The 1,118,577-nt window shown below is 49.8% G+C and overlaps 43 protein-coding genes, 7 long non-coding RNA genes and 2 pseudogenes across 61 annotated transcripts in view; 25 read left to right on the forward strand and 27 right to left on the reverse strand.

The window, feature by feature from the left end:
• The first annotated feature begins 693 nt into the window (after positions 1-693).
• On the forward strand, positions 694-1,626 carry LOC147647076 (olfactory receptor 14J1-like). Its single transcript, XM_086872402.1, has one exon. The coding sequence runs from the start codon at positions 694-696 to the stop codon at positions 1,624-1,626; it is 933 nt and encodes a 310-aa protein (XP_086728528.1).
• Positions 1,627-5,833: 4,207 nt separating this feature from the next.
• Positions 5,834-11,484, forward strand: LOC147647077 (maestro heat-like repeat-containing protein family member 7). Its single transcript, XM_086872635.1, has 16 exons — positions 5,834-6,041; positions 6,141-6,296; positions 6,566-6,630; positions 6,748-6,897; positions 7,086-7,234; positions 7,555-7,702; positions 7,952-8,139; positions 8,229-8,366; positions 8,644-8,758; positions 8,910-9,050; positions 9,245-9,421; positions 9,555-9,710; positions 9,870-9,971; positions 10,334-10,436; positions 10,717-10,773; positions 11,063-11,484. Exons 1-16 carry the CDS (start codon positions 5,918-5,920, stop codon positions 11,260-11,262), a joined length of 2,169 nt encoding a protein of 722 aa, XP_086728761.1. The 5' UTR covers positions 5,834-5,917; the 3' UTR covers positions 11,263-11,484.
• Positions 11,485-28,815: 17,331 nt separating this feature from the next.
• Positions 28,816-38,575, forward strand: LOC111944036 (uncharacterized). Its single transcript, XM_086872473.1, has 4 exons — positions 28,816-30,330; positions 35,174-35,252; positions 35,440-37,122; positions 38,400-38,575. The coding sequence occupies exons 1-3, from the start codon at positions 30,166-30,168 to the stop codon at positions 36,444-36,446; spliced, it is 1,251 nt and encodes a 416-aa protein (XP_086728599.1). The 5' UTR covers positions 28,816-30,165; the 3' UTR covers positions 36,447-37,122; positions 38,400-38,575.
• Positions 37,208-850,656, reverse strand: LOC147647078 (uncharacterized). Its single transcript, XR_015281640.1, has 2 exons — positions 847,568-850,656; positions 37,208-38,399 (listed from the first exon to the last, which is right to left on the reverse strand). It is a non-coding gene; the product is annotated as an uncharacterized LOC147647078 (long non-coding RNA).
• On the forward strand, positions 62,197-70,449 carry LOC147647079 (uncharacterized). The gene is made up of 4 exons (XM_086872479.1): positions 62,197-64,240; positions 65,512-65,665; positions 68,337-68,409; positions 68,596-70,449. The coding sequence occupies exons 3-4, from the start codon at positions 68,364-68,366 to the stop codon at positions 69,600-69,602; spliced, it is 1,053 nt and encodes a 350-aa protein (XP_086728605.1). The 5' UTR covers positions 62,197-64,240; positions 65,512-65,665; positions 68,337-68,363; the 3' UTR covers positions 69,603-70,449.
• LOC147647080 (uncharacterized) lies at positions 76,119-77,489 on the reverse strand. Its single transcript, XR_015281636.1, has 3 exons — positions 77,287-77,489; positions 76,605-76,739; positions 76,119-76,318 (listed from the first exon to the last, which is right to left on the reverse strand). It is a non-coding gene; the product is annotated as an uncharacterized LOC147647080 (long non-coding RNA).
• On the reverse strand, positions 77,606-79,239 carry LOC147647081 (uncharacterized). The gene is made up of 3 exons (XR_015281661.1): positions 78,910-79,239; positions 78,100-78,276; positions 77,606-77,843 (listed from the first exon to the last, which is right to left on the reverse strand). It is a non-coding gene; the product is annotated as an uncharacterized LOC147647081 (long non-coding RNA).
• On the reverse strand, positions 262,730-270,232 carry LOC147647082 (uncharacterized). Of its 2 annotated transcripts, XM_086872465.1 has the most exons (3): positions 269,874-270,232; positions 264,859-264,937; positions 262,730-264,672 (listed from the first exon to the last, which is right to left on the reverse strand). In XM_086872465.1, exons 2-3 carry the CDS (start codon positions 264,908-264,910, stop codon positions 263,498-263,500), a joined length of 1,227 nt encoding a protein of 408 aa, XP_086728591.1. In that variant the 5' UTR covers positions 264,911-264,937; positions 269,874-270,232; the 3' UTR covers positions 262,730-263,497. The 2 variants fall into 2 exon arrangements, with proteins under 2 accessions (XP_086728591.1, XP_086728590.1); XM_086872464.1 differs by lacking the exon at positions 269,874-270,232 and having other exon boundaries at positions 264,859-268,275.
• On the forward strand, positions 280,037-281,544 carry LOC147647083 (serine/threonine-protein kinase pim-1-like). The gene is made up of 3 exons (XM_086872630.1): positions 280,037-280,336; positions 280,970-281,146; positions 281,403-281,544. The coding sequence occupies exons 1-3, from the start codon at positions 280,081-280,083 to the stop codon at positions 281,507-281,509; spliced, it is 540 nt and encodes a 179-aa protein (XP_086728756.1). The 5' UTR covers positions 280,037-280,080; the 3' UTR covers positions 281,510-281,544.
• On the reverse strand, positions 292,387-300,413 carry LOC147647084 (uncharacterized). Its single transcript, XM_086872474.1, has 14 exons — positions 300,195-300,413; positions 299,767-299,838; positions 298,920-299,027; positions 298,194-298,265; positions 297,744-297,815; positions 297,470-297,541; positions 297,281-297,382; positions 296,728-296,835; positions 296,373-296,444; positions 296,213-296,284; positions 296,027-296,125; positions 295,523-295,603; positions 294,736-294,898; positions 292,387-294,204 (listed from the first exon to the last, which is right to left on the reverse strand). The coding sequence occupies exons 1-14, from the start codon at positions 300,289-300,291 to the stop codon at positions 294,156-294,158; spliced, it is 1,239 nt and encodes a 412-aa protein (XP_086728600.1). The 5' UTR covers positions 300,292-300,413; the 3' UTR covers positions 292,387-294,155.
• Positions 316,710-319,756, reverse strand: LOC147647085 (uncharacterized; annotated as a pseudogene).
• On the forward strand, positions 322,494-329,101 carry LOC111944448 (uncharacterized). Of its 2 annotated transcripts, XM_086872462.1 has the most exons (15): positions 322,495-322,714; positions 323,071-323,142; positions 323,231-323,302; positions 323,882-323,995; positions 324,650-324,721; positions 325,106-325,177; positions 325,380-325,451; positions 325,539-325,640; positions 326,087-326,194; positions 326,479-326,550; positions 326,639-326,710; positions 326,798-326,896; positions 327,320-327,400; positions 328,031-328,193; positions 328,724-329,101. In XM_086872462.1, coding segments are annotated over exons 1-15 (1,269 nt in total). In that variant the 5' UTR covers positions 322,495-322,617; the 3' UTR covers positions 328,725-329,101. The 2 variants fall into 2 exon arrangements, with proteins under 2 accessions (XP_086728587.1, XP_086728588.1); XM_086872461.1 differs by lacking the exons at positions 323,231-323,302; positions 328,724-329,101 and having other exon boundaries at positions 322,494-322,714; positions 327,320-328,319.
• On the reverse strand, positions 340,279-346,867 carry LOC147647086 (uncharacterized). 2 transcript variants are annotated; one of them, XM_086872475.1, is made up of 14 exons: positions 346,649-346,867; positions 346,221-346,292; positions 346,061-346,132; positions 345,374-345,481; positions 344,648-344,719; positions 344,192-344,263; positions 343,918-343,989; positions 343,729-343,830; positions 342,820-342,891; positions 342,660-342,731; positions 342,474-342,572; positions 341,980-342,060; positions 341,187-341,349; positions 340,279-340,656 (listed from the first exon to the last, which is right to left on the reverse strand). In XM_086872475.1, the coding sequence occupies exons 1-14, from the start codon at positions 346,743-346,745 to the stop codon at positions 340,608-340,610; spliced, it is 1,203 nt and encodes a 400-aa protein (XP_086728601.1). In that variant the 5' UTR covers positions 346,746-346,867; the 3' UTR covers positions 340,279-340,607. The 2 variants fall into 2 exon arrangements, with proteins under 2 accessions (XP_086728601.1, XP_086728602.1); XM_086872476.1 differs by lacking the exons at positions 341,980-342,060; positions 346,061-346,132 and adding an exon at positions 343,175-343,282.
• On the reverse strand, positions 388,159-457,922 carry LOC147647087 (uncharacterized). The gene is given in 3 exon segments (XM_086872374.1): positions 388,159-388,776; positions 456,870-457,427; positions 457,914-457,922. Coding segments are annotated over 3 exon segments (1,185 nt in total).
• Positions 399,758-406,029, forward strand: LOC147647088 (uncharacterized). Its single transcript, XM_086872490.1, has 4 exons — positions 399,758-399,863; positions 400,148-400,219; positions 403,959-404,036; positions 405,061-406,029. The coding sequence occupies exons 1-4, from the start codon at positions 399,758-399,760 to the stop codon at positions 405,228-405,230; spliced, it is 426 nt and encodes a 141-aa protein (XP_086728616.1). The 3' UTR covers positions 405,231-406,029.
• LOC147647089 (uncharacterized) lies at positions 409,283-410,986 on the reverse strand. The gene is made up of 4 exons (XR_015281638.1): positions 410,916-410,986; positions 410,090-410,266; positions 409,686-409,833; positions 409,283-409,497 (listed from the first exon to the last, which is right to left on the reverse strand). It is a non-coding gene; the product is annotated as an uncharacterized LOC147647089 (long non-coding RNA).
• LOC147647090 (uncharacterized) lies at positions 429,453-437,343 on the forward strand. Its single transcript, XM_086872487.1, has 5 exons — positions 429,453-429,559; positions 430,829-430,981; positions 435,204-435,282; positions 435,469-436,071; positions 436,155-437,343. The coding sequence occupies exons 3-5, from the start codon at positions 435,231-435,233 to the stop codon at positions 436,235-436,237; spliced, it is 738 nt and encodes a 245-aa protein (XP_086728613.1). The 5' UTR covers positions 429,453-429,559; positions 430,829-430,981; positions 435,204-435,230; the 3' UTR covers positions 436,238-437,343.
• LOC147647091 (olfactory receptor 14J1-like) lies at positions 447,617-448,582 on the reverse strand. Its single transcript, XM_086872375.1, has one exon. The coding sequence runs from the start codon at positions 448,580-448,582 to the stop codon at positions 447,617-447,619; it is 966 nt and encodes a 321-aa protein (XP_086728501.1).
• Positions 484,255-485,696, reverse strand: LOC147647092 (uncharacterized). Its single transcript, XR_015281637.1, has 3 exons — positions 485,500-485,696; positions 484,817-484,951; positions 484,255-484,530 (listed from the first exon to the last, which is right to left on the reverse strand). It is a non-coding gene; the product is annotated as an uncharacterized LOC147647092 (long non-coding RNA).
• Positions 485,881-492,385, reverse strand: LOC147647093 (serine/threonine-protein kinase pim-1-like). Its single transcript, XM_086872376.1, has 4 exons — positions 492,344-492,385; positions 487,122-487,488; positions 486,313-486,489; positions 485,881-486,056 (listed from the first exon to the last, which is right to left on the reverse strand). The coding sequence occupies exons 1-4, from the start codon at positions 492,383-492,385 to the stop codon at positions 485,950-485,952; spliced, it is 693 nt and encodes a 230-aa protein (XP_086728502.1). The 3' UTR covers positions 485,881-485,949.
• Positions 493,827-556,184, forward strand: LOC147647094 (uncharacterized). 2 transcript variants are annotated; one of them, XM_086872470.1, is made up of 4 exons: positions 493,827-493,916; positions 550,566-550,719; positions 554,034-554,112; positions 554,299-556,184. In XM_086872470.1, exons 1-4 carry the CDS (start codon positions 493,846-493,848, stop codon positions 555,303-555,305), a joined length of 1,311 nt encoding a protein of 436 aa, XP_086728596.1. In that variant the 5' UTR covers positions 493,827-493,845; the 3' UTR covers positions 555,306-556,184. The 2 variants fall into 2 exon arrangements, with proteins under 2 accessions (XP_086728596.1, XP_086728597.1); XM_086872471.1 differs by lacking the exon at positions 493,827-493,916 and adding an exon at positions 548,445-549,306.
• LOC147647095 (olfactory receptor 14C36-like) lies at positions 519,326-520,291 on the forward strand. The gene has a single exon (XM_086872377.1). The coding sequence runs from the start codon at positions 519,326-519,328 to the stop codon at positions 520,289-520,291; it is 966 nt and encodes a 321-aa protein (XP_086728503.1).
• LOC147647096 (maestro heat-like repeat-containing protein family member 1) lies at positions 525,600-529,226 on the forward strand. The gene is made up of 11 exons (XM_086872379.1): positions 525,600-525,958; positions 526,058-526,207; positions 526,477-526,541; positions 526,660-526,809; positions 526,998-527,146; positions 527,469-527,616; positions 527,866-528,053; positions 528,143-528,280; positions 528,558-528,672; positions 528,825-528,965; positions 529,215-529,226. The coding sequence occupies exons 1-11, from the start codon at positions 525,835-525,837 to the stop codon at positions 529,224-529,226; spliced, it is 1,380 nt and encodes a 459-aa protein (XP_086728505.1). The 5' UTR covers positions 525,600-525,834.
• On the forward strand, positions 529,176-531,291 carry LOC147647097 (uncharacterized). The gene is made up of 6 exons (XM_086872629.1): positions 529,176-529,336; positions 529,470-529,625; positions 529,785-529,886; positions 530,232-530,334; positions 530,615-530,671; positions 530,961-531,291. Exons 1-6 carry the CDS (start codon positions 529,241-529,243, stop codon positions 531,158-531,160), a joined length of 714 nt encoding a protein of 237 aa, XP_086728755.1. The 5' UTR covers positions 529,176-529,240; the 3' UTR covers positions 531,161-531,291.
• Positions 557,126-563,063, forward strand: LOC147647098 (uncharacterized). The gene has a single exon (XM_086872460.1). The coding sequence runs from the start codon at positions 557,938-557,940 to the stop codon at positions 560,029-560,031; it is 2,094 nt and encodes a 697-aa protein (XP_086728586.1). The 5' UTR covers positions 557,126-557,937; the 3' UTR covers positions 560,032-563,063.
• LOC147647099 (uncharacterized) lies at positions 573,272-574,607 on the forward strand. The gene is made up of 2 exons (XM_086872628.1): positions 573,272-573,373; positions 573,560-574,607. Exons 1-2 carry the CDS (start codon positions 573,322-573,324, stop codon positions 574,228-574,230), a joined length of 723 nt encoding a protein of 240 aa, XP_086728754.1. The 5' UTR covers positions 573,272-573,321; the 3' UTR covers positions 574,231-574,607.
• Positions 583,599-588,938, forward strand: LOC147647100 (uncharacterized). Its single transcript, XM_086872380.1, has 3 exons — positions 583,599-586,402; positions 586,534-588,090; positions 588,896-588,938. The coding sequence occupies exons 2-3, from the start codon at positions 587,060-587,062 to the stop codon at positions 588,936-588,938; spliced, it is 1,074 nt and encodes a 357-aa protein (XP_086728506.1). The 5' UTR covers positions 583,599-586,402; positions 586,534-587,059.
• LOC147647101 (uncharacterized) lies at positions 594,547-596,139 on the reverse strand (the record flags this gene model as incomplete). Its single annotated transcript, XM_086872381.1, has 5 exons — positions 596,006-596,139; positions 595,598-595,774; positions 595,308-595,463; positions 595,047-595,148; positions 594,547-594,648 (listed from the first exon to the last, which is right to left on the reverse strand). Coding segments are annotated over exons 1-5 (540 nt in total), but the record flags the coding sequence as incomplete, so codon positions are not given.
• Positions 596,710-599,479, reverse strand: LOC147647102 (maestro heat-like repeat-containing protein family member 6). The gene is made up of 8 exons (XM_086872382.1): positions 599,249-599,479; positions 598,916-599,057; positions 598,543-598,607; positions 598,071-598,424; positions 597,738-597,886; positions 597,333-597,480; positions 596,934-597,124; positions 596,710-596,851 (listed from the first exon to the last, which is right to left on the reverse strand). Exons 2-8 carry the CDS (start codon positions 599,031-599,033, stop codon positions 596,710-596,712), a joined length of 1,167 nt encoding a protein of 388 aa, XP_086728508.1. The 5' UTR covers positions 599,034-599,057; positions 599,249-599,479.
• On the reverse strand, positions 631,882-648,653 carry LOC147647103 (serine/threonine-protein kinase pim-1-like). Its single transcript, XM_086872383.1, has 7 exons — positions 648,643-648,653; positions 634,511-634,707; positions 633,809-633,985; positions 633,404-633,551; positions 633,004-633,214; positions 632,322-632,456; positions 631,882-632,035 (listed from the first exon to the last, which is right to left on the reverse strand). Exons 1-4 carry the CDS (start codon positions 648,651-648,653, stop codon positions 633,445-633,447), a joined length of 492 nt encoding a protein of 163 aa, XP_086728509.1. The 3' UTR covers positions 631,882-632,035; positions 632,322-632,456; positions 633,004-633,214; positions 633,404-633,444.
• On the reverse strand, positions 666,419-670,198 carry LOC147647104 (uncharacterized). Its single transcript, XM_086872489.1, has 5 exons — positions 669,976-670,198; positions 668,851-669,619; positions 668,291-668,398; positions 667,488-667,662; positions 666,419-666,960 (listed from the first exon to the last, which is right to left on the reverse strand). The coding sequence occupies exons 2-5, from the start codon at positions 668,876-668,878 to the stop codon at positions 666,717-666,719; spliced, it is 555 nt and encodes a 184-aa protein (XP_086728615.1). The 5' UTR covers positions 668,879-669,619; positions 669,976-670,198; the 3' UTR covers positions 666,419-666,716.
• On the reverse strand, positions 673,992-768,572 carry LOC147647105 (uncharacterized). Its single transcript, XM_086872384.1, has 4 exons — positions 768,522-768,572; positions 767,639-768,182; positions 735,811-736,588; positions 673,992-675,152 (listed from the first exon to the last, which is right to left on the reverse strand). The coding sequence occupies exons 1-4, from the start codon at positions 768,570-768,572 to the stop codon at positions 674,444-674,446; spliced, it is 2,082 nt and encodes a 693-aa protein (XP_086728510.1). The 3' UTR covers positions 673,992-674,443.
• On the forward strand, positions 707,380-727,066 carry LOC147647106 (serine/threonine-protein kinase pim-1-like). The gene is made up of 4 exons (XM_086872386.1): positions 707,380-707,787; positions 725,937-726,303; positions 726,827-727,003; positions 727,053-727,066. Exons 1-4 carry the CDS (start codon positions 707,380-707,382, stop codon positions 727,064-727,066), a joined length of 966 nt encoding a protein of 321 aa, XP_086728512.1.
• LOC147647107 (uncharacterized) lies at positions 780,157-782,702 on the forward strand. The gene is made up of 3 exons (XR_015281641.1): positions 780,157-780,463; positions 781,169-781,222; positions 781,510-782,702. It is a non-coding gene; the product is annotated as an uncharacterized LOC147647107 (long non-coding RNA).
• LOC147647108 (serine/threonine-protein kinase pim-1-like) lies at positions 815,863-822,938 on the reverse strand. Its single transcript, XM_086872387.1, has 5 exons — positions 822,915-822,938; positions 817,358-817,724; positions 816,656-816,832; positions 816,252-816,399; positions 815,863-816,062 (listed from the first exon to the last, which is right to left on the reverse strand). Exons 1-4 carry the CDS (start codon positions 822,936-822,938, stop codon positions 816,293-816,295), a joined length of 675 nt encoding a protein of 224 aa, XP_086728513.1. The 3' UTR covers positions 815,863-816,062; positions 816,252-816,292.
• Positions 850,657-856,465: 5,809 nt separating the features above from the next.
• On the forward strand, positions 856,466-857,218 carry LOC147647109 (uncharacterized). The gene is made up of 3 exons (XR_015281635.1): positions 856,466-856,530; positions 856,799-856,913; positions 857,086-857,218. It is a non-coding gene; the product is annotated as an uncharacterized LOC147647109 (long non-coding RNA).
• A 6,983-nt stretch (positions 857,219-864,201) lies between these two features.
• Positions 864,202-912,709, reverse strand: LOC147647110 (maestro heat-like repeat-containing protein family member 7). Of its 5 annotated transcripts, none has more exons than XM_086872456.1 (17): positions 912,697-912,709; positions 869,625-870,199; positions 869,376-869,525; positions 869,042-869,106; positions 868,775-868,924; positions 868,438-868,586; positions 867,968-868,115; positions 867,531-867,718; positions 867,304-867,441; positions 866,912-867,026; positions 866,619-866,759; positions 866,248-866,424; positions 865,959-866,114; positions 865,698-865,799; positions 865,250-865,352; positions 864,913-864,969; positions 864,202-864,623 (listed from the first exon to the last, which is right to left on the reverse strand). In XM_086872456.1, exons 2-17 carry the CDS (start codon positions 869,746-869,748, stop codon positions 864,424-864,426), a joined length of 2,163 nt encoding a protein of 720 aa, XP_086728582.1. In that variant the 5' UTR covers positions 869,749-870,199; positions 912,697-912,709; the 3' UTR covers positions 864,202-864,423. The 5 variants fall into 5 exon arrangements, with proteins under 5 accessions (XP_086728582.1, XP_086728581.1, XP_086728583.1 ...); XM_086872455.1 differs by having other exon boundaries at positions 869,625-870,172; positions 912,665-912,707; XM_086872457.1 differs by having other exon boundaries at positions 869,042-869,100; positions 869,625-870,172; positions 912,665-912,706.
• On the reverse strand, positions 873,805-877,899 carry LOC147647111 (olfactory receptor 14J1-like). The gene is made up of 3 exons (XM_086872482.1): positions 877,111-877,899; positions 876,059-876,183; positions 873,805-874,999 (listed from the first exon to the last, which is right to left on the reverse strand). Exons 2-3 carry the CDS (start codon positions 876,087-876,089, stop codon positions 874,044-874,046), a joined length of 987 nt encoding a protein of 328 aa, XP_086728608.1. The 5' UTR covers positions 876,090-876,183; positions 877,111-877,899; the 3' UTR covers positions 873,805-874,043.
• On the forward strand, positions 895,994-900,096 carry LOC147647112 (olfactory receptor 14J1-like). Its single transcript, XM_086872483.1, has 3 exons — positions 895,994-896,852; positions 897,780-897,897; positions 898,997-900,096. Exons 2-3 carry the CDS (start codon positions 897,867-897,869, stop codon positions 899,950-899,952), a joined length of 987 nt encoding a protein of 328 aa, XP_086728609.1. The 5' UTR covers positions 895,994-896,852; positions 897,780-897,866; the 3' UTR covers positions 899,953-900,096.
• Positions 907,687-912,685, reverse strand: LOC147647113 (maestro heat-like repeat-containing protein family member 7). The gene is made up of 11 exons (XM_086872403.1): positions 912,444-912,685; positions 912,111-912,252; positions 911,739-911,803; positions 911,291-911,620; positions 910,958-911,106; positions 910,553-910,700; positions 910,154-910,344; positions 909,934-910,071; positions 909,551-909,665; positions 909,241-909,378; positions 907,687-907,752 (listed from the first exon to the last, which is right to left on the reverse strand). The coding sequence occupies exons 2-11, from the start codon at positions 912,226-912,228 to the stop codon at positions 907,687-907,689; spliced, it is 1,458 nt and encodes a 485-aa protein (XP_086728529.1). The 5' UTR covers positions 912,229-912,252; positions 912,444-912,685.
• A 6,827-nt stretch (positions 912,710-919,536) lies between the features above and the next one.
• LOC147647114 (uncharacterized) lies at positions 919,537-921,330 on the forward strand. The gene has a single exon (XM_086872463.1). It carries the CDS (start codon positions 919,588-919,590, stop codon positions 921,277-921,279), a length of 1,692 nt encoding a protein of 563 aa, XP_086728589.1. The 5' UTR covers positions 919,537-919,587; the 3' UTR covers positions 921,280-921,330.
• Positions 921,331-924,640: 3,310 nt separating this feature from the next.
• On the forward strand, positions 924,641-927,727 carry LOC147647115 (uncharacterized). The gene has a single exon (XM_086872404.1). It carries the CDS (start codon positions 924,641-924,643, stop codon positions 926,999-927,001), a length of 2,361 nt encoding a protein of 786 aa, XP_086728530.1. The 3' UTR covers positions 927,002-927,727.
• A 3,863-nt stretch (positions 927,728-931,590) lies between these two features.
• LOC147647116 (serine/threonine-protein kinase pim-1-like) lies at positions 931,591-955,086 on the forward strand. The gene is made up of 8 exons (XM_086872405.1): positions 931,591-931,618; positions 931,856-932,103; positions 951,902-952,268; positions 952,918-953,094; positions 953,351-953,498; positions 953,688-953,907; positions 954,457-954,591; positions 954,878-955,086. Exons 1-5 carry the CDS (start codon positions 931,591-931,593, stop codon positions 953,455-953,457), a joined length of 927 nt encoding a protein of 308 aa, XP_086728531.1. The 3' UTR covers positions 953,458-953,498; positions 953,688-953,907; positions 954,457-954,591; positions 954,878-955,086.
• A 7,127-nt stretch (positions 955,087-962,213) lies between these two features.
• Positions 962,214-964,524, forward strand: LOC147647117 (serine/threonine-protein kinase pim-1 pseudogene; annotated as a pseudogene).
• Positions 963,979-967,744, reverse strand: LOC147647118 (uncharacterized). The gene is made up of 3 exons (XM_086872478.1): positions 967,665-967,744; positions 966,127-966,205; positions 963,979-965,940 (listed from the first exon to the last, which is right to left on the reverse strand). Exons 2-3 carry the CDS (start codon positions 966,176-966,178, stop codon positions 964,850-964,852), a joined length of 1,143 nt encoding a protein of 380 aa, XP_086728604.1. The 5' UTR covers positions 966,179-966,205; positions 967,665-967,744; the 3' UTR covers positions 963,979-964,849.
• Positions 967,745-970,546: 2,802 nt separating this feature from the next.
• Positions 970,547-977,190, forward strand: LOC147647119 (uncharacterized). Of its 4 annotated transcripts, none has more exons than XM_086872466.1 (14): positions 970,547-970,817; positions 971,174-971,245; positions 971,334-971,405; positions 971,985-972,098; positions 972,753-972,824; positions 973,203-973,274; positions 973,477-973,548; positions 973,636-973,737; positions 974,183-974,290; positions 974,575-974,646; positions 974,735-974,806; positions 975,416-975,496; positions 976,126-976,288; positions 976,820-977,190. In XM_086872466.1, the coding sequence occupies exons 1-14, from the start codon at positions 970,721-970,723 to the stop codon at positions 976,866-976,868; spliced, it is 1,218 nt and encodes a 405-aa protein (XP_086728592.1). In that variant the 5' UTR covers positions 970,547-970,720; the 3' UTR covers positions 976,869-977,190. The 4 variants fall into 4 exon arrangements, 3 of the variants coding, with proteins under 3 accessions (XP_086728592.1, XP_086728594.1, XP_086728595.1); XR_015281634.1 differs by lacking the exon at positions 974,183-974,290 and adding an exon at positions 971,493-971,558 and having other exon boundaries at positions 970,597-970,817; positions 974,894-975,496; XM_086872468.1 differs by lacking the exon at positions 974,183-974,290 and adding an exon at positions 971,493-971,558 and having other exon boundaries at positions 970,597-970,817.
• Positions 977,191-978,081: 891 nt separating this feature from the next.
• LOC147647120 (serine/threonine-protein kinase pim-3-like) lies at positions 978,082-980,824 on the reverse strand. Its single transcript, XM_086872407.1, has 3 exons — positions 980,461-980,824; positions 979,960-980,058; positions 978,082-978,122 (listed from the first exon to the last, which is right to left on the reverse strand). The coding sequence occupies exons 1-3, from the start codon at positions 980,822-980,824 to the stop codon at positions 978,082-978,084; spliced, it is 504 nt and encodes a 167-aa protein (XP_086728533.1).
• Positions 980,825-1,047,588: 66,764 nt separating this feature from the next.
• On the forward strand, positions 1,047,589-1,061,695 carry LOC147647121 (uncharacterized). Its single transcript, XM_086872481.1, has 4 exons — positions 1,047,589-1,047,704; positions 1,055,893-1,056,046; positions 1,059,362-1,059,440; positions 1,059,627-1,061,695. The coding sequence occupies exons 3-4, from the start codon at positions 1,059,389-1,059,391 to the stop codon at positions 1,060,604-1,060,606; spliced, it is 1,032 nt and encodes a 343-aa protein (XP_086728607.1). The 5' UTR covers positions 1,047,589-1,047,704; positions 1,055,893-1,056,046; positions 1,059,362-1,059,388; the 3' UTR covers positions 1,060,607-1,061,695.
• Positions 1,061,696-1,070,426: 8,731 nt separating this feature from the next.
• On the reverse strand, positions 1,070,427-1,080,615 carry LOC147647122 (serine/threonine-protein kinase pim-1-like). Its single transcript, XM_086872408.1, has 3 exons — positions 1,080,523-1,080,615; positions 1,079,760-1,080,126; positions 1,070,427-1,070,431 (listed from the first exon to the last, which is right to left on the reverse strand). The coding sequence occupies exons 1-3, from the start codon at positions 1,080,613-1,080,615 to the stop codon at positions 1,070,427-1,070,429; spliced, it is 465 nt and encodes a 154-aa protein (XP_086728534.1).
• Positions 1,080,616-1,087,856: 7,241 nt separating this feature from the next.
• LOC147647123 (serine/threonine-protein kinase pim-1-like) lies at positions 1,087,857-1,098,353 on the reverse strand. The gene is made up of 9 exons (XM_086872409.1): positions 1,098,336-1,098,353; positions 1,091,903-1,092,106; positions 1,091,742-1,091,792; positions 1,091,171-1,091,537; positions 1,090,361-1,090,537; positions 1,089,957-1,090,104; positions 1,089,548-1,089,767; positions 1,088,867-1,089,001; positions 1,087,857-1,088,580 (listed from the first exon to the last, which is right to left on the reverse strand). The coding sequence occupies exons 1-6, from the start codon at positions 1,098,351-1,098,353 to the stop codon at positions 1,089,998-1,090,000; spliced, it is 924 nt and encodes a 307-aa protein (XP_086728535.1). The 3' UTR covers positions 1,087,857-1,088,580; positions 1,088,867-1,089,001; positions 1,089,548-1,089,767; positions 1,089,957-1,089,997.
• Positions 1,098,354-1,100,099: 1,746 nt separating this feature from the next.
• On the reverse strand, positions 1,100,100-1,103,843 carry LOC147647124 (olfactory receptor 14J1-like). The gene is made up of 2 exons (XM_086872485.1): positions 1,103,004-1,103,843; positions 1,100,100-1,101,109 (listed from the first exon to the last, which is right to left on the reverse strand). The coding sequence occupies exon 2, from the start codon at positions 1,101,084-1,101,086 to the stop codon at positions 1,100,154-1,100,156; it is 933 nt and encodes a 310-aa protein (XP_086728611.1). The 5' UTR covers positions 1,101,087-1,101,109; positions 1,103,004-1,103,843; the 3' UTR covers positions 1,100,100-1,100,153.
• A 13,615-nt stretch (positions 1,103,844-1,117,458) lies between these two features.
• The window catches only part of LOC147647125 (serine/threonine-protein kinase pim-1-like), a 6,761-nt gene continuing 5,642 nt past the window's right edge, over positions 1,117,459-1,118,577 (reverse strand). Inside the window, exons 3-5 of the mRNA XM_086872410.1 lie at positions 1,118,261-1,118,437; positions 1,117,857-1,118,004; positions 1,117,459-1,117,625 (exon numbers count right to left, since the gene is read on the reverse strand). Of these exons, the coding sequence (XP_086728536.1) occupies positions 1,117,898-1,118,004; positions 1,118,261-1,118,437 (284 nt within the window). The 3' untranslated portion in view covers positions 1,117,459-1,117,625; positions 1,117,857-1,117,897. The remainder of the gene's footprint in view (positions 1,117,626-1,117,856; positions 1,118,005-1,118,260; positions 1,118,438-1,118,577) is intronic.

Genomic DNA, 1,118,577 nt, shown 5'->3' on the forward strand with positions numbered 1-1,118,577 from the left:
CTGAGGAAATGCTGTTGGCTCTGCCAAGGGAGCCGTGAGTGTCCTTGGCAGAGGGGGGTGCTGAGACCTTGCCCAGAGACCTTTAGAGAGGGTGAGACATTCAGGGATCCCTCTGCTCTGGGCAGGGTCTGGTTTATGCCAGGGTGACACAGGAGTGTGATTGTGCTCTGATTCCAGCCAAAGGTGCAAACCCAGGGCAGTTGGGAACAAGCCCATCCAGCCCCTCACCTTCCCTAAGCCACAGGGAATCCTTTGCCTCTCACATCTCTCAGTGGGAAATTCTGAGTGCAGCAGAAATGCTGGGGATTTCTGACCTCAGAGAACCAGGAATGATCTCTGGGCAGTAAAACAATTCCTAAAACCAAATCCTGCCATATTTTAGAAGTGTGTGTGCAGATGGCAACAAGCCCTTCTGCATTAGGAGTGATTCTTCTGACAAATCCTGAATTTCCAGCCTTGTCCCTTTCCTGCATGGCCACAAACCCAGGGCAGCAGGGCAGGGATGGCTCCTGGAGAGCCCCAGGCACAGGCCTGGCTGCTCCTGGCACACTCAGACAGCACAGCTGGAGCACAGGCAGGGACCTGGGTGAAGATTTTCCCAGTGCAGGAACAAGGGTGGGTGAGTCCCAGTCTCTCCTGATTTGTCACTGCTCTTTTTCTTCATGAACAGGTCTCCATGTGCAGCCACAGCAAATGTCCAACAGCAGCTCCATCAGCCACTTCCTCCTGCTGGCATTGGCAGACACGCGGCAGCTGCAGCTCCTGCACTTCTGCCTCTTCCTGGGCATCTCCCTGGCTGCCCTCCTGGGCAACGGCCTCATCATCAGCGCTGTAGCCTGCAGCCACCACCTGCACAGCCCCATGTTCTTCTTCCTGCTCAACCTGGCCCTCACTGACCTGGGCTCCATCTGCACCACTGTGCCCAAAGCCATGCACAATTCCCTCTGGGACACCAGACACATCTCCTACGCAGGATGTGCTGCACAAGTATTTTTTTTTGTTTTCTATGCCACAACAGAGTTTTCCCTGCTGACCATCATGTGCTACGACCGCTACGTGTCCATCTGCAAACCCCTGCACTACGGGACCCTCCTGGGCAGCAGAGCTTGTGCCCACATGGCAGCAGCTGCCTGGGCCAGTGCCTTTCTCTATTCACTGCTGCACACAGCCAATACATTTTCCCTGCCCCTGTGCCATGGCAATGCCCTGGGCCAGTTCTTCTGTGAAATCCCACACATCCTCAAGCTCTCCTGCTCCAAATCCTACCTCAGGGAACTTAGGCTTATTGCATTCAGTGCCTGTTTAGCACTTGGCTCTTTTGTGTTCATTGTTTTCTCCCATGTGCAGATCTTCGGGGCCGTGCTGAGGATCCCCTCTGAGCAGGGACGGCACAAAGCCTTTTCCACCTGCCTCCCTCACCTGGCCGTGCTCTCCCTGTTCCTCAGCACTGCCATATTTGCCTACCTGAAGCCCCCCTCCATCTCCTCCCAATCCCTGGATCTGGCAGTGTCAGTTCTGTACTCAGTGGTGCCTCCAGTCCTGAACCCCCTCATCTACAGCCTGAGGAACCAGGAGCTCAAGGCTGCAGTGTGGAGAATGATGACTGGATGGTTTCGGAAACGTTAAACTCCTGGAACATTTCTGAAAATCACTTATAATAAAAATCACCTTTGATACTTCCTGTTGGTTTAATTTTGGAGGTTTTCTGTGTTTTCCTTTTTTAATCCTGTCCACAAAGCAGTGTTATTATTTGTGCCATTTCTCATTTTGTTTCTTTCCACCATCCCTGAGGCCACAGACTGTGTCAATGAGGCGCTGCACTCTTGGTGGCTTTCAATGAACAAGAGGATCTCCCAGCAAAGTTTTCTCCAGAGATCCCCCTTTTGTTCCCTTCTCTGGAGCTGCAGCAGCAGTGTCTGTGTGCAGAGCTGGGGGCAGATCAGTGCTGGCACAGCAGCTGTGCCCAGGAGCAGCAGCACTTGGTGTTGCCAGTGCTGCTCCCGTGCCACTGCCCCGCTGCCCTCCTGGCCCTGGTGTTGCTGCAGGGCCTGAGTGCTCTCGGGGCCGGGCACAGCCCTGGGGGTGGCAGTGCCGGGGCTGCAGCAGGGACAGGCCATGGGCACTGCTGGGGCAGCGCTGACGCCTCAGGGCAGGGCCTGGGGGCTCCAGGCTCCTTGCCCAGGCTCTCTCAAGAACACGGCCAGGCCAAAGCTCAGCACAGAAAACCCCCGTGAGCAGCCCCAGGGTGGCCGTGGGCAGGCTGGGGGCAAACAGCATGGCTGGGGCTCTGCAAGGTCCCTGGGGGAGATGGGAAGGAGCAGCAGAGCAGGGGCTGATCCATCCCCACTGCGCTGGACACCCCAGGGCAGCGTCCCAGAGTGTCCTCATGGAGCTGCCAACAACATCCCCCCTGTGCAGCCCTGGCCTCTCCCCCAGCTCAGAGAGGTGCCGCATCCTTGCAGGCACAGACACGGCAGCACTGGCTCAGGAGCCCCTGTTTGCACTGCCCAGAGCAGGCATCAGCACCCCCATGGTGCTGCTGTGGGGAGATGAACCTGAAGGAGCACAAATGCCATCAGCCCCTGGGGCCAGGAAGGGCTGGGGGATGGGAGGGAAACCACTCAGGTTTGTCGTGGCCTCTGGAGTCACACAGAAAGTTTGTTCCCATGAGCTGTGAGTTTCCTGTGCCACTGCAGACGTTGTTGCTCAGGACCAGGAAATCCCAACCCTCTGAATCGCACCTGGGATAGGGATTAGTGTAACTGCTGGAATGACAAGGACTGGAATGCTGGTGGAAAAGCCTGCACTAATTTAATTAACCCAATTTCCTGATGAAAAATAATACAGGAATTTCCTTTCTGGAATTGGAAAAGCAAGGAAACGTTTTTTTAGGAGGTGTCATAGGCACTCCCAGACTGGGGGTCTCCCTAACCCATCCTTTCTGGATTGAGGAATGGAAGTTCCTGGGATGAGCCAGGATTAACAAACCTCTCCCTCAGGTGTGTGTTCCAGGATTTTCCCAGGTTTTCCCAGCTCAGGTGAGTCATGTGCAGCATTCCAAAGGGATGGAACTGTTAAGTGGGAAATCTATGATTTTCCCAGATGTTTTCCCATTTTCTCCCAGCCCAGGTGAGTCATGTGCAGCATTCCAAAAGGATTTGTTAAAACCAGGAAGGATTTTGTTCCCCGTGGGTATAAAACTGTCTCCAAAACCCTCCCAGAAAGGCCAAATCCTGATTTTAGCATCTTTTTCCACCTCCACTGGGTGAACCAAAACTGCTGGGTGTGGTGTCACCCACTGGCTGGTCCTTGGGGAAATCTTCTCCTCACTCCCCGGATGGTCCTAGGAGGGTCCCGGTGTCCCCTTGGATAGCTCTTGCTAAAACGCGATGGGGTTTCCTCAGGGAAGTGACAGACCCAAGAGCGACTTGCTTTCTGCAGCTGGTGCTGCAGGAGACGCTTCTCCAGGGAACCAGGGAACCAGGGAACCGCTGGCAGAGCTCCCTGTTGGGCCCCACCTGTCGCGGCGAGCGGAGATGGTCAGGGTGCCGCAACCTTCCCAGGGAAGCGTCTCCTGTGGCACTTCCCCTGGGCGCACAGGCACGCTTGCCTTGCCCCCGGGATTCAGCTGCGAGCCCTTCAAAGGGCTTTTGGAATGGCCACTGTTCCTCGGGTGGTACTGAAGAAAAGAGACGGGAGGCACCGTGTGGGGTTCCAAGGAGGTCTTTATTCTTCTCTCCTGAAGGGTCCCAGAGACAACAACTGGCCCGGGCTCAGTGAGAGCAGGGATTATATGGGAAAAGCAGGGGGTGGGGTGGAGCAGCAGGGACAATGGTCTGAGGAGTCAGGGGTGGAACAAGGGGGAAGGGCCAACAGGGTAAAAATAATATGCATACAGGGGGAAAGACATGTTGGGAACCACTTAACGTGTGGCTGTAAAAATGACAGCTCCCCATCGAGGCCTTTAGCCTCTGGGGGAGAGCGGTCAGTGAAAACCTCCTATGGGCTTTTCCTCCAGGGAAGAGTGGCTACAGCATTGGCTGCTTCCTCGGCCCCCACAGTTCCCAGTATCCAGTTAACATCTCACAGTTCTTGGCATCATTCGGGCCCAACAAAGGGTTTACAATAGGAAACAACTGGTCCACTGTACCCTGTAAGGCTCCACTAGCAATTTCTCCCTGCACATGTGCTCTGACCATCTTCATCACCAACTCCTTATCTGTTTTCCTTAGCGCTGTCATCATGAAATCACCTCAGTCTGGGTCTCGGTTCTTGACTATTAACTCCAATCTTTTTGCCACTTTGCTAGGGTTTTCTCTATAATTATGAACTTCTTCCTGCCAGTTATTCAGGTCACCAGTAGAAAAGGGGATCTTCACCCACACAGCTTCTCCTGTGGGACCCACTATTTGCCTTAACGGGGTGACTAAAGGCAAAGCTTTCTTGGTTTTATTCCTTGTACATGTTGTCACTGGCATCCTCACACTTGTCCCCTCACCAGGATTATTCATCTCATTCTCACTTTCATTTAATTGAGGGAGAGGACTGGTTGCTTGAGGGGGAAGGTAGCGCTGGCCTGGAATAACTCGGCTGTGAGTCTTGGACATCTATAACAGTGTCTTCCTCGTGCTTTTTTGCCAGTTTCAAACATCTTTGCCCTAAACTACATGCTGAACAACATCTCTTTATTTTCCACCTGTTATCTCTTTCCAAAGGAAGGACCAAAGTCTCCTGGGGGTCTAAATCAAAGCCATATTCTTTGTGCCACTCAGGTTTATTCTTCAGGGTAAAAAAATGTGTCTGCACATATCACTTGGTCTCATTTGTCTTCTTTTCTTAAAAATAACATCAACTGTAACAGTGGATGATCATTTAAAGTTCCATTAGGCAGTCCATTTTCACCACTTTCTAATTTTTACCAAACCTACCGTTGGTTACAGTATTTAATCAGATCACTTTGCTTCAAAAAATGACCCTCTGGGATTCCTCCCAAGTCTTTCTAATGTGCTAAAATACATTCTAGTGGACACTTCGTGCCTTGGCCCAGATGTTCCTTGTCTGTGTCACACCTGTGAATTTAGAATGGCCACCAGCCGGGACATGTCCCAAGGAGGCCGTGCAGATTCTGTGACAGGCCCCGTGCCCTTCCTGCTGCGGCTGCGTCGGCAGCCCTGGGGGCTCCTTCTGCTGCCCTGAGCCTGCAGAGCAGGGCAGCGTTTGCTGATGGTTTGAGGCATTCCTAAAGATCCTGTTGGGCTGTCTTAGACACTTTGGGCAAGGGATTCCTTCCAACCTGGGCCACTTTGGGGGGGATGGGGGCAGCCCAAGGGCAGGTGGCAGTGTGTGCAAGGGCCCTTTGTGACACATGGTCACCATGGGATGGAAATGGACAGGGTGTCAGAGGGCCCTTTGTGACATGTGGTGACATAGGAGCTGGCGGTGACAGGGCCATGCCACAGTGCCCAGTGCACGCGACGGGACAGGACGCGGCAAAGCGGTGCTGTGAGGAGCCCCCGCACAGCGCACTCGTTTGTGTCTGACCCGGAGCTTTTCTGAGCCGTTATTCCTACAGGTGACCTCGAGGCCAGACCACAGGACTTGCTGACCTGTGGCCTTGCCAAGGCTTCTTTTCTTAAGGTTCTCTTGAGGGCAGATTGCGGGACTTGGTGACCCGGAGCTTTTCCAAGGTGTCGCCCATCCCTGCAGTCACTGCCCTTGAAACCAGACCACAATCCCTGTCAAGAAGCCTCCTGTCCTTGTGGCAGGAGCCCTCAAGACCCAAGTGCAGGACTTGTTGTCCTGCAGTCTTGCCAGGACTTCAGTCTTGCAGGTGCCTTCCAGGCACGACTGCAGGACTTGCTGACTTGAGCTTTTCCAAGCCATCTCTCCTGCAAGTACCATAAATCCAGTCCCTGCCATGGAGCAGCGACCCCCAAGAGTGCCCAAGCTGGCCTGGGTGGAGGAGGAGGAAGGAGAAGGCCCTGGAGCTGCCCCAGCACAGGAGATTGAAGAGGTGCAGGAGTTCCAGGCACCACAGGAGGGTGAGTTGCAGAGCTCGGCCTTAGGGCTAGTGCCTGTGTCCAGCTTGGCCCCATCCCATTACATGCCATGCCATCCCCTGGTGCTGTTCCTATGGAAAGGATGGGAGAGTCTTGAAGAAGACCTGGAGCAGCAACCCCCAAGAGTGCTCAAGCTGGCCTGGGTGGAGGAGGAGGAGGAGGAAGAGGAAGAAGGCCCTGGAGCTGCCCCAGCACCAGAGACTGAAGAGGTGCAGCAGTTCCAGCCGCTGGAGGAGGGTGAGTGGCAGAGCTGGGCCACAGGGCTGGTGCCTGCGGCCATCTTGGCCCCATCCCATCCCATTGCATCCCATCTCATCCCATCCCACCCTGTCCTGTGGAGACACACCCATGGACAGCACAAAAAAGGGGCTGGGGCTGCCCCCGCAGCAGTGGCTGTGCTCCATCCCCTGGGGCATCCCAGGGCTGTCCCTGCCTGGGGAGTGCAGGGCTGGGCTGTGTTCTCCAGCCTCTCCCGCAGCCCCTCAGCTCTGGCTGCTCTTTGCCAGATGCAGCCATGGACCAGGCACAAGAGCAGGAGCCTGCCCGTGGCCTCTTCCACAGAACAGCGCAGGTACCTGCAGCCATCCCCACCTGGGCTGGGCCTGCTGGCACTGCTCAGCCCAGCACCACGCTTGGAGCACTCCATAGAACATCCCCGATGTTTCTGTCTCCTGCCCTTCTCCTGCAGCTGGTTTGCAACTTCATCAAGAGAATTCGGGAGGAAGGGACCAGCGCCATGGCCACTGGGGTCAGACCTTATTCGTACATCTTCAACACCAAGGCCACTGCTGCCCTGCTGGATATGCTTGTAGAGGAGGGTTTTTACAGTCAAAAGCAAGTAAGCAGCCTGTGGCCAGGGTTTGATCCTCCAGGGATCACTTGGCCTCCCAAGCCACACCTGCTGATCACTCTAAGCCTTTGAGGCCATTGCAGCGTGGTGAGAAGGGAAGCACTTCTCTGGGGAAGCTGGGGACATTCCTGACTCCCTCTGGCAGCTTTCCGAGTCTCCCCTTGTGCTTTCTCCAGGTGCCTGCCATGGTGAGGTACATCCACCAGTGGCTCATGGCCAATCAGTTCTCTGAGCACAGGCTGAACAGGACCCTGCTGGATCTGAGCGAGGCACAGCCCACTGATGTGGTCATTGCTCTCCTGCGTGTGGCCCCAACGTGTGACAGGTACGGGGCCCACGTGCCCAGAGGGCTCAGGGCTCCTCAGCCCATCAGCCTGCACAGCCTGGCCCAGGTGTCTGACCAACAGAGACTTCCAGAGCCCTCTGGCTGCTCCCCTTCCCAGCCCTGCTCCATCGGCCCCTGAGCCTGCTGCCATGCCATGGCCCCTCTGGGCCCTGTCCCCGCAGGGCTGGGCTGCCTGGCTGCTGCTGCTGGCGAGGGGCAGCAGGCAGAGGCAGAGCTGGCAGCCAGCTCAGCTCCCCATTGCTGCCCAGGCCACGGGGATGTGTCTGAGACCCCCGTGAGACAGAGCTGTCGCCCCGCAGAGCTGCTATGACCATGTGGAAGACGATCTTGTGCTCGCCCAGGACAGCGGAGCAGGCATACCTGATAGTCCTCGATGTGCTGGGGAACTGGCCAGAGCACAGCACGTGCACCTCTGATGGGGACAACACGGGTGTCTTTGCCCTGGCTGTGAGTTTCTGCAACTGGCCTTTGCTCAGCCCATGGCCAGCCGTGTCTTCAGCAGCTCTGTTTCCTCCTTCCCCCACTGCATCTCCCTGCCTCAGGCACCAGGCTGAAACCTGGCCTAGGGGCAGCTTCAGGGGCACCAGGCCTGATGCTCCCCAAGGGTTTCCCCTGACCTCTCCCTGCCACACTCAGGCCCTGACACCCGGACACCTCGGCACTGAGCACTGTCTCTGGGTTCTCTGTCCTCTGCAGGCAACTGTGCTGATGTGGAAGATCCTTCAGATGCCCTGCGTCCCACATGTAGTGACAGTGCATTTCCCCCGCCTCTTTGTGCATCTGCTCTTCCAAGTGTTCTTCAGCACTTTGGAGATGCCAGAGGATCTCAATGCCTTATGGAAGGGATGCCAGGAGCAACACGGCCTTGCCATCAGCCCCAACAGGTGCTCTATCCCACTCCTCCTGTCCCTGCCATGTCCCCATGGCAGGAGCCAGTGCTCCCAGTATGACCTGGGCTTTGCTGTGCACACAGCTTTGCAGTGCAGGCCCTGAAGTCCCTGCTCTGCCAAATGCATCATGAGGAAGTGGTGGTGGAAATGGAACACAAGCATGGCTGGGACAAGCTGCTCAGTGCTGACACCCACCACTATGCCGTGGGTCTGCTGGCCAGGTGAGACCCCCTTCTTCCCACTGCCTCTGACATTTGTGCCCTGTGCTGAAGTTTCCCAACACAGTCCCCACTGTTGTGGGCCAGAGGGCCTCGTCACCAAGGGACAGCTAAGGAGACTGGAAAAGGCTGGGAGAGGCGGGTGCCCACAAGGAGTCACCTCCTCAAGGGCCCAGGTCCCCTTGCAGGACAGTGGTCAAAGATCAGAGCTCTGTGAATCAGGCCTGGGAGATGTTTGTCCCCCTGGCTCACAGTCTTGGCTACTTTTTCACCCTGGCAGGGAGATGTCGTCTGCCTCTATCCCCTTGTGTTCCCGCATTGTTCCCTACCTGCTCCAGCTGCTCAGCACACAGGAGGCACGCTGGGATCTGCCTGCCCTGGCATTCCTTGTGGAGGTGAGCCCCATGGCCAAAACTGCCTCCCTGCAGAGCTGCCTGCCACCTCTCTGCCCCCTCACAGCTGCAGCTGCCTGGGATGGTGCCCATGCCCTGTGTTGGTTCTGGGCTCCTGCCAGCTGGCTCCCCTGTCACTGCCTGTGCCTTTCAGATCCTGGACTACCTGGACTTGAGCGAACGCAGTGCTAACAGAGTCCTGGAAATCTTCTCAAGGCACCTGAGTAGCGAGAGCAGGGACAAGCGTCACCTGGCACTCAGGGCCCTTTTCAAGTTGATTGATGATCCCTCGATGGTGAGAAGTGGGCAGTGGCTGAAGCAGTGCTGGGGAACGCAGTCACTTGGGCTCGGCTGGGCCTCGGGCACCGAGGCAGCTGCTCCCAGCTCTCCTGCCTCCTGCTTCAGCTGCCTGAGTGCTTTGGGACAGGCCTTTGGCCTCTTGGCCCTGTGGCAGCAGGGTGGCGTTTCACAGACTTGTCTTCCACACAGGCTGAAAAAATGCAGAGCCTGACTGAAAGTCTTGTGGAGCTCCTGTGGGATGCAGATGGAGAGATAGTTAGGAAGGCAATCATGGTGCTCAGCTTTATAGTTTTGGACAAGGACATGCTGATACCCAGCCACATGGCTCTGCAGCTGGCTGAGGCACTCCTGCCACTCTTTGACCATGTAAGACTCTGTGCCCCCAGCCGAGGCCACTGGGTGCTGCCCAGACACTTGGTGCCCTGGGGATTTGCCCACCTGCGCCCTGCTGAGCCCCATGCAGACAGGGCTGAGGTGTTTTTTCCTTCCTTTCATATAGGATAATAGCCAGGTGCAGCTGGTGTCCATATTATTCTTCCGATCGCTGATGACTGTTCTAACGGAAAAGGAAAAAAAGGCCCTGAAATCACACGTGCACCAGAGCCTGCTGCCACTCTTCTTCCACTGCCATGACGAGAACCAGCAGGTGGCGGAGGTGAGGACTCCCGGGCTGCTGCTGTCACCCGGGCACGGGGCTCGGCTGCCTCCTGCCCTGGCACCTTGCCGGCTGCAGCCTCCTCCAGGCCTTGGCACACAAATGCGGGTCCTGTGTCCTGGCTTGTGGGGCCATCAGCGGGTCTCTGCTGCTCTCCAGGCTTCTTGGGCAACGCTGCTTTGTGCGGCTGAGTTCCTGAAGAGGAGAGATCTGGAAAGACCAGTGAAGAAGAAGAAGCTGTGGATGATCACCGAGTGCCTGGTAAGGACGGCTTGGAAGGCCCAGCCTCAGCCTGGAGAAGCCCCCTGTCTCCGGCGCTCGGTTTGTGGGGGCTGGCAGCTGTGCCCCTGCCCAGTGCCGCAGCCGGCCACACGGCTTCTTCTCCAGGCTCCCGTGGCCCCGAGCCGGGTGCCAATGGAGCCCCACACTGGGGCTGCGGGCAGGGGCGGCACCGCGGCTCCCCGGGCAGCAGCCGGCCCTCTGCCCCCTCCAGAGCCCGGCGCCAGCGGCTGCTGGCCGGGCCTCAGGGCTGGGCGGGCACGGGAGGCCGGGGCTGGCCGCAGGCAGTGCCCGGCCGAGGGGCAGAGCCCGCACCAACCCTTCCCTCCTGCCGCTCTCTCCAGCTGGTACAGGACAGGAACCGAGCGGCCGAGCAGCTGTGCCGGGCCCTGCCGTACCTGGACAGCCCACAGGAGCCCCTGCGAGCGGCGGCCATCAGGTTCATCGGTGAGCCACGAGCCCGGGCTCCCTCCCCGCCCCGCCGCAGCTCGGCCCCGGCCCCGGCTGCTGCCCCGGCAGCGGCACCCGGGCCCGGCGCCCTGGAGCCCCGGCTGCCCTCGGGGCTGCTGCTGCCGGCCCCTGGCAGCCGTGCCCTTGGGCTGAGTCAGGATGCGGCAAGGGCCCGGGCTGAGCCCTGCCGGGGCGGGAGGCCGTGTGGCCACAGGGCTGGCAGCGCCGCTGGCAGGGAGCTGTGCTGCTGGGACCCTGACAGGCTCTGTGTTCCCAGGGATGGCCGGGCAGCACCTGAGGGGGCAGAAGGAAGAGATGCAGCTCATTTACAAATGTGAGTGAGGGCAGCGGGCTGTCAGTGGGGCTGGCGGGTGGAGCTGCAGGTCCTGGCCTGGCTGCGGAGGGCTCTGCTCCCCGTGTGGATGAGGGGCGGCGTGAGAAGAGCACACCGAGATTTCAGGGGCACATGGGGCATTCGTGGCCAGCAGCTTCAGGCTGATCCCCTTGGTCCCTGCTCCCTGCTGGCCATGGCAAGAGCCGACTGGGATGGCCCTGGCAGGGGGCTATCCGTGGGCCCTCACAGGTCTGGGATCTGACCGTGGCTCTGTTCGTCTCTCTTCCAGCCCTTGTGAACATGGTGGATGACAGCAGCCCTGCCATTGTAAACCTGGCAATTCAAACACTGTACATCCTACAGGCAATAGAGAGGGCTCGATATTCCGTCTTTGATAACCTGCAAGATCAGCTACGCAGGGCATGGAGGACACGGCCTCGTCTGTCGGGCCTAGGCTGGCTGTGCTGCTGGAGCTCTGCAGAGAGCTGATCTGGCAGGCTCTGTCTGCTGGGCACCACCTGAGAGAGCAGCGATTTTCCTTTTCTCTAGCATTGTTCCTTTATTTTTTTTTTCCTTATGTATATAAATATAGCATATTACATAGGCATATAGTTATAATAGGCAGTCTCACAAGACCTTTTTTTTGCTACCCATGGTGTACAGGGCACAGGGGAAGAGAGGTGTCATGCATAAAATCTCTCAAGAAATCCACCCCGGATGAAATACTGTGTTTAGTTATGTACAGTTAATGTTCTTATCCCATTTGTAAACCTTGTACCCCTTCTTTACTCTGATGGTTATTAGTAATGTTAATTACTTACCAGTTTCTGAAGTGTTTTAAAGGTTCTTATGAGACATTCCTGTACCCTTTCCCTTACTTCCCTGCTACCTTGTAACAGAGCTGCTCCCATGGGGGCTAAATCCAACTAACAAAAGCAACCCATTAGAAAGGTATGCCACAGAAAGAGGCAACTCCCATGGTCCCTGTGCCACACTAGAACAAAGAAACTCCCAGGAAGCTGTGTAACCGAGTAAAATGCAAACTAAGGCATGCAGGACACCAAAACAACGAGCTAACAGAGGAATAAAAGGACAATGAAACATATTTGAGCAAGCTATGATGCAAGATCATCTCCCTGCATCACCTAAACCTGCTTAGAAACCATCTTCCTGCATCACCATGAGCTAAGAGGACTGGAAAGGACTGACAGCCCTAGACAGCAAACCAGGACGACAGGTCCCTGGCTACTCTCATGAGGATGGAAGCCCCAGCTCTGCAGTGTGTGCTGCAAAGCTGAATTGTGTCTCCTCCTTGGAGCTGACAGTGTGGGAATGGCCGTGATGCAAACAACCCCTTGGGCCCCCCCCTACCCCAAGAGCTGAATCCTAATAAAAGCATCAAACAGGAGTCTTGTCTCCTGGCCAATTTCTTTCAATTACCGTGTGCTGCACGGGCCATGGCCGAGGGGGCCTGGACCCACCCGGAGCTCCTCCCGGAGCCCAGCGGACTCCAGCTCAGCGGGGGCCGGCAGCGGGGCACGGCTTAGGCTCGGCAAGGTGTGAGCAGCCGTGGTCCGGCCCAGCCTCAGCCGGGGTCACGCAGCCTCCCGTCCCCACCCGGTCACTGCTGGGGCCAGCCCGGCCCCGCCAGGCCGAGCCTGTGCGATTCAGCCCTTCTGGGACACAGGGCCAGAAAGACTTCAGCCCTGAAGCAGCAGGCTTTGAGTTCAAGCCTTGGGAAGCACTTGCCAAAGGCTTGATGGCAATTCATGTGTTCATCAAGTCACCCCACTGAAAGTTATGTTTCTAGAATCTTCCCGTGTCTCTCCCCTGACTGGTTGCAATTCGTCGCAGTATTTTGCATCTTTCTAACCCCAGTCTGTGTCTGGACCCATGCCCTCAGACTGTGCCCTCACACCTCCCCTAGATATTGTTGTGTCTGCCCCTAGGCCTGGTCTTTGCACTTTGCTCCTGTGCTGCGCAGGCTTTATGGGCCTCATCCCTACTTGATTTTCCTATTCCAGTTGGTTTTGGGGACTCCAGCGAACCCGCTCCTTTAATTTCCTCCTCGGTTGCCCGGGTGTCAGGGGACCCTGAAGCTTTAAGGATTGTTGCGGCCACTGTCAGCACGACTGCAAGGGCCGCAGTGCAGCGGGGCCCGGCCCGACCGGCAGCCGGGTACCTCCTCAAATGTGGAAGCAAGAGAGAGATTTCCCTGGCTTGCCTGTCTGCAAAATGTCAATCTCACCGAGGTGGATCCAGCTTTTTAAATGCTTTAATAGGTAGTCAGTTCCCACAGCTAGCCAGCTCTTGGATTTTGCTTGGCACAGAGGCAGCTCTCACTTAGCAGCTCCTCTCAGTAAAATCATTTCCGTGAGGGGCTTCTTCCCTGCTCACCAAATAGCAATTCATGCAAAAGCAGCACAAACTGTTCTTCCTGTCCTCCTATCTTTGTCAGAGAGCGCCTTTCAAAGGGATAATAATTGGGAGGGAGGGGGTTTACATTTTCCATTGCAAAGGAGCCTCCTGCCTCCCTTAGCAGGCCCCTGTCTTTCAAAGGAAGACACACACGGTCTCCTTTTGCACCTTCACTTGGCCCCAGCCACTCCTGATCATTTGAAGGAGCGGCTCAGAAGAAGGGGCTGCAATCCCCCAAGGCCTGGGCTGCTCCAGGCCGCTCCTGGTGCCTTGGGCTGTGGAAGGGGTGCTGGGGTGGCCTTTGTGACACAGGCACGGGGTGCTGGGGTGCCCTTTGTGACACAGGCACGGGGTGCCAGGGTGCCCTTTGTGACACAGGCACGGGGTGCCGGGGTGGCCTTTGTGACACAGGCACGGGGTGCCGGGGTGGCCTTTGTGACACAGGCACGGTGTATCAGGGCCCGTGGTGACGCGGTACCTTGCGGTGCCCAAAGTCCATTGTGACATGGCAGAGCCCCGCCCCGGCTGGGGGGTATATAAAGGGCTTGTGGGGCCTGGGTCAGTCCCAGGACAGTGGCTGTGTCCAGGTACCTGTGTGCGCCAGAGGACTGCAGGCACGGAGGAGGAGAAGGTGAAGCCCAAGTCCCAGCCCCCCAGGCCCTGGCCCGGCTCACAGAGAGCCCAGGCCTTGAGGGAGCAGCAGGAGGAGGCTGAGAGGGCAAGCAGAGGGAGGAGAGGAGCCGTGGAGTCCTGCGCTGAGGAAGAGCCAGAGCTCTGCCGAGGAGAAATGAACAAGTTCCAGCAAGGGACTCCAGGGGAAGCCTGCACTGAGCCACAGCTGTCCCCAGGAGAAGCCCAGAGCTGCCAGGAGCTCTCTGAGTGGGATGAAGGCCTTGAGCAAGAGCTGGTCCAAGTATGGGGGAGCTACTGGCATTTCCGGGACTGGGATGAGGGCAGGGAGCAAGAGCCCTCCCCAGTTGTCTCCGAGTGGGGCGAGTGCAGGGAGCAGGAGCCGTGGCAGGCGGACAGCGATCACTGTCAGGAATTCTCAGATTGGGAAGAATCTCCTGAACAGCGGCTGTCCCCAGGAGAAGGCACGAGCCGCCGGGCACTCTTGGACTGGGAAGCTTGCCGCAAGCAAGAGCTGTGCCAGGATGGCCAGGAGGTGACTGGAGGCAAAGCAAAGAGAAAATCCTCCAGGTCCAGCTGGGATGATGACACTGATGGAGAGCTGGCTCAGGACAGCAGGGAATACTGCGACATCCTGTGCAGCCAGCTCAAGGCCTGGCAGCGGGAGGACGATGACTGGGATGAGGTGAGCGTCCTGGAGCTGCACGAGGAAGGAGAAGAGGCCAGGCAGCAGAGACTGGCAGATTTAGCCCGAGAGGGAATCCTGCTGCCTGTCCCTCGAGAAGCTTGGGTGGAGTGCCAGGAGCCCGAGCTGTGCCCACAAGAGCAACTCTGTGCCGGGCCTGGCCCTCTGGCAGCCCAAGCCACGGTGGAAGATGTCTCTTCTCCTGGGCAGCCGCTTCCCCACAGGAAAGGCCGCTCGCTCTTGAGGCGGGCACTGCGGGAGCTGCTGGCGCTGAGGGGGCTATGGGGGCCGTTCCACTGCCCCTGCCTGGCGGCACAGCCACAGGATCAGCGCCCGCTGCCAGCAGTGCAGGGCTGCAGATGGCGGCTGCCCCGCGGCCTGCCCAGCGCCCCGAGGGAGCCGCACGGGCTGCCCCGGCCTGCGCTGGCCCTGCGGGCCGAGCCGGCCCCAGCCGCTTTGCGGCATCCTCAGGGCGGCTCCCCAAGGGCACATGGCAGCCCAAAGCGGCACCCAAAGGGGGACCCTCGCTGCCGGGGCTCAGCGCCGCATCCTGGCCCATCGTCCGGCCGGGAAGGCACCTGGAAAGTCATCGGCTCCCAGCGGCAGCCTGGCACCACCAGCGTCACCCCTGCACCGGGTCCCCGAGGGTCACAGCCACACGGCTCTTGGCCCTTTGCAGGGACACTGGCTCCAGCTCCTCCCTGCTGGACTCCAAGGCCATTTCTTCTCCTCCGGAAAGGACTCCATGCTGATCCTGTGGCACTTTGGCCATGAGGAATGGACACAGACAGGAGGTGTTGCTCCCAGGACACGACGGCAGCCTGCTGGACTGCAACACACACAATTCTAACAAAAGAAAAGAAAGTTGCTTTTAGGAAGTAGTAGTAGGAAAGAAAAAAACCCAACACCCCTCCCCCCCCATTAAAACCTTCATAAGACCCTCCAGAAACCAAAAAATGATAAAGAATAAGAATAGGAATATTAGGAAGAAGAGGTAGAAGCTGAAGTAGATGAAGACGTAGTAGTACTTAAAACATGGAAAATTGAGAATAAGAATAAAATGTTGGAGTCTGGAATACAGAGTGTGTGCCCTTGTTTCTGATACTTAGTTATAAGATCCAGGTATAAGTTCCCCCAGGCAGGGCAGGTCCCTGGGTGCTGCCCCTGGCCCAGATAGTTTTCAGATGGAAAAACTATCAGAAGTAAGGTTTTAGAAGACAAAATGTCTTCCCTGCTGACAGCACCGTAAGGAATAGCTGCAGGGCAGAGTTTTAAAAACAGAGGTTGTCTTGACCTCTCTACAGCCTTGCATGGTGCTCAGCATGATAGATCAGGGGAAAAAATATTATAGTGGTGTGGCAGCAGCCTCAGGGAGACAAAGAGTTAACATTGTCCTACCCCAAACCCCTTGAGAAGGGTGGCCCAGGAGTTCTGAATGGGTTTGAGTCCCTGAGGGGCTCTCCCTTGCTGTGCTTGTACTGGTCCCTGACCCTGAACTCCACCCTCAAAGGTGGGGACCCTCGGGGATTCTGTCCCTCAAAAACCCCTGCTGTGCCTCTGTTCGGGGCTCTCTGTTCTGGACCTGACTTTGTTCCCATGCTGAATAAATGGTTTCGTGAACTGAGAGCCCGTCTCGGTTGGTGTTTGATGCTGGTCCCCAGAATCCTGCTGCTTCTCTGGACGAGATCCTGAGGTTGCTGACTGCAACATATGGTGAGAGAATGCGTGGCATCCAGCGAAGCAAGAGAACAGCAGGGCCCGGCTCCATGGACACCTCGTAAGTCACCGGCTGATGGCCTGAGAGCCGGCGAGAACCCTGCCTAAGAAATGAGGACTCGAGAGTACCCGGCAGGAAGGCTGGGTTGGGAGTGCCTCGGGCATGGGGACGAAAAGGGCTTACGGAGGTGTGGGAGCCGAGACCAGACACTGGGACAAAAACCTTACATCATCCAACGAAACATATTATGGACGATTATATTAACATTATGGATGATTATGTTAACATTATGGATGATTTTGGATGGTATGGCTCTTCTGGTGGACTGTTTTTGTCTTCTGTGAAGTTCCTTTTTTTTTTTTTTTTGTGTATACCTCCCTGTACCTTCCCCTTTCCCCTGTTCCTAAGGGCAGGACAAAGGGTGAAAAAAGCCAAGATGGCTCGGGGCTGCTGCTGTCTCCCCGTCACCCCGGTGTCTTTCTGCCATCCCATCCCCTGTTTTCCTGAAGGCAGGCAGGGGACGGAGAACATCCAGAGTGATGCGGGTGTGCTGCCGTCTGCCCGTTGTTCTGTGTCCTCCTTCACCCCCTGTCTTTCCATATTCCCCGTTCCCGGTCCAGGAAAGTCCATCCCGGCCTCCCCCCCATCCCAAGATGGCTCTGGCCACGCGGTCTGGGATCCCTTGTTTCCCGCCTTGCTCCTTCTTTTCCAGCCCCGAACCTTCCCTTCCCCCAGTAACTCCTGCTTCGCTCCCACCCCTTTGTTCGGTGCTCTACCCCTGGGGGCTCTGCCTTTTCCATCCTGGGCAACACCTCCTCCGCGGAGATCGAAACTGGAACTGAGCTCCCAGAGCCAGTGTTTCACCGAGATCATCTAAAGCAGCTACACCCATATGGGAACCAGAGCTGAAACTGGAGATGGAAGAACTCTGCCCCTCGTGAGAGGAGATCTAAGAGCTGCACCCTTCCTCAAAGAGAATCCTAAACTGGAAGAGACTGAACTAAAAAACCATTATGTTTGCATTAAGTACCATCACCGTTTCATTTGCCCGGCATGGTCCGAGATTTAAATGTTTGTTTTCAATATTGTTTTTTCTGTTTGCTTAATGTGTTTTGTTACTGAGCTTTTGTTGTCCCACAAAGCAAAGCGGGTGCTCTGTGGAGGAGGTGAGATTTTAGGGCATATGTTTGGAAACATTTTAAACTCCTAATTATAATAAAAAAATAAAAATAAAAAAAAATAAAAAAGGAGCAGATGTGGCAGCGGCCTCAGGGGAGACAAAGAGTTACATTGTCCCACCCCAAACCCCTTGAGAAGGGTGGCCCAGGAGTTCTGATTGGGTTTGAGTCCCTGGGGGGTTCTCCCTTGCTGTGCTTCTACTGCTCCCTGACCCTGAACTCCACCCTCAAAGGTGGAAACCCTCGGGGGTTCTGTCCCTCAAAAACCCCTGCTGTGCCTCTGTTCGGGGCTCTCTGTTCTGGACCTGACTTTGTTCCCATGCTGAATAAATGGTTTCATGAACGGGAGCCCGTCTCGGTTGGTGTTTGATGCTGGTCCCCAGAATCCTGCTGCTTCCCTGGATGAGATCCTGGAGTTGCGGACTGCAACAGCAGGGTATTGGATGAAATACACAAATTGACACATTGGGGGACGCAGGGTCTATGTGACCATTTCTTGAGGGAGAACATCTGCATAGGGGTTTATGATATAGCAAAGGCCATCACTCAGGGCTGTGTAACGTGTCAAAGGGTAAACCAACGAGTGATGACGAAACCCGTACCAGGGGGGAGGGAAGTAGTGGAGAGACCCTTCCAAAATGTGTAAATTGATTTCACAGAAATGCCTCTAGGATAGGGATACAAACACCTGCAAGTGATCGTAGATCACCTGACCCATTGGCCAGAGGCTTTTCCCACTCAGAATGAAACAGTGAGAGTAGTAGTCAAAATACTTTTGGAATATATTGTCCCCAGGTATGGGTTAATCAATAACATAGACTCGGACCAAGGCCCCCATTTCACTGCCCGTGTCCTCCAGGAAACCACTGAAGCCCTGGGGATAAAGTGGAGGTTACACACCCCATGGCATCCCCAGAGCTCCGGTCGGGTAGAATGCATGAATAAGACCATAAAAACGACCTTAACCAAGCTGACTCTGGAGACTAAATTAGATTGGATAAAATGTTTCCCTTTGGCTTTATTACAGATAAGAACCCGACCTTGAGCAGATTTAGGGGTATCCCCCTATGAAATGTTATTTGGACTCCCCTTCCTAATTACTCCTTACAGCACTGCCCAGTATACGGAAGGGGAAGAAACCTCAAGGAGGTATTTGGAAACTGTTTGTTAAAACTTTAGAAAACCTCAGGAAAAAAGGGTATTTCCCTCAAACTCCTCCCTTTGAGGTAGACACACACGATATCAACCCTGGGGATTGGGTATTGGTAAAATCTTGGGCTAACTCTCCTCTCACTCCAAAGTTTGAAGGACCCTACCAAGTTCAACTCACCACACATACGGCTGTGAGAACCCAGGAAAAAGGGTGGACACACGTGACTCGAGTTAAAGGACCAGTGGCACCACCAGATGGGGAAGTAAACTCTGAAAAAGATCCCTCTAACTGGACTGTTGTCCCCAACACGAAGGACTTGAAAATAACCTTAAGAAGGAAACCCAGAGACTGAAGTCCCCAACCAGGAACTGGAATTACAACAGTTGTTGTTAAGTGTTCTCTTGGCTGCAACATTTGTGGTTAAGTGTTTCTTTAAAGTCTGTGAACTAATGTTAAGGTGTTTTCCAGTTGTGCTTAACTTTTAACTATTATTATTATTATTATTATTATTATTATTAGTTGAAAAAGTAAAAGAACCCCTCCCCCCCCGAATAAGGCTCCAATTTCCTAGCCAAGACTATATTCCTCCCTGGGCAGCTTTTCCCAAGACCAAAACCGACAACAGTAAAAAGGAGAAGGACAAAAAAAATAATAAAGCTGTAAGCCTTGGACCCAGACCCCCAAAAGAGTGTGAGGAAAACCCCAAGAGGCAAGACCAGGGGAGATCAAACATGGTTCCTGCTGGACTCTTGGGAGTCACGGACTGCCGGGAGCCTAAAAGGATCATCACAAGGCTCATGGTAGGTCTGGTGATAGCAATGCACCTCACCAATGCCATGGGGACAGACTCTTGCATGAAATGTTATTATCCCTTGTATGATGGGGAAAATCTAGGGTCCCTGGTAAGGGTCCACACAAATTTGAGTCCTTCTTGTTATAACAAATCACAATTAGAAGAATGCCAAGAAAACGGAAAAACATATTGGATTACCAGAAATATGGCCACTTTTAGAGAATGTCTTTTGGGAGACTGTCCCATGAGGGATACTTGGCTGTGCTTTGAAAAGAACGAACCAGTAAAAGGTGAACCTGATGTGGTAAAGGAGAAAAGAGTGGACATGAGCGTGGGAAATGAAGAATGGGAAAATTTGAGTGGGAAGAACTTGTTCATTGATTTGGTTGAAAACATCAGCAAGGAATTAAATATAACTGATTGTTGGGTATGTGGGAGTACTAAAATGTCTGATATTTGGCCCTGGGAGGGAATTAGCTTGAAACCTTGAGAAATTCTAAGCATAAAATGAACTGGGGAAGGCCAAAGCACACCAGGGTATAGGAGAAGAGAAAAATGGGAATTAAAGGCTAAGGTAATTGGGGAAGACTGTATTCTACATACTGGAAAAAGATATAGAACCCTGGTGGGGCGGATGGCATGCAAAAGATATAACGAAGAATCTAGGAACTAAATGGGTTCCCCCAGGAGCCCAACCTAAGATATTGATCCTTAGAGAAGAGGGAAAAAGGGTGCATTCATCACAAAGGATATAACCTTTATGAATGTGCAGAAAAAGGGATCAATCCCTTCTGGGGAATTAGAAGCCTATCAAAGTATTGTGAGAACCCTTATTAAGACAGGGAAGGTTTTTGGAAAGCCCCAGATGATTTCTTTTGGATCTGCGAGGATGCAGCTTATACACATCTACCAGGAGACTGGTCAGGTAGCTGCACAATTGGGGTGATAAAGCCAGCTTTCTTCCTGCTCCCAAAAGAGATTGGCTCAGAGCTTGGAGTACCACTATATGACAACATAAAGAGGCCCCTAAAAAGGAAGAGGAGAAGTGTAATAAGCACAGGAGGGACCCAGAATTGGAAAGGAACAGTCTGGACCCTGGAGGAAATAATAAGAACTTATGGGCCAGCGACCTGGGCCCAGGATGGGTCCTGGGGATATAGGACCCCAATATACATGTTAAACAGAATAATCAGGCTCCAAGCTGTAATTGAAATAACATCAAACAAAACAGCCCCAGCCTTGATCATATAAGTGACCACTTCTCCCAGACCTGATGTACCTGGTGTACCAACTCCGACTGGCAGTAGATTACCTTCTCGCTGATGAGGGGGGAATCTGTGGGAAGTTCAACACCTCTGAATGCTGCCTAGAAATAGATGATAAAAGTGAAGTAATCTGGAACATTTCTAAAGAGATCAGAAAAATCTCCTACTTGGGAACCAAGAATGGACACCGATCCTGAATACTGATTGGTGGGATAGTTTCTGGTCCTTTAAGGGCTGGTGGAAAAAGGTGGCATTCATTGGTATAGCGGGACTAGCAGGACTGTTATTTCTTCCCTGCGTCATCCCGTCTATGATCAGAATGATTACCTCAGTAATACAGTCTAGCAGCACGATCTACAACTCGTTAGAAATAACCCAAGAGAAGGGAAAAACTAAGATCCTAATGTTAGAAAGTTCAGAGCTGAAAGAAGCAAAAAGGGTATATGACCAATACCAAAGACTAAAGAAATTTCACTACCAGGAGCCTGAACTAACAAATTGACACAGGCTGATGCCTGGTCAAATTAAAAGAGGGGGGATATTGTTATAAATAAAAATCCCAATGTTCAAATTATATGTTCCTGTTTCAATCCCAGTTTAGGTCCCTGGATAAGGGGTTTTGGTGTTGTTAGTCCCAAAAGGGTTCACTGTTAACAAGTTCGTACTTGTTTTATCCTTGCATTTCTATCCCCATCCCTTACCCCCTCCCAACTCATTGGGTAATTTAGCTGCTGCTACCCAGGATGAACTTCCCCATTTCCCATAAAGACTTGCACATGGGTGCATATTAAAATCATATTACCACCTGGGAGCGGAGACAGCCCTGGACAACGAGCCACGCTCAGGGAACATCTGGAGGACCCCACTGTGGAGGCAGCGGGGACCTGGGGAGACTGGGTACGCCAATCCCAGTCCAGCAAGCTGGTTGCCATGACCTGGCAGGACTTGAGAGGGAAGACACCCCTAGACCTTTGAGCCTAAGACAGAGTCTCTGGGTGATCCTGGCGAGGACAGAGGCTCCAGTCCTGCTGACAGTGGATGATGACAGGCCTGTGTGATCCTCGACATCGACCACAGGGAGCAGTGGCAGTGTGCACCCCGAGCCCCCACCTCTAGGCCCAGTTCTCTCTAATAAAGGCTTGTTAATGGGAGCAGAAGGTCTCCTGGCCCTTTAATTGACCGCACCTGCACTGCCGGGGGAGGAGGCACAGCTGGGAGGAGGGAGGGGTGGGGGGAAGCTGGTTTTAGGGGTATTAATTTACTTCTCATGATCCTTCACTGAGTTTTTGGAATTTTCTGCCAGAAATCTCTCTCCTCCCCCACTCATCCACAGGTATTTGGGGCAGTTTTCTCCTTTTTGGGAGAAATCCGAGCGATGCACTGAGGCACCTAATTAGAGGTGGGAGAAGTGAGGCTCCAGGGCTTCCCGCTGAGCCGGAGCCACCGAACACCCAGGGCAGGGAAAGGCGGGCCGGGAGCTGCGGAGAACTTTGTTTGTGTTGGGAGCTCAATGGCGGCTCGGGCCGGGCCCGTTCCAGGCCTGTTCCTCATCTCCGCCCTTCCCCTCACACAGCCCGGGGCGGGCCCTGAGAGCGCGGGGCGGGGCTGTGCCGTGTGCAGAGGCCGCCGCTGGCTGCGATTGGCTGCTGCTGCCGTCACTCGTGGTTCTGGCGATCGCTGATTGGGCAGAGCGGGGACAAGCCCGGCCCCGCTGGCGCCCCCAGGGCGGCCGTGGGGCAGGAGAGCCGCCATTGCTGGAGCGTGTGTGCGGGCCCGGCAGCGGCGGCAGCGGCCGGAGCCCGGTGAGGCGGCGGCGGAGCTCGGAGGCGGCCCCAGCCATCGCAGGTGGGAGCCGCGCTCGGTTCTGCGGGGGCTCGTGGCTCGCTGCGGGCCCGGGAGGGGGCGGCAGGGGGCTGTGGCGGGTGACTTGTGCCGTGGCCGGCCCGTGTTGGCCCTGGCGTGAGGGCGCTGCGGGAGCGGCTGCCCGCGGTCTCCTTCCCGCTGGGGCCTCGGCAGGAGCCGGTGCCGGAGCAGCGCTGGCTCGTCCCGCTTCGTGTCGGTAGCCCGGAGGTGGCTGCGCTGTGCCCGGGGCTGGGCGGGAAAATTCCCGGCGCCAGAGGTTTGTGTGGCCAAAGGAGCCCGAGGAGCGGTGTGAGAGTGACTTTATTGCTGCCAAAAGGGAGAGGCCATGGGGCATTTGCCGTGCGCTCCCTCCAGCTGCTGGAGGACGCGGCCTCGTTTTTGTCCTGATTTTCCCGGCCGCGTGTCCCTGTCCCTTTCCCCACTGGCGGAGGTGCTTGGAAGGTTCAGACTTCCCCATCTGCCTCCTGCATGTCCCGGTTAATATGTACCCCCCACTTTTGTATAACATCCGATATTGATGGCTCTGTTAAGTCTTTGTTCTTCTGGAAGTTCAGGAATTTAGCGGGACTTTGTCAGAGCAGCGGTCCTTGTCAATTGGTAACATTTTCTGAAACTGATGCTTTTTCCCACTGCTTCCTTATGTGCAAGTCCCTGGCCCTATCTGCAAGCAGATTCACTCACTGACCGTGTTTTTTCTTCCTGGGTGTTCTTTGATTTTGGGATTGCTCTCAGTGCCCTCATTCGCTGTCCTTTTGTAGCCGTTTGTGGCTCAGGAGGCCTGGCTGCCCCCTGCATCCCCTTGCTCAGCTGCTGAATGAGGTGCACTCAGCAAGGTGTGTGCATGGTGAAAAGATGAGAGTTGCTGTAGAAATGAGAGGAGAAACTGCATTCGTTTAACCCATGGTCTGCCAGGGAACCACAAAAAAGTTGCCCATTCCCATCCTTTCCATGTTTGGACTAGTACATGACATTTTTCTTATACCCTTTGTTATCTGTTTCTCCACTTTTCCTTTGTGATCTATTTGCCAACAGCAGTTTGAGTTATTTAATTTTCCACAAACTCTGCCTCCTTTCTCTGCTAAAAGATAATCTGACCCCATCCCATGGTGAAATGTTGTGTTCCTCATCTGTGTGGATTGGTTGGGAAGAAAGTCAGGAACTGGAGCTGTCTGGTTGGGTATTATTTTGAGGACATCCTGTAATCTAATTATGCCATGGAAATGATAAATGGATTCTCTGGCTCCTGATATGAATTCATTAGGGTTCCCAGGGGCTGGCCCATGGTGTTGCAGGATTTGTTCTGGTGGCCATTCATCTTTTCCCCATTTTTGGGTGCTCCCTCAAGCCAGGGCTGCATCAATTTTTGGCTTTTCTCTAATTAATTCAGCACATACTTGGATTCCCAACTGATTTCCCTTGGGGTAGCAAAAAAACCCCAGTGCTCTAATTCACCCTAGATAACAGAAAGTGAGAGCACAAGTTGAGGTGGGGAGTGGGATGATTCTCCCCCATTTTTTATAGTGAAATTTTCACAACATTGTCCATTTGCAGTTTTCCTCTGCAGCTTAACCAATTTCTGCTGCAGTCAGATATCCTCACCATGGGATCTGCCTTTAGCTGTGCAAATTACCCCTGTGCCCCCAGGCAGAGCTTGGGCTGAGGGGCAGAGAATTCAGCCCGATTCCTCCCCCAGGCAGGAACACCCTGGTACATTGTCCAGGCTTTGCCCCAGAGGTGTTAATTTGCATTTCTAAAGCTCCTCTGCTGGCTGCCTGAAATGAAGCTTCTCTTCCAGGGCAGCCATGGGATGACTCACATGGAGGGCTCCCTCCCCCATCTGTTTGTTTTTGTTTTGTTTTTTTTTTTAACAATTTTCTATTAACTGTTTCCATTTTAAAGGGCCACATTTCAAGGTCTTCTGGTTTTCAAAATGCAGCTTAAAGGTGAACATGGAAAAATCCATACCATAATTTTGCCATCCCTAAGAGCCACACACAAACATAAAAACAAAAATTAGAAAGAAATCAAGTATTTTCGTTTTCTTCTCTGACTAAAAACTGATTCTCCCTGAATCTGAATCCCTGAAACTGAAACACCCCTGGCCCAAGTAGAACTGACAACAGAAAAGTAGAATTATTGCAAAAAATTCTTCTAATGGTGTAATCCTTTCACTGAAACTGTGAAAAGCAAAAACTCTCCAACAATGTCTTTAGAAAAATAAGGCATGACTTGATTCTGAACAGAATCATTTCAGCCACACATAGTCTGCATGTGCAGAGAAAATCATTCCATGACATGTGAGTTTTACTAGATGTTTCCTAAACTTTATTCAGTCTGAACCCATAGAAATTCATTGGTTTAGTGTTCATTGTTTCCAAGGTGTGGAGTTCTTAGTGTTTGGTTTCCTGTTGCATCCGGATTTCTGTGTCTCTGATGTGAATTAGGTCTGCACTCCTGGATTTCCTGCTCAGCCTTTTCCAGACCCCCTTGGATCCCCATTCCTGGGCCCTGGGACCCCCCCCGCATCTCCTTGCCCAGCTCCGGGACCCCCTGCACCCCCTTCTCCTGCACCAACAGCGCCCTGCACCCCCTTTCCCGGGAATCCTCCCCTGCCAGCCCCTGGATCCCCCGGTTCCGTCAGCTCGGGGACCCCCGGAGCCCCATTCCCGGCCATCCCAGGGCACCGCACCCCCAGGCCTCCCTTTCCAGGGAAAGCCGAGCTGGGCACGGGGCTCTCCAGCCGCTCTGGCATTTCTGATCACCCAGAGGAGAGGGAGAGAGCAGCAGAGAGAGAGAGAAGGAGATCGGGAATCGGGGCTCGGGCTCCCAGCGCCCGCTCCTGCTCCGCCGGGGCTGGGGAGCCGCAGCCGCAGGAAAAATGGGATCCGCGGATGCCGGGGCTTCCCCCGCTTTGGGCCGAAGCCGGCGGGTTCCAGGCAGAGTTTGGGCGCAGGGCCCGGGAGTTCAGCCCAGTTTGTCCCGGGGGTCCCACAGTGCGCGGCCGAGGAGGGTCCCGGGGGATCCCGGGAGGGGATCCAGGGGAATTCCCTGGAATTGCCCCGTCCCCTCCCCCCGCGCTCCCTCGGGCACTTTCGCTTCCGCCTTGGCCGCCCTGCGCCGCCGGGATCTGCCCGGCGACCGGTGACGTCACTGCAGCCTCGGGCTGCCACTGGCGGGCAGCAAAGAGCGGCGCCAATGGTGGGGCCGGAGGCGGCTCTGGGGGCGGGGCCGGGGCTGTGGGCGGGGCCGCAGCGGAGCAGCGCGGTGGCTCCAGCGCTGGGGCCGGGGGCGCTCCCGGGGGGCGGCGAGAGGTGAGGGGGACCCCCGGCACCGGGACTCTTTGATTGCCCATTCCGGAGCGCCGAGGGGCCCCTAAACCCCCATTCCTGGGCGTCGCCATCCCACCGAAGCCCCATTCCCGGCCGTGGGTCCCACCCTGCACCCCCTTATCCGGCACCAGGAACGCCTGCACCCCTTTCCCGGCCATCCCGCCTCCCGCAGCCCCCAGAGCCCCCTTCTCCTTGACCCATTTACCCCCCGGACCCCTATTCCTGCCTCTCCCAGCAGCCAGCCCCTCCTTTCCTCAGCACTCAGGACACCCGGGACCCCTATTCCCAGCCATCCCGGCTTTCCCTGCCCTGTCCTGGCAATGGGGACACCGGGGACCCTTGGAGCTCCCTTTCCTGTGTACAGGAATGCCCTGAACTCCAGCCATGCCACATCTAGCCAGCCCTAGCCTCCCCTCTTGTCACTCCTGGCATCCCCAAATGCCCTTCCCGGCTCTCCCCTTTCCCCCTTTCCTTCAGCCGTGACCCCCCCCGATCCCAAATCTCCAAATGTCCCCCCAGTTCTCCTCTCCCTGCGTTCCCTGCACGCGGCGCTGTCGGAGCCCAGCCCGGGCTTCCCGCAGTCCATGTCCATGGGGTCCCTGGCTGGGATCCCCTTCCAGCGCCACCGCAGCGAGCGGGGCCGGGTGGAGCCGAGCCGGGATCTTGGGATAGCCAGGGCTGGGATATTGGGATAGCCAGGGCTGGGATCTTGGGATAGCCAGGGCTGGGATATTGGGATAGCCAGGGCTGGGATATTGGGATAGCCAGGGCTGGGATATTGGGATAGCCAGGGCTGGGATATTGGGATAGCCAGGGCTGGGATATTGGGATAGCCAGGGCTGGGATATTGGGATAGCCAGGGCTGGGATATTGGGATAGCCAGGGCTGGGATATTGGGATAGCCAGAGCCGGCACAAGGAGCGGCACCGGCACGGGGCCAGCGGGGAGCTGCAGATGCTGCAGCAGCGGCACAGCCACAGCGGGGCTGAGCGGGGGGAGCCGGGGCTGGGGGATCTGTGGGGCTGCGATGGCAACTGTGGCACCGCCATGGGGATCCCTGAGATCCAGGCTGAGGCATTAACAAATTCCCTGGCTCACAGCTGCAGGGAATGTCTCCGGAAATGTGTCAGATATGGGCGGGAGGCGCTGGAGTGTAAAGGTGGGGAGGGCAAAATTCCCATGGGAATATGGGAATGGGAATGTGGGATTTGTGAGGGCAAAATTTGGGAACCTGGGAATTCCCATGGAAATTCCATGGATGGATCTCAGACATCCCATTCCCGTGAGACCTCCACGGATGGATCCCACTGCTGTCCAATTCCCATGGGAATTCTGTAGACGGATCTCACTGCCATGTCATTCCCATGGAATTCCATGGGCAGATCTCCCCATCCCACTGCCATGGGAGCTCCAATCCGGTTCCCCCCCAAACCCATCCTGGGGGTCACCCTGTTTTTTGCCCTCCCCACCACCCACAAGACTTCTGGGGGTCCCTCCCATTACCCACCCAGGCCCCCCAAACTCTTCCTGGTCCCTCTTCTTTCCCCCATAATGGGAATTCCTGGAAGTCCCCCCGTGTCCTCTCCCCCAGGACTTTGGGGGTCCCACCCGACCTGTCCGTGCACCCCCAGATTTCTTCCACGGCCCCCCTGTGATGGTGGAGGGTGGGGGCCGAGTGCTGGTGCCCCCCTGCCTGCAGCAGATCCAGCGGTGAGGGCAGTTCGGGGGGTCCCTCAGCATTTGGGGTCCCTGGGATTTGGGGTGACCCCCCGGGCCCCCCAGGATCTCCCTGAACACGCTGACGCTGCTCGTGCGCAGTGAGAAGGTTCAAACCCAGCACGGGGTCCCCACCACTGCCACCTGCATGGCCCAGGTACCCCCAAACCTGCCGAGAACCCCCAAACCCCCCCGGGACACCCCAACCTCCCTGGGATCCCAAACACATCCCTGGATGCTCCAAAAACTCCCCAAAACCGCAAAACCCCATACAGACATTGAGAAGGTTCATACCTGGCATGGGGTCCCCATCTCCATCACCAGCAGCTACCCCAAAACAACCTTGAGATCCCAAATTCCACTCCCGGGATTGCCCAAATTCCCCCATCAGGACCCTTGTAAACCCTCTTGGGATCTCCCAAGAAACCACCATGGCCCCAAAAACACACAGAACTTCTGAAAATCCCCAGGAACCCCTCACAAAGGTTTGCACCCAGCATGGGGACCCCATCACCTTCATCGGCATCACCCAGGTACCCCCAAACCCCTCCCGGGACCCCCAACCCCTCCCGGGCTCCACTGCCGGAACCAACGGGAGCGGTGTTGTCCTTTTAAGAGGAGTTACAGTGGGACCCGACAACACCGGGGGTCCTTAAAGCGGCCATGGTAGAGAGAACCCCCAAAATTCATCCTGGGGGACAAAACATCCCCTACAGGGGCTTGGGGTGGGGACACCCCTAAAAATGTCACTTAAAGCCGTCATGATCCCCCCTCAAAAGGGGCTTGTGGGGCTGCGGCCACACAAACACCCTAAAATGGGGAGGAAAAAACACCCCTGTAGTGGTGGGATCCCCCCCAAAAAAACCTGAAAAAGAGAAAAACTCCTCTTGAGAGGGGCCTGAAGACCCTGAAAGGCCCTGGAAGAGGGACAAGATCCCCTCCTGTGCTGGGGCCTCCCCGAGCCGGGAACTCTCCCGTTCCTGCAGTCGGGGGAGCCCCGAACGACGGCGGCTCCTGGGCTGAGCCCCCCTCAGCCGGGGCTGCGGGGGGAACTGGGGGGGCTGGGACGGGGCTTGGGGCTCCTGGGGTGAACTGGGGGACCCTCAGTGCTCCCACCTCCCCCTGTTCCCCTGTCCCGCCCTGTTCCCATTGTTCCCCCAAAGCTCCGCTGCCCCCAGCTCGGTTTGTGGGGGACCCAGCCCTTTCCCATCGTGTCCCGGCCCGGCCCCGCTCACCCGAGGGCTCCGAACCACGCACAGGGACAGAGGAGGAGGAAGAGGAGGGACAGAGGAGGAGGAAGAGGAGGAGCAGGAGGAGGAAGAGCTGGAGCAGGCAGAGGAGGCTCCACCTGCGCTCCCCGCTCTCTGCATCTGCAGCTCCTTCGGGACCATCGCCCCCCATCCCGCAGGTGCCCGGGGAGGGGGAGCTCGCCCCAAATACCCTGGGGCTCCCTGGCTTTGGGGTTTTTGGGGGGGATGTTTGGGGATGGCAGGGCTCCAGAGCCGAGCCACAGATGCCCCTCGGGGGCACCCCGGGGGTCCCCGGGAGGTGTTTTTGGGGAGTCCCGGTGGCGGTGGCGGCAGAGCCCCGGCAAAGGGGCCGGGGGGATGTGGGTCCGGCATGGCCGGGAAAGGGGTTCGGGGCTCCCGGTGCCGGCAGTGGCTGCTCCCAGCATTGCCCAGTTGCTCCCCCCGTGTGCCTCCAGTTTCCTCTGTGCCCCACTATAAACCAAATCACTCGCAGGCATTCCCTATTAGAGTACAATTTGTCTCCAGTTTATCCCATTTTTTCAAATTTTTATTCAATTATTTCCCATTTTTATCCCAACTTCATACAATTTTTCCCCCATTTTTATCCTATTTTTTAGTTTTCCCCATTTTTCCCCCATGTTTCCGCTTTTTGCCTCTATTTTTCCCCTTTTTAACTCATTTTTCCTCAATTTTTCCCAATTTTTCTGATTTTTTCCCAATTTTTTCCTGCATTTTTACTCAATTTTTCCCCATGTTTTCCTCAGTTTTCCCCATTTTTTTCCCATTTGTAATCCATTTTTTCCCTGTTTCCCCATTTTACCCTCTTTTTGCTTCATAGACCCCATTTTTCACCCATGATCTCTCCTATTTTCCCCATTTTCTTCCAATTTTCCCCCCTTTTTGCTTCATTTTTACAATTTTTATTCCCATTTTATCCCATTTTTCTCCCAGTTTCCCCCATTTTTTTCCTCATTTTTATTCTGGTTTTATTTTTCCAGAATTTTATCCCCGTTTTCTTTCATTTTTTTTCCTCCAATTTTCCAATTTTCCCTCCATTTCCATTCCATTTCCCACAACTTTCTCCCATTTTCATCCCATTTTTTCTCCATTTCTTCCAACTTTTGCTCCATTTTTTCTCTTTTTCCCCATTTTTCTCCATTTTTTTCTAGTTTTCCCCAACTCTTCCACATTTTTCCTCCATTTCCATCCTATTTTCCCCCATTTCCCCCAATCCTTCCCATTTAATTATCAAAAAAAATTAATATTTTAGGTGGGGAGGAATTAAAATTTTTGGGGAAAAAATTGAAATTTTGTCGGGAAAAAAAAGGGTGTTTTGTGGGCAAAAGTCCATGAATTTGAATCACAGCTTTCCCATGATTTTTCCATGATTTTTTCATGATTTCCCGCTGGAAGGAGGCGTGGGACTCATCTGAACATTCTGGAAGCTGTAAGAGGACCAGGCCATCAGCCTTCCGAAAAACCCGAACCAGCTCATCCGCAATTTCACCTTTCCTCAGTTCTCGGATTCCCAGGTCTGGAAATTCTTCCACAACCTCCCAGGTAGGCAATTCCCAAAATTCCTTGGAAAAATGGGATAAAGGGATTTCAATCCGTTTTTTCCCCTGATTTTTCTCATTTTTTCCCAGTTTTTTCCCAGCTTTTTAAGATAATTTTCCTCTTTGTATTCCTCGGTTTTTCCCTGAATTTTCCCAATTTTTTTCCCAATTTTTTCTATTTTTTTCCATTTTTTTCCTGATTTTTCCTGATTTTTCCCATTTTTTCCCTGCTTTTCTCCTTGTTTTCCCAATTTTTTCCCAGTTTTTTCACAAATTTTCCTGATTTTTTTCCCTGATTTTCGCCTGGTTTTTCCCTCTTCTTTTCTCAAGTTTTTCCGTCTTTTTTGTAACTTCTTAAATTTTTACCTGATTTTTCTGTTTTTTCCTGTATTTTCCCAATTTTTTCCCAGATTTTTCCCAGTTTTTTCCCTGATTTTCCCTCAATTTTTCATTATTTTATTCTGATTTTTTCCTGGGGTTTTTTTCCTGATTTTTTCCAGGTTTTATTAACTTTTTCTTTTCCTGATTTTTCATTCATTTTTCATAATTTTTAAAATTTTTTTCCCCATTTTTTCTTGATTTTTCTCTCTGATTTGTCCAAATATTACCCCATTTTTTCTTTAATTTTTCTGACTTTTGCCTGTTTCTTTCCTAAATATTTCCTGGCTTTTCCCCAGTTTTTTCCCATTTTTCGTTGTGGTCTTTTTTCCCGTTTTCTTTTCCTCATTGTTTTCCTGATTTTTTTTTTTAATTTTTCTCAAATTTTTCCTGCTCTTCTTCCTCTTTCTTTTCATGATTTTTCCCAGTTTTTTCCCAATTTTTTTCTCCCAGTTTTTTCCTGATTTTTCCCTCTTCTTTTCCCAATTTTTTCCTCATTATTCTCAGATTTTTTCACAATTTTTCCCTGATTTTTCCCTATATTTCTTAAGTTTTTAAGCGATTTTACCCGATTTTTTCCAGGTTTCTTTCCTCACTCATCTCAATTTTCCCAATTTTTTCATAATTTTTTTCCTTATTTTCCCCATTTTTTCCTGAGTTTTTCAGATATTTTTTTCCTGATTTTTTCCTCTTTCTTTTCTGATTTTTTTCAATTTTTCCCAATTTTTGGTCAAAATTTTCCTTGGTTTTTGTATTTTTTTCCAGTTTTTTTCTCAGTTTTTTCCCTGATTTTTCCCTTTTCCTTTCCCAAATTTTTCTGGTTTTCCCCAATTTTTTCCTGATTTTTTTCTTTTTTTTTTTTTCTGAATTTTTATCCTGTTCCTATTTTTTTCCCTGATTTTTCCCTGATTTATCTTTTTTATAAATTGTTTTTCTAATTTTTTTTCTGCTTTTTTTGCAATTTATTCTCAAATATATCAGATTTCTTCCTTGATTTTTCCAATTTTTTTCCAATTTTTTAATGATTTTTCTGGATTTTTCCCGAGGTTTTTAATCTTTTTTTTCCTGATATTTTTCCCTGATTTTTCCCAATTTTTTTCACGCCTTTCCTAATTTTTCCTGATTTTTCCCTATTCTTTTCCCAAATTTTTCCTACTTTTCTCCCAATTTATTCTCAAATTTCCCTGATTTTTCCTGGTTTTTTTGCATTTTTTTCCCCATTTTTTCCAGATTTTATTTCTCTTTCTTTTCCTTAGTTTCCCCGATTTTTCCCAATCCTTTCCCAGTTTTATTCCTGATTTTCCCCATTTTTCCCCCAATTTTTTCCTGTTTTTTTCCTGATTTTTCCTTCTTTTCCTATTTTTTCCTGATTTCTTCCCTATTTTTTCTGATTTTTACTGATTTTTCCCAGTTTTTTTCCACTTTCCTGATTTTTTTCCCCAATTTTTTCTTGAGGTATTTTTTTTTTCCCAGATTTTTCCTGGTTTTCCCCAATTTTCTCTCAAATTTTTCCCAATGTTTTCCGTGCTTTTTCCCCCCCATCTTTTTTTTTTTTATTTCTACCTGTTTTGTTGTTTGGGTTTTTTTTTGGTTTTTTTTTTTTCTTTTCCCTGATTTTTCTCTTATATTTTCCTTGAATTTATCTTGGTTTTTTTCCCATTTTTTCCCTCACAGTTTCCTTCACACTCCCAGTCTGATCTCAGACACTCCCAGTCTGATCCCAGTCACTCCCAGTATGAGGCCAGTGGCCCCCAGTTGCTCCCTGTCAGTGCCAGTGTGACCCCAGTAGCCTCCAGTGTGATCTCTGGGACTCCCTGTCTCTCCCAGTATATCCCAGTCAGCCCCAGCACGCTCCCAGTCATTCCCAGCTCCTCCCAGTTGCTCTCAGCATGATTCCAGTTGTTCCCAGCCACTCCCAGTCAATCCCAGTATGATTCCAGTCACCCTCAGTGGGATCCCAGTCTCAGCCAGCAGGGACCCAGCTGCTCCCACTGTGATCCCAGTATGATCCCAGTTGAGTATGATCCCAGAATAGTTGCAATTCTTCCCAGTTCCTACCAGTGTGATCCCAGTTGTCCCTGGAATAGTCCCAGTCCATCTCAGCATGGTCCCACTCACTCCCAGTTGCCCCCACCACTATTCCAGCTGCTCCCAGTGTGGTCACAGACACTCCCAGTATATCCCAGTTGCCCCAGTAAGGTTCTGGTTACCTCAGAATGATCCCACTCTTTCCCACTTCCTCCCAGTATGATTCCAGTTGTGGTCTCAGTTCCCTCAGCATGGTTCCAGTACCTTCCAGTTGATCCCAGTTGCTCCCAATGTGTCCACATTTTCCTCCCAGCATGGGCCCAGTAGCTCCCAGTAACCCCCAGTCAGGTTCAATTCGCACCCACTGTAATCCCAGTGGTTCCCAGTGCTATCCCTGTAGGAGCCATTGTCACTCCCAGTATGGTTCCAGTCACTTCCAGGATGATCCCAGTCACTCCCACTACAATCGCAGTCACTCCCAGTATGGTTCCAGTCACTCCCAGATCCTCCCAGTATGATTCCAGTCATGGCCAGAGTGACTCCCTGTCACTCCCAGGATGGGCCCAGTTGCTCCCAGTCACCTCCAGCATGGTTCCAGTCCCAGCCAGCCCCTTTGCAGTCACTCCCAGTATGATCCCAGCTTGTTCCAGTAGGATCCCAGTATGACCCCAGCATGGGCACAGCTGCTCCCAGGATTATCCAGCATGGTTCCAGTTGCTCCCATTTACCTGCACTGTGGTTTCAGTCTCTCCCAGTCTATCCCAGTTGCTCCTAGTCACTCCTTGGGTGCTTCCAATGTGATCCCAGTTGCTCCTAGTCACTCCCAGTCACCCTGAGTGCAGTCCCAGTTGCTGCCAGTATGGTCCCAGTCTTGCCCACCATGGCCCAGCTGCTCCCACTGTGATCCCAGTAGGACCTCAGCATGGTTCCAGTTGCTCCCTGTTCCTCCCAGTGTGATTCCAGTTGCACCCAGTTTAATCCCAGTATAGTTGCAGTCCCTCCCCAGATGATCCCAGACCCTCCCAGCATGGTTCCAGTCATGCCCAGTTGCCCCTGGTGCAGACCCAGTCAATCCCAGTTGTTCCCAGTTGTCCCCAGCATGGTTCCCGTTGTTCCCAGCATGATTTCAATTTCCCCAGGATGGTCACAGACATTCCCAGTATATCCCAGTTGCCCTCAGCATGCTTGTGCTCATTCCCAAGGATTCCCAGTTGCCCCAGTAGGGTTCCAGTTACCCCAGTCCAAACGAGTCCCTGCCAGTGCTGCCACTCCTGGGATCCCCCAGCCCTCTCTGTGTTCCCCCCTCCCACATCTCCCCAGAGGAGCCCCAAGGGCTGGCAGTCCCCAGCCAGGGTCCCCAGCCAGCCCCAGGTTGGATCTGCAGCCCCCAATTTTCCCAGTTTCCCTCTCCTTTTCCCCGGGCCGGGTTCCCCCATCCCCAGCGGGTGGGAGCAGCGGAGAGCCCCGCGCTGCCCATCCCGACCTGTCCCGGCTCCATCCCCGCTCCTGCCGTGGGCTGTGAGGGGTTTGGGAACGGGGCACCGAGGGTGTCACTGCTCCTGGGGGAGGAGGAGGAGGGATGGAAGAGGAGGGATGAAGAAGGAGAGTGAGAGGGGATGGAAGTAGGAGCACGAGGTGGGGTTAGGGAGGAGGCGGATGAGGAGGGATGGAAGAGGAGGGACAAAGGAAGATCATAGAAAGGAGGAGGAAGCACGAGGTTGAGCACTCCCTGAATTCACAGCCCCCCAACCGTGGGATCATCACCCCCCATCCCAGAAATGACAGGAGAGGGGGAGCTTGGCCCAGATAACCTGGAGGGTTCCTGGGTTGGGTTTTTTCGTGGGTGATGTTTGAAGAATGAAGAACTAAAAAGCTGAGTGGAAAATGCACCTTGGGGGGACACTGGGAGGTCCTGGTGGCAGCTGCTGGCAGAAGCAGCCTGGAGGAGCAAAGCCCTGTGTCCCCCAGGACCCCAAATTTGGGATCCCTGAGAGGGGGAGAGCTGTGATTCACAGGACCCTCAACAGCCTGGAGAGGGGCAGGGGGGATTCCTTGGACCATCTGCATCCCCAAGCAGAGAATAAGGGGACAAGGGACCCTAGGACCCCAAAAACCTCCAGCATCCCTAAATGTTGAGATAGAAATGGGAGAAACTTTTTGGATTCCTGGCCTTCTCAAAAGAGTGGGCAGGGCAGGGACCAAGTAGACTGGGGACCCCCAGGGCAAGCGTGACCCCCAGCAGCTGGGACAGGGGGGAACCCATGAACAGCAAAGGGGAGAGACCAGAGATGGGAAAGTCCTGGGAGGCATTTTCAGAGCTGAATATTGGTGTTTGGGAGGTTTATATGGGCACCAGATGGCTGGTGACTTCTAGAGATGGACTTGGGCAGGAGGAACCTCCTAACCCAGTGTGCTCATGAATTGTATTTTCCCCAAACCAGGATTTCCCATTCCCAAACCTAGACTGGATGGAGAAGGAGGCTGCGAGGAAGAGGAAGATGCCCCAGGACACTCAGGCAGGTGAGGAGGAAGTCAGTGCCCCTTTCCCCCTCTCTCCTGCTCCATCTCCCAGCCCAGCCTGGCCCCCGGCTGCAGGACAACCCCGCTGCTGACGCCGTCCTGCCGGGGATGCACTGGGGGGGATCTCCTTCCCCTTCCCTCAGGCATGGAGGCAAATCCCATCCTCTCCTTGTCCTTCCTCCCCCAGACAAGGAGCTGAGGATGGAGACCAGGGAGGACAAATCCCCACGGCAGAACCTCATGGAAGAGGCCACTGTGAGCAGCTCCACAGTGCAGGAATCCAACGGGGAGGAAAATCCCCAGAGATCCCGCAGGAGGAGGGGCTCCAAACCCAGCCCAGGGTGCTCTGAAAAGGAAAGACCCACCCTGTGCTGGGAAGGCGGCCGGAGATCCAGCCAGGGCTCTGAGCTGGTGGTCCATGAGCAGCTTCAGGATAGGGAGAAGCCCTACAAGTGCTTGGAGTGTGGGAAGAGCCTCAGCCAGAGGAAAACCCTCATCCGCCACCAGATGATCCACACTGGGGAATGGCCCTACAAGTGTGGGCAATGTGGGAAGGGCGTCAGCTGCAACTCCCAACTCATCCATCACCAGCGCATCCACACTGGGGAGAGGCCCTATGAGTGTCCTGAGTGTGGGAAGAGGTTTCAGAGGAGCTCCACTCTCCTTGTACACCAGCGGATTCACACGGATGAGAGGCCCTTCCACTGCCCTGACTGTGGGGAGGGCTTCAAGCACAACTCCAACCTCATCACCCACCGGCGCATCCACACTGGGGAGAGGCCCTATGAGTGTGGGGAATGTGGGAAGAGCTTCAGCCACAGCAACAGCCTGATCCTCCACCAGAGGATCCACACTGGGGAACGTCCCTATGAGTGTGGGGAATGTGAGATGACCTTCAGATGGAGGTACCAACTGACCATCCACCAGATGATCCACACTGGGGAGAGGCCCTACGAGTGCTCCGAGTGTGGGAAGAGCTTTCAGACCAGCTCCAATCTCCTCGTGCACCAGCGGATTCACACGGATGAGAGGCCCTTCCGCTGCCCTGACTGTGGGGAGGGCTTCAGGCACAACTCCAACCTCATCAACCACCGGCGCATCCACACTGGGGAGAGGCCCTACGAGTGTCCCCAGTGTGGGAAGAGCTTCTCCAGGAGCTCTGCCTTGACCCAACACCAACAGAGGCACCGGTAAGGGAAGCCCTGTGAGTGCCCCAAGTGCAAGAAGAGCTTCGTGCGCTTCCCTGGCTCCATCCCCGATCAGAGGACCCACGTTGGGCAGAGCCCTGATGACCCACATTCCCAGTGATCTGTGTTGGGAACACACTGGGCTGGTGGCCATTTTATTTTGGTTCTATCTTTTGATTCATTTTCATCCCTTTAAAACAGACAAAACTGGGGTAAAAGTCTGCAAATTCATCAAAGGCATCTAAAGCCTCACTTTCTACTGCTTTAAGGGAATCTGGGATTAAAAGAGATACTTGGGAAGACTTGGGGATTGTGGTGCTATCTGTTGTAGTTTTCTTCATTTCTTGTCACTCAAAGAGATGAGAGGGTTCTATCTGTCACCTCAAAAGCACTCAATGCCACTGAATTCTACTCATTCCCACCCAGAATTCCTGGATTCTACAGCCCCTCAGGGTGTGTTGCCTTAAGTTTTAGCTTTCATCTTTCATATTCCTGCACTGCCTGGGTTTACAGTTTGGAACTTCCCATTAAGTGTTAGTGAGCTCTCTTCACAGAGTAGGTAGACAAAACAATTCCTTTTCTAGCTTGATACCAAGGACAGTCGTTAGAAGTTTCAGGCCCAGAAGCATAAACAAGGGTGGACTGAAGAGAGAAAACAAGAAGGATGTGACTTCATCATTGTCGTGGTTTTAAACCAGTAACTAAAAAAACCTACTTATTTCTTGTTGTGAGATATGGATTAGAACAAGAGCAAAACAGGCTTAAGACTTAAAAGGAATAAAGACAGTTTATTAACAAACTACAAGAATAAGAATATCAGAATAAACTTTCAGAAAACCCCTTTATCTTTCACATCTTAACCATTTCTCTATACACATGACAACATAGAGACAAATAACTTTAGGATTCTGGTGGTTAAAAACAGTCTTAGTTCTTGCTACAGTCTTTCATCAGTCTTTGTAGAGAAACAGAAGTCTCTTTCTGTTAGCTTACGGAGTTTCTCACGAGAAAACTATTTTTCATCATAGTTTTCTATTTCTCTAATGCCAGCTGCCCGGAAATCTGTCATTAGATCTTCTCCTCCCATTTCACATCTCCAAGGTGTGTATGGGTCACAGAGTTTAGGAATCTTATTTTTAAGGATAAGTTATTCAAAGGCAGAAGTCTTCTTCATTTGTCTCTGTGAGCCTTCCTGGAAAACAGTTTTCTCTTTGCCCCCAAAGCTTCAAAATCTTCACTCAACTCAATTCCAGCAACTCACAGTATCACAAGTACTCTCTCTCTCTCTTCTGCTCAAAAGTTACACTTTGAATATCTCATTCCTCCTAATACTCTTATCATGAATTAAAGGAGTCTTTTTATACTATTATTGTCCATCTCCATAGCTTTAACAGAAAGATATTTCAGCTGTAAAGCATCTCCTTATTCTCTCTTTCTTATTTAAACTTAACTCTTTTCTTCACTGTTTTTGGTGGTTCTATGATGTCTCCTCTATGTTGATTGTCTCTCTCTCTGTCTTTCTGAGAAAAGGAGTAATCTGTATGTTTATCCAGGTAGTAAAAGAATTAAAAGCTTTAGGAAAACTGCAAGAGTTCATGGTGTTAAGTTTCAGTCTAGCAGCAAAAACTGAAAACCAAGCTCGGCTGGCCAGCGCTGCTTCTCTTCTCCCTCCCCCCCCCCCCCCACCCTGCGGCCTTGTAGGCCTGGAGAGGGGGGGAGGAGGCCGAGACAGAGCCTGCTACCTTGTCCGAAGCCGGAAACCAAAGAGAACAAGAGAATTCTGTCTGTACTTCTTAAGGGGGTGTTTACAAGTTGAATTCACTTTTTAATGGTCAGATCTGCTGTCAATTCTTGAAAATGACCGATAATTGGTCAGGAGGGAAAAACTCCCATCAGCCACCAGCAGCTTCAACTTCCTCTCCCTCCAAGCTGTCTTAAAGGTAAAGCTACCCCATGACAGCTGAAGCTGTAATTGGACAGTGAACAGATTGCAATATCCAGATGGACCTAAACTTCTAAAAATGTGAGACTTGTCCATTTTTCTGACCATTTTTGGTCCATCTTGGGTGTAGGCCTGGCTCTTGTACTGCCCAAGGTGTATTTAAATTCTTTTAATAAACTTCATTCTTAACTCTGTCCAGCCTCTGTTCTAGGTCAGCCTTCTGAAGGCATCAGGTGGAATGGGGTTGGAAGGGGATTGGGTGAAGTGGGATGCAAATCAGTAGGGGTGAGATGGGCATTGGGTGGGGCAGGATGGGTGGGATGGAGTTTGGGAGGTGTGAAATGGGGGAAATAGAGCTTGGGAGGGGGGTCTTGATGTCCAGCAGGGATGGGATGGGTTGGGGTTGGGATTGGGGAGGTGGGGTGGGGTCTGCAATGAGACAGCCAAAGTTTGGGGATGATGAATGGAGGGGAAACCCGTTAGTGAGTTTTGGATATTTGGATGTTCCCAAAGAGATTTTAAGGTATCTCACATTTCTAAGGAGGTTTTGGGGCACTCCCCAGCTCTTTGGGGGCTCCTGAGAGCAGCTCCATGGAGCCCCATTGCCAGGGCTGGTTGCCATGGGCACAAGCTCAGAGCTGTAGCCAGAGTGCGTTGCCTCAGCGCTGGAGAGCAGAGAAATGATGAATGGCCCCAGACATCTCCAGGGTGTGTTTGGGGGCAGAGCAAGTTCTGCCTGTGTGGGGCGGTCACTGCCCCAGCCCAGCCACTGCAGCCTCTGCTCCAGTCCCAAAGTGGCTGCCAAGCCCCTGGCACCCCAAAAACCCCAGCTGGGAGAGGGAGCAGAGCAGGTGAGGCTGTGACACGGGTGTGACACTGACATGTGTCACGGCCCTGGAGCTCACAGCAGCTGCGATGGCGCTGGATCCAAGGCTGATTGTGGATCTTTGTCCCTCTCTTTTCTCCTGACTTCCAGTTTTCAAAATCTGGATAGCTTGAAGTTGGATGGGTTGGACGAGTTGGCTCAGTCAGTGCTTGTTGCAGTGTGTTTATTTTGTTCTGATTATTAAGTGAATGGTTTGCTCCTGTTGTTATGCCCCTATGATTCTGTAATGGTTTTGCCCTCCTGTCAGTTTTTGTAAACCCCTCCCCTTTTTCCTGAACCTTCCTTGTCTATCACCTTTAGCCTGCCCCTGGTCCCTGTCATTCAATGTAAACCCAACCCTTTGTTCCAGCAAGTTTCCTGCCTTTCATCCCCTACTCAAAGCCCCATTGGCTTTGCAACTGCCGCCCCTCACAAATGTTACCCCTATTGGCTCCTAGTATTGTGAACCCTCCTCCCGACTCCTCCCATACTGTATTCCCATTGGTCCTTGGTTTGTATCCTCCCCTCTTTAAATTGGAGAGCACAGGCGTGCTCAGGGCTCAGAGTCCTTGGGTCCTCGTGTGCCTTTCCGGCTCTCATCCTGTCACCGCTCCTTTCCCTCAATAAATCCTGTTCCTGGAAAGCTGCTTGGACTCTGGGTCTCCTCCATCTCACTGAAGCCCACGACGCCAAGACCCGCAGAGCCTTGAGTGGCGGAGAGGCTCTGAAGGTTCGGTCTGGGGAAAACAGCTCCCAGACCGTTCCCCACTCCTGGCGCCGCCAGCGGTCAGTGAGCAGAGCTAGCCCAGGTGTGAAGGGCCGCGGCGGGCAGCGTCAGCTGGCGCCCAACGTGGGGCCTCTACAGCCCGTGGAGACCCCCGGAGCAGTCGTGTCCTTGTGGATTTATAAAGACTTTTGGGCGGCAGCTACCTCGGTTGCAGCAGGCCGGTTTTTGTCCGGCAGCGCTCCCGGGGAATGGGGCGACAATCTCTCAGCGCACAAGGGACCGCTCCTGGGGCTTTGGACATCTCCCACGGCCAGTGTCTGGACCCGGTAAGTTTTTCCCGGTGGGGGAAAAAGGCGGGGGGGGGGGCGGGGGGGCTTGTGTGTGAGCCCTTTTGTGTCTGGTGTGACTCCCCTGGGGGGAGGTGTGTGGTTCGGTTCCAAACCCTTATTTTTAGTTCTTTAAGTTTTAGTTTGCCATTGGGGGGTGGTGAGACTGCGGAGCCGGGGGTGTGAGAGATGGGTGTGCGATTGTCGGCTCCGCAGAGGGGGATTTTTCTCCAAGTTGTGGGAATCCTTGAGGGTGGGAATCATAAGTTTTCACGTGGGTTGGTTAAAAGGCTGGTACGTTGGCTGTTCCTGCATTTTCCCCATGTGTCCCCTGAAAATGTTAGCTCGGTGTCATTTTGGAATTCTGTCGGGTCTAAATTAACGGCTTTAGTTGTTCAGGGGGACAAAACAGCCGCCAAATTAATCCCACTTTTTGTTTTAATCCGGACTGCCTTGATTGAAAAAAGGGGGATGCAGAGGCAGCCAACGCAGCCTTCCCCAGTTTCTTCAGTTTCCCCAGTTTCCCCATCCCCATGTTCCTCATCCCTTGTTCCTAAGTTGGGGGAGACCTGCGGAGCAACCCGTAGAACGCAGGGCTCCGAAGTCGGCAGCAGTCTCCCTGGCTCCCCAAGCCTCCCTCAGAACCCTTGCCCCGGTAGCCCTGGCCAAGCTGTCGGAGCTCTTACGCATTCCCCTACATCCCCAGTTGTCCATCCAAAGTTATCCCCTTTCCAAGTTGTAAATCCCCAGTTTAATAAAGCTAATGATCCCCAGTTACTTTCCCAGAACCCTGGATCCCCTATTTTCCCTTATCCCCAGTGTTCTCCTATGTCTCCCAGTGCCCTGCCTGACCCTCAAAATGGCCCCCAAGGGGCACAAGATGGTGGGGACCGCATGGTCGGACCCCCTCCCTTGTGCTCCTTCTTCCCAGAACCCCTTTCTTCCCTCAATGACCAACCCCTTCCTCCCTAGCCCCTCCCTTCGATCCTACCCTGACTCCTCCCACTTCCCCTTGGGTGGTTCCTCCTCCTCGGGGGCATGTCCCCAAAGTGTTACCACCCAAAACTCCACCCCTTCCGGCCGCCGCTCCTCCCTCCAACCCTCCCTCTCAGTCAGTCCTCCAGCCCCGCCTCTTCCGGCTTCTGGTTCCCACGCCCCTCCTCCCGGTTCCCACGCCTCCCCTTCTGGTTCCCACGCCCCTCCTACCAGTTCCCACGCTTCGGGAACCGGAAGTGACAAGCCTGAGGACCAGAACCCGGAACAGGTTATAATTCCCTTTGCCGCACCGGTTAGTTTTAGAGGAAGGGGGGGGAGGTACCGAGAATGGGAACCCTTCTCCTTCCAGACAAAGAGGGAGCTGTGCAAGGCTCAGAAGGAGTTCGGCAAGAGAAGTGAATATTTTAAAGGCTTGTTAAAGGCCACCTTCTCCGCGAACGAGATGGTCCCCCACGATTTAAAAGAGTTGTTTGCCTGCCTCCTTTCCCCAGCTGACTATAGGTTGTGGAAACAGAGGTGGAAGAAATCGTTGGAGGCCATCCTTCCTGAGCTGCTGCGCAGCGAGGAGACCGTGGTTGACGCGGACGAAAACCCCCTCTCAATAGATCACCTGTGCGGTGAAGGGAATTGGGGAAAGCCAGAAGAACAGGCCAGGGTCTTACCCCGGTCTGTCCTAATCAAAATAACAGAGGCCGCTGAGAAGGCGTTTAACATCTTGCCGGGGGGGGAACCCCTCACGAATTTTTCTAACATTAAACAATCCCCCAATGAACCCTTTAACATCTTTATCAACCGCCTGCAGGAGCAAATTGAGAGGCAGGTTGATAAACCAGAGATGCAAGAGCAGCTAATTCTAGAAATGGCCAAAGCTAATTGTAATGATATTTGTAAGCAAGTCATTTTTAGCCTGCCAATGTATCCGCCGCCAACCTTGGATGACCTCATTGACGCCTGCGAAAAGAAGGTCCCGTTAATGGGGGCGTCCAGGGTGCCACCACCACCGCAAGCGGCCAGGAGACTACCAACAGCTGCAGTGACCCAGCACCCACCAGGCCAACTACCACCACCAACTGGAAGGCCTCTGCAGTGTTACCGCTGTGGACAGCTGGGACACATGGCCCGGGATTGTCTTGCTGTACTTCCCTGCCCTGGACCTGCGAGGGGCAACATGGGGGGAAAAGGGGGAGAGGGAGTTTTTAATAAAAAAAACTAGGAGCGCGGCGCGAACTTGCCCCGCGCGAAGCAACAAATGGGGCAGGTATCGCAGAGGCGGGGGGGAACGAAAGCCGGACATGGCCTATTCACAGGACGAGACACTTAGTAACAACACAGGACATCCTCTTCCGGTCCCAGCGCTGGACGGTAGTAGCTGTGGACCCACTGGAGAGAAAGACAATGGACACCGGACGTGACAGTAAGTGCATCGCCATCGGGGACACCAAGCACACACCCCCGGAGATTGAGATTTCGCCGATCACCTTTTCGGGTGGTCCGGAGAACCTCATTCTCCTGGCGCGCTGCACTCATCCACCCTTCTTTTTGCCCAAGGGGCAAATCATTGCCCAATTTATACCAATACCTGAGCAGGTCCCAGTAGATGACCACGCACCAGGCGTCTACTGGGCAGAAGTGGTGGGTGAGGAAAAGCCCATTCTAGACTGCAGCGTCAAGCAGGGTGCAGAATCCTTTCAGATGAAAGGACTGCTTGACACGGGAGCGGATGTGACGATCATCCCTGAAAGGAGATGGCCGTCACATTGGGAGTTGCAACCCGTGGCAGGCAAGATACAGGGCATAGGGGGTACCCAATTGGCAAGAATTTCAAAGAGCGTGGTGCAAATTGCGGGGCCGGATGGGCAATTGGCAAATTTACGCCCATTTGTTGCTGACTATCAGGTTCCCTTGTGGGGAAGAGATCTCATGTCCCAGTGGGGGGTTAAAATCGAGATCCCGAAAACCCCTCGGGATTTTTAGAGGCAGCCACTATAGAGCGCCCTTTCCAGAAATTAGATTGGACAACTGATACAGCGGTCTGGATTGACCAGTGGCTGCTAAGAAAAGATAAATTAAAGGCGCTCAACGAACTCGTGGAGGAGCAACTTAATAAGGGAAATATAGTAGAAACCACAAGCCCTTGGAATTCCCCGGTTTTTGTTATTCGTAAGCCGGGGAAGGATAAGTGGCGGCTCCTTCACGATCTTCGTGAAATCAATAAGGTCATTGTGGACATGGGACCCCTTCAACCAGGGATGCCTACCCCTACCATGCTCCCCCGAAATTGGAAATTGGCAGTGATTGATATCAAAGATTGCTTTTTTCAAATTCCCCTACACCCTGACGATGCCCCACGGTTTGCCTTCTCGGTGCCCACTCTTAACCGAGAAGCCCCAATGAAGAGATACCACTGGCGAGTGTTACCCCAAGGAATGAAAAATTCGCCGACCATCTGCCAGTGGTATGTCTCTTCGTTGCTGTCTCCCGTTCGCGCCAAAATGGGGGAGGTCATCATCTATCACTATATGGATGATGTCCTAGTGTGCGCCCCCCATGACGATATGCTTACTCAATCACTTGACCTAGTGGTTAGAGTTCTAACATCTGCAGGTTTCCAGCTCCAGGCAGACAAGGTTCAAAGGATGCCACCCTGGAAGTATCTGGGACTAAGGATTACTGAGAGGACCATTGTTCCTCAACAATTGGCTATCAACAGTAATCCAAAGACTCTGGCAGACCTTCACTCCCTGTGCGGGACCTTAAACTGGGTCAGGCCTTGGCTGGGCCTCACCACCGAAGACCTAGCCCCCCTCTTCATGCTTTTGAAGGGGGAGAAGGAGCTTAGTTCTCCTAGGACCCTGACTCCAGAGGCGAAGGAAGCACTGAGGAAGGCACAAATTGCTTTAATGGAAAGGCAGGCACATCGATATGAGCCGACCCTGCCGTTTGAGTACATCATTCTGGGAAGGTTGCCGCACCTGTGTGGGCTTATCTTTCAGTGGGATCAAGGCTCAAGGGACCCACTCTTGATCATAGAGTGGGTATTCCTGAGCCATCAATGATCCAAGAGTATCACCCGGCCACAAGAGCTGGTGGCTCAGCTTGTCAGGAAAGCTAGAGCCAGGCTCAGGGAGATGGCAGGGTGCGACTTTGCGTGTGTACGGGTGCCTGTCAGCTTGTCTCGGGACAGGGCGTCCCCGGATAAGCTGACAAAGGAGATGTTTGAACAGCTGCTGCAGGAGAACGAGGCTCTCCAAATCGCTTTTGATAGCTACAGTGGACAAGTTTCAGTCCACGCCCCAGCACACAAATTCTTCAATGCTAAATTTAACATCATTCCAAGTTCAATTCGGAGTCGAAAACCCCTCAAGGCCCTGACAGTTTTCACTGACGCATCTGGAGCATCCCACAAGTCAGTTGTGACTTGGGTGGATCCTCAAACTCAGCGGTGGGAAGCGGATGTTAAGTATGTGGAGGGATCTCCACAGGTCGCTGAGTTGGATGCTGTCGTCAGAGCTTTTGAGAGATTTCCCGAACCATTTAATTTGGTTACAGATTCGGCATATGTTGCTGGGGTGGTAGCTAGGGCAGAGAATGCCGCCCTAAAGGAAGTCTCCAATCCGCAGCTGTTTGAGCTGCTTTCCAAGTTAATCTTTACCGTTTCCCACCGAAAGCAGCCATTTTTCGTGATGCACGTGAGGTCGCACACTGAACTCCCTGGCCCGGTAGCCGAGGGAAACGAAAGAGCTGATTCCCTCGCTACTCCTGCCACTATGGCTCAGCTCCCTGATGTATTCCAGCAAGCCAAGCTGAGTCATCAGATGTTCCACCAGAACGTGCCTGGGCTGGTCCGCCAATTCCACCTGAGGCGAGATCAAGCCAGAGCCATCGTGGCCACATGCCCACACTGTCAGTCCACTGCAATGCCCTCTCTGGGAGCTGGGGTCAACCCCAGAGGCCTGGGGAGCTGTGAGGTGTGGCAAATGGATGTCACACACGTCCCGGAATTCGGCAGGTTCCGCTATGTGCACCTTTCCATTGATACCTTCTCAGGTGCTATCTATGCCTCTGCCCACACAGGGGAGAAAGCCGAGCATGTATGTAAACACCTCATGCAGGCTTTCTCTGTGCTGGGGGTCCCCAAAGAGATCAAAACGGACAATGGCCCAGCTTATACCTCCAGGAAATTGGAGGATTTCCTGCAAGAGTGGGGAGTGACACACAAGAGAGGCATCCCACACTCCCCCACAGGCCAAGCGATTGTTGAGCGAGCCCATCAATCGCTCAAGCACGTCCTCGTCCATCAAAAGGAGACAGTGAAGGGCTGCACCCCACAAGAACGGTTGTGCAAGGCCCTTTACACCCTAAACTTCTTAAACTGCTCAGACAGTGATCCTAACCCTCCAGTGGCCCGGCATTTTACATCCGCCGACAGCTACAAGTTGCAGCAGCGCCCTCCAGTGCTGGTCCGAGACCCCGAGACCCAACGAATTATGGGTCCCTTCGATCTGGTGACCTGGGGACGGGGATACGCTTGCGTTTCCTCGCCCCAAGGACTGCGGTGGATCCCACAAAAGTGGGTGAAACCGTACGTCCCAAAACATCCAAGCAGGCCGCCAGATCAATATGAGGGTGCTGTCCCGTCCGAATAGGTCATCTCCGGACCCCCCAAAGAGGAGGAGGAGAAAAACCCCAAATCTTTATTTTGAAGATTCCTCTTTTCAGTTGAGTTATGTTTTGTGTTTGCTTTGTTTTAGAGAGAGCCATCCCTGAAGACATGACAGCCCCAAGCGTCGCCGAGATCATCTTCGGTGTGATGTTAGTAGTGGCCCAGATGGAAGGGTGGATCGTGCCTCAGCCAAAGCAAAACGTGTGGGTCATGTTGGCGAAGTCCCTGCAGCGTGACGAGCTGTGCCTCTCCACCGGAGCAGCAGGAAACCCAATGTCAACATGCCTGGTGGGGATCCCTTTGAAGCCTGAGGAGTTTCCCGACTCCCTTGTTACCCTGCTCCATGACGCCAACCGGGGAAGGCCGGCTCAACGTGTCGTCCGCTCGGCGCCGATGTATAAGATCAGAAGGCCAGCGAAGAACCCCCTCCTCCTCTGGAGAGACTGGCAAGCCACGCTGGAGAAGGCGACCGTTGAGCCCCAAGAATTCGACCTTTTGGATTCCTCCCCGGCATCATTCTGCGTTCATTTTCGTTACTACCCTTCTAACCCTGCCCCCTATCCCAAAGTGGTGCAAGTGAACAAGCAATTTCAGGCAGCCAAATGGTGCCAAAACATTGCCCACGTGAAGATGCCCTCAACCCTTAACCCTACCCCTCTTCAGTTGCCCAAAGGTTTATTTCTCATCTGTGGAGATCGGGCATGGGCAGGCATCCCCTCTCGCCTTCTCGGAGGGCCGTGCACACTGGGCCGGCTGTCCTTGTTTTCACCCAACACGACCCAAATCGAAAATTGGAGCCAAAAGAATAATTCGGCTATCAAGAAGCGCAGCCTGGACGACTTAGACCCAGACTGCGACTCGGAAATTTTCCATTGGAGTAAACTAAAACGGGTAGCAGTGTATGTTTTTCTGCCCTGGTTGGCCGCTGCTCAAGCGCTTGGAGAATTAGGCCGATTCGAGTGTTGGGTAGTAAAGCAAGCAAATTTAACGTCAGCTGCACTAAGCGACCTCCTCAAAGACGAGGAAATCACCAGGCAAGCCACCCTCCAAAATTGGGCGGCCATAGACTACCTGCTGCTCCTGCACAACCACGACTGCAGGGAATTTGAGGGGCTTTGCTGCATGAACTTAACGTCAAAAAGTCCCTCCATTCGCCAGACCATCGAACAGATGAGAGGCATGGTCCACCAGATAAAACAAGAACATGAAGACTGGGCCACCAACATCTTTTCTAACTGGGGACTGTCCGGATGGCTCTCATCCGTTCTGAAAACTGTTTTATGGATTGTTTTTATCATTTTTATAGTTTTAGTTGCGTTCGCCATTTTGAGAAGATGTTTAATTCAATCCGTTCTCCACCTTGTATCTCCTCCTCCCCAAGTTAATTTTGTTGGTGCTCCCTCTCCTTCCTCCTCGCCTCCACCCTCTCCCTCCCTTAAGGACTGGTTCCCTGAGCCCTCTGCACCTCCTGCAGATGCAACCTCCTCTTACTAAAAAAGAAAGGGGGAGATGTTGCCGTCCGTTTATTTTGTTCAGGTTATTAATTTAAATGGTTTGTTCCTGATGTTATTCCCCCCATGAGTTGTAATGGTTTTACCCGCTTGTCAGTTTTGTAAACCCCTCCCCTTTTTCCTGAACCTTCCTTGTCCATCACCCTGTTCCTGCCCCTGAACCCCATCAATCTATGTAAACCCCACCTCTTGTTCTAGCTCCTTCCCTGTCATTTATCCCTCACTCGAAGCCCCATTGGCATTGTGATTGCCGCCCCTCCCACGTGTTATTCCTATTGGTCCCCAACATTGTAAACCCTCCCCCCAACTCCTCCCCTGAGATGCCCTGATTGGTCCCTGTGTTTGTACCCTCCCCACCTTAAATTGGAGCGCACGGAGGTGCTCCTCGCTCAGACCGTCCTACCCTTGACCTTTCCAGTCCTTACCCCATCCACTGCTCCCGACCCTGGAATAAAACCTGGTTTCTGGAGAGAACCTGGGACTCTGAGCCTCCTCCTTGCCTTCATCGGGCACCCACGACGCACCTGAGACCGCAGAGCTTGGTGGCTCACAGGCTCTGAAGGTTCGGTCTGGGACAACGAGCTCCCAGACCGTTCCCCACTCCCGGCGCTGCCAGCGGCTAGGGAGCAGGAGCTAGCCAGGGCGAGGAGAGCCGCGGCAGGGGCAGCGTCAACCTTGTAACAGAGCTGCTCCCATGCGGGCTAAATCAAACTAACAAAAGCAACTGATTAGAAAGGTATGCCACAGAAGAGGCAACTCCCATGGATGCTGTGCCACACTAGAACAAAGAAACTCCCAGGAAGCTGTGTAACCGAGTAAAATGCAAACTAAGGCATGCAGGACACCAAAACAATGAGCTAACAGAGGAATAAAAGGACAAGGAAAAGTATTTGAACAAGCTATGATGCAAGATCATCTCCCTGCATCACCTAAACCTGCTTAGAAACCATCTTCCTGCATCACCATGACCTAAGAGGACTGGAAAGGACTGACAGCCCTAGAGAGTGAACCAGGACGACAGGTCCGTGACTACTCTGATGAGGACAGAAGCCCCAGCTCTGCAGTGTGTGCTGCAAAGCTGAATTGTGTCTCTTCCTTGGAACTGACAGTGTGGGAATGGCCGTGGTGCAAACAACCCCTTGGGCCCCCCCTACCCCAAGAGCTGAATCCTAATAAAGGCATCAAACAGGAGTTTTGTCTCCTGGCCAATTTCTTTCAATTACCGTGTGCTGCACAGGCCATGGCCGAGGGGGCCTGGACCCACCCGGAGCTCCTCCCGGAGCCCAGCGGACTCCAGCTCAGTGGGGGCCGGCAGCGGGGCACGGCTTAGGCTCGGCAAGGTGTGAGCAGCTGTGGTCCGGCCCAGCCTCAGCCGGGGTCCCGCAGCCTCCCGTCCCCACCCGGTCACTGCCGGGGCCAGCCCGGCCCCGCCAGGCCGAGCCTGTGCGATTCAGCCCTTCTGGGACACAGGGCCAGAAAGACTTCAGCCCTGAAGCAGCAGGCTTTGAGTTCAAGCCTTGGGAAGCACTTGCCAAAGGCTTGATGGCAATTCATACATTCATCAAGTCACCCCACTGAAAGTTATGTTTCTAGAATCTTCCCGTATCTCTCCCCCAATTGATTGCAATTTGTCACAGTATTTTGCATCTTTCTAACCCCAGTCTGTGTCTGGACCCATGCCCTCAGACTGCACCCTCACACCTCCCCTAGATATTGTTGTGTCTGCCCCTAGGCCTGGTCTTTGCACTTTGCTCCTGTGCTGTGCAGGCTTTATGGGCCTCATCCCTACTTGATTTTCCTATTCCAGTTGGTTTTGGGGACTCCAGCGAACCCGCTCCTTTAATTTCCTCCTCGGTTGCCCGGGTGTCAGGGGACCCTGAAGCTTTAAGGATTGTTGCGGCCACTGTCAGCACGACTGCAAGGGCCGCAGTGCAGCGGGGCCCGGCCCGACCGGCAGCCGGGTACCTCCTCAAAGGTGGAAGCAAGAGAGAGATTTCCCGGGCTTGCCTGTCTGCAAAATGTCAATCTCACCGAGGTGGATCCAGCTTTTTAAATGCTTTAATAGGTAGTCAGTTCCCACAGCTAGCCAGCTCTTGGATTTTGCTTGGCACAGGGGCAGCTCTCGCTTAGCAGCTCCTCTCAGTAAAATCATTTCCATGGGGGGCTTCTTCCCTGCTAACCAAATAGCAATTCATGCAAAAGCAGCACAAACTGTTCTTCCTGTCCTCCTATCTTTGCCAGAGAGTGCCTTTCAAAGGGATAATAATTGGGAGCGAGGGGGTTTACATTTTCCATTGCAAAGGAGCCTCCTGCCTCCCTTAGCAGGCCCCTGTCTTTCAAAGGAAGACACACACGGTCTCCTTTTGCACCTTCACTTGGCCCCAGCCACTCCTGATCATTTGAAGGAGCGGCTCAGAAGAAGGGGCTGCAATCCCCCAAGGCCTGGGCTGCTCCAGGCTGCTCCTGGTGCCTTGGGCTCTTGAAGGGGTGTGGGGTGGCCTTTGTGACACAGGCACGGGGTGCCGGGGTTGCCTTTGTGACACAGGCACGGGGTGCCAGGGTGGCCTTTGTGACACAGGCACGGGGTGCCGGGGTGCCCTTTGTGACACAGGCACGGTGTGTCAGGGGCCGTGGTGACGCGGGACCTTGCGGTGCCCAAAGTCCATTGTGACATGGCAGAGCCCCGCCCCGGCTGGGGGGTATATAAAGGGCTTGTGGGGCCTGGGTCAGTCCCAGGACAGTGGCGGTGTCCAGGTACCTGTGTGCGCCAGAGGACTGCAGGCACGGAGGAGGAGAAGGCGAAGCCCAAGTCCCAGCCCCCCAGGCCCTGGCCCGGCTCACAGAGAGCCCAGGCCTTGAGGGAGCAGCAGGAGGAGGCTGAGAGGGCAAGCAGAGGGAGGAGAGGAGCCGTGGAGTCCTGCGCTGAGGAAGAGCCAGAGCTCTGCCGAGGAGAAATGAACAAGTTCCAGCAAGGGACTCCAGGGGAAGCCTGCACTGAGCCACAGCTGTCCCCAGGAGAAGCCCAGAGCTGCCAGGAGCTCTCTGAGTGGGATGAAGGCCTTGAGCAAGAGCTGGTCCAAGTATGGGGGAGCTACTGGCATTTCTGGGACTGGGATGAGGGCAGGGAGCAAGAGCCCTCCCCAGTTGTCTCCGAGTGGGGCGAGTGCAGGGAGCAGGAGCCGTGGCAGGCGGACAGCGATCACTGTCAGGAATTCTCAGATTGGGAAGAATCTCCTGAGCAGCGGCTGTCCCCAGGAGAAGGCACGAGCCGCCGGGCACTCTTGGACTGGGAAGCTTGCCGCAAGCAAGAGCTGTGCCAGGATGGCCAGGAGGTGACTGGAGGCAAAGCAAAGAGAAAATCCTCCAGGTCCAGCTGGGATGATGACAGTGATGGAGAGCTGGCTCAGGACAGCAGGGAATACTGCGACATCCTGTGCAGCCAGCTCAAGGCCTGGCAGCGGGAGGACGATGACTGGGATGAGGTGAGCGTCCTGGAGCTGCACGAGGAAGGAGAAGAGGCCAGGCAGCAGAGACTGGCAGATTTAGCCCGAGAGGGAATCCTGCTGCCTGTCCCTCGAGAAGCTTGGGTGGAGTGCCAGGAGCCCGAGCTGTGCCCACAAGAGCAACTCTGTGCCGGGCCTGGCCCTCTGGCAGCCCAAGCCACGGTGGAAGATGTCTCTTCTCCTGGGCAGCCGCTTCCCCACAGGAAAGGCCGCTCGCTCTTGAGGCGGGCACTGCGGGCGCTGCGGGGGCTGCGGGGGCTGCGGGGGCTGTTCCGCTGCCCCTGCCTGGCGGCACAGCCACAGGATCAGCACCCGCTGCCAGCAGCGCCGGGCTGCAGATGGCGGCTGCCCCGCGGCCTGCCCAGCGCCCCGAGGGAGCCGCACGGGCTGCCCCGGCCTGCGCTGGCCCTGCGGGCCGAGTCGGCCCCGGCCGCTCTGCGGCACCCCTGGGGCAGCTCCCCGAGGGCACACGGCAGCCCAAAGCGGCACCCGAAGGGGGACCCTCGCTGCCGGGGCTCAGCGCCGCATCCCGGCCCATCGTCCGGCCGGGAAGGCACCTGGAAAGTCATCGGCTCCCAGCGGCATCCTGGCACTGCCAGCGGCACCCCTGCACCGGGTCCCCGAGGGCCACAGCCACACGGCTCTTGGCCCTTTGCAGGGACACTGGCTCCAGCTCCTCCCTGCTGGACTCCAAGGCCATTTCCTCTCCTCCGGAAAGGACTCCATGCTGATCCTGGGGCACTTTGGCCATGAGGAATGGACACAGACAGGAGGTGTTGCTCCCAGGACACGACGGCGGCCTGCTGGACTGCAACACACACAATTCTAACAAAAGAAAAGAAAGTTGTGTTTAGGAAGTAGTAGTAGGAAAGAAAAAACCCCCAACACCCCCCCCCCCCCCCCCACCCAAACCTGCATAAGACCCTCCAGAAACAAAAAAATGATAAAGAAGAAGAACAGGAATATTAGGAAGAAGAGGTAGAAGCTGAAGTAGATGAAGACGTACTTAAAACATGGAAAATTAAGAATAAGAATAAAATGTTGGAGTCTGGAATACAGAGTGTGTGCCCTTGTTTCTGATACTTAGTTATAAGATCCAGTTATAAGTTCCCCCAGGCAGGGCAGGTCCCTGGGTGCTGCCCCTGGCCCAGATAGTTTTCAGATGGGAAAAACTATCAGAAGTAAGGTTTTAGAAGACAAAATGTCTTCCCTGCTGACAGCACCATAAGGAATAACTGCAGGGCAGAGTTTTAAAAACAGAGGTTGTCTTGACCTCTCTACAGCCTTGCATGGTGCTCAGCATGATAGATCAGGGGAAAAAATATTATTGTGGTGTGGTAGCAGCTTCAGGGAGACAAAGAGTTACATTGTCCCACCCCAAACCCCTTGAGAAGGGCAGCCCAGGAGTTCTGACTGGGTTTGAGTCCCTGAGGGGCTCTCCCTTGGTGTGCTTCTACTGGTCCCTGACCCTGAACTCCACCCTCAAAGGTGGAAACCCTCGGGGGTTCTGTCCCTCAAAAACCCCTGCTGTGCCTCTGTTCGGGGCTCTCTGTTCTGGACCTGACTTTGTTCCCATGCTGAATAAATGGTTTCGTGAACGGGAGCCCGTCTCGGTTGGTGTTTGATGCTGGTCCCCAGAATCCTGCTGCTTCTCTGGACGAGATCCTGGAGTTGCAGACTGCAACAGCAGGGTATTGGATGAAATACACAAATTGACACATTGGGGGACGCAGGGTCTATGTGACCACTCCTTGAGGGAGAACATCTGCATAGGGGTTTATGATATAGCAAAGGCCATCACTCAGGGCTGTGTAACATGTCAAAGGGTAAACCAACGAGTGATGACGAAACCCGTACCAGGGGGGAGGGAACTAGCAGAGAGACCCTTCCAAAATGTGCAAATTGATTTCACAGAAATGCCTCTAGCACAGGGATACAAACACCTGCTAGTGATTGTAGATAACCTGACCCATTGGCCAGAGGCTTTTCCCACTTGGAATGAAAGAGCGAGAGTAGTAGTCAAAATACTTTTGGAACATATTGTCCCCAGGTATGGGTTAATCAATAACATAGACTCGGACCAAGGCCCCCATTTCACTGCCCGTGTTCTCCAGGAAACCACTGAAGCCCTGGGGATAAAGTGGAGGTTACACACCCCATGGCATCCCCAGAGCTCCGGTCGGGTAGAATGGATGAATAAGACCATAAAAACGACCTTAACCAAGCTGACTCTGGAGACTAAATTAGATTGGATAAAATGTCTCCCTTTGGCTTTATTACAGATAAGAACCTGACCTCGAGCAGATTTAGGGGTATCCCCCTATGAAATGTTATTTGGACTCCCCTTCCTAATTACTCCTTACAGCACTGCCCAGTATACTGAAGGGGAGGAAACCTCAAGGAGGTATTTGGAAACTGTTGTTAAAACTTTAGAAAACCTCAGGAAAAAAGGGTATCTCCCCCAAACTCCTCCCTTAGAGGTAGACACACACCATATCAACCCTGGGGATTGGGGATTGGTAAAATCTTGGGCTAACTCTCCTCTCACTCCAAAGTTTGAAGGACCCTACCAATTTCAACTCACCACACATACGGCTGTGAGAACCCGGGAAAAAGGGTGGACACACGTGACTCGAGTTAAAGGACCAGTGGCACCACCAGATGGGGAAGTAAACTCCGAAAAAGATCCCTCTAACTGGACTGTTGTCCCCAACACCAAGGACTTGAAAATAACCTTAAGGAGGAAACCCAGAGACTAAAGTCCCCAGCCAGGAACTGGAATTATAACAGTTGTTGTTAAGTGATCTCTTGGCTGCAACATTGTGGTTAAGTGTTTCTTTAAAGTTTGTGAAATAATGCTAAAGTGTTTTCCAGTTGTCATTAACTTGTAACTATTGTTATTATTGCTTGAAAAGGTGGAAGAACCCCAAATAGGGCTCGAATCCCTAGCCAAGAATATATCCCTCACAGGGCAGCTTTCCCAAGACCAAAAACGACAACAGTAAAAAGGAGAAGGACAAAAGAGAAATAATAAAGCTGTAAGCCTTGGACCCAGACCACCCCCTAAAAGAGCGTAAGGAAAACCCCAAGAGGCAAGACCAGGGGAGATCAAACATGGTTCCTGCTGGACTCTTGGGAGTCACGGACTGCAGGGAGCCTAAAAGGATCATCACAAGGCTCATGGTAGGTCTGGTGATAGCAATGCACCTTACCAATGCCATGGGGACAGACTCTTGCATGAAATGTTATTATCCCTTGTATGATGGGGAAAATCTAGGGTCCCTGGTAAGGGTCCACACAAATTTGAGTCCTTCTTGTTACAACAAATCACAATTAGAAGAATGCCAAGAAAACGGAAAAACATATTGGATTACCAGAAATATGGCCACTTTTAGAGAACGTCTTTTGGGAGACTGTCCCATGAGGGATACTTGGCTGTGCTTTGAAAAGAACGAACCAGTAAAAGGTGAACCTGATGTGGTAAAGGAGAAAAGAGTGGACATGAGCGTGGGAAATGAAGAATGGGAAAATTTGAGTGGGAAGAACTTGTTCATTGATTCAGTTGAAAACATCAGCAAGGAATTGAATATAACTGATTGCTGGGTATGTGGGAGTACTAAAATGTCTGATATTTGGCCCTGGGAGGGAAATAGCTTGAAACCTTGAGAAATTCTAAGCATAAAATGAACTGGGGAAGGCCAAAACACACCAGGGTATAGGAGAAGAGAAAAATGGGAATTAAAGGCTAAGGTAATTGGGGAAGACTGTATTCTACAAATTGGAAAAAGATATAGAACCCCGGTGGGGCAGATGGCATGCAAAAGATACCTTATAACGAAGAATCTAGGAACTAAATGGGTTCCCCGGGAGCCCAACCTAAGATATTGATCCTTAGAGAAGAGGGAAAAAGGGTGCATTCATCACAAAGGATATAACCTTTATGAATGTGCAGAAAAAGGGATCAATCCCTTCTGGGGAATTAGAAGCATTGGGAGTACCCCTATGAAGACAGGGAGGGTTTTTGGGAAGCCCCAGATGATTTCTTTTGGATCTGTGAGGATGCAGCTTATACACATCTACCAGGAGACTGGTCAGGTAGCTGCACAATTGGGGTGATAAAGCCAGCTTTCTTCCTGCTCCCAAAAGAGATTGGCTCAGAGCTTGGAGTACCACTATATGACAACCTAAAGAGGCCCCTAAAAAGGAAGAAGAGGAGTGTAATAAGCACAGGAGGGACCCAGAATTGGAAAGGAACAGTCTGGACCCTGGAGGAAATAATAAGAACTTATGGGCCAGTGACCTGGGCCCAGGATGGGTCCTGGGGATATAGGACCCCAATATACATGTTAAACAGAATAATCAGGCTCCAAGCTGTAATTGAAATAACATCAAACAAAACAGCCCCAGCCTTGATCATATAAGTGACCAACTCTCCCAGACCCGAACAGTGGTGTACCAACTCCAACTGGCAGTAGATTACCTTCTCGCTGATGAGGGGGGAAATCTGTGGGAAGTTCAACACATCTGAATGCTGCCTAGAAATAGATGATAAAAGTGAAGTAATCTGGAACATTTCTAAAGAGATCAGAAAAATCTCCTACGTAGGGAACCAAGAATGGACACCGATCCTGAATACTGATTGATGGGATAGTTTCTGGTCCTTTAAGGGCTGGTGGGAAAAGATGGCATTCATTAGTATAGCAGGACTAGCAGGACTGTTATTTCTTCCCTGCGTCATCCTGTGTTTGATCAGAATTATTACCTCAGCAATACAGTCTAGCAGCACGATCTACAACTCGTTAGAAATAACCCAAGGAAGGGAAAAACTAAGATCCTAATGTTAGAAAGTTCAGAGCTGAAAGAAGCAAAAAGGACCAATACCAAAGACTAAAGAAGTTTCACTACCAGGAGCCTGAAATAACAAGTTGACGCAGGCTGATGCCTGGTCAAATTAAAAGAGGGGGGATATTGTTATAAATAAAAATCACAATGTTCAAATTATATGTTCATGTTTCAATCCCAGTTTGGGTCCCTGGATAAGGGGTTTTGGTGTGGTAAGTCCCAAAAAGGTTCACTGTTAAGGAGTTCATATTTGTTTTATTTCTTCTTGGTGTTGCAAGCCCTAAAAGGGCCCACTGTCAAGAAGTTTCTACTTGTTTTATCCTTGCATTTGTATCCCCATTCCTTATTCTCTTCCAACCCGTCAGGCAATTTAGCCGCTGCTGCCCAGGATGAACTTCCCCATTTCCCATAAAGACTTGCACACGGGTGCATATTAAAATCATATTACCACCTGGGAGCGGAGATAGCCCTGGATGACGAGCCACACTTGAGAAACATCTGGAGGACCATACTGTGGAGGCAGCGGGGACCTGGGGAGACTGGGTACGCCAATCCCAGTCCAGCAAGCTGGTTGCCATGACCTGGCAGGACTTGAGAGGGAAGACACCCCTAGACCTTTGAGCCTAAGACAGAGTCTCTGGGTGATCCTGGCGAGGATAGAGGCTCTGGTCCTGCTGACAGTGGATGATGACAGGCCTGTGTGATCCTCGACATCGACCACAGGGAGCAGCGGCGGCGTGCACCCCGAGCCCCCACCTCTAGGCCCAGTTCTATCTAATAAAGGCTTGTTAATGGGAGCAGAAGGTCTCCTGGCCCTTTAATTCACCGCACCTGCACTGCCGGGGTAGGAGGCACAGCTGGGAGGAGGGAGGGGTGGGGGGAAGCTGGTTTTAGGGCTATTAATTTACTTCTCATGATCCTGCTCTGAGTTTTCTGCCAGAAATCTCTCTCCTCCCCCACTCATCCACAGGGATTTGGGGCAGTTTTCCCTTCTTGGGAGTAATACGAGCGATGCACTGATGCTCCTAATTAGAGGTGGGAGAAGTGCGGCTCCAGGGCTTCCCGCTGAGCCGGAGCCACCGAACACCCAGGGCAGGGAAAGGCGGGCTGGGAGCTGCGGAGAACTTTGTTTGTGTTGGGAGCTCAATGGCGGCTCGGGCCGGGCCCGTTCCAAGCCTGTTCCTCATCTCCGCCCTTCCCCTCACACAGCCCGGGGCGGGCCCTGAGAGCGCGGGGCGGGGCTGTGCCGTGTGCAGAGCCCGCCGCTGGCTGCGATTGGCTGCTGTTGCCGTCACTCGTGGTTCTGGCGATCGCTGATTGGGCAGAGCGGGGACAAGCCCGGCCCCGCTGGCGCCCCCAGGGCGGCCGTGGGGCAGGAGAGCCGCCATTGCCGGAGCGTGTGTGCGGGCCCGGCAGCGGCGGCAGCGGCCGGAGCCCGGTGAGGCGGCGGCGGAGCTCGGAGGCGGCCCCAGCCATCGCAGGTGGGAGCCGCGCTCGGTTCTGCGGGGGCTCGGGGCTCGCTGCGGGCCCGGGAGGGGGCGGCAGGGGGCTGTGGCGGGTGGCTTGTGCCGTGGCCGGCCCGTGTTGGCCCTGGCGTGAGGGCGCTGCGGGAGCGGCTGCCCGCGGTCTCCTTCCCGCTGGGGCCTCGGCAGGAGCCGGTGCCGGAGCAGCGCTGGCTCGTCCCGGTTCGTGTCGGTAGCCCGGAGGTGGCTGCGCTGTGCCCGGGGCTGGGCGGGAAAATTCCCGGCGCCAGAGGTTTGTGTGGCCAAAGGAGCCCGAGGAGCGGTGTGAGAGTGACTTTATTGCTGCCCAAAGGGAGAGGCCATGGGGCATTTGCCGTGCGCTCTCTCCAGCTGCTGGAGGACGCGGCCTCGTTTTTGTCCTGATTTTCCCGGCCGCGTGTCCCTGTCCCTTTCCCCACTGACGGAGGTGCTTGGAAGGTTCAGACTTCCCCCATCTGCCTCCTGCATGTCCCGGTTAATATGTACCCACCACTTTTGTATAACATCCGATATTGATGGCTCTGTTAAGTCTTTGTTCTTCTGGAAGTTCAGGAATTTAGCGGGACTTTGTCTGAGCAGCGGTCCTTGCCAATTAGTAACATTTTCTGAAACTGAGGCTTTTTCCCATTGCTTCCTTATGTGCAAGTCCCTGGCCCTGTCTGCAAGCAGATTCACTCATTGGCTCTGTTTTTTCTTCCTGGGTGTTCTTTGATTTTGGGATTGCTCTCAGTGCCCTCATTCGCTGTCCTTTTGTAGCCGTTTGTGGCTCAGGAGGCCTGGCTGCCCCCTGCATCCCCTTGCTCAGCTGCTGAATGAGCTGCACTCAGCAAGGTGTGTGCATGGTGAAAAGATGAGAGTTGCTGTAGAACATAAGAGGAGAAACAGCTTTCGTTTAACCCATGGTCGGCCAGGGAACCACAGAAATGTTGCCCATGCCCATCCTTTCCACGTTTGGACCAGTACATGAGCTCTTTTCTTATATCCTTTGTTATCTGTTTCTCCACTTTTCCTTTGTGATCTATTTGCCAGCAGCAGTTTGAGTCATTTAACTTTCCACAAACTCTGCCTTCTTTTCCTGCTAAAAGATAATCTGACCCCATCCCATGGTGAAATGTTGTGTTCCTCATCTGGGTGGATTGGTTGGGAAGAAAATCAGGAACTGGAGCTGTCTGGTTGGGTATTATTTTGAGGACATCATGTAATCTAATTATACCATGGAAAGGATAAATTAGTTCTCTGGCTCCTGATATGAATTTGTTAGGGTTCCCATGGCCTGGTCCATGGTGTTGCAGGATTTGTTCTGGTGGCCATTCATCTTTTCCCCATTTTTGGGTGCTCCCTCCAGCCAGGGTTGCATCAATTTTTGGCTTTTCTCTAATTAATTCAGCACATACTTGGATTCCCAACGAATTTCCCTTAACTTGGAGCAAAAAAACCCCAGTGCTCTAATTCACCCTAGATAACATAGAAATTGAGAGCACAAGTTAAGGTGGGGACTGGGATGACTTCCCCCCATTTTTTATAGTGAAGTTTTCACAACATTCTCAATTAGCTGTTTTCCTTTTTACCTTAACCAATTTCTGCTGCAGAGACAGATATCCTCACTATTGGCTCTGCCTTCAGCTGTGCAAATTCCATCTGTGCCAGCAGGCAGAGCTTGGGGTGAGGGGCAGAGGAATTCAGGCCAATTCCTCCCCCAGGCAGGAACACCCTGGTACATTGTCCAGGCTTTGCCCCAGGGGTGTTAATTTGCATTTCTAAAGCTCCTCTGCTGGCTGCCTGGAATGAAGCTTCTCTTCCAGGGCAGCCATGGGATGACTCACATGGAGGGCTCCCTCCCCCATCTGCTGTTTCTTTGTTGGTTTTTTTTAACAATTTTCTATTAACTCTTTACATTTTAAAGGTCCACCTTTCAAACTCTTCTAGTTTTCAAAATGCAGCTTAAAGGTGAACATGGAAAAACCCATATCATAATGTTGCCATCACTACGAGCCATACACAAACATAAAAACAAAAATTAGAAAGAAATCAAGTATTTTCTTTTTCTTCTCTTCTGACTAAAAACTGATTCTCACACCCCTGGCCCAAACAGAACTGACAACAGAAAAGTAGAATTATTACGAAAAATTCTTCTAATGGTGTAATCCTTTCACTGAAACTGTGAAAAGCAAAAACTCTCCAAAATATCATTAGAGAAATAAAGCATTACTTGATTCTGAACAGAATCATTTCAACCACACACAGTCTGCATGTGCAGAGAAAATCATTCCATGACATGTGAGTTTTACTAGATGTTTCCTAAACTTTATTCCGTCTGAACCCATAGAAATCCATTGGTTTAGTGTTCATTGTCTCCAAGTTGTGGAGTCTTTAGTGTTTGGTTTCCTGTTGCACCCGGATTTCTGTGTCTCTGATGTGAATTAGGTCTGCACTCCTGGATTTCCTGCTCAGCCTTTTCCAGACCAGGTGTCTCCAGCTGTGCCAGGGCAGTGTCTGGGATAGTGTCAGGTGCAACTTGTTGGTTGATGTTTGCTGCTGGGTATTGATGTTTTGTTGATTGTCGTTGTCTTTGTGGGAATCTTTTGGGCTATTCCCAGTCTTTTGACATGTTAAGCTCATCTCTGCTGAATGGTGGAACATCCTGTAAAAAAACCCTTTAAAATTCCTTTTCCCAAGGCAAATGCAAACCAAGCCTGACTGGAGAAATCAAATAAAAAATAATTTTACACTTGGTCTATTTTCCAATACTCTAATCCCAGCCAGCCCAGAGTGTGAGTGTAATTGAGAGCCAGAGTGGAATTCTCATGGTGCCTTCCCCAGCAGCTGTGGCGAGGGCAGGCACAGAAAGCCCTGAAGCTCCAGCAGTGCCAGCCAGGATTGTCCCGCAGGGGCTGGAGATGCCAAAGGAGGGTGCCCAGGCCGAGGATTTCAGCAGAGGATCTGTGGGCAGGCCCAGGGGCTTCCCCCGCTGGGGAGCCCTGGCTGCTGCTGCCTTGCCTTCAGTGCAGGCTCAGGGGCGGCTCCCATCCTCCTGCTGCAGCCGGGAAATCCAAATCTGCGGGGCTGCAGAGCCCTTGAGCCGAGGCTGAGGGGTCCCCCCGTGTTCAGCTGTGCTGGGGCTGTTTCTGTGCTCAGGGACACTTGGAATGGGCCGTGCCACTTGGCCACCAGAGCTGCTTCTTTCCACTGCTTCGGCAGGACCCGATGTCCTGCTTGGGTGTGTCGCAGTAGAGATGGACAATGACACCTGTTTCTTCTTCCACCATAGCCAAAGCTTTATTGCACACAGCTTATATTTACATGGTTATCAGAAGGCTCCGTGCTTAATTCCAGTTGGTTGGGAACTCAGTTCACTGGTTGGTAATGGTGAGTGTACACGTCAATCCAAACTTTTCTCTCTAACAATGTTTACATACTTTTTCTACTGATTCCCATGGGACAGATCCCTTGTTACTACAGGTGCACTTGTTTTTCTCCCCAAGAATAGTTTGTTATGTTAACAAACTTTTCATCCTCAAGATGTTTTTGCCTGGGAAATTATCAGGCCAGCTGCTAGCTACACTAAGCCCACATAACAAGTCCTAAACCATGATATTACAAGTTCTTTCTTTTGTAAGGTTTTACCTTTATGTGACAGGGTGTTGTGGACAGCAAAGTCCAAAGGTGGGTGTGTCTCAAATCTCTCCCAGCCCGGGTCTGGATCTCTCTCAATTCAATGCAGGCATGGGTTTCTTCCCAGCCCCCTCTCCAGGCTGTTCAAACAGGAGGCTGGGTTAAACCCTTCCCCTGTCCTCAATTCTAAATCCTCCTGTGCCACTGAACAAGTTTCATACTGCAGTCACCGAGCTCTGCTCATCCATTTAGGGGCTCTGTTGGTGTACGTGGGAGAAGGTGAGGAGGGGTCCCCGGGGGTCGTGTCCCCCCTCAGGAGCGCCTGTGACTCCCCCATGTCCCCCCCCATGCCGGGCTCACCCCCTTTTGTCTCTGCCAGAGCTCCTGACCCAGCTCCTGCTGTGCCCTGGGAGGGGCTTTGGGGAGCCCCCCTGGGACCCCCTTGGATCCCCATTCCTGGGCCCTGGGACCCCCCCGCATCTCCTTCCCCAGCTCCGGGACCCCCTGCAGCCCCTTCTCCTGCACCAACAGCGCCCTGCACCCCCTTTCCCGGGGATCCTCCCCTGGCAGCCCCTGGATCCCCCGGTTCCGTCAGCCCGGGGACCCCCGGAGCCCCATTCCCGGCCATCCCGGGGCACCGCACCCCCAGGCCTCCCTTTCCAGGGAAAGCCGAGCTGGGCACGGGGCTCTCCAGCCGCTCTGGCATTTCTGATCACCCAGAGGAGAGGGAGAGAGCAGCAGAGAGAGAGAAGGAGATTGGGAATCGGGGCTCGGGCTCCCAGCGCCCGCTCCTGCTCCGCCGGGGCTGGGGAGCCGCAGCCGCAGGAAAAATGGGATCCGCGGATGCCGGGGCTTCCCCCGCTTTGGGCCGAAGCCGGCGGGTTCCAGGCAGAGTTTGGGCGCAGGGCCCGGGAGTTCAGCCCAGTTTGTCCCGGGGGTCCCACAGTGCGCGGCCGAGGAGGGTCCCGGGGGATCCCGGGAGGGGATCCAGGGGAATTCCCTGGAATTGCCCCGTCCCCTCCCCCCGCGCTCCCTCGGGCACTTTCGCTTCCGCCTTGGCCGCCCTGCGCCGCCGGGATCTGCCCGGCGACCGGTGACGTCACTGCAGCCTCGGGCTGCCACTGGCGGGCAGCAAAGAGCGGCGCCAATGGCGGGGCCAGCGGGGAGCTGCAGATGCTGCAGCAGCGGCACAGCCAGAGCGGGGCTGAGCGGGGGGAGCCGGGGCTGGGGGATCTGTGGGGCTGCGATGGCAACTGTGGCACCGCCATGGGGATCCCTGAGATCCAGGCTGAGGGATTAACAAATTCCCTGGCTCACAGCTGCAGGGAAGGTCTCCGGAAATATGTCAGATATGGGCGGGAGGCGCTGGAGTGTAAAGGTGGGGAGGGCAGAATTCCCATGGGAATATGGGAATGGGAATGTGGGATTTGGGAGGGCAAATCCATGGCTGGGAAATCCATGGATGGATCTCAGACATCCCATTCCCAGGGGACGTCCAAGGATGGATCCCACTGCTGTCCCATTCCCATGGGAACTCTGTGGATGTATCTCACTGCCATGCCATTCCCATGGAATTCCATGGGCAGATCTCCCCATCCCGCAGCCATGGGAGCTCCAATCCGGTTCCCCTCCAAACCCATCCTGCGGGTCACCCTGTTCTTTGCCCTTCCCACCCCCTACAAGACTCCTGGGGATCCCCGATGACCCACCCAGGCCCCCCAAACTCTTCCTGGGTCCCCCCTCATCCCCTCACAATGGGAATTCCTGGAGTTCCCCTGTGTCCCCTCCCCCAGGACTTTGGGGGTCCCACCCGACCTGTCCGTGCACCCCCAGATTTCTTCCACAGCCCCCCTGTGATGGTGGAGGGTGGGGGCCGAGTGCTGGTGCCCCCCTGCCTGCAGCAGATCCAGCGGTGAGGGCAGTTCGGGGGGTCCCTCAGCATTTGGGGTCCCTGGGATTTGGGGTGACCCCCCGGGCCCCCCAGGATCTCCCTGAACACGCTGGCGCTGCCCGTGGGCAGTGAGAAGGTTCAAACCCAGCATTTGGGGTCCCCAGCACTGCCACCCGCATTGCCCAGGTACCCCCAAACCTGCCGAGAACCCCCAAACCCCCCGGGACACCCCAACCTCCCCTGATCCCAAACACATCCCTGGATGCTCCAAAAACCCCCCAAGATAACAAAACACCATACAGACATTGAGAAGGTTCATACCTGTCATGGGGTCCCCATCTCCATCACCAGCAGGTTCCCCAAAACAGCCTTGAGATCCCAAATTCCACCCCCGGGATCGCCCAAATTCCCCCATCAGGACCCCTGTAAACCCCCTTGGGAACTCCCAAAAAACCACCATGGCCCCAAAAACACACAGAACTTCTGAAAATCCCCAGGAACCCCTCACGAAGGTTTATACCGAGCACGGGATCCCCATGGACACCATCGGCATCACCTAGATACGCCCAACCCCTCCCGGGACCCCCAACCCCTCCCGGGCTCCACTGCCGGAACCAACGGGAGCGGTGTTGCCCTTTTAAGAGGAGTTACAGTGGGACCCGACAACACCGGGGGCCCTTAAAGCGGCCATGGTAGAGAGAACCCCCAAAATCCACCCTGGGGGACAAAACATCCCCTACAGGGGCTTGGGGTGGGGACACCCCTAAAAATGTCACTTAAAGCCGTCATGATCCCCCCTCAAAAGGGGCTTGTGGGGCTGCGGCCGCACAAACACCCTAAAATGGGGAGGAAAAAACACCCCTGTAGTGGTGGGATCCCCCCCAAAAAACCTGAAAAAGAGAAAAACTCCTCTTGAGAGGGGCCTGAAGACCCTGAAAGGCCCTGGAAGAGGGACAAGATCCCCTCCTGTGCTGGGGCCTCCCCGAGCTGGGAACTCTCCCGTTCCTGCACTCGGGGGAGCCCCGAACGACGGTGGCTCCTGGGCTGAGCCCCCCTCAGCCGGGGCTGCGGGGGGAACTGGGGGGGCTGGGACGGGGCTTGGGGCTCCTGGGGTGAACTGGGGGACCCTCAGTGCTCCCACCTCCCCCTGTTCCCCTGTCCCGCCCCGTTCCCATTGTTCCCCCAAAGCTCCGCTGCCCCCAGCTCGGTTTGGGGGGGACCCAGCCCTTTCCCATCGTGTCCCGGCCCGGCCCCGCTCACCCGAGGGCTCCGAACCACGCCCAGGGACAGAGGAGGGACAGAGGAGGAGGAAGAGGGGGAGCAGGAGGAGGAAGAGCTGGAGCAGGCAGAGGAGGCTCCACCTGCGCTCCCCGCTCTCTGCATCTGCAGCTCCTTCGGGACCATCGCCCCCCATCCCGCAGGTGCCCGGGGAGGGGGAGCTCGCCCCAAATACCCCGGGGCTCCCTGGCTTTGGGGTTTTTTGGGGGATGTTTGGGGATGGCAGGGCTCCAGAGCCGAGCCGCAGATGCCCCTCGGGGGCACCCCGGGGGTCCCCGGGAGGTGTTTTTGGGGGGTCCCGGTGGCGGTGGCGGCAGAGCCCCGGCAAAGGGGCCGGGGGGATGCGGGTCCGGCATGGCCGGGAAAGGGGTTCGGGGCTCCCGGTGCCGGCAGTGGCTGCTCCCAGCATGAGCCCAGTTGCTCACCCCGTGTGGCTCCAATTTCCTGTGATCCCCACGATAAGCCAAATCACTCCCAGTCATTCCCTATTAGAGTACAATTTGTCTCCATTTTATCCCATTTTTCCACATTTTTATCCAGTTTTCCCCATCTCATTTATCCCCATTTTTGCTCTATTTTCCTAATTTTTATCCCATTTTCATATAGTTTTTGTCATTTTTATCCTATTTTTTGTTTTTCACCAGCTTTTCCCCCATTTTTTTCCTTTTTCCTCCATTTCTGCCTTTTCTATCTCATTTTTCCTCCATTTTCTCAGTTTTTTCTGATTTTTTTCCTATTTTTCCTCCATTCTTATTCAATTTTTCCCCATGTTTTCCTATTTTTCCCCCAATTTTTTTCCTTTTTTACTCTATTTTTTTCCCCATTTCCCCATTTTACGCTATTTTTGCTCCATTTTTCCCCAGTTTTTTCCCCATGTTCTCTCCTAGTTTCCCTATTTTCTTCCATTTTTCCCCCATTTTTGCCTCATTTTTACCATTTTTATTACCATTTTTACCCCAGTTTTCCCCATTATTTTCCTCATTTTTATCCTGGTTTTATCTCATTTTTCCACAATTTTATCCCAATTTTCTTCCTTTTCTTTCTCACATTTTTCCCTGTTTTTTCTCCATTTCCATCCCATTTTCCTCAATTTTTTCCTATTTTTATCCCATTTTTTTCCTATTTTTTCCCCATTTTGGCCCCATTTTCCTCCATTTTGCTCCACTTTTCCTCCCATTTTTCTCACTTTTCCCCCATATTTTTGTAGTTTTCCCCAACTTTTCCCCATTCTTCCTCCATTTCTATCCTATTTTTACCCATTTCCCCCTATCTTCCCCATTTAATTATCCCAAAAATTGACATTTGAGGAAAAAATAGAAATTTTGGTGCTTTGGGGGCAAAACTCCATGAATTTGAATCATAGCTTTCCCATGATTTTTCCATGATTTCTCCATGATTTCCCCATGATTTCCAGCCAGAAAGAGGCGTGGGATTTATCCGAACATTCTGGAACCTTGAAAAGGACCAGATCATCAACCTTCCCAAAAATCTGGACCAGCTCGTCCACAATTCCACCTTTCCCCACTCCCTGGATTCCCAGATCTGGAAATTCTTCAGCGACCTCCCAGGTAGGCAATTCCTAAAATTTCATGGAAAAATGGGATTGGGAGATTTCATCCTGGTTTTTTTTCTGATTATTCCCATTTTTTCCCAATATTTTCCTTAATTTTTTCTCTCTTTTTTCCCCCACTTTTTCCTGATTTTTCCCTCATTTTACCGTGAATTTTTCCCAAATTTTTCCTGTTTTTTTTCCCAGTTTTTTCTCAAATTTTCCTGATTTTCCCCTGATTTTTCCCAGTTTTTCCTGATTTTTCCCTCTCCTTTTCCCAAAATTTTCTGTCTTTTTCCCAACTTTTTCTCAAATTTTTCTGTAATTTTTTTGGTATTTCCCCTTTTTTTCCCAATTTTTTCTGTTTTTCCCAATTTTTTCCCTGATTTTCCTCCATTTTTTAAACTTTTTTGTCTGATTTTTTTCCCTGATTTTTTCCAGGTTTTATTCTTTTTTATTTTCCTGGTTTTCCTCTAATTTTTCACAATTTTTTTACACTTTTTTTTCACATTTTTTTCTGGATTTTTCCCTCTGATTTGTCCCAGTATTTCCCCTTTTTTTTTAATTTTTCCTGATTTTTTTATGTTCATTTCCTAAATATTTTCTGGCTTTTTCCTAATTTTTTTCCCATTTTTCCAAGGTTTTTTTTCCCCTCTTTCTTTTCCTCATTTTTTCCTTGATTTTTTTTCCCATTTTTTTCCTGATTTTTCCCCCATTTTTTCCAGATTTTTCTCTCTTCTTTTCGCAATTTTTTCTTGCTTATTTTCCAGTTGTTTCACAATTTTTCCCTGATTTTTTCCTGTATTTCCTAATTTTTTGACTGATTTTTCCTGATTTTTCCAGGTTTCTTCCCTCTCTCTTTTCTCAATTTTACCCAAATTTTTCCCAATCTTTTTCCTGATTTTCCCTATTTTTTTCCTGATTTTTCCTGATTTTTTTCATGATTTTTTTCGTTTTCTGATTGTTTTCCCAATTGTTTCTAAAACTTTTCCTTCATTTTTGTGTTTTTTCCCATTTCTTTTTCCCTTTTTATTTCCTGATTTTTCCCTTTTCCTTTCCCAAATTTTTGTGGTTTTCCCCAGTCATTTTCCTGAGTTTTTTGCAATTTTTTCTCAAATATTTCTGTTTTTTCCTTGATTTTTCCAATATTTTTCCCAGTTTTTTCCTGATTTTTCCTAGGGTCTTTTCGGCTTTCTTTTCTTAATACTTTCCCTGATTTTTCACTGTTTTTTTCATGTATTTCCCATTTTTCCTGATTTTTCTCTCTTCCTTTCCCAATTTTTTTTCTAGCTTTTTCCAAATTTTTTCTCAAATTTCCGTAATTTTCCCCTGATTTTTCCTGTGTGTTTTCCCGATTTTCTCCCGTTTTTTCCCATTTTTTTTCCATATTTTAACCTCTTGATTTTCCATATTTTCTTCAATTTTTCCAAGTTCTTTCCCAGTTTTTTTTCTGATTTTTTCCCATTTTTTCTGGTTTTTCATGTTGTTTCCTTCTTTTCCTATTTGTCCAGATTTTTCCCCATTTTTCCCATTTTTTCCTTGAGTTTTCTCTTTTTTCCCCTAAATGTTTCCTGGTTTTCCCCAATTTTTTGTCAAATTTCCCCCTGTTTTTCCCAAATTTTCCCCAATTTTTTACCTAATTTTTTGATTTCACCCTGATTTTTTTCTGTTTTTTCCCTTCAATTTTCCTTGAATTTATCCTGTTTTCCCATTTTTTCCCCAATTTTCCAATTTCTTCCACACTCCCAGTCTAATCCCAGTCACTCCCAGTATGAGGCCAGTGGCCCCCAGTTGCTCCCTGGCAGTGCCAGTGTGACCCCAGTAGCCTCCAGTGTGATCCCTGGGACTCCCTGTCTCTCCCAGTATATCCCAGTCAGCCCCAGCATGCTCCCAGTCATTCCCAGCTCCTCCCAGTTGCTCTCAGCATGATCCCAGTTGTTCCCAGCCACTCCCAGTCAATCCCAGTATGATTCCAGACACCCTCAGTGGGATCCCAGTCTCAGCCAGCAGGGACCCAGCTGCTCCCACTGGGATCCCAGTATGATCCCAGTTGAGTATGATCCCAGAATAGTTGTAATTCTTCCCAGTTCCTACCAGTGTGATCCCAGTTGTCCCTGGAATAGTCCCAGTCCATCTCAGCACGGTCCCACTCACCCCCAGTTTCTCCCAGTGTGGTTCCAGCTGTTCCCAGTATGGTCACAGACACTCCCAGTATATCCCAGCTGCCCTCAGCATGCTTGTGCTCATTCCCAGTCATTCCCAGTTACCCCAGTAAGGTTCCAGTTACCCCAGTCCAAACCAGTCCCTGCCAGTGCTGCCACTCCTGGGATCCCCCAGCCCTCTCTGTGTTCCCCCTCCCACATCTCCCCAGAGGAGCCCCAAGGGCTGGCAGTCCCCAGCCAGGGTCCCCAGCCAGCCCCAGGTTGGATCTGCAGCCCCCAATTTTCCCAGTTTCCCTCTCCTTTTCCCCGGGCCGGGTTCCCCCCGTCCCCAGCGGGTGGGAGCAGCGGAGAGCCCCTGAACACCAAAGGGGACAGACCAGAGATGGGGAACTCCTGGGAGGCATTTTCAGGGTGAATCTTGGTCTTTGGGAGGTTTTTATGGATGGCTGGTGACTTCTAGAGATGAGCTTGGGCAGAACAAACACCCTAACCCAATGTGCTCATGAATTGTATTTTTCCCCAAACCAGGATTTCCCATTCCCAAATCTTGGCTGGATGGAGGAGGCAGCTGTGAGGAAGATGCCCCGGGACACTCAGGCAGGTGAGGAGGAAGTCAGTGCCCCTTTCCCCCTCTCTCCTGCTCCATCTCCCAGCCCAGCCTGGCCCCCGGCTGCAGGACAACCCCGCTGCCGACGCCGTCCTGCCGGGGACGCACTGGGGGGATCTCCTTCCCCTTCCCTCTGGCACGGAGGCAAATCCCATCCTCTCCTTGTCCTTCCTCCCCCAGACCAGGAGCTGAGGATGGAGACCAGGGAGGACAAATCCCCACGGCAGAACCTCGTGGAAGAGGCCACTGTGAGCAGCTCCACAGCACAGGAATCCAATGGGGAGGAAAATCCCCAGAGATCCCAGAGGAGGAGGGGCTCCAAACCCATCCCAGGGTTCTCTGAGGAGGAAAGACCCACCCTGTGCTGGGAAGGCCGCCAGAGATCCAGCCAGGGTTCTGAGCTGGTGGTCCATGAGCAGCTTCAGGATGGGGAGAAGCGCTACAAGTGCTTGGAATGTGGGAAGAGCTTCAGCCAGAGGAAAACCCTGATCTGCCACCAGATGATCCACACTGGGGAATGGGCCTACGAGTGTGGGCAATGTGGGAAGGGCTTCAGCTGCAGCTCCAAACTCATCATCCACCAGCGCATCCACACTGGGGAGAGGCCCTATGAGTGTCCTGAGTGTGGGAAGAGGTTTCAGAGGAGCTCCACTCTCCTTGTACACCAGCGGATTCACACGGATGAGAGGCCCTTCCGCTGCCCTGACTGTGGAGAGGGCTTCAAGCACAACTCCACCCTCACCATTCACCGGCGCATCCACACTGGGGAGAGGCCCTATGAGTGTGGGGAATGTGGGAAGAGTTTCAGCCAGAGCTCCAGCCTGATCTGCCACCAGAGGATCCACACCGGGGAACGGCCCTATGTATGTGGGGAATGTGGGATGACCTTCAGCCAGAGGTCCCTGCTGACCATCCACCAGATGATCCACACTGGGGAGAGGCCCTACGAGTGTCCTGAGTGTGGGAAGAGGTTTCAGACCAGCTCAAATCTCCTCGTGCACCAGCGGATTCACACGGATGAGAGGCCCTTCCGCTGCCCCGACTGCAGGAAGGGCTTCAAGCACAACTCCAACCTCATCACCCACCGGCGCATCCACACTGGGGAGAGGCCCTATGAGTGTCCCCAGTGTGGGAAGAGCTTCTCCAGGAGCTCTGCCTTGATCAAACACCAACAGAGGCACCGGTAAGGGAAGCCCTGTGAGTGCCCCAAGTGCAGGAAGAGCTTCGTGCGCTTCCCTGGCTCCATCCCCCATCAGAGGACCCACGTTGGGCAGAGCCCTGATGACCCACGTTCCCAGTGATCTGTGTTGGGAACACACTGGGCTGGTGGTCATTTTATTTTGGTTCTATCTTTTGATTCATTTTCATCCCTTTAAAACAGACAAAACTGGGGTAAAAGTCTGCAAATTCATCAAAGGCATCTAAAGCCTCACTTTCTACTGCTTTAAGGGAATCTGGGATTAAAAGAGGTACTTGGGAGGACTTGGGGATTGTGGTGCTATCTGTTGTAGTTTTCTTCATTTCTTGTCACTCAAAGAGATGAGAGGGTTCTATCTGTCACCTCAAAAGCACTCAATGCCACTGAATTCTACTCATTCCCACCCAGAATTCCTGGATTCTACAGCCCCTCAGGGTGTGTTGCCTTAAGTTTTAGCTTTCATCTTTCATATTCTGCACTGCCTGGGTTTACAGTTTGGAACTTCCTATTAAGTGTTAGTGAGCTCTCTTCACAAAGTAGGTAGACAAAACAATTCCTTTTCTAGCTTGATACCAAGGGCAGTCGTTAGAAGTTTCAGGCCCAGAAGCATGAACAAGGGTGGACTGAAGAGAGAAAACAAGAAGGATGTGACTTCATCATCTGAAGCTGTCATTGGACAGTGAACAGATTGCAATATCCAGATGGACCTAAACTTCTAAAAATGTGAGACTTGTCCATTTTTCTGACCATTTTTGGTCCATCTTGGGTGTAGGCCTGGCTCTTGTACTGCCCAAGGTGTATTTAAATTCTTTTAATAAACTTCATTCTTAACTCTGTCTTGCCTCTGTTCTAGGTCAGCCTTCTGAAGGCATCAGGTGGAATGGGGTTGGAAGGGGATTGGGTGAAGTGGGATGCAAATCAGGAGGGGTGAGATGGGCATTGGGTGGGGCAGGATGGGTGGGATGGAGTTTGGGAGGTGTGAAATGGGGGAAATAGGGCTTGGGAAGGGGGTCTTGATGTCCAGCAGGGATGGGATGGGTTGGGGTTGGGATTGGGGAGGTGGGGTGGGGTCTGCAATGAGACAGCCAAAGTTTGGGGATGATGAATGGAGGGGAAGCCCGTTAGTGAGTTTTGGATATTTGGATGTTCCCAAAGAGATTTTAATGTATCTCACATTTCTAAGGAGGTTTTGGGGCACTCCCCAGCTCTTGGGGTGTTCCTGAGAGCAGCTCCATGGAGCCCCATTGCCAGGGCTGGTTGCCATGGGCTCAAGCTCAGAGCTGTAGCCAGAGTGCGTTGCCTCAGCGCTGGAGAGCAGAGAAATGATGAATGGCCCCAGACATCTCCAGGGTGTGTTTGGGGGCAGAGCAAGTTCTGCCTGTGTGGCGCGGTCACTGCCCCAGCCCAGCCACTGCAGCCTCTGCTCCAGCCCCAAAGTGGCTGCCAAGCCCCTGGCACCCCAAAAACCCCAGCTGGGAGAGGGAGCAGAGCAGGTGAGGCTGTGACACGGGTGTGACACTGACATGTGCCACGGCCCTGGAGCTCTCAGCAGCTGAGATGGTGCTGGATCCAAGGCTGATTGTGGATCTCTGTCCCTCTCTTTTCTCCTGACTTCAGTTTTCAAAATCTGGATAGCTTGAAGTTGGATGGGTTGGACGAGTTGGCTCAGTCAGTGCTTAGTGAAGTGATTTCCTCTAATTGCATGCAGATTTATGATTTCCCCGAGTACCTCACTCTCTAAAGTTTGCAGCTGAAAGTTTGTTCCCATCCTCCTGAGAAGTTTGTTGTTTTCTCCCATGCACTGCCCGAGGGGATGGAGGTACCTCAGGTCCCTTTCCAGCAGGGCCCGAGCGAGCTTGGGGCACAGCACAGGAACTGCAATGCTGAGCCAGGCCTGGCTGGGTTGGAGGAAGCAGAAAGGCCAAGCCCTGAGCCCAGGCCTGGCCCAGCAGGGCCTGTCCCTCACGGGTGGCTCGGGGCTCTTTGTGGGGCAGTGGGATGTGAGGGGCAGCAGGGACAAATGCCATAAACCTGCGAGCCCTGCCAGCCTCCTCAGGGAGGGCCGAGGGAGGAGCAAAGACCTTCCTGGGGCTGTGCCCTGGGCCAGGAGGGATTGTGCCAGTGGAGCTGACCCTAAATTTCTTCTCCCAGGCAGCTTTAGGACATGGAACATGGAGAAGCCAGAGACAACTCTCAGCCTTCCACAGTCCTCCAGTAGAATCCTGTGTGGGGAGCAGCCTGGGAGCAGGGTTTGTGTGTCAGGGGAGGGGAATTCAGAGCCCTTTTCTCTCCCATGGCCTGAGGATCTGCATTTTCAATGGCCCTGCAGCTGCCAAAGGGGCCTTTTTCACCCAGCTGAGAACAGTTCTGCTGATAGCCTGTCCTAAACCCGTTTTTCCTGCAAGTGTGCCTATGAAGCCTGATTTTTTGCAGCCCCAGGTCTTGTGTGCATGCAGGTGTGACAACTGAAGGGTGGAAAGGATCTGCTGGGAGGAGTCCCCTGTATCTTGTTTCTTTGGTGGTTTTAATTTTATTTTTTTTTTAATTGATTCCTGCTGGCAGCTGTGGGCAGAGCTGTGTAACTGTGTATGACACTTGTCTGTGGCACTGGGGGGGTGGCCAAGGGCACCTTCCCCGAGCTGTGTGCAGAGGAATCCACAGCAGCCCAGGCCGGGGGTGCTCAGTGGCCGCTCAGTTCCGCTGACTGGACGCGGCTCTGGCCGCTTCCCTTGGAGCGTCTCCAGGGAGGGAACGCTGGGGCTGCTGGCCCGGCTGTGCTGTCACTGCCAGGGGAACGCTGGGGCTGCTGGCCCGGCTGTGCTGTCACTGCCAGGGGAACGCTGGGGCTGCTGGCCCGGCTGTGCTGTCACTGCCAGGGGAACGCTGGGGCTGCTGGCCCGGCTGTGCTGTCACTGCCAGGGGAACGCTGGGGCTGCCCCGCTCCTGCCCCACCCCATCAGCTCTGCCAGCGCCTCCAGGGGACACAAAGGCTGAGCCCAAGGGTGAGAGTTGCACAAGGGGCTGAGCTGGCATCTGGGACCCATTGGGATCATGGAGTGCAGCCCCCGGCCCTGCACAGACACCCCAACAATCGCAGCCTGTGCATCCCTGGCAGCGCTGGCCAAAGGCTCCTGGAGCTGCGGCAGCCTCGGGGCCGTGCCCATTCCCTGGGGAGCCTGGGCACTGCCCCAGCCCCCTGGGGGGGAAGAAGCTTTTGCTCATTTCCAGCCCAGCCCTGCCCTGGCCCAGCTCCAGCCGTTCCCTCGGCTCCTGTCCCTGCTCACCTGGGCAGAGATCAGAGCTTGCCCAGAGAAGCTGTGGCTGCCCCTGGATCCCTGGAAGTGTCCAAGGCCAGGTTGGAAGGGGCTTGGAGCAGCCTGGGACAGTGGAAGGTGTCCCTGCCATGGCAGGGGGTGGAACGAGATGAACTTTAAGGTCTCTTCCAAGCCAAGGCATTCTGTGATTCTGTGATTTTGGGGGAGATGCTGAAGCTCTGGCTCAGCTTTATCTCAGCAAATGTCTGGAGCCAGCAGCAGCCATGGGTGGGATCATCTCCTCCTCCCTCTCGCTGTGGCTGTAACTCACCCAAGGGCAATGTCATAAATGAAATTGAAATTTGGACAGCTAGGGCTATTGGGTTAACAGCAGTTTAATAACAAGAAAAAATTGATACCATTTAGTGAATTGAATAGAAGAAAACAATTTAATAAAAGAATATAATTTAGTGGATTAAATAGCAATTTGATATAGAAGGAATACAATTTAGTAAAAGAGTACAATTTAGTGAATATATTCATATATATATATATACACATATGTATATATTTGTATGAATATATATATGAATATAGCTTGCCAGTAAATATGATTAAAGCATAAGCAAAACTGACTGGAGTACAGAGAGGGCTTCTCACCCCACCTCACGTACAAAACAAAGCAATTCAGACTAAACTTATATACTGTATGCTTATACACATTCATTCATGTTTCCAGTAAGTCTCCTCCAATTTCTAATTCTTTAATTTTACATCACTGTTCTTCATGGTGCATGCTTCACTTGTTGCTCGGGGGTCTTCAGTCTTCTTTTGGTGGTCTTTTGGACGAAGGCTTACACTCATCCTCGTTGTCCTCTGGATAACCTCACAGGCTGTGTGTGCATACTAAGCGTTGTGTTATGTGAGTAAGCATTGTGCTCTACTAATTAATCTTATATTTTATAATTTTCAGGCCCTCTGCCTAAAGTCATTCCAACTTTATCCATCTCAAGGTTGATTTTGTCTTAGGGCATTTCTTATCTCAAAACTACATCCTGTACCTTAATTTTAACATGTAACATCTGTAGAGGGGTACATCTGCCTTGTAACACCAATTCCCTTGATTGCTTCTAATAATAACTTTCCAAATAGTTATAATTTAGTTAACACAAATCATTTCCATTTACTACAGGAGGGTGTGAAAACAGGAGCATTGTTTGGTGTGGCCTCCTCTCTGCCTTTCACACCTTTCAGTGCTTTGAGCCAGCCAGGAGCTTTCTCCAGGAGTGCAATGAAGCAGCTGTTGCTGCTCCCAGCTCTGGCTCTTCCCAGTCTCTGCCCCTGCCTGGTTTTGTCCCTCTTGCTGTGCCCTCTGTTCCCCCAGGGGGCTGCCCCAGGCTGAGGGATCAGATGCAGGCACTGCTGCTGCTCCCTGGGGACCAGCCCCAGTTTGGTTGTTGCTGTCAGTGCCAGCAGAAGCGGTGGCTGGAGCAGCGGGTGCTGACAGTGGCCCAAGGCCCGGGGCTGGAGGGGTCCCTGGGCTGGGGCTGGGAGGGAGCTGCCCCTTGTTCTCCCTCTGCCTCGCGCAGAGCTGGGCCGGGCACAAGTGGGGCAGCAGAGCCAACAGGGAGCCTGCGAGTCTCTTGCAGCCGTGCCTGCTCAGAGTTTGGCCTTGGAGCTTCAGGTGGGCAAAGGCAGCTGCTCTGCTCCCTCTGCGTGTGCCCGTGCTCAGCAGTGCTGCTCCATCAGTCTGTGCCCAGCAACGGGGAAAAGCCTCAGCCCTGCAGGGCCAGGAGCTGCCGGGCTCTGCCTGAGCAGCTCAGCCAGCGGGAAGGGAGCTGCTCCACACGGGAACCAGGAGCAAAGGACGTGCCTTTTCTAGGACATGTTTTCTGTAAACAAACAAACAAACAAACAAACAAAAAAAGATAAAAATTACCCCCAAATGTGTAGTGAATAATCTTCTATAACACTAGAGTAAGAAAGAGGTAACTGATCTTTTGAAAAAGAGAACTCAGCCTTGATTTTAGTTCCTTAGTTTGTACACATGCTAGTGGAAAGGATCCATTAGCTGCCTTCCTTGACAGATTTGATGGATGATTTCCAATATCGAGATATTTTACACTGCAGTTAAAGGAATAGGAAATTGAAATACATGTTCTTCATGACTGTGTCTTGAGTGTCAAAATTTTGCAGTTTGAAACTTGGACCTAAAGTGTTGCAAATGGAAGTGATAAATGCCAATGGACTGAGGGAATGCAGCTTTTCCTATGGGATGTGCAGCACTCCAAGGACTTCCTCCATGGGGCTGTGGCTGCTTGGAGCTTTGTCCTGTGCCACTCCGGGATGTCATGAAATGGGACTTCACCTGCCACCAGCCCAGGCCACGCTCTGCCACCCCAGCTCCTTGGACCTTGTGTCCCCAAAGAAGACACAAGGTGTTTCTGCTGCTCCACCTTTGCACAGATCCACAGAGAGCTGGGATTATCCCAAGTCTTGTGTCTCCATTGTGCCATATTCCTAAAGAACCAGCAGCCCATCCTGACGAATATGGTGAGTTATGTGGATGGTTGTCAGCTCCCTTTCCTGCCTAGAAATCCTGAAACTGCTTCTAAATGCTGTTCCCTTCAGCTCTTGGACACCTACTGACACAGAGCTGGGACAAAAATGCCCTGGCCATGGCTTACAAGGTGAGTTCTGCCAAAGTTAGAGCTCTGTGGGAAATCTCTATCCATCCCTATCCTTTTAATATATCTGTATGTGGGGGTGTGCATGGATGTGTCTTGTATGGAAAGGAAGGAGTGTGCAAACAACGTGACTGACACTTTCACTCTCTGTGTTCATTCCATACTCATGGGTACAAAGATATTATGGAAATCTTTGCAAGGACAGAGCTTCTGTCCATGGATACAGAGACATCCAAGAGCCCCTGGCACAGACAGACCCTTCTGTCCATGGATACAGAGACATCCAAGAGCCCCTGGCACAGACAGACATTGCTGCTCTTCAGCCACTGACAGGATGAGTCCCAGCGACTGGGGCTTGGCCTTCCTCGTGGTGAGGGGCATCAAGGAAGGCTGCAGTGTGATGGAGACTGTGATGGGCTGGGAACTCACTGGGGGAAAGGAGGGAGCAGTTGTGAAGTAAAAGGCAGGTGGGGGAGAGAACTGTTCAGAGAAGAGCTGAGCTACAGCTTGAGCAAGATCAAAAATGTCATTTGGGGTCATCCCAGATGGATTTCATTTCAGAAGTAATGGAACAAGTTTAATTTTTGGGGGGTGTCATGTTTTCCCTTGGAGGTGGACACTCTGCAGACTTGAGCTGCATTGCCAAAATGCTCAAGTCTCTGCTGCAGGTCACAGCGTTTCTTCTTTGGCTGATCCCGGCCCGGTGCTGAGCCCAGCAGAGCCCTGGCAGAGCCCAGAGCAGCCTCAGCATCCGCAGAGCCCGGCTGCAAGGAGAGAAAGCAGAAACCGCCCGTCAGCTGAAGGCTCCTGTCCCCTTGTCCCAGCCAGCCGCGGTGCCCAGGCCATGCTGGCCGTGCTCAGAGCTGGGCCCAAAGCTGCCCATCACTGCTGCCTTGGGGAGCAGAGCAGGAGGGCAGGACATGTGCCCAGCCTGCAGCCAGCCACGGCAGATCCAGCCCCTCAGCAGCTGCCCAGAGCGGGATGCTCCTGTGCCCGCTGCCATCTCCCAAAAGCTCTTGTCCCAGCCATGCCAAGGAGATGAGGACCCACCTCACACCATCTGCTGCCACAAGAAAAGCTGGTCCCAAACCATGTCCTCAGTCTTCTCCAAGGGCACAGCCCATCCACGCCACAGCTGGTCCCAAGCACTTCCTGATCCAGACTGGACCCCACCTGGAACGCTTCCTTTAGAAAAACAAACAACAAATTAATGAAAATAGGTTACAGACAAAAAGGGGAAACAAGAAAAATGGTAAAAAATCTTATCTCTGACTGGAGCTTGAGGAAGGCCCAACCCCTACATTCTAGGGAAAAACCCACCCATGGGTGAGGGAAGCCCATGCTTTCTCCCTTTCCCCCTGCACTGTCCCCCAAAATCACGGTGATCCCAAAGCAAAGCAGGGGAGTGGAGCAGCCCAAGCCCTTCCTTGCCTGCACAGCAAAGCAGCCGTGCTCAGGTTCTGGAGTCCCACCTGTGCTCCTGCCATGGGGGTTTGTTTGTGTCGGGCTGGCTGCCCCAGCCCCAGCCCGAGGCACGGTGGGTGCTGGGGGCTGTTGGCAGGGCCAGGATCCCACTCCCATTTCGTACCCACCCCAGCCCACGCCCCCAGCCCTGCCAAAAACCAGCTGGGCAGCCACTGAGGAATCAGTTGCATCTGCCCCAGTGAAAGGGAAACCTTTGGTTCCCGGCCAATGCACAAATCTGGGAGCATCCCCCTGGGTCTGGACTTACCTGAAAATTCCCTGTGGAGCCTGGCTTTGAAGAAGGTGCCAGAATCAAAGTCCATCATCGCCAGCTCCCACTGGCCAGGTGGAGGAAGAGGTTGTCATCCTTGCTGCTGTCCTCCATGTCTCCAGCAGCAGCAGCAGCAGCCCCACCTGGTACAGCTTCTCCAGGGGCTCCTTCTTCCCTGGGGTGACACCAGGCTGTCAGGGTTCTGCCCAGGGCCTGGCTGTCAGTGAAGCAGGACAAGCAAAACCAGCTCAGATGGTGCCCACCAGTGCTGGGCAGAGCAGCTCAGCTCCAGCACAAGGGCTGTGTGTTCCCATTCGATGACCCCAGTGCAGTGACACAGGCAGGACAAAAAAGTCTGGGTTTCTTTGCTGCTGATTGCCAGGGCATGTGTGGAGCTGTAACCTACCAGGTCCCTGCATCACTGTGCCTGTGGCTCTCTCCTTTCTTCTAGGGCTGATGAATATCCTGCATCCAGGGATCACAGGACAGGTCTTCTAATGAGGGCCTGTCCAAGGAGTTCAGGGATAAACACCACCTGATCAGAATCTGGCAGTCTGGGGAGAGAAACCACAAACCACTGGTCAGTTGGAGAAGGCTCCTGTCTGCTTTGCCCCACTATTCCCGTGCCCAGGCCACGCTGAATGTGCTCAGAGCTGGGCCTAAACTTTCCCATCAATTCTTTGTTTTGGAGGAGAGCAGGAGAGCAGGACATGTGCCACCTCCTCAGCAGCTGCCAGAGCGGGATGCTCACGAGCCTGCAGCTGTCTCCCAACACTGGTGTTCCCCCCGTGCCCAGAGATGAGGATCCACCTTGGGAGAGCCGTTGTGGCAGCGGGAGCTGGCCCCATCTGATGTTCCTGCCCCTCCTGAAAGGGTGCTCCCCGCAGACCATCTCGTGCAGCAGGATGCCCAGGGACCAGACGGTCGCTGCCTCGCCATGGTACCAGCCGAAGTCGTTCCATTCCGGGGGGCTGTATGACGGTGTTCCTATGGAATATGGATGGAGTTCATCAGGGGGATGCTGCTGCTCCCAGAGCCTGGCCCCAGCATCCCTGGGCATGTGGGGGCTGCCCCAGTGGCACATGGGGTCACCTGCTGCCCTCTCACCAGCACCTGGGACTTGGGTACAAACCCGGGGTTGGAAAAGAAGCCACTGGTGCTGGAAGAGGGCAGCAGAAACCCTGGCAAGGCCTGACCATGACACACAAAGGGAAATACCCACTCAGTGCTGGGGAAAAGCCACACCCACATCCTCCTTGCTGGCATTGCCCAAAAAATATCTTGAACCAAGGCAAACCAGGTGAGCAGAGCAGTCCAAGCCCATTCTCACCTGCACACCAAACCAGCAGGTGCACAGGTTCTGCCTCCCCCTCTCTGCTACTCCCACCCATGGGAATTTTGTCAGGCTGGCTGCCCCATCCCCAGCCCCAGTCCTGGGCAGAGTGGCAGGAAAAGGCTGCCAGCAGGGCTGGAAGATGGGTCCTCACCCAGCTCTGCTCAGAAGCAACTTGGCTGAAGACTCAGTCCTGTGACTGGCAGCCAAAGGGAGAATCCCTGCTGCCACACCCAGGTTGGGTCAGGAGATGCCAGGACCGGGAGCCTGCCCCTGTGTGGGCTCACCTGCAAATTGAGTGTAGGCTGTGTCCTGCAGGTAGGTGCCACAGCCGAAGTCAATCAGTTTTGCCTGGCCGGTGTCCAGGTCTACCAAGACGTTCTCAGGTTTGATATCTCGGTGGCAGCACGGCCGCCAGCACCTGCTGGAACAGCTCCCGCGCCTCTTCCTCGGACAGGAACCTCCGTGCCCGAATGAAACGCCGCAGGTCCTGACACCGCTCCGGGCGCTCCAGCACCATCACGATGGTGTTGGGGAGCTCAAACCATTCCAGCAGCTGCACCACACCGGGGAAGCCTGTGGACACCTTGTCCAGCAGCACTATCTCCAGGGGTGCGCTGGTGCCGTCGGGCTGCGGGAGGAGCACGGTGCCGTCAGTGGGGCTGAGGCCGTGCCAGGGCTCGGGGAGCCCTCAGCCAGCCCGGGATGCTCTGTGCCCTCCGCTGGCCCCACGCCCGCTCTCCCTCCAGGTGTCCTGGCGGCTCCCACCCTGCCGGGCCCCGGCTCATCCCCGCCCGGCACGGCCCGGCTTCTGCCGCTGGCCCCGCTCACTCACCAGCTCGCCCCAGTGCCGGACGCGGTTCCGTGGCACCTTTTTGATGGCCACCTGCAAGCCAAAGGGAGCAGCGGATTCAGCTCACCGCCCACCGTGTCCAGCCCCATCCTCCTCCTCCGCCCCCTCCTCCTCCTCCGCCCGCCGCCGGCCCCTCTGCTCACCGGGAGTCCGTCCGAGAGCCGAGTGGCCGAAAAAACTCTGCCAAAGCCGCCGCGCCCCAGCAGTGAACCCACTCGGTAGCGCTGCTGCAGGGCCTGCTGCGCCTTCCCTGGGGAAGAGACGCGGCCGTCAGTGCTCGGCCCGGGGCCAGGAACGGCCCCCGAGCGCTCCCCGAGCTCCCCGGGCCGGGCACCCGCAGGCGTTCCCTCATTGGAACGCGACAGCGGCGGAGCTCGGGCCGGGGAAGCCGCAGCGGAGGCGGCGGCAGCGGCCGCACCGCCTGTGTCCTCCGCGGGCCCCGGGAGGAGCCGGGGCCGGGGCCGGGGCCGGGGCCGGGGCCGGGGCCGGGGCCGGGGCCGGGGTCGGCCCAGGCGGAGCCAAAGGGCAGCGATGCCGCCCCAGCCCCAGGCAATGATGCCCGCCCAGCAGCGCCAGCGCCAGCACAGCCAGAGCTGGGCGGAGGCGAGACCGCGGAGGGACGGCCGGGGACGGGGCCGGGGCCGGGGGCGGGCTGGGGGCATGGCCCGGGTGGGCACGGGGAGAGGGAACCTGGAAGAGGAGGGGACACAGGAAAAGGGAGACCGGGAGAAGATGCGGGACAGTGGGAGAGGGAGAGGAGAGAGAGAGAATTGATAAATTTGCTGCTTTCGCTGCTGTCGCTGCTTTCGCCGCTGCTGCTGCCGCTGCCGCCGCTGCCGCTGCAACTGAAGCACCGGGGCCGTTTGTCCCCGTGTCCGTTTGTCCGTTGCCCGCTCGGCCCCGCCCCGAGCCCCGCGCTCCCCGGGCAGCCCCTGAGCCCGGCCAAACACGGCAACTTTGCCCTGCTGAGCCAAGAGCCAGAGTCTGGACTCCTGCACAGGGGCACAGCAATGCCCTTGGCTGCTGCTGTGCCTTGTCCCTGCTGAGGCTCAGACACCGTCTGAGCACATTCCCTGAATGCAGAATTTGTACCTGAGCCGAGCACTGCACTTGTGTCTCCTGCATTGCTTTCCAAGGAAAACAGGGCAAGGCAAACTGGGTATAGCTCAGGGTATTTTACAGTGTCTAAAACTTGCCAAGTCTCAGATCTTAGAGGTGAGAGCCATTTGGAATGAATGGGATGGAAAAACAGCGCAAGATGGAAAAGGGGAACATAAAAATAAAGAGAGAAAAATAGAGAAAAACATATTGGTTGTTTCTTTGGATTTTATTTTCATTTCTTAAAAAAGCTGTTTCAGTTTTCCCAGAATCTTCTCCCCAGTCCCGTCTGTTCTTTCCAAAAACCTGTCCTGGAGAACAAGGCGCAGCTCCTGTCACAAGATGTGCCCCCAGCTGCACCTTCTCTTGGCTCCCCACACTGTGAGTGCAGCACAACTCTTGCAGCAAAGCAGGACAAATGTTTGAAGAACTTGACAACTTGTTCTTTCTTTTCCTTGTGGACAGGGGAGTTGTGCCATTGGTGAGGTTTTCATTGTTCCTCTTCTACCCAAAGAAAACATGATGGGCTGCCAGGAATTGTTGGGGAATACAAGCCTGGCTGAATGTGGAGAAAGAATCTCCAGAGCCTGCAGCCAGCAGTGGAGAGCTCATCATTCCAACAGCCCCATGGACATCTGGAAAGTGATCTGGAACATGAAGATGGGCTGACAGAGGGAGTTTGTTTCTGTGTCCAGTTGAGATGATTCTACATCTCTTGCACTGGGAGAAATCAAGAGCACAATCAGTTGATGATAAGCAGCAGAACATGATAAGCTGGAGCTCTCAGTGGATGAGAGAAAGAATGTGAAAAGGAGAAATGCAGGGAATGACTTGGTGAACTTTGTGTGTAAGAAGGGTCATTTTTTCCTAATAATTCCCAATTTATTCCCTTTGCTTTTATCCTTTTAACAAGGCCAATTGCATCTCAGATTCCCGAAGAAATGAGAACCCTGAGCTTGTGGAGCTGCCTGAAAGGTGCCCTGTTCCTTTTTCTCTGCTGCTGCTCAGAAGAAACAATGAAGTGAATTGGGAAGTTCTGGTTTTTCTTTCTCCTGGTGGATTTTTTCATTTTATTTGCCACTGCAGAGGCAATTTCTGTGATGGCCTCTGTCAGTTGATTCTATTTCAGCAGCAGCAGCAGCAGCAACAGGGCTGTGTTTGAGCACTGCAAATGTGACCTGTGTGGCTTTAATTCCCCTTGACTTAGTGCTCAGGGACTTGGGAGCATTTTGATCTCTCCTGATCATGATGCCTGAAACAAAAATCCTGAGTTCCCCGTGACAAAAGCACAGTGGGTAGCACTGATTGAAAGAGGCAATTGCAGCTGTACTGCTAAAATTCAAGTGGCAAGCAGAAGAGGGGCAAGAGCAGCCGGGATCTACAACTGCCATGACAGATGTAAATTACTTAATTTTGTGGGACTTTTCTGCACTTTTGTGGGATTTTTCTGGATTATTGTGGTATTTTTCTTGAATTTTATGGAATTTCTTCTGGATTTTAGTGGAAATTTGAGGAGATTTTGTGGGATCTTTCTAGAATTTGGTGGGGTTTTGAGAAGATTTCTGCAATTTTGCGGGATTTTTCTTAGATTTTCTGTGATTTTTCTTAGATTTTGTGGAAATTTGTGGAAATTTTGTGATATGTTTCTGGAATTAGTTAAGGTTTTGAGAAGATTTAGGCAATTTTGGGAAATTTTTCTGGAACTTTATGGGATCTTGATTTTTGTGGGATATTGAAAAGATTTTGTGAAATGTTTCTAGAATTTTGAAGGGTTTTGAGAAGACAAGAAGAATTTAGTGTGAGATTTTTCATAGATTTTGTGGAATTCTGTGAAGGTTTTGTGTGATTTCGCTGGAATTTTCTCAAATTTTGAGAAAATTCGAAGTTTTTTGTGGGATTTTTCTTGAATTTTGTGGGATTTTGAGAAGACTTGAAGAATTTTGAGGGATTTTTCTCAGATTTTGTGGAAATTTGTGGAGAATTGGTGGGATGTTTCTGGAATTTGTGAATGTTTTGAGAACATTTAGGGAATTGTAAGGGTTTTTTTCTGCAACTTTGTGGGATTTTCCTTGAATTTTGTAAGATATTGAGGAGATTTTGTGAAAGTTTTGGGGGATTTTGTGGGATTTTGAGGAGACATGAAGGATTTTGAGGTGTTTTCTTAGGTTTTTTGGAAATTTGTGGGGATTTTGTGGGATGTTACTGGAATTTGCTGGGGTTTTGAGAAGCTTTCAGCAGTTTTGTTGGAGTTTTTTCTGGAATTTTGTGGGATTTTGAGGAGACATGAAGAATTATGAGGGATTTTTCTTCAATTTTTTGGGATTTAGTGGAGACGTGAAGAATTATGAGGGATTTTTCTCAGCTTCTTTGGAATTTTTTGGAGATTTGGTGCAATGTTTCTGGAATCTGGTGGGATTTTATTGAACAGCTGTGGAATTTTCTGGTATTTTGTGGGATTTTTAGGAGACTTGAAGAATTGTGAGGGATTTTTCTTAGATTTTGTGTGAATTTTGTGGAGATTTTGTGGAATGTTTCTGGAATTTGCTGGGGTATTGAGAACATTTAATGATTTGTGTGGGATTTTTCTGAATTTGGTGGGATTTTTCTTGAATTTTGTAGGACATTGAGATTTTGTGCAATTTTTGTAGAATTTTGAGGGATTTTGAGGAGACATGAAGAATTTTGAGGTATTTTCGTTGATTTTGTGTAAATGTGTGGGGATTTTGTGGGATATTTCTGGAATTGGGTGTGGTTTTGAGAACCTTTAGGGAATTGTATGGGATTTTTCTTGAATTTGGTAGGATATTAAGGAGATTTTGTGGGAGTTTTTTAGAATTTTCAGGGATTTAGAGGAGACATGAAGGATTTTGAGGTATTTTCTTAGGTTTTGTGGGAATTTGTGGCTCTTTTGTCAGATGTTACTGGAATTTGGTGGAGTTTTGAGAAGATTTCTGCAATTTTGTTTGATTTTTTTCTGGAATCTTGAGGGATTTTGAGGAAACATGAAGAACTGTGAAGGATTTTCTTAGATGTTGTGGAAATTTTTGGAGATTTGGTGGGATGTTTCTGGAATTTGTGAATGTTTTTAGAACATTGAGGAAATTGTATGGGATTTTTCTGAATTTGTTGGGATTTTTCTTGAATTTGGTAGCATATTGAGGAGATTTTGTGTGAGTTTTTTAGAATTTTGAGGGATTTGGAGGAGACATGAAGGATTTTGAGGTATTTTCTTAGATTTTGTGGAAATTTGTGGGGGTTTTGTGGGATGTTTCTGTGATTTGTTGGGCTTTTGAGAAGATTTCTGCAATTTTGTGGGATTGTTCTGGAATTTTGTGGGATTTTGAGGAGACTTGAAGAATTGTGAGGGATTTTTCTTAGGTTTTGTGGAAATTAGTTTAGATTTGGTGGGATTTTTCTGGTATTTTGTGGGATTTTTTTGTACTGTTGTGGAATTTTTTTGTATTTTGTGGAGATTTGGTGGGATGTTTCTGGAATTTGGTGGGGTTTTGAGAACATTTAATGAATTGTATGAGTTATTTCTGAAATTTGGTGGGATTTTTCTTGAATTTTGTTGAATATTGAAGAGATTTTGTGTGAGTTTTTTAGAATTTTGAAGGATTTTGAGGAGACATGAGGAATTTTGAGGTATTTTTGTTGATTTTGTGGAAAATAGTGGAGATTTTGTGGGATATTACTGGAATTGGGTGGGGTTTTGAGAACCTTTAGGGAATTGTATGGGATTTTTCTGAATTTGGTGGGATTTTTCTTGAATTTTCAGGGATATTGAGGCAATTTTGTAAGAGTTTTTTAGAATTTTCAGGGATTTTGAGGAGACATGAAGGATTTTGGGGTATTTTCTTACATTTTGTGGAAATTTGTGGGGGTTTTGTGGGATGTTTCTGGAATTTGGTGGGGTTTTGAGAAGATTTCTGCAATTTTGTGGGATTTTTCTGGAATTTTGTGGGATTTTTCTTGAATTTTGTATGATATAGGGGAGGTTTTGTGGTAGTTTTGTGGGATTTTGAGGGATTTTGAGGAGACATGAAGGATTTTGAGGTATTTTCTTAGATTTTGTGGAAATCTGTGGGGATTTTGTGGGATGTTACTGGAATTTGGTGGGGTTTTGAGAAGATTTCTGCAATTTTGTGGGATTGTTCTGGAATTTTGTGGGATTTTGAGGAGACATGAAGAATTTTGAGGGATTTTTCTTGGATTTTGTGTTAAATTTGTACAGATTTGGTGGGATGTTTCTGGTATTTGCTGGGGTTTTGAGAACATTTAATGATTTGTGTGGGATTTTTCTGGAATGTGGTGGGATTTTTCTTGCATGTGGCTGGATATTGAGGAGATTTGGAGGGATTTTTGTAGAATTTTGAGGGATTTTGAGAAGACATGAAGGATTTTAAGGTATTTTCTTAGATTTTGTGGAAATTAGTGGGGATTTTGTAGGATGTTTCTGGAATTTGGTGGGGTTTTGAGAACAATTAATGATTTGTGTGGGATTTTTCTACAATTTGGTGGGATTTTTCTTGGATTTTGTGGTATTTTGTGGAGATTTGGTGGGATGTTTCTGGAATTTGCTGGGGTTTTTCGAACATTTAATGAATTGTGTGAGTTTTTTCTGAAATTTGGTGGGATTTTTCCTCAATTTTGTTGAACATTGAAGTGATTTTGTGGAAGTTTTGTGGAATTTTGTGGGATTTGGAGGAGACATGAAGGATTTTGAGGTATTTTCTTAGATTTTGTGGAAATTAGTGGGGATTTTGTGGGATATTACTGGAATTGGGTGGGGTTTTGAGAACCTTTAGGGAATTGTATGGGATTTTTCTGAATTTGGTGGGATTTTTCTTGAATTTTCAGGGATGTTGAGGCAATTTTGTGGGAGTTTTTTAGAATTTTCAGGGATTTGGAGGAGACATGAAGGATTTTGAGGTATTTTCTTAGATTTTGTGGAAATTTGTGGGGGTTTTGTAGGATGTTTCTGGAATTTGCTGGGGTTTTGAGAAGATTTCTGCAATTTTGTGGGATTTTTCTGGAATTTTGTGGGATTTTTCTTGAATTTTGTATGATATAGGGGAGGTTTTGTGGGAGTTTTGTGGAATTTTGAGGGATTTTGAGGAGACATGAAGGATTTTGAGGTATTTTCTTAGGTTTTGTGGAAATCTGTGGGGATTTTGTGGGATGTTACTGGAATTTGGTGGGGTTTTGAGAAGATTTCTGCAATTTTGTGGGATTGTTCTGGAATTTTGTGGGATTTTTCTTGAATTTTGTGGGATATTCAGGAGATTTTGTGGGAGTTTTGTGGGATTTTGAGGAATTTTGAGGAGACATAAAGAGTTTTGAGGTATTTTCTTAGATTTTGTGGAAATTTGTGGGGATTTTGGTGGGATGTTTCTGGAATTTGGTAGGGTTTTGAGAAGATTTCTGCAATTTTGTGGTATTTTTTTGGGAATTTTTGGGGATTTTGAGGAGACTTGAAGAATTGTGAGGGATGTTTCTTAGATTTTGTGGAAATTAGTTTAGATTTGGTGGGATGTTTCTGGTATTTTGTGGGATTTTTTTGTACTGTTGTGGAATTTTTTTGTATTTTGTGGAGATTTGGTGGGATGTTTCTGGAATTTGGTGGGGTTTTGAGAACATTTAATGATTTGTGTGGGATTTTTTTGCAATTTGGTGGGATTTTTCTTCAATTTTGTTGAATATTGAAGAGATTTTGTGGAAGTTTTTTAGAATTTTGAGAGATTTTGAGGAGACATGAAGGATTTTGAGGTATTTTCTTAGGTTTTGTGGAAATTTGTGGGGGTTTTGTGGGATGTTTCTGCAATTAGTTGGGCTTTTGAGAAACTTTCTGCAATTTTGTGGGATTTTCCTTGAATTTTGTAGGATTTTGAGGAGACCTGAAGAATTTTGAGGGATTTTTCTTGGATTTTGTGTGAATTTTGTGGAGATTTGGTGGGATGTTTCTGGAATTTGCTGGTGTTTTGAGAACATTTAATGATTTGTGTGGGATTTTTCTGGAATTTGGTGGGATTTTTCTTGCATGTGGCTGGATATTGAGGAGATTTGGAGGGATTTTTGTAGAATTTTGAGGGATTTTGAGGAGACCTGAAGGATTTTAAGGTATTTTCTTAGATTTTGTGGAAATTAGTGGGGATTTTGTAGGATGTTTCTGGAATTTGGTGGGGTTTTGAGAACAATTAATGATTTGTGTGGGATTTTTCTACAATTTGGTGGGATTTTTCTTGGATTTTGTGGTATTTTGTGGAGATTTGGTGGGATGTTTCTGGAATTTGCTGGGGTTTTTCGAACATTTAATGAATTGTGTGAGTTTTTTCTGAAATTTGGTGGGATTTTTCCTCAATTTTGTTGAACATTGAAGTGATTTTGTGGAAGTTTTGTGGAATTTTGTGGGATTTGGAGGAGACATGAAGGATTTTGAGGTATTTTCTTAGATTTTGTGGAAATTAGTGGGGATTTTGTGGGATATTACTGGAATTGGGTGGGGTTTTGAGAACCTTTAGGGAATTGTATGGGATTTTTCTGAATTTGGTGGGATTTTTCTTGAATTTTCAGGGATATTGAGGCAATTTTGTGGGAGTTTTTTAGAATTTTCAGGGATTTGGAGGAGACATGAAGGATTTTGAGGTATTTTCTTAGATTTTGTGGAAATTAGTGGGGATTTTGTGGGATATTACTGGAATTGGGTGGGGTTTTGAGAACCTTTAGGGAATTGTATGGGATTTTTCTGAATTTGGTGGGATTTTTCTTGAATTTTCAGGGATATTGAGGCAATTTTGTGGGAGTTTTTTAGAATTTTCAGGGATTTGGAGGAGACATGAAGGATTTTGAGGTATTTTCTTAGATTTTGTGGAAATTTGTGGGGGTTTTGTAGGATGTTTCTGGAATTTGCTGGGGTTTTGAGAAGATTTCTGGAATTTTGTGGGATTTTTCTGGAATTTTGTGGGATTTTTCTTGAATTTTGTATGATATAGGGGAGGTTTTGTGGTAGTTTTGTGGGATTTTGAGGGATTTTGAGGAGACATAAAGAGTTTTGAGGTATTTTCTTAGGTTTTGTGGAAATCTGTGGGGATTTTGTGGGATGTTACTGGAATTTGGTGGGGTTTTGAGAAGATTTCTGCAATTTTGTGGGATTGTTCTGGAATTTTGTGGGATTCTGAGGAGACATGAAGAATTTTGAGGGATTTTTCTTGGATTTTGTGTTAAATTTGTACAGATTTGGTGGGATGTTTCTGGTATTTGCTGGGGTTTTGAGAAAATTTAATGATTTGTGTGGGATTTTTCTGGAATGTGGTGGGATTTTTCTTGCATGTGGCTGGATATTGAGGAGATTTGGAGGGATTTTTGTAGAATTTTGAGGGATTTTGAGAAGACATGAAGGATTTTAAGGTATTTTCTTAGATTTTGTGGAAATTTGTGGGGATTTTGTAGGATGTTTCTGGAATTTGGTGGGGTTTTGAGAACAATTAATGATTTGTGTGGGATTTTTCTACAATTTGGTGGGATTTTTCTTGGATTTTGTGGTATTTTGTGGAGATTTGGTGGGATGTTTCTGGAATTTGCTGGGGTTTTTCGAACATTTAATGAATTGTGTGAGTTTTTTCTGAAATTTGGTGGGATTTTTCCTCAATTTTGTTGAACATTGAAGTGATTTTGTGGAAGTTTTGTGGAATTTTGTGGGATTTGGAGGAGACATGAAGGATTTTGAGGTATTTTCTTAGATTTTGTGGAAATTAGTGGGGATTTTGTGGGATATTACTGGAATTGGGTGGGGTTTTGAGAACCTTTAGGGAATTGTATGGGATTTTTCTGAATTTGGTGGGATTTTTCTTGAATTTTCAGGGATGTTGAGGCAATTTTGTGGGAGTTTTTTAGAATTTTGAGGGATTTGGAGGAGACATGAAGGATTTTGAGGTATTTTCTTAGATTTTGTGGAAATTTGTGGGGGTTTTGTAGGATGTTTCTGGAATTTGCTGGGGTTTTGAGAAGATTTCTGCAATTTTGTGGGATTTTTCTGGAATTTTGTGGGATTTTTCTTGAATTTTGTATGATATAGGGGAGGTTTTGTGGGAGTTTTGTGGAATTTTGAGGGATTTTGAGGAGACATGAAGGATTTTGAGGTATTTTCTTAGGTTTTGTGGAAATCTGTGGGGATTTTGTGGGATGTTACTGGAATTTGGTGGGGTTTTGAGAAGATTTCTGCAATTTTGTGGGATTGTTCTGGAATTTTGTGGGATTTTTCTTGAATTTTGTGGGATATTCAGGAGATTTTGTGGGAGTTTTGTGGGATTTTGAGGAATTTTGAGGAGACATAAAGAGTTTTGAGGTATTTTCTTAGATTTTGTGGAAATTTGTGGGGATTTTGGTGGGATGTTTCTGGAATTTGGTAGGGTTTTGAGAAGATTTCTGCAATTTTGTGGTATTTTTTTGGGAATTTTTGGGGATTTTGAGGAGACTTGAAGAATTGTGAGGGATGTTTCTTAGATTTTGTGGAAATTAGTTTAGATTTGGTGGGATGTTTCTGGTATTTTGTGGGATTTTTTTGTACTGTTGTGGAATTTTTTTGTATTTTGTGGAGATTTGGTGGGATGTTTCTGGAATTTGGTGGGGTTTTGAGAACATTTAATGATTTGTGTGGGATTTTTTTGCAATTTGGTGGGATTTTTCTTCAATTTTGTTGAATATTGAAGAGATTTTGTGGAAGTTTTTTAGAATTTTGAGAGATTTTGAGGAGACATGAAGGATTTTGAGGTATTAGGTTTTGTGGAAATTTGTGGGGGTTTTGTGGGATGTTTCTGCAATTAGTTGGGCTTTTGAGAAACTTTCTGCAATTTTGTGGGATTTTCCTTGAATTTTGTGGGATTTTGAGGAGACCTGAAGAATTTTGAGGGATTTTTCTTGGATTTTGTGTGAATTTTGTGGAGATTTGGTGGGATGTTTCTGGAATTTGCTGGGGTTTTTCGAACATTTAATGAATTGTGTGAGTTTTTTCTGAAATTTGGTGGGATTTTTCCTCAATTTTGTTGAACATTGAAGTGATTTTGTGGAAGTTTTGTGGAATTTTGTGGGATTTGGAGGAGACATGAAGGATTTTAAGGTATTTTCTTAGATTTTGTGGAAATTAGTGGGGATTTTGTAGGATGTTTCTGGAATTTGGTGGGGTTTTGAGAACAATTAATGATTTGTGTGGGATTTTTCTACAATTTGGTGGGATTTTTCTTGGATTTTGTGGTATTTTGTGGAGATTTGGTGGGATGTTTCTGGAATTTGCTGGGGTTTTTCGAACATTTAATGAATTGTGTGAGTTTTTTCTGAAATTTGGTGGGATTTTTCCTCAATTTTGTTGAACATTGAAGTGATTTTGTGGAAGTTTTGTGGAATTTTGTGGGATTTGGAGGAGACATGAAGGATTTTGAGGTATTTTCTTAGATTTTGTGGAAATTAGTGGGGATTTTGTGGGATATTACTGGAATTGGGTGGGGTTTTGAGAACCTTTAGGGAATTGTATGGGATTTTTCTGAATTTGGTGGGATTTTTCTTGAATTTTCAGGGATATTGAGGCAATTTTGTGGGAGTTTTTTAGAATTTTCAGGGATTTGGAGGAGACATGAAGGATTTTGAGGTATTTTCTTAGATTTTGTGGAAATTAGTGGGGATTTTGTGGGATATTACTGGAATTGGGTGGGGTTTTGAGAACCTTTAGGGAATTGTATGGGATTTTTCTGAATTTGGTGGGATTTTTCTTGAATTTTCAGGGATATTGAGGCAATTTTGTGGGAGTTTTTTAGAATTTTCAGGGATTTGGAGGAGACATGAAGGATTTTGAGGTATTTTCTTAGATTTTGTGGAAATTTGTGGGGGTTTTGTAGGATGTTTCTGGAATTTGCTGGGGTTTTGAGAAGATTTCTGGAATTTTGTGGGATTTTTCTGGAATTTTGTGGGATTTTTCTTGAATTTTGTATGATATAGGGGAGGTTTTGTGGTAGTTTTGTGGGATTTTGAGGGATTTTGAGGAGACATAAAGAGTTTTGAGGTATTTTCTTAGGTTTTGTGGAAATCTGTGGGGATTTTGTGGGATGTTACTGGAATTTGGTGGGGTTTTGAGAAGATTTCTGCAATTTTGTGGGATTGTTCTGGAATTTTGTGGGATTCTGAGGAGACATGAAGAATTTTGAGGGATTTTTCTTGGATTTTGTGTTAAATTTGTACAGATTTGGTGGGATGTTTCTGGTATTTGCTGGGGTTTTGAGAAAATTTAATGATTTGTGTGGGATTTTTCTGGAATGTGGTGGGATTTTTCTTGCATGTGGCTGGATATTGAGGAGATTTGGAGGGATTTTTGTAGAATTTTGAGGGATTTTGAGAAGACATGAAGGATTTTAAGGTATTTTCTTAGATTTTGTGGAAATTTGTGTGGATTTTGTAGGATGTTTCTGGAATTTGGTGGGGTTTTGAGAACAATTAATGATTTGTGTGGGATTTTTCTACAATTTGGTGGGATTTTTCTTGGATTTTGTGGTATTTTGTGGAGATTTGGTGGGATGTTTCTGGAATTTGCTGGGGTTTTTCGAACATTTAATGAATTGTGTGAGTTTTTTCTGAAATTTGGTGGGATTTTTCCTCAATTTTGTTGAACATTGAAGTGATTTTGTGGAAGTTTTGTGGAATTTTGTGGGATTTGGAGGAGACATGAAGGATTTTGAGGTATTTTCTTAGATTTTGTGGAAATTAGTGGGGATTTTGTGGGATATTACTGGAATTGGGTGGGGTTTTGAGAACCTTTAGGGAATTGTATGGGATTTTTCTGAATTTGGTGGGATTTTTCTTGAATTTTCAGGGATGTTGAGGCAATTTTGTGGGAGTTTTTTAGAATTTTGAGGGATTTGGAGGAGACATGAAGGATTTTGAGGTATTTTCTTAGATTTTGTGGAAATTTGTGGGGGTTTTGTAGGATGTTTCTGGAATTTGCTGGGGTTTTGAGAAGATTTCTGCAATTTTGTGGGATTTTTCTGGAATTTTGTGGGATTTTTCTTGAATTTTGTATGATATAGGGGAGGTTTTGTGGGAGTTTTGTGGAATTTTGAGGGATTTTGAGGAGACATGAAGGATTTTGAGGTATTTTCTTAGGTTTTGTGGAAATCTGTGGGGATTTTGTGGGATGTTACTGGAATTTGGTGGGGTTTTGAGAAGATTTCTGCAATTTTGTGGGATTGTTCTGGAATTTTGTGGGATTTTTCTTGAATTTTGTGGGATATTCAGGAGATTTTGTGGGAGTTTTGTGGGATTTTGAGGAATTTTGAGGAGACATAAAGAGTTTTGAGGTATTTTCTTAGATTTTGTGGAAATTTGTGGGGATTTTGGTGGGATGTTTCTGGAATTTGGTAGGGTTTTGAGAAGATTTCTGCAATTTTGTGGTATTTTTTTGGGAATTTTTGGGGATTTTGAGGAGACTTGAAGAATTGTGAGGGATGTTTCTTAGATTTTGTGGAAATTAGTTTAGATTTGGTGGGATGTTTCTGGTATTTTGTGGGATTTTTTTGTACTGTTGTGGAATTTTTTTGTATTTTGTGGAGATTTGGTGGGATGTTTCTGGAATTTGGTGGGGTTTTGAGAACATTTAATGATTTGTGTGGGATTTTTTTGCAATTTGGTGGGATTTTTCTTGAATTTTGTTGAATATTGAAGAGATTTTGTGGAAGTTTTTTAGAATTTTGAGAGATTTTGAGGAGACATGAAGGATTTTGAGGTATTTTCTTAGGTTTTGTGGAAATTTGTGGGGGTTTTGTGGGATGTTTCTGCAATTAGTTGGGCTTTTGAGAAACTTTCTGCAATTTTGTGGGATTTTCCTTGAATTTTGTGGGATTTTGAGGAGACCTGAAGAATTTTGAGGGATTTTTCTTGGATTTTGTGTGAATTTTGTGGAGATTTGGTGGGATGTTTCTGGAATTTGCTGGGGTTTTTCGAACATTTAATGAATTGTGTGAGTTTTTTCTGAAATTTGGTGGGATTTTTCCTCAATTTTGTTGAACATTGAAGTGATTTTGTGGAAGTTTTGTGGAATTTTGTGGGATTTGGAGGAGACATGAAGGATTTTAAGGTATTTTCTTAGATTTTGTGGAAATTAGTGGGGATTTTGTAGGATGTTTCTGGAATTTGGTGGGGTTTTGAGAACAATTAATGATTTGTGTGGGATTTTTCTACAATTTGGTGGGATTTTTCTTGGATTTTGTGGTATTTTGTGGAGATTTGGTGGGATGTTTCTGGAATTTGCTGGGGTTTTTCGAACATTTAATGAATTGTGTGAGTTTTTTCTGAAATTTGGTGGGATTTTTCCTCAATTTTGTTGAACATTGAAGTGATTTTGTGGAAGTTTTGTGGAATTTTGTGGGATTTGGAGGAGACATGAAGGATTTTGAGGTATTTTCTTAGATTTTGTGGAAATTAGTGGGGATTTTGTGGGATATTACTGGAATTGGGTGGGGTTTTGAGAACCTTTAGGGAATTGTATGGGATTTTTCTGAATTTGGTGGGATTTTTCTTGAATTTTCAGGGATGTTGAGGCAATTTTGTGGGAGTTTTTTAGAATTTTGAGGGATTTGGAGGAGACATGAAGGATTTTGAGGTATTTTCTTAGATTTTGTGGAAATTTGTGGGGGTTTTGTAGGATGTTTCTGGAATTTGCTGGGGTTTTGAGAAGATTTCTGCAATTTTGTGGGATTTTTCTGGAATTTTGAGGGATTTTTCTTGAATTTTGTATGATATAGGGGAGGTTTTGTGGGAGTTTTGTGGAATTTTGAGGGATTTTGAGGAGACATGAAGGATTTTGAGGTATTTTCTTAGGTTTTGTGGAAATCTGTGGGGATTTTGTGGGATGTTACTGGAATTTGGTGGGGTTTTGAGAAGATTTCTGCAATTTTGTGGGATTGTTCTGGAATTTTGTGGGATTTTTCTTGAATTTTGTGGGATATTCAGGAGATTTTGTGGGAGTTTTGTGGGATTTTGAGGAATTTTGAGGAGACATAAAGAGTTTTGAGGTATTTTCTTAGATTTTGTGGAAATTTGTGGGGATTTTGGTGGGATGTTTCTGGAATTTGGTAGGGTTTTGAGAAGATTTCTGCAATTTTGTGGTATTTTTTTGGGAATTTTTTGGGATTTTGAGGAGACTTGAAGAATTGTGAGGGATGTTTCTTAGATTTTGTGGAAATTAGTTTAGATTTGGTGGGATGTTTCTGGTATTTTGTGGGATTTTTTTGTACTGTTGTGGAATTTTTTTGTATTTTGTGGAGATTTGGTGGGATGTTTCTGGAATTTGGTGGGGTTTTGAGAACATTTAATGATTTGTGTGGGATTTTTTTGCAATTTGGTGGGATTTTTCTTCAATTTTGTTGAATATTGAAGAGATTTTGTGGAAGTTTTTTAGAATTTTGAGAGATTTTGAGGAGACATGAAGGATTTTGAGGTATTAGGTTTTGTTGAAATTTGTGGGGGTTTTGTGGGATGTTTCTGCAATTAGTTGGGCTTTTGAGAAACTTTCTGCAATTTTGTGGGATTTTCCTTGAATTTTGTGGGATTTTGAGGAGACCTGAAGAATTTTGAGGGATTTTTCTTGGATTTTGTGTGAATTTTGTGGAGATTTGGTGGGATGTTTCTGGAATTTGCTGGGGTTTTTCGAACATTTAATGAATTGTGTGAGTTTTTTCTGAAATTTGGTGGGATTTTTCCTCAATTTTGTTGAACATTGAAGTGATTTTGTGGAAGTTTTGTGGAATTTTGAGGGATTTTGAGGAGACATGAAGGATTTTAAGGTATTTTCTTAGATTTTGTGGAAATTAGTGGGGATTTTGTAGGATGTTTCTGGAATTTGGTGGGGTTTTGAGAACAATTAATGATTTGTGTGGGATTTTTCTACAATTTGGTGGGATTTTTCTTGGATTTTGTGGTATTTTGTGGAGATTTGGTGGGATGTTTCTGGAATTTGCTGGGGTTTTTCGAACATTTAATGAATTGTGTGAGTTTTTTCTGAAATTTGGTGGGATTTTTCCTCAATTTTGTTGAACATTGAAGTGATTTTGTGGAAGTTTTGTGGAATTTTGTGGGATTTGGAGGAGACATGAAGGATTTTGAGGTATTTTCTTAGATTTTGTGGAAATTAGTGGGGATTTTGTGGGATATTACTGGAATTGGGTGGGGTTTTGAGAACCTTTAGGGAATTGTATGGGATTTTTCTGAATTTGGTGGGATTTTTCTTGAATTTTCAGGGATATTGAGGCAATTTTGTGGGAGTTTTTTAGAATTTTCAGGGATTTTGAGGAGACATGAAGGATTTTGAGGTATTTTCTTAGATTTTGTGGAAATTTGTGAGGGTTTTGTAGGATGTTTCTGGAATTTGCTGGGGTTTTGAGAAGATTTCTGCAATTTTGTGGGATTTTTCTGGAATTTTGAGGGATTTTTCTTGAATTTTGTATGATATAGGGGAGGTTTTGTGGGAGTTTTGTGGAATTTTGAGGGATTTTGAGGAGACATGAAGGATTTTGAGGTATTTTCTTAGGTTTTGTGGAAATCTGTGGGGATTTTGTGGGATGTTACTGGAATTTGGTGGGGTTTTGAGAAGATTTCTGCAATTTTGTGGGATTGTTCTGGAATTTTGTGGGATTTTTCTTGAATTTTGTGGGATATTCAGGAGATTTTGTGGGAGTTTTGTGGGATTTTGAGGAATTTTGAGGAGACATAAAGAGTTTTGAGGTATTTTCTTAGATTTTGTGGAAATTTGTGGGGATTTTGGTGGGATGTTTCTGGAATTTGGTAGGGTTTTGAGAAGATTTCTGCAATTTTGTGGTATTTTTTTGGGAATTTTTGGGGATTTTGAGGAGACTTGAAGAATTGTGAGGGATGTTTCTTAGATTTTGTGGAAATTAGTTTAGATTTGGTGGGATGTTTCTGGTATTTTGTGGGATTTTTTTGTACTGTTGTGGAATTTTTTTGTATTTTGTGGAGATTTGGTGGGATGTTTCTGGAATTTGGTGGGGTTTTGAGAACATTTAATGATTTGTGTGGGATTTTTTTGCAATTTGGTGGGATTTTTCTTGAATTTTGTTGAATATTGAAGAGATTTTGTGGAAGTTTTTTAGAATTTTGAGAGATTTTGAGGAGACATGAAGGATTTTGAGGTATTTTCTTAGGTTTTGTGGAAATTTGTGGGGGTTTTGTGGGATGTTTCTGCAATTAGTTGGGCTTTTGAGAAACTTTCTGCAATTTTGTGGGATTTTCCTTGAATTTTGTAGGATTTTGAGGAGACCTGAAGAATTTTGAGGGATTTTTCTTGGATTTTGTGTGAATTTTGTGGAGATTTGGTGGGATGTTTCTGGAATTTGCTGGTGTTTTGAGAACATTTAATGATTTGTGTGGGATTTTTCTGGAATTTGGTGGGATTTTTCTTGCATGTGGCTGGATATTGAGGAGATTTGGAAGGATTTTTGTAGAATTTTGAGGGATTTTGAGGAGACATGAAGGATTTTAAGGTATTTTCTTAGATTTTGTGGAAATTAGTGGGGATTTTGTAGGATGTTTCTGGAATTTGGTGGGGTTTTGAGAACAATTAATGATTTGTGTGGGATTTTTCTACAATTTGGTGGGATTTTTCTTGGATTTTGTGGTATTTTGTGGAGATTTGGTGGGATGTTTCTGGAATTTGCTGGGGTTTTTCGAACATTTAATGAATTGTGTGAGTTTTTTCTGAAATTTGGTGGGATTTTTCCTCAATTTTGTTGAACATTGAAGTGATTTTGTGGAAGTTTTGTGGAATTTTGTGGGATTTGGAGGAGACATGAAGGATTTTGAGGTATTTTCTTAGATTTTGTGGAAATTAGTGGGGATTTTGTGGGATATTACTGGAATTGGGTGGGGTTTTGAGAACCTTTAGGGAATTGTATGGGATTTTTCTGAATTTGGTGGGATTTTTCTTGAATTTTCAGGGATGTTGAGGCAATTTTGTGGGAGTTTTTTAGAATTTTCAGGGATTTGGAGGAGACATGAAGGATTTTGAGGTATTTTCTTAGATTTTGTGGAAATTAGTGGGGATTTTGTGGGATATTACTGGAATTGGGTGGGGTTTTGAGAACCTTTAGGGAATTGTATGGGATTTTTCTGAATTTGGTGGGATTTTTCTTGAATTTTCAGGGATATTGAGGCAATTTTGTGGGAGTTTTTTAGAATTTTCAGGGATTTTGAGGAGACATGAAGGATTTTGAGGTATTTTCTTAGATTTTGTGGAAATTTGTGGGGGTTTTGTAGGATGTTTCTGGAATTTGCTGGGGTTTTGAGAAGATTTCTGCAATTTTGTGGGATTTTTCTGGAATTTTGAGGGATTTTTCTTGAATTTTGTATGATATAGGGGAGGTTTTGTGGGAGTTTTGTGGAATTTTGAGGGATTTTGAGGAGACATGAAGGATTTTGAGGTATTTTCTTAGGTTTTGTGGAAATCTGTGGGGATTTTGTGGGATGTTACTGGAATTTGGTGGGGTTTTGAGAAGATTTCTGCAATTTTGTGGGATTGTTCTGGAATTTTGTGGGATTTTTCTTGAATTTTGTGGGATATTCAGAAGATTTTGTGGGAGTTTTGTGGGATTTTGAGGAATTTTGAGGAGACATAAAGAGTTTTGAGATATTTTCTTAGATTTTGTGGAAATTTGTGGGGATTTTGGTGGGATGTTTCTGGAATTTGGTAGGGTTTTGAGAAGATTTCTGCAATTTTGTGGTATTTTTTTGGGAATTTTTGGGGATTTTGAGGAGACTTGAAGAATTGTGAGGGATGTTTCTTAGATTTTGTGGAAATTAGTTTAGATTTGGTGGGATGTTTCTGGTATTTTGTGGGATTTTTTTGTACTGTTGTGGAATTTTTTTGTATTTTGTGGAGATTTGGTGGGATGTTTCTGGAATTTGGTGGGGTTTTGAGAACATTTAATGATTTGTGTGGGATTTTTTTGCAATTTGGTGGGATTTTTCTTGAATTTTGTTGAATATTGAAGAGATTTTGTGGAAGTTTTTTAGAATTTTGAGAGATTTTGAGGAGACATGAAGGATTTTGAGGTATTTTCTTAGGTTTTGTGGAAATTTGTGGGGGTTTTGTGGGATGTTTCTGCAATTAGTTGGGCTTTTGAGAAACTTTCTGCAATTTTGTGGGATTTTCCTTGAATTTTGTAGGATTTTGAGGAGACCTGAAGAATTTTGAGGGATTTTTCTTGGATTTTGTGTGAATTTTGTGGAGATTTGGTGGGATGTTTCTGGAATTTGCTGGTGTTTTGAGAACATTTAATGATTTGTGTGGGATTTTTCTGGAATTTGGTGGGATTTTTCTTGCATGTGGCTGGATATTGAGGAGATTTGGAAGGATTTTTGTAGAATTTTGAGGGATTTTGAGGAGACATGAAGGATTTTAAGGTATTTTCTTAGATTTTGTGGAAATTAGTGGGGATTTTGTAGGATGTTTCTGGAATTTGGTGGGGTTTTGAGAACAATTAATGATTTGTGTGGGATTTTTCTACAATTTGGTGGGATTTTTCTTGGATTTTGTGGTATTTTGTGGAGATTTGGTGGGATGTTTCTGGAATTTGCTGGGGTTTTTCGAACATTTAATGAATTGTGTGAGTTTTTTCTGAAATTTGGTGGGATTTTTCCTCAATTTTGTTGAACATTGAAGTGATTTTGTGGAAGTTTTGTGGAATTTTGTGGGATTTGGAGGAGACATGAAGGATTTTGAGGTATTTTCTTAGATTTTGTGGAAATTAGTGGGGATTTTGTGGGATATTACTGGAATTGGGTGGGGTTTTGAGAACCTTTAGGGAATTGTATGGGATTTTTCTGAATTTGGTGGGATTTTTCTTGAATTTTCAGGGATGTTGAGGCAATTTTGTGGGAGTTTTTTAGAATTTTCAGGGATTTGGAGGAGACATGAAGGATTTTGAGGTATTTTCTTAGATTTTGTGGAAATTAGTGGGGATTTTGTGGGATATTACTGGAATTGGGTGGGGTTTTGAGAACCTTTAGGGAATTGTATGGGATTTTTCTGAATTTGGTGGGATTTTTCTTGAATTTTCAGGGATGTTGAGGCAATTTTGTGGGAGTTTTTTAGAATTTTGAGGGATTTGGAGGAGACATGAAGGATTTTGAGGTATTTTCTTAGATTTTGTGGAAATTTGTGAGGGTTTTGTAGGATGTTTCTGGAATTTGCTGGGGTTTTGAGAAGATTTCTGCAATTTTGTGGGATTTTTCTGGAATTTTGTGGGATTTTTCTTGAATTTTGTATGATATAGGGGAGGTTTTGTGGGAGTTTTGTGGAATTTTGAGGGATTTTGAGGAGACATGAAGGATTTTGAGGTATTTTCTTAGGTTTTGTGGAAATCTGTGGGGATTTTGTGGGATGTTACTGGAATTTGGTGGGGTTTTGAGAAGATTTCTGCAATTTTGTGGGATTGTTCTGGAATTTTGTGGGATTTTTCTTGAATTTTGTGGGATATTCAGGAGATTTTGTGGGAGTTTTGTGGGATTTTGAGGAATTTTGAGGAGACATAAAGAGTTTTGAGGTATTTTCTTAGATTTTGTGGAAATTTGTGGGGATTTTGGTGGGATGTTTCTGGAATTTGGTAGGGTTTTGAGAAGATTTCTGCAATTTTGTGGTATTTTTTTGGGAATTTTTGGGGATTTTGAGGAGACTTGAAGAATTGTGAGGGATGTTTCTTAGATTTTGTGGAAATTAGTTTAGATTTGGTGGGATGTTTCTGGTATTTTGTGGGATTTTTTTGTACTGTTGTGGAATTTTTTTGTATTTTGTGGAGATTTGGTGGGATGTTTCTGGAATTTGGTGGGGTTTTGAGAACATTTAATGATTTGTGTGGGATTTTTTTGCAATTTGGTGGGATTTTTCTTGAATTTTGTTGAATATTGAAGAGATTTTGTGGAAGTTTTTTAGAATTTTGAGAGATTTTGAGGAGACATGAAGGATTTTGAGGTATTTTCTTAGGTTTTGTGGAAATTTGTGGGGGTTTTGTGGGATGTTTCTGCAATTAGTTGGGCTTTTGAGAAACTTTCTGCAATTTTGTGGGATTTTCCTTGAATTTTGTGGGATTTTGAGGAGACCTGAAGAATTTTGAGGGATTTTTCTTGGATTTTGTGTGAATTTTGTGGAGATTTGGTGGGATGTTTCTGGAATTTGCTGGTGTTTTGAGAACATTTAATGATTTGTGTGGGATTTTTCTGGAATTTGGTGGGATTTTTCTTGCATGTGGCTGGATATTGAGGAGATTTGGAAGGATTTTTGTAGAATTTTGAGGGATTTTGAGGAGACATGAAGGATTTTAAGGTATTTTCTTAGATTTTGTGGAAATTAGTGGGGATTTTGTAGGATGTTTCTGGAATTTGGTGGGGTTTTGAGAACAATTAATGATTTGTGTGGGATTTTTCTACAATTTGGTGGGATTTTTCTTGGATTTTGTGGTATTTTGTGGAGATTTGGTCGGATGTTTCTGGAATTTGCTGGGGTTTTTCGAACATTTAATGAATTGTGTGAGTTTTTTCTGAAATTTGGTGGGATTTTTCCTCAATTTTGTTGAACATTGAAGTGATTTTGTGGAAGTTTTGTGGAATTTTGTGGGATTTGGAGGAGACATGAAGGATTTTGAGGTATTTTCTTAGATTTTGTGGAAATTAGTGGGGATTTTGTGGGATATTACTGGAATTGGGTGGGGTTTTGAGAACCTTTAGGGAATTGTATGGGATTTTTCTGAATTTGGTGGGATTTTTCTTGAATTTTCAGGGATGTTGAGGCAATTTTGTGGGAGTTTTTTAGAATTTTCAGGGATTTGGAGGAGACATGAAGGATTTTGAGGTATTTTCTTAGATTTTGTGGAAATTAGTGGGGATTTTGTGGGATATTACTGGAATTGGGTGGGGTTTTGAGAACCTTTAGGGAATTGTATGGGATTTTTCTGAATTTGGTGGGATTTTTCTTGAATTTTCAGGGATGTTGAGGCAATTTTGTGGGAGTTTTTTAGAATTTTGAGGGATTTGGAGGAGACATGAAGGATTTTGAGGTATTTTCTTAGATTTTGTGGAAATTTGTGAGGGTTTTGTAGGATGTTTCTGGAATTTGCTGGGGTTTTGAGAAGATTTCTGCAATTTTGTGGGATTTTTCTGGAATTTTGTGGGATTTTTCTTGAATTTTGTATGATATAGGGGAGGTTTTGTGGGAGTTTTGTGGAATTTTGAGGGATTTTGAGGAGACATGAAGGATTTTGAGGTATTTTCTTAGGTTTTGTGGAAATCTGTGGGGATTTTGTGGGATGTTACTGGAATTTGGTGGGGTTTTGAGAAGATTTCTGCAATTTTGTGGGATTGTTCTGGAATTTTGTGGGATTTTTCTTGAATTTTGTGGGATATTCAGGAGATTTTGTGGGAGTTTTGTGGGATTTTGAGGAATTTTGAGGAGACATAAAGAGTTTTGAGGTATTTTCTTAGATTTTGTGGAAATTTGTGGGGATTTTGGTGGGATGTTTCTGGAATTTGGTAGGGTTTTGAGAAGATTTCTGCAATTTTGTGGTATTTTTTTGGGAATTTTTGGGGATTTTGAGGAGACTTGAAGAATTGTGAGGGATGTTTCTTAGATTTTGTGGAAATTAGTTTAGATTTGGTGGGATGTTTCTGGTATTTTGTGGGATTTTTTTGTACTGTTGTGGAATTTTTTTGTATTTTGTGGAGATTTGGTGGGATGTTTCTGGAATTTGGTGGGGTTTTGAGAACATTTAATGATTTGTGTGGGATTTTTTTGCAATTTGGTGGGATTTTTCTTGAATTTTGTTGAATATTGAAGAGATTTTGTGGAAGTTTTTTAGAATTTTGAGAGATTTTGAGGAGACATGAAGGATTTTGAGGTATTTTCTTAGGTTTTGTGGAAATTTGTGGGGGTTTTGTGGGATGTTTCTGCAATTAGTTGGGCTTTTGAGAAACTTTCTGCAATTTTGTGGGATTTTCCTTGAATTTTGTGGGATTTTGAGGAGACCTGAAGAATTTTGAGGGATTTTTCTTGGATTTTGTGTGAATTTTGTGGAGATTTGGTGGGATGTTTCTGGAATTTGCTGGTGTTTTGAGAACATTTAATGATTTGTGTGGGATTTTTCTGGAATTTGGTGGGATTTTTCTTGCATGTGGCTGGATATTGAGGAGATTTGGAGGGATTTTTGTAGAATTTTGAGGGATTTTGAGGAGACATGAAGGATTTTAAGGTATTTTCTTAGATTTTGTGGAAATTAGTGGGGATTTTGTAGGATGTTTCTGGAATTTGGTGGGGTTTTGAGAACAATTAATGATTTGTGTGGGATTTTTCTACAATTTGGTGGGATTTTTCTTGGATTTTGTGGTATTTTGTGGAGATTTGGTCGGATGTTTCTGGAATTTGCTGGGGTTTTTCGAACATTTAATGAATTGTGTGAGTTTTTGCTGAAATTTGGTGGGATTTTTCCTCAATTTTGTTGAACATTGAAGTGATTTTGTGGAAGTTTTGTGGAATTTTGTGGGATTTGGAGGAGACATGAAGGATTTTGAGGTATTTTCTTAGATTTTGTGGAAATTAGTGGGGATTTTGTGGGATATTACTGGAATTGGGTGGGGTTTTGAGAACCTTTAGGGAATTGTATGGGATTTTTCTGAATTTGGTGGGATTTTTCTTGAATTTTCAGGGATGTTGAGGCAATTTTGTGGGAGTTTTTTAGAATTTTCAGGGATTTGGAGGAGACATGAAGGATTTTGAGGTATTTTCTTAGATTTTGTGGAAATTAGTGGGGATTTTGTGGGATATTACTGGAATTGGGTGGGGTTTTGAGAACCTTTAGGGAATTGTATGGGATTTTTCTGAATTTGGTGGGATTTTTCTTGAATTTTCAGGGATGTTGAGGCAATTTTGTGGGAGTTTTTTAGAATTTTCAGGGATTTGGAGGAGACATGAAGGATTTTGAGGTATTTTCTTAGATTTTGTGGAAATTTGTGAGGGTTTTGTAGGATGTTTCTGGAATTTGCTGGGGTTTTGAGAAGATTTCTGCAATTTTGTGGGATTTTTCTGGAATTTTGTGGGATTTTTCTTGAATTTTGTATGATATAGGGGAGGTTTTGTGGGAGTTTTGTGGAATTTTGAGGGATTTTGAGGAGACATGAAGGATTTTGAGGTATTTTCTTAGGTTTTGTGGAAATCTGTGGGGATTTTGTGGGATGTTACTGGAATTTGGTGGGGTTTTGAGAAGATTTCTGCAATTTTGTGGGATTGTTCTGGAATTTTGTGGGATTTTTCTTGAATTTTGTGGGATATTCAGGAGATTTTGTGGGAGTTTTGTGGGATTTTGAGGAATTTTGAGGAGACATAAAGAGTTTTGAGGTATTTTCTTAGATTTTGTGGAAATTTGTGGGGATTTTGGTGGGATGTTTCTGGAATTTGGTAGGGTTTTGAGAAGATTTCTGCAATTTTGTGGTATTTTTTTGGGAATTTTTGGGGATTTTGAGGAGACTTGAAGAATTGTGAGGGATGTTTCTTAGATTTTGTGGAAATTAGTTTAGATTTGGTGGGATGTTTCTGGTATTTTGTGGGATTTTTTTGTACTGTTGTGGAATTTTTTTGTATTTTGTGGAGATTTGGTGGGATGTTTCTGGAATTTGGTGGGGTTTTGAGAACATTTAATGATTTGTGTGGGATTTTTTTGCAATTTGGTGGGATTTTTCTTGAATTTTGTTGAATATTGAAGAGATTTTGTGGAAGTTTTTTAGAATTTTGAGAGATTTTGAGGAGACATGAAGGATTTTGAGGTATTTTCTTAGGTTTTGTGGAAATTTGTGGGGGTTTTGTGGGATGTTTCTGCAATTAGTTGGGCTTTTGAGAAACTTTCTGCAATTTTGTGGGATTTTCCTTGAATTTTGTGGGATTTTGAGGAGACCTGAAGAATTTTGAGGGATTTTTCTTGGATTTTGTGTGAATTTTGTGGAGATTTGGTGGGATGTTTCTGGAATTTGCTGGTGTTTTGAGAACATTTAATGATTTGTGTGGGATTTTTCTGGAATTTGGTGGGATTTTTCTTGCATGTGGCTGGATATTGAGGAGATTTGGAGGGATTTTTGTAGAATTTTGAGGGATTTTGAGGAGACATGAAGGATTTTAAGGTATTTTCTTAGATTTTGTGGAAATTAGTGGGGATTTTGTAGGATGTTTCTGGAATTTGGTGGGGTTTTGAGAACAATTAATGATTTGTGTGGGATTTTTCTACAATTTGGTGGGATTTTTCTTGGATTTTGTGGTATTTTGTGGAGATTTGGTGGGATGTTTCTGGAATTTGCTGGGGTTTTTCGAACATTTAATGAATTGTGTGAGTTTTTTCTGAAATTTGGTGGGATTTTTCCTCAATTTTGTTGAACATTGAAGTGATTTTGTGGAAGTTTTGTGGAATTTTGTGGGATTTGGAGGAGACATGAAGGATTTTGAGGTATTTTCTTAGATTTTGTGGAAATTAGTGGGGATTTTGTGGGATATTACTGGAATTTGCTGGGGTTTTGAGAAGATTTCTGCAATTTTGTGGGATTTTTCTGAATTTGGTGGGATTTTTCTTGAATTTTCAGGGATGTTGAGGCAATTTTGTGGGAGTTTTTTAGAATTTTCAGGGATTTGGAGGAGACATGAAGGATTTTGAGGTATTTTCTTAGATTTTGTGGAAATTTGTGGGGGTTTTGTAGGATGTTTCTGGAATTTGCTGGGGTTTTGAGAAGATTTCTGCAATTTTGTGGGATTTTTCTGGAATTTTGTGGGATTTTTCTTGAATTTTGTATGATATAGGGGAGGTTTTGTGGGAGTTTTGTGGAATTTTGAGGGATTTTGAGGAGACATGAAGGATTTTGAGGTATTTTCTTAGGTTTTGTGGAAATCTGTGGGGATTTTGTGGGATGTTACTGGAATTTGGTGGGGTTTTGAGAAGATTTCTGCAATTTTGTGGGATTGTTCTGGAATTTTGTGGGATTTTTCTTGAATTTTGTGGGATATTCAGAAGATTTTGTGGGAGTTTTGTGGGATTTTGAGGAATTTTGAGGAGACATAAAGAGTTTTGAGGTATTTTCTTAGATTTTGTGGAAATTTGTGGGGATTTTGGTGGGATGTTTCTGGAATTTGGTAGGGTTTTGAGAAGATTTCTGCAATTTTGTGGTATTTTTTTGGGAATTTTTGGGGATTTTGAGGAGACTTGAAGAATTGTGAGGGATGTTTCTTAGATTTTGTGGAAATTAGTTTAGATTTGGTGGGATGTTTCTGGTATTTTGTGGGATTTTTTTGTACTGTTGTGGAATTTTTTTGTATTTTGTGGAGATTTGGTGGGATGTTTCTGGAATTTGGTGGGGTTTTGAGAACATTTAATGATTTGTGTGGGATTTTTTTGCAATTTGGTGGGATTTTTCTTGAATTTTGTTGAATATTGAAGAGATTTTGTGGAAGTTTTTTAGAATTTTGAGAGATTTTGAGGAGACATGAAGGATTTTGAGGTATTTTCTTAGGTTTTGTGGAAATTTGTGGGGGTTTTGTGGGATGTTTCTGCAATTAGTTGGGCTTTTGAGAAACTTTCTGCAATTTTGTGGGATTTTCCTTGAATTTTGTGGGATTTTGAGGAGACCTGAAGAATTTTGAGGGATTTTTCTTGGATTTTGTGTGAATTTTGTGGAGATTTGGTGGGATGTTTCTGGAATTTGCTGGTGTTTTGAGAACATTTAATGATTTGTGTGGGATTTTTCTGGAATTTGGTGGGATTTTTCTTGCATGTGGCTGGATATTGAGGAGATTTGGAGGGATTTTTGTAGAATTTTGAGGGATTTTGAGGAGACATGAAGGATTTTAAGGTATTTTCTTAGATTTTGTGGAAATTAGTGGGGATTTTGTAGGATGTTTCTGGAATTTGGTGGGGTTTTGAGAACAATTAATGATTTGTGTGGGATTTTTCTACAATTTGGTGGGATTTTTCTTGGATTTTGTGGTATTTTGTGGAGATTTGGTCGGATGTTTCTGGAATTTGCTGGGGTTTTTCGAACATTTAATGAATTGTGTGAGTTTTTTCTGAAATTTGGTGGGATTTTTCCTCAATTTTGTTGAACATTGAAGTGATTTTGTGGAAGTTTTGTGGAATTTTGTGGGATTTGGAGGAGACATGAAGGATTTTGAGGTATTTTCTTAGATTTTGTGGAAATTAGTGGGGATTTTGTGGGATATTACTGGAATTGGGTGGGGTTTTGAGAACCTTTAGGGAATTGTATGGGATTTTTCTGAATTTGGTGGGATTTTTCTTGAATTTTCAGGGATGTTGAGGCAATTTTGTGGGAGTTTTTTAGAATTTTCAGGGATTTGGAGGAGACATGAAGGATTTTGAGGTATTTTCTTAGATTTTGTGGAAATTAGTGGGGATTTTGTGGGATATTACTGGAATTGGGTGGGGTTTTGAGAACCTTTAGGGAATTGTATGGGATTTTTCTGAATTTGGTGGGATTTTTCTTGAATTTTCAGGGATATTGAGGCAATTTTGTGGGAGTTTTTTAGAATTTTCAGGGATTTTGAGGAGACATGAAGGATTTTGAGGTATTTTCTTAGATTTTGTGGAAATTTGTGGGGGTTTTGTAGGATGTTTCTGGAATTTGCTGGGGTTTTGTGAAGATTTCTGCAATTTTGTGGGATTTTTCTGGAATTTTGTGGGATTTTTCTTGAATTTTGTATGATATAGGGGAGGTTTTGTGGGAGTTTTGTGGGATTTTGAGGGATTTTGAGGAGACATGAAGGATTTTGAGGTATTTTCTTAGGTTTTGTGGAAATCTGTGGGGATTTTGTGGGATGTTACTGGAATTTGGTGGGGTTTTGAGAAGATTTCTGCAATTTTGTGGGATTGTTCTGGAATTTTGTGGGATTTTTCTTGAATTTTGTGGGATATTCAGGAGATTTTGTGGGAGTTTTGTGGGATTTTGAGGAATTTTGAGGAGACATAAAGAGTTTTGAGGTATTTTCTTAGATTTTGTGGAAATTTGTGGGGATTTTGGTGGGATGTTTCTGGAATTTGGTAGGGTTTTGAGAAGATTTCTGCAATTTTGTGGTATTTTTTTGGGAATTTTTGGGGATTTTGAGGAGACTTGAAGAATTGTGAGGGATGTTTCTTAGATTTTGTGGAAATTAGTTTAGATTTGGTGGGATGTTTCTGGTATTTTGTGGGATTTTTTTGTACTGTTGTGGAATTTTTTTGTATTTTGTGGAGATTTGGTGGGATGTTTCTGGAATTTGGTGGGGTTTTGAGAACATTTAATGATTTGTGTGGGATTTTTTTGCAATTTGGTGGGATTTTTCTTGAATTTTGTTGAATATTGAAGAGATTTTGTGGAAGTTTTTTAGAATTTTGAGAGATTTTGAGGAGACATGAAGGATTTTGAGGTATTTTCTTAGGTTTTGTGGAAATTTGTGGGGGTTTTGTGGGATGTTTCTGCAATTAGTTGGGCTTTTGAGAAACTTTCTGCAATTTTGTGGGATTTTCCTTGAATTTTGTGGGATTTTGAGGAGACCTGAAGAATTTTGAGGGATTTTTCTTGGATTTTGTGTGAATTTTGTGGAGATTTGGTGGGATGTTTCTGGAATTTGCTGGTGTTTTGAGAACATTTAATGATTTGTGTGGGATTTTTCTGGAATTTGGTGGGATTTTTCTTGCATGTGGCTGGATATTGAGGAGATTTGGAGGGATTTTTGTAGAATTTTGAGGGATTTTGAGGAGACATGAAGGATTTTAAGGTATTTTCTTAGATTTTGTGGAAATTAGTGGGGATTTTGTAGGATGTTTCTGGAATTTGGTGGGGTTTTGAGAACATTTAATGAATTGTGTGAGTTTTTTCTACAATTTGGTGGGATTTTTCCTCAATTTTGTTGAACATTGAAGTGATTTTGTGGAAGTTTTGTGGAATTTTGTGGGATTTGGAGGAGACATGAAGGATTTTGAGGTATTTTCTTAGATTTTGTGGAAATTAGTGGGGATTTTGTGGGATATTGCTGGAATTGGGTGGGGTTTTGAGAACCTTTAGGGAATTGTATGGGATTTTTCTGAATTTGGTGGGATTTTTCTTGAATTTTCAGGGATGTTGAGGCAATTTTGTGGGAGTTTTTTAGAATTTTCAGGGATTTGGAGGAGACATGAAGGATTTTGAGGTATTTTCTTAGATTTTGTGGAAATTAGTGGGGATTTTGTGGGATATTACTGGAATTGGGTGGGGTTTTGAGAACCTTTAGGGAATTGTATGGGATTTTTCTGAATTTGGTGGGATTTTTCTTGAATTTTCAGGGATGTTGAGGCAATTTTGTGGGAGTTTTTTAGAATTTTCAGGGATTTGGAGGAGACATGAAGGATTTTGAGGTATTTTCTTAGATTTTGTGGAAATTTGTGGGGGTTTTGTAGGATGTTTCTGGAATTTGCTGGGGTTTTGAGAAGATTTCTGCAATTTTGTGGGATTTTTCTGGAATTTTGTGGGATTTTTCTTGAATTTTGTATGATATAGGGGAGGTTTTGTGGGAGTTTTGTGGAATTTTGAGGGATTTTGAGGAGACATGAAGGATTTTGAGGTATTTTCTTAGGTTTTGTGGAAATCTGTGGGGATTTTGTGGGATGTTACTGGAATTTGGTGGGGTTTTGAGAAGATTTCTGCAATTTTGTGGGATTGTTCTGGAATTTTGTGGGATTTTTCTTGAATTTTGTGGGATATTCAGAAGATTTTGTGGGAGTTTTGTGGGATTTTGAGGAATTTTGAGGAGACATAAAGAGTTTTGAGGTATTTTCTTAGATTTTGTGGAAATTTGTGGGGATTTTGGTGGGATGTTTCTGGAATTTGGTAGGGTTTTGAGAAGATTTCTGCAATTTTGTGGTATTTTTTTGGGAATTTTTGGGGATTTTGAGGAGACTTGAAGAATTGTGAGGGATGTTTCTTAGATTTTGTGGAAATTAGTTTAGATTTGGTGGGATGTTTCTGGTATTTTGTGGGATTTTTTTGTACTGTTGTGGAATTTTTTTGTATTTTGTGGAGATTTGGTGGGATGTTTCTGGAATTTGGTGGGGTTTTGAGAACATTTAATGATTTGTGTGGGATTTTTTTGCAATTTGGTGGGATTTTTCTTGAATTTTGTTGAATATTGAAGAGATTTTGTGGAAGTTTTTTAGAATTTTGAGAGATTTTGAGGAGACATGAAGGATTTTGAGGTATTTTCTTAGGTTTTGTGGAAATTTGTGGGGGTTTTGTGGGATGTTTCTGCAATTAGTTGGGCTTTTGAGAAACTTTCTGCAATTTTGTGGGATTTTCCTTGAATTTTGTGGGATTTTGAGGAGACCTGAAGAATTTTGAGGGATTTTTCTTGGATTTTGTGTGAATTTTGTGGAGATTTGGTGGGATGTTTCTGGAATTTGCTGGTGTTTTGAGAACATTTAATGATTTGTGTGGGATTTTTCTGGAATTTGGTGGGATTTTTCTTGCATGTGGCTGGATATTGAGGAGATTTGGAGGGATTTTTGTAGAATTTTGAGGGATTTTGAGGAGACATGAAGGATTTTAAGGTATTTTCTTAGATTTTGTGGAAATTAGTGGGGATTTTGTAGGATGTTTCTGGAATTTGGTGGGGTTTTGAGAACAATTAATGATTTGTGTGGGATTTTTCTACAATTTGGTGGGATTTTTCTTGGATTTTGTGGTATTTTGTGGAGATTTGGTGGGATGTTTCTGGAATTTGCTGGGGTTTTTCGAACATTTAATGAATTGTGTGAGTTTTTTCTGAAATTTGGTGGGATTTTTCCTCAATTTTGTTGAACATTGAAGTGATTTTGTGGAAGTTTTGTGGAATTTTGTGGGATTTGGAGGAGACATGAAGGATTTTGAGGTATTTTCTTAGATTTTGTGGAAATTAGTGGGGATTTTGTGGGATATTACTGGAATTGGGTGGGGTTTTGAGAACCTTTAGGGAATTGTATGGGATTTTTCTGAATTTGGTGGGATTTTTCTTGAATTTTCAGGGATGTTGAGGCAATTTTGTGGGAGTTTTTTAGAATTTTCAGGGATTTGGAGGAGACATGAAGGATTTTGAGGTATTTTCTTAGATTTTGTGGAAATTAGTGGGGATTTTGTGGGATATTACTGGAATTGGGTGGGGTTTTGAGAACCTTTAGGGAATTGTATGGGATTTTTCTGAATTTGGTGGGATTTTTCTTGAATTTTCAGGGATATTGAGGCAATTTTGTGGGAGTTTTTTAGAATTTTCAGGGATTTTGAGGAGACATGAAGGATTTTGAGGTATTTTCTTAGATTTTGTGTAAATTTGTGGGGGTTTTGTAGGATGTTTCTGGAATTTGCTGGGGTTTTGAGAAGATTTCTGCAATTTTGTGGGATTTTTCTGGAATTTTGTGGGATTTTTCTTGAATTTTGTATGATATAGGGGAGGTTTTGTGGGAGTTTTGTGGGATTTTGAGGGATTTTGAGGAGACATGAAGGATTTTGAGGTATTTTCTTAGGTTTTGTGGAAATCTGTGGGGATTTTGTGGGATGTTACTGGAATTTGGTGGGGTTTTGAGAAGATTTCTGCAATTTTGTGGGATTGTTCTGGAATTTTGTGGGATTTTTCTTGAATTTTGTGGGATATTCAGAAGATTTTGTGGGAGTTTTGTGGGATTTTGAGGAATTTTGAGGAGACATAAAGAGTTTTGAGGTATTTTCTTAGATTTTGTGGAAATTTGTGGGGATTTTGGTGGGATGTTTCTGGAATTTGGTAGGGTTTTGAGAAGATTTCTGCAATTTTGTGGTATTTTTTTGGGAATTTTTGGGGATTTTGAGGAGACTTGAAGAATTGTGAGGGATGTTTCTTAGATTTTGTGGAAATTAGTTTAGATTTGGTGGGATGTTTCTGGTATTTTGTGGGATTTTTTTGTACTGTTGTGGAATTTTTTTGTATTTTGTGGAGATTTGGTGGGATGTTTCTGGAATTTGGTGGGGTTTTGAGAACATTTAATGATTTGTGTGGGATTTTTTTGCAATTTGGTGGGATTTTTCTTGAATTTTGTTGAATATTGAAGAGATTTTGTGGAAGTTTTTTAGAATTTTGAGAGATTTTGAGGAGACATGAAGGATTTTGAGGTATTTTCTTAGGTTTTGTGGAAATTTGTGGGGGTTTTGTGGGATGTTTCTGCAATTAGTTGGGCTTTTGAGAAACTTTCTGCAATTTTGTGGGATTTTCCTTGAATTTTGTGGGATTTTGAGGAGACCTGAAGAATTTTGAGGGATTTTTCTTGGATTTTGTGTGAATTTTGTGGAGATTTGGTGGGATGTTTCTGGAATTTGCTGGTGTTTTGAGAACATTTAATGATTTGTGTGGGATTTTTCTGGAATTTGGTGGGATTTTTCTTGCATGTGGCTGGATATTGAGGAGATTTGGAGGGATTTTTGTAGAATTTTGAGGGATTTTGAGGAGACATGAAGGATTTTAAGGTATTTTCTTAGATTTTGTGGAAATTAGTGGGGATTTTGTAGGATGTTTCTGGAATTTGGTGGGGTTTTGAGAACATTTAATGAATTGTGTGAGTTTTTTCTACAATTTGGTGGGATTTTTCCTCAATTTTGTTGAACATTGAAGTGATTTTGTGGAAGTTTTGTGGAATTTTGTGGGATTTGGAGGAGACATGAAGGATTTTGAGGTATTTTCTTAGATTTTGTGGAAATTAGTGGGGATTTTGTGGGATATTGCTGGAATTGGGTGGGGTTTTGAGAACCTTTAGGGAATTGTATGGGATTTTTCTGAATTTGGTGGGATTTTTCTTGAATTTTCAGGGATGTTGAGGCAATTTTGTGGGAGTTTTTTAGAATTTTCAGGGATTTGGAGGAGACATGAAGGATTTTGAGGTATTTTCTTAGATTTTGTGGAAATTAGTGGGGATTTTGTGGGATATTACTGGAATTGGGTGGGGTTTTGAGAACCTTTAGGGAATTGTATGGGATTTTTCTGAATTTGGTGGGATTTTTCTTGAATTTTCAGGGATGTTGAGGCAATTTTGTGGGAGTTTTTTAGAATTTTCAGGGATTTGGAGGAGACATGAAGGATTTTGAGGTATTTTCTTAGATTTTGTGGAAATTTGTGGGGGTTTTGTAGGATGTTTCTGGAATTTGCTGGGGTTTTGAGAAGATTTCTGCAATTTTGTGGGATTTTTCTGGAATTTTGTGGGATTTTTCTTGAATTTTGTATGATATAGGGGAGGTTTTGTGGGAGTTTTGTGGAATTTTGAGGGATTTTGAGGAGACATGAAGGATTTTGAGGTATTTTCTTAGGTTTTGTGGAAATCTGTGGGGATTTTGTGGGATGTTACTGGAATTTGGTGGGGTTTTGAGAAGATTTCTGCAATTTTGTGGGATTGTTCTGGAATTTTGTGGGATTTTTCTTGAATTTTGTGGGATATTCAGAAGATTTTGTGGGAGTTTTGTGGGATTTTGAGGAATTTTGAGGAGACATAAAGAGTTTTGAGGTATTTTCTTAGATTTTGTGGAAATTTGTGGGGATTTTGGTGGGATGTTTCTGGAATTTGGTAGGGTTTTGAGAAGATTTCTGCAATTTTGTGGTATTTTTTTGGGAATTTTTGGGGATTTTGAGGAGACTTGAAGAATTGTGAGGGATGTTTCTTAGATTTTGTGGAAATTAGTTTAGATTTGGTGGGATGTTTCTGGTATTTTGTGGGATTTTTTTGTACTGTTGTGGAATTTTTTTGTATTTTGTGGAGATTTGGTGGGATGTTTCTGGAATTTGGTGGGGTTTTGAGAACATTTAATGATTTGTGTGGGATTTTTTTGCAATTTGGTGGGATTTTTCTTGAATTTTGTTGAATATTGAAGAGATTTTGTGGAAGTTTTTTAGAATTTTGAGAGATTTTGAGGAGACATGAAGGATTTTGAGGTATTTTCTTAGGTTTTGTGGAAATTTGTGGGGGTTTTGTGGGATGTTTCTGCAATTAGTTGGGCTTTTGAGAAACTTTCTGCAATTTTGTGGGATTTTCCTTGAATTTTGTGGGATTTTGAGGAGACCTGAAGAATTTTGAGGGATTTTTCTTGGATTTTGTGTGAATTTTGTGGAGATTTGGTGGGATGTTTCTGGAATTTGCTGGTGTTTTGAGAACATTTAATGATTTGTGTGGGATTTTTCTGGAATTTGGTGGGATTTTTCTTGCATGTGGCTGGATATTGAGGAGATTTGGAGGGATTTTTGTAGAATTTTGAGGGATTTTGAGGAGACATGAAGGATTTTAAGGTATTTTCTTAGATTTTGTGGAAATTAGTGGGGATTTTGTAGGATGTTTCTGGAATTTGGTGGGGTTTTGAGAACATTTAATGAATTGTGTGAGTTTTTTCTACAATTTGGTGGGATTTTTCCTCAATTTTGTTGAACATTGAAGTGATTTTGTGGAAGTTTTGTGGAATTTTGTGGGATTTGGAGGAGACATGAAGGATTTTGAGGTATTTTCTTAGATTTTGTGGAAATTAGTGGGGATTTTGTGGGATATTACTGGAATTGGGTGGGGTTTTGAGAACCTTTAGGGAATTGTATGGGATTTTTCTGAATTTGGTGGGATTTTTCTTGAATTTTCAGGGATGTTGAGGCAATTTTGTGGGAGTTTTTTAGAATTTTCCGGGATTTTGAGGAGACATGAAGGATTTTGAGGTATTTTCTTAGATTTTGTGGAAATTTGTGGGGGTTTTGTAGGATGTTTCTGGAATTTGCTGGGGTTTTGAGAAGATTTCTGCAATTTTGTGGGATTTTTCTGGAATTTTGTGGGATTTTTCTTGAATTTTGTATGATATAGGGGAGGTTTTGTGGGAGTTTTGTGGAATTTTGAGGGATTTTGAGGAGACATGAAGGATTTTGAGGTATTTTCTTAGGTTTTGTGGAAATCTGTGGGGATTTTGTGGGATGTTACTGGAATTTGGTGGGGTTTTGAGAAGATTTCTGCAATTTTGTGGGATTGTTCTGGAATTTTGTGGGATTTTTCTTGAATTTTGTGGGATATTCAGGAGATTTTGTGGGAGTTTTGTGGGATTTTGAGGAATTTTGAGGAGACATAAAGAGTTTTGAGGTATTTTCTTAGATTTTGTGGAAATTTGTGGGGATTTTGGTGGGATGTTTCTGGAATTTGGTAGGGTTTTGAGAAGATTTCTGCAATTTTGTGGTATTTTTTTGGGAATTTTTGGGGATTTTGAGGAGACTTGAAGAATTGTGAGGGATGTTTCTTAGATTTTGTGGAAATTAGTTTAGATTTGGTGGGATGTTTCTGGTATTTTGTGGGATTTTTTTGTACTGTTGTGGAATTTTTTTGTATTTTGTGGAGATTTGGTGGGATGTTTCTGGAATTTGGTGGGGTTTTGAGAACATTTAATGATTTGTGTGGGATTTTTTTGCAATTTGGTGGGATTTTTCTTGAATTTTGTTGAATATTGAAGAGATTTTGTGGAAGTTTTTTAGAATTTTGAGAGATTTTGAGGAGACATGAAGGATTTTGAGGTATTTTCTTAGGTTTTGTGGAAATTTGTGGGGGTTTTGTGGGATGTTTCTGCAATTAGTTGGGCTTTTGAGAAACTTTCTGCAATTTTGTGGGATTTTCCTTGAATTTTGTGGGATTTTGAGGAGACCTGAAGAATTTTGAGGGATTTTTCTTGGATTTTGTGTGAATTTTGTGGAGATTTGGTGGGATGTTTCTGGAATTTGCTGGTGTTTTGAGAACATTTAATGATTTGTGTGGGATTTTTCTGGAATTTGGTGGGATTTTTCTTGCATGTGGCTGGATATTGAGGAGATTTGGAGGGATTTTTGTAGAATTTTGAGGGATTTTGAGGAGACATGAAGGATTTTAAGGTATTTTCTTAGATTTTGTGGAAATTAGTGGGGATTTTGTAGGATGTTTCTGGAATTTGGTGGGGTTTTGAGAACAATTAATGATTTGTGTGGGATTTTTCTACAATTTGGTGGGATTTTTCTTGGATTTTGTGGTATTTTGTGGAGATTTGGTGGGATGTTTCTGGAATTTGCTGGGGTTTTTCGAACATTTAATGAATTGTGTGAGTTTTTTCTGAAATTTGGTGGGATTTTTCCTCAATTTTGTTGAACATTGAAGTGATTTTGTGGAAGTTTTGTGGAATTTTGTGGGATTTGGAGGAGACATGAAGGATTTTGAGGTATTTTCTTAGATTTTGTGGAAATTAGTGGGGATTTTGTGGGATATTGCTGGAATTGGGTGGGGTTTTGAGAACCTTTAGGGAATTGTATGGGATTTTTCTGAATTTGGTGGGATTTTTCTTGAATTTTCAGGGATGTTGAGGCAATTTTGTGGGAGTTTTTTAGAATTTTCAGGGATTTGGAGGAGACATGAAGGATTTTGAGGTATTTTCTTAGATTTTGTGGAAATTAGTGGGGATTTTGTGGGATATTACTGGAATTGGGTGGGGTTTTGAGAACCTTTAGGGAATTGTATGGGATTTTTCTGAATTTGGTGGGATTTTTCTTGAATTTTCAGGGATGTTGAGGCAATTTTGTGGGAGTTTTTTAGAATTTTCAGGGATTTGGAGGAGACATGAAGGATTTTGAGGTATTTTCTTAGATTTTGTGGAAATTTGTGGGGGTTTTGTAGGATGTTTCTGGAATTTGCTGGGGTTTTGAGAAGATTTCTGCAATTTTGTGGGATTTTTCTGGAATTTTGTGGGATTTTTCTTGAATTTTGTATGATATAGGGGAGGTTTTGTGGGAGTTTTGTGGAATTTTGAGGGATTTTGAGGAGACATGAAGGATTTTGAGGTATTTTCTTAGGTTTTGTGGAAATCTCTGGGGATTTTGTGGGATGTTACTGGAATTTGGTGGGGTTTTGAGAAGATTTCTGCAATTTTGTGGGATTGTTCTGGAATTTTGTGGGATTTTTCTTGAATTTTGTGGGATATTCAGAAGATTTTGTGGGAGTTTTGTGGGATTTTGAGGAATTTTGAGGAGACATAAAGAGTTTTGAGGTATTTTCTTAGATTTTGTGGAAATTTGTGGGGATTTTGGTGGGATGTTTCTGGAATTTGGTAGGGTTTTGAGAAGATTTCTGCAATTTTGTGGTATTTTTTTGGGAATTTTTGGGGATTTTGAGGAGACTTGAAGAATTGTGAGGGATGTTTCTTAGATTTTGTGGAAATTAGTTTAGATTTGGTGGGATGTTTCTGGTATTTTGTGGGATTTTTTTGTACTGTTGTGGAATTTTTTTGTATTTTGTGGAGATTTGGTGGGATGTTTCTGGAATTTGGTGGGGTTTTGAGAACATTTAATGATTTGTGTGGGATTTTTTTGCAATTTGGTGGGATTTTTCTTCAATTTTGTTGAATATTGAAGAGATTTTGTGGAAGTTTTTAGAATTTTGAGAGATTTTGAAGAGACATGAAGGATTTTGAGGTATTTTCTTAGGTTTTGTGGAAATTTGTGGGGATTTTGTGGGATGTTTCTGCAATTAGTTGGGCTTTTGAGAAACTTTCTGCAATTTTGTGGGATTTTCCTTGAATTTTGTGGAATTTTGAGGAGACCTGAAGAATTTTGAGGGATTTTTCTTGGATTTTGTGTGAATTTTGTGGAGATTTGGTGGGATGTTTCTGGAATTTGCTGGTGTTTTGAGAACATTTAATGATTTGTGTGGGATTTTTCTGGAATTTGGTGGGATTTTTCTTGCATGTGGCTGGATATTGAGGAGATTTGGAGGGATTTTTGTAGAATTTTGAGGGATTTTGAGGAGACATGAAGGATTTTAAGGTATTTTCTTAGATTTTGTGGAAATTAGTGGGGATTTTGTAGGATGTTTCTGGAATTTGGTGGGGTTTTGAGAACAATTAATGATTTGTGTGGGATTTTTCTACAATTTGGTGGGATTTTTCTTGGATTTTGTGGTATTTTGTGGAGATTTGGTGGGATGTTTCTGGAATTTGCTGGGGTTTTTCGAACATTTAATGAATTGTGTGAGTTTTTTCTGAAATTTGGTGGGATTTTTCCTCAATTTTGTTGAACATTGAAGTGATTTTGTGGAAGTTTTGTGGAATTTTGTGGGATTTGGAGGAGACATGAAGGATTTTGAGGTATTTTCTTAGATTTTGTGGAAATTAGTGGGGATTTTGTGGGATATTACTGGAATTGGGTGGGGTTTTGAGAACCTTTAGGGAATTGTATGGGATTTTTCTGAATTTGGTGGGATTTTTCTTGAATTTTCAGGGATGTTGAGGCAATTTTGTGGGAGTTTTTTAGAATTTTCAGGGATTTGGAGGAGACATGAAGGATTTTGAGGTATTTTCTTAGATTTTGTGGAAATTTGTGGGGGTTTTGTAGGATGTTTCTGGAATTTGCTGGGGTTTTGAGAAGATTTCTGCAATTTTGTGGGATTTTTCTGGAATTTTGTGGGATTTTTCTTGAATTTTGTATGATATAGGGGAGGTTTTGTGGGAGTTTTGTGGAATTTTGAGGGATTTTGAGGAGACATGAAGGATTTTGAGGTATTTTCTTAGGTTTTGTGGAAATCTGTGGGGATTTTGTGGGATGTTACTGGAATTTGGTGGGGTTTTGAGAAGATTTCTGCAATTTTGTGGGATTGTTCTGGAATTTTGTGGGATTTTTCTTGAATTTTGTATGATATAGGGGAGGTTTTGTGGGAGTTTTGTGGAATTTTGAGGGATTTTGAGGAGACATGAAGGATTTTGAGGTATTTTCTTAGGTTTTGTGGAAATCTGTGGGGATTTTGTGGGATGTTACTGGAATTTGGTGGGGTTTTGAGAAGATTTCTGCAATTTTGTGGGATTGTTCTGGAATTTTGTGGGATTTTTCTTGAATTTTGTGGGATATTCAGGAGATTTTGTGGGAGTTTTGTGGGATTTTGAGGAATTTTGAGGAGACATAAAGAGTTTTGAGGTATTTTCTTAGATTTTGTGGAAATTTGTGGGGATTTTGGTGGGATGTTTCTGGAATTTGGTAGGGTTTTGAGAAGATTTCTGCAATTTTGTGGTATTTTTTTGGGAATTTTTGGGGATTTTGAGGAGACTTGAAGAATTGTGAGGGATGTTTCTTAGATTTTGTGGAAATTAGTTTAGATTTGGTGGGATGTTTCTGGTATTTTGTGGGATTTTTTTGTACTGTTGTGGAATTTTTTTGTATTTTGTGGAGATTTGGTGGGATGTTTCTGGAATTTGGTGGGGTTTTGAGAACATTTAATGATTTGTGTGGGATTTTTTTGCAATTTGGTGGGATTTTTCTTCAATTTTGTTGAATATTGAAGAGATTTTGTGGAAGTTTTTTAGAATTTTGAGAGATTTTGAGGAGACATGAAGGATTTTGAGGTATTTTCTTAGGTTTTGTGGAAATTTGTGGGGGTTTTGTGGGATGTTTCTGCAATTAGTTGGGCTTTTGAGAAACTTTCTGCAATTTTGTGGGATTTTCCTTGAATTTTGTGGGATTTTGAGGAGACCTGAAGAATTTTGAGGGATTTTTCTTGGATTTTGTGTGAATTTTGTGGAGATTTGGTGGGATGTTTCTGGAATTTGCTGGTGTTTTGAGAACATTTAATGATTTGTGTGGGATTTTTCTGGAATTTGGTGGGATTTTTCTTGCATGTGGCTGGATATTGAGGAGATTTGGAGGGATTTTTGTAGAATTTTGAGGGATTTTGAGGAGACATGAAGGATTTTAAGGTATTTTCTTAGATTTTGTGGAAATTAGTGGGGATTTTGTAGGATGTTTCTGGAATTTGGTGGGGTTTTGAGAACAATTAATGATTTGTGTGGGATTTTTCTACAATTTGGTGGGATTTTTCTTGGATTTTGTGGTATTTTGTGGAGATTTGGTGGGATGTTTCTGGAATTTGCTGGGGTTTTTCGAACATTTAATGAATTGTGTGAGTTTTTTCTGAAATTTGGTGGGATTTTTCCTCAATTTTGTTGAACATTGAAGTGATTTTGTGGAAGTTTTGTGGAATTTTGTGGGATTTGGAGGAGACATGAAGGATTTTGAGGTATTTTCTTAGATTTTGTGGAAATTAGTGGGGATTTTGTGGGATATTGCTGGAATTGGGTGGGGTTTTGAGAACCTTTAGGGAATTGTATGGGATTTTTCTGAATTTGGTGGGATTTTTCTTGAATTTTCAGGGATGTTGAGGCAATTTTGTGGGAGTTTTTTAGAATTTTCAGGGATTTGGAGGAGACATGAAGGATTTTGAGGTATTTTCTTAGATTTTGTGGAAATTAGTGGGGATTTTGTGGGATATTACTGGAATTGGGTGGGGTTTTGAGAACCTTTAGGGAATTGTATGGGATTTTTCTGAATTTGGTGGGATTTTTCTTGAATTTTCAGGGATGTTGAGGCAATTTTGTGGGAGTTTTTTAGAATTTTCAGGGATTTGGAGGAGACATGAAGGATTTTGAGGTATTTTCTTAGATTTTGTGGAAATTTGTGGGGGTTTTGTAGGATGTTTCTGGAATTTGCTGGGGTTTTGAGAAGATTTCTGCAATTTTGTGGGATTTTTCTGGAATTTTGTGGGATTTTTCTTGAATTTTGTATGATATAGGGGAGGTTTTGTGGGAGTTTTGTGGGATTTTGAGGGATTTTGAGGAGACATGAAGGATTTTGAGGTATTTTCTTAGGTTTTGTGGAAATCTGTGGGGATTTTGTGGGATGTTACTGGAATTTGGTGGGGTTTTGAGAAGATTTCTGCAATTTTGTGGGATTGTTCTGGAATTTTGTGGGATTTTTCTTGAATTTTGTGGGATATTCAGGAGATTTTGTGGGAGTTTTGTGGGATTTTGAGGAATTTTGAGGAGACATAAAGAGTTTTGAGGTATTTTCTTAGATTTTGTGGAAATTTGTGGGGATTTTGGTGGGATGTTTCTGGAATTTGGTAGGGTTTTGAGAAGATTTCTGCAATTTTGTGGTATTTTTTTGGGAATTTTTGGGGATTTTGAGGAGACTTGAAGAATTGTGAGGGATGTTTCTTAGATTTTGTGGAAATTAGATTTGGTGGGATGTTTCTGGTATTTTGTGGGATTTTTTTGTACTGTTGTGGAATTTTTTTGTATTTTGTGGAGATTTGGTGGGATGTTTCTGGAATTTGGTGGGGTTTTGAGAACATTTAATGATTTGTGTGGGATTTTTTTGCAATTTGGTGGGATTTTTCTTCAATTTTGTTGAATATTGAAGAGATTTTGTGGAAGTTTTTTAGAATTTTGAGAGATTTTGAGGAGACATGAAGGATTTTGAGGTATTTTCTTAGGTTTTGTGGAAATTTGTGGGGGTTTTGTGGGATGTTTCTGCAATTAGTTGGGCTTTTGAGAAACTTTCTGCAATTTTGTGGGATTTTCCTTGAATTTTGTGGGATTTTGAGGAGACCTGAAGAATTTTGAGGGATTTTTCTTGGATTTTGTGTGAATTTTGTGGAGATTTGGTGGGATGTTTCTGGAATTTGCTGGTGTTTTGAGAACATTTAATGATTTGTGTGGGATTTTTCTGGAATTTGGTGGGATTTTTCTTGCATGTGGCTGGATATTGAGGAGATTTGGAGGGATTTTTGTAGAATTTTGAGGGATTTTGAGGAGACATGAAGGATTTTAAGGTATTTTCTTAGATTTTGTGGTAATTTGTGGGGATTTTGGTGGGATGTTTCTGGAATTTGGTGGGGTTTTGAGAACAATTAATGATTTGTGTGGGATTTTTCTACAATTTGGTGGGATTTTTCTTGGATTTTGTGGTATTTTGTGGAGATTTGGTGGGATGTTTCTGGAATTTGCTGGGGTTTTTCGAACATTTAATGAATTGTGTGAGTTTTTTCTGAAATTTGGTGGGATTTTTCCTCAATTTTGTTGAACATTGAAGTGATTTTGTGGAAGTTTTGTGGAATTTTGTGGGATTTGGAGGAGACATGAAGGATTTTGAGGTATTTTCTTAGATTTTGTGGAAATTAGTGGGGATTTTGTGGGATATTACTGGAATTGGGTGGGGTTTTGAGAACCTTTAGGGAATTGTATGGGATTTTTCTGAATTTGGTGGGATTTTTCTTGAATTTTCAGGGATGTTGAGGCAATTTTGTGGGAGTTTTTTAGAATTTTCAGGGATTTGGAGGAGACATGAAGGATTTTGAGGTATTTTCTTAGATTTTGTGGAAATTAGTGGGGATTTTGTGGGATATTACTGGAATTGGGTGGGGTTTTGAGAACCTTTAGGGAATTGTATGGGATTTTTCTGAATTTGGTGGGATTTTTCTTGAATTTTCAGGGATATTGAGGCAATTTTGTGGGAGTTTTTTAGAATTTTCAGGGATTTTGAGGAGACATGAAGGATTTTGAGGTATTTTCTTAGATTTTGTGGAAATTTGTGGGGGTTTTGTAGGATGTTTCTGGAATTTGCTGGGGTTTTGAGAAGATTTCTGCAATTTTGTGGGATTTTTCTGGAATTTTGTGGGATTTTTCTTGAATTTTGTATGATATAGGGGAGGTTTTGTGGGAGTTTTGTGGGATTTTGAGGGATTTTGAGGAGACATGAAGGATTTTGAGGTATTTTCTTAGGTTTTGTGGAAATCTCTGGGGATTTTGTGGGATGTTACTGGAATTTGGTGGGGTTTTGAGAAGATTTCTGCAATTTTGTGGGATTGTTCTGGAATTTTGTGGGATTTTTCTTGAATTTTGTGGGATATTCAGGAGATTTTGTGGGAGTTTTGTGGGATTTTGAGGAATTTTAAGGAGACATAAAGAGTTTTGAGGTATTTTCTTAGATTTTGTGGAAATTTGTGGGGATTTTGGTGGGATGTTTCTGGAGTTTGGTGGGGTTTTGAGAACAATTAATGATTTGTGTGGGATTTTTCTACAATTTGGTGGGATTTTTCTTGGATTTTGTGGTATTTTGTGGAGATTTGGTGGGATGTTTCTGGAATTTGCTGGGGTTTTTCGAACATTTAATGAATTGTGTGAGTTTTTTCTGAAATTTGGTGGGATTTTTCCTCAATTTTGTTGAACATTGAAGTGATTTTGTGGAAGTTTTGTGGAATTTTGTGGGATTTGGAGGAGACATGAAGGATTTTGAGGTATTTTCTTAGATTTTGTGGAAATTAGTGGGGATTTTGTGGGATATTACTGGAATTGGGTGGGGTTTTGAGAACCTTTAGGGAATTGTATGGGATTTTTCTGAATTTGGTGGGATTTTTCTTGAATTTTCAGGGATGTTGAGGCAATTTTGTGGGAGTTTTTTAGAATTTTCAGGGATTTGGAGGAGACATGAAGGATTTTGAGGTATTTTCTTAGATTTTGTGGAAATTAGTGGGGATTTTGTGGGATATTACTGGAATTGGGTGGGGTTTTGAGAACCTTTAGGGAATTGTATGGGATTTTTCTGAATTTGGTGGGATTTTTCTTGAATTTTCAGGGATGTTGAGGCAATTTTGTGGGAGCTTTTTAGAATTTTCCGGGATTTTGAGGAGACATGAAGGATTTTGAGGTATTTTCTTAGATTTTGTGGAAATTTGTGGGGGTTTTGTAGGATGTTTCTGGAATTTGCTGGGGTTTTGAGAAGATTTCTGCAATTTTGTGGGATTTTTCTGGAATTTTGTGGGATTTTTCTTGAATTTTGTATGATATAGGGGAGGTTTTGTGGGAGTTTTGTGGAATTTTGAGGGATTTTGAGGAGACATGAAGGATTTTGAGGTATTTTCTTAGGTTTTGTGGAAATCTCTGGGGATTTTGTGGGATGTTACTGGAATTTGGTGGGGTTTTGAGAAGATTTCTGCAATTTTGTGGGATTGTTCTGGAATTTTGTGGGATTTTTCTTGAATTTTGTGGGATATTCAGGAGATTTTGTGGGAGTTTTGTGGGATTTTGAGGAATTTTGAGGAGACATAAAGAGTTTTGAGGTATTTTCTTAGATTTTGTGGAAATTTGTGGGGATTTTGGTGGGATGTTTCTGGAATTTGGTAGGGTTTTGAGAAGATTTCTGCAATTTTGTGGTATTTTTTTGGGAATTTTTGGGGATTTTGAGGAGACTTGAAGAATTGTGAGGGATGTTTCTTAGATTTTGTGGAAATTAGTTTAGATTTGGTGGGATGTTTCTGGTATTTTGTGGGATTTTTTTGTACTGTTGTGGAATTTTTTTGTATTTTGTGGAGATTTGGTGGGATGTTTCTGGAATTTGGTGGGGTTTTGAGAACATTTAATGATTTGTGTGGGATTTTTTTGCAATTTGGTGGGATTTTTCTTCAATTTTGTTGAATATTGAAGAGATTTTGTGGAAGTTTTTAGAATTTTGAGAGATTTTGAAGAGACATGAAGGATTTTGAGGTATTTTCTTAGGTTTTGTGGAAATTTGTGGGGGTTTTGTGGGATGTTTCTGCAATTAGTTGGGCTTTTGAGAAACTTTCTGCAATTTTGTGGGATTTTCCTTGAATTTTGTGGGATTTTGAGGAGACCTGAAGAATTTTGAGGGATTTTTCTTGGATTTTGTGTGAATTTTGTGGAGATTTGGTGGGATGTTTCTGGAATTTGCTGGTGTTTTGAGAACATTTAATGATTTGTGTGGGATTTTTCTGGAATTTGGTGGGATTTTTCTTGCATGTGGCTGGATATTGAGGAGATTTGGAGGGATTTTTGTAGAATTTTGAGGGATTTTGAGGAGACATGAAGGATTTTAAGGTATTTTCTTAGATTTTGTGGAAATTAGTGGGGATTTTGTAGGATGTTTCTGGAATTTGGTGGGGTTTTGAGAACAATTAATGATTTGTGTGGGATTTTTCTACAATTTGGTGGGATTTTTCTTGGATTTTGTGGTATTTTGTGGAGATTTGGTGGGATGTTTCTGGAATTTGCTGGGGTTTTTCGAACATTTAATGAATTGTGTGAGTTTTTTCTGAAATTTGGTGGGATTTTTCCTCAATTTTGTTGAACATTGAAGTGATTTTGTGGAAGTTTTGTGGAATTTTGTGGGATTTGGAGGAGACATGAAGGATTTTGAGGTATTTTCTTAGATTTTGTGGAAATTAGTGGGGATTTTGTGGGATATTGCTGGAATTGGGTGGGGTTTTGAGAACCTTTAGGGAATTGTATGGGATTTTTCTGAATTTGGTGGGATTTTTCTTGAATTTTCAGGGATGTTGAGGCAATTTTGTGGGAGTTTTTTAGAATTTTCAGGGATTTGGAGGAGACATGAAGGATTTTGAGGTATTTTCTTAGATTTTGTGGAAATTAGTGGGGATTTTGTGGGATATTACTGGAATTGGGTGGGGTTTTGAGAACCTTTAGGGAATTGTATGGGATTTTTCTGAATTTGGTGGGATTTTTCTTGAATTTTCAGGGATATTGAGGCAATTTTGTGGGAGTTTTTTAGAATTTTCAGGGATTTTGAGGAGACATGAAGGATTTTGAGGTATTTTCTTAGATTTTGTGGAAATTTGTGGGGGTTTTGTAGGATGTTTCTGGAATTTGCTGGGGTTTTGAGAAGATTTCTGCAATTTTGTGGGATTTTTCTGGAATTTTGTGGGATTTTTCTTGAATTTTGTATGATATAGGGGAGGTTTTGTGGGAGTTTTGTGGAATTTTGAGGGATTTTGAGGAGACATGAAGGATTTTGAGGTATTTTCTTAGGTTTTGTGGAAATCTGTGGGGATTTTGTGGGATGTTACTGGAATTTGGTGGGGTTTTGAGAAGATTTCTGCAATTTTGTGGGATTGTTCTGGAATTTTGTGGGATTTTTCTTGAATTTTGTGGGATATTCAGGAGATTTTGTGGGAGTTTTGTGGGATTTTGAGGAATTTTGAGGAGACATAAAGAGTTTTGAGGTATTTTCTTAGATTTTGTGGAAATTTGTGGGGATTTTGGTGGGATGTTTCTGGAATTTGGTAGGGTTTTGAGAAGATTTCTGCAATTTTGTGGTATTTTTTTGGGAATTTTTGGGGATTTTGAGGAGACTTGAAGAATTGTGAGGGATGTTTCTTAGATTTTGTGGAAATTAGTTTAGATTTGGTGGGATGTTTCTGGTATTTTGTGGGATTTTTTTGTACTGTTGTGGAATTTTTTTGTATTTTGTGGAGATTTGGTGGGATGTTTCTGGAATTTGGTGGGGTTTTGAGAACATTTAATGATTTGTGTGGGATTTTTTTGCAATTTGGTGGGATTTTTCTTGAATTTTGTTGAATATTGAAGAGATTTTGTGGAAGTTTTTTAGAATTTTGAGAGATTTTGAGGAGACATGAAGGATTTTGAGGTATTTTCTTAGGTTTTGTGGAAATTTGTGGGGGTTTTGTGGGATGTTTCTGCAATTAGTTGGGCTTTTGAGAAACTTTCTGCAATTTTGTGGGATTTTCCTTGAATTTTGTGGGATTTTGAGGAGACCTGAAGAATTTTGAGGGATTTTTCTTGGATTTTGTGTGAATTTTGTGGAGATTTGGTGGGATGTTTCTGGAATTTGCTGGTGTTTTGAGAACATTTAATGATTTGTGTGGGATTTTTCTGGAATTTGGTGGGATTTTTCTTGCATGTGGCTGGATATTGAGGAGATTTGGAGGGATTTTTGTAGAATTTTGAGGGATTTTGAGGAGACATGAAGGATTTTAAGGTATTTTCTTAGATTTTGTGGAAATTTGTGGGGATTTTGGTGGGATGTTTCTGGAATTTGGTGGGGTTTTGAGAACAATTAATGATTTGTGTGGGATTTTTCTACAATTTGGTGGGATTTTTCTTGGATTTTGTGGTATTTTGTGGAGATTTGGTGGGATGTTTCTGGAATTTGCTGGGGTTTTTCGAACATTTAATGAATTGTGTGAGTTTTTTCTGAAATTTGGTGGGATTTTTCCTCAATTTTGTTGAACATTGAAGTGATTTTGTGGAAGTTTTGTGGAATTTTGTGGGATTTGGAGGAGACATGAAGGATTTTGAGGTATTTTCTTAGATTTTGTGGAAATTAGTGGGGATTTTGTGGGATATTACTGGAATTGGGTGGGGTTTTGAGAACCTTTAGGGAATTGTATGGGATTTTTCTGAATTTGGTGGGATTTTTCTTGAATTTTCAGGGATGTTGAGGCAATTTTGTGGGAGTTTTTTAGAATTTTCAGGGATTTGGAGGAGACATGAAGGATTTTGAGGTATTTTCTTAGATTTTGTGGAAATTAGTGGGGATTTTGTGGGATATTACTGGAATTGGGTGGGGTTTTGAGAACCTTTAGGGAATTGTATGGGATTTTTCTGAATTTGGTGGGATTTTTCTTGAATTTTCAGGGATATTGAGGCAATTTTGTGGGAGTTTTTTAGAATTTTCAGGGATTTTGAGGAGACATGAAGGATTTTGAGGTATTTTCTTAGATTTTGTGGAAATTTGTGGGGGTTTTGTAGGATGTTTCTGGAATTTGCTGGGGTTTTGAGAAGATTTCTGCAATTTTGTGGGATTTTTCTGGAATTTTGTGGGATTTTTCTTGAATTTTGTATGATATAGGGGAGGTTTTGTGGGAGTTTTGTGGGATTTTGAGGGATTTTGAGGAGACATGAAGGATTTTGAGGTATTTTCTTAGGTTTTGTGGAAATCTCTGGGGATTTTGTGGGATGTTACTGGAATTTGGTGGGGTTTTGAGAAGATTTCTGCAATTTTGTGGGATTGTTCTGGAATTTTGTGGGATTTTTCTTGAATTTTGTGGGATATTCAGGAGATTTTGTGGGAGTTTTGTGGGATTTTGAGGAATTTTGAGGAGACATAAAGAGTTTTGAGGTATTTTCTTAGATTTTGTGGAAATTTGTGGGGATTTTGGTGGGATGTTTCTGGAATTTGGTAGGGTTTTGAGAAGATTTCTGCAATTTTGTGGTATTTTTTTGGGAATTTTTGGGGATTTTGAGGAGACTTGAAGAATTGTGAGGGATGTTTCTTAGATTTTGTGGAAATTAGTTTAGATTTGGTGGGATGTTTCTGGTATTTTGTGGGATTTTTTTGTACTGTTGTGGAATTTTTTTGTATTTTGTGGAGATTTGGTGGGATGTTTCTGGAATTTGGTGGGGTTTTGAGAACATTTAATGATTTGTGTGGGATTTTTTTGCAATTTGGTGGGATTTTTCTTCAATTTTGTTGAATATTGAAGAGATTTTGTGGAAGTTTTTAGAATTTTGAGAGATTTTGAAGAGACATGAAGGATTTTGAGGTATTTTCTTAGGTTTTGTGGAAATTTGTGGGGGTTTTGTGGGATGTTTCTGCAATTAGTTGGGCTTTTGAGAAACTTTCTGCAATTTTGTGGGATTTTCCTTGAATTTTGTGGGATTTTGAGGAGACCTGAAGAATTTTGAGGGATTTTTCTTGGATTTTGTGTGAATTTTGTGGAGATTTGGTGGGATGTTTCTGGAATTTGCTGGTGTTTTGAGAACATTTAATGATTTGTGTGGGATTTTTCTGGAATTTGGTGGGATTTTTCTTGCATGTGGCTGGATATTGAGGAGATTTGGAGGGATTTTTGTAGAATTTTGAGGGATTTTGAGGAGACATGAAGGATTTTAAGGTATTTTCTTAGATTTTGTGGAAATTAGTGGGGATTTTGTAGGATGTTTCTGGAATTTGGTGGGGTTTTGAGAACAATTAATGATTTGTGTGGGATTTTTCTACAATTTGGTGGGATTTTTCTTGGATTTTGTGGTATTTTGTGGAGATTTGGTGGGATGTTTCTGGAATTTGCTGGGGTTTTTCGAACATTTAATGAATTGTGTGAGTTTTTTCTGAAATTTGGTGGGATTTTTCCTCAATTTTGTTGAACATTGAAGTGATTTTGTGGAAGTTTTGTGGAATTTTGTGGGATTTGGAGGAGACATGAAGGATTTTGAGGTATTTTCTTAGATTTTGTGGAAATTAGTGGGGATTTTGTGGGATATTGCTGGAATTGGGTGGGGTTTTGAGAACCTTTAGGGAATTGTATGGGATTTTTCTGAATTTGGTGGGATTTTTCTTGAATTTTCAGGGATGTTGAGGCAATTTTGTGGGAGTTTTTTAGAATTTTCAGGGATTTGGAGGAGACATGAAGGATTTTGAGGTATTTTCTTAGATTTTGTGGAAATTAGTGGGGATTTTGTGGGATATTACTGGAATTGGGTGGGGTTTTGAGAACCTTTAGGGAATTGTATGGGATTTTTCTGAATTTGGTGGGATTTTTCTTGAATTTTCAGGGATATTGAGGCAATTTTGTGGGAGTTTTTTAGAATTTTCAGGGATTTTGAGGAGACATGAAGGATTTTGAGGTATTTTCTTAGATTTTGTGGAAATTTGTGGGGGTTTTGTAGGATGTTTCTGGAATTTGCTGGGGTTTTGAGAAGATTTCTGCAATTTTGTGGGATTTTTCTGGAATTTTGTGGGATTTTTCTTGAATTTTGTATGATATAGGGGAGGTTTTGTGGGAGTTTTGTGGAATTTTGAGGGATTTTGAGGAGACATGAAGGATTTTGAGGTATTTTCTTAGGTTTTGTGGAAATCTGTGGGGATTTTGTGGGATGTTACTGGAATTTGGTGGGGTTTTGAGAAGATTTCTGCAATTTTGTGGGATTGTTCTGGAATTTTGTGGGATTTTTCTTGAATTTTGTGGGATATTCAGGAGATTTTGTGGGAGTTTTGTGGGATTTTGAGGAATTTTGAGGAGACATAAAGAGTTTTGAGGTATTTTCTTAGATTTTGTGGAAATTTGTGGGGATTTTGGTGGGATGTTTCTGGAATTTGGTAGGGTTTTGAGAAGATTTCTGCAATTTTGTGGTATTTTTTTGGGAATTTTTGGGGATTTTGAGGAGACTTGAAGAATTGTGAGGGATGTTTCTTAGATTTTGTGGAAATTAGTTTAGATTTGGTGGGATGTTTCTGGTATTTTGTGGGATTTTTTTGTACTGTTGTGGAATTTTTTTGTATTTTGTGGAGATTTGGTGGGATGTTTCTGGAATTTGGTGGGGTTTTGAGAACATTTAATGATTTGTGTGGGATTTTTTTGCAATTTGGTGGGATTTTTCTTGAATTTTGTTGAATATTGAAGAGATTTTGTGGAAGTTTTTTAGAATTTTGAGAGATTTTGAGGAGACATGAAGGATTTTGAGGTATTTTCTTAGGTTTTGTGGAAATTTGTGGGGGTTTTGTGGGATGTTTCTGCAATTAGTTGGGCTTTTGAGAAACTTTCTGCAATTTTGTGGGATTTTCCTTGAATTTTGTGGGATTTTGAGGAGACCTGAAGAATTTTGAGGGATTTTTCTTGGATTTTGTGTGAATTTTGTGGAGATTTGGTGGGATGTTTCTGGAATTTGCTGGTGTTTTGAGAACATTTAATGATTTGTGTGGGATTTTTCTGGAATTTGGTGGGATTTTTCTTGCATGTGGCTGGATATTGAGGAGATTTGGAGGGATTTTTGTAGAATTTTGAGGGATTTTGAGGAGACATGAAGGATTTTAAGGTATTTTCTTAGATTTTGTGGAAATTTGTGGGGATTTTGGTGGGATGTTTCTGGAATTTGGTGGGGTTTTGAGAACAATTAATGATTTGTGTGGGATTTTTCTACAATTTGGTGGGATTTTTCTTGGATTTTGTGGTATTTTGTGGAGATTTGGTGGGATGTTTCTGGAATTTGCTGGGGTTTTTCGAACATTTAATGAATTGTGTGAGTTTTTTCTGAAATTTGGTGGGATTTTTCCTCAATTTTGTTGAACATTGAAGTGATTTTGTGGAAGTTTTGTGGAATTTTGTGGGATTTGGAGGAGACATGAAGGATTTTGAGGTATTTTCTTAGATTTTGTGGAAATTAGTGGGGATTTTGTGGGATATTACTGGAATTGGGTGGGGTTTTGAGAACCTTTAGGGAATTGTATGGGATTTTTCTGAATTTGGTGGGATTTTTCTTGAATTTTCAGGGATGTTGAGGCAATTTTGTGGGAGTTTTTTAGAATTTTCAGGGATTTGGAGGAGACATGAAGGATTTTGAGGTATTTTCTTAGATTTTGTGGAAATTAGTGGGGATTTTGTGGGATATTACTGGAATTGGGTGGGGTTTTGAGAACCTTTAGGGAATTGTATGGGATTTTTCTGAATTTGGTGGGATTTTTCTTGAATTTTCAGGGATATTGAGGCAATTTTGTGGGAGTTTTTTAGAATTTTCAGGGATTTTGAGGAGACATGAAGGATTTTGAGGTATTTTCTTAGATTTTGTGGAAATTTGTGGGGGTTTTGTAGGATGTTTCTGGAATTTGCTGGGGTTTTGAGAAGATTTCTGCAATTTTGTGGGATTTTTCTGGAATTTTGTGGGATTTTTCTTGAATTTTGTATGATATAGGGGAGGTTTTGTGGGAGTTTTGTGGGATTTTGAGGGATTTTGAGGAGACATGAAGGATTTTGAGGTATTTTCTTAGGTTTTGTGGAAATCTCTGGGGATTTTGTGGGATGTTACTGGAATTTGGTGGGGTTTTGAGAAGATTTCTGCAATTTTGTGGGATTGTTCTGGAATTTTGTGGGATTTTTCTTGAATTTTGTGGGATATTCAGGAGATTTTGTGGGAGTTTTGTGGGATTTTGAGGAATTTTGAGGAGACATAAAGAGTTTTGAGGTATTTTCTTAGATTTTGTGGAAATTTGTGGGGATTTTGGTGGGATGTTTCTGGAGTTTGGTGGGGTTTTGAGAACAATTAATGATTTGTGTGGGATTTTTCTACAATTTGGTGGGATTTTTCTTGGATTTTGTGGTATTTTGTGGAGATTTGGTGGGATGTTTCTGGAATTTGCTGGGGTTTTTCGAACATTTAATGAATTGTGTGAGTTTTTTCTACAATTTGGTGGGATTTTTCCTCAATTTTGTTGAACATTGAAGTGATTTTGTGGAAGTTTTGTGGAATTTTGTGGGATTTGGAGGAGACATGAAGGATTTTGAGGTATTTTCTTAGATTTTGTGGAAATTAGTGGGGATTTTGTGGGATATTACTGGAATTGGGTGGGGTTTTGAGAACCTTTAGGGAATTGTATGGGATTTTTCTGAATTTGGTGGGATTTTTCTTGAATTTTCAGGGATGTTGAGGCAATTTTGTGGGAGTTTTTTAGAATTTTCAGGGATTTGGAGGAGACATGAAGGATTTTGAGGTATTTTCTTAGATTTTGTGGAAATTAGTGGGGATTTTGTGGGATATTACTGGAATTGGGTGGGGTTTTGAGAACCTTTAGGGAATTGTATGGGATTTTTCTGAATTTGGTGGGATTTTTCTTGAATTTTCAGGGATGTTGAGGCAATTTTGTGGGAGTTTTTTAGAATTTTCCGGGATTTTGAGGAGACATGAAGGATTTTGAGGTATTTTCTTAGATTTTGTGGAAATTTGTGGGGGTTTTGTAGGATGTTTCTGGAATTTGCTGGGGTTTTGAGAAGATTTCTGCAATTTTGTGGGATTTTTCTGGAATTTTGTGGGATTTTTCTTGAATTTTGTATGATATAGGGGAGGTTTTGTGGGAGTTTTGTGGAATTTTGAGGGATTTTGAGGAGACATGAAGGATTTTGAGGTATTTTCTTAGGTTTTGTGGAAATCTGTGGGGATTTTGTGGGATGTTACTGGAATTTGGTGGGGTTTTGAGAAGATTTCTGCAATTTTGTGGGATTGTTCTGGAATTTTGTGGGATTTTTCTTGAATTTTGTGGGATATTCAGGAGATTTTGTGGGAGTTTTGTGGGATTTTGAGGAATTTTGAGGAGACATAAAGAGTTTTGAGGTATTTTCTTAGATTTTGTGGAAATTTGTGGGGATTTTGGTGGGATGTTTCTGGAATTTGGTAGGGTTTTGAGAAGATTTCTGCAATTTTGTGGTATTTTTTTGGGAATTTTTGGGGATTTTGAGGAGACTTGAAGAATTGTGAGGGATGTTTCTTAGATTTTGTGGAAATTAGTTTAGATTTGGTGGGATGTTTCTGGTATTTTGTGGGATTTTTTTGTACTGTTGTGGAATTTTTTTGTATTTTGTGGAGATTTGGTGGGATGTTTCTGGAATTTGGTGGGGTTTTGAGAACATTTAATGATTTGTGTGGGATTTTTTTGCAATTTGGTGGGATTTTTCTTCAATTTTGTTGAATATTGAAGAGATTTTGTGGAAGTTTTTAGAATTTTGAGAGATTTTGAAGAGACATGAAGGATTTTGAGGTATTTTCTTAGGTTTTGTGGAAATTTGTGGGGGTTTTGTGGGATGTTTCTGCAATTAGTTGGGCTTTTGAGAAACTTTCTGCAATTTTGTGGGATTTTCCTTGAATTTTGTGGGATTTTGAGGAGACCTGAAGAATTTTGAGGGATTTTTCTTGGATTTTGTGTGAATTTTGTGGAGATTTGGTGGGATGTTTCTGGAATTTGCTGGTGTTTTGAGAACATTTAATGATTTGTGTGGGATTTTTCTGGAATTTGGTGGGATTTTTCTTGCATGTGGCTGGATATTGAGGAGATTTGGAGGGATTTTTGTAGAATTTTGAGGGATTTTGAGGAGACATGAAGGATTTTAAGGTATTTTCTTAGATTTTGTGGAAATTAGTGGGGATTTTGTAGGATGTTTCTGGAATTTGGTGGGGTTTTGAGAACAATTAATGATTTGTGTGGGATTTTTCTACAATTTGGTGGGATTTTTCTTGGATTTTGTGGTATTTTGTGGAGATTTGGTGGGATGTTTCTGGAATTTGCTGGGGTTTTTCGAACATTTAATGAATTGTGTGAGTTTTTTCTGAAATTTGGTGGGATTTTTCCTCAATTTTGTTGAACATTGAAGTGATTTTGTGGAAGTTTTGTGGAATTTTGTGGGATTTGGAGGAGACATGAAGGATTTTGAGGTATTTTCTTAGATTTTGTGGAAATTAGTGGGGATTTTGTGGGATATTGCTGGAATTGGGTGGGGTTTTGAGAACCTTTAGGGAATTGTATGGGATTTTTCTGAATTTGGTGGGATTTTTCTTGAATTTTCAGGGATGTTGAGGCAATTTTGTGGGAGTTTTTTAGAATTTTCAGGGATTTGGAGGAGACATGAAGGATTTTGAGGTATTTTCTTAGATTTTGTGGAAATTAGTGGGGATTTTGTGGGATATTACTGGAATTGGGTGGGGTTTTGAGAACCTTTAGGGAATTGTATGGGATTTTTCTGAATTTGGTGGGATTTTTCTTGAATTTTCAGGGATATTGAGGCAATTTTGTGGGAGTTTTTTAGAATTTTCAGGGATTTTGAGGAGACATGAAGGATTTTGAGGTATTTTCTTAGATTTTGTGGAAATTTGTGGGGGTTTTGTAGGATGTTTCTGGAATTTGCTGGGGTTTTGAGAAGATTTCTGCAATTTTGTGGGATTTTTCTGGAATTTTGTGGGATTTTTCTTGAATTTTGTATGATATAGGGGAGGTTTTGTGGGAGTTTTGTGGAATTTTGAGGGATTTTGAGGAGACATGAAGGATTTTGAGGTATTTTCTTAGGTTTTGTGGAAATCTGTGGGGATTTTGTGGGATGTTACTGGAATTTGGTGGGGTTTTGAGAAGATTTCTGCAATTTTGTGGGATTGTTCTGGAATTTTGTGGGATTTTTCTTGAATTTTGTGGGATATTCAGGAGATTTTGTGGGAGTTTTGTGGGATTTTGAGGAATTTTGAGGAGACATAAAGAGTTTTGAGGTATTTTCTTAGATTTTGTGGAAATTTGTGGGGATTTTGGTGGGATGTTTCTGGAATTTGGTAGGGTTTTGAGAAGATTTCTGCAATTTTGTGGTATTTTTTTGGGAATTTTTGGGGATTTTGAGGAGACTTGAAGAATTGTGAGGGATGTTTCTTAGATTTTGTGGAAATTAGTTTAGATTTGGTGGGATGTTTCTGGTATTTTGTGGGATTTTTTTGTACTGTTGTGGAATTTTTTTGTATTTTGTGGAGATTTGGTGGGATGTTTCTGGAATTTGGTGGGGTTTTGAGAACATTTAATGATTTGTGTGGGATTTTTTTGCAATTTGGTGGGATTTTTCCTCAATTTTGTTGAACATTGAAGTGATTTTGTGGAAGTTTTTTAGAATTTTGAGAGATTTTGAGGAGACATGAAGGATTTTGAGGTATTTTCTTAGGTTTTGTGGAAATTTGTGGGGGTTTTGTGGGATGTTTCTGCAATTAGTTGGGCTTTTGAGAAACTTTCTGCAATTTTGTGGGATTTTCCTTGAATTTTGTGGGATTTTGAGGAGACCTGAAGAATTTTGAGGGATTTTTCTTGGATTTTGTGTGAATTTTGTGGAGATTTGGTGGGATGTTTCTGGAATTTGCTGGTGTTTTGAGAACATTTAATGATTTGTGTGGGATTTTTCTGGAATTTGGTGGGATTTTTCTTGCATGTGGCTGGATATTGAGGAGATTTGGAGGGATTTTTGTAGAATTTTGAGGGATTTTGAGGAGACATGAAGGATTTTAAGGTATTTTCTTAGATTTTGTGGAAATTTGTGGGGATTTTGGTGGGATGTTTCTGGAATTTGGTGGGGTTTTGAGAACAATTAATGATTTGTGTGGGATTTTTCTACAATTTGGTGGGATTTTTCTTGGATTTTGTGGTATTTTGTGGAGATTTGGTGGGATGTTTCTGGAATTTGCTGGGGTTTTTCGAACATTTAATGAATTGTGTGAGTTTTTTCTGAAATTTGGTGGGATTTTTCCTCAATTTTGTTGAACATTGAAGTGATTTTGTGGAAGTTTTGTGGAATTTTGTGGGATTTGGAGGAGACATGAAGGATTTTGAGGTATTTTCTTAGATTTTGTGGAAATTAGTGGGGATTTTGTGGGATATTACTGGAATTGGGTGGGGTTTTGAGAACCTTTAGGGAATTGTATGGGATTTTTCTGAATTTGGTGGGATTTTTCTTGAATTTTCAGGGATGTTGAGGCAATTTTGTGGGAGTTTTTTAGAATTTTCAGGGATTTGGAGGAGACATGAAGGATTTTGAGGTATTTTCTTAGATTTTGTGGAAATTAGTGGGGATTTTGTGGGATATTACTGGAATTGGGTGGGGTTTTGAGAACCTTTAGGGAATTGTATGGGATTTTTCTGAATTTGGTGGGATTTTTCTTGAATTTTCAGGGATATTGAGGCAATTTTGTGGGAGTTTTTTAGAATTTTCAGGGATTTTGAGGAGACATGAAGGATTTTGAGGTATTTTCTTAGATTTTGTGGAAATTTGTGGGGGTTTTGTAGGATGTTTCTGGAATTTGCTGGGGTTTTGAGAAGATTTCTGCAATTTTGTGGGATTTTTCTGGAATTTTGTGGGATTTTTCTTGAATTTTGTATGATATAGGGGAGGTTTTGTGGGAGTTTTGTGGGATTTTGAGGGATTTTGAGGAGACATGAAGGATTTTGAGGTATTTTCTTAGGTTTTGTGGAAATCTGTGGGGATTTTGTGGGATGTTACTGGAATTTGGTGGGGTTTTGAGAAGATTTCTGCAATTTTGTGGGATTGTTCTGGAATTTTGTGGGATTTTTCTTGAATTTTGTGGGATATTCAGGAGATTTTGTGGGAGTTTTGTGGGATTTTGAGGAATTTTGAGGAGACATAAAGAGTTTTGAGGTATTTTCTTAGATTTTGTGGAAATTTGTGGGGATTTTGGTGGGATGTTTCTGGAATTTGGTAGGGTTTTGAGAAGATTTCTGCAATTTTGTGGTATTTTTTTGGGAATTTTTGGGGATTTTGAGGAGACTTGAAGAATTGTGAGGGATGTTTCTTAGATTTTGTGGAAATTAGTTTAGATTTGGTGGGATGTTTCTGGTATTTTGTGGGATTTTTTTGTACTGTTGTGGAATTTTTTTGTATTTTGTGGAGATTTGGTGGGATGTTTCTGGAATTTGGTGGGGTTTTGAGAACATTTAATGATTTGTGTGGGATTTTTTTGCAATTTGGTGGGATTTTTCTTGAATTTTGTTGAATATTGAAGAGATTTTGTGGAAGTTTTTTAGAATTTTGAGAGATTTTGAGGAGACATGAAGGATTTTGAGGTATTTTCTTAGGTTTTGTGGAAATTTGTGGGGGTTTTGTGGGATGTTTCTGCAATTAGTTGGGCTTTTGAGAAACTTTCTGCAATTTTGTGGGATTTTCCTTGAATTTTGTGGGATTTTGAGGAGACCTGAAGAATTTTGAGGGATTTTTCTTGGATTTTGTGTGAATTTTGTGGAGATTTGGTGGGATGTTTCTGGAATTTGCTGGTGTTTTGAGAACATTTAATGATTTGTGTGGGATTTTTCTGGAATTTGGTGGGATTTTTCTTGCATGTGGCTGGATATTGAGGAGATTTGGAGGGATTTTTGTAGAATTTTGAGGGATTTTGAGGAGACATGAAGGATTTTAAGGTATTTTCTTAGATTTTGTGGAAATTTGTGGGGATTTTGGTGGGATGTTTCTGGAATTTGGTGGGGTTTTGAGAACAATTAATGATTTGTGTGGGATTTTTCTACAATTTGGTGGGATTTTTCTTGGATTTTGTGGTATTTTGTGGAGATTTGGTGGGATGTTTCTGGAATTTGCTGGGGTTTTTCGAACATTTAATGAATTGTGTGAGTTTTTTCTGAAATTTGGTGGGATTTTTCCTCAATTTTGTTGAACATTGAAGTGATTTTGTGGAAGTTTTGTGGAATTTTGTGGGATTTGGAGGAGACATGAAGGATTTTGAGGTATTTTCTTAGATTTTGTGGAAATTAGTGGGGATTTTGTGGGATATTACTGGAATTGGGTGGGGTTTTGAGAACCTTTAGGGAATTGTATGGGATTTTTCTGAATTTGGTGGGATTTTTCTTGAATTTTCAGGGATGTTGAGGCAATTTTGTGGGAGTTTTTTAGAATTTTCAGGGATTTGGAGGAGACATGAAGGATTTTGAGGTATTTTCTTAGATTTTGTGGAAATTAGTGGGGATTTTGTGGGATATTACTGGAATTGGGTGGGGTTTTGAGAACCTTTAGGGAATTGTATGGGATTTTTCTGAATTTGGTGGGATTTTTCTTGAATTTTCAGGGATATTGAGGCAATTTTGTGGGAGTTTTTTAGAATTTTCAGGGATTTTGAGGAGACATGAAGGATTTTGAGGTATTTTCTTAGATTTTGTGGAAATTTGTGGGGGTTTTGTAGGATGTTTCTGGAATTTGCTGGGGTTTTGAGAAGATTTCTGCAATTTTGTGGGATTTTTCTGGAATTTTGTGGGATTTTTCTTGAATTTTGTATGATATAGGGGAGGTTTTGTGGGAGTTTTGTGGGATTTTGAGGGATTTTGAGGAGACATGAAGGATTTTGAGGTATTTTCTTAGGTTTTGTGGAAATCTCTGGGGATTTTGTGGGATGTTACTGGAATTTGGTGGGGTTTTGAGAAGATTTCTGCAATTTTGTGGGATTGTTCTGGAATTTTGTGGGATTTTTCTTGAATTTTGTGGGATATTCAGGAGATTTTGTGGGAGTTTTGTGGGATTTTGAGGAATTTTGAGGAGACATAAAGAGTTTTGAGGTATTTTCTTAGATTTTGTGGAAATTTGTGGGGATTTTGGTGGGATGTTTCTGGAGTTTGGTGGGGTTTTGAGAACAATTAATGATTTGTGTGGGATTTTTCTACAATTTGGTGGGATTTTTCTTGGATTTTGTGGTATTTTGTGGAGATTTGGTGGGATGTTTCTGGAATTTGCTGGGGTTTTTCGAACATTTAATGAATTGTGTGAGTTTTTTCTACAATTTGGTGGGATTTTTCCTCAATTTTGTTGAACATTGAAGTGATTTTGTGGAAGTTTTGTGGAATTTTGTGGGATTTGGAGGAGACATGAAGGATTTTGAGGTATTTTCTTAGATTTTGTGGAAATTAGTGGGGATTTTGTGGGATATTACTGGAATTGGGTGGGGTTTTGAGAACCTTTAGGGAATTGTATGGGATTTTTCTGAATTTGGTGGGATTTTTCTTGAATTTTCAGGGATGTTGAGGCAATTTTGTGGGAGTTTTTTAGAATTTTCAGGGATTTGGAGGAGACATGAAGGATTTTGAGGTATTTTCTTAGATTTTGTGGAAATTAGTGGGGATTTTGTGGGATATTACTGGAATTGGGTGGGGTTTTGAGAACCTTTAGGGAATTGTATGGGATTTTTCTGAATTTGGTGGGATTTTTCTTGAATTTTCAGGGATGTTGAGGCAATTTTGTGGGAGTTTTTTAGAATTTTCCGGGATTTTGAGGAGACATGAAGGATTTTGAGGTATTTTCTTAGATTTTGTGGAAATTTGTGGGGGTTTTGTAGGATGTTTCTGGAATTTGCTGGGGTTTTGAGAAGATTTCTGCAATTTTGTGGGATTTTTCTGGAATTTTGTGGGATTTTTCTTGAATTTTGTATGATATAGGGGAGGTTTTGTGGGAGTTTTGTGGAATTTTGAGGGATTTTGAGGAGACATGAAGGATTTTGAGGTATTTTCTTAGGTTTTGTGGAAATCTGTGGGGATTTTGTGGGATGTTACTGGAATTTGGTGGGGTTTTGAGAAGATTTCTGCAATTTTGTGGGATTGTTCTGGAATTTTGTGGGATTTTTCTTGAATTTTGTGGGATATTCAGGAGATTTTGTGGGAGTTTTGTGGGATTTTGAGGAATTTTGAGGAGACATAAAGAGTTTTGAGGTATTTTCTTAGATTTTGTGGAAATTTGTGGGGATTTTGGTGGGATGTTTCTGGAATTTGGTAGGGTTTTGAGAAGATTTCTGCAATTTTGTGGTATTTTTTTGGGAATTTTTGGGGATTTTGAGGAGACTTGAAGAATTGTGAGGGATGTTTCTTAGATTTTGTGGAAATTAGTTTAGATTTGGTGGGATGTTTCTGGTATTTTGTGGGATTTTTTTGTACTGTTGTGGAATTTTTTTGTATTTTGTGGAGATTTGGTGGGATGTTTCTGGAATTTGGTGGGGTTTTGAGAACATTTAATGATTTGTGTGGGATTTTTTTGCAATTTGGTGGGATTTTTCTTCAATTTTGTTGAATATTGAAGAGATTTTGTGGAAGTTTTTAGAATTTTGAGAGATTTTGAAGAGACATGAAGGATTTTGAGGTATTTTCTTAGGTTTTGTGGAAATTTGTGGGGGTTTTGTGGGATGTTTCTGCAATTAGTTGGGCTTTTGAGAAACTTTCTGCAATTTTGTGGGATTTTCCTTGAATTTTGTGGGATTTTGAGGAGACCTGAAGAATTTTGAGGGATTTTTCTTGGATTTTGTGTGAATTTTGTGGAGATTTGGTGGGATGTTTCTGGAATTTGCTGGTGTTTTGAGAACATTTAATGATTTGTGTGGGATTTTTCTGGAATTTGGTGGGATTTTTCTTGCATGTGGCTGGATATTGAGGAGATTTGGAGGGATTTTTGTAGAATTTTGAGGGATTTTGAGGAGACATGAAGGATTTTAAGGTATTTTCTTAGATTTTGTGGAAATTAGTGGGGATTTTGTAGGATGTTTCTGGAATTTGGTGGGGTTTTGAGAACAATTAATGATTTGTGTGGGATTTTTCTACAATTTGGTGGGATTTTTCTTGGATTTTGTGGTATTTTGTGGAGATTTGGTGGGATGTTTCTGGAATTTGCTGGGGTTTTTCGAACATTTAATGAATTGTGTGAGTTTTTTCTGAAATTTGGTGGGATTTTTCCTCAATTTTGTTGAACATTGAAGTGATTTTGTGGAAGTTTTGTGGAATTTTGTGGGATTTGGAGGAGACATGAAGGATTTTGAGGTATTTTCTTAGATTTTGTGGAAATTAGTGGGGATTTTGTGGGATATTACTGGAATTGGGTGGGGTTTTGAGAACCTTTAGGGAATTGTATGGGATTTTTCTGAATTTGGTGGGATTTTTCTTGAATTTTCAGGGATGTTGAGGCAATTTTGTGGGAGTTTTTTAGAATTTTCAGGGATTTGGAGGAGACATGAAGGATTTTGAGGTATTTTCTTAGATTTTGTGGAAATTAGTGGGGATTTTGTGGGATATTACTGGAATTGGGTGGGGTTTTGAGAACCTTTAGGGAATTGTATGGGATTTTTCTGAATTTGGTGGGATTTTTCTTGAATTTTCAGGTATATTGAGGCAATTTTGTGGGAGTTTTTTAGAATTTTCAGGGATTTTGAGGAGACATGAAGGATTTTGAGGTATTTTCTTAGATTTTGTGGAAATTTGTGGGGGTTTTGTAGGATGTTTCTGGAATTTGCTGGGGTTTTGAGAAGATTTCTGCAATTTTGTGGGATTTTTCTGGAATTTTGTGGGATTTTTCTTGAATTTTGTATGATATAGGGGAGGTTTTGTGGGAGTTTTGTGAGATTTTGAGGGATTTTGAGGAGACATGAAGGATTTTGAGGTATTTTCTTAGGTTTTGTGGAAATCTGTGGGGATTTTGTGGGATGTTACTGGAATTTGGTGGGGTTTTGAGAAGATTTCTGCAATTTTGTGGGATTGTTCTGGAATTTTGTGGGATTTTTCTTGAATTTTGTGGGATATTCAGGAGATTTTGTGGGAGTTTTGTGGGATTTTGAGGAATTTTGAGGAGACATAAAGAGTTTTGAGGTATTTTCTTAGATTTTGTGGAAATTTGTGGGGATTTTGGTGGGATGTTTCTGGAATTTGGTAGGGTTTTGAGAAGATTTCTGCAATTTTGTGGTATTTTTTTGGGAATTTTTGGGGATTTTGAGGAGACTTGAAGAATTGTGAGGGATGTTTCTTAGATTTTGTGGAAATTAGTTTAGATTTGGTGGGATGTTTCTGGTATTTTGTGGGATTTTTTTGTACTGTTGTGGAATTTTTTTGTATTTTGTGGAGATTTGGTGGGATGTTTCTGGAATTTGGTGGGGTTTTGAGAACATTTAATGATTTGTGTGGGATTTTTTTGCAATTTGGTGGGATTTTTCTTGAATTTTGTTGAATATTGAAGAGATTTTGTGGAAGTTTTTTAGAATTTTGAGAGATTTTGAGGAGACATGAAGGATTTTGAGGTATTTTCTTAGGTTTTGTGGAAATTTGTGGGGGTTTTGTGGGATGTTTCTGCAATTAGTTGGGCTTTTGAGAAACTTTCTGCAATTTTGTGGGATTTTCCTTGAATTTTGTGGGATTTTGAGGAGACCTGAAGAATTTTGAGGGATTTTTCTTGGATTTTGTGTGAATTTTGTGGAGATTTGGTGGGATGTTTCTGGAATTTGCTGGTGTTTTGAGAACATTTAATGATTTGTGTGGGATTTTTCTGGAATTTGGTGGGATTTTTCTTGCATGTGGCTGGATATTGAGGAGATTTGGAGGGATTTTTGTAGAATTTTGAGGGATTTTGAGGAGACATGAAGGATTTTAAGGTATTTTCTTAGATTTTGTGGAAATTAGTGGGGATTTTGTAGGATGTTTCTGGAATTTGGTGGGGTTTTGAGAACATTTAATGAATTGTGTGAGTTTTTTCTACAATTTGGTGGGATTTTTCCTCAATTTTGTTGAACATTGAAGTGATTTTGTGGAAGTTTTGTGGAATTTTGTGGGATTTGGAGGAGACATGAAGGATTTTGAGGTATTTTCTTAGATTTTGTGGAAATTAGTGGGGATTTTGTGGGATATTACTGGAATTGGGTGGGGTTTTGAGAACCTTTAGGGAATTGTATGGGATTTTTCTGAATTTGGTGGGATTTTTCTTGAATTTTCAGGGATGTTGAGGCAATTTTGTGGGAGTTTTTTAGAATTTTCAGGGATTTTGAGGAGACATGAAGGATTTTGAGGTATTTTCTTAGATTTTGTGGAAATTTGTGGGGGTTTTGTAGGATGTTTCTGGAATTTGCTGGGGTTTTGAGAAGATTTCTGCAATTTTGTGGGATTTTTCTGGAATTTTGTGGGATTTTTCTTGAATTTTGTATGATATAGGGGAGGTTTTGTGGGAATTTTGTGGAATTTTGAGGGATTTTGAGGAGACATGAAGGATTTTGAGGTATTTTCTTAGGTTTTGTGGAAATCTGTGGGGATTTTGTGGGATGTTACTGGAATTTGGTGGGGTTTTGAGAAGATTTCTGCAATTTTGTGGGATTGTTCTGGAATTTTGTGGGATTTTTCTTGAATTTTGTGGGATATTCAGGAGATTTTGTGGGAGTTTTGTGGGATTTTGAGGAATTTTGAGGAGACATAAAGAGTTTTGAGGTATTTTCTTAGATTTTGTGGAAATTTGTGGGGATTTTGGTGGGATGTTTCTGGAATTTGGTAGGGTTTTGAGAAGATTTCTGCAATTTTGTGGTATTTTTTTGGGAATTTTTGGGGATTTTGAGGAGACTTGAAGAATTGTGAGGGATGTTTCTTAGATTTTGTGGAAATTAGTTTAGATTTGGTGGGATGTTTCTGGTATTTTGTGGGATTTTTTTGTACTGTTGTGGAATTTTTTTGTATTTTGTGGAGATTTGGTGGGATGTTTCTGGAATTTGGTGGGGTTTTGAGAACATTTAATGATTTGTGTGGGATTTTTTTGCAATTTGGTGGGATTTTTCTTGAATTTTGTTGAATATTGAAGAGATTTTGTGGAAGTTTTTTAGAATTTTGAGAGATTTTGAGGAGACATGAAGGATTTTGAGGTATTTTCTTAGGTTTTGTGGAAATTTGTGGGGGTTTTGTGGGATGTTTCTGCAATTAGTTGGGCTTTTGAGAAACTTTCTGCAATTTTGTGGGATTTTCCTTGAATTTTGTGGGATTTTGAGGAGACCTGAAGAATTTTGAGGGATTTTTCTTGGATTTTGTGTGAATTTTGTGGAGATTTGGTGGGATGTTTCTGGAATTTGCTGGTGTTTTGAGAACATTTAATGATTTGTGTGGGATTTTTCTGGAATTTGGTGGGATTTTTCTTGCATGTGGCTGGATATTGAGGAGATTTGGAGGGATTTTTGTAGAATTTTGAGGGATTTTGAGGAGACATGAAGGATTTTAAGGTATTTTCTTAGATTTTGTGGAAATTAGTGGGGATTTTGTAGGATGTTTCTGGAATTTGGTGGGGTTTTGAGAACAATTAATGATTTGTGTGGGATTTTTCTACAATTTGGTGGGATTTTTCTTGGATTTTGTGGTATTTTGTGGAGATTTGGTGGGATGTTTCTGGAATTTGCTGGGGTTTTTCGAACATTTAATGAATTGTGTGAGTTTTTTCTGAAATTTGGTGGGATTTTTCCTCAATTTTGTTGAACATTGAAGTGATTTTGTGGAAGTTTTGTGGAATTTTGTGGGATTTGGAGGAGACATGAAGGATTTTGAGGTATTTTCTTAGATTTTGTGGAAATTAGTGGGGATTTTGTGGGATATTGCTGGAATTGGGTGGGGTTTTGAGAACCTTTAGGGAATTGTATGGGATTTTTCTGAATTTGGTGGGATTTTTCTTGAATTTTCAGGGATGTTGAGGCAATTTTGTGGGAGTTTTTTAGAATTTTCAGGGATTTGGAGGAGACATGAAGGATTTTGAGGTATTTTCTTAGATTTTGTGGAAATTAGTGGGGATTTTGTGGGATATTACTGGAATTGGGTGGGGTTTTGAGAACCTTTAGGGAATTGTATGGGATTTTTCTGAATTTGGTGGGATTTTTCTTGAATTTTCAGGGATGTTGAGGCAATTTTGTGGGAGTTTTTTAGAATTTTCAGGGATTTGGAGGAGACATGAAGGATTTTGAGATATTTTCTTAGATTTTGTGGAAATTTGTGGGGGTTTTGTAGGATGTTTCTGGAATTTGCTGGGGTTTTGAGAAGATTTCTGCAATTTTGTGGGATTTTTCTGGAATTTTGTGGGATTTTTCTTGAATTTTGTATGATATAGGGGAGGTTTTGTGGGAGTTTTGTGGAATTTTGAGGGATTTTGAGGAGACATGAAGGATTTTGAGGTATTTTCTTAGGTTTTGTGGAAATCTGTGGGGATTTTGTGGGATGTTACTGGAATTTGGTGGGGTTTTGAGAAGATTTCTGCAATTTTGTGGGATTGTTCTGGAATTTTGTGGGATTTTTCTTGAATTTTGTGGGATATTCAGAAGATTTTGTGGGAGTTTTGTGGGATTTTGAGGAATTTTGAGGAGACATAAAGAGTTTTGAGGTATTTTCTTAGATTTTGTGGAAATTTGTGGGGATTTTGGTGGGATGTTTCTGGAATCTGGTAGGGTTTTGAGAAGATTTCTGCAATTTTGTGGTATTTTTTTGGGAATTTTTGGGGATTTTGAGGAGACTTGAAGAATTGTGAGGGATGTTTCTTAGATTTTGTGGAAATTAGTTTAGATTTGGTGGGATGTTTCTGGTATTTTGTGGGATTTTTTTGTACTGTTGTGGAATTTTTTTGTATTTTGTGGAGATTTGGTGGGATGTTTCTGGAATTTGGTGGGGTTTTGAGAACATTTAATGATTTGTGTGGGATTTTTTTGCAATTTGGTGGGATTTTTCTTGAATTTTGTTGAATATTGAAGAGATTTTGTGGAAGTTTTTTAGAATTTTGAGAGATTTTGAGGAGACATGAAGGATTTTGAGGTATTTTCTTAGGTTTTGTGGAAATTTGTGGGGGTTTTGTGGGATGTTTCTGCAATTAGTTGGGCTTTTGAGAAACTTTCTGCAATTTTGTGGGATTTTCCTTGAATTTTGTGGGATTTTGAGGAGACCTGAAGAATTTTGAGGGATTTTTCTTGGATTTTGTGTGAATTTTGTGGAGATTTGGTGGGATGTTTCTGGAATTTGCTGGTGTTTTGAGAACATTTAATGATTTGTGTGGGATTTTTCTGGAATTTGGTGGGATTTTTCTTGCATGTGGCTGGATATTGAGGAGATTTGGAGGGATTTTTGTAGAATTTTGAGGGATTTTGAGGAGACATGAAGGATTTTAAGGTATTTTCTTAGATTTTGTGGAAATTAGTGGGGATTTTGTAGGATGTTTCTGGAATTTGGTGGGGTTTTGAGAACAATTAATGATTTGTGTGGGATTTTTCTACAATTTGGTGGGATTTTTCTTGGATTTTGTGGTATTTTGTGGAGATTTGGTGGGATGTTTCTGGAATTTGCTGGGGTTTTTCGAACATTTAATGAATTGTGTGAGTTTTTTCTGAAATTTGGTGGGATTTTTCCTCAATTTTGTTGAACATTGAAGTGATTTTGTGGAAGTTTTGTGGAATTTTGTGGGATTTGGAGGAGACATGAAGGATTTTGAGGTATTTTCTTAGATTTTGTGGAAATTAGTGGGGATTTTGTGGGATATTACTGGAATTGGGTGGGGTTTTGAGAACCTTTAGGGAATTGTATGGGATTTTTCTGAATTTGGTGGGATTTTTCTTGAATTTTCAGGGATGTTGAGGCAATTTTGTGGGAGTTTTTTAGAATTTTCAGGGATTTGGAGGAGACATGAAGGATTTTGAGGTATTTTCTTAGATTTTGTGGAAATTAGTGGGGATTTTGTGGGATATTACTGGAATTGGGTGGGGTTTTGAGAACCTTTAGGGAATTGTATGGGATTTTTCTGAATTTGGTGGGATTTTTCTTGAATTTTCAGGGATGTTGAGGCAATTTTGTGGGAGTTTTTTAGAATTTTCAGGGATTTGGAGGAGACATGAAGGATTTTGAGGTATTTTCTTAGATTTTGTGGAAATTTGTGGGGGTTTTGTAGGATGTTTCTGGAATTTGCTGGGGTTTTGAGAAGATTTCTGCAATTTTGTGGGATTTTTCTGGAATTTTGTGGGATTTTTCTTGAATTTTGTATGATATAGGGGAGGTTTTGTGGGAGTTTTGTGGAATTTTGAGGGATTTTGAGGAGACATGAAGGATTTTGAGGTATTTTCTTAGGTTTTGTGGAAATCTGTGGGGATTTTGTGGGATGTTACTGGAATTTGGTGGGGTTTTGAGAACCTTTAGGGAATTGTATGGGATTTTTCTGAATTTGGTGGGATTTTTCTTGAATTTTCAGGGATGTTGAGGCAATTTTGTGGGAGTTTTTTAGAATTTTCAGGGATTTTGAGGAGACATGAAGGATTTTGAGGTATTTTCTTAGATTTTGTGGAAATTTGTGGGGGTTTTGTAGGATGTTTCTGGAATTTGCTGGGGTTTTGAGAAGATTTCTGCAATTTTGTGGGATTTTTCTGGAATTTTGTGGGATTTTTCTTGAATTTTGTATGATATAGGGGAGGTTTTGTGGGAGTTTTGTGGAATTTTGAGGGATTTTGAGGAGACATGAAGGATTTTGAGGTATTTTCTTAGGTTTTGTGGAAATCTGTGGGGATTTTGTGGGATGTTACTGGAATTTGGTGGGGTTTTGAGAAGATTTCTGCAATTTTGTGGTATTTTTTTGGGAATTTTTGGGGATTTTGAGGAGACTTGAAGAATTGTGAGGGATGTTTCTTAGATTTTGTGGAAATTAGTTTAGATTTGGTGGGATGTTTCTGGTATTTTGTGGGATTTTTTTGTACTGTTGTGGAATTTTTTTGTATTTTGTGGAGATTTGGTGGGATGTTTCTGGAATTTGGTGGGGTTTTGAGAACATTTAATGATTTGTGTGGGATTTTTTTGCAATTTGGTGGGATTTTTCTTGAATTTTGTTGAATATTGAAGAGATTTTGTGGAAGTTTTTTAGAATTTTGAGAGATTTTGAGGAGACATGAAGGATTTTGAGGTATTTTCTTAGGTTTTGTGGAAATTTGTGGGGGTTTTGTGGGATGTTTCTGCAATTAGTTGGGCTTTTGAGAAACTTTCTGCAATTTTGTGGGATTTTCCTTGAATTTTGTGGGATTTTGAGGAGACCTGAAGAATTTTGAGGGATTTTTCTTGGATTTTGTGTGAATTTTGTGGAGATTTGGTGGGATGTTTCTGGAATTTGCTGGTGTTTTGAGAACATTTAATGATTTGTGTGGGATTTTTCTGGAATTTGGTGGGATTTTTCTTGCATGTGGCTGGATATTGAGGAGATTTGGAGGGATTTTTGTAGAATTTTGAGGGATTTTGAGGAGACATGAAGGATTTTAAGGTATTTTCTTAGATTTTGTGGAAATTAGTGGGGATTTTGTAGGATGTTTCTGGAATTTGGTGGGGTTTTGAGAACAATTAATGATTTGTGTGGGATTTTTCTACAATTTGGTGGGATTTTTCTTGGATTTTGTGGTATTTTGTGGAGATTTGGTGGGATGTTTCTGGAATTTGCTGGGGTTTTTCGAACATTTAATGAATTGTGTGAGTTTTTTCTGAAATTTGGTGGGATTTTTCCTCAATTTTGTTGAACATTGAAGTGATTTTGTGGAAGTTTTGTGGAATTTTGTGGGATTTGGAGGAGACATGAAGGATTTTGAGGTATTTTCTTAGATTTTGTGGAAATTAGTGGGGATTTTGTGGGATATTACTGGAATTGGGTGGGGTTTTGAGAACCTTTAGGGAATTGTATGGGATTTTTCTGAATTTGGTGGGATTTTTCTTGAATTTTCAGGGATGTTGAGGCAATTTTGTGGGAGTTTTTTAGAATTTTCAGGGATTTGGAGGAGACATGAAGGATTTTGAGGTATTTTCTTAGATTTTGTGGAAATTAGTGGGGATTTTGTGGGATATTACTGGAATTGGGTGGGGTTTTGAGAACCTTTAGGGAATTGTATGGGATTTTTCTGAATTTGGTGGGATTTTTCTTGAATTTTCAGGGATGTTGAGGCAATTTTGTGGGAGTTTTTTAGAATTTTCAGGGATTTGGAGGAGACATGAAGGATTTTGAGGTATTTTCTTAGATTTTGTGGAAATTTGTGGGGGTTTTGTAGGATGTTTCTGGAATTTGCTGGGGTTTTGAGAAGATTTCTGCAATTTTGTGGGATTTTTCTGGAATTTTGTGGGATTTTTCTTGAATTTTGTATGATATAGGGGAGGTTTTGTGGGAGTTTTGTGGAATTTTGAGGGATTTTGAGGAGACATGAAGGATTTTGAGGTATTTTCTTAGGTTTTGTGGAAATCTGTGGGGATTTTGTGGGATGTTACTGGAATTTGGTGGGGTTTTGAGAAGATTTCTGCAATTTTGTGGGATTGTTCTGGAATTTTGTGGGATTTTTCTTGAATTTTGTGGGATATTCAGGAGATTTTGTGGGAGTTTTGTGGGATTTTGAGGAATTTTGAGGAGACATAAAGAGTTTTGAGGTATTTTCTTAGATTTTGTGGAAATTTGTGGGGATTTTGGTGGGATGTTTCTGGAATTTGGTGGGGTTTTGAGAACAATTAATGATTTGTGTGGGATTTTTCTACAATTTGGTGGGATTTTTCTTGGATTTTGTGGTATTTTGTGGAGATTTGGTGGGATGTTTCTGGAATTTGCTGGGGTTTTTCGAACATTTAATGAATTGTGTGAGTTTTTTCTGAAATTTGGTGGGATTTTTCCTCAATTTTGTTGAACATTGAAGTGATTTTGTGGAAGTTTTGTGGAATTTTGTGGGATTTGGAGGAGACATGAAGGATTTTGAGGTATTTTCTTAGATTTTGTGGAAATTAGTGGGGATTTTGTGGGATATTACTGGAATTGGGTGGGGTTTTGAGAACCTTTAGGGAATTGTATGGGATTTTTCTGAATTTGGTGGGATTTTTCTTGAATTTTCAGGGATGTTGAGGCAATTTTGTGGGAGTTTTTTAGAATTTTCAGGGATTTGGAGGAGACATGAAGGATTTTGAGGTATTTTCTTAGATTTTGTGGAAATTAGTGGGGATTTTGTGGGATATTACTGGAATTGGGTGGGGTTTTGAGAACCTTTAGGGAATTGTATGGGATTTTTCTGAATTTGGTGGGATTTTTCTTGAATTTTCAGGGATGTTGAGGCAATTTTGTGGGAGTTTTTTAGAATTTTCAGGGATTTGGAGGAGACATGAAGGATTTTGAGGTATTTTCTTAGATTTTGTGGAAATTTGTGGGGGTTTTGTAGGATGTTTCTGGAATTTGCTGGGGTTTTGAGAAGATTTCTGCAATTTTGTGGGATTTTTCTGGAATTTTGTGGGATTTTTCTTGAATTTTGTATGATATAGGGGAGGTTTTGTGGGAGTTTTGTGAGATTTTGAGGGATTTTGAGGAGACATGAAGGATTTTGAGGTATTTTCTTAGGTTTTGTGGAAATCTGTGGGGATTTTGTGGGATGTTACTGGAATTTGGTGGGGTTTTGAGAAGATTTCTGCAATTTTGTGGGATTGTTCTGGAATTTTGTGGGATTTTTCTTGAATTTTGTGGGATATTCAGGAGATTTTGTGGGAGTTTTGTGGGATTTTGAGGAATTTTGAGGAGACATAAAGAGTTTTGAGGTATTTTCTTAGATTTTGTGGAAATTTGTGGGGATTTTGGTGGGATGTTTCTGGAATTTGGTAGGGTTTTGAGAAGATTTCTGCAATTTTGTGGTATTTTTTTGGGAATTTTTTGGGATTTTGAGGAGACTTGAAGAATTGTGAGGGATGTTTCTTAGATTTTGTGGAAATTAGTTTAGATTTGGTGGGATGTTTCTGGTATTTTGTGGGATTTTTTTGTACTGTTGTGGAATTTTTTTGTATTTTGTGGAGATTTGGTGGGATGTTTCTGGAATTTGGTGGGGTTTTGAGAACATTTAATGATTTGTGTGGGATTTTTTTGCAATTTGGTGGGATTTTTCTTCAATTTTGTTGAATATTGAAGAGATTTTGTGGAAGTTTTTAGAATTTTGAGAGATTTTGAAGAGACATGAAGGATTTTGAGGTATTTTCTTAGGTTTTGTGGAAATTTGTGGGGGTTTTGTGGGATGTTTCTGCAATTAGTTGGGCTTTTGAGAAACTTTCTGCAATTTTGTGGGATTTTCCTTGAATTTTGTGGAATTTTGAGGAGACCTGAAGAATTTTGAGGGATTTTTCTTGGATTTTGTGTGAATTTTGTGGAGATTTGGTGGGATGTTTCTGGAATTTGCTGGTGTTTTGAGAACATTTAATGATTTGTGTGGGATTTTTCTGGAATTTGGTGGGATTTTTCTTGCATGTGGCTGGATATTGAGGAGATTTGGAGGGATTTTTGTAGAATTTTGAGGGATTTTGAGGAGACATGAAGGATTTTAAGGTATTTTCTTAGATTTTGTGGAAATTAGTGGGGATTTTGTAGGATGTTTCTGGAATTTGGTGGGGTTTTGAGAACAATTAATGATTTGTGTGGGATTTTTCTACAATTTGGTGGGATTTTTCTTGGATTTTGTGGTATTTTGTGGAGATTTGGTGGGATGTTTCTGGAATTTGCTGGGGTTTTTCGAACATTTAATGAATTGTGTGAGTTTTTTCTGAAATTTGGTGGGATTTTTCCTCAATTTTGTTGAACATTGAAGTGATTTTGTGGAAGTTTTGTGGAATTTTGTGGGATTTGGAGGAGACATGAAGGATTTTGAGGTATTTTCTTAGATTTTGTGGAAATTAGTGGGGATTTTGTGGGATATTACTGGAATTGGGTGGGGTTTTGAGAACCTTTAGGGAATTGTATGGGATTTTTCTGAATTTGGTGGGATTTTTCTTGAATTTTCAGGGATGTTGAGGCAATTTTGTGGGAGTTTTTTAGAATTTTCAGGGATTTGGAGGAGACATGAAGGATTTTGAGGTATTTTCTTAGATTTTGTGGAAATTTGTGGGGGTTTTGTAGGATGTTTCTGGAATTTGCTGGGGTTTTGAGAAGATTTCTGCAATTTTGTGGGATTTTTCTGGAATTTTGTGGGATTTTTCTTGAATTTTGTATGATATAGGGGAGGTTTTGTGGGAGTTTTGTGGAATTTTGAGGGATTTTGAGGAGACATGAAGGATTTTGAGGTATTTTCTTAGGTTTTGTGGAAATCTGTGGGGATTTTGTGGGATGTTACTGGAATTTGGTGGGGTTTTGAGAAGATTTCTGCAATTTTGTGGGATTGTTCTGGAATTTTGTGGGATTTTTCTTGAATTTTGTATGATATAGGGGAGGTTTTGTGGGAGTTTTGTGGAATTTTGAGGGATTTTGAGGAGACATGAAGGATTTTGAGGTATTTTCTTAGGTTTTGTGGAAATCTGTGGGGATTTTGTGGGATGTTACTGGAATTTGGTGGGGTTTTGAGAAGATTTCTGCAATTTTGTGGGATTGTTCTGGAATTTTGTGGGATTTTTCTTGAATTTTGTGGGATATTCAGGAGATTTTGTGGGAGTTTTGTGGGATTTTGAGGAATTTTGAGGAGACATAAAGAGTTTTGAGGTATTTTCTTAGATTTTGTGGAAATTTGTGGGGATTTTGGTGGGATGTTTCTGGAATTTGGTAGGGTTTTGAGAAGATTTCTGCAATTTTGTGGTATTTTTTTGGGAATTTTTGGGGATTTTGAGGAGACTTGAAGAATTGTGAGGGATGTTTCTTAGATTTTGTGGAAATTAGTTTAGATTTGGTGGGATGTTTCTGGTATTTTGTGGGATTTTTTTGTACTGTTGTGGAATTTTTTTGTATTTTGTGGAGATTTGGTGGGATGTTTCTGGAATTTGGTGGGGTTTTGAGAACATTTAATGATTTGTGTGGGATTTTTTTGCAATTTGGTGGGATTTTTCTTGAATTTTGTTGAATATTGAAGAGATTTTGTGGAAGTTTTTAGAATTTTGAGAGATTTTGAAGAGACATGAAGGATTTTGAGGTATTTTCTTAGGTTTTGTGGAAATTTGTGGGGGTTTTGTGGGATGTTTCTGCAATTAGTTGGGCTTTTGAGAAACTTTCTGCAATTTTGTGGGATTTTCCTTGAATTTTGTGGGATTTTGAGGAGACCTGAAGAATTTTGAGGGATTTTTCTTGGATTTTGTGTGAATTTTGTGGAGATTTGGTGGGATGTTTCTGGAATTTGCTGGTGTTTTGAGAACATTTAATGATTTGTGTGGGATTTTTCTGGAATTTGGTGGGATTTTTCTTGCATGTGGCTGGATATTGAGGAGATTTGGAGGGATTTTTGTAGAATTTTGAGGGATTTTGAGGAGACATGAAGGATTTTAAGGTATTTTCTTAGATTTTGTGGAAATTAGTGGGGATTTTGTAGGATGTTTCTGGAATTTGGTGGGGTTTTGAGAACAATTAATGATTTGTGTGGGATTTTTCTACAATTTGGTGGGATTTTTCTTGGATTTTGTGGTATTTTGTGGAGATTTGGTGGGATGTTTCTGGAATTTGCTGGGGTTTTTCGAACATTTAATGAATTGTGTGAGTTTTTTCTGAAATTTGGTGGGATTTTTCCTCAATTTTGTTGAACATTGAAGTGATTTTGTGGAAGTTTTGTGGAATTTTGTGGGATTTGGAGGAGACATGAAGGATTTTGAGGTATTTTCTTAGATTTTGTGGAAATTAGTGGGGATTTTGTGGGATATTGCTGGAATTGGGTGGGGTTTTGAGAACCTTTAGGGAATTGTATGGGATTTTTCTGAATTTGGTGGGATTTTTCTTGAATTTTCAGGGATGTTGAGGCAATTTTGTGGGAGTTTTTTAGAATTTTCAGGGATTTGGAGGAGACATGAAGGATTTTGAGGTATTTTCTTAGATTTTGTGGAAATTAGTGGGGATTTTGTGGGATATTACTGGAATTGGGTGGGGTTTTGAGAACCTTTAGGGAATTGTATGGGATTTTTCTGAATTTGGTGGGATTTTTCTTGAATTTTCAGGGATGTTGAGGCAATTTTGTGGGAGTTTTTTAGAATTTTCAGGGATTTGGAGGAGACATGAAGGATTTTGAGGTATTTTCTTAGATTTTGTGGAAATTTGTGGGGGTTTTGTAGGATGTTTCTGGAATTTGCTGGGGTTTTGAGAAGATTTCTGCAATTTTGTGGGATTTTTCTGGAATTTTGTGGGATTTTTCTTGAATTTTGTATGATATAGGGGAGGTTTTGTGGGAGTTTTGTGGAATTTTGAGGGATTTTGAGGAGACATGAAGGATTTTGAGGTATTTTCTTAGGTTTTGTGGAAATCTGTGGGGATTTTGTGGGATGTTACTGGAATTTGGTGGGGTTTTGAGAAGATTTCTGCAATTTTGTGGGATTGTTCTGGAATTTTGTGGGATTTTTCTTGAATTTTGTGGGATATTCAGAAGATTTTGTGGGAGTTTTGTGGGATTTTGAGGAATTTTGAGGAGACATAAAGAGTTTTGAGGTATTTTCTTAGATTTTGTGGAAATTTGTGGGGATTTTGGTGGGATGTTTCTGGAATTTGGTAGGGTTTTGAGAAGATTTCTGCAATTTTGTGGTATTTTTTTGGGAATTTTTGGGGATTTTGAGGAGACTTGAAGAATTGTGAGGGATGTTTCTTAGATTTTGTGGAAATTAGTTTAGATTTGGTGGGATGTTTCTGGTATTTTGTGGGATTTTTTTGTACTGTTGTGGAATTTTTTTGTATTTTGTGGAGATTTGGTGGGATGTTTCTGGAATTTGGTGGGGTTTTGAGAACATTTAATGATTTGTGTGGGATTTTTTTGCAATTTGGTGGGATTTTTCTTGAATTTTGTTGAATATTGAAGAGATTTTGTGGAAGTTTTTTAGAATTTTGAGAGATTTTGAGGAGACATGAAGGATTTTGAGGTATTTTCTTAGGTTTTGTGGAAATTTGTGGGGGTTTTGTGGGATGTTTCTGCAATTAGTTGGGCTTTTGAGAAACTTTCTGCAATTTTGTGGGATTTTCCTTGAATTTTGTGGGATTTTGAGGAGACCTGAAGAATTTTGAGGGATTTTTCTTGGATTTTGTGTGAATTTTGTGGAGATTTGGTGGGATGTTTCTGGAATTTGCTGGTGTTTTGAGAACATTTAATGATTTGTGTGGGATTTTTCTGGAATTTTGTATGATATAGGGGAGGTTTTGTGGGAGTTTTGTGAGATTTTGAGGGATTTTGAGGAGACATGAAGGATTTTGAGGTATTTTCTTAGGTTTTGTGGAAATCTGTGGGGATTTTGTGGGATGTTACTGGAATTTGGTGGGGTTTTGAGAAGATTTCTGCAATTTTGTGGGATTGTTCTGGAATTTTGTGGGATTTTTCTTGAATTTTGTGGGATATTCAGGAGATTTTGTGGGAGTTTTGTGGGATTTTGAGGAATTTTGAGGAGACATAAAGAGTTTTGAGGTATTTTCTTAGATTTTGTGGAAATTTGTGGGGATTTTGGTGGGATGTTTCTGGAATTTGGTAGGGTTTTGAGAAGATTTCTGCAATTTTGTGGTATTTTTTTGGGAATTTTTTGGGATTTTGAGGAGACTTGAAGAATTGTGAGGGATGTTTCTTAGATTTTGTGGAAATTAGTTTAGATTTGGTGGGATGTTTCTGGTATTTTGTGGGATTTTTTTGTACTGTTGTGGAATTTTTTTGTATTTTGTGGAGATTTGGTGGGATGTTTCTGGAATTTGGTGGGGTTTTGAGAACATTTAATGATTTGTGTGGGATTTTTTTGCAATTTGGTGGGATTTTTCTTCAATTTTGTTGAATATTGAAGAGATTTTGTGGAAGTTTTTAGAATTTTGAGAGATTTTGAAGAGACATGAAGGATTTTGAGGTATTTTCTTAGGTTTTGTGGAAATTTGTGGGGGTTTTGTGGGATGTTTCTGCAATTAGTTGGGCTTTTGAGAAACTTTCTGCAATTTTGTGGGATTTTCCTTGAATTTTGTGGAATTTTGAGGAGACCTGAAGAATTTTGAGGGATTTTTCTTGGATTTTGTGTGAATTTTGTGGAGATTTGGTGGGATGTTTCTGGAATTTGCTGGGGTTTTTCGAACATTTAATGAATTGTGTGAGTTTTTTCTGGAATTTGGTGGGATTTTTCTTGCATGTGGCTGGATATTGAGGAGATTTGGAGGGATTTTTGTAGAATTTTGAGGGATTTTGAGGAGACATGAAGGATTTTAAGGTATTTTCTTAGATTTTGTGGAAATTAGTGGGGATTTTGTAGGATGTTTCTGGAATTTGGTGGGGTTTTGAGAACAATTAATGATTTGTGTGGGATTTTTCTACAATTTGGTGGGATTTTTCTTGGATTTTGTGGTATTTTGTGGAGATTTGGTGGGATGTTTCTGGAATTTGCTGGGGTTTTTCGAACATTTAATGAATTGTGTGAGTTTTTTCTGAAATTTGGTGGGATTTTTCCTCAATTTTGTTGAACATTGAAGTGATTTTGTGGAAGTTTTGTGGAATTTTGTGGGATTTGGAGGAGACATGAAGGATTTTGAGGTATTTTCTTAGATTTTGTGGAAATTAGTGGGGATTTTGTGGGATATTACTGGAATTGGGTGGGGTTTTGAGAACCTTTAGGGAATTGTATGGGATTTTTCTGAATTTGGTGGGATTTTTCTTGAATTTTCAGGGATGTTGAGGCAATTTTGTGGGAGTTTTTTAGAATTTTCAGGGATTTGGAGGAGACATGAAGGATTTTGAGGTATTTTCTTAGATTTTGTGGAAATTTGTGGGGGTTTTGTAGGATGTTTCTGGAATTTGCTGGGGTTTTGAGAAGATTTCTGCAATTTTGTGGGATTTTTCTGGAATTTTGTGGGATTTTTCTTGAATTTTGTATGATATAGGGGAGGTTTTGTGGGAGTTTTGTGGAATTTTGAGGGATTTTGAGGAGACATGAAGGATTTTGAGGTATTTTCTTAGGTTTTGTGGAAATCTGTGGGGATTTTGTGGGATGTTACTGGAATTTGGTGGGGTTTTGAGAAGATTTCTGCAATTTTGTGGGATTGTTCTGGAATTTTGTGGGATTTTTCTTGAATTTTGTATGATATAGGGGAGGTTTTGTGGGAGTTTTGTGGAATTTTGAGGGATTTTGAGGAGACATGAAGGATTTTGAGGTATTTTCTTAGGTTTTGTGGAAATCTGTGGGGATTTTGTGGGATGTTACTGGAATTTGGTGGGGTTTTGAGAAGATTTCTGCAATTTTGTGGGATTGTTCTGGAATTTTGTGGGATTTTTCTTGAATTTTGTGGGATATTCAGGAGATTTTGTGGGAGTTTTGTGGGATTTTGAGGAATTTTGAGGAGACATAAAGAGTTTTGAGGTATTTTCTTAGATTTTGTGGAAATTTGTGGGGATTTTGGTGGGATGTTTCTGGAATTTGGTAGGGTTTTGAGAAGATTTCTGCAATTTTGTGGTATTTTTTTGGGAATTTTTGGGGATTTTGAGGAGACTTGAAGAATTGTGAGGGATGTTTCTTAGATTTTGTGGAAATTAGTTTAGATTTGGTGGGATGTTTCTGGTATTTTGTGGGATTTTTTTGTACTGTTGTGGAATTTTTTTGTATTTTGTGGAGATTTGGTGGGATGTTTCTGGAATTTGGTGGGGTTTTGAGAACATTTAATGATTTGTGTGGGATTTTTTTGCAATTTGGTGGGATTTTTCTTGAATTTTGTTGAATATTGAAGAGATTTTGTGGAAGTTTTTAGAATTTTGAGAGATTTTGAAGAGACATGAAGGATTTTGAGGTATTTTCTTAGGTTTTGTGGAAATTTGTGGGGGTTTTGTGGGATGTTTCTGCAATTAGTTGGGCTTTTGAGAAACTTTCTGCAATTTTGTGGGATTTTCCTTGAATTTTGTGGGATTTTGAGGAGACCTGAAGAATTTTGAGGGATTTTTCTTGGATTTTGTGTGAATTTTGTGGAGATTTGGTGGGATGTTTCTGGAATTTGCTGGTGTTTTGAGAACATTTAATGATTTGTGTGGGATTTTTCTGGAATTTGGTGGGATTTTTCTTGCATGTGGCTGGATATTGAGGAGATTTGGAGGGATTTTTGTAGAATTTTGAGGGATTTTGAGGAGACATGAAGGATTTTAAGGTATTTTCTTAGATTTTGTGGAAATTAGTGGGGATTTTGTAGGATGTTTCTGGAATTTGGTGGGGTTTTGAGAACAATTAATGATTTGTGTGGGATTTTTCTACAATTTGGTGGGATTTTTCTTGGATTTTGTGGTATTTTGTGGAGATTTGGTGGGATGTTTCTGGAATTTGCTGGGGTTTTTCGAACATTTAATGAATTGTGTGAGTTTTTTCTGAAATTTGGTGGGATTTTTCCTCAATTTTGTTGAACATTGAAGTGATTTTGTGGAAGTTTTGTGGAATTTTGTGGGATTTGGAGGAGACATGAAGGATTTTGAGGTATTTTCTTAGATTTTGTGGAAATTAGTGGGGATTTTGTGGGATATTGCTGGAATTGGGTGGGGTTTTGAGAACCTTTAGGGAATTGTATGGGATTTTTCTGAATTTGGTGGGATTTTTCTTGAATTTTCAGGGATGTTGAGGCAATTTTGTGGGAGTTTTTTAGAATTTTCAGGGATTTGGAGGAGACATGAAGGATTTTGAGGTATTTTCTTAGATTTTGTGGAAATTAGTGGGGATTTTGTGGGATATTACTGGAATTGGGTGGGGTTTTGAGAACCTTTAGGGAATTGTATGGGATTTTTCTGAATTTGGTGGGATTTTTCTTGAATTTTCAGGGATGTTGAGGCAATTTTGTGGGAGTTTTTTAGAATTTTCAGGGATTTGGAGGAGACATGAAGGATTTTGAGGTATTTTCTTAGATTTTGTGGAAATTTGTGGGGGTTTTGTAGGATGTTTCTGGAATTTGCTGGGGTTTTGAGAAGATTTCTGCAATTTTGTGGGATTTTTCTGGAATTTTGTGGGATTTTTCTTGAATTTTGTATGATATAGGGGAGGTTTTGTGGGAGTTTTGTGGAATTTTGAGGGATTTTGAGGAGACATGAAGGATTTTGAGGTATTTTCTTAGGTTTTGTGGAAATCTGTGGGGATTTTGTGGGATGTTACTGGAATTTGGTGGGGTTTTGAGAAGATTTCTGCAATTTTGTGGGATTGTTCTGGAATTTTGTGGGATTTTTCTTGAATTTTGTGGGATATTCAGAAGATTTTGTGGGAGTTTTGTGGGATTTTGAGGAATTTTGAGGAGACATAAAGAGTTTTGAGGTATTTTCTTAGATTTTGTGGAAATTTGTGGGGATTTTGGTGGGATGTTTCTGGAATTTGGTAGGGTTTTGAGAAGATTTCTGCAATTTTGTGGTATTTTTTTGGGAATTTTTGGGGATTTTGAGGAGACTTGAAGAATTGTGAGGGATGTTTCTTAGATTTTGTGGAAATTAGTTTAGATTTGGTGGGATGTTTCTGGTATTTTGTGGGATTTTTTTGTACTGTTGTGGAATTTTTTTGTATTTTGTGGAGATTTGGTGGGATGTTTCTGGAATTTGGTGGGGTTTTGAGAACATTTAATGATTTGTGTGGGATTTTTTTGCAATTTGGTGGGATTTTTCTTGAATTTTGTTGAATATTGAAGAGATTTTGTGGAAGTTTTTTAGAATTTTGAGAGATTTTGAGGAGACATGAAGGATTTTGAGGTATTTTCTTAGGTTTTGTGGAAATTTGTGGGGGTTTTGTGGGATGTTTCTGCAATTAGTTGGGCTTTTGAGAAACTTTCTGCAATTTTGTGGGATTTTCCTTGAATTTTGTGGGATTTTGAGGAGACCTGAAGAATTTTGAGGGATTTTTCTTGGATTTTGTGTGAATTTTGTGGAGATTTGGTGGGATGTTTCTGGAATTTGCTGGTGTTTTGAGAACATTTAATGATTTGTGTGGGATTTTTCTGGAATTTGGTGGGATTTTTCTTGCATGTGGCTGGATATTGAGGAGATTTGGAGGGATTTTTGTAGAATTTTGAGGGATTTTGAGGAGACATGAAGGATTTTAAGGTATTTTCTTAGATTTTGTGGAAATTTGTGGGGATTTTGGTGGGATGTTTCTGGAATTTGGTGGGGTTTTGAGAACAATTAATGATTTGTGTGGGATTTTTCTACAATTTGGTGGGATTTTTCTTGGATTTTGTGGTATTTTGTGGAGATTTGGTGGGATGTTTCTGGAATTTGCTGGGGTTTTTCGAACATTTAATGAATTGTGTGAGTTTTTTCTGAAATTTGGTGGGATTTTTCCTCAATTTTGTTGAACATTGAAGTGATTTTGTGGAAGTTTTGTGGAATTTTGTGGGATTTGGAGGAGACATGAAGGATTTTGAGGTATTTTCTTAGATTTTGTGGAAATTAGTGGGGATTTTGTGGGATATTACTGGAATTGGGTGGGGTTTTGAGAACCTTTAGGGAATTGTATGGGATTTTTCTGAATTTGGTGGGATTTTTCTTGAATTTTCAGGGATGTTGAGGCAATTTTGTGGGAGTTTTTTAGAATTTTCAGGGATTTGGAGGAGACATGAAGGATTTTGAGGTATTTTCTTAGATTTTGTGGAAATTAGTGGGGATTTTGTGGGATATTACTGGAATTGGGTGGGGTTTTGAGAACCTTTAGGGAATTGTATGGGATTTTTCTGAATTTGGTGGGATTTTTCTTGAATTTTCAGGGATGTTGAGGCAATTTTGTGGGAGTTTTTTAGAATTTTCCGGGATTTTGAGGAGACATGAAGGATTTTGAGGTATTTTCTTAGATTTTGTGGAAATTTGTGGGGGTTTTGTAGGATGTTTCTGGAATTTGCTGGGGTTTTGAGAAGATTTCTGCAATTTTGTGGGATTTTTCTGGAATTTTGTGGGATTTTTCTTGAATTTTGTATGATATAGGGGAGGTTTTGTGGGAGTTTTGTGGAATTTTGAGGGATTTTGAGGAGACATGAAGGATTTTGAGGTATTTTCTTAGGTTTTGTGGAAATCTGTGGGGATTTTGTGGGATGTTACTGGAATTTGGTGGGGTTTTGAGAAGATTTCTGCAATTTTGTGGGATTGTTCTGGAATTTTGTGGGATTTTTCTTGAATTTTGTGGGATATTCAGGAGATTTTGTGGGAGTTTTGTGGGATTTTGAGGAATTTTGAGGAGACATAAAGAGTTTTGAGGTATTTTCTTAGATTTTGTGGAAATTTGTGGGGATTTTGGTGGGATGTTTCTGGAATTTGGTAGGGTTTTGAGAAGATTTCTGCAATTTTGTGGTATTTTTTTGGGAATTTTTGGGGATTTTGAGGAGACTTGAAGAATTGTGAGGGATGTTTCTTAGATTTTGTGGAAATTAGTTTAGATTTGGTGGGATGTTTCTGGTATTTTGTGGGATTTTTTTGTACTGTTGTGGAATTTTTTTGTATTTTGTGGAGATTTGGTGGGATGTTTCTGGAATTTGGTGGGGTTTTGAGAACATTTAATGATTTGTGTGGGATTTTTTTGCAATTTGGTGGGATTTTTCTTCAATTTTGTTGAATATTGAAGAGATTTTGTGGAAGTTTTTAGAATTTTGAGAGATTTTGAAGAGACATGAAGGATTTTGAGGTATTTTCTTAGGTTTTGTGGAAATTTGTGGGGGTTTTGTGGGATGTTTCTGCAATTAGTTGGGCTTTTGAGAAACTTTCTGCAATTTTGTGGGATTTTCCTTGAATTTTGTGGAATTTTGAGGAGACCTGAAGAATTTTGAGGGATTTTTCTTGGATTTTGTGTGAATTTTGTGGAGATTTGGTGGGATGTTTCTGGAATTTGCTGGTGTTTTGAGAACATTTAATGATTTGTGTGGGATTTTTCTGGAATTTGGTGGGATTTTTCTTGCATGTGGCTGGATATTGAGGAGATTTGGAGGGATTTTTGTAGAATTTTGAGGGATTTTGAGGAGACATGAAGGATTTTAAGGTATTTTCTTAGATTTTGTGGAAATTAGTGGGGATTTTGTAGGATGTTTCTGGAATTTGGTGGGGTTTTGAGAACAATTAATGATTTGTGTGGGATTTTTCTACAATTTGGTGGGATTTTTCTTGGATTTTGTGGTATTTTGTGGAGATTTGGTGGGATGTTTCTGGAATTTGCTGGGGTTTTTCGAACATTTAATGAATTGTGTGAGTTTTTTCTGAAATTTGGTGGGATTTTTCCTCAATTTTGTTGAACATTGAAGTGATTTTGTGGAAGTTTTGTGGAATTTTGTGGGATTTGGAGGAGACATGAAGGATTTTGAGGTATTTTCTTAGATTTTGTGGAAATTAGTGGGGATTTTGTGGGATATTACTGGAATTGGGTGGGGTTTTGAGAACCTTTAGGGAATTGTATGGGATTTTTCTGAATTTGGTGGGATTTTTCTTGAATTTTCAGGGATGTTGAGGCAATTTTGTGGGAGTTTTTTAGAATTTTCAGGGATTTGGAGGAGACATGAAGGATTTTGAGGTATTTTCTTAGATTTTGTGGAAATTTGTGGGGGTTTTGTAGGATGTTTCTGGAATTTGCTGGGGTTTTGAGAAGATTTCTGCAATTTTGTGGGATTTTTCTGGAATTTTGTGGGATTTTTCTTGAATTTTGTATGATATAGGGGAGGTTTTGTGGGAGTTTTGTGGAATTTTGAGGGATTTTGAGGAGACATGAAGGATTTTGAGGTATTTTCTTAGGTTTTGTGGAAATCTGTGGGGATTTTGTGGGATGTTACTGGAATTTGGTGGGGTTTTGAGAAGATTTCTGCAATTTTGTGGGATTGTTCTGGAATTTTGTGGGATTTTTCTTGAATTTTGTATGATATAGGGGAGGTTTTGTGGGAGTTTTGTGGAATTTTGAGGGATTTTGAGGAGACATGAAGGATTTTGAGGTATTTTCTTAGGTTTTGTGGAAATCTGTGGGGATTTTGTGGGATGTTACTGGAATTTGGTGGGGTTTTGAGAAGATTTCTGCAATTTTGTGGGATTGTTCTGGAATTTTGTGGGATTTTTCTTGAATTTTGTGGGATATTCAGGAGATTTTGTGGGAGTTTTGTGGGATTTTGAGGAATTTTGAGGAGACATAAAGAGTTTTGAGGTATTTTCTTAGATTTTGTGGAAATTTGTGGGGATTTTGGTGGGATGTTTCTGGAATTTGGTAGGGTTTTGAGAAGATTTCTGCAATTTTGTGGTATTTTTTTGGGAATTTTTGGGGATTTTGAGGAGACTTGAAGAATTGTGAGGGATGTTTCTTAGATTTTGTGGAAATTAGTTTAGATTTGGTGGGATGTTTCTGGTATTTTGTGGGATTTTTTTGTACTGTTGTGGAATTTTTTTGTATTTTGTGGAGATTTGGTGGGATGTTTCTGGAATTTGGTGGGGTTTTGAGAACATTTAATGATTTGTGTGGGATTTTTTTGCAATTTGGTGGGATTTTTCTTCAATTTTGTTGAATATTGAAGAGATTTTGTGGAAGTTTTTAGAATTTTGAGAGATTTTGAAGAGACATGAAGGATTTTGAGGTATTTTCTTAGGTTTTGTGGAAATTTGTGGGGGTTTTGTGGGATGTTTCTGCAATTAGTTGGGCTTTTGAGAAACTTTCTGCAATTTTGTGGGATTTTCCTTGAATTTTGTGGGATTTTGAGGAGACCTGAAGAATTTTGAGGGATTTTTCTTGGATTTTGTGTGAATTTTGTGGAGATTTGGTGGGATGTTTCTGGAATTTGCTGGTGTTTTGAGAACATTTAATGATTTGTGTGGGATTTTTCTGGAATTTGGTGGGATTTTTCTTGCATGTGGCTGGATATTGAGGAGATTTGGAGGGATTTTTGTAGAATTTTGAGGGATTTTGAGGAGACATGAAGGATTTTAAGGTATTTTCTTAGATTTTGTGGAAATTAGTGGGGATTTTGTAGGATGTTTCTGGAATTTGGTGGGGTTTTGAGAACAATTAATGATTTGTGTGGGATTTTTCTACAATTTGGTGGGATTTTTCTTGGATTTTGTGGTATTTTGTGGAGATTTGGTGGGATGTTTCTGGAATTTGCTGGGGTTTTTCGAACATTTAATGAATTGTGTGAGTTTTTTCTGAAATTTGGTGGGATTTTTCCTCAATTTTGTTGAACATTGAAGTGATTTTGTGGAAGTTTTGTGGAATTTTGTGGGATTTGGAGGAGACATGAAGGATTTTGAGGTATTTTCTTAGATTTTGTGGAAATTAGTGGGGATTTTGTGGGATATTGCTGGAATTGGGTGGGGTTTTGAGAACCTTTAGGGAATTGTATGGGATTTTTCTGAATTTGGTGGGATTTTTCTTGAATTTTCAGGGATGTTGAGGCAATTTTGTGGGAGTTTTTTAGAATTTTCAGGGATTTGGAGGAGACATGAAGGATTTTGAGGTATTTTCTTAGATTTTGTGGAAATTAGTGGGGATTTTGTGGGATATTACTGGAATTGGGTGGGGTTTTGAGAACCTTTAGGGAATTGTATGGGATTTTTCTGAATTTGGTGGGATTTTTCTTGAATTTTCAGGGATGTTGAGGCAATTTTGTGGGAGTTTTTTAGAATTTTCAGGGATTTGGAGGAGACATGAAGGATTTTGAGGTATTTTCTTAGATTTTGTGGAAATTTGTGGGGGTTTTGTAGGATGTTTCTGGAATTTGCTGGGGTTTTGAGAAGATTTCTGCAATTTTGTGGGATTTTTCTGGAATTTTGTGGGATTTTTCTTGAATTTTGTATGATATAGGGGAGGTTTTGTGGGAGTTTTGTGGAATTTTGAGGGATTTTGAGGAGACATGAAGGATTTTGAGGTATTTTCTTAGGTTTTGTGGAAATCTGTGGGGATTTTGTGGGATGTTACTGGAATTTGGTGGGGTTTTGAGAAGATTTCTGCAATTTTGTGGGATTGTTCTGGAATTTTGTGGGATTTTTCTTGAATTTTGTGGGATATTCAGAAGATTTTGTGGGAGTTTTGTGGGATTTTGAGGAATTTTGAGGAGACATAAAGAGTTTTGAGGTATTTTCTTAGATTTTGTGGAAATTTGTGGGGATTTTGGTGGGATGTTTCTGGAATTTGGTAGGGTTTTGAGAAGATTTCTGCAATTTTGTGGTATTTTTTTGGGAATTTTTGGGGATTTTGAGGAGACTTGAAGAATTGTGAGGGATGTTTCTTAGATTTTGTGGAAATTAGTTTAGATTTGGTGGGATGTTTCTGGTATTTTGTGGGATTTTTTTGTACTGTTGTGGAATTTTTTTGTATTTTGTGGAGATTTGGTGGGATGTTTCTGGAATTTGGTGGGGTTTTGAGAACATTTAATGATTTGTGTGGGATTTTTTTGCAATTTGGTGGGATTTTTCTTGAATTTTGTTGAATATTGAAGAGATTTTGTGGAAGTTTTTTAGAATTTTGAGAGATTTTGAGGAGACATGAAGGATTTTGAGGTATTTTCTTAGGTTTTGTGGAAATTTGTGGGGGTTTTGTGGGATGTTTCTGCAATTAGTTGGGCTTTTGAGAAACTTTCTGCAATTTTGTGGGATTTTCCTTGAATTTTGTGGGATTTTGAGGAGACCTGAAGAATTTTGAGGGATTTTTCTTGGATTTTGTGTGAATTTTGTGGAGATTTGGTGGGATGTTTCTGGAATTTGCTGGTGTTTTGAGAACATTTAATGATTTGTGTGGGATTTTTCTGGAATTTGGTGGGATTTTTCTTGCATGTGGCTGGATATTGAGGAGATTTGGAGGGATTTTTGTAGAATTTTGAGGGATTTTGAGGAGACATGAAGGATTTTAAGGTATTTTCTTAGATTTTGTGGAAATTAGTGGGGATTTTGTAGGATGTTTCTGGAATTTGGTGGGGTTTTGAGAACAATTAATGATTTGTGTGGGATTTTTCTACAATTTGGTGGGATTTTTCTTGGATTTTGTGGTATTTTGTGGAGATTTGGTGGGATGTTTCTGGAATTTGCTGGGGTTTTTCGAACATTTAATGAATTGTGTGAGTTTTTTCTGAAATTTGGTGGGATTTTTCCTCAATTTTGTTGAACATTGAAGTGATTTTGTGGAAGTTTTGTGGAATTTTGTGGGATTTGGAGGAGACATGAAGGATTTTGAGGTATTTTCTTAGATTTTGTGGAAATTAGTGGGGATTTTGTGGGATATTACTGGAATTGGGTGGGGTTTTGAGAACCTTTAGGGAATTGTATGGGATTTTTCTGAATTTGGTGGGATTTTTCTTGAATTTTCAGGGATGTTGAGGCAATTTTGTGGGAGTTTTTTAGAATTTTCAGGGATTTGGAGGAGACATGAAGGATTTTGAGGTATTTTCTTAGATTTTGTGGAAATTAGTGGGGATTTTGTGGGATATTACTGGAATTGGGTGGGGTTTTGAGAACCTTTAGGGAATTGTATGGGATTTTTCTGAATTTGGTGGGATTTTTCTTGAATTTTCAGGGATGTTGAGGCAATTTTGTGGGAGTTTTTTAGAATTTTCAGGGATTTGGAGGAGACATGAAGGATTTTGAGGTATTTTCTTAGATTTTGTGGAAATTTGTGGGGGTTTTGTAGGATGTTTCTGGAATTTGCTGGGGTTTTGAGAAGATTTCTGCAATTTGGTGGGATTTTTCTGGAATTTTGTGGGATTTTTCTTGAATTTTGTATGATATAGGGGAGGTTTTGTGGGAGTTTTGTGGAATTTTGAGGGATTTTGAGGAGACATGAAGGATTTTGAGGTATTTTCTTAGGTTTTGTGGAAATCTGTGGGGATTTTGTGGGATGTTACTGGAATTTGGTGGGGTTTTGAGAAGATTTCTGCAATTTTGTGGGATTGTTCTGGAATTTTGTGGGATTTTTCTTGAATTTTGTGGGATATTCAGGAGATTTTGTGGGAGTTTTGTGGGATTTTGAGGAATTTTGAGGAGACATAAAGAGTTTTGAGGTATTTTCTTAGATTTTGTGGAAATTTGTGGGGATTTTGGTGGGATGTTTCTGGAATTTGGTGGGGTTTTGAGAACAATTAATGATTTGTGTGGGATTTTTCTACAATTTGGTGGGATTTTTCTTGGATTTTGTGGTATTTTGTGGAGATTTGGTGGGATGTTTCTGGAATTTGCTGGGGTTTTTCGAACATTTAATGAATTGTGTGAGTTTTTTCTGAAATTTGGTGGGATTTTTCCTCAATTTTGTTGAACATTGAAGTGATTTTGTGGAAGTTTTGTGGAATTTTGTGGGATTTGGAGGAGACATGAAGGATTTTGAGGTATTTTCTTAGATTTTGTGGAAATTAGTGGGGATTTTGTGGGATATTACTGGAATTGGGTGGGGTTTTGAGAACCTTTAGGGAATTGTATGGGATTTTTCTGAATTTGGTGGGATTTTTCTTGAATTTTCAGGGATGTTGAGGCAATTTTGTGGGAGTTTTTTAGAATTTTCAGGGATTTGGAGGAGACATGAAGGATTTTGAGGTATTTTCTTAGATTTTGTGGAAATTAGTGGGGATTTTGTGGGATATTACTGGAATTGGGTGGGGTTTTGAGAACCTTTAGGGAATTGTATGGGATTTTTCTGAATTTGGTGGGATTTTTCTTGAATTTTCAGGGATGTTGAGGCAATTTTGTGGGAGTTTTTTAGAATTTTCCGGGATTTTGAGGAGACATGAAGGATTTTGAGGTATTTTCTTAGATTTTGTGGAAATTTGTGGGGGTTTTGTAGGATGTTTCTGGAATTTGCTGGGGTTTTGAGAAGATTTCTGCAATTTTGTGGGATTTTTCTGGAATTTTGTGGGATTTTTCTTGAATTTTGTATGATATAGGGGAGGTTTTGTGGGAGTTTTGTGGAATTTTGAGGGATTTTGAGGAGACATGAAGGATTTTGAGGTATTTTCTTAGGTTTTGTGGAAATCTGTGGGGATTTTGTGGGATGTTACTGGAATTTGGTGGGGTTTTGAGAAGATTTCTGCAATTTTGTGGGATTGTTCTGGAATTTTGTGGGATTTTTCTTGAATTTTGTGGGATATTCAGGAGATTTTGTGGGAGTTTTGTGGGATTTTGAGGAATTTTGAGGAGACATAAAGAGTTTTGAGGTATTTTCTTAGATTTTGTGGAAATTTGTGGGGATTTTGGTGGGATGTTTCTGGAATTTGGTAGGGTTTTGAGAAGATTTCTGCAATTTTGTGGTATTTTTTTGGGAATTTTTGGGGATTTTGAGGAGACTTGAAGAATTGTGAGGGATGTTTCTTAGATTTTGTGGAAATTAGTTTAGATTTGGTGGGATGTTTCTGGTATTTTGTGGGATTTTTTTGTACTGTTGTGGAATTTTTTTGTATTTTGTGGAGATTTGGTGGGATGTTTCTGGAATTTGGTGGGGTTTTGAGAACATTTAATGATTTGTGTGGGATTTTTTTGCAATTTGGTGGGATTTTTCTTCAATTTTGTTGAATATTGAAGAGATTTTGTGGAAGTTTTTAGAATTTTGAGAGATTTTGAAGAGACATGAAGGATTTTGAGGTATTTTCTTAGGTTTTGTGGAAATTTGTGGGGGTTTTGTGGGATGTTTCTGCAATTAGTTGGGCTTTTGAGAAACTTTCTGCAATTTTGTGGGATTTTCCTTGAATTTTGTGGAATTTTGAGGAGACCTGAAGAATTTTGAGGGATTTTTCTTGGATTTTGTGTGAATTTTGTGGAGATTTGGTGGGATGTTTCTGGAATTTGCTGGTGTTTTGAGAACATTTAATGATTTGTGTGGGATTTTTCTGGAATTTGGTGGGATTTTTCTTGCATGTGGCTGGATATTGAGGAGATTTGGAGGGATTTTTGTAGAATTTTGAGGGATTTTGAGGAGACATGAAGGATTTTAAGGTATTTTCTTAGATTTTGTGGAAATTAGTGGGGATTTTGTAGGATGTTTCTGGAATTTGGTGGGGTTTTGAGAACAATTAATGATTTGTGTGGGATTTTTCTACAATTTGGTGGGATTTTTCTTGGATTTTGTGGTATTTTGTGGAGATTTGGTGGGATGTTTCTGGAATTTGCTGGGGTTTTTCGAACATTTAATGAATTGTGTGAGTTTTTTCTGAAATTTGGTGGGATTTTTCCTCAATTTTGTTGAACATTGAAGTGATTTTGTGGAAGTTTTGTGGAATTTTGTGGGATTTGGAGGAGACATGAAGGATTTTGAGGTATTTTCTTAGATTTTGTGGAAATTAGTGGGGATTTTGTGGGATATTACTGGAATTGGGTGGGGTTTTGAGAACCTTTAGGGAATTGTATGGGATTTTTCTGAATTTGGTGGGATTTTTCTTGAATTTTCAGGGATGTTGAGGCAATTTTGTGGGAGTTTTTTAGAATTTTCAGGGATTTGGAGGAGACATGAAGGATTTTGAGGTATTTTCTTAGATTTTGTGGAAATTTGTGGGGGTTTTGTAGGATGTTTCTGGAATTTGCTGGGGTTTTGAGAAGATTTCTGCAATTTTGTGGGATTTTTCTGGAATTTTGTGGGATTTTTCTTGAATTTTGTATGATATAGGGGAGGTTTTGTGGGAGTTTTGTGGAATTTTGAGGGATTTTGAGGAGACATGAAGGATTTTGAGGTATTTTCTTAGGTTTTGTGGAAATCTGTGGGGATTTTGTGGGATGTTACTGGAATTTGGTGGGGTTTTGAGAAGATTTCTGCAATTTTGTGGGATTGTTCTGGAATTTTGTGGGATTTTTCTTGAATTTTGTATGATATAGGGGAGGTTTTGTGGGAGTTTTGTGGAATTTTGAGGGATTTTGAGGAGACATGAAGGATTTTGAGGTATTTTCTTAGGTTTTGTGGAAATCTGTGGGGATTTTGTGGGATGTTACTGGAATTTGGTGGGGTTTTGAGAAGATTTCTGCAATTTTGTGGGATTGTTCTGGAATTTTGTGGGATTTTTCTTGAATTTTGTGGGATATTCAGGAGATTTTGTGGGAGTTTTGTGGGATTTTGAGGAATTTTGAGGAGACATAAAGAGTTTTGAGGTATTTTCTTAGATTTTGTGGAAATTTGTGGGGATTTTGGTGGGATGTTTCTGGAATTTGGTAGGGTTTTGAGAAGATTTCTGCAATTTTGTGGTATTTTTTTGGGAATTTTTGGGGATTTTGAGGAGACTTGAAGAATTGTGAGGGATGTTTCTTAGATTTTGTGGAAATTAGTTTAGATTTGGTGGGATGTTTCTGGTATTTTGTGGGATTTTTTTGTACTGTTGTGGAATTTTTTTGTATTTTGTGGAGATTTGGTGGGATGTTTCTGGAATTTGGTGGGGTTTTGAGAACATTTAATGATTTGTGTGGGATTTTTTTGCAATTTGGTGGGATTTTTCTTCAATTTTGTTGAATATTGAAGAGATTTTGTGGAAGTTTTTAGAATTTTGAGAGATTTTGAAGAGACATGAAGGATTTTGAGGTATTTTCTTAGGTTTTGTGGAAATTTGTGGGGGTTTTGTGGGATGTTTCTGCAATTAGTTGGGCTTTTGAGAAACTTTCTGCAATTTTGTGGGATTTTCCTTGAATTTTGTGGGATTTTGAGGAGACCTGAAGAATTTTGAGGGATTTTTCTTGGATTTTGTGTGAATTTTGTGGAGATTTGGTGGGATGTTTCTGGAATTTGCTGGTGTTTTGAGAACATTTAATGATTTGTGTGGGATTTTTCTGGAATTTGGTGGGATTTTTCTTGCATGTGGCTGGATATTGAGGAGATTTGGAGGGATTTTTGTAGAATTTTGAGGGATTTTGAGGAGACATGAAGGATTTTAAGGTATTTTCTTAGATTTTGTGGAAATTAGTGGGGATTTTGTAGGATGTTTCTGGAATTTGGTGGGGTTTTGAGAACAATTAATGATTTGTGTGGGATTTTTCTACAATTTGGTGGGATTTTTCTTGGATTTTGTGGTATTTTGTGGAGATTTGGTGGGATGTTTCTGGAATTTGCTGGGGTTTTTCGAACATTTAATGAATTGTGTGAGTTTTTTCTGAAATTTGGTGGGATTTTTCCTCAATTTTGTTGAACATTGAAGTGATTTTGTGGAAGTTTTGTGGAATTTTGTGGGATTTGGAGGAGACATGAAGGATTTTGAGGTATTTTCTTAGATTTTGTGGAAATTAGTGGGGATTTTGTGGGATATTGCTGGAATTGGGTGGGGTTTTGAGAACCTTTAGGGAATTGTATGGGATTTTTCTGAATTTGGTGGGATTTTTCTTGAATTTTCAGGGATGTTGAGGCAATTTTGTGGGAGTTTTTTAGAATTTTCAGGGATTTGGAGGAGACATGAAGGATTTTGAGGTATTTTCTTAGATTTTGTGGAAATTAGTGGGGATTTTGTGGGATATTACTGGAATTGGGTGGGGTTTTGAGAACCTTTAGGGAATTGTATGGGATTTTTCTGAATTTGGTGGGATTTTTCTTGAATTTTCAGGGATGTTGAGGCAATTTTGTGGGAGTTTTTTAGAATTTTCAGGGATTTGGAGGAGACATGAAGGATTTTGAGGTATTTTCTTAGATTTTGTGGAAATTTGTGGGGGTTTTGTAGGATGTTTCTGGAATTTGCTGGGGTTTTGAGAAGATTTCTGCAATTTTGTGGGATTTTTCTGGAATTTTGTGGGATTTTTCTTGAATTTTGTATGATATAGGGGAGGTTTTGTGGGAGTTTTGTGGAATTTTGAGGGATTTTGAGGAGACATGAAGGATTTTGAGGTATTTTCTTAGGTTTTGTGGAAATCTGTGGGGATTTTGTGGGATGTTACTGGAATTTGGTGGGGTTTTGAGAAGATTTCTGCAATTTTGTGGGATTGTTCTGGAATTTTGTGGGATTTTTCTTGAATTTTGTGGGATATTCAGAAGATTTTGTGGGAGTTTTGTGGGATTTTGAGGAATTTTGAGGAGACATAAAGAGTTTTGAGGTATTTTCTTAGATTTTGTGGAAATTTGTGGGGATTTTGGTGGGATGTTTCTGGAATTTGGTAGGGTTTTGAGAAGATTTCTGCAATTTTGTGGTATTTTTTTGGGAATTTTTGGGGATTTTGAGGAGACTTGAAGAATTGTGAGGGATGTTTCTTAGATTTTGTGGAAATTAGTTTAGATTTGGTGGGATGTTTCTGGTATTTTGTGGGATTTTTTTGTACTGTTGTGGAATTTTTTTGTATTTTGTGGAGATTTGGTGGGATGTTTCTGGAATTTGGTGGGGTTTTGAGAACATTTAATGATTTGTGTGGGATTTTTTTGCAATTTGGTGGGATTTTTCTTGAATTTTGTTGAATATTGAAGAGATTTTGTGGAAGTTTTTTAGAATTTTGAGAGATTTTGAGGAGACATGAAGGATTTTGAGGTATTTTCTTAGGTTTTGTGGAAATTTGTGGGGGTTTTGTGGGATGTTTCTGCAATTAGTTGGGCTTTTGAGAAACTTTCTGCAATTTTGTGGGATTTTCCTTGAATTTTGTGGGATTTTGAGGAGACCTGAAGAATTTTGAGGGATTTTTCTTGGATTTTGTGTGAATTTTGTGGAGATTTGGTGGGATGTTTCTGGAATTTGCTGGTGTTTTGAGAACATTTAATGATTTGTGTGGGATTTTTCTGGAATTTGGTGGGATTTTTCTTGCATGTGGCTGGATATTGAGGAGATTTGGAGGGATTTTTGTAGAATTTTGAGGGATTTTGAGGAGACATGAAGGATTTTAAGGTATTTTCTTAGATTTTGTGGAAATTAGTGGGGATTTTGTAGGATGTTTCTGGAATTTGGTGGGGTTTTGAGAACAATTAATGATTTGTGTGGGATTTTTCTACAATTTGGTGGGATTTTTCTTGGATTTTGTGGTATTTTGTGGAGATTTGGTGGGATGTTTCTGGAATTTGCTGGGGTTTTTCGAACATTTAATGAATTGTGTGAGTTTTTTCTGAAATTTGGTGGGATTTTTCCTCAATTTTGTTGAACATTGAAGTGATTTTGTGGAAGTTTTGTGGAATTTTGTGGGATTTGGAGGAGACATGAAGGATTTTGAGGTATTTTCTTAGATTTTGTGGAAATTAGTGGGGATTTTGTGGGATATTACTGGAATTGGGTGGGGTTTTGAGAACCTTTAGGGAATTGTATGGGATTTTTCTGAATTTGGTGGGATTTTTCTTGAATTTTCAGGGATGTTGAGGCAATTTTGTGGGAGTTTTTTAGAATTTTCAGGGATTTGGAGGAGACATGAAGGATTTTGAGGTATTTTCTTAGATTTTGTGGAAATTAGTGGGGATTTTGTGGGATATTACTGGAATTGGGTGGGGTTTTGAGAACCTTTAGGGAATTGTATGGGATTTTTCTGAATTTGGTGGGATTTTTCTTGAATTTTCAGGGATGTTGAGGCAATTTTGTGGGAGTTTTTTAGAATTTTCAGGGATTTGGAGGAGACATGAAGGATTTTGAGGTATTTTCTTAGATTTTGTGGAAATTTGTGGGGGTTTTGTAGGATGTTTCTGGAATTTGCTGGGGTTTTGAGAAGATTTCTGCAATTTGGTGGGATTTTTCTGGAATTTTGTGGGATTTTTCTTGAATTTTGTATGATATAGGGGAGGTTTTGTGGGAGTTTTGTGGAATTTTGAGGGATTTTGAGGAGACATGAAGGATTTTGAGGTATTTTCTTAGGTTTTGTGGAAATCTGTGGGGATTTTGTGGGATGTTACTGGAATTTGGTGGGGTTTTGAGAAGATTTCTGCAATTTTGTGGGATTGTTCTGGAATTTTGTGGGATTTTTCTTGAATTTTGTGGGATATTCAGGAGATTTTGTGGGAGTTTTGTGGGATTTTGAGGAATTTTGAGGAGACATAAAGAGTTTTGAGGTATTTTCTTAGATTTTGTGGAAATTTGTGGGGATTTTGGTGGGATGTTTCTGGAATTTGGTGGGGTTTTGAGAACAATTAATGATTTGTGTGGGATTTTTCTACAATTTGGTGGGATTTTTCTTGGATTTTGTGGTATTTTGTGGAGATTTGGTGGGATGTTTCTGGAATTTGCTGGGGTTTTTCGAACATTTAATGAATTGTGTGAGTTTTTTCTGAAATTTGGTGGGATTTTTCCTCAATTTTGTTGAACATTGAAGTGATTTTGTGGAAGTTTTGTGGAATTTTGTGGGATTTGGAGGAGACATGAAGGATTTTGAGGTATTTTCTTAGATTTTGTGGAAATTAGTGGGGATTTTGTGGGATATTACTGGAATTGGGTGGGGTTTTGAGAACCTTTAGGGAATTGTATGGGATTTTTCTGAATTTGGTGGGATTTTTCTTGAATTTTCAGGGATGTTGAGGCAATTTTGTGGGAGTTTTTTAGAATTTTCAGGGATTTGGAGGAGACATGAAGGATTTTGAGGTATTTTCTTAGATTTTGTGGAAATTAGTGGGGATTTTGTGGGATATTACTGGAATTGGGTGGGGTTTTGAGAACCTTTAGGGAATTGTATGGGATTTTTCTGAATTTGGTGGGATTTTTCTTGAATTTTCAGGGATGTTGAGGCAATTTTGTGGGAGTTTTTTAGAATTTTCCGGGATTTTGAGGAGACATGAAGGATTTTGAGGTATTTTCTTAGATTTTGTGGAAATTTGTGGGGGTTTTGTAGGATGTTTCTGGAATTTGCTGGGGTTTTGAGAAGATTTCTGCAATTTTGTGGGATTTTTCTGGAATTTTGTGGGATTTTTCTTGAATTTTGTATGATATAGGGGAGGTTTTGTGGGAGTTTTGTGGAATTTTGAGGGATTTTGAGGAGACATGAAGGATTTTGAGGTATTTTCTTAGGTTTTGTGGAAATCTGTGGGGATTTTGTGGGATGTTACTGGAATTTGGTGGGGTTTTGAGAAGATTTCTGCAATTTTGTGGGATTGTTCTGGAATTTTGTGGGATTTTTCTTGAATTTTGTGGGATATTCAGGAGATTTTGTGGGAGTTTTGTGAGATTTTGAGGAATTTTGAGGAGACATAAAGAGTTTTGAGGTATTTTCTTAGATTTTGTGGAAATTTGTGGGGATTTTGGTGGGATGTTTCTGGAATTTGGTAGGGTTTTGAGAAGATTTCTGCAATTTTGTGGTATTTTTTTGGGAATTTTTGGGGATTTTGAGGAGACTTGAAGAATTGTGAGGGATGTTTCTTAGATTTTGTGGAAATTAGTTTAGATTTGGTGGGATGTTTCTGGTATTTTGTGGGATTTTTTTGTACTGTTGTGGAATTTTTTTGTATTTTGTGGAGATTTGGTGGGATGTTTCTGGAATTTGGTGGGGTTTTGAGAACATTTAATGATTTGTGTGGGATTTTTTTGCAATTTGGTGGGATTTTTCTTCAATTTTGTTGAATATTGAAGAGATTTTGTGGAAGTTTTTAGAATTTTGAGAGATTTTGAAGAGACATGAAGGATTTTGAGGTATTTTCTTAGGTTTTGTGGAAATTTGTGGGGGTTTTGTGGGATGTTTCTGCAATTAGTTGGGCTTTTGAGAAACTTTCTGCAATTTTGTGGGATTTTCCTTGAATTTTGTGGGATTTTGAGGAGACCTGAAGAATTTTGAGGGATTTTTCTTGGATTTTGTGTGAATTTTGTGGAGATTTGGTGGGATGTTTCTGGAATTTGCTGGTGTTTTGAGAACATTTAATGATTTGTGTGGGATTTTTCTGGAATTTGGTGGGATTTTTCTTGCATGTGGCTGGATATTGAGGAGATTTGGAGGGATTTTTGTAGAATTTTGAGGGATTTTGAGGAGACATGAAGGATTTTAAGGTATTTTCTTAGATTTTGTGGAAATTAGTGGGGATTTTGTAGGATGTTTCTGGAATTTGGTGGGGTTTTGAGAACAATTAATGATTTGTGTGGGATTTTTCTACAATTTGGTGGGATTTTTCTTGGATTTTGTGGTATTTTGTGGAGATTTGGTGGGATGTTTCTGGAATTTGCTGGGGTTTTTCGAACATTTAATGAATTGTGTGAGTTTTTTCTGAAATTTGGTGGGATTTTTCCTCAATTTTGTTGAACATTGAAGTGATTTTGTGGAAGTTTTGTGGAATTTTGTGGGATTTGGAGGAGACATGAAGGATTTTGAGGTATTTTCTTAGATTTTGTGGAAATTAGTGGGGATTTTGTGGGATATTACTGGAATTGGGTGGGGTTTTGAGAACCTTTAGGGAATTGTATGGGATTTTTCTGAATTTGGTGGGATTTTTCTTGAATTTTCAGGGATGTTGAGGCAATTTTGTGGGAGTTTTTTAGAATTTTCAGGGATTTGGAGGAGACATGAAGGATTTTGAGGTATTTTCTTAGATTTTGTGGAAATTTGTGGGGGTTTTGTAGGATGTTTCTGGAATTTGCTGGGGTTTTGAGAAGATTTCTGCAATTTTGTGGGATTTTTCTGGAATTTTGTGGGATTTTTCTTGAATTTTGTATGATATAGGGGAGGTTTTGTGGGAGTTTTGTGGAATTTTGAGGGATTTTGAGGAGACATGAAGGATTTTGAGGTATTTTCTTAGGTTTTGTGGAAATCTGTGGGGATTTTGTGGGATGTTACTGGAATTTGGTGGGGTTTTGAGAAGATTTCTGCAATTTTGTGGGATTGTTCTGGAATTTTGTGGGATTTTTCTTGAATTTTGTATGATATAGGGGAGGTTTTGTGGGAGTTTTGTGGAATTTTGAGGGATTTTGAGGAGACATGAAGGATTTTGAGGTATTTTCTTAGGTTTTGTGGAAATCTGTGGGGATTTTGTGGGATGTTACTGGAATTTGGTGGGGTTTTGAGAAGATTTCTGCAATTTTGTGGGATTGTTCTGGAATTTTGTGGGATTTTTCTTGAATTTTGTGGGATATTCAGGAGATTTTGTGGGAGTTTTGTGGGATTTTGAGGAATTTTGAGGAGACATAAAGAGTTTTGAGGTATTTTCTTAGATTTTGTGGAAATTTGTGGGGATTTTGGTGGGATGTTTCTGGAATTTGGTAGGGTTTTGAGAAGATTTCTGCAATTTTGTGGTATTTTTTTGGGAATTTTTGGGGATTTTGAGGAGACTTGAAGAATTGTGAGGGATGTTTCTTAGATTTTGTGGAAATTAGTTTAGATTTGGTGGGATGTTTCTGGTATTTTGTGGGATTTTTTTGTACTGTTGTGGAATTTTTTTGTATTTTGTGGAGATTTGGTGGGATGTTTCTGGAATTTGGTGGGGTTTTGAGAACATTTAATGATTTGTGTGGGATTTTTTTGCAATTTGGTGGGATTTTTCTTCAATTTTGTTGAATATTGAAGAGATTTTGTGGAAGTTTTTAGAATTTTGAGAGATTTTGAAGAGACATGAAGGATTTTGAGGTATTTTCTTAGGTTTTGTGGAAATTTGTGGGGGTTTTGTGGGATGTTTCTGCAATTAGTTGGGCTTTTGAGAAACTTTCTGCAATTTTGTGGGATTTTCCTTGAATTTTGTGGGATTTTGAGGAGACCTGAAGAATTTTGAGGGATTTTTCTTGGATTTTGTGTGAATTTTGTGGAGATTTGGTGGGATGTTTCTGGAATTTGCTGGTGTTTTGAGAACATTTAATGATTTGTGTGGGATTTTTCTGGAATTTGGTGGGATTTTTCTTGCATGTGGCTGGATATTGAGGAGATTTGGAGGGATTTTTGTAGAATTTTGAGGGATTTTGAGGAGACATGAAGGATTTTAAGGTATTTTCTTAGATTTTGTGGAAATTAGTGGGGATTTTGTAGGATGTTTCTGGAATTTGGTGGGGTTTTGAGAACAATTAATGATTTGTGTGGGATTTTTCTACAATTTGGTGGGATTTTTCTTGGATTTTGTGGTATTTTGTGGAGATTTGGTGGGATGTTTCTGGAATTTGCTGGGGTTTTTCGAACATTTAATGAATTGTGTGAGTTTTTTCTGAAATTTGGTGGGATTTTTCCTCAATTTTGTTGAACATTGAAGTGATTTTGTGGAAGTTTTGTGGAATTTTGTGGGATTTGGAGGAGACATGAAGGATTTTGAGGTATTTTCTTAGATTTTGTGGAAATTAGTGGGGATTTTGTGGGATATTACTGGAATTGGGTGGGGTTTTGAGAACCTTTAGGGAATTGTATGGGATTTTTCTGAATTTGGTGGGATTTTTCTTGAATTTTCAGGGATGTTGAGGCAATTTTGTGGGAGTTTTTTAGAATTTTGTGGGATTTGGAGGAGACATGAAGGATTTTGAGGTATTTTCTTAGATTTTGTGGAAATTAGTGGGGATTTTGTGGGATATTACTGGAATTGGGTGGGGTTTTGAGAACCTTTAGGGAATTGTATGGGATTTTTCTGAATTTGGTGGGATTTTTCTTGAATTTTCAGGGATGTTGAGGCAATTTTGTGGGAGTTTTTTAGAAGTTTCAGGGATTTGGAGGAGACATGAAGGATTTTGAGGTATTTTCTTAGATTTTGTGGAAATTAGTGGGGATTTTGTGGGATATTACTGGAATTGGGTGGGGTTTTGAGAACCTTTAGGGAATTGTATGGGATTTTTCTGAATTTGGTGGGATTTTTCTTGAATTTTCAGGGATATTGAGGCAATTTTGTGGGAGTTTTTTAGAATTTTCAGGGATTTTGAGGAGACATGAAGGATTTTGAGGTATTTTCTTAGATTTTGTGGAAATTTGTGGGGGTTTTGTAGGATGTTTCTGGAATTTGCTGGGGTTTTGAGAAGATTTCTGCAATTTTGTGGGATTTTTCTGGAATTTTGTGGGATTTTTCTTGAATTTTGTATGATATAGGGGAGGTTTTGTGGGAGTTTTGTGGAATTTTGAGGGATTTTGAGGAGACATGAAGGATTTTGAGGTATTTTCTTAGGTTTTGTGGAAATCTGTGGGGATTTTGTGGGATGTTACTGGAATTTGGTGGGGTTTTGAGAAGATTTCTGCAATTTTGTGGGATTGTTCTGGAATTTTGTGGGATTTTTCTTGAATTTTGTGGGATATTCAGGAGATTTTGTGGGAGTTTTGTGGGATTTTGAGGAATTTTGAGGAGACATAAAGAGTTTTGAGGTATTTTCTTAGATTTTGTGGAAATTTGTGGGGATTTTGGTGGGATGTTTCTGGAATTTGGTAGGGTTTTGAGAAGATTTCTGCAATTTTGTGGTATTTTTTGGGGAATTTTTTGGGATTTTGAGGAGACTTGAAGAATTGTGAGGGATGTTTCTTAGATTTTGTGGAAATTAGTTTAGATTTGGTGGGATGTTTCTGGTATTTTGTGGGATTTTTTTGTACTGTTGTGGAATTTTTTTGTATTTTGTGGAGATTTGGTGGGATGTTTCTGGAATTTGGTGGGGTTTTGAGAACATTTAATGATTTGTGTGGGATTTTTTTGCAATTTGGTGGGATTTTTCTTCAATTTTGTTGAATATTGAAGAGATTTTGTGGAAGTTTTTAGAATTTTGAGAGATTTTGAAGAGACATGAAGGATTTTGAGGTATTTTCTTAGGTTTTGTGGAAATTTGTGGGGGTTTTGTGGGATGTTTCTGCAATTAGTTGGGCTTTTGAGAAACTTTCTGCAATTTTGTGGGATTTTCCTTGAATTTTGTGGGATTTTGAGGAGACCTGAAGAATTTTGAGGGATTTTTCTTGGATTTTGTGTGAATTTTGTGGAGATTTGGTGGGATGTTTCTGGAATTTGCTGGTGTTTTGAGAACATTTAATGATTTGTGTGGGATTTTTCTGGAATTTGGTGGGATTTTTCTTGCATGTGGCTGGATATTGAGGAGATTTGGAGGGATTTTTGTAGAATTTTGAGGGATTTTGAGGAGACATGAAGGATTTTAAGGTATTTTCTTAGATTTTGTGGAAATTAGTGGGGATTTTGTAGGATGTTTCTGGAATTTGGTGGGGTTTTGAGAACAATTAATGATTTGTGTGGGATTTTTCTACAATTTGGTGGGATTTTTCTTGGATTTTGTGGTATTTTGTGGAGATTTGGTGGGATGTTTCTGGAATTTGCTGGGGTTTTTCGAACATTTAATGAATTGTGTGAGTTTTTTCTGAAATTTGGTGGGATTTTTCCTCAATTTTGTTGAACATTGAAGTGATTTTGTGGAAGTTTTGTGGAATTTTGTGGGATTTGGAGGAGACATGAAGGATTTTGAGGTATTTTCTTAGATTTTGTGGAAATTAGTGGGGATTTTGTGGGATATTACTGGAATTGGGTGGGGTTTTGAGAACCTTTAGGGAATTGTATGGGATTTTTCTGAATTTGGTGGGATTTTTCTTGAATTTTCAGGGATGTTGAGGCAATTTTGTGGGAGTTTTTTAGAAGTTTCAGGGATTTGGAGGAGACATGAAGGATTTTGAGGTATTTTCTTAGATTTTGTGGAAATTAGTGGGGATTTTGTGGGATATTACTGGAATTGGGTGGGGTTTTGAGAACCTTTAGGGAATTGTATGGGATTTTTCTGAATTTGGTGGGATTTTTCTTGAATTTTCAGGGATATTGAGGCAATTTTGTGGGAGTTTTTTAGAATTTTCAGGGATTTTGAGGAGACATGAAGGATTTTGAGGTATTTTCTTAGATTTTGTGGAAATTTGTGGGGGTTTTGTAGGATGTTTCTGGAATTTGCTGGGGTTTTGAGAAGATTTCTGCAATTTTGTGGGATTTTTCTGGAATTTTGTGGGATTTTTCTTGAATTTTGTATGATATAGGGGAGGTTTTGTGGGAGTTTTGTGGAATTTTGAGGGATTTTGAGGAGACATGAAGGATTTTGAGGTATTTTCTTAGGTTTTGTGGAAATCTGTGGGGATTTTGTGGGATGTTACTGGAATTTGGTGGGGTTTTGAGAAGATTTCTGCAATTTTGTGGGATTGTTCTGGAATTTTGTGGGATTTTTCTTGAATTTTGTGGGATATTCAGGAGATTTTGTGGGAGTTTTGTGGGATTTTGAGGAATTTTGAGGAGACATAAAGAGTTTTGAGGTATTTTCTTAGATTTTGTGGAAATTTGTGGGGATTTTGGTGGGATGTTTCTGGAATTTGGTAGGGTTTTGAGAAGATTTCTGCAATTTTGTGGTATTTTTTGGGGAATTTTTTGGGATTTTGAGGAGACTTGAAGAATTGTGAGGGATGTTTCTTAGATTTTGTGGAAATTAGTTTAGATTTGGTGGGATGTTTCTGGTATTTTGTGGGATTTTTTTGTACTGTTGTGGAATTTTTTTGTATTTTGTGGAGATTTGGTGGGATGTTTCTGGAATTTGGTGGGGTTTTGAGAACATTTAATGATTTGTGTGGGATTTTTTTGCAATTTGGTGGGATTTTTCTTCAATTTTGTTGAATATTGAAGAGATTTTGTGGAAGTTTTTAGAATTTTGAGAGATTTTGAAGAGACATGAAGGATTTTGAGGTATTTTCTTAGGTTTTGTGGAAATTTGTGGGGGTTTTGTGGGATGTTTCTGCAATTAGTTGGGCTTTTGAGAAACTTTCTGCAATTTTGTGGGATTTTCCTTGAATTTTGTGGAATTTTGAGGAGACCTGAAGAATTTTGAGGGATTTTTCTTGGATTTTGTGTGAATTTTGTGGAGATTTGGTGGGATGTTTCTGGAATTTGCTGGTGTTTTGAGAACATTTAATGATTTGTGTGGGATTTTTCTGGAATTTGGTGGGATTTTTCTTGCATGTGGCTGGATATTGAGGAGATTTGGAGGGATTTTTGTAGAATTTTGAGGGATTTTGAGGAGACATGAAGGATTTTAAGGTATTTTCTTAGATTTTGTGGAAATTAGTGGGGATTTTGTAGGATGTTTCTGGAATTTGGTGGGGTTTTGAGAACAATTAATGATTTGTGTGGGATTTTTCTACAATTTGGTGGGATTTTTCTTGGATTTTGTGGTATTTTGTGGAGATTTGGTGGGATGTTTCTGGAATTTGCTGGGGTTTTTCGAACATTTAATGAATTGTGTGAGTTTTTTCTGAAATTTGGTGGGATTTTTCCTCAATTTTGTTGAACATTGAAGTGATTTTGTGGAAGTTTTGTGGAATTTTGTGGGATTTGGAGGAGACATGAAGGATTTTGAGGTATTTTCTTAGATTTTGTGGAAATTAGTGGGGATTTTGTGGGATATTACTGGAATTGGGTGGGGTTTTGAGAACCTTTAGGGAATTGTATGGGATTTTTCTGAATTTGGTGGGATTTTTCTTGAATTTTCAGGGATGTTGAGGCAATTTTGTGGGAGTTTTTTAGAATTTTCAGGGATTTGGAGGAGACATGAAGGATTTTGAGGTATTTTCTTAGATTTTGTGGAAATTTGTGGGGGTTTTGTAGGATGTTTCTGGAATTTGCTGGGGTTTTGAGAAGATTTCTGCAATTTTGTGGGATTTTTCTGGAATTTTGTGGGATTTTTCTTGAATTTTGTATGATATAGGGGAGGTTTTGTGGGAGTTTTGTGGAATTTTGAGGGATTTTGAGGAGACATGAAGGATTTTGAGGTATTTTCTTAGGTTTTGTGGAAATCTGTGGGGATTTTGTGGGATGTTACTGGAATTTGGTGGGGTTTTGAGAAGATTTCTGCAATTTTGTGGGATTGTTCTGGAATTTTGTGGGATTTTTCTTGAATTTTGTGGGATATTCAGAAGATTTTGTGGGAGTTTTGTGGGATTTTGAGGAATTTTGAGGAGACATAAAGAGTTTTGAGGTATTTTCTTAGATTTTGTGGAAATTTGTGGGGATTTTGGTGGGATGTTTCTGGAATTTGGTAGGGTTTTGAGAAGATTTCTGCAATTTTGTGGTATTTTTTTGGGAATTTTTGGGGATTTTGAGGAGACTTGAAGAATTGTGAGGGATGTTTCTTAGATTTTGTGGAAATTAGTTTAGATTTGGTGGGATGTTTCTGGTATTTTGTGGGATTTTTTTGTACTGTTGTGGAATTTTTTTGTATTTTGTGGAGATTTGGTGGGATGTTTCTGGAATTTGGTGGGGTTTTGAGAACATTTAATGATTTGTGTGGGATTTTTTTGCAATTTGGTGGGATTTTTCTTGAATTTTGTTGAATATTGAAGAGATTTTGTGGAAGTTTTTTAGAATTTTGAGAGATTTTGAGGAGACATGAAGGATTTTGAGGTATTTTCTTAGGTTTTGTGGAAATTTGTGGGGGTTTTGTGGGATGTTTCTGCAATTAGTTGGGCTTTTGAGAAACTTTCTGCAATTTTGTGGGATTTTCCTTGAATTTTGTGGGATTTTGAGGAGACCTGAAGAATTTTGAGGGATTTTTCTTGGATTTTGTGTGAATTTTGTGGAGATTTGGTGGGATGTTTCTGGAATTTGCTGGGGTTTTTCGAACATTTAATGAATTGTGTGAGTTTTTTCTGAAATTTGGTGGGATTTTTCCTCAATTTTGTTGAACATTGAAGTGATTTTGTGGAAGTTTTGTGGAATTTTGTGGGATTTGGAGGAGACATGAAGGATTTTGAGGTATTTTCTTAGATTTTGTGGAAATTAGTGGGGGTTTTGTGAAATATTACTGGAATTTGCTGGGGTTTTGAGAAGATTTCTGCAATTTTGTGGGATTTTTCTGAATTTGGTGGGATTTTTCTTGAATTTTCAGGGATGTTGAGGCAATTTTGTGGGAGTTTTTTAGAATTTTCAGGGATTTGGAGGAGACATGAAGGATTTTGAGGTATTTTCTTAGATTTTGTGGAAATTTGTGGGGGTTTTGTAGGATGTTTCTGGAATTTGCTGGGGTTTTGAGAAGATTTCTGCAATTTTGTGGGATTTTTCTGGAATTTTGTGGGATTTTTCTTGAATTTTGTATGATATAGGGGAGGTTTTGTGGGAGTTTTGTGGAATTTTGAGGGATTTTGAGGAGACATGAAGGATTTTGAGGTATTTTCTTAGGTTTTGTGGAAATCTCTGGGGATTTTGTGGGATGTTACTGGAATTTGGTGGGGTTTTGAGAAGATTTCTGCAATTTTGTGGGATTGTTCTGGAATTTTGTGGGATTTTTCTTGAATTTTGTGGGATATTCAGAAGATTTTGTGGGAGTTTTGTGGGATTTTGAGGAATTTTGAGGAGACATAAAGAGTTTTGAGGTATTTTCTTAGATTTTGTGGAAATTTGTGGGGATTTTGGTGGGATGTTTCTGGAATTTGGTGGGGTTTTGAGAACAATTAATGATTTGTGTGGGATTTTTCTACAATTTGGTGGGATTTTTCTTGGATTTTGTGGTATTTTGTGGAGATTTGGTGGGATGTTTCTGGAATTTGCTGGGGTTTTTCGAACATTTAATGAATTGTGTGAGTTTTTTCTACAATTTGGTGGGATTTTTCCTCAATTTTGTTGAACATTGAAGTGATTTTGTGGAAGTTTTGTGGAATTTTGTGGGATTTGGAGGAGACATGAAGGATTTTGAGGTATTTTCTTAGATTTTGTGGAAATTAGTGGGGATTTTGTGGGATATTACTGGAATTGGGTGGGGTTTTGAGAACCTTTAGGGAATTGTATGGGATTTTTCTGAATTTGGTGGGATTTTTCTTGAATTTTCAGGGATGTTGAGGCAATTTTGTGGGAGTTTTTTAGAATTTTCAGGGATTTGGAGGAGACATGAAGGATTTTGAGGTATTTTCTTAGATTTTGTGGAAATTAGTGGGGATTTTGTGGGATATTACTGGAATTGGGTGGGGTTTTGAGAACCTTTAGGGAATTGTATGGGATTTTTCTGAATTTGGTGGGATTTTTCTTGAATTTTCAGGGATATTGAGGCAATTTTGTGGGAGTTTTTTAGAATTTTCAGGGATTTGGAGGAGACATGAAGGATTTTGAGGTATTTTCTTAGATTTTGTGGAAATTTGTGGGGGTTTTGTAGGATGTTTCTGGAATTTGCTGGGGTTTTGAGAAGATTTCTGCAATTTTGTGGGATTTTTCTGGAATTTTGTATGATATAGGGGAGGTTTTGTGGGAGTTTTGTGGAATTTTGAGGGATTTTGAGGAGACATGAAGGATTTTGAGGTATTTTCTTAGGTTTTGTGGAAATCTGTGGGGATTTTGTGGGATGTTACTGGAATTTGGTGGGGTTTTGAGAAGATTTCTGCAATTTTGTGGGATTGTTCTGGAATTTTGTGGGATTTTTCTTGAATTTTGTGGGATATTCAGGAGATTTTGTGGGAGTTTTGTGGGATTTTGAGGAATTTTGAGGAGACATAAAGAGTTTTGAGGTATTTTCTTAGATTTTGTGGAAATTTGTGGGGATTTTGGTGGGATGTTTCTGGAATTTGGTAGGGTTTTGAGAAGATTTCTGCAATTTTGTGGTATTTTTTGGGGAATTTTTTGGGATTTTGAGGAGACTTGAAGAATTGTGAGGGATGTTTCTTAGATTTTGTGGAAATTAGTTTAGATTTGGTGGGATGTTTCTGGTATTTTGTGGGATTTTTTTGTACTGTTGTGGAATTTTTTTGTATTTTGTGGAGATTTGGTGGGATTTTTCTGGAATTTGGTGGGGTTTTGAGAACATTTAATGATTTGTGTGGGATTTTTTTGCAATTTGGTGGGATTTTTCTTCAATTTTGTTGAATATTGAAGAGATTTTGTGGAAGTTTTTAGAATTTTGAGAGATTTTGAAGAGACATGAAGGATTTTGAGGTATTTTCTTAGGTTTTGTGGAAATTTGTGGGGGTTTTGTGGGATGTTTCTGCAATTAGTTGGGCTTTTGAGAAACTTTCTGCAATTTTGTGGGATTTTCCTTGAATTTTGTGGGATTTTGAGGAGACCTGAAGAATTTTGAGGGATTTTTCTTGGATTTTGTGTGAATTTTGTGGAGATTTGGTGGGATGTTTCTGGAATTTGCTGGTGTTTTGAGAACATTTAATGATTTGTGTGGGATTTTTCTGGAATTTGGTGGGATTTTTCTTGCATGTGGCTGGATATTGAGGAGATTTGGAGGGATTTTTGTAGAATTTTGAGGGATTTTGAGGAGACATGAAGGATTTTAAGGTATTTTCTTAGATTTTGTGGAAATTAGTGGGGATTTTGTAGGATGTTTCTGGAATTTGGTGGGGTTTTGAGAACAATTAATGATTTGTGTGGGATTTTTCTACAATTTGGTGGGATTTTTCTTGGATTTTGTGGTATTTTGTGGAGATTTGGTGGGATGTTTCTGGAATTTGCTGGGGTTTTTCGAACATTTAATGAATTGTGTGAGTTTTTTCTGAAATTTGGTGGGATTTTTCCTCAATTTTGTTGAACATTGAAGTGATTTTGTGGAAGTTTTGTGGAATTTTGTGGGATTTGGAGGAGACATGAAGGATTTTGAGGTATTTTCTTAGATTTTGTGGAAATTAGTGGGGATTTTGTGGGATATTACTGGAATTGGGTGGGGTTTTGAGAACCTTTAGGGAATTGTATGGGATTTTTCTGAATTTGGTGGGATTTTTCTTGAATTTTCAGGGATGTTGAGGCAATTTTGTGGGAGTTTTTTAGAATTTTCAGGGATTTGGAGGAGACATGAAGGATTTTGAGGTATTTTCTTAGATTTTGTGGAAATTAGTGGGGATTTTGTGGGATATTACTGGAATTGGGTGGGGTTTTGAGAACCTTTAGGGAATTGTATGGGATTTTTCTGAATTTGGTGGGATTTTTCTTGAATTTTCAGGGATATTGAGGCAATTTTGTGGGAGTTTTTTAGAATTTTCAGGGATTTGGAGGAGACATGAAGGATTTTGAGGTATTTTCTTAGATTTTGTGGAAATTTGTGGGGGTTTTGTAGGATGTTTCTGGAATTTGCTGGGGTTTTGAGAAGATTTCTGCAATTTTGTGGGATTTTTCTGGAATTTTGTGGGATTTTTCTGGAATTTTGTGGGATATTCAGGAGGTTTTGTGGGAGTTTTGTGGAATTTTGAGGGATTTTGAGGAGACATGAAGGATTTTGAGGTATTTTCTTAGGTTTTGTGGAAATCTGTGGGGATTTTGTGGGATGTTACTGGAATTTGGTGGGGTTTTGAGAAGATTTCTGCAATTTTGTGGGATTGTTCTGGAATTTTGTGGGATTTTTCTTGAATTTTGTGGGATATTCAGGAGATTTTGTGGGAGTTTTGTGGGATTTTGAGGAATTTTGAGGAGACATAAAGAGTTTTGAGGTATTTTCTTAGATTTTGTGGAAATTTGTGGGGATTTTGGTGGGATGTTTCTGGAATTTGGTAGGGTTTTGAGAAGATTTCTGCAATTTTGTGGTATTTTTTTGGGAATTTTTGGGGATTTTGAGGAGACTTGAAGAATTGTGAGGGATGTTTCTTAGATTTTGTGGAAATTAGTTTAGATTTGGTGGGATGTTTCTGGTATTTTGTGGGATTTTTTTGTACTGTTGTGGAATTTTTTTGTATTTTGTGGAGATTTGGTGGGATTTTTCTGGAATTTGGTGGGGTTTTGAGAACATTTAATGATTTGTGTGGGATTTTTTTGCAATTTGGTGGGATTTTTCTTCAATTTTGTTGAATATTGAAGAGATTTTGTGGAAGTTTTTTAGAATTTTGAGAGATTTTGAGGAGACATGAAGGATTTTGAGGTATTTTCTTAGGTTTTGTGGAAATTTGTGGGGGTTTTGTGGGATGTTTCTGCAATTAGTTGGGCTTTTGAGAAACTTTCTGCAATTTTGTGGGATTTTCCTTGAATTTTGTGGGATTTTGAGGAGACCTGAAGAATTTTGAGGGATTTTTCTTGGATTTTGTGTGAATTTTGTGGAGATTTGGTGGGATGTTTCTGGAATTTGCTGGTGTTTTGAGAACATTTAATGATTTGTGTGGGATTTTTCTGGAATTTGGTGGGATTTTTCTTGCATGTGGCTGGATATTGAGGAGATATGGAGGGATTTTTGTAGAATTTTGAGGGATTTTGAGGAGACATGAAGGATTTTAAGGTATTTTCTTAGATTTTGTGGAAATTAGTGGGGATTTTGTAGGATGTTTCTGGAATTTGGTGGGGTTTTGAGAACAATTAATGATTTGTGTGGGATTTTTCTACAATTTGGTGGGATTTTTCTTGGATTTTGTGGTATTTTGTGGAGATTTGGTCGGATGTTTCTGGAATTTGCTGGGGTTTTTCGAACATTTAATGAATTGTGTGAGTTTTTTCTGAAATTTGGTGGGATTTTTCCTCAATTTTGTTGAACATTGAAGTGATTTTGTGGAAGTTTTGTGGAATTTTGTGGGATTTGGAGGAGACATGAAGGATTTTGAGGTATTTTCTTAGATTTTGTGGAAATTAGTGGGGATTTTGTGGGATATTACTGGAATTGGGTGGGGTTTTGAGAACCTTTAGGGAATTGTATGGGATTTTTCTGAATTTGGTGGGATTTTTCTTGAATTTTCAGGGATGTTGAGGCAATTTTGTGGGAGCTTTTTAGAATTTTGAGGGATTTGGAGGAGACATGAAGGATTTTGAGGTATTTTCTTAGATTTTGTGGAAATTAGTGGGGATTTTGTGGGATATTACTGGAATTGGGTGGGGTTTTGAGAACCTTTAGGGAATTGTATGGGATTTTTCTGAATTTGGTGGGATTTTTCTTGAATTTTCAGGGATATTGAGGCAATTTTGTGGGAGTTTTTTAGAATTTTCAGGGATTTTGAGGAGACATGAAGGATTTTGAGGTATTTTCTTAGATTTTGTGGAAATTTGTGGGGGTTTTGTAGGATGTTTCTGGAATTTGCTGGGGTTTTGAGAAGATTTCTGCAATTTTGTGGGATTTTTCTGGAATTTTGTGGGATTTTTCTTGAATTTTGTATGATATAGGGGAGGTTTTGTGGGAGTTTTGTGGGATTTTGAGGGATTTTGAGGAGACATGAAGGATTTTGAGGTATTTTCTTAGGTTTTGTGGAAATCTGTGGGGATTTTGTGGGATGTTACTGGAATTTGGTGGGGTTTTGAGAAGATTTCTGCAATTTTGTGGGATTGTTCTGGAATTTTGTGGGATTTTTCTTGAATTTTGTGGGATATTCAGGAGATTTTGTGGGAGTTTTGTGGGATTTTGAGGAATTTTGAGGAGACATAAAGAGTTTTGAGGTATTTTCTTAGATTTTGTGGAAATTTGTGGGGATTTTGGTGGGATGTTTCTGGAATTTGGTAGGGTTTTGAGAAGATTTCTGCAATTTTGTGGTATTTTTTTGGGAATTTTTGGGGATTTTGAGGAGACTTGAAGAATTGTGAGGGATGTTTCTTAGATTTTGTGGAAATTAGTTTAGATTTGGTGGGATGTTTCTGGTATTTTGTGGGATTTTTTTGTACTGTTGTGGAATTTTTTTGTATTTTGTGGAGATTTGGTGGGATGTTTCTGGAATTTGGTGGGGTTTTGAGAACATTTAATGATTTGTGTGGGATTTTTTTGCAATTTGGTGGGATTTTTCTTGAATTTTGTTGAATATTGAAGAGATTTTGTGGAAGTTTTTTAGAATTTTGAGAGATTTTGAGGAGACATGAAGGATTTTGAGGTATTTTCTTAGGTTTTGTGGAAATTTGTGGGGGTTTTGTGGGATGTTTCTGCAATTAGTTGGGCTTTTGAGAAACTTTCTGCAATTTTGTGGGATTTTCCTTGAATTTTGTGGGATTTTGAGGAGACCTGAAGAATTTTGAGGGATTTTTCTTGGATTTTGTGTGAATTTTGTGGAGATTTGGTGGGATGTTTCTGGAATTTGCTGGTGTTTTGAGAACATTTAATGATTTGTGTGGGATTTTTCTGGAATTTGGTGGGATTTTTCTTGCATGTGGCTGGATATTGAGGAGATTTGGAGGGATTTTTGTAGAATTTTGAGGGATTTTGAGGAGACATGAAGGATTTTAAGGTATTTTCTTAGATTTTGTGGAAATTAGTGGGGATTTTGTAGGATGTTTCTGGAATTTGGTGGGGTTTTGAGAACAATTAATGATTTGTGTGGGATTTTTCTACAATTTGGTGGGATTTTTCTTGGATTTTGTGGTATTTTGTGGAGATTTGGTCGGATGTTTCTGGAATTTGCTGGGGTTTTTCGAACATTTAATGAATTGTGTGAGTTTTTTCTGAAATTTGGTGGGATTTTTCCTCAATTTTGTTGAACATTGAAGTGATTTTGTGGAAGTTTTGTGGAATTTTGTGGGATTTGGAGGAGACATGAAGGATTTTGAGGTATTTTCTTAGATTTTGTGGAAATTAGTGGGGATTTTGTGGGATATTACTGGAATTGGGTGGGGTTTTGAGAACCTTTAGGGAATTGTATGGGATTTTTCTGAATTTGGTGGGATTTTTCTTGAATTTTCAGGGATGTTGAGGCAATTTTGTGGGAGTTTTTTAGAATTTTGTGGGATTTGGAGGAGACATGAAGGATTTTGAGGTATTTTCTTAGATTTTGTGGAAATTAGTGGGGATTTTGTGGGATATTACTGGAATTGGGTGGGGTTTTGAGAACCTTTAGGGAATTGTATGGGATTTTTCTGAATTTGGTGGGATTTTTCTTGAATTTTCAGGGATGTTGAGGCAATTTTGTGGGAGTTTTTTAGAAGTTTCAGGGATTTGGAGGAGACATGAAGGATTTTGAGGTATTTTCTTAGATTTTGTGGAAATTAGTGGGGATTTTGTGGGATATTACTGGAATTGGGTGGGGTTTTGAGAACCTTTAGGGAATTGTATGGGATTTTTCTGAATTTGGTGGGATTTTTCTTGAATTTTCAGGGATATTGAGGCAATTTTGTGGGAGTTTTTTAGAATTTTCAGGGATTTTGAGGAGACATGAAGGATTTTGAGGTATTTTCTTAGATTTTGTGGAAATTTGTGGGGGTTTTGTAGGATGTTTCTGGAATTTGCTGGGGTTTTGAGAAGATTTCTGCAATTTTGTGGGATTTTTCTGGAATTTTGTGGGATTTTTCTTGAATTTTGTATGATATAGGGGAGGTTTTGTGGGAGTTTTGTGGAATTTTGAGGGATTTTGAGGAGACATGAAGGATTTTGAGGTATTTTCTTAGGTTTTGTGGAAATCTGTGGGGATTTTGTGGGATGTTACTGGAATTTGGTGGGGTTTTGAGAAGATTTCTGCAATTTTGTGGGATTGTTCTGGAATTTTGTGGGATTTTTCTTGAATTTTGTGGGATATTCAGGAGATTTTGTGGGAGTTTTGTGGGATTTTGAGGAATTTTGAGGAGACATAAAGAGTTTTGAGGTATTTTCTTAGATTTTGTGGAAATTTGTGGGGATTTTGGTGGGATGTTTCTGGAATTTGGTAGGGTTTTGAGAAGATTTCTGCAATTTTGTGGTATTTTTTGGGGAATTTTTTGGGATTTTGAGGAGACTTGAAGAATTGTGAGGGATGTTTCTTAGATTTTGTGGAAATTAGTTTAGATTTGGTGGGATGTTTCTGGTATTTTGTGGGATTTTTTTGTACTGTTGTGGAATTTTTTTGTATTTTGTGGAGATTTGGTGGGATGTTTCTGGAATTTGGTGGGGTTTTGAGAACATTTAATGATTTGTGTGGGATTTTTTTGCAATTTGGTGGGATTTTTCTTCAATTTTGTTGAATATTGAAGAGATTTTGTGGAAGTTTTTAGAATTTTGAGAGATTTTGAAGAGACATGAAGGATTTTGAGGTATTTTCTTAGGTTTTGTGGAAATTTGTGGGGGTTTTGTGGGATGTTTCTGCAATTAGTTGGGCTTTTGAGAAACTTTCTGCAATTTTGTGGGATTTTCCTTGAATTTTGTGGGATTTTGAGGAGACCTGAAGAATTTTGAGGGATTTTTCTTGGATTTTGTGTGAATTTTGTGGAGATTTGGTGGGATGTTTCTGGAATTTGCTGGTGTTTTGAGAACATTTAATGATTTGTGTGGGATTTTTCTGGAATTTGGTGGGATTTTTCTTGCATGTGGCTGGATATTGAGGAGATTTGGAGGGATTTTTGTAGAATTTTGAGGGATTTTGAGGAGACATGAAGGATTTTAAGGTATTTTCTTAGATTTTGTGGAAATTAGTGGGGATTTTGTAGGATGTTTCTGGAATTTGGTGGGGTTTTGAGAACAATTAATGATTTGTGTGGGATTTTTCTACAATTTGGTGGGATTTTTCTTGGATTTTGTGGTATTTTGTGGAGATTTGGTGGGATGTTTCTGGAATTTGCTGGGGTTTTTCGAACATTTAATGAATTGTGTGAGTTTTTTCTGAAATTTGGTGGGATTTTTCCTCAATTTTGTTGAACATTGAAGTGATTTTGTGGAAGTTTTGTGGAATTTTGTGGGATTTGGAGGAGACATGAAGGATTTTGAGGTATTTTCTTAGATTTTGTGGAAATTAGTGGGGATTTTGTGGGATATTACTGGAATTGGGTGGGGTTTTGAGAACCTTTAGGGAATTGTATGGGATTTTTCTGAATTTGGTGGGATTTTTCTTGAATTTTCAGGGATGTTGAGGCAATTTTGTGGGAGTTTTTTAGAAGTTTCAGGGATTTGGAGGAGACATGAAGGATTTTGAGGTATTTTCTTAGATTTTGTGGAAATTAGTGGGGATTTTGTGGGATATTACTGGAATTGGGTGGGGTTTTGAGAACCTTTAGGGAATTGTATGGGATTTTTCTGAATTTGGTGGGATTTTTCTTGAATTTTCAGGGATATTGAGGCAATTTTGTGGGAGTTTTTTAGAATTTTCAGGGATTTTGAGGAGACATGAAGGATTTTGAGGTATTTTCTTAGATTTTGTGGAAATTTGTGGGGGTTTTGTAGGATGTTTCTGGAATTTGCTGGGGTTTTGAGAAGATTTCTGCAATTTTGTGGGATTTTTCTGGAATTTTGTGGGATTTTTCTTGAATTTTGTATGATATAGGGGAGGTTTTGTGGGAGTTTTGTGGAATTTTGAGGGATTTTGAGGAGACATGAAGGATTTTGAGGTATTTTCTTAGGTTTTGTGGAAATCTGTGGGGATTTTGTGGGATGTTACTGGAATTTGGTGGGGTTTTGAGAAGATTTCTGCAATTTTGTGGGATTGTTCTGGAATTTTGTGGGATTTTTCTTGAATTTTGTGGGATATTCAGGAGATTTTGTGGGAGTTTTGTGGGATTTTGAGGAATTTTGAGGAGACATAAAGAGTTTTGAGGTATTTTCTTAGATTTTGTGGAAATTTGTGGGGATTTTGGTGGGATGTTTCTGGAATTTGGTAGGGTTTTGAGAAGATTTCTGCAATTTTGTGGTATTTTTTGGGGAATTTTTTGGGATTTTGAGGAGACTTGAAGAATTGTGAGGGATGTTTCTTAGATTTTGTGGAAATTAGTTTAGATTTGGTGGGATGTTTCTGGTATTTTGTGGGATTTTTTTGTACTGTTGTGGAATTTTTTTGTATTTTGTGGAGATTTGGTGGGATGTTTCTGGAATTTGGTGGGGTTTTGAGAACATTTAATGATTTGTGTGGGATTTTTTTGCAATTTGGTGGGATTTTTCTTCAATTTTGTTGAATATTGAAGAGATTTTGTGGAAGTTTTTAGAATTTTGAGAGATTTTGAAGAGACATGAAGGATTTTGAGGTATTTTCTTAGGTTTTGTGGAAATTTGTGGGGGTTTTGTGGGATGTTTCTGCAATTAGTTGGGCTTTTGAGAAACTTTCTGCAATTTTGTGGGATTTTCCTTGAATTTTGTGGAATTTTGAGGAGACCTGAAGAATTTTGAGGGATTTTTCTTGGATTTTGTGTGAATTTTGTGGAGATTTGGTGGGATGTTTCTGGAATTTGCTGGTGTTTTGAGAACATTTAATGATTTGTGTGGGATTTTTCTGGAATTTGGTGGGATTTTTCTTGCATGTGGCTGGATATTGAGGAGATTTGGAGGGATTTTTGTAGAATTTTGAGGGATTTTGAGGAGACATGAAGGATTTTAAGGTATTTTCTTAGATTTTGTGGAAATTAGTGGGGATTTTGTAGGATGTTTCTGGAATTTGGTGGGGTTTTGAGAACAATTAATGATTTGTGTGGGATTTTTCTACAATTTGGTGGGATTTTTCTTGGATTTTGTGGTATTTTGTGGAGATTTGGTGGGATGTTTCTGGAATTTGCTGGGGTTTTTCGAACATTTAATGAATTGTGTGAGTTTTTTCTGAAATTTGGTGGGATTTTTCCTCAATTTTGTTGAACATTGAAGTGATTTTGTGGAAGTTTTGTGGAATTTTGTGGGATTTGGAGGAGACATGAAGGATTTTGAGGTATTTTCTTAGATTTTGTGGAAATTAGTGGGGATTTTGTGGGATATTACTGGAATTGGGTGGGGTTTTGAGAACCTTTAGGGAATTGTATGGGATTTTTCTGAATTTGGTGGGATTTTTCTTGAATTTTCAGGGATGTTGAGGCAATTTTGTGGGAGTTTTTTAGAATTTTCAGGGATTTGGAGGAGACATGAAGGATTTTGAGGTATTTTCTTAGATTTTGTGGAAATTTGTGGGGGTTTTGTAGGATGTTTCTGGAATTTGCTGGGGTTTTGAGAAGATTTCTGCAATTTTGTGGGATTTTTCTGGAATTTTGTGGGATTTTTCTTGAATTTTGTATGATATAGGGGAGGTTTTGTGGGAGTTTTGTGGAATTTTGAGGGATTTTGAGGAGACATGAAGGATTTTGAGGTATTTTCTTAGGTTTTGTGGAAATCTGTGGGGATTTTGTGGGATGTTACTGGAATTTGGTGGGGTTTTGAGAAGATTTCTGCAATTTTGTGGGATTGTTCTGGAATTTTGTGGGATTTTTCTTGAATTTTGTGGGATATTCAGAAGATTTTGTGGGAGTTTTGTGGGATTTTGAGGAATTTTGAGGAGACATAAAGAGTTTTGAGGTATTTTCTTAGATTTTGTGGAAATTTGTGGGGATTTTGGTGGGATGTTTCTGGAATTTGGTAGGGTTTTGAGAAGATTTCTGCAATTTTGTGGTATTTTTTTGGGAATTTTTGGGGATTTTGAGGAGACTTGAAGAATTGTGAGGGATGTTTCTTAGATTTTGTGGAAATTAGTTTAGATTTGGTGGGATGTTTCTGGTATTTTGTGGGATTTTTTTGTACTGTTGTGGAATTTTTTTGTATTTTGTGGAGATTTGGTGGGATGTTTCTGGAATTTGGTGGGGTTTTGAGAACATTTAATGATTTGTGTGGGATTTTTTTGCAATTTGGTGGGATTTTTCTTGAATTTTGTTGAATATTGAAGAGATTTTGTGGAAGTTTTTTAGAATTTTGAGAGATTTTGAGGAGACATGAAGGATTTTGAGGTATTTTCTTAGGTTTTGTGGAAATTTGTGGGGGTTTTGTGGGATGTTTCTGCAATTAGTTGGGCTTTTGAGAAACTTTCTGCAATTTTGTGGGATTTTCCTTGAATTTTGTGGGATTTTGAGGAGACCTGAAGAATTTTGAGGGATTTTTCTTGGATTTTGTGTGAATTTTGTGGAGATTTGGTGGGATGTTTCTGGAATTTGCTGGGGTTTTTCGAACATTTAATGAATTGTGTGAGTTTTTTCTGAAATTTGGTGGGATTTTTCCTCAATTTTGTTGAACATTGAAGTGATTTTGTGGAAGTTTTGTGGAATTTTGTGGGATTTGGAGGAGACATGAAGGATTTTGAGGTATTTTCTTAGATTTTGTGGAAATTAGTGGGGGTTTTGTGAAATATTACTGGAATTTGCTGGGGTTTTGAGAAGATTTCTGCAATTTTGTGGGATTTTTCTGAATTTGGTGGGATTTTTCTTGAATTTTCAGGGATGTTGAGGCAATTTTGTGGGAGTTTTTTAGAATTTTCAGGGATTTGGAGGAGACATGAAGGATTTTGAGGTATTTTCTTAGATTTTGTGGAAATTTGTGGGGGTTTTGTAGGATGTTTCTGGAATTTGCTGGGGTTTTGAGAAGATTTCTGCAATTTTGTGGGATTTTTCTGGAATTTTGTGGGATTTTTCTTGAATTTTGTATGATATAGGGGAGGTTTTGTGGGAGTTTTGTGGAATTTTGAGGGATTTTGAGGAGACATGAAGGATTTTGAGGTATTTTCTTAGGTTTTGTGGAAATCTCTGGGGATTTTGTGGGATGTTACTGGAATTTGGTGGGGTTTTGAGAAGATTTCTGCAATTTTGTGGGATTGTTCTGGAATTTTGTGGGATTTTTCTTGAATTTTGTGGGATATTCAGAAGATTTTGTGGGAGTTTTGTGGGATTTTGAGGAATTTTGAGGAGACATAAAGAGTTTTGAGGTATTTTCTTAGATTTTGTGGAAATTTGTGGGGATTTTGGTGGGATGTTTCTGGAATTTGGTGGGGTTTTGAGAACAATTAATGATTTGTGTGGGATTTTTCTACAATTTGGTGGGATTTTTCTTGGATTTTGTGGTATTTTGTGGAGATTTGGTGGGATGTTTCTGGAATTTGCTGGGGTTTTTCGAACATTTAATGAATTGTGTGAGTTTTTTCTACAATTTGGTGGGATTTTTCCTCAATTTTGTTGAACATTGAAGTGATTTTGTGGAAGTTTTGTGGAATTTTGTGGGATTTGGAGGAGACATGAAGGATTTTGAGGTATTTTCTTAGATTTTGTGGAAATTAGTGGGGATTTTGTGGGATATTACTGGAATTGGGTGGGGTTTTGAGAACCTTTAGGGAATTGTATGGGATTTTTCTGAATTTGGTGGGATTTTTCTTGAATTTTCAGGGATGTTGAGGCAATTTTGTGGGAGTTTTTTAGAATTTTCAGGGATTTGGAGGAGACATGAAGGATTTTGAGGTATTTTCTTAGATTTTGTGGAAATTAGTGGGGATTTTGTGGGATATTACTGGAATTGGGTGGGGTTTTGAGAACCTTTAGGGAATTGTATGGGATTTTTCTGAATTTGGTGGGATTTTTCTTGAATTTTCAGGGATATTGAGGCAATTTTGTGGGAGTTTTTTAGAATTTTCAGGGATTTGGAGGAGACATGAAGGATTTTGAGGTATTTTCTTAGATTTTGTGGAAATTTGTGGGGGTTTTGTAGGATGTTTCTGGAATTTGCTGGGGTTTTGAGAAGATTTCTGCAATTTTGTGGGATTTTTCTGGAATTTTGTATGATATAGGGGAGGTTTTGTGGGAGTTTTGTGGAATTTTGAGGGATTTTGAGGAGACATGAAGGATTTTGAGGTATTTTCTTAGGTTTTGTGGAAATCTGTGGGGATTTTGTGGGATGTTACTGGAATTTGGTGGGGTTTTGAGAAGATTTCTGCAATTTTGTGGGATTGTTCTGGAATTTTGTGGGATTTTTCTTGAATTTTGTGGGATATTCAGGAGATTTTGTGGGAGTTTTGTGGGATTTTGAGGAATTTTGAGGAGACATAAAGAGTTTTGAGGTATTTTCTTAGATTTTGTGGAAATTTGTGGGGATTTTGGTGGGATGTTTCTGGAATTTGGTAGGGTTTTGAGAAGATTTCTGCAATTTTGTGGTATTTTTTGGGGAATTTTTTGGGATTTTGAGGAGACTTGAAGAATTGTGAGGGATGTTTCTTAGATTTTGTGGAAATTAGTTTAGATTTGGTGGGATGTTTCTGGTATTTTGTGGGATTTTTTTGTACTGTTGTGGAATTTTTTTGTATTTTGTGGAGATTTGGTGGGATTTTTCTGGAATTTGGTGGGGTTTTGAGAACATTTAATGATTTGTGTGGGATTTTTTTGCAATTTGGTGGGATTTTTCTTCAATTTTGTTGAATATTGAAGAGATTTTGTGGAAGTTTTTAGAATTTTGAGAGATTTTGAAGAGACATGAAGGATTTTGAGGTATTTTCTTAGGTTTTGTGGAAATTTGTGGGGGTTTTGTGGGATGTTTCTGCAATTAGTTGGGCTTTTGAGAAACTTTCTGCAATTTTGTGGGATTTTCCTTGAATTTTGTGGGATTTTGAGGAGACCTGAAGAATTTTGAGGGATTTTTCTTGGATTTTGTGTGAATTTTGTGGAGATTTGGTGGGATGTTTCTGGAATTTGCTGGTGTTTTGAGAACATTTAATGATTTGTGTGGGATTTTTCTGGAATTTGGTGGGATTTTTCTTGCATGTGGCTGGATATTGAGGAGATTTGGAGGGATTTTTGTAGAATTTTGAGGGATTTTGAGGAGACATGAAGGATTTTAAGGTATTTTCTTAGATTTTGTGGAAATTAGTGGGGATTTTGTAGGATGTTTCTGGAATTTGGTGGGGTTTTGAGAACAATTAATGATTTGTGTGGGATTTTTCTACAATTTGGTGGGATTTTTCTTGGATTTTGTGGTATTTTGTGGAGATTTGGTGGGATGTTTCTGGAATTTGCTGGGGTTTTTCGAACATTTAATGAATTGTGTGAGTTTTTTCTGAAATTTGGTGGGATTTTTCCTCAATTTTGTTGAACATTGAAGTGATTTTGTGGAAGTTTTGTGGAATTTTGTGGGATTTGGAGGAGACATGAAGGATTTTGAGGTATTTTCTTAGATTTTGTGGAAATTAGTGGGGATTTTGTGGGATATTACTGGAATTGGGTGGGGTTTTGAGAACCTTTAGGGAATTGTATGGGATTTTTCTGAATTTGGTGGGATTTTTCTTGAATTTTCAGGGATGTTGAGGCAATTTTGTGGGAGTTTTTTAGAATTTTCAGGGATTTGGAGGAGACATGAAGGATTTTGAGGTATTTTCTTAGATTTTGTGGAAATTAGTGGGGATTTTGTGGGATATTACTGGAATTGGGTGGGGTTTTGAGAACCTTTAGGGAATTGTATGGGATTTTTCTGAATTTGGTGGGATTTTTCTTGAATTTTCAGGGATATTGAGGCAATTTTGTGGGAGTTTTTTAGAATTTTCAGGGATTTGGAGGAGACATGAAGGATTTTGAGGTATTTTCTTAGATTTTGTGGAAATTTGTGGGGGTTTTGTAGGATGTTTCTGGAATTTGCTGGGGTTTTGAGAAGATTTCTGCAATTTTGTGGGATTTTTCTGGAATTTTGTGGGATTTTTCTGGAATTTTGTGGGATATTCAGGAGGTTTTGTGGGAGTTTTGTGGAATTTTGAGGGATTTTGAGGAGACATGAAGGATTTTGAGGTATTTTCTTAGGTTTTGTGGAAATCTGTGGGGATTTTGTGGGATGTTACTGGAATTTGGTGGGGTTTTGAGAAGATTTCTGCAATTTTGTGGGATTGTTCTGGAATTTTGTGGGATTTTTCTTGAATTTTGTGGGATATTCAGGAGATTTTGTGGGAGTTTTGTGGGATTTTGAGGAATTTTGAGGAGACATAAAGAGTTTTGAGGTATTTTCTTAGATTTTGTGGAAATTTGTGGGGATTTTGGTGGGATGTTTCTGGAATTTGGTAGGGTTTTGAGAAGATTTCTGCAATTTTGTGGTATTTTTTTGGGAATTTTTGGGGATTTTGAGGAGACTTGAAGAATTGTGAGGGATGTTTCTTAGATTTTGTGGAAATTAGTTTAGATTTGGTGGGATGTTTCTGGTATTTTGTGGGATTTTTTTGTACTGTTGTGGAATTTTTTTGTATTTTGTGGAGATTTGGTGGGATTTTTCTGGAATTTGGTGGGGTTTTGAGAACATTTAATGATTTGTGTGGGATTTTTTTGCAATTTGGTGGGATTTTTCTTCAATTTTGTTGAATATTGAAGAGATTTTGTGGAAGTTTTTTAGAATTTTGAGAGATTTTGAGGAGACATGAAGGATTTTGAGGTATTTTCTTAGGTTTTGTGGAAATTTGTGGGGGTTTTGTGGGATGTTTCTGCAATTAGTTGGGCTTTTGAGAAACTTTCTGCAATTTTGTGGGATTTTCCTTGAATTTTGTGGGATTTTGAGGAGACCTGAAGAATTTTGAGGGATTTTTCTTGGATTTTGTGTGAATTTTGTGGAGATTTGGTGGGATGTTTCTGGAATTTGCTGGTGTTTTGAGAACATTTAATGATTTGTGTGGGATTTTTCTGGAATTTGGTGGGATTTTTCTTGCATGTGGCTGGATATTGAGGAGATATGGAGGGATTTTTGTAGAATTTTGAGGGATTTTGAGGAGACATGAAGGATTTTAAGGTATTTTCTTAGATTTTGTGGAAATTAGTGGGGATTTTGTAGGATGTTTCTGGAATTTGGTGGGGTTTTGAGAACAATTAATGATTTGTGTGGGATTTTTCTACAATTTGGTGGGATTTTTCTTGGATTTTGTGGTATTTTGTGGAGATTTGGTCGGATGTTTCTGGAATTTGCTGGGGTTTTTCGAACATTTAATGAATTGTGTGAGTTTTTTCTGAAATTTGGTGGGATTTTTCCTCAATTTTGTTGAACATTGAAGTGATTTTGTGGAAGTTTTGTGGAATTTTGTGGGATTTGGAGGAGACATGAAGGATTTTGAGGTATTTTCTTAGATTTTGTGGAAATTAGTGGGGATTTTGTGGGATATTACTGGAATTGGGTGGGGTTTTGAGAACCTTTAGGGAATTGTATGGGATTTTTCTGAATTTGGTGGGATTTTTCTTGAATTTTCAGGGATGTTGAGGCAATTTTGTGGGAGCTTTTTAGAATTTTGAGGGATTTGGAGGAGACATGAAGGATTTTGAGGTATTTTCTTAGATTTTGTGGAAATTAGTGGGGATTTTGTGGGATATTACTGGAATTGGGTGGGGTTTTGAGAACCTTTAGGGAATTGTATGGGATTTTTCTGAATTTGGTGGGATTTTTCTTGAATTTTCAGGGATATTGAGGCAATTTTGTGGGAGTTTTTTAGAATTTTCAGGGATTTTGAGGAGACATGAAGGATTTTGAGGTATTTTCTTAGATTTTGTGGAAATTTGTGGGGGTTTTGTAGGATGTTTCTGGAATTTGCTGGGGTTTTGAGAAGATTTCTGCAATTTTGTGGGATTTTTCTGGAATTTTGTGGGATTTTTCTTGAATTTTGTATGATATAGGGGAGGTTTTGTGGGAGTTTTGTGGGATTTTGAGGGATTTTGAGGAGACATGAAGGATTTTGAGGTATTTTCTTAGGTTTTGTGGAAATCTGTGGGGATTTTGTGGGATGTTACTGGAATTTGGTGGGGTTTTGAGAAGATTTCTGCAATTTTGTGGGATTGTTCTGGAATTTTGTGGGATTTTTCTTGAATTTTGTGGGATATTCAGGAGATTTTGTGGGAGTTTTGTGGGATTTTGAGGAATTTTGAGGAGACATAAAGAGTTTTGAGGTATTTTCTTAGATTTTGTGGAAATTTGTGGGGATTTTGGTGGGATGTTTCTGGAATTTGGTAGGGTTTTGAGAAGATTTCTGCAATTTTGTGGTATTTTTTTGGGAATTTTTGGGGATTTTGAGGAGACTTGAAGAATTGTGAGGGATGTTTCTTAGATTTTGTGGAAATTAGTTTAGATTTGGTGGGATGTTTCTGGTATTTTGTGGGATTTTTTTGTACTGTTGTGGAATTTTTTTGTATTTTGTGGAGATTTGGTGGGATGTTTCTGGAATTTGGTGGGGTTTTGAGAACATTTAATGATTTGTGTGGGATTTTTTTGCAATTTGGTGGGATTTTTCTTGAATTTTGTTGAATATTGAAGAGATTTTGTGGAAGTTTTTTAGAATTTTGAGAGATTTTGAGGAGACATGAAGGATTTTGAGGTATTTTCTTAGGTTTTGTGGAAATTTGTGGGGGTTTTGTGGGATGTTTCTGCAATTAGTTGGGCTTTTGAGAAACTTTCTGCAATTTTGTGGGATTTTCCTTGAATTTTGTGGGATTTTGAGGAGACCTGAAGAATTTTGAGGGATTTTTCTTGGATTTTGTGTGAATTTTGTGGAGATTTGGTGGGATGTTTCTGGAATTTGCTGGTGTTTTGAGAACATTTAATGATTTGTGTGGGATTTTTCTGGAATTTGGTGGGATTTTTCTTGCATGTGGCTGGATATTGAGGAGATTTGGAGGGATTTTTGTAGAATTTTGAGGGATTTTGAGGAGACATGAAGGATTTTAAGGTATTTTCTTAGATTTTGTGGAAATTAGTGGGGATTTTGTAGGATGTTTCTGGAATTTGGTGGGGTTTTGAGAACATTTAATGAATTGTGTGAGTTTTTTCTGAAATTTGGTGGGATTTTTCCTCAATTTTGTTGAACATTGAAGTGATTTTGTGGAAGTTTTGTGGAATTTTGTGGGATTTGGAGGAGACATGAAGGATTTTGAGGTATTTTCTTAGATTTTGTGGAAATTAGTGGGGATTTTGTGGGATATTACTGGAATTGGGTGGGGTTTTGAGAACCTTTAGGGAATTTTATGGGATTTTTCTGAATTTGGTGGGATTTTTCTTGAATTTTCAGGGATATTGAGGCAATTTTGTGGGAGTTTTTTAGAATTTTCAGGGATTTGGAGGAGACATGAAGGATTTTGAGGTATTTTCTTAGATTTTGTGGAAATTTGTGGGGGTTTTGTAGGATGTTTCTGGAATTTGCTGGGGTTTTGAGAAGATTTCTGCAATTTTGTGGGATTTTTCTGGAATTTTGTGGGATTTTTCTTGAATTTTGTATGATATAGGGGAGGTTTTGTGGGAGTTTTGTGGAATTTTGAGGGATTTTGAGGAGACATGAAGGATTTTGAGGTATTTTCTTAGGTTTTGTGGAAATCTGTGGGGATTTTGTGGGATGTTACTGGAATTTGGTGGGGTTTTGAGAAGATTTCTGCAATTTTGTGGGATTGTTCTGGAATTTTGTGGGATTTTTCTTGAATTTTGTGGGATATTCAGGAGATTTTGTGGGAGTTTTGTGGGATTTTGAGGAATTTTGAGGAGACATAAAGAGTTTTGAGGTATTTTCTTAGATTTTGTGGAAATTTGTGGGGATTTTGGTGGGATGTTTCTGGAATTTGGTAGGGTTTTGAGAAGATTTCTGCAATTTTGTGGTATTTTTTTGGGAATTTTTGGGGATTTTGAGGAGACTTGAAGAATTGTGAGGGATGTTTCTTAGATTTTGTGGAAATTAGTTTAGATTTGGTGGGATGTTTCTGGTATTTTGTGGGATTTTTTTGTACTGTTGTGGAATTTTTTTGTATTTTGTGGAGATTTGGTGGGATGTTTCTGGAATTTGGTGGGGTTTTGAGAACATTTAATGATTTGTGTGGGATTTTTTTGCAATTTGGTGGGATTTTTCTTGAATTTTGTTGAATATTGAAGAGATTTTGTGGAAGTTTTTTAGAATTTTGAGAGATTTTGAGGAGACATGAAGGATTTTGAGGTATTTTCTTAGGTTTTGTGGAAATTTGTGGGGGTTTTGTGGGATGTTTCTGCAATTAGTTGGGCTTTTGAGAAACTTTCTGCAATTTTGTGGGATTTTCCTTGAATTTTGTGGGATTTTGAGGAGACCTGAAGAATTTTGAGGGATTTTTCTTGGATTTTGTGTGAATTTTGTGGAGATTTGGTGGGATGTTTCTGGAATTTGCTGGTGTTTTGAGAACATTTAATGATTTGTGTGGGATTTTTCTGGAATTTGGTGGGATTTTTCTTGCATGTGGCTGGATATTGAGGAGATTTGGAGGGATTTTTGTAGAATTTTGAGGGATTTTGAGGAGACATGAAGGATTTTAAGGTATTTTCTTAGATTTTGTGGAAATTAGTGGGGATTTTGTAGGATGTTTCTGGAATTTGGTGGGGTTTTGAGAACAATTAATGATTTGTGTGGGATTTTTCTACAATTTGGTGGGATTTTTCTTGGATTTTGTGGTATTTTGTGGAGATTTGGTCGGATGTTTCTGGAATTTGCTGGGGTTTTTCGAACATTTAATGAATTGTGTGAGTTTTTTCTGAAATTTGGTGGGATTTTTCCTCAATTTTGTTGAACATTGAAGTGATTTTGTGGAAGTTTTGTGGAATTTTGTGGGATTTGGAGGAGACATGAAGGATTTTGAGGTATTTTCTTAGATTTTGTGGAAATTAGTGGGGATTTTGTGGGATATTGCTGGAATTGGGTGGGGTTTTGAGAACCTTTAGGGAATTGTATGGGATTTTTCTGAATTTGGTGGGATTTTTCTTGAATTTTCAGGGATGTTGAGGCAATTTTGTGGGAGTTTTTTAGAATTTTCAGGGATTTGGAGGAGACATGAAGGATTTTGAGGTATTTTCTTAGATTTTGTGGAAATTAGTGGGGATTTTGTGGGATATTACTGGAATTGGGTGGGGTTTTGAGAACCTTTAGGGAATTGTATGGGATTTTTCTGAATTTGGTGGGATTTTTCTTGAATTTTCAGGGATGTTGAGGCAATTTTGTGGGAGTTTTTTAGAATTTTCAGGGATTTGGAGGAGACATGAAGGATTTTGAGGTATTTTCTTAGATTTTGTGGAAATTTGTGGGGGTTTTGTAGGATGTTTCTGGAATTTGCTGGGGTTTTGAGAAGATTTCTGCAATTTTGTGGGATTTTTCTGGAATTTTGTGGGATTTTTCTTGAATTTTGTATGATATAGGGGAGGTTTTGTGGGAGTTTTGTGGAATTTTGAGGGATTTTGAGGAGACATGAAGGATTTTGAGGTATTTTCTTAGGTTTTGTGGAAATCTGTGGGGATTTTGTGGGATGTTACTGGAATTTGGTGGGGTTTTGAGAAGATTTCTGCAATTTTGTGGGATTGTTCTGGAATTTTGTGGGATTTTTCTTGAATTTTGTGGGATATTCAGAAGATTTTGTGGGAGTTTTGTGGGATTTTGAGGAATTTTGAGGAGACATAAAGAGTTTTGAGGTATTTTCTTAGATTTTGTGGAAATTTGTGGGGATTTTGGTGGGATGTTTCTGGAATTTGGTAGGGTTTTGAGAAGATTTCTGCAATTTTGTGGTATTTTTTTGGGAATTTTTTGGGATTTTGAGGAGACTTGAAGAATTGTGAGGGATGTTTCTTAGATTTTGTGGAAATTAGTTTAGATTTGGTGGGATGTTTCTGGTATTTTGTGGGATTTTTTTGTACTGTTGTGGAATTTTTTTGTATTTTGTGGAGATTTGGTGGGATGTTTCTGGAATTTGGTGGGGTTTTGAGAACATTTAATGATTTGTGTGGGATTTTTTTGCAATTTGGTGGGATTTTTCTTGAATTTTGTTGAATATTGAAGAGATTTTGTGGAAGTTTTTTAGAATTTTGAGAGATTTTGAGGAGACATGAAGGATTTTGAGGTATTTTCTTAGGTTTTGTGGAAATTTGTGGGGGTTTTGTGGGATGTTTCTGCAATTAGTTGGGCTTTTGAGAAACTTTCTGCAATTTTGTGGGATTTTCCTTGAATTTTGTGGGATTTTGAGGAGACCTGAAGAATTTTGAGGGATTTTTCTTGGATTTTGTGTGAATTTTGTGGAGATTTGGTGGGATGTTTCTGGAATTTGCTGGTGTTTTGAGAACATTTAATGATTTGTGTGGGATTTTTCTGGAATTTGGTGGGATTTTTCTTGCATGTGGCTGGATATTGAGGAGATTTGGAGGGATTTTTGTAGAATTTTGAGGGATTTTGAGGAGACATGAAGGATTTTAAGGTATTTTCTTAGATTTTGTGGAAATTAGTGGGGATTTTGTAGGATGTTTCTGGAATTTGGTGGGGTTTTGAGAACAATTAATGATTTGTGTGGGATTTTTCTACAATTTGGTGGGATTTTTCTTGGATTTTGTGGTATTTTGTGGAGATTTGGTCGGATGTTTCTGGAATTTGCTGGGGTTTTTCGAACATTTAATGAATTGTGTGAGTTTTTTCTGAAATTTGGTGGGATTTTTCCTCAATTTTGTTGAACATTGAAGTGATTTTGTGGAAGTTTTGTGGAATTTTGTGGGATTTGGAGGAGACATGAAGGATTTTGAGGTATTTTCTTAGATTTTGTGGAAATTAGTGGGGATTTTGTGGGATATTACTGGAATTGGGTGGGGTTTTGAGAACCTTTAGGGAATTTTATGGGATTTTTCTGAATTTGGTGGGATTTTTCTTGAATTTTCAGGGATATTGAGGCAATTTTGTGGGAGTTTTTTAGAATTTTCAGGGATTTGGAGGAGACATGAAGGATTTTGAGGTATTTTCTTAGATTTTGTGGAAATTTGTGGGGGTTTTGTAGGATGTTTCTGGAATTTGCTGGGGTTTTGAGAAGATTTCTGCAATTTTGTGGGATTTTTCTGGAATTTTGTGGGATTTTTCTTGAATTTTGTATGATATAGGGGAGGTTTTGTGGGAGTTTTGTGGAATTTTGAGGGATTTTGAGGAGACATGAAGGATTTTGAGGTATTTTCTTAGGTTTTGTGGAAATCTGTGGGGATTTTGTGGGATGTTACTGGAATTTGGTGGGGTTTTGAGAAGATTTCTGCAATTTTGTGGGATTGTTCTGGAATTTTGTGGGATTTTTCTTGAATTTTGTGGGATATTCAGGAGATTTTGTGGGAGTTTTGTGGGATTTTGAGGAATTTTGAGGAGACATAAAGAGTTTTGAGGTATTTTCTTAGATTTTGTGGAAATTTGTGGGGATTTTGGTGGGATGTTTCTGGAATTTGGTAGGGTTTTGAGAAGATTTCTGCAATTTTGTGGTATTTTTTTGGGAATTTTTGGGGATTTTGAGGAGACTTGAAGAATTGTGAGGGATGTTTCTTAGATTTTGTGGAAATTAGTTTAGATTTGGTGGGATGTTTCTGGTATTTTGTGGGATTTTTTTGTACTGTTGTGGAATTTTTTTGTATTTTGTGGAGATTTGGTGGGATGTTTCTGGAATTTGGTGGGGTTTTGAGAACATTTAATGATTTGTGTGGGATTTTTTTGCAATTTGGTGGGATTTTTCTTGAATTTTGTTGAATATTGAAGAGATTTTGTGGAAGTTTTTTAGAATTTTGAGAGATTTTGAGGAGACATGAAGGATTTTGAGGTATTTTCTTAGGTTTTGTGGAAATTTGTGGGGGTTTTGTGGGATGTTTCTGCAATTAGTTGGGCTTTTGAGAAACTTTCTGCAATTTTGTGGGATTTTCCTTGAATTTTGTAGGATTTTGAGGAGACCTGAAGAATTTTGAGGGATTTTTCTTGGATTTTGTGTGAATTTTGTGGAGATTTGGTGGGATGTTTCTGGAATTTGCTGGTGTTTTGAGAACATTTAATGATTTGTGTGGGATTTTTCTGGAATTTGGTGGGATTTTTCTTGCATGTGGCTGGATATTGAGGAGATTTGGAGGGATTTTTGTAGAATTTTGAGGGATTTTGAGGAGACATGAAGGATTTTAAGGTATTTTCTTAGATTTTGTGGAAATTAGTGGGGATTTTGTAGGATGTTTCTGGAATTTGGTGGGGTTTTGAGAACAATTAATGATTTGTGTGGGATTTTTCTACAATTTGGTGGGATTTTTCTTGGATATTGTGGTATTTTGTGGAGATTTGGTGGGATGTTTCTGGAATTTGCTGGGGTTTTTCGAACATTTAATGAATTGTGTGAGTTTTTTCTGAAATTTGGTGGGATTTTTCCTCAATTTTGTTGAACATTGAAGTGATTTTGTGGAAGTTTTGTGGAATTTTGTGGGATTTGGAGGAGACATGAAGGATTTTGAGGTATTTTCTTAGATTTTGTGGAAATTAGTGGGGGTTTTGTGGGATATTACTGGAATTTGCTGGGGTTTTGAGAAGATTTCTGCAATTTTGTGGGATTTTTCTGGAATTTTGTGGGATTTTTCTTGAATTTTGTATGATATAGGGGAGGTTTTGTGGGAGTTTTGTGGAATTTTGAGGGATTTTGAGGAGACATGAAGGATTTTGAGGTATTTTCTTAGGTTTTGTGGAAATCTGTGGGGATTTTGTGGGATGTTACTGGAATTTGGTGGGGTTTTGAGAAGATTTCTGCAATTTTGTGGGATTGTTCTGGAATTTTGTGGGATTTTTCTTGAATTTTGTGGGATATTCAGGAGATTTTGTGGGAGTTTTGTGGGATTTTGAGGAATTTTGAGGAGACATAAAGAGTTTTGAGGTATTTTCTTAGATTTTGTGGAAATTTGTGGGGATTTTGGTGGGATGTTTCTGGAATTTGGTAGGGTTTTGAGAAGATTTCTGCAATTTTGTGGTATTTTTTTGGGAATTTTTGGGGATTTTGAGGAGACTTGAAGAATTGTGAGGGATGTTTCTTAGATTTTGTGGAAATTAGTTTAGATTTGGTGGGATGTTTCTGGTATTTTGTGGGATTTTTTTGTACTGTTGTGGAATTTTTTTGTATTTTGTGGAGATTTGGTGGGATGTTTCTGGAATTTGGTGGGGTTTTGAGAACATTTAATGATTTGTGTGGGATTTTTTTGCAATTTGGTGGGATTTTTCTTGAATTTTGTTGAATATTGAAGAGATTTTGTGGAAGTTTTTTAGAATTTTGAGAGATTTTGAGGAGACATGAAGGATTTTGAGGTATTTTCTTAGGTTTTGTGGAAATTTGTGGGGGTTTTGTGGGATGTTTCTGCAATTAGTTGGGCTTTTGAGAAACTTTCTGCAATTTTGTGGGATTTTCCTTGAATTTTGTGGGATTTTGAGGAGACCTGAAGAATTTTGAGGGATTTTTCTTGGATTTTGTGTGAATTTTGTGGAGATTTGGTGGGATGTTTCTGGAATTTGCTGGTGTTTTGAGAACATTTAATGATTTGTGTGGGATTTTTCTGGAATTTGGTGGGATTTTTCTTGCATGTGGCTGGATATTGAGGAGATTTGGAGGGATTTTTGTAGAATTTTGAGGGATTTTGAGGAGACATGAAGGATTTTAAGGTATTTTCTTAGATTTTGTGGAAATTAGTGGGGATTTTGTAGGATGTTTCTGGAATTTGGTGGGGTTTTGAGAACAATTAATGATTTGTGTGGGATTTTTCTACAATTTGGTGGGATTTTTCTTGGATTTTGTGGTATTTTGTGGAGATTTGGTCGGATGTTTCTGGAATTTGCTGGGGTTTTTCGAACATTTAATGAATTGTGTGAGTTTTTTCTGAAATTTGGTGGGATTTTTCCTCAATTTTGTTGAACATTGAAGTGATTTTGTGGAAGTTTTGTGGAATTTTGTGGGATTTGGAGGAGACATGAAGGATTTTGAGGTATTTTCTTAGATTTTGTGGAAATTAGTGGGGATTTTGTGGGATATTACTGGAATTGGGTGGGGTTTTGAGAACCTTTAGGGAATTGTATGGGATTTTTCTGAATTTGGTGGGATTTTTCTTGAATTTTCAGGGATGTTGAGGCAATTTTGTGGGAGTTTTTTAGAAGTTTCAGGGATTTGGAGGAGACATGAAGGATTTTGAGGTATTTTCTTAGATTTTGTGGAAATTAGTGGGGATTTTGTGGGATATTACTGGAATTGGGTGGGGTTTTGAGAACCTTTAGGGAATTGTATGGGATTTTTCTGAATTTGGTGGGATTTTTCTTGAATTTTCAGGGATATTGAGGCAATTTTGTGGGAGTTTTTTAGAATTTTCAGGGATTTTGAGGAGACATGAAGGATTTTGAGGTATTTTCTTAGATTTTGTGGAAATTTGTGGGGGTTTTGTAGGATGTTTCTGGAATTTGCTGGGGTTTTGAGAAGATTTCTGCAATTTTGTGGGATTTTTCTGGAATTTTGTGGGATTTTTCTTGAATTTTGTATGATATAGGGGAGGTTTTGTGGGAGTTTTGTGGAATTTTGAGGGATTTTGAGGAGACATGAAGGATTTTGAGGTATTTTCTTAGGTTTTGTGGAAATCTGTGGGGATTTTGTGGGATGTTACTGGAATTTGGTGGGGTTTTGAGAAGATTTCTGCAATTTTGTGGGATTGTTCTGGAATTTTGTGGGATTTTTCTTGAATTTTGTGGGATATTCAGGAGATTTTGTGGGAGTTTTGTGGGATTTTGAGGAATTTTGAGGAGACATAAAGAGTTTTGAGGTATTTTCTTAGATTTTGTGGAAATTTGTGGGGATTTTGGTGGGATGTTTCTGGAATTTGGTAGGGTTTTGAGAAGATTTCTGCAATTTTGTGGTATTTTTTGGGGAATTTTTTGGGATTTTGAGGAGACTTGAAGAATTGTGAGGGATGTTTCTTAGATTTTGTGGAAATTAGTTTAGATTTGGTGGGATGTTTCTGGTATTTTGTGGGATTTTTTTGTACTGTTGTGGAATTTTTTTGTATTTTGTGGAGATTTGGTGGGATGTTTCTGGAATTTGGTGGGGTTTTGAGAACATTTAATGATTTGTGTGGGATTTTTTTGCAATTTGGTGGGATTTTTCTTCAATTTTGTTGAATATTGAAGAGATTTTGTGGAAGTTTTTAGAATTTTGAGAGATTTTGAAGAGACATGAAGGATTTTGAGGTATTTTCTTAGGTTTTGTGGAAATTTGTGGGGGTTTTGTGGGATGTTTCTGCAATTAGTTGGGCTTTTGAGAAACTTTCTGCAATTTTGTGGGATTTTCCTTGAATTTTGTGGAATTTTGAGGAGACCTGAAGAATTTTGAGGGATTTTTCTTGGATTTTGTGTGAATTTTGTGGAGATTTGGTGGGATGTTTCTGGAATTTGCTGGTGTTTTGAGAACATTTAATGATTTGTGTGGGATTTTTCTGGAATTTGGTGGGATTTTTCTTGCATGTGGCTGGATATTGAGGAGATTTGGAGGGATTTTTGTAGAATTTTGAGGGATTTTGAGGAGACATGAAGGATTTTAAGGTATTTTCTTAGATTTTGTGGAAATTAGTGGGGATTTTGTAGGATGTTTCTGGAATTTGGTGGGGTTTTGAGAACAATTAATGATTTGTGTGGGATTTTTCTACAATTTGGTGGGATTTTTCTTGGATTTTGTGGTATTTTGTGGAGATTTGGTGGGATGTTTCTGGAATTTGCTGGGGTTTTTCGAACATTTAATGAATTGTGTGAGTTTTTTCTGAAATTTGGTGGGATTTTTCCTCAATTTTGTTGAACATTGAAGTGATTTTGTGGAAGTTTTGTGGAATTTTGTGGGATTTGGAGGAGACATGAAGGATTTTGAGGTATTTTCTTAGATTTTGTGGAAATTAGTGGGGATTTTGTGGGATATTACTGGAATTGGGTGGGGTTTTGAGAACCTTTAGGGAATTGTATGGGATTTTTCTGAATTTGGTGGGATTTTTCTTGAATTTTCAGGGATGTTGAGGCAATTTTGTGGGAGTTTTTTAGAATTTTCAGGGATTTGGAGGAGACATGAAGGATTTTGAGGTATTTTCTTAGATTTTGTGGAAATTTGTGGGGGTTTTGTAGGATGTTTCTGGAATTTGCTGGGGTTTTGAGAAGATTTCTGCAATTTTGTGGGATTTTTCTGGAATTTTGTGGGATTTTTCTTGAATTTTGTATGATATAGGGGAGGTTTTGTGGGAGTTTTGTGGAATTTTGAGGGATTTTGAGGAGACATGAAGGATTTTGAGGTATTTTCTTAGGTTTTGTGGAAATCTGTGGGGATTTTGTGGGATGTTACTGGAATTTGGTGGGGTTTTGAGAAGATTTCTGCAATTTTGTGGGATTGTTCTGGAATTTTGTGGGATTTTTCTTGAATTTTGTATGATATAGGGGAGGTTTTGTGGGAGTTTTGTGGAATTTTGAGGGATTTTGAGGAGACATGAAGGATTTTGAGGTATTTTCTTAGGTTTTGTGGAAATCTGTGGGGATTTTGTGGGATGTTACTGGAATTTGGTGGGGTTTTGAGAAGATTTCTGCAATTTTGTGGGATTGTTCTGGAATTTTGTGGGATTTTTCTTGAATTTTGTGGGATATTCAGGAGATTTTGTGGGAGTTTTGTGGGATTTTGAGGAATTTTGAGGAGACATAAAGAGTTTTGAGGTATTTTCTTAGATTTTGTGGAAATTTGTGGGGATTTTGGTGGGATGTTTCTGGAATTTGGTAGGGTTTTGAGAAGATTTCTGCAATTTTGTGGTATTTTTTTGGGAATTTTTGGGGATTTTGAGGAGACTTGAAGAATTGTGAGGGATGTTTCTTAGATTTTGTGGAAATTAGTTTAGATTTGGTGGGATGTTTCTGGTATTTTGTGGGATTTTTTTGTACTGTTGTGGAATTTTTTTGTATTTTGTGGAGATTTGGTGGGATGTTTCTGGAATTTGGTGGGGTTTTGAGAACATTTAATGATTTGTGTGGGATTTTTTTGCAATTTGGTGGGATTTTTCTTCAATTTTGTTGAATATTGAAGAGATTTTGTGGAAGTTTTTAGAATTTTGAGAGATTTTGAAGAGACATGAAGGATTTTGAGGTATTTTCTTAGGTTTTGTGGAAATTTGTGGGGGTTTTGTGGGATGTTTCTGCAATTAGTTGGGCTTTTGAGAAACTTTCTGCAATTTTGTGGGATTTTCCTTGAATTTTGTGGGATTTTGAGGAGACCTGAAGAATTTTGAGGGATTTTTCTTGGATTTTGTGTGAATTTTGTGGAGATTTGGTGGGATGTTTCTGGAATTTGCTGGTGTTTTGAGAACATTTAATGATTTGTGTGGGATTTTTCTGGAATTTGGTGGGATTTTTCTTGCATGTGGCTGGATATTGAGGAGATTTGGAGGGATTTTTGTAGAATTTTGAGGGATTTTGAGGAGACATGAAGGATTTTAAGGTATTTTCTTAGATTTTGTGGAAATTAGTGGGGATTTTGTAGGATGTTTCTGGAATTTGGTGGGGTTTTGAGAACAATTAATGATTTGTGTGGGATTTTTCTACAATTTGGTGGGATTTTTCTTGGATTTTGTGGTATTTTGTGGAGATTTGGTGGGATGTTTCTGGAATTTGCTGGGGTTTTTCGAACATTTAATGAATTGTGTGAGTTTTTTCTGAAATTTGGTGGGATTTTTCCTCAATTTTGTTGAACATTGAAGTGATTTTGTGGAAGTTTTGTGGAATTTTGTGGGATTTGGAGGAGACATGAAGGATTTTGAGGTATTTTCTTAGATTTTGTGGAAATTAGTGGGGATTTTGTGGGATATTACTGGAATTGGGTGGGGTTTTGAGAACCTTTAGGGAATTGTATGGGATTTTTCTGAATTTGGTGGGATTTTTCTTGAATTTTCAGGGATGTTGAGGCAATTTTGTGGGAGTTTTTTAGAATTTTCAGGGATTTGGAGGAGACATGAAGGATTTTGAGGTATTTTCTTAGATTTTGTGGAAATTTGTGGGGGTTTTGTAGGATGTTTCTGGAATTTGCTGGGGTTTTGAGAAGATTTCTGCAATTTTGTGGGATTTTTCTGGAATTTTGTGGGATTTTTCTTGAATTTTGTATGATATAGGGGAGGTTTTGTGGGAGTTTTGTGGAATTTTGAGGGATTTTGAGGAGACATGAAGGATTTTGAGGTATTTTCTTAGGTTTTGTGGAAATCTGTGGGGATTTTGTGGGATGTTACTGGAATTTGGTGGGGTTTTGAGAAGATTTCTGCAATTTTGTGGGATTGTTCTGGAATTTTGTGGGATTTTTCTTGAATTTTGTATGATATAGGGGAGGTTTTGTGGGAGTTTTGTGGAATTTTGAGGGATTTTGAGGAGACATGAAGGATTTTGAGGTATTTTCTTAGGTTTTGTGGAAATCTGTGGGGATTTTGTGGGATGTTACTGGAATTTGGTGGGGTTTTGAGAAGATTTCTGCAATTTTGTGGGATTGTTCTGGAATTTTGTGGGATTTTTCTTGAATTTTGTGGGATATTCAGGAGATTTTGTGGGAGTTTTGTGGGATTTTGAGGAATTTTGAGGAGACATAAAGAGTTTTGAGGTATTTTCTTAGATTTTGTGGAAATTTGTGGGGATTTTGGTGGGATGTTTCTGGAATTTGGTAGGGTTTTGAGAAGATTTCTGCAATTTTGTGGTATTTTTTTGGGAATTTTTGGGGATTTTGAGGAGACTTGAAGAATTGTGAGGGATGTTTCTTAGATTTTGTGGAAATTAGTTTAGATTTGGTGGGATGTTTCTGGTATTTTGTGGGATTTTTTTGTACTGTTGTGGAATTTTTTTGTATTTTGTGGAGATTTGGTGGGATGTTTCTGGAATTTGGTGGGGTTTTGAGAACATTTAATGATTTGTGTGGGATTTTTTTGCAATTTGGTGGGATTTTTCTTCAATTTTGTTGAATATTGAAGAGATTTTGTGGAAGTTTTTAGAATTTTGAGAGATTTTGAAGAGACATGAAGGATTTTGAGGTATTTTCTTAGGTTTTGTGGAAATTTGTGGGGGTTTTGTGGGATGTTTCTGCAATTAGTTGGGCTTTTGAGAAACTTTCTGCAATTTTGTGGGATTTTCCTTGAATTTTGTGGGATTTTGAGGAGACCTGAAGAATTTTGAGGGATTTTTCTTGGATTTTGTGTGAATTTTGTGGAGATTTGGTGGGATGTTTCTGGAATTTGCTGGTGTTTTGAGAACATTTAATGATTTGTGTGGGATTTTTCTGGAATTTGGTGGGATTTTTCTTGCATGTGGCTGGATATTGAGGAGATTTGGAGGGATTTTTGTAGAATTTTGAGGGATTTTGAGGAGACATGAAGGATTTTAAGGTATTTTCTTAGATTTTGTGGAAATTAGTGGGGATTTTGTAGGATGTTTCTGGAATTTGGTGGGGTTTTGAGAACAATTAATGATTTGTGTGGGATTTTTCTACAATTTGGTGGGATTTTTCTTGGATTTTGTGGTATTTTGTGGAGATTTGGTGGGATGTTTCTGGAATTTGCTGGGGTTTTTCGAACATTTAATGAATTGTGTGAGTTTTTTCTGAAATTTGGTGGGATTTTTCCTCAATTTTGTTGAACATTGAAGTGATTTTGTGGAAGTTTTGTGGAATTTTGTGGGATTTGGAGGAGACATGAAGGATTTTGAGGTATTTTCTTAGATTTTGTGGAAATTAGTGGGGATTTTGTGGGATATTACTGGAATTGGGTGGGGTTTTGAGAACCTTTAGGGAATTGTATGGGATTTTTCTGAATTTGGTGGGATTTTTCTTGAATTTTCAGGGATGTTGAGGCAATTTTGTGGGAGTTTTTTAGAATTTTGTGGGATTTGGAGGAGACATGAAGGATTTTGAGGTATTTTCTTAGATTTTGTGGAAATTAGTGGGGATTTTGTGGGATATTACTGGAATTGGGTGGGGTTTTGAGAACCTTTAGGGAATTGTATGGGATTTTTCTGAATTTGGTGGGATTTTTCTTGAATTTTCAGGGATGTTGAGGCAATTTTGTGGGAGTTTTTTAGAATTTTCAGGGATTTGGAGGAGACATGAAGGATTTTGAGGTATTTTCTTAGATTTTGTGGAAATTTGTGGGGGTTTTGTAGGATGTTTCTGGAATTTGCTGGGGTTTTGAGAAGATTTCTGCAATTTTGTGGGATTTTTCTGGAATTTTGTGGGATTTTTCTTGAATTTTGTATGATATAGGGGAGGTTTTGTGGGAGTTTTGTGGAATTTTGAGGGATTTTGAGGAGACATGAAGGATTTTGAGGTATTTTCTTAGGTTTTGTGGAAATCTGTGGGGATTTTGTGGGATGTTACTGGAATTTGGTGGGGTTTTGAGAAGATTTCTGCAATTTTGTGGGATTGTTCTGGAATTTTGTGGGATTTTTCTTGAATTTTGTATGATATAGGGGAGGTTTTGTGGGAGTTTTGTGGAATTTTGAGGGATTTTGAGGAGACATGAAGGATTTTGAGGTATTTTCTTAGGTTTTGTGGAAATCTGTGGGGATTTTGTGGGATGTTACTGGAATTTGGTGGGGTTTTGAGAAGATTTCTGCAATTTTGTGGGATTGTTCTGGAATTTTGTGGGATTTTTCTTGAATTTTGTGGGATATTCAGGAGATTTTGTGGGAGTTTTGTGGGATTTTGAGGAATTTTGAGGAGACATAAAGAGTTTTGAGGTATTTTCTTAGATTTTGTGGAAATTTGTGGGGATTTTGGTGGGATGTTTCTGGAATTTGGTAGGGTTTTGAGAAGATTTCTGCAATTTTGTGGTATTTTTTTGGGAATTTTTGGGGATTTTGAGGAGACTTGAAGAATTGTGAGGGATGTTTCTTAGATTTTGTGGAAATTAGTTTAGATTTGGTGGGATGTTTCTGGTATTTTGTGGGATTTTTTTGTACTGTTGTGGAATTTTTTTGTATTTTGTGGAGATTTGGTGGGATGTTTCTGGAATTTGGTGGGGTTTTGAGAACATTTAATGATTTGTGTGGGATTTTTTTGCAATTTGGTGGGATTTTTCTTCAATTTTGTTGAATATTGAAGAGATTTTGTGGAAGTTTTTAGAATTTTGAGAGATTTTGAAGAGACATGAAGGATTTTGAGGTATTTTCTTAGGTTTTGTGGAAATTTGTGGGGGTTTTGTGGGATGTTTCTGCAATTAGTTGGGCTTTTGAGAAACTTTCTGCAATTTTGTGGGATTTTCCTTGAATTTTGTGGGATTTTGAGGAGACCTGAAGAATTTTGAGGGATTTTTCTTGGATTTTGTGTGAATTTTGTGGAGATTTGGTGGGATGTTTCTGGAATTTGCTGGTGTTTTGAGAACATTTAATGATTTGTGTGGGATTTTTCTGGAATTTGGTGGGATTTTTCTTGCATGTGGCTGGATATTGAGGAGATTTGGAGGGATTTTTGTAGAATTTTGAGGGATTTTGAGGAGACATGAAGGATTTTAAGGTATTTTCTTAGATTTTGTGGAAATTAGTGGGGATTTTGTAGGATGTTTCTGGAATTTGGTGGGGTTTTGAGAACAATTAATGATTTGTGTGGGATTTTTCTACAATTTGGTGGGATTTTTCTTGGATTTTGTGGTATTTTGTGGAGATTTGGTGGGATGTTTCTGGAATTTGCTGGGGTTTTTCGAACATTTAATGAATTGTGTGAGTTTTTTCTGAAATTTGGTGGGATTTTTCCTCAATTTTGTTGAACATTGAAGTGATTTTGTGGAAGTTTTGTGGAATTTTGTGGGATTTGGAGGAGACATGAAGGATTTTGAGGTATTTTCTTAGATTTTGTGGAAATTAGTGGGGATTTTGTGGGATATTACTGGAATTGGGTGGGGTTTTGAGAACCTTTAGGGAATTGTATGGGATTTTTCTGAATTTGGTGGGATTTTTCTTGAATTTTCAGGGATGTTGAGGCAATTTTGTGGGAGTTTTTTAGAATTTTGTGGGATTTGGAGGAGACATGAAGGATTTTGAGGTATTTTCTTAGATTTTGTGGAAATTAGTGGGGATTTTGTGGGATATTACTGGAATTGGGTGGGGTTTTGAGAACCTTTAGGGAATTGTATGGGATTTTTCTGAATTTGGTGGGATTTTTCTTGAATTTTCAGGGATGTTGAGGCAATTTTGTGGGAGTTTTTTAGAAGTTTCAGGGATTTGGAGGAGACATGAAGGATTTTGAGGTATTTTCTTAGATTTTGTGGAAATTAGTGGGGATTTTGTGGGATATTACTGGAATTGGGTGGGGTTTTGAGAACCTTTAGGGAATTGTATGGGATTTTTCTGAATTTGGTGGGATTTTTCTTGAATTTTCAGGGATATTGAGGCAATTTTGTGGGAGTTTTTTAGAATTTTCAGGGATTTTGAGGAGACATGAAGGATTTTGAGGTATTTTCTTAGATTTTGTGGAAATTTGTGGGGGTTTTGTAGGATGTTTCTGGAATTTGCTGGGGTTTTGAGAAGATTTCTGCAATTTTGTGGGATTTTTCTGGAATTTTGTGGGATTTTTCTTGAATTTTGTATGATATAGGGGAGGTTTTGTGGGAGTTTTGTGGAATTTTGAGGGATTTTGAGGAGACATGAAGGATTTTGAGGTATTTTCTTAGGTTTTGTGGAAATCTGTGGGGATTTTGTGGGATGTTACTGGAATTTGGTGGGGTTTTGAGAAGATTTCTGCAATTTTGTGGGATTGTTCTGGAATTTTGTGGGATTTTTCTTGAATTTTGTGGGATATTCAGGAGATTTTGTGGGAGTTTTGTGGGATTTTGAGGAATTTTGAGGAGACATAAAGAGTTTTGAGGTATTTTCTTAGATTTTGTGGAAATTTGTGGGGATTTTGGTGGGATGTTTCTGGAATTTGGTAGGGTTTTGAGAAGATTTCTGCAATTTTGTGGTATTTTTTGGGGAATTTTTTGGGATTTTGAGGAGACTTGAAGAATTGTGAGGGATGTTTCTTAGATTTTGTGGAAATTAGTTTAGATTTGGTGGGATGTTTCTGGTATTTTGTGGGATTTTTTTGTACTGTTGTGGAATTTTTTTGTATTTTGTGGAGATTTGGTGGGATGTTTCTGGAATTTGGTGGGGTTTTGAGAACATTTAATGATTTGTGTGGGATTTTTTTGCAATTTGGTGGGATTTTTCTTCAATTTTGTTGAATATTGAAGAGATTTTGTGGAAGTTTTTAGAATTTTGAGAGATTTTGAAGAGACATGAAGGATTTTGAGGTATTTTCTTAGGTTTTGTGGAAATTTGTGGGGGTTTTGTGGGATGTTTCTGCAATTAGTTGGGCTTTTGAGAAACTTTCTGCAATTTTGTGGGATTTTCCTTGAATTTTGTGGGATTTTGAGGAGACCTGAAGAATTTTGAGGGATTTTTCTTGGATTTTGTGTGAATTTTGTGGAGATTTGGTGGGATGTTTCTGGAATTTGCTGGTGTTTTGAGAACATTTAATGATTTGTGTGGGATTTTTCTGGAATTTGGTGGGATTTTTCTTGCATGTGGCTGGATATTGAGGAGATTTGGAGGGATTTTTGTAGAATTTTGAGGGATTTTGAGGAGACATGAAGGATTTTAAGGTATTTTCTTAGATTTTGTGGAAATTAGTGGGGATTTTGTAGGATGTTTCTGGAATTTGGTGGGGTTTTGAGAACAATTAATGATTTGTGTGGGATTTTTCTACAATTTGGTGGGATTTTTCTTGGATTTTGTGGTATTTTGTGGAGATTTGGTGGGATGTTTCTGGAATTTGCTGGGGTTTTTCGAACATTTAATGAATTGTGTGAGTTTTTTCTGAAATTTGGTGGGATTTTTCCTCAATTTTGTTGAACATTGAAGTGATTTTGTGGAAGTTTTGTGGAATTTTGTGGGATTTGGAGGAGACATGAAGGATTTTGAGGTATTTTCTTAGATTTTGTGGAAATTAGTGGGGATTTTGTGGGATATTACTGGAATTGGGTGGGGTTTTGAGAACCTTTAGGGAATTGTATGGGATTTTTCTGAATTTGGTGGGATTTTTCTTGAATTTTCAGGGATGTTGAGGCAATTTTGTGGGAGTTTTTTAGAAGTTTCAGGGATTTGGAGGAGACATGAAGGATTTTGAGGTATTTTCTTAGATTTTGTGGAAATTAGTGGGGATTTTGTGGGATATTACTGGAATTGGGTGGGGTTTTGAGAACCTTTAGGGAATTGTATGGGATTTTTCTGAATTTGGTGGGATTTTTCTTGAATTTTCAGGGATATTGAGGCAATTTTGTGGGAGTTTTTTAGAATTTTCAGGGATTTTGAGGAGACATGAAGGATTTTGAGGTATTTTCTTAGATTTTGTGGAAATTTGTGGGGGTTTTGTAGGATGTTTCTGGAATTTGCTGGGGTTTTGAGAAGATTTCTGCAATTTTGTGGGATTTTTCTGGAATTTTGTGGGATTTTTCTTGAATTTTGTATGATATAGGGGAGGTTTTGTGGGAGTTTTGTGGAATTTTGAGGGATTTTGAGGAGACATGAAGGATTTTGAGGTATTTTCTTAGGTTTTGTGGAAATCTGTGGGGATTTTGTGGGATGTTACTGGAATTTGGTGGGGTTTTGAGAAGATTTCTGCAATTTTGTGGGATTGTTCTGGAATTTTGTGGGATTTTTCTTGAATTTTGTGGGATATTCAGGAGATTTTGTGGGAGTTTTGTGGGATTTTGAGGAATTTTGAGGAGACATAAAGAGTTTTGAGGTATTTTCTTAGATTTTGTGGAAATTTGTGGGGATTTTGGTGGGATGTTTCTGGAATTTGGTAGGGTTTTGAGAAGATTTCTGCAATTTTGTGGTATTTTTTGGGGAATTTTTTGGGATTTTGAGGAGACTTGAAGAATTGTGAGGGATGTTTCTTAGATTTTGTGGAAATTAGTTTAGATTTGGTGGGATGTTTCTGGTATTTTGTGGGATTTTTTTGTACTGTTGTGGAATTTTTTTGTATTTTGTGGAGATTTGGTGGGATGTTTCTGGAATTTGGTGGGGTTTTGAGAACATTTAATGATTTGTGTGGGATTTTTTTGCAATTTGGTGGGATTTTTCTTCAATTTTGTTGAATATTGAAGAGATTTTGTGGAAGTTTTTAGAATTTTGAGAGATTTTGAAGAGACATGAAGGATTTTGAGGTATTTTCTTAGGTTTTGTGGAAATTTGTGGGGGTTTTGTGGGATGTTTCTGCAATTAGTTGGGCTTTTGAGAAACTTTCTGCAATTTTGTGGGATTTTCCTTGAATTTTGTGGAATTTTGAGGAGACCTGAAGAATTTTGAGGGATTTTTCTTGGATTTTGTGTGAATTTTGTGGAGATTTGGTGGGATGTTTCTGGAATTTGCTGGTGTTTTGAGAACATTTAATGATTTGTGTGGGATTTTTCTGGAATTTGGTGGGATTTTTCTTGCATGTGGCTGGATATTGAGGAGATTTGGAGGGATTTTTGTAGAATTTTGAGGGATTTTGAGGAGACATGAAGGATTTTAAGGTATTTTCTTAGATTTTGTGGAAATTAGTGGGGATTTTGTAGGATGTTTCTGGAATTTGGTGGGGTTTTGAGAACAATTAATGATTTGTGTGGGATTTTTCTACAATTTGGTGGGATTTTTCTTGGATTTTGTGGTATTTTGTGGAGATTTGGTGGGATGTTTCTGGAATTTGCTGGGGTTTTTCGAACATTTAATGAATTGTGTGAGTTTTTTCTGAAATTTGGTGGGATTTTTCCTCAATTTTGTTGAACATTGAAGTGATTTTGTGGAAGTTTTGTGGAATTTTGTGGGATTTGGAGGAGACATGAAGGATTTTGAGGTATTTTCTTAGATTTTGTGGAAATTAGTGGGGATTTTGTGGGATATTACTGGAATTGGGTGGGGTTTTGAGAACCTTTAGGGAATTGTATGGGATTTTTCTGAATTTGGTGGGATTTTTCTTGAATTTTCAGGGATGTTGAGGCAATTTTGTGGGAGTTTTTTAGAATTTTCAGGGATTTGGAGGAGACATGAAGGATTTTGAGGTATTTTCTTAGATTTTGTGGAAATTTGTGGGGGTTTTGTAGGATGTTTCTGGAATTTGCTGGGGTTTTGAGAAGATTTCTGCAATTTTGTGGGATTTTTCTGGAATTTTGTGGGATTTTTCTTGAATTTTGTATGATATAGGGGAGGTTTTGTGGGAGTTTTGTGGAATTTTGAGGGATTTTGAGGAGACATGAAGGATTTTGAGGTATTTTCTTAGGTTTTGTGGAAATCTGTGGGGATTTTGTGGGATGTTACTGGAATTTGGTGGGGTTTTGAGAAGATTTCTGCAATTTTGTGGGATTGTTCTGGAATTTTGTGGGATTTTTCTTGAATTTTGTGGGATATTCAGAAGATTTTGTGGGAGTTTTGTGGGATTTTGAGGAATTTTGAGGAGACATAAAGAGTTTTGAGGTATTTTCTTAGATTTTGTGGAAATTTGTGGGGATTTTGGTGGGATGTTTCTGGAATTTGGTAGGGTTTTGAGAAGATTTCTGCAATTTTGTGGTATTTTTTTGGGAATTTTTGGGGATTTTGAGGAGACTTGAAGAATTGTGAGGGATGTTTCTTAGATTTTGTGGAAATTAGTTTAGATTTGGTGGGATGTTTCTGGTATTTTGTGGGATTTTTTTGTACTGTTGTGGAATTTTTTTGTATTTTGTGGAGATTTGGTGGGATGTTTCTGGAATTTGGTGGGGTTTTGAGAACATTTAATGATTTGTGTGGGATTTTTTTGCAATTTGGTGGGATTTTTCTTGAATTTTGTTGAATATTGAAGAGATTTTGTGGAAGTTTTTTAGAATTTTGAGAGATTTTGAGGAGACATGAAGGATTTTGAGGTATTTTCTTAGGTTTTGTGGAAATTTGTGGGGGTTTTGTGGGATGTTTCTGCAATTAGTTGGGCTTTTGAGAAACTTTCTGCAATTTTGTGGGATTTTCCTTGAATTTTGTGGGATTTTGAGGAGACCTGAAGAATTTTGAGGGATTTTTCTTGGATTTTGTGTGAATTTTGTGGAGATTTGGTGGGATGTTTCTGGAATTTGCTGGGGTTTTTCGAACATTTAATGAATTGTGTGAGTTTTTTCTGAAATTTGGTGGGATTTTTCCTCAATTTTGTTGAACATTGAAGTGATTTTGTGGAAGTTTTGTGGAATTTTGTGGGATTTGGAGGAGACATGAAGGATTTTGAGGTATTTTCTTAGATTTTGTGGAAATTAGTGGGGGTTTTGTGAAATATTACTGGAATTTGCTGGGGTTTTGAGAAGATTTCTGCAATTTTGTGGGATTTTTCTGAATTTGGTGGGATTTTTCTTGAATTTTCAGGGATGTTGAGGCAATTTTGTGGGAGTTTTTTAGAATTTTCAGGGATTTGGAGGAGACATGAAGGATTTTGAGGTATTTTCTTAGATTTTGTGGAAATTTGTGGGGGTTTTGTAGGATGTTTCTGGAATTTGCTGGGGTTTTGAGAAGATTTCTGCAATTTTGTGGGATTTTTCTGGAATTTTGTGGGATTTTTCTTGAATTTTGTATGATATAGGGGAGGTTTTGTGGGAGTTTTGTGGAATTTTGAGGGATTTTGAGGAGACATGAAGGATTTTGAGGTATTTTCTTAGGTTTTGTGGAAATCTCTGGGGATTTTGTGGGATGTTACTGGAATTTGGTGGGGTTTTGAGAAGATTTCTGCAATTTTGTGGGATTGTTCTGGAATTTTGTGGGATTTTTCTTGAATTTTGTGGGATATTCAGAAGATTTTGTGGGAGTTTTGTGGGATTTTGAGGAATTTTGAGGAGACATAAAGAGTTTTGAGGTATTTTCTTAGATTTTGTGGAAATTTGTGGGGATTTTGGTGGGATGTTTCTGGAATTTGGTGGGGTTTTGAGAACAATTAATGATTTGTGTGGGATTTTTCTACAATTTGGTGGGATTTTTCTTGGATTTTGTGGTATTTTGTGGAGATTTGGTGGGATGTTTCTGGAATTTGCTGGGGTTTTTCGAACATTTAATGAATTGTGTGAGTTTTTTCTACAATTTGGTGGGATTTTTCCTCAATTTTGTTGAACATTGAAGTGATTTTGTGGAAGTTTTGTGGAATTTTGTGGGATTTGGAGGAGACATGAAGGATTTTGAGGTATTTTCTTAGATTTTGTGGAAATTAGTGGGGATTTTGTGGGATATTACTGGAATTGGGTGGGGTTTTGAGAACCTTTAGGGAATTGTATGGGATTTTTCTGAATTTGGTGGGATTTTTCTTGAATTTTCAGGGATGTTGAGGCAATTTTGTGGGAGTTTTTTAGAATTTTCAGGGATTTGGAGGAGACATGAAGGATTTTGAGGTATTTTCTTAGATTTTGTGGAAATTAGTGGGGATTTTGTGGGATATTACTGGAATTGGGTGGGGTTTTGAGAACCTTTAGGGAATTGTATGGGATTTTTCTGAATTTGGTGGGATTTTTCTTGAATTTTCAGGGATATTGAGGCAATTTTGTGGGAGTTTTTTAGAATTTTCAGGGATTTGGAGGAGACATGAAGGATTTTGAGGTATTTTCTTAGATTTTGTGGAAATTTGTGGGGGTTTTGTAGGATGTTTCTGGAATTTGCTGGGGTTTTGAGAAGATTTCTGCAATTTTGTGGGATTTTTCTGGAATTTTGTATGATATAGGGGAGGTTTTGTGGGAGTTTTGTGGAATTTTGAGGGATTTTGAGGAGACATGAAGGATTTTGAGGTATTTTCTTAGGTTTTGTGGAAATCTGTGGGGATTTTGTGGGATGTTACTGGAATTTGGTGGGGTTTTGAGAAGATTTCTGCAATTTTGTGGGATTGTTCTGGAATTTTGTGGGATTTTTCTTGAATTTTGTGGGATATTCAGGAGATTTTGTGGGAGTTTTGTGGGATTTTGAGGAATTTTGAGGAGACATAAAGAGTTTTGAGGTATTTTCTTAGATTTTGTGGAAATTTGTGGGGATTTTGGTGGGATGTTTCTGGAATTTGGTAGGGTTTTGAGAAGATTTCTGCAATTTTGTGGTATTTTTTGGGGAATTTTTTGGGATTTTGAGGAGACTTGAAGAATTGTGAGGGATGTTTCTTAGATTTTGTGGAAATTAGTTTAGATTTGGTGGGATGTTTCTGGTATTTTGTGGGATTTTTTTGTACTGTTGTGGAATTTTTTTGTATTTTGTGGAGATTTGGTGGGATTTTTCTGGAATTTGGTGGGGTTTTGAGAACATTTAATGATTTGTGTGGGATTTTTTTGCAATTTGGTGGGATTTTTCTTCAATTTTGTTGAATATTGAAGAGATTTTGTGGAAGTTTTTAGAATTTTGAGAGATTTTGAAGAGACATGAAGGATTTTGAGGTATTTTCTTAGGTTTTGTGGAAATTTGTGGGGGTTTTGTGGGATGTTTCTGCAATTAGTTGGGCTTTTGAGAAACTTTCTGCAATTTTGTGGGATTTTCCTTGAATTTTGTGGGATTTTGAGGAGACCTGAAGAATTTTGAGGGATTTTTCTTGGATTTTGTGTGAATTTTGTGGAGATTTGGTGGGATGTTTCTGGAATTTGCTGGTGTTTTGAGAACATTTAATGATTTGTGTGGGATTTTTCTGGAATTTGGTGGGATTTTTCTTGCATGTGGCTGGATATTGAGGAGATTTGGAGGGATTTTTGTAGAATTTTGAGGGATTTTGAGGAGACATGAAGGATTTTAAGGTATTTTCTTAGATTTTGTGGAAATTAGTGGGGATTTTGTAGGATGTTTCTGGAATTTGGTGGGGTTTTGAGAACAATTAATGATTTGTGTGGGATTTTTCTACAATTTGGTGGGATTTTTCTTGGATTTTGTGGTATTTTGTGGAGATTTGGTGGGATGTTTCTGGAATTTGCTGGGGTTTTTCGAACATTTAATGAATTGTGTGAGTTTTTTCTGAAATTTGGTGGGATTTTTCCTCAATTTTGTTGAACATTGAAGTGATTTTGTGGAAGTTTTGTGGAATTTTGTGGGATTTGGAGGAGACATGAAGGATTTTGAGGTATTTTCTTAGATTTTGTGGAAATTAGTGGGGATTTTGTGGGATATTACTGGAATTGGGTGGGGTTTTGAGAACCTTTAGGGAATTGTATGGGATTTTTCTGAATTTGGTGGGATTTTTCTTGAATTTTCAGGGATGTTGAGGCAATTTTGTGGGAGTTTTTTAGAATTTTCAGGGATTTGGAGGAGACATGAAGGATTTTGAGGTATTTTCTTAGATTTTGTGGAAATTAGTGGGGATTTTGTGGGATATTACTGGAATTGGGTGGGGTTTTGAGAACCTTTAGGGAATTGTATGGGATTTTTCTGAATTTGGTGGGATTTTTCTTGAATTTTCAGGGATATTGAGGCAATTTTGTGGGAGTTTTTTAGAATTTTCAGGGATTTGGAGGAGACATGAAGGATTTTGAGGTATTTTCTTAGATTTTGTGGAAATTTGTGGGGGTTTTGTAGGATGTTTCTGGAATTTGCTGGGGTTTTGAGAAGATTTCTGCAATTTTGTGGGATTTTTCTGGAATTTTGTGGGATTTTTCTGGAATTTTGTGGGATATTCAGGAGGTTTTGTGGGAGTTTTGTGGAATTTTGAGGGATTTTGAGGAGACATGAAGGATTTTGAGGTATTTTCTTAGGTTTTGTGGAAATCTGTGGGGATTTTGTGGGATGTTACTGGAATTTGGTGGGGTTTTGAGAAGATTTCTGCAATTTTGTGGGATTGTTCTGGAATTTTGTGGGATTTTTCTTGAATTTTGTGGGATATTCAGGAGATTTTGTGGGAGTTTTGTGGGATTTTGAGGAATTTTGAGGAGACATAAAGAGTTTTGAGGTATTTTCTTAGATTTTGTGGAAATTTGTGGGGATTTTGGTGGGATGTTTCTGGAATTTGGTAGGGTTTTGAGAAGATTTCTGCAATTTTGTGGTATTTTTTTGGGAATTTTTGGGGATTTTGAGGAGACTTGAAGAATTGTGAGGGATGTTTCTTAGATTTTGTGGAAATTAGTTTAGATTTGGTGGGATGTTTCTGGTATTTTGTGGGATTTTTTTGTACTGTTGTGGAATTTTTTTGTATTTTGTGGAGATTTGGTGGGATTTTTCTGGAATTTGGTGGGGTTTTGAGAACATTTAATGATTTGTGTGGGATTTTTTTGCAATTTGGTGGGATTTTTCTTCAATTTTGTTGAATATTGAAGAGATTTTGTGGAAGTTTTTTAGAATTTTGAGAGATTTTGAGGAGACATGAAGGATTTTGAGGTATTTTCTTAGGTTTTGTGGAAATTTGTGGGGGTTTTGTGGGATGTTTCTGCAATTAGTTGGGCTTTTGAGAAACTTTCTGCAATTTTGTGGGATTTTCCTTGAATTTTGTGGGATTTTGAGGAGACCTGAAGAATTTTGAGGGATTTTTCTTGGATTTTGTGTGAATTTTGTGGAGATTTGGTGGGATGTTTCTGGAATTTGCTGGTGTTTTGAGAACATTTAATGATTTGTGTGGGATTTTTCTGGAATTTGGTGGGATTTTTCTTGCATGTGGCTGGATATTGAGGAGATATGGAGGGATTTTTGTAGAATTTTGAGGGATTTTGAGGAGACATGAAGGATTTTAAGGTATTTTCTTAGATTTTGTGGAAATTAGTGGGGATTTTGTAGGATGTTTCTGGAATTTGGTGGGGTTTTGAGAACAATTAATGATTTGTGTGGGATTTTTCTACAATTTGGTGGGATTTTTCTTGGATTTTGTGGTATTTTGTGGAGATTTGGTCGGATGTTTCTGGAATTTGCTGGGGTTTTTCGAACATTTAATGAATTGTGTGAGTTTTTTCTGAAATTTGGTGGGATTTTTCCTCAATTTTGTTGAACATTGAAGTGATTTTGTGGAAGTTTTGTGGAATTTTGTGGGATTTGGAGGAGACATGAAGGATTTTGAGGTATTTTCTTAGATTTTGTGGAAATTAGTGGGGATTTTGTGGGATATTACTGGAATTGGGTGGGGTTTTGAGAACCTTTAGGGAATTGTATGGGATTTTTCTGAATTTGGTGGGATTTTTCTTGAATTTTCAGGGATGTTGAGGCAATTTTGTGGGAGCTTTTTAGAATTTTGAGGGATTTGGAGGAGACATGAAGGATTTTGAGGTATTTTCTTAGATTTTGTGGAAATTAGTGGGGATTTTGTGGGATATTACTGGAATTGGGTGGGGTTTTGAGAACCTTTAGGGAATTGTATGGGATTTTTCTGAATTTGGTGGGATTTTTCTTGAATTTTCAGGGATATTGAGGCAATTTTGTGGGAGTTTTTTAGAATTTTCAGGGATTTTGAGGAGACATGAAGGATTTTGAGGTATTTTCTTAGATTTTGTGGAAATTTGTGGGGGTTTTGTAGGATGTTTCTGGAATTTGCTGGGGTTTTGAGAAGATTTCTGCAATTTTGTGGGATTTTTCTGGAATTTTGTGGGATTTTTCTTGAATTTTGTATGATATAGGGGAGGTTTTGTGGGAGTTTTGTGGGATTTTGAGGGATTTTGAGGAGACATGAAGGATTTTGAGGTATTTTCTTAGGTTTTGTGGAAATCTGTGGGGATTTTGTGGGATGTTACTGGAATTTGGTGGGGTTTTGAGAAGATTTCTGCAATTTTGTGGGATTGTTCTGGAATTTTGTGGGATTTTTCTTGAATTTTGTGGGATATTCAGGAGATTTTGTGGGAGTTTTGTGGGATTTTGAGGAATTTTGAGGAGACATAAAGAGTTTTGAGGTATTTTCTTAGATTTTGTGGAAATTTGTGGGGATTTTGGTGGGATGTTTCTGGAATTTGGTAGGGTTTTGAGAAGATTTCTGCAATTTTGTGGTATTTTTTTGGGAATTTTTGGGGATTTTGAGGAGACTTGAAGAATTGTGAGGGATGTTTCTTAGATTTTGTGGAAATTAGTTTAGATTTGGTGGGATGTTTCTGGTATTTTGTGGGATTTTTTTGTACTGTTGTGGAATTTTTTTGTATTTTGTGGAGATTTGGTGGGATGTTTCTGGAATTTGGTGGGGTTTTGAGAACATTTAATGATTTGTGTGGGATTTTTTTGCAATTTGGTGGGATTTTTCTTGAATTTTGTTGAATATTGAAGAGATTTTGTGGAAGTTTTTTAGAATTTTGAGAGATTTTGAGGAGACATGAAGGATTTTGAGGTATTTTCTTAGGTTTTGTGGAAATTTGTGGGGGTTTTGTGGGATGTTTCTGCAATTAGTTGGGCTTTTGAGAAACTTTCTGCAATTTTGTGGGATTTTCCTTGAATTTTGTGGGATTTTGAGGAGACCTGAAGAATTTTGAGGGATTTTTCTTGGATTTTGTGTGAATTTTGTGGAGATTTGGTGGGATGTTTCTGGAATTTGCTGGTGTTTTGAGAACATTTAATGATTTGTGTGGGATTTTTCTGGAATTTGGTGGGATTTTTCTTGCATGTGGCTGGATATTGAGGAGATTTGGAGGGATTTTTGTAGAATTTTGAGGGATTTTGAGGAGACATGAAGGATTTTAAGGTATTTTCTTAGATTTTGTGGAAATTAGTGGGGATTTTGTAGGATGTTTCTGGAATTTGGTGGGGTTTTGAGAACATTTAATGAATTGTGTGAGTTTTTTCTGAAATTTGGTGGGATTTTTCCTCAATTTTGTTGAACATTGAAGTGATTTTGTGGAAGTTTTGTGGAATTTTGTGGGATTTGGAGGAGACATGAAGGATTTTGAGGTATTTTCTTAGATTTTGTGGAAATTAGTGGGGATTTTGTGGGATATTACTGGAATTGGGTGGGGTTTTGAGAACCTTTAGGGAATTTTATGGGATTTTTCTGAATTTGGTGGGATTTTTCTTGAATTTTCAGGGATATTGAGGCAATTTTGTGGGAGTTTTTTAGAATTTTCAGGGATTTGGAGGAGACATGAAGGATTTTGAGGTATTTTCTTAGATTTTGTGGAAATTTGTGGGGGTTTTGTAGGATGTTTCTGGAATTTGCTGGGGTTTTGAGAAGATTTCTGCAATTTTGTGGGATTTTTCTGGAATTTTGTGGGATTTTTCTTGAATTTTGTATGATATAGGGGAGGTTTTGTGGGAGTTTTGTGGAATTTTGAGGGATTTTGAGGAGACATGAAGGATTTTGAGGTATTTTCTTAGGTTTTGTGGAAATCTGTGGGGATTTTGTGGGATGTTACTGGAATTTGGTGGGGTTTTGAGAAGATTTCTGCAATTTTGTGGGATTGTTCTGGAATTTTGTGGGATTTTTCTTGAATTTTGTGGGATATTCAGGAGATTTTGTGGGAGTTTTGTGGGATTTTGAGGAATTTTGAGGAGACATAAAGAGTTTTGAGGTATTTTCTTAGATTTTGTGGAAATTTGTGGGGATTTTGGTGGGATGTTTCTGGAATTTGGTAGGGTTTTGAGAAGATTTCTGCAATTTTGTGGTATTTTTTTGGGAATTTTTGGGGATTTTGAGGAGACTTGAAGAATTGTGAGGGATGTTTCTTAGATTTTGTGGAAATTAGTTTAGATTTGGTGGGATGTTTCTGGTATTTTGTGGGATTTTTTTGTACTGTTGTGGAATTTTTTTGTATTTTGTGGAGATTTGGTGGGATGTTTCTGGAATTTGGTGGGGTTTTGAGAACATTTAATGATTTGTGTGGGATTTTTTTGCAATTTGGTGGGATTTTTCTTGAATTTTGTTGAATATTGAAGAGATTTTGTGGAAGTTTTTTAGAATTTTGAGAGATTTTGAGGAGACATGAAGGATTTTGAGGTATTTTCTTAGGTTTTGTGGAAATTTGTGGGGGTTTTGTGGGATGTTTCTGCAATTAGTTGGGCTTTTGAGAAACTTTCTGCAATTTTGTGGGATTTTCCTTGAATTTTGTGGGATTTTGAGGAGACCTGAAGAATTTTGAGGGATTTTTCTTGGATTTTGTGTGAATTTTGTGGAGATTTGGTGGGATGTTTCTGGAATTTGCTGGTGTTTTGAGAACATTTAATGATTTGTGTGGGATTTTTCTGGAATTTGGTGGGATTTTTCTTGCATGTGGCTGGATATTGAGGAGATTTGGAGGGATTTTTGTAGAATTTTGAGGGATTTTGAGGAGACATGAAGGATTTTAAGGTATTTTCTTAGATTTTGTGGAAATTAGTGGGGATTTTGTAGGATGTTTCTGGAATTTGGTGGGGTTTTGAGAACAATTAATGATTTGTGTGGGATTTTTCTACAATTTGGTGGGATTTTTCTTGGATTTTGTGGTATTTTGTGGAGATTTGGTCGGATGTTTCTGGAATTTGCTGGGGTTTTTCGAACATTTAATGAATTGTGTGAGTTTTTTCTGAAATTTGGTGGGATTTTTCCTCAATTTTGTTGAACATTGAAGTGATTTTGTGGAAGTTTTGTGGAATTTTGTGGGATTTGGAGGAGACATGAAGGATTTTGAGGTATTTTCTTAGATTTTGTGGAAATTAGTGGGGATTTTGTGGGATATTGCTGGAATTGGGTGGGGTTTTGAGAACCTTTAGGGAATTGTATGGGATTTTTCTGAATTTGGTGGGATTTTTCTTGAATTTTCAGGGATGTTGAGGCAATTTTGTGGGAGTTTTTTAGAATTTTCAGGGATTTGGAGGAGACATGAAGGATTTTGAGGTATTTTCTTAGATTTTGTGGAAATTAGTGGGGATTTTGTGGGATATTACTGGAATTGGGTGGGGTTTTGAGAACCTTTAGGGAATTGTATGGGATTTTTCTGAATTTGGTGGGATTTTTCTTGAATTTTCAGGGATGTTGAGGCAATTTTGTGGGAGTTTTTTAGAATTTTCAGGGATTTGGAGGAGACATGAAGGATTTTGAGGTATTTTCTTAGATTTTGTGGAAATTTGTGGGGGTTTTGTAGGATGTTTCTGGAATTTGCTGGGGTTTTGAGAAGATTTCTGCAATTTTGTGGGATTTTTCTGGAATTTTGTGGGATTTTTCTTGAATTTTGTATGATATAGGGGAGGTTTTGTGGGAGTTTTGTGGAATTTTGAGGGATTTTGAGGAGACATGAAGGATTTTGAGGTATTTTCTTAGGTTTTGTGGAAATCTGTGGGGATTTTGTGGGATGTTACTGGAATTTGGTGGGGTTTTGAGAAGATTTCTGCAATTTTGTGGGATTGTTCTGGAATTTTGTGGGATTTTTCTTGAATTTTGTGGGATATTCAGAAGATTTTGTGGGAGTTTTGTGGGATTTTGAGGAATTTTGAGGAGACATAAAGAGTTTTGAGGTATTTTCTTAGATTTTGTGGAAATTTGTGGGGATTTTGGTGGGATGTTTCTGGAATTTGGTAGGGTTTTGAGAAGATTTCTGCAATTTTGTGGTATTTTTTTGGGAATTTTTGGGGATTTTGAGGAGACTTGAAGAATTGTGAGGGATGTTTCTTAGATTTTGTGGAAATTAGTTTAGATTTGGTGGGATGTTTCTGGTATTTTGTGGGATTTTTTTGTACTGTTGTGGAATTTTTTTGTATTTTGTGGAGATTTGGTGGGATGTTTCTGGAATTTGGTGGGGTTTTGAGAACATTTAATGATTTGTGTGGGATTTTTTTGCAATTTGGTGGGATTTTTCTTGAATTTTGTTGAATATTGAAGAGATTTTGTGGAAGTTTTTTAGAATTTTGAGAGATTTTGAGGAGACATGAAGGATTTTGAGGTATTTTCTTAGGTTTTGTGGAAATTTGTGGGGGTTTTGTGGGATGTTTCTGCAATTAGTTGGGCTTTTGAGAAACTTTCTGCAATTTTGTGGGATTTTCCTTGAATTTTGTGGGATTTTGAGGAGACCTGAAGAATTTTGAGGGATTTTTCTTGGATTTTGTGTGAATTTTGTGGAGATTTGGTGGGATGTTTCTGGAATTTGCTGGTGTTTTGAGAACATTTAATGATTTGTGTGGGATTTTTCTGGAATTTGGTGGGATTTTTCTTGCATGTGGCTGGATATTGAGGAGATTTGGAGGGATTTTTGTAGAATTTTGAGGGATTTTGAGGAGACATGAAGGATTTTAAGGTATTTTCTTAGATTTTGTGGAAATTAGTGGGGATTTTGTAGGATGTTTCTGGAATTTGGTGGGGTTTTGAGAACAATTAATGATTTGTGTGGGATTTTTCTACAATTTGGTGGGATTTTTCTTGGATTTTGTGGTATTTTGTGGAGATTTGGTCGGATGTTTCTGGAATTTGCTGGGGTTTTTCGAACATTTAATGAATTGTGTGAGTTTTTTCTGAAATTTGGTGGGATTTTTCCTCAATTTTGTTGAACATTGAAGTGATTTTGTGGAAGTTTTGTGGAATTTTGTGGGATTTGGAGGAGACATGAAGGATTTTGAGGTATTTTCTTAGATTTTGTGGAAATTAGTGGGGATTTTGTGGGATATTACTGGAATTGGGTGGGGTTTTGAGAACCTTTAGGGAATTTTATGGGATTTTTCTGAATTTGGTGGGATTTTTCTTGAATTTTCAGGGATATTGAGGCAATTTTGTGGGAGTTTTTTAGAATTTTCAGGGATTTGGAGGAGACATGAAGGATTTTGAGGTATTTTCTTAGATTTTGTGGAAATTTGTGGGGGTTTTGTAGGATGTTTCTGGAATTTGCTGGGGTTTTGAGAAGATTTCTGCAATTTTGTGGGATTTTTCTGGAATTTTGTGGGATTTTTCTTGAATTTTGTATGATATAGGGGAGGTTTTGTGGGAGTTTTGTGGAATTTTGAGGGATTTTGAGGAGACATGAAGGATTTTGAGGTATTTTCTTAGGTTTTGTGGAAATCTGTGGGGATTTTGTGGGATGTTACTGGAATTTGGTGGGGTTTTGAGAAGATTTCTGCAATTTTGTGGGATTGTTCTGGAATTTTGTGGGATTTTTCTTGAATTTTGTGGGATATTCAGGAGATTTTGTGGGAGTTTTGTGGGATTTTGAGGAATTTTGAGGAGACATAAAGAGTTTTGAGGTATTTTCTTAGATTTTGTGGAAATTTGTGGGGATTTTGGTGGGATGTTTCTGGAATTTGGTAGGGTTTTGAGAAGATTTCTGCAATTTTGTGGTATTTTTTTGGGAATTTTTGGGGATTTTGAGGAGACTTGAAGAATTGTGAGGGATGTTTCTTAGATTTTGTGGAAATTAGTTTAGATTTGGTGGGATGTTTCTGGTATTTTGTGGGATTTTTTTGTACTGTTGTGGAATTTTTTTGTATTTTGTGGAGATTTGGTGGGATGTTTCTGGAATTTGGTGGGGTTTTGAGAACATTTAATGATTTGTGTGGGATTTTTTTGCAATTTGGTGGGATTTTTCTTGAATTTTGTTGAATATTGAAGAGATTTTGTGGAAGTTTTTTAGAATTTTGAGAGATTTTGAGGAGACATGAAGGATTTTGAGGTATTTTCTTAGGTTTTGTGGAAATTTGTGGGGGTTTTGTGGGATGTTTCTGCAATTAGTTGGGCTTTTGAGAAACTTTCTGCAATTTTGTGGGATTTTCCTTGAATTTTGTAGGATTTTGAGGAGACCTGAAGAATTTTGAGGGATTTTTCTTGGATTTTGTGTGAATTTTGTGGAGATTTGGTGGGATGTTTCTGGAATTTGCTGGTGTTTTGAGAACATTTAATGATTTGTGTGGGATTTTTCTGGAATTTGGTGGGATTTTTCTTGCATGTGGCTGGATATTGAGGAGATTTGGAGGGATTTTTGTAGAATTTTGAGGGATTTTGAGGAGACATGAAGGATTTTAAGGTATTTTCTTAGATTTTGTGGAAATTAGTGGGGATTTTGTAGGATGTTTCTGGAATTTGGTGGGGTTTTGAGAACAATTAATGATTTGTGTGGGATTTTTCTACAATTTGGTGGGATTTTTCTTGGATATTGTGGTATTTTGTGGAGATTTGGTGGGATGTTTCTGGAATTTGCTGGGGTTTTTCGAACATTTAATGAATTGTGTGAGTTTTTTCTGAAATTTGGTGGGATTTTTCCTCAATTTTGTTGAACATTGAAGTGATTTTGTGGAAGTTTTGTGGAATTTTGTGGGATTTGGAGGAGACATGAAGGATTTTGAGGTATTTTCTTAGATTTTGTGGAAATTAGTGGGGGTTTTGTGGGATATTACTGGAATTTGCTGGGGTTTTGAGAAGATTTCTGCAATTTTGTGGGATTTTTCTGGAATTTTGTGGGATTTTTCTTGAATTTTGTATGATATAGGGGAGGTTTTGTGGGAGTTTTGTGGAATTTTGAGGGATTTTGAGGAGACATGAAGGATTTTGAGGTATTTTCTTAGGTTTTGTGGAAATCTGTGGGGATTTTGTGGGATGTTACTGGAATTTGGTGGGGTTTTGAGAAGATTTCTGCAATTTTGTGGGATTGTTCTGGAATTTTGTGGGATTTTTCTTGAATTTTGTGGGATATTCAGGAGATTTTGTGGGAGTTTTGTGGGATTTTGAGGAATTTTGAGGAGACATAAAGAGTTTTGAGGTATTTTCTTAGATTTTGTGGAAATTTGTGGGGATTTTGGTGGGATGTTTCTGGAATTTGGTAGGGTTTTGAGAAGATTTCTGCAATTTTGTGGTATTTTTTTGGGAATTTTTGGGGATTTTGAGGAGACTTGAAGAATTGTGAGGGATGTTTCTTAGATTTTGTGGAAATTAGTTTAGATTTGGTGGGATGTTTCTGGTATTTTGTGGGATTTTTTTGTACTGTTGTGGAATTTTTTTGTATTTTGTGGAGATTTGGTGGGATGTTTCTGGAATTTGGTGGGGTTTTGAGAACATTTAATGATTTGTGTGGGATTTTTTTGCAATTTGGTGGGATTTTTCTTGAATTTTGTTGAATATTGAAGAGATTTTGTGGAAGTTTTTTAGAATTTTGAGAGATTTTGAGGAGACATGAAGGATTTTGAGGTATTTTCTTAGGTTTTGTGGAAATTTGTGGGGGTTTTGTGGGATGTTTCTGCAATTAGTTGGGCTTTTGAGAAACTTTCTGCAATTTTGTGGGATTTTCCTTGAATTTTGTGGGATTTTGAGGAGACCTGAAGAATTTTGAGGGATTTTTCTTGGATTTTGTGTGAATTTTGTGGAGATTTGGTGGGATGTTTCTGGAATTTGCTGGTGTTTTGAGAACATTTAATGATTTGTGTGGGATTTTTCTGGAATTTGGTGGGATTTTTCTTGCATGTGGCTGGATATTGAGGAGATTTGGAGGGATTTTTGTAGAATTTTGAGGGATTTTGAGGAGACATGAAGGATTTTAAGGTATTTTCTTAGATTTTGTGGAAATTAGTGGGGATTTTGTAGGATGTTTCTGGAATTTGGTGGGGTTTTGAGAACAATTAATGATTTGTGTGGGATTTTTCTACAATTTGGTGGGATTTTTCTTGGATTTTGTGGTATTTTGTGGAGATTTGGTCGGATGTTTCTGGAATTTGCTGGGGTTTTTCGAACATTTAATGAATTGTGTGAGTTTTTTCTGAAATTTGGTGGGATTTTTCCTCAATTTTGTTGAACATTGAAGTGATTTTGTGGAAGTTTTGTGGAATTTTGTGGGATTTGGAGGAGACATGAAGGATTTTGAGGTATTTTCTTAGATTTTGTGGAAATTAGTGGGGATTTTGTGGGATATTACTGGAATTGGGTGGGGTTTTGAGAACCTTTAGGGAATTGTATGGGATTTTTCTGAATTTGGTGGGATTTTTCTTGAATTTTCAGGGATGTTGAGGTAATTTTGTGGGAGTTTTTTAGAATTTTCAGGGATTTGGAGGAGATATGAAGGATTTTGAGGTATTTTCTTAGATTTTGTGGAAATTTGTGGGGGTTTTGTAGGATGTTTCTGGAATTTGCTGGGGTTTTGAGAAGATTTCTGCAATTTTGTGGGATTTTTCTGGAATTTTGTGGGATTTTTCTTGAATTTTGTATGATATAGGGGAGGTTTTGTGGGAGTTTTGTGGAATTTTGAGGGATTTTGAGGAGACATAAAGAGTTTTGAGGTATTTTCTTAGATTTTGTGGAAATTTGTGGGGATTTTGGTGGGATGTTTCTGGAATTTGGTAGGGTTTTGAGAAGATTTCTGCAATTTTGTGGTATTTTTTTGGGAATTTTTGGGGATTTTGAGGAGACTTGAAGAATTGTGAGGGATGTTTCTTAGATTTTGTGGAAATTAGTTTAGATTTAGTGGGATGTTTCTGGTATTTTGTGGGATTTTTTTGTACTGTTGTGGAATTTTTTTGTATTTTGTGGAGATTTGGTGGGATGTTTCTGGAATTTGGTGGGGTTTTGAGAACATTTAATGATTTGTGTGGGATTTTTTTGCAATTTGGTGGGATTTTTCTTGAATTTTGTTGAATATTGAAGAGATTTTGTGGAAGTTTTTTAGAATTTTGAGAGATTTTGAGGAGACATGAAGGATTTTGAGGTATTTTCTTAGGTTTTGTGGAAATTTGTGGGGGTTTTGTGGGATGTTTCTGCAATTAGTTGGGCTTTTGAGAAACTTTCTGCAATTTTGTGGGATTTTCCTTGAATTTTGTGGGATTTTGAGGAGACCTGAAGAATTTTGAGGGATTTTTCTTGGATTTTGTGTGAATTTTGTGGAGATTTGGTGGGATGTTTCTGGAATTTGCTGGTGTTTTGAGAACATTTAATGATTTGTGTGGGATTTTTCTGGAATTTGGTGGGATTTTTCTTGCATGTGGCTGGATATTGAGGAGATTTGGAGGGATTTTTGTAGAATTTTGAGGGATTTTGAGGAGACATGAAGGATTTTAAGGTATTTTCTTAGATTTTGTGGAAATTAGTGGGGATTTTGTAGGATGTTTCTGGAATTTGGTGGGGTTTTGAGAACAATTAATGATTTGTGTGGGATTTTTCTACAATTTGGTGGGATTTTTCTTGGATTTTGTGGTATTTTGTGGAGATTTGGTCGGATGTTTCTGGAATTTGCTGGGGTTTTTCGAACATTTAATGAATTGTGTGAGTTTTTTCTGAAATTTGGTGGGATTTTTCCTCAATTTTGTTGAACATTGAAGTGATTTTGTGGAAGTTTTGTGGAATTTTGTGGGATTTGGAGGAGACATGAAGGATTTTGAGGTATTTTCTTAGATTTTGTGGAAATTAGTGGGGATTTTGTGGGATATTACTGGAATTGGGTGGGGTTTTGAGAACCTTTAGGGAATTGTATGGGATTTTTCTGAATTTGGTGGGATTTTTCTTGAATTTTCAGGGATGTTGAGGCAATTTTGTGGGAGTTTTTTAGAATTTTGAGGGATTTGGAGGAGACATGAAGGATTTTGAGGTATTTTCTTAGATTTTGTGGAAATTTGTGGGGGTTTTGTAGGATGTTTCTGGAATTTGCTGGGGTTTTGAGAAGATTTCTGCAATTTTGTGGGATTTTTCTGGAATTTTGTGGGATTTTTCTTGAATTTTGTATGATATAGGGGAGGTTTTGTGGGAGTTTTGTGGAATTTTGAGGGATTTTGAGGAGACATGAAGGATTTTGAGGTATTTTCTTAGGTTTTGTGGAAATCTCTGGGGATTTTGTGGGATGTTACTGGAATTTGGTGGGGTTTTGAGAAGATTTCTGCAATTTTGTGGGATTGTTCTGGAATTTTGTGGGATTTTTCTTGAATTTTGTGGGATATTCAGAAGATTTTGTGGGAGTTTTGTGGGATTTTGAGGAATTTTGAGGAGACATAAAGAGTTTTGAGGTATTTTCTTAGATTTTGTGGAAATTTGTGGGGATTTTGGTGGGATGTTTCTGGAATTTGGTGGGGTTTTGAGAACAATTAATGATTTGTGTGGGATTTTTCTACAATTTGGTGGGATTTTTCTTGGATTTTGTGGTATTTTGTGGAGATTTGGTGGGATGTTTCTGGAATTTGCTGGGGTTTTTCGAACATTTAATGAATTGTGTGAGTTTTTTCTGAAATTTGGTGGGATTTTTCCTCAATTTTGTTGAACATTGAAGTGATTTTGTGGAAGTTTTGTGGAATTTTGTGGGATTTGGAGGAGACATGAAGGATTTTGAGGTATTTTCTTAGATTTTGTGGAAATTAGTGGGGATTTTGTGGGATATTGCTGGAATTGGGTGGGGTTTTGAGAACCTTTAGGGAATTGTATGGGATTTTTCTGAATTTGGTGGGATTTTTCTTGAATTTTCAGGGATGTTGAGGCAATTTTGTGGGAGTTTTTTAGAAGTTTCAGGGATTTGGAGGAGACATGAAGGATTTTGAGGTATTTTCTTAGATTTTGTGGAAATTAGTGGGGATTTTGTGGGATATTACTGGAATTGGGTGGGGTTTTGAGAACCTTTAGGGAATTGTATGGGATTTTTCTGAATTTGGTGGGATTTTTCTTGAATTTTCAGGGATGTTGAGGCAATTTTGTGGGAGTTTTTTAGAATTTTCAGGGATTTGGAGGAGACATGAAGGATTTTGAGGTATTTTCTTAGATTTTGTGGAAATTTGTGGGGGTTTTGTAGGATGTTTCTGGAATTTGCTGGGGTTTTGAGAAGATTTCTGCAATTTTGTGGGATTTTTCTGGAATTTTGTGGGATTTTTCTTGAATTTTGTATGATATAGGGGAGGTTTTGTGGGAGTTTTGTGGAATTTTGAGGGATTTTGAGGAGACATGAAGGATTTTGAGGTATTTTCTTAGGTTTTGTGGAAATCTGTGGGGATTTTGTGGGATGTTACTGGAATTTGGTGGGGTTTTGAGAAGATTTCTGCAATTTTGTGGGATTGTTCTGGAATTTTGTGGGATTTTTCTTGAATTTTGTGGGATATTCAGAAGATTTTGTGGGAGTTTTGTGGGATTTTGAGGAATTTTGAGGAGACATAAAGAGTTTTGAGGTATTTTCTTAGATTTTGTGGAAATTTGTGGGGATTTTGGTGGGATGTTTCTGGAATTTGGTAGGGTTTTGAGAAGATTTCTGCAATTTTGTGGTATTTTTTTGGGAATTTTTGGGGATTTTGAGGAGACTTGAAGAATTGTGAGGGATGTTTCTTAGATTTTGTGGAAATTAGTTTAGATTTGGTGGGATGTTTCTGGTATTTTGTGGGATTTTTTTGTACTGTTGTGGAATTTTTTTGTATTTTGTGGAGATTTGGTGGGATGTTTCTGGAATTTGGTGGGGTTTTGAGAACATTTAATGATTTGTGTGGGATTTTTTTGCAATTTGGTGGGATTTTTCTTGAATTTTGTTGAATATTGAAGAGATTTTGTGGAAGTTTTTTAGAATTTTGAGAGATTTTGAGGAGACATGAAGGATTTTGAGGTATTTTCTTAGGTTTTGTGGAAATTTGTGGGGGTTTTGTGGGATGTTTCTGCAATTAGTTGGGCTTTTGAGAAACTTTCTGCAATTTTGTGGGATTTTCCTTGAATTTTGTGGGATTTTGAGGAGACCTGAAGAATTTTGAGGGATTTTTCTTGGATTTTGTGTGAATTTTGTGGAGATTTGGTGGGATGTTTCTGGAATTTGCTGGGGTTTTTCGAACATTTAATGAATTGTGTGAGTTTTTTCTGAAATTTGGTGGGATTTTTCCTCAATTTTGTTGAACATTGAAGTGATTTTGTGGAAGTTTTGTGGAATTTTGTGGGATTTGGAGGAGACATGAAGGATTTTGAGGTATTTTCTTAGATTTTGTGGAAATTAGTGGGGATTTTGTGGGATATTACTGGAATTGGGTGGGGTTTTGAGAACCTTTAGGGAATTGTATGGGATTTTTCTGAATTTGGTGGGATTTTTCTTGAATTTTCAGGGATGTTGAGGCAATTTTGTGGGAGCTTTTTAGAATTTTCAGGGATTTGGAGGAGACATGAAGGATTTTGAGGTATTTTCTTAGATTTTGTGGAAATTTGTGGGGGTTTTGTAGGATGTTTCTGGAATTTGCTGGGGTTTTGAGAAGATTTCTGCAATTTTGTGGGATTTTTCTGGAATTTTGTGGGATTTTTCTTGAATTTTGTATGATATAGGGGAGGTTTTGTGGGAGTTTTGTGGAATTTTGAGGGATTTTGAGGAGACATGAAGGATTTTGAGGTATTTTCTTAGGTTTTGTGGAAATCTCTGGGGATTTTGTGGGATGTTACTGGAATTTGGTGGGGTTTTGAGAAGATTTCTGCAATTTTGTGGGATTGTTCTGGAATTTTGTGGGATTTTTCTTGAATTTTGTGGGATATTCAGGAGATTTTGTGGGAGTTTTGTGGGATTTTGAGGAATTTTGAGGAGACATAAAGAGTTTTGAGGTATTTTCTTAGATTTTGTGGAAATTTGTGGGGATTTTGGTGGGATGTTTCTGGAATTTGGTAGGGTTTTGAGAAGATTTCTGCAATTTTGTGGTATTTTTTTGGGAATTTTTGGGGATTTTGAGGAGACTTGAAGAATTGTGAGGGATGTTTCTTAGATTTTGTGGAAATTAGTTTAGATTTGGTGGGATGTTTCTGGTATTTTGTGGGATTTTTTTGTACTGTTGTGGAATTTTTTTGTATTTTGTGGAGATTTGGTGGGATGTTTCTGGAATTTGGTGGGGTTTTGAGAACATTTAATGATTTGTGTGGGATTTTTTTGCAATTTGGTGGGATTTTTCTTGAATTTTGTTGAATATTGAAGAGATTTTGTGGAAGTTTTTTAGAATTTTGAGAGATTTTGAGGAGACATGAAGGATTTTGAGGTATTTTCTTAGGTTTTGTGGAAATTTGTGGGGGTTTTGTGGGATGTTTCTGCAATTAGTTGGGCTTTTGAGAAACTTTCTGCAATTTTGTGGGATTTTCCTTGAATTTTGTGGGATTTTGAGGAGACCTGAAGAATTTTGAGGGATTTTTCTTGGATTTTGTGTGAATTTTGTGGAGATTTGGTGGGATGTTTCTGGAATTTGCTGGTGTTTTGAGAACATTTAATGATTTGTGTGGGATTTTTCTGGAATTTGGTGGGATTTTTCTTGCATGTGGCTGGATATTGAGGAGATTTGGAGGGATTTTTGTAGAATTTTGAGGGATTTTGAGGAGACATGAAGGATTTTAAGGTATTTTCTTAGATTTTGTGGAAATTAGTGGGGATTTTGTAGGATGTTTCTGGAATTTGGTGGGGTTTTGAGAACAATTAATGATTTGTGTGGGATTTTTCTACAATTTGGTGGGATTTTTCTTGGATTTTGTGGTATTTTGTGGAGATTTGGTGGGATGTTTCTGGAATTTGCTGGGGTTTTTCGAACATTTAATGAATTGTGTGAGTTTTTTCTGAAATTTGGTGGGATTTTTCCTCAATTTTGTTGAACATTGAAGTGATTTTGTGGAAGTTTTGTGGAATTTTGTGGGATTTGGAGGAGACATGAAGGATTTTGAGGTATTTTCTTAGATTTTGTGGAAATTAGTGGGGATTTTGTGGGATATTACTGGAATTGGGTGGGGTTTTGAGAACCTTTAGGGAATTGTATGGGATTTTTCTGAATTTGGTGGGATTTTTCTTGAATTTTCAGGGATGTTGAGGCAATTTTGTGGGAGCTTTTTAGAATTTTCAGGGATTTGGAGGAGACATGAAGGATTTTGAGGTATTTTCTTAGATTTTGTGGAAATTTGTGGGGGTTTTGTAGGATGTTTCTGGAATTTGCTGGGGTTTTGAGAAGATTTCTGCAATTTTGTGGGATTTTTCTGGAATTTTGTGGGATTTTTCTTGAATTTTGTATGATATAGGGGAGGTTTTGTGGGAGTTTTGTGGAATTTTGAGGGATTTTGAGGAGACATGAAGGATTTTGAGGTATTTTCTTAGGTTTTGTGGAAATCTCTGGGGATTTTGTGGGATGTTACTGGAATTTGGTGGGGTTTTGAGAAGATTTCTGCAATTTTGTGGGATTGTTCTGGAATTTTGTGGGATTTTTCTTGAATTTTGTGGGATATTCAGGAGATTTTGTGGGAGTTTTGTGGGATTTTGAGGAATTTTGAGGAGACATAAAGAGTTTTGAGGTATTTTCTTAGATTTTGTGGAAATTTGTGGGGATTTTGGTGGGATGTTTCTGGAATTTGGTAGGGTTTTGAGAAGATTTCTGCAATTTTGTGGTATTTTTTTGGGAATTTTTGGGGATTTTGAGGAGACTTGAAGAATTGTGAGGGATGTTTCTTAGATTTTGTGGAAATTAGTTTAGATTTGGTGGGATGTTTCTGGTATTTTGTGGGATTTTTTTGTACTGTTGTGGAATTTTTTTGTATTTTGTGGAGATTTGGTGGGATGTTTCTGGAATTTGGTGGGGTTTTGAGAACATTTAATGATTTGTGTGGGATTTTTTTGCAATTTGGTGGGATTTTTCTTGAATTTTGTTGAATATTGAAGAGATTTTGTGGAAGTTTTTTAGAATTTTGAGAGATTTTGAGGAGACATGAAGGATTTTGAGGTATTTTCTTAGGTTTTGTGGAAATTTGTGGGGGTTTTGTGGGATGTTTCTGCAATTAGTTGGGCTTTTGAGAAACTTTCTGCAATTTTGTGGGATTTTCCTTGAATTTTGTGGGATTTTGAGGAGACCTGAAGAATTTTGAGGGATTTTTCTTGGATTTTGTGTGAATTTTGTGGAGATTTGGTGGGATGTTTCTGGAATTTGCTGGTGTTTTGAGAACATTTAATGATTTGTGTGGGATTTTTCTGGAATTTGGTGGGATTTTTCTTGCATGTGGCTGGATATTGAGGAGATTTGGAGGGATTTTTGTAGAATTTTGAGGGATTTTGAGGAGACATGAAGGATTTTAAGGTATTTTCTTAGATTTTGTGGAAATTAGTGGGGATTTTGTAGGATGTTTCTGGAATTTGGTGGGGTTTTGAGAACAATTAATGATTTGTGTGGGATTTTTCTACAATTTGGTGGGATTTTTCTTGGATTTTGTGGTATTTTGTGGAGATTTGGTCGGATGTTTCTGGAATTTGCTGGGGTTTTTCGAACATTTAATGAATTGTGTGAGTTTTTTCTGAAATTTGGTGGGATTTTTCCTTAATTTTGTTGAACATTGAAGTGATTTTGTGGAAGTTTTGTGGAATTTTGTGGGATTTGGAGGAGACATGAAGGATTTTGAGGTATTTTCTTAGATTTTGTGGAAATTAGTGGGGATTTTGTGGGATATTACTGGAATTGGGTGGGGTTTTGAGAACCTTTAGGGAATTGTATGGGATTTTTCTGAATTTGGTGGGATTTTTCTTGAATTTTCAGGGATGTTGAGGCAATTTTGTGAGAGTTTTTTAGAATTTTCAGGGATTTGGAGGAGACATGAAGGATTTTGAGGTATTTTCTTAGATTTTGTGGAAATTTGTGGGGGTTTTGTAGGATGTTTCTGGAATTTGCTGGGGTTTTGAGAAGATTTCTGCAATTTTGTGGGATTTTTCTGGAATTTTGTGGGATTTTTCTTGAATTTTGTATGATATAGGGGAGGTTTTGTGGGAGTTTTGTGGAATTTTGAGGGATTTTGAGGAGACATGAAGGATTTTGAGGTATTTTCTTAGGTTTTGTGGAAATCTCTGGGGATTTTGTGGGATGTTACTGGAATTTGGTGGGGTTTTGAGAAGATTTCTGCAATTTTGTGGGATTGTTCTGGAATTTTGTGGGATTTTTCTTGAATTTTGTGGGATATTCAGGAGATTTTGTGGGAGTTTTGTGGGATTTTGAGGAATTTTGAGGAGACATAAAGAGTTTTGAGGTATTTTCTTAGATTTTGTGGAAATTTGTGGGGATTTTGGTGGGATGTTTCTGGAATTTGGTAGGGTTTTGAGAAGATTTCTGCAATTTTGTGGTATTTTTTTGGGAATTTTTGGGGATTTTGAGGAGACTTGAAGAATTGTGAGGGATGTTTCTTAGATTTTGTGGAAATTAGTTTAGATTTGGTGGGATGTTTCTGGTATTTTGTGGGATTTTTTTGTACTGTTGTGGAATTTTTTTGTATTTTGTGGAGATTTGGTGGGATGTTTCTGGAATTTGGTGGGGTTTTGAGAACATTTAATGATTTGTGTGGGATTTTTTTGCAATTTGGTGGGATTTTTCTTGAATTTTGTTGAATATTGAAGAGATTTTGTGGAAGTTTTTTAGAATTTTGAGAGATTTTGAGGAGACATGAAGGATTTTGAGGTATTAGGTTTTGTGGAAATTTGTGGGGGTTTTGTGGGATGTTTCTGCAATTAGTTGGGCTTTTGAGAAACTTTCTGCAATTTTGTGGGATTTTCCTTGAATTTTGTGGGATTTTGAGGAGACCTGAAGAATTTTGAGGGATTTTTCTTGGATTTTGTGTGAATTTTGTGGAGATTTGGTGGGATGTTTCTGGAATTTGCTGGTGTTTTGAGAACATTTAATGATTTGTGTGGGATTTTTCTGGAATTTGGTGGGATTTTTCTTGCATGTGGCTGAATATTGAGGAGATTTGGAGGGATTTTTGTAGAATTTTGAGGGATTTTGAGGAGACATGAAGGATTTTAAGGTATTTTCTTAGATTTTGTGGAAATTAGTGGGGATTTTGTAGGATGTTTCTGGAATTTGGTGGGGTTTTGAGAACAATTAATGATTTGTGTGGGATTTTTCTACAATTTGGTGGGATTTTTCTTGGATTTTGTGGTATTTTGTGGAGATTTGGTCGGATGTTTCTGGAATTTGCTGGGGTTTTTCGAACATTTAATGAATTGTGTGAGTTTTTTCTGAAATTTGGTGGGATTTTTCCTCAATTTTGTTGAACATTGAAGTGATTTTGTGGAAGTTTTGTGGAATTTTGTGGGATTTGGAGGAGACATGAAGGATTTTGAGGTATTTTCTTAGATTTTGTGGAAATTAGTGGGGATTTTGTGGGATATTACTGGAATTGGGTGGGGTTTTGAGAACCTTTAGGGAATTGTATGGGATTTTTCTGAATTTGGTGGGATTTTTCTTGAATTTTCAGGGATGTTGAGGCAATTTTGTGGGAGCTTTTTAGAATTTTCAGGGATTTGGAGGAGACATGAAGGATTTTGAGGTATTTTCTTAGATTTTGTGGAAATTTGTGGGGGTTTTGTAGGATGTTTCTGGAATTTGCTGGGGTTTTGAGAAGATTTCTGCAATTTTGTGGGATTTTTCTGGAATTTTGTGGGATTTTTCTTGAATTTTGTATGATATAGGGGAGGTTTTGTGGGAGTTTTGTGGAATTTTGAGGGATTTTGAGGAGACATGAAGGATTTTGAGGTATTTTCTTAGGTTTTGTGGAAATCTCTGGGGATTTTGTGGGATGTTACTGGAATTTGGTGGGGTTTTGAGAAGATTTCTGCAATTTTGTGGGATTGTTCTGGAATTTTGTGGGATTTTTCTTGAATTTTGTGGGATATTCAGGAGATTTTGTGGGAGTTTTGTGGGATTTTGAGGAATTTTGAGGAGACATAAAGAGTTTTGAGGTATTTTCTTAGATTTTGTGGAAATTTGTGGGGATTTTGGTGGGATGTTTCTGGAATTTGGTAGGGTTTTGAGAAGATTTCTGCAATTTTGTGGTATTTTTTTGGGAATTTTTGGGGATTTTGAGGAGACTTGAAGAATTGTGAGGGATGTTTCTTAGATTTTGTGGAAATTAGTTTAGATTTGGTGGGATGTTTCTGGTATTTTGTGGGATTTTTTTGTACTGTTGTGGAATTTTTTTGTATTTTGTGGAGATTTGGTGGGATGTTTCTGGAATTTGGTGGGGTTTTGAGAACATTTAATGATTTGTGTGGGATTTTTTTGCAATTTGGTGGGATTTTTCTTGAATTTTGTTGAATATTGAAGAGATTTTGTGGAAGTTTTTTAGAATTTTGAGAGATTTTGAGGAGACATGAAGGATTTTGAGGTATTTTCTTAGGTTTTGTGGAAATTTGTGGGGGTTTTGTGGGATGTTTCTGCAATTAGTTGGGCTTTTGAGAAACTTTCTGCAATTTTGTGGGATTTTCCTTGAATTTTGTGGGATTTTGAGGAGACCTGAAGAATTTTGAGGGATTTTTCTTGGATTTTGTGTGAATTTTGTGGAGATTTGGTGGGATGTTTCTGGAATTTGCTGGTGTTTTGAGAACATTTAATGATTTGTGTGGGATTTTTCTGGAATTTGGTGGGATTTTTCTTGCATGTGGCTGGATATTGAGGAGATTTGGAGGGATTTTTGTAGAATTTTGAGGGATTTTGAGGAGACATGAAGGATTTTAAGGTATTTTCTTAGATTTTGTGGAAATTAGTGGGGATTTTGTAGGATGTTTCTGGAATTTGGTGGGGTTTTGAGAACAATTAATGATTTGTGTGGGATTTTTCTACAATTTGGTGGGATTTTTCTTGGATTTTGTGGTATTTTGTGGAGATTTGGTCGGATGTTTCTGGAATTTGCTGGGGTTTTTCGAACATTTAATGAATTGTGTGAGTTTTTTCTGAAATTTGGTGGGATTTTTCCTCAATTTTGTTGAACATTGAAGTGATTTTGTGGAAGTTTTGTGGAATTTTGTGGGATTTGGAGGAGACATGAAGGATTTTGAGGTATTTTCTTAGATTTTGTGGAAATTAGTGGGGATTTTGTGGGATATTACTGGAATTGGGTGGGGTTTTGAGAACCTTTAGGGAATTGTATGGGATTTTTCTGAATTTGGTGGGATTTTTCTTGAATTTTCAGGGATGTTGAGGCAATTTTGTGAGAGTTTTTTAGAATTTTCAGGGATTTGGAGGAGACATGAAGGATTTTGAGGTATTTTCTTAGATTTTGTGGAAATTTGTGGGGGTTTTGTAGGATGTTTCTGGAATTTGCTGGGGTTTTGAGAAGATTTCTGCAATTTTGTGGGATTTTTCTGGAATTTTGTGGGATTTTTCTTGAATTTTGTATGATATAGGGGAGGTTTTGTGGGAGTTTTGTGGAATTTTGAGGGATTTTGAGGAGACATGAAGGATTTTGAGGTATTTTCTTAGATTTTGTGGAAATTTGTGGGGGTTTTGTAGGATGTTTCTGGAATTTGCTGGGGTTTTGAGAAGATTTCTGCAATTTTGTGGGATTGTTCTGGAATTTTGTGGGATTTTTCTTGAATTTTGTGGGATATTCAGGAGATTTTGTGGGAGTTTTGTGGGATTTTGAGGAATTTTGAGGAGACATAAAGAGTTTTGAGGTATTTTCTTAGATTTTGTGGAAATTTGTGGGGATTTTGGTGGGATGTTTCTGGAATTTGGTAGGGTTTTGAGAAGATTTCTGCAATTTTGTGGTATTTTTTTGGGAATTTTTGGGGATTTTGAGGAGACTTGAAGAATTGTGAGGGATGTTTCTTAGATTTTGTGGAAATTAGTTTAGATTTGGTGGGATGTTTCTGGTATTTTGTGGGATTTTTTTGTACTGTTGTGGAATTTTTTTGTATTTTGTGGAGATTTGGTGGGATGTTTCTGGAATTTGGTGGGGTTTTGAGAACATTTAATGATTTGTGTGGGATTTTTTTGCAATTTGGTGGGATTTTTCTTGAATTTTGTTGAATATTGAAGAGATTTTGTGGAAGTTTTTTAGAATTTTGAGAGATTTTGAGGAGACATGAAGGATTTTGAGGTATTTTCTTAGGTTTTGTGGAAATTTGTGGGGGTTTTGTGGGATGTTTCTGCAATTAGTTGGGCTTTTGAGAAACTTTCTGCAATTTTGTGGGATTTTCCTTGAATTTTGTGGGATTTTGAGGAGACCTGAAGAATTTTGAGGGATTTTTCTTGGATTTTGTGTGAATTTTGTGGAGATTTGGTGGGATGTTTCTGGAATTTGCTGGTGTTTTGAGAACATTTAATGATTTGTGTGGGATTTTTCTGGAATTTGGTGGGATTTTTCTTGCATGTGGCTGGATATTGAGGAGATTTGGAGGGATTTTTGTAGAATTTTGAGGGATTTTGAGGAGACATGAAGGATTTTAAGGTATTTTCTTAGATTTTGTGGAAATTAGTGGGGATTTTGTGGGATATTACTGGAATTGGGTGGGGTTTTGAGAACCTTTAGGGAATTGTATGGGATTTTTCTGAATTTGGTGGGATTTTTCTTGAATTTTCAGGGATGTTGAGGCAATTTTGTGAGAGTTTTTTAGAATTTTCAGGGATTTGGAGGAGACATGAAGGATTTTGAGGTATTTTCTTAGATTTTGTGGAAATTTGTGGGGGTTTTGTAGGATGTTTCTGGAATTTGCTGGGGTTTTGAGAAGATTTCTGCAATTTTGTGGGATTTTTCTGGAATTTTGTGGGATTTTTCTTGAATTTTGTATGATATAGGGGAGGTTTTGTGGGAGTTTTGTGGAATTTTGAGGGATTTTGAGGAGACATGAAGGATTTTGAGGTATTTTCTTAGATTTTGTGGAAATTTGTGGGGGTTTTGTAGGATGTTTCTGGAATTTGCTGGGGTTTTGAGAAGATTTCTGCAATTTTGTGGGATTGTTCTGGAATTTTGTGGGATTTTTCTTGAATTTTGTGGGATATTCAGGAGATTTTGTGGGAGTTTTGTGGGATTTTGAGGAATTTTGAGGAGACATAAAGAGTTTTGAGGTATTTTCTTAGATTTTGTGGAAATTTGTGGGGATTTTGGTGGGATGTTTCTGGAATTTGGTAGGGTTTTGAGAAGATTTCTGCAATTTTGTGGTATTTTTTTGGGAATTTTTGGGGATTTTGAGGAGACTTGAAGAATTGTGAGGGATGTTTCTTAGATTTTGTGGAAATTAGTTTAGATTTGGTGGGATGTTTCTGGTATTTTGTGGGATTTTTTTGTACTGTTGTGGAATTTTTTTGTATTTTGTGGAGATTTGGTGGGATGTTTCTGGAATTTGGTGGGGTTTTGAGAACATTTAATGATTTGTGTGGGATTTTTTTGCAATTTGGTGGGATTTTTCTTGAATTTTGTTGAATATTGAAGAGATTTTGTGGAAGTTTTTTAGAATTTTGAGAGATTTTGAGGAGACATGAAGGATTTTGAGGTATTTTCTTAGGTTTTGTGGAAATTTGTGGGGGTTTTGTGGGATGTTTCTGCAATTAGTTGGGCTTTTGAGAAACTTTCTGCAATTTTGTGGGATTTTCCTTGAATTTTGTGGGATTTTGAGGAGACCTGAAGAATTTTGAGGGATTTTTCTTGGATTTTGTGTGAATTTTGTGGAGATTTGGTGGGATGTTTCTGGAATTTGCTGGTGTTTTGAGAACATTTAATGATTTGTGTGGGATTTTTCTGGAATTTGGTGGGATTTTTCTTGCATGTGGCTGGATATTGAGGAGATTTGGAGGGATTTTTGTAGAATTTTGAGGGATTTTGAGGAGACATGAAGGATTTTAAGGTATTTTCTTAGATTTTGTGGAAATTAGTGGGGATTTTGTGGGATATTACTGGAATTGGGTGGGGTTTTGAGAACCTTTAGGGAATTGTATGGGATTTTTCTGAATTTGGTGGGATTTTTCTTGAATTTTCAGGGATGTTGAGGCAATTTTGTGAGAGTTTTTTAGAATTTTCAGGGATTTGGAGGAGACATGAAGGATTTTGAGGTATTTTCTTAGATTTTGTGGAAATTTGTGGGGGTTTTGTAGGATGTTTCTGGAATTTGCTGGGGTTTTGAGAAGATTTCTGCAATTTTGTGGGATTTTTCTGGAATTTTGTGGGATTTTTCTTGAATTTTGTATGATATAGGGGAGGTTTTGTGGGAGTTTTGTGGAATTTTGAGGGATTTTGAGGAGACATGAAGGATTTTGAGGTATTTTCTTAGATTTTGTGGAAATTTGTGGGGGTTTTGTAGGATGTTTCTGGAATTTGCTGGGGTTTTGAGAAGATTTCTGCAATTTTGTGGGATTGTTCTGGAATTTTGTGGGATTTTTCTTGAATTTTGTGGGATATTCAGGAGATTTTGTGGGAGTTTTGTGGGATTTTGAGGAATTTTGAGGAGACATAAAGAGTTTTGAGGTATTTTCTTAGATTTTGTGGAAATTTGTGGGGATTTTGGTGGGATGTTTCTGGAATTTGGTAGGGTTTTGAGAAGATTTCTGCAATTTTGTGGTATTTTTTTGGGAATTTTTGGGGATTTTGAGGAGACTTGAAGAATTGTGAGGGATGTTTCTTAGATTTTGTGGAAATTAGTTTAGATTTGGTGGGATGTTTCTGGTATTTTGTGGGATTTTTTTGTACTGTTGTGGAATTTTTTTGTATTTTGTGGAGATTTGGTGGGATGTTTCTGGAATTTGGTGGGGTTTTGAGAACATTTAATGATTTGTGTGGGATTTTTTTGCAATTTGGTGGGATTTTTCTTGAATTTTGTTGAATATTGAAGAGATTTTGTGGAAGTTTTTTAGAATTTTGAGAGATTTTGAGGAGACATGAAGGATTTTGAGGTATTTTCTTAGGTTTTGTGGAAATTTGTGGGGGTTTTGTGGGATGTTTCTGCAATTAGTTGGGCTTTTGAGAAACTTTCTGCAATTTTGTGGGATTTTCCTTGAATTTTGTGGGATTTTGAGGAGACCTGAAGAATTTTGAGGGATTTTTCTTGGATTTTGTGTGAATTTTGTGGAGATTTGGTGGGATGTTTCTGGAATTTGCTGGTGTTTTGAGAACATTTAATGATTTGTGTGGGATTTTTCTGGAATTTGGTGGGATTTTTCTTGCATGTGGCTGGATATTGAGGAGATTTGGAGGGATTTTTGTAGAATTTTGAGGGATTTTGAGGAGACATGAAGGATTTTAAGGTATTTTCTTAGATTTTGTGGAAATTAGTGGGGATTTTGTAGGATGTTTCTGGAATTTGGTGGGGTTTTGAGAACAATTAATGATTTGTGTGGGATTTTTCTACAATTTGGTGGGATTTTTCTTGGATTTTGTGGTATTTTGTGGAGATTTGGTCGGATGTTTCTGGAATTTGCTGGGGTTTTTCGAACATTTAATGAATTGTGTGAGTTTTTTCTGAAATTTGGTGGGATTTTTCCTCAATTTTGTTGAACATTGAAGTGATTTTGTGGAAGTTTTGTGGAATTTTGTGGGATTTGGAGGAGACATGAAGGATTTTGAGGTATTTTCTTAGATTTTGTGGAAATTAGTGGGGATTTTGTGGGATATTACTGGAATTGGGTGGGGTTTTGAGAACCTTTAGGGAATTGTATGGGATTTTTCTGAATTTGGTGGGATTTTTCTTGAATTTTCAGGGATATTGAGGCAATTTTGTGGGAGTTTTGTGGAATTTTGAGGGATTTGGAGGAGACATGAAGGATTTTGAGGTATTTTCTTAGATTTTGTGGAAATTTGTGGGGGTTTTGTGGGATGTTTCTGGAATTTGCTGGGGTTTTGAGAAGATTTCTGCAATTTTGTGGGATTGTTCTGGAATTTTGTGGGATTTTTCTTGAATTTTGTATGATATAGGGGAGGTTTTGTGGGAGTTTTGTGGAATTTTGAGGGATTTTGAGGAGACATGAAGGATTTTGAGGTATTTTCTTAGATTTTGTGGAAATTAGTGGGGATTTTGTGGGATATTACTGGAATTGGGTGGCGTTTTGAGAACCTTTCTGCAGTTTTGTTGGAGTTTTTTCTGGAATTTTGTGGGATTTTGAGGAGACATGAATTGTGAGGGATGTTTCTTAGATTTTGTGGAACTTTGTGGTGATTTGGTGGGATGTTTCTGGAATTTGCTGGGGTTTTGAGAAGATTTCTGCAATTTTGTGGGATTGTTCTGGAATTTTGTGGGATTTTTCTTGAATTTTGTGGGATATTCAGGAGATTTTATGGGAGTTTTGTGGGATTTTGAGGAATTTTGAGGAGACATATCTAGTTTTGAGGTAATTTCTTTTATTTCGTTGAAATTTGTGGGGATTTTGGTGGGATGTTTCTGGAATTTGGTAGTGTTTTGAGAAGATTTCTTCAATTTTGTGGTATTTTTTTGGTATTTTGAGGGGACTTGAAGAATTGGGAGGGATTTTTCTTAGATTTTTTGGAAATTAGATTTGGTGGGATGTTTCTGGTATTTTGTGGGATTTTTTTGTACTGTTGTGGAATTTTTTTGTATTTTGTGGAGATTTGGTGGGATGTTTCTGGAATTGGGTGGGGTTTTGAGAACAATTAATGATTTGTGTGGGATTTTTCTACAATTTTGTGGGATTTTTCTACAATTTTGTGGGATTTTGTGGAGATTTGGTCGGATGTTTCTGGAATTTGCTGGGGTTTTTCAAACATTTAATGAATTGTATGAGTTTTTTCTGAAATTTTGAGGGATTTTGTTGAGACTTGAAGGATTTTGAGGTATTTTTTTTGATTTTGTGGAAATTAGTGTGGATTTTGTGGGATATTACTGGAATTCGGTGGGGTTTTGAGAACCTTTAGGGAATTGTATGGGATTTTTTTGAATTTGGTGGGATTTTTCTTGAATTTGGTAGGATATTCAGGAGATTTTGTGGGAGTTTTTTAGAATTTGAGGGATTTGGAGGAGACATGAAGGATTTTGAGGTATTTTCTTAGGTTTTGTGGAAATTTGTGGGGGTTTTGTGGGATGTTTCTGCAATTAGTTGGGATTTTGAGAAGATTTCTGCAATTTTGTGGGATTTTTCTTGAATTTTGTGGGATTCTGAGGAGACATGAAGAATTTTGAGGGATTTTTCTTGGATTTTGTGGAAATTAGTTTAGATTTGGTGGGATGTTTCTGGTATTTTGTGGGATTTTTCTGTACTGTTGTGGAATTTTTTTGTATTTTGTGGAGATTTGGTGGGATGTTTCTGGAATTTGGTGGGGTTTTGAGAACATTTAATGATTTGCGTGTGATTTTTCTGGAATTTGTTGTGATTTTTCTTGCATGTGGCTGGATATTGAGGAGATTTGGAGGGTTTTTTGTGGAATTTTCAGGGATTTGGAGGAGACATGAAGGATTTTGAGGTATTTTCTTAGATTTTGTGGAAATTTGTGGGGGTTTTGTAGGATGTTTCTGGAATTTGCTGGGGTTTTGAGAACATTTAATGATTTGTGTGGGATTTTTCTGAATTTGGTGGGATTTTTCTTCAATTTTGTTGAACATTGAAGTGATTTTGTGGAAGTTTTGTGGAATTTTGTGGGATTTTGAGGAGTCATGAAGGATTTTGAGGTATTTTCTTAGATTTTGTGGAAATTAGTGGGGATTTTGTGGGATATTACTGGAATTGGGTGGGGTTTTGAGAACCTTTAGGGAATTGTATGGGATTTTTCTGAATTTGGTGGGATTTTTCTTGAATTTTCAGGGATGTTGAGGCAATTTTGTGAGAGTTTTTTAGAATTTTCAGGGATTTGGAGGAGACATGAAGGATTTTGAGGTATTTTCTTAGATTTTGTGGAAATTTGTGGGGGTTTTGTAGGATGTTTCTGGAATTTGCTGGGGTTTTGAGAACATTTAATGATTTGTGTGGGATTTTTCTGAATTTGGTGGGATTTTTCTTGAATTTTGTATGATATAGGGGAGGTTTTGTGGGAGTTTTGTGGAATTTTGAGGGATTTTGAGGAGACATGAAGGATTTTGAGGTATTTTCTTAGATTTTGTGGAAATTTGTGGGGGTTTTGTAGGATGTTTCTGGAATTTGCTGGGGTTTTGAGAAGATTTCTGCAATTTTGTGGGATTGTTCTGGAATTTTGTGGGATTTTTCTTGAATTTTGTGGGATATTCAGGAGATTTTGTGGGAGTTTTGTGGGATTTTGAGGAATTTTGAGGAGACATAAAGAGTTTTGAGGTATTTTCTTAGATTTTGTGGAAATTTGTGGGGATTTTGGTGGGATGTTTCTGGAATTTGGTAGGGTTTTGAGAAGATTTCTGCAATTTTGTGGTATTTTTTTGGGAATTTTTGGGGATTTTGAGGAGACTTGAAGAATTGTGAGGGATGTTTCTTAGATTTTGTGGAAATTAGTTTAGATTTGGTGGGATGTTTCTGGTATTTTGTGGGATTTTTTTGTACTGTTGTGGAATTTTTTTGTATTTTGTGGAGATTTGGTGGGATGTTTCTGGAGTTTGGTGGGGTTTTGAGAACATTTAATGATTTGTGTGGGATTTTTTTGCAATTTGGTGGGATTTTTCTTGAATTTTGTTGAATATTGAAGAGATTTTGTGGAAGTTTTTTAGAATTTTGAGAGATTTTGAGGAGACATGAAGGATTTTGAGGTATTTTCTTAGGTTTTGTGGAAATTTGTGGGGGTTTTGTGGGATGTTTCTGCAATTAGTTGGGCTTTTGAGAAACTTTCTGCAATTTTGTGGGATTTTCCTTGAATTTTGTGGGATTTTGAGGAGACCTGAAGAATTTTGAGGGATTTTTCTTGGATTTTGTGTGAATTTTGTGGAGATTTGGTGGGATGTTTCTGGAATTTGCTGGTGTTTTGAGAACATTTAATGATTTGTGTGGGATTTTTCTGGAATTTGGTGGGATTTTTCTTGCATGTGGCTGGATATTGAGGAGATTTGGAGGGATTTTTGTAGAATTTTGAGGGATTTTGAGGAGACATGAAGGATTTTAAGGTATTTTCTTAGATTTTGTGGAAATTAGTGGGGATTTTGTAGGATGTTTCTGGAATTTGGTGGGGTTTTGAGAACAATTAATGATTTGTGTGGGATTTTTCTACAATTTGGTGGGATTTTTCTTGGATTTTGTGGTATTTTGTGGAGATTTGGTCGGATGTTTCTGGAATTTGCTGGGGTTTTTCGAACATTTAATGAATTGTGTGAGTTTTTTCTGAAATTTGGTGGGATTTTTCCTCAATTTTGTTGAACATTGAAGTGATTTTGTGGAAGTTTTGTGGAATTTTGTGGGATTTGGAGGAGACATGAAGGATTTTGAGGTATTTTCTTAGATTTTGTGGAAATTAGTGGGGATTTTGTGGGATATTACTGGAATTGGGTGGGGTTTTGAGAACCTTTAGGGAATTGTATGGGATTTTTCTGAATTTGGTGGGATTTTTCTTGAATTTTCAGGGATGTTGAGGCAATTTTGTGGGAGCTTTTTAGAATTTTGAGGGATTTGGAGGAGACATGAAGGATTTTGAGGTATTTTCTTAGATTTTGTGGAAATTTGTGGGGGTTTTGTAGGATGTTTCTGGAATTTGCTGGGGTTTTGAGAAGATTTCTGCAATTTTGTGGGATTTTTCTGGAATTTTGTGGGATTTTTCTTGAATTTTGTATGATATAGGGGAGGTTTTGTGGGAGTTTTGTGGAATTTTGAGGGATTTTGAGGAGACATGAAGGATTTTGAGGTATTTTCTTAGGTTTTGTGGAAATCTCTGGGGATTTTGTGGGATGTTACTGGAATTTGGTGGGGTTTTGAGAAGATTTCTGCAATTTTGTGGGATTGTTCTGGAATTTTGTGGGATTTTTCTTGAATTTTGTGGGATATTCAGGAGATTTTGTGGGAGTTTTGTGGGATTTTGAGGAATTTTGAGGAGACATAAAGAGTTTTGAGGTATTTTCTTAGATTTTGTGGAAATTTGTGGGGATTTTGGTGGGATGTTTCTGGAATTTGGTAGGGTTTTGAGAAGATTTCTCCAATTTTGTTGGAGTTTTTTCTGGAATTTTGAGGGATTTTGAGGAAACATGAAGAATTGTGAGGGATTTTTCTTAGATTTTGTGGAAATTAGTTTAGATTTGGTGGGATGTTTCTGGTATTTTGTGGGATTTTTTTGTACTGTTGTGGAATTTTTTTGTATTTTGTGGAGATTTGGTGGGATGTTTCTGGAATTTGGTGGGGTTTTGAGAACATTTAATGATTTGTGTGGGATTTTTTTGCAATTTGGTGGGATTTTTCTTGAATTTTGTTGAATATTGAAGAGATTTTGTGGAAGTTTTTTAGAATTTTGTGGGATTTTGAGGAGTCATGAAGGATTTTGAGGTATTTTTGTTGATTTTGTGTAAATGTGTGGGGATTTTGTGGGATATTACTGGAATTGGGTGGGGTTTTGAGAACCTTTAGGGAATTGTATGGGATTTTTCTGAATTTGGTGGGATTTTTTTTTGAATTTGGTGGAATATTGAGGAGATTTTGTGGGAGTTTTTTAGAATTTTGAGGGATTTGGAGGAGACATGAAGGATTTTAAGGTATTTTCTTAGCTTTTGTGGAAATTTGTGAGGGTTTTGTGCGATGTTTCTGGAATTTGCTGGGATTTTGAGAAGCTTTCTGCAATTTTGTGGGATTTTCCTTGAATTTTGTGGGATTTTGAGGAGACCTGAAGAATTTTGAGGGATTTTTCTTGGATTTTGTGTGAATTTTGTGGAGATTTGGTGGGATGTTTCTGGAATTTGCTGGTGTTTTGAGAACATTTAAAGATTTGTGTGGGATTTTTCTGGAATTTGGTGGGATTTTTCTTGCATGTGGCTGGATATTGAGGAGATTTGGAGGGATTTTTGTAGAATTTTGAGGGATTTTGAGGAGACATGAAGGATTTTAAGGTATTTTCTTAGATTTTGTGGAAATTAGTGGGGATTTTGTAGGATGTTTCTGGAATTTGGTGGGGTTTTGAGAACAATTAATGATTTGTGTGGGATTTTTCTACAATTTTGTGCAACGTTTCTTGAAAGTTTCAAGGTAATTAGGGAGATTTTGTGGGAGTTTTATGGAATTTTGAGGGATTTGGAGGAGACATGAAGAATTTTGAGGTATTTTCATTGATTTTGTGGAAGTTAGTGGGGATTTGGTGGGATGTTTCTGGAATTTTGCAGGATATTGGGGAGATTTTGAGGGATTTCTGTAGAATTTTGAGAGATTTTGAGAAGACATGAAGGATTTGGTTGGAATTTCTTAGATTCTGTGGAAATTTGAGGGGATTTTGTGGGACGTTTCTGGAATTTGCTGGGGTTTTGAGAACATTTAATGATTTGTGTGGGATTTTTCTAAAATTTGGTGGGATTTTTCTTCAATTTTGTTGTACATTGAAGTGATTTTGTGGAAGTTTTGTGGAATTTTGAGGGATTTGGAGGAGACATGAAGGATTTTGAGGTATTTTCTTAGATTTTGTGGAAATTTGTGGGGATTTTGTGGGATATTACTGGAATTGGGTGCGGTTTTGAGAACCTTTAGGGAATTGTATGGGATTTTTCTGAATTTGGTGGGATTTTTCTTGAATTTTCAGGGATATTGAGGCAATTTTGTGGGAGTTTTGTGGAATTTTGAGGGATTTGGAGGAGACATGAAGGATTTTGAGGTATTTTCTTAGATTTTGTGGAAATTTGTGGGGGTTTTGTGGGATGTTTCTGGAATTTGCTGGGGTTTTGAGAAGATTTCTGCAATTTTGTGGGATTGTTCTGGAATTTTGTGGGATTTTTCTTGAATTTTGTATGATATAGGGGAGGTTTTGTGGGAGTTTTGTGGAATTTTGAGGGATTTTGAGGAGACATGAAGGATTTTGAGGTATTTTCTTAGATTTTGTGGAAATTAGTGGGGATTTTGTGGGATATTACTGGAATTGGGTGGCGTTTTGAGAACCTTTCTGCAGTTTTGTTGGAGTTTTTTCTGGAATTTTGTGGGATTTTGAGGAGACATGAATTGTGAGGGATGTTTCTTAGATTTTGTGGAACTTTGTGGTGATTTGGTGGGATGTTTCTGGAATTTGCTGGGGTTTTGAGAAGATTTCTGCAATTTTGTGGGATTGTTCTGGAATTTTGTGGGATTTTTCTTGAATTTTGTGGGATATTCAGGAGATTTTATGGGAGTTTTGTGGGATTTTGAGGAATTTTGAGGAGACATATCTAGTTTTGAGGTAATTTCTTTTATTTCGTTGAAATTTGTGGGGATTTTGGTGGGATGTTTCTGGAATTTGGTAGTGTTTTGAGAAGATTTCTTCAATTTTGTGGTATTTTTTTGGTATTTTGAGGGGACTTGAAGAATTGGGAGGGATTTTTCTTAGATTTTTTGGAAATTAGATTTGGTGGGATGTTTCTGGTATTTTGTGGGATTTTTTTGTACTGTTGTGGAATTTTTTTGTATTTTGTGGAGATTTGGTGGGATGTTTCTGGAATTGGGTGGGGTTTTGAGAACAATTAATGATTTGTGTGGGATTTTTCTACAATTTTGTGGGATTTTTCTACAATTTTGTGGGATTTTGTGGAGATTTGGTCGGATGTTTCTGGAATTTGCTGGGGTTTTTCAAACATTTAATGAATTGTATGAGTTTTTTCTGAAATTTTGAGGGATTTTGTTGAGACTTGAAGGATTTTGAGGTATTTTTTTTGATTTTGTGGAAATTAGTGTGGATTTTGTGGGATATTACTGGAATTCGGTGGGGTTTTGAGAACCTTTAGGGAATTGTATGGGATTTTTTTGAATTTGGTGGGATTTTTCTTGAATTTGGTAGGATATTCAGGAGATTTTGTGGGAGTTTTTTAGAATTTGAGGGATTTGGAGGAGACATGAAGGATTTTGAGGTATTTTCTTAGGTTTTGTGGAAATTTGTGGGGGTTTTGTGGGATGTTTCTGCAATTAGTTGGGATTTTGAGAAGATTTCTGCAATTTTGTGGGATTTTTCTTGAATTTTGTGGGATTCTGAGGAGACATGAAGAATTTTGAGGGATTTTTCTTGGATTTTGTAGAAATTAGTTTAGATTTGGTGGGATGTTTCTGGTATTTTGTGGGATTTTTCTGTACTGTTGTGGAATTTTTTTGTATTTTGTGGAGATTTGGTGGGATGTTTCTGGAATTTGGTGGGGTTTTGAGAACATTTAATGATTTGCGTGTGATTTTTCTGGAATTTGTTGTGATTTTTCTTGCATGTGGCTGGATATTGAGGAGATTTGGAGGGTTTTTTGTAGAATTTTCAGGGATTTGGAGGAGACATGAAGGATTTTGAGGTATTTTCTTAGATTTTGTGGAAATTTGTGGGGGTTTTGTAGGATGTTTCTGGAATTTGCTGGGGTTTTGAGAACATTTAATGATTTGTGTGGGATTTTTCTGAATTTGGTGGGATTTTTCTTCAATTTTGTTGAACATTGAAGAGATTTTGTGGAAGTTTTGTGGAATTTTGTGGGATTTTGAGGAGTCATGAAGGATTTTGAGGTATTTTTGTTGATTTTGTGTAAATGTGGGGGGATTTTGTGGGATATTACTGGAATTGGGTGGGGTTTTGAGAACCTTTAGGGAATTGTATGAGATTTTTCTGAATTTGGTGGGATTTTTCTTGAATTTGGTAGAATATTGAGGAGATTTTGTGGGAGTTTTTTAGAATTTTCAGGGATTTTGAGGGGACATGAAAGATTTTGAGGTATTTTCTTCGATTTTGTGGAAATTTGTAGGGATTTTTTGGGATGTTTCTGCAATTAGTTGGGCTTTTGAGAAGCTTTCTGCCACTTTGTGGGATTTTTCTGGAATTTTGTTGGATATTGAGGAGACATGAAAAATTATGAGGGATTTTTCTTAGCTTCTTTGGAATTTTGTGGAGATTTGGTTGGACGTTTCTGGAATTTGTTAGAGTTTTTGGAAGATTTAGGGAATTTTGTGAGATATTTTTCTGGAATCTTGAGAGAATTTGAGGTGACTTGATGAATTGTGAGGGATGTTTCTTAGATTTTGTGGAATTTTGTGGAGATTTGGTGGGATGTTTCTGGAATTTGGTGGGATTTTTTTGTACTGTTGTGGAATTTTCTGGGTTTTTTTGAGATTTTGAGGAGACTTGAACAATTGTGAGGGATTTTTCTTAGATTTTGTGCTATTTTGTGGAGATTTTTTGGGATGTTTCTGAAATTTGATAGGGTTTTGAGAACATTTAGGGAATAGTATGGGATTTTTCTGCAATTTGGTGGGATTTTTCTTTAATTTTGTGGGATATTCAGGAGATTTTGTGAGATATTTGTGGAATTTGGTAGGGTTTTGGTAAGATTCAGGGATTTTTTTTTTTTATTTTTATGGGATTTTACAAAAGTTGATATAATTTTTTTTGATTTTTCCGTTATTTTCTGGTATTTTGAGAATTTAAGAATTTTGAGGGATTTTTCTTAAATTTTTGTGGAAATTTGTGGAGATTTCGTGGGATTTTTCTGGAGTTTGATAGGGTTTTGAGAAGATTTAGGGAATTGTGTGTGATTTTTCTGCAATTATGTGGGATTTTTTTTTTAAATTAGTAGGATATTGAGGAGATTTTGTCTCATTTCTAGAAGACAGGTATCTGCTAGGGAGAGCCGGAGCCTCCCTTGGGATGAAAGAATGTAGACCCTTTCCCTCCAAATTAATATAGTTTTTAAATCAAGGTGCCTTTAGGCAGAGATCTGGGGATAGGAATAACAGTTCTTTACTAGTATAACCAGGCAAACAAACAAACAATAACTACAGCAATAACAAGAAAACAGAACCAGGGGGCCCGTGGCAGCTTTCTCGGCTGAGACGGGATGGAGGAGAGGCTTTGTTTCACAAACCCCCTCGGGCGGGCAGTCCCGGTGCTCCTGCAGGGCTCTGAGGAACACTCAGCTGGAACAGCAGGGATGAGCTGAGATCCTGGGCCGGTGGCTGAGGTGGATCAGCAGCTCCGCGGCGGTGCCTGGCACTGCCACACGTCCCGGCAGTACAGGGGGTGCGAGGCCACCAACAAAGAGGGGAGAAGGAGAAGCAGCAGCAGCTCCATCTGGGTGATGGCGAAATTCCCTTCTCTCCACCGCAGCAGCTCCGCGACCCAGGAAAAAAAATTGTCTTTCCCCAAAGCCGAAGAAAGCCAGCTAAAAACTGTCCCCACCCTCCTTTCCTGCCCCCTTCCCTGCCTGGGCCCAGCCAGACTTTGTCCTTTGTCGAGCACCCACTAAGTACCCACAGTTAGGTTGTCCCCACAACTAATGGGTAAAAATTGCACCAGCAAGCCAGAAAAAAAAAGGACACCTAACCCCCAACACAACTCCTGGATTCCAGCAATGTTCAGATAGAAATCCCAAGAGGAGGTAGGCTCAAGAGGTGTGCTTGCCTTGTGCTCAGCCTTAAATACCCCTTGGTCTTCCTGGGCCCATTCCCCAGGTGGGATTTCTGGTCATTTGGTCACTCAGGAGCTGGTCTGGGGGCTCCAGAGGTGGGTGAGGAGCATTGCCTTTGGTGTGCCAGGGACTGGCAGACACTGCAGGGCTGGGATAGAGGCTCTGGGGGGATTGGGGTTCCAGGGCAGTGCAGTGCTGGGGTTACAGGGCAGGACAAGGCTGGAACTGCCCCTTCCTCCCCTTTGAAACACAAAATGTTTCGAGCCAACAATTTACTCCAGTCTCTCACAACAGGCAAAGCTGGAGGTGGAATTCCAATTTTGGTCATGGACACCTGGCTGAGAAGGACAATTCTTTTCTATAGGAAGGAAAGCACAGAGCCCCAGGGTTTGGAAGGCAGGTGAGAGCTGGACATCAGGAGGCCAAAGCCAGCCCAACTTGCCAGTAATGGCAGATTTTATCTGGGAGCAGGCTTTGGATGTAGGGAATGTTGGAGGTGGAATCTAAATTTTGGCCATGGATGCCTGGAGAAGCAGGACAGTTCTTTCCCATAGGGAGGAACTCACAGTGCCTTCCCCAGTGTTTCAGTAGCCGATGAGAAGAGACCCTCAACATGTCAAGGTCAGTTGGACCAGTCAGGAGGCCCCTGGGAGGCCAAACCAGCCAGACCTGTTCTGTGTTCCCTTGATTTTATGGGGCCCCATAGAGTCACAATGGACCCTTACTTCCATGGGGCCCTTCAGTGTCACAATGGTGCTGTGATTCCATGGGATCCAGCAGTGTCATAGTGGAGCACTGATTATAAGAAGACCTGCAGTGTCACAGTGGACTCTTGATTCCATGGAGTACCACAGTGTCACAATGGCCTCAGGATCCATCAGGCCCTGCAGTGTCACAATGATCCCAGCTATTCCATGAGGCCTTGCAGTGTCACAATGGTCTCTGTGGTTCCACAGGCCCCTCAATGTCACGTGACTCCTCTGTTCCATGAGGCCTGAAATGTCACAATGGACCTTGGCGGTTTGCAGTGTCACAAAGGTCTCCTCTGGCTCCACAGTGTCACCCTGGACCTTTGGTTCCATGCAGCCCTGCAGTGTCACAAAGGCCTCTTGGTTTCACGAGGCCCCACAGTATCCCAATGGTCCTCTTGGTTCTGTGGGGACCACAATGGTCTCACTGGTTCCATGAGGCCTCACAGTGTCACAATGCTTTGTTTATTTCATGGTGCCCCACAGTGTCACAATGGATCCTTGGTTCCATGGGGCCCTGTGCTGGTGCATTCCCCCCTCCCCTTCTCAGGCCGCCCTGCCAGCTGAGAAATGCTCCTTGGGCCTGGGCCTTGGCCAACAGCCCCTGGGCTCAGCTCCTCTGCAGCTCATCAGAAACACTGTCTGCTCCCAGGCACTGCTGCTGCCCAAGCAGCTCCTGCTTGCTTCAGGAGCAGCCCTGGGAACTGTTCCTGTTCCCTGCGTGGCACAACATCCCTGTTCTCAGCCTTGCAAAGAAAGCTGTTGATGCCAAGTGCGGCCAGGATGAAACATTGCTGTGCCTGAAGCCCCTCTCTTGGGGCCCTACAAACAGCGCTCCAAAAGGAGCCCCTTGCAGCTCTCCTGGGCCAGCCACCTCCCTCGGAGTGGGGCCTCTGTGAGCCGGGAACTCTCCCGTTTGCTGCACTCGGGGCATCCCCGAACAAGGACGGAGCCTGGGCCGATCCCCCCACACCTCCAGGCTCAGCCCTTGGCCCGCTGGGGAGATGCCAAAGCATCCGCAGGGAGCATTTCCCTGCCCTGCAGGGGAATTTCTCACAGCTGCCTTGCACTGCCTCTTTGTGTCTGTGTGCACACACCAGTGCTGTGCCCTGGCAAATGGGGCAGAAATGCTGCTCTGGGAGGGGCTGGAGTGCCTTGGAGATCTGAGTCAGGCAGGCCTGTGAGGAAGGTTGAGTCACGAGGTATAAGCTAAGCTAAATGCTGCCTAGTGTTCTTCTTTTGCTCCATTGTTATGTTTAATATAAATGATAAGCTAATTTAAATACTGTTTAGTATTATTCCTCTGCAAATTTGCTAAGTCATAGGTTATAAATTAGGTTAAATACAGTAAATGCTGTTGTTTTGCTAAATTGTGACATTTGAGGTTTCAGTTAAGGTTAAGGTATAAATGAAGTCCTGTTAAGTTTGTGCTCTGTTAAGTGAGCCAACTCTGGGATGTTATCATGTGTTGCCATACAGCGGTACTGTGATGTCACTGAAGACTGTGATGTCAAAAATTCAACCTGTGATGTCACAGTCTGTTCTGTGATGTCACATGCTGGTCTGTCATTTCACAGAGCCACCTTCGATGATGGCAGTCTCTGCTCAATGGTCTCACACCATCCTTTATGATGCCAGAGTAAACTTCGTGATGTCATAACCCCATCAGTGATGTCACACAACCATCTCTGTGATGTCAGATACCCTGTAATGTCACAGCACATACTTTGACCTCACAACCAGGTCTATGATATCATACAGCCATGTCATGATGTCACAGCCTGATTACTGATGTCACAGAATCCCTTCTATGATGCCATAGCTGCTCAGTGACCTCACACAACAAACTCTGTGATGTCACAGCCCCATCTGTGACTTCACACAACCCACTCGGAACTGTCACACAGCCCCTTTCTGACATCACAGCTGCTCTGGGGCTCCAGGACACAGCCACAGAGGTGCTGCTGGGACACAGCCCCCTCTGGCACATCCCACAGCCCCTGCCAGTGCTGAGCCCCTGGCAGCTCTGTCTGGGGCTGCTCTCTGTGTCCCTGAGCTGCCCTGGCAGGGCCCCAGCCCTGCTGGGCTGTGCTCAGGAGCTGCTCCTGACCAGAGCTGTCTCCCTGCTGTGGTCTGTTCCCATGGCAACATCTGCCCCATTGTTATGGTCTGTTTCCATGACAACCATCACAGTCCCTGCTGCTATGGTCAGTCCCTTGGCAGCTCCATGGAGACCCCATGTCAGGGATGGTTGCCATGGACACCAGCTCAGGCCTGGAGCCAGAGTCCATTGCCATGGCAACCATTTGCAGTCCCATCCCCAGGCTCATGGGATCCCAGAGCCACAGAATTGGCTGAGTTGGGAGGGACCCATGGGGATCCTCCAGTCCAACTGCTGGCCCTGCACAGGACACCCCAACAATCCCAGCCCGGGCCTGGCAGCGCTGGCCAAATGCTGCTGGAGCTCAGCCAGCCCTGGAGCTGGGAGCCTTCCCTGGGGAGCCTGTTCAGTGCCCCAGCAGCCTCGCGGGAAAAACCTTTTCCTCACATCCAGCCTAAACCTGCCCGCCTCAGCTCCAGCTGCTCCCTCCACTCCTGTCCCTGGGCACCAGAGAGAAGAGGTTCCCGCAGCCCCCAGCCAGGGACCCGCTCCCAAGGCTGCTGCCATGGCAACCAGGCCTGGCACCAGCTGGGATGCTCGGTTTCCACGGGCTGGGCTTCAGGAATGGCATTCCCCAATTTCCTGCTCCTGCTAAAACCGCGCTGCTGCTCGCTTCCCTCCCACCTCCCATGGAAAGCACAAAAGGCAAAGATCCCATGCTGGAATAAGAAGAATTTATTGAGAACAGCAACGAGATAAGGCAAAAACAGGAACAGAAACAATTTTGGTAACAGAAAGGATAAGACCATTCACAGGGAAAACTAAAACACCACTGACTCTTCCTGGACACGTATTTCCTCCTGCCAAGAAAGGACACCCTTCTCTGGTGAGAGAGAGAGTCCTTTTCCTGCTCCTGGCAATGACCTGAGATGGGATTGAATATAATGACAGGGTGTCATGGGGTAGCTTTACCTTTAAGACAGCTTGGAGGGAGAGGAAGTTGAAGCTGCTGGTGGCTGATGGGAGTTTTTCCTCCTGACCAATTATCAGTCATTTCCAAGAATTGACAGCAGATCTGACCATTAAAAAGTGAATTCAACTTGTAAACACCCCCTTAAGAAGTACAGACAGAATTCTCTTGCCCTCTCTGGTTTCCGGCGTTTGAAGAGGTAACAAGGCTCTGTCTCGGCCTCCTCCCCCCTCTCCAGGCCGACCAGGCCGCGGTGGAGGGGGGAGGGGGAAGAGAAGCAGCGCTGGTCAGCCGAGTGTGGTTTTCAGTTTTTGTTGCATGGCCAGACCCTCACATTCTTTGATCCCACATTATGTCATTGCCACAGGCAGGAAAAGGTACAGGTGTCTTCCCAGTATGGATCACAGGGAACATGGATCACCAGGTCTCTGCCCAACGTCGGTCCTCCAAGGGGGGATGAAACTGGAGCAATGCACAAAGCTCTTCCTGCACTTGGGGCATTTACAGGGCTTCCCTTACTGGTGCCTCCGTTGGTGTCTGGCCAAGCTAGATTTGTCTGAGAAGCTCTTCCCACATTCCCCACACTTGTAGGGCCTCTCCCCAGTGTGGATGCGCCGGTGGGTGATGAGGGTGGAGTTTCGCTTGAAGCCCTCCCCACAGTCGGGGCAGCGGAAAGGCCTCTCATCTGTGTGAATCCGCTGGTGCAGGAGGAGAGTGAAGCTGGTCTGAAACCTCTTCCCACACTGGAGACACTCGTAGGGCCTCTCCCCTGTGTGGATGCGCTCGTGGATGATGAGGTGGGACCTCCGGCTGAAGGTCATCCCACATTCCTCACACTCATAGGGCCGATCTCCGGTGTGGATCCTCTGGTGGCTGATCAGGCTGGAGCTCTGGCTGAAGCTTTTCCCACATTCCCCACACTCATAGGGCCTCTCCCCAGTGTGGATGCGCCGGTGCCTGATGAGGTGGGAGTTTTGCTTGAAGCCCTCCCCACAGTCAGGGCAGCGGAAAGGCCTCTCATCCGTGTGAATCCGCTGGTGCACGAGGAGAGTGGAGCTGGTCTGAAACCTCTTCCCACACTCGGAACACTTGTAGGGCCTCTCCCCAGTGTGGATGTGCCAGTGCCTGAAGAGGTGGGAATTTTGCTTGAAGCCTTTCCTGCACTTGGGGCAGCGGAAGGGCCTCTCATCCGTGTGAATCCGCTGGTGCCTGAGGAGATGGGAGCTCCTCTGAAACCTCTTCCCACACTCAGGACACTCGTAGGGCCTCTCCCCAGTGTGGATGCGCTGGTGACGGATGAGTTGCGAGTTAAAGCTGAAGCCCTTCCCACATTCCCCACACTCGTAGGCCCATTCCCCAGTGTGGATCATCTGGTGGCAGATCAGTTTGGTGCTCGACCTGAAGCTCTTCCCACACTCCAAGCACTTGTAGGGCTTCTCCCCATCCTGAAGCTGCTCATGGACCACCAGCTCAGAGCCCTGGCTGGATCTCCGGCCACCTTCCCGGCACAGGGTGGGTCTTTCCTCCTCAGAGCACCCTGGGATGGGTTTGGAGCCCCTCCTCCGGCGGGATCTCCAGGGATTTTCCTCCCCATTGGGTTCCTGTGGTGTGGAGCTGCTCAAAATGGCCTCTTCCATGAGGTTCTGCCCCAGGGATTTGTCCTCCCTGGTCTCCATCCTCAGCTCCTTGTCTGGGGGAGGAAGGACAAGCAGAGGATGGGATTTGCCTCCGTGCCAGAGGGAAGGGGAAGGAGATCCCCCCAGTGCGTCCCCGGCAGGACGGCGTCGGCAGCGGGGTTGTCCTGCAGCCGGGGGCCAGGCTGGGCTGGGAGATGGAGCAGGAGAGAGGGGGAAAGGGGCACTGACTTCCTCCTCACCTGCCTGGGTGTCCTGGGGCATCTTCCTCTTCATCCCAGCTGCCCTCTCCATCTGGCCAAGGTTTGGGAATGAGAAATCCTTGTTTCCGGAAATATACAATGCATGAGTACATTGGGTTAGGGTGTTCCTCCTGATCAAGTTCATCTCTAGAAGTCACCGGGCATCTGGGGCCCATAAGAACCTCCCAAACATCAAAATTCAGCTCTGAAAATGCCTCCCAGGAGTTCCCCATCTCTGTTCTCTCCCAGTTGCAGTTTAGGGATTCCCCCCGTCCCAGCTGCTGGGGGTCACGCTTGCACTGGGGTTCCTTTGTCTGCTCGGTCCCTGCCTACCCCAGGTTGCTGGGAGTGCCTGGAATCCAAAAAGTTCCCCCCGTTTCCATCTCCTCATTTAGGAATGATGGGGCTTTTTGGATTCCTATGGTCCCTTATCCCCTTACTCTCTGCTTTGGGGTGCAGAAGGTCCAAGGAGTCCCCCCTGCCCCTCTCCAGGCTGTTGAGGGTCCCGTGAATCGTGGCGCTCCCCCTCTCTGGGCTCCCCACTTTGGGGTCCTGGGAGTCACAGGGCTCTGCTCCCCCAGGCTGCCTCTGAGAGCAGCCGCCACCAGGACCCCCCAATGTCCCCCCAAGGGGCATTTTCTGCTTAGCTTTGGAGTTCTTCATTCTCCAAACATTCCCCCAGAAAAACTCAACCCAGGCACCCCCCAGGATATCTGGATCAAGCTCCCCCTCCCTGGTCATTGCTGGGATAGGGGGTGATGATCCCACGGGTGGGATCCCATGGGTGACAAGGGGCTGTGAATTCAGGGAGTGCTCGTCCTCATGTTTCCTCCTCCTTTCCATGATCCTCCTTTGTCCCTCCTCTTCTTCTTCCTCCCTAACGCCAGCTTCTTCTCTTACTTCCATCCCTTCTCTCTCTCCTTCTTCATCCCTCCTTTTCCATCCCTCCTCCTCCTCCCCCAGGAGCAGTGACACCCTCGGTGCCCCGTTCCCAAACCCCTCACAGCCCACGGCAGGAGCGGGGATGGAGCCGGGACAGGTCGGGATGGGCAGCGCGGGGCTCTCCGCTGCTCCCACCCGCTGGGGACGGGGGGAACCCGGCCCGGGGAAAAGGAGAGGGAAACTGGGAAAATTGGGGGCTGCAGATCCAACCTGGGGCTGGCTGGGGACCCTGGCTGGGGACTGCCAGCCCTTGGGGCTCCTCTGGGGAGATGTGGGAGGGGGGAACACAGAGAGGGCTGGGGGATCCCAGGAGTGGCAGCACTGGCAGGAACTGGTTTGGACTGGGATCATCCTGTGATCACACTGGCAATGACTGGAACTGTATTGGATGTGTACTGACATCTGTATGATGTCACAACTTTATGATGTGTATTGACATCATACTGGGATCATACTGGGAGCAGCTGGGCCCATGCTGGGGGGGACTGGGATCCCACTGAGGGGACTGGAATCATACTGGGATTGACTGGGAGTGGCTGGGAACAACTGGGATCATGCTGAGAGCAACTGGGAGGAGCTGGGAATGACTGGGAGCGTGCTGGGGCTGACTGGGATATACTGGGAGAGACAGGGAGTCCCAGGGATCACACTGGAGGCTACTGGGGTCACACTGGCACTGCCAGGGAGCAACTGGGGGCCACTGGCCTCATCCTGGGAGTGACTGGGATCAGACTGGGAGTGTGAAGGAAACTGGAAAATTGGGGAAAAAACGAAAAAAACCCCAGGATAAATTCAAGGAAAATGGAAGGGAAAATTCAGGGAAAAACCAGAAAAATATCAGGGTGAAATCCAAAAACATCAGGGGAAAATCAGGAAAAAATTGGGAAAAATTTGGGAAAAATGGGAAAATTTGAAAAAATTGGGGAAAACCAGGAAAAATTTGGGGGGAAAAAAAGAGAAAACTCAAGGAAAAAATGGGGAAAAATTGGGGAAAAAAGTCAGGAAAAGAAAGTGGAAAAAAATTTGGGAAAAATCAGAAAAAATGGGGGAAAAATCAGGAAAAACCAGGGAAAATTGGAAAGAATATTGGGGAAATCAGGAAAAAAACTGGGAAAGAACTTGGAAAAATTGGGGAAGATCCATAAAAGAAAGAGGAATAAAATCTGGAAAGAAATAGGAAAAATCACAGGAAAAATCAGGTAAAAACTAGGAAAATTTGAGAAGAAATTGGGAAAAAGCTAGAAATGAATTGGAAAAGGAAAATAGAAAAATCAGAAAAAAGTGGGAAATACATGAAAAAAATTGTGAAAAATTGTGAGAAATCAGGGAAAATATCAGGAAAAGAAAGCCGAAAAGACCCTGGGAAAAATCAGGAAAAAATTAGGAAAAATACTGGAAAAATGAAGGAAAAACCAAAAATATTTGAGAAAAAAAATTGCAAAAAAATCTGGAAAATAATTGGGAAAAAATCAGAGAAAAAATGTGGAAAAAAAGGAAAATCACGGGAAAATCAGGGAAATGAAATGGAAAAGGATAAAAATATCTGGAAAAATCAGAAAAAAAATAATGAAAAAAAATCAGGAAAGAATTGAGGAAAACCAGAAAAATTAGGGAAAGGATAAGGGAAAAATCTGGAAAAAAATGGGAAAAAAAGGAAAAAACACAAAAATCAAGGAAAAGTTTGAGGAAAAAAAATGGGAAAAAATTGCAAAAAAAATCAGGAAAATAAAAAAAATTCATTGAAAATATTATGAAAAAAAATAAGGGAAAATCAGGAAAAATATTGAGAAAAAATTGGGTAAAATCAAGAAAAGAGAGGGAAGAAACCTGGAAAAAATCAGGAAAAATCAGTAAAAAAATTAGGAAATACAGGGAAAAATCAGGGACAAATTGTGAAAAAAATTGGGGAACGATGAGGAATAAATTGCGAAAAGAAGAGGGAAAAGTCAGGAAAAAATGGGGAAAAATCAAGAAAAAAATTTAGGAAAAGAATTGGGAAAAAACAGGGAAAAACCAGAAAAAGAAAGAGGAAGAAGACTGGTAAAAAACTGGGAAAAATCAAGGAAACAAATCAAGTTAAAAATCAGGAAAAGAAAGTGAGGGAAAAAACTTTGGAAAAATGGGAAAAAAATTGGGAAAAAGCCAAGAAATATCAAGGAAACAAACAGGAAAAAATCAGGAAAAATTAGGAAAAAAAATGGGAAATACTGGGACAAATCAGAGGGAAAAATCAGGAAAAAAATTTTAAAAATATTCGAGAAAAATTGTTTGAAAAATGAGGAAAAAAATCAGGAAAAGAAAAAGGGAATAAAACCTGAAAAAAATCAGGGAAAAAAATCAGGGAAAAAAATAAAAAAAAAAAAAAGAAAAAGAAAAAAATTGCAGGAAAATCAGGAAAAGAAAATGGGTAAAACAGGGGAAAAAATCGTGAAAAAAATGGGAAAAACCAGAAAAATTACAGAAAAATTGGAGAAAAAGTTGGGAAAAAGACAGAAAACTTTGGGAAAAGAAGAGGAAAAAATCAGGAAAAAATGGGGAAAAAAATGGGAAAAATTCAGGGGAAAATGAGGGAAAAATCAGGAAAAAATAAGAAAAAAAACAAAGAGAGAAAAAAATTGGGGAAAATCAGGAAAAGAACAGGATGAAATCCCCCTATCCCATTTTTCCATGGAATTTTGGGAATTGCGTGCCTGGGAGGTTGTAGAAGAATTTCCAGATCTGGGAATCCAGGGAGTGGGGAAAGGTGGAATTTCAGAAGAGCTGGTCAAAATTTTTGGGAAGGTTGATAGCCTGGTCCTATTCCAGCTTCCAGAATGTTCAGATGAACCCCACGCCTCCTTCCAGCTGGAAATCATGGAAAAATCACGGGAAAGCTGTGATTCAAATTCATGGAGTTTTGCCCCCAAAGCACCCTTTTTTCCCACCAAGATTTCTATTTTTCCCCCAAATTTCAATTTTTGAGATAATTAAATGGCGAAGATAATGGGAAATGGGGAAAAATAAGATAGAAATTGAGGAAGAATGGGGAAAAGTTGGGGAAAATTAGAAAAATATGGGGGAAAAGTGAGAAAAATGGGAGGAAAAATGGAGCAAAATAGAGGAAAATGAGGAAAAATGGGGAAAAAATAGGGAAAAAATGGGATAAAAATAGGAAAAATTTGAGGAAAATGAGATGGAAATGGAGAAAAAATTGGGAAAAATGGGAGAAAGAAAGGGAAGAAAATTAGGATAAAATTGTGGAAAAATGAGATAAAACCAGGATAAAAATGGGGGGGGGGGAATAAGGAAAACTGGGATAAAAATGGGAATAAAAATGGTAAAGACGAGGCAAAAATGGGGGAAAAATGGTAGAAATTGGGGAAAATAGGAGTAAACATGGGGAAAAAACTGGTAGGAAATGGAGCAAAAATAGGGTAAAATGGGGAAATAATAGATAAAAAACAGAAAAAAAAATGGGAAAAATAGGAAAACATGGGGAACGATTTGAGGAAAAATGGAGGAAAAATAGGAAAAAAATCAGAAAAACTGGGAAAAAATGAGGACAAATGAGATAAAAAAATGGAAATTGAGGGAAAAAGGAAAAAAAAGGAGGAAAATTGGGGAAAAATAAAAAATAGGACAAAAATTTGGAAAATTGTTATGAAAATGGGATAAAATTAGAAAAAATAGAGCAAAAATGGGATAAAACTGTGGAAAATGGGATAAAATGGAGACAAATTGTACTCTAATAGGGAATGACTGGGAGTGATTTGGCTTATCGTGGGGATCACAGGAAACTGGAGCCACACGGGGGGAGCAACTGGGCAATGCTGGGAGCAGCCACTGCCGGCACCGGGAGCCCCGAACCCCTTTCCCGGCCATGCCGGACCCGCATCCCCCCGGCCCCTTTGCCGGGGCTCTGCCGCCACCGCCACCGGGACCCCCCAAAAACACCTCCCGGGGACCCCCGGGGTGCCCCCGAGGGGCATCTGCGGCTCGGCTCTGGAGCCCTGCCATCCCCAAACATCCCCCCCAAAAACCCCAAAGCCAGGGAGCCCCGGGGGATTTGGGGCGAGCTCCCCCTCCCCGGGCACCTGCGGGATGGGGGGCGATGGTCCCGAAGGAGCTGCAGATGCAGAGAGCGGGGAGGGCAGGTGGAGCCTCCTCTGCCTGCTCCAGCTCTTCCTCCTCCTGCTCCTCCTCTTCCTCCTCCTCTGCCCCTCCTCTTCCTCCTCCTCTGTCCCTCCTCTGTCCCTGGGCGTGGTTCGGAGCCCTCGGGTGAGCGGGGCCGGGCCGGGACACGATGGGAAAGGGCTGGGTCCCCCCCAAACCGAGCTGGGGGCAGCGGAGCTTTGGGGGAACAATGGGAACGGGGCGGGACAGGGGGACAGGGGGAGGTGGGAGCACTGAGGGTCCCCCAGTTCACCCCAGGAGCCCCAAGCCCCGTCCCAGCCCCCCCAGTTCCCCCCGCAGCCCCGGCTGAGGGGGGCTCAGCCCAGGAGCCGCCGTCGTTCGGGGCTCCCCCGACTGCAGGAACGGGAGAGTTCCCGGCTCGGGGAGGCCCCAGCACAGGAGGGGATCTTGTCCCTCTTCCAGGGCCTTTCAGGGTCTTCAGGCCCCTCTCAAGAGGAGTTTTTCTCTTTTTCAGGTTTTTTGGGGGGGATCCCACCACTACAGGGGTGTTTTTTCCTCCCCATTTTAGGGTGTTTGTGCGGCCGCAGCCCCACAAGCCCCTTTTGAGGGGGAATCATGACGGCTTTAAGTGATATTTTTAGGGGTGTCCCCACCCCAAGCCCCTGTAGGGGATGTTTTGTCCCCCAGGGTGGATTTTGGGGGTTCTCTCTACCATGGCCGCTTTAAGGGCCCCCGGTGTTGTCGGGTCCCACTGTAACTCCTCTTAAAAGGGCAACACCGCTCCCGTTGGTTCCGGCAGTGGAGCCCGGGAGGGGTTGGGGGTCCCGGGAGGGGTTTGGGGGCACCTGGGTGATGCCGATGAAGGCGATGGGGTCCCCGTGCTCGGTATAAACCTTGGTGAGGAGTTCCTGGGGATTTTCGGAAGTTCTGGGTGTTTTGGGGCCATGGTGGTTTTTGGGGGGTTCTCAAGGGGTCCTGATGAGAGAATTTGGGCGATCCCAGGGGTGGAATTGGGGGTCCCAAGGCTGTTTTGGGATGCCAGCTGGTGATGGAGATGGGGACCCCATGCCACGTATGAACCTTCTTGAGGGGGTCTGGGGAGGTGTTGTGGGAATTTTGATGTCCTGCAAGGGTTTGGGGGGGTCTGTATGGAGTTTTGCAGTCTTGGGGAGTTTTTGGAGCATCCAGGAATGTGTTTGGGATCAGGGGAGGTTGGGGTGTCCCGGGGGGGTTGGGGGTTCTCGGCAGGTTTGGGGGTACCTGGGCAATGCGGGTGGCAGTGCTGGGGACCCCGTGCCGGGTTTGAACCTTCTCACTGCGCACGGGCAGCGTCAGCGTGTTCAGGGAGATCCTGGGGGGCCCGGGGGGTCACCCCAAATCCCAGGGACCCCAAATGCTGAGGGACCCCCCGAACTGCCCTCACCGCTGGATCTGCTGCAGGCAGGGGGGCACCAGCACTCGGCCCCCACCCTCCACCATCACAGGGGGGCTGTGGAAGAAATCTGGGGGTGCATGGACACGTTGAGTGGGACCCCCAAATTTTTCAAGTCTCCCCAATATTTCACAAAATTCCAGACACATCCCACAAAATTATTACAAATTTCCACACAATCTAGAGAAATACCTCAAAATTCTTCAAGTCTCCTCAAAATCCCTCAAAATTCCACAAAAATCCCACAAAATACCACAGAAATCCTACCAAATTCCTGAAACATCCCACAAAATTCTAGAAACATCCCACAAAATTCCCTAAATTTTCTCAAAAGCCTGACAAATTCCAGAAACATCCCACAAAATCTCCACAAATTTCCACACATTATAAGAAAAATCCCTCAGAATTCTCCAAGTCTCCTCAAAATCCCACTAAATTCAAGAAAATTCCACAACATTCCAAAAAAGTCCCACAAAATTCCAGAAACATCCCACAAAATTCTTCAAGTCTCCACAAAATCCCACAAAATTGCAGAAAAATCCCAGAAAATTGTGGAAATCTTTTCAAAAGCCCAACAAATTCCAGAAACATCCCACAAAATCCCCACACATTTCCACAAAAACCTAAGAAAATACCTCAAAATTCTTCATGTCTCCTCAAAATTCCACAAAACTCTCAGAAAATCTCCAAAATATCCTACAAAATTCAAGAAAAATCCCACTAAATTGCAGAAAAATCCCACACAATTCCCTAAATTTTCTGAAAACCCCACCAAATTCCAGAAACATCCCACAAAATCTCCACAAAATCTCCAGAAATTTCCACAAAATCTAAGAAATATCCTACAAAATTCAAGTCTCCTCAAAATCCCTCAAAATTCCTGAAAAAAATACCACAAAACTGCAGAAATCTTCTCAAAACCCCACCAAATTCCAGTAGCATCCCAAAAAATCTCCACAGATTTCCACACATTCTAAGAAAAATCCCTCAAAATTCTTCAAGTCTCCTCAAAATCCCACAAAATTTAAGAAAATTCCACAACATTCCAAAGAAGTCCCACAAAATTCCAGACACATCCCACAAAACTATTATGAATTTCCACACAATCTAAAAAATACCTCAAAATTCTTCATGTCTTCTCAAAACCCTACCAAATTCCAGAAACATTCCAAAAAATTCCAGAAACATTCCACTAAATTCCCTAAATCTTCTCAAAATCCCACCAAATTCCAGAAACATCCCACAAATATCTCACAAAATTCCTGGAAAATTTGATGAAATGGTTAGTGTTCAGGAACACACATAATCACAAATGATCATATGCAGGTGCTTTATTAAGAGCTCTGGGTGTCAGGGGTACACAGTACCAAATCTGACCCATCTTGGTTTGGAACTGAACATCTTTTATACTCTATCATTATATAACTTACATATTAATTATTAAACTTACATTGTTCTATTGTAAGCATTGTTTTTACCCAAGCATGGATTTCTCATGATCCCCCCATGCCCCCTAACATTGTTCCTCATGTTCTTTAAGCAATAATTATATCTAATCATATCTAACAATTGTATCATGATCATCTACTGATTACACAGGTGCAGTTTGACCTGATCTTTAGCAAGTACAAGGCCTAACATTTCCCAGGGCCTACTTTTCCAAGGCCTTTCCAAACCTAAATTCCTTTCTAAGTCCCCGAATTTTCTAAGATTTTGAGACCTTTTACTATCACTTACAGGACTTGTGCTCCAGACCCCTCACCAGCCTTGTTGCCCTTCTCTGGACACACTCCAGCTCCTCCATGGCCTTCCTAAATTGGGGGCCCAGAACTGGACACAGCACTCGAGGTGCTGCCCAACCAGTGCAGAGTAGAGGGGAGGAATCCCTGCCCTGCTCCTGCTGGCCACACTGTTCCTGATCCAGGCCAGGAGCCATTGGCCTCCTTGGCCACCTGGGCACACTGCTGGCTCATGCCCAGCCCGCTGTCCATCAGTGCCCCAGCTCCCTTTCTGCCTGGCTGCTGTCCAGCCACTCTGTCCCCAGCCTGGAGCACTGCAGGGGTTGTTGGGGCCAAAGTGCAGAACCTGGCACTTGGACTTGTTAAACCTCACCTTGTTGGGTTTGGGCCCTGGATCCAGCCTGTCCAGCTCTCTGTGCAGAGCCCTCCTACCCTGCAGCACATCAACACTCCCAGCCAACCTGGTGTCACCACGGTTCCATGGGGCCCTAGAGTGTCACAATGGTCTCCAGGATTCCATGAGGCCTCCCAGCAATCCAATTTTGGATCATACTGGGAGTGACTGGACTCATACTAGGAGTATCTGAGAATGACTGGGAACACACCATGCACATCATCCCCCATACTGGGGGTGACTGGGAGCAACTGGGAGCGTGCTGGGAGCCAATGGCATCATACTGGGACTGACTGGGTTGATCTAGCCAGAGGCAACTGGGACCATCCTGGGAGTGCTGCCTTGTGACAAGGATCATACTGGAGCTTACTGGGCTCATGATGGTGTTGAAAGGGAACAACTGGGATCTCTGAACACCAAAGGTTCCTTTCCTGCTCACTGAAGAAGGAGCTTCCCAGTATCCATGTGTGAGGTGACCTTCACCTGAACCAGATGCTGTTAGGAGAAAAAGCTGCCTCTGCTGGAAAATCCCACACAACAAGTCAATGCCAAGAGAGCATTTTGCTTTCATAACTTCCCTCCTGGAGCCACAGTCCTTTTGGATCACACAGCAAGCAAGAGAACAGCACAAAATACAAGGCTGTGTCCAGTTTTTGGCTGGACCAGCAAACAGAGGGAGGAATGCCAGAGTTCACTGCCACAGACTCTCCTCTTGGGGAACAGAACCCCCCCAGGCTCCATTCCAAATGCTGTGCACACCCTGCTGGCCAAAAACAACCCCTTTCTAAGAAGTTGTTGGCAAGAGCTTTCCCAAATAAATGGCATCTTAATGGCAATTTTCTTTCAGAATCACCTCTGTTCCAAAGGAAGAACAGGAAGCCCACAGCAATCCCAAAGGCACATATGGTGCACCTGGGGAAATCCTCGACTTAGGGGCCCAGTGGGTTAAAAAATACCCATCAGAAGCCCCAGAGTGCAGAGTGCAAACTGCAGCAACCACTTGCTGGATCATTTTGGCTGTGCTGCACACACCTGCAGACTGTCTGTCCCCCTGCCAGGACAGAAGGACACCCGTCAGGGGCTGGGCTGGCTGCTGAGAATGCCTCGGGCAGGAGGATCCTCAGGCAATGAGCAGGTGCCCAGAGCCGCTCTGACACTGAGGCCTCTGTGCCCCACAGCAACGGGAACACCACAAGGACACGGCAACGTTCCTGTGACATCACAGCAGCAGCTCCCCCAAAAACCGCCTGGAAGGTTCTCCTGGGTCACCAAGGAGCACAAAGGATCCTCCGAGGGCACAACCTGGTGCTCAAAGGATCCAAGAGGAGCTCAGAAAATGCAGCAAATGAGGACACCCCACAGCCCAGCCTGAACACTGAGAAGGAACAAAGATGTGAGCAAAAAAAGGAAATTCAACTTTTGGTCACTGATGCTTCTGACTAAAACCAGCAAGGTGTGATCCATCTGGGATCTTTGTTTTAGTTCTAGAAACAAGCAAGGTTCTCTACTGTCAATGTCCAGAAAGCAGGAACTTGGGGGAAAGAAGGCTGAGAGTGCCAAAGCCTTGTGTGACTTCCTGGACATCCTGTGGCTGAGGGTGTCCAAGGCAATGGACTCACAAGTGGGGTCCCTGCCCTCCCCACTAACAGCTGCCATCTCTCCTTCAGCCCCACACGTGTCTCCAACAACCTCCTGTCAAGGGCCTCCATCCACACATTCCATCAGCAGCCACAGATCCTCATCCACGAGGTCACCCAGCATCCCTGAGGCCACAGCAGGGAGTGCTCCTGGCATCTGGTAGAGCACTGTGGCTTTCCTGGGATCCTTCTGGTGCCTGTGGCTGAGAGGAGTGGGGTGGATGGAACCAGGACGGGTCACAGATCAGCAGCCCCACTGCAAGCAGTGCTTTCTCCTGCTGTGTGGGGACCGTGGGGTGACTGATATTGGGACTCCTCTGGCTTTGGCTCCTGCGGAGCACACAGTGGCTCAGGCACTGGGCTGAGGGAAGGGGTGCCATGGAAACCCAGCACAGGCATTTCTCTTTGGAGAGGGGGTTCTGCAGGGAGAAGGGAGAAGAAGAGACTTTCCTGTCTGCTGAGATTCCCCCTCCTCCTTCAGCAGCCATTCCACAATCCATCAGTACCAGAGTTCATAGGATCACTTCCATGCCAGGGAGCACAAGGCACTCAAAACTGAACCCTGCCAGAGCCCAGCCCTGCCTGCCCATTTGGAGGGTGTGGGGGAATGGAATTTCAGCAGGAGCTGACCCACAATGATACTTTGCCACTGGTGGGTTTCTCACAGCCTTAGAAGGAGTTTGAGATCTCTGTCCCCAGCACCTGCTCACCCTTCAAGTGCGCACACGAGCCTGGGGGCAATTCAGGTTCCCTGGAGTGGTGGCTGCTTCCCTTGGAAACAGGAGCTGTTGTCTTTTCCAGTGTGCTTAACTCCCTTCTACCTATTAGAAAGTGGGTGAGTAAAGGAAATTACCCTGGAGGAAGGAGACCAGAAATGGGGAAAAGGATGAAACATGTCTGAATTACAAATGAAATCTATTTCAATTTATTTCTTTACTACTAATCTATTACAAACAAAAACATGTTTCTGAGCTGATTGTTTGGATTCAGAATAATTATTATTCAAGAAATAAACTTGTTGTTATTATTATTTATTAGTATTACTTTTCACTGTCAAGACTTTTAAATCTTAGACATGAATAAAAATGGCTGGATGTCTCTCACAGGGAAAATTCCCTTGCTTTTCCCACTGGGATTAAACTGTACAGTCATTTCCAAGTTGCCAGTGGATTCTAAAGATGGAACATCCTGTTAATGCTGGGTTTGGTGTGGTTTGGAGCTGGGGAAGGGTCTCATCCCTTCCCAGAGGTGCCCCAAGCCCGCTCTGCTGCCACATCTGCACTCGCGGCCCCTCACGGCTGCTCTGCCCTGGGGACATGGTGGGACCCCTCCTGCCAGGGCTGAGGCTTCTCATGGGCCCTCATGAGCCCCTCATGAGCCCACAGAACCTCTCATGGCCCCATAGAACCTCTCACAGCCCCTCATTTCCCCTCACTACCTCTCATGGCCCCACAGAACCTCTCATGGCCTCATAGAACCTCTCACAGCCTCTCATGTCCCTTCATGGCCCCTCATTTCCCCTCACAGCCCCTCATGGCCCCATAGAATCTCTCATGGCCCCATAGAACCTCTCATTTCCCCTCACGGCCCCTCACAGCCCCAGGGGCTCCTCCCAAAGGAGAAGGGGTCGGGCCCTGCTCACTCTCCTTTTATTTCGGTCCCTTCACAGCGCCGAGTAAAGAAAGGCTGAATGGAGCCTTTCCCCAGCGTTTCCCTCGGGGTTCATTGCGGGCTGAAGCTCTGTGCTGGCGCTGGCCCCAGCACCAGCATCCCTGCAGCCCCCAAGGCCTTTGCTGTCCCCCCGTGTCCATTCCCTGTCCCCGAGTCCCGCCCGGCTCTGGCAGCAGCAGCAGCCGCAGCGCAGCGGGCGCAGGCCCGGCCCGGCCGGGGCTCCCGGCCAGGAGCAGCAGCAGCGCCGGCCCTTCCCACCTGCTCCTGCCTCGGCTTCCCAGGGCTTTTGCCAGGGCAATGCTGGACTACAGCAACAATCCCCCACAAACAGCCCTGATTCCTCAGGGCCCGCCTCTGCTGCCCTCAGCCAGCCCTCAGAGGAAGAAAGGATCGGGATCCAGCGCTGTTTTCAGCCCTGTTTTACTCACCCTGAGGTGACAGCAGGAGGCTGTGGGTGCCCTGGCCTTGGCAAGTGTAGATCCCAGCTGCTCTTGCCCCTCTTCTGCTTGCCACTTGAATTTTAGCAGTACAGCTGCAATTGCCTCTTTCAATCAGTGCTACCCACTGTGCTTTTGTCACGGGGAACTCAGGATTTTTGTTTCAGGCATCATGATCAGTAGAGATCAAAATGCTCCCAAGTCCCTGAGCACAAAATCAAGGAGAATGAAAGCCACACAGGTCACATTTGCAGTGCTCAAACACAGCCCTGTTGCTGCTGCTGCTGCTGCTGAAATAGAATCAACTGACAGAGGCCATCACAGAAATTGCCTCTGCAGTGGCAAATAAAATGAAAAAATCCTCCAGGAGAAAGAAAAACCAGAACTTCCCAATTCACTTCATTGTTTCTTCTGAGCAGCAGCAGAGAAAAAGGAACAGGGCACCTTTCAGGCAGCTCCACAAGCTCAGGGTTCTCATTTCTTCGGGAATCTGAGATGCAATTGGCCTTGTTAAAAGGATAAAAGCAAAGGGAATAAATTGGGAATTATTAGGAAAAAATGACCCTTCTTACACACAAAGTTCACCAAGTCATTCCCTGCATTTCTCCTTTTCACATTCTTTCTCTCATCCACTGAGAGCTCCAGCTTATCATGTTCTGCTGCTTATCATCAACTGATTGTGCTCTTGATTTCTCCCACTGCAAGAGATGTAGAATCATCTCAACTGAACACAGAAACAAACTCCCTCTGTCAGCCCATCTTCATGTTCCAGATCACTTTCCAGATGTCCATGGGGCTGTTGGAATGATGAGCTCTCCACTGCTGGCTGCAGGCTCTGGAGATTCTTTCTCCACATTCAGCCAGGCTTGTATTCCCCAACAATTCCTGGTAGCCCATCATGTTTTCTTTGGGTAGAAGAGGAACAATGAAAACCTCACCAATGGCACAACTCCCCTGTGCACAAGGAAAAGAAAGAACAAGTTGTCAAGTTCTTCAAACATTTGTCCTGCTTTGCTGCAAGAGTTGTGCTGCACTCACAGTGTGGGAAGCCAAGAGAAGCTGCAGCTGGGGGCACATCTTGTGACAGGAGCTGCGCCTTGTTCTCCAGGACAGGTTTTTGGAAAGAACAGACGGGACTGGGGAGAAGATTCTGGGAAAATTGAAACGGCTTTTTTAAGAAATGAAAATAAAATCCAAAGAAACAACCAATATGTTTTTCTCTATTTTTCTCTATTTATTTTTATGTTTCCCTTTTCCATCTTGCACTGTTTCTCCATCGCATTCATTCCAAATGGCTCTCACCTCTAAGATCTGAGACTTGGCAAGTTTTAGACACTGTAAAATACCCTGAGCTATAGCCAGTTTGCCTTGCCCTGTTTTCCTTGGAAAGCAATGCTGGAGACACAAGTGCAGTGCTCGGCTCAGGTACAAATTCTGCATTCAGGGAATGTGCTCAGACGGTGTCTGAGCCTCAGCAGGGACAAGGCACAGCAGCAGCCAAGGGCATTGCTGTGCCCCTGTGCAGGAGTCCAGACTCTGGCTCTTGGCTCAGCAGGGCAAAGTTGCCGTGTTTGGCCAGGCTCAGGGGCTGCCCGGGGAGCGCGGGGCTCGGGGCGGGGCCGAGCGGGCAACGGACAAACGGACACGGGGACAAACGGCCCCGGTGCTTCAGTTGCAGCGGCAGCGGCGGCAGCAGCGGCGGCAGCAGCAGTGGAAGCAGACAAAAAGCGAATTTCTTGACTCCGTCGATTCTCCTCTCCCTCTCCCACTGTCCCGCACCCCATCCCCGTCTCCCTTTTCCTGTGTCCCCTCCTCTTCCAGTTTCCCCTCTCCCCGTGCCCACCCGGGCCATGCCCCCGGTCCGCCCCCGGCTCCGGGCGGGGCTGCCCCGGCCCCGTCCCCGTTCCCGTCTCCGCCCATCCCGCCGAGGTCTCCTCTTCGCCTGGCTCTGGCTGTGCTGGGCGGGCATCAGTGCCAGGGGCTGGGGCGGCATTGCCGCCCTCTGTCTCCGCCTGGGCCGACCCCGGCCCCGGCCCCGGCCCCGGCCCCGGCCCCGGCCCCGGCCCCGGCCCCGGCTCCTCCCGGGGCCCGCGGAGGACACAGGCGGTGCGGCCGCTGCCGCCGCCTCCGCTGCGGCTTCCCCGGCCCGAGCTCCGCCGCTGTCGCGTTCCAATGAGGGAACGCCTGCGGGTGCCCGGCCCGGGGAGCTCGGGGAGCGCTCGGGGGCCGTTCCTGGCCCCGGGCCGAGCACTGACGGCCGCGTCTCTTCCCCAGGGAAGGCGCAGCAGGCCCTGCAGCAGCGCTACCGAGTGGGTTCACTGCTGGGGCGCGGCGGCTTTGGCAGAGTTTTTGCGGCCACTCGGCTCTCGGACGGACTCCCGGTGAGCAGAGGGGCCGGCGGCGGGCGGAGGAGGAGGAGGGGGCGGAGGAGGAGGATGGGGCTGGACACGGTGGGCGGTGAGCTGAATCCGCTGTTCCCTTTGGCTTGCAGGTGGCCATCAAAAAGGTGCCACGGAACCGCGTCCGGCACTGGGGCGAGCTGGTGAGTGAGCGAGGCCAGCGGCAGAAGCCGGGCCGTGCCGGGCGGGGATGAGCCGGGGCCCGGCAGGGTGGGAGCCGCCAGGACACCTGGAGGGAGAGCGGGCGTGGGGCCAGCGGAGGGCACAGAGCATCCCGGGCTGGCTGAGGGCTCCCCGAGCCCTGGCACGGCCTCAGCCCCACTGACGGCACCGTGCTCCTCCCGCAGCCCGACGGCACCAGCGCACCCCTGGAGATAGTGCTGCTGGACAAGGTGTCCACAGGCTTCCCCGGTGTGGTGCAGCTGCTGGAATGGTTTGAGCTCCCCAACACCATCGTGATGGTGCTGGAGCGCCCGGAGCGGTGTCAGGACCTGCGGCGTTTCATTCGGGCACGGAGGTTCCTGTCCGAGGAAGAGGCGCGGGAGCTGTTCCAGCAGGTGCTGGCGGCCGTGCGGCACTGCACCAGCTGCGGGGTCCTGCACCGAGATATCAAACCTGAGAACGTCTTGGTAGACCTGGACACCGGCGAGGCAAAACTGATTGACTTCGGCTGTGGCACCTACCTGCGGGACACAGCCTACACTCAATTTGCAGGTGAGCCCACACAGGGGTGGTGATCCTGGTCCTGGCATCTCCTGCCCCAACCTGGGTGTGGCAGCAGGGATTCTCCCTTTTGCTGCCAGTCACAGCACTGAGTCTTCAGCCAAGTTGCTTTTGAGCAGAGCTGGGTGGGGACCCATCTTCCATCCTTGCTGGCAGCCTTTGCCTGCCACTCTGCCCAGGACTGGGGCTGGGGCTGGGGCAGCCAGCCTGACAAAATCCCCATGGGTGGGGGTTGCAGAGAGGGGGAGGCAGAACCTGTGCACCAGCTGGTTTGGTGTGCAGGTGAGAATGGGCTTGGACTGCTCTGCTCACCTGGTTTGCCTTGGTTCAAGATATTTTTTGGGCAATGCCAGCAGGGAGGATGTGGGTATGGTTTTTCCCCAGCACTGAGTGGGTTTATTCTTTGTGTGTCATGGTCAGGCCTTGCCAGGGTTTCTGCTGCCCTCTTCCAGCACCAGTGGCTTCTTTTCCAACCCCAGGTTTGTACCCAAGTCCCAGGTGCTGGTGAGAGGGCAGCAGGTCACCCCATGTGCCACTGGGGCAGCCCCCACATGCCCAGGGATGCTGGGGCCAGGCTCTGGGAGCAGCAGCATCCCCCTGATGAGCTCCATCCATATTCCATAGGAACACCGTCATACAGCCCCCCTGAATGGAACGACTTCGGCTGGTACCATGGCGAGGCAGCGACTGTCTGGTCCCTGGGCATCCTGCTGCACGAGATGGTCTGCGGGGAGCACCCTTTCAGGAGGGGCAGGAACATCAGATGGGGCCAGCTCCCGCTGCCACAATGGCTCTCCCAAGGTGGATCCTCATCTCTGGGCACAGGGGGAACACCAGTGTTGGGAGACAGCAGCGGGCTCGTGAGCATCCCGCTCTGGCAGCTGCTGAGGAGGTGGCACATGTCCTGCTCTCCTGCTCTCCTCCAAAAAAAAGAATTGATGGGAAAGTTTAGGCCCAGCTCTGAGCACATCCAGCGTGGCCTGGGCACGGGAATAGTGGGGCAAAGCAGACAGGAGCCTTCTCCAACTGACCAGTGGTTTGTGGTTTCTCTCCCCAGACTGCCAGATTCTGATCAGGTGGTGTTTATCCCTGAACTCCTTGGACAGGCCCTCATTAGAAGACCTGTCCTGTGATCCCTGGATGCAGGATATTCATCAGCCCTAGAAGAAGGGAGAGAGCCACGGGCACAGTGATGCAGGGACCTGGTAAGTTACAGCTCCACACATGCCCTGGCAATCAGCAGCAAAGAAACCCAGACTTTTTTGTCCTGCCTGTGTCACTGCACTGGGGTCATGGAATGGGAACACACAGCCCTTGTGCTGGAGCTGAGCTGCTCTGCCCAGCACTGGTGGGCACCATCTGAGCTGGTTTTGCTTGTCCTGCTTCACTGACAGCCAGGCCCTGGGCAGAACCCTGACAGCCTGGTGTCACCCCAGGGAAGAAGGAGCCCCTGGAGAAGCTGTACCAGGTGGGGCTGCTGCTGCTGCTGCTGGAGACATGGAGGACAGCAGCAAGGATGACAACCTCTTCCTCCACCTGGCCAGCGGGAGCTGGCGATGATGGACTTTGATTCTGGCACCTTCTTCAAAGCCAGGCTCCACAGGGAATTTTCAGGTAAGTCCAGACCCAGGGGGATGCTCCCAGATTTGTACATTGGCCGGGAACCAAAGGTTTCCCCTTTGCTGGGGCAGATGCAACTGATTCCTCAGTGGCTGCCCAGCTGGTTTTTGGCAGGGCTGGGGACGTGGGCTGGGGTGGTGACGAAATGGGAGTGGGATCCTGGCCCTGCCAACAGCCCCCAGCACCCACCGTGCCTCGGGCTGGGGCTGGGGCAGCCAGCCCGACACAAACAAACCCCCATGGCAGGAGCACAGGTGGGACTCCGGAACCTGAGCATGGCTGCTTTGCTGTGCAGGCAAGGAAGGGCTTGGGCTGCTCCACTCCCCTGCTTTGCTTTGGGATCACCGTGATTTTGGGGGACAGTGCAGGGGGAAAGGGAGAAAGCATGGGCTTCCCTCACCCATGGGTGGGTTTTTTCCCAGAATGTAGGGGTTGGGCCTTCCTCAAGCTCCTGACAGACATAAGATTTTTTTACCATTTTTCGTTTCCCCTTTTTGTCTGTAACCTATTTTCATTAATTTGTTGTTTGTTTTTCTAAAGGAAGCGTTCTAGGTGGGGTCTAGTCTGGATCAGGAAGTGCTTGGGACCAGCTGTGGCGTGGATGGGCCGTGCCCTTGGAGAAGACTGAGGACATCGTTTGGGACCAGCTTTTCTTGTGGCAGCGGATGGTGTGAGGTGGGTCCTCATCTCCTTGGCATGGCTGGGACAAGAGCTTTTGGGAGATGGCAGCGGGCACAGGAGCATCCCGCTCTGGGCAGCTGCTGAGGGGCTGGATCTGCCGTGGCTGGCTGCAGGCTGGGCACATGTCCTGCCCTCCTGCTCTGCTCCCCAAGGCAGCAGTGATGGGCAGCTTTGGGCCCAGCTCTGAGCACGGCCAGCATGGCCTGGGCACCGCGGCTGGCTGGGACAAGGGGACAGGAGCCTTGAGCTGACGGGCGGTTTCTGCTTTCTCTCCTTGCAGCCGGGCTCTGCGGATGCTGAGGCTGCTCTGGGCTCTGCCAGGGCTCTGCTGGGCTCAGCACTGGGCCGGGATCAGCCAAAGAAGAAACGCTGTGACCTGCAGCAGAGACTTGAGCATTTTGGCAATGCAGCTCAAGTATGCACAGTGTCCACCACCAAGGGAAAACATGACACCTCCCAAAAATTAAACTTGTTCCATAACTTCTGAAATGAAATCCATCTGGGATGACCCCAAATGACATTTTTCAGCTTCCTCAAGCTGTAGCTCAGCCCTTCTCTGAACAGTTCTGTCCCCCACATGCCTTTTACTTCACAACTGCTCCATCCTTTCCCCCAGTGAGTTCCCAGCCCATCACAGTCCCCATCACACTGCAGCCTTCCTTGATGCACCTCTCCACGAGGAAAGCCAAGCCCCAGTCTCAGGGACTGTTGGGGGTTAGGTGTCTTTCTTTTTTATTTCTGGCTTGCCCATAGGATTTTTACCCATTAGTTTGGGGTAAAACCTAACTGTGGGTACTTGGTGGGTGCTTGAAAAAAGACAAAGAGTTTGGCCGGGACCAAGGAGGGAAGGGGGCAGGAAAAAAAGGAGGGTGGCAGCAGTTTGGTGGGCTTTCTTCAGTTTTGGAGAAGGACACTTCGGGCGCAGAGTTGTTGTGGTGGGGAGAAGGGAATTTCACCATCACCCAGGCGGAGCTGCTGCTGCTTCTCCTCCTCCCCTCTTTGTTGGTGGCCTCGCACCCCCTGTCCTGCCGGGACGTGTGGCAGTGCCAGGCACCGCCACGGAGCTGCTGATCCACCTCAGCCACCGGCCCAGGATCTCAGCTCATCCCTGCTGTTCCAGCCGACTGTTCCTCAGAGCCCTGCAGGAGCACCGGGACTGCCCACCCGAGGGGGTTTGTGAAACAAAGCCTCTCCTCCATCCCGTCTCAGCCGAGAAAGCTGTCACGGGGCCCCTGGTTCTGTTTTCTTGTTAATGCTGTAGTTATTGTTGTTTGTTTGCCTGGTTATAAATTCTAATAAAGAGCTGTTATTCCTATCCTCAGATCTCTGCTTGAAAGCCCCTTGATTTCAGAATTATAATAATTCAGAGGGAGGGGGGTCTACATTTTCATTCCAGGGGAGGCCCCTGCCCTCCCTAGCTGACACCTGTCTTCCAAAACAAAGACAGATGGGGAGTTTCTCCATCCTCCTTACCCTTGTGGGGCCAGCAGTGCTCTTGGTTCCTCATGCTCTTTTTGTGGGGCCTTTTGTGTCTGTGCCCCTCCAACTTAGGGGGACAGGGGATATTTGCTGCCCCCTTTCTGCTTCTGGGAAGCCTGTGCGGGCTCTTTGTCCCTCTCTGATTTGGGGGGTGCCAGTATTGTCACCATCCCAGCATCCCCCGGCTGCTCTTTGCCATCTGCCAGGCCAGGGGTGTTCTCTGTCCCCTTGCAATTTGTGGGGCTGGCACAGGCACAATTCCCCTCCTCTTTGGGGGGGCTGGCAGTCTCCCCTTCCCCCTCTGACTTGGGGGATGCTCTGGGCTATATCCATCACTTATTTTAGGTTGCCAGGTATTTATCTCCCTTCATTTTGGGGGGCCCGGGGATTGTCTCCATCCTCCTCCAGTTTTGAGGGACCTGGGAGAAGTCTCTGCCTCCAAGCAATTTGGGGGGACTGGTGCAGGCTCCACCCCCCTCTGATTTTGAGGGACAACCTGGAGGAAAGGCACCAAAATCTTGACAAAGGCTGAAGAGAACACTCTGATTACCCCTTTTGCCCAGAGGTTCCCTTAGCTGAAGTTGCTAACAAGGACCAGACTCGCCAGCCCGCAGTGGGTTTCGGGTTGTTTTATTTCCTGGGCCCTCAGTCCTGCGTAGGACACGGGAACTGGGTGCTGCAGAGGCTGCGCCAAGGCATCAGAAATGCCCGCCCAGCACCCAAGGGTGGTAGAAGATCTGCTCCAGCACTGGCCAGTCCATGGGGTGCTTGGACAAACAGCAGCGGATCAGATGTTGGCACTCTGGGGAGAGAAGGCAGAAAGCGGCGCTCACTTGCAGAAGGCTCCTGCCCAGCTGCTCCCGGCGCCTGCAGAAGCCGGGCCACGCTGCGTGTGCTGGGAGCTGCCCTTGGCGGGAGAGCGGCACGGCAGGACAAGCGTCCCCTCCTTCAGCCAAGCGTGCCACACCCAGCCTGCCACGGGCCACCTGCTGCAGCCGGCCCTTGAGGGCACATGGATGTCCCAGCGCAGCTGCGGGAGGGTTGGGCTGGGCTGTGCGGTGCCACCTGCCAAAGCCTGCCTGCTTCAGGCTGCGTACCAACCTGGAGAGACCTCCTGCGGGAAGAAGAGCTGCCCCAACACGGTGTCACGCTCGTTCTCGAAGGGCACACCATCTCCAACAGCAGCACGCCCAGGGACCAGATGGTCGCCCCATCACCGTGGTAGCAGCGCAGGCCGATCCACTCGGGCGGGCAGTACGTGCATGTTCCTAGGGGAGACGGGCGGCGCTGCTCAGGCGCAGGCTGCTGCCTTCCAGAACCTGGCACCAGCCTCCTGCCAGAGGCAGGGGCTGCAGCCATGGCCACAACTTCCCCCCAAGGCCTGCCTGCCTCCCCCTGACAATGGGCCAAAGCCAAGAAACCATTCTGCAAGGCTGACAACACCATTGGAGCAGCCCAAGGCCTTGTGGGCCTGCCAAGCCGAGGAGCCGGGGCCCGGCTTTTGCAGCCCCTTTCTGTCGGCAGGGCCAGCAGCCGGCTCCTGGGGCACAGCACCTGCCCCATGCCACAGGGCAGCCGGCAGCCGGCTGAATGCCTCACCACGCGGCCCAGGAGGGAATGGGGCTGTGCAGTGCCTGGCACTGGGAGCAGGGCCCGCGCTCTGGGCTCACTGGCAAACTCTGTGAAGGCCCGCTCCTGCAAGAAGATGCCGCAACCAAAGTTGATCAGCTTCAGCTCGCCAGTCTCCAGGTTGACGAGGAGGTTCTCTGGCTTGATGTCCCGGTGCAGGACGCCGCAGGCGGTGCAGTGCCACACGGCCTCCAGCACCTGCCAGGAAAAGCCAGCGCGCTGCCTCCTCGCTCAGGAACTCTTGCTCCAGCAGGACGTGCAAGAGATCCCGAGATTGCTCTGGACGCTCCATCACCAGCACGAAGCTGTCAGGCACCTGGAACCAGTCTAGGAGCTGGATGATTCTGCGGCAGCCAAAGCCCTTTTCCATTAGCACAATCTCTGTTGGAACACAGGTGCCGTCGGGCTGTCAGGAGAAGACAATGCCTCCATCACAGGGCCTGATGCTGCCAGGAACCCCCCGAGTGTCCGCATGTGCAGCGGCCACAGCCAGCGCCGGCCACCTTGCTCTGACCTGCTTCTAGGCTGCTCTCAGAGGCCCTGGCCTGGCCTGGGAATGTCCCTCCAGAGCCCCATGGCAGCCTCAGACAGCTCCTCAGGTCTCACCTGCCGGTACAGAAGCCTTGTTGGTATTTGGTGGCTGTATGGGAGCAGCTTCCTGGAGATGGAGGAAACTCCCTGGTCCCCCGGGAATCTTTTCATCCACCAGGCACAGGTTGTTGCCAGCTGGCACGTCCAGCACCGTCACCTGGGAGCTGTGGTCCGGCAGCTGCTGGCTCCAGGACACTTGCTGCTCCTCCCCCTGCTCCTGAGACGGCTCCCCTGGATCGGGCTGGGCTTCCACTTGGACCTGTGGGCTTTCCCTGGCCATGTCAGTGCTCAGGGATGCGCCCATGTTGTTGAAGTCCAAGGGTCCAAGGAAGCTGGGAGACCTGTCCCTGGGCTCTGCACCTTCTGCAGGCTGACAGGTCTGGCTGAGCCTCTCTGAGGGATGGAGGCTGTCAGAGATAGCGGAGGCTCCTGGCACCATGGACGTTCTCTGACCGCCTGAGCTTCTTGCACGGATGGCGGGTCTTCTCTGCTGTGCCATCCTTGCAAGGCTTGAGGCTCTCCCAAGGATGGCCAGTCTTGCTGAGAGCAGCCTCCTGAAGGGATGGTGGCTTCTGGAGAAGCTGGGAGAGCCACAGCAGGGCAGGTGGCCTCACCTCATCAGCTTCTCCAGTTCTTTCCACAACGCCAGCCACATCCCAAAGAAGAGCGGCACAGATGTCCCATTGCGTGCCCAGTGCCGGATCATCCCTTCCTGCAGCTCTTGGGCCACTGCCATGCAGGGACCGCAGCTGCAGGAGCTCTGCAGAGGGCTTGCGGGAGCACCTGGCCGCCGGCGAGGGGTGGCCCGAGGCCTGGAGAACCTGGGAGCCGCAGGGGCTGCTCGGTTCTTCCATGGGCCTCTGGGCCTAACCCTGGGGCGCTTCCTCGTCTGCCGCCTCCGTGGTTGCCAGTGGCCACCGGCCCAGCAGACAGCCACAGCGGCCAGCAGCAGGACAAGGGCAGCCATCAGGACGCCACCGTCACCCATGGCTACGGCACGTCCCATGGCGACTGCACTGGCAGATGCGGGGGCTGGCCTGGTTTATATAGGGCTGGCGCGGTGATGTCACAGTGCTGTGGCCAGGACAGCTGTGTGACATCACGGCCCTGCATCACACCAGAGCTTAACCCCTTTGTGACATCACGGCCCCACCCAATTCAGGGATCACAGCCCTGGCTCATCCCTGAAGATGAACATGGCCTGGAAAAGCCTGGAAATCAGAACCGGAGCTCAGCCCCTTGCAATGAATCCTTCCCTGGAGCAAGCGGCAGCACATCAGGAAGAGTGCTGCTGCCACCTGTGTCAAGCCCTGGCTCCCAGGACGCTGCAGTGGCACCAACTTCAAACAACCACTCCCCTGTGCCAGCGAAGATCCCCCAGAGACAAAGGGAGGGGAAGTTCCTCTGTCTCTGGGGAGCTCTCCTGAAATGGCTGGCGAGGACTGCAAGAGTTTTCTCATAGCAGCTCACCAACTTCCGCAGAGTCTCCATTCTAAATAAATCTGGATATTCCAAAGAGCGCTCATGCTTGTCCCACTGCTCTGGTTTTGACTGCCATGGGGTTCCTCTCTTCCCAAGAGCTGGCACGTGCTGGGTTTGGATTCAAGATGGGAATGCTGTGATTCAGTCTGGGGTGGTTTGGTTTCTGCTGAGCAGGGCTTGCCCTCTTCAAGGACTTTGCAGTGTCCCTTGGTACAATGCGTGTTTTCCTCTGGGAAGGGCGGGGTGAGTGTTGAAGACAGAGGCAATAAATGCATTAGAAAACCTGCACTGTGTCTGTGTCCATGTTTGTCAGGTGACCATCCACATCCTGGAAGGGGATGATGTAATTTCTATTTTTTAATTTTTTTTTATTAATGGATTTAACAAGTCAATTTTTATTGTGCCTCACATTTTTGGCCACCTTCATCTCCAGCTGAGCTTTCCGTGCACCAGATTTCTTGCTGCAGTGGCAAGAAGCATCTCTGTATTCTTCTCCTGACCTTCATTCCTTGTCCTCTACCCGTCCCATCCCACCCCAGGGAGCAGGGACCGTCCTGGGGCAGATCCAGGAGGATATCCAGGACCATCCCTGCCTGGGACGGGTGCCAAGGAGATCCAGGAGGGTTCAGTGTCCAGCTCTAAGTCCTGGGACACCTTGTGCCGTGCTCCCAACAGCCCTGATTTTCAGGAAGGAGCCACAGCAGCCTCCCGGCCATCAATGGATTTTTCTTAAAGGAATTCGCTGTGTTGCTTGTTTCTGTTTTCCTGCTCTTTCTGAGCTCCTGTCAACATGGCATGGAGCTGGAAGAGGTGGAGAGGAGAAACGTCGGTAATGGGAAGATAGAGGGAAATTGCTGGGAAAAGGAAGACACGCACCCCTAACGGTGGCTGCAGAAAGCTCCACACACTCCAGCCTGCCCCAAAACCAGGGAAGCCCTGGCTAAAATCCAGGAAAAACACTGCTGAGGATCCAAGGAATCCGAGCCATGATCTGTGTGGAGAGTGTCCCTTACAGGAGGAACGTGAATGGAACCGAGCGAGGCTAGGGCAGGAGGGTCAGAGCGAGCAGAGAAGGGGGGCCCATCAACATCCTAATTTACTGCTCCAGAGAAAGAAAAATTCCCAGCTTTAATTCCAAGGAGGATAATTTAATATCTCCTTGGCATCTGCAGATCTATGACCTGAATCCAGTCATGAGTTTCCTTCAGGTCTCCACCCTTGGGACCAGTTAGACAGATAGTAGGGTTAAACTCTTTCCCACTTGTTAAATCTGGATCTGCCCATTCCATGAGAGACTTTTAATTGTGTCCCTCAGAGAATCCTTCTGGAGCAGAAATCCCAGTGTGAAATGAACGGGAACAGGGAGTGTTGGGCGAAGAACTGACTAATGTGATAAGGGAATGTGCCTCGCTGGGGATCCAAGCCAGCCGAATTTCACCCAGAAAAAAAAAAGAGGGATTAAGTTCAAGCCTTGGGAAGCATTTGATTAAGATGTGGCAAAGAGAAAGGGCTTATGGCAGTTAATATGTTAATCGACTCACCCCTTATAAGGTTATGTTTCTAGAATGTTCCTGGTTCTCTCCCCTGATTGGTTGTTATTTGTTGCAGTATTTTGCATATTTCTAACCCCAGTTTGTGGTTGGACCCATGCCCTCAGGCTCTGCCCTCAGACCTACCCTGTATATTTCTGTGTCTGCCCATAGTCCTGGTCTTTGGAGTTTGTCCCTATACTGCGCACGGTTTATGGGCGTTGTCCTTATTTTATTTCTCATTAAAGTGTTAATTTTAGGTGGACACAAACTCCATCATACCCTTTCATTTTATTTGCACCTCAATTCCCTGAAGTCAGAGATCCCTAAAGTATTAAAGGTACTGGTTTTCAATGGGATAGGATCCATTTAATTCCCAGAAAGAGGCACAGAATTAGATTTGAATCCAAGTTCGGATTCAGCATGGGAATGTAGTGGACAGCACACCGATGGTTTCCATGTTGCTGAGCAGGGCTTGTCCTGTCCATTGACTTTGCAATCCCCGACTGGACAATCCATGTCCCATGCTCAGCCAGTAAAGAGGTGACACCATCACCGTTCCCCTCCTCATCCCCGTGTCCTATTTAGACAAGAATCTTCCTTCTCCTCTGCTCCAGAGGGTGCTCGAGTGCCCACAGGGAGCCCCTTCCTCGCTCCCGTGGAACTGGTGAGGGCTGGGGTGACGCAGGGCTGTGATGTCACAAAGGGGTTAAGCTCTGGTGTGATGCAGGGCCGTGATGTCACACAGCTGTCCTGGCCACAGCACTGTGACATCACTGCACCAGCCCTATATAAACCGGGCCAGCCCCCGCAGCTGCCAGTGCAGTCGCCATGGGACGTGCCGTAGCCATGGGTGACGGTGGCGTCCTGATGGCTGCCCTTGTCCTGCTGCTGGCCGCTGTGGCTGTCTGCTGGGCCGGTGGCCACTGGCAACCACGGAGGCGGCAGACGAGGAAGCGCCCCAGGGTTAGGCCCAGAGGCCCATGGAGGAACCGAGCAGCCCCTGCGGCTCCCAGGTTCTCCAGGCCTCGGGCCACCCCTCGCCGGCGGCCAGGTGCTCCCGCAACCCCTCTGGAGAGCTCCAGCAGCTGCAGTCCCTGCATGGCAGTGGCCCAAGAGCTGCAGGAAGTGATGATCCGGCACTGGGCACACAATGGGACATCTGTGCCGCTCTACTTTGGGATGTGGCTGGCGTTGTGGAAAGAACTGGAGAAGCTGATGAGGTGAGGCCACCTGCTCTGCTGCGGCTCGCCCAGCTTCTCCAGAAGCCGCCATCCCTTCAGGAGGCTGCTCCCAGCAAGATTGACCATCCTTGGGAGAGCCTCAAGCCTTGCAAGGATGGCACAGCAGAGAAGACCCGCCATCTGTGCAAGAAGCTCAGGCGGTCAGAGAACGTCCATGGTGCCAGGAGCCTCCACTATCTCTGACAGCCTCCATCCCTAAGAGAGGCTGTATGGCACTGCACGGCTTGCGGCGTCCTGCACTGGGACATCAAGCCAGAGAACCTCCTCGTCAACCCAGACACTGGGGACCTGAAGCTGATGGACTTCGGTTGTGGCACATTCCTCCAGGAGCGGGCCTTTACAGAGTTTGCCGGTGAGCCCAGAGCGCGGGCCCTGCTCCCAGTGCCAGGCACTGCACAGCCCCAATCCCTCCTGGGCCACGGGGTGCAGCGTTCAGCTGGCTGTTGGAGATGGTGTGCGGGTTCCTGCCCTTCGAGAACGAGCGTGACACCGTGTTGGGGCAGCTCTTCTTCCCGCAGGAGGTCTCTCCAGGTTGGTACGCGGCCTGAAGAAGGCAGGCTTTGGCAGGTGGCACCGCGCAGCCCAGCCCAGCCCTCCCGCAGCTCCTCGGGACGTCCATGTGCCCTCAAGGGCCGGCTGCAGCAGGTGGCCCGTGGCAGGCTGGTTGTGGCACGCTTGGCTGAAGGAGGGGACGCTTGTCCTGCCGTGCCGCTCTCCCGCCAAGGGCAGCTCCCAGCACACGCAGCGTGGCCCGGCTTCTGCAGGCGCCGGGAGCAGCTGGGCAGGAGCCTTCTGCAAGTGAGCGCCGCTTTCTGCCTTCTCTCCCCAGAGTGCCAACATCTGATCCGCTGCTGTTTGTCCAAGCACCCCATGGACCGGCCAGTGCTGGAGCAGATCTTCTACCACCCTTGGGTGCTGGGCGGGCATTTCTGATGCCTTGGCGCAGCCTCTGCAGCACCCAGTTCCCGTGTCCCACGCAGGACTGAGGGCCCAGGAAATAAAACAACCCAAAACCCACTGCGGGCCTGGAAGTTTTGTCCTGGTTAGCAACTTCAGCTAAGGGAACCTCTTAGCAAAAGGGGTAATCAGAGTGTTCTCTTCAGCCTTTGTCAAGATTTTGGTGCCTTTCCTCCAGGTTGTCCCTCAAAATCAGAGGGGGGTGGAGCCTGCACCAGTCCCCCCAAATCGGTGGGAGACAGAGACTACTCCCAGGCCCCTCAAGACTGCAGGAGGATGGAGACTATCCCTGGGCCTCCCAAACTGAAGGGAGATAAATACCTGGCAACACAAAATAAGAGATGGATGGAGCCCAGAGCATCCCCCAAGTCACAGGGGGAAGAGGAGACTGCCAGCCTCCCCAAAGAGGAGGGGAATTGTGCCTGTGCCAGCCCCACAAATTGCAAGGGGACAGAGAACACCCCTGGCCTGGCAGAGGGCAAAGAGCGGCCGGGGGATGCCAGGATGGTGACAACACTGGCACCCCCCAAATCAGAGAGGGACAAAGAGCCCGCACAGGCTTCCCAGAAGCAGAAAGGGGGCAGCAAATATCCCCTGTCCCCCTAAGTCGGAGGGGCACAGACACAAAAGGCCCCATAAAAAGAGCATGAGGAACCAAGAGCACTGCTGGCCCCACAAGGGTAAGGAGGATGGAGAAACTCCCCATCTGTCTTTGTTTTGGAAGACAGGTGTCTGCTACGGAGGGCAGGGGCCTCCCTTGGAATGAAAATGTAGACCCCCTCCCTCTGAATTATTATAATTCTGAAATCAAGGGGCTTTCAGGCAGAGATCTGAGGATAGGAATAACAGTTCTTTATTAGAATTTATAACCAGGCAAACAAACAACAATAACTTCAGCATTAACAAGAAAACAGAACCAGGGGCCCTGTGACAGCTTTCTCGGCTGAGACGGGATGGAGGAGAGGCTTTGTTTCACAAACCCCTCGGGCGGGCAGTCCCGGTGCTCCTGCAGGGCTCTGAGGAACACTCAGCTGGAACAGCAGGGATGAGCTGAGATCCTGAGCCGGTGGCTGAGGTGGATCAGCAGCTCCGCGGCAGTGCCTGGCACTGCCACACGTCCCGGCAGGACAGGGGGTGTGAGGCCACCAACAAAGAGGGAAGAAGGAGAAGAAGCAGCAGCTCCGTCTGGGTGATGGCGAAATTCCCTTCTCCCCACCGTAACAGCTCTGCGCCCAGTGTCCTCTGAAGCTGAAGAAAGCCCCCCAAACTGTCCCCACCCTCCCCTTTTCCTGCCCCCTTCCCCGCCTGGGCCCAGCCAAACTCTTTGTCTTTTGTCAAGCACCCACCAAGTACCCACAGGTAGGTTGTCTCCCCAACTAATGGGTAAAAATTCCACAGGCAATCCAGAACTAAAAAGAAAACGGACACCTAACCCTCAACAGGGTGTCTTAATCCCTCTTAGAGTAAACATTACCAATTAAATGCAACTTCATGTTTAATTGCAGAAGTGGAAAAAATGTTCCAGAATTCTAAAGCTACTTTGAAAAATATGTTATTAATATAGAAAAAGGAAGAAACATTTGGGGATTACTTCCTACTAAAAATAATTCTAAATATTTCAAAAAAAAATCTAATTTTTAAAAATAAAAACAAAGATAACAAGGTGGGTTCCCCAAGCCCGGCTGCTGCCTGCCCAGCCAAGGCTGTGGCCAGCCAAGCAGCTGTGCCAGTGCTGGTGGTACCAGCCAGACCCCAGAGCAGAAGCCCAAAGGTGTTGCTCAAGCTCTGCCTTGGCAGGAGGGTCCTGCCTTCAGTCCTGTCCAGACACCAGGGCCAGCACTTTCAGGGACAGAAGGTCCTGTTCTGGGTGGTGGCTGCACAGCAATAAGCTGATAACGCAGCTTTGGCAAGGAAAACAGACACTGGCTTGGAGACTCAGGAAGAGAGGTGCAGTTCTCCCTGACTGAATGTAGTGATTAACATTCACACTGTTATAAATGCATATCATATTATTGGCTTTTCTCAAATATTAAAAGGAATCTTATATGTATAAGATTAGAAAATTTTGTTGTATTAATATGGTTTCCTTTATTTCTGTTATTGATGAAACTTTGAAATAGTGGTATAATACATATATGTTAAGCTTTGGCATAGTACTAAAACAAAAACTACTTTAGTTTGTATAACCCAAAGACTGCAAAAGATAGCTGGAGATGCCCCCTACATTCAGAAACTATCTTATCCAGATGAAGACAGCAGTGACCAGAACTCTGGGGGAGGAATTTATTGCATTTCTGTTATCAGGAAATGTAAATCTCATTGGCGCCAAGAAGATTGATCTATTGGGAAGGGGGCAAGAGAAAACTAAACAGAAGAACACCAAAGATCCTAAGAAGAATGTATGAATATGCATGAGAATTTATGGATATGTAGTAGGATTCTGTTTTTAAGGGACAATCTTTTGTCAGTAAGGTGTGCTCTCTTGGCTGAATGCAGAGACACCTGGCCGTATCTCTGTACTTTACTTTATTTTTAGATCCGAATTATCTTTTCATTAAACCTTTAAATTCTATAAGAAAAATATGTGAACCTCGTTTTTCACAACACTGAGCTGTTTGGCCGGACATCTGGAGGTGCAGAGGCGCTCCTGTAGAGAAAGAAAGTGGCTGAGGCCCCCAGCTGCCGCTGGCACACAGGGACCCTCCTGCACAGCAGGGCCCAGAGCTGCCAAGGCTCCCCAGCACGGCTGCAGCTGCTGGCACAGCTTGGCCCAGCTGGACAGCTGCCCCTCAAGGCCCTGGCGAGCAGGGGATGGCTCTGGGCAGGGTCCCTGGCCAGGAGCGGGCCCCAGAGCACCTCTGCCTGTCAAGGGCAATCTCGTCCCCGCTCTTTCTCCTGCCCACCTTGCTTTGCCTCTGCCCGCTGCTCCTGGGGCTGCTCTTGGCCAGGCAGCCTCAGTGGCAGCCAGCACTGGCTGCAGCCCCAGCGGGCTCCCCAGGACAAGGCCCAGCAATTAAGAGGCCAATGGAAGCCCTGGGCAGCAGCAGAACTCTCAGCAGAGTGTTTTGGGCAACCAAGGACTATCCACAAGTCCACAGCAGCTTCACTGGGAATGTTTCTTTTCTACAACAGACTTTCAAAAGAAGCTGTTTGAGGGAAAAATGAACGAAACACTCACCGTTTTGTCTTCCAGACATACCAGATTCCAACACAGCATAAAATGAAGACAAGCACCAAACAAAGCAGGCCTGCCATTAATTCTAGCCAACAGCGTGTTCCCTGACAGAAACCTCTTCCGATGCCCTTCTGGGAATTGGGAACACGTGTTGTGCCGGCTGCATCTGTGGGAGCAATGGGCAGCGTGAGGCCTGTGCTGTGATCCACTGCTGAGCTGGCAGCACGGTGGGTATGTCCAGGATATTCCCTGTTTCCCCCAGAGCTGGGGCCTGCAGGCACCTTGCCAGCCCTTGGCACAGGCTGTGCCACACAATAAAACCCAGAAAGCTGAGAGGGGGACCTAGGGACAGCACAGCTGCTTGGGCAGTGACTCCTTCCAGGGCCACGGGCCAAACCCATCCCTGAGCAGCCACTGCCACCCCTGACCCTCCCTGCTCTGTGACAACTCCTCCAGCCCAAGGGGACAGAGCCAGGCCCTGTCAGGGGCCAGTGCAGCCCCTGCCCAGTTGGGAGCCAGGGCTGGCTGTGGCCCTGGGATCGCAGCAGGGCTCCCACTCAGGACTGCTCCTGTGCCTTGGGCCTCTGGATGCTTAGGGCTAACTCCAGGAGCAGCTGCAGTGGGATGGACACTGGTGCAGGAATCCCGATTCCCAGGGGCTGGGAATGAGCTCCAGAGGCCTGGAAGCCGAGGCACCTCCAGCTTTGGCTGGACCGTGCAAGGAGAGGCCCTGTGGGAAGAGCTGCTGGCACACAGCCCCACCGAGGGCTGAGCCCAGCACAGCAATTACCTCCTGTGCCTGGGCCCGTGCCTGCAATTGCCTCCCTTCGTTCAGGAAATGCCGCCTTCCATAGAGCCTCTCTGTCCATCCCTTGAGAAAGGAAGAGGCACAGCTGGATCAGATGGAACCATTACATAGCAGGGAAGTGGCCTCTTCAGGAGGCAGTGCTTGTCAAAGACATGGAAGAGGATCAGGAAAAGGCCCAGGCTCTCTCTTGTCCAAACCACCACCTCTCCTGATCTGCTCAGAGACCAGGAAGTTGCAGAGGATCTCAAGGTGTGCATGGGCCATGGTGCAGTTTGGGCTCCCTGTCAGCTGATGCCAAATGCCTTCCTGCAGAGGCTGGGCAGAAACTGCATCCAGGCCAGGCTGGGAAACAGCCCCGCAGGGCTTGAAAGCAGCAGCAGGGCAGTGAGGCTGCCATGGATCCCTTCCCATGTTGCAGGGCATGGCATGTCCAGAAAAAAACCCTGACTGCAGAGTCTCAGGAAAGGCTGAGGGAAATGTACCCACCACGCCCTGTGAGCAGTTCCTTCTCTATTTCTTTCAGGATATGGTGTGACTCAAGTGATTCTTTCTGTCCTGTGGCTCTGTTCTTCCCTCTCGGAGGACCTTAACAAAAAATAGTTCCATTTCTCAGGAATGGATCCCAGAAAAGCAATGCTCAGCCTGTGGGTACGGCAGGGACACACCACTCACCCCTGCGATGGGAGCCGGGCTTGCGGGCAGTGATCAGCAAAGGAGCTGGGAAAGTCCTCCCTGCAGACACACCTGTAACTCAACAGCCACAGAAGCTTCTGTCACCTGGTTCCTACCAGGTTGTCAATGATTATTCCTCAATGGGACACTGAGAACATACCTGCAGGAGGCTCCAAGGGCTTCAAAACTTTATCCAGCCAATCTAATGGAGAATCCTTCCTGGGAACCTCATCTGGAAGGGAGCACACATCAGAACCATTCCATGGTGTGCTGGGATCCCCTTCTGCCTTAGGGAACTGGGCACTGCCAGGGGGTTGGGTAAGACCATGGGAGCCAGATGTCAGTGGACATGGAGGAAGCTGTAGAGGGGCCTGAAATGCTCTGGGCTGGCTCCTGGTCACTCTCAACACTCTTTCCATGCTCTGTGCAACATCCCTGAAGGGTGAGCGCTCTCCAGCAGCAGAGATGGCAGCTCAAGCCTCAGCAGGGCTCAGGCCCAGAGACACAGCAATTACCTCCTGGGACTGTGCCTGGCATGGCCTCCCTTCCTGCAGCAGAGGCTGCCCATGAGCCACTGCTTCCTCCGGGAAACGCTGCCTTCAGCACAGCCTCTCCATCCACTTCTGCAGAAAGGGACAGCTGGATCAGATGGCAGCATTCCCCACTGGGGAGGTGGCATCTTCAGGAGGCAATGCTTGCCAAAGACTTGGTTAAGGACCAGGATATCATATAAACTTTTGGGATTGGCCAGGGCCCTCCTTTCTCCAAACCAACACCATTTCTGATCTACCCAGAGACCAGGGAATCCTACAAGACCTCAGGGTGGGCATGGTCCGTGCTGCAGTTTGGGCTCCCTGTCAGCTGATGCCAAATGCCTTCCTGCAGAGGCTGGGGAGAAGCTGCAGCCAGGCCAGGCTGGGAAACAGCCATGCAGGGCATGAAAGCAGCAGCAGGGCAGCAAGGCTGCCATGGATCCCTTCCCGCTGTGTTGGGCACTGCGTGTGCAGATGTGCAGAGAAAGTCCCCAGCTGCTGAGTCTCAGGAGAAGGCTGAGGGACATGGACCCACCTTGTCCTTCCTGCAGAATTTTCTTCAGCATTTGCCTCATGGGTTTGGATGGCTCATGGGGTTTCATAACTCCTGAAGCTTTGGTATTTCCTCTTGAAGGACCTTAGAGGAAAATAATTCCATTTCCCAGGAATGGATCCCAGAATGCCAATGCTCAGCCTGTGGGGTCAGCAGGGACACACCACTCACCCCAGTGATGGGAGCCAGGCTTGTGTGCAGCAACCAACCCAGGAGCTGGGAGAGTCCTCCCTGCAGACACACCTGTAACTCAACAGCCACAGAAGCTTCTGTCATCTCTTCTGATCTGAACAGGCAGCACTGAGCCACAGGAGCGGTGAGAGGATCACGCAGGGCGAGGGCACACATGTGCATGGCTCTGTCCTGGCACCTGCAGCGATGCTCTCCTGGCCAAGCCTTGGGCTCTGAGCTGGCAGCTCTCCCAGGGGGAAAGGCCTTCACCTACCCTCACCATCTTCCAGAGCCTCAGTCCTGGGTGTGGGTTGGGAAGCCAGATCACCTTCAGCAAGAGGCTTGGCTGAAAAAAGAGGTAGGACAGAACAGCTCTCGTGGCTCTGTAGGAGACCCTCAGGCTCCCTGGGGCTGGCAAAGGAGCCATGCAAGGCACAGCCCCGGGACACAGCCCTGGGCCTGGCCCCTTCCCTCTCTGCTCCTCTCCGTGGCTGCACAGAGCACATGGAAGGAGACACTGATATTACACACGGGAAGAAGATTGACAGCTAAATGCTCCTTCTTCCCACTGGTAGTGACCTGTGGGATCCCTCAGGGCTCTTGAAGGGAGCAGGGCGAGGTTTCCAGAACCCAACAAGCCTGAGATTATGTTAAGAGATATGGCAAATGCTCTTGCCACCTTGTCACTTTGTGTTCTGTCAGTAAAGGGAATAGAAGAACATGCCTCCAGCATTCTCCAAGATATTCAAAGTATCATTCAGTAGCACTTCCAAATAATTGAGGTTGAGTTCCAAATCTAGAAGGGAGCACAGATCAGAACAGTTTCCATGGTGTGCTGAGATCCCCTTCTACCTTAGGGAACCGGGCAGTGCAAGGGAGTCGCGCTAAGGCTGTGGGTGCCAGATGTCAGTGGACATGGCCACAGCTGCAGAGGGGCCTGGGGGCTCTGGGCTGGCTCCTGGTCACTCTCCACCCTCTTTGCAGGCCCTGTGCAGCATCCCTGGGAGAGGTGGCTGGAGCAGCCCAGGCCCCACTGGGGCCCTCTCTCTGCCACAGCTGAAAGAATTGTAAAAGCAATGGGGAAGAACTACAGCAGGCAGTGCCACAACTGTCCCTCAGGCCCTCCCTCCCTCCTGCCCACGTTCTGCTGGGACAGCTCTCCCATCCCATAGGGACTGGGCCAGGCTCTTTCAGGATACAGTGGAGCCTTGCCCTCCCCCTCTGCCTATTCCCCACCATGGGCACCCCTTTGCAGCTGCTGCCAGGATTTGGGACCTGTCTCCCGTGGAGGGACCCCAGCAGGACTGCTCAGTAGCCAAGTGCCCTGAGCCTGCTGGGGATAATTCCACTGGGCTGTGCTGGTTTTGTCCGGGCTGTGCCTGCACTGCCAAGCAGCAGAGATGGCAGCTCAAGCCTCAGCAGGGCTCAGGCCCTGGGGCACAGCAATCACCTCCTGGGACTGTGCCTGGCATGGCCTCCCTTCCTGCAGCAGAGGCTGCCCATGAGCCACTGCTTCCTCCGGGAAACGCTGCCTTCAGCGCAGCCTCTCCTTCCGTCTCTGGAGAAAGGAAGAGGGATACATGCATCAGGTGGGGCTGTTTGTTCCCCAACATGAAGGTGGCATCTTCAGGAGGCAATAGTTGTCAAAGATATGGATAAGTTTCAGGAAGGCATCCAAACTTTGGAGCCAGGCCAGCCACATCTACCACAAGACTGGGAAATTGCAGGGGATTTCAGGCTGTTCATGGCCCATGCTGCAGTTTGGGCTCCCTGACAGCTGATGCCAAATGCCTTCCTGCAGAGGCTGGGGAGAAGCTGCAGCCAGGCCAGGCTGGGAAACAGCCCTGCAGGGCATGAAAGCAGCAGCAGGGCAGCAAGGCTGCCATGGATCCCTTCCTGCTGTGCCGGGCACAGCGTGTCCAGATGTGCAGAGAAAGCCCCCGGCTGCTGAGTCTCAGGAGGAGGCTGAGGGACATGGACCCACTACGGCGTCTCTCCAGATCACTCAGCCTCTTGTCTCCTGTAGGTTTGTTCCTCCCTATAGGAGGACCTTAACAGAAAGTATTTCCATTTCAGATGAATGGGTCCCAGAGAACCAGGGCTCAGCCTGTGGGATCAGCAGGGACACACCACTCACCCCTGTGATGGGAGCTGGGCTTGCGTGCAGCAACCAGAAAAGGAGCTTGAAACGTCCTCGCTGCAGACACACCTGTAACTCAACAGCCACAGCAGCTTCTGTCACCTGCTTCCTGCCAGGGTGTCAGTGTTTATTCCTTGTTGGGACTGTGAGAACATACCTGCATGGGGCTCCAGAGGCAGAAAATCTTCATGAAGCCAAGCTGCTGGAGAAGCCTTCCTACCACCCTCATCTGGAAGGAAGCACAGATCAGAACCATTCCATGGTGTGCTGGGAACCCATTCTGCCTTAGGGAACTGGGCACTGCAAAGGGGTCGGGGAAGGCCATGGGAGCCAGATGTCGGTGGACATGGCCAAAGCTGCAGAGGGGCCTGGGGAGCTCTGGGCTGGCTCTGGTCACTCTCCACCCTCTTTGCAGGCCCTGTGCAACATCCCTGGAGGGGCAGTGGGACAAGCCCAGGGCCCCTGAGGCCTCTCTCCCTCCCATAGAGAAAACCCTCCCTAAAGCCCTGGGGAAAACCATCCCCAATGCTTCCCAGGGAGAAGGGAGCACTGTCCCAGGAAGGGGGACCGAGGCTGCCGGCTCACCTGCTCGCCCTGCTCGCCACAGAGCAGCCTGGGCAGCCCTGTCAGGCAGGGCCACTGCCAGGAGGAGCAGGAGGAGGAGGCGCAGAGCAAAGGCCATGGTGCCTTGCCCACTGCCAGTCCTGCAGCTCTTGCTGCCACCACTGTCCTGACACCGCTGTCCCAATGTCAGCACCGCTGCTGCCGCCGCCGCTGCTGCCACAACAGTCGTGGTCAAGGACTGACTGCTCGGTCCTTGTGGTGCTGGGCAACCACGGGGCTCTGGGACCTCTGTGACCTCAGAGCCTGCTGTCACCTCAGCCTGCTGTCACCCCAGAGCCTTCTGTGACCTCATGGCCTTAGATGTCTGCCCCAAGTGTACTTCCATCTGTACTAGAGGACTGCTCTGACTGTGAATCTTTGACTTCATCAAAGGGTCATTGCTAAACAAAACCTTGGTTTTGCCTGCTGACATTGCTGGACAGGCAGTGTCCCAGGAGATGCTCTTGATGGTTGCCTCTTTTCCTGGGCATGGCACTGGAGGAGGTCCAGGCCCAGGTGATGCCACTGAAGGAAATGTGCCCTCAGCCCAGGGATGCTCAACACAGACTCCCCCAGCCCCTCGGGGCCCTGCCTCTGGTCACAGCAGCCCCTGCCTGGCTCCTGCCTGCCCACACCGTGGTCAGCCCTGCCTGCTCCTGGACATGGAGCTCAGCCAGGGCTGGTGCTGTGTGGGCTTTGCTGGTGGTACCAGCCAGACACTGGGGTGAGAGCTCCATCTCTTTATTGGAACAGAAGAGCTGTGCTGGGCCCTGCCCTGGCAGGAGGGACCCACCTTCAGTCCAGGCCACAGAGCAGGGCGGGTCCCTTCAGGGACACAGGGCCTTGCTGTGGGTGGTGGCAGCATCTGCACAGCAGCAAGCTGGTAATGCAGCTGTGACAGGGACATCACGTATGGGCATGGAGATGTGAAATGTGTGGTGCAGGTGTCCCTGAGGGAGGTGTTGGCCTTTCCTGTGAAGCTGCAGAGGGGAACCTGTTGAGAGAGGAGATGGCTGAGGCCCCAGCTGCAGCTGGCACACAGGGACCCTCCTGCACACTGGGAGATTCTCACTGTGCTCAAAGTTTCCCTCTGAAGACTAAGAGCTGAATGTGGATGGGCTTAGCAGCTGATCTGCAGGCCAAACAATTGAGGTAGCAAAAGAAGAAATTGAGAAAATACAAGTTTATCCATAGCAAGGAAGAAAGCAAGGCAGTTAGCATGGAAACCAATAAAAAGGGATATAAGGGGTATTTGCAGTTGTAATAAATGGAATTGGTTCGTGCTAACTAAATTGTAACTGTTATTAAAATTATTATTTGAAACAATCAAGAATCAGTGTTACAAAGCAGATGTACCCCTTTGCAGATGTTACATGTCAAAATTAAGGTACAGGATGTAGTTTAGAAGATAAATGGTGTCTCAAGACCAAAATCGCCTTGAGATGGACCAAAATTAGAACAAATTTAGGCATTGGGCCTAAAGATGAGTAAACATAAGGCTAATTAATAGACTTACATAACACAATGCTCAGTATGTATGCACAAACCTGTAAGGTTATCCAAAGGACAACAAGGAAGAGGAGAAGCCTTCACCAAAAGACCACCAAAAGAAGACCGAAGACCCCCCTAACAACAACTGAGGCATGTGCCGTGAAGAAAAGTGATGTAAAGTCAGAAAAACTTAAAATAGGAGGGAACTTAGAGGAAACATTAAGGAATATGTATAAGCATACAGTATATAAGTTTAGCTTGAAGCGCTTTGTTTTGAACTTGAGGCAGGGTGGGAAGCCTCTGTACCCTGGTCAGTTTTGCTTATGCTTTAATCATACTTAATTACTAGCAGATTATTTATATAAATTTTAATTTTTATTAAACTGTAGTATTTTACTAAACTGTATTCTTTTATAACACATTACTATTCAATTTAGTAAATTGTATTCATTTTTAATTAAACTGCCATTAACCCAAGGGACCTAGTTGTCAAAATTCTAATTTCATTTATAACAATATTTTAACAAAGAAGGCTGTTACAACAACATTGGTATTTACCAAACATGACACAACATGAGCTATATTAACAAAGAAGGCCCCTTACGGTGACATCATTCTACTGCTCAAACTGTAAAACATCTTTGTGTACTGATCAGGAGGTCACGATTTACTCTTTACAATCCTGATGCTGAATGTCTCCTGAGGAGATCTGGTCAGGGAGAATAACGAGCCCCTTGTGGGCTGCCCCTGTTTGGACAACCTGCTCCTCACCCCGAGCCTCAGCATGTCTGACATCGCCCACCTGGGACTGACATCCCAAAGCATTGAGAACATTTATCTTTATAATTTTTCTTTATAATTAAAAACTAATTAATTAATAAAAATAAATTTTTAAGTTTATAATACTATTATTCTGTATTTTTATAATCTAATTTTTATATTTTTATAAAAGATTTGATACATTTTGCGCAACTAAAAACATTATCGGTCCTTGGTTCCAAGTTCCACAATTCCCTTCATTAATTAATTGGTCACTATTTCTCCCTCTTTATGCTAATTACACATATTTTTAGTCCTTTGATCATCATTTTTATCATTTTCTCAGACAGGGTAAAAGGGATCACTTTGGGGTCCATGGAGACTTTTCTGAGGAACATTTGGGGCAGTTTTGGTTCGGGGGACGGAACTTAGAGAGAACTTGGGGGTCTGGAGGACACATGGGGAGCCGGGAGGGCACTTGGAGCGGCATTTAGGGATTCTGTGAGACAAATCGGGGTTCGGGGAAGCACTTGGGGGTCCAGGGGGGCACTTGGAGGTCATGGAGGGGAATCTGGGGGCCCTTCGGGGTCCGGGCGGGCACTTGGGGGGCTGTAACAGGGAATCTCTGGGTCGCGGGGGATGATGGGAGTTGTGGGCGCCGGTATAATGTGGCTTAATGGGGCCGCGGAGCATGACGGGAGTTGGAGGCTCAGCGCCAATGGGTTCCGGTAAGGCGCGGGGCATGACGGGAGATGAAGTCCCGGCTGGAATAGCGCTCTATGGGCGCCGCGGAGCATGATGGGAGCTGTAGTCCCGGAAGTGGCTCGGAAGGCGCGTTCGGCGGTGTGGGGAAGCGCTTGGAGAATATTTTTGCGTCCGAGTCGTGGCTGCAGGTCCTGGGGGCGAATGTACACGGCTCGGGAGCACTTGGGGGGAACCTGGGGAGGTGTAACCGGGCTCTTTAGGGCGCGGGGCATGGCAGGAGGTTTGGGCGCGGAACTGTGTTGTGGGATGATGAGAGATGAATTCCCAGCAGTGGCTGGAAGGGGAATCTGTGGGGTCGGGAGCATTCAGGGATCCAGGAACGCTTTGGGGGGCCTCGAACGGGCGCTGAGGGGGCACTCGGGGATCCTGAAGGGTCTGGGGGACACATGGGACATATGGGGGGCGATCCCGGGGTTCTGGGGAGCGCAGGGCATATTCCCAGTTCCTCACAGCCTGGTCTCAATTGCCCCCTGGAGACTCCTACTGACTGCCAGTCTGATCCCAGTATGATCCCAGTATGATGTCAGTACACAGCCAGTGCAATCTCAGCCACTGCCAGGATGATCCCAGTACAAACCAGTCCCTGCCAGTGCTGCCACTCCTGGGATCCCCCAGCCCTCTCTGTGTTCCCCCCTCCCACATCTCCCCAGAGGAGCCCCAAGGGCTGGCAGTCCCCAGCCAGGGTCCCCAGCCAGCCCCAGGTTGGATCTGCAGCCCCCAATTTTCCCAGTTTCCCTCTCCTTTTCCCCGGGCCGGGTTCCCCCCGTCCCCAGCGGGTGGGAGCAGCGGAGAGCCCCGCGCTGCCCATCCCGACCTGTCCCGGCTCCATCCCCGCTCCTGCCGTGGGCTGTGAGGGGTTTGGGAACGGGGCACCGAGGCTGTCGCTGCTCCTGGGGGAGGAGGAGGAGGGATGGAAGAGGAGGGAGGAAGAAGGAGAGAGAGAAGGGATGGAAGTAGGAGAAGGAGGTGGGGTTAGGGAGGAAGAGGAGGAGGAAGGATGGAAGGGGAGGAGAGGGAGGAAGAGGAGGGACAAAGGAGGATCAGGGAAAGGAGAAGGAACCACAAGGCTGAGCACTCCTTGAATTCATAGCCCCCTCCTGTGGGATCATCACCCACCATCCCACAGGTGATGGGGGAGTGGGAGCTTTGCCCGGATATCCTGGGGGGTCCCTGGGTTGGGTTTATTTTGCAGGGGGGAATGTTTGGAGAATGTGGAACTCCAAAGCTGAGTGGAAAATCCTACTTGGGGGGACATTGGGGGGTCTCACCATCCCTAAGTGGGGAAATGGAAACAGGGGGAACTTTTTGGATTCCTGGCACTCCCAGCAGCCTGGGGATGGTAGGGACCGAGCAGACAGGTTGTCCCCAGTACAAGCTTGACTCCCAGCAGCTGGGACAGGCGGGAACCCTTGAACCTTCTCTCCTTGAAGACAGGGGAGACTAGAGATGGGGAACTCCTGGGAGGCATTTTCAGGGCTGAATATTGGTGTTTTTTGGAGGTTTTATGGATCCCAGATGTCCGGTGACTTCTAGAGATGAGCTTGGACAGAGGGACCTGCAAACTCAATGTCCTCATCCCTTGTATTTCCTCAAACCAGGATTTCCCATTCCCAAACCTTGGCTGGATGGAGAAGGAGGCTGTGAGGAAGAGGAAGATCTCCCAGGACACCGAGGCAGGTGAGGAGGAAGTCAATGCCCCTTTCCCCCTCTCTCCTGCTCCATCTCCCAGCCCAGCCTGGCCCCCGGCTGCAGGACAACCCCGCTGCCGACGCCGTCCTGCCGGGGACGCACTGGGGGGATCTCCTTCCCCTTCCCTCTGGCACGGAGGCAAATCCCATCCTCTCCTTGTCCTTCCTCCCCCAGACCAGGAGCTGAGGATGGAGACCAGGGAGGACAAATCCCCACAGGAGAAGCTCATGGAAGAAGCCGTTTTGAGCAGCTCCACGGCACAGGAATCCAACGGGGAGGAAAATCCCCAGAGATCCCGCAGGAGGAGGGGCTCCAAACGCTGCCTAGGGTGCTCTGAGGAGGAAAGACCCACCCTGTGCCGGGAAGGCGGCCGGAGATCCAGCCGGGGTTCTGAGCTGGTGGTCCATGAGCAGCTTCAGGATGGGGAGAAGCCCTACAAGTGCTTGGAGTGTGGGAAGAGCTTCAGCCAGAGCAACAGCCTGATCTGTCACCAGATGATCCACACTGGGGAATGGGCCTATGAGTGTGAGGAATGTGGGAAGGGCTTCAGCTGGAGCTCCCAACTCATCATCCACCAGCGCACCCACACTGGGGAGAGGCCCTACGAGTGTCCCGAGTGTGGGAAGAGGTTTCAGAGGAGCTCCACTCTCCTCAGGCACCAGCGGATTCACAGAGATGAGAGGCCCTTCTGCTACCCTGACTGTGGGGAGGGCTTCAAGCAGAACTACACCCTCATCACCCACCGGCGCATCCACACTGGGGAGAGGCCCTATGAGTGTGGGGAATGTGGGAAGAGCTTCAGCCGGAACTACAGCCTGATCTGCCACCAGAGGATCCACACCGGGGAACGTCCCTATGAGTGTGAGAAATGTGGGATGACCTTCAGCCGGAGGTCCCATCTGACCATCCACCAGATGATCCACACTGGGGAGAGTCCCTACGAGTGTTCCGAGTGTGGCAAGAGGTTTCATACCAGCTCCCATCTCCTCGAGCACCAGCGGATTCACACGGATGAGAGGCCCTTCCGTTGCCCCGACTGCAGGAAGGGCTTCAAGCACAACTCCCACCTCATCACCCACCGGCGCATCCACACTGGGGAGAGGCCCTTTGAGTGTGGGGAATGTGGGAAGAGCTTCAGCCACAGCTCCAGCCTCAACACCCACAAACGCCTTTACACTGGGGAGACACCCTACGAGTGTCCCCAGTGTGGGAAGAGCTTCACCTGGAGATCTAGCTTGACCCAACACCAACGGCAGCACCAGTAAGGGAAGCTCTGCAAATGCCCCAAAGTACAGGAAGATCTTTGTGCACTGCTCCAGCTTTATCCCCCCTTGGAAAATTCAAGTTTGGCAGAGACCTGGTGATCCATGTTCCCTGTGATCCATGCTGGGGAGACACCTGTACCTTTTCCTGCCTATGGCAATGACATGATGTGGGATCAAAGAACGTGAGGGTCTGGCCATCGCCCTTTTGTTATATTCAATCCCATCTCAGGTCATTGCCAGGGGCAGGTGTTGGGGGTTAGGTGTCTTTTTTTTTTTTAATTCTGGATTGCCTGTGGAATTTTTACCCATTAGTTGTGGGGACAGCCTAACTGTGGGTACTTGGTGGGTGATTGACAAAAGACAAAGAGTTTGGCCGGGCCCAGGGGGGGAAGGGGGGCAGGAAAAGAGGAGAGCGGGGACAGTTTGGTGGGCTTTCTTCAGCTTCAGAGAAGGACACTTTGGGTGCAGAGATGCTGCGGTGGGCACAAGAGAATTTCACCATCACTCACACGGAGCTGCTGCTGCTTCTCCTTCTCCCCTCTTTGTTGGTGGCCTCGCACCCCCTGTCCTGCCGGGACGTGTGGCAGTGCCAGGCACCGCCGTGGAGCTGCTGATCCACCTCAGCCACCGGCCCAGGATCTCAGCTCATCCCTGCTGTTCCAGCTGAGTGTTCCTCAGAGCCCTGCAGGAGCACCGGGACTGCCCGCCCGAGGGGGTTTGTGAAACAAAGCCTCTCCTCCATCCCATCTCAGCCGAGAAAGCTGTCATGGGCCCCCTGGTTCTGTTTTCTTGCTAATGCTGTAGTTATTGTTGCTTGTTTGCCTGGTTATAAATTCTAATAAAGAACTGTTATTCCTATCCTCAGATCTCTGCCTGAAAGCCCCTTGATTTCAGAATTGTAATAATATAGAGGGAGGGGGTCTAAGTTTTCATTCCAGGGGAGGCCCCTGCCCTCCCTAGCAGACACCTGTCCTCCAAAACAAAGACAGATGGGGAGTTTCTCCATCCTCCTTACCCTTGTGGTGCCAGCAGTGCTCTTGGTTCCTCATGCTCTTTTTGTGGGGCCTTTTGTGTCTGTGCCCCTCCAACTTAGGGGGACAGGGGATATTTGCTGCCCCCTTTCTCCTTCTGGGAAGCCTGTGCGGGCTCTTAGTCCCTCTCTGATTTGGGGGGTGCCAGTGTTGTCACCATCCTGGCAGCCCCCGGCCGCTCTTTGCCCTCTGCCAGGCCAGGGGTGTTCTCTGTCCCCTTGCAATTTGTGGGGCTGGCACAGGCACAATTCCCCTCCTCTTTGGGGGGGCTGGCAGTCTCCTCTTCCCCCTCTTACTTGGGGGATGCTCTGGGCTACATCCATCTCTTATTTTGGATTGCCAGGTATTTATCTCCCTTCAGTTTGGGGGGCCTGGGGATAGTCTCCATCCTCCTCCAGTTTTGAGGGGCCGGGGAGAAGTCTCTGTCTCCCACCGATTTGGGGGGACTGGTGCAGGCTCCACCCCCCTCTGATTTTGAGGGACAACCTGGAGGAAAGGCACCAAAATCTTGACAATGGCTGAAGAGAACACTCTGATTACCCCTTTTGCTAAGAGGTTCCCTTAGCTGAAGTTGCTAACCAGGACAAAACTTCCAGGCCCGCAGTGGGTTTTGGGTTGTTTTATTTCCTGGGCCCTCAGTCCTGTGTGGGACACGGGAACTGGGTGCTGCAGAGGCTGCGCCAAGGCATCAGAAATGCCCGCCCAAACACCCAAGGGTGGTAGAAGATCTGCTCCAGCACCGGCCGGTCCATGGGGTGCTTGGACAAACTCCAGCAGATCAGATGTTGGCACTCTGGGGAGAGAAGGCAGAAAGCGGCGCTCACTTGCAGAAGGCTCCTGCCCAGTTGCTCCCGGCGCCTGCAGAAGCCGGGCCATGCTGCGTGTGCTGGGAGCTGCCCTTGGCGGGAGAGCAGCACGGCAGGACAAGCGTCCCCTCCTTCAGCCAAGCGTGCCACACCCAGCCTGCCACGGGCCACCTGCTGCAGCCAGCCCTTGAGGGCACATGGACGTCCCGCGCAGCTGCGGGAGGGCCGGGCTGGGCTGCGCGGTGCCACCTGCCAAAGCCTGCCTGCTTCAGGCCGTGTACCAACCTGGAGAGACCTCCTGCGGGAAGAAGAGCTGCCCCAACACGGTGTCACGCTCGTTCTCGAAGGGCAGGAACCCACACACCATCTCCAACAGCAGCACGACCAGGGACCAGATGGTCACTCCATCGCCGTGGTAGCAGCGCAGGCCAATCCACTCGGGCGGGCAGTACGTGCGTGTTCCTAGGGGAGACGGGTGGCACTGCTCAGGCGCAGGCTGCTGGCTTCCAGAACCTGGCGCCAGCCTCCTGCCAGAGGCAGGGGCTGCAGCCGTGGCCACAACTTCCCCCCAAGGCCTGCCCGCCTCCCCCTGACAATGGGCCAAAGCCAAGAATCCATTCTGCAAGGCTGAGAACGCCAGTGGAGCAGCCCAAGGCCGTGTGGGCCTGCCAAGCCGAGGAGCCGGGGCCCAGCTTCTGCAGCCCCTTTCTGTCGGCAGGGCCGGCAGCCGGCTCCTGGGGCACAGCAGCTGCCCCGTGCCACAGGGCAGCCGGCAGCCGGCTGAATGCTGCACCCCGCGGCCCAGGAGGGAATGGGGCCGTGCAGTGCCTGGCACTGGGAGCAGCAGCAGCAAACTGTGCAAAGGCCCACTCCTGGAGGAAGGTGCCGCAACTGAAGTCCATCAGCTTCAGGTCCCCAGTGTCTGGGTTGACAAGGAGGTTCTCTGGCTTGATGTCCCGGTGCAGGACGCCGCAAGCCGTGCAGTGCCATACGGCCTCTCTGAGGGATGGAGGCTGTCAGAGATAGCGGAGGCTCCTGGCACCATGGACGTTCTCTGACCGCCTGAGCTTCTTGCACGGATGGCGGGTCTTCTCTGCTGTGCCATCCTTGCAAGGCTTGAGGCTCTCCCAAGGATGGCCAATCTTGCTGGGAGCAGCCTCCTGAAGGGATGGTGGCTTCTGGAGAAGCTGGGAGAGCCACAGCAGGGCAGGTGGCCTCACCTCATCAGCTTCTCCAGTTCTTTCCACAACGCCAGCCACATCCCAAAGAAGAGTGGCACATATGTCCCATTGTGTGCCCAGTACCGGATCATCACTTCCTGCAGCTCTTGGGCCACTGCCATGCAGGGACTGCAGCTGCTGGAGCTCTCCAGAGAGCTTGCAGGAGCACCTGGCTGCCAGTGAGGGGTCACCCGAGGCCTGGAGAACCTGGGAGCCGCAGGGGCTGCTCGGTTCCTCCATGGGCCTCTGGGCCTAACCCTGGGGCGCTTCCTCGTCTGCCGCCTCCATGGTTTCCAGTGGCCACCGGCCCAGCAGACAGCCACAGCGGCCAGCAGCAGGACAAGGGCAGCCATCAGGACGCCACCGTCACCCATGGCTACGGCACGTCCCATGGCGACTGCACTGGCAGCTGCGGGGGCTGGCCCGGTTTATATAGGGCTGGCGTGGTGATGTCACAGTGCTGTGGCCAGGACAGCTGTGTGACATCACGGCCCTGCATCACACCAGAGCTTAACCCCTTTGTGACATCACGGCCCTGCGTCACCCCAGCCCTCACCAGTTCCACGGGAGCGAGGAAGGGGCTCCCTGTGGGCACTCGAGCACCCTCTGGAGCAGAGGAGAAGGAAGATTCTTGTCTAAATAGGACACGGGGATGAGGAGGGGAACGGTGATGATGTCACCTCCTTGCTGGCTGAGCATGGGACATGGATTGTCCAGTCGGGGATTGCAAAGTCCATGGACAGGACAAGCCCTGCTCAGCAACATGGAAACCATCGGTGTGCTGTCCACTACATTCCCATGCTGAATCCGAACTTGGATTCAAATCTAATTCTGTGCCTCTTTCTGGGAATTAAATGGATCCTATCCCATTGAAAACCAGTACCTTTAATACTTTAGGTTTCTCTGACTTCAGGGAATTGAGGTGCAAATAAAATGAAAGGGTATGATGGAGTTTGTGTCTGCCTAAAATTAACACTTTAATGAGAAATAAAATAAGGACAACGCCTATAAACCGTGCGCAGTATAGGGACAAACTGCAAAGACCAGGACTACGGGCAGACACAGAAATATACAGGGTAGGTCTGAGGGCAGAGTCTGAGGGCATGGGTCCAACCACAAACTGGGGTTAGAAATATGCAAAATACTGCAACAAATAACAACCAATCAGGGGAGAGAACCAGGAACATTCTAGAAATTCACCTTATAAGGGGTGAGTCGATTAACATATTAACTGCCATAATCCCTTTCATTTGCCGTAACTTAAACAAATGCTTCCCAAGGCTTGAACTTAATGCCTCTTTTTTTTCTGGGTGAAATTCGGCTGGCTTGGATCCCCAGCAAGGCACATTCCCATATCACATTAGTCTGTTCTTCACCCAACACTCCCTGTCCCCGTTCATTTCACACCAGCACTTCTGCTCCAGAAGGATTCTCTGAGGGAAACAATTAAAAGTCCCTCATGGAATGGGAGGATCCAGATTTAACAAGTGGGAAAGAGTTTAACCCCACTATCTGTTTAACTGGTCCCGAGGGTGGAGACCTGAAGGAAACTCATGACTGGATTCAGGTCATAGATCTGCAGATGCCAAGGAGATATTAAATTATCCTCCTTGGAATTAAAGCTGGGAATTTTTCTTTCTCTGGAGCAGTAAATTAGGATGTTGATGGGCCCCCCTTCTCTGCTCGCTCTGACCCTCCTGCCCCAGCCTCGCTCGGTTCCATTCACGTTCCTCCTGTCAGGGACACTCTCCACACAGATCATGGCTCGGATTCCTTGGATCCTCAGCAGTGTTTTCCTTGGATTTTAGCCAGGGCTTCCCTGGTTTTGGGGCAGGCTGGAGCGTGTGGAGCTTTCCGCAGCCACCGTTAGGGGTGTGTCTCTCCCTTTTCCCAGCAATTTCCCTCTGTCTTCCCATTACCAACGTTTCTCCTCTCCACCTCTTCCAGCTCCATGCCATGTTGACAGGAGCTCAGAAAGAGCAGGAAAACAGAAACAAGCTCCACAGTGAATTCCTGGAAGAAAAATCCATGGATGGTCAGGTGACTGCTGTGGCTCCTTCCTGAAAATCTGGGCTGTTGGGAGCACGGCACAGGGTGTCCCAGGACTTAGAGCTGGACACTGAACCCTCCTGGATCTCCTTGGCACCCGTCCCAGGCAGGGATGGTCCTGGATATCTTCCTGGATCTGCCCCAGGAAGGTCCCTGCTCCCTGGGGCGGGATGGGATGGGTAGAGGACAAGGAATGAAGGTCAGGAGAAGAATACAGAGATGCTTCTGGCCACTGCAGCAAGAAATCTGGTGCACGGAAAGCTCAGCTGGAGATGAAGGTGGCCAAAAATGTGAGGCACAATAAAAATTGACTTGTTAAATCCATTAATAAAAAAAAAATAAATTAGAAATTACATCATCCCCTTCCAGGATGTGGATGGTCCCCTGACAAACATGGACACAGACACATTGCAGGTTTTCTAATGCATTTATTGCCTCTGTCTTCAACACTCACCCCGCCCTTCCCAGAGGAAAACACGCATTGTACCAAGGCACACTGCAAAGTCCTTGAAGAGGGCAAGCCCTGCTCAGCAGAAAACAAACCACCCCTCACTGAATCACAGCATTCCCATCTTGAATCCAAACCCAGCACGTGCCAGCTCTTGGGAAGAGAGGAACCCCATGGCAGTCAAAACCAGAGCAGTGGGACGAGCATGAGCGCTCTTTGGAATATCCAGATTTATTTAGAATGGAGACTCTGCGGAAGTTGGTGAGCTGCTAAGAGAAAACTCTTGCAGTCCTCACCAGCCATTTCAGGAGAGCTCCCCAGAGACAGAGGAACTTCCCCTCCCTTTGTCTCTGGGGGATCTTCTCTGGCACAGGGTAGTGGTTGTTTGAAGTTGGTGCCACTGCAGAGTCCTCGGAGCCGGGGCTTGACACAGGTGGCAGCAGCACTCTTCCTGATGTGCTGCCGCTTGCTCCAGGGAAGGATTCATTGCAAGGGGCTGAGCTCCGGTTCTGATTTCCAGGCTTTTCCAGGCCATGTTCATCTTCAGGGATGAGCCAGGGCTGTGATCCCTGAATTGGGTGGGGCCGTGATGTCACAAAGGGGTTAAGCTCTGGTGTGATGCAGGGCCGTGATGTCACACAGCTGTGCTGGCCACAGCACTGTGACATCACCGCGCCAGCCCTATATAAACCAGGCCAGCCCCCGCAGCTGCCAGTGCAGTCGCCATGGGACGTGCCGTAGCCATGGGTGACGGTGGCGTCCTGATGGCTGCCCTTGTCCTGCTGCTGGCCGCTGTGGCTGTCTGCTGGGCCGGTGGCCACTGGCAACCACGGAGGCGGCAGACGAGGAAGCGCCCCAGGGTTAGGCCCAGAGGCCCATGGAGGAACCGAGCAGCCCCTGAGGCTCCCAGGTTCTCCAGGCCTCGGGCCACCCCTCGCCGGCGGCCAGGTGCTCCCGCAAGCCCTCTGGAGAGCTCCTGCAGCTGCAGTCCCTGCATGGCAGTGGCCCAAGAGCTGCAGGAAGTGATGATCCGGCACTGGGCACACAATGGGACATCTGTGCCGCTCTTCTTTGGGATGTGGCTGGCGTTGTGGAAAGAACTGGAGAAGCTGATGAGGTGAGGCCACCTGCCCTGCTGTGGCTCGCCCAGCTTCTCCAGAAGCCGCCATCCCTTCAGGAGGCTGCTCCCAGCAAGATTGGCCATCCTTGGGAGAGCCTCAAGCCTTGCAAGGATGGCACAGCAGAGAAGACCCGCCATCCGTGCAAGAAGCTCAGGCTGTCAGAGAACGTCCATGGTGCCAGGAGCCTCCGCTATCTCTGACAGCCTCCATCGCTCGGAGAGGCTCAGCCAGACCTGTCAGCCTGCAGAAGGTGCAGAGCCCAGGGACAGGTCTCCCAGCTTCCTTGGACCCTTGGACTTCAACAACATGGGCGCATCCCTGAGCACTGACATGGCCAGGGAAAGCCAACAGGTCCAAGTGGAAGCCCAGCCCGATCCAGGGGAGCCATCTCAGGAGCAGGGGGAGGAGCAGCAAGTGTCCTGGAGCCAGCAGCTGCCGGACCACAGCTCCCAGGTGACGGTGCTGGACGTGCCAGCTGGCAACAACCTGTGCCCGGTGGACGAAAAGATTCCCGGGGGACCAGGGAGTTTCCTCCATCTTCAGGAAGCTGCTCCCATACAGCCACCAAATACCAACAAGGCTTCTGTACCGGCAGGTGAGACCTGAGGAGCTGTCTGAGGCTGCCATGGGGCTCTGGAGGGGCATTTCCAGGCCAGGCCAGGGCCTCTGAGAGCAGCCTAGAAGCAGGTCAGAGCAAGGTGGCCGGCGCTAGCTGGGGCTGCTGCACATGCGGACACTTGGGGGGTTCCTGGCAGCATCAGGCCCTGTGATGGAGGCATTGTCTTCTCCTCACAGCCCGACTGCACCTGTGTTCCAACAGAGATTGTGCTAATGGAAAAGGTGGGCTTTGGCTGCCGCAGAATCATCCAGCTCCTTGACTGGTTCCAGGTGCCTGACAGCTTCGTGCTGGTGATGGAGCGTCCAGAGCAATCTCAGGATCTCTTGCACGTCCTGCTGGAGCAAGAGTTCCTGAGCGAGGAGGCAGCGTGCTGGCTTTTCCTGGCAGGTGCTGGAGGCCATGTGGCACTGCACCGCCTGCGGCATCCTGCACCGGGACATCAAGCCAGAGAACCTCCTCGTCAACCTGGAGACTGGCGAGCTGAAGCTGATCAACTTTGGTTGTGGCACCTTCTTGCAGGAGCGGGCCTTCACAGAGTTTGCCAGTGAGCCCAGAGCGCAGGCCCTGCTCCCAGCGCCAGGCACTGCACAGCCCCATTCCCTCCTGGGCCGCGGGGTGCAGCATTCAGCCGGCTGCCGGCTGCCCTGTGGCACGGGGCAGGTGCTGTGCCCCAGGAGCCGGCTGCCAGCCCTGCCAACAGAAAGGGGCTGCAAAAGCCGGGCCCTGGGTCCTCAGCTTGGCAGGCCCACAAGGCCTTGGGCTGCTCCACTGGCATTCTCAGCCTTGCAGAATGGATTCTTGGCTTTGGCCCATTGTCAGGGGGAGGCGGGCAGGCCTTGGGGGGAAGTTGTGGCCATGGCTGCAGCCCCTGCCTCTGGCAGGAGGCTGGCGCCAGGTTCTGGAAGGCAGCAGCCTGCGCCTGAGCAGCGCCGCCCGTCTCCCCTAGGAACACGCACGTACTGCCCGCCCGAGTGGATCGGCCTGCGCTGCTACCATGGCGATGGGGCGACCATCTGGTCCCTGGGCGTGCTGCTGTTGGAGATGGTGTGCGGGTTCCTGCCCTTCGAGAACGAGCGTGACACCGTGTTGGGGCAGCTCTTCTTCCCACAGGAGGTCTCTCCAGGTTGGTACACGGCCTGAAGCAGGCAGGCTTTGGCAGGTGGCACCGCGCAGCCCAGCCCGGCCCTCCCGCAGCTGCGCGGGACGTCCATGTATCCTCAAGGGCCGGCTGCAGCAGGTGGCCCGTGGCAGGCTGGGTGTGGCACGCTTGGCTGAAGGAGGGGACGCTTGTCCTGCCGTGCCGCTCTCCCGCCAAGGGCAGCTCCCAGCACACACAGCGTGGCCCGGCTTCTGCAGGCGCCGGGAGTTGCTGGGCAGGAGCCTTCTGCAAGTGAGCGCCGCTTTCTGCCTTCTCTCCCCAGAGTGCCAACATCTGATCCGCTGCTGTTTGTCCAAGCACCCCATGGACCGGCCGGTGCTGGAGCAGATCTTCTACCACCCTTGGGTGCTGGGTGGGCATTTCTGATGCCTTGGCGCAGCCTCTGCAGCACCCAGTTCCCGTGTCCCACGCAGGACTGAGGGCCCAGGAAATAAAACAACCCAAAACCCACTGCGGGCCTGGAAGTTTTGTCCTGGTTAGCAACTTCAGCTAAGGGAACCTCTTAGCAAAAGGGGTAATCAGAGTGTTCTCTTCAGCCATTGTCAAGATTTTGGTGCCTTTCCTCCAGGTTGTCCCTCAAAATCAGAGGGGGGTGGAGCCTGCACCAGTCCCCCCAAATCGGTGGGAGACAGAGACTTCTCCCCGGCCCCTCAAAACTGGAGGAGGATGGAGGCGATCCCCGGGCCCCCCAAACTGAAGGGAGATAAATACCTGGCAACCCAAAATAAGAGATGGATGTAGCCCAGAGCATCCCCCAAGTCAGAGGGGGAAGAGGAGACTGCCAGCCCCCCCAAAGAGGAGGGGAATTGTGCCTGTGCCAGCCCCACAAATTGCAAGGGGACAGAGAACACCCCTGGCCTGGCAAAGGGCAAAGAGCAGCTGGGGGCTGCCAGGATGGTGACAACACTGGCACCCCTCAAATCAGAGAGGGACAAAGATCCCGCACAGGCTTCCCAGAAGCAGAAAGGGGGCAGCAAATATCCCCTGTCCCCCTAAGTTGGAGGGGCACAGACACAAAAGGCCCCACAAAAAGAGCATGAGGAACCAAGGGCACTGCTGGCCCCACAAGGGTAAGGAGGATGGAGAAACTCCCCATCTGTCTTTGTTTTGGAGGACAGGTGTCTGCTAGGGAGGGCAGGGGCCTCCCCTGGAATGAAAACTTAGACCCCCTCCCTCTATATTATTACAATTCTGAAATCAAGGGGCTTTCAGGCAGAGATCTGAGGATAGGAATGACAGTTCTTTATTAGAATTTATAACCAGGCAAACAAACAACAATAACTTCAGCATTAGCAAGAAAACTGAACCAGGGGGCCCATGACAGCTTTCTCGGCTGAGACGGGATGGAGGAGAGGCTTTGTTTCACAAACCCCCTCGGGCGGGCAGTCCCGGTGCTCCTGCAGGGCTCTGAGGAACACTCAGCTGGAACAGCAGGGATGAGCTGAGATCCTGGGCCGGTGGCTGAGGTGGATCAGCAGCTCCGCGGCGGTGCCTGGCACTGCCACACGTCCCGGCAGGACAGGGGGTGCGAGGCCACCAACAAAGAGGGGAGAAGGAGAAGCAGCAGCAGCTCCGTGTGAGTGATGGTGAAATTCTCTTGTGCCCACCGCAGCATCTCTGCACCCAACGTGTCCTTCTCCGAAGCTGAAGAAAGCCCCCCAAACTGTCCCCATCCTCTATTTTTCCTGCCCCCTTCCCCCCCTGGGCCCGGCCAAACTCTTTGCCTTTTGTCAAGCACCCACCAAGTACCCACAGTTAGGCTGTCCCCACGACTAATGGGTAAAAATTCCACAGGCAATCCAGAATTAAAAAAAAAAAAAGACACCTAACCCCCAACACCTGCCCCTGGTAATGACCTGAGATGAAATTGAATATAACAACAGGGCCATGGCCAGACCCTCACGTTCTTTGATCTTACATCATGTCATTGCCATAGGCAGGAAAAGGTACAGGTGTCTCCCCAGCATGGATCACAGGGAACATGGATCACCAGGTCTCTGCCAAACTTGAATTTTCCAAGGGGGCATGAAGCTGGAGCAGTGCACAAAGCTCTTCCTGTACTTTGGGGCATTTGCAGAGCTTCCCTTACTGGTGCTGCCGTTGGTGTTGGGTCAAGCTAGATCTCCAGGTGAAGCTCTTCCCACACAGGGGACACTCGTAGGGTGTCTCCCCAGTGTGGAGGCGTTTGTGGGTGTTGAGGCTGGAGCTGTGGCTGAAGCTCTTCCCACATTCCCCACACTCAAAGGGCCTCTCCCCAGTGTGGATGCGCCGGTGGGTGATGAGGTGGGAGTTGTGCTTGAAGCCCTTCCTGCAGTCGGGGCAACGGAAGGGCTTCTCATCCGTGTGAATCCGCTGGTGCTCGAGGAGATGGGAGCTGGTATGAAACCTCTTGCCACACTCGGAACACTCGTAGGGACTCTCCCCAGTGTGGATCATCTGGTGGATGGTCAGATGGGACCTCCGGCTGAAGGTCATCCCACATTTCTCACACTCATAGGGACGTTCCCCGGTGTGGATCCTCTGGTGGCCTTGGAGTTCCGGCTGAAGCTCTTCCCACATTCCCCACACCTGTAGGGCCTCTCCCCAGTGTGGATGCGCCGGTGGGTGATGAGGGTGTAGTTCTGCTTGAAGCCCTCCCCACAGTCAGGGCAGCAGAAGGGCCTCTCAACCGTGTGAATCCGCTGGTGCCTGAGGAGAGTGGAGCTGCTCTGAAACCTCTTCCCACACTCGGGACACTCGTAGGGCCTCTCCCCAGTGTGGATGCGCTGGTGGATGATGAGTTGGGAGCTCCATCTGAAGCCCTTCCCACATTCCTCACACTCATAGGCCCATTCCCCAGTGTGGATCATCTGGTGACAGATCAGGCTGTTGCTCTGGCTGAAGCTCTTCCCACACTCCAAGCACTTGTAGGGCTTCTCCCCATCCTGAAGCTGCTCATGGACCACCAGCTCAGAACCCCGGCTGGATCTCCGGCCGCCTTCCCGGCACAGGGTGGGTCTTTCCTCCTCAGAGCACCCTAGGCAGCGTTTGGAGCCCCTCCTCCTGTGGGATCTCCGGGGATTTTCCTCCCTGTTGGATTCCTGTGCTGTGGAGCTGCTCAAAACGGCCTCTTCCATGAGCTTCTCCTGTGGGGATTTGTCCTCCCTGCTCTCCATCCTCAGCTCCTTGTCTGGGGGAGGAAGGACAAGGAGAGGATGGGATTTGCCTCCGTGCCAGAGGGAAGGAGAAGGAGATCCCCCCAGTGCGTCCCCGGCAGGACGGCGTCGGCAGCGGGGTTGTCCTGCAGCCGGGGGCCAGGCCAGGCTGGGCTGGGAGATGGAGCAGGAGAGAGGGGGAAAGGGGCACTGACTTCCTCCTCACCTGCCTGGGTGTCCTGGGACATCTTCCTCTTACTCACAGCCTCCTTCTCCATCCAGCCAAGGTTTGGGAATGGGAAATCCTGGTTTGGGGAAATACAAGGGATGAGGACATTGAGTTTGAAGGTCCCTCTGTCCAAGCTCATCTCTAGAAGTCACCGGACATCTGGGATCCATAAAACCTCCAAAAAACACCAATATTCAGCCCTGAAAATGCCTCCCAGGAGTTCCCCATCTCTAGTCTCCCCTGTCTTCAAGGAGAGAAGGTTCAAGGGTTCCCGCCTGTCCCAGCTGCTGGGAGTCAAGCTTGTACTGGGGACAACCTGTCTGCTCGGTCCCTACCATCCCCAGGCTGCTGGGAGTGCCAGGAATCCAAAAAGTTTTCCATTTCCATTTCCCCACTTAGGGATGGTGAGACCCCCCCAATGTCCCCCCAAGTAGGATTTTCCGCTCAGCTTTGGAGTTCCACGTTCTCCAAACATTCCCCCCCCGCAAAATAAACCCAACCCAGGGACCCCCCAGGATATCCGGGCAAAGCTCCCACTCCCCCATCACCTGTGGGATGGTGGGTGATGATCCCACAGGAGGGGGCTATGAATTCAAGGAGTGCTCAACCTTGTGGTTCCTTCTCCTTTCCCTGATCCTCCTTTGTCCCTCCTCTTCCTCCCTCTCCTCCCCTTCCATCCTTCCACCTCCTTCTCCTCCCTAACGCCAGCTTCTTCTCTTACTTCCATCCCTTCTCTCTCTCCTTCTTCATCCCTCCTTTTCCATCCCTCCTCCTCCTCCCCCAGGAGCAGTGACACCCTCGGTGCCCCGTTCCCAAACCCCTCACAGCCCACGGCAGGAGCGGGGATGGAGCCGGGACAGGTCGGGATGGGCAGCGCGGGGCTCTCCGCTGCTCCCACCCGCTGGGGACGGGGGGAACCCGGCCCGGGGAAAAGGAGAGGGAAACTGGGAAAATTGGGGGCTGCAGATCCAACCTGGGGCTGGCTGGGGACCCTGGCTGGGGACTGCCAGCCCTTGGGGCTCCTCTGGGGAGATGTGGGAGGGGGGAACGCAGAGAGGGCTGGGGGATCCCAGGAGTGGCAGCACTGGCAGAGACTGGTTTGTACTGGGATCATCCTGGCAGTGGCTGAGATTGCACTGGCTGTGTACTGACATCATACTGGGATCATACTGGGATCAGACTGGGATCAGACTGGCAGTCAGTAGGAGCCTGCAGGGGGCAATTGAGACCAGGTTGTGAGGAACTGGGAATATGCCCTGCACTCCCCAGAACCCCGGGATCGCCCCCCATAGGTCCCATGTGTCCCCCAGACCCTTCAGGATCCCCGACTGCCCCCTCAGCACCCGTTCGAAGCCCCCCAAAGCGTCCCTGGATCCCCAAATGCTCCCGACCCCACAGATTCTCCTTCCAGCCACTGCTGGGAATTCATCTCCCATCATCCCACAACACAGTTCCGCGCCCAAACCTCCTGCCGTGTCCCGCGCCCTAAAGAGCCCGGTTACAGCTCCGCAGGTTCCCCCAAAATGCTCCCGAGCCGTGTACATTCGCCCCCAGGACCTGCAGCCACGACTCGGACGCAAAAGTCTTCTCCAAGCGCTTCCCCACACCGCCGAACGCGCCTTCCGAGCCACTTCCGGGACTACAGCTCCCATCATGCTCCGCGGCGCCCATAGAGCGCTATTCCGACCGGGACTGCATCTCCCGTCATGCCCCGCGCCTCACCGGAACCCATTGGCGCTGCGTCTCCAACTCCCGTCATGCTCCGCGGCCCATTAAGCCTCATTATACCGGCGCCTACAACTCCCATCATCCCCCGCGGCCCATAGATTCCCTGTTACAGCCCCCCAAGTGCCCGCCCGGACCCCGAAGGGCCCCCAGATTCCCCTCCATGACCTCCAAGTGCCCCCCTGGACCCCCAAGTACTCCCCGGGACCCCGAATTGACCCACAGAATCCCCAAGTGCCCCTCAAAGTGCCCATCCGGATCCCCCAAGTGTCCTCCAGACCCCCAAGTTCTCTCTAAATTCCGTCCCCCGACCCAAAACTGCCCCAAATGTTCCTCAGAAAAGTCTCCATGGACCCCAAAGTGGTCCCTTTTACCCTGTCTGAGAAAATGATAAAAATGATGATCAAAGGACTAAAAATAGGAATAATTAGCATAAAGAGGGAGAAATAGTGATCAATTAATTAATGAACGGAAATGTGCTACTTTGAACCAAGGACCGATAATGTTTTTAGTTGCTAAAAACGTAGCAATTCTTTTATATAAATATAAAAATTAGGTTATAAAAATACAGAATAATAGTATTATAAAAATAAAATTTTATTTTTATTAATTAATTAGATTTTAATTATAAATAAAAATTATAAAGAGAAATATTTTCAATGCTTTGGGATGTCAGTCCCAGGTGGGCGATGTCAGACATGCTGAGGCTCGGGGTGAGGAGCAGGTTGTCCAAACAGGGGCAGCCCACAGGGGGCTCATTCTTCTCCCTGACCAGATCTCCTCAGGAGACATTCAGCATCAGGATTGTAAAGAGTAAATCGTGACCTCCTGATCAGTACACAAAGATGTTTTACAGTTTGAACAGTAGAATGTTGTCACCATAAGGGGCCTTCTTTATTAATATACCTCATGTTGTGTCATGTTTGGTAAATACCAATGTTGTTGTAACAGCCTTCTTTGTTAAAATATTGTTATAAATGAAATTAGAATTTTGACAACTAGGTCCCTTGGGTTAATGGCAGTTTAATTAAAAATGAATACAATTTACTCAATTGAATAGTAATGTGGTATAAAAGAATACAGTTTAGTAAAATAATACAGTTTAATAAAAATTAAAATTTATATAAATAGTCTGCTAGTAATTAAGTATGATTAAAGCATAAGCAAAACTGACCAGGGTACAGAGGCTTCCCACCCTGCCTCACATTCAAAACAAAGCACTTCAAGCTAAACTTATATACTGTATGCTTATACATATTCCTTAATGTTTCCTCTAAGTTCCCTCCTATTTCAAGTTTTTCTGACTTTACATCACTTTTCTTCACGGCACATGCCTCAGTTGTTGTTAGGGGGTCTTCAGTCTTCTTTTGGTGGTCTTTTGGCGAAGGCTTCTCCTCTTCCTCATTGTCCTTTGGATAACCTTACAGGTTTGTGCATACATACTGAGCATTGTGTTATGTAAGTCTATTAATTAGCCTTATGTTTACTAATCTTTAGGCCCAATGCCTAAATTTGTTCTAATTTTGGTCCATCTCAAGGCGATTTTGGTCTTGAGACACCATTTATCTTCTAAACTACATCCTGTACCTTAATTTTGACATGTAACATCTGCAAAGGGGTACATCTGCTTTGTAACACTGATTCTTGATTGTTTCAAATAATAACTTTAATAACAGTTACAATTTAGTTAGCACGAACCAATTCCATTTATTACAACTGCAAATACCCCTTATATCCCTTTTTATTGGTTTCCATGCTAACTGCCTTGCTTTCTTCCTTGCTATGGATAAACTTGTATTTTCTCAATTTCTTCTTTTGCTACCTCAATTGTTTGGCCTGCAGATCAGCTGCTAAGCCCATCCACATTCAGCTCTTAGTCTTCAGAGGGAAACTTTGAGCACAGTGAGAATCTCCCAGTGTGCAGGAGGGTCCCTGTGTGCCAGCTGCAGCTGGGGCCTCAGCCATCTCCTCTCTCAACAGGTTCCCCTCTGCAGCTTCACAGGAAAGGCCAACACCTCCCTCAGGGACACCTGCACCACACATTTCACATCTCCATGCCCATACGTGATGTCCCTGTCACAGCTGCATTACCAGCTTGCTGCCGTGCAGATGCTGCCACCACCCAAAGCAAGGCCCTGTGTCCCTGAAGGGACCCGCCCTGCTCTGTGGCCTGGACTGAAGGTGGGTCCCTCCTGCCAGGGCAGGGCCCAGCACAGCTCTTCTGTTCCAATAAAGAGATGGAGCTCTCACCCCAGTGTCTGGCTGGTACCACCAGCAAAGCCCACACAGCACCAGCCCTGGCTGAGCTCCATATCCAGGAGCAGGCAGGGCTGAAAACGGTGTGGGCAGGCAGGAGCCAGGCAGGGGCTGCTGTGACCAGAGGCAGGGCCCCAAGGGGCTGGGGGAGTCTGTGTTGAGCATCCCTGGGCTGAAGGCACATTTCCTTCAGTGGCATCACCTGGGCCTGGACCTCCTCCAGTGCCATGCCCAGGAAAAGAGGCAACCATCAAGAGCATCTCCTGGGACACTGCCTGTCCAGCAATGTCAGCAGGCAAAACCAAGGTTTTGTTTAGCAATGACCCTTTGATGAAGTCAAAGATTCACAGTCAGAGCAGTCCTCTAGTACAGATGGGAGTACACTTGGGGCAGACATCTAAGGCCATGAGGTCACAGAAGGCTCTGGGGTGACAGCAGGCTGAGGTGACAGCAGGCTCTGAGGTCACAGAGGTCCCAGAGCCCCGTGGTTGCCCAGCACCACAAGGACCGAGCAGTCAGTCCTTGACCACGACTGTTGTGGCAGCAGCGGCGGCGGCAGCAGCGGTGCTGACATTGGGACAGCGGTGTCAGGACAGTGGTGGCAGCAAGAGCTGCAGGACTGGCAGTGGGCAAGGCACCATGGCCTTTGCTCTGCGCCTCCTCCTCCTGCTCCTCCTGGCAGTGGCCCTGCCTGACAGGGCTGCCCAGGCTGCTCTGTGGCGAGCAGGGCGAGCAGGTGAGCCTGCAGCCTGGCTTCCCTTTCCCGGGACAGTGCTCCCTTCTCCCTGGGAAGTGTTGGGGATGGTTTTCCCCAGGGCTTTAGGGAGGGTTTTCTCTGTGGGAGGGACAGAGGCCTCAGGGGCCCTGGGCTGGTCCCACTGCCCTTCCAGGGATGTTGCACAGGGCCTGCAAAGAGGGTGGAGAGTGACCAGAGCCAGCCCAGAGCTCCCCAGGCCCCTCTGCAGCTTTGGCCATGTCCATTGACATCTGGCTCCCATGGCCTTCCCCAACCCCCTTGCAGTGCCCAGTTCCCTAAGGCAGAAGGGGGTCCCAGCACACCATGGAATGGTTCTGATCTGTGCTCCCTTCCAGATGAGGGTGGTAGGAAGGCTTCTCCAGCAGCTTGGCTTCATGAAGATTTTCTGCCTCTGGAGCCCCATGCAGGTACGTTCTCACTGTCCCAACAAGGAATAAACACTGACACCCTGGCAGGAAGCAGGTGACAGAAGCTGCTGTGGCTGTTGAGTTACAGGTGTGTCTGCAGCGAGGACATTTCAAGCTCCTTTTCTGGTTGCTGCACGCAAGCCCAGCTCCCATCACAGGGGTGAGTGGTGTGTCCCTGCTGATCCCACAGGCTGAGCCCTGGTTCTGTGGGATCCATTCATCTGAAATGGAAATGCTTTCTGTTAAGGTCCTCCTAGAGGGGAGAACAAACCTACAGGAGACAAGAGGCTGAGTGATCTGGAGAGACGCCGTGGTAGGTCCCTGTCCCTCAGCCTCCTCCTGAGACTCAGCAGCGTGGGGCTTTCTCTGCACATCTGGACACACCGTGCCAGGCACAGCAGGAAGGGATCCATGGCAGCCTTGCTGCCCCTCTGCTGCTTTCACAGCCTGCAGGGCTGTTTCCCAGCCTGGCCTGGCTGCAGCTTCTCCCCAGCCTCTGCAGGAAGGCATTTGGCATCAGCTGACAGGGAGCCCAAACTGCAGCACGGGCCATGAACAGCCTGAAATCCCCTGCAATTTCCCAGTCTTGTGGTAGATGTGGCTGGCCTGGCTCCAAAGTTTGGATGCCTTCCTGAAACTTATCCATATCTTTGACAACTATTGCCTCCTGAAGATGCCACCTTCATGCTGGGGAACAAACAGCCCCACCTGATGCATGTATCCCTCTTCCTTTCTCCAGAGACGGAAGGAGAGGCTGCGCTGAAGGCAGCGTTTCCCGGAGGAAGCAGTGGCTCATGGGCAGCCTCTGCTGCAGGAAGGAAGGCCATGCCAGGCACAGTCACAGTCCCAGGAGGTAATTGCTGTGCCCCTGGGCCTGAGCCCTGCTGAGGCTTGAGCTGCCATCTCTGCTGCTTGGCAGTGCAGGCACAGCCCAGACAAGACCGCCACAGCCCAGTGGAATTTTCCCCAGCAGGCTCAGGGCACTTGGCTACTGAGCAGTCCTGCTGGGGTCCCTCCACGGGAGACAGGTCCCAAAACCTGGCAGCAGCTGCAAAGGGGTGCCCATGGTGGGGAATAGGCAGAGGGGGAGGGCAAGGCTCCACTGTATCCTGAAAGAGCCTGGCCCAGTCCCTATGGGATGGGAGAGCTGTCCCAGCAGAACGTGGGCAGGAGGGAGGGAGGGCCTGAGGGACAGTTGTGGCACTGCCTGCTGTAGTTCTTCCCCATTGCTTTTACAGTTCTTTCAGCTGTGGCAGAGAGAGGGCCCCAGTGGGGCCTGGGCTGCTCCAGCAACCTCTCCCAGGAATGCTGCACAGGGCCTGCAAAGAGGGTGGAGAGTGACCAGGAGCCAGCCCAGAGCCCCCAGGCCCCTCTGCAGCTGTGGCCATGTCCACTGACATCTGGCACCCACAGCCTTAGCATGACTCCCTTGCACTGCCCGGTTCCCTAAGGTAGAAGGGGATCTCAGCACACCATGGAAACTGTTCTGATCTGTGCTCCCTTCTAGATTTGGAACTCAACCTCAATTATTTGGAAGTGCTACTGAATGATACTTTGAATATCTTGGAGAATGCTGGAGGCAAGTTCTTCTATTCCCTTTACTGACAGAACACAAAATGACAAGGTGGCAAGAGCTCACTCATATGCCATATCTCTTAAAATAATCTCAGGCTTGTTGGGTTCTAGAAACCTCGCCCTGCTCCCTTCTAGAGCCCTGAGGGATCCCACAGGTCACTACCAGTGGGAAGAAGGAGCATTTAGCTGTCAGTCTTCTTCCCGTGTGCAATGCCAGTGTCTCCTTCCATGTGCTCTGTGCAGCCACGGAGAAGAGCAGAGAGGGAAGGGGCCGGGCCCAGGGCTGTGTCCCGGGGCTGTGCCTTGCATGGCTCCTTTGCCAGCCCCAGGGAGCCTGAGGGTCTCCTACAGAGCCACGAGAGCTGTTCTGTCCTACCTCTTTTTTCAGCCAAGCCTCTTGCTGAAGGTGATCTGGCTTCCCAACCCACACCCAGGACTGAGGCTCTGGAAGATGGTGAGGGTAGGTGAAGGCCTTTCCCCCTGGGAGAGCTGCCAGCTCAGAGCCCAAGGCTTGGCCAGGAGAGCATCGCTGCAGGTGCCAGGACAGAGCCATGCACGTGTGTGCCCTCACCCTGCGTGATCCTCTCACCACTCCTGAGGCTCAGTGCTGCCTGTTCAGATCAGAAGAGATGACAGAAGCTTCTGTGGCTGTTGAGTTACAGGTGTGTCTGCAGGGAGGACTCTCCCAGCTCCTGGGTTGGTTGCTGCACACAAGCCTGGCTCCCATCACTGGGGTGAGTGGTGTGTCCCTGCTGACCCCACAGGCTGAGCATTGGCATTCTGGGATCCATTCCTGGGAAATGGAATTATTTTGCTCTAAGGTCCTCCAAGAGGAAATACCAAAGCTACAGGAGTTATGAAACCCCATGAGCCATCCAAACCCATGAGGCAAATGCTGAAGAAAATTCTGCAGGAAGGACAAGGTGGGTCCATGTCCCTCAGCCTTCTCCTGAGACTCAGCAGCTGGGGACTTTCTCTGCACATCTGCACACGCAGTGCCCAACACAGCGGGAAGGGATCCATGGCAGCCTTGCTGCCCTGCTGCTGCTTTCAAGCCCTGCAGGGCTGTTTCCCAGCCTGGCCTGGCTGCAGCTTCTCCCCAGCCTCTGCAGGAAGGCATTTGTTATCAGCTGATAGGGAGTCCAAACTGCACCATGGGCCATGCACACCCTGAGATCTTGTAGAATTCTCTGGTCTCCGGGTAGATCAGAAATGGCAGCTGTTTGGAGAAAGGAGGGCCCTGGCCAATCCCAAAAGTTGATATGATATCCTGGTCCTTAACCAAGTCTTTGAGAAGCATTGCCTCCTGAAGATGCCACCTCGCCCAGTGGGGAATGCTGCCATCTGATCCAGCTGTCCCTTTCTGCAGAAGTGGATGGAGAGGCTGTGCTGAAGGCAGCGTTTCCCGGAGGAAGCAGTGGCCCATGGGCAGCCTCTGCTGCAGGAAGGGAGGCCATGCCAGGCACAGTCCCAGGAGGTAATTGCTGTGCCCCTGGGCCTGAGCCCTGCTGAGGCTTGAGCTGTACATCTCTGCTACTGGGGAGTGCCCGCCCTTCAGGGATGTTGCACAGGGCATGGGAAGAGTGTTGAGAGTGACCAGGAGCCAGCCCAGAGCATTTCAGGCCCCTCTACAGCTTTGGCCATGTCCACTGACATCTGGCTCCCATGGTCTTACCCAACCCCCTGGCAGTGCCCAGTTCCCTAAGGCAGAAGGGGATCCCAGCACACCATGGAATGGTTCTGATGTGTGCTCCCTTCCAGATGAGGTTCCCAGGAAGGATTCTCCATTAGATTGGCTGGATAAAGTTTTGAAGCCCTTGGAGCCTCCTGCAGGTATGTTCTCAGTGTCCCATTGAGGAATAATCATTGACAACCTGGTAGGAACCAGGTGACAGAAGCTTCTGTGGCTGTTGAGTTACAGGTGTGTCTGCAGGGAGGACTTTCCCAGCTCCTTTGCTGATCACTGCCCGCAAGCCCGGCTCCCATCTCAGGGGTGAGTGGTGTGTCCCTGCCGTACCCACAGGCTGAGCATTGCTTTTCTGGGATCCATTCCTGACAAATGGAACTATTTTTTGTTAAGGTCCTCCGAGAGGGAAGAACAGAGCCACAGGACAGAAAGAACCACTTGAGTCACACCATATCCTGAAAGAAATAGAGAAGGAACTGCTCACAGGGCGTGGTGGGTGCATTTCCCTCAGCCTTTCCTGAGACTCTGCAGTCAGGGGCTTTCTCTGGACATGCCATGCCCTGCACCATGGGAAGGGATCCATGGCAGCCTCACTGCCCTGCTGCTGCTTTCAAGCCCTGCAGGGCTGTTTCCCAGCCTGGCCTGGATGCAGTTTCTGCCCAGCCTCTGCAGGAAGGCATTTGGCATCAGCAGGCAGGCTGCCCAAACTGCACCATGGCCCATGCACACCTTGAGATCCTCTGCAACTTCCTGGTCTCTGAGCAGATCAGGAGAGGTGGTGGTTTGGACAAGAGAGAGCCTGGGCCTTTTCCTGATCCTCTTCCATGTCTTTGACAAGCACTGCCTCCTGAAGAGGCCACTTCCCTGCTATGTAATGGTTCCATCTGATCCAGCTGTGCCTCTTCCTTTCTCAAGGGATGGACAGAGAGGCTCTATGGAAGGCGGCATTTCCTGAACGAAGGGAGGCAATTGCAGGCACGGGCCCAGGCACAGGAGGTAATTGCTGTGCTGGGCTCAGCCCTCGGTGGGGCTGTGTGCCAGCAGCTCTTCCCACAGGGCCTCTCCTTGCAGAGCCTGGCAGCAGCCAAAGCTGGAGGTGCCTCGGCTTCCAGGCCTCTGGAGCTCATTCCCAGCCCCTGGGAAATGGGACTCGTGCACCAGTGTCCATCCCACTGCAGCTGCTCCTGGAGCTGGCCCTAAGCATCCAGAGGCCCAAGGCACAGGAGCAGCCCCGAGTGGGAGCCCTGCCACGAGCCCAGGGCCACAGCCAGCCCTGGCTCCCAACTGGGCAGGGGCTGCACTGGCCCCTGACAGGGCCTGGCTCTGTCCCCTTGGGCTGGGGGAGCTGTCACAGAGCAGGGAGGGTCAGGGGTGGCAGTGGCTGCTCAGGGATGGGTTTGGCCCGTGTCCCTGGAAGGAGCCACTGCCCAAGCAGCTGCGCTGTCCCTGGGTTCTCCTCTCAGCTTTCTGGGTTTTATTGGGTGGCACAGCCTGTGCCAAGGGCTGGCAAGGTGCCTGCAGGCCCCAGCTCTGGGGGAAACAGGGAATATCCTGGACATACCCACCGTGCTGCCAGCTCAGCAGTGGATCACAGCACAGGCCTCACGCTGCCCATTGCTCCCACAGATGCAGCCGGCACAACATGTGTTCCCAATTCCCAGAAGGGCATCGGAAGAGGTTTCTGTCAGGGAACACGCTGTTGGCTAGAATTAATGGCAGGCCTGCTTTGTTTGGTGCATTTCTTTGTTTTATGCGGTGTTGGAATCTGGTATGCCTGCAAGAGAAAATAGTGAGTGTTTCGTTCATCTTTCCCTCAAACAGCTTCTTTTGAAAGTTATTGTAGAATAGAAATATTCCCAGTGAGGCTGCTGTAGACCTGTGGATAGTCCTTGGTTGTCCAAATAACTCTGCTGAGAGTTCTGCTGCTGCCCAGGCCTTTCATTGGCCTCTTAATTGCTGGGCCTTGTCCTGGGGAGCCCGCTGGGGCTGCAGCCAGTGCTGGCTGCCACTGAGGCTGCCTGGCCAAGAGCAGCCCCAGGAGCAGCGGGCAGAGGCAAAGCAAGGTGGGCAGGAGAAAGAGGGGGGACGAGATTGCCCTTGACAGGCAGAGGTGCTCTGGGGCCCGCTCCTGGCCAGGGACCCTGCCCAGAGCCATCCCCTGCTCTCCAGGGCCTTGAGGGGCAGCTGTCCAGCTGGGCCAAGCTGTGCCAGCAGCTCCAGCCGTGCTGGGGAGCCTTGGCAGCTCTGGGCCCTGCTGTGCAGGAGGGTCCCTGTGTGCCAGCGGCAGCTGGGGGCCTCAGCCACCTCTTCTCTCCACAGGAGCACCTCTGCACCTTCAGATGTCCGGCCAAACAGCTCAGTGTTGTGAAAAATGAGGTTCACGTATTTTTCTTATAGAATTTAAAGGTTTAATGAAAAGATAACTAGAAGCTAAAAATAAAGTAAAGTATACAGATACAGCTGGGTGTCTCTGCATTCAGCCAAGAGAGCACACCTTACTGGCAAAGAATTGTCCCTTAAAAACAGAATCCTACTACATATCCATATATTCTCATGCATATTCATACATTCTTCTTAGGATCTTTGGTGTTCTTCTGTTTAGTTTTCTCTTGCCCCCTTCCCAATAGATCAATCTTCTTGGCGCCAATGAGATTTACATTTCCTGATAACAGAAATGCAATAAATTCCTCCCCCAGAGTTCTGGTCACTGCTGTCTTCATCTGGATAAGATAGTTTCTGAATGTAGGGGGCATCTCCAGCTATCTTTTGCAGTCTTTGGGTTATACAAACTAAAGTAGATTTTGTTTTAATACTATGCCAAAGCTTAACATATATGTATTATACCACTATTTCAAAGTTTCATCAATAACAGAAATAAAGGAAACCATATTAATACAGCTAGATTTTCTAATCTTATACATATAACATTCCTTATAATATTTGCAAAAAGCCAATAATATGATATGCATTTATAACAGTGTGAATGTTAATCACTACACTCAGTCAGGGAGAACTGCACCTCTCTTCCTGCATCTCCAAGCCCGTGTCTGTTTTCCTTGCCAACGCTGAGTTATCAGCTTATTGCTGTGCGGCCACCACCCAGACCAGGACCCTCTGTCCCTGAAAGTGCTGGCCCTGGTGTCTGGACAGGACTGAAGGCAGGACCCTCCTGCCAAGGCAGAGCTTGAGCAACACCTTTGGGCTTCTGCTCTGGGGTCTGGCTGGTACCAGCAGCACTGGCACAGCTGCTTGGCTGGCCACAGCCTTGGCTGGGCAGGCAGCAGCCGGGCTTGGGGAACCCACCTTGTTATCTTTATTTTTTATTTTTAAAAATTAGAAATTTTTTGAAATATTTAGAATTATTTTTAGTAGGAAGTAATCCCCAAATGTTTCTTCCCTTTTTCCATATTAATAACATATTTTTCAAAGTAGTTTTAGAATTCTGGAACATTTTTTCCACTTCTGCAATTAAACATGAAGTTGCATTTATTTAATTGGTAATGTTTATGCTAAGAGGGATTAAGACACTAACTGTGGGTATTTGGTGGGTGCTTGGCAAAAGACAAAGAGTTTGGCCAGGCCCAGGAGGGGAAGGGGGCAGGAAAAATAGAGGGTGGGGACAGTTTGGTGGGCTTTCTTCAGCTTCTGAGAAGGACACATTGGGTGCAGAGCTGCTGCGGTGGGGAGAAGGGAATTTCGCCATCACCCACAAAGAGCTGCTGCTTCTTCTCCTTCTTCCCTCTTTGTTGGTGACCTCACACCCCCTGTCCTGCCGGGACGTGTGGCAGTGCCAGGCACCGCCGCAGAGCTGCTGATCCACCTCAGCCACCGGCCCAGGATCTCAGCTCATCCCTGCTGTTCCAGCTGAGTGTTCCTCAGAGCCCTGCAGGAGCACCGGGACTGCCCGCCCGAGGGGGTTTGTGAAACAAAGCCTCTCCTCCATCCCTTCCCGTCTCAGCTGAGAAGGTTGTAACAGGGCCCCCTGGTTCAGTTTTCTTGTTAATGCTGAAGTTATTGTTGTTTGTTTGCCTGGTTATAAATACTAATAAAGAACTGTTATTCCTATCCCCAGATCTCTTCCTGAAAGCCCCTTGATAACAGAATTATAATAATTCCAAGGGAGGGGGTCTACATTTTCATTCCAGGGGAGGCCCCTGCCCTCCCTAGCAGACACCTGTCTTCCAAAACAAAGACAGATGGGGAGTTTCTCCATCCTCCTTACCCTTGTGGGGCCAGCAGTGCTCTTGGTTCCTCATGCTCTTTTTGTGGAGCCATTTGTGTCTGTGCCCCTCCGACTTAGGGGGACAGGGGATATTTGCTGCCCCCTTTCTGCTTCTGGGAAGCCTGTGTGGGCTCTTAGTCCCTCTCTGATTTGGGGGGTGCCAGTGTTGTCACCATCCCGGCAGCCCCCGGCCGCACTTTGCCCTTTGCCAGGCCAGGGGTGTTCTCTGTCCCCTTGCAATTTGTGGGGCTGGCACAGGCACAATTCCCCTCCTCTTTGGGGGGCCTGGCAGTCTCCCCTTCCCCCTCTGGCTTGGGGGCTGCTGTGTGCTCCATCCATCTCTTATTTTGGGTTGCCAGGTATTTATCTCCCTTCAGTTTGGGGGGCCCGGGGATCGTCTCCATCCTCCTCCAGTTTTGAGGGGCCTGGGAGTAGTCTCTGTCTCCCACCGATTTGGGGGGACTGGTGCAGGCTCCACCCCCTCTGATTTTGAGGGACAACCTGGAGGAAAGGCACCAAAATCTTGACAAAGTCTGAAGAGAACACTCTGATTACCCCTTTTGCAGAGAGGTTCCCTTAGCTGAAGTTGCTAACCAGGACAAGACTTCCAGGCCCGCAGTGGGTTTTGGGTTGTTTTATTTCCTGGGCCCTCAGTCCTGCGTAGGACACGGGAACTGGGTGCTGCAGAGGCTGCGGCAAGGCATCAGAAATGCCCGCCCAACACCCAAGGGTGGTAGAAGATCTGCTCTAGCACTGGCCGGTCCATGGGGTGCTTGGACAAACAGCAGCGGATCAGATGTTGGCACTCTGGGGAGAGAAGGCAGAAAGCGGCGCTCACTTGCAGAAGGCTCCTGCCCAGCTGCTCCCGGCGCCTGCAGAAGCCGGGCCACGCTGCGTGTGCTGGGAGCTGCCCTTGGCGGGAGAGCGGCACGGCAGGACAAGCGTCCCCTCCTTCAGCCAAGCGTGCCACACCCAGCCTGCCACGGGCCACCTGCTGCAGCCGGCCCTTGAGGACACATGGACGTCCCGCGCAGCTGCGGGAGGGCCGGGCTGGGCTGCGCGGTGCCACCTGCCAAAGCCTGCCTGCTTCAGGCCGCGTACCAACCTGGAGAGACCTCCTGTGGGAAGAAGAGCTGCCCCAACACGGTGTCACGCTCGTTCTCGAAGGTCAGGAACCCGCACACCCTCTCCAACAGCCGGCTGAATGTCGCACCCCGCGGCCCAGGAGGGAATGGGGCTGTGCAGTGCCTGGCACTGGGAGCAGGGCCCGCGCTCTGGGCTCACCGGCAAACTGTGTGAAGGCCCGCTCCTGGAGGAAGGTGCCGCAACCGAAGTCCATCAGCTTCAGGTTGCCAGTCTCCGGGTTGACGAGGAGGTTCTCTGGCTTGATGTCCCGGTGCAGGACGCTGCAGGCGGTGCAGTGCCACATGGTCTCCAGCACCTGCCAGAAAAGCCAGCACGCCGCCTCCTCGCTCAGGAACTCTTGCTCCAGCAGGATGTGCAAGAGATCCCAAGATTGCTCCGGATGCTCCATCACCAGCACGAAGCTGTCAGGCACCTGGAACCAGTCGAGGAGCTGGATGATTCTGCGGCAGCCAAAGCACACCTTCTCCATCAGCACGATCTCCTTTGGAACACAGGTGTTGTTGGGCTGTGAGGAGAAGACAATGCCTCCATCACAGGGCCTGATGCTGCCAGGAACCCCCCAAGTGCCCGCCAGTGCAGTGGCCACAGCCAACACCGGCCACCTTGCTCTGACCTGCTTCTAGGCTGGTCTCAGAAGCCCTGGCCTGGCCTACGAATGCCCCTCCAGAGCCCCATGGCAGCCTCAGACAGCTCCTCAGGTCTCACCTGCTGGTACGGAAGCCTTGTTGGTATTTGGTGGCTGTATGGGAGCAGCTTCCTGGAGATGGAGGAAACTCCCTGTTCCCTCAGGAATTGTCTCCTCCACCAGGCACGGGCTGTTGCCAGCTGGCACCTCCAGCACCGTCACCTGGGAGCTGTGGTCCGGCAGCTGCTGGCTCCAGGACACTTGCTGCTCCTCCACCTGCTCCTGAGACGGCTCCCCCGGATCAGGCTGGGCTCCCACTTGGATCTGCGGGCTTTCCCTGCCCATGTCAGTGCTCAGGGATGCGCCCATGTTGTTGAAGTCCAAGGGTCCAAGGAAGCTGGGAGACCTGTCCCTGGGCTCTGCACCTTCTGGAGGCTGACAGGTCTGGCTGAGCCTCTCTGAGGGATGGAGGCTGTCAGAGATAGCGGAGGCTCCTGGCACCATGGACGTTCTCTGACCGCCTGAGCTTCTTGCATGGGTGGCGGGTCTTCTCTGCTGTGCCATCCTTGCAAGGCTTGAGGCTCTCCCAAGGATGGTCAATCTTGCTGAGAGCAGCCTCCTGAAGGGATGGCAGCTTCTGGAGAAGCTGGGCAAGCCACAGCAGGGCAGGTGGCCTCACCTCATCAGCTTCTCCAGTTCTTTCCACAAGGCCTGCCACATCCCAAAGAAGAGCGACACAGATGTCCCATTGTGTGCCCAGTGCCGGATCATCACTTCCTGCAGCTCTTGGGTCACTGCCATGCAGGGACCGCAGCTGCTGGAGCTCTCCAGAGGGCTTGCGGGAGCACCTGGCTGCCAGCGAGGGGTCACCCGAGGCCTGGAGAACCTGGGAGCCTCAGGGGCTGCTCGGTTCCTCCATGGGCCTCTGGGCCTAACCCTGGGGCGCTTCCTCGTCTGCCGCCTCCATGGTTTCCAGTGGCCACCGGCCCAGCAGACAGCCACAGCGGCCAGCAGCAGGACAAGGGCAGCCATCAGGACGCCACCGTCACCCATGGCTACGGCACGTCCCATGGCGACTGCACTGGCAGCTGCGGGGGCTGGCCTGGTTTATATAGGGCTGGCGCGGTGATGTCACAGTGCTGTGGCCAGCACAGCTGTGTGACATCACGGCCCTGCATCACCCCAGCGCTCAGCCCCTTTGTGACATCACGGCCCCACCCAATTCAGGGATCACAGCCCTGGCTCATCCCTGAAGATGAACATGGCCTGGAAAAGCCTGGAAATCAGAACCGGAGCTCAGCCCCTTGCAATGAATCCTCCCCTGGAGCAAGTGGCAGCACATCAGGAAGAGTGCTGCTGCCACCTGTGTCAATCCCCGGCTCCGAGGACTCTGCAGTGGCACCAACTTCAAACAACCACTACCCTGTGCCAGAGAAGATCCCCCAGAGACAAAGGGAGGAGAAGTTCCTCTGTCTCTGGGGAGCTCTCCTGAAATGGCTGGCGAGGACCGCAAGAGTTTTCTCATAGCAGCTCACCAACTTCTGCAGAGCCTCTGCTCTAAATAAATCTGGATATTCCAAAGAGCGCTCATGCTTGTCCCACTGCTCTGGTTTTGACTGCCATGGAGTTCCTCTCTTCCCAAGAGCTGGCACGTGCTGGGTTTGGATTCAAGATGGGAATGCTGTGATTCAGTCTGGGGTGGTTTGGTTTCTGACGAGCAGGGCTTGCCCTCTTCAAGGACTTTGCAGTGTCCCTTGGTACAATGCGTGTTTTCCTCTGGGAAGGGCGGGGTGAGTGTTGAAGACAGAGGCAATAAATGCATTAGAAAACCTGCAATGTGTCTGTGTCCATGTTTGTCAGGTGACCATCCACATCCTGGAAGGGGATGATGTAATTTCTATTTTTTAATTTTTTTTTATTAATGGATTTAACAAGTCAATTTTTATTGTGCCTCACATTTTTGGCCACCTTCATCTCCAGCTGAGCTTTCAGTGCACCAAATTTCTTGCTGCAGTGGCAAGAAGCATCTCTGTACTCTTCTCCTGACCTTCATTCCTTGTCCTCTACCCATCCCATCCCGCCCCAGGGAGCAGGGACCTTCCTGGGGCAGATCCAGGAGGATATCCAGGACCATCCCTGCCCGGGACGGGTGCCAAGGAGATCCAGGAGGGTTCAGTGTCCAGCTCTAAGTCCTGGGACACCCTGTGCCGTGCTCCCAACAGCCCTGATTTTCAGGAAGGAGCCACAGCAGCCTCCTGGCCATCCATGGATTTTTCTTCCAGGAATTCGCTGTGGAGCTTGTTTCTGTTTTCCTGCACTTTCTGAGCTCCTGTCAACATGGCATGGAGGTGGAAGAGGTGGAGAGGAGAAACGTCGGTAATGGGAAGACAGAGGGAAATTGCTGGGAAAAGGAAGACACGCACCCCTAACGGTGGCTGCAGAAAGCACCACACACTCCAGCCTGCCCCAAAACCAGGGAAGCCCTGGCTAAAATCCAAGGAAAACACTGCTGAGGATCCAAGGAATCCGAGCCATGATCTGTGTGGAGAGTGTCCCTGACAGGAGGAACGTGAATGGAACCGAGCGAGGCTGGGGCAGGAGGGTCAGAGCGAGCAGAGAAGGGGGGCCCATCAACATCCTAATTTACTGCTCCAGGGAAAGAAAAATTCCCAGCTTTAATTCCAAGGAGGATAATTTAATATCTCCTTGGCATCTGCAGATCTATGACCTGAATCCAGTCATGAGTTTCCTTCAGGTCTCCACCCTCGGGACCAGTTAAACAGATAGTGGGGTTAAACTCTTTCCCACTTGTTAAATCTGGATCCTCCCATTCCATGAGAGACTTTTAATTGTGCCCCTCAGAGAATCCTTCTGGAGCAGAAATCCCAGTGTGAAATGAACGGGGACAGGGAGTGTTGGGTGAAGAACAGACTAATGTGATATGGGAATGGGTCTCACTGGGGATCCAAGCCAGCCGAATTTCACCCAGAAAAAAAAGAGGGATTAAGTTCAAGCCTTGGGAAGCATTTGATTAAGATGTGGCAAAGAGAAAGGGCTTATGGCAGTTAATATGTTAATCGACTCACCCCTTATAAGGTTATGTTTCTAGAATGTTCCTGGTTCTCTCCCCTGATTGGTTGTTATTTGTTGCAGTATTTTGCATATTTCTAACCCCAGTTTGTGGTTGGACCCATGCCCTCAGACTCTGCCCTCAGACCTACCCTGTATATTTAGTAGTATATTTAGTAGTCCTGGTCTTTGCAGTTTGTCCCTATACTGCGCACAGTTTATGGGCGTTGTCCTTATTTTATTTCTCATTAAAGTGTTAATTTTAGGTGGACACAAACTCTATCATACTATTTCATTTTATTTGCACCTCAATTCCCTGAAGTCAGAGAAACCTAAAGTTTTAAAGGTACTGGTTTTCAATAGGATAACATCCATTTAAATCCCAGTAAGAGGCACAGAGCTGGATTTGAATCCAAGTTCGGATTCAGCATGGGAATGTAGTGGACAGCACACCGATGGTTTCCATGTTGCTGAGCAGGGCTTGTCCTGTCCATTGACTTTGCAATCCCCAACTGGACAATCCATGTCACATGCTCTGCCAGCAAGGAGGTGACACCATCACCATTCCCCTCCTCATCACCGTGTCCTATTTAGACAGGAATCTTCTTTCTCCTCTGCTCCAGAGGGTGCTCGAGTGCCCACAGGGAGCCCCTTCCTCGCTCCCGTGGAACTGGTGAGGGCTGGGGTGATGCAGGGCCGTGATGTCACAAAGGGGTTAAGCTCTGGTGTGATGCAGGGCCGTGATGTCACACAGCTGTCCTGGCCACAGCACTGTGACATCACCACGCCAGCCCTATATAAACCGGGCCAGCCCCCGCAGCTGCCAGTGCAGTCGCCATGGGACGTGCCGTAGCCATGGGTGACGGTGGCGTCCTGATGGCTGCCCTTGTCCTGCTGCTGGCCGCTGTGGCTGTCTGCTGGGCCGGTGGCCACTGGAAACCATGGAGGCGGCAGACGAGGAAGCGCCCCAGGGTTAGGCCCAGAGGCCCATGGAGGAACCGAGCAGCCCCTGAGGCTCCCAGGTTCTCCAGGCCTCGGGCCACCCCTCGCTGGCGGCCAGGTGCTCCCGCAAGCCCTCTGGAGAGCTCCAGCAGCTGCGGTCCCTGCATGGCAGTGGCCCAAGAGCTGCAGGAAGTGATGATCCGGCACTGGGCACGCAATGGGACATCTGTGCCGCTCTTCTTTGGGATGTGGCTGGCGTTGTGGAAAGAACTGGAGAAGCTGATAAGGTGAGGCCACCTGCCCTGCTGTGGCTCTCCCAGCTTCTCCAGAAGCCACCATCCCTTCAGAAGGCTGCTCCCAGCAAGATTGGCCATCCTTGGGAGAGCCTCAAGCCTTGCAAGGATGGCACAGCAGAGAAGACCCGCCATCCGTGCAAGAAGCTCAGGCGGTCAGAGAACGTCCATGGTGCCAGGAGCCTCCGCTATCTCTTGACAGCCTCCATCCCTCGGAGAGGTCGTATGGCACTGCACGGCTTGCGGCATCCTGCACCGGGACATCAAGCCAGAGAACCTCCTCGTCAACCCAGACACTGGGGACCTGAAGCTGATGGACTTCAGTTGCGGCACCTTCCTCCAGGAGTGGGCCTTTGCACAGTTTGCCGGTGAGCCCAGAGCGCGGGCCCTGCTCCCACTGCCAGGCACTGCACAGCCCCATTCCCTCCTGGGCCGCGTGGTGAGGCATTCAGCCGGCTGCCGGCTGCCCTGTGGCACGGGGCAGGTGCTGTGCCCCAGGAGCCGGCTGCAGGCCCTGCCGACAGAAAGGGGCTACAAAAGCCGGGCCCTGGGTCCTCGGCTTGGCAGGCCCGCACGGCCTTGGGCTGCTCCGCTGGAGTTCTCACCCTTGAAGAATGGTTTCTTGGCTTTGGCCCATTGTCAGGGGGAGGCAGGCACGCCTTGGGGGGAAGTTGTGGCCACGGCTGCAGCCCCTGCCTCTGGCAGGAGGCTGGCGCCAGGTTCTGGAAGGCAGCAGCCTGCGCCTGAGCAGCGGCGCCCGTCTCCCCTAGGAACACGCACGTACTGCCCGCCCGAGTGGATCAGCCTGCGCTGCTACCACAGCGATGGGGCGACCATCTGGTCCCTGGGCGTGCTGCTGTTTGAGATGGTGTGCGGGTTCCTGCCCTTTGAGAACGAGCGTGACACCGTGTTGGGGCAGCTCTTCTTCCCGCAGGAGGTCTCTCCAGGTTGGTACGTGGCCTGAAGAAGGCAGGCTTTGGCAGGTGGCACCGCGGAGCCCAGCCCGGCCCTCCCGCAGCTGCGCGGGACGTCCATGTGCCCTCAAGGGCCGGCTGCAGCAGGTGGCCCGTGGCAGGCTGGGTGTGGCACGCTTGGCTGAAGGAGGGGACGCTTGTCCTGCCGTGCCGCTCTCCCGCCAAGGGCAGCTCCCAGCACACGCAGCATGGCCCGGCTTCTGCAGGCGCCGGGAGCAGCTGGGCAGGAGCCTTCTGCAAGTGAGCGCCGCTTTCTGCCTTCTCTCCCCAGAGTGCCAACATCTGATCCGCTGCTGTTTGTCCAAGCACCCCATGGACCGGCCAGTGCTGGAGCAGATCTTCTACCACCCTTGGGTGTTGGGTGGGCATTTCTGATGCCTTGCCGCAGCCTCTGCAGCACCCAGTTCCCGTGTCCCACGCAGGACTGAGGGCCCAGGAAATAAAACAACCCAAAACCCACTGCGGGCCTGGATGTCTTGTCCTGGTTAGCAGCTTCAGCTAAGGGAACCTCTGGGCAAAAGGGGTAATCAGAGCATTCCCTTCAGCCTTTGTCAAGCTTTTGGTGCCTTTCCTCCAGGTTGTCCCTCAAAATCAGAGGGGGGTGGAGCCTGCACCAGTCCCCCCAAATCGGTGGGAGGCAGAGACTACTCCCAGGCCCCTCAAAACTGGAGAAGGATGGAGGCGATCCCCGGGCCTCCCAGTCTGAAGGGAGATAAATACCTGGCAACCCAAAATAAGTGATGGATGGAGCCCAGAGCATCCCCCAAGTAAGAGGGGGAAGGGGAGACTGCCAGCCCCCCCAAAGAGGAGGGGAATTGTGCCTGTGCCAGCCCCACAAATTGCAAGGGGACAGAGAACACCCCTGGCCTGGCAAAGGACAAAGAGCAGCTGGGGGCTGCCAGGATGGTGACAACACTGGCACCCCCCAAATCAGAGTGGGACAAAGAGCCTGCACAGGCTTCCCAGAAGCAGAAAGGGGGCATTAAATATCCCCTGTCCCCCTAAGTTGGAGGGGCACAGACACAAATGGCCCCACAAAAAGAGCATGAGGAACCAAGAGCACTGCTGGCCCCACAAGGGTAAGGAGGATGGAGAAACTCCCCATCTGTCTTTGTTTTGGAAGACAGGTGTCTGCTACGGAGGGCAGGGGCCTCCCCTGGAATGAAAATGTAGACCCCCTCCCTTGGAATTATTATAATTCTGATATCAAGGGGTTTTCAGGAAGAGATCTGGAGATAGGAATAACAGTTCTTTATTAGTATTTATAACCAGGCAAACAAACAACAATAACTTCAGCATTAACAAGAAAACAGAACCAGGGCCCCTGTTACAACCTTCTCAGCTGAGACGGGAAGGGATGGAGGAGAAGCTTTGTTTTCACAAACCCACTCGGGCGGGCAGTCCCGGTGCTCCTGCAGGGCTCTGAGGAACACTCAGCTGGAACAGCAGGGATGAGCTGAGATCCTGGGCCGGTGGCTGAGGTGGATCAGCAGCTCTGCGGCGGTGCCTGGCACTGCCACACGTCCCGGAAGGACAGGGGGTGCGAGGCCACCAACAAAGAGGGGAGAAGGAGAAGCAGCAGCAGCTCTTTGTGGGTGATGGCAAAATTCCCTTCTCCCCACCGCAGCAGCTCTGCACCCAACGTGTCCTTCTCTGAAGCTGAAGAAAGCCCACCAAACTGTCCCCGCCCTCCTTTTTTCCTGCCCCCTTCCCCTCCTGGGCCTGGCCAAACTCTTTGTCTTTTGCCAAGCACCCACCAAATACCCACAGTTAGTGTCTTAATCCCTCTTAGCATAAACATTACCAATTAAATAAATGCAATTTCATGTTTAATTGCAGAAGTGGAAAAAATGTTCCAGAATTCTAAAACTACTTTGAAAAATATGTTATTAATATGGAAAAAGGGAAGAAACATTTGGGGATTACTTCCTACTAAAATAATTCTAAATGTTTCAAAAAATTTCTAATTTTTAAAAATAAAAAATAAAGATAACAAGGTGGGTTCCCCATGACCGTCTGCTGCCTGCCCAGCCAAGGCTGTGGCCAGCCAAGCAGCTGTGCCAGTGCTGCTGGTACCAGCCAGACCCCAGAGCAGAAGCCCAAAGGTGTTGCTCAAGCTCTGCCTTGGCAGGAGGGTCCTGCCTTCAGTCCTGTCCAGACACCAGGGCCAGCACTTTCAGGGACAGAGGGTCCTGTTCTGGGTGGTGGCCGCACAGCAATAAGCTGATAACTCAGCGTTGGCAAGGAAAACAGACACGGGCTTGGAGATGCAGGAAGAGAGGTGCAGTTCTCCCTGACTGAGTGTAGTGATTAACATTCACACTGTTATAAATGCATATCATATTATTGGCTTTTTGCAAATATTATAAGGAACGTTATATGTATAAGATTAGAAAATCTAGCTGTATTAATATGGTTTCCTTTATTTCTGTTATTGATGAAACCTAGAAGTAGTGGTATAATACATATATGTTAAGCTTTGGCATAGTATTAAAACAAAATCTACTTTAGTTTGTATAACCCAAAGACTGCAAAAGATAGCTGGAGATGCCCCCTACATTCAGAAACTATCTTATCCAGATGAAGACAGCAGTGACCAGAACTCTGGGGGAGGAATTTATTGCATTTCTGTTATCAGGAAATGTAAATCTCATTGGCGCCAAGAAGATTGATCTATTGGGAAGGGGGCAAGAGAAAACTAAACAGAAGAACACCAAAGATCCTAAGAAGAATGTATGAATATGCATGAGAATATATGGATATGTAGTAGGATTCTGTTTTTAAGGGACAATTCTTTGCCAGTAAGGTGTGCTCTCTTGGCTGAATGCAGAGACACCCAGCTGTATCTGTATACTTTACTTTATTTTTAGCTTCTAGTTATCTTTTCATTAAACCTTTAAATTCTATAAGAAAAATATGTGAACCTCATTTTTCACAACACTGAGCTGTTTGGCCGGACATCTGGAGGTGCAGAGGCACTCCTGTGGAGAAAGAAAGTGGCTGAGGCCCCCAGCTGCTGCTGGCACACAGGGACCCTCCTGCACAGCAGGGCCCAGAGCTGCCAAGGCTCCCCAGCACGGCTGGAGCTGCTGGCACAGCTTGGCCCAGCTGGACAGCTGCCCCTCAAGGCCCTGGAGAGCAGGGGATGGCTCTGGGCAGGGTCCCTGGCCAGGAGCGGGCCCCAGAGCACCTCTGCCTTTCAAGGGCAATCTCGTCCCCGCTCTTTCTCCTGCCCACCTTGCTTTGCCTCTGCCCGCTGCTCCTGGGGCTGCTCTTGGCCAGGCAGCCTCAGTGGCAGCCAGCACTGGCTGCAGCCCCAGCGGGCTCCCCAGGACAAGGCCCAGCAATTAAGAGGCCAATGGAAGCCCTGGGCAGCAGCAGAACTCTCAGCAGAGCTATTTGGACAACCAAGGACTATCCACAGGTCTACAGCAGCCTCACTGGGAATATTTCTATTCTACAATAACTTTCAAAAGAAGCTGTTTGAGGGAAAGATGAACGAAACACTCACTGTTTTCTCTTGCAGGCATACCAGATTCCAACACCGCATAAAACGAAGAAATGCACCAAACAAAGCAGGCCTGCCATTAATTCTAGCCAACAGCGTGTTCCCTGACAGAAACCTCTTCTGATGCCCTTCTGGGAATTGGGAACACGTGTTGTGCCAGCTGCATCTGTGGGAGCAATGGGCAGCGTGAGGCCTGTGCTGTGCTCCACTGCTGAGCTGGCAGCACGGTGGGTATGTCCAGGATATTCCCTGTTTCCCCCAGAGCTGGGGCCTGCAGGCACCTTGTCAGCCCTTGGCACAGGCTGTGCCACCCAATAAAACCCAGAAAGCTGAGAGGAGAACCCAGGGACAGCGCAGCTGCTTGGGCAGTGGCTCCTTCCAGGGACACGGTCCAAACCCATCCCTGAGCAGCCACTGCCACCCCTGACCCTCCCTGCTCTTTGACAGCTCCCCCAGCCCAAGGGGACAGAGCCAGGCCCTGTCAGGGGCCAGTGCAGCCCCTGCCAAGTTGGGAGCCAGGGCTGGCTGTGGCCCTGGGCTCGTGGCAGGGCTCCTGCTCAGGGCTGCTCCTGTGCCTTGGGCCTCTGGATGCTTAGGGCCGGCTCTGGGAGCAGCTGCAGTGGGATGGACACTGGTGCACGAGTCCCATTTCCCAGGGGCTGGGAATGAGCTCCAGAGGCCTGGAAGCCGAGGCACCTCCAGCTTTGGCTGCTGCCAGGCTCTGCAAGGAGAGGCCCTGTGGGAAGAGCTGCTGGCACACAGCCCCACCGAGGGCTGAGCCCAGCACAGCAATTACCTCCTGTGCCTGGGCCCGTGCCTGCAATTGCCTCCCTTCGTTCAGGAAATGCCGCCTTCCATAGAGCCTCTCTGTCCATCCCTTGAGAAAGGAAGAGGCACAGCTGGATCAGATGGAACCATTACATAGCAGGGAAGTGGCCTCTTCAGGAGGCAGTGCTTGTCAAAGACATGGAAGAGGATCAGGAAAAGGCCCAGGCTCTCTCTTGTCCAAACCACCACCTCTCCTGATCTGCTCAGAGACCAGGAAGTTGCAGAGGATCTCAAGGTGTGCATGGGCCATGGTGCAGTTTGGGCAGCCTGTCTGCTGATGCCAAATGCCTTCCTGCAGAGGCTGGGCAGAAACTGCATCCAGGCCAGGCTGGGAAACAGCCCTGCAGGGCTTGAAAGCAGCAGCAGGGCAGTGAGGCTGCCATGGATCCCTTCCCATGGTGCATGTCCAGAGAAAGCCCCTGACTGCAGAGTCTCAGGAAAGGCTGAGGGAAATGTACCCACCACGCCCTGTGAGCAGTTCCTTCTCTATTTCTTTCAGGATATGGTGTGACTCAAGTGGTTCTTTCTGTCCTGTGGCTCTGTTCTTCCCTCTCGGAGGACCTTAACAAAAAATAGTTCCATTTGCCAGGAATGGATCCCAGAAAAGCAATGCTCAGCCTGTGGGTACGGCAGGGACACACCACTCACCCCTGAGATGGGAGCCGGGCTTGCGGGCAGTGATCAGCAAAGGATCTGGGAAAGTCCTCCCTGCAGACACACCTGTAACTCAACAGCCACAGAAGCTTCTGTCACCTGGTTCCTACCAGGTTGTCAATGATTATTCCTCAATGGGACACTGAGAACATACCTGCAGGAGGCTCCAAGGGCTTCAAAACTTTATCCAGCCAATCTAATGGAGAATCCTTCCTGGGAACCTCATCTGGAAGGGAACAGATCAGAACCATTCCATGGTGTGCTGGGATCGCCCTTCTGCCTTAGGGAACTGGGCACTGCCAGGGGGTTGGGTAAGACCATGGGAGCCAGATGTCAGTGGACATGGTGGAAGCTGTAGAGGGGCCTGAAATGCTCTGGGCTGGCTCCTGGTCACTCTCAACACTCTTTCCATGCCCTGTGCAACATCCCTCAAGGGCGGGCACTCCCCAGTAGCAGAGATGTACAGCTCAAGCCTCAGCAGGGCTCAGGCCCAGAGGCACAGCAATTACCTCCTGGGACTGTGCCTGGCATGGCTTCCCTTCCTGCAGCAGAGGCTGTCCATGAACCACTGCTTCCTCCGGGAAACGCTGCCTTCAGCACAGCCTCTCCATCCACTTCTGCAGAAAGGGACAGCTGGATCAGATGGCAGCATTCCCCACTGGGCGAGGTGGCATCTTCAGGAGGCAATGCTTCTCAAAGACTTGGTTAAGGACCAGGATATCATATCAACTTTTGGGATTGGCCAGGGCCCTCCTTTCTCCAAACAGCTGCCATTTCTGATCTACCCGGAGACCAGAGAATTCTACAAGATCTCAGGCTGTGCATGGCCCATGGTGCAGTTTGGACTCCCTGTCAGCTGATACCAAATGCCTTCCTGCAGAGGCTGGGGAGAAGCTGCAGCCAGGCCAGGCTGGGAAACAGCCCTGCAGGGCTTGAAAGCAGCAGCAGGGCAGCAAGGCTGCCATGGATCCCTTCCCGCTGTGTTGGGCACTGCGTGTGCAGATGTGCAGAGAAAGTCCCCAGCTGCTGAGTCTCAGGAGAAGGCTGAGGGACATGGACCCACCTTGTCCTTCCTGCAGAATTTTCTTCAGCATTTGCCTCATGGGTTTGGATGGCTCATGGGGTTTCATAACTCCTGTAGCTTTGGTATTTCCTCTTGGAGGACCTTAGAGCAAAATAATTCCATTTCCCAGGAATGGATCCCAGAATGCCAATGCTCAGCCTGTGGGGTCAGCAGGGACACACCACTCACCCCTGTGATGGGAGTCAGGCTTGTGTGCAGCAACCAACCCAGGAGCTGGGAAAGTCCTCCCTGCAGACACACCTGTAACTCAACAGCCACAGAAGCTTCTGTCATCTCTTCTGATCTGAACAGGCAGCACTGAGCCTCAGGAGTGGTGAGAGGACCACGCAGGGTGAGGGCACACACGTGCATGGCTCTGTCCTGGCACCTGCAGCGATGCTCTCCTGGCCAAGCCTTGGGCTCTGAGCTGGCAGCTCTCCCAGGGGGAAAGGCCTTCACCTACCCTCACCATCTTCCAGAGCCTCAGTCCTGGGTGTGGGTTGGGAAGCCAGATCACCTTCAGCAAGAGGCTTGGCTGAAAAAAGAGGTAGGACAGAACAGCTCTCGTGGCTCTGTAGGAGACCCTCAGGCTCCCTGGGGCTGGCAAAGGAGCCATGCAAGGCACAGCCCCGGGGCACAGCCCTGGGCCCGGCCCCTTCCCTCTCTGCTCTTCTCCGTGGCTGCACAGAGCACATGGAAGGAGACACTGGCATTGCACACGGGAAGAAGATTGACAGCTAAATGCTCCTTCTTCCCACTGGTAGTGACCTGTGGGATCCCTCAGGGCTCTAGAAGGGAGCAGGGCGAGGTTTCTAGAACCCAACAAGCCTGAGATTATTTTAAGAGATATGGCACATGAGTGAGCTCTTGCCACCTTGTCATTTTGTGTTCTGTCAGTAAAGGGAATAGAAGAACTTGCCTCCAGCATTCTCCAAGATATTCAAAGTATCATTTAGTAGCACTTCCAAATAATTGAGGTTGAGTTCCAAATCTAGAAGGGAGCACAGATCAGAACAGTTTCCATGGTGTGCTGAGATCCCCTTCTACCTTAGGGAACCGGGCAGTGCAAGGGAGTCATGCTAAGGCTGTGGGTGCCAGATGTCAGTGGACATGGCCACAGCTGCAGAGGGGCCTGGGGGCTCTGGGCTGGCTCCTGGTCACTCTCCACCCTCTTTGCAGGCCCTGTGCAGCATCCCTGGGAGAGGTGGCTGGAGCAGCCCAGGCCCCACTGGGGCCCTCTCTCTGCCACAGCTGAAAGAATTGTAAAAGCAATGGGGAAGAACTACAGCAGGCAGTGCCACAACTGTCCCTCAGGCCCTCCCTCCCTCCTGCCCACGTTCTGCTGGGACAGCTCTCCCATCCCATAGGGACTGGGCCAGGCTCTTTCAGGATACAGTGGAGCCTTGCCCTCCCCCTCTGCCTATTCCCCACCATGGGCACCCCTCTGCAGCTGCTGCCAGGATTTGGGACCTGTCTCCCATGGAGGGACCCCAGCAGGTCTGCTCAGTAGCCAAGTACCCTGAGCCTGCTGTGGATAATTCCACTGGGCTGTGCTGGTCTTGTCTGGGCTGTGCCTGCACTGCCCAGCAGCAGAGATGGCAGCTCAAGCCTCAGCAGGGCTCAGGCCCAGGGGCACAGCAATTACCTCCTGGGACTGTGCCTGGCATGGCCTCCCTTCCTGCAGCAGAGGCTGCCCATGGGCCACTGCTTCCTCCGGGAAATGCTGCCTTCAGCGCAGCCTCTCCTTCCGTCTCTGGAGAAAGGAAGAGGGATACATGCATCAGGTGAGGCTGTTTGTTCCCCAACATGAAGGTGGGATCTTCAGGAGGCAATAGTTGTCAAAGTTATGGATAAGTTTCAGGAAGGCATCCAAACTTTGGAGCCAGGCCAGCCACATCTACCACAAGACTGGGAAATTGCAGGGGATTTCAGGCTGTTCATGGCCCATGCTGCAGTTTGGGCTCCCTGTCAGCTGATGCCAAATGCCTTCCTGCAGAGGCTGGGCAGAAGCTGCAGCCAGGCCAGGCTGAGAAACAGCCCTGCAGGCTGTGAAAACAGCAGAGGGGCAGTGAGGCTGACATGGATCCCTTCCTGCTGTGCCGGGCACGGTGTGTCCAGATGTGCAGAGAAAGCCCCACGCTGCTGAGTCTCAGGAGGAGGCTGAGGGACGTGGACCCACCACGGCGTCTCTCCACATCACTCAGCCTCTTGTCTCCTGTAGGTTTGTTCCTCCCTCTAGGAGGATCTTAACAGAAAGTATTTCCATTTCAGATGAATGGATCCCACAGAACCAGGGCTCAGCCTGTGGGATCAGCAGGGACACACCACTCACCCCTGCGATGGGAGCTGGGCTTGCGTGTAGCAACCAGAAAAGGAGCTTGAAATGTCCTCGCTGCAGACACACCTGTAATTCAACAGCCACAGAAGCTTCTGTCACCTGGTTCCTGCCACGTTGTCAGTGATTATTCCTTGTTGTGACAGCGAGAACATACCTGCATGGGGCTTCAGAGGCAGAAAATCTTCATGAAGCCAAGCTGCTGGAGAAGCCTTCCTACCACCCTCATCTGGAAGGGAGCACAAATCAGAACCATTCCATGCTGTGCTGGGACCCCCTTCTGCCTTAGGGAACTGGGCACTGCAAGGGGCTCAGGTAAGGCCGTGGGAGCCAGATGTCAATGGACATGGCCAAAGCTGCAGAGAGGCCTGGGGAGCTGTGGGCTGGCTCTGGTCACTCTCCACCCTCTTTGCAGGCCCTGTGCAACATCCCTGGAGGGGCAGTGGGACCAGCCCAGGGCCCCTGAGGCCTCTGTCCCTCCCACAGAGAAAACCCTCCCTAAAGCCCTGGGGAAAACCATCCCCAACACTTCCCAGGGAGAAGGGAGCACTGTCCTGGGAAAGGGAAGCCAGGCCGCCGGCTCACCTGCTCGCCGTGCTCGCCACGGAGCAGCCTGGGCAGCCCTGTCAGGCAGGGCCACTGCCAGGAGGAGCAGGAGGAGGAGGCGCAGAGCAAAGGCCATGGTGCCTTGCCCACTGCCAGTCCTGCAGCTCTTGCTGCCACCACTGTCCTGACACCGCTGTCCCAATGTCAGCACCGCTGCTGCCGCCGCCGCTGCTGCCACAACAGTCGTGGTCAAGGACTGACTGCTCGGTCCTTGTGGTGCTGGGCAACCACGGGGCCCTGGGACCTCTGTGACCTCAGAGCCTGCTGTCACCTCAGCCTGCTGTCACCCCAGAGCCTTCTGTGACCTCATGGCCTTAGATGTCTGCCCCAAGTGTACTCCCATCTGTACTAGAGGACTGCTCTGACTGTGAATCTTTGACTTCATCAAAGAGTCATTGCTATACAAAACCTTGGTTTTGCCTGCTGACATTGCTGGTCAGGCGCTGTCCCAGGAGATGCTCTTGATGGTTGCCTCTTTTCCTGGGCATGGCACTGGAGGAGGTCCAGGCCCAGGTGATGCCACTGAAGGAAATGTGCCCTCAGCCCAGGGATGCTCAACATGGACTCCCCCAGCCCCTCGGGGCCCTGCCTCTGGTCACAGCAGCCCCTGTCTGGCTCCTGCCTGCCCACACCAGGGTCAGCCCTGCCTGCTCCTGGACATGGAGCTCAGCCAGGGCTGGTGCTGTGTGGGCTGTGCTGGTGGTACCAGCCGGACACTGGGGTGAGAGCTCCATCTCTTTATTGGAACAGAAGAGCTGTGCTGGGCCCTGCCCTGGCAGGAGGGACCCACCTTCAGTCCAGGCCACAGAGCAGGGCGGGTCCCTTCAGGGACACAGGGCCTTGCTTTGGGTGGTGGCAGCATCTGCACAGCAGCAAGCTGGTGATGCAGCTGTGACAGGGACATCACGTATGGGCATGGAGATGTGAAATGTGTGGTGCAGGTGTCTCTGAGGGAGGTGTTTGGCCTTTCCTGTGAAGCTGCAGAGGGGAACCTGTTGAGAGAGGAGATGGCTGAGGCCCCAGCTGCAGCTGGCACACAGGGACCCTCCTGCACACTGGGAGATTCTCACTGTGCTCAAAGTTTCCCTCTGAAGACTAAGAGCTGAATGTGGATGGGCTTAGCAGCTGATCTGCAGGCCAAACAATTGAGGTAGCAAAAGAAGAAATTGAGAAAATACAAGTTTATCCATAGCAAGGAGGAAAGCAAGGCAGTTAGGATGGAAACCAATAAAAAGGGACATAAGGGGTATTTGCAGTTGTAATAAATGGAATTGGTTCGTGCTAACTAAATTGTAACTGTTATTAAAGTTCTTATTAGAAACAATCAAGAATCAGTGTTACAAAGCAGATGTACCCCTTTGTAGATGTTACATGTCAAAATTAAGGTACAGGATGTAGTTTAGAAGATAAATGGTGTCTCAAGACCAAAATTGCCTTGAGATGGACCAAAATTAGAACAAATTTAGGCATTGGGCCTAAAGATTAGTAAACATAAGGCTAATTAATAGACTTACATAACACAATGCTCAGTATGTATGCACAAACCTGTAAGGTTATCCAAAGGACAATGAGGAAGAAGAGAAGCCTTCGCCAAAAGACCACCAAAAGAAGACTGAAGACCCCCTTACAACAACTGAGGCATGTGCCGTGAAGAAAAGTGATGTAAAGTCAGAAAAACTTGAGATAGGAGGGAACTTAGAGGAAACATTAAGGAATATGTATAAGGATACAGTATATAAGTTTAGCTTGAAGTGCTTTGTTTTGAACGTGAGGCAGGGTGGGAAGCCTCTGTACCCTGTCCGGTTTTGCTTATGCTTTAATCATACTTAATTACTAGCAGATTATTTATATAAATTTTAATTTTTATTAAACTGTGGTATTTTACTAAACTGTATTCTTTTATACCACATTACTATTCAATTGAGTAAATTGTATTCATTTTTAATTAAACTGCCATTAACCCAAGGGACCTAGTTGTCAAAATTCTAATTTCATTTATAACAATATTTTAACAAAGAAGGCTGTTACAACAACATTGGTATTTACCAAACATGACACAACATGAGGTATATTAATAAAGAAGGCCCCTTACGGTGACAACATTCTACTGCTCAAACTGTAAAACATCTTTGTGTACTGATCAGGAGGTCACGATTTACTCTTTACAATCCTGATGCTGAATGTCTCCTGAGGAGATCTGGTCAGGGAGAAGAACGAGCCCCTTGTGGGCTGCCCCTGTTTGGGCAACCTGCTCCTCACCCCGAGCCTCAGCATGTCTGACATCGCCCACCTGGGACTGACATCCCAAAGCATTGAGAACATTTATCTTTATAATTTTTCTTTATAATTAAAATCTAATTAATTTATAAAAATAAATTTTTAAGTTTATAATACTATTATTCTGTATTTTTATAACCTAATTTTTATATTTATATAAAAGAATTGATACATTTTGCGCAACTAAAAACATTATCAGTCCTTGGTTCCAAGTACATTTCCCTTCATTAATTAATTGGTCACTATTTCTCCCTCTTTATGCTAATTACACATATTTTTAGTCCTTTGATCATCATTTTTATCATTTTCTCAGACAGGGTAAAAGGGGCCACTTTGGGGTCCATGGGGACTTTTCTGAGGAACATTTGGGGCAGTTTTGGGTCGGGGGACGGAACTTAGAGAGAACTTGGGGGTCTGGAGGACACATGGGGAGCCGGGAGGGCACTTGGAGCGGCATTTAGGGATTCTGTGGGACAGTTCGGGGTCAGGGGGAGCACTTGGGGAACACTTGGAGGTCAGGGAGGGGAATCTGGGGGCCATTCGGGGTCTGGGCGGGCACTTGGGGTGCTGTAACAGGGAATCTCTGGGCCGCGGGGGATGATGGGAGTTGTAAGCGCCGGTATAATGAGGCTTAAGGGTGCCGCGGAGCATCACGGGAGTTATAGGCGCAGCGCCAATGGGTTCCGGTGAGGCGCGGGGCATGACGGGAGATGAAGTCCCGGCTGGAATAGAGCTCTATGGGCGCCGCGGAGCATGATGGGAGCTGTAGTCCCGGAAGTGGCTCGGAAGGCGCGTTCGGCGGTGTGGGGAAGCGCTTGGAGAATATTTTTGCGTCCGAGTCGTGGCTGCAGGTCCTGGGGGCGAATGTACACGGCTCGGGAGCACTTGGGGGGAACCTGGGGAGGTGTAACCGGGCTCTTTAGGGCGCGGGGCATGGCAGGAGGTTTGGGCGCGGAACTGTGTTGTGGGATGATGAGAGATGAATTCCCAGCAGTGGCTGGAAGGGGAATCTGTGGGGTCGGGAGCATTCAGGGATCCAGGAACGCTTTGGGGGGCCTCGAACGGGCGCTGAGGGGGCACTCGGGGATCCTGAAGGGTCTGGGGGACACATGGGACATATGGGGGGCGATCCCGGGGTTCTGGGGAGCGCAGGGCATATTCCCAGTTCCTCACAGCCTGGTCTCAATTGCCCCCTGGAGACTCCTACTGACTGCCAGTCTGATCCCAGTATGATCCCAGTATGATGTCAGTACACAGCCAGTGCAATCTCAGCCACTGCCAGGATGATCCCAGTACAAACCAGTCCCTGCCAGTGCTGCCACTCCTGGGATCCCCCAGCCCTCTCTGTGTTCCCCCCTCCCACATCTCCCCAGAGGAGCCCCAAGGGCTGGCAGTCCCCAGCCAGGGTCCCCAGCCAGCCCCAGGTTGGATCTGCAGCCCCCAATTTTCCCAGTTTCCCTCTCCTTTTCCCCGGGCCGGGTTCCCCCCGTCCCCAGCGGGTGGGAGCAGCGGAGAGCCCCGCGCTGCCCATCCCGACCTGTCCCGGCTCCATCCCCGCTCCTGCCGTGGGCTGTGAGGGGTTTGGGAACGGGGCACCGAGGCTGTCGCTGCTCCTGGGGGAGGAGGAGGAGGGATGGAAGAGGAGGGATGGAAGATGAGGGATGAAGAAGGAGAGTGAGAAGGGATGGAAGTAGGAGCAGGAGGTGGCATTAGGGAGGAGAAGGAGGAGGGATGGAAGGGGACGAGAGGAAGGAAGATGTTGTAAATACTCCACAAACCCCTTCATTCTTTTCCCCCATGGGGATGTGTCTGCCCTTCACAGAACACGGGCGGGAAGGGGTCTCAAAATATATCCAACATGGACCTAAGGTATTTTAGACAAAGAAGGGTCAGACTTACGAGACGTGGTCCTGGGTTCATTGTATGTGGATCGCCCGGGGCAAGAGAGAGGCTGAGATTCCTTGGGTGCTGTCTCTTAAACTTGGGGGAGGGGGTGGCCAGGGGATACAGGGGGGTTACAGCCAATGGGATAGGGAAAAGAAAAGGGAGGGTAGGTAGGGACTGATCTTATAAAAAACCAAGGGTGAGTTCTTCCCCTGGGACAGACCATAATTGTTTAAATGAACTTCAACAGGAAGAGGAGGGACAAAGGAGGATCAGGGAAAGGAGAAGAAACCAAGAGGTAAGAACTCCCTGAATTTACAGTCCCCCACCTGTGGGATCATTGCCCCCCATCCCACAGGTGCCCCGAGAGGGGGAGCTCAGCCCAGATATCCTGGGGGGTCCCTGGGTTAGGTTTTTTGGGAGGGGATATTTGCGACTTAAGGACTGCAAAGCTGAGTGGAAAATGCCCCCTGTGGAGACACTGGGGGGTCGCAACATCCCTAAGTGGGGAGATGGAAGTGGGGGAACTTTTCAGATTCCTGGCACTCCCAGCAGCCTGAGTAGGGCAGGGACTGAGCAGACAGGGGACCCCCAATACAAGCGTGACCCCCAGCAGCTGGGACAGGGAGGAACCCCTGAACACCACAGGGGAGAGACCAGAGATGGGGAACTCCTGGGAGGCATTTTCTGGGTTGAATCTTGATGTTTTGGAGGTTTTTATGGATAGCTTGGGATTTCTAAAGATGGACTTGGGCAGGAGGAGCCCCCTAATCCAATGTGCTCATGAATTGTATTTTTCCCCAAACCAGGATTTCCCATTCCCAAATCTTGGCCAGATGGAGAAGGAGGCTGCTGTGAGGAAGAGGAAGATGCTCCAGGACACCCAGGCAGGTGAGGAGGAAGTCAGTGCCCCTTTCCCCCTCTCTCCTGCTCCATCTCCCAGCCCAGCAGGGCCCCCGGCTGCAGGACAACCCCGCTGCCGACGCCATCCTGCCGGGGACGCACTGGGGGGATCTCCTTCCCCTTCCCTCTGGCACGGAGGCAAATCCCATCCTCTCCTTGTCCTTCCTCCCCCAGACAAGGAGCTGAGGATGGAGACCAGGGAGGACAAATCCCTGCGGCACAACCTCGTGGACAAGGTCGTTCTGAGCAGCTCCACGGTGCAGGAATCCAACAGGGAGGAAAATCCCCAGAGATCCCACAGGAGGAGGGGCTCCAAACCCAGCCCAGGGTGCTCTGAGGAGGAAAGACCCACCCTGTGCCGGGAAGGCGGCCGGAGATCCAGCCAGGGCTCTGAGCTGGTGGTCCATGAGCAGCTTCAGGATGGGGAGAAGCCCTACAAGTGCTTGGAGTGTGGGAAGAGCTTCAGGTCGAGCACCAAACTGATCTGCCACCAGATGATCCACACTGAGGAATGGCCCTATCAGTGTGGGGAATGTGGGAAGGGCTTCAGCTTCAGCTCCCACCTCATCATCCACCAGCGCATCCACACTGGGGAGAGGCCCTATGAGTGTCCCGAGTGTGGGAAGAGGTTTCGGATCAGCTCCAGTCTCCTCCTGCACCAGCGGATTCACAGAGATGAGAGGCCCTTCCGCTGCCCTGACTGTGGGGAGGGCTTCAAGCAAAACTTCACCCTCATCACCCACCGGCGCATCCACACTGGGGAGAGGCCCTACGAGTGTGGGGAATGTGGGAAGAGCTTCAGCCACAGCTCCAGCCTGATCTGCCACCAGAGGATCCACACTGGGGAACGGCCCTATGAGTGTGGGGAGTGTGGGATGACCTTCAGCCAGAGGTCCCAGCTGACCATCCACCAGATGATCCACACTGGGGAGAGGCCCTATGAGTGTCCTGAGTGTGGGAAGAGGTTTCAGAGCAGCTCCAGTCTCCTCCTGTACCAGCGGATTCACACGGATGAGAGGCCCTTCCGCTGCCCCGACTGCAGGAAGGGCTTCAATCAAAAGTCCAACCTCATCAGGCACCGGCGCATCCACACTGGGGAGAGGCCCTACGAGTGTCCCCAGTGTGGGAAGAGCTTCTCCAGGAGATCTCACTTGACCCGACACCAACAGAGGCACCGGTAAGGGAAGCCCTGTGAGTGCCCCAAGTGCAGGAAGAGCTTCGTGCGCTTCCCTGTCTCCATCCCCCACCAGAGGACCCACGTTGGGCAGAGCCCTGATGACCCACATTCCCAGTGATCTGTGTTGGCAACACACTGGGCTGGTGGTCATTCTGGTTTGGTTCTATCTTTTGATTCATCTTCATCTCTTTAAAACAGACAAAATTGGAATAAATGTCTACAAATTCATCAAAGGCATCTAAAACCTCACATTTACTGGTGCTTCAAGGGAATCTGGGAGATACTTGGGAATATTCAGGGGTTGTGAGGTTATTTGGTGGAGTTGTCTCCATTTCTTGGCACTCAAAGAGACGAGAGGGTTCGATCTGTCACCTCAAAACCGCTCAGTCCCACTGAAATCTACTCAATCCCACCCAAAATGACTGGATTTCGCAGCCCCTCAGGGTGTGTTGCCTTAAATTTTAGCTTTCATTTCTTTCATGTTCTGCACTGCCTAGGTTTGTAGTTTTGAACTTCACATTAGGTGTCACTGAGCTCTCTTCACAGAGTAGGTAGTGTAGGTTTTCCAAGCAAGGCAAACACCCCAATTCAGGAGCCAGCACCGTGGCCTCCCCCCCTGGCCACCCTGGCCAATCTACCCACAAGACATCAATGTGATGGATGGCAAAGCAATGGCGTTTATTGCAGGAGAATTTGACCTTTTATAACCTAGGGTCATTGTGTTACTCCCATCTGCTTACGTTACACTTGAGTGCTATTTGCTAATTACAGAAGGTTTTACTATCCTAACAGAGAGGGGTTTTTGCTAACTTTCCGTTACATCCCGAAATCTTCAGATCGCCAGGCCTTAAACTACAACAGGTAGACAAAACAATTCCTTTTCTAGCTTGATACCAAGGACAGTCATTACAAGTTCCATGCCCAAAAGCATGAACAAGGGTGGACTGAAGAGAGAAAAGAAGGATGGGACTTCCTCATCTGAAGCTGTAATTGGACAATGAACCCAAATATGCAGATGGACCTGAACTTCTAAAACTGTGAGACCGCGTGATGAGTTGGTTTGGGGGTTTTTTTTGACCATTTTTGGGTCTATCTTGGGTGTAGCCCTGTCCAGGCTCTTGTACTGCCCAAGGTCTGTCCTTTAAGGCCTTTTAATAAACTTTATTCTTAACTCTGTGCAGCCTCTGTTCTAGGCCAGCCTTCTGAAGGCATCAGGTGGAATGGGGTTGGAAGGGGATTGGGTGAAGTGGGATGAAAATCAGGAGGGGTGAGATGGGCATTGGGTGGGGCAGGATGGGTGGGATGGAGTTTGGGAGGTGTGAAATGAGGGAAATTTGGCTTGGGAATGGGGTCTTGATGTCCAGCAGGGATCGGATATGTTGGGGTTGGGATTGGGGAGGTGGGGTGGGGTCTGCAATGAGACAGCCAAAGTTTGGGGATGATGAATGGAGGGCGTGTCCATTACTGAGTGAGTTTTGGATATTCCACATACCTGAAGAAATTTCGGTGTATCTCGTGTGTCTGAGTTGGTTTTGGGGCACTCCCCAGCTCTTTGGGGGCTCCTGAGAGCAGCTCCATGGAGCCCCATTGCCAGGGCTGGTTGCCATGGGCTCAAGCTCAGAGCTGTAGCCAGAGTGCGTTGCCTCAGCGCTGGAGAGCAGAGAAATGATGAATGGCCCCAGACATCTCCAGGGTGTGTTTGGGGGCAGAGCAAGTTCTGCCTGTGTGGGGCGGTCACTGCCCCAGCCCAGCCACTGCAGCCTCTGCTCCAGCCCCAAAGTGGCTGCCAAGCCCCTGGCACCCCGAAAACCCCAGCTGGGAAAGGGAGCAGAGCAGGTGAGGCTGTGACACGGGTGTGACACTGACATGTGCCATGGCCCTGGAGCTCTCAGCAGCTGAGATGGTGCTGGATCCAAGGCTGACTGTGGATCTCTGTCCCTCTCTTTTCTCCTGACTTCCAGTTTTCAAAATCTGGATAGCTTGAAGTTGGATGGGTTGGACGAGTTGGCTCAGTCTGTGCTTAGTGAAGTGATTTCCTCTAATTGCATGCAGATTTATGATTTCCCAAGTACCTCATTCTCTAAAGTTTGCAGCTGAAAGTTTGTTCCCATCCTCCTGAGAAGTTTGTTGTTTTCTCCCATGCACTGCCCGAGGGGATGGAGGTACCTCAGGTCCCTTTCCAGCAGGGCCCGAGCGAGCTTGGGGCACAGCACAGGAACTGCAATGCTGAGCCAGCCCTGGCTGGGTTGGAGGAAGCAGAAAGGCCAAGCCCTGAGCCCAGGCCTGGCCCAGCAGGGCCTGTCCCTCACGGGTGGCTCGGGGCTCTCTGTGGGGCAGTGGGATGTGAGGGGCAGCAAGGACAAATGCCATAAACCTGCGAGCCCTGCCAGCCTCCTCAGGGAGGGCCGAGGGAGGAGCAAAGACCTTCCTGGGGCTGTGCCTTGGGCCAGGAGGGATTGTGCCAGTGGAGTTGACCCTAAATTTCTTCTCCCAGGCAGCTTTAGGACATGGAACATGAAGGAGCCAGAGCCAACTCTCAGCTTTCCACAGTCCTCCAGCAGAATCCTGTGTGGGGAGCAGCCTGGGAGCAGGGTTTGTGTGTCAGGAAAGGGGAATCCAGAACCCTTTTCTCCCCCATGGGCTGAGGATCTGCATTTTCAATGGCTCTGCAGCTGCCAAAGGGGCCTTTTTCACCCAGCTGAGAACAGTTCTGCTGATAGCCTGTCCTAAACCCGTTTTTCCTGCAAATGTGCCTATGAAGCCTCGTTTTTTACAGCCCCAGGTCTTGTGTGCATGAAGGTGTCTCAACTGAAAGGTGGAAAGGATCTGCTGGGAGGAGTCCCCTTTATCTTGTTTCTTTGGTGGTTTTAATTTTATTTTTTTTTTAATTGAATCCTGCTGTCAGCTGTGTGCAGAGCTGTGTAACTGTGTGTGACACTTGTCTGTGGCACTGGGGGGGTGGCCAAGGGCACCTTCCCCGAGCTGTGTGCAGAGGAATCCACAGCAGCCCAGGCCGGGGGTGCTCAGTGGCCGCTCAGTTCCGCTGACTGGACGCGGCTCTGGCCGCTTCCCTTGGAGCGTCTCCAGGGAGGGAACGCTGGGGCTGCTGGCCCGGCTGTGCTGTCACTGCCAGGGGAACGCTGGGGCTGCTGGCCCGGCTGTGCTGTCACTGCCAGGGGAACGCTGGGGCTGCTGGCCCGGCTGTGCTGTCACTGCCAGGGGAACGCTGGGGCTGCTGGCCCGGCTGTGCTGTCACTGCCAGGGGAACGCTGGGGCTGCTGGCCCGGCTGTGCTGTCACTGCCAGGGGAACGCTGGGGCTGCTGGCCCGGCTGTGCTGTCACTGCCAGGGGAACGCTGGGGCTGCTGGCCCGGCTGTGCTGTCACTGCCAGGGGAACGCTGGGGCTGCTGGCCCGGCTGTGCTGTCACTGCCAGGGGAACGCTGGGGCTGCTGGCCCGGCTGTGCTGTCACTGCCAGGGGAACGCTGGGGCTGCTGGCCCGGCTGTGCTGTCACTGCCAGGGGAACGCTGGGGCTGCTGGCCCGGCTGTGCTGTCACTGCCAGGGGAACGCTGGGGCTGCTGGCCCGGCTGTGCTGTCACTGCCAGGGGAACGCTGGGGCTGCCCCGCTCCTGCCCCACCCCATCAGCTCTGCCAGCGCCTCCAGGGGACACAAAGGCTGAGCCAAAGGCTGAGAGTTGCTCAAGGGGCTGAGCTGGCATCTGGGACCCATTGGGATCATGGAGTGCAGCCCCCGGCCCTGCACAGACACCCCAACAATCGCAGCCTGTGCATCCCTGGCAGCGCTGGCCAAAGGCTCCTGGAGCTGCGGCAGCCTCGGGGCCGTGCCCATTCCCTGGGGAGCCTGGGCACTGCCCCAGCCCCCTGTGCGGGAAGAAGCTTTTGCTCATCTCCAGCCCAGCCCTGCCCTGGCCCAGCTCCAGCCGTTCCCTCGGCTCCTGTCCCTGCTCACCTGGGCAGAGATCAGAGCTTGCCCACAGAAGCTGTGGCTGCCCCTGGATCCCTGGAAGTGTCCAAGGCCAGGTTGGATGGGGCTTGGAGCAGCCTGGGATAGTGGAAGGTGTCCCTGCCATGGCAGGGGGTGGAATGAGATGAACTTTAAGGTCTCTTCCAAGCCAAGGCATTCTGTGATTCTGTGATTTTGGGGGAGATGCTGAAGCTCTGGCTCAGCTTTATCTCAGCAAATGTCTGGAGCCAGCAGCAGCCATGGGTGGGATCATCTCCTCCTCCCTCTCGCTGTGGCTGTAACTCACCCAAGGGCAGTGTCATAAATGAAATTGGAATTTGGACGACTAGGGCTATTGAGTTAACAGCAGTGTAATAACAAGAAAAAAATTATACCATTTAGTGAACTGAATACAAGAAAACAATTTAATAAAAGAATACAATTTAGTGGATTGAAGAGCAATTTGATATAGAAGGAATACAATTTAGTAAAAGAGTACAATTTAGTGAATATATTCATATATATATATATATATATGTATATATATGTATGAATAAATATATGAATATAGCTTGCCAGTAAATATGATTAAAGCATAAGCAAAACTGACCGGGGTACGGAGAGGGCTTCTCAAGCCCCTTACTTATGAAATAAAGCAATTCAAACTAAACTTATATACTGTATACTTATACATATTCATTCATGTTTCCAGTAAGTCTCATCTTATTTCTGATTCTTTAGTTTTACATCACTGTTCTTCATGGTGCATGCTTTACTTGTTGCTAGGGGGTCTTCAGTCTTCTTTTGGTGGTCTTTTGGATGAAGGCTTACACTCATCCTCGTTGTCCTCTGGATAACCTCACAGGCTGTGTGTGCGTACTAAGCGTTGTGTTATGTAAGTGAGCATTGTGCTCCACTAATTAGTCTTATATTTTATAATTTTCAGGCCCTATACCTAAAGTCATTCCAACGTTATCCATCTCAAGGTTGATTTTGTCTTAGGGCATTTCTTATCTCAAAACTACATCCTGTACCTTAATTTTAACATGTAACATCTGTAGAGGGGTACATCTGCCTTGTAACACCAATTCCCTTGATTGCTTCTAATAATAACAACTTTCCAAATAGTTACACTTTAGTTAGCACGAATCATTTCCATTTGTTACAGGAGGGTGTGAAAACAGGAGCATTGTTTGGTGTGGCCTCCTCTCTGCCTTTCACACCTTTCAGTGCTTTGAGCCAGCCAAGAGCTTTCTCCAGGAGTGCAATGAAGCAGCTGTTCCTGCTCCCAGCTCTGGCTCTTCCCAGTCTCTGCCCCTGCCTGGTTTTGTCCCTCTTGCTGTGCCCTCTGTTCCCCCAGGGGGCTGCCCCAGGCTGAGGGATCAGATGCAGGCACTGCTGCTGCTCCCTGGGGACCAGCCCCAGTTTGGTTGTTGCTGTCAGTGCCAGCAGAAGCGGTGGCTGGAGCAGCGGGTGCTGACAGTGGCCCAAGGCCCGGGGCTGCCTCGAGGGGTCCCTGGGCTGGGGCTGGGAGGGAGCTGCCCCTTGTTCTCCCTCTGCCTCCCGCAGAGCTGGGCCGGGCACAAGTGGGGCAGCAGAGCCAACAGGGAGCCTGCGAGTCTCTTGCAGCCGTGCCTGCTCAGAGTTTGGCCTTGGAGCTTCAGGTGGGCCAAGGCAGCTGCTCTGCTCCCTCTGCGTGTGCCCGTGTTCAGCAGTGCTGCTCCATCAGTCTGTGCCCAGCAACGGGGAAAAGCCTCAGCCCTGCAGGGCCAGGAGCTGCCGGGCTCTGCCTGAGCAGCTCAGCCAGCGGGAAGGGAGCTGCTCCACACGGGAACCAGGAGCAAAGGACGTGCCTTTTCTAGGACATGTTTCCTGTAAAAACAAAAAACAACAAAAACAAACAAAAAACCAACAAAAAATATACATTAAAAAAATATGAAAGATAAAAATTACCCTCAAATGTGTACTGAAAAACCTTCTATAACTCTGGAGTAAGAAAGAGGTAACAGATCTTCTGAAAAAGAGAACTCAGCTTTGATTTTAGTTCCTTAGTTTGCATACGTGCTAGTGGAAAGGATCCATTAGCTGCCTTCCTTTACAGATTTGATGGATGATTTCCAATATTAAGATATTTTACACTGCAGTTAAAGGAATAGGAAATTGAAATACATGTTCTTCATGACTGTGTCTTGAGTGTAAAAATTTTGCTGTTTGAAACTTGGACCTAAAGTGTTGCAAATGGAAGTGATAAATCCCAATGGACTGAGGGAATGCAGCTTTTCCTATGGGATGTGCAGCACTCCAAGGACTTCCTCAGTGGGGCTGTGGCTGCTTGGAGCTTTGTCCTGTGCCACTCCGGGATGTCATGAAATGGGACTTCACCTGCCACCAGCCCAGGTCACGCTCTGCCACCCCAGCTCCTTGGGCCTTGTGTTCCCAAAGAAGACACAAGGTGTTTCTGCTGCTCCACCTTTGCACAGATCCACAGAGAGCTGGGATTATCCCAAGTCTCGTGTCTCCACTGTGCCATATTCCTAAAGAACCAGCAGCCCATCCCGACGAATATGGTGAGTTATGTGGATGGTTGTCAGCTCCCTTTCCTGCCTAGAAATCCTGAAACTGCTTCTAAATGCTGTTCCCTTCAGCTCTTGGACACCTACTCACACAGAGCTGGGAAAAAAATGCCTTGGCCATGGCTTACAAGGTGAATTCTGCCAAAGTTAGAGCTCTGTGGGAAATCTCTATCCATCCCTATCCTTTTAATATATCTGTACGTGGGGGTGTGCATGGATGTGTCTTGTATGGAAAGGAAGGAGTGTGCAAACAACGTGACTGACACTTTCACTCTCTGTGTTCATTCCATACTCATGGGTACCAAGATATTATGGAAACCTTTGCAAGGACAGACCTTCTGTCCATGGATACAGAGACATCCAAGAGCCCCTGGCACAGACAGACCCTTCTGTCCATGGATACAGAGACATCCAAGAGCCCCTGGCACAGACAGACCCTTCTGTCCATGGATACAGAGACATCCAAGAGCCCCTGGCACAGACAGACCCTTCTGTCCATGGATACAGAGACATCCAAGAGCCCCTGGCACAGACAGACCCTTCTGTCCATGGATACAGAGACATCCAAGAGCCCCTGGCACAGACAGACCCTTCTGTCCATGGATACAGAGACATCCAAGAGCCCCTGGCACAGACAGACATTGCTGCTCTTCAGCCACTGACAGGATGAGTCCCTGAGACTGGGGCTTGGCCTTCCTCGTGGAGAGGGGCATCAAGGAAGGCTGCAGTGTGATGGAGACTGTGATGGGCTGGGAACTCACTGGGGGAAAGGAGGGAGCAGTTGTGAAGTAAAAGGCAGGTGTGGGACAAAACTGTTCAGAGAAGGGCTGAGCTACAGCTTGAGCAAGATGAAAAATGTCATTTGGGGTCACCCCAGATTGATTTCATTTCAGAAGTTATGGAACAAGTTTAATTTTTGGGGGGTGTCATGTTTTCCCTTGGAGGTGGACACTCTGCAGACTTGAGCTGCATTGCCAAAATGCTCAAGTCTCTGCTGCAGGTCACAGCGTTTCTTCTTTGGCTGATCCCGGCCCAGTGCTGAGCCCAGCAGAGCCCTGGCAGAGCCCAGAGCAGCCTCAGCATCCGCAGAGCCCGGCTGCAAGGAGAGAAAGCAGAAACCGCCCGTCAGCTGAAGGCTCCTGTCCCCTTGTCCCAGCCAGCCGCGGTGCCCAGGCCATGCTGGCCGTGCTCAGAGCTGGGCCCAGAGCTGCCCATCACTGCTGCCTTGGGGAGCAGAGCAGGAGGGCAGGACATGTGCCCAGCCTGCAGCCAGCCACGGCAGATCCAGCCCCTCAGCAGCTGCCCAGAGCGGGATGCTCCTGTGCCCGCTGCCATCTCCCAAAAGCTCTTGTCCCACCCATGCCAAGGAGATGAGGACCCACCTCACACCATCCGCTGCCACAAGAAAAGCTGGTCCCAAACGATGTCCTCAGTCTTTTCCAAGGGCACGGCCCATCCACGCCACAGCTGGTCCCAAGCACTTCCTGATCCAGACTGGACCCCACCTAGAACGCTTCCTTTAGAAAAACAAACAACAAATTAATGAAAATAGGTTACAGACAAAAAGGGGAAACAAGAAAAATGGTAAAAAATCTTATGTCTGTCAGGAGCTTGAGGAAGGCCCAACCCCTACATTCTAGGGAAAAACCCACCCATGGGTGAGGGAAGCCCATGCTTTCTCCCTTTCCCCCTGCACTGTCCCCCAAAATCACGGTGATCCCAAAGCAAAGCAGGGGAGTGGAGCAGCCCAAGCCCTTCCTTGCCTGCACAGCAAAGCAGCCGTGCTCAGGTTCTGGAGTCCCACCTGTGCTCCTGCCATGGGGGTTTGTTTGTGTCGGGCTGGCTGCCCCAGCCCCAGCCCGGGGCACGGTGGGTGCTGGGGGCTGTTGGCAGGGCCAGGATCCCACTCCCATTTCGTAACCACCCCAGCCCACGCCCCCAGCCCTGCCAAAAACCAGCTGGGCAGCCACTGAGGAATCAGTTGCATCTGCCCCAGCAAAGGGGAAACCTTTGGTTCCCGGCCAATGCACAAATCTGGGAGCATCCCCCTGGGTCTGGACTTACCTGAAAATTCACTGTGGAGCCTGGCTTTGAAGAAGGTGCCAGAATCAAAGTCCATCATCGCCAGCTCCCCCTGGCCAGATGGAGGAAGAGGTTGTCATCCTTGCTGTTGTCCTCCATGTCTCCAGCAGCAGCAGCAGCAGCCCCACCTGGTACAGCTTCTCCAGGGGCTCCTTCTTCCCTGGGGTGACACCAGGCTGTCAGGGTTCTGCCCAGGGCCCGGCTGTCAGTGAAGCAGGACAAGCAAAACCAGCTCAGATGGTGCCCACCAGTGCTGGGCAGAGCAGCTCAGCTCCAGCACAAGGGCTGTGTGTTCCCATTCCATGACCCCAGTGCAGTGACACAGGCAGGACAAAAAAGTCTGGGTTTCTTTGCTGCTGATTGCCAGGGCATGTGTGGAGCTGTAACTTACCAGGTCCCTGCATCACTGTGCCTGTGGCTCTCTCCCTTCTTCTAGGGGAATATCCTGCATCCAGGGATCGCTGTAGGAGACGCTTTCTGGGGACGGTCAGAGACACGGCAAAGACCTCTATAATCGAGTTAAGTGTTAGAAGTTTATTTCAGGGCATGGGGTAGAAAGAGAGAGAGAGAGCGAGAGAGCGAGAGCAAGAGAGAGAGCAAGAGAGGGCAAGAGAGGGCAAGAGAGAGAGAGCAAGAGAGGGCAAGAGAGAGAGCGCAAGAGAGACGGAAAAAAAAGAGACCGAGCTCTTCTATACCACTACTTATATAACCTATACCTTTGAATATTCTATTCCTTTACTAACCAATCTTTCTAAGTATACTAATATAGTAACATTTGTGTACAACCTATAGAAATCGCTATTTTTGCATATTTTTAGTTATCTCAGGGTCCTTCAGACCTTTCCTTATAAGGCTGGGATGAGGGGTCTCAGCTTGGTTTTATTGCAGGAAAGAATGTGTTCTGGCATACCAGCCCGGTTTCTTTGAATTATTCAAACCGTGCTATCATTTGTATTTCTTCCTTAGCCTTTCTGGCTACAAAGTCATACTTATAATTTCTTTCTAATTCTACCTTCTCAACAGATCGCAGGACAGGTCTTCTAATGAGGGCCTGTCCAAGGAGTTCAGGGATAAACACCACCTGATCAGAATCTGGCAATCTGGGGAGAGAAACCACAAACCACTGGTCACTTGGAGAAGGCTCCTGTCTGCTTTGCCCCACTATTCCCGTGCCCAGGCCACGCTGGATGTGCTCAGAGCTGGGCCTACACTTTCCCATCAATTCTTTGTTTTGGAGGAGAGCAGGAGAGCAGGACATGTGCCACCTCCTCAGCAGCTGCCAGAGCGGGATGCTCACGAGCCTGCAGCTGTCTCCCAACACTGGTGTTCCCCCCGTGCCCAGAGATGAGGATTTTTCATTTTATTTGCCACTGCAGAGGCAATTTCTGTGATGGCCTCTGTCAGTCAATTCTATTTCAGCAGCAGCAGCTACAGGGCTGTGTTTGAGCACTGCAAATGTGACCTGTGTGGCTTTAATTCCCCTTGACTTAGTGCTCAGGGACTTGGGAGCATTTTGATCTCTACTGATCATGATGGCTGAAACAAAAATCCTGAGTTCCCCGTGACAAAAGCACAGTGGGTAGCACTGATTGAAAGAGGCAATTGCAGCTGTACTGCTAAAATTCAAGTGGCAAGCAGAAGAGGGGCAAGAGCAGCCAGGATCTACAATTGCCAAGACAAATGTAGATTAAATAATTTTGTGGGACTTTTCTGGAATTTGGTGGGATGTTTCAGGAATTTTGTGGGATTTTTGTGGAATTTAGTGGAAATTTGAGGATATTTTGTGGGATGTTTCTGGAATTTGTTGGGGGTTTAAGAAGATTGAGGGATTTTTTTTAATTTTTTTGCAATTTCATGGGATTTTTTTTGAGTTTTATGGGATTTTGCAAAAGTTTAAATAATTTTGTGAGATAATTCTGGAATCTTGAGGGATTTTGAGGAGACTTGAAGAATTTTGAGGTATTTTCTTGGATTTTGTGGTAATTTGTTTAGATTTTGTGGGATATTTCTGGAATTTGGTGGGTTTTTGAGAACATTTAGAGAATTGTGTGGGATTTTTCAGCAATTTGGTGGGATTTTCCTTGAATTTTGTAGGTTATTGAGGAGATTTTGTGGGAGATTTGTGGAATTTTGTGGGCTTTTGCAGAGTCATGAAGAATTTTGAGGTATTTTCTAAGATTTTGTGGAAATTTGTTTAGATATTGTGGGATGTTGCAGGAATTTGTTGGGCTTTTGAGTAGATTGCTGCAATTTTGTGGGATTTTCCTTGAATTCTGAGGGATTTTGTGGAGACTTGAAGAATTTTGAGGGAGTTTTCCTAGCTGCTTTGGAATTTTGTGGAGATTTGGTGGGATGTTTCTGGAATTTGGCATGGTTTTGGAAAGATTCAGGGAATTTTGTGAGATTTTTTTCTGGAATCTTGAGGGATTTTGAGGAGACTTGAAGAGTTTTGTGGGATTTTTCTGAAATTTTGTGGAAATTTGTGGCAATTTGGTGGGATCTTTCTGGAATTTGGTGGGATTTTTTTGTACTGTTGTGGAATTTTCTATTCTTTTGTGGGATTTTGAGGAGACATGAAGGAGGTGTTTTCTTAGATTGTGTGGAAATTTGTAGGGGTTTCGTGGGTTGTTTCTGGAATTTGGTGGGGTTTTGAGAACATTTAATGAATTTTGTGGGATTTTTCTGCAATTTTGTCATATTTCTCTTGAATTTTGTATGATATTAGGGAGATTTTATGTGAGTTTTTTGGAATTTTGAGGGATGTTGAGGAGACATGAAGGATTTTGAGGTATTTTTTTTGATTTTGTGGAAATTTGTGGGGATATTGTGGGATGTTTTTGGAATTTGGTGGGGTTTTGAGAACATTTAATGAATTTTGTGGGATTTTTCTGCAATTTTGTGGGATTCTTCTTGAATTTTGTAGGATATTGGGGTGATTTGTGGGATTTTGGTAGAATCTTGGGGTATTTTGTAGCGACTTGAAGAATTTTGAGGGATTTTTCTGAAATTTTGTGGAAATTTGTGGGTATTTGGTGGGATATTTGGGGAGTTTTCTGGGATTTTTTTGCACTGTTGTGGAATTTTCTGGTATTTTGTGGGATTTTTAGACTTGAAGAATTGTGAGAGATTTTTCTTAGATTTTGTGGAGATTTGTGGGGATTTTGTGCGATGTTTCTGGAGATTTGGTGGGGTTTTGAGAACATTTAAGGAATTGTGTGGGATTTTTCTGCCATTTTGTGGAATTTTTCTTGAATTTTGTAGGATATTGAGGAGATTTTGTGGGAGTTTTGTGGAATCTTGAAAGATTTTGAGGTGACATGAAGAATTGTGAGGGATTTTTCTGAAATTTTGTGGAAATTTGTGGGATTTTGTGGGATATTTCTGGAATTTGGCAGGGTTTTGGGAAGATGTAGGGATTTTTTTTAGATTTTTTTCTGGAATTCGGTGTGATTTTGAGGGGACTTGAAGAATTGTGAGGGATTTTTCTTAGATTTTGTGGAGATTTGGTAGGATGTTTCTGGAATTTTGTGAGATTTTTTTGTACTGTTGCGGAATTTTCTGTTATTTTGTGGGGTTTTGAGGAGACATGAAGAATTTTGAGGTATTTTTGTTGATTTTGTGGAAATGTGTGGGGATATTGTAGGATGTTTCTGGAATTTGGTGGGGTTTTGAGAACCTTTAATGAATTTTGTGGGATGTTTTTGAATTTTGCAGGATATTGTGGAGATTTTGTAGGAGTTTTGTGGAAATTTAAGGGATTTTCTGGAGACATGAAGGATTTTGAGGTATTTTCTTAGATTTTGTGGAAATGTGTGGGGATATTGTGGGATGTTTCTGGAATTTGCTGGGGTTTTGAGAACATTTAATGATTTGTGTGGGATTTTTCTGCAATTTAGTGGGATTTTTCTTGAATTTTGTAGTATATTGAGGAGATTTTGTGGGAGTTTTGTGGAATCTTGAAAGATTTTGAGATGAAATGAAGGGTTTTGAGGTATTTTCTTAGATTTTGTGGAAATGTGTGGGGATTTTGTGGGATATTTCTGGAATTTGATGGGGTTTTGAGGCAATTTAATGATTTTTGTGGGATTTTTCTTCAATTTTTGGGATTTTTCTTAGATTTTATAGGATATTGGGGTGATTTTGTGGGAGTTTTGTGGAATTTTGAGGGATTTTGAGGAGTCATGAAGGGTTTTGAGGTATTTTCTTAGATTTTGTGGAAATTTGTGGGGGTTTTGTGGGATGTTTCTGGAATTTGGTAGTGTTTTAAGAAGCTTTCTGCAATTTTGTTGGAGTTTTTTCTGGAAACTTGGTGTGATTTTTAGGAGACGTGAAGAATGGTTAGGGATTTTCTTAGATTTTGTGGAATTTTGTGGAGATTTGGTAGGATGTTTCTGGAATTTTGTGGGATTTTTTTGCACTGTTGTGGAATTTTCTGGTATTTTGTGGGATTTTGAGGAGACATGAAGGATTTTGAGGTATTTTTTTTGATTTTGTGGAAATTTGTGGGGATATTGTGGGATGTTTCTGGAATTTGGTGGGGTTTTCAGAACATTTAATGAATTTTGTGGGATTTTTCTGCAATTTTGTGGGATTCTTCTTGAATTTTGTAGGATATTGGGGTGATTTGTGGGATTTTTGTAGAATCTTGGGGTATTTTGTAGCGACTTGAAGAATTTTGAGGGATTTTTCTGAAATTTTGTGGAAATTTGTGGGTATTTGGTGGGATATTTTGGGAGTTTTCTGGGATTTTTTTGTACTGTTCTGGAATTTTCTGGTATTTTGTGGGATTTTTAGACTTGAAGAATTGTGAGGGATTTTTCTTAGATTTTGTGGAGATTTGGTAGGATGTTTCTGGAATTTTGTGAGATTTTTTTGTACTGTTGCGGAATTTTCTGTTATTTTGTGGGGTTTTGAGGAGACATGAAGAATTTTGAGGGACTTTTTTTGATTTTGTGGAAATGTGTGGGGATATTGTAGGATGTTTCTGGAATTTGGTGGGGTTTTGAGAACCTTTAATGAATTTTGTAAGATATTTCTTGCATTTGGTGTGATTTTTCTTAGAATTTGTAGGATATTGGGGTGATTTTGTGGGAGTTTTGTGCAATCTTTTGGGATTTTGAGGTGACATGAAGGGCTTTGAGGTATTTTCTTAGATTTTGTGGAAATGTGTGGGGATTTTGTGGGATATTTCTGGAATTTGGTGGGGTTTTGAGCAATTTAATGAATTTTGTGGGATTTTTCTTCAATTTTTGGAATTTTTTTTAGATTTTATATAATATTGGGGTGATTTTGTGGGAGTTTCGTGGAATTTTGAGGGATTTTGAGGAGTCATGAAGAATTTTGAGGGATTTTTTTTGATTTTGTGGAAATTAGTGGGGATATTGTGGGATGTTTCTAGAATTTGGTAGGGTTTTGAGAACATTTAATGAATTTTGTGGGATGTTTTTGAATTTTGCAGGATATTGTGGAGATTTTGTAGGAGTTTTGTGGAAATTTAAGGGATTTTCTGGAGACATGAACGGTTTTGAGGTGTTTTCTTAGATTTTGTGGAAATTAGTGGGGATATTGTGGGATGTTACTGGAATTTGGTGGGGTTTTGAGAATCTTTCTGCAATTGTGTTGGAGTTTTTTCTGGAATTTGGTGTGATTTTGAGGAGACGTGAAGAATGGTTAGGGATTTTCTTAGATTTTGTGAAATTTTGTTGAGATTTGGTAGGATGTTTCTGCAATTTTGTGGAATTTTTTGTACTGTTGTGGAATTTTCTAGTATTTTGTGGGATTTTGAGGTAACATGAAGTATTTTGAGGTATTTTTTTTGATTTTGTGGAAATTTGCGGGTACTTGTGGGATGTTTCTGGAATTTGGTGGTGTTTTGACAACATTTAATGAATTTTGTGGGATGTTTTTTAATTTTGCAGGATATTGTGGAGATTTTGTAGGAGTTTTGTGGAAATTTAAGGGATTTTGTAGAGACATGAAGGGTTTTGAGGTGTTTTCTTAGATTTTGTGGAAATTTGTGGGGGTTTTTTGAGATATTTCTGGAATTTGGTAGGGTTTAGAGAATCTTTCTGCAATTTTGTTGGAGTTTTTTCTGGAATTTGGTGTGATTTTGAGGAGACTTGAAGAATTGTGAGGGATTTTTCTTAGATTTTGTGGAATTTTGTGGAGATTTGGTAGGATGTTTCTGGAATTTTGTGGGATTTTTTTGTACTGTTGTGGAATTTTCTGGTATTTTGTGGGATTTTATGGAGACATGAAGAATTTTGAGGTATTTTCTTAGATTTTTGTGGAAATTAGTGGGGATATTGTGGGATGTTTCTGGAATTTGGTGGGGTTTTGAGAACATTTAGGGAATTGTGTGGGATTTTTCTGCGATTTTGTGGTATTTTTCTTGAATTTTGTTTTGAGGAGATTTGTGGGAATTTTGTGGAATCTTGAGGGATTTTGAGGAGACATGAAGGATTTTGAGGTATTTTCTTAGATTTTGTGGAAATTTGTGGGATTTTGTGGGATATTTCTGGAATTTAGTAGGGTTTTGGGAAGATGTAGGGAATTTTTTTAGATTTTTTTCTGAAATTTGGTGTGATTTTGAGGAGACTTGAAGAATTGTGGGGGATTTTTCTTAGATTTTGTGGGATATTGTGGAGATTTGGTAGGATGTTTTTGGAATTTTGTGGGATTTTTTTGTACTGTTGTAGAATTTTTTGTTGTTTTGTGGGATTTTGAAAAGACATGAAGGATTTTGAGGTATTTTCTTAGATTTTGTGGAAATTTGTGGGGATATTGTGGGATATTTCTGGAATTTGGTGGGGTTTTGTGCAATTTAATGAATTTTGTTGGATTTTTCTTCAATTTTTGGAATTTTTCTAAGATTTTGTAGGATTTTGGGGTGATTTTGTGGGAAGTTTGTGGAATCTTGAGAAATTTTGAGGTGACATTAACAATTTGAAGTATTTTTTAGATTTTGTGGAAATTTGTAGGGGTTTTGTGGGATGTTTCTGGAATTTGGTAGGGTTTTGAGAATCTTTCTGCAATTGTGTTGGAGTTTTTTCTGTAAACTTGGTGTGATTTTGAGGAGACGTGAAGAATGGTTAGGGATTTTCTTAGATTTTTTGAAATTTTGTGGAGATTTGGTAGGATGTTTCTGCAATTTTGTGGAATTTTTTTGTACTGTTGTGGAATTTTCTGGTATTTTGTGGGATTTTGAGGTGACATGAAGTATTTAGAGGTATTTTTTTTGATTATGTGGAAATTTGTGGGTAATTGTGGGATGTTTCTGGAATTTGGTGGGGTTTTGAGAACATTTAATGAATTTTGTGGGATTTTTCTTGAATTTTGCAGGATATTGTGGAGATTTTGTAGGAGTTTTGTGGAAATTTAAGGGATTTTGTAGAGACATGAAGGGTTTTGAGGTTTTTTCTTAGATTTTGTGGAAATTAGTGGGGATATTGTGGGATGTTTTTGGAATTTGGTGGGGTTTTGAGAACATTTAATGAATTTTGTGGGATATTTCTTGCATTTGGTGTGATTTTTCTTAGAATTTGTAGGATATTGGGGTGATTTTGTGTGAGTTTTGTGCAATCTTTAAGGATTTTGAGGTGACATGAAGGATTTTGAAGGATTTTTTTAGATTTTGTGGAAATTTGTGGGGTTTTTTTGAGATATTTCTGGAATTTGGTATGGTTTAGAGAATCTTTATACAATTTTGTTGGAGTTTTTTCTGGAATTTTCATGGGATTTTGAGGAGACTTGAAGAATTGTGAGGGATTTTTCTTAGATTTTGTGGAATTTTGTGGAGATTTGGTAGGATGTTTCTGGAATTTGGTGGGAGTTTTTTGTACTGTTGTGGAATTTTCTCGTATTTTGTGGGATTTTGAGGAGACCTGAAGGATTTTGAGGGATTTTTTTAGATTTTGTGGAAATTTGTGTGGATATTATGGGATGTTTTTGGAATTTGGTGGGGTTTTGAGCAATTTAATGAATTTTGTTGGATTTTTCTTGCATTTGGTGTGATTTTTCTTAATTTTGTTGGATATTGGTGTGATTTTGTGGGAGTTTTGTGCAATCTTCTGGGATTTTGAGGTGACATGAAGGATTTTGAGGGATTTTTTTAGATTTTGTGGAAATTAGTGGGGATATTGTGGAATGTTTTTGGAATTCGGTGGGGGTTTTGAGAACATTTAGGGAATTGTATGGGATTTTTCTGCAATTTCTTGGGATTTTTCTTGAATTTTGTAGGATATTGGGGTGATTTTGTGGGATGTTTGTAGAATCTTGAGGGATTTTGAAGAGACTTGAAGAATTGTGAGGGATTTTTCTTAGATTTTGTGGAATTTTGTGGAGATTTGGTAGGATGTTTTTGGAATTTTGTGGGATTTTTTTGTACTGTTGTAGAATTTTTTGTTGTTTTGTGGGATTTTGAAAAGACATGAAGGATTTTGAGGTATTTTCTTAGATTTTGTGGAAATTTGTGGGGATATTGTGGGATATTTCTGGAATTTGGTGGGGTTTTGTGCAATTTAATGAATTTTGTTGGATTTTTCTTCAATTTTTGGAATTTTTCTAAGATTTTGTAGGATTTTGGGGTGATTTTGTGGGAAGTTTGTGGAATCTTGAGAAATTTTGAGGTGACATTAACAATTTGAAGTATTTTTTAGATTTTGTGGAAATTTGTAGGGGTTTTGTGGGATGTTTCTGGAATTTGGTAGGGTTTTGAGAATCTTTCTGCAATTGTGTTGGAGTTTTTTCTGTAAACTTGGTGTGATTTTGAGGAGACGTGAAGAATGGTTAGGGATTTTCTTAGATTTTTTGAAATTTTGTGGAGATTTGGTAGGATGTTTCTGCAATTTTGTGGAATTTTTTTGTACTGTTGTGGAATTTTCTGGTATTTTGTGGGATTTTGAGGTGACATGAAGTATTTAGAGGTATTTTTTTTGATTATGTGGAAATTTGTGGGTAATTGTGGGATGTTTCTGGAATTTGGTGGGGTTTTGAGAACATTTAATGAATTTTGTGGGATTTTTCTTGAATTTTGCAGGATATTGTGGAGATTTTGTAGGAGTTTTGTGGAAATTTAAGGGATTTTGTAGAGACATGAAGGGTTTTGAGGTTTTTTCTTAGATTTTGTGGAAATTAGTGGGGATATTGTGGGATGTTTTTGGAATTTGGTGGGGTTTTGAGAACATTTAATGAATTTTGTGGGATATTTCTTGCATTTGGTGTGATTTTTCTTAGAATTTGTAGGATATTGGGGTGATTTTGTGTGAGTTTTGTGCAATCTTTAAGGATTTTGAGGTGACATGAAGGATTTTGAAGGATTTTTTTAGATTTTGTGGAAATTTGTGGGGTTTTTTTGAGATATTTCTGGAATTTGGTATGGTTTAGAGAATCTTTATACAATTTTGTTGGAGTTTTTTCTGGAATTTTCATGGGATTTTGAGGAGACTTGAAGAATTGTGAGGGATTTTTCTTAGATTTTGTGGAATTTTGTGGAGATTTGGTAGGATGTTTCTGGAATTTGGTGGGAGTTTTTTGTACTGTTGTGGAATTTTCTCGTATTTTGTGGGATTTTGAGGAGACCTGAAGGATTTTGAGGGATTTTTTTAGATTTTGTGGAAATTTGTGTGGATATTATGGGATGTTTTTGGAATTTGGTGGGGTTTTGAGCAATTTAATGAATTTTGTTGGATTTTTCTTGCATTTGGTGTGATTTTTCTTAATTTTGTTGGATATTGGTGTGATTTTGTGGGAGTTTTGTGCAATCTTCTGGGATTTTGAGGTGACATGAAGGATTTTGAGGGATTTTTTTAGATTTTGTGGAAAATTGTGGGCGTTTTGCGGGATGTTTCTGGAATTTGGTAGGTTTTTAAGAAGCTTTCTGCAATTCTGTTGGGAGTTTTTTCTGGAAACTTGGTGTGTTTTTTAGGAGACGTGAAGAATGGTTAGGGATTTTCTTAGATTTTGTGGAATTTTGTGGAGATTTGGTAGGATGTTTCTGGAATTTTGTGGGATTTTTTTGTACTGTTGTGGAATTTTCTGGTATTTTGTGGGATTTTGAGGAGACATGAAGAATTTTGAGGTATTTTCTTAGATTTTTGTGGAAATTAGTGGGGATATTGTGGGATGTTTCTGGAATTTGGTGGGGTTTTGAGAACATTTAGGGAATTGTATGGGATTTTTCTTCAATTTTGTAAGATTTTTCTTGAATTTTGTAGGATATTAAGGTTGTTTTGTGGGAGTTTTGTGGAAGCTTGAGGGATTTTGAGGTGACATGAAGGGTTTTGAGGTGTTTTCTTAGATTTTATGCAAATGTGTGGGGATTTCGTGGGATGTTTCTGGAATTTGGTAGGGCTTTGGGAAGATGTAGGGAATTTTTTGAGATTTTTTTCTGGAAATTTGAGGGATTTTCAGGAGACATGAAGAATTGTTAGGGATTTTTCTTAGATTTTGTGGAAAATGTGTGGGGATTTTGTGGGATGTTTCTGCAATTTGGTGGGGTTTTGAGAACATTTAATGAATTTTGTGTGATATTTCTGGCATTTGGTGTGATTTTTCTTGAATTTTGTAGGATATTGAGGTGATTTTGTGGGATTTTTGTAGAATCTTGAGGGATTTTGAAGAGACTTGAAGAATTGTGAGGGAGTTTTCTGAAATTTTGTGGAAATGTGTGGGGATTTGGTAGGATATTTCTGGAATTTTGTGGGATTTTTTTGTACTGTTGTGGAATTTTCTGGTATTTTGTGGGATTTTGAGGAGACTTGAAGAATTGTGAAAGTTTTTTCTTAGATTTTGTGGATATTTGTGAGGATATTGTGGGATGTTTCTGGAGATTTGGTGGGGTTTTGAGAACATTTAAGGAATTGTATGGGATTTTTCTGCAATTTCCTGGGATTTTTCTAAGATTTTGTAGGATATTGGGGTGATTTTGTAGGAGTTTTGTGGAATCTTGAAAGATTTTGAAGAGTCATGAAGGATTTTGAGGTATTTTCTTATATTTTGTGGAAATGTGTGGGGATTTTGTGGGATATTTCTCGAATTTGGTGGGGTTTTGAAAACATTTAATGAATTTTGTGGGATATTTCTGGCATTTTTTGGGATTTTTCTTAGATTTTGTAGGATATTGGGGTGATTTTGTGGGAGGTTTGTGGAATTTTTTAAGGATTTTGAGAAGACATGAACAATTTGAGATATTTTTTTAGATTTTGTGGAAATTTGTGGGGATATTGTGGGATGTTTCTGGAATTTGGTGGGGGTTTGAGAACATTTAGGGAATTGTGTGGGATTTTTCTGTGATTTTGTGGGATTTTTCTTGAATTTTGTAGGATATTGAGGAGATTTTGTGGGAGTTTTGTGGAATCTTGAAAGATTTTGAGGTGATATGAAGAATTTTGAGGTATTATTTTAGATTTTGTGGATATTTGTGGGGATTTTGTGGGATTTTTCTGGCATGTGGTGGGATTTTTCTTAGATTTTGTAGGATATTGAGGTGATTTTGTGGGATTTTTGTAGGATCTTGAGGGATTTTGGAGAGACTTGAAGAATTGTGTGGGATTTTTCTGAAATTTTGTGGAAATTTTTGGGGATTTGGTGGGATATTTGGGGAGTTTTCTGGGATTTTTTTGTACTGTTGTGGAATTTTCTGGTATTTTGTTGGATTTTTAGACTTGAAGAATTGTGAGAGATTTTTCTTAGATTTTGTGGAAATTTGTGGGGATTTTGTGCGGTGTTTCTGGAGCTTTGCTGGGGTTTTGAGAAAATTTAGGGAATTGTGTGGGATTTTTCTGCAATTTGTGGGATTTTTCTTGAATTTGGTAGGATATTGAGGAGATTTTGTGGGAGTTTTGTGGAATCTTGAAAGATTTTGAGTTGACATGAAGGGTTTTGAGGTATTTTCTTAGATTTTGTGGAAATTTGTGGGATTTTTTGGGATATTTCTGGCATTTGGTAGGGGTTTGGGAAGATGTAGGGAATTTTTTGGAGATTTTTTTCTGCAAATTTGAGTGATTTTGAGGGGACTTGAAGAATTGTTATGGATTTTTCTTAGATTTTGTGGGAATTTTGTGGCTATGGCGGGATGTTTCTGGAATTTGCCAGGGTTTTGAGAACATTTAATGAATTTTGTGGGATTTTTCTTGAATTTTGCAGGATACTGGGGAGATTTTGTAGCAGTTTTGGGGAAATTTAAGGGATTTTCAGGGGACATGAAGAATTTTGAGGTATTTTTTTCGATTTTGTGGAAATTAGTGGGGATATTGTGGGATGTTTCTAGAATTTGGTGGGGTTTTGAGAACATTTAATGAATTTTGTGGGATGTTTTTGAATTTTGCAGGATATTGTGGAGATTTTGTAGGAGTTTTGTGGAAATTTAAGGGATTTTCTGGAGACATGAACGGTTTTGAGGTGTTTTCTTAGATTTTGTGGAAATTAGTGGGGATATTGTGGGATGTTACTGGAATTTGGTGGGGTTTTGAGAATCTTTCTGCAATTGTGTTGGAGTTTTTTCTGGAATTTGGTGTGATTTTGAGGAGACGTGAAGAATGGTTAGGGATTTTCTTAGATTTTGTGAAATTTTGTTGAGATTTGGTAGGATGTTTCTGCAATTTTGTGGAATTTTTTGTACTGTTGTGGAATTTTCTGGTATTTTGTGGGATTTTGAGGTGACATGAAGTATTTAGAGGTATTTTTTTTGATTATGTGGAAATTTGTGGGTAATTGTGGGATGTTTCTGGAATTTGGTGGGGTTTTGAGAACATTTAATGAATTTTGTGGGATTTTTCTTGAATTTTGCAGGATATTGTGGAGATTTTGTAGGAGTTTTGTGGAAATTTAAGGGATTTTGTAGAGACATGAAGGGTTTTGAGGTTTTTTCTTAGATTTTGTGGAAATTAGTGGGGATATTGTGGGATGTTTTTGGAATTTGGTGGGGTTTTGAGAACATTTAATGAATTTTGTGGGATATTTCTTGCATTTGGTGTGATTTTTCTTAGAATTTGTAGGATATTGGGGTGATTTTGTGTGAGTTTTGTGCAATCTTGAAGGATTTTGAGGTGACATGAAGGATTTTGAAGGATTTTTTTAGATTTTGTGGAAATTTGTGGGGTTTTTTTGAGATATTTCTGGAATTTGGTATGGTTTAGAGAATCTTTATACAATTTTGTTGGAGTTTTTTCTGGAATTTTCATGGGATTTTGAGGAGACTTGAAGAATTGTGAGGGATTTTTCTTAGATTTTGTGGAATTTTGTGGAGATTTGGTAGGATGTTTCTGGAATTTGGTGGGAGTTTTTTGTACTGTTGTGGAATTTTCTCGTATTTTGTGGGATTTTGAGGAGACCTGAAGGATTTTGAGGGATTTTTTTAGATTTTGTGGAAATTTGTGTGGATATTATGGGATGTTTTTGGAATTTGGTGGGGTTTTGAGCAATTTAATGAATTTTGTTGGATTTTTCTTGCATTTGGTGTGATTTTTCTTAATTTTGTTGGATATTGGTGTGATTTTGTGGGAGTTTTGTGCAATCTTCTGGGATTTTGAGGTGACATGAAGGATTTTGAGGGATTTTTTTAGATTTTGTGGAAAATTGTGGGCGTTTTGCGGGATGTTTCTGGAATTTGGTAGGTTTTTAAGAAGCTTTCTGCAATTCTGTTGGGAGTTTTTTCTGGAAACTTGGTGTGTTTTTTAGGAGACGTGAAGAATGGTTAGGGATTTTCTTAGATTTTGTGGAATTTTGTGGAGATTTGGTAGGATGTTTCTGGAATTTTGTGGGATTTTTTTGTACTGTTGTGGAATTTTCTGGTATTTTGTGGGATTTTGAGGAGACATGAAGAATTTTGAGGTATTTTCTTAGATTTTTGTGGAAATTAGTGGGGATATTGTGGGATGTTTCTGGAATTTGGTGGGGTTTTGAGAACATTTAGGGAATTGTATGGGATTTTTCTTCAATTTTGTAAGATTTTTCTTGAATTTTGTAGGATATTAAGGTTGTTTTGTGGGAGTTTTGTGGAAGCTTGAGGGATTTTGAGGTGACATGAAGGGTTTTGAGGTGTTTTCTTAGATTTTATGCAAATGTGTGGGGATTTCATGGGATGTTTCTGGAATTTGGTAGGGCTTTGGGAAGATGTAGGGAATTTTTTGAGATTTTTTTCTGGAAATTTGAGGGATTTTCAGGAGACATGAAGAATTGTTAGGGATTTTTCTTAGATTTTGTGGAAAATGTGTGGGGATTTTGTGGGATGTTTCTGCAATTTGGTGGGGTTTTGAGAACATTTAATGAATTTTGTGTGATATTTCTGGCATTTGGTGTGATTTTTCTTGAATTTTGTAGGATATTGAGGTGATTTTGTGGGATTTTTGTAGAATCTTGAGGGATTTTGAAGAGACTTGAAGAATTGTGAGGGAGTTTTCTGAAATTTTGTGGAAATGTGTGGGGATTTGGTAGGATATTTCTGGAATTTTGTGGGATTTTTTTGTACTGTTGTGGAATTTTCTGGTATTTTGTGGGATTTTGAGGAGACTTGAAGAATTGTGAAAGTTTTTTCTTAGATTTTGTGGATATTTGTGAGGATATTGTGGGATGTTTCTGGAGATTTGGTGGGGTTTTGAGAACATTTAAGGAATTGTATGGGATTTTTCTGCAATTTCCTGGGATTTTTCTAAGATTTTGTAGGATATTGGGGTGATTTTGTAGGAGTTTTGTGGAATCTTGAAAGATTTTGAAGAGTCATGAAGGATTTTGAGGTATTTTCTTATATTTTGTGGAAATGTGTGGGGATTTTGTGGGATATTTCTCGAATTTGGTGGGGTTTTGAAAACATTTAATGAATTTTGTGGGATATTTCTGGCATTTTTTGGGATTTTTCTTAGATTTTGTAGGATATTGGGGTGATTTTGTGGGAGGTTTGTGGAATTTTTTAAGGATTTTGAGAAGACATGAACAATTTGAGATATTTTTTTAGATTTTGTGGAAATTTGTGGGGATATTGTGGGATGTTTCTGGAATTTGGTGGGGTTTTGAGAACATTTAGGGAATTGTGTGGGATTTTTCTGTGATTTTGTGGGATTTTTCTTGAATTTTGTAGGATATTGAGGAGATTTTGTGGGAGTTTTGTGGAATCTTGAAAGATTTTGAGGTGATATGAAGAATTTTGAGGTATTATTTTAGATTTTGTGGATATTTGTGGGGATTTTGTGGGATTTTTCTGGCATGTGGTGGGATTTTTCTTAGATTTTGTAGGATATTGAGGTGATTTTGTGGGATTTTTGTAGGATCTTGAGGGATTTTGGAGAGACTTGAAGAATTGTGTGGGATTTTTCTGAAATTTTGTGGAAATTTTTGGGGATTTGGTGGGATATTTGGGGAGTTTTCTGGGATTTTTTTGTACTGTTGTGGAATTTTCTGGTATTTTGTTGGATTTTTAGACTTGAAGAATTGTGAGAGATTTTTCTTAGATTTTGTGGAAATTTGTGGGGATTTTGTGCGGTGTTTCTGGAGCTTTGCTGGGGTTTTGAGAAAATTTAGGGAATTGTGTGGGATTTTTCTGCAATTTGTGGGATTTTTCTTGAATTTGGTAGGATATTGAGGAGATTTTGTGGGAGTTTTGTGGAATCTTGAAAGATTTTGAGTTGACATGAAGGGTTTTGAGGTATTTTCTTAGATTTTGTGGAAATTTGTGGGATTTTTTGGGATATTTCTGGCATTTGGTAGGGGTTTGGGAAGATGTAGGGAATTTTTTGGAGATTTTTTTCTGCAAATTTGAGTGATTTTGAGGGGACTTGAAGAATTGTTATGGATTTTTCTTAGATTTTGTGGGAATTTTGTGGCTATGGCGGGATGTTTCTGGAATTTGCCAGGGTTTTGAGAACATTTAATGAATTTTGTGGGATTTTTCTTGAATTTTGCAGGATACTGGGGAGATTTTGTAGCAGTTTTGGGGAAATTTAAGGGATTTTCAGGGGACATGAAGAATTTTGAGGTATTTTTTTCGATTTTGTGGAAATTAGTGGGGATATTGTGGGATGTTTCTAGAATTTGGTGGGGTTTTGAGAACATTTAATGAATTTTGTGGGATGTTTTTGAATTTTGCAGGATATTGTGGAGATTTTGTAGGAGTTTTGTGGAAATTTAAGGGATTTTCTGGAGACATGAACGGTTTTGAGGTGTTTTCTTAGATTTTGTGGAAATTAGTGGGGATATTGTGGGATGTTACTGGAATTTGGTGGGGTTTTGAGAATCTTTCTGCAATTGTGTTGGAGTTTTTTCTGGAATTTGGTGTGATTTTGAGGAGACGTGAAGAATGGTTAGGGATTTTCTTAGATTTTGTGAAATTTTGTTGAGATTTGGTAGGATGTTTCTGCAATTTTGTGGAATTTTTTGGTACTGTTGTGGAATTTTCTGGTATTTTGTGGGATTTTGAGGTGACATGAAGTATTTAGAGGTATTTTTTTTGATTATGTGGAAATTTGTGGGTAATTGTGGGATGTTTCTGGAATTTGGTGGGGTTTTGAGAACATTTAATGAATTTTGTGGGATTTTTCTTGAATTTTGCAGGATATTGTGGAGATTTTGTAGGAGTTTTGTGGAAATTTAAGGGATTTTGTAGAGACATGAAGGGTTTTGAGGTTTTTTCTTAGATTTTGTGGAAATTAGTGGGGATATTGTGGGATGTTTTTGGAATTTGGTGGGGTTTTGAGAACATTTAATGAATTTTGTGGGATATTTCTTGCATTTGGTGTGATTTTTCTTAGAATTTGTAGGATATTGGGGTGATTTTGTGTGAGTTTTGTGCAATCTTTAAGGATTTTGAGGTGACATGAAGGATTTTGAAGGATTTTTTTAGATTTTGTGGAAATTTGTGGGGTTTTTTTGAGATATTTCTGGAATTTGGTATGGTTTAGAGAATCTTTATACAATTTTGTTGGAGTTTTTTCTGGAATTTTCATGGGATTTTGAGGAGACTTGAAGAATTGTGAGGGATTTTTCTTAGATTTTGTGGAATTTTGTGGAGATTTGGTAGGATGTTTCTGGAATTTGGTGGGAGTTTTTTGTACTGTTGTGGAATTTTCTCGTATTTTGTGGGATTTTGAGGAGACCTGAAGGATTTTGAGGGATTTTTTTAGATTTTGTGGAAATTTGTGTGGATATTATGGGATGTTTTTGGAATTTGGTGGGGTTTTGAGCAATTTAATGAATTTTGTTGGATTTTTCTTGCATTTGGTGTGATTTTTCTTAATTTTGTTGGATATTGGTGTGATTTTGTGGGAGTTTTGTGCAATCTTCTGGGATTTTGAGGTGACATGAAGGATTTTGAGGGATTTTTTTAGATTTTGTGGAAAATTGTGGGCGTTTTGCGGGATGTTTCTGGAATTTGGTAGGTTTTTAAGAAGCTTTCTGCAATTCTGTTGGGAGTTTTTTCTGGAAACTTGGTGTGTTTTTTAGGAGACGTGAAGAATGGTTAGGGATTTTCTTAGATTTTGTGGAATTTTGTGGAGATTTGGTAGGATGTTTCTGGAATTTTGTGGGATTTTTTTGTACTGTTGTGGAATTTTCTGGTATTTTGTGGGATTTTGAGGAGACATGAAGAATTTTGAGGTATTTTCTTAGATTTTTGTGGAAATTAGTGGGGATATTGTGGGATGTTTCTGGAATTTGGTGGGGTTTTGAGAACATTTAGGGAATTGTATGGGATTTTTCTTCAATTTTGTAAGATTTTTCTTGAATTTTGTAGGATATTAAGGTTGTTTTGTGGGAGTTTTGTGGAAGCTTGAGGGATTTTGAGGTGACATGAAGGGTTTTGAGGTGTTTTCTTAGATTTTATGCAAATGTGTGGGGATTTCGTGGGATGTTTCTGGAATTTGGTAGGGCTTTGGGAAGATGTAGGGAATTTTTTGAGATTTTTTTCTGGAAATTTGAGGGATTTTCAGGAGACATGAAGAATTGTTAGGGATTTTTCTTAGATTTTGTGGAAAATGTGTGGGGATTTTGTGGGATGTTTCTGCAATTTGGTGGGGTTTTGAGAACATTTAATGAATTTTGTGTGATATTTCTGGCATTTGGTGTGATTTTTCTTGAATTTTGTAGGATATTGAGGTGATTTTGTGGGATTTTTGTAGAATCTTGAGGGATTTTGAAGAGACTTGAAGAATTGTGAGGGAGTTTTCTGAAATTTTGTGGAAATGTGTGGGGATTTGGTAGGATATTTCTGGAATTTTGTGGGATTTTTTTGTACTGTTGTGGAATTTTCTGGTATTTTGTGGGATTTTGAGGAGACTTGAAGAATTGTGAAAGTTTTTTCTTAGATTTTGTGGATATTTGTGAGGATATTGTGGGATGTTTCTGGAGATTTGGTGGGGTTTTGAGAACATTTAAGGAATTGTATGGGATTTTTCTGCAATTTCCTGGGATTTTTCTAAGATTTTGTAGGATATTGGGGTGATTTTGTAGGAGTTTTGTGGAATCTTGAAAGATTTTGAAGAGTCATGAAGGATTTTGAGGTATTTTCTTATATTTTGTGGAAATGTGTGGGGATTTTGTGGGATATTTCTCGAATTTGGTGGGGTTTTGAAAACATTTAATGAATTTTGTGGGATATTTCTGGCATTTTTTGGGATTTTTCTTAGATTTTGTAGGATATTGGGGTGATTTTGTGGGAGGTTTGTGGAATTTTTTAAGGATTTTGAGAAGACATGAACAATTTGAGATATTTTTTTAGATTTTGTGGAAATTTGTGGGGATATTGTGGGATGTTTCTGGAATTTGGTGGGGGTTTGAGAACATTTAGGGAATTGTGTGGGATTTTTCTGTGATTTTGTGGGATTTTTCTTGAATTTTGTAGGATATTGAGGAGATTTTGTGGGAGTTTTGTGGAATCTTGAAAGATTTTGAGGTGATATGAAGAATTTTGAGGTATTATTTTAGATTTTGTGGATATTTGTGGGGATTTTGTGGGATTTTTCTGGCATGTGGTGGGATTTTTCTTAGATTTTGTAGGATATTGAGGTGATTTTGTGGGATTTTTGTAGGATCTTGAGGGATTTTGGAGAGACTTGAAGAATTGTGTGGGATTTTTCTGAAATTTTGTGGAAATTTTTGGGGATTTGGTGGGATATTTGGGGAGTTTTCTGGGATTTTTTTGTACTGTTGTGGAATTTTCTGGTATTTTGTTGGATTTTTAGACTTGAAGAATTGTGAGAGATTTTTCTTAGATTTTGTGGAAATTTGTGGGGATTTTGTGCGGTGTTTCTGGAGCTTTGCTGGGGTTTTGAGAAAATTTAGGGAATTGTGTGGGATTTTTCTGCAATTTGTGGGATTTTTCTTGAATTTGGTAGGATATTGAGGAGATTTTGTGGGAGTTTTGTGGAATCTTGAAAGATTTTGAGTTGACATGAAGGATTTTGAAGGATTTTTTTAGATTTTGTGGAAATTTGTGGGGTTTTTTTGAGATATTTCTGGAATTTGGTATGGTTTAGAGAATCTTTATACAATTTTGTTGGAGTTTTTTCTGGAATTTTCATGGGATTTTGAGGAGACTTGAAGAATTGTGAGGGATTTTTCTTAGATTTTGTGGAATTTTGTGGAGATTTGGTAGGATGTTTCTGGAATTTGGTGGGAGTTTTTTGTACTGTTGTGGAATTTTCTCGTATTTTGTGGGATTTTGAGGAGACCTGAAGGATTTTGAGGGATTTTTTTAGATTTTGTGGAAATTTGTGTGGATATTATGGGATGTTTTTGGAATTTGGTGGGGTTTTGAGCAATTTAATGAATTTTGTTGGATTTTTCTTGCATTTGGTGTGATTTTTCTTAATTTTGTTGGATATTGGTGTGATTTTGTGGGAGTTTTGTGCAATCTTCTGGGATTTTGAGGTGACATGAAGGATTTTGAGGGATTTTTTTAGATTTTGTGGAAATTAGTGGGGATATTGTGGAATGTTTTTGGAATTCGGTGGGGGTTTTGAGAACATTTAGGGAATTGTATGGGATTTTTCTGCAATTTCTTGGGATTTTTCTTGAATTTTGTAGGATATTGGGGTGATTTTGTGGGATGTTTGTAGAATCTTGAGGGATTTTGAAGAGACTTGAAGAATTGTGAGGGATTTTTCTTAGATTTTGTGGAATTTTGTGGAGATTTGGTAGGATGTTTTTGGAATTTTGTGGGATTTTTTTGTACTGTTGTAGAATTTTTTGTTGTTTTGTGGGATTTTGAAAAGACATGAAGGATTTTGAGGTATTTTCTTAGATTTTGTGGAAATTTGTGGGGATATTGTGGGATATTTCTGGAATTTGGTGGGGTTTTGTGCAATTTAATGAATTTTGTTGGATTTTTCTTCAATTTTTGGAATTTTTCTAAGATTTTGTAGGATTTTGGGGTGATTTTGTGGGAAGTTTGTGGAATCTTGAGAAATTTTGAGGTGACATTAACAATTTGAAGTATTTTTTAGATTTTGTGGAAATTTGTAGGGGTTTTGTGGGATGTTTCTGGAATTTGGTAGGGTTTTGAGAATCTTTCTGCAATTGTGTTGGAGTTTTTTCTGTAAACTTGGTGTGATTTTGAGGAGACGTGAAGAATGGTTAGGGATTTTCTTAGATTTTTTGAAATTTTGTGGAGATTTGGTAGGATGTTTCTGCAATTTTGTGGAATTTTTTTGTACTGTTGTGGAATTTTCTGGTATTTTGTGGGATTTTGAGGTGACATGAAGTATTTAGAGGTATTTTTTTTGATTATGTGGAAATTTGTGGGTAATTGTGGGATGTTTCTGGAATTTGGTGGGGTTTTGAGAACATTTAATGAATTTTGTGGGATTTTTCTTGAATTTTGCAGGATATTGTGGAGATTTTGTAGGAGTTTTGTGGAAATTTAAGGGATTTTGTAGAGACATGAAGGGTTTTGAGGTTTTTTCTTAGATTTTGTGGAAATTAGTGGGGATATTGTGGGATGTTTTTGGAATTTGGTGGGGTTTTGAGAACATTTAATGAATTTTGTGGGATATTTCTTGCATTTGGTGTGATTTTTCTTAGAATTTGTAGGATATTGGGGTGATTTTGTGTGAGTTTTGTGCAATCTTGAAGGATTTTGAGGTGACATGAAGGATTTTGAAGGATTTTTTTAGATTTTGTGGAAATTTGTGGGGTTTTTTTGAGATATTTCTGGAATTTGGTATGGTTTAGAGAATCTTTATACAATTTTGTTGGAGTTTTTTCTGGAATTTTCATGGGATTTTGAGGAGACTTGAAGAATTGTGAGGGATTTTTCTTAGATTTTGTGGAATTTTGTGGAGATTTGGTAGGATGTTTCTGGAATTTGGTGGGAGTTTTTTGTACTGTTGTGGAATTTTCTCGTATTTTGTGGGATTTTGAGGAGACCTGAAGGATTTTGAGGGATTTTTTTAGATTTTGTGGAAATTTGTGTGGATATTATGGGATGTTTTTGGAATTTGGTGGGGTTTTGAGCAATTTAATGAATTTTGTTGGATTTTTCTTGCATTTGGTGTGATTTTTCTTAATTTTGTTGGATATTGGTGTGATTTTGTGGGAGTTTTGTGCAATCTTCTGGGATTTTGAGGTGACATGAAGGATTTTGAGGGATTTTTTTAGATTTTGTGGAAAATTGTGGGCGTTTTGCGGGATGTTTCTGGAATTTGGTAGGTTTTTAAGAAGCTTTCTGCAATTCTGTTGGGAGTTTTTTCTGGAAACTTGGTGTGTTTTTTAGGAGACGTGAAGAATGGTTAGGGATTTTCTTAGATTTTGTGGAATTTTGTGGAGATTTGGTAGGATGTTTCTGGAATTTTGTGGGATTTTTTTGTACTGTTGTGGAATTTTCTGGTATTTTGTGGGATTTTGAGGAGACATGAAGAATTTTGAGGTATTTTCTTAGATTTTTGTGGAAATTAGTGGGGATATTGTGGGATGTTTCTGGAATTTGGTAGGGTTTTGAGAACATTTAGGGAATTGTATGGGATTTTTCTTCAATTTTGTAAGATTTTTCTTGAATTTTGTAGGATATTAAGGTTGTTTTGTGGGAGTTTTGTGGAAGCTTGAGGGATTTTGAGGTGACATGAAGGGTTTTGAGGTGTTTTCTTAGATTTTATGCAAATGTGTGGGGATTTCATGGGATGTTTCTGGAATTTGGTAGGGCTTTGGGAAGATGTAGGGAATTTTTTGAGATTTTTTTCTGGAAATTTGAGGGATTTTCAGGAGACATGAAGAATTGTTAGGGATTTTTCTTAGATTTTGTGGAAAATGTGTGGGGATTTTGTGGGATGTTTCTGCAATTTGGTGGGGTTTTGAGAACATTTAATGAATTTTGTGTGATATTTCTGGCATTTGGTGTGATTTTTCTTGAATTTTGTAGGATATTGAGGTGATTTTGTGGGATTTTTGTAGAATCTTGAGGGATTTTGAAGAGACTTGAAGAATTGTGAGGGAGTTTTCTGAAATTTTGTGGAAATGTGTGGGGATTTGGTAGGATATTTCTGGAATTTTGTGGGATTTTTTTGTACTGTTGTGGAATTTTCTGGTATTTTGTGGGATTTTGAGGAGACTTGAAGAATTGTGAAAGTTTTTTCTTAGATTTTGTGGATATTTGTGAGGATATTGTGGGATGTTTCTGGAGATTTGGTGGGGTTTTGAGAACATTTAAGGAATTGTATGGGATTTTTCTGCAATTTCCTGGGATTTTTCTAAGATTTTGTAGGATATTGGGGTGATTTTGTAGGAGTTTTGTGGAATCTTGAAAGATTTTGAAGAGTCATGAAGGATTTTGAGGTATTTTCTTATATTTTGTGGAAATGTGTGGGGATTTTGTGGGATATTTCTCGAATTTGGTGGGGTTTTGAAAACATTTAATGAATTTTGTGGGATATTTCTGGCATTTTTTGGGATTTTTCTTAGATTTTGTAGGATATTGGGGTGATTTTGTGGGAGGTTTGTGGAATTTTTTAAGGATTTTGAGAAGACATGAACAATTTGAGATATTTTTTTAGATTTTGTGGAAATTTGTGGGGATATTGTGGGATGTTTCTGGAATTTGGTGGGGTTTTGAGAACATTTAGGGAATTGTGTGGGATTTTTCTGTGATTTTGTGGGATTTTTCTTGAATTTTGTAGGATATTGAGGAGATTTTGTGGGAGTTTTGTGGAATCTTGAAAGATTTTGAGGTGATATGAAGAATTTTGAGGTATTATTTTAGATTTTGTGGATATTTGTGGGGATTTTGTGGGATTTTTCTGGCATGTGGTGGGATTTTTCTTAGATTTTGTAGGATATTGAGGTGATTTTGTGGGATTTTTGTAGGATCTTGAGGGATTTTGGAGAGACTTGAAGAATTGTGTGGGATTTTTCTGAAATTTTGTGGAAATTTTTGGGGATTTGGTGGGATATTTGGGGAGTTTTCTGGGATTTTTTTGTACTGTTGTGGAATTTTCTGGTATTTTGTTGGATTTTTAGACTTGAAGAATTGTGAGAGATTTTTCTTAGATTTTGTGGAAATTTGTGGGGATTTTGTGCGGTGTTTCTGGAGCTTTGCTGGGGTTTTGAGAAAATTTAGGGAATTGTGTGGGATTTTTCTGCAATTTGTGGGATTTTTCTTGAATTTGGTAGGATATTGAGGAGATTTTGTGGGAGTTTTGTGGAATCTTGAAAGATTTTGAGTTGACATGAAGGGTTTTGAGGTATTTTCTTAGATTTTGTGGAAATTTGTGGGATTTTTTGGGATATTTCTGGCATTTGGTAGGGGTTTGGGAAGATGTAGGGAATTTTTTGGAGATTTTTTTCTGCAAATTTGAGTGATTTTGAGGGGACTTGAAGAATTGTTATGGATTTTTCTTAGATTTTGTGGGAATTTTGTGGCTATGGCGGGATGTTTCTGGAATTTGCCAGGGTTTTGAGAACATTTAATGAATTTTGTGGGATTTTTCTTGAATTTTGCAGGATACTGGGGAGATTTTGTAGCAGTTTTGGGGAAATTTAAGGGATTTTCAGGGGACATGAAGAATTTTGAGGTATTTTTTTCGATTTTGTGGAAATTAGTGGGGATATTGTGGGATGTTTCTAGAATTTGGTGGGGTTTTCAGAAAATTTAGGGAATTGCATGTGATTTTTCTGATATTTTGTGGGATTTTTCTTGAATTCTGTAAAATATTGAAGAAATTTGGTGGTAATTTTGTGGAATTTTGAGGAATTTTGAGGAGACATGGGGAATTTTGTGGTATTTTTCTAGATTTTGTGGAAGTTTGTGAAAATTTGGTAGGATGTTAGTGTAATTTTGTGAGGTTTTGAGAATATTTCTGCAATTGTATTGGAGTTTTTTTCTGGAATTTTGTTGGATATTTTATTGATTTTTTGGAGATTTGTGGAGATTTTGTGGGATGTATCTGGAATTTGGTAGGGTTTTCACAAGATTTCTGCAATTTTGTGAGATTTTTCTGCAATTTTGTGAGATTTTTCTGCAATTTTGTGGGATTTTGAGGAGACTTGAAGGATTTTGAGGTATTTTCTTAGATTTTGTGGAAATGTGTGGGGATTTTGTGGGATGTTATTGGAATTTGGTAGGGCTTTGGGAAGATTTAGGGAATTTTCTGAGATTTTTTTCTGGAATCTTTAGGGATTTCGTGGAGACTTGACAAATATTGTGGGATTATTCTTAGATTTTGTGGAAATTTTTGGAGATTTTGTGGGATTTTTCTGGAATTTGGTAGGGTTTTGAGAATATTTCTGCAATTTGGTGGCATTTTTTTCCAGAATTTTATGGGATTTTGTGGAGACTTGAAAAATTTTGACGGATTTTTCTTGATTTTGTGGAATTTTTAGAGATCTGGTGGGATGTTTCTGGAATATGGTAGGGTTTTGAGAAGATTTAGGGAATTTTGTGGGATGTTTATGGAATTTTGAGGGATTTTTGTGGAATTTTGTGTGATTTTGAGGAAACGTGTAGGAATCTAGAAATGCAGGGACATTTCTCTGTCTATTCAATTATTTAAAGAATATATGAATCATATATAATATTGACAGAACGGCTTCCAAATATCCCTGAGCAAGCCAGGGTTTGTAAGAAATATGATAGAAAGTAGAAAAATGTTTCTTTTAACACTGAGGTGAAAATATAGATTTTTAGAGGGTTTCACACGTGGAGTAAAGATGAAGGAAAAAAGGTGTAGTTTTTAATTTTTCTTCTTCCTTCTTCTCCATGCTTCTGCAGTTTTTAGAAGCACAAAGAATGATTGGTTTAGAGTTAGTCACACGTTTAATTACGTGAGTAGATCTAGAAAACCTATTTGTTGAGATATAATAACAATACACGTGTCTGTAGTTAATAGGGTAAAAATTGGTATAAAGGTGAAAAGACCGCGTGGTTCGGGGCCATTTTGTATCATTAGAACGAGATGAGCCAGGCTGTGGTGATTTAAGCTTGTGCAGCTCATCTGGATAGACCTGCCAGGTTTTTGTAAGGATCCTTCAATAAACACCAGAAACCAGAATCTAATGAGCCCGGGAGTTTTCTTCGAATGTTAAGGACTGAGATAAGTGGGACTCCCCATGAGGGAGGATTCCAGAGGAATTCAGCCCAAAGGAGGCTGAGAGACTAGAGAAAAGTTATATCCACAAAAAATTCAGCCCTAAAGAAGCAAAAAGAGAAAAGTTACACCAATCCCCATCCCACCCATCCTGCCCCACCCAATGCCCATCTCACCCCTCCTGATTTCCATCCCACTTCACCCAATCCCCTTCCAACCCCATTCCACCTGATGCCTTCAGAAGGCTGACCTAGAACAGAGGCTGGACAGAGTTAAGAATAAAGTTTATTAAAAGGCCTTAAAGGATACACCTTGGGCAGTACAAGAACCTGGCCAGAGCTACACCCAGGACTGACCAAAAATGGTCACAAAAATGGACAACTCATCATGAGGTCATACATTTTTAGAAGTTTAGGTCCATCTGGATATTGGGGCTCATTGTGCAGTGACAGCTTCAGATGATGAAGTCCCATCTTTCTTGTTTTCTCTCTTCAGTCCACCCTTCTTCATGCTTTTGGGCCTGAAACTTGTAACAATTGTCCTTGGTATCAAGCTAGAAAAGGAATTGTTTTGTCTACCTACTCTGTGAAGAGAGCTCACTAACACTTAATACGAAGTTCAAAACTACAAACCTAGGCAGCGCAGAATATGAAAAATATGAAAGCTAAAACTTAAGACATCACACCCTGAGGGACTGTGAAATTGAATAATTTTGGAGAGGGACTGAGTAGAATTCAGTGGCATTGAGTGGTTTTGAGGTGACAGATCAAACCCTCTCGTCTCTTTGAGTGCCAAGAAATGGAGACAACTCTACCAAATAACGCCACAACCCCCAAATACCCCAAGTATCTCCCAGATTCCCTTGAAGCACTAGTAAAATGTGAGGTTTTAGATGCCTTTGATGAATTTGTTGATTTTTACCACTATTTCTCTGTTTTAAATAGATGAAGATAAATCCAAAGATAATTGAAACCAAAATAAAATGATCATCACCCCAGTGTGTTCCCAACACAGATCACTGGGAACGTGGGTCATCAGAGCTCTGCCCAACATGGGTCCTCTGATGGGAGATGGAGCTGGAGCAGCACACGAAGCTCTTCCTGCACTTGGGGAACTCACAGGGCTTCCCTTACCGGTGCCTCCGTTGGTGTTTGGTCAAGTTAGAGCTCTGGGTGAAGCTCTTCCCACACTGGGGACACTCACAGGGCCTCTCCCCGGTGTGGATGCGCCGGTGGGTGATGAGGTGGGAGTTGTACTTGAAGCCCTTCCTGCAGTCAGGGCAGCGGAAGGGCCTCTCATCCGTGTGAATCCGCTGGTGCTGGAGGAGATGGGAGCTGCTCTGAAACCTCTTCCCACACTCAGGACACTCATAGGGCCTCTCCCCAGTGTGGATCACCTGGTGGATGATGAGTTGGAACCTCCGGCTGAAGGTCATCCCACACTCCCCACACTCATAGGGCCGTTCCCCAGTGTGGGTCCTCTGGTGGCAGATCAGGCTGTAGTTGTGGCTGAAGCTCTTCCCACATTCCCCACACTCATAGGGTCTCTCCCCAGTGTGGATGCGCCGGTGGGTGATGAGGTTGGAGTTTCGCTTGAAGCCCTCCCCACAGTCAGGGCAGCAGAAGGGCCTCTCATCCGTATGAATCCGCTGGTGCCTGAGGAGATTGGAGCTCCTCTGAAACCTCTTCCCACACTTGGAACACTCCTAGGGCCTCTCCCCAGTGTGGATGCGCTGGTGGATGATGAGTTGGGAGTTGCAGCTGAAGCCCTTCCCACATTGCCCACACTCATAGGCCCATTCCCCAGTGTGGATCATCTGGTGACAGATCAGGCTGTTGCTGTGGCTGAAGCTCTTCCCACACTCCAAGCACTTGTAGGGCTTCTCCCCATCCTGAAGCTGCTCATGGACCACCAGCTCAGAGCCCTGGCTGGATCTCCAGCCGCCTTCCCGGCACAGGGTGGGTCTTTCCTCCTCAGAGCACCCTGGGATGGGTTTGGAGCCCCTCCTCCGTCAGGATCTCTGGGGATTTTCCTCCCCATTGGATTCCTGCACTGTGGTACCGCTGAAAACGGCCTCTTCTACGAGGTTCTGCCGTGGGGATTTGTCCTCCCTGGTCTCCATCCTCAGCTCCTTGTCTGGAGGAGGAAGGACAAGGAGAGGATGGGATTTGCCTCCGTGCCAGAGGGAAGGGGAAGGAGATCCCCCCAGTGCGTCCCCGGCAGGACGGCGTCGGCAGCGAGGTTGTCCTGCAGCCGGGGGCCAGGCTGGGCTGGGAGATGGAGCAGGAGAGAGGGGGAAAGGGGCACTGACTTCCTCCTCACCTGCCTGGGTGTCCTGGTGCATCTTCCTCACAGCTGCCTCCTCCATCCAGCCAAAAGTCTGGGAATGAGAAATCCATGTTTGGGGAGAAATACAATTCATGTGCACATTGGAATAGGGGGTTCCTCCTGCCCAAGTCCATCTCTAGAAATCACAAGCCTTCCATAAAAACCTCCCAAACACCAAGATTCAGCCCTGAAATTGCCTCCCAGGAGTTCCCCATCTCTAGTCTCTCCTGTTTGGGGTTCAAGGGTTCCCCCCTGTCCCAGCTGCTGGGAGTCAAGCTTGTACTGGGGACAACCTGTCTGCTCAGTCCCTACCATCCCCAGGCTGCTGGGAGTGCCAGGAATCCGAAAAGTTCCCCGTTTCCATCTCCCCACTTAAGGATGGTGAGACCCCCCAATGTCCCCCCAAGTAGGATTTTCCGCTCAGCTTTGGAGTTCCACATTCTCCAAACATCCCTGCCCGCAAAACAAACCCAACCCAGGGAACCCCCCCAGGATGTCCGGGCAAAGCTCCCACTCCCCCATCACCTGTGGGATGGTGGGTGATGATCCCACAGGAGGGGGCTATGAATTCATGGAGTGCTTGACCTTGTGGTTACTTCTCCTTTCCCTGATCCTCCTTTGTCCCTCCTCTTCCTCCCTCTCCTCCCCTTCCATCCTTCCTCCTCCTCTTCCTCCCTAACCCCACCTCCTTCTCCTACTTCCATCCTTTCTCTCTCTCCTTCTTCATCCCTCCTCTTCCATCCCTCCACCTCCTCCCCCAGGAGCAGTGACACCCTCGGTGCCCCATTCCCAAACCCCTCACAGCCCACGGCAGGAGCGGGGATGGAGCCGGGACAGGTCGGGATGGGCAGCGCGGGGCTCTCCGCTGCTCCCACCCGCTGGGGACGGGGGGAACCCGGCCCGGGGAAAAGGAGAGGGAAACTGGGAAAATTGGGGGCTGCAGATCCAACCTGGGGCTGGCTGGGAACCCTGGCTGGGGACTGCCAGCCCTTGGGGCTCCTCTGGGGAGATGTGGGACCGGGGAACACAGAGAGGGCTGGGGGATCCCAGGAGTGGCAGCACTGGCAGGGACTGGTTTGGACTGGGATCATCCTGGCAGTGGCTGAGATTGCACTGGCTGTGTACTGACATCATACTGGGATCATACTGGGATCATACTGGCAGTCAGTAGGAGCCTGCAGGGGGCAATTGAGACCACGTTGTGAGGAACTGGGAATATGCCCTGCGCTCCCCAGAACTCCCGGATCGACCCCCATAGGTCCCATGTGTCCCCCAGACCCTTCAGGATCCCCGAGTGCCCCCTCAGCACCCGTTCGAGGCCCCCCAAAGTGTCCCTGGATCCCTGAATGCTCCCGACCCCACAGATTCCCCTTCCAGCCACTGCTGGGAATTCATCTCCCATCATCCCACAACACAGTTCCGCGCCCAAACCTACTGCCGTGCCCCGCGCCCTAAAGAGCCCGGTTACACCTCCCCAGGTTCCCCCCAAGTGCTCCCGAGCCGTGTACATTCGCCCCCAGGACCTGCAGCCACGACTCGGACGCAAAAATATTCTCCAAGCGCTTCCCCACACCGCCAAACGCGCCTTCTGAGCCACTTCCGGGACTACAGCTCCCATCATGCTCCGCGGCGCCCATAGAGAGCTATTCCAGCCGGGACTTCATCTCCCGTCATGCCCCGCGACTCACCAGAACTCATTGGAGATGCGCCTCCAACTCCCATGATGCTCCGCGGCGCCATTAAGCCTCATTATACCGGTGCCTACAACTCCCATCATCCCCCGCGGCCCAGAGAGCCCCGTTACAGCCCCCCAAGTGCCCGCCTGGACCCCCAGGTGTTCCCCCTGACCCCGAATTGTCCCACAGAATCCCCAAGTCCCCCTCCAAGTGCCCACCCGGCTCTCCCAAGCGCCCTCCAGACCCCCAAGTTCTCTCTAAATTCCCTCCCCAGACCCAAAACTGCCCCAAATGTTTCTCAGAAAAGTCTCCATGGACCCCAAACTTGCTCCTTTTACCCTGTCTGAGGAGATTTTAATAATGATAATCTAAGGATTACAAATAGGTGTAATTAGCATAAAGAGGGAGAAATAGTGGTTAATTAATTTATGAAAGGAATTTTGGTATTTAGAAACAAAGACCAATAATGTTTTTAGTTGCTAAAAATGTATAAATTCTTTCATATAAATATAAAAATTAGGTTAGAAAAATACAGAATTATTATAAAAAAGTAAAATTTTGTTTTTATTAATGAATCAGATTTTAATGATAAAGAAAAGTTGATAAATGTTCTCAATGTTTTGGGCTGTCAGTCCCAGGTGGGCAATGTCAGACATGCTGAGGCTCGGGGTGAGGAGCAGGTTGGCCAAACAGGGGCAGCCCACAAGGGGCTCATTCTTCTCCCTGACCAGACCTCCTCAGGAGACATTCAGCATCAGGATCACTTGGGGAATGCTTCTGTCACCTCTTCTCTCAACTAGAAAATAAAAAAATACACCCTTGATTTAAAAAAAAAAAAAAAAAAAAAAAGGTGGATTTGAAAATCTTCCTCCTCAACAGAACTCCAAGCTGACTCCAAGCAGCTGCACAAGCCTTGGACTTGAAGACAGTGGAAGGAAGAGAAAGAGCCCCCGAGGCTTTCTGTATTTTAATGAACCCCAGTCTGGATTTGGGGCTGATACCAGCACCCTCAGGCACTGAGAGAAGATTGAAGGTGCTGCTCAAGGAGTCAGAAGCAAAACTCCAAGTCCCTTGGAGCATCCCTGGGCCCCACTGACTGCCGGCTCCTGGCACACACAGCCATGGCATGGTCCAGTCTCACGCTGGGACACCTCCTGCACCAAAATTCTACCCTGGCAGGGACTTTTCTTTCTCCTCCCCTCCAGGCTGAACCTGCCAAGCTGCACTTTGGGGAGGTTTCCTTCTCTTCCCACTGCCAAGGAAAGCTGTCTCTCCTGCTGTTCACAGACAGAGAAGGGCTGCTGGGGGATGTGGGGGTTGGAGGCTGCCTGGGGTACAGTGGCCATGAAATCACTGAGTTTTGAAATATTCTGTGAAAGAAGGAGGGGCATCAACAAAACTCCCACACTGGACTTAGGGAGAACAGACTTCAGCCGATTAAAGATGCAGATATGGGGAGTACTAAATCAGCTACTGAGTTTTTTAAGGGAAAGAGCCTTTTAAAACAAAGGATTCCAGGAAGGATGGACACACTTCAAGAAAAAAGTCTTGAAGGAGCAGGAACAGCCTGTCCCTCTGTGACAAAAAATGAGCTGGTGAGGAAAATGACCGGCCTGGGTGGACAGGGAGCTTTTGGAGGAACTCAGGGAAAAGATGAGAGTGCATCACCTTTGGACAGAGGGGCGGGCAACTCAGGAAATGTTTAAGGATGTCATTAGGTTATGCAGAGAGAAAAGTAGAGAGGTGAAAGTTCAATTAGAGCTTAACATGGCTGCTTCTGTGAAGGATAATAAATATGTTTTTAGAAATACATTAATGGCAAAAGGAATGCTATGGACAACCTCCATTCCTTATTGGGGGGGATATGGTTACCAAAGATGAGGAAAAGGCTGAGGTACTTAACTCCTTCTTTGCCTCAATTTTCAACATCAAGACAGGATTTCCTCAGGACAAGTGTTCTCCTGAGCTGGTAGATGAGGACAGGGAGCAGAAGAACCCCCTGTAATCCAGGAGGAAGCAGTCAGAGACCTGCTGAGCCACTCAGATGCTCACAGGTGGATGGGATGGGATGGGATCGATGCTAGGGGGATGAGGGAGCTGGTGGATGAGCTCCCCAAGCTGCTCTCCATCATTTCTCCTCATCAGTCCTGGCTCACTGGGGAGGTCCCAGAGGACTGGAGGTGCCAGTGTGAGCCCATCCCCAAGAAGGGCTGGCAGGAGGCTCTGGGGAACTGCAGGCCTGACAGCCTGAGCTCGGTGCCTGGTGAGGTTTTGGAACAGATCCCCTTGAGTGCCATCACACGGCACCTCCAGGATGGCCCAGGGCTCAGACCCAGCCAGCGTGGCTTTAGGAGGGGCAGGTCCTGCCTGACCAACCTGATCTCCTTTTATAACCAGCTGACCCGCCTGGTGGGTGCGGAAAAGGCTCTGGATGTGTCGAGCTGGACTTGAGCAAGGCCTTGGACACGGAGAGCCGCAGCATTCCCTGGAAAAGCTGCAGCCCACGGCTTGGACAGGAGCACTCTTTGCTGGCTGCAGAACTGGCTGGAGGCCGGGCCCAGAGAGTGGTGGGGATGGTGCTGCATCCAGCTGGTGTCCAGTCCCTGGTGGTGTCCCCAGGGATCTGTGCTGGGCCCAGGCCTGGTTAATATCTTCACTGAGGGTCTGGCTGAGGGGGTCGAGTCCAGCACTCACAAATTGCAGATGACACCAAGCTGGCTGCGAGTGGGGATCTGCTGGAGGGCAGGACAAGGAGACACAGGCTTGAGCTGCACCAGGGCAGGTTTAGGCTGGACAATAGGAAGGAGTTCTTCCCAGAAAGGCTGATTGGGAATTGGAATGGGCTGGCCAGGGGGGAGGTGGCAGAGTCACTGTCCCTCTCCAGTGGTCTGGGGGAGTGACATCAATCTCTGTTTAATAACTGCTTTTGCTTTAAAACAATTGCTTCAAAATTGCTTCCTATTACACCCTGAGTGTCTGTGCTGGTTTTATATTAGTTGATATTTGGTGAGGAGGGAAGAAGCCACCCATGCAAATGACTTTTTCTAGGAGGGAGCTGCTAAGATCTTCCTCTGTGCTTAGCAAAACCAACAGCTGGCTGTCTCTGAGAATTGTCAAGGTATTAAATAATTTAAAAGCTGTATCCTCCCGTGTGAAATCCACATTTTAAAGACAGGCAAGCCCAGGAAAGCTCTCTGTTGTTTCCAGCAGTGAAGAGTTAACTGGGTGCTGGTCAGGCCGGCCCTGCTCCAGCCTGGCCTGCACCGAGCCGGGCTCCGCCAGGCCCCGGGAGTGGCTCTGGGCTGGGCCAGGCCCCTTCACCACGGCCCGCACGGCCCCAGCGGCTGCCGGGCACAGGGAGGGGAAGCCATCGGCCCGCAGCTGGGATTGAAGGGAGCAGGGGCCTGGGACCAGCCATGTGGGCAGAACAGCCACGACTGTTCTGGCCGGGCCCCCTGAGATCTTGGCACAGCCCCAGCGCTGCCTGAAATCCATCACCGTGACTGCTTTGGCCACTGCCCGGCAGAAACCATCATGACCATCTGCAGGTCTGGGTGAGATATTAACTCTTTCTGTGCACAGATGAGACCTGCAGACCTCCATCCTCCCCTTGGGTGAGAGAAAAGGACAGAGTGGGAGACTAATGCCACAAGTATGGTAGGCTACACCTGTCTTCATGTATCATTGAATTAGAGAAAAACTCTCTCCAGGGCAAATTATGCAACACTTTGCCTCACAATCCATCAGTCTGAATTACAGTGAGTGGTAGATCCTAATAACAATCCAATTAGAGCAAATCAACATGGTGTGAATGGCAAGAAGAATTTGCTTGTCAACAGATGAATATGTCCCACTCGAGAATGAACAAAATCTGCCTTTACTTGGAAGAAAGTAGACATGGAGCAATGCAGTATTTGGATTTTATCCAGTGATAAATGGGGCAAGAAGTTGTAACAACTCACCTGTTTTACAGAACACAAGTACTGATACAGCCAATGGTGCAACCACATTGAAGGGATCTTCAGGACATTCCTTTATTTCTTAACAAGGAATGGGCAGAAAAATGCTGGCATTTATCTGAGCTGGAAGCCATGTTCCTCTCCTGTTTCTCCTTAAGCACACTGTTCTCTGCAGACTTCACTGTGCAGCCCATCAATCCTCTTCTGGCCAACAGCTAAATGGCCAACAAAACACAGGTGCCAGCATCATCACCCCAGCATTATTCCAGCACTGCTCTGCTGGTGCACAGCAGCACAGAATGGCTTGGCTTGGAAGGGACATTTAAAGGCCATCTAGTCCAGTGTTCTGCAAAGAGCAGGGACACCTTTGGATCTGGTTGCTCAGAGCAGGAGCTTGAATGTCAGCAGGGATGGATGCCCACCTCTCTGGGCAACCTGTGCCAGGGTTTCAAAACCCACAGTGTATAAAACGTCTTTCTTACGTCTAGTCCAAATCTACCATCTTTTAGATTGAGAACATTCCCCCTCAGCCTTGTCACAATGGGCCCTACTAAAAATTCTGTCCCATCTTTTTTACAAGCCCCCTTAAAGTACTGAAAGGTAGCAATCAGGTCTGCGTGGAGCCTTCCCTCTTCCAGGCTGAACACCCCCAGCTATCCCAGCCTGTCTCCAAAGCAGAGGGGCTCCAGCCCTCAGAGCATTTTGTCCCTCCTCTGGACCAGCTCCAACAGGACCATGTCCTTCCTGTGCTGGGCACCCAGAGGTGGATGCAGTACTCCAGGTGAGCTCACACCAGAGCAGAGGAGTGGTGGAATCACCTCCTTCAAGCTGCTGGGCACCCTCATTTGGGGGCACATGGCTGGCTCATGTCCAGCCTCTCACCTTGCAGCAGCCACAAGTCCTTCTCAGCAGGGCTGCTCTCCATCCCTTCATCCCCCAGCCTGTGAGATCAGCTGGGCTGGGACCCTGTCATAGCCCTTGGACAGAGCTGCTGGGTGGGATGAGCTCCCTAGTGAAGGAGGCAAATCCCACTCCCCACACAATTCCACCCTGGCCATGAGGTCACAGCAGCCTCTGGGGTGACAGCAGGCTGAGGTGACAGCAGGCTCTGAGGTCACAGAGGTCCCAGAGCCCCGTGGTTGCCCAGCACCACAAGGACCGAGCAGTCAGTCCTTGACCACGACTGTTGTGGCAGCAGCGGCGGCGGCAGCAGTGGTGCTGACATTGGGACAGCGGTGTCAGGACAGTGGTGGCAGCAAGAGCTGCAGGACTGGCAGTGGGCAAGGCACCATGGCCTTTGCTCTGCGCCTCCTCCTCCTGCTCCTCCTGGCAGTGGCCCTGCCTGACAGGGCTGCCCAGGCTGCTCCGTGGCGAGCAGGGCGAGCAGGTGAGCCGGCAGCCTCAGTCCCCTTTCCCGGGACAGTGCTCCCTTCTCCCTGGGAAGTGTTGGGGATGGTTTTCCCCAGGGCTTTAGGGAGGGTTTCCTCTATGGGAGGGAGAGAGTCTCGAGGGGCCCTGGGCTGGCCCTGCTGCCCCTCCAGGGATGTTGCACAGGGCCTGCAAAGAGGGTGGAGAGTGACCAGAGCCAGCCCAGAGCTCCCCAGGCCCCTCTGCAGCTTTGGCCATGTCCATTGACATCTGGCTCCCACAGCCTTCCCCGACCCCTTTGCAGTGCCCAGTTCCCTAAAACAGAAGGGGGTCCCAGCACACCATGGAATGGTTCTGATCTGTGCTCCCTTCTAGACAATGGTGGTAGGAAGGCTTCTCAGGCAGCTTGGCTTCATGAAGATTTTCTGCCTCTGGAGCCCCATGCAGGTACGTTCTCACTGTCCCAACAAGGAATAAACACTGACACCCTGGCAGGAAGCAGGTGACAGAAGCTGCTGTGGCTGTTGAGTTGCAGGTGTGTCTGCAGCAAGGACATTTCAAGCTCCTTTTCTGGTTGCTGCACGCAAGCCCAGCTCCCATCACAGGGGTGAGTGGTGTGTCCCTGCTGATCCCACAGGCTGAGCCCTGGTTCCGTGGGATCCATTCATCTGAAATGGAAATGCTTTCTGTTAAGATCCTCCTAGAGGAGAGAACAAACCTACAGGAGACAAGAGGCTGAGTGATCTGGAGAGACGCCGTGGTGGGTCCATGTCCCTCAGCCTTCTCCTGACACTCAGCAGCCGGGGGCTTTCTCTGCACATCTGGACACGCTGTGCCCGGCACAGCAGGAAGGGATCCATGTCAGCCTTGCTGCCCCTCTGCTGCTTTCACAGCCTGCAGGGCTGTTTCCCAGCCTGGCCTGGCTGCAGCTTCTGCCCAGCCTCAGCAGGAAGGCATTTGGCATCAGCTGTCAGGGAGCCCAAACTGCAGCACGGGCCATGCACACCCTAAAATCCCCTGCAATTTCCCAGTCTTGTGGTGGATGTGGCTGGCCTGGCTCCAAAGTTTGGATGCCTTCCTGAAACTTATCCATATCTTTGACAACTATTGCCTCCTGAAGATGCCACCTTCATGTTGGGGAACAAACAGCCCCACCTGATGCATGTATCCCTCTTCCTTTCTCCAGAGACGGAAGGAGAGGCTGCGCTGAAGGCAGCGTTTCCCGGAGGAAGCAGTGGCTCATGGGCAGCCTCTGCTGCAGGAAGGGAGGCCATGCCAGGCACAGTCACAGTCCCAGGAGGTAATTGCTGTGCCCCTGGGCCTGAGCCCTGCTGAGGCTTGAGCTGCCATCTCTGCTGCTTGGCAGTGCAGGCACAGCCCAGACAAGACCGGCACAGCCCAGTGGAATTATCCCCAGCAGGCTCAGGGCACTTGGCTACTGAGCAGTCCTGCTGGGGTCCCTCCATGGGAGACAGGTCCCAAATCCTGGCAGCAGCTGCAAAGGGGTGCCCATGGTGGGGAATAGGCAGAGGGGGAGGGCAAGGCTCCACTGTATCCTGAAAGAACCTGGCTCTGTCCCTATGGGATGGGAGAGCTGTCCCAGCAGAACGTGGGCAGGAGGGAGGGAGGGCCTGAGGGACAGTTGTGGCACTGCCTGCTGTAGTTCTTCCCCATTGCTTTTACAATTCTTTCAGCTGTGGCAGAGAGAGGGCCCCAGTGGGGCCTGGGCTGCTCCAGCCACCTCTCCCAGGGATGCTGCACAGGGCCTGCAAAGAGGGTGGAGAGTGACCAGGAGCCAGCCCAGAGCCCCCAGGCCCCTCTGCAGCTGTGGCCATGTCCACTGACATCTGGCACCCACAGCCTTAGCGCGACTCCCTTGCACTGCCCCGTTCCCTAAGGTAGAAGGGGATCTCAGCACATCATGGAAACAGTTCTGATCTGTGCTCCCTTCTAGATTTGGAACTCAACCTCAATTATTTGGAAGTGCTACTGAATGATACTTTGAATATCTTGGAGAATGCTGGAGGCAAGTTCTTCTATTCCCTTTACTGACAGAACACAAAATGACAAGGTGGCAAGAGCTCACTCATGTGCCATATCTCTTAAAATAATCTCAGGCTTGTTGGGTTCTGGAAACCTCGCCCTGCTCCCTTCTAGAGCCCTGAGGGATCCCACAGGTCACTACCAGTGGGAAGAAGGAGCATTTAGCTGTCAATCTTCTTCCCGTGTGCAATGCCAGTGTCTCCTTCCATGTGCTCTGTGCAGCCACGGAGAAGAGCAGAGAGGGAAGGGGCCGGGCCCAGGGCTGTGTCCCGGGGCTGTGCCTTGCATGGCTCCTTTGCCAGCCCCAGGGAGCCTGAGGGTCTCCTACAGAGCCACGAGAGCTGTTCTGTCCTACCTTTTTTTTCAGCCAAACCTCTTGCTGAAGGTGATCTGGCTTCCCAACCCACACCCAGGACTGAGGCTCTGGAAGATGGTGAGGGTAGGTGAAGGCCTTTCCCCCTGGGAGAGCTGCCAGCTCAGAGCCCAAGGCTTGGCCAGGGCAGCATCGCTGCAGGTGCCAGGACAGAGCCATGCACATGTGTGCCCTCGCCCTGCGTGATCCTCTCACCACTCCTGAGGCTCAGTGCTGCCTGTTCAGATCAGAAGAGATGACAGAAGCTTCTGTGGCTGTTGAGTTACAGGTGTGTCTGCAGGGAGGACTTTCCCAGCTCCTGGGTTGGTTGCTGCACACAAGCCTGACTCCCATCACAGGGGTGAGTGGTGTGTCCCTGCTGACCCCACAGGCTGAGCACTGGTTTTCTGGGATCCATTCCTATGAAATGGAATTATTTTGCTCTAAGGTCCTCCAAGAGGAAATACCAAAGCTACAGGAGTTATGAAACCCCATGAGCCATCCAAACCCATGAGGCAAATGCTGAAGAAAATTCTGCAAGAAGGACAAGGTGGGTCCATGTCCCTCAGCCTTCTCCTGAGACTCAGCAGCCGGGGGCTTTCTCTGCATATCTGGACACGCAGTGCCCAACACAGCAGGAAGGGATCCATGGCAGCCTCACTGCCCTGCTGCTGCTTTCATGCCCTGCAGGGCTGTTTCCCAGGCTGGCCTGGCTGCAGCTTCTCCCCAGCCTCAGCAGGAAGGCATTTGGTATCAGCTGACAGGGAGCCAAACTGCACCATGGGCCATGCACACCCTGAGATCCCCTGCAATTTCCTGGTCTCAGGCTGGATCAGGTATAGGGCCTGTTTGGAGGAGGGAGGACCCTGGCCAGCCCCAATAACCTGGGTGTTTTCCTTGTCCTTATCCATGACTTTGACAAATATTGCCTCTTGAACATGCCACCTCCCCAGTGGGGAATGGTTCCATTTGATCCAGCTGTGGCTCTTCCTTTCTCAAGAGATGAACCCAAAGGCTGTGCTGAAGGCAGCGTTTCCCGGAGGAAGCAGTGGCTCATGGGCAGCCTCTGCTGCAGGAAGGGAGGCCATGCCAGGCACAGTCCCAGGAGGTAATTGCTGTGTCTCTGGGCCTGAGCCCTGCTGAGGCTTGAGCTGCCATCTCTGCTGCTTGGCAGTGCCTGCCTTTCAGGGATTTTGCACAGAGCATGGAAAAGGTGTTGAGAATGTCCAGAGCCAATCCAGAGCTTTCCTCAGGCTCCTCTGCAGCTTTGGCCATATCCACTGACATCTGGCTCCCACAGCCTTACCTGACCCCCTTGCAGTGACCAGTTCCCTAAGGCAGAAGGGGATCCCGGCACACCATGGAATGGTTCTGATCTGTGCTCCCTTCTAGATTGGGATCGTGACATGGAACATCTGGAAGTGGTGGTAGATGGTGGTTTGAAGACCTTGCCAGATGCTGGAGGCAAGTTCTCAATGTCCCTTTCTGCACAGAACAATCAGTGTCAAGGTGGCAAGAGCTCACTCACGTGCCATTTCCCTTGAGAGTCTGAAGGTTGATGGATTCTGGAAACCTCGCCCTGTTGTTCTGATTGGGAACGGCTTTAAAGAACGACAATGGACTCTCAAGGGAGTCACCACACGAGAATTCCTTAGTTTATTGCTTCAGCTCTGTCTTATAGACAGATACGTGGAAAAGTACAGAAAGGAAACTCTTATTGGTTAGCAAAGTATTACATCACTATCATTGGTCAGGGGCACTTTGCCCCCCTTGACTCTCTCCTGCAAGGAGAAACAACAGGCTGCAAAACAACACCTGCAAGGCTGTTTAGCATCTCTGAGAATTGTTTTAATTCTTTCTCATATTTTTCCCAGGCTATTTTCTCAGGCAGCCTGAGGAGCCATGCGGCCTGCAATTGTACAGGCACTGTGGTTCAGATTTAGCATCCATAACTCACCCTTTTCTGTTAAATAAAAAGGCAGTGTTTGTTCTGTATTTTACTGGGCCCTTGTAGAATAAAGAACTAACACAGCTCAAGAAGATTTTTGCTAGAACTTTGAATGGATGCTGATCTAGAATTAATTTAGAATTTTGGTTTATGTTTTGGTATTTAGGATTTGTTCTCTTTGCAAGGACTTGATGGTTGAGTCTAATATTTCTAATTCAGTGAATTAATACACACACTATACAAAACTATATACAACATTGTTAGTCTGTTCGAATTGCCAGTCTAACATGTCAATAGAGTAGTTTGAAAGAACACCAAAGTGATAAAAACAATGCACAATGCAATTTATATGCAATTTATGCTGCTTTGATCCCCTCTTCTTATCCCGCTTTTTTTTTTTTTTTTTTTTTTTTTTTTTTTTTTTCAAATACAATTGAGGGATTTTTGAGGGATTTATAAAGTTTACATGGTTGCTGTTGCTGTTCATCGGGTTTGAACAGTAGTTCATGAATTTCAGGAAGGTTTAGGGAATTTGAAGTTACTATCTCTTCGTGGCTGGTTGTCAGTTTCGTAAACACAAAACTTGTCAGTTCTGTAAACACAAAACTTAAAAGATACAAACTGAGTGAGTAAATTTGGGTCCCGCAGGGACTGCAGGACGCTGGCACGGCTCAGGCCGCTGGAGTTGACAGACTTTGTCAAGGTATTTCTTTGGGTTGGTGCAGAAGGTCCCGGTGGAGTGGCCCGCCGTTGTCTTTCTTTCCCCCCGCCACCTTTATGGGTGCGGGGGGGCCGCTGCTAGAGTTCAGATCGGGAGCGCAGCACGGCAAGCGCTCTCTCTCTCTCCCGCGCCTCCCCGCTGGAGCGCGGGGGGAGCGCAGTGGGCGCAGGGCTAGCACCTCCCGCGCACGCGCGGGGCGAGTGAGGTTCGCCGGCCCCCCCCGCGCTTTCTCGCCGGTGCTTCGGACGCGCGGGGGGGGCGATGCCTGCCACGGGCCTGGCCCCGGCCCCAGATTTGGGCTTGAGTTCGGGTTTTTTGGGGTTCTCGCGGCCGGCGGCGGCGGGCAGGCGCAGGGGGAAGGCGAGGCCGCTACCTCCCCTCTCCCCGCCGCTCTTCCGCCCTCGGTCGGCCGGCGGCCGGCCGGACCACGGCTGGTGGCGGCGGGCAGGCGCAGGGGGAACGCGGTTGCTGTTTCCCCTCCCCCCGCCTCGGCGGCGGCAGCGGCCCGCCGCGCTCTGGATCCGCGCCTGGACTCCTCAGCGGCGGCGGCCCGCGCGCCGGGCGCGGGGGAGTTGAGCGCTGACTCTCTCTCTCTCTCCCCCGCCGCGCTGACGGGCCGCAGCGGGGATGTCTGCGTTTCTGTTTGCGGCACAGAAGGAAGAAGCTCGGACAGCGCGGAGGCGCTGGAGAAAGCAGGTTCTGCGGCGGCCGGCGGTGGCGCTTTTGGCGCCGGCGGAGGCTTTGCGGGTGGCACAGGCGGAGGCGGGCAGTCTCTGCTTTCCTGCCGCTTTCCCGTTGGCAAAGCTCGCGTGCCGAGCTCCGCGGATGGCGGCCGCTCAAACCTCTCTGGAGAGGGAGATCTCTGGGCCGCAGATTGCTCTCGCTCGCCGCCGAAGTCCGAGGGTCTGGGCAGAGCTAAAAGAGCACTATGCAGCTCATCTACGGTTTCATCTCCCGGTCTCTTATCTTGTACAACGGAAGAACTTTCAGCATCAAAGTTTCTCCTCCCGGTTTCACTGTCCTCAGACTGGCTCCGTTTCAGCGTTTTAAAAAGCACTCCCCAGGTAGCTGCTAGGCTACACACGCTGATATCTCCGTTAATGAATTCTGACCATAAATGGTGCTCTATCGACAGCCAAATCTCGAGATCAAAGGCATTGTCCATAGTTATATCAAAACCTTGCTCTTTCACCCGCTGAAATAAAGCGCGCATGGCATCTTCAGAAACACTGAGTCCCATGCAGGGCAGGGCATCCTGCCATGCAAGGTAGGCAAGCTGTTCATCAGCTGAAGTACAGTCCTTCATTATGAGGACTTTATCTTGGCGGCTCCGCGAATGCAATTATGCACACGCTAACGGCTCAGACCCGGGAATTTTGAGCTCTGCTTCACCAAGATGGCCGTTCCAAACCCACTCACAGGCAGGCTCCATTATCCCGTTGGTTTTCAGAACCAGCTTCCTCTTGGAAAGCCCGGGAGAATTCCACTTACCCCTCTAGGGGGAAGGGCTGGCTTTTTCCCGCTCGCTGCTTACCCTCAGGGGATTAGCAGATCACGTCGGTTGCCTTCTGACCTCAGGGGTCGGCTGCAGTTTATGTCGGGTTACCGGACCTCAGGGGTCGGTGTAGCATCACGTCGGAGTCACCAGATGTCGTTCCGATTGGGAACAGCTTTAAAGAACGACAATGGACTCTCAAGGGAGTCACCACACGAGAATTCCTTAGTTTATTGCTTCAGCTCTGTCTTATAGACAGATACGTGGAAAAGTACAGAAAGGAAACTCTTATTGGTTAGCAAAGTATTACATCACTATCATTGGTCAGGGGCACTTTGCCCCCCTTGACTGTCTCCTGCAAGGAGAAACAACAGGCTGCAAAACAACACCTGCAAGGCTGTTTAGTGTCCCTGAGAATTGTTTTAATTCTTTCTCATATTTTTCCCAGGCTATTTTCTCAGGCAGCCTGAGGAGCCATGCGGCCTGCAATTGTACAGGCACTGTGGTTCAGATTTAGTATCCATACTCGCCCTGCTCCCTTCTGGAGCCCTGAGAGATCCCACAGCATTGCTGTCAGTGGGAGGAAGGAGCATTTAGCTGTCAATCTTCTTCCTGTGTGCAATGCCAATGTCACCTTCCGTGTGCCCTGTGCAGCCATGGAAAAGAGCAGAGAGGGAAGGGCCAGGCCCAGGGCTGTGCCCCAGGGCTGTGCCTTGTGTGGCTCATTTCTGGCCCCAGGGAACCTGAGATGCTCCAGCTGCCGCTGCCAAGCCCTGGCCCTGCCTGGGGCTCAGTTCAGAGCTGCTGGCAGCTCCAGGGAGTCCTTTCTCCCCTGACTTCCATTCAAGGGGCTCCTTCCATCCCAGTGTGAGGCCACTGCAGGCACATGGTCCCCCTGCCCCTGCTCCTGAGTGGAAGTTGGAGATGAGGGAGTGCCTTGGAGGGCACCAATCACCCAGGTGCAATCACTGCCACTCCAGCATGAAGAAGAATCTTCAGCAGTGTCACAGGGGCTGTTCTGTCCTGCCTTTCTTTGCAGATGAACCTGATGATGAGGATGATCTGGATTCCCCGTCCATATCAGTTACTGAGCCTGATGATGAGGAAGATTATGAGGGTAAGTGAAGGCCTTTCCCCCTGGGAGAGCTGCCAGCTCAAGGCTTGGCCAGGGCGGCATCGCTGCAGGTGCCAGGACAGAGCCGTGCACGTGTGTGCCCTCGTCCTGCGTGATCCTCTCACTGCTCCTGTGGCTCAGTGCTGCCTGTACAGAAGAGATGAGAGAAGCTTCTGTGGCTGTTGAGTCACAGGTGTGTCTGCAGGGAGGACTTTCCCAGCTCCTGAGCTGGATTCTGCAAGCAAGCCCAGCTCCCATCACAGGGGTGTGGTGTGTCCCTGCTGATCCCACAGGCTGAGCACTGGTTGTGTGGGATCCATTCCTGGGAAATGGAAATACTTTATATTATGTTCCCCTGAGGAAGAAGAACAAACCTATAGGAGATAGTAATGTAGCAGTGGGGGAACTCAAATATCTGGACATAATTCTGAATGATCTGGAGGGACACTGTGGTGGGTCCATGTCCCTCAGCCTTCTCCTGAGACTCAGCAGCTGGGGGCTTTCTCTGCACATCTGGACACGCTGTGCCCGGCACAGCAGGAAGGGATCCATGTCAGCCTCACTGCCCCACTGCTGCTTTCACGGCCTGCGGGGCTGTTTCCCAGGCTGGCCTGGCTGCAGCTTCTCCCCAGCCTCTGCAGGAAGGCATTTGGCATCAGCTGACAGGAGCCCAAACTGCAGCACAGGCCATGCACACCCTGAGATCCCCTGAGATTTCCTGGTATCGGGGTAGTTCAGGTTTAGGGTCTGTTTGGAAGAGGGAGGGCCCTGGAGCATTTCCAAAACCCTAGGAATTTTCCTGATCCTTATCCATGTCTTTGACAAGTATTGCCTGGAGAAGACCAGCACAGCACAGAGAAATTGTGCATTCAAGCTCAGGGGGTTGAGCAGTCTTGCGCCAAGGGGTGGCAAGGTGCCTGCAGGCCCCAGCTCTGGGGGAAACAGAGAATGTCCTGGTTATATCCAGCGTGCTGCCAGATCAGCAGTGGAGCACAGCACAGGCTCACGCTGCCCGTTGCTCCCACAGATGCAGCTGGCACCACAGCACGTGCTCAGAACATCTGGGAAAGCATGAGAAGAGTTTTCTACCAGGGAACACATGGTTTGATTAAGTTAATGGCCATTGTGGCTGGTGGAGCACTTTTCCTGATGGCATGCTGTGCCGGAATCTGGTATTGCTGGAAGACAAAACGGTGAGTGTTTTCCTGATCTCGGCCTCAAACAGCTTCTTGAAAGGCTGCTCATAGCCAGGAAACATTCCCAGTGAGGCTGCTGTGGACTTGTGGCTAGTCCTTGACTGCCCAAATAACTCTGCTGAGAGTTATGCTGCTGCCCAGGGCTTTCATTGGCCTCTTAATTGCTGGGCCTTGTCCTGGGGAGCCCGCTGGGGCTGCAGCCAGTGCTGGCTGCCATTGAGGCTGCCTGGCCAAGAGCAGCCCCAGGAGCAGCGGGCAGAGGCAAAGCAAGGTGGGCAGGAGAAAGAGCAGGGACAAGATTGCCCTTGACAGGCAGAGGTGCTCTGGGGCCTTCTCCTGGCCAGGGACCCTGCCCAGAGCCATCCCCTGCTCTCCAGGGCCTTGAGGGGCAGCTGTCCAGCTGGGCCAAGCTGTGCCAGTAGCTCCAGCCGTGCTGGGGAGCCTTGGCAGCTCTGGGCCCTGCTGTGCAGGAGGGTCTCTGTGTGCCAGCGGCAGCTGGGGGCCTCAGCCACCTCTTCTCTCCACAGGAGCACCTCTGCACCTTCAGAAGACTGGCGAAAGACTTTGGTCACTGAGAAGCTGCATCTGTCATCCCCGCTCTTCACATCTGTCCCCATGTGCCAAGCTACATCTGCATCCCCATCTTGAGGGCATCCCAAGAACCCCACCTCCCATGCGAGACCTCTACCCCTGAGCCCCCTGGCCCTGGTCCCTGCCAGGACTGAAACTGGGCAGCCCCTGTGCAGCAGAGCAGGGGTTGGCCCATGTTTTTTGTTCCAATAAAGAGATGGAGCTCTCAACCCAGTGTCCAGCTGGTACCACCAGCAAAGCCCACACAGCACCAGCCCTGGCTGAGCTCCATGTCCAGGAACAGCTGGGGGTGCCCACAGTGTGGGCAGGCAGGAGCCAGGCAGGGGCTGCCGTGACCAGCGGTGGGGCCCTGAGGAGCTGGGGGAGCCCATGCTGAGCGTCCCTGGGCTGTGAGGGCACATTTCCTTCAGTGGCATCACCTGGGCCTGCACCTCATGAGGCACACAGGGAAAATTTGGGCTCTCTCCTGAGGTGTGCAGGGATCCCCCATGAGGAGTGCAGTGGAGTTAAATTGAGAGGGTTTTTTACTCTTCTCAGCACAGCAAAGGGGACGCTCTTGGCCGAGGTTTTGCAAAGCTGGGAGGAAGCCTCTTGTGAGCCCTGGGGCCCGGCCTGTGGGCACAGCGGGCAGGCAGAGCCCATCCCTTGAGGCCAGTCCAGGCTGCTCGGGCCGGGCCGGGCCGGGCCAGGTGAGGGCCACAGCAGGGAAGGGCCACGGCCGTGGGCTCTGATGAGGCTGCCGAGCTTCACCCTGGCCCTGTGCTGCTGCCAAACACACATTTACAACCACAGCCATTGTCTGGGGAACAGGAGGCACCCGGGGCTGGAACTGAGGCCGTGGCTTCTCACCCTGAAGGGAGGCTGGCTCTGTTGGTTCAGAGGGCACAGCTTAGATCCCAGTTCCCTTTGTAAACCTGCAGGGGAAGTGTTGAGGGCAGAGAGTTCCAACCCTTCTCACTAAGAAGTGTGGCTGATGCTGTGGGTTTTTTTAATTTTTTGCCCTCTAAATTTGTGTCCTGGCAGAGGATTAAGTTTGCTTGCTCTCAGTAAGACCCTTTTCTTCTTGGTGCTGTTGTAAATGAAATTAAAATCAGACAACTAGATCGATTGAGTTAATAGCAATTAAATAACAAGGGAAAAAATTATACAATTTAGTGAATTGAATACAAGAATAAAATTTAGTAAAAGAATTCAGTTTAGTAATTTGAATAGCAATTTGGTATAAAAGGAATACAACTTAGTAAAAGAGTACAATTTAGTGAATATCTTCATATATATATATATATATGTATGTATGTATGTATGTATGTGAATATAGTTTGCCAGTAATTAAGTATGATTAAAGCATAAGCAAAACTGACCGAGCTACAGAGGACTTCTCACCCCACCTCACATACAAAACAAAGCAATTCAAACAAAACTCATATACTGTATGCTTATAATATTCATTAATGTTTCTCTTAAGTTTTCTCATATTTCTGATTCTTTGACTTTACGTCACTATTCGTCATGGTGCATACTTCATTTGTTGCTAGGGGGTCTTCAGTCTTCTTTTGGTGGACTTTTGGATGAAGGCTTACACTCATCCTTGTTGTCCTCTGGATAACTTTAAAGGCTGTGCATGCTTACTAAGTGTTATGTTATGTAAGTAAGCATTGTGTTCCACTAATTAGTCTTACATTTCATAATTTTCAGGCCCTATGCCTAAAGTCGTTCCAACTTTGTCCATATCATGGTCAATTTTCTCTTGGGACATTACTTATCCCAGAACTACATAATCTATCTTAATTTTGACACGTAACATTTTTAAAGGGGTACATCTGCTTGTAACACCAATTCCCCTGATTGCTTCTAATAATAACTTTCCAAACAGTTACAATTTAGTTAGCACAAATCATTTCCATTTATCACAAGGGGATTCACAGAGCTCATCCTGATGGATGAGGAAAAGGGAGTGGGAACTCAGCAGTGAGGAGACCGGAGGGCTGGAGAGCAGCTCTGAAAGACACTAAACTCCCACCAGACTTCTGAAACATTGCTGTTCTTCAGCCAGTGACAGGATGAGTCCCTGAGACTGGGGCTCGGCCTTCCTTGTGGTGAGGGGCATCAAGGAAGGCTGCAGTGTGATGGAGACTGTGATGGGCTGGGAACTCACTGGGGGAAAGGAGGGAGCAGTTGTGAAGTAAAAGGCAGGTGTGGGACAGAACTGTTCAGAGAAGGGCTGAGCTACAGCTTGAGCAAGCTGAAAAATGTCATTTGGAATCATCCCAGGTGAATTTCATTTCAGAAGTTATGGAACAAGTTTAATTTTTGGGGGGTATCATGTTTTCCCTTGGAGGTGGACACTCTGCAGACTTGAGCTGCATTGCCAAAATGCTCAAGTCTCTGCTGCAGGTCACAGCGTTTCTTCTTTGGCTGATCCCGGCCCGGAGCTGAGCCCAGCAGAGCCCTGGCAGAGCCCAGAGCAGCCTCAGCATCCGCAGAGCCCGGCTGCAAGGAGAGAAAGCAGAAACTGCCCGTCAGCTGAAGGCTCCTGTCCCCTTGTCCCAGCCAGCCGCGGTGCCCAGTCCATGCTGGCCGTGCTCAGAGCTGGGCCCAAAGCTGCCCATCACTGCTGCCTTGGGGAGCAGAGCAGGAGGGCAGGACATGTGCCCAGCCTGCAGCCAGCCACGGCAGATCCAGCCCCTCAGCAGCTGCCCAGAGCGGGATGCTCCTGTGCCCGCTGCCATCTCCCAAAAGCTCTTGTCCCACCCATGCCAAGGAGATGAGGACCCACCTCACACCATCCGCTGCCACAAGAAAAGCTGGTCCCAAACGATGTCCTCAGTCTTCTCCAAGGGCACGGCCCATCCACGCCACAGCTGGTCCCAAGCACTTCCCGATCCAGACTGGACCCCACCTGGAACGCTTCCTTTAGAAAAACAAACAACAAAATAATGAAAATAGGTTACAGACAAAAAGGGGAAACAAGAAAAATGGTTAAAAATGTTATGTCTGTCAGGAGCTTGAGGAAGGCCCAACTCCTACATTCTGGGGAAAAACCCACCCATGGGTGAGAGAAGCCCATGCTTTCTCCCTTCCTCCCTGCACTGTCTCCCAAAATCACGGTGATCCCAAAGCAAAGCAGGGAGTGGAGCAGCCCAAGCCCTTCCTTGCCTGCACAGCAAAGCAGCCATGCTCAGGTTCTGGAGTCCCACCTGTGCTCCTGCCATGGGGGTTTGTTTGTGTCGGGCTGGCTGCCCCAGCCCCAGCCCGGGGCACGGTGGGTGCTGGGGGCTGTTGGCAGGGCCAGGATCCCACTCCCATTTCGTAACCACCCCAGCCCACGTCCCCAGCCCTGCCAAAAACCAGCTGGGCAGCCACTGAGGAATCAGTTGCATCTGCCCCAGCAAAGGGGAAACCTTTGGTTCCCGGCCAATGCACAAATCTGGGAGCATCCCCCTGGGTCTGGACTTACCTGAAAATTCACTGTGGAGCCTGGCTTTGAAGAAGGTGCCAGAATCAAAGTCCATCATCGCCAGCTCCTACTGGCCAGGTGGAGGAAGAGGTTGTCATCCTTGCTGTTGTCCTCCATGTCTCCAGCAGCAGCAGCAGCAGCCCCACCTGGTACAGCTTCTCCAGGGGCTCCTTCTTCCCTGGGGTGACACCAGGCTGTCAGGGTTCTGCCCAGGGCCCGGCTGTCAGTGAACCAGGACAAGCAAAACCAGCTCAGATGGTGCCACCAGTGCTGGGCAGAGCAGCTCAGCTCCAGCACAAGGGCTGTGTGTTCCCATTCCATGACCCCAGTGCAGTGACACAGGCAGGACAAAAAAGCCTGGGTTTCTTTGCTGCTGATTGCCAGGGCATGTGTGGAGCTGTAACTTACCAGGTCCCTGCATCACTGTGCCTGTGGCTCTCTCCCTTCTTCTAGGGCTGATGAATATCCTGCATCCAGGGATCACAGGACAGGTCTTCTAATGAGGGCCTGTCCAAGGAGTTCAGGGATAAACACCACCTGATCAGAATCTGGCAGTCTGGGGAGAGAAACCACAAACCACTGGTCAGTTGGAGAAGGCTCCTGTCTGCTTTGCCCCACTATTCCCGTGCCCAGGCCACGCTGAATGTGCTCAGAGCTGGGCCTAAACTTTCCCATCAATTCTTTGTTTTGGAGGAGAGCAGGAGAGCAGGACATGTGCCACCTCCTCAGCAGCTGCCAGAGCGGGATGCTCACGAGCCCGCTGCTGTCTCCCAACACTGGTGTTCCCCCCGTGCCCAGAGGTGAGGATCCACCTTGGGAGAGCCGTTGTGGCAGCGGGAGCTGGCCCCATCTGATGTTCCTGCCCCTCCTGAAAGGGTGCTCCCCGCAGACCATCTCGTGCAGCAGGATGCCCAGGGACCAGACGGTCGCTGCCTCGCCATGGTACCAGCCGAAGTCGTTCCATTCCGGGGGGCTGTATGACGGTGTTCCTATGGAATATGGATGGAGCTCATCAGGGGGATGCTGCTGCTCCCAGAGCCTGGCCCCAGCATCCCTGGGCATGTGGGGGCTGCCCCAGTGGCTCATGGGGGGACCCACTGCCCTCTCGCCAGCACCTGGGACTTGGGTACAAACCTGGGGTTGGAAAAGAAGCCACTGGTGCTGGAAGAGGGCAGCAGAAACCCTGGCAAGGCCCGACCATGACACACAAAGGGAAATACCCACTCAGTGCTGGGGAAAAACCACACCCACATCCTCCCTGCTGGCATTGCCCAAAAAATATCTTGAACCAAGGCAAACCAGGTGAGCAGAGCAGTCCAAGCCCATTCTCACCTGCACACCAAACCAGCAGGTGCACAGGTCCTGCCACCCCATCGCTGCTACCCCCACCCATGGGGATTTTGTCAGGCTGGCTGCCCCAGCCCCAGCCCCAGTCCTGGGCAGAGTGGCAGGCAAAGGCTGCCAGCAGGGCTGGAAGATGGGTCCTCACCCAGCTCTGCTCAAAAGCAACTTGGCTGAAGACTCAGTCCTGTGACTGGCAGCAAAAGGGAGAATCCCTGCTGCCACACCCAGGTTGGGCCAGGAGATGTTAGGCCAGGAGATGCCAGGACCAGGATCACCACCCCTGTGTGGGCTCACCTGCAAATTGAGTGTAGGCTGTGTCCTGCAGGTAGGTGCCACAGCCGAAGTCAATCAGTTTTGCCTCGCCGGTGTCCAGGTCTACCAAGATGTTCTCAGGTTTGATATCTCGGTGCAGGACCCCGCAGCTGGTGCAGTGCCGCACGGCCGCCAGCACCTGCTGGAACAGCTCCCGCGCCTCTTCCTCGGACAGGAACCTCCGTGCCCGAATGAAACGCCGCAGGTCCTGACACCGCTCCGGGCGCTCCAGCACCATCACGACGGTGTTGGGGAGCTCAAACCATTCCAGCATCTGCACCACACCGGGGAAGCCTGTGGACACCTTGTCCAGCAGCACTATCTCCAGGGGTGCGCTGGTGCCGTCGGGCTGCGGGAGGAGCACGGTGCCGTCAGTGGGGCTGAGGCCGTGCCAGGGCTCGGGAAGCCCTCAGCCAGCCCGGGATGCTCTGTGCCCTCCGCTGGCCCCACGCCCGCTCTCCCTCCAGGTGTCCTGGCGGCTCCCAGCCTGCCGGGCCCCGGCTCATCCCCGCCCGGCACGGCCCGGCTTCTGCCGCTGGCCCCGCTCACTCACCAGCTCGCCCCAGTGCCGGACGCGGTTCCGTGGCACCTTTTTGATGGCCACCTGCAAGCCAAAGGGAACAGCGGATTCAGCTCACCGCCCACCGTGTCCAGCCCCATCCTCCTCCTCCGCCCCCTCCTCCTCCTCCGCCCGCCGCCGGCCCCTCTGCTCACCGGGAGTCCGTCCGAGAGCCGAGTGGCCGCAAAAACTCTGCCAAAGCCGCCGCGCCCCAGCAGTGAACCCACTCGGTAGCGCTGCTGCAGGGCCTGCTGCGCCTTCCCTGGGGAAGAGACGCGGCCGTCAGTGCTCGGCCCGGGGCCAGGAACGGCCCCCGAGCGCTCCCCGAGCTCCCCGGGCCGGGCACCCGCAGGCGTTCCCTCATTGGAACGCGACAGCGGCGGAGCTCGGGCCGGGGAAGCCGCAGCGGAGGCGGCGGCAGCGGCCGCACCGCCTGTGTCCTCCGCGGGCCCCGGGAGGAGCCGGGGCCGGGGCCGGGGCCGGGGCCGGGGCCGGGGCCGGGGCCGGGGCCGGGGTCGGGGTCGGGGTCGGGGTCGGGGTCGGGGTCGGGCCAGGCGGAACCAAAGGGCAGCGATGCCGCCCCAGCCCCTGGCACTGATGCCCGCCCAGCACAGCCAGAGCCAGCACAGCCAGAGCTGGGCGGAGGCGAGTCCGCGGAGGGACGGACGGGGCCGGGGCCGGGGCAGCCCCGCCCGGGGCCGGGGGCGGGCTGGGGGCATGGCCCGGGTGGGCTCGGGGAGAGGGAAACTGGAAAAGAAGGGGACACAGGAAAAGGGAGATCAGGAGAGGATGCGGGACAGTGGAAGAGGGAGAGGAGAGACAGAAATCGATTAATTCTCTGCTTTCGCTGCTGCCGCCGCTGCTGCCGCTGCCGCCGCTGCCGCCGCTGCCGCTGCAACTGAAGCACCGGGGCCGTTTGTCCCCGTGTCCGTTTGTCCGTTGCCCGCTCGGCCCCGCCCCGAGCCCCGCGCTCCCCGGGCAGCCCCTGAGCCTGGCCAAACACGGCAACTTTGCCCTGCTGAGCCAAGAGCCAGAGTCTGGACTCCTGCACAGGGGCACAGCAATGCCCTTGGCTGCTGCTGTGCCTTGTCCCTGCTGAGGCTCAGACACCGTCTGAGCACATTCCCTGAATGCAGAATTTGTACCTGAGCCAAGCACTGCACTTGTGTCTCCAGCATTGCTTTCCAAGGAAAACAGGGCAAGGCAAACTGGCTATAGCTCATGGTATTTTACAGTGTCTAAAACTTGCCAAGTCTCAGATCTTAGAGGTGAGATCCATTTGGAATGAATGGGATGGAGAAACAGTGCAAGATGGAAAAGGGAAACATAAAAATAAATAGAGAAAAATAGAGAAAAACATACTGGTTGTTTCTTTGGATTTTATTTTCATTTCTTAAAAAAGCTGTTTCAGTTTTCCCAGAATCTTCTCCCCAGTCCCGTCTGTTCTTTCCAAAAACCTGTCCTGGAGAACAAGGCGCAGCTCCTGTCACAAGATGTGCCCCCAGCTGCAGTTTCTCTTGGCTTCCCACACTGTGAGTGCAGCACAACTCTTGCAGCAAAGCAGGACAAATGTTTGAAGAACTTGACAACTTGTTCTTTCTTTTCCTTGTGCACAGGGGAGTTGTGCCATTGGTGAGGTTTTCATTGTTCCTCTTCTACCCAAAGAAAACATGATGGGCTGCCAGGAATTGTTGGGGAATACAAGCCTGGCTGAATGTGGAGAAAGAATCTCCAGAGCCTGCAGCCAGCAGTGGAGAGCTCATCATTCCAACAGCCCCATGGACATCTGGAAAGTGATCTGGAACATGAAGATGGGCTGACAGAGGGAGTTTGTTTCTGTGTTCAGTTGAGATGATTCTACATCTCTTGCACTGGGAGAAATCAAGAGCACAATCAGTTGATGATAAGCAGCAGAACATGATAAGCTGGAGCTCTCAGTGGATGAGAGAAAGAATGTGAAAAGGAGAAATGCAGGGAATGACTTGGTGAACTTTGTGTGTAAGAAGGGTCATTTTTTCCTAATAATTCCCAATTCATTCCCTTTGCTTTTATCCTTTTAACAAGGCCAATTGCATCTCAGATTCCCCATGAAATGAGAACCCTGAGCTTGTGGAGCTGCCTGAAAGGTGCCCTGTTCCTTTTTCTTCTGCTGCTCAGAAGAAACAATGAAGCGAGTTGGGAAGTTCTGGTTTTTCTTTCTCCTGGTGGATTTTTTCATTTTATTTGCCACTGCAGAGGCAATTTCTGTGATGGCCTCTGTCAGTTGATTCTATTTCAGCAGCAGCAGCAGCAACAGGGCTGTGTTTGAGCACTGCAAATGTGACCTGTGTGGCTTTAATTCCCCTCGACTTAGTGCTCAGGGACTTGGGAGCATTTTGATCTCTAGTGATCATGATGCCTGAAACAAAAATCCTGTGTTCCCTGTGACAAAAGCACAGTGGGTAGCACTGATTGAAAGAGGCAATTGCAGCTGTACTGCTAAAATTCAAGTGGCAAGCAGAAGAGGGGCAAGAGCAGTTGGGATCTACAATTGGCAAGGCCAGGGCACCCACAGCCTCCTGCTGTCACCTCAGGGTGAGTAAAACAGGGCTGAAAACAGCGCTGGAACCCGATCCTTTCTTCCTCTGAGGGCTGGCTGAGGGCAGCAGAGGCGGGCCCTGAGGAATCAGGGCTGTTTGTGGGGGATTGTTGCTGTAGTCCAGCATTGCCCTGGCAAAAGCCCTGGGGAGCCGAGGCAGGAGCAGGTGGGAAGGGCCGGCGCTGCTGCTGCTCCTGGCCGGGAGCCCCGGCCGGGCCGGGCCTGCGCCCGCTGCGCTGCGGCTGCTGCTGCTGCCAGAGCCGGGCGGGACTCGGGGACAGGGAATGGACACGGGGGGACAGCAAAGGCCTTGGGGGCTGCAGGGATGCTGGTGCTGGGGCCAGCGCCAGCACAGAGCTTCAGCCCGCAATGAACCCCGAGGGAAACGCTGGGGAAAGGCTCCATTCAGCCTTTCTTTACTCGGCGCTGTGAAGGGACCGAAATAAAAGGAGAGTGAGCAGGGCCCGACCCCTTCTCCTTTGGGAGGAGCCCCTGGGGCTGTGAGGGGCCGTGAGGGGAAATGAGAGGTTCTGTGGGGCCATGAGAGGTTCTGTGGGGCCATGAGGGGTCGTGAGGGGCCATGAGGGGCTGTGAGGGGCCAAGAGATGTTCTATGGGGCCATGAGAGGTTCTGTGGGGCCATGAGGGGCTGTGAGGGGAAACGAGGGGCCATGAAGGGACATGAGGGGCTGTGAGAGGTTCTATGAGGCCATGAGAGGTTCTGTGGGGCCATGAGGGGTAGTGAGGGGCCATGAGGGGCTGTGAGGGGCCAAGAGATGTTCTATGGGGCCATGAGAGGTTCTATGGGGCCATGAGGGGCTGTGAGGGGCCATGAGGAGCCTCAGCCCTGGCAGGAGGGGTCCCACCATGTCCCCAGGGCAGAGCAGCTGTGAGGGGCCGCGAGTGCAGCTGTGGCAGCAGAGCAGGCTTGGGGCACCTCTGGGAAGGGATGAGACCCTTCCCCAGCTCCAAACCACACCAAACCCAGCATTAACAGGATTTTCCATCTTTAGAATCCACTGGCAACTTGGAAATGACTGTACAGTTTAATCCTGGTGGGAAAAGCAAGGGAATTTTCCCAGTGAGAGACATCCAGCCATTTTTATTCATGTCCAAGATTTAAAAGTCTTGACAGTGAAAAGTAATACTAATAAATAATAATAACAACAAGTTTATTTCTTGAATAATAATTCTTCTGAATCCAAACAATCAGCTCAGAAACATGTTTTTGTTTGTAATAGATTAGTAGTAAAGAAATAAATTGAAATAGATTTCATTTGTAATTCAGACATGTTTCATCCTTTTCCCCATTTCTGGTCTCCTTCCTCCAGGGTCATTTCCTTTACTCACCCACTTTCTAATAGGTAGAAGGGAGTTAAGCACACTGGAAAAGACAACAGCTCCTGTTTCCAAGGGAAGCAGCCACCACTCCAGGGAACCTGAATTGCCCCCAGGCTCGTGTGTGCACTTGAAGGGTGAGCAGGTGTTGGGGACAGAGATCTCAAACTCCTTCTAAGGCTGTGAGAAACCCACAGGTGGCAAAGTATCATTGTGAGTCAACTCCTGCTGAAATTCCATTCCCCCACACCCTCCAAATGGGCAGGCAGGGCTGGGCTCTGGCAGGGTTCAGTTTTGAGTGCCTTGTGCTCCCTGGCATGGAAGTGATCCTATGAACTCTGGTACTGATGGATTGTGGAATGGCTGCTGAAGGAGGAGGGGGAATCTCAGCAGACAGGAAAGTCTCTTCTTCTCCCTTCTCCCTGCAGAACCCCCTCTCCAAAGAGAAATGCCTGTGCTGGGTTTCCATGGGACCCTTCCCTCGGCCCAGTGTCTGAGCCACTGTGTGCTCTGCAGGAGCCAAAGCCAGAGGAGTCCCAATATCAGTCACCCCACGGTCCCCACACAGCAGGAGAAAGCACTGCTTGCAGTGGGGCTGCTGATCTGTGACCCGTCCTGGTTCCATCCACCCCACTCCTCTCAGCCACAGGCACCAGAAGGATCCCAGGAAAGCCACAGTGCTCTACCAGATGCCAGGAGCACTCCCTGCTGTGGCCTCAGGGATGCTGGGTGACCTCGTGGATGAGGATCTGTGGCTGGTGATGGAATGTGTGGATGGAGGCCCTTGACAGGAGGTTGTTGGAGACACGTGTGGGGCTGAAGGAGAGATGGCAGCTGTCAGTGGGGAGGGCAGGGACCCCACTTGTGAGTCCATTGCCTTGGACACCCTCAGCCACAAGATGTCCAAGGAGTCACACAAGGCTTTGGCACTCTCAGCCTTCTTTCCCCCAAGTTCCTGCTTTCTGTACATTGACAGTAGAGAACCTTGCTTGTTTCTACAACTAGAACAAAGATCCCAGATGAAACAAGCCTTGCTGGTTTTAGTCAGAAGCATCAGTGACCAAAAGTTGTGTTTCCATTGGTTTGCTCACATCTTTGTTCCTTCTCAGTGTTCAGGCTGGGCTGTGGGGTGTCCTCATTTGCTGCATTTTCTGAGTTCCTCTTGGATCCCTTGAGCAATAGGTTGTGCCCTCTGAGGATCCTTTGTGCTCCTTGGTGACCCAGGAGAACCTTCCAGGCGGTTTTTGGGGGAGCTGCTGCTGTGATGTCACAGGAACGTTGCCGTGTCCTTGTGGTGTTCCCGTTGCTGTGGGGCACAGAGGCCTCAGTGTCAGAGCGGCTCTGGGCACCTGCTCATTGCCTGAGGATCCTCCTGCCCGAGGCATTCTCAGCAGCCAGCCCAGCCCCTGACGGGTGTCCTTCTGTCCTGGCAGGGGGACAGACAGTCTGCAGACGTGTGCAGCACAGCCAAAATGATCCAGCAAGTGGTTGCTGCAGTTTGCACTCTGCACTCTGTGGCTTCTGATGGGTATTTTTTAACCCACTGGGCCCCTAAGTTGAGGATTTCCCCAGGTGCACCATATGTGCCTTTGGGATTGCTGTGGGCTTCCTGTTCTTCCTTTGGAACGGAGTTGATTTTGAATGAAAATTGCAATTAAGATGCCATTTATTTGGGAAAGCTCCTGCCAACAACTTCTTTAAAAAGGGGTTGTTTGTAGCCAGCAGGGTGTGCACAGCATTTGGAATGGAGCCTGGGGGGGTTCTGTTCCCCAAGAGGAGAAGAGTCTGTGGCAGTGAACCCTGGCATTCCCTCTGTTTGCTGATCCAGCCAAAAACTGGACACAGCCTTGTATTTTGTGCTGTTCTCTTGCTTGCTGTGTGATCCAAAAGGACTGTGGCTCCAGGAGGGAAGTTGTGAAAGCAAAATGCTCTCTTGGCATTGACTTGTTGTGTGAGATTTTCCAGCAGAGGCAGCTTTTTCTCCTAACAGCATCTGGTTCAGGTGAAGGTCCCCTCACACATGGATACTGGGAAGCTCCTTCTTCAGTGAGCAGGAAAGGAACCTTTGGTGTTCAGAGATCCCAGCTGTTCCCTTTCAACACCAACATGAGCCCAGTAAGCTCCAGTATGATCCTTGTCACATGGCAGCACTCCCAGGATGGTCCCAGTTGCCTCTGGCTAGATCAACCCAGTCAGTCCCAGTATGATGCCATTGGCTCCCAGCGTGCTCCCAGTTGCTCCCAGTCACCCCCAGTATGGGGGATGATGTGCATGGTGTGTTCCCAGTCATTCTCAGATACTCCCAGTATGAGTCCAGTCACTCCCAGTATGATCCAAAATTGGATTGCTGGGAGTCCTCATGGAATCCTGGAGACCATTGTGACACTCCAGGGCCCCATGGAACCGTGGTGACACCAGGTTGGCTGGGAGTGTTGATGTGCTGCAGGGTAGGAGGGCTCTGCACAGGGAGCTGGACAGGCTGGATCCAGGGCCCAAACCCAACAAGGTGAGGTTTAACAAGTCCAAGTTCCAGGTCCTGCACTTTGGCCCCAACAACCCCTGCAGTGCTCCAGGCTGGGGACAGAGGGGCTGGACAGCAGCCAGGCAGAAAGGGAGCTGGGGCACTGATGGACAGCGGGCTGGGCATGAGCCAGCAGTGTGCCCAGGTGGCCAAGGAGGCCAATGGCTCCTGGCCTGGATCAGGAACAGTGTGGCCAGCAGGAGCAGGGCAGGGATTCCTCCCCTCTACTCTGCACTGGTTGGGCAGCACCTCGAGTGCTGTGTCCAGTTCTGGGCCCCCAGTTTAGGAAGGCCATGGAGGGGCTGGAGCGTGTCCAGAGAAGGGCAACAAGGCTGGTGAGGGGTCTGGAGCACAAGTCCTGTAAGTGATAGTAAAAGGTCTCAAAATCTTAGAAAATTCGGGGACTTAGAAAGGAAGTTAGGTTTGGAAAGGCCTTGGAAAAGTAGGCCCTGGGAAATGTTAGGCCTTGTACTTGCTAAAGATCAGGTCAAACTGCACCTGTGTAATCAGTAGATGATCATGATACAATTGTTAGATGTGTTTAGATATAATTATTGTTTAAAGAACATGAGGAACAATGTTAGGGGCCTGGGGGATCACGAGAAATCTGTGCTTGGGTAAAAACAATGCTTACAATAGAACAATGTAAGTTTAGTAATTAATATGTGAGTTATATAATGATAGAGTATAAAATGTTCAGTTCAAAACCAAGATGGGTCAGATTTGGGTCTGTGTACCCCTGACACCCAGATCTCTTAATAAAGCACCTGCATATGATCATTTGTGATTATGTGTGTTCCTGAACACTAACCATTTCATCAGATTTTACTGGAATTTTGTGAGATATTTGTGGAATTTTATGGAATTTTTGTGGAATTTTGCAGGATATTGAGGGTATTTTGTGAGATGTTTCTGGAATTGGGTAGGATTTTGAGAAGATTTAGGGTTTTTTTAATTTTTCAGCAATTTCGTGAAATTTTGCTGGAATTTAATGGGATTTTGAGAAAATTTAAGTAATTTTAAGGGATTTTTCTTGAATTTTCTGGGATTATCTTGAAATTTGAGGGATTTGTATTGAATTTTGTGGGATGTTGAGAAAATGTAAACATTTTTCTGGGATTTTTCTGGAATTTTGTGGGATTTTTTTTGAATGTTGTGGAATTCTCTGGACTTTTGTGGGATTTTGAAGAGACTTGAAAAATTTTGAGGGATTTTTCTGGGATTTTGTGGAAATTTGTTGAGATTTTGTGAGATGTTTCTGAAATATTGTGGGATTTTGAGAAAATTTAAATAATTTTGTTAGATTTTTCTAAGACTTTGAGGGGTTTTGAGGAGATATGAAGAATTTTGAGTTATTTTTCGAGACTGTGTGGAAATTTGTGGAGATTTTGTGGGATGTTTTGGGAATTTTGAGGGATTTTTCCTGGAAAATTTGTGGCATATTGAGGAGACTTGAAAAATTTTGAGGGATTTTTCTTAAATATGGGGAATTTGAGGAGATTTTGTGGGATTTTTCTGGAATTTGGTAGGGTTTTGAGAAGATTTAGGGCGTTTTGTGGGATTTTTTCACTATTTTGTGATGCTTTTCAAGAATTTTGTGGGATTTTGGGAAAATTTAAAGGATTTTATGGGATGTTTCAGGATTTTTTTGGGATATTGAGGAGACTTGAAGAATTTTGAGGAATTTTTCCTAGATTGTATGGAAATTGGAAAAGATTTTGTGGGATGTTTCTGGAATTTGGTAGGGTTTTGAGAAGATTTAGGGAATTTTGTGGGATGTTTCTGGAATTTTGTGGGATTTTTGTGGAATTTTGTGGGATTTTCATGGAATTTTGAAGGATTTTGAGGAGACATGAAGAATTTTGGGGGATTTTTCATAGATTGTGTGGAAATTTGTAAAGATTTTGTGGGATGTTTCTGGAATTTGGTAGGGTTTTGAGAAGGTTTAGGGAATTTTGAGGGTTTTTTCACAATTTCGTGATGCTTTTCAGGAATTTCGTGGGATTTTGAGACATGTAAAGAATTTTGTGGGACGTTTCTGGAATTTTGTGTGTTTTTTTGGAATGTTGTGGAATATTCTGGAATTTGGTGAGATTTTGTGGATACTTGAAGAATTTTGCGAAGATTTCCTTAGATTGTGTTTGAATTTGTAAAGATTTTGTGGGAAGTTTCTGGAATTTGGTAGGGTTTTGAGTAGATTTTTCTGGAATTTTGTGGGATGTTTGTGGAATTTGGTAGGGTTTTGAGAAGATTTAGAGAGTTTGTTAGGATGATTGTGGTATTTTGTGGTATTTTTCTGGAATTTTGAGGGATGATTCTGGAATTTTGAGGGATTTTGAGGAGACTTGAAGTATTTTGAAAGATTTTTCTTAGATTGTATGAAAATTGGAGGAGATTTTGTGGGATGTTTGTGGAATTTCGAGGGATGTTTGTGGAATTTTCTGGGATTTTGTGGGATTTTGAGAAGACTTGAAGAATTTTGAAAGATTTTTCTTAGATTGTGTGGAAATTTGTGGAGTTTTTGTGGGACGTTTCTGGAATTTGGTAGGGTTTTAAGAAGATTTAGGGAATTTGTTGGGATGTTTCTGGAATTTTGTGGGATTTTTGTGGAATTTTGTGGGATATTGGGGAGACTTGAAGAATTTAGAGGGATTTTTCTCAGATTTTGTAGAAATTTGTGGACATTTTGTGGGATGTTTCTGAATTTCGTAGGGTTTTGAGAAGATTCAAGAAATTCTGTGGGGTTTTTTTAATTTTGAGGGATTTTGAGGACATATGAACAACTTTGTGGGATTTTGGAGGTGCGCCTACAACTCCCGTGATGCTCCGCGGCACCTTTAAACCGTATTATACCGGCGCCTACAGCTCCCATCATCCCCCGCGGCCCACAGATTCCCTGTTACAGCCCCCCGAGTGCCCGCTCGGACCCCAAAGGGTCCCCAGATTCCCCCCCCTTGACCCCCAAGTGTCCCCCTGACCCCGAATTGTCCCACAGAATCCCTAAATGCCCCTCCAAGTGCGCACTCGATTCCCCTAAGTGTCCTCCAGACCCCCAAGTTCTCTCTAAATTCCCTCCCCGCACCCAAAACTGCCCCAAATGTTCCCCAGAAAAGTCTCCATGAACCCCAAAGTGGTCCCTTTTATCCCGTCTGAGAATAATTTCAAAATTATGATTAACGGGCTAAAAATAGGAGTAATTGGCATAAAGAGGGAGAAACAGAGGTCAGTTAATTAATGAAGGCAATTGTGGTACTTAGAGCCAGAGAACAAGAATGTTTTTTGTTCCTGAAAAGGTATCAATTCTTTTATATAAATGCAAAATCAAGGTTATAAGAATACAGAATAATATTATTATAAAAAGTAAAATTTTATTTTTATAAATTAATTAGATTTTAATGATAAACAAAAATTGATAAATGTTCTCAATGCTTTGGGATGTCAGTCCCAGGTGGGCGATGTCAGACATGCTGAGGCTCGGGGTGAGGAGCAGGTTGTCCAAACAGGGGCAGCCCACATGGGGCTCATTCTTCTCCCTGACCAGATCTCCTCAGGAGACATTCAGCATCAGGATTGTAAAGAGCAAATCGTGACCTCCTGATCAGTACACAAAGATGTTTTACAGTTTGAACAGTAGAATGTTGTCACCGTAAGGGGCCTTCTTTGTTAATATAGCTCATGTTGTGTCATGTTTGGTAAATACCAATGTTGTTGTACCAGCCTTGTTAATGCCACCTGGCCTTGTCTATTGCCTCTGCTGCTCCCGGCACCCCCCATGGCACCGATGACAGCACCCAGTGTGTAGATGAGCCCAACTCCCATGGGGGGTAGCACCCAGGGGAAGTGGGATTAACATCTAAAGACCCCTAGAATCAGCGAGCCAGGGCACAAACCAGACTCCAAACTACACTGAGGAGCAAGGGAGAACATTGAGCAGCTGACTGATGTTCCAGACCTTGTCACCATAACTAAATAACATTTGCTCTCCACGACTACCCAAGATTTACAGTAAACCAGAGTCCTTCTAGAGGCTCTCCTGAAGGCAGAATCCCCAGCTCTGCCCTGTGGCAATATTGAACATTTTTTCCTCTGGGTCATCCATTGGGAGCAGCAGTGGTTGAGCCCCCCCACCCAGAGCTGCCCTCAATAAAGGCATTAAAAAGGAGCTGCTCTCCTTGCCTGCTCTTTTCAGAAGGGCTGACCCCGTGGCAGAGTGACCCACGCTGCAGCACTGTGAGGGGCTGTTCCCCATGGGATGGACTCAGCTTGGAGAAGTTCCTGGAGAAGTCTCCGGTGGGAGAGAGCCCAGGGTGCAGCAGGGGAACGACTCCTGTCCCTGAGCAGCGGGAAAAGCCCCGGGGGATGGAGTGACCATGGCCCCATTCCCTGTGTCCCTGCACTGCCGGGGGAGGAGGCACAGCTGGGAGGAGGGAGGGGTGGGGGAAGCTGGTTTTAAGGGTCTTCCTTTACTTCTCATGATCCTGCTCTGAGTTTTTGGAGTTTTCTGCCAGAAATCTCTCTCCTCCCCCACTCATCCACAGGGGTTTGGGGCAGTTTTCCCTTTTAGGGGGAAATACGAGCTATGCACTGATGCTCCTAATTAGCGCTGGGAGAAGTGAGGCTCCCGGGCTTCCCGCTGAGCCGGAGCCACCGAACACCCAGGACAGGGAAAGGCGAGCCGGGAGATGCGGAGAACTTCGTGTTCGGAGCTCAATGGCGGCTCGGGCCGGGCCCGTTCCAGGCCTGTTCCTCATCTCCGCCCTTCCCCTCACACAGCCCGGGGGGCCCTGAGAGCGCGGGGCGGGGCTGTGCCGTGTGCAGAGCCCGCCGCTGGCTGCGATTGGCTGCTGCTGCCGTCACTCGTGGCTCTGGCGCGCGCTGATTGGGCAGAGCGGGGACAAGCCCGGCCCCGCTGGCGCCCCCAGGGCGGCCGTGGGGCAGGAGAGCCGCCATTGCTGGAGCGTGTGTGCGGGCCCGGCAGCGGCGGCAGCGGCCGGAGCCCGGTGAGGCGGCGGCGGAGCTCGGAGGCGGCCCCAGCCATCGCAGGTGGGAGCCGCGCTCGGTTCTGCGGGGGCTCGGGGCTCGCTGCGGGCCCGGGAGGGGGCGGCGGGGGGCTGTGGCGGGTGGCTTGTGCCGTGGCCGGCCCGTGTTGGCCCTGGCGTGAGGGCGCTGCGGGAGCGGCTGCCCGCGGTCTCCTTCCCGCTGGGGCCTCGGCAGGAGCCGGTGCCGGAGCAGCGCTGGCTCGTCCCGGATCGTGTCGGTAGCCCGGAGGTGGCTGCGCTGTGCCCGGGGCCGGGCGGGAAAATTCCCGTCGCCAGAGGTTTGTGTGGCCAAAGGAGGCAGAGGAGCGGTGTGAGAGTGACTTTATTGCTGCCCAAAGGGAGAGGCCGTGGGGCATTTGCCGTGCGCTCTCTCCAGCTGCTGGAGGACGCGGCCTCGTTTTTGTCCTGATTTTCCCGGCCGCGTGTCCCTGTCCCTTTCCCCACTGGCGGAGGTGCTGGGAAGGTTCAGACTTCCCCATCTGCCTCCTGCATGTCCCGGTTAATATGTACCCCCCACTTTTGTATAACATCCGATATTGATGGCTCTGTTAAGTCTTTGTTCTTCTGGAAGTTCAGGAATTTAGCGGGACTTTGTCAGAGCAGCGGTCCTTGTCAATTAGTAACATTTTCTGAAACTGATGCTTTCTCCCATTGCTTCCTTATGTGCAAGTCCCTGGCCCAATCTGCAAGCAGATTCACTCATTGGCTCTGTTTTTTCTTTCCTGGGTGTTCTTTGATTTTGGGATTGCTCTCGGTGCCCTCATTCGCTGTCCTTTTGTAGCCGTTTGTGGCTCAGGAGGCCTGGCTGCCCCCTGCATCCCCTTGCTCAGCTGCTGAATGAGCTGCACTCAGCAAGGTGTGTGCATGGTGAAAAGATGAGAGTTGCTGTAGAACATAAGAGGAGAAAGTGCATTCGTTTAACCCATGGTCTGCCAGGGAACCACAAAAAAGTTCCCCATTCCCATCCTTTCCATGTTTGGACCAGTACATGACATTTTTCTTATATCCTTTGTCATCTGTTTCTCCACTTTTCCTCTGTGACCTATTTGCCAACAGCAGTTTGAGTCATTTAATTTTCCACAAACTCTGCCTCCTTTTTCTGCTAAAAGATAATCTGACCCCATCCCATGGTGAAATGTGTTCCTCATCTGGGTGGATTGATTGTGAAGAAAGTCAGGAACTGGAGCTGTCTGGTTGGGTATTATTTTGAGGACATCCTGTAATCTAATTATGCCATGGAAATGATAAATGGATTCTCTGGCTCCTGATATGAATTCATTAGGGTTCCCCGGGGCTGGCCCATGGTGTTGCAGGATTTGTTCTGGTGGCTGTTCATCTTTTCCCCATTTTTGGGTGCTCCCTCCAGCCAGGGCTGCATCAATTTTTGGCTTTTCTCTAATTAAATCAGCACATACTTGGATTCCCAACTGATTTCCCTTAACTTGGGGTACCAAAAAAAACCCCAGTGCTCTAATTCACCTTATATAACATAGAAAGTGAGAGCACAAGTTGAGGTGGGGAGTGGGATGATTCTCCCCCATTTTTTATAGTGAAATTTTCACAACATTGTCCATTTGCAGTTTTCCTTTTTAGCTTAACCAATTTCTGCTGCAGAGTCAGATATCCTCACCATGGGCTCTGCCTTTAGCTGTGCAAATTCCATCTGTGCCCCCAGGCAGAGCTTGGGGTGAGGGGCAGAGGAATTCAGCCCAATTCCTCCCCCAGGCAGGAACACCCTGGTACATTGTCCAGGCTTTGCCCCAGGGGTGTTAATTTGCATTTCTAAAGCTCCTCTGCTGGCTGCCTGGAATGAAGCTTCTCTTCCAGGGCAGCCATGGGATGACTCACATGGAGGGCTCCCTCCCCCATCTGCTGTTTCTTTGTTGTTTTTTTTAAACAATTTTCTATTAACTGTTTACATTTTAAAGGGCCTCCTTTCAAGGTCTTCTAGTTTTCAAAATGCAGCTTAAAGGTGAACATGGAAAAACCCATACCATAATTTTGCCATCCCTAAGAGCCATGCACAAACATAAAAAAAATTAGAAAGAAATCAAGTATTTTCTTTTTCTTCTCTGACTAAAAACTGATTCTCACACCCCTGGCCCAAGCAGAACTGACAACAGAAAAGTAGAATTATTGCAAAAAATTCTTCTAATGGTGTAATCCTTTCACTGAAATTGTGAAAAGCAAAAACTCTCCAACAATGTTTCCAGAGAAATAAGGTATGACTTGATTCTGAACAGAATCATTTCAACCACACATAGTCTGCATGTGCAGAGAAAATAATTCCATGACATGTGAGTTTTACTAGATGTTTCCTAAACTTTATACAGTCTGAACCCATAGAAATCCATTGGTTTAGTGTTCATTGTTTCCAAGGTGTGGAGTTCTTAGTGTTTGGTTTCCTGTTGCATCCGGATTCCTGTGTCTCTGATGTGAATTAGGTCTGCACTCCTGGATTTCCTGCTCAGCCTTTTCCAGACCCCCTTGGATCCCCATTCCTGGGCCCTGGGACCCCCCCGCATCTCCTTCCCCAGCTCCGGGACCCCCTGCACCCCCTTCTCCTGCACCAACAGCGCCCTGCACCCCCTTTCCCGGGGATCCTCCCCTGCCAGCCCCTGGATCCCCCGGTTCCGTCAGCCCGGGGACCCCTGGAGCCCCATTCCCGGCCATCCCGGGGCACCGCACCCCCAGGCCTCCCTTTCCAGGGAAAGCCGAGCTGGGCACGGGGCTCTCCAGCCGCTCTGGCATTTCTGATCACCCAAAGGAGAGGGAGAGAGCAGCAGAGAGAGCGAGAGAAGGAGATTGGGAATCGGGGCTCGGGCTCCCAGCGCCCGCTCCTGCTCCGCCGGGGCTGGGGAGCCGCAGCCGCAGGAAAAATGGGATCCGCGGATGCCGGGGCTTCCCCCGCTTTGGGCCGAAGCCGGCGGGTTCCAGGCAGAGTTTGGGCGCAGGGCCCGGGAGTTCAGCCCAGTTTGTCCCGGGGGTCCCGCAGTGCGCGGCCGAGGAGGGTCCCGGGGGATCCCGGGAGGGGATCCAGGGGAATTCCCTGGAATTGCCCCGTCCCCTCCCCCCGCGCTCCCTCGGGCACTTTCGCTTCCGCCTTGGCCGCCCTGCGCCGCCGGGATCTGCCCGGCGACCGGTGACGTCACTGCAGTTTCGGGCTGCCACTGGCGGGCAGCAAAGAGCGGCGCCAATGGCGGGGCCGGAGGCGGCTCTGGGGGCGGGGCCGGGGCTGTGGGCGGGGCCGCAGCGGAGCAGCGCGATGGCTCCAGCGCTGGGGCCGGGGGCGCTCCCGGGGGGCGGCGAGAGGTGAGGGGGACCCCGGCACCGGGACTCTTTAATCGCCCATTCCGGAGCGCCGAGGGGCTCCTAAACCCCCATTCCTGGGCTCCGCCATCCCACCGAACCCCCATTCCCGGCCGTGGGTCCCACCCTGCACCCCCTTATCTGGCACCAGGAACGCCTGCACCCCTTTCCCGGCCACCCCGCCTCCCGCAGCCCCCAGAGCCCCCTTCTCCTTGACCCATTTACCCCCCGGACCCCTATTCCTGCTTCTCCCAGCAGCCAGCCCCTCCTTTCCTCAGCACTCAGGACACCCGGGACCCCTATTCCCAGCCATCCCGGCTTTCCCTGCCCTGTCCTGGCAATGGGGACAGCGGGGACCCTTGGAGCTCCCTTTCCTGGGTACAGGAACGCCCTGAACTCCAGCCATGCCACATCTAGCCAGCCCTAGCCTCCCCTCTTGTCACTCCTGGCATCCCCAAATGCCCTTCCCGGCTCTCCCCGTTCCCCCTTTCCTTCAGCCGTGACCCCCCCGATCCCAAATCTCCAAATGTCCCCCCAGTTCTCCTCTCCCTGCGTTCCCTGCACGCGGCGCTGTCGGAGCCCGGCCCGGGCTTCCCGCAGTCCATGTCCATGGGGTCCCTGGCTGGGATCCCCTTCCAGCGCCGCCGCAGCGAGCGGGGCCGGGCGGAGCCGAGCCGGGATCTTGGGATAGCCAGGGCTGGGGTATTGGGATAGCCAGAGCTGGGATCTTGGGATAGCCAGGGCTGGGATATTGGGATAGCCAGGGCTGGGATATTGGGATAGCCAGGGCTGGGATATTGGGATATCCAGAGCTGGGATATTGGGATAGCCAGGGCTGGGATATTGGGATAGCCAGGGCTGGGATATTGGGATAGCCAGAGCTGGGATATTGGGATAGCCAGGGCTGGGATCTCGGGATAGCCAGGGCCGGGATATTGGGATAGCCAGGGCTGGGATCTCGGGATAGCCAGGGCTGGGATATTGGGATAGCCAGGGCTGGGATATTGGGATAGCCAGGGCTGGGATATTGGGATAGCCAGAGCTGGGATATTGGGATAGCCAGGGCCGGCACAAGGAGCGGCACTGGCACGGGGCCAGCGGGGAGCTGCAGATGCTGCAGCAGCGGCACAGCCAGAGCGGGGCTGAGTGGGGGGAGCCAGGGCTGGGGGATCTGTGGGGCTGCTGATGGCACCGCCATGGGGATCCCTGAGATCCAGGCTGAGGGATTAACAAATTCCCTGGCTCACAGCTGCAGGGAATGTCTCCGGAAATATGTCAGATATGGGCGGGAGGCGCTGGAGTGTAAAGGTGGGGAGAGCAAAATTCCCATGGGAATATGGGAATGGGAATGTGGGATTTGGGAGGGCAAAATTTGGGAATGTGGGAATTCGCATGGAAATTCTATGGATGGATCTCAGACATCCCATTCCCGTGAGATCTCCATGGATGGATCCCACTGCTGTCCAATGCCCATGGGAATTCTGTAGACGGATCTCACTGCCATGCCATTCCCATGGAATTCCATGGGCAGATCTCCCCATCCCACTGCCATGGGAGCTCCAATCCGGTTCCCCCCCAAACCCATCCTGGGGGTCGCCCTGTTCCTTGCCCTCCCCACCACCCACAAGACTCCTGGGGGTCTCCCCCAGGACCCATCCAGCCCCCCTAAACTCTTCCTGGGTCCCCTCTCATCCCCCGATAACTGAAATTCCTGGGAGTCCCCCCGTATCCCCTCCCCCAGGACTTTGGGAGTCCCACCCGACCTGTCCGTGCACCCCCAGATTTCTTCCACAGCCCCCCTGTGATGGTGGAGGGTGGGGGCCGAGTGCTGGTGCCCCCCTGCCTGCAGCAGATCCAGCGGTGAGGGCAGTTCTGGGGGGTCCCTCAGCATTTGGGGTCCCTGGGATTTGGGGTGACCCCCCGGGCCCCCCAGGATCTCCCTGAACACGCTGACGCTGCCCGTGCGCAGTGAGAAGGTTCAAACCCAGCACGGGGTCCCCAGCACTGCCACCCGCATTGCCCAGGTACCCCCAAACCTGCCGAGAACCCCCAAACCCCCCAGGACACCCCAACCGCCCCTGATCCCAAACACATCCCTGGATGCTCCAAAAACTCCCCAAAACCGCAAAACCCCATAGAGACATTGAGAAGGTTTATACCTGGCATGGGGTCCCCATGTCCATCACCAGCAGGTTCCCCAAAACAGCCTTGGGACCCCCAGTTCCACCCCCGGGATCGCCCAAATTCCCCCATTGGGACCCCTGTAAACCCCCTTGGGAACTTCCAAAAAACCATTGTGGCCCCAAAAACACCCAGAACTTCCAAAAACCCCCAGGAAACGCTCACAAAGGTTTATACCCAGCATGGAGACCCCATCACCTTCATCGGCATCACCCAGGTGCCCCCAAACCCCTCCCGGGACCCCCAACCCCTCCCGGGCTCCACTGCCGGAACCAACGGGAGCGGTGTTGCCCTTTTAAGAGGAGTTACAGTGGGACCCGACAACACCGGGGGCCCTTAAAGCGGCCATGGTAGAGAGAACCCCCAAAATCCACCCTGGGGGACAAAACATCCCCTACATGGGCTTGGGGTGGGGACACCCCTAAAAATGTCACTTAAAGCCGTCATGATCCCCCCTCAAAAGGGACTTCTGGGGCTGCGGCCGCACAAACACCCTAAAATGGGGAGGAAAAAACACCCCTGTAGTGGTGGGATCCCCCCCAAAACACCTGAAAAAGAGAAAAACTCCTCTTGAGAGGGGCCTGAAGACCCTGAAGAGCCCTGGAAGAGGGACAAGATCCCCTCCTGTGCTGGGGCCTCCCCGAGCCGGGAACTCTCCCGTTCCTGCAGTCGGGGGAGCCCCGAACGACGGCGGCTCCTGGGCTGAGCCCCCCTCAGCCGGGGCTGCGGGGGGAACTGGGGGGGCTGGGACGGGGCTTGGGGCTCCTGGGGTGAACTGGGGGACCCTCAGTGCTCCCACCTCCCCCTGTTCCCCTGTCCCGCCCCGTTCCCATTGTTCCCCCAAACCTCCGCTGCCCCCAGCTCGGTTTGGGGGGGACCCAGCCCTTTCCCATCGTGTCCCGGCCCGGCCCCGCTCACCCGAGGGCTCCGAACCACGCCCAGGGACAGAGGAGGGACAGAGGAGGAGGAAGAGGAGGGACAGAGGAGGAGGAAGAGGAGGAGCAGGAGGAGGAAGAGCTGGAGCAGGCAGAGGAGGCTCCACCTGCGCTCCCCGCTCTCTGCATCTGCAGCTCCTTCGGGACCATCGCCCCCCATCCCGCAGGTGCCCGGGGAGGGGGAGCTCGCCCCAAATCCCCCGGGGCTCCCTGGCTTTGGGGTTTTTGGGGGGGATGTTTGGGGATGGCAGGGCTCCAGAGCCGAGCCGCAGATGCCCCTCGGGGGCACCCCGGGGGTCCCCGGGAGGTGTTTTTGGGGGGTCCCGGTGGCGGTGGCGGCAGAGCCCCGGCAAAGGGGCCGGGGGGATGCGGGTCCGGCATGGCCGGGAAAGGGGTTCGGGGCTCCCGGTGCCGGCAGTGGCTGCTCCCAGCATGAGCCCAGTTGCTCACCCCGTGTGGCTCCAGTTTCCTCTGCGCCAAACGATAAGCCAAATCACTCTCAGTCATTCCCTATTAGGGTGCAATTTGTCTCCATTTTATCCCATTTTTATCCCATTTTTATCGCCTTTTTTATCCCATTTTTTCCCCATTTTTGCTCTTTTTTTTCTAATTTTTATCCCATTTTCATGTAATTTTTCCCCATTTTTATCCTATTTTTTATTTTCCCCCAATTTTTTTTCCTTTTTCCCTCAATTTCCCCCTTTTTTAATCTCATTTTTCCTCATCTTTTCCCAGTTTTTCTGATTTTTTTCCTATTTTTCCTCCATTTTTACTCAAATTGTTTCCCATGTTTTCCTGTTTTTCCCATTTTTTTCCATTTTTAATCTATTATTTCCCCATTTTATGCTATTTTTGCTCCATTTTCTTCCAGTTTTTCCCCATGTTTACTCCTATTTTCCCCATTTTTTTCTATTTTTCCTCCATTTTTGCCTCATTTTTACCATTTTTATTCCTATTTTTATCCCAGTTTTCCCCATTTTTCCCCCCCATTTTTATCCTGGTTTTATCTCATTTTTCCACAATTTTATCCCAATTTTCTTCCATTTCTCCCATTTTTCCCAGTTTTTCCTCCATTTCCATCCCATTTTCCTCAATTTTTTTTCCTATTTTTATCCCATTTTTTCCCCCATTTTTTCCCTATTTTCCTCCATTTTTGCTCCATTTTTGCTCCATTTTTCCTCCCATTTTTCTCACGTTTCCCCCATATTTTTGTCGTTTTTCCTAACTTTTCCCCATTCTTCCTCCATTTCCATCCTGTTTTTCCCCATTTCCCCCTATCTTCCCCATTTAATTATCCCAAAAATTGAAATTTGGGGGAAAAAATAGAAATTTTGGTGGGAAAAAAGGGTGCTTTGAGGGCAAAACTCCATGAATTTGAATCACAGCTTTCTCGTGATTTTTCCATGATTTTTCCATGATTTCCCCATGATTTCCAGCTGGAAGGAGGCGTGGGATTCATCCGAACATTCTGGAAGCTGGAAGAGGACCGGGCCATCAACCTTCCCAAAAATTTTGACCAGCTCTTCTGAAATTCCACCTTTCCCCACTCCCCGGATTCCCAGGTCTGGAAATTCTTCTACAACTCCCAGGTAGGCAATTCCTAAAATTCCATGGAAAAATGGGATAGGGGGAATTTCATCCTGTTTTTTTCCAGTTTTTTTCCATTTTTATTCCATTTTTTATTCCCATTTCTTCCTGCTTTTTTCTGATTTTTCCAGATTATTTTTCTATATCTTTTACTCACTTGTCCCAGATTTTTCCCATTTTTTCCCAATATATTTTCCAATTTTTCACTCTTTTTTCCCCCATTTTTTCCTGCTTTTTTCTGTTTTCTCCGCATTTTTACCTGTTTTCCCCCAGTTTTTTCCTAATTTTCCCCTCTTTTTTTTTCTGATTTTTTCTGATTTTTTTCCCTCCTTTTTCTCCCAATTTTTCCCAATTTTTCCCAGTTTATCAAATTTTCCTGATTTTTCTCCTGATTTTTCCATCTTCTTTTCCCAAAATTTTCTGTCTTTTTCCCAACTTTTTCTCAAATTTTTCCCTGATTTTTCTGTTTTTTCTCATTGTTTTCCCAATTTTTCCCTGCTTTTTCCCAATTTTTTTGCTGATTTTCCCCCAATTTTTTTCATTTTTTTTTTCCTGATTTTTCCCTCTGATCTGTCCCAATTTTTCCCCATTTTTTCCAAATTTTTCCTAAATTTTGCCTGTTCATTTCTTAAATATTTCCTGGCTTTTTCCCAATTTTTTCCCATTTTCCCAGGTTTTGTCCCCGTTTCTTTTCCTCATTTTTCCCTTGATTTTTTTGTTTTTTCCCAATTTTTTCCACCATTTCTTTTCCTGATTCACCCACATTTTTTCTGATTTTTTCCCAATACTTTTCCTGATTTTTTTGCAAGCTTTCTCAAACATTTCCTTGATTTTTCCACTTTTTTTCCGAATTTTTTCCTGATTTCTTCTGATTTTTCCCAGGATCTTTTCAGCTTTCTTTTCCTGATATTTTCCCTGATTTTTCCAAATTTTTCACATTTTTTTTTCATGCCTTTCCTGTTTTTTCCTGATTTTTCTCTCTTCCTTTCCCAATTTTTTTCTAGGTTTTTTTTTTCAATTTCTTCTCAAATTTCCCTGAGTTTTCCCTGATTTTTTCACAATTTTTTCACAATTTTTCCTATTATTTTTAGATTTTATGCCTCTTTCTTTTACTGGTTTTTCCAAATTCTTTCCCAATTTTTCTCCTGATTTTCACAGGTTTTTTCCAATTATTCCTGATTTTTCCTGATTTTTCCTTCTTTTCCTATTTTTCCTGAATTTTCCCCCCATTTTTTCTGATTTTTTTAAGATTTTTTCCACTTTCATTTCCTGATTTTTTCCCCAATTTTTCCGATTTATTCCTTGAGTTTTCTCCTTTTTTTCCCAATTTTTTCCTGATTTTTCCTCCATTTTTTTTATTTCACCCTGATTTTTTTCTCTTTTTTCCCCTGATTTTTCCCTTCTATTTTCCTTTAATTTATCCTGCTTTTTTTCACATTTTTTCCCCAATTTTCCAGTGTCCTTCATACTCCCAGTCTGATCTCAGATACTCCCAGTCTAATCCCAGTCACTCCCAGGATGAGGCCAGTGGCCCCCAGTTGCTCCCTGTCAGTGCCAGTGTGACCCCAGTAGCCTCCAGTGTGATCCCTGGGACTCCCTGTCTCTCCCAGTATATCCCAGTCAGCCCCAGCACGCTCCCAGTCATTCCCAGCTCCTCCCAGTTGCTCTCAGCATGATCCCAGTTGTTCCCAGCCACTCCCAGTCAATCCCAGTATGATTCCAGTCACCCTCAGTGGGATCCCAGTCTCAGCCAGCAGGGACCCAGCTGCTCCCATTGTGATCCCAGTATGATCCCAGTTGAGTGTGATCCCAGAATAGTTGTAATTCTTCCCAGTTCCTACCAGTATGATCCCAGTTGTCCCTGGAATAGTCCCAGTCCATCTCAGCACGGTCCCACTCACTCGCAGTTGCCCCCACTGTGGTTCCAGCTGTTCCCAGTGTGGTCACAGACACTCCCAGTATATCCCAGTTGCCTCAGCAAGGTTCTGGTTACCTCAGAATGATCCCACTCTTTCCCACTTACTCCAAGTATGATCCCAGCTGTGGTCTCAGTCGCCTCAGCATGGTTCCAGTACCTTCCAGTTGATCCCAGTTGCTCCCAATGTGTCCACATTTTCCTCCCAGCATGGGCCCAGTAGCTCCCAGTAACCCCCAGTCAGGTTCCATTCACACCCACTGTAATCCCAGTGGTTCCCAGTGCTATCCCTGTAGGAGCCATTGTCACTCCCAGTATGGTTCCAGTCACTTCCAGGATGATCCCAGTCACTCCCACTACAATCTCAGCCACTCCCAGTATGAGCTGTTGTGCCAGCCACCCCCAGTATGGTTCCAGTCACTCCCATATCCTTCCAGCATGAATCCAGTCATGGCCAGAGTGACTCCCTGTCACTCCCAGGATGGGCCCAGTTGCTCCCAGTCACCTCCAGCACAGTTCCAGTCACAGCCAGCCCCTTTGCAGTCACCCCCAGTATGATCCCAGCTAGTTCCAGTAGGATCCCAGTATGACCCCAGCATGGGCACAGCTGCTCCCAGGATTATCCAGTGTGGTTCCAGTTGCTCCCATTTACCTGCGCTGTGGTTTCAGTCTCTCCCAGTCTATCCCAGTTGCTCCTAGTCACTCCTCAGGTGCTTCCAGCCTGATCCCAGTTGCTCCCAGACACTCCCAGTCACCCTGAGTGCAGTCCCAGTTGCTGCCAGTACGGTAGCAGTCTCTCTCAGCATGGCCCAGCTGCTCCCACTGTGATCCCAGTAGGACCTCAGCATGGTTCCAGTCACTCCCTGTTCCTTTCTGTGTGATCCCAGTTGCACCCAGTTTAATCCCAGTATAGTTGCAGTCCCTCCCCAGATGATCCCAGACCCTCCCAGCATGGTCCCAGTCATGCCCAGTTGCCCCCGGTGCAGACCCAGTCAATCCCAGTTGTTCCTGTTGTTCCCAGCGTGATTTCAATTTCCCCAGGATGGTCACAGACACTCCCAGTATATCCCATGTGCCCTCAGCATGCTTGTGCTCATTCCCAATCATTCCCAGTTACCCCAGTAAGGTTCCAGTTACCCCAGTCCAAACCAGTCCCTGCCAGTGCTGCCACTCCTGGGATCCCCCAGCCCTCTCTGTGTTCCCCCCTCCCACATCTCCCCAGAGGAGCCCCAAGGGCTGGCAGTCCCCAGCCAGGGTCCCCAGCCAGCCCCAGGTTGGATCTGCAGCCCCCAATTTTCCCAGTTTCCCTCTCCTTTTCCCCGGGCCGGGTTCCCCCCGTCCCCAGCGGGTGGGAGCAGCGGAGAGCCCCGCGCTGCCCATCCCGACCTGTCCCGGCTCCATCCCCGCTCCTGCCGTGGGCTGTGAGGGGTTTGGGAACGGGGCACCGAGGGTGTCACTGCTCCTGGGGGAGGGGGAGGAGGAGGAGGAGGGATGGAAGAGGAGGGATGGAAGTAGGAGAAGGAGGTGGGGTTAGAGAGGAGGAGCAGGAGGAAGAGGAGGGACAAAGGAGGATCAGGGAAAGGAGAACGAACCACAAGGTCCAACATTCCCTGAATTCACAGCCCCCACCTGTGAGATCATCACCCCCCATCCCAGAGGTGACCAGGGAGGGGGAGTTTGGCCCAGATACCCTGGGGGGTCCCTGGGTTGGGTTTTTAGGGGGGATGATTGGAGAATGAAGAACTCCAAAGCTGAGTGCAGAATACCCCCTGGGGGGACATTGGGGGGTCCTGGTGGCGGCTGCTCTCAGAGGCAGCCTGGAGGAGAAGGTCCTGTCCCCCAGGACCCCAAAGTGGGGAGCACAGAGAGGGGGAGCACCACAATTCACGGGACCCTCAACAGCCTGGAGAGGGGCAGGGGGGACTCCTTGGACCACCTGCACCCCTAAGCAGAGAATGAGGGGAAAAGGGACCATAGGAATCCAAAAAGCCCCATCACCTGTAAATGAGGAGATGGAAATGGGGGGAACTTTTCAGATTCCTGGCACTCCCAGCAGCCTGGGGAGGGCAGGGACTGAGCAGACAGAGGAACCCCAGTACAAGCGTGACCCCCAGGAACTGGGACGGGGGGAACCCCTGAACACCAAAAGGGAGAGACCAGAGATGGGGAAATCCTGGGAGGCATTTTCAGGGCTGAATTTTGGTGTTTGGGATGTTTTTATGGATGGCTGGTGAGTTCTAGAGATGGACTTGGGCAGAACAAACTCCCTAACCCAATGTGCTCATGAATTGTATTTCTCCCCAAACCAGGATTTCCCATTCCCAAACCTTGGCTGGATGGAGAAGGAGGCTGTGAGGAAGAGGAAGATCTCCCAGGACACCCAGGCAGGTGAGGAGGAAGTCAGTGCCCCTTTGCCCCTCTCTCCTGCTCCATCTCCCAGCCCAGCCTGGCCCCCGGCTGCAGGACAACCCCGCTGCCGACGCCGTCCTGCCGGGGACGCACTGGGGGGATCTCCTTCCCCTTCCCTCTGGCACGGAGGCAAATCCCATCCTCTCCTTGTCCTTCCTCCCCCAGACAAGGAGCTGAGGATGGAGACCAGGGAGGACAAATCCCCACAGCAGAACCTCGTGGAAGAGGCCGTTTTGAGCAGCTCCACAGCACAGGAATCCAATGGGGAGGAAAATCCCCAGAGATCCCACAGGAGGAGGGGCTCCAAACCCATCCCAGGGTGCTCTGAGGAGGAAAGACCCACCCTGTGCCGGGAAGGCGGCCGGAGATCCAGCCAGGGCTCTGAGCTGGTGGTCCATGAGCGGCTTCAGGATGGGGAGAAGCCCTACAAGTGCTTGGAGTGTGGGAAGAGCTTCAGCTCAAGCACCAAACTGATCTGCCACCAGATGATCCACACTGGGGAATGGCCCTACGAGTGTGGGCAATGTGGGAAGGGCTTCAGCTGCAGCTCCAAACTCATCACCCACCAGCGCATCCACACTGGGGAGAGGCCCTACGAGTGTCCTGAGTGTGGGAAGAGGTTTCAGAGGAGCTCCCATCTCCTCCAGCACCAGCGGATTCACACGGATGAGAGGCCCTTCTGCTGCCCTGACTGTGGGGAGGGCTTCAAGCACAACTGCACCCTCATCAGGCACCAGCGCATCCACACTGGGGAGAGACCCTATGAGTGTGGGGAATGTGGGAAGAGCTTCAGAAACAGCTCCTACCTGACCATCCACCAGAGGATCCACACTAGGGAACGTCCCTATGAGTGTGGGGAATGTGGGATGACCTTCAGCCAGAGGTCCCAGCTGATCATCCATCAGATGATCTACACTGGGGAGAGGCCCTATGAGTGTCCTGAGTGTGGGAAGAGCTTTCAGAGCAGCTCCCATCTCCTCAGGCACCAGCGGATTCACACGGATGAGAGGCCCTTCCGCTGCCCCGACTGCAGGAAGGGCTTCAAGTACAACTCCACCCTCATCACCCACCGGCGCATCCACACTGGGGAGAGGCCCTACGAGTGTCCCCAGTGTGGGAAGAGCTTCAGCCAGAGATCTAACTTGGCCAGACACCAACAGAGGCACCGGTAAGGGAAGCCCTGTGAGTGCCCCAAGTGCAGGAAGAGCTTTGTGCACTGCCCCAGCTCCATCCCCATCAGAGGACCCACGTTGGGCAGAGCTCTGATGACCCACGTTCCCAGTGATCTGTGTTGGGAACACACTGGGCTGGTGGTCGTTTTGATTTGGTTCTATCTTTTGATTCATCTTCATCTCTTTAAAACAGACAAAATTGCAATAAATGTCTACAAATTCATCAAAGGCATCTAAAACCTCACATTTACTAATGCTTCAAGGGAATCTGGGAGATACTTGGGAATATTCAGGGGTTGTGGGGTTATTTGGTGGAGTTGTCTCCATTTCTTGGCACCCAAGGAGATGAGGGAGTTCGATCTGTCACCTCAAAACCACTCAGTGCCACTGAAATCTACTCAATCCCACCAAAATTATTCAATTCCACAGCCTCTCAGGGTGCGTTGCCTTAAATTTTAGCTTTCATATCTTTCATGTTCTGCACTGCCTAGGTTTGTAGTTTTGAACTTCATGTTAAGTGTCACAGAGCTCTCTTCACAGAGTAGGTAGACAAAACAATTCCTTTTCTAGCTTGATACCAAGAACAGTTGTTAGAAGTTTCAGGCCCAAAAGCATAAACAAGGGTGGGCTGAAGAGAGAAAACAAGAAGGATGGGACTTCATCATCTGAAGGTGTCATTGGACAGTGAACAGATTGCAATATCCAGATGGACCTAAACTTCTAAAAATGTGAGACCTTGTGATCAGTTGTTCATTTTTGTGACCATTTTTGGTCCATCCTGGGTGTAGCCCTGGCTACAAGTACAGGTTCTTGTACTGCCCAAGGTGTATCCTTTAAGGCCTTTTAATAAACTTTATTCTTAACTCTGTCCAGCCTCTGTTCTAGGTCAGCCTTCTGAAGGCATCAGGTGGAATGGGGTTGGAAGGGGATTGGGTGAAGTGGGATGCAGATCAGGAGGGGTGAGATGGGCATTGGGTGGGGCAGGATGGATGTGATGGAGTTTGGGAGGTGTGAAATGGGGGAAATCAGGCTTGGGAAGGCATTTTGATGTCCAGCAGGAGTGGGATGGATTGGCCTTGGGATTGGGGAGGTGGGGTTGGATCTGCAATGAGACAGCCAAAGTTTGGGGATGATGAAAAAAGAGGGTGCGACTTATTCAGCGAGTTTTGGATATTCCACATTCCTGAAGACATTTTGGGGTATCTCACGTTTCTGAGGCGCTTTTGGGGCACTCCCCAGCTCTCGGGGTTTTCCTGAGAGCAGCTCCATGGAGCCCCATTGCCAGGGCTGGTTGCCATGGGCTCAAGCTCAGAGCTGTAGCCAGAGTGCGTTGCCTCAGCGCTGGAGAGCAGAGAAATGATGAATGGCCCCAGACATCTCCAGGGTGTGTCTGGGGGCAGAGCAAGTTCTGCCTGTGTGGGGCGGTCACTGCCCCAGCCCAGCCACTGCAGCCTCTGCTCCAGCCCCAAAGTGGCTGCCAAGCCCCTGGCACCCCAAAAACCCCAGCTGGGAGAGGGAGCAGAGCAGGTGAGGCTGTGACACGGGTGTGACACTGACATGTGCCACAGCCCTGGAGCTCACAGCAGCTGAGATGGCGCTGGATCCAAGGCTGACTGTGGATCTCTGTCCCTCTCTCGCTTCTCCTGACTTCCAGTTTTCAAAATCTGGATAGCTTGAAGTTGGATGGGTTGGACGAGTTGGCTCAGTCTGTGCTTAGTGAAGTGATTTCCTCTAATTGCATGCAGCTTTATGATTTCCCGAGTACCTCATTCTCTAAAGTTTGCAGCTGAAAGTTTGTTCCCATCCTCCTGAGAAGTTTGTTGTTTTCTCCCATGCACTGCCCGAGGGGATGGAGGTACCTCAGGTCCCTTTCCAGCAGGGCCCGGGCGAGCTTGGGGCACAGCACAGGAACTGCAATGCTGAGCCAGGCCTGGCTGGGTTGGAGGAAGCAGAAAGGCCAAGCCCTGAGCCCAGGCCTGGCCCAGCAGGGCCTGTCCCTCACGGGTGGCTCGGGGCTCTTTGTGGGGCAGTGGGATGTGAGGGGCAGCAAGGACAAATGCCATAAACCTGCGAGCCCTGCCAGCCTCCTCAGGGAGGGCCGAGGGAGGAGCAAAGACCTTCCTGGGGCTGTGCCCTGGGCCAGGAGGGATTGTGCCAGTGGAGTTGACCCTAAATTTCTTCTCCCAGGCAGCTTTAGGACATGGAACATGAAGGAGCCAGAGCCAACTCTCAGCTTTCCACAGTCCTCCAGTAGAATCCTGTGTGGGGAGCAGCCTGGGAGCAGGGTTTGTGTGTCAGGGGAGGGGAATTCAGAGCCCTTTTCTCCCCCATGGCCTGAGGGTCTGCATTTTCAATGGCCCTGCAGCTGCCAAAGGGGCCTTTTTCACCCAGCTGAGAACAGTTCTGCTGATAGCCTGTCCTAAACCAGTTTTTCCTGCAAATTTGCCGATGAAGCCACATTTTTTGTAGCCCCAGGTCTTGTGTGAATGCAGGTGTCTCAACTGAAGGGTGGAACAGCTCTGTCAGGTAGGAGTTCTCTTTTTCATGGTGGATTTTTGGGGTTTTTTTTAAATTAACTCCCCCTGTGAGCTGTGGGCAGAGTTCTGTAACTGTGTGTGACACTTGTCTGTGGCACTGTGGGGGTGGCCAAGGGCACCTTCCCCGAGCTGTGTGCAGAGGAATCCACAGCAGCCCAGGCTGGGGGTGCTCAGTGGCCGCTCAGTTCCGCTGACTGGACGCGGCTCTGGCCGCTTCCCTTGGAGCGTCTCCAGGGAGGGAACGCTGGGGCTGCTGGCCCGGCTGTGCTGTCACTGCCAGGGGAACGCTGGGGCTGCTGGCCCGGCTGTGCTGGCACTGCCAGGGGAACGCTGGGGCTGCTGGCCCGGCTGTGCTGTCACTGCCAGGGGAACGCTGGGGCTGCTGGCCCGGCTGTGCTGTCACTGCCAGGGGAACGCTGGGGCTGCTGGCCCGGCTGTGCTGGCACTGCCAGGGGAACGCTGGGGCTGCTGGCCCGGCTGTGCTGTCACTGCCAGGGGAACGCTGGGGCTGCTGGCCCGGCTGTGCTGTCACTGCCAGGGGAACGCTGGGGCTGCTGGCCCGGCTGTGCTGGCACTGCCAGGGGAACGCTGGGGCTGCTGGCCCGGCTGTGCTGGCACTGCCAGGGGAACGCTGGGGCTGCTGGCCCGGCTGTGCTGGCACTGCCAGGGGAACGCTGGGGCTGCCCCGCTCCTGCCCCACCCCATCAGCTCTGCCAGCGCCTCCAGGGGACACAAAGGCTGAGCCAAAGGCTGAGAGTTGCACAAGGGGCTGAGCTGGCATCTGGGACTGTCACGATCTGCAAGGTGGGATTCGTGATGTGGTTCTTTTAGCCGGTCTTAGAGTACAAAAGATTATCAGCAAACCAAGGACTTAAACTGCAAAACACACTTTATTGAGTGCTCATCAGCACTAATATGCGATAGAGGGAAAGAAAAGAGAAAGCAAGGCATAAGGAACAGAGAGTAAGGGGATTATAGCTACCAACGTCGAAGTCCACTCAGCCGTCCAACGACGCAGACTCTTCTGTCCGTTGGGGAGATCTCAAAGGAAAGTAAGTTTGGGGTATAATTTTATAGTCTTTTGCAAAGCGAGGGGCGCAGGGCCAAAACCAGATGAGATTGATGATCATTGTGATGAATTCCATTGCGCAGGGAGCAGGTGTAGGGTACAGAGCGATCCATGTCTTGCAAGTCTTTGCTCACCAGCAGGAACAAGGACAAGGTGTTGTGGAAAACCCATTGCACCGGGTACCAGGCACAAGCCTCTGCTCACCAGCAGGAATGAGAGCCATGAGTCGTGGAAAACCCGTTGTGCAGGTTACCAAGCCTCTGCTCACCAGCAGGAACGAGAGCAGTGTACCGTGCAACCACCTGCAAACAATCACTGAGCAAACATCCATCTCAGCTAGGCCCAAACCCCCAAACCAAGTCCCTTGTGATATTCAGGGTCTCAGTCTCTGTCCTTGAGACGGTTGTGAGACAGATGAGGGAATCTTGGACGGTCTCTTACAACAGGTCAGGTAGATAGACTAGCAAGAGTCACCCGGGAAAGATTTAAAGAACTAAACATACAATTACAATTTATTACTCTTGAAAGAGCATGGAGTGTATGAGTTTTTTTAAGGGGACAGATTGATCATTGCTGCATCCACATCCCAAATGTGACTGCAGATGTATAATATGACATCAATTAGTTGCAACAAATAGAGCATGAAGCATAGGAAGAGCAAAATGATTTAACTATAAATTGGTTAGGCAAAATCTTCAAAGGGTTAGGGTGGAATGTGAGTTCATGGATTAAATCTATCATTGAGAGTGTGATAATCTTAATAATAGTATTCTTAGCAATTTGGTTAGTTTACAGCATCTTAAAGGAGAAATACAGAAGAAAATGTCCTAGAACCAGAAAATAATAAAGGCACTGACACGAGATCAACACTCACCATCTTCTGGTTCTCCAGTTCGTGACAGCATCCAGGATAACCTTTACATCAATCAAGGATTTGAAGAACACCAAGTATAAACTCAGAAACAAAGGACTGTATTGAGTGATAATATTTGCACTTACAGTGAAGTGAAAATGCTTTCGAAGGGGGGAATGATAGTAAAAGGTTCTAAAATCTTAGAAAATTTGGGGACTTAGAAAGAAAGTTAGGTTTGGTAAGCCCTGGGAAAAGTAGGCCCTGAGAAATGTTAGGCCTTGTGCTTGTTAAAGATCAGGTCAAACTGCACCTGTGTAATCAGTAGATGATAAATGATACAATTGTTAGATGTGATTAGATATAATTTTTGTTTAGAGAACATGAGGAACAATGTTGGGGGGCTAAGGGGGGGATCACGAGAAATCCATGCCTGCGTAAAAACAATGCTTACAATAGAACAATGTAAGTTTAATAATTAATATGTAAGTTGCATAACAATAGAGTATAAAATATGTTCAACTCAAAACCAAATTGGGTCAGATTTGGGTATGTGTAACCCTGATACCCAGAGCTCTTCAATAAAGCACCTTCATATAATCATTCGTGATTATGTGTGTTCCTGAACGCTAACAGGATGGCAGAAAGACACCGGGGTGACAGGGAGTTGGCAGCAGCCCTGAGCCATCTTGGCTTTTTTCACCCTTTGTCCTGCCCTTAGGAACAGAGGAAAGGGGAAGGTACAGGGAGGTATACACCAAAAAAAAAGAAAAAAAGGAACTTCACAGAAGACAAAAACAGTCCACCGGAAGAGCCATACCGTCCATAATCGTCCATAATGTTAATATAATCGTCCATAATGTTAATATAATAGTTCTTAATGTTAATATCGTCCATGATACGTCTCGTTGGGTGATGTAAGGTGTCCCAGTGTCTGGTCCCGGCTCCCACACCTCCGTAAGCCCTTTTCTTCCCCATGCCCGAGGCACTCCCAACCCAGCCTTCCTGCCAGGTACTCTCGAGTCCTCATTTCTTAGGCGGGGGTCTCGCCGGCTCTCAGGCCATCAGCCGGTGACTTACGAGGTGTCCATGGAGCCGGATCCTGCTGTTCTCTTGCTTCGCTGGATGCCACGCATTCTCTCACCATATGTTGCAGTCAGCAACCTCAGGATCTCGTCCAGAGAAGCAGCAGGATTCTGGGGACCAGCATCAAACCAACTGAGACGGGCTCCCAGTTCACAAAACCATTTATTTAGCATGGGAACAAAGTCAGGTCCAGAACAGAGAGCCCCGAACAGAGGCACAGCAGGGGTTTTTGAAGGAAAAGAACTCTCAAGGGTCCCCACCTTTGAGGGTGGAGTTCAGGGTCAGGGAGCAGTAGAAGCACACCAAGGGAGAACCCCTCAGGGACTCAAACCCAATCAGAACTCCTGGGCCGCCCTTCTCAAGGGGTTTGGGGTGGGACAATGTAACTCTTTGTCTCCCTGAGGCTGCTACCACACCACTATAATATTTTTTCCCCTGATCTATCATGCTGAGCACCATGCAAGGCTGTAGAGAGGTCAAGACAATCTCTGTTTTTAAAACTCTGCCCTGCAGCTATTCCTTACGGTGCTGTCAGCAGGGAAGACATTTTGTCTTCTAAAACCTTACTCCTGATAGTTTTTCCCATCTGAAAACTATCTGGGCCAGGGGCAGCACCCAGAGACCTGCCCTGCCTGGGGGAACTTATACCTGGATCTTAGAACTGAGTATCAGAAACAAGGGCACACACTCTGTATTCCAGACTCCAACATTTTATTCTTATTCTTAATTTTCCATGTTTTAAGTACTATTACGTCTTCATCTACTTCAGCTTCTACCTCTTCTTCCTAATATTCCTATTCTTATTTATCGTTTTTTGGTTTCTGGAGGGTCTTATGCAGGTTTTAGTAAGGGGGGGGGGAGGGGGTTGGGGGTTTTTTTCTTTCCTACTACTACTTCCTAAACACAACTTTCTTTTCTTTTGTTAGAACTGTGTGTGTTGCAGTCCAGCAGGCCGCCATCGTGTCCTGGGAGCAACACCTCCTGTCTGTGTCCATTCCTCATGGCCAAAGTGCCCCAGGATCAGCATGGAGTCCTTTCCGGAGGAGAGGAAATGGCCTAGGAGTCCAGCAGGGAGGAGCTGGAGCCAGTGTCCCTGCAAAGGGCCAAGAGCCGTGTGGCTGTGTCCCTCGGGGACCCGGTGCAGGGGTGCCGCTGGCAGTGCCAGGCTGCCGCTGGGAGCCGATGACTTTCCAGGAGCCTTCCCGGCCGGACGATGGGCCGGGATGCGGCGCTGAGCCCCGGCAGCGAGGGTCCCCCTTCGGGTGCCACTTTGGGCTGCCGTGTGCCCTCGGGGAGCTGCCCCAGGGGTGCCACAGAGGAGCCAGGGCCGGCTCGGCCCGCAGGGCCAGCGCAGGCCGGGGCAGCCCGTGCGGCTCCCTCGGGGCGCTGGGCAGGCCGCGGGGCAGCCGCCATCTGCAGCCCGGCGCTGCTGGCAGCGGGTGCTGATCCTGTGGCTGTGCTGCCAGGCAGGGGCAGCGGAACAGCCCCCACAGCCCCCGCAGCGCCAGCAACTCCCGCAGTGCCCGCCTCAAGAGCGAGCGGCCTTTCCTGTGGGGAAGCAGCTGCCCAGGAGAAGAGACATCTTCCACTGTGGCTTGGGCTGCCAGAGGGCCAGGCCCGGCACAGAGTTGCTCTTGCGGGCACAGCTCGGGCTCCTGGCACTCCACCCAAGCTTCTCGAGGGACAGGCAGCAGGATTCCCTCTTGGGCTAAATCTGCCAGTCTCTGCTGCCTGGCCTCTTCTCCTTCCTCGTGCAGCTCCAGGACGCTCAGCTCATCCCAGTCATCGTCCTCCCGCTGCCAGGCCTTGAGCTGGCTGCACAGGATGTCGCAGTATTCCCTGCTGTCCTGAGCCAGCTCTCCATCACTGTCATCATCCCAGCTGGACCTGGAGGATTTTCTCTTTGATTTGCCTCCAGTCACCTCCTGGCCATCCTGGCACAGCTCTTGCTTGCGGCAAGCTTCCCAGTCCAAGAGTGCCCGGCGGCTCGTGCCTTCTCCTGGGGACAGCCGCTGCTCAGGAGATTCTTCCCAATCTGAGAATTCCTGACAGTGATCGCTGTCCGCCTGCCACGGCTCCTGCTCCCTGCACTCGCCCCACTCGGAGACAACTGGGGAGGGCTCTTGCTCCCTGCCCTCATCCCAGTCCCGCAAATGCCAGTAGCTCCCCCATACTTGGACCAGCTCTTGCTCAAGGCCTTCATCCCACTCAGAGAGCTCCTGGCAGCTCTGGGCTTCTCCTGGGGACAGCTGTGGCTCAGTGCAGGCTTCCCCTGGAGTCCCTTGCTGGAACTTGTTCATTTCTCCTCGGCAGAGCTCTGGCCCTTCCTCAGCGCAGGACTCCACGGCTCCTCTCCTCCCTCTGCTTGCCCTCTCAGCCTCCTCCTGCTGCTCCCTCAAGGCCTGGGCTCTCTGTGAGCCGGGCCAGGGCCTGGGGGGCTGGGACTTGGGCTTTGCCTTCTCCTCCTCCGTGCCTGCAGTCCTCTGGCGCACACAGGTACCTGGACACAGCCACTGTCCCGGGACTGACCCAGGCCCCACAAGCCCTTTATATACCCCCCAGCCGGGGCGGGGCTCTGCCATGTCACAATGGACTTTGGGCACCGCAAGGTCCCGCGTCACCACGGGCCCTGACACACCGTGCCTGTGTCACAAAGGCCACCCCGGCACCCCGTGCCTGTGTCACAAAGGGCACCCCGGCACCCCGTGCCTGTGTCACAAAGGCCACCCCGGCACCCCGTGCCTGTGTCACAAAGGCCACCCCACACCCCTTCAACAGCCCAAGGCACCAGGAGCGGCCTGCAGCAGCCCAGGCCTTGGGGGATTGCAGCCCCTTCTTCTGAGCCGCTCCTTCAAATGATCAGGAGTGGCTGGGGCCAAGTGAAGGTGCAAAAGGAGACCGTGTGTGTCTTCCTTTGAAAGACAGGGGCCTGCTAAGGGAGGCAGGAGGCTCCTTTGCAATGGAAAATGTAAACCCCCTCCCTCCCAATTATTATCCCTTTGAAAGGCACTCTCTGGCAAAGATAGGAGGACAGGAAGAACAGTTTGTGCTGCTTTTGCATGAATTGCTATTTGGTGAGCAGGGAAGAAGCCCCCCATGGAAATGATTTTACTGAGAGGAGCTGCTAAGCAAGAGCTGCCCCTGTGCCAAGCAAAATCCAAGAGCTGGCTAGCTGTGGGAACTGACTACCTATTAAAGCATTTAAAAAGCTGCATCCACCTTGGTGAGATTGACATTTTGCAGACAGGCAAGCCCGGGAAATCTCTCTCTTGCTTCCACCTTTGAGGAGGTACCCGGCTGCCGGTCGGGCCGGGCCCCGCTGCACTGCGGCCCTTGCAGTCGTGCTGACAGTGGCCACAACAATCCTTAAAGCTTCAGGGTCCCCTGACACCCGGGCAACCGAGAAGGAAATTAAAGGAGCGGGTTCGCTGGAGTCCCCAAAACCAACTGGAATAGGAAAATCAAATAGGGATGAGGCCCATAAAGCCTGCGCAGCACAGGAGCAAAGTGCAAAGACCAGGCCTAGGGGCAGACACAACAATATCTAGGGGAGGTGTGAGGGCACAGTCTGAGGGCGTGGGTCCAGACACAGACTGGGGTTAGAAAGATGCAAAATACTGTGACAAATTGCAAACAATCGGGGGAGAGATACAGGAAGATTCTAGAAACATAACTTTCAGTGGGGTGACTTGATGAACGTATGAATTGCCATCAAGCCTTTGGCAAGTGCTTCCCAAGGCTTGAACTCAAAGCCTGCTGCTTCAGGGCTGAAGTCTTTCTGGCCCTGTGTCCCAGAAGGGCTGAATCGCACAGGCTTGGCCTGGCGGGGTCGGGCTGGCCCCAGCAGTGACCGGGTGGGGACGGGAGGCTGCGGGACCCCGGCTGAGGCTGGGCCGGACCACGGCTGCTCACACCTTGCCGAGCCTAAGCCATGCCCCGCTGCCGGCCCCCGCTGAGCTGGAGTCCGCTGGGCTCCGGGAGGAGCTCCGGGTGGGTCCAGGCCCCCTCGGCCACGGCAGCACATGGTAATTGAAAGAAATTGGCCAGGAGACAAGACTCCTGTTTGATGCCTTTATTAGGATTCAGCTTTTGGGGTGGCGGGGGCCCGAGGGGCTGTTTGCATCACTGCCATTCCCACACTGTCAACTCCAAAGAGGAGACAAAATTCAGCTTTGCAGCACACACTGCAGAGCTGGGGCTTCCATCCTCATGAGAGTAGCCAGGGACCTGTCGTCCTGGTTTGCTGTCTAGGGCTGTCAGTCCTTTCCAGTCCTCTTCAGGTCATGGTGATGCAGGAAGATGGTTTCTAAGCAGGTTTAGGTGATGCAGGGAGATGATCTTGCATCATGGCTTGCTCTAATATGTTTTCTTGTCCTTTTATTCCTCTGTTAGCTCATTGTTTTGGTGTCCTGCATGCCTTAGTTTGCATTTTACTCGGTTACACAGCTTCCTGGGAGTTTCTTTGTTCTAGTGTGGCAGTGACCATGGGAGTTGCCTCGTTCTGTGGCACACCTTTCTAATGGGTTGCTTTTGTTAGTTGGATTTAGCCCCCATGGCAGCAGCTCTGTTACAAGGTAGCAGGGAAGTAAGGGGAAAGGGTACAGGAATGTCTCATAAGAACCTTTAAAACACTTCAGAAACTGGTAAGTAATTAACATTACTAATAACCATCCGAGTAAACAAGGGGTTCAAGGTTTACAAATGGGATAAGAACATTAACTGTACCTAACTAAACACAGTATTTTATCTGGGGTGGATTTCTTGAGAGATTTTATTCATGACATGTGCCTGCAAGGATGCGGCACCTCTCTGAGCTGGGGGAGAGGCCAGGGCTGCACAGGGGGGATGTTGTTGGCAGCTCCATGAGGACGCTCTGGGACGCTGCCCTGGGGTGTCCAGCGCAGTGGGGATGGATCAGCCCCTGCTCTGCTGCTCCTTCCCGTCTCCCCCAGGGACCTTGCAGAGCCCCAGCCATGCTGTTTGCCCCCAGCCTGCCCACGGCCAGCCTGGGGCTGCTCACGGGGGTTTTCTGTGCTGAGCTTTGGCCTGGCCGTGTTCTTGAGAGAGCCTGGGCAAGGAGCCTGGAGCCCCCAGGCCCTGCCCTGAGGCGTCAGCGCTGCCCCAGCAGTGCCCATGGCCTGTCCCTGCTGCAGCCCCGGCACTGCCACCCCCAGGGCTGTGCCCGGCCCCGAGAGCACTCAGGCCCTGCAGCAACACCAGGGCCAGGAGGGCAGCGGGGCAGTGGCACGGGAGCAGCACTGGCAACACCAAGTGCTGCTGCTCCTGGGCACAGCTGCTGTGCCAGCACTGATCTGCCCCCAGCTCTGCACACAGACACTGCTGCTGCAGCTCCAGAGAAGGGAACAAAGGGGCATCTTGGGAGAAAACTTTGCTGGGAGATCCTTTAGTTCCTTTAAAGCCACCAAGAGCACAGGCCCTCATTGATACAGTGTGTTGCCCTGGGGAAGGTAGAAAGAAACAAAATGAGAAATGGTGCGAACAATGACATTTTATTGAAGACAGTTTTAAAAACCTAAAACAAAGAAAAAGAACCTTCAAAATTAAACCAACCTGCCAGAACTATCAAACATGACTTTTATTACATGTGATTTGGAGAAATTGGACAGCAGTTTAATGTTTTTTTAAACCATCCAGTCACCATTCTCCACACTGCAGCCTTGAGCTCCTGGTTCCTCAGGCTGTAGATGAGGGGGTTCAGGGCTGGAGGCACCACTGAGTACAGAACTGACACTGCCAGATCCAGGGATGGGGAGGAGATGGAGGGGGGCTTCAGGTAGGCAAATGTGCCAGTGCTGAGGAACAGGGACACCACAGCCAGGTGAGGGAGGCAGGTGGAAAAGGCTTTGTGCCATCCCTGCTCAGAGGGGATCCTCAGCACAGCCCTGAAGATCTGCACATAGGAGAAAACAATGAACACAAAACACCACAATAATAAACTGCCAGTAACCACAAGAAACTCAATTTCCCTGAGGTGGGATTTGGAGCAGAACAGTTTGAGGATATGTGGTATTTCACAGAAGAACTGCCCCAGGGCATTGCCCTGGCACAGGGGCAGGGAAAATGTATTGGCCGTGTACACGGGAGCATTGAGAAAGCCACTGGCCCAGGCAGCTGCTGCCATGTGGGCACAAGCTCTGCTGCCCAGGAGGGTCCCGTAGTGCAGGGGTTTGCAGATGGACACGTAGCGGTCGTAGCACATGATGGTCAGGAGGAAATATTCTGCTGAGACAAAAAACACAAAAAAAAATAGTTGGACTGCGCATCCTGCATAGGAGATGTGTCTGGTGTCCCAGAAGGAATTGTGCATGGCTTTGGGCACAGTGGTGCAGATGGAGCCCAGGTCAGTGAGGGCCAGGTTGAGCAGGAAGAAGAACATGGGGCTGTGCAGGTGGTGGCTGCAGGCTACGGCGCTGATGATGAGGCCGTTGCCCAGGAGGGCAGCCAGGGAGATGCCCAGGAAGAGGCAGAAGTGCAGGAGCTGCAGCTGCCGCGTGTCTGCCCATGCCAGCAGGAGGAAGTGGCTGATGGAGCTGCTGTTGGACATTTCTTCACTCTCGCCATGGAGTTCTGTTGAAGGAGGAGACAGTGACAAGTCAGGAGAGACTTTACTGAGCTATAGAAGCCCTTTCTCCCAGCCCGGTCCCTGCTGCTCAGTACCACCCAATTTTCCTTTTCTCAGAGCCTTCAGCCCCGTGCCTGGAGCTCTGCTGGGATCTGGCCCCATTGCTGTGATGAGCAGGGGCTCTGCCCATGGACAGTGAGGAGTGAGCTCTGCTCTGCAGCAGTGGGGTCATGGGAACGGGGTCAGGGGCCAGTCCTGGGGTTGGACTGCATCATCCCAAACTGCTCCTGAGGCAGAGGAGCCTGGCAGCATCTCCTGTCCCAGGGCTCAGGAATGGTGATGGCCAAAGGCAGTTTCAGAGGGTTTCTTGCTGTGCCCAGGGAGATCAGAGAGAAATGTGCAATGCAGGAGCATTGGCTGTAACTCAGTGGAGGGTGAGGGGAGCTGCTCTGTCACTCCATCTGTCCCCAGTTGCCCTTTCTGAGATCAAGGGCAGGCACTGTTTCCCTGGAAATCAGCCTGACACAGCTGAGAGCAGAGGGACCCACAGCAGAGCAAACTGGTTCAGCCTTTCTCAGAGTCTCAGCCCCACTCCTGGCCAAGGACACTCCTGTCCCCAGTGTCCCCTGGAGACAGCTCACAGCTTGGGTGGCATCCCAAGGACACACCAAGGGTCCTGTCCATGGCACTGCTGGAGGAGAGTCGGGTCATTCCCAGCCTCCCAGCCTGCCCTGCCCAGAGCTCCTGGGGCAGAGGGAGCTGGGACATCCCATTGCTGTGCCCAGCCTGCACAGGAGGAGCCCAAGGGCTGGGCCTGCCCCTGCAGCTGGAGCTGCCATTCCCAGAGAGCTGTCAGCAATGCCAGGAGCACCTGGGCAAGGCAAGGAGAGAGAGCCAGGCCCTGAGGAAAAGCCTTTCCTTGCCCAGCCCTGCCCAGCCCCTGCCAGGCAGCACCAGTGCAGGACAATCACCCTCAGGTATTTGCATTGAGACATTTGCTGTGTCTTGGCATGGGGATCTGTAAAAAAGTAATCATGGAATAGTTAATTTGGGAAAAGACTTTAAACTTTAAACTTTAAACTAAAATCCCAGCACAGCTTGGTGCCACTTTCCCCCCACTGCCTGCCCAGGGCTCTGCTGCCTGGAGCTGTCCCTGCCAGCAGCTGCTGCCCCGTGCCCAGGGCTGGGCCCTGCCAGCACTGCCCCAGCCCAGCCCAGCCCTGGGGGCTCAGCTCTGCCCTGCAGAGCCCTCCCAGCTCAGGGCACTGCCCAGGAGCAGCTCTGGCTCTGCAGGCTCTGATGGCAATGGCAGAGCAACCCTGAGGAGGCTGGAAAAGGACACTGATGCTGCCTGGAAGGGGCCCTGTGCTGATTTCTGTCACTGCCTGGTTAAGATCTGAGAATTTACTTTTTTTTAATTTATTGCAACCTGTCATCAGAGGTTGAATAGAGAAATGAAATGAGAGATGAATATATATGTGAAATTTCCCATCTAGGAAACCCAAAGAACTAGATTAAAAAAGCACAAACTTCCCTTTTATGCAGCCCCTGACTTGCTGTGCTCCCTGTATAATTTATTTGGTGCAGTCCATGGGCAGAGTGGCTGAAAACACATTAGGAATCTCATGTAAACCTACTGATCACTAAAAATAACAGTTCAGATACCTCAGGCATTGACAAAATTCACAATACCTTTAATATTAATCCCTTCTCCCTACCAATCTCCAATAGTAGGAAACTGAATATAAAGTCTTAGGAAATGTCCTCATTTTTATCAAAATCCTTGTCTTTCAAATATTCCATGACTGATCAGGAACCCTCAGCATATCAGAGCTTCAGGAGCATTCACCTCCCCTCCACCAGAAATACTCAGAGCTGTACTCACAGAGTCTGTAGGCACTGGCATGTTCCAGCTTTAGGAGATGCCTCCAGGAGCTGCAGCTGCATTGTCCTGCAGCCAGAGGCTTCCTGTGCCAAGGGCTGGCAGGGATTCTGCCCCAGGCACTTCTCAGCCCCTTCCCAGCCCTGACTGATTGAAGCTCTCTGTGCCTCTGGGCTGTGCCCAGGGTGGCTGCAGGCAGTGCCCCAGCCCTGCTGGGCTGGCAGAAGAGCTGCTCAGCAAGAGAAATGTGCTTTTGAAGCTCTTCTTGGTTTCCAGGAGCTGCCTCTGTGCCAGGAGCCCGGCCCAGCTCAGCAGCACAGACACAGCAGCAGGACTTTAATGAGCCTCTTGGGGCTTTGTGCTGAGGCCCTGAACATCAGTCCCTGACAGGGAGGGGAAGAAAGCTCTCAAGAACTCCAAGTCAGAATCCAACTCCAAAGTTTCTTTCACTTTTAATGGGTCCCACTGAGGGATGTGACTGAGAAAGTGTCCCCAGGCCCCAGGCAGAGCAGAGAACTGGAGGCACTGATGACAGCTGGGGACAAAGAGAAGCCAAGGCTTGGTGCCCTGGGCCACAGCAGCCAATGCTGTGCCAGCAAGGGCTGTGAGGAGACACCTTGTCCTGAGGCCCTGGGGCCTCCTGGCACAGCCCCAGCAAGGCTGGCCACTGTCACCCCCTTGGCCTGCCCTCAGCATCCCCCCTAGCCCACATGCCAGTGGCCTCAGGGATCTGCTGGAAGGAGTCCCTGGGGAGCCTTGCTCAGGAATGGCCCTGGGGGGCTCCTTCATGCTCCCAGGGACTGCAGCTTTTTCAAAGGACTTTGGCTTTTGCCTTGGAGTCTCTGAGAGCTTTGTGCAATCCTGGCCTCCAATTATCTGCTGTAATTAGTCCCTTGAGAGCCTTTGTCAGTAACAACACTCAGTGGGGCTCATTAATGCTTCAAGGTACTTCAGGTTCTTAAGGCACTTTCCTTTTTCCTTCCCACCCTGAGTCTCTGAGAAGTTTGTGCAATCATGGCCCCAATTATCTGCTTTAACGAGTCCCTTGGGAGCTTTGCATTGACACTCAGTGGGGCTCATCAATACTTTGAGGTACTCAGGGCTTTTTCAGCTACTTTGGATTTTCCTTTCCACACTGAGTCTCTGAGAGGTTTTTGTGCAATCCTGACCCCCAGTTCTCACCTCCAAGGAGTCCATGAGGAGCCTGTGTTGGGGATGGACCTCAGTGGGACCCATTAATGCCTGGAGACACTTTGGGTGTTTCCTCTGACTTGGTCTCCTGGAAAGGTTTGTGCAATCTCCTCTCAGGTCCTGAGGTTCAAGGGCTCAGCTCCAAATGCACCATGGGGCTCATTAGGATCAAGCAAATCCTAACAAACCATGGCTGTGCCTTGATTTCCCTCTGGTCTGGTGCAGTTCTTAGGAAAGTTTCCTACAATAGTTCTGGAGAAATAGTTCAAACAGCTTCTAAGAAATATGTATTCCTATTTTAAAGGGTGTCTTTTATTCCTGTTCTCTTTAGAGCAGAGGTGATTGCAGCATTCAGTGATGGATATTGATCCAGGGTCTCTCCTAAGGAGGTCTGGCCAGGTCAGAGAAGCTGTGCCTTGAGGTCTGACCCAGTGGGGACAACCTTGCTCCACATTCCCCAGCCCCATCCTGTCTCTCCTCACTCCCCTGGGACCTGCTTTGCTCACAGAACTGGCTGCACTCAGGCAAAGAGGGGTTTTCCTTCTTTGATTTTAGCAATCTAAAACTGCTGAGTTTCCCCATGGAAAACAGACACCCTCCTCAAGTGTGTGCCAAGCCCAAGGTGCCACCAAGGAGGTTCCCCTTCCCCAAGGCAGAACCACACAAGGAATGTTTCAGACACACAGGGAGTTCTACAATAAACACAACCCCAGAGTTGGCTGAAGGCAGAATTAGAGCAGCTGCTGAAGGACAGATAAGCTTTGAACTCCTTGCAGCTGAAAGCACCAAGTGGGTTGTTGGGAGGTGTGTGAGTGAGGCAAGAGTGAGGGAAGGGAAATGCAGAGAGCCCTGGGAGTGTTTCTGTGCAGACAGGCTGCTCCAAGGGCAGCGTTGGACTTCTCTGGACTTCTACCCAGTGACCTCTCAGAGCCCCCTGAGATGTCACACAGCCACCAGGGATATCACAGCCCACTCAGTGGTGTCACACAACCTGCCCAAGGATGTCACACCACCTTTCTGTGATGTCACATCTCTTCCTATATGCCACAAAACCACCTTGTGATGTCACATAGCCTCCTGTGATATCACACAGCCACATTTGATGTCATAGCTCACTCTGTGATGTCACAGTCGGCACTGTGATGCCATACAACCTGTCCTGAGATGTCACATGGCTCTTCTATGATGTCACTGCCCACTCCTGGATTTCATATCACAACCATGTGGTGTCACAGTCTGCTCAGTGATATCAGAACCCTCTCTGTGATATTCTTTATCTAACCTCTGGTGTCATAGTCCTCTCTGTGATATCACCACCCACTAAGTGATATAACCCAGACCATGCTGTGATGTCATGCAGTTACACTGCAGTGTCACCTCCTGCTTTCTGATGTCACAGAATCCCCTCTATGATACCGTAGCTCCTCAGTGACCTCACACAACAAACTCTGTCATGTCACAGCCCCATCTGTGACCTCACACAACCCACTCGGAGCTGTCACACAGCCCCTTTCTGACATCCCAGCTGCTCTGGGGCTCCAGGACACAGCCACAGAGGTGCTGCTGGGACACAGCCCCCTCTGGCACATCCCACAGCCCCTGCCAGTGCTGAGCCCCTGGCAGCTCTGTCTGGGCCTGCTCTCTGTGTCCCTGAGCTGCCCTGGCAGGGCCCCAGCCCTGCTGGGCTGTGCTCAGGAGCTGCTCCTGGCCAGAGCTGTCTCTCTGCAGCGCTGCCCTTGCCAGGAGCTGCCTCTGGGCCAGGAGCCCGGCCCAGCTCAGCAGCACAGACACAGCACCAGCACTTTCATCACCCTCTCGGGCCTTTGGGGCTCTTGGCATCACACTCAGTCCCTCACAGTGTGCTCCAGAAACTCCTCAAGAGCTCCAAGTCAGATGGGAACACTGAAATTTCTTGTAGTTGAAATGAGAGACACGAGTGAGAAAGCGTCCCCAGGTTCCAGGCAGAGCAGAAGACTGGAGGCCCTGATGGCAGCTGGGGACAAGCAAGGGAAAGGTGTCTGTGGTGCTGAGCAAAGCTGGATGTGTTTCAGGAATGGCAAGGGCCAAGGGCTGAGCCCCAGCCCCTGGCAAGGCAGATGCTGTCCCTCCCTCATTGCTCAGGGCTCTTCCCAGGCCACTGGCATGTGGGGATGTGCAATGCCAAGGGCAGCACCATGGGGCGGCCCCTGCCAGGCTGCTGAGCAGGGACAAGGAGGCAATGAGGCCCCAGGGCTGCCAGGGTCACTTGTCCCCTGCTGGCCTCAGGCCCAGGGCCAGCAGCCATGGCCAAAGGGCTGCACAGGTTGCCTCAGGCAGGGCCTTGCAGCTGCACAGCCCAGGGCCCTCAACCTCTGCCTGCTGCTTATGTGATGAGGCCTCCAAGCCCCATCCTGGGAGATTTTGGGTCTTCTCCATGGTCTGTGAAAATGGAAACACTGGTGAAAGTTATTTTCTACCAAATCTTGCATTGACAAGGATCAATATAATTAAACTGAAGAAGAATGGATTTAGATTTGTTAGAAGGAGAAAATATTTTACAATCAGAGTGGCACAAAACTGCAACTGCTTTTCCAGAGAAGTGGATGCCCCATCCCAGGACTGCTCCCAGAGCAGGAGCTCTGTGCAACCTGACACAGTGAAAGCCCCTCTCCAAGGATGGAATTGCTGTTGTGTGGGTTCTCTGATGTGCTGGGTGCCCTTACAACCCTCCTGGCCAGAATGTCTGCTGAGGGCCAGCCAGGCTGCTGCAGTGGCACTGACCTCACAGCCATCACCATTGCAGCCATGTCCCCTGGGCCTGGCTCTCCCCTTTCCTCTGCCCCTGCCTTGTCTCTGCTGGAATAAAGAGTTGTTTCATTATTATCTTGTCCCCAAGGTGCTGGGGCCAATTGCTTCCCAGTCAGGCTCCTGGAGCAGCAGTGGCTTTTCAGAGGCCCAGCCAGAAATGAGCCCTGAAGCAACAGCTCTGCAGTGCTGGCCACCAGGCCGGGGTGCCAAGGGAGCCTTCTGGCCATGGCCTGGAAGCAGCTGCTGCTGCCAAGGTGCCTTTGGTGCCTCAGGCTGTCCCTGGCACAGCTCCCAGCACGGCACTCTGCACTTGTGCCCGAGCCCTTCCCTGGCTTGGGGCTGGCCTGGGGCTTTTCCTGCAGCAGGATCTGCCCTGGGCATGGCACAGGAAAGGCAGTTCCTGCTGGAGCAGGAGGCTGTGCCTGGAATGGGCTCAAACAACTCCAGCAAAGCCCTGTTCACCTCAAAATTGCTCCCTAGAGCACTGTAGTCTAATGATTGTTATAGCTCCTATACTGTGGAGTAAATAACTCTTTTTCTTTATTTACTCTGTGGTGTAAATAAATCTGTCTAATCATGCCAGAATCAGTCACAGTGGCATTTGTATAAATACATCTGATATTCCATTGTTAATCCTGTGGGGAAAATTGCATTACGGTTCAATTCCACCTGTCCAGTCTTTACACATAAGCCTTTGACAAACTCTGGGACTGGGTTTGGATCCAGCTGCTCCCAGTCTCCTCTCATAGAAAGAATTTCAAAGTCTAGGCAGCCTGAAGGGGTCTGAGGATTCCTGGTGGCTGTTGGGTGTCATTTCTCCACCTCATGACTCAGCAGGAGTTTCTCCAATAAAGAAATAAAGCTTTTGCCTGAAGCTCCCACTCTGCCCGTGACAGGAAGCCCTGGGAGTGTCTGTGACATCCCGGCTCTTTGGCAGCCTGGGGACTCCTGGGGTGTCACCGTGGAGCCCCCGGGAGTGCCTGTGACAGAGCAGTGCCTTGACAGCCGAAGGACCCCTGGGATGTCACCATGGAATTGCTGGGACTGCGTCTGACCACACGGCTCTTCAGCATCCCCAGAAACCCCTGGGAGGTCTCTGTGGAGCCCCTGTCTCTGCCTGTGACATTCCAGCTCTTGAACAGCCTGGAGAACCTTGGAATGTCCCCATGGAGCCCCTCTGAGGGCCTGTAACAAATGTGATCCTTAGTAGGCAACCATCACCAGCCCCATGTAGCAATGATCTGTTTCCATGGCAACTATCACCAGGTGCTCTTGCCATTTTCTATTTCCATGACAATCATCACAGCCCCTGTTGCTATGGTCAGTCCCTTGGCAGCTCCATGGAGACCCCATGCCAGGGGTGGTTGCCATGGACACCAGCTCAGGCCTGGAGCCAGAGCCCATTGCCATGGCAACCATTTGCAGTCCCATCCCCAGGCTCATGGGATCCCAGAGCCACAGAATTGGCTGAGTTGGGAGGGAGCCATGGGGATCCTCCAGTCCAACTGCTGGCCCTGCACAGGACACCCCAACAATCCCAGCCTGGGCCTGGCAGCGCTGGCCAAACGCTGCTGGAGCTCAGCCAGCCCTGGAGCTGGGAGCCTTCCCTGGGGAGCCTGTTCAGTGCCCCAGCAGCCTCGCGGGAAAAACCTTTTCCTCACATCCAGCCTAAACCTGCCCGCCTCAGCTCCAGCCACTCCCTCCACTCCTGTCCCTGGGCACCAGAGGGAAGAGGTTCCCGCAGCCCCCAGCCAGGGACCCGCTCCCAAGGCTGCTGCCATGGCAACCAGGCCTGGCACCAGCTGGGATGCTCGGTTTCCATGGGCTGGGCTTCAGGAATGGCATTCCCCAATTTCCTGCTCCTGCTGAAACTGCGCTGCTGCTCGCTTCCCTCCCGCCTCCCATGGAAAGCACAAAAGGCAAAGATCCCATGCTGGAATAAGAACAATTTATTGAGAACAGCAACAAGATAAGGCAAAAACAGGAACAGAAACAATTTTGGTAAAAGAAAGGATAAGACAAACCATTCACAGGGAAACCTCAAACAGCACCGACTGTTTCTTCCTGGCCACATATTTCCTCCTGCCAAGAAAGGACACTCTTCTCCTCTGGTGAGAGAGAGGGAGTCCTTTTTATGCCCCTGGCAATGACCTGAGATGGGATTGAATATAATGACAGGGCCATGGCCAGACCCTCACGTTCTTTGATCTCAAATCATGTCATTGCCATGAGCAGGAAGAGGGACAGGTGTGTTCCCAGCATGGATCCCAGGGAACACGGATCACCAGGTCTCTTCCCAATGTGGATTTTCCAAGGGTGGATGAAGCTGGAGCTGTGGACAAAGCTCTTCCTGCACTTGGGGCACTCGCTGGGCTTCCCTTACTGGTGCCTCCGTTGGTGCCTGGTCAAGTGAGATCTCTGGGTGAAGCTCTTCCCACACTCGGGACACTCGTAGGGCCTCTCCCCAGTGTGGATACGTTTGTGGGTATTGAGGTTGGACCTCTGGCTGAAGCTCTTCCCACATTCCCCACACTCGTAGGGCCTCTCCCCAGTGTGGATGCGTCGGTGCCTGATGAGGTGGGAGTTTCGCTTGAAGCCCTCCCCACAGTCAGGGCAGTGGAAGGGCTTCTCATCCGTGTGAATCGGCTGGTGCTGGACGAGATTGGAGCTGCTCTGAAACCTCTTCCCACACTCAGGACACTCGTAGGGCCTCTCCCCAGTGTGGATGTGCTGGTGATGGATGAGTTGGGAGCTGCAGCTGAAGCCCTTCCCACATTCCCCACACTTGTAGGGCCATTCCCCAGTGTGGATCATCTGGTGGCAGATCAGGCGGTTGCTCCGGCTAAAGCTCTTCCCACACTCCAAGTACTTGTAGGGCTTCTCCCCATCCTGAGGCTGCTCATGGACCACCAGCTCAGAGCCCTGGCTGGATCTCCGGCCGCCTTCCCGGAACAGGGTGGGTCTTTCCTCCTCAGAGCACCCTGGGATGGGTTTGGAGCCCCTCCTCCTGCGGGATCTCTGGGGATTTTCATCCCCATTGGATTCCTGCACCGTGGAGCTGCTCAAAACGGCCTCTTCCATGAGGTTCTGCCGTGGGGATTTGTCCTCCCTGCTCTCCATCCTCAGCTCCTTGTCTGGGGGAGGAAGGACAAGGAGAGGATGGGATTTGCCTCCGTGCCAGAGGGAAGGGGAAGGAGATCCCCCCAGTGCGTCCCCGGCAGGACGGCGTCGGCAGCGGGGTTGTCCTGCAGCCGGGGGCCAGGCTGGGCTGGGAGATGGAGCAGGAGAGAGGGGGAAAGGGGCACTGACTTCCTCCTCACCTGCCTTGGTGTCCTGGGAGATCTTCCTCTTCCTCACAGCCGGCTTCTCCATCCAGCCAAGGTTTGGGATTGGAAACTCCTGGTTTGAGAGAAAACAAGGAATGAGCACATTGAGTTTGATGGTCCCTCTTACCAAGCCCATCTCTAGAAGTCACCTGGGCCTCTGACGTGACTTAGTTTGAAAGGAGTTTGCTAAGGAAGGCAGAAATCACCACGGAAATGGATAAAAAATATAAGTATCCCATCCCCTCCGAATTATTATAATCTTGAAACCAAAGTGCTCTCAGGTAACAATATGGGAAAAGGAATATAAGTTCTCTACTAAAGAAAGGAAAATGAAAATGCAGCAGTACAAAAGAAAAAAAAAACAACAAAAAAACAGCACTCTGAGAGAGTCAGAATACAACCTGATACCCTGTTGGTCAGGGTGCTGGTAGCAGTCTGATTAAATGGTGGCTGCAGTGCTCCAGGAGTGACAGATGTGGTTCTGTTGAAGCAATGATCCCATAGGAGATTGTAGCTTACCTCAGAAGTTCTGGCGCTGTAGATGGGTCTGGTCTCTCCTCTGGGAATCCAGTGGACAAAGACTGCCTCTGGTGTTCTGATTCCCAGATTATATCCAGTCAGGAATGCTTGGCTCCTCCCCCTGGGTGGAGCATCTCACAATGGGATGATGTCATTTTATCATTCCTGCAGTGAGACTCAATGGCCCATTAACAGAAGATATCTCCCTGGAGGAAGGATGGGTGGTGGAAGAGATAAAGAACACTGCCCCACCTGGTTTTAACAGCTGGCCCATTAACAGAAGACATCCCCCAGTTATGAGGGATGGGTGATGAAAGAGATAAAGAAAACTGCTCCTCTAGTTTTTAACAGATGTTGACAGAATACATACTTTTGGTTACATCTTGCATTGCAACCCAAGACATGGGGTCCATATAAACCTCCCAAACACCAGGACTTAGCCCTGAAAATGCCTCCCAGGAGTTCCCCATCTCTGGTCTCCCTTATTTGGTGTTCAGGGGTTCCTCCCTGTCCCAGCTGCTGGGGTTCATGCTTGTACTGGGGGTCCCCTGTCTACTCGGTCCCTGACCTCTTCAGGCTCCTGGGAGTGCCAGGAATCCAAAAAGTTCCCCCATTTCCACTCAGCTTTGGAGTTCTTCATTCTTCAAACATCTCCCCAAAAAAACCCAATCCAGGGACCCCCCAAAATATCTGGGCTGAGCTCCCCCTCCCCGGACACTTCTGGGATGGGGGGTGATGATCCCACAGGTGGGGGCCTGTGAATTCAGGGAGTGCTTGACCTTGTGGTTCTTTCTCCTTTCCCTGATCCTCCTATGTCCCTCCTTCAGGCTGAAGAAGCTGCTCAAGGAGTCAGAAGCAAAACTCCAAGTCCCTTGGAGCTTCAATCAGCCCAGCTGAGGGCAGGGACTGCCAAAGGCTCCCCAGGGACTGGTGAGAACAGATCCTGGAGGCCAGGATTGCCGGGAGCCAAAGGCTCTGAGCAGGGAACTGCAATGCTGAGCCAGCCCTGGCTGGGTTGGAGGAAGCAGAAAGGCCAAGCCCTGAGCCCAGACCTGGCCCAGCAGGGCCTGTCCCTCACGGGTGGCTCGGGGCTCTTTGTGGGGCAGTGGGATGTGAGGGGCAGCAAGGACAAATGCCATAAACCTGTGTGACACTCCAGATCCTTATGGAAACACTGGTCAGTGTGACACCATGGGAAGTTGTGGAACCAAGGGGATTGTTGTGGCACTCTTGGGCCCATGGAACCAAGGGACCAGTGGGACAGTCTGAAGCCTTATGGAAACAAGAGGCCACTGTGAGCCTGCAGGGCTGTAACACCCCAGAACACTTCAATGCTGGTGGTAACCAAAGGTTCCTGTGCTTGAATTTAGTGCACAGGAGAAACAACAAACAGATCTTCTCAGCATGGACAGATGCAAAGAATATTCTTGGTAGGAAGGGACCCACAAGGACCATCAAGTCCAGCTCTTAAGATAATGGCCCACACAAGGATTGAACCCACAAACTCGGTGATACTGGCACCATGCTCTGACCAACTGAGCTAAGAGGTCAAAATGACACAAAATTTAACTGACGAAATACAGACAATCAAGGAACTATGGCAAAGGGTTTAATACAACATCCAACTGCACAAAGAACTCTTACCATAGCCTTAACTTTGCAAACTTAGCTCATTTAACCTAAAAAGTGTTAACCCTTAAGATTTTGGGTAACATTAAGATATCCAAAAATATTCCAGGTACGTAGGATAGGAAGGAGAATAAAAAGAGACCAGAAAGACAGAAGATCTACAGAAAAACACTTCCAGAATGATCCCAGTCACTCCCACTACAATCTCAGTCACCCCCAGTATGAGCTGTTGCACCCAGCCACCCCCAGTATGGTTCCAGTCACACCCAGGCCCTCCCAGTATGGTTCCAGTCATGGCCAGAGTGACTCCCTGTCACACCCAGGATGGTCCCTGTTGCTCCCAGTCACCTCCAGTATGGTTCCAGTCCCAGTCAGCACCTTTGCAGTCACCCCCAATATGATCCCAGCTAGTTCCTGTAGGATCCCAGTATGACCCCAGCATGGGCACAGCTGCTCCCAGGATTATCCAGTGTGCTTCCAGTTGCTCCCATTTACCTGCACTGTGGTTTCAGTCTCTCCCAGTCTATCCCAGTTGCTCTCAATCACTCCTCAGGTGTTTCCAGCCTGATCCCAGTTGCTCCCAGCCACTCCCAGTCACGCTGAGTGTAGTCCCAGTTGCTGCCAGTATGGTCCCAGTCTTGCCCAGCATGGCCAACTGCTCCCACTGTGATCCCAGTAGGATGCCAGTTACCCTCAGGATGGTTCCAGTCACTCCCTGTTCTGCCCAGTGTGATTCCAGTTGCACCCAGTTGGCCCCAGTATAGTTCCAGTTGCTCCCCAGATGATCCCAGCTGCTCCCTGCATGGTCCCAGTCATGCCCAGCTGGAGTTGCCCCCAGTGTAGACCCTGTCACTCCCAGTTGTTCCCAGTTGTCCCCAGCATGGTTCCCATTGTTCCCAGTGTGTTCCCAGTCATCCCCAGTATGATCACAGACACTCCCAGTATATCCCAGCTGCCCTCAGCATCTCCATAGCCATTCCCAGACACTCCTAGTAATCCCAGTTAGGTGCTTGTTATCCCAGTATGATCTCAGGCCCAGTATATCCCAGTCGAACTGGGATTCACTCCCTGAATTCACAGCCCCCTCCCACCCGTGGGATCATCACCCCCCCGTCCCACAGGTGACAAGGGAGGGGGACCCCGGCCCAGATATCCTGGGGGGGTCCCTGGGTTGGGTTTTTGGGGGTGATTGTTGGAGAATGAAGAACACCAAGGCTGAGAAGAAAATGTCCTTTAGGGGGACATTTGGGGTTCCCAGTGGCAGCTGCTGGCAGAGGCAGCCTGGAGGAGCAGAGCCCTCTGTCCCCGAGGACCCCAAAGTGGGGAGCCCAGAGAGGAGGAGCGCCATGATTCGTGGGACCCTCAATTAAATAGAGAGGGGCAGGGGGGACTCCTTGGTCCCCCTGCACCCCCAAGAAGGGAATAAGGGGAGCAGGGACCCTGGGACCCCAAAACCTTCCTGCATCCCTAAGTGGGGAGATCGAAATGGGAAGAACTTTTCAAATTCCTGGCACTCCCAGCAGCCTGAAGAGGTCAGGGACCGAGTAGAAGTGTGACCCCCAGTACAAGCATGACCCCCAGCAGCTGGGACAGGGGTGAAAGCCTGAACACCAAAAGGGAGAGAACAGAAATGGAAAACTTCTGGAAAGCATTTTCTGGGCCAATTTTTGGTGGTGTACAATTTTTATGGACCCCATGTCTTGGGTTGCAATGCAAGATGTAACCAAAAGCATGTATTCTATCACCATGTTAAAAACTAGAGGAGCAGTTTTCTTTATCTCTTTCATCACCCATCCCTCATAACTGGGGGATGTCTTCTGTTAATGGGCCAGCTGTTAAAACCAGGTGAGGCAATGTTCTTTATCTCTTCCACCACCCATCCTTCCTCCAGGGAGATATCTTCTGGTAATGGGCCATTGAGTCTCACTGCAGGAATGATAAAATGACATCATCCCATTGTGAGATGCTCCAGCCAGGGGGAGGAGCCAAGCATCCCAGTGACTCCCAGTCACTCCCACTACAATCTCAGTCACTTCCAGTATTTGCTGTTACACCCAGTCACCCCCAGTATGGTTCCAATCACTCCCATATCCTTCCAGCATGATTCCAGTCATGGCCAGAGTGACTCCCTGTCATTCCCAGGATGGGCCCAGTTGTTCCCAGTCACCTCCAGCATGGTTCCAGTCCCAGCCAGCACCTTTGCGGTCACCCCCAGTATGATCCCAGCTAGTTCCAGTAGGATCCCAGTATGACCCCAGCATGGGCACAGCTGCTCCCAGGATTATCCAGTGTGGTTCCAGTTGCTCCCATTTACCTGCACTGTGGTTTCAGTTTCTCCCAGTCTATCCCAGTTCCTCCTAGTCACTCCTCAGGTGCTTCCAGCCTGATCCCAGTTGCTCCCAGCCACTCCCAGTCACGCTGAGTGCAGTCCCAGTTGCTGCCAGTATGGTCCCAGTCTTGCCCAGCATGGCCCAACTGCTCCAACTGTGATCCCAGGAGGATGCCAGTTACCCTCAGCATGGTTCCAGTTGCTCCCCGTTCCTCCCAGCGTGATTCCAGTTGCACCCAGTTGCCCCAAGTATAGTCTCAGTCACTTCCCAGATGATCCCAGCTGCTCCCAGCAAGGTTGCAGTCATGCCCAGCTGCCCCCAGTGCAGACCCAGTCACTCCCAGTTGCTCCCAGTTGTCCCCAGCATGGTTCCCATTGTTCCCAGTGTGTTCCCAGTCATCCCCAGTATGATCACAGACACTCCCAGTATATCCCAGCTGCCCTCAGCATGTCCATAGACATTCCCAGACACTCCTAGTAATCCCAGTTAGGTGCTTGTTATCCCAGTATGATCTCAGGCCCAGTATATCCCAGTCAAGCTGGGATTCACTCCCTGAATTCACAGCCCCCCCCCATCCATGGGATCAACACCCCCCTATCCCACAGGTTACCAGGGAGGGGGAGCTCGGCCCAGATATCCTGGGGGGGTCCCTGGGTTGGGTTTCTGGGGGTGATGTTTGGAGAATGAAGAAAACCAAAGCTGAAAAGAAAATGCCCTTTGGGGGGACATTTGGGGTTCCCAGTGGCAGCTGCTGGCAGAGGCAGCCTGGAGGAGCAGAGCCCTCTGTCCCCGAGGACCCCAAAGTGGGGAGCCCAGAGAGGGGGAGCGCCATGATTCGAGGAACCATCAATTAAATAGAGAGGGGCAGGGGGGACTCCTTGGTCCCCCTGCACCCCCAAGAAGGGAATAAGGGGAGCAGGGACCCTGGGACCCCAAAAACCCCCTGCATCCCTAAGTGGGGAGAGCGAAATGGGAAGAACTTTTCAAATTCCTGGCACTCCCAGCAGCCTGAAGAGGTCAGGGACCGAGTAGAAGTGTGACCCCCAGTACAAGCGTGACCCCCAGCAGCTGGGACAGGGGTGAAAGCCTGAACACCAAAAGGGAGAGAACAGAAATGGAAAACTTCTGGAAAGCATTTTCAGGGCCAATTTTTGGTGGTGTACAATTTTTATGGACCCCATGTCTTGGGTTGCAATGCAAGATGTAACCAAATGTATGTATTCTATCACCATCTGTTAAAAACTAGAGGAGCAGTTTTCTTTATCTCTTTCATCACCCATCCCTCATAACTGGGGGATATCTTCTGTTAATGGCCAGCTGTTAAAACCAGGTGGGGCAGTGTTCTTTATCTCTTCCACCACCCATCCTTCCTCCAGGGAGATATCTTCTGTTAATGGGCCATTGAGTCTCACTGCAGGACTGATAAAATGACATCATCCCATTGTGAGATGATCCAGCCAGGGGGAGGAACCAAGCATCCCAGTGACTCCCAGTCACTCCCACTACAATCTCAGTCACTTCCAGTATTTGTTGTTACACCCAGTCACCCCCAGTATGGTTACAGTCACTCCCATATCCTTCCAGCATGAATCCAGTCATGGCCAGAGTGACTCCCTGTCATTCCCAGGATGGGCCCAGTTGTTCCCAGTCACCTCCAGCATGGTTCCAGTCCCAGCCAGCACCTTTGCGGTCACCCCCAGTATGATCCCAGCTAGTTCCAGTAGGATCCCAGTATGACCCCAGCATGGGCACAGCTGCTCCCAGGATTATCCAGTGTGGTTCCAGTTGCTCCCATTTACCTGCACTGTGGTTTCAGTTTCTCCCAGTCTATCCCAGTTCCTCCTAGTCACTCCTCAGGTGTTTCCAGCCTGATCCCAGTTGCTCCCAGCCACTCCCAGTCACGCTGAGTGCAGTTCCAGAGACTGCCAGTATGGTCCCAGCATGGCCCAACTGCTCCCACTGTGATCCCAGTAGGATGCTAGTTACCCTCAGGATGGTTCCAATTGCTCCCTGTTCCTCCCAGCGTGATTCCAGTTGCACCCAGTTGCCCCTAGTATAGTCTCAGTCGCTTCCCAGATGATCCCAGCTGCTCCCAGCAAGGTTGCAGTCATGCCCAGCTGCCCCCAGTGTAGACCCAGTCACTCCCAGTTGTTCCCAGTTGTCCCCAGCATGGTTCCCATTGTTCCCAGTGTGTTCCCAGTCATCCCCAGTATGATCACAGACACACCCAATATATCCCACTTGCCCTCAGCATGTCCATAGACATTCCCAGACAGTCCTAGTAATCCCAGTTAGGTGCTTGTTATCCCAGTATGATCTCAGGTCCAGCATATCCCAGTCAAGCTGGGATTCACTCCCTGAATTCACAGCCCCCCCATCCATGGGATCAACACCCCCCTATCCCACAGGTTACCAGGGAGGGGGAGCTCGGCCCAGATATCCTGGGGGCTTCCTGGGCTGGGTTTTTGGGGGTGATGATTGGAGAATGAAGAACACCAAGGCTGAGAAGAAAATGTCCTTTAGGGGGACATTTGGGGTTCCCAGTGGCAGCTGCTGGCAGAGGCAGCCTGGAGGAGCAGAGCCCTGTGTCCCCCAGGACCCCAAAGTGGGGAGCCCAGAGAGGAGGAGCGCCATGATTCGTGGGACCCTCAATTAAATAGAGAGGGGCAGGGGGGATTCCTTGGACCCCATGCACCCCCAAGAAGGGAATAAGGGGAGCAGGGACCCTGGGACCCCAAAAACCCCCTGCATCCCTAAGTGGGGAGATGGAAATGGGAGGAAGTTTTCAAATTCCTGGCACTCACAGCAGCCAGAAGAGGTCAGGGACCGAGTGGACAGGGGACCCACAGTACAAGTGTGACCCCCAGCAGCTGGGACAGGGGTGAAAGCCTGAACACCAAAAGGGAGAGAACAGAGATGGAACTAGAACTCCTGGGAGGCATTTTCTGGGCCAGATTTTGGTGGTGTAAAATTTTTATGTACCCCATGTCTTGGGTTGCAATGCAAGATTCAACCAAAAGCATGTATTCTGTCACCATCTGTTAAAAACTAGAGGAGCAGTTTTCATTATCTCCTTCATGACCCATCCCTCATAACTGGGGGATGTCTTCTGTTAATGGGCCAGCTGTTAAAACCAGGTGGGGCAGTGTTCTTTATCTCTTCCACCACCCATCCTCCCTCCAGGGGGATATCTTCTGTTAATGGGCCATTGAGTCTCACTGCAGGACTGATAAAATGACATCATCCCATTGTGAGATGCTCCAGCCAGGGGGAGGAGCCAAGCATTCCTGCATGGATATAATCTGGGAATCAGAACACCACAGGCAGTCTTTCTCCACTGGATTCCAAGAGGAGAGACCAGACCCATCTACAGCACCGGAACTTCAGAGGTAATGTACACAATTCTATGGGATAATTGCTTCATTGCTTATCTGAGATCATTTTGATATCAAGATTATAATAATTTGGAGAGGGCTGTTGCTTACATTTTTATCAATTTCAATGGGGGTTTCTGCTTTCCTTAGCAAACACCTTTCCTTTCAAACCAAGACCCCCCAGATGCCCTGGGGACTTCTAGAGGGACTTGGACAGAGGGACCTTCAAACTCAGGATGCTCATTCCTTGTTCTCTCCCAAACCAGGATTTCCCCATCCCAAACCTTGGCTGGATGGAGGAGAAGGCTGCAAGGAAGAGGAAGATGCTGTGGGACACCCAGGCAGGTGAGGAAGAAGTCAGTGCCCCTTTCCCACTCTCTCCTGCGTCTGCTGGGGATGCATTGGAGGGATCTCCTTCCCCTTCCCTCTGGCACAGAGGCAAATCCCATCCTCTCCTTGTCCTTCCTCCCCCAGACAAGGAGCTGAGGATGGAGACCAGGGAGGACAAATCCCCACAGCAGAACCTCGTGGAAGAGGCCGTTTTGAGCAGCTCCACAGCACAGGAATCCAATGGGGAGGAAAATCCCCAGAGATCCCACAGGAGGAGGGGCTCCAAAGCCATCCCAGGGTGCTCTGAGGAGGAAAGACCCACCCTGTGCCGGGAAGGCGGCCGGAGATCCAGCCAGGGCTCTGAGCTGGTGGTCCATGAGCAGCTTCAGGATGGGGAGAAGCCTTACAAGTGCTTGGAGTGTGGGAAGAGCTTCAGACAGAGCAACAAACTGATCCGCCACCAGATGATCCACACTGGGGAATGGGCCTACGAGTGTGGGGAATGTGGGAAGGGCTTCAGCTGCAGCTCCCAACTCATCATCCACCAGCGCATCCACACTGGGGAGAGGCCCTATGAGTGTCCCGAGTGTGTGAAGATGTTTCAGAGCAGCTCCACTCTCCTCAGGCACCAGCGGATTCACACGGATGAGAGGCCCTTCCGCTGCCCTGACTGCGGGGAGGGCTTCAAGCGAAACTCCGCCCTCATCAGGCACCGGCGCATCCACACTGGGGAGAGGCCCTATGAGTGTGGGGAATGTGGGAAGAGCTTCAGAAACCGGTCCGACCTCAATACACACAAACGTATCCACACTGGGGAGAGGCCCTGCAAGTGTCCCCAGTGTGGGAAGAGCTTCACCCAGAGCTCTCACTTGACCAGACACCAACGGAGGCACCGGTAAGGGAAGCCCTGCCAGTGCCCCAAGTGCAGGAAGAGCTTTCTCCACAGCTCCAGCTTCATCCCCCCTTGGAGAATCCACATTGGGAATAGACCTGGTGATCCGTGTTCCCTGGGATCCATGCTGGGAAGACACCTGCCCCTCTTCCTGCCCATGGCAATGACATGATGAGAGATCAAAGAACATGAGAGTCTGGCCATGGCCCTGTCATTATATTCAATCCCATCTCAGGTCATTGCCAGGGGCGGGAAAAGGACTCCCTCTCCCTCACCAGAGGAGAAGAGTGTCCTTTCTTGGCAGGAGGAAATATGTGGGCAGGAAGAGCCAGTCAGTCGCATTTTAGTTTTCCCTATGAATAGTTTGTCTTATCCCTTCTGTTATCCACATTGTTTCTGTTCCCGTTTGTTCCTTATCTTGTTGCTGTTCCAAATAAATTGTTCTTATCCCTGCCTGGGATCTTTGCCTTTTGTGCTTTCCATGGGAGGTGGGAGGGAAGCGAGCGGCAGCGCGGTTTCAGCAGGAGCAGGAAATTGGGGAATGCCATTCCTGAAGCCCAGCCTGTGGAAACCGAGCATCCCAGCTGGTGCCAGGCCTGGTTGCCATGGCAGCAGCCTTGGGAGCGGGTCCCTGGCTGGGGGCTGTGGGAACCTCTTCCCTCTGGTGCCCAGGGCCAGGAGTGGAGGGAGCGGCTGGAGCTGAGGCAGGCAGGTTTAGGCTGGATGTGAGGAAAAGGTTTTTCCGCGAGGCTGCTGGGGCACTGAACAGGCTCCCCAGGGAAGGCTCCCAGCTCCAGGGCTGGCTGAGCTCCAGCAGCGTTTGGCCAGCGCTGCCAGGCCCAGGCTGGGATTGTTGGGGTGTCCTGTGCAGGGCCAGCAGTTGGACTGGAGGATCCCCATGGCTCCCTCCCAACTCAGCCAATTCTGTGGCTCTGGGATCCCATGAGCCTGGGGATGGGACTGCAAATGGTTGCCATGGCAATGGGCTCTGGCGCCAGGCCTGAGCTGGTGTCCATGGCAACCACCCCTGGCATGGGGTCTCCATGGAGCTGCTAAGGGACTGATCATAGCAACAGGGCCTGTGATGGTTGTCATGGAAATAGCATAGCAACAGGGGACTGGTTATGGTTACCATGGAAACAGACCATAACAATGGGGCAGATGTTGCCATGGGAACAGACCACAGCAGGGAGACAGCTCTGGCCAGGAGCAGCTCCTGAGCACAGCCCAGCAGGGCTGGGGCCCTGCCAGGGCAGCTCAGGGACACAGAGAGCAGGCCCAGACAGAGCTGCCAGGGGCTCAGCACTGGCAGGGGCTGTGGGATGTGCCAGAGGGGGCTGTGTCACAGCAGCACCTCTGTGGCTGTGTCCTGGAGCCCCAGAGCAGCTGTGATGTCAGAAAGGGGCTGTGTGACAGCTCCGAGTGGGCTGTGTGAGGTCACAGATGAGGCTGTGACATCCCAGAGTTTGTTGTGTGAGATCACTGAGCAGCTACGGCATCATAGAGGGGATTCTGTGACATCAGTAATTAGGCTGTGACATCATGACTTGGCTTTATGACATCATAGACCTGGTTGTGAGGTCAAAGTATTTGCTGTGACATTACAGGGTATCTGTATGACGTCACAGAGATGGTTGTGTGACATCACTGATGGGTTATGACATCACAGAGCTGGCTGTGACATCATAAAGGATGGTGTGAGGCCACTGAGCAGACACTGCCATCATAGAGGGTGGCTCTGTGACATCACAGACCAGTATGTGACATCACAGAACAGACTGTGACATCACAGGTTGAATTTTTGACATCACAGTCTTCTGTGACATCACAGTACAGTTGTGTGACAACACATGATAACATCCCAGAGTTGGCTCACTTAACAGAGCTCAAACTTAACAGGACTTCAGTTATACCTTAACCTTAAATGAAACCTCAAATGTCACAATTTAGCAAAACATTTTGCTAATTAAAATACAGCATTTACTGTGTTTAACCTAACTCACAACCTATGACTTATCAAATTAGCAGAGGAATAATACTAAACAGTATTTTAATTAGCTCATAATTTGTATTAAACATAACAATGGAGCAAAAGAAGAACACTAGGCAGCATTTAACTTAGCTTATACCTCATGACTTACCCTCACTCACAGGCCTGACTGACTCAGATCTCCAAGGCACTCCAGCCCCTCCCAGAGCAGCATTTCTGCCACATTTGCCAGGGCACAGCACTGGTGTGTGCACACAGACACAAAGAGGCAGTGCAAGGCAGCTGTGAGAAATTCCCCTGCAGGGCAGGGAAATGCTCCCTGCGGATGCTTTGGCATCTCCCCAGCGGGCCAAGGGCTGAGCCTGGAGGAGTGGGGGGATCGGCCCAGGCTCCGTCCTTGTTTGGGGGTGCCCCGAGTGCAGCAAACGGGAGAGTTCCCGGCTCACAGAGGCCCCACTCCGAGGGAGGTGGCTGGCCCAGGAGAGCTGCAAGGGGCTCCTTTTGGAGCGCTGTTTGTAGGGCCCCAAGAGAGGGGCTTCAGGCACAGCAGTGTTTCATCCTGGCCGCACTTGGCATCAACAGCTTTCTTTGCAAGGCTGAGAACAGGGATGTTGTGCCACGGAGGGGACAGGAACAGTTCCCAGGGCTGCTCCTGAAGCAAGCAGGAGCTGCTTGGGCAGCAGCAGTGCCTGGGAGCAGACAGTGTTTCTGATGAGCTGCAGAGGAGCTGAGCCCAGGGGCTGTTGGCCAAGGCCCAGGCCCAAGGAGCATTTCTCAGCTGGCAGGGCAGCCTGAGAAGGGGAGGGGGGAATGCACCAGCACAGGGCCCCATGGAACCAAGGGACCATTGTGACACTGTGGGGCACCATGAAATAAACAAAGCATTGTGATACTGAGGGGCCTCATGGAACCAGTGAGACCATTGTGGTCCCCACAGAACCAAGAGGACCATTGGGATACTGTGGGGCCTCGTGAAACCAAGAGGCCTTTGTGACACTGCAGGGCTGCATGGAACCAAAGGTCCAGGGTGACACTGTGGAGCCAGAGGAGACCTTTGTGACACTGCAAACTGCCAAGGTCCATTGTGACATTTCAGGCCTCATGGAACAGAGGAGTCACGTGACATTGAGGGGCCTGTGGAACCACAGAGACCATTGTGACACTGCAGGGCCTCATGGAATCGCTGGGACCATTGTGACACTGCAGGGCCTGATGGATCCTGAGGCCATTGTGACACTGTGGTACTCCATGGAATCAAGAGTCCACTGTGACACTGCAGGTCTTCTTATAATCAGTGCTCCACTATGACACTGCTGGATCCCATGGAATCACAGCACCATTGTGACACTGAAGGGCCCCATGGAAGTAAGGGTCCATTGTGACTCTATGGGGCTTCATAAAATCAAGGGAACACAGAACAAGTCTGGCTGGTTTGGCCTCCCAGGGGCACCTGACTGGTCCAACTGACCTTGACATGTTGAGGGTCTCTTCTCATCGGCTACTGAAACACTGGGGAAGGCACTGTGAGTTCGTCCCTATGGGAAAGAACTGTCCTGCTTCTCCAGGCATCCATGGCCAAAATTTGGATTCCACCTCCAACATTCCCTACATCCAAAGACTTCTCCCAGACAAAATCTGCCATTACTGACAAGTTGGGCTGGCTTTGGCCTCCTGATGTCCAGCTCTCACCTGCCTTCCAAACCCTGTGCCTCTTTCCTTCCTATGGAAAAGAATTGTCCATCTCAGACAGGTGCCCATGACCAAAATTGGAATTCCACCTCCAGCTTTGCCTGTTGTGAGAGAATGGAAGAGATTGTTGGCTGGAAACATTTTGTGTTTCAAAGGGGAGGAAGGGGCAGGTCCAGCCTTGTCCTGTCCTGTAACCCCAGCACTGCACTGCCCTGGAACCCAAATCCCCCCAGAGCCTCTATCCCAGCCTTGCAGTGTCTGCCAGTCCCTGGCACACCAAAGGCAATGCTCCACACCCACCTCTGGAGCCCCCAGCCCAGCTCCTGAGTGACCAAATGATTGGAAATCCCACCTGGGGAATGGGCCCAGGAAGACCAAGGGGTATTTAAGGCTGAGCACAAGGCAAGCACACATCTTGAGCCTACCTCCTCTTGGAATTTCTATCTGAACATTGCTGGAATCCAGGAGTTGTGTTGGGGGTTAGGTGTCCTTTTTTTGTTCTGGCTTGCTGGTGCAATTTTTACCCATTAGTTGTGGGGACAACCTAACTTTGGGTACTTGGTGGGTGCTCGACAAAGGACAAAGAGTGGCTGGGCCCAGGTGGGGAAGGGGGCAGGAAAGGAGGGTGGGGACAGTTTTTAGCTGGCTTCCTTCAGCTTTGGGGAAAGACATTTTTTTTTCCTGGGTCGCGGATCTACTGCGGTAGAGAGAAGGGAATTTCGCCATCACCCAGATGGAGCTGCTGCTGCTTCTCCTTCTCCCCTCTTTGTTGGTGGCCTCGCACCCCCTGTCCTGCCGGGACGTGTGGCAGTGCCAGGCACCGCCGTGGAGCTGCTGATCCACCTCAGCCACCAGCCCAGGATCTCAGCTCATCCCTGCTGTTCCAGCTGAGTGTTCCTCAGAGCCCTGCAGGAGCACCGGGACTGCCCGCCCGAGGGGTTTTTGAAAACAAAGCCTCTCCTCCATCCCGTCTCAGCCGAGAAAGTTGTCACGGGGCCCCGGTTCTGTTTTCTTGTTAATGCTGTAGTTATTGTTGTTTGTTTGCCTGCTTATACTAGTAAAGAACTGTTATTCCTACCCCCAGATCTCTGCCTAAAAGCCCCTTGATTTCAAAGTTATAATAATTGGGAGGGAGGCGGTCTACATTCTTTCATTCCAAGGGAGGCTTCTGCCCTCCCTAGCATACACCTGTCTTCTAGAACCGAGACACTGGTTTTAGTCAGAAGCATCAGTGACCAGAAGTTGTATTTCTTTTGGTTTGGTCACATCTTTGTTCCTTCTCAGTGTTCAGGCTGGGCTGTGGGGTGTCCTCATTTGCTGCATTTTCTGAGTTCCTCTTGGATCCTTTGAGCACCAGATTGTGCCATCTGAGGATCCTTTGTGCTCCTTGGTTGTTGCAGTCCACAACCTCAGGATCTCGTCCAGGGAAGCAGCAGGATTCTGGGGACCAGCATGGAACACCAACGAGACGGGCTTTTGTTCATGAAGCCATTTATTCAACATGGGAACAAACTCAGATCCAGAAGAAAGAACCACGAACAGAGGCTGACCAGGGGTTTTGGAGGGACAGAACTTTTGAGGGTCTCCACCCTTGAGGGTGGAGTTCAGGGTCAGGGACCACTGGAAACACAGCAAGGGAGAAACCCCCAGGGACTCAAATCCAATCAGAACTCCTGGGCTGCCCTTCACAAGGGGTTTGGGGTGGGACAGTGTAACTCCATCTTCCTCCAGGCATGTCGCCACACTGGGTGACCCAGGAGAACCTTCCAGGCGGTTTTTGGGGGAGCTGCTGCTGTGATGTCACAGGAACGTTGCCGTGTCCTTGTGGTGTTCCCGTTGCTGTGGGGCACAGAGGCCTCAGTGTCAGAGCGGCTCTGGGCACCTGCTCATTGCCTGAGGATCCTCCTGCCCGAGGCATTCTCAGCAGCCAGCCCAGCCCCTGACAGGTGTCCTTCTGTCCTGGCAGGGGGACAGACAGTCTGCAGGTGTGTGCAGCACAGCCAAAATGATCCAGCAAGTGGTTGCTGCAGTTTGCACTCTGCACTCTGGGGCTTCTGATGGGTATTTTTTAACCCACTGGGCCCCTAAGTCGAGGATTTCCCCAGGTGCACCATATGTGCCTTTGGGATTGCTGTGGGCTTTCTGTTCTTCCTTTGGAACGGAGTTGATTTTGAATGAAAATTGCAATTAAGATGCCATTTATTTGGGAAAGCTCCTGACAACAACTTCTTTAAAAAGGGGTTGTTTGTAGCCAGCAGGGTGTGCACAGCATTTGGAATGGAGCCTGGGGGGGTTCTGTTCCCCAGAGAAGAGTCTGTGGCAGTGAACCCTGGCATTCCCTCTGTTTGCTGATCCAGCCAAAAACTGGACACAGCCTTGTATTTTGTGCTGTTCTCTTGCTTGCTGTGTGATCCAAAAGGACTGTGGTTCCAGGAGGGAAGTTGTGAAAGCAAAATGCTCTCTTGGCATTGACTTGTTGTGTGGGATTTTCCAGCACAGGCAGCTTTTTCTCCTAACAGCATCTGGTTCAGGTGAAGGTCACCTCACACATGGATACTGGGAAGCTCCTTCTTCAGTGAGCAGGAAAGGAACCTTTGGTGTTCAGAGATCCCAGTTGTTCCCTTTCAACACCAGTATGAGCCCAGTAAGCTCCAGTATGATCCTTGTCACAAGGCAGCACTCCCAGGATGGTCCCAGTTGCCTCTGGCTAGATCAACCCAGTCAGTCCCAGTATGATGCCATTGGCTCCCAGCATGCTCCCAGTTGCTCCCAGTCACCCCCAGTATGGGGGATGATGTGCATGGTGTGTTCCCAGTCACTCTCAGATACTCCCAGTATGAGTCCAGTCACTCCCAGTATGATCCAAAATTGGATTGCTGGGAGGCCTCATGGAATCCTGGAGACCATTGTGACACTCTAGGGCCCCATGGAACCGTGGTGACACCAGGTTGGCTGGGAGTGTTGATGTGCTGCAGGGTAGGAGGGCTCTGCACAGGGAGCTGGACAGGCTGGATCCAGGGCCCAAACCCAACAAGGTGAGGTTTAACAAGTCCAAGTTCCAGGTCCTGCACTTTGGCCCCAACAACCCCTGCAGTGCTCCAGGCTGGGGACAGAGTGGCTGGACAGCAGCCAGGCAGAAAGGGAGCTGGGGCACTGATGGACAGCAGGCTGGGCATGAGCCAGCAGTGTGCCCAGGTGGCCAAGGAGGCCAATGGCTCCTGGCCTGGATCAGGAACAGTGTGGCCAGCAGGAGCAGGGCAGGGATTCCTCCCCTCTACTCTGCACTGGTTGGGCAGCACCTCGAGTGCTGTGTCCAGTTCTGGGCCCCCAATTTAGGAAGGCCATGGAGGGGCTGGAGCGTGTCCAGAGAAGGGCAACAAGGCTGGTAAGGGGTCTGGAGCACAAGTCCTGTAAGTGATAGTAAAAGGTCTCAAAATCTTAGAAAATTCGGGGACTTAGAAAGGAATTTAGGTTTGGAAAGGCCTTGGAAAAGTAGGCCCTGGGAAATGTTAGGCCTTGTACTTGCTAAAATCAGGTGAAACTGCACCTGTGTAATCAGTAGATGTTCATGATACAATTGTTAGATGTGATTGGATATAATTATTGCTTAAAGAACACATGGAATAATGTTAGGGGGCTGGGGGGGGATCACGAGAAATCCATGCTTGGATAAAAACAATGCATACAGTTGAACAATGTAAGTTTAATAATTAATATGTAAGTTATGTAATGATAGAGTATAAAACATGTTCAGTCCAAAACCAAGATGGGTCAGATTTGGGTATGTGTACCCCTGACACCCAGAGCTCTTCAATAAAGCACCTGCATATAATCATTTGTGATTATGTGTGTTCCTGAACACTAACCATTTCATCAGATTTTACTGGAATTTTGTGAGATATTTGTGGAATTTTGTGGAATTTTTGTGGAATTTTGCAGGATATTGAGGATATTTTGTGGGATGTTTCTGGAATTTTGTGGGATATTGAGGAGACTTGCAGAATTTTGAAGGATTTTTCTTAGATTTTGCGGAAATTTGTGGACATTTTGTGGGATGTTTCTGAAATTTGGTAGGATTTTGAGAAGATTTAGGGTTTTTTTTAAATTTTTCGGCAATTCCGTGGGATTTTGCTGGAATTTAATGGGATTTTGAGAAAATATAAATAATTTTAAGGGATTTTTCTTGAATTTTGTGGGATTATCTTGAATTTTGAGGGAGTTTGAATTTTGTGGGATATTGAGAAAATTTAAATAATTTTGTGGGATTTTTCTGGAATTTTGTGGGATTTTTTCTTGAATTTTGTGGATTTTTGTGGAATTTTGTGTGATATTGAGTAGACTTGAAGAATTTTGAAAGATTTTTCTTAGATTGTGTGCAAATTTGTAAAGATTTTGTGGCATGTTTCTGGAATTTGGTAGGGTTTTGAGAAGATTTAGGAAATTTTGTGGGATGTTTCTGGAATTTTGTGGGATTTTTGTGGAATTTTGTGGGATTTTTATAGAATTTTTTGGGATATGGATGAAACTTGAAGAATTTTGAGGGATTTTTCTAGGATTGTATGGAAATTTGTAATTATTTTGTGGGATGTTTCTGGAATTTTGGGGGATTTTGAGTAAATTTTCTTGGGCATTTCAAGAATTTTGTGGCATTTTTCTGAAATTTTATGGCATTTTGAGAAAATTTAAATAATTTTGTGGGAATTTTCTGGAATTTTGTAGGATTTTTTGGGAATGTTGTGGAATTTTCTGGGATTTTGTAGGATTTTGAGAAGACTTGAGTAATATTGAAAGATTTTTCTTAGATTTTGTGGAAATTTGTTAAGATTTTGTGGGATATTTCTGGAATTTGGTAGGGTTTTGAGAAGATTTTTCTGGAGTTTTGTGGGATGTTTCTGGAATTTGGTGTGATTTTGAGGAGGCTTGAAGTATTCTGAGGGATTTTTCTTAGATTTTATAAAACTTTGTGGAATTTTGTGGGATATTTGAGGAATTTTGTCAGATTATTCTGGAATTTTGTAGAATTTTGTGGGATTTTGAAGACACATGAAGAATTTTGATGGATTTTTCTAAGATGGTGTGGAAATTGGAGTAGATTTTGTGGGATGTTTCTGGAATTTGATGGGGTTTTGAGAAGATTTAGGGAATTTTATGAGATTTTTCTGTACTTTTGAGGCATTTTTCTTAGATTTTGTAGAAATTTGTGGAATTTTGTGTGATTTTTGTGGAATTTTGAAGGATTTAGAGGAGACAGGAAGAATTTTGAGGGATTTCTCTTATATTTTGTGGACATTTGTAATGATTTTGTGGGACTTCTGTGGAATTTTGTGGGATTTTGAGGAGACCTGAAGAATTTTGAGGGATTTTTCTTAGGTTGTGTGGAAACTGGACATTTTGTGGGATGTTTCTGGAATTTGGTGAGATTTTTGTGGAATTTTGTGGGAGTTTTGTGGAATTTTGAAGGATTTTGAGGAGACAGGAAGAATTTTGAGGGATTTTTTCTTAGATTTTGTGGACATTTGTAATGATTTTGTGGGATGTTTCTGGAATGTGGTGGGGTTTGGAGACGATTTATGGATTGGCTGCTGCTGCCGTCACACAGCCAGGGGGGCCCTGAGAGCGCGGGGCGGAGCTGTGCCGTGTGCAGAGCCCGCTGCTGGCTGCGATTGGCTGCTGCTGCTGTCACTCGTGGCTCTGGCGATCGCTGATTGGGCAGAGCGGGGACAAGCCCGGCCCCGCTGGCGCCCCCAGGGCGGCCGTGGGGCAGGAGAGCCGCCATTGCCGGAGCGTCTGTGCGGGCCCGGCAGCGGCGGCAGCGGCCGGAGCCCGGTGAGGCGGCGGCGGAGCTCGGAGGCGGCCCCAGCCATCGCAGGTGGGAGCCGCGCTCGGTTCTGCGGGGGCTCGGGGCTCGCTGCGGGCCCGGGAGGGGGCGGCGGGGGGCTGTGGCGGGTGGCTTGTGCCGTGGCCGGCCCGTGTTGGCCCTGGCGTGAGGGCGCTGCGGGAGCGGCTGCCCGCGGTCTCCTTCCCGCTGGGGCCTTGGCAGGAGCCGGTGCCGGAGCAGCGCTGGCTCGTCCCGCTTCGTGTCGGTAGCCCGGAGGTGGCTGCGCTGTGCCCGGGGCTGGGCGGGAAAATTCCCGGCGCCAGAGGTTTGTGTGGCCAAAGGAGGCAGAGGAGCGGTGTGAGAGTGACTTTATTGCTGCCCAAAGGGAGAGGCCGTGGGGCATTTGCCGTGCGCTCTCTCCAGCTGCTGGAGGACGCGGCCTCGTTTTTGTCCTGATTTTCCCGGCCGCGTGTCCCTGTCCCTTTCCCCACTGGCGGAGGTGCTTGGAAGGTTCAGACTTCCCCATCTGCCTCCTGCATGTCCCGGTTAATATGTACCCACCACTTTTGTATAACATCCGATATTGATGGTTCTGTTAAGTCTTTGTTCTTCTGGAAGTTCAGGAATTTAGCGGGACTTTGTCAGAGCAGCGGTCCTTGTCAATTAGTAACATTTTCTGAAAGTGATGCTTTTTCCCATTGCTTCCTTATGTGCAAGTCCGTGGCCCTATCTGCAAGCAGATTCAGTCATTGGCTCTGTTAAGAATAATATGTTACAGTTGCTGTTTGTAAACTCCTTACTTACCTTGTACCCCTGTCCCAGGATATTGTTAAGAATAATATGTTACAGTTGCTGTTTGTAAACTCCTTACTTACCTTGTACCCCTGTCCCAGGGTTTACTTACCCTTGTACCCCTGTCGCAAATTGCTGTACCCCATATTTCTTGTTCCTTGTTCAGCCAGGCCCTGCCCCCTCTCCCAAGTTTCTGTACCCCGTGTTTCTTGTTCTGTGTTCAGCCAGGCACTGCCCCCACTGCTCCTAGACTCCCACATGCCAACATTGTACCCCTGCCCCGAGTTGCTGTACCGCCCTGAGGAGGAGGATGACATACTGACTTTTATGCAAACGAGAGAGACCAGAGACTTATGGGATGCACCCAGACTGGAAAAGACCCCAAACCAACGAGCCACGCAAAAGGGAAGGAATAGAACCAGCACCATCTAACAAGGAAGACCCAGAGGAGTCCCCTGACTTCTTTCCAGAGGCCGACGTAACCTCGAGGAGACTCGACTGGGATGACAGCCTAGACTACGAGCCCTAAAGAACGAGTCTTCCCAGGGACTCCCGTGAGGAAGGAAGGCCCAGCTCTGCCCTAGTGACAGAGCTGCACGGATCCTCCTCTTCTGCGGTGTCCAGTGGGAGCAGTGGCGGTGTGCGCGACCCCTCGGGCCCCCACCCCAGGGCTGTGCTGCTTAATAAAGGCCTTTTTAAAAGGAGCTGGTCTCCTGGCCCGTTTATCACAGCTTGGGGGCTCGTCCGGGATAGCCACGCCCTGAAGAGGACGAGGGACGGGACGGCCGCCCACCCTATTGGGCCTCCAAGGGACGGGCCAGGAGACCAGCTCCTTTTAAAAAGGCCTTTATTAAGCAGCACAGCTCTGGGGTGGGGGCCCGAGGGGTCGCGCACACCGCCACTGCTCCCACTGGACACCGCAGAAGAGGGGGATCCGTGCAGCTCTGTCACTAGGGCAGAGCTGGGCCTTCCTTCCTCACGGGAGTCCCTGGGAAGACTCGTTCTTTAGGGCTCGTAGTCTAGGCTGTCATCCCAGTCGAGTCTCCTCGAGGTTACGTCGGCCTCTGGAAAGAAGTCAGGGGACTCCTCTGGGTCTTCCTTGTTAGATGGTGCTGGTTCTATTCCTTCCCTTTTGCGTGGCTCGTTGGTTTGGGGTCTTTTCCAGTCTGGGTGCATCCCATAAGTCTCTGGTCTCTCTCGTTTGCATAAAAGTCAGTATGTCATCTTCCTCCTCAGAGCGGTACAGCAACTCGGGGCAGGGATACAATGTTGCCATGTGGGAGTCTAGGAGCAGTGGGGGCAGTGCCTGGCTGAACACAGAACAAGAAACACAGGGTACAGCAACTTGGGAGAGGGGGCAGGGCCTGGCTGAACAAGGAACAAGAAATATGGGGTACAGCAATTTGCGACAGGGGTACAAGGGTAAGTAAACCTGGGACAGGGGTACAAGGTAAGTAAGGAGTTTACAAACAGCTACTGTAACATATTCTTAACAATATCCTGGGACAGGGGTACAAGGTAAGTAAGGAGTTTACAAACAGCAACTGTAACATATTCTTAACAATATCCTGGGACAGGGGTACAAGGTAAGTAAGGAGTTTACAAACAGCAACTGTAACATATTATTCTTAACAAGAAGCTAGCCTGGGAATTTCAAAGGAGGATTTCAAAACAATCCTCAGAGACAGAAAACAACTGCCAGGTGCTGTTTATCTGTCCTCTTGTTTCCTCTTGCAAGAGAGGGTCAGGGGGGTAGAGTGCCCCTGACCAATGATGGTAATGTAGCACTTAGCTAAGCAATAAGAGTTTCCTTTCTGTACCTTTCCACGTATCTGTCTATAAGACAGACCTGAAGCAATAAACTAGGGGGATTCTCCTGTTGAAACTCCCTTGAGAGTTTGTGTCGTTCTTTCTAGCCGTTCCCAATCGGAACGACAGTCCTTGGGCAGATCCAGGAGGATATCCAGGACCATCCCTGCCTGGGACGGGTGCCAAGGAGATCCAGGAGGGTTCAGTGTCCAGCTCTAAGTCCTGGGACACCCTGTGCCGTGCTCCCAACAGCCCTGATTTTCAGGAAGGAGCCACAGCAGCCTCCTGGCCATCCATGGATTTTTCTTCCTGGAATTCACTGTGGAGCTTGTTTCTGTTTTCCTGCTCTTTCTGAGCTCCTGTCAACATGGCATGGAGCTGGAAGAGGTAGAGAGGAGAAACGTCGGTAATGGGAAGATAGAAGGAAATTGCTGGGGAAAAGGGAGACACACACCCCTAACGGTGGCTGCAGAAAGCTCCACACGCTCCAGCCTGCCCCAAAACCAGGGAAGCCCTGGCTAAAATCCAAGGAAAACACTGCTGAGGATCCAAGGAATCCGAGCCATGATCTGTGTGGAGAGTGTCCCTGACAGGAGGAACGTGAATGGAACCGAGCGAGGCTGGGGCAGGAGGGTCAGAGCGAGCAGAGAAGGGGGGCCCATCAACATCCTAATTTACTGCTCCAGGGAAAGAAAAATTCCCAGCTTTAATTCCAAGGAGGATAATTTAATATCTCCTTGGCATCTACAGATCTATGACCTGAATCCAGTCATGAGTTTCCTTCAGGTCTCCACCCTCGGGACCAGTTAAACAGATAGTGGGGTTAAACTCTTTCCCACTTGTTAAATCTGGATCCTCCCATTCCATGAGGGACTTTTAATTGTGTCCCTCAGAGAATCCTTCTGGAGTAGAAGTGCTGGTGTGAAATGAACGGGGACAGGGAGTGTTGGGTGAAGAACAGACTAATGTGATATGGGAATGTGTCTCGCTGGGGATCCAAGCCAGCCGAATTTCACCCAGAAAAAAAAAGAGGGATTAAGTTCAAGCCTTGGGAAGCATTTGATTAAGTTATGGCAAAGAGAAAGGGCTAATGGCAGTTAATATGTTAATCGACTCACCCCTTATAAGGTTATGTTTCTAGAATGTTCCCGGTTCTCTCCCCGGATTGGTTGTTATTTGTTGCAGTATTTTGCAAATTTCTAACCCCAGTTTGTGGTTGGACCCATGCCCTCAGACTCTGCCCTCAGACCTACCCTATATATTTTTGTGTCTGCCCGTAGTCCTGGTCTTTGCAGTTTGTCCCTATACTGCGCACGGTTTATGGGCGTTGTCCTTATTTTATTTCTCATTAAAGTGTTAATTTTAGGTGGACACAAACTCCATCATACCCTTTCATTTTCTTTGCGCCTCAATTCCCTGAAGTCAGAGAAACCTAAAGTATTAAAGGTACTGGTTTTCAATGGGATAGGATCCATTTAATTCCCAGAAAGAGGCACAGAATTAGTTTTGAATCCAAGTTCGGATTCAGCATGGGAATGTAGTGGACAGCACACCGATGGTTTCCATGTTGCTGAGCAGGGCTTGTCCTGTCCATGGACTTTGCAATCCCCGACTGGACAATCCATGTCCCATGCTCAGCCAGCCAGGAGGTGACATCATCACCGTTCCCCTCCTCATCCCCGTGTCCTATTTAGACAAGAATCTTCCTTCTCCTCTGCTCCAGAGGGTGCTCGAGTGCCCACAGGGAGCCCCTTCCTCGCTCCCGTGGAACTGGTGAGGGCTGGGGTGATGCAGGGCCGTGATGTCACAAAGGGGTTAAGTTCTGGTGTGATGCAGGGCCGTGATGTCACACAGCTGCCCTGCCCACAGCACTGTGACATCACCGTGCCAGCCCTATATAAACTGGGCCAGCCCCCGCAGCTGCCAGTGCAGTCGCCATGGGACGTGCCGTAGCCATGGGTGACGGTGGCATCCTGATGGCTGGCCTTGTCCTGCTGCTGGCCGCTGTGGCTGTCTGCTGGGCCGGTGGCCACTGGAAACCATGGAGGCGGCAGACGAGGAAGCGCCCCAGGGTTAGGCCCAGAGGCCCATGGAGGAACCGAGCAGCCCCTGCAGCTCCCAGGTTCTCCAGGCCTCGGGTGACCCCTCACTGGCAGCCAGGTGCTCCTGCAAGCCCTCTGCAGAGCGCCAGCAGCTGCGGTCCCTGCATGGCAGTGGCCCAAGAGCTGCAGGAAGTGATGATCCGGCACTGGGCACGCAATGGGACATCTGTGCCGCTCTACTTTGGGATGTGGCAGGCGTTGTGGAAAGAACTGGAGAAGCTGATGAGGTGAGGCCACCTGCCCTGCTGTGGCTTGCCTAGCTTCTCCAGAAGCCGCCATCCCTTCAGGAGGATGCTCCCAGCAAGATTTGCCATCCTTGGGAGAGCCTCAAGCCTTGCAAGGATGGCACAGCAGAGAAGACCCGCCATCCGTGCAAGAAGCTCAGGCAGTCAGAGAACGTCCATGGTGCCAGGAGCCTCCGCTATCTCTGACAGCCTCCATCCCTAAGAGAGGCCGTATGGCACTGCACGGCTTGCGGCGTTCTGCACCGGGACATCAAGCCAGAGAACCTCCTCGTCAACCCAGACACTGGGGACCGGAAGCTGATTGACTTCGGTTGCGGCACCTTCCTCCAGGAGTGGGCCTTTGCACAGTTTGCCAGTGAGCCCAGAGCGCGGGCCCTGCTCCCAGTGCCAGGCACTGCACAGCCCCATTCCCTCCTGGGCCGTGGGGTGCGGCATTCAGCCGGCTGCCGGCTGCCCTGTGGCACGGGGCAGGTGCTGTGCCCCAGGAGCCGGCTGCAGGCCCTGCCGACAGAAAGGGGCTACAAAAGCCGGGCCCTGGGTCCTCGGCTTGGCAGGCCCACAAGGCCTTGGGCTGCTCCCCTGGCATTCTCAGCCCTGCAGAATGGTTTCTTGGCTTTGGCCCATTGTCAGAGGGAGGCGGGCACGCCTTGGGGGGAAGTTGTGGCCACGGCTGCAGCCCCTGCCTCTGGCAGGAAACTGGCACCAGGCTCTGGAAGGCAGCAGCCTGCGCCTGAGCAGCGCCGCCCGTCTCCCCTAGGAACACGCACGTACTGCCCGCCCGAGTGGATCGGCCTGCGCTGCTACCACGGCGATGGGGCGACCATCTGGTCCCTGGGCGTGCTGCTGTTGGAGATGGTGTGCGGGTTCCTGCCCCTCGAGAATGAGCGTGACACCGTGTTGGGGCAGCTCTTCTTCCCGCAGGAGGTCTCTCCAGGTTGGTACGCGGCCTGAAGAAGGCAGGCTTTGGCAGGTGGCACCGCGCAGCCCAGCCCGGCCATCCCGCAGCTCCTCGGGACGTCCATGTGCCCTCAAGGGCCGGCTGCAGCAGGTGGCCCGTGGCAGGCTGGGTGTGGCACGCTTGGCTGAAGGAGGGGACGCTTGTCCTGCCGTGCCGCTCTCCCGCCAAGGGCAGCCCCCAGCACACGCAGCGTGGCCCGGCTTCTGCAGGCGCCAGGAGCAGCTGGGCAGGAGCCTTCTGCAAGTGAGCGCCGCTTTCTGCCTTCTCTCCCCAGAGTGCCAACATCTGATCCGCTGCTGTTTGTCCAAGCACCCCATGGACCGGCCGGTGCTGGAGCAGATCTTCTACCACCCTTGGGTGCTGGGCGGGCATTTCTGATGCCTTGGCGCAGCCTCTGCAGCACCCAGTTCCCGTGTCACACGCAGGACTGAGGGCCCAGGAAATAAAACAACCCAAAACCCACTGCGGGCCTGGATGTCTTGTCCTGGTTAGCAACTTCAGCTAAGGGAACCTCTGGGCAAAAGGGGTAATCAGAGCGTTCCCCTCAGACTTTGTCAAGCTTTTGGTGCCTTTCCTCCAGGTTGTCCCTCAAAATCAGAGGGGGGTGGAGCCTGCACCAGTCCCCCCAAATCGGTGGGAGACAGAGACTTCTCCCAGGCCCCTCAAAACTGGAGGAGGATGGAGGCGATCCCCGGGCCCCCCAAACTGAAGGGAGATAAATACCTGCCCCCCCCAAACTAAGAGATGGATGTAGCCTAGAGCATCCCCCAAGTCAGAGGGGGAAGAGGAGACTGCCAGCCCCCGCAAAAGAGGAGGGGAATTGTGCCTGTGCCAGCCCCACAAATTGCAAGGGGACAGAGAACACCCCTGGCCTGGCAAAGGGCAAAGAGCAGACGGGGGCTGCTGGGATGGTGACAATACTGGCACCCCCCAAATCAGAGAGGGACAAAGAGCCCACACAGGCTTCCCAGGAGCAGAAAGGGGGCAGCAAATATCCCGTCCCCCTAAGTCAGAGGGGCACAGACACAAAAGGCCCCACAAAAAGAGCATGAGGAACCAAGAGCACTGCTGGCCCCACAAGGGTAAGGAGGATGGAGAAACTCCCCATCTGTCTTTGTTTTGGAAGACAGGTGTCTGCTACGGAGGGCAGGGGCCTCCCCTGGAATGAAAACGTAGACCCCCTCCCGCTGATTTATTATAATTCTGAAATCAAGGGGCTTTCAGGCAGAGATCTGAGGATAGGAATAACAGTTCTTTATTAGAATTTATAACCAGGCAAACAAACAACAATAACTACAGCATTAACAAGAAAACAGAACCAGGGGGCCCGTGACAGCTTTCTCGGCTGAGATGGGATGGAGGAGAGGCTTTGTTTCACAAACCCCCTCGGGCGGGCAGTCCCGGTGCTCCTGCAGGGCTCTGAGGAACACTCAGCTGGAACAGCAGGAATGAGCTGAGATCCTGGGCCGGTGGCTGAGGTGGATCAGCAGCTCCGTGGCGGTGCCTGGCACTGCCACACGTCCCGGCAGGACAGGGGGTGCGAGGTCACCAACAAAGGAGGAGAAGCAGCAGCAGCTCCGTCTGGGTGATGGTGAAATTCCCTTCTCCCCACCACAACAACTCTGCGCCCGAAGTGTCCTTCTCCAAAACTGAAGAAAGCCCACCAAACTGTCGCCACCCTCCTTTTTTTCCTGCCCCCTTCCCTCCTTGGTCCCGGCCAAACTCTTTGTCTTTTTTCAATAACCCACCAAGTACCCACAGTTAGGTTTTCCCCCCAACTAATGGGTAAAAATCCTATGGGCAAGCCAGAAATAAAAAAGAAAGACACCTAACCCCCACCAGTCCCTGAGACTGGGGCTTGGCCTTCCTCGTGGAGAGGGGCATCAAGGAAGGCTGCAGTGTGATGGAGACTGTGATGGGCTGGGAACTCACTGGGGGAAAGGAGGGAGCAGTTGTGAAGTAAAAGGCAGGTGGGGGACAGAACTGTTCAGAGAAGGGCTGAGCTACAGCTTGAGGAAGCTGAAAAATGTCATTTGGGGTCATCCCAGATGGATTTCATTTCAGAAGTTATGGAACAAGTTTAATTTTTGGGGGGTGTCATGTTTTCCCTTGGTGGTGGACACTCTGCAGACTTGAGCTGCATTGCCAAAATGCTCAAGTCTCTGCTGCAGGTCACAGCGTTTCTTCTTTGGCTGATCCCGGCCCAGTGCTGAGCTCAGCAGAGCCCTGGCAGAGCCCAGAGCAGCCTCAGCATCCGCAGAGCCCGGCTGCAAGGAGAGAAAGCAGAAACCGCCCTTCAGCTGAAGGCTCCTGTCCCCTTGTCCCAGCCAGCTGCGGTGACCAGGCCATGCTGGCCGTGCTCAGAGCTGGGCCCAAAGCTGCCCATCACTGCTGCCTTGGGGAGCAGAGCAGGAGGGCAGGACATGTGCCCAGCCTGCAGCCAGCCACGGCAGATCCAGCCCCTCAGCAGCTGCCCAGAGCGGGATGCTCCTGTGCCCGCTGCCATCTCCCAAAAGCTCTTGTCCCAGCCATGCCAATGAGATGAGGACCCACCTCACACCATCCGCTGCCACAAGAAAAGCTGGTCCCAAACGATGTCCTCAGTCTTCTCCAAGGGCACGGCCCATCCACGCCACAGCTGGTCCCAAGCACTTCCTGATCCAGACTGGACCCCACCTGGAACGCTTCCTTTAGAAAAACAAACAACAAATTAATGAAAATAGGTCACAGACAAAAAGGGGAAACAAGAAAAATGGTAAAAAAATCTTATGTCTGTCAGGAGCTTGAGGAAGGCCCAACTCCTACATTCTGGGGAAAAACCCACCCACAGGTGAGGGAAGCCCATGCTTTCTCCCTTCCTCCCTGCACTGTCCCCCAAAATCACGGTGATCCCAAAGCAAAGCAGGGGAGTGGAGCAGCCCAAGCCCTTCCTTGCCTGCACAGCAAAGCAGCCGTGCTCAGGTTCTGGAGTCCCACCTGTGCTCCTGCCATGGGGGTTTGTTTGTGTCGGGCTGGCTGCCCCAGCCCCAGCCCGGGGCACGGTGGGTGCTGGGGGCTGTTGGCAGGGCCAGGATCCCACTCCCATTTCGTAACCACCCCAGCCCACGTCCCCAGCCCTGCCAAAAACCAGCTGGGCAGCCACTGAGGAATCAGTTGCATCTGCCCCAGCAAAGGGGAAACCTTTGGTTCCCGGCCAATGCACAAATCTGGGAGCATCCCCCTGGGTCTGGACTTACCTGAAAATTCCCTGTGGAGCCTGGCTTTGAAGAAGGTGCCAGAATCAAAGTCCATCATCGCCAGCTCCTGCTGGCCAGGTGCAGGAAGAGGTTGTCATCCTTGCTGCTGTCCTCCATGTCTCCAGCAGCAGCAGCAGCAGCCCCACCTGGTACAGCTTCTCCAGGGGCTCCTTCTTCCCTGGGGTGACACCAGGCTGTCAGGGTTCTGCCCAGGGCCTGGCTGTCAGTGAAGCAGGACAAGCAAAACCAGCTCAGATGGTGCCCACCAGTGCTGGGCAGAGCAGCTCAGCTCCAGCACAAGGGCTGTGTGTTCCCATTCGATGACCCCAGTGCAGTGACACAGGCAGGACAAAAAAGTCTGGGTTTCTTTGCTGCTGATTGCCAGGGCATGTGTGGAGCTGTAACTTACCAGGTCCCTGCATCACTGTGCCTGTGGCTCTCACCTTTCTTCTAGGGCTGATGAATATCCTGCATCCAGGGATCACAGGACAGGTCTTCTAATGAGGGCCTGTCCAAGGAGTTCAGGGATAAACACCACCTGATCAGAATCTGGCAGTCTGGGGAGAGAAACCACAAACCACTGGTCAGTTGGAGAAGGCTCCTGTCTGCTTTGCCCCACTATTCCCGTGCCCAGACCATGCTGGATGTGCTCAGAGCTGGGCCTAAACTTTCCCATCAATTCTTTGTTTTGGAGGAGAGCAGGAGAGCAGGACATGTGCCACCTCCTCAGCAGCTGCCAGAGCGGGATGCTCACGAGCCCGCTGCTGTCTCCCAACACTGGTGTTCCCCCCGTGCCCAGAGATGAGGATCCACCTTGGGAGAGCCGTTGTGGCAGCGGGAGCTGGCCCCATCTGATGTTCCTGCCCCTCCTGAAAGGGTGCTCCCCGCAGACCATCTCGTGCAGCAGGATGCCCAGGGACCAGACGGTCGCTGCCTCGCCATGGTACCAGCCGAAGTCGTTCCATTCAGGGGGGCTGTATGACGGTGTTCCTATGGAATATGGATGGAGCTCATCAGGGGGATGCTGCTGCTCCCAGAGCCTGGCCCCAGCATCCCTGGGCATGTGGGGGCTGCCCCAGTGGCACATGGGGTGACCTGCTGCCCTCTCACCAGCACCTGGGACTTGGGTACAAACCTGGGGTTGGAAAAGAAGCCACTGGTGCTGGAAGAGGGCAGCAGAAACCCTGGCAAGGCCTGACCATGACACACAAAGGGAAATACCCACTCAGTGCTGGGGAAAAACCACACCCACATCCTCCCTGCTGGCATTGCCCAAAAAATATCTTGAACCAAGGCAAACCAGGTGAGCAGAGCAGTCCAAGCCCATTCTCACCTGCACACCAAACCAGCAGGTGCACAGGTTCTGCCTCCCCTCTCTGCTACTCCCACCCACGGGGGTTTTGTCAGGCTGGCTGCCCCAGCCCCAGCCCCAGTCCTGGGCAGAGTGGCAGGCAAAGGCTGCCAGCAGGGCTGGAAGATGGGTCCCCACCCAGTTCTGCTCAGAAGCAACTTGGCTGAAGACTCAGTGCTGTGACTGGCAGCCAAAGGGAGAATCCCTCCTGCCACACCCAGGTTGGGCCAGGAGATGCCAGGACCGGGAGCCTGCCCCTGTGTGGGCTCACCTGCAAATTGAGTGTAGGCTGTGTCCTGCAGGTAGGTGCCACAGCCGAAGTCAATCAGTTTTGCCTGGCCGGTGTCCAGGTCTACCAAGACGTTCTCAGGTTTGATATCTCGGTGCAGGACCCCGCAGCTGGTGCAGTGCCGCACGGCCGCCAGCACCTGCTGGAACAGCTCCCGCGCCTCTTCCTCGGACAGGAACCTCCGTGCCCGAATGAAACGCCGCAGGTCCTGACACCGCTGCGGGCGCTCCAGCACCATCACGATGGTGTTGGGGAGCTCAAACCATTCCAGCAGCTGCACCACACCGGGGAAGCCTGTGGACACCTTGTCCAGCAGCACTATCTCCAGGGGTGCGCTGGTGCCGTCGGGCTGCGGGAGGAGCACGGTGCCGTCAGTGGGGCTGAGGCCGTGCCAGGGCTCGGGGAGCCCTCAGCCAGCCCGGGATGCTCTGTGCCCTCCGCTGGCCCCACGCCCGCTCTCCCTCCAGGTGTCCTGGCGGCTCCCACCCTGCCGGGCCCCGGCTCATCCCCGCCCGGCACGGCCCGGCTTCTGCCGCTGGCCCCGCTCACTCACCAGCTCGCCCCAGTGCCGGACGCGGTTCCGTGGCACCTTTTTGATGGCCACCTGCAAGCCAAAGGGAACAGCGGATTCAGCTCACCGCCCACCGTGTCCAGCCCCATCCTCCTCCTCCGCCCCCTCCTCCTCCTCCGCCCGCCGCCGGCCCCTCTGCTCACCGGGAGTCCGTCCGAGAGCCGAGTGGCCGCAAAAACTCTGCCAAAGCCGCCGCGCCCCAGCAGTGAACCCACTGGGTAGCGCTGCTGCAGGGCCTGCTGCGCCTTCCCTGGGGAAGAGACGCGGCCGTCAGTGCTCGGCCCGGGGCCAGGAACGGCCCCCGAGCGCTCCCCGAGCTCCCCGGGCCGGGCACCCGCAGGCGTTCCCTCATTGGAACGCGACAGCGGCGGAGCTCGGGCCGGGGAAGCCGCAGCGGAGGCGGCGGCAGCGGCCGCACCGCCTGTGTCCTCCGCGGGCCCCGGGAGGAGCCGGGGCCGGGGCCGGGGCCGGGGCCGGGGCCGGGGTCGGGGCCGGGGTCGGGCCAGGCGGAGCCAAAGGGCAGCGATGCCGCCCCAGCCCCAGGCAATGATGCCCGCCCAGCACAGCCAGTGCTGGGCGGAGGTGAGACCGCGGATGAACGGCCGGGGACGGGGACGGGGCCGGGGCCGGGCTGGGGGCATGGCCCGGGTGGGCACGGGGAGAGGGAACCTGGAAGAGGAGGGGACACAGGAAAAGGGAGACCGGGAGAGGATGCGGGACAGTGGGAGAGGGAGAAGAGAGACAGAAATTGATAAATTTGCTCCTGTCGCTGCTTTCGCTGCTGCTGCTGCTGCTGCCGCTGCCGCCGCTGCCGCTGCAACTGAAGCAGCGGGGCCGTTTGTCCCCGTGTCCGTTTGTCCGTTGCCCGCTCGGCCCCGCCCCGAGCCCCGCGCTCCCCGGGCAGCCCCTGAGCCTGGCCAAACACGGCAACTTTGCCCTGCTGAGCCAAGAGCCAGAGTCTGGACTCCTGCACAGGGGCACAGCAATGCCCTTGGCTGCTGCTGTGCCTTGTCCCTGCTGAGGCTCAGACACCGTCTGAGCACATTCCCTGAATGCAGAATTTGTACCTGAGCCGAGCACTGCACTTGTGTCTCCAGCATTGCTTTCCAAGGAAAACAGGGCAAGGCAAACTGGCTATAGCTCAGGGTATTTTACAGTGTCTAAAACTTGCCAAGTCTCAGATCTTAGAGGTGAGAGCCATTTGGAATGAATGGGATGGAGAAACAGCGCAAGATGGAAAAGGGAAACATAAAAATAGAGAATAGAGAAAAATAGAGAAAAGCATATTGGTTGTTTCTTTGGATTTTATTTTCATTTCTTAAAAAAGCTGTTTCCATTTTCCCAGAATCTTCTCCCCATTCCCATCTGTTCTTTCCAAAAACCTGTCCTGGAGAACAAGGCGCAGCTCCTGTCACAAGATGTGCCCCCAGCTGCAGCTTCTCTTGGCTTCCCACACTGTGAGTGCAGCACAACTCTTGCAGCAAAGCAGGACAAATGTTTGAAGGACTTGACAACTTGTTCTTTCTTTTCCTTGTGCACAGGGGAGTTGTGCCATTGGTGAGGTTTTCATTGTTCCTCTTCTACCCAAAGAAAACATGATGGGCTGCCAGGAATTGTTGGGGAATACAAGCCTGGCTGAATGTGGAGAAAGAATCTCCAGAGCCTGCAGCCAGCAGTGGAGAGCTCATCATTCCAACAGCCCCCTGGACATCTGGAAAGTGATCTGGAACATGAAGATGGGCTGACAGAGGGAGTTTGTTTCTGTGTTCAGTTGAGATGATTCTACATCTCTTGCAGTGGGAGAAATCAAGAGTACAATCAGTTGATGATAAGCAGCAGAACATGATAAGCTGGAGCTCTCAGTGGGTGAGAGAAAGAATGTGAAAAGGAGAAATGCAGGGAATGACTTGGTGAACTTTGTGTGTAAGAAGGGTCATTTTTTCCTAATAATTCCCAATTCATTCCCTTTGCTTTTATCCTTTTAACAAGGCCAATTGCATCTCAGATTCCCCAGGAAATGAGAACCCTGAGCTTGTGGAGCTGCCTGAAAGGTGCCCTGTTCCTTTTTCTTCTGCTGCTCAGAAGAAACAATGAAGCAAGTTGGGAAGTTCTGGTTTTTCTTTCTCCTGGTGGATTTTTTCATTTTATTTGCCACTGCAGAGGCAATTTCTGTGATGGCCTCTGTCAGTTGATTCTATTTCAGCAGCAGCAGCAGCAGCAACAGGGCTGTGTTTGAACACTGCAAATGTGACCTGTGTGGCTTTAATTCCCCTCGACTTAGTGCTCAGGGAGTTGGGAGCATTTTGATCTCTACTGATCATGATGCCTGAAACAAAAATCCTGAGTTCCCCGTGACAAAAGCACAGTGGGTAGCACTGATTGAAAGAGGCAATTGCAGCTGTACTGCTAAAATTCAAGTGGCAAGCAGAAGAGGGGCAAGAGCAGCCGGGATCTACAATTGCCAAGGCTAAGGCACCAACAGCCTCCTGCTGTCACCTCAGGGTGAGTAAAACAGGGCTGAAAACAGCGCTGGAACCCGATCCTTTCTTCCTCTGAGGGCTGGCTGAGGGCAGCAGAGGCGGGCCCTGAGGAATCAGGGCTGTTTGTGGGGGATTGTTGCTGTAGTCCAGCATTGCCCTGGCAAAAGCCCTGGGAAGCCGAGGCAGGAGCAGGTGGGAAGGGCCGGCGCTGCTGCTGCTCCTGGCCGGGAGCCCCGGCCGGGCCGGGCCTGCGCCCGCTGCGCTGCGGCTGCTGCTGCTGCCAGAGCCGGGCGGGACTCGGGGACAGGGAATGGACACGGGGGGACAGCAAAGGCCTTGGGGGCTGCAGGGATGTTGGTGCTGGGGCCAGCGCCAGCACAGAGCTTCAGCCCGCAATGAACCCCGAGGGAAACGCTGGGGAAAGGCTCCATTCAGCCTTTCTTTACTCGGCGCTGTGAAGGGACCAAAATAAAAGGAGAGTGAGCAGGGCCCGACCCCTTCTCCTTTGGGAGGAGCCCCTGGGGCTGTGAGGGGCCGTGAGGGGAAATGAGAGGTTCTGTGGGGCCATGAGAGGTTCTATGGGGCCATGAGGGGCTGTGAGGGGAAATGAGGGGCCATGAAGGGACATGAGGGGCTGTGAGAGGTTCTGTGGGGCCATGAGAGGTTCTGTGGGGCCATGAGGGGCTGTGAGGGGCCATGAGGAGCCTCAGCCCTGGCAGGAGGGGTCCCACCATGTCCCCAGGGCAGAGCAGCCATGAGGGGCCGCGAGTGCAGATGTGGCAGCAGAGCGGGCTTGGGGCACTTCTGGGAGGGGATGAGAGCCTTCCCCAGCTCCAAACCACACCAAACCCAGCATTAACAGGATTTCCTGTCTTTTGAATCCACTGGCAACTTGGAAATGACTGTACAGTTTAATCCCAGTGGGAAAAGCAAGGGAATTTTCCCAGTGAGAGACATCCAGCCATTGTTATTCATGTCTAAGATTTAAAAGTCTTGACAGTGAAAAGTAATACTAATAAATAATAATAACAACAAGTTTATTTCTTGAATAATAATTTTTCTGAATCCCAACAATCAGCTCAGAAACATGTTTTTGTTTGTAATAGATTAGTACTAAAGAAATAAATTAAATCGATTTCATTTGTAATTCAGATATCTTTCATCTTTTTCCCAGTTTCTGGTCCCCTTCCTCCAGGGTCATTTCCTTTACTCACCCACTTTCTAATAGGTAGAAGGGAGTTAAGCACACTGGAAAAGACAACAGCTCCTGTTTCAAAGGGAAACAGCCACCACTCCAGGGAACCTGAATTGCCCCCAGGCTCGTGTGTGCACTTGAAGGGTGAGCAGGTGTTGGGGACAGAGATCTCAAACTCCTTCTAAGGCTGTGAGAAACCCACCAGTGGCAAAGTATCATTGTGAGTCAGCTCCTGCTGAAATTCCATTCCCCCACACCCTCCAAATGGGCAGGCAGGGCTGGGCTCTGGCAGGGTTCAGTTTTGAGTGCCTTGTGCTCCCTGGCATGGAAGTGATCCTATGAACTCTGGTACTGATGGATTGTGGAATGGCTGCTGAAGGAGGAGGGGGAATCTCAGCAGACAGGAAAGTCTCTTCTTCTCCCTTCTCCCTGCAGAACCCCCTCTCCAAAGAGAAATGCCTGTGCTGGGTTTCCATGGCACCCCTTCCCTCAGCCCAGTGTCTGAGCCACTGTGTGCTCTGCAGGACCAAAGCCAGAGGAGTCCCAATATCAGTCACCCCACGGTCCCCACACAGCAGGAGAAAGCACTGCTTGCAGTGGGGCTGCTGATCTGTGACCCGTCCTGGTTCCATCCACCCCACTCCTCTCAGCCACAGGCACCAGAAGGATCCCAGGAAAGCCACAGTGCTCTACCAGATGCCAGGAGCACTCCCTGCTGTGGCCTCAGGGATGCTGGGTGACCTCGTGGATGAGGATCTGTGGCTGGTGATGGAATGTGTGGATGGAGGCCCTTGACAGGAGGTTGTTGGAGACACGTGTGGGGCTGAAGGAGAGATGGCAGCTGTCAGTGGGGAGGGCAGGGACCCCGCTTGTGAGTCCATTGCCTTGGACACCCTCAGCCACAGGATGTCCAAGGAGTCACACAAGGATTTGTGTCCAAGGATGTCCAAGAAGGCACACTCTCAGCCTTCTTTTCCCCACGTTCCTGCTTTCTGTACATTGACAGTAGAGAACCTTGCTTGTTTCTAGAACTGGAATAAAGATCCCAGATGGAACAAGCCTTGCTGGTTTTAGTCAGAAGCATCAGTGACCAAAATTGTATTTCCATTGGTTTGGTCACATCTTTGTTCCTTCTCAGTGTTCAGGCTGGGCTGTGGGGTGTCCTCATTTGCTGCATTTTCTGAGTTCCTCTTGGATCCCTTGAGCAATAGGTTGTGCCCTCTGAGGATCCCTTGTGCTCCTTGGTGACCCAGGAGAACCTTCCAGGCGGTTTTTGGGGGAGCTGCTGCTGTGATGTCACAGGAACGTTGCCGTGTCCTTGTGGTGTTCCCGTTGCTGTGGGGCACAGAGGCCTCAGTGTCAGAGCGGCTCTGGGCACCTGCTCATTGCCTGAGGATCCTCCTGCCCGAGGCATTCTCAGCAGCCAGCCCAGCCCCTGACGGGTGTCCTTCTGTCCTGGCAGGGGGACAGACAGTCTGCAGACGTGTGCAGCACAGCCAAAATGATCCAGCAAGTGGTTGCTGCAGTTTGCACTCTGCACTCTGTGGCTTCTGATGGGTATTTTTTAACCCACTGGGCCCCTAAGTCGAGGATTTCCCCAGGTGCACCATATGTGCCTTTGGGATTGCTGTGGGCTTTCTGTTCTTCCTTTGGAACGGAGTTGATTTTGAATGAAAATTGCAATTAAGATGCCATTTATTTGGGAGAGCTCCTGCCAACAACTTCTTAAAGAAGGGGTTGTTTGTAGCCAGCAGGGTGTGCACAGCATTTGGAATGGAGCCTGGGGGGGTTCTGTTCCCCAAGAGGAGAAGAGTCTGTGGCAGTGAACCCTGGCATTCCCTCTGCTCACCCAGCCAAAAACTGGACACAGCCTTGTATTTTGTGCTGTTCTCTTGCTTGCTGTGCGATCCAAAAGGACTGTGGCTCCAGGAGGGAAGTTGTGAAAGCAAAATGCTCTCTTGGCATTGACTTGTTGTGTGGGATTTTCCAGCACAGGCAGCTTTTTCTCCTAACAGCATCTGGTTCAGGTGAAGGTCCCCTCACACATGGATACTGGGAAGCTCCTTCTTCAGTGAGCAGGAAAGGAACCTTTGGTGTTCAGAGATCCCAGTTGTTCCCTTTCAACACCATCATGAGCCCAGTAAGCTCCAGTATGATCCTTGTCACAAGGCAGCACTCCCAGGATGGTCCCAGTTGCCTCTGGCTAGATCAACCCAGTCAGTCCCAGTATGATGCCATTGGCTCCCAGCATGCTCCCAGTTGCTCCCAGTCACCCCCAGTATGGGGGATGATGTGCATGGTGTGTTCCCAGTCACTCTCAGATACTCCCAGTATGAGTCCAGCTACTCCCAGTATGATCCAAAATTGGATTGCTGGGAGGCCTCATGGAATCCTGGAGACCATTGTGACACTCTAGGGCCCCATGGAACCGTGGTGACACCAGGTTGGCTGGGAGTGTTGATGTGCTGCAGGGTAGGAGGGCTCTGCACAGGGAGCTGGACAGGCTGGATCCAGGGCCCAAACCCAACAAGGTGAGGTTTAACAAGTCCAAGTTCCAGGTCCTGCACTTCGGCCACAACAACCCCTGCAGTGCTCCAGGCTGGGGACAGAGTGGCTGGACAGCAGCCAGGCAGAAAGGGAGCTGGGGCACTGATGGACAGCGGGCTGGGCATGAGCCAGCAGTGTGCCCAGGTGGCCAAGGAGGCCAATGGCTCCTGGCCTGGATCAGGAACGGTGTGGCAAGGAGGACCAGGGCAGGGATTCCTCCCCTGTGCTTGGCACTGGTTGGGCAGCATGGAGGGGCTGGAGTGTGTCCAGAGAAGGGCAACAAGGCTGGTGAGGGGTCTGGAGCACTAGTCCTTTCAGGAGTGGCTGAAGGAGCTGGGGTTATTAATCAAAAGGAATAGGAAGAAATCTGGATCAGGAGGAGTAAAGAAAGCAAAGGGGAAGCAGAGGAAATGCTCAGGGCAGTTTGGGGGTGGCTGCCAGGCAGCCCTGGCTCTGAGCAACAACGTCTGCAGTGGCACAGGAAACTCACAGCTCATGGGAACAAATTTCTGTGTGACTTCAGAGGCCACGACAAACCTGAGTGGTTTCCCTCCCGTCACCCAGCCCTGCCTGGCCCCAGGGGCTGATGGCATTTGTGCTCCCTCAGGTTCATCTCCCCACAGCAGCACCATGGGGGTGCTGACGCCTGCTCTGGGCAGTGCAAACAGGGGCTCCTGAGCCAGTGCTGCCGTGTCTGTGCCTGCAAGGATGAGGCACCTCTCTGAGCTGGGGGAGAGGCCAGGGCTGCACAGGGGGGATGTTGTTGGCAGCTCCATGAGGACGCTCTGGGACGCTGCCCTGGGGTGTCCAGCGCAGTGGGGATGGATCAGCCCCTGCTCTGCTGCTCCTTCCCATCTCCCCCAGGGACCTTGCAGAGCCCCAGCCATGCTGTTTGCCCCCAGCCTGCCCACGGCCAGCCTGGGGCTGCTCACGGGGATTTTCTGTGCTGAGCTTTGGCCTGGCCGTGTTCTTGAGAGAGCCTGGGCAAGGAGCCTGGAGCCCCCAGGCCCTGCCCTGAGGCGTCAGCGCTGCCCCAGCAGTGCCCATGGCCTGTCCCTGCTGCAGCCCCGGCACTGCCACCCCCAGGGCTGTGCCCGGCCCCGAGAGCACTCAGGCCCTGCAGCAACACCAGGGCCAGGAGGGCAGCGGGGCAGTGGCACGGGAGCAGCACTGGCAACACCAAGTGCTGCTGCTCCTGGGCACAGCTGCTGTGCCAGCACTGATCTGCCCCCAGCTCTGCACACAGACACTGCTGCTGCAGCTCCAGAGAAGGGAACAAAAGGGGCATCTCTGCAGAAAACTTTGCTGGGAGGTCCTTTCATTCATTGAAAGCCACCAAGAGCACAGCCCCTCATGGACACAGTCTGTGGCAACAGGGATGGTGGAGAGAGAAATAAAATGAGAAATGGCACAAATAATAACATTTTATTGTACACAATATTAGAAAGTAAAATGAAGAAAAAGAACCTCCAAAATTAAAACAAGAAGTATCAAAGTTGACTTTTATTACAAGTGATTTGCAGAAATTGGCCAGCAGTTTAATGTTTTTTTAAACCATCCAGTCATCATTCTCCACACTGCAGCCTTGAGCTCCTGGTTCCTCAGGCTGTAGATGAGGGGGTTCAGGGCTGGAGGCACCACCGAGTACAGAACTGACACTGCCAGATCCAGGGATGGGGATGAGATGGAGGGGGGCTTCAGGTGAGCAAACATGATAGTGATGAGGAACAGGGAGACCACAGCCAGGTGAGGGAGGCAGGTGGAAAAGGCTTTGTGCCGTCCCTGCTCAGAGGGGATCCTCAGCACAGCCCTGAAGATCTGCACATAAGAGAAAACAATGAACACAAAACAGCCAAGTGCTAAACAGGAACTAACTGCAATGAGCCCAAGTTCCCTGAGGTTTGATTGTGAACAGCAGAGCTTGAGGATCTGTGGGATTTCACAGAAGAACTGGCCCAGGGCATTGCCCTGGCACAGGGGCAGGGAAAATGTGTTGGCTGTGTGCATGAGAGCATTGAGAAAGGCACTGGCCCAGGCAGCTGCTGCCATGTGGGCACAAGCTCTGCTGCCCAGGAGGGTCCTGTAGTGCAGGGGTTTGCAGATGGACACGTAGCGGTCGTAGCACATGATGGTCAGGAGGAAATACTCTGCTGAGATGAAGAACAAAAAGAAAAAGACTTGTGCAGCACATCCTGAATAGGAGATGGTCCTGGTGTCCCAGAGGGAATTGTGCATGGCTTTGGGCACAGTGGTGCCGATGGAGCCCAGGTCAGTGAGGGCCAGGTTGAGCAGGAAGAAGAACATGGGGCTGTGCAGGTGGTGGCTGCAGGCTACGGCGCTGATGATGAGGCCGTTGCCCAGGAGGGCAGCCAGGGAGATGCCCAGGAAGAGGCAGAAGTGCAGGAGCTGCAGCTGCCGCGTGTCTGCCAATGCCAGCAGGAGGAAGTGGCTGATGGAGCTGCTGTTGGACATTTGCTATGGCTGCACATGGGGACCTGTTCATGGACAAAGGACAGTGGCAAGTCAGGAGAGGCTGCCTTGAGCCAAACTTGGGCCATTCCCTGTAGATTATCCCGCTAGGACTCACCCAGCCTTGTTTGTGCTCTGGGAAAACTTCACCCAGGTCCCTGACTGAGCTCCAGCTGTGCTGTCTGAGTGTGCCAGGAGCAGACAGGCCTGTGCCTGGGGGCTCTCCAGGAGCCATCCCTGTCCTGCTGCCCTGGGTTTGTGGCCATGCAGGAGAAGGACAAGGCTGGAAATTCAGGATTTGTCAGAAGAATCACTCCTAATGCAGAAGGGCTTGTTGCCATCTGCACACACACTTCTAAAGTATAGCAGGAGTTGGTTTTAGGAATTGTTTTACTGCCCAGAGATCATTCCTGGTTCTCTGAGGTCAGAAATCCCCAGCATTTATGCTGCACTTGGAGTTTGCCCCTGAGAGATGTGAGAGGCAAACGATTCCCTGTGGCTTAGGGAAGGTGAGGGGCTGGATGGGCTTGTTCCCAACTGCCCTGGGTTTGCACCTTTGGCTGGAATCAGAGCACAATCACACTCCTCTGTCACCCTGGCATAAACCAGGCCCTGCCCAGAGCAGAGGGATCCCTGAATGTCTCACCCTCTCTAAAGGTCTCTGGGCAAGGGCTCAGCACCCCCCTCTGCCAAGGACACTCACGGCTCCCTTGGCAGAGCCAACAGCATTTCCTCAGCTGTGGCATCTCTGCCCTTCCCCGTGGGACATTCAGGGAACTCTGAGAGGCTCTGGCACAGATTTGCAGCCAGGAGGGCAGCTCAGAGCTTGGAAGGACACAGCAAGGAGATCCCCAGGTGTGCCCATGATGGGATCTCAGGCAGGGGACTCAGCTCATTCCCCTTTGCCACGGACTGCTTTGCCCACAGCCCCACAGGTCACAGGGAAGCTGGGACACCCCATTCCCATGGACACACCTGCCTGGCAGCAATCCCAAGGGCAGGGCCTGACTCAGCTGCTGCAGATGCCAGAGCCTCCCTGAGAGCCCCAGATACCAATGACAATATCAGAGCAGCGCATTTAGGCTGTTTAGGAGCCTCCCAGCAGAGAGACTGAGCACCCAAACTTACAATTCTGGCATCTCTGTAAATGTTCCAACATTACTTTGCTGTTCCTGGTGTGTCACTTTCAACTCAGAATGTTCTGTGATTCTGGGATTACAATTCCTCTTCTGCTTCTCTCATCCTGCTGTTGTCTATAATCAAAAGAGAAAAAAACCCCAAACCTTTGCAACAGTGTTAGAACAGTAAAGTAAAAACCAGACCTTTATTGGAAACTTCCAGGTGTCCCAGTGGGGTTGAGGCACACCCGGCCCCTTATTTCAACAATTTATTAAGATTGATTAATTAGGATATTTAACAGAAACATTCAATAGGAGATTCAGCTGCCCCAGTTACACACCCCAGGGTCAACCCATTGGAGTAGGTCCAAGGGTTTCTTTGCCCCACTTTCTGTTATGACTGTTCATATTCTGGTTAAAAAACAAAATGTTCTTCTTGTAGCTCCTCTCCCTGATGATAAGACTATACAGTATTTCAGAAATCTATTTAGAAGATGAGATTATAGTTCTAAAATCTAAGAGAAAGGTTAGGAAACATACCAGAATTAATTAAAGATAATAGTTATATAAGTATATAATAGTAGTTTAATAGAGTTAATTAAGGATTATCATTTTATAACTATATAATAATAGTTTACAGATCTAAAAATATATTAAACATGTATAAAAAGCAAAAATCTTTTTGTCATCATCCCAGCTTTCCCATCCTGCTTAAAGCAAGACATTGAAAACAGTCTCAGGAAAGCTCCTGATCTTTACAGCAATCCCAGTCTCACCTTCTTTTGGGAAGTGTCCTCTGGAGCTGTGCCCAGGCAGGTCTGGAGCTGGGAGCAGCCCTGCCCCACACAGCCCCTCTCAGCAGCAGCCCCTGCCCTGCTCAGGGCGGCTCCTTCCCCCCACAGCTTCTCCCCAGCACTGGGAGCAGCTCCCCGGGCCGGCTGAGAGCTGTCCCTGGCAGGCAGCAGAGTCCCTGCCCCAGCACAGCGCCCTGGGCTGCAGGACCCTGCTCTGCAGGACAGCCCTGGGCACCCCTGGCTGCTCTGCACAAGGGACAGGCAGAGAATGTACTCACAGAGTCTGTAGGCACTGGCATGTTCCAGCTTTAGGAGATGCCTCCAGGAGCTGCAGCTGCATTGTCCTGCAGCCAGAGGCTTCCTGTGCCAAGGGCTGGCAGGGATTCTGCCCCAGGCACTTCTCAGCACCTTCCCAGCCCTGACTGATTGAAGCTCTCTGTGCCTCTGGGCTGTGCCCAGGGTGGCTGCAGGCAGTGCCCCAGCCCTGCTGGGCTGGCAGAAGAGCTGCTCAGCAAGAGAAATGTGCTTTTGAAGCTCTTCTTGGTTTCCAGGAGCTGCCTCTGTGCCAGGAGCCCGGCCCAGCTCAGCAGCACAGACACAGCAGCAGGACTTTAATGAGCCTCTTGGGGCTGTGTGCTGAGACCCTGAACATCAGTCCCTGACAGGGAGGGGAAGAAACCTCTCAAGAACTCCAAATCAGAATCCAACTCCAAAGTTTCTTTCACTTTTAATGGGTCCCACTGAGGGACATGACTGAGAAAGTGTCCCCAGGCCCCAGGCAGAGCAGAGAACTGGAGGCACTGATGACAGCTGGGGACAAAGAGAAGCCAAGGCTTGGTGCCCTGGGCCACAGCAGCCAATGCTGTGCCAGCAAGGGCTGTGAGGAGACACCTTGTCCTGAGGCCCTGGGGCCTCCTGGCACAGCCCCAGCAAGGCTGGCCACTGTCACCCCCTTGGCCTGCCCTCAGCATCCCCCCTAGCCCACATGCCAGTGGCCTCAGGGATCTGCTGGAAGGAGTCCCTGGGGAGCCTTGCTCAGGAATGGCCCTGGGGGCTCCTTCATGCTCCCAGGGACTGCAGCTTTTTTAAAGGACTTTGGCTTTTGCTTTGGAGTCTCTGAGAGCTTTGTGCAATCCTGGCCTCCAATTATCTGCTGTAATTAGTCCCTTGAGAGCCTTTGTCAGTAACAACACTCAGTGGGGCTCATTAAGGCTTCAAGGTACTTCAGGTTCTTAAGGCACTTTCCTTTTTCCTTCCCACCCTGAGTCTCTGAGAAGTTTGTGCAATCCTGGCCCCAATTATCTGCTTTAACGAGTCCCTTGGGAGCTTTGCATTGACACTCAGTGGGGCTCATCAATACTTTGAGATACTCAGGGCTTTTTCAGCTACTTTGGATTTTCCTTCCCACACTGAGTCTCTGGGAGGTTTTTGTGCAATCCTGGCCTCCAGTTCTCTCCTCCAAGGAGTCCATGAGGAGCCTGTGTTGGGGATGGGTCACAGTGGGATCCATTAGTGCCTTGAGAAACTTTGGGTTTTTCCTCTGACTTGGACTCCTGGAAAGGTTTGTGCAATCTCCTCTCAGGCCCTGAGGTTCAAGGGCTCAGCTCCAAATGCACCATGGGGCTCATTAGGATCAAGCAAATCCTAACAAACCATGGCTGTGCCTTGATTTCCCTCTGGTCTGGTGCAGTTCTTGGGAAAGTTTCCTACAACAGTTATGGAGAAACAGTTCAAAGAACTTCTAAGAAATATGTATTCCTATTTTAAAGGGTGTCTTTTATTCCTGTTCTCTTTAGAGTAGAGGTGATTACAGCACTCAGTGATGGATATTGATCCAGGGTCTCTCCTAAGGAGGTCTGGCCAGGTCAGAGAAGCTGTGCCTTGAGGTCTGACCCAGTGGGGACAACCTTGCTCCACATTCCCCAGCCCCATCCTGTCTCTCCTCACTCCCCTGGGACCTGCTTTGCTCACAGAACTGGCTGCACTCAGGCAAAGAGGGGTTTTCCTTCTTTGATTTTAGCAATCTAAAACTGCTGAGTTTCCCCATGGAGAACAGACACCCTCCTCAAGTGTGTGCCAAGCCCAAGGTGCCACCAAGGAGGTTCCCCTTCCCCAAGGCAGAACCACACAAGGAATGTTTCAGACACACAGGGAGTTCTACAATAAACACAACCCCAGAGTTGGCTGAAGGCAGAATTAGAGCAGCTGCTGAAGGACAGACAAGCTTTGAACTCCTTGCAGCTGAAAGCACCAAGTGGGTTGTTGGGAGGTGTGTGAGTGAGGCAAGAGTGAGGGAAGGGAAATGCAGAGAGCCCTGGAAGTGTTTCTGTGCAGACAGGCTGCTGCAAGGGCAGCGTTGGACTTCTCTGGGGGGAACTGTGAGGGAGGTCGGGGCAGAGTGACCTCCCCAGTGACCTCGAGATGTCACACAGCCACCTGGGATGTCACAGCCCACTCAGTGGTGTCACACAACCTGCTCTGGGATGTCACACCACCATTCTGTGACGTCACATCTCTTCCTATATGCCACAAAACCACCTCGTGATGTCACATAGCCTCCTGTGATATCACACAGCCACATTTGATGTCATAGCTCACTCTGTGATGTCACAGTCAGCACTGTGATGTCATACAACTTGTCCTGAGATGTCACATGGCTCTTCTGTGATGTCACTGCCCACTTTAGGATTTCATATCACAACCATGTGGTGCCACAGTCTGCTCAGTGATGTCACAACCCTCTCTGTGATGTCACAACCCACTAAGTGATATCACCCAGCCCACATTGTGATGTCATGCAGCCACACTACAATGTCACAACCTGCACTGTGATGTCACAGATCTCCTCTATGATGCCGTAGCTGCTCAGTGACCTCACACAACAAACTCTGGGATGTCACAGCCCCATCTGTGACCTCACACAACCCACTCAGGGCTGTCACACAGCCCCTTTCTGACATCACAGCTGCTCTGGGGCTCCAGGACACAGCCACAGAGGTGCTGCAGGGACACAGCCCCCTCTGGCACATCCCACAGCCCCTGCCAGTGCTGAGCCCCTGGCAGCTCTGTCTGGGCCTGCTCTCTGTGTCCCTGAGCTGCCCTGGCAGGGCCCCAGCCCTGCTGGGCTGTGCTCAGGAGCTGCTCCTGGCCAGAGCTGTCTCTCTGCAGCGCTGCCCTTGCCAGGAGCTGCCTCTGGGCCAGGAGCCCGGCCCAGCTCAGCAGCACAGACACAGCACCAGCACTTTCATCACCCTCTCGGGCCTTTGGGGCTCTTGGCATCACACTCAGTCCCTCACAGTGTGCTCCAGAAACTCCTCAAGGGCTCCAAGTCAGATGGAAACACTGAAGTTTCTTGTAGTTGAAATGAGAGACACGAGTGAGAAAGCGTCCCCAGGTTCCAGGCAGAGCAGAAGACTGGAGGCCCTGATGGCAGCTGGGGACAAGCAAGGGAAAGGTGTCTGTGGTGCTGAGCAAAGCTGGATGTGTTTCAGGAATGGCAAGGGCCAAGGGCTGAGCCCCAGCCCCTGGCAAGGCAGATGCTGTCCCTCCCTCATTGCTCAGGGCTCTTCCCGGGCCACTGGCATGTGGGGATGTGCAATGCCAAGGGCAGCACCATGGGGCGGCCCCTGCCAGGCTGCTGAGCAGGGACAAGGAGGCAATGAGGCCCCAGGGCTGCCAGGGTCACTTGTCCCCTGCTGGCCTCAGGCCCAGGGCCAGCAGCCATGGCCAAAGGGCTGCACAAGTTGCCTCTGGCAGGGCCTTGCAGCTGCTGCCCATCCCTGTGCCCTCTCCAGCCCAGGCTGCCCTGTGGTGTCCATGCCCTGTGCCTCTGTCCCTGCAGGCTGTCGTCATCCCCTGGCTGCCCCACCTCGCTGGCCCCTTCCTTTGCTGACAGCTCTGCGTCCTGCCTGACTCTGCCTGGCCACACAAAGCCTTGGGCTGCTCCAGACTCCTTCTGGGGGATGTGTTGCACCACAGCCCTGTCCTGGGACACAAATTCCTTTCTCCTGTTATCCACTCTGGGCCTCCCCAGCTGCACTTGGCATCAATTCTTTCTTTCTCTGGCTGTTTTCCACTATGTCAAAAAGATCCACAGTCTCTGAAACTGCTCCTTAAACACTCTCATGGCTCTCCTCCGCTGTCCTCAGTCTCCACCCCATGGAGCACAGAGCTCCTTTGTCCCTATAGAGTGGTCATGTGCCTGAGGCCTCAAACCCCCACATTGGGAGATCTCTAGGCCCTCTCCAAGGGGTTTTCAAATGAAAACAGACTGCTTATAGTCTATGAAAATCACAAGAGGACAAGGCCAACATAACCCCTCTGTCCTGGCTGCTTTTGTCTTGGAGCAATTCTTAGATCTATGGAATTTGGGATGCCAAATTCTAAATGGTCCCAGGACAAGAAGGCTGGAGCTTTTCCATAGGAAGGAACAGAGCCTCACAGGGGCTGATGCGAGGTGACCACCAGAGGCCAAGGCCAGCCCGAGCTAGCTGGTTTTTTTTGGGAGATACCCTTGGATACAGGAAATGTTTAAGGGAGAGTACCAATTTTGGCAATGGGCACCAAAAAAGATGGATGGTATGCCATTGTTAATCCTGTGGGACAAATTGCATTATGGTTCAATTCCACCTGTTCAGTCTTTTACACTTAAACCAAGTCTGGGACCGGGATTGGAGTGGACAGCCACCCCAGTCTCTTCTCTTAGAAGGAATTTAAAAGTCTAGGCATCTTACAGGCTTTTGAGGATTCCTGGTGGCTGTTGAGTGTCATTTCTCCACCTCATGACACAGCAGGAGTTTCTCCAACAAATAGATAAAGCTTTTGCCTGAAGCTCCCACTCTGCCCATGGCAGGAAGCCCTGGGAGTGTCTGTGACATCCCGGCTCTTTGGCAGCCTGGGGACTCCTGGGGTGTCACCGTGGAGCCCCTGGGAGTGTCTGTGACAGAGTGGTGCCTTTGCAGCCCAGGGTCCCCTGGGATGTCACCATGGAATTGCTGGGACTGCGTCTGACCACACGGTTCTTCAGCATCCCCAGAAACTCCTGGGAGGTCTCTGTGGAGCCCCTGTCTCTGCCTGCGACATTCCAGCTCTTGAACAGCCTGGAGAACCTTGGAATGTCCCCATGGAGCTCCTCTGAGGGTCTGTAACAAATGTGATCTGTAGTAGGCAACCATCACCAGCCCCTTGTTGTTATGTTCTGATTCCATGGCAACCATCACAGCCCCTGTTGCTATGGTCAGTCCTCTGGCAGCTCCATGGAGACCCCATGCCAGGGGTGGTTGCCATGGACACCAGCTCAGACCTGGAGCCAGAGACTGTTGCCATGGCAACCATTTTCAGTCCCATCCCCAGGCTCATGGGATCCCAGAGGCACAGAATTGGCTGAGTTGGGAGGGAGCCATGGGGATCCTCCAGTCCAACTGCTGGCCCTGCACAGGACACCCCAACAATCCCAGCCTGGGCCTGGCAGCGCTGGCCAAACGCTGCTGGAGCTCAGCCAGCCCTGGAGCTGGGAGCCTTCCCTGGGGAGCCTGTTCAGTGCCCCAGCAGCCTCGCGGGAAAAACCTTTTCCTCACATCCAGCCTAAACCTGCCCGCCTCAGCTCCAGCCGCTCCCTCCACTCCTGTCCCTGGGCACCAGAGGGAAGAGGTTCCCGCAGCCCCCAGCCAGGGACCCGCTCCCAAGGCTGCTGCCATGGCAACCAGGCCTGGCACCAGCGGGGATGCTCGGTTTCCATGGGCTGGGCTTCAGGAATGGCATTCCCCAATTTCCTGCTCCTGCTGAAACCGCGCTGCTGCTCGCTTCCCTCCCACCTCCCATGGAAAGCACAAAAGGCAAAGATCCCAGGCTGGGATAAGAACAATTTATGAATAACAGCAACGGGATAAGGAACAAACAGACACAGAAACAATTTTGGTAACAGAAAGGGTAAGACAAACCATTCACAGGGAAAACTAAAATACCACCAACTGACTCTTCCTGGCCACGTATTTCCTCCTGCCAAGAAAGGACACCCTTCTCTGGTGAGAGAGAGGGAGTCCTTTTCCTGCCCCTGGCAATGACCTGAGATGGGATTGAATATAATGGACCAAGATCACAGTCTCACATTCTTTGATTCCACATCATGACATTGCCATGGGCAGGAAAAGGTACAGGTGTCTTCCCAGCATGGATCCCAGGGAACACGGATCACCAGGTCTCTTCCCAGTGTGGATTCTCCATGGGCAGATGAAGCTGGAGAAGTGCACAAAGCTCTTCATGTATTTTGAGGCACTTGCAGGGCTTCCCTTACCGGTGCCTCCGTTGGCGTCTGCCAAAGTTAGACCTGTCTGAGAAGCTCTTCCCACACTGGGGACACTTGTAAGGCCTCTCCCCAGTGTGGATATGTTTGTGGGTATTGAGGTTGGATCTGTGGCTGAAGCTCTTCCCACATTCCACACTTGTAGGGTCTCTCCCCAGTGTGGATGCGCCGGTGGGTGATGAGGTGGGAGTTTCGCTTGAAGCCCTCCCCACAGTCGGGGCAGCAGAAGGGCCTCTCATCCGTGTGAATCCGCTGGTGCAGGAGGAGATTGGAGCTGGTCTGAAACCTCTTCCCACACTCGGGACACTCGTAGGGCCTCTCCCCAGTGTGGATGCGCTGGTGGATGACAAGTTGGGACTTGAAGCTGAAGCACTTCCCACATTCCCCACACTCGTAGGCCCATTCCCCAGTGTGGATCATCTGGTGGCGGACCAGGCTGTTGCTCTGGCTGAAGCTCTTCCCACACTCCAAGCACTTGTAGCGCTTCTCCCCATCCTGAAGCTGCTCATGGACCACCAGCTCAGAGCTCCGGCTGCATCTCTGCCCGCCTTCCCGGCACAGGGTGGGTCTTTCCTCCTCAGAGCACCCTGGGATGGGTTTGGAGCCCCTCCTCCTGCGGGACCTCTGGGGATTTTCCTCCCTGTTGGATTCCTGCACTGTGGAGCCGCTCAAAACAGCCTCTTTCACGAGGTTCTGCTGTGGGGATTTGTCCTCCCTGGTCTCCATCCTCAGCTCCTTGTCTGGGGGAGGAAGGACAAGGAGAGGATGGGATTTGCCTCCGTGCCAGAGGGAAGGGGAAGGAGATCCCCCCAGTGCGTCCCCGGCAGGACGGCGTTGGCAGCGGGGTTGTCCTGCAGCCGGGGGCCAGGCTGGGCTGGGAGATGGAGCAGGACAGAGGGGGAAAGGGGCACTGACTTCCTCCTCACCTGCCTGGGTGTTCTGGGGCATCTTCCTCTTCCTTGCAGCCTTCTCATCCATCCAGCCAAAGTTTGGGATGGGGAAATCCTGGTTTGGGAGAAAACAAGGAATGAGCACGTTGAGTTTGAAGGTCCCTCTGTCCGAGTCCCTCTCTAGAAGTCACCGGGAATCTGGGGTGTCTTGATTTAAAAGGAAAGGTGTTTACTAAGGAAAGGAGAAGCCTCCATTGAAATTGATAAAAATGTAAGCAACAGCCCTTTCCAAATTATTATAATCTTGATTTCAAAGTGATCCCAGATAAAAATATAGGAATAACAGTTCTTTACTAAAGAAATTAAAATGAAAATGCAGCAGTACAATAGAAAAAACCCACAAAAAAAACAGCACTCTGAAAGAGTCAGAATACAACCTGATACCCTGTTGGTCAGGGTGCTGGTAGCAGTCTGATTAAATAGTGGCTGCATTCCTCCTGGAGTGACTGATGTGGTTCTGTTGAAGCAATGATCCTGTAGAATATTGTAGCTTACCTCTGAAGTTCCGGTGCTGTAGATGGGTCTGGTCTCTCCTCTGGGAATCCAGTGGAGAAAGACTGCCTGTGGTGCTTTGATGCTCTGATTATATCCATGCAGGAATACTTGGCTCCTCCCCCTGGGTGGAGCATCTCACAATGGGATGATGTCATTTTATCATTCCTGCACTGAGACTCAATGGCCCATTAACAGAAGATATCTCCCTGGAGGAAGGATGGATGATGGAAGAGATAAAGAACATTGCCCCACCTGGTTTTAACAGCTGGCCCATTAACAGAAGACATCCCCCAGTTATGAGGGATGGGTCATGAAAGAGATAAAGAAACCTGCTCCTCTAGTTTTTAACAGATGTTGACAGAATACATGCTTTTGGTTGAATCTTGCATTGCAACCCAAGACATGGGGTACATAAAAATTTTACACCACCAAAATCTGGCCCTGAAAATGCCTCCCAGGAGTTCTAGTTCCATCTCTGTTCTCTCCCTTTTGGTGTTCTGGCTTTCAACCCTGTCCCAGCTGCTGGGGGTCACACTTGTACTGTGGGACCCCTGTCCACTCGGTCCCTGACCTCTTCTGGCTGCTGGGAGTGCCAGGAATTTGAAAACTTCCTCCCATTTCCATCTCCCCACTTAGGGATGCTGGAAGTTTTTGGGGTCCCAGGGTCCCTGCTCCCCTTATTCCCTTCTTGGGGGTGCAGGGGGACCAAGGAGACCCCCCTGCCCCTCTCTATGCAATTGAGGGTCCCACGAATCATGGTGCTCCTCCTCTCTGGGCTCCCCACTTTGGGGTCCTGGGGGACACAGGGCTCTGCTCCTCCAGGCTGCCTCTGCCAGCAGCTGCCACTGGGAACCCCAAATGTCCCCCTAAAGGACATTTTCTTCTCAGCCTTGGTGTTCTTCATTCTCCAACAATCACCCCCAAAAACCCAACCCAGGAAGCCCCCAGGATATCTGGGCCGAGCTCCCCCTCCCTGGTCACCTGTGGGATAGGGGGGGTTTTGATCCCATGGATGGGGGGGCTGTGAATTCAGGGAGTGAATCCCAGCTTGACTGGGATATGCTGGACCTGAGATCATACTGGGATAACAAGCACCTAACTGGGATTACTAGGACTGTCTGGGAATGTCTATGGACATGCTGAGGGCAGCTGGCATATACTGGGAGTGTCTGTGACCATATTGGGGATGACTGAAAACACACTGGGAACAATGGGAACCATGCTGGGGACAACTGGGAGCAACTGGGAGTGACTGGGTCTACACTGGGGGCAGCTGGGCATGACTGGGACCTTGCTGGGAGCAGCTGGGATCATCTGGGAAGCGACTGAGACTATAGTGGGGCCAACTGGGTGCAACAGGAATCACACTGGGAGGGACAGGGAGCAACTGGAACCATGCTGAGGGTAACTGGCATCCTACTGGGATCACAGTGGGAGCAGTTGGGCCATGCTGGGCAAGACTGGGACCATACTGGCAGCAACTGGGACTGCACTCAGGGTGACTGGGAGTGGCTGGAAGCACCTGAGGAGTGATTGAGAGCAACTGGGATAGACTGGGAGAAACTGAAACCACAGTGCAGGTAAATGGGAACAACTGGAACCATGCTGGATAATCCTGGGAGCAGCTGTGCCCATGCTGGGGTCATACTGGGATCCTATTAGATGTAGCTAGGATAATATTGGATGTGCCTGGAAAGGTGCTGGCTGGGACTGGAACCATGCTGGAGGTGACTGGGAGCAACTGGGCCCATCCTGGGAGTGACAGGGAGTCACTTTGGCCATGACTGGAATCATGCTGGGAGGGCCTGGGTGTGACTGTAACCATACTGGGGGTGACTGGGTGCAACAGCTCATTCTGGGAGGGACTGAGATTGTAGTGGGAGTGACTGTGATCATCCTGGAAGTGTTTTTCTGTAGATCTTACGTGTTTCTGGTCTCTTTTTATTCTCCTTATTATCCTATGTACCTGAAATATTTTTGGATATCTTAATGTTACCCAAAATCTTAAGGGCTAATGGTTTTCAGGTTAAATTAGCTAAGTTTGCAAAGTTAATGCTGTGGTAAGAGTTTTATCTTCAACTGGATTTTGTATTAAACCCTTTGCCAAAGTTCCTTGATTGTCTATATTTTGCCAGTTAAATTTTGTGTCATTTTGACCTCTTAGCTCAGTTGTTAGAGTATGGTGCCAGTATCACCGAGGTTGTGGGTTCAGTCCTTGTGGGGCCATTCGCTTAAGAGCTGGACTTGATGGTCCTTGTGGGTCCCTTCCTACCAAGAATATTCTTTGCATCTGTCCATGTTGAGAAGATCTGGTTGGTGTTTCTCCTGTGCACTAAACTCAAGCACAGGAACCTTTGGTTACCACCAGCATTGAAGTGTTCTGGGGTGTTACAGCCCTGCAGGCTCACAGTGGCCTCTTGTTTCCATAAGGCCCCAGAGTGTCCCAGTGGCCCTGTGGTTCCATGGGCCAAACAGAGCCACAATGATCCCCTTGGTTCCACAACTTCCCACAATGTCACACTGGCCCCTTGGTTCCATAATGATCTGGAGTGTCACACAGGTTTATGGCATTTGTCCTTGCTGCCCCTCACATCCCACTGCCCCACAAAGAGCCCCGAGGCACCCGTGAGGGACAGGCCCTGCTGGGCCAGGCCTGGGCTCAGGGCTTGGCCTTTCTGCTTCCTCCAACCCAGCCAGGCCTGGCTCAGCATTGCAGTTCCCTGCTCAGAGCCTTTGGTTCCCGGCAATCCTGGCCTCCAGGATCTGCTCTCACCAGTCCCTGGGGAGCCTTTGGCAGTCCCTGCCCTCAGTGGGGCTGATTGATGCTCCAAGGGACTTGGAGTTTTGCTTCTGACTCCTTGAGCAGCTTCTTCAGCCTGAAGGAGGGACATAGGAGGATCAGGGAAAGGAGAAGGAACCACGAGGTCAAGCACTCACTGAATTCACAGCCCCCCCAACTCTGGGATCATCACCCCCCATCCCACAGGTGACCGGGGAGGGGGAACTTGGCCCAGATATCGTGGGGGGTCCTTCTTGGGTTGTGCTTTTTAGGGGGGGGATGTTTGGAGAATGAAGAACTTCAAAGCTGAATGGAAAATGCCCCTTGGGGGGATACTGGAGTGTCTCAGCATCCCTACGTGAGGAGATGGAAACAGGGGGAACTTTTCATATTCCTGGCACTCCCAGCAGCCTGAAGAGGTCAGGGACTGAGTAGACTGGGGACCCCCAGTACAAGTGTGACCCCCAGCAGCTGGGACAGGGAAGAACCCCTGAGCACCAAAAGAGGGAGACCAGACATGGGGAAATCCTGGGAGGCATTTTCAGGGCTGAATCTTGGTGTTTGGGAGGTTTTTATGTACCCCATGTCTTGGGTTGCAATGCAAGATGTAACCAAAAGTATGTATTCTATCAACATCTGTTAAAACCTGGTACAGAAGTTTACATTATCTTCTCCATGACCCATCCCTCATAACTGGGGGATGTCTTCTGTTAATGGGCCAGCTGTTAAAACCAGGTGGGGCAGTGTTCTTTATCTCTTCCACCACCCATCCATCATAACTGGGGGATATCTTCTGTTAATGGGCCATTGAGTCTCACTGCAGGACTGATAAAATGACATCATCCCATTGTGAGATGCTCCACCCAGGGGGAGGAGCCAAGCATTCCTGACTGGATATAATCATGGAATAAGAACACCAGAGGCAGTCTTTCTCCACTGGATTCCCAGAGGAGAGAACAGACCCATCTACAGCACCAGAACTTCTGAGGTAAGCTACAATCTTCTATGGGATCATTGCTTCATTAGAACCACATCTGTTTCACCAGGAGGACTGCAGCCATCATTTAATCAGACTGCTACCAGCACCCTGACCAGCAGGGTGTCAGGTTGTGTTCTGACTCTGTTGGTGGGTTGTTTATTTGTTGGGTTTTTTTTTTTGTACTGCTGCATTTTCATTTTCCTTTCTTTAGTAAAGAACTATTATTCCTGTTCCCAGATCATTACCTGAGAGCACTTTGATTTCAAGATTAAAAGAATTCGGAGGGGATGGGATGTTTACGTTTTTATCAATTTCAATGGTGGTTTCTGCTTTCCTTAGCAAACATCTTTCCTTTCAAACCAAGACACCGCAGATGCCCCAATGATTTCTAAATATGGACTTGGTAAGAAGTACCATCAGAGTCCATGTGCTCATTCCTTGTTTTCTCCTAAACCAGGATTTTCCAATCCCAAACCTTGGCCAGATGGCGAAGGAGGCTGTGAGGAAGAGGAAGATGCTCCAGGACACCCAGGCAGGTGAGGAGGAAGTCAGTGCCCCTTTCCCCCTCTCTCCTGCTCCATCTCCCAGCCCAGCCTGGCCCCCGGCTGCAGGACAACCCCGCTGCCAACGCCGTCCTGCCGGGGACGCACTGGGGTGATCTCCTTCCCCTTCCCTCTGGCACGGAGACAAATCCCATCCTCTCCTTGTCCTTGCTCCCCCAGACAAGGAGCTGAGGATGGAGACCAGGGAGGACAAATCCCCACGGCAGAACCTCATGGACAAGGCTGTTTTGCATGGCTCCACAGCGCATGAGTCAAGCATGGACGAAAATCCCCAGAGATCCCGCAGGAGGAGGAACTCCAAACCCATCCCAGGGTGCTCTGAGGAGGAAAGACCCACCCTGTGCCGGGAAGGCAGCCGGAGATCCAGCCAGAGCTCTGAGCTGGTGGTCCATGAGCAGCTTCAGGATGCCTACAAGTGCTTGGAGTGTGGGAAGAGCTTCAGCCACAGCAACAGCCTGATCTGCCACCAGATGATCCACACTGGGGAATGGGCCTACAAGTGTGGAGAATGTGGGAAGGGCTTCAGCTTCAACTCCAAACTCATTCGTCACCAGCGCATCCACACTGGGGAGAGGCCCTACGAGTGTCCCGAGTGTGGGAAGAGGTTTCAGAGCAGCTCCAATCTCCTCCTGCACCAGCGGATTCACACGGATGAGAGGCCCTTCCACTGCCCCGACTCTGGGGAGGGCTTCAAGTACAACTCCACCCTCATCAGGCACCGACGCATCCACACTGGGGAGAGACCCTACGAGTGTGCACAGTGTGGGAAGAGCTTCACCCGGAGCTCTCACTTGATCAGACACCAACGGAGGCACCAGTAAGGGAAGCCCTGCCAGTGCCCCAAGTGCAGGAAGAGCTTTCTCCACAGCTCCAGCCTTATCCCCCCTTGGAGGATCCATGTTGGGAAGAGACCTGGTGATCCATGTTCCCTGGGATCCATGCTGGGAAGACACCTGTACCTTTTCCTGCCCATGGCAATGACATAATGAGATCAAAGAACGTGAGGGTCTGGCCATGGCCCTGTCATTATATTCAATCCCATCTCAGGTCATTGCCAGGGGCATAAAAAGGACTCCCTCTCTCTCACCAGAGGAGAAGAGTGTCCTTTCTTGGCAGGAGGAAATACATGGCCAGGAAGAGCCAATAGGTTGTTTATTAGTTTTCCCTGTAAACAATTTGTCTTATCCCTTTTGTTATCAAAATTATTTCTGTTCATGTTAATTCCTCATCTCATGGCTGTTCTCAATAAATTATTCTTATCCCAGCATGGGATCTTTGCCTTTTGTGCTTTCCATGGGAGGTGGGAGGGAAGCGAGCAGCAGCGTGGTTTCAGCAGGAGCAGGAAATTGGGGAATGCCAGTCCTGAAGCCCAGCCCGTGGAAACCGAGCATCCCAGCTGGTGCCAGGCCTGGTTGCCATGGCAGCAGCCTTGGGAGCGGGTCCCTGGCTGGGGGCTGCGGGAACCTCTTCCCTCTGGTGCCCAGGGACAGGAGTGGAGGGAGCGGCTGGAGCTGAGGCGGGCAGGTTTAGGCTGGATGTGAGGAAAAGGTTTTTCCTGCGAGGCTGCTGGGGCACTGAACAGGCTCCCCAGGGAAGGCTCCCAGCTCCAGGGCTGGCTGAGCTCCAGCAGCGTTTGGCCAGCGCTGCCAGGCCCAGGCTGGGATTGTTGGGGTGTCCTGTGCAGGGCCAGCAGTTGGACTGGAGGATCCCCATGGCTCCCTCCCAACTCAGCCAGTTCTGTGGTTCTGGGATCCCATGAGCCTGGGGATGGGACGGCAAATGGTTGCCATGGCAATGGTCTCTGGCTCCAGGCCTGAGCTGGTGTCCATGGCAACCACCCCTGGCATGGGGTCTCCATGGAGCTGCCAAGGGACTGACCATAGCAACAGGGGCTGTGATGATTGCCATGGAAACAGACAGCAGCAAGAGGGGAAGTTGGTGGTGGTTGCCATGGAAACAGACCATAGCAACAGGTCGTGGTGATGGTTACTTATCTGATTTGTTACAGGCCCTCAGAAGGGCTCCATGGGGACATTCCAAGGTTCTCCAGGCTGTTCAGGAGCTGGAATGTCGCAGGCAGAGACAGGGGCTCCACAGAGACCTCCCAGGAGTTTCTGGGGATGCTGAAGAGCCGTGTGATCAGACGCTGTCCCAGCAATTCCATGGTGACATCCCAGGGGACCCTGGGCTGCAAAGGCACTGCTCTGCCACAGACACTCCCGGGGGATCCACGGTGACATCCCAGGAGTCCCCAGGCTGCCAAAGAGCCGGGATGTCAGAGACACTCTCTGGGCTTCCTGTCATGGGCAGAGTGGGAGCTTCAGGCAAAAGCTTTATCTATTTATTGGAGAAACTCCTGCTGTGTCATGAGGTGGAGAAATGACACCCAACAGCCACCAGGGATCCTCAAACCCCTCCAGGATGCCTAGGCTTTTAAATTCCTTCTAAGAGAGGAGACTGGGAGCAGCTGGATCCAATCCCAGCCCCCAGACTTTGTCAAAGTGTTATAGGTAAAGATTGGACAGGTGGAATTGAACCATAATGCAACTTGTCCCACAGGATTAACAAGGGAATACCATCCATCTTTTCTGATGTCCATTGCCAAAACTGGTACTCTCCCTAAAACATTTCCTGTATCCGAGGCTATCTCCCAGAAAAAACTGCAAACTCTGGCTGGCCTTGGCCTCTGGTGGTCCCGACACATCTTCCCCTGAAACAGTGGGGCTCTGTTCCTTCCTTCCTGGGGAAAGCACCAGCTTTCTTGTCCAAGGACCATTTTTAATTTGGCCTCCCAAATTTCATATATCCAAGGATTGCTCCCTGAAAGAAGCTGCTGAGACAGAGAGGTCGGGTTGGCCCTGTCCTCTGGTGATGTTCTTACACAATGAGAAGATGGTTTTAATTCGGAAACACCTTGCAGAAATCTCAGAGATCTCCCAAGGTGGGGTTTTGAGGCCTCAGGCACATGACCATTCTATAGGGACAAAGGAGTTCTGTGCTCCATGGGGTGGAGACTGAGGACAGTGGAGGAGAGCCATGAGAGTGTTTAAATAGTGGTTTCAGAGATGGTGAATCCTTCTGACATACACAGAGCTGTCAGCAAAGGAAAGGGCCAGCGATGTGGGGCAGCCGGGGAATGACAACAGCCTGCAGGGACAGAGGCACAGGGCATGGACACCACAGGGCAGCCTGGGCTGGAGAGGGCACAGGGATGGGCAGCAGCTGCAAGGCCCTGCCTGAGGCAACTTGTGCAGCCCTTTGGCCATGGCTGCTGGCCCTGGGCCTGAGGCCAGCAGGGGACAAGTGACCCTGGCAGCCCTGGGGCCTCATTGCCTCCTTGTCCCTGCTCAGCAGCCTGGCAGGGGCCGCCCCATGGTGCTGCCCTTGGCATTGCACATCCCCACATGCCAGTGGCCCGGGAAGAGCCCTGAGCAATGAGGGAGGGACAGCATCTGCCTTGCCAAGGGCTGGGGCTCAGCCCTTGGCCCTTGCCATTCCTGAAACACATCCAGCTTTGCTCAGCACCACAGACACCTTTCCCTTGCTTGTCGCCAGCTGCCATCAGGGCCTCCAGTCTTCTGCTCTGCCTGGAACCTGGGGACGCTTTCTCACTCGTGTCTCTCATTTCAACTACAAGAAACTTCAGTGTTTCCATCTGACTTGCAGCTCTTGAGGAGTTTCTGGAGCACACTCTGAGGGACTGAGTGTGATGCCAAGAGCCCCAAAGGCCCGAGAGGGTGATGAAAGTGCTGGTGCTGTGTCTGTGCTGCTGAGCTGGGCCGGGCTCCTGGCCCAGAGGCAGCTCCTGGCAAGGGCAGCGCTGCAGAGAGACAGCTCTGGCCAGGAGCAGCTCCTGAGCACAGCCCAGCAGGGCTGGGGCCCTGCCAGGGCAGCTCAGGGACACAGAGAGCAGGCCCAGACAGAGCTGCCAGGGGCTCAGCACTGGCAGGGGCTGTGGGATGTGCCAGAGGGGGCTGTGTCCCAGCAGCACCTCTGTGGCTTTGTCCTGGAGCCCCAGAGCAGCTGTGATGTCAGAAAGGGGCTGTGTGACAGCTCCAAGTGGGTTGTGTGAGGTCACAGAGGGGGCTGTGACATGACAGAGTTTGTTGTGTGAGGTCACTGAGCAGCTACAGCGTCATAGAGGGGATTCTGTGACATCAGAAAGAGGTGTGTGATGTCACAGTGTGGCTGTATGACATCACAGAGTGGGCTGGGTGATGTTACTTAGTGGGTTGTGACATCTGAGACATGACTATGACATCAGAGGTCGAATGTACATCATTACAGAAAGGATTCTGACATCACAGAGCAGGTTGTGACATGACAGAGCCACCACAGGGTGGATTGTGATATCACTGGTTGGTTGTGAGACATCACAGAACAGGCTGTCAAGTCACATGGTGGTGATATGAAATCCTAGAGTGGGCAGTGACATCATAGAAAAGCCATGTGACATCTCAGGACAGGTTGTATGACATCACAGTGCTGACTGTGACATCACAGAATGAACTATGACATCAAATGTGGCTGTGTGACATCACAGAACACTGTGTGACATCACAAGGTGGTTTTGTGGCATATGGGAAGAGCTGTGACTTCACAGAATGGTGGTGTGACATCCTTGGGCAGGTTGTGTGACATCACTGAGTGGGCTGTGATATCCCAGGTGTCTGTGTGACATCTCAGGGGGCTCTGAGAGGTCACTGGGTAGAAGTCCAGAGAAGTCCAACGCTGCCCTTGCAGCAGCCTGTCTGCACAGAAACACTCCCAGGGCTCTCTGCATTTCCCTTCCCTCACTCTTGCCTCACTCACACACCTCCCAACAACCCACTTGGTGCTTTCAGCTACAAGGAGTTCAAAGCTTGTCTGTCCTTCAGCAGCTGCTGTAATTCTGCCTTCAGACAACTCTGGGGTTGTGTTTATTGTAGAACTCCCTGTGTGTCTGAAACATTCCTTGTGTGGTTCTGCCTTGAGGAAGGGGAACCTCCTTGGTGGCACCTTGGGCTTGGCACACACTTGAGGAGGGTGTCTGTTTTCCATGGGGAAACTCAGCAGTTTTAGGTTGCTAAAATCAAAGAAGGAAAACCCCTCTTTGCCTGAGTGCAGCCAGTTCTGTGAGCAAAGCAGGTCCCAGGGGAGTGAGGAGAGACAGGATGGGGCTGGGGAATGTGGAGCAAGGTTGTCCCCACTGGGTCAGACCTCAAGGCACAGCTTCTCTGACCTGGCCAGACCTCCTTAAGAGAGACCCTGGACCAATATCCATCACTGAATGCTGCAATCACCTCTGCTCTAAAGAGAACAGGAATAAAATATACCCTTTAAAATAGGAATACATATTTCTTAGAAGTTCTTTGAACTATTTCTCCAGAACTATTGTAGGAAACTTTCCTAAGAACTGCACCAGACCAGAGGGAAATCAAGGCACAGCCATGGTTTGTTAGGATTTGCTTGATCCTAATGAGCCCCGTGGTGCATTTGGAGCTGAGCCCTTGAACCTCAGGGCCTGAGAGGAGATTGCACAAACCTTTCCAGGAGTCCAAGTCAGAGGAAACACCCAAAGTGTCTCGAAGTAATAATGGGTCCCACTGAGGTCCATCCCCAACACAGGCTCCTCATGGACTCCTTGGAGGAGAGAACTGGAGGCCAGGATTGCACAAAAACCTCCCAGAGACTCAGTGTGGGAAGGAAAATCCAAAGTAGCTGAAAAAGCCCTGAGTATCTCAAAGTATTGATGAGCCCCACTGAGTGTCAATGCAGAGCTCCCAAGGGACTCGTTAAAGCAGATAATTGGGGCCAGGATTGCACAAACTTCTCAGAGACTCAGGGTGGGAAGGAAAAAGGAAAGTACCTTAAGAACCTGAAGTACCTTGAAGCATTAATGAGCCCCACTGAGTGTTGTTACTGACAAAGGCTCTCAAGGGACTAATTACAGCAGATAATTGGAGGCCAGGATTGCACAAAGCTCTCAGAGACTCCAAAGCAAAAGCCAAAGTCCTTTGAAAAAGCTGCAGTCCCTGGGAGCATGAAGGAGCCCCCAGGGCCATTCCTGAGCAAGGCTCCCCAGGGACTCCTTCCAGCAGATCCCTGAGGCCACTGGCATGTGGGCTAGGGGGGATGCTGAGGGCAGGCCAAGGGGGTGACAGTGGCCAGCCTTGCTGGGGCTGTGCCAGGAGGCCCCAGGGCCTCAGGACAAGGTGTCTCCTCACAGCCCTTGCTGGCACAGCTTTGGCTGCTGTTGCCCAGGGCACCAAGCCTTGGCTTCTCTTTGTCCCCAGCTGTCATCAGTGCCTCCAGTTCTCTGCTCTGCCTGGGGCCTGGGGACACTTTCTCAGTCATGTGCCTCAGTGGGACCCATTAAAAGTGAAAGAAACTTTGGAGTTGGATTCTGACTTGGAGTTCTTGAGAGGTTTCTTCCCCTCCCTGTCAGGGACTGATGTTCAGGGCCTCAGCACAAAGCCCCAAGAGGCTCATTAAAGTCCTGCTGCTGTGTCTGTGCTGCTGAGCTGGGCCGGGCTCCTGGCACAGAGGCAGCTCCTGGAAACCAAGAAGAGCTTCAAAAGCACATTTCTCTTGCTGAGCAGCTCTTCTGCCAGCCCAGCAGGGCTGGGGCACTGCCTGCAGCCACCCTGGGCACAGCCCAGAGGCACAGAGAGCTTCAATCAGTCAGGGCTGGGAAGGTGCTGAGAAGTGCCTGGGGCAGAATCCCTGCCAGCCCTTGGCACAGGAAGCCTCTGGCTGCAGGACAATGCAGCTGCAGCTCCTGGAGGCATCTCCTCAAGCTGGAACATGCCAGTGCCTACAGACTCTGTGAGTACATTCTCTGCCTGTCCCTTGTGCAGAGCAGCCAGGGGTGCCCAGGGCTGTCCTGCAGAGCAGGGTCCTGCAGCCCAGGGCGCTGTGCTGGGGCAGGGACTCTGCTGCCTGCCAGGGACAGCTCTCAGCCGGCCCGGGGAGCTGCTCCCAGCGCTGGGGAGAAGCTGTGGGGGGAAGGAGCCACCCTGAGCAGGGCAGGGGCTGCTGCTGAGAGGGGCTGTGTGGGGCAGGGCTGCTCCCAGCTCCAGACCTGCCTGGGCACAGCTCCAGAGGACACTTCCCAAAAGAGGGTGAGACTGGAATTGCTGTAAAGATCAGGAGCTTTCCTGAGACTGTTTTCAATGTCTTGCTTTGATCAGGGTGGAAAAGTTGAGATGATGACAAAAAGATTTTTGCTTTTTGTACATTTTTAATATATTTTTTGATCTGTTAATGACTATTATATAATTATAAAATTATAATCTTTAATTAACTCTATTAAACTACTACTATATACTTATATAACTATTATCCGTAATTAACTCTAATATGATTCTTAACCTTTCTCTTAGATTTAAGAACAATAATCTGATCTTCTAAATACATTTCTGAAATTCTATATAGTCTTATCATCAAAAATAGGAGCTACAAGAAGAGCATTTTGTTTTCTAACCAGAATGTGAGCAGTCATAACAAAAAGTGGGGCAAAGAAACCCTTGGACCTACTCTAATAGATTGTCTCAGGGGTGTGTAACTGGGGAAAGTGAATCTCCTATTGAATGTTTCTGTTAAATATCCTAATTAATCAATCTTAATAAATAGCTGAAATAAGGGGCTGGGTGTGCCTCAACCCCACTGGGACACCTGGAAGTTTCCAATAAAGCTGTTTTTTTCTTTACTGTTCTAACACTCTTGCAGAAGGTTATTTTTCTCTTTTGATTATAGACAACAGGGGGATGAGAGAAGCAGAAGAGGAATTGTAATCCCAGAATCACAGAACATTCTGAGTTGAAAGGGACACACCAGGAACAGCAAAGTAATGTTGGAACATGTACAGAGATGCCAGAATTGTAAGTTTGGGTGCTCAGTCTCTCTGCTGGGAGGCTCCTAAACAGCCTAAATGCACTGCTCTGATATTGTCATTGGTATCTGGGGCTCTCAGGGAGGCTCTGGCATCTGCAGCAGCTGAGTCAGGCCCTGCCCTTGGGATTGCTGCCAGGCAGGTGTGTCCATGGGAATGGGGTGTCCCAGCTTCCCTGTGACCTGTGGGGCTGTGGGCAAAGCAGTCCATGGCAAAGGGGAATGAGCTGAGCCCCCTCCCTGAGATCCCATCATGGGCACACCTGGGGATCTCCTTGCTGTGTCCTTCCAAGCTCTGAGCTGCCCTCCTGGCTGCAAATCTGTGCCAGAGCCTCTCAGAGTTCCCTGAATGTCCCACGGGGAAGGGCAGAGATGCCACAGCTGAGGAAATGCTGTTGGCTCTGCCAAGGGAGCCGTGAGTGTCCTTGGCAGAGGGGGGTGCTGAGCCCTTGCCCAGAGACCTTTAGAGAGGGTGAGACATTCAGGGATCCCTCTGCTCTGGGCAGGGTCTGGTTTATGCCAGGGTGACAGAGGAGTGTGATTGTGCTCTGATTCCAGCCAAAGGTGCAAACCCAGGGCAGTTGGGAACAAGCCCATCCAGCCCCTCACCTTCCCTAAGCCACAGGGAATCCTTTGCCTCTCACATCTCTCAGGGGCAAACTCCAAGTGCAGCAGAAATGCTGGGGATTTCTGACCTCAGAGAACCAGGAACGATTTGTGGGTAGGAAGACAATTCCTAAAACCAACTCCTGCCATATTTTAGAAGTGTGCGCAGATGGCAACAAACCTTCCTGCATTAGGAGTGATTCCCCTGACAAATCCTGAATTTCTAGCCTTGTCCCTCTCCTGCATGGCCACAAACCCAGGGCAGCAGGGCAGAGATGGCTCCTGGAGAGTGCCCAGGCACAGGCCTGGCTGCTCCTGGAACACACAGACAGCACAGCTGGAGCTCAGTCAGGGACCTGGGTGAAGATTTTCCCATAGCAGGAACAAAGGTGGGTGAGTCCCAGTCTCTCCTGATTTGTCACTATTATTTTTCTTCATGAACAGGTCCCCACATGCAGCCACAGCAAATGTCCAACAGCAGCTCCATCAGCCACTTCCTCCTGCTGGCATTGGCAGACACGTGGCAGCTGCAGCTCCTGCACTTCTGCCTCTTCCTGGGCATCTCCCTGGCTGCCCTCCTGGGCAACGGCCTCATCATCAGCGCCGTAGCCTGCAGCCACCACCTGCACAGCCCCATGTTCTTCTTCCTGCTCAACCTGGCCCTCAGCGACCTGGGCTCCATCTGCACCACTGTGCCCAAAGCCATGCACAATTCCCTCTGGGACACCAGGACCATCTCCTACACAGGATGTATTGCACAGGTCTTTTGTTTTGTGTTCTTCATCTCAGCAGAGTATTTCCTCCTGACCATCATGTGTTACGACCGCTACGTGTCCATCTGCAAACCCCTGCACTACGGGACCCTCCTGGGCAGCAGAGCTTGTGCCCACATGGCAGCAGCTGCCTGGGCCAGTGGCTTTCTCAATGCTCTCATGCAAACAGCCAATACATTTTCCCTGCCCCTGTGCCAGGGCAATGACCTGGGCCAGTTCTTCTGTCAAATACCACATATCCTCAAACTGTCCTGCTCCAAATCCCACCTCAGGGAAATTGAGTTTCTTGTGGTTACTGGCAGTTTATTATTGTGGTGTTTTGTGTTCATTGTTTTCTCCTATGTGCAGATCTTCAGGGCTGTGCTGAGGATCCCCTCTGAGCAGGGACGGCACAAAGCCTTTTCCACCTGCCTCCCTCACCTGGCTGTGGTCTCCCTGTTCATCAGCACTGGTACATTTGCCTACCTGAAGCCTCCCTCCATCTCTTCCCCATCCCTGGATTTGGCCCTATCTGTTCTGTACTCAGTGGTGCCTCCAGTCCTGAACCCCCTCATCTACAGCCTGAGGAACCAGGAGCTCAAGGCTGTAGTGTGGACACTGATGACTGGATGGTTTAAAAAAACATTAAACTGCTGTCCAATTTCTCCAAATCACATGTAATAAAAGTCATGTTTGATAGTTCTGGCAGGTTGGTTTAATTTTGAAGGTTCATGGGGTAGCTTTACCTTTAAGACAGCTTGGAGGGAGAGGAAGTTGAAGCTGCTGGTGGCTGATGCGAGTTTTTCCTCCTGACCAATTATCGGTCATTTCCAAGAATTGGCAGCAGATCTGACCATTAAAAAGTGAATTCAACTTGTAAACACCCCCTTAAGAAGTACAGACAGAATTCTCTTGCTCTCTTTTTGGGTTTCCGGCTTTGGACAAGGTAGCAGGCTCTGTCTCGGCCTCCTCCCCCCCTCTCCAGGCCTACAAGGCCGCGGGGTGGAGGCGGGGGGGGAGGGGGAAGAGAAGCAGCGCTGGTCAGCCGAGCTTGGTTTTCAGTTTTTGTTGCTAGACTGAAACTTAACACCATGAACTCTTGCAGTTTTCTTAAAGCTTTTAATTCTTTTACTACCTGGATAAACATACAGATTACTCCTTTTCTCAGAAAGACAGAGAGAGAGACAATCAACATAGAGGAGACATCATAGAACCACCAAAAACAGTGAAGAAAAGAGTTAAGTTTAAATAAGAAAGAGAGAATAAGGAGATGCTTTACAGCTGAAATATCTTTCTGTTAAAGCTATGGAGATGGACAATAATAGTATAAAAGACTCCTTTAATTCATGATAAGAGTATTAGGAGGAAGGAGATATTCAAAGTGTAACTTTTGAGCAGAAGAGAGAGAGAGTGCTTGTGATACTGTGAGTTGCTGGAATTGAGTTGAGTGAAGATTTTGAAGCTTTGGGGGCAAAGAGAAAACTGTTTTCCAGGAAGGCTCACAGAGACAAATGAAGAAGACTTCTCTCTTTGAATAACTTATCCTTAAAAATGAGATTCCTAAACTCTGTGACCCATACACACCTCGGAGATGTGAAATGGGAGGAGAAGATCTAATGACAGATTTCCGGGCAGCTGGCATTAGAGAAATAGAAAACTATGATGAAAAATAGTTTTCTCGTGAGAAACTCCGTAAGCTAACAGAAAGAGACTTCTGTTTCTCTACAAAGACTGATGAAAGACTGTAGCAAGAATTAAGACTGTTTTTAACCACCAAAGTCCTAAAGTTATTTGTCTCTATGTTGTCATGTGTACAGAGAAATAGTTAAGATGTAGAAGATAAGGGGGTTTTCTGAAAGTTTATTCTGGTATTCTCATTCTTGTAGTTTGTTAATAAACTGTCTTTATTCCTTTTAAGTTTTAAGCCTGTTTTGCTCTTGTTTTAATCCATATCTCACAACAAAAAAATAAGTAGTTTTTTAGTTACTGGTTTAAAACCACGACATTTTTCTTTGTTTTAGGTTTTTAAAACTGTCTTCAATAAAATGTCATTGTCCGCACCATTTCTCATTTTGTTTCTTTCTACCTTCCCCAGGGCAACACACTGTATCAATGAGGGCCTGTGCTCTTGGTGGTTTTAAAGGAACTAAAGGATCTCCCAGCAAAGTTTTCTCCAGAGATTCCTCTTTTGTTCCCTTCTCTGGAGCTGCAGCAGCAGTGTCTGTGTGCAGAGCTGGGGGCAGATCAGTGCTGGCACAGCAGCTGTGCCCAGGAGCAGCAGCACTTGGTGTTGCCAGTGCTGCTCCCGTGCCACTGCCCCGCTGCCCTCCTGGCCCTGGTGTTGCTGCAGGGCCTGAGTGCTCTCGGGGCCGGGCACAGCCCTGGGGGTGGCAGTGCCGGGGCTGCAGCAGGGACAGGCCATGGGCACTGCTGGGGCAGCGCTGACGCCTCAGGGCAGGGCCTGGGGGCTCCAGGCTCCTTGCCCAGGCTCTCTCAAGAACACGGCCAGGCCAAAGCTCAGCACAGAAAACCCCCGTGAGCAGCCCCAGGCTGGCCGTGGGCAGGCTGGGGGCAAACAGCATGGCTGGGGCTCTGCAAGGTCCCTGGGGGAGATGGGAAGGAGCAGCAGAGCAGGGGCTGATCCATCCCCACTGCGCTGGACACCCCAGGGCAGCGTCCCAGAGCGTCCTCATGGAGCTGCCAACAACATCCCCCCTGTGCAGCCCTGGCCTCTCCCCCAGCTCAGAGAGGTGCCTCATCCTTGCAGGCACAGACACGGCAGCACTGGCTCAGGAGCCCCTGTTTGCACTGCCCAGAGCAGGCGTCAGCACCCCCATGGTGCTGCTGTGGGGAGATGAACCTGAGGGAGCACAAATGCCATCAGCCCCTGGGGCCAGGAAGGGCTGGGGGACGGGAGGGAAAGCACTCAGGTTTGTTGTGGCCTCTGGAGTCACACAGAAAGTTTATTCCCATGAGCTGTGAGTTTCCTGTGCCACTGCAGACGTTGTTGCTCAGGACCAGGAAATCCCAACCCTCTGAATCACACCTGGGATCGAGATTAGTGGAACTGCTGGAATGACAAGGACTGGAATGCTGGTGGAAAAGCCTGCACTAATTTAATTAACCCAATTTCCTGATGGAAAATAATACAGGAATTTCCTTTCTGGAACTGGAAAAGCAAGGAAATGGTTTTTTAGGAGGTGTCATAGGCACTCCCAGACTGGGGGTCTCCCTAACCCATCCTTTCTGGATTGAGGAATGGAAGTTCCTGGGATGAGCCAGGATTAACAAACCTCTCCCTCAGGTGTGTGTTCCAGGATTTTCCCAGGTTTTCCCAGCTCAGGTGAGTCATGTGCAGCATTCCAAAGGGATGGAGCTGTTAAGTGGGAAATCTATGATTTTCCCAGATTTTTTCCCATTTTTTCCCAGCCCAGGTGAGTTGTGTGCAGCATTCCAAAAGGATTTGTTAAAACCAGGAAGGATTTTGTTCCCCGTGGGTATAAAACTGTCTCCAAAACCCTCCCAGAAAGGCCAAATCCCGATTTTAGCAGCTTTTTCCACCTCCACTGGGTGAACCAAAACTGCTGGGTGTGGTGTCACCCACTGGCTGGTCCTTGGGGAAATCTTCTCCTCACTCCCCGGATGGTCCTAGGAGGGTCCCGGTGTCCCCTTGGATAGCTCTTGCTAAAACGCGATGGGGTTTCCTCAGGGAAGTGACAGACCCAAGAGCGACTTGCTTTCTGCAGCTGGTGCTGCAGGAGACGCTTCTCCAGGGAACCAGGGAACCAGGGAACCGCTGGCAGAGCTCCCTGTTGGGCCCCACCTGTCGCGGCGAGCGGAGGTGGTCAGGGTGCCGCGACCTTCCCAGGGAAGCGTCTCCTGTGGCACTTCCCCTGGGCGCACAGGCACGCTTGCCTTGCCCCCGGGATTCAGCTGCGAGTCCTTCAAAGGGCTTTTGGAATGGCCACTGTTCCTCGGGTGGTGCCGAAGAAAAGAGACGGGAGGCACCGTGTGGGGTTCCAAGGAGGTCTTTATTCTTCTCTCCCGAAGGGTCCCAGAGACAACAACTGGCCCGGGCTCAGTGAGAGCAGGGATTATATGGGAAAAGCAGGGGGTGGGGTGGAGCAACAGGGACAATGGTCTGAGGAGTCAGGGGTGGAACAAGGGGGAAGGGCCAACAGGGTAAAAATAATATGCATACAGGGGGAAAGACATGTTGGGAACCACTTAACATGTGGCTGTAAAAGTAAAAGCTCCCCACTGAGGCCTTTAGCCTCTGGGGGAGAGCGGTCAGTGAAAGCCTCCTATGGGCTTTTCCTCCAGGGGAGAGTGGCTACAGCATTGGCTGCTTCCTCGGCCCCCACAGTTCCCAGTATCTAGTTAACATCGCATAGTTCTTGGCATCATTCGGGCCCAACAAAGGGTTTACAATAGGAAACAACTGGTCCACTGTACCCTGTAAGGCTCCACTAGCAATTTCTCCCTGCACATGTGCTCTGACCATCTTCATCACCAACTCCTTATCTGTTTTCCTTAGCGCTGTCATCATGAAATCACCTCAGTCTGGGTCTCGGTTCTTGACTATTAACTCCAATCTTTTTGCCACTTTGCTAGGGTTTTCTCTATAATTATGAACTTCTTCCTGCCAGTTATTCAGGTCACCAGTAGAAAAGGGGATCTTCACCCACACAGCTTCTCCTGTGAGACCCACTGCTTGCCTTAAGGGGGTGACTAAAGGCAAAGTTTTCTTGGTTTTATTCCTTGTACATGTTGTCACTGGCATCCCCAAACTTGTCCCCTCACCAGGATTATTCATCTCATTCTCACTTTCATTTAATTGAGGGAGAGGACTGGTTGCTTGAGGGGGAAGGTAGAGCTGGCCTGGAATAACTCGGCTGTGAGTCTTGGACATCTATAACAGTGTCTTCCTCGTGCTTTTTTGCCAGTTTCAAACATCTTTGCCCTAAACTACATGCTGAACAACATCTCTTTATTTTCCACCTGTTATCTCTTTCCAAAGGAAGGACCAAAGTCTCCTGGGGGTCTAAATCAAAGCCATATTCTTTGTGCCACTCAGGTTTATTCTTCAGGGTAAAAAAATGTGTCTGCACATATCACTTGGTCTCATTTGTCTTCTTTTCTTAAAAATAACATCAACTGTAACAGTGGATGATCATTTAAAGTTCCATTAGGCAGTCCATTTTCACCACTTTCTAATTTTTACCAAGCCTACCGTTGGTTACAGTATTTAATCAGATCACTTTGCTTCAAAAAATGACCCTCTGGGATTCCTCCCAAGTCTTTCTAATGTGCTCAAATACATTCTAGTGGACACTTCGTGCCTTGGCCCAGATGTTCCTTGTCTGTGTCACATCCTGTGAATTTAGAATGGCCACCAGCCGGGACATGTCCCAAGGAGGCCGTGCCAGCTTCTGTGCAAGGCCCCGTGCCCTTCCTGCTGTGGCTGCGTCGGCAGCCCTGGGGGCTCCTTCTGCTGCCCTGAGCCTGCAGAGCAGGGCAGCGTTTGCTGATGGTTTGAGGCGTTCCTAAAGATCCTGTTGGGCTGTCAAAGACACTTTGGGCAAGGGATTCCTTCCAACCTGGGCCACTTTGGGGGGGATGGGGGCGGCCCCAGGGCAGGTGGCAGTGTGCGCAAGGGCCCTTTGTGACACATGGTCACCATGGGATGGAAATGGACAGGGTGTCAGAGAGCCCTTTGTGACATGTGGTGACATAGGAGCTGGCGGTGACAGGGCCATGCCACAGTGCCCAGTGCAGGCGACGGGACAGGACGCGGCAGAGCGGTGCTGTGAGGAGCCCCCACACAGCGCACTCGTTTGTGTCGGACCCGGAGCTTTTCTGAGCCGTCATTCCTACAGGTGACCTCGAGGCCGGACCACGGGACTTGCTGACCTGTGGCCTTGCCAAGGCTTCTTTTCTTAAGGTTCTCTCAAGGGCAGACTGTGGGATTTGGTGACCTGGAGCTTTTCCAAGGTGTCGCCCATCCCTGCAGTCACTGCCCTTGAAACCAGACCACAATCCTTGACGAGGAGCCTCCTGTCCTTGTGGCAGGAGCCCTCAAGACCCAAGTGCAGGACTTGCTGTCCTGCTGTCTTGCCAGGACTTCAGTCTTGCAGGTGCCTTCCAGGCACGACTGCAGGACTTGCTGACTTGAGCTTTCCCAAGCCATCTCTCCTGCAAGTACCATAAATCCAGTCCCTGCCATGGAGCAGCGACCCCCAAGAGTGCCCAAGCTGGCCTGGGTTGAGGAGGAGGAAGGAGAAGGCCCTGGAGCTGCCCCAGCACAGGAGATTGAAGAGGTGCAGGAGTTCCAGGCACCACAGGAGGGTGAGTTGCAGAGCTCGGCCTTAGGGCTAGTGCCTGTTGCCAGCTTGGCCCCATCCCATTGTATGCCATGCCATCCCCTGGTGCTGTTCCTATGGAAAGGATGGGAGAGTCCTGAAGAAGATACGGAGCAGCAACCCCCAAGAGTGCCCAAGCTGGCCTGGGTGGAGGAGGAGGAAGAGGAAGAAGGCCCTGGAGCTGCCCCAGGACCAGAGACTGAAGAGGTGCAGCAGTTCCAGCCGCTGGAGGAGGGTGAGTGGCAGAGCTGGGCCACAGGGCTGGTGCCTGCAGTCATCTTGGCCCCATCCCATCCCATTGCATCCCATCTCATCCCATCCCACCCTGTCCTGTGGAGACACACCCATGGACAGGATAAAAGAGGGACTGGTGCTGCCCCCCCAGCAGTGGCTGTGCTCCATCCCCTGAGCCACCCCAGGGCTGTCCCTGCCTGGGGAGTGCAGGGCTGGGCTGTGTTCTCCAGCCTCTCCCGCAGCCCCTCAGCTCTGGCTGCTCTTTGCCAGATGCAGCCATGGAAAAGACACAAGAGCAGGAGCCTGCCCGTGGCCGCTTCCGCAGAGCAGCGCAGGTACCTGCACCCATCCCCACCTGGGCTGGGCCTGCTGGCACTGCTCAGCCCAGCAGTGGAGCTTGGAGCACTCCATGGAACATCCCTGATGTTTCCATCTCCTGCCCTTCTCCTACAGCTGGTTTGCAACTTCATCAAGAGAATTCGGGAGGAAGGGACCAGTGCCATGGCCACTGGGGTCAGACCTTATTCATACATCTTCAACACCAAGGCCACTGCTGCCCTGCTGGATATGCTTGTAGAGGAGGGTTTTTACAGTCAAAAGCAAGTAAGCAGCCTGTGGCCAGGGTTTGATGCTCCAGGGATCGCTTGGCCTCCCAAGCCACACCTGTTGATCGCTCGAAGCCTTTGAGGCCATTGCAGCATGGTGACAAGGGAAGCACTTCTCTGGGGAAGCTGGGGACATTCCTGACTCCCTCTGGCAGCTTTCCAAGTCTCCCCTTGTGCTTTCTCCAGGTGCCTGCCATGGTGAGGTACATCCACCAGTGGCTCATGGCCAATCAGTTCTCTGAGCACAGGCTGAACAGGACCCTGCTGGATCTGAGCGAGGCACAGCCCACTGATGTGGTCATTGCTCTCCTGCGTGTGGCCCCAACGTGTGACAGGTACAGGGCCCATGTGCCCAGAGGGCTCAGGGCTCCTCAGCCCATCAGCCTGCACAGCCTGGCCCAGGTGTCTGACCAACAGAGACTTCCAGGGCCCTGTGTACCTGGGACCTTTCCCAGCCCTGCTCCATCGGCCCCTGAGCCTGCTGCCATGCCATGGCCCCTCTGGGCCCTGTCCCCACAGGGCTGGGCTGCCTGGGTGCTGCTGCTCGCGAGGGGCAGCAGGCAGAGGCAGAGCTGGCAGCCAGCTCAGCTCCCCATTGCTGCCCAGGCCACGGGGATGTGTCTGAGACCCCTGTGAGACAGAGCTGTCGCCCCACAGAGCTGCAATGACCATGTGGAAGACGATCTTGTGCTCGCCCAGGACAGCGGAGCAGGCATACCTGATAGTCCTCGATGTGCTGGGGAACTGGCCAGAGCACAGCACGTGCACCTCTGATGGAGACAACACGGGTGTCTTTGCCCTGGCTGTGAGTTTCTGCAACTGGCCTTTGCTCAGCCCATGGCCAGCCGTGTCTTCAGCAGCTCTGTTTCCTCCTTCCCCCACTGCATCTCCCTGCCTCAGGCACCAGGCTGAAACCTGGCCTAGGGGCAGCTTCAGGGGCACCAGGCCTGATGCTCCCCGAGGGTTTCCCCTGACCTTTCCCTCCCATGCTCAGGCCCTGACACCCGGACACCTCGGCACTGAGCACTGTCTCTGGGTTCTCTGTCCTCTGCAGGCAACTGTGCTGATGTGGAAGATCCTTCAGATGCCCTGCGTCCCACATGTAGTGACGGTGCATTTCCCCCGCCTCTTTGTGCATCTGCTCTTCCAAGTGTTCTTCAGCACTTTGGAGATGCCAGAGGATCTCAATGCCTTCTGGAAGGGATGCCAGGAGCAACACGGCCTTGCCATCAGCCCCAACAGGTGCTCTATCCCACTCCTCCTGTCCCTGCCATGTCCCCATGGCAGGAGCCAGTGCTCCCAGCGTGACCTGGGCTTTGCTGTGCACACAGCTTTGCAGTGCAGGCCCTGAAGTCCCTGCTCTGCCAAATGCATCGTGAGGAAGTGGTGGTGGAAATGGAACACAAGCGTGGCTGGGACAAGCTGCTCTGTTCTGACACCCACCACTATGCCGTGGGTCTGCTGGCCAGGTGAGACCCCCTTCTCCCCACTGCCTCTGACATTTGTGCCCTGTGCTGAAGTTTCCCAACACAGTCCCCACTGTTGTGGGCCAGAGGGCCTCGTCACCAAGGGACAGCTAAGGAGACTGGAAAAGGCTGGGAGAGGCGGGTGCCCACAAGGAGTCACCTCCTCAAGGGCCCAGGTCCCCTTGCAGGACAGTGGTCAAAGATCAGAGCTCTGTGAATCAGGCCTGGGAGATGTTTGTCCCCCTGGCTCACAGTCTTGGCTACTTTTTCACCCTGGCAGGGAGATGTCGTCTGCCTCTATCCCCTTGTGTTCCCGCATTGTTCCCTACCTGCTCCAGCTGCTCAGCACACAGGAGGCACGCTGGGATCTGCCTGCCCTGGCATTCCTTGTGGAGGTGAGCCCCATGGCCAAAACTGCCTCCCTGCAGAGCTGCCTGCCACCTCTCTGCCCCCTCACAGCTGCAGCTGCCTGGGATGGTGCCCACGCCCTGTGTTGGTTCTGGGCTCCTGCCAGCTGGCTCCCCTGTCACTGCCCTGTGCCTTTCAGATCCTGGACTACCTGGACTTGAGTGAACGCAGCGCTAACAGAGTCCTGGAAATCTTCTCAAGGCACCTGAGTAGCGAGAGCAGGGACAAGCGTCACCTGGCGCTCAGGGCCCTTTTCAAGTTGATTGACGATCCCTCGATGGTGAGAAGTGGGCAGTGGCTGAAGCAGTGCTGGGGAACGCAGTCACTTGGGCTCGGCTGGGTTTTGGGCACCGAGGCAGCTGCTCCCAGCTCTCCTGCCTCCTGCTTCAGCTGCCTGAGTGCTTTGGGACAGGCCTTTGGCCTCTTGGCCCTGTGGCAGCAGGGTGGCGTTTCACAGACTTGTCTTCCACACAGGCTGAAAAAATGCGGAGCCTGACTGAAAGTCTTGTGGAGCTCCTGTGGGATGCAGATGGAGAGATAGTTAGGAAGACAATCATGGTGCTCAGCTTTATAGTTTTGGACAAGGACATGCTGATACCCAGCCACATGGCTCTGCAGCTGGCTGAGGCACTCCTGCCACTCTTTGACCATGTAAGACTCTGTGCCCCCAGCCGAGGCCACTGGGTGCTGCCCAGACACTTGGTGCCCTGGGGATTTGCCCACCTGCGCCCTGCTGAGCCCCATGCAGACAGGGCTGAGGTGTTTTTTCCTTCCTTTCATATAGGATAATAGCCAGGTGCAGCTGGTGTCCATATTATTCTTCCGATCGCTGATGACTGTTCTAACGGAAAAGGAAAAAAAGGCCCTGAAGTCACACGTGCACCAGAGCCTGCTGCCACTCTTCTTCCACTGCCATGACGAGAACCAGCAGGTGGCGGAGGTGAGGACTCCCGGGCTGCTGCTGTCACCCGGGCACGGGGCTCGGCTGCCTCCTGCCCTGGCACCTTGCCGGCTGCAGCCTCCTCCAGGCCTTGGCACACAAATGCGGGTCCTGTGTCCTGGCTTGTGGGGCCATCTGCGGGTCTCTGCTGCTCTCCAGGCTTCTTGGGCAACGCTGCTTTGTGCGGCTGAGTTCCTGAAGAGGAGAGATCTGGAAAGACCAGTGAAGAAGAAGAAGCTGTGGATGATCACCGAGTGCCTGGTAAGGACGGCTTGGAAGGCCCAGCCTCAGCCTGGAGAAGCCCCCTGTCTCCGGCGCTCGGTTTGTGGGGCTGGCAGCTGTGCCCCTGCCCAGTGCCGCAGCCGGCCGCACGGCTTCTTCTCCAGGCTCCTGTGGCCCCGAGCCGGGTGCCAATGGAGCCCCACACTGGGGCTGCGGGCAGGGGCGGCACCGCGGCTCCCCGGGCAGCAGCCGGCCCTCTGCCCCCTCCAGAGCCCGGCGCCAGCGGCTGCTGGCCGGGCCTCAGGGCTGGGCGGGCACGGGAGGCCGGGGCTGGCCGCAGAGGCAGAGCCCGCACCAACCCTTCCCTCCTGCCTCTCTCTCCAGCTGGGACAGGATGAGAGGCGAGCGGCCGAGCAGCTGCGCCGGGCCCTGCCGTACCTGCAGAGCCCACAGGAGCCCTTGCAAGAGGCGGCCATCAGGTTCATCGGTGAGCCACGAGCCCGGGCTCCCTCCCCGCCCCGCCGCAGCTCGGCCCCGGCCCCGGCTGCTGCCCCGGCAGCGGCACCCGGGCCCGGCGCCCTGGAGCCCCGGCTGCCCTCGGGGCTGCTGCTGCCGGCCCCTGGCAGCCGGGCCCTTGGGCTGAGTCAGGATGCGGCAAGGGCCCGGGCTGAGCCCTGCCGGGGCGGGAGGGCTTGTGGCCACAGGGCTGGCAGCGCCGCTGGCAGGGAGCTGTGCCGCTGGGGCCCTGACAGGCTCTGTGTTCCCAGGGATAGCCGGGCGGCTCCTGAGGGGGCAGAAGGAAGAGCTGCAGCTCATTTACAAATGTGAGTGAGGGCAGCGGGCTGTCAGTGGGGCTGGCGGGTGGAGCTGCAAGTCCTGGCCTGGCTGCGGAGGGCTCTGCTCCCCGTGTGGATGAGGGGCAGTGTGAGCAGAGCACATCGAGATTTCAGGGGCACATGGGGCATTCGTGGCCAGCAGCTTCAGGCTGATCCCCTTGGTCCCTGCTCCCTGCTGGCCATGGCAAGAGCCGACTGGGATGGCCCTGGCAGGGGGCTATCCGTGGGCCCTCACAGGTCTGGGATCTGACCGTGGCTCTGTTCGTCTCTCTTCCAGCCCTTGTGAACATGGTGGATGGCAGCAGCCCTGCCATTGTAAACCTGGCAATTCAAACACTGTACATCTTACAGGCAATAGAGAGGGCTCGATATTCCATCTTTGATAACCTGCAAGATCAGCTCCGAAGGGCATGGAGGACAAAGCCTCGTCTGTCGGGCCTAGGCTGGCTGTGCTGCTGGAGCTCTGCAGAGAGCTGATCTGGCAGGCTCTGTCTGCTGGGCACCACCTGAGAGAGCAGCGATTTTCCTTTTCTCTAGCATTGTTCCTTTATTTTTTTTTTTTCCTTATGTATATAAATATAGCATATTACATAGGCATATAGTTATAATAGGCAGTCTCACAAGACCTTTTTTTTGCTACCCATGGTGTACAGGGCATAGGGGAAGAGAGGTGTCATGAATAAAATCTCTCAAGAAATCCACCCCGGATGAAATACTGTGTTTAGTTAGGTACAGTTAATGTTCTTATCCCATTTGTAAACCTTGTACCCCTTGTTTACTCCGATGGTTATTAGTAATGTTAATTACTTACCAGTTTCTGAAGTGTTTTAAAGGTTCTTATGAGACATTCTTGTACCCTTTCCCCTTACTTCCCTGCTACCTTGTAACAGAGCTGCTCCCATGGGGGCTAAATCCAACTAACAAAAGCAACCCATTAGAAAGGTATGCCACAGAAGGAGGCAACTCCCATGGTCACTGCCACACTAGAACAAAGAAACTCCCAGGAAGCTGTGTAACCGAGTAAAATGCAAACTAAGGCGTGCAGGACACCAAAACAATGAGCTAACAGAGGAATAAAAGGACAAGGAAACATATTTGAGCAAGCTATGATGCAAGATCATCTCCCTGCATCACCTAAACCTGCTTAGAAACCATCTTCCTGCATCACCATGACCTAAAGAGGACTGGAAAGGACTGACAGCCCTAGACAGCAAACCAGGACGACAGGTCCCTGACTACTCTCATGAGGATGGAAGCCCCAGCTCTGCAGTGTGTGCTGCAAAGCTGAATTGTGTCTCCTGTTTGGAGCTGACAGTGTGGGAATGGCCGTGATGGAAGCAATCCCTTGGGCCCCCCACACCCCAAGAGCTGAATCCTAATAAAGGCATCAAATGGGAGTCTTGTCTCCTGGCCAATTTCTTTCAATTACCATGTGCCGCACGGGCCATTGTTGCAGTCTGTTTATTTTGTTCTGATTATTAAGTGAATGGTTTGCTCCTGTTGTTATGCCCCTATGATTCTGTAATGGTTTTGCCCTCCTGTCAGTTTTTGTAAACCCCTCCCCTTTTTCCTGAACCTTCCTTGTCTATCACCTTTAGCCTGCTCCTGGTCCCTGTCATTCAATGTAAACCCAACCCTTTGTTCCAGCAAGTTCCCTGCCTTTCATCCCCTACTCAAAGCCCCATTGGCTTTGCGACTGCCGCCCCTCCCAAATGTTACCCCTATTGGCTCCTAGTATTGTGAACCCTCCTCCCGACTCCTCCCATACTGTATTCCCATTGGTCCTTGGTTTCTACCCTCCCCTCTTTAAATTGGAGAGCACTGGCGTGCTCAGGGCTCAGAGTCCTTGGGTCCCTGTGTGTCTTTCCAGCCCTCGTCCTGTCACCGCTCCTTTCCCTCAATAAATCCTGTTCCTGGAAAGCTGCTTGGACTCTGGGTCTCCTCCATCTCCTCACTGAAGCCCACGACGCTAAGATCCGCAGAGCCTTGAGTGGCGGAGAGGCTCTGAAGGTTCGGTCTGGGGAAAACAGCTCCCAGACCGTTCCCCACTCCTGGCGCTGCCAGCGGTCAGTGAGCAGAGCTAGCCCAGGTGTGAAGGGCCGCGGCGGGCAGCGTCAGCCCAGCGGACTCCAGCTCAGCGGGGGCCAGCAGCGGGGCACGGCTTAGGCTCAGCAAGGTGTGAGCAGCCGTGGTCCGGCCCAGCCTCAGCCGGGGTCCCGCAGCCTCCCGTCCCCACCCGGTCACTGCTGGGGCCAGCCCGGCCCCGCCAGGCCGAGCCTGTGCGATTCAGCCCTGCTGGGACACAGGGCCAGAAAGACTTCAGCCCTGAAGCAGCAGGCTTTGAGTTCAAGCCTTGGGAAGCACTTGCCAAAGGCTTGATGGCAATTCATACGTTCATCAAGTCACCCCACTGAAAGTTATGTTTCTAGAATCTTCCCGTGTCTCTCCCCCGATTGGTTGCAATTCGTGGCAGTATTTTGCATCTTTCTAACCCCAGTCTGTGTCTGGACCCATGCCCTCAGACTGCGCCCTCACACCTCCCCTAGATATTGTTGTGTCTGCCCCTAGTCCTGGTCTTTGCACTTTGCTCCTGTGCTGCGCAGGCTTTATGGGCCTCATCCCTACTTGATTTTCCTGTTCCAGTTGGTTTTGGGGACTCCAGCGAACCCGCTCCTTTAATTTCCTCCTCGGTTGCCCGGGTGTCAGGGGACCCTGAAGCTTTAAGGATTGTTGCGGCCACTGTCAGCACGACTGCAAGGGCCGCAGTGCAGCGGGGCCCGGCCCGACCGGCAGCCGGGTACCTCCTCAAAGGTGGAAGCAAGAGAGAGATTTCCCTGGCTTGCCTGTCTGCAAAATGTCAATCTCACCGAGGTGGATCCAGCTTTTTAAATGCTTTAATAGGTAGTCAGTTCCCACAGCTAGCCAGCTCTTGGATTTTGCTTGGCACAGGGGCAGCTCTCGCTTAGCAGCTCCTCTCAGTAAAATCATTTCCATGGGGGGCTTCTTCCCTGCTCACCAAATAGCAATTCATGCAAAAGCAGCACAAACTGTTCTTCCTGTCCTCCTATCTTTGCCAGAGAGTGCCTTTCAAAGGGATAATAATTGGGAATGAGGGGGTTTACATTTTCCATTGCAAAGGAGCCTCCTGCCTCCCTTAGCAGGCCCCTGTCTTTCAAAGGAAGACACACACGGTCTCCTTTTGCACCTTCACTTGGCCCCAGCCACTCCTGATCATTTGAAGGAGCGGCTCAGAAGAAGGGGCTGCAATCCCCCAAGGCCTGGGCTGCTCCAGGCCGCTCCTGGTGCCTTGGGCTGTTGAAGGGGTGCCGGGGTGGCCTTTGTGACACAGGCACGGGGTGCCGGGGTGGCCTTTGTGACACAGGCACGGGGTGCTGGGGTGGCCTTTGTGACACAGGCACAGGGTGCCAGGGTGGCCTTTCTGACACAGGCACGGTGCGTCAGGGCCGTGGTGACGCGGGACCTTGCGGTGCCCAAAGTCCATTGTGACATGGCAGAGCCCCGCCCCGGCTGGGGGTTATTTAAAGGGCTTGTGGGGACTGGGTCAGTCCCAGGACAGTGGCTGTGTCCAGGTACCTGTGTGCGCCAGAGGACTGCAGGCACGGAGGAGGAGAAGGCGAAGCCCAAGTCCCAGCCCCCCAGGCCCTGGCCCGGCTCACAGAGAGCCCAGGCCTTGAGGGAGCAGCAGGAGGAGGCTGAGAGGGCAAGCAGAGGGAGGAGAGGAGCCGTGGAGTCCTGCGCTGAGGAAGAGCCAGAGCTCTGCTGAGGAGAAATTAACAAGTTCCAGCAAGGGACTCCAGGGGAAGCCCGCACTGAGCCACAGCTGTCCCCAGGAGAAGCCCAGAGCTGCCAGGAGCTCTCTGAGTGGGATGAAGGCCTTGAGCAAGAGCTGGTCCAAGTATGGGGGAGCTACTGGCATTTCCGGGACTGGGATGAGGGCAGGGAGCAAGAGCCCTCCCCAGTTGTCTCCGAGTGGGGCGAGTGCAGGGAGCAGGAGCCGTGGCAGGCGGACAGCGATCACTGTCAGGAATTCTCAGATTGGGAAGAATCTCCTGAGCAGCGGCTGTCCCCAGGAGAAGGCACGAGCCGCCGGGCACTCTTGGGCTGGGAAGCTTGCCGCAAGCAAGAGCTGTGCCAGGATGGCCAGGAGGTGACTGGAGGCAAAGCAAAGAGAAAATCCTCCAGGTGCATCTGGGATGATAACAGTGATGGAGAGCTGGCTCAGGACAGCAGGGAATACTGCGACATCCTGAGCAGCCAGCTCAAGGCCTGGCAGCGGGAGGACGATGACTGGGATGAGGTGAGCGTCCTGGAGCTGCACGAGGAAGGAGAAGAGGCCAGGCAGCAGAGACTGGCAGATTTAGCCCGAGAGGGAATCCTGCTGCCTGTCCCTCGAGAAGCTTGGGTGGAGTGCCAGGAGCCCGAGCTGTGCCCGCATGAGCATCTCTGTGCCGGGCCTGGCCCTCTGGCAGCCCAAGCCACGGTGGAAGATGTCTCTTCTCCTGGGCAGCCGCTTCCCCACAGGAAAGGCCGCTCGCTCTTGAGGCGGGCGCTGCGGGGGCTGCGGGGGCTGTGGGGGCTGCGGGGGCTGTTCCGCTGTCCCTGCCTGGCGGCACAGCCACAGGATCAGCGCCCGCTGCCAGCAGCGCCGGGCTGCAGATGGCGGCTGCCCCGTGGCCTGCCCGGCTCCCCGAGGGAGCCGCACGGGCTGCCCCGGCCTGCGCTGGCCCTGCGGGCCGAGTCCGCCCCAGCCGCTCTGCAGCACCCCCAGGGCAGCTCCCCGAGGGCACACGGCAGCCCAAAGCGGCACCCAGAGGGGGACCCTCGCTGCCGGGGCTCAGCGCCGCATCCCGGCCCATCGTCCGGCCGGGAAGGCACCTGGAAAGTCATCGGCTCCCAGCGGCAGCCTGGCACCGCCAGCGGCACCCCTGCACCGGGTCCCCGAGGGCCACAGCCACACGGCTCTTGGCCCTTTGCAGGGACACTGGCTCCAGCTCCTCCCTGCTGGACTCCAAGGCCATTTCCTCTCCTCAGGAAAGGACTGCATGCTGATCCTGGGGCACTTTGGCCATGAGGAATGGACACAGACAGGAGGTGTTGCTCCCAGGACACGACGGCGGCCTGCTGGACTGCAACACACACAATTCTAACAAAAGAAAATAAAGTTGTGTTTAGGAAGTAGTAGTAGGAAAGAAAAAAACCCAACACCCCCCCCCCCCACTAAAACCTGCATAGGACCCTCCAGAAACCAAAAAATGATAAAGAATAAGAATAGGAATATTAGGAAGAAGAGGTAGAAGCTGAAGTAGATGAAGACGTAGTACTACTTAAAACATGGAAAATTAAGAATAAGAATAAAATGTTGGAGTCTGGAATACAGAGTGTGTGCCCTTGTTTCTGATACTTAGTTATAAGATCCAGTTATAAGTTCCCCCAGGCAGGGCAGGTCCCTGGGTGCTGCCCCTGGCCCAGATAGTTTTCAAATGGGAAAAACTATCAGAAGTAAGGTTTTAGAAGACAAAATGACTTCCCTGCTGACAGCACTGCAAGGAATAGCTGCAGGGCAGAGTTTTAAAAGCAGAGGTTGTCTTGACCTCTCTACAGCCTTGCATGGTGCTCAGCATGATAGATCAGGGGAAAAAATATTATAGTGGTGTGGTAGCAGCCTCAGGGAGACAAAGAGTTACATTGTCCCACCCCAAATCCCTTGAGAAGGGCGGCCCAGGAGTTCTGATTGGGTTTGAATCCCTGCAGGGTTCTCCCTTGCTGTGCTTCTACTGCTCCCTGACCCTGAACTCCACCCTCAAAGGTGGAAACCCTTGAGAGTTCTGTCCCTCAAACACCCCTGCTGTGCCTCTGTTCGGGGCTCTCTGTTCTGGACCTGACTTTGTTCCCATGCTGAATAAATGGTTTCGTGAACTGGGAGCCCGTCTCGGTTGGTGTTTGATGCTGGTCCCCAGAATCCTGCTGCTTCTCTGGACGAGATCCTGGAGTTGTGGACTGCAACAGCAGGGTATTGGATGAAATACACAAATTGACACATTGGGGGATGCAGGGTCTATGTGACCACTCCTTGAAGGAGAACATCTGCATAGGGGTTTATGATATAGCAAAGGCCATCACTCAGGGCTGTGTAACGTGTCAAAGGGTAAACCAACGAGTGATGACGAAACCCGTACCAGGGGGGAGGGAACTAGCGGAGAGACCCTTCCAAAATGTGTAAATTGATTTCACAGAAATGCCTCTAGGACAGGGATACAAACACCTGCTAGTGATCGTAGATAACCTGACCCATTGGCCAGAGGCTTTTCCCACTTGGAATGAAACAGCGAGAGTAGTAGTCAAAATACTTTTGGAACATATTGTCCCCAGGTATGGGTTAATCAATAACATAGACTCGGACCAAGGCCCCCATTTCACTGCCCGTGTCCTCCAGGAAACCACTGAAGCCCTGGGGATAAAGTGGAGGCTACACACCCCATGGCATCCCCAGAGCTCCGGTCGGGTAGAACGGATGAATAAGACCATAAAAACGACCTTAACCAAGCTGACTCTGGAGACTAAATGAGATTGGATAAAATGTCTCCCTTTGGCTTTGTTGCAAATAAGAACCCCACCTCGAGCAGACTTCGGGGTATCCCCTTATGAAATGTTATTTGGCCTCCCCTTCCTAATTACTCCTTACAGCACTGCCCAGTATACGGAAGGGGAAGAAACCTCAAGGAAGTATTTGGAAACTGTTGCTAAAACTTTAGAAAACCTCAGGAAAAAAGGGTATCTCCCTCAAACTCCTCCCTTAGAGGTAGACACACACCATATTAACCCCGGGGATTGGGTATTGGTAAAATCTTGGGCTAACTCTCCTCTCACTCCAAAGTTTGAAGGACCCTACCAATTTCAACTCACCACACATACGGCTGTGAGAACCCGGGAAAAAGGGTGGACACACGTGACTCGAGTTAAAGGACCAGTGGCACCACCAGATGGGGAAGTAAACTCCGAAAAAGATCCCTCTAACTGGACTGTTGTCCCCAACACCAAGGACTTGAAAATAACCTTAAGAAGGAAACCCAGAGACTAAAGTCCCCAATCAGGAACTGGAATTACAACAGTTGTTGTTAAGTGATCTCTTGGCTGCAACATTTGTGGTTAAGTGTTTCTTTAAAGTTTGTGAACTAATGTTAAAGTGTTTTCCAGTTGTGGTTAACTTGTAACTATTATTATTATTATTCTTATTCGTTGAAAAAGTAAAAGACCCCCCCCGCCCCTGCCGAATAAGGCTCAAATTTCCTAGCCAAGACTATATCCCTCCCTGGGCAGCCTTTCCCAAGACCAAAAACGACAACAGTAAAAAGGAGAAGGACAAAAAAAATAATAAAGCTGTAAGCCTTGGACCCAGACCCGCAAAAGAGTGTGAGGAAAACCCCAAGAGGCAAGACCAGGGGAGATCAAACATGGTTCCTGCTGGACTCTTGGGAGTCACGGACAGGGCGGAGCCTAAAAGGATCATCACAAGGCTCATGGTAGGTCTGGTGATAGCAATGCACCTCACCAATGCCATGGGTACAGACTCTTGCATGAAACGTTATTATCCCTTGTATGATGGGGAAAATCTAGGGTCCCTGGTAAGGGTCCACACAAATTTGAGTCCTTCTTGTTACAACAAATCACAATTAGAAGAATGCCAAGAAAACAGAAAAACATATTGGATTACCAGAAATACGGTCACTTTTAGAGAACGTCTTCTGGGAGACTGTCCCATGAGGGATACTTGGCTGTGCTTTGAAAAGAACGAACCAGTAAAAGGTGAACCTGATGTGGTAAAGGAGAAAAGAGTGGACATGAGCGTGGGAAATGAAGAATGGGAAAATTTGAGTGGGAAGAACTTGTTCATTGATTTAGTTGAAAACATCAGCAAGGAATTAAATATAACTGATTGTTGGGTATGTGGGAGTACTAAAATGTCTGATATTTGGCCCTGGGAGGGAATTAGCTTGAAACCTAGAGAAATTTTAAGCATAAAATGAACTGGGGAAGGCCAAAGAACACCAGGGTATAGGAGAAGGGAAAAATGGGAGTTAAAGGCTAAGGTAATTGGGGAAGACTGTATTCCACAAACTGGAAAAAGATATAGAACCCTGGTGGGGCGGATGGCATGCAAAAGATATAACGAAGAATCTAGGAACTAAATGGGTTCCCCCAGAGCCCAACCGATATTGGTCCTTAGAGAAGAGGGAAAAAGGGTGCATTCATCATGAAGGATATAACCTTTATGAATGTGCAGAAAAAGGGATCAATCCCTTCTGGGGAATTAGAAGCCTATCAAAGTATTGTGAGAACCCTTATTAAGACAGGGAAGGTTTTTGGAAAGCCCCAGATGATTTCTTTTGGATCTGCGGGGATGCAGCTTATACACATCTACCAGGAGACTGGTCAGGTAGCTGCACGATTGGGGTGATAAAGCCAGCTTTCTTCCTGCTCCCAAAAGAGGCTGGCTCAGAGCTTGGAGTACCAGCATATGACAACCTAAAGAGGCCCCTAAAAAGGAAGAAGAGAAGTGTAATAAAGCACAGGAGGGACCCAGAATTGGAAAGGAACAGTCTGGACCCTGGAGGAAATAATAAGAACTTATGGGCCAGCTAGCTGGGCCCAGGATGGGTCCTGGGGATATAGGACCCCAATATACACGTTAAACAGAATAATCAGGCTCCAAGCTGTAATTGAAATAACATGGAACAAAACAGCCCTGGCCCTTGATCATATAAGTGACCACCTCTCCCAGACCTGATGTACCTGGTGTACCAACTCCGACTGGCAGTAGATTACCTTCTCGCTGATGAGGGGGAAATCTGTGGGAAGTTCAACACCTCTGAGTGCTGCCTAGAAATAGATGATAAAAGTGAAGTAATCTGGAACATTTCTAAAGAGATCAGAAAAATCTCCTACATAGGGAACCAAGAATGGACGCCGATCCTGAATACTGATTGATGGGATAGTTTCTGGTCCTTTAAGGGCTGGTGGAAAAAGGTGGCATTCATTGGTATAGCAGGACTAGCAGGACTGTTGTTTCTTCCCTGTGTCATCCCGTGTTTGATCAGAATGATTACCTCAGTAATACAGTCTAGCAGCACAATCTACAACTCATTAGAAATAACCCAAGAGCATGGAAAAACTAAGATCCTAATGTTAGAAAGTTCAGAGCTGAAAGAAGCAAAAAGGGTATATGACCAATACCAAAGACTAAAGAAATTTCACTACCAGGAGCCTGAAACAACAAGTTGACGCAGGCTGATGCCTGGTCAAATTAAAAGAGGGGGGATATTGTTATAAATAAAAATCCCAATGTTCAAATTATATGTTCCTGTTTCAATCCCAGTTTAGGTCCCTGGATAAGGGGTTTTGGTGTTGTAAGTCCCAAAAGGGTTCACTGTTAAGAAGTTCATACTTGTTTTATCCTTGCATTTGTATCCCCATCCCTTATTCTCTTCCAACCCGTCAGGCAATTTAGCCGCTGCTGCCCAGGATGAACTTCCCCATTTCCCATAAAGACTTGCACATGGGTGCATATTAAAATCATATTACCACCTGGGAGCAAAGACAGCCCTGGACAATGAGCCACGCTCAGGGAACATCTGGAGGACCCCACTGTGGAGGCAGCGGGGACCTGGGGAGACTGGGTGTGCCAATCCCAGTCCAGCAAGCTGGTTGCCATGACCTGGGCAGGACTTGAGAGGGAAGACACCCCTAGACCTTTGAGCCTAAGACAGAGTCTCTGGGTGATCCTGGCGAGGATAGAGGCTCTGGTCCTGCTGACAGTGGATGACGACTGGCCTGTGTGATCCTCGACATCGACCACAGGGAGCAGCGGCGGCGTGCACCCCAAGCCCCCACCTCTAGGCCCAGTTCTCTCTAATAAAGGCTTGTTAATGGGAGCAGAAGGTCTCCTGGCCCTTTAATTGACCGCACCTGCACTGCCGGGGGAGGAGGCACAGCTGGGAGGAGGGAGGGGTGGGGGGAAGCTGGTTTTAGGGGTATTAATTTACTTCTCATGATCCTTCACTGAGTTTTTGGAATTTTCTGCCAGAAATCTCTCTCCTCCCCCACTCATCCACAGGGATTTGGGGCAGTTTTCTCCTTTTTGGGAGAAATCCGAGCGATGCACTGAGGCACCTAATTAGAGGTGGGAGAAGCTCCAGGGCTTCCCGCTGAGCCGGAGCCACCGAATACCCAGGGCAGGGAAAAGCGGGCCGGGAGCTGCGGAGAACTTTGTTTATGTTGGGAGCTCAATGGCGGCTCGGGCCGGGCCCGTTCCAGGCCTGTTCCTCATCTCCGCCCTTCCCCTCACACAGCCCGGGGCGGGTCCTGAGAGCGCGGGGCGGAGCTGTGCCGTGTGCAGAGCCCGCCGCTGGCTGCGATTGGCTGCTGCTGCCGTCACTCGTGGCTCTGGCGCGCGCTGATTGGGCAGAGCGGGGACAAGCCCGGCCCCGCTGGCGCCCCCAGGGCGGCCGTGGGGCAGGAGAGCCGCCATTGCTGGAGCGTCTGTGCGGGCCCGGCAGCGGCGGCAGCGGCCGGAGCCCGGTGAGGCGGCGGCGGAGCTCGGAGGCGGCCCCAGCCATCGCAGGTGGGAGCCGCGCTCGGTTCTGCGGGGGCTCAGGGCTCGCTGCGGGCCCGGGAGGGGGCGGCGGGGGGCTGTGGCGGGTGGCTTGTGCCGTGGCCGGCCCGTGTTGGCCCTGGCGTGAGGGCGCTGCGGGAGCGGCTGCCCGCGGTCTTCTTCCCGCTGGGGCCTCGGCAGGAGCCGGTGCCGGAGCAGCGCTGGCTCGTCCCGGTTCGTGTCGGTAGCCCGGAGGTGGCTGCGCTGTGCTCGGGGCTGGGCGGGAAAATTCCCGGCGCCAGAGGTTTGTGTGGCCAAAGGAGGCAGAGGAGCGGTGTGAGAGTGACTTTATTGCTGCCCAAAGGGAGAGGCCGTGGGGCATTTGCCATGCGCTCTCTCCAGCTGCTGGAGGACGCGGCCTCGTTTTTGTCCTGATTTTCCCGGCCGCGTGTCCCTGTCCCTTTCCCCACTGGCGGAGGTGCTTGGAAGGTTCAGACTTCCCCATCTGCCTCCTGCATGTCCCGGTTAATATGTACCCCCCACTTTTGTATAACATCCGATATTGATGGCTCTGTTAAGTCTTTGTTCTTCTGGAAGTTCAGGAATTTAGCGGGACTTTGTCAGAGCAGCGGTCCTTGTCAATTGGTAACATTTTCTGAAACTGAGGCTTTTTCCCATTGCTTCCTTATGTGCAAGTCCGTGGCCCTATCTGCAAGCAGATTCACTCATTGGCTCTGTTTTTTCTTCCTGGGTGTTCTTTGATTTTGGGATTGCTCTCAGTGCCCTCATTCGCTGTCCTTTTGTAGCCGTTTGTGGCTCAGGAGGCCTGGCTGCCCCCTGCATCCCCTTGCTCAGCTGCTGAATGAGCTGCACTCAGCAAGGTGTCGTGCATGGTGAAAAGATGAGAGTTGCTGTAGAACGTAAGAGGAGAAAGTGCATTCGTTTAACCCATGGTCTGCCAGGGAACCACAAAAAAGTTGCCCATTCCCATCCTTTCCATGTTTGGACCAGTACATGACATTTTTCTTATATCCTTTGTCATCTCTTTCTCCACTTTTCCTCTGTGATCTATTTGCCAACAGCAGTTTGAGTCATGTAATTTTCCACAAACTCTGCCTCCTTTTTCTGCTAAAAGATAATGTGACTCCATCCCATGGTGAAATGTTGTGTTCCTCATCTGGGTGGATTGGTTGTGAAGAAAGTCAGGAACTGGAGCTGTCTGGTTGGGTATTATTTTGAGGACATCCTGTAATCTAATTATGCCATGGAAATGATAAATTAGTTCTCTGGCTCCTGATATGAATTTGTTAGGGTTCCCAGGGGCTGGTCCGTGGTGTTGCAGGATTTGTTCTGGTGGCTGTTCATATTTTCCCCATTTTTGGGTGCTCCCTCTGGGCAGGGCTGCATCAATTTTGGGCTTTTCTCTAATTAAATCAGCACATACTTGGATTCCCAACTGAATTCCCTTAATATGGGGTAGCAACAAAATCCGGAGCTGTAATTCACCCTAGATAACATAGAAAGTGAGAGCAGAAGTTGAGGTGGGGAGTGGGATGATTCTCCCCCATTTTTTATAGTGAAATTTTCACAGCATTGTCCATTTGCAGTTTTCCTTTTTAGCTTAACCAATTTCTGCTGCAGAGTCATATATCCTCACCATGGGTTCTGCATTTAGCTGTGCAAATTCCATCTGTGCCAGCAGGCAGAGCTTGGGGTGAGGGGCAGAGGAATTCAGCCCAATTCCTCCCCCAGGCAGGAACACCCTGGTACATTGTCCAGGCTTTGCCCCAGAGGTGTTAATTTGCATTTCTAAAGCTCCTCAGCTGGCTGCCTGGAATGAAGCTTCTCTTCCAGGGCAGCCATGGGATGACTCACATGGAGCCCCAACCCCACCCCCCACCCCCCCCAATTTTTTTTTTTTCTTTTTTAAGACAATTTTCTATTAACTGTTTCCATTTTAAAGGACCACATTTCAAGATCTTCTGGTTTTCAAAATGCAGCTTAAAGGTGAGCATGGAAAAACCCATACCATAGTTTTGTCATCACTAAGAGCCACGCACAAACATAAAAACAAAAATTAGAAAGCAATCAAGTTTTTTTTTTCTTCTCCTCTGACTAAAAACTGATTCTCACACCCCTGGCCCAAACAGAACTGACAATATAAAAGTAGAATAATTATGAAAAATTCTTCCAATGGAGTAATCCTTTCACTGAAACTGTGAAAAGCAAAAACTCTCCAACAATGTCATTAGAGAAATAAAGCATGACTTGATTCTGAACAGAATCATTTCAACCACACATAGTCTGCATGTGCAGAGAAAATCATTCCATGACATGTGAGTTTTACTAGATGTTTCCTAAACTTTATACAGTCTGAACCCATAGAAATCCATTGGTTTAGTGTTCATTGTTTCCAAGTTGTGGAGCCCTTAGTGTTCGGTTTCCTGTTGCACCCGGATTTCTGTGTCTCTGATGTGAATTAGGTCTGCACTCCTGGATTTCCTGCTCAGCCTTTTCCAGACCAGGTGTCTCCAGCTGTGCCAGGGCAGTGTCTGGGGTAGATGTTGGTTGATGTTTGCTGTGGGGCCTTGATGTTTTGTTGATGGTCGTTGTCTTTGTGGGAATCTTTTGGGCTGTTCCCAGTCTATTGAGATGTTAAGCTCATCTCTGCTGAGTGGTGGAACATCCCTTAAAAAAAACCTTTAAAATTCCAAGGCAAATGCAAACCAAGCTTGACTGGAGAAATCAAATAAAAAATAATTTTACACTTGGTATATTTTCCATTACTCTAATCCAGGCCAGCCCAGAGTGTGAGTGTAATTGAGAGCCAGAGTGGAATTCTCACGGTGCCTTCCCCAGCAGCTGTGGCGAGGGCAGGCACAGAAAGCCCTGAAGCTCCAGCAGTGCCAGCCAGGATTGTCCCGCAGGGGCTGGAGATGCCAAAGGAGGGTGCCCAGGCCGAGGATTTCAGCAGAGGATCTGTGGGCAGGCCCAGGGGCTTCCCCCGCTGGGGAGCCCTGGCTGCTGCTGCCTTGCCTTCAGTGCAGGCTCAGGGGCGGCTCCCATCCTCCTGCTGCAGCCGGGAAATCCAAATCTGCGGGGCTGCAGAGCCCTTGAGCCGAGGCTGAGGGGTCCCCCCGTGTTCAGCTGTGCTGGGGCTGTTTCTGTGCTCAGGGACACTTGGAATGGGCCGTGCCACTTGGCCACCAGAGCTGCTTCTTTCCACTGCTTCGGCAGGACCCGATGTCCTGCTTGGGTGTGTCGCAGTAGAGATGGACAATGACACCTGTTTCTTCTTCCATCACAGCCAAAGCTTTATTGCACACAGCTTATATTTACATGGTTATCAGAAGGCTCCGTGCTTAATTCCAGTTGGTTGGGAACTCAGTTCACTGGTTGGTAATGGTGAGTGTACACGTCAGTCCAAACTTTTCTCTCTAACAATGTTTACATACTTTTTCTACTGATTCCCATGGGACAGATCCCTTGTTACTAGAGGTGCACTTGTTTTTCTCCCCAAGAATAGTTTGTTATGTTAACAAACTTTTCATTCTCAAGATGTTTTTGCCTGGGAACTTATCAGGCCAGCTGCTAGCTACATTAAGCCCAAGTAACAAGTCCTAAACCACAATTTTACAAGTCCTTTCTTTTGTAAGGTTTTACCTTTATGTGACAGGGTGTTGTGGACAGCAAAGTCCAAAGGTGGGTGTGCCTCAAATCTCTCCCAGCCCGGGTCTGGATCTCTCTCAATTCAATGCAGGCATGGGTTTCTCCCCAGCCCCCTCTCCAGGCTGTTCAAACAGGAGGCTGGGTTAAACCCTTCCCCTGTCCTCAATTCTAAATCCTTCTGTGCCACTGAACAAGTTTCATACTGCAGTCACCGAGCTCTGCTCATCCATTTAGGGGCTCTGTTGGGGTACATGGGAGAAGGTGAGGAGGGGTACCCGGGGGTCGTGTCCCCCCCCAGGAGCGCCTGTGACTCCCCCATGTCCCCCCCATGCCGGGCTCACCCCCTTTGGTCTCTGCCAGAGCTCCTGACCCAGCTCCTGCTGTGCCCTGGGAGGGGCTTTGGGGAGCCCCCCTGGGACCCCCTTGGATCCCCATTCCTGGGCCCTGGGACCCCCCCGCATCTCCTTCCCCAGCTCCGGGACCCCCTGCACCCCCTTCTCCTGCACCTACAGCGCCCTGCACCCCCTTTCCCGGGGATCCTCCCCTGCCAGCCCCTGGATCCCCCGGTTCCGTCAGCCCGGGGACCCCCGGAGCCCCATTCCCGGCCATCCCGGGGCACCGCACCCCCAGGCCTCCCTTTCCAGGGAAAGCCGAGCTGGGCACGGGGCTCTCCAGCCGCTCTGGCATTTCTGATCACCCAAAGGAGAGGGAGAGAGCAGCAGAGAGAGAGAGAAGGAGATTGGGAATCGGGGCTCGGGCTCCCAGCGGCCGCTCCTGCTCCGCCGGGGCTGGGGAGCCGCAGCCGCAGGAAAAATGGGATCCGCGGATGCCGGGGCTTCCCCCGCTTTGGGCCGAAGCCGGCGGGTTCCAGGCAGAGTTTGGGCGCAGGGCCCGGGAGTTCAGCCCAGTTTGTCCCGGGGGTCCCGCAGTGCGCGGCCGAGGAGGGTCCCGGGGGATCCCGGGAGGGGATCCAGGGGAATTCCCTGGAATTGCCCCGTCCCCTCCCCCCGCGCTCCCTCGGGCACTTTCGCTTCCGCCTTGGCCGCCCTGCGCCGCCGGGATCTGCCCGGCGACCGGTGACGTCACTGCAGCCTCGGGCTGCCACTGGCGGGCAGCAAAGAGCGGCGCCAATGGCGGGGCCGGAGGCGGCTCTGGGGGCGGGGCCGGGGCTGTGGGCGGGGCCGCAGCGGAGCAGCGCGATGGCTCCAGCGCTGGGGCCGGGGGCGCTCCCGGGGGGCGGCGAGAGGTGAGGGGGACCCCGGCACCGGGACTCTTTGATCGCCCATTCCGGAGCGCCGAGGGGCTCCTAAACCCCCATTCCTGGGCGCCGCCATCCCACCGAACCCCCATTCCCGGCCGTGGGTCCCACCCTGCACCCCCTTATCCGGCACCAGGAACTTCTGCACCCCTTTCCCGGCCATCCCGCCTCTCGCAGCCCCCAGACCCCCTTCTCCTTGACCCATTTACCCCCCGGACCCCTATTCCTGCCTCTCCCAGCAGCCAGCCCCTCCTTTCCTCAGCACTCAGGACACCCGGGACCCCTATTCCCAGCCATCCCGGCTTTCCCTGCCCTGTCCTGGCAATGGGGACAGCGGGGACCCTTGGAGCTCCTTTTCCTGGGTACAGGAACGCCCTGAACTCCAGCCATGCCACATCTAGCCAGCCCTAGCCTCCCCTCTTGTCACTCCTGGCATCCCCCAATGCCCTTCCCGGCTGTCCCCGTTCCCCCTTTCCTTCAGCCGTGACCCCCCCGATCCCAAATCTCCAAATGTCCCCCCAGTTCTCCTCTCCCTGCGTTCCCTGCACGCGGCGCTGTCGGAGCCCGGCCCGGGCTTCCCGCAGTCCATGTCCATGGGGTCCCTGGCTGGGATCCCCTTCCAGCGCCACCGCAGCGAGCGGGGCCGGGCGGAGCCGAGCCGGGATCTTGGGATAGCCAGGGCTGGGGTATTGGGATAGCCAGGGCTGGGATATTGGGATAGCCAGAGCTGGGATATTGGGATAGCCAGGGCTGGGATATTGGGATAGCCAGAGCTGGGATATTGGGATAGCCAGAGTTGGGATATTGGGATAGCCAGGGCTGGGATATTGGGATAGCCAGGGCTGGGATATTGGGATAGCCAGGGCTGGGATATTGGGATAGCCAGAGGTGGCACAAGGAGCGGCACTGGCACGGGGCCAGCGGGGAGCTGCAGATGCTGCAGCAGCGGCACAGCCAGAGCGGGGCTGAGCGGGGGGAGCCGGGGCTGGGGGATCTGTGGGGCTGCGATGGCAACTGTGGCACCGCCATGGGGATCCCTGAGATCCAGGCTGAGGGATTAACAAATTCCCTGGCTCACAGCTGCAGGGAATGTCTCCGGAAATATGTCAGATATGGGCGGGAGGCGCTGCAGTGTAAAGGTGGGGAGGGCAAAATTCCCATGGGAATATGGGAATGGGAATGTGGGATTTGGGAGAGCAAAATTTGGGAATGTGGGAATTCGCATGGAAATTGTATGGATGGATCTCAGACATCCCATTCCCGTGAGATCTCCATGGATGGATCCCACTGCTGTCCAATTCCCATGGGAATTCTGTAGACGGATCTCACTGCCATGCCATTCCCATGGAATTCCACGGGCAGATCTCCCCATCCCACTGCCATGGGAGCTCCAATCCGGTTCCCCCCCAAACCCATCCTGGGGGTCGCCCTATTCTCTGCCCTCCCCACCCCCCACAAGACTCCTGGGAGTCCCCCCATGACCCACCCAGCCCCCCCAAACTCTTCCTGGTCTAGCTTCTTTCCCCCATAATGGGAATTCCTGGAAGTCCCCCCGTGTCCCCTCCCCCAGGACTTTGGGAGTCCCACCCGACCTGTCCGTGCACCCCCAGATTTCTTCCACAGGCCCCTGTGATGGTGGAGGGTGGGGGCCGAGTGCTGGTGCCCCCCTGCCTGCAGCAGATCCAGCGGTGAGGGCAGTTTGGGGGGTCCCTCAGCATTTGGGGTCCCTGGGATTTGGGGTGACCCCCCGGGCCCCCCAGGATCTCCCTGAACACGCTGACGCTGCCCGTGCGCAGTGAGAAGGTTCAAACCCGGCACGGGGTCCCCAGCACTGCCACCCGCATTGCCCAGGTACCCCCAAACCTGCCGAGAACCCCCAAAGCCCCCGGGACACCCCAACCTCCCCTGATCCCAAACACATCCCTGGATGCTCCAAAAACTCCCCAAAACCGCAAAACCCCATACAGACATTGAGAAGGTTTATACCTGGCATGGGGTCCCCATCTCCATCACCAGCAGGTTCCTCAAAACAACCTTGAGATCCCAAATTCCACTCCCGGGATCGCCCAAATTCCCTCATCAGGACCCCTGTAAACCCCCTTGAGAACTCCCAAAAAACCACCGTGGCCCCAAAAACACCCAGAACTTCTGAAAACCCCCAGGAAACCCTCACCAAGGTTTATACCGAGCACGGGATCCCCATGGACACCATCGGCATCACCCAGGTACCCCCAAACCCCTCCTGGGACCCCCAACCCCTCCCGGGCTCCACTGCCGGAACCAACGGGAGCGGTGTTGCCCTTTTAAGAGGAGTTACAGTGGGACCCGACAACACCGGGGGCCCTTAAAGCGGCCATGGTAGAGAGAACCCCCAAAATCCACCCTGGGGGACAAAACATCCCCTACAGGGGCTTGGGGTGGGGGCACCCCTAAAAATGTCACTTAAAGCCGTCATGATCCCCCCTCAAAAGGGGCTTGTGGGGCTGTGGCCGCACAAACACCCTAAAATGGGGAGGAAAAAACACCCCTGTAGTGGTGGGATCCCCCCCAAAAAACCTGAAAAAGAGAAAAACTCCTCTTGAGAGGGGCCTGAAGACCCTGAAAGGCCCTGGAAGAGGGACAAGATCCCCTCCTGTGCTGGGGCCTCCCCGAGCCGGGAACTCTCCCGTTCCTGCAGTCGGGGGAGCCCCGAACGACGGCGGCTCCTGGGCTGAGCCCCCCTCAGCCGGGGCTGCGGGGGGAACTGGGGGGGCTGGGACGGGGCTTGGGGCTCCTGGGGTGAACTGGGGGACCCTCAGTGCTCCCACCTCCCCCTGTTCCCCTGTCCCGCCCCGTTCCCATTGTTCCCCCAAAGCTCCGCTGCCCCCAGCTCGGTTTGGGGGGGACCCAGCCCTTTCCCATCGTGTCCCGGCCCGGCCCCGCTCACCCGAGGGCTCCGAACCACGCACAGGGACAGAGGAGGGACAGAGGAGGAGGAAGAGGAGGAGCAGCAGGAGGAAGAGCTGGAGCAGGCAGAGGAGGCTCCACCTGCGCTCCCCGCTCTCTGCATCTGCAGCTCCTTCGGGACCATCGCCCCCCATCCCGCAGGTGCCCGGGGAGAGGGAGCTCGCCCCAAATACCCCGGGGCTCCCTGGCTTTGGGGTTTTTGGGGGGGGTGTTTGGGGATGGCAGGGCTCCAGAGCCGAGCCGCAGATGCCCCTCGGGGGCACCCCGGGGGTCCCCGGGAGGTGTTTTTGGGGGGTCCCGGTGGCGGTGGCGGCAGAGCCCCGGCAAAGGGGCCGGGGGGATGCGGGTCCGGCATGGCCGGGAAAGGGGTTCGGGGCTCCCGGTGCCGGCAGTGGCTGCTCCCAGCATTGCCCAGTTGCTCCCCCCGTGTGGCTCCAGTTTCCTCTGCGCCCCACGATAAGCCAAATCACTCCCAGTCATTCCCTATTAGAGTACAATTTGTCTCCATTTTATCCCATTTTTCCACATTTTTATCCAATTTTTCCCCATTTTTATCCCATTTCTTTCCCATTTTTGCTCTATTTTTTCTAATTTTTATCCCATTTTCATGTAATTTTCCCCTATTTTAATCCTATTTCTTATTTTCCCCAATTTTTTCCCCATGTTTTTTCTTTTCCTCTCAATTTTCCCCTTTTTTATCTCATTTGTCCTCATTTTTTCCCATTTTTTATCCCTATTTTTCCTCCATTTTTACTCAAATCGTCCCCCATGTTTTCCTATTTTTCCCATTTTTTCCATTTTTAATCTATTATTTCCCCACTTTATGCTATTTTTGCTCCATTTTCTCCCAGTTTTTTCCCCATTTTTACTCCTATTTTCCCCGATTTCTTCCAATTTTCCCCCATTTTTGCCTCATCTTCACCTTTTTTTTTGTATTTTTGTCCCAGTTTTTCCCATTTCCCCCCTCTCCCATTTTTATCCTGGTTTTATCTTACTTTTCCACAATTTTATCCCAATTTTCTTCCATTCCTTTCTCCCATTTTTCCCAATTTTTCCTCCATTTCCATCCCATTATCCCAAAATTTTCCCTATTTTTATCCCATTTTTTCCCATTTTTTCCCCCCATTTTGGCTCCATTTCTCCCCATTTTCCTCCATTTTTCCTGACATTTTTCTCACTTTTCCCCTATATTTTTGTAGTTTTCCCTAACTTTTCCCCATTCTTCCTCCATTTTTATTTTATTTTTCCCCATTTCCCCCTATCTTCCCCATTTAATTATCCCAAAAATTGAAATTTGGGGTAAAAAAAATAGAAATTTTGGTGGGAAAAAAGGGTGCTTTGGTGGCAAAATTTCATGAATTTAAATCACAGCTTTCCCATGATTTTTCCATGATTTCCAGCCAGAAGGAGGTGTGGGATTCATCCCAATGTTCTGGAAGCTGGAAGAGGACCAAGCCATCAGTCTTCCAAAAAACCTTGCGCAGCTCATCCGCAATTCCACCTTTCCCCAGTCCCTGGATTCTCAGGTCTGGAAATTCTTCTACGATCTCCCAGGTAGGCAATTCCTAAAATTCCATGGAAAAATGGGATAGGGGGATTTAATCCTGTTTTTTTCCTGATTTTTCCCATTTTTTTCCCATTTTTTATCCCCATTTTATCCTGATTCTTCCAGATTATTTTCCTCTTTCTTTTCCTCGTTTTGTCCCAGATTTTTCCATTTTTTTTCCCAATATTTTTTCCAATTTTTTCACTCTTTTTTTCCCCCATTTTTTTCTGTTTTTTCCTAGTTTTTTCCTAATTTTCCCTTGCTTTTTTTCTGATTTTTTCCCTCCTTTTTCTCCCAAATTTTCCCATTTTTTTCCCGTTTTTTATCAAATTTTCCTGATTTTCCCCTGATTTTTCTCTCTTCCCAAATTTTTTTATCTTTTCCCCAACTTTTTCTCAAATTTTTCCCTGATTTTTCTGTTTTTTCCCATTTTTTCCCTGATTTTTCCCAATTTTTTCCCTGATTTTCCCCCAATTTTTTAAATTTTTTTCTGATTTTTTTCAGGTTTTATTCCCTTTTTCTTTTCCTGATTTTTCTTTCATTTTTCACATTTTTTTTTCCTGATTTTTCCCTCTGATCTGTCCCAATATTTCCCCATTTTTTCCAAATTTTTCCTAAATTATGCTTGTTCATTTCCTAAATATTTCCTGGCTTTTTCCCAATTTTTTTAACATTTTCCCAGGTTTTGTCCCCCAGGTTTTTTTCCTCATTTTTCCCTTGATTTTTTTTTCTCTGATTTTTCCCAGTTTTTTCCACCATTTCTTTTCCTGATTTCCCCCCATTTTTCCCTGTATTTCCTAATTTTTTTACTGATTTTTCCCGATTTTTTCCCAGGTTTCTTTTTTCTCTCTTTTCTTGATTTTACCCATTTTTTCCCAATTCTTTTCCAGTTTTTTTCCCGATTTATCCTTTTTCCTTTCCCAATTTTTTCTGGCTTTCCCCATTTTCTTCCTGAAATTTTTCATTATTTTTTTCTGATTTTTTACAGATTTTTTAATCCTTTTCCTGTTTTTTTTCCCTGATATTCCCCTGATCTTTCTTTTTTTTCACATTTTTTTTCTGATTTTTTTGCAAGCTTTCTCAAACATTTTTGTTTTTTCCTTGATTTTTCAAATTTTTTTCCGAATTTTTTCTTGATTTCGCCTGGTTTTTCCCAGGGTCTTTTTGGCTTTCTTTTCCTGATATTTCCCTGATTTTTCCCATTTTTTCACTTCTTTTTTTTTCCATGCCTTTCCTATTTTTTCCTGATTTTTCTATCTTCCTTTCCCATTTTTTTTCTAGCTTTTTCCCAATTTCTTCTCAAATTTCCCTGAGTTTTCCCTGGTTTTTTCCGAATTTTTTTCCCATTATTTTTCTACTATTTTTAGATTTTATGCCTCTTTATTTTCCTGGTTTTTCCAAGTTCTTTCCCAGTTTTTCTCCTGATTTTCTCAGTTTTTTTTCCAATTCTTCCTGATTTTTCCTGATTTTTCCCAGATTTTGTCCTGATTTTTTTCCCCATTTTTCCTGATTTTTTTCAAGATTTTTTCCACTTTCTTTTCCTGATTTTTTCCCCAATTTTTCCCATTTATTCCTTGACTTTTCTCTTTTTTTCCCAAATTTTTCCTGATTTTCCCTTTTTTTTTTTTATTTCATCCTGGTTTTTTCTATTTTTTTCCCCTGATTTTTCCCTTCTATTTTCCTTTTATTGATCCTGCTTTTTTTCCCATTTTTTCCCCAATTTTCCAGTTTCCTTCACACTCCCAGTATCATCCCAGTAACTCCCAGTCTGATCCCAGTCACTCCCAGTCTGATCCCAGTCACTCCCAGGATGAGGCCAGTGGCCCCCAGTTGCTCCCTGGCAGTGCCAGTGTGACCCCAGTAGCCTCCAGTGTGATCCCTGGGACTCCCTGTCTCTCCCAGTATATCCCAGTCAGCTCCAGCACGCTCCCAGTCATTCCCAGCTCCTCCCAGTTGCTCTCAGCATGATCCCAGTTGTTCCCAGCCACTCCCAGTCAATCCCAGTATGATTCCAGTCACCCTCAGTGGGATCCCAGTCTCAGCCAGCATGGACCCAGCTGCTCCCACTGTGATCCCAGTATGATCCCAGTTGAGTATGATCCCAGAATAGTTGCAATTCTTCCCAGTTCCTACCAGTGTGATCCCAGTTGTCCCTGGAATAGTCCCAGTCCATCTCAGCATGGTCCCACTCACTCCCAGTTGCCCCCAGTGTGGTTCCAGCTGTTCCCAGTTGCTCCCAGCCACTCCCAGTCACCCTGAGTGCAGTCCCAGTTGCTGCCAGTATGGTCCCAGTCTTGCCCAGCATGGCCCAGCTGCTTCCACTGTGATCCCAGTTAGATCCCAGTTGCCCTCAGCGTGGTTCCAGTTGCTCCCTGTTTCTCCCAGTGTGATCCCAGTTGCACCCAGTAGCCCCAAGTATAGTCCCATCCCCTCCCAGCATGGTCCCAGTCACGCCCAGTTGCTTTCAGTTGTCCCCAGCATGGTTCCCGTTGTTCCCAGTGTGTTCCCAGTATATCCCAGTTGTTCTCAGCATGTCCATAGCCATTCCCAGACACTCCCAGTAACCCCAGTCAGGTGCTTGTTATCCCAGTATTATCTCAGTCACACCCAGTATATCCCAGTCCAGCATTCCCCAAATTCACAGTCCCCCACCCGTGGGATCATCACCCCCCCCATCCCAGCAATAACCAGGGAGGGGGAGCTCGGCCCAGATATCCTGGGGGGTCCCTGGGTTGGGTTTTTGGGGAGAATGTTCGGCGAATGAAGAACTCCAAAGCTGAGCAGAAAATGCCCCTTGGGGGGTCCTGGTGGCAGCTGCTGGCAGAGGCAGCCTGGAGGAGCAGAGCCCTGTGTCCCCCAGGACCCCCAGAGAAGGGGAGCGCCGCAATTCACAAGACCCTCAACAGCCTGGAGAGGGGTCAGGGGGGTCTCCATGGACCACCTGCACCCCCAAGAAGAGAATAAGGGGAGAAGGGACCCTGGGACCCCAAAAACCTCCAACATCCCTAAATGTTGAGACAAAAATGAGAGGAACTTTTTGGATTCCTGGCACTCTCAGAAGCAAGGGGAGGGCAGGGACCAAGTAGATGGGGGACCCACAGTACAAGCGTGACCCCCAGCAGCTGGAACAGGGGGGAACCCATGAACAGCAAAGGGGAGAGACCAGAGATGGGGAACTCCTGGGAGGCATTTTCAGGACTGAATCTTGGTGTTTAGGAGGTTTATATGGGCACAAGGTGCCCTGTGACTTCTAGAGAGGGCCTTGGGCAGGAGGAACCCCCTATTCCAATGTGCTCATGAATTGTATTTTTCCCCAAACCAGGATTTCCCATTCCCAAACCTTGGCCGGATGGAGGAGGAGGCTGTGAGGAAGAGGAAGACGTCCCAGGACACCCAGGCAGGTGAGGAGGAAGTCAGTGCCCCTTTCCCCCTCTCTCCTGCTCCATCTCCCAGCCCAGCCTGGCCCCCGGCTGCAGGACAACCCCGCTGCCGACGCCGTCCTGCCGGGGACGCACTGGGGGGATCTCCTTCCCCTTCCCTCTGGCACGGAGGCAAATCCCATCCTCTCCTTGTCCTTCCTCCCCCAGACCAGGAGCTGAGGATGGAGACCAGGGAGGACAAATCCCCACGGCAGAACCTCGTGGAAGAGGCCGTTTTGAGCAGCTCCACAGCACAGGAATCCAACAGGGAGGAAAAGCCCCAGAGATCCCGCAGGAGGAGGGGCTCCAAACCCATCCCAGGGTGCTCTGAGGAGGAAAGACCCACCCTGTGCCGGGAAGGCGGCCGGAGATCCAGCCAGGGCTCTGAGCTGGTGGTCCATGAGCAGCTTCAGGATGGGGAGAAGCGCTACAAGTGCTTGGAGTGTGGGAAGAGCTTCAGCCACAGCAACAGCCTGATCCACCACCAGATGATCCACACTGGGGAATGGGCCTATGAGTGTGGGGAATGTGGGAAGGGCTTCAGCTTCAACTCTCAACTCATCATCCACCAGCGCATCCACACTGGGGAGAGGCCCTACGAGTGTCCTGAGTGTGGGAAGAGGTTTCACAGCAGCTCCAATCTCCTCAGGCACCAGCAGATTCACACAGATGAGAAGCCCTTCCGCTGCCCTGACTGTGGGGAGGGCTTCAAGCAAAACTCCCACCTCATCAGGCACCGGCGCATCCACACTGGGGAGAGGCCCTATGAGTGTGGGGAATGTGGGAAGAGCTTCAGCCACAGCTCCAGCCTGACCATCCACCAGAGGACTCACACTGGGGAACGTCCCTATGAGTGTGAGGAATGTGGGATGACCTACAGCTGGAGGTCCAAACTGACCATCCACCAGATGATCCACACTGGGGAGAGGCCCTATGAGTGTCTCCAGTGTGGGAAGAGGTTTCAGACCAGCTCCAGCCTCCTCGAGCACCAGCTGATTCACACAGATGAGAGGCCCTTCCGCTGCCATGACTGCAGGAAGGGCTTCAAGCACAACTCCACCCTCATCAGGCACCGGCGTATCCACACTGGGGAGAGGCCCTATGAGTGTCCCCAGTGTGGGAAGAGCTTCAGCCACAGCTCTAACTTGACCAGACACCAACGGAGGCACCGGTAAGGGAAGCCCTGCGAGTGCCCCAAGTGCAGGAAGGTGTCCATGCGCTGCTCCAGCTCCATCCCCCATCAGAGGACCCACGTTGGGCAGAGCCCTGATGACCCACGTTCCCAGTGATCTGTGTTGGGAAGACACTGAGCTGGTGGTCATTTTGATTTGGCCCCAATTTTCTTTTGATTCATCTTCATCTATTTAAAACAGACAAAATTGGGGTAAAAGTCTACAGATTCATCAAAGGCATCTAAAACATCTCTTTTACTAGTGCTTGAAGGGAATCTGGTATTCAGGGAGGTAATGGGGAGGGTTTTGGGGGTATTTGGTATATTTGTCTTCATCTCTTGGCACGCAAGGAGATGAGCAAATTCTATCTGTCACCTCAAAACTACTCAGTGCCATTGAAATCTACTCAATCCCACCCAAAATTGCTGGATTCCACTGTCCTGCAGGGTGTGTTGCCTTAAGTTTTAGCTTTCATATTTTTCAAATTCTGCACTGCCTGAGTTTGTAGCTTTGAACTTCCTATTAAGTGTTAGTTAGCTCTCTTCACAGAGTAGGTAGACAAAACAATTCCTTTACTAGCTTGATACCAAGGACAGTCATTATAAGTTCCATGTCCAAAAGTATGAACAAGTGTGGACTGAAGAGAGAAAACAGGAAGGATGGGACTTCATCATCTGAAGCTCTAATTGGACCATGAACCGAAATACAGAGATGGACCTAAACTTCTAAAAATATGCGACCTTGTGATCAGTTGTCCATTTGTGTGACATTTGTTTTTGGTCCATCTTGGGTGTAGCCCTGGCCAGGCTCTTGTTGTATCTTGTTGGCCAGGCACAAGTTGTATCCTTTAAGGCCTTTTAATAAACTTTATACTTAACTCTGTCCAGCCTCTGTTCTAGGTCAGCCTTCTAAAGGCATCAGGTGGAATGGGGTTGGAAGGGGATTGGGCAAAATGGGATGCAAATCAGGAGGGCTGAGATGGGTATTGGGTGAGATGGAGTTTGGGAGGTGTGAAATGAGGGAAATTGGTCTTGGGAAGGGGGTCTTGATGTCCAGCAGAGATGGGATGGGATGGGATGGGTTGGGGTTGGGATTTGGGATGTGGGGTTGTAAGAGACGGCCCGAAGATTCCCTCATCTGTCTCACAACCGTCTCAAGGACAGAGACTGAGACCCTGAATATCACAAGGGACTTGGTTTGGGGGTTTAGGCCTAGCTGAGATGGATGTTTGCTCAGTGATTGTTTGCAGGAGGTTGCACGGTACACTGCTCTCGTTCCTGCTGGTGAGCAGAGGCTTGGTAACCTGCACAACAGGTTTTCCACGACTCATGGCTCTCATTCCTGCTGCTGAGCAGAGGCTTGTGCGTGGTACCCGGTGCAATGGGTTTTCCACAACACCTTGTCCTTGTTCCTGCTGGTGAGCAAAGACTTGCAAGACATGGATCGCTCTGTACCCTACACCTGCTCCCTGCGCAATGGAATTTCATCACAATGATCATCAATCTCCTCTGGTTTTGGCCCTGCACCCCTCGCTTTGCAAAAGACTATAAAATTATACCCCAAACTCACCTTCCTTTGAGATCTCCCCAACGGACAGAAGACTCTGCGTCGTTGGACGGCTGAGTGGACTTCAACGTTGGTAGCTATAATCCCCTTACTCTCTGTTCCTTATGCCTTGCTTTCTCTTTTCTTTCCCTCTATCGCGTATTAGTGCTGATGAGCACTCAATAAACTGTGTTTTCTTGTTTAAGTCCTTGGTTTGCTGATAATCTTTTGTACTCTAAGACCGGCTAAAAGAACCACGTCACGAATCCCACCTTGCGGATCGTGACATAAATTGGCGTCACGGACAGGATTCTGAGAGACAGAAGGGGTTGCAGGTTGTTGTGCAGTCTGTATCAGGGGAAGGACGTTTCGCTTCAGCCGCACCTAGCCTGCCACGCTGGTGAGCAGTGTCTAGAAAGCAAGGGAGGCGACTCGAATTTCTCACAAACTGCACACGCCCAGGTGAAAAGCACCCCTACACTCATTTGAAGGCTCTGTCTTCAGAATTTTACACGGGATCTTTGAGTACAAAAGGTGGGACTTACTGGTTTTTTATATTTTGACTGCTTGGTGTAGCGGAGAGTCTGAATTTTAACATAAAGGTGTGCCTCCCAAGCAGATTTGGTCTCTCCACCCACGACAGGGGGGAACGCAGCGTTGGCTGCGTCTGATGTAGTGTAACTGAGTTTTACCTCCCTGTAGTGGTTCTGTGTACTGTTACGTGTTTTTGATGAATTTTGACTGCTTGGTGTAGCGGAGAGTCTGAATTTTAACATAAAGGTGTGCCTCCCAAGCAGATTTGGTCTCTCCACCCACGGCAGGGGGGAACGCAGCGTTGGCTGCGTCTGATGTAGTGTGAGTTTTACCTCCCTGTAGTGGTTCTGTGTACTGTTATGTGTTTTTGATGAATTTTGACTGCTTGGTGTAGTAAAGAGACAACTTGAATTTTAACATAAAGGGGTGCCTCCCAAGCAGATTTTGTCTCTTCATCCATACAGGGACGCGAAGGGTGACGTGGCAAAGGCTGCGTCTGTGCGTAACTTAAGTCTTACCTCCCTGTAGTGGTACTGAACCCTTCACACACACAAACATGAGTGAACACTCTGAAAACTCTAGTATAAAAGATAAAGCTGCATTCATTGCTTTGTTAGCAAAACACAATGCTAAGCCCTCCCCAGCTGGGGAAGAATGGGCTCAAAATAATTGGTTTAACCTGGAAAATGTAACTGATAGAATTTGCTCCCTGCAACATGAGGCAAAATTCAAATTTGGCCGTAATAAAACCATAATTTGTTCTGTATTGGGAGCTTGCCTTACGTCAGCTGTAGAGGCTCGCATGAGACGAAGGCAGGAAGAAAATGCAATTATTGAATCCCTACAAAATTTAGTTGAAAGTTTGCAAAATGAAAATAATTTGTTACGAACTGCTCTGAGTGAGGAGTGTGCCAAAAATTCACAGTGTGCTGATTCCTTTAAGGAGTCGCTGGAAAAAGAAACTCCTCAGATAAATCACAAATATTCTCAAGCAGAATTACATTTGGTAAAAAACTGTGGTGAAAACTGTTGCTCCCAAATAAGACCTTTGATTAAAACAGAATATAACTATATCAATGATGAAGATCTTGATCCACATATAGCCACTAAAGAAATCCCATACACTGCTACTGAATTGGCTAAGTTAAAAAAGGAGTATGGGCGTCTCCCTCAGGAGTCAGAGACAGAATACGTATTTCGAGTGTCTCTCACAGGGGGAGATCAAATTCGATTATCTGAACAAGAAGCAAGTGGTTACTGGGGACATGGTGTTTTCTTAACAACAGGAGATAACCGCAACCCATGGTCCCTAACACAGCGAGCTGCATATTGGGCAGGGGGACTTAACCCCCTGGAAAGGGGAGATCCTGTAGCTCTAACCGGCTCCCCAGACCAAATTCTCAAAAACATTCATAAGGCAGCTTGTCTACAACTGATTTATGAAAGAAAATTAATTGTTGGTTATGAATCACCAATTTTGTTACCTGTGAAAGCTGAAATTATGACCCCTTTAATTTGTGGTCTTCCAGAATCACTGAAACCTACAGCAATTCTCCTCCAAACAACCACAGATGATATCCTTGTGGGAGGAGATGAAAAAGAAGTAATAAAAAATAAAGATGCTGAAAAGAGGTACACTACCTGGGAAAAGGGATTGTTGGTAGTTAATCCAGCTCTCATAGAAGTAGAAAAAATTACACAACAACAAGCAATTGCATTAAAAGGCCCTTTTGAAATTACTAAGACAGCCACTACTGGGACTCTCCACCCTGACGGGGTGGCCCAGAGGGCCTCAGTGAGAAAGTGGTATGCCCAGATTGAACATGACTCTAACATCTTCTCAATAACAGAAGGAGCTGTAAAAAATCAAGTGATACAAAAAACTGAGAGCTTAAGTAGCAGCCATGACAAACCTGACTTGATAATTAAAGAAACCCCTCCCAACATAAAAACAGAAAAGGGTAGGCTGATTTCTAGCCTACAGTATTGGTGGAACTTGGGGGTGAAGAAAGGGGTACCGAAGGGTTTAATGGTTAACCTGCCGCTTAAAAAATTAAGTAAATTGGTCTCTCAGTGGCAGGATTCCAGCCCCATTGTACCAAGCGCTCCACCTCACCCTCAACTGATTCTGGGCAGTGGGCCAAAGCAACACCACTCACAGGTTCTGGACAGTGAGCAAAAACAATCAGCAAACTCTTGGTTCACTGATACCTCTGCCAAACGAGAGGGAGAGGTGTGGAGGTGCGGGGCAGTAGCCCTCCACCTTTCCTCTGCTGAACAAATTGTTATTGAGGAAGAAAGCAGTACTCAGGCTGCAGAGCTGATAGCTGTTCGGAGTGTTTTCCAACATGAGGTACAGAATACCTCCCTTGTCTGTATCTACACTAACTCCTATGCTATGTTCAAGGGATATACTGAGTGGCTTCCTTTTTGGCAACAAAAGGACTGGGAAGTAAACAGAATTCCAGTATGGCAAAAGGAAAAGTGGCAAGAAATTCTACGCTTTCTGCTGGTAAGAGTGGGGATTATATCTTGGTTAGTCCAAACTGAAACTTTTAAAAGAACTACAGGAGAATATTCATGGGTAACCTCCGATGCCCTGGGGATAGAGCATTGGATAAACACCCACTGGATAATTCCATCATTTTAATCTCCTGCCCCTATGTGGCAGACTCTGTTTTGTTTATTTTCTACAGAAGAACACCGAGGGACATGAAGATCAGATAAACCATGAACTTATAGATTTAAAATAAATGCTGTAACAAAGCCTATATTTAGTGTAATAATCACATACCATGGTGTGAATACCCCTTTTTGTGCTAAATGACAAAGCTAATATTTTCCCTTTCTTTTCTGTTAACTCAAGGTGATGACGTTTCAATATGCTGCAGACTGAGTACCGGATCCCATACTGAGCCTGTACACAGTCAAGTTGCCGGATCTCGTGGCCAGGTTATATCTTGTGAAACTCGGAATCAAGATTGTTGGCTGAATTTAACGGCTGTACAATTGTCCTCCAAAGTCGTGTGTGGTAAAAACAATACCAAATATTGGGGAGAGCTTAATGTTCAGGTTGTACTACCTACCACACAACCACCAATTAGATTGACTCCAAAAATTTCTGAAATTGGACCCTATGTAATCAGGAAAACTGGCCAACAACAAATGCTATTTAATCCAGCATGGTCTATCAAACAAGTTAAATTACTAATGCAAAACAATGTCTCAGAGATTCAGCCAGCTTGTTCACCTTTTTTGCAAACTTCCTTTGAGGGGTGGACAACCTGGTTGCGAAAGCGAAATTCTTTTCACAAACGGATGACAAGAGATATAACGGGTGTCGTGGGATCAGGACTAGGAATTTTGAATAGTATTGATTCAGAAGTATTGATGAATAAATTGGCTGTTGCAACTAAAGATTTGACCAAAATACAACAACCACTGAGGTCATCTTTAACTGCTTTGGGAACCCAACAGTGGTTGCTATTAAACATATTACCAAATTGGGAAAGGGTAAATGTAGATGATCACAAATTAATAATTGATGCACTCAGTGCTACCCAAAACAATGTTTCTCTGGCTCTTAGCTGTATTCAAGCCCAGTTGTGGATGCAGTCAGTTGCTGCATCAATTATCAGAGAGGGTGAAGAAGGCACCTTTCCCACTGAGATTCGGAAAATAGTCTGGGACAATGCCAATGATTTTGAAAAGGAATTTCAATCTTGGTGGAATTTGGTAAATTTTACCTACGATCCCACCACAAACACAGCCACAGCTTTTGTGTTGACAATACGTAATGCTTCAGTACATTCAATCTTTCCTATCATTGCACTGGGGCTGAATCATGACGGAGCTGTTCTCTATCCTTTAGAGCATAGGGAATGGGCCCGTCAGATTGGTGGGAAATGGCAAACTGTTGGTTTAGAAAATTGTATTGTCCGGGAACAACAAGGGTTTATCTGTGAAAGTAATGCAATCAAAGCTCAAGACATTTGTTTAGACACAGAACAGAATATCTGTCATTTTGAAATCCATCCTAATGACACTTCTGAAACAGTGCTTGTGTATGTAGGCAATGGATGTGTATGCTTGAGAACTGCTTGTGATAGTATGCTTGTAGAAAACATAGTAGTGGATACTAAGAATCATTCAAATTTTTGTGTATGCAATTTTACTGAGATTATAGGTTGTGACTTTTCTTATTTAGCTCCAGTTACTTCATATTATCTTTTGCAGTATAATTACACTTTGATTCATCGTTTAGTGCCTGCTCCAATTGGAATGAACTTTACTCTGGTAAGGCAATTGTTGCTTCACCAGGATTTAATCGAAATTTTGGAAAAGATCAAAAAGGATGGACAAAAGACCTTAGTTACGGTTCACCACAATGTGAAAGGAATACATTGTGTTCTGGAAAGAGTAAGGAAAGGTGCTGAACACAAGTGGTGGGACACTCTTTTTGGGTGGTCACCAATTCTACAGGTGTTTTGAACAAATTGTGTCATCCCATCATTGTCCTCTTGGTTTTAGTTTTACTTGGTTTTGTTCTATCAGCAATTTTGTACATCCTGAATTGGAGAATGATGAAGCGGTTGACACAATTGACTTCCATAATGGATGCACACAATATGATTGGTACTTTACATGTTGCTGATACCCCTAAGGTTATCGATACTCGATGAATTATGCAGGCACTACAATAAATAATTTGACATTGTGACTAGGAGGTTAATCATTTTATCATGGTGTATTTTAGAATATAATTTATTGTTTGTTTTAAGATAAGAAACCAATATGTAAGTCTTAGTTGAAATTATATATATGGAATAGTTTTTCTTTGAAATCAGCATATTGATTTACTTATTGTTTTTGTTTTCTCTTTTTCCTTTTTCTGTCCCTTATCTTTTCCCTACTACCTGTCTCTGTTTTTTCTGGGATATACTACCAACTGTAACGAGTCCTGAAGACTTCAGAGAAGAATTCTGCAGCAGCACTACAACATCGTGCAGAAAGACCTCGACGATTGTGAGCCACGGGGTGGTGTAAGAGACGGTCCGAAGATTCCCTCATCTGTCTCACAACCGTCTCAAGGACAGAGACTGAGACCCTGAATATCACAAGGGACTTGGTTTGGGGGTTTGGGCCTAGCTGAGATGGATGTTTGCTCAGTGATTGTTTGCAGGTGGTTGCACGGTACACTGCCCTCGTTCCTGCTGGTGAGCAGAGGCTTGGTAACCTGCGTAACGGGTTTTCCACGACTCATGGCTCTCATTCCTGCTGGTGAGCAGAGGCTTGTGCCTGGTACCCTGTGCAATGGGTTTTCCACAACACCTTGTCCTTGTTCCTGCTGGTGAGCAAAGACTTGCAAGACATGGATCGCTCTGTACCCTACACCTGCTCCCTGCGCAATGGAATTCATCACAATGATCATCAATCTCATCTGGTTTTGGCCCTGCGCCCCTCGCTTTGCAAAAGACTATAAAATTATACCCCAAACTCACCTTCCTTTGAGATCTCCCCAACGGACAGAAGACTCTGCGTCGTTGGACGGCTGAGTGGACTTCGACGTTGGTAGCTATAATCCCCTTACTCTCTTTTCCTTATGCTTTGCTTTCTCTTTTCTTTCCCTCTATCGCATATTAGTGCTGATGAGCACTCAATAAACTGTGTTTTCTTGTTTAAGTCCTTGGTTTGCTGATAATCTTTTGTACTCTAAGACCGGCTAAAAGAACCACATCACGAATCCCACCTTGCGGATCGTGACACACAGTTTCCTTCACACTCCCAGTCTGATCTCAGACACTCCCAGTCTGATCCCAGTCACTCCCAGGATGAGGCCAGTGGCCCCCAGTTGCTCCCTGTCAGTGCCAGTGTGACCCCAGTAGCCTCCAGTGTGATCCCTGGGACTCCCTGTCTCTCCCAGTATATCCCAGTCAGCCCCAGCACGCTCCCAGTCATTCCCAGCTCCTCCCAGTTGCTCTCAGCATGATCCCAGTTGTTCACAGCCACTCCCAGTCAATCCCAGTATGATTCCAGTCACCCTCAGTGGGATCCCAGTCTCAGCCAGCAGGGACCCAGCCGCTCCCACTGTGATCCCAGTATGATCCCAGTTGAGTGTGATCCCAGAATAGTTGCAATTCTTCCCAGTTCCTACCAGTATGATCCCAGTTGTCCCTGGAATAGTCCCAGTCCATCTCAGCACAGTCCCGCTCACCCCCAGTTGCCCCCAGTGTGGTTCCAGCTGTTCCCAGTATGGTCACAGACACTCCCAGTATATCCCAGCTGCCCCAGTAAGGTTTTAGTTACCTCAGAATGATCCCAGTCTTTCCCAGTGGCTCCCAGTTCCTCCCAGTATGATCCCAGCTGTGGTCTCAGTCCCCTCAGCATGGTTCCAGTATCTTCCAGTTGATCCCAGTTGCTCCCAATGTGTCCACATTTTCCTCCCAGCATGGGCCCAGTAGCTCCCAGTAACCCCCAGTCAGGTTCCATTCACACCCACTGTAATCCCAGTGGTTCCCAGTGCTATCCCTGTAGGAGCCATTGTCACTCCCAGTATGGTTCCAGTCACTTCCAGGATGATCCCAGTCACTCCCACTACAATCTCAGTCACTCCCAGTATGAGCTGTTGTGCCAGCCACCCCCAGTATGGTTCCAGTCACTCCCAGATACTCCCAGTATGATTCCAGTCATGGCCAGAGTGACTCCCTGTCACTCCCAGCATGGGCCCAGTTGCTCCCAGTCACCTCCAGTATGGTTCCAGTCCCAGCCAGCACCTTTGCAGTCACCCCCAGTATGATCCCAGCTAGTTCCAGTAGGATCCCAGTATGACCCCAGCATGGGCACAGCTGCTCCCAGGATTATCCACTGTGGTTCCAGGTGCTGCCATTTACCTGCACTGTTGTCTCTGTCTCTCCCAGTGTATCCCAGTTGCTCCCAGCCACTCTCAGTCACGCTGAGTGCAGTCCCAGTTGCTGCCAGTATGGTCCCAGTCTTGCCCAGCATGGCCCAGTTGCTCCCACTGTGATCCCAGTAGGATCCCAGTTGTCCCCAGCACAGCACAGTTCCTGTTGTTCCCAGTGTGATTTCAATCCCCCCAGTATGGTCACAGACACTCCCAGTATATCTCAGCTACCATCAGCATGCGTCTTGTGCTCATTCCCAAGGATTCCTAGTTGCCCCAGTAAGGTTCCAGTATCATTCCAGTACAAACCAGTCCATGCCAGTGCTGCCACTCCTGGGATCCCCCAGCCCTCTTTGTGTTCCCCCCTCCCACATCTCCCCAGAGGAGCCCCAAGGGCTGGCAGTCCCCAGCCAGGGTCCCCAGCCAGCCCCAGGTTGGATCTGCAGCCCCCAATTTTCCCAGTTTCCCTCTCCTTTTCCCCGGGCCGGGTTCCCCCCGTCCCCAGCGGGTGGGAGCAGCGGAGAGCCCCGCGCTGCCCATCCCGACCTGTCCCGGCTCCATCCCTGCTCCTGCCGTGGGCTGTGAGGGGTTTGGGAACGGGGCACCGAGGGTGTCACTGCTCCTGGGGGAGGAGGGATGGAAGAGGAGGGAGGAAGGAGAGAGAGAAGGGATGGAAGTAGCAGAAGAAGGTGGAGTTAGGGAGGAGGAGCAGGAGGAAGAGGAGGGACAAAAGAGGATCAGGGAAAGTAGAAGGAACCACGAGGTCGAGCACTCCCTGAATTCACAATCCCGCACCCGTGGGATCATCATCCCCCATCCCACATGTGACCAAGGAGGGGGAGCTCAGCCCAGATATCCTGGGAGGTTCCTGGGTTGGGGTTTTCTTGGGGGAGATGTTTGGAGAATGAAGAACTCCAAAGCTGAGCAGAAAATGCCCCTTGGGATGATTTTGGGAGGTCACAGAATCCTTAAGTGGGGAGATGGAAACAGGGGGAACTTTTTGGATTCCTGAAACTCCCAGCAGCCTGGGGAGGGCAGCGACAGAGCAAACAGGGACCCCCAGTACAAGCATGATCCCCAGCAGCTGGGACCGGGGGGAACCCCTCAACACCAAAAGGGAGAGGGGAGAGATGGGGGACTCCTGTTGGGAAGGTAGAATTAGAAAGAAATTATAAATATGACTTTGTAGCCAGAAAGGCTAAGGAAGAAATACAAATGATAGCACGGTTTGAATAATTCAAAGAAACCGGGCTGGTATGCCAGAACACATTCTTTCCTGCAATAAAACCAAGCTGAGACCCCTCATCCCAGCCTTATAAGGAAAGGTCTGAAGGACCCTGAGATAACTAAAAATATGCAAAAATAGCGATTTCTATAGGTTGTACACAAATGTTACTATATTAGTATACTTAGAAAGATTGGTTAGTTAAGGAATAGAATATTCAAAGGTATAGGTTATATAAGTAGTGGTATAGAAGAGCTCGGTCTCTTTTTGCGCTCTCTTTTTTTTCTCTTGCTTGCTCTTTTTCCGTCTCTTGCTCTCTCTATATCTCTCTACCCCACGCCCTGAAATAAACTTCTAACACTTAACTCGATTATAGAGGTCTTTGCCGTGTCTCTGACCGTCCCCAGAAAGCGTCTCCTACAGATTGGCGAGCCAGGCAGGAGCAGATCGTTTTCTTCAGCTGTAAGAGACCCTCATGGACGGTAACTAACACTTATCTGTCGTGCCTGCTTTCCCAGTACCGTGAGCAAGGACCATGCTGCTTAGCAGCAAGTTGGGCCGAAGCTCTTTAAAGTTGCAAGGGGAGTTCCTGAGTCCAGAGACGCTGAGGATCGGTGTCTTTTGGAGCTCTGGGAGACTCAGCCCGGGAGTGGAGCACAGCGAGGTGCCTGGCACCGCTTGGTGCTGTGCTGGAAAGGGGTTCTGAGCTCGCTGCAGTGTTGCAAAGCAACAGCTAGAAGCGGAGCTTGGTGAAGGAACCCGAAAAGCAGCGTCTGGAGCCGCAGCAGGGGAGCCTGGCCAGCCCCCACGAGAAGCTGGGATTGGATACGCTGTTTTCTCCGGTACTGAGGTTAGTGCGCACAAGTTTTAATCATGGGACAATCTTACTCTATTCACGACAGAGACCTCTATAAGCGACTAAAACATTTATTACGCTCTGAGTCCAATAATTTACCGAAACAAGAGCTAAAAGATCTTTTAGAATGGACTCTACTTAACTTCCCCAACGCTGACCGTTCAGCTGTATTTACTAGAGATTTTTGGGACACGGTCGGTATTAAACTCTTTAATAATATCTCACACCGCGATATGACAGCCGCGCAGCTGGTCCCAGCGTGTAGAACTCTCGTAGAACTCTTTCATAATAAGCAACAACCATCAGTGGCTGTCGCGTCGGATCCGGTCCCTACTACGCGTTTGTCCCTGGCCACGGAGACCCGAAACGTGGCCAGGCCCGTTCCGGCCCCCCGAAACTCAGCGACTCCAGCATCCGCAGTTTCGCGCATCCCTTCCCCACCCCCCCCAGCCCCCGTGATTTCGCAATCTGTTCCGGTGATCCCATCCCCCTCGGCAGACCCTGCGGCCCCCGCCCCTGCTCCCCCTCCCCCTCCCGATACTGTTCCCGCCCCCAGTGTGGCAAGCGGCGAGCTCCCCGCTCCCTCAGGAAACCCCGTCTCCGCTGTCACAACCCCCGCGCTGCCCACCCCCGGCTCTGCCCTCGCGGTGCACCCCGCCCCTCCCGCTCCCGTCACCGGTGCGACCCCGCCCCTTGACTCCGCCCCTGCGCCTCCGCCCAGCGATGTCATCGTGGCTCCTCCCCCCGTCGGTGCTGTCGCCTCAACTCCACCACCCCTCCTCCCCACCGGAGAATCTCCCGCTCCTCCCCCGCTGCACCCTGCGGCCGTCATCGCGGCTACCGCCTATATTCTATCTGCGTTACAAAACCACACTTCAGCCTCTTCCTTAACTCTTCCACTACCTCCTGTCACCGCTGAATCAGCCCCGCCGGCCGCAGCGGGTCACACCCCGGCCCCTGAGCCGACACAGACCACTGCTGCCTCGATCTCGTTGTTTCATTTTTCTCCGCCTCCCGTTTTGCCGCGACCCGTAGACGTTCCAGCCTCCGCTGCCCGGTCCACCCCGGGCCCCTCAGCTCCTTCTGCTGTTTCTCTCTGGCCACGCGGTCCCGAGCCGCAGCAGGTCCCGGTTCTGTCTGCCACGAGGGCCGCCACCACCGACCCTGGACAGGAACTTACACAAACGCAGTGTCAGCCACAGGTTTCCACACGGTCACAAAACACCGCGCTACTCCCGCCAGCGTCTGGTCCTGTGTATTCCCCCGATCCTCTACCAGACCCGGCTGTAATATCACCAAGAACTGCCGCTTCGCTGTCAGATGCCCCCGCGTATTATAACCGCGAACAACCGAAACCTGCTTCCCTGCCCCCGGCCGTGCCGCAGCTCCCAGAGGCTTATCCGCAAGTGCAGCATCCCGTTCTGCCCCCTGATCGTCCCCTATTGCAGCTACTGTCAGCCGACACTACAACTACAAGGCCGCCGCTACACCTGGCTACACAAAAGGTACAAAAGGAAGGGGGAATTTCTAACACAGTATCTGCATTAATAAATACAGGAGAGACAGTGAACTATTCTATGCATGCAACAGCTAATCCCCTGACTTTACCACTTCAAAGTGAGATTGTAAAATCCGAAGCTCCACTACACATAAATTCCCAAGAATGTTATGATGATAGCCAACTTACAAACTGGCTGGAAGTCAAAAGACACATTTGCAAAGAAGAAAACATAAACCCCCTAGCAATGCCGGTGTTATTTAGTCAGCAGGCGGGCGGTCCAAGAACATGGACAGCTATTCCACCCCAGGAGATAAAAGAACTGCGAAAAGCGATAAAGGACAGTGGCATTTGCTCTCCATATTTTAAACAACTACTAAAAAGTACACTAGAAGAGCATACTCTCACGCCCAATGACTGCAAAAATCTTGCTAGCATCACCCTTACAGATTCGCAATTTATGCTATGGGAATTGAAATAGAAGAGACTACTCAGAAATGTATTAGACAATTATAGACGTAGTAATGATCCAGATTTGCGTGCTCTCACCCTGTCAAAGCTCACAGGTGAACCTCCAGATGACCGAAATGAAAATCAGATAAACCTGCCTAGGGTAGCATTAGATGACATCAAAAAAATGGCACGGCGAGCCTTCTTACAAATTCAGCCTGCTGGAACTTTTGAAAAAGCTTATAACCTTATTAGCCAAGAAGCCTCTGAGCCATTCACAACATTTGTGGATCGTGTAATTCAAGCTGCTGAACGCCAGTGTGGTGATGATATAGCCCGTCCAATTATGATACGGGACATTATCGAAAATAATGCTAATGCCGAATGTAAGAAGGTGATCAAAGCCCTGGGAAAAGAAAAGCCAACAGTGCCAGAAATGATAGACGCTTGTAACAAAATAGGAAGTCCACAACATGTAGCAGCAATTCAAGCAACTGAATTGGGGAGAACCTTAGGGGAGAAGCTGGAAAAAGCTCTTTTAACACAAACATCACAAGCTGCAGTAATCGCGGCTCAAGCAGAGGCACGAGATCAAAAGCTCACTGAAACCCTACTGCACATCGAAGTCTGCTGAAACCTCCACACCAGCCAGTGACCCTGCAAAAAAGAGCCAAGAAGCAGATGCCCAAGCCTGATCTACGCAGAATCTTCAAGAAGAAAGTGATCTACCAGAAGCAGCTCAAGAAAAAAAAAATGGAGTTCTGTCGTTTACCCAAGTGCATGTTGTTTTTATCTTTTTGTTTTAATCTGTATAGTGATAATTGTAGTTTTAATAGCTATACCTTGTATACTCCAATGCATGCAGAAACTAATGAGTAGAACCGTATCTAATATCTTAGTTATTCATAGACAAAACGGGGGAGATGTTGGGAAGGTAGAATTAGAAAGAAATTATAAATATGATTTTGTAGCCAGAAAGGCTAAGGAAGAAATACAAATGATAGCACGGTTTGAATAATTCAAAGAAACCAACCGGGCTGGTATGCCAGAACACATTCTTTCCTGCAATAAAACCAAGCTGAGACCCCTCATCCCAGCCTTATAAGGAAAGGTCTGAAGGACCCTGAGATAACTAAAAATATGCAAAAATAGCGATTTCTATAGGTTGTACACAAATGTTACTATATTAGTATACTTAGAAAGATTGGTTAGTTAAGGAATAGAATATTCAAAGGTATAGGTTATATAAGTAGTGGTATAGAAGAGCTCGGTCTCTTTTCTCTCTTGCGCTCTCTCTTTTTTTCCGTCTCTCTTGCCCTCTCTCTTGCCCTCTCTTGCTCTCTCTCTCTACCTCTCTACCCCACGCCCTGAAATAAACTTCTAACACTTAACTCGATTATAGAGGTCTTTGCCGTGTCTCTGACCGTCCCCAGAAAGCGTCTCCTACACACAGCCTGTAAGGTTACCCAGAGAACCATGACGATAAGTGTAAGCTTTCATCAAAAGACCACCAAAAGAAGACTGAAGACCCCCTAGCAACAAGTGAAGCATGCACCATGAAGAATTGTGATGTAAAAGTAAAGAATCAGAAATAAGATGAGACTTAGGGGAAACATGAATGAATAAGTATAGAGTATATAAGTTTAGTTTGAATTGCTTTATTTCATATGTAAAAGGGTTGAGAAGCCCTCTCCGTACCCCAGTCAGTTTTGCTTATGCTTTAATCATAATTACTGGCAAGCTATATTCATATATTTATTCATACATATATATACATATGTATATATATATATGAATATATTCAATAAATTGTACTCTTTTACTAAATTGTATTCCTTCTATATCAAATTGCTATTCAATCCACTAAATTGTATTCTTTTATTAAATTGTTTTCTTGTATTCAATTCACTAAATTGTATAATTTTTTTTCTTGATATTAAACTGCTGTTAACCCAATAGCCCTAGCTGTCCAAATTTCAATTTCATTTATGACACTGCCCTTGGGTGAGTTACAGCCACAGCGAGAGGGAGGAGGAGATGATCCCACCCATGGCTGCTGCTGGCTCCAGACATTTGCTGAGATAAAGCTGAGCCAGAGCTTCAGCATCTCCCCCAAAATCACAGAATCACAGAATGCCTTGGCTTGGAAGAGACCTTAAAGTTCATCTCGTTCCACCCCCTGCCATGGCAGGGACACCTTCCACTATCCCAGGCTGCTCCAATCCCCATCCAACCTGGCCTTGGACACTTCCAGGGATCCAGGGGCAGCCACAGCTTCTGTGGGCAAGCTCTGATCTCTGCCCAGGTGAGCAGGGACAGGAGCCGAGGGAACGGCTGGAGCTGGGCCAGGGCAGGGCTGGGCTGGAGATGAGCAAAAGCTTCTTCCCCCCCAGGGGGCTGGGGCAGTGCCCAGGCTCCCCAGGGAATGGGCACGGCCCCGAGGCTGCCGCAGCTCCAGGAGCCTTTGGCCAGCGCTGCCAGGGATGCACAGGCTGCGATTGTTGGGGTGTCTGTGCAGGGCTGGGGGCTGCACTCCATGATCCCAATGGGTCCCAGATGCCAGCTCAGCCCCTTGTGCAACTCTCACCCTTTGGCTCAGCCTTTGTGTCCCCTGGAGGCGCTGGCAGAGCTGATGGGGTGGGGCAGGAGCGGGGCAGCCCCAGCGTTCCCCTGGCAGTGACAGCACAGCCGGGCCAGCAGCCCCAGCGTTCCCCTGGCAGTGACAGCACAGCCGGGCCAGCAGCCCCAGCGTTCCCCTGGCAGTGCCAGCACAGCCGGGCCAGCAGCCCCAGCGTTCCCCTGGCAGTGACAGCACAGCCGGGCCAGCAGCCCCAGCGTTCCCCTGGCAGTGACAGCACAGCCGGGCCAGCAGCCCCAGCGTTCCCCTGGCAGTGACAGCACAGCCGGGCCAGCAGCCCCAGCGTTCCCTCCCTGGAGACGCTCCAAGGGAAGCGGCCAGAGCCGCGTCCAGTCAGCGGAACTGAGCGGCCACTGAGCACCCCCGGCCTGGGCTGCTGTGGATTCCTCTGCACACAGCTCGGGGAAGGTGCCCTTGGCCACCCCCACAGTGCCACAGACAAGTGTCACACACAGCTACAGAGCTCTGCCCACAGCTCACAGGGGGAGTTAATTTATTAAAAACAAACAAGCACAGCGCCGGGAAGGTCTTTGTGCACCGAGGCTTTGCTGCAGCCAAGGAAAGCTCCTGGCTCAGGGTCACCTTTCCTGCTCGGCCAGAGCCCCGAGTGCCCCAGCAGCAGCAGCAGCAGCAGCAGCAGAGAATGGCAGCATTGCCACGGGCTGGCTCAGGAAGGGGAGATTTCCCCCTGGAGAGAGGCTCCTCTGCCAGGTTTTGCATTCAGGCAGCTGCAGATCCCTCAGCTCTGGGTGCACGGCAGCTGGAAATGCAAGTGCAGGAGCTGTGTTCATGGCCAGCCCCAGCGGGTGACAGCAAGGCCAGGGCCCTGGCAGTGGGACATTTGCAGGGAGCGGCTGCAGCAAGCGCTGGGGGCTGGAAGTGTGTGCAGAAAACAGCCCGGGGGTCTCCGGCCCGAGGCCAAAGGAACAAAGTTTCAGTTCTGGCCTCCGCAGGGAGCACCAAAATGGTTCCTTTGCAGGGCGAGGTTCCACTGGCGGGTGTTGCAGGGCCCCCAGAGGAGAGCCCAGGGTGTCCAAAGAGCCTGGGCTGGAGCAGCTTTCTGTCCCGCTCCGGGGGCATTCCCGCGGCCTTGGGATCCCTGGGAAGGCGCAGGAGAGGCTGGAAGCGGTCGGTTTGTGGGTTTGGGGTTTGGATTGTTTTTGTGGGGGGTGATGGCCGGTTGTGATTTTGGTGTTCTGTGGGGCTGGGGGAATGTTTTTTTGTGAGCTGTGCCCAGCGGTTTGCAGCCCCGCGGGTGCGGGGAGCGCTGGCGCAGGCCCGGCCCGGGCGGGGCGGCCCCGGGCGGGCTGTGGGAGCCGGGAGCGGCCGGGCGGGCCCGGAGCCGCCGCCTCGGGCCGGGAGCCCCCCGGGCAGAGCTCTGTGCTCGGGGCCGAGGCCCGGGCAGCGCTGGGCGGCCCGTGGGCCCCCGGCACAGGCGGGTCCGTGTGGCCGGGCCCGCGCCGTGTCCGCAGCGGGCTCCGAGGGGAGCGGCCCGGGCCGGCCGTGGCCGTGCGGGGCCTGGCAGGGCTCGGGGGGCCGGGCCGGGCCGGGCAGAGGCTGAGGGAGAGCGGGACAAGCGCTGGCACAGAGGCCCCGGGCTCGCCGTGCCCCCCTGGCCACGCAGCCGGGCTCGGGGGCCGCCTGGCTCAGAGGCAGCCCCGGCTGCGGGGGTCCCCGGGGGTCTCTGGGGAGGGGGCGGCAATGGGGGCTGCCGGAGCTCTGTGCCCGGGGCTGGGCGCGGCTGCCGAGGGAGCGGAGCATGCAGGCTCCCCCCGTGCTGGGGCTTGCTCTGCCCGCCTCAGGGGCTGCATTGTCAGCCCAGAGCCACGTGGGGATGGCCCGGATCAGCAGGGCTGGCAGGGAAAGCGGCAATGGGGGCAGCAGAAACGAGCAGTGCCAGAGCTGGGGGTGCTCCCGAAGCCTGCAGATGTTGGGAGCATGGACAAGGGGGCCCAGGGATACCCCAGGAGCCTGAACCAGGGAGCCCAGACAGTGCTGACCACGCAGGACTCCTGGGATGCCCAAGTGGTGAGGCCAGAGAAGGGGAACCTCCTGGCTTGCCAGGAGCCCCAGCAGACAGAGACGGGGAACAGCAATACGAACTTGACCCACAGCAATCCAGACAGGGGGGGCTTCCAGGACCCCACAGTGGAGGGACCAGAGAGGGTAAACGCATGGATGGGTGTTTTTGGTGAATCTTGGCCATTTGTGTATTTTAGGGGACTGAATATTAGCGTTTTGTTGGTTTATATGGGCACCAGATGCCCGGTGACTTCTAGGGAAGGACTTGGAGAGTAGGAAACCCCTAACCCAAAGTGCTCATCCATTGCATTTTCTGAAACCAGGATTTCTGATTCCTAAACTTTGGCTGGATGGAGAAGGAGGCTGTGAGGAAGAGGAAGATGCCCCAGGACACCCAGGCAGGTGAGGAGGAAGTCAGTGCCCCTTTCCCCCTCTCTCCTGCTCCATCTCCCAGCCCAGCCGGGCCCCCGGCTGCAGGACAACCCCGCTGCCGACGCCGTCCTGCCGGGGACGCACTGGGGGGATCTCCTTCCCCTTCCCTCTGGCACGGAGGCAAATCCCATCCTCTCCTTGTCCTTCCTCCCCCAGACAAGGAGCTGAGGATGGAGACCAGGGAGGACAAATCCCCACGGCAGAACCTCGTGGAAGAGGCCGTTTTGAGCAGCTCCACAATGCAGGAATCCAACAGGGAGGAAAAGCCCCAGAGATCCCGCAGGAGGAGGGGCTCCAAACCCATCCCAGGGTGCTCTGAGGAGGAAAGACCCACCCTGTGCCGGGAAGGCGGCCGGAGATCCAGCCGAGGCTCTGAGCTGGTGGTCCATGAGCAGCTTCAGGATGGGGAGAAGCCCTACAAGTGCTTGGAGTGTGGGAAGAGCTTCAGCCAGAGCAACAGCCTGATCTGCCACCAGATGATCCACACTGGGGAATGGGCCTACGAGTGTGGGCAATGTGGGAAGGGCTTCAGCTGCAGCTCCCATCTGACCATCCACCAGCGCATCCACACTGGGGAGAGGCCCTACGAGTGTTCTGAGTGTGGGAAGAGGTTTCAGAGCAGCTCCAATCTCGTCCAGCACCAGCGGATTCACACGGATGAGAGGCCCTTCTGCTGCCCTGACTGTGGGGAGGGCTTCAAGCACAACTCCAACCTCATCACCCACTGGCGCATCCACACTGGGGAGAGGCCTTACAAGTGTCCCCAGTGTGGGAAGAGCTTCTCAGACAGGTCTAACTTTGGCAGACACCAACGGAGGCACCGGTAAGGGAAGCCCTACAAGTGCCTCAAAATACATGAAGAGCTTTGTGCACTGCTCCAGCTTCATCCACCCATGGAGGATCCACGTTGGGAAGAGACCTGGTGATCCATGTTCCCTGGGATCCATGCTGGGAGGACACTTGTACCTTTTCCTGCCCATGGCAATGTCATGATGTGGGATCAAAGAATGTGAGACTGTGATCATGGTCCATTATATTCAATCCCATCTCAGGTCATTGCCAGGGGCAGGAAAAGGACTCTCTCTCTCTCACCAGAGAAGGGTGTCCTTTCTTGGCAGGAGGAAATACGTGTCCAGGAAGAGTCAGTTGGTGGTATTTTAGTTTTCCCTGTGAATGGTTTGTCTTATCCTTTCTGTTACCAAAATTGTTTCTGTGTCTGTTTGTTCCTTATCCCGTTGCTGTTATTCGTAAATTATTCTTATCCCAGCCTGGGATCTTTGCCTTTTGTGCTTTCCATGGGAGGTTGGAGGGAAGCGAGTGGCAGCGCGGTTTCAGCAGGAGCAGGAAATTGGGGAATGCCATTCCTGAAGCCCAGCCCGTGGAAACCGAGCATCCCAGCTGGTGCCAGGCCTGGTTGCCATGGCAGCAGCCTTGGGAGCGGGTCCCTGGCTGGGGGCTGCAGGAACCTCTTCCTTCTGGTGCCCAGGGACAGGAGTGGAGGGAGCGGCTGGAGCTGAGGCGGGCAGGTTTAGGCTGGATGTGAGGAAAAGGTTTTTCCCGCGAGGCTGCTGGGGCACTGAACAGGCTCCCCAGGGAAGGCTCCCAGCTCCAGGGCTGGCTGAGCTCCAGCAGCGTTTGGCCAGCGCTGCCAGGCCCAGGCTGGGATTGTTGGGGTGTCCTGTGCAGGGCCAGCAGTTGGACTGGAGGATCCCCATGGCTCCCTCCCAACTCAGCCAATTCTGTGGCTCTGGGATCCCATGAGCCTGGGGATGGGACTGCAAATGGTTGCCATGGCAACGGGCTCTGGCTCCAGGCCTGAGCTGGTGTCCATGGCAACCACCCCTGGCATGGGGTCTCCATGGAGCTGCCAAGGGACTGACCATAGCAACAGGGGCTGTGATGGTTGTCATGGAAATAGAAAATGGCAAGAGCACCTGGTGATAGTTGCCATGGAAACAGACCATCGCTACATGGGGCTGGTGATGGTTGCCTACTACAGATCACATTTGTTACAGGCCCTCAGAGGAGCTCCATGGGGACATTCCAAGAGTCTCCAGGGTGTTCAAGAGCTGGAATATCACAGGCAGAGACAGGGGCTCCACAGAGACCTCCCAGGGGTTTCTGGGGATGCTGAAGAGCTGTGTGGTCAGACACAGTCACAGCAATTCCATGGTGACATCCCAGGGGACCCTGGGCTGCAAAGGCACCGCTCTGTCACAGGCACTCCCGGGGGCTCCACGGTGACATCCCAGGTGTCCCCAGGCTGCCAAAGAGCCGGGATGTCACAGACACTCCCTGGGCTTCCTGTCATGGGCAGAGTGAGAGCTTCAGGCAAAAGCTTTATTTCTTTATTGGAGAAATTCCTGCTGAGTCATGAGGTGGAGAAATGACACCCAACAGCCACCAGGAATCCTCAAAACCCTCTAAGATGCCTAGACTTTTAAATTCCTTCTAAGAGAAGAGACTGGGGTGGCTGTCCACTCCAATCCCGGTCCCAGACTTTGTTTATGTGTAAAAGACTGAACAGGTAGAATTGAACCATAATGCAATTTGTCCCACAGATTAACAATGGAATACCATCCATCTTTTTTGGTGCCCATTGCCAAAATTGGTACTCTCCCTTAAACATTTCCTGTATCCAAGGGTATCTCCCAAAAAAAACCAGCTAGCTCGGGCTGGCCTTGGCCTCTGGTGGTCACCTCGCATCAGCCCCTGTGAGGCTCTGTTCCTTCCTATGGAAAAGCTCCAGCCTTCTTGTCCTGGGACCATTTAGAATTTGGCATCCCAAATTCCATAGATCTAAGAATTGCTCCAAGACAAAAGCAGCCAGGACAGAGGGGTTAGGTTGGCCTTGTCCTCTTGTGATTTTCTTAGACTGTAAGCAGTCTGTTTTCATTTGAAAACCCCTTGGAGAATGCCCAGAGATCTCCCAAGGTGGGGTTTTGAGGCCTCAGGCACATGACCACTCTATAGGGACAAAGGAGCTCTGTGCTCCATGGGGTGGAGACTGAGGACAGTGGAGGAGAGCCATGAGAGTGTTTAAGGAGCAGTTTCAGAGACTGTGGATCTTTTTGACATAGTGGAAAACAGCCAGAGAAAGAAAGAATTGATGCCAAGTGCAGCTGGGGAGGCCCAGAGTGGACACCAGGAGAAAGGAATTTGTGTCCCAGGACAGGGCTGTGGTGCAACACATCCCCCAGAAGGAGTCTGGAGCAGCCCAAGGCTTTGTGTGGCCAGGCAGAGTCAGGCAGGACGCAGAGCTGTCAGCAAAGGAAGGGGCCAGCGAGGTGGGGCAGCCAGGGAATGACGACAGCCTGCAGGGACAGAGGCGCAGGGCATGGACACCACAGGGCAGCCTGGGCTGGAGAGGGCACAGGGATGGGCAGCAGCTGCAAGGCCCTGCCTGAGGCAACTTGTGCAGCCCTTTGGCCATGGCTGCTGGCCCTGGGCCTGAGGCCAGCAGGGGACAAGTGACCCTGGCAGCCCTGGGGCCTCATTGCCTCCTTGTCCCTGCTCAGCAGCCTGGCAGGGGCCGCCCCATGGTGCTGCCCTTGGCATTGCACATCCCCACATGCCAGTGGCCCGGGAAGAGCCCTGAGCAATGAGGGAGGGACAGCATCTGCCTTGCCAGGGGCTGGGGCTCAGCCCTTGGCCCTTGCCATTCCTGAAACACATCCAGCTTTGCTCAGCACCACAGACACCTTTCCCTTGCTTGTCCCCAGCTGCCATCAGGGCCTCCAGTCTTCTGCTCTGCCTGGAACCTGGGGACGCTTTCTCACTCGTGTCTCTCATTTCAACTACAAGAAACTTCAGTGTTTCCATCTGACTTGGAGCCCTTGAGGAGTTTCTGGAGCACACTGTGAGGGACTGAGTGTGATGCCAAGAGCCCCAAAGGCCCGAGAGGGTGATGAAAGTGCTGGTGCTGTGTCTGTGCTGCTGAGCTGGGCCGGGCTCCTGGCCCAGAGGCAGCTCCTGGCAAGGGCAGCGCTGCAGAGAGACAGCTCTGGCCAGGAGCAGCTCCTGAGCACAGCCCAGCAGGGCTGGAGCCCTGCCAGGGCAGCTCAGGGACACAGAGAGCAGGCCCAGACAGAGCTGCCAGGGGCTCAGCACTGGCAGGGGCTGTGGGATGTGCCAGAGGGGGCTGTGTCCCAGCAGCACCTCTGTGGCTGTGTCCTGGAGCCCCAGAGCAGCTGTGATGTCAGAAAGGGGCTGTGTGACAGCTCTGAGTGGGTTGTGTGAGGTCACAGCTAGGGCTGTGACATCACAGAGTTTGTTGTGTGAGGTCACTGAGCAGCTACAGCATCATAGAGGGGATTCTGTGACATCAGAAAGCAGGGTGTGACATCACTGTGTGGCTGCATGACATCACATAAGACTGACATCAGAGGTTAGATAGATGACATCACAGAGAGGGTTGTGACATCACTGGTTGGTTCTGAGACATCACAAAACAGGCTGTGGAGTCACATGGTGGTGATATGAAATCCTAAAGTGGGCAGTGACATCATAGAAAAGCCATGTGACATCTCAGGACAGGTTGTATGACATCAAAGTGCCAAGTGTGAGATCACAGAGTGAAGTCTGGCATCAAATGTGTATATGTACACATCACAGAAGGATATGTGACATTACAAGGTGGTTTTGTGACATCTGAGAGGGGCTGTGACATCACAGAATTGGTTGGAACATCACAGAACGGTGGTGTAATATCCTGGGGCAGGTTGTGTGACATCACTGAGTGGGATGTGACACCACAGGTGGCTGTGTGACATCACAGGGGCAGTATGAGGTCACTGGGGAGGTCACTCCACCCCAACTCCCCCTCACAGCTTCCCCCAGAGAACTCCAAAGCTGCTTGTACAGCAGCCTGTCTGCACAGAAACACTTCCAGGGCTCTCTGCATTTCCCTTCCCTCACTCTTGCCTCACTCACACACCTCCCAACAACCCACTTGGTGCTTTCAGCTGCAAGGAGTTCAAAGCTTGTCTGTCCTTCAGCAGCTGCTCTAATTCTGCCTTCAGACAACTCTGGGGTTGTGTTTATTGTAGAACTCCCTGTGTGTCTGAAACATTCCTTGTGTGGCTCTGCCTTGGGGAAGGGGAACCTCCTTGGTGGCACCTTGGCCTTGGCACACACTTGAGGAGGGTGTCTGTTTTCCATGGGGAAACTCAGCAGTTTTAGATTGCTAAAATCAAAGAAGGAAAACCCCTCTTTGCCTGAGTGCAGCCAGTTCTGTGAGCAAAGCAGGTCCCAGGGGAGTGAGGAGAGACAGGATGGGGCTGGGGAATGTGGAGCAAGGTTGTCCCCACTGGGTCAGACCTCAAGGCACAGCTTCTCTGAGCTGGCCAGACCTCCTTAGGAGAGACCCTGGACCAATATCCATCACTGAATGCTGCAATCATCTCTGCTCTAAAGAGAACAGGAATAAAACACACCTTTAAAATAGGAATACCTATTTCCTAGAAGCTCTTTGAACTATTTCTCCGTAAGTATTGTAGGAAACTTTCCTAAGAACGGAACAAGACCAGAGGGAAATCAAGGCACAGCCATGGTTTGTTAGGATTTGCTTGATCCTAATGAGCCCCGTGGTGCATTTGGAGCTGAGCCCTTGAACCTCAGGGCCTGAGAGGAGATTGCACAAACCTTTCCAGGAGCCCAAGTCAGAGGAAACACCCAAAGTGTCTCGAAGTAATAATGGGTCCCACTGAGGTCCATCCCCAACACAGGCTCCTCATGGACTCCTTGGAGGACAGAACTGGAGGCCAGGATTGCACAAAAACCTCGCAGAGACTCAGTGTGGGAAGGAAAATCCAAAGTAGCTGAAAAAGCCCTGAGTATCTCAAAGTATTGATGAGCCCCACTGAGTGTCAATGCAAAGCTCCCAAGGGACTCGTTAAAACAGATAATTGGGGCCAGGATTGCACAAACTTCTCAGAGACTCAGGGTGGGAAGGAAAAAGGAAAGTACCTTAAGAACCTGAAGTACCTTGAAGCATTAATGAGCCCCACTGAGTGTTGTTACTGACAAAGGCTCTCAAGGGACTAATTACAGCAGATAATTGGAGGCCAGGATTGCACAAAGCTCTCAGAGACTCCAAAGCAAAAGCCAAAGTCCTTTGAAAAAGCTGCAGTCCCTGGGAGCATGAAGGAGCCCCCAGGGCCATTCCTGAGCAAGGCTCCCCAGGGACTCCTTCCAGCAGATCCCTGAGGCCACTGGCATGTGGGCTAGGGGGGATGCTGAGGGCAGGCCAAGGGGGTGACAGTGGCCAGCCTTGCTGGGGCTGTGCCAGGAGGCCCCAGGGCCTCAGGACAAGGTGTCTCCTCACAGCCCTTGCTGGCACAGCATTGGCTGCTGTGGCCCAGGGCACCAAGCCTTGGCTTCTCTTTGTCCCCAGCTGTCATCAGTGCCTCCAGTTCTCTGCTCTGCCTGGGGCCTGGGGACACTTTCTCAGTCACATCCCTCAGTGGGACCCATTAAAAGTGAAAGAAACTTTGGAGTTGGATTCTGACTTGGAGTTCTTGAGAGCTTTCTTCCCCTCCCTGTCAGGGACTGATGTTCAGGGCCTCAGCACAAAGCCCCAAGAGGCTCATTAAAGTCCTGCTGCTGTGTCTGTGCTGCTGAGCTGGGCCGGGCTCCTGGCACAGAGGCAGCTCCTGGAAACCAAGAAGAGCTTCAAAAGCACATTTCTCTTGCTGAGCAGCTCTTCTGCCAGCCCAGCAGGGCTGGGGCACTGCCTGCAGCCACCCTGGGCACAGCCCAGAGGCACAGAGAGCTTCAATCAGTCAGGGCTGGGAAGGGGCTGAGAAGTGCCTGGGGCAGAATCCCTGCCAGCCCTTGGCACAGGAAGCCTCTGGCTGCAGGACAATGCAGCTGCAGCTCCTGGAGGCATCTCCTAAAGCTGGAACATGCCAGTGCCTACAGACTCTGTGAGTACATTCTCTGCCTGTCCCTTGTGCAGAGCAGCCAGGGGTGCCCAGGGCTGTCCTGCAGAGCAGGGTCCTGCAGCCCAGGGCGCTGTGCTGGGGCAGGGACTCTGCTGCCTGCCAGGGACAGCTCTCAGCCGGCCCGGGGAGCTGCTCCCAGCGCTGGGGAGAAGCTGTGGGGGGAAGGAGCCACCCTGAGCAGGGCAGGGGCTGCTGCTGAGAGGGGCTGTGTGGGGCAGGGCTGCTCCCAGCTCCAGTCCAGCCTGGGCACAGCTCCAGAGGACACTTCCCAAAAGAAGGTGAGACTGGAATTGCTGTAAAGATCAGGAGCTTTCCTGAGACTGTGTTCAATTTCTCTCTTTAAGCAGGGTGGGAAAGTTGAGATGATAGCAAAAAGATTTTTGCTTTTTATGCATTTTTAATATATTTTTAGATCTGTAAACTATTATCATGTAATTATAAAATTTTAATTCTTAATTAACTCTATTAAACTATTATTCTATAGTATAGTATAGTATAGTATAGTATACTATACTATACTATACTATACTATACTATACTATTATATTATATTATATTACATTTATATTATAATTAAGGACAACTATTATCCTTAATTAACTCTAATATGTTTCCTAACCTTACTCTTAGATTTTAGAACAATAATCTGATCTTCTAAATAGATTTCTGAAATACTGTATTGTCTTATCATCAGGGAGAGGAGCTACAAGAAGAACATTTTGTTTTGTAACCAGAATGTGAGCAGTCATAACAAAAACTGGGGCATAGAAACCCTTGGACCTACTCCAATGGGTTGACTCAGGGATGTGTAACTGGGGCAGCTGAATCTCCTATTGAATGTTTCTGTTAAATATCCTAATTAATCAACCTTAATAAATTGTTGAAATAAGGGGCCGGGTGCACCCCATCCCCACTGGGATACATGGAAGTTTCCAATAAAGGTCTGTTTTTTACTTTACTGTTCTAACACTGTTGCAAAGGTTTGGGGTTTTTTTCTCTTTTGATTATAGACAACGAAGGAGATGAGAGAAGCAGAAGAGGAATTGTAATCCCAGAATCACAGAACATTCTGAGTTGAAAGTGACACACCAGGAACAGCAAAGTAATGTTGGAACATTTACAGAGATGCCAGAATTGTAAGTTTGGGTGCTCAGTCTCTCTGCTGGGAGGCTCCTAAACAGCCTAAATGCACTTCTCTGATATTGCCATTGGTACCTGGGGCTCTCAGGGAGGCTCTGGCATCTGCAGCAGCTGAGTCAGGCCCTGCCCTTGGGATTGCTGCCAGGCAGGTGTGTCCATGGGAATGGGGTGTCCCAGCTTCCCTGTGACCTGTGGGGCTGTGGGCAAAGCAGTCCATGGCAAAGGGGAATGAGCTGAGCCCCCTCCCTGAGATCCCATCATGGGCACACCTGGGGATCTCCTTGCTGTGTCCTTCCAAGCTCTGAGCTGCCCTCCTGGCTGCAAATCTGTGCCAGAGCCTCTCGGAGTTCCCTGAATGTCCCACGGGGAAGGGCAGAGATGCCACAGCTGAGGAAATGCTGTTGGCTCTGCCAAGGGAGCCGTGAGTGTCCTTGGCAGAGGGGGATGCTGAGACCTTGCCCAGAGACCTTTAGAGAGGGTGAGACATTCAGGGATCCCTCTGCTCTGGGCAGGGTCTGGTTTATGCCAGGGTGACACAGAAGTGTGACTGTGCTCTGATTCCAGCCAAAGGTGCAAACCCAGGGCAGTTGGGAACAAGCCCATCCAGCCCCTCACCTTCCCTAAGCCACAGGGAATCCTTTGCCTCTCACATCTCTCAGTGGGAAATTCTGAGTGCAGCTGAAATGCTGGGGATTTCTGACCTCAGAGAACCAGGAATGGTTTGTGGGTAGGAAAACAATTTGTAAAACCAACTCCTGCTATACTTTAGAAGTGTGTGCAGATGGCAACAAGCCTTCCTGCATTACGAGTGATGCCCTTGACAAATCCTGAATTTCCAGCCTTTTCCCTCTCCTGCATGGCCACAAACCCAGGGCAGCAGGGCAGGGATGGCTCCTGGAGAGTCCCCAGGCACAGGCCTGGCTGCTCCTGGCACACTCAGACAGCACAGGTGGAGCTCAGTCTGGGACCTGGGTGAAGTTTACCCAGAGCAGGAACAAGGCTGGGTGAATCCCAGCCTCTCCTGATTTGTCGCTGCTCTTTTTCTTCATGAACAGGTCCCCATGTGCAGCCATAGCAAATGTCCAACAACAGCTCCATCAGCCGCTTCCTCCTGCTGGCATTGGCAGACACGCGGCAGCTGCAGCTCCTGCACTTCTGCCTCTTCCTGGGCATCTCCCTGGCTGCCCTCCTGGGCAACGGCCTCATCATCAGCGCCGTAGCCTGCAGCCACCACCTGCACAGCCCCATGTTCTTCTTCCTGCTCAACCTGGCCCTCACTGACCTGGGCTGCATCTGCACCACTGTGCCCAAAGCCATGCACAATTCCCTCTGGGACACCAGAGACATCTCCTACACAGGATGCACTGCACAGCTCTTTTTCTTTCTCTTCTTCATCTCAGCAGAATTTTATCTCCTGACCATCATGTGCTACGACCGCTACGTGTCCATCTGCAAACCCCTGCACTACGGGACCCTCCTGGGCAGCAGAGCTTGTGCCCACATGGCAGCAGCTGCCTGGGCCAGTGGCTTTCTCAATGCTCTCATGCAAACAGCCAATACATTTTCCCTGCCCCTGTGCCATGGCAATGTCCTGGGCCAGTTCTTCTGTGAAATCCCTCAGATCCTCAAGCTCTCCTGCTCCAAATCCTATCCCAGGGAACTTGGGCTCATTGCTGTTAGTGCATGTTTAGCACTTGGCTGTTTTGTGTTCACTGTTTTCTCCTATGTGCAGATCTTCAGGGCTGTGCTGAGGATCCCCTCTGAGCAGGAACGGCACAAAGCCTTTTCCACCTGCCTCCCTCACCTGGCTGTGGTCTCTCTGTTCCTCAGCACTGCCATATTTGCTCATCTGAAGCCCCCCTCCATCTCCTCCCCATCCCTGGATCTGGCAGTGTCAGTTCTGTACTCAGTGGTGCCTCCAGTCCTGAACCCCCTCATCTACAGCCTGAGGAACCAGGAGCTCAAGGCTGCAGTGTGGAGAATGATGACTGGATGGTTTCAGAAACATTAAACTGCTGGACAATTTCTGCAAATCACTTGTAATAAAAGTCAACTTTGATACTTCTTGTTTTAATTTTGGAGGTTCTTTTTCTTCATTTTACTTTCTAATATTGTGTACAATAAAATGTTACTATTTGTGCCATTTCTCATTTTGTTTCTCCCTCCACCTTCCTTGTGGCCACAGACTATGTCCATGAGGGCCTGTGCTCTTGGTGGCTTTCAATGAACTAAAGGATCTCCCAGCAAAGTTTTCTCCAGAGATGCCCCTTTTGTTCCCTTCTCTGGAGCTGCAGCAGCAGTGTCTGTGTGCAGAGCTGGGGGCAGATCAGTGCTGGCACAGCAGCTGTGCCCAGGAGCAGCAGCACTTGGTGTTGCCAGTGCTGCTCCCGTGCCACTGCCACGCTGCCCTCCAGGCCCTGGTGTTGCTGCAGGGCCTGAGTGCTCTCGGGGCCGGGCACAGCCCTGGGGGTGGCAGTGCCGGGGCTGCAGCAGGGACAGGCCATGGGCACTGCTGGGGCAGCGCTGACGCCTCAGGGCAGGGCCTGGGGGCTCCAGGCTCCTTGCCCAGGCTCTCTCAAGAACACGGCCAGGCCAAAGCTCAGCACAGAAAACCCCCGTGAGCAGCCCCAGGCTGGCCGTGGGCAGGCTGGGGGCAAACAGCATGGCTGGGGCTCTGCAAGGTCCCTGGGGGAGATGGGAAGGAGCAGCAGAGCAGGGGCTGATCCATCCCCACTGCGCTGGACACCCCAGGGCAGCGTCCCAGAGCGTCCTCATGGAGCTGCCAACAACATCCCCCCTGTGCAGCCCTGGCCTCTCCCCCAGCTCAGAGAGGTGCTGCATCCTTGTAGGCACATGTCATGAATAAAATCTCTCAAGAAATCCACCCCGGATAAAATACTGTATTTAGTTAGGTACAGTTAATGTTCTTATCCCATTTGTAAACCTTGTACCCCTTGTTTACTCTGATGGTTATTAGTAATGTTAATTACTTACCACTTTCTGAAGTGTTTTAAAGGTTCTTATGAGACACTCCTGTACCCTTTCCCTTACTTCCCTGCTACCTTGTAACAGAGCTGCTCCCATGGGGGCTAAATCCAGCTAACAAAAGCAACCCATTAGAAAGGTATGCCACAAAATGAGGCAACTCCCATGGATGCTGTGCCACACTAGAACAAAGAAACACCCAGGAAGCTGTGTAACCGAGTAATATGCAGACTAAGGCATGCAGGACACCAAAACAATGAGCTAACAGAGGAATAAAAGGACAAGAAAACATATTAGAGCAAGCTATGATGCAAGATCATCTCCCTGCATCACCTAAACCTGCTTAGAAACCATCTTCCTGCATCACCATGACCTAAGAGGTCTGGAAAGGACTGACAGCCCTAGACAGCAAACCAGAACGACAGGTCCCTGACTACTCTCATGAGGATGGAAGCCCCAGCTCTGCAGTGTGTGCTGCAAAGCTGAATTGTGTCTCCTCCTTGGAGCTGACAGTGTGGGAATGGCCGTGGTGCAAACAACCCCTTGGGCCCCCCCACCCCAAGAGCTGAATCCTAATAAAGGCATCAAACAGGAGTTTTGTCTCCTGGCCAATTTCTTTCAATTACCATGTGCTGCACGGGCCGTGGCCGAGGGGGCCTGGACCCACCCGGAGCTCCTCCCGGAGCCCAGCGGACTCCAGCTCAGCGGGGGCCGCAGCGGGGCACGGCTTAGGCTCGGCAAGGTGTGAGCAGCCGTGGTCCGGCCCAGCCTCAGCCGGGGTCCCGCAGCCTCCCGTCCCCACCCGGTCACTGCTGGGGCCCGCCCGGCCCCGCCAGGCCGAGCCTGTGCGATTCAGCCCTTCTGGGACACAGGGCCAGAAAGACTTCAGCCCTGAAGCAGCAGGCTTTGAGTTCAAGCCTTGGGAAGCACTTGCCAAAGGCTTGATGGCAATTCATACGTTCATCAAGTCACCCCACTGAAAGTTATGTTTCTAGAATCTTCCCTTATCTCTCCCCCGACTGGTTGCAATTCGTCGCAGTATTTTGCATCTTTCTAACCCCAGTCTGTGTCTGGACCCATGCCCTCAGACTGCGCCCTCACACCTCCCCTAGATATTGTTGTGTCTGCCCCTAGGCCTGGTCTTTGCACTTTGCTCCTGTGCTGCGCAGGCTTTATGGGCCTCATCCCTACTTGATTTTCCTGTTCCAGTTGGTTTTGGGGACTCCAGCGAACCCGCTCCTTTAATTTCCTCCTCAGTTGCCCGGGTGTCAGGGGACCCTGAAGCTTTAAGGATTGTTGCGGCCACTGTCAGCACGACTGCAAGGGCTGCAGTGCAGCGGGGCCCGGCCCGACCGGCAGCCGGGTACCTCCTCAAAGGTGGAAGCAAGAGAGAGATTTCCCTGGCTTGCCTGTCTGCAAAATGTCAATATCACAGAGGTGGATGCAGCTTTTTAAATGCTTTAATAGGTAGTCAATTCCCACAGCTAGCCAGCTCTTGGATTTTGCTTGGCACAGGGGCAGCTCTCGCTTAGCAGCTCCTCTCAGTAAAATCATTTCCATGGGGGGCTTCTTCCCTGCTCACCAAATAGCAATTCATGCAAAAGCAGCACAAACTGTTCTTCCTGTCCTCCTATCTTTGCCAGAGAGTGCCTTTCAAAGGGATAATAATTGGGAGGGAGGGGGTTTACATTTTCCATTGCAAAGGAGCCTCCTGCCTCCCTTAGCAGGCCCCTGTCTTTCAAACGAAGACACACACGGTCTCCTTTTGCACCTTCACTTGGCCCCAGCCACTCCTGATCATTTGAAGGAGCGGCTCAGAAGAAGGGGCTGCAATCCCCCAAGGCCTGGGCTGCTCCAGGCCGCTCCTGGTGCCTTGGGCTGTTGAAGAGGTGCCGGGGTGGCCTTTGTGACACAGGCATGGGGTGCCGGGGTGGCCTTTGTGACACAGGCACGGGGTGCCGGGGTGGCCTTTGTGACACAGGCACAGGGTGCCGGGGTGGCCTTTGTGACACAGGCACGGGGTGCTGGGGTGGCCTTTGTGACACAGGCATGGGGTGCCAGGGTGGCCTTTGTGACACAGGCATGGGGTGCTGGGGTGGCCTTTGTGACACAGGCACGGGGTGCCGGGGTGGCCTTTGTGACACAGGCACGGGGTGCTGGGGTGGCCTTTGTGACACAGGCACGGGGTGCTGGGGTGGCCTTTGTGACACAGGCACGGGGTGCCGGGGTGCCCTTTGTGACACAGGCACGGTGTGTCAGGGGCCGTGGTGACGCGGGACCTTGCGGTGCCCAAAGTCCATTGTGACATGGCAGAGCCCCGCCCCGGCTGGGGGGTATATAAAGAGCTTGTGGGGCCTGGGTCAGTCCCAGGACAGTGGCTGTGTCCAGGTACCTGTGTGCGCCAGAGGACTGCAGGCACGGAGGAGGAGAAGGCGATGCCCAAGTCCCAGCCCCCCAGGCCCTGGCCTGGCTCACAGAGAGCCCAGGCCTTGAGGGAGCAGCAGGAGGAGGCTGAGAGGGCAAGCAGAGGAGGAGAGGAGCCGTGGAGTCCTGCGCTGAGGAAGAGCCAGAGCTCTGCCGAGGAGAAATGAACAAGTTCCAGCAAGGGACTCCAGGGGAAGCCTGCACTGAGCCACAGCTGTCCCCAGGAGAAGCCCAGAGCTGCCAGGAGCTCTCTGAGTGGGATGAAGGCCTTGAGCAAGAGCTGGTCCAAGTATGGGGGAGCTACTGGCATTTGCGGGACTGGGATGAGGGCAGGGAGCAAGAGCCCTCCCCAGTTGTCTCCGAGTGGGGCGAGTGCAGGGAGCAGGAGCCGTGGCAGGCGGACAGCGATCACTGTCAGGAATTCTCAGATTGGGAAGAATCTCCTGAACAGCGGCTGTCCCCAGGAGAAGGCACGAGCCGCCGGGCACTCTTGGACTGGGAAGCTTGCCGCAAGCAAGAGCTGTGCCAGGATGGCCAGGAGGTGACTGGAGGCAAAGCAAAGAGAAAATCCTCCAGGTCCAGCTGGGATGATGACAGTGATGGAGAGCTGGCTCAGGACAGCAGGGGATACTGCGACATCCTGTGCAGCCAGCTCAAGGCCTGGCAGCGGGAGGACGATGACTGGGATGAGGTGAGCGTCCTGGAGCTGCACGAGGAAGGAGAAGAGGCCAGGCAGCAGAGACTGGCAGATTTAGCCCAAGAGGGAATCCTGCTGCCTGTCCCTCGAGAAGCTTGGGTGGAGTGCCAGGAGCCCGAGCTGTGCCCACAAGAGCAACTCTGTGCCAGGCCTGGCCCTCTGGCAGCCCAAGCCACGGTGGAAGATGTCTCTTCTCCTGGGCAGCCACTTCCCCACAGGAAAGGCCGCTCGCTCTTGAGGCACGGGCTGCGGGCGCTGCGGGGGCTGCGGGGGCTGCAGGGGCTGTTCCACTGCCCCTGCCTGGCGGCACAGCCACAGGATCAGCGCCCGCTGGCAGCAGCGCCAGGCTGCAGATGGCGGCTGCCCCGCGGCCTGCCCGGCGCCCTGAGGGAGCCACACGGGCTGCCCCGGCCTGCGCTGGCCCTGCGGGCCGAGTCGGCCCCGGCCGCTCTGCAGCACCCCCGGGGCGGCTCCCCGAGGGCACATGGCAGCCCAAAGTGGCACCCAAAGGGGGACCCTCGCTGCCGGGGCTCAGCGCCGCATCCCGGCCCATCGTCCGGCCGGGAAGGCACCTGGAAAGTCATCGGCTCCCAGTGGCAGCCTGGCACCGCCAGCGGCACCCCTGCACCGGGTCCCCGAGGGCCACAGCCACACGGCTCTTGGCCCTTTGCAGGGACACTGGCTCCAGCTCCTCCCTGCTGGACTCCAAGGCCATTTCCTCTCCTCCGGAAAGGACTCCATGCTAATCCTGTGGCACTTTGGCCATGAAGAATGGACATAGACAGGAGGTGTCGCTCCCAGGACACGACGGCAGCCTGCTGGACTGCAACACACACAATTCTAACAAAAGAAAAGAAAGCTGTGTTTAGGAAGTAGTAGTAGGAAAGAAAAAAACCCCAAACCCCGCCCCCCCCCCCCCCCCCCAAAACCTGCATAAGACCCTCCAGAAACCAAAAAATGATAAAGAATAAGAATAGGAATATTAGGAAGAAGAGGTAGAAGCTGAAGTAGATGAAGACGTAGTAGTACTTAAAACACGGAAAATTAAGAATAAGAATAAAATGTTGGAGTCTGGAGTACAGAGTGTGTGCCCTTGTTTCTGATACTTAGTTATAAGATCCAGTTATAAGTTCCCCCAGGCAGGGCAGGTCCCTGGGTGCTGCCCCTGGCCCAGATAGTTTTCAGATGGGAAAAACTATCAGAAGTAAGGTTTTAGAAGACAAAATGTCTTCTCTGCTGAAGAGTGAAAGACAATCTGTGATGCCTGCTGCTTTTGTGATACTTTCTTTCGGTTTCCCCCAGTAGTGCAGCTGCAGACTGGGCACGCTGGATCATCAATATCTGACACTCACACTCCCTTCACTCTTGACTACTTGCTTAAAGCTCCTCTCTTATTATGTGTGCTGGACCCCAGCCTCAGCCAGGGCAGTAAATGGCAGCAGTTTCACATCAGGATGTGGTGACAGCAGTGCCTGCAAACACTCTGCTGTAGCACTGGCAGCGTGGGCTCCCTCCTGAAGGACGAGATGGATCTTCCCCAGCCCCGACAGACAGAGTCCCCTCTTTGCTACCTGCCCCTGATCCTGAGCCCAGAGATGCTGTCTGCCAGCACGTGTGAGAGCTGGTTCTCTGAGGAGATCAGAGGATGTGAGAGCCTGGCAATTTCATCCCAGAGAAGTAAATCCTCGGTGAAAGAGGCTGCTGGCATTACAATATTCTCAGTGCTAATTACCAGAAATCTAGTTTCCAAATCTTTTCACTTTTAAGATACCACTGCAGCAATCAGGCTGAAGTGGGATAATTAAACGAAGCACTGTCTCCTCTCCCCTCCTCCCCCCATCACTCTGCAGCCCTGTCTGTCATTTCCCAGCACGGAATGGCTGAGATGTGGGAGGCTGATAGGAAAGCTCAGTATGTAAAATGCTGAGTGCATTTTACAGGAGGTGTGGCTTCAGCACAGCTTCCTCACTAGGAAAGAGCCACAAGGAGCCCTGGCTGCTCCTGTGGATGGTTTATCACTGAGCTGAGTCCAGTCAAAAGTCGGTGAAAAAGATGTAGGCAAAGAAAGAGAAGAAGGAATGAGAATATTTTCCCCTTTTCCCAAAGCAAGAACAGGCAAAATCTCGCTCTCCTTTTGAAACCCACAGGTTGTGAATCCAGTTTTGGCAGCTGTGATAAATGTCCTGAAGCATCCAAATACTTGGGGTATAAGGAAAGGATTACTGCTTGTCAGAAGTTGTCTATCTTTTGAATATTCTGCCCAAAGCAGCAAAAAATTGAGTAACAACTTGGTACTGATAGCTCTTCATTAAGATACAGCAACCTCAGCCATTGCCTTAGTCCACAGTCTTCTCTCTGTCTCCACGGCTTAATAAAACAACTTTAAATGTTGCAGTTTTGGTCTTAAACCAAAACTTCCACATTGTCATGGTTTTAAAGCAGTAACTAAAAAATTACTAGAAAACTTCCTTATTTCTTGCTGTGAGATATGGATTAGAGCAAGAGCAAAATAGGCTTAAAACTTAAAAGGAAATAAAGGAAGTTTATTAACAAAACTACAAGAATAAGAACACCAGAATAAACTTCCAGAAAACCCTTTTATCCCCCACTACCCACCATTCCCTTGTTCACATGACAACATAGAGACAAAAAACTTTGGAACTTTGGTGTTTAAAACAGTCCCAATTCCTGCTAGAGTCTTTTCATCAGTCTTCGTAGAGAAACAGAAGCCTTCTTCTGCTAATCTACGGAGTTTCTCACAAGAAAACTATTTCTGTTATAGCTTTCTATTTCTCTGATGTCAGCTGCCTGGAAATCTGTCATCAGTTCACTCCTCCCATTTCACATCACTCTGAGGTGTGTTATGGGTCAAATGAGTCTAGGGATGTCATTTTTAAGGATTCAAAGGCAAAAGTTCTCTTCATGGGGTTTTGTGAGCCTCCCTGGAAACAGAAGTTTTCTCTTTGCCTCTCAAAAGGCCACAGATCTTCAACTATTACTTCTCTCCCTCTGTTTCAGCATCTCACAGCATCACAACCACTTCACTATTTGCTCAAAATACACACTTTGAACACTCCATTCCTCCCCATATACTCTGTCATGAATTAAAGGAGTTTTTTTCAGAACATTATTGTCCATCTCCATAGCTTCAACAGAAAAATATTTCAGCTTAATTAAAGCATCTCTTTACTCTCTCTTCCCCATCTAAAACTTAACACTTTTCTTCACTGTCTTTGATGGTTTTATGATGTCTTCTTCATGTTATCTCTCTCTTTCTCCTCCTTCTCTCTCTCTGGGAAAAAGGAGTAATCTGTCAGTCTCATCCAGGTAGTAAAAGAGTTAAAGTCTTGGAAAGCTGCAGATGTTCATGGTGTCAGGTTTCAGTTCAGCAGCAGAAACTGCAAACCAAGCCAGGCCGGCTCCATTTCTCACCCCACACCCTCTGTGGCCTTGTCCAGCCTGGAGTGGGGTGGGGAGGCTGAGACAGAGCCCTGTGACCTCGTCAGAAGCCGGAAACCAAAGAGAACAAAAGAACCCTGGCTTTACATCTTAAGGTGGTGTTCACAAGTTGATCTCACTTCTCAGTGGTTAAAACCACCGCCAATTCTCAGAAATGACCAATAATTGGTCAGAGGAAAAACTCTTATCAGCCTCTCCCAGCTTCAACTTCCTCCCAGCTCCCAAAGCTATCTTAAAGGTAAAATCACCCCAGGACAACTGTGCATCTCAATGCCCAGTTCCTGTAACTCTCCCCCTCTCTCGGAACCTTCCTTAACAATCCAACAGAAAAATTCTCCGGACCTTGCATCTCAGTACTCAGCTCTCATAAAATCTACTCAGACTTTTCCTCCCTTCTCGGAAACTTAGTTAAAAAACCAACAGAAAATATGAATATGCAACAAACTTCAGAAGAAAGAAAAAACTGAGACTGCACAGCCTCAAGCTGTAAAAACTGTATCAAAACTCATCTCTCCAAAAGACAGGCGGTGAACTTGGGGGAATCAGTGTGACAGAGGCTGGTTCAAAGTTCACCCAGCGCCGATCCTGAGCTCAAAGCTGATTGTGATTGTAGTTGTTTTCATAATTTGATTTTGCAAATTTTTCAATAAAATTGTTATTGATAAATTTGGCTGAATTTCATTTATTACAGTGTACATGCACCTCAGCTGGGCTACTGATTTCACCCCTACCTCAGGCTCACCACCCTTGGGGCTGCTTCCAGACAGCCCAGCTGCATCCCCTTCCCCCTTCAAACCTAGTTTAAAGCCCTCTCAGTGAGTTCTGCCACTTCATAAGATAAAATTCTTCTACCCTTAAGAGAGATGCAGCCCATCCAGTTCCAGCAGGCCGGGTGCCAGAAAAGTTGCCCCATGATCAGAGAACCCAGAATTCTGCCGATGACACCAACCCTTGAGCCACTTGTTGATAATGTGGGCTCCCCTATTCCTTTCACTTCTTTTCTGCCACCAAAGGGACTGAGGAAAAGTCTACCTGTGCTCCTGCTCCATCAACCACTCAGCCAGTGCCCTGAAGTCCCTTTGAATTGCCCTGGCACTCCTCTTTTCAGTCTCATCTCTGCCAGCCTGGAGTAGCAGCAGTGGATAATAACCAGAGGGCTGGATCAGCCCAGGAAGTCTCTCAGTGATGCCCCGTAGCCGAGTCCCAGGGAGGCAGCAGACCTCCCTGTGGGATGGCTCCAGTCAGCATGAGGGGCCCTCTGTTCCCCTCAGAAGGGAGTCACCCACTACAACCACCTTTTTTTTTCTTTTTAATAAGCTTTGTAACAAAAAGCCAGGCACTGGTAGATGGTAAAATTCTGATTTATAAATATTTTTTCCCATTTTTTATTGTTTTTTTCCCTTTTCACTCCAATAGCATCACAAGTATTGAGAATGAAAAAAGGCCACAGTCCATCATCATTTTCACCATTTTACAGATGTTTCTAAGAATATTCAGGAATGAGGATGGGCAAAAACAGCACTGCAGGAGCAGGAGTTGACTTCCAGTCCCATCAGAAAGGAAAAGGGGATCTTCCTGGAAAAAAATCCAATAATATTTTTAAAAAGCCCTAAAAAGTTCCCAAATAAAATAAAAAATTTGGGCCCTCCCAGGCCCTGGTAGCCTGCTGGGCTGGATTTTCTCCTATTCCACCTCCAAATTATTCTTTCCTAGTGGATTTGTCTGGAATTTTGTCCCTGCTTTTCCCTATTTTTCCTTCTTAAAAATCCTTTTTCCCCCAGTTCCTTTCTTCTTGTTTCCACTATGTTTCCCTCATTTCCAGTGCTGTATGGGATTTTTTTGGATCTGGACTGTGTCCTGCCTCTCTCCCCACCTTCCGGACCCCTAAATCCCAAAAGAGAATAACCCAAAAAACCTCGGAAGACTGAATCAGTACACGTGGCATTGTACTGTCATTGGAGTGTTCCTAGAAAAACGGGCAGAAATTTGGGATGAACATTCCCTCTCCAGTAGATCCATCAATACCTGCAATGCAGAAGTGGAAAAAGCTGCTAAAATTGGGATTTTGCCTTTCCAGGAGGGTTTTTGAACCTGGCTTTATTCATTAACCTTTCAACATGCACAACCGAGGACGGAACACGGCAGGGCCTTAGACACAACTTTGGTCCCTGACACACACAGGCTCCTTGTCCCACTACTGGCCTTCAGTAACACCTTGAACTCCACAATGCTGTGGAGCCGGGCCTTCAGCACAGGGACCTTTCCAGCCTGATCTGCGCTCCTTCCTCTGCGTCTCTGCACAAAACACGGCGCAGGAGAGAACGGCAGGAGGGGCCTGTGTGTCACAGCGCTCTGGATTTGTGACCCTTCAGCTCCACACAGAAGCAGGTCAAGTGAAAAAGCCAAACTGTTTATTGATGGGATGCAAAGGGATGAGCAGAGGGACAAAAAAGGGGATGGGGAGTGTCTGAGGGCTGGAAGGAGGGAGCTACCAAAAGGGAGGGAAAGTGGGGGGAAAAAGAAGGGATGGGCAGTGTCTGAGGGCTGCAGGGACAGAGCTATCTACAGGCAGGGGGAGAGGGCTGAAGCCACGTGAGCTTCCCACAGGCTCTGCTGTGCAAGTCATCAGCTGTGCCTGGAGCTCAGCTGGTCTCTTCTGGTCTCAGCGTAGTCTCATCTTCCATGGCATCTTAAATGAAGACTGGTTCTCCTAAGCCAGCAGACAAGCGTAGCTCTGCAGCTCTTTTAGAGAATATCTCTTGAAGATCTGTGTTTGTCTGAGAAGGGTTGTCATCTCTCCTCAGGGCTTGAAGTGCTGGAAGAGAGGGGTACAAAGCCACGATCAGAGCCCAGATCTGTGGGAATCCTAGGAGAAAGTCCTGCCAGGGCCATCCCAGCCTGCTCTTACTGTGGCCACAGGAGTTAAGGGGCCAACAGGACCACCTGCAAGGTACTGGTCACGAATCTCTCCCAACTACATCCCCACCCAAATCTCTCGCCCTGCATCCCTGAAATCTCTCTGTGATATTCCCACACCACCAAGGTGTCCACACAGAGAGAGAAGCCCTCTGAAGCCGTGGCACGGATTACAGCTCCCTGCCCGGGCATTTCAGATCCCCCAGTGCCAGCCCCTCACTGCCCACTGCCCTCACTCACCCTCGATGAGGGCCTGCAGCTCTTTCTTCTGCCCCCTCAGGAGCCGCCCGGCTATCCCTGGGAACACAGAGCCTGTCAGGGCCCCGGCGGCACAGCTCCCTGCCAGCGGCGCTGCCAGCCCTGGGGCCACACGGCCTCCCGCCCCGGCAGGGCTCAGCCCGGGCCCTTGCCGCATCCTGACTCAGCCCAAGGGCACGGCTGCCAGAGGCCGGCAGCAGCAGCCCCGAGGGCAGCCGGGGCTCCAGGGCGCCGGGCCCGGGTGCCGCTGCCGGGGCAGCAGCCGGGGCCGGGGTCGAGCTGCGGCGGGGCGGGGAGGGAGCCCGGGTTCGTGGCTCACCGATGAACCTGATGGCCGCCGCTCGCAGGGGCTCCTGTGGGCTGTCCAGGTACGGCAGGGCCCGGCGCAGCTGCTCGGCCGCTCGGTTCCTGTCCTGTGCCAGCTGCAGAGAGCGGCAGGAGGGAAGGGTTGGTGCGGGCTCTGCCCCTCGGCCGGGCACTGCCTGCGGCCAGCCCCGGCCTCCCGTGCCCGCCCAGCCCTGAGGCCCGGCCAGCAGCCGCTGGCGCCGGGCTCTGGAGGGGGCAGAGGGCCGGCTGCTGCCCGGGGAGCCGCGGTGCCGCCCCTGCCCGCAGCCCCAGTGTGGGGCTCCATTGGCACCCGGCTCGGGGCCACAGGAGCCTGGAGAAGAAGCCGTGCGGCCCAGGGAAGGGAGCAGCGTGTGGGGCGCAGGCTGGTGCCCCTGGGTGCAGCACCGGGCAGGGGCCACAGCTGCCAGCCCCACACACTGAGCACCGGGACCAGGGGGCTTCTCAAATTTGAGCTAATCCAGGCTGCCCTTACCAGACACTCAGCAAACTTTGATAGCTGCTCCTTCCTAATCAGCTGCTTCAGATTCCTCCTCTTGAGGAACTCGGCCACACGAAGCAGCGTTTCCCGAGAGGCCTGGAGAGCAGCAAAGATGCAGAGATGGCACTGCAGCCCAGGGCACAGGACTCTTGTCTGGGTGACAGGGCCCCGAGGAAGCCGCAGCCTGGGAGGTTTCAGGACAGGAGGAAGCCGATGCCCCTCCCAGGGATGCACCAGCATCACACAAAACCTGACCTTTGCCACATGCTGGTTCTCATCATGGCAGTGGATGAAGAGTGGAAGCAGGCTCTGGTTCAAAATCTTCTCCAGGGGCTTCTTTCCCTCATCCACTACCAAGTCCATCGCCTTGAAGAAGAGATCAAGGGAGAGCAACTGCACATGGCTGTGGTCCTGGAGGAAAAGAAGAGAAAAAGACCTTAATTACCAATTCCCCCAGGCTCACCTGGGCAAAGGCCCAGAAATCTGTAAGATACAAAGTTTCTGGGCAGCAGCCAATGCCCGTGTCTGGGGGCACAGAGCCTTACATGGTCAAAGAGCAGCAGGAGTGCCTGAGCCAGCTTTGGGGCAGTGGTGCTGCATATCATGATGTCTTTATTCTTGAGAATACTGATGAACACACGGAGGGCCATGCCAACTACATCTCCATCTGCATCACCCAGCAGCTCCTGAAGGCTTCGAGACAGGCTGCACATTCTTATGGCCTGTGTGGAACACAAGGCTGTGCTGGGAAGCCTGAACGGCTGCAGTGCCAAGACCGCCCTGGCACTGCAACCCCACCCTGCTGCTGCTGGGCCCAGAGGCCAAAGGCCTGTCCCAAAGCACTCAGGCAGGTGAGGCAGGAGAGCTGGGAGCAGCTGCCTCAGCTCCTGAAGCCCAGCCAGCCCAAGGGGCTGCTTTGCCCAGCACAGCTTCAGCCGCTGCCCTGTCCTCACCATCGAGGGTTCCCTGCTGAGCACCACGAGGCCTCTGAGCGCCAGGCGACGCCTCTGCCTGCACTCACTCTGCAGGTGCCTTGATGTGATCTCAAGGACACTGTCACCGTGTTTAGTCAAGTCCAAGCACTCGAGGACCTGAAAGGCACAGGGCAGTGACAGGGGAGCCGGCTGGCAGAAGCCTGGAACTGCGCAGGGCTGGGCCCAGGCAGCAGCACAGGGCGCGGGCACCGTCCCAGGCAGCTGTGGCTATGCAAGGGGACAGGGCTGGCAGGCAGCTCAGCGAGGTAGTGCTGGCCATTGGGCTCACCTCCACAAGGAATGCCAGGAAGGACACATCACAGCATGGCTCCTCCCTTCTGAGTGACTTGAGCAGGTCGAGTGCAATATGGGAACAGAAGGGGATCAAGCCACGGAGCATCTCCCTGTCGGGGGGAAAACAGCACCAAGACCCTGATGGTGGGGGGGCGGGGGGACAAAACTCTCCCAGGAAAGAATCACAGAGATCTGGCCTTTCCCCACAATCCCTGGAGGGACCATGGGTGCTTTGGGAAGTGGCTCCTTTTGGGCACCCTCCTCTCAGCCTTTTCCAGTCTGCTTAGCCATCCCTCAGTGACGAGGCCCTCTGGCCAGGACCACAGGGACTGTGTGACACACCCCAGGCACAGGGCACAGATTTCAGAGGCAGTTGGGAGAAGTGAGGCTCACCTAGCCAGCAGACCCACGGCATAGTGCTGGGTGTCAGCACAGAGCAGCGTGTCCCAGCCACGCTTGCGTCCCATTTCCATGACCACACTCTCACACCGCAGTCGGCAGAGCAGAGATTTCATGGCCTGCACTGCAAACCTGTGTGCAGAGCAAAGCCCAGGTCACACTGAGTGCACTGGTGTCAGCCACAAGGGCATGGGAAGGACAGGAGGACTGGCACCTGTTGGGGCTGCTGGGAAGGCGGTGTTGCTCCCGGCATGCTTTCCAGAAGCTGTCAACTTCCACTGGTGGCATCTGCTGGGTGGTGATGACAACATGGAACAGCAGAGCCACAAACAGACGGGCGGAATAAAGGATCATCGCCTCGCAGCACTGTGGCATCTGGACAATCACCCAGAGCACCAGAGTTGCCTGCAAAAGAAGCACACCAAGGCAGTGCTCAGTGCCGAGGTGTCCATGGGGCAGGGCCTGAGGGGAGACACAGGGGGAGCAGCGGGCCTGGTGCCCCCTGAGCCTGCCCCTAGCCCAGGTTTCAGCCCAGCGCCTTAGGCAGGGAGAAGACGGAGAGCTCCTGGGGAAGCAAGCTCCAGGTGATCAAAGGCCATGTGCATAAACTCACACTTAAGGGAAAAACGTCCTTGTTGTCTCCATCAGAGGTGCAGGTGCTGCAAAGGGGCCAGTTCTCCATCACACAGAGCAGTGTTGGCAGCACTTTCTCTACTGTTGGTCCTGACGAGGCTATGGTTTGCCACATCATGGCAGCAGCTCTGTGGGATCAGAGCTCTGTGTCAGGGGTGTCTCAGTCACAGAGCCATGCCCTGTGTAGCTGTGGGGACCCAGGTGACAGAGCCCTGGTGCCCTGAGGGGCAGGGAGGGAGCACTGGCAGCAGCCTCAGGAAACAGAGGGGCCCGAGGCTCCTGGACCTCTCTGTCTGTTGGGCAGAGCCCATTGGACAGGCTGTGCAGGGCCATGGGCCCTAAAGGCTGGTGAGCCCTGAGCTCTCAAGGCACGTGGGCCCCATACCTGTCACACGATGGGGCACAGTGCAGGAGGGCCAGCACCACATCAGCAGGGTGTTCTTCAGCCAGCCTTATAATGTCAATTTGCTGCCTGACATCCACAGTGACACGGGACACCAGACTCTGGTGAATGTTCCTCACAGTAGCTGGCACCTGGAGGAGGCATGGGGAAGACATGGAGTGCTGTCCAAGGCAGCAACTTCCCCAGCTTCCCCCAAGAAGTGCTTCCCTTCCTGTCATGCTCTGCTGGCCTCAAAGGCTGAGGGGGCCCTGTGGATGTGGCGTGAGGGGGCACAGGATCGTGGGAGACCTCCAGTTCCAGTACCTGACTGGGTACCTGCTGCTCAGAAGAAGCAGCTCTCTTCTCAACAACGTCAGAAGAAACACAAGGGTCCTTGAAATAATCCCATATGAGCTCTTGGCTTATAGTGGGAGTGGGTGTCCTGTTGGCCTTTGCGATGCCCTGAGTCCCTCCGGTGTCATCATTTTGAATGCCCTCAGTCCCTGCCATGTCAGCCTTTGCCCTGTCAAACTCCACTGCAGCGTCAGACTCTTGTGAGTGCTCAGCTGAATCCGGGCTGACATCAGGCTCTGCCTGGAGCTCGGTCAGCCTGCAGTCAGGCTCAGCTGCGCCCTCAGTTGCTGCTGTGGTGTTCCTTCTACGCCGAATGCGCAGGAATTTGCGGAACCTCTGTGCAGAATGAACAAAGGACAGGGAAGAGAGGCATGTTCCATGGAGTGCTCCAAGCTCCACTGCTGGGCTGAGCAGTGCCAGCAGGCCCAGCCCAGGTGGGGATGGCTGCAGGTACCTGCGCTGCTCTTCGGAAGCGGCCACGGGCAGGCTCCTGCTCTTGTGTCTTTTCCATGGCTGCATCTGGCAAAGAGCAGCCAGAGCTGAGGGGCTGCAGGAGAGGCTGGAGAACACAGCCCAGCCCTGCACTCCCCAGGCAGGGACAGCCCTGGGATGGCTCAGGGGATGGAGCAGGGCCACTGCCAGGGGTCAGCCCCAGCCCCTATTCTGTCTTGTCCTTCGGCATGTCCACATGGGATGGGACGGGATGGGACGGGACGGGACGGGACGGGACGGGATGGGATGGGATGGGATGGGATGGGATGGGATGGGATGGGGCAGGGCCCAGCTGACTGCAGCCATCAGCCCTGTGGCCCAGTTCTGCCACTCACCATCCTGCAGTGGCTGGAACTTCTTTGGCTCTTCCGGCTGTTGTGCTAGGGCAGTTCCAGGGTCTGTCTTTCTTTTCCCCCTGAACACTTTGAAGACGCTGAGGAATATGCCCGCCATTACACAATCTTGCCTTGAAGGCACCTTAAAGAGAGATGCCGTGGGAAATCTCTGAGTCAACAAGTCCTGCAGTTGTGCCTTGAAGGCACCTGCGAGAGAGAAGCCCCAGGAAGGCTATAGGACAGCAAGTCCTGCAGTATGGTCTCGAGGGCTCCTGCCACAATGACTGGAGACTCCTCGTAAATGACTGTGGTCACCAGGTCCCACAGTCTCACCTTGAGGACAGAGGCCAGAAGGATGGGAGATGCCTCAGAAAAGCTCCAGGTCCAAGTACCGGAGTCTGGCCTTGAAGGCACCTGCAAAAGAAAAGTCTTGGGAAGGCCACGGGCCAGCAAGTCCCGCAGTCTTGCCCCGCAGGCACCTGCAAAAGAAAAGCCTCGGGAAAGCCACGGGCCACCAAGGCCCGCAGTCTTGCCACGAGGTCACCTGTACAAGTAAAGACTTGGAAAAGCTCTGGGTCAGACACAAACGAGTGCGCTGTGTGGGGGCTCCTCACAGCACCGCTCTGCCGCGTCCTGTCCCGTCGCATGCACTGGGCACTGTGGCATGGCCCTGTCACCACCAGCTCCTATGTCACCACATGTGACAAAGGGCCCTCTGACACCCTGTCCCTTTCCATCCCATGGTGACCATGTGTCACAAAGGGCCCTTGCACACACTGCCACCTGCCCTTGGGCTGCCCCCATCCCCCCCAAAGTGGCCCAGGTTGGAAGGAATCCCTTGCCCAAAGTGTCTAAGACAGCCCAACAGGATCTTTAGGAACGCCTCAAACCATCAGCAAACACTGCCCTGCTCTGCAGGCTCAGGGCAGCAGAAGGAGCCCCCAGGGCTGCCGACGCAGCCGCAGCAGGAAGGGCACGGGGCCTTGCACAGAATCTGCACAGGGGCCTGGCAGCACTGAAATCAGCAGGTGTGGCAGTGTCCCCACCAAGGCAGACCTGCCACCCCAGCAGAGCCCTGGCAGTGCTGGTGCCCTTCTCCTGCCCCAGAGCCCTGTGCTCCTGGGGGGTTTCTGTGCCAGAGGGCAGCCAAAGCCCCATGCACTGGGGGATGGGCTCCTTCCTGCAGGGGCTGTTGGCAGGAGCTCCTGGAGCTACTGCTGGCAATGCTTAGTCTTGGTCAGATTAATTACATGTGGGAATTATTTTCCCATTGATGTCATTTCCTGCAGCTATAAAACATCTTTGTGGGGAAGGCAGAGAAGGATCTGGCATTTAAGAATCCTCAATTCATGAGAGTTTCCCCATTGCTCAACTCAAGAATTTCCTACAAGTTGCAGACTTCAACAATTAATTGGAATGGCCAGAGAATGTGAAAGAGTTGCAAGTTTGCTTCCCATCTCAAAGCAGCAAGTCCTTTGCCTTAACATCATCCATTGAGTCACTTTACAAAATATAACACTACACAGAGGCTAAAAAAAGGCCATTCTTTCGTTTGCAAACCTTTGCTTTTCTATGGAGGGATGATAATATCCTAATTCTCTGAAAAATTAAAGCTCTCAAGGAATGAAAGTTCACTCAGTATTACAAAAGTAGTCCAAACGATTGAGTAGATTGCAAAAAGGCTAATCCTCCCCCTGGTACAGATATCTAGGTGGCCAATAAATTACAGCTCTCCCCTCTTCTTTTTTTGCATGAGAAGCAGGACCACTAACAGGAAAAGTCACAGATATTCCTTATGTCCTCCATAACCAAAGCTGAGCCAAACCATGGATGCTCCTGTCAAACTGACTCAAATTCCAGCCTAGACCTCTCACTTCCAGACAACTTCTTCCCCAACACACCCACCAACACCAATGCTCCCAAAACACGCTCACGGAACTCCTCAACACCCCAGCAGGACCCTCAACTGTTCCCATCCCACCACAGAGCTTTCCCACCCTCCAGCAGACCCCCTGGTTCCCTGCACATGCCATGGGATGGCACTCAGCAGGATCTGCCCCAAGGCCTTCCACAGTAGCAAGCTCAGGCTGCCAGGCCACTGGTTCCTGGATCATCCTTCCCACTGACCCTTCCTGTGCACAGCTGTTACATTTACACATTTGGGCCAGCTTGGACTTCTCCCCCTAACCAGGATTGCTGGGAAAGGATGGAGAGCAGCCTGGCAAGCTCTTTCTCCAGCTCCCTCTTTACTCTTGGGGCAGCTAGAACATTCCACAGGAAAGCAACTGGTGCCACAAGGAGTGGGCGACCTCAGGGGAGATCACTCAGGACTGCTAAATCCTGAGGGAGCACCGCTGGGTTTGACCTTTGGGTACCTGCACAAACGTCAAGTCAGCTGCCTTAGTTTCCAGGACAGCTCTGTGTTGGCCAGCATCCTGACGTGGATGCAGGACTGCTGCGAGGCACTGCTGGGACCCAGCAGGACAGGACTGGCTGTCTTATTTACATGTTGAAAATGAGTTACATCATATTTAGCTAGAAATTTAGTGATCCCTGAATTTGATGAGGAGCTGGGCCATTATAAGCTAAGAATTTTTTTTCTTTAATTCTGTATTTTAGCTGTTTTGTAGCGTTTAATTTTGTCTCAATACAGCAAAGTAGAGGCCCTTCTTTTGGTTTGGATTCTTTAGGGAATTGTTTCCCATCTGAAAGGAAGACTCTGTGAAGGGAGTGGTTGTCCAGGGGCAAAATACAGGTCATGAAGAAACAAGACGTGGCTGAGACCTCTTACATCCCACACTAAGGAGTCAGCCAAAGGAAAGGAGCATTTGGGAGTCATGCCTGGGGGAGGAGGGACAGGTGGTGGGGTTGTGGCTGTCTCTTAGCTGGGGGACACGGCTCAAAGGGCAAATGGTTGAGGTTTTGGTGTTGGACTGCTGCTGCCCCGAGGAACCACTGCTATTGCACAACTTTTCCATCACTGTGTCTGTTTACTGTGGGTGAGCCTCTGCTCACAAGTGTAGCCATGCAACTGGGTCCTTTCAATACCCAATCACTCTGGGAGGGATCCTCACCATCTGCTTGGGTGCTCAGGGGAAAACCAGGACCCCAACCCCCTTTGAAAGGGAGCATCTCATGGCTGCTTGTGGGAGCCCAGCAGCTGCTGCTGTTGCCAGGGCATTACACAGGTGACAGCCAGGGGACACCCAAAACAATCCCCCCCTCCACCTTCTTTCTCCTTCCAGGCTTGCCCAGCCCCTGCTGTTTCTGCTGCTGATCCGGATTTTTATTCCACTTTTAGCTCCACATCTCTGGGTCTGCCCAGCCCCATGCTGCTCCTGCCGCAGCTTTGGGCTCATTGCTAAACTCTTTGCCACCCCAGGCCTGCACTCCTCTGCTGTTCCAGCCCGGCCCCTCGAGGCTCCTGCTATCGTCTATTTCACCAACTTTATATCGCCACACATTCAGGTGCCAAAATGAGTGTAGTGGGTCGACCCTGGCTGGGTGCCAGGTGCCCACTCTGTCGCTCTGTCACTCTCTTTCCCACTGGGACAGGGAAGAGGATAGGACGGAGAACGGCCAGCGGGGTGAGATAAAGCACTTTTATTACAGTAAAATAAAGAAATAAGCAGAGATCTGTGTCTGCGTGGGCTGAAGAGTTCCCGCCCCGTGGCTGAGGGGACCGGCGGGGCGGGGCCGCCCGCGCCTGGGCGGGAAGCGCCCCCTGCGGCCGGGAGCGGCGGCGGCGGCGGCGGCTGCGCAGTGGGGACGCGCCCGCCCCTCCCGGGTCCCTCAGGGAGCGCCCACGTCCCCTCAGCGGCCCTCGGGTACCTTCAGGGACCGGCGTGTCTGCTCAGCCACACGCGGCATGCCCGTCTCCCCCTCAAGTGATGCCCACGTTCCCTCAGTGACTCCGATGTACCCTGAGAGACTCGACAGACACCCAGCTCTGCACAGTGACCCCCATGTCACCTCAGTGCAATCCTGAGCACCTGCCACCCTCAGTGACCCTCATGGCCCCAGGGTGGCATGCAGGGCACCTTCATGCCTTTCAGAGACCTTCATGACACCTCAGCAACACGCGGGGCATCCGCCTTCCCTCAGCGATGCATGAGGCACTTATGTCAGGAAAATTAACCCACGAACGCCAGAGGTTTATATCCAAAAAGAAGACACAGGAGTCTTGTTACTTTATTTGAATAAAGGGAAAGGCCATGGGGCATTCCCCTGGGGTCTCTCAAACTTTTAGTGGATGCAGACTCCTTTTTTTCCTAATTTTCTGGCTGCATTTCCCACTCTCTTTACCCATTGGTGGAGGTATTTGAGAGGTACAGGCTTCCCAAATCACCTAATACAGACCCCCTTCTAATGTATACCCCCCATTTTTCTTATCCTATGGATCTGATGGTTCCACGCATTGCTTCTTCCATCTCTCAGTTCCTAGCTTTTCCCACAGTTTGTTTGTAAAGAGAAATCTCTCCCATTCCTTTCAACTGGATACCTCTTCTGAGAACCTAGTATCAGCTCAGTGACTCACATGTTCCCACAGCATCACTTGCAGCACCCGCCTTTCCCTCAGTAACCCACATGTCCCGTCAGCAAATCCAGGGGCACCAGCCATCCCCTCAGTAACTCACTCACCCTGAGTACAGCCCCAGGGGCCAGCAGCAGGCAGAAAGCCACAGGGGGAGGGGAAAAAGCTCTGCCCTGCTTACAGTGTGGGCTGAGGGCCAGGAGAGCTGCATGAGGGCTGGGAGACTGCATTTCCACCCTGAGGTTTTGGAGACAGGAGCTTTCACCCTCCTTATAGGGCTGCCCCTCTCTCCAGACAGCCAAAGGAGCACAATGGCAAAAGGCCAGCAACAGCAAAGCAGAGACCCAGCCCTGCACACAGGGAGGTCGCCCAGCACAAACCAGCCGTGGCACCCTGAAGTTGCCCACCACACTCTCATGTATCTCTGCCCTGGGAATGCCAGGAATATGCTTTGCCCAGAGGGCCTTACTGTGGCTCCTCTTGGGCTCAAAGTTGCTGCCCCTCTCACTCACTCGTGCCTAAAGTCACAGAGCTTGGTGTCCCCCACTGCAAGAGGAACAAGACTCAACACCCAGGCAGTTGAGCTCACAGCCTAGGGCTGATGGGCTCCAATCCCGAGGACAGGGAGGGCACACGCCCAGCCCCGCAGCTCTCTAATGCCAGGACCAGGGTTACACACCTGATTACAGGGGGCCTCCTTCTAATCATCTGCTGAGAGAAATTCCTGGAAAGCACCAGAGAAGACGAGTTTCAGGAACAAGGCGGGTGCCTGGGGGCAGCTTATGGCCTCTGACATCCAGCTCCTCAGGGCTTCCCACAACCCCGGCCCCTTAGGATCTGCCCCAGCAACCCAGGCAGCAACACACGGGCAGGAGGACACAGATGGTGCTTCCTGGATGGGACAGGGCTTGTGGCTTCAGTACAACCACCAAAGGCCAAGGGGCTTCTGGCCATCCTCCCCACACCACTGCACGCCTGGGAAGCTTGCTGAGCACGACCACCCTTTTCCCTCTCTTCCCCTATGCCCTGTGCACCATGGGCAGCAAAAGAAAGCTCCTGGGAGTCTGTCCATTGTAACATATCCTATATTTACATCCTAAAGAAAATAAAAAAGAATAACAATCTTTAATGTAGTAAATTAAAGGGCCAGGAGACCTTCGGCTCCCTTTAACAAACCTTTATTAGAGAGAACTGGGCCCAGAGGTGGGGGCTTGGGGTGCGCGCCGCCGCTGCTACCCGTAGTCGACGTCAAGGAGGAGGACCACGCAGGCCTGTCGTCATCCACTGTCAGCAGGACCGGAGCCTCTATCCTCGCCAGGATCACCCAGAGACTCTGTCTTAAGCTCAAAGGTCTAGGGGTGTCTTCCCTCTCAAGTCCTGCCCAGGTCATGGCAACCAGCTTGATGGACTGAGATTGGCGCACCCAGTCTCCCCAGGTCCCCGCTGCCTCCACAGTGGGGTCCTCCAGATGTTCCCTGAGCGTGGCTCGTTGTCCAGGACTGTCTTTGCTCCCAGGTGGTAATATGATTTTAATATGCACCCGTGTGCAAGTCTTTATGGGAAATGGGGAAATTCATCCTGGGCAGCAGCGGCTAAATTGCCTGACGGGTTGGAAGAGAATAAGGGATGGGGATACAAATGCAAGGATAAAACAAGTACGAACTCCTTAACAGTGAACCCTTTTGGGATTTACAACACCAAAACCCCTTATCCAGGGACCTAAACTGGGATTGAAACAGGAACTTATAATTTGAACATTGGGATTTTTATTTATAGCAATATCCCCCCTCTTTTAATTTGACCAGGCATCAGCCTGTGTCAATTTGTTAGTTCAGGCTCCTGGTAGTGAAATTTCTTTAGTCTTTGGTATTGGTCATATACCCTTTTTGCTTCTTTCAGCTCTGAACTTTCTAACATTAGGATCTTAGTTTTTCCCTTCTCTTGGGTTATTTCTAATGAGTTGTAGATCGTCCTGCTAGACTGTATTACTGAGGTAATTATTCTGATCAAACACAGGATGACGCAGGGAAGAAACAACAGTCCTGCTAGTCCCGCTATACCAATGAATGCCACCTTTTTCCACCAGCCCTTAAAGGACCAGAAACTATCCCACCAATCAGTATTCAGGATCGGCGTCCATTCTTGGTTCCCTACGTAGGAGATTTTTCTGATCTCTTTAGAAATGTTCCAGATTACTTCACTTTTATCATCTATTTCTAGGCAGCATTCAGAGGTGTTGAACTTCCCACAGATTCCCCCCTCATCAGCGAGAAGGTAATCTACTGCCAGTCGGAGTTGGTACACCAGGTACATCAGGTCTGGGAGAGGTGGTCACTTATATGATCAAGGCTGGGGCTGTTTTGTTTGATGTTATTTCAATTACAGCTTGGAGCCTGATTATTCTGTTTACCATGTATATTGGGGTCCTATATCCCCAGGACCCATCCTGGGCCCAGGTCGCTGGCCCATAAGTTCTTATTATTTCCTCCAGGGTTCAGACTGTTCCTTTCCAATTCTGGGTCCCTCCTGTGCTTATTACACTCCTCTTCTTCCTTTTTAGGGGCCTCTTTAGGTTGTCATATAGTGGTACTCCAAGCTCTGAGCCAATCTCTTTTGGGAGCAGGAAGAAAGCTGGCTTTATCACCCCAATCGTGCAGCTACCTGACCAGTCTCCTGGTAGATGTGTATAAGCTGCATCCCCGCAGATCCAAAAGAAATCATCTGGGGCTTCCCAAAAACCCTCCCTGTCTTAATAAGGGTTCTCACAATACTTTGATAGGCTTCTAATTCCCCAGAAGGGATTGATCCCTTTTTCTGCACATTCATAAAGGTTATACCCTTTGTGATGAATGCACCCTTTTTCCCTCTTCTCTAAGGATCAATATCTTAGGTTGGGCTCTTGGGGAACCCATTTAGTTCCTAGATTCTTTGTTATAAGATATCTTTTGCATGCCATCCATCCCACCAGGGTTCTATATCTTTTTCCAGTTCATAGAATACAGTCTTCCCCAATTACCTTAGCCTTTAACTCCCACTTTTCCCTTCTCCTATACCCTGGTGTTCTTTGGTTTTCCCCAGTTCGTTTTATGCTTAAAATTTCTCGAGGTTTTAAGCTAATTCCCTCCCAGGGCCAAATATCAGACATTTTAGTACTCCCACATACCCAACAATCAGTTATATTTAATTTCTTGCTGATCTTTTCAGCTGAATCAATGAACAAGTTCTTCCCACTCAAATTTTCCCATTCTTCATTTCCCACCCTCATGTCCACTCTTTTCTCCTTTACCACATCAGGTTCACCTTTTACTGGTTCGTTCTTTTCAAAGCACAGCCAAGTATCCCTCATGGGACAGTCTCCCAAAAGACGTTCTCTAAAAGTGGCCGTATTTCTGGTAATCCAATATGTTTTTCCGTTTTCTTGGCATTCTTCTAATTGTGATTTGTTGTAGCAAGAAGGACTCAAATTTGTGTGGACCCTTACCAGGGACCCTAGATTTTCCCCATCATACAAGGGATAATAACATTTCATGCAAGAGTCTGTCCCCACGGCATTGGTGAGGTGCATTGCTATCACCAGACCTACCATGAGCCTTGTGATGATCCTTTTAGGCTCCCTCCAGTCCGTGACTCCCAAGAGTCCAGCAGGAACCATGTTTGATCTCCCCTGGTCTTGCCTCTTGGGGTTTTCCTTACGCTCTTTTAGTGGGTGGTCTGGGTCCAAGGCTTACAGCTTTACTATTTCTCTATTGTCCTTCTCCCTTTTACTGTTGTTGTTTTTGGTCTTGGGAAAGCTGCCCTGTGAGGGATATAGTCTTGGCTAGGGATTCGAGCCCTATTTGGGGTTCTTCCACCTTTTCAAGCAATAATAATAATAGTTACAAGTTAACCACAACTGGAAAACACCTTAACATTCGTTCACAGACTTTAAAGAAACACTTAACCACAAATGTTGCAGCCAAGAGAACACTTAACAACAACTGCTGTAATTCCAGTTCCTGATTGGGGACTTTAGTCTCTGGGTTTCCTCCTTAAGGTTATTTTCGAGTCCTTGGTGTTGGGGACAACAGTCCAGTTAGAGGGATCTTTTTTGGAGTTTACTTCCCCATCTGGTGGTGCCACTGGTCCTTTAACTCGACTCACGTGTGTCCACCCTTTTTCCCGGGTTCTCACAGCCGTATGTGTGGTGAGTTGAACTTGGTAGGGTCCTTCAAACTTTGGAGTGAGAGGAGAGTTAGCCCAAGATTTTACCAATACCCAATCCCCAGGGTTGATATGGTGTGTGTCTACCTCAAAGGGAGGAGTTTGAGGGAGATACCCTTTTTTCCTGAGGTTTTCTAAAGTTTTAACAACAGTTTCCAAATACCTCCTTGAGGTTTCCTCCCCTTCCGTATACTGGGCAGTGCTGTAAGGAGTAATTAGGAAGGGGAGTCCAAATAGCATTTCATAGGGGGATACCCCTAAATCTGCTCGAGGTCGGGTTCTTATCTGTAATAAAGCCAAAGGGAGACATTTTATCCAATCTCATTTAGTCTCCAGAGTCAGTTTGGTTAAGGTCGTTTTTATGGTCTTATTCATCCGTTCTACCCAACTGGAGCTCTGGGGATGCCATGGGGTGTGTAACCTCCACTTTATCCCCAGGGCTTCAGTGGTTTCCTGGAGGACACGGGCAGTGAAATGGGGGCCTTGGTCCGAGTCTATGTTATTGATTAACCCATACCTGGGGACAATATGTTCCAAAAGTATTTTGACTACTACTCTCACTGTTTCATTCCAAGTGGGAAAAGCCTCTGGCCAATGGGTCAGGTGATCTACGATCACTAGCAGGTGTTTGTATGCCTGTCCTAGAGGCATTTCTGTGAAATCAATTTGCACATTTTAGAAGGGTCTCTCCGCTAGTTCCCTCCCCCCTTGTACGGGTTTCGTCATCACTCGTTGGTTTACCCTTTGACACATTACACAGCCCTGAGTGATGGCCTTTGCTATATCATAAACCCCTATGCAGATGTTCTCCCTCAAGGAGTGGTCACATAGACCCTGCGTCCCCCAATGTGTCAATTTGTGTATTTCATCCAATACCCTGCTGTTGCAGTCCGCAGCTCCAGGATCTCGTCCAGAGAAGCAGCAGGATTCTGGGGACCAGCATCAAACACCAACCGAGATGGGCTCCCGTTCATGAAACCATTTATTCAGCATGGGAACAAAGTCAGGTCCAGAACAGAGAGCCCCGAACAGAGGCACAGCAGGGGTTTTTGAGGGACAGAACCCCCGAGGGTTTCCACCTTTGAGGGTGGAGTTCAGGGTCAGGGACGAGTAGAAGCACAGCAAGGGAGAGCCCCTCAGGGACTCAAACCCAATCAGAACTCCTGGGCTGCCCTTCTCAAGGGGTTTGGGGTGGAACAGTGTAACTCTTTGTCTCCCCTGAGGCCGCTGCCACATATGCTCCTTTTTTTTTTTTTTTTTTTTTTTTTAATTTTAATTAGGAACTTAAAATGTTTCCAAACATATACCTTAAAATCTCACCTCCTCCACAGAGCACCCACTTTGCTTTGTGGGACAACAAAAACTCAATAACAAAACACATTAAGCAAACAGAAAAAACAAAATTGAAAACAAACATTTAAATCTCGGACCACGCCGGGCAAATGAAACGGTGATGGTACTTAATGCAAACATAATGGTTTTTTAGTTCAGTCTCTTGCAGTTTAGGATTCTCTTTGAGGAAGGGTGCAGCTCTTAGATCTCCTCTCACGAGGGGCAGAGTTCTTCAATCTCCAATTTCGGCTCTGGTTCCCATGTGGGTGTAGCTGCTTTAGATGATCTCGGTGAAACACTGGCTCTGGGAGCTCAGTTCCAGTTTCGATCTCCCCGGAGGAGGTGTTGCCCAGGATGGAAAAGGCAGAGCCCCCAGGGGTGGAGCACCGAACAAAGGGGTGGGAGCGAAGCAGGAGTTACTGGGGGAAGGGAAGGTTCGGGGCTGGAAAAGAAGGAGCAAGGTGGGAAACAAGGGATCCCAGACCGCGTGGCCAGAGCCATCTTGGGATGGGGGGGAGGCCGGGATGGACTTTCCTGGACCGGGAACAGGGAATATGGAAAGACAGGGGGTGAAGGAGGACACGGAACGGCGGGCAGACGGCAGCAGACCTGCATCACTCTGGATGTTCTCCGTCCGTTGCCTGCCTTCAGGAAAACAGGGGATGGGATGGCAGAAAGACACCGGGGTGATGGGGAGTTGGCAGCAGCCCCAAGCCATCTTGGCTTTTTTCACCCTTTGTCCTGCCCTTAGGAACAGAAGAAAGGGGAAGGTACAGGGAGGTATACACCAAAAAAAAAAAAAAGGAACTTCACAGAAGACAAAAACAGTCCACCAGAAGAGCCATACCGTCCATAATCGTCCATAATGTTAATATAATCGTCCATAATGTTAATATCGTTCATAATATGTCTCGTTGGGTGATGTAAGGTGTCCCAGTGTCTGGTCCCGACTCCCACACCTCTGTAAGCCCTTTTCTTCCCCATGCCCGAGGCACTCCCAACCCAGCCTTCCTGCCAGGTACTCTTGAGTCCTCATTTCTTAGGTGGGGGTCTCGCTGGCTCTCAGGCCATCAGCCGGTGACTTACGAGGTGTCCATGGAGCCGGGCCCTGCTGTTCTCTTGCTTCACTGGATGCCACGCAATCTCTCACCATATGTTGCAGTCAGCAACCTCAGGATCTCGTCCAGGGAAGCAGCAGGATTCTGGGGACCAGCATCAAACACCAACCGAGACGGGCTCTCAGTTCACGAAACCATTTATTCAGCATGGGAACAAAGTCAGGTCCAGAACAGAGAGCCCTGAACAGAGGCACAGCAGGGGTTTTTGAGGGACAGAACCCCCGAGGGTTTCCACCTTTGAGGGTGGAGTTCAGGGTCAGGGACCAGTAGAAGCACAGCAAGGGAGAACCCTGCAGGGACTCAAACCCAATCAGAACACCTGGGCCGCCCTTCTCAAGGGGTTTGGGGTGGGATAATGTAACTCTTTGTCTCCCTGAGGCTGCTACCACACCACTATAATATTTTTTCCCGTGATCTATCATACTAAGCACCATGCAAGGCTGTAGAGAGGTCAAGAGAGGTCAAGACAACCTCTGTTTTTAAAACTCTGCCCTGCAGCTATTCCTTACGGTGCTGTCAGCAGGGAAAACATTTTGTCTTCTAAAACCTTACTTCTGATAGTTTTTCCCATCTGAAAACTATCTGGGCCAGGGGCAGCACCCAGGGACCTGCCCTGCCTGGGGGAACTTATAACTGGATCTTATAACTAAGTATCAGAAACAAGGGCACACACTCTGTACTCCAGACTCCAACATTTTATTCTTATTCTTAATTTTCCATGTTTTAAGTAGTACTACGTCTTCATCTACTTCAGCTTCTACCTCTTCTTCCTAATATTCCTATTCTTATTCTTTATCATTTTTTGGTTTCTGGAGGGTCTTATGCAGGTTTTAAGGGGGGGGAGGGGAGGGCGGGGTTTGGGTTTTTTTTCTTTTCTACTATTACTTCCTAAACACAACTTTCTTTTCTTTTGTTAGAATTGTGTGTGTTGCAGTCCAGCAGGCCGCCGTCGTGTCCTGGGAGCAACACCTCCTGTCTGTGTCCATTCCTCATGGCCAAAGTGCCCCAGGATCAGCATGGAGTCCTTTACTGAGGAGAGGAAATGGCCTTGGAGTCCAGCAGGGAGGAGCTGGAGCCAGTGTCCCTGCAGAGGGCCAAGAGCCGTGTGGCTGTGGCCCTCGGGGACCCGGTGCAGGGGTGCCGCTGGCGGTGCCAGGCTGCCGCTGGGAGCCGATGACTTTCCAGGTGCCTTCCCGGCCGGACGATGGGCCGGGATGCGGCGCTGAGCCCCGGCAGTGAGGGTCCCCCTTTGGGTGCTGCTTTGGGCTGCCGTGTGCCCTCGGGGAGCCGCCCCGGGGGTGCTGCAGAGCGGCCGGGGCCGACTCGGCCCGCAGGGCCAGCACAGGCCGGGGCAGCCCGTGCGGCTCCCTCGGGGCGCCGGGCAGGCCGCGGGGCAGCCGCCATCTGCAGCCCGGTGCTGCTGGCAGCGGGCGCTGATCCTGTGGCTGTGCCGCCAGGCAGGGGCAGCGGAACAGCCCCTGCAGCCCCCACAGCCCCTGCAGCCCCCGCAGCCCCCGCAGTGCCCGCAGCGCCCGCAGTGCCCGAAGTGCCCGCAGCGCCCGCAGCGCCCACAGCCCCCGCCTCAAGAGCGAGCGGCCTTTCCTGTGGGGAAGCAGCTGCCCAGGAGAAGAGACATCTTCCACTGTGGCTTGGGCTGCCACAGGGCCAGGCCCGGCACAGAGTTGCTCTTGCGGGCACAGCTCGGGCTCCTGGCACTCCACCCAAGCTTCTCGAGGGACAGGCAGCAGGATTCCCTCTTGGGCTAAATCTGCCAGTCTCTGCTGCCTGGCCTCTTCTCCTTCCTCGTGCAGCTCCAGGACGCTCACCTCATCCCAGTCATTGTCCTCCCGCTGCCAGGCCTTGAGCTGGCTGCACAGGATGTCGCAGTATTCCCTGCTGTCCTGAGCCAGCTCTCCATCACTGTCATCATCCCAGCTGGACCTGGAGGATTTTCTCTTTGCTTTGCCTCCAGTCACCTCCTGGCCATCCTGGCACAGCTCTTGCTTGTGGCAAGCTTCCCAGTCCAAGAGTGCCCGGCGGCTCGTGCCTTCTCCTGGGGACAGCCGCTGCTCAGGAGATTCTTCCCAATCTGAGAATTCCTGACAGTGATCGCTGTCCGCCTGACACGGCTCCTGCTCCCTGCACTCGCCCCACTCGGAGACAACTGGGGAGGGCTCTTGCTCCCTGCCCTCATCCCAGTCCCACAAATGCCAGTAGCTCCCCCATACTTGGACCAGCTCTTGCTCAAGGCCTTCATCCCACTCAGTGAGCTCCTGGCAGCTCTGGGCTTCTCCTGGGGACAGCTGTGGCTCAGTGCAGGCTTCCCCTGGAGTCCCTTGCTGGAACTTGTTCATTTCTCCTCTGCAGAGCTCTGGCTCTTCGTCAGCGCAGGACTCCACGGCTCCTCTCCTCCCTCTGCTTGCCCTCTCAGCCTCCTCCTGCTGCTCCCTCAAGGCCTGGGCTCTCTGTGAGCCAGGCCAGGGCCTGGGGGGCTGGGACTTGGGCTTTGCCTTCTCCTCCTCCGTGCCTGCAGTCCTCTGGCGCACACAGGTACCTGGACACAATCACTGTCCCGGGACTGACCCAGGCCCCACAAGCCCTTTATATACCCCCCAGCCGGGGCGGGGCTCTGCCATGTCACAATGGACTTTGGGCACCGCAAGGTCCCGCGTCACCACGGCCCCTGACGCACCGTGCCTGTGTCACAAAGGCCACCCCGGCACCCCCGTGCCTGTGTCACAAAGGCCACCCCGGCACCCCGTGCCTGTGTCACAAAGGCCACCCCGGCACCCCGTGCCTGTGTCACAAAGGCCACCCCGGCACCCTGTGCCTGTGTCACAAAGGCCACCCCAGCACCCCATGCCTGTGTCACAAAGGCCACCCCGGCACCCTGTGCCTGTGTCACAAAGGCCACCCCAGCACGCCGTGCCTGTGTCACAAAGGGCACCCCGGCACCCCGTGCCTGTGTCACAAAGGCCACCCCAGCACCCCTTCCACAGCCCAAGGCACCAGGAGCGGCCTGGAGCAGCCCAGGCCTTGGGGGATTGCAGCCCCTTCTTCTGAGCCGCTCCTTCAAATGATCAGGAGTGGCTGGGGCCAAGTGAAGGTGCAAAAGGAGACCGTGTGTGTCTTCCTTTGAAAGACAGGGGCCTGCTAAGGGAGGCAGGAGGCTCCTTTGCAATGGAAAATGTAAACCCCCTCGCTCCCAATTATTATCCCTTTGAAAGGCACTCTCTGGCAAAGATAGGAGGACAGGAAGAACAGTTTGTGCTGCTTTTGCATGAATTGCTATTTGGTGAGCAGGGAAGAAGCCCCCCATGGAAATGATTTTACTGAGAGGAGCTGCTAAGCGAGAGCTGCCCCTGTGCCAAGCAAAATCCAAGAGCTGGCTAGCTGTGGGAACTGACTACCTATTAAAGCATTTAAAAAGCTGGATCCACCTCGGTGAGGTTGACATTTTGCAGACAGGCAAGCCCGGGAAATCTCTCTCTTGCTTCCACCTTTGAGGAGGTACCCGGCTGCCGGTCGGGCCGGGCCCCGCTGCACTGCGGCCCTTGCAGTCGTGCTGACAGTGGCCGCAACAATCCTTAAAGCTTCAGGGTCCCCTGACACCCGGGCAACCGAGGAGGAAATTAAAGGAGCGGGTTCGCTGGAGTCCCCAAAACCAACTGGAATAGGAAAATCAAGTAGGGATGAGGCCCATAAAGCCTGCGCAGCACAGGAGCAAAGTGCAAAGACCAGGCCTAGGGGCAGACACAACAATATCTAGGGGAGGTGTGAGGGCGCAGTCTGAGGGCATGGGTCCAGACACAGACTGGGGTTAGAAAGATGCAAAATACTGTGACAAATTGCAACCAATCAGGGGAGAGATACGGGAAGATTCTAGAAACATAACTTTCAGTGTGGTGACTTGATGAACACATGAATTGCCATCAAGCCTTTGGCAAGTGCTTCCCAAGGCTTGAACTCAAAGCCTGCTGCTTCAGGGCTGAAGTCTTTCTGGCCCTGTGTCCCAGAAGGGCTGAATCGCACAGGCTCGGCCTGGCGGGGCCGGGCGGGCCCCAGCAGTGACCGGGTGGGGACGGGAGGCTGCGGGACCCCGGCTGAGGCTGGGCCGGACCACGGCTGCTCACACCTTGCCGAGCCTAAGCCGTGCCCCGCTGCCGGCCCCCGCTGAGCTGGAGTCCGCTGGGCTCCGGGAGGAGCTCCGGGTGGGTCCAGGCCCCCTCGGCCACGGCCTGTGCAGCACACGGTAATTGAAAGAAATTGGCCAGGAGTTTCTTTGTTCTAGTGTAGCACAGCATCTATGGGAGTTGCCTGGTTCTGTGGCATACCTTTCTAATGGGTTGCTTTTGTTAGTTGGATTTAGCCCCCATGGGAGCAGCTCTGTTACAAGGTAGCAGAGAAGTAAGGGGAAAGGGTACAGGAATGTCTCATAAGAACCTTTAAAACACTTCAGAAACTGGTAAGTAATTAACATTACTAATAACCATCGGAGTAAACAAGGGGTACAAGGTTTACAAATGGGATAAGAACATTAACTGTACCTAACTAAACACAGTATTTTATCCGGGGTGGATTTCTTGAGAGATTTTATTCATGACATGGGCCTGCAAGGATGCGGCACCTCTCTGAGCTGGGGGAGAGGCCAGGGCTGCACAGGGGGGATGTTGTTGGCAGCTCCATGAGGACGCTCTGGGACGCTGCCCTGGCGTGTCCAGCGCAGTGGGGATGGATCAGCCCCTGCTCTGCTGCTCCTTCCCGTCTCCCCCAGGGACCTTGCAGAGCCCCAGCCATGCTGTTTGCCCCCAGCCTGCCCACGGCCACCCTGGGGCTGCTCACGGGGGTTTTCTGTGCTGAGCTTTGGCCTGGCCGTGTTCTTGAGAGAGCCTGGGCAAGGAGCCTGGAGCCCCCAGGCCCTGCCCTGAGGCGTCAGCGCTGCCCCAGCAGTGCCCATGGCCTGTCCCTGCTGCAGCCCCGGCACTGCCACCCCCAGGGCTGTGCCCGGCCCTGAGAGCACTCAGGCCCTGCAGCAACACCAGGGCCAGGAGGGCAGCGGGGCAGTGGCACGGGAGCAGCACTGGCAACACCAAGTGCTGCTGCTCCTGGGCACAGCTGCTGTGCCAGCACTGATCTGCCCCCAGCTCTGCACACAGACACTGCTGCTGCAGCTCCAGAGAAGGGAACAAAAGGGGCATCTCTGGAGAAAATTTTGCTGTGAGATCCTTTCGTTCATTGAAAGCCACCAAGAGCACAGCCCCTCATGGACATAGTCTGTGGCCACAGGGAAGGTGAAAAGAGAAATAAAATGAGAAATGGCACAAATAATAACATTTTATTGTACACAATATTAGAAAGTAAAATGAAGAAAAAGAACCTCCAAAATTAAAACAAGAAGTATCAAAGTTGACTTTTATTACAAGTTATTTACAGGAATTGGCCAGCAGTTTAATGTTTCTGAAACCATCCAGTCATCATTCTCCACACTGCAGCCTTGAGCTCCTGGTTCCTCAGGCTGTAGATGAGGGGGTTCAGGGCTGGAGGCACCACTGAGTACAGAACTGACAGTGCCAGATCCAGGGATGGGGAGGAGATCGAGGGGGGCTTCAGATGAGCAAATATGGCAGTGCTGAGGAACAGAGAGACCACAGCCAGGTGAGGGAGGCAGGTGGAAAAGGCTTTGTGCCGTCCCTGCTCAGAGGGGATCCTCAGCACAGCCCTGAAGATCTGCACATAGGAGAAAACAATGAACACAAAACAGCCAAGTACCAAACAGGCACTAACAGCAATGAGCCCAAGTTCCCTGAGATAGGATTTGGAGCAGGAGAGCTTGAGGATCTGAGGGATTTCACAGAAGAACTGGCCCAGGACATTGCCATGGCACAGGGGCAGGGAAAATGTATTGGCTGTTTGCATGAGAGCATTGAGAAAGGCACTGGCCCAGGCAGCTGCTGCCATGTGGGCACAAGCTCTGCTGCCCAGGAGGGTCCCGTAGTGCAGGGGTTTGCAGATGGACATGTAGCGGTCGTAGCACATGATGGTCAGGAGGGAAAACTCTGCTGAGATGAAAAAGAGAAAGAAAAAGAGCTGTGCAGCGCATCCTGTGTAGGAGATGTGTCTGGTGTCCCAGAGGGAATTGTGCATGGCTTTGGGCACAGTGGTGCAGATGCAGCCCAGGTCAGTGAGGGCCAGGTTGAGCAGGAAGAAGAACATGGGGCTGTGCAGGTGGTGGCTGCAGGCTACGGCGCTGATGATGAGGCCGTTGCCCAGGAGGGCAGCCAGGGAGATGCCCAGGAAGAGGCAGAAGTGCAGGAGCTGCAGCTGCCGCGTGTCTGCCAATGCCAGCAGGAGGAAGTGGCTGATGGAGCTGCTGTTGGACATTTCCTGTGGCTGCACATGGGGACCTGTTCATGAAGAAAAATAATAGTGACAAATCAGGAGAGACTGGGATCACCCACCTTTGTTCCTGCTATGGGAAAATCTTCACCCAGGTCCCTGACTGAGCTCCAGCTGTGCTGTCTGTGTGTTCCAGGAACAGCCAGGCCTGTGCCTGGGCACTCTCCAGGAGCCATCCCTGACCTGCCGCCCTGGGTTTGTGGCCATGCAGGAGAGGGACAAGGCTGGAAATTCAGGATTTGTCAGGGGAATCACTCCTAATGCAGGAAGGTTTGTTGCCATCTGCACACACTTCTAAAATATGGCAGGAGTTGGTTTTAGGAATTGTCTTCCTACCCACAAATCGTTCCTGCTTCTCTGAGGTCAGAAATCCCCAGCATTTCTGCTGCACTCAGAATTTCCCACTGAGAGATGTGAGAGGCAAAGGATTCCCTGTGGCTTAGGGAAGGTGAGGGGCTGGATGGGCTTGTTCCCAACTGCCCTGGGTTTGCACCTTTGGCTGGAATCAGAGCACAATCACACTCCTGTGTCACCCTGGCATAAACCAGACCCTGCCCAGAGCAGAGGGATCCCTGAATGTCTCACCCTCTCTATAGGTCTCTGGGCAAGGTCTCAGCATCCCCCTCTGCCAAGGACACTCACGGCTCCCTTGGCAGAGCCAACAGCATTTCCTCAGCTGTGGCATCTCTGCCCTTCCCCGTGGGACATTCAGGGAACTCCGAGAGGCTCTGGCACAGATTTGCAGCCAGGAGGGCAGCTCAGAGCTTGGAAGGACACAGCAAGGAGATCCCCAGGTGTGCCCATGATGGGATCTCAGGGAGGGGGCTCAGCTCATTCCCCTTTGCCATGGACTGCTTTGCCCACAGCCCCACAGGTCACAGGGAAGCTGGGACACCCCATTCCCATGGACACACCTGCCTGGCAGCAATCCCAAGGGCAGGGCCTGACTCAGCTGCTGCAGATGCCAGAGCCTCCCTGAGAGCCCCAGATACCAATGACAATATCAGAGCAGTGCATTTAGGCTGTTTAGGAGCCTCCCCGCAGAGAGACTGAGCACCCAAACTTACAATTCTGGCATCTCTGTACATGTTCAAACATTACTTTGCAGATTCTGGTGTGTCCATTTCACCTCAGAATGTTCTGTGATTCTGGGAATACAATTCCTCTTCTGCTTCTCTCATCCCCCTGTTATCTAAAATAAAAAGAGAAAAAAAACTCCTTGCAACAGTATTGGAACGATATAGTAAGAAACAGACTTTTGTTGGAAGCTTCCAGGTATCCCAGTGGAGATGTGGGACACCCGGCCCGTTATTTCAACAATTTATTAAGATTGATTAATTAGGATATTTAACAGAAACATTCAATAAGGATTCCGTTGCTCCAGTTACACACCCCTGGGTCAACCCATTGGAGTAGGTCCAAGAGTTTCTTTGCCCCACTTTTTGTTATGACTGCTCACATTTTGGTTACAAAACTAAATGTTCTTCTTGTAGCTCTTCTCCCTGATGATAAGACTATACAGTAGTTCAGAAATGTATTTAGAAGATCAGATTATTGTTCTAAATCTAAGAGAAAGGTTAGGAAACATACTAGAGTTAATTAAGAATAATAGTTATATAAGTATATAGTAGTAGTTTAATAGAGTTAATGGAGGATTATAATTTTATAACTATATAGTAATAGTTTACAAATTTAAAATATATTAAAAATATTTAAAAACAAAAGTATTTTTGTCATCATCTTAGCTTTCCCACCCTGCTTAAAGCAAGAAATTGAAAACAGTCTCAGGAAAGCTCCTGATCTTTACATCAATCCCAGGCTCACCTTCTTTTGGGAAGTGTCCTCTGGAGCTGTGCCCAGGCTGGACTGGAGCTGGGAGCAGCCCTGCCCCACACAGCCCCTCTCAGCAGCAGCCCCTGCCCTGCTCAGGGTGGCTCCTTCCCCCCACAGCTTCTCCCCAGCGCTGGGAGCAGCTCCCCGGGCCGGCTGAGAGCTGTCCCTGGCAGGCAGCAGAGTCCCTGCCCCAGCACAGCGCCCTGGGCTGCAGGACCCTGCTCTGCAGGACAGCCCTGGGCACCCCTGGCTGCTCTGCACAAGGGACAGGCAGAGAATGTACTCACAGAGTCTGTAGGCACTGGCATGTTCCAGCTTTAGGAGATGCCTCCAGGAGCTGCAGCTGCATTGTCCTGCAGCCAGAGGCTTCCTGTGTCAAGGGCTGGCAGGGATTCTGCCCCAGGCACTTCTCAGCCCCTTCCCAGCCCTGACTGATTGAAGCTCTCTGTGCCTCTGGGCTGTGCCCAGGGTGGCTGCAGGCAGTGCCCCAGCCCTGCTGGGCTGGCAGAAGAGCTGCTCAGCAAGAGAAATGTGCTTTTGAAGCTCTTCTTGGTTTCCAGGAGCTGCCTCTGTGCCAGGAGCCTGGCCCAGCTCAGCAGCACAGACACAGCAGCAGGACTTTAATGAGCCTCTTGGGGCTTTGTGCTGAGGCCCTGAACATCAGTCCCTGACAGGGAGGGGAAGAAAGCTCTCAAGAACTCCAAGTCAGAATCCAACTCCAAAGTTTCTTTCACTTTTAATGGGTCCCACTGAGGGACGTGACTGAGAAAGTGTCCCCAGGCCCCAGGCAGAGCAGAGAACTGGAGGCACTGATGACAGGTGGGGACAAAGAGAAGCCAAGGCTTGGTGCCCTGGGCCACAGCAGCCAATGCTGTGCCAGCAAGGGCTGTGAGGAGACACCTTGTCCTGAGGCCCTGGGGCCTCCTGGCACAGCCCCAGCAAAGCTGGCCACTGTCACCCCCTTGGCCTGCCCTCAGCATCCCCCCTAGCCCACATGCCAGTGGCCTCAGGGATCTGCTGGAAGGAGTCCCTGGGGAGCCTTGCTCAGGAATGGCCCTGGGGGGCTCCTTCATGCTCCCAGGGACTGCAGCTTTTTCAAAGGACTTTGGCTTTTGCTTTGGAGTCTCTGAGAGCTTTGTGCAATCTTGGCCTCCAATTATCTGCTCTAATTAGTCCCTTGAGAGGCTTTGTCAGTAACAACACTCAGTGGGGCTCATTAATGCTTCAAGGTACTTCAGGTTCTTAAGGCACTTTCCTTTTTCCTTCCCACCCTGAGTCTCTGAGAAGTTAGTGCAATCATGGCCCCAATTATCTGCTTTAACGAGTCCCTTGGGAGCTCTGCATTAACACTCAGTGGGGCTCATCAATACTTTGAGGTACTCAGGGCTTTTTCAGCTACTTTGGATTTTCCTTTTCACACTGAGTCTCTGGGAGGTTTTTGTGCAATCCTGTCTTCCAGTTCTCTCCTCCAAGGAGTCCATGAGGAGCCTGTGTTGGGGATGGACCTCAGTGGCACCCATTAATGTCTTGAGAAACTTTGGGTGTTTCGTCTGACTTTCACTCCTGGAAAGGTTTGTGCAATCTCCTCTCAGGCCCTGAGGTTCAAGGGCTCAGCTCCAAATGTACCACGGGGCTCATTAGGATCAAGCAAGTCCTGAGAAACCATGGCTGTGCCTTGATTTCCCCCTGGTCTTGTTCCGTTCTTAGGAAAGTTTCCTACAATAGTTATGGAGAAATAGTTCAAAGAGCTTCTAAGAAATATCTGTTCCTATTTTAAAGGGTGTCTTTTATTCCTGTTCTCTTTAGAGCAGAGGTGATTGCAGCATTCAGTGATGGATATTGATCCAGGGTCTCTCCTAAGGAGGTCTGGCCAGGTCAGAGAAGCTGTGCCTTGAGGTCTGACCCAGTGGGGACAACCTTGCTCCACATTCCCCAGCCCCATCCTGTCTCTCCTCACTCTCCTGGGACCTGCTTTGCTCACAGAACTGGCTGCACTCAGGCAAAGAGGGGTTTTCCTTCTTTGATTTTAGCAATCTAAAACTGCTGAGTTTCCCCTTGGAAAACAGACACCCTCCTCAAGTGTGTGCCAAGCCCAAGGTGCCACCAAGGAGGTTCCCCTTCCCCAAGGCAGAACCACACAAGGAATGTTTCAGACACACAGGGAGTTCTACAATAAACACAACCCCAGAGTTGGCTGAAGGCAGAATTAGAGCAGCTGCTGAAGGACAGACAAGCTTTGAAGTCCTTGCAGCTGAAAGCACCAAGTGGGTTGTTGGGAGGTGTGTGAGTGAGGCAAGAGTGAGGGAAGGGAAATGCAGAGAGCCCTGGAAGTGTTTCTGTGCAGACAGGCTGCTGCAAGGGCAGCGTTGGACTTCTCTGGACTTCTCCCCAGTGACCTCTCAGAGCCCCCTGAGATGTCACACAGACACCTGGGATGTCACAGCCCACTCAGTGGTGTCACACAACCTGCTCTGGGATGTCACACCACCTTTCTGTGATGTCACATCTCTTCCTATATGCCACAAAACCACCTTGTGATGTCACACAGCCTCCTGTGATATCACACAGCCACATTTGATGTCATAGCTCACTCTGTGATGTCACAGTCAGCACTGTGATGTCATACAACCTGTCCTGAGATGACACATGGCTCTTCTATGATGTCACTGCCCACTCTTGAATTTCATATCACAACCATGTGGTGTCACAGTCTTCTCAGTGATGTCACAACCCTCTCTGTGATATTCTCTATCTAACCTCTGGTGTCACAGTCCTCTCCGTGATGTCACAACCCACTAAGTGATATCACCCAGCCCACATTGTGATGTCATGCAGCTACACTACAATGTCACAACCTGCACTGTGATGTCACAGATCTCCTCTATGATGCCGTAGCTGCTCAGTGACCTCACACAACAAACTCTGTCATGTCACAGCCCCAGCTGTGACCTCACACAGCCCACTCAGAGCTGTCACACAGCCCCTTTCTGACATCACAGCTGCTCTGGGGCTCCAGGACACAGCCACAGAGGTGCTGCTGGGACACAGCCCCCTCTGGCACATCCCACAGCCCCTGCCAGTGCTGAGCCCCTGGCAGCTCTGTCTGGGCCTGCTCTCTGTGTCCCTGAGCTGCCCTGGCAGGGCTCCAGCCCTGCTGGGCTGTGCTCAGGAGCTGCTCCTGGCCAGAGCTGTCTCTCTGCAGCGCTGCCCTTGCCAGGAGCTGCCTCTGGGCCAGGAGCCCGGCCCAGCTCAGCAGCACAGACACAGCACCAGCACTTTCATCACCCTCTCAGGCCTTTGGGGCTCTTGGCATCACACTCAGTCCCTCAGAGTGTGCTCCAAAAACTCCTCAAGAGCTCCAAGTCAGATGGAAACACTGAAGTTTCTTGCAGTTGAAATGAGAGACACGAGTGAGAAAGCGTCCCCAGGTTCCAGGCAGAGCAGAAGACTGGAGGCCCTGATGGCAGCTGGGGACAAGCAAGGGAAAGGTGTCTGTGGTGCTGAGCAAAGCTGGATGTGTTTCAGGAATGGCAAGGGCCAAGGGCTGAGCCCCAGCCCCTGGCAAGGCAGATGCTGTCCCTCCCTCATTGCTCAGGGCTCTTCCCGGGCCACTGGCATGTGGGGATGTGCAATGCCAAGGGCAGCACCATGGGGCGGCCCCTGCCAGGCTGCTGAGCAGGGACAAGGAGGCAATGAGGCCCCAGGGCTGCCAGGGTCACTTGTCCCCTGCTGGCCTCAGGCCCAGGGCCAGCAGCCACGGCCAAAGGGCTGCACAAGTTGCCTCAGGCAGGGCCTTGCAGCTGCTGCCCATCCCTGTGCCCTCTCCAGCCCTGGCTGCTCTACGGTGTCCATGCCCTGTGCCTCTGTCCCTGCAGGCTGTCGTCATCCCCCGGCTGCCCCACATCGCTGGCCCTTTCCTTTGCTGACAGCTCTGTGTATGTCAGAAGGATTCACCATCTCTGAAACCACTATTTAAATACTCTCATGGCTCTCCTCCACTGTCCTCAGTCTCCACCCCATGGAGCACAGAACTCCTTTGTCCCTATAGAATGGTCATGTGCCTGAGGCCTCAAAACCCCTCCTTGGGAGATCTCTGAGATTTCTGCAAGGTGTTTCCGAATTAAAACCATCTTCTCATAGTGTAAGAACATCACCAGAGGACAGGGCCAACCTGACCTCTCTGTCTCAGCAGCTTCTTTCAGGGAGCAATCCTTGGATATATGAAATTTGGGCGGCCAAATTAAAAATGGTCCTTGGACAAGAAGGCTGGTGCTTTTCCACAGGAAGGAAGGAACAGAGCCCCACTGTTTCAGGGGAAGATGTGTCGGGACCACCAGAGGCCAAGGCCAGACAGAGCTGGCAGGCATTTTCTGGGAGATAGCCTCGGATACAGGAAATGTTTTAGGGAGAGTACCAGTTTTGGCAATGGACATCAGAAAAGATGGATGATATTCCCTTGTTAATCCTGTGGGACAAGTTGCATTATGGTTCAATTCCACCTGTCCAATCTTTACCTATAACACTTTGACAAAGTCTGGGGGCTGGGATTGGATCCTGCCACTCCCAGTCTCCTCTCTTAGAAGGAATTTAAAAGCCTAGGCATTCCTGGAGGGGTTTGAGGATCCCTGGTGGCTGTTGGGTGTCATTTCTCCACCTCATGACTCAGCAGGGGTTTCTCCAATAAAGAAATAAAGCTTTTGCCTGAAGCTCCCACTCTGCCCGTGACAGGAAGCCCTGGGAGTGTCTGTGACATCCCGGCCCTTTGGCAGCCTGGGGACTCCTGGGATGTCACCGTGGAGCCCCCGGGAGTGTCTGTGACAGAGCGGTGCCTTTACAGCCCAGGGTCCCCTGGGATGTCACCATGGAATTGCTGGGACAGCGTCTGACCACACGGCTCTTCAGCATCCCCAGAAATCCCTGGGAAGTCTCTGTGGAGCCCCTGTCTCTGCCTGTGACATTCCGGCTCTTGAACAGCCTGGAGACTCTTGGAATGTCCCCATGGAGCTCCTCTGAGGGCCTGTAACAAATCTGACCCTTGGTAGGCAACCATCACCGGCCCCATGTAGCGATGGTCTGATTCCATGGCAGCCATCACAGCCCCTGTTGCTATGGTCAGTCCCTTGGCAGCTCCATGGAGACCCCATGCCAGGGGTGGTTGCCATGGACACCAGCTCAGGCCTGGAGCCAGAGTCCGTTGCCATGGCAACCATTTGCAGTCCCATCCCCAGGCTCATGGGATCCCAGAGCCACAGAATTGGCTGAGTTGGGAGGGAGCCATGGGGATCCTCCAGTCCAACTGCTGGCCCTGCACAGGACACCCCAACAATCCCAGCCTGGGCCTGGCAGCGCTGGCCAAACGCTGCTGGAGCTCAGCCAGCCCTGGAGCTGGGAGCCTTCCCTGGGGAGCCTGTTCAGTGCCCCAGCAGCCTCGCGGGAAAAACCTTTTCCTCACATCCAGCCTAAACCTGCCTGCCTCAGCTCCAGCCGCTGCCTCCACTCCTGTCCCTGGGCACCAGAGGGAAGAGGTTCCCGCAGCCCCCAGCCAGGGACCCGCTCCCAAGGCTGCTGCCATGGCAACCAGGCCTGGCACCAGCTGGGATGCTCGGTTTCCACGGGCTGGGCTTCAGGAATGGCATTCCCCAATTTCCTGCTCCTGCTGAAACCGCGCTGCTGCTCGCTTCCCTCCCACCTCCCATGGAAAGCACAAAAGGCAAAGATCCCAGGCTGGGATAAGAATAATTTATGAATAACAGCAACGGGATAAGGAACAAACAGACACAGAAACAATTTTGGTAACAGAAAGGATAAGACAAACCATTCACAGGGAAAACTAAAACACCACCGACTGTTTCTTCCTGAACATGCCTTTCCTCCTGCCAGGAAAGGACACCCTTCTCCTCTGGTGAGAGAGAGGGAGTCCTTTTTATGCCCCTGGCAATGACCTGAGAGGGGATTGAATATAACAAAAGGGCCATGGCCAGACCCTCACATTCTTTGATCCCACATCATGACATTGCCATGGGCAGGAAGAGGTACAGGTGTCTTCCCAGCATGGATCCCAGGGAACATGGATCACCAGGTCTCTTCCAAACATGGATCCTCCAAGGGGGGATGAAGGTGGGGCAGGGCACAAAGCTCTTCCTGCACTTGGGGCATTTACAGGGCTTCCCTTATCGGTGCCTCCGTTGGTGTTGGGTCAAGTGAGAGCGCTGGACGAAGCTCTTCCCACACTGGGGACACTCGTAGGGCCTCTCCCCAGTGTGGATGTGCTGGTGGGTGATGAGGGTGGAGTTTCGCTTGAAGCCATCCCCACAGTCAGGGCAGCGGAAGGGCCTCTCATCTGTGTGAATCCGCTGGTGCCTGAGGAGAGTGGAGCTGGTCTGAAACCTCTTCCCACACTCAGGACACTCGTAGGGCCTCTCCCCAGTGTGGATGCGCTGGTGGATGATGAGTTGGGACCTCTGGCTGAAGGTCATCCCACATTCCCCACACTCATAGGGACGTTCCCCAGTGTGGGTCCTCTGGTGTTTGGTCAGGCTGTTGCTGTGGCTGAAGCTCTTCCCACATTCCCCACACTCATAGGGCCTCTCCCCAGTGTGGATGCGCCGGTGGGTGATGAGGGTGGAGTTGTACTTGAAGCCCTCCCCACAGTCAGGGCAGCGGAAGGGCCTCTCATCCGTGTGAATCTGCTGGTGCCTGACAATTTTGGAGCTGCTGTGAAACCTCTTCCCACACTCGGGACACTCGTAGGGCCTCTCCCCAGTGTGGATGCGCTGGTGGATGATGAGTTGGGAGATGCAGCTGAAGCCCTTCCCACACTCCCCACACTCGCAGGGCCATTCCCTGGTGTGAATCATCTGGTGGCGGATCAGGCTGTTGCTGTGGCTGAAGCTCTTCCCACACTCCAAGCACTTGTAGTGTTTCTCCCCATCCTGAAGCTGCTCATGGACCACCACCTCAGAGCCCCGGCTGGATCTCTGGCCGCCTTCCCGGCACAGGGTGGGTCTTTCCTCCTCAGAGCACCCTGGGATGGGTTTGGAGCCCCTCCTCCTGTGGGATCTCTGGGGATTTTCCTCCCAATTAGATTCCTGCACTGTGGAGCTGCTCAAAACGGCCTCTTCCATGAGGTTCTGCCGTGGGGATTTGTCCTCCCTGGTCTCCATCCTCAGCTCCTTGTCTGGGGGAGGAAGGACAAGGAGAGGATGGGATTTGCCTCCGTGCCAGAGGGAAGGGGAAGGAGATCCCCCCAGAGCGTCCCCGGCAGGACGGCGTCGGCAGCGGGGTTGTCCTGCAGCCGGGGGCCAGGCTGGGCTGGGAGATGGAGCAGGAGAGAGGGGGAAAGGGGCACTGACTTCCTCCTCACCTGCCTGGGTGTCATGGGGCATCTTCCTCTTCCTCGCAGCCTCCTTCTCCATCCAGCCAAAGTTTAGGAATGACAAATCCTGGTTTCATAAAATGCAATGGATGAGCACTTTGGGTTAGGGGTTTCCTACTCTCCAAGTCCATCCCTAGAAGTCACCGGGCATCTGGTGCCCATATAAACCAACAAAACACTAATATTCAGTCCCCTAAAATACACAAATGGTCAAGATTCACCAAAAACACCCATCCATGCGTTTACCCTCTCTGGTCTCTCCACTGTGGGGTCCTGGAAGCCCCCCCTGTCTGGATTGTTGTGGGTCAAGTTCGTATTGCTGTTCCCCCTCTCTGTCTGCTGGGGCTCCTGGCAAGCCAGGAGGTTCCCCTTCTCTGGCCTTACCACTTTGGCATCCCAGGAGTCCTGGGGGGTCAGCACTGTTTGGGCTCCCTGGTTCAGGCTCCTGGGGTATCCCTGGGCCCCCTTGGCCATGGTCCCAACATCTGCAGGCTTCGGAAGCACCCACAACTCTGGCATTGCCCGTTTCTGCTGCCCCCATTGCCGATTTCCCTGCCAGCCCCGCTGGTCCGGGCCATCCCCACATGGCTCTGGGCTGACAATGCAGCCCCTGAGGCGGGCAGAGCAAGCCCCAGCACGGGGGGAGCCTGCATGCTCCGCTCCCTCGGCAGCCGCGCCCAGCCCCGGGCACAGAGCTCCGGCAGCCCCCATTGCCGCCCCCTCCCCAGAGACCCCCGGGAACCCCCGCAGCCGGGGCTGCCTCTGAGCCAGGCGGCCCCCGAGCCCGGCTGCGTGGCCAGAGGGGCATGGCGAGCCCGGGGCCTCTGTACCACCGCTTGTTCCGCTCTCCCTCAGCCTCTGCCCGGCCCGGCCCGGCCCCCCGAGCCCCGCCAGGCCCCGCACGGCCACGGCCGGCCCGGGCCGCTCCCCTCGGAGCCCGCTGCGGACACGGCGCCGGCCCGGCCACACGGACCCGCCTGTGCCGGGGGCCCACGGGCCGCCCAGCGCTGCCCGGGCCTCGGCCCCGAGCACAGAGCTCTGCCCGGGGGCTCCCGGCCCGAGGCGGCGGCTCCGGGCCCGCCCGGCCGCTCCCGGCTCCCACAGCCCGCCCGGGGCCGCCCCGCCCGGGCCGGGCCTGCGCCAGCGCTCCCCGCACCCGCGGGGCTGCAAACCGCTGGGCACAGCTCACAAAAAAACATTCCCCCAGCCCCGCAAAACACCAAAATCACAACCGGCCATCACCCCCCACAAAAAACAATCCAAATCCCAAACCCACAAACCGACGGCTTCCAGCCTCTCCTGCGCCTTCCCAGGGATCCCAAGGCCGCGGGAATGCCCCCGGAGCGGGACAGAAAGCTGCTCCAGCCCAGGCACTTTGGACACCCTGGGCTCTCCTCTGGGGGCCCTGCAACACCCGCCAGTGGAACCTCGCCCTGCAAAGGAACCATTTTGGTGCTCCCTGCGGAGGCCAGAACTGAAACTTTGTTCCTTTGGCCTCGGGCCGGAGACCCCCGGGCTGTTTTCTGCACACACTTCCAGCCCCCAGCGCTTGCTGCAGCCGCTCCCTGCAAATGTCCCACTGCCAGGGCCCTGGCCTTGCTGTCACCCGCTGGGGCTGGCCATGAACACAGCTCCTGCACTTGCATTTCCAGCTGCTGTGCACCCAGAGCTGAGGGATCTGCAGCTGCCTGAATGCAAAACCTGGCAGAGGAGCCTCTCTCCAGGGGGAAATCTCCCCTTCCTGAGCCAGCCCGTGGCAATGCTGCCATTCTCAGCTGCTGCTGCTGCTGCTGCTGGGGCACTCGGGGCTCTGGCCGAGCAGGAAAGGTGACCCTGAGCCAGGAGCTTTCCTTGGCTGCAGCAAAGCCTCGGTGCACAAAGACCTTCCCGGCGCTGTGCTTGTTTGTTTTTAATAAATTATCTCCCCCAGTGAGCTGTGGGCAGAGCTGTGTAACTGTGTGTGACACTTGTCTGTGGCACTGTGGGGGTGGCCAAGGGCACCTTCCCCGAGCTGTGTGCAGAGGAATCCACAGCAGCCCAGGCCGGGGGTGCTCAGTGGCCGCTCAGTTCCGCTGACTGGACGCGGCTCTGGCCGCTTCCCTTGGAGCGTCTCCAGGGAGGGAACGCTGGGGCTGCTGGCCCGGCTGTGCTGTCACTGCCAGGGGAACGCTGGGGCTGCTGGCCCGGCTGTGCTGTCACTGCCAGGGGAACGCTGGGGCTGCTGGCCCGGCTGTGCTGGCACTGCCAGGGGAACGCTGGGGCTGCTGGCCCGGCTGTGCTGTCACTGCCAGGGGAACGCTGGGGCTGCTGGCCCGGCTGTGCTGGCACTGCCAGGGGAACGCTGGGGCTGCTGGCCCGGCTGTGCTGTCACTGCCAGGGGAACGCTGGGGCTGCTGGCCCGGCTGTGCTGTCACTGCCAGGGGAACGCTGGGGCTGCCCCGCTCCTGCCCCACCCCATCAGCTCTGCCAGCGCCTCCAGGGGACACAAAGGCTGAGCCAAAGGGTGAGAGTTGCACAAGGGGCTGAGCTGGCATCTGGGACCCATTGGGATCATGGAGTGCAGCCCCCGGCCCTGCACAGACACCCCAACAATCGCAGCCTGTGCATCCCTGGCAGCGCTGGCCAAAGGCTCCTGGAGCTGCGGCAGCCTCGGGGCCGTGCCCATTCCCTGGGGAGCCTGGGCACTGCCCCAGCCCCCTGGGGGGGAAGAAGCTTTTGCTCATCTCCAGCCCAGCCCTGCCCTGGCCCAGCTCCAGCCGTTCCCTCGGCTCCTGTCCCTGCTCACCTGGGCAGAGATCAGAGCTTGCCCACAGAAGCTGTGGCTGCCCCTGGATCCCTGGAAGTGTCCAAGGCCAGGTTGGATGGGGCTTGGAGCAGCCTGGGATAGTGGAAGGTGTCCCTGCCATGGCAGGGGGTGGAATGAGATGAACTTTAAGGTCTCTTCCAAGCCAAGGCATTCTGTGATTCTGTGATTTTGGGAGAGATGCTGAAGCTCTGGCTCAGCTTTATCTCAGCAAATGTCTGGAGCCAGCAGCAGCCATGGGTGGGATCATCTCCTCCTCCCTCTCGCTGTGGCTGTAACTCACCCAAGGGCAGTGTCATAAATGAAACTGAAATTTGGACAACTAAAGCTATTGAGTTAACAGCAGTTTAATAACAAGAAAAAAAATTATACACTTTAGTGAATTGAATACAAGAATCCAATTTAATAAAAGAAGACAATTTAGTGTATTTGTAATAGCAATTTGATATAGAAGGAATACAATTTAGTAAAAGAGTACAATTTAGTAAATATATTCATATATATATATATATATATACATATGTATATATATGTATGAATAAATATATGAATATAGCTTGCCAGTAATTATGATTAAAGCATAAGCAAAACTGACCGGGGTATGGAGAGGGCTTCTCAACCCCCTTACTTATGAAAAAAATCAATTCTAACTAAACTTATATACTGTATGCTTATACACATTCATTCATGTTTCCAGTAAGCCTCATCTTATTTCTGATTCTTTAATTTTACATCACTGTTCTTCATGGTGCATGCCTCACTTGTTTCTAGGGGGCCTTCAGTCTTCTTTTGGTGGTCTTTGGATGAAGGCTTACACTCATCCTCGTTGTCCTCTGGACAACCTTACAGGCTGTGTGTGTGTCCCAAGCGTTGTGTTACGTAAGTAAGCATTGTGCTCCACTAATTAGTCATATATTTTATAATTCTCAGGCCCTATGCCTAAAGTCATTCCAACTTTATCCATCTCAAGGTCGATTTTGTCTTAGGACATTCCTTATCTCAAAACTACCTCCTGTACCTTAATTTTAACATGTAACATCTGTAGAGGGGTACATCTGCCTTGTAACACCAATTCCCTTGATTGCTTCTAATAATAACTTTCCAAATAGTTATAATTTAGTTAGCACAAATCATTTCCATTTATTACAGGAGGGTGTGAAAACAGGAGCATTGTTTGGTGTGGCCTCCTCTCTGCCTTTCACACCTTTCAGTGCTTTGAGCCAGCCAAGAGCTTTCTCCAGGAGTGCAATGAAGCAGCTGTTGCTGCTCCCAGCTCTGGCTCTTCCCAGTCTCTGCCCCTGCCTGGTTTTGTCCCTCTTGCTGTGCCCTCTGTTCCCCCAGGGGGCTGCCCCAGGCTGAGGGATCAGATGCAGGCACTGCTGCTGCTCCCTGGGGACCAGCCCCAGTTTGGTTGTTGCTGTCAGTGCCAGCAGAAGCGGTGGCTGGAGCAGCGGGTGCTGACAGTGGCCCAAGGCCCGGGGCTGGAGGGGTCCCTGGGCTGGGGCTGGGAGGGAGCTGCCCCTTGTTCTCCCTCTGCCTCCCGCAGAGCTGGGCCGGGCACAAGTGGGGCAGCAGAGCCAACAGGGAGCCTGCGAGTCTCTTGCAGCCGTGCCTGCTCAGAGTTTGGCCTTGGAGCTTCAGGTGGGCAAAGGCAGGTGCTCTGCTCCCTCTGCGTGTGCCCGTGTTCAGCAGTGCTGCTCCATCAGTCTGTGCCCAGCAACGGGGAAAAGCCTCAGCCCTGCAGGGCCAGGAGCTGCCGGGCTCTGCCTGAGCAGCTCAGCCAGCGGGAAGGGAGCTGCTCCACACGGGAACCAGGAGCAAAGGACGTGCCTTTTCTAGGACTTGTTTTCTGTAAAAAAAAACTAAACAAAAGAAATAAAAAAAATACGAAAAAAATATGAAAGATAAAAATTACCCCCAAATGTGTAGTGAAAAATCTTCTATAACTCTGGAGTAAGAAAGAGGTAACAGATCTTTTGAAAAAGAGAACTCAGCTTTGATTTTAGTTCCTTAGTTTGTACACGTGCTGGTGGAAAGGATCCATTAGCTGCCTTCCTTTACAGATTTGATGGATGTTTTCCAATATAAAGATCTTTTACACTGCAGTTAAAGGAATAGGAAATTGAAATTCATGTTCTTCATGACTGTGTCTTGAGTGTAAAAATTTTGCTGTTTGAAACTTGGACCTAAAGTGTTGCAAATGGAAGTGATAAATCCCAATGGACTGAGGGAATGCAGTTTTTCCTATGGGATGTGCAGCACTCCAAGGACTTCCTCAGTGGGGCTGTGGCTGCTTGGAGCTTTGTCCTGTGCCACTCCGGGATGTCATGAAATGGGACTTCACCTGCCACCAGCCCAGGTCACGCTCTGCCACCCCAGCTCCTTGGACCTTGTGTCCCCAAAGAAGACACAAGGTGTTTCTGCTGCTCCACCTTTGCACAGATCCACAGAGAGCTGGGATTATCCCAAGTCTCGTGTCTCCATTGTGCCATATTCCTAAAGAACCAGCAGCCCATCCTGACGAATATGGTGAGTTATGTGGATGGCTGTCAGCTCCCTTTCCTGCCTAGAAATCCTGAAACTGCTTCTAAATGCTGTTCCCTTCAGCTCTTGGACACCTACTGACACAGAGCTGGGAAATAAATGCCCTGGCCATGGCTTACAAGGTGAGTTCTGCCAAAGTTAGAGCTCTGTGGGAAATCTCTATCCATCCCTATCCTTTTAATATATCTGTACGTGGGGGTGTGCATGGTTGTGTCTTGTATGGAAAGGAAGGAGTGTGCAAACAACGTGACTGACACTTTCACCCTCTGTGTTCATTCCATACTCATGGGTACCAAGATATTATGGAAACCTTTGCAAGGACAGACCTTCTGTCCATGGATACAGAGACATCCAAGAGCCCCTGGCACAGACAGACCCTTCTGTCCATGGATACAGAGACATCCAAGAGCCCCTGGCACAGACAGACCCTTCTGTCCATGGATACAGAGACATCCAAGAGCCCCTGGCACAGACAGACCCTTCTGTCCATGGATACAGAGACATCCAAGAGCCCCTGGCAGAGACAGACATTGCTGCTCTTCAGCCAGTGACAGGATGAGTCCCTGAGACTGGGGCTTGGCCTTCCTCGTGGTGAGGGGCATCAAGGAAGGCTGCAGTGTGATGGAGACTGTGATGGGCTGGGAACTCACTGGGGGAAAGGAGGGAGCAGTTGTGAAGTAAAAGGCAGGTGGGGGACAGAACTGTTCAGAGAAGGGCTGAGCTAGAGCTTGAGCAAGCTGAAAAATGTCATTTGGGGTCATCCCAGATGGATTTCATTTCAGAAGTTATGGAACAAGTTTAATTTTTGGGGGGTGTCATGTTTTCCCTTGGAGGTGGACACTGTGCAGACTTGAGCTGCATTGCCAAAATGCTCAAGTCTCTGCTACAGGTCACAGCGTTTCTTCTTTGGCTGATCCCGGCCCGGTGCTGAGCCCAGCAGAGCCCTGGCAGAGCCCAGAGCAGCCTCAGAATCCGCAGAGCCCGGCTGCAAGGAGAGAAAGCAGAAACCGCCCGTCAGCTCAAGGCTCCTGTCCCCTTGTCCCAGCCAGCCGCGGTGCCCAGGCCATGCTGGCCGTGCTCAGAGCTGGGCCCAAAGCTGCCCATCACTGCTGCCTTGGGGAGCAGAGCAGGAGGGCAGGACATGTGCCCAGCCTGCAGCCAGCCACGGCAGATCCAGCCCCTCAGCAGCTGCCCAGAGCGGGATGCTCCTGTGCCCGCTGCCATCTCCCAAAAGCTCTTGTCCCTCCCATGCCAAGGAGATGAGGACCCACCTCACACCATCCGCTGCCACAAGAAAAGCTGGTCCCAAACGATGTCCTCAGTCTTCTCCAAGGGCACGGCCCATCCACGCCACAGCTGGTCCCAAGCACTTCCTGATCCAGACTGGACCCCACCTGGAACGCTTCCTTTAGAAAAACAAACAACAAATTAATGAAAATAGGTTACAGACAAAAAGGGGAAACAAGAAAAATGGTAAAAAATCTTTTGTCTGTCAGGAGCTTGAGGAAGGCCCAACCCCTACATTCTGGGGAAAAACCCACCCATGGGTGAGGGAAGCCCATGCTTTCTCCCTTCCTCCCTGCACTGTCTCCCAAAATCACGGTGATCCCAAAGCAAAGCAGGGGAGTGGAGCAGCCCAAGCCCTTCCTTGCCTGCACAGCAAAGCAGCCGTGCTCAGGTTCTGGAGTCCCACCTGTGCTCCTGCCATGGGGGTTTGTTTGTGTCGGGCTGGCTGCCCCAGCCCCAGCCCGGGGCACGGTGGGTGCTGGGGGCTGTTGGCAGGGCCAGGATCCCACTCCCATTTCGTAGCCACCCCAGCCCACGTCCCCAGCCCTGCCAAAAACCAGCTGGGCAGCCTCTGAGGAATCAGTTGCATCTGCCCCAGCAAAGGGGAAACCTTTGGTTCCCGGCCAATGCACAAATCTGGGAGCATCCCCCTGGGTCTGGACTTACCTGAAAATTCCCTGTGGAGCCTGGCTTTGAAGAAGGTGCCAGAATCAAAGTCCATCATCGCCAGCTGCCGCTGGCCAGGTGGAGGAAGAGGTTGTCATCCTTGCTGCTGTCCTCCATGTCTCCAGCACCAGCCCCACCTGGTACAGCTTCTCCAGGGGCTCCTTCTTCCCTGGGGTGACACCAGGCTGTCAGGGTTCTGCCCAGGGCCCGGCTGTCAGTGAAGCAGGACAAGCAAAACCAGCTCAGATGGTGCCCACCAGTGCTGGGCAGAGCAGCTCAGCTCCAGCACAAGGGCTGTGTGTTCCCATTCCATGACCCCAGTGCAGTGACACAGGCAGGACAAAAAAGTCTGCGTTTCTTTGCTGCTGATTGCCAGGGCATGTGTGGAGCTGTAACTTACCAGGTCCCTGCATCACTGTGCCTGTGGCTCTCTCCCTTCTTCTAGGGCTGATGAATATCCTGCATCCAGGGATCACAGGACAGGTCTTCTAATGAGGGCCTGTCCAAGGAGTTCAGGGATAAACACCACCTGATCAGAATCTGGCAGTCTGGGGAGAGAAACCACAAACCACTGGTCAGTTGGAGAAGGCTCCTGTCTGCTTTGCCCCACTATTCCCGTGCCCAGGCCACGCTGGATGTGCTCAGAGCTGGGCCTAAACTTTCCCATCAATTCTTTGTTTTGGAGGAGAGCAGGAGAGCAGGACATGTGCCACCTCCTCAGCAGCTGCCAGAGCGGGATGCCCACGAGCCCGCTGCTGTCTCCCAACACTGGTGTTCCCCCCGGTGCCCAGAGATGAGGATCCACCTTGGGAGAGCCGTTGTGGCAGCGGGAGCTGGCCCCATCTGATGTTCCTGCCCCTCCTGAAAGGGTGCTCCCCGCAGACCATCTCGTGCAGCAGGATGCCCAGGGACCAGACGGTCGCTGCCTCGCCATGGTACCAGCCGAAGTCGTTCCATTCCGGGGGGCTGTATGACGGTGTTCCTATGGAATATGGATGGAGCTCATCAGGGGGATGCTGCTGCTCCCAGAGCCTGGCCCCAGCATCCCTGGGCATGTGGGGGCTGCCCCAGTGGCACACGGGGTGACCTGCTGCCCTCTCGCCAGCACCTGGGACTTGGGTACAAACCCGGGGTTGGAAAAGAAGCCACTGGTGCTGGAAGAGAGCAGCAGAAACCCTGGCAAGACCCGACCATGACACACAAAGGGAAATACCCACTCAGTGCTGGGGAAAAACCATACCCACATCCTCCCTGCTGGCATTGCCCAAAAAATATCTTGAACCAAGGCAAACCAGGTGAGCAGAGCAGTCCAAGCCCATTCTCACCTGCACACCAAACCAGCTGGTGCACAGGTCCTGGCTCCCCCTCTCTGATACTCCCACCCATGGGGGTTTTGTCAGGCTGGCTGCCCCATCCCCAGCCCCAGTCCTGGGAGAATCCCTCCTGCCACACCCTGTTTGGGCCAGGAGATGCCAGGACCAGGATCACCACCCCTGTGTGGGCTCACCTGCAAATTGAGTGTAGGCTGTGTCCTGCAGGTAGGTGCCACAGCCGAAGTCAATCAGTTTTGCCTGGCCGGTGTCCAGGTCTACCAAGACGTTCTCAGGTTTGATATCTCGGTGCAGGACCCCGCAGCTGGTGCAGTGCCGCACGGCCGCCAGCACCTGCTGGAACAGCTCCCGCGCCTCTTCCTCGGACAGGAACCTCCGTGCCCGAATGAAACGTCGCAGGTCCTGACACCGCTCCGGGCGCTCCAGCACCATCACGATGGTGTTGGGGAGCTCAAGCCATTCCAGCAGCTGCACCACACCGGGGAAGCCTGTGGACACCTTGTCCAGCAGCACTATCTCCAGGGGTGCGCTGGTGCCGTCGGGCTGCGGGAGGAGCACGGTGCCGTCAGTGGGGCTGAGGCCGTGCCAGGGCTCGGGAAGCCCTCAGCCAGCCCGGGATGCTCTGTGCCCTCCGCTGGCCCCACGCCCGCTCTCCCTGCAGGTGTCCTGGCGGCTCCCACCCTGCCGGGCCCCGGCTCATCCCCGCCCGGCACGGCCCGGCTTCTGCCGCTGGCCCCGCTCACTCACCAGCTCGCCCCAGTGCCGGACGCGGTTCCGTGGCACCTTTTTGATGGCCACCTGCAAGCCAAAGAGAACAGCGGATTCAGCTCACCGCCCACCGTGTCCAGCCCCATCCTCCTCCTCCGCCCCCTCCTCCTCCTCCGCCCGCCGCCGGCCCCTCTGCTCACCGGGAGTCCGTCCGAGAGCCGAGTGGCCGCAAAAACTCTGCCAAAGCCGCCGCGCCCCAGCAGTGACCCCACTCGGTAGCGCTGCTGCAGGGCCTGCTGCGCCTTCCCTGGGGAAGAGACGCGGCCGTCAGTGCTCGGCCCGGGGCCAGGAACGGCCCCCGAGCGCTCCCCGAGCTCCCCGGGCCGGGCACCCGCAGGCGTTCCCTCATTGGAACGCGACAGCGGCGGAGCTCGGGCCGGGGAAGCCGCAGCGGAGGCGGCGGCAGCGGCCGCACCGCCTGTGTCCTCCGCGGGCCCCGGGAGGAGCCGGGGCCGGGGCCGGGGCCGGGGCCGGGGCCGGGGCCGGGGCCGGGGCCGGGGCCGGGGTCGGGGTCGGGCCAGGCGGAGCCAAAGGGCGGCAATGCCGCCCCAGCCCCTGGCACTGATGCCCGCCCAGCACAGCCAGAGCCAGGCGAAGAGGAGACCTCGGCGGGATGGGCGGGGACGGGGCCGGGGCCGGCGCCGGGGCAGCCCCGCCCGGGGCCGGGGGCGGGCTGGGGGCATGGCCCGGGTGGGCACGGGGAGAGGGAAACTGGACGAAAAGGGGACACAGGAAAAGGGAGGAGATGAGGGACAGTGGGAGAGGGAGAGGAGAGACAGAAAATTGATAAAATCGCTTCTTTCTCTGCTGCCGCCGCTGCCGCCGCTGCTGCCGCTGCCGCCGCTGCCGCTGCAACTGAAGCACCGGGGCCGTTTGTCCCCGTGTCCGTTTGTCCGTTGCCCGCTCGGCCCCGCCCCGAGCCCCGCGCTCCCCGGGCAGCCCCTGAGCCTGGCCAAACACGGCAACTTTGCCCTGCTGAGCCGAGAGCCAGAGTCTGGATTCCTGCACAGGGACACAGCAATGCCCTTGGCTGCTGCTGTGCCTTGTCCCTGCTGAGGCTCAGACACCGTCTGAGCACATTCCCTGAATGCAGAATTTGTACCTGAGCCAAGCACTGCACTTGTGTCTCCAGCATTGCTTTCCAAGGAAAACAGGGCAAGGCAAACTGGCTATAGCTCAGGGTATTTTACAGGGTCTAAAACTTGCCAAGTCTCAAATCTTAGAGGTGAGAGCCATTTGGAATGAATGGGATGGAGAAACAGTGCAAGATGGAAAAGGGAAACATAAAAATAAAGAGAGAAAAATAGAAAAAAATCTTAGTGGTTGTTTCTTTGGATTTTATTTTCATTTCTTAAATAAGTTGTTTCAGTTTTCTCAGAATCTACTCCCCAGCCCCATCTGTTCTTTCCAAAAACCTGTCCTGGAGAACAAGGCGCAGCTCCTGTCACAAGATGTGCCCCCAGCTGCAGCTTCTCTTGGCTCCCCACACTGTGAGTGCAGCACAACTCTTGCAGCAAAGCAGGACAAATGTTTGAAGAACTTGACAACTTGTTCTTTCTTTTCCTTGTGCACAGGGGAGTTGTGCCATTGGTGAGGTTTTCATTGTTCCTCTTCTACCCAAAGAAAACATGATGGGCTGCCAGGAATTGTTGGGGAATACAAGCCTGGCTGAATGTGGAGAAAGAATCTCCAGAGCCTGCAGCCAGCAGTGGAGAGCTCATCATTCCAACAGCCCCATGGACATCTGGAAAGTGATCTGGAACATGAAGATGGGCTGACAGAGGGAGTTTGTTTCTGTGTTCATTTTAGATGATTCTACATCTCTTGCAGTGGGAGAAATCAAGAGCACAATCAGTTGATGATAAGCAGCAGAACATGATAAGCTGGAGCTCTCAGTGGATGAGAGAAAGAATGTGAAAAGGAGAAATGCAGGGAATGACTTGGTGAACTTTGTGTGTAAGAAGGGTCATTTTTTCCTAATAATTCCCAATTCATTCCCTTTGCTTTTGTCCTTTTAACAAGGCCAATTGCATCTCAGATTCCCCAGGAAATGAGAACCCTGAGCTTGTGGGACTGCCTGAAAGGTGCCCTGTTCCTTTTTCTTCTGCTGCTCAGAAGAAACAATGAAGCGAGTTGGGAAGTTCTGGTTTTTCTTTCTCCTGGTGGATTTTTTCATTTTATTTGCCACTGCAGAGGCAATTTCTGTGATGGCCTCTGTCAGTTGATTCTATTTCAGCAGCAGCAGCAACAGGGCTGTGTTTGAGCACTGCAAATGTGACCTGTGTGGCTTTAATTCCCCTCGTCTTAGTGCTGAGGGACTTGGGAGCATTTTGATCTCTACTGATCATGATGCCTGAAACAAAAATCCTGAGTTCCCTGTGACAAAGCACAGTGGGTAGCACTGATTGAAAGAGGCAATTGCAGTTTTACTGCTAAAATTCAAGTGGCAAGCAGAAGAGGGGCAAGAGCAGCCGGGATCTACAATTGCCAAGGCCAGGGCACCAACAGCCTCCTGCTGTCACCTCAGGGTGAGTAAAACAGGGCTGAAAACAGCGCTGGAACCCGATCCTTTCTTCCTCTGAGGGCTGGCTGAGGGCAGCAGAGGCGGGCCCTGAGGAATCAGGGCTGTTTGCGGGGGATTGTTGCTGTAGTCCAGAATTGCCCTGGCAAAAGCCCTGGGAAGCCGAGGCAGGAGCAGGTGGGAAGGGCCGGCGCTGCTGCTGCTCCTGGCCGGGAGCCCCGGCCGGGCCGGGCCTGCGCCCGCTGCGCTGCGGCTGCTGCTGCTGCCAGAGCCGGGCGGGACTCGGGGACAGGGAATGGACACGGGGGGACAGCAAAGGCCTTGGGGGCTGCAGGGATGTTGGTGCTGGGGCCAGCGCCAGCACAGAGCTTCAGCCCGCAATGAACCCCGAGGGAAACGCTGGGGAAAGGCTCCATTCAGCCTTTCTTTACTCGGCGCTGTGAAGGGACCGAAATAAAAGGAGAGTGAGCAGGGCCCGACCCCTTCTCCTTTGGGAGGAGCCCCTGGGGCTGTGAGGGGCCGTGAGGGGAAATGAGAGGTTCTATGGGGCCATGAGGGGTAGTGAGGGGCCATGAGGGGCTGTGAGGGGCCAAGAGATGTTCTATGGGGCCAAGAGATGTTCTATGGGGCTGTGAGGGGAAATGAGGGGCCATGAAGGGACATGAGGGGCTGTGAGAGGTTCTGTGGGGCCATGAGGGGTAGTGAGGGGCCATGAGGGGCTGTGAGGGGCCACGAGATGTTCTATGGGGCCATGAGAGGTTCTCTGGGGCCATGAGGGGCTGTGAGGGGCCATGAGGAGCCTCAGCCCTGGCAGGAGGGGTCCCACCATGTCCCCAGGGCAAAGCAGCCGTGAGGGGCCACGAGTGCAGATGTGGCAGCAGAGCGGGCTTGGGGCACCTCTGGGAGGGGATGAGACCCTTCCCCAGCTCCAAACCACACCAAACCCAGCATTAAAAAGATTTCCTGTCTTTTGAATCCACTGGCAACTTGGAGTTGATTGTAGAGTTTAATCCCAGTGAGAAAAGCAAGGGAAGTTTCCCAGTGTGAGACATCCAGCCATTGTTATTCATGTCTAAGATTTAAAAGTCTTAACAATGAAAAGTATACTAATAAATAATAATAACAACAAGAACAAGAAATAAAGCCCTGAATCCCAACAATCAGCTCAGAAACATGTTTTTGTTTGTAATAGATTAGTACTAAAGAAATAAATGAAATAGATTTCATTTGTAATTCAGACATGTTTCATCCTTTTCCCAGTTTCTGGTCCCCTTCCTCCAGGGTCATTTCCTTTACTCACCCACTTTCTAATAGGTAGAAGGGAGTTAAGCACACTGGAAAAGACAACAGCTCCTGTTTCCAAGGGAAGCAGCCACCACTTCAGGGAACCTGAATTGCCCCCAGCCTCGTGTGTGCACTTGAAGGGTGAGCAGGTGTTGGGGACAGAGATCTCAAACTCCTTCTAAGGCTGTGAGAAACCCACCAGTGGCAAAGTATCATTGTGGGTCAGCTCCTGCTGAAATTCCATTCCCCCACACCCTCCAAATGGGCAGGCAGGGCTGGGCTCTGGCAGGGTTCAGTTTTGAGTGCCTTGTGCTCCCTGGCATGGAAGTGATCCTATGAACTCTGGTACTGATGGACTGTGGAATGGCTGCTGAAGGAGGAGGGGGAATCTCAGCAGACAGGAAAGTCTCTTCTTCTCCTGTCTCCCTGCAGAACCCCCTCTCCAAAGAGAAATGCCTGTGCTGGGTTTCCATGGCACCCCTTCCCTCAGCCCAGTGTCTGAGCCACTGTGTGGTCTGCAGGAGCCAAAGCCAGAGGAGTCCCAATATCAGTCACCCCACGGTCCCCACACAGCAGGAGAAAGCACTGCTTGCAGTGGGGCTGCTGATCTGTGACCCGTCCTGGTTCCATCCACCCCACTCCTCTCAGCCACAGGCACCAGAAGGATCCCAGGAAAGCCACAGTGCTCTACCAGATGCCAGGAGCACTCCCTGCTGTGGCCTCAGGGATGCTGGGTGACCTCGTGGATGAGGATCTGTGGCTGGTGATGGAATGTGTGGATGGAGGCCCTTGACAGGAGGTTGTTGGAGACACGTGTGGGGCTGAAGGAGAGATGGCAGCTGTCAGTGGGGAGGGCAGGGACCCCGCTTGTGAGTCCATTGCCTTGGACACCCTCAGCCACAGGATGTCCAAGGAGTCACACAAGGCTTTGGCACTCTCAGCCTTCTTTCCCCCAAGTTCCTGCTTTCTGGACATTGACAGTAGAGAACCTTGCTTGTTTCTACAACTAGAATAAAGGTCCAAGATGGAACAAGCCTTGCTGGTTTTAGTCAGAAGCATCAGTGACCAAAAGTTGAATTTCCTTTTTTTGCTCACATCTTTGTTCCTTCTCAGTGTTCAGGCTGGGCTGTGGGGTGTCCTCATTTGCTGCATTTCCTGAGTTCCTCTTGGATCCCTTGAGCAATAGGTTGTGCCCTCTGAGGATCCTTTGTGCTCCTTGGTGACCCAGGAGAACCTTGCAGGCGGTTTTTGGGGGAGCTGCTGCTGTGATGTCACAGGAACGTTGCCGTGTCCTTGTGGTGTTCCCGTTGCTGTGGGGCACAGAGGCCTCAGTGTCAGAGCGGCTCTGGACACCTGCTCATTGCCTGAGGATCCTCCTGCCCGAGGCATTCTCAGCAGCCAGCCCAGCCCCTGACGGGTGTCCTTCTGTCCTGGCAGGGGGACAGACAGTCTGCAGATGTGTGCAGCACAGCCAAAATGATCCAGCAAGTGGTTGCTGCAGTTTGCACTCTGCACTCTGTGGCTTCTTATGGGTATTTTTTAACCCACTGGGCCCCTAAGTCGAGGATTTCCCCAGGTGCACCATATGTGCCTTTGGGATTGCTGTGGGCTTCCTGTTCTTCCTTTGGAACTGAGGTGATTTTGAATGAAAATTGCCATTAAGATGCCATTTATTTGGGAAAGCTCCTGCCAACAACTTCTTTAAAAAGGGGTTGTTTGTAGCCAGCAGGGTGTGCACAGCATTTGGAATGGAGCCTGGGGGGGTTCTGTTCCCCAAGAGGAGAAGAGTCTGTGGCAGTGAACCCTGGCATTCCCTCTGTTTGCTGATCTAGCCAAAAACTGGACACAGCCTTGTATTTTGTGCTGTTCTCTTGCTTGCTGTGTGATCCAAAAGGACTGTGGCTCCAGGAGGGGAGTTGTGAAAGCAAAATGCTCTCTTGGCATTGACTTGTTGTGTGGGATTTTCCAGCAGAGGCAGCTTTTTCTCCTAACAGCATCTGGTTCAGGTGAAGGTCCCCTCACACATGGACACTGCACAGCTCCTTCTTCAGTGAGCAGGAAAGGAACCTTTGGTGTTCAGAGATCCCAGTTGTTCCCTTTCAACACCATCATGAGCCCAGTAAGCTCCAGTATGATCCTTGACACAAGGCAGCACTCCCAGGATGGTCCCAGTTGCCTCTGGCTAGATCAACCCAGTCAGTCCCAGTATGATGCCATTGGCTCCCAGCGTGCTCCCAGTTGCTCCCAGTCACCCCCAGTATGGGGGATGATGTGCATGGTGTGTTCCCAGTCACTCTCAGATACTCCCAGTATGAGTCCAGTCACTCCCAGTATGATCCAAAATTGGATTGCTGGGAGGCCTCATGGAATCCTGGAGACCATTGTGACACTCTAGGGCCCCATGGAACCGTGGTGACACCAGGTTGGCTGGGAGTGTTGATGTGCTGCAGGGTAGGAGGGCTCTGCACAGGGAGCTGGACAGGCTGGATCCAGGGCCCAAACCCAACAAGGTGAGGTTTAACAAGTCCAAGTTCCAGGTCCTGCACTTTGTCCACAACAACCCCTGCAGTGCTCCAGGCTGGGGACAGAGTGGCTGGACAGCAGCCAGGCAGAAAGGGAGCTGGGGCACTGATGGACAGCAGGCTGGGCATGAGCCAGCAGTGTGCCCAGGTGGCCAAGGAGGCCAATGGCTCCTGGCCTGGATCAGGAACAGTGTGGCCAGCAGGAGCAGGGCAGGAATTCCTCCCCTCTACTCTGCACTGGTTGGGCAGCACCTCGAGTGCTGTGTCCAGTTCTGGGCCCCCAATTTAGGAAGGCCATGGAGGGGCTTGAGCGTGTCCAGAGAAGGGCAACAAGGCTGGTGAGGGGTCTGGAGCACAAGTCCTGTAAGTGATAGTAAAAGGTCTCAAAATCCTAGAAAATTCGGGGACTTAGAAAGGAAGTTAGGTTTGGAAAGGCCTTGGAAAAGTAGGCCCTGGGAAATGTTAGGCCTTGTACTTGCTAAAGATCAGGTGAAACTGCACCTGTGTAGTCAGTAGATGATCATGATACAATTATTAGATGTGATTGGATATAATTATTGCTTAAAGAACATGAGGAACAATGTGAGGGGGCTGGGGGGTATCACGAGAAATCCATGCTTAGGTAAAAACAATGCATACAATAGAACAATGTAAGTTTAGTAATTAATATGTGAGTTATATAATGATAGAGTATAAAAACATGTTCAGTCCAAAACCAAGATGGGTCAGATTTGGGTCTGTGTACCCCTGACACCCAGATCTCTTAATAAAGCACCTGCATATGATCATTTGCGATTATGTGTGTTCCTGAACACTAACCATTTCATCAGATTTTACCGGAATTTTGTGAGATATTTGTAAAATTTTATGGAATTTTTGTGGAATTTTGCAGGATATTGAGGGCATTTTGTGGGATGTTTCTGGAATTTGGTAGGATTTTGAAAATATTTAGGGTTTTTTTTAATTTTTCAGCAATTTCGTGAAATTTTGCTGAAATTTAATGGGATTTTGAGAAAATTTAAATAATTTTAAGGGATTTTTCTTGAATTTTCTGGGATTATCTTGAAATTTGAGGGATTTTTATTGAATTTTGTGGGATGTTGAGAAAATGTAAACATTTTTCTGGGATTTTTCTGGAATTTTGTGGGATTTTTTTGGAATGTTGTGGAATTCTCTGGACTTTTGTGGGATTTTGAAGAGACTTGAAAAATTTTGAGGGGTTTTTCTGGGATTTTGTGGAAATTTGTTGAGATTTTGTGAGATGTTTCTGGAATATTGTGGGATTTTGAGAAAATTTAAATAATTTTGTTAGATTTTACTTAGACTTTGAGGGGTTTTGAGGAGATATGAAGAATTTTGAGTTATTTTTTGAGGCTGTGTGGAAATTTGTGGAGATTTTGTGGGATGTTTTGGGAATTTTGGGGGATTTTTCCTGGACAATTTGTGGGATATTGAGGAGACTTGAAAAATTTTGAGGGATTTTTCTTAAATATGGGGAATTTGAGGAGATTTTGTGGGATTTTTCTGGAATTTGGTAGGGTTTTGAGAAGATTTAGGGCGTTTTGTGGGATTTTTTCACTATTTTGTGATGCTTTTCAAGAATTTTGTGGGATTTTGAGAAAATTTAAAGAATTTTATGGGATGTTTCAGGATTTTTTTGGGATATTGAGGAGACTTGAAGAATTTTGAGGAATTTTTCCTAGATTGTATGGAAATTGGAAAAGATTTTGTGGGATGTTTCTGGAATTTGGTAGGGTTTTGAGAAGATTTAGGGAATTTTGTGGGATGTTTCTGGAATTCTGTGGGATGTTTCTGGAATTTTATGGGATTTTTGTGGAATTTTGTGGGATTTTCATGGAATTTTGAAGGATTTTGAAGAGACATGAAGAATTTTGGGGGATTTTTCGTAGATTGTGTGGAAATTTGTAAAGATTTTGTGGGATGTTTCTGGAATTTGGTAGTGTTTTGAGAAGGTTTAGGGAATTTTGAGGGGTTTTTTCACAATTTCGTGATGCTTTTCTGGAATTTTGGGGGATTTTTCTTAGATTGTGTGGAAATTTGTAAAGATTTTGTGGGATGTTTCTGGAATTTGGTAGTGTTTTGAGAAGGTTTAGGGAATTTTGAGGGGTTTTTTCACAATTTCGTGATGCTTTTCTGGAATTTTGTGGGATTTTGAGAAATGTAAAGAATTTTGTGGGACGTTTCTGGAATTTTGTGTGTTTTTTTGGAATGTTGTGGAATATTCTGGAATTTGGTGAGAAATTGTGGAGACTTGAAGAATTTTCCAAAGATTTCCTTAGATTGTGTTTAAATTTCTAAAGATTTTGTGGGAAGTTTCTGGAATTTGGTAGGGTTTTGAGAAGATTTTTCTGGAATTTTGTGGGATGTTTGTGGAATTTGGTAGGGTTTTGAGAAGATTTAGAGAGTTTGTTAGGATGATTGTGGTATTTTGTGGTATTTTTCTAGAATTTTGAGGGATGATTCTGGAATTTTGAGGGATTTTGAGGAGACTTGAAGAATTTTGAAAGATTTTTCTTAGATTGTATGAAAATTGGAGGAGATTTTGTGGGATGTTTGTGGAATTTCGAGGGATGTTTGTGGAATTTTCTGGGATTTTGTGGGATTTTGAGAAGACTTTTGAAGAAGAATTTTGAAAGATTTTTCTTAGATTGTGTGGATATTTGTGGAGTTTTTGTGGGACGTTTCTGGAATTTGGTAGGGTTTTAAGAAGATTTAGGGAAATTTTTGGAATGTTTCTGGAATTTTGTGGGATTTTTGTGGAATTTTGTGGGATATTGAGGAGACTTGAAGAATTTAGAGGGATTTTTCTCAGATTTTGTAGAAATTTGTGGAGATTTTGTGGGATGTTTCTGGATTTCGTAGGGTTTGAGAAGTTTCAATAAATTCTGTGGGGTTTTTTTTAATTTTGAGGGATTTTGAGGACATAGGAACAATTTTGTGGGATTTTGGAGGTGCGCCTACAACTCCCGTGATGCTCCGCGGCACCTTTAAACCGTATTATACTGGCGCCTACAGCTCCCATCATCCCCCGCGGCCCAGAGATTCCCTGTTACAGCCCCCCGAGTGCCCGCTCGGACCCCAAAGGGTCCCCAGATTTCCCCCCCTTGACCCCCAAGTGTCCCCCTGACCCCGAATTGTCCCACAGAATCCCTAAATGCCCCTCCAAGTGCACACTCGATTCCCCTAAGTGTCCTCCAGACCCCCAAGTTCTCTCTAAATTCCCTCCCCAGACACAAAATTGCCCCAAATGTTCCCCAGAAAAGTCTCCATGGACCCCAAAGTGCCCCCTTTTACCCTGTCTGAGAATAATTTCAAAATTACGATTAACGGGCTAAAAATAGGAGTAATTAGCATAAAGAGGGAGAAATAGAGATCAGTTAATTAATGAAGGCAATTGTGGTACTTAGAGCCAGAGAACAAGAATGTTTTTTGTTCCTGAAAAGGTATCAATTCTTTTATATAAATGCAAAATCAAGGTTATAAGAATACAGAATAATATTATTATAAAAAGTAAAATTTTATTTTTATAAATTAATTAGATTTTAATGATAAACAAAAATTGATAAATGTTCTCAATGCTTTGGGATGTCAGTCCCAGGTGGGCCATGTCAGACATGCTGAGGCTCGGGGTGAGGAGCAGGTTGTCCAAACAGGGGCAGCCCACAAGGGGCTCATTCTTCTCTGTGACCAGACCTCCTCAGGAGACATTCAGCATCAGGATTGTAAAGAGCAAATTGTGACCTCCTGATCAGTACACAAATATGTTTTACAGTTTGAACAGTAGAATGTTTTCACCGTAAGGGGCCTTCTTTGTTAATATAGCTCATGTTGTGTCATGTTTGGTAAATACCAATGTTGTTGTACCAGCCTTGTTAATGCCACCTGGGCTTGTCTATTCCCTCTGCTGCTCCCGGCACCCCCCATGGCACCGATGACAGCACCCAGTGTGTAGATGAGCCCAACTCCCATGGGGGGTAGCACCCAGGGGAAGTGGGATTAACATCTAAAGACCCCTAGAATCAGCGAGCCAGGGCACAAACCAGACTCCAAACTACACTGAGGAGCAAGGGAGAACATTGAGCAGCTGACTGATGTTCCAGACCTTGTCACCATAACTAAATAACATTTGCTCTCCACGACTACCCAAGATTTACAGTAAATCAGAGTCCTTCTAGAGGCTCTCCTGAAGGCAGAATCCCCAGCTCTGCCCTGTGGCAATATTGAACATTTTTTCCTCTGGGTCATCCATTGGGAGCAGCAGTGGTTGAGCTCCCCCACCCAGAGCTGCCCTCAATAAAGGCATTAAAAAGGAGCTGCTCTCCTTGCCTGCTCTTTTCAGAAGGACTGACCCCGTGGCAGAGTGACCCACGCTGCAGCACTGTGAGGGGCTGTTCCCCATGGGATGGACTCAGCTTGGAGAAGTTCCTGGAGAAGTCTCCGGTGGGAGAGAGCCCAGGGTGCAGCAGGGGAACGACTCCTGTCCCTGAGCAGCGGGAAAAGCCCCGGGGGATGGAGTGACCATGGCCCCATTCCCTGTGTCCCTGCACTGCCGGGGGAGGAGGCACAGCTGGGAGGAGGGAGGGGTGGGGAAGCTGGTTTTAAGGGTCTTCCTTTACTTCTCATGATCCTGCTCTGAGTTTGTGGAGTTTTCTGCCAGAAATCTCTCTCCTCCCCCACTCATCCACAGGGGTTTGGGGCAGTTTTCCCTTTTAGGGGGAAATACGAGCTATGCACTGATGCTCCTAATTAGCGCTGGGAGAAGTGAGGCTCCCGGGCTTCCCGCTGAGCCGGAGCCACCGAACACCCAGGACAGGGAAAGGCGAGCCGGGAGATGCGGAGAACTTTGTGTTCGGAGCTCAATGGCGGCTCGGGCCGGGCCCGTTCCAAGCCTGTTCCTCATCTCCGCCCCTCCCCTCACACAGCCCGGGGCGGGCCCTGAGAGCGTGGGGCGGAGCTGTGCCGTGTGCAGAGCCCGCCGCTGGCTGCGATTGGCTGCTGCTGCCGTCACTCGTGGCTCTGGCGCGCGCTGATTGGGCAGAGCGGGGACAAGCCCGGCCCCGCTGGCGCCCCCAGGGCGGCCGTGGGGCAGGAGAGCCGCCATTGCTGGAGCGTCTGTGCGGGCCCGGCAGCGGCGGCAGCGGCCGGAGCCCGGTGAGGCGGCGGCGGAGCTCGGAGGCGGCCCCAGCCATCGCAGGTGGGAGCCGCGCTCGGTTCTGCGGGGGCTCGGGGCTCGCTGCGGGCCCGGGAGGGGGCGGCAGGGGGCTGTGGCGGGTGGCTTGTGCCGTGGGCGGCCCGTGTTGGCCCTGGCGTGAGGGCGCTGCGGGAGCGGCTGCCCGCGGTCTCCTTCCCGCTGGGGCCTCGGCAGGAGCCGGTGCCGGAGCAGCGCTGGCTCGTCCCGCTTCGTGTCGGTAGCCCGGAGGTGGCTGCGCTGTGCCCGGGGCCGGGCGGGAAAATTCCCGTCGCCAGAGGTTTGTGTGGCCAAAGGAGCCCGAGGAGCGGTGTGAGAGTGACTTTATTGCTGCCCAAAGGGAGAGGCCGTGGGGCATTTGCCGTGCGCTCTCTCCAGCTGCTGGAGGACGCGGCCTCGTTTTTGTCCTGATTTTCCCGGCCGCGTGTCCCTGTCCCTTTCCCCACTGGCGGAGGTGCTTGGAAGGTTCAGACTTCCCCATCTGCCTCCTGCATGTCCCGGTTAATATGTACCCCCCACTTTTGTATAACATCCGATATTGATGGCTCTGTTAAGTCTTTGTTCTTCTGGAAGTTCAGGAATTTAGCGGGACTTTGTCAGAGCAGCGGTCCTTGTCAATTAGTAACATTTTCTGAAACTGATGCTTTCTCCCATTGCTTCCTTATGTGCAAGTCCCTGGCCCAATCTGCAAGCAGATTCACTCATTGGCTCTGTTTTTTCTTTCCTGGGTGTTCTTTGATTTTGGGATTGCTCTCGGTGCCCTCATTCGCTGTCCTTTTGTAGCCGTTTGTGGCTCAGGAGGCCTGGCTGCCCCCTGCATCCCCTTGCTCAGCTGCTGAATGAGCTGCACTCAGCAAGGTGCAGTGCATGGTGAAAAGAGGAGAGTTGCTGTAGAACATAAGAGGAGAAAGTGCATTCGTTTAACCCATGGTCGGCCAGGGAACCACAAAAAAGTTCCCCATTCCCATCCTTTCCATGTTTGGACCAGTACATGACATTTTTCTTATATCCTTTGTCATCTGTTTCTCCACTTTTCCTCTGTGACCTATTTGCCAACAGCAGTTTGAGTTATTTAATTTTCCACAAACTCTGCCTCCTTTTTCTGCTGAAAGATAATCTGACCCCATCCCATGGTGAAATGTGTTCCTCATCTGGGTGGATTGGTTGGGAAGTCTGGAACTGGAGCTGTCTGGTTGGGTATTATTTTGAGGACATCCTGTAATCTAATTATGCCATGGAAATGATAAATTAGTTCTCTGGCTCCTGATATGAATTTGTTAGGGTTCCCAGGGGCTGGTCCATGGTGTTGCAGGATTTGTTCTGGTGGCCATTCATCTTTTCCCCATTTTTGGGTGCTCCCTCCAGCCAGGGCTGCATCAATTTTTGGCTTTTCTCTAATTAAATCAGCACATACTTGGATTCCCAACTGAATTCCCTTAACTTGGGGTAGCAACAAAATCCAGAGCTGTAATTCACCCTGGATAACATAGAAAGTGAGAGCACAAGTTGGGGTGGGGAGTGGGATGATTCTCCCCCATTTTTTATAGTGAAATTTTCACAGCATTGTCCATTTGCAGTTTTCCTTTTTAGCTTAACCAATTTCTGCTGCAGAGTCATATATCCTCACTATTGGCTCTGCCTTTAGCTGTGCAAATTCCATCTGTGGCAGCAGGCAGAGCTTGGGGTGAGGGGCAGAGGAATTCAGCCCAATTCCTCCCCCAGGCAGGAACACCCTGGTACATTGTCCAGGCTTTGCCCCAGAGGTGTTAATTTGCATTTCTAAAGCTCCTCAGCTGGCTGCCTGGAATGAAGCTTCTCTTCCAGGGCAGCCAGGGGATGACTCACATGGAGCCCCAACCCCACCCCCCACCCCCCCCCCAATTTTATTTTTTTTTTCTTTTTTAAGACAATTTTCTATTAACTGTTTCCATTTTAAAGGGCCACATTTCAAGGTCTTCTGGTTTTCAAAATGCAGCTTAAAGGTGAACATGGAAAAACCCATACCATAATGTCATCACTAAGAGCCATGCACAAACATAAAAACAAAAATTAGAAAGAAATCAAGTATTTTCTTTTTCTTCTCTTCTGACCAAAAACTGATTCTCACACCCCTGGCCCAAACAGAACTGACAATAGAAAAGTAGAATTATTATGAAAAATTCTTCTAATGGTGTAATCCTTTCACTGAAACTGTGAAAAGCAAAATCTCTCCAACAATGTCTTTAGAGAAATAAGGCATGACTTGATTCTGAACAGAATAATTTCAACCACACACAGTCTGCATGTGCAGAGAAAATCATTCCATGGCATGTGAGTTTTACTAGATCTTTCCTAAACTTTATACAGTCTGAACCCATAGAAATTCATTGGTTTAGTGTTCATTGTTTCCAAGTTGTGGAGTCCTTAGTGTTTGGTTTCCTGTTGCATCCGGATTTCTGTGTCTCTGATGTGAATTAGGTCTGCACTCCTGGATTTCCTGCTCAGCCTTTTCCAGACCCCCTTGGATCCCCATTCCTGGGCCCTGGGACCCCCCCGCATCTCCTTCCCCAGCTCCGGGACCCCCTGCACCCCCTTCTCCTGCACCAACAGCGCCCTGCACCCCCTTTCCCGGGGATCCTCCCCTGGCAGCCCCTGGATCCCCCGGTTCCGTCAGCCCGGGGACCCCCGGAGCCCCATTCCCGGCCATCCCGGGGCACCGCACCCCCAGGCCTCCCTTTCCAGGGAAAGCCGAGCTGGGCACGGGGCTCTCCAGCCGCTCTGGCATTTCTGATCACCCAAAGGAGAGGGAGAGAGCAGCAGAGAGAGAGAGAAGGAGATCGGGAATCGGGAATCGGGCTCCCAGCGGCCGCTCCTGCTCCGCCGGGGCTGGGGAGCCGCAGCCGCAGGAAAAATGGGATCCGCGGATGCCGGGGCTTCCCCCGCTTTGGGCCGAAGCCGGCGGGTTGCAGGCAGAGTTTGGGCGCAGGGCCCGGGAGTTCAGCCCAGTTTGTCCCGGGGGTCCCGCAGTGCGCGGCCGAGGAGGGTCCCGGGGGATCCCGGGAGGGGATCCAGGGGAATTCCCTGGAATTGCCCCGTCCCCTCCCCCCGCGCTCCCTCGGGCACTTTCGCTTCCGCCTTGGCCGCCCTGCGCCGCCGGGATCTGCCCGGCGACCGGTGACGTCACTGCAGCCTCGGGCTGCCACTGGCGGGCAGCAAAGAGCGGAGCCAATGGCGGGGCCAGCGGGGAGCTGCAGATGCTGCAGCAGCGGCACAGCCAGAGCGGGGCTGAGCGGGGGGAGCCGGGGCTGGGGGATCTGTGGGGCTGCGATGGCAACTGTGGCACCGCCATGGGGATCCCTGAGATCCAGGCTGAGGGATTAACAAATTCCCTGGCTCACAGCTGCAGGGAATGTCTCCAGAAATATGTCAGATATGGGCGGGAGGCGCTGGAGTGTAAAGGTGGGGAGGGCAGAAATCCCATGGGAATATGGGAATGGGAATGTGGGATTTCGGTAGGCAAAATTTGGGAATGTGGGAATTCCCATGGAAATTCCATGGATGGATCTCAGACATCATCCCATTCCCACGGGACCTCCATGGATGGATCCCGCTGCTGTCCCATTCCCATGGGAATTCTGTGGATGGATCTCACTGCCATGCCGTTCCCATGGAATTCCATGGGCAGATCTCCCCATCCCACTGCCATGAGAGCCCCAATCCGGTTCCCCTCCAAACCCATCCTGGGGGTTGCCCTGTTCCTTGCCCTCCCCACCCCCCACAAGACTCCTGGGGGTCTCCCCCAGGACCCATCCAGCCCCCCTAAACTCTTCCTGGGTCACCTCTCATCCCCTGATAACTGGGAGTCCCCTCGTGTCCCCTCCCCCAGGACTTTGGGGGTCCCACCCGACCTGTCCGTGCACCCCCAGATTTCTTCCACAGCCCCCCTGTGATGGTGGAGGGTGGGGGCCGAGTGCTGGTGCCCCCCTGCCTGCAGCAGATCCAGCGGTGAGGGCAGTTCGGGGGGTCCCTCAGCATTTGGGGTCCCTGGGATTTGGGGTGACCCCCCGGGCCCCCCAGGATCTCCCTGAACACGCTGACGCTGCCCGTGGGCAGTGAGAAGGTTCAAACCCAGCACGGGGTCCCCAGCACTGCCACCCGCATTGCCCAGGTACCCCCAAACCTGCCGAGAACCCCCAAACCCCCCGGGACACCCCAACCTCCCCTGATCCCAAACACAGCCCTGGATGCTCCAAAAACTCCCCAAAACCACAAAACCCCATACAGACGTTGAGAAGGTTCATACCTGTCATGGGGTCCCCATGTCCATTACCAGCAGGTTCCCCAAAACAGCCTTGAGATCCCAAATTTCATCCCCGGGATCGCCCAAATTCCCCCATCGGGACCCCTGTAAACCCCCTTGAGAACCCCCCAAAAATCACCGTGGTCCCAAAACCACCCAGAACTTCCGAAAACCCCCCAGGAAACCCTCACAAAGGTTTATACCCAGCATGAGGACCCCATCATCTCCATCGGCATCACCCAGGTACCCCCAAACCCCTCCCGGGACCCCCAACCCCTCCCGGGCTCCACTGCCGGAACCAACGGGAGCGGTGTTGCCCTTTTAAGAGGAGTTACAGTGGGACCCGACAACACCGGGGGCCCTTAAAGCGGCCATGGTAGAGAGACCCCCCAAAATCCACCCTGGGGGACAAAACATCCCCTACAGGGGCTTGGGGTGGGGACACCCCTAAAAATGTCACTTAAAGCCGTCATGATCCCCCCTCAAAAGGGGCTTGTGGGGCTGCGGCCGCACAAACACCCTAAAATGGGGAGGAAAAAACACCCCTGTAGTGGTGGGATCCCCCCCAAAAAATACCTGAAAAAGAGAAAAACTCCTCTTGAGAGGGGCCTGAAGACCCTGAAAGGCCCTGGAAGAGGGACAAGATCCCCTCCTGTGCTGGGGCCTCCCCGAGCCGGGAACTCTCCCGTTCCTGCACTCGGGGGAGCCCCGAACGACGGCGGCTCCTGGGCTGAGCCCCCCTCAGCCGGGGCTGCGGGGGGAACTGGGGGGGCTGGGACGGGGCTTGGGGCTCCTGGGGTGAACTGGGGGACCCTCAGTGCTCCCACCTTCCCCTGTTCCCCTGTCCCGCCCCGTTCCCATTGTTCCCCCAAAGCTCCGCTGTCCCCAGCTCGGTTTGGGGGGGACCCAGCCCTTTCCCATCGTGTCCCGGCCCGGCCCCGCTCACCCGAGGGCTCCGAACCACGCACAGGGACAGAGGAGGGACAGAGGGGGAGGAAGAGGAGGGACAGAGGAGGAGGAAGAGGAGGAGCAGGAGGAGGAAAAGCTGGAGCAGGCAGAGGAGGCTCCACCTGCGCTCCCCGCTCTCTGCATCTGCAGCTCCTTCGGGACCATCGCCCCCCATCCCGCAGGTGCCCGGGGAGGGGGAGCTCGCCCCAAATCCCCCGGGGCTCCCTGGCTTTGGGGTTTTTGGGGGGGATGTTTGGGGATGGCAGGGCTCCAGAGCCGAGCCGCAGATGCCCCTCGGGGGCACCCCGGGGATCCCCGGGAGGTGTTTTTGGGGGGTCCCGGTGGCGGTGGCGGCAGAGCCCCGGCAAAGGGGCCGGGGGGATGCGGGTCCGGCATGGCCGGGAAAGGGGTTCGGGGCTCCCGGTGCCGGCAGTGGCTGCTCCCAGCATTGCCCAGTTGCTCCCCCCGTGTGGCTCCAGTTTCCTGTGAGCCCCACGATAAGCCAAATCACTCCCAGTCATTCCCTATTAGAGTACAATTTGTCTCCATTTTATCACAGTTTTCCACATTTTTATCCAATTTTCCCCATTTTTATCCCATTTTTGCTCTATTTTCCTAATTTTTATCCTATTTCCATATAGTTTTCGTCATTTTTATCCTATTTTTTATTTTTCACCAACTTTTCCCTCATTTTTTTTCCTTTTTCCTCCATTTCTGCCTTTTTTATCTCATTTTTCCGCAGTTTACTCTATTTTTTCCTTTTTTTTTTCCTATTTTTCCTCCACTCTTATTCAGTTTTTTCCCCATGTTTTCCTATTTTCCCCCCAATTTTTTTCTATTTTTAATCTATTTTTTTTTCCCATTTCCCCATTTTACCATATTTTTGCTCCATTTTTCCCCATGTTCTCTCCTGTTTTCCCCATTTTCTTCCATATTTTCCACCATTCTTGCAATATTTTTACCATTTTTATTCCTATTTTTACCTCAGTTTTCCCCATTATTTTCCCCATTTTTATCCTGGTTTTATCTCATTTTTCCACAATTTTATCCCAATTTTTTTCCATTTCTTTCTCCCATTTTTCCCAATTTTTCCTCCATTTCCATCCCATTTTCCCCAATTTTTCCCTATTTTTTTCCAATTTTTTCCCTAATTTTGGCTCCATTTTCCCCCATTTTTGCTCCATTTTTCCTGTCATTTTTCTCAGTTTTCCCCCCATATTTTTGTAGTTTCCCCCGACTTTTCCACGTTCTTCCTCCATTTCTATCCTATTTTTCTCGATTTCTCCTTATCTTCCCCATTTAATTATCCCAAAAATTGAAATTTGGGGAAAAAAAATAGAAATTTTGGTGGGAAAAAAGGTGCTTTGGTGGCAAAATTCCATTAATTTAAATCACAGCTTTCCCATGATTTTTCCATTATTTTTCCATGATTTCCAGCCAGAAGGAGGTGTGGGATTCATTCCAATATTCTGGAAGCTGGAAGAGGACCAAGCCATCAGTCTTCCAAAAAACCTGGAGCACTCAAAGGTGCAATTCCACCTTTCCCCACTCCCCGGATTCTCAGGTCTGGAAATTCTTCCACAACCTCCCAGGCAGGCAATTCCCAAAATTCCATGGAAAAATGGGATAGTTGGATTCCATCCTGGTTTTTTCCTGATTTTTCCCATTTTTTTCCCAGTTTTTGTCCCCTTTTTTCCTGTTTTTTCCTGATCTTTCCAGATTATTTTCCTCTTTATATTCCTCACATTTCCCCCGATTTTTCCCAATATTTTCCTAATATTTTCCCAATTTTTTCCCAATTTTTTCTTTCCTTTTTTTCCCATTTTTCCTGATTTTCCCCTCTTTTTTTCCCAATTTTTTTCCTGGTTTTTTTTCCAGTTCTTTCTCAAATTTTCCTGATTTTTTCCTGATTTCCCTTGATTTTTCCCTCTTCTTTTCCCAAATTTTTCTGGATTTTCCCCTACTTTTTCTTAAATTTTTCCCTCATTTTCTGTTTTTTCCCCTGATTTTTCCCAGATTTTTCCCTGATTTTCCCACAATTTTTTTCATTATTTTTTCTGATTTTTCCAGTTTTCATTTACTTTTTCTTTTCCTGATCTTTCTCTCATTTTTCATAATTTTTTTCAAATTTTTTTCCCATTTTTTTCCTGAATTTTCCCTCTGATTTGTCCCAATTTCCCCCCATTTTTTTCTAATTTTTCCTGACTTTTGCCTTTTTTTTCTAAATATTTCCTGGCTTTTTCCCAGTTTTTTCCCATTTATCTGTGGGGTTTTTTTCCCTGTTCTCTTTTCCTCATTTTTTCCCTGATTTTTTCCTTAATTTTTCCCAAATTTTTCCCAGTCTTCTTCCTCTTTTTTTTCCACATTTTTACCCATTTTTTCCCTATTTCTTCCCCCATTTTTTCCTGATTTCCCCTCTTCTTTTCCCAATTGTTTCCTGGTTAGTCCCCAATTTTTTTATAGTTTTTCCCTGATTATTTCCCTGTATTTTCTAGTTTTTTTACTGATTTTTCGTGATTTTTTTAGGTTTCTTTCCTTTTACTTCTCAATTTTTCAAATTTTGTTCCTGATTTTTCCTGATTTTTTTCCTGATATTTTCTCTTTCTTTTCCTGATTTTTTTTTCAGTTTTTTCCCAATCTTTTCTCAAAATTTTCCTTGATTTTTGCGGTTTTTCCCATTTTTTTGCCCATTTTTCCCCCTGATTTTTCCCTTTTCCTTTCCCAAATTTTTCTGGTTTTCCCAGTTTTTTCCTGATTCTTTTTCATTGTTTTTTTATTATTTCTTTTCCAGATTTTTTTATCCTTTTCCTGATTTTTTTTCCCTTATTTCCTTTGATTTTTCTTCTTTTTTCACAATTTTTTTCTGATTTTTTCCAACATTTTTCTCAAGTATTTCTGTTTGTTCTTTGATTTTTCCAAATTTTTTCCTGATTTTTCCCAGGGATTTTTGTCTTTCTTTTCCTGATATTTTCCCTTATTTTTATCAAATTTTCCCCAATTTTTTTCATGCTTTTCTCTTTTTTTCCTTCTTTTTCCAGATATTTCTGCCTTCTTTTCTCAAATTTTTCCTAGTGTTCTCCCAATTTCTTCTCAAATTTCACTGATTTTTCCTGGTTTTTTTCCAATTTTTTTCATTATTTCCCATTTTTTCCTAGATTTTATTCCTCTTTGTTTGCTTGGTTTTTTTCCTGACCTTTCCCAGTTATTTCCCAGTTTTATTCCTGACTTTCCCCATATTTTTCCTATATTTTTCCTGTGTTTTCCAGATTTTTCCTTATTTTCCTATTTTTTCCTGATTTTTTTTCCTGATTTTTCCCCATTTTTTCCTGATTTTTTCCTGATTTTTCCCAGGTTTTTTGCACTTCCTTTTCCTGTTTTTTTTCCTTGATTTTTCACAATTTTTTTCTTGAGTTTCCTCTTTTTTTTCCCAAATTTTTCCTGGTTTTCCCCAATTTTTTGTCAAATTTTCCCCTGTTTTTCCCAAATTTTTCCCAATTATTTCCTGATGTTTTCTTAATTTTTTTGGATTTCGCCTTGATATTTTTCATTTTCCCTGAATTTTCCCTTCCATTTTCCTTGAATTTATCCTGGGTTTTTTTTCCATTTTTCCCCAATTTTCCAGTTTCCTTCACACTCCCAGTATCATCTCAGTAACTCCCAGTCTGATCCCAGTCACTCCCAGTCTAATCCCAGTCACTCCCAGTATGAGGCCAGTGGCCCCCAGTTGCTCCCTGGCAGTGCCACTGTGACCCCAGTAGCCTCCAGTGTGATCCCTGGGACTCCCTGTCTCTCCCAGTATATCCCAGTCAGCCCCAGCACGCTCCCAGTCATTCCCAGCTCCTCCCAGTTGCTCTCAGCATGATCCCAGTTGTTCCCAGCCACTCCCAGTCAATCCCAGTATGATTCCAGTCACCCTCAGTGGGATCCCAGTCTCAGCCAGCAGGGACCCAGCTGCTCCCACTGTGATCCCAGTATGATCCCAGTTGAGTATGATCCCAGAATAGTTGCAATTCTTCCCAGTTCCTACCAGTGTGATCCCAGTTGTCCCTGGAATAGTCCCAGTCCATCTCAGCATGGTTCCACTCACTCCCAGTTGCCCCCACCACTGTTCCAGCTGTTCCCAGTATGGTTATAGACACTCCCAGTATATCCCAGTCGCCCCAGTAAGGTTCTGGTTACCTCAGAATGATCCCACTCTTTCCCACTTCCTCCCAGTATGATTCCAGTTGTGGTCTCAGTTCCCTCAGCATGGTTCCAGTACCTTCCAGTTGATCCCAGTTGCTCCCAATGTGTCCACATTTTCCTCCCAGCATGGGCCCAGTAGCTCCCAGTAACCCCCAGTCAGGTTCCATTCACACCCACTGTAATCCCAGTGGTTCCCAGTGCTATCCCTGTTGGAGCCATTGTCACTCCCAGTATGGTTCCAGTCACTTCCAGGATGATCCCAGTCACTCCCACTACAATCTCAGTCACTCCCAGTATGAGTTGTTGTACCAGCCACCCCCAGTATGGTTCCAGTCACTCCCAGATACTCCAAGTATGATTCCAGTCATGGCCAGAGTGACTCCCTGTCACTCCCAGGATGGGCTCAGTTGCTCCCAGTCACCTCCAGTATGGTTCCAGTCCCAGCCAGCCCCTTTTCAGTCACTCTCAGTATGATCCCAGCTAGTTCCAGTAGGATCCCAGTATGACCCCAGCATGGGCACAGCCGCTCCCAGGATTATCCAGTGTGGTTCCAGTTGGTCCCATTTACTTGCACTGTGGTTTCAGTCTCACCCAGTCTATCCCAGTTGCTCCTAGTCACTCCTTGGGTGCTTCCAATGTGATCCCAGTTGCTCCTAGTCACTCCCAGTCACCCTGAGTGCAGTCCCAGTTGCTGCCAGTATGGTCCCAGTCTTGCACAGCATGGCCCAGCTGCTCCCACTGTGATCCCAGTAGGACCTCAGCATGGTTCCAGTCACTCCCTGTTCCTCTCTGTGTGATCCCAGTTGCACCCAGTTTAATCCCAGTATAGTTGCAGTCCCTCCCCAGATGATCCCAGACCCTCCCAGCATGGTCCCAGTCATGCCCAGTTGCCCCTGGTGCAGACCCAGTCAATCCCAGTTGTTCCCAGTTGTCCCCAGCATGGTTCCCGTTGTTCCCAGCGTGATTTCAATTTCCCCAGGATGGTCACAGACATTCCCAGTATATCCCATGTGCCCTCAGCATGCTTGTGCTCATTCCCAAGGATTCCCAGTTGCCCCAGTAGGGTTCCAGTTACCCCAGTCCAAACCAGTCCCTGCCAGTGCTGCCACTCCTGGGATCCCCCAGCCCTCTCTGTGTTCCCCCCTCCCACATCTCCCCAGAGGAGCCCCAAGGGCTGGCAGTCCCCAGCCAGGGTCCCCAGCCAGCCCCAGGTTGGATCTGCAGCCCCCAATTTTCCCAGTTTCCCTCTCCTTTTCCCCGGGCCGGGTTCCCCCCGTCCCCAGCGGGTGGGAGCAGCGGAGAGCCCCGCGCTGCCCATCCCGACCTGTCCCGGCTCCATCCCTGCTCCTGCCGTGGGCTGTGAGGGGTTTGGGAACGGGGCACCAAGGGTGTCACTGCTCCTGGGGGAGGAGGTGGAGGGATGGAAGAGGAGGGATGAAGAAGGAGAGAGAGAAAGGATGGAAGTAGGAGAAGGAGTTGGCGTTAGGGAGGAAGAGGAGGAGAAAGGATGGAAGGGGAGGAGAGGAAGGAAGAGGAGGGACAAAGGAGGATCAGGGTAAGGAGAAGGAACCACGAGGTCGAGCACTCCCTGAATTCACAGCCCCTCACCCATGGGATGATCATCCCCCATCCCACAGGTGCCTGGGGAGGGGGATCTTGGCACAAATATCCTGGGGCGTCCCTGGGTTGGGATTTTGGGGGGATGTTTGGAGAATGAAGAACCCCAAAGCTGAGCAGCAAATGCCCCTTGGGGTGACACTGGGGAGTCCAAGCATCCCTTATTGAGGAGATGGAAATGGGGGGAACTTTTCAGATTCCTGGTACTCCCAGCAGCCTGGGGAGGGCAGGGACTGAGCAGACAGAGGACCCCCAGTAGAAGTGTAACCGTCAGCAGCTGGAACAGGGGGGAACCCCTGAACAGCAAAGGGGAGAGACCAGAGATGGGGAACTCCTGGGAGGCATTTTCAGGGCTGAATCTTGGTGTTTGGGATGTTTTTATGGACGGCTGGTGACTTCTAGAGATCGACTTGGGCAGAAAAAACTCCCTAACCCAATGTGCTCGTGAATTGTATTTCTCCCCAAACCAGGATTTCCCATTCCCAAATCTTGGCTGGATGGAGAAGGAGGCTGCGAGGAAGAGGAAGATGCCCCAGGACACCCAGGCAGGTGAGGAGGAAGTCAGTGCCCCTTTCCCCCTCTCTCCTGCTCCATCTCCCAGCCCAGCCTGGCCCCCGGCTGCAGGACAACCCCGCTGCCAACGCCGTCCTGCCGGGGACGCACTGGGGGGATCTCCTTCCCCTTCCCTCTGGCATGGAGGCAAATCCCATCCTCTCCTTGTCCTTCCTCCCCCAGACAAGGAGCTGAGGATGGAGACCACAGAGGACAAATCCCCGCAGCAGAACCTGGTGGAAGAGGCCACTGTGAGCAGCTCCACAGTGCAGGAATCCAACAGGGAGGAAAATCCCCAGAGATCCCGCAGGAGGAGGGGCTCAAAACCCATCCCAGGGTGCTCTGAGGAGGAAAGACCCACCCTGTGCTGGGAAGGCGGCCGGAGATCCAGCCAGGGCTCTGAGCTGGTGGTCCATGAGCAGCTTCAGGATGGGGAGAAACCCTACAAGTGCTTGCAGTGTGGGAAGAGCTTCAGCCAGAGCAACAAACTGATCCGCCACCAGATGATCCACACTGGGGAATGGGCCTACGAGTGTGGGGAATGTGGGAAGGGCTTCAGCTGCAGCTCCCAGCTCATCATCCACCAGCGCATCCACACTGGGGAGAGGCCCTACGAGTGTCCCGAGTGTGGGAAGAGGTTTCAGACCAGCTCCAGTCTCCTTGAGCATCAGCGGATTCATACGGATGAGAGGCCCTTCCGCTGCCCCGACTGTGGGGAGGGCTTCAAGCAAAACTCCCACCTCATCACCCACCGGCGCATCCACACTGGGGAGAGGCCCTTCAAGTGTGGGGAATGTGGGAAGAGTTTCAGACAGAGCTCCAGCCTGATCTGCCACCAGAGGACTCACACTGGGGAACGGCCCTATGAGTGTGAGGAATGTGGGATGACCTACAGCCAGAGGTCCCACCTGACCATCCACCAGATGATCCACACTGGGGAGAGGCCCTATGAGTGTCCTGAGTGTGGGAAGAGGTTTCAGACCAGCTCCATTCTCCTCAGGCACCAGCGGATTCACACGGATGAGAGGCCCTTCCTCTGCCCCGACTGTGGGGAGGGCTTCAAGCACAACTCCACCCTCATCAGGCACCGGCGCATCCACACTGGGGAGAGGCCCTACAAGTGTACCCAGTGTGGGAAGAGCTTCTCCAGGAGCTCTAACTTGACCCAACACAAACGGAGGCACCGGTAAGGGAAGCCCTGTGAGTGCCCCAAGTGCAGGAGGAGCTTCGTGTGCTGCCTCAGCTCCATCCCCCATCAGAGGACCCACGTTGGGCAGAGCCCTGATGACCCACGGACCCAGTGATCTGTGTTGGGAAGACACTGGGCTGGTGGTCATTTTGATTTGGCCCTGATATTCTTTTAATTCATCTTCATCCCTTTAAAATAGACAAAATTGGGGTAAAAAGTCAAGAAATTCATCAAAGGCATCTAAAGCCTCACTTTTTACTAGTGCTTGAAGGGATTCTGGTATTCAGGGAGGTAATGTGGAGGGTTTTTGGGGGTATTTGGTTTATTTGTCTCCATCTCTTGGCACTCAAGGAGATGAGCGAGTTCTATCTGTCACCTCAAAACCACTCAGTGCCATTGAAATCTACTCAATCCCACCCAAAATTCCTGGATTCCACAGCCCCTCAGGGTGTGATGTCTTAAGTTTTAGCTTTCCTATTTTTCATATTCTGCACTGCCTAGGTTTGTAGTTTTGAACTTCCTATTAAGTGTTAGTGAGCTCTCTTCACAGAGTAGGTAGACAAAACAATTCCTTTTCTAGCTTGATACCAAGGACAGTCGTTACAAGTTCCAGGCCCAAAAGCATGAAGAAGGGTGGACTGAAGAGAGAAAACAAGAAGGATGGGAATTCATCATCTGAAGCTGTAACTGGAAGATGAGCCCCAATATGCAGATGGACTTAAAATTCTAAAAATGTGAGACCTCATGATCATTTTTGTGACCATTTTTGGTCCATCTTGGGTGTAGCCCTGGCCAGGTTCTTGTACTGCCCAAGGTGTATCCTTTAAGGCCTTTTAATAAACTTTATTCTTAACTCTGTGCAGCCTCTGTTCTATGTCAGCCTTCTGAAGGCATCAGGTGGAATGGGGTTGGAAGGGGATTGGGTGAAGTGGGATGCAAATCAGTAGGGGTGAGATGGGCATTGGGTGGGGCAGGATGGGTGGGATGGAGTTTGGGAGGTGTGAAATGGGGGAAATAGAGCTTGGGAAGGGGGTCTTGATGTCCAGCAGGGATGGGATGGGTTGGGGTTGGGATTGGGGAGGTGGGGTGGGGTCTGGAATGAGACAGCCAAAGTTTGGGGATGATGAATGAAGGGGGAGCCCATTACTGAGTGAGGTTTTGTGTGAGGTGCCCCTGCCCAGGGAGGCAAGGATTGAGTTTCAAATGAACATTGTTAAAGTGAGGGGTGTGGGCAAGAGTGAATTCCATCCCTCTGCCTCAGAGGATGGGCCCTGTGAGCCCAGGAAGAAACTCCACCCTGGACCCCTTGTGGGGTGGCAGCCCAGGGATTTCTGATTTGGTTTGGGCCCCTGGGGTTTCTCCCTTGCTGTGTTCCCAGTGGTCCCTGACCTTGAACTCCACCCTGGTTGTCAAACCCCATCTCCCTGCCTCTGTTTGGGGCTGTCTCTGGATCTGAGTTTGTTCCTGAGCTGAATAAATGGTTTCCTGAGCAGAATCCCATCTTGTTGGTGTCCCATGCCTGTTCCTGGTAACTGTGGCTTCCCTGGACATGATCCTGCAGCCCTGGAATGCAAGGCTCTGCAAACTGGAGACCCGCCCTTGACCCCCTAAAAATCCAAAAATTCCCTAAAATTTGCCCAAATCTCCCCAAATTCCCTTAATTTCCCTAAACTGGCCTTTTTGTTCCCTTCGCTGCCTCTGCAGACGGTGTCTTGGGGACACCTCCAGGAATTTGCAGGGGGTCTCTCCTCCCCTGCCACCCCCAAAAAACCCACTGCTTCTGGGAAAAAATTCCCCCAAATCCCTTTGATTCAAGGGGGAGTTCCCACATTTTTTATGCATTTTTTGGGGGTTCCCCCCAAATTTTTCAGTTTTTTTTACCTTTTTTTGCCAGTTTTTTTTTTGGTTTTGGCATTTTTAAAAGTGAAATTTTTTGGGGGGGGGGTTCCCCCAGTTTTTTGGGGGGGGTCCCTCAATTATTTCCTGGGAATTCGACCCCTCCCTCGATATATCCTTTGTCCCCCTCCCCCCAAATTGGGTTGAGGGGATTTTTTTTCTTTTTTTTTTTTTTCTGTTTTTCTTTATTTTTACCTTTCCCTACCCTTGTATTCTTTTTTCCTCTTTTAATTTATTTGTACTTAATTGAGGGGGGCTCAGGGGCAGGAATTTTGGGGAGGGGTCACCTGGGGGGGCTAGAAAATTTGGGGAGACACCCATTCCCCCAAAAAACAGGAAAAATCACAGCAATTCTGGTGTTTTCCCCCCCATCCCAAGGTGTGAAAAATATGAAATAAAAAATTTACGTTCTCAACTTTTCTGGAGATTTTTGGGGAGGGAGTTGCGATTTTGGGGTGGCGGGTTGGGGAGGAGTTGCTGTTTTTTTGCAGGGGAGTCTCCCAGGTTTTGGGGTGGAATTTGGGAATTTGGGGGAATTTGGAGGTTTGGGGGGAAATTTGGGGTGTTGGGGAGAAACTTTGAGGGTCCTGGGGGAATTTTGAGGTTTTAGGGCAGAAATTTTAGGATTTTTTTTGTAACATTTGGGGGTAGGTGGAGGAAATTTGGGGTTTTAGGGAGAACTTTGGGTTTCTCAGGGGGAGGATTTGGGGTTTTGGGAAAGAAATTGGGGTTTGGGGGGGAAATTTGGTGGTTTTGGGGGAAATTTGGGGGGGGAGAATTTTGGGGGTTTTGATGAATTCTGGGGTTTTGAGGGGAAATTTGGGTTTGGGAGGAAATTTGGAGTTTTGGGGTGGGATTTTGAGTCTTGGGTGGATTTGGGACTTTGGGGGGAGTATGGGGGGTTTGGGGTTTTTGGGGTGATTTGTGAGGAATTTTGGTATTTTTGGGGAGGAATTTGGTGGTTTTGGGGGGAAGTGCAGGGATCCTGGGGGGGTTCTGATTTTGGGAAGGGGATTTGGGAGAATTTTTTGGGTTTGGGGGAATTTCCATTGATGGGGAGGGGTCCTGATCCCATTGAGAAGGGGCATTTTGGGGAGGCGTCCTGAATTTGGGGGGAGGGGGGTCTCAGGGAGGATTCCCCATTTTGGGGCAGGGTTTGGGTTGGATTTGGGGGGATTTTCCAGTGATGGGGAGGCATCTTGGGGGTGGGATTTGAGGAGAGGTCTCATCAGAGCCCCATCCTGAGCTGGAAGTGGGGGGGATGTTGGGAGTAGAATTTGGGGAGGATCTGGGGGGAGATTTTCCAGCCATGAGGAAGGGTCCCGGTCCCGGGGCAGTTCCTGAATTTGGGGAGCAGTCTGGAATTTGGGAGGGGTCTCATTGGGGCAGCAGGAGGAGCTGGAAGGGGGACAGGATGTTGGCACAGCCGCTCTCCAGGGGGGCTGTGGGCAGCTCCTCGGGGGGTGCTGGGGGTCGCGGCCGCAGGCGCTGCAGCAGCGAGGTCAGGAACAGGAACAGCTCTGCCCACACCAGCGCCTCCCCCAGGCACAGCCGCTGCCCTGTGGGGAGGGGGCGTCAGCACCGCCCCACCACAAAGGGTCTGGGGTCTCAAAAGGGGTGGGGGTCTCTAGAGAGTCTGGGGGTCCCAAAGGGATGGGGGTCTCTAGAGGCTCTGGGGTCCCAAAGGGGGCTGGGAGTTCCAAAAGGGGCTGGGGGTTTCAGGGATTGGGGATTCAAAAAGGGCCAAGGGGATTCCAAAGGGTCTGGGGACTTTGGGGGCTACGGGATCCCAAAAGGGTCTGGGGTCCCAAGAGGGTCTGGGCTACCCCAGAAAGGGTCTGGGGGGTCCCTAATGGGTCTGGGAGCTTTGGGATTGGGGTCCAAAAATGGTCTGGGTGTTTCAGGGGTGGGGGTCCCAAATGGGTCAGGAGTACCCACCCCGAGGAATTTTGGGATTCCAAAAGAATGTAGGGCCCCACCCCAAAGGAATTTGGGGATTTTTGGGATTCCAGAAGGATTTAGAACCCCACCCCAAGGATTTATGGGATTTTTGGGGTGCCCACTGGCCGAGAAGGGCACAAAGGCCTCATTGCACTGGAACTGACCCTGCTCATCCAGGATGTTCCCAGGGTCAAATTTTGAGGATTTTTGAAGGATTTGGGGTTGTATAGGACCGAGCTCAGCAGGGGGTAAATGTCTGTGTCCTGTGGGGTCAGGTGTGGGGCCAGAAGTGTCATTTGGGGTCAGGTGTGGGGTCAGAGGAGTCCTTTAGAGTAATTTGGGGTTATTTGTGGTGATTTGGGTTCATTGGTGTCATTTGGGGTTACTAGGGTGTAAGAGACAGTCTGAAGTTTCCCTCATCTGCCTCACAACCATCACAAAAACAGAGACCAAGACCCTGAAGACCCCAAGGGAATTTGTGCAGGGGTTCTGGCCTGGTTGAGGTGGAAGCTTGCCAGGTGATGGTTTGCAGGTGTGCTTGTTGTGCTGTCAAGGTACACTGCCTTCATTCCTGCTGCTGAGCAGGGACTTGTAAGGAGCGGCCTGTTCTGTACCTTACACCTGCTTCCCAGAGCAAGGGGTCTCATCACAATAGCCTGGGAATTTCCCCACCTCTTGGCCAGCTGCCCCTCGCTTTGAAACAGACTGTAAAAGTGACTTTTCCAAGTTACTTTCTTCGAGAGAGATCTCCCCATGGAAGAAGACACCAGTGACCCTGTCTCGTCTGTTGGTAGCTATAACCCCCCCTTTTTTCTCTTTGCATTTTGCCTCCTTTATCCCTCTCTCCCTCTATCTCTCCCTCTCCTCTATCACATAACCCATGTTGCTGGCACTAAAATAAAGGTGCATTATTGCTGTTGTGATTTAAACTGAAATCCCCTGGTGTCCTTTTTGCACTCTGAGATCAAACGAACCTCTCACGACTCCCACTTGTGTTAGGGGATCGTGACACTCGGCAGCGGGGTGACCCAAGGTGGGGCTTAGAGCAAATGCTCCACGGCACAAGGATATTGGTAGGTGCATGGTGGAGACAAGGATGAGGAGGAGACCTCCAGTATGGGTTCCAAAGGCTTTTACTCCACTGGAGGGTCCAGGGACTGAAGACTGAGAACACAACTGTGTGGGGGTTTTTATATGGGGGAGGCCAGAGGGAGGGTACAAAATTTTAACCAATAGGAAGAAGCTGTGGGAGGAGTGGAAGGTTCCATTCAACAATACAATAGGGGAAACAAGGGGAGCAGAGTGGGTCACATGGGCCAATGGGGCATTGGAGATCAGGGGATTTCCAGAGGGGTGGCTCAGGTAGGAGGCTGGCCTAAGGGAAGACTGACAAATGGGTGTAATGACAGATGGGGAACATGAGAAAACAAGGGGTGGGCTTGAGGCAGGATTTGATAGGTGGGTAGGAAGATACAAACTAGGAGCAAACCAATGACTTAGGGGAATAATGGGAGAAACCATTCAAACAAAACACACCACAACAATAGAACTGTTAACCATTACAGGAGGTGGCATCTTCAGGAGGCAATGGGTGTGAGTGAGCCCTTGCCACATTGACACTGATTGTTCTGTGTAGAAAGGGACACTAAAAACTTGCCTCCAGCATTCTCCATGGATCTCAAACTGCCATGTGCCAGGGCTTCCAGATAATCCATGTTCTGATCTCAATCTAGACGGGAGCACAGATCAGAACCCTTTCCATGGTGCCCCCAGTGGAGCCACGTCCGCCTTTGTCCGGCAGGAAAAGGGATGCGGGAAAAACGGGCAGGTGCGCCCCTGCTCCATTTGTGCACCAGGCCTGAGCCTCAAATGTTTCTGGTTTCTTAGCTAATTTCTCCCTGGCTCCTTTTTAACACAAACAAGAGAATAGCATCGCACAGTCCAGTTTGACAAATAAGGCTTGTGAACAACTGAGTGCTTCCACTAAATTAAAAACCCAATGTGCTTGAAAGCCGACCTTCTGTTTGCCCAGGCCTCCTCACCTCTGTAGATGAAGTGGCTTTATGCTGCTGGTATGTGGGTTTTAGGAGTATGTGGGTTTTTATCTGTGATAGAGATGAGGAAGTGTTGAACTCGTTCCAATGAGCTGCCAAAAGCAGTGACTTTAGTCCCTCTTTGGCTGGGGAGCAGCACTGGCCTTGTTGAATGCTGGCAGCAGCATGAGCAGGGCTCCTCCAGCAGCAGGGACACGTCACAAGCCAGCAGGGAACTGTGGCACCAGAGGGGACGGTGGCACCAGAGGGGACCGTGGCACCAGAGGGGACGGTGGCACCAGAGGGGACCGTGGCACCAGAGGGGACCGTGGCACCAGAGGGGACCGTGGCACCAGAGGGGAGGGTGGCACCAGAGGGGACTGTGGCACCAGAGGGGACGGTGGCACCAGAGGGGACCGTGGCACCAGCCATGCCCAAGGTCTGAACAGGGTGGCAAAGTCAGGTGGCGCTACCCGGCTGCATGAGCAGCCCAGGCAAGGCATGGTGAGGAGCCAGGTCTGGGGGCCATCCAAGGAATCCTGTCAAGAGCAAATGTTCTAATATTCTCTCTGGGATGAAAAAGGAGCAATCTTTAGAGTGAACTGGTGCTAATTAATATTTGCTCACATATGGTGGGGTTTCTCTGCAAATGGGCTTTGATGGGAAATTTCTGACCACATTTAGTTTTACTCTTTAAGTCGAGCACCTGAGTAGCTTTGTTGAGGAACAGAGAATTGTTTGTAGCTCAGTATTTTCTCAGGAGGAGCCTTACATTTTAGCACAGGAGGAAGGTAAGGCAAAGTTTAAAAGCTTTCCCCTCCTGAAGTGACACACTTTCTGAGGAGTCTGAGGAGAATTCCCCTCAGCCACTGCCAGGGCTGTTTGCCTCCTCTGCAGGCTCAGGATTCTGGGAGTTCCACGAGCCTCAGCTCCCACAGTATTTTCCTCTGAATATTTATTGTTTCGCAGTACACAGAGAGAATATATTGTGACAGATTCTCCTCTGGGTTTTGAGGTGAATCTCAGTAATTCTGTTGATTTTCATGTCCAGATGAACTTTTGGTAGATAGGAAGGAAAAGGGAAGAAGTACCATGGAAAATCAATTGCTCAAAATAAGAGAGGCTCAACCACAGTAAAAATGAAGTCTAAACTGAAGAATATTTTTTTTTTTTTTTTCCATTGCTAGGTCAGGTAAAACATGAAGTGTTAATAAAGTTATTTGAAAAGATTCAGCAAGCACCAAGCTATATGAAAATCAAAAGAGTGAAGGATGAGACAGGGCATGGGAAGAATCTTCAGCCCTTCCCTGTTGAAAGTAAAACAGTAGGAAAACTGCCTCTGGCTGTTACCCACAGGTAACGTGTTATCTGTAGCCAAGAGCAGATGGCCCAAGCTGTTGGTGGCCCAAGCCCTGCTGTGGCTGGCCCACTTTCAGTCCTAGCTGGACCAGGGTGGCCGGCTCGGGAGGGGAGGAGGTGGGGGGATCTCAGGGGGCTTCTGCTTCACAGCTGGGCTGGGGGGCCGTGGGGGAGGCACGGAGTGCTGGTGTTCTGCTTTCTGGAACGATTCCTCCTTCTGAGGCCACGTCTGAGAGCTGTCAAACCGGACAGTCTTTGGGCTCCCTGGGGGCGAGGGAGAGTCGCGCCTTCTTGGCCGGGAAGCTGGAGCTGCAGCAGGGCGACTGTGGAGAGAAGAGGTGGCTGAGGCCCCCAGCTGCCGCTGGCACACAGGGACCCTCCTGCACAGCAGGGCCCAGAGCTGCCAAGGCTCCCCAGCACGGCTGGAGCTGCTGGCACAGCTTGGCCCAGCTGGACAGCTGCCCCTCAAGGCCCTGGAGAGCAGGGGATGGCTCTGGGTAGGGTCCCTGGCCAGGAGCGGGCCCCAGAGCACCTCTGCCTTTCAAGGGCAATCTCGTCCCCGCTCTTTCTCCTGCCCACCTTGCTTTGCCTCTGCCCGCTGCTCCTGGGGCTGCTCTTGGCCAGGCAGCCTCAGTGGCAGCCAGCACTGGCTGCAGCCCCAGCGGGCTCCCCAGGACAAGGCCCAGCAATTAAGAGGCCAATGGAAGCCCTGGGCAGCAGCAGAACTCTCAGCAGAGTGTTTTGGGCAACCAAGGACTAGCCACAAGTCCACAGCAGCCTCATTGGGAATGTCTCCTGACTATGAGCAGCCTTTCAAGAAGCTGGAGGGTGGGGATGAACAACAACTTACCGTTTCTTGTCCTTCCACCACCGGAATCCAACATAGCAGAGAACCATGGAAAGGGGCACTGTGAACAGTGTCACTACAGTGCCTATCATGCAGGACTTGCGCACATCCTGCGGGCAGAACACTCTTGGGGTGCTCGGTGCATTCTCAGCATTTATATTGGACTTGCCAAGCGCTTCTGTGGGAGCAATGGGCAGCGTGAGCCTGTGCTGTGCTCCACGGCTGAGCTGGCAGCACACTGGATACGGCCAGGACGTTCTCTGTTTCCCCCAGAGCTGGGGCCTGCAGGCACCTTGGCACCCCTTGGCACAGGCTGTGACACCCAACAAAGCCCAGAAGGCCGGGAGCAGAGCCCGGGGACAGCGCAGCTGCTTGGGCAGTGGCTCCTTCCAGGGACACGGGCCAAACCCATCCCTGAGCAGCCACTGCCACCCCTGACCCTCCCTGCTCTGTGACAGCTCCCCCAGCCCAAGGGGACAGAGCCAGGCCCTGTCAGGGGCCAGTGCAGCCCCTGCCCAGTTGGGAGCCAGGGCTGGCTGTGGCCCTGGGCTCACAGCAGGGCTCCTGCTCAGGGCTGCTCCTGTGTCTTGGGCCTCTGGATGCTTAGGGCCAGCTCCAGGAGCAGCTGCAGTGGGATGGATGTTGGTGAATGAGTCCCATTTCCCAGGGGCTGGGAATGAGCTCCAGAGGCCTGGAAGCTGCAGCACCTCCAGCTTTGGCTGCTGCTCAGCCGTGCAAGGGCCAGCCCTGGGGGAAGAGTTGCTGGCACACAGCCCCACTGAGGGAGAGCCCAGCACAGCAATTACCTCCTGTGCCTGGGCCTGGCATCTCCTCCTTTCCTGCATCAGGAGCTGGCACAGAGACATTGCTTCCTCTAGCATATGTCATTGTCTGCACAGACATTTCCTCCAGCACTTGAGAAAGGAAAAGGGACAGCTGGATGAGATAGAACTGTTTGCCATTAGGTGAGGTGGCATCTTCAGGAGGCAATACTTGTCAAATCATGGATAAGGACAAGGAAAACACCCAGGTTACTGAGGCTGGGCCAGGGCCCTCCCTCCTCCAAACAGCCCCTACACCTGATCTAGCCCAAGACTGGGAAATTGCAGGGGATCTTAGGTTGTTTATGACCCATGGTGCAGTTTGGGATCCCTGTCAGCTGATACCAAATGCCTTCCTGCAGAGGCTGGGGAGAAGCTGCAGCCAGGCCAGGCTGGGATACAGCCCTGCAGGGCATGAAAGCAGCAGAGGGGCAGTGAGGCTGACATGGATCCCTTCCTGCTGTGCCGGGCACGGTGTGTCCAGATGTGCAGAGAAAGCCCCCGGCTGCTGAGTCTCAGGAGAAGGCTGAGGGACATGGACCCACCACGGCGTCTCTCCAGATCACTCAGCATCTTGTCCAGAAGTTGGGATGCCTCCAGGGATTTCTTGTCTTCTGTGTCTTGGTTCTTCCATCTAGGAGGACCTTAATGGAAAGTAGTTCCATTTCTCCTTCAGGCCAGAGTGGCAGTGAGTGCACCTGGGTGACTGCTGCCCTCCAAGGCACTCCCTCCTCTCCACCTTCCACTCAGGAGCAGGAGCAGGGGGACCACGTGCCTGCAGTGGCCTCACACTGGGATGGAAGGAGCCCCTTGAATGGCAGTCAGGAGAGAAAAAACTCCCTGGAGCTGCCAGCAGCTATGAACTGAGCCCCAGGCAGGGCCAGGGCTTGGCAGTGGCAGCCAGAACAGCTCAGGCTCCCTGGGGCTAGCAAAGGAGATACACAAGTCACAGCCCTGGGGCACAGCCCTGGGCCTGGCCCTTCCCTCTCTGCTCTTCTCCGTGGCTGCACAGAGCACACGGAAGGTGACATTGGCATTAAACATGGGAAGAGGATTGACAGCTAAATGCTCCTTCCTCCCACTGACAGCAATGCTGTGGGATCCCTCAGGGCTCCAGAAGGGAGCAGGGCAAGGTTTCCAGAATCCATCAACCTTCAGACTCTCAAGGGAAAGGGCACATGAGTGAGCTCTTGCCACCTTGACACTGATTATTCTGTGCAGAAAGGGACATTGAGAACTTGCCTCCAACATTCTCCATGGATCTCAAACCATTATGTGCCAGGGCTTTCAGGTACTCCATGTCACGATCCCAGTCTAGAAGGGAGCACAGATCAGAACCATTCCATGGTGTGCTGGAATCCCATTCTGTTTTAGGGAACTGGGCACTGCAAGGTGAATGGGTAAGGCTGTGGGAGCCGGATGTCAATGGACATGGCCAAAGCTGCAGAGGGGCCTGGGGAGCTCTGGGCTGGCTCTGGGCACTCTCCACCCTCTTTGCAGGCCCTGTGCAACATCTCTGGATGGGTGGCAGGACCAGCCCAGGGCCCCTGAGGCCTCTCTCCCTCCCATAGAAGAAACCCTCCCTAAAGCCCTGGGGAAAACCATCCCCAACACTTCCCAGGGAGAAGGGAGCACTGTCCTGGGAAAGGGAAGCCAGGCCGCCGGCTCACCTGCTCGCCCTTCTCGCCACGGAGCAGCCTGGGCAGCCCTGTCAGGCAGGGCCACTGCCAGGAGGAGCAGGAGGAGGAGGCGCAGAGCAAAGGCCATGGTGCCTTGCCCACTGCCAGTCCTGCAGCTCTTGCTGCCACCACTGTCCTGACACCGCTGTCCCAATGTCAGCACCGCTGCTGCCGCCGCCGCTGCTGCCACAACAGTCGTGGTCAAGGACTGACTGCTCGGTCCTTGTGGTGCTGGGCAACCACGGGGCTCTGGGACCTCTGTGACCTCAGAGCCTGCTGGGACCTCAGCCTGCTGTCACCCCAGAGGCTGCTGTGACCTCATGGCCACGGTGGAATTGTGTGGGGAGTGGGATCTGCCTCCTTCACTAGGGAGCTCATCCCGCCCAGCAGCTCTGTCCAAGGGCTATGACAGGGTCCCAGCCCAGCTGATCCCACAGGCTGGGGGATGAAGGGATGGAGAGCAGCCCTGCTGAGAAGGACTTGTGGCTGCTGCAAGGTGAGAGGCTGGACATGAGCCAGCCATGTGCCCCCAAAGGAGGCTGCCCAGCAGCTTGAAGGAGGTGATTCCACCACTCCTCTGCTCTGGTGTGAGCTCACCTGGAGTACTGCATCCACCTCTGGGTGCCCAGCACAGGAAGGACATGGTCCTGTTGGAGCTGGTCCAGAGGAGGGACAAAATGCTCTGAGGGCTGGAGCCCCTCTGCTTTGGAGACAGGCTGGGATAGCTGGGGGTGTTCAGCCTGGAAGAGAGAAGGCTCCACGGAGACCTGATTGCTCCCTTTCAGTAATTTAAGGGGGCTTGTAAAATAGACGGGACAGAATTTTTAGTAGGGCCCATTGTGACAAGACTGAGGGGGAATGTTCTCAATCTAAAAGATGGTAGATTTGGACTAGACATAAGAAAGACGTTTTTTACACTGTGGGTTTTGAAACCCTGGCACGGGTTGCTCAGAGAGGTGGGCATCCATCCCTGCTGACATTCAAGCTCATGCTCTGAGCAACCTGATCTAAAGGTGCCCCTGCTCACTGCAGGGCACTGGACTAGATGGCTTTTAAATGTCCCTTCCAAGCCAAGCCATTCTGTGCACCTGTGCACCAGCAAAGCAGTGCTGGAATAATGCTGGGGTGATGATGCTGGCACCTGTGTTTTGGTAGTTGTGCCATTTAGCTGTTGGCCAGAAGAGGATTGATGGGCTGCACAGTGAAGTCTGCAGAGAACAGTGTGCTCAAGGAGAAACAGGAGAGGAACATGGCTTCCAGTTCAGATAAATGCCAGCATTTTGCTGCCCATTCCTTGTTAAGAAATAAAGGGATGTCCTGAAGATCCCTTCAATGTGTGTGCACTATTGGCTGTATCAGTACTTGCGTTCTGTAAAACAGGTGAGCTGGTACAGCTTCTTGCCCCATTTATCACTGGATAAAACCCAAATACTGCATTGCTCCATGTCTCCTTTCTTCCAAGCAAAGGCAGATTTTGTTCATTCTTGAGTGGGACATATTCATCTGTTGACAAGCAAATTCTTCTTGCCATTCACACAATGTTGATTTGCTCTAATCAGATTGTAATTAGGATCTACCTCTCATTGTAATTAAGACTGATGGATTGTGAGGCAAAGTGTTGCATAATTTGCCCTGGAGAAAGTTTTTCTCTAATTCAATGACATTTGAAGACAGGTGTAGCCTACCATACTTGTGGCATTAGTCTCTCACTCTGTCCTTTCCTCTCACCCAAGGGGAGGATCGAGGTCTGCAGGTCTCATCTGTGCACAGAAAGAGTTAATATCTCACCCAGACCTGCAGATGCTCATGATGGTTTCTGCCGGGCAGTGGCCAAAGCAGTCACGGTGATGGATTTCAGGCAGCGCTGGGGCTGTGCCAAGATCTCAGGGGGCCCAGACAGAACAGTCGTGGCTGTTCTGCCCACATGGCTGGTCCCAGGCCCCTGCTCCCTTCAATCCCAGCTGCGGGCCGATGGCTTCCCCTCCCTGTGCCCGGCAGCCGCTGGGGCCGCGCGGGCCGTGGTGAAGGGGCCTGGCCCAGCCCAGAGCCGCTCCCGGGGCCTGGCGGAGCCCGGCTCGGTGCAGGCCAGGCTGGAGCAGGGCCGGCCTGACCAGCACCCAGTTAACTCTTCACTGCTGGAAACAACAGAGAGCTTTCCGGGGCTTGCCTGTCTTTAAAATGTGGATTTCACACAGGAGGATACAGCTTTTAAATGGTTTAGTAGGTTGTCAGTTTCTCAGAGCCAGCCAGCTATTGGTTTTGCTAAGCACTGAGGAAGATCTTAGAAGCCCCTTCCTAGAAAAATAATTTCTGTGGGTGACTTCTTCCCTCCTCACCAAGTATCAACTAATACAAAACCAGCACAGACACTCAGGGTGTAATAGGAAGCAATTTTGAAGCAATTGTTTTAAAGCAAAAGCAGTTATTAAACAGAGATTGATGTCACTCCCCCAGACCACTGGAGAGGGACAGTGACCCTGTCACCTCCCCCTGGCCAGCCCATTCCAATTCCCAATCAGCCTTTCTGGGAAGAACTCCTTCCTATTGTCCAGCCTAAACCTGCCCTGGTGCAGCTCAAGGCTGTGTCTCCTTGTCCTGCCCTCCAGCAGATCCCCACTCGCAGCCAGCTTGGTGTCATCTGCAATTTGTGAGTGCTGGACTCGACCCCCTCAGCCAGACCCTCAGTGAAGATATTAACCAGGCCTGGGCCCAGCACAGATCCCTGGGGACACCACCAGGGACTGGACACCAGCTGGATGCAGCACCATCCCCACCACTCTCTGGGCCCGGCCTCCAGCCAGTTCTGCAGCCAGCAAAGAGTGCTCCTGTCCAAGCCGTGGGCTGCAGCTTTTCCAGGGAATGCTGCGGCTCTCCGTGTCCAAGGCCTTGCTCAAGTCCAGCTCGACACATCCAGAGCCTTTCCCGCACCCACCAGGCGGGTCAGCTGGTTATAAAAGGAGATCAGGTTGGTCAGGCAGGACCTGCCCCTCCTAAAGCCACGCTGGCTGGGTCTGAGCCCTGGGCCATCCTGGAGGTGCCGTGTGATGGCACTCAAGGGGATCTGTTCCAAAACCTCACCAGGCACCGAGCTCAGGCTGACAGGCCTGCAGTTCCCCAGAGCCTCCTGCCAGCCCTTCTTGGGGATGGGCTCACACTGGCACCTCCAGTCCTCTGGGACCTCCCCAGTGAGCCAGGACTGATGAGGAGAAATGATGGAGAGCAGCTTGGGGAGCTCATCCACCAGCTCCCTCATCCCCCTAGCATGGATCCCATCCCATCCCATCCACCTGTGAGCATCTGAGTGGCTCAGCAGGTCTCTGACTGCTTCCTCCTGGATTACAGGGGGCTGCTCTGCTCCCTGTCCCCATCTACCAGCTCAGGGGAACACTTGTCCTGAGGAAATCCTGTCTTAATGTTGAAAACTGAGGCAAAGAAGGGGTTAAGTACCTCAGCCTTTTCCTCATCTTTGGTAACCATATCCCCCCCAATAAGGAATGGAGGTTGTCCATGGCCTTCCTTTTGCCATTCATGTATTTCTAAAAACATATTTATTATCCTTCATAGAAGCAGCCATGTTAAGCTCTAATTGAGCTTTCACCTCTCTGCTTTTCTTTCTGCATGACCTAATGACACCCTTAAAGGCCAAATTCTGCTGGAGCTCAGCCAGCCCTGGAGCTGGGAGCCTTCCCTGGGGAGCCTGTTCAGTGCCCCAGCAGCCTCGCGGGAAAAACCTTTTCCTCACATCCAGCCTAAACCTGCCCGCCTCAGCTCCAGCCGCTCCCTCCACTCCTGTCCCTGGGCACCAGAGGGAAGAGGTTCCCGCAGCCCCCAGCCAGGGACCCGCTCCCAAGGCTGCTGCCATGGCAACCAGGCCTGGCACCAGCTGGGATGCTCAGTTTCCACGGGCTGGGCTTCAGGAATGGCATTCCCCAATTTCCTGCTCCTGCTGAAACCGCGCTGCCGCTCGCTTCCCTCCCACCTCCCATGGAAAGCACAAAAGGCAAAGATCCCGGGCTGGGATAAGAACAATTTATTGAGAACAGCAACGAGATAAGGCACAAACAGGAACAGAAAAAATTTTGGTAACAGAAGGGATAAGACAAACTATTTACAGGGAAAACTAAAACACCACCGACTGTTTCTTCCTGGACATGCATTTCCTCCTGCCAAGAAAGGACACCCTTCTACTCCGGTGAGAGAGAGGGAGTCTTTTCCTGCCCCTGGCAATGACCTGAGATGGGATTGAATATAATGACAGGGCCATGATGAGACTATTGCATTCCTTGATCCCACATCATGACATTGCCATGGGCAGGAAGAGGTACAGGTGTCTTCCCAGCATGGATCCCAGGGAACATGGATCACCAGGTCACTTCCAAAGTTGGTCCTCCAAGCAGGGATGAGGCTGGAGCTGTGGAGAAAGCTCTTTCTGCACCTCGGGGCAATCACAGGGTTTCCCTTACTGGTGCCTCCACTGGTGTTTGGTCAAGTGAGAGCTCTGCCTGAAGCTCTTCCCACACTGGGGACACTCATAAGGCCTCTCCCCAGTGTGGATGCGCCGGTGCGTGACAAGGGTGGAGTTGTGCTTGAAGCCCTCCCCACAGTCAGGGCAGCGGAAGGGCCTCTCATCCGTGTGAATCCGCTGGTGCACGAGGAGACTGGAGCTGGTCCAAAACCTCTTCCCACACTCGGGACACTCGTAGGGCCTCTCCCCAGTGTGGATCATCTGGTGGATGGTCAGCTGAGACCTCTGTCTGAAGGTCATCCTACACTCCCCACACTCATAGGGCTGTTCCCTGGTGTGGATCCTCTGGTGGATGGTCAGCTGGGACCTCTGGCTGAAGCTCTTCCCACATTCCCCACACTCGTAGGGCCTCTCCCCAGTGTGGATGCGCCGGTGGGTGATGAGGTTGGAGTTTCGGTTGAAGCCCTCCCCACAGTCAGGGCAGCGGAAGGGCCTCTCATCCATGTGAATCCGCTGGTGCCTGAGGAGATGGGGGCTGGTCTGAAACCTCTTCCCACACTGGGGACACTCGTAGGGCCTCTCTCCTGTGTGGATGCGCTGGTGGATGATGAGGTGGGAGCTGCAGCTGAAGCCCTTCCCACACTCCCCACACTGATAGGGCCATTCCCCAGTGTGGATCATCTGGTGGCGGATCAGGGTTTTCCTCTGTCTGAAGCTCTTCCCACACTCCAAGCACTTGTAGCACTTCTCCCCATCCTGAAGCTGCTCATGGACCACCAGCTCAGAGCCCTGGCTGGATCTCTGCCCGTCTTCCCGGCACAGGGTGGGTCTTTCCTCCTCAGAGCACCCTGGGATGGGTTTGGAGCCCCTCCTCCTGTGGGATCTCTGGGGATTTTCCTCCCCATTGGATTCCTGCACCGTGGAGCTGCTCACAGTGGCCTCTTCCATGAGGTTCTGCCGTGGGGATTTGTCCTCCCTGGTCTCCATCCTCAGCTCCTGGTCTGGGGGAGGAAGGACAAGGAGAGGATGGGATTTGCCTCCGTGCCAGAGGGAAGGGGAAGGAGATCCCCCCAGTGCGTCCCCGGCAGGACGGCGTCGGCAGCGGGGTTGTCCTGCAGCCGGGGGCCAGGCTGGGCTGGGAGATGGAGCAGGAGAGAGGGGGAAAGGGGCACTGACTTCCTCCTCACCTGCCTGGGTGTCCTGGGGCATCTTCCTCTTCCTCACAGCAGCCTCCTTCTCCATCTGGCCAAGGTTTGGGAATGGGAAATCCTGGTTTGAGGAAAAATACAGTTCATGAGCACATTGGAATAGGGGGTTCCTCCTGCCCAAGTCCATCTTTAGAAATCACAAGCTATCCATAAAAACCTCCCAAACACCAAGATTCAGCCCTGAAAATGTCTCCCAGGAATTCCCCATCTCTGGTCTTTCCCCTTGGTGTTCAGAGGTTCCCCCCGTCCCAGCTGCTGGGGGTCACGCTTGTATTGGGGGTCCCCTGTCTACTCAATCCCTGCCTTCCCCAGGCTGCTGGGAGTGCCAGGAATCTGAAAAGCTCCCCCCATTTCTATCTCCCCACTTAGGGATGCTGGTACCCCCCAGTGTCCCCCCAAGGGGCATTTTCCACTCAGCTCTGCAGTCATTAAGTCGCAAATATCCCCTCCCAAAAAACCCAACCCAGGGACCCCCCAGGACATCTGGGCTGAGCTCCCCCTCCCTGGTCACCTGTGGCATGGGGGGTGATGATCCCACAGGTGGGGGACTGTAAATTCAGGGAGTTCTTGACCTCTTGGTTCCTTCTCCTTTCCCTGATCCTTCTTTGTCCCTCCTCTTCCTGTTGAAGTTCATTTAAACAATTATGGTCTGTCCCAAGGGAAGAACTCACCCTTGGTGTTGTATAAGGTCAGTCCCTACCTACCCTCCCTTTTCTTTTCCCTATCCCACTGGCTGTAACCCCCCTGTATCCCCTGGCCACCCCCTCCCCCAAGTTTAAGAGACAGCACCCGAGGAATCTCAGCCTCTTTCTTGCCCCGGGCGATGCACATACAATGAACCCAGGACCACGTCTCATAAGTTTGACCCTTCTTTGTCTAAAATACCTTAGGTCCATGTTGGATATATTTGGAGACCCCTTCCCGCCCGTGTTCTGTGAAGGGCAGACACATCCCCATGGGGGACGAGAATGAAGGGGTTTGTGGAGTATTTCCAACATCTTCCTCCCTCTCCTCCCCTTCCATCCCTTCTTCTCCTCCCTAATGCCAGGTCCTTCTCCTGCTTCCATCCCTTCTCACTCTCCTTCTTCATCCCTCCTCTTCCATCCCTCCTCCTCCTCCCCCAGGAGCAGTGACACCCTCAGTGCCCCGTTCCCAAACCCCTCACAGCCCACGGCAGGAGCGGGGATGGAGCCGGGACAGGTCGGGATGGGCAGCGCGGGGCTCTCCGCTGCTCCCACCTGCTGGGGATGGGGGGAACCCGGCCCGGGGAAAAGGAGAGGGAAACTGGGAAAATTGGGGGCTGCAGATCCAACCTGGGGCTGGCTGGGAACCCTGGCTGGGGACTGCCAGCCCTTGGGGCTCCTCTGGGGAGATGTGGGAGGGGGGAACACAGAGAGGGCTGGGGGATCCCAGGAGTGGCAGCACTGGCAGGGACTGGTTTGGACTGGGGTAACTGGAACCTTACTGGGGGAACTGGGAATCCTTGGGAATGAGCACAAGCATGCTGAGGGCAACTGGGATATACTGGGAGTGTCTGTGACCATCCTGGGGAAATTGAAGCTGGGAACAACGGGAACCATGCTGGGGACAACTGGGAGCAACTGGGAGTGACTGGGTCTGCACTGGGGGCAACTGGGAATTACTGGGACCATGCTGGGAGGGTCTGGGATCATCTGGGGAGGGACTGGGACTATACTGGAGGCAACTTGGTGCAACTGGGATCAACTGGAAGGTACTGGAGCCATGCTGAGGGGACTGAGGCCACAGCTGGGAACATACTGGGAGCAACTGGGAGTAACTGGGAAAGAAGGGGATCATTCTGCGGTAACTAAAACCTTACTGGGGCAACTGGGATATACTGGGAGTGTCTGTGACCATACTGGGAACAGCTGGAACCACACTGGGGGCACCTGGGGGTGAGTGGGACCATGCTGAGATGGACTGGGACTATTCCAGGGACAACTGGGATCACACTGGTAGGAACTGGGAAGAATTACAACTATTCTGGGATCACACTCAACTGGGATCATACTGGGATCATACCAGGAGCAGCTGGGTCCCTGCTGGCTGAGACTGGGATCCCACTGAGGGTGACTGGAATCATACTGGGATTGACTGGGAGTGGCTGGGAACAACTGGGATCATGCTGAGAGCAACTGGGAGGAGCTGGGAATGACTGGGAGCGTGCTGGGGCTGACTGGGATATACTGGGAGAGACAGGGAGTCCCAGGGATCACACTGGAGGCTACTGGGGTCACACTGGCACTGCCAGGGAGCAACTGGGGGCCACTGGCCTCATCCTGGGAGTGACTGGGATTAGACTGGGAGTTACTGGGATCAGACTGGGAGTGACTGGGATCAGACTGGGAGTGACTGGGATCAGACTGGGAGTGACTGGGATCAGACTGGGAGTGTGGCGGAAACTGGAAAACTGCGGAAAAAAATGGGAAAACAGGATAAATTCAAGGAAAATAGAAGGGAAGAAACAGAAAAAAATCAGGGTGAAATAAAAAAAAAGGGGGGAAAAATCAGGAAAAAATTGGGGAAAATTTGAGAAAAATGGAAAAATTTGACAAAAAATTGGGGAAAGGCAGAAAAATTTGGGGGAAAAAAGAAAACTCAAGGAAAAAATGGGAAAAAGGAAAAAATCAGGAAAAGAAAGTCAAAAAAATCTGGGAAAAATGGGGAAAAAATCAGGACAAATAAGAAAAGAAGGAAAAATCATTAAAAACTAGAAAAAAATGGGAAAAAAATCAGAAACTCAGGTAAAAAACTGGGAAATAACTTGGAAAAATTGGAGAAAATATAGAAAATAAAGAGGTTAAAATATGGGGGAAAAAAAGGGAATAAATGTGAGAAAATCTGGAAAATACCCAGGAAAAATCAGGGAAAAATTAGGAAATTTGAGAAAAAATTGGGAAAAAGCTAGAAAAAAATTTGGGAAAGGAAAAGAGAAAAATCAGGAAAAATGGGAAATACATGAAAAAACCTGTAAAAAATTGTGAAAAATCAGGGAAAGTATTAAGAAAAGAAAGCTGAAAAGACCCTCGGAAAAATCAGGAAAAAATTGGGAAAAATATTGGAAAAATCAAGGAAAAACCAGAAATATTTGAGAAAAAATTGCAAAAAACTCAGGAAAATGATTGGGGAAAACCAGAAAAATTTGGGAAAGGAAAAGGGAAAAATCAGGAAATAAAATGGGGAAAAAATGGGAAAAAATACAAAAATGAAGGAAAAGTTTTAGAAAAAATTGGGAAAAAAATGGGAAAAAATCAGAAAAATAAAGAAATCGTGAAAAAAATCAAAAAAAAATCAGGAAACAAATAGGGAAAACCAGGAAAAAGATTGGGAAAAAATTGGGTAAAATTGAGAAAAAAGAGAGGGAAGAAACCTGGAAAAATCAGGAAAAATCAGTAAAAAAATTAGGAAATACAGGAAAAAACAGGGGAAAATTGTGAAACAACTGGAGAATAAGCAGGAAAAAACTGCAAAAAGAAGAGGGAAAAATCAGGAAAAAATGAGTGAAAATAAGGAAAAAATTGGGAAAAAACAGGGGAAAAATCAGAAAAGAAAGAGGAAGAAGACCAGGAAAAAAACTGTGAAAAATTAAGGAAAAAAAATCAAGGAAAAAATGAGGAAAAAGAAAGAGGGAAAAAAAAATCTTGGAAAAATGGGGAAAAAAATTAGGAAATAGCCAGCAAATATTTAGGAAATGAACATGAAAAAAATCCGGAAAAATTAAAAAAAAAATGGGGAAATATGGGGACAAATCAGAGGGAAAAAGCCAGAAAAAAATGTGAAAAATATGTGAAAAAAATTGTGAAAAATGAAAGAAAAATCAGGAAAATAAAAAGAATAAAACCTGGAAAAAATCAGGGAAAAAAATCAGAAAAAAAAGTTTAAAAAATGGAGGAAAATCAGGGAAAAAAAATTGGGAAAAACACAAAAAATTGGGGAAAAAAGCAGAAAAACCAGAAAAATTACAGAAAAAATTGAGAAAAAGTTGGGAAAAAGACAGAAAATTTTGGGGAAAAAAGAGGGAAAAATCAGGGAAAAATCAGGAAGATTTGGGAAAAAACTGGGGAAAAAAAGAGGAAAAAATGGGGAAAAATTTGGGAAAATTCAGGGTAAAATGAGGGAAAAATCAGGAAAAAATGGGGGAAAAAAAGAGAGTAAGAATTAAGGAAAATATTGGGAAAAAATGGGAAAAATCAGAAAAAAAACAGGCTGAAATCCCCCAATCCCATTTTTCCATGGAATTTTAGGAACTGCCTAGCTGGGAGGTCGTTGAAGAATTTACAGACGTGGGAATCCAGGGATTGGGGAAAGGTGGAATTGTGGACGAGCTGGTCCAGATTTTTGGGAAGGTAGATTACCTGGTCCTATTCAAGGCTCCAGAATGTTCGGATGAATCCTACGCCTCTTTCTGGCTGGAAATCATGGAAAAATCAAGGAAAAATAATGGAAAAATCATGGGAAACCTGTGATTCAAATTCATGGAGTTTTTCCCCTAAAGAACCCTTTATTCCAGTCAAAATTTCAAATTTCCCCCCCCAAGAATTTGAATTTTTGGGATGATTAAATAGGCAAGATGATAGATTAAAAATGGAAAAAAATTGGGAAAAAATAGGAAAACACGGGGAAATATTAGAGTAAAAATTGATGAAAAATAGGAAAAAATAGGAAAAAAAATCACAAAAATTGGGAAAAGATTGAGGAAAAATGAGATAAAAAGGGGAAATTGAGAGAAAACAAAAAAAAATGGGGAAAAATTTGGGGAAAAAATAGGATAATAATGGGGAAAAATTATATGAAAATGGGATAAAAATGAGGAAAAATAGAGCAAAAACTGGAAAAAAATATGGGATAAAAATGGGGAAAAATTGGATAAAAATGTGGAAAAATGGGATAGAATGCAGACAAATTGTACCCTAACAGGGAATGACTGGGAGTGACAGGGCTCATACTGGGGTGCCGAGGAAACTGGAACCACATGGGCAGAACAACTGGGCAATGCTGGGAGCAGCCACTGCCGGCACCGGGAGCCCCGAACCCCTTTCCCGGCCATGCCGGACCCGCATCCCCCCGGCCCCTTTGCCGGGGCTCTGCCGCCACCGCCACCGGGACCCCCCAAAAACACCTCCCGGGGACCCCCGGGGTGCCCCCGAGGGGCATCTGCGGCTCGGCTCTGGAGCCCTGCCATCCCCAAACATCCCCCCCAAAAACCCCAAAGCCAGGGAGCCCCGGGGGATTTGGGGCGAGCTCCCCCTCCCCGGGCACCTGCGGGATGGGGGGCGATGGTCCCGAAGGAGCTGCAGATGCAGAGAGCGGGGAGCGCAGGTGGAGCCTCCTCTGCCTGCTCCAGCTCTTCCTCCTCCTGCCCCTCCTCTTCCTCCTCCTCTGTCCCTCCTCTTCCTCCTCCTCTGTCCCTGGGCGTGGTTCGGAGCCCTCGGGTGAGCGGGGCCGGGCGGGGACACGATGGGAAAGGGCTGGGTCCCCCCCAAACCGAGCTGGGGGCAGCGGAGCTTTGGGGGAACAATGGGAACGGGGCGGGACAGGGGAACAGGGGGAGGTGGGAGCACTGAGGGTCCCCCAGTTCACCCCAGGAGCCCCAAGCCCCGTCCCAGCCCCCCCAGTTCCCCCCGCAGCCCCGGCTGAGGGGGGCTCAGCCCAGGAGCCGCCGTCGTTCGGGGCTCCCCCGAGTGCAGGAACGGGAGAGTTCCCGGCTCGGGGAGGCCCCAGCACAGGAGGGGATCTTGTCCCTCTTCCAGGGCCTTCCAGGGTCTTCAGGCCCCTCTCAAGAGGAGTTTTTCTCTTTCTCAGGTTTTTTTGGGGGGATCCCACCACTACAGGGGTGTTTTTTCCTCCCCATTTTAGGGTGTTTGTGTGGCCGCAGCCCCACAAGCCCCTTTTAAGGGGGGATCATGACGGCTTTAAGTGACATTTTTAGGGGTGTCCCCACCCCAAACCCCTGTAGGGGATGTTTTGTCCCCCCAGGGTGGATTTTGGGGGTTCTCTCTACCATGGCCGCTTTAAGGGCCCCCGGTGTTGTCGGGTCCCACTGTAACTCCTCTTAAAAGGGCAACACCGCTCCCGTTGGTTCCGGCAGTGGAGCCCGGGAGGGGTTGGGGGTCCCGGGAGGGGTTTGGGGGTACCTGGGTGATGCCGATGAAGGTGATGGGGTCCCCATGCTGGGTATAAACCTTGGTGAGGGGTTCCTGGGAATTTTCAGAAGTTCTGGGTGTTTTTGGGGCCATGGTGTTTTTTGGGGGTTCCCAAGGGGGTTTACAGGAGTCCCGATGAGGGAATTTGGGCGATCCCGGGGGTGGAATTTGGGATCTCAAGGCTGTTTTGGGGAACCTGCTGGTGATGGACATGGGGACCCCATGACAGGTATGAACCTTCTCAATGTCTGTATGGGGTTTTGCGGTTTTGGGGAGTTTTTGGAGCATCCAGGGCTGTGTTTGGGATCAGGGGAGGTTGGGGTGTCCTGGGGGGTTTGGGGGTTCTCGGCAGGTTTGGGGGTACCTGGGCAATGCGGGTGGCAGTGCTGGGGACCCCGTGCTGGGTTTGAACCTTCTCACTGCCCACGGGCAGCGTCAGCGTGTTCAGGGAGATCCTGGGGGGCCCGGGGGGTCACCCCAAATCCCAGGGACCCCAAATGCTGAGGGACCCCCCAAACTGCCCTCACCGCTGGATCTGCTGCAGGCAGGGGGGCACCAGCACTCGGCCCCCACCCTCCACCATCACAGGGGGGCTGTGGAAGAAATCTGGGGGTGCACAGACAGGTCGGGTGGGACCCAGAAAGTCCTGGGGGAGGGGACACGGGGGGACTCCCTTGAATTCCCATTGTGAGGGTATGATGGGGGACCCAGGAAGAGTTTGGGGGGCTGGCTGGGTCATGGGGAGACCGCCAGGAGTCTTGTGGGGGTGGGGATGACAAGGACCAGGGTGATCCCCAGGATGGGGTTGGGGGGAAACCGGACTGGGGCTCTCATGGCAATGGGATGGGGAGATCTGCCCATGGAATTCTATGGGAATGGCATGGCAGTGAGATACATCTACAGAGTTCCCATGGGAATGGGATGTCTGAGATCCATCCATGGAATTTCCATGGGAATTCCCACGTTCCCAAAATTTGCCCTCCCAAATCCCACATTCCCATTCCCATATTCCCATGGGAATTCCGCCCTCCCCACCTTTACACTCCAGCGCCTCCCGCCCATATCTGACATATTTCTGGAGACATTCCCTGCAGCTGTGAGCCAGGGAATTTGTTAATCCCTCAGCCTGGATCTCAGGGATCCCCATGGCGGTGCCACAGTTGCCATCGCAGCCCCACAGATCCCCCAGCCCCGGCTCCCCCCGCTCAGCCCCGCTCTGGCTGTGCCACTGCTGCAGCATCTGCAGCTCCCCGCTGGCCCCGTGCCGGTGCCGCTCCTTGTGCCGGCCCTGGCTATCCCAATATCCCAGCCCTGGCTATCCCAATATCCCAGCCCTGGCTATCCCAAGATCCCAGCCCTGGCTATCCCAAGATCCCAGCCCTGGCTATCCCAAGATCCCAGCTCTGGCTATCCCAATATCCCAGCCCTGGCTATCCCAAGATCCCAGCTCTGGCTATCCCAATATCCCAGCTCTGGCTATCCCAATATCCCAGCCCTGGCTATCCCAATATCCCAGCCCTGGCTATCCCAATATCCCAGCCCTGGCTATCCCAAGATCCCGGCTCTGGCTATCCCAATACCCCAGCTCTGGCTATCCCAATATCCAGCCCTGGCTATCCCAAGATCCCGGCTCGGCTCCGCCCGGCCCCGCTCACTGCGGCGGCGCTGGAAGGGGATCCCAGCCAGGGACCCCATGGACATGGACTGCGGGAAGCCCGGGCCGGGCTCCGACAGCGCCGCGTGCAGGGAACGCAGGGAGAGGAGAACTGGGGGGACATTTGGAGATTTGGGATCGGGGGGTCACGGCTGAAGGAAAGGGGGAATGGGGAGAGCCGGGAAGGGCATTTGGGGATGCCAGGAGTGACAAGAGGGGAGGCTAGGGCTGGCTAGATGTGGCATGGCTGAAGTTCAGGCCGTTCCTGTACCCAGGAAAGGGAGCTCCAAGGGTCCCCGCTGTCCCCATTGCCAGGACAGGGAAAGCCGGGATGGCTGGGAATAGGGGTCCCGGGTATCCTGAGTGCTGAGGAAAGGAGGGGCTGGCTGCTGGGAGAGGCAGGAATAGGGGTCCGGGGGGTAAATGGGTCAAGGAGAAGGGGGCTCTGGGGGCTGCGGGAGGCGGGATGGCCGGGAAAGGGGTGCAGGCGTTCCTGGTGCCGGATAAGGGGGTGCAGGGTGGGACCCACGGCCGGGAATGGGGGTTCGGTGGGATGGCGGCGGCCAGGAAGGGGGGTTTAGGGGCCCCTCGGCGCTCCGGAATGGGCGATCAAAGAGTCCCGGTGCCGGGGTCCCCCTCACCTCTCGCCGCCCCCCGGGAGCGCCCCCGGCCCCAGCGCTGGAGCCATCGCGCTGCTCCGCTGCGGCCCCGCCCACAGCCCCGGCCCCGCCCCCAGAGCCGCCTCCGGCCCCGCCCCCAGAGCCGCCTCCGGCCCCGCCCCCAGAGCCGCCTCCGGCCCCGCCATTGGCGCCGCTCTTTGCTGCCCGCCAGTGGCAGCCCGAGGCTGCAGTGACGTCACCGGTCGCCGGGCAGATCCCGGCGGCGCAGGGCGGCCAAGGCGGAAGCGAAAGTGCCCGAGGGAGCGCGGGGGGAGGGGACGGGGCAATTCCAGGGAATTCCCCTGGATCCCCTCCCGGGATCCCCCGGGACCCTCCTCGGCCGCGCACTGCGGGACCCCCGGGACAAACTGGGCTGAACTCCCGGGCCCTGCGCCCAAACTCTGCCTGCAACCCGCCGGCTTCGGCCCAAAGCGGGGGAAGCCCCGGGATCCGCGGATCCCATTTTTCCTGCGGCTGCGGCTCCCCAGCCCCGGCGGAGCAGGAGCGGCCGCTGGGAGCCCGAGCCCCGATTCCCGATCTCCTTCCCTCTCTCTCTGCTGCTCTCTCCCTCTCCTTTGGGTGATCAGAAATGCCAGAGCGGCTGGAGAGCCCCGTGCCCAGCTCGGCTTTCCCTGGAAAGGGAGGCCTGGGGGTGCGGTGCCCCGGGATGGCCGGGAATGGGGCTCCGGGGGTCCCCGGGCTGACGGAACCGGGGGATCCAGGGGCTGCCAGGGGAGGATCCCCGGGAAAGGGGGTGCAGGGCGCTGTTGGTGCAGGAGAAGGGGGTGCAGGGGGTCCCGGAGCTGGGCAAGGAGATGCGGGGGGGTCCCAGGGCCCAGGAATGGGGATCCAAGGGGGTCCCAGGGGGGCTCCCCAAAGCCCCTCCCAGGGCACAGCAGGAGCTGGGTCAGGAGCTCTGGCAGAGACAAAAGGGGGTGAGCCCGGCATGGGGGGGACATGGGGGAGTCACAGGCGCTCCCGGGGGGGGGACACGACCCCCGGGGACCCCTCCTCACCTTCTCCCATGTACCCCAACAGAGCCCCTAAATGGATGAGCAGAGCTCGGTGACTGCAGTATGAAACTTGTTCAGTGGCACAGGAGGATTTAGAATTGAGGACAGGGGAAGGGTTTAACCCAGCCTCCTGTTTGAACAGCCTGGAGAGGGGGCTGGGGAGAAACCCATGCCTGCATTGAATTGAGAGAGATCCAGACCCGGGCTGGGAGAGATTTGAGACACACCCACCTTTGGACTTTGCTGTCCACAACACCCTGTCACATAAAGGTAAAACCTTACAAAAGAAAGGACTTGGAAAATCATGGTTTAGGACTTGTTATGTGAGCTTAGTGTAGCTAGCAGCTGGCCTGATAAGTTTCCCATGGAAAAACATCTTGAGAATGAGAAGTTTGTTAACATAACAAACTATTCTTGGGGAGAAAAACCAGTGCACCTGTAGTAACAAGGGATCTGTCCCATGGGAATCAGTAGATAAAGTATGAAAACATTGTTAGAGAGAAAAGTTTGGATTGACGTGTACACTCACCATTACCAACCAGTGAACTGAGTTCCCAACCAACTGGAATTAAGCACGCTGCCTTCTGATAGCCATGTAAATATAAGCTGTGTGCAATAAAGCTTTGGCTGTGATGGAAGAAGAAACAGGTGTCATTGTCCATCTCTACTGCGACACACCCAAGCAGGACATCGGGTCCTGCCGAAGCAGTGGAAAGAAGCAGCTCTGGTGGCCAAGTGGCACGGCCCATTCCAAGTGTCCCTGAGCACAGAAACAGCCCCAGCACAGCTGAACACGGGGGGACCCCTCAGCCTCGGCTCAAGGGCTCTGCAGCCCCGCAGATTTGGATTTCCCGGCTGCAGCAGGAGGATGGGAGCCGCCCCTGAGCCTGCACTGAAGGCAAGGCAGCAGCAGCCAGGACTCCCCAGCGGGGGAAGCCCCTGGGCCTGCCCACAGATCCTCTGCTGAAATCCTCGGCCTGGGCACCCTCCTTTGGCATCTCCAGCCCCTGCGGGACAATCCTGGCTGGCACTGCTGGAGCTTCAGGGCTTTCTGTGCCTGCCCTCGCCACAGCTGCTGGGGAAGGCACCGTGAGAATTCCACTCTGGCTCTCAATTACACTCACACTCTGGGTTGGCTGGGATTAGAGTATTGGAAAATAGACCAAGTGTAAAATTATTTTTAATTTGATTTCTCCAGCCAGGCTTGGTTTGCATTTGCCTTGGGGAAAGGAATTTTAAAGGGTTTTTTTAAGGGATGTTCCACCACTCAGCAGAGATGAGCTTAACATCTCAACAGACTGGGAAGAGCCCAAAAGATTCCCACAAAGACAACGACCATCAACAAAACATCAAGGCCCCACAGCAAAAATCAACCAACATCTACCCCAGACACTGCCCTGGCACAGCTGGAGACACCTGGTCTGGAAAAGGCTGAGCAGGAAATCCAGGAGTGCAGACCTAATTCACATCAGAGACACAGAAATCCGGGTGCAACAGAAAACCAAACACTAAGGACTCCACAACTTGGAAACAATGAACACTAAACCAATGGATTTCTATGGGTTCAGACTCAATAAAGTTTAGGAAATATCTAGTAAAACTCACATGTCATGGAATGATTTTCTCTGCACATGCAGAATATGTGTGGCTGAAATGATTCTGTTCAGAATCAAGTAATGCCTTATTTTTCTAAAGACATTGTTGGAGAGTTTTTGCTTTTCACAGTTTCAGTGAAAGGATTACACCATTAGAAGAATTTTTTTGCAATAATTCTACTTTTATATTGTCAGTTCTGTTTGGGCCAGGGGTGTGAGAATCAGTTTTTAGTCAGAGGAGAAGAAAAAAAAAAACTTGATTGCTTTCTAATTTTTGTTTTTATGTTTGTGCATGGCTCTTAGTGATGACAAAACTATGGTATGGGTTTTTCCATGTTCACCTTTAAGCTGCATTTTGAAAACCAGAAGACCTTGAAATGTGGCCCTTTAAAATGGAAACAGTTAATAGAAAATTGTCTTAAAAAAGAAAAAAAAAAAAATTGGGGGGGGTGGGGTTGGGGCTCCATGTGAGTCATCTCATGGCTGCCCTGGAAGAGAAGCTTCATTCCAGGCAGCCAGCAGAGGAGCTTTAGAAATGCAAATTAACACCCCTGGGGCAAAGCCTGGACAATGTACCAGGGTGTTCCTGCCTGGGGGAGGAATTGGGCTGAATTCTCTGCCCCTCACCCCAAGCTCTGCCTGGGGGCACAGATGGAATTTGCACAGCTAAAGGCAGAGCCCATGGTGAGGATATCTGACTCTGCAGCAGAAATTGGTTAAGCTAAAAAGGAAAACTGCAAATGGACAATGCTGTGAAAATTTCACTATAAAAAATGGGGGAGAATCATCCCACTCACCACCTCAACTTGTGCTCTCACTTTCTATGTTATCTAGGGTGAATTACAGCTCCGGATTTTGTTGCTACCCCAAGTTAAGGGAATTCAGTTGGGAATCCAAGTATGTGCTGAATTAATTAGAGAAAAGCCCAAAATTGATGCAGCCCTGCCCAGAGGGAGCACCCAAAAATGGGGAAAAGATGAATGGCCACCAGAACAAATCCTGCAACACCATGGACCAGGCCCTGGGAACCCTAATGAATTCATATCAGGAGCCAGAGAACCCATTTATCATTTACATGGCATAATTAGATTACAGGATGTCCTCAAAATAATACCCAACCAGACAGCTCCAGTTCCTGACTTTCTTCACAATCAATCCACCCAGATGAGGAACACAACATTTCACCATGGGATAGAGTCACATTATCTTTTAGCAGAAAAAGGAGGCAGAGTTTGTGGAAAATTAAATGACTCAAACTGCTGCTGGCAAATAGATCACAAAGGAAAAGTGGAGAAACAGATAAAAAAAGATATAAGAAAAGAGCTCATGTACTGGTCCAAATGTGGAAAGGATGGGCATGGGCAACTTTTTTGTGGTTCCCTGGCAGACCATGGGTTAAACGAATGCAGTTTCTCCTCTTATGTTCTACAGCAACTCTCATCTTTTCACCATGCACACACCTTGCTGAGTGCAGCTCATTCAGCAGCTGAGGGGGATGCAGGGGGCAGCCAGGCCTCCTGAGCCACAAACGGCTACAAAAGGACAGAGAATGAGGGCACCGAGAGCAATCCCAAAATCAAAGAACACCCAGGAAGAAAAAACAGAGTCAATGAGTGAATCTGCTTGCAGATAGGGCCAGGGACTTGCACATAAGGAAGCAATGGGAGAAAGCATCAGTTTCAGAAAATGTTACTAATTGACAAGGACCGCTGCTCTGACAAAGTCCCGCTAAATTCCTGAACTTCCAGAAGAACAAAGACTTAACAGAGCCATCAATATCGGATGTTATACAAAAGTGGGGGGTACATATTAACCGGGACATGCAGGAGGCAGATGGGGAAGTCTGAACCTTCCAAGCACCTCCGCCAGTGGGGAAAGGGACAGGGACACGCGGCCGGGAAAATCAGGACAAAAACGAGGCCGCGTCCTCCAGCAGCTGGGGAGAGCGCACGGCAAATGCCCCACGGCCTCTCCCTTTGGGCAGCAATAAAGTCACTCTCACACCGCTCCTCGGGCTCCTTTGGCCACACAAACCTCTGGCGCCGGGAATTTTCCCGCCCAGCCCCGGGCACAGCGCAGCCACCTCCGGGCTACCGACACGAACCGGGACGAGCCAGCGCTGCTCCGGCACCGGCTCCTGCCGAGGCCCCAGCGGGAAGGAGACCGCGGGCAGCCGCTCCCGCGGCGCCCTCACGCCAGGGCCAACACGGGCCGGCCACGGCAAAAGCCACCCGCCACAGCCCCCCGCCGCCCCCTCCCGGGCCCGCAGCGAGCCCCGAGCCCCCGCAGAACCGAGCGCGGCTCCCACCTGCGATGGCCGGGGCCGCCTCCGAGCTCCGCCGCCGCCTCACCGGGCTCCGGCCGCTGCCGCCGCTGCCGGGCCCGCACAGACGCTCCGGCAATGGCGGCTCTCCTGCCCCACGGCCGCCCTGGGGGCGCCAGCGGGGCCGGGCTTGTCCCCGCTCTGCCCAATCAGAGCGCGCCATAGCCACGAGTGACGGCAGCAGCAGCCAATCGCAGCCAGCGGCGGGCTCTGCACACGGCACAGCCCCGCCCCGCGCTCTCAGGGCCCGCCCCGGGCTGTGTGAGGGGAAGGGCGGAGATGAGGAACAGGCCTGGAACGGGCCCGGCCCGAGCCGCCATTGAGCTCCCAACACAAACAAAGTTCTCCGCAGCTCCCGGCCCGCTTTTCCCTGCCCTGGGTGTTCGGTGGCTCCAGCTCAGCGGGAAGCCCTGCAGCCTCACTTCTCCCAGCGCTAATTAGGAGCATCAGTGCATCGCTCGGATTTCCCCCAAAAAGGGAAAACTGCTCCAAATCCCTGTGGATGAGTGGGGGAGGAGAGAGATTTCTGGCAGAAAACTCCACAAACTCCGAGCAGGATCATGAGAAGTAAAGGAAGACCCTTAAAACCAGCTTCCCCCACCCCTCCCTCCTCCCAGCTGTGCCTCCTCCCCCGGCAGTGCAGGGACACAGGGAATGGGGCCATGGTCACTCCATCCCCCGGGGCTTTTCCCGCTGCTCAGGGACAGGAGTCGTTCCCCTGCTGCACCCTGGGCTCTCTCCCACCGGAGACTTCTCCAGGAACTTCTCCAAGCTGAGTCCATCCCATGGGGAACAGCCCCTCACAGTGCTGAAGCGTGGGTCACTCTGCCACGGGGTCAGCCCTTCTGAAAAGAGCAGGCAAGGAGAGCAGCTCCTTTTTAATGCCTTTATTGAGGGCAGCTCTAGGTGGGGGAAGCTCAACCACTGCTGTTCCAAATGGATGACCCAGAGGAAAAAATGTTCAATATTGCCACAGGGCAGAGCTGGGGGTTCTACCTTCAGGAGAGTCTCTAGGAACAACCTGCCTCATTGCAAATCTAGTGTAGTCATGCATAGCAAATGTTCTCTAGTTACAGCGATGAGGTCCGGAACATCAGTCAGCTGCTCAATGTTCTCCCTTGCTCCTCAGTGTAGTTTGGAGTCTGGTTTGTGCCCTGGCTCACTGATTCTAGGGGTCTTTGAATGTTAGTCCCACTTCCCCTGGGTGCTACCCCCCATGGGAGTTGGGCTCATCTACACACTGGGTGCTGTCATCGGTGCCATTGGGGGGTGCCGGGAGCAGCAGAGGCAATAAACAAGGCCAGGTGGCATTAACAAGGCTGGTACAACAACATTGGTATTTACCAAACATGACACAACATGAGCTATATTAACAAAGAAGGCCCCTTACGGTGACAACATTCTACTGCTCAAACTGTAAAACATCTTTGTGTACTGATCAAGAGGTCACGATTTACTCTTTACAATCCTGATGCTGAATGTCTCCTGAGGAGGTCTGGTCACAGAGAAGAATGAGCCCCTTGTGGGCTGCCCCTGTTTGGACAACCTGCTCCTCACCCCGAGCCTCAGCATGTCTGACATCGCCCACCTGGGACTGACATCCCAAAACATTGAGAACATTTATCAATTTTTGTTTATTATTAAAATCTAATTAATTTATAAAAATAAAATTTTACTTTTTATAATAATATTATTCTGTATTCTTATAACCTTGTTTTTGCATTTATATAAAAGAATTGATACCTTTTCAGGAACAAAAAACATTATTGTTCTCTGGCTCTAAGTACCACAATTCCCTTCATTAATTAACTGACCTCTATTTCTCCCTCTTTATGCCAATTACTTCTATTTTTAGCCCATTAATCATAATTTTGAAATTATTCTCAGACGGGATAAAAGGAGCCACTTTGGGGTCCATGGAGACTTTTCTGGGGAACATTAGGGGCAGCTTTGTGTCTGGGGAGGGAATTTAGAGAGAACTTGGGGGTCTGGAGGACACTTAGGGGAATCGAGTGCGCACTTGGAGGGGCATTTAGGGATTCTGTGGGACAATTCGGGGTCAGGGGGACACTTGGGGGTCAAGGGGGGGAAATCTGGGGACCCTTTGGGGTCCGAGCGGGCACTCGGGGGGCTGTAACAGGGAATCTCTGGGCCGCGGGGGATGATGGGAGCTGTAGGCGCCGGTATAATACGGTTTAAAGGTGCCGCGGAGCATCATGGGAGTTGTAGGCGCACCTCCAAAATCCCACAAAATTGTTCGTATGTCCTCAAAATCCCTCAAAATTAAAAAAAACCCACAGAATTTATTGAGACTTCTCAAAACCCTACGAAATCCAGAAACATCCCACAAAATCTCCACAAATTTCTACAAAATCTGAGAAAAATCCCTCTAAATTCTTCAAGTCTTCTCAATATCCACAAAATTCCACAAAAATCACACACAATTCTAGAAACATCCCAAAAATTTCCCTAAATCTTCTTAAAACCCTACCAAATTCCAGAAACGTCCCACAAAAACTCCACAAATTTCCACACAATATAAGAAAAATCTTTCAAAATTCTTCAAGTCTTCTCAAAATCCCACAAAATCCCAGAAAATTCCACAAACATCCCACAGAATTCCACAAACATCCCACAGAATTCCACAAACATCCCACAAAATCTCCTCCAATTTTCATACAATCTAAGAAAAATCTTTCAAAATTCTTCAAGTCTCCTCAAAATCCCTCAAAATTCCAGAATCATCCCTCAAAATTCCAGAAAAATACCACAAAATACCACAATCATCCTAACAAACTCTCTAAATCTTCTCAAAACCCTACCAAATTCCACAAACATCCCACAAAATTCCAGAAAAATCTTCTCAAAACCCTACCACATTCCAGAAACTTCCCACAAAATCTTTACAAATTCAAACACAATCTAAGGAAATCTTCGCAAAATTCTTCAAGTATCCACAATTTCTTACCAAATTCCAGAATATTCCACAACATTCCAAAAAAACACACAAAATTCCAGAAACATCCCACAAAATTCTTTACATGTCTCAAAATCCCACAAAATTCCAGAAAAGCATCACGAAATTTTGAAAAAACCCTCAAAATTCCCTAAATCTTCTCAAAACCCTACCAAATTCCAGAAACATCCCACAAAATCTTTTCCAATTTCCATACAATCTAGGAAAAATTCCTCAAAATTCTTCAAGTCTCCTCAATATCCCAAAAAAATCCTGAAACATCCCATAAAATTCTTTAAATTTTCTCAAAATCCCACAAAATTCTTGAAAAGCATCACAAAATAGTGAAAAAATCCCACAAAACGCCCTAAATCTTCTCAAAACCCTACCAAATTCCAGAAAAATCCCACAAAATCTCCTCAAATTCCCCATATTTAAGAAAAATCCCTCAAAATTTTTCAGGTCTCCTCAATATCCCACAAATTTTCCAGGAAAAATCCCTCAAAATTCCCAAAACATCCCACAAAATCTCCACAAATTTCCACACAGTCTCGAAAAATAACTCAAAATTCTTCATATCTCCTCAAAACCCATCAAAGTCTTAGAAAAATCTAACAAAATTATTTAAATTTTTTCAAAATCCCACAAATTTTCATAAACATCCCACAAAATCTCAATATCCCACAAAATTCCTGTAAAATCCCACAATATTCTAGAAACATCCCACAAAATCTCAACAAATTTCCACAAAATCCCAGAAAAATCCCTCAAAATTTTTCAAGTCTCTTCAAAATCCCACACAAGTCCAGAGATTTCCACAACATTCCAAAAAAATCCCACAAAATTCCAGAAAAATCCCAGAAAAATGTTTAAATTTTCTCAACATCCCACAAAATTCAATAAAAATCCCTCAAATTTCAATATAATCCCAGAAAATTCAAGAAAAATCCCTTAAAATTACTTAAATTTTCTCAAAATCCCATTAAATTTCAGCAAAATTTCACGAAATTGCTGAAAAATTAAAAAAAAACCTAAATCTTTTCAAAATCCTACCAAATTGCAGAAACATCCCACAAAATACCCTCAATATCCTGCAAAATTCAACAAAAATTCCATAAAATTTTACAAATATCTCACAAAATTCCGGTAAAATCTGATGAAATGGTTAGCGTTCAGGAACACACATAATCACAAATGATCATATGCAGGTGCTTTATTAAGAGCTCTGGGTGTCAGGGGTACACAGACCCAAATCTGACCCATCTTGGTTTTGAACTGAACATCTTTTATACTCTATCATTATATAACTCACATATTAATCATTAAACTTACATTGTTCTATTGTATGCATTGTTTTTACCCAAGCATGGATTTCTCGTGATCCCCCCCAGCCCCCTCACATTGTTCCTCATGTTCTTTAAACAATAATTATATCCAATCATATCTAACAATTGTATCATGATCATATACTGATTACACAGGTGCAGTTTGACCTGATCTTTAGCAAGTACAAGGCCTAGCATTTCCCAGGGCCTACTTTTCCAAGGCCTTTCCAAACCTAACTTCCTTTCTAAGTCCCCGAATTTTCTAACATTTTGAGACCTTTTACTATCACTTACAGGACTTGTGCTCCAGACCCCTCACCAGCCTTGTTGCCCTTCTCTGGACACGCTCCAGCCCCTCCATGGCCTTCCTAAATTGGGGGCCCAGAACTGGACACAGCACTCGAGGTGCTGCCCAACCAATGCAGAGTAGAGGGGAGGAATCCCTGCCCTGCTCCTGCTGGCCACAGGAGGATCCTGTTCCTGATCCAGGCCAGGAGCCATTGGCCTCCTTGGCCACCTGGGCACACTGCTGGCTCATGCCCAGCCTGCTGTCCATCAGTGCCCCAGCTCCCTTTCTGCCTGGCTGCTGTCCAGCCACTCTGTCCCCAGCCTGGAGCACTGCAGGGGTTGTTGGGGCCAAAGTGCAGGACCTGGAACTTGGACTTGTTAAACCTCACCTTGTTGGGTTTGGGCCCTGGATCCAGCCTGTCCAGGTCCCTGTGCAGAGCCCTCCTACCCTGCAGCACATCAACACTCCCAGCCAACCTGGTGTCACCACGGTTCCATGGGGCCCTAGAGTGTCACAATGGTCTCCAGGATTCCATGAGGCCTCCCAGCAATCCAATTTTGGATCATACTGGGAGTGACTGGACTCATACTGGGAGTATCTGAGAGTGACTGGGAACACACCATGCACATCATCCCCCATACTGGGGGTGACTGGGAGCAACTGGGAGCACGCTGGGAGCCAATGGCATCATACTGGGACTGACTGGGTTGATCTAGCCAGAGGCAACTGGGACCATCCTGGGAGTGCTGCCTTGTAACAAGGATCATACTGGAGCTTACTGGGCTCATGATGGTGTTGAAAGGGAACAACTGGGATCTCTGAACACCAAAGGTTCCTTTCCTGCTCACTGAAGACGGAGCTTCCCAGTATCCATGTGTGAGGGGACCTTCACCTGAACCAGATGCTGTTAGGAGAAAAAGCTGCCTGTGCTGGAAAATCCCACACAACAAGTCAATGCCAAGAGAGCATTTTGCTTTCACAACTTACCTCCTGGAGCCACAGTCCTTTTGGATCGCACAGCAAGCAAGAGAACAGCACAAAATACAAGGCTGTGTCCAGTTTTTGGCTGGATCAGCAAACAGAGGGAGTGCCAGAGTTCACTGCCACAGACTCTCCTCTTGGGGAACAGAACCCCCCCAGGCTCCATTCCAAATGCTGTGCACACCCTGCTGGCTACAAACAACCCCTTTTTTAAGAAGTTGTTGGCAGGAGCTCTCCCAAATAAATGGCATCTTAACGGCAATTTTCTTTCAAAATCACCTCAGTTCCAAAGGAAGAACAGGAAGCCCACAGCAATCCCAAAGGCACATATGGTGCACCTGGGGAAATCCTCGACTTAGGGGCCCAGTGAGTTAAAAAATACCCATCAGAAGCCACAGAGTGCAGAGTGCAAACTGCAGCAACCACTTGCTGGATCATTTTGGCTGTGCTGCACACACCTGCAGACTGTCTGTCCCCCTGCCAGGACAGAAGGACACCCGTCAGGGGCTGGGCTGGCTGCTGAGAATGCCTCGGGCAGGAGGATCCTCAGGCAATGAGCAGGTGCCCAGAGCCGCTCTGACACTGAGGCCTCTGTGCCCCACAGCAACGGGAACACCACAAGGACACGGCAACGTTCCTGTGACATCACAGCAGCAGCTCCCCCAAAAACCGCCTGGAAGGTTCTCCTGGGTCACCAAGGAGCACAAGGGATCCTCAGAGGGCACAACCTATTGCTCAAGGGATCCAAGAGGAACTCAGGAAATGCAGCAAATGAGGACACCCCACAGCCCAGCCTGAACACTGAGAAGGAACAAAGATGTGAGCAAACCAAAGGAAGTACAACTTTTGGTCACTGATGCTTCTGACTAAAACCAGCAAGGCTTGTTCCATCTTGGACCTTTATTCTAGTTGTAGAAACAAGCAAGGTTCTCTACTGTCAATGTCCAGAAAGCAGGAACTTGGGGGAAAGAAGGCTGAGAGTGCCAAAGCCTTGTGTGACTCCTTGGACATCTTGTGGCTGAGGGTGTCCAAGGCAATGGACTCACAAGTGGGGTCCCTGCCCTCCCCACTGACAGCTGCCATCTCTCCTTCAGCCCCACACGTGTCTCCAACAACCTCCTGTCAAGGGCCTCCATCCACACATTCCATCACCAGCCACAGATCCTCATCCACGAGGTCACCCAGCATCCCTGAGGCCACAGCAGGGAGTGCTCCTGGCATCTGGTAGAGCACTGTGGCTTTCCTGGGATCCTTCTGGTGTCTGTGGCTGAGAGGAGTGGGGTGGATGGAACCAGGATGGGTCGCAGATCAGCAGCCCCACTGCAAGCAGTGCTTTCTCCTGCTGTGTGGGGACCGTGGGGTGACTGATATTGGGGCTCCTCTGGCTTTGGCTCCTGCGGAGCACACAGTGGCTCAGACACTGGGCTGAGGGAAGGGGTGCCATGGAAACCCAGCACAGGCATTTCTCTTTGTAGAGGGGGTTCTGCAGGGAGAAGGGAGAAGAAGAGACTTTCCTGTCTGCTGAGATTCCCCCTCCTCTTTCAGCAGCCATTCCACAATCCATCAGTACCAGAGTTCATAGGATCACTTCCATGCCAGGGAGCACAAGGCACTCAAAACTGAACCCTGCCAGAGCCCAGCCCTGCCTGCCCATTTGGAGGGTGTGGGGGAATGGAATTTCAGCAGGAGTTGACCCACAATGATACTTTGCCACTTGTGGGTTTCTCACAGCCTTAGAAGGAGTTTGAGATCTCTGTCCCCAACACCTGCTCACCCTTCAAGTGCGCACACGAGCCTGGGGGCAATTCAGGTTCCCTGGAGTGGTGGCTGCTTCCCTTGGAAACAGGAGCTGTTGTCTTTTCCAGTGTGCTTAACTCCCTTCTACCTATTAGAAAGTGGGTGAGTAAAGGAAATGACCCTGGAGGAAGGGGACCAGAGCCTTTGAAAAGGATGAAACATGTCTGAATTACAAATAAAATCTCTTTCATTTATTTCTTTAGTACTAATCTATTACTAGAAACAAAAACTTGTTTCTGAGGTGATTATTAGGATTCGGGGCTTTATTTCTTTTTCTTGCTGTTATTATTATTTATTAGTATTACTTTTCATTGTTAAGACTTTTAAATCTTAGACATTAATAACAATGGCTGGATGTCACTCACTGGGAAACTTCCCTTGCTTTTCTCACTGGGATTAAACTCTACAATCAACTCCAAGTTGCCAGTGGATTCAAAAGACAGGAAATCTTTTTTAATGGTGGGCTTGGTGTGGTTTGGAGCTGGGGAAGGGTCTCATCCACTCCCAGAGGTGCCCCAAGCCTGCTCTGCTGCCACATCTGCACTCGCGGCCCCTCACGGCTGCTCTGCCCTGGGGACATGGTGGGACCCCCTCCTGCCAGGGCTGAGGCTCCTCACGGGCCCTCACAGCCCCTCATGGCCCCATAGAACCTCTCATGGCCCCATAGAACATCTCTTGGCCCCTCACAGCCCTTCATGGCCCCTCACAGCCCCTCATGGCACCACAGAACCTCTCATAGCCCCTCATGTCCCTTCATGGCCCCTCATTTCCCCTCACAGCCCCTCACAGCCCCATAGAACCTCTCATGGCCCCATAGAACCTCTCATGGCCTCATAGAACCTCTCATGGCCTCATAGAACCTCTCACAGCCCCTCATGTCCCTTCATGGCCCCTCATTTCCCCTCACAGCCCCTCATGGCCCCACAGAACCTCTCATGTCCCTTCATGGCCCCTCATTTCCCCTCACAGCCCCTCACAGCCCCAGGGGCTCCTCCCAAAGGAGAAGGGCTCGGGCCCTGCTCACTCTCCTTTTATTTCAGTCCCTTCACAGCGCCGAGTAAAGAAAGGCTGAATGGAGCCTTTCCCCAGCGTTTCCCTCGGGGTTCATTGCGGGCTGAAGCTCTGTGCTGGCGCTGGCCCCAGCACCAACATCCCTGCAGCCCCCAAGGCCTTTGCTGTCCCCCCGTGTCCATTCCCTGTCCCCGAGTCCCGCCCGGCTCTGGCAGCAGCAGCAGCCGCAGCGCAGCGGGCGCAGGCCCGGCCCGGCCGGGGCTCCCGGCCAGGAGCAGCAGCAGCGCCGGCCCTTCCCACCTGCTCCTGCCTCGGCTTCCCAGGGCTTTTGCCAGGGCAATGCTGGACTACAGCAACAATCCCCCACAAACAGCCCTGATTCCTCAGGGCCCGCCTCTGCTGCCCTCAGCCAGCCCTCAGAGGAAGAAAGGATCGGGTTCCAGCGCTGTTTTCAGCCCTGTTTTACTCACCCTGAGGTGACAGCAGGAGGCTGTGGGTGCCTTGGCCTTGGCAATTGTAGATCCCGGCTGCTCTTGCCCCTCTTCTGCTTGCCACTTGAATTTTAGCAGTACAGCTGCAATTGCCTCTTTCAATCAGTGCTACCCACTGTGCTTTTGTCACGGGGAACTCAGGACTTTTGTTTCAGGCATCATGATCAGTGCAGATCAAAATGCTCCCAAGTCCCTGAGCACTAAATCGAGGGGAATTAAAGCCACACAGGTCACATTTGCAGTGCTCAAACACAGCCCTGTTGCTGCTGCTGCTGAAATAGAATCAACTGACAGAGGCCATCACAGAAATTGCCTCTGCAGTGGCAAATAAAATGAAAAAATCCACCAGGAGAAAGAAAAACCAGAACTTCCCAACTCGCTTCATTGTTTCTTCTGAGCAGCAGAAGAAAAAGGAACAGGGCACCTTTCAGGCAGTCCCACAAGCTCAGGGTTCTCATTTCATTGGGAATCTGAGATGCAATTGTCCTTGTTAAAAGGATAAAAGCAAAGGGAATGAATTGGGAATTATTAGGAAAAAATGACCCTTCTTATACACAAAGTTCACCAAGTCATTCCCTGCATTTCTCCTTTTCACATTCTTTCTCTCATCCACTGAGAGCTCCAGCTTATCATGTTCTGCTGCTTATCATCAACTGATTGTGCTCTTGATTTCTCCCACTGCAAGAGATGTAGAATCATCTCAACTGAACACAGAAACAAACTCCCTCTGTCAGCCCATCTTCATGTTCCAGATCACTTTCCAGATGTCCATGGGGCTGTTGGAATGATGAGCTCTCCACTGCTGGCTGCAGGCTCTGGAGATTCTTTCTCCACATTCAGCCAGGCTTGTATTCCCCAACAATTCCTGGCAGCCCATCATGTTTTCTTTGGGTAGAAGAGGAACAATGAAAACCTCACCAATGGCACAACTCCCCTGTGCACAAGGAAAAGAAAGAACAAGTTGTCAAGTTCTTCAAATATTTGTCCTGCTTTGCTGCAAGAGTTGTGCTGCACTCACAGTGTGGGAAGCCAAGAGAAGCTGCAGCTGGGGGCACATCTTGTGACAGGAGCTGCGCCTTGTTCTCCAGGACAGGTTTTTGGAAAGAACAGACGGGACTGGGGAGAAGATTCTGGGAAAATTGAAACGGCTTTTTTAAGAAATGAAAATAAAATCCAAAAAAACAAACAATATGTTTTTCTCTATTTTTCTCTATTTATTTTTTTCTCTATTCTCTATTTTTATGTTTCCCTTTTCCATCTTGCACTGTTTCTCCATCCCATTCATTCCAAATGGCTCTCACCTCTAAGATCTGAGACTTGGCAAGTTTTAGACACTGTAAAATACCCTGAGCTATAGCCAGTTTGCCTTGCCCTGTTTTCCTTGGAAAGCAATGCTGGAGACACAAGTGCAGTGCTCGGCTCAGGTACAAATTCTGCATTCAGGGAATGTGCTCAGACGGTGTCTGAGCCTCAGCAGGGACAAGGCACAGCAGCAGCCAAGGGCATTGCTGTGCCCCTGTGCAGGAGTCCAGACTCTGGCTCTTGGCTCAGCAGGGCAAAGTTGCCGTGTTTGGCCAGGCTCAGGGGCTGCCCGGGGAGCGCGGGGCTCGGGGCGGGGCCGAGCGGGCAACGGACAAACGGACACGGGGACAAACGGCCCCGCTGCTTCAGTTGCAGCGGCAGCGGCGGCAGCAGCAGCGGCGGCAGCAGCAGTGGAAGCAGATAAAAAGCGAATTTCTTGAATCCGTCGATTCTCCTCTCCCTCTCCCACTGTCCCGCACCCCATCCCCGTCTCCCTTTTCCTGTGTCCCCTCCTCTTCCAGTTTCCCTCTCCCCGTGCCCACCCGGGCCATGCCCCCGGTCCGCCCCCGGCCCCGGCCCCGGCCGTCCCTCCGCGGTCTCGCCTCCGCCCAGCTCTGGCTGTGCTGGCGCTGGCGCTGCTGGGCGGGCATCATTGCCTGGGGCTGGGGCGGCATCGCTGCCCTTTGGCTCCGCCTGACCCGACCCCGACCCCGGCCCCGGCCCCGGCCCCGGCCCCGGCCCCGGCCCCGGCCCCGGCCCCGGCCCCGGCCCCGGCCCCGGCCCCGGCCCCGGCCCCGGCTCCTCCCGGGGCCCGCGGAGGACACAGGCGGTGCGGCCGCTGCCGCCGCCTCCGCTGCGGCTTCCCCGGCCCGAGCTCCGCCGCTGTCGCGTTCCAATGAGGGAACGCCTGCGGGTGCCCGGCCCGGGGAGCTCGGGGAGCGCTCGGGGGCCGTTCCTGGCCCCGGGCCGAGCACTGACGGCCGCGTCTCTTCCCCAGGGAAGGCGCAGCAGGCCCTGCAGCAGCGCTACCGAGTGGGGTCACTGCTGGGGCGCGGCGGCTTTGGCAGAGTTTTTGCGGCCACTCGGCTCTCGGACGGACTCCCGGTGAGCAGAGGGGCCGGCGGCGGGCGGAGGAGGAGGAGGGGGCGGAGGAGGAGGATGGGGCTGGACACGGTGGGCGGTGAGCTGAATCCGCTGTTCCCTTTGGCTTGCAGGTGGCCATCAAAAAGGTGCCACGGAACCGCGTCCGGCACTGGGGCGAGCTGGTGAGTGAGCGGGGCCAGCGGCAGAAGCCGGGCCGTGCCGGGCGGGGATGAGCCGGGGCCCGGCAGGGTGGGAGCCGCCAGGACACCTGGAGGGAGAGCGGGCGTGGGGCCAGCGGAGGGCACAGAGCATCCCGGGCTGGCTGAGGGCTTCCCGAGCCCTGGCACGGCCTCAGCCCCACTGACGGCACCGTGCTCCTCCCGCAGCCCGACGGCACCAGCGCACCCCTGGAGATAGTGCTGCTGGACAAGGTGTCCACAGGCTTCCCCGGTGTGGTGCAGCTGCTGGAATGGCTTGAGCTCCCCAACACCATCGTGATGGTGCTGGAGCGCCCGGAGCGGTGTCAGGACCTGCGGCGTTTCATTCGGGCACGGAGGTTCCTGTCCGAGGAAGAGGCGTGGGAGCTGTTCCAGCAGGTGCTGGCGGCCGTGCGGCACTGCACCAGCTGCGGGGTCCTGCACCGAGATATCAAACCTGAGAACGTCTTGGTAGACCTGGACACCGGCGAGGCAAAACTGATTGACTTCGGCTGTGGCACCTACCTGCAGGACACAGCCTACACTCAATTTGCAGGTGAGCCCACACAGGGGTGGTGATCCTGGTCCTGGCATCTCCTGGCCCAACCTGGGTGTGGCAGCAGGGATTCTCCCAGGTCTGGGGCTGGGGCTGGGGCAGCCAGCCTGACAAAATCCCCCGTGGGTGGGGATAGCAGAGAGGGGGAGCCAGAACCTGTGCACCTGCTGGTTTGGTGTGCAGGTGAGAATGGGCTTGGACTGCTCTGCTCACCTGATTTGCCTTGGTTCAAGATATTTTTTGGGCAATGCCAGCAGGGAGGATGTGGGTGTGGTTTTTCCCCAGCACTGAGTGGGTATTTCCCTTTGTGTGTCATGGTCAGGCCTTGCCAGGGTTTCTGCTGCCCTCTTCCAGCACCAGTGGCTTCTTTTCCAACCCCGGGTTTGTACCCAAGTCCCAGGTGCTGGCGAGAGGGCAGCAGGTCACCCCATGGGCCACTGGGGCAGCCCCCACATGCCCAGGGATGCTGGGGCCAGGCTCTGGGAGCAGCAGCATCCCCCTGATGAGCTCCATCCATATTCCATAGGAACACCGTCATACAGCCCCCCGGAATGGAACGACTTTGGCTGGTACCATGGCGAGGCAGCGACCGTCTGGTCCCTGGGCATCCTGCTGCACGAGATGGTCTGCGGGGAGCACCCTTTCAGGAGGGGCAGGAACATCAGATGGGGCCAGCTCCCGCTGCCACAACGGCTCTCCCAAGGTGGATCCTCATCTCTGGGCACGGGGGGAACACCAGTGTTGGGAGACAGCAGCGGGCTCGTGAGCATCCCGCTCTGGCAGCTGCTGAGGAGGTGGCACATGTCCTGCTCTCCTGCTCTCCTCCAAAACAAAGAATTGATGGGAAAGTTTAGGCCCAGCTCTGAGCACATCCAGCGTGGCCTGGGCATGAGAATAGTGGGGCAAAGCAGACAGGAGCCTTCTCCAACTGACCAGTGGTTTGTGGTTTCTCTCCCCAGACTGCCAAGTTCTGATCAGGTGGTGTTTATCCCTGAACTCCTTGGACAGGCCCTCATTAGAAGACCTGTCCTGTGATCCCTGGATGCAGGATATTCATCAGCCCTAGAAGAAGGGAGAGAGCCACAGGCACAGTGATGCAGGGACCTGGTAAGTTACAGCTCCACACATGCCCTGGCAATCAGCAGCAAAGAAACCCAGACTTTTTTGTCCTGCCTGTGTCACTGCACTGGGGTCATGGAATGGGAACACACAGCCCTTGTGCTGGAGCTGAGCTGCTCTGCCCAGCACTGGTGGGCACCATCTGAGCTGGTTTTGCTTGTCCTGCTTCACTGACAGCCGGGCCCTGGGCAGAACCCTGACAGCCTGGTGTCACCCCAGGGAAGAAGGAGCCCCTGGAGAAGCTGTACCAGGTGGGGCTGCTGCTGCTGCTGCTGGAGACATGGAGGACAGCAGCAAGGATGACAACCTCTTCCTCCACCTGGCCAGCGGGAGCTGGCGATGATGGACTTTGATTCTGGCACCTTCTTCAAAGCCAGGCTCCACAGAGAATTTTCAGGTAAGTCCAGACCCAGGGGGATGCTCCCAGATTTGTGCATTGGCCGGGAACCAAAGGTTTCCCTTTGCTGGGGCAGATGCAACTGATTCCTCAGTGGCTGCCCAGCTGGTTTTTGGCAGGGCTGGGGGCGTGGGCTGGGGTGGTTACGAAATGGGAGTGGGATCCTGGCCCTGCCAACAGCCCCCAGCACCCACCGTGCCCCGGGCTGGGGCTGGGGCAGCCAGCCCGACACAAACAAACCCCCATGGCAGGAGCACAGGTGGGACTCCAGAACCTGAGCATGGCTGCTTTGCTGTGCAGGCAAGGAAGGGCTTGGGCTGCTCCACTCCCCTGCTTTGCTTTGGGATCACCGTGATTTTGGGGGACAGTGCAGGGGGAAAGGGAGAAAGCATGGGCTTCCCTCACCCATGGGTGGGTTTTTCCCTAGAATGTAGGGGTTGGGCCTTCCTCAAGCTCCTGACAGACATAAGATTTTTTACTATTTTTCTTGTTTCCCCTTTTTGTCTGTAACCTATTTTCATTAATTTGTTGTTTGTTTTTCTAAAGGAAGCGTTCCAGGTGGGGTCCAGTCTGGATCAGGAAGTGCTTGGGACCAGCTGTGGCGTGGATGGGCCGTGCCCTTGGAGAAGACTGAGGACATGGTTTGGGACCAGCTTTTCTTGTGGCAGCGGATGGTGTGAGGTGGGTCCTCATCTCCTTGGCATGGCTGGGACAAGAGCTTTTGGGAGATGGCAGCGGGCACAGGAGCATCCCGCTCTGGGCAGCTGCTGAGGGGCTGGATCTGCCGTGGCTGGCTGCAGGCTGGGCACATGTCCTGCCCTCCTGCTCTGCTCCCCAAGGCAGCAGTGATGGGCAGCTTTGGGCCCAGCTCTGAGCACGGCCAGCATGGCCTGGGCACCGCGGCTGGCTGGGACAAGGGGACAGGAGCCTTCAGCTGACGGGCGGTTTCTGCTTTCTCTCCTTGCAGCCGGGCTCTGCGGATGCTGAGGCTGCTCTGGGCTCTGCCAGGGCTCTGCTGGGCTCAGCACCGGGCCGGGATCAGCCAAAGAAGAAACGCTGTGACCTGCAGCAGAGACTTGAGCATTTTGGCAATGCAGCTCAAGTCTGCAGAGTGTCCACCTCCAAGGGAAAACATGACACCTCCCAAAAATTAAACTTGTTCCATAACTTCTGAAATGAAATCAATCTGGGATGACCCCAAATGACATTTTTCAGCTTCCTCAAGCTGTAGCTCAGCCCTTCTCTGAACAATTGTGTCCCACACATCTTCTGCCTTTTACTTCACAACTGCTCCCTCCTTTCCCCCAGTGAGTTCCCAGCCCATCACAGTCTCCATCACACTGCAGCCTTCCTTGATGCCCCTCACCACGAGGAAGGCCAAGCCCCAGTCTCAGGGACTCATCCTGTCAGTGGCTGAAGAACAGCAATGTTTCAGAGGTCTGGTGGGATTTTGGTATCATTCAGAGCTGCTCTCCTCACTGCTGAGTTCCCACTCCCTTTTCCTCATCCATCAGGATGAGCTCCGTGAATCCCCCTGTGATAAATGGAAATGATTCATGTTAACTAAATTGTAACTTTTTGGAAAGTAATTATTTGAAATTAGTTATTATTAGAAGCAATCAAGTGAATTAGTGTTACAAAGCAGATGTACCCCTCGATAGATGTTACATGTTAAAATTAAGATAGGGGATGTAGTTTTGAGATAAGAAATGTCCCAAGAGAAAACTGACCATGAGATGGATAAAGTTGGAACGACTTTAGGCATAGGGCCTGAACATTATGAAGTGTAAGACTAATTAATGGAGCACAATGCTCACTTACATAACACAACACTTAGTATGCACACACAGCCTGTGAGGTTATCCAGAGGACAACAAGGATGAGTGTAAGCCTTTGTCAAAACACCACCGAAAGAAGACTGAAGACCCCCTAGCAACAAGTGAAGCATGCACCATGAAGAACAGTGATATACAATTAAAGAATCATAAATTGGAGGAGACTTACTGGAAACATGAATGAATATAAGCATACAGTATATAAGTTTAGTTTGAATTGCTTTGTTTTCTACCTGAGGCAGGGTGAGAAGCCCTCCCTGTACGCCAGTCAGTCTTGCTTATGCTTTAATCATAATTACTGGCAAGCTATATTCGTATATATGTATATATGTATATGTATTTTTTCATATATATATATGTATATATATATGAATATATATATATATATATAAATGGTACTCTTTTACTAAATTATATTCCTATATCAAATTGCTATTCAATCCACTAAATTGTATTCTTTTATTAAATTGTATCCTTGTATTCAATTCACTAAATGGTATAATTTTTTTTCTTGTTATTAAACTGCTGTTAATTTAATAGCTTTAGTTGTCCAAATTTCAATTTCATTTATGACACTGCCCTTGGGTGAGTTACAGCCACAGCGAGAGGGAGGAGGAGATGATCCCACCCATGGCTGCTGCTGGCTCCAGACATTTGCTGAGATAAAGCTGAGCCAGAGCTTCAGCATCTCCCCCAAAATCACAGAATCACAGAATGCCTTGGCTTGGAAGAGACCTTAAAGTTCATCTCATTCCACCCCCTGCCATGGCAGGGACCTTCCACTATCCCAGGCTGCTCCAAGCCCCTTCCAACCTGGCCTTGGACACTTCCAGGGATCCAGGGGCAGCCACAGCTTCTGTGGGCAAGCTCTGATCTCTGCCCAGGTGAGCAGGGACAGGAGCCGAGGGAACGGCTGGAGCTGGGCCAGGGCAGGGCTGGGCTGGAGATGAGCAAAAGCTTCTTCCCGCACAGGGGGCTGGGGCAGTGCCCAGGCTCCCCAGGGAATGGGCACGGCCCCGAGGCTGCCGCAGCTCCAGGAGCCTTTGGCCAGCGCTGCCAGGGATGCACAGGCTGCGATTGTTGGGGTGTCTGTGCAGGGCCGGGGGCTGCACTCCATGATCCCAATGGGTCCCAGATGCCAGCTCAGCCCCTTGTGCAACTCTCACCCTTGGGCTCAGCCTTTGTGTCCCCTGGAGGCGCTGGCAGAGCTGATGGGGTGGGGCAGGAGCGGGGCAGCCCCAGCGTTCCCCTGGCAGTGACAGCACAGCCGGGCCAGCAGCCCCAGCGTTCCCCTGGCAGTGACAGCACAGCCGGGCCAGCAGCCCCAGCGTTCCCCTGGCAGTGACAGCACAGCCGGGCCAGCAGCCCCAGCGTTCCCCTGGCAGTGACAGCACAGCCGGGCCAGCAGCCCCAGCGTTCCCCTGGCAGTGCCAGCACAGCCGGGCCAGCAGCCCCAGCGTTCCCCTGGCAGTGACAGCACAGCCGGGCCAGCAGCCCCAGCGTTCCCTCCCTGGAGACGCTCCAAGGGAAGCGGCCAGAGCCGCGTCCAGTCAGCGGAACTGAGCGGCCACTGAGCACCCCCGGCCTGGGCTGCTGTGGATTCCTCTGCACACAGCTCGGGGAAGGTGCCCTTGGCCACCCCCACAGTGCCACAGACAAGTGTCACACACAGTTACAGAGCTCTGCCCGCAGCTCACAGGGGGAGATAATTTAAAAAAACAAACAAGCACAGCGCCGGGAAGGTCTTTGTGCACCGAGGCTTTGCTGCAGCCAAGGAAAGCTCCTGGCTCAGGGTCACCTTTCCTGCTCGGCCAGAGCCCCGAGTGCCCCAGCAGCAGCAGCAGCAGCAGCAGCAGAGAATGGCAGCATTGCCACGGGCTGGCTCAGGAAGGGGAGATTTCCCCCTGGAGAGAGGCTCCTCTGCCAGGTTTTGCATTCAGGCAGCTGCAGATCCCTCAGCTCTGGGTGCACAGCAGCTGGAAATGCAAGTGCAGGAGCTGTGTTCATGGCCAGCCCCAGCGGGTGACAGCAAGGCCAGAGCCCTGGCAGTGGGACATTTGCAGGGAGCGGCTGCAGCAAGCGCTGGGGGCTGGAAGTGTGTGCAGAAAACAGCCCGGGGGTCTCCGGCCCGAGGCCAAAGGAACAAAGTTTCAGTTCTGGCCTCCGCAGGGAGCACCAAAATGGTTCCTTTGCAGGGCGAGGTTCCACTGGCGGGTGTTGCAGGGCCCCCAGAGGAGAGCCCAGGGTGTCCAAAGTGCCTGGGCTGGAGCAGCTTTCTGTCCCGCTCCGGGGGCATTCCCGCGGCCTTGGGATCCCTGGGAAGGCGCAGGAGAGGCTGGAAGCCGTCGGTTTGTGGGTTTGGGGTTTGGATTGTTTTTGTGGGGGGTGACGGCCGGTTGTGATTTTGGTGTTTTGTGGGGCTGGGGGAATGTTTTTTTGTGAGCTGTGCCCAGCGGTTTGCAGCCCCGCGGGTGCGGGGAGCGCTGGCGCAGGCCCGGCCCGGGCGGGGCGGCCCCGGGCGGGCTGTGGGAGCCGGGAGCGGCCGGGCGGGCCCGGAGCCGCCGCCTCGGGCCGGGAGCCCCCCGGGCAGAGCTCTGTGCTCGGGGCCGAGGCCCGGGCAGCGCTGGGCGGCCCGTGGGCCCCCGGCACAGGCGGGTCCGTGTGGCCGGGCCGGCGCCGTGTCCGCAGCGGGCTCCGAGGGGAGCGGCCCGGGCCGGCCGTGGCCGTGCGGGGCCTGGCGGGGCTCGGGGGGCCGGGCCGGGCCGGGCAGAGGCTGAGGGAGAGCGGGACAAGCGCTGGCACAGAGGCCCCGGGCTCGCCGTGCCCCCCTGGCCACGCAGCCGGGCTCGGGGGCCGCCTGGCTCAGAGGCAGCCCCGGCTGCGGGGCTCCCCGGGGGTCTCTGGGGAGGGGGCGGCAATGGGGGCTGCCGGAGCTCTGTGCCCGGGGCTGGGCGCGGCTGCCGAGGGAGCGGAGCATGCAGGCTCCCCCCGTGCTGGGGCTTGCTCTGCCCGCCTCAGGGGCTGCATTGTCAGCCCAGAGCCACGTGGGGATCGCCCGGGACCAGCGGGGCTGGCAGGGAAAGCGGCAATATGGGCAGCAGAAACGGGCAGTGCCAGAGCTGGGGGTGCTCCCAAAGCCTGCAGATGTCGGGAGCATGGACAAGGGGGCCCAGGGATACCCCAGGAGCCTGAACCAGGGAGCCCAAACAGTGCTGACCACGCAGGACTCCTGGGATGCCAAAGTGGTGAGGCCAGAGAAGGGGAACGTCCTGGCTTGCCAGGAGCCCCAGCAGACAGAGACGGGGAACAGCAATATGAACTTGAACCACAACAATCCAGACAAGGGGGGCTTCCAGGACCCCACAGTGGAGATACCAGAGAGGGTAAACGCATGGATGGGTGTTTTTGGTGAATCTTGACCATTTGTGTATTTTAGGGGACTGAATATTAGTGTTTTGTTGGTTTATATGGGCACCAGATGCCCGGTGACTTCTAGGGAAGGACTTGGAGAGTAGGAAACCCCTAACCCAAAGTGCTCATCCATTGCATTTTCTGAAACCAGGATTTCCCATTCCCAAACCTTGGCTGGATGGAGAAGGAGGCTGTGAGGAAGAGGAAGATGCTCCAGGACACCCAGGCAGGTGAGGAGGAAGTCAGTGCCCCTTTCCCCCTCTCTCCTGCTCCATCTCCCAGCCCAGCCTGGCCCCCGGCTGCAGGACAACCCCGCTGCCGACGCCGTCCTGCCAGGGACGCACTGGGGGGATCTCCTTCCCCTTCCCTCTGGCACGGAGGCAAATCCCATCCTCTCCTTGTCCTTCCTCCCCCAGACAAGGAGCTGAGGATGGAGACCAGGGAGGACAAATCCCCACGGCAGAACCTCATGGAAGAGGCCATTGTGAGCAGCTCCACAGCACAGGAATCCAACGGGGAGGAAAAGCTTCCGAGATCCCGCAGGAGGAGGGGCTCCAAACCCATCCCAGGGTGCTCTGAGGAGGAAAGACCCACCCTGTGCCGGGAAGGCGGCCGGAGATCCAGCCAGGGCTCTGAGCTGGTGGTCCATGAGCAGCTTCAGGATGGGGAGAAGCCCTACAAGTGCTTGGAGTGTGGGAAGAGCTTCAGACGGAGCAACAGCCTGATCTGCCACCAGATGATCCACACTGGGGAATGGGCCTACGAGTGTGGGGAATGTGGGAAGGGCTTCAGCTGCAGCTCCCAACTCATCATCCACCAGCGCATCCACACTGGGGAGAGGCCCTACGAGTGTCTCGAGTGTGGGAAGAGGTTTCAGAGCAGCTCCAATCTCCTGCACCAGTGGATTCACACGGATGAGAGGCCCTTCTGCTGACCTGACTGTGGGGGGGGCTTCAAGCAAAACTCCCACCTCATCAGGCACCAGCGCATCCACACTGGGGAGAGGCCCTACGAGTGTGGAGAATGTGGGAAGGGCTTCAGCCACAGATCCAACCTCAATACCCACAAACACATCCACACTGGGGAGAGGCCGTACAAGTGTCCCCAGTGTGGGAAGAGCTTCTCAGACAGGTCTAACTTTGGCAGACACCAATGGTGGCACCGGTAAGGGAAGCCCTACAAGTGCCTCAAAATACAGGAAGAGCTTTGTGCACTGCTCCAGTTTCATCCGCCCATGGAGAATCCACATTGGGAAGAGACCTGGTGATCCATGTTCCGTTGGATCCATGCTGGGAAGACACCTGTACCTTTTCCTGCTCATGGCAATGTCATGATGTGGGATCAAAGACTGTGAGACTGTGATCATGGTCCATTATATTCAATCCCATCTCAGGTCATTGCCAGGGGCAGGAAAAGGACTCCCTCTCTCTCACCAGAGAAGGGTGTCCTTTCTTGGCAGGAGGAAATACGTGGCCAGGAAGAGTCAGTTGGTGGTATTTTAGTTTTCCCTGTGAATGGTTTGTCTTATCCTTTCTGTTACCAAAATTGTTTCTGTGTCTGTTTGTTCCTTATCTCGTTGCTGTTCTCAATAAATTGTTCTTATCCCAGCCTGGGATCTTTGTCTTTTGTGCTTTCCATGGGAGATGGGAGGGAAGTGAGCAGCAGCACAGTTTCAGCAGGAGCAGGAAATTGAGGAATGCCAGTCCTGAAGCCCAGCCCGTGGAAACCGAGCATCCCAGCTGGTGCCAGGCCTGGTTGCCATGGCAGCAGCCTTGGGAGCGGGTCCCTGGCTGGGGGCCGCGGGAACCTCTTCCCTCTGGTGCCCAGGGACAGGAGTGGAGGGAGCGGCTGGAGCTGAGGCGGGCAGGTTTAGGCTGGATGTGAGGAAAAGGTTTTTCCCGCGAGGCTGCTGGGGCACTGAACAGGCTCCCCAGGGAAGGCTCCCAGCTCCAGGGCTGGCTGAGCTCCAGCAGCGTTTGGCCAGCGCTGCCAGGCCCAGGCTGGGATTGTTGGGGTGTCCTGTGCAGGGCCAGCAGTTGGACTGGAGGATCCCCATGGCTCCCTCCCAACTCAGCCAATTCTGTGGCTCTGGGATCCCAGGAGCCTGGGGATAGGACTGCAAATGGTTGCCATGGCAACGGGCTCTGGCTCCAGGCCTGAGCTGGTGTCCATGGCAACCACCCCTGGCATGGGGTCTCTATGGAGCTGCCAAGGGACTGACCATAGCAATAGGAGCTGTGATGGTTGCCATGGAAACAGACAATGGCAACAGGTCCTGGTGATAGTTGCCATGGAATTAGACCATCGCTACATGGGGGTAGGGATGGTTGCCTACCAAGGATCAGATTTGTTACAGGCCCTCAGGAGGGCTCCATGGGGACATTCCAAGAGTCTCCAGGCTGTTCAAGAGCTGGAATGTCACAGGCAGAGACAGGGGCTCCACAGAGACCTCCCAGGGATTTCTGGGGATGCTGAAGAGCCGTGTGGTCAGACGCAGTCACAGCAATTCCATGGTGACATCCCAGGGGACCCTGGGCTGCAAAGGCACCGCTCTGTCACAGGCACTCCCGGGGGCTCCACGGTGACATCCCAGGAGTCCCCAGGCTGCCAAAGAGCCGGGATGTCACAGACACTCCCAGGGCTTCCTGTCACGGGCAGAGTGGGAGCTTCAGGCAAAAACTTTATTTCTTTATTGGAGAAACCCCTGCTGGGTCATGAGGTGGAGAATGACACCCAACAGCCACCAGGGATCCTCAAACACCTCCGGGATGCCTCGACTTTTAAATTCCTTCTAAGAGAGGAGACTGAAAGCAGCTGGACTCAATCCCAGCCCCAGACTTTGTCAAAGGTTTATGTGTAAATATTTGACAGGTGGAACTGAACCGTAATGCAATTTGTCCCACAGGATTAACAATGGAATATATATATATATATCTTACACAGATATATATATATATATATATATTATATCAGATATATTATACAAATACAACTGTGACTGATTCTGAACAAGATTTATTTACAGCACAGAGTAAATAAAAAAAAGAGTTATTTACTCCAGAGTAGAGGAGCTATAACAATTATTAGACTATAGTGCTCTAGGAAGCAATTTTGTAGTAAACAGGGCTTTGGTGGAGTTGTTTGAGCTCATTCCAGGCCCAGCCTCCTGCTCCAGCAGGAACTGCCTTTCCTGTGCCATGGCCAGGGCAGATCCCGCTGCAGGAAAAGCCCCAGGCCAGCCCCAAGCCAGGGAAGGGCTCGGGCACAAGTGCAGAGTGCCGTGCTGGGAGCTGTGCCAGGGACAGCCTGAGGCACCAAAGGCACCTTGGCAGCAGCAGCTGCTTCCAGGCCATGGCCAGAAGGCTCCCTTGGCACCCCGGCCTGGTGGCCAGCACTGCAGAGCTGCTGCTTCAGGGCTCATTTCTGGCTGGGCTCTGAAAAGCCACTGCTGCTCCAGGAGCCTGACTGGGAAGCAATTGACCCCAGCACCTTGGGGACAAGATAATAATGAAACAACTCTTCATGGCAGCAGAGACAAGGCAGGGGCAGAGGAAAGGGGAGAGCCAGGCCCAGGGGACATGGCTGCAATGGTGATAGCTGTGAGGTCAGTGCCACTGCAGCAGCCTGGCTGGCCCTCAGCAGACATTCTGGCCAGGAGGGTTGTGAGGGCACCCAGCACATCAGAGAACCCACACAACAGCAATTCCATCCTTGGGGAGGGGAGAGGCTTTCACTGTGTCAGGTTGCACAGAGCTCCTGCTCATGGAGCATTCCTGGGATGGGGCATCCATTTGTCTGGAAAAGCAGTTGCAGTTTTGTGCCACTCTGATTGCAAAATATTTCCTCCTTCTAACAAATCTAAATCCATTCTTGTTCACTTTAAAGATATTGATCCTTGTTCTGTCACTGGAATATTTGGGGGAAAATATCTTTGACCAGTGTTTCCATTTTCACAGACCATGGAGAAGACTAAAAAATCTCCCAGGATGGGGTTTGGAGGCCTCATCACATAAGCAGCAGGTAGAGGCTGAGGGCCCTGGGCTGCGCAGCTGCAAGGCCCTGCCAGAGGCAACTTGTGCAGCCCTTTGGCCATGGCTGCTGGCCCTGGGCCTGAGGCCAGCAGGGGACAAGTGACCCTGGCAGCCCTGGGGCCTCATTGCCTCCTTGTCCCTGCTCAGCAGCCTGGCAGGGGCCGCCCCATGGTGCTGCCCTTGGCATTGCACATCCCCACATGCCAGTGGCCTGGGAAGAGCCCTGAGCAATGAGGGAGGGACAGCATCTGCCTTGCCAGGGGCTGGGGCTCAGCCCTTGGCCCTTGCCATTCCTGAAACACATCCAGCTTTGCTCAGCACCACAGACACCTTTCCCTTGCTTGTCCCCAGCTGCCATCAGGGCCTCCAGTCTTCTGCTCTGCCTGGAACCTGGGGACGCTCTCTCACTCGTGTCTCTCATTTCAACTACAAGAAACTTCAGTGTTTCCATCTGACTTGGAGCTCTTGAGGAGTTTCTGGAGCACACTCTGAGGGACTGAGTGTGATGCCAAGAGCCCCAAAGGCCCGAGAGGGTGATGAAAGTGCTGGTGCTGTGTCTGTGCTGCTGAGCTGGGCCGGGCTCCTGGCCCAGAGGCAGCTCCTGGCAAGGGCAGCGCTGCAGAGAGACAGCTCTGGCCAGGAGCAGCTCCTGAGCACAGCCCAGCAGGGCTGGGGCCCTGCCAGGGCAGCTCAGGGACACAGAGAGCAGGCCCAGACAGAGCTGCCAGGGGCTCAGCACTGGCAGGGGCTGTGGGATGTGCCAGAGGGGGCTGTGTCCCAGCAGCACCTCTGTGGCTGTGTCCTGGAGCCCCAGAGCAGCTGTGATGTCAGAAAGGGGCTGTGTGACAGCTCCGAGTGGGTTGTGTGAGGTCACAGATGGGGCTGTGACATCCCAGAGTTTGTTGTGTGAGGTCACTGAGCAGCTACAGCATCATAGAGGGGACTGTGTGACATCACAGAGAAGGCTGTGACATCATAGACCTGGTTGTGAGGTCAAAGTATGTGCTGTGACATTACAGGGTATCTGTATGACATCACAGAGATGGTTGTGTGACATCACCGATGGGGTTATGACATCACAGAGCTGACTGTGACATCATAAAGGATGGTGTGAGGCCATTGAGCAGAGACTGCCATCATAGAGGGTAGCTCTGTGACATCACAGACCAGGATGTGACATCACAGAACAGACTGTGACATCACAGGTTGAATTTTTGACATCACAGTCTTCTGTGACATGACAGTACAGCTGTGTGACAACACATGACAACATCCCAGAGTTGGCTCACTTAACAGAGCTCAAACCTAACAGGACTTCAGTTATACCTTAACCTTAACTGAAACCTCAAATGTCACAGTTTAGTAAAACAACAGCATTTACTGTATTTAACCCAACTTACAACCTATGACTTATCAAATTAGCAGAGGAATAATACTAAACAGTATTCTAATTAGCTCATAATTTGTATTAAACATAACAATGGAGCAAAAGAAGAACACTAGGCAGCATTTAACTTAGCTTATACCTCGTGACTCAACCTTCCTCACAGGCCTGCCTGACTCAGATCTCCAAGGCACTCCAGCCCCTCCCAGAGCAGCATTTCTGCCCCATTTGCCAGGACACAGCACTGGTGTGTGCACACAGACACAAAGAGGCAGTGCAAGGCAGCTGTGAGAAATTCCCCTGCAGGGCAGGGAAACGCTCCCTGCCGATGCTTTGGCATCTCCCCAGCGGGCCAAGGGCTGAGCCTGGAGGAGTGGGGGGATCGGCCCAGGCTCTGTCCTTGTTTGGGGATGCCCCGAGTGCAGCAAACGGGAGAGTTCCCGGCTCACAGAGGCCCCACTCCGAGGGAGGTGGCTGGCCCAGGAGAGCTGCAAGGGGCTCCTTTTGGAGCGCTGTTTGTAGGGCCCCAAGAGAGGGGCTTCAGGCACAGCAATGTTTCATCCTGGCCACACTTGGCATCAACAGCTTTCTTTGCAAGGCTGAGAACAGGGATGTTGTGCCACGGAGGGAACAGAAACAGTTCCCAGGGCTGCTCCTGAAGCAAGCAGGAGCTGCTTGGGCAGCAGCAGTGCCTGGGAGCAGACAGTGTTTCTGATGAGCTGCAGAGGAGCTGAGCCCAGGGGCTGTTGGCCAAGGCCCAGGCCCAAGGAGCATTTCTCAGCTGGCAGGGCGGCCTGAGAAGGGGAGGGGGGAATGCACCAGCACAGGGCCCCATGGAACCAAGGGACATTTGTGACACTGTGGGGCACCATGAAATAAACAAAGCATTGTGACTCTGTGAGGCCTCATGGAACCAGTGAGACCATTGTGGTCCCCACAGAACCAAGAGGACCATTGGGATCCTGTGGGGCCTCATGAAACCAAGAGGCCTTTGTGACACTGCAGGGCTGCATGGAACCAAAGGTCCAGGGTGACACTGTGGAGCCAGAGGAGACCTTTGTGACACTGCAAACCGCCAAGGTCCATTGTGACATTTCAGGCCTCATGGAACAGAGGAGTCATTGAGGGGCCTGTGGAACCACAGAGGCCATTGTGACACTGCAGGGCCTCATGGAATCGCTGGGACCATTGTGACACTGCAGGGCCTGATGGATCCTGAGGCCATTGTGACACTGTGGTACTCCATGGAATCAAGAGTCCACTGTGACACTGCAGGTCTTCTTATAATCAGTGCTCCACTATGACACTGCAGGATCCCATGGAATCACAGCACCATTGTGACACTGAAGCGCCCCATGGAAGTAAGGGTCCATTGTGACTCCACGGGGCTTCATAAAATCAAGGGAACACAGAACAGGTCTGGCTGGTTTGGCCTCCCAGGGGCCTCCTGACTGGTCCAACTGACCTTGACATGTTGAGGGTCTCTTCTCATCTGCTATTAAAACACTAAATTCACTAAGGCACTGTGAATTCCTTCCTACAGGAAAAAACTGTCCTGCTTCTCCAGGCATCCATGGCCAAAATTTTGATTCCACCTCCAACATTCCAAATGACTGCTATATCCAAAGACTGCTCCCAGACAAAATCTGCCATTACTGACAAATTGGGCTGGCCTTGGCCTCCTGATGTCCAGCTCTCACCTGCTTTCCAAACCCTGTGCCTCTTTCCTTCATATGGAAAAGAATTGTCCTTCTCAGCCAGGTGCCCATGACCAAAATTGGAATTCCACCTCCAGCTTTGCCTGTTGTGAGAGACTGGAGGAGATTGTTGGCTGGAAACATTTTGTGTTTCAAAGGGGAGGAAGGGTCAGGTCCAGCCTTGCCCTGCCCTGTAACCCCAGCACTGCACTGCCCTGGAACCCCAATCCCCCCAGAGCCTCTATCCCAGCCCTGCAGTGTCTGCCAGTCCCTGGCACACCAAAGGCAATGCTCCTCACCCACCTCTGGAGCCCCCAGCCCAGCTCCTGAGTGACCAAATGATGGGAAATCCCACCTGGGGAATGGGCCCAGGAAGACCAAGGGGAACTTAAGGCTGACCACAAGGCAAGCACACATCTTGACCCCGCCTCATCTTGGGATTTCTATCTGAACATTGCTGGAATCCAGGAGTTATGTTGGAGGTTAGGTATCCTTTTTTTTTTCTGGCTTGCCTGTGGAATTTTTACCCATTAGTTGAGGGGACAACCTAACTGTGGGTACTTGGTGGGTGCTTGACAAAGGACAAAGAGTGGCTGGGCCCAGGCAGGGAAGGGGGCAGGAAAGGAGGGTGGGGACAGTTTTTAGCTGGCTTTCTTTGGCTTCGGGGAAAGACAATTTTTTTCCTGGGTCGCGGAGCTACTGCGGTAGAGAGAAGGGAATTTCGCCATCACCCAGAGGGAGCTGCTGCTGCTTCTCCTTCTTCCCTCTTTGTTGGTGGCCTCACACCCCCTGTCCTGCCGGGACGTGTGGCAGTGCCAGGCACCGCCACGGAGCTGCTGATCCACCTCAGCCACCGGCCCAGGATCTCAGCTCATCCCTGCTGTTCCAGCTGAGTGTTCCTCAGAGCCCTGCAGGAGCACCGGGACTGCCCGCCCGAGGGGGTTTGTGAAACAAAGCCTCTCCTCCATCCCATCTCAGCTGAGAAAGCTGTCATGGGCCCCCTGGTTCTGTTTTCTTGTTATTGCTGTAGTTATTCTTGTTTGTTTGCCTGGTTATACTAGTAAAGAACTGTTATTCCCATCCCCAGATCTCTGCCTAAAGGCACCTTGATTTAAAAACTATATTAATTTGGAGGGAAAGGGTCTACATTCTTTCATTCCAAGGGAGGCTCCGGCTCTCCCTAGCAGACACCTGTCATCTAGAACCGAGACAAAATCTCCTCAATATCCTACAAATTTAAAAAAAAATCCCACATAATTGCAGAAAAATCACACACAATTCCCTAAATCTTCTCAAAACCCTATCAAACTGCAGAAAAATCCCACGAAATCTCCACAAATTTCCACAAAAATCTAAGAAAAATCCCTCAAAATTCTTAAATTCTCAAAATACTAGAAAATAACGGAAAAATCAAAAAAAATTATATCAACTTTCGCAAAATCCCATAAAAATAAAAAAAAAAAATGCCAGAATCTTCCCAAAACCCTACCAAATTCCACAAATATCTCACAAAATCTCCTGAATATCCCACAAAATTCAAGAAAAATCCCACCAAATTCAGAAAAATCCCATACAATTCCGTAAAGGTTCTCAAAACCCCACCCAATTCCAGTAATACCCCACAAAATACCCACACATTTCCACAAAACCTAAGAAAATACCTCAAAATTCTTCATGTCTCCTCAAAATCCCACAAAATTCTACAAAACTTCCACAAAATCTCTTCAATGTTCAACAAAATTGAGGAAAAATCCCACCAAATTGCAGAAAAATCCCACACAAATCATTAAATGTTCTCAAAACCCCAGCAAATTCCAGAAACATCCCACAAAATCCCCACAAATTTCCACAGAATCTAAGAAAATCCAACCAAATCCTTCATGCCTGCTCAAAATCTCACAAAATTCTACAAAAATCCCTCAAAATCTCCCCAATATCCTGCAAAATTCCAGAAACATCCCACCAAATCCCCACTAACTTCCACAAAATCAATGAAAATACCTCAAAATTCTTCATGTCTCCTCCAAATCCCTCAAAATTCCATAAAACTCCCACAAAATCTCCCTAATATCCTGAAACTTTCAAGAAAAATCGCAACAAATTGCAGAAAAATCCCACGCAAATCATTAAATGTTCTCAATACCCCAGCAAATTCCAGAAACATCCTACAAATTCCCCACTACTTTCCACAAAATCTAAGAAAATACCTCAAAATCCTTTATGTCTCCTCAAAATCCCGCAAAATTCTACAAAAATCCCTACAAATCTCCCTAATTTCCAGCCACATGCAAGAAAAATCCCACCAAATTCCAGAAAAACCCCTCACAATTCCCTGAATGTTCTCAAAACCCCAGCAAATTCCAGAAACATCCCACCAAATCGTCACAAAGTTCCACAAAATCTAAGAAACATCCCTCACAATTCTTCATGTCTCCTCCAAATCCCACAAAATTCCAGAAAAAACTCCAACAAAACTCCAGAAAGCTTCTCAAAACCACACCAGATTCCAGTAACTTCCCACAAAACCCCCACAAATTTCCACAAAACCTAAGAAAATACCTCAAAATCCTTCATGTATCCTCAAAATCCCTCAAAATTCCACAAAACTTCCACAAAACCACTTCAATATTCAACAAAATTCCACCAAAGAGATCACCAAGAAAAATCCCACCAAATGGCAAAAAAATCCCACACAAATCATTAAATATTCTCAAAACCCCAGAAAATTCCAGAAACATCCCACCAAATCTCCACCAAATTCACACAAAATCCAAGAAAAATCCCTCACAAGTCTTCAGGTCTCCTCAAAATCCCACCAAATTGCAGAAAAATCCCACAAAATTACAGAAAGCTTCTCAAAAGCCCAACTAATTGCAGAAACATCCCACAAAACCCCCACAAATTTCCACAAAACCTAAGAAAATACCTCAAAATCCTTCATGTCTCCTCAAAATCCCTCAAAATTCTAAAAAACTCCCACAAAATCTCCTCAATATCCAGCAACATGCAAGAAAAATCTCACCAAATTCAGAAAAATCCCATTCAATTCCCTAAAGGTTCTCAAAACCCCACCCAGTTCCAGTAATATCCCACAAAATCCCCACTAATTTCCACAAAATCAACAAAAATACCTCAAAATTCTTCATGTCTCCTCAAAATCCCTCAAAATTCCACAAAACTCCCACAAAATCTCTTCAATATCATACTAAATTCAAGAAAAATCCCACCAAATTGCAGGAAAATCCCACACAAATCATTAAATGTTCTCAAAACCCCAGCAAATTCCAGAAGCATCCCACCAAATCTCCACAAAATACTACAAAAAAGAAAAATCCCTCACAGTTCTTCATGTCTCCTCAAAATCCCACAAAATTCCCCAAAAAAATACCACAAAATGGCAGAAATCTTCTCAAAACCCTACCATATTCCAGAAACATCCCACCAAAATCCCCACAAATTTCCACAAAATCTAAGAAAATACCTCAAAACTCTTTGTCTCCTCAAAATCCCTCAAAATCCCACAAAACTCCCACAAAATCTCCTGAATATCCCACATAATTCAAGAAAAATCCCACCAAATTGCAAAAAAATCCCACACAAATCATTAAATGTTCTCAAAACCCCAGCAAATTCCAGAAAGATCCCACCAAATCTCCACCAAATTCACACAAAATCCAAGAAAAATCCCTCACAAGTCTTCAGGTCTCCTCAATATCCCACCAAATTGCAGAAAAATCCCACAAAATTGCAGAAAGCTTCTCAAAAGCCCAACTAATTGCAGAAACATCCCACAAAATCCCCACAAATTTCCACAAAACCTAAGAAAATACCTCAAAATCCTTCATGTCTCCGCAAAATCCCTCAAAATTCTAAAAAACTCCCACAAAATCTCCTCAATATCCTACCAAATTCAAGAAAAATCCCACCAAATTCAGAAAAATCCCATTCAATTCCCTAAAGGTTCTCAAAACCCCACCCAATTCCAGTAATATCCCACAAAATCCCCACTAATTTCCAAAAAATCAACAAAAATACCTCAAAATCCTTCATGTCTCCTCAAAATTCCTCAAAATTTCACAAAACTTTCACAAAATCTCTTCAATATTCAACAAAATTCAAGAAAAATCCCACCAAATTTCAGAAAAATCTCATACAATTCATTAAATGTTCGAAAAACCCCAGAAAATTCCAGAAACATCTCACCAAATCTCCACAAAATACCACAAAATCCAAGAAAAATCCCACAAAATTGCAGAAAAATCCCACACAAATCATTAATTGTTCTCAGAACCCCACCAAATTCCAGAAACATCCTACAAAATCCCCACTAATTTCCACAAAATCTAAGAAAATACCTCAAAATCCTTCATGTCTCCTCAAAATCCCTCAAAATTCTACAAAAATCCCTCCAAATCTCCTCAATATCCAGCAACATGCAAGAAAAATCCCACCACATTCCAGAAAAATCCCACACAAATCATTAAATGTTCTCAAAACCCCAGCAAATTCCAGAAACATCCCACCACATCTCCACAAAATACCAAAAAATTCCACAACAGTACAAAAAAATCCCACAAAATACCAGAAAAATCCCACCAAATCTAAACTAATTTCCACAAAATCTAAGAAAAATCCCTCACAATTCCTCAAATCTCCTCAAAATCCAAAAAAATTCCCCAAAAAATTCCACAAAATTGCAGAAAGCTTCTCAAAAGCCCAACTAATTGCAGAAACATCCCACAAAACCCCCACAAATTTCCACAAAACCTAAGAAAATACCTCAAAACTCTTTATGTCTCCTCAAAATCCCACAAAATTCTAAAAAAATCGCACAAAATCTCCATGTCCTACAAAATTGAAGAAAAATCCCACCAAATTGCAGGAAAATCCCACACAAATCATTAAATGTTCTGAAAACCCCAGCAAATTCCAGAAACATCCCACCAAATCTAAACAAATTTCCACAGATACTAAGAAAATCCCGCCAAATCCTTCATGTCTGCTCAAAATCTCTCAAAATTCTACAAAAATCCCTCCAAATCTCCTCAATATCCTGCAAAATTCCAGAAACATCCCACCAAATCCTCACTAACTTCCACAAAATCAATGAAAATACCTCAAAATTCTTCATGTCTCCTCAAAATCCCGCAAAATTCCATAAAACTCCCACAAAATCTCCCTAATATCCTGAAACTTTCAAGAAAAATCACACAAAATGGCAGAAAAATCCCACACAAATCATTAAATGTTCTCAATACCCCAGCAAATTCCAGAAACATTCCACAAAATCTCCACAAAATTCACACAAAATCTAAGAAAAATCCCTCACATTTCTTCAAGTCTCCTAAAAATCCCACAAAATACCAGAAAATTCCACAGCAGTTCAATAAAATCCCACCAGATTCCAGAAACATTCCACCAAATCTCAAAAAAATTCCAAAGAAGCTGAGAAAAATCCCTCATAATTCTTCACGTCTCCACTAAATCCCAAAAAATTGAAGAAAAATCCCTCACAATTCCCTAAATGTTCTCAAAACCCCAGAAAATTCCAGAAACATCTCACCAAATCTCCACAAAATAGCACAAAATCCAAGAAAAATCCATCATAAATCTTCAAGTCTCCCCAAAATCCCACAAAATTCCACAAAATTCCCACAAAATATCCGTAATATCCTAGAAAATTCAAGAAAAATCCCACCAAATTGCAAAAAAATCCCATACAATTCCATCAATGCCCTGAAAACACCCACAAATTCCCAAAACGTCCAACCAAATCTCCACAAAATTCCAACGAAGCTAAGAACAATCCCTCATAATTCTTCAAGTCTCCACAAAATCCCGCAAAATTTCAGAAGAATCCCATACAAATCATTAAATGTTCTCAATACCCCAGCAAATTCCAGAAACATTCCACAAAATCTCCACAAAATTCACACAAAATCTAAGAAAAATCCCTCACATTTCTTCAAGTCTCCTAAAAATCCCACAAAATACCAGAAAATTCCACAGCAGTTCAATAAAATTCCACCAGATTCCAGAAACATTCCACCAAATCTCAAAAAAATTCCAAAGAAGCTGAGAAAAATCCCTCATAATTCTTCACGTCTCCACTAAATCCCAAAAAATTGAAGAAAAATCCCTCACAATTCCCTAAATGTTCTCAAAACCCCAGAAAATTCCAGAAACATCTCACCAAATCTCCACAAAATAGCACAAAATCCAAGAAAAATCCATCATAAATCTTCAAGTCTCCCCAAAATCCCACAAAATTCCACAAAATTCCCACAAAATATCCGTAATATCCTAGAAAATTCAAGAAAAATCCCACCAAATTGCAAAAAAATCCCATACAATTCCATCAATGTCCTGAAAACACCCACAAATTCCCAAAACGTCCAACCAAATCTCCACAAAATTCCAACGAAGCTAAGAAAAATCCCTCATAATTCTTCAAGTCTCCACAAAATCCCGCAAAATTTCAGAAGAATCCCATACAATTCATTAAATGTTCTCAACACCCCAGCAAATTCCAGAAACATCTCACCAAATCTCCACAAAATACCACAAAATCCAAGAAAAATCCCACAAAATTGTAGAAAAATCCCACAGAAATCATTAATTGTTCTCAAAACCACACCAAATTCCAGAAACATGCTACAAAATCCCCACTAATTTCTACAAAACCTAAGAAAATACCTCAAAATCTTTCATGTCACCTCAAATCCCTCCAAATTCCACAGAACTTCCACAAAATCTCTTAAATATTCAACAAAATTCCACCAAAGAGTTCACCAAGAAAAATCCCACCAAATGGCAAAAAAATCCCACACAAATCATTAAATGTTCTCAAAACCCCAGCAAATTCCAGAAACATCCCACCAAATCTCCACAAAATTCACACAAAATCCAAGAAAAATCCCTCAAAATTCTTCAGGTCTCCTCAGAATCCCACAAAATTCAAGAACAATCCCACAAAATTGCAGAAAGCTTCTCAAAAGCCCAACTAATTGCAGAAACATCCCACAAAACCCCCACAAATTTCCACAAAACCTAAGAAAATACCTCAAAAGCCTTCATGTCTCCGCAAAATCCCTCAAAATTCTAAAAAACTCCCACAAAATCTCCTCAATATCCAGCAACATGCAAGAAAAATCCCACCAAATTCAGAAAAATCCCATTCAATTCCCTAAAGGTACTCAAAACCCCACCCAATTCCAGTAATATCCCACAAAATCCCCACTAATTTCCACAAAAGCAACAAAAATACCTCAAAATTCTTCATGTCTCCTCCAACTCCCACAAAATTCCAGAAAATACTAAAACAAAAATACAGAAAGCTTCTCAAAACCCCACCAAATTCCAGAAACATCCCACAAAATCCCCACTAATTTCCACAAAACCTAAGAAAATACCTCAAAATCCTTCATGTCTCCTCAAAATCCCTCAAAATTCCACAAAACTTCCACAAAATCTCTTCAATATTCAACAAAATTAAAGAAAAATCCCACCAAATTGTAGAAATATCCCACACAGTTCATTTAATGTTCTCAAAACACCAGAAAATTCCAGAAACACCCCACCAAATCTCCACAAAATCCCACAAAATTCAAGAAAAAACTCTAACAAAACTCCAGAAAGCTTCTCAAAACCCCACCATATTCCAGTAACATCCCACAAAATCCCCACAAATTTCCACAAAATCTAAGAAAAATCCCTCAAAATTCTTCAAGTCTCCTCAAAATCCCACAAAATTCAAGAAAAATCCCACAAAAAACTTCGAATTTTCTCAAAATTCGAGAAAATTCCAGCGAAATCACACAAAACCTTCACAGAATTCCACAAAATCTATGAAAAATCTCACACTAAATTCTTCTTGTCTTCTCAAAACCCTTCATAATTCTAGAAACATTTCACAAAATCTCCTCAATATCCCACAAAAATCAAGATCCCATAAAGTTCCAGAAAAATTTCCCAAAATTGCCTAAATCTTCTCAAAACCTTAACTAATTCCAGAAACATATCACAAAATCTCCACAAATTTCCACAAAATCTAAGAAAAATCACAGAAAATCTAAGAAAAATTCCACAAAATTGCAGAAATCTTCTCAAAACCCCACCAAATTCTAGAAACACCCCACAAAATCTCTTCAAATATCCACTAAAATCCACAAGAAATTCCATAAAATTCAAGAAAAATACCACAATAATCCAGAAAAATCTCACAAAAGTCCAGAAAAGTCCCACAAAATTAAGTAATTTACATCTGTCATGGCAGGTGTAGATCCTGGCTGCTCTTGCCCCTCTTCTGCTTGCCACTTGAATTTTAGCAGTACAGCTGCAATTGCCTCTTTCAATCAGTGCTGCCCACTGTGCTTTTGTCACAGGGAACTCAGGATTTTTGTTTCAGGCATCATGATCAGTACAGATCAAAATGCTCCCAAGTCCCTCAGCACTAAGTCGAGGGGAATTAAAGCCACACAGGTCACATTTGCAGTGCTCAAACACAGCCCTGTAGCTGCTGCTGCTGCTGCTGAAATAGAATCAACTGACAGAGGCCATCACAGAAATTGCCTCTGCAGTGGCAAATAAAATGAAAAAATCCACCAGGAGAAAGAAAAACCAGAACTTCCCAACTCGCTTCATTGTTTCTTCTGAGCAGCAGAAGAAAAAGGAACAGGGCACCTTTCAGGCAGCTCCACAAGCTCAGGTTTCTCATTTCATTGGGAATCTGAGATGCAATTGGCCTTGTTAAAAGGACAAAAGCAAAGGGAATGAATTGGGAATTATTAGGAAAAAATGACCCTTCTTGCACACAAAGTTCACCAAGTCATTCCCTGCATTTCTCCTTTTCACATTCTTTCTCTCACCCACTGAGAGCTCCAGCTTATCATGTTCTGCTGCTTATCATCAACTGATTGTGCTCTTGATTTCTCCCAGTGCAAGAGATGTAGAATCATCTCAACTGAACACAGAAACAAACTCCCTCTGTCAGCCCATCTTCATGTTCCAGATCACTTTCCAGATGTCCATGGGGCTGTTGGAATGATGAGCTCTCCACTGCTGGCTGCAGGCTCTGGAGATTCTTTCTCCACATTCAGCCAGGCTTGTATTCCCCAACAATTCCTGGCAGCCCATCATGTTTTCTTTGGGTAGAAGAGGAACAATGAAAACCTCACCAATGGCACAACTCCCCAGTGCACAAGGAAAAGAAAGAACAAGTTGTCAAGTTCTTCAAACATTTGTCCTGCTTTGCTGCAAGAGTTGTGCTGCACTCACAGTGTGGGAAGCCAAGAGAAGCTGCAGCTGGGGGCACATCTTGTGACAGGAGCTGCGCCTTGTTCTCCAGGACAGGTTTTTGGGAAGAACAGACGGGACTGGGGAGAAGATTCTGGGAAAACTGAAATAGCTTTGTGAAGAAATTAAAATAAAATCCAAAGAAACAACCACTAAGTTTTTTTACTATTTTTCTCTATTTATTTTTATGTTCCCCTTTTCCATCTTGCACTGTTTCTCCATCCCATTCATTCCAAATGGCTCTCACCTCTAAGATTTGAGACTTGGCAAGTTTTAGACACTGTAAAATACCCTGAGCTATAGCCAGTTTGCCTTGCCCTGTTTTCCTTGGAAAGCAATGCTGGAGACACAAGTGCAGTGCTCGGCTCAGGTACAAATTCTGCATTCAGGGAATGTGCTCAGACGGTGTCTGAGCCTCAGCAGGGACAAGGCACAGCAGCAGCCAAGGGCATTGCTGTGCCCCTGTGCAGGAGTCCAGACTCTGGCTCTTGGCTCAGCAGGGCAAAGTTGCCGTGTTTGGCCAGGCTCAGGGGCTGCCCGGGGAGCGCGGGGCTCGGGGCGGGGCCGAGCGGGCAACGGACAAACGGACACGGGGACAAACGGCCCCGGTGCTTCAGTTGCAGCGGCAGCGGCGGCAGCGGCAGCAGCAGCAGCAGCAGGAAGCGAATTTAAAAATTTTCTGTCTCTCCTCTCCCTCTCCCGCGGTCCCGCATCCTCTCCCGGTCTCCCTTTTCCTGTGTCCCCTTTTCGTCCAGTTTCCCTCTCCCCGTGCCCACCCGGGCCATGCCCCCAGCCCGCCCCCGGCCCCGGGAGGGGCTGCCCCGGCCCCGGCCCCGTCCCCGTCTCCGCCCATCCCGCCGAGGTCTCCTCTTCGCCTGGCTCTGGCTGTGCTGGGCGGGCATCAGTGCCAGGGGCTGGGGCGGCATTGCCGCCCTTTGGCTCCGCCTGGCCCGACCCCGGCCCCGGCCCCGACCCCGGCCCCGGCCCCGGCCCCGGCCCCGGCCCCGGCCCCGGCCCCGGCCCCGGCCCCGGCCCCGGCCCCGGCTCCTCCCGGGGCCCGCGGAGGACACAGGCGGTGCGGCCGCTGCCGCCGCCTCCGCTGCGGCTTCCCCGGCCCGAGCTCCGCCGCTGTCGCGTTCCAATGAGGGAACGCCTGCGGGTGCCCGGCCCGGGGAGCTCGGGGAGCGCTCGGGGGCCGTTCCTGGCCCCGGGCCGAGCACTGACGGCCGCGTCTCTTCCCCAGGGAAGGCGCAGCAGGCCCTGCAGCAGCGCTACCGAGTGGGGTCACTGCTGGGGCGCGGCGGCTTTGGCAGAGTTTTTGCGGCCACTCGGCTCTCGGACGGACTCCCGGTGAGCAGAGGGGCCGGCGGCGGGCGGAGGAGGAGGAGGGGGCGGAGGAGGAGGATGGGGCTGGACACGGTGGGCGGTGAGCTGAATCCGCTGTTCCCTTTGGCTTGCAGGTGGCCATCAAAAAGGTGCCACGGAACCGCGTCCGGCACTGGGGCGAGCTGGTGAGTGAGCGGGGCCAGCGGCAGAAGCCGGGCCGTGCCGGGCGGGGATGAGCCGGGGCCCGGCAGGGTGGGAGCCGCCAGGACACCTGCAGGGAGAGCGGGCGTGGGGCCAGCGGAGGGCACAGAGCATCCCGGGCTGGCTGAGGGCTCCCCGAGCCCTGGCACGGCCTCAGCCCCACTGACGGCACCGTGCTCCTCCCGCAGCCCGACGGCACCAGCGCACCCCTGGAGATAGTGCTGCTGGACAAGGTGTCCACAGGCTTCCCCGGTGTGGTGCAGCTGCTGGAATGGCTTGAGCTCCCCAACACCATCGTGATGGTGCTGGAGCGCCCGGAGCGGTGTCAGGACCTGCGGCGTTTCATTCGGGCACGGAGGTTCCTGTCCGAGGAAGAGGCGCGGGAGCTGTTCCAGCAGGTGCTGGCGGCCGTGCGGCACTGCACCAGCTGCGGGGTCCTGCACCGAGATATCAAACCTGAGAACGTCTTGGTAGACCTGGACACCGGCGAGGCAAAACTGATTGACTTCGGCTGTGGCACCTACCTGCAGGACACAGCCTACACTCAATTTGCAGGTGAGCCCACACAGGGGCAGGCTCCCGGTCCTGGCATCTCCTGGCCCAACCTGGGTGTGGCAGGAGGGATTCTCCCAGGACTGGGGCTGGGGCTGGGGCAGCTAGCCTGACAAAACCCCCATGGGTGGGAGTAGCAGAGAGGGGGAGGCAGAACCTGTGCACCTGCTGGTTTGGTGTGCAGGTGAGAAAAGGCTTGGACTGTTCTGCTCACCTGGTTTGACTTGGTTCAAGATATTTTTTGGGCAATGCCAGCAGGGAGGATGTGGGTATGGTTTTTCCCCAGCACTGAGTGGGTATTTCCCTTTGTGTGTCATGGTCAGGCCTTGCCAGGGTTTCTGCTGCCCTCTTCCAGCACCAGTGGCTTCTTTTCCAACCCCGGGTTTGTACCCAAGTCCCAGGTGCTGGGAGAGGGCAGCAGGTCACCCCGTGTGCCACTGGGGTAGCCCCCACATGCCCAGGGATGCTGGGGCCAGGCTCTGGGAGCAGCAGCATCCCCCTGATGAGCTCCATCCATATTCCATAGGAACACCGTCATACAGCCCCCCGGAATGGAACGACTTCGGCTGGTACCATGGCGAGGCAGCGACCGTCTGGTCCCTGGGCATCCTGCTGCACGAGATGGTCTGCGGGGAGCACCCTTTCAGGAGGGGCAGGAACATCAGATGGGGCCAGCTCCCGCTGCCACAACGGCTCTCCCAAGGTGGATCCTCATCTCTGGGCACGGGGGGAACACCAGTGCTGGGAGACAGCAGCGGGCTCGTGAGCATCCCGCTCTGGCAGCTGCTGAGGAGGTGGCACATGTCCTGCTCTCCTGCTCTCCTCCAAAACAAAGAATTGATGGGAAAGTTTAGGCCCAGCTCTGAGCACATCCAGCGTGGCCTGGGCACGGGAATAGTGGGGCAAAGCAGACAGGAGCCTTCTCCAACTGACCAGTGGTTTGTGGTTTCTCTCCCCAGATTGCCAGATTCTGATCAGGTGGTGTTTATCCCTGAACTCCTTGGACAGGCCCTCGTTAGAAGACCTGTCCTGTGATCCCTGGATGCAGGATATTCATCAGCCCTAGAAGAAGGGAGAGAGCCACAGGCACAGTGATGCAGGGACCTGGTAAGTTACAGCTCCACACATGCCCTGGCAATCAGCAGCAAAGAAACCCAGACTTTTTTGTCCTGCCTGTGTCACTGCACTGGGGTCATGGAATGGGAACACACAGCCCTTGTGCTGGAGCTGAGCTGCTCTGCCCAGCACTGGTGGGCACCATCTGAGCTGGTTTTGCTTGTCCTGCTTCACTGACAGCCGGGCCCTGGGCAGAACCCTGACAGCCTGGTGTCACCCCAGGGAAGAAGGAGCCCCTGGAGAAGCTGTACCAGGTGGGGCTGCTGCTGCTGCTGCTGGAGACATGGAGGACAACAGCAAAGATGACAACCTCTTCCTCCACCTGGCCAGGGGGAGCTGGCGATGATGGACTTTGATTCTGGCACCTTCTTCAAAGCCAGGCTCCACAGTGAATTTTCAGGTAAGTCCAGACCCAGGGGGATGCTCCCAGATTTGTGCATTGGCTGGGAACCAAAGGTTTCCCCTTTGCTGGGGCAGATGCAACTGATTCCTCAGTGGCTGCCCAGCTGGTTTTTGGCAGGGCTGGGGACGTGGGCTGGGGTGGTTACGAAATGGGAGTGGGCTCCTGGCCCTGCCAACAGCCCCCAGCACCCACCGTGCCCCAGGCTGGGGCTGGGGCAGCCAGCCCGACACAAACAAACCCCCATGGCAGGAGCACAGGTGGGACTCCAGAACCTGAGCACGGCTGCTTTGCTGTGCAGGCAAGGAAGGGCTTGGGCTGCTCCACTCCCCTGCTTTGCTTTGGGATCACCGTGATTTTGGGGGACAGTGCAGGGGGAAAGGGAGAAAGCATGGGCTTCCCTCACCCATGGGTGGGTTTTTCCCTAGAATGTAGGGGTTGAGCCTTCCTCAAGCTCCAGTCAGAGATAAGATTTTTTACCATTTTTCTTGTTTCCCCTTTTTGTCTGTGACCTATTTTCATTAATTTGTTGTTTGTTTTTCTAAAGGAAGCGTTCTAGGTGGGGTCTAGTCTGGATCAGGAAGTGCTTGGGACCAGCTGTGGCGTGGATGGGCCGTGCCCTTCGAGAAGACTGAGGACATGGTTTGGGACCAGCTTTACTTGTGGCAGCGGATGGTGTGAGGTGGGTCCTCATCTCCTTGGCATGGCTGGGACAAGAGCTTTTGGGAGATGGCAGCGGGCACAGGAGCATCCCGCTCTGGGCAGCTGCTGAGGGGCTGGATCTGCCGTGGCTGGCTGCAGGCTGGGCACATGTCCTGCCCTCCTGCTCTGCTCCCCAAGGCAGCAGTGATGGGCAGCTTTGGGCCCAGCTCTGAGCACGGCCAGCATGGCCTGGGCACCGCGGCTGGCTGGGACAAGGGGACAGGAGCCTTCAGCTGACGGGCGGTTTCTGCTTTCTCTCCTTGCAGCCGGGCTCTGCGGATGCTGAGGCTGCTCTGGGCTCTGCCAGGGCTCTGCTGGGCTCAGCACCGGGCCGGGATCAGCCAAAGAAGAAACGCTGTGACCTGCAGCAGAGACTTGAGCATTTTGGCAATGCAGCTCAAGTCTGCAGAGTGTCCACCTCCAAGGGAAAACATGACACCCCCCAAAAATTAAACTTGTTCCATAACTTCTGAAATGAAATCCATCTGGGATGACCCCAAATGACATTTTTCAGCTTGCTCAAGCTGTAGCTCAGCCTTTCTCTGAACAGTTCTGTCCCCACACCTGCCTTTTACTTCCCAACTGCTCCCTCCTTTCCCCCAGTGAGTTCCCAGCCCATCACAGTCTCCATCACACTGCAGCCTTCCTTCATGCCCCTCACCACGAGGAAGACCAAGCCCCAGTCTCAGGGACTCATCCTGTCAGTGGCTGAAGAGCAGCAATGTCTGTCTGTGCCAGGGGCTCTTGGATGTCTCTGTATCCATGGACAGAAGGGTCTGTCTGTGCCAGGGGCTCTTGGATGTCTCTGTATCCATGGACAGAAGGGTCTGTCTGTGCCAGGGGCTCTTGGATGTCTCTGTATCCATGGACAGAAGGGTCTGTCTGTGCCAGGGGCTCTTGGATGTCTCTGTATCCATGGACAGAAGGTCTGTCCTTCCAAAGGTTTCCATAATATCTTGGTACCCATGAGTATGGAATGAACACAGAGAGTGAAAGTGTCAGTCACGTTGTTTGCACACTCCTTCCTTTCCATCCAAGACACAACCATGCACACCCCCACGTACAGATATATTAAAAGGATAGGGATGGATAGAGATTTCCCACAGAGCTCTAACTTTGGCAGAACTCACCTTGTAAGCCATGGCCAGGGCATTTTTTTCCCAGCTCTGTGTCAGTAGGTGTCCAAGAGCTGAAGGGAACAGCATTTAGAAGCAGTTTCAGGATTTCTAGGCAGGAAAGGGAGCTGACAACCATCCACATAACTCACCATATTTGTCGGGATGGGCTGCTGGTTCTTTAGGAATATGGCACAATGGAGACACGAGACTTGGGATAATCCCAGCTCTCTGTGGATCTGTGCAAAGGTGGAGCAGCAGAAACACCTTGTGTCTTCTTTGGGAACACAAGGTCCAAGGAGCTGGGGTGGCAGAGCGTGACCTGGGCTGGTGGCAGGTGAAGTCCCATTTCATGACATCCCAGAGTGGCACAGGACAAAGCTCCAAGCAGCCACAGCCCAACTGAGGAAGTCCTTGGAGTGCTGCACATCCCATAGGAAAAGCTGCATTCCCTCAGTCCATTGGGATTTATCACTTCCATTTGCAACACTTGAGGTCCAAGTTTCAAACTGCAAAATATTTACACTCAAGACACAGTCATGAAGAACATGTATTTCAATTTCCTATTCCTTTAACTGCAGTGCAAAATATCTTAATATTGGAAAACATCCATAAAATCTGTAAAGGAAGGCAGCTAATGGATCCTTTCCACGTGTACAAACTAAGTAACTAAAATCAAAGCTGAGTTCTCTTTTTCAAAAGATCAGTTACCTCTTTCTTACTCCGGAGTTATAGAAGATTTTTCACTACACATTTGGGAGTAATTTTTATCTTTCATATTTTTTTCGTATTTTTTTTGTTTGTTTTTGTTGCTTTGTTTTTTGTTTTTACAGAAACCATGTCCTAGAAAAGGCACGTCCTTTGCTCCTGGTTCCCGTGTGGAGCAGCTCCCTTCCCGCTGGCTGAGCTGCTCAGGCAGAGCCCGGCAGCTCCTGGCCCTGCAGGGCTGAGGCTTTTCCCCGTTGCTGGGCACAGACTGATGGAGCAGCACTGCTGAACACGGGCACACGCAGAGGGAGCAGAGCAGCTGCCTTTGCCCACCTGAAGCTCCAAGGCCAAACTCTGAGCAGGCACGGCTGCAAGAGACTCGCAGGCTCCCTGTTGGCTCTGCTGCCCGACTTGTGCCCGGCCCAGCTCTGCGGGAGGCAGAGGGAGAACAAGGGGCAGCTCCCTCCCAGCCCCAGCCCAGGGACCCCTCCAGCCCCGGGCCTTGGGCCACTGTTAGCACCCGCTGCTCCAGCCACCGCTTCTGCTGGCACTGACAGCAACAACCAAACTGGGGCTGGTCCCCAGGGAGCAGCAGCAGTGCCTGGATCTGATCCCTCAGCCTGGGGCAGCCCCCTGGGGGAACAGAGGGCACAGCAAGAGGGACAAAACCAGGCAGGGGCAGAGACTGGGAAGAGCCAGAGCTGGGAGCAGCAACAGCTGCTTCATTGCGCTCCTGGAGAAAGCTCTTGGCTGGCTCAAAGCACTGAAAGGTGTGAAAGGCAGAGAGGAGGCCACACCAAACAATGCTCCTGTTTCCACACCCTCCTGTAATAAATGGAAATGATTTGTGCTAACTAAAGTGTAACTATTTGAAAAGTTATTATTAGAAGCAATCAAAGGAATTGGTGTTACAAGGCAGATGTACCCCTCTACAGATGTTACATGTTAAAATTAAGGTACAGGATGTAGTTTTGAGATAAGAAATGTCTTAAGACAAAATCGACCTTGAGATGGATAAAGTTGGAACAACTTTAGGCATAGGGCCTGAAAATTATAAAATATAAGACTAATTAGTGGAGCACAATGCTTATTTACATAACACAAGGATTAGGACACACACACAGCCTGTAAGGTTATCCAGAGGACAACAAGGATGAGTGTAAGCCTTCGTCCAAAAGACCACCAAAAGAAGACTGAAGACCCCTTAGCAACAAGTGAAGCATGCACCATGAAGAACAGTGATGTAAAATTAAAGAATTAGAAATTGGAGGAGACTTACTGGAAACATGAATGAATGTGTATAAGCATACAGTATATAAGTTTAGTCTGAATTGCTTTATTTCATATGTAAGGGGGTTGAGAAGCCCTCTCCGTACCCCAGTCAGTTTTGCTTATGCTTTAATCATATTTACTGGAAAGCTATATTCATATATATATTCATACATATGAATAGTGAATTTATTGAATATGAATATAGTCACTAAATTATACTCTTTTATTAAATTGTATTCCATCTATATCAAATTGCTCTTCAATCCACTAAATTGTATTCTTTTATTAAATTGTATTCTTGTATTCAATTTACTAAATTGTATCATTTTTTTTTCTTGTTATTAAACTGCTGTTAACTCAATAGCCCTAGTCGCCCAAATTTCAATTTCATTTATGACACTGCCCTTGGGTGAGTTACAGCCACAGCGAGAGGGAGGAGGAGATGATCCCACCCATGGCTGCTGCTGGCTCCAGACATTTGCTGAGATAAAGTTGAGCCAGAGCTTCAGCATCTCTCCCAAAATCACAGAATCACAGAATGCCTTGGCTTGGAAGAGACCTTAAAGTTCACCTCATTCCACCACCTGCCATGGGCAGGGACACCTTCCACTATCCCAGGCTTCTCCAAGCCCCGTCCAACCTGGCCTCGGACACTTCCAGGGATCCAGGGGCAGCCACAGCTTCTGTGGGCAAGCTCTGATCTCTGCCCAGGTGAGCAGGGACAGGAGCCGAGGGAACGGCTGGAGCTGGGCCAGGGCAGGGCTGGGCTGGAGATGAGCAAAAGCTTCTTCCCCCCCAGGGGGCTGGGGCAGTGCCCAGGCTCCCCAGGGAATGGGCACGGCCCCGAGGCTGCCGCAGCTCCAGGAGCCTTTGGCCAGCGCTGCCAGGGATGCACAGGCTGCGATTGTTGGGGTGTCTGTGCAGGGCCGGGGGCTGCACTCCATGATCCCAATGGGTCCCAGATGCCAGCTCAGCCCCTTGTGCAACTCTCACCCTTGGGCTCAGCCTTTGTGTCCCCTGGAGGCGCTGGCAGAGCTGATGGGGTGGGGCAGGAGCGGGGCAGCCCCAGCGTTCCCCTGGCAGTGACAGCACAGCCGGGCCAGCAGCCCCAGCGTTCCCCTGGCAGTGACAGCACAGCCGGGCCAGCAGCCCCAGCGTTCCCCTGGCAGTGCCAGCACAGCCGGGCCAGCAGCCCCAGCGTTCCCCTGGCAGTGCCAGCACAGCCGGGCCAGCAGCCCCAGCGTTCCCCTGGCAGTGACAGCACAGCCGGGCCAGCAGCCCCAGCGTTCCCCTGGCAGTGACAGCACAGCCGGGCCAGCAGCCCCAGCGTTCCCCTGGCAGTGACAGCACAGCCGGGCCAGCAGCCCCAGCGTTCCCTCCCTGGAGACGCTCCAAGGGAAGCGGCCAGAGCCGCGTCCAGTCAGCGGAACTGAGCGGCCACTGAGCACCCCCGGCCTGGGCTGCTGTGGATTCCTCTGCACACAGCTCGGGGAAGGTGCCCTTGGCCACCCCCACAGTGCCACAGACAAGTGTCACACACAGTTACAGAGCTCTGCCCACAGCTCACTGGGGGAGATAATTTAAAAAAAATAAAATTAAAACCACCAAAGAAACAAGATAAAGGGGACTCCTCCCAGCAGATCCTTTCCACCCTTCAGTTGAGACACCTGCATGCACACAAGACCTGAGGCTACAAAAAATGAGGCTTCATAGGCACATTTGCAGGAAAAACTGGTTTAGGACAGGCTATCAGCAGAACTGTTCTCAGCTGGGTGAAAAAGGCCCCTTTGGCAGCTGCAGAGCCATTGAAAATGCAGATCCTCAGGCCATGGGGGAGAAAAGGGCTCTGAATTCCCCTCCCCTGACACACAAACCCTGCTCCCAGGCTGCTCCCCACACAGGATTCTACTGGAGGACTGTGGAAGGCTGAGAGTTGGCTCTGGCTTCTCCATGTTCCATGTCCTAAAGCTGCCTGGGAGAAGAAATTTAGGGTCAACTCCACTGGCACAATCCCTCCTGGCCCAGGGCACAGCCCCAGGAAGGTCTTTGCTCCTCCCTCGGCCCTCCCTGAGGAGGCTGGCAGGGCTCGCAGGTTTATGGCATTTGTCCCTGCTGCCCCTCACATCCCACTGCCCCACAAAGAGCCCCGAGCCACCCGTGAGGGACAGGCCCTGCTGGGCCAGGCCTGGGCTCAGGGCTTGGCCTTTCTGCTTCCTCCAACCCAGCCAGGCCTGGCTCAGCATTGCAGTTCCTGTGCTGTGCCCCAAGCTCGCTCGGGCCCTGCTGGAAAGGGACCTGAGGTACCTCCATCCCCTCGGGCAGTGCATGGGAGAAAACAACAAACTTCTCAGGAGGATGGGGAACAAACTTTCAGCTGCAAACTTTAGAGAATTAGGTACTTGGGAAATCATAAAGCTGCATGCAATTAGAGGAAATCACTTCACTAAGCACAGACTGAGCCAACTCGTCCAACCCATCCAACTTCAAGCTATCCAGATTTTGAAAACTGGAAGTCAGGAGAAGCGAGAGAGGGACAGAGATCCACAGTCAGCCTTGGATCCAGCGCCATCTCAGCTGCTGTGAGCTCCAGGGCCGTGGCACATGTCAGTGTCACACCCGTGTCACAGCCTCACCTGCTCTGCTCCCTCTCCCAGCTGGGGTTTTTGGGGTGCCAGGGGCTTGGCAGCCACTTTGGGGCTGGAGCAGAGGCTGCAGTGGCTGGGCTGGGGCAGTGACCGCCCCACACAGGCAGAACTTGCTCTGCCCCCAAACACACCCTGGAGATGTCTGGGGCCATTCATCATTTCTCTGCTCTCCAGCGCTGAGGCAACGCACTCTGGCTACAGCTCTGAGCTCGTGCCCATGGCAACCAGCCCTGGCAATGGGGCTCCATGGAGCTGCTCTCAGGAACACCCCAAGAGCTGGGGAGTGCCCCAAAACCTCCCGAGAAATGTGAGATACCTTAAAATCTCTTTGGGAACATCCAAATATCCAAAACTCACTAACGGGTTTCCCCTCCATTCATCATCCCCAAACTTTGGCTGTCTCATTGCAGACCCCACCCCACCTCCCCAATCCAAACCCCAACCCATCCCATCCCTGCTGGACATCAAGACCCCCTTCCCAAGTCCTATTTCCCCCATTTCACACCTCCCAAACTCCATCCCACCCATCCTGCCCCACCCAATGCCCATCTCACCCCTCCTGATTTGCATCCCACTTCACCCAATCCCCTTCCAACCCCATTCCACCTGATGCCTTCAGAAGGCTGACCTAGAACAGAGGCTGGACAGAGTTAAGAATAAAGTTTATTAGAAGGCCTTAAAGGATACACCTTGGGCAGTACAAGAACCTGTACTTGTAGCCAGGGCTACACCCAGGATGGACCAAAAATGGTCACAAAAATGGACGACTCATCACAAGGTCTCACATTTTTAGAAGTTTAGGTCCATCTGCATATTTGGATTCATTGTCCAATTACAGCTTCAGATGAGGAAGTCACATCCTTCTTGTTTTCTCTCTTCAGTCCACCCTTGTTTATGCTTTTGGGCATGGAACTTGTAACAATTGTCCTTGGTATCAAGCTAGAAAAGGAATTGTTTTGTCTACCTACTCTGTGAAGAGAGCTCACTAACACTTAATAGGAAGTTCAAAACTACAAACCCAGGCAGTGCAGAATTTGAAAAATATGAAAGCTAAAACTTAAGGCAACACACCCTGAGGGACTGTGGAATCCAGTCATTTTGGGTGGGATTGAGTAGATTTCAATGGCACTGAGTGGTTTTGAGGTGACAGATAGAACTCGCTCATCTCCTTGAGTGACAAGAGATGGAGACAAATACACCAAATACCCCCAAAACCCTCCCCATTACCTCCCTGAATACCAGATTCCCTTCAAGCACTAGTAAAAGTGAGGTTTTAGATGTCCTTGATGAATCTGTAGACTTTTACCCCAATTTTGTCTGTTTTAACGGGATGAAGATGAATCAAAAGAAAATTAGGGCCAAATCAAAATGACAATCATCTCAGTGTGTTCCCAATGCAAATCACTGGGAACGTGGGTCATCAGGGCTCTGCCCAACGTGGGTCCTCTGATGGGGGATGGAGCTGGAGCACCACATGAAGCTCTTCCTGCACTTGGGGCACTCGCAGGGCTTCCCTTACTGGTGCCTCCGTTGGTGTCTGGTCAGAGCAGACCTGTCTGAGAAGCTCTTCCCACACTGGGGACACTCATAGGGCCTCTCCCCGGTGTGGATGCGCCGGTGCCTGATGAGGTTGGAGTTGTCCTTGAAGCCCTTCCTGCACTCGGGGCAGCGGAAGGGCCTCTCATCTGTGTGAATCAGCTGGTGCTGGAGGAGATCTGAGCTGGTCTGAAACCTCTTGCCACACTCGGGACACTCATAGGGCCTCTCCCCAGTGTGGATCATCTGGTGGATGGTCAGCTGGGACCTCCATCTGAAGGTCATCCCACATTTCTCACACTCATAGGGCTGCTCCCCAGTGTGGGTCCTCTGGTGGCAGATCAGGCTGGAGCTACGGGTGAAGCTCTTCCCACATTCCCCACACTCGTAGGGCCTCTCCCCAGTGTGGATGCGCTGGTGGGTGATGAGGTTGGAGTTCTGTTTGAAGCCCTCCCCACAGTCAGGGCAGCGGAAGGGCCTCTCATCCGTGTGAATCCGCTGGTGCCTGAGGAGAGTGGAGCTGCTCTGAAACCTCTTCCCACACTCAGAACACTCATAGGGCCTCTCCCCAGTGTGGATGCACCGGTGACGGATGAGTTTGGAGTTAGAGCTGAAGCCCTTCCCACATTCCCCACACTCATAGGCCCATTCCCCAGTGTGGATCATCTGGTGGCAGATCAGGCTGTTGCTCTGGCTGAAGCTCTTCCCACACTCCAAGCACTTGTAGCGCTTCTCCCCATCCTGAAGCTGCTCATGGACGACCAGCTCAGAGTCCCGGCTGGATCTCCGGCCACCTTCCCGGCACAGGGTGGGTCTTCCCTCCTCAGAGCACCCTGGGATGGCTTTGGAGCCCCTCCTCCTGCGGGATCTCTGGGGATTTTCCTCCCCATTGGATTCCTGTGCTGTGGAGCTGCTCAATTCAGCCTCTTCCATGAGGTTCTGCCGTGGGGATTTGTCCTCCCTGGTCTCCATCCTCAGCTCCTTGTCTGGGGGAGGAAGGACAAGGAGAGGATGGGATTTGCCTCCGTGCCAGAGGGAAGGGGAAGGAGATCCCCCCAGTGCGTCCCCGGCAGGACGGCGTCGGCAGCGGGGTTGTCCTGCAGCCAGGGGCCCTGCTGGGCTGGGAGATGGAGCAGGAGAGAGGGGGAAAGGGGCACTGACTTCCTCCTCACCTGCCTGGGTGTCCTGGAGCATCTTCCTCTTCCTCACAGCCTCCTTCTCCATCCAGCCAAGGTTTGGGAATGGGAAATCCTGGTTTGGGGAAATACAAGGGATGAGGACATTGAGTTTGAAGGTCCCTCTGTCCAAGCTCATCTCTAGAAGTCACCGGACATCTGGGGTCCATAAAACCTCAAAAAAACACCAAGATTCAGCCCTGAAAATGCCTCCCAGGAGTTCCCCATCTCTAGTCTCCCCTGTCTTCAAGGAGAGAAGGTTCAAGGGTTCCCCCCTGTCCCAGCTGCTGGGAGTCAAGCTTGTACTGGGGACAACCTGTCTGCTCGGTCCCTACCATCCCCAGGCTGCTGGGAGTGCCAGGAATCCAAAAAGTTCCCCCTGTTTCCATTTCCCCACTTAGGGATGGTGAGACCCCCCAGTGTCCCCCCAAGTAGGATTTTCCACTCAGCTTGGGAGTTCCACATTCTCCAAACATCCCCCCCCGCAAAATAAACCCAACCCAGGGAACCCCCAGGATATCTGGGCAAAGCTCCCACTCCCCCATCACCTGTGGGATGGTGGGTGATGATCCCACAGGAGGGGGCTATGAATTCAAGGAGTGCTCAACCTTGTGGTTCCTTCTCCTTTCCCTGATCCTCCTTTGTCCCTCCTCTTCCTCCATCTCCTCCCCTTCCATCCTTCCTCCTCCTCTTCCTCCATAACCCCACCTCCTTCTCCTACTTCCATCCCTTCTCTCTCTCCTTCCTCCCTCCTCTTCCATCCCTCCTCCTCCTCCCCCAGGAGCAGCGACACCCTCGGTGCCCCGTTCCCAAACCCCTCACAGCCCACGGCAGGAGCGGGGATGGAGCCGGGACAGGTCGGGATGGGCAGCGCGGGGCTCTCCGCTGCTCCCACCCGCTGGGGACGGGGGGAACCCGGCCCGGGAAAAAGGAGAGGGAAACTGGGAAAATTGGGGGCTGCAGATCCAACCTGGGGCTGGCTGGGGAGCCTGGCTGGGGACTGCCAGCCCTTGGGGCTCCTCTGGGGAGATGTGGGACCGGGGAACACAGAGAGGGCTGGGGGATCCCAGGAGTGGCAGCACTGGCAGGGACTGGTTTGTACTGGGATCATCCTGGCAGTGGCTGAGATTGCACTGGCTGTGTACTGACATCATACTGGGATCATACTGGGATCAGACTGGCAGTCAGTAGGAGCCGCCAGGGGGCAATTGAGACCAGGCTGTGAGGAACTGGGAATATGCCCTGCGCTCCCCAGAACCCCGGGATCGCCCCCCATATGTCCCATGTGTCCCCCAGACCCTTCAGGATCCCCGAGTGCCCCCTCAGCGCCCGTTCGGGACCCCGCAAAGTGTCCCTGGATCCCTGAATGCTCCCGACCCCACAGATTCCCCTTCCAGCCACTCCTGGGAATTCATCTCCCATCATCCCACAACACAGTTCCGCGCCCAAACCTCCTGCCGTGTCCCGCGCCCTAAAGAGCCCGGTCACAGCTCCGCAGGTTCCCCCCAAGTGCTCCCGAGCCGTGTACATTCGCCCCGAGGACCTGCAGCTCGGACGCAAAAATATTCTCCAAGGGCTTCCCCACACCGCCGAGCGCGCCTTCCGAGCCACTTCCGGGACTACAGCTCCCATCATGCTCCGCGGCACCCATAGAGCGCTATTCCAGCCGGGACTTCATCTCCCGTCATGCCTCGCGCCCCACCGGAACCCATTTGAACTGCGCCTATAACTCCCGTGATGCTCCGCGGCGCCATTAAGCCTCATTATACCGGCGCCTACAACTCCCATCATCCCCCGCGACCCAGAGATTCCCCGTTACAGCCCCCCAAGTGCCCGCCCGGACCCCGAAGGGCCCCCAGATTCCCCTCCCTGACCTCCAAGTGCCCCCCTGGACCCCCAAGTGCTCTCCCGAACCCCGAATTGTCCCACAGAATCCCTAAATGCCGCTCCAAGTGCCCTCCCGGCTCCCCATGTGTCCTCCAGACCCCCAAGTTCTCTCTAAGTTCCATCCCCCGACCCAAAACTGCCCCAAATGTTCCTCAGAAAAGTCCCCATGGACCCCAAAGTGGCCCCTTTTACCCTGTCTGAGAAAATGATAAAAATGATGATCAAAGGACTAAAAATATGTGTAATTAGCATAAAGAGGGAGAAATAGTGACCAATTAATTAATGAAGGGAATTGTGGTACTTGGAACCAAGGACCGATAATGTTTTTAGTTGCGCAAAATGTATCAATTCTTTTATATAAATATAAAAATTAGGTTATAAAAATTCAGAATAATAGTATTATAAACTTAAAAATTTATTTTTATTAATTAATTAGTTTTTAATTATAAAGAAAAATTATAAAGAGAAATGTTTTCAATGTTTTGGGATGTCAGTCCCAGGTGGGCGATGTCAGACATGCTGAGGCTCGGGGTGAGGAGCAGGTTGTCCAAACAGGGGCAGCCCACAAGGGGCTCATTCTTCTCTGTGACCAGACCTCCTCAGGAGACATTCAGCATCAGGATTGTAAAGAGCAAATCGTGACCTCCTGATCAGTACACAAAGATGTTTTACAGTTTGAACAGTAGAATGTTGTCACCGTAAGGGGCCTTCTTTGTTAATATAGCTCATGTTGTGTCATGTTTGGTAAATACCAATGTTGTTGTAACAGCCTTCTTTGTTAAAATATTGTTATAAATGAAATTAGAATTTTGACAACTAGGTTCCTTGGGTTAATGGCAGTTTAATTAAAAATGAATACAATTTACTAAATTGAATAGTAATGTCGTATAAAAGAATACAGTTTAGTAAAATACTACAGTCTAATAAAAATTAAAATGTATATATATAATCTGCTAGTAATTAAGTATGATTAAAGCATAAGCAAAACCGACCAGGGTACAGAGGCTTCCCACCCTGCCTCAAGTTCAAAACAAAGCACTTCAAGCTAAACTTATATACTGTATCCTTATACATATTCCTTAATGTTTCCTCTAAGTTCCCTCCTATTTCAAGTTTTTCTGACTTTACATCACTTTTCTTCACGGCACATGCCTCACTTGTTGTTAGGGGGTCTTCAGTCTTCTTTTGGTGGTCTTTTGGCGAAGGCTTCTCTTCTTCCTTGTTGTCCTTTGGATAACCTTACAGGTTTGTGCATACATACTGAGCATTGTGTTATGTAAGTCTATTAATTAGCCTTATGTTTACTAATCTTTAGGCCCAATGCCTAAATTTGTTCTAATTTTGGTCCATCTCAAGGCAATTTTGGTCTTGAGACACCATTTATCTTCTAAACTACATCCCGTACCTTAATTTTGACATGTAACATCTGCAAAGGGGTACATCTGCTTTGTAACACTGATTCTTGATTGTTTCTAATAATAACTTTAATAACAGTTACAATTTAGTTAGCACGAACCAATTCCATTTATTACAACTGCAAATACCCCTTATGTCCCTTTTTATTGGTTTCCATGCTAACTGCCTTGCTTTCCTCCTTGCTATGGATAAACTTGTATTTTCTCAATTTCTTCTTTTGCTACCTCAATTGTTTGGCCTGCAGATCAGCTGCTAAGCCCATCCACATTCAGCTCTTAGTCTTCAGAGGGAAACTTTGAGCACAGTGAGAATCTCCCAGTGTGCAGGAGGGTCCCTGTGTGCCAGCTGCAGCTGGGGCCTCAGCCATCTCCTCTCTCAACAGGCTCCCCTCTGCAGCTTCACAGGAAAGGCCAAACACCTCCCTCAGGGACACCTGCACCACACATTTCACATCTCCATGCCCATACGTGATGTCCCTGTCACAGCTGCATTACCAGCTTGCTGCTGTGCAGATGCTGCCACCACCCAAAGCAAGGCCCTGTGTCCCTGAAGGGACCCGCCCTGCTCTGTGGCCTGGACTGAAGGTGGGTCCCTCCTGACAGGGCAGGGCCCAGCACAGCTCTTCTGTTCCAATAAAGAGATGGAGCTCTCACCCCAGTGTCTGGCTGGTACCACCAGCAAAGCCCACACAGCACCAGCCCTGGCTGAGCTCCATGTCCAGGAGCAGGCAGGGCTGACCCTGGTGTGGGCAGGCAGGAGCCAGGCAGGGGCTGCTGTGACCAGAGGCAGGGCCCCGAGGGGCTGGGGGAGTCCGTGTTGAGCATCCCTGGGCTGAGGGCACATTTCCTTCAGTGGCATCACCTGGGCCTGGACCTCCTCCAGTGCCATGCCCAGGAAAAGAGGCAACCATCAAGAGCATCTCCTGGGACACCGCCTGACCAGCAATGTCAGCAGGCAAAACCAAGGTTTTGTTTAGCAATGACACTTTGATCAACTCAAAGATTTACATTAAGGCCAGACCAGTAGGACAGATGGGAGTACTTCCCTCTGGGACGGGGCTCCTGTCACTTCACAGTCTCCATCCCCTGCCAGGAACCGCAGAACTCAGGCCAGCCCCGCTCCCCCCGCGGCCTTGTCCTGTTTGTGGGGGAAGAGGATGAACCAGAGCCCTGTTACCTCTTCAAAAGCCAGAAACTAAAGAAAAAGAGAAATTCCCAGGCTTAAGATTTAAAGGGTGATGTTCACAGGTTGATGTCACATTTCAATGGTCAAAACTACTGTCAGTTCTTGGAAATGACCAGTTATAGGCCAGGAGAATAAACTCCCATCACCCTCCTGCAACCTTAACATCCTTAGCTGTTCGTCTTTTTTTCTTAAATGTCAATCTATCACACACCACAGCAGTGACAGCCCCAGTGTTCCCCTGTCTGTGACACCACAGCAGTGAAACCCTTGTTACTCTGGGGTTAAATGTTTCTGAAAATGTTTCTGAAAACCATGTAGAAGTAGGCCACAAGAATGTCTGGTATTGGGGATGGTCTAGCAAGCTGAAATGTTTACAGTAACGGGAACTGGTACTTGGGGATTCCAAGATACCCACCCAGAGATAAGATTCGTACATGTTCGTACAAGGATGAGCTAACTCTCATGAAGCAATATTGATAAAGCTAATCAAGCAATATTAATGAGGCAATATTGATAAGGTTGTTACAGTGATTACTGCTACAGCTGAAATTGTATAAATATGTGCACTTTGGACAAAGACGATGGAGCTAGATTTGGGCTGCTGATACCCCAAGTTCCCGTGTGCTTCAATCAAGCACCTGCATATAATCAATCTGTGATTATGTGTGTTCCTGAACGCTGACATCAGCGTCTCCCTGCACCCAGGGCAGCTCCCACCAGAGACCCTGCCCTGATTTAATTCCCAATCCAGGAGCTACAACAAGCATGGGTGAAGTTCTGGGGGCTGGCAGGGAAATGTCACTGTAAGATCTTGCTGCACTTGGCTCTCGGCCCCTTCTCAAGAGTTTTGCCTTCAAGGGCAGGAACATCTTTTCCTTGCTGGCAACTGGAATTCCAGACTCTTGGAGTGTGTGCCATGCAGGACCACACAGACTGGGATCCATGGGCTGGGATTGCACAGATTGGGATTGCACAGACTGGGATTGCACAGACTGGGATTGCCCAGACTGGGATTGCACAGACTGGGACCGTATGGATCAGCACCAGAGATTGGGATCACATGGACTAGGATGGCTGCACTGGAACGATGCGAACCGAGGCGGTCCCGCCTTGCCGAGGGCTCCCTCCCAGTTCCCTCCCAGTTCTCTCCCAATCCCTCCCAGCCCTCCTCAGTCTCGCCTGGGGGCACGGCCAAAACTGCCCGGAGTGAACGCGGTGGTCCCGGAGCGATCCCAGAGCTGATTCTGGTCCCGGTGTCGATCTCTGTCCCGGAGCTGTGGTGGTCCCAGTGTCGGTCCCAGAGCGCTCCCAGTCCCAGTCTTTGTCTCCATCTCACTCTCAGTCCCGGTCTCGGTCCCAGAGCGGTGCCGGTCTCAGTGCCGGTGCCAGTGCTGGTTTCAGTCCTGGTCTCAGTCTGGGCCTCGGAGCAGTTCCTGTCCCAGTGTCAGTGCTGGTCCTGGAGTGATCCTGGTGCTGATCCCAGTGCTGCTCCAGGAGTGATCCCAGTGCTGATCCCAGTGCTGGTCCTGGAGTGATCCCAGTGCTGATCCCAGTGCTGGTCCTGGAGTGATCCCAGTGCTGATCCCAGTGCTGGTCCTGGAGTGATCCTGGTGCTGATCCCAGTGCTGGTCCTGGAGTGATCCCAGTGCTGATCCCAGTGCTGGTCCTGGAGTGATCCCAGTGCTGATCCCAGTGCTGGTCCTGGAGTGATCCCGGTGCTGATCCCAGTGCTGCTCCAGGAGTGATCCTGGTGCTGATCCCGGTTCTGGTCTCAGTCTCGGTCTCGGATCACTCCTGGTGTTGATCCCAGTCCCTGTGCTGGCCTCGGTCTCAGTCTCGGAGCAGTCCCGGGGCACTCCCGGAGCCGATTCCGGTCCCGGTGTCGATCTCAATCCCAGAGCGGTGCCGGTCCCGGTCTCAGTCCCGGTCCCGGAGCGGTGCCGCTCTCGGTGCCGGTGCTGGATTCAGTCCCAGTCTCAGTCCCGGTCTCAGTCTCAATCTCGGTCTCGCTCCCAGTCCCGGTGCCGCTCGAACCAAGCCCTTTTTGGGTGATTTCAGGTCCCTTTTGGGCATTTCAGGCCAGGCTGGGGGATGCAGGGGCCCTTTGGGTGATTTGAGGCAAAACCAGCGACTTTCAGGGTGGACCTTGCACCCATTTGGGAGATCCAAGGGTGATTTTAGGCCATTTGGAGTGGGTTTTACACCAGTTTGGGCAATTTATGCCCTTTTGGTTGCACTTTGGACACCTTGGGATGATTTTAACCCCATTTGGCTGATGTTAGGCCAAACCATGCGGATTTAGCGAAGAATTCAAGTCCCTTTGGAGGGTTTTGCTTTTAACCTTTGTTTACCAAAATTTCAGCAGTTTCACCCTTTTTTTTACTAATTGATTCATCAAAATCTTCATAAAAATTGCCCCAAATGTTCTCATAATCTTACAAAATTCCAGAAAAAATCCACAATATTCCAAAAAAACTCAAAGAATTCCCTAAATCTTCGCAAAACCCTATCAAATTCCAGAAACATCCCACAAAATCCCCACAAATTTCAACAAAATCTAAGAAAAACCCCACAAAATCCTTCAAGTCTTCTCAAAATCCGACAAAATTCAAGAAAAATTCCAGAAAATTCCAAAGCAATCCCATAAATTCAAGAAAAAACCCAGGAAATTATTTAAATTTTCTCAAAATCCCATGAAAATTCTAGAAAAATCCCCACAAAATTGTAGAAAAATCTAAAAAAAATTCCCTAAATCTTCTCAAAATTTTACCAAATTCCAGAAACATCCCACAAAATCGCCACACATTCCCACAAAATCGCCACACATTTCCACAAAATCTAAGAAAAATCCCACAAAATTCTTCAAGTCTCCTCAAAATCCCTCAACATTCCAGAAAAAAATCCCACAAAATTCCCTAAATCTTCCCAAAACCCTACCAAATTCCAGAAACATCCCACCAAATCTCCACAAAATTCCAATGAAGCTAAGAAAAATCCCCCATAATTCTTCAAGTCTCCACAAAATGCCACCAAATTCAAAAAAAATTCCACAAAATTGCAGAAATCTTCCCAAAAGACCACCAAATTCCAGAAACATCCCACAAAATCTAAACAAATTTCCACAAAATCTAAGAAAATACCTCAAACTTCTTCATGTCTCCTCAAAATCCCACAAAATTCCACAAAAATCTCCCACAAAATCTCCTCAATAGCCTGCAAAATTCAAGAAAAATCCGACAAAATTGCAGAAAAATCCCACAGAATTCTTTCAATTTTCTCAAAATTCCAGAAAATTCCAGGGAAATAGTACAAAATCTCCAAAGAATTCCACAAATTCTAAGAAAAATCCCTCACCAAATTCTTCTAGTCTCATCAAAATCCCTCAAAATTCCAGAAACATTTTAGAAATCTTCTCAATATCCCACAAAAACCAAGAAAGATCCCACAAAATTCCAGAAAAATTTCCCAAAATTGCCTAAATCTTCTAAAAACCCAAACTAATTCCAGAAACGTCTCTTAAAATCTCCATAAATTCCCACAAAATCTAAGAAAAATCTCAGAAAATCTAAGAAAAATCCCACAAAATACCCGAAATCTTCACAAAACCCCACTAAATTCTAGAAACATCCCACCAAATCTCCTCAGATTTGCACTAAATTCCACAAAAATTGGATACAATTAAAGAAAATACCACCAAAGTCCAAAAAAATCTTACAAAGTTATTGAAATTTTCAAAAAATCCCACAAAATTCCAGCAACATCCCACAAAATTGCAGAAATGTTCTCAAAACCCTGCCAAATTCCACTCCCATCTCACCAAATCGCCATAAATTTCCACAACATCTAAGAAAAATCCCACAAAATTCTACAAGTCTCCTCAAAATACCACAAAATTCCACAACATTCAGGAAAAATACCACAAAATTCCTGAAAAATACCACAAAATTATTTAAATTTTCAGAAAATACCACAAAATTGCAGAAAAAACACACACAATTCCCTAAATGTTCTGAAATCACTACCAAATTTCAGAAACATCCCACAAAATCGTCACAAATTTCCACAAAATCTAAGAAAAATCCCACAAAATTCTTCAAGTCTCCTCAAAACACTACAAAATACCAAAACATTGGGAAAAAATCACATAAAATTGCAGAAACAACCCACCAAATCGCCACACATTTCCACAAAATCTAAGAAAAATCCCACCATATTCTTCAAGTCTCCTCAAAATCCCAAAATATTCCAGAAAAAAATACCAAAACATTGCAGAAATCTTCTCAAAACCCTACCACATTCCTGAAACTTCTCAAAAAATCACCTGAATATCCCAAAAAAATCAAAGAAAAATGCCACACAATTCCACAAAATGCCACAAAATTGCAAAAATCTTCCCAAAACCCCAACAAATTCCAGTCACATCCCACCAAATCACCACAAATTTCCAGAAAATCTAAGAAAATACCACAAAATTCTTCAAGTCTCTTAAAAATGCCTCTAAATCCCACAAAACTACCAAAAATTTTTTTCAATATCCTACAAAATTCAGGAAAAAACCCACCAAACTCCAGAAATTTCCTAAATTTCCTCAAAACTTCACCAAATTCCAGAAACATCCCACCAAATCCCCACAAATTTCCACCAACTAAAAAAAAATCCCACCAAATTCTTCAAGTCTCCACAAAATCCCACAAAATACCACAACATTGCAAAAAAATCCCACAAAATTGCAGAAAAACCCCACCAAATCACCACAAACTTCCACAAAGTCTCCTCAAAATCCCACAAAATTCTTCAAGTCTCCTCAAAATCCCCCAACATTCCAGAAAAAAGTACCACACAATTACCTAAATTTTCTCAAAACCCTGCCAAATTCCAGAAACATCTCAAAAAATCCCCGAAATATCCCACAAAATCTAAGAAAAATTCCACAAAATTCTTCATATCGCCTCAAAATCCCACAACAATCCAGAAAAAAATACCACAATATTGCAGAAATCTTCTCAAAAACCCTACCAAATTCCAGAAACTTCTCAAAAAATCCCCTGAATATCCCACAATAATCTAAGAAAAATCCCAACAAATTCCACAAAATTGCAGAAATCTTCTCAAAACCCCACCAAATTCCAGTCACATCCCACCAAATACCCACACATTTCCACAAAATCTAAGAAAATACATCAAAATTCTTCATGTCTCCTCAAAATCCCTCCAAATCCTGCAAAACTCCCACAAAACCTTTTCAATATCCTATGAAATTCAAGAAAAATCCCACCAAACTGCAGACAAATCCCACACAATTTCATAAATTTCCTCAAAACCCCACCAAATTCCAGAAACATCCCACCAAATCGCCACAAATTTCCACATCATTTAAGAAATATCCCACCAAATCCTTCAAGACTCCCCAAAATCCCACAAAATACCACAACATTGCAAAAAAATCCCACAAAATTCAAGAAACATCCCACCAAATCACCACAAATTTCCACAACATCTAGAGAAAAATCCCACCAAATCCTTCAAGTCTCCTCAAAATCCTTCAAAATTCTACAAAACTCCCAGAAAATCTTTTCAATATCCTACCAAATTCAGGAAAAATCCCACCAAACTGCAGAAAAATCCCACACAATTTCATAAATTTCCTCAAAACCCCACCAAATTCCAGAAACATCCCACCAAATCGCCACAAATTTCCACAAAATCTAAGAAAAATCCCACAAATTTTTCAAGTCTCGTCAAAATCCCACAAAATACCAGAACACTGAAAAAATATCCCACAACGTTCCTGTCACATCCCACCAAATCCCCACAAATTTCCACCATCTAAAAAAAAATCCCACCAAATTCTTCAAGTCTCCACAAAATCCCACAAAATACCACAACATTGCAAAAAAATCCCACAAAATTGCAGAAAAACCCCACCAAATCACCACAAACTTCCACAGTCTCCTCAAAATCCCACAAAATTCTTCAAGTCTCCTCAAAATCCCACAACATTCCAGAAAAAAATACCACCAAATTGCAGAAATCTTCTCAAAACCCCAACAAATTCCAGTCACATTCCTCTAAATCACCACACATTTCCACAAAATCTAAGAAAATTCCACAAAATACTTCATGTCTCCTCAAAATCCAACAACATTCCAGAAAAAAGTACCACACAATTAGCTAAATTTTCTGAAAACCCTGCCAAATTCCAGAAACATCTCAAAAAATTCCCGAAATATCCCACAAAATCTAAGAAAAATTCCACAAAATTCTTCAAGTCTCCTCAAAAGCCCACAAAGTACCAAAACACTGAAAAAATATCCCACAAAGTTCCTGTCACATTCCACCAAATCGCCACAAATTTCCACAACATGTATGAAAAATCCCACAAAATTCTTCAAGTCCCCACAAAATCCCACAAAATTGCAGAATTCTTGTCAAAACCCCACCAAATTCCAGAAACATCCCACCAAATCCCCATGCATTTCCACAAAATCTGAGAAAATACCTCAAAATTCTTCATGTCTCCTCAAAATCCAACAACATTCCAGAAAAAAACACCACACAATTACATAAATTTTCTGAAAACCCTGCCAAATTCCAGAATCATCTCAAAAAATCCCCTGAATATCCCACAATAATCTAAGAAAAATCCCACACTATTCCACAAAATCACACAAAATTGCAAAAATCTTCTCAAAACCCCAACAAATTCCAATCAAATCCCTACACATTTCCACAAAATCGAAGAAAATAACTCAAAATTCTTCATGTCGCCTAAAAATCCCTCAAAATTCTACAAAACTCCCACAAAATCTCCTCAATATCCTATGAAATTCAAGAAAAACCCCACCAAACTGCAGAAAAATCCCACATAATTTCCTAAATTTCCTCAAAACCACACCAAATTCCAGAAACATCCCAACAAATCGCCACACATTTCCACTAAATCTAAGAAAAATCCCACAAAATTCTTCAAGTCTCCTCAAAATCCCACAACATTCCAGAAAAAAGTACCACACAATTACCTAAATTTTCTCAAAACCCTGCCAAATTCCAGAAATATCTCAAAAAATCCCCGAAATATCCCACAAAATCTAAGAAAAATTCCACAGAATTCTTCTTGTCTCCTCAACATCCAACAACATTCCAGAAAAAAATCCCACAATATTGCAGAAATCTTCTCAAAACCCTACCAAATTCCAGAAACTTCTCAAAAAATCCCCTGAATATCCCACAATAATCTAAGAAAAATCCCAACAAATTCCACAAAATTGCAGAAATCTTCTCAAAACCCCACCAAATTCCAGTCACATCCCACCAAATACCCACACATTTCCACAAAATCTAAGAAAATAACTCAAAATTTTTCATGTCTTCTCAAAATCCCAAAAAAAATTCCACAAAGCTCCCAGAAAATCTTTTCAATATCCTATGAAATTCAAGAAAAATCCCACCAAACTGCAGACAAATCCCACACAATTTCATAAATTTGCTCAAAACCCCACCAAATTCCAGAAACATCCCACCCAATCGCCAGAAATTTCCACAAAATCTAAGAAAATCCAACCAAATTCTTCATGTCTCCTCAAAATCCCACAACATTCCAGAAAATAATACCACAATATTGCAGAAATCTTCTCAAAACACTACCAAATTCCAGATACATCTCAAAAAATCCAATTAATATCCCACAATAATCTAAGAAAAATCCCACACAATTCCACAAAATTGCAGAAATCTTCTCAAAACCCCAACAAATTCCAGTCACATCCCTCCAATTCCCCATGCATTTGCACAAAATCTAAGAAAATACCTCAATATTCTTCATGTCTCTTCAAAATCTCTCAAAATTCCACAAAACACCCAGAAAATCTTCACAATATCCTATGAAATTCAGGAAAAATCCCACCAAATTGCAGAAAAATCCCACACAATTCTGAAATATTACCAAAACCCCACCAAATTTCAGAAACATCCCACCAAATTGCTGCAAATTTCCACAAAATCTAAGAAAAATTACACAAAATTTTTCAAGTCTCTTCAAAGTCCAAAAAATACTACGAAACTCAAAAAAATCTATTCATTATCCTATGAAATTAAAGAAAAATTAAAAAAAAATGCAGAAAAATCCCACATAATATCCTACAAATTCTCTGAAAACCGCACTAAATTCCGGAAACATCCCACCAAATCGCCACACATTTCCACAAAATCTGAGAAAAATTCCACAAAATTCTTCAAGTCTCCTCAAAATCCCACAACATTCTAGAAAAAAACACCACAACATTGCAGAAATCTTCTCAAAATTCCACCAAATTCCAGAAACGTCTCAAAAAATGCCCTGAATATCCCACAATAATCTAAGAAAAATCCCACAAAATTATTCATGTCTCCTCAAAATACTACAAAATACCACAACATTGGGAAAAAATCACACAAAATTCCAGAAACATCCCACTAAATCACTACACATTACCACAACATCTAAAAAAAATCCCACAATATTCTTCAAGACTTCTCAAAATCCCACAACATTCCAGAAAAAAATACCACAACATTGCAGAAATGTTCTCAAAACCCTACCAAATTCCAGAAACATCTCAAAAAATCCCCTGAATATCCCACCATAATCTAAGAAAAATCCAACACAATTCCACAAAATCGCAGAAATCTTCTCAAAACCCCACCAAATTCCAGTCACATCCCATAAAATCACCACAAATTTCCACAACATCTAGAGAAAAATCCCACAAAATTCTTCAAGTTTCCTCAAAATCCCACAACATTTCAGAAAAAAATCCCACAACATTGCAGAAACCTTCTCAAAACCCCACCCAATTCCCGTCTCATCCCACCAAATCCCCAAACATTTCCACAAAATCTAAGAAAATACCTCAAAATTCTTCATATCTCCTCAAAATTCTTCAAAATTCTACAAAACTCCCAGAAAATCTTTTCAATATCCTACCAAATTCAAGAAAAATCCCACCAAATTGCAGACAAATCCCACACAATTTCATAAATTTCCTAAAAACCCCACCAAATTCCAGTCACATCCCACCAAATCGCCACAAATTTCCACATCATCTAAGAAATATCCCACCAAATCCTTCAAGACTCCTCAAAATCTCACAAAATCCCACAACATTGCAAAAAAATCCCACAAAATTCTTCAAGTCTCCTCAAAATCCTTCAAAATTATGCAAAACTCGCAGAAAATCTTTTCAATATCCTATGAAATTCAGGAAAAATCCACCAAACTGCAGAAAAATCCCACACAATTTCATAAATTTTTTCAAAACCCCACCAAATTCCAGAAACATCCCACCAAATCGCCCCAAATTTCCACAACAGCTAAGAAAAATCTCACATAATTCTTCAAGTCTCCTCAAAATCCCACAACATTCCAGAAAAAAATCCCACACAATTGCAGAAATCTTCTCAAAACCCCACCAAATTCCAGTCACATCCCACCAAATCCCCACACATTTCCACAAAATCTAAGAAAAAAACTCAAAATTCTTCATGTCGCCTCAAAATCCCTAAAAATTCCACAAAACTCCCACAAAATCTTCTCAATATCCTATGAAATTCAGGAAAAATCCCACCAAATTGCAGAAAAATCCCACACAATTTCATAAATTTCCTCAAAACCCCACCAAATCCCAGAAACATCCCACCAAATCGACACAAATTTCCACAACATCTATGAAAAATCCCACAAAATTCTTCGTTTCCTCAAAATTCCACAAAATACCAAAACATTGCAAAAAAATCCCACAAAATTGCAGAAACATCCCACCAAATCACCACAAATTTCCGCAACATCTAAGAAAAATCCCACAAAATTCTTCAAGTCTCCTCAAAATCCCACAACATTCCAGAAAAGAATCCCACAAAATTCCAAAAATCTTCTCAAAACCCCAACAAATTCCTGTCACATCCCACCAAATCCCCACACCTTTCCACAAAGTCAAAGAAAATACCTCAAAATTCTTCATGTCTCCTCAAAATCCCTCAAAATTCCACTGAACTCCCAGAAAATCTTCTCAATATCCTATGAAATTCAGGAAAAATCCCACCAAATTGCAGAAAAATCCCACACCATTCTGAAATCTTCTCAAAACCCCACCAAATTCCAGAAAAAAATCCCACCAAATCACCACAAATTTCCACAACATCTTGAGAAAAATTCCACAAAATTCTTCAAGTCTCTTCAAAATCCCACAACATTCCAGTAAAAAAATCACACAAAATTGCAAAAACTCTTCTCAAAACCCCACCAAATTCCAGTCACATTCCACCAAATCCCCACACATTTCCACAAAATCTAAGAAAATACCTCAAAATTCTTCATGTCTCCTCAAAATCCCTCAAAATCCTACAAAATTCCCACAAAATTGTTTCAATATCCTACCAAATTCAAGAAAAATCCCACCAAACTGCAGACAAATCCCACACAATTTCATAAATTTCCTCAAAACCCCAACAAATTCTAGAAACATCCCACCAAATCGCCTCAAATTTCCACAACATCTAAGAAAAATCCCACAAAATTCTTCACGTCTTTTCAAAATCCTACAAAATTCCAGAAAACCTTACAAAATTCCACAAAACTCCCACAAAATCTTCTCAATATCCGACAAAATTCAAGAAAAATCACACCAAATTCAAGAAAAATCCCACAAGATTCCCTGAATTTCCTCAAAACCACAACAAAGTCCAGAAAGATCCCACCAAATCTCCACAAAATTCCAAGATAGGTAAGAAAAATCCCTCATAATTCTTCAAGTCCCCACAAAATCCTACCAATCTGCAGAAAAATCCCACACAATTCCCTAAATTCCCTCAAAACCCCACCAAATTCCAGAAACATCCCATAAAATCTCCACAAATTTACCCAAAATTGCAGAAAAATCCCACAAAATTGCTGAAATCTTCTCAAAACCCTACCAAATTTCAGAAACATTTCCAAAAATCTCCTGAATATCCAAAAAATCTAAGAAAAATCCCCTAAAATTTTCAGAAAATCCCACAAAATTGCAGAAATCTTCTCAAAACCCCAACAAATTCCAGTCATCATCCCACCAAATCCCCACACATTTCCACAAAATCTAAGAAAAATACCTCAAAATTCTTCATGTCTCCTCAAAATCCCTCAAAATTACAAAAAACTTCCACAAAATCTCCCCAATATCCTGCAAAATTCAAGAAAAATCCCACAAAATTGCAGAAAAATCCCACACAAATCATTAAATGTTCTCAAAACCCTGCCAAATTCCAGAAATATCCCACCAAATCTCCACAAAATTCCATAGAATGGAAGAAAAATCCCTCACAGTTCTCTAAGTTCCCACAAAATCCCACAAAATTCCAGGAAAAAATCCAATAAAATTGCAGAAATTTTCCCCAAAGCCAAACAAATTCCAGAAACATCCCACAAAACCCCCACAAATTTCCACAAAACCTAAGAAATTACCTCAAAATCCTTCATGTCTGCTAAAAATCCCTCAAAATCCCACAAAACTCTCACAAAATCTCCTCAATATCCTATAAAATTCAAGAAAAATCCCACAAAATTCCAGAAAATCCTACAACAGTACAAATAAATCCCAAAAATTCCAGAAACATCCCACCAAATCCTCACAAAATACCACAAAATCTAAGAAAAATCCCACAATTTGGAGCATAGGGACTCCAGAACCTGAGCACGGCTGCTTTGCTGTGCAGGCAAGGAAGGGCTTGGGCTGCTCCACTCCCCTGCTTTGCTTTGGGATCACCGTGATTTTGGGGGACAGTGCAGGGGGGAAGGGAGAAAGCATGGGCTTCCCTCACCCATGGGTGGGTTTTTCCCTAGAATGTAGGGGTTGGGCCTTCCTCAAGCTCCTGACAGACATAAGATTTTTTACCATTTTTCTTGTTTCCCCTTTTTGTCTGTAACCTATTTTCATTAATTTGTTGTTTGTGTTTCTAAAGGAAGCGTTCTAGGTGGGGTCCAGTCTGGATCAGGAAGTGCTTGGGACCAGCTGTGGCGTGGATGGGCCGTGCCCTTGGAGAAGACTGAGGACATCGTTTGGGACCAGCTTTTCTTGTGGCAGCGGATGGTGTGAGGTGGGTCCTCATCTCCTTGGCATGGCTGGGACAAGAGCTTTTGGGAGATGGCAGCGGGCACAGGAGCATCCCGCTCTGGGCAGCTGCTGAGGGGCTGGATCTGCCGTGGCTGGCTGCAGGCTGGGCACATGTCCTGCCCTCCTGCTCTGCTCCCCAAGGCAGCAGTGATGGGCAGCTCTGGGCCCAGCTCTGAGCACGGCCAGCATGGCCTGGGCACCGCGGCTGGCTGGGACAAGGGGACAGGAGCCTTCAGCTGACGGGCGGTTTCTGCTTTCTCTCCTTGCAGCCGGGCTCTGCGGATGCTGAGGCTGCTCTGGGCTCTGCCAGGGCTCTGCTGGGCTCAGCACCGGGCCGGGATCAGCCAAAGAAGAAACGCTGTGACCTGCAGCAGAGACTTGAGCATTTTGGCAATGCAGCTCAAGTCTGCAGAGTGTCCACCTCCAAGGGAAAACATGACACCTCCCAAAAATTAAACTTGTTCCATAACTTCTGAAATGAAATCCATCTGGGATGATCCCAAATGACATTTTTCAGCTTGCTCAAGCTCTAGCTCAGCCCTTTTCTGAACAGTTCTCTCCCCCACCTGCCTTTTACTTCACAAATGCTCCCTCCTTTCCCCCAGTGAGTTCCCAGCCCATCACAGTCTCCATCACACTGCAGCCTTCCTTGATGCCCCTCACCACGAGGAAGGCCAAGCCCCAGTGTCAGGGACTCATCCTGTCAGTGGCTGAAGAGCAGCAATGTCTGTCTGTGCCAGGGGCTCTTGGATGTCTCTGTATCCATGGACAGAAGGGTCTGTCTGTGCCAGGGACTCTTGGATGTCTCTGTATCCATGGACAGAAGGGTCTGTCTGTGCCAGGGGCTCTTGGATGTCTCTGTATCCATGGACAGAAGGGTCTGTCAGTGCCAGGGGCTCTTGGATGTCTCTGTATCTATGGACAGAAGGGTCTGTCAGTGCCAGGGGCTCTTGGATGTCTCTGTATCCATGGACAGAAGGGTCTGTCTGTGCCAGGGGCTCTTGGATGTCTCTGTATCCATGGACAGAAGCTCTGTCCTTGCAAAGGTTTCCATAATATCTTGGTACCCATGAGTATGGAATGAACACAGAGGGTGAAAGTGTCAGTCACGTTGTTTGCACACTCCTTCCTTTCCATCCAAGACACATCCATGCACACCCCCACATACAGATACATTAAAAGGATAGGGATGGATAGAGATTTCCCACAGAGCTCTAACTTTGGCAGAACTCACCTTGTAAGCCATGGCCAGGGCATTTTTTTCCCAGCTCTGTGTCAGTAGGTGTCCAAGAGCTGAAGGGAACAGCATTTAGAAGCAGTTTCAGGATTTCTAGGCAGGAAAGGGAGCTGACAACCATCCACATAACTCACCATATTCGTCAGGATGGGCTGCTGGTTCTTTAGGAATATGGCACAATGGAGACACGAGACTTGGGATAATCCCAGCTCTCTGTGGATCTGTGCAAAGGTGGAGCAGCAGAAACACCTTGTGTCTTTGTCCTGGGTTGCAGTATATTCTATCACCATCCTCATGTACTGTTGAAACCAGGTGAGGCAGTGCTCCCTGCCTCCCCCCCCCCCCCCCCGGGCTACCTTCTGTTAATGGGCCCATCAATGCCCTGCCCCATGACTCATAGATAACTTCCCCCTGTATTGTCCCCTGTTAATGGGCCCACCACTGCCTTGCTGCATGACTCAGAGATAACTTCCTCCTGGACTGTTTTCTGTTAATGGCTCATCAAGGCCTTATCTCATGACTCACCATCCCATTGTGAGATGCTCCTCCCCGAGGGAGGAGCCAAGCATTCCATACTGGATATAAGCTGAGAATTCGAACACCACAGCAGCCCTTACCTACGGGACTTCCAGAGGACAGGAGCTACTGCTGGACTTTCAGCTGAAGACCAGACCCCCTTTCTTCCAGAGGATCACGCTTCAACAAGACCACCTCATCTGGACGACTACCATCACCCTAACAGGGTTCCAGGCTGTATTCTGACTCTGTCAGTGTTTTTGATATTATTGCATTTATTCTTTTTATCATTTTCCTATTAAATTATAATTCTGACTTGCGATCTCTCACTGGTTTGATTTCAAACTAGTACATATTTTGGCGCCCAACGTGGGGCATTAACCTGAGAGAAAGTCAGAATTGCAATTTCATATTAACAGAAACCTATCCACCATGGTGGTTGGCTTGTCTATATGGGTACTGTATCTTGCTCTCTATATTTTCCCTCACATGGGGAACTACTTGCCTGTTGTATTGCTCCTGTTGAGACCAGGGAATGGTATGAGAATTGCTTTATTGGTTTATTATGCTTATGGCATGATAACCTGTGAGGCAATGAATACCATTCGGAATATATACTCAATTTTGTTTGCTTGTCCTAGTCTGGGCTGCTACATCTGGGACCTTCTCAACAATCGCACCCTGCCCTTGGTGGGAAGAGTGGAGAGTGGTTTCTTCCAGCCTTTCAGGTCAGGCACAGCAGTTTTTAAAAATATTGAGTTCTCTCTGGATGCCAAGGACAGCCTAGTCTTGCTGTTTTGTTTTCTCTGCATGGCCTGCACCATGTACACCATGCTTAGAAACAAAGCACTGTTTGGTGTGGTACAGCGTCTTCTTGAGGAGGAAGAGAAAAGAACCAAGAGCAGAGCAACAGCATCCATGACCACACAGACTGCCACAGAGGAGAAAGGAACCAAGAGCAAAGCCACAGCGTCCGTGTCTACGCAGACTGCCACAGAGGAGAAAGAAACCAAGAGCAAAGCAACAGCATCCGTGTCCACTCAGACTGCCACAGAGGAGAAAGGAACCAAGAGCAAAACAACAGCGTCCATGTCTACGCAGACTACCACAGAGGAGAAAGGAACCAAAAGGGCCATGAGCACCTCCACACAAACAGTCACCGAACCAGAGCAGCCTAAACCGGTAGAAGTTGCCCCCATTCAGAAAAAGAAATCAAAAAGCAAATCAGTCCGCATAGTGACTGATGAGGGTGAGGCAGGACCTTCACACGCAGCGGAGGAGACAGAACCAGAGATTATCACTCGCTCTCTATCCCTAGGTGAGCTGCGTGACCTGCGGAGGGAATTCACCCGCCAGACGAACGAGTCCATCCTAACCTGGCTGCTCCGCATCTGGGACGCTGCAGCAAACGACACCATCCTGGATGGAAGTGAGGCCAGGCAACTGGGATCGCTGTCCCGGGATGTGGTCATTGACCAGGGGATTGGGAGAACCCAAGAAACTCTCAGCCTCTGGAGGCGACTGCTGACAAGTGTAAGGGACAGATACCTCTGCAAAGAAGACCTCCAGGTGCACCAGGGAAAATGGAGCACAATGGAACAGGGTATCCGATGCCTGAGGGAGTTGGCTGTGCTGGAGATCATTTTTGCAGAAGATGAGAGATTTCCTAAGAGCCCAGATGGTGTCCAGTGCACGTCACAGATGTGGCTGAGATTTGCACGGCTTGGACCAGAGATGTACTCCCGTTACCTGGCAACACTGCAATGGAGGGAAGGTGAGGACAGGGTGGGTGTCCTGGCCAATAAACTAAGAATCTACGAGGACACTGTCACTGCCCCGTTTCGCACCCATGTCTCATCTGTGGAAACAAGGCTGGCTGAGCAAGTCCGGAGCTTGATTGAAGAGGGCCATCAGAAACTAAAAAAGGAACTTAAGGAAGAAATTTACCACGTCTCCCCAGAACCAACAAGAGTCTCTGCTATTAGGAGTAGGCATTCCCCAGCCAGGGAGAAAGGATACACTCCACGAGGTAACCTCTGGTTTTTTCTCCAGGAGCATGGAGAAGACATGAGGAAGTGGGATGGAAAACCCACCTCCTCCTTAGCAGCCCGGGTACGTGAACTAAAAAGAGGGACAACTACCACAAGGAGCTCATCTAGAGCCAGCGCCGCTCCGGTCTCTCGTGGCCAGAACATCAGAAGGTATAGAAATGATGATATGAGTGATCCTCTTGAAGGGACATCAAGAGCATATTCACCGGAGGAGAGCAACGTGCACCATGACCAGGATTAGAGGGTCCCTGCCTCTAGCCAGGTAGAGGAGAGGGACAACCGGATCTATTGGACAGTGTGGATCCGATGGCCTGGCACATCTGACCCACAAAGATATACGGCTTTGGTTGATACCGGCGCTCAATGCACTCTAATGCCATCAAGGTATGTGGGAGCGGAACCCATTTCTATTTCTGGGGTGACAGGGGGATCCCAGGAGCTCACGGTACTGGAAGCTGAAGTGAGTCTAACTGGGAATGAGTGGCAGAAACACCCCATCGTGACTGGTCCAGAGGCCCCATGCATCCTCGGCATAGATTACCTCAGGAACGGGTACTTCAAAGACCCAAAAGGTTATCGCTGGGCTTTTGGGATAGCTGCTCTAGAGACAGAAGGCATCAGACAACTGAGTACCTTGCCTGGTCTCTCAGACAACCCTTCTGCTGTGGGACTACTGAGAGTTGAAGAACAACAGGTACCAATTGCCAGAGCAACAGTGCACCGTCGGCAATACCGCACCGACAGAGACTCTGTGGTCCCCATCCATACGATGATTCGTGAGCTGGAGAGCCAAGGGGTGGTCAGCAAGGCTCGTTCACCCTTTAACAGCCCCATATGGCCAGTGCGTAAGTCCAGTGGAGAATGGAGACTGACGGTGGATTACCGTGGACTGAATGAAGTCACGCCACCACTGAGTGCAGCCGTACCAGACATGCTGGAGCTTCAGTATGAGCTGGAATCCAAGGCAGCAAAGTGGTACGCGACCATTGATATTGCAAATGCGTTTTTCTCCATTCCTCTGGCAGCAGAGTGCAGGCCTCAGTTTGCCTTCACCTGGAGGGGTGTGCAGTATACCTGGAACCGATTGCCCCAGGGGTGGAAGCACAGTCCTACTATCTGCCATGGACTGATCCAGACTGAGCTAGAAAAGGGTGAGGCTCCAGAACACCTGCAGTACATTGATGACATCATTGTGTGGGGGAACACGGCAGCAGAAGTATTTGAGAAGGGACAGAAGATCATCCAGATTCTCCTGAAGGCTGGTTTTGCCATCAAGAGGAGCAAAGTCAAGGGACCTGCCCGGGAGATCCAGTTCCTGGGGGTAAAGTGGCAAGATGGACGGCGTCAGATTCCCACTGAAGTCATCAATAAGATCACTGCGATGTCTCCACCGACCAACAAGAAGGAAACACAAGCTTTCCTAGGTGCCATAGGCTTTTGGAGAATGCACATTCCTGAATATAGCCAGATTGTGAGCCCTCTCTACCTGGTTACCCGCAAGAAGAACAATTTCCATTGGGGCCCTGAACAACAACAAGCTTTCGCCCAGATCAAGCAGGAAATCGCTCATGCGGTAGCCCTTGGTCCAGTCAGAACGGGGCCAGAAGTGAAAAACGTGCTCTACTCTGCAGCCGGGAACAATGGTCTGTCCTGGAGCCTTTGGCAGAAGGTGCCTGGTGAGACTCGGGGTCGACCACTGGGATTCTGGAGCCGAAGCTACAGAGGATCCGAGGCCAACTACACCCCAACAGAGAAGGAAATTTTGGCCGCCTATGAAGGAGTCCAAGCTGCCTCAGAGGTCATTGGTACTGAAGCGCAGCTGCTTCTGGCACCCCGACTGCCGGTGCTGGGGTGGATGTTCAAGGGAAAGATTCCTTCCACGCATCATGCCACCGATGCTACTTGGAGCAAATGGATTGCCCTCATTACACAGCGTGCCCGTATTGGAAACCTGAACCGCCCTGGGATTCTGGAAATTATAACAAACTGGCCTGAAGGTGAGACTTTTGGATTATCTTCTGAAGAAGAGGAGCAAGTGACACGTGCTGAGGAAGCCCCACCATATAATGAGCTACCGGAGAGTGAAAGACGATATGCCCTCTTCACCGATGGTTCCTGCCGAATTGTAAGCACTAACCGGAAATGGAAAGCTGCTGTATGGAGCCCCACACGACGAGTTGCACAAGCTACCAAGGGAGAGGGTGGATCGAGTCAGGTCGCAGAACTTAAAGCTGTCCAGCTGGCTTTAGATATTGCTGAAAGAGAGAAGTGGCCGAGGCTCTATCTCTACACTGACTCCTGGATGGTAGCTAATGCTCTGTGGGGATGGCTGGATCGATGGAGAAAAGCCAACTGGCAGCGCAGAGGGAAACCCATCTGGGCCGCTGAGATTTGGCAGGACATCGCCGCTCGGGTGGAGAAGCTGATCGTGAAGGTTCGACACGTGGATGCTCATGTACCCAAAAGTCGGGCTAATGAAGAGCACCGTAACAATGAGCAGGTGGATCGAGCTGCCAAGGTGAAAATATCACAGGTGGATCTGGACTGGCAGCACAAGGGAGAATTATTTTTAGCTCGTTGGGCCCATGATGCCTCTGGTCATCAGGGACGAGATGCAACGTACCGATGGGCTCGTGAGCGAGGGGTGGACCTTACTATGGACAGCATCTCACAGGTTATCCACAACTGCGAGACCTGCGCTGCAATCAAACAGGCCAAGCGGGTGAAGCCTCTGTGGTACGGTGGAAGATGGTCCAAGTACAGGTATGGGGAAGCCTGGCAAATTGACTACATCACCCTTCCCCAAACCCGCCAAGGCAAGCGCTACGTGTTGACCATGGTGGAAGCAACCACTGGATGGCTGGAGACATACCCTGTGCCTCATGCTACTGCCCGGAACACCATCTTGGGCCTGGAAAAGCAAGTCCTTTGGAGACATGGCACCCCTGAGAGAATCGAGTCAGACAACGGGACACATTTCAAGAACAGCCTCGTAAGTACTTGGGCCAGAGAACATGGAATTGAATGGATCTGTCATATCCCTTATCATGCACCAGCTGCTGGGAAAGTTGAACGGTGCAATGGACTACTCAAGACTACCTTAAAAGCACTTGGTGGAGGAACCTTCAAAAATTGGGAAGTGAACTTAGCAAAGGCCACCTGGATGGTTAACACCAGAGGATCCATCAATCGAGCTGGTCCTGCCCAGTCTGAACCCTTGCACACGGTGGATGGAGATAAAGTCCCTGTGGTACACATGAGAGGTATGTTAGGAAAGACTGTTTGGATTAATCCCACCTCAGGCAAGAGCAAACCTATCCGTGGGATTGTCTTCGCTCAAGGACCTGGTTGCACTTGGTGGGTAATGCGGAAAGATGGGGAAACCCGATGTGTGCCACAAGGAGACCTCATTTTAAGTGAGAACTGTGTGTAAGGTTCCATTGTATATATATATATATATATGTGTGTGTGTGTGTGTGGAGTTTAAGGAAGGTACTGATTTGGAATTATGTAGATGGTAATAGAATAAGGGGTGGATTATGTCCTGGGTTGCAGTATATTCTATCACCATCCTCATGTACTGTTGAAACCAGGTGAGGCAGTGCTCCCTGCCTCCCCCCCCCCCCCCCCCGGGCTACCTTCTGTTAATGGGCCCATCAATGCCCTGCCCCATGACTCATAGATAACTTCCCCCTGTATTGTCCCCTGTTAATGGGCCCACCACTGCCTTGCTGCATGACTCAGAGATAACTTCCTCCTGGACTGTTTTCTGTTAATGGCTCATCAAGGCCTTATCTCATGACTCACCATCCCATTGTGAGATGCTCCTCCCCGAGGGAGGAGCCAAGCATTCCATACTGGATATAAGCTGAGAATTCGAACACCACAGCAGCCCTTACCTACGGGACTTCCAGAGGACAGGAGCTACTGCTGGACTTTCAGCTGAAGACCAGACCCCCTTTCTTCCAGAGGATCACGCTTCAACAAGACCACCTCATCTGGACGACTACCATCACCCTAACAGGGTTCCAGGCTGTATTCTGACTCTGTCAGTGTTTTTGATATTATTGCATTTATTCTTTTTATCATTTTCCTATTAAATTATAATTCTGACTTGCGATCTCTCACTGGTTTGATTTCAAACTAGTACAGTCTTCTTTGGGGACACAAGGTCCAAGGAGCTGGGGTGGCAGAGCGTGACCTGGGCTGGTGGCAGGTGAAGTCCCATTTCATGACATCCCGGAGTGGCACAGGACAAAGCTCCAAGCACCCACAGCCCCACGGAGGAAGTCCTTGGAGTGCTGCACATCCCATAGGAAAAGCTGCATTCCCTCAGTCCATTGGCATTTATCACTTCCATTTGCAACACTTTAGGTCCAAGTTTCAAACTGCAAAATATTTACACTCAAGACACAGTCATGAAGAACATGTATTTCAATTTCCTATTCCTTTAACTGCAGTGTAAAATATCTTGATATTGGAAATCATCCATAAAATCTCTAAAGGAAGGCAGCTAATGGATCCTTTCCACTAGGACGTGTACAAACTAAGGAACTAAAATCAAACCTGAGTTCTCTTTTTCAAAAGATCAGTTACCTCTTTTGTACTCCAGAGTTATAGAATATTTTTCACTACACATTTGGGGGTAATTTTTATCTTTCATTTCTTTTTTATGTTTTCTTTTTTGTTTTTTTGTTTTGTTTTGGTTTGGTTTGGTTTTTGGTTTGTTTTGTTTTTTTTTACAGAAAACAAGTCCTAGAAAAGGCACGTCCTTTGCTCCTGGTTCCCGTGTGGAGCAGCTCCCTTCCCGCTGGCTGAGCTGCTCAGGCAGAGCCCGGCAGCTCCTGGCCCTGCAGGGCTGAGGCTTTTCCCCGTTGCTGGGCACAGACTGATGGAGCAGCACTGCTGAACACGGGCACACGCAGAGGGAGCAGAGCAGCTGCCTTTGCCCACCTGAAGCTCCAAGGCCAAACTCTGAGCAGGCACGGCTGCAAGAGACTCGCAGGCTCCCTGTTGGCTCTGCTGCCCCACTTGTGCCCGGCCCAGCTCTGCGGGAGGCAGAGGGAGAACAAGGGGCAGCTCCCTCCCAGCCCCAGCCCAGGGACCCCTCGAGGCAGCCCCGGGCCTTGGGCCACTGTCAGCACCCACTGCTCCAGCCACCGCTTCTGCTGGCACTGACAGCAACAACCAAACTGGGGCTGGTCCCCAGGGAGCAGCAGCAGTGCCTGCATCTGATCCCTCAGCCTGGGGCAGCCCCCTGGGGGAACAGAGGGCACAGCAAGAGGGACAAAACCAGGCAGGGGCAGAGACTGGGAAGAGCCAGAGCTGGGAGCAGCAACAGCTGCTTCATTGCACTCCTGGAGAAAGCTCTTGGCTGGCTCAAAGCACTGAAAGGTGTGAAAGGCAGAGAGGAGGCCACACCAAACAATGCTCCTGTTTTCACACCCTCCTGTAATAAATGGAAATGATTCGTGCTAACTAAAGTGTAACTATTTGGAAAGTTATTATTAGAAGCAATCAAGGGAATTGGTGTTACAAGGCAGATGTACCCCCTCTACAGATGTTACATGTTAAAATTAAGGTACAGGATGTAGTTTTGAGATAAGAAATGCCCTAAGACAAAATCAACCTTGAGATGGATAACGTTGGAATGACTTTAGGTATAGGGCCTGAAAATTATAAAATATAAGACTAATTAGTGGAGCACAATGCTCACTTACATAACACAACACTTAGGACGCACGCACAGCCTGTAAGGTTATCCAGAGGACAACGAGGATGAGTGTAAGCCTTCATCCAAAAGACCACCAAAAGAAGACTGAAGACCCCCTAGCAACAAGTAAAGCATGCACCATGAAGAACAGTGATGTAAAACTAAAGAATCAGAAATAAGATGAGACTTACTGGAAACATGAATGAATATGTATAAGTATACAGTATATAAGTTTAGTTTGAATTGCTTTATTTCATATGTAAGGGGGTTGAGAAGCCCTCTCCGTACCCTGGTCAGTTTTGCTTATGCTTTAATCATAATTACTGGCAAGCTATATTCATATATTTATTCATACATATATATACATATGTATATATATATATATATATATATATGAATATATTCACTAAATTGTACTCTTTTACTAAATTGTATTCCTTCTATATCAAATTGCTATTCAATCCACTAAATTGTATTCTTTTATTAAATTGTTTTCTTGTATTCAGTTCACTAAATGGTATAATTTTTTTCTTGTTATTACACTGCTGTTAACTCAATAGCCCTAGTCGTCCAAATTTCAATTTCATTTATGACACTGCCCTTGGGTGAGTTACAGCCACAGCGAGAGGGAGGAGGAGATGATCCCACCCATGGCTGCTGCTGGCTCCAGACATTTGCTGAGATAAAGCTGAGCCAGAGCTTCAGCATCTCCCCCAAAATCACAGAATCACAGAATGCCTTGGCTTGGAAGAGACTTTAAAGTTCATCTCATTCCATCCCCTGCCATGGCAGGGACACCTTCCACTATCCCAGGCTGCTCCAAGCCCCATCCATCCTGGCCTTGGACACTTCCAGGGATCCAGGGGCAGCCACAGCTTCTCTGGGCAAGCTCTGATCTCTGCCCAGGTGAGCAGGGACAGGAGCCGAGGGAACGGCTGGAGCTGGGCCAGGGCAGGGCTGGGCTGGAGATGAGCAAAAGCTTCTTCCCCCCCAGGGGGCTGGGGCAGTGCCCAGGCTCCCCAGGGAATGGGCACGGCCCCGAGGCTGCCGCAGCTCCAGGAGCCTTTGGCCAGCGCTGCCAGGGATGCACAGGCTGCGATTGTTGGGGTGTCTGTGCAGGGCCGGGGGCTGCACTCCATGATCCCAATGGGTCCCAGATGCCAGCTCAGCCCCTTGTGCAACTCTCACCCTTGGGCTCAGCCTTTGTGTCCCCTGGAGGCGCTGGCAGAGCTGATGGGGTGGGGCAGGAGCGGGGCAGCCCCAGCGTTCCCCTGGCAGTGCCAGCACAGCCGGGCCAGCAGCCCCAGCGTTCCCCTGGCAGTGACAGCACAGCCGGGCCAGCAGCCCCAGCGTTCCCCTGGCAGTGACAGCACAGCCGGGCCAGCAGCCCCAGCGTTCCCTCCCTGGAGACGCTCCAAGGGAAGCGGCCAGAGCCGCGTCCAGTCAGCGGAACTGAGCGGCCACTGAGCACCCCCGGCCTGGGCTGCTGTGGATTCCTCTGCACACAGCTCGGGGAAGGTGCCCTTGGCCACCCCCACAGTGCCACAGACAAGTGTCACACACAGTTACAGAGCTCTGCACACAGCTCACAGGGGGAGATAATTTTAAAAATAAACCAACAAAAAAACCACCAGGAGAAAGAGAACTCCTACCTGACAGAGCTGTTCCACCCTTCAGTTGAGACACCTGCATGCACACAAAACCTGGGGCTACAAAAAATGAGGCTTCATAGGCACATTTGCAGGAAAATCAGGTTTAGGACAGGCTATCAGCAGAACTGTTCTCAGCTGGGTGAAAAAGGCCCCTTTGGCAGCTGCAGGGCCATTGAAAATGCAGACCCTCAGGCCATGGGGGAGAAAAGGGCTCTGAATTCCCCTCCCCTGACACACAAACCCTGCTCCCAGGCTGCTCCCCACACAGGATTCTACTGGAGGACTGTGGAAAGCTGAGAGTTGGCTCTGGCTTCTTCATGTTCCATGTCCTAAAGCTGCCTGGGAGAAGAAATTTAGGGTCAGCTCCACTGGCACAATCCCTCCTGGCCCAGGGCACAGCCCCAGGAAGGTCTTTGCTCCTCCCTCGGCCCTCCCTGAGGAGGCTGGCAGGGCTCGCAGGTTGATGGCATTTGTCCTTGCTGCCCCTCACATCCCACTGCCCCACAGAGAGCCCCGAGCCACCCGTGAGGGACAGGCCCTGCTGGGCCAGGCCTGGGCTCAGGGCTTGGCCTTTCTGCTTCCTCCAACCCAGCCAGGCCTGGCTCAGCATTGCAGTTCCTGTGCTGTGCCCCAAGCTCGCTCGGGCCCTGCTGGAAAGGGACCTGAGGTACCTCCATCCCCTCGGGCAGTGCATGGGAGAAAACAACAAACTTCTCAGGAGGATGGGAACAAACTTTCAGCTGCAAACTTTAGAGAATTAGGTACTCGGGAAATCATAAAGCTGCATGCAATTAGAGGAAATCACTTCATTAAGCACTGACTGAGCCAACTCGTCCAACCCATCCAACTTCAAGCTATCCAGATTTTGAAAACTGAAGTCAGGAGAAGCGAGAGAGGGACAGAGATCCACAGTCAGCCTTGGATCCAGCGCCATCTCAGCTGCTGTGAGCTCCAGGGCCGTGGCACATGTCAGTGTCACACCCGTGTCACAGCCTCACCTGCTCTGCTCCCTCTCCCAGCTGGGGTTTTTGGGGTGCCAGGGGCTTGGCAGCCACTTTGGGGCTGGAGCAGAGGCTGCAGTGGCTGGGCTGGGGCAGTGACTGCCCCACACAGGCAGAACTTGCTCTGCCCCCAAACACACCCTGGAGATGTCTGGGGCCATTCATCATTTCTCTGCTCTCCAGCGCTGAGGCAACGCACTCTGGCTACAGCTCTGAGCTCGTGCCCATGGCAACCATCCCTGGCAATGGGGCTCCATGGAGCTGCTCTCAGGAACACCCCAAGAGCTGGGGAGTGCCCCAAAAGCGCCTCAGAAATGTGAGATACCTTAAAATCTCTTTGGGAACATCCAAATATCCAAAACTCACTAATGGGTTTCCCCTCCATTCATCATCCCCAAACTTTGGCTGTCTCATTGCAGACCCCACCCCACCTCCCCAATCCCAACCCCAATCCATCCCATCCCTGCTGGACATCAAGACCCCCTTCCCAAGCTCGATTTCCCCCATTTCACACCTCCCAAACTCCATCCCACCTATCCTGCCCCACCCAATGCCCATCTCACCCCTCCTGATCTGCATCCCACTTCACCCAATCCCCTTCCAACCCCATTCCACCTGATGCCTTCAGAAGGCTGACCTAGAACAGAGGCTGCACAGAGTTAAGAATAAAGTTTATTAAAAGGCCTTAAAGGATACACCTTGGGCAGTACCATAACCTGTACTTGTAGCCAGGGCTACACCCAGGATGGACCAAAAATGGTCACAAAAATGAACAACTGATCACACGGTCTCACATTTTTAGAAGTTTACGTCCATCTGCATATTTGGGTTCATTGTCCAGTTACAGCTTCAGATGATGAAGTCCCATCCTTCTTGTTTTCTCTCTTCAGTCCACCCTTGTTTATGCTTTTGGGCTTGGAACTTGCAACGACTGTCCTTGGTATCAAGCTAGAAAAGGAATTGTTTTGTCTACCTGTTGTAGTTTAAGGCCTGGCGATCTGAAGATTTCGGGATGTAACGGAAAGTTAGCAAAAACCCCTCTCTGTTAGGATAGTAAAACCTTCTGTAATTAGCAAATAGCACTCAAGTGTAACGTAAGCAGATGGGAGTAACACAATGACCCTAGGTTATAAAAGGTCAAATTCTCCTGCAATAAACGCCATTGCTTTGCCATCCATCACATTGATGTCTTGTGGGTAGATTGGCCAGGGTGGCCATGGGGGGAGGCCATGGTGCTGGCTCCTGAATTGGGGTGTTTGCCTTGCTTGGAAAACCTACACTACCTACTCTGTGAAGAGAGCTCAGTGACACCTAATGTGAAGTTCAAAACTACAAACCTAGGCAGTGCAGAACATGAAAGATATGAAAGCTAAAATTTAAGGCAACACACCCTGAGGGGCTGCGGAATCCAGTCATTTGGGGTGGGATTGAGTAGATTTCAGTGGGACTGAGCGGTTTTGAGGTGACAGATCGAACCCTCTCGTCTCCTTGAGTGCCAAGAAACGGAGACAACTCCACCAAATAACCCCACAACCCCTGAATACTCCCAAGTATCTCCCAGATTCCCTTGAAGCATTAGTAAATGTGAGGTTGTAGATGCCTTTGATGAATTTGTAGACTTTTATTCCAATTTTGTCTGTTTTAAAGAGATGAAGATGAATCAAAAGATAGAACCAAACCAGAATGACCACCAGCCCAGTGTGTTCCCAACACAGATCACTGGGAACGTGGGTCATCAGAGCTCTGCCCAACGTGGGTCCTCTGATGGGGGATGGAGCTGGAGCAGTGCACAAATCTCTTCCTGCACTTGGGGCACTCACAGGGCTTCTCTTACCGGTGCCTCTGTTGGTGCTGGGTCAAGTGATAGCTCTGGGTGAAGCTCTTCCCACACTGGGGACACTCGTAGGGCCTCTCCCCAGTGTGGATGCGCCGGTGCCTGATGAGGTGGGAGTTTCGCTTGAAGCCCTTCCTGCACTCAGGGCAGCGGAAGGGCCTCTCATCCGTGTGAATCCGCTGGTGCAGGAGAAGATGGGAGCTGCTCTGAAACCTCTTCCCACACTGGAGACACTCATAGGGCCGCTCCCCAGTGTGGATCATCTGGTGGATGGTCAGCTGGGACCTCCGGCTGAAGGTCATCCCACACTCCCCACACTCATAGAGCTGTTCCCTGGTGTGGATCTTCTGGTGGCAGATCAGGCTGGAGCTCTGGCTGAAGCTCTTCCCACATTCCCCACACTCATAGGGCCTCTCCCCAGTGTGGATGCGCCGGTGGTTGATGAGGTGGGAGTTTTGCTTGAAGCCCTCCCCACAGTCAGGGCAGCAGAAGGGCCTCTCATCCGTGTGAATCCGCTGGTGCCTGAGGAGAGTGGAGCTGCTCTGAAACCTCTTCCCACACTCAGAACACTCGTAGGGCCTCTCCCCAGTGTGGATGCGCTGGTGGATGATGAGTTCGGAGCTGCAGCTGAAGCCCTTCCCACATTCCCCACACTCGTAGGCCCATTCCCCAGTGTGGATCATCTGGTGGCAGATCAGTTTGTTGCTCTGGCTGAAGCTCTTCCCACACTCCAAGCACTTGTAGCGCTTCTCCCCATCCTGAAGCTGCTCATGGACCACCAGCTCAGAGCCTTGGCTGGATCTCCGGCCGCCTTCCCAGCACAGGGTGGGTCTTTCCTCCTCAGAGCACCCTGGGCTGGGTTTGGAGCCCCTCCTCCTGCGGGATCTCTGGGGCTTTTCCTCCCTGTTGGATTCCTGCACTGTGGAGCTGCTCAAAACGGCCTCTTCCACGAGGTTCTGCTGCGGGGATATGTCCTCCCTGGTCTCCATCCTCAGCTCCTTGTCTGGAGGAGGAAGGACAAGGAGAGGATGGGATTTGCCTCCGTGCCAGAGGGAAGGGGAAGGAGATCCCCCCAGTGCGTCCCCGGCAGGACGGCGTCGGCAGCGGGGTTGTCCTGCAGCCGGGGGCCATGCTGGGCTGGGAGATGGAGCAGGAGAGAGGGGGAAAGGGACACTGACTTCCTCCTCACCTGCCTGGGTGTCCTGGGGCATCTTCCTCTTCCTCACAGCCTGCTTCTCCATCCAGCCAAAGTTTGGGAACGGGAAATCCTGGTTTGGGGAAAAATACAATTCACGAGCACATTGGGTTAGGGTGTTCCTCCTGCCCAAGTCCATCTCTAGAAGTCACCAGCCATCCATAAAAACCTCCAAAACATCAAGATTCAGCCCTGAAAATGCCTCCCAAGAGTTCCCCATCTCTGGTCTGTCCCCTTCGGTGTTCAGGGGCTCTCCGCTGCTCCCACCCGCTGGGGACGGGGGGAACCCGGCCCGGGGAAAAGGAGAGGGAAACTGGGAAAATTGGGGGCTGCAGATCCAACCTGGGGCTGGCTGGGGACCCTGGCTGGGGACTGCCAGCCCTTGGGGCTCCTCTGGGGAGATGTGGGAGGGGGGAACACAGAGAGGGCTGGGGGATCCCAGGAGTGGCAGCACTGGCAGGGACTGGTTTGGACTGGGGTAACTGGAACCTTACTGGGGCAACTGGGAATGATTGGGAATGAGCACAAGCATGCTGAGGGCAACTGGGATATACTGGGAGTGTCTGTGACCATACTGGGAACAGCTGGAACCACACTGGGAGAAATTGGGAGTGAGTGGGACCGTGCTGAGATGGACTGGGACTATTCCAGGGACAACTGGGATCATACTGGTAGGAACTGGGAAGAATTGCAACTATTCTGGGATCACACTCAACTGGGATCATACTGGGATCACAGTGGGAGCAGCTGGGTCCCTGCTGGCTGAGACTGGGATCCCACTGAGGGTGACTGGAATCATACTGGGATTGACTGGGAGTGGCTGGGAACAACTGGGATCATGCTGAGAGCAACTGGGAGGAGCTGGGAATGACTGGGAGCGTGCTGGGGCTGACTGGGATATACTGGGAGAGACAGGGAGTCCCAGGGATCACACTGGAGGCTACTGGGGTCACACTGGCACTGCCAGGGAGCAACTGGGGGCCACTGGCCTCATACTGGGAGTGACTGGGATTAGACTGGGAGTGACTGGGATCAGACTGGGAGTGACTGGGATCATGCTGGGAGTGTGAAGGAAACTGGAAAATTGGGGAAAAAATGCAAAAAAAACCCCAGGATAAATTCAAGGAAAATAGAAGGGAAAATCAGGGAAAAACCAGAAAAAAATCAGGGTGAAATAAAAAATAAAAAAAAAAATAATAAAAAAAATAAAAAATAAAAAAGGAAAAAAGGGAAAATTTGACAAAAAATTTGGGAAAAACAGGAAAAACTTTGGGGAAAAAAAAAAAAAAGAGGACACACAAGGAGAAAATGGGGACAATCTGGGAAAAAATCAGAAAAAATGGGGAATAAAGAAAGGAAAATAAGGAAAAATAATGAAAAACCAGGAAGAATTGAAAAGAAATTTGGAAAATCAGGAAAAAAACTGGGAAAGAACTCAGAAAAATCGAAGAACAACCAGAAAAGAATAAGGAATAAAATCTGGAAAAAATGGGAAAAAATTGGGAAAAACCCCAGGAATAATCAAGGAAAATTAAGGGAAATTTGAGAAGAAATTGAGATAAAGCTAGATAAAATTTTGGAAAAGAAGAGGCAAAAATCAGGAGAAAATGGGAAAGGCATGAAAAAAATTGGGAAAAATTGTGAAAAATGAGGGAACATATCAGGAAAAGAAAGGACTCAGTGAAAAACCAGGAAAAAATTGGGGAAAATATTGGAAAAGTCAAGATAAAAACTGAAATATTTGAGAAAACATTGCAAAAAAATCAGAAAAATGACTGGGAAAAAAACGTAAAAAAAAAACCATAAAAAAAAGAAAAATCAGGGGAAAATCAGGAAAAAGAAAAAAAAAATCTGGAAAAAATCAGAAAAAAATTAATGAAAAAAAATGGGGGAAAATCAGGGAAAAAATTGGGAAAAATCAGGGAAAACTAGGAAAAATTAGGGGGAAATCAGGAAAAATAGAGAAGAAACTGGGAAAAACTGGAAAAAACTGGAGAAAAAAGGAGGGAAGAATCAAGAAAAAATAGGGGAAACCAGGAAAAACTGGAAAAACTGGGAAAAATGCAGAAAAATGAAAGAAAACAGGAAAAAAATCAGGAAAAAATGGGAAAAAAAGAGGAAAAAAAATTGGGAAAATACCAGGAAAAAATGAGGAAAATCATGGACAATGTGAGGAAAAGAAAGAGGAAAATAATCTGGAAAAAAACAGGAAAAAGCAGGAAAAAATGGGGGAAAAAACTAGGAAAAAATGGGAAAAATCAGGAAAAAACCAGGATGAAATCCACCTATTCCATTTTTCCATGGAATTTTGGGAATTGCCTGCTTGGGAGGTGGTAGAAGAATTTCCAGACCAGGGAATGCAGGAAGCGGGGAAAGCTAGAATTGCGGATGAGCTGGTCCAGATTTTTGGGAAGGTTGATGGCCTGGTCCTCTTCCAGCTTCCACAGTGTTCAGATGAATCCCACACCTCCTTCCGGCTAGAAATTATGGAAAAATCATGGGAAAGCTGTGATTCAAATTCATGGAGTTTTTCCTCCAAAACACCCTTTTTTCCTGCCATAATTTCTATTCTCCCCCCCACCCCCCGTCCCCAAAATTTCAATTTTTCCCCCTCCAAAATATTAATTTTTGGTATAATTAAATGGGGAAGATAGGGGGAAATGGAGAAAAATAGGATAGAAATGGAGGAAGAACGTGGAACAGTCGGGGGAAACTACAAAAATATGAGGGAAAACTGAGAAAAATGACAGGAAAAATGGAGCAAAAATGGGGGAAAATCGAGAGCAAAATGGGATAAAAATAGGGAAAAATGGGATGGAAATGGAGAAAAAATTGGGAAAAATGGGAGAAAGAAATAGAAGAAAATGGGGATAAAACTGTGGGAAAATGAGATAAAAGCAGGATAAAAATGGGGGAAAAATCGGGAAAACTGGGATAAAAATGGGAATAAAAATGGTAAAGATGAGGCAGAAATGGGGGAAAATGGAAGAAAATGGGGAAAACAGGAGAGAGCATGGGGAAAAAACTGGGGGAAATGGAGCAAAATTAAGGTAAAATGGGGAAATGGGGAAAAAAATAGATTAAAAATGGAAAAAAATTGGGGGAAAATAGGAAAACATGGGGAACAATTCGAGGAAAAATGGAGGAAAAATAGAAAAAAATCAGAAAAACTGGGAAAAAATGAGGACAAATGAGATAAAAAAGGGGAAAATTGAGGGGGAAAAAATAGGGAAAAAATGGGGAAAAATTGGGGAAAAATAAAAAATAGGATAAAAATAAGGAAAAATTGTATGAAAATTGGATAAAAATTAGAAAAAATAAAGCAAAAATAAGGAAAAGATGGGGGAAAAATGGATAAAAATGTGGAAAAATGGGATAAAATGGAGACAAATTGTACTCTAATAGGGAATGACTGGGAGTGATTTGGCTTATCGTGGGGCTCACAGGAAACTGGAGCCACAAGGCGGGAACAACTGGGCTCATGCTGGGAGCAGCCACTGCCGGCACCGGGAGCCCCGAACCCCTTTCCCGGCCATGCCGGACCCGCATCCCCCCGGCCCCTTTGCCGGGGCTCTGCCGCCACCGCCACCGGGACCCCCCAAAAACACCTCCCGGGGACCCCCGGGGTGCCCCCGAGGGGCATCTGCGGCTCGGCTCTGGAGCCCTGCCATCCCCAAACATCCCCCCCAAAAACCCCAAAGCCAGGGAGCCCCGGGGTATTTGGGGCGAGCTCCCCCTCCCCGGGCACCTGCGGGATGGGGGGCGATGGTCCCGAAGGAGCTGCAGATGCAGAGAGCGGGGAGCGCAGGTGGAGCCTCCTCTGCCTGCTCCAGCTCTTCCTCCTCCTGCTCCTCCTCTTCCTCCTCCTCTGTCCCTCCTCTTCCTCCTCCTCTGTCCCTCCTCTGTCCCTGTGCGTGGTTCGGAGCCCTCGGGTGAGCGGGGCCGGGCCGGGACACGATGGGAAAGGGCTGGGTCCCCCCCAAACCGAGCTGGGGGCAGCGGAGCTTTGGGGGAACAATGGGAACGGGGCGGGACAGGGGAACAGGGGGAGGTGGGAGCACTGAGGGTCCCCCAGTTCACCCCAGGAGCCCCAAGCCCCGTCCCAGCCCCCCAGTTCCCCCCGCAGCCCCGGCTGAGGGGGGCTCAGCCCAGGAGGGGATCTTGTCCCTCTTCCAGGGCCTTTCAGGGTCTTCAGGCCCCTCTCAAGAGGAGTTTTTCTCTTTTTCAGGTTTTTTGGGGGGGATCCCACCACTACAGGGGTGTTTTTTCCTCCCCATTTTAGGGTGTTTGTGCGGCCGCAGCCCCACAAGCCCCTTTTGAGGGGGGATCATGACGGCTTTAAGTGACATTTTTAGGGGTGTCCCCACCCCAAGCCCCTGTAGGGGATGTTTTGTCCCCCAGGGTGGATTTTGGGGGTTCTCTCTACCATGGCCGCTTTAAGGGCCCCCGGTGTTGTCGGGTCCCACTGTAACTCCTCTTAAAAGGACAACACCGCTCCCGTTGGTTCCGGCAGTGGAGCCCGGGAGGGGTTGGGGGTCCCGGGAGGGGTTTGGGGTACCTGGGTGATGCCAATGAAGGTGATGGGGTCCCCATGCTGGGTATAAACCTTGGTGAGGGGTTCCTGGGGATTTTCAGAAGTTCTGGGTGTTTTTGGGGCCATGGTGGTTTCTTGGGAGATCCCAAGGGGGTTTACAGGGGTCCTGATGAGGGAATTTGGGCGATCCCAGGAGTGGAATTTGGGATCTCAAGGCTGTTTTGGGGAACCTGCTGGTGATGGACATGGGGACCCCATGCCAGGTATGAACCTTCTCAATGTCTGTATGGAGTTTTGTGGTTTTGGGGAGTTTTTGGAGCATCCAGGGCTGTGTTTGGGATCAGGGGAGGTTGGGGTGTCCCGGGGGCTTTGGGGGTTCTCGGCAGGTTTGGGGGTACCTGGGCAATGCGGGTGGCAGTGCTGGGGACCCCGTGCTGGGTTTGAACCTTCTCACTGCCCACGGGCAGCGTCAGCGTGTTCAGGGAGATCCTGGGGGGCCCGGGGGGTCACCCCAAATCCCAGGGACCCCAAATGCTGAGGGACCCCCCAAACTGCCCTCACCGCTGGATCTGCTGCAGGCAGGGGGGCACCAGCACTCGGCCCCCACCCTCCACCATCACAGGGGGGCTGTGGAAGAAATCTGGGGGTGCACGGACAGGTCGGGTGGGACCCACAAAGTCCTGGGGGAGGGGACACGGGGGGACTTCCAGGAATTCCCATTATGGGGGAAAGAAGAGGGACCAGGAAGAGTTTGGGGGGGCTGGGTGGGTCATCGGGGGACCCCCAGGAGTCTTGTGGGGGGTGGGAAGGGCAAAGAACAGGGCGACCCCCAGGATGCGCTTGGAGGGGAACCGGATTGGAGCTCCCATGGCTGCGGGATGGGAAGATCTGCCCATGGAATTCCATGGGAATGGAATGGCAGTGAGATCCATCCACAGAATTCCCATGGGAATGGGACAGCAGCGGGATCCATTCACGGAGATCCCGTGGGAGTGCGATGTCTGAGATCCATCCATGGAATTTCCGTGGGAATGGCCACATTCCCAAATTTTGCCCTCCCAAATCCCACATTCGGATTCCCATATTCCCATGGGAATTCTGCCCTCCCCACCTTTACACTCCAGCACCTCCCGCCCATATCTGACATATTTCCGGAGACATTCCCTGCAGCTGTGAGCCAGGGAATTCATTAATCCCTCAGCCTGGATCTCAGGGATCCCCATGGCGGTGCCACAGTTGCCATCGCAGCCCCACAGATCCCCCAGCCCCGGCTCCCCCTGCTCAGCCCCGCTCTGGCTGTGCCGCTGCTGCAGCATCTGCAGCTCCCCGCTGGCCCCGCCATTGGCGCCGCTCTTTGCTGCCCGCCAGTGGCAGCCCGAGGCTGCAGTGACGTCACCGGTCGCCGGGCAGATCCCGGCGGCGCAGGGCGGCCAAGGCGGAAGCGAAAGTGCCCGAGGGAGCGCGGGGGGAGGGGACGCGGCAATTCCAGGGAATTCCCCTGGATCCCCTCCCGGGATCCCCCGGGACCCTCCTCGGCCGCGCACTGCGGGACCCCCGGGACAAACTGGGCTGAACTCCCGGGCCCTGCGCCCAAACTCTGCCTGGAACCCGCCGGCTTCGGCCCAAAGCGGGGGAAGCCCCGGCATCCGCGGATCCCATTTTTCCTGCGGCTGCGGCTCCCCAGCCCCGGCGGAGCAGGAGCGGGCGCTGGGAGCCCGAGCCCCGATTCCCGATCTCCTTCTCTCTCTCTCTGCTGCTCTCTCCCTCTCCTTGGGGTGATCAGAAATGCCAGAGCGGCTGGAGAGCCCCGTGCCCAGCTCGGCTTTCCCTGGAAAGGGAGGCCTGGGGGTGCGGTGCCCCGGGATGGCCGGGAATGGGGCTCCGGAGGTCCCCGGGCTGACGGAACCGGGGGATCCAGGGGCTGCCAGGGGAGGATCCCCGGGAAAGGGGGTGCAGGGCGCTGTTGGTGCAGGAGAAGGGGGTGCAGGGGGTCCCGGAGCTGGGGAAGGAGATGCGGGGGGGTCCCAGGGCCCAGGAATGGGGATCCAAGGGGGTCCCAGGGGGGCTCCCCAAAGCCCCTCCCAGGGCACAGCAGGAGCTGGGTCAGGAGCTCTGGCAGAGACAAAAGGGGGTGAGCCCGGCATGGGGGGGACATGGGGGAGTCACAGGCGCTCCCGGGGGGGGACACGACCCCCGGGGACCCCTCCTCACCTTCTCCCACGCACCCCAACAGAGCCCCTAAATGGATGAGCAGAGCTCGGTGACTGCAGTATGAAACTTGTTCAGTGGCACAGGAGGATTTAGAATTGAGGACAGGGGAAGGGTTTAACCCAGCCTCCTGTTTGAACAGCCTGGAGAGGGGGCTGGGGAGAAACCCATGCCTGCATTGAATTGAGAGAGATCCAGACCCGGGCTGGGAGAGATTTGAGACACACCCACCTTTGGACTTTGCTGTCCACAACACCCTGTCACATAAAGGTAAAACCTTACAAAAGAAAGGACTTGTAAAATTGTGGTTTAGGACTTGTTACGTGGGCTTAGTGTAGGTAGCAGCTGGCCTGATAAGTTCCCAGGCAAAAACATCTTGAGAATGGAAAGTTTGTTAACATAACAAACTATTCTTGGGGAGAAAAACAAGTGCACCTGTAGTAACAAGGGATCTGTCCCATGGGAATCAGTAGAAGAAGTATGAAAACATTGTTAGAGAGAAAAGTTTGGACTGATGTGTACACTCACCATTACCAACCAGTGAACTGAGTTCCCAACCAACTGGAATTAAGCACGGAGCCTTCTGATAACCATGTAAATATAAGCTGTGTGCAATAAAGCTTTGGCTGTGATGGAAGAAGAAACAGGTGTCATTGTCCATCTCTACTGCGACACACCCAAGCAGGACATCGGGTCCTGCCGAAGCAGTGGAAAGAAGCAGCTCTGGTGGCCAAGTGGCACGGCCCATTCCAAGTGTCCCTGAGCACAGAAACAGCCCCAGCACAGCTGAACACGGGGGGACCCCTCAGCCTCGGCTCAAGGGCTCTGCAGCCCCGCAGATTTGGATTTCCCGGCTGCAGCAGGAGGATGGGAGCCGCCCCTGAGCCTGCACTGAAGGCAAGGCAGCAGCAGCCAGGGCTCCCCAGCGGGGGAAGCCCCTGGGGCTGCCCACAGATCCTCTGCTGAAATCCTCGGCCTGGGCACCCTCCTTTGGCATCTCCAGCCCCTGCGGGACAATCCTGGCTGGCACTGCTGGAGCTTCAGGGCTTTCTGTGCCTGCCCTCGCCACAGCTGCTGGGGAAGGCACCGGGAGAATTCCACTCTGGCTCTCAATTACACTCACACTCTGGGCTGGCTGGGATTAGAGTATTGGAAAATATACCAAGTGTAAAATTATTTTTTATTTGATTTCTCCAGTCAGGCTTGGTTTGCATTTGCCTTGGGGAAAGGAATTTTCAAGGATTTTTTAAAGGGATGTTCCACCACTCAGCAGAGATGAGCTTAACATCTCAACAGACTGGGAAGAGCCCAAAAGATTCCCACAAAGACAACGACCATCAACAAAACATCAAGGCCCCACAGCAAACATCAACCAACATCTACCCCAGACACTGCCCTGGCACAGCTGGAGACACCTGGTCTGGAAAAGGCTGAGCAGGAAATCCAGGAGTGCAGACCTAATTCACATCAGAGGCACAGAAATCCGGGTGCAACAGGAAACCAAACACTAAGGGCTCCACAACTTGGAAACAATGAACACTAAACCAATGGATTTCTATGGGTTCAGACTGTATAAAGTTTAGGAAATATCTAGTAAAACTCCCATGTCATGGAATGATTTTCTCTGCACATGCAGTCTATGTGTGGTTGAAATGATTCTCTTCAGAATCAAGTAATGCCTTATTTTTCTAAAGACATTGCTGGAGAGTTTTTGCTTTTCACAGTTTCAGTGAAAGGATTACACCATTAGAAGAATTTTTTGCAATAATTCTACTTTTATATTGTCAGTTCTGTTTGGGCCAGGGGTGTGAGAATCAGTTTTTAGTCAGAGGAGAAGAAAAAAAAAACTATTGCTTTCTAATTTTTGTTTTTATGTTTGTGCGTGGCTCTTAGTGATGACAAAACTATGGTATGGGTTTTTCCACGTTCACCTTTAAGCTGCATTTTGAAAACCAGAAGACCTTGAAATGTGGCCCTTTAAAATGGAAACAGTTAATAGAAAATTGTCTTAAAAAAGAAAAAAAAGTAAATTGGGGGGTTGGGGGGTGGGGTTGGGGCTCCATGTGAGTCACCCCATGGCTGCCCTGGAAGAGAAGCTTCATTCCAGGCAGCCAGCAGAGGAGCTTTAGAAATGCAAATTAACACCTCTGGGGCAAAGCCTGGACAATGTACCAGGGTGTTCCTGCCTGGGGGAGGAATTGGCCTGAATTCCTCTGCCCCTCACCCCAAGCTCTGCCTGGGGGCACAGATGGAATTTGCACAGCTGAAGGCAGAGCCCATAGTGAGGATATCTGATGCTGCAGCAGAAATTGGTTAAGCTGAAAAGGAAAACTGCAAATGGACAATGTTGTGAAAATTTCACTATAAAAAATGGGGGAGAATCATCCCACTCCCCACCTCAACTTGTGCTCTCACTTTCTATGTTATATAAGGTGAATTAGAGCACTGGGGGTTTTTTTGCTCCAAGTTAAGGGAAATCAGTTGGGAATCCAAGTATGTGCTGATTTAATTAGAGAAAAGCCAAAAATCGATGCAGACCTGGCTGGAGGGAGCACCCAAAAATGGGGAAAAGATGAACGGCCACCAGAACAAATCCTGCAACACCATGGACCAGGCCCTGGGAACCCTAACAAATTCATATCAGGAGCCAGAGAACTAATTTATCATTTCCATGGTATAATTAGATTACAGGATGTCCTCAAAATAATCCCCAACCAGACAGCTCCAGTTCCTGACTTCCCAACCAATCCACCCAGATGAGGAACACAGCATTTCACCATGGGATGGAGTTACATTATCTTTTAGCAGGAAAAGGAGGCAGAGTTTGTGGAAAATTAAATTACTCAAACTGCTGTTGGCAAATAGATCACAGAGGAAAAGTGGAGAAACAGATAACAAAGGATATAAGAAAAGAGCTCATGTACTGGTCCAAACATGGAAAGGATGGGCATGGGCAACATTTCTGTGGTTCCCTGGCAGACCATGGGTTAAACAAATGCAGTTTCTCCTCTCATGTGCTACAGCAACTCTCATCTTTTCACCATGCACACACCTTGCTGAGTTCAGCTCATTCAGCAGCTGAGCAAGGGGATGCAGGGGGCAGCCAGGCCTCCTGAGCCACAAACGGCTACAAAAGGACAGAGAATGAGGGCACTGAGAGCAATCCCAAAATCAAAGAACATCCAGGAAGAAAAAACAGAGCCAATGAGTGAATCTGCTTGCAGATAGGGCCAGGGACTTGCACATAAGGAAGCAACGGGAGAAAGCATCAGTTTCAGAAAATGTTACTAATTGGCAAGGACCGCTGCTCTGACAAAGTCCCGCTAAATTCCTGAACTTCCAGAAGAACAAAGACTTAACAGAGCCATCAATATCGGATGTTATACAAAAGTGGTGGGTACATATTAACCGGGACATGCAGGAGGCAGATGGGGAAGTCTGAACCTTCCCAGCACCTCCGCCAGTGGGGAAAGGGACAGGGACACGCGGCCGGGAAAATCAGGACAAAAACGAGGCCGCGTCCTCCAGCAGCTGGAGAGAGCGCACGGCAAATGCCCCACGGCCTCTCCCTTTGGGCAGCAATAAAGTCACTCTCACACCGCTCCTCGGGCTCCTTTGGCCACACAAACCTCTGGCGCCGGGAATTTTCCCGCCCAGCCCCGGGCACAGCGCAGCCACCTCCGGGCTACCGACACGAACCGGGACGAGCCAGCGCTGCTCCGGCACCGGCTCCTGCCGAGGCCCCAGCGGGAAGGAGACCGCGGGCAGCCGCTCCCGCAGCGCCCTCACGCCAGGGCCAACACGGGCCGGCCACGGCACAAGTCACCCGCCACAGCCCCCCGCCGCCCCCTCCCGGGCCCGCAGCGAGCCCCGAGCCCCCGCAGAACCGAGCGCGGCTCCCACCTGCGATGGCTGGGGCCGCCTCCGAGCTCCGCCGCCGCCTCACCGGGCTCCGGCCGCTGCCGCCGCTGCCGGGCCCGCACAGACGCTCCAGCAATGGCGGCTCTCCTGCCCCACGGCCGCCCTGGGGGCGCCAGCGGGGTCGGGCTTGTCCCCGCTCTGCCCAATCAGCGCGCGCCAGTACCACGAGTGACGGCAGCAGCAGCCAATGGCAGCCAGCGGCGGGCTCTGCACACGGCACAGCCCCGCCCCACGCTCTCAGGGCCCGCCCCGGGCTGTGTGAGGGGAAGGGCGGAGATGAGGAACAGGCCTGGAACGGGCCCGGCCCCAGCCGCCATTGAGCTCCCAACACAAACAAAGTTCTCCGCAGCTCCCGGCCCGCTTTTCCCTGCCCTGGGTGTTCGGTGGCTCCGGCTCAGCGGGAAGCCCTGGAGCCTCACTTCTCCCACCTCTAATTAGGTGCCTCAGTGCATCGCTCGGATTTCTCCCAAAAAGGAGAAAACTGCCCCAAATACCTGTGGATGAGTGGGGGAGGAGAGAGATTTCTGGCAGAAAATTCCAAAAACTAGAGAAGGATTGTGAGAAGTAAATTAATACCCCTAAAACCAGCTTCCCCCCACCCCTTCCTCCTCTCAGCTGTGCCTCCTACCCCGGCAGTGCAGGTGCGGTGAATTAAAGGGCCAGGAGACCTTCTGCTCCCATTAACAAGCCTTTATTAGAGAGAACTGGGCCAAGAGGTGGGGGCTCGGGCTGCACGCCGCCGCTGCTCCCTGTGGTCGATGTCGAGGATCACACAGGCCTGTCATCATCCACTGTCAGCAGGACCAGAGCCTCTATCCTCACCAGGATCACCCAGAGACTCTGTCTTAGGCTCGAAGGTCTAGGGGTGTCTTCCCTCTCAAGTCCTGCCCAGGTCATGGCAACCAGCTTGCTGGACTGGGATTGGCGCACCCAGTCTCCCCAGGTCCCCGCTGCCTCCACAGTGGGGTCCTCCAGATGTTCCCTGAGCGTGGCTCGTTGTCCAGGGCTGTCTTTGCTCCCAGGTGGTAATATGATTTTAATATGCACCCATGTGCAAGTCTTTATGGGAAATGGGGAAGTTCATCCTGGGCAGCAGCGGCTAAATTGCCTGACGGGTTGGAAGAGAATAAGGGATGGGGATACAAATGCAAGGATAAAACAAGTACGAACTTGTTAACAGTGAACCCTTTTGGGACTTACAACACCAAAACCCCTTATCCAGGGACCTAAACTGGGATTGAAACAGGAACATATAATTTGAACATTGGGATTTTTATTTATAGCAATATCCCCCCTCTTTTAATTTGACCAGGCATCAGCCTGCGTCAACTTGTTGTTTCAGGCTCCTGGTAGTGAAACTTCTTTAGTCTTTGGTATTGGTCATATACCCTTTTTGCTTCTTTCAGCTCTGAACTTTCTAACATTAGGATCTTAGTTTTTCCCTTCTCTTGGGTTATTTCTAATGAGTTGTAGATCGTGCTGCTAGACTGTATTACTGAGGTAATCATTCTGATCATAGATGGGATGACGCAGGGAAGAAACAACAGTCCTGCTAGTCCCGCTATACCAATGAATGCCACCTTTTTCCACCAGCCCTTAAAGGACCAGAAACTATCCCACCAATCAGTATTCAGGATTGGCATCCATTCTTGGTTCCCTACGTAGGAGATTTTTCTGATCTCTTTAGAAATGTTCCAGATTATTTCACTTTTATCATCTATTTCTAGGCAGCATTCAGAGGTGTTGAACTTCCCACAGATTCCCCCCTCATCAGCGAGAAGGTAATCTACTGCCAGTCGGAGTTGGTACACCAGGTACATCAGGTCTGGGAGAGGTGGTCACTTATATGATCAAGAGCCAGGGCTGTTTTGTTCCATGTTATTTCAATTACAGCTTGGAGCCTGATTATTCTGTTTAACATGTATATTGGGGTCCTATATCCCCAGGACCCATCCTGGGCCCAGGTCACTGGCCCATAAGTTCTTATTATTTCCTCCAGGGTCCAGACTGTTCCTTTCCAATTCTGGGTCCCTCCTGTGCTTATTACACTCCTCTTCTTCCTTTTTAGGGGCCTCTTTAGGTTGTCATATGCTGGTACTCCAAGCTCTGAGCCAGTCTCTTTTGGGAGCAGGAAGAAAGCTGGCTTTATCACTCCAATCGTGCAGCTACCTGACCAGTCTCCTGGTAGATGTGTATAAGCTGCATCCCTGCAGATCCAAAAAAAATCATCTGGGGCTTCCCAAAAACCCTCCCTGTCTTCATAGGGGTGCTCCCAATGCTTTGATAGGCTTCTAATTCCCCAGAAGGGATTGATCCCTTTTTCTGCACATTCATAAAGGTTATATCCTTTGTGATGAATGCACCCTTTTTCCCTCTTCTCTAAGGATCAATATCTTAGGTTGGGCTCCTGGGGGAACCCATTTAGTTCCTAGATTCTTCGTTATATCTTTTGCATGCCATCCGCCCCACCAGGGTTCTATATCTTTTTCCAGTTTGTAGAATGCAGTCTTCCCCAATTACCTTAGCCTTTAACTCCCATTTTTCCCTTCTCCTATACCCTGGTGTGCTTTGGCCTTCCCCAGTTCATTTTATGCTTAGAATTTCTCAAGGTTTCAAGCTAATTCCCTCCCAGGGCCAAATATCAGACATTTTAGTACTCCCACATACCCAACAATCAGTTATATTTAATTCCTTGCTGATGTTTTCAACTAAATCAATGAACAAGTTCTTCCCACTCAAATTTTCCTATTCTTCATTTCCCACGCTCATGTCCACTCTTTTCTCCTTTACTACATCAGGTTCACCTTTTACTGGTTCGTTCTTTTCAAAGCACAGCCAAGTATCCCTCATGGGACAGTCTCCCAGAAGACGTTCTCTAAAAGTGGCCGTATTTCTGGTAATCCAATATGTTTTTCCGTTTTCTTGGCATTCTTCTAATTGTGATTTGTTGTAGCAAGAAGGACTCAAGTTTGTGTGGACCCTTACCAGGGACCCTAGATTTTCCCCATCATACAAGGGATAATAACATTTCATGCAAGAGTCTGTCCCCATGGCATTGGTGAGGTGCATTGCTGTCACCAGACCTACCATGAGCCTTGTGATGATCCTTTTAGGCTCCCTGCAGTCCGTGACTCCCAAGAGTCCAGCAGGAACCATGTTTGATCTCCCCTGGTCTTGCCTCTTGGGGTTTTCCTCACACTCTTTTGGGGGTCTGAGTCCAAGGCTTACAGCTTTATTATTTTTTTGTCCTTCTCCTTTTTACTGTTGTCGGTTTTGGTCTTGGGAAAAGCTGCCCAGAGAGGAATATAGTCTTGGCTGGGAAATTGGAGCCTTATTCGGGGGGGGAGGGGTTCTTTTACTTTTTCTAATAATAATAATAATAATAATAATAATAATAATAATAATAATATAGTTACAAGTTAAGCACAACTGGAAAACACTTTAACATTAGTTCACAAACTTTAAAGAAACACTTAACCACAAATGTTGCAGCCAAGAGAACACTTAACAACAACTGTTGTAATTCCAGTTCCTGGTTGGGGACTTTAGTCTCTGGGTTTCCTTCTTTAGGTTATTTTCAAGTCCTTGGTGTTGGGGACAACAGTCCAGTTAGAGGGATCTTTTTCGGAGTTGACTTCCCCATCTGGTGGTGCCACTGGTCCTTTAACTCGAGTCACGTGTGTCCACCCTTTTTCCCGGGTTCTCACAGCCGTATGTGTGGTGAGTTGAACTTAGTAGGATCCTTCAAACTTTGGAGTGAGAGGAGAGTTAGCCCAAGATTTTACCAATACCCAATCCCCGGGGTTGATATGGTGTGTGTCTACCTCAAAGGGAGGAGTTTGAGGGAGATACCCTTTTTTCCTGAGGTTTTCTAAAGTTTTAACAGCAGTTTCCAAATACCTCCTTGAGGTTTCTTCCCCTTCAGTATACTGGGCAGTGCTGTAAGGAGTAATTAGGAAGGGGAGTCCAAATAACATTTCATAGGGGGATACCCCTAAATCTGCTCGAGGTTGGGTTCTTATCTGTAATAAAGCCAAAGGGAGACATTTTATCCAATCTAATTTAGTCTCCAGAGTCAGCTTGGTTAAGGTCGTTTTTATGGTCTTATTCATGCATTCTACCCGACCGGAGCTCTGGGGATGCCATGGGGTGTGTAACCTCCACTTTATCCCCAGGGCTTCAGTGGTTTCCTGGAGGACACGGGCAGTGAAATGGGGGCCTTGGTCCGAGTCTATGTTATTGATTAACCCATACCTGGGGACAATATGTTCCAAAAGTATTTTGACTACTACTCTCGCTCTTTCATTCCAAGTGGGAAAAGCCTCTGGCCAATGGGTCAGGTGATCTACGATCACTAGCAGGTGTTTGTATCCCTGTCCTAGAGGCATTTCTGTGAAATCAATTTGCACATTTTGGAAGGGTCTCTCCGCTAGTTCCCTCCCCCCGGTACGGGTTTCGTCATCACTCGTTGGTTTACCCTTTGACACGTTACACAGCCCTGAGTGATGGCCTTTGCTATATCATAAACCCCTATGCAGATGTTCTCCCTCAAGAAATGGTCACATAGACCCTGCGTCCCCAATGTGTCAATTTGTGTATTTCATCCAATACCCTGCTGTTGCAGTCCGCAACTCCAGGATCTCGTCCAGAGAAGCAGCAGGATTCTGGGAACCAGCATCAAACACCAACCGAGACGGGCTCCCGTTCATGAAACCATTTATTCAGCATGGGAACAAAGTCAGGTCCAGAACAGAGAGCCCCGAACAGAGGCACAGCAGGGGTTTTTGAGGGACAGAACCCCCGAGGGTCCCCACCTTTGAGGGTGGAGTTCAGGGTCAGGGACCAGTAGAAGCACAGCAAGGGAGAGCCCCTCAGGGACTCAAACCCAATCAGAACACCTGGGCTGCCCTTCACAAGGGGTTTGGGGTGGGACAATGTAACTCTTTGTCTCCCCTGAGGCCGCTGCCACATCTGCTCCTTTTTTATTTTTTTTTAATTTTTTTTTTTTTATTTTAATTAGGAGCTTAAAATGTTTCCAAACATATACCTTAAAATCTCACCTCCTCCACAGAGCACCCGCTTTGCTTTGTGGGACAACAAAAGCTCAATAACAAAACACATTAAGCAAACAGAAAAAACAATATTGAAAACAAACATTTAAATCTCGGACCACGCCGGGCAAATTAAATGGTGATGGTACTTAATGCAAACATAATGGTTTTTTAGTTCAGTCTCTTGCAGTTTAGGATTCTCTTTGAGGAAGGGTGCAGCTCTTAGATCTCCTCTCACGAGGGGCAGAGTTCTTCCATCTCCAGTTTCGGCTCTGGTTCCCATGTGGGCATCGCTGCTTTAGATGATCTCGGTGAAACACTGGCTCTGGGAGCTCAGTTCCAGTTTCGATCTCCCCGGAGGAGGTGTTGCCCAGGATGGAAAAGGCAGAGCCCCCAGGGGTGGAGCACCGAACAAAGGGGTGGGAGCGAAGCAGGAGTTACTGGGGGAAGGGAAGGTTCGGGGCTGGAAAAGAAGGAGCAAGGCGGGAAACAAGGGATCCCAGACCGCATGGCCAGAGCCATCTTGAGATGGGGGGGAGGCCGGGATGGACTTTCCCGGCCAGGGAACGGGGAATATGGAAAGACAGGGGGTGAAGAAGGACACGGAACAGGGGGCAGACGGCAGCAGACGCGCATCACTCTGGATGTTCTCCGTCCCTTGCCTGCCTTCAGGAAAACAGGGGATGGGATGGCAGAAAGACACCGGGGTGATGGGGAGTTGGCAGCAGCCCCAAGCCATCTTGGCTTTTTTCACCCTTTGTCCTGCCCTTAGGAACAGGGGAAAGGGGAAGGTACAGGGAGGTATACACCAAAAAAAAAAGGAACTTCACAGAAGACAAAAACAGTCCACCAGAAGAGCCATACCATCCAAAATCATCCATAATATTAATATAATCGTCCATAATACGTCTTGTTGGATGATGTAAGGTTTTTGTCCCAGTGTCTGGTCTCGGCTCCCACACCTCCGTAAGCCCTTTTCGTCCCCATGCCCGAGGCACTCCCAACCCAGCCTTCCTGCCAGGTACTCTCGAGTCCTCATTTCTTAGGCGGGGTCTCGCCGGCTCTCAAGCCATCAGCCGGTGACTTACGAGGTGTCCATGGAGCCAGGTCCTGCTGTTCTCATGCTTCGCTGGATGCCACGCAATCTCTCACCATATGTTGCAGTCAGCAACCTCAGGATCTCGTCCAGGGAAGCAGCAGGATTCTGGGGACCAGCATCAAACACCAACCGAGACGGGCTCCCAGTTCACGAAACCATTTATTCAGCATGGGAACAAACCCAGGTCCAGAACAGAGAGCCCCGAACAGAGGCACGGCAGGGGTTTTTGAGGGACAGAACTCTCAAGGGTCCCCACCTTTGAGGGTGGAGTTCAGGGTCAGGGACCAGTAGAAGCACAGCAAGGGAGAGCCCCTCAGGGACTCAAACCCAATCAGAACACCTGGGCCGCCCTTCTCAAGGGGTTTGGGGTGGGACAATGTAACTCTTTGTCTCCCTGAGGCTGCTACCACACCACAATAATATTTTTTCCCCTGATCTATCATGCTGAGCACCATGCAAGGCTGTAGAGAGGTCAAGATTCTTAATATTCTTAATTTTCCATGTTTTAAGTACTAATACGTCTTCATCTACTTCAGCTTCTACCTCTTCTTCCTAATATTCCTATTCTTATTCTTTATGATTTTTTGGTTTCTGGAGGGTGTTATGTTTGGGGTGGGGGGGTTGGGGTTTTTTTCTTTCCTATTACTACTTCCTAAACACAACTTTCTTTTCTTTTGTTAGAACTGTGTGTGTTGCAGTCCAGCAGGCCGCCGTCGTGTCCTGGGAGCAACACCTCCTGTCTGTGTCCATTCCTCATGGCCAAAGTGCCCCAGGATCAGCATGGAGACCTTTCCTGAGGAGAGGAAATGGCCTTGGAGTCCAGCAGGGAGGAGCTGGAGCCAGTGTCCCTGCAAAGGGCCAAGAGCCGTGTGGCTGTGGCCCTCGGGGACCCGGTGCAGGGGTGCCGCTGGCGGTGCCAGGCTGCCGCTGGGAGCCGATGACTTTCCAGGTGCCTTCCCGGCCGGACGATGGGCCGGGATGCGGCGCTGAGCCCCGGCAGCGAGGGTCCCCCTTCGGGTGCCGCTTTGGGCTGCCGTGTGCCCTCGGGGAGCCGCCCCGGGGGTGCCGCAGAGCGGCCAGGGCCGACTCGGCCGGCAGGGCCAGCGCAGGCCGGGGCAGCCCGTGCGGCTCCCTCGGGGCGCCGGGCAGGCCGCGGGGCAGCCGCCATCTGCAGCCCGGCGCTGCTGGCAGCGGGCACTGATCCTGTGGCTGTGCCGCCAGGCAGGGGCAATGGAACAGCCCCTGCAGCCCCCGCAGCCCCCGCAGCCCCCACAGCGCCCGCCTCAAGAGCGAGCGGCCTTTCCTGTGGGGAAGCGGCTGCCCAGGAGAAGAGACATCTTCCACCATGGCTTGGGCTGCCAGAGGGCCAGGCCCGGCACAGAGTTGCTCTTGCGGGCACAGCTCGGGCTCCTGGCACTCCACCCAAGCTTCTCGAGGGACAGGCAGCAGGATTCCCTCTCGGGCTAAATCTGCCAGTCTCTGCTGCCTGGCCTCTTCTCCTTCCTCGTGCAGCTCCAGGACGCTCACCTCATCCCAGTCATCGTCCTCCCGCTGCCAGGCCTTGAGCTGGCTGCACAGGATGTCGCAGTATTCCCTGCTGTCCTGAGCCAGCTCTCCATCACTGTCATCATCCCAGCTGGACCTGAAGGATTTTCTCTTTGCTTTGCCTCCAGTCACCTCCTGGCCATCCTGGCACAGCTCTTGCTTGCGGCAAGCTTCCCAGTCCAAGAGTGCCCGGCGGCTCGTGCCTTCTCCTGGGGACAGCCGCTGCTCAGGAGATTCTTCCCAATCTGGGAATTCCTGACAGTGATCGCTGTCCGCCTGACACGGCTCCTGCTCCCTGCACTCGCCCCACTCGGAGACAGCTGGGGAGGGCTCTTGCTCCCTGCCCTCATCCCAGTCCCGGAAATTCCAGTAGCTCCCCCATACTTGGACCAGCTCTTGCTCTAGGCCTTCATCCCACTCAGAGAGCTCCTGGCAGCTCTGGGCTTCTCCTGGGGACAGCTGTGGCTCAGTGCAGGCTTCCCCTGGAGTCCCTTGCTGGAACTTGTTCATTTCTCCTCGGCAGAGCTCTGGCTCTTCCTCAGCACAGGACTCCACGGCTCCTCTCCTCCCTCTGCTTGCCCTCTCAGCCTCCTCCTGCTGCTCCCTCAAGGCCTGGGCTCTCTGTGAGCCAGGCCAGGGCCTGTGGGGCTGGGACTTGGGCTTCGCCTTCTCCTCCTCCGTGCCTGCAGTCCTCTGGTGCACACAGGTACCTGGACACAGCCACTGTCCTGGGACTGACCCAGGCCCCACAAGCCCTTTATATACCCCCCAGTTGGGGCGGGGCTCTGCCATGTCACAATGGACTTTGGGCACCGCAAGGTCCCGTGTCACCACGGGCCCTGACACACCGTGCCTGTGTCACAAAGGCCACCCCGGCACCCCGTGCCTGTGTCACAAAGGCCACCCCAGCACCCCGTGCCTGTGTCACAAAGGCCACCCCAGCACCCCGTGCCTGTGTCACAAAGGCCACCCCGGCACCCCGTGCCTGTGTCACAAAGGCCACCCCGGCACCCTGTGCCTGTGTCACAAAGGCCACCCTGGCACCCTGTGCCTCTGTCACAAAGGCCACTCCACACCTCTTCAACAGCCCAAGGCACCAGGAGCGACCTGGAGCAGCCCAGGCCTTGGGGGATTGCAGCCCCTTCTTCTGAGCCGCTCCTTCAAATGATCAGGAGTGGCTGGGGCCAAGTGAAGGTGCAAAAGGAGACCGTGTGTGTCTTCCTTTGAAAGACAGGGGCCTGCTAAGGGAGGCAGGAGGCTCCTTTGCAATGGAAAATGTGAATCCCCTCACTCCCAATTATTATCCCTTTGAAAGGCGCTCTCTGGCAAAGATAGGAGGACAGGAAGAACAGTTTGTGCTGCTTTTGCATGAATTGCTATTTGGTGAGCAGGGAAGAAGCCCCCCATGGAAATGATTTTCCTGAGAGGAGCTGCTAAGCGAGAGCTGCCCCTGTGCCAAGCAAAATCCAAGAGCTGGCTAGCTGTGGGAACTGACTACCTATTAAAGCATTTAAAAAGCTGGATCCACCTCGGTGAGATTGACATTTTGCAGACAGGCAAGCGCGGGAAATCTCTCTCTTGCTTCCACCTTTGAGGAGGTACCCAGCTGCCGGTCGGGCCGGGCCCCGCTGCACTGCGGCCCTTGCAGTCGTGCTGACAGTGGCCACAACAATCCTTAAAGCTTCAGGGTCCCCTGACACCCGGGCAACCGAGGAGGAAATTAAAGGAGCGGGTTCGCTGGAGTCCCCAGAACCAACTGGAATAGGAAAATCAAGTAGGGATGAGGCCCATAAAGCCTGCGCAGCACAGGAGCAAAGTGCAAAGACCAGGCCTAGGGGCAGACACCACAATATCTAGGGGAGGTGTGAGGGCGCAGTCTGAGGGCATGGGTCCAGACACAGACTGGGGTTAGAAAGATGCAAAATACTGCGACAAATTGCAAACAATCGGGGGAGAGATACAGGAAGATTCTAGAAACATAACTTTCAGTGGGGTGACTTGATGAACGTATGAATTGCCATCAAGCCTTTGGCAAGTGCTTCCCAAGGCTTGAACTCAAAGCCTGCTGCTTCAGGGCTGAAGTCTTTCTGGCCCTGTGTCCCAGAAGGGCTGAATCGCACAGGCTCGGCCTGGCGGGGCCGGGCCGGCCCCAGCAGTGACCGGGTGGGGACGGGAGGCTGCGGGACCCCGGTTGAGGCTGGGCCGGACCACGGCTGCTCACACCTTGCTGAGCCTAAGCCGTGCCCCGCTGCCGGCCCCCGCTGAGCTGGAGTCCGCTGGGCTCCGGGAGGAGCTCCGGGTGGGTCCAGGCCAATAGGGGTAACATTTGGGAGGGGCGGCAGTCACAAAGCCAATGGGGCTTCGAGTAGGGGATGAAAGGCAGGGAACCTGCTGGAACAAAGGGTTGGGTTTACATTGTATGACAGGGACCAGGGGCAGGCTAAAGGTGATACACAAGGAAGGTTCAGGAAAAAGGGGAGGGGTTTACAAAAACTGACAGGAGGGCAAAACCATTACAGAATCATAGGGGCATAACAACAGGAGCAAACCATTCATTTAATAATCAGAACAAAATAAACAGACTGCAACAATGGTCCGTGCGGCACACGGTAATTGAAAGAAATTGACCAGGAGACAAGACTCCCGTTTGATGCCTTTATTAAGATTCATCTCTTGGGGTGTGGGGGGCCCAAGGGATTGCTTCCATCACAGCCATTCCCACACTGTCAGCTCCAAGGAGGAGACACAATTCAGCTTTGCAGCACACACTGCAGAGCTGAGGCTTCCATCCTCTTGAGAGTAGCCAGGGACCTGTCGTCCTGGTTTGCTGTCCAGGGCTGTCAGTCCTTTCCAGTCCTCTTTAGGTCATGGTGATGCAGGAAGATGGTTTCTAAGCAGGTTTAGGTGATGCAGGAAGATGATCTTGCATCATAGCTTGCTCGAATACGTTTCCTTGTCCTTTTATTCCTCTGTTAGCTCATTGTTTTGGTGTCCTGCATGCCTTAGTTTGCATATTACTCGGTTACACAGCTTCCTGGGAGTTTCTTTGTTCTAGTGTGGCACAGCGACCATGGGAATTGCCTCGTTCTGTGGCATACCTTTCTAATGGGTTGCTTTTGTTAGTTGGATTTAGCCCCCATGGGAGCAGCTCTGTTACAAGGTAGCAGGGAAGTAAGGGGAAAGGGTACAGGAATGTCTCATAAGAACCTTTAAAACACTTCAGAAACTGCTAAGTAATTAACATTACTAATAACCATCGGAGTAAACAAGGGGTACAAGGTTTACAAATGGGGTAAGAACATTAACTGTACATAACTAAACACAGTATTTTATCCGGGGTGGATTTCTTGAGAGATTTTATTCATGACACCTCTCTTCCCCTATGCCCTGTACACCATGGGTAGCAAAAAAAAAGGTCATGTGAGACTGCCTATTATAACTATATGCCTATATAATATGCTATATTTATATACATAAGGAAAAAAAAATAAAGGAACAATGCTAGAGAAAAGGAAAATCGCTGCTCTCTCAGGTGGTGCCCAGCAGACAGAGCCTGCCAGATCAGCTCTCTGCAGAGCTCCAGCAGCACAGCCAGCCTAGGCCCGACAGACGAGGCTTTGTCCTCCATGCCCTGCGGAGCTGATCTTGCAGGTTATCAAAGACGGAATATCGAGCCCTCTCTATTGCCTGTAAGATGTACAGTGTTTGAATTGCCAGGTTTACAATGGCAGGGCTGCTGCCATCCACCATGTTCACAAGGGCTGGAAGAGAGACGAACAGAGCCACGGTCAGATCCCAGACCTGTGAGGACCCACGGATAGCCCCCTGCCAGGGCCATCCCAGTCGGCTCTTGCCATGGCCAGCAGGGAGCAGAACCAAGGGGATCAGCCTGAAGCTGCTGGCCACGAATGCCCCATGTGCCCCTGAAATCTCGGTGTGCTCTTCTCACGCCGCCCGTCATCCACACGGGGAGCAGAGCCCTCCGCAGCCAGGCCAGGACCTGCAGCTCCACCCGCCAGCCCCACTGACAGCCCGCTGCCCTCACTCACATTTGTAAATGAGCTGCAGCTCTTCCTTCTGCCCCCTCAGGAGCCGCCCGGCTATCCCTGGGAACACAGAGCCTGTCAGGGCCCCAGCGGCACAGCTCCCTGCCAGCGGCGCTGCCAGCCCTGTGGCCACACGGCCTCCCGCCCCGGCAGGGCTCAGCCCGGGCCCTTGCCGCATCCTGACTCAGCCCAAGGGCACGGCTGCCAGAGGCCGGCAGCAGCAGCCCCGAGGGCAGCCGGGGCTCCAGGGCGCCGGGCCCGGGTGCCGCTGCCGGGGCAGCAGCCGGGGCTGGGGCCGAGCTGCGGCGGGGCGGGGAGGGAGCCCGGGCTCGTGGCTCACCCATGAACCTGATGGCCGCCTCTTGCAAGGGCTCCTGTGGGCAGTCCAGGTACGGCAGGGCCCGGCGCAGCTGCTCGGCCGCTCGCCTCTCATCCTGTCCCAGCTGGAGAGAGAGGCAGGAGGGAAGGGTTGGTGCGGGCTCTGCCTCTGCGGCCAGCCCCGGCCTCCCGTGCCCGCCCAGCCCTGAGGCCCGGCCAGCAGCCGCTGGCGCCGGGCTCTGGAGGGGGCAGAGGGCCGGCTGCTGCCCGGGGAGCCGCGGTGCCGCCCCTGCCCGCAGCCCCAGTGTGGGGCTCCATTGGCACCCGGCTCGGGGCCACAGGAGCCTGGAGAAGAAGCCGTGTGGCCGGCTGCGGCACTGGGCAGGGGCACAGCTGCCAGCCCCACACACCGAGCGCCGGAGACAGGGGGCTTCTCCAGGCTGAGGCTGGGCCTTCCAAGCCGTCCTTACCAGGCACTCGGTGATCATCCACAGCTTCTTCTTCTTCACTGGTCTTTCCAGATCTCTCCTCTTCAGGAACTCAGCCGCACAAAGCAGCGTTGCCCAAGAAGCCTGGAGAGCAGCAGAGACCCGCAGATGGCCCCACAAGCCAGGACACAGGACCCGCATTTGTGTGCCAAGGCCTGGAGGAGGCTGCAGCCGGCAAGGTGCCAGGGCAGGAGGCGGCCGAGCCCCGTGCCCGGGTGACAGCAGCAGCCCGGGAGTCCTCACCTCCGCCACCTGCTGGTTCTCGTCATGGCAGTGGAAGAAGAGAGGCAGCAGGCTCTGGTGCACGTGTGACTTCAGGGCCTTTTTTTCCTTTTCCGTTAGAACAGTCATCAGCGATCGGAAGAATAATATGGACACCAGCTGCACCTGGCTATTATCCTATATGAAAGGAAGGAAAAAACACCTCAGCCCTGTCTGCATGGGGCTCAGCAGGGCGCAGGTGGGCAAATCCCCAGGGCACCAAGTGTCTGGGCAGCACCCAGTGGCCTCGGCTGGGGGCACAGAGCCTTACATGGTCAAAGAGTGGCAGGAGTGCCTCAGCCAGCTGCAGAGCCATGTAGCTGGGTATCAGCATGTCCTTGTCCAAAACTATAAAGCTGAGCACCATGATTACCTTCCTAACTATCTCTCCATCTGCATCCCACAGGAGCTCCACAAGACTTTCAGTCAGGCTCTGCATTTTTTCAGCCTGTGTGGAAGACAAGTCTGTGAAACCCCACCCTGCTGCCACAGGGCCAAGAGGCCAAAGGCCTGTCCCAAAGCACTCAGGAAGCTGAAGCAGGAGGCAGGAGAGCTGGGAGCAGCTGCCTCGGTGCCCGAAGCCCAGCCGAGCCCAAGTGACTGCGTTCCCCAGCACTGCTTCAGCCACTGCCCACTTCTCACCATCGAGGGATCATCAATCAACTTGAAAAGGGCCCTGAGTGCCAGGTGACGCTTGTCCCTGCTCTCGCTACTCAGGTGCCTTGAGAAGATTTCCAGGACTCTGTTAGCACTGCGTTCGCTCAAGTCCAGGTAGTCCAGGATCTGAAAGGCACAGGGCAGTGACAGGGGAGCCAGCTGGCAGGAGCCCAGAACCAACACAGGGCATGGGCACCATCCCAGGCAGCTGCAGCTGTGAGGGGGCAGAGAGGTGGCAGGCAGCTCTGCAGGGAGGCAGTTCTGGCCATGGGGCTCACCTCCACAAGGAATGCCAGGGCAGGCAGATCCCAGCGTGCCTCCTGTGTGCTGAGCAGCTGGAGCAGGTAGGGAACAATGCGGGAACACAAGGGGATAGAGGCAGACAACATCTCCCTGCCAGGGTGAAAAAGTAGCCAAGACCGTGAGCCAGGGGGACAAACATCTCCCAGGACTGATTCACAGAGCTCTGATCTTTGACCACTATCCTGCAAGGGGACCTGGGCCCTTGGGGAGGTGACTCCTTGTGGGCACCCGCCTCTCCCAGCCTTTTCCAGTCTCCTTAGCTGTCCCTTGGTGACGAGGCCCTCTGGCCCACAACAGTGGGGACTGTGTTGGGCAACCTCAGCACGGGGCACAAATGCCAGAGGCAGTGGGAAGAAGGGGGTCTCACCTGGCCAGCAGACCCACGGCATAGTGGTGGGTGTCAGCACTGAGCAGCTTGTCCCAGCCACGCTTGTGTTCCATTTCCACCACCACTTCCTCACGATGCATTTGGCAGAGCAGGGACTTCAGGGCCTGCACTGCAAAGCTGTGTGCACAGCAAAGCCCAGGTCACGCTGGGAGCACTGGCTCCTGCCGTGGAGACATGGCAGGGACAGGAGGAGTGGGATAGAGCACCTGTTGGGGCTGATGGCAAGGCCGTGTTGCTCCTGGCATCCCTTCCAGAAGGCATTGAGATCCTCTGGCATCTCCAAAGTGCTGAAGAACACTTGGAAGAGCAGATGCACAAAGAGGCGGGGGAAATGCACTGTCACTACATGTGGGACGCAGGGCATCTGAAGGATCTTCCACATCAGCACAGTTGCCTGCAGAGGACAGAGAACCCAGAGACAGCGCTCAGTGCCGAGGTGTCCGGGTGTCAGGGCCTGAGTGTGGCAGGGAGAGGTCAGGGGAAACCCTTGGGGAGCATCAGGCCTGGTGCCCCTGAAGCTGCCCCTAGGCCAGGTTTCAGCCTGGTGCCTGAGGCAGGGAGATGCAGTGGGGGAAGGAGGAAACAGAGCTGCTGAAGACACGGCTGGCCATGGGCTGAGCAAAGGCCAGTTGCAGAAACTCACAGCCAGGGCAAAGACACCCGTGTTGTCCCCATCAGAGGTGCACGTGCTGTGCTCTGGCCAGTTCCCCAGCACATCGAGGACTATCAGGTATGCCCGCTCCGCTGTCCTGGGCGAGCACAAGATCGTCTTCCACATGGTCATAGCAGCTCTGCGGGGCGACAGCTCTGTCTCACGGGGGTCTCAGACACATCCCCGTGGCCTGGGCAGCAATGGGGAGCTGAGCTGGCTGCCAGCTCTGCCTCTGCCTGCTGCCCCTCGCCAGCAGCAGCACCCAGGCAGCCCAGCCCTGCGGGGACAGGGCCCAGAGGGGCCATGGCATGGCAGCAGGCTCGGGGGCCGATGGAGCAGGGCTGGGAAGGGGAGCAGCCAGAGGGCCCTGGAAGTCTCTGTTGGTCAGACACCTGGGCCAGGCTGTGCAGGCTGATGGGCTGAGGAGCCCTGAGCCCTCTGGGCACGTGGGCCCCGTACCTGTCACACGTTGGGGCCACACGCAGGAGAGCAATGACCACGTCAGCGGGCTGTGCCTCGCTCAGATCCAGCAGGGTCCTGTTCAGCCTGTGCTCAGAGAACTGATTGGCCATGAGCCACTGGTGGATGTACCTCACCATGGCAGGCACCTGGAGAAGGCACAAGGGGAGACTTTGAAAGCTGCCACAGGGAGTCAGGAATGTCCCCAGCTTCCCCAGAGGAGTGCTTCCCTTCTCACCACGCTGCAATGGCCTCAAAGGCTTAGAGTGATCAGCAGGTGTGGCTTGGGAGGCCAAGTGATCCCTGGAGGATCAAACCCTGGCCACAGGCTGCTTACTTGCTTTTGACTGTAAAAACCCTCCTCTACAAGCATATCCAGCAGGGCAGCAGAGGCCTTGGTGTTGAAGATGTACGAATATGGTCTGACCCCAGTGGCCATGGCGCTGGTCCCTTCCTCCCGAATTCTCTTGATGAAGTTGCAAACCAGCTGTAGGAGAAGGGCAGGAGATGGAAACATCAGGGATGTTCCATGGAGTGCTCCAAGCTCCACTGCTGGGCTGAGCAGTGCCAGCAGGCCCAGCCCAGGTGGGGATGGCTGCAGGTACCTGCGCTGCTCTGTGGAAGCGGCCACGGGCAGGCTCCTGCTCTTGTGCCTGGTCCATGGCTGCATCTGGCAAAGAGCAGCCAGAGCTGAGGGGCTGCGGGAGAGGCCGGAGAACACAGCCCAGCCCTGCACTCCCCAGGCAGGGACAGCCCTGGGATGCCCCAGGGGATGGAGCACGGCCACTGCTGGGGGGGCAGCCCCTGCCCCTCTTTTATCCTGTCCATGGGTGTGTCTCCACAGGACAGGGTGGGATGGGATGAGATGGGATGCAATGGGATGGGATGGGGCCAAGATGGCCGCAGGCACCAGCCCTGTGGCCCAGCTCTGCCACTCACCCTCCTCCAGTGGCCGGAACTGCTGCACCTCTTCAGTCGCTGGTCCTGGGGCAGCTCCAGGGCCTTCTTCCTCTTCCTCCTCCTCCTCCTCCACCCAGGCCAGCTTGGGCACTCTTGGGGGTCGCTGCTCCAGGTCTTCTTCAAGACTCTCCCATCCTTTCCATAGGAACAGCACCAGGGGATGGCATGGCATGTAATGGGATGGGGCCAAGCTGGACACAGGCACTAGCCCTAAGGCCGAGCTCTGCAACTCACCCTCCTGTGGTGCCTGGAACTCCTGCACCTCTTCAATCTCCTGTGCTGGGGCAGCTCCAGGGCCTTCTTCTTCCTCCTCCTCCTCCACCCAGGCCAGCTTGGGCACTCTTGGGGGTCGCTGCTCCATGGCAGGGACTGGATTTATGGTACTTGCAGGAGAGATGGCTTGGAAAAGCTCAAGTCAGCAAGTCCTGCAGTCGTGCCTGGAAGGCACCTGCAAGACTGAAGTCCTGGCAAGACTGCAGGACAACAAGTCCTGCACTTGGGTCTTGAGGGCTCCTGCCACAAGAACAGGAGGCTCCTTGACAGGGATTGTGGTCTGGTTTCAAGGGCAGTGACTGCAGGGATGGGCGACACCTTGGAAAAGCTCCGGGTCACCAAGTCCCGCAATCTGCCCTCAAGAGAACCTTAAGAAAAGAAGCCTCGGCAAGGCCACAGGTCAGCAAGTCCTGTGGTCTGGCCTCGAGGTCACCTGTAGGAATGACGGCTCAGAAAAGCTCCGGGTCCGACACAAACGAGTGCGCTGTGCGGGGGCTCCTCACAGCACCGCTCTGCCGCGTCCTGTCCCGTCGCGTGCACCGAGCACTGTGGTGTGACCCTGTCACCGCCAGCTCCTATGTCACCACATGTCACAAAGGGCTCTCTGACACCCTGTCCATTTCCATCCCATGGTGACCATGTGTCACAAAGGGCCCTTGCACACACTGCCACCTGCCCTTGGGCTGCCCCCATCCCCCCCAAAGTGGCCCAGCTTGGAAGGAATCCCTTGCCCAAAGTGTCTTAGACAGCCCAACAGGATCTTTAGGAATGCCTCAAACCCTCAGCAAACACTGCCCTGCTCTGCAGGCTCAGGGCAGCAGAAGGAGCCCCCAGGGCTGCCGACGCAGCCACAGCAGGAAGGGCACGGGGCCTTGCACAGAATCTGGAATGGCCTCCTTGGGACATGTCCCGGCTGGTGGCCATTCTAAATTCACAGGTGTGACACAGACAAGGAACATCTGGGCCAAGGCACGAAGTGTCCACTAGAATGTATTTTAGCACATTAGAAAGACTTGGGAGGAATCCCAGAGGGTCATTTTTCGAAGCAAAGTGATCTGATTAAATACTGTAACCAACGGTAGGCTTGGTAAAAATTAGAAAGTGGTGAAAATGGACTGCCTAATGGAACTTTAAATGATCATCCACTGTTACAGTTGATGTTATTTTTAAGAAAAGAAGACAAATGAGACCAAGTGATATGTGCAGACACATTTTTTTACCCTGAAGAATAAACCTGAGTGGCACAAAGAATATGGCTTTGATTTAGACCCCCAGGAGACTTTGGTCCTTCCTTTGGAAAGAGATAACAGGTGGAAAATAAAGAGATGTTGTTCAGCATGTAGTTTAGGGCAAAGATGTTTGAAACTGGCAAAAAAGCACGAGGAAGACACTGTTATAGATGTCCAAGACTCACAGCCGAGTTATTCCAGGCCAGCTCTACCTTCCCCCTCAAGCAACCAGTCCTCTCCCTCAATTAAATGAAAGTGAGAATGAGATGAATAATCCTGGAGAGGGGACAAGTGTGGGGATGCCAGTGACAACATGTACAAGGAATAAAACCAAGAAAGCTTTGCCTTTAGTCACCCCCTTAAGGCAAATAGTGGGTCCCACAGGAGAAGCTGTGTGGGTGAAGATCCCCTTTTCTACTGGTGACCTGAATAACTGGCAGGAAGAAGTTCATAATTATAGAGAAAACCCTAGCAAAGTGGCAAAAAGATTGGAGTTAATAGTCAAGAACCGAGACCCAGACTGAGGTGATTTCATGATGACAGCGCTAAGGAAAACAGATAAGGAGTTGGTGATGAAGATGGTCAGAGCACATGTGCAGGGAGAAATTGCTAGTGGAGCCTTACAGGGTACAGTGGACCAGTTGTTTCCTATTGTAAACCCTTTGTTGGGCCCGAATGATGCCAAGAACTGTGAGATGTTAACTGGATACTGGGAACTGTGGGGGCCGAGGAAGCAGCCAATGCTGTAGCCACTCTCCCCTGGAGGAAAAGCCCATAGGAGGCTTTCACTGACCGCTCTCCCCCAGAGGCTACAGGCCTCGATGGGGAGCTGTCATTTTTACAGCCACACGTTAAGTGGTTCCCAACATGTCTTTCCCCCTGTATGCATATTATTTTTACCCTGTTGGCCCTTCCCCCTTGTTCCACCCCTGACTCCTCAGACCATTGTCCCTGCTGCTCCACCCCACCCCCTGCTTTTCCCATATAATCCCTGCTCTCACTGAGCCTGGGCCAGTTGTTGTCTCTGGGACCCTTCAGGAGAGAAGAATAAAGACCTCCTTGGAACCCCACACGGTGCCTCCCGTCTCTTTTCTTCGGCAGCACCCGAGGAACAGTGGCCATTCCAAAAGCCCTTTGAAGGGCTCGCAGCTGAATCACGGGGGCAAGGCAAGCGTGCCTGTGCGCCCAGGGGAAGTGCCACAGGAGACGCTTCCCTGGGAAGGTCGCGGCACCCTGACCACCTCCGCTCGCCGCGACAGGTGGGGCCCAACAGGGAGCTCTGCCAGCGGTTCCCTGGTTCCCTGGTTCCCTGGAGAAGCGTCTCCTGCAGCACCAGCTGCAGAAAGCAAGTCGCTCTCGGGTCTGTCACTTCCCTGAGGAAACCCCATCGCGTTTTAGCAAGAGCTATCCAAGGGGACACCGGGACCCTCCTAGGACCATCCGGGGAGTGAGGAGAAGATTTCCCCAAGGACCAGCCAGTGGGTGACACCACACCCAGCAGTTTTGGTTCACCCAGTGGAGGTGGAAAAAGATGCTAAAATCAGGATTTGGCCTTTCTGGGAGGGTTTTGGAGACAGTTTTATACCCACGGGGAACAAAATCCTTCCTGGTTTTAACAAATCCTTTTGGAATGCTGCACATGACTCACCTGGGCTGGGAGAAAATGGGAAAACATCTGGGAAAATCATAGATTTCCCACTTAACAGCTCCATCCCTTTGGAATGCTGCACATGACTCACCTGAGCTGGGAAAACCTGGGAAAATCCTGGAACACACACCTGAGGGAGAGGTTTGTTAATCCTGGCTCATCCCAGGAACTTCCATTCCTCAATCCAGAAAGGATGGGTTAGGGAGACCCCCAGTCTGGGAGTGCCTATGACACCTCCTAAAAAAACGTTTCCTTGCTTTTCCAATTCCAGAAAGGAAATTCCTGTATTATTTTCCATCAGGAAATTGGGTTAATTAAATTAGTGCAGGCTTTTCCACCAGCATTCCAGTCCTTGTCATTCCAGCAGTTCCACTAATCTCGATCCCAGGTGTGATTCAGAGGGTTGGGATTTCCTGGTCCTGAGCAACAACGTCTGCAGTGGCACAGGAAACTCACAGCTCATGGGAACAAACTTTCTGTGTGACTCCAGAGGCCACGACAAACCTGAGTGCTTTCCCTCCCGTCCCCCAGCCCTTCCTGGCCCCAGGGGCTGATGGCATTTGTGCTCCTTCAGGTTCATCTCCCCACAGCAGCACCATGGGGGTGCTGACGCCTGCTCTGGGCAGTGCAAACAGGGGCTCCTGAGCCAGTGCTGCCGTGGCTGTGCCTGCAAGGATGCGGCACCTCTATGAGCTGGGGGAGAGGCCAGGGCTGCACAGGGGGGATGTTGTTGGCAGCTCCATGAGGACGCTCTGGGACGCTGTCCTGGGGTGTCCAGCGCAGTGGGGATGGATCAGCCCCTGCTCTGCTGCTCCTTCCCGTCTCCCCCAGGGACCTTGCAGAGCCCCAGCCATGCTGTTTGCCCCCAGCCTGCCCACGGCCAGCCTGGGGCTGCTCACGGGGGTTTTCTGTGCTGAGCTTTGGCCTGGCCGTGTTCTTGAGAGAGCCTGGGCAAGGAGCCTGGAGCCCCCAGGCCCTGCCCTGAGGCGTCAGCGCTGCCCCAGCAGTGCCCATGGCCTGTCCCTGCTGCAGCCCCGGCACTGCCACCCCCAGGGCTGTGCCCGGCCCCGAGAGCACTCAGGCCCTGCAGCAACACCAGGGCCAGGAGGGCAGCGGGGCAGTGGCACGGGAGCAGCACTGGCAACACCAAGTGCTGCTGCTCCTGGGCACAGCTGCTGTGCCAGCACTGATCTGCCCCCAGCTCTGCACACAGACACTGCTGCTGCAGCTCCAGAGAAGGGAACAAAAGGGGCATCTCTGGAGAAAACTTTCCTGGGAGATCCTCTATTTCCTTTAAATCCACCAAGAGTGCAGCGCCTCATGGACACAGTCTGTGGGCACAGGGAACGTGGAGAGAAACAAAATGAGAATTGGCACAAAACAATGACATTTTATTGTGGACAAGATTAAAAAAGTAAAACAAATAAAAAGAACCTCCAAAGGAAAACCAGAAAGAACTATCAAAGGTGATTTTTCTTACAAGTGATTTGCAGAAATTGGTCAGCAGTTTAATGTTCCTGAAATGATCCAGTCATCAGTGTCCACACTGCAGCCTTGAGCTCCTGGTTCCTCAGGCTGTAGATGAGGGGGTTCAGGGCTGGAGGCACCACCGAGTACAGAACTGACACTGGCAGATCCAGGGATGGGGAGGAGATGGAGGGGGGCTTCAGGTGAGCAAACGTGCCAGTGCTGAGGAACAGGGAGACCACAGCCAGGTGAGGGAGGCAGGTGGAAAAGGCTTTGTGCCTTTGTCCCTGCTCAGAGGGGATCCTCAGCACAGCCCTGAAGATCTGCACATAGGAGAAAACAATGAACACAAAACAGCCAAGTGCTAAACAGACACTAACAGCAAGAAGCCCAAGTTACCTGAGGTAGGATTTGGAGCAGGAGAGCTTGAGAATCTGTGGGATTTCACAGAAGAACTGGCCCAGGGCATTGCCCTGGCACAGGGGCAGGGAAAATGTATTGGCTGTGTGCATGAGAGCATTGAGAAAGCCACTGGCCCAGGCAGCTGCTGCCATGTGGGCACAAGCTCTGCTGCCCAGGAGGGTCCCGTAGTGCAGGGGTTTGCAGATGGACACGTAGCGGTCGTAGCACATGATGGTCAGGAGATAAAACTCTGCTGAGACGAAAAACAAAAAAAAAAATAGTTGGACTGCGCATCCTGCATAGGAGATGTGTCTGGTGTCCCAGAGGGAATTGTGCATGGCTTTGGGCACAGTGGTGCAGATGCAGCCCAGGTCAGTGAGGGCCAGGTTGAGCAGGAAGAAGAACATGGGGCTGTGCAGGTGGTGGCTGCAGGCTACGGCGCTGATGATGAGGCCGTTGCCCAGGAGGGCAGCCAGGGAGATGCCCAGGAAGAGGCAGAAGTGCAGGAGCTGCAGCTGCCGCGTGTCTGCCAATGCCAGCAGGAGGAAGTGGCTGATGGAGCTGCAGTTGGACATTTCTTCACTCTGGCCATGGAGTGCTGTTGAAGGAGGAGACAGTGACAAGTCAGGAGAGACTTTGCTGAGCAATGTCCATGTCCCTTCTCCCAGCCCTGCTCCAATTTTCCTTTTCTCAGAGCCCTTCCTTCAGCCCCGTGCCTGGAGCTCTGCTGGGATCTGGCCCCATTGCTGTGATGAGCAGGGGCTCTGCCCATGGACAGTGAGGAGTGAGCTCTGCTCTGCAGCAGTGGGGTCATGGGAACGGGGTCAGGGGCCAGTCCTGGGGTTGGACTGCATCAGACCAAACTGCTCCTGAGGCAGAGGAGCCTGGCAGCATCTCCTGTCCCAGGGGTCAGGAATGGTGATGGCCAAAGGCAGTTTGAGAGGGTTTGGGTGTGCCCAGAGAGATCAGAGAGAAATGTGCAATGCAGGAGCATTGGCTGTAACTCAGTGGAGGGTCAGGGGAGCTGCTCTGTCACTCCATCTGTCCCCAGCTGCCCTTTCTGAGACTGAAGGCAGGCACTGTGTTCCCCTGGAAATCAGCCTGACACAGCTGAGAGCAGAGGGACCCACAGCAGAGCAAACTGGTTCAGCCTTTCTCAGAGTCTCAGCCCCACTCCTGGCCAAGGACACTCCTGTCCCCAGTGTCCCCTGGAGACAGCTCACAGCTTGGGTGGCATCCCAAGGACACACCAAGGGTCCTGTCCATGGCACTGCTGGAGGAGAGTCGGGTCATTCCCAGCCTCCCAGCCTGCCCTGCCCAGAGCTCCTGGGGCAGAGGGAGCTGGGACATCCCATTGCTGTGCCCAGCCTGCACAGGAGGAGCCCAAGGGCTGGGCCTGCCCTGCAGCTGGAGCTGCCATTCCCAGAGAGCTGTCAGCAATGCCAGGAGCACCTGGGCAAGGCAAGGAGAGAGAGCCAGACCCTGAGGAAAAGCCTTTCCTTGCCCAGCCCTGCCCAGCCCTGCCAGGCAGCACCAGTGCAGGACAATCACCCTCAGGTATTTGCATTGAGACATTTGCATTGAGACATGTGTCTTGGCATGGGGATCTGTAAAAGAGTAATCATGGAATAGTTAGGTTGGGAGAAGACTTTAAACATCCCAGCACAGCTTGGTGGCACTTTCCCCCCACTGCCTGCCCAGGGCTCTGCTGCCTGGAGCTGTCCCTGCCAGCAGCTGCTGCCCTGTGCCCAGGGCTGGGCCCTGCCAGCACTGCCCCAGCCCAGCCCTGGGGGCTCAGCTCTGCCCTGCAGAGCCCTCCCAGCTCAGGGCACTGCCCAGGGGCAGCTCTGGCTCTGCAGGCTCTGATGGCAATGGCAGAGCAACCCTGAAGAGGCAGGAAAAGTGGCACTGATGCTGCCTGGAAGGGACCCTGTGCTGATTTCTGTCACTGCCTGGTTAAGATCTGAGAATTTTCTTTTTTTAATTTATTGCAACCTGTCACAAGAGGTTGAATAGAGAAATGAAATGAGAGCTGAATATCAATGTGCAATTTCCCATCCAGGCAACCCAGAGCACTAGATTAAAAAAGCACAAACTTCCCTTTTATGCAGCCCCTGTATAATTTACTTGGTGTAGTCCATGGGCAGAATGGCTGAAAGCACATTAGCAATCTCCTGTGAACCTACTGATCACTAAAAGTGTCTCAGGGACTTGTCAAAATTTGTATTACCTTTATAATTCAGAATACCTTTAATATTTTAAAATTAAGAAATAAAAAGAAACAATAATAATAAATTATTATAAAATAATTTAATATTTATCCTCCTCCTCCCTGCCATTCTGAAATAGTAGGAAACTGAATACAAAGTCTTAGGAAATTTCCTCATTTTTATCAAAATCCTTGCCTTGGAAATATTCCATGACAGATCAGAAACCATCAGCAGTTCAGAGCTTCAGGAGCATTCACCTTCCCTCCACCAGAAATACTCAGAGCTGTACTCACAGAGTCTGTAGGCACTGGCATGTTCCAGCTTTAGGAGATGCCTCCAGGAGCTGCAGCTGCATTGTCCTGCAGCCAGAGGCTTCCTGTGCCAAGGGCTGGCAGGGATTCTGCCCCAGGCACTTCTCAGCCCCTTCCCAGCCCTGACTGATTGAAGCTCTCTGTGCCTCTGGGCTGTGCCCAGGGTGGCTGCAGGCAGTGCCCCAGCCCTGCTGGGCTGGCAGAAGAGCTGCTCAGCAAGAGAAATGTGCTTTTGAAGCTCTTCTTGGTTTCCAGGAGCTGCCTCTGTGCCAGGAGCCTGGCCCAGCTCAGCAGCACAGACACAGCAGCAGGACTTTAATGAGCCTCTTGGGGCTTTGTGCTGAGGCCCTGAACATCAGTCCCTGACAGGGAGGGGAAGAAACCTCTCAAGAACTCCAAGTCAGAATCCAACTCCAAAGTTTCTTTCACTTTTAATGGGTCCCACTGAGGGATGTGACTGAGAAAGTGTCCCCAGGCCCCAGGCAGAGCAGAGAACTGGAGGCACTGATGACAGCTGGGGACAAAGAGAAGCCAAGGCTTGGTGCCCTGGGCCACAGCAGCCAATGCTGTGCCAGCAAGGGCTGTGAGGAGACACCTTGTCCTGAGGCCCTGGGGCCTCCTGGCACAGCCCCAGCAAGGCTGGCCACTGTCACCCCCTTGGCCTGCCCTCAGCATCCCCCCTAGCCCACATGCCAGTGGCCTCAGGGATCTGCTGGAAGGAGTCCCTGGGGAGCCTTGCTCAGGAATGGCCCTGGGGGCTCCTTCATGCTCCAGGGACTGCAGCTTTTTCAAAGGACTTTGGCTTTTGCCTTGGAGTCTCTGAGAGCTTTGTGCAATCCTGGCCTCCAATTATCTGCTGTAATTAGTCCCTTGAGAGGCTTTGTCAGTAACAACACTCAGTGGGGCTCATTAATGCTTCAAGGTACTTCAATTATTTTTAGATACTTGCTATCTCCTTTTGATACAGACTCTAAAAGAAGTTTGTGCAATCCTGGCCCCAATTATCTGCTTTAACGAGTCCCTTGGGAGCTTTGCATTGACACTCAGTGGGGCTCATCAATACTTTGAGATACTCAGGGCTTTTTCAGCTACTTTGGATTTTCCTTCCCACACTGAGTCTCTGGGAGGTTTTTGTGCAATCCTGGCCTCCAGTTCTCTCCTCCAAGGAGTCCATGAGGAGCCTGTGTTGGGGATGGACCTCAGTGGCACCCATTAATGCCTGGAGAAACTTTGGGTTTTTCCTCTGACTTGGGCTCCTGGAAAGGTTTGTGCAATCTCCTCTCAGGCCCTGAGGTTCAAGGGCTCAGCTCCAAATGCACCACAGGGCTCATTAGGATCAAGCAAATCCTAACAAACAATGGCTGTGCCTTGATTTCCCTCTGGTCTGGTGCAGTTCTTAGGAAAGTTTCCTACAATAGTTCTGGAGAAATAGTTCAAAGAGCTTCTAAGGAATATGTATTCCTATTTTAGAAGGTGTCCTTTTTTTTACTGTACTCTTTAGAGCAGAGATGATTGCAGCATTCAGTGATGGATATTGATCCAGGGTCTCTCCTAAGGAGGTCTGGCCAGGTCAGAGAAGCTGTGCCTTGAGGTCTGACCCAGTGGGGACAACCTTGCTCCACATTCCCCAGCCCCATCCTGTCTCTCCTCACTCCCCTGGGACCTGCTTTGCTCACAGAACTGGCTGCACTCAGGCAAAGAGGGGTTTTCCTTCTTTGATTTTAGCAATCTAAAACTGCTGAGTTTCCCCATGGAAAACAGACACCCTCCTCAAGTGTGTGCCAAGGCCAAGGTGCCACCAAGGAGGTTCCCCTTCCCCAAGGCAGAGCCACACAAGGAATGTTTCAGACACACAGGGAGTTCTACAATAAACACAACCCCAGAGTTGGCTGAAGGCAGAATTAGAGCAGCTGCTGAAGGACAGACAAGCTTTGAACTCCTTGCAGCTGAAAGCACCAAGTGGGTTGTTGGGAGGTGTGTGAGTGAGGCAAGAGTGAGGGAAGGGAAATGCAGAGAGCCCTGGAAGTGTTTCTGTGCAGACAGGCTGCTGTACAAGCAGCTTTGGGGTTCTCTGGGGGAAGCTGTGAGGGGGAGTTGGGGTGGAGTGACCTCCCCAGTGACCTCATACTGCCCCTGAGATGTCACACAGCCACCTGTGGTGTCACATCCCACTCAGTGATGTCACACAACCTGCCCCAGGATATTACACCACCGTTCTGTGATGTTCCAACCCATTCTGTGATGTCACAGCCCCTCTCAGATGTCACAAAACCACCTTGTAATGTCACATATCGTTCTGTGATGTGTACATATCCACATTTGATGCCAGACTTCACTCTATGATCTCACACGTGGCACTTTGATGTCATACAACCTGTCCTGAGATGTCACATGGCTCTTCTATGATGTCACTGCCCACTTTAGCATTTCATATCACCACCATGTGAGTTGACAGCCTGTTCTGTGACGTCTCACAACCAACCAGTGATGTCACAACCCTCTCTGTGATGTCATCTATCTAACCTCTGATGTCATAGTCTTATGTGATGTCACATGCCACTCAGTGATATCACACAACTCACTCTGTGATGTCATGCAGCCACACAGTGATGTCACACCCTGCTTTCTGATGTCACAGAATCCCCTCTATGATGCTGTAGCTACTCAGTGACCTCACACAACAAACTCTGGGATGTCACAGCCCCATCTGTGACCTCACACAACCCACTCAGAGCTGTCACACAGCCCCTTTCTGACATCACAGCTGCTCTGGGGCTCCAGGACACAGCCACAGAGCTGCTGCTGTGACACAGCCCCCTCTGGCACATCCCACAGCCCCTGCCAGTGCTGAGCCCCTGGCAGCTCTGTCTGGGCCTGCTCTCTGTGTCCCTGAGCTGCCCTGGCAGGGCCCCAGCCCTGCTGGGCTGTGCTCAGGAGCTGCTCCTGGCCAGAGCTGTCTCTCTGCAGCGCTGCCCTTGCCAGGAGCTGCCTCTGGGCCAGGAGCCCGGCCCAGCTCAGCAGCACAGACACAGCACCAGCACTTTCATCACCCTCTCGGGCCTTTGGGGCTCTTGGCATCACACTCAGTCCCTCAGAGTGTGCTCCAGAAACTCCTCAAGAGCTCCAAGTCAGATGGAAACACTGAAGTCTCCTGCAGTTGAAATGAGAGACACGAGTGAGAAAGCGTCCCCAGGTTCCAGGCAGAGCAGAAGACTGGAGGCCCTGATGGCAGCTGGGGACAAGCAAGGGAAAGGTGTCTGTGGTGCTGAGCAAAGCTGGATGTGTTTCAGGAATGGCAAGGGCCAAGGGCTGAGCCCCAGCCCCTGGCAAGGCAGATGCTGTCCCTCCCTCATTGCTCAGGGCTCTTCCCGGGCCACGGGCATGTGGGGATGTGCAATGCCAAGGGCAGCACCATGGGCCCCTGCCAGGCTGCTGAGCAGGGACAAGGAGGCAATGAGGCCCCAGGGCTGCCAGGGTCACTTGTCCCCTGCTGGCCTCAGGCCCAGGGCCAGCAGCCATGGCCAAAGGGCTGCACAAGTTGCCTCTGGCAGGGCCTTGCAGCTGCACAGCCCAGGGCCCTCAGCCTCTACCTGCTGCTTATGTGATGAGGCCTCCAAATCCCATCCTGGGAGATTTTTGGGTCCTCTCCAAGGTCCGTGAAGATGGAAACACTGGTCAAAGTTATTTTCTACCAAATCTTGCAGTGACACAACAAGGATCAATATCTTTAAAGTGATCTAGAGTGGATTTGGATTTGTTGGAGGAAATATTTTACAATCAGAGTGGCACAAAACTGTAGATGCTTTTCCAGACAAATGGATGCCCCATCCCAGAAATGCTCCATGAGCAGGAGCTCTGTGCAACCTGACACAGTGAAAGCCCCTCCCCTCCCCAAGGATGGAATTGCTGTTGTGTGGGTTCTCTGATGTGCTGGGTGCCCTCACAACCCTCCTGGCCAGAATGTCTGCTGAGGGCCAGCCAGGCTGCTGCAGTGGCACTGACCTCACAGCCATCACCATTGTAGCCATGTCCCCTGGGCCTGACTCTCCCCTTTCCTCTGCCCCTGCCTTGTCTCTGCTGGCATGAAGAGTTGTTTCATTATTATCTTGTCCCCAGTGTGCTGGGGCCAATTGCTTCCCAGTCAGGCTCCTGGAGCAGCAGTGGCTTTTCAGAGCCCAGCCAGAAATGAGCCCTGAAGCAGCAGCTCTGCAGTGCTGGCCACCAGGCCGGGGTGCCAAGGGAGCCTTCTGGCCATGGCCTGGAAGCAGCTGCTGCTGCCAAGGTGCCTTTGGTGCCTCAGGCTGTCCCTGGCACAGCTCCCAGCACGGCACTCTGCACTTGTGCCTGAGCCCTTCCCTGGCTTGGGGCTGGCCTGGGGCTTTTCCTGCAGCAGGATCTGCCCTGGCCATGGCACAGGAATGGCAGTTCCTGCTGGAGCAGGAGGCTGAGCCTGGAATGGGCTCAAACAACTCCAGCAAGGCCCTGTTTACTTCAAAATTGTTTCCTAGAGCAATGTAGTCTAATAATTGTTATAGCTCCTGTACTCTAGAGTAAATAACTCTTTTTTTTATTTACTCTGTGGTGTAAATAAATCCTTCTCTGTAATCATGATCACACTCAATTGATCAGAATCAATAGCTGTATTTATATCAATATCTCTGGTATACCATTGTTAATCGTGTGGGACAAATTGCATTACGGTTCAGTTCCACCTGTCAAATATTTACACATAAACCTCTGACAAACTCTGGGGCTGGGATTGAATCCAGCTGCTTTCAGTCTCCTCTCTTAGAAGGAATATAAAAGTCGAGGCATCCCGGAGGGGTTTGAGGATCCCTGGTGGCTGTTGGGTGTCATTTCTCCATCTCATGACTCAGCAGGAGTTTCTCCAATAAAGAAATAAAGCTTTTGCCTGAAGCTCCCACTCTGCCCGTGACAGGAAGCCCTGGGAGTGTCTGTGACATCCCGGCTCTTTGGCAGCCTGGGGACTCCTGGGAAGTCTCTGTGTAGCCCCTGGGAGTGCCTGTGACATTCTGGCTCCTGAATAGCCTGGAGACACTTGGAATGTTGCCATGGAGCCCATCTGAGAGCCAGTAACAAATCTGAAATGTAGTAGGCAACCATCACCAGCCCTTTGTTGCTATGGTCAGTCCCTTGGCAGCTCCATGGAGATCCCATGCCATGGGTGGTTGCCATGGACACCAGCTCAGGCCTGGAGCCAGAGCCCATTGCCATGGCAACCATTTGCAGTCCCATCCCCAGGCTCATGGGATCACAGAGCCACAGAATTGGCTGAGTTGGGAGGGAGCCATGGGGATCCTCCAGTCCAACTGCTGGCCCTGCACAGGACACCCCAACAATCCCAGCCTGGGCCTGGCAGCGCTGGCCAAACGCTGCTGGAGCTCAGCCAGCCCTGGAGCTGGGAGCCTTCCCTGGGGAGCCTGTTCAGTGCCCCAGCAGCCTCGCGGGAAAAACCTTTTCCTCACATCCAGCCTAAACCTGCCCGCCTCAGCTCCAGCCGCTCCCTCCACTCCTGGCCCTGGGCACCAGAGGGAAGAGGTTCCCGCAGCCCCCAGCCAGGGACCCGCTCCCAAGGCTGCTGCCATGGCAACCAGGCCTGGCATCAGCTGGGATGCTCGGTTTCCACGGGCTGGGCTTCAGGAATGGCATTCCCCAATTTCCTGCTCCTGCTGAAACCGCGCTGCTGCTCACTTCCCTCCCACCTCCCATGGAAAGCACAAAAGGCAAAGATCCCAGGCTGGGATAAGAACAATTTATGAAAAACAGCAACAGGATAAGGAACAAACAGACACAGAAACAATTTTGGTAACAGAAAGGATAAGACAAACCATTCACAGGGAAAACTAAAATACCACCAACTGACTCTTCCTGCCCACGTATTTCCTCCTGCCAAGAAAGGACACCCTTCTCTGGTGAGAGAGAGGGAGTCCTTTTCCTGCCCCTGGCAATGACCTGAGATGGGACTGAATATAATGGACCATGATCACAGTCTCACATTCTCTGATCTTACATCATGACATTGCCATGGGCAGGAAAAGGTACAGGTGTCTTCCCAGCATGGATCCCAGGGAACATGGATCACCAGGTCTCTTCCCAATGTGATTCCTCCATGGGCGGATTAAGCTGGAGCAGTGCACAAAGCTCTTCCTGTATTTTGAGGCACTTGTAGGGCTTCCCTTACCGGTGCCTCCGTTGGTGTCTGCCAAAGTTAGACCTGTCTGAGAAGCTCTTCCCACACTGGGGACACTTGTAAGGCCTCTCCCCAGTGTGGATGTGTTTGTGGGTATTGAGGTTGGATCTGTGGCTGAAGCTCTTCCCACACTCCCCACACTCGTAGGGCCTCTCCCCAGTGTGGATGCGCCGGTGCCTGATGAGGTGGGAGTTTCGCTTGAAGCCCTCCCCACAGTCAGGGCAGCGGAAGGGCCTCTCATCCGTGTGAATCCGCTGGTGCAGGAGGAGATGGGAGCTGCTCTGAAACCTCTTCCCACACTCGGGACACTCGTAGGGCCTCTCCCCAGTGTGGATGCGCTGGTGGATGATGAGTTGGGAGCTGCAGCTGAAGCCCTTCCCACACTCCCCACACTGATAGGCCCATTCCCCAGTGTGGATCATCTGATGGCTGATCAGGCTGTAGCTGTGGCTGAAGCTCTTCCCACACTCCAAGCACTTGTAGGGCTTGTCCCCATCCTGAAGCTGGTCATGGATCACCAGCTCAGAGCCCTGGCTGGATCTCTGGCCGCCTTCCCGGCACAGGGTGGGTCTTTCCTCCTCAGAGCACCCTGGGATGGGTTTGGAGCCCCTCCTCCTGCAGGATCTCTGGGGATTTTCCTCCCCGCTGGATTCCTGCACTGTGGAGCTGCTCAAAATTGCCTCTTCCACGAGGTTCTCCGGCACCTGGTCTGGGGGAAGAAGGACAAGGAGAGGATGGGATTTGCCTCCGTGCCAGAGGGAAGGGGAAGGAGATCCCCCCAGTGCGTCCCCGGCAGGACGGCGTCGGCAGCGGGGCTGTCCTGCAGCCGGGGGCCAGGCTGGGCTGGGAGATGGAGCAGGAGAGAGGGGGAAAGGGGCACTGACTTCCTCCTCACCTGACTGGGTGTCCTGGAGCATCTTCCTCTTCTTCACAGCCTCCTTCTCCATCTGGCCAAAGTTTAGGAATCAGAAATCCTGGTTTCAGAAAATGCAATGGATGAGCACTTTGGGTTAGGGGTTTCCTACTCTCCAAGTCCTTCCCTAGAAGTCACCGGGCATCTGGTGCCCATATAAACCACCAAAACACTAATATTCAGTCCCCTAAAATACACAAATGACCAAGATTCACCAAAAACACCCATCCATGTGTTTACCCTCTCTGGTCCCTCCACTGTGAGGTCCTGGAAGCCCCCCCTGTCTGGATTGCTGTGGTTCAAGTTCGTATTGCTGTTCCCTCTCTCTGTCTGCTGGGGCTCCTGGCAAGCCAGGACGTTCCCCTTCTCTGGCCTCACCACTTTGGCATCCCAGGAGTCCTGCGTGGTCAGCACTGTCTGGGCTCCCTGGTTCAGGCTCCTGGGGTATCCCTGGGCCCCCTTGGCCATGGTCCCAACATCTGCAGGCTTCGGAAGCACCCACAACTCTGGCATTGCCCGTTTCTGCTGCCCCCTTGGCCATGGTCCCAACATCTGCAGGCTTCGGAAGCACCCACAACTCTGGCATTGCCCGTTTCTGCTGCCCCCATTGCCGCTTTCCCTGCCAGCCCCGCTGGTCCGGGCGATCCCCACATGGCTCTGGGCTGACAATGCAGCCCCTGAGGCGGGCAGAGCAAGCCCCAGCACGGCGGGAGCCTGCATGCTCCGCTCCCTCGGCAGCCGCGCCCAGCCCCGGGCACAGAGCTCCGGCAGCCCCCATTGCCGCCCCCTCCCCAGAGACCCCCGGGGACCCCCGCAGCCGGGGCTGCCTCTGAGCCAGGCGGCCCCCGAGCCCGGCTGCATGGCCAGGGGGGCACGGCGAGCCCGGGGCCTCTGTGCCAGCGCTTGTCCCGCTCTCCCTCAGCCTCTGCCCGGCCCGGCCCGGCCCCCCGAGCCCCGCCAGGCCCCGCACGGCCACGGCCGGCCCGGGCCGCTCCCCTCGGAGCCCGCTGCGGACACGGCGCCGGCCCGGCCACACGGACCCGCCTGTGCCGGGGGCCCACGGGCCGCCCAGCGCTGCCCGGGCCTCGGCCCCGAGCACAGAGCTCTGCCCGGGGGGCTCCCGGCCCGAGGCGGCGGCTCCGGGCCCGCCCGGCCGCTCCCGGCTCCCACAGCCCGCCCGGGGCCGCCCCGCCCGGGCCGGGCCTGCGCCAGCGCTCCCCACACCCGCGGGGCTGCAAACCGCTGGGCACAGCTCACAAAAAAACATTCCTCCAGCCCCGCAAAACACCAAAATCACAACCGGCCATCAGCCCCCACAAAAAACAATCCAAACCCCAAACCCACAAACCGACCGCTTCCAGCCTCTCCTGCGCCTTCCCAGGGATCCCAAGGCCGCGGGAATGCCCCCGGAGCGGGACAGAAAGCTGCTCCAGCCCAGGCACTTTGGACACCCTGGGCTCTCCTCTGGGGGCCCTGCAACACCCGCCAGTGGAACCTCGCCCTGCAAAGGAACCATTTTGGTGCTCCCTGCGGAGGCCAGAACTGAAACTTTGTTCCTTTGGCCTCGGGCCGGAGACCCCCGGGCTGTTTTCTGCACACACTTCCAGCCCCCAGCGCTTGCTGCAGCCGCTCCCTGCAAATGTCCCACTGCCAGGGCCCTGGCCTTGCTGTCACCCGCTGGGGCTGGCCATGAACACAGCTCCTGCACTTGCATTTCCAGCTGCTGTGCACCCAGAGCTGAGGGATCTGCAGCTGCCTGAATGCAAAACCTGGCAGAGGAGCCTCTCTCCAGGGGGAAATCTCCCCTTCCTGAGCCAGCCCGTGGCAATGCTGCCATTCTCTGCTGCTGCTGCTGCTGCTGCTGCTGGGGCACTCGGGGCTCTGGCCGAGCAGGAAAGGTGACCCTGAGCCAGGAGCTTTCCTTGGCTGCAGCAAAGCCTCGGTGCACAAAGACCTTCCCGGTGCTGTGCTTGTTTGTTTTTTTAAATTAACTCCCCCTGTGAGCTGTGGGCAGAGCTCTGTAACTGTGTGTGACACTTACTTGTCTGTGGCACTGTGGGGGTGGCCAAGGGCACCTTCCCCGAGCTGTGTGCAGAGGAATCCACAGCAGCCCAGGCCGGGGGTGCTCAGTGGCCGCTCAGTTCCGCTGACTGGACGCGGCTCTGGCCGCTTCCCTTGGAGCGTCTCCAGGGAGGGAACGCTGGGGCTGCTGGCCCGGCTGTGCTGTCACTGCCAGGGGAACGCTGGGGCTGCTGGCCCGGCTGTGCTGTCACTGCCAGGGGAACGCTGGGGCTGCTGGCCCGGCTGTGCTGTCACTGCCAGGGGAACGCTGGGGCTGCTGGCCCGGCTGTGCTGTCACTGCCAGGGGAACGCTGGGGCTGCTGGCCCGGCTGTGCTGTCACTGCCAGGGGAACGCTGGGGCTGCCCCGCTCCTGCCCCACCCCATCAGCTCTGCCAGCGCCTCCAGGGGACACAAAGGCTGAGCCAAAGGCTGAGAGTTGCACAAGGGGCTGAGCTGGCATCTGGGACCCATTGGGATCATGGAGTGCAGCCCCCGGCCCTGCACAGACACCCCAACAATCGCAGCCTGTGCATCCCTGGCAGCGCTGGCCAAAGGCTCCTGGAGCTGCGGCAGCCTCGGGGCCGTGCCCATTCCCTGGGGAGCCTGGGCACTGCCCCAGCCCCCTGGGGGGGAAGAAGCTTTTGCTCATGTCCAGCCCAGCCCTGCCCTGGCCCAGCTCCAGCCGTTCCCTCGGCTCCTGTCCCTGCTCACCTGGGCAGAGATCAGAGCTTGCCCACAGAAGCTGTGGCTGCCCCTGGATCCCTGGAAGTGTCCAAGGCCAGGTTGGAAGGGGCTTGGAGCAGCCTGGGATAGTGGAAGGTGTCCCTGTCCATGGCAGGGGGTGGAATGAGATGAACTTTAAGGTCCCTTCCAAGCCAAGGCATTCTGTGATTCTGTGATTTTGGGGGAGATGCTGAAGCTCTGGCTCAGCTTTATCTCAGCAAATGTCTGGAGCCAGCAGCAGCCATGGGTGGGATCATCTCCTCCTCCCTCTCGCTGTGGCTGTAACTCACCCAAGGGCAGTGTCATAAATGAAATTGAAATTTGGACAGCTAGGGCTATTGGGTTAACAGCAATTTAATAACAAGAAAAAAAAATGATACAATTTAGTGAATTGAATACAACAAAACAATTTAATAAAAGAATACAATTTAGTGGATTGAAGAGCAATTTGATATAGGAATATAATTTAGTAAAATAGTACCATTTATATATATATATATATTCATATATATATACATATATATATACATATATATATAATAAAAAATACATATACATATATACGAATATAGCTTGCCAGTAATTATGATTAAAGCATAAGCAAGACTGACTGGCATACAGGGAGGGCTTCTCACCCTGCCTCAGGTACAAAACAAAGCAATTCAAACTAAACTTATATACTGTATGCTTATATTCATTCATGTTTCCAGTAAGTCTCCTCCAATTTATGATTCTTTAGTTGTATATCACTGTTCTTCATGGTGCATGCTTCACTTGTTGCTAGGGGGTCTTCAGTCTTCTTTTGGTGGTGTTTTGACAAAGGCTTACACTCATCCTTGTTGTCCTCTGGATAACCTCACAGGCTGTGTGTGCGTCCTAAGTGTTGTGTTATGTAAGTGAGCATTGTGCTCCACTAATTAGTCTTACACTTCATAATGTTCAGGCCCTACGCCTAAAGTCGTTCCAACCTTATCCATCTTATGGTCAGTTTTCTCTTGGGACATTTCTTATCTCAAAACTACATCCCCTATCTTAATTTTAACATGTAACATCTATAGAGGGGTACATCTGCTTTGTAACACTAATTCCCTTGATTGCTTCTAATAATAACTAATTTCAAATAATAACTTTCCAGAAAGTTACAATTTAGTTAACATGAATCATTTCCCTTTATCACAGGGGGATTCACGGAGCTCATCCTGATGGATGAGGAAAAGGGAGTAGGAACTCAGCAGTGAGGAGACCTGAGGGCTGGAGAGCAGCTCTGAATGATACCAAAATCCCACCAGACCTCTGAAACATTGCTGTTCTTCAGCCAGTGACAGGATGAGTCCCTGAGACTGGGGCTTGGCCTTCCTCGTGGTGAGGGGCATCAAGGAAGGCTGCAGTGTGATGGAGACTGTGATGGGCTGGGAACTCACTGGGGGAAAGGAGGGAGCAGTTGTGAAGTAAAAGGCAGGTGTGGGGACAGAACTGTTCAGAGAAGGGCTGAGCTACAGCTTGAGCAAGATGAAAAATGTCATTTGGGGTCATCCCAGATGGATTTCATTTCAGAAGTTATGGAACAAGTTTAATTTTTGGGGGGTGTCATGTTTTCCCTTGGAGGTGGACACTCTGCAGACTTGAGCTGCATTGCCAAAATGCTCAAGTCTCTGCTGCAGGTCACAGCGTTTCTTCTTTGGCTGATCCTGTCCCGGTGCTGAGCCCAGCAGAGCCCTGGCAGAGCCCAGAGCAGCCTCAGCATCCGCAGAGCCCGGCTGCGAGGAGAGAAAGCAGAAACCGCCCGTCAGCTGAAGGCTCCTGTCCCCTTGTCCCAGCCAGCCGCGGTGCCCAGGCCATGCTGGCCGTGCTCAGAGCTGGGCCCAAAGCTGCCCATCACTGCTGCCTTGGGGAGCAGAGCAGGAGGGCAGGACATGTGCCCAGCCTGCAGCCAGCCACGGCAGATCCAGCCCCTCAGCAGCTGCCCAGAGCGGGATGCTCCTGTGCCCGCTGCCATCTCCCAAAAGCTCTTGTCCCTCCCATGCCAAGGAGATGAGGACCCACCTCACACCATCCGCTGCCACAAGAAAAGCTGGTCCCAAACGATGTCCTCAGTCTTCTCCAAGGGCACGGCCCATCCACGCCACAGCTGGTCCCAAGCACTTCCCGATCCAGACTGGACCCCACCTGGAACGCTTCCTTTAGAAAAACAAACAAGAAATTAATGAAAATAGGTTACAGACAAAAAGGGGAAACAAGAAAAATGGTAAAAAATCTTATGTCTGTCAGGAGCTTGAGGAAGGCCCAACGCCTACATTCTGGGGAAAAACCCACCCATGGCTGAGGGAAGCCCATGCTTTCTCCCTTTCCCCCTGCACTGTTCCCCAAAATCACGGTGATCCCAAAGCAAAGCAGGGGAGTGGAGCAGCCCAAGCCCTTCCTTGCCTGCACAGCAAAGCAGCCGTGCTCAGGTTCTGGAGTCCCACCTGTGCTCCTGCCATGGGGGTTTGTTTGTGTCGGGCTGGCTGCCCCAGCCCCAGCCCGGGGCACGGTGGGTGCTGGGGGCTGTTGGCAGGGCCAGGATCCCACTCCCATTTTGTAACCACCCCAGCCCACGTCCCCAGCCCTGCCAAAAACCAGCTGGGCAGCCACTGAGGAATCAGTTGCATCTGCCCCAGTGAAAGGGAAACCTTTGGTTCCCGGCCAATGCACAAATCTGGGAGCATCCCCCTGGGTCTGGACTTACCTGAAAATTCACTGTGGAGCCTGGCTTTGAAGAAGGTGCCAGAATCAAAGTCCATCATCGCCAGCTCCCACTGGCCAGGTGCAGGAAGAGGTTGTCATCCTTGCTGCTGTCCTCCATGTCTCCAGCAGCAGCAGCAGCAGCCCCACCTGGTACAGCTTCTCCAGGGGCTCCTTCTTCCCTGGGGTGACACCAGGCTGTCAGGGTTCTGCCCAGGGCCCGGCTGTCAGTGAAGCAGGACAAGCAAAACCAGCTCAGATGGTGCCCACCAGTGCTGGGCAGAGCAGCTCAGCTCCAGCACAAGGGCTGTGTGTTCCCATTCGATGACCCCAGTGCAGTGACACAGGCAGGACAAAAAAGTCTGGGTTTCTTTGCTGCTGATTGCCAGGGCATGTGTGGAGCTGTAACTTACCAGGTCCCTGCATCACTGTGCCTGTGGCTCTCTCCCTTCTTCTAGGGCTGATGAATATCCTGCATCCAGGGATCACAGGACAGGTCTTCTAATGAGGGCCTGTCCAAGGAGTTCAGGGATAAACACCACCTGATCAGAATCTGGCAGTCTGGGGAGAGAAACCACAAACCACTGGTCAGTTGGAGAAGGCTCCTGTCTGCTTTGCCCCACTATTCCCGTGCCCAGGCCACGCTGGATGTGCTCAGAGCTGAGCCTAAACTTTCCCATCAATTCTTTGTTTTGGAGGAGAGCAGGAGAGCAGGACATGTGCCACCTCCTCAGCAGCTGCCAGAGCGGGATGCTCACGAGCCCGCTGCTGTCTCCCAACACTGGTGTTCCCCCCGTGCCCAGAGATGAGGATCCACCTTGGGAGAGCCGTTGTGGCAGCGGGAGCTGGCCCCATCTGATGTTCCTGCCCCTCCTGAAAGGGTGCTCCCCGCAGACCATCTCGTGCAGCAGGATGCCCAGGGACCAGACGGTCGCTGCCTCACCATGGTACCAGCCGAAGTCGTTCCATTCCGGGGGGCTGTATGACGGTGTTCCTATGGAATATGGATGGAGCTCATCAGGGGGATGCTGCTGCTCCCAGAGCCTGGCCCCAGCATCCCTGGGCATGTGGGGGCTGCCCCAGTGGCACACGGGGTGACCTGCTGCCCTCTCGCCAGCACCTGGGACTTGGGTACAAACCTGGGGTTGGAAAAGAAGCCACTGGTGCTGGAAGAGGGCAGCAGAAACCCTGGCAAGGCCCGACCATGACACACAAAGGGAAATACCCACTCAGTGCTGGGGAAAAACCATACCCACATCCTCCCTGCTGGCATTGCCCAAAAAATATCTTGAACCAAGGCAAACCAGGTGAGCAGAGCAGTCCAAGCCCATTCTCACCTGCACACCAAACCAGCTGGTGCACAGGTCCTGGCTCCCCCTCTCTGCTGCCTCAACCATGGGGGATTTTGTCAGGCTGGCTGCCCCATCCCCAGCCCCAGTCCTGGGAGAATCCCTGCTGCCACACCCAGGTTGGGCCAGGAGATGCCAGGACCAGGATCACCACCCCTGTGTGGGCTCACCTGCAAATTGAGTGTAGGCTGTGTCCTGCAGGTAGGTGCCACAGCCGAAGTCGATCAGTTTTGCCTCGCCGGTGTCCAGGTCTACCAAGACGTTCTCAGGTTTGATATCTCGGTGCAGGACCCCGCAGCTGGTGCAGTGCCGCACGGCCGCCAGCACCTGCTGGAACAGCTCCCGCGCCTCTTCCTCGGACAGGAACCTCCGTGCCCGAATGAAACGCCGCAGGTCCTGACACCGCTCCGGGCGCTCCAGCACCATCACGATGGTGTTGGGGAGCTCAAACCATTCCAGCAGCTGCACCACACCGGGGAAGCCTGTGGACACCTTGTCCAGCAGCACTATCTCCAGGGGTGCGCTGGTGCCGTCGGGCTGCGGGAGGAGCACGGTGCCGTCAGTGGGGCTGAGGCCGTGCCAGGGCTCGGGAAGCCCTCAGCCAGCCCGGGATGCTCTGTGCCCTCCGCTGGCCCCACGCCCGCTCTCCCTCCAGGTGTCCTGGCGGCTCCCACCCTGCCGGGCCCCGGCTCATCCCCGCCCGGCACGGCCCGGCTTCTGCCGCTGGCCCCGCTCACTCACCAGCTCGCCCCAGTGCCGGACGCGGTTCCGTGGCACCTTTTTGATGGCCACCTGCAAGCCAAAGGGAACAGCGGATTCAGCTCACCGCCCACCGTGTCCAGCCCCATCCTCCTCCTCCGCCCCCTCCTCCTCCTCCGCCCGCCGCCGGCCCCTCTGCTCACCGGGAGTCCGTCCGAGAGCCGAGTGGCCGCAAAAACTCTGCCAAAGCCGCCGCGCCCCAGCAGTGACCCCACTCGGTAGCGCTGCTGCAGGGCCTGCTGCGCCTTCCCTGGGGAAGAGACGCGGCCGTCAGTGCTCGGCCCGGGGCCAGGAACGGCCCCCGAGCGCTCCCCGAGCTCCCCGGGCCGGGCACCCGCAGGCGTTCCCTCATTGGAACGCGACAGCGGCGGAGCTCGGGCCGGGGAAGCCGCAGCGGAGGCGGCGGCAGCGGCCGCACCGCCTGTGTCCTCCGCGGGCCCCGGGAGGAGCCGGGGCCGGGGCCGGGGCCGGGGCCGGGGCCGGGGCCGGGGTCGGGGCCGGGGCCGGGGCCGGGGTCGGGGTCGGGGTCGGGCCAGGCGGAGCCAAAGGGCAGCGATACCGCCCCAGCCCCAGGCAATGATGCCCGCCCAGCAGCGCCAGCGCCAGCACAGCCAGAGCTGGGCGGAGGCGAGACCGCGGAGGGACGGCCGGGGACGGGGACGGGGACGAGGCAGCCCCGCCCGGGGCCGGGGACGGACCGGGGGCATGGCCCGGGCGGGCACGGGGAGAGGGAACCTGGAAGAGGAGGGGACACAGGAAAAGGGCGACGGGGATGGGGTGCGGGACAGTTGGAGAGGGAGAGGAGAATCGACGGAGTCAAGAAATTCGCTTTTTGTCTGCTTCCACTGCTGCCGCTGCTGCCGCTGCCGCCGCTGCCGCTGCAACTGAAGCCCCGGGGCCGTTTGTCCCCGTGTCCGTTTGTCCGTTGCCCGCTCGGCCCCGCCCCGAGCCCCGCGCTCCCCGGGCAGCCCCTGAGCCTGGCCAAACACGGCAACTTTGCCCTGCTGAGCCAAGAGCCAGAGTCTGGACTCCTGCACAGGGGCACAGCAATGCCCTTGGCTGCTGCTGTGCCTTGTCCCTGCTGAGGCTCAGACACCGTCTGAGCACATTCCCTGAATGCAGAATTTGTACCTGAGCCAAGCACTGCACTTGTGTCTCCAGCATTGCTTTCCAAGGAAAACAGGGCAAGGCAAACTGGCTACAGCTCAGGGTATTTTACAGTGTCTAAAACTTGCCAAGTCTCAGATCTTAGAGGTGAGATCCATTTGGAATGAATGGGATGGAGAAACAGTGCAAGATGGAAAAGGGAAACATAAAAATAAATAGAGAAAAATAGAAAAAAACATATTGTTTGTTTCTTTTGATTTTATTTTCATTTCTTAAATAAGTTGTTTCAATTTTCCCAGAATCTTCTCCCCAGTCCCATCTGTTCTTTCCAAAAACCTGTCCTGGAGAACAAGGTGCAGCTCCTGTCACAAGATGTGCCCCCAGCTGCAGCTTCTCTTGGCTTCCCACACTGTGAGTGCAGCACAACTCTTGCAGCAAAGCAGGACAAATGTTTGAAGAACTTGACAACTTGTTCTTTCTTTTCCTTGTGGACAGGGGAGTTGTGCCATTGGTGAGGTTTTCATTGTTCCTCTTCTACCCAAAGAAAACATGATGGGCTACCAGGAATTGTTGGGGAATACAAGCCTGGCTGAATGTGGAGAAAGAATCTCCAGAGCCTGCAGCCAGCAGTGGAGAGCTCATCATTCCAACAGCCCCATGGACATCTGGAAAGTGATCTGGAACATGAAGATGGGCTGACAGAGGGAGTTTGTTTCTGTGTTCAGTTGAGATGATTCTACATCTCTTGCAGTGGGAGAAATCAAGAGCACAATCAGTTGATGATAAGCAGCAGAACATGATAAGCTGGACCTGTCAGTGGATGAGAGAAAGAATGTGAAAAGGAGAAATGCAGGGAATGACTTGGTGAACTTTGTGTGTAAGAAGGGTCATTTTTTCCTAATAATTCCCAATTCATTCCCTTTGCTTTTGTCCTTTTAACAAGGCCAATTGCATCTCAGATTCCCCAGGAAATGGGAACCCTGAGCTTGTGGAGCTGCCTGAAAGGTGCCCTGTTCCTTTTTCTTCTGCTGCTCAGAAGAAACAATGAAGCGAGTTGGGAAGTTCTGGTTTTTCTTTCTCCTGGTGGATTTTTTCATTTTATTTGCCACTGCAGAGGCAATTTCTGTGATGGCCTCTGTCAGTTGATTCTATTTCAGCAGCAGCAGCAGCAGCACCAGGGCTGTGTTTGAGCACTGCAAATGTGACCTGTGTGGCTTTAATTCCCCTCGACTTAGTGCTGAGAGACTTGGGAGCATTTTGATCTCTACTGATCATGATGCCTGAAACAAAAATCCTGAGTTCCCCATGACAAAAGCACAGTGGGTAGCACTGATTGAAAGAGGCAATTGCAGCTGTACTGCTAAAATTCAAGTGGCAAGCAGAAGAGGGGCAAGAGCAGCCGGGATCTACAATTGCCAAGGCCAAGGCACCAACAGCCTCCTGCTGTCACCTCAGGGTGAGTAAAACAGGGCTGAAAACAGCGCTGGAACCCGATCCTTTCTTCCTCTGAGGGCTGGCTGAGGGCAGCAGAGGCGGGCCCTGAGGAATCAGGGCTGTGTGTGGGGGATTGTTGCTGCAGTCCAGCATTGCCCTGGCAAAAGCCCTGGGAAGCCGAGGCAGGAGCAGGTGGGAAGGGCCGGCGCTGCTGCTGCTCCTGGCCGGGAGCCCCGGCCGGGCCGGGCCTGCGCCCGCTGCGCTGCGGCTGCTGCTGCTGCCAGAGCCGGGCGGGACTCGGGGACAGGGAATGGACACGGGGGGACAGCAAAGGCCTTGGGGGCTGCAGGGATGTTGGTGCTGGGGCCAGCGCCAGCACAGAGCTTCAGCCCGCAATGAACCCCGAGGGAAACGCTGGGGAAAGGCTCCATTCAGCCTTTCTTTACTCGGCGCTGTGAAGGGACCGAAATAAAAGGAGAGTGAGCAGGGCCCGACCCCTTCTCCTTTGGGAGGAGCCCCTGGGGCTGTGAGGGGATGTGAGGGGAAATGAGAGGTTCTATGGGGCCATGAGAGGTTCTGTGGGGCTGTGAGGGGCTGTGAGGGGAAATGAGGGGCCATGAAGGGACATGAGGGGCTGTGAGAGGTTCTATGGGGCCATGAGAGGTTCTGTGGGGCCATGAGAGGTTCTGTGGGGCCATGCGGGGTAGTGAGGGGCCATGAGGGGCTGTGAGGGGCCATGCGGGGCTGTGAGGGGCCAAGAGATGTTCTATGGGGCCATGAGAGGTTCTATGGGGCCATGAAGGGCTGTGAGGGGCCATGAGGGGCTGTGAGGGGCCAAGAGATGTTCTATGGGGCCATGAGAGGTTCTATGGGGCCATGAGGGGCTGTGAGGGGCCATGAGGAGCCTCAGCCCTGGCAGGAGGGGTCCCACCATGTCTCCAGGGCAGAGCAGCCGTGAGGGGCCGCGAGTGCAGATGTGGCAGCAGAGCGGGCTTGGGGAACCTCTGGGAAGGGATGAGACCCTTCCCCAGCTCCAAACCACACCAAGCCCATCATTAAAAAGATTTCCTGTCTTTTGAATCCACTGGCAACTTGGAGTTGATTGTAGAGTTTAATCCCAGTGAGAAAAACAAGGGAATTTTCCCAGTGAGTGACATCCAGCCATTGTTATTAATGTCTAAGATTTAAAAGTCTTAACAATGAAAAGTAATACTAATAAATAATAATAACAACAAGAAAAAAAATAAAACCCCGAATCCCAACAATCACCTCAGAAACAAGTTTTTGTTTGTAGTAATAGATTAGTACTAAAGAAATAAATGAAAGAGATTTTATTTGTAATTCAGACATGTTTCATCCTTTTCAAAGGCTCTGGTCCCCTTTCTCCAGGGTAATTTCCTTTACTCACCCACTTTCTAATAGGTAGAAGGGAGTTAAGCACACTGGAAAAGACAACAGCTCCTGTTTCCAAGGTTAGCAGCCACCACTCCAGGGAACCTGAATTGCCCCCAGGCTCATGTGTGCACTTGAAGGGTGAGCAGGTGTTGGGGACAGAGATCTCAAACTCCTTCTAAGGCTGTGAGAAACCCACAAGTGGCAAAGTATCATTGTGGGTCAGCTCCTGCTGAAATTCCATTCCCCCACACCCTCCAAATGGGCAGGCAGGGCTGGGCTCTGGCAGGGTTCAGTTTTGAGTGCCTTGTGCTCCCTGGCATGGAAGTGATCCTATGAACTCTGGTACTGATGGATTGTGGAATGGCTGCTGAAGGAGGAGGGGGAATCTCAGCAGACAGGAAAGTCTCTTCTTCTCCCGTCTCCCTGCAGAGCCCCCTCTCCAAAGAGAAATGCCTGTGCTGGGTTTCCTTGGCACCCCTTCCCTCAGCCCAGTGTCTGAGCCACTGTGTGCTCTGCAGGACCAAAGCCAGAGGAGTCCCAATATCAGTCACCCCACGGTCCCCACACAGCAGGAGAAAGCACTGCTTGCAGTGGGGCTGCTGATCTGTGACCCGTCCTGGTTCCATCCACCCCACTCCTCTCAGCCACAGGCACCAGAAGGATCCCAGGAAAGCCACAGTGCTCTACCAGATGCCAGGAGCACTCCCTGCTGTGGCCTCAGGGATGCTGGGTGACCTCGTGGATGAGGATCTGTGGCTGCTGATGGAATGTGTGGATGGAGGCCCTTGGCAGGAGGTTGTTGGAGACACGTGTGGGGCTGAAGGAGAGATGGCAGCTGTCAGTCGAGAGGGCAGGGACCCCGCTTGTGACTCCATTGCCTTGGACACCCTCAGCCACAGGATGTCCAAGGAGTCACACAAGGCTTTGGCACTCTCAGCCTTCTTTTCCCCCGAGTTCCTGCTTTCTGGACATTGACAGTAGAGAACCCTCCTTGTTTCTAGAACTAAAACAAAGATCCCAGATAGATCAAACCTTGCTGGTTTTAGTCAGAAGCATCAGTGACCAAAAGCTGTGTTTCCTTTGGTTTGGTCACATCTTTGTTCCTTCTCAGTGTTCAGGCTGGGCTGTGGGGTGTCCTCATTTGCTGCATTTTCTGAGTTCCTCTTGGATCCCTTGAGCAATAGGTTGTGCCCTCTGAGGATCCTTTGTGCTCCTTGGTGACCCAGGAGAACCTTCCAGGCGGTTTTTGGGGGAGCTGCTGCTGTGATGTCACAGGAACGTTGCCGTGTCCTTGTGGTGTTCCCGTTGCTGTGGGGCACAGAGGCCTCAGTGTCAGAGCGGCTCTGGGCACCTGCTCATTGCCTGAGGATCCTCCTGCCCGAGGCATTCTCAGCAGCCAGCCCAGCCCCTGACGGGTGTCCTTCTGTCCTGGCAGGGGGACAGACAGTCTGCAGGTGTGTGCAGCACAGCCAAAATGATCCAGCAAGTGGTTGCTGCAGTTTGCACTCTGCACTCTGTGGCTTCTTATGGGTATTTTTTAACCCACTGGGCCCCTAAGTCGAGGATTTCCCCAGGTGCACCATATGTGCCTTTGGGATTGCTGTGGGCTTCCTGTTCTTCCTTCGGAACGGAGTTGATTTTGAATGAAAATTGCAATTAAGATGCCATTTATTTGGGAAAGCTCCTGCCAACAACTTCTTTAAAAAGGGGTTGTTTGTAGCCAGCAGGGTGTGCACAGCATTTGGAATGGAGCCTGGGGGGGTTCTGTTCCCCAGAGGAGAAGAGTCTGTGGCAGTGAGCCCTGGCATTCCTCCCTCTGTTTGCTGATCCAGCCAAAAACTGGACACAGCCTTGTATTTTGTGCTGTTCTCTTGCTTGCTGTGTGATCCAAAAGGACTGTGGCTCCAGGAGGGAAGTTGTGAAAGCAAAATGCTCTCTTGGCATTGACTTGTTGTGTGAGATTTTCCAGCACAGGCAGCTTTTTCTCCTAACAGCATCTGGTTCAGGTGAAGGTCACCTCACACATGGATACTGGGAAGCTCCTTCTTCAGTGAGCAGGAAAGGAACCTTTGGTGTTCAGAGATCCCAGTTGTTCCCTTTCAACACCATCATGAGCCCAGTAAGCTCCAGTATGATCCTTGTCACAAGGCAGCACTCCCAGGATGGTCCCAGTTGCCTCTGGCTAGATCAACCCAGTCAGTCCCAGTATGATGCCATTGGCTCCCAGCATGCTCCCAGTTGCTCCCAGTCACCCCCAGTATGGGGGATGATGTGCATGGTGTGTTCCCAGTCACTCTCAGATACTCCCAGTATGAGTCCAGTCACTCCCAGTATGATCCAAAATTGGATTGCTGGGAGGCCTCATGGAATCCTGGAGACCATTGTGACACTCTAGAGCCCCATGGAACCGTGGTGACACCAGGTTGGCTGGGAGTGTTGATGTGCTGCAGGGTAGGAGGGCTCTGCACAGGGAGCTGGACAGGCTGGATCCAGGGCCCAAACCCAACAAGGTGAGGTTTAACAAGTCCAAGTTCCAGGTCCTGCACTTTGGCCACAACAACCCCTGCAGTGCTCCAGGCTGGGGACAGAGTGGCTGGACAGCAGCCAGGCAGAAAGGGAGCTGGGGCACTGATGGACAGCAGGTTGGGCATGAGCCAGCAGTGTGCCCAGGTGGCCAAGAAGGCCAATGGCAACCTGGCCTGGATCAGGAACAGTGTGGCCAGCAGGAGCAGGGCAGGGATTCCTCCCCTCTACTCTGCACTGGTTGGGCAGCACCTCGAGTGCTGTGTCCAGTTCTGGGCCCCCAATTTAGGAAGGCCATGGAGGGGCTGGAGCGTGTCCAGAGAAGGGCAACAAGGCTGGTGAGGGGTCTGGAGCACAAATCCTGTGAGGAGTAGCTGAAGGAGCTGGGGTGGTTAATCAAAAGGAATAATAAGAAATCTGGAGAAGGAAGAGTAAAGAGAGCAAAGGTGAAGCAAAGGAAATGCTCAGGGCAGTTTGGGGGTGGCTGCCAGGCAGCCCTGGCTCTGAGCAACAACGTCTGCAGTGGCACAGGAAACTCACAGATCATGGGAACAAACTTTCTGTGTGACTTCAGAGGCCACGACAAACCTGAGTGGTTTCTCTCCCGTCCCCCAGCCCTTCCTGGCCCCAGGGGCTGATGGCATTTGTGCTCCCTCAGGTTCATCTCCCCACAGCAGCACCATGGGGGTGCTGACGCCTGCTCTGGGCAGTGCAAACAGGGGCTCCTGAGCCAGTGCTGCCGTGTCTGTGCCTGCAAGGATGCGGCACCTCTCTGAGCTGGGGGAGAGGCCAGGGCTGCACAGGGGGGATGTTGTTGGCAGCTCCATGAGGACGCTCTGGGACGCTGCCCTGGGGTGTCCAGCGCAGTGGGGATGGATCAGCCCCTGCTCTGCTGCTCCTTCCCATCTCCCCCAGGGACCTTGCAGAGCCCCAGCCATGCTGTTTGCCCCCAGCCTGCCCACGGCCAGCCTGGGGCTGCTCACGGGGGTTTTCTGTGCTGAGCTTTGGCCTGGCCGTGTTCTTGAGAGAGCCTGGGCAAGGAGCCTGGAGCCCCCAGGCCCTGCCCTGAGGCGTCAGCGCTGCCCCAGCAGTGCCCATGGCCTGTCCCTGCTGCAGCCCCGGCACTGCCACCCCCAGGGCTGTGCCCGGCCCCGAGAGCACTCAGGCCCTGCAGCAACACCAGGGCCAGGAGGGCAGCGGGGCAGTGGCACGGGAGCAGCACTGGCAACACCAAGTGCTGCTGCTCCTGGCCACAGCTGCTGTGCCAGCACTGATCTGCCCCAGCTCTGCACACAGACACTGCTGCTGCAGCTCCAGAGCAGGGAACAAAAGGGGCATCTCTGCAGAAAACTTTCCTGGGAGATCCTTTAGTTCCTTTAAAGCCACAAAGAGCACAGCCCCTCATTGGCACAGTGTGTGACCACAAGGAAGGTGGAGGGAGAAACAAAATGAGAAATGGCACAAATAATGACATTTTATTGTGGACAATATTGGTAAGTAAAACAACAGAAAAGATCCTCCAAAATTAAACCAATAAGAAATATCAAAGGTGGCTTTTATTACAAGTGATTTTCAGGAATTGGCCAGCAGTTTAATGTTTCTGAAACCATCCAGTCATCATTCTCCACACTGCAGCCTTGAGCTCCTGGTTCCTCAGGCTGTAGATGAGGGGGTTCAGGGCTGGAGGCACCACCGAGTACAGAACTGACACTGCCAGATCCAGGGATGGGGAAGAGATGGAGGGAGGCTTAAGGTAGGCAAATGCTGCAGTGCTGAGGAACAGGGAGACCACAGCCAGGTGAGGGAGGCAGGTGGAAAAGGCTTTGTGCCGTCCCTGCTCAGAGGGGATCCTCAGCACAGCCCTGAAGATCTGCACATAGGAGAAAACAATGAACACAAAACAGCCAAGTGCTAAACAGGCACTGACTGCAATGAGCCCAAGTTCCCTGAGGTTTGCGTGTGAGCAGGAGAGCTTGAGGATCTGTGGGATTTCACAGAAGAACTGGCCCAGGGCATTGCCATGGCACAGGGGCAGGGAAAATGTATTGGCCGTGTGCAGCAGTGAATAGAGAAAGGCACTGGCCCAGGCAGCTGCTGCCATGTGGGCACAAGCTCTGCTGCCCAGGAGGGTCGCGTAGTGAAGGGGTCTGCAGATGGACACGTAGCGGTCGTAGCACATGATGGTCAGGAGGAAATACTCTGTTGCAGCACAGAAAAACAAAAAAAATACTTGTGCCACACATCCTGTGTAGGAGATGTGTCTGGTGTCCCAGAGGGAATTGTGCATGGCTTTGGGCACAGTGGTGCAGATGCAGCCCAGGTCAGTGAGGGCCAGGTTGAGCAGGAAGAAGAACATGGGGCTGTGCAGGTGGTGGCTGCAGGCTACGGCGCTGATGATGAGGCCGTTGCCCAGGAGGGCAGCCAGGGAGATGCCCAGGAAGAGGCAGAAGTGCAGGAGCTGCAGCTGCCGCGTGTCTACCCATGCCAGCAGGAGGAAGTGGCTGATGGAGCTGCTGTTGGACATTTACTGTGGCTGCACATGGGGACCTGTTCATGGACAAAGGACAGTGGCAAGTCAGGAGAGGCTGCTTTGAGCCAAACTTGGGCCATTCCCTGTAGATTATCCTGCTAGGACTCACCCACCCTTGTTCCAGCTCTGGGAAAACTTCACCCAGGTCCCTGACTGAGCTCCAGCTGTGCTGTCTGAGTGTGCCGGGAGCAGCCAGGCCTGTGCCTGGGGCTCGCCAGGAGCCATCCCTGCCCTGCTGCCCTGGGTTTGTGGCCATGCAGGAGAGGGACAAGGCTGGAAATTCAGGATTTGTCAGAAGAATCACTCCTAATGAAGAAGGGCTTGTTGCCATCTGCACACACACTTCTAAAGTATAGCAGGAGTTGGTTTTAGGAATTGTCTTCCTACCCACAAATCGTTCCTGGTTCTCTGAGGTCAGAAATCCCCAGCATTTCTGCTGCACTCAGAATTTCCCACTGAGAGATGTGAGAGGCAAAGGATTCCCTGTGGCTTAGGGAAGGTGAGGGGCTGGATGGGCTTGTTCCCAACTGCCCTGGGTTTGCACCTTTGGCTGGAATCAGAGCACAATCACACTCCTGTGTCACCCTGGCATAAACCAGACCCTGCCCAGAGCAGAGGGATCCCTGAATGTCTCACCCTCTCTAAAGGTCTCTGGGCAAGGTCTCAGCACCCCCCTCTGCCAAGGACACTCACGGCTCCCTTGGCAGAGCCAACAGCATTTCCTCAGCTGTGGCATCTCTGCCCTTCCCCGTGGGATATTCAGGGAACTCTGAGAGGCTCCGGCACAGATTTGCAGCCAGGAGGGCAGCTCAGAGCTTGGAAAGACACAGCAAGGAGATCCCCAGGTGTGCCCATGATGGGATCTCAGGGAGGGGCTCAGCTCATTCCCCTTTCCCATGGACTGCTTTGCCCACAGCCCCACAGGTGACAGGGAAGCTGGGACACCCCATTCCTATGGACACACCTGCCTGGCAGCAATCCCAAGGGCAGGACCTGACTCAGCTGCTGCAGATGCTAGAGCCTCCCTGAGAGCCCCAGATACCAATGACAATATCAGAGCAGTGCATTTAGGCTGTTTAGGAGCCTCCCAGCAGAGAGACTGAGCACCCAAACTTACAATTCTGGCATCTCTGTAAATGTTCCAACATTACTTTGCTGTTCCTGGTGTGTTCCTTTAAACTCCGAATGTTCTGTGATTATGGGATTACAATTCCTCTTCTGCTTCTCTCATCCCCTTTGTTGTCTATAATCAAAAGAGAAAAAAACCCCAAACCTTTGCAACAGTGTTGGAACAGTAAAGTAAAAACCAGACCTTTACTGGAAATTTCCAGGTGTCCCAGTGGGGTTGAGGCACACCCAGACCCTTATTTCAGCTATTTATTAAGATTGATTAATTAGGATATTTAACAAAAACATTCAATAGGAGATTCAGCTGCCCCAGTTACACACCCCTGAGACAATCCATTGGAGTAGGTCCAAGGGTTTCTTTGCCCATAACTTTTTGTTATGACTGCTCACATTCTGGTTACAAAACAAAATGCTCTTCTTGTAGCACCTATTTTTGATGATAAGACTATATAGAATTTCAGAAATGTATTTAGAAAATCAGATTATTGTTCTAAAATCTAAGAGAAAGGTTATGAATCATATTAGAGTTAATTAAGAATAATAGTTATATAAGTATATAATAGTAGTTTAATAGAGTTAATTAAGGATTATAATTTTATAATTATATAATAGTCGTTTACAGATCTAAAAATATATTAAAAATGTACAAAAACCAAAAATCTTTTTGTCATCATCTCAACTTTCCCACCCTGCTTGAAGAAAGAAATTGAAAACAGTCTCAGGAAAGCTCCTGATCTTTACATCAATCCCAGGCTCACCTTCTTTTGGGAAGTGTCCTCTGGAGCTGTGTCCAGGCAGGACTGGAGCTGGGAGCAGCCCTGCCCCACACAGCCCCTCTCAGCAGCAGCCCCTGCCCTGCTCAGGGTGGCTCCTTCCCCCCACAGCTTCTCCCCAGCGCTGGGAGCAGCTCCCCGGGCCGGCTGAGAGCTGTCCCTGGCAGGCAGCAGAGTCCCTGCCCCAGCACAGCGCCCTGGGCTGCAGGACCCTGCTCTGCAGGACAGCCCTGGGCACCCCTGGCTGCTCTGCACAAGGGACAGGCAGAGAATGTACTCACAGAGTCTGTAGGCACTGGCATGTTCCAGCTTTAGGAGATGCCTCCAGGAGCTGCAGCTGCATTGTCCTGCAGCCAGAGGCTTCCTGTGTCAAGGGCTGGCAGGGATTCTGCCCCAGGCACTTCTCAGCCCCTTCCCAGCCCTGACTGATTGAAGCTCTCTGTGCCTCTGGGCTGTGCCCAGGGTGGCTGCAGGCAGTGCCCCAGCCCTGCTGGGCTGGCAGAAGAGCTGCTCAGCAAGAGAAATGTGCTTTTGAAGCTCTTCTTGGTTTCCAGGAGCTGCCTCTGTGCCAGGAGCCCGGCCCAGCTCAGTAGCACAGACACAGCAGCAGGACTTTAATGAGCCTCTTGGGGCTTTGTGCTGAGGCCCTGAACATCAGTCCCTGACAGGGAGGGGAAGAAACCTCTCAAGAACTCCAAGTCAGAATCCAACTCCAAAGTTTCTTTCACTTTTAATGGGTCCCACTGAGGGATGTGACTGAGAAAGTGTCCCCAGGCCCCAGGCAGAGCAGAGAACTGGAGGCACTGATGACAGCTGGGGACAAAGAGAAGCCAAGGCTTGGTGCCCTGGGCCACAGCAGCCAAAGCTGTGCCAGCAAGGGCTGTGAGGAGACACCTTGTCCTGAGGCCCTGGGGCCTCCTGGCACAGCCCCAGCAAGGCTGGCCACTGTCACCCCCTTGGCCTGCCCTCAGCATCCCCCCTAGCCCACATGCCAGTGGCCTCAGGGATCTGCTGGAAGGAGTCCCTGGGGAGCCTTGCTCAGGAATGGCCCTGGGGGCTCCTTCATGCTCCCAGGAACTGCAGCTTTTTCAAAGGACTTTGGCTTTTGCTTTGGAGTCTCTGAGAGCTTTGTGCAATCCTGGCCTCCAATTCTCTGCTGTAATTAGTCCCTTGAGAGCCTTTGTCAGTAACAACACTCAGTGGGGCTCATTAATGCTTCAAGGTACTTCAATTATTTTAAGATACTTGCTATCTCCTTTTGATACAGACTCTAAAAGAAGTTTGTGCAATCATGGCCCCAATTATCTGCTTTAACGAGTCCCTTGGGAGCTTTGCATTGACACTCAGTGGGGCTCATCAATACTTTGAGATACTCAGGGCTTTTTCAGCTACTTTGGATTTTCCTTCCCACACTGAGTCTCTGGGAGGTTTTTGTGCAATCCTGGCCTCCAGTTCTGTCCTCCAAGGAGTCCATGAGGAGCCTGTGTTGGGGATGGACCTCAGTGGCACCCATTAATGCTTGGAGACACTTTGGGTGTTTCCTCTGACTTTGACTCCTGGAAAGGTTTGTGCAATCTCCTCTCAGGCCCTGAGGTTCAAGGGCTCAGCTCCAAATGCACCACGGGGCTCATTAGGATCAAGCAAATCCTACCAAACCATGGCTGTGCCTTGATTTCCCTCTGGTCTGGTGCAGTTCTTAGGAAAGTTTCCTACAACAGTTATGGAGAAATAGTTCAAAGAGCTTCTAAGAAATATCTGTTCCTATTTTAAAAGATGTCTTTTTTTTTTACTGTTCTCTTTAGAGCAGAGGTGATTGCAGCATTCAGTGATGGATATTGATCCAGGGTCTCTCCTAAGGAGGTCTGGCCAGGTCAGAGAAGCTGTGCCTTGAGGTCTGACCCAGTGGGGACAACCTTGCTCCACATTCCCCAGCCCCATCCTGTCTCTCCTCACTCCCCTGGGACCTGCTTTGCTCACAGAACTGGCTGCACTCAGGCAAAGAGGGGTTTTCCTTCTTTGATTTTAGCAATCTAAAACTGCTGAGTTTCCCCATGGAAAACAGACACCCTCCTCAAGTGTGTGCCAAGGCCAAGGTGCCACCAAGGAGGTTCCCCTTCCCCAAGGCAGAACCACACAAGGAATGTTTCAGACACACAGGGAGTTCGACAATAAACACAACCCCAGAGTTGGCTGAAGGCAGAATTAGAGCAGCTGCTGAAGGACAGAGAAGCTTTGAACTCCTTGCAGCTGAAAGCACCAAGTGGGTTGTTGGGAGGTGTGTGAGTGAGGCAAGAGTGAGGGAAGGGAAATGCAGAGAGCCCTGGAAGTGTTTCTGTGCAGACAGGCTGCTGCAAGAGCAGTGTTGGACTTCTCTGGGGGGAACTGTGAGGGAGGTCGGGGCAGAGTGACCTCCCCAGTGACCTCGAGATGTCACACAGCCACCTGGGATGTCACAGCCCACTCAGTGGTGTCACACAACCTGCTCTGGGATGTCACACCACCTTTCTGTGATGTCATGTCTCTTCCTATATGCCACAAAAACACCTTGTGATGTCACATAGCGTTCTGTGATGTCAAACAGCCACATTTGATGTCATAGTTCACTCTGTGATGTCACAGTCAGCACTGTGATGTCATACAACCTGTCCTGAGATGTCACATGGCTCTTCTATGATGTCACTGCCCACTTTAGGATTTCATATCACCACCATGTGGTGTCACAGTCTGCTCAGTGATGTCACAACCCTCTCTGTGATGTTGTACATCTAACCTCTAGTGTCACAGCCCTCTCTGTGATGTCACAACCCACTAAGTGATATCACCCAGCCCACACTGTGATGTCATGCAGCCACACTCTGAAGTCACAGCTTACTCTGTGATGTCACAGGATCCCCTCTGTGATGCTGCAGCTGCTCAGTGACCTCACACAACAAACTCTGGGATGTCACAGCCCCATCTGTGACCTCACACAACCCACTCGGAGCTGTCACACAGCCCCTTTCTGACATCACAGCTGCTCTGGGGCTCCAGGACACAGCCACAGAGGTGCTGCTGGGACACAGCCCCCTCTGGCACATCCCACAGCCCCTGCCAGTGCTGAGCCCCTGGCAGCTCTGTCTGGGCCTGCTCTCTGTGTCCCTGAGCTGCCCTGGCAGGGCCCCAGCCCTGCTGGGCTGTGCTCAGGAGCTGCTCCTGGCCAGAGCTGTCTCCCTGCTGTGGTCTGTTCCCATGGCAACATCTGCCCCATTGTTATGGTCTGTTTCCATGGTAACCATAACCAGCCTCTGTTGCTATGCTATTTACATGACAACCATCACAGCCCCTGTTGCTATGGGCAGTCCCTTGGCAGCTCCATGGAGACCCCATGCCAGGGGTGGTTGCCATGGACACCAGCTCAGGCCTGGAGCCAGAGCCCGTTGCCATGGCAACCATTTGCAGGCCCATCCCCAGGCTCATGGGATCCCAGAGCCACAGAATTGGCTGAGTTGGGAGGGAGCCATGGGGATCCTCCAGTCCAACTGCTGGCCCTGCACAGGACACCCCAACAATCCCAGCCTGGGCCTGGCAGCGCTGGCCAAACGCTGCTGGAGCTCAGCCAGCCCTGGAGCTGGGAGCCTTCCCTGGGGAGCCTGTTCAGTGCCCCAGCAGCCTCGCGGGAAAAACCTTTTCCTCACATCCAGCCTAAACCTGCCCGCCTCAGCTCCAGCCGCTCCCTCCACTCCTGGCCCTGGGCACCAGAGGGAAGAGGTTCCCGCAGCCCCCAGCCAGGGACCCGCTCCCAAGGCTGCTGCCATGGCAACCAGGCCTGGCACCAGCTGGGATGCTCGGTTTCCATGGGCTGGGCTTCAGGAATGGCATTCCCCAATTTCCTGCTCCTGCTGAAACCGCGCTGCTGCTCGCTTCCCTCCCACCTGCCATGGAAAGCACAAAAGGCAAAGATCCCAGGCTGGGATAAGAACAATTTATTGAGAACAGCAACGAGATAAGGAACAAACAGACACAGAAACAATTTTGGTAACAGAAAGGATAAGACAAACCATTCACAGGGAAAACTAAAATACCACCAACTGACTCTTCCTGGACACGTATTTCCTCCTGCCAAGAAAGGACAAACTTCTCTGGTGAGAGAGAGGGAGTCCTTTTCCTGCCCCTGGCAATGACCTGAGATGGGATTGAATATAATGGACCATGATCACAGTCTCACATTCTTTGATCCCACATCATGACATTGCCATGAGCAGGAAAAGGTACAGGTGTCTTCCCAGCATGGATCCCAGGGAACATGGATCACCAGGTCTCTTCCCAATGTGGATTCTCCATGGGCGGATGAAACTGGAGCACTGCACAAAGCTCTTCCTGTATTTTGAGGCACTTGTAGGGCTTTCCTTACCGGTGCCACCGTTGGTGTCTGCCAAAGTTAGACCTGTCTGAGAAGCTCTTGCCACACTGGGGACACTTGTAAGGCCTCTCCCCAGTGTGGATGTGTTTGTGGGTATTGAGGTTGGATCTGTGGCTGAAGCTCTTCCCACATTCCCCACACTTGTAGGGCCTCTCCCCAGTGTGGATGCGCCGGTGCCTGATGAGGTGGGAGTTTTGCTTGAAGCCCTCCCCACAGTCAGGGCAGCGGAAGGGCCTCTCATCCGTGTGAATTCGCTGGTGCAGGAGGAGATTGGAGCTGGTCTGAAACCTCTTCCCACACTCAGAACACTCATAGGGCCTCTCCCCAGTGTGGATGCGCTGGTGGATGATGAGGTGGGAGCTGCAGCTGAAGCCCTTCCCACATTGCCCACACTCGTAGGCCCATTCCCCAGTGTGGATCATCTGGTGACAGATCAGGCTGTTGCTCTGGCTGAAGCTCTTCCCACACTCCAAGCACTTGTAGCGCTTCTCCCCATCCTGAAGCTGCTCATGGACCACCAGCTCAGAGCCCTGGCTGGATCTCCGGCCGCCTTCCCGGCACAGGGTGGGTCTTTCCTCCTCAGAGCACCCTGGGCTGGGTTTGGAGCCCCTCCTCCTGTGGGATCTCTGGGGATTTTCCTCCCTATTGGATTCCTGCACTGTGGAGCTGCTCACAACGGCTTCTTCCACGAGGTTCTGCCGTGGGGATTTGTTCTCCCTGGTCTCCATCCTCAGCTCCTGGTCTGGGGGAGGAAGGACAAGGAGAGGATGGGATTTGCCTCCGTGCCAGAGGGAAGGGGAAGGAGATCCCCCCAGTGCGTCCCCGGCAGGACGGCGTCGGCAGCGGGGTTGTCCTGCAGCCGGGGGCCAGGCTGGGCTGGGAGATGGAGCAGGAGAGAGGGGGAAAGGGGCACTGACTTCCTCCTCACCTGCCTGGGTGTCCTGGGGCATCTTCCTCTTCCTCACAGCCTCCTCCTCCATCTGAACAAGGTTTGGGAATGGGAAATCCTGGTTTGGGAGAAAACAATCAATGAGCACGTTGAGTTTGAAAGTCCCTCTGTCCAAATCCCTCTCTAGAAGTCACCGGGAATCTGGGGTGTCTTGATTTAAAAGGAAAGGTGTTTACTAAGGAAAGGAGATGCCTCCATTTAAATTGATAAAAATGTAAGCAACAGCCCTTTCCAAATTATTATAATCTTGATTTCAAAGTGATCCCAGATAAAAATATAGGAATAACAGTTCTTTACTAAAGAAATTAAAATGAAAATGCAGCAGTACAATAGAAAAAAACCACAAAAAAACAGCACTCTGAGAGAGTCAGAATACAACCTGATACCCTGTTGGTCAGGGTGCTGGTAGCAGTCTGATTAAATAGTGGCTGCATTCCTCCTGGAGTGACTGATGTGGTTCTGTTGAAGCAATGATCCCATAGAAGATTGTAGCTTACCTCTGAAGTTCCCGTGCTGTAGATGGGTCTGGTCTCTCCTCTGGGAATCCAGTGGAGAAAGACTGCCTGTGGTGCTCTGATTCTCAGATTATATCCATGCAGGAATGCTTGGCTCCTCCCCCTGGCTGGAGCATCTCACAATGGGATGATGTCATTTTATCAGTCCTGCACTGAGACTCAATGGCCCATTAACAGAAGATATCCCCCTGGAGGAAGGATGGGTGGTGGAAGAGATAAAGAACATTGCCTCACCTGGTTTTAACAGCTGGCCCATTAACAGAAGATATCCCCCAGTTATGAGGGATGGGTGATGAAAGAGACAAAGAAAACTGCTCTACCAGGTTTTAACAGATGTTGAGAGAATACATGCTTTTGGTTACATCTTGCTTTACAACCCAAGACATGGGGTCCATAAAAATTGTACACCACCAAAATCTGGCCCTGAAAATGCCTCCCAGGATTTCCCCATGTCTGGTCTCCCTCCTTTGGTGCTCAGGGGTTCTTCCCTGTCCCAGCTGCTGGGGGTCACACTTGTACTGTGGGTCCCCTGTCCACTCGGTCCCTGACCTCTTCTGACTGCTGTGAGTGCCAGGAATTTGAAAACTTCCTCCCATTTCCATCTCCCCACTTAGGGATGCTGGAAGTTTTTGGGGTCCCAGGGTCCCTGCTCCCCTTATTCCCTTCTTGGGGTTGCAGGGGGACCAAGGAGACCCCCCTGCCCCTCTCTATGCAATTGAGGGTCCCATGAATCATGGCGCTCCCCCTCTCTGGGCTCCCCACTTTGGGGTCCTGGGGGACACAGGGCTCTGCTCCTCCAGGCTGCCTCTGCCAGCAGCTGCCACTGGGAACCCCAAATGTCCCCCTAAAGGGCATTTTCTTCTCAGCCTTGGTGTTCTTCATTCTCTAATCATCACCCCCAAAAACCCAACCCAGGGACCCCCCCAGGATATCTGGGCCGAGCTCCCCCTCCCTGGTAACCTGTGGGATAGGGGGGGTGATGATCCCACGGGTGGGCTGTGAATTCAGGGAGTGAATCCCAGTTCGACTGGGATATACTGGGCCTGAGATAATAGTGGGATAACAAGCACCTAACTGGGATTCCTAGGAGTGTCTGGGAATGGCTATGGACATGTTGAGAGCAGCTGGGATATACTGGGAGTGTCTGTGATCATACTGGGGATGACTGAAAACACACTGGGAACAATGGGAACCATGCTGGGGACAACTGGGAACAACTGGGAGTGACAGGGTCTACACTGGGGGCAACTCCAGCTGGGCATGACTGCAACCTTGCTGGGAGCAGCTGGGATCATCTGGGGAGCAACTGGAACTATACTGGGGCCAACTGGGTGCAACTGGAATCACACTGGGAGGAACAGGGAGCAACTGGAACCATCCTGAGGGTAACTGGCATCCTACTGGGATCACAGTGGGAGCAGTTGGGCCATGCTGGGCAAGACTGGGACCATACTGGCAGCAACTGGGACTGCACTCAGGGTGACTGGGAGTGGCTGGGAGCAACTGGGATCAGGCTGGAAACACCTGAGGAGTGATTGAGAGCAACTGGGATATACTAGGAGAGACTGAAACCACAGTGCAGGTAAATGGGAACAACTGGAACCACACTGGATAATCCTGGGAGCAGCTGTGCCCATGCTGGGTCATACTGGGATCCTACTGGAACTAGCTGGGATCATACTGGGAGTGACTGAAAAGGTGCTGTCTGTCACTGGAACCATACTGGAGGTGACTGGGAGCAACTGGGCCCATCCTGGGAGTGACAGGGCGTCACTCTGGCCATGACTGGAATCATACTGGGAGGATCTGGGTGTGACTGGAACCATACTGGTGGTGGCTGGGTGTAACAGCTCATACTGGGGGTGACTGAGATTGTAGTGGGAGTGACTGGGATCATCCTGGAAGTGTTTTTCTGTAGATCTTCTGTCTTTCTGGTCTCTTTTTATTCTCCTTCCTATCCTACGTACCTGGAATATTTTTGGATATCTTAATGTTACCCAAAATCTTAAGGGTCAACACTTTTTAGGTTAAATGAGCTAAGTTTGCAAAGTTAAGGCTATGGTAAGAGTTCTTTGTGCAGTTGGATGTTGTATTAAACCCTTTGCCATAGTTCCTTGATTGTCTGTATTTTGTCAGTTAAATTTTGTGTCATTTTGACCTCTTAGCTCAGTTGGTCAGAGCATGGTGCCAGTATCACCGAGGTTGTGGGTTTGATCCTTGTGGGGCCATTATATTAAGAGCTGGACTTGATGGTCCTTGTGGGTCCCTTCCTACCAAGAATATTCTTTGCATCTGTCCATGCTGAGAAGATCTGGTTGTTGTTTCTCCTGTGCACCAAATTCAAGCACAGGAACCTTTGGTTACCACCAGCATTGAAGTGTTCTGGGGTGTTACAGCCCTGCAGGCTCACAGTGGCCTCTTGTTTCCATAAGGACCCAGAGTGTCCCACTGGTCCCTTGGTTCCATGGGCCCAAGAGTGCCACAACGATCCCCTTGGTTCCACACCTTCCCACAATGTCACACTGGCCCCTTGGTTCCATAAGGATCTGGAGTGTCACACAGGTTTATGGCATTTGTCCTTGCTGCCCCTCACATCCCACTGCCCCACAGAGAGCCCCGAGCCACCCGTGAGGGACAGGCCCTGCTGGGCCAGGCCTGGGCTCAGGGCTTGGCCTTTCTGCTTCCTCCAACCCAGCCAGGGCTTGCTCAGCATTGCAGTTCCCTGCTCAGAGCCTTTGGCTCTCGGCAATCCTGGCCTCCAGGATCTATTCTCACCAGTCCCTGGGGAGCCTTTGGCAGTCCCTGCCCTCAGTGGGGCTGATTGATGCTCCAAGGGACTTGAAGTTTTGCTTCTGACGCCTTGAGCAGCTTCATCAGTTTGAAGGAGGGACAAAGGAGGATCAGGAAAAGGAGAAGGAACCACGAGGTCAAGCACTCCCTGAATTCACAGCCCCCCCACTTATGGGATCATCACCCCCCATCCCACAGGTGACCGGGGTGGGGGAACTCAGCCCAGATATCGTGGGGGGTCCTTCTTGGGTTGTGCTTTTTGGGGGGGGATGTTTGGAGAATGAAGAACTTCAAAGCTTAATGGAAAATGCCCCTTGGGGGGATACTGGGGTGTCTCAGCATCCCTACGTGAGGAGATGGAAACAGGGGGAACTTTTCAGATTCCTGGCACTCCCAGCAGCCTGAAGAGATCAGGGACTGAGTAGACTGGGGACCCACAGTACAAGCGTGACCCCCAGCAGCTGGGACAGGGAAGAACCCCTGAGCACCAAAGGAGGGAGACCAGACATGGGGAAATCCTGGGAGGCATTTTCAGGGCTGAATCTTGGTGTTTGGGAGGTTTTTATGGATCCCGTGTCTTGGGTTGCAATGCAAGATGTAACCAAAAGTATGTATTCTATCAACATCTGTTAAAACCTGGTAGAGCAATTTTCATTATCTCCTCCATGACCCATCCCTCATAACTGGGGGATATCTTCTGTTAATGGGCCAGCTGTTAAAACCAGGTGGGGCAGTGTTCTTTATCTCTTCCACCACCCATCCTTCCTCCAGGGGGATATCTTCTGTTAATGGGCCATTGAGTCTCAGTGCAGGACTGATAAAATGACATCATCCCATTGTGAGATGCTCCAGCCAGGGGGAGGAGCCAAGCATTCCTGCATGGATATAATCTGAGAATCAGAGCACCACAGGCAGTCTTTCTCCACTGGATTCCCAGAGGAGAGACCAGACCCATCTACAGCACGGGAACTTCAGAGGTAAGCTACAATCTTCTATGGGATCATTGCTTCAACAGAACCACATCAGTCACTCCAGGAGGACTGCAGCCACCATTTAATCAGACTGCTGCCAGCACCCTGACTAACAGGGTGTCAGGTTGTATTCTGACTCTGTGGGTGGGTTGTTTATTTGTTGGGATTTTTTTTTGTACTGCTGCATTTTCATTTTCCTTTATTTAGTAAAGAACTATTATTCCTGTTCCCAGATCATTACCTGAGAACACTTTGATTTCAAGATTATAATAATTCGGAGGGGATGGGATGTTTACATTTTTATCAATTTAAATGGAGGTTTCTGCTTTCCTTAGCAAACACCTTTCCTTTCAAACCAAGACACCGCAGATGCCCCGATGATTTCTAAATATGGACTTGGTAAGAAGTACCATCAGAGTCCATGTGCTCATTCCTTGTTTTCTCCTAAACCAGGATTTTCCAATCCCAAACCTTGGAGAGATGAAGAAGGAGGCTGTGAGGAAGAGGAAGATGCTCCAGGACACCCAGGCAGGTGAGGAGGAAGTCAGTGCCCCTTTCCCCCTCTCTCCTGCTCCATCTCCCAGCCCAGCATGGCCCCCGGCTGCAGGACAACCCTGCTGCCGACGCCGTCCTGCCGGGGACGCACTGGGGGGATCTCCTTCCCCTTCCCTCTGGCACGGAGGCAAATCCCATCCTCTCCTTGTCCTTCCTCCCCCAGACCAGGAGCTGAGGATGGAGACCAGGGAGGACAAATCCCCATGGCAGAACCTCATGGACAAGGCTGTTTTGCACGGCTCCACAGCGCAGGAGTCAAGCATGGACGAAAATCCCCAGAGATCCCGCAGGAGGAGGGGCTCCAAACCCATCCCAGGGTGCTCTGAAAAGGAAAGACCCACCCTGTGCCGGGAAGGCGGCCGGAGATCCAGCCAGGGCTCTGAGCTGGTGGTCCATGAGCGGCTTCAGGATGGGGAGAAGCCCTACAAGTGCTTGGAGTGTGGGAAGAGCTTCAGCCGGAGCAACAGCCTGATCAGCCACCAGATGATCCACACTGGGGAATGGGCCTATGAGTGTGGGCAATGTGGGAAGGGCTTCAGCTGCAGCTCCCAACTCATCATCCACCAGCGCATCCACACTGGGGAGAGGCCCTACGAGTGTCCCGAGTGTGGGAAGAGGTTTCAGAGCAGCTCCAATCTCGTCCTGCACCAGCGGATTCACACGGATGAGAGGCCCTTCCGCTGCCCTGACTGTGGGGAGGGCTTCAAGCGAAACTCCACCCTCATCATCCACCGGCGCATCCACACTGGGGAGAGGCCCTATGAGTGTCCCCAGTGTGGGAAGAACTTCACCCAGAGCTCTCACTTGACCAGACACCAACGGAGGCACCAGTAAGGGAAGCCCTGCAAGTGCCCCAAGTGCAGGAAGAGCTTTGTGCACTGCTCCAGCTTCATCCCACATTGGAGGATCCATGTTGGGAGAGACCTGGTGATCCATGTTCCCTGGGATCCATGCTGGGGAAGACACCTGTACCTTTTCCTGCTCATGGCAATGACATGATGAGAGATCAAAGAACATGAGAGTCTGACCATGTCCCTGTCATTATATTCAATCCCATCTCAGGTCATTGCCAGGGGCCGGAAAAGGACTCCCTCTCTCACCAGAGGAGAAGAGTGTCCTTTCTTGGCAGGAGGAAATACATGGCCAGGAAGAACCAGTCGGTGGCATTTTAGTTTTCCCTGTAAATAATTTGTCTTATCCCTTCTGTTACCAGAATTATTTCTGATTGTGTTAATTCATCATCTCATTGCTGTTCTCAAGAAATTGTTCTTATCCCAGTCTGGGATCTTTGCCTTTTGTGCTTTCCATGGCAGGTGGGAGGGAAGCGAGCAGCAGCGCGGTTTCAGCGGGAGCAGGAAATTGGGGAATGCCATTCCTGAAGCCCAGCCCATGGAAACCGAGCATCCCAGCTGGTGCCAGGCCTGGTTGCCATGGCAGCAGCCTTGGGAGCGGGTCCCTGGCTGGGGGCTGCGGGAACCTCTTCCCTCTGGTGCCCAGGGACAGGAGTGGAGGGAGCGGCTGGAGCTGAGGCGGGCAGGTTTAGGCTGGATGTGAGGAAAAGGTTTTTCCCGCGAGGCTGCTGGGGCACTGAACAGGCTCCCCAGGGAAGGCTCCCAGCTCCAGGGCTGGCTGAGCTCCAGCAGCGTTTGGCCAGCGCTGCCAGGCCCAGGCTGGGATTGTTGGGGTGCCCTGTGCAGGGCCAGCAGTTGGACTGGAGGATCCCCATGGCTCCCTCCCAACTCAGCCAATTCTGTGGCTCTGGGATCCCATGAGCCTGGGGATGGGACTGTAAATGGTTGCCATGGCAATGGTCTCTGGCTCCAGGCCTGAGCTGGTGTCCATGGCAACCACCCCTGGCATGGGGTCTCCATGGAGCTGCCAAGGGACTGCCCATAGCAACAGGGGCTGTGATGGTTGCCTACTACATTTCAGATTTGTTGCAGGCCCTCAGATGGGCTCCATGGCAACATTCCAAGTGTCTCCAGGCTATTCAGGAGCCGGAATGTGACACGCACTCCCAGGGCTTCCTGCCATGGGCAGAGTGGGAGCTTCAGGCAAAAGCTTTATTTCTTTATTGGAGAAACTCCTGCTGGGTCATGAGGTGGAGAAATGACACCCAACAGCCATCAAGGATCCTCAAACCCCTCCAGGACGCCTTGTCTTTTAAATTCCTTCTAAGAGAGGAGACTGGGAGCAGCTGGATTCCATTCCAGCCCCAGACTTTGTCAAAGGTTTATGTGTAAAAGGTTAGACTGGTGGAACTGAACTGTAATGCAATTTGTCCCACAGGATTAACAAGTAGGGCCTCATCCCTACTTGATTTTCCTATTCCAGTTGGTGTTGGGGACTCCAGCAAACCCGATCCTTTAATTTCCTCCTCGGTTGCCCGGGTGTCAGGGGACCCTGAAGCTTTAAGGATTGTTGTGGCCACTGTCAGCACGACTGCAAGGGCCGCAGTGCAGCGGGGCCCGGCCCGACCGGCAGCCGGGTACCTCCTCAAAGGTGGAAGCAAGAGAGAGATTTCCCTGGCTTTCCTGTCTGTAAAATGTCAATCTCACCGGGGTGGATCCAGCTTTTTAAATGCTTTAATAGGCAGTCAGTTCCCACAGCTAGCCAGCTCTTGGATTTTGCTTGGCACAGGGGCAGCTCTCGCTTAGCAGCTCCTCTCAGTAAAATCATTTCCATGGGGGGCTTCTTCCCTGCTCACCAAATAGCAATTCATGCAAAAGCAGCACAAACTGTTCTTCCTGTCCTCCTATCTTTGCCAGAGAGTGCCTTTCAAAGGGATAATAATTGGGAGGGAGGGGGTTTACATTTTCCATTGCAAAGGAGCCTCCTGCCTCCCTTAGCAGGCCCCTGTCTTTCAAACGAAGACACACACGGTCTCCTTTTGCACCTTCACTTGGCCCCAGCCACTCCTGATCATTTGAAGGAGCGGCTCAGAAGAAGGGGCTGCAATCCCCCAAGGCCTGGGCTGCTCCAGGCCGCTACTGGTGCCTTGGGCTGTTGAAGGCGTGCCGGGGTGCCCTTTGTGACACAGGCACGGGGTGCTGGGGTGGCCTTTGTGACACAGGCACGGGGTGCCGGGGTGGCCTTTGTGACACAGGCACGGGGTGCCAGGGTGGCCTTTGTGACACAGGCACGGGGTGCCAGGGTGGCCTTTGTGACACAGGCACGGGGTGCCGGGGTGCCCTTTGTGACACAGGCACGGTGTGTCAGGGGCCGTGGTGACGCGGGACCTTGCGGTGCCCAAAGTCCATTGTGACATGGCAGAGCCCTGCCCCAGCTGGGGGGTATATAAAGGGCTTGTGGGGCCTGGGTCAGTCCCAGGACAGTGGCTGTGTCCAGGTACCTGTGTGTGCCAGAGGACTGCAGGCACGGAGGAGGAGAAGGCGAAGGCCAAGTCCCAGCCTCCTACGCCCTGGCCCGGCTCACAGAGAGCCCAGGCCTTGAGGGAGCAGCAGGAGGAGGCTGAGAGGGCAAGCAGAGGGAGGAGAGGAGCCGTGGAGTCCTGCGCTGAGGAAGAGCCAGAGCTCTGCTGAGGAGAAATGAACAAGTTCCAGCAAGGGACTCCAGGGGAAGCCTGCACTGAGGCACAGCTGTCCCCAGGAGAAGCCCAGAGCTGCCAGGAGCTCTCTGAGTGGGATGAAGGCCTTGAGCAAGAGCTGGTCCAAGTATGGGGGAGCTACTGGCATTTGCGGGACTGGGATGAGGGCAGGGAGCAAGAGCCCTCCCCAGTTGTCTCCGAGTGGGGCGAGTGCAGGGAGCAGGAGCCGTGGCAGGCGGACAGCGATCACTGTCAGGAATTCCCAGATTGGGAAGAATCTCCTGAGCAGCGGCTGTCCCCAGGAGAAGGCACGAGCCGCCGGGCACTCTTGGACTGGGAAGCTTGCCGCAAGCAAGAGCTGTGCCAGGATGGCCAGGAGGTGACTGGAGGCAAAGCAAAGAGAAAATCCTCCAGGTCCAGCTGGGATGATGACAGTGATGGAGAGCTGGCTCAGGACAGCAGGGAATACTGCGACATCCTGTGCAGCCAGCTCAAGGCCTGGCAGCGGGAGGACGATGACTGGGATGAGGTGAGCGTCCTGGAGCTGCACGAGGAAGGAGAAGAGGCCAGGCAGCAGAGCCTGGCAGATTTAGCCCAAGAGGGAATCCTGCTGCCTGTCCCTCGAGAAGCTTGGGTGGAGTGCCAGGAGCCCGAGCTGTGCCCGCAAGAGCAACTCTGTGCCGGGCCTGGCCCTCTGGCAGCCCAAGCCACGGTGGAAGATGTCTCTTCTCCTGGGCAGCCGCTTCCCCACAGGAAAGGCCGCTCGCTCTTGAGGCGCGCACTGCGGGAGCTGCTGGCGCTGAGGGGGCTGTGGGGGCTGTTCCACTGCCCCTGCCTGGTGGCACAGCCGCAGGATCAGCGCCCGCTGCCAGCAGTGCCGGGCTGCAGATGGCGGCTGCCCCGCGGCCTGCCCGGCGCCCCGAGGGAGCCGCACGGGCTGCCCTGGCCTGCGCTGGCCCTGCGGGCCGAGCCGGCCCCGGCCGCTCTGCGGCACCCCCGAGGCGGCTCCCTGAGGGCACACGGCAGCCCAAAGCGGCACCCGAAGGGGGACCCTCGCTGCTGGGGCTCAGCGCCGCATCCCGGCCCATCGTCCGGCCGGGAAGGCACCTGGAAAGTCATCGGCTCCCAGCGGCAGCCTGGCACCACCAGCGGCACCCCTGCACCGGGTCCCCGAGGGCCACAGCCACACGGCTCTTGGCCCTTTGCAGGGACACTGGCTCCAGCTCCTCCCTGCTGGACTCCAAGGCCATTTCCTCTCCTCCGGAAAGGACTCCATGCTGATCCTGTGGCACTTTGGCCATGAGGAATGGACACAGACAGGAGGTGTTGCTCCCAGGACACGACGGCGGCCTGCTGGACTGCAACACACACAATTCTAACAAAAGAAAAGAAAGTTGCTTTTAGGAAGTAGTAGCAGGAAAGAAAAAACCCCCAACACCCCCCCCCCCCCCCCCCCAAACCTGCATAAGACCCTCCAGAAACCAAAAAATGATAAAGAATAAGAACAGGAATATTAGGAAGAAGAGGTAGAAGCTGAAGTAGATGAAGACGTACTTAAAACATGGAAAATTAAGAATAAGAATAAAATGTTGGAGTCTGGAATATAGAGTGTGTGCCCTTGTTTCTGATACTTAGTTATAAGATCCAGGTATAAGTTCCCCCAGGCAGGGCAGGTCCCTGGGTGCTGCCCCCAGCCCAGATAGTTTTCAGATGGGAAAAACTATCAGAAGTAAGGTTTTAGAAGACAAAATGTCTTCCCTGCTGACAGCACCGTAAGGAATAGCTGCAGGGCAGAGTTTTAAAAACAGAGGTTCTCTTGACCTCTCTACAGCCTTGCATGGTGCTCAGCATGATAGATCAGGGGAAAAAATATTATAGTGGTGTGGCAGCAGCCTCAGGAGACAAAGAGTTACATTGTCCTACCCCAAACCCCTTGAGAAGGGCGGCCCAGGAGTTCTGATTGGGTTTGAGTCCCTCAGGGGTTCTCCCTTGGTGTGCTTCTACTCGTCCCTGACCCTGAACTCCACCCTCAAAGGTGGAAACCCTTGAGAGTTCTGTCCCTCAAAAGCCCCTGCTGTGCCTCTGTTCAGGGCTCTCTGTTCTGGACCTGACTTTGTTCCCATGCTGAATAAATGGTTTTGTGAACCGGGAGCCCGTCTCGGTTGGTGTTTGATGCTGGTCCCCAGAATCCTGCTGCTTCCCTGGACGAGATCCTGGAGTTGCGGACTGCAACAGCAGGGTATTGGATGAAATACACAAATTGACACATTGGGGGATGCAGGATCTATGTGACCACTCCTTGAGGGAGAACATCTGCATAGGGGTTTATGATATAGCAAAGGCCATCACTCAGGGCTGTGTAAAGTGTCAAAGGGTAAACCAACGAGTGATGAGGAAACCCGTACCAGGGGGGAGGGAACTAGCGGAGAGACCCTTCCAAAATGTGCAAATTGATTTCACAGAAATGCCTCTAGCACAGGGATACAAACACCTGCTAGTGATCTTAGATCACCTGACCCATTGGCCAGAGGCTTTTCCCACTTGGAATGAAAGAGCGAGAGTAGTAGTCAAAATACTTTTGGAACATATTGTCCCCAGGTATGGGTTAATCAATAACATAGACTCGGACCAAGGCCCCCATTTCACTGCCCGTGTCCTCCAGGAAACCACTGAAGCCCTGGGGATAAAGTGGAGGTTACACACCCCATGGCATCCCCAGAGCTCCGGTCGGGTAGAATGGATGAATAAGACCATAAAAACGACCTTAACCAAGCTGACTCTGGAGACTAAATTAGATTGGATAAAATGTCTCCCTTTGGCTTTATTACAGATAAGAACCCGACCTCGAGCAGATTTAGGGGTATCCCCCTATGAAATGTTATTTGGACTCCCCTTCCTAATTACTCCTTACAGCACTGCCCAGTATACTGAAGGGGAAGAAACCTCAAGGAGGTATTTGGAAACTGTTGTTAAAACTTTAGAAAACCTCAGGAAAAAAGGGTATCTCCCTCAAACTCCTCCCTTTGAGGTAGACACACACCATATCAACCCTGGGGATTGGGTATTGGTAAAATCTTGGGCTAACTCTCCTCTCACTCCAAAGTTTGAAGGACCCTATCAAGTTCAACTCACCACACATACGGCTGTGAGAACCCGGGAAAAAGGGTGGACACACGTGAGTCGAGTTAAAGGACCAGTGGCACCACCAGATGGGGAAGTAAACTCCGAAAAAGATCCCTCTAACTGGACTGTTGTCCCCAACACCAAGGACTTGAAAATAACCTTAAGAAGGAAACCCAGAGACTAAAGTCCCCAATCAGGAACTGGAATTACAACAGTTGTTGTTAAGTGTTCTCTTGGCTGCAACATTTGTGGTTAAGTGTTTCTTTAAAGTTTGTGAAATAATGCTAAAGTGTTTTCCAGTTGTCATTAACTTGTAACTATTGTTATTATTGCTTGAAAAGGTGGAAGAACCCCAAATAGGGCTCGAATCCCTAGCCAAGACTATATCCCTCACAGGGCAGCTTTCCCAAGACCAAAAACGACAACAGTAAAAAGGAGAAGGACAAAAGAGAAATAATAAAGCCGTAAGCCTTGGACCCAGACCACCCCCTAAAAGAGCGTAAGGAAAACCCCAAGAGGCAAGACCAGGGGAGATCAAACATGGTTCCTGCTGGACTCTTGGGAGTCACGGACTGCAGGGAGCCTAAAAGGATCATCACAAGGCTCATGGTAGGTCTGGTGATAGCAATGCACCTCACCAATGCCATGGGGACAGACTCTTGCATGAAATGTTATTATCCCTTGTATGATGGGGAAAATCTAGGGTCCCTGGTAAGGGTCCACACAAATTTGAGTCCTTCTTGCTACAACAAATCACAATTAGAAGAATGCCAAGAAAATGGAAAAACATATTGGATTACCAGACATACAGCTACTTTTAGAGAACGTCTTTTGGGAGACTGTCCCATGAGGGATACTTGGCTGTGCTTTGAAAAGAACGAACCAGTAAAAGGTGAATCTGATGTGGTAAAGGAGAAAAGAGTGGACATGAGCGTGGGAAATGAAGAATAGGAAAATTTGAGTGGGAAGAACTTGTTCATTGATTTAGTTGAAAACATCAGCAAGGAATTAAATATAACTGATTGTTGGGTATGTGGGAGTACTAAAATGTCTGATATTTGGCCCTGGGAGGGAATTAGCTTGAAACCTTGAGAAATTCTAAGCATAAAATGAACTGGGGAAGGCCAAAGCACACCAGGGTATAGGAGAAGAGAAAAATGGGAATTAAAGGCTAAGGTAATTGGGGAAGACTGTATTCCACAAACTGGAAAAAGATATAGAACCCTGGTGGGGCGGATGGCATGCAAAAGATATAACGAAGAATCTAGGAACTAAATGGGTTCCCCCAGGAGCCCAACCTAAGATATTGATCCTTAGAGAAGAGGGAAAAAGGGTGCATTCATCACAAAGGATATAACCTTTATGAATGTGCAGAAAAAGGGATCAATCCCTTCTGGGGAATTAGAAGCCTATCAAAGCATTGGGAGTACCCCTATGAAGACAGGGAGGGTTTTTGGGAAGCCCCAGATGATTTCTTTTGGATCTGCGGGGATGCAGCTTATACACATCTACCAGGAGACTGGTCAGGTAGCTGCACGATTGGGGTGATAAAGCCAGCTTTCTTCCTGCTCCCAAAACAAGCTGGCTCAGAGCTTGGAGTACCACTATATGACAACCTAAAGAGGCCCCTAAAAAGGAAGAAGAGGAGTGTAATAAGCACAGGAGGGACCCAGAATTAGAAAGGAACAGTCTGGACCCTGGAGGAAATAATAAGAACTTATGGGCCAGCGACCTGGGCCCAGGATGGGTCCTGGGGATATAGGACCCCAATATACATGTTAAACAGAATAATCAGGCTCCAAGCTGTAATTGAAATAACATGGAACAAAACAGCCCTGGCTCTTGATCATATAAGTGACCACCTCTCCCAGACCTGATGTACCTGGTGTACCAACTCCGACTGGCAGTAGATTACCTTCTCGCTGATGAGGGGGGAATCTGTGGGAAGTTCAACACCTCTGAATGCTGCCTAGAAATAGATGATAAAAGTGAAGTAATCTGGAACATTTCTAAAGAGATCAGAAAAATCTCCAAGTAGGGAACCAAGAATGGATGCCGATCCTGAATACTGATTGATGGGATAGTTTCTGGTCCTTTAAGGGCTGGTGGAAAAAGGTGGCATTCATTGGTATAGCGGGACTAGCAGGACTGTTATTTCTTCCCTGCATCATCCCGTGTTTAATCAGAATAATTACCTCAGCAATACAGTCTAGCAGCACGATCTGCAACTTGTTAGAAATAACCCAAGAGAAGGGAAAAACTAAGATCCTAATATTAGAAAGTTCAGAGCGGAAAGCAGCAAAAAGGGTATATGACCAATACCAAAGACTAAAGAAGTTTCACTACCAGGAGCCTGAAACAACAAGTTGACGCAGGCTGATGCCTGGTCAAATTAAAAGAGGGGGGATATTGTTATAAATAAAAATCCCAATGTTCAAATTATATGTTACTGTTTCAATCCCAGTTCAGGTCCCTGGATAAGGGGTTTTGGTGTTGTAAGTCCCAAAAGTGTTCACTGTTAAGAAGTTCGTACTTGTTTTATCCTTGCATTTGTATCCCCATCCCTTACTCCCTCCCAACCCGTCGGGTAATTTAGCTGTTGCTGCCCAGGATGAACTTCCCCATTTCCCATAAAGACTTGCACACAGGTGCATATTAAAATCATATTACCACCTGGGAGCAAAGACAGCCCTGGACAACGAGCCACGCTCAGGGAACATCTGGAGGACCCCACTGTGGAGGCAGCGGGGACCTGGGGAGACTGGGTACGCCAATCCCAGTCCGGCAAGCTGGTTGCCATGACCTGGGCAGGACTTGAGAGGGAAGACACCCCTAGACCTTCGAGCGAGAAACAGAGTCTCCAGGCAATCCCAGTGAGGATAGAGGCTCTGGTCCTGCTGACAGTGGATGACGACAGGCCTGTGTGATCCTCCTCCTCAACGTCGACCACGGGGAGCAGCGGTGGCGGCACGGACCCCAAGCCCCCACCTCTAGGCCCAGTTCTATCTAACAAAGGCTTGTTAAATGGGAGCAGAAGGTCTCCTGGCCCTTTAATTTACTACATTAAAGATTGTTATTTTCTTCTTTTTTATTTTCTTTAGTTTGTAAATATAGGATATGTTACAATGGACAGACTCCCAGGAGCTTTCTTTTGCTGCCCATGGTGCATAGGGCATAGGGGAAGAGAGGGAAAAGGGTGGTCATGCTCAGCAAGCTTCCCAGACATGCAGTGGTGTAGGGAGGATGGCCAGAAGCCCCTTGGCCTTTGGTGGTTGTGCTGAAGCCACAAGCCCTGTCCCATCCAGGAAGCACCATCTGTGTCCTCCTGCCTGTGTGTTGCTGCCTGGGTTGCTGGGGCAGATCCTAAGGGGCCGGGGTTGTGGGAAGCCCTGAGGAGTTGGATGTCAGAGGCCATAAGCTGCCCCCAGGCACCCGCCTTGTTCCTGAAACTCGTCTTCTCTGGTGCTTTCCAGGAATTTCCCTCAGCAGATGATTAGAAGGAGGCCCCCTGTAATCAGGCGTGTAACCCTGGTCCTGGCATTAGAGAGCTGCGGGGCTGGGCGTGTGCCCTCCCTGTCCTCGGGATTGGAGCCCATCAGCCCTAGGCTGTGAGCTCAACTGCCTGGGTGTTGAGTCTTGTTCCTCTTGCAGTGGGGAACACCAAGCTCTGTGGCTTTAGGCACGAGTGAGTGAGAGGGGCAGCAGCTTTGAGCCCAAGAGGAGCCACAGTAAGGCCCTCTGGGCAAAGCATATTCCTGGCATTCCCAGGGCAGGGATACATGAGAGTGCGGTGGGCAACTTCAGGGTGCCACGGCTGGTTTGTGCTGGGCGACCTCCCTGTGTGCAGGGCTGGGTCTCTGCTTTGCTGTTGCTGGCCTTTTGCCATTGTGCTCCTTTGGCTGTCTGGAGAGAGGGACAGCCCTATAAGGAGGGTGAAAGCTCCTGTCTCCAAAACCTCAGGGTGGAAATGCAGCTCTCCCAGCCCTCATGCAGCTCTCCTGGCCCTCAGCCCACACTGTAAGCAGGGCAGAGCTTTTTCCCCTGCCCCTGTGGCTTTCTGCCTGCTGCTGGCCCCTGGGGCTGTACTCAGGGTGAGTGAGTTACTGAGGGGATGGCTGGTGCCCCTGGATTTGCTGACGGGACGTGTGGGTTACTGAGGGAAAGGTGGGTGCTGCAAGTGATGCTGAGGGGACGTGTGAGTCACTGAGCTGATACCAGGTTCTCAGAAGAGATAGCCAGTTGAAAGGAATGAGAGAGATTTCTCTTTACAAACAAACTCTGGGTAAAGCTAGGAACTGAGAGATGGAAGAAGCAATGCGTGGAACCATCATATCCATAGGATAAGAAAAATGGGGGGTATGCATTAGAAGGGGGTCTGTATTAGGTGATTTGGGAAGCCTGTACCTCTCAAATACCTCCACCAATGGGTAAAGAGAGTGGGAAATGCAGCCAGAAAATTAGGAAAAAAAGGAGTCTGCGTCCACTAAAAGTTTGAGAGACCCCAGGGGAATGCCCCATGGCCTTTCCCTTTATTCAAATAAAGTAACAAGACTCCTGTGTCTTCTTTTTGGATATAAACCTCTGGTGTTTGTGGGTTAATTTTCCTGACGTAAGTGCCTCATGCATCACTGAGGGAAGGCGGATGCCCCGTGTGTTGTTGAGGAGTCATGAAGGTCTCTGAAAGGCATGAAGGTGCCCTGCATGCCACCCTGGGGCCATGAGGGTCACCGAGGGTGGCAGGTGCTCAGGATTGCACTGAGGTGACATGGGGGTCACTGTGCAGAGGTGGATGTCTGTCGAGTCTCTCAGGGTACGTCGGAGTCACTGAGGGAACGTGGGCATCACTTGAGGGGGACACGGGCATGCCGCGTGTGGCTGAGCAGACATGCCGGTCCCTGAAGGTACCCGAGGGCCGCTGAGGGGACGTGGGCGCTCCCTGAGGGACCCGGGAGGGGCGGGCGCGTCCCCACTGCGCAGCCGCCGCCGCCGCCGCCGCTCCCGGCCGCAGGGGGCGTTTCCCGCCCAGGCGCGGGCGGCCCCGCCCCGCCGGTCCCCTCAGCCACGGGGCGGGAACTCTTCAGCCCACGCAGGCACAGATCTCTGCTTATTTCTTTATTTTACTGTAATAAAAGTGCTTTATCTCACCCCGCTGGCCGTTCTCCGTCCTATCCTCTTCCCTGTCCCAGTGGGAAAGAGAGTGGCAGAGCGACAGAGTGGGCACCTGGCACCCAGCCAGGGTCGACCCACTGCACTCATTTTGGCGCCTGAATGTGTGGCGATATAAAGTTGGTGAAATGGACGATAGCAGGAGCCTCGAGGGGCCGGGCTGGAACAGCAGAGGAGTGCAGGCCTGGGGTGGCAAAGAGTTTAGCAATGAGCCCGAAGCTGTGGCAGGAGCAGCATGGGGCTGGGCAGACCCAGAGGTGTGGAGCTAAAAGTGGAATAAAAATCCGGATCAGCAGCAGAAACAGCAGGGGCTGGGCAGGCCTGGATGGAGAAAGAAGGTGGAGGGGGGGATTGTTTTGGGTGTCCCCTGGCTGTCACCTGTGTAATGCCCTGGCAACAGCAGCAGCTGCTGGGCTCCCACAAGCAGCCGTGAGATGCTCCCTTTCAAAGGTGGTTGGGGTCCTGGTTTTCCCCTGAGCACCCAAGCACATGGTGAGGATCCCTCCCAGAGTGATCGGGTATTGAAAGGACCCAGTTACATGGCTACACTTGTGAGCAGAGGCTCACCCACAGTAAACAGACACAGTGATGGAAAAGTTGTGCAATAGCAGTGGTTCCTCGGGGCAGCAGCAGTCCAACGCCAAAACCTCAACCATTTGCCCTTTGAGCCGTGTCCCCAGCTAAGAGACAGCCACAACCCCACCACCTGTCCCTCCTCCCCCAGGCATGACTCCCAAATGCTCCTTTCCCTTGGCTGACTCCTTAGTGTGGGATGTAAGAGGTCTCAGCCACGTCTTGTTTCTTCATGACCTGTATTTTGCCCCTGGACAACCACTCCCTTCACAGAGTCTTCCTTTCAGATGGGAAACAATTCCCTAAAGAATCCAAAGCAAAAGAAGTGCCTCTACTTTGCTGTATTGAGATAAAATTAAATGCTAAAAAATAGCTAAAATATAGAATAAGAAAAAAATTTCTTAGCTTGTAATGGCCCAGCTCCTTATCAAATTCAGGGATCACTAAATTTCTAGCTAAATATGATGTAACTCATTTTCAACATGTAAACAAGACAGCCAGTCCTGTCCTGCTGGGTCCCAGCAGTGCCTCGCAGCAGTCCTGCACCCACGTCAGGATGCTGGCCAACACAGAGCTGTCCTGGAAACTAAGGCAGCTGACTTGAAGTTTGTGCAGGTACCCAAAGGTCAAACCCAGCGCTGTTCCCTCAGGATTTAGCAGTCCTGAGTGATCTCCCCTGATGTCACCCACTCCGTGTGGCACCAGTTGCTTTCCTGTGGAATGTTCTACCTGCCCCAAGAGTAAAGAGGGAGCTGGAGAAAGAGCTTGCCAGGCTGCTCTCGATCCATTCCCAGCAATCCTGGTTAGGGGGAGAAGTCCAAGCTGGCTCAAATGTGTAAACGTAACAGCTGTGCACAGGAAGGGTCAGTGGGAAGGATGATCCAGGAACCAGTGGCCTGGCAGCCTGAGCTTGCTACTGTGGAAGGCCTTGGGGCAGATCCTGCTGAGTGCCATCCCATGGCATGTGCAGGGAACCAGGGGGTCTGCTGGAGGGTGGGAAAGCTCTGTGGTGGGATGGGAACAGTTGAGGGTCCTGGTGGGGTGTTGAGGAGTTCTGTGAGTGTGTTTTGGGGCTGTTTATGTTGGTGGGTGTGTTGGGGAAGGAGTTGTGTGTAAGTGAGAGGTCTAGGCTGGAATTTGAGTCAGTTTGACGGGAGCATCTATGGTTTGGCTCAGCTTTGGTTATGGAGGACATAAGGAATATCTGTGACTTTTCCTGTTAGTGGTCCTGCTTCTCATGCAAAAAAAGAAGAGGGGAGAGCTGTAATTTACTGGCCACCTAGATATCTGTACCAGGGGGAGGATTAGCCTTTTTGCAATCTACTCAATCGTTTGGACTACTTTTGTAATACTGAGTGAACTTTCATTCCTTGAGAGCTTTAATTTTTCAGAGAATTAGGATATTATCATCCCTCCATAGAAAAGCAAAGGTTTGCAAACGAAAGAATAGCCTTTTTTTAGCCTCTGTGTAGTGTTATATTTTGTAAAATGACTCTCAATGGATGATGTTAAGGCAAAGGACTTGCTGCTTTGAGATGGGAAGCAAACTTGCAACTCTTTCACATTCTCTGGCCATTCCAATTAATTGTTGAAGTCTGCAACTTGTAGGAAATTCTTGAGTTGAGCAATGGGGAAGCTCTCATGAATTGAGGATTCTTAAATGCCAGATCCTTCTCTGCCTTCCCCACAAAGATGTTTTATAGCTGCAGGAAATGACATCAATGGGAAAATAATTCCCACATGTAATTAATCTGACCAAGACTAAGCATTGCCAGCAGTAGCTCCAGGAGCTCCTGCCAACAGCCCCTGCAGGAAGGAGCCCAGCCCCCAATGCACGTGGGCTTTGGCTGCCCTCTGGCACAGAAGCCCCCCAGGGGCACAGGTCTCTGGGGCAGGAGAAGGGCACCAGCACTGCCAGGGCTCGGCTGGGGTGGCAGGTCTGTCTTGGTGGGGACACTGCCACACCTGCTGATTTCAGTGCTGCCAGGCCCCTGTGCAGATTCTGTGCAAGGCCCCGTGCCCTTCCTGCTGCGGCTGCGTCGGCAGCCCTGGGGGCTTCTTCTGCTGCCCTGAGCCTGCAGAGCAGGGCAGCGTTTGCTGATGGTTTGAGGCGTTCCTAAAGATCCTGTTGGGCTGTCTAAGACACTTTGGGCAAGGGATTCCTTCCAACCTGGGCCACTTTGGGGGGGATGGGGGCAGCCCAAGGGCAGGTGGCAGTGTGTGCAAGGGCCCTTTGTGACATATGGTCACCATGGGATGGAAAGGGACAGGGTGTCAGAGGGCCCTTTGTGACATGTGGTGACATAGGAGCTGGCGGTGACAGGGCCATGCCACAGTGCCCAGTGCACGCGACGGGACAGGACGCGGCAGAGCGGTGCTGTGAGGAGCCCCCGCACAGCGCACTCGTTTGTGTCTGACCCGGACCTTTTCCAAGTCTTTACTCGTACAGGTGACCTCGTGGCAAGACTGCGGGCCTTGGTGGCCCGTGGCTTTCCCGAGGCTTTTCTTTTGCAGGTGCCTGCCAGGCCAGACTGCGAGACTTGTAACCTGAAGCTTTTCTGAGGCATCTCCCATTCTCCCGGCCTCTGCCCTCAAGGTGAGACTGTGGGACTTAGTGAGCACAATCATTTACAAGGAGTCTCCAGCCATTATGGCAGGAGCCCTCAAGACCAGACTGCAGGACTTGCTGTCCTGTAGGCTTCCTGAGGCTTCTCTGTCACAGGTGCCTAAAAGGCACAAATGGACAACTTGTTGACTCAGAGATTTCCCAAGGCATCTCTCTTTAAGGTGCCTTCAAGGCAAGATTGTGTCATGGCGGGCAGATTCCTCAGGCTGTTCAAGGTGTTCAGGGGGAAAAGAAAGAAAGAACCTGGAGCTGCCCCAGCACAACAGCCGGAAGAGCCAAAGAAGTTCCAGCCACTGCAGGATGGTGAGTGGCAGAACTGGGCCACAGGGCTGATGGCTGCAGCCAGCTGGGCCCTGCCCCATCCCATCCCATCCCATCCCATCCCATCCCATCCCATCCCATCCCATCCCGTCCCGTCCCGTCCCGTCCCGTCCCGTCCCATGTGGACATGCCGAAGGACAAGACAGAATAGGGGCTGGGGCTGACCCCGGCACTGGCTGTGCTCCATCCCCTGAGCCACCCCAGGGCTGTCCCTGCCTGGGGAGTGCAGGGCTGGGCTGTGTTCTCCAGCCTCTCCTGCAGCCCCTCAGCTCTGGCTGCTCTTTGCCAGATGCAGCCATGGCCCAGACACAAGAGCAGGAGCCTGCCCGTGGCCGCTTCCACAGAGCAGCGCAGGTACCTGCAGCCATCCCCACCTGGGCTGGGCCTGCTGGCACTGCTCAGCCCAGCAGTGGAGCTTGGAGCACTCCATGGAACATGCCTCTCTCCCCTGTCCTTTGTTCTCCTTGCACAGAGGTTCCGCAAATTCCTGCGCATTCGGCACAGAAGGAACACCACAGCAGCAACTGAGGGCGCAGCTGAGCCTGACTGCAGGCTGACCGAGCTCCAGGCAGAGCCTGATGTCAGCCCAGATTCATCTGAGTGCTCAGAAGACTCTGACACTGCAGTGAATGATGAGAGGGAAAACTCTGACATGGCAGTAACTGAGGATGTGGCTATTCCAAATGATGATGCTGGAGAGACTCAGGGCATTGCAGATGCTGACATCACACCCACTCCTGCTCTGAGTCAGGAACTCATAAGGGACAATTTCAAGGACAACTGTGTTTCTTCTGAGCAGCAGGTACCCAGCCTGGGGCCAGAACTGGAGGCCTCCCAGGATTGTGTGCCCCCTCCAGCCACATCCACAGGGCCCCCTCAGCCTTTGAGGCCAGCACAGTGTGATGGGAAGGGAAGCACTTCTTGGGGGAAGCTGGGGAAGTTGCTGCCTTGGACAGCACTCCAAGTCTTCCCCATGCCTCCTCCAGGTGCCAGCTATTGTAAGGAGCATTTACCAGAGTCTGGTGTCCCATGTCACTGTTGATGCCAGGCAGCAAATTGACATTATAAGGCTGGCTGAAGAACACCCTGCTGATGTGGTGCTGGCCCTCCTGCGCTGTGCCCCATCGTGTGACAGGTATGGGGCCCACGTGCCTTGAGAGCTCAGGGCTCACCAGCCTTTAGGGCCCATGGCCCTGCACACCCTGTCCAATGGGCTCTGCCCAACAGGCAGAGAGGTCCAGGAGCCTCGGGCCCCTCTGTGTCCTGATGCTGCTGCCAGTGCTCCCTCCCTGCCCTTCAGGGCACCAGGGCTCTGTCACCTGGGTCCCCACAGCTACACAGGGCATGGCTCTGTGACTGAGACACCCCTGACACAGAGCTCTGATCCCACAGAGCTGCTGAAATGATGTGGAGAGCCATAGGCTCGTCGGGACCAACAGTAGAGAAAGTGCTGCCAACACTGCTCTGTGTGATGGAGGATTGGCCTCTGCACAGCATCTGCACCTCTGATGGAGACAACAAGGATGTTTTTGCTCTGGCTGTGAGTTCCTGGAGCTGGCATTTGATCACCCAGACGTTGCTTCTCCAGCAGCTCTCCATCCTCTCCCTGCTTCAGTTCCTGAGCTGAAACCTGGGCTAGGGGCAGGCTCAGGGGGCACCAGGCCTGCTGCTCCCCCTGTGTCTCCCCTCGGGCCCTGCCCCATGGACACCTCGGCACTGAGCGCTGTCTTTGGGTGCTTCTTTTGCAGGCAACTCTGGTGCTCTGGCTGATTATCCAAGCGCCTGAGTGCCACGAGGCGTTGATCCTTTATTCCGCCCGCCTGTTTCTGGCTCTGCTGTTCCATGTTGTCATCACCACTCAGCAGACGCCACCAGTGGAAGTTGACAGCTTCTGGAGAGCATGCCGGGAGGAATACTGCCTTCCCAGAAAACCCAACAGGTCCCAGTCCTCCTGTCCTTCCAATGCCTTTGTGACCAGCACCAGTGCACCCAATGTGACCTGGGCTTTGCTCTGCACACAGGTTTGCAGTGCAGGCCATGAAGGCTCTGCTTTTCCGACTGCGGTGTGAGAGTGTGGTCATGGAAATGCGATGTAAGTGTGGCTGGGACACGCTGCTCTGTGCTGACACCCAGCACTATGCCGTGGGTCTGCTGGCCAGGTGAGACCCCCTTCTCCCCACTGCCTCTGAAATTGTGCCCTGTGCTTGGGGTGCCTCACACAGTCCCTGTGGTTCTGCGACAGAGGGCCTTGTCACTGAGGGATGGCCAAGCAGAGTGGAAAATGCTGGCTGAGGGTGCCCAGAAGGTGCCTACACCCAAAGCACCCCCATCCCCTCCAGTGTGGTGAGGAAAGACCGGATCTCTGTGAATCAGTCCCGGTCTCTTGCCCCTCCAATTCAGGGTCTTGGTGCCTTTTCCCTCTGACAGGGAGATGCACGGTGCCTCCCTCTCTTTGTGTTCTGGGATTGCACTCCGCCTGCTCCGGCTGCTCAGCAGAGAGGAGCCACCCTGGGATCTGCCCTTCCTGGCATTCTTTGTGGAGGTGAGCCTGATGGCCAGCACTACCTCGCTGAGCTGCCTGCCAGCCCTGTCCCCTTGCATAGCCACAGCTGCCTGGGACGGTGCCCGTGCCCTGTGCTGCTGCCTGGGCCCAGCCCTGCCCAGTTCCAGGCTCCTGCCGGCCGGCTCCCCTGTCACTGCCCTGTGCCTTTCAGGTCCTGGATTGCCTGGACTTGTGTGAATGTGGTGACAGTGTCATGGAGATCATGTCAAAGCACCTGCAGAGCGAGTGCAGGCAGAGGCGTCGCTTGGCACTCAGAGGCCTCGAGGTGCTCAGCAAGTATTCCTTCGATGGTGAGAATGGGGCAGCAGTTGAAGCTGTGCTGGGCAAAGCAGCCCCTTGGGCTGGCTGGGCTTCAGGAGCTGAGGCAGCTGCTCCCAGCTCTCCTGCCTCACCTGCCTGAGTGCTTTGGGACAGCCCTTTGGCCTCTGGGCCTGGCAGCAGCAGGGTGGGGTTGCAGTGCGTCATGGGGTGACTTTACTTTTAAGATATGTTCGGGAGCTGTGAGGAAGTTGAAGCTGGCAGAGGCTGATGGGAGTTTTTTCTTGTGACCAATTATTGGTCATTTCTGAGAATTGGTGGTGGTTTTAACCATTGAGAAGTGAGATCAACTTGTGAACACTATCTTAAAATGTAAAGCCAGGGTTCTTTTGTTCTCTTTGGTTTCCGACTTCTGACGAGGTAACAGGGCTCTGTCTCAGCCTCCTCCCCACCCCACTCCAGGCTGGACAAGGCCACAGAGGGTGGGGAGGGGGGAAACGGAGCCGGCCTGGCTTGGTTTGCAGTTTCTGCTGCTGAACTGAAACCTGACACCATGAACATCTGCAGCTTTCCAAGACTTTAACTCTTTTACTACTTGGATGAAACTTACAGATTACTCCTTTTTTCCAGAGAGAGAGAAGGAGGAGAAAGAGAGAGATAACATGAAGAAGACATCATAAAACCGTCAAAGACAGTGAAGAAAAGAGTTAAGTTTTAGATGGGGAAGAGAGAATAAAGAGATGCTATAATTAAGCTGAAATATTTTTCTATTAAAGCTATGGAGATGGACAATAGCGTTCTGAAAAAGAGCTCCTTTAATTCACAGTATATTGGAAGGAATAGAGTGGTTCAAAGTGTGGATTTTGAGTAAAAGGTGGAGTAATTGTGATACAGTGAGGTGCTGGAACAGAGGGGAGAAGTAATAGTTGAAGATTTGGAGCCTTGAGAGGCAAAGAAGAAAAAATCTGTTTCCAGGGAGGCTCACAAAAACCCATGAAGAGAACTTTTGCCTTTGAATCCTTAAAAATGACATCCCTAGACTCATTTGACCCATAACACACCTCAGAGCGATGTGAAATGGGAGGAGTGAACTGATGACAGATTTCCGGGCAGCTGACATCAGAGAAATAGAAAGCTATAACAGAAATAGTTTTCTTGTGAGAAACTCCGTAGATTAGCAGAAGAAGACTTCTGTTTCTCTACAAAGACTGATGAAAAGACTCTAGCAGGAATTGGGACTGTTTTAAACCAAAGTTCCAAAGTTTTTTGTCTCTATGTTGTCATGTGAACAAGGGAATGGTTGGGTAGTGAGGGAAAAATAGGGGTTTTCTGGAGGTTATTCTAGTTTTCTTATTCTTGTAGTTTTGTTAATAAACTTCCTTTATTTCCTTTTAAGTTTTAAGCCTGTTTTGCTCTTGCTCCAATCCATATCTCACAGCAAGAAATAAGGAAGTTTTCTAGTAATTTTTTAGTTACTGCTTTAAAACCACGACAGTGTGAAAGAACAATTCCTCTTCTTGGTTTAAGACCAAAACTGCAACATTTAAAGTTGTTTTATTAAGCCGTGGAGACAGAGAGAAGACTGTGGACTAAGGCAATGGCTGAGGTTGCTGTATCTTAAGGAAGAGCTATCAGTACCAAGTTGTTACTCAATTTTTTGCTGCTTTGGGCAGAATATTCAAAAGATAGACAACTTCTGACAAGCAGTAATCCTTTCCTTATACCCCAAGTATTTGGATGCTTCAGGACATTTATCACAGCTGCCAAAACTGGATTCACAACCTGTGGGTTTCAAAAGGAGAGCGAGATTTTGCCTGTTCTTGCTTTGGGAAAAGGGGAAAATATTCTCATTCCTTCTTCTCTTTCTTTGCCTACATCTTTTTCACCGACTTTTGACTGGACTCAGCTCAGTGATAAACCATCCACAGGAGCAGCCAGGGCTCCTTGTGGCTCTTTCCTAGTGAGGAAGCTGTGCTGAAGCCGGACCTCCTGTAAAATGCACTCAGCATTTTACATACTGAGCTTTCCTATCAGCCTCCCACATCTCAGCCATTCCGTGCTGGGAAATGACAGACAGGGCTGCAGAGTGATGGGGGGAGGAGGGGAGAGGAGACAGTGCTTCGTTTAATTATCCCACTTCAGCCTGATTGCTGCAGTGGTATCTTAAAAGTGAAAAGATTTGGAAACTAGATTTCTGGTAATTAGCATTGAGAATATTGTAATGCCAGCAGCCAGCCTCTTTCACCGAGGATTTACTTCTCTGGGATGAAATTGCCAGGCTCTCACATCCTCTGATCTCCTCAGAGAACCAGCTCTCACACGTGCTGGCAGACAGCATCTCTGGGCTCAGGATCAGGGGCAGGTAGCAAAGAGGGGACTCTGTCTGTCGGGGCTGGGGAAGATCCATCTCGTCCTTCAGGAGGGAGCCCACGCTGCCAGTGCTACAGCAGAGTGTTTGCAGGCACTGCTGTCACCACATCCTGATGTGAAACTGCTGCCATTTACTGCCCTGGCTGAGGCTGGGGTCCAGCACACATAATAAGAGAGGAGCTTGAAGCAAGTAGTCAAGAGTGAAGGGAGTGTGAGTGTCAGATATTGATGATACAGCGTGCCCAGTCTGCAGCTGCACTACTGGGGGAAACCGAAAGAAAGTATCACAAAAGCAGCAGGCATCACAGATTGTCTTTCACTCTTCAGCAGGGAAGACATTTTGTCTTCTAAAACCTTACCTCTGATAGTTTTTCCCATCTGAAAACTATCTGGGCTGGGGGCAGCACCCAGGGACCTGCCCTGCCTGGGGGAACTTATACCTGGATCTTATAACTAAGTATCAGAAACAAGGGCACACACTCTGTATTCCAGACTCCAACATTTTATTCATATTCTTAATTTTCCATGTTTTAAGTACTACTACGTCTTCATCTACTTCAGTTTCTACCACTTCTTCCTAATATTCCTATTCTTATTCTTTATCATTTTTTGGTTTCTGGAGGGTCTTATGCAGGTTTTAGTGGGGGGGGAGGGGTGTTGGGTTTTTTTCTTTCCTATTACTACTTCCTAAACACAACTTTCTTTTCTTTCGTTAGAATTGTGTGTGTTGCAGTCCAGCAGGCCGCCGTCGTGTCCTGGGAGCAACACCTCCTGTCTGTGTCCATTCCTCATGGCCAAAGTGCCACAGGATCAGCATGGAGTCCTTTCCGGAGGAGAGGAAATGGCCTTGGAGTCCAGCAGGGAGGAGCTGGAGCCAGTGTCCCTGCAAAGGGCCAAGAGCCGTGTGGCTGTGGCCCTCGGGGACCCGGTGCAGGGGTGCCGCTGGCGGTGCCAGGCTGCCGCTGGGAGCCGATGACTTTCCAGGTGACTTCCCGGCCGGACGATGGGCCGGGATGCGGCGCTGAGCCCCGGCAGTGAGGGTCCCCCTTCGAGTGCCGCTTTGGGCTGCCGTGTGCCCTCGGGGAGCCGCCCCAGGGGTGCTGCAGAGCGGCCGGGGCCGACTCGGCCCGCAGGGCCAACGCAGGCCGGGGCAGCCCGTGCGGCTCCCTCGGGGCGCCGGGCAGGCCGCGGGGCAGCCGCCATCTGCAGCCCGGTGCTGCTGGCAGCGGGCACTGATCCTGTGGCTGTGCCGCCAGGCAGGGGCAGCGGAACAGCCCCTGCAGCGCCAGCAGCACCCGCAGCGCCCGCAGTGCCCGCAGCGCCCGCAGTGCCCACCTCAAGAGTGAGCGGCCTTTCCTGTGGGGAAGCGGCTGCCCAGGAGCAGAGACATCTTCCACCATGGCTTGGGCTGCCAGAGGGCCAGGCCCAGCACAGAGTTGCTCTTGTGGGCACAGCTCGGGCTCCTGGCACTCCTCCCAAGCTTCTTGAGGGACAGGCAGCAGGATTCCCTCTCGGGCTAAATCTGCCAGGCTCTGCTGCCTGGCCTCTTCTCCTTCCTCGTGCAGCTCCAGGACGCTCACCTCATCCCAGTCATCGTCCTCCCACTGCCAGGCCTTGAGCTGGCTGCACAGGATGTCGCAGTATTCCCTGCTGTCCTGAGCCAGCTCTCCATCACTGTCATCATCCCAGCTGGACCTGGAGGATTTTCTCTTTGCTTTGCCTCCAGTCACCTCCTGGCCATCCTGGCACAGCTCTTGCTTGCGGCAAGCTTCCCAGTCCAAGAGTGCCCGGCGGCTCGTGCCTTCTCCTGGGGACAGCCGCTGCTCAGGAGATTCTTCCCAATCTGAGAATTCCTGACAGTGATCGCTGTCCACCTGCCACGGCTCCTGCTCCCTGCACTCGTCCCACTCGGAGACAACTGGGGAGGGCTCTTGCTCCCTGCCCTCATCCCAGTCCCGCAAATGCCAGTAGCTCCCCCATACTTGGACCAGCTCTTGCTCAAGGCCTTCATCCCATTCAGAGAGCTCCTGGCAGCTCTGGGCTTCTCCTGGGGACAGCTGTGGCTCAGTGCAGGCTTCCCCTGGAGTCCCTTGCTGGAACTTGTTCATTTCTCCTCGGCAGAGCTCTGGCTCTTCCTCAGCACAGGACTCCACGGCTCCTCTCCTCCCTCTGCTTGCCCTCTCAGCCTCCTCCTGCTGCTCCCTCAAGGCCTGGGCTCTCTGTGAGCCGGGCCAGGGCCTGGGGGGCTGGGACTTGGGCTTCGCCTTCTCCTCCTCCGTGCCTGCAGTCCTCTGGCGCACACAGGTACCTGGACACAGCCACTGTCCTGGGACTGACCCAGGCCCCACAAGCCCTTTATATACCCCCCAGCCGGGGCGGGGCTCTGCCATGTCACAATGGACTTTGGGCACCGCAAGGTCCGGCGTCACCACGGCCCCTGACGCACCGTGCCTGTGTCACAAAGGGCACCCCGGCACCCCGTACCTGTGTCACAAAGGCCACCCTGACACACCGTGCCTGTGTCACAAAAGCCACCCTGTCACCCTGTGCCTGTGTCACAAAGGCCACCCCGGCACCCCGTGCCTGTGTCACAAAGGCCACCCCGGCACCCCGTGCCTGTGTCACAAAGGGCACCCCGGCACCCCTTCAACAGCCCAAGGCACCAGGAGCAGCCTGGAGCAGCCCAGGCCTTGGGGGATTGCAGCCCCTTCTTCTGAGCCGCTCCTTCAAATGATCAGGAGTGGCGGGGGCCAAGTGAAGGTGCAAAAGGAGACCGTGTGTGTCTTCGTTTGAAAGACAGGGGCCTGCTAAGGGAGGCAGGAGGCTCCTTTGCAATGGAAAATGTAAACCCCCTCCCTCCCAATTATTATCCCTTTGAAAGGCATTCTCTGGCAAAGATAGGAGGACAGGAAGAACAGTTTGTGCTGCTTTTGCATGAATTGCTATTTGGTGAGCAGGGAAGAAGCCCCCCATGGAAATGATTTTACTGAGAGGAGCTGCTAAGCGAGAGCTGCCTCTGTGCCAAGCAAAATCCAAGAGCTGGCTAGCTGTGGGAACTGACTACCTATTAAAGCATTTAAAAAGCTGGAACCACCTCTGTGAGATTGACATTTTGCAGACAGGCAAGCCAGGGAAATCTCTCTCTTGCTTCCACCTTTGAGGAGGTACCCGGCTGCCGGTCGGGCCGGGCCCCGCTGCACTGCGGCCCTTGCAGTCGTGCTGACAGAGGCCACAACAATCCTTAAAGCTTCAGGGTCCCCTGACACCCGGGCAACCGAGGAGGAAATTAAAGGAGCGGGTTCGCTGGAGTCCCCAAAACCAACTGGAATAGGAAAATCAAGTAGGGATGAGGCCCATAAAGCCTGCGCAGCACAGGAGCAAAGTGCAAAGACCAGGCCTAGGGGCAGACACAACAATATCTAGGGGAGGTGTGAGGGCGCAGTCTGAGGACATGGGTGCAGACACAGACTGGGGTTAGAAAGATGCAAAATACTGCCACGAATTGCAACCAATCGGGGGAGAGATACAGGAAGATTCTAGAAACATAACTTTCAGTGGGGTGACTTGATGAACGTATGAATTGCCATCAGGCCTTTGGCAAGTGCTTCCCAAGGCTTGAACTCAAAGCCTGCTGCTTCAGGGCTGAAGTCTTTCTGGCCCTGTGTCCCAGAAGGGCTGAATCGCACAGGCTCGGCCTGGCGGGGCCGGGCTGGCCCCAGCAGTGACCGGGTGGGGATGGGAGGCTGCGGGACCCCGGCTGAGGCTGGGCCGAACCACGGCTGCTCACACCTTGCTGAGCCTAAGCCGTGCCCCGCTGCCGGCCCCCGCTGAGCTGGAGTCCGCTGGGCTCCGGGAGGAGCTCCGGGTGGGTCCAGGCCCCCTCGGCCATGGCCTGTGCAGCACATGGTAATTGAAAGAAATTGGCCAGGAGACAAAACTCCTGTTTGATGCCTTTATTAGGATTCAGCTCTTGGGGTGGGGGGGGCCCAAGGGATTGCTTGCATCACAGCTGTTCCCACACTGTCAGCTCCAAGGAGGAGACCCAATTCAGCTTTGCAGCACACACTGCAGAGCTGGGGCTTCCATCCTCATGAGAGTAGCCAGGGACCTGTCGTCGTGGTTTGCTGTCTAGGGCTCTCAGTCCTTTCCAGTCCTCTTTAGGTCATGGTGATGCAGGAAGATGGTTTCTAAGCAGGTTTAGATGATGCAGGGAGATGATCTTGCATCATAGCTTGCTCAAATATGTTTCCATGTCCTCTTATTCCTCTGTTAGCTCATTGTTTTGGTGTCCTGCATGCCTTAGTTTGCATTTTACTCGGTTACACAGCTTCCTGGGAGTTTCTTTGTTCTAGTGTGGCACAGCAACGACCATGGGAGTTGCCTGGTTCTGTGGCATACCTTTCTAATGGGTTGCTTTTGTTAGTTGGATTTAGCCCCCATGGGAGCAGCTCTGTTACAAGGTAGCAGGGAAGTAAGGGGAAAGGGTACAGGAATGTCTCATAAGAACCTTTAAAACACTTCAGAAACTGGTAAGTAATTAACATTACTAATAACCATCGGAGCAAACAAGGGGTACAAGGTTTACAAATGGGATAAGAACATTAACTGTACATAACTAAACACAGTATTTCATCTGGGGTGGATTTCTTGAGAGATTTTATTCATGACACCTCTCTTCCCCTATGCCCTGTACACCATGGGTAGCAAAAAAAAGGTCTTGTGAGACTGCCTATTATAACTATATGCCTATGTAATATGCTATATTTATATACATAAGGAAAAAAAAAATAAAGGAACAATGCTAGAGAAAAGGAAAATCGCTGCTCTCTCAGGTGGTGCCCAGCAGACAGAGCCTGCCAGATCAGCTCTCTGCAGAGCTCCAGCAGCACAGCCAGCCTAGGCCCGACAGACGAGGCTTTGTCCTCCATGCCCTGCGGAGCTGATCTTGCAGGTTATCAAAGACGGAATATCGAGCCCTCTCTATTGCCTGTAGGATGTACAGTGTTTGAATTGCCAGGTTTACAATGGCAGGGCTGCTGCCATCCACCATGTTCACAAGGGCTGGAAGAGAGACGAACAGAGCCACGGTCAGATCCCAGACCTGTGAGGACCCACGGATAGCCCCCTGCCAGGGCCATCCCAGTCGGCTCTTGCCATGGCCAGCAGGGAGCAGGGACCAAGGGGATCAGCCTGAAGCTGCTGGCCACGAATGTCCCATGTGCCCCTGAAATCTCGGTGTGCTCTTCTCACGCCGCCCCTCATCCACACGGGGAGCAGAGCCCTCCGCAGCCAGGCCAGGACCTGCAGCTCCACCCGCCAGCCCCACTGACAGCCCGCTGCCCTCACTCACATTTGTAAATGAGCTGCAGCTCTTCCTTCTGCCCCCTCAGGAGCCGCCCGGCTATCCCTGGGAACACAGAGCCTGTCAGGGCCCCAGCGGCACAGCTCCCTGCCAGCGGCGCTGCCAGCCCTGTGGCCACACGGCCTCCCGCCCCGGCAGGGCTCAGCCCGGGCCCTTGCCGCATCCTGACTCAGCCCAAGGGCACGGCTGCCAGGGGCCGGCAGCAGCAGCCCCGAGGGCAGCCGGGGCTCCAGGGCGCCGGGCCCGGGTGCCGCTGCCGGGGCAGCAGCCGGGGCTGGGGCCGAGCTGCGGCGGGGCGGGGAGGGAGCCCGGGCTCGTGGCTCACCGATGAACCTGATGGCCGCCTCTTGCAAGGGCTCCTGTGGGCAGTCCAGGTACGGCAGGGCCCGGCGCAGCTGCTCAGCCGCTCGCCTCTCATCCTGTCCCAGCTGGAGAGAGAGGCAGGAGGGAAGGGTTGGTGCGGGTTCTGCCTCTGCGGCCAGCCCCGGCCTCCCGTGCCCGCCCAGCCCTGAGGCCCGGCCAGCAGCCGCTGGCGCCGGGCTCTGGAGGGGGCAGAGGGCCGGCTGCTGCCCAGGGAGCCGCGGTGCCGCCCCTGCCCGCAGCCCCAGTGTGGGGCTCCATTGGCACCCGGCTCGGGGCCACGGGAGCCTGGAGAAGAAGCCGTGTGGCCGGCTGCGGCACTGGGCAGGGGCACAGCTGCCAGCCCCACAAACCGAGCGCCGGAGACAGGGGGCTTCTCCAGGCTGAGGCTGGGCCTTCCAAGCCGTCCTTACCAGGCACTCGGTGATCATCCACAGCTTCTTCTTCTTCACTGGTCTTTCCAGATCTCTCCTCTTCAGGAACTCAGCCGCACAAAGCAGCGTTGCCCAAGAAGCCTGGAGAGCAGCAGAGACCCGCAGATGGCCCCACAAGCCAGGACACAGGACCCGCATTTGTGTGCCAAGGCCTGGAGGAGGCTGCAGCCGGCAAGGTGCCAGGGCAGGAGGCAGCCGAGCCCCGTGCCCGGGTGACAGCAGCAGCCCGGGAGTCCTCACCTCCGCCACCTGCTGGTTCTCGTCTTGGCAGTGGAAGAAGAGTGGCAGCAGGCTCTGGTGCACGTGTGACTTCAGGGCCTTTTTTTCCTTTTCCGTTAGAACAGTCATCAGCGATCGGAAGAATAATATGGACACCAGCTGCACCTGGCTATTATCCTATATGAAAGGAAGGAAAAAACACCTCAGCCCTGTCTGCATGGGGCTCAGCAGGGCGCAGGTGGGCAAATCCCCAGGGCACCAAGTGTCTGGGCAGCACCCAGTGGCCTCGGCTGGGGGCACAGAGCCTTACATGGTCAAAGAGTGGCAGGAGCGCCTCAGCCAGCTGCAGAGCCATGTGGCTGGGTATCAGCATGTCCTTGTCCAAAACTATAAAGCTGAGCACCATGATTGCCTTCCTAACTATCTCTCCATCTGCATCCCACAGGAGCTCCACAAGACTTTCAGTCAGGCTCTGCATTTTTTCAGCCTGTGTGGAAGACAAGTCTGTGAAACGCCACCCTGCTGCCACAGGGCCAAGAGGCCAAAGGCCTGTCCCAAAGCACTCAGGCAGCTGAAGCAGGAGGCAGGAGAGCTGGGAGCAGCTGCCTCGGTGCCCGAAGCCCAGCCGAGCCCAAGTGACTGCGTTCCCCAGCACTGCTTCAGCCACTGCCCACTTCTCACCATCGAGGGATCATCAATCAACTTGAAAAGGGCCCTGAGTGCCAGGTGACGCCTGTCCCTGCTCTCGCTACTCAGGTGCCTTGAGAAGATTTCCAGGACTCTGTTAGCACTGCGTTCGCTCAAGTCCAGGTAGTCCAGGATCTGAAAGGCACAGGGCAGTGACAGGGGAGCCAGCTGGCAGGAGCCCAGAACCAACACAGGGCATGGGCACCATCCCAGGCAGCTGCAGCTGTGAGGGGGCAGAGAGGTGGCAGACAGCTCTGCAGGGAGGCAGTTTTGGCCATGGGGCTCACCTCCACAAGGAATGCCAGGGCAGGCAGATCCCAGCGTGCCTCCTGTGTGCTGAGCAGCTGGAGTAGGTAGGGAACAATGCGGGAACACAAGGGGATAGAGGCAGACGACATCTCCCTGCCAGGGTGAAAAAGTAGCCAAGACTGTGAGCCAGGGGGACAAACATCTCCCAGGCCTGATTCACAGAGCTCTGATCTTTGACCACTGTCCTGCAAGGGGACCTGGGCCCTTGGGGAGGTGACTCCTTGTGGGCACCCGCCTCTCCCAGCCTTTTCCAGTCTCCTTAGCTGTCCCTTGGTGACGAGGCCCTCTGGCCCACAACAGTGGGGACTGTGTTGGGCAACCTCAGCACGGGGCACAAATGCCAGAGGCAGTGGGAAGAAGGGGGTCTCACCTGGCCAGCAGACCCACGGCATAGTGGTGGGTGTCAGCAGAGAGCAGCTTGTCCCAGCCACGCTTGTGTTCCATTTCCACCACCACTTCCTCATGATGCATTTGGCAGAGCAGGGACTTCAGGGCCTGCACTGCAAAGCTGTGTGCACAGCAAAGCCCAGGTCACGCTGGGAGCACGGGCTTCTGCCCTGGTGACATGGCAGGGACAGGAGGAGTGGGATAGAGCACCTGTTGGGGCTGATGGCAAGGCCGTGTTGCTCCTGGCATCCCTTCCAGAAGGCATTGAGATCCTCTGGCATCTCCAAAGTGCTGAAGAACACTTGGAAGAGCAGATGCACAAAGAGGCGGGGGAAATGCACTGTCACTACATGTGGGACACAGGGCATCTGAAGGATCTTCCACATCAGCACAGTTGCCTGCAGAGGACAGAGAACCCAGAGACAGTGCTCAGTGCCGAGGTGTCCGGGTGTCAGGGCCTGAGTGTGGCAGGGAGAGGTCAGGGGAAACCCTTGGGGAGCATCAGGCCTGGTGCCCCTGAAGCTGCCCCTAGGCCAGGTTTCAGCCTGGTGCCTGAGGCAGGGAGATGCAGTGGGGGAAGGAGGAAACAGAGCTGCTGAAGACACAGCTGGCCATGGGCTGAGCAAAGGCCAGTTGCAGAAACTCACAGCCAGGGCAAAGACACCCGTGTTGTCCCCATCAGAGGTGCACGTGCTGTGCTCTGGCCAGTTCCCCAGCACATCGAGGACTATCAGGTATGCCTGCTCCGCTGTCCTGGGCGAGCACAAGATCGTCTTCCACATGGTCATAGCAGCTCTGTGGGGCGACAGCTCTGTCTCACGGGGGTCTCAGACACATCCCCGTGGCCTGGGCAGCAATGGGGAGCTGAGCTGGCTGCCAGCTCTGCCTCTGCCTGCTGCCCCTTGCCAGCAGCAGCACCCAGGCAGCCCAGCCCTGCGGGGACAGGGCCCAGAGGGGCCATGGCATGGCAGCAGGCTCAGGGGCCGATGGAGCAGGGCTGGGAAAGGTCCCAGGTACACAGGGCCCTGGAAGTCTCTGTTGGTCAGACACCTGGGCCAGGCTGTGCAGGCTGATGGGCTGAGGAGCCCTGAGCCCTCTGGGCACGTGGGCCCCGTACCTGTCACACGTTGGGGCCACACGCAGGAGAGCAATGACCACATCAGTGGGCTGTGCCTCGCTCAGATCCAGCAGGGTCCTGTTCAGCCTGTGCTCAGAGAACTGATTGGCCATGAGCCACTGGTGGATGTACCTCACCATGGCAGGCACCTGGAGAAGGCACAAGGGGAGACTTTGAAAGCTGCCACAGGGAGTCAGGAATGTCCCCAGCTTCCCCAGAGGAGTGCTTCCCTTCTCACCACGCTGCAATGGCCTCAAAGGCTTAGAGTGATCAGCAGGTGTGGCTTGGGAGGCCAAGTGATCCCTGGAGGATCAAACCCTGGCCACAGGCTGCTTACTTGCTTTTGACTGTAAAAACCCTCCTCTACAAGCATATCCAGCAGGGCAGCAGTGGCCTTGGTGTTGAAGATGTACGAATATGGTCTGACCCCAGTGGCCATGGCGCTGGTCCCTTCCTCCCGAATTCTCTTGATGAAGTTGCAAACCAGCTGTAGGAGAAGGGCAGGAGACAGAAACATCGGGGATGTTCCATGGAGTGCTCCAAGCGTGGTGCTGGGCTGAGCAGTGCCAGCAGGCCCAGCCCAGGTGGGGATGGCTGCAGGTACCTGCGCTGCTCTGTGGAAGCGGCCACGGGCAGGCTCCTGCTCTTGTGTCTTTTCCATGGCTGCATCTGGCAAAGAGCAGCCAGAGCTGAGGGGTTGCGGGAGAGGCCGGAGAACACAGCCCAGCCCTGCACTCCCCAGGCAGGGACAGCCCTGGGATGGCTCAGGGGATGGAGCACAGCCACTGCTGGGGGGGCAGCACCAGTCCCTCTTTTATCCTGTCCATGGGTGTGTCTCCACAGGACAGGGTGGGATGGGATGAGATGGGATGCAATGGGATGGGATGGGGCCAAGATGGCCGCAGGCACCAGCCCTGTGGCCCAGCTCTGCCACTCACCCTCCTCCAGCGGCTGGAACTGCTGCACCTCTTCAGTCTCTGGTCCTGGGGCAGCTCCAGGGCCTTCTTCCTCTTCCTCCTCCTCCACCCAGGCCAGCTTGGGCACTCTTGGGGGTCGCTGCTCCGTATCTTCTTCAGGACTCTCCCATCCTTTCCATAGGAACAGCACCAGGGGATGGCATGGCATGTAATGGGATGGGGCCAAGCTGGACACAGGCACCAGCCCTAAGGCCGAGCTCTGCAACTCACCCTCCTGTGGTGCCTGGAACTCCTGCACCTCTTCAATCTCCTGTGCTGGGGCAGCTCCAGGGCCTTCTCCTTCCTCCTCCTCAACCCAGGCCAGCTTGGGCACTCTTGGGGGTCGCTGCTCCATGGCAGGGACTGGATTTATGGTACTTGCAGGAGAGATGGCTTGGAAAAGCTCAAGTCAGCAAGTCCTGCAGTCGTGCCTGGAAGGCACCTGCAAGACTGAAGTCCTGGCAAGACTGCAGGACAGCGAGTCCTGCACTGGGGTCTTGAGGGCTCCTGCCACAAGGACAGGAGGCTCCTTGACAGGGATTGTGGTCTGGTTTCAAGGGCAGTGACTGCAGGGATGGGCGATGCCTCAGAAAAGCTCCAGGTCACCAAATCCCACAGTCTGCCCTTGAGAGAACCTTAAGAAAAGAAGCCTTGGCAAGGCCGCAGGTCAGCAAGTCCCGTGGTCTGGCCTCGAGGTCACCTGTAGGAATGACGGCTCAGAAAAGCTCCGGGTCCGACACAAACGAGTGCGCTGTGCGGGGGCTCCTCACAGCACCGCTCTGCCGCGTCCTGTCCCGTCGCGTGCACTGGGCACTGTGGCATGGCCCTGTCACCGCCAGCTCCTATGTCACCACATGTCACAAAGGGCCCTCTGACACCCTGTCCATTTCCATCCCATGGTGACCATGTGTCACAAAGGGCCCTTGCACACACTGCCACCTGCCCTTGGGCTGCCCCCATCCCCCCCAAAGTGGCCCAGGTTGGAAGGAATCCCTTGCCCAAAGTGTCTTAGACAGCCCAACAGGATCTTTAGGAACGCCTCAAACCATCAGCAAACGCTGCCCTGCTCTGCAGGCTCAGGGCAGCAGAAGGAGCCCCCAGGGCTGCCGACGCAGCCACAGCAGGAAGGGCACGGGGCCCGTCACAGAATCTGGCACGGCCTCCTTGGGACATGTCCCGGCTGGTGGCCATTCTAAATTCACAGGTGTGACACAGACAAGGAACATCTGGGCCAAGGCACGAAGTGTCCACTAGAATGTATTTTAGCACATTAGAAAGACTTGGGAGGAATCCCAGAGGGTCATTTTTCGAAGCAAAGTGATCTGATTAAATACTGTAACCAACGGTAGGCTTGGTAAAAATTAGAAAGTGGTGAAAATGGACTGCCTAATGGAACTTTAAATGATCATCCACTGTTACAGTTGATGTTATTTTTAAGAAAAGAAGACAAATGAGACCAAGTGATATGTGCAGACACATTTTTTTACCCTGAAGAATAAACCTGAGTGGCACAAAGAATATGGCTTTGATTTAGACCCCCAGGAGACTTTGGTCCTTCCTTTGGAAAGAGATAACAGGTGGAAAATAAAGAGATGTTGTTCAGCATGTAGTTTAGGGCAGAGATGTTTGAAACTGGCAAAAAAGCGCGAGGAAGACACTGTTATAGATGTCCAAGACTCACAGCCGAGTTATTCCAGGCCAGCGCTACCTTCCCCCTCAAGCAACCAGTCCTCTCCCTCAATTAAATGAAAGTGAGAATGAGATGAATAATCCTGGTGAGGGGACAAGTGTGAGGATGCCAGTGACAACATGTACAAGGAATAAAACCAAGAAAGCTTTGCCTTTAGTCACCCCGTTAAGGCAAATAGTGGGTCCCACAGGAGAAGCTGTGTGGGTGAAGATCCCCTTTTCTACTGGTGACCTGAATAACTGGCAGGAAGAAGTTCATAATTATAGAGAAAACCCTAGCAAAGTGGCAAAAAGATTGGAGTTAATAGTCAAGAACCGAGACCCAGACTGAGGTGATTTCATGATGACAGCGCTAAGGAAAACAGATAAGGAGTTGGTGATGAAGATGGTCAGAGCACATGTGCAGGGAGAAATTGCTAGTGGAGCCTTACAGGGTACAGTGGACCAGTTGTTTCCTATTGTAAACCCTTTGTTGGGCCCGAATGATGCCAAGAACTGTGCGATGTTAACTAGATACTGGGAACTGTGGGGGCCGAGGAAGCAGCCAATGCTGTAGCCACTCTCCCCTGGAGGAAGAGCCCATAGGAGGCTTTCACTGACCGCTCTCCCCCAGAGGCTAAAGGCCTCGATGGGGAGCTGTCATTTTTACAGCCACACGTTAAGTGGTTCCCAACATGTCTTTCCCCCTGTATGCATATTATTTTTACTCTGTTGGCCCTTCCCCCTTGTTCCACCCCTGACTCCTCAGACCATTGTCCCTGCTGCTCCACCCCACCCCCTGCTTTTCCCATATAATCCCTGCTCTCACTGAGCCTGGGCCAGTTGTTGTCTCTGGGACCCTTCAGGAGAGAAGAATAAAGACCTCCTTGGAACCCCACACGGTGCCTCCCGTCTCTTTTCTTCGGCACCACCCGAGGAACAGTGGCCATTCCAAAAGCCCTTTGAAGGGCTCGCAGCTGAATCCCGGGGGCAAGGCAAGCGTGCCTGTGCGCCCAGGGGAAGTGCCACAGGAGACGCTTCCCTGGGAAGGTCACGGCACCCTGACCATCTCCGCTCGCCGCGACAGGTGGGGCCCAACAGGGAGCTCTGCCAGCGGTTCCCTGGTTCCCTGGTTCCCTGGAGAAGCGTCTCCTGCAGCACCAGCTGCAGAAAGCAAGTCGCTCTTGGGTCTGTCACTTCCCTGAGGAAACCCCATCGCGTTTTAGCAAGGGCTATCCAAGGGGACACCGGGACCCTCCTAGGACCATCCGGGGAGCGAGGAGAAGATTTCCCCAAGGACCAGCCAGTGGGTGACACCACACCCAGCAGTTTTGGTTCACCCAGTGGAGGTGGAAAAAGATGCTAAAATCAGGATTTGGCCTTTCTGGGAGGGTTTTGGAGACAGTTTTTTACCCACGGGGAACAAAATCCTTCCTGGTTTTAACAAATCCTTTTGGAATGCTGCACATGACTCACCTGGGCTGGGAGAAAATGGGAAAACATCTGGGAAAATCATAGATTTCCCACTTAACAGCTCCATCCCTTTGGAATGCTGCACATGACTCACCTGAGCTGGGAAAACCTGGGAAAATCCTGGAACACACACCTGAGGGAGAGGTTTGTTAATCCTGGCTCATCCCAGGAACTTCCATTCCTCAATCCAGAAAGGATGGGTTAGGGAGACCCGCAGTCTGGGAGTGCCTATGACACCTCCTAAAAAAACGTTTCCTTGCTTTTCCAATTCCAGAAAGGAAATTCCTGTATTATTTTCCATCAGGAAATTGGGTTAATTAAATTAGTGCAGGCTTTTCCACCAGCATTCCAGTCCTTGTCATTCCAGCAGTTCCACTAATCTCGATCCCAGGTGTGATTCAGAGGGTTGGGATTTCCTGGTCCTGAGCAACAACGTCTGCAGTGGCACAGGAAACTCACAGCTCATGGGAACAAACTTTCTGTGTGACTCCAGAGGCCACGACAAACCTGAGTGGTTTCCCTCCCATCCCCCAGCCCTTCCTGGCCCCAGGGGCTGATGGCATTTGTGCTCCCTCAGGTTCATCTCCCCACAGCAGCACCATGGGGGTGCTGACGCCTGCTCTGGGCAGTGCAAACAGGGGCTCCTGAGCCAGTGCTGCCGTGTCTGTGCCTGCAAGGATGCGGCACCTCTCTGAGCTGGGGGAGAGGCCAGGGCTGCACAGGGGGATGTTGTTGGCAGCTCCATGAGGACGCTCTGGGACGCTGCCCTGGGGTGTCCAGCACAGTGGGGATGGATCAGCCCCTGCTCTGCTGCTCCTTCCCATCTCCCCCAGGGACCTTGCAGAGCCCCAGCCATGCTGTTTGCCCCCAGCCTGCCCACGGCCACCCTGGGGCTGCTCACGGGGGTTTTCTGTGCTGAGCTTTGGCCTGGCCGTGTTCTTGAGAGAGCCTGGGCAAGGAGCCTGGAGCCCCCAGGCCCTGCCCTGAGGCGTCAGCGCTGCCCCAGCAGTGCCCATGGCCTGTCCCTGCTGCAGCCCCGGCACTGCCACCCCCAGGGCTGTGCCCGGCCCCGAGAGCACTCAGGCCCTGCAGCAACACCAGGGCCAGGAGGGCAGCGGGGCAGTGGCACGGGAGCAGCACTGGCAACACCAAGTGCTGCTGCTCCTGGGCACAGCTGCTGTGCCAGCACTGATCTGCCCCCAGCTCTGCACACAGACACTGCTGCTGCAGCTCCAGAGAAGGGAACAAAAGGGGCATCTCTGGAGAAAACTTTGCTGGGAGATTCTTTAGTTCATTGAAAGCCACCAAGAGCACAGCCCCTCATTGTCACAGTCTGTGGCCTCAGGCAAGGTGGAGAGAAACAAAATGAGAAATGGCACAAAACAATGACATTTTATTGAAGACAATTTTAAAACACAAAACTAATTAAATGAACCTCCTAAATGAAACCACCAAGAAGTATCAAAGATAAGTTTTATTACAAGTTATTTGCAGGAATTGGCCAGCAGTTTAATGTTTCTGAAATGATCCAGTGATCATTCTCCACACTGCAGCCTTGAGCTCCTGGTTCCTCAGGCTGTAGATGAGGGGGTTCAGGGCTGGAGGCACCACCGAGTACAGAACAGACAGTGCCAGATCCAGGGATGGGGAGGAGATGGAGGGGGGCTTCAGGTGAGCAAACAGGAGAGTGCTGATAAACAGGGAAACCACAGCCAGGTGAGGGAGGCAGGTGGAAAAGGCTTTGTGCCGTCCCTGCTCAGAGGGGATCCTCAGCACAGCCCTGAAGATCTGCACATAGGAGAAAACAATGAACACAAAACAGCCAAGTACCAAACAGACACTGACAGCAATGAGCCCAAGTTCTCTAGTGTAGGAATTGGAGCAGGAGAGCTTGAGGATCTGAGGGATTTCACAGAAGAACTGTCCCAGGGCATTGCCATGGCACAGGGGCAGGGAAAATGTATTGGCCGTGTGCAGCAGTGAATAGAGAAAGGCACTGGCCCAGGCAGCTGCTGCCATGTGGGCACAAGCTCTGCTGCCCAGGAGGGTCCCGTAGTGCAGGGGTTTGCAGATGGACACGTAGCGGTCGTAGCACATGATGGTCAGGAGGAAATACTCTGTTGCAGCACAGAAAACAAAAAAAAATACTTGTGCAGCGCATCCTGTGTAGGAGATGTGTCTGGTGTCCCAGAGGGAATTGTGCATGGCTTTGGGCACAGTGGTGCAGATGGAGCCCAGGTCAGTCAGGGCCAGGTTGAGCAGGAAGAAGAACATGGGGCTGTGCAGGTGGTGGCTGCAGGCTACGGCGCTGATGATGAGGCCGTTGCCCACGAGGGCAGCCAGGGAGATGCCCAGGAAGAGGCAGAAGTGCAGGAGCTGCAGCTGCCGCGTGTCTGCCAATGCCAGCAGGAGGAAGTGGCTGATGGAGCTGCTGTTGGACATTTGCTGTGGCTGCACATGGGGACCTGTTCATGAAGAAAAAGAGCAGTGACAAATCAGGAGAGACTGGGACTCACCCACCCTTGTTCCTGCTCTGGGAAAACTTCACCCAGGTCCCTGACTGAGCTCCAGCTGTGCTGTCTGTGTGTTCCAGGAACAGCCAGGCCTGTGCCTGGGCACTCTCCAGGAGCCATCCCTGACCTGCCGCCCTGGGTTTGTGGCCATGCAGGAGAGGGACAAGGCTGGAAATTCAGGATTTGTCAGGGGAATCACTCCTAATGCAGGAAGGTTTGTTGCCATCTGCACACACTTCTAAAATATGGCAGGAGTTGGTTTTAGGAATTGTCTTCCTACCCACAAATCGTTCCTGCTTCTCTGAGGTCAGAAATCCCCAGCATTTCTGCTGCACTCAGAATTTCCCACTGAGAGATGTGAGAGGCAAAGGATTCCCTGTGGCTTAGGGAAGGTGAGGGGCTGGATGGGCTTGTTCCCAACTGCCCTGGGTTTGCACCTTTGGCTGGAATCAGAGCACAATCACACTCCTGTGTCACCCTGGCATAAACCAGACCCTGCCCAGAGCAGAGGGATCCCTGAATGTCTCACCCTCTCTATAGGTCTCTGGGCAAGGGCTCAGCACCCCCCTCTGCCAAGGACACTCACGGCTCCCTTGGCAGAGCCAACAGCATTTCCTCAGCTGTGGCATCTCTGCCCTTCCCCATGGGACATTCAGGGAACTCTGAGAGGCTCTGGCACAGATTTGCAGCCAGGAGGGCAGCTCAGAGCTTGGAAGGACACAGCAAGGAGATCCCCAGGTGTGCCCATGATGGGATCTCAGGGAGGGGGCTCAGCTCATTCCCCTTTGCCATGGACTGCTTTGCCCACAGCCCCACAGGTCACAGGGAAGCTGGGACACCCCATTCCCATGGACACACCTGCCTGGCAGCAATCCCAAGGGCAGGGCCTGACTCAGCTGCTGCAGATGCCAGAGCCTCCCTGAGAGCCCCAGATACCAATGACAATATCAGAGCAGTGCATTTAGGCTGTTTAGGAGCCTCCCCGCAGAGAGACTGAGCACCCAAACTTACAATTCTGGCATCTCTGTACATGTTCAAACATTACTTTGCAGATTCTGGTGTGTCCATTTCACCTCAGAATGTTCTGTGATTCTGGGAATACAATTCCTCTTCTGCTTCTCTCATCCCCCTGTTATCTAAAATAAAAAGAGAAAAAAAACTCCTTGCAACAGTATTGGAACGATATAGTAAGAAACAGAATTTTGTTGGAAGCTTCCAGGTGTCCCAGTGGGGTTGAGGCACACCCGGCCCCTTATTTCAACAATTTATTAAGGTTGATTAATTAGGATATTTAACAGAAACATTCAATAGGAGATTCAGCTGCCCCAGTTACACATCCCTGAGTCAACCCATTGGAGTAGGTCCAAGAGTTTCTTTGCCCCACTTTTTGTTATGACTGCTCACATTCTGGTTACAAAACTAAATGTTCTTCTTGTAGCTCTTCTCCCTGATGATAAGACTATACAGTAGTTCAGAAATGTATTTAGAAGATCAGATTATTGTTCTAAATCTAAGAGAAAGGTTAGGAAACATACTAGAGTTAATTAAGGATAATAGTTATATAAGTGTGTACTAGTAATTTTATAGAGTTAATGGAGGATTATAATTTTATAACTATATAGTAATAGTTTACACATTTAAAATATATTAAAAATATTTAAAAACAAAAGTATTTTTGTCATCATCTTAGCTTTCCCACCCTGCTTAAAGCAAGAAATTGAAAACAGTCTCAGGAAAGCTCCTGATCTTTACAACAGTCTCAGCTTCTTTTGGGAAGTGTCCTCTGGAGCTGTGTCCAGGCAGGTCTGGATGGAGCTGGGAGCAGCCCTGCCCCACACAGCCCCTCTCAGCAGCAGCCCCTGCCCTGCTCAGGGTGGCTCCTTCCCCCCACAGCTTCTCCCCAGCGCTGGGAGCAGCTCCCCGGGCCGGCTGAGAGCTGTCCCTGGCAGGCAGCAGAGTCCCTGCCCCAGCACAGCGCCCTGGGCTGCAGGACCCTGCTCTGCAGGACAGCCCTGGGCACCCCTGGCTGCTCTGCACAAGGGACAGGCAGAGAATGTACTCACAGAGTCTGTAGGCACTGGCACGTTCCAGCTTTAGGAGATGCCTCCAGGAGCTGCAGCTGCATTGTCCTGCAGCCAGAGGCTTCCTGTGCCAAGGGCTGGCAGGGATTCTGCCCCAGGCACTTCTCAGCACCTTCCCAGCCCTGACTGATTGAAGCTCTCTGTGCCTCTGGGCTGTGCCCAGGGTGGCTGCAGGCAGTGCCCCAGCCCTGCTGGGCTGGCAGAAGAGCTGCTCAGCAAGAGAAATGTGCTTTTGAAGCTCTTCTTGGTTTCCAGGAGCTGCCTCTGTGCCAGGAGCCCGGCCCAGCTCAGCAGCACACACAGCAGCAGGACTTTAATGACCCTTTTGAGGCTTTGTGCTGAGGCCCTGAACATCAGCCCCTGACAGGGAGGGGAAGAAAGCTCTCAAGAACTCCAAGTCAGAATCCAACTCCAAAGTTTCTTTCACTTTTAATGGGTCCCACTGAGGGATGTGACTGAGAAAGTGTCCCCAGGCCCCAGGCAGAGCAGAGAACTGGAGGCACTGATGACAGCTGGGGACAAAGAGAAGCCAAGGCTTGGTGCCCTGGGCCACAGCAGCCAATGCTGTGCCAGCAAGGGCTGTGAGGAGACACCTTGTCCTGAGGCCCTGGGGCCTCCTGGCACAGCCCCAGCAAGGCTGGCCACTGTCACCCCCTTGGCCTGCCCTCAGCATCCCCCCTAGCCCACATGCCAGTGGCCTCAGGGATCTGCTGGAAGGAGTCCCTGGGGAGCCTTGCTCAGGAATGGCCCTGGGGGCTCCTTCATGCTCCCAGGGACTGCAGCTTTTTCAAAGGACTTTGGCTTTTGCTTTGGAGTCTTTGAGAGCTTTGTGCAATCCTGGCCTCCAATTATCTGCTGTAATTAGTCCCTTGAGAGCCTTTGTCAGTAACAACACTCAGTGGGGCTCATTAATGCTTCAAGGTACTTCAGGTTCTTAAGGCACTTTCCTTTTTCCTTCCCACCCTGAGTCTCTGAGAAGTTTGTGCAATCATGGCCCCAATTATCTGCTTTAACGAGTCCCTTGGGAGCTCTGCATTGACACTCAGTGGGGCTCATCAATACTTTGAGGTACTCAGGGCTTTTTCAGCTACTTTGGATTTTCCTTCCCACACTGAGTCTCTGGGAGGTTTTTGTGCAATCCTGTCTTCCAGTTCTCTCCTCCAAGGAGTCCATGAGGAGCCTGTGTTGGGGATGGACCTCAGTGGCACCCATTAATGTCTTGAGAAACTTTGGGTGTTTCATCTGACTTTCACTCCTGGAAAGGTTTGTGCAATCTCCTCTCAGGCCCTGAGGTTCAAGGGCTCAGCTCCAAATGCACCACGGGGCTCATTAGGATCAAGCAAGTCCTGAGAAACCATGGCTGTGCCTTGATTTCCCCCTGGTCTTGTTCCGTTCTTAGGAAAGTTTCCTACAATAGTTATGGAGAAATAGTTCAAAGAGCTTCTAAGAAATATCTGTTCCTATTTTAAAGGGTGTCTTTTATTCCTGTTCCCTTTAGAGCAGAGGTGATTGCAGCATTCAGTGATAGATATTGATCCAGGGTCTCTCCTAAGGAGGTCTGGCCAGGTCAGAGAAGCTGTGCCTTGAGGTCTGACCCAGTGGGGACAACCTTGCTCCACATTCCCCAGCCCCATCCTGTCTCTCCTCCTTCCCCTGGGACCTGCTTTGCTCACAGAACTGGCTGCACTCAGGCAAAGAGGGGTTTTCCTTCTTTGATTTTAGCAATCTAAAACTGCTGAGTTTCCCCATGGAAAACAGACACCCTCCTCAAGTGTGTGCCAAGGCCAAGGTGCCACCAAGGAGGTTCCCCTTCCCCAAGGCAGAACCACACAAGGAATGTTTCAGACACACAGGGAGTTCTACAATAAACACAACCCCAGAGTTGGCTGAAGGCAGAATTAGAGCAGCTGCTGAAGGACAGAGAAGCTTTGAACTCCTTGCAGCTGAAAGCACCAAGTGGGTTGTTGGGAGGTGTGTGAGTGAGGCAAGAGTGAGGGAAGGGAAATGCAGAGAGCCCTGGAAGTGTTTCTGTGCAGACAGGCTGCTGCAAGGGCAGCGTTGGACTTCTCTGGACTTCTCCCCAGTGACCTCTCAGAGCCCCCTGAGATGTCACACAGACACCTGGGATGTCACAGCCCACTCAGTGGTGTCACACAACCTGCTCTGGGATGTCACACCACATTTCTGTGATGTCACATCTCTTCCTATATGCCACAAAAACACCTTGTGATGTCACATAGCGTTCTGTGATGTCAAACAGCCACATTTGATGTCATAGCTCACTCTGTGATGTCACAGTCAGCACTGTGATGTCATACAACCTGTCCTGAGATGACACATGGCTCTTCTATGATGTCACTGCCCACTCTTGAATTTTATAGCACAACCATGTGGTGTCACAGTCTTCTCAGTGATGTCACAACCCTCTCTGTGATATTCTCTATCTAACCTCTGGTGTCACAGTCCTCTCCGTGATGTCACAACCCACTAAGTGATATCACCCAGCCCACACTGTGATGTCATGCAGCTACACTACAATGTCACAACCTGCACTGTGATGTCACAGATCTCCTCTATGATGCTGTAGCTGCTCAGTGACCTCACACAACAAACTCTGGGATGTCACAGCCCCAGCTGTGACCTCACACAGCCCACTCAGAGCTGTCACACAGCCCCTTTCTGACATCACAGCTGCTCTGGGGCTCCAGGACACAACCACAGAGGTGCTGCTGGGACACAGCCCCCTCTGGCACATCCCACAGCCCCTGCCAGTGCTGAGCCCCTGGCAGCTCTGTCTGGGCCTGCTCTCTGTGTCCCTGAGCTGCCCTGGCAGGGCCCCAGCCCTGCTGGGCTGTGCTCAGGAGCTGCTCCTGGCCAGAGCTGTCTCTCTGCAGCGCTGCCCTTGCCAGGAGCTGCCTCTGGGCCAGGAGCCCGGCCCAGCTCAGCAGCACAGACACAGCACCAGCACTTTCATCACCCTCTCGGGCCTTTGGGGCTCTTGGCATCACACTCAGTCCCTCAGAGTGTGCTCCAGAAACTCCTCAAGAGCTCCAAGTCAGATGGAAACACTGAAGTTTCTTGTAGTTGAAATGAGAGACACGAGTGAGAAAGCGTCCCCAGGTTCCAGGCAGAGCAGAAGACTGGAGGCCCTGATGGCAGCTGGGGACAAGCAAGGGAAAGGTGTCTGTGGTGCTGAGCAAAGCTGGATGTGTTTCAGGAATGGCAAGGGCCAAGGGCTGAGGCCCAGGGCCAGCAGCCATGGCCAAAGGGCTGCACAAGTTGCCTCTGGCAGGGCCTTGCAGCTGCACAGCCCAGGGCCCTCAGCCTCTACCTGCTGCTTATGTGATGAGGCCTCCAAACCTCATCCTGGATTTTTAGGTCCTCTCCATGGTCTGTAAAAGTGGAAACACTGGTCAAAGTTATTTTCTACCAAGTCTTGCATTGACAGGGATCAATATCATTAAGCTGAACAAGAATGGATTTAGATTTGATAGAAGGAGGAAATATTTACAATCAGAGTGGCACAAAACAACAACTGCTTTTCCAGAGAAATGGATGCCCCATCCCAGGACTGCTCCCAGAGCAGGAGCTCTGTGCAACCTGACACAGTGAAAGCCGCTCCCCTCCCCAAGGATGGAATTGCTGTTGTGTGGGTTCTCTGATGTGCTGGGTGCCCTCACAACCCTCCTGGCCAGAATGTCTGCTGAGGGCCAGCCAGGCTGCTGCAGTGGCACTGACCTCACAGCCATCACCACTGCAGCCATGTCCCCTGGGCCTGGCTCTCCCCTTTCCTCTGCCCCTGCCTTGCCTCTGCTGCCATGAAGAGTTGTTTCATTATTATCTTGTCCCCAAGGTGCTGGGGCCAATTGCTTCCCAGTCAGGCTCCTGGAGCAGCAGTGGCTTTTCAGAGCCCAGCCAGAAATGAGCCCTGAAGCAGCAGCTCTGCAGTGCTGGCTACCAGGCCGGGGTGCCAAGGGAGCCTTCTGGCCATGGCCTGGAAGCAGCTGCTGCTGCCAAGGTGCCTTTGGTGCCTCAGGCTGTCCCTGGCACAGCTCCCAGCACGGCACTCTGCACTTGTGCCCGAGCCCTTCCCTGGCTTGGGGCTGGCCTGGGGCTTTTCCTGCAGTGGGATCTGCCCTGGCCATGGCACAGGAAAGGCAGTTCCTGCTGGAGCAGGAGGCTGTGCCTGGAATGGGCTCAAACAACTCCAGCAAGGCCCTGTTTACTTCAAAATTGCTTCCTAGAGCACTGTAGTCTAATAATTGTTATAGCTCCTATACTGTTTAGTAAATAACTCTTTTTCTTTATTTACTCTGTGGTGCAAATAAATCTGTCTAATCATAAATCAATCAATCAATCAATCAATCACTCAGTTGTATTTGTATAAATATATCTCATACTCAATTTTTAGTCTTATGGGACAAGATGCATTACGATTCACTTCCACCTGTCCAATACATTTTACGCATAAACCTTTGACAAACTCTGGGGCTGGGATTGGATCTCCTCACTTAGAAGGAATTTAAAAGTCTAGGTGCTCTGGAGGGGTTTGAGGATCCCTGGTGGCTGCTGGGTGTCATGACTAAGCAGGAGTTTCTCCAATAAAGAAATAAAGCTTTTGCCTGAAGCTCCCACTCTGCCCATGACAGGAAGCCCTGGGAGTGTCTGTGACATCCCAGCTTTTGGCAGCCTGGGGACTCCTGGGATGTCACCGTGGATCTCCCGGGAGTGCCTGTGACAGAGCAGTGCCTTTGCAGCCCAAGGTCCCCTGGGATGTCACCATAGAATTGCTGTGACTGCGTTAGAGCACACGGCTCTTCAGCATCCCCAGAAACCCCTGGGAGGTCTCTCTGGAGCCCCTGTCTCTGGCTGTGACATTCCAGCTCCTGAACAGCCTGGAGACTCTTGGAATGTCCCCATGGAGCCCTTCTGAGGGCCTGTAAAAAATGTGATCCTTGGTAGGCAACCATCACCGGCCCCATGTAGCGATGGTCTGATTCCATGGCAACTATCACCAGGACCTGTTGCCATTGTCTGTTTCCATGGCAACCATCACAGCCCCTGTTGCTATGGTCAGTCCCTTGGCAGCTCCATGGAGACCCCATGCCAGGGGTGGTTGCCATGGACACCAGCTCAGGCCTGGAGCCAGAGCCCGTTGCCATGGCAATCATTTGCCATCCCATCCCCAGGCTCATGGGATCCCAGAGCCACAGAATTGGCTGAGTTGGGAGGGAGCCATGGGGATCCTCCAGTCCAACTGCTGGCCCTGCACAGGACACCCCAACAATCCCAGCCTGGGCCTGGCAGCGCTGGCCAAACGCTGCTGGAGCTCAGCCAGCCCTGGAGCTGGGAGCCTTCCCTGGGGAGCCTGTTCAGTGCCCCAGCAGCCTCGCGGGAAAAACCTTTTCCTCACATCCAGCCTAAACCTGCCCGCCTCAGCTCCAGCTGCTCCCTCCACTCCTGTCCCTGGGCACCAGAGGGAAGAGGTTCCCGCAGCCCCCAGCCAGGGACCCGCTCCCAAGGCTGCTGCCATGGCAACCAGGCCTGGCACCAGCTGGGATGCTCGGTTTCCACAGGCTGGGCTTCAGGAATGGCATTCCCCAATTTCCTGCTCCTGCTGAAACCTTGCTGCTGCTCGCTTCCCTCCCACCTCCCATGGAAAGCACAAAAGGCAAAGATCCCATGCTGGGAAAAGAACAATATATTGAGAACAGCCATGAGATGAGGAATTAACATAAACAGAAATAATTTTGATAACAGAAGGGATAAGACAAATTATTTACAGGGAAAACTAATAAACAACCTATTGGCTCTTCCTGGCCATGTATTTCCTCCTGCCAAGAAAGGACACTCTTCTCCTCTGGTTAGAGAGAGGGAATCCTTTTCCGGCCCCTGGCAATGACCTGAGATGGGATTGAATATAATGACAGGGCCATGGCCAGACTCTCATGTTCTTTGATCTCACATCATGACATTGCCATGGGCAGGAAGAGGGACAGGTGTCTTCCCAGCATGGATCCCAGGGAACATGGAACACCAGGTCTCTTTCCAACATGGATCCTCCAAGGGGGGATGAAGCTGGAGCAGTGAACAAAGCTCTTCTTGCACTTGGGGCACTTGCAGGGCTTCCCTTACTGGTGCCTCCGTTGGTGTCTGGTCAAGTGAGAGCTCCGGGTGAAGCTCTTCCCACACTGGGGACACTTGTAGGGCCTCTCCCCAGTGTGGATGCGTCGGTGCCTGATGAGGTTGGAGTTGTGCTTGAAGCCCTCCCCACAGTTGGGGCAGCGGAAGGGCCTCTCATCCGTGTGAATCCGCTGGTGCCTGAGGAGATTGGAGCTGCTCTGAAACCTCTTCCCACACTCAGGACACTCATAGGGCCTCTCCCCAGTGTGGATGCGTTCGTGGATGATGAGTTGGGAGTTGAAACTGAAGCCCTTCCCACATTCCCCACACTCGTAGGCCCATTCCCCAGTGTGGATCATCTGGTGGCAGATCAGGCGGTTGCTCCGGCTGAAGCTCTTCCCACACTCCAAGCACTTGTAGGGCTTCTCCCCATCCTGAAGCTGCTCATGGACCACCAGCTCAGAGCCCTGGCTGGATCTCCGACCGCCTTCCCGGCACAGGGTGGGTCTTTCCTCCTCAGAGCACCCTGGGATGGGTTTGGAGCCCCTTCTCCTGCGGGACCTCTGGGGATTTTCCTCCCCATTGGATTCCTGCACTGTGGAGCTGCTCAAAATTGCCTCTTGCACGAGTTTCTGCCGTGGGGATTTGTCCTCCCTGGTCTCCATCCTCAGCTCCTTGTCTGGGGGAGGAAGGACAAGGAGAGGATGGGATTTGCCTCCGTGCCAGAGGGAAGGGGAAGGAGATCCCCCCAGGGCGTCCCCGGCAGGACGGCGTCGGCAGCGGGGTTGTCCTGCAGCCGGGGGCCAGGCTGGGCTGGGAGATGGAGCAGGAGAGAGGGGGAAAGGGGCACTGACTTCCTCCTCACCTGCCTGGGTGTCCTGGGGCATCTTCCTCTTCCTCACAGCCTTCTTCTCCATCCAGCCAAAGTTTGGGATTGGGAAATCCTGGTTCGGGAGAGAACAATGAATGAGCAGGTTGAATTTGAAGGTCCCTCTGTCCAAGTCCCTCTCTAGAAGTCCCTGGGTATCTGGGGGGTCTTGGTTTGAAAGGAAAGGTGTTGGCTAAGGAAGGCAAAAACCACCATTGAAATTGATAAAAATGTAAGCAACAACTCTCTCCAAATTATTATAATCTTGATATCAAAGTGATCTCAGATAAAGATATAGGAATAGAAATAATAGTTCTTTACTAAAGGAAGAAAAATGAAAATGCCGCAGTACAAAAGAAAAAAAACAACAAAAAAACAGCACTCTGAGAGAGTCAGAATACAATCTGATACCCTGTTGGTCAGGGTGCTGGTAGCAGTCTGATTAAATTGTGGCTGCAGTCCTCCTGGAGTGACAACTGTGGTTCTGTTGAAGCAGTGGTCCTGTAGAAGATTGTAGCTTACCTCTGAAGTTCCGGTGCTGTAGATGGGTCTGGTCTCTCCTCTGGGATCCAGTGGAGAAAGACTGCCTGTGGTGCTTTGATGCTCTGATTATATTCATGCAGGAATGCTTGGCTCCTCCCCCTGGGTGGAGCATCTCACAATGGGATGATGTCATTTTATCAGTCCTGCAGTGAGACTCAATGGCCCATTAACAGAAGATATCCCCCTGGAGGAAGGATGGGTGGTGGAAGAGATAAAGAACACTGCCCCACCTGGTTTTAACAGCTGGCCCATTAACAGATGACATCCCCCCAGTTATGAGGGATGGGTGATGAAAGAGATAAAGAAACCTGCTCCTCTAGTTTTTAACAGATGGTGATAGAATACATGCTTTTGGTTGAATCTTGCATTGCAACCCAGGACATGGAGTCCATAAAAATTGTACACCACCAAAATCTGGCCCTGAAAATGCCTCCTAGGAGTTCTAGTTCCATCTCTGTTCTCTCCCTTTTGGTGTTCAGGCTTTCACCCCTGTCCCAGCTGCTGGGGGTCACACTTGTACTGTGGGTCCCCTGTCTACTCGGTCCCTGACCTCTTCTTGCTGCTGTGAGTGCCAGGAATTTGAAAACTTCCTCCCATTTCCATCTCCCCACTTAGGGATGCTGGAAGTTTTTGGGGTCCCATGGTCCCTGCTCCCCTTATTCCCTTCTTGGGGTTGCAGGGGAACCAAGGAGACCCCCCTGCCCCTCTCTATGCAGTTGAGGGTCCCACGAATCATGGCGCTCCTCCTCTCTGGGCTCCCCACTTTGGGGTCCTGGGGGACACAGGGCTCTGCTCCTCCAGGCTGCCTCTGCCAGCAGCTGCCACTGGGAACCCCAAATGTCCCCCTAAAGGACATTTTCTTCTCAGCCTTGGTGTTCTTCATTCTCCAATCATCACCCCCAAAAACCCAACTCAGGAAGCCCCCAGGATATCTGGGCCGAGCTCCCCCTCCCTGGTAACCTGTGGGATAGAGGGGTGTTGATCCCATGGATGGGGGGGCTGTGAATTCAGGGAGTGAATCCCAGCTTGACTGGGATATGCTGGGCCTGAGATCATACTGGGATAACAAGCACCTAACTGGGATTACTAGGAGTGTCTGGGAATGGCTATGGACATGCTGAGGGCAGCTGGCATATACTGGGAGTGTCTGTGACCATATTGGGGATGACTGGGAACACACTGGGAACAATGGGAACCATGCTGGGGACAACTGGGAACAACTAGGAGTGACAGGGTCTACACTGGGGGCAGCTGGGCATGACTGCAACCTTGCTGGGAGCAGCTGGGATCATCTGGGAAGCGACTGAGACTATGACTAGGGGCAACTGGGTGCAACTGGAATCACGCTGGGAGGAACGGGGAGCAACTGGAACCATCCTGAGGGTAACTGGCATCCTACTGGGATCACAGTGGGAGCAGTTGGGCCATGCTGGGCAAGACTGGGACCATACTGGCAGCAACTGGGACTGCACTCAGCGTGACTGGAAGTGGCTGGGAGCAACTGGGATCAGCCTGAGGAGTGACTAGGAGCAACTGGGATAGACTGGAAGAAACTGAAACCACAGTGCAGGTAAATGGGAGCAACTGGAACCACACTGGATAATCCTGGGAGCAGCTGTGCCCATGCTGGGGTCATACTGGGATCCTACTAGAACTAGCTGGGATCATACTGGGAGTGACTGCAAAGGTGCTGGCTGGGACTGGAACCATGCTGGAGGTGACTGGGAGCAACTGGGCCCATCCTGGGAGTGACAGGGAGTCACTCTGGCCATGACTGGAATCATACTGGGAGGGCCTGGGTGTGACTGGAACCATACTGGGGGTGGCTGGGTGCAACAACTCATACTGGGGGTGACCGAGATTGTATTGGGAGTGACTGGGATCATTCTGGAAGTGTTTTTCTGTAGATCTTACGTCTTTCTGGTCTCTTTTTATTCTCCTTCCTATCCTACGTACCTGGAATATTTTTGGATATCTTAATGTTACCCAAAATCTTAAGAGTTAACACTTTTTAGGTTAAATGAGCTAAGTTTGCAAAGTTAAGGCTATGGTAAGAGTTCTTTGTGCAGTTGGATGTTGTATTAAACCCTTTGCCATAGTTCCTTGATTGTCTGTATTTCGTCAGTTAAATTTTGTGTCATTTTGACCTCTTAGCTCAGTTGGTCAGAGCATGGTGCCAGTATCACCGAGTTTGTGGGTTCAATCCTTGTGTGGGCCATTATCTTAAGAGCTGGACTTGATGGTCCTTGTGGGTCCCTTCCTACCAAGAATATTCTTTGCATCTGTCCATGCTGAGAAGATCTGGTTGTTGTTTCTCCTGTGCACCAAATTCAAGCACAGGAACCTTTGGTTACCACCAGCATTGAAGTGTTCTGGGGTGTTACAGCCCTGCAGGCTCACAGTGGCCTCTTGTTTCCATAATGCTTCAGACTGTCCCACTGGTCCCTTGCTTCCATGGGCCCAAGAGTGCCACAACGATCCCCTTGGTTCCACAACTTCCCATGGTGTCACACTGGCCCCTTGGTTCCATAAGGATCTGGAGTGTCACACAGGTTTATGGCATTTGTCCTTGCTGCCCCTCACATCCCACTGCCCCACAAAGAGCCCCGAGCCACCCGTGAGGGACAGGCTCTGCTGTGCCAGGCCTGGGCTCAGGGCTTGGCCTTTCTGCTTCCTCCAACCCAGCCAAGGCTGGCTCAGCATTGCAGTTCCCTGCTCAGAGCCTCTGGCTCTCGGCAATCCTGGTCTCCAGGATCTGCTCTCACCAGTCCCTGGGGAGCCTTTGGCAGTCCCTGCCCACAGTCGGGCTGATTGAAGCTCCAAGGGACTTGGAGTTTTGCTTCTGACTCCTTGAGCAGCTTCTTCAGCCTGAAGGAGGGACATAGGAGGATCAGGGAAAGGAGAAAGAACCACAAGGTCAAGCACTCCCTGAATTCACAGGCCCCCACCTGTGGGATCATCACCCCCCATCCCAGAAGTGCCCGGGGAGGGGGAGCTCAGCCCAGATATTCTGGGCTGTCCCTGGATTGGGATTTTTTGGGGGGATGTTTGAAGAATGAAGAACTCCAAAGCTGAGTGGAAATGGGGGAACTTTTTGGATTCCTGGCACTCCCAGCAGCCTGAAGAGGTCAGGGATCGAGTAGACAGGGGACCCCCAGTACAAGCATGAACCCCAGCAGCTGGGACAGGGAGGAACCCCTGAACACCAAAGGAGGGAGACCAGAGATGGGGAACACCTGGGAGGCATTTTCAGGGCTAAGTCCTGGTGTTTGGGAGGTTTATATGGACCTCATGTCTTGGGTTGCAATGCAAGATGTAACCAGAAGTATGTATTCTATCACCATCTGTTAAAACCTGGTAGAGCAGTTTTCTTTATCTCTTTCATCACCCATCCCTCATAACAGGTGGATATCTTCTGTTAATGGGCCAGCTGTTAAAACCAGGTGGGGCAGTGTTCTTTATCTCTTCCACCACCCATCCTTCCTCCAGGGGGATATCTTCTGTTAATGGGCCATTGAGTCTCAGTGCAGGACTGATAAAATGACATCATCCCATTGTGAGATGCTCCACCCAGGGGGAGGAGCCAAGCATTCCTGCATGGATATAATCTTATAATCAGAACACCACAGGCAGTCTTTCTCCACTGGATTCCCAGAGGAGAGACCAGACCCATCTACAGCACCAGAACTTCTGAGGTAAGCTACAATCTTCTATGGGATCACTGCTTCAACAGAACCACATCAGTCACTCCAGGAGGACTGCAGCCACCATTTAATCAGACTGCTACCAGCACCCTGACCAACAGGGTATCAGGTTGTATTCTGACTCTGTTGGTGGGTTGTTTATTTGTTGTTGGGTTTTTTTTGTAGTGCTGTATTTTCATTTTCCTTTCTTTAGAAAAAAACTATTGTTCCTATTCCCAGACCATTACCTGAGAGCACTTTGATTTCAAGATTATAATAATTCAGAGGGGATGGGATGTTAACATTTTTATCAATTTAAATGGAGGTTTCTGCCTTCCTTAACAAACACCTTACCTTTCGAACCAAGACACCCCAGATGCCCTGATGACTTCTAAATATGGACTTGGTAAGAAGTACCATCAGAGTCCATGTGCTCATTCCTTGTTTTCTCCTAAACCAGGATTTCCCAATCCCAAACCTTGGCTGGATGGAGAAGGAGGCTGTGAGGAAGAGGAAGATGCACCAGGACACCCAGGCAGGTGAGGAGGAAGTCAGTGCCCCTTTCTCCATCTCTCCTGCTCCATCTCCCAGCCCAGCCTGGCCCCCGGCTGCAGGACAGCCCCGCTGCCGACGCCGTCCTGCCGGGGATGCACTGGGGGGATCTCCTTCCCCTTCCCTCTGGCACGGAGGCAAATCCCATCCTCTCCTTGTCCTTCCTCCCCCAGACAAGGAGCTGAGGATGGAGACCAGGGAGGACAAATCCCCTCGGGAGAGGCTCATGGAACAGGCTGTTTTGAGCAGCTCCACAGCACAGGAATCCAATGGGGAGGAAAATCCCCAGAGATCCTGCAGGAGGAGGGGCTCCAAAGCCATCCTAGGGTGCTCTGAGGAGGAAAGACCCACCCTGTGCCGGGAAGGCGGCCAGAGATCCAGCAGGGGCTCTGAGCTGGTGGTCCATGAGCGGCTTCAGGATGGGGAGAAGCCTTACAAGTGCTTGGAGTGTGGGAAGAGCTTCAGCCGAAGCAACCGCTTGATCCGCCACCAGATGATCCACACTGGGGAATGGGCCTACGAGTGTGGGGAATGTGGGAAGGGCTTCAGCTGCAGCTCCCACCTCATCATCCACCAGCGCGTCCACACTGGGGAGAGGCCCTATGAGTGTCCTGAGTGTGGGAAGAGGTTTCAGAGCAGCTCCAATCTCCTCCTGCACCAGCGGATGCACACGGATGAGAGACCTTTCCGTTGCCCCGACTGTGGGGAGGGCTTCAATCGAAACTCCAACCTCATCAGGCACCGACGCATCCACACTGGGGAGAGGCCCTACAAGTGTCCCCAGTGTGGGAAGAGCTTCAGCTGCAGCTCCCGCCTCAATACCCATAAACGTATCCACACTGGGGAGAGGCCCTACGAGTGTACCCAGTGTGGGAAGAGTTTCTCAGACAAATCTAACTTGACCAGACACCAACGGAGGCACCAGTAAGGGAAGCCCTGCCCGTGCCCCAAGTGCAGGAAAAGCTTTCTCCACAGCTCCAGCATCATCCCCCCTTGGAGGACCAAGGTTAGGAGGAGACCTGGTGATCCATGTTCCCTGTGATCCATGCTGGGAAGACACCTGTACCTTTTCCTGCCCGTGGCAAGGACATGATGTGAGATTAAAGAACTTGAGAGTCTGACCATGGCCCTGTCATTATATTCAATCCCCTTTCAGGTCATTACCAGGGGCAGGAAAAGGATTCCCTCTCTCTCACCAGAGGAGAAGAGTGTCCTTTCCAGGCAGGAGGAAATATGTGGCAGGGAAGAGGCCGTCCAGTAGTGTTGTAGTTTTCCCTGTAAATAGTTTGGTTTATCCCTTCTGTTACCAAAATTTTTTCTGTTCCTGTTTGTTTTTTATGTCATTGCTGTTCTCAATAAATTCTTCTTATCCCAGCCCAGGATCTTTGCCTTTTGTGCTTTCCATGGGAGGCAGTCGGGAAGCTATTGGTGGCGCGGTTTTAGCAGGAGTAGGAAATTGGGGAATGCCATTCCTGAAGCCCAGCCTATGGAAACCGAGCATCCCAGCTGGTGCCAGGCCTGGTTGCCATGGCAGCAGCCTTGGGAGCAGGTCCCTGGCTGGGGGCTGCAGGAACCTCTTCCCTCTGGTGCCCAGGGACAGGAGTGGAGGGAGCGGCTGGAGCTGAGGCGGTGTCATGGGGTGACTTTACCTTTAAGGTTGTTTTGAGAGCTAAGGAAGTTGATGTTGCTAGGGACTGATGGGAGCCTTTTGTCCTGACCAATTATTGGTCATTACTGGGAATTGACAGCAGTTTTGACCATTGAAAAGTGAGATCAACTTGTGAATGCTACCTGAAGATGTAAAGCCAGAGTACTCTTGTCTCTCTTTGTTTTCTGGCTGTGAAAGGTAACAGAGCTCCAGGCCTCCCGTTCCCTGCGGCTGGGCGGGGGCTGGGCTGAGCTGCCATGTCTCCCGGTCAGGATATGGTGCCTGCGGGGCTTGCCCTGGGCTCTGGCCGGGCCAGGCCGGTTCCTGGCTCAGCTGCAGGTTTTGCTGTGACTGAATTCACCAGGGACTGCCGAGTGAAGAAAGAAAGGGGCTCTGAACCTGCGGCGAGCTGAGGCGGTGACTACATTTTCCAGAGCAGCCATGAGGAATCTTCTATCGAAGACAACTCCAGCCGCTGCTCCAGCAGAGATCACAGAACCACTTACAAAAGCCTGGGCAAGATTTTAACCCTTTCATTACCCAGATGAGACTTGCAGATTAATTTTTTTTATCCAGAGAAAGAAAAAGAGAGTAATCAACATGTAAAGAGACTTTATAAAACTATCGGAGACAGTAAGAAAAGAATTAAGTTTCAGAAGGGGTAGAGAATAAGAAAATGCTTTATGAGCTGAAATACCTTTCTCTTGAGGCTATGGGAATGGACAATAAGGTCTTGAAAAAACTCCTTCAATTCATGACACAGTATATGGGCAGGAATGGAGTGTTCAAAGTGTGAATTTTGAGTAAAAAGTAGAGTGATTGTGGTGCGGTGAGGTGCTGGAACAGGGTGAAGCGAAAATTTGAGGCCTTGAGAGCCAATGAGAAAACTGTTTTCCAGTAGAGCTCACAAGGACAGATGAAGAAGACTTTTGCCTTTGAATAACTCATCCTTAAAATGCCATCCCTAGACTCATGGTCCATACACACCTCAGAGTGATGTGAAATGGGAGGAGTGAGCTCTGATAGCAGCATTTCTGGGCAGCTGACATCAGGGCAATAGAAAACTATAACAGAAGTAGTTTTCTTGTGAGAAACTCTATAGATTAGCAGAAAGAGACTTCTGTTTCTCTACAAAGACTGATAAAAAGACTCTATTGAGAATTGGGACTGTTCTGGACACCAAAGTTCCAAGGTTCTTTGGTCTCTGTGTTGTCACGTGAACAAAAGAATGGTGGGTAGTAGGGGATAAAAAGAGTTTTCTGGAAGTTTATTCTGGTGTTCTTATTCTTATATTTTGTCAATAAACTTTCTTTATTCCTTTTAAGATTTAAGCCTGTTTTGCTCTTGTTCTAATCCATATCTCACAGCAAAAAATAAGTAATTTTTTTTAGTTACTCGTTTAAAACCATGACATTTAATTTTTGGAGAATGCGGGTAAAAAAAATTAGCAAATCTGGACCACTACGTTAATAGTGTTATTGTGAGATAAAAGGTTAATTAAGAGCAAAGCATGATTGTCTTAAATTTATATAGCAGTGATAGTAAAAGTCTCGGGGTGGAAAGTAGTGAATATTTGTTTCTTCTTTTCTGTCAATTTATTGTTTTAAGTTGTATATTAAATATAATTGATAATTTTTAGGTAGGGGTTCACAAGTTGAAGGGGTGGAAAGTCATGGGGTGACTTTACCTTTAAGGTGGTTTTGAGAGCTAAGGAAGATCCCCATGGCTCCCTCCCAACTCAGCCAATTCTGTGGCTCTGGGATCCCATGAGCCTGGGGATGGGACTGCAAATGGTTGCCATGGCAACGGGCTCTGGCTCCAGGTCTGAGCTGGTGTCCATGGCAACCACCCCTGGCATGGGGTCTCCATGGAGCTGCCATGGGACTGACCATAGCAACAGGGGCTGTGATGGTTGCCATGGAAACAGACCATAGTAACAGGGGGATGGTGATGGTTGCCTACCAAGGGTCACATTTGTTACAGGCCCTCAGAAGGGCTCCATGGGAACATTCCAAAAGTCTCCAGGCTGTTCAAGAGCTGGAATGTCACAGGCACTCCAAGGGGCTCCACAGAGACCTCCCAGGGGTTTCTGGGGATGCTGAAGAGCCGTGTGCTCAGACGCAGTCCCAGCAATTCCATGGTGACATCCCAGGGGACCTTGGGCTGCCAAGGCACCGCTCTGTCACAGGCACTCCCGGGGCTGTGCTCTGAAAAGCCACTGCTGCTCCAGGAGCCTGACTGGGAAGCAATTGGCCCCAGAACCTTGGGGACAAGATAATAATGAAACAACTCTTCATGGCAGCAGAGACAAGGCAGGGGCAGAGGAAAGGGGAGAGCCAGGCCCAGGGGACATGGCTGCAATGGTGATGGCTGTGAGGTCAGTGCCACTGCAGCAGCCTGGCTGGCCCTCAGCAGACATTCTGGCCAGGAGGGTTGTGAGGGCACCCAGCACATCAGAGAACCCACACAACAGCAATTCCATCCTTGGGGAGGGGAGAGGCTTTCACTGTGTCAGGTTGCACAGAGCTCCTGCTCTGGGAGCAGTTCTGGGATGTGGCATCCACATCCCAGAAAAAGCAAAAGCAGTTGCAGTTTTGTGCCACTCTGATTGTAAAATATTTCCTTCTTCTAACAAATCTAAATCCATTCTTGTTCAGCTTAATGATATTGATCCCTGTCAATGCAAGACTTGGTAGAAAATAACTTTGACCAGTGTTTCCATTTTCACAGACCATGGAGAAGACCCAAAAATCTCCCAGTATGGGGCTTGGAGGCCTCATCACATAAGTAGCAGGTAGAGGCTGAGGGCTCTGGGCTGTGCAGCTTCAAGGCCCTGCCAGAGGCAACTTGTGCAGCCCTTTGGCCATGGCTGCTGGCCCTGGGCCTGAGGCCAGCAGGGGACAAGTGACCCTGGCAGCCCTGGGGCCTCATTGCCTCCTTGTCCCTGCTCAGCAGCCTGGCAGGGGCCCATGGTGCTGCCCTTGGCATTGCACATCCCCACATGCCAGTGGCCCGGGAAGAGCCCTGAGCAATGAGGGAGGGACAGCATCGGCCTTGCCAGGGGCTGGGGCTCAGCCCTTGGCCCTTGGCATTCCTGAAACACATCCAGCTTTGCTCAGCACCACAGACACCTTTCCCTTGCTTGTCCCCAGCTGCCATCAGGGCCTCCAGTCTTCTGCTCTGCCTGGAACCTGGGGACGCATTCTCACTCGTGTCTCTCATTTCAACTACAAGAAACTTCAGTGTTTCCATCTGACTTGGAGCTCTTGAGGAGTTTCTGGAGCACACTCTGAGGGACTGAGTGTGATGCCAAGAGCCCCAAAGGCCCGAGAGGGTGATGAAAGTGCTGGTGCTGTGTCTGTGCTGCTGAGCTGGGCCGGGCTCCTGGCCCAGAGGCAGCTCCTGGCAAGGGCAGCGCTGCAGAGAGACAGCTCTGGCCAGGAGCAGCTCCTGAGCACAGCCCAGCAGGGCTGGGGCCCTGCCAGGGCAGCTCAGGGACACAGAGAGCAGGCCCAGACAGAGCTGCCAGGGGCTCAGCACTGGCAGGGGCTGTGGGATGTGCCAGAGGGGGCTGTGTCCCAGCAGCACCTCTGTGGCTGTGTCCTGGAGCCCCAGAGCAGCTGTGATGTCAGAAAGGGGCTGTGTGACAGCTCCGAGTGGGTTGTGTGAGGTCACAGATGGGGCTGTGACATCCCAGAGTTTGTTGTGTGAGGTCCCTGAGCAGCTACGGCATCATAGAGGGGACTGTGTGACATCACAGATCTGACTGTGACATCACAGAGAGGACTGTGACATTAGACATTAGATATATGACATCACAGAGAAGGCTGTGCCATCACTGATTGATTGTGTGACATCACAGAACAGGCTGTGAAGCCACATGGTGGTGATATGAAATTCAAGAGTGGGCAGTGACATCATAGAAGAGCCATGTGACATCTCAGGACCGGTTGTATGACATCACAGTGCTGACTGTGACATCACAGAATGAAGTATGACATCAAATGTGGCTGTGTGACATCACTGGAGAAAATGTGACATCACAAGGTGTTTTTGTGTCATTTGAGGGGGGCTGTGACATCACAGAATGGTGGTTTGACATCCCAGAGCAGGTTGTGTGCCATCAGCGAGTGGGCTGTGACATCCCTGGTGGCTGTGTGACATCTCGAGGTCACTGGGGAGGTCACTCTGCCCCAACCTCCCTCACAGTTCCCCCCAGAGAAGTCCAACCCTGCCCTTGCAGCAGCCTGTCTGCACAGAAACACTTCCAGGGCTCTCTGCATTTCCCTTCCCTCACTCTTGCCTCACTCACACACCTCCCAACAACCCACTTGGTGCTTTCAGCTGCAAGGAGTTCAAAGCTTGTCTGTCCTTCAGCAGCTGCTCTAATTCTGCCTTCAGCCAACTCTGGGGTTGTGTTTATTGTAGAACTCCCTGTGTGTCTGAAACATTCCTTGTGTGGCTCTGCCTTGGGGAAGGGGAACCTCCTTGGTGGCACCTTGGGCTTGGCACACACTTGAGGAGGGTGTCTGTTTTCCGTGGGGAAACTCAGCAGTTTTAGATTGCTAAAATCAAAGAAGGAAAACCCCTCTTTGCCTGAGTGCAGCCAGTTCTGTGAGCAAAGCAGGTCCCAGGGGAGTGAGGAGAGACAGGATGGGGCTGGGGAATGTGGAGCAAGGTTGTCCCCACTGGGTCAGACCTCAAGGCACAGCTTCTCTGACCTGGCCAGACCTCCTTAGGAGAGACCCTGGATCAATATCCATCACTGAATGCTGCAGTCACCTCTGCTCTAAGGAGAACAAGAAAAAAAGACACCTTTAAAATAGGAACAGATATTTCTTAGAAGCTCTTTGAACTATTTCTCCATAACTGTTGTAGGAAACTTTCCCAAGAACTGCACCAGACCAGAGGGAAATCAAGGCACAGCCATGGTTTGGTAGGATTTGCTTGATCCTAATGAGCCCCGTGGTGCATTTGGAGCTGAGCCCTTGAACCTCAGGGCCTGAGAGGAGATTGCACAAACCTTTCCAGGAGTCCAAGTCAGAGGAAACACCCAAAGTTTCTTGAGGCATTAATGGGTGCCACTGAGGTCCATCCCCAACACAGGCTCCTCATGGACTCCTTGGAGGAGAGAACTGGGGGTCAGGATTGCACAAAAACCTCCCAGAGACTCAATGTGGAAAGGAAAATCCAAAGTAGCTGAAAAAGCCCTGAGTATCTCAAAGTATTGATGAGCCCCACTGAGTGTCAATGCAAAGCTCCCAAGGGACTCATTAAAGCAGATAATTGGGGCCAGGATTGCACAAACTTCTCAGAGACTCAGGGTGGGAAGGAAAAAGGAAAGTGCCTTAAGAACCTGAAGTTCCTTGAAGCATTAATGAGCCCCACTGAGTGTTGTTACTGACAAAGGCTCTCAAGGGACTAATTACAGCAGATAATTGGAGGCCAGGATTGCACAAAGCTCTCAGAGACTCCAAGGCAAAAGCCAAAGTCCTTTGAAAAAGCTGCAGTCCCTGGAGCATGAAGGAGCCCCCAGGGCCATTCCTGAGCAAGGCTCCCCAGGGACTCCTTCCAGCAGATCCCTGAGGCCACTGGCATGTGGGCTAGGGGGGATGCTGAGGGCAGGCCAAGGGGGTGACAGTGGCCAGCCTTGCTGGGGCTGTGCCAGGAGGCCCCAGGGCCTCAGGACAAGGTGTCTCCTCACAGCCCTTGCTGGCACAGCATTGGCTGCTGTGGCCCAGGGCACCAAGCCTTGGCTTCTCTTTGTCCCCAGCTGTCATCAGTGCCTCCAGTTCCCTGCTCTGCCTGGGGCCTGGGGACACTTTCTCAGTGTCACATCCCTCAGTGGGACCCATTAAAAGTGAAAGAAACTTTGGAGTTGGATTCTAACTTGGAGTTCTTGAGAGCTTTCTTCCCCTCCCTGTCAGGGACTGATGTTCAGGGCCTCAGCACAAAGCCCCAAGAGGCTCATTAAAGTCCTGCTGCTGTGTCTGTGCTGCTGAGCTGGGCCGGGCTCCTGGCACAGAGGCAGCTCCTGGAAACCAAGAAGAGCTTCAAAAGCACATTTCTCTTGCTGAGCAGCTCTTCTGCCAGCCCAGCAGGGCTGGGGCACTGCCTGCAGCCACCCTGGGCACAGCCCAGAGGCACAGAGAGCTTCAATCAGTCAGGGCTGGGAAGGTGCTGAGAAGTGCCTGGGGCAGAATCCCTGCCAGCCCTTGACACAGGAAGCCTCTGGCTGCAGGACAATGCAGCTGCAGCTCCTGGAGGCATCTCCTCAAGCTGGAACATGCCAGTGCCTACAGACTCTGTGAGTACATTCTCTGCCTGTCCCTTGTGCAGAGCAGCCAGGGGTGCCCAGGGCTGTCCTGCAGAGCAGGGTCCTGCAGCCCAGGGCGCTGTGCTGGGGCAGGGACTCTGCTGCCTGCCAGGGACAGCTCTCAGCCGGCCCGGGGAGCTGCTCCCAGCGCTGGGGAGAAGCTGTGGGGGGAAGGAGCCACCCTGAGCAGGGCAGGGGCTGCTGCTGAGAGGGGCTGTGTGGGGCAGGGCTGCTCCCAGCTCCAGACCTGCCTGGGCAGAACTCCAGAGGACACTTCCCAAAAGAAGGTGAGACTGGAATTGCTGTAAAGATCAGGAGCTTTCCTGAGACAATTTCTTTCTTTAAGCAGGGTGGGAAAGTTGAGATGATGACAAAAAGATTTTTGCTCTTTGTACATTTTTAATATATTTTTAGGTCTGTAAATGACTACTTTATAATTATAAAATTATAATCCTTAATTAACTCTATTAAACGACTATTATATACTTATATAACTATTATCCTTAATTAATTCTAATATTATTCTTAACCTTTCTCTTAGATTTTAGAACAATAATCTGATCTTCTAAATACATTTCTGAAATTCTATATAGTCTTATCATCAAAAATAGGAGCTACAAGAAGAGCATTTTGTTTTGTAACCAGAATGTGAGCAGTCATAACAAAAATTGGGGCAAAGAAACCCTTGGACCTACTCTAATAGATTGTCTCAGGGGTGTGTAACTGGGGCAGCTGAATCTCCTATTGAATGTTTCTGTTAAATATCCTAATAATCAACCTTAATAAATTGTTGAAATAAGGGGCTGGGTGTGCCTCAACCCCACTGGGACACCTGGAAGCTTCTAATAAAAGTCTGTTTCTTTACTGTTCTAACACTGTTGCAAGGAGTTCTTTTTCTCTTTTGATTATAGACAAGAGGAGGATGAGAGAAGCAGAAGAGGAATTGTAATCCCAGAATCACAGAACATTCTGAGTTGAAAGGGACACACCAGGAACAGCAAAGTAATGTTGGAACATTTACAGAGATGCCAGAATTGTAAGTTTGGTGCTCAGTCTCTCTGCTGGGAGGCTCCTAAACAGCCTAAATGCACTGCTCTGATATTGTCATTGGTATCTGGGGCTCTCAGGGAGGCTCTGGCATCTGCAGCAGCTGAGTCAGGCCCTGCCCTTGGGATTGCTGCCAGGCAGGTGTGTCCATGGGAATGGGGTGTCCCAGCTTCCCTGTGACCTGTGGGGTTGTGGGCAAAGCAGTCCATGGCAAAGGGGAATGAGCTGAGCCCCCTCCCTGAGATCCCATCATGGGCACACCTGGGGATCTCCTTGCTGTGTCCTTCCAAGCTCTGAGCTGCCCTCCTGGCTGCAAATCTGTGCCAGAGCCTCTCAGAGTTCCCTGAATGTCCCACGGGGAAGGGCAGAGATGCCACAGCTGAGGAAATGCTGTTGGCTCTGCCAAGGGAGCCGTGAGTGTCCTTGGCAGAGGGGGATGCTGAGACCTTGCCCAGAGACCTTTAGAGAGGGTGAGACATTCAGGGATCCCTCTGCTCTGGGCAGGGTCTGGTTTATGCCAGGGTGACAGAGGAGTGTGATTGTGCTCTGATTCCAGCCAAAGGTGCAAACCCAGGGCAGTTGGGAACAAGCCCATTCAGCCCCTCACCTTCCCTAAGCCACAGGGAATCCTTTGCCTCTCACATCTCTCAGTGGGAAATTCTGAGTGCAGCAGAAATGCTGGGGATTTCTGACCTCAGAGAACCAGGAATGATCTCTGGGCAGTAAAACAATTCCTAAAACCAACTCCTGCTATACTTTAGAAGTGTGTGTGCAGATGGCAAGAGGCCCTTCTGCATTAGGAGTGATTCCCCTTACAAATCCTGAATTTCCAGCCTTTTCCCTCTCCTGCATGGCCATAAACCCAAGCAGCAGGGCAGGGATGGCTCCTGGAGAGCCCCAGGTACGGGCCTGGCTGCTCCCGGCACACTCAGACAGCACAGCTGGAGCTCAGGCAGGGACCTGGGTGAAGTTTTCCCAGAGCAGAAACAAGGGTGGGTGAGTCCTAGCGGGATAATCTACAGGGAATGGCCCAAGTTTGGCTCAAAGCAGCCTCTCCTGACTTGCCACTGTCCTTTGTCCATGAACAGGTCCCCATGTGCAGCCACAGCAAATGTCCAACAGCAGCTCCATCAGCCACTTCCTCCTGCTGGCATTGGCAGACACGCGGCAGCTGCAGCTCCTGCACTTCTGCCTCTTCCTGGGCATCTCCCTGGCTGCCCTCCTGGGCAACGGCCTCATCATCAGCGCCGTAGCCTGCAGCCACCACCTGCACAGCCCCATGTTCTTCTTCCTGCTCAACCTGGCCCTGACTGACCTGGGCTCCATCTGCACCACTGTGCCCAAAGCCATGCACAATTCCCTCTGGGACACCAGACACATCTCCTACACAGGATGTGCTGCACAGCTCTTTTTCCTTCTCTTCTTCCATGGAGCAGGGTTTTTCCTCCTGACCATCATGTGCTACGACCGCTACGTGTCCATCTGCAAACCCCTGCACTACGGGACCCTCCTGGGCAGCAGAGCTTGTGCCCACATGGCAGCAGCTGCCTGGGCCAGTGCCTTTCTCAATGCTCTCATGCACACAGCCAACACATTTTCCCTGCCCCTCTGCCATGGCAATGCCCTGGACCAGTTCTTCTGTGAAATCCCTCAGATCCTCAAGCTCTCCTGCTCCAATTCCTACACTAGAGAACTTGTGTTCATTGCAGTCAGTGCCTGTTTGATACTTGGCTGTTTTGTGTTCATTGTTTTCTCCTATGTGCAGATCTTCAGGGCTGTGCTGAGGATCCCCTCTGAGCAGGGACGGCACAAAGCCTTTTCCACCTGCCTCCCTCACCTGGCTGTGCTCTCTCTGTTCATCAGCACTGGTACATTTGCTTACCTGAAGCCCCCCTCCATCTCCTCCCCATCCCTGGATATGGCACTGTCAGTTCTGTACTCGGTGGTGCCTCCAGTCCTGAACCCCCTCATCTACAGCCTGAGGAACCAGGAGCTCAAGGCTGCAGTGTGGAGAATGATGACTGGATGGTTTCGGAAACATTAAACTCCTGGCCAATTTCTGCAAATCACTTTTAATAAAAATCACCTTTGATACTTCCTGTTGGTTTAATTTTGGAGGTTTTCTGTGTTTTCCTTTTTTAATCCTGTCCACAATGAAATGTCATTGTTTGTGCCATTTCTCATTTTGTTTCTCTCCACCATCCCTGTGGCCAAAGACTGTGTCAATGAGGGCCTGTGCTCTTGGTGGCTTTCAATGAACGAGAGGATCTCCCAGCAAAGTTTTCTCCCAAGATGCCCCTTTGTTCCCTTCTCTGGAGCTGCAGCAGCAGTGTCTGTGTGCAGAGCTGGGGGCAGATCAGTGCTGGCACAGCAGCTGTGGCCAGGAGCAGCAGCACTTGGTGTTGCCAGTGCTGCTCCCGTGCCACTGCCCCGCTGCCCTCCTGGCCCTGGTGTTGCTGCAGGGCCTGAGTGCTCTCGGGGCCGGGCACAGCCCTGGGGGTGGCAGTGCCGGGGCTGCAGCAGGGACAGGCCATGGGCACTGCTGGGGCAGCGCTGACGCCTCAGGGCAGGGCCTGGGGGCTCCAGGCTCCTTGCCCAGGCTCTCTCAAGAACACGGCCAGGCCAAAGCTCAGCACAGAAAACCCCTGTGAGCAGCCCCAGGCTGGCCGTGGGCAGGCTGGGGGCAAACAGCATGGCTGGGGCTCTGCAAGGTCCCTGGGGGAGACGGGAAGGAGCAGCAGAGCAGGGGCTGATCCATCCCCACTGCGCTGGACACCCCAGGGCAGCGTCCCAGAGCGTCCTCATGGAGCTGCCAACAACATCCCCCCTGTGCAGCCCTGGCCTCTCCCCCAGCTCAGAGAGGTGCTGCATCCTTGCAGGCACATGTCATGAATAAAATCTCTCAAGAAATCCACCCAGGATAAAATACGGTGTTTAGTTAGGTACAGTTAATGTTCTTATCCCATTTGTAAACCTTGTACCCCTTGTTTACTCTGATGGTTATTAGTAATGTTAATTACTTAGCAGTTTCTGAAGTGTTTTAAAGGTTCTTATGAGACATTCCTGTACCCTTTCCCTTACTTCCCTGCTGCCTTGTAACAGAGCTGCTCCCATGGGGGCTAAATCCAACTAACAAAAGCAACCCATTAGAAAGGTATGCCACAGGACGAGGCAACTCCCATGGTCCCTGTGCCACACTAGAACAAAGAAACTCCCAGGAAGCTGTGTAACCGAGTAAAATGCAAACTAAGGCATGCAGGACACCAAAACAATGAGCTAACAGAGGAATAAAAGGACAAGGAAACGTATTTGAGCAAGCTATGATGCAAGATCATCTCCCTGCATCACCTACACCTGCTTAGAAACCATCTTCCTGCATCACCATGACCTAAGAGGACTGGAAAGGACTGACAGCCCTAGACAGCAAACCAGAACAACAGGTCCCTGGCTACTCTCATGAGGACGGAAGCCTCAGCTCTGCAGTGTGTGCTGCAAAGCTGAATTGTGTCTCCTCCTTGGAGCTGACAGTGTGGGAATGGCCGTGGTGCAAGCAATCCCTTGGGCCCCCGCCACCCCAAGAGCTGAATCCTAATAAAGGCATCAAACAGGAGTTTTGTCTCCTGGCCAATTTCTTTCAATTACCGTCTGCTGCACAGGCCATGGCCGAGGGGGCCTGGACCCACCCGGAGCTCCTCCCGGAGCCCAGCGGACTCCAGCTCAGCGGGGGCCGGCAGCGGGGCACGGCTTAGGCTCGGCAAGGTGTGAGCAGCCGTGGTCCGGCCCAGCCTCAGCCGGGGTCCCGCAGCCTCCCGTCCCCACCCGGTCACTGCTGGGGCCAGCCCGGCCCCGCCAGGCCGAGCCTGTGCGATTCAGCCCTTCTGGGACACAGGGCCAGAAAGACTTCAGCCCTGAAGCAGCAGGCCTTGAGTTCAAGCCTTGGGAAGCACTTGCCAAAGGCTTGATGGCAATTCATACGTTCATCAAGTCACCCCACTGAAAGTTATGTTTCTAGAATCTTCCCGTGTCTCTCCCCCGATTGGTTGCAATTTGTCACAGTATTTTGCATCTTTCTAACCCCAGTCTGTGTCTGGACCCATGCCCTCAGACTGCGCCCTCACACCTCCCCTAGATATTGTTGTGTCTGCCCCTAGGCCTGGTCTTTGCACTTTGCTCCTGTGCTGTGCAGGCTTTATGGGCCTCATCCCTACTTGATTTTCCTATTCCAGTTGGTTCTGGGGACTCCAGCGAACCCGCTCCTTTAATTTCCTCCTCGGTTGCCCGGGTGTCAGGGGACCCTGAAGCTTTAAGGATTGTTGCGGCCACTGTCAGCACGACTGCAAGGGCCGCAGTGCAGCGGGGCCCGGCCCGACCGGCAGCCGGGTACCTCCTCAAAGGTGGAAGCAAGAGAGAGATTTCCCTGGCTTGCCTGTCTGCAAAATGTCAATCTCACTGAGGTGGATCCAGCTTTTTAAATGCTTTAATAGGTAGTCAGTTCCCACAGCTAGCCAGCTCTTGGATTTTGCTTGGCACAGAGGCAGCTCTCGCTTAGCAGCTCCTCTCAGTAAAATCATTTCCATGGGGGGCTTCTTCCCTGCTCACCAAATAGCAATTCATGCAAAAGCAGCACAAACTGTTCTTCCTGTCCTCCTATCTTTGCCAGAGAGTGCCTTTCAAAGGGATAATAATTGGGAGGGAGGGGGTTTACATTTTCCATTGCAAAGGAGCCTCCTGCCTCCCTTAGCAGGCCCCTGTCTTTCAAACGAAGACACACACGGTCTCCTTTTGCACCTTCACTTGGCCCCAGCCACTCCTGATCATTTGAAGGAGCGGCTCAGAAGAAGGGGCTGCAATCCCCCAAGGCCTGGGCTGCTCCAGGCCGCTCCTGGTGCCTTGGGCTGTTCAAGGCGTGCCGGGTTGGCCTTTGTGACACAGGCACGGGGTGCCGGGGTGCCCTTTGTGACACAGGCACGGGGTGCCGGGGTGGCCTTTGTGACACAGGCACGGTGTGTCAGGGCCGTGGTGACGCGGGACCTTGCGGTGCCCAAAGTCCATTGTGACATGGCAGAGCCCCGCCCTGGCTGGGGGTTATATAAAGGGCTTGTGGGGCCTGGGTCAGTCCCAGGACAGTGGCTGTGTCCAGGTACCTGTGTGTGTCAGAGGACTGCAGGCACGGAGGAGGAGAAGGCAAAGCCCAAGTCCCAGCCCCCCAGGCCCTGGCCCGGCTCACAGAGAGCCCAGGCCTTGAGGGAGCAGCAGGAGGAGGCTGAGAGGGCAAGCAGAGGGAGGAGAGGAGCCTCGGAGTCCTGCGCTGAGGAAGAGCCAGAGCTCTGCCGAGGAGAAATGAACAAGTTCCAGCAAGGGACTCCAGGGGAAGCCTGCACTGAGCCACAGCTGTCCCCAGGAGAAGCCCAGAGCTGCCAGGAGCTCTCTGAGTGGGATGAAGGCCTTGAGCAAGAGCTGGTCCAAGTATGGGGGAGCTACTGGCATTTGCGGGACTGGGATGAGGGCAGGGAGCAAGAGCCCTCCCCAGTTGTCTCCGAGTGGGACGAGTGCAGGGAGCAGGAGCCGTGGCAGGCGGACAGCGATCACTGTCAGGAATTCTCAGATTGGGAAGAATCTCCTGAGCAGCGGCTGTCCCCAGGAGAAGGCACGAGCCGCCGGGCACTCTTGGACTGGGAAGCTTGCCGCAAGCAAGAGCTGTGCCAGGATGGCCAGGAGGTGACTGGAGGCAAAGCAAAGAGAAAATCCTCCAGGTCCAGCTGGGATGATGACAGTGATGGAGAGCTGGCTCAGGACAGCAGGGAATACTGGGACATCCTGTGCAGCCAGCTCAAGGCCTGGCAGCGGGAGGACGATGACTGGGATGAGGTGAGCGTCCTGGAGCTGCACGAGGAAGGAGAAGAGGCCAGGCAGCAGAGACTGGCAAATTTAGCCCAAGAGGGAATCCTGCTGCCTGTCCCTCGAGAAGCTTGGGTGGAGTGCCAGGAGCCCGAGCTGTGCCCGCAAGAGCAACTCTATGCCGGGCCTGGCCCTCTGGCAGCCCAAGCCATGGTGGAAAATGCCTCTTCTCCTGGGCAGCCGCTTCCCCACAGGAAAGGCCGCTCGCTCTTGAGGCGGGCACTGCAGGGGCTGTGGGGGCTGCGGGGGCTGTTCCACTGCCCCTGCCTGGCGGCACAGCCACAGGATCAGCGCCCGCTGCCAGCAGCGCCGGGCTGCAGATGGCGGCTGCCCCGCGGCCTGCCCGGCGCCCCGAGGGAGCCGCACGGGCTGCCCCGGCCTGCGCTGGCCCTGCGGGCCGAGCTGGCCCCGGCTGCTCTGCAGCACCCCCGGGGCAGCTCCCCGAGGGCACACGGCAGCCCAAAGCGGCACCCAAAGGGGGACCCTCACTGCCGGGGCTCAGCGCCGCATCCCGGCCCATCGTCCGGCCGGGAAGGCACCTGGAAAGTCATCGGCTCCCAGCGGCAGCCTGGCACCGCCAGCGGCACCCCTGCACCGGGTCCCCGAGGGCCACAGCCACACGGCTCTTGGCCCTTTGCAGGGACACTGGCTCCAGCTCCTCCCTGCTGCACTCCAAGGCCATTTCCTCTCCTCCGGAAAGGACTCCATGCTGATCCTGGGGCACTTTGGCCATGAGGAATGGACACAGACAGGAGGTGTTGCTCCCAGGACACGACGGCGGCCTGCTGGACTGCAACACACACAATTCTAACAAAAGAAAAGAAAACTGTGTTTAGGAAGTAGTAGTAGGCAAGAAAAGAACCCCAACCCCCCCCCCCACCCCCACTAAAACCTGCATAAGACCCTCCAGAAACCAAGAAATGATAAAGAATAAGAATAGGAATATTAGGAAGAAGAGGTAGAAGCTGAAGTAGATGAAGATGTAGTAGTACTTAAAACATGGAAAATTAAGAATAAGAATAAAATGTTGGAGTCTGGAATACAGAGTGTGTGCCCTTGTTTCTGATACTTAGTTATAAGATCCAGGTATAAGTTCCCCCAGGCAGGGCAGGTCCCTGGGTGCTTCCCCTGGCCCAGATAGTTTTCAGATGGAAAAACTATCAGAGGTAAGGTTTTAGAAGACAAAATGCCTTCCCTGCTGATAGCACCATAAGGAATAGCTGCAGGGCAGAGTTTTAAAAACAGAGGTTGTCTTGACCTCTCTACAGCCTTGCATGGTGCTCAGCATGATAGATCAGGGGAAAAAATATTATAGTGGGTCAGACACATCTCATTGCAACGGAGATGCAACAGCACCCCTGATTTTTCCATGGTTCTGGATGACAAGAACTAGGGTACTGCATTTAATATGACTACAAGAAGGGTTTGGAAAGACAGAGCTCAGAAAAGAGCAACAAAATAATTAAGGGACTAGAGGAATTTACCCATGAGGAAGATTAAAAGAACTAAATCAATATGTCTAGTTTGGCTAAGTGATAACTAAGGAGAGGCATTTCAACCATCTACAGATGTTTGACTGACACACACACACCCTAGGGAAGGAAAGGAATTACTTAGCAGGAAACAAGCAGGTATATCAGGGAGTAATGGAATGAAATTAAGAAAGAGAAAACTGAGGAATTTAAGGCAAATCCTCCTGACAATGGGTTCTAATAGTCTGTAGAAAACATACCAGCATATGTGCAACATATGGGAACAGTCTTGCATTGATAAGGAGGGAGACTTAACTGACTTGATGGGCCTTTCCAATCTCAAATATTTATGATTCTATAATTAAGCATTATTAAATTTAATGACATGTGCCATTTTGTTTTCAGCAAGTTCTGACTGTTGCCTCAGGTCATAAGTGTGCAATTATTTCCTAACTAAAGGTCTTACTTTTTTACTCATGAATCCTTATGAAATTAACTAGGCTGGTCTGCTATTTTTTTTTTTTTCTTAACTTAAATTGAATTTCTATTAATGCATTTCCTCTTATTTCCAACCAGCAGCTCTCTCCCTCAGTTAACAACTCACAATTCCCTCTTTATGCAAGGCAAGCCTGCACACTTACAGCTTCGTGGCTCGGTGCCTGAACCTGCTCAGCCTCAGGTTGAATGCCTGCTGTGTTCAAGGGAGCTTCTGTTCCCAAGCCCAGATGAGCACAGGGGCTCTTCTTCCTCTGAGGATGAGCTGCGTGCAACAAAGGGGAAAAAAAAAAAAAAAGTTAGATGATATTTTCAGCTAAGAGCTGTTTACAGAGCTTTGAAAGCAGATCACGGCCAGATGAAAAGCTTCATGTCACCGCTCACCCCTGTGTCACAGCACCACTCAGCAAATGAAAACAGGTGTTTATGTGCTATTGCCCAAGCTCCTGGCCAGGATCACAGCTGGTGGGTAGCAAGTTTCCTCTATTTCTCTTTGGCAAACTCCTTGGTTTTGATGCACATGCTTGCCTGTGCCAAGATATATTCCAAAATATCCCCCAAAATGGGTGCAAACCTAGGGAGTGATCAGGAGGTTGTGGTCTCATGTGAGCAGTCATTTTGGGGATCCAAATGGTTTGTTCTGCTCTGTCTCAGACAGTGTCTGCTGCCTGAGTGTGCTGCAGCTTTTGCTGATATTTTACCATTGCCTGTGTTACAAGCACAGTTCCTCAGGAAGGTTCATACAGCCTAATTCTTTATTACCTAATCTATTATTAGGTGAATTATTACCTAAATCTATCTTTTGTCCAGGAAAGAGTGAAAGGCAATCTGTGATGCCTGCTGCTTTTGTGATACTTTCTTTCGGTTTCCCCCAGTAGTGCAGCTGCAGACTGGGCACGCTGTATCATCAATATCTGACACTCACACTCCCTTCACTCTTGACTACTTGCTTCAAGCTCCTCTCTTATTATGTGTGCTGGACCCCAGCCTCAGCCAGGGCAGTAAATGGCAGCAGTTTCACATCAGGATGTGGTGACAGCAGTGCCTGCAAACACTCTGCTGTAGCACTGGCAGCGTGGGCTCCCTCCTGAAGGACGAGATGGATCTTCCCCAGCCCCGACAGACAGAGTCCCCTCTTTGCTACCTGCCCCTGATCCTGAGCCCAGAGATGCTGTCTGCCAGCACGTGTGAGAGCTGGTTCTCTGAGGAGATCAGAGGATGTGAGAGCCTGGCAATTTCATCCCAGAGAAGTAAATCCTCGGTGAAAGAGGCTGGCTGCTGGCATTACAATATTCTCAATGCTAATTACCAGAAATCTAGTTTCCAAATCTTTTCACTTTTAAGATACCACTGCAGCAATCAGGCTGAAGTGGGATAATTAAACAAAGCACTGTCTCCTCTCCCCTCCTCCCCCCATCACTCTGCAGCCCTGTCTGTCATTTCCCAGCACGGAATGGCTGAGATGTGGGAGGCTGATAGGAAAGCTCAGTATGTAAAATGCTGAGTGCATTTTACAGGAGGTGCGGCTTCAGCACAGCTTCCTCACTAGGAAAGAGCCACAAGGAGTCCTGGCTGATCCTGTGGATGGTTTATCACTGAGCTGAGTCCAGTCAAAAGTCGGTGAAAAAGATGTAGGCAAAGAAAGAGAAGAAGGAATGAGAATATTTTGCCCTTTTCCCAAAGCAAGAACAGGCAAAATCTCGCTCTCCTTTTGAAACCCACAGGTTGTGAATCCAGTTTTGGCAGCTGTGATAAATGTCCTGAAGCATCCAAATACTTGGGGTATAAGGAAAGGATTACTGCTTGTCAGAAGTTGTCTATCTTTTGAATATTCTGCCCAAAGCAGCAAACAATTGAGTAACAACTTGGTACTGACAGCTCTTCCTTAAGATACAGCAACCTCAGCCATTGCCTTAGTCCACAGTCTTCTCTCTGTCTCCACGGCTTAATAAAACAACTTTAAATGTTGCAGTTTTGGTCTTAAACCAAGAAGAGGAATTGTTCTCTCACACTGTCGTGGTTTTAAAGCAGTAACTAAAAAATTACTAGAAAACTTACTTATTTCTTGCTGTGAGATATGGATTAGAGCAAGAGCAAAACAGGCTTAAAACTTAAAAGGAAATAAAGGAAGTTTATTAACAAAACTACAAGAATAAGAACACCAGAATAAACTTCCAGAAAACCCTTTTATCCCCCACTACCCACCATTCCCTTGTTCACATGACAACATAGAGACAAAAAAACTTGGAACTTTGGTTTAAAACAGTCCCAATTCCTGCTAGAGTCTTTTCGTCAGTCTTTGTAGAGAAACAGAAGTTTTCTTCTGCTAATCTATGGAGTTTCTCACAGGAGAACTATTTCTGTTACAGCTTTCTATTTCCCTGATGCCAGCTGCCCAGAAATCTGCCATCAGTTCACTCCTCCCATTTCACATCGCTCTGAGGTGTTATGGGTCAAATGAGTCTAGGGATGTCATTTTTAAGGATTCAAAGGCAAAAGTTCTCTTCATCTGTCTCTGTGAGCCTCCCTGGAAACAGAAATTTTTCTCTTTGCCTCTCAAGGCCCCAAATCTTCAACTATTACTTCTCCCCTCTGTTCCAGCACTTCACTGTATCACAATTACTCCACCTTTTGCTCAAAATCCACACTTTGAACCACTCTATTCCTTCCAATATACTCTGAATTAAACAAGCTCTTTTTCAGAACACTATTGTCCATCTCCATAGCTTTAATAGAAAAATATTTCAGCTTAATTATAGCATCTCTTTATTCTCTCTTCCCCATCTAAAACTTAACTCTTTTCTTCACTGTCTTTGAGGGTTTTATGATGTCTTCTTCATGTTATCTCTCTCTTTCTCCTCCTTCTCTCTCTCTGGGAAAAAGGAGTAATCTGTAAGTTTCATCCAAGTAGTAAAAGAGTTAAAGTCTTGGAAAGCTGCAGATGTTCATGGTGTCAGGTTTCAGTTCAGCAGCAGAAACTGCAAACCAAGCCAGGCCGGCTCCGTTTCCCCCCTCCCCACCCTCTGTGGCCTTGTCCAGCCTGGAGTGGGGTGGGGAAACCGAGACAGAGCCCTGTGACCTCGTCAGAAGCCAGAAACCAAAGAGAACAAAAGAACCCTGGCTTTACATTTTAAGATAGTGTTCACAAGTTGATCTCACTTCTCAATGGTTAAAACCACCACCAATTCTCAGAAATGACCAATAATTGGTCACAAGAAAAAACTCCCATCAGCCTCTCACAGCTTCAACTTCCTCACAGCTCCCGAACACATCTTAAAAGTAAAGTCACCCCATGGTGCAGTGCAACTCCACCCTGCTGCTGCCAGGCCCAGAGGCCAAAGGCCTGTCCCAAAGCACTCAGGCAGGTGAGGCAGGAGAGCTGGGAGCAGCTGCCTCAGCTCCTGAAGCCCAGCCAGCCCAAGGGACTTCTTTGCCCAGCACAGCTTCAGCTGCTGCCCCATTCTCACCATCGAAGGAAATTTGCTGAGCACCATGAGGCCTCTGAATGCCAGGCGACGCCTCTGCCTGCACTTGCTCTGCAGGTGCTTTGACATGATCTCCAGGACACTGTCACCACATTTACGCAAGTTCAGGCAATCCAGGACCTGAAAGGCACAGGGCAGTGACAGGGGAGCCGGTTGGCAGGAGCCTGGAACTGGGCAGGGCTGGGCCCAGGCAGCAGCACAGGGCACGGGTACTGTCCCAGGCAGCTGTGGCTATGCAAGGGGACAGGGCTGGCAGGCAGCTCAGCGAGGTAGTGCTGGCCATTGGGCTCACCTCCACAAGGAATGCCAGGAAGGACAGATCCCAGGGTGGCTCCTCTCTGCTGAGCAGCTGGAGCAGGCGGAGTGCAATCCCAGAACACAAAGAGAGGGAGGCACCGTGCATCTCCCTGTCAGAGGGAAAAGGCACCAAGACCCTGAGTTGGAGGGGCAAGAGACCGGGACTGATTCACAGAGATCCGGTCTTTCCTCACCACACTGGAGGGGATGGGGGTGCTTTGGGGGGAGGCACCTTCTGGGCACCCTCAGCCAGCATTTTCCACTCTGCTTGGCCATCCCTCAGTGACAAGGCCCTCTGTCGCAGAACCACAGGGACTGTGTGAGGCACCCCACGCACAGGGCACAATTTCAGATGCAGTGGGGAGAAGGGGGTCTCACCTGGCCAGGAGACCCACGGCATAGTGCTGGGTGTCAGCACAGAGCAGCGTGTCCCAGCCACACTTGCATCGCATTTCCATGACCACACTCTCACACCGCAGTCGGAAAAGCAGAGCCTTCATGGCCTGCACTGCAAACCTGTGTGCAGAGCAAAGCCCAGGTCACATTGGGTGCACTGGTGCTGGTCACAAAGGCATTGGAAGGACAGGAGGACTGGCACCTGTTGGGTTTTCTGGGAAGGCAGTATTCCTCCCGGCATGCTCTCCAGAAGCTGTCAACTTCCACTGGTGGCGTCTGCTGGGTGGTGATGACAACATGGAACAGCAGAGCCAGAAACAGGCGGGCGGAATAAAGGATCAACGCCTCGTGGCACTCAGGCGCTTGGATAATCAGCCAGAGCACCAGAGTTGCCTGCAAAAGAAGCACCCAAAGACAGCATTCAGTGCCGAGGTGTCCATGGGGCAGGGCCTGAGGGGAGACACAGGGGGAGCAGCAGGCCTGGTGCCCCCTGAGCCTGCCCCTAGCCCAGGTTTCAGCTCAGGAACTGAAGCAGGGAGAGGATGGAGAGCTGCTGGAGAAGCAACGTCTGGGTGATCAAATGCCAGCTCCAGGAACTCACAGCCAGAGCAAAAACATCCTTGTTGTCTCCATCAGAGGTGCAGATGCTGTGCAGAGGCCAATCCTCCATCACACAGAGCAGTGTTGGCAGCACTTTCTCTACTGTTGGTCCCGACGAGCCTATGGCTCTCCACATCATTTCAGCAGCTCTGTGGGATCAGAGCTCTGTGTCAGGGGTGTCTCAGTCACAGAGCCATGCCCTGTGTAGCTGTGGGGACCCAGGTGACAGAGCCCCAGTGCCCTGAGGGGCAGGGAGGGAGCATTGGCAGCAGCCTCAGGACACAGAGGGGCCTGAGGCTCCTGGACCTCTCTGCCTGTTTGGCAGAGCCCATTGGACAGGCTGTGCAGGGCCATGGGCCCTAAAGGCTGATGAGCCCTGAGCTCTCAAGGCACGTGGGCCCCATACCTGTCACACGATGGGGCACAGCGCAGGAGGGTCAGCACCACATCAGCAGGGTGTTCTTCAGCCAGCCTTATAATGTCAATTTGCTGCCTGACATCCACAGTGACTTGGGACACCAGACTCTGGTGAATGTTCCTTACAATAGCTGGCACCTGGAGGAGGCATGGGGAAGACATGGAGTGCTGTCCAAGGCAGCAACTTCCCCAGCTTCCCCCAAGAAGTGCTTCCCTTCCCATCACACTGTGCTGGCCTCAAAGGCTGAGGGGCCCCTGTGGATGTGGCTGGAGGGGGCACACAATCCTGGGAGGCCTCCAGTTCTGGCCCCAGGCTGGGTACCTGCTGCTCAGAAGAAACACAGTTGTCCTTGAAATTGTCCCTTATGAGTTCCTGACTCAGAGCAGGAGTGGGTGTGATGCCAGCATCTGCAATGCCCTGAGTCTCTCCAGCATCATCATTTGGAATAGCCACATCCTCAGTTACTGCCATGTCAGAGTTTTCCCTCTCATCATTCACTGCAGTGTCAGAGTCTTCTGAGCACTCAGCTGAATCTGGGCTGACATCAGGCTCTGCCTGGAGCTCGGTCAGCCCGGAGTCAGGCTCAGCTGTGCCCTCAGTTCCTATGGGGCTGATCTTTCTACGCCGAATGCGCAGGAATTTGCGGAACCTCTGTGCAAGGAGAACAAAGGACAGGGAAGAGAGGCATGTTCCATGGAGTGCTCCAAGCTCCACTGCTGGGCTGAGCAGTGCCAGCAGGCCCAGGCCAGGTGGGGATGGCTGCAGGTACCTGCGCTGCTCTGTGGAAGCGGCCACGGGCAGGCTCCTGCTCTTGTGTCTGGTCCATGGCTGCATCTGGCAAAGAGCAGCCAGAGCTGAGGGGCTGCAGGAGAGGCCGGAGAACACAGCCCAGCCCTGCACTCCCCAGGCAGGGACAGCCCTGGGATGGCTCAGGGTATGGAGCACAGCCAGTGCCGGGGTCAGTCCCAATCCCTCTTGTGTCCTGTCCATGGGCATGTCCATAGCGGACGGGACGGGATGGGACGGGACGGGATGGGATGGGATGGGATGGGATGGGATGGGATGGGATGGGATGGGATGGGATGGGGCAGGGCCCAGCTGACTGCAGCCATCAGCCCTGTGGCCCAGTTCTGCCACTCACCATCCTGCAGTGGCTGGAACTGCTCCAGCTCTTCCGGCTGTTGTGCTGGGGCAGCTCCAGGTTCTTTCTTTCTTTTCCCCCTGAACACCTTGAACAGCCTGAGGAATCTGCCCGCCATGACACAATCTTGCCTTGAAGGCACCTTAAAGAGAGATGCCGTGGGAAATCTCTGAGTCAACAAGTTGTCCATTTGTGCCTTTTAGGCACCTGTGACAGAGAAGCCTCAGGAAGCCTACAGGACAGCAAGTCCTGCAGTCTGGTCTTGAGGGCTCCTGCCATAATGGCTGGAGACTCCTTGTAAATGATTGTGCTTACTAAGTCCCACAGTCTCACCTTGAGGGCAGAGGCCGGGAGAATGGGAGATGCCTCAGAAAAGCTCCAGGTTACAAGTCTCGCAGTCTGGCCTGACAGACACCTGCAAAAGAAAAGCCTCGGGAAAGCCACGGGCCACCAAGGCCCGCAGTCTTGCCACGAGGTCACCTGTACGAGTAAAGACTTGGAAAAGTCCGGGTCAGACACAAACGAGTGTGCTGTGCGGGGGCTCCTCACAGCACCGCTCTGCCGCGTCCTGTCCCGTCGCGTGCACTGGGCACTGTGGCGTGGCCCTGTCACCGCCAGCTCCTATGTCACCACGTGTCACAAAGGGCCCTCTGACACCCTGTCCATTTCCATCCCATGGTGACCATGTGTCACAAAGGGCCCTTGCACACACTGCCACCTGCCCTTGGGCTGCCCCCATCCCCCCCAAAGTGGCCCAGGTTGGAAGGAATCCCTTGCCCAAAGTGTCTTAGACAGCCCAACAGGATCTTTAGGAACGCCTCAAACCATCAGCAAACGCTGCCCTGCTCTGCAGGCTCAGGGCAGCAGAAGGAGCCCCCAGGGCTGCCGACGCAGCCGCAGCAGGAAGGGCACAGGGCCTTGCACAGAATCTGCACAGGGGCCTGGCAGCACTGAAATCAGCAGGTGTGGCAGAGTCCCCACTGAGGCAGACCTGCCACCCCAGCCGAGCCCTGGCAGTGCTGGTGCCCTTCTCCTGCCCCAGAGACCTGTGCCCCTGGGGGGTTTCTGTGCCAGAGGGCAGCCAAAGCCCCATGCATTGGGGGCTGGGCTCCTTCCTGCAGGTGCTGTTGGTAGGAGCTCCTGGAGCTACTGCTGGCCACTCTTGCTATCTGTCAGATGATGTTGCTCCTTCCTGGAATGATATTTTTCATGGAAGGGGTTTGCAGTAGCACAAAAACACCATCAGCTGCTGAGTTTCCTAGGATGGTTAGATTGTACAGAGGCACTGTCATGTTTCAGTGTGATTTTCTGTCTGTTCTTCTGGGAGAAACATTAGCCCAGTCTCTGATGTTCAAGGCCCCAGTTGTTGCATGTCTGTCTGTGTTGCAGCTGATGCAAGGCAAACATTTCCTCCAGACACAAAGTCCTGCCTGAATAGTCACAGAGCTACATCTATTTTTAATTTTAACTTCTTAAAATTTTTCCAGAGCCTGCTGACTGATTTCAAGGTTTTCTCCCAATTTTCTCCCTAGTGCACATTCTCCAGAAATTGTGCTTTTACATCCTTTTGCATTTATTAAATTTACCTGCAATGACCAGTCAATCAAAACTCTGGGAAAACTTGATCTTCAGGTTGAACCCAGGCAAAATATTTATCTCCCACATCTGAAGCCATGAACTGCCAAGTACTGTCCCCACTGTCGTACTCTGTCCCCTGTAGGTGGCCTGATGCCATTTCAGAGGGGTTTCCAATGAAAATAAGTTTTAATATTTTTGTAGTTTCCTCATTGGCATTAAACTCCTTGACTAGAAAAATCACATTTCTAGGATTCTTACACACCAAAGCTGTCATTTTCACCCTGGATTTTAGAGTCTCTGAACAGTCAGACAAGGTTTTAGTATTAGACATTACAGAAGAAGTCCCTGGTGTTGGGCTATACCATCACATCAGCATATAGTCCTGATGATTACTTTAGGCAGGAGCAGCAAATGCAAGAATGAGCCAAACAAGCTGTTCCTGTGTTCTCATGTTCTGCCCAGCAGTAACTGGGAATTCAATAATAGATTCAGGAGGCAATGGGTGCACAGGGAGCCACAAAGACTTTGGGATGCAGAAATGGACCAGCCTGGTGCCTGTGCCTGGGCTGCATCGGGCTGAGTCCAACTGGATGATCTAACAATGGTTGAATGGACACACCATGGGCCACTGGAGACTCCTACTCCTAGTTCTGTGAGCTACAGTATTCATTTGTGATTCACCAGATGATTTTTTCATCTTTGCTTGAAATCCAGGAGAAGAAAAGGTCAACATGAAGAAGTGTTCTTCCAGTTCTAGTGACAGTTGTGTCTGCACACCACCTGTGCCCATGGCAGGGTGGTTGGAACTGGATGATGTTTATGATACTTTGCAACACAAAGTGCTCCGGGATTCTGTGGTTCCCCAAGCGGAGACCAAAACTGAGCCGTGTAAATCCCTGCTTTTTTTCAGTGCCTGCTGCTTCTTCCTTTGTTCCAAGCAAGTCCAGGATTTTATTTCATGTGTCTTTAAGGTGCCTGGACAGAAGAGAGGGAGGGCAGCTGCAGCGCAGGGCTTGTGTCCCATCAGAGTCTCTCTCTCTCACAATGGTGCCAATGCCGCTGCCTTGGGACACCTGAATGTGTAAGGTGAGCCCACCCTCAGGCACGGCCATCCAAGTCAGTCAGGGGCACAAGCTGCAGCTGAAGCTGCCACGCGTTGCTGTGAGGCTTCAAGTGAAGAGAAAGCCATTGTGGCCAACTCTGCTGAAGCCTTTTGCCAAACCAAAGGCAGCTGTGCCCACAGCCTCCCCCTGTTTGGCACCCGGCTGCTGCGGCCGCCTCAGTGCGCAGGTGCCGACGTTGGGGCTGCTGCTGTTCCTGGGCACACTCTGCTGCTGTTCCTGTGCACACTCTGCTGCTGTTCCTGGGCACACTCTGCTGCTGTTCCTGTGCACACTCTGCTGCTGTTCCTGGGCACACTCTGCTGCTGTTCCTGTGGGCTCCAGAGCCGCTTGAGCAGCAGCCACTGGGCAGCCCTGCTGGAGGAGACATCGCCACCCTCCCCATGGTGGCAGCAGCTCTGTGGGCCCCGAGCTCTGTGTCAGGGGACCCTCGGTCACAGCAGCGTGGCCTGGGCAGCCGTGAGGGCCTGGGCTGGCGGCCAGCCCTGCCTCTGCCCACTGCCCCTTCCTGGAGGCACCCAGTGGCTGTGGCCTGGCAGCACCCCCTGCCCTGCATGTCCCCAGCCAGCCCAGCCTGGGCACCTCGGGCTGTCCCCACCCTCCTGGAGAGGTGTTGTCCCAGCTTCGAGGGCTTCTGCTGCAGACCTAGGAGACATTTTGGGGAAGCACCAGAGCAGCTGGGTGTCAGGAAAAAGGCGGCTGCCCAGAGGCTGCTTATGGCCTCTGATACCTCATTCCTCAGGGCTTCCCACCACCCCGGCCCCTCAGGGGCCTCCTGTCCCCTTGGAGCCTTTTGCCACCCACTCCCTCACACATCCCCCTTGTGCTTTCCCACTGCCTTGTCCCATCAGGGCCTCCACAGCCCCTCATCCCTTCATGGCCTCCCAGAACCCCGTCCCCTCAGGGTCTCCCCCAGCCTGGCCCAGCAGCAGCGCCGCAGCCCCACAGGAGCTCCAGAGGAGCTGGATCAAGAGGCACCTGGGAGCCCTCAGCAACCCAGCCAGCACCACACGGGCACAAGGACACAGATGGCGCTTCCTGGCTGGGACAGGGCTTGCGCCTTCAGCAGAACCACCAAAGGCCAAGGGTTTCTGGCCATTTCCCTGCACCACTGCATGCCCTGACAGGTTGCTGAGCACAAGCCCCTTTTTCCCTCTCTTCCCCTATGCCCCACACACCCTGGGCAGCAAAAGAAAGGTCCTGGGACTCTGTTTATTATAACATATCCTGTATTTACTGTAAGGGAACATTTTAATAGAGAAAAAGCATGATATTTTAGTAAAAGCCTGTCTGCCCAACCCAGCTTTTAATTCAGGCGACAATATTAAAAGCAGTGTCTTTGAAACTCTCCTGGAACAGCGAGAATAAAGAAAAACAATGGCATTCTGTACATGGAAAAGAATGTAAACAATATGTGTTAACCAGTTGTAGCCTGTTAAGCCCTGTGAACCCTGTCGGACCCTATGAAAGTGTGCTAAAGATAGAAATAAACGATGTTTGCTACACCTCTATGAGGACTCAGTGAATAGTCTGAGAGGTTTTCCATTAGCCTATTGGACCAAAATGTTATATATTGCTGTGGGGAGAAGAAACTCTGACTTTCACAAGCTATGGCTGACTTGTTGCTCCTCTATAAATCTCACGCCTTGAGACTGATATCTTATCGGGCTACTTGCGCAATAAATCATATCAAAGCATAGTGGTTCCACCCTCATTTTTCATCTTGACACCAAACACACCCTGGAGATGTCTGGGGCCATTCATCATTTCTCTGCTCTCCAGCACTGAGGCAACGCACTCTGGCTACAGCTCTGAGCTCGTGCCCATGGCAACCAGCCCTGGCAATGGGGCTCCATGGAGCTGCTCTCAGGAACACCCCAAGAGTTGGGGAGTGCCCCAAAACTGCCTCAGAAACGTGAGATACCCCAAAATCTCTTCAGGAATGTGAAATATCCCAAAACTCACTCAGTAATGGTCTCCCCCTTTGATCATTATCCCCAAACTTTGGCTGTCTCATTGCAGACCCCACCCCACATCCCAAATCCCAACCCCAACCCATCCCATCTCTGCTGGACATCAAGACCCCCTTCCCAAGCCTTACTTTCCTCATTTCACACCTCCCAAACTCCATCCCACCCAATACCCATCTCACCCCTCCTGATTTGCATCCCATTTTGCCCAATCCCCTTCCAACCCCTTTCCACTTGATGCCTTTAGAAGGCTGACCTAGAACAGAGGCTGGCCAGAGTTAAGTATAAAGTTTAGTAAAAGGCCTTAAAGGATACAACCTGCACAGTTCAAGAGCCTGGCCAGGGCTACACCCAAGATGGACCAAAAACAAATGTCACACAAATGGACAACTGATCACAAGGTCTCACATTTTTAGAAGTTTAGGTCCATCTCCGTATTTGGGTTCATGGTCCGATTAGAGCTTCAGATGATGAAGTCCCATCCTTCCTGTTTTCTCTCTTCAGTCCACCCTTGTTCATGCTTTTGGGCATGGAACTTGTAACAATTGTCCTTGGTATCAAGCTAGAAAAGGAATTGTTTTGTCTACCTACTCTGTGAAGAGAGCTCACTAACACTTAATAGGAAGTTCAAAGCTACAAACTCAGGCAGTGCAGAATATGAAAAATAGGAAAGCTAAAACTTAAGACATCACACCCTGAGGAGCTGTGGAATCCAGGAATTCTGGGTGGGAATGAGTACTTTTCAGTGGCATAGAGTGGTTTTGAGGTGACAGATTGAATCCTCTCATCTCTTTGAGTGACAAAAAATAGAGAATACTACAACAGATACTCCCGCAGTCCCCAAATCCTCCCCATTATCTCCTTGAATCCCAGATTCCCTTAAGCACTAGGAAAAAGTGAGGCTTTAGATGCCCTTGATGAATTTGTAGACTTTTACCCAAATTTTGTCTGTTTTAAAGGGATGAAGATGAATTAAAAGAATATCAGGGCCAAATCAAAATGACCATCACCCCAGTGTGTTCCCAACACAGATCACTGGGAACGTGGGTCATCAGGGCTCTGCCCAACGTGGGTCCTCTGATGGGGGATGGAGCTGGGGCAGCGCATGGACACCTTCCTGCACTTGGGGCACTCGCAGGGCTTCCCTTACCGGTGCATCCGTTGGTGTCTGGCCAAGTTAGACCTGTCTGAGAAGCTCTTCCCACACTGTGGACACTCATAGGGCCTCTCCCCAGTGTGGATGCGCCGGTGGATGGGGAGGTTGGAGTTGTGCTTGAAGCCCTGTAAGAGACGGTCCAAAGATTCCCTCATCTGTCTCACAACTGTCTCAAGGACAGAGACTGAGACCCTGAATATCACAAGGGACTTGGTTTGGGGGTTTGGGCCTAGCTGAGATGGATGTTTGCTCAGTGATTGTTTGCAGGTGGTTGCACGGTACACTGCTCTCGTTCCTGCTGGTGAGCAGAGGCTTGGTAACCTGCACAACGGGTTTTCCACGACTCATGGCTCTCATTCCTGCTGGTGAGCAGAGGCTTGTGCCTGGTACCCTGTGCAATGGGTTTTCCACAACACCTTGTCCTTGTTCCTGCTGGTGAGCAAAGACTTGCAAGACATGGATCGCTCTGTACCCTACACCTGCTCCCTGCGCAATGGAATTCATCACAATGATCATCAATCTCCTCTGGTTTTGGCCCTGCGCCCCTCGCTTTGCATAAGACTATAAAATTATACCCCAAACTTACCTTCCTTTGAGATCTCCCCAACAGACAGAAGACTCTGCGTCGTTGGACGGCTGAGTGGACTTCGACGTTGGTATCTATAATCCCCTTACTCTCTTTTCCTTATGCTTTGCTTTCTCTTTTCTTTCCCTCTATCGCATATTAGTGCTGATGAGCACTCAATAAACTGTGTTTTCCTGTTTAAGTCCTTGGTTTGCTGATAATCTTTTGTACTCTAAGACCGGCTAAAAGAACCACATCACGAATCCCACCTTGCGGATCGTGACATAAATTGGCGTCACGGACAGGATTCTGAGAGACAGAAGGGGTTGCAGGTTGTTGTGCAGTCTGTATCAGGGGAAGGACGTTTCGCTTCAGCCGCCCCTAGCCTGCCACGCTGGTGAGCAGTGTCTAGAAAGCAAGGGAGGCGACTCGAATTTCTCGCAAACTGCACACGCCCAGGTGAAAAGCACCCCTACACTCGTTTGAGGGCTCTGTCTTCAGAATTTTACACGGGATCTTTGAGTACAAAAGGTGGGACTTACTGGTTTTTTATATTTTGACTGCTTGGTGTAGCGGAGAGTCTGAATTTTAACATAAAGGTGTGCCTCCCAAGCAGATTTGGTCTCTCCACCCACGACAGGGCGGAACGCAGCGTTGGCTGCGTCTGATGTAGTGTGACTGAGTTTTACCTCCCTGTAGTGGTTCTGTGTACTGTTATGTGTTTTTGATGAATTTTGACTGCTTGGTGTAGCGGAGAGTCTGAATTTTAACATAAAGGTGTGCCTCCCAAGCAGATTTGGTCTCTCCACCCACGACAGGGGGGAACGCAGCGTTGGCTGCGTCTGATGTAGTGTGAGTTTTACCTCCCTGTAGTGGTTCTGTGTACTGTTATGTGTTTTTGATGAATTTTGACTGCTTGGTGTAGTAAAGAGACAACTTGAATTTTAACATAAAGGGGTTCCTCCCAAGCAGATTTTGTCTCTTCATCCATACAGGGACGCGAAGGGTGACGTGGCAAAGGCTGCGTCTGTGCATAACTTAAGTCTTACCTCCCTGTAGTGGTACTGAACCCTTCACACACACAAACATGAGTGAACACTCTGAAAACTCTAGTATAAAAGATAAAGCTGCATTCATTGCTTTGTTAGCAAAACACAATGCTAAGCCCTCCCCAGCTGGGGAAGAATGGGCTCAAAATAATTGGTTCAACCTGGAAAATGTAACTGATAGAATTTGCTCCCTGCAACATGAGGCAAAGTTCAAATTTGGCTGTAATAAAACCATAATTTGTTCTGTATTGGGAGCTTGCCTTACGTCGGCTGTAGAGGCTCGCACGAGACGAAGGCAGGAAGAGAATGTAATTATACAATCCCTACAAAATTTAGTTGAAAGTTTGCAAAATGAAATTCATTTCTTACGAACTGCTCTGAGTGAGGAGCGTGCCAAAAATTCACAGTGTGCTGATTCCTTTAAGGAGTCGCTGGAAAAAGAAACTCCTCAGATAAATCACATATATCCTCAAGCAGAATTACATTTGGTAAAAAATTGTGGTGAAAACTGTTGCTCCGAAATAAGACCTTTGATTAAAACAGAATATAACTATATCAATGATGAAGATCTTGATCCACATATAGCCACTAAAGAAATCCCGTACACTGCTACTGAATTGGCTAAGTTAAAAAAGGAGTACGGGCGTCTCCCTCACGAGTCAGAGACAGAATACGTATTTCGAGTGTCTCTCACAGGGGGAGATCAAATTCGATTATCTGAACAGGAAGCAAGTGGTTACTGGGGACATGGTGTTTTCTTAACAACAGGAGATAACCGCAACCCATGGTCCCTAACACAGCGAGCTGCATATTGGGCAGGGGGACTTAAACCCCTGGAAAGGGGAGATCCTGTAGCTCTAACCGGCTCCCCAGACCAAATTCTAGAAAACATTCATAAGGCAGCTTGTCTACAACTGATTCATGAAAGAAAATTAATTGTTGGTTCTGAATCACCAATGTTGCTACCCGTGAAGGCTGAAATTATGACTCCTTTAATTCGTGGCCTTCCAGAATCGCTTAAACCCACTGCTATCCTTCTCCAGAAAACGATAGCTGCCATAAGCCCAATAGAAAGACTGGACAGGCTTCTGGAAAACCCAAATAACAAAAGTAGATCTGTTGATCCTGGCTTTTCTCCGTACACGAATCCTTCACCATATACAAACTCACAACTCAATTTAGCTGCTGGAAATCACAAAATTTGGACATGGAGTGAAGTTGCAGAAGAGTTACTAAACTATAACAGGAAATATGGTCCTGTAAAAACCCCAGAGGAAAAGCTAGAAAGAACAAAGGGTGTTAGGCACATTGCCCCTCCTAACATGAAAACAGAAAAGGGTGGGCAAATTTCTAGCCGACAGTATTGGTGGAACTTGGGGCTGAAAAAGGGGATACCAAAGGGGTTAATGGATAACCTACCATTTGAAAAATTAAGTAAACTGGTTTCTCGGTGGCAGGAATCCAGTCCCATTGTACCAAGCGCTCCACCTTCCCCTCAGCCTACTCCAGGCAGTGAGCCAACACAACCTTATGCACAATATCTGGGTAGTGGGCCAAAGCAACATCACTCACAGGTTCTGGACAGTGAACAGAAACAATCACAGTTTCTGAGCAGTGGGTCAAAGCAAAATCACTCCCAAGCTCTGGATAGGGAGCAGAAACAACCCCAAAGTTTAGCAATGGAATTGAAACATTTTCAAAAGCAGGGAAACTTGAACCCCCGTCTCTAATTGAAGGTGAGCATAGAGATGGGGGGGGCAATTGGATATATCTTAGACAGCTCACCCGCAATTGACAAACTGGAGATTTATTAATAACAGCAATAGTTGGTCCCAAGCGAACACTGGTCACTTTTGTAATAGACACTGGAGCCCAAATTTCTGCATTAACAAATGCAACTGCCCAAAAATGTGGAATTGTTCCAGTAAAGAAAAGATACTGTGTCCTGAATGCTTTGGGAACTTCAGAAGCTATGAAAATAGCTTTTGTAAAAATTTTATTACCTGGAGAGGAAGAACAATTAACTATCAAAGTAGTGCTTGGAGATATCCCAAATGATTTGTTAGGCATGGATGTTCTGGCTGGAAGGCAGTGGGAAGATCAGGACGGCCTATTGTGGTCTTTTGGCACATCACGTCTTAACATTAACTTGCTCCAAATGGCACCTTCCCTGCCACACAGCAAAATCACTAACGTTAAACAATATCCTCTCCCTTCTGGTGCCAAGGAAGGCATCAAAACTGTAATTCAGGATTTACGAGATCAAGGGGTAATAGTTAACACTCATTCCCCTTTTAACTCTCCAGTGTGGCCAGTGCGGAAACCTAATGGAAAATGGAGACTTACCATTGACTTTCGCAGGCTAAATGCCAACACAGATCCCCTCACTGCAGCGGTTCCAAATTTAGCTGAATTAATAATATCAATTCAAGAAAAAGCTCACCCATTCATGGCAACTATAGATGTCAAAGACATGTTCTTTATGATACCTATACAGCCAGAGGACATGGACCGTTTTGCTTTTACTTGGGACGGTCAGCAATACACGTTCACCAGATTACCACAAGGGTACAAACACTCTCCCACCTTAGCACACCATGCTTTGGCACAAGAATTAGAAAAAATATCCAAACCTGAGGATATAGCTGTTTATCAATACATTGATGACATTCTTGTGGGGGGAGAGGAAAAGGAAGTAGTGGGGGAGGTTCAGCAAAAAATAATATCTCACCTAGAAAGCCTTGACCTACAAATCCCCTCAGAAAAAATTCAGAAACCATCACAAGAAGTGAAGTTTTTGGGAATCTGGTGGAAGGGAGGTATGACATGTATCCCACCTGATACCCTAACCACTCTAGATCAGATTAAAATGCCTGAATCCAAGAAAGAACTTCAACAAGCTTTAGGCTTGTTAGTGTTTTGGAGAAAACACATCCCAGATTTTTCAATAATTGCCAGACCCCTTTATGATTTGTTAAGAAAAGGGGTGAAATGGGAATGGACCCCTTCCCAAGAAGAGGCATTGCAATTGTTAATCTTTGAAGCAATAGCCTATCAAGCACTGGGTCCCATACATCCCACAGATCCTTTCCAAGTAGAATGGGGGTTTGCTGCTTCAGCACTGTCAGTTCACATATGGCAACGGGGTCCAGAAGGCCCTACAAGACCTGTTGGGTTTTTCTCCCGTGGCTTTAAAGATGCTGAGAAGAGATACACCACTTGGGAAAAGGGACTGTTTGTGGTCAGCATAGCTCTCATAGAAGTGGAGAAAATTACACGACAACAACCCATAGTGCTGAGAGGCCCTTTTAAAGTTATAAAAACAGTTACTACTGGGACTCCCCCCCCTTGACGGGGTGGCACAGAGGGCTTCAGTAAGAAAATGGTATGCCCAGATCGAACATTACTGTAACATCTTTTCAATAACTGAAGGAGCGATAAAAAATCTGGCCATACAAGAAACCGAGAGCTTGGCTGATGGCCACGAAAACCCTGTTTCTGTAATTAAGGTAGCCCCTCCTTTCTCCCCCGAAAAATCAACAAACTCTTGGTTCACTGATGCTTCTGCCAAGCGAGAAGGGAAGGTATGGAAGTACCGGGCAGTAGCTCTCCACACTTCCTCAGGTGAACAAATAGTTACTGAAGGAGAAGGCAGTGCTCAAGTGGGTGAATTAATAGCTGTTTGGAGCGTTTTCAAACGAGAGGCACAGAATGCCTCTGTAGTTTATATTTACACTGACTCCTATGCTGTGTTTAAGGGATGCACAGAGTGGCTCTCTTTTTGGCAACAAAATGATTGGGAAGTAAATAGGATTCCAGTATGGCAGAAGGAAAAATGGCAAGAAATTTTAAATATTGCAACCCAAGGAAATTTTGCTGTAGGTTGGGTGGCTTCACATCAAACAAATGGAGATTTAGCTGGTAACCTGAACAATGCAGTTGATGAACTGGCAAGAATAAGTCCTCTAAAGGAGGAACTTGTTACAGATGACTGGGATCACTTATTAGAGTGGCTGCATGTAAAAAGACAACACACAGGTGTAAAGGATCTGTATAAAGAAGCTTTTGCTCGAGGGTGGCCCGTTACCAGAGAAATGTGCAAAACATGTATATCAGCCTGTGAGCAATGCCGCAAGCGGCTGGAAAGACACCCTCTGAAAGATGACCCTTTGCATTTAAGAACAGGCAAAGGACTTTGGGATGCATGGCAAGTCGATTATATCGGCCCTTTCAAACAGTCAAGAGGTAAACACTTTGTGCTGGTAGGGGTAGAAATTGTGTCCGGGTTAGTTCAGGCTTATGCTTTTAACAGAGCCACTGGTGACAACACTGTTAAGGCTTTGCAGGGATGGTTTGGAACTTTTCCAAAACCACAAGAGATTCAATCTGATAATGGTTCTCACTTCACTGCTAAAGTTGTGCAAGATTGGGCAAAGGATGAGGGAATTAAATGGACCTTTCACACCCCTTACTACCCTCAAGCTAACGGGATTGTAGAAAGAACCAATGGTCTCCTTAAGCGACTCCTGAAACCACATGAAGGGAATTGGGATGTTCGATTGTGGAAAGCTGTCAAAACTATAAATGATAGATGGGGGGTGAATGGGTGTCCCAAAATCACTGCCTTTTGCCCAAAAGCTCCTAACATCATCCCTGCACCATGGGGGCCAAACGATTCTAAGAATCCAGCGCACTACCCTGGTCAGCCGGTTTTGGTGGACCTCCCCAAAGTAGGGGAAGTGCCACTGATACTGAAAGTTCCCTTGAACAAGTATGCGTGGGTAGCATCTGATGCCCTGGGGAAGGAGCATCGGATAAACACACGCTGGATAATTCCTTCATTTTAATCTCCTGCCCCAATGTGGCAGAATCTGTTGTTTCTTTTACTTTCACAGAAGAACTCCGAGGGACATGAAAATTGAATAAGCCATGATAACACTACTAATCCTTCTTTTCATCCTGCCGCAATATCATGGCCAAAACTCGACTGAGTGGCCATGGTCCGAAGCAGTCACCAGCAACTATGCCATAGGACATCACCCTGGAGACCATCAGCGAAATCTAGCAATTGTAGTACTGCATAACTCTGAAATGTACCGCCCGGGTGACTGGGAGTGGGATCAAAAGGATTGGGTTAGAATACTAACAGGAGCAATTGGGGAGGAAATTAAGATAGGATGTAGGAAAATAGAAAAATCTCGTTATGAAAAAGCCTCCACCATTACAATTGCCGGAAACCTTCTTGAACCGAATTTAACAAGCAGTTTGCACCCTAATATTTCAGCAGAACTTTGTTCCACAGAAGATTGGAAATGCGGCAAATATGATCCCCTCATATTGTGTTGCCGTCAGAAGAACATTGGAAACTACACACTAGATCCGAGCACCAACAATGTCGAAAGCACGAAGCTCTGTAGAAGTGAACCCACTGACTGCTGGTACAATTTTACCTTAACCAGACCAGTTTACGTGACCTGCACTTGGCAAACAGGATTTACAGGTTTAATTCACAGATTTAAAATAAATGCTGTAACAAGGCCTATATTAAGTGTGATAATCACATACCATGGTGTAAATACCCCTTTTGTGCTGAATGGTAAAACTAACGTTTTCCCTTCTTTTCTGTTAACTCAAGGTGATGATGTTTCAATACGCTGCAGACTGAGTACCGGATCCCATACTGAGCCTGTACACAGTCAAGTTGCCGGATCTCGTGGCCAGGTTATATCTTGTGAAACTCGGAATCAAGATTGTTGGCTGAATTTAACGGCTGTACAATTGTCCTCCAAAGTCGTGTGTGGTAAAAACAATACCAAATATTGGGGAGAGCTTAATGTTCAGGTTGTACTACCTACCACACAACCACCAATTAGATTGACTCCAAAAATTTCTGAAATTGGACCCTATGTAATCAGGAAAACTGGCCAACAACAAATGCTATTTAATCCAGCATGGTCTATCAAACAAGTTAAATTACTAATGCAAAACAATGTCTCAGAGATTCAGCCAGCTTGTTCACCTTTTTTGCAAACTTCCTTTGAGGGGTGGACAACCTGGTTGCGAAAGCGAAATCCTTTTCACAAACGGATGACAAGAGATATAACCGGTGTCGTGGGATCAGGACTAGGAATTTTGAATAGTATTGATTCAGAAGTATTGATGAATAAATTGGCTGTTGCAACTAAAGATTTGACCAAAATACAACAACCACTGAGGTCATCTTTAACTGCTTTGGGAACCCAACAGTGGTTGCTATCAAACATATTACCAAATTGGGAAAGGGTAAATGTAGATGATCACAAATTAATAATTGATGCACTCAGTGCTACCCAAAACAATGTTTCTCTGGCTCTTAGCTGTATTCAAGCCCAGTTGTGGATGCAGTCAGTTGCTGCATCAATTATCAGAGAGGGTGAAGAAGGCACCTTTCCCACTGAGATTCGGAAAATAGTCTGGGACAATGCCAATGATTTTGAAAAGGAATTTCAATCTTGGTGGAATTTGGTAAATTTTACCTACGATCCCATCACAAACACAGCCACAGCTTTTGTGTTGACAATACGTAATGCTTCAGTACATTCAATCTTTCCTATCATTGCACTGGGGCTGAATCATGACGGAGCTGTTCTCTATCCTTTAGAGCATAGGGAATGGGCCCGTCAGATTGGTGGGAAATGGCAAACTGTTGGTTTGGAAAATTGTATTGTCCGGGAACAACAAGGGTTTATCTGTGAAAGTAATGCAATCAAAGCTCAAGACATTTGTTTAGACACAGAACAGAATATCTGTCATTTTGAAATCCATCCTAATGACACTTCTGAAACAGTGCTTGTGTATGTAGGCAATGGATGTGTATGCTTGAGAACTGCTTGTGATAGTATGCTTGTAGAAAACATAGTAGTGGATACTAAGAATCATTCAAATTTTTGTGTATGCAATTTTACTGAGATTATAGGTTGTGACTTTTCTTATTTAGCTCCAGTTACTTCATATTATCTTTTGCAGTATAATTACACTTTGATTCATCGTTTAGTGCCTGCTCCGATTGGAATGAACTTTACTCTGGTAAGGCAACTGTTGCTTCACCAGGATTTAATCGAAATTTTGGAAAAGATCAAAAAGGATGGACAAAAGACCTTAGTTACGGTTCACCACAATGTGAAAGGAATACGTCGTGTTCTGGAAAGAGTAAGGAAAGATGCTGAACACAAGTGGTGGGACACTCTTTTTGGGTGGTCACCAACTGCTACAGGTGTTTTGAACAAATTGTGTCATCCCATCATCGTGCTCTTGGTTTTAGTTTTACTTGGTTTTGTTCTATCAGCAATTTTGTACATCCTGAATTGGAGAATGATGAAGAGGTTGACACAATTGACTTCCATAATGGATGCACACAACATGATTGGTACTTTACATGTTGCTGATACCCCTAAGGTTATCGATACTCGATGAATTATGCAGGCACTACAATAAATAATTTGACATTGTGACTATGAGGTTAATCATTTTATCATGGTGTATTTTAGAATATAATTTATTGTTTGTTTTAAGATAAGAAACCAATCTGTAAGTTTTAGTTGAAATTATATATATGGAATGGTTTTTCTTTGAAATCAATATATTGATTTTCTTATTGTTTTTGTTTTCTCTTTTTCCTTTTTCTGTCCCTTATCTTTTCCCTACTACCTGTCTCTGTTTTTTCTGGGATATACTACCAACTGTAACGAGTCCTGAAGACTTCAGAGAAGAATTCTGCAGCAGCACTACAACATCGTGCAGAAAGACCTCGACGATTGTGAGCCACGGGGTGGTGTAAGAGACGGTCCGAAGATTCCCTCATCTGTCTCACAACCGTCTCAAGGACAGAGACTGAGACCCTGAATATCACAAGGGACTTGGTTTGGGGGTTTGGGCCTAGCTGAGATGGATGTTTGCTCAGTGATTGTTTGCAGGTGGCTGCACGGTACACTGCTCTCGTTCCTGCTGGTGAGCAGAGGCTTGGTAACCTGCGCAACGGGTTTTCCACGACTCATGGCTCTCATTCCTGCTGGTGAGCAGAGGTTTGTGCCTGGTACCCGGTGCAATGGGTTTTCCACAACACCTTGTCCTTGTTCCTGCTGGTGAGCAAAGACTTGCAAGACATGGATCGCTCTGTACCCTACACCTGCTCCCTGCGCAATGGAATTCATCACAATGATCATCAATCGCCTCTGGTTTTGGCCCTGCGCCCCTCGCTTTGCAAAAGACTATAAAATTATACCCCAAACTCACCTTCCTTTGAGATCTCCCCAATGGACAGAAGACTCTGCGTCGTTGGACGGCTGAGTGGACTTCGACGTTGGTAGCTATAATCCCCTTACTCTCTTTTCCTTATGCTTTGCTTTCTCTTTTCTTTCCCTCTATCGCATATTAGTGCTGATGAGCACTCAATAAACTGTGTTTTCTTGTTTAAGTCCTTGGTTTGCTGATAATCTTTTGTACTCTAAGACCGGCTAAAAGAACCACATCACGAATCCCACCTTGCGGATCGTGACACTATGAATAACTAATTTGCTAAAATATAAGGTATATTAGTCTTAAAAATTCTAATGTTATTTTTTATATATGTATTTCTAAACACTTTGTCTAACTTATCTATATTATAAAAGTTTTTAAAATGGATAATATAAAATTGAGTAAAATATAAAATACTTAACTAAAAGGCTAAAAACTTACAAAATAGATACTACAATTTTCATTGGTAAATATAAACACATGTAACAACTAAGTGTATTTTAAAGCATTTGTTGCCTTTCTATAAACAAAATGTTAACTTTTTCTAATCGGTTCTTAACAAAGGACACAAGCTTATTTAGAATACATGGTCCAAAGATTAGCACGAGTAAAATCATCAGAACTGGTCCAATCAGGGTAGACACCAGGGTAGCCACGGAGATTGGTCAAACCAGGACTGGAACCAGCTTTGCTGGGCTTCTCTCTCTGCTTTTCGCTGAGACAGCCTGTCCCGTAGCTCTGCCATGGTGTCTCTCACTACTCCGGTGTGGTCTGCGTAGAAGCAGCACTTCTCTTTCAGGGCGATGCAGAGGCCTCCTTGCTGCATGAATAGAAGGTTGAGACTTCACTTTTTAGTCATCTGTAGCTAAAGCAGTCTCTGTTGTTGGGTCACGATGGCAGAGACACCTGTGGCAGCACCAGCTGCTCTCAGGTTAAGCAGCATCGCTATGGTTACACCTGTCACCACTTCTCTTTTCTGAAGTTGGGTGAGTCTCTCCACTTGCAGGCTCAACTCTTCATCCAGGTGGTACAGGACTCTGGGGATGATAACAGCTAATACACAAAAGTCAACAGAGGAGTTAAAGCTTGGGTATAAATACAAGGGCTAGACTATTAGATCATGGGTTCTCAGCCTGTACTACAAAATTGGGGCTCACTGCTTCAGGTGTTATAACTATAAACAGCACAATTACTATGAACAGTTTATCATGCAAATGACACCATGCTTACAAACTTACAACTAAAACTTTAGCGTTAAATGAACTTTCAAAGATGCTTACATTACCTCTTAAAGAAAAATACTTATACTTTATACTAACATAACAATTACTACACAGGCTAAACACTTTATCTTAAACTCTTATTTAACTACTTTTAACATACATGTTCTGGTATATATGTAATCTAAGCATGAAAGCAATTTGCTAGAAAAATAAACACACAATTACAATTTGCTTTGTATATAGTTAGATGGAGTCTCTACACTTCCCAAATCTTCTACAGAATTTCTCCAACACGATTCAGTCTTGGAACGTTCACTGCTCCCGTGATGTCAGCTGGCAGCTGATCGGTGACTGAGGGCTTTGATGTTCAAGTTGTTCTTCAAACCCTTCTAGATCTTAAAACAAAGGATATCTGAAAAATTGATAGAGACACCACATCATAATAATAACGTAAAATTTCTGTTGGTAAACTCTCTGTGTAGTGTTCAGACACAACTGTGTCCTGACAGCTCCACTTCTGATCCATGTCTGGAGTACCAAGGCTGTGTGATGACATCTCTGTTCACTGGATCTCGTGTGTTCAGAGGCACACAGTCTGGTCAGATGGACAGGTGACCTTTTTGAACCTGCCAACAAAACACAGGCACTTCTCTCCTTGAAGTTAATGAATTACACTAATTAAATGCTTTTAGGGCATCAATCTCCCCCGTTTTCTTTAAAAAAAAAATAAAAATGAGATGTACTTCTGTTATAAACATCAACATCAACACAAAACCATATACACAATTAGTAAGAACTTATACCAGTTAAAAATCAATTAAATCATAAACATTATTAATAACATATGTAATATAAAACTACTATTAATTACTAAAACACTGCACCAGCATCCCATAGTTAGCAAGCAAACAGAAACAAAACAATCAGTGAAGGATTGGGTAATCACCTCCGGAAATGATTCTCCAAGCCCACTTCAAAATTGATCCAGCTGTCATTATCAACAGGGTCAAATTGCTGAGTCAAAAATTGACTCAAATACTGATTTGGTACAGAAAACATCTGGATATGTTGGCAAACATTTCATCCAGGTAAAGTCAAGGCTTGGCCAGGGCCTGGCTTTAAACTGGAAAGATGCCTCTTAACATATTTCTAGAACAAGGTTCTCAATAGTAGCAGCTATGAGATGCTTACAGCACAGCAAACTGTTAAAATACATTTGTACAAAGCAAATGATCAGAAGCCTCAGGTACCAGACCAATTAAACCATGCAGCAGTTGGTTTAATCTGAAGCCTCTCCCAGGGCAGCTGATCCTCAGCAATGGTACATGTTGGGAAGGTAGAATTAGAAAGAAATTATAAATATGACTTTGTAGCCAGAAAGGCTAAGGAAGAAATACAAATGATAGCACGGTTTGAATAATTCAAAGAAACCAACCGGGCTGGTATGCCAGAACGCATTCTTTCCTGCAATAAAACCAAGCTGAGACCCCTCATCCCAGCCTTATAAGGAAAGGTCTGAAGGACCCTGAGATAACTAAAAATATGCAAAAATAGCGATTTCTATAGGTTGTACACAAATGTTACTATATTAGTATACTTAGAAAGATTAGTTAAGATTAGGTTAGTTAAGGAATAGAATATTCAAAGGTATAGGTTATATAAGTAGTAGTATAGAAGAGCTCGGTCTCTTTTTCTCTCTTGCTTGCTCTTTTTGCTCTTGCTTGCTCTTTTTTTCCGTCTCTTTTGCCCTCTCTCTTGCCCTCTCTTGCTCTCTCTCTACCTCTCTACCCCACGCCCTGAAATAAACTTCTAACACTTAACTCGATTATAGAGGTCTTTGCCGTGTCTCTGACCGTCCCCAGAAAGCGTCTCCTACAGATTGGCGAGCCAGGCAGGAGCAGATCGTTTTCTTCAGCTGTAAGAGACCCTCATGGACGGTAACTAACACTTATCTGTCGTGCCTGCTTTCCCAGTACTGTGAGCAAGGACCACGCTGCTTAGCAGCGAGTTGGGCCGAAGCTCTTTAAAGTTGCAAGGGGAGTTCCTGAGTCCAGAGACGCTGAGGATCGGTGTCTTTTGGAGCTCTGGGAGACTCAGCCCGGGAGTGGAGCACAGCGAGGTGCCTGGCACCGCTTGGTGCTGTGCTGGAAAGGGGTTCTGAGCTCGCTGCAGTGTTGCAAAGCAACAGCTAGAAGCGGAGCTTGGTGAAGGAACCCGAAAAGCAGCATCTGGAGCCGCAGCAGGGGAGCCTGGCCAGCCCCCACGAGAAGCTGGGATTGGATACGCTGTTTTCTCCGGTACTGAGGTTAGTGCGCACAAGTTTTAATCATGGGACAATCTTACTCTATTCACGACAGAGACCTCTATAAGCGACTAAAACATTTATTACGCTCTGAGTCCAATAATTTACCGAAACAAGAGCTAAAAGATCTTTTAGAATGGACTCTACTTAACTTCCTCAACGCTGACCGTTCAGCTGTATTTACTAGAGATTTTTGGGACACGGTCGGTATTAAATTCTTTAATAATATCTCACACCGCGATATGACTGCCGCGCAGCTGGTCCCAGCGTGTAGAACTCTCGTAGAACTCTTTCATAATAAGCAACAACCATCAGTGGCTGTCGCGTCGGATCCGGTCCCTACTACGCGTTTGTCCCTGGCCACGGAGACCCGAAACGTGGCCAGGCCCGTTCCGGCCCCCCGAAACTCAGCGACTCCAGCATCCGCAGTTTCGCGCGTCCCTTCCCCACCCCCCCCAGCCCCCGTGATTTCGCAATCTGTTCCGGTGACCCCATCCCCCTCGGCAGACCCTGCGGCCCCCACCCCTGCTCCCCCTCCCCCTCCCGATACTGTTCCCGCCCCCAGTGTGGCAAGCGGCGAGCTCCCCGCTCCCTCAGGAAACCCCGTCTCCACTGTCACAACCCCCGCGCTGCCCACCCCCGGCTCTGCCCTCGCGGTGCACCCCGCCCCTCCCGCTCCCGTCACCGGTGCGACCCCGCCCCTTGACTCCGCCCCTGCGCCTCCGCCCAGCGATGTCATCGTGGCTCCTCCCCCCGTCGGTGCTGTCGCCTCAACTCCACCACCCCTCCTCCCCACCGGAGAATCTCCCGCTCCTCCCCCGCTGCACCCTGCGGCCGTCATCGCGGCTACCGCCTATATTCTATCTGCGCTACAAAATCACACTTCAGCCTCTTCCTTAACTCTTCCACTACCTCCTGTCACCGCTGAGTCAGCCCCGCCGTCAGCAGCAGGTCACACCTTGGCCCCTGAGCCGACACAGACCACTGCTGCCTCGAACATCTCGTTGTTTCATTTTTCTCCGCCTCCCGTTTTGCCGCGGCCCGCAGACGTTCCAGCCTCCGCTGCCCGGTCCACCCCGGCCCCCTCAGCTCCTTCTGCTGTTTCTCTCTGGCCACGCGGTCCCGAGCCGCAGCAGGTCCCGGTTCTGTCTGCCACGAGGGCCGCCACCACCGACCCTGGACCGGAACTTACACAAACGCAGTGTCAGCCACAGGTTTCCACACGGTCACAAAACACCGCGCTACTCCCGCCAGCGTCTGGTCCTGTGTATTCCCCCGATCCTCTACCAGACCCGGCTGTAATATCACCAAGAACTGCCGCTTCGCTGTCAGATGCCCCCGCGCATTATAACCGCGAACAACCGAAACCTGCTTCCCTGCCCCCGGCCGTGCCGCAGCTCCCAGAGGCTTATCCGCAAATGCAGCATCCCGTTCTGCCCCCTGACCGTCCCCTATCGCAGCTACTGTCAGCTGACACTACAACTACAAGGCCGCCGCTACACCTGGCTACACAAAAGGTACAAAAGGAAGGGGGAATTTCTAACACAGTATCTGCATTAATAAATACAGGAGAGACAGTGAACTATTCTATGCATGCAACAGCTAATCCCCTGACTTTACCACTTCAAAGTGAGATTGTAAAATCCGAAGCTCCACTACACATAAATTCCCAAGAATGTTATGATGATAGCCAACTTACAAACTGGCTGGAAGTCAAAAGACAAATTTGCAAAGAAGAAAACATAAACCCCCTAGCAATGCCGGTGTTATTTAGTCAGCAGGCGGGCGGTCCAAGAACATGGACAGCTATTCCACCCCAGGAGATAAAAGAACTGCGAAAAGCGATAAAGGACAGTGGCATTTGCTCTCCATATTTTAAACAACTGCTGAAAAGTACACTAGAAGAGCATACTCTCACACCCAATGACTGCAAAAATCTTGCTAGCATTACCCTTACAGATTCGCAATTTATGCTATGGGAATTGAAATGGAAGAGACTACTCAGAAATGTATTGGACAATTATAGACGTAGTAATGATCCAGATTTGCGTGCTCTCACCCTGTCAAAGCTCACAGGTGAACCTCCAGATGACCAAAATGAAAATCAGATAAACCTGCCTAGGGTAGCATTAGATGACATTAAAAAAATGGCACGGCGAGCCTTCTTGCAAATTCAGCCTGCTGGAACTTTTGAAAAAGCTTATAACCTTATTAGCCAAGAAGCCTCTGAGCCATTCACAACATTTGTGGATCGTGTAATTCAAGCTGCTGAACGCCAGTGTGGTGATGATATAGCCCGTCCAATTATGATACGGGACATTATCGAAGTCTGCTGAAACCTCCACACCAGCCAGTGACCCTGCAAAAAAGAGCCAAGAAGCAGACGCCCAAGCCTGATCTACGCAGAATCTTCAAGAAGAAAGTGATCTACCAGAAGCAGCTCAAGAAAAAAAAATGGAGTTCTGTCGTTTACCCAAGTGCATGTTGTTTTTATCTTTTTGTTTTAATCTGTATAGTGATAATTGTAGTTTTAATAGCTATACCTTGTATACTCCAATGCATGCAGAAACTAATGCGTAGAACCGTATCTAATATCTTAGTTATTCATAGACAAAACGGGGGAGATGTTGGGAAGGTAGAATTAGAAAGAAATTATAAATATGACTTTGTAGCCAGAAAGGCTAAGGAAGAAATACAAATGATAGCACGGTTTGAATAATTCAAAGAAACCGGGCTGGTATGCCAGAACACATTCTTTCCTGCAATAAAACCAAGCTGAGACCCCTCATCCCAGCCTTATAAGGAAAGGTCTGAAGGACCCTGAGATAACTAAAAATATGCAAAAATAGCGATTTCTATAGGTTGTACACAAATGTTACTATATTAGTATACTTAGAAAGATTGGTTAGTAAAGGAATAGAATATTCAAAGGTATAGGTTATATAAGTAGTGGTATAGAAGAGCTCGGGCTCTTGCCCTCTCGCTCTCTTGCCCTCTCTTGCCCTCTCTTGCTCTCTCTTGCTCTCTCTCTCTTGCTCTCGCTCTCTCGCTCTCTCTCTCTTTCTACCCCACGCCCTGAAATAAACTTCTAACACTTAACTCGATTATAGAGGTCTTTGCCGTGTCTCTGACCGTCCCCAGAAAGCGTCTCCTACAGGACAAAGCTCCAAGCAGCCACAGCCCCACTGAGGAAGTCCTTGGAGTGCTGCACATCCCATAGGAAAAGCTGCATTCCCTCAGTCCATTGGGATTTATCACTTCCATTTGCAACGCTTTAGGTCCAAGTTTCAAACTGCAAAATTTTTACACTCAAGACACAGTCATGAAGAACATGTATTTCAATTTCCTATTCCTTTAACTACAGTGTAAAATATCTTAATATTGGAAATCATCCATCAAATCTGTAAAGGAAGGCAGCTAATGGATCCTTTCCACCAGCACGTGTACAAACTAAGGAACTAAAATCAAAGCTGAGTTCTCTTTTTCAAAAGATCAGTTACCTCTTTCTTACTCCAGAGTTATAGAAGATTTTTCACTACACATTTGAGGGTACTTTTTATCTTTCAATTCTTTTTTATGTTTTCTTTTCTGGTTTTTAGGTTTTTGTTTTGGTTTTTTATTGCTATTGTTGTTTTGTTTTTACAGAAAGCATGTCCTAGAAAAGGCACGTCCTTTGCTCCTGGTTCCCGTGTGGAGCAGCTCCCTTCCCGCTGGCTGAGCTGCTCAGGCAGAGCCCGGCAGCTCCTGGCCCTGCAGGGCTGAGGCTTTTCCCCGTTGCTGGGCACAGACTGATGGAGCAGCGCTGCTGAACACGGGCACACGCAGAGGGAGCAGAGCAGCTGCCTTTGCCCACCTGAAGCTCCAAGGCCAAGCTCTGAGCAGGCACGGCTGCAAGAGACTCGCAGGCTCCCTGTTGGCTCTGCTGCCCCACTTGTGCCCGGCCCAGCTCTGCGGGAGGCAAAGGGAGAACAAGGGGCAGCTCCCTCCCAGCCCCAGCCCAGGGACCCCTCCAGCCCCGGGCCTTGGGCCACTGTCAGCACCCACTGCTCCAGCCACCGCTTCTGCTGGCACTGACAGCAACAACCAAACTGGGGCTGGTCCCCAGGGAGCAGCAGCAGTGCCTGGATCTGATCCCTCAGCCTGGGGCAGCCCCCTGGGGGAACAGAGGGCACAGCAAGAGGGACAAAACCAGGCAGGGGCAGAGACTGGGAAGAGCCAGAGCTGGGAGCAGCAACAGCTGCTTCATTGCAGTCCTGGAGAAAGCTCTTGGCTGGCTCAAAGCACTGAAAGGTGTGAAAGGCAGAGAGGAGGCCACACCAAACAATGCTCCTGTTTTCACACCTTCCTGTAATAAATGGAAATGAACTAAATTATAACTATTTGGAAAGTTGTTATTATTAGAAGCAATCAAGGGAATTGGTGTTACAAGGCAGATGTACCCCTCTACAGATGTTACATGTTAAAATTAAGATAGAGGATGTAGATTTGAGATAAGAAATATCCTAAGACAAAATTGACCTTGAGATGGATAAAGTTGGAACAACTTTAGGCATAGGGCCTGAAAATTATGAGACTAATTAGTGGAGCACAATGCTTACTTACATAACACAACACTTAGTACACACACACAGCCTGTAAGGTTATCCAAAGAACAATGAGGATGACTGTAAGCCTTCGTCAAAAGACCACCAAAAGAAGACTGAAGACCCCCTAGCAACAAGTGAGGCATGCGCCATGAAGAACAGTGATGTAAAATTAAAGAATCAGAAATAAGATGAGACTTACTGGAAACATGAATGAATATGTGTAAGTATACAGTATATAAGTTTAGTTTGAATTGCTTTATTTCATATGTAAGGGGGTTGAGAAGCCCTCTCCGTACCCCGGTCAGTTTTGCTTATGCTTTAATCATAATTACTGGCAAGCTATATTCATATATATATTCATACATATATACACATATGTATATATATATGAATATATTCACTAAATTGTACTCTTTTACTAAATTGTATTCCTTCTATATCAAATTGCTACTTAATCCACTAAATTATATTCTTTTATTAAATTGGATTCTTGTATTCAATTCACTAAATGGTATAATTTTTTTCTTGTTATTACACTGCTGTTAACTCAATAGCCCTAGCTGTCCAAATTTCAATTTCATTTATGACACTGCCCTTGGGTGAGTTACAGCCACAGCAAGAGGGAGGAGATGATCCCACCCATGGCTGCTGCTGGCTCCAGACATTTGCTGAGATAAAGCTGAGCCAGAGCTTCAGCATCTCCCCCAGAATCACAGAATCACAGAATGCCTTGGCTTGGAAGAGACCTTAAAGTTCATCTCATTCCACCCCCTGCCATGGCAGGGACACCTTCCACTATCCCAGGCTGCTCCAAGCCCCATCCAACCTGGCCTCGGACACTTCCAGGGATCCAGGGGCAGCCACAGCTTCTGTGGGCAAGCTCTGATCTCTGCCCAGGTGAGCAGGGACAGGAGCCGAGGGAACGGCTGGAGCTGGGCCAGGGCAGGGCTGGGCTGGAGATGAGCAAAAGCTTCTTCCCCCCCAGGGGGCTGGGGCAGTGCCCAGGCTCCCCAGGGAATGGGCACGGCCCCGAGGCTGCCGCAGCTCCAGGAGCCTTTGGCCAGCGCTGCCAGGGATGCACAGGCTGCGATTGTTGGGGTGTCTGTGCAGGGCCGGGGGCTGCACTCCATGATCCCAATGGGTCCCAGATGCCAGCTCAGCCCCTTGTGCAACTCTCACCCTTGGGCTCAGCCTTTGTGTCCCCTGGAGGCGCTGGCAGAGCTGATGGGGTGGGGCAGGAGCGGGGCAGCCCCAGCGTTCCCCTGGCAGTGACAGCACAGCCGGGCCAGCAGCCCCAGCGTTCCCCTGGCAGTGACAGCACAGCCGGGCCAGCAGCCCCAGCGTTCCCCTGGCAGTGACAGCACAGCCGGGCCAGCAGCCCCAGCGTTCCCCTGGCAGTGCCAGCACAGCCGGGCCAGCAGCCCCAGCGTTCCCCTGGCAGTGACAGCACAGCCGGGCCAGCAGCCCCAGCGTTCCCCTGGCAGTGACAGCACAGCCGGGCCAGCAGCCCCAGCGTTCCCCTGGCAGTGACAGCACAGCCGGGCCAGCAGCCCCAGCGTTCCCCTGGCAGTGACAGCACAGCCGGGCCAGCAGCCCCAGCGTTCCCTCCCTGGAGACGCTCCAAGGGAAGCGGCCAGAGCCGCGTCCAGTCAGCGGAACTGAGCGGCCACTGAGCACCCCCGGCCTGGGCTGCTGTGGATTCCTCTGCACACAGCTCGGGGAAGGTGCCCTTGGCCACCCCCACAGTGCCACAGACAAGTGTCACACACAGTTACAGAGCTCTGCCCACAGCTCACAGGGGGAGTTAATTTATTAAAAACAAACAAGCACAGCGCCGGGAAGGTCTTTGTGCACCGAGGCTTTGCTGCAGCCAAGGAAAGCTCCTGGCTCAGGGTCACCTTTCCTGCTCGGCCAGAGCCCCGAGTGCCCCAGCAGCAGCAGCAGCAGCAGCAGCAGAGAATGGCAGCATTGCCACGGGCTGGCTCAGGAAGGGGAGATTTCCCCCTGGAGAGAGGCTCCTCTGCCAGGTTTTGCATTCAGGCAGCTGCAGATCCCTCAGCTCTGGTTGCACAGCAGCTGGAAATGCAAGTGCAGGAGCTGTGTTCATGGCCAGCCCCAGCGGGTGACAGCAAGGCCGGGGCCCTGGCAGTGGGACATTTGCAGGGAGCGGCTGCAGCAAGCGCTGGGGGCTGGAAGTGTGTGCAGAAAACAGCCCGGGGGTCTCCGGCCCGAGGCCAAAGGAACAAAGTTTCAGTTCTGGCCTCCGCAGGGAGCACCAAAATGGTTCCTTTGCAGGGCGAGGTTCCACTGGCGGGTGTTGCAGGGCCCCCAGAGGAGAGCCCAGGGTGTCCAAAGTGCCTGGGCTGGAGCAGCTTTCTGTCCCGCTCCGGGGGCATTCCCGCGGCCTTGGGATCCCTGGGAAGGCGCAGGAGAGGCTGGAAGCCGTCGGTTTGTGGGTTTGGGGTTTGGATTGTTTTTTTGTGGGGGGTGACGGCCGGTTGTGATTTTGGTGTTTTGCGGGGCTGGGGGAATGTTTTTTTGTGAGCTGTGCCCAGCGGTTTGCAGCCCCGCGGGTGCGGGGAGCGCTGGCGCAGGCCCGGCCCGGGCGGGGCGGCCCCGGGCGGGCTGTGGGAGCCGGGAGCGGCCGGGCGGGCCCGGAGCCGCCGCCTCGGGCCGGGAGCCCCCCGGGCAGAGCTCTGTGCTCGGGGCCGAGGCCCGGGCAGCGCTGGGCGGCCCGTGGGCCCCCGGCACAGGCGGGTCCGTGTGGCCGGGCCGGCGCCGTGTCCGCAGCGGGCTCCGAGGGGAGCGGCAGACAGAGAGGGGGAGCAGCAATACAAACTTGACCCGCAGCAATCCAGACAGGGGGGGCTTCCAGGACCCCACAGTGGAGAGACCAGAGAGGGTAAACGCATGGATGGGTGTTTTTGGTGAATCTTGACCATTTGTGTATTTTAGGGGACTGAATATTAGCGTTTTGGTGGTTTATATGGGCACCAGATGCCCGGTGACTTCTAGGGAAGGACTTGGAGAGTAGGAAACCCCTAACCCAAAGTGCTCATCCATTGCATTTTCTGAAACCAGGGTTTGTCATTCCTAAACTTTGGCCGGATGGAGAAGGAGGCTGCGAGGAAGAGGAAGATGCTCCAGGACACCCAGGCAGGTGAGGAGGAAGTCAGTGCCCCTTTCCCCCTCTCTCCTGCTCCATCTCCCAGCCCAGCCTGGCCCCCGGCTGCAGGACAACCCCGCTGCCGACGCCGTCCTGCCGGGGACGCACTGGGGGGATCTCCTTCCCCTTCCCTCTGGCACGGAGGCAAATCCCATCCTCTCCTTGTCCTTCCTCCCCCAGACAAGGAGCTGAGGATGGAGACCAGGGAGGACAAATCCCCACGGCAGAACCTCATGGAAGAGGCCGTTTTGAGCAGCTCCACAGAGCAGGAATACAACAGGGAGGAAAATCCCCAGAGATCCCACAGGAGGAGGGGCTCCAAACCCATCCCAGGGTGCTCTGAGGAGGAAAGACCCACCCTGTGCCGGGAAGGCGGCCGGAGATCCAGCCAGGGCTCTGAGCTGGTGGTCCATGAGCAGCTTCAGGATGGGGAGAAGCCCTACAAGTGCTTGGAGTGTGGGAAGAGCTTCAGCCAGAGCAACAGCCTGATCTGCCACCAGATGATCCACACTGGGGAATGGGCCTACGAGTGTGGGCAATGTGGGAAGGGCTTCAGCTGCAACTCCAAACTCATCGTCCACCAGCGCATCCACACTGGGGAGAGGCCCTATGAGTGTCCCAAGTGTGGGAAGAGGTTTCAGAGGAGCTCCACTCTCCTCAGGCACCAGCGGATTCACACGGATGAGAGGCCCTTCCGCTGCCCTGACTGTGGGGAGGGCTTCAAGCAGAACTCCCACCTCATCAGGCACCGACACATCCACACTGGGGAGAGGCCCTATGAGTGTGGGGAATGTGGGAAGAGCTTCAGCCACAGCTCCAGCCTCAACACCCACAAACGCATCCACACTGGGGAGAGGCCTTACAAGTGTCCCCTGTGTGGGAAGAGCTTCACCTGGAGATCCAGCTTGACCCAACACCGACGGTGGCACCGGTAAGGGAAGCCTTGCAAAGGCCCCCAGTTCCAGTACAGCTTTGTGCACTGCTCCAGCTTCATCCCCCCTTGGAGGACCGACATTTGGAAGAGACCTGGTGATCCATGTTCCCTGTGATCCATGCTGGGAAGACACCTGTACCTTTTCCTGCCCATGGCAATGTTATGATGTGAGATCAAAGAACATGAGGGTCTGGCCATGGCCCTTTCATTATATTAAATCCCATCTCAGATTCTTCCCAGGGGCAGGAAAATGACTCCCTATCTTTCACCAGAGGAGAAGGGTGTCCTTTCCAGGCAGGAGGAGATACGTGGCCAGGAAGAGCCAGTCTGTGGTGGTTTATTTTTCCCTGTAAATAGTTTTTCTTATCTATTCTGTTACCAAAATTGTTTCTGTGTCTGTTTGTTCCTTATCCCATTGCTGTTCTCAATAAATTGTTCTTATCCCAGCCTGGGATCTTTGCCTTTTGTGATTTCCATGGGAGGTGGGAGGGAAGCGAGCAGCAGCGCAGTTTTAGCGGGAGCAGGAAATTGGGGAATGCCATTCCTGAAGCCCAGCCCGTGGAAACCGAGCATCCCAGCTGGTGCCAGGCCTGGTTGCCATGGCAGCAGCCTTGGGAGCGGGTCCCTGGCTGGGGGCTGCGGGAACCTCTTCCCTCTGGTGCCCAGGGACAGGAGTGGAGGCAGCGGCTGGAGCTGAGGCGGGCAGGTTTAGGCTGGATGTGAGGAAAAGGTTTTTCCCGCGAGGCTGCTGGGGCACTGAACAGGCTCCCCAGGGAAGGCTCCCAGCTCCAGGGCTGGCTGAGCTCCAGCAGCGTTTGGCCAGCGCTGCCAGGCCCAGGCTGGGATTGTTGGGGTGTCCTGTGCAGGGCCAGCAGTTGGACTGGAGGATCCCCATGGCTCCCTCCCAACTCAGCCAATTCTGTGGCTCTGGGATCCCATGAGCCTGGGGATGGGATGGCAAATGATTGCCATGGCAACGGGCTCAGGCTCCAGGCCTGAGCTGGTGTCCATGGCAACCACCCCTGGCATGGGGTCTCCATGGAGCTGCCAAGGGACTGACCATAGCAACAGGGCCTGTGATGGTTGCCATGGAAACAGACAATGGCAACAGGTCCTGGTGATAGTTGCCATGGAATCAGACCATTGCTACATGGGGCCGGTGATGGTTGCCTACCAAGGATCACATTTGTTACAGGCCCTCAGAAGGGCTCCATGGGGACATTCCAAGAGTCTCCAGGCTGTTCAAGAGCTGGAATATCACAGGCAGAGACAGGGGCTCCACAGAGACCTCCCAGGGGTTTCTGGGGATGCTGAAGAGCCGTGTGCTCTAACGCAGTCACAGCAATTCCATGGTGACATCCCAGGGGACCTTGGGCTGCAAAGGCACTACTCTGTCACAGGCACTCCCGGTGGATCCACGGTGACATCCCAGGAGTCCCCAGGCTGCCAAAAGCTGGGATGTCACAGACAATCCCAGGGCTTCCTGTCATGCGCAGAGTGGGAGCTTCAGGCAAAAGCTTTATTTCTTTATTGGAGAAACTCCTGCTTAGTCATGACACCCAGCAGCCACCAGGGATCCTCAAACCCCTCCAGAGCACCTAGACTTTTAAATTCCTTCTAAGTGAGGAGATCCAATCCCAGCCCCAGAGTTTGTCAAAGGTTTATGTGTAAAATGTATTGGACAGGTGGAAGTGAATCGTAATGCATCTTGTCCCATAAGACTAAAAATTGAGTATGAGATATATTTATACAAATACAACTGAGTGATTGATTGATTGATTGATTGATGATTAGACAGATTTATTTGCACTACAGAGTAAATAAAGAAAAAGAGTTATTTACTAAACAGTATAGGAGCTATAACAATTATTAGACTACAGTGCTCTAGGAAGCAATTTTGAAGTAAACAGGGCCTTGCTGGAGTTGTTTGAGCCCATTCCAGGCATAGCCTCCTGCTCCAGCAGGAACTGCCTTTCCTGTGCCATGCCCAGGGCAGATCCCACTGCAGGAAAAGCCCCAGGCCAGCCCCAAGCCAGGGAAGGGCTCGGGCACAAGTGCAGAGTGCCGTGCTGGGAGCTGTGCCAGGGACAGCCTGAGGCACCAAAGGCACCTTGGCAGCAGCAGCTGCTTCCAGGCCATGGCCAGAAGGCTCCCTTGGCACCCCGGCCTGGTGGCCAGCACTGCAGAGCTGCTGCTTCAGGGCTCATTTCTGGCTGGGCTCGGAAAAGCCACTGCTGCTCCAGGAGCCTGACTGGGAAGCAATTGGCCCCAGCACCTCGGGGACAAGATAATAATGAAACAACTCTTCATGGCAGCAGAGACAAGGCAGGGGCAGAGGAAAGGGGAGAGCCAGGCCCAGGGGACATGGCTGCAATGGTGATGGCTGTGAGGTCAGTGCCACTGCAGCAGCCTGGCTGGCCCTCAGCAGACATTCTGGCCAGGAGGGTTGTGAGGGCACCCAGCACATCAGAGAACCCACACAACAGCAATTCCATCCTTGGGGAGGGGCTTTCACTGTGTCAGGTTGCACAGAGCTCCTGCTCTGGGAGCATTCCTGGGATGGGGCATCCATTTCTCTGCAAAAGCAGTTGCAGTTTTGTGCCACTCTGATTGTAAAATATTTCCTCCTTGTAACAAATCTAAATCCATTCTTGTTCAGCTTAATGATATTGATCCCTGTCAATGCAAGACTTGGTAGAAAATAACTTTCACCAATGTTTCCATTTTCACAGACCATGGAGAGGACCCAAAAATCTCCCAGGATGGGGTTTGGAGGCCTCATCACATAAGCAGCAGGTAGAGGCTGAGGGCTCTGGGCTGTGCAGCTGCAAGGCCCTGCCAGAGGCAACTTGTGCAGCCCTTTGGCCATGGCTGCTGGCCCTGGGCCTGAGGCCAGCAGGGGACAAGTGACCCTGGCAGCCCTGGGGCGTCATTGCCTCCTTGTCCCTGCTCAGCAGCCTGGCAGGGGCCGCCCCATGGTGCTGCCCTTGGCATTGCACATCCCCACATGCCAGTGGCCCGGGAAGAGCCCTGAGCAATGAGGGAGGGACAGCATCTGCCTTGCCAGGGGCTGGGGCTCAGCCCTTGGCCCTTGGCATTCCTGAAACACATCCAGCTTTGCTCAGCACCACAGACACCTTTCCCTTGCTTGTCCCCAGCTGCCATCAGGGCCTCCAGTCTTCTGCTCTGCCTGGAACCTGGGGACGCTTTCTCACTCGTGTCTCTCATTTCAACTACAAGAAATTTCAGTGTTTCCATCTGACTTGGAGCTCTTGAGGAGTTTCTGGAGCACACTCTGAGGGACTGAGTGTGATGCCAAGAGCCCCAAAGGCCCGAGAGGGTGATGAAAGTGCTGGTGCTGTGTCTGTGCTGCTGAGCTGGGCCGGGCTCCTGGCCCAGAGGCAGCTCCTGGCAAGGGCAGCGCTGCAGAGAGACAGCTCTGGCCAGGAGCAGCTCCTGAGCACAGCCCAGCAGGGCTGGGGCCCTGCCAGGGCAGCTCAGGGACACAGAGAGCAGGCCCAGACAGAGCTGCCAGGGGCTCAGCACTGGCAGGGGCTGTGGGATGTGCCAGAGGGGGCTGTGTCCCAGCAGCACCTCTGTGGCTGTGTCCTGGAGCCCCAGAGCAGCTGTGATGTCAGAAAGGGGCTGTGTGACAGCTCCGAGTGGGTTGTGTGTGGTCACAGATGGGGCTGTGACATCTCAGAGTTTGTTGTGTGAGGTCACTGAGCAGCTACAGCATCATAGAGGGGATCCTGTGACATCACAGAGCAGGCTGTGACATCATGGCATGGCTGTATGACATCATAGATGTGGTTGTGAGATCAAAGTATGTGCTGTGACATTACAGGGTATCTGTATGACGTCACAGAGATGGTTGTGTGACATCACTGATGGGGTTATGACATCACAGAGCTGACTGTGACATCATAAAGGATGGTGTGAGGCCATTGAGCAGAGACTGCCATCATCGAGGGTGGCTCTGTGACATCACAGACCAGGATGTGACATCACAGAACAGACTGTGACATCACAGGTTGAATTTTTGACATCATAGTCTTCTGTGACATCACAGTACAGCTGTATGACAACACATGACAACATCCCAGAGTTGGCTCACTTAACAGAGCTCAAACTTAACAGGACTTCAGTTATACCTTAACCTTAACTGAAACCTCAAATGTCACTATTTAGCAAAACTACAGCATTTACTGTATTTTACCTAATTTATAACCTATGACTAAGCAAATTAGCGGAGGAATGATACTAAACAGTATTTAAATTAGCTTATAATTTATATTAAACATAACAGTGGAGTAAAAGAAGAACACTAGGCAGCATTTAACTTAGCTTATACCTCATGACTTACCCTCACCCACAGGCCTGCCTGACTCAGATCTCCAAGGCACTCCAGCCCCTCCCAGAGCAGCATTTCTGCCACATTTGCCAGGGCACAGCACTGGTGTGTGCACACAGACACAAAGAGGCAGTGCAAGGCAGCTGTGAGAAATTCCCCTGCAGGGCAGGGAAATGCTCCCTGCGGATGCTTTGGCATCTCCCCAGCGGGCCAAGGGCTGAGCCTGGAGGAGTGGGGGGATCGGCCCAGGCTCCGTCCTTGTTCGGGGATGCCCCGAGTGCAGCAAACGGGAGAGTTCCCGGCTCACAGAGGCCCCACTCCGAGGGAGGTGGCTGGCCCAGGAGAGCTGCAAGGGGCTCCTTTTGGAGCGCTGTTTGTAGGGCCCCAAGAGAGGGGCTTCAGGCACAGCAATGTTTCATCCTGGCCACACCTGGCATCAACAGCTTTCTTTGCAAGGCTGAGAACAGGGATGTTGTGCCACGCAGGGAACAGGAACAGTTCCCAGGGCTGCTCCTGAAGCAAGCAGGAGCTGCTTGGGCAGCAGCAGTGCCTGGGAGCAGACAGTGTTTCTGATGAGCTGCAGAGGAGCTGAGCCCAGGGGCTGTTGGCCAAGGCCCAGGCCCAAGGAGCATTTCTCAGCTGGCAGGGCAGCCTGAGAAGGGGAGGGGGGAATGCACCAGCACAGGGCCCATGGAACCAAGGGACATCTGTGACACTGTGGGGCACCATGAAATAAACAAAGCATTGTGATACTGAGGGGCCTCATGGAACCAGTGAGACCATTGTGGTCCCCACAGAACCAAGAGGACCATTGGGATCCTGTGGGGCCTCGTGAAACCAACAGGCCTTTGTGACACTGCAGGGCTGCATGGAACCAAAGGTCCAGGGTGACACTGTGGAGCCAGAGGAGACCTTTGTGACACTGCAAACCGCCAAGGTCCATTGTGACATTTCAGGCCTCATGGAACAGAGGAGTCACGTGACATTGAGGGGCCTGTGGGACCACAGAGACCATTGTGACACTGCAAGGCCTCATGGAATCGCTGGCACCATTGTGACACTGCAGGGCCTTGTTGCTATCCTACTCCCCACTGGGACCCCTCTGTCCCACCCCCCGTGGAGCCTGCTCGTCTCTGGGCACAGGCAGCGGAGGGGGTCCTGGAGTGGATACAACACGGACTCAAAGTATCTAGACACAGGAGGCTCAAACTTGCTGGAATAATCCCGGGTTTATTGTCTGTCGTCCATCCGGGGCAAGAGAGAGAGACCGAAATGCTCTGGATCTTATCTCTTATACCAGGGGGCAGGGGTGATTAGGGGATGCAGGGAGGTCACAGCCAATGGGAAGGGGGGGGAGGGAAAGAAGGTTTTCAGGTAGGGACTAACATTACACAAACCAGAGGTGAGTTTTACCCTTGGGAGGTACCAAGATTTTTAGATGCACTACAACACTCCCACAAAATCTTTTCAATATCCTACAAAATTCAAGAAAAATCCCACCAAATTCCAGAAAAATCCCACACAATTCATTAAATGTTCTGAAAACCCCAGCAAATTCCAGAAACATCCCACCAAATCTCCAAAAAATTCCACAAAATCTAAGAAAAATCCCTCACAATTCTTCGTCTCCTCAAAATACCTCAAAACACCTCAAAATTCCACAACAATACAAAAAAATCCCACCAAATTTTAGAAACATCCCACCAAATCTCCACAAATTTCCACAAAATCTAAGAAAAATACTTCAAAATTCTTCATGTCTCCTCAAAATCCCACAAAATACCACAATATTGCAAAAAAATCCCACAAAATTCCCATCACATCCCACCAAATCTAGACAAATTTCCACAAAATCTAAGAAAAATCCAACCAAATTCTTCATGTCTCCTCAAAATCCCTCAAAATTCCACAAAACTCCCACAAAATCTTCTCAATATCCTGCAAAATCTAAGAAAAATCCAACCAAATTGCAGAAAAGTCCTACACAATTCCCTAAATTTGCTGAAAACCCCAACAAATTCAAGTCATATCCCACAAAATCTCCACAAATTTCCACAAAATGTAAGAAAAACCCCTCAAAATTCTTCAAGTCTCTTCAAAAACCCACAACATTCCAGAAAAAAAACCACAAAATTGCAGAAATCTTCTCAAAATCCTACCAAATTCCAGAAACATCTCAAAAAATCCCCTGAATATGCAAAAAAAATCTAAGAAACATCCCCCTAAAATTTCCACAAATTTCCACAAAATTCCACATAATTGCAGAAATCTTCTCAAAATGCCAACAAATTCCAGAAACATCCCACCAAATCCCCACAAATTTCCACAAAATCTAAGAAAATACCTCAAAATTCTTCATGTCTCCTCAAAATCCCGCAACATTCCACAAAACTCCTACAAAATCTTTTCAATATCCTTCAACATTCAAGAAAAATCTCACCAAATTCCAGAAAAATCCCACACAATTCATTAAATGTTCTGAAAACCCCAGCAAATTCCAGAAACATCCCACCAAATCCCCACAAATTTCCACAAAATTCAAGAAAATACGTCAAAATTCTTCATGTCTTCTCAAAATCCCTCAAAATTCCACAAATCTCCCACAAAATCTCCTCAATAGCCTACAAAATTCAAGAAAAATCCCACCAAATTGCAGAAAAATCCCAAACAATTCCCTAAATTTTCTGAAAACCCCAACAAATTCCAGTCACATCCCACAAAATCTCCACTAATTTCCACAAAATCTAAGAAAAAATCCCTCACAATTCTTCAAGTCTCCTCAAAATCTCACAACATTCCAGAGAAAAAACCACAAAATTGCAGAAATCCTCTCAAAATCCTACCAAATTCCAGAAACATCTCAAAAAATCCCCTGAATATCCCAAAAAATCCCCTAAAATTTCCACAAAATTCCACAAAATTGCAGAAATCTTCTCAAAACCCCAAGAAGTTCCAGTCACATCCCACCAAATCCTCACACATTTCCACAAAATCTAAGAAAATACCAAAAAATTCTTCATGTCTCCTCAAAATCCCACAACATTCCAGAAAAAAATACCACAACATTGCAGAAATCTTCCCAAACCCCCACCAATTTCCAGAAACATCTCAAAAAATCCCCTGAATATCCCAAAAATCTAAGAAACATCCCCCTAAAATTTCCACAAATTTCCACAAAATTCCAGAAATGTTCTCAAAACCCCAACAAATTCCAGTCACATCCCACCAAATCCCCACACGTTTCCACAAAATCTAAGAAAATACCTCAAAATTCTTCATGTCTCCTCAAAATCCCACAACATTCCACAAAACTCCCCCAAAATCTTCTCATTTTCTTATGAAGTTCAAGAAAAATCCCACCAAATTCCAGAAAAATCCCACACAATTCATTAAATGTTCTGAAAACCCCAGCAAATTCCAGAAACATCCCACCAAATCTCAAAAAAATTCCACAAAATCTAAGAAAAATCCCTCAAAATTTTTCATGTCTCTACAAAATCCCACCAAATTTCAGAAAAATACCACACAATTCTATAAATGTTCTGAAAACCCTACCAAATTCCAGTAACATCCCACAAAATATCTACAAATTTCCATAAAATCTAAGAAAAATCCCTCAAAGTTTTTCATGTCTCTTCAAAATCTCTCAAATCACCACAAAACTCCCACATTATTTAAATATTTGCAAAATCCCAGAAAACTAAAAAAAATCAGGAAATTGCAAAAACAAAAACCCTGAAATCATCCCAAAACCCTAACAAATTCCAGAAACATCTCACAAAATCTACTGAATATCCTACAAAATTTTTAAAAATTGCAAATAAATCTCACAAAATTCAAGAAATCTTCTCAAAACCCCACCGAATTCCACAAACATCACACCAAATCCCCACAAAATCCCACAAAATTTTAGAGAATACCTCAAAATTTTTCATGTATCCTCAAAATCCCACAAAATCGCACAAAAATCCCACAAAATTATTTAAACTATTGGAAAATCCCATAAAACTCAAAAAAAATCTCAGGAAATTGCAAAAACAAAACCAAAAATCACTAAATCTTCCCAAAACCCTAACAAATTCCAGAAACGTCCCACCAAATCTTCACGAAATTCCAGAACAGCTGAGAAAAACACGTCAGAAATCTTCAAGTCTCCACAAAATCTTTCAAAATTCAAGAAATATCCCACAAAATTGCAGAAATCTTCTCAAAATCCCACCAAATTCCAGAAACATCCCACAAAATCCCCACAAAATTCCACAAAATTTAAAAAAAATCCCACAAAATTCTTCAAGTCTTTTCAAAAACCTACAAAATTCCAGAAAATTTCATATTACAAAAAAAATCCCATACAATTCCAAGAACATCCCACCAAATCTCCACAAAATTCCACAAAATCTAAGAAAAATCAATCAAAACCCTTCAAGTCTACTCAAAATGCCAAAAAATTCAAGAAAAAAAAAACCAAAACACTGAGAAATCTTCTCAAAACCCAACCAAATTCCAGAAGCATCTCAGAAAAACTCCTGAATATCCCACAAAATTCAAGAAAAATCTTACAAAATTCCAGAAAAATCTTACAAAATTGCAGAAATCTTCTCAAAACCCCACCAAATTCTAGAAACACCCCACAAAATCTCCTCAAATTTCCACTAAATTCCACAAAAATTCCATAAAATTTCCAGAAAAATCCCACAAAATTGTTTAAATTTTCTCAAAATCTCACAAAATTGCAGAAAAGTCCCACTAAATTACTTAATCTACATCTGTTTTGGCAATTGTAGATCCCGGCTGCTCTTGCCCCTCTTCTGCTTGCCACCTGAATTTTAGCAGTACAGCTGCAATTACCTCTTTCAATCAGTGCTACCCACTGTGCTTTTATCACGGGGAACTCAGGATTTTTGTTTCAGGCATCATGATCAGTAGAGATCAAAATGCTCCCAAGTCCCTGAGCACTAAGTCAAGGGGAATTAAAGCCACACAGGTCACATTTGCAGTGCTCGAACACAGCCCTGTTGCTGCTGCTGCTGCTGAAATAGAATCAACTGACAGAGGCCATCACAGAAATTGCCCCTGCAGTGGCAAATCAAATGAAAAAATCCACCAGGAGAAAGAAAAACCAGAACTTCCCAACTCGCTTCATTGTTTCTTCTGAGCAGCAGAAGAAAAAGGAACAGGGCACCTTTCAGGCAGCTCCACAAGCTCAGGGTTCTCATTTCCTGGGGAATCTGAGATGCAATTGGCCTTGTTAAAAGGATAAAAGCAAAGGGAATGAATTGGGAATTATTAGGAAAAAATGACCCTTCTTACACACAAAGTTCACCAAGTCATTCCCTGCATTTCTCCTTTTCACATTCTTTCTCTCATCCACTGACAGGTCCAGCTTATCATGTTCTGCTGCTTATCATCACCTGATTGTGCTCTTGATTTCTCCCACTGCAAGAGATGTAGAATCATCTCAACTGAACACAGAAACAAACTCCCTCTGTCAGCCCATCTTCATGTTCCAGATCACTTTCCAGATGTCCATGGGGCTGTTGGAATGATGAGCTCTCCACTGCTGGCTGCAGGCTCTGGAGATTCTTTCTCCACATTCAGCCAGGCTTGTATTCCCCAACAATTCCTGGTAGCCCATCATGTTTTCTTTGGGTAGAAGAGGAACAATGAAAACCTCACCAATGGCACAACTCCCCTGTCCACGAGGAAAAGAAAGAACAAGTTGTCAAGTTCTTCAAACATTTGTCCTGCTTTGCTGCAAGAGTTGTGCTGCACTCACAGTGTGGGGAGCCAAGAGAAGCTGCAGCTGGGGGCACATCTTGTGACAGGAGCTGCGCCTTGTTCTCCAGGACAGGTTTTTGGAAAGAACAGACGGGACTGGGGAGAAGATTCTGGGAAAATTGAAACAGCTTTTTTAAGAAATGAGAATAAAATCCAAAGAAACGAACAATATGTTTTTCTCTATTTTTCTCTCTTTATTTTTATGTTCCCCTTTTCCATCTTGCACTGTTTGTCCATCCCATTCATTCCAAATGGATCTCACCTCTAAGATCTGAGACTTGGCAAGTTTTAGACACTGTAAAATACCCTGAGCTATAGCCAGTTTGCCTTGCCCTGTTTTCCTTGGAAAGCAATGCTGGAGACACAAGTGCAGTGCTCGGCTCAGGTACAAATTCTGCATTCAGGGAATGTGCTCAGACGGTGTCTGAGCCTCAGCAGGGACAAGGCACAGCAGCAGCCAAGGGCATTGCTGTGCCCCTGTGCAGGAGTCCAGACTCTGGCTCTTGGCTCAGCAGGGCAAAGTTGCCGTGTTTGGCCAGGCTCAGGGGCTGCCCGGGGAGCGCGGGGCTCGGGGCGGGGCCGAGCGGGCAACGGACAAACGGACACGGGGACAAACGGCCCCGGTGCTTCAGTTGCAGCGGCAGCGGCGGCAGCAGCAGCAGCGAAAGCAGCGACAGCAGCGAAAGAAGCAAATTTATCAATTCTCTCTCTCTCTTCTCCCTCTCCCACTGTCCCGCATCTTCTCCCGGTCTCCCTTTTCCTGTGTCCCCTCCTCTTCCAGGTTCCCTCTCCCCGTGCCCACCTGGGCCATGCCCCCAGCCCGCCCCCGGCCCCGGCCCCGGCCCCATCCCCGTTCCCGTCCCCGGCCGTCCCTCCGCGGTCTCGCCTCCGCCCAGCTCTGGCTGTGCTGGCGCTGGCGCTGCTGGGCGGGCATCATTGCCTGGGGCTGGGGCGGCATTGCCGCCCTTTGGCTCCGCCTGGCCCGACCCCGGCCCCGGCCCCGGCCCCGGCCCCGGCCCCGGCCCCGGCCCCGGCCCCGGCCCCGGCCCCGGCCCCGGCCCCGGCTCCTCCCGGGGCCCGCGGAGGACACAGGCGGTGCGGCCGCTGCCGCCGCCTCCGCTGCGGCTTCCCCGGCCCGAGCTCCGCCGCTGTCGCGTTCCAATGAGGGAACGCCTGCGGGTGCCCGGCCCGGGGAGCTCGGGGAGCGCTCGGGGGCCGTTCCTGGCCCCGGGCCGAGCACTGACGGCCGCGTCTCTTCCCCAGGGAAGGCGCAGCAGGCCCTGCAGCAGCGCTACCGAGTGGGTTCACTGCTGGGGCGCGGCGGCTTTGGCAGAGTTTTTGCGGCCACTCGGCTCTCGGACGGACTCCCGGTGAGCAGAGGGGCCGGCGGCGGGCGGAGGAGGAGGAGGGGGCGGAGGAGGAGGATGGGGCTGGACACGGTGGGCGGTGAGCTGAATCCGCTGTTCCCTTTGGCTTGCAGGTGGCCATCAAAAAGGTGCCACGGAACCGCGTCCGGCACTGGGGCGAGCTGGTGAGTGAGCGGGGCCAGCGGCAGAAGCCGGGCCGTGCCGGGCGGGGATGAGCCGGGGCCCGGCAGGGTGGGAGCCGCCAGGACACCTGGAGGGAGAGCGGGCGTGGGGCCAGCGGAGGGCACAGAGCATCCCGGGCTGGCTGAGGGCTTCCCGAGCCCTGGCACGGCCTCAGCCCCACTGACGGCACCGTGCTCCTCCCGCAGCCCGACGGCACCAGCGCACCCCTGGAGATAGTGCTGCTGGACAAGGTGTCCACAGGCTTCCCCGGTGTGGTGCAGCTGCTGGAATGGTTTGAGCTCCCCAACACCATCGTGATGGTGCTGGAGCGCCCGGAGCGGTGTCAGGACCTGCGACGTTTCATTCGGGCACGGAGGTTCCTGTCCGAGGAAGAGGCGTGGGAGCTGTTCCAGCAGGTGCTGGCGGCCGTGCGGCACTGCACCAGCTGCGGGGTCCTGCACCGAGATATCAAACCTGAGAACGTCTTGGTAGACCTGGACACCGGCGAGGCAAAGTTGATCGACTTCGGCTGTGGCACCTACCTGCAGGACACAGCCTACACTCAATTTGCAGGTGAGCCCACACAGGGGTGGTGATCCTGGTCCTGGCATCTCCTGGCCCAACATCTCCTGGTCCAACCTGGGTGTGGCAGGAGGGATTCTCCCTTTTGCTGCCAGTCCCAGGACTGATTCTTCAGCCAAGTTGCTTTTGAGCAGAGCTGGGTGAGGACCCATCTTCCATCCCTGCTGGCAGCCTTTGCCTGCCACTCTGCCCAGGACTGGGGCTGGGGCTGGGGCAGCCAGCCTGACAAAATCCCCATGGGTGGGGGTAGCAGAGACAGGGTGGCAGGACCTGTGCACCTGCTGGTTTGGTGTGCAGGTGAGAATGGGCTTGGACTGCTCTGCTCACCTGGTTTGCCTTGGTTCAAGATACATTTTGGGCAATGCCAGCAGGGAGGATGTGGGTGTGGTTTTTCCCCAGCACTGAGTGGGTATTTCCCTTTGTGTGTCATGGTCGGGCCTTGCCAGGGTTTCTGCTGCTCTCTTCCAGCACCAGTGGCTTCTTTTCCAACCCCAGGTTTGTACCCAAGTCCCAGGTGCTGGCGAGAGGGCAGCAGGTCACCCCGTGTGCCACTGGGGCAGCCCCCACATGCCCAGGGATGCTGGGGCCAGGCTCTGGGAGCAGCAGCATCCCCCTGATGAGCTCCATCCATATTCCATAGGAACACCGTCATACAGCCCCCCGGAATGGAACGACTTCGGCTGGTACCATGGCGAGGCAGCGACCGTCTGGTCCCTGGGCATCCTGCTGCACGAGATGGTCTGCGGGGAGCACCCTTTCAGGAGGGGCAGGAACATCAGATGGGGCCAGCTCCCGCTGCCACAACGGCTCTCCCAAGGTGGATCCTCATCTCTGGGCACGGGGGGAACACCAGGGTTGGGAGACAGCAGCGGGCTCGTGAGCATCCCGCTCTGGCAGCTGCTGAGGAGGTGGCACATGTCCTGCTCTCCTGCTCTCCTTCAAAACAAAGAATTGATGGGAAAGTTTAGGCCCAGCTCTGAGCACATCCAGCGTGGCCTGGGCATGGGAATAGTGGGGCAAAGCCAACAGGAGCCTTCTCCAACTGACCAGTGGTTTGTGGTTTCTCTCTCCAGACTGCCAGATTCTGATCAGGTGGTGTTTATCCCTGAGCTCCTTGGACAGGCCCTCATTAGAAGACCTGTCCTGTGATCCCTGGATGCAGGATATTCATCGGCCCTAGAAGAAGGGAGAGAGCCACAGGCACAGTGATGCAGGGACCTGGTAAGTTACAGCTCCACACATGCCCTGGCAATCAGCAGCAAAGAAACCCAGGCTTTTTTGTCCTGCCTGTGTCACTGCACTGGGGTCATGGAATGGGAACACACAGCCCTTGTGCTGGAGCTGAGCTGCTCTGCCCAGCACTGGTGGGCACCATCTGAGCTGGTTTTGCTTGTCCTGCTTCACTGACAGCCGGGCCCTGGGCAGAACCCTGACAGCCTGGTGTCACCCCAGGGAAGAAGGAGCCCCTGGAGAAGCTGTACCAGGTGGGGCTGCTGCTGCTGCTGCTGGAGACATGGAGGACAGCAGCAAGGATGACAACCTCTTCCTCCACCTGGCCAGTGGGAGCTGGCGATGATGGACTTTGATTCTGGCACCTTCTTCAAAGCCAGGCTCCACAGTGAATTTTCAGGTAAGTCCAGACCCAGGGGGATGCTCCCAGATTTGTGCATTGGCCGGGAACCAAAGGTTTCCCCTTTGCTGGGGCAGATGCAACTGATTCCTCAGTGGCTGCCCAGCTGGTTTTTGGCAGGGCTGGGGACGTAGGCTGGGGTGGTGACGAAATGGGAGTGGGATCCTGGCCCTGCCAACAGCCCCCAGCACCCACCGTGCCCCGGGCTGGGGCTGGGGCAGCCAGCCCGACACAAACAAACCCCCATGGCAGGAGCACAGGTGGGACTCCAGAACCTGAGCACGGCTGCTTTGCTGTGCAGGCAAGGAAGGGCTTGGGCTGCTCCACTCCCCTGCTTTGCTTTGGGATCACCGTGATTTTGGGGGACAGTGCAGGGAGGAAGGGAGAAAGCATGGGCTTCCCTCACCCATGGGTGGGTTTTTCCCCAGAATGTAGGGGTTGGGCCTTCCTCAAACTCCTGACAGAGATAAGATTTTTTACCATTTTTTCGTGTATTCCCCTTCTTGTCTGTGACCTATTTTCATTAATTTGTTGTTTGTTTTTCTAAAGGAAGCGTTCCAGGTGGGGTCCAGTCTGGATCAGGAAGTGCTTGGGACCAGCTGTGGCATGGATGGGCCGTGCCCTTGGAGAAGACTGAGGACATCGTTTGGGACCAGCTTTTCTTGTGGCAGCGGATGGTGTGAGGTGGGTCCTCATCTCCTTGGCATGGCTGGGACAAGAGCTTTTGGGAGATGGCAGCGGGCACAGGAGCATCCCGCTCTGGGCAGCTGCTGAGGGGCTGGATCTGCCGTGGCTGGCTGCAGGCTGGGCACATGTCCTGCCCTCCTGCTCTGCTCCCCAAGGCAGCAGTGATGGGCAGCTTTGGGCCCAGCTCTGAGCACGGCCAGCATGGCCTGGGCACCGCGGCTGGCTGGGACAAGGGGACAGGAGCCTTCAGCTGACGGGCGGTTTCTGCTTTCTCTCCTTGCAGCCGGGCTCTGCGGATGCTGAGGCTGCTCTGGGCTCTGCCAGGGCTCTGCTGGGCTCAGCACCGGGCCAGGACCAGCCAGAGAAGAAACGCTGTGACCTGCAGCAGAGACTTGAGCATTTTGGCAATGCAGCTCAAGTCTGCACAGTGTCCACCACCAAGGGAAAACATGACACCCCCCAAAAATTAAACTTGTTCCATAACTTCTGAAATGGAATCCATCTGGGATGACCCCAAATGACATTTTTCATCTTGCTCAAGCTGTAGCTCAGCCCTTCTCTGAACAGTTCTCTCCCCCACCTGCCTTTTACTTCACAACTGCTCCATCCTTTCCCCCAGTGAGTTCCCAGCCCATCACAGTCTCCATCACACTGCAGCCTTCCTTCATGCCCCTCACCACGAGGAAGGCCAAGCCCCAGTCTCAGGGACTGTTGGGGGTTAGGTGTCTTTCTTTTTTATTTCTGGCTTGCCCATAGGATTTTTACCCATTAGTTTGGGGTAAAACCTAACTGTGGGTACTTGGTGGGTGCTTGAAAAAAGACAAAGAGTTTGGCCGGGACCAAGGAGGGAAGGGGGGCAGGAAAAAAAGGAGGGTGGCGACAGTTTGGTGGGCTTTCTTCAGTTTTGGAGAAGGACACTTCGGGCGCAGAGTCGTTGTGGTGGGGAGAAGGGAATTTCACCATCATCCAGACGGAGCTGCTGCTGCTTCTCCTTCTCCCCTCTTTGTTGGGGGGGCTGGCAGTCTCCTCTTCCCCCTGTGACTTGGGGGATGCTCTGGGCTACATCCATCACTTATTTTAGGTTGCCAGGTATTTATCTCCCTTCAGTTTGGGGGGCCCGGGGATTGTCTCCATCCTCCTCCAGTTTTGAGGGACCTGGGAGAAGTCTCTGTCTCCCACCGATTTGGGGGGACTGGTGCAGGCTCCACCCCCCTCTGATTTTGAGGGACAACCTGGAGGAAAGGCACCAAAATCTTGACAAAGGCTGAAGAGAACACTCTGATTACCCCTTTTGCTAAGAGGTTCCCTTAGCTGAAGTTGCTAACCAGGACAAAAGTTCCAGGCCCGCAGTGGGTTTTGGGTTGTTTTATTTCCTGGGCCCTCAGTCCTGCGTGGGACACAGGAACTGGGTGCTGCAGAGGCTGCACCAAGGCATCAGAAATGCCCGCCCAACACCCAAGGGTGGTAGAAGATCTGCTCCAGCACCGGCCGGTCCATGGGGTGCTTGGACAAACTCCAGCGGATCAGATGTTGGCACTCTGGGGAGAGAAGGCAGAAAGCGGCGCTCACTTGCAGAAGGCTCCTGCCCAGCTGCTCCCGGCGCCTGCAGAAGCCGGGCCACGCTGCGTGTGCTGGGAGCTGCCCTTGGCGGGAGAGCGGCACGGCAGGACAAGCGTCCCCTCCTTCAGCCAAGCGTGCCACACCCAGCCTGCCACGGGCCACCTGCTGCAGCCGGCCCTTGAGGGCACATGGACGTCCCGTGCAGCTGCGGGAGGGCTGGGCTGGGCTGTGCGGTGCCACCTGCCAAAGCCTGCCTTCTTCAGGCCACGTACCAACCTGGAGAGACCTCCTGCGGGAAGAAGAGCTGCCCCAACACGGTGTCACGCTCGTTCTCGAAGGGCAGGAACCCGCACACCCTCTCCAACAGCCGGCTGAATGCCGCACCCTGTGGCCCAAGAGGGAATGGGGCCATGCAGTGCCTGGCACTGGGAGCAGGGCCCGCGCTCTGGGCTCACCGGCAAACTGTGTGAAGGCCCGCTCCTGGAGGAAGGTGCCGCAACCGCAGTCCATCAGCTTCAGATCGCCAGTCTCTGGGTTGACGAGGAGGTTCTCTGGCTTGATGTCCCGGTGCAGGACGACGCAGGCGATGCAGTGTCACACAGACTCCAGCACCTGCCAGAAAAGCCAGCGTGCCGCCTCCTCGCTCAGGAACTCTTGCTCCTGCAGGACATGCAAGAGATCCCGAGATTGCTCTGGACACTTCATCACCAGCACGAAGCTGTCAGGCAGCTGGAGCCAGTTGAGGAACTGGATGATTCTGCGGCAGCCAAAGCACACCTTTTCCATCAGCACGATCTCCAGTGGAACACAGGTGCCATCGGGCTGTGAGGAGGAGACAATGCCTCCATCACAGGACCTGATGCTGCCAGGAACCCCCCAAGTGTCCGCATGTGCAGCAGCCCCAGCCAGCGCCGGCCACCTTGCTCTGACCTGCTTCTAGGCTGCTCTCAGAAGCCCTGGCCTGGCCTACGAATGCCCCTCCAGAGCCCCATGGCAGCCTCAGTCAGCTCCTCAGGTCTCACCTGCTGGTACGGAAGCCTTGTTGGTATTTGGTGGCTGTATGGGAGCAGCTTCCTGGAGAAAGAGGAAACTCCCTGGTCCCCCGGGAATCTTTTCCTCCACAAGGCACGGGCTGTTGCCAGCTGGCACGTCCAGCACTGTGTCCTGGGAGCTGTGGTCCGGCAGCTGCTGGCTCCAGGACACTTGCTGCTCCTCCACCTGCTCCTGAGATGGCTCCCCTGGATCGGGCTGGGCTCCCACTTGGACCTGTGGGCTTTCCCTGGCCATGTCAGTGCTCAGGGATGCGCCCATGTTGTTGAAGTCCAAGGGTCCAAGGAAGCTGGGAGACCTGTCCCTGGGCTCTGCACCTTCTGCAGGCTGACAGGTCTGGCTGAGCCTCTCCGAGGGATGGAGGCTGTCAGAGATAGCGGAGGCTCCTGGCACCATGGACGTTCTCTGACAGCCTGAGCTTCTTGCACGGATGGCGGGTCTTCTCTGCTGTGCCATCCTTGCAAGGCTTGAGGCTCTCCCACCGATGTCCAATCTTGCTGGGAGCAGCCTCCTGAAGGGATGGCGGCTTCTGGAGAAGCTGGGCGAGCCACAGCAGGGCAGGTGGCCTCACCTCATCAGCTTCTCCAGTTCTTTCCACGCCTGCCACATCCCAAAGTAGAGCGGCACAGATGTCCCATTGTGTGCCCAGTGCCGGATCATCACTTCCTGCAGCTCTTGGGCCACTGCCATGCAGGGACCGCAGCTGCTGGAGCTCTCCAGAGGGCTTGCGGGGGCACCTGGCTGCCAGTGAGGGGTCACCCGAAGCCTGGAGGACCTGGGAACTGCAGGGGCTGCTCGGTTCCTCCATGGGCCTCTGGGCCTAACCCTGGAGCGCTTCCTCGTCTGCTGCCTCCGTGGTTGCCAGTGGCCACCGGCCCAGCAGACAGCCACAGCGGCCAGCAGCAGGACAAGGGCAGCCATCAGGACGCCACCGTCACCCATGGCTACGGCACGCCCCATGGTGACTGCACTGGCAGCTGTGGGGGCTGGCCCGGTTTATATAGGGCTGGCGTGGTGATGTCACAGTGCTGTGGCCAGGCCAGCTGTGTGACATCACAGCCCTGCATCACCCCAGCGCTCAGCCCCTTTATGATATCACGGCCCCACCCAATTCAGGGATCACAGCCCTGGCTCATCCCTGAAGATGAACATGGCCTGGAAAAGCCTGGAAATCAGAACCGGAGCTCAGCCCCTTGCAATGAATCCTCCCCAGGAGCAAGTGGCAGCACATCAGGAAGAGTGCTGCTGCCACCTGTGTCAATCCCCGGCTCCCAGGACGCTGCAGCGGCACCAACTTCAAACAACCAGTACCCTGTGCCAGAGAAGATCCCCCAGAGACAAAGGTAGGAGAAGTTCCTCTGTCTCTGGGGAGCTCTCCTGAAATGGCTGGTGAGGACTGCAAGAGTTTTCTCATAGCAGCTCACCAACTTCTGCAGAGCCTCCGCTCTATAAATCCAGATATTCCAAAGAGCGCTCATGCTTGTCCCACTGCTCTGGTTTTGACTGCCATGGGGTTCCTCTCTTCCCAAGAGCTGGCACGTGCTAGGTTTGGATTCAAGATGGGAATGCTGTGGTTCAGTCTGGGGTGGTTTGGTTTCTGCTGAGCAGGGCTTGCCCTCTTCAAGGACTTTGCAGTGTCCCTTGGTACAATGCATGTTTTCCTCTGGGAAGGGAGGGGTGAGTGTTGAAGACAGAGGCAATAAATGCATTAGAAAACCTGCACTGTGTCTGTGTCCGTGTTTGTCAGGGGACCATCCACATCCTGGAAGGGGATGATGTAATTTCTATTTTTTAATTTTTTTTATTAATGTATTAACAAGTCAATTTTTATTGTGCCTCACATTTTTGGCCACCTTCGTCTCCAGCTGAGCTTTCAGTGCACCAAATTTCTTGCTGCAGTGGCAAGAAGCATCTCTGTATTCTTCTCCTGACCTTCATTCCTTGTCCTCTACCCATCCCATCCCACCCCAGGGAGCAGGGACCGTCCTGGGGCAGATCCAGGAGGATATCCAGGACCATCCTGACCAGGGATGGGTGCCAATGAGATCCAGGAGGGTTCAGTGTCCAGCTCTAAGTCCTGGGACACCCTGTGCCGTGCTCCCAACAGCCCCGATTTTCAGGAAGGAGCCACAGCAGCCTCCCTGCCATCGATGGATTTTCTTCCAGGAATTCACTGTGGAGCTTGTTTCTGTTTTCCTGCTCTTTCTGAGCTCCTGTCAACATGGCATGGAGCTGGAAGAGGTGGAGAGGAGAAACGTCAGGAAGGAGAAGACAGAAGGAAATTGCTGGGGAAAAGGGAGACACACACCCCTAACGGTGGCTGCAGAAAGCTCCACACACTCCAGCCTGCCCCAAAACCAGGGAAGCCCTGGCTAAAATCCAGGAGAAACACTGCTGAGGATCCAAGGAATCCGAGCCATGATCTGTGTGGAGAGTGTCCCTGACAGGAGGAACCTGAATGGAACCGAGTGAGGCTGGGGCAGGAGGGTCAGAGCGAGCAGAGAAGGGGGGCCCATCAACATCCTAATTTACTGCTCCAGAGAAAGAAAAATTCCCAGCTTTAATTCCAAGGAGGATAATTTAATATCTCCTTGGCACCTGCAGATCTATGACTTGAATCCAGTCATGAGTTTCCTTCAGGTCTCCACCCTTGGGACCAGTTAAACAGATAGTGGGGTTAAACTCTTTCCCACTTGTTAAATCTGGATCCTCCTGTTCCATGAGAAACTTTTAATTGTGTCCCTCAGAGAATCCTTCTGGATCAGAAGTGCTGGTGTGAAATGAACGGGGACAGGGAGTGTTGGGTGAAGAACAGACTAATGTGATATGGGAATGTGTCTCGCTGGGGATCCAAGCCAGCTGAATTTCACCCAGAAAAAAAAGAGGCATTAAGTTCAAGCCTTGGGAAGCATTTGTTTAAGTTATGGCAAAGAGAAAGGGCTTATGGCAGTTAATATGTTAATCATCTCACCCCTTATAAGATTATGTATCTAGAATGTTCCCGGTTCTCTCCCCTGATTGGTTGTTATTTGTTGCAGTATTTTGCATATTTCTAACCCCAGTTTGTGGTTGGACCCATGCCCTCAGGCTCTGCCCTCAGACCTACCCTGTATATTTCTGTGTCTGCCCGTAGTCCTGGTCTTTGCAGTTTGTCCCTATACTGTGCACGGTTTATGGGCGTTGTGCTTATTTTATTTCTCATTAAAGTGTTAATTTTAGGCAGACACAAACTCCATCATACCCTTTCATTTTATTTGCACCTCAATTCCCTGAAGTCAGAGAACCCTAAAGTTTTAAAGGTACTGGTTTTCAATGGGATAACATCCATTTAATTCCCAGAAAGAGGCACAGAATTAGATTTGAATCCAAGTTCAGATTCAGCATGGGAATGTAGGGGACAGCACACCGATGGTTTCCATGTTGCTGAGCAGTGCTTGTCCTGTCCATGGACTTTGCAATCCCCGACTGGACAATCCATGTCCCATGCTCAGCCAGCAAGGAGATGACATCATCACCGTTCCCCTCCTCATCCTCGTGTCCTATTTAGACAAGAATCTTCCTTCTCCTCTGCTCCAGAGGGTGCTCGAGTGCCCACAGGGAGCCCTTTCCTCGCTCCCGTGGAACTGGTGAGGGCTGGGGTGACGCAGGGCCATGATGTCACAAAGGGGTTGAGCTCTGGTGTGATGCAGGGCCATGATGTCACACAGCTGTCCTGGCCACAGCACTGTGACATCACCACGCCAGCCCTATATAAACCAGGCCAGCCCCCGCAGCTGCCAGTGCAGTCACCATGGGACGTGCCATAGCCATGGGTGACGGTGGCGTCCTGATGCCTGCCCTTGTCCTGCTGCTGGCCGCTGTGGCTGTCTGCTGGGCCGGTGGCCACTGGCAACCACGGAGGCGGCAGACGAGGAAGCGCTCCAGGGTTAGGCCCAGAGGCCCATGGAGGAACCGAGCAGCCCCTGAGGCTCCCAGGTTCTCCAGGCCTCGGGCCACCCCTCGCCGGCGGCCAGGTGCTCCCGCAAGCCCTCTGGAGAGCTCCAGCAGCTGCAGTCCCTGCATGGCAGTGGCCCAAGAGCTGCAGGAAGTGATGATCCGGCACTGGGCACGCAATGGGACATCTGTGCCGCTCTTCTTTGGGATGTGGCTGGCGTTGTGGAAAGAACTGGAGAAGCTGATGAGGTGAGGCCACCTGCCCTGCTGTGGCTCGCCCAGCTTCTCCAGAAGCCGCCATCCCTTCAGGAGGCTGCTCCCAGCAAGATTGGACATCGGTGGGAGAGCCTCAAGCCTTGCAAGGATGGCACAGCAGAGAAGACCCGCCATCCGTGCAAGAAGCTCAGGTGGTCAGAGAACGTCCATGGTGCCAGGAGCCTCCGCTATCTCTGACAGCCTCCATCGCTCGGAGAGGCTCAGCCAGACCTGTCAGCCTGCAGAAGGTGCAGAGCCCAGGGACAGGTCTCCCAGCTCCCTTGGACCTTGACAACATGGGCGCATCCCTGACCACTGACATGGCCAGGGAAAGCCCACAGGTCCAAGTGGAAACCCAGCCCGATCCAGGGGAGCCGTCTCAGGAGCAGGGGGAGGAGCAGCAAGTGTCCTGGAGCCAGCAGCTGCAGGACCACAGCTCCCAGGTGACGGTGCTGGATGTGCCAGCTGGCAACAGCCCGTGCCTGGTGGAGGAGACAATTCCCAAGGGAACAGGGAGTTTCCTCCATCTCCAGGAAGCTGCTCCCATACAGCCACCAAATACCAACAAGGCTTCTGTACCAGCAGGTGAGACCTGAGGAGCTGTCTGAGGCTGCCATGGGGCTCTGGAGGGGCATTCCCAGGCCAGGCCAGGGCTTCTGAGAGCAGCCTAGAAGCAGGTCAGAGCAAGGTGGCCGGCGCTGGCTGGGGCTGCTGCACATGCGGACACTTGGGGGGTTCCTGGCAGCATCAGGTCCTGTGATGGAGGCATTGTCTTCTCCTCACAGCCCGATGGCACCTGTGTTCCACTGGAGATCGTGCTGATGGAAAAGGTGTGCTTTGGCTGCCACAGAATCATCCAGCTCCTTGACTGGTTCCAGCTGCCTGACAGCTTCATGCTGGTGATGGAGCATCCGGAGCAATCTTGGGATCTCTTGCACATCCTGCAGGAGCAAGAGTTCCTGAGCGAGGAGGCGGCACGCTGGCTTTTCTGGCAGGTGCTGGAGGCCGTGTGGCACTGCACCGCCTGCGGTGTCCTGCACCGGGACATCAAGCCAGAGAACCTCCTCGTCAACCCGGAGACTGGTGAGATGAAGCTGATGGACTGCGGTTGCGGCACCTTCCTCCAGGAGCGGGCCTGCACACAGTTTGCCGGTGAGCCCAGATCGCAGGCCCTGCTCCCAGTGCCAGGCACTGCACGGCCCCATTCCCTCTTGGGCCACAGGGTGCGGCATTCAGCCGGCTGTTGGAGAGGGTGTGCGGGTTCCTGCCCTTCGAGAACGAGCGTGACATCGTGTTGGGGCAGCTCTTCTTCCCGCAGGAGGTCTCTCCAGGTTGGTACGCGGCCTGAAGCAGGCAGGCTTTGGCAGGTGGCACCGCGCAGCCCAGCCCGGCCCTCCCGCAGCTGCGCGGGACGTCCATGTGCCCTCAAGGGCCGGCTGCAGCAGGTGGCCCGTGGCAGGCTGGGTGTGGCACGCTTGGCTGAAGGAGGGGACGCTTGTCCTGCCGTGCCGCTCTCCCGCCAAGGGCAGCTCCCAGCACACGCAGCGTGGCCCGGCTTCTGCAGGCGCCGGGAGCAGCTGGGCAGGAGCCTTCTGCAAGTGAGCGCCGCTTTCTGCCTTCTCTCCCCAGAGTGCCAACATCTGATCCGCTGGTGTTTGTCCAAGCACCCCATGGACCGGCCGGTGCTGGAGCAGATCTTCTACCACCCTTGGGTGCTGGGTGGCCATTTCTGATGCCTTGGTGCAGCCTCTGCAGCACCCAGTTCCCGTGTCCCACGCAGGACTGAGGGCCCAGGAAATAAAACAACCCAAAACCCACTGCGGGCCTGGAACTTTTGTCCTGGTTAGCAACTTCAGCTAAGGGAACCTCTTAGCAAAAGGGGTAATCAGAGCGTTCCCCTCAGACTTTGTCAAGCTTTTGGTGCCTTTCCTCCAGGTTGTCCCTCAAAATCAGAGGGGGGTGGAGCCTGCACCAGTCCCCCCAAATCGGTGGGAGGCAGAGACTTCTCCTAGGCCCCTCAAAACTGGAGGAGGATGGAGACTATCCCCATGCCCCCCAAACTGAAGGGAGATAAATACCTGGCAACCCAAAGTAAGAGATGGATGTAGCCCAGAGCATCCCCCAAGTCACAGGGGGAAGAGGAGACTGCCAGCCCCCCCAAAGAGGAGGGGAATTGTGCCTGTGCCAGCCCCACAAATTGCAAGGGGACAGAGAACACCCCTGGCCTGGCAGAGGGCAAAGAGCGGCCGGGGGCTGCCAGGATGGTGACAACACTGGCACCCCCCAAATCAGAGAGGGACTAAGAGCCCGCACAGGCTTCCCAGAAGCAGAAAGGGGGCAGCAAATATCCCCTGTCCCCCTAAGTTGGAGGGGCACAGACACAAAAGGCCCCACAAAAAGAGCATGAGGAACCAAGAGCACTGCTGGCCCCACAAGGGTAAGGAGGATGGAGAAACTCCCCATCTGTCTTTGTTTTGGAGGACAGGTGTCTGCTAGGGAGGGCAGGGGCCTCCCCTGGAATGAAAACGTAGACCCCCTCCCTCTATATTATTATAATTCTGAAATCAAGGGGCTTTCAGGCAGAGATCTGAGGATAGGAATAACAGTTCTTTATTAGAATTTATAACCAGGCAAACAAACAACAATAACTACAGCATTAACAGGAAAACAGAACCAGGGGCCCCGTGACAGCTTTCTCGGCTGAGACGAGAAGGGATGGAGGAGAGGCTTTGTTTCACAAACCCCCTCGGGCGGGCAGTCCCGGTGCTCCTGCAGGGCTCTGAGGAACACTCAGCTGGAACAGCAGGGATGAGCTGAGATCCTGGGCCGGTGGCTGAGGTGGATCAGCAGCTCCGCGGCGGTGCCTGGCACTGCCACACGTCCCGGCAGGACAGGGGGTGCGAGGCCACCAACAAAGAGGGGAGAAGGAGAAGCAGCAGCAGCTCCGTGTGAGTGATGGCGAAATTCCCTTCTCCCCACCGCAGCAGCTCTGCACCCAACGTGTCCTTCTCCGAAGCTGAAGAAAGCCCCCCAAACTGTCCCCGCTCTCCTCTTTTCCTGCCCCCCTTCCCTCCCTGGGCCCAGCCAAACTCTTTGTCTTTTGTCAATCACCCAGCAATTACCCACAGTTAGGCTGTCCCCACAACTAATGGGTAAAAATTCCACAGGCAATCCGGAATTAAAAAAAAAAAAGACACCTAACCACAAACACCTGCCCCTGGCAATGACCTGAGATGGGATTGAATATAACAAAAGGGCCATGGCCAGACCCTCATGTTCTTTGATCCCACATCATGTCATTGCCATAGGCAGGAAAAGGTACAGGTGTCTCCCCAGCATGGATCACAGGGAACATGGATCACCAGGTCTCTGCCAAACTTGAATTTTCCAAGGGGGGATGAAGCTGGAGCAGTGCACAAAGCTCTTTCTGTACTTTGGGGCATTTGCAGAGCTTCCCTTACTGGTGCTGCCGTTGGTGTTGGGTCAAGCTAGATCTCCAGGTGAAGCTCTTCCCACACAGGGGACACTCGTAGGGTGTCTCCCCAGTGTGGAGGCGTTTGTGGATGTTGAGGCTGGAGCTGCGGCTGAAGCTCTTCCCACATTCCCCACACTCAAAGGGCCTCTCCCCAGTGTGGATGCGCCGGTGGGTGATGAGGTGGGAGTTGTGCTTGAAGCCCTTCCTGCAGTCGGGGCAGCGGAAGGGCTTCTCATCCGTGTGAATCCGCTGGTGCTCGAGGAGATGGGAGCTGGTCTGAAACCTCTTCCCACACTCGGGACACTCATAGGGCCTCTCCCCAGTGTGGATCATCTGGTGGATGGTCAGATGGGACCTCCGGCTGAAGGTCATCCCACATTTCTCACACTCATAGGGCTGTTCCCCGGTGTGGATCCTCTGGTGGCAGATCAGGCTGGAGTTCCGGCTGAAGCTCTTCCCACATTCCCCACACTCATAGGGCCTCTCCCCAGTGTGGATGCGCCGGTGGGTGATGAGGGTGTAGTTCTGCTTGAAGCCCTCCCCACAGTCAGGGCAGCGGAAGGGCCTCTCATCTCTGTGAATCCGCTGGTGCCTGAGGAGAGTGGAGCTCCTCTGAAACCTCTTCCCACACTCAGGACACTCGTAGGGCCTCTCCCCAGTGTGGATGCGCTGGTGGATGATGAGTTGGGAGCTCCAGCTGAAGCCCTTCCCACATTCCCCACACTCGTAGGCCCATTCCCCAGTGTGGATCATCTGGTGACAGATCAGGCTGTTGCTCTGGCTGAAGCTCTTCCCACACTCCAAGCACTTGTAGGGCTTCTCCCCATCCTGAAGCTGCTCATGGACCACCAGCTCAGAGCCCTGGCTGGATCTCCGGCCGCCTTCCCGGCACAGGGTGGGTCTTTCCTCCTCAGAGCACCCTAGGCAGGGTTTGGAGCCCCTCCTCCTGCGGGATCTCTGGGGATTTTCCTCCCCATTGGATTCCTGTGCCTTGGAGCTGCTCAGAACGGCCTCTTCCATGAGCTTCTCCTGTGGGGATTTGTCCTCCCTGGTCTCCATCCTCAGCTCCTTGTCTGGGGGAGGAAGGACAAGGAGAGGATGGGATTTGCCTCCGTGCCAGAGGGAAGGGGAAGGAGATCCCCCCAGTGCGTCCCCGGCAGGACGGCGTCGGCAGCGGGGTTGTCCTGCAGCCGGGAGCCAGGCTGGGCTGGGAGATGGAGCAGGAGAGAGGGGGAAAGGGGCACTGACTTCCTCCTCACCTGCCTGGGTGTCCTGGGGCATCTTCCTCTTCTCCACAGCCTCCTCCTCCATCCAGCCAAGGTTTGGGAATGGGAAATCCTGGTTTGAGGAAATACAAGGGATGAGGACATTGAGTTTGCAGGTCCCTCTGTCCAAGCTCATCTCTAGAAGTCACCGGACATCTGGGGTCCATAAAACCTCCAAAAAACACCAAGATTCAGCTCTGAAAATGCCTCCCAGGAGTTCCCCATCTCTAGTCTCCCCTGTCTTCAAGGAGAGAAGGTTCAAGGGTTCCCGCTTGTCCCAGCTGCTGGGAGTCACGCTTGTACTGGGGACAACCTGTCTGCTCAGTCCCTACCATCCCCAGGTTGCTGGGAGTGCCAGGAATCCAAAAAGTTCCCCCTGTTTCCATTTCCCCACTTAGGGATGGTGAGACCCCCCAATGTCCCCCCAAGTAGGATTTTCCACTCAGCTTTGGAGTTCCACATTCTCCAAACATTCCCCCCCTGCAAAATAAACCCAACCCAGGGACCCCCCCAGGATATCCGGGCAAAGCTCCCACTCCCCCATCACCTGTGGGATGGTGGGTGATGATCCCACAGGAGGGGGCTATGAATTCAAGGAGTGCTCAACCTTATGGTTCCTTCTCCTTTCCCTGATCCTCCTTTGTCCCTCCTCTTTCTCCCTCTCCTCCCCTTCCATCCTTCCTCCTCCTCTTCCTCCCTAACCCCACCTCCTTCTCCTACTTCCATCCCTTCTCTCTCTCCTTCTTCCATCCCTCCTCCTCCTCCCCCAGGAGCAGTGACACCCTCGGTGCCCCATTCCCAAACCCCTCACAGCCCACGGCAGGAGCGGGGATGGAGCCGGGACAGGTCGGGATGGGCAGCGCGGGGCTCTCCGCTGCTCCCACCCGCTGGGGACGGGGGGAACCCGGCCCGGGGAAAAGGAGAGGGAAACTGGGAAAACTGGGGGCTGCAGATCCAACCTGGGGCTGGCTGGGGACCCTGGCTGGGGACTGCCAGCCCTTGGGGCTCCTCTGGGGAGATGTGGGACCGGGGAACACAGAGAGGGCTGGGGGATCCCAGGAGTGGCAGCACTGGCAGAGACTGGTTTATACTGGGATCATCCTGGCAGTGGCTGAGATTGCACTGGCTGTGTACTGACATCATACTGGGATCATACTGGGATCAGACTGGCAGTCAGTAGGAGCCTCCAGGGGGCAATTGAGACCAGGTTGTCAGGAACTGGGAATATGCCCTGCACTCCCCAGAACCCCGGGATCGCCCCCCATATGTCCCATGTGTCCCCCAGACCCTTCAGGATCCCCGAGTGCCCCCTCAGCGCCCGTTCGAGGCCCCCCAAAGCGTCCCTGGATCCCTGAATGCTCCCGACCCCACAGATTCCCCTTCCAGCCACTGCTGGGAATTCATCTCCCATCATCCCACAACACAGTTCCGCGCCCAAACCTCCTGCCGTGCCCCGCGCCCTAAAGAGCCCGGTCACAGCTCCCCAGGTTCCCCCCAAGTGCTCCCGAGCCGTGTACATTCGCCCCGAGCACCTGCAGCTCGGACGCAGAAGTGTTCTCCAAGCGCTTCCCCACACCGCCGAACGCGCCTTCCGAGCCACTTCCGGGACTACAGTCCCATCATGCTCCGCGGCGCCCATAGAGCGCTATTCCGGGCGGGACTGCATCTCCCGTCATGCCCCGCGCCTTACCGGAACCTATTGGCGCTGAGCCTCCAACTCCCGTGATGCTCCGCGGCCCCATTAAGCCTCATTATACTGGCGCCTACAACTCCCATCATCCCCCGCGACCCAGAGATTCCCCGTTACAGCCCCCCAAGTGCCCGCCCGGACCCCGAAGGGCCCCCAGATTCCCCTCCCTGACCTCCAAGTGAACCCCTGGACCCCCAAGTGCTCCCCCGAACCCCGAATTGTCTCACAGAATCCCTAAATGCCGCTCCAAGTGCCCTCCCGGCTCCCCATGTGTCCTCCAGACCCCCAGGTTGTCTCTAAATTCCCTCCCCAGACCCAAAACTGCCCCAAATGTTCCTCAGAAAAGTCCCCATGGACCCCAAAGTGGTCCCTTTTACCCTGTCTGAGAAAATGATAAAAATGATGATCAAAGGACTAAAAATAGGAATAATTAGCATAAAGAGGGAGAAATAGTGGTCAATTAATTAATGAACGGAAATGTGCTACTTTGAACCAAGGACCGATAATGTTTTTAGTTGCTAAAAATGTAACAATTCTTTTATATAAATATAAAAATTAGGTTATAAAAATACAGAATAATAGTATTATAAAAATAAAATTTTATTTTTATTAATTAATTAGATTTTAATTATAAAGAAAAATTATAAAGAGAAATGTTCTCAATGCTTTGGGATGTCAGTCCCAGGTGGGCGATGTCAGACATGCTGAGGCTCGGGGTGAGGAGCAGGTTGTCCAAACAGGGGCAGCTCACAAGGGGCTCATTCTTCTCTGTGACCAGACCTCCTCAGGAGACATTCAGCATCAGGATTGTAAAGAGTAAATCGTTACCCCCTGATCAGTACACAAAGATGTTTTACAGTTTGAACAGTAGAATGTTGTCACCGTAAGGTGCCTTCTTTGTTAATATAGCTCATGTTGTGTCATGTTTGGTAAATACCAATGTTGTTGTAACAGCCTTCTTTTTAAAATACTGTTATAAATGAAATTAGAATTTTGACAACTAGGTCCCTTGGGTTAATGGCAGTTTAATTAAAAATGAATACAATTTACTAAATTGAATAGTAATGTGGTATAAAAGAATACAGTTTAGTAAAATACTACAGTCTAATAAAAATTAAAATGTATATATATAATCTGCTGGTAATTAAGTATGATTAAAGCATAAGCAAAACTGACCAGGGTACAGAGGCTTCCCACCCTGCCTCAAGTTCAAAACAAAGCACTTCAAGCTAAACTTATATACTGTATCCTTATACATATTCCTTAATGTTTCCTCTAAGTTCCCTCTTATTTCAAGGTTTTCTGACTTTACATCACTTTTCTTCACGGCACATGCCTCACTTGTTGTTAGGGGGTCTTCAGTCTTCTTTTGGTGGTCTTTTGGTGAAGGCTTCTCCTCTTCCTTGTTGTCCTTTGGATAACCTTACAGGTTTGTGCATACATACTGAGCATTGTGTTATGTAAGTCTATTAATTAGCCTTATGTTTACTAATCTTTAGGCCCAATGCCTAAATTTGTTCTAATTTTGGTCCATCTCAAGGCAATTTTGGTCTTGAGACACCATTTATCTTCTAAACTACATCCTGTACCTTAATTTTGACATGTAACATCTGCAAAGGGGTACATCTGCTTTGTAACACTGATTCTTGATTGTTTCAAATAAGAACTTTAATAACAGTTACAATTTAGTTAGCACGAACCAATTCCATTTATTACAACTGCAAATACCCCTTATATCCCTTTTTATTAGTTTCCATGCTAACTGCCTTGCTTTCTTCCTTGCTATGGATAAACTTGTATTTTCTCAATTTCTTCTTTTGCTAACTCAATTGTTTGGCCTGCAGATCAGCTGCTAAGCCCATCCACATTCAGCTCTTAGTCTTCAGAGGGAAACTTTGAGCACAGTGAGAATCTCGCAGTGTGCAGGAGGGTCCCTGTGTGCCAGCTGCAGCTGGGGCCTCAGCCATCTCCTCTCTCAACATGCTCCCCTCTGCAGCTTCACAGGAAAGGCCAAACACCTCCCTCAGGGACACCTGCACCACACATTTCACATCTCCATGCCCATACGTGATGTCCCTGTCACAGCTGCATTACCAGCTTGCTGCTGTGCAGATGCTGCCACCACCCAAAGCAAGGCCCTGTGTCCCTGAAGGGACCCGCCCTGCTCTGTGGCCTGGACTGAAGGTGGGTCCCTCCTGCCAGGGCAGGGCCCAGCACAGCTCTTCTGTTCCAATAAAGAGATGGAGCTGTCACCCCAGTGTCTGGCTGATACCACCAGCAAAGCCCACACAGCACCAGCCCTGGCTGAGCTCCATGTCCAGGAGCAGGCAGGGCTGACCCTGGTGTGGGCAGGCAGGAGCCAGGCAGGGGCTGCTGTGACCAGAGGCAGGGCCCCAAGGGGCTGGGGGAGTCTGTGTTGAGCATCCCTGGGCTGAGGGCACATTTCCTTCAGTGGCATCACCTGGGCCTGGACCTCCTCCAGTGCCATGCCCAGGAAAAGAGGCAACCATCAAGAGCATCTCCTGGGACAGCGCCTGACCAGCAATGTCAGCAGGCAAAACCAAGGTTTTGTTTAGCAATGACCCTTTGATGAAGTCAAAGATTCACAGTCAGAGCAGTCCTCTAGTACAGATGGGAGTACACTTGGGGCAGACATCTAAGGCCATGAGGTCACAGAAGGCTCTGGGGTGACAGCAGGCTGAGGTGACAGCAGGCTCTGAGGTCACAGAGGTCCCAGAGCCCCGTGGTTGCCCAGCACCACAAGGACCGAGCAGTCAGTCCTTGACCACGACTGTTGTGGCAGCAGCGGCGGCGGCAGCAGCGGTGCTGACATTGGGACAGCGGTGTCAGGACAGTGGTGGCAGCAAGAGCTGCAGGACTGGCAGTGGGCAAGGCACCATGGCCTTTGCTCTGCGCCTCCTCCTCCTGCTCCTCCTGGCAGTGGCCCTGCCTGACAGGGCTGCCCAGGCTGCTCCATGGCGAGCAGGGCGAGCAGGTGAGCCTGCAGCCTCGGTCCCCTTTCCCAGGACAGTGCTCCCTTCTCCCTGGGAAGTGTTGGGGATGGTTTTCCCCAGGGCTTAAGGGAGGGTTTTCTCTGTGGGAGGGACAGAGGCCTCAGGGGCCCTGGGCTGGTCCCACTGCCCCTCCAGGGATGTTGCACAGGGCCTGCAAAGAGGGTGGAGAGTGACCAGAGCCAGCCCAGAGCTCCCCAGGCCCCTCTGCAGCTTTGGCCATGTCCATTGACATCTGACACCCACAGCCTTACCTGACCCCCTTGCAGTGCCCAGTTCCCTAAGGTAGAAGGGGGTCCCAGCACACCATGGAATGGTTCTGATCTGTGCTTCCTTCCAGATGAGGGTGGTAGGAAGGCTTCTCAGGCAGCTTGGCTTCATGAAGATTTTCTCCCTCTGGAGCCCCATGCAGGTATGTTCTCACTGTCCCAACAAGGAATAAACACTGACAACCTGTCACGAACCAGGTGACAGAAGATTCTGTGGCTGTTGAGTTACAGGTGTGTCTGCAGCGAGGACATTTCAAGCTCCTTTTCTGGTTGCTGCACGCAAGCCCAGCTCCCATCGCAGGGGTGAGTGGTGTGTCCCTGCTGATCCCACAGGCTGAGCCCTGGTTCTGTGGGATCCATTCATCTGAAATGGAAATACTTTCTGTTAAGATCCTCCTAGAGGGAGGAACAAACCTACAGGAGACAAGAGGCTGAGTGATCTGGAGAGACGCCGTGGTGGGTCCATGTCCCTCAGCCTTTTCCTGAGACTCAGCAGCCGGGGGCTTTCTCTGCACATCTGGACACGCCGTGCCCGGCACAGCAGGAAGGGATCCATGGCAGCCTCACTGCCCCTCTGCTGCCTTCCCAGCCTGCAGGGCTGTTTCTCAGCCTGGCCTGGCTGCAGCTTCTCCCCAGCCTCTGCAGGAAGGCATTTGGCATCAGCTGTCAGGGAGCCCAAACTGCAGCACGGGCCATGCACACCCTGAAATCCCCTGCAATTTCCCAGTCTTGTGGTAGATGTGGCTGGCCTGGCTCCAAAGTTTGGATGCCTTCCTGAAACTTACCCATATCTTTGACAACTATTGCCTCCTGAAGATGCCACCTTCATGTTGGGGAACAAACAGCCCCACCTGATGCATGTATCCCTCTTCCTTTCTCCAGAGACGGAAGGAGAGGCTGCGCTGAAGGCAGCGTTTCCCGGAGGAAGCAGTGGCCCATGGGCAGCCTCTGCTGCAGGAAGGGAGGCCATGCCAGGCACAGTCACAGTCCCAGGAGGTGATTGCTGTGCCCCTGGGCCTGAGCCCTGCTGAGGCTTGAGCTGCCATCTCTGCTGCTTGGCAGTGTGGGCACAGCCCGGACAAGACCAGCACAGCCCAGTGGAATTATCCCCAGCAGACTCAGGGCACTTGGCTACTGAGCAGTCCTGCTGGGGTCCCTCCATAGGAGACAGGTCCCAAAACCTGGCAGCAGCTGCAAAGGGGTGCCCATGGTGGGGAATAGGCAGAGGGGGAGGGCAAGGCTCCACTGTATCCTGAAAGAGCCTGGCCCAGTCCCTATGGGATGGGAGAGCTGTCCCAGCAGAACGTGGGCAGGAGGGAGGGAGGGCCTGAGGGACAGTTGTGGCACTGCCTGCTGTAGTTCTTCCCCATTGCTTTTACAATTCTTTCAGCTGTGGCAGAGAGAGGGCCCCAGTGGGGCCTGGGCTGCTCCAGCCACCTCTCCCAGGGATGCTGCACAGGGCCTGCAAAGAGGGTGGAGAGTGACCAGGAGCCAGCCCAGAGCCCCCAGGCCCCTCTGCAGCTGTGGCCATGTCCACTGACATCTGGCACCCACAGCCTTAGCACAGCTCCTTTGCACTGCCCCGTTCCCTAAGGTAGAAGGGGATCTCAGCACACCATGGAAACAGTTCTGATCTGTGCTCCCTTCTAGATTTGGAACTCAACCTCATTTATTTGGAAGTGCTACTGAATGATACTTTGAATATCTTGGAGAATGCTGGAGGCAAGTTCTTCTATTCCCTTTACTGACAGAACACAAAATGACAAGGTGGCAAGAGCATTTGCCATATCTCTTAACATAATCTCAGGCTTGATGGGTTCTGGAAACCTCACCCTGCTCCCTTCTAGAGCCCTGAGGGATCCCACAGGTCACTGCCAGTGGGAAGAAGGAGCATTTAGCTGTCAATCTTCTTCCCGTGTGTAATATCAGTGTCTCCTTCCATGTGCTCTGTGCAGCCACGGAGAAGAGCAGAGAGGGAAGGGGCCAGGCCCAGGGCTGTGTCCCGGGGCTGTGCCTTGCATGGCTCCTTTGCCAGCCCCAGGGAGCCTGAGGGTCTCCTACAGAGCCACGAGAGCTGTTCTGTCCTACCTCTTTTTTCAGCCAAGCATCTTGCTGAAGGTGATCTGGCTTCCCAACCCACACCCAGGACTGAGGCTCTGGAAGATGGTGAGGGTAGGTGAAGGCCTTTCCCCCTGGGAGAGCTGCCAGCTCAGAGCCCAAGGCTTGGCCAGGAGAGCATCGCTGCAGGTGCCAGGACAGAGCCGTGCACGTGTGTGCCCTCGCCCTGCGTGATCCTCTCACCACTCCTGAGGCTCAGTGCTGCCTGTTCAGATCAGAAGAGATGACAGAAGCTTCTGTGGCTGTTGAGTTACAGGTGTGTCTGCAGGGAGGACTTTCCCAGCTCCTGGGTTGGTTGCTGCACACAAGCCTGGCTCCCGTCACAGGGGTGAGTGGTGTGTCCCTGCTGACCCCAAAGGCTGAGCACTGGCATTCTGGGATCCATTCCTGGGAAATGGAATTATTTTCCTCTAAGGTCCTCCAAGAGGCAATACCAAAGCTACAGGAGTTATGAAACCCCATGAGCCATCCAAACCCATGAGGCAAATGCTGAAGAAAATTCTGCAGGAAGGACAAGGTGGGTCCATGTCCCTCAGCCTTCTCCTGAGACTCAGCAGCTGGGGGCTTTCTCTGCATATCTGGACACGCAGTGCCCAACACAGCAGGAAGGGATCCATGGCAGCCTCACTGCCCCACTGCTGCTTTCACAGCCTGCAGGGCTGTTTCCCAGCCTGGCCTGGCTGCAGCTTCTCCCCAGCCTCTGCAGGAAGGCATTTGGTATCAGCTGACAGGGTTTCCAAACTGCACCATGGGCCATGCACAGCCTGAGATCTTGTAGAATTCTCTGGTCTCCGGGTAGATCAGAAATGGCAGCTGTTTGGAGAAAGGAGGGCCCTGGCCAATCCCAAAAGTTTATATGATTTCCTGGTCCTTAACCAAGTCTTTGGCAAGCATTGCCTCCTGAAGATGCCACCTCCCCAGTGGGGAATGCTGCCATCTGATCCAGCTGTCCCTTTCTGCAGAAGTGGATGGAGAGGCTGTGCTGAAGGCAGCGTTTCCCGGAGGAAGCAGTGGCTCATGGGCAGCCTCTGCTGCAGGAAGGGAGGCCATGCCAGGCACAGTCCCAGGAGGTAATTGCTGTGCCTCTGGGCCTGAGCCCTGCTGAGGCTTGAGCTGCCATCTCTGCTGCTGGGGAGCGCCCACCCTTCAGGGATGTTGCACAGGGCATGGAAAGAGTGTTGAGAGTGACCAGGAGCCAGCCCAGAGCATTTCAGGCCCCTCTACAGCTTCCTCCATGTCCACTTATATCTTGCTCCCATGGTCTTACCCAACCCCCTGGCAGTGCCCAGTTCCCTAAGGCAGAAGGGCGATCCCAGCACACCATGGAATGGTTCTGATCTGTGCTCCCTTCCAGATGAGGTTCCCAGGAAGGATTCTCCATTAGATTGGCTGCATAAAGTTTTGAAGCCCTTGGAGCCTCCTGCAGGTATGTTCTCAGTGTCCCATCGAGGAATAATCATTGACAACCTGGTAGGAACCAGGTGACAGAAGCTTCTGTGGCTGTTGAGTTACAGGTGTGTCTGCAGCGAGGACTTTCCCAGCTCCTTTGCTGATCACTGCCCGCAAGCCCGGCTCCCATCTCAGGGGTGAGTGGTGTGTCCCTGCCGTACCCACAGGCTGAGCATTGCTTTTCTGGGATCCATTCCTGGCAAATGGAACTATTTTTTGTTAAGGTCCTCCGAGAGGGAAGAACAAAGCCACAGGACAGAAAGAATCACTTGAGTCACACCATATCCTGAAAGAAATAGAGAAGGAACTGCTCAAAGGGCGTGGAGGGTGCATTTCCCTCAGCCTTTCCGGAGATGCAGCAGTCAGGGGCTTTCTCTGGACATGCCATGCCCTGCACCATGGGAAGGGATCCATGGCAGCCTCACTGCCCTGCTGCTGCTTTCAAGCCCTGCAGGGCTGTTTCCCAGCCTGGCCTGGATGCAGTTTCTGCCCAGCCTCTGCAGGAAGGCATTTGGCATCAGCAGACAGGCTGCCCAAACTGCACCATGGGCCATGCACACCTTGAGATCCTCTGCAACTTCCTGGTCTCTGAGCAGATCAGGAGAGGTGGTGGTTTGGACAAGAGAGAGCCTGGGCCTTTTCCTGATCCTCTTCCATGTCTTTGACAAGCACTGCCTCCTGAAGAGGCCACTTCCCTGCTATGTGATGGTTCCATCTGATCCAGCTGTGCCTCTTCCTTTCTCAAGGGATGGACAGAGAGGCTCTATGGAAGGCGGCATTTCCTGAAGGAAGGGAGGCAATTGCAGGCACGGGCCCAGGCACAGGAGGTAATTGCTGTGCTGGGCTCAGCCCTTGGTGGGGCTGTGTGCCAGCAGCTCTTCCCACAGGGCCTCTCCTTGCACAGCCTGGCAGCAGCCAAAGCTGGAGGCACCTCGGCTTCCAGGCCTCTGGAGCTCATTCCCAGCCCCTGGGAATCGAGATTCCTGCACCAACATCCATCCCACTGCAGCTGCTCCTGGAGCTGGCCCTAAGCATCCAGAGGCCCAAGGCACAGGAGCAGCCCCGAGTGGGAGCCCTGCTGTGAGCCCAGGGCCACAGCCAGCCCTGGCTCCCAACTGGGCAGGGGCTGCACTGGCCCCTGACAGGGCCTGGCTCTGTCCCCTTGGGCTGGGGGAGCTGTCACGGAGCAGGGAGGGTCAGGGGTGGCAGTGGCTGCTCAGGGATGGGTTTGGCCCGTGTCCCTGGAAGGAGCCACTGCCCAAGCAGCTGTGCTGTCCCTAGGTCCCTGTCTCAGCTTTCTGGGTTTTATTGGGTGGCACAGGCTGTGCCAAGGGGTGCCAAGGTACCTGCAGGCCCCAGCTCTGAGGGAAACAGGGAATATCCTGGACATACCCACCATGCTGCCAGCTCAGCAGTGGAGCGCAGCACGGGCTCACACTGCCCATTGCTCCCACAGATGCAGCCGGCACAACACGTGTTCCCAATTCCCAGAAGGGCATCAGGAGAGGTTTCTGTCAAGAAACACGCTGTTGGCTAGAATTAATGGCAGGCCTGCTTTGTTTGGTGCTTGTCTTCATTTTATGCTGTGTTGGAATCTGGTATGTCTGGAAGACAAAACGGTGAGTGTTTCGTTCATTTTTCCCTCAAACAGCTTCTTTTGAAAGTCTGTTGTAGAAAAGAAACATTCCCAGTGAAGCTGCTGTGGACTTGTGGCTAGTCCTTGGTTGCCCAAATAACTCTGCTGAGAGTTCTGCTGCTGCCCAGGGCTTTCATTGGCCTCTTAATTGCTGGGCCATGTCCTGGGGAGCCCGCTGGGGCTGCAGCCAGTGCTGGCTGCCACTGAGGCTGCCTGGCCAAGAGCAGCCCCAGGAGCAGCGGGCAGAGGCAAAGCAAGGTGGGCAGGAGAAAGAGGGGGGACGAGATTGTCCTTGACAGGCAGAGGTGCTCTGGGGCCTGCTCCTGGCCAGGGACCCTGCCCAGAGCCATCCCCTGCTCTCCAGGGCCTTGAGGGGCAGCTGTCCAGCTGGGCCAAGCTGTGCCAGCAGCTGCAGCCGTGCTGGGGAGCCTTGGCAGCTCTGGGCCCTGCTGTGCAGGAGGGTCCCTGTGTGCCAGCGGCAGCTGGGGGCCTCAGCCACTTTCTTTCTCTACAGGAGCGCCTCTGCACCTCCAGATGTCCGGCCAAACAGCTCAGTGTTGTGAAAAATGAGGTTCACGTATTTTTCTTATAGAATTTAAAGGTTTAATGAAAAGATAACTAGAAGCTAAAAATAAAGTATACAGATACAGCCGGGTGTCTCTGCATTCAGCCAAGAGAGCACACCAGACTAACAAAGGATTGTCCCTTAAAAACAGAATCCTACTACATATCCATAAATTCTCATGCATATTCATACATTCTTCTTAGGATCTTTTGTGTTCTTCTGTTTAGTTTTCTCTTGCCCCCTTCCCAATAGATCAATCTTCTTGGCGCCAATGAGATTTACATTTCCTGATAACAGAAACGCAATAAATTCCTCCCCCAGAGTTCTGGTCACTGCTGTCTTCATCTGGATAAGATAGTTTCTGAATGTAGGGGGCATCTCCAGCTATGTTTTGCAGTCTTTGGGTTATACAAGCTAAAGTAGTTTTTGTTTTAATACTATGCCAAAGCTTAACATATATGTATTATACCACTACTTCTAGGTTTCATCAATAACAGAAATAAAGGAAACCATATTAATACAGCTAGATTTTCTAATCTTATACATATAACATTCCTTATAATATTTGCAAAAAGCCAATAATATGATATGCATTTATAACAGTGTGAATGTAAATCACTACACTCAGTCAGGGAGAACTGCACCTCTCTTCCTGAGTCTCCAAGCCCGTGTCTGTTTTCCTTGCCAAAGCTGCGTTATCAGCTTATTGCTGTGCGGCCACCACCCAGAACAGGACCCTCTGTCCCTGAAAGTGCTGGCCCTGGTGTCTGGACAGGACTGAAGGCAGGACCCTCCTGCCAAGGCAGAGCTTGAGCAACACCTTTGGGCTTCTGCTCTGGGGTCTGGCTGGTACCAGCAGCACTGGCACAGCTGCTTGGCTGGCCACAGCCTTGGCTGGGCAGGCAGCAGCCGGGCTTGGGGAACCCACCTTGTTATCTTTGTTTTTATTTTTAAAAATTAGAAATTTTTTAGAAACATTTAGAATTATTTTAGTAGGAAGTAATCCCCAAATGTTTCTTCCCTTTTTCCATATTAATAACATAGTTTTCAAAGTAGTTTTAGAATTCTGGAACATTTTTTCCACTTCTGCAATTAAACATGAAGTTGAATTTAATTGGTAATGTTTACTCTAAGAGCGATTAAGACACCCTGTTGAGGGTTAGGTGTCCCTTTTCTTTTTAGTTCTGGCTTGCCTGTGGAATTTTTACCCATTAGTTGGGGAGACAACCTACCTGTGGGTACTTGGTGGGTGCTTGACAAAAGACAAAGAGTTTGGCTGGGCCCAGGGGGGGAAGGGGGCAGGAAAAGGGGAGGGTGGGGACAGTTTGGGGGGCTTTCTTCAGCTTCGGAGGACACTGGGCGCAGAGCTGTTACGGTGGGGAGAAGGGAATTTCGCCATCACCCAGATGGAGCTGCTGCTTCTTCTCCTTCTCCCCTCTTTGTTGGTGGCCTCGCACCCCCTGTCCTGCCGGGACGTGTGGCAGTGCCAGGCACCGCCGCGGAGCTGCTGATTCACCTCAGCCACCGGCCCAGGATCTCAGCTCATCCCTGCTGTTCCAGCTGAGTGTTCCTCAGAGCCCTGCAGGAGCACCGGGACTGCCCGCCCGAGGGGGTTTGTGAAACAAAGCCTCTCCTCCATCCCATCTCAGCCGAGAAAGCTGTCACGGGCCCCCTGGTTCTGTTTTCTTGCTAATGCTGAAGTTATTGTTGTTTGTTTGCCTGGTTATAAATACTAATAAAGAACTGTTATTCCTATCCCCAGATCTCTTCCTGAAAGCCCCTTGATTTCAGAATTATAATAATTCAAAGGGAGGGTGTGTACATTTTCATTCCAGGGGAGGCCCCTGCCCTCCCTAGCAGACACCTGTCTTCCAAAACAAAGACAGATGGGGAGTTTCTCCATCCTCCTTACCCTTGTGGGGCCAGCAGTGCTCTTGGTTCCTCATGCTCTTTTTGTGGGGCCTTTTGTGTCTGTGCCCCTCCGACTTAGGGGGACAGGGGATATTTGCTGCCCCCTTTCTGCTTCTGGGAAGCCTGTGTGGGCTCTTAGTCCCTCTCTGATTTGGGGGTTGCCAGTGTTGTCACCATCCCGGCAGCCCCCGGCTGCTCTTTGCCATCTGCCAGGCCAGGGGTGTTCTCTGTCCCCTTGCAATTTGTGGGGCTGGCACAGGCACAATTCCCCTCCTCTTTGGGGGGGCTGGCAGTCTCCCCTTTCCCCTCTGACTTGGGGGATTCTCTGGGCTCCATCCATCACTTTTTTTGGGTTGCCAGGTATTTATCTCCCTTCAGTTTGGGGGGCCCGGGGATAGTCTCCATCCTCCTCCAGTTTTGAGGGGCCTAGGAGTAGTCTCTGTCTCCCACCGGTTTGGGGGGACTGGTGCAGGCTCCACCCCCCTCTGATTTTGAGGGACAACCTGGAGGAAAGGCACCAAAAGCTTGACAAAGGCTGAAGGGAATGCTCTGATTACCCCTTTTGCCCAGAGGTTCCCTTAGCTGAAGTTGCTAACAAGGACCAGACTCGCCAGCCCACCGTGGGTTTTGGGTTGTTTTATTTCCTGGGCCCTCAGTCCTGCGTGGGACACGGGAACTGGGTGCTGCAGAGGCTGCACCAAGGCATCAGAAATGGCCACCCAGCACCCAAGGGTGGTAGAAGATCTGCTCCAGCACCGGCCGGTCCATGGGGTGCTTGGACAAACACCAGCGGATCAGATGTTGGCACTCTGGGGAGAGAAGGCAGAAAGCGGCGCTCACTTGCAGAAGGCTCCTGCCCAGCTGCTCCCGGCGCCTGCAGAAGCCGGGCCACGCTGCGTGTGCTGGGAACTGCCCTTGGCGGGAGAGCGGCACGGCAGGACAAGCGTCCCCTCCTTCAGCCAAGCGTGCCACACCCAGCCTGCCACGGGCCACCTGCTGCAGCCGGCCCTTGAGGGCACATGGACGTCCCGCGCAGCTGCGGGAGGGCCGGGCTGGGCTGCGCGGTGCCACCTGCCAAAGCCTGCCTGCTTCAGGCCGCGTACCAACCTGGAGAGACCTCCTGCGGGAAGAAGAGCTGCCCCAACACGATGTCACGCTCGTTCTCGAAGGGCAGGAACCTGCACACAACAGCAGCATGCCCAGGGACCAGATGGTCGCCCCATCGCCGTGGTAGCAGCGCAGGCCGATCCACTCGGGCAGGCAGTACGTGCATGTTCCTAGGGGAGACGGGTGGCACTGCTCAGGCGCAGGCTGCTGCCTTCCAGAGCCTGGTGCCAGCCTCCTGCCAGAGGCAGGGGCTGCAGCCGTGGCCACAACTTCCCCCCAAGGCCTGCCCGCCTCCCCCTGACAATGGGCCAAAGCCAGGGATCCATTCTGCAAGGCTGAGAACACCAGCGGAGCAGCCCAAGGCCTTGTGGGCCTGCCAAGCCGAGGACCCAGGGCCCGGCTTTTGCAGCCCCTTTCTGTCGGCAGGGCCGGCAGCCGGCTCCTGGGGCACAGCACCTGCCCCGTGCCACAGGGCAGCCGGCAGCCGGCTGAATGCCGCACCCCACGGCCCAGGAGGGAATGGGGCTGTGCAGTGCCTGGCACTGGGAGCAGGGCCCGCGCTCTGGGCTCACCGGCAAACTGTGCAAAGGCCCACTCCTGGAGGAAGGTGCCACAACCGAAGTCAATCAGCTTCAGGTCGCCAGTCTCCGGGTTGACGAGGAGGCTCTCTGGCTTGATGTCCCGGTGCAGGACACCGCAGGCGGCGCAGTGCCACACGGCCTCCAGCACCTGCCAGAAAAGCCAGCGTGCCACCTCCTCGCTCAGGAACTCTTGCTCCAGCAGGACATGCAAGAGATCCCGAGATTGCTCTGGACGCTCCATCACCAGGATGAAGCTGTCGGGCAGCTGGAGCCAGTCAAGGAACTGGATGATTCTGCGGCAGCCAAAGCCCACCTTCTCCATCAGCACGATCTCCAGTGGAACCACAGGTGCCATCGGGCTGTGAGGAGGAGACAATGCCTCCATCACAGGGCCTGATGCTCCTCTGTGGCTGCAATGCCCCTGCCCAGGATGCCCCAGCACCGGCCACCTTGTTCTGACCTGCTTCTAGGCTGCTCTCAGAAGCCCTGGCCTGGCCTGGGAATGCCCCTCCAGAGCCCCATGGGAGCCTCAGACAGCTCCTCAGGTCTCACCTGCTGGTACAGAAGCCTTGTTGGTAGTTGGTGGCCCTATGGGAGCAGCTTCCTGGAGATGGAGGAAACTCCCTGGTCCCTCAGGAATTGTCTCCTCCACCAGGCACGGGCTGTTGCCAGCTGGCACGTCCAGCACCGTCACCTGGGACTGTGGTCCTGCAGCTGCTGGCTTCAGGACACTTGCTGCTCCTCCACCTGCTCCTGAGATGGATCCCCTGGATCGGGCTGGGCTCCCACTTGGACCTGGGGGCTTTCCCTGGCCATGTCAGTGGTTAGGGATGCACCCGTGTTGTCGAAGTCCAAGGGTCCAAGGGAGCTGGGAGGCCTGTCCCTGGGCTCTCCACCTTCTGTAGGCTGACAGGTCTGGCTGAGCCTCTCTGAGGGATGGAGGCTGTCAGAGATAGCGGAGGCTCCTGGCACCATGGATGTTCTCTGACAGCCTGAGCTTCTTGCACGGATGGCGGGTCTTCTCTGCTGTGCCATCCTTGCAAGGCTTGAGGCTCTCCCAAGGATGGCCAGTCTTGCTGGGAGCAGCCTCCTGAAGGGATGGTGGCTTCTGGAGAAGCTGGGCGAGCCACAGCAGGGCACGTGGCCTCACCTCATCAGCTTCTCCAGTTCTTTCCACAACGCCTGCCACATCCCAAAGAAGAGCGGCACAGATGTCCCATTGTGTGCCCAGTGCCGGATCATCACTTCCTGCAGCTCTTGGGCCACTGCCATGCAGGGACCGCAGCTGCTGAAGCTCTCCAGAGGGCTTGCGGGAGCACCTGGCCGCCGGCGAGGGGTGGCCCGAGGCCTGGAGAACCTGGGAGCTGCAGGGGCTGCTCGGTTCCTCCATGGGCCTCTGGGCCTAACCCTGGGGCGCTTCCTCGTCTGCCGCCTCCGTGGTTGCCAGTGGCCACCGGCCCAGCAGACAGCCACAGCGGCCAGCAGCAGGACAAGGGCAGCCATCAGGACACCACCGTCACCCATGGCTACGGCACGTCCCATGGTGACTGCACTGGCAGCTGCGGGGGCTGGCCTGGTTTATATAGGGCTGGCGTGGTGATGTCACAGTGCTGTGGCCAGCACAGCTGTGTGACATCACGGCCCTGCATCACACCAGAGCTCAACCCCTTTGTGACATCACGGCCCCACCCAATTCAGGGATCACAGCCCTGGCTCATCCCTGAAGATGAACATGGCCTGGAAAAGCCTGGAAATCAGAACCGGAGCTCAGCCCCTTGCAATGAATCCTCCCCAGGAGCAAGTGGCAGCACATCAGGAAGAGTGCTGCTGCCACCTGTGTCAAGCCCCAGCTCCCAGGACACTGCAGCGGCACCAACTTCAAACAACCACTACCCTGTGCCAGAGAAGATCCCCCAGAGACAAAGGGAGGGGAAGTTCCTCTGTCTCTGGGGAGGTCTCCTGAAATGGCTGGCGAGGACTGCAAGAGTTTTCTCATAGCAGCTCACCAACTTCTGCAGAGCCTCCGTTCTAAATAAATCCGGATATTCCAAAGAGCGCTCATGCTTGTCCCACTGCTCTGGTTTTGACTGCCATGGGGTTCCTCTCTTCCCAAGAGCTGGCACGTGCTGGGTTTGGATTCAAGATGGGAATGCTGTGATTCAGTCTGGGGTGGTTTGGTTTCTGCTGAGCAGGGCTTGCCCTCTTCAAGGACTTTGCAGTGTCCCTTGGTACAATGCATGTTTTCCTCTGGGAAGGGAGGGGTGAGTGTTGAAGACAGAGGCAATAAATGCATTAGAAAACCTGCACTGTGTCTATGTCCATGTTTGTCAGGGGACCATCCACATCCTGGAAGGGGATGATGTAATTTCTATAATTTCTTTTTTTAATGTATTAACAAGTCAATTTTTATTGTGCCTCACATTTTTGGCCACCTTCGTCTCCAGCTGAGCTTTCAGTGCACCAAATTTCTTGCTGCAGTGACAAGAAGCATCTCTGTATTCTTCTCCTGACCTTCATTCCTTGTCCTCTACCCATCCCATCCCACCCCAGGGAGCAGGGACTGTCCTGGGGCAGATCCAGGAGGATATCCAGGACCATCCCTGCCTGGGACGGGTGCCAAGGAGATCCAGGAGGGTTCAGTGTCCAGCTCTAAGTCCTGGGACACCCTGTGCCGTGCTCCCAACAGCCCTGATTTTCAGGAAGGAGCCACAGCAGTCACCTGACCATCCATGGATTTTTCTTCCAGGAATTCACTGTGGAGCTTGTTTCTGTTTTCCTGCTCTTTCTGAGCTCCTGTCAACATGGCATGGAGCTGGAAGAGGTGGAGAGGAGAAATGTCAGGAAGGAGAAAACAGAAGGAAATTGCTGGGGAAAAGGGAGACACACACCCCTAATGGTGGCTGCAGAAAGCTCCACACGCTCCAGCCTGCCCCAAAACCAGGGACAGCCCTGGCTAAAATCCAGGAAAAACACTGCTGAGGATCCAAGGAATCCGAGCCATGATCTGTGTGGAGAGTGTCCCTGACAGGAGGAACGTGAATGGAACCGAGCGAGGCTGGGGCAGGAGGGTCAGAGCGAGCAGAGAAGGGGGGCCCATCAACATCCTAATTTACTGCTCCAGAGAAAGAAAAATTCCCAGCTTTAATTCCAAGGAGGATAATTTTATATCTCCTTGGCATCTGCAGATCTATGACCTGAATCCAGTCATGAGTTTCCTTCAGGTCTCCACCCTCAGGACCAGTTAAACAGATAGTGGGGTTAAACTCTTTCCCACTTGTTAAATCTGGATCCTCCTGCTCCATGAGAAACTTTTAATTGTGTCCCTCAGAGAATCCTTCTGGAGTAGAAGTGCTGGTGTGAAATGAACGGGGACAAGGAGTGTTGGGTGAAGAACTGACTAATGTGATATGGGAATGTGCCTCGCTGGGGATCCAAGCCAGCCGAATTTCACCCAGAAAACAAAGAGGGATTAAGTTCAAGCCTTGGGAAGCATTTGATTAAGATGTGGCAAAGAGAAAGGGCTTATGGCAGTTAATATGTTAATCGACTCACCCCTTATAAGGTGAATTTCTAGAATGTTCCTGGTTCTCTCCCCTGATTGGTTGTTATTTGTTGCATTATTTTGCATATTTCTAACCCCAGTTTGTGGTTGGACCCATGCCCTCAGGCTCTGTCCTCAGACCTACCCTGTATATTTCTGTGTCTGCCCGTAGTCCTGGTCTTTGCAGTTTGTCCCTATACTGCGCACGGTTTATGGGCGTTGTCCTTATTTTATTTCTCATTAAAGTGTTAATTTTAGGTGGACACAAACTCCATCATACTATTTCATTTTCTTTGCACCTCAATTCCCTGAAGTCAGAGAAACCTAAAGTTTTAAAGGTACTGGTTTTCAATGGGATAACATCCATTTAATTCCCAGAAAGAGGCACAGAATTAGATTTGAATCCAAGTTCGGATTCAGCATGGGAATGTAGTGGACAGCACACCGATGGTTTCCATGTTGCTGAGCAGGGCTTGTCCTGTCCATGGACTTTGCAATCCCCGACTGGACAATCCATGTCCCATGCTCTGCCAGCAAGGAGGTGACACCATCACCGTACCCCTCCTCATCCCCGTGTCCTATTTAGACAAGAATCTTCCTTCTCCTCTGCTCCAGAGGGTGCTCGAGTGCCCACAGGGAGCCCCTTCCTCGCTCCCGTGGAACTGGTGAGGGCTGGGGTGACGCAGGGCCGTGATGTCACAAAGGGGTTGAGCTCTGGTGTGAAGCAGGGCCGTGATGTCACACAGCTGTCCTGGCCACAGCACTGTGACATCACCACGCCAGCCCTATATAAACCAGGCCAGCCCCCGCAGCTGCCAGTGCAGTCGCCATGGGACGTGCCGTAGCCATGGGTGACGGTGGCGTCCTGATGCCTGCCCTTGTCCTGCTGCTGGCTGCTGTGGCTGTCTACTGGGCCGGTGGCCACTGGCAACCACGGAGGCGGCAGATGAGGAAGCACCCCAGGGTTAGGCCCAGAGGCCCATGGAGGAACCGAGCAGCCCCTGAGGCTCCCAGGTTCTCCAGGCCTCGGGCCACCCCTCGCCAGGGGCCAGGTGCTCGCAAGCCCTCTGGAGTGCTCCAGCAGCGGTGGTCCCTTCATGGCAGTGGCCCAAGAGCTGCAGGAAGTGATGATCCGGCACTGGGCACGCAATGGGACATCTGTGCCGCTCTTCTTTGGGATGTGGCAGGCGTTGTGGAAAGAACTGGAGAAGCTGATGAGGTGAGGCCACCTGCCCTGCTGTGGCTCGCCCAGCTTCTCCAGAAGCCACCATCCCTTCAGGAGGCTGCTCCCAGCAAGATTAGCCATCCTTGGGAGAGCCTCAAGCCTTGCAAGGATGGCACAGCAGAGAAGACCCGCAATCCGTGCAAGAAGCTCAGGCTGTCAGAGAACGTCCATGGTGCCAGGAGCCTCCGCTATCTCTGACAGCCTCCATCCCTAAGAGAGGCTGTATGGCACTGCACGGCTTGTGGCGTCCTGCACAGGGACATCAAGCCAGAGAACCTCCTCGTCAACCCAGACACTGGGGACCTGAAGCTGATGGACTTCGGTTGCGGCACCTTCCTCCAGGAGTGGGCCTTTGCACAGTTTGCCGGTGAGCCCAGAGCGCGGGCCCTTCTCCCAGTGCCAGGCACTGCACGGCCCCATTCCCTCCTGGGCCGCGGGGTGCGGCATTCAGCCGGCTGCCGGCTGCCCTGTGGCACGGGGCAGGTGCTGTGCCCCAGGAGCCGGCTGCTGGCCCTGCCGACAGAAAGGGGCTGCAAAAGCCGGGCCCCGGCTCCTCGGCTTGGCAGGCCCACAAGGCCTTGGGCTGCTCCGCTGGCGTTCTCAGCCTTGCAGAATGGTTCCTTGGCTTTGGCCCATTGTCAGGGGGAGGCAGGCAGGCCTTGGGGGGAAGTTGTGGCCACGGCTGCAGCCCCTGCCTCTGGCAGGAGGCTGGCACCAGGCTCTGGAAGGCAGCAGCCTGTGCCTGAGCAGCGCCGCCCGTCTCCCCTAGGAACATGCACGTACTGCCCACCCGAGTGGATCGGCCTGCGCTGCTACCACGGCGATGGGGCGACCATCTGGTCCCTGGGCATGCTGCTGTTTGAGATGGTGTGCGGGTTCCTGCCCTTCGAGAACGAGCGTGACATCGTGTTGGGGCAGCTCTTCTTCCCGCAGGAGGTCTCTCCAGGTTGGTACGCGGCCTGAAGAAGGCAGGCTTTGGCAGGTGGCACCGCGCAGCCCAGCCCGGCCCTCCCGCAGCTGCGCGGGACGTCCATGTGCCCTCAAGGGCCGGCTGCAGCAGGTGGCCCGTGGCAGGCTGGGTGTGGCACGCTTGGCTGAAGGAGGGGACGCTTGTCCTGCCGTGCCGCTCTCCCGCCAAGGGCAGCTCCCAGCACACGCAGCGTGGCCCAGCTTCTGCAGGCGCCGGGAGCAGCTGGGCAGGAGCCTTCTGCAAGTGAGCGCCGCTTTCTGCCTTCTCTCCCCAGAGTGCCAACATCTGATCCGCTGGAGTTTGTCCAAGCACCCCATGGACCGGCCGGTGCTGGAGCAGATCTTCTACCACCCTTGGGTGTTGGGTGGCCATTTCTGATGCCTTGGCGCAGCCTCTGCAGCACCCAGTTCCCGTGTCCCACGCAGGACTGAGGGCCCAGGAAATAAAACAACCCAAAACCCACTGCGGGCCTGGAAGTCTTGTCCTGGTTAGCAACTTCAGCTAAGGGAACCTCTTAGCAAAAGGGGTAATCAGTGTTCTCTTCAGCCTTTGTCAAGATTTTGGTGCCTTTCCTCCAGGTTGTCCCTCAAAATCAGAGGGGGGTGGAGCCTGCACCAGTCCCCCCAAATCAGTGGGAGGCAGAAACTTCTCCCCGGCCCCTCAAAACTGGAGGAGGATGGAGGCTATCCCCAGGCCTCCCAAACTGAAGGGAGATAAATACCTGGCAACCCAAAATAAGAGGTGGATGGAGCACACAGCAGCCCCCAAGTCAGAGGAGGAAGGGGAGACTGCCAGCCCCCCCAAAGAGGAGGGGAATTGTGCCTGTGCCAGCCCCACAAATTGCAAGGGGACAGAGAACACCCCTGGCCTGGCAAAGGACAAAGAGCAGCCGGGGGATGCCGGGATGGTGACAACACTGGCAACCCCCAAATCAGAGAGGGACTAAGAGCCCACACAGGCTTCCCAGAAGCAGAAAGGGGGCAGCAAATATCCCCTGTCCCCCTAAGTTGGAGGGGCACAGACACAAAAGGCCCCACAAAAAGAGCATGAGGAACCAAGAGCACTGCTGGCCCCACAAGGGTAAGGAGGATGGAGAAACTTCCCATCTGTCTTTGTTTTGGAAACAGGTGTCTGATAGGGAGGGCAGGGGCCTCCCCTGGAATGAAAATGTAGACCCCCTCCCTCTGAATTATTATAATTCTGAAATCAAGGGGCTTTCAGGCAGAGATCTGAGGATAGGAATAACAGTTCTTTATTAGTATTTATAACCAGGCAAACAAACATCAATAACTACAGCATTAGCAAGAAAACAGAACCAGGGGGCCCATGACAGCTTTCTTGGCTGAGACGGGATGGAGGAGAGGCTTTGTTTCACAAACCCCTCGGGCGGGCAGTCCCGGTGCTCCTGCAGGGCTCTGAGGAACACTCAGCTGGAACAGCAGGGATGAGCTGAGATCCTGGGCTGGTGGCTGAGGTGGATCAGCAGCTCCGCGGCGGTGCGTGGCACTGTCACACATCCCGGCAGGACAGGGGGTGCGAGGCCACCAACAAAGAGGGGAGAAGGAAAAGCAGCAGCAGCTCCGTGTGAGTGATGGTGAAATTCTCTTGTGCCCACCGCAGCATCTCTGCACCCAAAGTGTCCTTCTCTGAAGCTGAAGAAAGCCCCCCAAACTGTCCCCGCTCTCCTCTTTTCCTGCCCCGCTTCCCTCCCTGGGCCCGGCCAAACTCTTTGCCTTTTGTCAATCACCCACCAAGTACCCACAGTTAGGCTGTCCCCTCAACTAATGGGTAAAAATTCCACAGGCAATCCAGAATTAATAAAAGAAAAGACACCTAACCCCCAACACCTGCCCCTGGCAATGACCTGAGATGGGATTGAATATAACAAAAGGGCCATGGCCAGACCCTCACGTTCTTTGATCCCACATCATGTCATTGCCATAGGCAGGAAAAGGTACAGGTGTCTCCCCAGCATGGATCACAGGGAACATGGATCACCAGGTCTCTGCCAAACTTGAATTTTCCAAGGGGGGATGAAGCTGGAGCAGTGCACAAAGCTCTTCCTGTACTTTGGGGCATTTGCAGAGCTTCCCTTACTGGTGCTGCCGTTGGTGTTGGGTCAAGCTAGATCTCCAGGTGAAGCTCTTCCCACACAGGGGACACTCGTAGGGTGTCTCCCCAGTGTGGAGGCGTTTGTGGGTGTTGAGGCTGGAGCTGTGGCTGAAGCTCTTCCCACATTCCCCACACTCGTAGGGCCTCTCCCCAGTGTGGATCATCTAGTGGCAGATCAGGCTGTTGCTGTGGCTGAAGCTCTTCCCACACTCCAAGCACTTGTAGGGCTTCTCCCCATCCTGAAGCTGCTCATGGACCACCAGCTCAGAGCCCCGGCTGGATCTCCGGTCGCCTTCCCGGTACAGGGTGGGTCTTTCCTCCTCAGAGCACCCTGGGATGGGTTTGGAGCCCCTCCTCCTGTGGGATCTCTGGGGATTTTCCTCCCCATTGGATTCCTGTGCCGTGGAGCTGCTCAAAACAGCCTCTTCCATGAGGTTCTGCTGTGGGGATTTGTCCTCCCTGGTCTCCATCCTCAGCTTCTTGTCTGGGGGAGGAAGGACAAGGAGAGGATGGGATTTGCCTCCGTGCCAGAGGGAAGGGGAAGGAGATCCCCCCAGTGCGTCCCCGGCAGGACGGCGTCGGCAGCGGGGTTGTCCTGCAGCCGGGGGCCAGGCTGGGCTGGGAGATGGAGCAGGAGAGAGGGGGAAAGGGGCACTGACTTCCTCCTCACCTGCCTGGGTGTCCTGGGGCATCTTCCTCTTCCTCACAGCCTCCTTCTCCATCCAGCCAAGGTTTGGGAATGGGAAATCCTGGTTTGGGGAAATACAAGGGATGAGGACATTGAGTTTGAAGGTCCCTCTGTCCAAGCTCATCTCTAGAAGTCACCGAACATCTGGGGTCCATAAAACCTCCAAAAAACACCAGTATTCAGCTCTGAAAATGCCTCCCAGGAGTTCCCCATCTCTAGTCTCCCCTGTTTTCAAGGAGAGAAGGTTCAAGGGTTCCCGCCTGTCCCAGCTGCCGGGAGTCAAGCTTGTACTGGGGACAACCTGTCTGCTCGGTCCCTACCATCCCCAGGCTGCTGGGAGTGCCAGGAATCCAGAAAGTTCCCCCTGTTTCCATTTCCCCACTTAGGGATGGTGAGACCCCCCCAATGTCCCCCCAGGTAGGATTTTCCACTCAGCATTGCAGTTCCACATTCTCCAAACATTCCCCGCCCGCAAAATAAACCCAACCCAGGGACCCCCCCAGGATATCCGGGCAAAGCTCCCACTCCCCCATCACCTGTGGGATGGTGGGTGATGATCCCACAGGAGGGGGCTATGAATTCAAGGAGTGCTCAACCTTGTGGTTCCTTCTCCTTTCTGTGATCCTCCTTTGTCCCTCCTCTTCCTCCCTCTCCTCCCCTTCCATCCTTCCTCCTCCTCTTCCTCCCTAACCCCACCTCCTTCTCCTACTTCCATCCCTTCTCTCTCTCCTTCTTCATCCCTCCTCCCCCAGGAGCAGTGACACCCTCGGTGCCCCGTTCCCAAACCCCTCACAGCCCACGGCAGGAGCGGGGATGGAGCCGGGACAGGTCGGGATGGGCAGCGCGGGGCTCTCCGCTGCTCCCACCCGCTGGGGACGGGGGGAACCCGGCACGGGGAAAAGGAGAGGGAAACTGGGAAAATTGGGGGCTGCAGATCCAACCTGGGGCTGGCTGGGGACCCTGGCTGGGGACTGCCAGCCCTTGGGGCTCCTCTGGGGAGATGTGGGAGGGGGGAACACAGAGAGGGCTGGGGGATCCCAGGAGTGGCAGCACTGGCAGGGACTGGTTTGTACTGGGATCATCCTGTCAGTGGCTGAGATTGTACTGGCTGTGTACTGACATCATACTGGGATCATACTGGGATCATACTGGGATCAGACTGGCAGTGAGTAGGAGCCTCCAGGGGGCAATTGAGACCAGGTTGTGAGGAACTGGGCATATGCCCTGCGCGCCCCAGAACCCCGGGATCGCCCCCCATATGTCCCATGTGTCCCCCAGACCCTTCAGGATCCCCGAGTGCCCCCTCAGCGTCCGTTCGAGGCCCCCCAAAGTGTCCCTGGATCCCCGAATGCTCTCGGCCCCACAGATTCCCCTTCCAGCCACTCCTGGGAATTCATCTCCCATCATCCCACAACACAGTTCCGCGCCCAAACCTCCTGCCGTGCCCCGCGCCCTAAAGAGCCCGGTTACAGCTCCCCAGGTTCCCCCCAAGTGCTCCCGAGCCCTATACATTCGCCCCGAGCACCTGCAGCTCGGACGCAGAAGTCTTCTCCATGCGCTTCCCCACACCGCCGAACGCGCCTTCCGAGCCACTTCCGGGACTACAGCTCCCATCATGCTCCGCGGCGCCCATAGAGCGCTATTCCGGGCGGGACTTCATCTCCCGTCGTGCCCCGCGCCTCACCGGAACCCATTGGAGCTGCGCCTACAACTCCCGTCATGCTCCGCGGCACCTTTAAACCGTATTATACCGGCGCCTACAACTCCCATCATCCCCCGCGACCCAGAGATTCCCTGTTACAGCCCCCCAAGTGCCCGCCCGGACCCCGAAGGGCCCTCAGATTCCCCTCCCTGACCTCCAAGTGAACCCCTGGACCCCCAAGTGCTCTCCCGAACCCCGAATTGTCCCACAGAATCCCTAAGCGCCCCTCCAAGTGCCCACCCGACTCCCCCAAGTGTCCTCCAGACCCCCAAGTTCTCTAAAAATTCCCTCCCCCGACCCAAAACTGCCCCAAATGTTCCCCAGAAAAGTCCCCATGGACCCCAAAGTGGTCCCTTTTACCCTGTCTGAGAAAATGATAAAAATGATAATCAAAGGACTAAAAATAGTTGTAATTAGCATAAAGAGGGAGAAATAGTGGTCAATTAATTAATGAAAGGAAATGTGCTACTTTGAACCAAGGACCGATAATGTTTTTAGTTGCTAAAAATGTAACAATTCTTTTATATAAATATAAAAATTAGGTTATAAAAATACAGAATAATAGTATTATAAAAATAAAATTTTATTTTTATTAATTAATTAGATTTTAATTATAAAGAAAAATTATAAAGAGAAATGTTTTCAATGCTTTGGGATGTCAGTCCCAGGTGGGCGATGTCAGACATGCTGAGGCTCGGGGTGAGGAGCAGGTTGCCCAAACAGGGGCAGCCCACAAGGGGCTCATTCTTCTCTGTGACCAGACCTCCTAAGGAGACATTCAGCATCAGGACTGTAAAGATTAAATCGTTACCTCCTGATCAGTACACAAAGATGTTTTACAGTTTGAACAGTAGAATGTTGTCACCGTAAGGGGCCTTCTTTGTTAATATAGCTCATGTTGTGTCATGTTTGGTAAATACAAATGTTGTTGTAACAGCCTTCTTTGTTAAAATACTGTTATAAATGAAATTAGAATTTTGACAACTAGGTCCCTTCGGTTAATGGCAGTTTAATTAAAAATGAATACAATTTACTAAATTGAATAGTAATGTGTTATAAAAGAATACAGTTTAGTAAAATAATACAGTTTAATAAAAATTAAAATGTATATATATAATCTGCTGGTAATTAAGTATGATTAAAGCATAAGCAAAACCAGCCAGGGTACAGAGGCTTCCCACCCTGCCTCACATTCAAAACAAAGCACTTCAAGCTAAACTTATATACTGTATCCTTATACATATTCCTTAATGTTTCCTCTAAGTTCCCTCCTATCTCAAGTTTTTCTGACTTTACATCACTTTTCTTCACGGCACATGCCTCACTTGTTGTTAGGGGGTCTTCAGTCTTCTTTTGGTGGTCTTTTGGCGAAGGCTTCTCCTCTTCCTCATTGTCCTTTGGATAACCTTACAGGTTTGTGCATACATACTGAGCATTGTGTTATGTAAGTCTATTAATTAGCCTTATGTTTACTAATCTTTAGGCCCAATGCCTAAATTTGTTCTAATTTTGGTCCATCTCAAGGCAGTTTTGGTCTTGAGACACCATTTATCTTCTAATCTACATCCTGTACCTTAATTTTGACATGTAACATCTGCAAAGGGGTACATCTGCTTTGTAACACTGATTCTTGATTGTTTCAAATAAGAACTTTAATAACAGTTACAATTTAGTTAGCAAGAACCAATTCCATTTATTACAACTGCAAATACCCCTTATATCCCTTTTTATTGGTTTCCATGCTAACTGCCTTGCTTTCCTCCTTGCTATGGATAAACTTGTATTTTCTCAACTTCTCCTTTTGCTACCTCAATTGTTTGGCCTGCAGATCAGCTGCTAAGCCCATCCACAGTCAGCTCTTAGTCTTCAAAGGGAAACTTTGAGCACAGTGAGAATCTCCCAGTGTGCAGGAGGGTCCCTGTGTGCCAGCTGCAGCTGGGGCCTCAGCCATCTCCTCTCTCAACAGGTTTCCCTCTGCAGCTTCACAGGAAAGGCCAAACATCTCCCTCAGGGACACTGCACCACACATTTCACATCTCCATGCCCATACGTGATGTCCCTGTCACAGCTGCATTACCAGCTTGCTGCTGTGCAGATGCTGCCACCACCCAAAGCAAGGCCCTGTGTCCCTGAAGGGACCCGCCCTGCTCTGTGGCCTGGACTGAAGGTGGGTCCCTCCTGCCAGGGCAGGGCCCAGCACAGCTCTTCCGTTCCAATAAAGAGATGGAGCTGTCACCCCAGTGTCTGGCTGGTACCACCAGCAAAGCCCACACAGCACCAGCCCTGGCTGAGCTCCATGTCCAGGAGCAGGCAGGGCTGACCACGGTGTGGGCAGGCAGTAGCCAGGCAGGGGCTGCTGTGACCAGAGGCAGGGCCCCAAGGGGCTGGGGGAGTCTGTGTTGAGCATCCCTGGGCTGAGGGCACATTTCCTTCAGTGGCATCACCTGGGCATGGACCTCCTCCAGTGCCATGCCCAGGAAAAGAGGCAACCATCAAGAGCATCTCCTGGGACACCGCCTGACCAGCAATGTCAGCAGGCAAAACCAAGGTTTTGTTTAGCAATGACCCTTTGATCAACTCAAAGATTTACATTAAGGCCAGACCAGTAGGACAGATGGGAGTACTTCCCTCTGGGACAGGGCTCCTGTCACTTCACAGTCTCCATCCCCCGCCAGGAACCGCAGAACTCCGGCCAGCCCCTTTCCCCCTGCGGCCTTGTCCTGTTTGTGGGGGAAGAGGATGAACCAGAGCCCTGTTACCTCTTCAAAAGCCAGAAACCAAAGAGAAAGAGAAATTCCCAGGCTTAAGTTTTAAAGGGTGGTGTTCACAGGTTGATATCACTTTTCAATGGGCAAAACTACTGTCAGTTCTTGGAAATGACCGGTTATAGGCCAGGAGAAAAAACTCCCATCACCCTCCAGCAACCTTAACATCCTTAGCTGTTTCTCTTTTTCACTTAAATGTCAATCTATCACACACCACAGCAGTGACAGCCCCAGTGTTCCCCTGTCTGTGACACCACAGCAGTGAAAGCCTTGTTACTATGGGGTTAAATGTTTCTGAAAATGTTTCTTAAAACCATGTAGAAGTAGGCCACAAGAATGTCTGGTATTGGGGATGGTCTAGCAAGCTGAAATGTTTACAGTAACAGGAACTGGTACTTGGGGATTCCAAGATACCCACCCAGAGATAAGATCCGTACATGTTCGTACAAGGATGAGCTAACTCTCATGAAGCAATATTGATAAAGCTAATCAAGCAATATTAATGAGGCAATATTGATAAGGTTGTTACAGTGATTACTGCTACAGCTGAAATTGTATAAATATGTGCACTTTGGACAAAGATGATGGAGCTAGATTTGGATTGCTCATACCCCAAGTTCCCGTGTGCTTCAATCAAGCACCTGCATATAATCAATCTGTGATTATGTGTGTTCCTGAACACTGACATCAGCGTCTCCCTGCACCCAGGGCAGCTCCCACCAGAGACCCTGCCCTGATTTAATTCCCAATCCAGGAGCTACAACAAGCATGGGTGAAGTTCTGGGGGCTGGCAGGGAAATGTCACTGTAAGATCTTGCTGCACTTGGCTCTCGGCCCCTTCTCAAGAGCTTTGCCTTCAAGGGCAGGAACATCTTTTCCTTGCTGGCAACTGGAATTCCAGACTCTTGGAGTGTGTGCCATGCAGGACCACACAGACTGGGATCCATGGGCTGGGATTGCCCAGAATGGGATTGCACAGACCGGGACCGTATGGATCAGCACCAGAGACTGGGATCAAATGGACCGGGACCACATGGACCGGGATGGCTGCACTGGAATGATGCAAACTGAGGTGGTCCCACCCCGCCCAGGGCTCCCTCCCAGTTCTCTCCCAGTCCCTCTCAGCCCTCCCCAGTCTCGCCCAGGGGCACAGCCAAAACTGCCCGGAGTGAACGCGGTGGTCCCGGAGCGATCCCAGAGCTGATTCTGGTCCCGGTGTCGATCTCTGTCCCGGAGCTGTGGTGGTCCCAGTGTCGGTCCCAGAGCGCTCCCAGTCCCAGTCTTTGTCTTCATCTCACTCTCAGTCCCGGTCTCGGTCCCGGAGCGGTGCCGGTCTCAGTGCCGGTGCCAGTGCTGGTTTCAGTCCTGGTCTCAGTCTTGGCCTCGGAGCAGTTCCTGTCCCAGTGTCAGTGCTGGTCCTGGAGTGATCCTGGTGCTGATCCCAGTGCTGGTCCTGGAGTGATCCCAGTGCTGATCCCAGTGCTGGTCCTGGAGTGATCCCAGCGCTGATCCCAGTGCTGTTCCAGGAGTGATCCTGGTGCTGATCCCAGTGCTGGTCCTGGAGTGATCCCAGCGCTGATCCCAGTGCTGTTCCAGGAGTGATCCTGGTGCTGATCCCAGTGCTGGTCCTGGAGTGATCCCAGTGCTGATCCCAGTGCTGCTCCAGGAGTGATCCCAGTGCTGATCCCAGTGCTAGTCCAGGAGTGATCCCGGTGCTGATCCCAGTGCTGTTTCAGGAGTGATCCTGGTGCTGATCCCAGTGCTGGTCCTGGAGTGATCCCGGTGCTGATCCCAGTGCTGTTTCAGGAGTGATCCTGGTGCTGATCCCAGTGCTGGTCCTGGAGTGATCCCGGTGCTGCTCCAGGAGTGATCCCGGAGCCGATCCCGGTTCTGGTCTCAGTCTCGGTCTCGGATCACTCCTGGTGTTGATCCCAGTCCCTGTGCTGGCCTTGGTCTCAGTCTCGGAGCAGTCCCGGGGCACTCCCGGAGCCGATTCCGGTCCCGGTGTCGATCTCAATCCCAGAGCGGTGCCGGTCCCGGTCTCAGTCCCGGTCCCGGAGCGGTGCCGCTCTCGGTGCCGGTGCTGGATTCAGTCCCAGTCTCAGGCCCGGTCTCAGTCCCGGTCTCAGTCTCGATCTCGGTCTCACTCCCAGTCCCGGTGCCGCTCGAACCGAGCCCTTTTCGGGTGATTTCAGGTCCCTTTTGGGCGTTTCAGGCCAGGCTGGGGGATGCTGGGGCCCTTTGGGTGATTTGAGGCAAAACCAGCGACTTTCAGGGTGGATCTTGCACCCATTTGGGAGATCCCAGGGTGATTTTAGGCCATTTGGAGTGGGTTTTACACCAGTTTGGGCAATTTATGCCCTTTTGGTTGCAATTGGACCCCTTGGGATGATTTTAACCCCATTTGGCTGATGTTAGGCCAAACCATGCACATTTAGCGCAGAATTCAGGTCCCTTTGGATGGTTTTGCTTTTAACCTTTGTTTACCGAAATTTCAGCAGTTTTACCCTTTTTTTTTTCTATTTGATTCATCAAAATCTTCATAAAAATTGCCCCAAATGTTCTCAAAATCATACAAAATTCCAGAAAAAATCCACAATATTCAAAAAAATCTCAAAGAATTCCCTAAATCTTCACAAAACCCTGTCAAATTCCAGAAACATCCCACAAAATACCCACAAATTTCAACAAAATCTAAGACAAATCCCACAAAATCCTTCAAGTCTTCACAAAACCCCACAAAATTCAAGAAAAATTCCAGAAAATTCCAAAGCAATCCCATAAATTCAAGAAAAACCCAGAAAATTATTTAAATTTTTTCAAAATCCCATAAAATTCTAGAAAAATCCCCACAAAATTGTAGAAAAATAAAAATTCCCTAAATCTTCTCAAAACTTTACCAAATTCCAGAAACATCCCACAAAATCCCCACTAATTTCCACAAAATTTCAGAAAAATCCCACAAAATTCTTCACGTCTCCTCAAAATCCCTCAAGATTCCAGAAAAAAATCTCACAAAATTCCCTAAATCTTCCCAAAACCCTACCAAATTCCAGAAACATCCCACCAAATCTCCTCAAAATTCCAAAGAAGCTAAGAAAAATCCCTCATAATTCTTCAAGTCTCCACAAAATGCGACAAAATTCAAGAAAAATTCCACAAAATTGCAGAAATCTTCCCAAAAGACCACCAAATTCCAGAAACATCCCAAAAAATCTAAACAAATTTCCACAAAATCTAAGAAAATACCTCAAACTCCATGTCTCCTCAAAATCCCTCAAAATTCCACAAATCTCCCACAAAATCTCCTCAATAGCCTGCAAAATTCAAGAAAAATCCCACAAAATTGCAGAAAAATCCCACAAAATTCTTTCAATTTTCTCAAAATTCCAGAAAATTCCAAGGAAATCGTACAAAATCTCCAAAGAATTCCACAAATTTTAAGAAAAATCCCCAACCAAATTCTTCTTGTCTCATCAAAATCCCTCAAAATTCCGAAAACATTTCAGAAATCTTCTCAATATCCCACAAAAATCAAGAAAGAACCCATAAAATTCCAGAAAAAATTCTCAAAATTGTGTAAATCCTCTCAAAACCCAAACTAATTCCAGAAATGTCTCTCAAAATCTCCAAAAATTCCCACAAAATCTAAGAAAAATCTCAGAATATCTAAGAAAAATCCCACAAAATTCCCGAAATCTTCTCAAACCTTACTAAATTCTAGAAACATCCCACCAAATCTCCTCAGATTTCCATTAAATTCCACAAAAATTGGATACAATTAAAAAAAATACTACAAAATTCCAAAAAATCTTACAAAGTTATTGAAATTTTCAAAAAAGTCCACAAAATTCCAGCAACATCCCACAAAATTGCAGAAATGTTCTCAAAACACCACCAAATTCCAGTCCCATCTCACCAAATCGCCATAAATTTCCACAAAATCTAAGAAAATACCACAAAATTCTTCAAGTCTCTTAAAAATCCCTCTAAATTCCACAAAACTATCAGAAATTCTTTTCAATATCCTACAAAATTCAGGAAAAAACCCACCAAACTCTAGAAATTTCCTAAATTTCCTCAGAACTTCACCAAATTCCAGAAACGTCCCACCAAATCACCACAAATTTCCACAAAATCTATGAAAAATCCCAAAAATTCTACAAGTCTTCTCAAAATCCCACAAAATCCCAGAAAACTCCACAACATTCAGAAAAATACCACAAAATTCCTGAAAAATACCACAAAATTATTTAAATTTTCACAAAATACCACAAAATTGCAGAAAAATCCCATACAATTCCCTAAATGTTATGAAATCACTACCAAATTCCAGAAACATCCCACAAAATCATCACAAATTTCTACAAAATCAAAGAAAAATCCCACCAAATTCTTCAAGTCTCCTCAAAATCCCACAACATTCTAGAAATAAATACCACAACATTGCAGAAATCCTCTCAAAACCCTACCAAATTTCAGAAACATCTCAAAAAACCCCCTTAATATCCACAAAAATCTAAGAAAAATCCCACACAATTCAAAAAAATCCCACAAAATTGCAGAAACAACCCACCAAATCGCCACACATTTCCACAAAATCTAAGAAAAATCCCACCATATTCTTCAAGTTTCCTCAAAATCCCACAATATTCCAGAAAAAAATAACACAACATTGCAGAAATCTTCTCAAAACGGTGCCAGATTCCTGAAACTTCTCAAAAAATCACCTGAATATCCAAAAAAAATCAAAGAAAAATCCCACACAATTCCACAAAATGCCACAAAATTGCAGAAATCTTCTCAAAACCCCAAGAAATTCCAGAAACATCCCACCAAATCACCACAAATTTCCACAAAATCTAAGAAAATACCACAAAATTTTTCAAGTCTTTTAAAAATCCCTCTAAATTCCACAAAACTACCAGAAATTCTTTTCAATATCCTACAAAATTCAGGAAAAAACCCACCAAACTCTAGAAATTTCCTAAATTTCCTCAAAACTTCACCAAATTCCAGAAACATCCCAACAAATCGCCACAAATTTCCACAAAATCTATGAAAAATCGCACAAATTCTTCATGTCTCCTCAAAATCCCACAAAATCCCAGAACATAGAAAAAATATCCCACAAAGTTCCTGTCACATCCCACCAAATCCCCACAAATTTCCACCATCTAAAAAAAAATCCCACCAAATTCTTCCAGTCTCCACAAAATCACACAAAAAACCAGAATATTGCAAAAAAATCCCACAAAATTGCAGAAAAACCCCACCAAATCACCACAAACTTCCACAAAGTCTCCTCAAAATCCCACAACATTCCAGAAAAAAATACTACCAAATTGCAGAAATCTTCTCAAAATCCTATCAAATTCCAGAAACTTCTTAAAAAATCCCCTGAATATCCCACAATAATCTAAGAAAACACCCACCAAATTCCACAAAATTGCAGAAATCTTCTGAAAACCCCACCAAATTTCCAGTCACATCCCACCAAATCCCCACACATATCCACAAAATCTAAGAAAATACCTCAAAATTATTCATGTCTCCTCAAAATCCCACTACATCCCAAAAAACTCCCACAAAATCTTCTCAATATCCTACCAAATTCAAGAAAAATCCCACCAAACTGCAGACAAATCCCACACAATTTCCTAAATTTCCTCAAAACCCCACCAAATTCCAGAAACATCCCAACAAATCTCCACAAATTTCCACAAAATCTAAGAAAATCCAACCAAATTCTTCAAGTCTCCTCAAACTCCCACAACATTCTAGAAAATAATACCACAACATTGCAGAAATCTTCTCAAAACACTACCAAATTCCAGATACTCAAAAAATCCAATGAATATCCCACAATAATCTAAGAAAAATCCCACACAATTCCACAAAATTGCAGAAATCTTCTCAAAACCCCACCAAATTCTAGTCACATCCCTCCAATTCCCCACGCATTTGCACAAAATCTAAGAAAATACCTCAATATTCCTCATGTCTCTTCAAAATCTCTCAAAATTCCGCAAAACACCCAGAAAATCTTCACAATATCCTATGAAATTGAGGAAAAATCCCACCAAATTGCAGAAAAATCCCACACAATTCTGAAATATTACCAAAACCCCACCAAATTCCAGAAACATCCCACCAAATTGCCGCAAATTTCCACAAAATCTAAGAAAAATTACACAAAATTTTTCAAGTCTCTTCAAAGTCCAAAAAATACTACAAAACTCAAAAAAATCTATTCATTATCCTATGAAATTAAAGAAAAATTCAAAAAAATGCTGAAAATTCCCACATAATATCCTACAGATTTTCTGAAAACCGCACTAAATTCCAGAAACATCCCACCAAATCGCCACACATTTCCACAAAATCGAAGAAAATCCCACAAAAGTCTTCATTTCTCCTGAAAACCCCACAAATTTCCAGAAAACTCCCAAAAAATCTTCTCAATATCCTACCAAATTCAAGAAAAATCCCACCAAACTGCAGACAAATCCCACACAATTTCATATATTTCCTCAAAGCTCCACCAAATTCCACAATCATCCCACCAAATCCTCACAAATTTCCACAAAATCTAAGAAAAATTCCACAAAATTCTTCAAGTCTCCTCAAAATCCCACAACATTCAAGAAAAAAGTACCGCACAATGACCTAAATTTTCTGAAAACCCTGCCAAATTCCAGAAACATCTCAAAAAATCCCCTGAATATCCCACAATAATCTAAGAAACATCCCACAAAATTTTTCACGTCTCCTCAAAATACTACAAAATACCACAACATTGGGAAAAAATCACACAAAATTCCAGAAACATCCCACCAAATCACCACACATTACCACAACATCTAAGAAAAATCCCACAATATACTTCAAGTCTCCTCAAAATCCCACAACATTCCAGAAAAAAAACACCACAACATTGCAGAAATGTTCCAAAAAACCTACCAAATTCCAGAAACATCCCATCAAATCGCCACACATTTCCACAAAATCTAAGAAAATACCTCAAAATTCTTCATGTCTCCTCAAAATCCCACAACATTCCAGAAAACGCCCACAAAATCTTCTCATTATCCTATGAAATTCAAGAAAAATCCCACCAAACTGCAGACAAATCCCACATAATTTCCTAAATTTCCTCAAAACCACACCAAATTCCAGAAACATCCCAACAAATCGCCACACATTTCCACAAAATCTAAGAAAAATCCCACAAAATTCCTCAAGTCTCCTCAAACTCCCACAACATTCCAGAAAAACGTACCGCACAATGACCTAAATTTTCTGAAAACCCTGCCAAATTCCAGAAACATCTCAAAAAATCCCCGAAATATCCCACAAAATCTAAGAAAAATTCCACAAAATTCTTCATGTCTCCTCAAAATCCCACAACATTCCAGAAAAAAATACCACAACATTGCAGAAATCTTCTCAAAACCCTACCAAATTCCAGAAACTTCTCAAAAAATCCCCTGAATATCCCACAATAATCTAAGAAAAATCCCACACAATTCCACAAAATTGCAGAAATCTTCTCAAAACCCCACCAAATTCCAGTCACATCCCACCAAATACCCACACATTTCCACAAAATCTAAGAAAATACCTCAAAATTCTTCATGTCTCCTCAAAATCCCTCCAAATCCTGCAAAACTCCCACAAAATCTTTTCAATATCCTATGAAATTCAAGAAAAATCCCACCAAACTGCAGACAAATCCCACATAATTTCCTAAATTTCCTCAAAACCCCACCAAATTCCAGAAACATCCCAAGAAATCGCCACACATTTCCACAAAATCTAAGAAAATCCAACCAAATTCTTCAAGTCTCCTCAAACTCCCACAACATTCCAGAAAATAATACTACAACATTGCAGAAATCTTCTCAAAACACTACCAAATTCCAGATACATCTCTAAAAATCCAATGAATATCCCACAATAATCTAAGAAAAATCCCACACAATTCCACAAAATTGCAGAAATCTTCTCAAAACCCCACCAAATTCCAGTCACATCCCACCAAATCCCCACACATATCCACAAGATCTAAGAAAATACCTCAAAATTCTTCATGTCTCCTCAAAATTCCACAAAACTCCCACAAAATCTTTTCAATATCCTACCAAATTCAAGAAAAACCCCACCAAACTGCAGACAAATCCCACATAATTTCCTAAATTTCCTCAAAACCCCACCAAATTCCAGTGACATCCCTCAAAATCGCCACACATTTCCACAAAATCTAAGAAAAATGCCAAAAAATTCTTCAACTCTCCTCAAAATCCCACAACATTCCAGAAAAAAATACCACAATATTGCAGAAATCTTCTCAAAACCCCACCAAATTCCAGTCACATCCCTCCGATTCCCCACGCATTTGCACAAAAGCTAAGAAAATACCTCAATATTCTTCATGTCTCTTCAAAATCTCTCAAAATTCCACAAAACACCCAGAAAATCTTCACAATATCCTATGAAATTGAGGAAAAATCCCACCAAATTCCAGAAAAATCCCACACAATTCTGAAATATTACCAAAACCCCACCAAATTCCAGAAACATCCCACCAAACGCCGCAAATTTCCACAAAATCTAAGAAAAATTACACAAAATTTTTCAAGTCTCTTCAAAGTCCAAAAAATACTACAAAACTCAAAAAAATCTATTCATTATCCTATGAAATTAAAGAAAAATTCAAAAAAATGCTGAAAATTCCCACATAATATCCTACAGATTTTCTGAAAACCGCACTAAATTCCAGAAACATCCCACCAAATCGCCACACATTTCCACAAAATCGAAGAAAATCCCACAAAAGTCTTCATTTCTCCTGAAAACCCCACAAAATTCCAGAAATCTCCCAAAAAATCTTTTCAATATCCTACCAAATTCAAGAAAAATCCCACCAAACTGCAGACAAATCCCACACAATTTCTTAAATTTCCTCAAAACCCCACCAAATTCCACAATTATCTCACCAAATCCCCACAAATTTCCACAAAATCTAAAAAAAATCCCACAAAATTCTTCAAGTCTCCTCAAACTCCCACAACATTCTAGAAAAAAACACCACAACAATGCAGAAATCTTCTCAAAATTCCACCAAATTCCAGAAACATCTCAAAAAATGCCCTGAATATCCCACAATAATCTAAGAAAAATCCCACACCATTCCACAAAATTGCAGAAATATTCTCAAAACCCCACCAAATTCCAAAAACATCTCAAAAAATGCCCTGAATATCCCACAATAATCTAAGAAAAATCCCACCAAATTCCACAAAATTGCAGAAATCTTCTCAAAACCCCACCAAATTCCCGTCACATCCCACCAAATCCCCACACATATCCACAAAATCTAAGAAAATACCTCAAAATTCTTCATGTCTCCTCAAAATCCCACTACATTCCAGAAAACTCCCACAAAATCTTCTCAATATCCTATGAAATTCAAGAAAAATCCCACCAAACTGCAGACAAATCCCACACAATTTCATAAATTTCCTCAAAACCCCACCAAATTCCAGAAACATCCCACCAAATCTCCACAAATTTCCACAAAATCTAAGAAAATACCTCAAAATTCTTCATGTCGCCTAAAAATCCCACTACATTCCAGAAAAATCCCACAAAATCTTCTCAATATCCTATGAAATTCAAGAAAAATCCCACCAAACTGCAGACAAATCCCACACAACTTCATAAATTTCCTCAAAACCCCACCAAATTCCAGTCACATCCCACCAAATCGCCCCAAATTTCCACAGCATCTAAGAAAAATCCCACAGAATTCTTCAAGACTCCAAAATATCCCACAACATTCCAGAAAAAAATCCCACCAAATTCCAAAAATCTTCTCAAAACCCCAACAAATTCCAGTCACATCTCACCAAATCCCCACACATATCCAAAAAATCTAAGAAAATAACTCAAAATTCTTCATGTCGCCTAAAAATCCCTCAAAATTCTACAAAACTCCTACCAAAATCTTCTCAATATCCTATGAAATTCAAGAAAAATCCCACCAAACTGCAGACAAATCCCACATAATTTCCTAAATTTCCTCAAAACCACACCAAATTCCAGAAACATCCCAACAAATCGCCACACATTTCCACAAAATCTAAGAAAAATCCCACAAAATTCCTCAAGTCTCCTCAAACTCCCACAACATTCCAGAAAAAAGTACCGCACAATGACCTAAATTTTCTGAAAACCCTGCCAAATTCCAGAAACATCTCAAAAAATCCCCGAAATATCCCACAAAATCTAAGAAAAATTCTACAAAATTCTTCATGTCTCCTCAAAATCCCACAACATTCCAGAAAAAAATACCACAACATTGCAGAAATCTTCTCAAAACCCTACCAAATTCCAGAAACTTCTCAAAAAATCCCCTGAATATCCCACAATAATCTAAGAAAAATCCCACACAATTCCACAAAATTGCAGAAATCTTCTCAAAACCCCACCAAATTCCAGTCACATCCCTCCAATTCCCCACGCTTTTGCACAAAATCTAAGAAAATACCTCAATATTCCTCATGTCTCTTCAAAATCTCTCAAAATTCCGCAAAACACCCAGAAAATCTTCACAATATCCTATGAAATTGAGGAAAAATCCCACCAAATTGCAGAAAAATCCCACACAATTCTGAAATATTACCAAAACCCCACCAAATTCCAGAAACATCCCACCAAATCGCCGCAAATTTCCACAAAATCTAAGAAAAATTACACAAAATTTTTCAAGTCTCTTCAAAGTCCAAAAAATACTACAAAACTCAAAAAAATCTATTCATTATCCTATGAAATTAAAGAAAAATTCAAAAAAATGCTGAAAATTCCCACATAATATCCTACAGATTTTCTGAAAACCGCACTAAATTCCAGAAACATCCCACCAAATCGCCACACATTTCCACAAAATCGAAGAAAATCCCACAAAAGTCTTCATTTCTCCTGAAAACCCCACAAAATTCCAGAAAACTCCCAAAAAATCTTTTCAATATCCTACCAAATTCAAGAAAAATCCCACAAAACTGCAGACAAATCCCACACAATTTCATATATTTCCTCAAAGCCCCACCAAATTCCACAATCATCCCACCAAATCCTCACAAATTTCCACAAAATCTAAGAAAAATTCCACAAAATTCTTCAAGTCTCCTCAAAATCCCACAACATTCAAGAAAAAAATACCACACAATGACCTAAATTTTCTGAAAACCCTGCCAAATTCCAGAAACATCTCAAAAAATCCCCTGAATATCCCACAAAATCTAAGAAACATCCCACAAAATTTTTCACGTCTCCTCAAAATACTACAAAATACCACAACATTGGGAAAAAATCACACAAAATTCCAGAAACATCCCACCAAATCACCACACATTACCACAACATCTAAGAAAAATCCCACAATATTCTTCAAGTCTCCTCAAAATCCCACAACATTCCAGAAAAAAAATACCACAACATTGCAGAAATGTTCCAAAAAACCTACCAAATTCCAGAAACATCCCATCAAATCGCCACACATTTCCACAAAATCTAAGAAAATACCTCAAAATTCTTCATGTCTCCTCAAAATCCCACAACATTCCAGAAAACGCCCACAAAATCTTCTCAATATCCTATGAAATTCAAGAAAAATCCCACCAAACTGCAGACAAATCCCACATAATTTCCTAAATTTCCTCAAAACCACACCAAATTCCAGAAACATCCCAACAAATCGCCACACATTTCCACAAAATCTAGGAAAAATCCCACAAAATTCCTCAAGTCTCCTCAAACTCCCACAACATTCCAGAAAAACGTACCGCACAATGACCTAAATTTTCTGAAAACCCTGCCAAATTCCAGAAACATCTCAAAAAATCCCCGAAATATCCCACAAAATCTAAGAAAAATTCCACAAAATTCTTCATGTCTCCTCAAAATCCCACAACATTCCAGAAAAAAATACCACAACATTGCAGAAATCTTCTCAAAACCCTACCAAATTCCAGAAACTTCTCAAAAAATCCCCTGAATATCCCACAATAATCTAAGAAAAATCCCACACAATTCCACAAAATTGCAGAAATCTTCTCAAAACCCCACCAAATTCCAGTCACATCCCACCAAATACCCACACATTTCCACAAAATCTAAGAAAATACCTCAAAATTCTTCATGTCTCCTCAAAATCCCTCCAAATCCTGCAAAACTCCCACAAAATCTTTTCAATAGCCTATGAAATTCAAGAAAAATCCCACCAAACTGCAGACAAATCCCACATAATTTCCTAAATTTCCTCAAAACCCCACCAAATTCCAGAAACATCCCAACAAATTGCCACACATTTCCACAAAATCTAAGAAAATCCAACCAAATTCTTCAAGTCTCCTCAAACTCCCACAACATTCCAGAAAATAATACTATAACATTGCAGAAATCTTCTCAAAACACTACCAAATTCCAGATACATCTCTAAAAATCCAATGAATATCCCACAATAATCTAAGAAAAATCCCACACAATTCCACAAAATTGCAGAAATCTTCTCAAAACCCCACCAAATTCCAGTCACATCCCACCAAATCCCCACACATATCCACAAAATCTAAGAAAATACCTCAAAATTCTTCATGTCTCCTCAAAATTCCACAAAACTCCCACAAAATCTTTTCAATATCCTACCAAATTCAAGAAAAACCCCACCAAACTGCAGACAAATCCCACATAATTTCCTAAATTTCCTCAAAACCCCACCAAATTCCAGTGACATCCCTCAAAATCGCCACACATTTCCACAAAATCTAAGAAAAATGCCACAAAATTCTTCAACTCTCCTCAAAATCCCACAACATTCCACAAAAAAATACCACAATATTGCAGAAATCTTCTCAAAACCCCACCAAATTCCAGTCACATCCCTCCGATTCCCCACGCATTTGCACAAAAGCTAAGAAAATACCTCAATATTCTTCATGTCTCTTCAAAATCTCTCAAAATTCCACAAAACACCCAGAAAATCTTCACAATATCCTATGAAATTCAGGAAAAATCCCACCAAATTCCAGAAAAATCCCACACAATTCTGAAATATTACCAAAACCCCACCAAATTCCAGAAACATCCCACCAAACGCCGCAAATTTCCACAAAATCTAAGAAAAATTACACAAAATTTTTCAAGTCTCTTCAAAGTCCAAAAAATACTACAAAACTCAAAAAAATCTATTCATTATCCTATGAAATTAAAGAAAAATTCAAAAAAATGCTGAAAATTCCCACATAATATCCTACAGATTTTCTGAAAACCGCACTAAATTCCAGAAACATCCCACCAAATCGCCACACATTTCCACAAAATCGAAGAAAATCCCACAAAAGTCTTCATTTCTCCTGAAAACCCCACAAAATTCCAGAAATCTCCCAAAAAATCTTTTCAATATCCTACCCAATTCAAGAAAAATCCCACCAAACTGCAGAAAAATCCCACACAATTTCTTAAATTTCCTCAAAACCCCACCAAATTCCACAATTATCTCACCAAATCCCCACAAATTTCCACAAAATCTAAAAAAAATCCCACAAAATTCTTCAAGTCTCCTCAAACTCCCACAACATTCTAGAAAAAAACACCACAACAATGCAGAAATCTTCTCAAAATTCCACCAAATTCCAGAAACATCTCAAAAAATGCCCTGAATATCCCACAATAATCTAAGAAAAATCCCACACCATTCCACAAAATTGCAGAAATATTCTCAAAACCCCACCAAATTCCAAAAACATCTCAAAAAATGCCCTGAATATCCCACAATAATCTAAGAAAAATCCCACCAAATTCCACAAAATTGCAGAAATCTTCTCAAAACCCCACCAAATTCCCGTCGCATCCCACCAAATCCCCACACATATCCACAAAATCTAAGAAAATACCTCAAAATTCTTCATGTCTCCTCAAAATCCCACTACATTCCAGAAAACTCCCACAAAATCTTCTCAATATCCTATGAAATTCAAGAAAAATCCCACCAAACTGCAGACAAATCCCACACAACTTCATAAATTTCCTCAAAACCCCACCAAATTCCAGTCACATCCCACCAAATCGCCCCAAATTTCCACAGCATCTAAGAAAAATCCCACAGAATTCTTCAAGACTCCAAAATATCCCACTACATTCCAGAAAAAAATCCCACCAAATTCCAAAAATCTTCTCAAAACCCCAACAAATTCCAGTCACATCTCACCAAATCCCCACACATATCCAAAAAATCTAAGAAAATAACTCAAAATTCTTCATGTCGCCTAAAAATCCCTCAAAATTCTACAAAACTCCTACCAAAATCTTCTCAATATCCTATGAAATTCAAGAAAAATCCCACCAAACTGCAGACAAATCCCACATAATTTCCTAAATTTCCTCAAAACCACACCAAATTCCAGAAACATCCCAACAAATCGCCACACATTTCCACAAAATCTAGGAAAAATCCCACAAAATTCCTCAAGTCTCCTCAAACTCCCACAACATTCCAGAAAAAAGTACCGCACAATGACCTAAATTTTCTGAAAACCCTGCCAAATTCCAGAAACATCTCAAAAAATCCCCGAAATATCCCACAAAATCTAAGAAAAATTCCACAAAATTCTTCATGTCTCCTCAAAATCCCACAACATTCCAGAAAAAAATACCACCAAATTGCAGAAATCTTCTCAAAACCCTACCAAATTCCAGAAACTTCTCAAAAAATCCCCTGAATATCCCACAATAATCTAAGAAAAATCCCACCAAATTCCACAAAATTGCAGAAATCTTCTCAAGACCTCACCCAATTCCAGTCACATCCCACCAAATACCCACACATATCCACAAAATCTAAGAAAATACCTCAAAATTCTTCATGTCTCCTCAAAATCCCAAAAAAATTCCACAAAACTCACAGAAAATCTTCTCAATATCCTATGAAATTCTGGAAAAATCCCACCAAATTGCAGAAAAATCCCACATAAATCTGAAATATTCCCAAAACCCCACCAAATTCCTGAAACATCCCACCAAATCGCCACAAACTTCCACAACATCTAGAGAAAAATCCCACAAAATTCTTCAAGTCTCCTCAAAATCCCACAACATTTCAGATAAAAATCCCACAACATTGCAGAAACCTTCTCAAAACCCCACCCAATTCCCGACACATCCCACGAAATCCCCAAACATTTCCACAAAATCTAAGAAAATACCTCAAAATTCTTCATGTCGCCTCAAAATCCTTCAAAATTCTACAAAACTCCCAGAAAATCTTTTCAATATCCTACCAAATTCAGGAAATATCCCACCAAACTGCAGACAAATCCCACACAATTTCATAAATTTCCTCAAAACCCCACCAAATTCCAGAAACATCCCACCAAATCGCCACAAATTTCCACCATCTAAAAAAAAATCCCACCAAATTCTTCAAGTCTCCACAAAATCCCACAAAATACCACAACATTGCAAAAAAATCCCTCAAAATTGCAGAAAAACCCCACCAAATCACCACAAACTTCCACAAAGTCTCCTCAAAATCCCACAAAATTCTTCAAGTCTCCTCAAAATCCCACAACATTCCAGAAAAAAATACCACCAAATTGCAGAAATCTTCTCAAAACCCCACCAAATTCCAGTCACATTCCTCCAAATCACCACACATTTCCACAAAATATAAGAAAATTACACAAAATACTTCAAGTCTCCTCAAAAGCCCACAATATTCCAGAAAAAAATCCCACACAATTACCTAAATTTCCTGAAAACCCTGCCAAATTCCAGAAACATCTCAAAAACTCCCCTGAATATCAAAATCTATGAAAAATCCCACACAATTGCACAAAATGCCACAAAATTGCAGAAATTCTTCTCAAAACCCCAACAAATTCCAGTCACATCTCACCAAATCCCTACACATTTCCATAAAATCTAAGAAAATACCTCAAAATTCTTCATGTCTCCTCAAAATCCCTCAAAATACTACAAAACTCCCACAAAATCTTTTCAATATCCTACAAAATTCAGGGAAAAAACCACTAAACTGCAGAAATTTCCTAAATTTCCTCGAAACTTCACCAAATCCCAGAAACATCCCACCAAATCACCACAAATTTCCACAAAATCTATGAAAAATCGCACAAATTCTTCAAGAATCCTCAAAATCCCAAAAAATTCCAGAACATTGAAAAAATATCCCACAAAGTTCCTGCCACATGCCACAAAATCGCCACAAATTTCCACAACATCTATGAAAATCCCACAAAATTCCACAAAATCCCACAAAATTGCAGAATTCTTCTCAAAACCCCACCAAATTCCAGAAACATCCCACCAAATCCCCATGCATTTCCACAAAATCTGAGAAAATACCTCAAAATTCTTCATGTCTCCTCAAAATCCAACAACATTCCAGAAAAAAATACCACACAATTACATAAATTTTCTGAAAACCCTGCCAAATTCCAGAATCATCTCAAAAAATCCCCTGAATATCCCACAATAATCTAAGAAAAATCCCACACCATTCCACAAAATCACACAAAATTGCAAAAATCTTCTCAAAACCCCAACAAATTCCAATCACATCCCACCAAATCCCCACACATATCCGCAAAATCGAAGAAAATACCTCAAAATTCTTCATGTCGCCTCAAAATCCCTCAAAATTCCACTAAACTCCCAGAAAATCTTCTCAATATCCTATGAAATTCTGGAAAAATCCCACCTAAGCGCAGAAAAATCCCACACAATATCCTACAAATTTTCTCAAAACCCCACCAAATTCCAGTCACATCCCTCCGATTCCCCACGCATTTGCACAAAAGCTAAGAAAATACCTCAATATTCTTCATGTCTCTTCAAAATCTCTCAAAATTCCACAAAACACCCAGAAAATCTTCACAATATCCTATGAAATTGAGGAAAAATCCCACCAAATTCCAGAAAAATCCCACACAATTCTGAAATATTACCAAAACCCCACCAAATTCCAGAAACATCCCACCAAACGCCGCAAATTTCCACAAAATCTAAGAAAAATTACACAAAATTTTTCAAGTCTCTTCAAAGTCCAAAAAATACTACAAAACTCAAAAAAATCTATTCATTATCCTATGAAATTAAAGAAAAATTCAAAAAAATGCTGAAAATTCCCACATAATATCCTACAGATTTTCTGAAAACCGCACTAAATTCCAGAAACATCCCACCAAATCGCCACAAAATTCCACAAAATCGAAGAAAATCCCACAAAAGTCTTCATTTCTCCTGAAAACCCCACAAAATTCCAGAAAACTCCCAAAAAATCTTTTCAATATCCTACCAAATTCAAGAAAAATCCCACCAAACTGCAGACAAATCCCACACAATTTCTTAAATTTCCTCAAAACCACACCAAATTCCACAATTATCTCACCAAATCCCCACAAATTTCCACAAAATCTAAAAAAAATCCCACAAAATTCTTCAAGTCTCCTCAAACTCCCACAACATTCTAGAAAAAAACACCACAACAAGGCAGAAATCTTCTCAAAATTCCACCAAATTCCAAAAACATCTCAAAAAATGCCCTGAATATCCCACAATAATCTAAGAAAAATCCCACACCATTCCACAAAATTGCAGAAATATTCTCAAAACCCCACCAAATTCCAAAAACATCTCAAAAAATGCCCTGAATATCCCACAATAATCTAAGAAAAATCCCACCAAATTCCACAAAATTGCAGAAATCTTCTCAAAACCCCACCAAATTCCCGTCACATCCCACCAAATCCCCACACATATCCACAAAATCTAAGAAAATACCTCAAAATTCTTCATGTCTCCTCAAAATCCCACTACATTCCAGAAAACTCCCACAAAATCTTCTCAATATCCTATGAAATTCAAGAAAAATCCCACCAAACTGCAGACAAATCCCACACAATTTCATAAATTTCCTCAAAACCTCACCAAATTCCAGAAACATCCCACCAAATCTCCACAAATTTCCACAAAATCTAAGAAAATACCTCAAAATTCTTCATGTCGCCTAAAAATCCCACTACATTCCAGAAAAATCCCACAAAATCTTCTCAATATCCTATGAAATTCAAGAAAAATCCCACCAAACTGCAGACAAATCCCACACAACTTCATAAATTTCCTCAAAACCCCACCAAATTCCAGTCACATCCCACCAAATCGCCCCAAATTTCCACAGCATCTAAGAAAAATCCCACAGAATTCTTCAAGACTCCAAAATATCCCACAACATTCCAGAAAAAAATCCCACCAAATTCCAAAAATCTTCTCAAAACCCCAACAAATTCCTGTCACATCCCACCAAATCTCCACACATTTCCACAAAATCTAAGAAAAATTCCACAAAACTTTTCAAGTCTTCTCAAAGTCCCACAAAATACCACAAAACTCCACAAAATATTCTCATTATCCCATGAAATTCAAGAAAAATTCAAAAAAATTGCAGAAAAATCCCACATAATATCTTATAAATTTTCTGAAAACCGCACCAAATTCCTGAAACATCCCACCAAATTGCCACAAATTTCCACAAAATCTAAGAAAATACCTCAAAATATTTCATGTCTCCTCAAAATCCCAAAAAAATTCCACAAAACTCACAGAAAATCTTCTCAATATCCTATGAAATTCTGGAAAAATCCCACCAAATTGCAGAAAAATCCCCCACAAATCTGAAATATTCCCAAAACCACACCAAATTGCAGAAACATCCCACCAAATTGCCGCAAATTTCCACAAAATCAAAGAAAAATCCAACCAAATTCTTCAAGACTCCTCAAAATTCAACAAAATACCACAACATTGCAAAAAAATCCCAAAAAATTCCAGAAACATCCCACCAAAAAGCCACAAATTTCCACATCTAAGAAAAATCCCACAAAATTCTTCTAGACTCCTCAAAATCCCACAACATTCCAGAAAAAATCCCACCAAATTGCAAAAACTCTTCTCAAAACCCCACCCAATTCCCGTCACATCTCACCACATCCCCACACATTTCTGCAAAATCTAAGAAAATACCTCAAAATTCTTCATGTCTCCTCAAAATCCCTCAAAATTCCACAAAACTCCCAGAAAAGCTTCTCAATATCCTATGAAATTCAGGAAAAATCCCACCAAATTGCAGAAAAATCCCACACAAATCTGAAATATTCCCAAAACCCCACCAAATTCCAGAAACATCCCACCAAATCACCACAAATTTCCACAACAAATAGGGAAAAATCCCACAAAATTCTTCAAGTCCCTTCAAAATCCCACAACATTTCAGAAAAAAATCCCACAACATTGCAGAAACCTTCTCAAAACCCCACCAAATTCCAGTCACATCCCACCAAATCCCCACACATTTCCACAAAATCTAAGAAAATACCTCAAAATTCTTCATGTGGCATCAAAATCCCTCAAAATTCCACAAAACTCCTAGAAAATCTTCTCAATATCCTATGAAATTCAAGAAAAATCACACAAATTGCAGAAAAATCCCAAACAATCCTGAAATATTCCCAAAACCACACCAAATTGCAGAAACATCCCACCAAATCGCCGCAAATTTCCACAAAATCTAAGAAAAATCCCTCAAAATTCTTCAAGTCCCCACAAAATCCCATACAATTTCATAAATTTCCTCAAAACCCCACCCAATTCCCATCACATCCCACCAAATCCCCACGTATTTCCACAAAATCTAAGAAAAATACCTCAAAATTCTTCATGTCTCCTCAAAATACCACAAAATTCCACAACATTCCCACAAAATCATCTCAATATCCTATGAAATTCAGGAAAAATCCCACCAAGTTGCAGAAAAATCCCACACAATATCCTACAAATTTTCTCAAAACCCCACCAAATTCCAGTCACATCACAGCAAATCCCCAAACATTTCCACAAAATCTAAGAAAATACCTCAACATTCTTCATGTCTCCTCAAAATCTCTCAAAATTCCACTAAACTCCCAGAAAATCTTCTCAATAGCCTATGAAATTCAGGAATAATCCCACCAAATTGCAGAAAAATCCCAGAACAATATCCTACAAATCTCTTCAAAACCCCAACAAATTCCAGTCACATCCCTCCATATCCCCACACATTTCCACAAATTCTAAGAAAAATTCCACAAAATTTTTCAAGTCTTCTCAAAATCCCTCAAAATTCCACAAAATTTCCGGAAAATCTTCTCAATATCCTATGAAATTGAAGAAAAATCCCACCAAATTGCAGAAAAATCCCACACAATCCTGAAATATTCCCAAAACCCCATGAAATTCCAGAAATATCCCACCAAATCGCCACAAATTTCCACAACATCGAAGAAATATCCAACCAAATTCTTCAAGACTCCTCAAAGTCCTACAAAATATCACAACATTGCAAAAAAATCCCACCAAATTCCAGAAACATCCCACCAAATCACCACAAATTTCCACAACATCTAGAGAAAAATCCCACAAAATTCTTCAAGTCTCCTCAAAATCCCACAACATTTCAGACAAAAATCCCACAACATTGCAAAAACCTTCTCAAAACCCCACCCAATTCCCGTCACATCCCACCAAATCCCCACACATATCCACAAAATCTAAGAAAATACCTCAAAATTCTTCATGTCTCCTCAAAATCCCACAACATTCCAGAAAACACCCACAAAATCTTCTCAATATCCTATGAAATTCAAGAAAAATCCCACCAAACTGCAGACAAATCTCACACAACATCATAAATTTCCTCAAAACCCCACCAAATTCCACAATCATCCCACCAAATCCCCACCAATTTCCACAAAATCTAAGAAAAATTCCACAAAATTCTTCAAGTCTCCTCAAAATCCCACAACATTCAAGAAAAAAATACAACACAATGACTTAAATTTTCTGAAAACCCTGCCAAATTCCAGAAACATCTCAAAAAATCCCCTGAATATCCCACAATAATCTAAGAAAAATCCCACAAAATTTTTCATGTCTCCTCAAAATACTACAAAATACCACAACATTGGGAAAAAATCACACAAAATTCTAGAAACATCCCACCAAATCACCACACATTACCACAACATCTAAGAAAAATCCCACAATATTCTTCATGACTCCTCAAAATCCCACAACATTCTAGAAAAAAATACCACAACATTGCAGAAATGTTCTAAAAACTCTACCAAATTCCAGAAACATCTCAAAAAATCCCCTGGATATCCCACAATCATCTAAGAAAAATCCCACACAATTCCACAAAATTGCAGAAATCTTCTCAAAACCCCACCAAATTCCAGTCACATCCCACCAAATCCCCACACATATCCACAAAATCTAAGAAAATACCTCAAAATTCTTCATGTCTCCTCAAAATCCCACAACATTAAAGAAAACTCCCACAAAATCTTCTCAATATCCTATGAAATTCAAGAAAAATCCCACCAAACTGCAGACAAATCTCACACAATTTCATAAATTTCCTCAAAACCCCACCAAATTCCAGTCACATCCCACCAAACCGCCTCAAATTTCCACAACATCTAAGAAAAATCCCGCAAAATTAGTCTAGTCTCCTCAAAATTATATAAAAATTCCAGAAAACCTTACAAAATTCCACAAAACTCCCACAACATCTTCTCAATATCCGACAAAATTCAAGAAAAATCCCACCAAATTCAAGAAAAATCCCACACGATTCCCTGAATTTCCTCAAAACCACAACAAAGTCCAGAAAGATCCCACCAAATCTCCACAAAATTCCAAGATAGGTTAGAAAAATCCCTCATAATTCTTCAAGTCCCTACAAAATCCTACCAATCTGCAGAAAAATCCCACACAATTCCCTAAATTCCCTCAAAACCCCACCAAATTCCAGAAACATCCCATAAAATCTCCACAAATCTACCCAAAATTGCAGAAAAATCCCACAAAATTGCTGAAATCTTCTCAAAACCGTACCAAATTTGAGAAACATTTCCAAAAATCCCCTGAATATCCAAAAAATCTAAGAAAAATCCCCTAAAATTCTCAGAAAATCCCACCAAATTGCAGAAATCTTCTCAAAACCCCAACAAATTCCAGTCATCATCCCACCAAATCCCCACACATTTCCACAAACTCTAAGAAAAATACCTCAAAATTCTTCATGTCTCCTCAAAATCCCTCAACATTCCAGAAAACTACCACAAAATCTCCCCAATATCCTGCAAAATTTAAGAAAAATCCCACAAAATTGCAGAAAAATCCCACACAAATCATTAAATGTTCTCAAAACCCTACCAAATTCCAGAAATATCCCACCAAATCTCCACAAAATTCCATAGAATCGAAGAAAAATCCCTCACAATTTTCTAAGTTCCCACAAAATCCCACAAAATTCCAGGAAAAAATCCAATAAAATTGCAGAAATTTTCCCCAAAGCCAAACAAATTCCAGAAACATCCCACAAAACCCCCACAAATTTCCACAAAACCTAAGAAATTACCTCAAAATCCTTCATGTCTGCTAAAAATCCCTCAAAATCCCAGAAAACTCCCACAAAATGTCCTCAATATCCTATAAAATTCAAGAAAAATTCCACAAAATTCCAGAAAATTATACAACAGTACAAATAAATCCGAAAAATTCCAGAAACATCCCACCAAATCCTCACAAAATACCACAAAATCTAAGAAAAATCCCACAATTTGGAGCACAGGGACTCCAGAACCTGAGCACGGCTGCTTTGCTGTGCAGGCAAGGAAGGGCTTGGGCTGCTCCACTCCCCTGCTTTGCTTTGGGATCACCATGATTTTGGGGGACAGTGCAGGGGGAAAGGGAGAAAGCATGGGCTTCCCTCACCCATGGGTGGGTTTTTCCCTAGAATGTAGGGGTTGGGCCTTCCTCAAGCTCCTGACAAACATAAGATTTTTTTACCATTTTTCTTGTTTCCCCTTTTTGTCTGTAACCTATTTTCATTAATTTGTTGTTTGTTTTTCTAAAGGAAGCGTTCTAGGTGGGGTCCAGTCTGGATCAGGAAGTGCTTGGGACCAGCTGTGGCGTGGATGGGCCGTGCCCTTGGAGAAGACTGAGGACATCGTTTGGGACCAGCTTTTCTTGTGGCAGCGGATGGTGTGAGGTGGGTCCTCATCTCCTTGGCATGGCTGGGACAAGAGCTTTTGGGAGATGGCAGCGGGCACAGGAGCATCCCGCTCTGGGCAGCTGCTGAGGGGCTGGATCTGCCGTGGCTGGCTGCAGGCTGGGCACATGTCCTGCCCTCCTGCTCTGCTCCCCAAGGCAGCAGTGATGGGCAGCTTTGGGCCCAGCTCTGGGCACGGCCAGCATGGCCTGGGCACCGCGGCTGGCTGGGACAAGGGGACAGGAGCCTTCAGCTGACGGGCGGTTTCTGCTTTCTCTCCTTGCAGCCGGGCTCTGCGGATGCTGAGGCTGCTCTGGGCTCTGCCAGGGCTCTGCTGGGCTCAGCACCGGGCCGGGATCAGCCAAAGAAGAAACGCTGTGACCTGCAGCAGAGACTTGAGCATTTTGGCAATGCAGCTCAAGTCTGCAGAGTGTCCACCTCCAAGGGAAAACATGACACCTCCCAAAAATTAAACTTGTTCCATAACTTCTGAAATGAAATCCATCTGGGATGACCCCAAATGACATTTTTCATCTTGCTCAAGCTGTAGCTCAGCTCTTCTCTGAACAGTTCTCTCCCCCACCTGCCTTTTACTTCACAACTGCTCCCTCCTTTCCCCCAGTGAGTTCCCAGCCCATCACAGTCTCCATCACACTGCAGCCTTCCTTGATGCCCCTCTCCACGAGGAAGGCCAAGCCCCAGTCTCAGGGACTCATCCTGTCAGTGGCTGAAGAGCAGCAATGTTTCAGAAGTCTGGTGGGAGTTTAGTGTCTTTCAGAGCTGCTCTCCAGCCCTCCGGTCTCCTCACTGCTGAGTTCCCACTCCCTTTTCCTCATCCATCAGGATGAGCTCCGTGAATCCCCTTGTGATAAATGGAAATGATTTGTGCTAACTAAATTGTAACTGTTTGGAAAGTTATTATTTGAAATTAGTTATTATTAGAAGCAATCAAGGGAATTAGTGTTACAAGGCAGATGTACCCCTCTACAGATGTTACATGTTAAAATTAAGATAGAGGATGTAGTTTTGAGATAAGTAATGTCCCAAGAGAAAATTGACCATGAGATGGATAAAGTTGGAATGACTTTAGGCACAGGACCTGAACATTATGAAGGGTAAGACTAATTAGTGGAGCACGATGCTCACTTACATAACACAATGTTTAGTATGCACACACAGCCTGTAAGATTATCCAGAGGACAACGAGGATGAGTGTAAGCCTTCATCAAAAGACCACCAAAAGAAGACTGAAGACCCCCTAGCAACAAGTGAAACATGCACCATGAAGAATAGTAATGTAAAATTAAAGCATCATAAATTGGAGGAGACTTACTGGAAACATGAATGAATATAAGCATACAGTATATAAGTTTAGTTTGAATTGCTTTGTTTTGTACCTGAGGCAGGGTGAGAAGCCCTCCCTGTACCCCGGTCAGTCTTGCTTATGCTTTAATCATACTTAATTACTGGCAAGCTATATTCATATATATGTATATATATATTTTCATATATATATATATATGTATATATATATGAATATATTCTCTAAATTGTACTCTTTTACTAAATTGTATTCTTTCTATATCAAATTGCTATTTAATCCACTAAATTGTATTCTTTTATTAAATTGTATTCTTGTATTCAATTCACTAAATGGTATAATTTTTTTTCTTGTTATTAAACTGCTGTTAATTTAATAGCCCTAGCTGTCCAAATTTCAATTTCATTTATGACACTGCCCTTGGGTGAGTTACAGCCACAGCGAGAGGGAGGAGGAGATGATCCCACCCATGGCTGCTGCTGGCTCCAGACATTTGCTGAGATAAAGCTGAACCAGAGCTTCAGCATCTCTCCCAAAATCACAGAATCACAGAATGCCTTGGCTAGGAAGGGACCTTAAAGTTCATCTCATTCCACCACCTGCCATGGGCAGGGACACCTTCCACTATCCCAGGCTGCTCCAAGCCCCGTCCAACCTGGCCTTGGACACTTCCAGGGATCCAGGGGCAGCCACAGCTTCTCTGGGCAAGCTCTGATCTCTGCCCAGGTGAGCAGGGACAGGAGCCGAGGGAACGGCTGGAGCTGGGCCAGGGCAGGGCTGGGCTGGAGATGAGCAAAAGCTTCTTCCCCCCCAGGGGGCTGGGGCAGTGCCCAGGCTCCCCAGGGAATGGGCACGGCCCCGAGGCTGCCGCAGCTCCAGGAGCCTTTGGCCAGCGCTGCCAGGGATGCACAGGCTGCGATTGTTGGGGTGTCTGTGCAGGGCCGGGGGCTGCACTCCATGATCCCAATGGGTCCCAGATGCCAGCTCAGCCCCTTGTGCAACTCTCACCCTTGGGCTCAGCCTTTGTGTCCCCTGGAGGCGCTGGCAGAGCTGATGGGGTGGGGCAGGAGCGGGGCAGCCCCAGCGTTCCCCTGGCAGTGCCAGCACAGCCGGGCCAGCAGCCCCAGCGTTCCCCTGGCAGTGACAGCACAGCCGGGCCAGCAGCCCCAGCGTTCCCCTGGCAGTGCCAGCACAGCCGGGCCAGCAGCCCCAGCGTTCCCCTGGCAGTGACAGCACAGCCGGGCCAGCAGCCCCAGCGTTCCCCTGGCAGTGACAGCACAGCCGGGCCAGCAGCCCCAGCGTTCCCCTGGCAGTGACAGCACAGCCGGGCCAGCAGCCCCAGCGTTCCCCTGGCAGTGACAGCACAGCCGGGCCAGCAGCCCCAGCGTTCCCCTGGCAGTGACAGCACAGCCGGGCCAGCAGCCCCAGCGTTCCCCTGGCAGTGACAGCACAGCCGGGCCAGCAGCCCCAGCGTTCCCCTGGCAGTGACAGCACAGCCGGGCCAGCAGCCCCAGCGTTCCCTCCCTGGAGACGCTCCAAGGGAAGCGGCCAGAGCCGCGTCCAGTCAGCGGAACTGAGCGGCCACTGAGCACCCCCGGCCTGGGCTGCTGTGGATTCCTCTGCACACAGCTCGGGGAAGGTGCCCTTGGCCACCCCCACAGTGCCACAGACAAGTGTCACACACAGTTACAGAGCTCTGCACACAGCTGCCAGCAGGAATCAATTAAAAAAAAAATAAAATTAAAACCACCAAAGAAACAAGATACAGGGGACTCCTCCCAGCAGATCCTTTCCATCCTTCAGTTGTCACACCTGCATGCACACAAGACCTGGGGCTGCAAAAAATCAGGCTTCATAGGCACACTTGCAGGAAAAACGGGTTTAGGACAGGCTATCAGCAGAACTGTTCTCAGCTGGGTGAAAAAGGCCCCTTTGGCAGCTGCAGGGCCATTGAAAATGCAGATCCTCAGCCCATGGGGGAGAAAAGGGTTCTGGCTTCCCCTCCCCTGACACACAAACCCTGCTCCCAGGCTGCTCCCCACACAGGATTCTACTGGAGGACTGTGGAAGGCTGAGAGTTGTCTCTGGCTTCTCCATGTTCCCTGTCCTAAAGCTGCCTGGGAGAAGAAATTTAGGGTCAGCTCCACTGGCACAATCCCTCCTGGCCCAGGGCACAGCCCCAGGAAGGTCTTTGCTCCTCCCTCGGCCCTCCCTGAGGAGGCTGGCAGGGCTCGCAGGTTTATGGCATTTGTCCTTGCTGCCCCTCACATCCCACTGCCCCACAAAGAGCCCCGAGCCACCCGTGAGGGACAGGCCCTGCTGGGCCAGGCCTGGGCTCAGGGCTTGGCCTTTCTGCTTCCTCCAACCCAGCCAGGCCTGGCTCAGCATTGCAGTTCCTGTGCTGTGCCCCAAGCTCGCTCGGGCCCTGCTGGAAAGGGACCTGAGGTACCTCCATCCCCTCGGGCAGCGCATGGGAGAAAACAACAAACTTCTCAGGAGGATGGGAACAAACTTTCAGCTGCAAACTTTAGAGAATGAGGTCCTCGGAAAATCATAAAGCTGCATGCATGTTGAGAGCCTGACAGAAGAATGGCTAAGAGAAAAAGGACATGATACTGTAAGGTTAGTTAAAGTATGAGGCCTCAGGGTCAGTATGCCCCTGAAGAGAGAGTTATATAGATAACAAGATGTTGAAACTGCCAAAATATGCAGAACTGCAAGCTGAAGATAAAGAACTGGTAACTGCAAGGCCAACCACAAAGAACAATATGCGTCAATGGTAGCAGACCAATAATGAGCTGAGTTTTTGCAATATGTATAAGCTAATTAAAAGCATTATAAGTTGTGCATAAGATTTCAATAAACTGAGACTTGCTGACCATGATAGCATGAGGCTTGTTTTCCACGGCTCCGGTAATCCCCGACCTCTGGCGACAGATGGAGATAGGGATCCCATGCCAGGTATGAACCTTCTCAATGTCTGTATGGGGTTTTGCGGTTTTGGGGAGTTTTTGGAGCATCCAGGGATGTGTTTGGGATCAGGGGAGGTTGGGGTGTCCCGGGGGGTTTGGGGGTTCTCGGCAGGTTTGGGGGTACCTGGGCAATGCGGGTGGCAGTGCTGGGGACCCCGTGCTGGGTTTGAACCTTCTCACTGCGCACGGGCAGCGTCAGCGTGTTCAGGGAGATCCTGGGGGGCCCGGGGGGTCACCCCAAATCCCAGGGACCCCAAATGCAGAGGGACCCCCCGAACTGCCCTCAGCGCTGGATCTGCTGCAGGCAGGGGGGCACCAGCACTCGGCCCCCACCCTCCACCATCACAGGGGGGCTGTGGAAGAAATCTGGGGGTGCAGGGACAGGTCAGGTGGGACCCCCAAAGTCCTGGGGGAGGGGACACAGGGGGACATCCAGGAATTCCCATTATGGGGGAAAGAAAAGGGACTAGGAAGAGTTTGGGGGGGCTGGGTGGGTTATGGGGGACCCCCAGTAGTCTTGGGGGACGTGGGGAGGGTAAAGAACAGGGCAACCCCCAGGATGGGTTTGGAGGGGAACCAGATTGGAGCTCCCATGGCTGCGGGATGGGGAGATCTGCCCATGGAATTCTATGGGAATGGCATGGCAGTGAGATCCATCTACAGAATTCCCATGGGAATGGGACAGCAGTAGAATCCATCCGAGGAGGTCTCACGGGAATGGGATGTCTGAGATCCATCCATGGAATTTCCATGGGAATTGCCATATTCCCACATTTTGCCCTCCCAAATCCCACATTCCCATTCCCATATTCCCATGGGAATTCTGCCCTCCCCACCTTTACACTGCAGCGCCTCCCGCCCATATCTGACATATTTCCAGAGACATTCCCTGCAGCTGTGAGCCAGGGAATTTGTTAATCCCTCAGCCTGGATCTCAGGGATCCCCATGGCGGTGCCACAGTTGCCATCGCAGCCCCACAGATCCCCCAGCCCCGGCTCCCCCCGCTCAGCCCCGCTCTGGCTGTGCCGCTGCTGCAGCATCTGCAGCTCCCCGCTGGCCCCGTGCCGGTGCCGCTCCTTGTGCCGGCCCTGGCTATCCCAATATCCCAGCTCTGGCTATCCCAATATCCCAGCTCTGGCTATCCCAATATCCCGGCTCTGGCTATCCCAATATCCCGGCTCTGGCTATCCCAATATCCCGGCTCTGGCTATCCCAATATCCCGGCCCTGGCTATCCCAGTATCCCGGCCCTGCCTATCCCAATATCCCAGCTCTGGCTATCCCAATATCCCAGCTCTGGCTATCCCAATATCCCAGCTCTGGCTATCCCAATATCCCGGCCCTGGCTATCCCAACATCCCGGCCCTGGCTATCCCAATATCCCGGCTCTGGCTATCCCAAGATCCCGGCCCTGGCTATCCCAATATCCCAGCCCTGGCTATCCCAATATCCCAGCTCTGGCTATCCCAATATCCCAGCTCTGGCTATCCCAATATCCCGGCTCTGGCTATCCCAATATCCCGGCCCTGGCTATCCCAATATCCCGGCCCTGGCTATCCCAGTATCCCGGCCCTGCCTATCCCAATATCCCAGCTCTGGCTATCCCAATATCCCAGCTCTGGCTATCCCAATATCCCAGCCCTGGCTATCCCAACATCCCAGCCCTGGCTATCCCAACATCCCGGCTCTGGCTATCCCAAGATCCCGGCCCTGGCTATCCCAATATCCCAGCTCTGGCTATCCCAATATCCCAGCTCTGGCTATCCCAATATCCCGGCCCTGGCTATCCCAATATCCCGGCCCTGGCTATCCCAGTATCCCGGCCCTGCCTATCCCAATATCCCAGCTCTGGCTATCCCAATATCCCAGCTCTGGCTATCCCAACATCCCAGCCCTGGCTATCCCAATATCCCGGCTCTGGCTATCCCAAGATCCCGGCTCTGGCTATCCCAAGATCCCAGCCCTGGCTATCCCAATATCCCAGCTCTGGCTATCCCAATATCCCAGCCCTGGCTATCCCAAGATCCCAGCCCTGGCTATCCCAAGATCCCGGCTCGGCTCTGCCCGGCCCCGCTCGCTGCGGCGGTGCTGGAAGGGGATCCCAGCCAGGGACCCCATGGACATGGACTGCGGGAAGCCCGGGCCGGGCTCCGACAGCGCCGCGTGCAGGGAACGCAGGGAGAGGAGAACTGGGGGGACATTTGGAGATTTGGGATCGGGGGGGTCACGGCTGAAGGAAAGGGGGAACGGGGAGAGCCGGGAAGGGCATTTGGGGATGCCAGGAGTGACAAGAGGGGAGGCTAGGGCTGGCTAGATGTGGCATGGCTGGAGTTCAGGGCGTTCCTGTACCCAGGAAAGGGAGCTCCAAGGGTCCCCGCTGTCCCCATTGCCAGGACAGGGCAGGGAAAGCCGGGATGGCTGGGAATAGGGGTCCCGGGTGTCCTGAGTGCTGAGGAAAGGAGGGGCTGGCTGCTGGGAGAGGCAGGAATAGGGGTCCGGGGGGTAAATGGGTCAAGGAGAAGGGGGCTCTGGGGGCTGCGGGAGGCGGGATGGCCGGGAAAGGGGTGCAGGCGTTCCTGGTGCCGGATAAGGGGGTGCAGGGTGGGACCCACGGCCGGGAATGGGGGTTCGCTGGAATGGCGGTGCCCAGGAGTGGGGGTTTAGGGGCCCCTCGGCGCTCCGGAATGGGCGATCAAAGAGTCCCGGTGCCGGGGTCCCCCTCACCTCTCGCCGCCCCCCGAGAGCGCCCCCAGCCCCAGCGCTGGAGCCATCGCGCTGCTCCGCTGCGGCCCCGCCCACAGCCCCGGCCCCGCCCCCAGAGCCGCCTCCGGCCCCGCCATTGGCCCCGCTCTTTGCTGCCCGCCAATGTCACACATGGCGCTATGATGTCATACAGCCATGCCATGATGTCACAGCCTTCTCTGTGATGTCACACAGTCCCCTCTGTGATGCCATAGCTGCACAGTGACATCACAAAACAAGCTGTGATGTCACAGCCCCATCTGTGACCTCACACAGCCCACTCAGAGCTGTCACACAGCCCCTTTCTGACATCACAGCTGCTCTGGGGCTCCAGGACACAGCCACAGAGGTGCTGCTGGGACACAGCCCCCTCTGGCACATCCCACAGCCCCTGCCAGTGCTGAGCCCCTGGCAGCTCTGTCTGGGCCTGCTCTCTGTGTCCCTGAGCTGCCCTGGCAGGGCCCCAGCCCTGCTGGGCTGTGCTCAGGAGCTGCTCCTGGCCAGAGCTGTCTCCCTGTTGCTATAGTCTGTTCCCATGGCAACATCTGCCCCATTGTTATGGTCTGTTTCCATGGCAGCCATAACCAGCCCCCTGTTGCTATGGTCAATCCCTTGGCAGCTCCATGGAGACCCCATGCCAGGGGTGGTTGCCATGGACACCAGCTCAGGCCTGGAGCCAGAGCCCATTGCCATGGCAACCATTTGCAGTCCCATCCCCAGGCTCATGGGATCACAGAGCCACAGAATTGGCTGAGTTGGGAGGGAGCCATGGGGATCCTCCAGTCCAACTGCTGGCCCTGCACAGGACACCCCAACAATGCCAGCCTGGGCCTGGCAGCGCTGGCCAAACGCTGCTGGAGCTCAGCCAGCCCTGGAGCTGGGAGCCTTCCCTGGGGAGCCTGTTCAGTGCCCCAGCAGCCTCGCGGGAAAAACCTTTTACTCACATCCAGCCTAAACCTGCCCGCCTCAGCTCCAGCCGCTCCCTCCACTCCTGTCCCTGGGCACCAGAGGGAAGAGGTTCCCGCAGCCCCCAGCCAGGGACCCGCTCCCAAGGCTGCTGCCATGGCAACCAGGCCTGGCACCAGCTGGGATGCTCGGTTTCCATGGGCTGGGCTTCAGGAATGGCATTCCCCAATTTCCTGCTCCTGCTGAAACCGCGCTGCCGCTCGCTTCCCTCCCACCTCCCATGGAAAGCACAAAAGACAAAGATCCCAGGCTGGGATAAGAACAATTTATTGAGAACAACAACGAGATAAGGAACAAACAGACACAGAAACAATTTTGGTAACAGAAAGGATAAGACAAACCATTCACAGGGAAAACTAAAATACCACCACCTGACTCTTCCTGGCCACGTATTTCCTCCTGCCAAGAAAGGTGACTCTTCTCCTCTGGTGAGAGAGAGGTAGTCCTTTTCCTGCCCCTGGCAATGACCTGAGATGGGATTGAATATAATGGACCATGATCACAGTCTCACATTCTTTGATCCCACATCATGACATTGCCATGGGCAGGAAAAGGTACAGGTGTCTTCCCAGCATGGATCCCAGGGAACATGGATCACCAGGTCTCTTCCCAGTGTGGATTCTCCATGGGCGGATGAAGCTGGAGCAGTGCACAAAGCTCTTCCTGTATTTTGAGGCACTTGCAGGGCTTCCCTTACCGGTGCCTCCGTTGGTGTCTGGCAAAGTTAGACCTGTCTGAGAAGCTCTTCCCACACTGGGGACACTTGTAAGGCCTCTCCCCAGTGTGGATGTGTTTGTGGGTATTGAGGCTGGATCTGTGGCTGAAGCTCTTCCCACATTCCCCACACTCGTAGGGCCTCTCCCCAGTGTGGATGCGCTGGTGCCTGATGAGGTGGGAGTTTTGCTTGAAGCCCTCCCCACAGTCAGGGCAGCGGAAGGGCCTCTCATCCGTGTGAATCCGCTGGTGCTGGACGAGATTGGAGCTGCTGTGAAACCTCATCCCACACTCAGAACACTCGTAGGGCCTCTCCCCAGTGTGGATGCGCTGGTGGATGATGAGGTGGGAGCTCCAGCTGAAGCCCTTCCCACATTCCTCACACTCATAGGCCCATTCCCCAGTGTGGATCATCTGGTGGCGGATCAGGGTTTTCCTCTGTCTGAAGCTCTTCCCACACTCCAAGCACTTGTAGGGCTTCTCCCCATCCTGAAGCTGCTCATGGACCACCAGCTCAGAGCCCCGGCTGGATCTCCGGCCGCCTTCCCGGCACAGGGTGGGTCTTTCCTCCTCAGAGCACCCTGGGATGGGTTTGGAGCCCCTCCTCCTGTGGGATCTCCAGAGCTTTTCCTCCCCATTGGATTCCTGCATCGTGGAGCTGCTCAAAATTGCCTCTTCAATGAGTTTCTGCCGTGGGGATTTGTCCTCCCTGGTCTCCATCCTCAGCTCCTGGTCTGGGGGAGGAAGGACAAGGAGAGGATGGGATTTGCCTCCGTGCCAGAGGGAAAAGGAAGGAGATCCCCCCAGTGCGTCCCCGGCAGGACGGCGTCGGCAGCGGGGTTGTCCTGCAGCCGGGGGCCAGGCTGGGCTGGGAGATGGAGCAGGAGAGAGGGGGAAAGGGGCACTGACTTCCTCCTCACCTGCCTGGGTGTCCTGGGGCATCTTCCTCTTCCTTGTAGCCTCCTTCTCCATCCAGCCAAGGTTTGGGATTGGAAACTCCTGGTTTGAGAGAAAACAAGGAATGAGCACATTGAGTTTGATGGTCCCTCTTACCAAGCCCATATCTAGAAGTCACCTGGGCCTCTGACGTGACTTAGTTTGAAAGGAGTTTGCTGAGGAAGGCAGAAATCACCACTGAAATGGATAAAAAATATAAGTATCCCATCCCCTCCGAATTATTATAATCTTGAAACCAAAGTTCTCTCAGGTAACAATATGGGAAAAGGAATATAAGTTCTTTACTAAAGAAGGAAAATGAAAATGCAGCAGTACAAAAAAACACCAACAAAACGAACAAAAAGCAACGCACCAACAGAGTCAGGACCTTACACCCCGTTGGTCAGGGTGCTGGTAGCAGTCTGATTAAATGGTGGCTGCAGTCCTCCTGGAGTGACAGATGTGGTTCTGTTGAAGCAATGATCCCACAGAAGATTGTAGCTTACCTCTGAAGTTCCCGTGCTGTAGATGGGTCTGGTCTCTCCTCTGGGAATCCAGTGGACAAAGACTGCCTCTGGTGTTCTGATTCCAAGATTATATCCAGTCAGGAATGCTTGGCTCCTCCCCCTGGGTGGTGCATCTCACAATGGGATGATGTCATTTTATCAGTCATGCAGTGAGACTCCATGGCCCATTAACAGAAGATATCCCCCTGGAGGAAGGATGGGTGGTGGAAGAGATAAAGAACACTGCCTCACCTGGTTTTAACAGCTGGCCCATTAACAGAAGATATCCCCCAGTTATGAGGGATGGGTGATGAAAGAGATAAAGAAAACTGCTCTACCTGGTTTTAACAGATGGTGATAGAATACATACTTTTGGTTACATCTTGCATTGCAACCCAAGACATGGGGTCCATATAAACCTCCCAAACACCAGGACTTAGCCCTGAAAATGCCTCCCAGGTGTTCCCCATCTCTGGTCTCCCTCCTTTGGTGTTCAGGGGTTCCTCCCTGTCCCAGCTGCTGGGGTTCATGCTTGTACTGTGGGTCCCCTGTCTACTCGGTCTCTGACCTCTTCAGGCTCCTGGGAGTGCCAGGAATCCAAAAAGTTCCCCCATTTCCACTCAGCTTTGGAGTTCTTCATTCTTCAAACATCCCCCCAAAAAAACCCAATTCAGGGACACCCCAGAATATCTGGGCTGAGCTCCCCCTCCCCAGGCACTTCTGGGATGTGATGATCCCACATATGGGATTCATATTCCCGCCTGTGAATTCAGGGAGTGCTTGACCTTGTGGTTCTTTCTCCTTTCCCTGATCCTCCTATGTCCCTCCTTCAGGCTGAAGAAGCTGCTCAAGGAGTCAGAAGCAAAACTCCAAGTCCATTGGAGCTTCAATCAGCCCCACTGAGGGCAGGGACTGCCAAAGGCTCCCCAGGGACTGGTGAGAGCAGATCCTGGAGGCCAGGATTGCCGGGAGCCAAAGGCTCTGAGCAGGGAACTGCAATGCTGAGCAAGCCCTGGCTGGGTTGGAGGAAGCAGAAAGGCCAAGCCCTGAGCCCAGGCCTGGCCCAGCAGGGCCTGTCCCTCACGGGTGGCTCGGGGCTCTTTGTGGGGCAGTGGGATGTGAGGGGCAGCAAGGACAAATGCCATAAACCTGTGTGACACTCCAGATCCTTATGGAACCAAGGGGCCAGTGTGACACCATGGGAAGTTGTGAAACCAAGGGGATCGTTGTGGCACTCTTGGGCCCATGGAACCAAGGGACCAGTGGGACAGTCTGAAGCCTTATGGAAGCAAGAGGCCACTGTGAGCCTGCAGGGCTGTAACACCCCAGAACACTTCAATGCTGGTGGTAACCAAAGGTTCCTGTGCTTGAATTTGGCGCACAGGAGAAACAACAACCAGACCTTCTCAACATGGACAGATGCAAAGAATATTCTTGGTAGGAAGGGACCCACAAGGACCATCAAGTCCAGCTCTTAAGATAATGGCCCACACAAGGATTGAACCCACAACCTCGGTGATGCTGGCACCATGCTCTGACCAACTGAGCTAAGAGGTCAAAATGACACAAAATTTAACTGACGAAATACAGACAATCAAGGAACTATGGCAAAGGGTTTAATACAACATCCAACTGCACAAAGAACTCTTACCATAGCCTTAACTTTGCAATCTTAGCTCATTTAACCTAAAAAGTGTTAACCCTTAAGATTTTGGGTAACATTAAGATATCCAAAAATATTCCAGGTACGTAGGATAAAAAGAGACCAGAAAGACAGAAGATCTACAGAAAAACACTTCCAGAATGATCCCAGTCACTCCCACTACAATCTCAGTCACCCCCAGTATGAGCTGTTGCACCCAGCCACCCCTAGTATGGTTCCAGTCACACCCAGGCCCTCCCAGTATGATTCCAGTCATGGCCAGAGTGACTCCCTGTCATTCCCAGGATGGGCCCAGTTGTTCCCAGTCACCTCCAGCATGGTTCCAGTCCCAGCCAGCACCTTTGTGGTCACTTCCAGTATGATCCCAGCTAGTTCCAGTAGGATCCCAGTATGACCCCAGCATGGGCACAGCTGCTCCCAGGATTATCCAGTGTGGTTCCAGTTGCTCCCATTTACCTGCACTGTGGTTTCAGTTTCTCCCAGTCTATCCCAGTTGCTCTCAATCACTCCTCAGGTGCTTCCAGGCTGATTCCATTTGCTCCCAGCCACTCTCAGTCACCCTGAGTGCAGTCCCAGTTGCTGCCAGTATGGTCCCAACATGGCCCAACTGCTCCCACTCTGATCCCAGTAGGATGCCAGTTACCCTCAGGATGGTTCCAGTTGCTCCCTGTTCCTCCCAGCATGATTCCAGTTGCACCCAGTTGCCCCTAGTATAGTCTCAGTCGCTTCCCAGATGATCCCAGCTGCTCCCAGCAAGGTTGCAGTCATTCCCAGCTGCCCCCAGTGCAGACCCAGTTGTTCCCAGTTGTCCCCAGCATGGTTCCCATTGTTCCCAGTGTGTTCCCAGTCATCCCCAATATGGTCACAGACACGCCCAGTATATCCCAGCTGCCCTCAGCATGTCCATAGACATTCCCAGACAGTCCTAGTAATCCCAGTTAGGTGCTTGTTATCCCAGTATGATCTCAGGCCCAGTATATCCCAGTCAAGGTGGGATTCACTCCCTGAATTCACAGCCCCCCCATCCATGGGATCAACACCCCCCTATCCCACAGGTTACCAGGGAGGGGGAGCTCGGCCCAGGTATCCTGGGTGGTTCCTGGGTTGGGTTTTTTGGGGGTGATTATTGGAGAATGAAGAATTCCAAAGCTGAGAAAAAAATGCCCTTTGGGGAGACATTTAGGGTTCCCAGTGGCAGCTGCCAGCAGAGGCAGCCTGGAGGAGCAGAGCCCTGTGTCCCCGAGGACCCCAAAGTGGGGATCCCAGAGAGGGGGAGCGCCATGATTTGTGGGACCCTCAATTAAATAGAGAGGGACAGGGTGTCTCCTTGGACCCAATGCATCCCCAAGCAGGAAATAAGGGGAGCAGGGACCATGGGACCCAAAAAACCCCAAACATCCCTAAGTGGGGAGATGGAAATGGGGGGAACTTTTCAAATTCCTGGCACTCACAGCAGCAAGAAGAGGTCAGGGACTGAGTAGATGGGGGACCGCCATTACAAGCGTGACCCCCAGAAGCTGGGACAGGGGTGAAAGCCTGAACACCAAAAGGGAGAGAACAGAAATGGGGAACTTCTGGAAAGCATTTTCAGGGCCAAATTTTAGTGGTGTACAATTTTTATGGACCCCATGTCCTGGGTTGCAATGCAAGATGTAACCAAAAGCATGTATTCTATCACCATCTTTTAAAAACTAGTGGAGCAGGTTTCTTTATCTCCTCCATGACCCATCCCTCATAACTGGGGGATGTCTTCTGTTAATGGGCCAGCAGTTAAAACCAGGTGGGGCAGTGTTCTTTATCTCTTCCACCACCCATCCTTCCTCCAGGGGGATATCTTCTGTTAATGGGCCATTGAGTCTCACTGCAGGACTGATAAAATGACATCATCCCATTGTGAGATGCTCCAGCCAGGGGGAGGAGCCAAGCATTCCTGCATGGATATAATCTGGGAATCAGAACACCACAGGCTGTCTTTCTCCACTGGATTCCCAGAGGACAGACCAGACCCATCTACAGCACGGGAACTTCAGAGGTAATGTACACAATTCTATGGGATTATTGCTTCATTGCTTATCTGAGATCACTTTGATATCAAGATTATAATAATTTGGAGAGGGCTGTTGCTTACATTTTTATCAATTTCAATGGGGGTTTCTGCTTTCCTTAGCAAACACCGTTCCTTTCAAACCAAGACACCCCAGATGTCCTGGTGACTTCTAGAGAGGGACTTGGACAGAGGGACCTTCAAACTCAGGATGCTCATTCCTTGTTCTCTCCCGAACCAGGATTTCCCCATCCCAAACCTTGGCTGGATGGATGAGAAGGCTGCAAGGAAGAGGAAGATGCCCCAGGAATCCCAGGCAAGTGAGGAGGAAGTCAGTGCCCCTTTCCCCCTCTCTCCTGCTCCATCTCCCAGCCCAGCCTGGCCCCCGGCTGCAGGACAACCCCGCTGCCGACGCCGTCCTGCCGGGGACGCACTGGGGGGATCTCCTTCCCCTTCCCTCTGGCACGGAGGCAAATCCCATCCTCTCCTTGTCCTTCCTCCCCCAGACAAGAAGTTAAGAATGGAGACCAGGGAGTACAAATCCCTGCGGCACAACCTCGTGGACAAGGCCATTTTGAGCAGCCCCACAGTGGAGGAATCCAACGGGGAGGAAAAGCCCCAGAGATCCCACAGGAGGAGGGGCTCCAAACCCATCCCAGGGTGCTCTGAGGAGGAAAGACCCACCCTGTGCTGGGAAGGTGGCCGGAGATCCAGCCAGGGCTCTGAGCTGGTGGTCCATGAGCAGCTTCAGGATGGGGAGAAGCCCTACAAGTGCTTGGAGTGTGGGAAGAGCTTCAGCCAGAGGAAAACCCTGATCCGCCACCAGATGATCCACACTGGGGAATGGGCCTATGAGTGTGGGGAATGTGGGAAGGGCTTCAGCTGCAGCTCCCAACTCACCATCCACACTGGGGAGAGGCCCTACGAGTGTCCTGAGTGTGGGAAGAGGTTTCACAGCAGCTCCAATCTTGTCCAGCACCAGCCGATTCACACGGATGAGAGGCCCTTCCGCTGCCCTGACTGTGGGGAGGGCTTCAAGCGAAACTCTACCCTCATCACCCACCGGCGCATCCACACTGGGGAGAGGCCCTACGAGTGTCCCCAGTGTGGGAAGAGCTTCAGCCAGAGCTCTCACTTGACCAGACACCAACGGAGGAACCAGTAAGGGAAGCCCTGCGAGTGCCCCAAGTGCAGGAAGAGCTTTCTCCACAGCTCCAGCTTCATCCCCCCTTGGAGAATCCACATTGGGAATAGACCCGGTGATCCGTGTTCCCTGGGATCCATGCTGGGAATACACCTGTCCCTCTTCCTGCCCATGGCAATGACATGATGAGAGATCAAAGAACATGAGAGTCTGGCCATGGCCCTGTCATATTCAATCCCATCTCAGGTCATTGCCAGGGGCGGGAAAAGGACTCCCTCTCCCTCACCAGAGGAGAAGAGTGTCCTTTCTTGGCAGGAGGAAATACGTGGCCAGGAAGAGCCAGTCAGTCGCATTTTAGTTTTCCCTATGAATAGTTTGTCTTATCCCTTCTGTTATCCACATTGTTTCTGTTCCCGTTTGTTCCTTATCTTGTTGCTGTTCCAAATAAATTGTTCTTATCCCAGCCTGGGATCTTTGCCTTTTGTGCTTTCCATGGGAGGTGGGAGGGAAGCGAGCGGCAGCACAATTTTAGCTGAAGCAGGAAATTGGGGAATGCCATTCCTGAAGCCCAGCCCATGGAAACCGAGCATCCCAGCTGGTGCCAGGCCTGGTTGCCATGGCAGCAGCCTTGGGAGCGGGTCCCTGGCTGGGGGCTGCGGGAACCTCTTCCCTCTGGTGCCCAGGGACAGGAGTGGAGGGAGCGGCTGGAGCTGAGGCGGGCAGGTTTAGGCTGGATGTGAGTAAAAGGTTTTTCCCGCGAGGCTGCTGGGGCACTGAACAGGCTCCCCAGGGAAGGCTCCCAGCTCCAGGGCTGGCTGAGCTCCAGCAGCGTTTGGCCAGCGCTGCCAGGCCCAGGCTGGCATTGTTGGGGTGTCCTGTGCAGGGCCAGCAGTTGGACTGGAGGATCCCCATGGCTCCCTCCCAGCTCAGCCAATTCTGTGGCTCTGGGATCCCATGAGCCTGGGGATGGGACAGCAAATGGTTGCCATGGCAACGGACTCTGGCTCCAGGCCTGAGCTGGTGTCCATGGCAACCACCCCTGGCATGGGGTCTCCATGGAGCTGCCAAGGGACTGACCATAGCAACAGGGGGCCGGTGATAGTTGCCTGCTAAGGATCAGATTTGTTACAGACCCTCAGAAGGGCTCCATGGAGACATTCCAAGAGTCTCCAGGCTTTTCAAGAGCTGGAATGTCACAGGCAGAGACAGGGGCTCCACAGAGACCTCCCAGGGGTTTCTGGGGATGCTGAAGAGCCGTGTGCTCAGACGCAGTCCCAGCAATTCCATGGTGACATCCCAGGGGACCCTGGGCTGCAAAGGTACCGCTCTGTCACAGGCACTCCCGGGGGCTCCACGGTGACATCCCAGGAGTCCCCAGGCTGCCAAAGAGCCGGGATGTCACAGACACTCCCAGGGCTTCCTGTCATGGTGTTGGGGGTTAGGTATCCTTTTTTTTTAGTTCTGGCTTGCCCGTGGAATTTTTACCCATTAGTTGCGGGGACAATCTAACTGTGGATACTTGGTGGGTGGTCGACAAAAGACAAAGAGTGGCCGGGCCCAGGGAGGGAAGGGGGGCAGGAAAAAAAGGAGGGTGAGGACAGTTTGGCTGGCTTTCTTCAGCTTTGGGGAAAGACATATTTGGGCACAGAGCTGCTGCGGTGGAGAGAAGGGAATTTCGCCTTCACCCAGATGGAGCTGCTGCTGCTTCTTTTTCTTCCCTCTTTGTTGGTGACCTCACACCCCCTGTCCTGCCGGGACGTGTGGCAGTGCCAGGCACCGCCGTGGAGCTGCTGATCCACCTCAGCCACTGGCCCAGGATCTCAGCTCATCCCTGCTGTTCCAGCTGAGTGTTCCTCAGAGCCCTGCAGGAGCACCGGGACTGCCCGCCCGAGGGGTTTGTGAAACAAAGCCTCTCTTCCATCCCGTCTCAGCCAAGAAAGCTGTCACAGGGCCCCTGGTTCTGTTTTCTTGTTAATGCTGTAGTTAATGTTGTTTGTTTGCCTGGTTATAAATACTAATAAAGAACTGTCATTCCTATCCCCAGATCTCTGCCTAAAGGCCCCTTGATTTCAGAATTATAATAATTCAGAGGGAGGGGGTCTACACTTTCATTCCAGGGGAGGCCCCTGCCCTCCCTAGCAGACACCTGTCTTCTAGAACGGAGACACTTTGCCAGCAGGTTTACAAAGGTAACTGGGATCTAAGCTGTGCCCTCTGAACCAACAGAGCCAGTCTCCCTTCAGGGTGAGAAGCCACAGCCTCAGTTATAGCCCCGGGTGCCTCCTGTGCCCCAGAGAATGACCCGGCTCACCCGGCCCGGCCCGAGCAGCCCAGACTGGCCTCAAGGGATGGGCTCCACCTGCCCGCTGTGCCCACAGGCCGGGCCCCAGGGCTCACAAGAGGCTTCCTCCCAGCTTTGCAAAACCTCGGCCAAGACTGTCCCATTTGCTGTGCTGAAAAGAGTAAAAAACCCTCTCAATTTAACCCTGCTGCACTCCTCATGGGGGATCCCTGCACACCTCAGGAGAGAGCCCAAATTTTCCCTGTGTGCCTCATGAGGTGCAGGCCCAGGTGATGCCACTGAAGGAAATGTGCCCTCACAGCCCAGGGACGCTCAGCATGGGCTCCCCCAGCCCCTCAGGGCCCCACCGCTGGTCACGGCAGCCCCTGCCTGGCTCCTGCCTGCCCACACCGTGGGCACCCCCAGCTGTTCCTGGACATGGAGCTCAGCCAGGGCTGGTGAAGTGTGGGCTGTGCTGGTGGTACCAGCCGGACACTGGGGTGACAGCTCCATCTCTTTATTAGAACAAAAAGCATGGGCCAACCCCTGCTCTGCTGCACAGGGGCTGCCCAGTTTCAGTCCTGGCAGGGACCAGAGCCAGGGGGCTCAGGGGAAGAGGGTCTCACATGGGAGGTGGGGTTCTTGGGATGCCCTCAAGATGGGGATGCAGATGTAGCTTGGCACATGGGGACAGATGTGAAGAGCGGGGATGACAGATGCAGCTTCTCAGTGACCAAAGTCTTTCGCCAGTCTTCTGAAGATGCAGAGGTGCTCCTGTGGAGAGAAGAGGTGGCTGAGGCCCCCAGCTGCCGCTGGCACACAGGGACCCTCCTGCACAGCAGGGCCCAGAGCTGCCAAGGCTCCCCAGCACGGCTGGAGCTGCTGGCACAGCTTGGCCCAGCTGGACAGCTGCCCCTCAAGGCCCTGGCGAGCAGGGGATGGCTCTGGGCAGGGTCCCTGGCCAGGAGCAGGCCCCAGAGCACCTCTGCCTGTCAAGGACAGTCTCGTCCCCGCTCTTTCTCCTGCCCACCTTGCTTTGCCTCTGCCCGCTGCTCCTGGGGCTGCTCTTGGCCAGGCAGCCTCAGTGGCAGCCAGCACTGGCTGCAGCCCCAGCGGGCTCCCCAGGACAAGGCCCAGCAATTAAGAGGCCAGTGAAAGGCCTGGGCAGCAGCAGAATTCTCAGCAGAGTTATTTGGGCAGCCAAGGACTAGCCACAAGTCCACAGCAGCCTCACTGGGAATGTTTCCTGGCTATGAGCAGCCTTTCAAGAAGCTGTTGGAGGCCGAGATCAGCAAAACACTCACCGTTTTGTCTTCCAGCAATACCAGATTCCGGCACAGCACACCATCAGGAAAAGTGCTCCACCAGCCACAATGGCCATTAACTTAATCAAACCATCTGTTCCCTGGTAGAAAACTCTTCTCATGCTTTCCCAGATGTTCTGAGCACGTGCTGTGGTGCCGGCTGCATCTGTGGGAGCAATGGGCAGTGTGAGCCGTGCTGTGCTCCACGGCTGAGCTGGCAGCACGCTGGATAAGGCCAGGACATTCTCTGTTTCCCCCAGAGCTGGGGCTTGCAGGCACCTTGCCACCCCTTGGCACAAGACTGCTCAACCCCCTGAGCTTGAATGGCACAATTTCTCTGTGCTGTGCTGGTCTTCTCCAGGCAATACTTGTCAAAGACATGGATAAGGATCAGGAAAATGCCCAGGGTTTTGGAAATGCTCCAGGGCCCTCCCTCTTCCAAACAGACCCTAAACCTGAACTAGCCCAAGACTGGAAATTTTCAGGGGATCTCAGGGTGTGCATGGCCTGTGCTGCAGTTTGGGCTCCTGTCAGCTGATGCCAAATGCCTTCCTGCAGAGGCTGGGGAGAAGCTGCAGCCAGGCCAGGCTGGGAAACAGCCCTGCAGGCTGTGAAAGCAGCAGTGGGGCAGTGAGGCTGACATGGATCCCTTCCTGCTGTGTTGGGCACTGCGTGTGTAGATGTGCAGAGAAAGCCCCCGGCTGCTGAGTCTCAGGAGAAGGCTGAGGGACATGGACCCACCACAGTGTCCCTCCAGATCATTCAGAATTATGTCCAGATATTTGAGTTCCCCCACTGCTACATTACTATCTCCTATAGGTTTGTTCTTCTTCCTCAGGGGAACATAATATAAAGTATTTCCATTTCCCAGGAATGGATCCCACACAACCAGTGCTCAGCCTGTGGGATCGGCAGGGACACACCACACCCCTGTGATGGGAGCTGGGCTTGCTTGCAGAATCCAGATCAGGAGCTGGGAAAGTCCTTGCTGCAGACACACTGTGACTCAACAGCCACAGAAGCTTCTTTCATCTCTGCTGTACAGGCAGCACTGTGCCACAGGAGCAGTGAGGGGATCACACAGGACGAGGGCACACACGTGCACGGCTCTGTCCTGTCACCTGCAGCGATGTCGCCCTGGCCGAGCCTTGAGCTGGCAGCTCTCCCAGGGGGAAAGGCCTTCACTTACCCTCATAATCTTCCTCATCATCAGGCTCAGTAACTGATATGGACGGGGAATCCAGATCATCCTCATCATCAGGTTCATCTGCAAAGAAAGGCAGGACAGAACAGCTCCTGTGACACTGCTGAAGATTCTTCTTCATGCTGGAGTGGCAGTGAGTGCACCTGGGTGATTGGTGCCCTCCAAGGCACTCCCTCATCTCCACCTTCCACTCAGGAGCAGGAGCAGGGGGACCACGTGCCTGCAGTGGCCCCACACTGGGATGGAAGGAGCCCCTTGAATGGAAGTCAGGGGAGAAAGGACTCCCTGGAGCTGCCAGCAGCTCTGAACTGAGCCCCAGGCAGGGCCAGAGCTTGGCAGCGGCAGCTGGAGCATCTCAGGTTCCCTGGGGCCAGAAATGAGCCACACAAGGCACAGCCCTGGGGCACAGCCCTGGGCCTGGCCCTTCCCTCTCTGCTCTTTTCCATGGCTGCACAGGGCACACGGAAGGTGACACTGGCATTGCACATGGGAAGAGGATTGACAGCTAAATGCTCCTTCCTCCCACTGACAGCAATGCTGTGGGATCACTCAGGGCTCCAGAAGGGAGCAGGGCGAGGTTTCCAGAATCCATCAACCTTCAGACTCTCAAGGGAAATGGAACGTGAGTGAGCTCTTGCCACCTTGACACTGATTGTTCTGTGCAGAAAGGGACATTGAGAACTTGCCTCCAACATTCTCCATGGATCTCAAACCATTATGTGCCAGGGCTTTCAGGTACTCCATGTCACGATCCCAATCTAGAAGGGAGCACAGATCAGAACCATTCCATGGTGTGCTGGGATCCCCTTCTGCCTTAGGGAACTGGGCACTGCAAGGGGGTCAGGTAAGGCCGTGGGAGCCAGATGTCAATGGACGTGGCCAAAGCTGCAGAGTGGCCTGGGGAGCTCTGGGCTGGCTCTGGACATTCTCAACACCTTTTCCATGCTCTGTGCAAAATCCCTGAAAGGCAGGCACTGCCAAGCAGCAGAGATGGCAGCTCAAGCCTCAGCAGGGCTCAGGCCCAGGGGCACAGCAATTACCTCCTGGGTCTGTGCCTGGCATGGCCTCCCTTCCTGCAGCAGAGGCTGCCCATGAGCCACTGCTTCCTCCGGGAAACGCCGCCTTCAGCACAGCCTTTGGGTTCATCTCTGGAGAAAGGAAGAGCCACAGCTGGATCAGATGGCAGCATTCCCCACTGGGGAGGTGGCATGTTCAAGCGGCAATATTTGTCAAAGTCATGGATAAGGACAAGGAAAACACCCAGGTTATTGGGGCTGGCCAGGGTCCTCCCTCCTCCAAACAGCCCCTACACCTGATCCAGCCTGAGACCAGGAAATTGCAGGGGATCTCAGGGTGTGCATGGCCCATGCTGCAGTTTGGGCTCCCTGTCAGCTGATGCCAAATGCCTTCCTGCAGAGGCTGGGGAAAAGCTGCAGCCAGGCCAGGCTGGGAAACAGCCCTGCAGGCTGTGAAAGCAGCAGCAGGGCAGCAAGGCTGCCATGGATCCCTTCCTGCTGTGCCGGGCACGGCGTGTCCAGATGTGCAGAGAAAGCCCCCGGCTGCTGAGTCTCAGGAGAAGGCTGAGGGACGTGGACCCACCATGGCGTCTCTCCACATCACTCAGCATCTTGTCTCCTGTAGGTTTGTTCCTCCCTCTAGGAGGACCTTAACAGAAAGCATTTCCATTTCAGATGAATGGATCCCACAGAACCAGGGCTCAGCCTGTGGGATCAGCAGGGACACACCACTCACCCCTATGATGGGAGCTGGGCTTGCGTGCAGCAATCAGAAAAGGAGCTTGAAACATCCTCGCTGCAGACACACCTGCAACTCAACAGCCACAGAATCTTCTGTCACCTGGTTCATGACAGGTTGTCAATGATTATTCCTTGTTGAGACAGTGAGAACATACCTGCATGGGGCTCCAGAGGGAGAAAATCTTCATGAAGCCAAGCTGCTGGAGAAGCCTTCCTACCACCCTCATCTGGAAGGAAGCACAGATCAGAACCATTCCATGGTGTGCTGGGACCCCCTTCTGCCTTAGGGAACTGGGCACTGCAAAGGGGTCAGGTAAGGCCGTGGGAGCCAGATGTCAATGGACATGGCCAAAGCTGCAGAGGGGCCTGGGGAGCTGTGGGCTGGCTCTGGTCACTCTCCACCCTCTTTGCAGGCCCTGTGCAACATCCCTGGAGGGGCAGTGGGACCAGCCCAGGGCCCCTGAGGCCTCTGTCCCTCCCACAGAGGAAACCCTCCCTAAAGCCCTGGGGAAAACCATACCCAACACTTCCCAGGGAGAAGGGAGCACTGTCCCAGGAAGGGGGACCGAGGCCACCGGCTCACCTGCTCGCCCTGCTCGCCATGGAGCAGCCTGGGCAGCCCTGTCAGGCAGGGCCACTGCCAGGAGGAGCAGGAGGAGGAGGCGCAGAGCAAAGGCCATGGTGCCTTGCCCACTGCCAGTCCTGCAGCTCTTGCTGCCACCACTGTCCTGACACCGCTGTCCCAATGTCAGCACCGCTGCTGCCGCCGCCGCTGCTGCCACAACAGTCGTGGTCAAGGACTGACTGCTCGGTCCTTGTGGTGCTGGGCAACCACGGGGCTCTGGGACCTCTGTGACCTCAGAGCCTGCTGTCACCTCAGCCTGCTGTCACCCCAGAGCCTTCTGTGACCTCATGGCCTTAAGTGTCCGCCCCAAGTGTACTCCCATCTGTACTAGAGGACTGCTCTGACTGTGAATCTTTGACTTTATCAAAGGGTTATTGCTAAACAAAACCTTGGTTTTGCCTGCTGACATTGCTGGTCAGGCGGTGTCCCAGGAGATGCTCTTGATGGTTGCCTCTTTTCCTGGGCATGGCACTGGAGGAGGTCCAGGCCCAGGTGATGCCACTGAAGGAAATGTGCCCTCATCCCAGGGACGCTCAACACGGACTCCCCCAGCCCCTCAGTGCCCCGCTGCTGGTCACAGCAGCCCCTGCCTGGCTCCTGCCTGCCCACACCAGGGTCAGCCCTGCCTGCTCCTGGACATGGAGCTCAGCCAGGGCTGGTGCTGTGTGGGCTTTGCTGGTGGTACCAGCCAGACACTGGGGTGAGAGCTCCATCTCTTTATTGGAACAGAAGAGCTGTGCCGGGCCCTGCCCTGGCAGGAGGGACCCACCTTCAGTCCAGGCCACAGAGCAGGGCGGGTCCCTTCAGGGACACAGGGCCTTGCTTTGGGTGGTGGCAGCATCTGCACAGCAGCAAGCTGGTAATGCAGTGTCGTGGTTTTAAACCAGTAACTAACAAAAAAATGACTTCTTTTTTGCTGTGAGATATGGATTAGAACAAGAGCAAAACAGGCTTAAATCTTAAAAGGAATAAAGAAAGATTATTGACAAAATATAAGAATAAGAACACCAGAATAAACTTCCAGAAAACTCTTTTTATCCCCTACTACCCACCATTCTTTTGTTCACGTGACAACACAGAGACCAAAGAACCTTGGAACTTTGGTGTCCAGAACAGTCCCTATTCTCGCTAGAGTCTTCTAATCAGTCTTTGTAGAGGAACAGAAGTCTCTTTCTGCTAATCTATAGAGTTTCTCACAAGAAAACTATTTCTGCTATAGTTTTCTATTGCCCTGATGTCAGCTGCCCAGAAATGCTGGTATCAGAGCTCACTCCTCCCATTTCACATCACTCTGAGATGTGTATGGGCCATGAGTCTAGGGATGGCATTTTAAGGATGAGTTATTCAAAGGCAAAAGTCTTCTTCATCTGTCTTTGTGAGCTCTACTGGAAAACAGTTTTCTCATTGGCTCTCAAGGCCTCAAATTTTCACTTCACCCTGTTCCAGCACCTCACTGCACCACAATCACTCTATATCCAATCATAGTAATAGAATACTAGTACTATATACTCTAGGAGCGGCTCAGAAGAAGGGGCTGCAATCCCCCAAGGCCTGGGCTGCTCCAGGCTGCTCCTGGTGCCTTGGGCTGTTGAAGGGGTGCCGGGGTGGCCTTTGTGACACAGGCACGGGGTGCCGGGGTGGCCTTTGTGACACAGGCACGGGGTGCCGGGGTGGCCTTTGTGACACAGGCACGGTTTGTCAGGGGCCGTGGTGACGCGGGACCTTGCGGTGCCCAAAGTCCATTGTGACATGGCAGAGCCCCGCCCCGGCTGGGGGGTATATAAAGGGCTTGTGGGGCCTGGGTCAGTCCCAGGACAGTGGCTGTGTCCAGGTACCTGTGTGCACCAGAGGACTGCAGGCACGGAGGAGGAGAAGGCAAAGCCCAAGTCCCAGCCCCCCAGGCCCTGGCCCGGCTCACAGAGAGCCCAGGCCTTGAGGGAGCAGCAGGAGGAGGCTGAGAGGGCAAGCAGAGGGAGGAGAGGAGCCGTGGAGTCCTGCGCTGAGGAAGAGCCAGAGCTCTGCCGAGGAGAAATGAACAAGTTCCAGCAAGGGACTCCAGGGGAAGCCTGCACTGAGCCACAGCTGTCCCCAGGAGAAGCCCAGAGCTGCCAGGAGCTCTCTGGGTGGGATGAAGGCCTTGAGCAAGAGCTGGTCCAAGTATGGGGGAGCTACTGGCATTTGCGGGACTGGGATGAGGGCAGGGAGCAAGAGCCCTCCCCAGCTGTCTCCGAGTGGGGCGAGTGCAGGGAGCAGGAGCCGTGGCAGGCGGACAGCGATCACTGTCAGGAATTCTCAGATTGGGAAGAATCCCCTGAGCAGCGGCTGTCCCCAGGAGAAGGCACGAGCCGCCGAGCACTCTTGGATTGGGAAGCTTGCCGCAAGCAAGAGCTGTGCCAGGATGGCCAGGAGGTGACTGGAGGCAAAGCAAAGAGAAAATCCTCCAGGTCCAGCTGGGATGATGACAGTGATGGAGAGCTGGCTCAGGACAGCAGGGAATACTGCGACATCCTGTGCAGCCAGCTCAAGGCCTGGCAGCGGGAGGACGATGACTGGGATGAGGTGAGCGTCCTGGAGCTGCACGAGGAAGGAGAAGAGGCCAGGCAGCAGAGACTGGCAGATTTAGCCCAGGAGGGAATCCTGCTGCCTGTCCCTCAAGAAGCTTGGGTGGAGTGCCAGGAGCCCGAGCTGTGCCCACAAGAGCAACTCTGTGCTGGGCCTGGCCCTCTGGCAGCCCAAGCCACGGTGGAAAATGTCTCTTCTCCTGGGCAGCCGCTTCCTCACAGGAAAGGCCGCTTGCTCTTGAGGTGGGCGCTGCAGGGGCTGCAGGCACTGCGGGCGCTGCAGGGGCTGCGGGGGCTGTTCCACTGCCCCTGCCTGGCGGCACAACCACAGGATCAGTGCCCGCTGCCAGCAGTGCAGGGCTGCAGATGGCGGCTGCCCCGCGGCCTGCCCGGCGCCCCGAGGGAGCCGCACGGGCTGGCCCGGCCTGCGCTGGCTCTGCGGGCTGAGCCGGCCCCGGCCGCTCTGCGGCACCCCCGGGGCGGCTCCCCGAGGGCACACGGCAGCCCAAAGCGGCACCCGAAGGGGGACCCTCGCTGCCGGGGCTCAGCGCCGCATCCCGGCCCATCGTCCGGCCGGGAAGGCACCTGGAAAGTCATCGGCTCCCAGCGGCAGCCTGGCACCGCCAGCGGCACCCCTGCACCGGGTCCCCGAGGGCCACAGCCACACGGCTCTTGGCCTTTTGCAGGGACACTGGCTCCAGCTCCTCCCTGCTGGACTCCAAGGCCATTTCCTCTCCTCCGGAAAGGACTCCATGCTGATCCTGGGGCACTTTGGCCATGAGGAATGGACACAGACAGGAGGTGTTGCTCTCAGGACACGACGGCGGCCTGCTGGACTGCAACACACACAATTCTAACAAAAGAAAAGAAAGTTGTGTTTAGAAAGTAGTAGTAGGAAAGAAAAAAACCCCAACCCCCAACACCCCACACCCCCACTAAAACCTGCATAAGACCCTCCAGAAACCAAAAAATGATAAAGAATAAGAACAGGAATATTAGGAAGAAGAGGTAGAAGCTGAAGTAGATGAAGACGTAGTAGTACTTAAAACATGGAAAATTAAGAATAAGAATAAAATGTTGGAGTCTGGAATACAGAGTGTGTGCCCTTGTTTCTGATACTTAGTTATAAGATCCAGGTATAAGTTCCCCCAGGCAGGGCAGGTCCCTGGGTGCTGCCCCCAGCCCAGATAGTTTTCAGATGGGAAAAACTATCAGAAGTAAGGTTTTAGAAGACAAAATGTCTTCCCTGCTGACAGCACCATAAGGAATAGCTGCAGGGCAGAGTTTTAAAAACAGAGGTTGTCTTGACCTCTCTACAGCCTTGCATGGTGCTCAGCATGATAGATCAGGGGAAAAAATATTATTGTGGTGTGGTAGCAGCTTCAGGGAGACAAAGAGTTAACATTGTCCCACCCCAAACCCCTTGTGAAGGGCGGCCCAGGAGTTCTGATTGGGTTTGAGTCCCTGAGGGGCTCTCCCTTGGTGTGCTTCTACTGGTCCCTGACCCTGAACTCCACCCTCAAAGGTGGGGACCCTCGGGGGTTCTGTCCCTCAAAAACCCCTGCTGTGCCTCTGTTCGGGGCTCTCTGTTCTGGACCTGACTTTGTTCCCATGCTGAATAAATGGTTTCGTGAACGGGAGCCCGTCTCGGTTGGTGTTTGATGCTGGTCCCCAGAATCCTGCTGCTTCTCTGGACGAGATCCTGGAGCTGCAGACTGCAACAGCAGGGTATTGGATGAAATACACAAATTGACACATTGGGGGACGCAGGGTCTATGTGACCATTTCTTGAGGGAGAACATCTGCATAGGGGTTTATGATATAGCAAAGGCCATCACTCAGGGCTGTGTAACGTGTCAAAGGGTAAACCAACGAGTGATGACAAAACCCGTACCAGGGGGGAGGGAACTAGCGGAGAGACCCTTCCAAAATGTGCAAATTGATTTCACAGAAATGCCTCTAGGACAGGGATACAAACACCTGCTAGTGATCGTAGATCACCTGAACCATTGGCCAGAGGCTTTTCCCACTTGGAATGAAAGAGCGAGAGTAGTAGTCAAAATACTTTTGGAACATATTGTCCCCAGGTATGGGTTAATCAATAACATAGACTCGGACCAAGGCCCCCATTTCACTGCCCGTGTCCTCCAGGAAACCACTGAAGCCCTGGGGATAAAGTGGAGGTTACACACCCCATGGCATCCCCAGAGCTCCGGTCGGGTAGAACGGATGAATAAGACCATAAAAACGACCTTAACCAAGCTGACTCTGGAGACTAAATTAGATTGGATAAAATGTTTCCCTTTGGCTTTGTTGCAAATAAGAACCCCACCTCGAGCAGACTTCGGGGTATCCCCTTATGAAATGTTATTTGGCCTCCCCTTCCTAATTACTCCTTACAGCACTGCCCAGTATACTGAAGGGGAAGAAACCTCAAGGAGGTATTTGGAAACTGTTGTTAAAACTTTAGAAAACTTTAGGAAAAAAGGGTATCTCCCTCAAACTCCTCCCTTAGAGGTAGACACACACCATATTAACCCTGGGGATTGGGTATTGGTAAAATCTTGGGCTAACTCTCCTCTCACTCCAAAGTTTGAAGGACCCTACCAAGTTCAACTCACCACACATACGGCTGTGAGAACCCGGGAAAAAGGGTGGACACACGTGACTCGAGTTAAAGGACCAGTGGCACCACCAGATGGGGAAGTAAACTCCGAAAAAGATCCCTCTAACTGGACTGTTGTCCCCAACACCAAGGACTTGAAAATAACCTAAAGAAGGAAACCCAGAGACTAAAGTCCCCAACCAGGAACTGGAATTACAACAGTTGTTGTTAAGTGTTCTCTTGGCTGCAACATTTGTGGTTAAGTGTTTCTTTAAAGTCAGTGAACTAATGTTAAGGTGTTTTCCAGTTGTGGTTAACTTGTAACTATTATTATTATTATTATTATTATTATTATTAGTTGAAAAAGTAAAAGAACCCCTCCCCCCCCGAATAAGGCTCCAATTTCCTAGCCAAGACTATATTCCTCTCTGGGCAGCTTTTCCCAAGACCAAAACCGACAACAGTAAAAAGGAGAAGGACAAAAAAATAATAAAGCTGTAAGCCTTGGACTCAGACCCCCAAAAGAGTGTGAGGAAAACCCCAAGAGGCAAGACCAGGGGAGATCAAACATGGTTCCTGCTGGACTCTTGGGAGTCAGGGACCAGAGGGAGCCTAAAAGGATCATCACAAGGCTCATGGTAGGTCTGGTGACAGCAATGCACCTCACCAATGCCATGGGGACAGACTCTTGCATGAAATGTTATTATCCCTTGTATGATGGGGAAAATCTAGGGTCCCTGGTAAGGCTCCACACAAACTTGAGTCCTTCTTGCTACAACAAATCACAATTAGAAGAATGCCAAGAAAACAGAAAAACATATTGGATTACCAGAAATACGGCCACTTTTAGAGAACGTCTTCTGGGAGACTGTCCCATGAGGGATACTTGGCTGTGCTTTGAAAAGAACGAACCAGTAAAAGGTGAACCTGATGTAGTAAAGGAGAAAAGAGTGGACATGAGCGTGGGAAATGAAGAATAGGAAAATTTGAGTGGGAAGAACTTGTTCATTGATTTAGTTGAAAACATCAGCAAGGAATTAAATATAACTGATTGTTGGGTATGTGGGAGTACTAAAATGTCTGATATTTGGCCCTGGGAGGGAATTAGCTTGAAACCTTGAGAAATTCTAAGCATAAAATGAACTGGGGAAGGCCAAAGCACACCAGGGTATAGGAGAAGGGAAAAATGGGAGTTAAAGGCTAAGGTAATTGGGGAAGACTGCATTCTACAAACTGGAAAAAGATATAGAACCCTGGTGGGGCGGATGGCATGCAAAAGATATAACGAAGAATCTAGGAACTAAATGGGTTCCCCCAGGAGCCCAACCTAAGATATTGATCCTTAGAGAAGAGGGAAAAAGGGTGCATTCATCACAAAGGATATAACCTTAATGAATGTGCAGAAAGAGGGATCAATCCCTTCTGGGGAATTAGAAGCCTATCAAAGCATTGGGAGCACCCCTATGAAGACAGGGAGGGTTTTTGGGAAGCCCCAGATGATTTTTTTTGGATCTGCAGGGATGCAGCTTATACACATCTACCAGGAGACTGGTCAGGTAGCTGCACGATTGGGGTGATAAAGCCAGCTTTCTTCCTGCTCCCAAAAGAGGCTGGCTCAGAGCTTGGAGTACCAGCATATGACAACCTAAAGAGGCCCCTAAAAAGGAAGAAGAGGAGTGTAATAAGCACAGGAGGGACCCAGAATTGGAAAGGAACAGTCTGGACCCTGGAGGAAATAATAAGAACTTATGGGCCAGTGACCTGGGCCCAGGATGGGTCCTGGGGATATAGGACCCCAATATACATGTTAAACAGAATAATCAGGCTCCAAGCTGTAATTGAAATAACATGGAACAAAACAGCCCTGGCTCTTGATCATATAAGTGACCACCTCTCCCAGACCTGATGTACCTGGTGTACCAACTCCGACTGGCAGTAGATTACCTTCTCGCTGATGAGGGGGGAATCTGTGGGAAGTTCAACACCTCTGAATGCTGCCTAGAAATAGATGATAAAAGTGAAGTAATCTGGAACATTTCTAAAGAGATCAGAAAAATCTCCTACGTAGGGAACCAAGAATGGATGCCGATCCTGAATACTGATTGGTGGGATAGTTTCTGGTCCTTTAAGGGCTGGTGGAAAAAGGTGGCATTCATTGGTATAGCGGGACTAGCAGGACTGTTATTTCTTCCCTGCGTCATCCCGTGTTTGATCAGAGTAATTACCTCAGTAATAGAGTCTAGCAGCACGATCTACAACTTGTTAGAAATAACCCAAGAGAAGGGAAAAACTAAGATCCTAATGTTAGAAAGTTCAGAGCTGAAAGCAGCAAAAAGGGTATATGACCAATACCAAAGACTAAAGAAATTTCACTACCAGGCTGATGCCTGGTCAAATTAAAAGAGGGGGGATATTGTTATAAATAAAAATCCCAATGTTCAAATTATATGTTCCTGTTTCAATCCCAGTTTAGGTCCCTGGATAAGGGGTTTTGGTGTTGTAAGTCCCAAAAGGGTTCACTGTTAATAAGTTTGTACTTGTTTTATCCTTGCATTTGTATCCCCATCCCTTATTCTCTTCCAACCCGTCAGGCAATTTAGCAGCTGCTGCCCAGGATGAACTTCCCCATTTCCCATAAAGACTTGCACATGGGTGCATATTAAAATCATATTACCACCTGGGAGCAAAGACAGCCCTGGACAACGAGCCATGCTCAGGGAACATCTGGAGGACCCCACTGTGGAGGCAGCGGGGACCTGGGGAGACTGGGTGTGCCAATCCCAGTCCAGCAAGCTGGTTGCCATGACCTGGGCAGGACTTGAGAGGGAAGACACCCCTAGACCCTTGAGCCTAAGACAGAGTCTCTGGGTGATCCTGGCGGGAATAGAGGCTCTGGTTGTGCTGACAGTGGATGACGACAGGCCTGTGTGATCCTCGACATCGACCACAGGGAGCAGCGGCGGCGTGCACCCCGAGCCCCCACCTCTAGGCCCAGTTGTCTCTAATAAAGGCTTGTTAAAGGGAGCAGAAGGTCTCCTGGCCCTTTAATTCACCGCACCTGCAGTGCCGGGGGAGGAGGCACAGCTGGGAGGAGAAAGGGGTGGGGGGAAGCTGGTTTTAGGGCTATTAATTTACTTCTCACAATCCTTCTCTGAGTTTTTGGAATTTTCTGCCAGAAATCTCCCTCCTCCCCCACTCATCCACAGGGATTTGGGGCAGTTTTCCCTTTTTGGGGGAAATCCGAGCGATGCACTGAGGCACCTAATTAGAGGTGGGAGAAGTGAGGCTCCAGGGCTTCCCGCTGAGCCGGAGCCACCGAACACCCAGGGCAGGGAAAAGCGGGCCGGGAGCTGCGGAGAACTTTGTTTGTGTTGGGAGCTCAATGGCGGCTCGGGCCGGGCCCGTTCCAAGCCTGTTCCTCATCTCCGCCCTTCCCCTCACACAGCCCGGGGCGGGCCCTGAGAGCGCGGGGCGGGGCTGTGCCGTGTGCAGAGCCCGCCGCTGGCTGCGATTGGCTGCTGCTGCCGTCACTCGTGGCTCTGGCGCGCGCTGATTGGGCAGAGCGGGGACAAGCCCGGCCCCGCTGGCGCCCCCAGGGCGGCCGTGGGGCAGGAGAGCCGCCATTGCCGGAGCGTCTGTGCGGGCCCGGCAGCGGCGGCAGCGGCCGGAGCCCGGTGAGGCGGCGGCGGAGCTCGGAGGCGGCCCCAGCCATCGCAGGTGGGAGCCGCGCTCGGTTCTGCGGGGGCTCGGGGCTCGCTGCGGGCCCGGGAGGGGGCGGCGGGGGGCTGTGGCGGGTGACTTGTGCCGTGGCCGGCCCGTGTTGGCCCTGGCGTGAGGGCGCTGCGGGAGCGGCTGCCCGCGGTCTCCTTCCCGCTGGGGCCTCGGCAGGAGCCGGTGCCGGAGCAGCGCTGGCTCGTCCCGCTTCGTGTCGGTAGCCCGGAGGTGGCTGCGCTGTGCTCGGGGCTGGGCGGGAAAATTCCCGGCGCCAGAGGTTTGTGTGGCCAAAGGAGCCCGAGGAGCGGTGTGAGAGTGACTTTATTGCTGCCCAAAGGGAGAGGCCGTGGGGCATTTGCCGTGCGCTCTCTCCAGCTGCTGGAGGACGCGGCCTCGTTTTTGTCCTGATTTTCCCGGCCGCGTGTCCCTGTCCCTTTCCCCACTGGCGGAGGTGCTTGGAAGGTTCAGACTTCCCCATCTGCCTCCTGCATGTCCCGGTTAATATGTACCCACCACTTTTGTATAACATCCGATATTGATGGCTCTGTTAAGTCTTTGTTCTTCTGGAAGTTCAGGAATTTAGCGGGACTTTGTCAGAGCAGCGGTCCTTGTCAATTGGTAACATTTTCTGTAACTGAGGTTTTTTCCCATTGCTTCCTTATGTGCAAGTCCGTGGCCCTATCTGCAAGCAGATTCACTCATTGGCTCTGTTTTTTCTTCCTGGGTGTTTTTTGATTTTGGGATTGCTCTCGGTGCCCTCATTCTCTGTCCTTTTGTAGCCGTTTGTGGCTCAGGAGGCCTGGCTGCCCCCTGCATCCCCTTGCTCAGCTGCTGAATGAGCTGCACTCAGCAAGGTGTGTGCATGGGGAAAAGATGAGAGTTGCTGTAGAACATAAGAGGAGAAACTGCATTAGTTTAACCCATGGTCTGCCATTTGGACTGGTACATTACATTTTTCTTATATCCTTTGTTATCTGTTTCTCCACTTTTCCTCTGTGATGTATTTGCCAGCAGCAGTTTGAGTCATTTAATTTTCCACAAACTCTGCCTCCTTTTCCTGCTAAAAGATAATCTGACCCCATCCCATGGTGAAATGTTGTGTTCCTCATCTGGGTGGATTGGTTGTGAAGAAAGTCAGGAACTGGAGCTGTCTGGTTGGGGATTATTTTGAGGACATCATGTAATCTAATTATGCCATGGAAATGATAAATTAGTTCTCTGGCTCCCGATATGAATTCATTAGGGTTCCCAGGGCCTGGTCCATGGTGTTGCAGGATTTGTTCTGGTGGCTGTTCGTCTTTTCCCCATTTTTGGGTGCTCCCTCCAGCCAGGGCTGCATCAATTTTTGGCTTTTCTCTAATTAAATCAGCACATACTTGGATTCCCAACTGATTTCCTTGAACTTGTGGCAGAAAAAAAACCCCAGTGCTCTAATTCACCCTGGATAACATGGAAAGTGAGAGCAAAAGTTGGGGTGGGGAGTCGGATGATTCCCCCCCATTTTTTATAGTGAAGTTTTCACAGCATTGTCCATTTGCTGTTTTCCTTTTCAGCTTAACCAATTTCTGCTGCAGAGTCAGATATCCTCACCATGGGCTCTGCCTTTAGCTGTGCAAATTCCATCTGTGCCCCCAGGCAGAGCTTGGGGTGAGGGGCAGAGGAATTCAGCCCAATTCCTCCCCCAAGCAGGAAGACCCTGGTACATTGTCCAGGCTTTGCCCCAGAGGTGTTAATTTGCATTTCTAAAGCTCCTCTGCTGGCTGCCTGGAATGAAGCTTCTCTTCCAGGGCAGCCATGGGATGACTCACATGGAGAACACCCCACCCCCCCTTACAATTTTTTTATTTTTTTTTTTAAACAATTTTCTATTAACTGTTTAGCTTTTAAAGGGCCTCTTTTCAAACTCTTCTACTTTTCAAAATGCAGCTTAAAGGTGAACATGGAAAAACCCATACCATAATGTTGCCATCACTAAGAGCCATGCACAAATATAAAAACAAAAATTAGAAAGAAATCAAGTATTTTCTTTTTCTTCTCTTCTGACTAAAAACTGATTCTCACACCCCTGGCCCAAGCAGAACTGACAACAGAAAAGTAGAATTATTACGAAAATTTCTTCTAATGGTGTAATCCTTTCACTGAAACTGTGAAAAGCAGAAACTCTCCAACAATGTCTTTAGAGAAATAAAGCATGACTTGATTCTGAACAGAATCATTTCAACCACACATAGTCTGCATGTGCAGAGAAAATCATTCCATGGCATGTGAGTTTTACTAGATGTTTCCTAAACTTTATACAGTCTGAACCCATAGAAATTCATTAGTTTAGTGTTCATTGTTTCCAAGTTGTGGAGTCCTTAGTGTTTGGTTTCCTGTTGCACCGGGATTTCTGTGTCTCTGATGTGAATTAGGTCTGCACTCCTGGATTTCCTGCTCAGCCTTTTCCAGACCCCCTTGGATCCCCATTCCTGGGCCCTGGGACCCCCCCCGCATCTCCTTCCCCAGCTCCGGGACCTCCTGCACCCCCTTCTCCTGCACCAACAGCGCCCTGCACCCCCTTTCCCGGGGATCCTCCCCTGGCAGCCCCTGGATCCCCCGGTTCCGTCAGCCCGGGGACCCCCGGAGCCCCATTCTCGGCCATCCCGGGGCACCGCACCCCCAGGCCTCCCTTTCCAGGGAAAGCCGAGCTGGGCACGGGGCTCTCCAGCCGCTCTGGCATTTCTGATCACCCCAAGGAGAGGGAGAGAGCAGCAGAGAGAGAGAGAAGGAGATTGGGAATCGGGGCTCGGGCTCCCAGCGCCCGCTCCTGCTCCGCCGGGGCTGGGGAGCCGCAGCCGCAGGAAAAATGGGATCCGCGGATGCCGGGGCTTCCCCCGCTTTGGGCCGAAGCCGGCGGCTTCCAGGCAGAGTTTGGGCGCAGGGCCCGAGAGTTCAGCCCAGTTTGTCCCGGGGGTCCCGCAGTGCGCGGCCGAGGAGGGTCCCGGGGGATCCCGGGAGGGGATCCAGGGGAATTCCCTGGAATTGCCGCGTCCCCGCCCCCCGCGCTCCCTCGGGCACTTTCGCTTCCGCCTTGGCCGCCCTGCGCCGCCGGGATCTGCCCGGCGACCGGTGACGTCACTGCAGCCTCGGGCTGCCACTGGCGGGCAGCAAAGAGCGGCGCCAATGGCGGCGCCGGAGGCGGCTCTGGGGGCGGGGCCGGGGCTGTGGGCGGGGCCGCAGCGGAGCAGCGCGATGGCTCCAGCGCTGGGGCCGGGGGCGCTCCCGGGGGGCGGCGAGAGGTGAGGGGGACCCCGGCACCGGGACTCTTTGATCGCCCATTCCGGAGCGCCGAGGGGCTCCTAAACCCCCATTCCTGGGCACCGCCATCCCAGCGAACCCCCATTCCCGGCCGTGGGTCCCACCCTGCACCCCCTTATCCGGCACCAGGAACGCCTGCACCCCTTTCCCGGCCATCCCGCCTCCCGCAGCCCCCAGAGCCCCCTTCTCCTTCACCCATTTAACCCCCGGACCCCTATTCCTGCCTCTCCCAGCAGCCAGCCCCTCCTTTCCTCAGCACTCAGGACACCCGGGACCCCTATTCCCAGCCATCCCGGCTTTCCCTGCCCTGTCCTGGCAATGGGGACAGCGGGGACCCTTGGAGCTCCCTTTCCTGGGTACAGGAACGCCCTGAACTCCAGCCATGCCACATCTAGCCAGCCCTAGCCTCCCCTCTTGTCACTCCTGGCATCCCCAAATGCCCTTCCCGGCTCTCGCCGTTCCCCCTTTCCTTCAGCCGTGACCCCCCCGATCCCAAATCTCCAAATGTCCCCCCAGTTCTCCTCTCCCTGCGTTCCCTGCACGCGGCGCTGTCGGAGCCCGGCCCGGGCTTCCCGCAGTCCATGTCCATGGGGTCCCTGGCTGGGATCCCCTTCCAGCGCCGCCGCAGCGAGCGGGGCCGGGCGGAGCCGAGCCGGGATCTTGGGATAGCCAGGGCTGGGATCTTGGGATAGCCAGGGCTGGGATATTGGGATAGCCAGGGCTGGGATATTGGGATAGCCAGGGCTGGGATATTGGGATAGCCAGGGCTGGGATATTGGGATAGCCAGGGCTGGGATCTTGGGATAGCCAGGGCTGGGATATTGGGATAGCCAGGGCTGGGATCTTGGGATAGCCAGGGTTGGGATATTGGGATAGCCAGGGCTGGGATATTGGGATAGCCAGGGCTGGGATATTGGGATAGCCAGGGCTGGGATCTTGGGATAGCCAGGGCTGGGATCTTGGGATAGCCAGGGCTGGGATCTTGGGATAGCCAGGGCTGGGATCTTGGGATAGCCAGGGCTGGGATATTGGGATAGCCAGGGCTGGGATCTTGGGATAGCCAGGGCTGGGATCTGGGGATAGTCAGGGCTGGGATATTGGGATAGCCAGAGCTGGGATCTTGGGATAGCCAGGGCTGGGATCTTGGGATAGCCAGAGCTGGGATCTTGGGATAGCCAGGGCTGGGATATTGGGATAGCCAGGGCTGGGATATTGGGATAGCCAGGGCTGGGATATTGGGATAGCCAGAGCTGGGATATTGGGATAGCCAGGGCTGGGATATTGGGATAGCCAGGGCTGGGATATTGGGATAGCCAGGGCTGGGATCTTGGGATAGCCAGGGCTGGGATCTTGGGATAGCCAGGGCTGGGATATTGGGATAGCCAGAGCTGGGATATTGGGATAGCCAGGGCCGGCACAAGGAGCGGCACCGGCACGGGGCCAGCGGGGAGCTGCAGATGCTGCAGCAGCGGCACAGCCAGAGCGGGGCTGAGCGGGGGGAGCCGGGGCTGGGGGATCTGTGGGGCTGCGATGGCAACTGTGGCACCGCCATGGGGATCCCTGAGATCCAGGCTGAGGGATTAACAAATTCCCTGGCTCACAGCTGCAGGGAATGTCTCCGGAAATATGTCAGATATGGGCAGGAGGTGCTGGAGTGTAAAGATGGGGAGGGCAGAATTCCCATGGGAATATGGGAATTGAGAATGCAGGATTTGGGAGAGCAAAATTTGGGAATGTAGGAATTCCCACGGAAATTCCATGGATGGATCTCAGACATCCCATTCCTGTGAGACCTCCAAGGATGGATTCTACAGCAGTCCAATTCCCATGTGAACTCTGTAGATGGATCTCACTGCCATGCCATTCCACAGAATTCCCTGGGCAGATCTCCCCATCCCACTGCCATGGGAGCTCCAGTCCGGTTCCCCCCAAACCCATCCTGGGGCTTGCCCTGTTCCTTGCCTTCCCCACCCCCCACAAGACTCCTGGGAGTCCCCCCATGACACAACCAGCCCCCCCAACTCTTCCTGGGTTCCCCCTCATCCCCCCCACAACGGGAATTCCTGGAAGTCCCCCCGTGTCCCCTCCCCCAGGACTTTGGGGGTCCCACCCGACCTGTCCCTGCACCCCCAGATTTCTTCCACAGCCCCCCTGTGATGGTGGAGGGTGGGGGCCGAGTGCTGGTGCCCCCCTGCCTGCAGCAGATCCAGCGGTGAGGGCAGTTCGGGGGGTCCCTCAGCATTTGGGGTCCCTGGGATTTGGGGTGACCCCCCGGGCCCCCCAGGATCTCCCTGAACACGCTGACGCTGCCCGTGTGCAGTGAGAAGGTTCAAACCCGGCACGGGGTCCCCAGCACTGCCACCCGCATTGCCCAGGTACCCCCAAACCTGCCGAGAACCCCCAAACCCCCTGGGACACCCCAACCTCCCCTGATCCCAAACACATCCCTGGATGCTCCAAAAACTCCCCAAAACCGCAAAACCCCATTCAGCCATTGAGAAGGTTCATACCTGGCATGGGGTCCCCATGTCCATTACCAGCAGGTTCCCCAAAACAGCCTTGAGATCCCCAATTTCATCGCTGGGATCGCCCAAATTCTCCCATCAGGACCCCTGTAAACCCTCTTGAGAACTCCCAAAAAACCACCGTGGCCCCAAAAACACCCAGAACTTCTGAAAATCCCCAGGAACCCCTCATGAAGGTTTATACCGAGCACGGGATCCCCATGGACACCATCGGCATCACCCAGGTACCCCCAAACCCCTCCCGGGACCCCCAACCCCTCCCGGGCTCCACTGCCGGAACCAACGGGAGCGGTGTTGCCCTTTTAAGAGGAGTTACAGTGGGACCCGACAACACCGGGGACCCTTAAAGCGGCCATGGTAGAGAGAACCCCCAAAATCCACCCTGGGGGACAAAACATCCCCTACAGGGGCTTGGGGTGGGGACACCCCTAAAAATGTCACTTAAAGCCGTCATGATCCCCCCTCAAAAGGGGCTTGTGGGGCTGCGGCCGCACAAACACCCTAAAATGGGGAGGAAATAACACCCCTGTAGTGGTGGGATCCCCCCCAAAAAACCTGAAAAAGAGAAAAACTCCTCTTGAGAGGGGCCTGAAGACCCTGAAAGGCCCTGGAAGAGGGACAAGATCCCCTCCTGTGCTGGGGCCTCCCCGAGCCGGGAACTCTCCCGTTCCTGCACTCGGGGGAGCCCCGAACGACGGCGGCTCCTGGGCTGAGCCCCCCTCAGCCGGGGCTGCGGGGGGAACTGGGGGGGCTGGGACGGGGCTTGGGGCTCCTGGGGTGAACTGGGGGACCCTCAGTGCTCCCACCTCCCCCTGTTCCCCTGTCCCGCCCCGTTCCCATTGTTCCCCCAAAGCTCCGCTGCCCCCAGCTCGGTTTGGGGGGGACCCAGCCCTTTCCCATCGTGTCCCGGCCCGGCCCCGCTCACCCGAGGGCTCCGAACCACGCCCAGGGACAGAGGAGGGACAGAGGAGGAGGAAGAGGAGGGACAGAGGAGGAGGAAGAGGAGGAGCAGGAGGAGGAAGAGCTGGAGCAGGCAGAGGAGGCTCCACCTGCGCTCCCCGCTCTCTGCATCTGCAGCTCCTTCGGGACCATCGCCCCCCATCCCGCAGGTGCCCGGGGAGGGGGAGCTCGCCCCAAATACCCCGGGGCTCCCTGGCTTTGGGGTTTTTGGGGGGGATGTTTGGGGATGGCAGGGCTCCAGAGCCGAGCCGCAGATGCCCCTCGGGGGCACCCCGGGGGTCCCCGGGAGGTGTTTTTGGGGGGTCCCGGTGGCGGTGGCGGCAGAGCCCCGGCAAAGGGGCCGGGGGGATGCGGGTCCGGCATGGCCGGGAAAGGGGTTCGGGGCTCCCGGTGCCGGCAGTGGCTGCTCCCAGCATTGCCCAGTTGCTCACCCCGTGTGGCTCCAGTTTCCTCTGCGCCCCACGATAAGCCAAATCACTCCCAGTCATTCCCTATTAGAGTACAATTTGTCTCCATTTTATCCCAGTTTTCCACATTTTTATCCAATTTTTCCCCATTTTTATCCCATTTCTTTCCCATTTTTGCTCTATTTTTTCTAATTTTTATCCCATTTTCATGTAATTTTCCCCTATTTTAATCCTATTTCTTATTTTCCCCAATTTTTTCCCCATGTTTTTTCTTTTCCTCTCAATTTTCCCCTTTTTTATCTCATTTGTCCTCATTTTTTCCCAGTTTTTTTTCCCTATTTTTCCTCCATTTTTACTCAAATCGTCCCCCATGTTTTCCTATTTTTCCCATTTTTTCCATTTTTAATCTATTATTTCCCCACTTTATGCTATTTTTGCTCCATTTTCTCCCAGTTTTTTCCCCATTTTTACTCCTATTTTCCCCGATTTCTTCCAATTTTCCCCCATTTTTGCCTCATCTTCACCTTTTTTTTTGTATTTTTGTCCCAGTTTTTCCCATTTCCCCCCTCTCCCATTTTTATCCTGGTTTTATCTTACTTTTCCACAATTTTATCCCAATTTTCTTCCATTCCTTTCTCCCATTTTTCCCAATTTTTCCTCCATTTCCATCCCATTATCCCAAAATTTTCCCTATTTTTATCCCATTTTTTCCCATTTTTTCCCCCCATTTTGGCTCCATTTCTCCCCATTTTCCTCCATTTTTCCTGACATTTTTCTCACTTTTCCCCTATATTTTTGTAGTTTTCCCTAACTTTTCCCCATTCTTCCTCCATTTTTATTTTATTTTTCCCCATTTCCCCCTATCTTCCCCATTTAATTATCCCAAAAATTGAAATTTGGGGTAAAAAAAATAGAAATTTTGGTGGGAAAAAAGGGTGCTTTGGTGGCAAAATTTCATGAATTTAAATCACAGCTTTCCCATGATTTTTCCATGATTTCCAGCCAGAAGGAGGTGTGGGATTCATCCCAATGTTCTGGAAGCTGGAAGAGGACCAAGCCATCAGTCTTCCAAAAAACCTTGCGCAGCTCATCCGCAATTCCACCTTTCCCCAGTCCCTGGATTCTCAGGTCTGGAAATTCTTCTACGATCTCCCAGGTAGGCAATTCCTAAAATTCCATGGAAAAATGGGATAGGGGGATTTAATCCTGTTTTTTTCCTGATTTTTCCCATTTTTTTCCCATTTTTTATCCCCATTTTATCCTGATTCTTCCAGATTATTTTCCTCTTTCTTTTCCTCGTTTTGTCCCAGATTTTTCCAGGTTTTTTCCCAATATTTTTTTCCAATTTTTTCACTCTTTTTTCCCCCCATTTTTTTCTGTTTTTTCCTAGTTTTTTCCTAATTTTCCCTTGCTTTTTTTCTGATTTTTTCCCTCCTTTTTCTCCCAAATTTTCCCATTTTTTTCCAGTTTTTTATCAAATTTTCCTGATTTTCCCCTGATTTTTCTCTCTTCCCAAATTTTTTTATCTTTTCCCCAACTTTTTCTCAAATTTTTCCCTGATTTTTCTGGTTTTTCCCATTTTTTCCCTGATTTTTCCCAATTTTTTCCCTGATTTTCCCCCAATTTTTTCAATTTTTTTCTGATTTTTTTCAGGTTTTATTCCCTTTTTCTTTTCCTGATTTTTCTCTCATTTTTCACATTTTTTTTTCCTGATTTTTCCCTCTGATCTGTCCCAATATTTCCCCATTTTTTCCAAATTTTTCCTAAATTATGCTTGTTCATTTCCTAAATATTTCCTGGCTTTTTCCCAATTTTTTTAACATTTTCCCAGGTTTTGTCCCCCAGGTTTTTTTCCTCATTTTTCCCTTGATTTTTTTTTCTCTGATTTTTCCCAGTTTTTTCCACCATTTCTTTTCCTGATTTCCCCCCATTTTTCCCTGTATTTCCTAATTTTTTTACTGATTTTTCCCGATTTTTTCCCAGGTTTCTTTTTTCTCTCTTTTCTTGATTTTACCCATTTTTTCCCAATTCTTTTCCAGTTTTTTTCCCGATTTATCCTTTTTCCTTTCCCAATTTTTTCTGGCTTTCCCCATTTTCTTCCTGAAATTTTTCATTATTTTTTTCTGATTTTTTACAGATTTTTTAATCCTTTTCCTGTTTTTTTCCCCTGATATTCCCCTGATCTTTCTTTTTTTTCACATTTTTTTTCTGATTTTTTTGCAAGCTTTCTCAAACATTTTTGTTTTTTCCTTGATTTTTCAAATTTTTTTCCGAATTTTTTCTTGATTTCGCCTGATTTTTCCCAGGGTCTTTTTGGCTTTCTTTTCCTGGTATTTCCCTGATTTTTCCCATTTTTTCACTTCTTTTTTTTTCCATGCCTTTCCTATTTTTTCCTGATTTTTCTATCTTCCTTTCCCATTTTTTTTCTAGCTTTTTCCCAATTTCTTCTCAAATTTCCCTGAGTTTTCCCTGGTTTTTTCCGAATTTTTTTCCCATTATTTTTCTACTATTTTTAGATTTTATGCCTCTTTATTTTCCTGGTTTTTCCAAGTTCTTTCCCAGTTTTTCTCCTGATTTTCTCAGTTTTTTTTCCAATTCTTCCTGATTTTTCCTGATTTTTCCCAGATTTTGTCCTGATTTTTTTCCCCATTTTTCCTGATTTTTTTCAAGATTTTTTCCACTTTCTTTTCCTGATTTTTTCCCCAATTTTTCCCATTTATTCCTTGACTTTTCTCTTTTTTTCCCAAATTTTTCCTGATTTTCCCTTTTTTTTTTTTTATTTCATCCTGGTTTTTTCTATTTTTTTCCCCTGATTTTTCCCTTCTATTTTCCTTTTATTGATCCTGCTTTTTTTCCCATTTTTTCCCCAATTTTCCAGTTTCCTTCACACTCCCAGTATCATCCCAGTAACTCCCAGTCTGATCCCAGTCACTCCCAGTCTAATCCCAGTCACTCCCAGTATGAGGCCAGTGGCCCCCAGTTGCTCCCTGTCAGTGCCAGTGTGACCCCAGTAGCCTCCAGTGTGATCCCTGGGACTCCTTGTCTCTCCCAGTATATCCCAGTCAGCCCCAGCACGCTCCCAGTCATTCCCAGCTCCTCCCAGTTGCTCTCAGCATGATTCCAGTTGTTCCCAGCCACTCCCAGTCAATCCCAGTATGATTCCAGTCACCCTCAGTGGGATCCCAGTCTCAGCCAGCATGGACCCAGCTGCTCCCACTGTGATCCCAGTATGATCCCAGTTGAGTATGATCCCAGAATAGTTGCAATTCTTCCCAGTTCCTACCAGTATGATCCCAGTTGTCCCTGGAATAGTCCCAGTCCATCTCAGCATGGTCCCACTCACTCCCAGTTGCCCCCAGTGTGGTTCCAGCTGTTCCCAGTTGCTCCCAGCCACTCCCAGTCACTCTGAGTGCAGTCCCAGTTGCTGCCAGTATGGTCCCAGTCTTGCCCAGCATGGCCCAGCTGCTTCCACTGTGATCCCAGTTAGATCCCAGTTGCCCTCAGCGTGGTTCCAGTTGCTCCCTGTTTCTCCCAGTGTGATCCCGGTTGCACCCAGTAGCCCCAAGTATAGTCCCATCCCCTCCCAGCATGGTCCCAGTCATGCCCAGTTGCTTTCAGTTGTCCCCAGCATGGTTCCCGTTGTTCCCAGTGTGTTCCCAGTATATCCCAGTTGTTCTCAGCATGTCCATAGCCATTCCCAGACACTCCCAGTAACCCCAGTCAGGTGCTTGTTATCCCAGTATTATCTCAGTCACACCCAGTATATCCCAGTCCAGCATTCCCCAAATTCACAGTCCCCCACCCGTGGGATCATCACCCCCCCCATCCCAGCAATAACCAGGGAGGGGGAGCTCGGCCCAGATATCCTGGGGGGTCCCTGGGTTGGGTTTTTGGGGAGAATGTTCGGTGAATGAAGAACTCCAAAGCTGAGCAGAAAATGCCCCTTGGGGGGTCCTGGTGGCAGCTGCTGGCAGAGGCAGCCTGGAGGAGCAGAGCCCTGTGTCCCCCAGGACCCCCAGAGAAGGGGAGCGCCGCAATTCACTGACCCTCAACAGCCTGGAGAGGGGTCAGGGGGGTCTCCATGGACCACCTGCACCCCCAAGAAGAGAATAAGGGGAGAAGGGACCCTGGGACCCCAAAAACCTCCAACATCCCTAAATGTTGAGACAGAAATGAGAGGAACTTTTTGGATTCCTGGCACTCTCAGAAGCAAGGGGAGGGCAGGGACCGAGTAGATGGGGGACCCACAGTACAAGCGTGACCCCCAGCAGCTGGAACAGGGGGGAACCCATGAACAACAAAGGGGAGAGACCAGAGATGGGGAACTCCTGGGAGGCGTTTTCAGGGCTGAAACTTGGTGTTTAGGAGGTTTATATGGGCACAAGGTGCCCTGTGACTTCTAGAGAGGGCCTTGGGCAGGAGGAACCCCCTATTCCAATGTGCTCATGAATTGTATTTTTCCCCAAACCAGGATTTCCCATTCCCAAACCTTGGCTGGATGGAGGAGGAGGCTGTGAGGAAGAGGAAGACGTCCCAGGACACCCAGGCAGGTGAGGAGGAAGTCAGTGCCCCTTTCCCCCTCTCTCCTGCTCCATCTCCCAGCCCAGCCTGGCCCCCGGCTGCAGGACAACCCCGCTGCCGACGCCGTCCTGCCGGGGACGCACTGGGGGGATCTCCTTCCCCTTCCCTCTGGCACGGAGGCAAATCCCATCCTTTCCTTGTCCTTCCTCCCCCAGACAAGGAGCTGAGGATGGAGACCAGGGAGGACAAATCCCCACAGCAGAACCTCATGGAAGAGGCCGTTTTGAGCAGCTCCAAGGCACAGGAATCCAACAGGGAGGAAAAGCCCCAGAGATCCTGCAGGAGGAGGGGCTCCAAACCCATCCCAGGGTGCTCTGAGGAGGAAAGACCCACCCTGTGCCGGGAAGGCGGCCGGAGATCCAGCCAGGGCTCTGAGCTGGTGGTCCATGAGCAGCTTCAGGATGGGGAGAAGCGCTACAAGTGCTTGGAGTGTGGGAAGAGCTTCAGCCAGAGCAACAGCCTGATCAGCCACCAGATGATCCACACTGGGGAATGGGCCTACGAGTGTGGGCAATGTGGGAAGGGCTTCAGCTGGAGGTCCCACCTCATCATCCACCAGCGAATCCACTCTGGGGAGAGGCCCTACGAGTGTCCCGAGTGTGGGAAGAGGTTTCAGAGGAGCTCCACTCTCCTCGTGCACCAGCGGATTCACACGGATGAGAGGCCCTTCCGCTGCCCTGACTGTGGGGAGGGCTTCAAGCGAAACTCCCACCTCATCAGGCACCGGCGCATCCACACTGGGGAGAGGCCCTACGAGTGTCCCCAGTGTGGGAAGAGCTTCAGCTGCAGCTCCAGCCTGACCATCCACCAGAGGACCCACACTGGGGAACGTCCCTATGAGTGTGGGGAATGTGGGAAGGGTTTCAGCCAGAGGTCCCAACTGACCATCCACCAGCGCATCCACACCGGGGAGAGGCCCTATGAGTGTCCTGAATGCAGGAAGAGGTTTCAGAGCAGCTCCCATCTCCTCCAGCACCAGTGGATTCACACGGATGAGAGGCCCTTCCGCTGCCCTGACTGCAGGAAGGGGTTCAAGGACAACTCCACCCTTGTCAGGCACCGGCGTATCCACGCTGGAGATGGCCCTACAAGTGTCCCCAGTGTGGGAAGAGCTTCACCCAGATCTCTAACTTGACCCAACAGCAACAGAGGCACTGGTAAGGGAAGCCTCTGCCTCGAAGCTTGGGCCCTGCGAGCCCAGGAAGAAACTCCATCCTGGGCCCCTCGTGAGGTGACAGCCCAGGGATTTCTGATTGGGTTTGGGCCCCTGGGGTTTTTCCCTTGCTGTGTTCCCAGTGGTCCCTGACCTTAAACTCCACCCTGGTTCTCAAACCCCATCTCCCTGCCTCTGTTTGGGGCTGTCTCTGGATCTGAGTTTGTTCCTGAGCTGAATAAATGGTTTCCTGAGCAGAATCCCATCTCGTTGGTGTCCCCGACTGGTTCCTGGTAAATGTGGCCTCCGTGGACATGATGTTGCGGCCCCGGAACGCAAGACCCCACAAAATTGAGACCTGCCCCCAGAGCCCCCCAAAATTCCCTAAAATTCACCCAAGTCCCCCAAAATTCCTTTAATTTCCTTAAAATGCCCTTTTTGTCCCCCTCCAGGACCAGGTGCCTTGGCTGGATCTCAGGGACAGCCCCAGGAATTTGGAGGGGGTCTCTCCTCCCCTGCCACTCCCAAGAACCTGCTGCTTTTGGGAAAAAAAAAAAAATTAAAAAATTCTTTGGATTCAAGGAGGGGTTCCCCCATTTTTGTCACATTTTTTGGGGGTTCTCCCCCAAATTTTATCCTTTTTTGTTTTTTGGGTTTTGTTTCTTGTTTTTTTTTTCTATTTTTTGGTGGCTTTGGCATTCTTCAAAGTGGGCTTTTTTTGGAGAGGGTTCCCACAATTTTTTTGAGGGGTCCCTCAATTTCTTTGGGGGGGAATCACCCCCTCCCTCAATTTTTCCTCTGTCCCCCTTTCCCCAAAATGGGGTGGGGGTGGTCTTTTTTTTCTTTTTTTTTTTTCTTTTTACCTTTTTTCCCTATTTTTTCCCCTCTTTTTATTTATGTGCATTTAATTTGGGGGGACTGGGGCAGGAATTTTGGAGAGGTGTCGCCAAGGGTGCTGGAAAAGTTGGGGGCACTCCCATCCCCAAAAAAATGGGAAAAATCCCAGGAAATCTGGGGTTTCCCCCCCTACCCAAAGTGTGAAAAATGTGAAATAAAAAATTTATGTTCTCAGCTTTTTGGTGATTTTTGAGGAAAGGAGTTGCAATTTTGGGGGGTTTCTTGGGAGGGGTCACTGGTTTTTTGCAGGGGATCTCCTGAGTTTTGGGGTGGAATTTGGGAAATTGGGGGGAATTTGGGGGTTTGGGGGGGAAATTTGGTGTTTTGGGGAGAACTTCTGGTTTTTTAGGGGGAGGATTTGGGGTTTTGGGGGGGAAATTTGGGGGTTTTGGGGAAAAATTTAGGGGGTGGGGAGAATTTTGGGGGGAAAATTTGGGATTTTTGGGAAAATTTGGAGTTTTGTGGGAAATTTTTTAGTCTTGGGAGGATCTGGGACTTTTGAGGGTGTATGGGGGGTTTTCGGTTTTGGGGGGGATTTGTGAGGAATTTTGGGATTTTGGGGGAGGAATTTGGTGGTTTTAGGGGGAAATTCAGGGGTCCTGGGGGAGGTTCTGATTTTGGTAAGGGGGATTTGGGGAGAATTTTTTTGGTTTGGGGGAATTTCCATTGATGGGGAGGGGTCCTGATCCCACTGAGGAGGGGCACTTTGGGGAGGCCTGAATTTGGGGAGGGGTCTCAAGTGGGATTCCCGATTTTGGGGCAGGGTTTGGGTTGGATTTGGGGAGATTTTCCAGCGATGGCGAGGCATCTCAGGAGTGCGATTTGAGGAGAGGTCTCAATCAGGGCACCATCCTGAGCTGGAAGCGAGGGGGATGTTGGGAGTGGAATCTGGGGAGGATCTGGGGGGAGATTTTCCAGCCATGAGGAATGGTCCCGGTCCCGGGGCAGTTCCTGAATTTGGGGAGCAGTCTGGAATTTGGGAGGGGTCTCATTGGGGCAGCAGGTGGAGCTGGAAGGGGGACAGGATGTTGGCACAGCCGCTCTCCAGGGGGGCCGTGGGCAGCTCCTCGGGGGCTGCCGGGGGTCGCGGCCGCAGGCGCTGCAGCAGCGAGGTCAGGAACAGGAACAGCTCTGCCCGCACCAGCGCCTCCCCCAGGCACAGCCGCTGCCCTGTGGGGAGGGGGCGTCAGCACCACCCCACCATAAAGGGTCCGGGGTCTCAAAAGGGGTGGGGGTCTCCAGAGGGGCTGGGGTCCCAAAGGGGCTGGGGGTCCCAAAAGGGCTGGGGATCTCTAAAGGGTCAGGGGGTCCCAAAAGGGCCTAGGGGTCCCAAAAGGGGTGGGGCTGTCTAAAGGGTCAGGGGGTCCCAAAAGCGTCAGGGGGTTTCAGGGGTTGGGGATACCAAAAGGGCCTAGGGGATTCTAAAGGGTCTGGGAGCTTCAGAGTCTGGGGGATCCCTGAAGGGTCTGGGAGCTTTGGGATTGGGGTCCAAAAATGGTCTGGGGGTTTCAGGGGTGGGGGTCCCAAATGGGTCTGGAGTACCCACCCCGAGGATTTATGGGATTTAGGGGATCCCAAAAGAATGTAGGGCCCCACCCCAAAGGAATTTGGGGATTTTTGGGATTCCAGAAGGATTTAGGGCCCCACCCCAAGGATTTATGGGATTTTTGGGGTGCCCACTGGCCGAGAAGGGCACAAAGGTTTTGTTGTGCTGGAACTGACCCTGCTCATCCAGGAAGTTCCCAGGGTCAAATTTTGGGGATTTTTGAAGGATTTGGGGCTGTATAGGACCGAGCTCACCAGGGGGTAAATGTCCATGCCCTGTGGGGTCAGCTGTGGGGTCATTGGGGTAATTTGGGGTCAGGTGAGGCATCAGAGGGGTCCTTTAGAGTAATTTGGGGTTATTTGTGGTAATTTGGTTTCATTGGTGTCATTTGGGGTTACTAGGGTGTAAGAGACAGTCTGAAGTTTCCCTTATCTGCCTCACAACCATCACAAAAACAGAGACCAAGACCCTGAACACTCCGAGGGAATTTGTGCAGGGGTTCTGGCCTGGTTGAGGTGGAAGCTTGCCAGGTGATGGTTTGCAGGTGTGCTTGTTGTGCTGTCAAGGTACACTGCCTTCATTCCTGCTGCTGAGCAGGGACTTGTAAGGAGCGGCCTGTTCTGTACCTTACACCTGCTTCCCAGAGCAAGGGGTCTCATCACAATAGCCTGGGAATTTCCCCACCTCTTGGCCAGCTGCCCCTTGCTTTGAAACAGACTGTAAAAGTGACTTTTCCAAGTTACTTTCTTCGAGAGAGATCTCCCCATGGAAGAAGACACCGGCAACCCCGTCTCGTCCGTTGGTAGCTATAACCCCCCCTTTTTTCTCTTTGCATTTTGCCTCCTTTATCCCTCTCTCCCTCTATCTCTCCCCCTCTCATCTATCACATAACCCATGTTGCTGGCACTACAATAAAGATGCCTTAGTGCTGTTGTGATTTAAACTGAAATCCCCTGGTGTCCTTTTTGCACTCTGAGCTCAAACGAACCTCTCACGACTCCCACTTGTGTTAGGGGATCGTGACACTCGGCAGCGGGGTGACCCAAGGTGCGGCTTAGAGCAAATGCTCCACGGCACAAGGATATTGGTAGGCGCATGGTGGAGACAAGGATGAGGAGGAGACCTCCAGTATGGGTTCCAAACGCTTTTACTCCACTGGAGGGTCCAGGGACTGAAGACTGAGAACACAACTTTGTGGGGGTTTTTATATGGGGGAGGCCAGAGGGAGGGTACAAAATTTTAACCAATAGGAAGAAGCTGTGGGAGGAGTGGAAGGTTCCATTCAACAATACAATAGGGGAAACAAGGGGAGCAGAGTGGGTCACATGGGCCAATGGGGCATTGGAGATCAGGGGATTTCCAGAGGGGTGGCTCAGGTAGGAGGCTGGCCTAAGGGAAGACTGACAAATGGGTGTAATGACAGATGGGGAACATTCGAAAACAAGGGGTGGGCTTGAGGCAGGATTTGATAGGTGGGTAGGAGGATACAAACTAGGAGCAAACCAATGACTTAGGGGAATAATGGGAGAAACCACTCAAACAAAACACACCACAACAATAGAACTGTTAACCATTACAGGAGGTGGCATCTTCAGGAGGCAATGGATGTGAGTGAGCCCTTGCCATATTGACGCTGATTGTTCTGTGTGGAAAGGGACATTGAGAACTTGCCTCCAGCATTCTCCATGGATCTCAATCTGCCATGTGCCAGGGCTTCCAGATAATCCATGTTCTGATCTCAATCTAGAAGGGAGAACAAATCAGAACCCTTTCCATGGTGCCCCCAGCAGAGCTGCATCCGCCTTTGTCCGGCAGGAAAAGGGATGCGGGAAAAGCGGGCAGGTGCCACCCTGCTCTATTTGTGTGCCAGACCTGAGCCTCAAATGTTTCTGGTTTCTTAGCTAATTTCTCCCTGGCTCCTCTTTAACATGAGCAAAAGAAGAGCATCACGCAATCCAGTCTGGCAAATAAGTGAACAGCTGAGTGCTTCCACTAAATTAAAAACCCAATGTGCTTGAAAGCCGACCTTCTGTTCACTCAGGCCTCCTCACCTTTGTAGATTGGGTGAGTTTATAATACTGGTATGTGGGTTTTAGGAGTATGTGGGTTTTTATCTGTGATAGAGATGAGGAAGTGTTGAACTCATTCCAATGAGCTGCCAAAAGCAGTGACTTTAGTCCGTCTTTGGCTGGGGAGTAGCACCGGCCTTGTTGAACGCTGGCAGCAGCACGAGCAGGACTCCTCCAGCAGCAGGGACACGCCACAAGCCAGCAGGGAACTGTGGCACCAGAGGGGACCGTGGCACCAGAGGGGACCGTGGCACCAGAGGGGACCATGGCACCAGCCATGCCCAAGGTCTGAACAGGGTGGCAAAGTCAGGTGGTGCTACCCGGCTGCATGAGCAGCCCAGGCAAGGCGTGGTGAGGAGCCAGGTCTGGGGGCCATCCAAGGAGTCCTGTCAAGAGCAAATGGTTCTAATATTCTCTCTGGGACAAAAAAGGAGCAATCTTTAGGGTGAACTCGTGCTAATAAATATTTGCTCACATATGGTGGGGTTTCTCTGCAAATGGGCTTTGATGGGAAATTTCTGACCACATTTAGTTTTACTCTTTAAGTTGAGCACCTGAGTAGCTTTGTTAAGGAATGGAGAATTGTTTGTAGCTCAGTATTTTCTCAGGAGGAGCCTTACATTTTAGCACAGGAGGAAGGTAAGGCAAAGTTTAAAAGCTTTCCCCTCCTGAAGTGACACACTTTCTGAGGAGTCTGTGAGGAGAATTCCCCTCAGCCACTGCCAGGGCTGTTTGCCTCCTCTGCAGGCTCAGGATTCTGGGAGTTCCACGAGCCTCAGCTCCCACAGTATTTTCCTCTGAATATTTCTTGTTTTGCAGTACACAGGGAGAATATTTTGTGCTAGATTCTCTTCTGGGTTTTGAGGTGAATCTTAGTAATTCTGTTGATTTTCCTGTCCAGACGAACTTTTGGTAGATAGGAAGGAAAAGGGAAGAAGTACCATGGAAAATCAATTGCTCAAAATCTGAGAGGCTCAACCACAGTAAAAATGAAGTCTAAATTGAGGAATTTTTTTTTTTTTTTTTTTCCCTTGCTAGGTGGGGTAAAACATGAAGTGTTAATAAAGTTCTTTGAAAAGATTCAGCAAGCACCTAGCTATATGAAAATCAAAAGAATGAAGGATGAGACAGGGCATGGGAAGAATCTTCAGCCCTTCCCTGTTGAAAGTAAAACAGTAGGAAAACTGCCTCTGGCTGTTACCCACAGGTAACGTGTTATTTGTAGCCAAGAGCAGATGGCCCAAGCTGTTGGTGGCCCAAGCCCTGCCGTGACTGGCCCACTTTCAGTCCTAGCTGGACCAGGGTGGCCGGCTCGGGAGGGGAGGAGGTGGGGGGATCTCAGGGGGCTTCTGCTTCACAGCTGGGCTGGGGGGCCGTGGAGGAGGCACGGAGTGCTGGTGTTCTGCTTTCTGGAACAATTCCTCCTTCTGAGGCCACGTCTGAGAGCTGTCAAACCGGACAGTCTTTGGGCTCCCTGGGGGCAAGGGAGAGTCGCGCCTTCTTGGCCAGGAAGCTGGAGCTGCAGCAGGGCGACTGTGGAGAGAAGAGGTGGCTGAGGCCCCCAGCTGCCGCTGGCACACAGGGACCCTCCTGCACAGCAGGGCCCAGAGCTGCCAAGGCTCCCCAGCACGGCTGCAGCTGCTGGCACAGCTTGGCCCAGCTGGACAGCTGCCCCTCAAGGCCCTGGAGAGCAGGGGATGGCTCTGGGCAGGGTCCCTGGCCAGGAGCAGGCCCCAGAGCACCTCTGCCTGTCAAGGACAATCTCGTCCCCGCTCTTTCTCCTGCCCACCTTGCTTTGCCTCTGCCCGCTGCTCCTGGGGCTGCTCTTGGCCAGGCAGCCTCAGGGGGAGCCAGCACTGGCTGCAGCCCCAGCGGGCTCCCCAGGACAAGGCCCAGCAATTAAGAGGCCAATGAAAGGCCTGGGCAGCAGCAGAACTCTCAGCAGAGTGTTTTGGGCAACCAAGGACTAGCCACAAGTCCACAGCAGCCTCATTGGGAATGTCTCCTGACTATGAGCAGCCTTTCAAGAAGCTGGAGGGTGGGGATGAACAACAACTTACCGTTTCTTGTCCTTCCACCACCGAAATCCAACATAGCAGAGAACCATGGAAAGGGGCACTGTGAACAGTGTCACTACAGTGCCTATCATGCAGGACTTGCGCACATCCTGCGGGCAGAACACTCTTGGGGTGCTCGGTGCATTCTCAGCATTTATATTGGACTTGCCAAGCGCTTCTGTGGGAGCAATGGGCAGCGTGAGCCTGTGCTGTGCTCCACGGCTGAGCTGGCAGCACACTGGATACGGCCAGGACGTTCTCTGTTTCCCCCAGAGCTGGGGCCTGCAGGTACCTTGGCACCCCTTGGCACAGGCTGTGCCACCCAACAAAGCCCAGAAGGCCAAGAGCAGAGCCCGGGACAGCACAGCTGCTTGGGAAGTGGCTCCTTCCAGGGACACGGGCCAAACCCATCCCTGAGCAGCCACTGCCACCCCTGACCCTCCCTGCTCTGTGACAGCTCCCCCAGCCCAAGGGGACAGAGCCAGGCCCTGTCAGGGGCCAGTGCAGCCCCTGCCCAGTTGGGAGCCAGGGCTGGCTGTGGCCCTGGGATCGCAGCAGGGCTCCCGCTCGGGGCTGCTCATGTGCCTTGGGCCTCTGGATGCTTAGGGCCAGCTCCAGGAGCAGCTGCTGTGGGAGGGACATTGGTGCAGGAATCCCGATTCCCAGGGGCTGGGAATGAGCTCCAGAGGCCTGGAAGCCGAGGCACCTCCAGCTTTGGCTGCTGCTCAGCCGTGCAAGGGCCAGCCATGGGGGAAGAGTTGCTGGCACACAGCCCGGCCGAGGGAGAGCCCAGCACAGCAATTACCTCCTGTGCCTGGGCCTGGAATCTCCTTCTTTCCTGCATCAGCAGCTGGCACAGAGATATTGCTTCCTCTAGCATATGTCATCGTCTGCACAGACATTTCCTCCAGCACTTGAGAAAGGAAAAGGGACAGCTGGATGAGATAGAACTGTTCGCCATTAGGTGAGGTGGTATCTTCAGGAGGCAATACTTGTCAAATCATGGATAAGGATCAAGAGGAAAGGCCAGGTTATTGGGGCTGGGTCAGGGCCCTCCCTCCTCCAAACAGTCCCTACACCTGATCTAGCCCAAGACTGGGAAATTGCAGGGGATCTCAGGTTGTTTATGACCCATGGTCCAGTTTGGGATCCCTGTCAGCTGATGCCAAATGCCTTCCTGCAGAGGCTGGGGAGAAGCTGCAGCCAGGCCAGGCTGGGAAACAGCCCTGCAGGCCATGAAAGCAGCAGCAGGGCAGCGAGGCTGCCATGGATCCCTTCCTGCTGTGCCGGGCACAGTGTCCAGATGTGCAGAGAAAGCCCCCGGCTGCTGAGTCTCAGGAGAAGGCTGAGGGACATGGACCCACCACGGCGTCTCTCCAGATCACTCAACATCTTGTCCAGAAGTTGGGATGCCTCCAGGGATTTCTTGTCTTCTGTGTCTTGGTTCTTCCATCTAGGAGGACCTTAATGGAAAGTAGTTCCATTTCTCCTTCAGGCCAGAGTGGCAGTGAGTGCACCTGGGTGACTGCTGCCCTCCAAGGCACTCCCTCCTCTCCACCTTCCACTCAGGAGCAGGAGCAGGGGGACCACGTGCCTGCAGTGGCCTCACACTGGGATGGAAGGAGCCCCTTGAATGGAAGTCAGGGGAGAAAGGACTCCCTGGAGCTGCCAGCAGCTATGAACTGAGCCCCAGGCAGGACCAGGGCTTGGCAGTGGCAGCCAGAACAGCTCAGGCTCCCGGGGGCTGGCAAAGGAGCCACACAAGTCACAGCCCTGGGGCACAGCCCTGGGCCCGGCCCCTTCCTCTCTGCTCTTCTCCGTGGCTGCACAGGGCACACGGAAGGAGACATTGGCATTGCACAGTGGAAGAAGATTGACAGCTAAATGCTCCTTCCTCCCACTGACAGCAATGCTGTGGGATCACTCAGGGCTCCAGAAGGGAGCAGGGTGAGGTTTCCAGAATCCATCAACCTTCAGACTCTCAAGGGAAAGGGCACATGAGTGAGCTCTAGCCACCTTGACACTGATTGTTCTGTGCAGAAAGGGACATTGAAAACTTGCCTCCAACATTCTCCATGGATCTCAAACCATTATGTGCCAGGGCTTTCAGGTACTCCATGTCACGATCCCAATCTAGAAGGGAGCACAGATCAGAACCATTCCATGGTGTGCTGGGATCCCCTTCTGCTTTAGGGAACTGGGCACTGCAAGGTGAATGGGTAAGGCTGTGGGAGCCAGATGTCAATGGACATGGCCAAAGCTGCAGAGGGGCCTGGGGAGCTCTGGGCTGGCTCTGGGCACTCTCCACCCTCTTTGCAGGCCCCGTGCAACATCCCTGGAGGGGCAGCAGGACCTGTCCAGGGCCCTTGAGGCCTCTGTCCCTCCCACAGAGGAAACCCTCCCTAAAGCCCTGGGGAAAACCATCCCCAACACTTCCCAGGGAGAAGGGAGCACTGTCCCAGGAAGGGGGACCGAGGCTGCCGGCTCACCTGCTCGCCCTGCTCGCCACGGAGCAGCCTGGGCAGCCCTGTCAGGCAGGGCCACTGCCAGGAGGAGCAGGAGGAGGAGGCGCAGAGCAAAGGCCATGGTGCCTTGCCCACTGCCAGTCCTGCAGCTCTTGCTGCCACCACTGTCCTGACACCGCTGTCCCAATGTCAGCACCGCTGCTGCCGCCGCCGCCGCTGCCACAACAGTCATGGTCAAGGACTGACTGCTCGGTCCTTGTGGTGCTGGGCAACCACGGGGCTCTGGGACCTCTGTGACCTCAGAGCCTGCTGTCACCTCAGCCTGCTGTCACCCCACAGGCTGCTGTGACCTCATGGCCAGGGTGGAATTGTGTGGGGAGTGGGATCTGCCTTCTTCACTAGGGAGCTCATCCTGCCCAGCAGCTCTGTCCAAGGGCTATGACAGGGTCCCAGCCCAGCTGATCCCACAGGCTGGGGGATGAAGGGATGGAGAACAGCCCTGCTGAGAAGGACTTGTGGCTGCTACAAGGTGAGAGGCTGGACATAAGCCAGCCACGTGCCTCCAAAGGAGGGTGCCCAGCAGTTTGAAGGAGGTGATTCCACCACCCCTCTGCTCTGGTGCGAGCCCACCTGGAGTACTGCATCCACCTCTGGGTGCCCAGCACAGGAAGGACATGGTCCTGTTGGAGCTGGTCCAGAGGAGGGACAAAATGCTCTGAGGGCTGGAGCCCCTCTGCTTTGGAGACAGGCTGGGATAGCTGGGGGTGTTCAGCCTGGAAGGGAGAAGGCTCCACGGAGACCTGATTGCTCCCTTTCAGTACTTTAAGGGGGCTTATAAAAACGATGGGACAGAATTTTTAGTAGGTCCCATTGTGACAAGACTGAGGGGGAATGTTTTCAATCTAAAAGATGGTAGATTCAGACTAGACATAAAAAAGGTGTTTTATACACTGTGGGTTTTGAAACCCTGGCACAGGTTGCCCAGAGAGGTGGGCATCCATCCCTGCTGACATTCAAGCTCCTGCTCTGAGCAACCTGATCTAAAGGTGTCCCTGCTCTCTGCACTAGATGGCCTTTAAATGTCCAAGCCAAGCCATTCTATGTTCCTGTGCACCAGCAAAGCAGTGCTGGAATAATGCTGGGGTGATGATGCTGGCACCTGTGTTTTGGTAGTTGTGCCATTTAGCTGTTGGCCAAGAGAGGATTGATGAGCTGCACAGTGAAGTCTGCAGAGAACAGTGTGCTCAGGGAGAAACAGGAGAGGAACACGGCTTCCAGTTCAGATAAATGCCAGCATTTTGCTGCCCATTCTTTGTTAAGAAATAAAGGAATGTCCTGAAGATCCCTTTAATGTGTGTGCACTATTGGCTGTATCAGTACTTGTGTTCTGTAAAACAGGTGAGCTGATACAGCTTCTTGCCCCATTTATCACTGGATAAAACCCAAATACTGCATTGCTCCATGTCTCCTTTCTTCCAAGCAAAGGCAGATTTTGTTCATTCTTGAGTGGGACATATACATCTGTTGACAAGCAAATTCTTCTTGCCATTCACACAATGTTGATTTGCTCTAATCAGATTGTAATTAGGATCTACCTCTCATTGTAATTAAGGCTGATGGATTGTGAGGCGAAGTGTTGCATAATTTGCCCTGGAGAGAGTTTTTCTCTAATTCAATGACATTTGAAGACAGGTGTAGCCTACCATACTTGTGGCATTAGTCTCTCGCTCTGTCCTTTCCTCTCACCCAAGGGGAGGATGGAGGTCTGCAGGTCTCATCTGTGCACAGAAAGAGTTCATATCTCACCCAGACCTGCAGATGCTCATGATGGTTTCTGCCGGGCAGTGGCCGAAGCAGTCACGGTGATGGATTTCAGGCAGCGCTGGGGCTGTGCCAAGATCTCAGGGGGCCCGGCCAGAGCAGTCGTGGCTGTTCTGCCCACATGGCTGGTCCCAGGCCCCTGCTCCCTTCAATCCCAGCTGCGGGCCGATGGCTTCCCCTCCCTGTGCCCGGCAGCCGCTGGGGCCGCGCGGGCCGTGGTGAAGGGGCCTGGCCCAGCCCAGAGCCGCTCCCGGGGCCTGGCGGAGCCCGGCTCGGTGCAGGCCAGGCTGGAGCAGGGCCGGCCTGACCAGCACCCAGTTAACTCTTCACTGCTGGAAACAACAGAGAGCTTTCCTGGGCTTGCCTGTCTTTAAAATGTGGATTTCACACAGGAGGATACAGCTTCTAAATGGTTTAATAGGTTGTCAGTTCTCAGAGCCAGCCAGCTGTTGGTTTTGCTAAGCACAGAGGAAGCTCTTAGCAGCTCCCTCCTAGAAAAAGTCATTTGCATGGGTGGCTTCTTCCCTCCTCACCAAGTATCAACTAATACAAAACCAGCACAGACACTCAGGGTGTAATAGGAAGCAATTTTGAAGCAATTGTTTTAAAGCAAAATCAGTTATTAAGCACAGATTGATGTCACTCCCCCAGACCACTGGAGACGGACAGTGACTCTGTCACCTCCCCCCTGGCCAGCCCATTCCAATTCCCAATCAGCCTTTCTGGGAAGAACTCCTTCCTATTGTCCAGCCTAAACCTGCCCTGGTGCAGCTCAAGGCTGTGTCTCCTTGTCCTGCCCTCCAGCAGATCCCCACTCGCAGCCAGCTTGGTGTCATCTGCAATTTGTGAGTGCTGGACTCGACCCCCTCAGCCAGACCCTCAGTGAAGATATTAACCAGGCCTGGGCCCAGCACAGATCCCTGGGGACACCACCAGGGACTGGACACCAGCTGGATGCAGCACCATCCCCACCACTCTCTGGGCCCGGCCTCCAGCCAGTTCTGCAGCCAGCAAAGAGTGCTCCTGTCCAAGCCGTGGGCTGCAGCTTTTCCAGGGAATGCTGCGCCTCTCCGTGTCCAAGGCCTTGCTCAAGTCCAGCTCGACACATCCAGAGCCTTTCCCGCACCCACCAGGCGGGTCAGCTGGTTATAAAAGGAGATCAGGTTGGTCAGGCAGGACCTGCCCCTCCTAAAGCCACGCTGGCTGGGTCTGAGCCCTGCGCCATCCTGGAGGTGCCGTGTGATGGCACTCAAGGGGATCTGTTCCAAACCCTCACCAGGCACCGAGCTCAGGCTGACAGGCCTGCAGTTCCCCAGAGCCTCCTGCCAGCCCTTCTTGGGGATGGGCTCACACTGGCACCTCCAGTCCTCTGGGACCTCCCCAGTGAGCCAGGACTGATGAGGAGAAATGATGGAGAGCAGCTTGGGGAGCTCATCCACCAGCTCCCTCATCCCCCTAGCATGGATCCGATCCCATCCCATCCACCTGTGAGCATCTGAGTGGCTCAGCAGGTCTCTGACTGCTTCCTCCTGGATTACAGGGGGCTCTTCTGCTCCCTGTCCTCATCTACCAGCTCAGGAGAACACTTGTCCTGAGGAAATCCTGTCTTGATGTTGAAAATTGAGGCAAAGAAGGGGTTAAGTACCTCAGCCTTTTCCTCATCTTTGGTAACCATATCCCTCCCAATAAGGAATGGAGGTTGTCCATAGCCTTCCTTTTGCCATTAATGTATTTATAAAAACATTTTTATTATCCTTCACAGAAGCAGCCATGTTAAGCTCTAATTGAACTTTCACCTCTCTACTTTTCTTTCTGCATGACCTAATGACATCCTTAAACATTTCCTGAGTTGCCCGCCCCTCTGTGCAAAGGTGATGCACTCTCATCTTTTCCCTGAGTTCCTCCAAAAGCTCCCTGCCCACCTAGGTTGATCATTTTCCTCACTGGCTCATTTTCTGTCACAGGGGGACAGGCTGTTCCTGCTCCTTCAAGACTTTTTTCTTGAAGTGTGTCCATCCTTCCTGGAATCCTTTGTTTTAAAAGGCTCTTTCCCTTAAAAAACTCAGTAACTGATTTGGTACTCCCCAAATCTGCAACCTTAATTGGCTGAAGTCTGCTCTTCCTAAGTCCAGTGTAGGAGTTTTGTTGATGCCCCTCCTTCTTTCACAGAATATTTCAAAACTCAATGATTTCATGGTCACTGTACCCCAGGCAGCCTCCAACCACCACATCCCCCAGCAGCTCTTCTCTGTCTGTGAACAGCAGGAGACACAGCTTTCCTTGGCAGTGGGAAGAGAAGGAAACCTCCCCAAAGTGCAGCTTGGCAGGTTCAGCCTGGTGGGGAGGAGAAAGAAAAGTCTCTGCCAGGGTAGAATTTTGGTGCAGGAGGTGTCCCAGCGTGAGACTGGACCATGCCATGGCTGAGTGTGCCAGGAGCCGGCAGTCAGTGGGGCCCAGGGATGCTCCAAGGGACTTGGAGTTTTGTTTCTGACTCCTTGAGCAGCTGCTTCAACCTTCTCTCAGTGCCTGAGGGTGCTGGACTCAGCCCCAAATGCACCCTGGGGTTCATTAAAATACAGAAAGCCTCAGGGGCTCTTTCTCTTCCTTCCACTGTCTTCAAGTCCAAGGCTTGTGCAGCTGCTTGGAGTCAGTTTGGAGTTCTGTTGAGGAGGAAGATTTGAAAATCCACCACTTTTTTTTATTTTTTTATTTTTTTTAAATCAAGGGTGTATTTTTTTATTTTCTAGTTGAGAGAAGAGGTGACAGAAGCATTCCCCAAGTGATCCTGATGCTGAATGTCTCCTGAGGAGGTCTGGTCACAGAGAAGAATGAGCCCCTTGTGGGCTGCCCCTGTTTGGACAACCTGCTCCTCACCCCGAGCCTCAGCATGTCTGACATCGCCCACCTGTGACTGACATCCCAAAGCATTGAGAACATTTATCAACTTTTCTTTATCATTAAAATCTGATTCATTAATAAAAATAAAATTTTACTTTTTATAATAATTCTGTATTTTTATAACCTAATTTTTATATTTATATGAAAGAATTTATACATTTTTAGCAACTAAAAACATTATTGGTCTTTGTTTCTAAATACCAAAATTCCTTTCATAAATTAATTAACCACTATTTCTCCCTCTTTATGCTAATTACACCTATTTTTAATCCTTAGATTATCATTATTAAAATCTCCTCAGACAGGGTAAAAGGAGCAAGTTTGAGGTCCATGGAGATTTTTCTGAGGAACATTTGGGGCAGTTTTGGGTCTGGGGAGGGAATTTAGAGAGAACTTGGGGATCTGGAGGACACTTGGGGAGCCGGGTGGGCACTTGGAGGGGGACTTGGGGATTCTGTGGGACAATTCGGGGTCAGGGGGAACACCTGGGGGTCCAGGGGGGCACTTGGAGGTCAGGGAGGGGAATCTGGGGGCCCTTCGGGGTCCGGGCGGGCACTTGGGGGGCTGTAACGGGGCTCTCTGGGCCGCGGGGGATGATGGGAGTTTTAGGCGCCGGTATAATGAGGCTTAATGGGGCCACGGAGCATGACGGGAGTTGTAGGCGCAGCTCCAATAGGTTCCCGTAAGGCGCGGGGCATGACGGGAGATGAAGTCCCGCCCGGAATAGCGCTCTATGGGCGCCGCGGAGCATGATGGGAGCTGTAGTCCCGGAAGTGGCTCGGAAGGCGCGTTCGGCGGTGTGGGGAAGCGCTTGGAGAAGACTTCTGCGTCCGAGTCGTGGCTGCAGGTGCTCGGGGCGAATGTATAGGGCTCGGGAGCACTTGGGGGGAACCTGGGGAGCTGTAACCGGGCTCTTTAGGGTGCGGGGCACGGCAGGAGGTTTGGGCGCGGAGCTGTGTTGTGGGATGATGGGAGATGAATTCCCAGCAGTGGCTGGAAGGGGAATCTGTGGGGTCGGGAGCATTCAGGGATCCAGGGACGCTTTGGGGGGTCCCGAACGGGCGCTGAGGGGGCACTCGGGGATCCTGAAGGGTCTGGGGGACACATGGGACCTATGGGGGGCGATCCCGGGGTTCTGGGGAGTGCAGGGCATATTCCCAGTTCCTCACAACCTGGTCTCAATTGCCCCCTGGAGGCTCCTACTCACTGCCAGTCTGATCCCAGTATGATCCCAGTATGATGTCAGTACACAGCCAGTGCAATCTCAGCCACTGCCAGGATGATCCCAGTACAAACCAGTCCCTGCCAGTGCTGCCACTCCTGGGATCCCCCAGCGCTCTCTGTGTTCCCCCCTCCCACATCTCCCCAGAGGAGCCCCAAGGGCTGGCAGTCCCCAGCCAGGGTCCCCAGCCAGCCCCAGGTTGGATCTGCAGCCCCCAATTTTCCCAGTTTCCCTCTCCTTTTCCCCGGCCGGGTTCCCCCCGTCCCCAGCGGGTGGGAGCAGCGGAGAGCCCCGCGCTGCCCATCCCGACCTGTCCCGGCTCCATCCCCGCTCCTGCCGTGGGCTGTGAGGGGTTTGGGAACGGGGCACCGAGGGTGTCACTGCTCCTGGGGGAGGAGGAGGAGGGATGGAAGAGGAGGGATGAAGAAGGAGAGAGAGAAAGGATGGAAGTAGGAGAAGGAAGTGGGGTTAGGGAGGAAGAGGAGGAGGAAGGATGGAAGGGGAAGAGAGGGAGGAAGAGGAGGGACAAAGGAGGATCACGGAAAGGAGAAGGAACCACAAGGTTGAGCACTCCTTGAATTCATAGCCCCCTCCTGTGGGATCATCACCCACCATCCCACAGGTGATGGGGGAGTGGGAGCTTTGCCCGGATATCCTGGGGGGGTCCCTGGGTTGGGTTTATTTTGCGGCGGGGGGATGTTTGGAGAATGTGGAACTGCAATGCTGAGTGGAAAATCCTACCTGGGGGGACATTGGGGGGGTCTCACCATCCCTAAGTGGGGAAATGGAAACAGGGGGAACTTTTCGGATTCCTGGCACTCCCAGCAGCCTGGGGATGGTAGGGACCGAGCAGACAGGTTGTCCCCAGTACAAGCTTGACTCCCGGCAGCTGGGACAGGCGGGAACCCTTGAACCTTCTCTCCTTGAAGACAGGGGAGACTAGAGATGGGGAACTCCTGGGAGGCATTTTCAGAGCTGAATCTTGGTGTTTTTTGGAGGTTTTATGGACCCCAGATGTCTGGTGACTTCTAGAGATGAGCTTGGACAGAGGGACCTTCAAACTCAATGTCCTCATCCCTTGTATTTCCCCAAACCAGGATTTCCCATTCCCAAACCTTGGCTGGATGGTGAAGGAGGCTGTGAGGAAGATGCCCCAGGACACCCAGGCAGGTGAGGAGGAAGTCAGTGCCCCTTTCTCCCTCTCTCCTGCTCCATCTCCCAGCCCAGCAGGGCCCCTGGCTGCAGGACAACCCCGCTGCCGACGCCGTCCTGCCGGGGACGCACTGGGGGGATCTCCTTCCCCTTCCCTCTGGCACGGAGGCAAATCCCATCCTCTCCTTGTCCTTCGTCCCCCAGACAAGGAGCTGAGGATGGAGACCAGGGAGGACAAATCCCCACAGCAGAACCTCATGGAAGAGGCCGTTTTGAGCAGCTCCACGGCACAGGAATCCAATGGGGAGGAAAATCCCCAGAGATCCCGCAGGAGGAGGGGCTCCAAACCCATCCCAGGGTGCTCTGAGGAGGAAAGACCCACCCTGTACCGGGAAGGCGACCGGAGATCCAGCCAGGGCTCTGAGCTGGTGGTCCATGAGCAGCTTCAGGATGGGGAGAAGCCCTACAAGTGCTTGGAGTGTGGGAAGAGCTTCAGCCAGAGCAACAGCCTGATCTGCCACCAGATGATCCACACTGGGGAATGGGCCTACGAGTGTGGGGAATGTGGGAAGAGCTTCAGCCACAGCTCCAGCCTCAACACCCACAAACGCCTCCACACTGGGGCGACACCCTACGAGTGTCCCCTGTGTGGGAAGAGCTTCACCTGGAGATCTAGCTTGACCCAACACCAACGGCAGCACCAGTAAGGGAAGCTCTGCAAATGCCCCAAAGTACAGGAAGAGCTTTGTGCACTGCTCCAGCTTCATCCCCCCTTGGAAAATTCAAGTTTGGCAGAGACCTGGTGATCCATGTTCCCTGTGATCCATGCTGGGGAGACACCTGTACCTTTTCCTGCCTATGGCAATGACATGATGTGGGATCAAAGAACGTGAAGGTCTGGCCATGGCCCTTTTGTTATATTTAATCCCATCTCAGGTCATTGCCAGAGGCAGGTGTTGGGGGTTAGGTGTCTTTTTTTTTTTTAATTCTGGATTGCCTGTGGAATTTTTACCCATTAGTTGTGGGGACAGCCTAACTGTGGGTACTTGGTGGGTGCTTGACAAAAGACAAAGAGTTTGGCCGGGCCCAGGGAGGGAAGCGGGGCAGGAAAAGAGGAGAGCGGGGACAGTTTGGGGGGCTTTCTTCAGCTTCAGAGAAGGACACTTTGGGTGCAGAGATGCTGCGGTGGGCACAAGAGAATTTCACCATCACTCACACGGAGCTGCTGCTGCTTCTCCTTCTCCCCTCTTTGTTGGTGGCCTCGCACCCCCTGTCCTGCCGGGACGTGTGGCAGTGCCAGGCACCGCCGCGGAGCTGCTGATCCACCTCAGCCACCGGCCCAGGATCTCAGCTCATCCCTGCTGTTCCAGCTGAGTGTTCCTCAGAGCCCTGCAGGAGCACCGGGACTGCCCGCCCGAGGGGGTTTGTGAAACAAAGCCTCTCCTCCATCCCGTCTCAGCCAAGAAAGCTGTCACGGGCCCCCTGGTTCTGTTTTCTTGTTAATGCTGAAGTTATTGTTGTTTGTTTGCCTGGTTATAAATACTAATAACGAACTGTTATTCCTATCCTCAGATCTCTGCCTGAAAGCCCCTTGATTTCAGAATTATAATAATTCAAAGGGAGGGGGTCTACGTTTTCATTCCAGGGGAGGCCCCTGCCCTCCCTAGCAGACACCTGTCTTCCAAAACAAAGACAGATGGGGAGTTTCTCCATCCTCCTTACCCTTGTGGGGCCAGCAGTGCTCTTGGTTCCTCATGCTCTTTTTGTGGGGCCTTTTGTGTCTGTGCCCCTCCGACTTAGGGGGACAGGGGATATTTTCTGCCCCCTTTCTGCTTCTGGGAAGCCTGTGCGGGCTCTTTGTCCCACTCTGATTTGGGGGGTGCCAGTGTTGTCACCATCCCGGCAGCCCCCGGCTGCTCTTTGTCCTTTGCCAGGCCAGGGGTGTTCTCTGTCCCCTTGCAATTTGTGGGGCTGGCACAGGCACAATTCCCCTCCTCTTTGGGGGGGCTGGCAGTCTCCTCTTCCCCCTCTGACTTGGGGGATGCTCTGGGCTACATCCATCTCTTAGTTTGGGGGGGGCAGGTATTTATCTCCCTTCAGTTTGGGGGGCCCGGGGATAGTCTCCATCCTCCTCCAGTTTTGAGGGGCCTGGGAGTAGTCTCTGTCTCCCACCGATTTGGGGGGACTGGTGCAGGCTCCACCCCCCTCTGATTTTGACGGACAACCTGGAGGAAAGGCACCAAAATCTTGACAAAGGCTGAAGAGAACACTCTGATTACCCCTTTTGCCAAGAGGTTCCCTTAGCTGAAGTTGCTAACCAGGACAAGACTTCGAGGCCCGCAGTGGGTTTTGGGTTGTTTTATTTCCTGGGCCCTCAGTCCTGCGTGGGACACGGGAACTGGGTGCTGCAGAGGCTGCACCAAGGCATCAGAAATGGCCACCCAACACCCAAGGGTGGTAGAAGATCTGCTCCAGCACCGGCCGGTCCATGGGGTGCTTGGACAAACAGCAGCGGATCAGATGTTGGCACTCTGGGGAGAGAAGGCAGAAAGCGGCGCTCACTTGCAGAAGGCTCCTGCCCAGCTGCTCCCGGCGCCTGCAGAAGCCGGGCCACGCTGCGTGTGCTGGGAGCTGCCCTTGGCGGGAGAGCGGCACGGCAGGACAAGCGTCCCCTCCTTCAGCCAAGCGTGCCACACCCAGCCTGCCACGGGCCACCTGCTGCAGCCGGCCCTTGAGGATACATGGACGTCCCGCGCAGCTGCGGGAGGGCCGGGCTGGGCTGCGCGGTGCCACCTGCCAAAGCCTGCCTGCTTCAGGCCGTGTACCAACCTGGAGAGACCTCCTGTGGGAAGAAGAGCTGCCCCAACACGGTGTCACACTCGTTCTCGAAGGGCAGGAACCCGCACACCATCTCCAACAGCCGGCTGAATGCCGCACCCCACGGCCCAGGAGGGAATGGGGCTGTGCAGTGCCTGGCACTGGGAGCAGAGCCCACGCTCTGGGCTCACCGGCAAACTGTGTGCAGGCCCACTCCTGCAAGAAGATGGTGCAACCGAAGTCCATCAGCTTCATCTCGCCAGTCTCCAGGTTGACAAGGAGGTTCTCTGGCTTGATGTCCTGGTGCGGGACACCGCAGGTGGTGCAGTGCCACATGGCCTCCAGCACCTGCCAGAAAAGCCAGCGTGCCGCCTCCTCGCTCAGGAACTCTTGCTCCAGCAGGACGTGCAAGAGATCCCGAGATTGCTCCGGATGCTCCATCACCAGCACAAAGCTGCTGGGCAGCTGGAGCCAGTCGAGGAGCTGGATGATTCTGCGGCAGCCAAAGCCCACCTTCTCCATCAGCACGATCTCCGTTGGACCACAGGTGCCGTCGGGCTGTGAGGAGAAGACAATGCCTCCATCACAGGGCCTGATGCTGCCAGGAACCCCCCGAGTGCCTGCCAGTGCAGCGGTCACAGCCAACACTGGTCACCTTGCTCTGACCTGCTTCTAGGCTGCTCTCAGAAGCCCTGGCCTGGCCTGGGAATGTCCCTCCAGAGCCCCATGGCAGCCTCAGACAGCTCCTCAGGTCTCACCTGCTGGTACAGAAGCTTTGTTGGTAGTCGGTGGCTGTATGGGAGCAGCTTCCTGGAGATGGAGGAAACTCCCTGGTCCCTTGGGAATTGTCTCCTCCACCAGGCACGGGCTGTTGCCAGCTGGCACGTCCAGCACCGTCACCTGGGAGCTGTGGTCCGGCAGCTGCTGGCTCCAGGACACTTGCTGCTCCTCCACCTGCTCCTGAGACGGCTCCCCTGGATCGGGCTGGGCTTCCACTTGGACCTGTGGGCTTTCCCTGGCCATGTCAGTGCTCAGGGATGCGCCCATGTTGTTGAAGTCCAAGGGTCCAAGGAAGCTGGGAGACCTGTCCCTGGGCTCTGCACCTTCTGAATGCTGACGGGTCTGGCTGAGCCTCTCCGAGGGATGGAGGCTGTCAGAGATAGCGGAGGCTCCTGGCACCATGGACGTTCTCTGACAGCCTGAGCTTCTTGCACAGATGGCGGGTCTTCTCTGCTGTGCCATCCTTGCAAGGCTTGAGGCTCTCCCAAGGATGGCCAGTCTTGCTGGGAGCAGCCTCCTGAAGGGATGGCGGCTTCTGGAGAAGCTGGGAGAGCCACAGCAGGGCAGGTGGCCTCACCTCATCAGCTTCTCCAGTTCTTTCCACAACGCCAGCCACATCCCAAAGTAGAGCGACACAGATGTCCCATTGTGTGCCCAGTGCCGGATCATCACTTCCTGCAGCTCTTGGGCCACTGCCATGCAGGGACTGCAGCTGCTGGAGCTCTCCAGAGGGCTTGCGGGAGCACCTGGCCGCCGGCGAGGGGTGGCCCCGAGGCCTGGAGAACCTGGGAGCCTCAAGGGCTGCTCGGTTCCTCCATGGGCCTCTGGGCCTAACCCTGGGGCGCTTCCTCGTCTGCCGCCTCCGTGGTTGCCAGTGGCCACCGGCCCAGCAGACAGCCACAGCGGCCAGCAGCAGGACAAGGGCAGCCATCAGGACGCCACCGTCACCCATGGCTACGGCACGTCCCATGGCGACTGCACTGGCAGCTGCGGGGGCTGGCCCGGTTTATATAGGGCTGGAGCAGTGATGTCACAGTGCTGTGGCCAGCACAGCTGTGTGACATCACGGCCCTGCATCACACCAGAGCTCAACCCCTTTGTGACATCACGGCCCTGCATCACCCCAGTCCTCACCAGTTCCACGGGAGCGTGGAAGGGGCTCCCTGTGGGCACTCGAGCACCCTCTGGAGCAGAGGAGAAGGAAGATCCTTGTCTAAATAGGACACGAGGATGAGGAGGGGTACGGTGATGGTGTCACCTCTTTGCTGGCTGAGCATGGGACATGGATTGTCCAGTCGGGGATTGCAAAATCCATGGACAGGACAAACCCTGCTCAGCAACATGGAAACCATCGGTGTGCTGTCCACTACATTCCCATGCTGAATCCGAACTTGGATTCAAATCCAGCTCTGTGCCTCTTACTGGGAATTAAATGGATCCTATCCCATTGAAAACCAGTACCTTTAATACTTTAGGGATCTCTGACTTCAGGGAATTGAGGTGCAAATAAAATGAAAGGGTATGATGGTGTTTGTGTCCAGCTAAAATTAACACTTTAATGAGAAATAAAATAAGGACAACGCCCATAAACCGTGCGCAGTATAGGGACAAACTGCAAAGACCAGGACTACGGGCAGACACAAAAATACATAGGGTAGGTCTGAGGGCAGAGTCTGAGGGCATGGGTCCAACCACAAACTGGGGTTAGAAATATGCAAAATACTGCAACAAATAACAACCAATCAGGGGAGAGAACCAGGAACATTCTAGAAACATAATCTTATAAGGGGTGAGTCGATTAACATATTAACTGCCATAAGCCCTTTCTCTTTGCCACAACTTAAACAAATGCTTCCCAAGGCTTGAACTTAATCCCTCTTTGTTTTCTGGGTGAAATTCGGCTGGCTTGGATCCCCAGCGAGGCACATTCCCATATCACATTAGTCTGTTCTTCACCCAACACTCCCTGTCCCCGTTCATTTCACACCAGCACTTCTGATCCAGAAGGATTCTCTGAGGGACACAATTAAAAGTCCCTCATGGAATGGGAGGATCCAGATTTAACAAGTGGGAAAGAGTTTAACCCCACTATCTGTTTAACTGGTCCCGAGGGTAGAGACCTGAAGGAAACTCATGACTGGATTCAGGTCATAGATCTGCAGGTGCCAAGGAGATATTAAATTATCCTCCTTGGAATTAAAGCTGGGAATTTTTCTTTCTCTGGAGCAGTAAATTAGGATGTTGATGGGCCCCCCTTCTCTGCTCACTCTGACCCTCCTGCCCCAGCCTCGCTCGGTTCCATTCACGTTCCTCCTGTCAGGGACACTCTCCACACAGATCATGGCTCGGATTCCTTGGATCCTCAGCAGTGTTTCTCCTGGATTTTAGCCAGGGCTGCCCCTGGTTTTGGGGCAGGCTGGAGCGTGTGGAGCTTTCTGCAGCCACCGTTAGGGGTGTGTGTCTCCCTTTTCCCCAGCAATTTCCTTCTGTTTTCTCCTTCCTGACGTTTCTCCTCTCCACCTCTTCCAGCTCCATGCCATGTTGACAGGAGCTCAGAAAGAGCAGGAAAACAGAAACAAGCTCCACAGTGAATTCCTGGAAGAAAAATCCATGGATGGTCGGGAGGCTGCTGAGGCTCCTTCCTGAAAATCAGGGCTGTTGGGAACACGGCACAGGGTGTCCCAGGACTTAGAGCTGGACACTGAACCCTCCTGGATCTCATTGGCACCCATCCCAGGCAGGGATGGTCCTGGATATCCTCCTGGATCTGCCCCAGGAAGGTCCCTGCTCCCTGGGGCGGGATGGGATGGGTAGAGGACAAGGAATGAAGGTCAGGAGAAGAATACAGAGATGCTTCTTGCCACTGCAGCAAGAAATTTGGTGCACTGAAAGCTCAGCTGGAGATGAAGGTGGCCAAAAATGTGAGGCACAATAAAAATTGACTTGTTAAATCCATTAATAAAAAAAAATTAAAAAATAGAAATTACATCATCCCCTTCCAGGATGTGGATGGTGCGCTGACAAACATGGACACAGACACAGTGCAGGTTTTCTAATGCATTTATTGCCTCTGTCTTCAACACTCACCCCTCCCTTCCCAGAGGAAAACACGCATTGTACCAATGGACACTGCAAAGTCCTTGAAGAGGGCAAGCCCTGCTCAGCAGAAACCAAACCACCCCAGACTGAATCACAGCATTCCCATCTTGAATCCAAACCCAGCACGTGCCAGCTCTTGGGAAGAGAGGAACCCCATGGCAGTCAAAACCAGAGCAGTGGGACAAGCATGAGCGCTCTTTGGAATATCTGGATTTATTTAGAGTGGAGGCTCTGCAGAAGTTGGTGAGCTGCTATGAGAAAACTCTTGCAGTCCTCACCAGCCATTTCAGGAGAGCTCCCCAGAGACAGAGGAACTTCACCTCCCTTTGTCTCTGGGGGATCTTCTCTGGCACAGGGTACTGGTTGTTTGAAGTTGGTGCCGCTGCAGCGTCCTGAGATCCGGGGGCTTGACACAGGTGGCAGCAGCACTCTTCCTGATGTGCTGCCACTTGCTCCTGGGGAGGATTCATTGCAAGGGGCTGAGCTCCGGTTCTGATTTCCAGGCTTTTCCAGGCCATGTTCATCTTCAGGGATGAGCCAGGGCTGTGATCCCTGAATTGGGTGGGGCCGTGATGTCACAAAGGGGCTGAGCGCTGGCGTGATGCAGGGCCGTGATGTCACACAGCTGTGCTGGCCACAGCACTGTGACATCACCACGCCAGCCCTATATAAACCAGGCCAGCCCCCGCAGCTGCCAGTGCAGTCGCCATGGGACGTGCCGTAGCCATGGGTGACGGTGGCGTCCTGATGGCTGCCCTTGTCCTGCTGCTGGCCGCTGTGGCTGTCTGCTGGGCCGGTGGCCATTGGCAACCACGGAGGCGGCAGACGAGGAAGCGCCCCAGGGTTAGGCCCAGAGGCCCATGGAGGAACCGAGCAGCCCCTGAGGCTCCCAGGTTCTCCAGGCCTCGGGCCACCCCTCGCCGGCGGCCAGGTGCTCCCGCAAGCCCTCTGGAGAGCTCCAGCAGCTGCAGTCCCTGCATGGCAGTGGCCCAAGAGCTGCAGGAAGTGATGATCCGGCACTGGGCACACAATGGGACATCTGTGCCGCTCTTCTTTGGGATGTGGCTGGCGTTGTGGAAAGAACTGGAGAAGCTGATGAGGTGAGGCCACCTGCCCTGCTGTGGCTCTCCCAGCTTCTCCAGAAGCCACCATCCCTTCAGGAGGCTGCTCTCAGCAAGACTGGCCATCCTTGGGAGAGCCTCAAGCCTTGCAAGGATGGCACAGCAGAGAAGACCCGCCGTCTGTGCAAGAAGCTCAGGCGGTCAGAGAACGTCCATGGTGCCAGGAGCCTCCGCTATCTCTGACAGCCTCCATCCCTCAGAGAGGCTCAGCCAGACCCGTCAGCATTCAGAAGGTGCAGAGCCCAGGGACAGGTCTCCCAGCTTCCTTGGACCCTTGGACTTCAACAACATGGGCGCATCCCTGAGCACTGACATGGCCAGGGAAAGCCCACAGGTCCAAGTGGAAGCCCAGCCCGATCCAGGGGAGCCGTCTCAGGAGCAGGGGGAGGAGCAGCAAGTGTCCTGGAGCCAGCAGCTGCCGGACCACAGCTCCCAGGTGACGGTGCTGGACGTGCCAGCTGGCAACAACCTGTGCCTGGTGGATGAAAAGATTCCCGGGGGACCAGGGAGTTTCCTCCATCTCCAGGAAGCTGCTCCCATACAGCCACCAAATACCAACAAGGCTTCTGTACCGGCAGGTGAGACCTGAGGAGCTGTCTGAGGCTGCCATGGGGCTCTGGAGGGACATTCCCAGGCCAGGCCAGGGCCTCTGAGAGCAGCCTAGAAGCAGGTCAGAGCAAGGTGGCCGGCGCTGGCTGTGGCCGCTGCACATGCGGACACTCGGGGGGTTCCTGGCAGCATCAGGCCCTGTGATGGAGGCATTGTCTTCTCCTCACAGCCCGACGGCACCTGTGTTCCAACAGAGATTGTGCTAATGGAAAAGGGCTTTGGCTGCCTCAGAATCATCCAGCTCCTAGACTGGTTCCAGGTGCCTGACAGCTTCGTGCTGGTGATGGAGCGTCCAGAGCAATCTTGGGATCTCTTGCACATCCTGCTGGAGCAAGAGTTCCTGAGCGAGGAGGCGGCGCGCTGGCTTTTCTGGCAGGTGCTGGAGGCTGTGTGGCACTGCACCGCCTGTGGCGTCCTGCACCGGGACATCAAGCCAGAGAACCTCCTCGTCAACCTGGAGACTGAAGCTGATCAACTTTGGTTGCGGCACCTTCCTCCAGGAGTGGGCCTTTGCACAGTTTGCCGGTGAGCCCAGAGCGCGGGCCCTGCTCCCAGTGCCAGGCACTGCACAGCCCCATTCCCTCCTGGGCCGCGGGGTACGGCATTCAGCCGGCTGCCGGCTGCCCTGTGGCACGGGGCAGGTGCTGTGCCCCAGGAGCCGGCTGCCGGCCCTGCCGACAGAAAGGGGCTGCAAAAGCTGGGCCCCGGCTCCTCGGCTTGGCAGGCCCACAAGGCCTTGGGCTGCTCCGCTGGCGTTCTCAGCCTTGCAGAATGGTTTCTTGGCTTTGGCCCATTGTCAGGGGGAGGCGGGCACGCCTTGGGGGGAAGTTGTGGCCATGGCTGCAGCCCCTGCCTCTGGCAGGAGGCTGGGGCCAGGCTCTGGAAGGCAGCAGCCTGCGCCTGAGCAGCGCCGCCCGTCTCCCCTAGGAACACGCACGTACTGCCCGCCCGAGTGGATCGGCCTGCGCTGCTACCACGGCGATGGGGCGACCATCAGGTCCCTGGGCGTGCTGCTGTTGGAGATGGTGTGCGGGTTCCTGCCCTTCGAGAACGAGTGTGACACCGTGTTGGGGCAGCTCTTCTTCCCGCAGGAGGTCTCTCCAGGTTGGTACGCAGCCTGAAGCAGGCAGGCTTTGGCAGGTGGCACCGCGCAGCCCAGCCCGGCCCTCCCGCAGCTCCTCGGGACGTCCATGTGCCCTCAAGGGCCGGCTGCAGCAGGTGGCCCGTGGCAGGCTGGGTGTGGCACGCTTGGCTGAAGGAGGGGACGCTTGTCCTGCCGTGCCGCTCTCCCGCCAAGGGCAGCTCCCAGCACACGCAGCGTGGCCCGGCTTCTGCAGGCGCCGGGAGCAGCTAGGCAGGAGCCTTCTGCAAGTGAGCGCCGCTTTCTGCCTTCTCTCCCCAGAGTGCCAACATCTGATCCGCTGCTGTTTGTCCAAGCACCCCATGGACTGGCCGGTGCTGGAGCAGATCTTCTACCACCCTTGGGTGCTGGGCGGGCATTTCTGATGCCTTGGCACAGCCTCTGCAGCACCCAGTTCCCGTGTCCCACGCAGGACTGAGGGCCCAGGAAATAAAACAACCCAAAACCCACTGCGGGCCTCGAAGTCTTGTCCTGGTTAGCAACTTCAGCTAAGGGAACCTCTTGGCAAAAGGGGTAATCAGAGTGTTCTCTTCAGCCTTTGTCAAGATTTTGGTGCCTTTCCTCCAGGTTGTCCGTCAAAATCAGAGGGGGGTGGAGCCTGCACCAGTCCCCCCAAATTGCTTGGAGGCAGAGACTTCTCCCAGGTCCCTCAAAACTGGAGGAGGATGGAGACAATCCCCGGGCCCCCCAAACTGAAGGGAGATAAATACCTGGCAACCTAAAATAAGTGATGGATATAGCCCAGAGCATCCCCCAAGTCAGAGGGGGAAGGGGAGACTGCCAGCCCCCCCAAAGAGGAGGGGAATTGTGCTTGTGCCAGCCCCACAAATTGCAAGGGGACAGAGAACATCCCTGGCCTGGCAGATGGCAAAGAGCAGCCGGGGGATGCTGGGATGGTGACAATACTGGCAACCCCCAAATCAGAGAGGGACAAAGAGCCCGCACAACCTTCCCAGAAGCAGAAAGGGGGCAGCAAATATCCCCTGTCCCCCTAAGTTGGAGGGGCACAGACACAAAAGGCCCCACAAAAAGAGCATGAGGAACCAAGAGCACTGCTGGCCCCACAAGGGTAAGGAAGATGGAGAAACTCCCCATCTGTCTTTGTTTTGGAAGACAGGTGTCAGCTAGGGAGGGCAGGGGCCTCCCCTGGAATGAAAATGTAGACCCCCCTCCCTCTGAATTATTATAATTCTGAAATCAAGGGGCTTTCAAGCAGAGATCTGAGGATAGGAATAACAGCTCTTTATTAGAATTTATAACCAGGCAAACAAACAACAATAACTACAGCATTAACAAGAAAACAGAACCAGGGGCCCTGTGACAGCTTTCTCGGCTGAGACGGGATGGAGGAGAGGCTTTGTTTCACAAACCCCCTCGGGCGGGCAGTCCCGGTGCTCCTGCAGGGCTCTGAGGAACACTCAGCTGGAACAGCAGGGATGAGCTGAGATCCTGGGCCGGTGGCTGAGGTGGATCAGCAGCTCCGCGGCGGTGCCTGGCACTGCCACACGTCCCGGCAGGACAGGGGGTGCGAGGCCACCAACAAAGAGGGGAGGAGGAGAAGCAGCAGCAGCTCCGTCTGGGTGATGGTGAAATTCCCTTCTCCCCACCACAACAACTCTGCGCCCGAAGTGTCCTTCTCCAAAACTGAAGAAAGCCCACCAAACTGTTGCCACACTCCTTTTTTTCCTGCCCCCTTCCCTCCTTGGTCCCGGCCAAACTCTTTGTCTTTTTTCAAGCACCCACCAAGTACCCACAGTTAGGTTTTACCCCAAACTAATGGGTAAAAATCCTATGGGCAAGCCAGAAATAAAAAAGAAAGACACCTAACCCCCAACAGTCCCTGAGACTGGGGCTTGGCTTTCCTCGTGGAGAGGTGCATCAAGGAAGGCTGCAGTGTGATGGAGACTGTGATGGGCTGTGAACTCACTGGGGGAAAGGATGGAGCAGTTGTGAAGTAAAAGGCAGGTGTGGGACAGAACTGTTCAGAGAAGGGCTGAGCTACAGCTTGAGCAAGATGAAAAATGTCATTTGGGGTCATCCCAGATGGATTTCATTTCAGAAGTTATGGAACAAGTTTAATTTTTGGGAGGTGTCATGTTTTCCCTTGGTGGTGGACACTCTGCAGACTTGAGCTGCATTGCCAAAATGCTCAAGTCTCTGCTGCAGGTCACAGCGTTTCTTCTTTGGCTGATCCCGGCCCGGTGCTGAGCCCAGCAGAGCCCTGGCAGAGCCCAGAGCAGCCTCAGCATCCGCAGAGCCCGGCTGCAAGGAGAGAAAGCAGAAACCGCCCGTCAGCTGAAGGCTCCTGTCCCCTTGTCCCAGCCAGCCGCGGTGCCCAGGCCATGCTGGCCGTGCTCAGAGCTGGGCCCAAAGCTGCCCATCACTGCTGCCTTGGGGAGCAGAGCAGGAGGGCAGGACATGTGCCCAGCCTGCAGCCAGCCACGGCAGATCCAGCCCCTCAGCAGCTGCCCAGAGCGGGATGCTCCTGTGCCCGCTGCCATCTCCCAAAAGCTCTTGTCCCAGCCATGCCAAGGAGATGAGGACCCACCTCACACCATCCGCTGCCACAAGAAAAGCTGGTCCCAAACGATGTCCTCAGTCTTCTCCAAGGGCACGGCCCATCCACGCCACAGCTGGTCCCAAGCACTTCCTGATCCAGACTAGACCCCACCTAGAACGCTTCCTTTAGAAAAACAAACAACAAATTAATGAAAATAGGTTACAGACAAAAAGGGGAAACGAAAAATGGTAAAAAAATCTTATGTCTGTCAGGAGCTTGAGGAAGGCCCAACCCCTACATTCTGGGAAAAAACCCACCCATGGGTGAGGGAAGCCCATGCTTTCTCCCTTTCCCCCTGCACTGTCCCCCAAAATCACGGTGATCCCAAAGCAAAGCAGGGGAGTGGAGCAGCCCAAGCCCTTCCTTGGCTGCACAGCAAAGCAGCCGTGCTCAGGTTCTGGAGTCCCACCTGTGCTCCTGCCATGGGGGTTTGTTTGTGTCGGGCTGGCTGCCCCAGCCCCAGCCCGGGGCACGGTGGGTGCTGGGGGCTGTTGGCAGGGCCAGGATCCCACTCCCATTTCGTAACCACCCCAGCCCACACCCCCAGCCCTGCCAAAAACCAGCTGGGCAGCCACTGAGGAATCAGCTGCATCTGCCCCAGCAAAGGGGAAACCTTTGGTTCCCGGCCAATGCACAAATCTGGGAGCATCCCCCTGGGTCTGGACTTACCTGAAAATTCCCTGTGGAGCCTGGCTTTGAAGAAGGTGCCAGAATCAAAGTCCATCATCGCCAGCTCCCGCTGGCCAGGTGCAGGAAGAGGTTGTCATCCTTGCTGCTGTCCTCCATGTCTCCAGCAGCAGCAGCAGCAGCCCCACCTGGTACAGCTTCTCCAGGGGCTCCTTCTTCCCTGGGGTGACACCAGGCTGTCAGGGTTCTGCCCAGGGCCCGGCTGTCAGTGAAGCAGGACAAGCAAAACCAGCTCAGATGGTGCCCACCAGTGCTGGGCAGAGCAGCTCAGCTCCAGCACAAGGGCTGTGTGTTCCCATTCCATGACCCCAGTGCAGTGACACAGGCAGGACAAAAAAGTCTGGGTTTCTTTGCTGCTGATTGCCAGGGCATGTGTGGAGCTGTAACTTACCAGGTCCCTGCATCACTGTGCCTGTGGCTCTCTCCCTTCTTCTAGGGCTGATGAATATCCTGCATCCAGGGATCACAGGACAGGTCTTCTAATGAGGGCTTGTCCAAGGAGTTCAGGGATAAACACCACCTGATCAAAATCTGGCAGTCTGGAGAGAGAAACCACAAACCACTGGTCAGTTGGAGAAGGCTCCTGTCTGCTTTGCCCCACTATTCCCGTGCCCAGGCCACGCTGGATGTGCTCAGAGCTGGGCCTAAACTTTCCCATGAATTCTTTGTTTTGGAGGAGAGCAGGAGAGCAGGACATGTGCCACCTCCTCAGCAGCTGCCAGAGCGGGATGCTCACGAGCCCGCTGCTGTCTCCCAACACTGGTGTTCCCCCCGTGCCCAGAGATGAGGATCCACCTTGGGAGAGCCGTTGTGGCAGCGGGAGCTGGCCCCATCTGATGTTCCTGCCCCTCCTGAAAGGGTGCTCCCCGCAGACCATCTCGTGCAGCAGGATGCCCAGGGACCAGACAGTCGCTGCCTCGCCATGGTACCAGCCGAAGTCGTTCCATTCCGGGGGGCTGTATGACGGTGTTCCTATGGAATATGGATGGAGCTCATCAGGGGGATGCTGCTGCTCCCAGAGCCTGGCCCCAGCATCCCTGGGCATGTGGGGGCTGCCCCAGTGGCACACGGGGTGACCTGCTGCCCTCTCGCCAGCACCTGGGACTTGGGTACAAACCTGGGGTTGGAAAAGAAGCCACTGGTGCTGGAAGAGGGCAGCAGAAACCCTGGCAAGGCCTGACCATGACACACAAAGAATAAACCCACTCAGTGCTGGGGAAAAACCATACCCACATCCTCCCTGCTGGCATTGCCCAAAAAATATCTTGAACCAAGGCAAACCAGGTGAGCAGAGCAGTCCAAGCCCATTCTCACCTGCACACCAAACCAGCTGGTGCACAGGTTCTGGCTCCCCCTCTCTGCAACCCCCACCCATGGGGATTTTGTCAGGCTGGCTGCCCCAGCCCCAGCCCCAGTCCTGGGCAGAGTGGCAGGCAAAGGCTGCCAGCAAGGATGGAAAATGGGTCCCCACCCAGCTCTGCTCAAAAGCAACTTGGCTGAAGACTCAGTGCTGTGACTGGCAGCAAAAGGGAGAATCCCTCCTGCCACACCCAGGTTGGGCCAGGAGATGCCAGGACCAGGATCACCACCCCTGTGTGGGCTCACCTGCAAATTGAGTGTAGGCTGTGTCCTGCAGGTAGGTGCCACAGCCGAAGTCGATCAGTTTTGCCTCGCCGGTGTCCAGGTCTACCAAGACGTTCTCAGGTTTGATATCTCGGTGCAGGACCCCGCAGCTGGTGCAGTGCCGCACGGCCGCCAGCACCTGCTGGAACAGCTCCCGCGCCTCTTCCTCGGACAGGAACCTCCGTGCCCGAATGAAACGTCGCAGGTCCTGACACCGCTCCGGGCGCTCCAGCACCATCACGATGGTGTTGGGGAGCTCAAACCATTCCAGCAGCTGCACCACACCGGGGAAGCCTGTGGACACCTTGTCCAGCAGCACTATCTCCAGGGGTGCGCTGGTGCCGTCGGGCTGCGGGAGGAGCACGGTGCCGTCAGTGGGGCTGAGGCCGTGCCAGGGCTCGGGGAGCCCTCAGCCAGCCCGGGATGCTCTGTGCCCTCCGCTGGCCCCACGCCCGCTCTCCCTCCAGGTGTCCTGGCGGCTCCCACCCTGCCGGGCCCCGGCTCATCCCCGCCCGGCACGGCCCGGCTTCTGCCGCTGGCCCCGCTCACTCACCAGCTCGCCCCAGTGCCGGACGCGGTTCCGTGGCACCTTTTTGATGGCCACCTGCAAGCCAAAGGGAACAGCGGATTCAGCTCACCGCCCACCGTGTCCAGCCCCATCCTCCTCCTCCGCCCCCTCCTCCTCCTCCGCCCGCCGCCGGCCCCTCTGCTCACCGGGAGTCCGTCCGAGAGCCGAGTGGCCGCAAAAACTCTGCCAAAGCCGCCGCGCCCCAGCAGTGAACCCACTCGGTAGCGCTGCTGCAGGGCCTGCTGCGCCTTCCCTGGGGAAGAGACGCGGCCGTCAGTGCTCGGCCCGGGGCCAGGAACGGCCCCCGAGCGCTCCCCGAGCTCCCCGGGCCGGGCACCCGCAGGCGTTCCCTCATTGGAACGCGACAGCGGCGGAGCTCGGGCCGGGGAAGCCGCAGCGGAGGCGGCGGCAGCGGCCGCACCGCCTGTGTCCTCCGCGGGCCCCGGGAGGAGCCGGGGCCGGGGCCGGGGCCGGGGCCGGGGCCGGGGACGGGGACGGGGACGGGGACGGGGACGGGGACGGGGACGGGGACGGGGCCGGGGCAGCCCCGCCCGGGGCCGGGCGCGGACCGGGGGCATGGCCCGGGTGGGCACGGGGAGAGGGAACTTGAAAGAGGAGGGGACACAGGAAAAGGGAGACCGGGAGAAGATGAGGGACAGTGGGAGAGGGAGAGGAGAGAGAGAGAATTGATAAATTTGCTGCTTTCGCTGCTGCTGCTGCTGCTGCTGCTGCCGCCGCTGCCGCTGCAACTGAAGCACCGGGGCCGTTTGTCCCCGTGTCCGTTTGTCCGTTGCCCGCTCGGCCCCGCCCCGAGCCCCGCGCTCCCCGGGCAGCCCCTGAGCCTGGCCAAACACGGCAACTTTGCCCTGCTGAGCCAAGAGCCAGAGTCTGGACTCCTGCACAGGGGCACAGCAATGCCCTTGGCTGCTGCTGTGCCTTGTCCCTGCCGAGGGTCAGACACCGTCTGAGCACATTCCCTGAATGCAGAATTTGTACCTGAGCCAAGCACTGCACTTGTGTCTCCAGCATTGCTTTCCAAGGAAAACAGGGCAAGGCAAACTGGCTATAGCTCATGGTATTTTACAGTGTCTAAAACTTGCCAAGTCTCAGATCTTAGAGGTGAGAGCCATTTGGAATGAATGGGATGGAGAAACAGTGCAAGATGGAAAAGGGAAACATAAAAATAGAGAATAGAGAAAAAAAAAATAGAGAAAAATAGAGAAAAACATATTGGTTGTTTCTTTGGATTTTATTTTCATTTATTAAAAAAGCTGTTTCAGTTTTCCCAGAATCTTCTCCCCAGTCCCGTCTGTTCTTTCCAAAAACCTGTCCTGGAGAACAAGGCGCAGCTCCTTGTGCCCCCAGCTGCAGCTTCTCTTGGCTCCCCACACTGTGACTGCAGCACAACTCTTGCAGCAAAGCAGGACAAATATTTGAAGAACTTGACAACTTGTTCTTTCTTTTCCTTGTGCACAGGGGAGTTGTGCCATTGGTGAGGTTTTCATTGTTCCTCTTCTACCCAAAGAAAACATGATGGGCTGCCAGGAATTGTTGGGGAATACAAGCCTGGCTGAATGTGGAGAAAGAATCTCCAGAGCCTGCAGCCAGCAGTGGAGAGCTCATCATTCCAACAGCCCCATGGACATCTGGAAAGTGATCTGGAACATGAAGATGGGCTGACAGAGGGAGTTTGTTTCTGTGTTCAGTTTAGATGATTCTACATCTCTTGCAGTGGGAGACATCAAGAGCACAATCAGTTGATGATAAGCAGCAGAACATGATAAGCTGGACCTGTCAGTGGATGAGAGAAAGAATGTGAAAAGGAGAAATGCAGGGAATGACTTGGTGAACTTTGTGTGTAAGAAGGGTCATTTTTTCTTAATAATTCCCATTTCATTTCCTTTGCTTTTATCCTTTTAACAAGGCAAATCGCATCTCAGATTCCCCAGGAAATGAGAACCTTGTGGAGCTGCCTGAAAGGTGCCCTGTTCTTTTTTCTTCTGCTGCTCAGAAGAAACAATGAAGCGAGTTGGGAAGTTCTGGTTTTTCTTTCTCCTGGAGGATTTTTTCATTTTATTTGCCACTGCAGAGGCAATTTCTGTGATGGCCTCTGTCAGTTGATTCTATTTCAGCAGCAGCAGCAGCAACAGGGCTGTGTTTGAGCACTGCAAATGTGACCTGTGTGGCTTTAATTCCCCTTGACTTAGTGCTCAGGGACTTGGGAGCATTTTGATCTGTACTGATCATGATGCCTGAAACAAAAATCCTGAGTTCCCCGTGACAAAAGCACAGTGGGTAGCACTGATTGAAAGAGGCAATTGCAGCTGTACTGCTAAAATTCAAGTGGCAAGCAGAAGAGGGGCAAGAGCAGTCGGGATCTACAATTGCCAAGGCCAAGGCACCAACAGCCTCCTGCTGTCACCTCAGGGTGAGTAAAACAGGGCTGAAAACAGCGCTGGAACCCGATCCTTTCTTCCTCTGAGGGCTGGCTGAGGGCAGCAGAGGCGGGCCCTGAGGAATCAGGGCTGTTTGCGGGGGATTGTTGCTGTAGTCCAGCATTGCCCTGGCAAAAGCCCTGGGGAGCCGAGGCAGGAGCAGGTGGGAAGGGCCGGCGCTGCTGCTGCTCCTGGCCGGGAGCCCCGGCCGGGCCGGGCCTGCGCCCGCTGCGCTGCGGCTGCTGCTGCTGCCAGAGCCGGGCGGGACTCGGGGACAGGGAATGGACACGGGGGGACAGCAAAGGCCTTGGGGGCTGCAGGGATGTTGGTGCTGGGGCCAGCGCCAGCACAGAGCTTCAGCCCGCAATGAACCCCGAGGGAAACGCTGGGGAAAGGCTCCATTCAGCCTTTCTTTACTCGGCGCTGTGAAGGGACCGAAATAAAAGGAGAGTGAGCAGGGCCCGACCCCTTCTCCTTTGGGAGGAGCCCCTGGGGCTGTGAGGGGCCGTGAGGGGAAATGAGAGATTCTATGGGGCCATGAGAGGTTCTATGGGGCTGTGAGGGGAAATGAGGGGCCATGAAGGGACATGAGGGGCTGTGAGGGGAAATGAGGGGCCATGAAGGGACATGAGGGGCTGTGAGAGGTTCTATGAGGCCATGAGAGGTTCTGTGGGGCCATGAGAGGTTCAGTGGGGCCATGAGGGGCTGTGAGGGGCCATGAGGGGCTGTGAGGGGCCAAGAGATGTTCTATGGGGCCATGAGAGGTTCTATGGGGCCATGAAGGGTTGTGAGGGGCCATGAGGGGCTGTGAGGGGAAATGAGAGGTTCTATGGGGCCATGAGAGGTTCTATGGGGCCATGAAGGGCTGTGAGGGGCCATGAGAAGCCTCAGCCCTGGCAGGAGGGGTCCCACCATGTCCCCAGGGCAAAGCAGCCGTGAGGGGCCGCGAGTGCAGATGTGGCAGCAGAGCGGGCTTGGGGCACCTCTGGGAGGGGATGAGACCCTTCCCCAGCTCCAAACCACACCAAACCCAGCATTAACAGGATTTTCCATCTTTAGAATCCACAGGCAACTTGGAAATGACTGTACAGTTTAATCCTGGTGGGAAAAGCAAGGGAATTTTCCCAGTGAGAGACATCCAGCCATTTTTATTCATGTCTAAGATTTAAAAGTCTTGACAGTGAAAAATAATACTAATAAATAATAATAACAACAAGAACAAGAAATAAAGCCCCGAATCCCAACAATCACCTCAGAAACATGTTTTTGTTTGTAGTAATAGATTAGTACTAAAGAAATAAATGAAAGAGATTTTATTTCTAATTCAGACATGTTTCATCTTTTTCAAAGGCTCTGGTCCCCTTTCTCCAGGGTCATTTCCTTTACTCACCCACTTTCTAATAGGTAGAAGGGAGTTAAGCACACTGGAAAAGACAACAGCTCCTGTTTTCAAGGGAAGCAGCCACCACTCCAGGGAACCTGAATTGCCCCCAGGCTCGTGTGTGCACTTGAAGGGTGAGCAGGTGTTGGGGACAGAGATCTCAAACTCCTTCTAAGGCTGTGAGAAACCCACAAGTGGCAAAGTATCATTGTGGGTCAGCTCCTGCTGAAATTCCATTCCCCCACACCCTCCAAATGGGCAGGCAGGGCTGGGCTCTGGCAGGGTTCAGTTTTGAGTGCCTTGTGCTCCCTGGCATGGAAGTGATCCTATGAACTCTGGTACTGATGGATTGTGGAATGGCTGCTGAAGGAGGAGGGGGAATCTCAGCAGACAGGAAAGTCTCTTCTTCTCCTTTCTCCCTGCAGAACCCCCTCTCCAAAGAGAAATGCCTGTGCTGGGTTTCCATGACACCCCTTCCCTCAGCCCAGTGTCTGAGCCACTGTGTGCTCTGCAGGAGCCAAAGCCAGAGGAGTCCCAATATCAGTCACCCCACGGTCCCCACACAGCAGGAGAAAGCACTGCTTGCAGTGGGGCTGCTGATCTGTGACCCATCCTGGTTCCATCCACCCCACTCCTCTCAGCCACAGACACCAGAAGGATCCCAGGAAAGCCACAGTGCTCTACCAGATGCCAGGAGCACTCCCTGCTGTGGCCTCAGGGATGCTGGGTAACCTCGTGGATGAGGATCTGTGGCTGGTGATGGAATGTGTGGATGGAGGCCCTTGACAGGAGGTTGTTGGAGACACGTGTGGGGCTGAAGGAGAGATGGCAGCTGTCAGTGGGGAGGGCAGGGACCCCGCTTGTGAGTCCATTGCCTTGGACACCCTCAGCCACAAGATGTCCAAGGAGTCACACAAGGCTTTGGCACTCTCAGCCTTCTTTCCCCCAAGTTCCTGCTTTCTGTACATTGACAGTAGAGAACCTGGCTTGTTTCTAGAACTAGAACAAAGGTCCCAGATGGAACAAGCCTTGCTGGTTTTAGTCAGAAGCATCAGTGACCAAAAGTTGTGTTTCCATTGGTTTGGTCACATCTTTGTTCCTTCTCAGTGTTCAGGCTGGGCTGTGGGGTGTCCTCATTTGCTGCATTTTCTGAGTTCCTCTTGGATCCCTTGAGCAATAGGTTGTGCCCTCTGAGGATCCCTTGTGCTCCTTGGTGACCCAGGAGAACCTTCCAGGCGGTTTTTGGGGGAGCTGCTGCTGTGATGTCACAGGAACGTTGCCGTGTCCTTGTGGTGTTCCCGTTGCTGTGGGGCACAGAGGCCTCAGTGTCAGAGCGGCTCTGGGCACCTGCTCATTGCCTGAGGATCCTCCTGCCCGAGGCATTCTCAGCAGCCAGCCCAGCCCCTGACAGGTGTCCTTCTGTCCTGGCAGGGGGACAGACAGTCTGCAGGTGTGTGCAGCACAGCCAAAATGATCCAGCAAGTGGTTGCTGCAGTTTGCACTCTGCACTCTGGGGCTTCTGACGGGTATTTTTTAACCCACTGGGCCCCTAAGTCGAGGATTTCCCCAGGTGCACCATATGTGCCTTTGGGATTGCTGTGGGCTTTCTGTTCTTCCTTTGGAACAGAGGTGATTTTGAAAGAAAATTGCCATTAAGATGCCATTTGGGAAAGCTCCTGGCAGCAGCTTCTTAAAAAAGGGGTTGTTTGTAGCCAGCAGGGTGTGCACAGCATTTGGAATGGAGCCTGGGGGGGTTCTGTTCCCCAGAGAAGAGTCTGTGGCAGTGAACCCTGGCATTCCTCCCTCCGTTTGCTGATCCAGCCAAAAACTGGACACAGTCTTGTATTTTGTGCTGTTCTCTTGCTTGCTGTGTGATCCAAAAGGACTGTGGCTCCAGGAGGGAAGTTGTGAAAGCAAAATGCTCTCTTGGCGTTGACTTGTTGTGTGGGATTTTCCAGCAGAGGCAGCTTTTTCTCCTAACAGCATCTGGTTCAGGTGAAGGTCACCTCACACATGGATACTGGGAAGCTCCTTCTTCAGTGAGCAGGAAAGGAACCTTTGGTGTTCAGAGATCCCAGTTGTTCCCTTTCAACACCATCATGAGCCCAGTAAGCTCCAGTATGATCCTTGTCACAAGGCAGCACTCCCAGGATGGTCCCAGTTGCCTCTGGCTAGATCAACCCAGTCAGTCCCAGTATGATGCCATTGGCTCCCAGCATGCTCCCAGTTGCTCCCAGTCACCCCCAGTATGGGGGATGATGTGCATGGTGTGTTCCCAGTCATTCTCAGATACTCCCAGTATGAGTCCAGTCACTCCCAGTATGATCCAAAATTGGATTGCTGGGAGGCTTCATGGAATCCTGGAGACCATTGTGACACTCTAGGGCCCCATGGAACCGTGGTGACACCAGGTTGGCTGGGAGTGTTGATGTGCTGCAGGGTAGGAGGGCTCTGCACAGGGAGCTGGACAGGCTGGATCCAGGGCCCAAACCCAACAAGGTGAGGTTTAACAAGTCCAAGTTCCAGGTCCTGCACTTTGGCCACAACAACCCCTGCAGTGCTACAGGCTGGGGACAGAGTGGCTGGACAGCAGCCAGGCAGAAAGGGAGCTGGGGCACTGATGGACAGCAGGCTGGGCATGAGCCAGCAGTGTGCCCAGGTGGCCAAGGAGGCCAATGGCTCCTGGCCTGGATCAGGAGCAGTGTGGCCAGCAGGAGCAGGGCAGGAATTCTTCCTCTGTGCTTGGCACTGTTTGGGCAGCACCTCAAGTGCTGTGTCCATTTCTGGGCCCCCAATTTAGGAAAGCCATGGAGGGGCTGGAGCATGTCCAGAGAAGGGCAACAAGGCTGGTGAGGGGTCTGGAGCACAAGTCCTGTGAGGAGCAGCTGAGGGAGATGGAGTTATTTATCCTGGAGGCTCAGGGAAGACAAGGTGTGTCAGTGTACAATTCGGACTTGATGATCTCCAAGGTCTTTTCCAACCTTGTTGATTCTGTGATTCTCTCAAACCACCCTTGCAGCAGGTGCAGGATGAACCCTGGGCCTCCTCTTCAGAAGGTGCCACAGCCCAGGTCCCTCAGTTTCTCCACACAGGTCCCCAAAGCCCGTCCTGTCAGTCCTACAGAGCCTCTGCAGCTCCTCCTCATTGCCCAGAACAGGGAGCCCCACAGCCAGACACACCAGCCCAGATGTTCCCCCCTGGCCTGTGCTGCCTCTGGCAAGGGAGCAGCACGAGGCCCTGCAGGACCCTGCAGACAATTCCTGAAGCACCTGTAGGATGATCCTGTTCCCCACGGGACATTCCTGTGGTGCCAACTGGGGAACTGAAATGGGGAGCGGGGCCAGAAAGGAAAGGGCAAACAGGGATGGGCTGTTTGCAGGGCAGGGAACAGGGGTGGGCAACAGGAAGAAATCTGGAGCAGGGAAGAGTAAAGAAAGCAAAGGTGAAGCAAAGGAAATGCTCAGGGCAGTTTGGGGGTGGCTGCCAGGCAGCCCTGGCTCTGAGCAACAACGTCTGCAGTGGCACAGGAAACTCACAGCTCATGGGAACAAACTTTCTGTGTGACTTCAGAGCCACGACAAACCTGAGTGGTTTCACTCCCGTCCCCCAGCCCTTCCTGGCCCCAGGGGCTGATGGCATTTGTGCTCCCTCAGGTTCATCTCCCCACAGCAGCACCATGGGGGTGCTGACGCCTGCTCTGGGCAGTGCAAACAGGGGCTCCTGAGCCAGTGCTGCCGTGTCTGTGCCTGCAAGGATGCAGCACCTCTCTGAGCTGGGGGAGAGGCCAGGGCTGCACAGGGGGGATGTTGTTGGCAGCTCCATGAGGACGCTCTGGGACGCTGCCCTGGGGTGTCCAGCGCAGTGGGGATGGATCAGCCCCTGCTCTGCTGCTCCTTCTCGTCTCCCCCAGGGACCTTGCAGAGCCCCAGCCATGCTGTTTGCCCCCAGCCTGCCCACGGCCAGCCTGGGGCTGCTCACGGGGGTTTTCTGTGCTGAGCTTTGGCCTGGCCGTGTTCTTGAGTGAGCCTGGGCAAGGAGCCTGGAGCCCCCAGGCCCTGCCCTGAGGCGTCAGCGCTGCCCCAGCAGTGCCCATGGCCTGTCCCTGCTGCAGCCCCGGCACTGCCACCCCCAGGGCTGTGCCCAGCCCCGAGAGCACTCAGGCCCTGCAGCAACACCAGGGCCAGGAGGGCAGCGGGGCAGTGGCACGGGAGCAGCACTGGCAACACCAAGTGCTGCTGCTCCTGGGCACAGCTGCTGTGCCAGCACTGATCTGCCCCCAGCTCTGCACACAGACACTGCTGCTGCAGCTCCAGAGAAGGGAACAAAAGGGGCATCTCTGGAGAAAACTTTGCTGGGAGATCCTTTCATTCCTTTAAAGCCACCAAGACCTCAGCTCCTTATTGACATAGTGTGTGGGCACAGGGAAGGTGGAGAGAAACAAAATGAGAAATGGCACAATGACATTTCTTTGTGGACAATATTGAAAAGTAAAACAAAGAAAAAGAACCTCCAAAATGAAACCAACAATAAGTATCAAAGATTACTTTTATTACAAGTGATTTGCAGAAAGTGGCCAACAGTTTAATGTTTCTGAAATGATCCAGTCATCAGTGTCCACACTGCAGCCCTGAGCTCCTGGTTCCTCAGGCTGTAGATGAGGGGGTTCAGGGCTGGAGGCACCACTGAGTACAGAACTGACACTGCCAGATCCAGGGATGGGGAGGAGATAGAGGGGGGTTTCAGGTGAGCAAATGCTGCAGTGCTGAGGAACAGAGAGACCACAGCCAGGTGAGGGAGGCAGGTGGAAAAGGCTTTGTGCCGTCCCTGCTCAGAGGGGATCCTCAGCACAGCCCTGAAGATCTGCACATAGGAGAAAACAATGAACACAAAACATCCAAGTACTAAACAGACATTAACAGCAAGAAGCCCAAGTTCCCTGAGGTAGGATTTGGAGCAGGAGAGCTTGAGAATCTGTGGGATTTCACAGAAGAACTGGCCCAGGGCATTGCCCTGGCACAGGGGCAGGGAAAATGTACTGGCCGTGTGCAGCAGAGCAGTGAGAAAGGCACTGGCCCAGGCAGCTGCTGCCATGTGGGCACAAGCTCTGCTGCCCAGGAGGGTCTCGTAGTGCAGGGGTTTGCAGATGGACACGTAGCGGTCGTAGCACATGATGGTCAGGAGATAAAACTCTGCTGAGACGAAAAACAAAAAAAAAAATAGTTGGACTGCGCATCCTGCATAGGAGATGTGTCTGGTGTCCCAGAGGGAATTGTGCATGGCTTTGGGCACAGTGGTGCAGATGGAGCCCAGGTCAGTCAGGGCCAGGTTGAGCAGGAAGAAGAACATGGGGCTGTGCAGGTGGTGGCTGCAGGCTACGGCGCTGATGATGAGGCCGTTGCCCAGGAGGGCAGCCAGGGAGATGCCCAGGAAGAGGCAGAAGTGCAGGAGCTGCAGCTGCCGCGTGTCTGCCAATGCCAGCAGGAGGAAGTGGCTGATGGAGCTGCTGTTGGACATTTCTTCACTCTGGCCATGGAGTACTGTTGAAAGAGGAGAAAGTGACAAGTCAGGAGAGACTTTGCTGAGCAATGTCCATGTCCCTTCTCCCAGCCCTGCTCCAATTTTCCTTTTCTCAGAGCCCTTCCTTCAGCCCCGTGCCTGGAGCTCTGCTGGGATCTGGCCCCATTGCTGTGATGAGCAGGGGCTCTGCCCATGGACATTGAGGAGTCAGCTCTGCTCTGCAGCAGTGGGGTCATGGGAACGGGGTCAGGGGCCAGTCCTGGGGTTGGACTGCATCAGCCCAAACTGCTCCTGAGGCAGAGGAGCCTGGCTGCATCTCCTGTCCCAGGGCTCAGGAATGGTGATGGCAAAAGGCAGTTTGAGAGGGTTTCCTGCTGTGCCCAGAGAGATCAGAGAGAAATGTGCAATGCAGGAGCATTGGCTGTAACTCAGTGGAGGGTCAGGGGAGCTGCTCTGTCACTCCATCTGTCCCCAGCTGCCCTTTCTGAGATCGAAGGCAGGCACTGTGTTTCCCTGGAAATCCTGACACAGCTGAGAGCAGAGCAGAACAAACTGGTTCAGCCTTTCTCAGAGTCTCAGCCCCACTCCTGGCCAAGGACACTCCTGTCCTCAGTGTCCCCTGGAGACAGCTGACAGCTTGGGTGGCATCCCAAGGACACACCAAGGGTCCTGTCCATGGCACTGCTGGAGGAGAGTCGGGTCATTCCCAGCCTCCCAGCCTGCCCTGCCCAGAGCTCCTGGGGCAGAGGGAGCTGGGACATCCCATTGCTGTGCCCAGCCTGCACAGGAGGAGCCCAAGGGCTGGGCCTGCCCTGCAGCTGGAGCTGCCATTCCCAGAGAGCTGTCAGCAATGCCATGAGCACCTGGGCAAGGCAAGGAGAGAGAGCCAGGCCCTGAGGAAAAGCCTTTCCTTGCCCAGCCCTGCCCAGCCCCTGCCAGGCAGCACCAGTGCAGGACAATCACCCTCAGGCATTTGCATTGAGACATTTGCATTGAGACATGTGTCTTGGCATGGGGATCTGTAAAAGAGTAATCATGGAATAGTTAGGTTGGGAGAAGACTTTAAATATCCCAGCACAGCTTGGTGGCACTTTCCCCCCACTGCCTGCCCAGGGCTCTGCTGCCTGGAGCTGTCCCTGCCAGCAGCTGCTGCCCTGTGCCCAGGGCTGGACCCTGCCAGCACTGCCCCAGCCCAGCCCTGGGGGCTCAGCTCTGCCCTGCAGAGCCCTCCCAGCTCAGGGCACTGCCCAGGGGCAGCTCTGGCTCTGCAGGCTCTGATGGCAATGGCAGAGCAACCCTGAGGAGGCTGGAAAAGGACACTGATGCTGCCTGTGAGGGACCCTGTGCTGATTTCTGTCAGTGCCTGGTTAAGATTTGAGAATTTATTTTTTTTAATTTATCACAACCTGTCACAAGATGTTGAATAGAGAAATGAAATGAGAGCTGAATATCAATGTGCAATTTCCCATCCAGGCAACCCAGAGCACTAGATTAAAAAAGCACAAACTTCTCTTTTATGCAGCCCCTGTATAATTTACTTGGTGTAGTCCATGGGCAGAATGGCTGAAAGCACATTAGCAATCTCCTGTGAACCTACTGATCACTAAAAGTGTCTCAGGGACTTGTCAAAATTTGTATTACCTTTATAATTCAGAATACCTTTAATATTTTAAAATTAAGAAATAAAAAGAAACAATAATAATAAATTATTATAAAATAATTTAATATTTATCCTCCTCCTCCCTGCCATTCTGAAATAGTAGGAAACTGAATATAAAGTCTTAGGAAATGTCCTCATTTTTATCAAAATCCTTGTCTTGGAAATATTCCATGACTGATCAGAAACCCTCAGCAGGTCAGAGCTTCATGAGCATTCACCTCCCCTCCACCAGAAATACTCAGAGATGTACTCACAGAGTCTGTAGGCACTGGGGTGTTCCAGCTTGAGGAGATGCCTCCAGGAGCTGCAGCTGCATTGTCCTGCAGCCAGAGGCTTCCTGTGCCAAGGGCTGGCAGGGATTCTGCCCCAGGCACTTCTCAGCACCTTCCCAGCCCTGACTGATTGAAGCTCTCTGTGCCTCTGGGCTGTGCCCAGGGTGGCTGCAGGCAGTGCCCCAGCCCTGCTGGGCTGGCAGAAGAGCTGCTCAGCAAGAGAAATGTGCTTTTGAAGCTCTTCTTGGTTTCCAGGAGCTGCCTCTGTGCCAGGAGCCCGGCCCAGCTCAGCAGCACAGACACAGCAGCAGGACTTTAATGAGCCTCTTGGGGCTTTGTGCTGAGGCCCTGAACATCAGTCCCTGACAGGGAGGGGAAGAAACCTCTCAAGAACTCCAAGTCAGAATCCAACTCCAAAGTTTCTTTTCCTTTTAATGGGTCCCACTGAGGCACATGACTGAGAAAGTGTCCCCAGGCCCCAGGCAGAGCAGAGAACTGGAGGCACTGATGACAGCTGGGGACAAAGAGAAGCCAAGGCTTGGTGCCCTGGGCCACAGCAGCCAATGCTGTGCCAGCAAGGGCTGTGAGGAGACACCTTGTCCTGAGGCCCTGGGGCCTCCTGGCACAGCCCCAGCAAGGCTGGCCACTGTCACCCCCTTGGCCTGCCCTCAGCATCCCCCCTAGCCCACATGCCAGTGGCCTCAGGGATCTGCTGGAAGGAGTCCCTGGGGAGCCTTGCTCAGGAATGGCCCTGGGGGCTCCTTCATGCTCCCAGGGACTGCAGCTTTTTCAAAGGACTTTGGCTTTTGCCTTGGAGTCTCTGAGAGCTTTGTGCAATCCTGGCCTCCAATTATCTGCTGTAATTAGTCCCTTGAGAGGCTTTGTCAGTAACAACACTCAGTGGGGCTCATTAATACTTTAAGGCACTTCAGGTTCTTAAGGCACTTTCCTTTTTCCTTCCCACCCTGAGTCTCTGAGAAGTTTGTGCAATCATGGCCCCAATTATCTGCTTTAACGAGTCCCTTGGGAGCTTTGCATTGACACTCAGTGGGGCTCATCAATACTTTGAGATACTCAGGGCTTTTTCAGCTACTTTGGATTTTCCTTCCCACACTGAGTCTCTGGGAGGTTTTTGTGCAATCCTGGTCTCCAGTTCTCTCCTCCAAGGAGTCCATGAGGAGCCTGTGTTGGGGATGGACCTCAGTGGCACCCATTAATGCTTGGAGACACTTTGGGTTTTTCCTCTGACCTTGACTCTTGGAAAGGTTTGTGCAATCTCCTCTCAGGCCCTGAGGTTCAAGGGCTCAGCTCCAAATGCACCACGGGGCTCATTAGGATCAAGCAAATCCTAACAAACCATGGCTGTGCCTTGATTTCCCTCTGGTCTGGTGCAGTTCTCAGGAAAGTTTCCTACAATACTTATGGAGAAATACTTCAAAGAGCTTCTAAGAAATACGTATTCCTATTTTAAAAGGTGTATTTTATTAATGATCTCTTTAGAGCAGAGATGATTGCAGCACTCAGTGATGGATATTGATCCAGGGTCTCTCCTAAGGAGGTCTGGCCAGGTCAGAGAAGCTGTGCCTTGAGGTCTGACCCAGTGGGGACAACCTTGCTCCACATTCCCCAGCCCCATCCTGTCTCTCCTCACTCTCCTGGGACCTGCTTTGCTCACAGAACTGGCTGCACTCAGGCAAAGAGGGGTTTTCCTTCTTTGATTTTAGCAATCTAAAACTGCTGAGTTTCCCCATGGAAAACAGACACCCTCCTCAAGTGTGTGCCAAGCCCAAGGTGCCACCAAGGAGGTTCCCCTTCCCCAAGGCAGAACCACACAAGGAATGTTTCAGACACACAGGGAGTTCTACAATAAACACAGCCCCAGAGTTGGCTGAAGGCAGAATTAGAGCAGCTGCTGAAGGACAGACAAGCTTTGAACTCCTTGCAGCTGAAAGCACCAAGTGGGTTGTTGGGAGGTGTATGAGTGAGGCAAGAGTGAGGGAAGGGAAATGCAGAGAGCCCTGGAAGTGTTTCTGTGCAGACAGGCTGCTGCAAGGGCAGCGTTGGACTTCTCTGGGGGGAACTGTGATGGAGGTTGGGGCAGAGTGACCTCCCCAGTGACCTCGAGATGTCACACAGCCACCAGGGATGTCACAGCCCACTCAGTTGTGTCACACAACCTGCTCTGGGAAGTCACACCACCTTTCTGTGATGTCACATCTCTTCCTATATGCCACAAAACCACCTTGTGATGTCACATAGCCTCCTGTGATATCACACAGCCACATTTGATGTCACAGCTCACTCTGTGATGTCACAGTCAGCACTGTGATGTCATACAACCTGTCCTGAGATGTCACATGGCTTTTCTATGATGTCACTGCCCTCTTTAGGATTTCATATCACAACCATGTGGTGTCACAGTCTGCTCAGTGATGTCACAACCCTCTCTGTGATATTCTCTATCTAACCTCTGGTGTCACAATCCTCTCTGTGATGTCACAACCCACTAAGTGATATCACCCAGGCCACACTGTGATGTCATGCAGCCACACTACAATGTCACAACCTGCACTGTGATGTCACAGATCTCCTCTATGATACCGTAGCTGCTCAGTGACCTCACACAACAAACTCTGTGATGTCACAGCCCCATCTGTGACCTCACACAACCCACTCGGAGCTGTCACACAGCCCCTTTCTGACATCACAGCTGCTCTGGGGCTCCAGGACACAGCCACAGAGGTGCTGCTGTGACACAGCCCCCTCTGGCACATCCCACAGCCCCTGCCAGTGCTGAGCCCCTGGCAGCTGTGTCTGGGCCTGCTCTCTGTGTCCCTGAGCTGCCCTGGCAGGGCCCCAGCCCTGCTGGGCTGTGCTCAGGAGCTGCTCCTGGCCAGAGCTGTCTCTCTGCAGCGCTGCCCTTGCCAGGAGCTGCCTCTGGGCCAGGAGCCCGGCCCAGCTCAGCAGCACAGACACAGCACCAGCACTTTCATCACCCTCTCAGGCCTTTGGGGCTCTTGGCATCACACTCAGTCCCTCAGAGTGTGCTCCAGAAACTCCTCAAGAGCTCCAAGTCAGTTGGAAACATTGAAGTTTCTTGTAGTTGAAATGAGAGACACGAGTGAGAAAGCGTCCCCAGGTTCCAGGCAGAGCAGAAGACTGGAGGCCCTGATGGCAGCTGGGGACAAGCAAGGGAAAGGTGTCTGTGGTGCTGAGCAAAGCTGGATGTGTTTCAGGAATGACAAGGGCCAAGGGCTGAGCCCCAGCCCCTGGCAAGGCAGATGCTGTCCCTCCCTCATTGCTCAGGGCTCTTCCCGGGCCACTGGCATGTGGGGATGTGCAATGCCAAGGGCAGCACCATGGGGCGGCCCCTGCCAGGCTGCTGAGCAGGGACAAGGAGGCAATGAGGCCCCAGGGCTGCCAGGGTCACTTGTCCCCTGCTGGCCTCAGGCCCAGGGCCAGCAGCCATGGCCAAAGGGCTGCACAAGTTGCCTCTGGCAGGACCTTGCAGCTGCACAGCCCAGGGCCCTCAACCTCTACCTACTGCTTATGTGATGAGGCCTCCAAATCTCATCCTGGGAGATTTTTGGTCACTCTCCATGGTCTGTGAAAATGGAAACACTGGTCAAAGTTATTTTCTACCAAATCTTGCATTTTCAGGGATCAATCTAATTAAGCTGAAGAAGAATGGATTTAGATTTGTTAGAAGAAGGAAATATTTTACAATCAGAGTGGCACAAAACTGCGGCTGTTTTTCCAGAGAAATGGATGCCTCATCCCAGAAATGCTCCCAGAGCAGGAGCTCTGTGCAACCTGACACAGTGAAAGCCCCTCCCCTCCCCAAGGATGGAATTGCTGTTGTGTGGGTTCTCTGATGTGCTGGGTGCCCTCACAACCCTCCTGGCCAGAATGTCTGCTGAGGGCCAGCCAGGCTGCTGCAGTGGCACTGACCTCACATCCATCACCATTGCAGCCATGTCCCCTGGGCCTGGCTCTCCCCTTTCCTCTGCCCCTGCCTTGTCTCTGCTGCCATGAAGAGTTGTTTCATTATTATCTTGTCCCCAAGGTGCTGGGGCCAATTGCTTCCCAGTCAGGCTCTTGGAGCAGCAGTGGCTTTTCAGAGCCCAGCCAGAAATGAGCCCTGAAGCAGCAGCTCTGCAGTGCTGGCCACCAGGCCGGGGTGCCAAGGGAGCCTTCTGGCCATGGCCTGGAAGCAGCTGCTGCTGCCAAGGTGCCTTTGGTGCCTCAGGCTGTCCCTGGCACAGCTCCCAGCACGGCACTCTGCACTTGTGCCCGAGCCCTTCCCTGGCTTGGGGCTGGCCTGGGGCTTTTCCTGCAGCAGGATCTGCCCTGGCCATGGCACAGGAAAGGCAGTTCCTGCTGGAGCAGGAGGCTGTGCCTGGAATGGGCTCAAACAACTCCAGCAAAGCCCTGTTCACCTCAAAATTGCTCCCTAGAGCACTGTAGTCTAATGATTGTTATAGCTCCTATACTGTGGAGTAAATAACTCTTTTTCTTTATTTACTCTGTGGTGTAAATAAATCTGTCTAATCTTGCGAGAATCAGTCACAGTGGCATTTGTATAAATATATCTGATATTCCATTGTTAATCCTGTGGGGAAAATTGCATTACGGTTCAATTCCACCTGTCCAGTCTTTACACATAAGCCTTTGACAAACTCTGGGGCTGGGACTGGATCCAGCTGCTCCCAGTCTCCTCTCTTAGAAAGAATTTAAAAGTCTAGGAAGCTTGGAGGGGTTTGAGGATCCGTGGTGGCTGTTGGGTGTCATTTCTCCACCTCATGACTCAGCAGGAGTTTCTCCAATAAAGAAATAAAGCTTTTGCCTGAAGCTCCCACTCTGCCCGTGACAGGAAGCCCTGGGAGTGTCTGTGACATCCCGGCTCTTTGGCAGCCTGGGGACTCCTGGGATGTCACCGTGGAGCCCCCGGTAGTGCCTGTGACAGAGCGGTGCCTTTGCAGCCCAAGGAACCCTGGGATGTCACCATGGAATTGCTGGGACTGCATCTGAGCACACGGCCCTTCAGCATCTCCAGAAACACCTGGGAGGTTTCCATGGAACCCCTGTCTCTGCCTGTGACACTCTGGCTCCTGAACAGCCTGGAGACTCTTGGAATGTCCCCATGGAGCCCTTCTGAGGGCCTGTAACAAATCTGATCCTTGGTAGGCAACCATCACCAGCCCCATGTAGCGATGGTCTGTTTCCATGGCAACTATCACCAGGACCTGTTGCCATTGTCTGTTTCCATGGCAACCATCACAGCCCCTGTTGCTATGGTCAGTCCCTTGGCAGCTCCATGGAGACCCCATGCCAGGGGTGGTTACCATGGACACCAGCTCAGGCCTGGAGCCAGAGTCCATTGCCATGGCAACCATTTGCAGTCCCATCCCCAGGCTCATGGGATCCCAGAGCCACAGAATTGGCTGAGCTGGGAGGGAGCCATGGGGATCCTCCAGTCCAACTGCTGGCCCTGCACAGGACACCCCAACAATCCCAGCCTGGGCCTGGCAGCGCTGGCCAAACGCTGCTGGAGCTCAGCCAGCCCTGGAGCTGGGAGCCTTCCCTGGGGAGCCTGTTCAGTGCCCCAGCAGCCTCGCGGGAAAAACCTTTTCCTCACATCCAGCCTAAACCTGCCCGCCTCAGCTCCAGCCGCTCCCTCCACTCCTGTCCCTGGGCACCAGAGGGAAGAGGTTCCCACAGCCCCCAGCCAGGGACCCGCTCCCAAGGCTGCTGCCATGGCAACCAGGCCTGGCACCAGCTGGGATGCTCGGTTTCCACGGGCTGGGCTTCAGGAATGGCATTCCCCAATTTCCTGCTCCTGCTGAAACCGTGCTGCTGCTCGCTTCCCTCCCACCTCCCATGGAAAGCACAAAAGGCAAAGATCCCAGGCTGGGATAAGAACAATTTATTGAGAACAGCAATGAGATGATGAATTAACACAATCAGAAATAATTCTGGTAACAGAAGGGATAAGACAAATTATTTATAGGGAAAACTAAAATGCCACCGACTGGTTCTTCCTGGCCATGTATTTCCTCCTGCCAAGAAAGGACACTCTTCTCCTCTGGTGAGAGAGGGAGTCCTTTTCCTGCCCCTGGCAATGACCTGAGATGGGATTTAATATACTGACAGGGCCATGGACAGACGCTCATGTTCTTTAATCCCACATCACGACATTGCCATGGGCAGGAAAAGGTACAGGTGTCTTCCCAGCATGGATCCCAGGGAACATGGATCACCAGGTCTCTTACCAATGTCGTTCCTCCAAGGTGGGATGAAGCTGGAGCTGTGGAGAAAGCTCTTCCTGCACTTGGGGCACTCACAGGGCTTCCCTTAGTGGTGCCTCCGTTGGTGTCTGGCCAAGTTAGACCTGTCTGAGAAGCTCTTCCCACACTGGGGACACCCGTAGGGCCTCTCCCCAGTGTGGATGCGCCGGTGGGTGATGAAGGCGGAATTTCGCTTGAAGCCTTTCCTGCAGTCGGGGCAGCGGAAGGGCCTCTCATTCGTGTGAATCCGCTGGTGCCTGAGGAGATGGGAGCTGCTCTGAAACCTCTTCCCACACTCGAGACACTCGTAGGGCCTCTCCCCAGTGTGGATGCGCTGGTGGATGACAAGTTGGGAGTTGAAACTGAAGCCCTTCCCACATTCCCCACACTCATAGGGCCATTCCCCAGTGTGGATCATCTGGTGGCGGATCAGGCTGTTGCTGTGGCTGAAGCTCTTCCCACACTCCAAGCACTTGTAGGGCTTCTCCCCATCCTGAAGCTGCTCATGGACCACCAGCTCAGAGCCCTGGCTGGATCTCCGGCCGCCTTCCCAGCACAGGGTGGGTCTTTCCTCCTCAGAGCACCCTGGGCTGGGTTTGGAGCCCCTCCTCCTGTGGGATCTCTGGGGATTTTCCTCACCGCTGGATTCCTGCACTGTGGAGCTGCTCAGAACAGCCTCTTCCACGAGGTTCTGCTGTGGGGATTTGTCCTCCCTGGTCTCCATCCTCAGCTCCTTGTCTGGGGGAGGAAGGACAAGGAGAGGATGGGATTTGCCTCCGTGCCAGAGGGAAGGGGAAGGAGATCCCCCCAGTGTGCCCCCGGCAGGACGGCGTCGGCAGCGGGGTTGTCCTGCAGCCGGGGGCCAGGCTGGGCTGGGAGATGGAGCAGGAGAGAGGGGGAAAGGGGCACTGACTTCCTCCTCACCTGCCTGGGTGTCCTGGGACATCTTCCTCTTCCTCACAGCCTCCTTCTCCATCCAGCCGAAGTTTAGGAATCAGAAATCCTGGTTTCAGAAAATGCAATGGATGAGCACTTTGGGTTAGGGGTTTCCTACTCTCCAAGTCCTTCCCTAGAAGTCACCGGGCACCTGGTGCCCATATAAACCACCAAAACGCTAATATTCAGTCCCCTAAAATACACAAATGGCCAAGATTCACCAAAAACACCCATCCATGCGTTTACCCTCTCTGGTCCCTCCACTGTGGGGTCCTGGAAGCCCCCCCTGTCTGGATTGCTGTGGGTCAAGTTCGTATTGCTGTTCCCTCTCTCTGTCTGCTGGGGCTCCTGGCAAGCCAGGAGGTTCCTCTTCTCTGGCCTCACCACTTTGGCATCCCAGAAGTCCTGCGTGGTCAGCACTGTCTGGGCTCCCTGGTTCAGGCTCCTGGGGTATCCCTGGGCCCCCTTGTCCATGCTCCCAACATCTGCAGGCTTCGGAAGCACCCCCAGCTCTGGCACTGCCCGTTTCTGCTGCCCCCATTGCTGCTTTCCCTGCCAGCCCCGCTGGTCCGGGCCATCCCCACATGGCTCTGGGCTGACAATGCAGCCCCTGAGGCGGGCAGAGCAAGCCCCAGCACGGGGGGAGCCTGCATGCTCCGCTCCCTCGGCAGCCGCGCCCAGCCCCGGGCACAGAGCTCCGGCAGCCCCCATTGCCGCCCCCTCCCCAGAGACCCCCGGGGACCCCCGCAGCCGGGGCTGCCTCTGAGCCAGGCGGCCCCCGAGCCCGGCTGCGTGGCCAGAGGGGCATGGCGAGCCCGGGGCCTCTGTACCACCGCTTGTTCCGCTCTCCCTCAGCCTCTGCCCGGCCCGGCCCGGCCCCCCGAGCCCCGCCAGGCTCCGCACGGCCACGGCCGGCCCGGGCCGCTCCCCTCAGAGCCCGCTGCGGACACGGCGCCGGCCCGGCCACACGGACCCGCCTGTGCCGGGGGCCCACGGGCCGCCCAGCGCTGCCCGGGCCTCGGCCCCGAGCACAGAGCTCTGCCCGGGGGGCTCCCGGCCCGAGGCGGCGGCTCCGGGCCCGCCCGGCCGCTCCCGGCTCCCACAGCCCGCCCGGGGCCGCCCCGCCCGGGCCGGGCCTGCGCCAGCGCTCCCCGCACCCGCGGGGCTGCAAACCGCTGGGCACAGCTCACAAAAAAACATTCCCCCAGCCCCGCAAAACACCAAAATCACAACCGGCCATCAGCCCCCACAAAAAACAATCCAAACCCCAAACCCACAAACCGACGGCTTCCAGCCTCTCCTGCGCCTTCCCAGGGATCCCAAGGCCGCGGGAATGCCCCCGGAGCGGGACAGAAAGCTGCTCCAGCCCAGGCACTTTGGACACCCTGGGCTCTCCTCTGGGGGCCCTGCAACACCCGCCAGTGGAACCTCGCCCTGCAAAGGAACCATTTTGGTGCTCCCTGCGGAGGCCAGAACTGAAACTTTGTTCCTTTGGCCTCGGGCCGGAGACCCCCGGGCTGTTTTCTGCACACACTTCCAGCCCCCAGCGCTTGCTGCAGCCGCTCCCTGCAAATGTCCCACTGCCAGGGCCCTGGCCTTGCTGTCACCCGCTGGGGCTGGCCATGAACACAGCTCCTGCACTTGCATTTCCAGCTGCTGTGCACCCAGAGCTGAGGGATCTGCAGCTGCCTGAATGCAAAACCTGGCAGAGGAGCCTCTCTCCAGGGGGAAATCTCCCCTTCCTGAGCCAGCCCGTGGCAATGCTGCCATTCTCTGCTGCTGCTGCTGCTGCTGCTGCTGGGGCACTCGGGGCTCTGGCTGAGCAGGAAAGGTGACCCTGAGCCAGGAGCTTTCCTTGGCTGCAGCAAAGCCTCGGTGCACAAAGACCTTCCCGGCGCTGTGCTTGTTTGTTTTTTTAAATTATCTCCCCCAGTGAGCTGTGGGCAGAGCTCTGTAACTGTGTGTGACACTTGTCTGTGGCACTGTGGGGGTGGCCAAGGGCACCTTCCCCGAGCTGTGTGCAGAGGAATCCACAGCAGCCCAGGCCGGGGGTGCTCAGTGGCCGCTCAGTTCCGCTGACTGGACGCGGCTCTGGCCGCTTCCCTTGGAGCGTCTCCAGGGAGGGAACGCTGGGGCTGCTGGCCCGGCTGTGCTGTCACTGCCAGGGGAACGCTGGGGCTGCTGGCCCGGCTGTGCTGTCACTGCCAGGGGAACGCTGGGGCTGCTGGCCCGGCTGTGCTGTCACTGCCAGGGGAACGCTGGGGCTGCTGGCCCGGCTGTGCTGTCACTGCCAGGGGAACGCTGGGGCTGCTGGCCCGGCTGTGCTGTCACTGCCAGGGGAACGCTGGGGCTGCCCCGCTCCTGCCCCACCCCATCAGCTCTGCCAGCGCCTCCAGGGGACACAAAGGCTGAGCCAAAGGGTGAGAGTTGCACAAGGGGCTGAGCTGGCATCTGGGACCCATTGGGATCATGGAGTGCAGCCCCCGGCCCTGCACAGACACCCCAACAATCGCAGCCTGTGCATCCCTGGCAGCGCTGGCCAAAGGCTCCTGGAGCTGCGGCAGCCTCGGGGCCGTGCCCATTCCCTGGGGAGCCTGGGCACTGCCCCAGCCCCCTGGGGGGGAAGAAGCTTTTGCTCATCTCCAGCCCAGCCCTGCCCTGGCCCAGCTCCAGCCGTTCCCTCGGCTCCTGTCCCTGCTCACCTGGGAGATCAGAGCTTGCCCACAGAAGCTGTGGCTGCCCCTGGATCCCTGGAAGTGTCCAAGGCCAGGTTGGATGGGGCTTGGAGCAGCCTGGGATAGTGGAAGGTGTCCCTGCCATGGCAGGTGGTGGCATGAAATGAACTTTAAGGTCTCTTCCAAGCCAAGGCATTCTGTGATTCTGTGATTTTGGGGGAGATGCTGAAGCTCTGGCTCAGCTTTATCTCAGCAAATGTCTGGAGCCAGCAGCAGCCATGGGTGGGATCATCTCCTCCTCCCTTCTCGCTGTGGCTGTAACTCACCCAAGGGCAGTGTCATAAATCAAATTGAAATTTGGGTGACGAACAACTAGGTCTATCGGGTTAACAGCAGTTTAATAACAAGAAAAAAATGATACAATTTAGTGAATTGAATACAAGAATCCAATTTAATAAAAGAGTACAATTTAGTGGATTAAATAGCAATTTGATATAGAAGGAATACAATTCAGTAAAAGAGTACAATTTAGTAAATATATTCATATATATATATATATATACACATATGTATATATATGTATGAATAAATATATGAATATAGCTTGCCAGTAATTATGATTAAAGCATAAGCAAAACTGACCGGGGTATGGAGAGGGCTTCTCAACCCCCTTACTTATGAAAAAAATCAATTCTAACTAAACTTATATACTGTATACTTACAAATATTCATTCATGTTTCCAGTAAGCCTCATCTTATTTCTGATTCTTTAATTCTACATCACTATTCTTCATGATGCATGCCTCACTTGTTGCTAGGGGGTCTTCAGTCTTCTTTTGGTGGTCTTTTGGATGAAGGCTTACACTCATCCTCGTTGTCCTCTGGATAACCTCACAGGCTGTGTGTGCATACTAAGCGTTGTGTTATGTAAGTAAGCATTGTGCTCCACTAATTAGTCTTATATTTTATAATTTTCAGGCCCTCTACCTAAAGTCATTCCAACTTTATCCATCTCAAGGTTGATTTTGTCTTAGGATATTTCTTATCTCAAAACTATATCCTGTATCTTAATTTTAACATGTAACATCTCTAGAGGGGTACATCTGCTTTGTAACACCAATTCCCTTGATTGCTTCTAATAATAACTTTCCAAATAGTTACACTTTAGTTAGCACGAATCATTTCCATTTATTACAGGAGGGTGTGAAAACAGGAGCATTGTTTGGTGTGGCCTCCTCTCTGCCTTTCACACCTTTCAGTGCTTTGAGCCAGCCAAGAGCTTTCTCCAGGAGTGCAATGAAGCAGCTGTTGCTGCTCCCAGCTCTGGCTCTTCCCAGTCTCTGCCCCTGCCTGGTTTTGTCCCTCTTGCTGTGCCCTCTGTTCCCCCAGGGGGCTGCCCCAGGCTGAGGGATCAGATCCAGGCACTGCTGCTGCTCCCTGGGGACCAGCCCCAGTTTGGTTGTTGCTGTCAGTGCCAGCAGAAGCGGTGGCTGGAGCAGCGGGTGCTGACAGTGGCCCAAGGCCCGGGGCTGGAGGGGTCCCTGGGCTGGGGCTGGGAGGGAGCTGCCCCTTGTTCTCCCTCTGCCTCCCGCAGAGCTGGGCCGGGCACAAGTGGGGCAGCAGAGCCAACAGGGAGCCTGCGAGTCTCTTGCAGCCGTGCCTGCTCAGAGTTTGGCCTTGGAGCTTCAGGTGGGCAAAGGCAGCTGCTCTGCTCCCTCTGCGTGTGCCCGTGTTCAGCAGTGCTGCTCCATCAGTCTGTGCCCAGCAACGGGGAAAAGCCTCAGCCCTGCAGGGCCAGGAGCTGCCGGGCTCTGCCTGAGCAGCTCAGCCAGCGGGAAGGGAGCTGCTCCACACGGGAACCAGGAGCAAAGGACGTGCCTTTTCTAGGACTTGTTTTCTGTAAAAAAAAACCAAAACATAATAACAAGAAACAAAAAACAAAAAACAAAACAAAACATAAAAACCACCAAAAAAAAAAAAGAAAGATAAAAATTACCCTCAAATGTGTAGTGAAAAATGTTCTATAACTCTGCAGTAAGAAAGAGGTAACTGATCTTTTGAAAAAGAGAACTCAGCTTTGATTTTAGTTCCTTGGTTTGTACACGTGCTAGTGGAAAGGATCCATTAGCTGCCTTCCTTTACAGATTTGATGGATCTTTTCCAATATCGAGATATTTTACACTGCAGTTAAAGGAATAGGAAATTGAAATTCATGTTCTTCATGACTGTGTCTTGAATGTAAAAATTTTGCAGTTTGAAACTTGGACCTCAAGTGTTGCAAATGGAAGTGATAAATCCCATTGGACTGAGGGAATGCAGCTTTTCCTATGGGATGTGCAGCACTCCAAGGACTTCCTCAGTGGGGCTGTGGCTGCTTGGAGCTTTGTCCTGTGCCACTCCGGGATGTCATGAAATGGGACTTCACCTGCCACCAGCCCAGGTCACGCTCTGCCACCCCAGCTCCTTGGACCTTGTGTCCCCAAAGAAGACACAAGGTGTTTCTGCTGCTCCACCTTTGCACAGATCCACAGAGAGCTGGGATTATCCCAAGTCTCGTGTCTCCATTGTGCCATATTCCTAAAGAACCAGCAGCCCATCCCGACGAATATGGTGAGTTATGTGGATGGTTGTCAGCTCCCTTTCCTGCCTAGAAATCCTGAAACTGCTTCTAAATGCTGTTCCCTTCAGCTCTTGGACACCTACTGACACAGAGCTGGGAAAAAAATGCCCTGGCCATGGCTTGCAAGGTGAGTTCTGCCAAAGTTAGAGTTCTGTGGGAAATCTCTATCCATCCCTATCCTTTTAATGTATCTGTACGTGGGGGTGTGCATGGATGTGTCTTGGATGGAAAGGAAGGAGTGTGCGAACAACGTGACTGACACTTTCACTCTCTGTGTTCATTCCATACCCATGGGTACAAAGATATTATGGAAACCTTTGCAAGGACAGAGCTTCTGTCCATGGATACAGAGACATCCAAGAGCCCCTGGCACAGACAGACCCTTCTGTCCATGGATACAGAGACATCCAAGAGCCCCTGGCACAGACAGACCCTTCTGTCCATGGATACAGAGACATCCAAGAGCCCCTGGCACAGACAGACATTGCTGCTCTTCAGCCACTGACAGGATGAGTCCCTGAGACTGGGGCTTGGCCTTCCTCGTGGTGAGGGGCATCAAGGAAGGCTGCAGTGTGATGGAGACTGTGATGGGCTGGGAACTCACTGGGGGAAAGGAGGGAGCAGTTGTGAAGTAAAAGGCAGGTGTGGGGACAGAACTGTTCAGAGAAGAGCTGAGCTACAGCTTGAGCAAGCTGAAAAATGTCATTTGGGGTCATGCCAGATGGATTTAATTTCAGAAGTTATGGAACAAGTTTAATTTTTGGGGGGTGTCATGTTTTCCCTTGGAGGTGGACACTCTGCAGACTTGAGCTGCATTGCCAAAATGCTCAAGTCTCTGCTGCAGGTCACAGCGTTTCTTCTTTGGCTGATCCCGGCCCGGTGCTGAGCCCAGCAGAGCCCTGGCAGAGCCCAGAGCAGCCTCAGCATCCGCAGAGCCCGGCTGCAAGGAGAGAAAGCAGAAACCGCCCGTCAGCTGAAGGCTCCTGTCCCCTTGTCCCAGCCAGCCGCGGTGCCCAGGCCATGCTGGCCGTGCTCAGAGCTGGGCCCAAAGCTGCCCATCACTGCTGCCTTGGGGAGCAGAGCAGGAGGGCAGGACATGTGCCCAGCCTGCAGCCAGCCACGGCAGATCCAGCCCCTCAGCAGCTGCCCAGAGCGGGATGCTCCTGTGCCCGCTGCCATCTCCCAAAAGCTCTTGTCCCTCCCATGCCAAGGAGATGAGGACCCACCTCACACCATCCGCTGCCACAAGAAAAGCTGGTCCCAAACGATGTCCTCAGTCTTCTCCAAGGGCACGGCCCATCCACGCCACAGCTGGTCCCAAGCACTTCCTGATCCAGACTGGACCCCACCTGGAACGCTTCCTTTAGAAAAACAAACAACAAATTAATGAAAATAGGTTACAGACAAAAAGGGGAAACAAGAAAAATGGTAAAAAATCTTATCTCTGTCAGGAGCTTGAGCAAGGCCCAACCCCTACATTCTAGGGAAAAACCCACCCATGGGTGAGGGAAGCCCATGCTTTCTCCCTTTCCCCCTGCACTGTCCCCCAAAATCACGGTGATCCCAAAGCAAAGCAGGGGAGTGGAGCAGCCCAAGCCCTTCCTTGGCTGCACAGCAAAGCAGCCATGCTCAGGTTCTGGAGTCCCACCTGTGCTCCTGCCATGGGGGTTTGTTTGTGTCGGGCTGGCTGCCCCAGCCCCAGCCCGGGGCACGGTGGGTGCTGGGGGCTGTTGGCAGGGCCAGGATCCCACTCCCATTTCGTAACCACCCCAGCCCACGTCCCCAGCCCTGCCAAAACCCAGCTGGGCAGCCACTGAGGAATCAGCTGCATCTGCCCCAGCAAAGGGGAAACCTTTGGTTCCCGACCAATGCACAAATCTGGGAGCATCCCCCTGGGTCTGGACTTACCTGAAAATTCACTGTGGAGCCTGGCTTTGAAGAAGGTGCCAGAATCAAAGTCCATCATCGCCAGCTCCCGCTGGCCAGGTGGAGGAAGAGGTTGTCATCCTTGCTGCTGTCCTCCATGTCTCCAGCAGCAGCAGCAGCAGCCCCACCTGGTACAGCTTCTCCAGGGGCTCCTTCTTCCCTGGGGTGACACCAGGCTGTCAGGGTTCTGCCCAGGGCCCGGCTGTCAGTGAAGCAGGACAAGCAAAACCAGCTCAGATGGTGCCCACCAGTGCTGGGCAGAGCAGCTCAGCTCCAGCACAAGGGCTGTGTGTTCCCATTCCATGACCCCAGTGCAGTGACACAGGCAGGACAAAAAAGTCTGGGTTTCTTTGCTGCTGATTGCCAGGGCATGTGTGGAGCTGTAACTTACCAGGTCCCTGCATCACTGTGCCTGTGGCTCTCTCCCTTCTTCTAGGGCTGATGAATATCCTGCATCCAGGGATCACAGGACAGGTCTTCTAATGAGGGCCTGTCCAAGGAGTTCAGGGATAAACACCACCTGATCAGAATCTGGCAGTCTGGGGAGAGAAACCACAAACCACTGGTCAGTTGGAGAAGGCTCCTGTCTGCTTTGCCCCACTATTCCCATGCCCAGGCCACGCTGGATGTGCTCAGAGCTGGGCCTAAACTTTCCCATCAATTCTTTGTTTTGGAGGAGAGCAGGAGAGCAGGACATGTGCCACCTCCTCAGCAGCTGCCAGAGCGGGATGCTCACGAGCCCGCTGCTGTCTCCCAGCACTGGTGTTCCCCCCGTGCCCAGAGATGAGGATCCACCTTGGGAGAGCCGTTGTGGCAGCGGGAGCTGGCCCCATCTGATGTTCCTGCCCCTCCTGAAAGGGTGCTCCCCGCAGACCATCTCGTGCAGCAGGATGCCCAGGGACCAGACGGTCGCTGCCTCGCCATGGTACCAGCCGAAGTCGTTCCATTCCGGGGGGCTGTATGACGGTGTTCCTATGGAATATGGATGGAGCTCATCAGGGGGATGCTGCTGCTCCCAGAGCCTGGCCCCAGCATCCCTGGGCATGTGGGGGCTGCCCCAGTGGCACAGGGGGTGACCTGCTGCCCTCTCACCAGCACCTGGGACTTGGGTA

This window comes from Cyanistes caeruleus, unplaced genomic scaffold, assembly GCF_971803275.1.
Source record: "Cyanistes caeruleus unplaced genomic scaffold, bCyaCae1.hap1.1 HAP1_SCAFFOLD_65, whole genome shotgun sequence".
In the NCBI taxonomy this organism is placed as follows: domain Eukaryota; kingdom Metazoa; phylum Chordata; class Aves; order Passeriformes; family Paridae; genus Cyanistes; species Cyanistes caeruleus.

Excerpts from the sequence above, each read along its gene's own strand:
- LOC147647099 (XM_086872628.1), top strand. The coding sequence starts at position 573,322 with ATGGAGAAGGAGGCTGTGAGGAAGAGGAAGATGCCCCAGGACACCCAG. Across the intron at positions 573,374-573,559 it reads GCCCCAGGACACCCAGGCAG|ACAAGGAGCTGAGGATGGAG; the intron begins GTGAGGAGGAAG and ends TTCCTCCCCCAG.
- LOC147647098 (XM_086872460.1), top strand. The coding sequence starts at position 557,938 with ATGAGTGAACACTCTGAAAACTCTAGTATAAAAGATAAAGCTGCATTC.
- LOC147647115 (XM_086872404.1), top strand. The coding sequence starts at position 924,641 with ATGTACCGCCCGGGTGACTGGGAGTGGGATCAAAAGGATTGGGTTAGA.
- LOC147647086 (XM_086872475.1), bottom strand. The coding sequence starts at position 346,745 with ATGGCCTTTGCTCTGCGCCTCCTCCTCCTGCTCCTCCTGGCAGTGGCC. Across the intron at positions 346,293-346,648 it reads GTGGCGAGCACGGCGAGCAG|ATGAGGGTGGTAGGAAGGCT; the intron begins GTGAGCCGGCGG and ends GCTCCCTTCCAG. Across the intron at positions 342,732-342,819 it reads GCCCTTGGAGCCTCCTGCAG|GTGTGTCTGCAGGGAGGACT; the intron begins GTATGTTCTCAG and ends GTTGAGTTACAG.
- LOC147647112 (XM_086872483.1), top strand. The coding sequence starts at position 897,867 with ATGTTGGAACATTTACAGAGATGCCAGAATT. Across the intron at positions 897,898-898,996 it reads TTTACAGAGATGCCAGAATT|GTCCCCATGTGCAGCCACAG; the intron begins GTAAGTTTGGTG and ends GTCCATGAACAG.
- LOC147647093 (XM_086872376.1), bottom strand. The coding sequence starts at position 492,385 with ATGTACAGAAAGCAGGAACGTGGGGAAAAGAAGGCTGAGAGT. Across the intron at positions 486,490-487,121 it reads AGCCTACACTCAATTTGCAG|GAACACCGTCATACAGCCCC; the intron begins GTGAGCCCACAC and ends CATATTCCATAG. Across the intron at positions 486,057-486,312 it reads GCCACAACGGCTCTCCCAAG|ACTGCCAGATTCTGATCAGG; the intron begins GTGGATCCTCAT and ends TTCTCTCCCCAG.
- LOC147647077 (XM_086872635.1), top strand. The coding sequence starts at position 5,918 with ATGGAGCAGCGACCCCCAAGAGTGCCCAAGCTGGCCTGGGTGGAGGAG. Across the intron at positions 8,367-8,643 it reads GCCGTGGGTCTGCTGGCCAG|GGAGATGTCGTCTGCCTCTA; the intron begins GTGAGACCCCCT and ends TCACCCTGGCAG. Across the intron at positions 8,759-8,909 it reads CCCTGGCATTCCTTGTGGAG|ATCCTGGACTACCTGGACTT; the intron begins GTGAGCCCCATG and ends TGTGCCTTTCAG.
- LOC147647122 (XM_086872408.1), bottom strand. The coding sequence starts at position 1,080,615 with ATGGGCGCATCCCTGAGCACTGACATGGCCAGGGAAAGCCCACAGGTC. Across the intron at positions 1,080,127-1,080,522 it reads GGGAGCCGTCTCAGGAGCAG|CCCGACGGCACCTGTGGTCC; the intron begins GTGGAGGAGCAG and ends TTCTCCTCACAG.
- LOC111944036 (XM_086872473.1), top strand. The coding sequence starts at position 30,166 with ATGATTTCCCGCTGGAAGGAGGCGTGGGACTCATCTGAACATTCTGGA. Across the intron at positions 30,331-35,173 it reads ATTCTTCCACAACCTCCCAG|GATTTCCCATTCCCAAACCT; the intron begins GTAGGCAATTCC and ends TCCCCAAACCAG. Across the intron at positions 35,253-35,439 it reads GCCCCAGGACACTCAGGCAG|ACAAGGAGCTGAGGATGGAG; the intron begins GTGAGGAGGAAG and ends TTCCTCCCCCAG.
- LOC147647100 (XM_086872380.1), top strand. The coding sequence starts at position 587,060 with ATGAACAAGTTCCAGCAAGGGACTCCAGGGGAAGCCTGCACTGAGCCA. Across the intron at positions 588,091-588,895 it reads AGGGCACATGGCAGCCCAAA|TAGTGCAGCTGCAGACTGGG; the intron begins GTGGCACCCAAA and ends GGTTTCCCCCAG.
- LOC147647105 (XM_086872384.1), bottom strand. The coding sequence starts at position 768,572 with ATGGAGACCAGGGAGGACATATCCCCGCAGCAGAACCTCGTGGAAGAG. Across the intron at positions 768,183-768,521 it reads AGAACCTCGTGGAAGAGGCC|CGCATCCACACTGGGGAGAG; the intron begins GTTTTGAGCAGC and ends ATCATCCACCAG. Across the intron at positions 675,153-735,810 it reads GGGAAGAGCTTCTCAGACAG|GAAAACCCTGATCCGCCACC; the intron begins GTCTGCTCTGAC and ends CTTCAGACAGAG.
- LOC147647103 (XM_086872383.1), bottom strand. Across the intron at positions 633,986-634,510 it reads AGCCTACACTCAATTTGCAG|GAACACCGTCATACAGCCCC; the intron begins GTGAGCCCACAC and ends CATATTCCATAG. Across the intron at positions 633,552-633,808 it reads GCCACAACGGCTCTCCCAAG|ACTGCCAGATTCTGATCAGG; the intron begins GTGGATCCTCAT and ends TTCTCTCCCCAG.
- LOC147647113 (XM_086872403.1), bottom strand. The coding sequence starts at position 912,228 with ATGGCGGGCAGATTCCTCAGGCTGTTCAAGGTGTTCAGGGGGAAAAGA. Across the intron at positions 909,379-909,550 it reads TCCTGGCATTCCTTGTGGAG|GTCCTGGATTGCCTGAACTT; the intron begins GTGAGCCCAATG and ends TGTGCCTTTCAG. Across the intron at positions 907,753-909,240 it reads TCAGCAAATTTCCTTCGATG|ACCAAAACTGCAACATTTAA; the intron begins GTGAGAATGGGG and ends TCTTGGTTTAAG.
- LOC147647096 (XM_086872379.1), top strand. The coding sequence starts at position 525,835 with ATGGAGCAGCGACCCCCAAGAGTGCCCAAGCTGGCCTGGGTTGAGGAG. Across the intron at positions 527,617-527,865 it reads CGGGTGTCTTTGCCCTGGCT|GCAACTGTGCTGATGTGGAA; the intron begins GTGAGTTTCTGC and ends TGTCCTCTGCAG. Across the intron at positions 528,281-528,557 it reads GCCGTGGGTCTGCTGGCCAG|GGAGATGTCGTCTGCCTCTA; the intron begins GTGAGACCCCCT and ends TCACCCTGGCAG.
- LOC147647111 (XM_086872482.1), bottom strand. The coding sequence starts at position 876,089 with ATGTTTGAACATGTACAGAGATGCCAGAATT. Across the intron at positions 875,000-876,058 it reads TGTACAGAGATGCCAGAATT|GTCCCCATGTGCAGCCACAG; the intron begins GTAAGTTTGGGT and ends CTTCATGAACAG.
- LOC147647110 (XM_086872456.1), bottom strand. The coding sequence starts at position 869,748 with ATGGAGCAGCGACCCCCAAGAGTGCCCAAGCTGGCCTGGGTTGAGGAG. Across the intron at positions 866,115-866,247 it reads TCCTGCCACTCTTTGACCAT|GATAATAGCCAGGTGCAGCT; the intron begins GTAAGGCTCTGT and ends CCTTTCATATAG. Across the intron at positions 864,624-864,912 it reads GCTGCAGCTCATTTACAAAT|CCCTTGTGAACATGGTGGAT; the intron begins GTGAGTGAGGGC and ends TCTCTCTTCCAG.
- LOC147647114 (XM_086872463.1), top strand. The coding sequence starts at position 919,588 with ATGAGTGAACACTCTGAAAACTCTAGTATAAAAGATAAAGCTGCATTC.
- LOC147647102 (XM_086872382.1), bottom strand. The coding sequence starts at position 599,033 with ATGGCGGGCATATTCCTCAGCGTCTTCAAAGTGTTCAGGGGGAAAAGA. Across the intron at positions 598,608-598,915 it reads GTTCCAGCCACTGCAGGATG|ATGCAGCCATGGAAAAGACA; the intron begins GTGAGTGGCAGA and ends GCTCTTTGCCAG. Across the intron at positions 597,887-598,070 it reads CTGCTTCTTCTGAGCAGCAG|GTGCCAGCTACTGTGAGGAA; the intron begins GTACCCAGTCAG and ends TGCCTCCTCCAG.
- LOC147647076 (XM_086872402.1), top strand. The coding sequence starts at position 694 with ATGTCCAACAGCAGCTCCATCAGCCACTTCCTCCTGCTGGCATTGGCA.
- LOC147647120 (XM_086872407.1), bottom strand. The coding sequence starts at position 980,824 with ATGGCACCTGTGGTTCCACTGGAGATCGTGCTGATGGAGAAGGTGGGC. Across the intron at positions 980,059-980,460 it reads GGCCTTTGCACAGTTTGCCG|GAACATGCACGTACTGCCTG; the intron begins GTGAGCCCAGAG and ends CGTCTCCCCTAG. Across the intron at positions 978,123-979,959 it reads CATGCTGCTGTTGTGTGCAG|CACCCACCAAGTACCCACAG; the intron begins GTTCCTGCCCTT and ends TCTTTTGTCAAG.
- LOC147647124 (XM_086872485.1), bottom strand. The coding sequence starts at position 1,101,086 with ATGTCCAACAGCAGCTCCATCAGCCACTTCCTCCTGCTGGCATTGGCA.
- LOC147647090 (XM_086872487.1), top strand. The coding sequence starts at position 435,231 with ATGGAGAAGGAGGCTGTGAGGAAGAGGAAGATCTCCCAGGACACCCAG. Across the intron at positions 435,283-435,468 it reads CTCCCAGGACACCCAGGCAG|ACAAGGAGCTGAGGATGGAG; the intron begins GTGAGGAGGAAG and ends TTCCTCCCCCAG. Across the intron at positions 436,072-436,154 it reads TGGGGAGAGACCCTATGAGT|TGTGGGGAATGTGGGATGAC; the intron begins GTGGGGAATGTG and ends CGTCCCTATGAG.
- LOC111944448 (XM_086872461.1), top strand. The coding sequence starts at position 322,618 with ATGGCCTTTGCTCTGCGCCTCCTCCTCCTGCTCCTCCTGGCAGTGGCC. Across the intron at positions 323,996-324,649 it reads CACAGTCACAGTCCCAGGAG|ATTTGGAACTCAACCTCAAT; the intron begins GTAATTGCTGTG and ends GCTCCCTTCTAG. Across the intron at positions 325,178-325,379 it reads GGCTCTGGAAGATGGTGAGG|GTGTGTCTGCAGGGAGGACT; the intron begins GTAGGTGAAGGC and ends GTTGAGTTACAG.
- LOC147647091 (XM_086872375.1), bottom strand. The coding sequence starts at position 448,582 with ATGTCCAACAGCAGCTCCATCAGCCACTTCCTCCTGCTGGCATGGGCA.
- LOC147647097 (XM_086872629.1), top strand. The coding sequence starts at position 529,241 with ATGGTGCTCAGCTTTATAGTTTTGGACAAGGACATGCTGATACCCAGC. Across the intron at positions 529,626-529,784 it reads AGAACCAGCAGGTGGCGGAG|GCTTCTTGGGCAACGCTGCT; the intron begins GTGAGGACTCCC and ends GCTGCTCTCCAG. Across the intron at positions 530,672-530,960 it reads GCTGCAGCTCATTTACAAAT|CCCTTGTGAACATGGTGGAT; the intron begins GTGAGTGAGGGC and ends TCTCTCTTCCAG.
- LOC147647083 (XM_086872630.1), top strand. The coding sequence starts at position 280,081 with ATGGTGCTGGAGCGCCCGGAGCGGTGTCAGGACCTGCGGCGTTTCATT. Across the intron at positions 280,337-280,969 it reads AGCCTACACTCAATTTGCAG|GAACACCGTCATACAGCCCC; the intron begins GTGAGCCCACAC and ends CATATTCCATAG. Across the intron at positions 281,147-281,402 it reads GCCACAATGGCTCTCCCAAG|ACTGCCAGATTCTGATCAGG; the intron begins GTGGATCCTCAT and ends TTCTCTCCCCAG.
- LOC147647094 (XM_086872470.1), top strand. The coding sequence starts at position 493,846 with ATGTGCTGCAGGGTAGGAGGGCTCTGCACAGGGAGCTGGACAGGCTGG. Across the intron at positions 493,917-550,565 it reads CAGGGCCCAAACCCAACAAG|CCAGAAGGAGGTGTGGGATT; the intron begins GTGAGGTTTAAC and ends CATGATTTCCAG. Across the intron at positions 554,113-554,298 it reads GTCCCAGGACACCCAGGCAG|ACCAGGAGCTGAGGATGGAG; the intron begins GTGAGGAGGAAG and ends TTCCTCCCCCAG.
- LOC147647082 (XM_086872464.1), bottom strand. The coding sequence starts at position 265,003 with ATGAACTTGATCAGGAGGAACACCCTAACCCAATGTACTCATGCATTG. Across the intron at positions 264,673-264,858 it reads GCCCCAGGACACCCAGGCAG|ACAAGGAGCTGAGGATGGAG; the intron begins GTGAGGAGGAAG and ends TTCCTCCCCCAG.
- LOC147647121 (XM_086872481.1), top strand. The coding sequence starts at position 1,059,389 with ATGGAGGAGGAGGCTGTGAGGAAGAGGAAGACGTCCCAGGACACCCAG. Across the intron at positions 1,059,441-1,059,626 it reads GTCCCAGGACACCCAGGCAG|ACAAGGAGCTGAGGATGGAG; the intron begins GTGAGGAGGAAG and ends TTCCTCCCCCAG.
- LOC147647084 (XM_086872474.1), bottom strand. The coding sequence starts at position 300,291 with ATGGCCTTTGCTCTGCGCCTCCTCCTCCTGCTCCTCCTGGCAGTGGCC. Across the intron at positions 297,542-297,743 it reads GGCTCTGGAAGATGGTGAGG|GTGTGTCTGCAGGGAGGACT; the intron begins GTAGGTGAAGGC and ends GTTGAGTTACAG. Across the intron at positions 296,285-296,372 it reads GCCCTTGGAGCCTCCTGCAG|GTGTGTCTGCAGGGAGGACT; the intron begins GTATGTTCTCAG and ends GTTGAGTTACAG.
- LOC147647108 (XM_086872387.1), bottom strand. The coding sequence starts at position 822,938 with ATGCTTCTGACTAAAACCAGCAAG. Across the intron at positions 817,725-822,914 it reads TTCTGACTAAAACCAGCAAG|CCCGACGGCACCAGCGCACC; the intron begins GTTTGATCTATC and ends CTCCTCCCGCAG. Across the intron at positions 816,400-816,655 it reads GCCACAACGGCTCTCCCAAG|ACTGCCAGATTCTGATCAGG; the intron begins GTGGATCCTCAT and ends TTCTCTCCCCAG.
- LOC147647088 (XM_086872490.1), top strand. The coding sequence starts at position 399,758 with ATGAACCCAAAGGCTGTGCTGAAGGCAGCGTTTCCCGGAGGAAGCAGT. Across the intron at positions 399,864-400,147 it reads GCCAGGCACAGTCCCAGGAG|ATTGGGATCGTGACATGGAA; the intron begins GTAATTGCTGTG and ends GCTCCCTTCTAG. Across the intron at positions 404,037-405,060 it reads TGATGAGGAAGATTATGAGG|ATGCAGCTGGCACCACAGCA; the intron begins GTAAGTGAAGGC and ends TTGCTCCCACAG.
- LOC147647123 (XM_086872409.1), bottom strand. Across the intron at positions 1,091,793-1,091,902 it reads GGCTCTCGGACGGACTCCCG|GTGGCCATCAAAAAGGTGCC; the intron begins GTGAGCAGAGGG and ends TTTGGCTTGCAG. Across the intron at positions 1,091,538-1,091,741 it reads TCCGGCACTGGGGCGAGCTG|CCCGACGGCACCAGCGCACC; the intron begins GTGAGTGAGCGG and ends CTCCTCCCGCAG.
- LOC147647116 (XM_086872405.1), top strand. The coding sequence starts at position 931,591 with ATGACTGCCGCGCAGCTGGTCCCAGCGT. Across the intron at positions 932,104-951,901 it reads TCATCGTGGCTCCTCCCCCC|CCCGACGGCACCAGCGCACC; the intron begins GTCGGTGCTGTC and ends CTCCTCCCGCAG. Across the intron at positions 953,095-953,350 it reads GCCACAACGGCTCTCCCAAG|ACTGCCAGATTCTGATCAGG; the intron begins GTGGATCCTCAT and ends TTCTCTCTCCAG.
- LOC147647079 (XM_086872479.1), top strand. The coding sequence starts at position 68,364 with ATGGAGGAGGCAGCTGTGAGGAAGATGCCCCGGGACACTCAGGCAG. Across the intron at positions 68,410-68,595 it reads GCCCCGGGACACTCAGGCAG|ACCAGGAGCTGAGGATGGAG; the intron begins GTGAGGAGGAAG and ends TTCCTCCCCCAG.
- LOC147647118 (XM_086872478.1), bottom strand. The coding sequence starts at position 966,178 with ATGGAGGAGGAGGCTGTGGAGAAGAGGAAGATGCCCCAGGACACCCAG. Across the intron at positions 965,941-966,126 it reads GCCCCAGGACACCCAGGCAG|ACAAGGAGCTGAGGATGGAG; the intron begins GTGAGGAGGAAG and ends TTCCTCCCCCAG.
- LOC147647106 (XM_086872386.1), top strand. The coding sequence starts at position 707,380 with ATGCAGGCTCCCCCCGTGCTGGGGCTTGCTCTGCCCGCCTCAGGGGCT. Across the intron at positions 707,788-725,936 it reads CAGTGGAGATACCAGAGAGG|CCCGACGGCACCAGCGCACC; the intron begins GTAAACGCATGG and ends CTCCTCCCGCAG. Across the intron at positions 726,304-726,826 it reads AGCCTACACTCAATTTGCAG|GAACACCGTCATACAGCCCC; the intron begins GTGAGCCCACAC and ends CATATTCCATAG.
- LOC147647119 (XM_086872466.1), top strand. The coding sequence starts at position 970,721 with ATGGCCTTTGCTCTGCGCCTCCTCCTCCTGCTCCTCCTGGCAGTGGCC. Across the intron at positions 971,246-971,333 it reads CCCTCTGGAGCCCCATGCAG|GTGTGTCTGCAGCGAGGACA; the intron begins GTATGTTCTCAC and ends GTTGAGTTACAG. Across the intron at positions 971,406-971,984 it reads GCCCAGCTCCCATCGCAGGG|AGACGGAAGGAGAGGCTGCG; the intron begins GTGAGTGGTGTG and ends TCCTTTCTCCAG.
- LOC147647104 (XM_086872489.1), bottom strand. The coding sequence starts at position 668,878 with ATGCTGAGTGATCTGGAGAGACGCCGTG. Across the intron at positions 668,399-668,850 it reads TGATCTGGAGAGACGCCGTG|TGCTGGAGGAAATGTCTGTG; the intron begins GTGGGTCCATGT and ends TCCTTTCTCAAG. Across the intron at positions 666,961-667,487 it reads TGGTGGAAGGACAAGAAACG|TCGCCCTGCTGCAGCTCCAG; the intron begins GTAAGTTGTTGT and ends TTCTCTCCACAG.
- LOC147647095 (XM_086872377.1), top strand. The coding sequence starts at position 519,326 with ATGTCCAACAGCAGCTCCATCAGCCACTTCCTCCTGCTGGCATTGGCA.